Raw genomic sequence first — 1,072,497 nt, 5'->3', positions numbered from 1 at the left:
GATAGATCCAGAGAAACATTCAGGGAGAAGTTGAAGACTGAGAGGAGAAAGAAAGCAGACAGCAAGTGGTAGATAGGAATTCAGAGAGAGAGAGAGAACCAGGAGAATATGCCCTGAGGACTACCCAGAGCCAATCCAGATGGGAGCTGGAGGGACAAATGGGTGTATTTGGGGGCAGGAGGGCTTAAGGCCTATGTTTAGGGGAAAGGGAAGTTCAGTCCATTTGTTCATAATGGAATGGCTCTTTTAAAGTTCTTGGATAGGTTGGTTTTCTTCTTCTTTTTTTTTTTTAGCATCAGAACTTTTCATTTAAATTATATTTAAATTTACATATCTTTAAGTTTTTTGAATACATAACATATTTTCCTGCATTTTTAAAATTTTAACGTTACAGCTACTCAACTCTGCTGTTATGGTGCAAAAGCTGCAAAAAAAAAATTTAACGTATTTTTATATTATGAAATATAACATATATATATATAAGCAATAAATTTCCAAGTACAGTTTAACAAGTAGTTATAGAACAGATTTTTTTAACTTTTTTTATTGTATAATATAACATATATCCAAAGCAAAGAAATAAAAAGGCAATAGTTTTCAAAGCACTCTTCAACAAGTAATTACAGGACACATCCCAGAGTTTGTCATGGGCTACCATATGATCCTCTCAGATTTTTCCTTCTAGCTGCTCCAGGATATAGAAGGCTAGAAGGTTTAAATATTTTTTTATCATCACAATCGATTTTTTTTCCTTTTTTTGTGAAAAATAACATATATACAAAAAAGCAATAAATTTCAAAGCACAGTACCACAATTAGTTGTAGAGCATATTTCAGAGTTTGACATGGGTTACAATTTCTAGAACAGATTTTAAAATTTGGTATGGGTTACAGTTCCACGATTTTTCATTTTTTCTTCTGGCTGCTTCAAGACACTGGGGACCCACAGAACTATCAATATAATGATTAAGCAGTCACACTTATCTGTTATATCCTTTCTTCTCTGTTGTATTCCTCCTTCTCTTTAAATAACATATGTACATAAAAGTAATAAATTTCAAAGTATATCACAATAATTAGCTGTAGAATAGATTTCAGAGTTTGGTATGAGTTACAATTCCACAATTTTAGGTTTTTATTTCTACCTGCTCTAAGGTACTGGAGGCTAAAAGAAGTATCAGCATAGGGGGTGCAAGGGTAGTTCAGTGATAGAATTCTCGCCTGCCATGGGGGAGACCCAAGTTCAATTCCTGGTCCATGCACTTCCAAAAAAAAACAAACAAACAAGCAAACCAAACAAAAATTCAACAAGATGGTGCTGCAATAACAGGATACTCATATGGAAAAAATAATGAAATGTGACCCACCATACAGCATGAAAAAAAAAAGTATCCATAGAATGATTCAGCACTTATACTCATTCATTAAATCTGACCTTCTCAGTATAAATCCACCATCACCTTTGATCTTTCTCCCACTGTTTAAGGGTATTTGGGCTATGTCCGTTCTAGCTTTTTCATGTTGGGAAGGGGTGTCAGTAATATGGGATAGAGGGATGGAACTAGTTGATATTCTGGAAGGGCTCGCCCCTTTGCATTTCAGGACTTATCAGGTCCAGAGACCCATCTGGAGGTTGTAGGTTTTGGAAAGTTACCCTAGTGCATCGAACATTTCTAGAATCACAAATAACGCCCTAGGTATTTTTTAGGATTGGCAAGAATGGTTTTGGTTGGGGTTTGTCAAGTTGTGATAGGTAGTGATGTCTAACTGAAGCTTGTGTTAGAGTGACCTCCAGTGTTGCCTCTTGACTCTCTCAGCCACTAATAGGGTTGGTCTTCTGCTGAGGGCCAGATCTTGGCAAGATAAGATACCAGTTTAACTAAACCCAATGCTTCTCTAAATTTTAGGCAGTCAGGGATGATGGGGGCAGGAGTGAGGAGGGTGGGGGTTGGGGGAGACATGACCAATTCTTCTATCTGCCTCATTCCCTTTTCTTTTCTCTTAAACTCTGGCAGTTCTAAGAACAGGTGAACACTTGGGTCTGCCTTTTTAAAAAAATTGTGATATATACAATACAAAATTTCCCATTTTAACCACTATTGTGTATATAATTCAATGATATTAATTACATTCACAATATTGTGTCACCTGCACCATCATCCATTACCAAAACTTTTTCATCACCTCAAACAGAAACTCAAGTACATATCAAGCATATGTTCCCATTCCTGCCTCCCCACCCCCCAGTCCCTGGTAACTTGTAATTTACTCTCTGTCTCTATTTATTTACATGTTCTAGATATTTTGTATAGGTGAAATCATGCAATATTTGTCCTTTTGTGTCTGGCTTTTTCACTCAATGTGATGTCTTCAAAGTTCATTTATGCTGTAGCATATATCAAAACTTCATTCCCTTTTTACATCTAAGTAATATTCCATTGAATGGGTATGCCACATTTTGTTTATCCATTCATCTGTTAAAAAACATTTGGATTGTTTCCACCTTTTGGCTATTGTGAATAACACTGCTATGAACATTGGTTTATAAATATCTGTTTGGGTCCCTGTTTTCAATTCTTTGGGGTATATAACTAGAATTGTACTTTCTAGGTCATATATAATTTTATATCTAACTTTCTGAAGAACCACCAAACTGTTTTCCACAGTGGTTGCACCATTTTACATTCACACCAGCTATGAATGAGGGTTCCTATATCTCTGCCTCCTTGACAATACTTGTTACTTTCTGGGTTTTGTTTTTGCTTTTCTTTTTTAGTAACAGTAAGTGTGAAGTATTATTTCATTGTGGTTTTGATTCACATTTCCCTAGTGACTAGTGATGTGCTTATTGGCTATTTGTATATCTTTTTTGGTGAAATGTTTATTTCTTGTCCCATTTTTAAATTGGATTGTTTGTCTTTTGGTTGTTGAGTTGTGGTTCTTGTTATGGATATTAAATCATTATCAGATATATCATCTCCAAATATTTTCTCCCATTTTGTAGGTTGTCTTTTCACTTTCTTGATAATGTTCTTTGATACACAAAAGTTTTGCATTTTTATGAAGTCCAATTTATCTATTTTTTTTTTTTTGTTCCTCATGCTTTTGATGTCATGTCTAAGAACTGCATCTGCCTTTGAACCCTCATTTATTGTTGGGGGTGCTCATTGAGCCTGCTCTGCAGGACAGGTGTTGATGTGTTCCTGAGAAGCACATGGAGGCTTCTGACCTCTCAGGACCTTGGGATCTTTCACCGGGAGCACACACTCCATAGGCTCTGGACTATTTCATTTGCAGTGCTATAAAGGAACCTCTGGGCCAGGGGCATCAGCTTGAGAGCTCCCTTGGGAAAAACCTGTCATTTACCTAGCCCCTCCCTAAGTAGCTGAATGAACATTCTTGGATTCTTCTGTCCCTTCACTTCCTGTTCTGGAATCAGCTACTGCTGTATCTTTGCTGCAGCCCCCACCATCCTGTTGCAGCTGACTTAAGAAGTGGCTTTCATAGCCCACAGAACACCCACAGTCCCTCTGTGAGCTCTCCATTCTTCTTGACCATGTCATGTCCCATCCTGTATCTTACAGATTCAGACTAGGGGCTGAAATGTCTCCTCTGTCCTAGTTGGTCTCTGCCCAGATCAGTGGTGACTCCAGATCCCTCATCTCTGGTGCTCCTCCCCTATTCCTTCCCAACCCAAAGTGATTAGAAAGCATAAGTAGCAAAAGGCAATTTTGTCATCACCAACAACCTTCTGCCCCAAACCAAACCGAACCAAAATTTTGGTCTCCAATGATCTAGTATATAAAACTATTGAGGTGGGTGAAGACAGAAGATTTACGGTATGCTCTCTCTGGGCTACTGCGTTGGAATTCTCAGAGGCACTTGGGAGCATCAGGGTCTTGGACCTGGTTATTGACACGAATATGCCCCCTGCTGGTAAAATTGTTCAATAGCACTTTTCATCTCAAGCCTTTTATTCTAGCCTGCCTCTAGTAAGATCCATTCTTCATTAGTTTCAAATTACACTGATCCACCTTTTCTCTCCTTCATCTCTCTCCCATCCTACCTTCACCTCCACCATTGGTTTTCCTTTATTTAATTCCAGAGAGGCAGGAAATATTGATGGCAAAAGGCTCAGAGGGCCATTCCAACTTTACTTAATTCTGTAAGCTGAAGCCTTGCCTGGGAAATATGGAACAAGGGCTGCCCAGGAGGAGAACTTAGGTGGAGAATGTGGGGAGAGGGAATAAATGGGAGTAGTAGAGGTGGCTAAATCAGAACTGAACAGAATTGATAGAGAAGAGTGAAAAAAACTGGAGACAAAGGGCAAAAGGATGAAAAATTACAGGGCAGGAATGGGAGAAAGATACCAGGAATCAGGAGATCTGCGGAATGGGATAGGAAAGATCAAGATTTAGGTAAAAAAGTAGAAGAGGCAAACAAAAAAAAAATTTTTTTAAGTAGAAGAGACAACAGTAACAGAAAGTATAGGGCATACTTTTATTCTTGTGCACAAACCAAAGTACCGTGACTCACACCCAATATGCAAAGGAAATTATCAGTTTCCAGATCAAGAAAGCAAACATGGCTCATAGTGGTTATGGCAATAGGAGAATCCAGGATCAAAGATCAGGACCTAAATCTGTAAAGGAACAGGAGCTAGGGTTTTGAGGGATAGGATAGGACTGCAAGGAGATTTTGTCTGTGGGTGTTTTCCTGCCCTCTCCCAGGCAGTCACGACAAGCCAAAGAAGACAAAGGTACACAACCAAAGAAGGTAGCCCTAACTCCAGTTGTTCTTTCAACATTCTGTAAACACCCTCACATCCCCCCGCCATCATCTCTCTTCACTCTGCTAACAAATACATTCTTCTCCAAGTTTTCCCCAATCCTCCTCCTGCACACAGGTGGTTTTTCTTTATCCAGCTTCACTCTCTGTCAATATGCAACACTCTTCCTCACCATGCTCCTCTCTTTGTGACTCACTCAGTTTCATCCATTTCTGTTCTGCTCCTGGTGTCTGCCTCACTCTCCATACTCTGGCTCCTTTCTCCTTCCTTTTTGTTTTAGGCACATGAATCAATGAAGCCAATGATTTGCTCCTTCTCAGAGAAAATTTTCTTTTTTTTCATTTCCTGGATGCTGAGCTGCTTGGCCTGGGTCTTTCAAGTTGCCTTTCTGAAATCCTGAGGAACAGAACTCTGGTTCAATACCTGGTTTAGCTAGTATAAATCAGCCCATGCATGTTGTCCTGGTCCTCATCTCCTCATACTCCTTTAGTTTCACAAGATGCTATACATCTGCTACAGACACTGGTCTCTGTAAAGAGTTATTCTCTTGTAAATCTCTTTCTTCCCACCAGACAATCCATGAGGGGGAGATATGACCCTTCTTTCATCAGCACAAGCGTAAGACCCACGTTGAGTTTTATACCTCCCGTCTTACTCTCACTTCAGGCAGATGAGCACATCTGTGCCATACAGATACTAGCACACATACATGCCTAAGTCAAACCTGGGAGGAAAAAGAGTGAGGGGTAGGGAGGGGCTTAGAGCAAATAGGGATCAGTTCAGTCCCTTTGTTGTCTGTCTGATTCTGAGCTGCTTCTCAGTGAGCATTAAAATGAGGCCCACAGAGAAAAGCAGAAAGGTAGAGAAACAGAGACACAGTGGAGGAGTATGGGTGCAGAGATCTAGACAGAGATCCAGGCAAGGAAATACAGAGACAAATAGAGAAGCGAAGATACCAAAGCAAAGATATAGGTTGGAAAGCAGCAGGGCGGTGGGCAGTAAGGAGGAAGATGGGGGATGGGATTAACTCCAAAACTATCTTTGGCAGGAGGGAACTTTAGCCTCTAAATGTCTGAGAGGGGGGTGGAATGGGTAGGAGAAGCAACAATAAGAACTGGATGTCCTACCTCTCCTTGGTCCTGGGTGCTCTGCCTTGCTCACTGGTGCCCTGCCCCAGGCCTCCACACATGAGCCTGCAATCCTGTTTTGGTGGCTGAGAACCTGGGTCTGGCTACCTGGAAGCCACAGGAGCTGGGTGAGGCCCCAGGGCCCCTGGGAGGCTCTGCAGTAAGGGCTGGACTAGGGACAGGGGCTGAGGACAGCTCCGCTCTCCAGATGGGCTCATCCAGTGTAGTGGCTGCTCGGGGGGCAAGCACAGTGGGGACCAGAGGCTCTGCAGTGGGCTGGGGTGCCGGAGTGGAAAATCGGCGGATCTCCTGGACGCGGGCAGTTTTGGGGGGCCCTGAGGCCATGGGGCCAGGAGTCTGGGGAAGCTCATCAAAACAGAACATGGCAGTTTTAAGTTGGTAGGGCTGATGTCGCATGAAATCAAGAGCCTTGATGCCCTGCTTGGAGGTTGCCCGAGGCCCCTGGGATTGGGCCTTATGAGGAAGAGTTCGGGCAGCCTGGGGGAAAAAGGGTGAGAGCAGTGGGTTGTAAGCAATAGGAGGTGGGGCACGGATGTTGGGTGAATATTTCCAGGAAGGGGGCAGTGAAGGGGTAGGAGAAGGACTTCTGGGCCGAGGGCCAAGACCTGGACCAGGTGTAGCTTCCACCACATACCTGTCCGCGCGGCTCTGCCTCTTGGCAAACAGCTCCCCACCCCTACCCTGCAGCCTTGGTGGCTCATGGATTCCTGGTGAAGGGGCTGTACCATTCACCAGTCCATCAAGGAGCCCTCGAGACGGGGGTTTGGGAGCCACAGGAGGTGGGGTCTTAGGAGTCATAGGGGGTGGAGTCTTGGAGACCACCGGAGGCGGGGTTTTAGATGTCATGGGAGGCGGGGTCTTGTAACTCCTGCCCCCTAATGGCTGCATGAAGTTGCAGGCTTCAGCTCCGAGGCTCAGAACATCCTCTTCAGGACCAGATTCAGCACCCCCGGCACGGGGTTTTTCATCCAGGTTCAGCACCAGCGATAGCAGCTCAGGGTTGGGTGAATTCTTCGTCTCCTCGGGTCCCTGCCGGAACATCTGCTTCCGAGTACCCCGGCGCCGGGCCTCCTGCAGGATGCCGGTGCGGGCAGCTGGCACGGAGATGCGCTGCTCCCGAGCGCTGGGGGACTCAGGTGCAGCGGGGTCTGAGGCGGGAGCCTCTGGGCGAGCAGCTGGTCGCAGAGGCGCCGACAGGAAGATAGAGGCAGTGGAGGTCATGGCAGCTGCTCCGGGAAGAGCAGGGGGCTCTGGGGCTCCACCTGGGGTAACAGGCCGACTGGGAGCTGGGATGTATAAGGAGCTGGTGGCTGTCGTCACAGGGCCCGAGGAGCGCGGGGTGCTGAGGGCACCGGAGGCCGGCACGTGGCTGGTAACCCCTGAGGTGAAGCTCGGCAGGGAGGTGGGCGCCTGCGGTGAGGACAAGAAGGGGGGTGGGGCAGGACTGAGGCCTCCCGGGCTGTCATTCACCCTCTTGGGGGCTAAGGGCCGGAAAATAACTGAGGTGGTACCAGGCCGCTGCCCTGGTAAGCCCGGGGTAAATGGTCTGGCTGACCGGTTAAAGATGCCGGGAGTGGGGGTGGGGGCTCCGCCACCGGGGTGGAAGGGTCTGGGGCTGGCTACAGGGGCTGGCAAGGGGCTGGGTGGGAGCATAGCCCCCTCCGGGGGAGCACTCTGGGCCCGAGGCGGTGACTGCAGGCCCTGCCCATTGAGCATGACTGGTGGGCCATCCCGGGCCGCCTCCTGGGTGCTGGAGGCTGCACGCTTGCGCTGCTGTTCAAAAAGCTGGGCCCCTCGACCGGAGGCCTCACTCAGCTGCCCTCCGAGCTCCCGGCCCTCTGTTGCGGTTGAGTCCGGCCTGGCCAGCTCCATGTCCAGATAGGGGCTATCCCAGTCGGACTGATTGGTGAGGCTGCGAGCGTCAGAAAAAGCCTCTTCCTCGAGCTCGGACTCACTTGTTGGGAGTACAGCGTCCTCCTCGTCCTCAGCGCCGGTCCTAGCTGCAGCCCCAAAGCTCACTAGCGTGTACTTCTTGGCTCTCTGGCGCCGTTTCTTAAACATAAGCACCCCCTTGGAGTGGGGGTTGGGGGCGGCTGTTAGCAGGGATGCAATTGTCCTACATTTGGTCTTGGCTTCCTTCACACTCTTCTCCTGGAGGCTCTCAGCACGTTGCAATTCTGAGGAGGCCAGGAGGGAGAATGGTCAGTGGGACTTCCTCAGCCTCTTCTAGTTCTGTTTCCCAAGGCTTATCATCCACTCTACCCCACTTCACCTCCTCCCCCTCTACCCCCAGCCAGCCAGCTCCCTCAGGCCTCCCACCTCCCATATTTTTACCACCAAACCCACCATGTCTCCTGCCTGTGGCAGTCCTCTGCTTGGGGACAGAGTGAAAGGTGAAAGGTGAAGGCAAGAACAGCTGAAGAGAAAGCAGTGTCCAGCTGCCTGCCCTGACCCCACTCTGACCACAGCTCTCCTATCCTCTCTTCCCTCTACTCTGCTCCTGTCTTCCCTGAGATATGCTTTTACCCAACCCACACACATTCCTCCCCTGGCTGGCAGTGGGGGGGAGGGGTGTGACTCCACGTGGGAGACAGAGAGATAGGGCAGGTCCCAGGGAGAGAGAGAAGATGAGATGGAACACTTTGCTTCCATCATCAAGATCATGTAGGAGGCTTCTCAGACAATTTGAACCCCTGGATATTATCTCCTCTTCCCACCTTTGCCCCTATGATAAGAACACAAAGGACTCTTAGCAATGGGGATTTCATTCACAATTCTACCCCATTATGCAGTACATCACATCCAAAGAAATAACTCCCACCACACATCATTTCAACAAGAATACTGGCCTATTGAAAATCAGCTGTGGACGTATTTTCTTATATGTCCCCTCTCTTTCATTCACGTATACACCAGGTCACATGCTCATGTCCTAATACACATTATATACATACACATGTGCCCAACAAAAGCACATAGTCATTGGAACACATTCATGAATGTTCAGAAACACACACACGCTCCAGGTGACTTTTCTCCCCAGAGTTTCCCCTGCTCTGCAGAGACCCTGTTAATAACAGTCTGGAAAAAATACTAGCACTGATCTCGGTCTTCCAACCCCCAGAACATATGTTCATGCCTCACATTCCACTACTCACAGTCAGGTGTAGCCTCAGATCCAGACTCAGGAAAAGCCAGAGTGCTATTCTCTTAGTGACCCTCCAAATCTTTTAGGACATCCGAAGGTCACCACCTAAATATACTCCTTTTCCCCAAGCGGGAGTGGAAGTCACAGCTGCCCCCTATTTTCCAAAGCTTCTAGATAGCTCTGCAGCCCCTCCAGGCAGGTACCCAGTGACTAGGTGCTAAGGATGCCAGAACAGGGCTTCCCATACCCTGTGGGGCCTGGAAAGGGGAGAGGCTGCCATGCTGGTAGGACTTCGCCATGGACACAGATAACTCTCTGGCCCATGGTCCCCCATTTCTCCTGAAAAATTCTTAGAATTCCATCTATTTTCCACTCAAGATACCAAGCTTCTTTCTAGTTAGGGCTCTCGTGCCTTCATTCCAACTTTTACAACACAGAATAGTGCTGTATGAAAGCACTATGTGGATGAAAGGACAGGTGCTAGACTCAGACTTTAGTTCATAGCTCTGTAAGATTTTTGGTTCTGAAATCTTGAGAGTTACTTCAAGTTCATTGAAATTCAGTTTCCTCGTCTGTAAGTGAGAGGGAGGATGGCTGCCTCATAGGATTGCTATGAGGATTAAGGGAGATAATGTAGATAATTTTAGTGCTTAATTAATACTGCACTATGGCTCACTTTTCAGTAGCTGTTACCATCAAAGCTTCCTTAACACAAGCTGCCCATGAGCACAGACACTATTCTTTCATCTTTACACACATCTTCTCTGCTCTCACAGATCCATACATGCATGCCTTCATGTATTCAGTGTGCTTACACCCTCTTTCATGCACACATACCCTCACCCCATGAGGTTTCTCTGGCTCATGTCACATATCCCTTTGACATTTGGCCCTAGCACGAGCCCATTCTGAAGAAAGGAGCAGTGAAACTCTCCTAAGAAGAGGAAAAAGGGGAAGACAAAAAGAAGGAAAGAAGAGAGGAATAAGACCTTTCCAAAAACGTTCCTTCCTAAAATGCTGATAAAATTCCCTCCACTCTAGATACAAAATTCTGTTGGATATGGGTGGGTAGTACCTGCATAGAATGGGTCCTGGAGCTCGGGTTGTGGGCCTGGGGCTTTGTCACAGCTGTCTTGGCCGAGAGGCTCTTGGCTGATGGGCTCAAAGGTCTCCATGCCGAGAAAGGAGCAGGCTGGCTGGAGCAGGACCAGCTTGAGCCACCCCCCACGCTTTTTAAAGCCCCTTTGTCTTGTCCCCAGAGCTAGCAGCTGAATGAGCTCAGTGTGCTATTTTTGGAGCCTGACCCCCTCCCTTCTCTCCACTGCCCCCCTCAATCCTGGTTGTGATGGACATGGGCACCTGCTTGCCCTTCCTCCCCCTACCCGCCCCATTTGACAATGAGGTCCACTTGGCTAAAAATATCCGTGAGCTACTAAGGACTGTTTCACCCAGCACCATGGGAAGGGCACGGGGGTGGGGTGTGCTAAAATAAGAATTGGGGATAAGCAGGGGATCCTGGGCATGCATCTGGAATTTCTTTCTAGGGTCTTGGGCACTCTCAGGGATGTCAGATTCCAAACTGTAGTGTCCTTAGCCTCTCTCTGTTCCAGACTCAAAGATACAGAATTCCAAGGATCAGAAATGAGAGTGGTGGAGGGGAGGGAAGAGAGATGAAACTAGAAAGTAATACGAAAGGTCTGGAGTGACAAAAGGTCTGTGGGAGGGGCATGAGGGATATGGGGCGGGAAGAAAGTTCACTCTTAGACCTTGTTCTGTGGCTCACATTAAAAATAGCAAACAGCTTGAGATAACTGGAACTGGCTTTTTCTGCCCAGGCTTACATTCTTGCCTGAGATAAGGAGCCAAAGATCCTACCCCTCTACCACTTCCTAGGGATCTCATGACCATCCTCTAATTTCACAGTCCTCAGAAATCCTAAGTGAACTTATAGATGCCAGAAGTAGTTCTGATGCTAAGCCTGCAAATAACATTGAAGTGCCCCTGTGGCCTTGCCCTGCCCCCAGTATACCCTTATCCCATGTCTGTATGCTGCCCTCACCCCATCTGACACCTAGCAAAATAATAACTACCACCACCACCACCACTACACCCTGCATCTATTCATGTCCCTACCTACCCTGCTGCTGGGTCAGGCTAAACCACCTGTGCCTTTTTGCTATATTAGTTCAAACAGTAAAAATAATGGGACTGTGAGTGTAGTTATCATGCTCACCCACTCATCACTCTTCTCCACTTGTCTCAAGACCATCTCCAAGGGAAGGAAAAGATAGGTGGCATGTAAGTTTATAGAAGGGTAGTTTGGGGCCCAGACTGAAGAATCTTGGCTGGGGAGAAGGGGTGCAGTTACTCACTGGCTTGCTTGGCCTTCTGGGTGTAGGTGGTAGTAAGATCTTCTGCCACTGGGTGGGGAACAGGCCCCACCATAGGAATGAGGTGAGGACCAGGCTTGAGGGGGCCATGGGGAAGCAACAGAACCTCGGCCGGGGGTGGCTTTAGGGCTGTCACATCCTCCCAAGTTGGGGAGCTCACCCGGCCGTCACCCTGGTTAGGAGGGCCAGGGATGACAGGGGCTGGCTCTGCAGGGCTGTCAGATAGGTAGATCTCATCAGGTGGAGCTCCTGGAGGGGTGGGCCTCATAGGGCCTCTGCGGCGGGGTCGGCGGGGCTTCTCTTGGGCGGCTGGGCCATCAACATCACTGTCTGTTTCTCCATAGTAAGCCTCACTGTCAGGGGGTGAACGAAGGCTTCCAGGTTGCAGAGGCTGGGGAACTGGAGCGCCAGGGGGCTCAGGACTCAGTGGAGACAAGGGTGACAGCACCTGAAGCTCACCAGGGGATGGAGATCGCACAGGCCCCATAGCCCCTGACCTGGGTAGAGAAGATCAGACTTGAGAGGGGAGCTAGGTGACTGAGAGCTTGAGAGATCTGGAGGAGATAGCAGAAGGAGGTTAGGGGGACAGGGGGGACCAGGGTACAGGTAGAATGAATGGATGGTGAAGAGTGAAGGTCTCAAAACAAACTGGGGGGCAAATGTGCCTGGAGGGCTGAGGGTGGAAATGAGCTGAGAGGGGGATGTGAGGATGAGGTTAGGGATTGAAGTAGGCCCACACACTCACATACCCATTTGACAACCCATCCCTTAATTATTGATTCAAGCTGCTTGGAGACATACATAAGCATGTATACTCTAGCACAAACACTCAAGCAGAAATGGGCACTTAATAGCTGCTGAGGGCAGGTTAGTGAGAGGTAGAGCTGAGGGAGGTCCATACCGCCTCACAGTGAGAACAAGCTGATTCCCTGAGGTGTCAATGAGGCTCATAGCACTGGCATGAGAGAGGCTGGTGCAGGAGACCCCATTGATGGCCAAGAGCTGGTCCCTCTCTCTGAGTCCTGCTCTGCCAGCCTGACTCCGTCTTCGGATCTGAGAAAGAAGAGACTGCAGGTGAAGGAGAGCTCCAAGGGGAGTAGAATGAAAGGAGTTAGGACAAGAAGGACCCTGTGAGGAAGGGATTTTATTTTGAGGGGGCAAAGGGCTTCAGTTGAGGGACCTTGTACTGAGAGAGGAAGGTGAAGATTGGAGAGCATAACATATCATTTAGGAGGAAGTAGAGTAACCACTGAATGAAAGAGGCTTGGGGAAAACTGTTTGGGGGAAGTATCAGAAATAGTGGTTATAGTCCCAAGTTTTCCCTCCAAGGGCAAAATCTATACTTGTCAATAGCGCTTTACCAGGCCTTTGGATCCCAAGGGCCATTATCTACACAATGAAGGGTTTAAACAGTATTCCAGATTGGAGGGAGTCCAGCTAGATTCCTAGAGATTGTGACTGTGTTTATTTGTGTGCCATGTATGTGCGCATGTGCATACCTGTTAAAGTAATGTGGTAGTAGTGGGTAGTGGCTTCCATTTATTGAATGTTAGGCACTGTGTTAGGTACTTCACATGTATTGTTGCATTAAATCCTTAGAATGGTTCTATGTTACCCACCATTTACCCATTTGAGGAAACTGGGGCTCAGAGAAGTCAGTGGCAGCCTGTAGGGTGAAACTGAAAGAGTAACACTTCACCTGAGAAGCCAGATATTCCTCTCCACCCCACATCCCCCAGTACTTAAAAAGCCTTGCTTAGTGAGAGAAAGGATCTGGCTTAGGGAGAGAAAACCACTTGAAGGCAGGAAGGAAGACAGGGCTGGGGGTCTGGGCAGGTCTGGGCTGGGTGAGTCAGCCTTAGCTCATCACATATCAGTTTAGTCAGAGAGAAATTAGAATCTTCCCTACATTCCTGGAATTTATAGTAGAGGTACGGATCCAGCAAAGTGCTCTGCTACCATCGTGCCCCAGGAAACTGAAGCAGAGCCTTCCTTTTTCTCTGCTTCCTGAAAAGCAGGAGTTCTCTTCTCTAATCGCCCTCAACAAGAAGCCTGTGGTCAGCCACCATTTCCCCAGCCAGACCAGAACATGCACCCCTGCCCACCTACCCACCTCCCACTCCTTTTTGTCACTGCCTCTCAGCTTCTCTCCCACCACATGACTCGTCCTGGGTTCCCTTCGGTTCCCCTTTCCCTGAAGCCTCATTTCAGGGGCTCTCCCTTACCTTGGACACCTGTAAGGGTTTCTTCTGCTCGGCCCCCCCCTGAAGTCGGAAGCCCCAGGGGGCTCCCCCTGACAGTGTGACCAGCACTTCCTCCTCAGCACCCATTGCTCAGCTTGGCCTACGGTCCCCGGAATTTGCAGACTGTCCCAGGAAGAGAAGTTGAGGCGACGGTACCCTGTCCGGCTGTCCTGCTCCTGCTGCCCCAGGCCTCCCCCCCAAACCACACACTACAGGCAGGCAACTTAGCCCTCAGATCAGTACAGTCCAGCACACGTGGCCTGTCAATCGGAGCTATGCTCAAAATAGATGCCAGCAGTACTCCCCTCCCTCCCCCAGCTAGGTTACTCCCAGTGCTAATTATAGTCAAACTGTTGCCTTCCCATGTCCCCCCATTCTCCTGCATGGGCTTTTTCCGCAGAACTCGGAGTATTTGCTTCTGGGCTCTACAACTAACGTATACTCTCTCAAGGACTGTGCCTTTCTTGATAGGATCAGGGACTGATCCCATCTACTTTCCTTCAAAGCCCATTTCAAAATGGCGATGGCAGAGGCTTCAGTTCCAGAGCCGACAAGCAACGGGTTTGCAAAAAGTTCCCAAACTCCCCAGAAAAGAGTGCCTCCTCGTGTACCATTTATAATCAAAGTGGAGATCTGTATTCCACTGTAGTGCTGGGTGCTATGGAGAGGAATTCTCCCGGTCAGCCCTGCCCCATAGAACTGTTGCTGCTTCTACAGAGCCTTGCCTGACCATCTGATGACTCCTCCCCTATAGAGTTAATCCTTCCCTGCTCTGGGCAACATCTGTATCTTGTTCAAATTTCTATTGTTGTATTTCTCAACCAATATTGTAATTTGTCTACATGCCTGTTTCCCTCCTAGACTGTGAGAGACTTGAAGGCAAGACTCTGTGCAATAGCCAATCGATAGCCTGTTATCAGACAGAACAATGCCTGATGTAATGAGTGCTCAACAAATGTTTGCTGAATTAAATGATCTCTTACATTCAACAGGTGGTTTTAGTCACAGATAGGTAAACATGCCAACCCATGTTAAACCCACCTCTACTAGTTTCTAGGTTCCTGTTAAATGAATGTGCCCTATATTAAGAGATGTCTTCCTGTTAAAAAAATAGAATTATGCTGTTCTATCTGTGATTATCCAAAGCTACAGAGTTCCTTAAGATAGCTGTTCCCATAGTGCCCCAGGTGCTGTTTGCCTTGGTGTATGATGTAGTCATAGAAGACACTTGAGATTTTGAGTCAGAAGACTTGGACTTGAGTTCTTGTTCCGTCATTTATTATCTGTGTGAGTCAGGTAGTCACTTGACCTGATCAGTGGGAAAAAATAAAAAAGGACTTAATTATCCATGCATTCGTTATTCAAACATTTATTGTGCTAACTGCACACCAGCCAGTACTTTCAATTAACCTGAATGCACATTAAAATCACCTGGAAAGCTTTTAAAACTACTGATCCCCTGCAGTGCAAAGGTAGCTCAGTGTTAGAATTCTCGCCTGTCATGCTGGAGACCTGGGTCCAATTCCTGGAGACTGTACATGTCAAAAAAAAAAAACAACAAACAAACAAGAAAACACTACTGATCCCCTAAAATAAGACAGTGTATAGGATCAGGTGATTGTGTAATAAAATAATCTATTAATGTATACATATATATATACATTACATACACACATTACATATATGTAATGATTCCCAGGCTCCTGATTTTATTGGTTTGGTACTTGGTATTGGTATTTAACAAAGCACTGAAGCTATGAATATAGGCTCTATCATTTATTAGGGGTGCACCCTTGAGCGGGACAGAGAATACCTGTTTTACTATGCTGAGATGAGCTCTAAATTGGATAAATTATGGGCAATGTTAGCAGTGAGGCCAGCCTAAGGTAGGCACTCAACAAATGTTATTTGAATTTAGCAAATTATTAATCTAAGACAGTGGTTCTCTATTTTCAGTGTGCAATGGAATCACCTGAAGGACTTGTTAAACCATAAATTGCTGGTTCCCACTTCCAGTTTTTGATTCAGTATTTCTAGGGTAAGTCTGAATTTCTAGCAAGTTCCCAAGTGATATTGACTCTTGCTCCCAGGGTCACATTTTAGAACTACTGACCTCGAGTATAAACTCCTGAGGCCAGGGATGATCTTCCTGTTCGCTAAAGCATATTCAATGCTTAATACAGTTTTCAGCACAGACTACATGTGCAATGAATTTTTTCAACAAATTAACTTCTTTGTGCCTCAGAATAATTAATATCTACTGTCAACAATATGAGATCAAGGACTTTGTTTTGTTCATTACTATATTTCCAGCACCCAGAACATAACATGGCATACAACACTACTCACAAAATAGTTGTTAATAGTTGTCCTCAGTATTAAATGAGGTCATATATAAGAAAAAAAAATCCCATAAGTCTTAGGTACAATTATTGGAATTCTTTAGATCAGGTAATAATAATTACTGGAAGGACTGTAGCCTTTCCAATAGACTAGGGGCACTCTGAGAGCAGAGATCCTATCTTCTGGTTCTGGCAAATCTCTGCACCTAAAGGAAGAGGCTGTATGAAAATGGTTAATTGAGAACAGCCAATCTTTGCTGAGTGCTTACTATGGTGCCAGACAGCCTACGTGACTTGTCAAATTCAATCTTCTCAACCCACTATAAGATTGGACATCAATAGTTCCATTTTTAAGATTGTGCTGGTTTGAAATGATGTATGTACCCTAGAAAAGCCATGTTTTAATCCTAATCCCATTTTGTAAAGGCAGCCGTTTCTTTTAATCCCTATTCAGTATTGTATGTCTGAAACTGTAATTGGATCATTTCCCTGGAGATGTGATTTAATTAAGAGTGGTGGTTAAACTGGATTAGGTGACGACATGTCTCCACCCATTTGGGTGGGTCTTGATTATCAGTTTCTGAAGTCCTATAAAAGAGAGAACATTTCGGAGAATGATAGAGATTCTGAGAAAGCAGAGAACAACATAGCCATGAGAAGCAAAGAGTCCACAGGCCAGCGACCTTTGGAGATGAAGAAGGAAAACGCCTCCTGGGGAGCTTCTTGAAACAGGAAGCCAGGAGAGAAAGCTAGCAGATGACGCCCTGTTCGCCATGTGCCCTTCCAGCTGAGAGAGAAACTCTGACTGTGTTTGCCATGTGCCCTTCCACTTGAGAGAGAAACCCTGAACTTTATTGACCTTCTTGAACCAAGGTATCTTTCTCTGGATGCCTTAAATTGAACATTTCTATAAACTTGCTTTAACTGGGACATTTTCTCGGCCTTAGAACTGTTAACTACTATTTAATTCCCCTTTTTAAAAGCCACTCTGTTTCTGGTATATTGCATTCCAGCAGCTAGCAAACTAGAAGAAAGATGAAGGCAACTGAGGCACAAAGAGATTAAGTGCCAAAAACAGCGAAATACTGAGCCAGAATTCTCACCCATAAGCCCTTTGCTAACTGTGATTATTAAAAATTACAGAATCCCATGGACAAGCAGAGTTAGTGCCCTTTACTACCATAAATACATTCAGCAAAAAAACACCAGTGAGAACAACCTCAAAGGTGGAAATCAGTGAGGTCAGAGGCCAGCAGGAAGTCACCATAGGACTCAAGATCAGAGGTCACTATCTTCCCCATTTGGAGAATTTCTGATATTCTCCCAAGCAGTGGGGACAACCAGATCAATAGGCCGAGCACTCAATCTTGGGGTTTGTTCCTATGAAACTCATCCCTGCAAAGGACAGGCTAAACCTACTTAAAATTAGGCCTAAGATGGGTAGGCCACAGTGGGTCAGCAGGCAGAGTTCTCACCTGCCATGCTGGAGATCCTGGTTCAATTCCCAATGCCTGCCCAGGCAAAAAAAAAAAAAAAAAAAAAAAACCCCAAAAATTATGCCTAAGAGTCACCCCCAGAGAACCTCTTTGGTTGCTTAGATGTGGCCTCTCTCTCAGCCAACATGGAAAGCAAATTCACTGCCCAACCCCTCTCTATGTGGGACATTGACTCTGAGGGGTGTAACCTCCCTGGCAACGTGGAACAGAAATCCTAGAATGAGCTGGGACTCAGCATCAACTGATTCAGAAAGCCTTCTTGACCGAAAGGGGGAAGAGAGAAATGCAAGATAAAGTCTCAGCAGCTGACAGATTTCAAACAGAGTCGAGAGGTTATCCTGATGCATTATATAGATACCCCCTTTTTAGATTAAGGTATATTAGGCTAGAGGGAAGTCCCTGAAACTGTAGAGCTGTGTTCCAGTAGCCATGTTTCTTGAAAATGATTGTATAATGATATAGCTTTCACAATGTAACTGTGTGATTGTGAAAACCTTGTGTCTGATGCTTCTTTTATCTACCTTATGGACAGATGAGTAAAACATGTATTAAAAATAAATAATAAGGGAAACAAATATTAAAATTTTAAAAATATATATTGGATAGATGGAAATACTAGTGGTCAATGAGAGAGAGGGGTAAGGGGTATGTGGCATGTATGAATTTTTCTTTTTATTTCTTTTTCTGGAGTGATGTAAATGTTCTAATGATCAAGGAAATGTTCTAAGAAATGATGAATATGCAATTATGTGATGATATTGAGAATTACTGATTATATATGTAGAACGGAATGATATGTTAATGTTTTTGTTTGTTCTTAATTTTTTTAATTAATAAATTTTAAAAAAGATCATGGTAATGAATATACAACCATGTGATGATACTGTGAACCACTGATTGTGCACCATGTATGTAATGTTCGTATGTTAAGAATGTATGTGCTTGTAGTTGTGGTATCAATAAAAAATTTTTTTAAAGTTTGTGTTTGCATGTTTCATTAATTTAAAAAAAAGATCAGAGGGCACTAATAGGTCATTGGCAGATTGAGGGGGCGTCACTAAAGACACTCTGACCCAACCTTCTCAAAGCGTATCTCAGTCGTTGGGGTTATAAAATGACTAAGTCATGTGAAGCCAGGAAAAAAAAAAAAAAGGCGGAAATGCATAAGAATCCATGGAGCCTCCCAGCGGATGGCCATGAGTGATGGAAGTTGCGCATGCCTAGCATCCGGGTTCCTGAGAGCGTGCCTAGTGTAGACGTGGCAGTGGAGCAGCCCGGCCCACGAACGTGGGGGCTGGACTTCCGGGAGCGACGCTACGGCCCCCTCGGAACCGGAAGTGAAGCTTGGGAGCCTTGACGTTAGGAACGAAGTCGAACCTGGATCTGGAGCCGGGTAAGGAGTGGCATCGGGAGGTTGGTGGGTAGGAAAGCAGAGGAGAGGTCGGGGTATCACTGGCCACATCAGGGTCCAGTGTGAGAAGGAAGGGAGGAGTCCGGAGGCGGGGCTCGGGGAGAGACCCTTATCTCACGCATCTACAATCCAGGGTCAGCCGTAGACCCTCCCTTCTTCTCCCGCCCAGATTTCGACTCCAGCTTCCTACCCCGAGCCTGTTGAAGGGCTCAAGACGCTCGGTTCCCAAGTTTAAAGGACCAGCGCCCTCTTCGTCTCCCTCGTTCTTGATGCCTGGCCCTCCCAGCCTCCACTGCTCGTCTGCTTCCAGAGTTCTAGGAAGCTTGCCCCGCCCCCTTGAGTTGTCATCCTCGACTGTCTTCAGAATGGAGTGAGACTTGAGCCTGATTCCAAGCGCTTGGGTGTGTTTGAGGGGATTATTTCTTGGAGAAAAAGCTCCTTTGTTGTTTCCCTCTAGGACTTTAAGGGACATAAATGAGAGGGGACTATGTGTTTAGTTTAGTGTCACTGATCTGTGCAAGGTTTAGGATTTCGAACCGTTCCTGAGATGGCTTTCAGTTTAAAGAGCTCTAGTCCGGTAGCAGCTCAGCTTTTCTATAGTCAAGATGGCCCTTTCTAGCAAAAGGGAGAGTACCCATTGTTACACTGCATCAACTGTGAGCTCTTCTGCTTTCTGGACCCCTTCCGTCTTTAAGATAGTTGGGTTGGTGAGGCTGATTAAAGTAGATGTCATCAGACAATACTCTTCTTGGAAGGACCCTAGAAAGGCCTTCTAATTCATTCTTCTCACCTGACAAGATTGTAGTAATTTTGGCAGTGGCCTATATTCATTAAAATCATATAAGGAGAGCAGAACAGAAGAATTGAAGTACATTGGGGTTTGGAACACTCACAGACTCTCTGTTTGAAGCATAAGATGAGTGACCTTTTACATCAAGTCTAACTTCGCCACTGATTCTTGAGCTGTTTCCTTAGGTTATTGTGAAGTTTTTGTGCCTGGTCTATAATCATCTGTAATCTGGTACCTTAACCAGAGTTTTCAGGTATCTTTTACAGTTAGGGATTTTGATGCTTCAGTTCTAAGGTCGATATACCCTTTTGGTGGGAAGACTGGGGATGGAGTAGCATTTTGATTATTCAGGTTAATCAAAGCATGTCATTTCTCTCACAGTTACTCAAAAATTTGCCTTTTGAGGAAGAGGGAACTTCATTGATCTGTTTTAGTCTCGGTGATTAAAAAACACTAGTACACTTTAGGGTACTCAGAGTTTGTTGAATGAATAGATGTGGGAGCATTGTTTAATTTACCTTGTAATATCACAGTAGTTCTTCAGCCCCAGGACTCTTTGTGTGACTAGATGCTAGAAGTCATATCACTGGGGAATGAAAACTGTTGCTCCATTCCAGGGGGCTTCTCTGAAGTTGAAATTTATAACCCCTTGGCATTGACAAAGCATGTGGTTCAGAGAAACAAAATCCTTTCTTTCTCTGAGGAGGTAAACTGGGTACTCGCTGGGACAGAAAATTACTAGATCCTGTTATTGTGTAGAAATGATTAGGCTAATCATTCTCTGATAAAGTCAATCCCTTTTACTCCTACTTCCTACCCCAAATATTTGCTTTATCTTTAGGAAGTTGGTTTTGACTAATTTCTCTCTTCTTTCTCATCTGATAGGTGAGACCAAGTTGGGGATGCTCTCATAATGAACGTCAACCAGTCAGCTCCACCTGTGCTGCCATATGGGCAGCCCCAGCCTGTCTACCCAGGGTATCATCAGTCCAGCTATGGTGGGCAGCCAGAGTCCACTGTCCCTCCCATTCCCTATGGAGCCTACAATGGCCCAGTACCAGGCTATCAGCCAACACCTCCCCCAGGTATATGTTTACAAGTTTTCTTTGAGCCATGGAGAGGAATCAGAAGAGTTTTAGTTTGGGTTGTATTGCCTAGCTAAGTTGCCTGGAGAATTATGGTGACTGGGACTGAGGAATATAAATCTGGCTCTCTTCACTGGGAGCACTGTGGGTAGCTGCCCTTCCCTGTTTTTACTATAGGATGACTGTTTCTGGTTCAGCCTTAAGGCATCTAGTGGCAACACATCTTCCAGGTTCAGTGGCAGTTCATTACCTGTTGATATCGTGCTAAAGTATACCTAGCTGTATTGTTCAGAGCTTGCTGGAAGGAGTGTGGTCACAGCTCCTCTAGAGCCTATGACTGGCACTTAATATTTCCCATTGTCCTAAAGTCTTCCTGAAATCACTTATTTCTCATGTATATTGAGAATGCCTCTAATTGGACAGATGGTTTTATCTGTAAATGATTCTGGGACACATAGATCTAATTCATGGATGAAAGGTATAGTTATATTTGTGCCTTAGTTTTGATGCCTCTCATACCTTTCTGATGATACCATTCTTCTTTGCTTGAGTTTCCTCTGCTTAGATGTTCTGTACTATCAGGGCAATGGAAGAAGACTAATCTAATGCTGCCTTAGGGTCAATGTTTGGTTATTATGTTACTTTTTCAGGGAAGGGCAGCTCTACAGATTGTTGGGAGGGGCTTTTTGGAGAGTAGTTAACAGTAGATCTTTGGTTAGGCTGCCTCAGAATATAGGGTATACCAAACTTTATGCTTTTTTTTAAGAGTATAAATTACATAAAGACATAAGGGAAAAAGAGGGCACCAAGGAGGCAAAGGTAGGATTTGGGAAATAAATGAAGTATTACCATTTTTAATTAAGATTTGGAAAATATGAATTGGAAAGATTAGGAGAGATTAGGTTTCAGGTCTGTAGATGAGCCTACCCTGGGTTGGGACTTTGACAGGACAAAGTCCACAGTTCTCCAAAGTCTTGGCTTATCAAGATGGAATTTGGTATTGCCACAGGAGGAAAACATATCTGGTTTTAGTCATGGCTTGTGAGCAAGTTCAGATTAATCATGTTTTTCTAGGCAGGTTTTGTAGTGTCTAATTTCTGCTGAAGACAGAAAAAAAATTATTTTTGAACAGGGGTCGGCAGCATTTCAAGAGTGATGTGTGAAGTTACTAATTGTTTTCTTCATAAGTAGCTTTGATGGTAGCTCTGATGAGTAGAAAGGTTGAACTAGAACTTTTGTGACGTCAGAGGTACCAGCATTAATAGGAGGACAAATCAACTGCACTAAATGAACTCTTGGACAGAAACAAGGTCTTCAGCTTCTGGGGAATACTTCCTGAGCTCTGTGCTTTTGGGAGCTTTCACACTTAGAAGTAGGTGAAAAAAATATAGATGAAAAAGAAGAGGAAGGTGATAGAAGAGTCTTCCCAAGAGGCGCCTTTCTTTACAATCTAGTTCAGTATATTAGTTGGTTATCTTCTATGCTACTTTTCTCATATATGCTTCGTGTTTCTGAATTCTGGAGTATGGTCTTTTCCATAAAAGACTTGACTTTTTGTCTAGGGTAACATCATTGACTGTGCTGGATGGAGTTGGAGAGGATGATGATCACAGGAAGGCCTTACATTCTTGTGGCTGTGTCTACAGCTTCACCCCAAGTATAGCTGTCTAGGAGGGTAAAGACTCTGTCTAGGCATCCATGTTCAGAATGTTGCTGTAGCTAGAGTTGCATGTTGGTGATGTCATTTTCACTGCAAAGCTGTGGTATTGGGCCAATGAAGGTCTGAGTTTATTGGTCCTTGCTTTGCATTCCTGGCTTAGGGTGGAAGAAAAAAAATTATTTCACAATTACTTAGTTTCTGTCCTTTACCCTTAGGTGTGTCAAGAGCCCCACCTTCCTCAGGGGCACCTCCTGCCTCAACAGCACAGGCTTCTTGTGACCAGACTGCATATGGCCAGTTTGGCCAAGGAGATATACAGAATGGGCCGAGCTCTACTGTTCAAATGCAGAGGTATGTACTTGGGTCAACCTAAAAATCAATCTGATGAAGCTGGTAGGGTTAGAAATGCATGAGGATCTGTTTCCTTTTCTGCTTTTTCATCTATATTTCCCTTAAATCCCTTTCTCTCTTCCTTCCACTCTTTGTCGTTTGTTGTCTTTTTCTTTCTAGGTTACAAGTGCTGGTGATAGCCAGCTCTGTGAATTATTGATCTATCTCTGTACTTGGGTTCTTTTGCATGTTCTTCCTCTTTTTTTGAACTTGAGTTTTTTTTTTTCTTGATTAGACATACATTTTGAATGAATTTCTGATTCCTGTTGAGCCTATCCTCAGGGATAGGAAGAGGGAACTTTAGGATTATTTGTGTTTGTCTCTTCTGACCTCCCCCTTTCCTTTAGATGAGGTTTAGTAGGACCATATGGTTAACTTTGGTCAAGACCAGTTATGAAAGGAAAGCTATCTAAAGGAAAACACTTTTATTGGGGTTCCAGAATATGTATTTTCAACATTGAATATAAGTGTGGAGAAGGAGCCTAGGAAGTTCACCTTATCCTTGTGTGTTAGTCCAAATAAGTCCTGAAACCTAGAGGGCCCAGCCTCTCCAGAACATCAGATGGTTCCATCTCCCTACCCCATATTAGTGACAGACCCTTCCAATAGGAAAAAATTAGCATGGCCATAGCCCAAACACCCTTAAAGAGAGGGATGGAAAGATCAAAGTTAATGGTGGAGTTTTATAGTGAAGATAGGATTGAACAAATGAATATGAATGCTGAAACATTAAATTGATATCTCTTTTCATCTCCAATACCTTAGAGCAGCTAGAATTAAAAACTTAAAATTGTGGAATTGTAACCCACGTCAAACTCTGAAATGTGTTCTACAACTAATTGTGATGCTGTGCTTTGAAATATATTGCTTCTTTGTATATATGTTATTTTTCACAAAGAAGGAAAAAAAGTCATTTATTTTTTTATCTATTTTTTTTTCTTTTTTTATAGTTTTTTTAATTAATTAAAAAAAGAATTAACAAAACAATTAGAAATCATTCAAAAAGTCATTTATGATGATAAAAAAATATTTAAGCCTTCTAGGCTCCTATATTCTGGAGCAGCTAGAAGGAAAAATCTGAGGATCGTATGGTAGCCCATGACAAACTCTGGGATCTGCCCTGTAACTACTTTTTGAAGAGTGCTTTGAAAAGTATTGCTTTTTTATTTCTTTGCTTGGTGTATATATACGTTATAATATGCAATAAAAAAGTTCAAAAAAAAAATCCTCTCTGAAGTGATATTTGAGATATCAGTTAAGTGATGAAGCAAGCCATGCAAAGATTTGGGGAAGAATGTCTTAGGTAGACGGAACAGTAAGTGCAGAGGCCCCGAGGCAGACACTAGTTTGGTGGATGTTAGGAAGAACAAGAATGCCATTATGGCTAAAGCAGAGTGGAGAACAGAGGAGATAAGGTAGAAACAAGGACAAGGACTTTATAAGAAATTAAATTTGATTTTAGTAGCAGTGAGAAACCATTGGAGAATTTTAAACTAGGGAGTACAGGTCGTCTTTATCTGTCTGCCTATTTAATCATCAGTCAATCTTTGGACCTTTTATATCATTGTAATATAAAATACATACCCCCCCCCCAAATGCACATAAAACAAATGTATGGCTTGCTGAATTAGTTTAAAACAAACACCTCTGTAACTACAACCCAGATCAAGAAACAGTATTCTGCCACTCACCTCAGAAGTCCCTTTCATGTGTCCCAATTAAATCACGTTTGCTTTCCCCCATAAGTAACCATTAGCCTCACTTTTAGAGTCGTCACTTCTTTTATATTGATTGTACACTTAGGATGGATTATATGGTGTATGAATAAAACTTAAAAAGAAAGTAGTTTATACAGAAATGTACCTCCCTAGATACTATGGTTTACTTTTGCCTGTTGAAAACAAGCTTGATGTGTTTTTTTAATGCAATTTTATTAAATGTCCTTCCCTAGATACTATAGTTTTGCCTTAAAAACAATCAAACTTGATGTGTCTTTTAATGGAATTCTGTTGAGATATATTATATATTCATATACCATATAATCATCCAAATTGAACAGTTAGTACTTCACAGTATCATCATATAGCTATGCATTCATCATCACAATTGATTTTTGAGCTTCTACATTACTCCAAAAAATAAAATAAAATAAGAATAAAAGTAAAAAAGAATACCCAAAACATCCCATACTTTCCCTCGCCCCACATTGTTTATTTCTTTTTTGTCTTTTTTTTTTCTTACTCCTCTATCCATATGCTGGATAAAGGGAGTGTCAGCCGCAAGGTTTGTACAATCACAGTCACCTTAAAAGCTCTATGTCACTCATTTTCAAGAATCAAGGCTATTGGGTTACAGTTCAACAGTTTCAGGTATTTCCCTGTAGCACTCCAATACACCAAAAACTAAAAAGAAATATCTACATACTGCATAAGAATAACCTCCACAATGACTTCTTGACTCTATTTGAAATCTCTCAGCTACTGAAAGTTTATTTTGTTTCACTTCTTTTCCCCCTTCTGGTCAAGAAGTCTTTCTCAATCCCATGATGCCAGGGCCAGGCTCATTCCCAGGAGCCATGTCCCACATTGCCAGGGGATTTTAGACACCTGGGAGTCATAACCTATATAGGGGCAAGGGCAGTGAGCTCACGTGTGGAACTGGCTTAGAGAGAGGTTACTTGATGTGTCTTTTAGGTTTTTGTTTTTTTTTTTTGGCACGGGCAGACACTGGGAATCAAATCTGGGTCTCTAGCATGGCAGGCAAGAATTCTGCCTCCTAAGCCATCGTGGCTCACCCTTGATGTGTCTTTTAAGTCCATAGGTTCCCCTCTTTTTTTAGAAACTCTTTATCAGTTCAAAAAGCCCATTCAGTTGACCTGAAGAGTTTCCCATGATCTGGATTTTTCTGGTTGCCTATTCATGTTACAGTTCAACATATTCCTTTTTGCTCTTTCCTGCAAATTAGCAGCCAGATCCAGAGACTGGATCAGATTTAGCTTTGAACCCTTTGGCAAGACTGTGGGTAGTGTAGAACAAGACAACCGGAAGCATATAATGTTTTGTTTTCTCTCTTTTTGTGATGCAGCAGTCATGGATGTTTAATGCCTATATATAGTAATTCATTGAGTTTACGAAATGATGATATTCTAATTCTTTTCTTTTTCATTTATTAATTTTAATACCATTGTGAAGAGACGTTTCTCACCATCTGTTATTTGGTTACCAGTTGTGCAGTTCATATAGGAAAGAAACAATAAATGTTTGATTCTTTACTTTTATTTACCAGTTTTGAAGGGAATGAATTGGTCCCCTGTCTTCCACTAAAGGTGACCGATTCTTCTTTTTAATGTCATTTTGAATATATGGATTTAAACATATTTGATGGTGTTTTAGTTTCCTAGCTGCTAAAACAAATACATACAATGGATTGGCTTAAACAACAGGAATTTATTTAGTTCATGATTTTGAGGCTGGGAGAAGTCCAAAATTGAGATTTCAGCAAGATGATGTTTCTCCCTAAAGACTGTGGCATTTTGTGACTAGATGCTGGCAATCCTTGATCCTTGGCTTTTCTGTCACATGAAAGGCACATCGTACAACTTCTCTTCTCCTTTGACTTCCAGCTTCTGGTTGTTCCCCATGGCTTCTCTCTCTGTGTCTGACTTTCACTCTGAATAAAAAGGACTCCTGTAATCCAGATTGAGGTTCAGCCTGATTCAGTTGGGCCACAACGTAGCAGGAATAAGGTCTTAAGAGGTCTTATTTACAATGGGTCCATACCCCTTAAAATGTGGACCAAGGCCAAGAGTATGTCCAAACTGGGGCACACAATTCAATCTACCACAGATGGGTTTCAATCAACTGCAATTATTTTCATTATTGAAGTTCAAAGAGTCCTCTTTTTGACAAAGGGAGCTTCTTCAAGTTGGTTGCTGAGTCTTTTTGACATGATCCTAGTAGTCTTTAGATATGAGGGGAGGTTCCAGGCTCATCCTACACATTTTATGCCCCAGAACAGAAATTTGCCATTTCTCTAAGAAGTCCTTTATTTTTTTTTAGTGAGAAATGGCATGTCAAGTCTTTAATCTGGGTGCTAGGAATGTCCCTTGTTTCTGGATTGGTTACTTTTTCTAGAGCTGTTTCAATGGACAGAGTTAAGAAATATACATACATACATTTCTAATACTATGACTATTAGTTTATATTGGTACATCCAATTTAAATTGAAGACTATGGAATCTACTTAAACTCTTCTTTATTGCATCTGTGTCTCTTCCACACCAAGAATCTTGATCCTCAAGGAAATGGGGATGATAGAATTAGAATAGTGAATATACCATAATTTCTTATTTACTATAGCCCTTATTACCCACAACAGTCTCAGTACAACAATATTATGATTATCAGCAATGTGCTAATACTGAAAACATTTTAAAATGTACTATGCATATTTTCCACCCATTCTCTCATAATTAAAAAATATTTTAAGAAAGAGATCACTTTGGTGCATTCAAGAGTAGAATTAGGGATTCCTGTTCGAAGGCTATTACAGTGGCTCAGTTAAGTGATGATCAGGGCTTGACTCAGGATTGTGTGGTAGAGGTGAGAAATAGATTAGTATCATGGTCAGGTTCATGTGTCAACTTGGCCAAGTGGTGGTACCTGTTTGTCTGGTTGGGCAAGTGCTGGCCTGTCTGTTGCGATGAGGACATTTCACAGAATTAAATCATGATCACATCAACTGCATCCACAGCTGATTTCATTTGTAATCAGTCAAGGGGCATGTCTTCTGCAATGAGTGATGCTTAATCTAATCACTAGAAGCCTTTTAAGGAGGATTCAGAGGAGACAGACTCTCTCTTCCTGCTTTGGCCAGCGAGCCTCTCCTGCGGAGTTCATCCAGACCCTCCATTGGAATTGTCAGCTTCACAGCCTCCCCTGTGGATTTTGGACTCTGCATTCCCACGGTTACGTGAGACACTTTTATAAAAATTTTATATTTGCGAGTATTTTCTGTTGATTCTGTTTCTCTGGAGAACAATTAGGAATACATTTTAAAGGTAGAGTAAGTAGGATTGAATATGAATTAAGAGATATGGAGTAGGTCACTGTTTCTCTGAGGAGAAAATAGTCGGTAGAGGAGAAGTCCAGGTTAGAGGGGATTTGGGAGACACTTGATTGCCTTCTCCTAGCAAAGCTGAGGTACAGAAATGCAGAGCAATAAAACCTTTAACCTGGAGAAGCAAAACCATACTCCGAGAAAGCATCATCAACATCACCACGCGCAACACCACCCACAGCAACAACAGCACAGCCACCACCACCACCAATACCTGCAAATGGGCAACAGGCCAGCAGCCAAAATGAAGGCTTAACTATTGATCTGAAGAATTTTAGGAAACCAGGAGAGAAGACCTTTACCCAACATAGCCATCTCTTAGTGGCCAATCTTCTCCTGACATCACTGAGGAGGAAATGAGGAAACTATTTGAAAAATATGGGAAAACAGGCAAGGTCTTCATTCATAAGGATAAAGGCTCTGGCTTTCTCTATCTGGAAACATGAACCCTAGCGGAGATTACCAAAGTGGAGCTGGACAACATGCCACTCCATGAAAAGCAGCTATGTGTGCACTTTGCCTGCTAGAGTACATCCCTTACAGTCAGAAACCTTCCTCAGTATGTGTCCAACAAACTGCTGGAGGAGGTCTTTTCTGTGTTTGGTAGGGTGGAGGGGGCTGTAGTCATTGTGGATGATCAAGGAAGGCCTTCAGGAAAGGCATTGTTGAGTTCTCAGGGAAGCTGGCTGCTCGGAAAGCCCTGGACAGATGCAGTTAAGGCTCCTTCCTGCTTACCACATTTCCTCGACCTGTGACTTTGGAGCCCATGGACCAGTTAGATGATGAAGAGGGACTTCCAGAGAAGCTGGTTATAAAGAATCAGCAATTTCACAAGGAGTGAGAATAGCCACCCAGATTTGCACAGTCTGGCTCTTTTGAGTATGAGTATGCCATGTGTTGGAAGGCACTCATTGAGATGGAGAAGCAGCAGCAGGACCAAGTGGACCACAACATCAAGGAAGCTCGTGAGAAGCTAGAAGTGGAGACAGAGGCTGTTCGCCATGAGCACCAGGTCATGCTAATGAGGTCGATTTGATGAGGCACCAAGAAGAACTTCAGAGGATAGAGTTGCTGCACAACCAAGAGGTGCAAAAACAAAAGCAACTGGAGCTCAGGCAGGAGGAAGAACGCAGATGCTGTGAAGAAGAAAAGGAGAAGGCAGCAGGAAGAAATGATGTGGTGACAGCAGAAAGGATTCAAGGGAACTTTCCCTGATGAGAGAGAGCAGGAGATACGGATGGGCCAAATGGCTATGGGAGGTGCTAAACAACATAGGCATAAACAACAGAGGTGCCATGCCCCCTTCTCCTGTGCCAGCTTGTATGCCAGCTCCTCTAGTTCAGCCACTATGATGCCAGATGGAACCTTGGGATTGACCCCACCAACAACTGAACGCTTTGGCCAAGCTACTACAGTTGAAGGAATTGGGGCAGTTGGTGAAACCCCACCTGTATTCAACCATGCAGTTCCTGGAGCTGAATTTGCTCCAAACAAATGTTGCAGATACTAATAAAGTTGCAGTGTCTAGTTTCCCAGACCCTTAAAAGAAGGACCCTTTTTGGACTAGCCAGAATTCTTCCCTGGAAGAGTGTTAAGGGATTCCTCCCAATAGTGAGGTTTTCCCTTTCTGTACTACGCTAGGGAGACCTAGGGCAAGGGAGGGAGGGTGGTATTTAACAAATCAGTTCAGTGTTGTGTATTATTTAACAAATCAGTTCTGTGCAGTGCATTCCTGAAGTCTCAGATGTTACTGATATTGAGGGCCTGGGGGAACCATGGCAAAAATGGATCCACTTAGAGCCCTATTAATCTTGATCATTCTATTTTTGTCCATCGTGTTCTGTTTGCTTTTTTATCTTTATACTTCCTGCCCCCCAACCTGAGACACTGCCACATATACCACAAAAACCAAATGTTACCCAGTGACTTTAGCCCCATTGCTCAACTTTCTCCCAAGTCAGAATTCAGGCAAATGTCCACAGAGATCACAGACAACATACGGTTCTGTTATATCCCATATATTACCCCTTCATGTGCTAAAGAAGTTTTCTCATAGATTTTCACTTTAGTATATCTTTAAAAAGATCTTGTGTTAACTTGCATCCATCTTTTTCTTGGGTGAGGACTGCCCAGGAGTGGCACTTTTTGTGTCTATGATGTTGCTGTTCATAGCTTTTCTTGATAGGCTTAGTACAGTCTTGGAAACCGGGTTGCTGTATGCTGAAGGTCTGACAGTAGCTCTTAGCCTTACCTGTCTTAGTGTGCTGGTTTGAAATGGTGTATGGACCCTAGAAAAGCCATGTTTTAATCCTAATCCCATTTTGTAAAGGCAGCCATTTCTACTAATCCCTATTCAGCATTGTATGTTCGAAACTGTAATTAGATCATCTCCCTGGAGATGTGATGTAATCAAGAGTGGTTGTTAAGCTGGTTTAGGTAATGACATGTCTCCACCCATTCGGGTGGGTCTTGATTAGTTTCTGAAGTCCTATGAAAGAGGAAACATTTTGGAGAATGAGAGATTCGGAGAGAGCAGAGCAGAACAACATAGCCACGAGAAGTAGAGTCCACCAGCCAGTGATCTTTGGAGATGAAGAAGGAAAATGTCTCCCGGAGAGCTTCATGATACAAGAAGCCAGGAGAAGAAGCTAGCAGATGATGCTGTGTTCGCCATGTGCCCTTCCAGATGAGAGAGGAACCCTGACCGTGTTCATCATGTGCTCTTCCGCTTGAGAAAGAAACCCTGAACTTCATCGGCCTTCTTGAACCAAGGTTGTCTTTCCCTGGATACTTTAGATTGGATATTTTATTAGACTTGTTTTAATCGGGACATTTTCTTGGCCTCAGAACTGTAAACTAGCAACTCATTAAATTCCCCTTTTTAAAAGCCATTCTGTTTCTGGTATATTGCATTCCAGCAGCTAGCAAACTAGAACACTTAGGTAGTTATGCTTGCATTTTTTATTGTGTACCATGCTTGATTTGTCTCTGATACCTTAAATTTGGAGTTTTTCTGAGAAATGGAGCAGTAATATAGCATCAACTTATTAAGCTACATATTAAGCCTTTAAAAAAAAAAGAGAGATGGAATTATTATGGAGGTCTCTTAGCATCTTGGCTTAAGTATCTAGATAAATAGTGTAATTTGCTGAGATGAGGAATACTTAAGAAGGAGCAAAATTTGGGGGTGAAATGCAGGGTTTATTTTGGACATTATAGGTGTTAGGTATTACTTCTCCAAGTAGAGATGTTGAATAGGCAGTTGCAAATACAAATCTGAAGCTCAGGGATGATATCAGGACCAGAGATATGAATATGGGAGTCCTCAGTCTTGGAATATTATTTAAAGCCATGGGACTGAATGAAATCAATTAGAGAGTGAATATTAAGAGTAAAGAATAGAATTGAGAACTGAGCCTTAGAGCTTAGAAAGAGGAGGAACCATCAAAAGATGATGAGAGGGTGGTGCGATGGTGACTCAGTGGCAGAATTCTCACCTGCCATGCTAGAGACCTGGGTTCGTTTCCCAGTGCCTGCCCATGCAAAAAAAAAGACTATGAGAGGGGGTACAAGGGTAGTTCAGTGGTGAAATTTTTACTTGTCATGTGGGAGACCCGATTTGATTTGTGGCCTATTTCCCAAATAAACGAACAAAAATTCAACAAATCGTGCTGCAGTTAAGGGGATACTCACATGGGAAAAGAATGAAATGTGACCTCTGCCATACAGCATACAAAAAAAAAAGACTGTGAGAAAATGCAGCAGTGAGGTAGGAGATAAGCCAGGAAGGTGTGGCATCCTTAAATCAGGTGAAGACAGTATTTTGAGAAGGCAAGAGAATAATCAGCTGTGTCATTTGCTGCTGAAGTCAGGTAAGATGAAGACTGAGAATTGATCATTGGATTTGGCAAGGTTGACATCATTGATAAATGCAGATTCAGTTGAGAAATAAAGACAACTGCCTTGTGGGGTAGGCAGTATATTAATATAACCTGAAAACCCTTTGGTTACAAGCATCTAGAAAGGAGAGGGAAACAAAATTTTTATAAATGAACAGTCACACTTAAAGAAAGTGAAATCCTCACGTGCCAGAGACCAAGAGGGGACTGAAATCAGAGTGGTGAGTTGTCACTGGCTGCCTATGGGGCGACAGGTTATCATCTTGATAACCCAGAGGCTTAATTTAAGCAGGTACTGGGGATGGGAGACAAGCCCTTGGGCTCTCTTTTTTTTTTTTTTTTTTTTAAAGGAAAGACAGAGAGAAGGAAGGAAGGATAGAAGGAAGGAAGGAAGGAAGAAAGGGAAACATTTTTTAAACATTTTCTTGTTTTATTGTATTCTGTTTCTCCGTTTTTGTTACATGGGCTGGGGCCGGGAATCGAACCGAGGTCCTCCGGCATAGCAGGCAAGCACTTTGCCCGCTGAGCCACCGCGGCCCGCCCCCCTTGGGCTCTCTTGAGATGAGGTTTGGAACTGAGATCTTGTTTATGACATCCAAACCTGGACTCCACCATCAGCTAGTAGGAATAGTAGGAAAAAAATTTACCCATTGGTATTGGAGGACAATAAGGAGTCTTTTGTTCTCTGATTGGCTGTAAGTGGAAAAAAAAAAAGGGATTGGGACTGCAGAGGGACACAAGAGATCAGTTTGAGGTGTTTCATGAAAATGTTTTAAAATTGGGCTCAAGTGATGGTTGAATCATTGAATTGTACACTTAAGTGGAGTGAATTTTATGGTATAGAAATTTTTTTATCTTGATGACACTCTTTAAAATATTTTGATGTTAGGTGGTGTTTTAGTTTCCTAGGCTGCTCAAAGCAGATACCATGAAATGGGTTGCTTTGTACAGTGGGAATTATTCGTTCATGGTTTTGAGGCTGAGAAAGTCCAGATCAAGGCGTCATTCCCCAAAACTGGCATTCTGGGGTTGGCTTCTGATGATACTTAGTCCTTAGTTTGTCACATGGCAAGGCACATGACCATATCTCTATTCTCTTTTGGGTTCTGTTGAATTTCAGCTTCTGGGTCCTTCCTGTGGCTTTTTATCTGTGTTTGAATTTTATTCCACTTATGAAGGACTCCAATAATAGGATTATCACTCATGCTGATTGAGGTGGGTCATACCTTAACTGAAGTGGCCTCGTCAAAAGGTCCTACTTACAGTGTGTTTGTGTTTGGAGGTACATATAGCTTCACACCACCACCGGTGGAGGTGTTGTTGAGGTAACCTCCAGAAGTAAATGCAAAACAACCACACTCCCTCAACCTAGGCCCTAAGGGAGTCTCACAGGAAAAAATATTATTAGTCAGTAGAAACTATTAGAGGACAGAGATAGTGGAATAGTAGCTTGAAAACATAAAGGGAAAATCATTGGCAACCTAAAATTATGTACCTAGCTAAGAGAGAGCGCAAATAAAGACATTGTTAGACAAAGATAGAGAGTTTACCACATACATACTCTAGTTGGAAAAAAAGCTAAGAGATAGACTTAGGGAAAATGAACTCAGAAACAAGGATTTTAAAAGAGAAATAGGAATTAAAGAAGTAAAGACAAAGACAGGGTATAGACCATTGCTTTTGTAATGTTTGGTTAAAAGGGGTAGCAGAAGCATGAGGGGATGTGTGGTTTAAGGATGATTTTATTTGATTGGTGATTTTTTTAGATGTTTGTATGCTGATGAGAATGATCAGAGAAAGGGACACTGAATGGAAAGACATTGCAGAATGGAAAAGGATATTTACATATAAAATAGGCATAAACCCATAAAATAGTATTGAGAATATATAAAGAACTCCTACTGATCAATAAGAAAAAGATAACCCAGTTGAAAAAATAATGGAGAAAAGCTAGATTAGGCATTTCACAAAAGAGAAAAGATATAAAGGGCCAAAGAACATGTTAAAAAGTTGTTCAACCTCATAAGTAATCAAAAAAGTACAAATTAAAAACCATAACCGTTCCTGGTGTCTGCCCATGCAAAACAAAAAATCATAATCAGCAGCATGTCTGGCCTCCTAGCCCTGCATAGCCCTTGTACCTTCCCATTGCTGCTTTTGCTCCTGCTCGGCCCTAGTTCAGTCCTCACCAACTTCTTCCATCTGCCTTTTAATTCCCACAAGTGCCTCCACCAAAGAGATCCATAAGGACTTGCTGGTGTCAGGCATGTACAAGAAGCCCAGCCAGTCTGGGGGGCACAAGTGGCCTTTGTACCCACCTTAAGATCATACATTCTGCTGACTGTATATATATATTTTATATATATACAAAAAATATATATATATATATGTTTGTTTGGTTTTTTTAATTGCAATGGTTAATTTTACATGTCACCTTGGCTGGATTATGGTATCCAGTTGTTGCATCAAACACCATTGGCCTGCTCGTCACTGAGGAGGTATTTCACAGGTAGGATAGCATCTATAATCAGCTAAATTTTTAAATTATTTTTTATTGATATATATCCACATAACATAATAATCAAAATTGTGCTATCTGGTTCATAATAACATCATATAGCTGTGCATTTATCATCACAATCGACTTTTTTATGAAAAATAGCATACAAAAAAGCAATACATTTCAAAGCACATTGCAACAGTTAGTTGTAGAATGGATTTCAGAGTTTGATATGGCTTACAGTTCCACAATTTTAGGTTTTTACTTCTTGCTACTCTAAGATACTGGAGATTGAAAGAAATATCAATATAATGATTCAGCAGTCATACTCATTTGTTAAACCCTACCTTCTCTGTATAACTCCACCATCAGCTTTCATCGTTTTCTACTCTTTAGGGGTATTTGGACTATGCCCATCCTAACGTTTTCATATTTGAAGGGGCTGTCGATAATATGGGATAGGGGGATGGAACTTGTTGATGTTCTGGAGAGTCTAGCCCCTCTGCTTTTCAGGACTTATCTGATCCACGATGCTGACCATATTTTGTACTCTAAGGGGAGAGTTTCCTTTACCACTGAAGTTTATGACTTGTTTGAAGCATGTTTTGAGAGCACAGGAACAGGGCAGATGTGATCCTGGTGATCCTAGACATAAAGCATGGAATGGAGATGAAAGATTACAAGGAGATTGTAAAAGTTGAGAAGCTCAAACCTTTAGAAGTAGAATGGCGAAGCCTAGAAGACCTTTCAGAATCAGTCATTAATGATTTTGCCTACATGAAGAAGCAAGAGGAGGAGATGTGTGATCACCAGTGAGTCAGTAAACCCTCGGGTCCTGTACTTCAGCATCTCAGTGTTTTGCCTCATTGGACTAGCTACCTGGCAGGTCCAAGATGTTGAATGAATGTTGAGCTGCATTCCTCTCCCACCTGGGAGGGAAATGGCTGGCCTAAGGCACCCTTCCAACAGTATCATCAGGCACCTTACAGCTCTCTTGCCAAAACTGATTTCTTTTGGGGTGGAGGAATCTAGTCCCAACAAGCCAATGAAGGGCTTCTTTTTAACTTCGTAGGATTCAGACTATTATTAGGGCCACCTATGACCAAAAAAATAGGGGCTACCTAGCTGGTGACAAAACCAGCATTTGTACTGGGTTTCCTCATGTGATTTGTTTGAGCCATTTTTTCTTTTCTTCTTTCATTTATTAACCAACTTGGGCTTCCATTTTCATTCTTTTACCAAAATTTGTATGACCATCTTGAACTTGTTACATTCTGATGGCCTTCTTTGGATTTTCTTGTGAAAACACCCTTAACTTTCTCTGATCCTTTGCTGAAATGTTTAGGTACATTCTGGTGATATACTTTTGTAATTGTACACACCTAAGAGGGTGAAAGGTGTGACATCTCATAGAAGTGAGCTTTGAACTGTAGATAGTGCTTTAAAAATACTTCATTTTGTCTAGAGAATTAAAATATTTGTGCTAAAAAAAAACCATAAGAAGACTCTCCTGTATATCATCAGATTGACAAAATTTAATAATCTGACAGTACTAAATATTACAAGGATATAGAGTAACGGGAACCCTTATATACTGGTGGTAGGATGAAATTAGTACAGTTACTTTGAAAAAACAGTTTTCCATTATCAATTAAAATTAAAGATGTACATACCCTATGAACCAGTAATTCCACTCTTAAATAGATGCCTTAGAAAAACTCACATATATGTACACAAATTAAATGTATGTGTTCATAGCAATGTGTAGTAACCAAAACTTAGAAAAAACCAAATAACCATTTACATTAAAATGCTTAAGTAAATTGCGGTATATTTATACTCTGGAATAACATTTAGTAGTGGAAGGGAATGGGCTATAGTCCACACAGTATAGATGAATTTCATAAACATTTGGCTGAAGAAAAGCAAATCACAGAATATATACAATATAGTTAAAAGATTAAAAAGGCGTTCTTTCTCACTTTAGTTTTTACTTTTATTCTTACTTTTATTTTTGGAGTAATGAAAATGTCCAAAAATCCATCGTGATGATGAATGCACAGCTATATGATGATACTGTAAACCACTGATAGTACAATTTAGATGACATATTTTGTGAATAAATAGTATCTCAATAAAATTGGATTGAAAAAATGTTTTAAAAGGTTAGAAAACCAACAAAACTGATGCTGGATGATGGTAAAACTATCATCCATATTTCCTAATGGAAATTAGGAAAGTAGTTACCTCTGGGAAAGAGTTCTGATTGCCGATAGGCACATAAAGGGCCTTTGGGGTGTTGGCATGTTCTATTCCTTACCTTAGTTTATGGTTACATGGATGTTTGCATCATTATTATTCATCTGTACATATATGTTTTATATATATATATTTTTTCTATTTGCTGTATTTCACAATAAAAAGTAAAGTACATTAGACTAGAAATCAGGTCTGAGCTCTAGTTCTAGTTTGATCTGTCACTTAAGCTCCTAGAGTCTTAGTTTCCTATCTGCTCTGTTTCCTTCTAAATAAAGTTTCAAAAGTTAGTTTTTAAGTTGAAAAGCTGTGAACAGATAGGGTGGTAGTTTATTGTTACTAGGGCATGTGACCGAATGACATTGCATAGTTGATAGTATTATCCATCTGAATTGAACGGCACAATGGAATATAGTTATTCTAACAATGATTTATTGACCATCTGCCATGGGGCTGCCAGTATGTTTGATGCTTGGAAAGACAAAAAATGCAAAGTCCAGCAAAGAGCTTAGGGAGATAAGGTTCACTAGCATAGGGCTAAAAAAATGTTAATTGAATGAGTGAGTAAAAAAGTGTTAAACTTCAGGACTAATAGAAGTTGAGGCAAATAGAACAAAGTTCTCTTATTTTTGGTGGAGGTAAAATAAGGCAGGAATGAAAAATCAGAAATTTTAGTGTAGTATAGCCTACTGTAATGAAAAACTTGGCTAATCTTGAAAACTCAGAAAGATCTTGTTGTGCATAATGTCCTATGTTAATTTTCTGTAGTAATATCACCATAAGACATCATTGCATTTGTGTGTGGTTGATATGCAATGATACTGGAATGATTTATATTGAAATGTGAACCTGATATCACTAGAGTGTCTAATATAGCTAGCTATTCAAATAATGAGGCTTTGTCAGAGAGATTCACCTATAGGCTACCTGCTTTATGACCTATTTTTCTTGTCCTTTTCTGCTATAGTTAGATAATATAGCCTTTCAGATTAATACAGAATGCCAAACTCAGCTGAACTACTCCTCTGATCTTACACATTTCTCTAATAAATACTTTGATTTAAAAGTTGAACAAACTGCATTTGTTTCATCCCACATTTATTAAGTTCCTATTATGTTCATGTTTGTGTGCACCTTCCCTTTCAGCTCCTTCAGGGTTTTGGATTACATAATTGAGATGGATTTGTCAATAAAGGATTGAGGCAGTGGAGGCCATTTATCTAGCAGAGTAAATAGCATTTGACATGATGACACTTGCCATGTTTGTAGAGTGAACCTAGTAGAAAACAAGATTTTCCATGAATAATCATGGTGTCGATAATCAAGAATTTAATTATCTACAAATATACACAAGTAGGAAGCCATATCAGCGCCAAGATGGGAGTAAGATGATGCAAAACAATACAGCTTCTTGTATGATGTGGAGCTCCTGCCAACTTTCAAGGGTGCCCCAGCTGGGTTATAATAGTCACCTCTGCTTTCCTTCTCTTAACAGGCTCCCTGGATCTCAGCCATTTGGGTCAGCCCCATTGGCCCCTGTGGTCACCCAGCCATCTGTGCTTCAGCCCTATGGCCCTCTCCCGACAAGTGCACAGGTGACTGCTCACCTGGCAGGAATGCAGATCAGTGGTGCTGTGGCCCCAGCCCCTCCCGCTCCGGGGCTGGGCTATGGTGAGTAGCAGTGACTATGGAATGTTACTGTTCTCTTCTTTTCAGGGACATCAGGTTCAGGGGGTATACCTGAATCCCTTTGATTTTCTGTGCCTCTGAGCCCCAGAAGATGGGATAGATAAAGTTGCCCTTCTTGCACGGAAGGGAAAATGCTTTATTGAACAAAGAGGCAGAATGACTAGGGTTCTGACTCTCTCTCTTATACTTCTTAGGCTCACCACCATCACTGGCCTCAGCCTCAGGAAGTTTCCCTAACTCTGGTCTGTATGGCTCCTATCCTCGGGGCCAGGCCCCACCCCTTAGCCTGGCTCAGAGTCATCCTGGAGCTCAGCCTCCCCAGCGATCTGTCCCATCACAGGCCACCAGCTTCACACCCACAGTTCCAGGGGGTCCTCGGATGCCTTCAATGACTGGTCCACTCCTGCCTGGACAGGGTTTTGGGGGGCCTCCTGTGAGCCAGCCCAACCATTTGTCCTCACCTCCTCCTCAAACTCTGCCCCCTGGCACCCAGATGACTGGGCCCCCAGGACCACCACCACCTATGCACTCCTCCCAGCCAGGCTATCAACTGCAACAAAATGGTGAGTCTTTCCCAAGGTTAGTCTGGCTAGGAGCCAAAGGTGTTGACTGTTCAGGTGTTTTTGTTTTGTTTGTTTGTTTTCTTTGCTTTTTTGGATTTATTGCTAAGTGATAAATTAGATGGACAGCTTAAGGGTATTATTACTCCTTTCTAGTAGTTCAGATACTTTGGTCTTTCTCTGAAATAGTTTTACCATTCATTATTGCACTTATTAATTCTACATTTATAGGAATCTAGTCATTATATTCTAAGGCAGTAAGAGAAGAGAGGCAGTTTTGAGTTCGTCAACCTTATGCCCTTGTCTCATAGGTTCCTTTGGACCAACCCAGGGCCCTCAGCCCAATTATAGAAGTCCCTACCCTGGAGCATCCACTTTTGGCAGCCAACCAGGACCTCCTCAACCACTGCCTCCTAAGCGCTTAGATCCTGATGCCATCCCAAGCCCTGTAAGTAGATACTTATATGGTTCTGGGGAAAGGATTTGTGCCTGCTAGATAAATGGGTCAACCTAGAAAGGATGTTTACCTAGCATTTTCTCATTATTTTCCCTTGCCATTCCTCTTAAAGGCATAGAGCCTAGATGTAATTTTTGACTCTTTGAACTTGAGGCTCCAGAAATCTTTTGAGGGCTGTTTCACTCCATAGCTGGGCAGGGAAGGATTACCAAGAGTAATCACCAGTGTTAGTGGAGCTCTTGGCTGGGTGCTACATTCTGTGGCCCTAGTGGGCATGTTATTGTAACTCTGCCCTTCTATGGAGTAGTAGCTGGAACTAGGTCTTGTTTCCCTTACACTTAGGAGAAAAGTATTCTTCCTAATATGTAGAGCAGGTGGGAATTCTCCCATATTAGTTGTTCAGAGAAGGAAAGCCTCAGTGGTTTCTCTCTGCCCCTACTTGGAAGGAAGCCCCCAGTTCTCTTGTTTGCTGGGCTCCTGCTATGTGGATGGAGAAATGATCTAGAGATGTGTTTAAAATAACAGTGGGAAAGCTGCTTCTCCAAGATAGGGTGAATCTTACCCTTGGAGTGATCTGAACCCTCCAGCCCTTCTTTTCATAATTGGAATAGAGGTTGGGGCTGTATTCCCAAGTTGGGGGCTACTTTATAGTTCTGTCTATAACATTTGCTATGTCAGTTACCTTACCATACTTAGCCATTGTCATATTCCATTCTGTTCTCTTCCCTCTTCCTTTGGGGAGTTACCATGGTGAGGGAACCTGCTGGCTAAGGAGAATCCAGGAGGTTTAAGCATTCTCCTCCTTCCCTTCCTCTTCCTTCAGTGAGGAGGAGAACCTGGTCATATGTGAGGGGAGGCGTCTTGCAGCATGAGGATAATATTTGGGGTGGGAGATTTGGGCTTTTGGAGGGAACATTCCTCTTCTTTCTCCATAAAGTTTCTCCCATTCAGCCCCTCCCTCTATAATCACTGCTTGCCTCCTGTTTGCTCCCTTTCCTTATCTTTCTACATCATAGTCTCAGCCATTAAACCTCTTTGTTAGGCCAGAAAAACTTGTAGTTTCAGATCTAGAGGGGGCCTGATTTCAGCAGTATGAGCTGAGCTCCAGCCGTTGTGTCTAACTCATCAGGGTTGAGAGAAGTAACATCTGCTTCTTGTTCTTTTGTCTCCCTCCCTGTATTCCCCTGCTGCCTTTATTATTAAAACACTAAAAGCAACTCAATGAGCTGCCTCCTCAGCAGAAAACCAGGCACAGAATAGACCCTGATGCCATTCCTAGTCCAGTAAGTGCAGGGGTTGGGCATGTGTGTATGTGTCATCCTTGTGTTAGTACCATCCATGCATGCCTGTGACCTCATTTTCACCTCATCTGCCATGCCCATACCTCTCCATTTTCTTCCCTTAGACCTTCTAGAACCTTTCTTTTTCAAGCTAGAAGGATATGCATGCCTCGAGTCACCACAAAATGAGGAGATAGCAAGGTGATAGAAGGTCAAGGGTGGGGGCTGGATAGCATATTAAACTTCGGTTTTGGTCCTGCTGACTCTCCAGGACAGAATAGGACAGAATCAAGCAACAGATCTTTCTACTTTGGGTTTGATTTGTCCGCACCCTGTTGTGGAGAGACATTTGGGTAGGTGGCTACTAATATACAGGCTCATGGTATTCCAAACTGGGCATTTCTTATAAGGGAAGGAACTGCTGGTTTGGAAAAGTGTGAGCCATTTTCTCATGGGTAGAGTCTGTTTGACTTTGATATATTTCTAAGCTTCAGTCCTTTCTGCTATGGGAAATGGAGTCTAATTCTCCCTTTACTTTCTCTGGTTTTACCAAATCCCTCTTGAAGTAACTGACTAAAGGTTGGCAGCTTGCAAGTGGTCTAATTACCAGCTTTGCAAATTCTTTTTTTCTTCACTGGGTTTGTCAAATCTGTCAGTATGTGGGGGACTGAGGATTGATCTTCCCCCCCATATAGACACACTGATGCTTACCTAAATGTCAGGCAGCATCTGTTTTCTCACCTTACCTGATCATTTCTGGGTTTTTTAATCCTCTTCTCAACCTGTTCCTTGTATTTTCACTGAATGTAGAATCATTCCAGGTAGATTCATTTTTTTATGGTTACTGTTGTTTGTTTTCCTGCTCTTAGAATGTGTCTTAGGGAGAGGTGGGGAAAGACTTGCTGGGGATGGGATATGAAATCTGATCATGTGTGAAAGTTTGTGATTAAAGCTGCTCGCCTTCCTGGAGTAGAAGGAATAAAAGGGCACTCACCATCTTTTGGGGGTTATTGGCAATGCATAAAGCCGCCTATTTTCAGTGTTGCCTGCCCAGCATTTTGCTGCTGACTCTAGAGTAAAGGATTGGCATTGTAGCTTTTTTATGATCTCGAGGAGAGCACGCCTGGTGCATGAGATGTTCCTGGGCAAATTATTAATTTCTATGCTGCAGCTCCAGTCTCTTTTTCTCCTAGTTCTCTGAGACCTGGCACTTCCTTTTCTTCTGTCACCATACTCATTTCACTTCTTCCCTACAGATTCAGGTTATAGAGGATGACAGGAACAACCGGGGTTCAGAGCCATTTGTGACTGGAGTACGGGGCCAGGTGCCACCCTTAGTCACCACCAACTTCCTGGTGAAAGACCAAGGTGAGAATGGCATTAAATTCTCATTATAGGGTTTTTTTCTCTAAAATATCAACTTGTAGATGGAATGTTTTTCTATAACCAGAGACCAGTTCCTCATTGGTCATCAGTTGTGGCATTTGTGAGAAAGATGGGCTGGATTGGCAATGGAGGGCTGTAGTGGGTAGGAGATTCTGTAATCTGACTCAGGTCTTCTGCCTTCTTCTTCAGGGAATGCAAGTCCTCGATACATCCGATGCACATCTTATAATATCCCCTGCACATCTGACATGGCTAAGCAGGCTCAGGTGCCTCTGGCAGCTGTCATTAAGCCGTTGGCAAGGTTGCCTCCAGAGGAGGTGCGTCAAGGAAGGGGCTGGAATATAATGATGGGAGGGAGAGTGGAAAAAGGCTTCTTCCTAGATGTAATTCTGGCTCTCATAATGGAAATTTTGGTTGGGTGGGAGAGGAATATATTTTAGGTGCTTTTTATCACAAGGCCCATGCCTGGAGGGGATAGGGATGAGAGCAAAAGCCCAAGGAATTGTTGGTTAGAGCAGGGTCAATGGGGGGCACATGAAAAGAGGTTGGGCTGACTTGTAGGGAAGGAGACACCTGGGATGTGGGAGCCTTTCCTAGCATGATCATCTCCAAATGATTAGAAAAACATCATTCTATTTTTTGTTTGTTTGGTAGGTTAGGGATGTTAGGATAGCGAATTAAAAAAAAGATAGATTAGCATCCAGTAGTGCATCCCTTGTATGACTTGGGCCCTGATCTGTCACCTTATTACCTGAAATCAGCATGCAAAGAGAGACAGCTAGGCAGCTGCTCTGTCTGACCATGGTAGAATACCCTCATCACTGTGGTAGGATACCCTCATGTTCATGTCTAGCTTATCTGACTTAGAATGGAGTTCTTTATAACTGGAAACTCAAGGCTCACATTGTAATCTGCTCCTGTCTTGCTCTGTGTGTTTTTTTCTTTCTCTCTTCCTGGATCCCGGTGGGGATGGCTGGATACTTGGCTACTGGTACCTTTATGTAGAGTAACATTTGCCTATGGCATCAACACTGAAGATTAGTGCACTGTAGAGGACTGTCACAGAAACCCAGGGATGGGGCAGGACAATTGTCAAAGATACTTGATTGGGAAAACAGGGGTCAAGATTCCTAGGGAAGGAGTGAAGGACACTGAAGATAGGGTCAGAAATAAAAATCCTAAGTAGTCTTTGGTTTTCTCCTCATGTGCCCATGGCAGCACCTGACTTGGTATAGTCAGTTTTATTGTCTCTTTTCTCTTTTAAGGAGAAATGCAATTTGGGGGATGGGGAGTAGAAAGAGGAATTAAAGAAGGATTCTTAGGGACATTTTCCTGTGATGAGTACCCTCACCATTTGTCCTCATTCTCCCTCTACTGTACTGCATCCCCAGGCAAAATATCTGAGCCATGCCCCTTCTCCCTCCAGGTTGTTCTCCTCGTTTATTTGCCGCATGTCTGAACCCACGGTAGTTTCCCCTTCATGTCTCAGCCCCTCCCGTTTGCTCCTTAGGCTTCTCTGTATGTTGTGGACCATGGGGAATCCGGCCCTTTGCGCTGCAATCGCTGCAAAGCATACATGTGCCCCTTCATGCAGTTCATTGAGGGAGGCAGGCGCTTCCAGTGCTGCTTTTGCAGTTGTATCAATGATGGTATGTTCCAGGAGGCTGGGATTGGGCAAAAGGGCTGGTCTTGGGGGAAAGGGCTGGTCTTGATCGCATCTTCATTGTTCTCTATCTAGTTAGATTGGTGAGTGTCCATTTTTCAGGACCGGGGCAAGTAGGGCACACATGGGATAGTGGGACAATAGAGTGAGCTCAGCCAGGGCCAGCCTTATTAAAATTGAGAATGGACCTTTGAGTAACACACTGCCATGCTCCCCACAGTTCCCCCCCAGTATTTTCAACATCTGGATCATACCGGGAAACGTGTGGATGCTTATGACCGTCCTGAGCTATCCCTGGGCTCTTATGAATTCCTGGCCACTGTAGATTACTGCAAGGTGAGGGAAGATAGCATGGGGAAGGAGCAGTGGGTGGAGGATAATGAGACAGCTAAGAATTGCTGTTATTGTTTCCTCCCTTCACCCTTTCCGTGTCCCCTTTGATGCTGGCTTCTCTCTAATCAACTGGCCTGCTCACCAATACCCTTTCTCCCCCAACATTTCCTTCTTCTGCAGAACAACAAGTTCCCCATCCCCCCTGCTTTCATCTTCATGATTGATGTCTCCTACAATGCCATCAGGAGTGGTCTTGTTAGGCTCCTCTGTGAGGAGCTCAAGTCACTATTAGACTTTCTACCTAGGTGAGTTTTGGAGTTCAGGTGTTTCCTATGGATAATGGACAGTGTGATGGAACTTAATGTCATAAAGTTGTGGGTGGTGGTGAAGGTGGCAAGTCTGAGTAACAATGTCACCTTCTACAGGGAGGGCGGGGCAGAGGAGTCAGCAGTCCGCGTTGGCTTTGTCACCTACAATAAGGTGCTCCACTTCTACAATGTGAAGAGCTCATTGGCTCAGCCACAGATGATGGTTGTATCTGATGTGAGTGACATGTTCGTGCCACTGCTGGATGGCTTCCTGGTCAATGTCAATGAGTCCCGGACAGTCATCACCAGGTAAGAGCCAGATTGTGAGAGGGAACAAGGGAGACTTTGGTGGTATAATCACAGAAAGCTAGGAAGTTAGCAGAGAGGTAGTAGATGGACAGGAGCTGTAGCTCAGGAGTCTTCACAGTCTAGGGGCCAAGTGACTCTTCAGAGAATTGAGAACTGAGAAATCCAGACAGCAGTTTTGATTGTCCTCCATCATTTATCTCTTCAGTTTATTGGATCAGATTCCAGAAATGTTTGCAGACACAAGGGAAACAGAAACAGTATTTGCCCCAGTTATACAAGCTGGGATGGAGGCTCTGAAGGTAAGGCTAGAGTCCTGGGCAGCCTCCTCTCCCTCACTTTCCTCTGTTTTACCCACTGGGATACTACCCCTGATTCTTCAGGGACTGATGAATCTATTCATCAGTCAGTGAGTTAGCCTGCCTGTCATAGATGGTGATGAGTAAATGAAGAGGGAAGGAATGAATGCATAATGGATGAATAAAGGAAAGAGCAAATAGTCCTTTCTTCTTTCCTAGGCTGCTGAGTGTGCAGGGAAGCTGTTTGTGTTCCACACATCCCTGCCCATTGCAGAGGCACCAGGGAAACTGAAGAATAGAGACGACAGGAAGTTGATCAACACAGACAAAGAGAAGGTGTGATGTTGGAGGGTGGGGGAAAGATTTTCCATTACAGAGGAAGGTGGTGACTCTTCCAAATGTTATCTGTACTCCTATCTTGAGGGTAACTGGGACCAGACACCCTGCCATTTCATGTGTCACATCTGTGACTCCCAGCCTTCACTGCTTCCACCCTCTCAACCCAAAGCCCTTTGTAGACTCATCATTTAGAGAACTCTCCACTACTATTAAAACTCCTTGGAGGTAGGGCTGAAGTCTTACATGCATTTGAATATCCCATATTGCATACATAATTCTCAAATAGGTTGGAGCCGAGATATTTGAATGTTTTCTTCTGTTCTTCCCCAGACTCTGTTTCAGCCTCAGACAGGTGCCTATCAGACCCTGGCCAAAGAGTGTGTGGCCCAAGGCTGCTGTGTAGATCTCTTCCTCTTCCCTAACCAGTATGTGGATGTGGCCACACTCTCTGTTGTGCCCCAGCTCACAGGTGGCTCTGTCTACAAATATGCTTGCTTTCAGGTATGCCTTGGGACTCCGGGTGGCAGCTGGCAGCAAAGGGCAATGTCTGCCTACATGTGGAGAAGACTGTATAGTGTAAAGAAAGGAGCCACAAGAGTTAGTAGTAAAGAGTATGGGGTTTGGAGGCAGTCCTGGGTTAATATTCAGGCCCACCACCTACTAGCTGTATGACCTAGGGTAAATTAAGTTCTGTCTCTTTTGTTTCTTCATCTATAAAATGGGGTTTTAATACATATTAATTAGGACTTGTCAGTAGAATTAAGATATATATAAAGCACTTAGTGTGTGGTTCCTTGTACATAAGTGGTTAAAAGCTGCCATCATTCTCAACATCATTATTATCATTTTCACTATTATAGATCACTATTAAACAGGAATTATAGAGTAGAGGAGGCCAGGGAGACTGTCTGTCAGGTGACTTATGTAGTTAGTGATGTGACTCTGGGCCTGGGGGGGTCCACAGGTGGAGAATGACCAGGAGCGGTTCCTGAGTGACCTGCGTCGGGATATACAGAAGATTGTTGGATTTGATGCTGTGATGCGGGTTCGGACAAGCACCGGTCAGTGCTGGTGGGAGAAAAGCAGGCGGGGGGCTAAATCTGGAAAGGAGGCATATGGCACCTGCTATACCTTTAGCCCTGACCCTGCCCACGTGGCCTCAGGTATCCGTGCTGTAGATTTCTTTGGGGCTTTCTACATGAGCAACACAACAGATGTGGAGTTGGCTGGATTGGATGTGGACAAGACAGTGACTGTGGAATTTAAGCATGATGATCGGCTCAATGAAGAGAGTGGAGCACTTCTGCAGGTAACAGGTGGAATGTTGGGTGTCATATCACTGGTTAAAAATAGACTGCAGGAAAGAGAGTGAGAGTTGGGTAGAAAGGACTGGAAGAAGAGGCTGGGGAAGGGATGGCTCAGTCTTTCCTCTAGTTTACTCCAATTACATAGCAAAAGGGCAGTTTTTAGGGGGCTTTTCTGAAGGAAGGATATAAGTTCCCTCTTTCTCCCTTCCCCTAGTGTGCCCTCCTATACACGAGCTGTGCAGGGCAGCGTCGGCTCCGCATCCACAACCTGGCCCTGAACTGCTGCACCCAGCTGGCTGATCTGTATCGAAACTGTGAGACTGACACACTCATCAACTACATGGCCAAGTTTGGTGAGGGCAGAGGCAAGGCAGGGTGGAATTGGGGCTGAAAGATCCAGGATTGTCAACAATTCTGGATTTCTGGGTAGGCATGGTAGTGGGAAGGCACATGTGATAGAGTGCTGATCAGTTAGTGTACTATCTTCTTTTCTCATCCAGCATACCGGGGGGTCCTGAACAGTCCTTTGAAGACCGTGCAGGACACGCTTATCACCCAGTGTGCCCAGATCCTGGCCTGTTACCGAAAGAACTGTGCCAGTCCTTCCTCTGCAGGACAGGTGGTGCAAACCTGTTGTAGGAGATGTTGGTGGGATAAATTTTGCATTTGGGAAGGATTTCTCATGATAATTGACTTTATTTTGATAAACCCCTCAGTTGATCCTTCCTGAGTGCATGAAGCTACTCCCAGTTTACCTGAACTGTGTGTTGAAGAGCGATGTCCTGCAGCCTGGAGCTGAAGTCACCACTGATGACCGTGCCTATGTCCGACAGCTTGTTACCTCCATGGATGTGGCTGAGACCAATGTCTTCTTCTACCCTCGGCTCCTACCATTGGTGCGATTGAGGGTTGGAGTGTGAGACGTGCTGCAGAAAGGGCACCTTAGAAGGAGGAAAGGGGGGATTAACATTATCTGACACAAATGAATTTGTCTTTACATACATCATCTGATGTAATTTTCACACTGAGAGAGTTACTGATACTCCAGAAAGGGTGATCTCTGGGGATTCAGCTTTCTGAATTTTTTTTTTTCTTTTTTTTTGCAGGGCAGATATATCTCATGGTTCTTGGTAACTTTTGTCTTCTTCCTTTTGTCTAGACAAAGTCTCCTATAGAGAATACCACTGAGCCACCAGCAGTTCGAGCATCTGAAGAGCGTCTCAGCAATGGGGATATATACCTGCTGGAGAATGGGCTCAATCTTTTCCTCTGGGTGGGAGCAAGTGTCCAGCAGGGTATTGTCCAGAGCCTGTTCAGCGTCTCCTCCTTCAGTCAGATCACTAGTGGCTTGGTGAGGACAGGAAGTCCAGAAGACTGTGGGGTGGAAGGGCACTTTGTGATAAGAGTGAATGCCAATAAAGTCATTATGCTAGTCCCCTTATGTATCAGGGAACACTTGTGGGTAAAGGAGAATATCATTCTTCTCAGGTTTCTTTGTTTCAGATGATGTACAAATCTTAACTAGACTCAGGAGTACATTTGTGTTCCAGAGTGTACTGCCAGTTCTGGATAATCCGCTGTCCAAGAAGGTGCGAAGCCTCATTGACAGCTTAAGGGCACAGAGATCACGGTACATGAAGGTAACACTGATCTTGAACCCTAGGTTTCTTGTCAAGTCCTCAGCTGGAAGGTGGTGGGGAGTGAGTGACTGGGCAGTGGGCTTTCAGGATATGTTTCATTCCCTTTGGCCCTGCCTGATGACCCTCTCTTCTGACCATAGCTTATCGTCGTGAAACAGGAGGACAAGCTGGAGATGCTGTTCAAGCACTTCCTGGTGGAAGACAAGAGCCTGAGTGGGGGAGCATCTTATGTGGACTTTCTCTGTCATATGCATAAGGAAATTCGGCAGCTACTCAGCTAGAGCAAATAAGTAAATGGCATAGGGTCCCCAGCCAGCTTCCAGAAAGTATCCAGGACAGCAGAGAAATCAGGACAGTTCGGTATCCTATAAGTCATGTAAGCTGAAGCCACCTCAGTGGGGAGGGGGGAGGGGGAAGTATAATAAGACACCTTCTTTCTGGGCTCAAGTATCCTACCATTTTGTCATGTCCTGCTGCTGGAAGGTGTCCCTGCCCCCTCACTCCACCCATCTTTTCCTGCTAATCCTGTCGTAATGAATGTAGTTTCTCGGTTCACTGTATATGATTCGGTGTTGGGGGTTAAAGGCACCCAGACCTTGGCAATACTATGTGTCCCTTTGGACCAACCTCCAAGAAGAGAGCGCTAAGCAGGAAGGAGTGGGGATCCCAGGGTTATTACAGGTGGGGGCTAATTTGGCTCCGTGTCATCAGCAACTTCCTATATTAGGGATAAAACATATAGGTGCCTAAAAGCTGGGGTACAGACCATAGGTGGTGGAGAAAAAAGTGGTTGGTCTTTCCTGGGCCAGGTCAGAGTTACTGAGGGTGGTTGATTAGCTTTCTCTCTGCTTCTACTGCTCTTTCTCTCTCCTGCAAAGATTGGTGGTCACTCGGTGGATAGAGGCACGTTGTCAAAGATGAATGAGTCTGGGAACTGAGTTGCAAAGTGTGTTAAGACCTGGGGAGAGATACCAGCCTCCTTTCTAGCTGGAGAGGCTCCAACACTGGATGGTTCTGTAAGGAGCCTGGTAATCAACTTGTAATACCTCACAGAGCCAGCCCACATTCCACTCTGAGCTCCCATTGGAACACTGCCTCTTCAAGCTGGGGGCTGTTGGGGAGAGAGGCAGAGGCTGCTGGAAATGTTCTCTCCTGCCTGGACACCACCCAGGCTTTGGTATTGACAGAGTGGCTGACAGTTATCTTCCAACCCCAACTGGCTGGGGCAGGAAAAGGGCTAGGCTGGAGGTGGCGGGGCTTGCCGGCCCCCAGCCTGGGATGCCCCTGCTCTGGACTTCTCATTTCTCTTCACCGGTTTATTTTTCAATGCATCTTTAATTTGTAAAGAAATAAAATAAATTAAGATGTAACCAATAGCTTCTCTTCTCTGGCGTCGTTTCACTTTCCCTTCAGCCAGTCCTATCACGCCGTGCAGCCACACAGAGGCTGCCGGCTTTAGAGTTGCGTGTGCGTCACGTGCCTAGTGGCGTAGGACCTCCTCCGGGGTGGGGTCCTGTGCCGAGGGGCGCCGGCTGCCTGAGTGGACATGGCGGCTGGCCGCATCGTAGCTGTGCTTGCTGTCCTGGGGGTCATTAGTGTCAGTGTGGCTAGCGGCTTTGGACCCATAGTGGAGGGAGAAGCCGGCGGGGAGGTGGAGTGGGCGGAGCCATGGGATGGCACAGTTTACCGGCCGCCTTCGGCGCTGGGCGCAGTGGGGGTGGCGCACAGTCGGAGCAATCCGCGGCCAAAACGCGAGGAGGTGGTGGATTTGCCGGTGCTGCTGTGGTGGAGTCCAGGGCTGTTTCCCCACTTCGCGGGAGATTCGGAGCGCATCGAGTGCGCGCGTGGCGCGTGCCTGGCGTCCCGGGACCGACGGGTGCAGGGGGACTCGCGGACGCGCGCGGTGCTCTTTTACGGCACTGACTTTCGTGCGTCAGACGCGCCGCTGCCGCGCTTGGCGCACCAGAGCTGGGCCCTCCTGCACGAGGAGTCGCCCCTCAACAACTTCTTGCTGAGCCACGCGCCAGGTATACGCCTCTTCAATATTACCGCTACCTTCAGCCGCCACTCGGATTACCCGTTGCCGCTGCAGTGGCTGCCCGGGGCCGCATACCTGCGCCGCGCGGCGCCTGCGCTCCAAGAGCGCGCGGAGTGGCGCCGCCGCGGATACGCGCCTCTACTCTATCTGCAGTCCCACTGCGACGTGCCGGCTGACCGGGACCGCTACGTGCGCGAGCTCATGCGCTACATTCCGGTGGGTGAGGGCGCGGCGGGGGCCGGGAGGGGTGCGCGCGGTTAGAGCTGAACCCAGGACTCCCGGCGTCCAGGCGGACTTGCTGCCCCACCCTCTTGCTTGACAGCTGTGTCCTCTACCCCACACAGGTGGACTCCTATGGGAAATGCCTGCAAAATCGGGAACTGCCCTCCGCGCGATTACAGGACACCGCCACAGCTACCACCGAGGATCCAGAGCTCTTGGCTTTCTTGTCCCGCTATAAGTTCCACTTGGCTCTCGAAAATGCCATCTGTGACGACTACATGACAGAAAAACTGTGGCGCCCTATGCATCTGGGTTCAGTGCCCGTATACCGCGGCTCTCCCTCTGTGAGGGACTGGATGCCGAACAATCATTCCATCATCCTGATTAACGACTTTGAGTCACCTCGGAAACTGGCCGAATTTATCGACTTTCTGGACAAAAATGATGAGGAGTATATGAAATACCTGGCTTTCAAGCAACCTGGGGGCATCACCAACCAGTTCCTTTTGGATAGCCTGAAGCACCGGGAGTGGGGAGTGAATGATCCTTTACTGCCTAACTACCTCAGCGGCTTCGAGTGTTTTGTCTGTGACCATGAAATAGGTCGCCTGGATGCCGAGAAAGCCCACGCAGCCTCTTCTGGGGACAGCCCTGTCCCTGAGCCTCACATTGCCCAGCCCACGCACATGGACTGCCCAGTGCCCACACCTGGCTTTGGCAGTGTGGAAGAGATTCCTGAGAAGGACAGGTAGACGTTGTTGGGTCCCTGCAGCCATCAAGTCACATTATTTAATGAAGGCTTACAGTGAGCAATGAACTAGCACTAGGTGCTGAGGGAATAATGTATAAGGGAATTATGACATGGGCTTACTGCCAGATGTTAAGGGTCTAGTTGGGAGAAAGCCAAATGCTGTGAAAATACTCAGTAAAAGAGGGTAACTATTCAAGACAACAACGTATGAAAATCAGCTGATGTGGATAATGTTCGCAGTAGTGGTTCAGAAAAGACTTTACCCGAAGCAGAGGTTCCTTGCATTGAAGTGATGAGGGAGGGATAAAATTGGGCAGATAAACTGGGGCCAGGCTATCAATAGCCTTGAACACAAGGCTCAGGAGTTTAGACTATACTGAAAATCAGCTTAACTATCGAACACCTTCTATATGGTGGCTGTGGGGATGAGGGATACAAAGATGGTATTTTGAGGGAGGTTTGACTAGAATAGGATTTACACCTGGAAATGTGGAATAATTATTAATGGTACCCTCTTTCACTCTTAAAAGTGCCCTGGTTTGGATGCTATGTGTTTACCCTAGACAGAATCAATGGAATGCTTTCAACAGATTAATCGAACAGTGCACAGTATGGATTGGAAGGGAAGTGAGGAGGCTACTGTAGTAAGTAGCATAAGGGGGAAACAAGGGCAGTGTGGGAGGTGGGGCGGGAACACTTTGAAGCCACTTAAGGCAAACCACAGCTGTTAGAGACAAGACTGTTCAATTTGGGAGAGGCTGCTGTTTTGGCCTGTAGAGACCGACTTGAACAGTGGATGGCAGCAAAGGCTGCTTATATGTACTGCTGGCAATTTGGTCCTGGTGGTGGACTCCTCCATCAAGTATTTTTATCTAATTTATGTGCTGAACATAACATTATGATTTACTAGAGGAAACGTGTAAAGCAAAGGCTTTTTTTTAAAAAAAAGGAGATATTTAAGTTATGATCCTTTCTAGACCCTGAATGCCACCTCACCTTCATTTTAAATTATTGGAATAAAGGTGCAACTTAAAAGATAACCATCTAACCCCCCCTGCTCCACTGCTTCTCTCAGGGAGACTACTGCTTGAATAGTCTGGCCCCCGCTCTGCCTACCTCTAAACTCCCTCTACATTTGGGAACCAGAAGCAGGCAGGTCAGGAATTTTAACTCATTGAGTGGGTTATATGTTTGTGGATTGCTGTCACTTGGTCTAGTACTGAATTTTCTTCAGATTTCCCTCCTTTTACAGAAGAGCCCTGTCATAGCCAGAGACCATTCTTACCTGGTTAAGGTTTCTTTGGCTCCACTCAGAGAAAAGCAGGACTCATAGCTGTTGCTGAGGTTCCATAATCCAACCCCATTTTGTTGTTTCAGCTGGAAGGAGATGTGGCTACAAGATTATTGGCAAGGTTTGGACCAGGGGGAAGCTCTCACTGCCATGATCCACAACAATGAAACACAGCAAGGGAAATTTTGGGATTACCTGCATGAGATCTTCATTAAAAGAAACCAAAGCCTCTAGTTACCCTTGTGAGAACCTTTAACTTGGTAGAGCTGAGGAGATGGAAAGTCCTTATTCTGCCATGGGACATAATGGGCATCTGCTGCACAGACCTGTAATGAACAGTCTTACATGGATTCAAGAAATTCCAGTTATATCTCTTGATATTTTATACTAATGATGTATAGCGGAGGTCTCAGCCTGTGGTAATAGGATCTGTCTTGAAGGAGAGGTGGAAACATTCAGTTCTTGGTTCAGAAGGAAACAGAAGCCTGAAACACCCATTTGCTTCAAAGGTGATGGTTCAAGAGAATTTTTTCAAGGACTGCTCATCTCTTTATCCATTTCACTCTCTCAGATGTGATTGTGAACATCACCTTAGTACTTGATTACTAATGAAGTAAGATGAGTCAGGTTTAGGGTCTTAAAACTCCTATTCTATTCCCCAAACCACTCATTATGCAGTATCTTTCCTAATAATCTCTCTTCTCCATCTCTTGCTTTATAAACTGTTACATTGTTGGTGAAACAAACTTCTGGTAGGTTATATTCTGGGTCTATGAAGTTGTATTTTTTTTTATATCATGTACTATGTCTTTCATGTCAGACTTTTAATTTTAGGTGTTTTTTTCCTTTCTGATTTTAGGCCCTTTTCCACAACTGCTGGTGAGATTGCCACTGTTCCTACCTCCATTCTTCCCTGTGTGAAGCTGGCCATGAGTTTGGCAGCTTTTCTTATTCCTGGTTTGCTTCTTATCTAGGGTATATCAGGAATTCCTTCATATCTCATGAAACAGAAGGATTTAGTGGCTAATATATGTCCTGTCAATTATTTTCCCTGGCCTATTTTAGGTTAGAGATGGAGACTAAGGCTGGAAATGGTGGCAAAAAAAGTTAAAATGATTTTTTTATATATAAATCAAAGTCCAACTTTTTATAGGTCTTTATTCTTTACTGTCTGCCTACTGAGCTTTCCTTTTTAAGAATTTATAAGCTACAAAGTCTCATTTTTCCAATGAGTAATGGAAATTACAGTGGAGAGAGCTGCCAGCAGTATAGTTCTAGTAATCATCTCATATCCTCTAGCAAATTTCACTTTAAGTGGGATGAATAGTCCAGCTTTGTTTATTCTATTACTGATATCTTTCTGTACAACTTGTTTGGTACTTACTGAGATTACATTATGGTGGAACCTACCTGTTGTAGTTTGCTAGCTGCCAGAATGCAACGCACCAGAGATGGATTGGCTTTTAATAAAAGGGGATTTATTTAGTTAGTTCTTCAGAGGAAAGGCAGCTAACTTTCAACTAAGGTTCTTTCTTACGTGGGGAGGCACAGGGTAATGCTGGCCTTCTCTCTAGGCCTCTGGGTTCCAACAACTGTCCCCGGGGTGATTTCTTTCTGCATCTCCAAAGGCCTGGGCTGAACTGCGAATGCTGAGACAAGGTATGCTGAGCTGCTTGGGCTGTGCTACATTGGGCTCTCTCATTTAAGCACCAGCCAGTTAAAACAAACATCATTCATTACAGCAGGCATGCCTCCTAGCCAGCTGCAGATGTAATCAGCAACAGATGAGGTTCACATACTATTGGCTCATGTTGACAGCAACAGAGCTAGGTACCTTCACCTGGCCAAGTTGACAACTGAATCTAACTACCGCACTACCCAAAGCCCTAAACTCAAGGGAGTTGGGAGGTGAGGCAAGAGATTTAAGCCACCACGAGTGGCTGGCTACTTAAAAAGCTTTGTTAGTCAGATTTGGGGATATAGCCAAACTCTTGTTAGTGTGGTTTGAACATAGACTAACTTCCTCTAGGTAGGCAGATCATTAGCTTTTACTGGGGCAATGGAACAAGAAAGAATACGTGGGGTGTTAGAACTACGTGGGTCATAATGCTATATTCATGAATTATCACTAGTTAATTACCATAGCTTATCAGTATAGCTGATTGCAAATTATTATGTAGAGAAAGATCTATGTCAGATACTTCAACAAGTAGAGCCTAGCACTTAATGTTACGACTTCCAAGGATTTGGTCACCAAGGAAAGTGGTAATTTAGGCAGGATTTCACTGCCAGGTCTCTTCATTTTTCATTTTATTCTTTAATATAAAACACCCTTCATAACACTGTGGAAAGTTTGCTTAATCTGTTTGGATTTTTGCAGTAAAGAACAAGAGAGAAAAACAGATTTTCAAAAAACACATCTGTCCTCTTCCAGTAAGTGGCCTGAGGTGATCTCTGAAAATGGTTCACTATGCATTTGACCCAGGAAACCCCACAAAATCATGCAAAGCAAGAGATTCAAATCTTCATGTTTACTTTAAGGACACCTGAGAAACTGCTCTAGGATATACATATTTGATAAGCCACCAATTATCTGAAAGATGTCACTTTACGGAAGCAATGGTATCATTCTGTCATTACACTGGTGGTATTGGTAGGTCTGCCTGGGCCAAACAGTGGGGCTGGATGCAGAGTCGGTGGCCCAAAAAGATGCTGAATTTTTGTTGCACGTGCACAAAAGTGCAGAGTAATGCTGAACTTTGAGGTTTAGATCTAGCCCGTCTGTCATTGAGCACACCCAGGTGAACAAAGGCCCTAAGGTGCGCAGCCAGACTTGCAGTGCTCATGGCTGGATTAACCATACATGAGCTCCATTGCCACATTGAGATGATCCTTACTGAAAAAGAACAAATTATTACTAAACTAAAAGAGGAGGCTGCACAGCAGAAAAAGATATCCCAGAAGAAACAAAAACTTATGGCTCTGGAATAACATAAAATAAATGCAAATTATCCTGGACCATGCACGCCCCCCCCCCCAAAATGCAAATTAAAAAAGTACATCTGTTAAAATTTGATATCATGGTAGATACCCACAAGTCAAAAGCAAACTGATTTCTTAGCTTGTGCGTAGTCTTACTTAAATGCAGATGCCGATTTAAAGTGCTAAATACCTATTAACACAAGAGCAAACCTAAGTTAGGGCTCAAATTTTATTATGTGCAATGAAAAGAGTAAGGGATGGTTTTACAAGGTGTAGAATCAGCCTTCTAATTATACCAGCTCACATTGGCATTTCTTTAGCACTTTATATGTACAAAGGAGGCTGACTGTTTATGAATAAATGATTGGTATCATTATGACTCTATGAAGATTCTGAACAGTTCTGGGGTCAGTGCTTTCCAGAATTTTCCCTTTATTCCTGTCACCATGTAAGTATTCACTAATGAGTAGGGTAAGCTAGGTGCTGCATACCCCATAAGGTTAGGTAGACCCAGTAATAACCATGTGATACTTATCAACTAAAGGCTTCACCTTCCCTATAAACAAAACAGGCAACATGAATTTTCTCTACACGTAGCAGGCTCACTCACTGCAAGGATGAGTTATTGGTGGTACAGTTGTCTAATTGGAATAGGTTTTATTTATTCTGTTGAAGGGAGCATGAATGGGGCTGATGCCTTTATTATTAAAGTGTTGCTATTTTCTACAATCTCACGTTTCATTTTGTATAATAAACTGCTTTTTTAAATGGTTTCTTCTGCTTGGTTCTTTTTCTGGGGAGGGCAAGGTAATAACTGAAGACTTAAAATATTGCAAACATTTGTTCAACAAGTATTTATTGGCACGATTTACTGAAGATTCGGCAATGAATAGAATAGACAAGATCCTTTCTATCATGCTTCTTACATTTCAAATGGGTTGTAGGCATGGATGGGTAAGGCCATACACAGTAAGTCATTCTGACTGTGAAAGGTGCTAAAAAGAAAACGAAACAGGGCAGACCGTGCAACTGATGGTGATGTTGTGAGAAGGTTTCTATGGCATGTAAACTGAGACGGGAAGAAAAAGAGTCAGCCATGCAGAAATCAATTTGAAGATTATGAAAATCTGGGATGAAGAATTTTTTTTGTATGGTGGGATGGAGGGTTGGGTGGTCACATTTCATTCTTTTTCCATGTGAATATCCCCTTATTGCAACACCATTTGCTGAATTTTTTGTTGTTTTTACTTTCTTTCCTGTTTGTCTGGAGAAGTGCACAGGCCAGGAATCGAACCGGGTCTCCACATGGCAGGCGAGAATTACACCCATGAACTACCCTTTTACTCCCTGAGATGAGGGATTTTAACACTAGATTTACACATCCAAATAAATATTGCTTCTCCAGCATAGTCATCTCCTGAACTATAAGTTTATTCATCTTATGTCTCCATTACCAAAAACACTTCTTAGAGCTTATCTGGAAATGCTTTGAGAATCTGCACAAATCTTTGGGCTCAGTTTTGTAAACAGCCAAAAGTCAGATCCAAGTCTGACGAAGCTAGGCACCACAGTTAAAGGCCGAAGTCTGTACATAGGAATACTAGTATCTTTATAGGATTGGGGAGAGTGAATGTGCAAGTGCCTAAACCTCACCTAGCCCAACGATATCATCACAAATGAGCAAACGGTATAAAGCAGTATAGTTAAAATGAACCTAATTTCTCTTTTGAGGCTTTGGAGTAGCTCTAATGGGAGTCAAAAATAACAGTTCTTATAGGTACACTAAAATGAAACAAAAGTCTTTCTCCAACCTGACGTCTTCAAGTCTTACATTTTGATCCTTTCACAGGCTGTCTGCTCTTGCCTATGTATTAGTCCTCTTACCTCCGGCTACCAACAGAAAAAAAAAGTCCAATTATCAGGGATCTTCCTGGGTGTCCCCGGCCCAGTACTGCCCCCAGTCTTCAGGGGTCAGAGGCCATAAAGGAGTACTCTCGGCTGGCGGACAAACCCCCAAAAGTCTTCTAACCGGCTGACGAATGCAGCCTAGCCGGTATAGCGCCACAGCACCTCGACGGCCTACGCCAAACAAGAATAAGCCTAAGGACAAACCATCGCGATTTCAGTGGGACCGTCGCGATTTCAGTGGGACCTGCGCAGGCCTTGTAGAGCCCGTAGGGGTCACGCGGGGTCACGCACGGCGCCGCAGAGGCTGATGGGTGCCCGGCGCGCAATGGCGACGCCCAGCTTGCGGGGCCGCCTGGCGCGGTTGGGGAATCCACGGAGGCCTGTACTGAAGCCCAACAAGCCCCTCATCTTAGCCAACCGCGTCGGGGAACGGCGCCGGGAGAAGGGCGGTGAGTAGTCGGATTGAGAAGACCCAAGAGCGGAGGCCGAAGGGGAACGGGGGCCGCCGGGTGGGAAGTCAATTAAGTAAAAATTTACCTAATTTTCCTTGTAACTGAGGATTCCCCCCCCATTCTGCCCTATCCAGAGGCGACGTGTATTACGGAGATGTCGGTGATGATGGCTTGCTGGAAGCAGAATGAATTCCGCGACGAAGCATGCAGAAAAGAGATCCAAGAATTCTTCAATTGTGCTTCTAAGGCTGAGGTGACCAAAGCTTCCTGGGATGCCCTCTCAGGAGGAAAGTGGGAAGAAAAATAACGATTCTTATTGGTATCTTGGTTGGTGATAGGAAAAGCTCTCAAGTCCTGAAAGGGAGAGTAAAGTTTTGGGAGCTACTGCACACCAAAGTGAGAAAACCTGTGTTCTTGAGCAAGTTGTTTCACTGAGTTTTAATTTTGCCATTTGTAAGGCGAGGTTAATAATAATAATACCCACCTTAGAGACTTTTTGGAGTGTTGAATGAAGTAATGAATGGGAACAACCAGTTTGTAAAATTTAAATTCCTGCTCAAATGGACATTACTATCTGAGATGGAATTAAAGAGAATGAAGCTATCTGAGGGCTATTTGTTTTGTAAGTCATCTAGACTTACTTGCTGATTAGTATAGTAGCTTCAGCTCATAGTGATTTGTAAGTCCCAAGTCTCTTTTACTGAAAGAAGACTGAGAAGATACCAGTCTCTGTGAGCTGGTTATTATCTTTGTGTTCTTTGGGGGCATTGTGAGAACTATTGTGTCCTAGGTCAGGGCAAAACTTTAAAACTTCTTGTTTTTGTTCTGTGTTTTCAGGCAACCCGCAAGATGAGACCAATCCAGGAGACCCTGGGAGAGTTTCGGAGTTTACCTCCCAATAAATTGAATAAGTTGATACAGAGATTTCCTAACAAACCTTATGTCAGCTGAAAAATGGAGAGGCATTTTCAGTGACTGGTTTTCAGCTTCTGAGAACTGTATTTGAAGCATTTTAGAGACATTTGCATTACATGCTCTCTGTGAAGGACAGAACTAGTCAAAACACTGTTTTCACCCTTTGGAATCATGGTTCGGGTGGAAGTTATGTTTTATCTTGAAATAAAATCCTCTGAAGAGTACTACTTTTTTTTGTTGTGGATTGGGTACATCCTCCAGACTTGAACTCTGCATCTTTCCATAGACCCTGGAAATTTGTTGCTCTCCGATTTGCACTAGAGCAAAAATTTTTGTCTTGTGTTTTCCTGCATTTGAAGTTCGTTACCACTGTTAGTATCCTTGCCGTTGGAAACAGTAGGGATGTTGAAGTCTGCCTATATGCACAGCTTTTTGCTATCGTCTGTATTTAATGACTGCTTATTTTGTGCATGGCCTCTGCGAGGTGCATCCCGAATAATCACATGTTCATAAATTGGTGACCCAAAGGCTCTGCAGATGTGTTCTGGCCAACACAGTTAAAAAATTGTTTAAAATTGGTTAACTGCATTCAGAAATAGAAAAATGCCTTATAAAAAATCCACTTTTTAGCCTTTCTTCAAAAATCAAAACTGGCAGCCCTGGTTTCTCATTCCCACATGACAACAATCAGGTACAGCTAGTTTTATTTGTCCCCATTCTCCCTTGCCATTCTCTGTACTCTCCCAAATGGTGAAATTGAGACTTGTCAGTTATCTTCTTGTATATCTCATTTAAATTACCTGCTTGGTTGCTGAAGTCATTTACTTTTCCAACCCTGATATTAGGAGCAGCTGTATAGCATTAGTGTATATTCCCACAGCTACCTCTTCCCATCGTCCTTATACCCCATGGGTAGAGGCCTGGGCAACTGCCTAGTTTTGTAAGCCGAGCTTTTTGCTAAAGTAAGAAATTCAGTGTTCTGGCCCTTTGGGTTAGATTGAGGAGTTCTTAACCTGTAGTTTAAAGACTCCCAGTAAGAGGCTGTGAACTTGGATGAAAAAAAAAATTACATCTTTAACCTCTACTGAAATTTAGCATTTAAGACTGTGGGAATTAGCAATCCTATATGAAATTACAATATTTTCATATCAACTACATGTGTTGTAAGCATCTCAAAATATTCTCATCACTAGTTTCAAAATGATATTCGTTATGCTTGCTGCTGATCTTATTTAATGTGCAAAGAAGCTCTCCTATGTAACGAATTTATATTAATATCTAGATAACTATTTCAATATAATTGGTTTTCTTTGCAATTATTTAATAAAGGCTCCACGGCACAAAAAAAGGCTAAAATCCCTAGACTCTTAAGGCCTCACTGACAACCAGCACAACAACTTTCTGAAACCGAATGCCCCGTCTTCCTAATGCTTCTCCAATTAGACCCCATGAAAAGCATTTTGGATGTAATCTTCTGGACTACAACTCCCAGAAAGTGATACGGTCCCGGGGCCTATCGGGAGTTAGGACAATGACTCCATCCAATGATTTTTGTGTTGTCTCTTGACAGCCTACGATTCCCAGCGTGCATGGCGGCTGCTTATTCCTTGGGGACATTATGGACACCGAGTTACTGCCGGGATCTGTAGTTGTTTCGTATATCTTTAGGGGATTGGTTTCCTCTTATGGTGTCCGAGGATGGGCTCGAGAAAAAAAGCAGGAAATGCAGCAATTAAACAAAATTGTCCCCTCCGTCCGCCCGTACGGGGCCGAATTCCAGAGCGCGCGAAGGCGGAAGTGGTGGTGGCTGGCGCGGCCGGAAGTTCAGATCAGCTGATGGGGGAGGCGGCGCCGCAGCCACCTAGAGGCCCCGGCTGCCGAGAGCTTCGCCCGGGCCCTGAGTCTCGGAGACTGGCCACGATCCCCGTTTGCACCTCGCTGTTTGGCGAGGCTGGGTCCCGTATATTTTCCAGGCCTGAGATTTTCCCCCGGCACGGCCGCCCTGAGCGCCCCGGCCACCCCCAGCCCCGGCTCGCCCCTCAGGCCCCGGGCCTCCCCTCATTCCCCGGCCGGCGGCCCAGGCCCCGGATCCGCGGGGGGGGACCCGGCCCCGGGGGGTGCGGGTCCCATGGAGCTGATGTTCGCGGAGTGGGAGGACGGGGAGCGCTTCTCATTTGAGGATTCGGACCGCTTTGAGGAGGATTCGCTCTGTTCCTTCATCTCCGAGGCCGAGAGCCTCTGCCAGAACTGGCGGGGATGGCGCAAACAGTCAGCGGGGCCCAATTCTCCCACTGGCGGCGGTGGCGGAGGTGGCAGTGGCGGTACCAGAATGCGAGGTGAGGGTGGGCGGCAGTGGTGGGAAGCGTGGGGAGTAGGCAGGCCCTGCTCTGGCCTTGCTTGGGAGCTGTCCGGGACCGGGAGCTGTCCCAGGTTTAAAACGAACTTCAGGACTCCCTTTTCCGGCCCTCCTGGGGTGGCCGGCTTAAGGCAAGGCATTCTGGGGGCCTGGGCAGGCTCATTCCTTTCGGTCTTCTCGACACTAGCGTGTAGGTGTGCGCGCGCGCCTGTGCTTGTGTGTGTTGGAGGGATGGCAGAAAAAATCCTTGTTTGGATAGGATTAGTGACAGAAAGTAGATCTTTTGTCGTACCTTTGCTTTAGAACTGTGGTTAGGGAGGGACTCAGATTTCTAAGTTGGGAATACTTACAGTTCAGCACGAAACAAATCAAAGTAGAGAAGGGAATCTGGGCAGGGGCGAAAGTGTGTCCGGAAATACTGAAGAAGTGATGACTTGAAGTGTGTCATTGGAAAGTGCATTAGGATGTTCTTGCTTCAGGCTGATTATCTCCAATTCCTGCTGCACCAAGAGGATGGGGTCCCACCCAGAGGAAAGTGGAGGTGAACTGTACTGAGAGAGGAGATTCCATAGTCCATAGGTTTCTACCAGAGTGTCTCCTGGCTATAATGAACATCTGTCAGAGCCAACCAAGGCTGGGACCACTGGATTGGAGCCTTAGCTTTTCATCATTTGGGGTCTGTGAAAGAGTGAGGGTAATTGTCTCTGGGCTCTCCTTATAAAATACTTTCCCTGCTTTTTGCTGTGACTTTCTTTCATCTTTGGGTCTTTCAGTAAATAAACTGATTAGTGTGGAGAAGAATTCTATTTTTATTAAAGTGGGTGGAAGGAACAGTGATGGACAAGAGAAGCTTCACAAGCATCAAAACTCATCACATCCTTTCCCTGCCTTTCTCATGGTACAGTTTTTGTCCTAGGCTTCCATGGAGACTGAGTTTCTTCATCTTCCTTTTTTTAAGAAGTTAAGGGTGGGATTTGTGTCATTCTACTCTGGTCATTCCTATTCTTGTTTTCAGAACTGCCCAGCAGAGGTTTCTGGCATCCTTTTGGGAAAGAAAGAAATTTGCATGTGTCACTTTTTAGGAGTAGTAGTATTTAACTTTAATTGGAGAGAGCGCACCTGCCATGTGTGCATGCACACACACACACATACAGATCATGGGTAGTTTCACTATAGGTCTTCTGAAGGCCTCCCTGCTTCTTTCATATTTGCATGTGTGGGTAACCTTGGCATTTAGAGTGCCCTCACTTTGGGGTAATAATTGAAGTCATGGTGGCAAAGAGTTTCACTGAATTGGTATCTATCTAGACATGTTAAAATCTGGGAAAGCATGGCATTTCCACCCAGCCCCCCCCCTCTGCACCCCAGGCTACCCTCGTTGCTCACTTGTAAAAGAAGAGGTTTAGCATGATTGTTCTGTAAACCCACCACTTTTTTAATTAAAAAAAAAAAGCCTTTTTTTTTAAAAGGCTTCATTCAGCTCCATGATTTTCTGGTCTGTTTTCTAATCTGATTTGCAGTTTGGTGATGTACACACTCTGTTGTGTTAGCACTGCTTTTTTTTATTGAAACAGTGTGGAGAATCTTCTTGAGTAGTAACTCCATCTTACTCCAGATGATTCTGGGAGTAGCAGCTAGGTTCCCTTGGGATAATCTTTCTCCCTACTAGGCTTCCAGCATGGTTCAGGTGTGCCAAAGGCAAGCAAACACTCTTGCTTCTGGAGTTCCTCTCTTGACTCTTCTGGGCTTCTTCCTATCTTCCTTCCTTAGATGGGGTCCTGGAGTCAGCTAGAGAAAAAGGGATTGTAAAAAAACAGTCAGAGTGGAGAATGCCAGAGGAGATACATTAACAGTGTAAGATGAATCTAAAGTGCTCCTGATATAAGGGAAATTAGATGTGAGCCATGCAAGAGGGGTCACTTGCCAGGGTCTTGGAATACAGCTGCCTGGACAGCAGTTTCCTGGAATATCTCTGAGATCTTCTGTTCAGACTTTGGATAGCAGGCTGAGGGTTGGGGATTGTCCATCTCCCTTCTCCAGGTTAAGGCTAGTGAATTCTGGAAAGAGAGTTTCTTAGTTTTTCATCCAGGTCTCCACTTATTTCGTAGTGAAGGTGGGGCCCAAGATGTTGCACCAACATTGCTTCAAGTAATCCTGTTCCTTATTCATATTTCCTTCTGTTCACCCCACCCCAACCTTTGTTTCCAAAGATGGACTGGTGATTCCATTGGTGGAGCTGTCGGCAAAGCAGGTGGCATTTCATATCCCATTTGAAGTGGTAGAGAAAGTTTACCCCCCAGTGCCTGAGCAGCTACAGCTCCGAATTGCTTTTTGGAGCTTCCCTGAGAACGAAGAGGATATTCGGTGAGGTGGACAGGGGGAACTAAAGGACCAGTGGTGGGGAGTGGGATCCTAATATCCCATGCTGTCTGCTGGCTTCCCCCAGAACAAAGGAGATATTCTATTTGGGGCTGTGGTGAAAGGAAGACAAGGGGAGGAGGGGAGTGCCTGGGATTTTCCCCAAGAGGGTGTTACGCTGGGGAGAGAGCCCCGACATTGTGGTCTCTGTTGGAGTCTGTTGAAGGTTATTTGCTGAGTTGTGGCTATGTCTTCTTTTTCACCCTCAGGCTGTATTCTTGCCTGGCCAATGGCAGTGCAGACGAGTTCCAGCGAGGGGATCAGCTCTTCCGTATGAGGGCTGTGAAGGATCCATTGCAGATAGGTGAATCGAACATGCCCTGTGGCACCCCCTGTTCTTCCAGTCCCCTGTGTTCTGGAGTAAGGTCCTACTGCGAGAAGCTGGAGTAGGTTGTTTGGGTCTCTTTCCAACCATGTGTGGTCCAAAACTGCAGGACCAGGGTCAAGGATGGGGACCCATGTTTTGGCAGGTCTCCCTGACAATGTCCATATTTCTAACCAGGGTTCCACCTGAGTGCTACAGTGGTGCCTCCTCAGATGGTCCCCCCAAAAGGGGCCTACAACGTGGCCGTGATGTTCGATCGCTGCCGGGTCACTTCCTGCAGCTGTACCTGTGGGGCTGGAGCCAAATGGTGCACCCACGTCGTGGCACTCTGTCTCTTCCGCATCCACAATGTGAGGCCCTCCCAATTTATCCCATCCCTGTCCTATACTCTGTTCTCCCCTTCTCTGCTCTATGCCTGGCTACAGTATGAACCCCAGGGCCTTCCCTACTCTACCTATCTCTAGCTCCCAGTCCAGCAAGGTTTTTCTTAGGTTCCATAATTTCTCTCTGTGTCCCCTTCAGGCTTCTGCAGTCTGCCTGCGTGCCCCAGTCTCAGAGTCCCTGTCACGGCTACAGAGGGACCAGCTGCAGAAGTTTGCTCAGTACCTCATCAGTGAGCTCCCTCAGCAGGTGAGGGAGGTTGGCACACCCTGCCTGATTAACAGTAGCTGTAGATCTTTTAAAGCCTTCCTCCTGGACCCAGGCCTCCTTGGGGTTCATCTGTCTCTTGCTCTCTCTGCCTTTGTCCCTTTTCCCCTCAGATCCTCCCCACAGCTCAGCGTCTCCTGGATGAACTCCTCTCCTCCCAGTCAACAGCCATCAATACAGTGTGTGGAGCCCCAGGTAAGTGTGGTGGAAAAGACGTACAGTAGGAAGAAAGAAAGCTGGAAGTATAGAATAACATTTACTAAAAGCTTGCTGTTGACAGGCAAATCCAGGCCCCTATCTCTAGGTGACTGACTACCTATTGCCCCCAGACCCCACAGCAGGGCCCTCCGCCTCAGACCAGAGTACTTGGTATTTAGATGAGTCCACGCTCACCGACAACATCAAGAAGACACTCCACAAATTTTGTGGCCCCTCCCCTGTGGTGTTCAGGTAAACTGGATCTTTTCATACCTATATGTGGTGGAACTAATGCACCCCTCAGGCTGTTGACAGGTCTTTGTTCTATTAATACCCACATCTCTTTTTTTATTCCTACACTGGCTTAGTACAGAAGATGCTCACATGTTCACTTAGGTATCAGTGCATGATGATAATTTTATACAGCCACATGGTGATCTGCTCTTATCTAGCTAGAGCAAGAGTTGTTTTCTTCCTTTGGGAGATAGGGAAACTGAGGCAGAGAGGGAATTATGAATTTTTATCATGGTCATCCTATTTTTCCCATATTCTGTATTTTGGGTGAGGCACCTCTTTGTGTCAAAGCCCTGTTTCATTTGCTTTATTAACAGCCCCAACTTAGTGTCATCATTTTCTATTCTGCTACTTTTGCAGTGATGTAAATTCCATGTATCTGTCTTCCACGGAGCCTCCCGCCGCTGCTGAATGGGCATGTCTGCTACGCCCTCTGAGGGGCCGGGAACCAGAGGGTGTCTGGAACCTGCTTAGCATTGTGCGGGAGATGTTCAAGCGGAGGGACAGCAATGCTGCCCCCTTGTTGGAAATCCTCACTGACCAGTGCCTCACCTATGAGCAGGTAATCCTCTAGAGTTGGGGAACCCCATGCCTGTTCATTCTCTGCCTCCCTTAACTTCATTCCCCTTTTCTGACATGTACCCTGGTGAGGGTTACTCTGTCTTTCTCAGGGCTACTAGGTGCATCTCATAGCTCTCTTTGTTTCCAGATAACAGGTTGGTGGTATAGTGTGCGCACCTCAGCCTCCCACAGCAGCGCCAGTGGGCACACAGGCCGTAGCAATGGGCAGTCCGAGGTGGCAGCACATGCATGTGCCAGCATGTGTGACGAGATGGTCACACTGTGGAGGCTGGCTGTGTTGGACCCTGCACTCAGTCCCCAGCGGTGAGTCTTTTTCCCTGGCTTACCACAGCACTGAGAGTGGGCCAGCCCAGGACACACCAAGCCCATATCTCCTTGTACACTCACAGACATACCATTATCTTGGTCTGGGGAAGTGAGGGTACTGAGCACTTAAGAGTTACCAGTGGTTTATGGGTCCGTTTTCTAAGAGACTTCCTTCCCTCCCCTAAATAGTACCCACTTTATACAGTTTCTTGAGTTTGGGACTGATGTCTGTGGGATTGGCTCAGGAACTGCTTCCTTGTATCCTTTCCACATGGCCTGATTCCCAGAGTATATGCCTTCTCCATTACCTCCTTCCCCTTCTCAGCGCAGAGAGTAGCCTCCCAACAGCCTCCTGCCCCTTGTTCCAACAGCCGCCGGGAATTGTGTGCACAGCTGCGCCAGTGGCAACTGAAGGTGATTGAGAATGTGAAGCGGGGGCAGCACAAGAAGACATTGGAGCGGCTCTTTCCTGGCTTCCGGCCAGCGGTGGAAGCTTGCTACTTTAACTGGGAAGAGGCCTACCCACTTCCTGGTGTCACCTACAGTGGCACTGATCGGAAGCTGGCACTGTGCTGGGCCCGGGCCCTGCCGCCTCGACCAGGCACTTCCCGCTCAGGGGGCCTGGAGGAATCCAGGGACCGGCCCCGACCTCTTCCTACTGAGCCAGCTGTGCGGCCCAAAGAGCCTGGGGCCAAGCGCAAGGGATTGGGTGAGGGGGTTCCCTCGTCACAGCGGGGTCCCCGCCGCCTCTCAACTGAGGGGGTAGAAAAAGCCCTGCATAAGATGGGTTCAGGTGGGGGCAAAGCCAAGGCACTGGGCGGGGCTGGCAGTGGGGGCAAGGGCTCAGCAGGCGGCGGGAGCAAGCGACGGCTGAGCAGTGAAGACAGTTCCTTGGAACCAGATCTAGCAGAGATGAGCCTGGATGACAGCAGCTTGGCCCTGGGTGCTGAGGCCAGCACCTTTGGTGGATTCCCTGAGAGCCCTCCACCCTGCCCTACTCCTGGTGGCCCCCGAGGCCCTTCTACCTTCCTCCCTGACCCCCCAGATACCTATGAAGAAGATGGTGGTGTGTACTTCTCAGAGGGGCCTGAGCTTCCTACACCCTCTGCTCACCCCCCCGGTCTCCTACCCAGGGAGATCTGTACCCAGGATGACCTCCCTTCCACCGATGAGTGTGGCGATGGTCTCCCTAAGGCCAAAGAGGCAGCCCCTACAGTTGGAGAAGATGATGATGACTACCAGGCATATTATCTGAATGCCCAGGACGGGGCTGGGGGCGAGGAGGAGAAGGCGGAGGGTGGGGCTGGGGAAGAGCATGACCTATTTGCCGGACTGAAGCCACTGGAACAGGAGAGCCGCATGGAGGTGAGGGGACTCTGAGGGGGTAGAGTCAGGAGGGCTGGGTGCGCTTTAGCTATAGCTGGATGGGGCCATCTGGAGCATCAGGATGATTAGCATGACTAGTAGAATCCTGTAGCAGGCTCCTAACTGACTTCACTGTCTGCTGTATATTCTCTTCATTACTTCCATTCTACTGAGTTTTCTAAAATGTCTGATTGTGATACTCCCCTGCTAAAAACTCTTTGGTGGTTTCCTTTTGCCCATAAGATAAAAATGAAGGTCCTTAGTATGGCCTGTAACATTCCACTTGATCTGATCTTTGCTTCTCCAGCCTTTTCTAGTTACTTTGTCCCTTATTCTCCAGTCAGCTGAACCACTACTATAGTGTGCTATGCTTTCTCTAGCATCCACATTTTTGCACAGATTGGCCTTTCTGTGTGGAGTGCTTTTCCCTCACTTGCCTTAGCTCCTGCTCCTTCTTGAGGTCTCAGATCTTAGAACTCACTTCCTCCAGGAAGCCTTCCCTCATATTGCCCTTCACCCCACATCTTAGTGAGGTGTCCTACCCACCGATTCCCCTCTTAACCTTTCACGATAGTAGCCAACATTGTACTGGCTTGTGTGTTCATATGTCTTTCCCTCTAATTGAGATTTGAGTTCCTAAGATAGACCTAAGACCAGCACAGGGCCCAATATATAGCAAGTGCTCAAGGAATGTTTGCTGAGTGAGTGAGCACAGTGTCCTGCTCCTGGCAGTTGGGGCTTCAGTCTGTCTGGTGCCCATGTCCTCTCTCCAGGTATTATTTGCCTGTGCTGAGGCCCTGCATGCGCATGGCTACAGCAATGAGGCCTCCCGTCTCACCGTGGAGCTTGCCCAGGACCTGCTAGCCAACCCACCCGACCTCAAGGTAGAGCCGCCCCCTGCCAAGGTGAGAGAGACCCCTGTCCCCTCCCTTCCCCACCCCACCCTTGATCCTCTCCCGTGCCCTACCCCAAGTGAGAGCCTCCTTCTACCTCTGCCAAGATGAGTCAGACTCATCCGCCTGCCTCCCTGTGCTTCTCTCTCTAGGGCAAGAAGAACAAGGTATCCACAAGCCGTCAAACCTGGGTGGCTACCAACACTCTGACCAAGGCAGCCTTCTTGCTAACAGTGCTAAGTGAGCGTCCAGAGCACCACAACCTAGCCTTCCGAGTTGGCATGTTTGCTTTGGAGCTACAGCGGCCGCCAGCTTCTACCAAGGCCTTGGAGGTCAGAGGACCGATCTGAGCCTTGTATCTCATTTTTTAGAGCCTTGACCCTTGATCTCCATTGAGGTACTAGAGGTCTGAACTCCTTCTTGTGCTCCCAGGTGAAACTGGCATACCAGGAGTCTGAGGTAGCCGCCCTGCTCAAGAAGATCCCTCTGGGGCCGAGTGAGATGAGCACCATGCGGTGCCGGGCAGAGGAGCTCCGGGAAGGGACACTCTGTGACTATCGGCCTGTGTTGCCCCTCATGCTGGCCAGTTTCATCTTTGACGTTCTCTGTACTCCAGGTATGGTGCCTGGCTCTACAGCACGTGGGGAACTGGAGTAGGGGTAGCTTTCTCTAAGGAAAAACCAAGAGCCCCAAGGCTTTGAATCGCCTTTAGGACCCACCAGGTACCTTCATGGGTAGGTCTGGGATGATAAGGGTCTTGGTTTCCCTTTCATTCTTTCCTGTGACACTTCTTTCTGCCTCACTTATCCCAAATTTCATCCAGTGGTTTCTCCCACGGGTTCCCGGCCCCCAAGTCGCAACTGGAACAATGAGATGCCTGGGGATGAGGAGCTGGGATTTGAAGCAGCAGTTGCTGCCTTGGGTAAGTTTGTTCATGTCTTGAGCATGACTATAAGCAATGTCTGGCCCAGCACCTTGAAACATATGAGACATGGACCCTGTTTCTATAGGGAAAGCCAGGGTGACACATATGAGCCAACTAAGTACCTAGGAGATCTTCAAGAACTGAGGGGGGAAATTGTGTGCTTTGGGTATTGGGTATTGTAAAAAGGGCAGCAAACAAAAATCGAGGGAAAGGCCTCAGGGAGATGGTAGAATTTGGAATGTTGGTTAAAAGATCAGTAAGTTCTAAATAGGGAAACACCATGAATAAAGACATAGTGGTAGTCTAGTGTTCATGTGAGTGAAGAGCCCAATTTTCCTAAAGTAATGGGTACAAACTGAATAGGTAGAGTGGGCTAGATCATGAAGGTCTTGAAAAACAGAACAAGACTTTGGCAACTGGGACCTTCCTTAGGTTGGGCCAAGAGAACCCCTTACTTCACACTCTGGTGGCTGGGGAGGTCTTGCCTATTTTCTTTGCTGTCTTGGAAGTTATGGCTGTTCTCAGTTCCCACGAGGCCCCCTCCTTCTCACAGGCATGAAAACAACAGTGAGCGAGGCAGAGCATCCCCTCCTGTGTGAGGGCACACGTCGGGAGAAGGGTGACCTGGCACTGGCACTAATGATCACTTATAAGGATGACCAGGCTAAGCTCAAGAAGGTAAGGGACTGAAGTACCAGGCCTTTGACAGGCAGAGAGAACAATTTTGATGTCTCCTAAGAAATGAGAAAAGTGTTATTCTGACCATAGGTAGTAAGTGGGGAATCTTGGAGACACCTCATAAAGGAGAGACCAATGGTTCTTATAGGAGTGTGTGAGCTTGGGGTAGAAGGGAAGCAGAGACATAAAGTCACTGATTCATTCATTTCAGTATTTATCAAATTGCCTATATACTCAGCCCCTTTTTAAGTGTCATAGAGGACACTTAAGTAATGTAAGCCAGCCCCTATCTTCTAGATTATCTTATAGTTATACTTGGGGAAGGCTTCCTGGAAGAGGTAGAATTAGGTCGTTTAAAGGAGAAAAGAAGGTAATGGAAATTAGAGCTAAAGATGTATCCTGTCACTGTTTCTCTGGCCTCCAGATCTTAGACAAACTCTTGGACCGGGAGAGTCAGACCCATAAGCCACAGACACTGAGTTCGTTCTACTCATCTAGCCGCCCTGCCACAGCCAGCCAGAGGTCTCCTTCAAAGCACGGGGGTCCATCTGCCCCAGGGGCCCTGCAGCCTTTGACCTCAGGCTCTGCAGGGCCTGCTCAGCCAGGGAGTGTGGCAGGGGCTGGGCCAGGCCCCACTGAGGGCTTCACAGAGAAGAATGTGCCTGGTGAGGTGGGGGCACTGGGCAGGGGGGATGAACGGTATGGAACCATGTTGGGTCCCTTTTCCTGGACTCATCCCAGTGTCCTATTTTTCCCACCTAGAGAGTTCCCCACATTCCCCCTGTGAGGGACTCCCACCAGAAGCAGCTTTGGCTCTAAGGCCGGAAGGGAAGGTTCCAAGCCGCCTGGCACTTGGCAGTCGTGGAGGCTACAATGGTCGGGGCTGGGGGTCCCCAGGACGGCCTAAGAAGAAGCACACTGGTATGATAGCTCCTGGGATGGTATGGATGGAAGGGTATTCCTGAAGGCTGGAGTCTGATAGTTCTCATGACTTCTGGGACTGTCTTGTGTTGGGGAGTCAGGCATGGCCAGCATTGACAGCAGTGCCCCTGAAACAACGTCGGATAGTTCTCCCACCCTAAGCCGAAGGCCACTTCGAGGGGGCTGGGCCCCCACCTCCTGGGGTCGAGGACAGGACAGTGACAGCATTAGCAGCTCTTCCTCCGACTCCCTGGGTTCCTCATCCTCCAGTGGAAGTCGCCGGGCCAGCGCCAGTGGAGGGGCCCGGGCCAAAACAGTTGAAGTTGGCAGGTCAGTGGGAATAAATATCCATCTCTGATTTGGCCCACCCTCAGAGCCACAACCCCAGTATAATCCACCCATTGTCCCCCAACGTCCTTACCTACTCTGGTCCTTCCTGATCTACCCAGATACCCATTACAAAGAAACCCCAATCCCCGTCCCTACACCATTGTCCCTTCAGGTACAAGGGCCGTCGCCCCGAGAGTCATGCCCCCCATGTACCCAATCAGCCGTCAGAGGCAGCTGCACACTTCTACTTCGAACTGGCGAAGACAGTGCTGATCAAGGCAGGGGGCAACAGCAGCACTTCCATTTTCACACATCCATCTTCCTCAGGGGGCCATCAGGGTCCTCACCGCAACCTGCACCTTTGCGCCTTCGAGATTGGGCTTTATGCCCTTGGCCTGCACAACTTTGTTTCTCCCAACTGGCTCTCACGTACCTATTCTTCCCATGTTTCCTGGATTACAGGTAAATCCAATGTCCTGATTTGGATATGGGAGGGGGATTAAATGATGAAGATGAGAGCGTTTATGAAGTTATTGTTGTGAAAGGAGAGATCCCATTCTCACTCCCCAGTGATGCCCATGCTAACCTCATTCTGGTCTTCTCTCCTTTTCCTGAAGGTCAGGCTATGGAGATTGGCAGCGCAGCCCTGACTATATTGGTAGAATGCTGGGATGGGCACCTGACGCCCCCTGAGGTTGCATCCCTGGCTGACAGGGCATCACGGGCACGAGACTCGAATATGGTGAGGGCAGCAGCAGAGCTAGCCCTAAGCTGCCTGCCTCATGCCCATGCATTGAACCCCAATGAGATCCAGCGGGCCCTGGTGCAGTGCAAGGAGCAGGTATTTCTACAGGCAATCTGGGAGCCATCTGGGTAGAGAGGTTGGGCATGGGGAAAGCTGAGGGCCCAGTTCTTGATTCCCATATCTTAGTGTTTGCAAGCTTTCACATCCATCTTTCCTTTTTACCTTACATATCCATTAATGTACTTTCATATCCATCTTTCCATTTCACCTTATAACTCTTATGTTAGGATTATTCCTATTTTGCAATAAAGAAATGGAGGCCATAGTTTAGGGATCAAGATAATCACCAATGGGATACTTAGAGAAGGCTTCAAGGAGATAGTTGATGGGATTTAGATGGGGGGGGGTATTTAATTAGTTTAGAACTGAGACTAAAATCTGGGTTTTCATTCCTACTGATCAATCAGCAAGTATTTGTTCAGTATTTGTGTGAAGCACTCACTGCTCACTAGCTCTGAGCATTCGCCCCAGCTTCTCTCATGCCTCCTTGGGAACCAGTCAACTCTGAGGGAGATGTTGGAATGTCATCTGAAACCATCCCTGGGATATATTAGGTGAAGCTCTTGCTCCTTAACCCTCTGTGCCCCTCCCTTCCAGGATAACCTGATGTTGGAGAAGGCCTGCATGGCAGTGGAAGAGGCGGCTAAGGGTGGGGGCGTGTACCCCGAAGTGTTGTTTGAGGTTGCTCACCAGTGGTTCTGGCTATATGAGCAAACAGCAGGTGGCTCATCCACAGCCCGTGAAGGGGCTACAAGCTGTAGTGTCAATGGGATCAGGGCAGCTGGGGAGGTTGGGCGGGGGCTGCCTGAGGGCAGGGGGGGCCCGGGGACTGAGCCAGTTACGGTGGCGGCAGCAGCAGTGACAGCAGCAGCCACAGTGGTGCCAGTCATCTCAGTGGGGTCCAGTTTATATCCTGGTCCAGGACTTGGGCATGGCCACTCCCCTGGCCTGCACCCCTATACTGCTCTACAGCCCCATCTGCCCTGCAGCCCTCAGTACCTCACCCACCCAGCTCACCCTGCCCACCCTATGCCTCATATACCCCGGCCTGCCGTCTTCCCCGTGCCCAGCTCTGCATACCCACAGGTGAGACCAGTATTCTGCTGGCAAGTGGGGCAAATGGGAGAACACTGGGAGTTCATGGGGGGTTGGAGTAGGGTACTGTGGGAAAATTATAGGCTGTTCAAGAGTCCTGGTGAGGTTGTGGGAGTTGGGGGACCCAGCCCAAATTAAGAAGTCTAGTTGTAGACAAAGTAGGAGAGACATACTAATATAACTTGGTATTTTCCTTTGCTTCTTCCCCCTGCCTCTAGGGTGTGCATCCTGCATTCCTGGGGGCTCAGTATCCTTACTCAGTGACTCCCCCCTCACTTGCTGCCACTGCTGTGTCTTTCCCCGTCCCTTCCATGGCACCCATCACAGTACATCCCTATCACACAGAGCCAGGGCTCCCACTGCCCACCAGTGTGGCCTGTGAGTTGTGGGGACAGGGAACAGGTGAATGGAGGGGAGGTATATTGGGCAGGGGAAGTGGGGAGGGAATCTTCTCTGCCCCTCTTTGGGCTCTGAGTTTCTCACATGGCTTTTATCCCACCCTCAGTGAGCAGTGTCCATCCAGCTTCCACGTTTCCAGCCATCCAGGGTGCCTCGCTGCCAGCCCTGACCACACAGCCCAGCCCTCTGGTGAGCGGCGGTTTTCCACCACCTGAGGAGGAGACTCACAGTCAGCCTGTCAACCCACACAGCTTACACCACCTGCACGCTGCCTACCGAGTTGGTGAGAGGGGGATTCCCTTTTTGTGCCCCTACCTGCAATTGTGCCAGAGGCTCTCCATGACTTCCCCACATCCAGTAGCATTTGTTTACTGTGTGGTCAGGTACCAGGGAAAGAGGGTGAAGAGGATGCATTCCTACCTTGGTCTCATCCTTCTCTCCCAGGAATGCTGGCGCTGGAGATGCTGGGTCGCCGGGCACACAATGACCACCCCAACAACTTTTCCCGCTCCCCCCCATACACTGATGATGTCAAATGGTTGCTGGGGCTGGCAGCAAAGCTGGGTAACACCTCCCCTCCCCAGGACCATTGCCCCCCCGACCCGCTCCCCCCACCTTCCTATCCCAGACCTCCTTCCTAGCTCTTGCTCAGAGTTGAGGCCTTGGTCGGGTATGTGTGCGTGCGCGGGGGGCAGGGGGTTAACTCAGCTCCTTGGGTGGAGGGAGGCTCTCTGCCAGGCCAGAGCTGAGAGATAAAAGTTGGGTCCCTAGGGCAGGGGTGGCCACCCCCGTCTCATGCCCCTCCCCCTGCCCCCCAGGAGTGAACTACGTGCACCAGTTCTGTGTGGGGGCAGCCAAGGGGGTGCTGAGCCCGTTTGTGCTGCAGGAGATCGTCATGGAGACGCTGCAGCGGCTGAGCCCCGCTCATGCCCACAACCACCTGCGTGCCCCGGCCTTCCACCAACTGGTGCAGCGCTGCCAGCAGGCATACATGCAGGTGACAACCTAGGAAGTATGCAGCAGGGTGGAGCACCTTCTGGGCAGTCATGGAACAGATCACCTAGCATGCAAGGGAGGAGGGGTCCCAGTTCTGTGCCTCGTGGCTCATCCTCTTCACGTCCTCCTCCAGTACATCCACCATCGCTTGATCCACCTGACCCCTGCCGACTACGACGACTTTGTGAATGCGATCCGCAGTGCCCGCAGCGCCTTCTGCCTGACGCCCATGGGCATGATGCAGTTCAACGACATCCTACAGAACCTCAAGCGCAGCAAACAGACCAAGGAGCTGTGGCAGCGGGTCTCACTCGAGATGACCACCTTCTCCCCTTGAGTCTGGCCCCCCTAGGGCCCTATACAGGGACGCAGGCCTGTGGCTATGGGGGTCCCGCACACAGGGGAAGTGAATCTTGGCTGGACAGATCATCCCCACTCAGTTCGCTGGTCACCCAGACGGGCAGCTGCTCATGGGCTGTAGCTTGGGGCCAAGATGTCTCAGACCCTAGAAGCCTAGGGTTGGGGGAGAGAACCCTGTTGGGGAGGGGGCGTTGGGTGGCCTCTGGTATTTATTTGGCATTTATAAATATATAAACTCCTTTTTTATTCTAGTCTGCCTGGGCTTCTCCCTTCTTTCTCTCCAGGTGCAGACGAACCTTGAACTGGGGAGAAAGAGCCTGATGCTTGCTGTATTCTAGGCTTTTCCCACCCCAGTGAGGCAGACAAAACAGAAAAATAAGGATGTTTATTAAGGACATTTCTAGCCCACAGCTAGGGCTCATACTTAGCTCTATGAGCCACTGTCCAGCCTCATCCCATTCAATGTGAATGACATTAGGGAGGCTGGGTCACAGGTAGATCTCGCTGCCTGATTAAAGGGCTCCCACAGCAAGGGGTCCCTCCCATCGACAGGTATAGAGAGATACACTGTTGGGGATGATGAGGGGAATCATTGGATTAATATTTTCCTCTGTACCCTACCTAGACCATTTCACTTCTCCCCACCTCCCAAGACCACTGGTGATAGGTGCCATGATGGGGGGCACCAAGGGAAGCCATATTACCAGAACCCAGACTTATGGGAAAAGGATGCCCTTCCCTTCTCACTCACCCCAGGCCTGGGGGCCACTGAGGTAGAAGAGGGGGTGGCCAGACCACTCTAATCTCCCTAGCAGGCCCTGCTCTGGGTTTGTTCCTTAGGGAATCAGGAGCCTTTTGCTAGTATAAAAGGCTGGGACATCAGCCCGTACTGGAATGCTGCAGTTCTTCCCGAAGCCAGGAGGGCACTGGCTGTCCAAGCCGACTCAGCAGCTTCGACAGCTCCAAATTGTGGTTCCGGAAAAAATCCGTAAGGAAAAGGCGGGACTATCAGGAGGAAAATGAGGACAGAAATTGTAAGGAATATGATATGGAATCAGATACTGGAGGTTGAGAGGGAAATCTTGTCCCAGGCATTTACTTACTTCAGAGTCCATATCTGGATACCTTCGGCCTTTACTCTTGCCTAGACAACGAGTCTTACCACTTTCAAGTCCCTGGCACCAGAATCCCTTATCCTCATCAAACCTGCTCAACAAGAAGAAGCCATTAGGTGGCAGAGAGAAAAGAAATCCAAGCCTCATAAATACACACCACCCCTCCCAGCTAACATGGATACATGTTAGATCTCGCTGCCTGATTAAAGGGCTTGTGAGACAGGAAAAATCCATGTCTCTTCCAATCTGCTTCCCCACTTCCCCAAAAGACTTCTCCCCAGGTCAGGCTCTCCCACCTGAGGGTCCGTGTGTAGTTCAGAAAGGGTGTGATACCCAGGAACTTCTGGATGCTCTCCATTGAGGCTGCTGGATTAGTACGCAGCTCCTGCCCATCCAGGATCAGTAACTAAAGAAACAGGGATGTGAATTCCTTAGAAGCTTCTGGGCTGAAGCCGCCACCCCCACCCCCACCCACACACACTGCCCTGTCTCCTCTCCTCTTCCCAGTGAAGGCTCCTGGGGGACTGTGTACCTGTCCAGAGGGATAGTAAGTCAGCCAGCGTTGTAGATGGGTGGAGTAGTAGCCAGGAATAAGACAGCGGTTCTGCAGAGAGCGAAGTGCCAGAGGGACGTGGGGGGAAGCTGAAACTACCTGGTAGAATGTATAGTTCAGAGCAACTGGGTCTCCACGTGCTCGCTGGTGCTGAAGGACAAGGAGTAGGAAAGGAAGGGATTGGTGATCTGACAGAATTATTCCATCCTTACTCCTGATCTGGTGATCAAACAGCATAGGTAGCTCTCCCAAGTTTAGTTTCCCTACCCTCATTCCTCTCTAGTAGTCACCACCTCCCTCCCGTAAGCAACAATATGCCATTGGCTTCAGGCAGACCTGGTACCAGGAATAGGCCCTGTCAGCAGGGTTAGTGAGCACAGTAATGATCTTGGCTCGTGGCAGGAGGGCAGCGCCCCGCCGTGGTACAACCTCTGAGTCAAAGTAGGTTGCACTTTTTTCAAATAGGAAGTCAGTGCTGGCATTGGAAGGGACAGGGAAGAAATCCATATACCTAGGAAGTAGCAAAAAGAAGGCAAATAAATTTGTGAAGAGTGAAGGGGTGAGGTATCTGCTGGTGGAAGCTGAATTGGTATTTTTGGGGAGAAAGTGAGTGCATTCCGAGGGGTCCTAGCTCACCAGTCAATTCCCTTGTGGTAATTAGGGCCGTTGAAGAACTGAATCTCCTCAAAGGTGCTGGGACTAGGGAAGCTGCTAGTCACAGCTGGGTGCAGGCTTAGGAAGAAGTGAATAGCTGTGGTCCCTAAATGAGAGACAAAGACCACATTATTGTAAAATGCCAGCTTGAAGGACTCCCCCACCCCCACCCCGATCCCCCACTCCAAACCAGAGTAAAAGAAGGAATGAACAAGAGAGGCCTAGGGAAGTGTTAACCACAGTAGTTCTCAACCTTCTCAACTGTGCATCAGTCACTTGCCAATCTTTAAAATTAAACTCCAACAGTGATTATGATGTACAACTAGGCTGAAGAATCAGTCTCTCAAGACAGGATTGATGATTGGGTGGGTATGAGAAGGGAATTCTTTGGCAAAAGAATCCTTTGAGTTTAAGGGAGGGCAAGAGAAATTGACTAAGGATGATTTACCTGTCTTCTGGGGCCCTACAATGAGGAACTTGGGAAGCCGATCACAGGTTTTCTCCTTGGACCAGATATCTTTGTGCCGCTTGTCATCACAGGGATTCTGAAGGGAAGGCCAAAGTATCAGATAAAGCCTCTTTTTCCCTCCAGCCTCTACACCCATCTTGTCTCTGGTTGCCTGAGCTCTATTCTTACCTGCCAAAGGGGACTTCGCTCCTGAGGGAAGAGCTGAAAGTACTTTTGTGCAAGAGGGATAGGAGGAAGGGTCTGCAGACGCAGTCGTGTCCAGCACTGGAGGAAGCGCACTAGGCTCTCAAACGTGTATAGGCCCAGCCGGTCATTTCCATAATTGGACAGATGGGTCATAAAGATGCTGATCTGTAAGGGGGTGCCTGCATGTCAGATTTGTAGAGCCTACCTTACCACAGAATGAGCCTTGGGTGAGCAAAAGCCCCTGCCTGCAAACACTTTGGCTCTCCAATCTTTAAGCCCTTCCTCTCAGCACCTTACCGGATTAAGCAGCACTGTCAAAAAGAGCTCTCCACCTCGGATGCTACGGTCCAGTTCACGGGAGCCTCCAGGATACTCATTGTAAAAGATTGTGTGAGTGAAGAGACCACAGGTCTGGCGGGGGAGTACCTGGAGGGGAAAGGGGAAAGAGGGATAGATGAAATTTAAAAGATAAAGTAAGAATTAGATAAGGACAAAAATCCTGAAGCCCTGGAATTCCCTTGGTTTGTAGAGGACTCAGCCTGAGATTATGGCAATAAAGCTCTTGTTATATGCTCTATGACTTTTTACTCCACAACAACCTATCAGTGGATGAAACTGGACTGGCAGGTGACTGGACATAGGTTGGAGGCTAAATTTGAGAAATTCATTCAAACTTGTATTGGGAGTCCCTTACCATAATACCATTGTGAATGAAGCCACGGCGGTAGCGGGCAGGGCGGAGATGGGGATACTCCTCAGTGCTGGTCACCTGGATGCTCCACACAGATTTCCAGGCCTCATAGAGCTGCGTGTGGATGGGATACACGCCCGAGTGGTGGGGGGCCACAGCATACCCCAGATCCGTGGGAATCCCATGTTCCTGGGAATGGCACAGACTCTCACCAGGACCTGGTGAGGTTTGGGGAGCAGAGGGTAAAGAGGGTGGGGATGCCTCCACAGAAAGACAAATGGAAAGGGTAAGGAAAGAGTATCCCATTAGGGGAAGGCTGCAAAGGAGGCATTGTCTTTGGGATAAAGTATGGGGAAAGGATCCAAGGGTCTCACCAGAGCAAACTGTTTGTTGAGCCTCATCTGGTCAGCCAGTACGGAGCGATTGTGGAACAGGTGTGGCTGCATGTGGCTCCACATATGGGGAAACCACCAGAAATCTTTGCGGTGTTTCAACAGCATGTCATCCCCTGCATCCTCCTCTTCTGTCCCTATGATCACATACTGACCACTGGTACCCACCCATGACCACAGCCAGACAGCCCCTGTGCTCTGTTTTGTTCTAAAACACTGACTACTCTCCATTCCTGGGACATTACTTACCCTACCCACCTAAGACTTTCTATTTGCCCCACTGCCAACCTGCCCTCCGGCCACCTGTTCTAACCTAAATTCATGCCCACTACTAGCTTTGCACAGAAGTCTGACCCCAAACCATGCTCATTTTCTCCAAATTGTCTGCCCAGGGAGATGGATAGTGAAGGGATAAACCAAACTAAGATTAATATGCTGAAGAAGCAGGAGAATAAGCTCACCAGTATGATAGAACTTGCCCGAGAAACCTAAGTTGAAGGTGAAGTTGGGAACCAAGGTTCTGAGTTTGTTCTGGGTGCTCAAAAGGGCCTAGGGAAGGAAGCAGGGACATGAGAAATCAGTAGAAAGCAGACCGAGCAGGAGAAAAATGAGAAGTACTGTCCTTCCTGCCTGAAAAAGGCAGGGAGTACCTATGACAAGTTTATAATCAAGAAGACTGACAGGACCAAAGCTGCAAACAGCTTCCAAGGAAAGAAATATGAGTGAGGAAAAAGAAAGACTGACCTCAACATCAGCCACCTTCATGCGGGTACCTTCCTTGCCTACAAAGATGTCATCGATGTCTACCAAGATGTAGCGGTCAAGGTCCAGGCAGAGGCGCTTGCCAGTGAGGTATGCAACTGCATCAACGAAGACAAGTTTGTGGAGCCAGAAAGAAAGGCCATGGCCAAAGAGCACACGCTGAATGCCATCATGCAGCCCCAGGTCCTGTACCACAGTGGGAAGTCGGGCCCGGCGAGGCATCGGTCCTGGCACAGGTGGCTCAACTGGCCGGAGGCTGGCAAGAAGCACTGGTTCATATGTGCTGTGATTGGATTGGAAGATGGTCCAGTCATTACCAGGCAGTGGCCCAGGCTCCAGGCGGCTGGGACGTGTAAGATGTAGTAAGGGGGCAGAAGGATTCACTTGGTAGTCCCGGAGCCCCAGGTTTGAGTGTAGAAAAAGGGGAAAGCCCTTGAGTTGGGCACTCAGTAGGCTGTGCTCATGGGCTCGGAAAAATCCAATGATGCCCACACCATACTCCACACAATACCGGTCAAGAAGTTCCCGACTCCAGGCATCCAGGTTGACATACTTCAGCAGGTTCTCATAAATGACCAAGATATAGCGGCCACGGGTATGATCAGTCAGTGTGGGCATGTCTCCTCGGCCAGGTGCCAGCTCAGTACTATAACGAAAACGACTAGACTCCAAAATGGCCACAATTTCCTGCCCTAACTGTGAGTATGCACTCTCTACAAACACAAGGACCACAGGTTCAGTTCGAGCTGTCTCTGGAGGCCTGGGGGGCCGAGGTGGAATTGGAAGCCGTGCAGGACCAGGGCCAGTTGCCCCACCACTGCTGCAGTCTCCCAAGGGCAGGGGCAAGGGTTCCTTGGCCTTGGGGCTGGTGGACACATAGTAAGCCAAGAAGCCCATGGAGCCCAAACTGAAAGCAATCAGCAACAGTATGAGGCGGTGCAGTTCCAGCTGCCGAGCTGGGCGTACCACCTTCCACAGCTGGAGCATGGCGGGGAAAGGGAAGCAAGGATGAGAACCACCTCAGGGGATGGGAGAGGTAGGAGCTCTATAGGCTGGGGTTCTCTTAGGAAGGTAGAAAGAGGGGAAAATAGGGGAAAGGGATTCCCTCAGTTCCCTGAAGAGGTGGAATCAAGTACCCTTAGTATAGGGTAGGGGAGGGAGAAGAGACAGCAGGGGGCAACCTAACAGAGTCCATTGGTCTCAGGTCACCATGGCACTCTGGCCCATGGCTTCAGGTTACAAATCCGGCCAGGCTACACCCTAGGCCCTGGATGAGCTCCTTCCATCAGAGGTCAGCAAAGTTCACAATCACTGTCCCCACTATCTGCAAGACAGAGAAATTCCTTGGTTACTTCTCCCCTTGAAACTGTTACTAATCTATCCACCACCACCGCAGCTGCCGCAATCTCTCTTACCTGCTGGTCACTGAATGATTTGTTATCCAAAACCAAGCTCCTACAGAAGAAGAACACAAGCTAAGTCCTGTATCTTGATCCACAGTTCATTCCCCTTCTTAGAATACTGTCCACATTCTCCTACCTAAGCTAGGCTCAGAGCTGGAACAAGTATACTCAAGGGCTGGAAGGGAACAAATCTACCATCAACAAGAGGCCAAACAACCCAGGAGGCTGGAAATGAATTCCCAGCCCCTGACTGAGCAGTTGGCCAGCCAGCCAGTGATCTGGTCTTTCTATAGAGGGATGGAAAGCCCCAGAAGTCTCGTGTACCAACGAAATATCAGATAAGAGGGAACTCATGAGTCTATTAATCTTTCCTATCAATCAATGCCAATATCACAGCCTAACAGTGCTAACGAATTTGCAGTCAGGTGGACACTACAGTGGGGGAATTTAAGCAGAGAGAGGCTGCTAGCCAATCATTTGATTAGCCTCAAAGCCCAAAACTTGGGTACTCATATCTAAAGCTTGTGAAAAGACATTCACCTCCTGCCCTTCACCTCACCTGTGCCAGCGTCAGGAGAGGAGAAACCAATGCAGTCCCAGAGCACGTCACATCACTGGAACCTGAGAAAAGCCAGAGAGCTAAATTCAGAGTCCCTCTCCGTCCACTTCAGTTCTCCTTTCTAACTAAGCCTAAGTTTTACTACTCCCCCATTCCTTAACAGTTCAGAGCGGTTTCTGAGCTAGCCTAGAGAGACATGAAAAATTCAGAGTTCTGTTACAAAAACAGAGCACTAAGTGGGGCTGGATGACACAGAGCAACAGGAGCTTAAGTGCCAAACAACAAAAGACAGAAAGAGTAACAACAGTATGGTAAGAAAATAGAGTTTTAAGGAGACTTAATTTGGAGACTTTTAAAAATTCTTTTTCTTAAAAAGACTGTTTCTGGAAGCTTTACTGCCACTCTCCCCGCGTTAGCCACCCCTAGGAAAGCCAGTTGCTGGTAATCCCTCTCTACTGTTTCCACCACCCCCACCACCCCCACCCCCCGCCCACCAATACATGCACATCTCAGAGGTGATTAGATAGAGAGTCCTTTAGAACTGAGAGATGATTTAAGAAAAGTCCACCTTTGGCCTGGGTAAAATTAACTGACAACAAGAAGAGAGCTAGGAGAAAGGATCAAAATGATGATGGGAAGGGGTGAATCCTAAGAATTAGAAGAAACTCTTTAGGGAAAACACAGTAGTGAGAAGTTACTGAGGTTAATGGATACTCAGAGTGTATTATTCATAATGTTAATAATAATAGTTAATATTTATTGAGAACCACTCTTCTAAGAGCTTTACATATATTTAATCCTCGAACCAGACCTATGAGGTAGGTACTATTATTATCCCCATTTCACATATGCGTAATTCGAGGCCCAGGAAAGCTTGGTAACTTGCCCAGGATCACAGCCGGTCAATGGAGGAAGTGGGATTCAAAGTCAGGCCTGTCAGGCTGCAGAACTTGTGCTCTTAAACATTGCATTTTAGCTTCATGCCTAGGAAAAGCAGCAATACCAAGCAATTCGAAGGAGGAACAACGCTGGGGGGTATGGGGAGATGAGTCCAGTTGAGAGGTTTTTGATGAGGAAAAAACCAAAGGGTCATCCAGGCTTGGGCTGGGACTAAGAATACTACTAGGGGTGGGTGAAGGCTGGGGGTGTGTGGGAGGAGGGGGTACCGACTGGGGACACCGGCAAGGCAGGCTGGGACGCCGGGAATCACTGATGAAAGGGCTATGTTGATGAGAAATATGAGATCACAGGTGGATATGAGGAGGGAACTGAATGTGGGGCACTAAAGGTGACGGGCAAGGGGCGCGCTGAGGAGCGTCTGGGATGATGACATCCAGGCAGGCACCGGGCACGGAGAGTCCCGAGGGGAGGAGGAAGCCCCGCAGTGAGGGGGCGAGCAAAGAACGATGGGCAGCCACGAGGGAGGCTAGTGGACAGGGCCGAGGGCGAGGGGCGCACTGGGCCGCACTGAGAGGCCGCCCGGGACGATCCTGCGGGTGGCTATGGTGGCAACCCCGAGGGGAAGTCTGTGAAGCGAGGATCTGAGGGCGGCCGTCTGTGGGGACCACACTCTGAGGTGGGGGTTCTCCTCAAGGGCGGCTCACCCAGCGGAGTGGGCGGCGTCTCCGCTGTCCCCGGGCTCCGCCGCGTCCCGGGGCTGCCCGGCTTCCCGGCTCTCCGGGCCTCCGGCCGCGTCGCGACGGCTCCGCCATATCCAGGCGAACGCTCGGTCGCAGCCGGGCCCAACCACCGCTCCCACCCGGGGGGGAGGCGGCGCGCCGCCGCTCTCGGCACCCGCTCGGGTCCTCGCCGACTCCAGCCCTGGCAGCCACGCGGCCGAGATGCTGGTAAGCCGAACGATCTCCCCTAGCTGTCAGGTAAGCCGCGGCCTGCGGGACCGCGGGCTCCCCGCCAGCCCGCAATGGGACACCCCGTCTCCCAGCCCAGTGGCACAGTCTGGCCAGCGTCGGCGCCGCGACTACCGGAGCAGGGGCGGGCCGAGGGTACGGGCTCGTCCACTCAGCCCTGCGGAGGGGGAGGGCGGGCCGGCCCACTGAGGGGCTGGGGGCGGGCCCTGATGCGGGCAGGGCGAGGCCCATCCCACTGCTTAATCCTTCCTCCCCACCCAACTCCTCAGTAGCCGGTGGACAGGTTGGAGACTGAAGAGTTTATGAGGAAATTTCATTCTAAAGTGGGCCCAGAAGTGGGCCCTTGTAACCCACGCTGCTAAAATCTAAGCCACTGGCTATTAGCCTCCAACAGTAGTAACACGATGGACTGTTTAAAGGTTATTTTATTAAATATCTTCAGTTCAAGGTTTCATTGTAACAAAGCTATGAAGGATCTACCAACATTCAGAACAAACACTATTTTTAAATTATTTCTATGTCATCATGCAAAAAATCTGCATCAAATGCCTTCCATTTCCTGTTTCAAAGGTGATTTTTTTTTAATAGTCTATTGTCTATAGATGCTGACATTAGCCCCAGAAGAGGAAAAAGAATGCTAAAGAGAAGTGGGGCTGGAGCAGCCTTATGAAGCTATGGGTCTCAAAGAACTCTAAGACCATTTGTCTTCAAGCCAGCAAATCCAAACCCTGTGGTGAAGGTGTCTGCGTGCTGGCACTGCAGGCTGCAGGGCAGGAAAGAGGTAAGGGCCCAGGGGCTGGGGCATGCATGAGGTGCTCCGAGGAGCTTGGCCAAATCCAAGCACCAGCACCGGTGAGTGTTCTTTCTTCTTGGCTGGCTCCAAGGTAAACCTGTAGCTTTGCCTTTTCCCCCGGCTCCTATGCCTCCTGAAGGTAGTCCCAGGAGCTGGGGTCTACACACCATTTCCCCCCAAAGTACAGATATCTTTGCAGACAACTCTGCATGGTTGTTTTGGGGAAGCCAAGGCCATGACCAATCGCTCCTCCATTATCGTCTCCTCTATCTGCTTATAGATCTTTCCTTCCTGGAATGGGACTCCTTGAGCACAGAGAAAGACAATGAATGTAGGGGCAGTAACTCTGGACACCTCTTTTGGGTGCATGCAGGTGGGAAGTGGGGTGATGCCCATGCAGATTGTCCAGCAGTAAGTTTATACTTTAGTTGGTCAGTAAAGAGGCCTCTTTAAAGAGTACATCTCCTCTTGCCAGAGCCATCAAGTCAATCTCAAAGCCAGGAAAAGAGATGGACGTGCAGCAAGGGACAAGTAAGAAGGGAGGCAGCCCAAAGGGCAGCCTGAATGCATAGAAACCACCACTTCTTATCCCACTGCCTCACTCCTCCCATCCCATAAGGGCACTTGGCAGAGGGCCGAGGCCCAGATGAGGGTCAGCACAGGGACCACCACCATGAAAAGTCAAGACAAAGATGGTCCAAATCAGTACAGAAACAGAACTGCCAAAAGCTGCAAGGGGGAGCCCTAATTAGGGCCTGGCTCTCTTCTTGCTAAATTATAAGAAAACATGAAGAAAAGTGGCAACCCCTTCCCCTTCCCAGCTGCAGGAATCAGGCCTCAATATTGGGGCCCACGTGCATTGTGCATCCTATAGAAATGGATGAGTGAGTGCATGTCAAACTAACACGAGGTTTCTCATCAGCTTCATGGCGGACACACTCTGCAGCACCAATTCTCTTCCCTCCTACACTAAATGGAACAGTACAGCAACATCCGGGCTCTCAGTCCCTAGGCCACTGCTTCTCAGGTGCCTCCGTAGCAGGCTGGGAGCTCTGCATTCTCTCCCAAGTAGGTCTGATGGCCACGGTGCTCTCTTCAGCCTCATTCTAGGTACCTATGCAACTTCTGAAGAAGTCCATCTCTAGGCCTGGGGCAGGCAGGCCACCTCAGGGTCTACAATCACGTCATGGCCCCAAAGCTCTGTCAGAGTTCTTGTCTGGTCCCCCTGAGTCCACGGGGGCCAGAAGCTGAGCTCCCCTCTTCAGAGCTGGTGGGTGACCCCGCTGCTCATGCCAGGATGGGCATCATACAAACTCCTGCCTTCTTGCCAGTCCAAGGGCTATCGGTGATTTTAAAACGCGTCATGGTATGGATTCCTTTTTTTTCTTAAACAATCTTTTTTCTTTTTTTTTTTTCTTAAATGTAAAAAACACCTCGGTACAGCAGAGACAGACATGAAGGGCGGGCGGGAGGGCTGCATGCAGGGGCGTGCATTGGCTGCTGCCGCTTTGTAATTTAATTGTTTTAAACCTCAGACGAACAGGACTGCCGCTGTCACTCAGGCCCTCCAGAGCCACTGGCTGCAAAGGTTCGACCTCCAGCTGGGATCTCTTAATGCCCCTGTCAAACAGGACAGAACGTGGGGACAGAACAGAGGAACAGAGGACAATAAGCATAACACAGATAAGTTCTAGGGACATTATCACGTGGCCAAGGCTACCTGAGAAGGTAGAGGATGAGGAAGAGCTAAAGTTGAAATATAACATTGCCTTACATTTGGTGAGCAATTACTAAGTGCAATTATTTAGCCTTCACAATAACTCAGTGAGGTAGGCACCATTCTTTCCCTCTTTTTGACAGTGAAGAAAACTGAGGCTTAGGGAGAGGGAGTAATCTGTCCAAGGTCACCCAATTTGGGTCAAGGAGCCCAACCCAAGCATAACTGACCTCAAAGCATAATTCATTACAACTATACTGCCAGCCTTTGCCGCCACTCTGGGATGGCCCACACCTCCATCCCCCAATGCCATGTCCCAACTTCCTCTGACACCCCCCCATGTCCCTTCCCTCCCCCAGGTGCACCTGTGGCTGAGCTCACTGCAGCGGTGCGGCAGGGGCCCCTGAGCAGTGATAGTGGACATTGAGCCACTTGCCATCCCGGCGGTGCCAGACCCGGGTCTCCTCTGACTGGCTGGTACGAGGCCGACCCTGCCCGTCGATGTACTGGGTGAGACGGATGTAGGCGATGCAAGCAGCGTCTTCCCCGATGACATGAACGTGTGGGTTCAGGATGGTGGTGTGGATGGGCTTGCTGTTCTTGGATAGGACTGCAGGGGGCAGGGCAGAGCGGTAAGCAGGAGGGGCATCAGGTTTGGGGATCTGGGCATCTTCCTCCCAGCCCGCACTTCCAAGTCTCACCCTCCAGCAACCGTTCAGAGGGTTTCCAAGTCCCCATATCACCGCCAGAGCTGAGGATACCCCATCACATTATCCAAAAAGAAGAGAAAGCTGGGTAACAATGATAATAGCAGCTACTGTTTTAATCAGGCAGTGTGCTGAGAGTTCTACATGCATAAGCTATACTCTTTGGTTGATCTTCTTGTCTCCATTATAAGATAAGGAAATAAGCTCAAGGAGGTTAACTAATTTGCTCAAATCACACGAAGTTTGAACTCAAGACTCCCTGACTCTTAAAGCCTATGGTCTATCCAGTGTGCCAGGCTGATGCTTAGATTTCATAAGAGTTGGTTTGTCCTTGATGAGGGCCACACAGAAAAATCATGAACTTAAAACACTCAAAACTGGCATGATTAAAAAACAAAGAAAGGAAAGAAAAAAGGCACCAGAGTCAACATAGAGTCCCCAAAGCATCAAGCTCAGAATATGCTCAGGGTTTCCAGGATCCTCTGGGGAAAAGACAAAAGCATTTGGATTGCCGTGATCAGAATACACTGTGCAAACTGGGTTGTTTTTATTGAGATTCACATTATAGTTCAATTCAAGTGTTATACAGAGCCCTTCCCTAGAGCTCCGATAAGCTCTGGAATTGCTGCTAGCTAAAAGAACTATTCAGATAGCCTCGGGTTTACATTTGCAGCTGAGACACAGCAGCCAGTAGAGAAAACAGTTAAGATGATGAAACTCAGGGAAGGATGGGGACGGCCAAGATAAAGTGAAAAAGAGTAAAAAATAAGGAGGGGGGAGTGTCTTTGAGAGAAGAAATCTTAAAGATGTGTGACTGGTGGCAAGAGAAGAGATAATGAATGATTCGACTTCATATCCCCCTGAGACTGTCCAAGGTGTAACTCCCCCCATCTTTCTGTCCCGGCTTTCCCATCCAAGACTTCTCCATCGCTGGATACTCAGGAGGCTCCTCACCACAACTTCCAATCCCACCAATCACCAAGAGTGCCCTGTTCACCTGCTTTCACATTCTTATCCTGGTTTTAATTTCCTTCATTGTGAAATCTGCAATAGAGATCATGTCAACCTAATTTCAAATGGCTTCCAAGCCCTCTTGGCAAAGGGCACGGCTTAAAAAAATAGAGGGGACCTAACTGTGGCGACTGGCACTGCCTAGAGGCAACTCTGGAATCTGTCAGACTTCAGAGTGCACACAGGATCTGGAGCTCTGCCTTCAGAGGTTCTAGTTTTAAGACCATCGTTGGAGCAAAAAGGAATAAGCATGCAGATCAGGGATGTGACAGGCAGGTAAAATAAGGGAAGAGCAGGCAACTGGGAAGAGGAGAAGGTGTGCAGGGACAGAGGCAGAGCGGGGAGGGGCAGGCAGGAGTGTATCAGCAGCACGAACCCACTCACGATTCTCAAAGTAAAACTTATGGAAATCCATCCCCTCCACAAGGTTACCAAGGGCCTCGGGCTCAAAGGAAGTGAGGCCTGGATCGCATATCTTCCTGCAGAGAAAAAAGCAGCCCATCAGGCCTCTATGTGAGTTACTTGTCTTCCTTCCTCGGCAGTGGCATCGTTCCATACCTGTGGACTAGGCCTGAGAAGACTGCCAAGATCTTAGGGGTCTGCCTGCTGATCTGCTCAGTCCTGCCCCTTCTGCCCACCTCCAGGACACTCTCGGTTAATGCACCAGGGTGGGCTCAATCACAGGGTGTCAACCAGGAAGGGCATTCAGGCAAGGGGCCTGGTGTTTAACTCAGATGCTTTGTGCCCATGGCTCAGCCTTTCCTTCTCCCAAGGTCCTACCTGCTTTTAGGGGGAGCAGGGAAGGCCTCAAGAGGTTACTTGGGTCTCAAGAACACAGGACTTTACTCACGTGTAGGCCTCAAAGTCCCCATTGTTGATGGCCTCAATCAGCTGTTCTGTGATCTTAATGATCTCCTGTTTTCGCACTGCAGGGGGGGAAAGAAAACAACCAGAGCTTTACCCGTGTGGGACTGGGGAAGCTCCCAAGTGACAGAGAACCCTCCCGGATCCTTCAAAGTGTTCCCTGTGATCTCTTTGACAGACATCCTTCTTCTGATTTTAAGGCTCTTTGCAGCAAGCCCAGCTTTCTCTCCATTTCCCCCTCTCTGGTGTCTGCAGAGCCAAAGACCCCTTCCTCCTGGAGCCCACTCAGTTATGGTTCTCTGACCTTTGCCTCCCTCACCGCGAACAGCCAGTTCTCAGCAAGCACTCCTGTCTCTAACAGCTGAGGAGTCTGGCATATCAGGAATACCCAATCCAAGGTCTGCATATCCCATCTCTAGCAGGTTCAACCTTTTTAAGAAGCATCTCCTAATATGGCTTTTTCCACCACCCATTCCCTTCTCTCACCCGAAGGGGCTCAGTCAGGTCTCAGTAACTCCCTCTCTCTCAGCCCTCAGTCAGTGGTCCGAACCAAGCCCTGGGCAGCAGCCAGCCAGAGAGCAGAATCCAGCCCGGGATGAGAGCTCCAAGAAGGGTGAAGAGAGCCCTAGGATGGATGCTTAATTCTCTTCACTGTATTCATTTCCTTCACAGGTTTATAGGGCTTTTCTGGGATAAGGAGTCTTAGAACTGTAAAAACTCTTCTCCTGACAGCCTCTCACCAGAGAGACAGCTCTGTTTACCCTGGACAAGCTTTGGAAAAGCTGTAAATCTCATACCAGCTCTCATTCCAGGATGAGTCCCTCAGGAAAACCTAGGCAAGGTTCAGGCTGACAGGCAGGCAGAGTTGGTGTCCTAAGAGACCCCCACCCCGGGCCCCAAGCCAAGGGACTGCTGGTGACGTCCTGCACTCACAGGCAGCTCACCTACAGGGAGCGCCACTATCAGCAGAGGACACCCGCCACGTTAAGGGATGGCTCAGAATGAACTCAGGCTAACCCTGACTGGAACCCCAAACTGGCACAGGCCACACAGAAGCGAGAGGCTGCAAGACAAATGTAAGCATTAGAATGGCCCCACCACGGCACAGCTGGGCCAGCACAACCAAGGAGCACGGCCGGGAGGGGGTAGCGCAGGCAAAGGGACAGCCAGGAGGGGCCCCACAGCCACCAGCCGTTATCAGGCAGGTGAGTCAACAGTACATTAGGGGAACCAACAAGTTCTGTCCACATTCTGAAGAGGGAAGCCAGCACACACACACATACACACACATACACAAACACACAAAACACGTACACACCCCATCTCCAACCCACCAAACCCATCTGGAGCACCTGACTGGGACCCTATGGGTGAAGATTACATTTAGAGATTCTAAAAGGAGAGATGGTAGGAAGAAAAGAATCAGGCAAAGGCACCCTCTACACAGACAACTAAACAAACATAAACAAGAGCTACCAATTATCGAGGAAGGCATCACCATATCAAGACTTTATCTTTTTCATTAATGTAAATGAAGTACCACTATATTCCCATTTTACAAATAAGGAAACCGAAGGTTGGGCAGGCTAAGCAACTTCCCACATTTTTGAAGGTTGTGTAGCTGGGATTTAAACTCAGGTTTGTCTCATCCTGAACCCCATGCTCTTTATCATGATGTAGTGCTGAGCCTCAGAAAACACCATATCCCCCCCACATTGTTTCTCAGCTCTTCCATGTTTCCCGGTACCCCCACCACACCACCTGGGACCTGACTTCTCACTCTGCCCTTCCTCCTGGCTCAGTGCTGACCTGGGAAGGCCCAAAGCATATCCCAGTGGCTTTCTACTCCCTCCCTCCAGGCCAGTAACTTCTACTTACTCATCTTGTATTTGTTTGGGCCTAGTCTCAGAGGCTGCTAGCTAATTTGCACCCCCACCCCCCACCTGGTCATAACAGTGCCTCCAAACAGCTCCCCACCCCTGCTAGAGGCCCTGCTCCCAAAGCTAGAAGCTAGCTAAGACAGACAGCTGGGCTGGGCTGAAGCTCTGGTGGGGATCCCTGAGAGGACTTCAGGACGAGCCAGGGAGATGGAAGCCAGAACGTGCCTCCCTCACACTTACTGGCGGAGGAGCAGAGAGAAGGCTGGGGCTGCATGCCTGCAGAGGGGGCTGTTCTGTCCCGGGAGCTCCGTCCTTCAGGCCCCGAGCTGCCATTCCCAGTGCGGAGTGGGGCAGCTAGCCAGCCAGGGCAGGGCAGGGCAAGGCAGAGCAGCCAAAACAAACAGAACAAGGCAGATGAGCGAGCAAGCCGGACAGGACCCGAGCCCGTGGCCCTGCAGAGCCGGGGCAAGGGGGCACCTCAGGCTGCCGTGGACTCTGGACCACAACCCACGCCGCTGCCTCTGCCAGAGAGGCCTCCCAGCTGAGAGCCCCAGAAAGGTACCAGGCCCTGGGCCTGTGGCTTCCAGAGGAGCCTTAAGACAGCCTGTTTAAGAGGTTTAACAGGTTGTCCACAACGGGAAGGGGTCCTAGGGTACTGGGACACAGGGTCCAGAGGCCAGCAGTGAAGGTACCTCCTACTCTGCTAGCATCCCCAGAACTGAATTTATCTGACCTTAATCCCAGAAGCCCTGGAGGTCCTATTCTTTTGTGCTTTCTCTCTCTATATATATATTTTTTTTTGATTCCCAAAGGTTTGGCGTCCCTTTATTCCCCTGGGTATGCTCTCAGCTCTGTCCTAAAACATTCCTCCACCTTTTCTGATAGCCTCATCTAAGGAAGGGAGCAATTCCAGAGGACCAAACTGAAGAGCCAGGACAGAGAGTCCCAGTGAATTCGACCCTATCTCCCTCCCACACCCCTGGCATCCTGGCTCCGAGCTCAGGCTGATGCTTCTCACAAGACCACCAGGAGGCGGCCAGATGTGGATTCACAGATATCACATCAGTCCCCACGCCATCAGTCATGCCAAGGCTTTCTGTCTAGGGTGACCAACTCATCACAGCTTGCCCAGGACTGGCCTTGCTTAAAACGGGAAAGTTCCCCATCTTGGGAATCCCCTCAGTAGTCCTGGAAAAATCAGAATGACTGGTCGCCTCAATTATGACTCACAACACTTGTGGGGTACGTCTGCAGTGATGCAGGATGCCTCTGTTCTGGGATGTTCCATCATTATAAGCAATAAGAACAGCTCTCTGAGCCCTGGCCCTGGATAGGCTCAGAAAAAAAATCTAGTTTGGCTATTTTAGACTTGGGCTCTTTTCCAGCCCAGCAATACCAGATGGGGCCACCTATCTTGGCCCACAGAAAGCAGCCTTCTCCTGAGGTATAAGGAGCTACTGGTCCCAGCTCTGGGAGCAGACAAGGCAGGTGCCACCCTGGAGACAGGAGACATGGGTCACTGCTGAGTCCACTCCCCAGCAGGGGCCCAGCACCTACCTTTGAGGTCCTCATCTTCTGTGGTGGTGTTGCAGCTCTCTGTAGAGCCCTGTAGGCCAAAAAGAACATGTTTCTATACGCTCAGGCCCTTGGACAGTGGGGGAGCCAAGCAGAACAAAAGCAGATTATGTGCCCCTACAGGAAGTACAAAGAAGACTCACAGAAAGTTCTACTTCCACACTTGCCATCTGACACCTACAAAATTCTGGATTCCCAAGATCCCTCCCAAATCTGCTCCTGTTCCATCCCCAGTTTTCTGCCTTTTGGTAAATGGTATCATCTACCTAGTCACTTTGGCTAAAACCTAGAATATCCTTGATGGTTCTCTTTCTCGCTTTCCCTCCCAATTGATCTAAAATTAAATCCATCAGTTCTAACTCCCAAATAAAACCTGTCTTACCTCTTCCATTGCACAGTTACAATGTCTGAGTCTCAGCTACCACCATCTTGCATCTGAATTATTACAATGGCTTCCTGTTCTCCTGCTTCCACTTTTACCTCCTCTCTGGAGTTTCTGCCCATCACATCACAGTGATTTTTCAAAGCATAAATCAGATTATATTACTCTCCTGCTTAGAATGCCAATGGTTTCTCATTGCTGCTTGAATAAGATGCAAACTTTTACAAGGCCCTAGGCAGACAGCAGCCCTGTCTGCTTCTCCAACCTCATTGCCTCCTACCACTCTCCCCCTTGCTGACCACACTCTAGGTTCTGCTTGATCTTTTTCATTCTTTATGGAGGCTGAGCCTTGGCACTTGGTTCCCTTTGCCTAGGGCACTCAGCCTCAGTTTGCCTGGCTGCCTCCTTCCCATCATTCAGGGTTCAGTTCAAATATCTTCCTTCCCTGACCACTTAATTAAAGGTCCTGGTCACTCTCTTTCTCTTTACTTTGCACTGTTTCCTATATAGCACTTATCGCAAGCAGACTTTATCTTACCTATTTCCTTATTGGCCTATTATCTGTCTCCCCTCCCTTTCCCTCAAACACCCAAACTGTCTGCGGACAGAGACTTTGTCTTGTCACCTCTTGTCATGGCATCCAGAGTCATGGACGGTATCTGGGCTCAATGAATAGTTACTAGATATCAGTGAAAACAAGAAGACAAGGTTACTGAGAGCATACAGGGGTGAGGCAATGGATAATGCGCTAGGTTCTGATTATAATCTTGCTTCTGTTGTCTTTTTTTTTTTTTAAGCTAACATTTACTCTCATTTAAACTTCACAACTCACAGAGGAAGGTTCTGTTACTAACCCCAGTTTACAAAGAAAGACACTGAGATGCAGAGAGGGTAAGTGACTTGCCCAGTGGTACACAGCCAGAATTCAAACCCAGTCTGTCTAACCACAGAGCCTGAGCTCAGAATCACTAAGGCATAATGCCCTTTCTAGGAATGCAGAGAGCAAACTGGCACACACTACCCCAACCCAGGTGTGCAGCCTGACCCAGAAGGCAGGAGACAGACTCAGGAGCCACTCACCTTGATCCCATCTGTAGCATTGTGCACCACGGTGGTTTGTGGCTCCTGGGAGAGAAGATGAGAATTACCCTTCTGACTTGGGGACAGACTAAAGCTCTTCCCTGAGGGACCCTAACCCCATCTTCGTCCTCCTATAGACCCCCGGATGGCCGTCGAGGCCTGGCCATCAGCTCTTCCCAGGAGACAAAATATTCTGGCTCAACTGGGGTCCAAGGTGGCTAGGACCTGGACTGAAGGAGGGGCCTGGCACTTAGTGAAAGCAGGTGCCAGGGGAGCCAAGCAGAGCAGGGCCTCTGGGCTTGAGTCCTGCTGGTTCTGAATGGAGGTCCCAGAGGAGTCTCTGGGGCAAGTCTCTGTGAGACTGAGGGCACAGGTCAGGCCCCATAAGTTTGTTCACCAAGGGGTGCGCAGGAGGCAGGGACCAAGGGGGAGCAAATGATGAGGACTTCCAGAAAGACCCGGAAATGACCCCCCCAGGGAGCTGCCAGCTTCCCCCACCTTCTGCCTTCCCCAGAGTTCCTGTAATTACAGCAACCCGTTGGGTAGCATGAGGGTCCAAAGGAAGTAAAGGAGAAGCAGGTACAATTATCCCTCCCTTACCCCCATTATCCCCCCTGCTAACTCTCCAGCCACAGTGAATAGAGGGAGCTTTGAAGATACACAGAGCCTGGGAAGAACTCAGACAGCATGGGGCACTCCAGGAACCCAGAGACCTCTGCGCCGTCCAGCGGTGGAGGACCCCAGCTCTCCTTCCTGTTTCTGGCTTTGCAAGAGGCTGAGGTAAGCTTTATAAGGAGGCCTCCGAGAACTGATGTACAGGTCCCAAGAAAGCTTCTTCCCTCTCCTTTTATAAGTGACTCACCTTCCTGGCCCACGCAGCAGACCCATTAGGGGTTAACTGAGAGCCCTGATCACTCTCCCCGACACCCCCCAGCAGTGAAAGGAGCAAGGGCAGCGGTTCTGCCATGCAGGAGGGGCATGGCCAAGCGGGACAATGAATGGGGGGCGGGGTTCTAAGGGGCAGTACACAAAGCAGCCTGCACTAACAGGGATGGAGAAAGGAAAAAGGCCAAGGAGGCCTGGGAAGAGGAGCAAGAGGAGGAAGAGGGAAGAAGCAGGAAGCAGCCAGGGGCAGAGGCAGAGAAGCTGTAGTCAGGAGGTACCATGGCCGTCTGCAAGGGCGCAGGCTCTTGGGCTGGGTTTACGAGACTGTTTTTGTTGTTGCTCTGTGGCTGAGACAAGAAAACAGATGGTTTAGTTCCTCCAGAGTCACCAAAGCAGCTCAGGTTTGACTCCCAGACCTCCCTTGTCCCCCGGTCTGGCCCGGAGGGGTGGGTCCTGAGGCGGCCTCCATCACGCTAGGCGGATAGGCACAATGGTTGGAGAGGTGATGAGAGGAAGGGGGCATTTGGAGGGGCCCAGAGACCTAGCTCTGGAGGCATCCCCAGCGTGAGACCAGCCCAAAGGTTTGATTTAAAGCATCTCTCCAGAAATCTCTGCTTATGTCAGGTGCCGTGTCACTACGCGATCACACTTCACCCAGAGAAATTCAGGATCTCCTTCCCACTTTATAGGGGAAAGAAGGTTGGTTTATAAGAAAGTAGAACAAAGGTCAGAAACTCTGGGTCACATATCTGTGGACAGCCTCCTGATGCCCTTTACAACCTGCCACCTGAATTTCCTTCCCCTTAAAATACCAGATTGATGCCTGACCTGAAACAGAGAGGAATGAGAAAAGAAAGAATGGCTGGCTTGGGAGATGGTGCTCAGAGAGGCAAGGGGTGGAATTCGACTGTGGGTACAAAAATGCATCCACCGACCCCCAGGGAGCAGAGACAAGGCTGTGCTGTTCAAATTTCAGCCAGATAAATCCTAGGCTTGATCGGCGGTAGCGAGGGCAGAGCTCCACAAAGGGGGCAGATAAATCCAGTGGGGGCTGCAGCTGCAGTCCCAGGACCCAGACCCCAGCACCCAGGAAGAGTTGGCCACCCAGCAGGCCAACATTCTTGATGACAGCACAACCAGGGATATCTTCTCGCCTTTCAAAACCTGACACTGAATGGCATGGCAGATGGGGGAGGAGGATGGAGAGGAAGGGGTCCAACCACCTGGGTTGCGAGGCACATCGATGTTCCCTGCCTCTTAAGATTCCCTGACCAACACACTCAGTCTCAGTGGGAGGCCCCATGGAGTTGACAGCCACAGAAGGACAGCCTGATGCTTCAATAGGCAAAGTCAAATGCACGGCTGCTGCCTCTGGATGGGGTACAAATGAGGTTGCATGGACAGCTACAATCCACCTCTCTACTAGGACATGCAGAGAGCTACTTCTTGCTTACTGGCCTCTTTTAAGGCCCCTGGGACCAGACCTTAAGCCATCCAACCTAAGTTTGCTGTCAATGGCTGAGTTGTCCCCAAACCCAAGACGAGGCACGGAACCCCAAGCCAGGTACCAAATGCTAATGACTCCACTGAACTCTGTAGGCTGGAAAAGATGAAGGCAGGGTCCCAGGAATAGTCAGGACTGGGTCTAAACTCACTTCCATTCCAGCCAGGAAGCAGAGTCCTCCTAGCTCAGCTGTGAATGCCCATGTCCTATTTGGGGCTGATTGGAGGTTTCCCTTCCTGTAAGACCCTACTGAGAGAAAGACTCCCTGTTGGGGCAAGGATTCCAGGGTATCCATGATACCTGCCACATCTGCAGAGGGCTGGATGTCACAAGTGGCCACACCTCTGGTTTTAATGGATGATTTTATAATGACCCAGGCTGCTATGTCCTCCTTGGTGCCCTGTTTCCCATGAGAAAGATGAGGCATCCACTTTAGTGTTTTAGCTGCTCCCCCTAAGGGCTGGGTGGGAAGAAAGAAATACTGGGCAGTCTGATAATGGGTACCTGTATAGGGGAAAAGGCCAGGAGGGCAGGGCTCAGACTCGAGAACCTACAACCAGCTCCTCTAACTAATGCATAGATGCCACTGGTTGCCAGTCTGCAAGAAGAGGCTGCTCATGTTCAGAGAACCCAGGTCTCTCCTGAGCAACCATAAGCCAGTTGAGTCCTTCTCTGTGCTTACCGCCTGGCCCCAAGTCTGGACCAGCTTTGCTCCCTGCCTTGGGCTGCAGGGGTCACAGTTCAATCTCCACACAGAGGGTCCTGCGCCACACATTTCAATGCCCGTATCTTAGGCCACTGGGTGACCCTGGGCAAAGGCGCCCTCCTGGCAGGCCAGGCCGCACTTGCCCACACGGCACAGACATGCAGTGAGGATGAGTGAAGCACACGCAGATGGCAGAATGGGGTTGCGTGGCCGGCAGGCGGGCGCAGGCAGCATGGAGTGGGCAGATGGGTGGGCAGGCAAGGCTCACCATTAGGTGCACGCTGGAACTCGACTTCCTTTTCTGGACACACCACGCAAAAGGGAAAGAGAAGGGGAGAGAGGAGGTAAGAAGAGAAGCACAGAGACACTGCAGATTAGTGCACCAGCCCGGGCTGTGCATCAGCAGAGGGGCTGGGGGAGGTAGGAAGGGTGAGAGCAGAAGAAGGAGAATTGGAGTCCAGCATCAGAGGGGTTAAGACAGCACCTGGACAAACAAGCACACACACTCCCCAGACCCTAGGAGGGAAGAACTCTTCTGCCATCAGGTTCACAAATACAAATTTCCTATATTCTGAGCTGTCTTAGCCTTGCTCAGAGCTTCTTAATTAAGGAGGTGAAGTTACAAGCCTATCAGGGTAAGTAACATTTTGCTGCAAATTCACAGGTTTGGATATTATAAGGCTAGCTCACATAAGAGGGTATTTATTTTTTCTCATTATTAGATCTACTGAAATTTAAGTAAACAGCGACCAGGTAAGCAGCTGAAGCTACTATAGGCTGTCCTTGGCTTTGATACATTTTGACTTTTGAACCTAGACTTTTTTGGCTGCAGCCTTAAAACTACTCTTCAGATAAAGATGTTTGAGCCTTTGAAAATCATGATAAGCAGTTCGATTTTGGCATCATCTTCTTTGTTGATATGGCCCACAAAGAAGATTTGAATGTTTTATTGCACTTTGCAATTAGTGGAAAATGGAAAAATTAAAGTGCTGGTGCGTAAAAGTACAGGTCTCATAAAGAGACAAAGATGTAAATCACAGGGAATGCTGAGAGCAGCAAATCTTTAGCCTCAATTAGATGCTTACTGGACTTTATGTTCAAATGTGAAAGGAGCACAAAATTAAAGACCACATGAAACAGTGAAAATATATCTCAGAAGATTGTGTTTTAAAAAGGTGAAGGGTAATTAAGAATTTTATAATTAGCTCTCTGGGAGAAAGAACTCCCCTTGGAACATGTCATCTATTGTTCAACTTTTGCTCATTTGTTTAACTGCATTCAACAAGTACTTAGGTTAGGGCTATTAGAGGCATGGGGGATGGAGCAGTGAACTTATCAGATAAATGTTCTTATCTTCAAGGAGCTTACATTCTACTTCAGAAGACATTTTTTGTGAATACATTACATTCAAAAGAAGAGAACTGAAAGTATTAAAAGAATGATCCACAAAAGACTAGCATTAACCTTTCATATATGTTCAAATATGAGATTTTATTTCTAAAAGTATCCCTCAGAAAAGAGGTAGTTACCTTACATTCAGATATGTACTTATCCCTTTATTCAGCTAGACTGTGAATTCCTTGGGAGAAGGTCCATATCTTATTTATTTTTGTAATCTCTTTAAGGCAAAATGCTTTAAGATTAGTATAAAATCAACAAGTGTTGAGTTGAACTAGGTTTACTGACCCTGGGTTTTTCCCCAGGCTAAAGCAGAACGTAGGTTTCTAACTTGCCATGAATCATGGCAGTTAAAACTCTTCTGGGGGCTCTCAAGAGGCTGATACTGGTTTTGGTTATTTTCAGGGGCTTGTGGTCAAAGATTACCACAGGTAGCTTTTACCTGGACCTTGCCTTAGGCTGAAGATGTTCAGCTTCAACCTAAGAGGGAATATGTTCCCAGCTGTCTCCTAGCTGGTTTCCTTTTTTCTAAACTACCCTGCATGAAACCCTCTGCTAATCATTTTCCACTCAAAGACTGTTTCAGACTTTAGTGGATTTCTTTAAACCCCTCTCTCCTTTCTTTCACGTTTTTGCCCTCAGCCACACACAGCTGGGATCCTTCTCAAGCAGCACACAACCAGCACTGTTCAAATTCCAAATACTTCTAAAGAACCTTATCTCATTTTTATTTAAAAATTAACTAAATGAAACAAATAATAAAAAAGGGTTCAAGCCTCCTTTGGCTACTTAATTTAAACAAATAAATATTCACAGAATATTTGAGAAAGTAGTAATAACCTTTCTTCTCTTCTGGTTTTTTTATTTTTTAAAGATGAGATGGCCATATGCCCTGGGACTAACAGAATATGTAAATTGTCCTAGACTGTGGGTCTCTTTGAACCCAAGAGTATATCCCCTCAAGTCTTACCCTCACAGCTGCTGTCACTCTTCCACAGACCCTGGGTTACTGGCATCCATCTTCGAAGAAACCTAAACAGAATCTGAAGTCCCCATATCAAAGGGCACAAGGTAAACTAGCTGCTCCAACCAACGCTAACATTTCTAGCGTCTTGCAGAAAGCTTCCAAGTAGAGAGAAAGAAAACTCCCTAAAGACACTTCCACAGCAGCAATTGGAGAAGGCGGAGTTGGGAAAGGAAGATGGAGTCTGCAAAGAATGATTCAGTATACTGAAAGCAATGTTACAGGCCTCCCTTATAGCACTGATCACCACCCTCAGCTTTCAAAAGGGAACAGAAAGGCTGAACTCTGCACATCTTGCTTTGTCCTCCCCTTTTTTCTTCCTTGGCACTTTCACCCAACCATGCCATGTTTGTGATGGTTATTTTCATGTATCAGCTTGGCTAGGTCATAGGGTCCAGTTGTTTGGTCAAGCACTGGCCTACTTGTTACTGTGAAGGCATTTCATAAATGGGACTTGCATCTACAATCAGTTGATTGCATCTATAATCAATAAAGGAGTGTGGGTAATCTCCTTATCCAATCAGTTGGACATCTTAAAAGTGAGAACTGAGGGTTTCAGAGGTCAGAAGAATTCTGCCTCAACTTCAACATCAGCTCCTGCAGAAATTTCCAGCCAGCAGCCTGCCTTATGGAATTCAGACTTGTCAGTCCCCATGGTTGCATGAGTCAATTCCTTACAATAAATCTCTTAATATGCGTATGTATGCTTATGTGTATGTGTATAAAGCTGTCACTGCTTCATTTCAGGTCCTATTTTTTTTTCCTTTCTTTTAGCTATACAAAAGCTACCTTAAGTTCCTAGAATCATGCTGATGCAAACTTCTATATTTTCACATGTGCTTTTCCCTCTGCAGGAATATCCCCATGCCTCTCCATGCCTTACCCTGGCAAAATCCAAACTCATTTCACAGGCGCCTCCTTTAAGAAGATTTCCTGTTCTGGCTCAGACACTTATCTCTATGCTGCCACGGTGGCTGCCCTATAGACACTTCCCTCATAGATCTTATCAGACTGCACCGAACTGTAGTTTCCTCCTCTCTCTCCCAGTGTAAACACCTCAGAAGGCAGAATATATTGCTGTGCTCCTTGGCACTCTAATAAAAGTTGGCCAAGTGAGTCAACTCACGTGGTTCCCAAATCTACAACTCCAGTGCTGAGTTCTTCCCTGGGCTTCCACTAAGTATTTTCCCTCTTTCTCTAAATCTCAGTACAGTCAAAACAAAGCTCCCTTGGTATAATCCAGGAATGCCTAGAGTGTATTATGATAGTGACTAAATGTACAAATTTAAAAATGTTTTTTTGCATGAGGAAGAACAAAGGAATGTCAATACTGCAGGGTGTTGAAAATAGATGGTAATTAATATGTTAAAACTTTAACTTATGTGTGAGACTAAAGCAAAAAATGTTTATTTGGTACAAAATTTATATTTTGACTAGTGCATTTCCTAATATAACTTATATGGACAACTTAACACCATAAGTACACCATAAGTACATGGAACCTTGAGTAGGGCATGAGATTTTGTAAGTTTGTCCAGAGTGATGCCCCGATAAATCCCAGAGTGATTTGAACAGTGAATAAAAAGTATTTTCAAAGCCCCCTTGGGGGAATGGCGAGAAAGGGGGAAAACTCAACTTCCCCAAGTGGAGAATTCTTGATATCCTCACAAGCTGTAGGGACAACAAAAGCAATAGGCAGAGCCCTCAATCTGGGAGGTTGTTCATGTGAAACTTAATCCTGCAAAGGATAGGCTAAGCCTACTTAAAATTAGGCCTAAGAGTCACCCCCAAGAGAACCTCTTTTGTTGCTCAGATGTGGCCTCGCTCTCTCTCAGCCAACACAACAAGCAAACTCACTGCCCTCCCTTTCTCTATATAGGACATGACTCCTAGGGGTGTGGACCTTTCTGGCAACGTGGGACAGAAATCATAGAATGAGTTGGGACTCAGCATCAAGGGATTGAGAAAACTTTCTCCACCAAAAGGAGACAGAGAGAAACGAGACGAAATAAAGTGTCAATGGCTGAGGGATTCCAGAGTCCAGAGGTTATCCTGGAGGTTATTTTTAAACATTACATAGATATCATCTTTTTAGTTAAGGTGTAATGGAGAGGCTGGAGGGAACTGCCTGAAAATGTAGAGCTGTGTTCCAGTAGCCATGTTTCTTGAAGATGATTGTATAATGATATAGCTTTTGCAATGTGACTGTATGATTGTGAAAACCTTGTGTCTGATGCTCCTTTTATCTACTTTATCAACAGATGAGTAAAACATACGGATTAAAAAGAAATAGGGCGGGCCACAGTGGCTCAGCAGGCAAGAATGGTTGCCTGCCATGCCAGAGGACCCGGGTTCGATTCCCAGTGCCTGTCCATGTGAAAAAAAAAAGAAAGAAAAGAAAAAAGAAAGAAATAATAGGGGAACAAATGTTAAAATAAATTTAGTAGATTGAAATGCTAATGATCAATGAAAGGGAGGTGTATGGGGTATGGTATGCATGGATTTTTTTTTCTTTTTCGAGTTGATGCAAATGTTCTAAGAAATGATCATGATGATGAATATACAACTATGTGATGATATTGTGAGTTACTGATTATATAACAAGAATGGAATGATCATATGGTAAGAATGTTTCTGTTTGTATGTTGAATGAAAAAAAAGCTCCTTCTTCATTAAGGGGGGGTATTAAACAAACTTATGTGTGTGAAGTAACAGAACTGTAGGCCAAAAATGTCACTTTTACAGTACGTTAATTAAAAAAATAAAATAAAAATTTCAACATCAAAACAAAACAACTCTTCTTCTCTTCTCACCTATAGAGGCATTCCTTCCCAATTACTCCCATTTCTAGCAGAGGTAGGTGCCACCATTCAAGGATAGAAACTTTGTGTTATCTTTGATAGCTCCTTTTTTTCCCCAGAAAATCCACATTATTATTGATATTATTATCCACATTTTGATATTATTATTGATATTAATATAATATTATTGATATTATTATCCACATTATTATTATATAAAATATAAAGCTCTAAAAGAATTCATCATATATGTATACTGAATATGTATTTTTGGTTTAGATCAGTGATATTAACCAGCACAGTGTGGCCCAGTCAAGGATATTTGAAAATCTGTGGGGGCATTTTTGGTGGTCCCACAACTTGGGATGCAATTGGCATGAAATTCTTTAGAGCTATGGATGCTAAGTGACTTGGACCTGTCCCAGCTTAAATGCCAGCAGTCCCTGGCCTTTATCAGAAATGAAAGTAATTGTGTTTTTATGATAGTCTGCTTATTTAACACAGCCAAGACTTTAATAAACTCTTTGCCTCTTCCTCACTGGCTCACTTTGAAAGGCTCCACTGAGGTTGAATCTGCGTCAGATTTAATTTTTTTCACTTTGAAGAACAGGTTTTTTTAAGATATATTCACATACAATAAAAGCCATCCAAAGTGTACAATCAGCTCCTTTTTTGTTTGTTTTAACTCCCCCCCCCCATCCAACGTGGACTTCTTTTGATGCATCTGTATTCAGAGCTGATATTCCCAGCACTCATGGATACAGAGGACCAGTTACTACAGTCATACATATTCTGACAGGGTGGTGCCTATGCTCTCCTGCAGCTTAAATATTTTGACTGTTACCCCTTTGCATCTCTCATCACCTTTTCCTCTCTATCCTATACCCAGATTACAACAACTCCTCACTGATAGACGGATTTCCTCCTTTTCTCTTTTCACCCTTACACCGGAGGCCAGATCTTCCTTAAATACTGCTCTTACCATGGCTTCCCTGGTCAGTGGTCCAGAGCGTCCCCCAGCTGACATACAAAATGCCAAATCCTCCGCAGCACATTTCACATCCTTCTATCACACACCCCATGTTCCAATGAGGCAGAGAACAACAAACGCGTAATAGAACCCATAAAAATACTTGCCGCTGTTTTTAAGTTACAGAAGCCATTCATAGTCATTTTTAAGAAAACACATAAGTGTGCAAGGTGGCAAAGAAAAGCATGTCTCCCCCACCCTGCACTCACCTCCAGTCCCAATTCCTAGTGGCCGTCGCCAACATGATTCAAATCTTCCCACTTCCCTTAAGTGTTCTCTAGTAAGCTTTTTCCCAGAGCTTCTTGGACTGAGCCATCACACTTAGGGTTCGTATACCATATACCACTCAGTGCTTAGCTGACTCCACGTGTGCCCACATTTCTCTTCAATTAACCTTGCAACTTCCTAAGACTAGATGAAAACTACATCACCTCTTATATGCCTTTGTGTGTGTCTTAGATCTGAATTCAACACTGGGCCTCTGATAGGTATTCATTAAATACATTGTAAAGATTGATTGATTCCAGCTTCTTCCCCAGGTATAAACACTCAAAATAGCCCTCCAACTAATCCTAACCCCCTTTCCCCAACTTGGCTCCACCCATCTAGTTCACACCTGAGTGACAGCCCATCAACCCCAGCTCCTTGTTAGCAGGGTGTGTGCAGAGCTGGGGGTAAAAATATATAAAGCAGGCATGCAGAAAGAGTGAGGGACTGAAGAAGGAGTAGAAGGAAGTGAACGGGGCACGTATGGACACAAGATCCTGAGGGAAAGTCCAATTTTTACTTTTATCAGACTTTTAGAGGTTTTGGATAATTTCACGAATTAGACTAGAACTCTCCATGGTGTAAACTAGTTAGGCTTCAAGATAGTACGAACTCCTATCCAATGTCCCAGCCCCAGCACCCATCCCCTTTTGCCCCAAAGCATCTGCAGAACATGTCGAGGCCTGGCAGTCCCCCAGCTACCTCTCTTTTATCCTGGCTGAGCAGCTACTCTCACATGAGCTTCCTGCTGGTCCCTCCAGGCCACTGGTCCTATGGAAAACACTCCTTCACTAGTCAGGAATAGGCCAGGAAGTACCACGTTCCCTTGACTGTTTCTGAGGAGCTTATGACAAAAAAAAAGCTGAGGACACATTTACTCGGTATGTGAGCTGGATTCTGGAGGTATTTTAGGGATATGGAAAAAAACCAAAAGGGTAGTGTCTTCAGGTTCTAAGCCCTGGACCCTGAATCAGGCAAACTTTGCTTTTATTTGATAAAAAGCACTTACTACTTAAAAAAAAAAAAGAAAGAAACGGTGGACCAGATGACTTAAAACACCTAGAGAGTCAAGCCCTGGAGATGAGGTACATGTCTGGGAATCAGACTTAGGATTCAGCTCGAGTAAACGATAATTTGGATCACCTCCCCTGAATCTTTCAGGCCAGTGGAACCTGCTGTTCTAGGGCATAAGGGTTTCTGGTTTAAAGCAGAAGAGCAGGGATAGGAAGATTCCCAGGAAAAGGGGGAGCAAGAAGCCTAGAATTCCCTGTAGTGACTGCTGGGGGAGAGAGAAAGGCCAGTCTCTGGAAGGAGAGGCAGAGATACTTACCTTGACACCACCATCTGACTTCTTGTTCAATAGGCTTTTGGCAGCTGTGAAAACAAAGAGGAAAGTTAAGAATCCTGCATTGTCCCCTCTCCCCAATCTCAGATCTGGCAGCTGGATCCTAAAGAGACTGCTGTGTCCAATAGGGGGCCAGGGGTCTCCTGAGGCCCCTGGCTGAACTCCGCAAGCCACAATGTCTGTCCTGCCTCTGGGAGAGGTCTCTCCTAGCAGCCCCTCAGCGAGAAGGGCAGCTCGAGGGGCATCTGCCCCTCTCAGGGCAGCACCCCAGGATCTGGGCACTGAAGTTCTGCTGCCATGAAACAGGGACACACTGCATTTAGGAAGAGAAAAATTCACGTTCATTACTGGCACTGATGGGCCCTGGGAAGGACCCCTTCAACACAGCTGAGTGCCAGGGTGAAAGGGTGAAGACTCCATCCCCAGACGCCAAAGAGATCCTCAAGACGGTCACACTGGAAGGATGCAAGACATCTCCTGGGCGTTCTCAGGATACAAAGTGTCATAGTTCACAGAGGAGATCAGACATGAGGACAGACAGACAGAGACACAGAGACCTGGGCCACCTATAGGAGGTTTCACAGGGTGAGGCTGAAGCCTGGCCTGGGCAAATCCTCAGGTTTACTAGGTCCTATCTCACTGTCCTTTCCCCCAGAGTCCAGTCTCTGGATCCACTGAGCAGGAAGGACGGGGTAGAATGAGAAATCAACAGATTCCAGCCAGGAGAGGGTGAGGCTCAGGGCTGATGAGCTCTGGGTCAGAAGGGTGGTGACATTGGCTGGCCACAAAAGCCACAGAAAGGCAGCAGACAGTGGGTGGGAGAATCTGCAAGGTACAGGGACTGCCCTAGGTTTGTATCTTGGCTCCATCACTTGCTAGCTGTGTGACCTTGGGTGAGTTACTTAACTTCTCTGAGTCTCAATTTCCCTATCTATAAAATGAAGCTAAAACAGGACAGTGGTGGAGATCCAGTGGGATCCCACATGAAAAAGCACTCCGTGGGCCTGCCATATAGCAAGTGCTTGGTAAGTGCTAACTGATGCTAACACACTGCTCTGCACCTCCCCTTTGAGTGGCCACTCCTATCCCAAGTTCTCTCCAGCAGGAATAGGGGTCCCTCCATCACAAAAATTCTAACTCCAAAAATTGGCCTTTGGTCCCATCTTCAGCCACACTGGGATAACCTGAAACACATTATTTTGGTGTGTTCACTCGGTTGACCACCTCTCCTGCTAAGTGCTTTATATACATCAGCTGGTTCTCAATTCTGGCTGCCCAACAGAATCCCCTGGGGGAGTGTAAAAGAAAAAAAAAAAAAAAAAGGCTTATGTCTATCCCCAGCCCCAAGGGAAACTGATTTGATTTGTCTGGGATGGGGTCTGGGCATCAGGATTCTTCTTACAGGCTCTTAATTAATTGTCCTGTCCAGGCAGGGTGGAGAGCCTTTGACATACATGGTCTCGGGCATTGCCACGCTATTTATTATCTTCACTGGACAGATGAGGAAACTAAGGTTGGGAGAGCTGTCGTGACTTGCTCAGGGTAGGATCCAAACCCACGGACAGCTGACTCCAAAACGACCGCACTCTACAGCCCCTTGGACCTAGAGGACTGCAAACACTTTCACCATGTGGCTTTACTTCCCAGGGTCTCAGTGCTGCTGAAGTCTACTCTTAGCTCTGGGTGGCTCTGGGCCACACCCGGGGCTGTCTCTGGGGGGCTCTGCAGGCAGGGTGGGCTCTGGGGCTGTCTGGAGCCTGGAGGAAGGCTCTCCTGCTGCCCAGCTCCATGACCCCCAGGCTATTGCCGCTTGACAGTTGGCAAGCGCCCAGCATGCACGGCTGGTGAGGGGCTTCGTGACACCAATGCGCTTGCAGGTGCCCAGTTAGGAGGTTGGTCCAGCATGCCCATCTCAGCCCGCAAGCATGGGACTCGCCTCCCTGTGGGTGGGCCTGGCATGCTGGCCCTCCTGGGGGGTGGCGGGGAGCCAAGGCAGGAGGTCGGGGAGGACTCATGCCACGTACCTTGCCCGGCCAGGCCGGCGGCGCTCGCGGCAGGCGAGGCGGGGGCGGAGCTCTGCCTGCCAACTGAGGGGATACAATCTCTCAGTGCACAGAGCTGCAGCAAAGCCACGGGGGCCAGTCAGCAGCGAGCATGCCCCAGCATGAGGCGCGGGAACCCGCTGGCCACCCACGCACAGCAGGGTCCCTGGCGGCGTGGCCAAGCCAGCCGAGCTGGGGGAGCGGAGGCACCAGGGTGGCGGGTGCGGGTGAGGGGCAGGCCGACGAGGCAGGTGCAGCCAGCCCTGTAGCAGCCTGGGGGCCTGAGAAGACCAGGCTCCAAGGGGGACTAGGGAATACTACGGCTCCCCTGGGGGAAAGAGTTTGGGCTCAGGTAAGAGTCGGCAGGTAAAAGCCTCACTGGATGAGATGAAGGTGCCTTCTCTGAGGTAGCCGGGCCTTAGCTTAAGGCTGTGAGGGCATGGAAGCCTCTCTTTCAGACCTTAGCTCCTTAAATGGGGATGTCATCAGAGAACCCGGAGCAGAGGGCTGCCCTTTCCTCTCACCAGATGAATAACCGGCACTCAGGGGCCACTTATGCAGCTAAGATCACTGATGGGCCTTGGAGACTGACCCCACAGCCCCCCAGCTCCTTAGAGACACAGGCTCCTTTCCCTCAAGGGAGATAGTTGGGAGAGGAAGCCTGTATTTCAGTGTTCTGAGGGTGAAGACTGTCTAAGAAACGAGCTCCCAGAAAGAAAGCAAAGGCCGCTGAGGCAAATATACTCTAGAAGTCCTGATTCCACCATAGCCAAGCTGCTGAGAGTCCAAGTCTAAGCTGACACTTTCATTGGGGTCAACTCAGAAAACAGGTTAGCTCGTCCCTAAGAAAACACACAGGTGTGCTTCCTTCTTGCACCTGTCCACGCCTCTCTCTTGCTCTCTCTCTGCAGAAGCTTCCAGGATGGGCTCTGTCCTCATCTGCCCCAGAGTCAGAACCCATTTATTTTTTGTCTCCTCCATCCCAGGGCAGGGCGAGCTCCAAGGCCAGACGAGCTCTGGGCAACAAGGACAGCAGCCTCCTCAGGGATGAGTTGAAGTGCTTTGTCCTATAGAGAGCCTGATTTTCCTGAAACCAGGACACCAATTTCCTGAAACCAGGGGGGCGGGGGTGTTGCTGAAGTGGAGGCCCAGGATGGGACACGTGCTATTGATTTCCTAGCAGCTAAAAGAGAGGCAGCAGCTTGTCTTCACATTTCTTCAACTGGGAGGGGAGAGAGGACAGGCTCAGCTCAGAAATGCCCTTGAGCACCCTCTAGAAAGGCTCCTGAGCCAAGGAGAAGCTGCTAGTAAGGCGAGGACAAGCAGCAGGAAGAGGGGCCAGGGCCCTGTGTCTGCTGGAGGCAACCAGCCAGCCCCCTGCTTTCCATCAGTGAGAGGGGAATGCAGAACCACAATCTCTCCTCATGGGTACCTGCCACATGAGAAAATGTCCCAAACTAGAGCCCCCATGGAGGAGTCTGAGGAGAGGAGTTGCCTGGGCTCGCCCTCTGGGCCTAGCACCTCTGAAGCCTGGTGGCTTTGGGGCTAGAGCTCATGGAGTCTGTGGTGTTGCCAGAGCCAGGGCTCTTGGGTCACCCGGAACCAGTGCAGACGAGCCCGTCAGGTCTCAAGCTCAGGGGAATAGCCTCTATTCATGATGGTGCAGAAGGAAAGCAAGGAAGTAAGTCTCATTAAGAGAATGGGAGCAAGGGGGTCCCAAACCAAAACAGTGGGGGTGTGGGGAGGGCTGGGGTGGGGTGGAGAAGACCAGGGGAAACAGCGAGCCAGCGAAGGACCTCTCTGTTGTCAGCCCCGTTCTGACATTCAGCTTTCCCTCGCAGAAAAGCCACAGTGCTTCCCAACTGGGGGCAAACAATGATGGGGGTGGGGTGAGGAGGCGAGAGTGGGGGGCGGCGGAGTGTCTTGCATCTTACAAAGAACTGTCACATGTGATTTACAAAGTACTCGTCCCAATTCTCCCAATTCCTCATGCAAATTCGAGCAAGTTCCTTCCCCTCCCTCCTGCTGGTCCCTATTTCTTCACATTTACCATCAGTATCAGAATATTGTGAGTACAAGTCACTGTGAAAGGTTTAATTAAACATCCAGAATAATTTCTATTAGTCATCTTGGATACAATGAAGTATAGATCATCCCCATTATCCACATTGTTGGTGGAGAATGAGAAGATTCATTCCATGCCATCCCTTTTTTGTCCTCCCCCAGTATATCTGCCAATATAAAGATACACTGAAATCTTTAAGATGCTGAGAGTCTTCAGAGCATGAAATAAGAACTCACAGGGACAAGGTAGATGAGAGGCTGGGCAGGCTCCTCTTTGGGAGGTTCTAGGGAACAGCATTCAGAAATCTGAACCCAAGCACAGTCCCTCAGAACCTCAGGTTGCAGGACCCAGCAGGAGCAGCCCCTCAAAATAGGATGTATCCCCCTTTCGGACCCACTCACCTCAACAGAATTTAAATGCACGGCTGGGGAAACATACCTGAAAAGTTTCTGGAGACGAGCATGGTCGTGAGGATGGCACCCTGGGGAAAGAGGAGGGGTCTGTGAATTCAGTGGATTCTAGAAAGTGCAGCCTGGGGTTCACACAGAAGGCAGCCCCTGCCTAGAGCCTGAAGACATGAGGTCTTTGGGGCCCCCCACGTGTAGAACTTCCAGAGCTCAGCCCAGACAGAAAAGGGGCCGCCTTCCACAGTAGGGGAGAGGGACAGCCTCACAAGGTGTGATTCGGGACACTGGAGGCCAGAAAGCCACACTCACCTTCAGTTTTCTCCGGGCATTGAACTTGCGCAAACACTCCACTGTCTCCTGACGGTGCATCATGGACGCCACGGTGGATCGTTGCTGGAAACCAAACACACAGGCCCGTGAGCCCCCAGCCAGCCCCTCTGCCCCTCCCAGACTCCCGAGCCCTGCCATCGGGCCTAGGACAGGGCCGTGCATTCAACCACTTGAGCTTCTGGGAAGATAAAAAATGAGGTCATAGATGTGAAAATGCTTCTAGAATAAAAGCATTACCCCAAACTCAAGGTAATGTAAGGACGATGGTCTGAACGCGAAAACACCACTGATAATTGACGCTAGATGACGGCGCCCAAGAGAGCACTTTACCCTGCCTGGGGAAACAGAAGCTATGGAACTGGTGAGAGTACCCTGTGCGCTGTGATTTCCGTTCACTTTGTTCAGCGACTGTTCCCTGAGCACCCACTGCCTTCCTGGGTCTGAGCAGTGAGTCTCTTATTCCCGACAGAGAACCACCCATTCCTTGGGTGGGAAGGGAACCAAGAGCTCCTTTCCACACAGCACCGGGTCCTGAACGAAGCTGCGCGCTGAGAAGCTACGGATCGTTACCTTTAAACATCCATTCTCTGAGATGGAAATTTTTCTTCGATGTACTGATGGCTAACTTCCTTGCCTCCTTAAACAGAAAATCCACTGGACACGATTTATACTTCCTTGATGACTCAGGGTCAACAATAAAAGCACCAGTTCTCACGCATTGTCATAACACAGCGATGTCCTCAGGGACTACTGATATACAGGACTGTGGAAGATGGGGCCCACAGAAACATCCCCTCCCCCCAAACATGACACTTCTTCATTTCTCGAGCCTCTGTTTTAAGTTGCTTACCCCCTCCCTTCGCTATCAGCTATCCTGCCAGCCTGCTTAGAAAAATAAATCAGACATGTAGGCTGGTACTCGCAACCCCACCGGGCCACCCAGCAATCCTTTCCCTCACCTTTGGTCCACTCTCTTCCTTGGTTCCCAAAGCAACGCTCCTAAAGCTTCACTACCTACCCCAAGTCTCTTATTTCACCTCCCACCGCATCAACGCAAACTTCTGCACACAGAGAAATGAGAGGCGTCAAGCCAGAACTCCTTCAATATCAGCCCCCCGAACTTCAAACTGATCTTCGCCCATTTCATCCTAATCCTCAATGCCAAGGAGCATTCCCCGTGTCCAACACTGACCTCTCCACATGGCCCTGGAGCCCTTCTCTGTTTTTGTTATTCAAACCCTTGCTTCCTCAATCAGCTAACATCTTCAACTGTTTCCCCTGGACTGGATCCTTCTCTGCAGTCTGTAGGTAGCATTCAAGCCCCTTTTCTCTGAAAAGTAATAAACCTCTCCTAGCCGGTCCTCCTCCTCTAAGAGGCACTGCTTTTCATTCTCCCTTCACCATCTAGCTTCCTGAAGATGGAGTCTCTGCGCCCCTTCTCACCCTGTCCCTGCTTCACCCCACTGAGAACAGGCTTCTACCTCTGTCACCAGCACGATGAAACCAACGGCGGCTGGTTGGTCAGAGGCAATGGATTCTTTCCCATCTTTAGCATGGACTCTGCAGCACCTGAAGGATCCCTTACGAAAACCTCTCGGCTTCTGGGATGCTCCTAATTCTCCTCCTTCCACTGACCTTCTCATTCTCAGCCCCTCTTGCTGGCTCCCTGTCATTCAATGCTGGTGTTCAACGTCAGCTCGTCTCTCACTGAAGCAACAGAATCTCATGGTAAAAATTCAATCATGACAAGTTCTATTTATTTCTATAGCTTCACCACCACCACCACCTATACAGAAATCACAACAATTTGTATTTCCAATTTTTAACTTCTTTTCTAATCTCTAGAACTGTATTTCTAACTGCCCACTAGATGCCTCCAGCTGGAAATTCCCCAGATACCACACTTAACATGTACAGAACTAAAATCATCGCCTTTTCTCACTTGAGCTCCTCTTCCCGGGTCTCCTCTGTCAGGAAAGGGTATGGCCATCTGCTCAGAGAGCCAAACCAAAACCAGCAGCTCCCATAGTCTCTCTCTCTCTCTCACTTTTGATTTCATCTCCCAAATATCTCTCAAATTCCTCTACTCCTTACCACAGCGTCCACTGTCCACTCATCACCCTCGGCTGAAGACCTCTCGTCTTGCTTAGACAATTACAACAGCTGGGTTCCCTGCCTCCAGCCTCTTTCTTCTTCAATTTCATTTTCCACACAGCTTCCAGACTGATCTTTCTTAAAAGCAAATTGCATTTCTCTCTTTAAAACCCTTAAATGGCTTTCAATCCTTTTATAATAAAATCCAAACTCCCTAGGCAGAAACTTGTATGTCATGGATCACAACATTCCTGTAGTCGTATCCTAATCTACACCAAACTACTCAATGTTTATTTTTATTTATTTATTTTTTTTGCATAGGCAGGCATCGGGAATCGAACCCAGGTCTCTGGCATGGCAGGTGAGAACTCTGCCTGCTGAGCCACTGTGGCCTGCCCTCAATGTTTCTTAAACATTCCACAATTTCTCATGGCCTCTCACCCTGGCAAATGCTAACCTCTGAACATTAATCACCCTGGAGAACTCTGACTCATCTTTTAACAACCAGGTCACCTCCTCCATGCAGCCCTCAGTAATCCTATTCCCGACCAGAGACAGTGGGAACTTCTGTGCTCTCATTAGATTCTTTCATGCACTCGTCATACTATAGAGTGGTTTGCTGGCAGGTAGACTATTTCCCCAGATAATCTTTGAGATCTTTGGGGGAAGGGACCGTGTCTCATTCATCTCCAGCACCCAGCACAGTGACCAGGACCAAAGGGGCATTCAATAAGCATGGGGAAAGACAAACAAATAAATGTATCACGGTTGTCAGGATGGCCTAACTGTAGCAGACCCTCTTCCTCTTACTTGAAAGTAGATATCTCAGCTTGGCAGAACTGTGTATAAAAATAGAGTTATGTCAACCTGCATTAACAGCTTAGGGGGCTCTGCTGAAATTCAGCACTGACTTTCATAACTGAACTTCATGATGCTCTTTTTCATCGCTCAGAGGTCCCTTTTGCTTATTTGTTGGCTCTTGGTCATATTCCCATTAGGGCTGCATGAGAGAGCATGATTTGGGTATGCACACTCAACCTGGGAGTTCACTTTGGTTTCTGCCAACTTCTTCCTTTCATCAACTACCTAGAGTGTTGGTAGGGTCAACCTAAGGCCTCATTCAACAATCTGACAACAGTGAGTGGGGAGAGATGGGCAGAGGCCCGTTAGTACCAAATGCTTCCCCAAATTCTGTTGGTGACACCTAGTGACCCTGGGCCCCACGCAGTCCTCCCTCTGCCAGGCCCTCCCTCAGAGCCTGGAGTGATTCTCTCCTTGCAAAAAAGGTGGGTTCTGAGAGCAACTGAGGGCTGCCACGCTGATCCCCTCAACCCCGGGTGAAGACACTTACGCAGACCCATGGATGCTTGAGGGCCTGGTCAGCTGTGATGCGCTTTGCTGGGTTTATGGTCAGCATCTGATTGATCAAGTTCTTGGCTTCAGGAGTCACCGTATCCCACTCTGGTGATGGGAACTAAGGAGCAGGAACAGGGGAGGGAGATATGAAATTTGCAAGCCTTATATCCTGAAAAGGGTGTCTTTGTCCCAACTCCTACAACTGGAATACTCTGCAGTACCTAAAGCTGCCCTGCAAAGAGTTGGAGAGGCCCTGGGAATATCTCAGAATCTGCATCAACTACCAGACTGGGAAAGAAGGACAGGATAATCGTGGCTGGAATACCAGAACATCAGAGCAGGAAGGGGCTTCCTATATCTTCTGGTTCAATCCCATCTCTCTACTCAGGAGGAACAACAGAGAGGAGATGGTCTTTGCACCGTGCTGCTTCTCCATTCCTTGTAGATATCAGATAAAAGGGCCTCAGCAGCCTCCTTATTTTTACAGTTGCCAAGAAAGGCTGTACAAAAAAGTTGCTTTCTAGGACAGAAGTGGCAAGAATTGAGCCCTGTGTGCCTCTCCTCGGGTTTTCAAAGCCCCCTGAGGCTCCCTGGATCACGCCAAGCACTGAACACACCCGCTTCCTTGGGCAGAGCCCAAGGGGCAAGAAATGCTGCTGTTCAGGCTCCCAGCAAACCCATCCTTACGTCATAGGCTCCAGCCTTGATCTGCTGATACAGCTTGTGCTGGTCCTCATCCCAGAAAGGAGGGTATCCCACCAGGAGGATGTAAAGGATGACCCCTAGGAGACAGAACACACAGGGCACGAGTGTCCATCATCTACTTCCCCAAGAAACCAAGAAAAGCCACACGGGGCTGAGAGCCACCCAGAAAATCAGAGTTCAAAGTACAAGCCAGCCAATAATTCTGTGCTTCACTCTCCCTGTCACTGAGTGACTTAGGGAGTTTAGACACAACTTATCCTTTAATATATGGGCAAATCCCTCCCCAAGAAGAACAGAAGATAATTAGGGAAGTACTTGGGGTATGGTCATCCCAGGGGAACCAGTGCAAACTCCAGGATGCCACAGACACCAGACACTCATATCACCGGAAGCTGAAAAGCTGACAGGATGGAACGGGCTTACCGCAGGCCCAGATATCCACGGGTTTTCCATAGGGATCTTTCCTCAAGACCTCCGGGGATAAGTAACCTGGGGTGCCAGCAAACCCTGTAGCAGGAGGGGAGAGCAAGAAACACACTGAACCAGCTTTCCCTCTCATCATTTTCCCCAAGTCTCCTCTCACTCCTACTGCTTTTGCTTCTTGAGCTGTCAGCACTCGGGCAGTGCAAGACGGCAGGATAGGCTCCTGTACTGCCCGGAATCTAAATCAGAAGGCAAATCCAGAGGCTGCCCAGAAGCTCCCAAAGCCTCCCCAGGGGTAAGAAGGACATAGAGCCAGGGAGCTGACGACAGCAAGACTCACTGCACTGAGGGCTGGAGGGTTAGGAGGGATCTCTGTGCACCCTCCCCACCCCCGTGCGGTCCCTGAGGATGCCAGCACCATTTAGGGTCTGATTGCTAGTTCTGAAAGAGGAAGGCTGATCAGGAAGGGGAGGAAGGGCGGGGGCTGCATTCCAGGAAGACATGGTCACCCGTACCAAACCAAGCCTGCTGCTCTCCCTGCACTTCGATGGCCAGGCCAAAGTCAGCCAGCTTGACGGCAGCACCCTTGCACTTACTCGCCAGCAGCAGGTTCTCAGGCTGCAGAGGGAACAGAGAGAACCTTGTGAGGCACCTACCCTGGGGCCTTGGAGGGAGCTGGTTTAGGCCCATGTAGTACCACCACGTGGCACCAGGGGGCGCCAAGACTCTGCAAGCAGAAGGTTAGGGAGGGGGCGGGGCGGCGGGTAGTACCTTCAGGTCCCGGTGGACAATGTCATGCTGATGGATGTGGTTGACGCTCTCCAAAATCTGATGTATACAGTGACTGAAAAAGCAGAAGGAAAATAAATGTCAGTGCAGGGTTAGACAACCTCACCCACAGTCACACGATGCAGACTAACGGTCGTAACTGCGGGGTACAGCCTTATAGAGAATCCCCGACCTCGAGCTCAAGGGGTCTCAGATATCATCTAACATGAGTCCATTTTACAGAGGGGGAGAGTAAAGTCCAGGCAGAGCTGGTGGTCTGCCCAGGATCACCTGCTGGTTAAGGGCAGGGCAGAGACCAGAATGGGCTTTCACCAGGCCTCCTTTTTTTAAAAATTATTTATTTTTTTATTGATGTATATTATATATTCATATACCGTGCAATTATCCAAAGTGCAATCAATGGTTCACAATCTCCATATAGCTGTGCATTTGTCACCACAATCAACCTTTTTTTTTCTTTTTGTGAAAAATAACATGCATACAGAAAAGCAAAAAAATTCAAAGCACATCACAATCATTAGCTGCAGAACAGATTTCAGAATTTGGTAAGGCTTACAATGCCACAACTTTAGGTTTTTACTTCTAGCGGCTCTAAGATACTGGAGACTAGAAGAAATATCGGTACGATGATTCAGCATTCACACTCATTTGTTAAACCCTACCTTCTCTGTATAACTCCACCATCATCTTTTATCTTTCTCCCACCCTTTAGGGGTATTTGGGCTATGTCCATTCTAATTTTTTCATGTTGGAAGGGGCTATCGATAATATGGGATAGGAAGATGGAACCAGTTGATGTTTTGGAGAGGCTGGGCCCTCTGCATTTCGGGACTAATCTATCTGGTCTGGGGACCCATCAGGAGGTTCTAGGTTTTGGAAAGTTACCATAGTACATGGAAATTTTGTAGATCTTATATATCCCCCTCGGTGTTCTTTAGCACTGGCAGGAATGGCTTAGGTTGGAGTTTGGCAAGCTATGATAGGCAGCAATGTCTAACTGAAGTTTACATAAGAGTGACCTCCAGAGTAGCCTCTCGACTCTATTTGGACTCTCTCAGCCACGGATACCTTATTTGTTACACTTCTTTTCCCCCTTTTGGTCAGAATGGCATTGTTGATCCCACGGTGCCAGGGCCAGCCTCATCCCTGAGAGTCATCTCCCACGACTAGGCCTCCTTTTGCTGTTAGCTTCTAAGAGATTGAGGGTCACCACAGACTCCTAAGAAAGATGAGACCATCCAACGTCTTTCTTCTTTCACACTTCCCCTATAGTAACTTGCAGCTTGTGGCGATAACTTAGGAAGGAGAGTTCAGCCAAGGCACCTATGCTGCTCCGGGGTTGGGGGCACACCTACATTCATTTAAACGTTCACTGAGTGCCTACAGGGCTTGGCGCCTGGCATCACACAGGATGGAAAGATGAGTGAGACTCGGTGCCTGCCCAAACCTTACCATCTACATCTACAAACATCTTTAAGGAACAACTTGATTAAGAGGGTTCCAAACAGGGCACTTAAGGAGTATTTCTCACAATGTTTTTGTATAGAAATAGACAAACCGGGAGTCTGATTCCTGAATCAAGCCGTCCACCTTCCAAACCAGCCTACTACGCCTGCAGGGGTGGAGGGAGCGTGTTTTTGTTCCTCAAGGGACATTTGGAAATGTCTGGAGACATCTGTGGCTGTCACCACTGTGTGGGGAGGTGGGAGGGCTGCTACAGGTATCTAGTGGGCGGAAGCTGGGGATGCTTCTAACTGTCCTATAATGCCCAGGATAACCCCTTATGAGAAAGAATTATCTTGCTCCAAATGCCAATAGCGCTGAGATTGAGAAACCGTGGCCTAGAGGACGGAGCTGCTGTCATCAGGCTCCCAGGTGGACAGAGCAGGCTGGAAGGGGTCGGGTGTGCTGGGCTGGGTGGTCTGGACTTATTCTTTCTTTCTCTGAAATCTGAGCCAAGGGGTCTCACTGGGCCCCCCGGAGGCTGAGGCTGCGGCCTCTCCAGAGGACACAGCCAAAGAGTGGTCCAAAGAGACTTTCAGACTGGGCCGAAGAGGCGAGTCTCTACAGAAATGTATAATTAGAACAGAGCCGGGCTAGCAGGGAGAGCCTTCTGGCCAAAAATGGCAAAAGTGCGAAGTGTCCCAGCAGAGCCAGGCCAAGCCCACTGGTACAGTCACCCCCCCCCAGCCCCCCCCCCCCCAGGCTCCCTGAGCTATCACCGCCTCCTCCCACCCCCTCCCACCCCCGAGCTGGTCCTCCCCAGCTGGCACTGGAATTCTTCTCCCCACTTGAGAATTTTTCCTGAGGCTGAAGCATCTGAAGTTGATCAGCAAACATTGGCCTCTCAGGGTTGAGAAATTCGTGAGGAAGCCGCACTCCCCCACTCTCCAGAGGCAGCCAGAGCTGCCACATAAGCCAGATAAGCTCCAGGCAAAACCAGGCTGTAAGGACACCGCCCTCGGAGGGGACGGGGGACGGGGGACGGGGGGAGGAGCCGAGGCGGGGAGGGAGGGCTGGGGGGGGGACCTGCTATGGCGCACGAAGGAGCCGCCAAGGCCTCCCAGGGAGGGCTGGGGGCCGAGGGGCAAGGCCGGAGGGTGGGTCTTCCTTAGCAGGACCCTACAGTGAGGCTGGCCATGGAGGTCGAGACACAGGTCTCGTGGGGAGACTCCCAGGACGGAGCACTAATCCAGACATCACCCTCCTTTGGGACAGAAACCACGCTTTCTCCATCTCTGGCCTGCCCCCAGCACCTCAGCTCAGTGACTTGTACACAGCAGCATTTGTCAAAGACAAATCTACAGTAGTGTGGAGAAAAGGAATTTCTGGGGTGACAGGGTAAAGGAAGCATCTAAGAGCTTTGTGAAAAAAAAAAATTGATCTAGGCATCTTGAATCGTAGCTTCTAATATTGCCCAGAGAATGCAGCACGGGAGCAGCGCTACAGACTCTTTCACCAGACAGAAGCTCTTCTATTCCAGCAGGAGCGGTGTGTGGGCCCCTAAGGTGGCCGAGACTCATTTCAGTCCTGAAACAGGGGCCTCCCCAAACCCGGAGCAGGCCCTTGCCTCACCTGGCATCGGCCTCGCTGTAGTACTCTCTGGCCACGATGTCTTCAAACAGCTCCCCACCGGTGACACTGCAACCAACAGAGGAGGAGGGTCAGTGGAGGCAAGGGTCAGAGGGCCGACCCCAGCGTCCCAGCAGGTGGCAGTCGGTCACACGGCAGGACAGCTACAGCAAAACCCCCACTCCACACACATTTCGTCTGAGAGCCCAGGACACACCCAGGCCTTCAATTACTTGAGGACTCTCCTTAGGAAATCACGGCCTCCCTTTCCTTCTGGACGTTTCTGTCTCTACAACCGATGGATAAGCTATTACTCAGGCAAAGATGAAGGTCTGAGGCTCTAAGATAAAGAAACAAACGACCTACCCAGAAAGTCACAGCTGCTGGTGGAGGCCAATGTGAAAACTAAGACATAGCTGCCGGAGAAGGGCAGACCAACTCCCACAGGTGGATAATGAGACCAAGGACACAGAGACCCAACCCTGAAAATACTGGAACAGTTTCCAGGAGGTGAAGAGCCACTTGTAAGATATTAAACCACAACCCAAGCGGAGGAGAGACCAACCGGAGCCCAGTTTACAGTTAGGAAAAGCTAACTTCGATTTTCCCAGAATTCGTTAAGTTCATGCAAAGAGCTGCATTCTCTGTCTCTACCAAGGACAACACACCAAGAAACAAGAACAAAAGCTTTTCTGCAGGGGCTATGCTGCTGATCAGAAATGCCCGAGAGATGCCCATCGTGGGATTCTGAGCCCTGGGGAGACGCTGAGTGAGCTCTGAGATCCCCGCAGGGACTTCGGGCCAGCAATCTACCTGCCCCATTACCAGGGGAAGTTCAAAATGAAAATCTCTCCCTCCGGCAGAGGCTGTGCCTAGACCCCTGCCACCGCCTCCACATTGACCCGGCTGGAGGGAAAGGCCCCCCGCACCCTCAGAGAGCAGCACTTACAGGTCAAACACGAGGTAGTGAAACCCTTCTTCAGATATACTGTCATGGAGACGCACTGCAAGAGAGGAGACGGAACAGAGATTAACAGAGAGAAAACTTGGAAACCCTATTCCTCTCCTCCTGGCGGCCCACCCTTGTCCATCCTGTTGGCTTCCCAGGGCTTCCTCCTGAAGGCGCGGCTGTGAGAAGGGGCAGCATGCCCCCACCCTCCACCCCACCCCAAGGCTTCACGGCCAGGGGACAGAGGCACACGGCCAGGCCCGCCCGGTGCTCTGTCACTCGCATCAGACTGCCTCAGGCAGAGGCAAGAGGGAGAAGCTTCATGCCTAAGGAGTAAGATAAGAAGGAGAAAAGAAGGACCCTTCCACAGGGGCTAGGCCTGGGATGAGGACAGCATGAAGCAGACGATGGCAAGGCTGGCCACGGGGCATGGAGCAGGACAAGACGGAAAAGCCCAGGGACTCTGTCAGGGTAGTAAGCGGAAAAGGAGAATTACTGGGAGGGAAAGAAAGCAGGTGGCACATGGAGGATGAGAGCGAGATGCTAGAGGGTGCAAGCAGGAGGCCATGACACACAGTCAGGCAGTCGGAACAGCCACGGTTTATTAAGTGCTTACTATGTGCCAGGCCTTGTGAGAGTCTCTACTCCCTTCACTGATTCCACAAGCATTTGCTAAGTGCCTACAGGGTACCTGACCTCTGCTAGGTGGTGGGATTCAGGAGGGACAGACACAGTCCTTGCCCTCAAGGAGTTTATTATTCCTGGCAACCTCCCTGAGATGAGCATTATTCCCATTTTATTGATGAAGACACTGGAGGCTCAGAGACATGAAGTATCTTGCCAAAGACCAAAATGCTTCTCAGCGGTGGGTGAAGATGCCAAGCCGGCTCTCTCTGACCACAGCTTCCTATAGGAAACTTAGGGTAGCTCCATGGGCCCAGGCGACATGAGCAACGATGCCCAGAAGGCTTCTCAGGCATGTGGTTATTACAGTGGCATCACATACTGGCCCAGGAGGGCACCACCTGGGGGAGACGGGTCACTCGCCACCATCAAGGAAAGGCTGGACAGCAGAATCCCTTCTCGCTCCCTGCCTCCAAAGCTCTCAAGCAAGAAACCAACCTCATGTCCTCTGAGATCTCCTCGTCAAGCCTTTGCCCACAAAGCCACCTCTGGGTTCAATGCCAACGCCTGAGCACCATTCTACTGCAAACACCACTCGAGGTTTGGCTGACTGTCCCTGCTGATTCTCTCACCCCCCTCCCCTGCACCGTTTCGATGGAGAACCTCTGTTTGACTTTTGCTCCACATCCTGGGCAGTTGAGGAGCACCTGGCAGGCAGAGCGCTTAAGGAATGGCCCCAACACCAAGCCAACTAAGCCAACCAAACCAACCAACAGAAGTTCCTGGATACAAAGAAGTCACCAGGTCTCTTCGTTAGCAGGCCCAGACTGCCAACCAAGACCAAGGACAGCTCCCAGTGCCATCGTTAGAGAGTGTCTTGAGGTCCGAGGGCCTCCCTACTTCACTCCCCACCAAAGCAAAATCGGAACTGACACCAAACACAGGCTCCATCTAACCTGCGGCACTTCCCCATCACCATGACCCTGCCTTGTTCTCCTTGCTTCACAGATGAGGGCTTGGAGGCCTGTTGGGTGGGACCTGGGTCCGAACGGTTGTGTACACATCATATTGTCTACCTCATTTAAGCTCATCCCCAAATTTCACCCCAATCTCAGTACTTCTATGATTTACCAACAGGGCCAAAGACAAGGGGCCCTTCTCCTAAAATCCCTTCTCTTCAAGGTGTTCTCCCACATACTTGGGCAAAAAGTTCACGCTTTCCTAGGCCAGCAGATGACAGAGGAGGGCTTCTGGGTCAGACAGAAGGAGCTACAGCAAGACCCTGGCTTCCCTACCAGCCAAACTAACCCAGCATGCTCAGTAAAGCTCCCCAAAGCCCTACTGCCCTCCCTCTTCTGCTGTGCCTCTCTGGTCTAACTCGGTGCCTCATGCCGAGCTCAGCTGCAGTTGCTGCTTCTTTGCTTCCAAAAGGACTTTCCATTTAATTAAAAATTTGCTATTAAAAAGCATTAAAGTGTGTAATACAAATAATCCCCTGGAAATCAGCTGTCCCAGAAGCTCAAGCCCAGCCTCACCAGGGAGGTGACTAATAGCAGCAGGATAGGGAGCTAAGGGGTCAGCAGGCACGGCCCTGATGACCTCTCCCAGGGATGTCTGCCACCAGCCCTGCCTCTCCTGGACATCCTCCTCATGGCACACCCCTCAACCTCTGACCCCAGCACAGCAGGTGTGAGAGCAGGACAAAGAGCGCCTGCACCCACGCCTATGCCCAGACTCGGAGCCACTGGCTAAAAGCAATACCCTCGTTTGCCCTTCTCCAGGTAGGCCACGCACAGAGCCCAGGCAGGAGGGACCCCATGGAGCTAGGGGTCGGGAGGAAGGGGCAGCAAAGGGCAGACTCATCCTTCCAGGCCCCCAGCGAGAAGAAGGCATCTGCCAGGAAGAGGTACAGGTGGGGAGGGGCCGAAGTAGGGCCCTTATCTGAATGAGACTGCCATCATAATTTTTATTTGCATTTGTAAGGAAAATTAAGAAGCAACTGGGAACAGGAGGAAAGAGACCTGACAGCTCCATCCTAAACTCCGACCAACCAAGCAGATCCTTGATCAAAATGATAATAACCGACACTGATCTGAGTTGTTTCTAGGTGCCTGGTGTTGCATCATTTTATTTAATCCTCACATTGACGCTAGGGGGTAGACACCGTGATCACCCCTGTCTGACAGAGAGGAAACAGGAGCTCAAAAGGAAACCTGCCCAAGGCCACACTGAGCGACAGAACCGGGTCTGGAAGCCAAGACAAGCTGACGCCAAAACCTTCGATATCACAGCATCACGAGGGAGTTTTGCTCTCGCTAGCCTCTCGGACCAAGGAGCTCCCATCTGGGCCCGACTGGACCACGCTGATTCTGTCAACCACGCTCACGAGGCACCTGCTCTGACGTCCGCAGGGCTGCACATGCCACAGACCGGGCTGCAGACGGAGGCTCGTCCGTCCCCCAGGGCGACAATCAGCCAACAGAGAACAGGGCTCAAACGAGCACGCGATCCTGCGAGCACTCAACTGACCACGGACGTGGAAGAGCTTTGGCTGCACAGAAAGAGAAGCTGTGACCTCTAGCCCATTCCATGCTAAGGAGAGCACGATAAATTCCAGGAACAGGAGGAGCTGGGAATATGTGCATAAGGGATTTACTGAGTTTCAGCACTAAACTTACTGTTCTTTAAAAACCGTGGAAGGAAGGACAGGCCGAAATACCTGGATACCTGTATCTGATTTTCATACCTTCAGGGATGGACAAAGCCAATTCTTTAAAATCACCCAACAGTATCCCACATTTAAACCAACAAATCTTTGTCAATAAAGCACTGAAAAAAAAAGCATTAAAAAGACCAGCAAGGAGGTGGGAAGGAGGTCCCCACAGGGCTGGCTGTGGGCTGGTAGGGGACTGAGCCCTACCTGGGCAGGACTTCAGAGCCAATGGGCAGGACTTGCTACCTCAGGCTGGGATTTAGGAGCTGCGGTCATGCTCTGATGCTTCCTTCTTTTTCTCTGCAACTATTTTAACTGCATTTACTGCTAACTTAATGGGCCGTGGCCCCAGGGCAAGTGGAAGCCCTGCCTGAAAAACTTGTGAACTCAGCTACGGCAGGGGGTCTAGGAGAGACCACTTCTGAGACCCTGATTCTCCATTTTCATCACCTCCAGGTTTTAGAGTTCCCATGCTGGCTGAACCCTCTCAAGACTCCATGAAGGGGACAAAGATGACAAAATGGAGGTGCAGACGGGTTAAATATCTTACCGGCGGCCACAGGTACTAATTTAGCAAATCCCAGGTTTAAGCTGGGTGGATGTAACACCAAAGTCCACACCACAAACCCTTGCTTCTCCAGGTGTGGTCTGCCTGGAGTCCCACCCCAGACTGGCTGAATCTGAACTTGAACTTGATCTCTAGGTGATTCACTGGCACGTCAAAGTTTGAGAAGTGCTGCTCCAAACCACAATGCTGGACTGTGATTGAAACTGCTGGGGCAGCTCAGCATGAAGGAAGACAGAGTCCATTCATTAGAGGAATTCAGAGCAGGGAGTGAGCACATCACAGGGCAAGCACACTCCGTTCAGACTTCAGACTGTCACACTACCGCCGTCTTCTGCTCTCAACACCCCACCTCTGGCCCCTCTCCCAGGGCTGGTTTGAGTTCAGCAGTATGCCCCTTAACAGGTTTTCAACTCCTGGTCCAGGATATCCGTTTGTGAGGAAACTGGGGATGCGTGGCCCCTTGCACCTAACTCCCCTGCTGAATTCCAGCACCTCCGAGTGGGACAGCAACCGGAGGCCGGTGATGTGCTCTCTGCTCTCAGTTTCCCCAGCCCTGCACCATTCCATGGCTGGTTCATTTGAACCCACTCAGGATGGAGTTAAAGAACCCAGTGCCAAAAGGGCCATGGCTCTGCAGGGTGGAGCAGCAGAGAGAGGAGAGGAATAGGGAACAAGGGGTACAAAACTGCCTCCTCCTCTACCACGAGCTAGGTCAGGATCCATGGCAACCCCTGCTTCCTGGCCCCACTGTTCTGCCACATTTCCAGGAGCCCCGGTTCCCAGCAGAACCAGGGTGCCTGGCCAGCAGCTCTCCCAAGACACAGCCCTCTCCTTGCCCTTGACCCCAGGAGAGGGTCCCAGACATACAGCTCTGAGGATGTGGGCAGTCATGAAGTGGGGGCAAAGGCCATTCTACGCAATCAGACTCCGGCCGATCCTGGGTTTCCAGGCTTTCTTAACTGAGCAAACTGCTGGAACATATGGTTCCTCTGTCGGTGTGTCTACCCCGAACGTGGGACAGTGGTAAACAGAAAGAGCTACTACACCAAATAAAGTATAAGAGGTCAAAAAGTACACAGAATTTCTAAGAATACATAAAAAGAAGGCTGTTTTACAGCTAGAATTCCATTTTTATCCTTCCAATTCATTTCTCGAAATGTCTTCACTATACCCTGACCCTTCCATGGCCTGCTGCACCTGTGCTGCAGGTGACACCAGCAAGGCTCTTCCCCTGCTTTACCAACCCCCGCTTGGCATAAGAACAGCCACCAGTGCCAGGCTAGTATCCTCAAGAAGCACAAGGGAAAGCACTCACTGCCCTCAGTCCTGAGGGCTGAGACCCAAGCCAGGACTGTCAACACAGATCGCCTCTGTGCCTGCAGGTGGCTGTAATCACCCACGGACTTCCCTTTCTGCTCCTGAACTTCAAAGTCAAAGGTCACAAACCCACAACACCTGCAGGGACCAAGCCATGCAAACGTGAGATGACAGGGAGCGTCATGGTCAGGGGCCGGCGGGCTCAGGGGACAGCTCCAGCTGAGTCTTGCCACACACGGATGCAGGCTCAGCAAGGCCAATCCTTGTGATGCAAAAGGCCGAGAAACAGAATTTTTTTTTTTAACATGTGAAATCTCATTTTTAAATACTGGCAAATAATAAAAATATTTTTGGACCGCGGACCCGGCCAAACAAAACATGCCTGAATTTGTGAACGCTGCTCTAGGTCTTCTTCTCCATTGTTCCTTTCCAACCCAAACGGCAGCATGTTAGTCTCCACCAGGCTGTTTTTCAGGTGAGGGTCTAACCTCAGAGACCACCGAAGAGCTCCAGCAGTTCCAAGGCCAAGAACCATCGGCTGCAAAGTGCTGACCCCGTGGAGCGCACACTACCAGGCAGAGCCGAGCACCAGCTAAGCCAATCTGCTTGGAGTGTAATCCAAGCTGCTGATTTTGATCTATAAAGCCCTGCATGGTTTGAGTTCTGGTTACCTCAGGGCTGGTCCTCTCCCTTCGGCTGGAGTAAGACCTCAGTGCTTCCACGTAAGAGCTCATATTGAGCGTTTTTAGCCTGAGATCTAGGAAGCCAGAGGCTGGGTAATTTCGGAAGAAGCATTAAGCTTCGGCAAGTTGCCCCACAGCCTTTACTGCCTCCGGGCCACCATGGGAGCCCCCGGGGATTTAGGCCGTGCCTAAGGGGCCCAGAGCACGTGTCCTGTCGTCCTTTGTGATGACTCAGGGCTTTCAGGGAAAACCTAGGAGATGCTCCTTACTTTGCCTCAAGTCAAGACTGGGGTTTCTGTTCAGACACAGCAGCCAGCCCAGTTTCTGTCCCTTCTGCAAGGAGCACTAAATCAGAGCCAACTATTTTGCCAAAGACTGTTTCAGCTGAACAATGTAAAATTGAGCTGGAGTGGGTTGTGGCAGGCAAACCTCCTCAGGCTTTATAACAACAAACAATGAGCTCTTGTCCCCCCAGATAGGGTGGGAGCAGGGAGGAATCCTCTTCATTTTTCTCCTTCCCCATCTGAGTGGCTCCCACCATCCCCTCTCCAGGGAAGCCAGGCGGGTGGGCAGCTTGCTTTCCGGCTCTGGGGAAGACAAACGGGGGTGCTATGGAAACCCCCAGAGTGTGTACGACACTGCAACGGGAACAAACGGGAACAAAACTCTCTCCAGTCCAGAAACAAAATCCTGACCCTTTCATGATAGCCGTGGATGGTTCCTGGTGAGGGAAGCTGGCAGGCTACTTGGTCCAGAGCCTCACACCCGGAGGACACTGGAACTCAGCCCAAAGCGGGGAGGGGAGGAAGAGGAAGGAGAGGCGGCAGAAACCTACTCTGATACCTCACATCCCCGTCCTCTGAGGGTATCGCAGGGTTGAAATCCTCAGGCCTCTGAACTAGAATGTTCCAGAATTCTGGGCCAGACACAGCTGCTATCCTGCTTGGGCAAAAAGTGACACCGAGAGGACCCCGCGGACAGAGAGGGTCAGTGAACAGACGTGGTGGTCTCTGTTCTCCTACCTTGGACCCAGAAACGCTCTGTGCAGGGGCACTTACCAATGTTTGGGTGTTTCAAAAGTCGGCATATTCGGGCCTCACGTTCTAGTTTCTGGTGATCTGAAAGGAGAAGAGAGAAAACAAAAGCCATCAACAACCCATTCTATATGCGTGATCGCCTGGAATTTCGTCCCTTCCACTCTTAGGCTCTGATCTTTTGACATCTTAGTTTCAAATAATTTCAAACTTACAGGACCATTGCACAAATAATACCAAACCCACACAGAGAACTCCAAAATATCCCTCCTCGCAGATACCCAGATCCACCAACTTTATTTTGCCACATTTGCTATGTCATCCTATAGCCATCCGTCTGTCAATCTATTTCCCAAACACGTGAGAGTAGATTGTATACATCACGCTCTGTGAATACTTAGTGCTGTCACGCACATTTCCTAAAAACAAGGTTATTCCCTTACATAACCACCTTAAGTGCAGCTATCAAGTTCAAGACATTTACCATTCATATGAAGCTTCACTGACTACGCACTTATTATGTTTTGTCAAATTAACGCAGCCTGTCACAGTGATCCTGAGACATGTATTATGATCACCTTTTGCAGATAGGGAAACGATTTAGAGAGGTGAAATAAACCTCAAGCCAGCAAGTGGCAGAGCTGATGTCTTTTTCCACGAGAGCAGGGATTTCTTTGGGCCAGGGGTTCCAGAATCTCTTTCTTGTTAGAAATACTAATAAAGCCTACTTTCATCGAGCACCTACTACGTTGTCAGATGCTGTGCTGAGAACTTTGTGTATATTTTCTTATTTACTCCTCATAGCAACCCTGAAGCAATGATGGACAAGATGATAATAATGATGATAAACAAATAATAATAGCTAATTTTTTTCTGGGTGCTTACTTCTGCACCAGGCAGAAACACCTTTTAATTTATCCTCATAACAACCCTAGGAGGTAGGGTACTATCATTACACCCACTTTAGAGAAAAAGAAACCCTATTTCTCCCCAAGATTTTGTTGGTCACTCACTGCTGTACAGTTTTTGTTGTGAAATATAACACATTTACAAAAAAGGAATAAACTTCAAAGTACATCTTAACTAGTTATAGAGCAAATTTCAAAATATGGCATGGGTTACAGAGCCACAATTTCAGGTCTTTCCTTCTAGCTGCTCCAAGATACTGCAGATTAAAAGAAATATCAATTTAATGATTCAGCAGTCATATTCATTTGTTAAATCCTATCTTCTCTGTTACAACTCCTCCTCCTTCTTTGATTCTTCAGCCAATCTTTAGGCAGTGACTATTCTAACTTCTTCATGTTGAAAATAAGTATTGACATTATGAGGTAGGGGGATGCAACGGGTTGATGCTCTTGGAAAGACTGGCAACTCTGGGTTTCTGGGCATATCTGGCCCAGGAAATATGTGGAGGTTACAGGTTTCTGAAAAATAAACTTGGTGAGTGAAACTTTCATAGAGTCTCAAATAGAGCTCTGGGTATTCTTTAGGGTTTTCAGGAATACTACTGGTTGGGGCTTGGAATATCATGGCAATTAGCAACGTCTAGTTGCAGCTTGCATAAGAGTAGTCTCCAGAATAGCCTCACAACTCTATTTGAAATCTTTAGCCAATGATATCTTATTTTGTTACACTTCTTTTTCCCCTTTCGATTAGGAAGGCATTGTTGATCCCACGGTGCCAGGGCCAGGCTCATCCCTGGGAGTCAGGCCCTATGTTGCCAGGGAAACTCACATCCTTGGATGTCACGTCCCACGTAGTGGGGAGACAATGATTTTACCACCCAAGTGCCTTTAATTCTGCTTTGGTGATGTGACCAGGGTCCTGGAGATCCCCCAGGCCCAGGTGAGGTGCACTGGCCAACTGCACCCACAGGAAGGCAGAACTCCAGGCAGTGAGACAGGCTGCGACACAAAAACTAGTAGGTCTCCCCACTCTGCCTCCCCATCTCTACTTGCCGGAATCCTGACAAAGCCCACCTCATTCATAAAGCATTCCCTGTTCCTATCAGTAGATTGTGACTTCTCCCTTCTATGACCCCTGATGGCACCTCCAGGACTCGCACACTACAAATTATCACATCTTTCGGTCACAAGCTCTTCAAGGAGGGTCTTTTCTGAGCAGTGCCTTGCAGAGTTCCTTCTGTAAACAGGGGCTTAATGAGTGTTTGCCAGTAATAACGGAAGTAATAATGATCATTTACTCGATGTTTATGAGGTATGAGGCAGAGGCATGAATCCCTGTGAAGGGGGAAGATCTGATTTGTCCCATTGCATTGCAAAGGAGGAAACTGAGGGTTACTGAGCTAATGTCATCTGCTCAGGATCACACAACTAGGCAAGAGTTGCAGGTGGTCTGAGCCCAGAGCCCTCTTCCTTCCCCATTCTGCTATGATGATAGGATAAACAGATAAAGAAAAATGAGAGCATCAAATAAAAGTCCAGGTTTTGCGGGTGTAGCCCAATTCACCCCAACTTCTCACAGGCCCAGAGAGAAGCCTTCATGACCACAACCTGCCCAAAGTGACTGCTGCCTCCCTTGTCAGGGGCAACTCCTCACCCGACCTTTACCTGACAGAGCAAAGAACCCTGTAAAGCCTCCCATGGTGCTCTGAAGCCTTATAACCATCCCACGAGGCAGGTGCTATGATTACCCCTATTTTACAGACAGCAAAACTGAGGCCTAGAGAAGTTAAACATCCTGCTCAAGGTCCCACAGCAGGAAAGCGACAGGACAGGGATGCAAACCCAGGCCTGCCAATCTGAGAGAATTAAAGATGTTACAGACTAGAAGGAATCTGTCTTTACCGTTTCACCAAACACCCCTCCCCACCCACCCAGCTTTGTCCTAGACTTTCCCTCCAGCAACAGCTCTGCTTTGTGGAGGAAGGAGGTGGGGACAGCCAGAGATTAGTTCCTGCTGCCCAGCTAATCCACCCCAGATGCCCGAAGATCTGGGTCAGGCCTTCCTTTCCACCCCCGGGGTTTGGCATGACCACTGAGCAGCCCTGCTCCTCTCAGGACACAACCAGGAGGGGCTCCCAGGTAAGCTCCAACTCGTATGCCACCTGGGATCCCTCGGTCCTAAGCTTATGGATGTAGCCTTCAGAAGCCAAGTGGTCAAGGAAGCAACTTTGGCTACAGGGCTAGCTTCATCCACATCTGGCTGGGAGGATATCAGCCCCCAGACTTGGGATGGAGGTACCTAGCTAGCTAGCCCCTAAGCTACAGCAGACCACCTGTCCTCTTCCTAAGCCTCACCCCACCACCCTCCAACCCCGAACTCTGGGGCCCGGTTGCCTGGGGGGGTGCAAGGAGAATGGCATCTTGTAACATGGGAAGGTGGCAACGGAGGGGAAGGCCACAAGGTTAATGTTTATCTCCTCCTGCGTCTTTTACTGGCTAACGGTTACACCCCACGACAGTGTAACACTAAAAATAAGGGAGCTCTGGCTTTACCAGTGACTCACAGTGGGGAGAAGAGAGACACAGACTCACACTCCCAGCTCCTCTCAGGAGCTGCCCACGGTCCAAAGGGTCCTTATCAGCCATGCAGAATAACCCTCAACCCCAGGAGCTGGGCCCCATGTGTTTCTTGAACTTGAGAGTCCACCTTCATCCTCGTTCTAACTCTCTGCCACAGAGTCCAGCAATCAGCACATCATTTTTTGGAGTGGAGAGCCCTGGACTGAGTCCAGGCACTGCCACATCCGTCAAGTTATTAAATCCACCTGAGCCTCTTTCACTCCTTCAGAAGACATGTATTGATGCTTCTGGGACAGGCACCGCTCTAGGTGCTGGCGATCAGGCAGGGAAAAAGCAGAGGGAGCTCCCTGCTCTCATGGAGCCGACATTCTAGTAGGGTGGGGCTGGGGGTTAGACAAGAAGAAAAAACTATGGCATTTAGACAGTAGCAAGTGCCAATTAGAAAAATAAAGCAGGGAAGTCGAGAGAGTAGGGTGATCAGGGCAAGTCTCTCCAAAGACGGGACATTTGAGTAAGGACCCGCCAGAGGTGAAAGGGTGAGCCGGGTACGTATCTTGAGGAAATTTCCTCCCTTCTGAAATAGAGGGATGATTAAATGCAGAAATTTGGGTAAAAAACTCAGCACAGTGCCTGGCACACTGTAAGAGCTTCCATTCTAAGGGCCCAGTGATAAGGTAGAGCAAGTCTCCCAGGCCGGGCTTCAGCTGTCGTTAATACCAGAGACACTGAGAGGGGAGGACCCATCCCCACTGGTACCCACTGAACCACCCCCAACTTGGCCTCTGGGACTCCAGTGAGTAAAGCCCTCCATGGCAGCCTTCCTGGGGGTGGGGTTTGTCCATCCCTGTTCTGGTGGGGCCCTGAATCTACAGCCTGCAGGGAAGGGTTAGCAACGAGGGGACAGCCCTGGAGGTATCCTGCGGCCAGACCCCTCCTCTTCCTGGGCCTCACTGGCTGTGGCGCCATCCAGAAGCTCAGTGGGCCACCCAGTTTCTACCTACACCACACACCCTGCCTCCCTTCACCAGGCCCAGCCTGGCCTTCACGCAGCCCCTCCGGCCTTCACACAGCCCCTCCGGCTATCGTCTCCTGTCTGTGCCCCCCCACTCCCTGTCCTGTAGTCACGTCCAGGCTGGGAAAAGCAGAGTACCCCACCCCAGCAGCAGCTGCATTTCAGGTGCAGAGCATCTTTTCTAACAGCAAAGGCTGTCCTGGATGACCACAGGATCACCAACCCTGAAAGGGGACGCTTGGGCCACAGGTACAGGCCTCAGCTCAGTACCCCAAAGGATGACAACACCCCAGCCATGTGCTCCCGCCACCCACGCAGCCTCCTGCCTCCCAGGGATGACCGAGCTTGCTGTTTCTAGAGAGCAGCTCAGACCTTCCAAGGCTGACCCTCTCCCCACCTACCTTTCTACCAGGCTCATCCCCGCCCCCTCATACAGCCCAGCCCCCCCTTCCTGTTTGACAACCAGCCACTTCCCGCTTTTGCACAGGGCCACTTCCTGCCAGGGAGAGACCCACCCCCCTGCCGGCCTTAAGCCCAGCTTCAACCACACGCCTGTGCACGAAGGCTTTCCCCTCAACGGCGGTGGCAACAGGAGCAGAAAGCAGAGGCTGCTGTAATCAGGGACCTGCTCTGACCCTTCTCCAGCAGTCTGCCCAGGGCAAGGCAGAGACCCTGGAGAACAAGGGTCCTGAGAAGCCCTGCCTCTCCCACCTTTCACCCAAGGGCTTCAAGACTTGGTCTAAGGCTCTGAGTTTCACAGGAAGGGCAGCAAGGAGTGGCCAGATGCGCCAAGAGAGGCAGAAAAGAGGAAGCAGATCGCAAAGGAGATAGTATGCTGCAAAGGGTGGGAGAGAGCGGAGAGGGAGGCTACTCCAAATGTACCTTCCTGCCCCCTCCCAGGATCGGGAAGCCAGGGCAGGGTGGGCCACAGACTTCCCCACGCCCCTGCCAGGGGTATGTCTGCTGATTTAGGGATACTGCTTTAAACACACAAACACCAGAACCAGCTGCAAACAGGATCCTGCCCCCAGCTAAATACACAGCCCCTTTGCAGGTGGAAAAGGACACACGAACCCCCGCTTGGCAAGGAGGGTTCCCCCCTGAGTTTCAATCTTGGTGAGACCCTTGACTTTTCAAGGTATATTTCACAAGCCTGTGCTCTGAATCTCACTCTGTAGGAGCAAAGGGTCTCCAATGAAGAGCAAAGTTCATCCAGCAGGCAAAAGCAGGGGGCCTGGCTTCCAATTCTTGCACACCCTCCACCCAGGCCTAGCAAAGGGTTGTGAATACACCGGGACAGAGCCTGAAATACACATGAGCACCCCAAAGCCATCCCTTAACCTGGCATCATCTTCCCTTTGGATCTCAAGACAAGCGGAGCTTTACTGTAGGAGGGAAAGGAGAGAGGCGCCAAGAAGCGCCCCACAGCAAAAGTCTCCCAAACCAGCCCTAAAGGAGAAAATCCCTATGGGGTCACCATCAGGCCCCAAGAAGGCAAAGCTCTGCCTCTGGACACCTTGGCCACTCCCAAGGGCCAAGACAGGGTCAGCACCGAGCTCTCCATGCCCCAGTCAGGACTCCTGGTATCTGCAGCCTTTGCCCACTGTTTTGGTGACATTTCCTACATGGTAACCAGCCCCAAGTAAAACATCCCAGGAAGCAGCCCCTAAAAATAGCTCCTCCCAGGGCAGCAGCAAGCAGAGGGGGGAGGGGAAAGAAGGGAGGAGAAAAGAGGGGAGCAGATGGGAGGTAACGGCTGCTGATAGGGCCAGGGAAGTAGGTGCGGTGTTGGGTGGGTGGGTGGGGCATCTGGAAATACCCCCACCACAGAGCCCCGGGAGGTGGGTATAGAAAAGAGTGATGCCTCACCCAGCAATGAGGAGGGATTTGCTCCTCTGGGCTTAGAGCCCTGGGCTTGGATGGGAGGTGTGGGGGTGGTACAGCAGGATGCAGCACAGGGACAAATCCCAGAGCTTGCGTGGTAAAGGGAAGAGCCAAGGAGTAGGAGAAGGGCCACACGGCCGGCGGGTGCTGGGATCCAAGCACTGGCAAAATCATTGCCTGAAGCTCAAAAACCAAACCAAACCAAAAAAAAAACCTGCAGTGAACTCTTGGTGCCTTAGTTTCCCCCGTGGCATCAGGGAAGATCTATCTGGCTGTGGGGAGATGACAAAGGATCTCTGCCAAGAGGTACTCAAGAGGTGCAAAGTGCCTGTCACCAGCCTTTTGGCACCCATGGGATCAGGTCCTTCTTGGAATGCCAAGGCTGATCATAGAGCAGCCAGCCCAGAGATGGGAGTGGGAGCTGGCCACCCCCACTCCTCCCCTTCCCTGTCTCCAGCCCCAGCAGAGAACAAGGTCAGCCACTCACCTCTAGGGTTTCAGCATGGCCTTGAAGCTCAAAGCACAGCTTCTGACAAGGGACTCATGACAAGGGACCAGAGCAAGCAGCAGAGAGAAAGCCGAGGTCCCTCCTAAGGGATGGGAACACCTTCCTACCTCCATCCCCATCCCAGGACACTAGCGTCCAATGTCACCCTGGGAGTGTGGAGTGACAGGCCCGTGTGGAGGGAGCTAAGTCAGGCAGCTCACATCACGACTGTGCCATGAAACCTGCCCGGCATAAGCCTTGGTCCAGAGAGACAAGTCAGAGGAGTTCAATCGCTTAGGTACAGGATGCTCATTTCTCTGTCAACAGAAATTGGCCTCTTTTTATCCTCAGGAGGAAAGTACAACTTTGCACACAACTTCCTTAAATGTTTCCTCAAGTCCCAGCATTCCAGGGCATCAAGGATTTCTCTTTCTCCCCCCACCACCGACACTTCACCCACCTCTCTTGTCCCCTCACTTCACCCAGATCCTTAACAGGAAAGTCTCACTTGGAGACACCACAAGGGACACAAATGTCATGGGGGCTACTCAGGCCAGCGCTAAGGGGGCAGGGACTTTCAGCTGGCACCACCCAAGGGGATCCCATTTCAGTCCACAGGGCCAGCTGGACCCAGAAAGGGACAGCCTTTGCCGTTCTGGTGGCCAACATGCCACTCTGCCTGCCACAGCCTCTGACACGGATGGACAGACCAACCGAGGGGCCTGGACGGAGGCCCCTAATCATAGAACAGCCCACGTGCGCAGATGGTCACATACCAGCAGAGATGCCGCCTGGAGAAGGCTGGGCCAAGGTGTGTGCAGCAAATCCCAGACAGCAACGCAAGAGCAACTGTTGCTGCCTCCGCTGATTTTAGATGGTATTTCTTAAAGCAAGGCTCATGGACAGACCACTCGTATGAAAGTCACTGAGGCACTCATTAAAAATGCAGACTCCTGGGACCTCATGATGCAGAATCCCTGGGGGATAGGGCCCAAGAATCTGTACTTTTAACCAGTACCCAAAGTGATTCTTACGTACGCTAAATTTAAAAATCACTGCTTATAGGAAGCCTCAACAGTGGTGATATTAGGCCATTAATGATAGGGAGGGAAGAATTATAAGCTACTCTCTGTCTCCCTACATCACCCACCTCGCTTTATGCCCCAGGCACATGGACTGCCAAAACCCCCAGAATCTAGGAAGGATGGGGCACGAATGCATTCTCCCTCACAGCCTCATCTGTCCTCTCCTCCAGCAGCCAGGTCAGGCCTGCAGCCTGGTTCCCTGCTTCAGAAGGGAGGAACCCAAGCCAGCAGTGGGGTGCCAGGGCTCCAGCAATCTGGCTCTGAATTTCCTGGAAGCCAAAGCCAGAAGGCAGTCATTTAACCTGTATATGTTCAGTGTATGTCAGGTGCTTCGCTTGGCCCAGCTCACGCAGAAGTAAAGAAACAGATACAGTCCCTCCCCTCCCCTCCCAGATGCTCAGGAAGAGGGAAGCGTTTGCTTACATTTAGCTTCAATACAAATTTCTTCACACGGAATACCCAGATTAAATAAATTAAAAAGAATTGAAAACAGGAACTAGGACAGCTATTTGCACACCAATGTTCATTGCAGCATTATCCACAATAGCCAAAAGGTGGAAGCAAACCAAGTGTCCATCAACAGATGAATGGATAAACAAAATGCGGTCTACCCATACAATGGAATACTATTCAGCCATAAAAAGAAGTGCAGTGTTAGTTCAAGAGACAACATGGGTGAACCTTGAAAACATCATGTTGATGACATAAGCAAGAAGCAAAAGGACAAATATTATATGATTTCTCTTACATGAACTGCTTAACCGTAAGTAAATTCATAGAGATAAAAGCAAACTAGCAAATTACTGGGGGAAAGGGCCATGGAAAGTTATTGCTGAATGAGTATGAATTTTGGTTTGGGATGATGAACATATCTGGAAATAGTGGTGAAAGTTACAACACTATTGTCAATGCATTTAATGTCAAGAGACTTGCCCACTTAATATGGTTAACATGGCTTTTACGTTATGTATATTTTACCACAGTTAAAAATGAATTCATTAAAAACAAACAAGCAAAAAGAATTAATTATGTAAAAATAAGTAAATAAATAAGGCAAAGGCTGTAACAGATTTCATACTGTTTCTGGTACTATCTCTTAGTAACGCCAAGGGTATATTCCAATATCCATCTTAGGGAAAGCAACAGAAATCCAGATAAATGTTCCAAATCCAGAGGTTTCTTATGGTTGTTCCAAGGATAAATCCTAAACTATATGTTAGCGTGAAAGGACCATTTGCCCTTCAAATGTAGCAATATGGGAAAGAGCTTTGAATATAAGCGAAGAAAGCAGAATATAAAATTTTATGCTCTACGAGGTGAAAATCTGTGTGCATATGAATAAAGATAAGAAGGGAATATGAAGATTTAAAAATAAAAAAAGACATAAGGGCTCAGGCTCCTTGGAGGGAGTGCTCTTAAATCTTAAAATAACGACTTATCATTGCCATCACCTGGCCCACTAGCTCTAACATCCAAGCCTATTTTAAATGCTTCCTTCAGCTAAGCTTGGTACCACAGGCTCAGTGAAGAGCTCCAACGCCACGTCTATTGCTTTTATGAAGCACACAGAGTGACGTTATGTGACTTTCAGTGACTTTATGCAGACAGGCCTGCAGGCAAAGACTGAGCTCGGTGTACATCCCACGAACCCACCTGCCCAGGTGGGGTCTCTGAGACCACAAAGACAAGAAGCAACGGACCAAAAGAAGGCTTCCTATCCAGATCTGACCCACCTGCCTCCTGGCCCATGCCACCACTGACGCCAAGGAGCCAAGGAGAAACAGCTCATGGCTCTCTTTCTTTCCTTTGGGTTAGCAGTACAGAGAGTCACAAATGAGAAAGAAAACAGGCAGGAGACTCAGCCAACACAATAAGCCCCTTCAGAACCTCATCGATGACCCTGGTGGGCCCTCCAGATTCCCAGACACAGAAATCCAACACCTGCGGAGCCCTAGACAGACAGACAGCGACCAGTGAAACCCAGCCCCAGCTGCTGCACCTTTATAAAATATACAGCGTAAACTGAGAGGCTGCAGGGAAGCCACGGCCTGCGCTTCCTAACCCCATGGGCACCAGCCCGTGGGCACCCTGGCCCAACCCTCTCCAGGAGCTCACACCACCCCCTTGCTCATACCTACAGCACAGCCCCCATTGCTCCCTCTATCTCCATGACAATGCCCTCCCACTCTGCCACCTCCAAACATTACTGGAACTTACAGATTCCTGACCCCTCTTCCTAGCATATGTGCCTATCAGCCAGGACCGGGCCTCTGTCCCAAAGTAATATGGCACAAAAGCAACAAAAAGGAGCTCTAGTCTTGGGTATAACCATCTCAAGAGAGGGGGAGTAACTGTCTGGAGCATATGATCCTATGCAAGAATCTTCTTCTTTAGGAACAAAATCAAAGAGAAATCAATCCTAGTCCAATTTGGGCAGGGAAAGAAAGATTACTATACGGCAAAAGGTAGGAAAAGGGTAAGGGAGGGAAAGGGACATTCGGGTGGACAGGAAAGGAGTAGAAAAGTGAAAACCCAAACCAGGCTATCATCACATCCTAGAATTTAGCTCCCAGCTGTCTCTCCTTCCCTCAACCCTAGGTCAGAAGACAGGTGAGATGAGGATAGCAAAGCATTGCCTCACTGACACTGGCCCCATCTCTGATGCCCCAGGACTCTGCCATACAGGCCTGGGGAGGTAACCATTCTCCAACCACCATGCCTGCCTGCACCGTTCACCATGGCCAGAGAACATCTGCCACTGAACCCAGCCTACACTGGCTCCCATCTACTCGAGGGGAGGAGAGCATCTGACCACCCACATATCTCTATGGCAACCACTGCCCCAGCCTCAAGGTACCCAGAGAAAAAGAAAACAAACAAGTCAACTTCATAGCCAATGTACATGAACAGCAAGTGACGGGGACTGGGTGGGAGACAGGAAGGCAAGCCCTGCTCAGGGGAACAGGGAAAGACCCTTCCAGCCAAGTGGCAGATGCAGCCTGCTGAACAGGTCCCAGGACAGCCATCAACAAGACTGAAGCCCACTGTCAGCTCTGTGGAATCTGATGGTGTCTCTGAGTGCTCGGAGGCATCTGACTACATCTCCTATGCCAGAGATTCCCATCTCAATACAGACAACAGCCATGTCTTCTTCAGGGCACTTATCCTGACTCCTGATGATTTATGGTGCCCTATTGCCCAGCCCTAATTTCTTTCTCTGAATCCCATAACATTTGTCCCCCAGCTGCACCCTGCAGCCCTTGACTCAACCCATTACATACTTTCTTCTCGCCAGACTTGCTCACAGAGCACTTTGCTCATGGCTGCGTCTACACCTATCAGATGAGGTGACTTTGGCAAGCACCCAATATGTGGTTCAGGGAGTGTACCTTCTAGGTGTGAAAGCCAGGACCCAACCCTCCTGGCCTCAGGTCCTTGGAAGGATCCCACAATCAGGCTCCAAGGCCAGGCCTTCCTCCATCCTTGAACCCTGAGGCAGTGCTGCTCTCGCCCAGACCAAGCCATGGGGGGGCGGAGGGGGGGTTCCAGGCCAGGAGGCATCACCCTCCACCCAGGACAGACTGCATCTGCTGCTGCACCGCTAACTTTGTAATTTGATCAAAAAAACAATCAAGTTCATCTGGCAGGATTTGTTCCCGAGGAGCCCTCGTCAGTAACAGCCTGCCCTGATGTTTACAGATTGCCTTCCCTTGGGAGTCTGTTCTGCCGCCTGGTGGGTAGGGGGAGGCTGGGTTTGTCAGAGCTGCTCATTTACTGCATTACCATCCTAAGTCACCACTGGGACATAGCAATTAGAATGGGCCTGGAGTGGTTACCACTGCCCCCAAAGAGGGAGGCTCCAAGTGCCCCAAATTAAGAGCTCTCTATTCTGTGTACCCCACCACTCTCCATATCCCCCACCTTCCCAAGGATCAAACTCCCTCGAGCCTTCAGGGACCACTCCTCCCTGAGGCCACCTACATCTTTTACATGCTCCTTATTCTGTCTGAGCACTTCCAGCTCCCAAAGCCACTCTTCCCCTGGCTTCAAAGTCCACCCACCCTGAATTCCAACTCTTCTCCAAGACCTAAAACACAGAACCCCTAACCCCAGCAGCATCTTCAGAAAAAAGCCAAGAACCTAGGGGACATCCCCCCAGGGAGAGGTCGAGTTGGGGCCACTCACCCCGGGCAGACAACTTCTTGGTATTGATGATTTTTGCTGCATACTCTTGCGTGGAGGTTTTCTTCACACACCTGCGGACCACAGAGAAAGCACCCCTGGAGGGAGAAGGGGAAAGAACTGGGACACAGAGCAGGGCAAAGTGACACAGACACATTTCAAGTCAAAGGACAGTGATATTCCCTTCCTCAAACCTTTAGCCAAAATTACACACCCATCCATCCCCCCCACCCCCCACACACACACCTGCGTCATGACCACCACTGTCCAACATATGGCAGGAGAATGTGGTCACTCACGACACTGAACAAATGTGGGGTAGCCTGCCAGCCCACTCCCACCTTCTCATCCAGTCTGGGCCAGAGCAGCAGTCCCAGTGCAAGCTGCACGGCGGGAACTGGTGGGCGATGCTTAAACACACACCTGCTGCATCTCACTGATAGCCCTGCAATCCCGACCAAGAAACCCAGGAGAGAGGAGGGAACACAGAGGCCCCTGTCCTTCTCCCGGCAGCAATAGTTGAGGGCAGGGGAAGGAGAGATAAGAGGGTACAATCCCCAGAGAGGGAAATCTCCCCCATCCATGGGGAAGGTGAGGAAAGTGAGACTCGAACCCCGCACGGCGGGCTTCATCCAACTGCATCCCGGCTCAACTGACAGCAGGGAAAGAGGAAATGATATTGGTCGCAGACGTCAACAACTCCCCATCCCCATATTTTGCTCTACGCCCTCGCCCCCCCCCCCCCAATGGGAACGGGCACTCTCCAGCTCTGGAAGCGTCTAGGGGGGCGGGCGGGGCGGGGGCTGCAGTGGCCGGGCTCGGCGCCGCGGGTGGGGGTGGGGGGGCCCGGGCTGCTGCAGCGGCCAGCTCAGTGCAGAGGGGAGGGGGATGCTGCGGCTGCGGCGCGCGGCTCCCGGGACCACTGCAGGGATGGGGGGAGGGGACGGGGGTGCTGCAGCACTGTCCAGCAGCGGGGTTGGGATCCTGGAAGCAGCACTGGCGGGGGGCGGGGCCGGGCACCAAACATCCTCCCCCCACACACACCCTGGCACCGCAGCGGGGTTGGAGCTGCAGGGCTGGGGAGGGTCTTGAGTGCCAGGCGCGTGGGACATGGGGACAGGGTAGAGTGAGCTCTTGAGCAGGGTCGGGAGGGGACGACAAGCAGGCCGGGTCCGGGAGGGGGAGCGCCTAAAGGGTGCGGGAGGGGCGGGGCTGGAGGGCGCCCAGGAGCGGTCCGGGGGCTGCAGTCCCCGAGGCAGCGTGGGGTGCAGCAGTCCCGGCAGCTGCTGCAGGGCGCGGAGGGGGCTGCTGGGCAGGGGCCTGGGGGTGAGGGCGCCCTGGAGGCGGCGGGCGGGAAAGGCGGGGGGTGGGGCAGGCCGAGGGGGCGCCGCAGCGGCCGGTGCAGGGCCGGGGGGGCGGGGCGAGAAGCCCGCATAGTGCCCCGGCGACCGGGGCAGGTTCGGGGGCCGCGGCGCGCTGCGGGCGGGCCGTACTTGCCGAGCTCCTCGAAGAGCTGGTAGTCGTCGGTGAAGCGGGTGCAGGTGGCGGTGGTGGCCATGCTGGCGGGCGGGCGGACGCGGCAGTGCAGCCCGCGCCGACGTCGGTGCACAGTCACCGCCGCCCGGCCGAGGGAGCAAGAGGAGGAGACGGGGCTGAGCCCGGCAGCACCGCGAGACTTTACCGGGGAGAGCGAGGGAGGGAGGGACACCCCCGCGCCCGCCCGCCTGCCCGCCCCGCCCCCAGCCCCGCCGGCCCCCCGCCCGGCCCCCGGACCGCCCCCGGGGTGGGGCCTCCCGCTGCCGGCCCCGCCCCGCCCCGGGTGCCGCCCTGGCAGAGCCGGGCGTGCACTGGAGCCGCCGGGAGGGGGAGGCTCAGCCCCAGGCCGCCCAAGGCGTAGGGAGCTAAAAGGTTTGCGCCCTATGGACTCATTCCCGGGCGGACCCTGCATGGGCTTGGGAATGTGCGCGCGAGGGTGTGTGTGTAGGGGGGCTGGACTACCGAGCTTCTTGAGGGACCCCACACACGAAATCCTAAAACCCCAGCCCGGCTCACATGATGTGCAGAGGGGGCCAAGGTCAAAGAGCCTCTGTCAGCCTGCATACTCGGGGGACGCCCCCCAGCCAGTGCAGAGCTATCTCCCAGCAGCCTACCCTCAGGCAGCTGACCGTCTAGACTTGAGCAAGCATCAGGGCCATTATTAGTAGAAACCCTTCAGGCACAGTTTGATCAGGGACACCAAGGGAAGAGGGAGTGCAAGGTTGCAGGTGAAACTGTGCCTTAGAGATGAGAGAAGGATCTCTTTCAAACTAATAGTGAAAGGGATGAAGTGGAAAAGAATAGAAAAGGATTTGTGCATGGAGATAAAACAGCAAGTGCAAAGGAGAAAACATTACCATTTTCTTGCAGAACACCTCATTCTTTTACCTTATGGCACTATCACTTTTTGTAATGGTAACATTTATAGGTATGAGAAGCAGGAGAACTAGAGTACAGTTGTTCAAAGAGTGAACTCTGGAGTCAGACTGCCTGGCTTAGAGTTCTGGGCAATTCACTGACCAGCTGTGCGACCTTGGGCAAGTCATTTAATCTTTCTGTGCCTCGATTATCAGTCTCTTAGGTTTGTAAGCATTAAATGCATTGAATCAGGTAAAACACTTAGAATAGGACCTGGTACCTAATCAAAACTATGTGAGTCTTAGCTATTATTATTTGTTTAATATTTGCCTTCTCACTAAATTGTAGGCTCAGATAAGGCAGGGCCTCTGCCTGCTTTGTTCATCATTGTATAATCAGCCCCAGACCCTCAATAAATATTTGTGGAATGAAAGGGCTCCTCAGGGCACCTGCAGAGGGAGTTGCCACCCCTTCCTTTGTCCTCAGAGGGTGGTGTGACAGAGGCACAAAACTGTCTTGGTGGAGGAGAAACGGGCTGGGTGGATTCCCAGCCTGCCCCTGCAGCTGTACCCCGATTTGGGGGCCAGCCCTAATTTGGCAGGCAGGAGTTCATGCCAACTGCTGCAGCTCAGTCTTGATTACAGCAGGATGCCCACCGGGAGTTGGGCCTCCATTGTCAGCAGCTCTGCTCTGCCAGAGGAGGTAGCTGAGAGTCTGAGAGGCATCCCAAGCCTTCCTGCCTCCCCAAGGGGGGTGGGTGGGGCAAAACTCCCAGAGAGGGCTCCTCTCCTTTCCTTACCCAGCAGCCCTGGGAATTGGTTGGCGACCAGACTGCCAGGTGGGGGCAATCAGGGAATAGAAGGGAATGGAGCCTGAGAGGAAAAGCATGAAGAGATTTCCTGGGAGGAGGGCAGGGAGGGCCAAGAGAAAGGGTAGGGGTGACAGAGCACCAGGCCCCACCCCTCCCCAGGGCAAAAGGAAGCAGAGCAGTGGGGAGCAAGGCCACTTCCTATCTTGAAGCACCAGGGTGAGAGCCAGGTCGGTCCCAAGTCCAGGTGTGGGAAAGAGCAATCTGGGTATATGTATATATATATGGATGAGGGTAATTCTTGAGTTTCTGTCATCCACCTTAAAAGCAGAAGGGACAGCTAGTTGGCCTGGACTCCAGAAGTGGAGGCAGCAGTCTCCAACTGTGGGTCAACATCAGGAACACAACTCTGGGGGCTGCACACCAGTTCATCCTCAGTGTGCCCTTAGCCAGAGCTCAAGGTAACCGGCCAACTGGAGCTGGTCCTTGAAACTTTATATTCATGAATGTGAGGAATCGGATGAGGTCAGAACAAGCACAGATTAGGGCTGCCGTGGGGTCCCCTGAGTGTTTCCCAAGGGAAAATGTAAGGCAGAGCTAAGACCATGACCCTGACTGCCATGAGTGGGGACATCGCCTCCTCACTTGGGGATAAGGATTCCATGCTGAGTATTGCAGGGCAACCATTTTGCATTGAGTGTATGGGTAAAGGGAAGAGCGATGAGAAAGACATTGGGGTGATGCCTTGGACATGACTCCCGAGACTGTAGGTGGAGCGAGCTGCCTTTCCTTGAGTATTTAATCAGTTGCCTACTATGTGCTTGGCACTGCCTCTTATTTTGCGAATCATCCAAATAGGGTGGACAGTTAGAATCCACGAAATGAGAAACGCAATCCATTCTCTCCTTGTCCCTCTTCTGTCTCACTTCTCCCTCCCTCCCTCACTACTTCTCCCGACAGCTCAGACGTTTTGGAGCAGCCCATAGACTGCTCTGTGTGTACACACAAACACACACTCACATACACCCTCCTGATCCCCGCTGCTGAAGCACCCACACAACCTACGGCTACCCCACAGCAATTAGAAGGAAGATACACATAAATAATGACGGCTCATCAGCTCCCTGCGTATCAGTATCTATGGCAACCTCCTGGGGTCCGCCGGCTGCGCTGTTCCGGTTGCAGCCGGTCCCCTGGGCAGCGCTAGCGCTCAGGCCGTGCCCACAGCGCGGGGAACAGAGAATTAAACAGGAAATTGATGCCCTGATAATCCCCCAAGGGCCCCGCTGGGTGGGACCCTCCTTATTCTGTAGATCCTTCTTGAAGGCTCTGGACGTTATACCCGAGCCCCACCAACGACAGAAGCTTCCCTCCCTAATTTCGGAATGTAATTTTTAGGGGAGAAGCATACTTACTCTTCAGACTGGAAGAAATGAGGCAGGTTTCATGGCAGGGGGGCTGAAGTCCTGGGAAGGCGACAAGAGATGCCCACTCGTTGGGGGATGCTGTAAAATAAATCCCCAAGGGAATTCAGTCTTGAGTATCCTCCGGGGGTTTTCAGTTGCTATTCCACAGAACCCTAGAAACTACAGTCATGTCTCAGCATCTACCCAAAACGTATGTTGGGGTTCTACATTAGATGTTGCTGGAGAAAAGAGCCCCTGGCCCAAAAGGAGTTTGAAACCCACTCCGCCGGTAGCTTCTGGGGTCCCCTCCAACCCCCTGACTGGAGGGGGAGTGGGGGAGGGGAAGCGGGGGGAGGGCAAGGCCTCCCTCTGAGATGCTGAGATTTCAATCAGCGGTGAGGCACTTGAAATCAGAGAGGAGGTTGGACAAATGCTGTAGCATTTGGTGTGAAACGCTGAGGAGTGAGGTCCGAGGTGTTGGGAATGAAGAGGTGAGGTGGGAATTCCCGGTGCGCTGTAGGCGCGTGTAATGCCACTAGCGGGTATTAAGAGTGAGGGGCAGAGGGGCTGGCAGGGAGGGACCCCATTTGTCCAGCCAGAGGGAAGGTTCTGGAGGGCACCCCCGTCGCTGTCTTCCCGCCCCCAAGTCCAGGGCTGGGCTCTCTTTGCCTCTCGACCCCTCCTTTCTGGCCATACACTGGGAGCAGCTCGTAGGTAGGGAGTATCTGATCATTCTTATCTCCGACCCTCAGCACGCTGCCTGGCATACAGGAAACGCTCAATAAATATCTGTGGAATGAAGTATTGGGGGTAATGGGCTGAAATATTTGTGGCGAAGATGTAGCACTGGTGAGGGGGCGACAGAGCGGTCCCCGGAGGCAAGAGGGCCATGCTGAGGTAAGCTCCCGACCACCTGCACTGCGGGCAGGAGCCGGCGGTCGCCGCCGGGAAGAGCGGTGTGGCGCGCCCTCTGGTGGGCAGTTGGGAGGCGCGCAGGGAGCTGCGAGCGAGCGTGGGGAAACTACAACAGGAGAGAATGCTCCAGGAGCGCATTCTCCTGGAGCATTCCTTGTGAGGCGAGGCCACCCAAGCGGTAAGCATAAGTGATCCCTTTTAACCCTCACCACCACCCTATGAGTGCAGCGCTATCAGGCCTTTTACAGAGGAGGAGGCTGAAGTTTAGAAAGGTGAAGTTACTTGCCCAGGACAAATAGCTAGTAAGTGGTAGGACAGGGACAATGCGAAGGAAGGGAAGAGGATAGAAAGAGATATGGGGAGGGGGGTCTTGTACATGACATAGGGGGACAGTTCATATGTGCTCATTGGAATCTTAAACCCGACATGGACCTATCCCACCTCTAGTTGCAGCCCTGAATCTGGGAACTTACTCAGAGAGGACATCCATATCCATCCATTCATTCTACAGAGCACTTCCTATAGCCCACTCACCTGGGAAGCAGAAGAGAACAATCAGAAAAATATCCTGTCCCCATGAAGCTTATACTCCTGCAGGCAGTCAACGGACACAGTTAATTTTTAGACTGGAGTAAGCTTTATGGTGTAAAAAAAAAATGGATTGAGAGTGACTGGGGTAGGTGGGGTGGAGAATTTCTTTAACTGAGGTGCTCAGACATAGCTGCTTTCCAGGGAGACCTCAATGATGATTCGAAGCTCTGGGGCAAAAACATTGCTGGGAGAAGTATCAGCTGTGCAGAGGCCTGAGAGGGACGCGGTCTCCCGTATTCAAGGGTGCACAATGAAGGCTGGTGTGGGCAAAGCAGGGTGGGCAAGGGGGAGGCAGTAGGAGAGAGGACCTGGAGGCCCTGACCCCTAAAACATCCTGCCCTGTGCAACTACCCTAAAGCTCCTGCTGTGACTGGGAGTCCACAAGGGCAGGTTGCCTCCACACCCAGGCCATTTAGACAAGTACCTCCCCACCCTGGGCAAGCTTCAGGCCTAAATACTATAGGGGAAAGATGGGCCAGAAATAGGTCCTGCCTTAAAGAAGCTTTAGAGCTTTATTCACTGGGGGCAAGAAGACAAGCACAACCAAAAACGATGATACAAGCCTAAATATTCGTATAGTAGAGTCAGCCCCTAGATCTTTGTACAAATGGTTGCCTCTCCTGCGCTTCCCTCCCCTGTTTGCCTTCCTGCCAGGTCTCTCCTCAAGCATCAATCTCTCCCAATAGCCTTCCTTAGCCTCTTGACTAGATCAAATCCCTGTAATGACAGCTCGGTAGTACCACCACCCTTTCTTCAAAGCACTCATCCCAAATGCGATTTTACATGTGTTTGGAGCACTATGGACCCCATGAGACAGGGTCTGGGAGCATTTGTGTTCACCCTGATACTCCCAGGGTCTAAAGAGTATCTGGTGCATAGTCGGTGCTCAGTAAAAGCATAGAAGGTAGAGCAAAGTACAGTGAGGCTTTTAAAAGGGAAGCAATCAAATCAGCTAAAGAAAATGAGAAAAGACCTAATGAAAGAGATGAAAGGAGGAAAAGGATGTTGGCAAATGGAGGTGGAGGTGAGGCAATATTGCTAGTGGAGGAGATCGTGTGGATCAGGCCCTGAGATCCTGAGCGCTTGGCACGTGTTTGGGTAAATGGAATTCGAGTCAGCTGGAGTAGAGAGGATAGCGCGAGAAGAAACATCATAAAGTTGGGGACTGGAAACTAGCACGATGTAAATAATGTGTGGCTGGGGGCAGTCTTACAGGCCACTCAGGGAAAAGCCTTAAGAAGGATCTGTGTCAAACTTTCTGGACTCCAGGGTAGGCCCAGAATTTCCTAAGTCCCAGATCTGGGCTACAGATGATCATTGCCCAGACATTTGGGTTTGAATGTCCTGCTGTCTTCCCAAATTCAACCTGACTCAAATTCAAATTAATAAAAGGGAGAGGCAGTATAACGTGATAGTTCCCGGCTCTACCTCTCACTGACAAGTTTAGTAACCTCTCTGCACCTCTGTTTTCTCATCTGCAAAATGGGAATAATAATAGAACCAGTGTCATAGGATTTTATGAACAGCAAATTATTGATGGTACATAATGAAAGGTAAAATAGCGTCTTGCATGTAGTAATAGGTCAACAAATGCAATTTGTTATAACTACTCTCTCCACCCCACCCCCCAAGTCTGTTTCTTTCACCAGCTCCCTTGGCTGACAGTAATATAACTATTCTGCCAAAGACCGAGGTTCAGAATCTTAGAATAAACTTTGATTCATTCCTTATCTCCTTCAGAGGGCAGAGCTGGGTTTGAATTCTGGCTCTGCCACTTATTAGGTGTGTGATCTTGAGCAATTTACCCAAGAGCCCTGAGCTTCATGTTCCTCACTGGTAAAATAAAGATGTTATCACATTAATTATTAGGTTGTTATAACAATGAAGTGATAATACTTGTAGATGCAAGGCTCAATGCCTGATGCTAAATCAATCATATTTGTTATTATAATCATCCTATGTACCATCAGTAATGAACACCAGTACATTTTTCCCTTTAAATATCCTTGTAGCCATTTCTTCTTTTCCATTTTCCTTCTGCCATCCTAGGCTAGGCCTTACCCTTCCCTGTAGTAGGCTCCCTCCTAACTTTGCTGCCTGTTTTATCGTCCTCTTTCATTCATTTAACCATTCATTCAAGAGATATTAATTGAAGACGTACTCTCTTTTCAGGTTGTGTCTCAGGGCTGGGGATACAACAGAGCAAAATCATTGATGCCCCTGCTCTCGGGAAGCTTACCTTCTGGTGAGAGGGACAACGATAAACAAAGGAACAAATACGTAGCTAGTATGTCAAATGATGAGGATTATAAGAACAGATAAAGCTGGGGAAGAGGTAAGAGTGAAACCGGGTGCTCTTTAATATGGGGTGGTCGGTCCAGTAACTTTGTTAAGGTGAACCTATGGGCAGAGATTCTCAGAAAGTCACATTTTTGCTGAAAAGCTGTTTCCTGCAGAATCAAGTGTAAGCACTTATAACTTCCTAGACCCTCCACAATTCTAGTTAACCCTGTGATTTTGTACCACTCCCAGAATCGTCCTGCTTTGACAGATATGCTGAATATGCGTCAGGATGTATATACTGTTAGGTCAATGGTTATCTCTGGGGAGTGGTATTAGTGAGCTCTTTTCTCTTCCTTAAATGTGTTTTCTAATTTTATTTATGATGGACATAGATTACTTGAATAATGACAGCAATAATGCCATATTTTCTCCCCATCATTTTATTTTTAGTCTTCATAACAACTCTGCAAGGTAAGTATTCTTATCCCCATTTTACAGATGAGAAAACTGAGGAAGACAGAGGTTGCACTGACTCTATGAACTCTAATAGCCCTTGAAATGTTTGGCACCTGATTATGGGTTTGCTGTTTGCTTTTATTGTATTTTACTTTTGCCTTTTCAATTAGGTCATAAGTTCTTTTAAGACAGAGCCCTTGACTTATTCTTCTTAGCTTTCCGCAAAGGACTATGTCCTGTACGTAATGGATGCTTTTAAATGGGTAGGTCTGCCAGATGGCTGGCTCACTGTTCTGATGTGGTCTAGTTATCTACCTGGTGGGGGCATCGTGAATGCGCTGAATTCAGGGCTGGAGAAGGAGAACGTTGAGGTCCTGAGACCTCCACCCCAAAAGGGCAGTGGTTCCTCTTACCCACGAGAGGGCGCCACAGGCCTGGTTTTAGAGAGCCAGGCAGGCTTGCCAGATTATTCAGTGGACCACACCCTACTTTCCATACCAAGTGGGTCCTGTAACCCAAGGTCCCAGAGACAGTCTATCTGTTTCTTCCAGTAGATTAACAGAGTCCCAGACCTGGAATGACTAACTTCCAGAATAAAAGTTGCTAAAGACAGCTAGATAGCTGGCAGTTTCCAGATGCTCCTCAATTAGCCAAATCAACAAACACGCATCAGGCACCTCGCCGAGCACCCGCCATGCGCCACTCAGTGTTGCCAGGGTCTGGGACTAGCTTAGAGAACAAGAGAGGCTCCGTTCCTGCCCTCCCAGGTCTTATGGTCTAACAGGTATGCAGGCAACTAAACCTAAAATTATTGTCCTGTGTGATAAATTGCTGTCATGATTTCTGTTCTAAGGTTGGGTCTCATTCTACTGGGAATTATCCCATGGGATATCCACTTGCTTTAGAGGAATAAAATAAAAGCCAGGCAGAGAAAAGAAGCATTGCCCATATTTGGAGAATCACAGCGGAGCCCCCTCCTCTCTGGAGGTGGGAGAAGGCCCAGTGTCTCCTGGCCAGTCTGAGGGTGTCTGGTGTTGATGGGTGCAGTAGGCAAGGAAGTACCAGGCCACCTAACCCTAGCTTTTCTGCTCTCTTTTCTCCCCATGGCCTGGAGCTCTGCCGATTCCCTGGATTTGAGGGTGTGACTCAGAATGCTTATTTTCTCCCTGATTTCTCTTTGCCTCTTTCTCTTCTTTGTTCCTTTTTGTCAGATTTTCCCTCATCAGTTAACAAATGTTTTATCAAATGAATGTCTGGGGGCACTTTTTTTGACCCAGAGGCATGAGATGAATGAAGTCACAACGAAGTTGAGAGATAAGATAGAGAAGGAGATAAAAAAACCACCTGTGTAATGTAGCGTTTTGACACGTACTAATTGATGGCTGCAATCAGGCAGTGCTGGGGTATAGGTCCCAGAGGTGGGGGGGGGTGTGTGAGCTGACCCAAAAAGGCTTCCTTCCCGGAGGAGGTGACCAGGGCTTTGCACTTGAGCCCTTAGCTTGCCCTGAGTGTTCTCAAAAAATAGAGGGAAGGGTGAACTGTCCCCCCACCCCAGCTGTTCATCCCACTCTGCCTGGACAAGGGTCTCAGAGGCCCATGTGCTCAGCATTCCTGGGAAGCAGCTTCTGAGTCAGAGCCCCAGAGACAGTTGAAGTAGATTTTAGGCTGGAGCCTTGGCTCTCTTCTCCCATTTTCCTTCCAAAAGCAATGCTCTCCCTAGCTATTTGGATGTGACCAGAAACCCAAGCAGGGCCCTGGGATAGGAGGCTGGCTCAGTCAAAGTCTATATAAAATGTATTTAGTACCTGCACTCCCTCTTGGGGGTTCAGCCCTTAGGTAAAGGCTTTTGCTTACTACCCAGACCACACCAATGCCAGGAAGTCCAAGGGGTGGGAGAGGGTCACCTGCCACCTACAGGTCCCAGCCTCCAAAGCAGCCATTGCTGGGTTGCCTCTGGGAAGGTGGTCTTAACTAGGACTTGACTTGAGTTAAGACGGCAGCATTCCCCGGGCAATTTGCCAGGGCCTCCTCACTGCCTGGGCATGGAGCCCAGGACAAGCTAGGGCAATGCCAGAGAGCTGACTCAGGGGGGTGGCATTAGGGGAATAGCCAGCAAAAGAGAGGAAGCTGCCCCAAACCACCCCCCCCATCACCCTGCAGTGCCAGACCACCAACAGGCAGCTTGAACCATGGCTCCATGAAGCCCCACATTTCCCAGAGTGACCAGCAGAAAGCCAGGGGTCCCCTCATTCTCTGAGTCCCCCCTCTTCCTCAAAGACCTCTAAATGTATAGTTCTAGGCCCCTAAATCCCCTTCTGCAATTGAGTCAGACCCTGTCAGTGTTACTTTCTTAAGACTTTAACCTTAGGCAAGTCCCTTAATTTTGCTGAGACTGAGATTCTTTATCTTTAATGCAGAACTAATAATATCCACTGACCTGAGGGCAGCAGTAGGGAGCAAGTGAGATGATGTCTATGAAGGTTCCTTATAAACTCTAAAGCACACTTACAATAAGGTATTATTATTATTGTCATGACTATTTCTGAGACAGAAATTATAGCCGCTGGCCCCTGGGCCTCAAAGCCCTCCTCTGCCTCTTGTCTGACAAGTCATTCTGAAGCCTGTGTACAGATCCTAACCCAGTCCTAAGCCTCAGAAGCATCCACACAAGGCTGTCCTGCCTGGTGCCCCGGTGCCAACTCTGGGAAGCCATGCCTCCACCCCCAGTTCTGTTAAACCGGTTCTTTTGCCTCTAATCAGACTCTTCCAGACCAGTTTGCCTGCAGGGATGACAACAGGACCTAAAATAGCACAGAGCCTGCAAACACCGCTGAAGGCTGGGCTTGGGGTGTAAGGTGCTGCCTGTCACCCATGGGCCTGTCTGGGCATCCCAGCCAGGTGCAGCCCTCCAGCCTCCAGGGCCTGGGCTAATTTCCTTTATGCAGCACCAGGATGACAATGCCTCCCGTCAGCACTTTGGGTGGATGAATCTGATGACTACCTAGAAAGCTGGCTAGGCTAGAGGTGCTAGGAGAGGCGGCTCACTGCTCCCTTCCCCTTCTCCATCAGCTCAGCTCCTCACGCCAACACTTTAGGGGCCTGTCCAAGAGGCCTGATGGGTTCGGCTAAGATCATGCTGTGTGGCCCCAGGGAGGCTTGTGGATCTGGTACCAGGAGGGTTTGCAGCCAGCAGGCCCTGGCTTGTCACTAACTATAGAACCAGTTTGGCTAGGGTGCCTCCCTGCCACTGCCAGCTATTGGGCCAGGCTCTGCTCTGAGACTCCCATGGGGCCTTCCTGTGATTTACCCTGGTGGGAATGGTGGCAGCAAGGCTGGATTTAAAGGAGAGGCTTGCAGCCCAAGTGGGGGAGAGCCACGGGTTGCAGCATTCAGCATTGCTGAGCTCTTATCCAATTCTCCCCCTTTTTAGGCAATCATTTCCATATGGCTGGAGTCTCCACCTTAGAGCTTTCTCATCCACTCTTCCTTAAGCACTTTTCCTTAGTAAGTGTGTGTGTTCATTTCCATGGTGATCACAGAAATGAAGTCAGTTTATGTCAGGAATCCCAAACTGATGGTCTGTTGGCCAAATCCTACCCCCAGACCGGTTTTTGTTAACATGCATTGGGATTTTTTCAGCTGGGAAGTTTTTACATAAAAAGTATAGATTTCAAACATTTTTTTCACATATTGTGTCCTTAGGTTGGTTTCTCCACAGAAGCAGACCCTGAGACATGGCTTCAAGTGCAAACGGTTTGTTTGGAAGGGAATCCTGGGAAATTCCAATAAGGGAATGGGAAGTGAGATGGGGAAGGGAAAGCAGTTAATGACAGATTCCTTCAAGGAAACTACCAAATGGGCAACTGGGGGACAGTGTAGGCTGTGTGTCTCAAAGTATCCCATGTGAGTGGCCAAGAAGTTAGGGTATTTATCCATCAAACCCATCAGTCACTGGTCGAGAGCTGCTAGGGTTGGGGGGGAGGGTAAGGGTGGCATTAATTCCTGGGAAATTCCAGCCTGCTGTGCATTAGGGAAGAGGGAGCTGCAGGGGCCAGAGAAAGCTGGCAGTGACAGCCTCTGCTACAGTGTGGGAGATCCAGCAGAAATGGTCCTTCATTCCCAATTGGCAACAATAAGGGAGGGTTGGGAAGCTGTTGCCCCTTTAAACATGGCAAGAGCCCACTAGCCTGCCATAGTCCCTATCACTTCCTGTGAAGAATGTGTTATTCTTCACGTTATGTCATTGGCCTCTGGGTGTTTGAGTTTGTGACGCAGGGTTTATGTGTATGTATAGGCTACTCCACTAGAGCTGTGAATCCCACGGTCTCTCTTTCCAATAGCACCCAGCCCAGTGATTCCAAAAGACGTTGACTGATTGTTTCAATTTCTCTACCCTGCACTCTGAATGATCTAACTCACTGAATCTCAGAGCCCCCTGCCTCCAGGCTGCTATGTACACCTTGTCGGAGATTGTGGAACAGACCCTCACGTTGTTGACCAAGGAGGAGAGCCCCTTTGTGATCTCTTCTGTATCTCCAGCCTCAGCTGCAGCCACACTGACTTTCAGTTTCTAAGATGCATTGCGCTCCTTTCTGCTTCATGTTAATTCCTCTCCCAAGAAAGTTCTCTCTTCCCTTTATGACAATCTAATCCTTACTCATCCTTTGGCACTCAACTTAAATGTCACCTCCTCAGGGAAGCTTTCACCCGCCCCTCACTAAGTTATGTCGCTCTGCTGTGCGTTCTCAGAGTCCTGCATTCCTCTTTAGCATACATTCAATAATTACCTACACATTGCTGTAATTTTATTTACACTGGTGTCAGTGCAGTTAACTTACTCAAACGCACAGCTGAAAGAGAAAGAAACAAAGACATTCCTGTGTTTAAAGTGACATCCCCTTTAAAGCCAGTTCTTAACATCCACTGCCTCAGGGTCATACCCAAAATGCAAAGAGAAATAGTTATTTTTTTGGCTTTTATGCTTATAAATGCCTAGATCCTCGTGACGTAAGGGATTTTCAAGAATAATTTTGCAAATTTTGCCCATGAACTGATTTAAAATCTACTACTGTCCTCTGAACACCCACAAACACACAAGATTAAATCTTCTGTATCATCTGTCTCTTCCCCTAGATGGAGGCTCCCTGAGGGCAGATGTGCTGGTCTGAAGCTGTATGTACCAAAAAAAGGCCATGCTCCTTTCATCCACTCCTGTGGGTGCAGACCTGTTGTGGGTGGGACCTTTTGGTTAGGTTATTTCATTTGAGATGTGATCCATCCCATTCAAGGTGGGTCTTAATCCTTTTTACTGGAGTCTTTTATGAGAAGATAAAGGACAGAAAAGGCTGAGAGAGAAAAGCCCAGGAGATGCTAAGAGAGGACCCACAGAAGCTCAGAGAAGAGGCCACTGGAACCAGGAGCTGAAAGCAATGAAACCCTAGAGTGAAGGACCAGGAGGTGCTGGCCATGAGCCTTACTATCTGACAGAGGAACCGCAGGTGCCCGCAGCCTTTCTTCATAGAACAGCCTTAGAACGGTACATCTGTAGGCTACTAAACCCCCATTGTTAAAAGCCAGTCAATTTCTGGTTTATCGCATTTTGGCAGCGTTAGCAAACCGAAGCAGCAGGGAACATGCTTACCTCCAACGTGGGTGTATCTTTAGAGCCTAGCAAAGTGCTAGGCACAAAGTATGTATTCAGTAAATCTTTGCTGGATGGATGATGATGGACAGATGATGGATAAAGGATGAATGGATGGATGATGGATGATAGGTAAATAACAGAGGAGAGGTGCTCAGAGCTGTAAGGACCGGAGACAAGCAGGACACACCTGGAGATAGGTTGATAATTTAATATGATTTAGCTACCCATGAGGTTGCAGGGAAGAGGATGAAAGAAATGAGGTGGCTGGACGACTCCAATTCGACGACCTCCCTGATGGCCTTCACTCTGCAGGTCTCACAGGATTTCTTAAATCCCATGCTCTACTTTCCCCAGAACCAAGTTCTCTGGATTAGAGCCTTAGCTGAGGCAGTGCAGCTGCCTGTGAGTCACCGCATAGCCCTGCTCTATCCCCTCAGGGCTCAGACAGTGCACACCTCCCTGTTTATAGTCCTTCCCCAGGCCAAAAACCTCACCCAACCCCTTCCCATGATCCTGCTCCTGACTCCCTCTCGGTCCCACCCCATACTTTGACCCCAGTGCCCACCCTGATTTTGCTCACAATTGCTTTTTCAGTCCTGGTGCCAGTTGCAACCCTGATTCCCATCAGGGCCATCCCTTGGCCTAGATGCAGACCTGCTGCTGGTCCTGAGTACGGTATACACCTGGGCAACTTTTTGTTATATTATTTCATTTGGCATTTATAACTCTAAGCAATCATCCACATTTTCCAAATGAGAAATATGCGACTCAGTGGGAACAATGCCCCAAATCACACAGTGAGTAAATGGGGAAGCCCAGACCAGATCCAGGTCTTTGGGTTCTAAATTCAGGACTATCCAGATATAGGTCACTCTTACCCTTGTGCCTGGATGATCCTAGGTAATCAAAGATCTTAGGGGGCTAAAAGAAGTGGTAATAGTAATAATAAACAGAAGGTACTGAGCAATTTCTTTGTGATAAGTAATGTACTAAGAAGCACATTACTTCATACTTTGTCTCATTGAATCCCTACAACATCACTGTGGTGTTGTGTGGCCTCACTGTGACACTTAATTCCATGTATCAACTTCCTTAGGTTAAAGTCCCAGCTGTTCGGTTAAGCACTGGTCTGCTTTTTACTGTGAGGGTATTGCATAGATGGGATTTGCATTTACAATCAGTTAATTGCATCTACAATCAACAAAGGAGATTATCCTCAGTAAACTGGGGAGTCTCCTCATCCAATCAGCTGGATGAGGATTTCAGGGGTCAAAAGAAGAATTTCTGTCTCAGCTTCACTATTTCTGGCCAGCCAATGCTGTATTGAAGTTTGTACTTTGTGGCCCGCTCTACAGAGTTCAGACTTGCCAGCCCCCATGGTCGCAAGAGCCAATTCTTTATAATAAATCCTAAATCCTGTTGGTTCTCTTTCTCTAGTGAACCCTGACTAATTTATATACTCATTTTACAGATAAGGAAACCATGGCCATGATAGTTATTTTGCCCAAAGTCACATAGCTAGTAAGAAGTGAACCAGAATTTGAACCCAAGTCTCTCTGACATTAAATTCAGTTCACTTCAACCTTTACAAAGAAATAGGATGACACAACAGAAAGCAGCCAGAAGGCTGGGTCTTGCAACTGTTCTCCCACCATACCTTTTGACCTATGGCATCAAATTCCAGGGCATTGTGTTGGATTACCAAAACTGGGCCAAAAATGAATCAAACTTTGGTAGAACTGACTCAGTGTGGTGTCTGTCAGCTCTGAAATGAGACAGGAAGCCTCAGCAAGCAGCTGCCGGCTAACTACTGCAGTGTAGATGGAAGCTCCTGAAGTATCCTACCACAAGGCCTGTGGTTGTTAATCATGGAAACCCGTGTGCCTGCCAAAGAAAAGACCCAGACTTGGAATGTTTTTTTAACCTCAGTGTCCCATATATTTCTCCATACTCAGCTCTACCCTCTAACAGTGCTCTGTTTTGGCTGACTTTACTTCCTTCTCTTACTCTCAAGAGTAAGACCGGTTCCTTTGTCTCCATCTCGGACGCAATCCCCATCTCCGCTCACACCTCTGAATGTCTTTGCCCTCTGTCTCTGAGTCTCATTCTAAGTATCTGGTCAATCCCTGTATTGTGGAATCCCTTTTGAACACAGAGTTCCAGAAGTCCAGGGTCCTGTCCCCCAGGGTCTGCCCTTCCTGCCAGGCACCCCACTAAGCCTCCACCAGTTTTGAGAATTGGCATCTCCCTGGGGCTGCAAAACCGCCATTGCTGACGAGCAGCCTTCAGGCTTCTTTCTTTCTGTCCCCTCTGGTCTTTCTTCCAGGTTCTGAAGGGCAGCCCACCTCTATGTCTTTTGCTTATGTAGAGTTGGACTAAGAGATTATACAGAATCCAGGAAGAATACAGATTCAGTTTCTGTATTCTTTTGACCCACAACCCTATGAGTTCCTTTTTCCATAGAGTCTTCTAGACCTAAGACAACTGTGCCGACTCCCTGGGGATGGGCTTTATGGCTTGGACCTTCCACTGACCTCAGAACTAGAAAAGCAGCCAGAATCTTGAGCAAAATTGTTTCTTGGTCTCATCAGGACCCAGGCGAATAGTTTATAATCCTCTAGCTGCAGCTCCCAACCTCTTTGTACCAGTCTCCTTCTAGCCCCTTCCCTTGCCAAGGCCCACATTTGGGGGTTAGATGTCCAAGACAGACCCTGGGTGTGGTGATTCACCTCCGGCGTGATCCTCATGACTCCTCCAGCGAAACTTGGAGACCTAGAATTTTGGTCAGAATTCCCTGTTCATATTCCCAGAACTCAGGCTCTCTGGGGCAACATTTGATTATATTGTTTAATTCTTACATCCTGTCTGCAGACTTGATGTCAAGAGTGAGGCAGGTCAGACCTGTCCCCCTTGTCCTTACTTTGCTTTGGCCAAGGTCAGATCCAGGACTCATCCCTTTCCTTAAAAGTGCCTGATATAAATTTCTTTCTTTTTTTTTTTTTTTTCCAGCCATTTCCTGTGAAAGCAGGTAGGAAAAACTTCCTTTTGTATTTCACAGAAGGGAAAATGGAGGTCTGTGGAAGGAAGTGACTCACCCAGGTTCGCGGATGTAGTCAGTGACAAAGCTGGAAATGGAGCTCCAGTCTCTGATTCCGAAACCATGGCCTTCACCATGGTAGTCACTCCCTAACTCAAGAGGAAGCTCCCAGCTCATGCTTGGAGCTACGGCTTTTGCACTTGAGAGGTTCCACTGGGACTGGGTAGAGTGGGGCTCTCTACCTCCAGCTGTTCCCACTTCATCTGTTCTGAAGTTCTTTTAGAGAAGTTTTCTAAAGGAAAACACACAACCCTCCAAGTCTGGAAAAATAAGAGCTCCTAAAGAATAGAAAAAAAAGACAGCTGTATGAGTCCTCATCTCTTTGCTTGCATTCTCATCTTCCCTCTGGAGGTCCTCTCATTTCAATCATTACTTCCACTTCTAAACTCACCCCCAAGGGTTTGTTCCCCTAGTCCTAGTCCCTTCAGCCCAGACTCAGACAAAATCCAAGTCACTCTCTTTTACTCCCCCTATTTCAATTGAGGATAACAGGAATTGTCAGCTAAAAACATAGACTGTGCCCCAGTTAAGATGGGGGAGTGAGAATCACTGGGGCTCTGTACCCCCTCAGGAGCTTTGAACAACCAGTAAGAACTGGCAGAGACATCTTTCTCAAAGCTCCAGAAAACGGTTGAAGGATTACAATAACAAGGCAAATACTGAATCAAGAAAAAGGCCACTTAAATTCATATTTTAAAACTCATTCATATTTTAATGTACTTGGAAATTTATTGCTTTTTTTGTATATGTATTATATTTCACGTACAAAAATTTTTTTAAAGAAAAAAAGTGGTAGAATCTCTTGGCACCCTCGCTGGCCCCTCCTCCACCTCTCACTGGTTCACTTGCTCTGTGTATAGAAGGCAGCTCAAAAAGCCTTCCTACAGTATGTTGTGGGAAAATAGTCAAGTCATGCTGCTTGGGGCAAAGGATTGCTGGCTGTAGGATATACAGTACAATTCCAGGACTGGTAAGGAAACTTTCCTAAGTAAGAGGAAAGGTCTTATCTGGTAAATCAGGGAATTCTTAGGGCCAAATGCACATGCCCAAGATAAGATGCGAGCATGCACAGAAAGATCAGGGAGGCCCCTACACTTTGGCCTGGGCTATTTTCCAGAGTCATTGTATGGGCAAACCCTGAAGGAGAGCATTCACACAGGTCAATCTGCAAAGATTGGAAAAGATTTTTCTTTTTTTCTTTGTTTGCTCATGGCATTCAAGGAAAGCTCACTCATTACCGTAGCTAGATACAAGCTTAAGGAACAGACAGCTCACAATCTAAATTCCAGTGATAACATATTAAAATATTAAAATGACCAGGTTTCAACAAAAGATTATAAAACATACTAAGAAACAGGAAGTGATGGCCCAGGCAAAGAAGAAGATTAAAGCAGTGGAAACCATTAATGAAGAGGATCAGTCCTGGGACATTCCAAAGACTTTTTAAAAATGGTCTTAAATATAGTCAAAGAGCTAAAGGAAAGTATGTTCAAGAACCAAAGGAAATCAGGAAAACAATATATGAATACAAGGAGAATAGCAACAGAGAGTTGGAAATCATGAAAGGAACCACATAGAGCTGAAGATCACAGAAACAGAAATTAAAAATTCCCTAGAGGAGTTCAACAGCAGATTGGAGATGGAAGAAGAAAGAATCAGTGAACTTGAAGATAAGGCAATTGAAGTCATCCAGTCTGAGGAGTAAACAAGGAAAGTAAAGAGTGAACAGGACCAGAGGAATCTGGTCCTACACCATCAAGCACACCCAGATAAGCATTGTGGGAGACCCCAAAAGGAGAAGAAAAAGAGAAAGGGGAAAAGAGAATATTCAAAGAAATAATGGCTGAAAACATCCCAAATTTAATGAAAGACATGAATATATACATTGAAGATGTTCAACAAATTCCAAACAGGATAAACCCAAATTGACTCGCAGTGCACCGTGTTATAATCAAACTGTCGAATGCCAAAGAAAATGAGAGAATTCTGAAAGCCACAAAAGAGAAGCAACATGCTATATACGAGGGAACCATGATAAGATTAAATGCTGATTTCTCATTGGAAACATGGAGGCAAGAAGACAGTGGAAAGACATCTTTAAAATGCTGAAAGCAAAAAACTGCCAACCAAGAATTTTAATCTGTCAAAATTATCTTTCAAAGGTGTGTTAGTTTGCAAGCTGCCAGAATGCAAAATACCAGAATTGGAATGGCTTTTAAAAAGGGCAATTTTATAAGTTTACAGTTCTAAGCCTAAAAAATGTCCAAATTAAGGCATCCAGGGAAAGATACCTTAATTCAAGGTAGGCCAATGGGTCAGGAACACCTCTGGCACATGGCTGGCGTCTGCTGGTCCCTTGCTCCTGGCCTCTGTTGCCTTCAACCTCTGCTCCTGTGGGGGTTCCTTGCTTTGCTTTTCTGGGGCTGGCTTTAAATTCTTGGCTTCTTTTGACTCTCTCCAGGTACTGGCTTGCTTTAACATCTCATGGTGATGTCTGCTGGGCTCCAAACATCTCCAAACATCTGTGTCTTTGTTCCCCAAGTGTATGCATCTGTGTCAGCTCTGCTCTGAAGTTTCTGTCGGCTCTCTTATTTCTGAGGCTTCTGTCATTTCTGGCTCTCTCCAAAATGCTTCCTCTTTTAAAGGATTCCAGCAAACTAATGGAGACCACTTGGAATGGGCGGAGTCACATTTCCACCTAATCAAAAGGTCACACCCCTAATTGAACATGCCAATCTCCATGGAGATAATCTAATCAAAAGTTCCACATTGCAATGTTGGCACAGGATTAAGAGAAAGGGCCACTCCACAAGATTGGATTAAACTTAAAACACAGATTTTCTGGGGTACATAATACTTTCAAACTGGCACAAAATGTGAGGGAAAGATTAATACATTCCTAGATAAAGAAAAGTTGAGGAAGTTTATCACCACTAGGCTGGCCCTACAAGAAATGCTAAAGAGAGTTCCGCAGGTTGGAAGAGAAAGATACTAGACAGTTGACTGAGGACACATGAAGAAATAAAGATCTCTGGTGAGAGTAAATATAAATTCCAGCACTATTTCCTTTTTATTTGTGATTTCATTTTTTTACTTCCTACAGGATGTAAAAGGGAAGCGCATACCATGTAATGATAAATCGGTGGTTCTGAGCTCATAATGCATAAATATGGAATCTATGATAAGAACTACATAAAAATGGGGGAAATGAGGATTTAGATTTAGAAACATAGTCCATGTATGCCACTGAAGTTCAGTTGGTATCAAAGGAAAGGAGATTGTTATAGATTCAGGGTGCTTAATATAAGTCTCATGGTAACCAGAAAGAAAATATCAGAGAATATGTAAGCTCATGGAGACAGAAAATAGAGTACAGATTACCAGGGGTAGGGAGCAGGGGCAGTGAGGAATCAATGCAAAATGAATGTAGGGTTTCCACTTGGGTGAAGGGAATGTTCTAGTAAGGGGTGGTGGTGAGGGTACTGTTACACTGTGAATGTGATTAATTCTACTGAATGATATGCTCGGTGTTCTAGTTTGCTAGCTGCTGGAATGCAATATACCAGAAACGGAATGACTTTTAACAAGGGGAATTTAATAAGTTACAAGTTTACAGTTCTAAGGCCGAGAAAATGTCCCGATTAAAACAAGTCTAAAGAAATGTCCAATCAAAGGCATCTAGGGAAAGATACCTTGGTTCAAGAAGGCTGATGAAGTTCAGGGTTTCTCTCTCAAGTGAGAAGGCACGTGGCGAACACAGTCGGGGCTTCTCTCTCAGCTGGAAGGGCACATGGCGAACACGGCGTCATCTGCTAGATTTCTCTCCTGGCTTTCTGTTTCATGAAGCTCCCCGGGAGGCATCTTCCTTCTTCATCTCCAAAGATCGCTGGCTGAAGGACTCTCTGCTTCGTAGTGTCACTCTCTCTGAATCTCTCTGAATCTCTCATTCTCCTTTTATAGGACTTCAGAAACTAATCAAGACCCACTCAAATGGGTGGAGACATGTCATCCCCTAATCCAGTTTAACAACCATTCTTAACTAAATCACATCAACCAGGGAGATGATCTCATTACAGTTTCAAATATACAGTATTGAATAAGGATTATTCTACCTTTTAGAAATGGGATTTATATCAAAACATGGCTTTTCTTAGGGGGCATACTTCCTTTCAAACCAGCACACTCGGGAAGGGTTAGAAAGGGAAGATTTATGTTGTACACGTGCTTCCACAATTAAAAAGAAAGAATGAAAGAGAAACTAAAGAGTAATGACAATTAAATGCAAGTACAGGTTACAAGATGAGGTCTAAGAATGAAGGAGAAGAGGCTCAGAAGGACATTATTGGCACATAAGAAAAACTGGCATGTAGAGTGTTAGCCTTATATCAATGTTAAATTTCTTGAACTTGATAATTGCACTTGAGGTGACTGCATAAGTGAATATTCCTGCTTGTAGGAAATGTGCATGGAAGTATTATGTGTTCAAGGAGTATGAGGCATACATCCTGCTCACAGGATGTTTAGAAATAGATAGGTAGATAGAGAGAGAGAATGATATGGGAAAGTTGGCCACATGTTAAATGGTAGATTTGGGTATCTGGGGGAGTGGGGGTATGTTGGAGTTCTGACTGTATGGGGTTTATATTATTTTTGCAACTGTCATGTAAATTTGAAATTATTTCAAAATTAAAAAATATTTGTTTAAGAACCTACAATGCCTTCCTGGAGTCCATAGTATCAGGTATAGACTCTTCTACTTGGATTTTAAGACCCTTTATAATCTGACCTCATCCTACCTATCTGCACTTATCTCTCCAACATAAACTCTCTCTATTCAGGCCAGAGTTCTCATTGCTTGTATACATGTACACACATGCACACATACACAGTTAAACACAAAATAGCTTTACTCTCTGCAATATGTACAATTTTCATACCTGGTTGCCTGACTTTTCCTAGTACTCCTGTCTGGACTCTCTCCCTGCTGTCCACCAATCCCAACCTGAACCATCCTTTCAGGTTTGTTCAGATGCAGGAAATCTCTTACTTTATAGTCTGCTTTCTCTAAAGAAAGGAACATCACTGCATTTATGATCAGTGGTCAGAATGTTTAATGGTTGATGACTTTTTTGTTTGCATGGGCAGGCACCGGGAATCAAAGCCTGTACTAGTAAGTACAGGTATCCCCAACATGGCTTATTTCTAACCTCTACTCAGTTTCCCCCACTTGTCTTTATGTCATGGGGAAGCCAATTTCTCAACCATTGCTGTGACTTTGAGTGGCCATGGAAGAGAAATTCCAAGCTCTTTTAGTCTTTATGTGGAAAAGTCCCTCAGTTTAGCCATCTGGTTGGCATTTTTTAAATGAAACTATCACTGGGAATCTAAAAAAAGAACAAGTACAGAAGTGCTGAAGCAATTAACTTTCTGAGAATAGATTCTTTAGAAAAGTTGCCTTGGGGCGGCTCAGTTGGCACAAGCTTCTTAGGTGTACATCCCCCTTCCTTGATTCATTCTTGTCTGGGGAAAATTGCCAGAATCTGCCTTCCAGTCCCAGGGCCTTTTCCACCTCTGTATTACCCTCTGGTTCCCATTTCAAAGGATGGAGTTGGAGTAAAAGCCCAAGTAAATAAAAAGTTTGTGGTTTAACTAGGCATTTCAGGTGACAAAATAAATCAACACTCCCAGGATATGCCTTATCTGACATTTTTTCCAAACTTGTTTGGTGATAAGAATTTTATGCAGTACATAATAAGCATCAGATTCCTGGACCTAATGAATCAGAGAGTCCAATAAAGTAATCTGAAAATCTATATATTTTAAGATAACCTTCAAGCAAAGTGACACTTATAAACAGACAAGTTTGGAAAACACATTAGTGGATTTTTATCATTTCAGATACCTGGGCACCTACTCAATAGGATATTCATTTTCTTAGGCAGGGGTAAAGGGACAATATTAGCTTAATGGTTAATAACACAGGCTTTGGAGCCAGAAATGTGGGATTGACCTGCCAGGTATTGGCTTATTGACTTGGGTAAGTTATTTAACCTTTCAGATCTCAGTTTCCTTATCCATAAATTTGGGATGATATTGTATCTCCCTCATTGAGGATTAAATGATATGATGCATACAAAAAGATTAGCCCAGTGCCTGCTAAATAAATGCATGCTCGATAAATAGATGCTATTTATAGAAAAACTCTAAAGCATCCCCATCATGTAAATATGGGTGAATAAATGCTTTTGAAAAAGGAAGACTGGGCATTGATATTTCCAGGAACCCACACAGATATATAAGCACAGCCAGAAGACCCAGTGAACATGTTCCCTGACCAGACCCAGCAGATTCAATAATCAAAGGGAAGAGCACTTTTCTCAAAGTCTAGCCCAAGTTGGGCACGTTGGGACCAATGCAGACATGATTTGAACATCTGGAGCTTCCCTGGGATGCCACCCTGGCTTAGAAGTAGGAAGATTCACAGCTAAAAGGCCAAGCATCCCACCTTCCTGATTGAATGTGATACAGCCTCAGAGATAGTTCTCCAGACCCTTTCAATCAACCAGGTCTGGTATGAGCGCCAATTCTACCATTTACCTATAATGAAACCTTGGGTAAATTGCTCAAACCCTGTAAACCTCACTCAGTTTTCTCATCCATAAAATGGTGCTATTAATAGTACCATCCTTAACAGGCTGTTGTTAAGATTTAAAAAGAAAATGAATGTGAAGCAAATAAAAGTGGGCCATTATTATTCTTATCTGTCTTCAAAAAGGGATACATTATAATATCCCCCTTGGAGAGATAAGACGTCCTCTTCTTTAGTTCCTGTCCCACTGCCCATCATTACTGTTCCCAGACTAAACAAGGAACATCCTGGCTAGGAAGTCACCTACATACTCACTGTTCTGTCCATGCACGATGCCTACTCAACTATCTCAAGAGGTCCCTGCCATGTCCCTACTCCTTCGTCCCACAGATATCCATACATTTCTTCCTATAGCTCCTTCTGAAAGGAAACTGTCCTCTTCCCAGGGCTCAGTCACTCCATACTTTCCTCTAAGGCTCATCAAACTGAGACAGTCACTGCTAGAGGAAAGAAGGACCCTCCGCAGGTGGGTGGAAAGACAAAGAGACAAAGGGTGGGGATAAGGGTGGTCAGGAAGGGAGGAACCCAGGATTCAGAATACAAGGAGAGAGGGTGGAAATGTGTCATGAGGTTCCTCAAAATATTAGAATCTCATCATTTTCAGTGAATGAACTGAGATGATTCACTTCCCTTCATTAGCCTCTATTTTCTGCTCTGTAGAATGGAAAGGGAAGTGCTTGCATTGCTTTAAAGACAAAGCAGCATATAGACTGTGTCTTGGAAGAACTATAAGCACATGAGATTATATGTCCTATGGATTATGGATCTTATGTTGGCTTTCTTCTAGACAGGGTTTTTAAGTTATATCAACTTCTGGCTGAACATATTTCCCTAATTTATTGACTTCTTTGACAGTTTTCAGCAAGCCCACCATTCTAAGGTTTCTCATTCCAGCCCTTTATTCCTTAGCTCCCAATTAAGCAGGATTTTGTCATCCAGCATGGTAACCTGAGCTCTAAGCAGAAGTTCTAGGGCTAGTACCTGATTTTGGTACCACCCAGTGGTGGAGACTCAGATCCAGAAGGTCTGAAAAGTCAAGACCAACAGTCTTTAAGGAAATCAATTCTTGACTTATGTTGTAACTGGGTCTTGGCCAAGTTTCAAGACATTTATGAAGAGGTCTGAGCTGACAGGACAGGGAGGGACTAGGAATCAGGCCACAAGATGGTGAGGAAAGAGGGAAAAGGCAGAAAAGAGAGAGGAAGGGTGGGAGGTCATAAGCTGAAGGACCAACTTGGACCCCTTCACAGTGCTATTGACGACAGAGAATAACCTCAGTGTCCAGCCCCTAGGCACTTTGCTTTCCATGAGTAAGGAAGCAAGAATGTGGTTTTACTCCCTTTCCACAGGCCACTGGGGACCTACCAGCTCCATCATCAAATCTATCATGTTATAGGCCTGAGAAATGGCTTTTAGTACTGGCCACTGCCCGCCACTGCCCAGCCATCTTGACCTTTGGCAGTAAACATGTGGGGAGAAGGGAGTCCTCAGACTCAAGGAAATTGTGTAACCAGCCCTCAGGGTCCCCTATCGAGAACTGCTGAGGAGTCTTTCTGCCCTGTGTATAGGAGGAAAAGAAGAGTTTCAGGCCACACATGAGCCAAAGAAGAGGAAGGGAAGGAACGGTAGTCAGGACTGTGGGTGTGAGCAGCACATGCAGATGTATGTCTCAGCTACCCAGCTGCTGGGAACGGCCAGCCAAGGACATAGCATCCCCACTTGACTGGAATCCTGGGATGGACTCAGAATGACCTGGTCTTCAGGGCCAATATAGCCACTGCTGGGAAGCAAAGGCAGGCACTAGGGGTAGGAGTTATAATTTATAAAGCTCATCTTCTAGCTCTAGAGTCAGGAACTGTGCCTGGTAGGCCCATGATAAATACTGAATAAAATGAATAAAGGAAAGAATGAATGCTTTCACACACGGCATGATTTCATCCAGTCTGTAAGGTTGCCTCATTTTGCAGGGGAACTGAGCTCAAGAGAGTTAAGTGACTTGCCTAAAGGACATACAAACTATATGTGGCAGAGCTGAGGTCAGACATTATGGTCTTTTTACAGTACCATGCTGAACAGTAATAGAGCAACCCAGGAATACACACTGTGACCAGGTGTTAAGTTCCCTTTGGTTCCTGCTGATCAGAGTATATAGCCCTTCAGGGACCCCAGTTTCTTGGACACAGTATCAAGGTCAGGTCCAGATACCTGGTCCTCCTTATACATCTGGTATGTGCCTGCTTTTTAAAGAGAAGTTCCTGGAAAGAGGGCCCCTCTGTCAATCTCCATTGCCACATCTGACTCAAAAGGTTTGGATTCCCTGAGACACAGGGGCCAGGGGGCTGGTGGGTTTCTCCTGGAGTCAGGAACAGAATGACATCACATATCCAGTTCTCTCTTCTCTCACCCTCCACAGAAACTTCAGAGAGCCTAAACCACCAAGACAGTTCTTGGTCATGCTAGTAACGAACTCATAGTACAGCAAGGGCCTCACAGAAATTCGGGACCCGTAGCTCAAGCAGTGTTCCTGGAAGGAGGTCTCCAAAGCTGGGCAGGAGGGCTCCCTAAGCTAGAATGTCTTTCATACCAGGCCTTTCTCTTCATAGCCTTCTGTCTTGTATCCCTCTCTTTATGGATGCAGGGAGGTATAGGGCTCAGGAACAAGAATCAGAATAGCTGGGTTCTAGTACTTGCTCCACAATTGATCTGTTACATATCTTTTCTCCACCTCATCTTCCCCATCTGCAAGATGGGCATGATAATCTCAGCCTACATCCTAAACTATCCTGAGGTATTATTCTTTATGGGAAGGAAAGAAGAATGGAGGAAATCTTCCTTCCCTTCAGGGCACCTCAGTGTACTCTGTACCCATTCATTCACTGATTCATTCATATCAAAGCATCTGTGTGAACAAAGCAGGTACCAAGTGCTGAGGAAGAGACAAAGCCATTTAAGATATGATCTTTGCCCTCAAAGAATGAAAATCTAACACTGACTGTGTACCAAAAGATGGCCACGGAGAGCTCAGAGATTGAAAAAAGCAGTTCTGTAAAATCTTGGAGGCATTAGGATTGTTCAACCAGGTAAAGAGACAACAGGGGAGAAAGAGGGGGAAGGGGGCATCATGGTGCATAACGGTCTCCAACCCTCTTCGTCCAAGAGGAAATGAGGTCATCGTGCTCTGCGAATCAGCATGACAGCCTCCAGCCAAGTAATCTGGAGTCATGAGAGCTACTGGAGTAGCGTGAATCACGACAGGCTTCTGGGAATTTCCTGATAACTAACCTAGGAGTTTCGGGGTAAGTTCTCAGGCTGTAACATATCTGTTAACATTTTTATCACGTTTATTTACAATTAGCGTGGTTCTTAAAAGCAAACAAAACCTGCCACAGTGTTTTAGAGGAAGTAGGGAGCCTGACTCTAAGGCCCTTTTGACTCAGTCCATTGCTGGGTACCTGGTGGCTCAGCCCAGCACAAAAGAACTCTCTCCGGAGGTCAGCTGCTCCTGAAAACAGAATGGTTAACTTGCACTCCCCCCCCCCCCCCCCCCCAGGGGCAGGCATCCTGAGCAACCCGGGTCTCAGAGACCTCTGGTAGGGGTGGATCAAACTGGCCTTCCTCCTTCCTGCCCTCCCAACTATCTCCCCACCCTCCTTTTGCCCCTCTCACGTGGATCCAGACTCCAACCCCAGGTTTGCCAGGGAGCAAAACATTGCAAGCCTAAGCAGAAAGAGGGTGCAACATATGATTGCACACTGTAAAATTCTTTAAACGTCGCTGCATGTTTGAAAGTTTTTGTACTTAAAAAAAAAAATTGAAAAAAATGTAGAGGCCTTGACCAAGAATTTTTCCCACGGAGCTAACCATTTCATTTCTGCATAGAAATGGGCTTAAGTAAATCAAAATTCAACAATCAAAATTCTTAGGAAAAGAAAAGAAAGAAAGAAAGAAAGAGGGAACAAGCCTTTGGCCCCTGGTGAGTTGCAGGCACTCTGTCCTCTCCCATCCCATGAAGGGAATCAGTCCTGCTGGATGGTTTTGCAGTGACCTCAAGCCCAGGGTCCTGACACTAGGGTAAAGGAATGGGGTGGATGCCTGGACCGGAGACCCTGCTGCGCTCCTCCAGCTGTGCCAGAGGGATGTGTGCATGGGTGTGTGTGTGTGCAGGAGGGATGTGTGCATGGGTGTGTGTGTGTGCAGGCGTGTGTGGGCAGGAAGGGCGGGTCCATCTTTATGGAAGCCCATTTTGTTTGATAAGCAATTATTTTCATGTTAATAAAAACAAGGCTCTATGAAGACAGAATACTATATATATATATATAAAATTCTGTTTATCTTTTTGGAATCGGTGATACAGAGAGTGGGTTTTAAAGAACTTAAAAAGGGTAAGATGTTGGCCCAGGGCAGACAGTGAAAAATAAATCTTCCTCTCTTCCTCGTTCTCCAGTTCCCCCAGAGGAGGGGCTGGAAACTTCCTACTGACTATGTTAATAAGACTTTACAATGCCATCGTCTTTATGAACCAGTTTTTTCTGCCAGGAGACTCTGGCCCAGCAAATAAATTGATCCCTAATAGGAACTTCCTTAAAAAAAAATCAGCTCTGCAACAGAGTGCATCAACAGTGTGGGCCTGAAGCCACTGGTGTGAGCCACAGGCGGAGTCCCCAAACCCCGGAGACACTAAGGGCTTCTCTGAGGCGTTGAGGGCGGGAGGGTGGAAAGGTTGGAGAAGCGCTGATTTAGGGGACCCGGGAACAGGCGCTGGAGCTGGGCTGGGGGAAGGAAGTCTCCGGAGATCGCCTCTCCTTCTCTCAACTCCGGCCCCTCTGCCCCTAGAGCCAGCGGAACGGGAGGAGGGGGCGACGCCTGTAGATGCCTCTCGATCCGTCCGTGCAGACCTCGCTGGTACCCACGCCCGAGGGAGCGCGCTGCTTCCACTCTCGGTCACCATTGCCGGAGCACTTCTGCAGATGCTCTTGTTTTCCAGCTACTTTCCTAGGTGACAAGCATTTTAAAGCAGGAAAACTAATATAATAAACTGCATCTTCTTAAGATGTGCAATTTTATTCCGAAGAAACATAAGAGCCCACATCAGGTTTTATGATTCATTTGCCAGGTTTTTAAATGTTTGCACGAAACTGTTCAGAACTTCGGCTACAAGTAAAATGGTGTAAATAAAGACCATGCTATCTCGAAATTATGGATGTTAAAAAAAAAAAAAAAATGCGGAAGCACGCGGGGTCCAAGCCGGGGCGCGCCCCAGGGGAGCGGAGGGCAGGGAGGGGGCGGGCGATTCCGGAGGGGGCGGGGCCAGCCGAGGCGGGTTCTAATATAGGGCCCGCGCGCGGGGCCCACAGCACAGTGCCGACACCCGGAGCCCCGGAACTCGGCAGAGTGTCAACCTCTCCCCAGCCTTCCCGGCCCCGCGTCCCTCCGGTCGCTGCCATCGGTGAGTGCAGACCGCCCTGGGATGCAGCCGATTCCGGCTCTGCGCGCCTCCCTTCCACCCCAACACCCGGCTGCCGGGCGGGTCCCGTGGCTGCCAGCAGTCCCCGCGCTCCGCGTGCCCCCGCGTCCGGCTGCGGGTGCGGGTCCGGGCTGCCGCACCGGGAGCCCGGAGTCCCCGGAGACCGCGGGCCTGGGGAGCCTGGTTACCGCGGGATCTTAGGGTTCCTCTCCTGCCAAAAGCCCACTTTCTCCCTCTGCCACTTCTTCCCCTTACTTCTCCTTCCCTTGCAGAGACGCAGTTTAGAGCCCCAAGCTTGCCACCATGAGGGTCCTGCTGGCGTGCCTACTCCTCTGCGCCCCTGTTATGAGCGACTCCGAAGTGAGTGACTCCTCTGCTTGCTTTGAGCGCTGGTGGTGGGAGGGGACTTGCTTGTTCAGGGGATCCCATAACAGCTTCAGGGGAAGGAAGGGGCTGCAAAGGAAACTTAAGTTAGGATTCTTTCAGTGGCAGGGCCACACCTCCGGAAAATAGGACAGGTGTGGCAGTGGGGACCTCTAGAGAGATGGAACCAAGGGGGAGTGCACTTGCCCACAAGGGAGAAATAAGCCTCAGGGCTGCTACACTACAGCCTGCCAGCCCCTGATGTATGATGCTGGATTGAGTTGCTCTATTTCTCTACTGGAAACCCATGAGCTTCCCTTTGAGGGCAAGTTAAATAAGGACAGGCTGAGGAAAGAGGGAGCCTAAGGGGAGAATGGATTTGGGGACTGGAGTTCCAGGTGTATGGAGAGTTTGCTGACCCTTGCTCCCCTCCCCTCATATCTTCCAGGGCAGCCAAGAACTGCGTCGAGCATCTGGTGCATGTAAGTACCCACCCCTTGTACAGTATTTGGCGGCACAGACATCTTAGAAGAGCCTCAGGGGGCAGCCCTTCCCTATCCTGGCTGCAGGGCTGGCTCCCCCTATGCCTCCTTCCATGTCCTTGGCTGACCTCACCTTTGTGCTCTCCAGTGAACTGTGGCTGTCAGAACGGAGGAACATGTGTGTCCTACAAGTACTTCTCCAACATTCAGCGATGCAACTGCCCAAAGAAATTCCAAGGGGAACACTGCGAGATAGGTATGGGGATCCCGACACTAAGTGGGGAGATGGGGGCAGCACACATTTCAGGGTAGGAGGAGATGGTGGGATGCAAGAGCAGGCAGTAGTGAGGGGCTGGAGGGGAGGTGAGATGGGGCATCTTCATCCTTTTGTAATATACATGGCCAAACCTGAACACACACATACACACCGTCTCATGAAACAGTGGCTGCATACGCGAGATGGGGCTGGAAGGGGAGACCCTTTCCACTGTTTTCTGCTAAATCAGTAACCACCTGAGGCTCTGCACGATCTCTAATATGACCATCTGGACTTTCTCCTCTCTCTAATATTCTCTCATCCTTATATCCTTCCACAGATGCATCGCAAACCTGCTATCAGGGGAATGGTCACACTTACCGAGGGAAGGACAATGTCGACATTATGGGCCGGCCTTGCCTGGCCTGGAACTCTGCCAGTGTCCTTCTGAAAACATACCATGCCCACAGACCTGACGCTGTTCACCTGGGCCTGGGGAAACATAATTACTGCAGGTGAGCTGGGACAGCAAGGACCAGGAGCCTTCTCCATGGCCTCACAGAAACCCTTGTTACTGACCCCTCTGCCCCAGAATGCTAGCCATAGCCCCAGAAAAGCAAGACCTCTGGCTGGAATTTCCCTGGAGGGGAGGACACAGGAAAGGCATTCTGGACTGGAATGATGCCCCCCACCTCTCTCTGTTGCCAGGAACCCCAACCATCAGAGGCGGCCCTGGTGCTACGTGCAGGTCGGCCTAAAGCAGCTCGTCCAAGAGTGCATGGTGAATGACTGCTCTCCTGGTGAGTGTCACTGACTTGTTTATGACCAAGGGTGGGCAAAGTCTCTGCATGTCCCCTTGTTCCATCAGAGGAGGGATGAGCGGGGAGGCCTCCCTGGCCCTGCAGAACTGGGAGGTCAGAGAGGGGACACTTGACCCTATCTGCCTTCCCAAGACGTGCATCTCTTTTCCTCCAGGTAAAAAACCCTCCCCTTCTCCAGCAAAACCAGAATTTCAGTGTGGCCAGAAGGCTGTACGGCCCCGCTTTAAGATTGTCGGGGGAGAGTTCACCACCATCGAGAACCAGCCCTGGTTTGCAGCCATCCATAAGAGGCACCGGGGAGGCTCCACTACCTACTTGTGCGGCGGCAGCCTCATCAGTCCTTGCTGGGTCGTCAGTGCCGCACACTGCTTCATGTATGTCCCTCAGCCTCTTCTTGGTGATACCCCTGCCCCACCCCAAATGCATAGATCCCTTTCTCCTTCCCAGCCAAGGATTCTACTTCCATTCTCTCACCTCAGCCCATGGGCCGCAGGGACAAGTCACATTCTGAAACTGCTGTGATGGGAAGGGAGAAGTGACAGGGTCTCTTCCATGATCAGAACGTCTGACATATCTCACCTCCTACAGCAATGACCTAAAAAAGGACTACATTGTCTACCTGGGTCAATCGATGCTTAATTCCAACACGCCTGGGGAGATGAAGTTTGAAGTGGAAGAGGTCATCTTGCATGAAGACTACAGTGCTGAGACACTTGCTCATCACAATGATATCGGTGCGTGGGAAACCCTCAACCGATGTGATGATGGCTAGAGAAAGCGGGGTCCAGGGGGAGACCCAAGTGGGAAGTTGAGGTTTTGGGAGGACTTGAAGACTCTGCTTTACCCAACAAAGGGATGGCGGAGAAGGGTTCAGAGTAAAAGAATATGAGGGACCAGGTGCTCTTCTGTCCAGTTCCTGAATTTCCCCAACTGATAGGCACCTCTGAGTGGAAGTGGCCCCACAGGCATATGGCTTGGACTGAAAATCCCATTAATGTAAATTAGAAAAAAGAAACCCCTTCCTGATAGATGCAGCCTCTCTTCTACTAAGATGTAGGCCTTGGCAAGTAGTGGATCTCAGGCTTCCTCCCTCAGCTGGGGCATTTTCCAGGAAACCACCTTTATGTTGCAGGTCTGGGTATCTCAGTCTTTGACAGCAGCTGGAAAAAAGCTCTAGGGGCGTGGGGCAAGGGAGGCTTCTTGTTCCAAATGACTAGCTACCAGCAGACCTCTTAGATGATCTCAGACCTTAACCTAGGCCACTCTCTCAGCGTTTGGAGGGGAAAGGTGGTGGCTACCTGACCGGGTCATGATCTTTCCCCTCTGACGCCACGCCCCTCCCCTGCCTCTTGCAGCTTTGCTGAAGATCCGTTCCAACATGAGCCAGTGTGCGCAGCCATCCCGGTCCATACAGACCATCTGCCTGCCCATGCAGTATAATGATGTCCATTTTGGTGCAAGCTGTGAGATCACTGGCTTTGGTAGAGAGAATCCCTGTAAGTGACATTTTGGGCCTGGCTGATGGGGGTTTGAGGAATGTTGTCATCAGAAGGTGACTTCAGCTTTACCCAAGGAGGACCATGAAGTTAGAGATGGGCGCATACTGGAGGCAGCAAATGGGTTCTGGGGTTGGTGTGGGGAGCTTTGTTTAGGGAGTGACCAGCCATATAAGGAAACAGATGGAGGGTGGTGGTGAAAGGACCATAAGTATGGTAAAGGCTCATATTTGGATGGGAAAAGTGTAAGGGACGCTATGTGGTTCCTTCCCTGGCAGAGGGTTCTGGTGGAGAACTGGGAAGATCCATCTTAACCCAAAGTCCTCCCTGTTTCCTCCGTCTAGTGGACTATTTATATCCAGACCAGCTGAAAATGACTGTTGTGAAGCTGATTTCCCACCAGGAGTGTCAGCAACCCCACTACTATGGCTCTGAAGTCACCACCAAAATGCTGTGTGCTGCTGACCCACACTGGGAAACAGATTCCTGCAAGGTGAGATTTCCAAACTTCTCCCTCTAGCACCTTCAAATCTCCCTAGGGCTCCTGGGCTTGTCAACTTTGAGGGACCTGTGTCCAGCCAAAGCCCCAAGAAGCCAGAATCTAGGGCTCAGGTCTTAGGGGTTTAAAGAGTCCTATGTGTTTACTGAAAATCTCCACTGAGTCTGGCTCTGAGTTGGGCACTTCAGATTGGGGCAGGGACCATAAGATAGAGGAAACAATAGAAGAGTGTTCTGTGTAGTATAAGCAATCAGCTGTTTAGGAAGGGAGGGAAGTGCAGACTGGATGGTGAGGGAGTGGAGGCTTATGGAGAATGTAACCTGTTAGAGGTTTGAGGAGCTAGAGAAGAAAGGAGGGTATATCCAGTGAAAGGTGCAAAAATGAGAGTAAGCATGGCATTGTCCAGGATGGGGAGGGGAAGTAGCATCTGGGAGTATGGATGGAATGGTAGCAGGGAAGGAGGCTTTGAAAGCCAAGCAGAGAGTTTTGAACTTATGATAGGAAATGAAGAAGACACTAAAGAACTTTAGGAAACTTTCCATCTTGCTCTAGGCATGGTTGGGTGGTGGTACAAAGAGCCACATCTCCCCACTCCCCACTTCTCCTGAGCTCATCTTTTGTGTCTTTGGCTTCCCAGGGAGACTCGGGTGGACCTCTGGTCTGCTCTAGTCATGGCCGCCTGACTCTGACCGGCATTGTGAGCTGGGGAGAAGGATGTGCTTTGAAGAACAAACCGGGCGTCTACACAAGGGTCTCACAGTTCCTGCCCTGGATCCGCACTCACATCAGGGAAGAGGCGAACGACCTAGGCCTTTGAGGGCTGCCAGGGAGCTGGGGAGGAAATGGGCACCACCCCCTCCCACGCTGACCGTCGTTTATGCAGCGGGGCCATCTCCACCAGACATATGGAAGTCTGGGGAAGATACACTCTGCAGAGATGTTTGTTGCTTGTGCTGCCCACCAGGGTGAGCTTTACTCTCAGATATGGACCTGGGTGTTGGCCACCCAGAACCCCCCTGGCTGGCCAGGGTGGAAGGGTGGTCTCAACTCAGAAGGTTTTGTTTGGTAGTTTTGCCTTTTTCTGGACCAGAACTTTCTGGAGTTAAAAGTGGCATCTCCTGTGCATGGTCAGAAGGAGAGACAGCTCCTCCAACCATGGGCACTCATGAGGCACCCTGTTGGGAAATGAACAGTTTCCCAAATAGGAAGTGCAGCAGAGCTGAGGTCTCTTGAAGGAGGTTGGCCAATGTGGGAGCAGCAGCCTGGGGAGTAGAGGCACTACTGAATCAAGGGAAGGGCTCTGGCATTCTATGAATGTCTCAGGAAATATTATTTATGTGTGTGTCTGTTTAAGCACTTGTGCATGGGCTGTAGGTGTCAGCCTGAGTGAGTAGCTGGTGTGTTCCTGTGTCTGACTTCGTCCAGCTATTTCCCTAAACTGTGGACTGTCTGGAGAGGTCATGGGTCACTCCCAGGCCTCTTGATTCTCTCATGTGATGATGCCTGTGAATAGATCAGACCGGGGTATGGCCTGTGATCAGCACTAAATGTCTCAGTTTCACATTCACATAGATGTCCCTTTATGGCCAGTTATCCCTTCTGACCTTCCAGCCCAGTTCATCCAATCCTCACTGGGTGGGGCGAGGACCACCCCTGTACACTGAATATTTAATAATTATATCTTGCTATTTTTATTTATATCTATTTTTGTAATTTTGAATAAAGGTGATCAATAAAATGTGATTTTTCTGAAGACTTTGGCTTCTCCCTGGTGCTTCTATGGGAGGGAGTTGGGGAGCAGAAAAAAGTGGAAAATGATGATGATGGTATGTACCCCAGAATTTCTTATGGGGTTCCACATCTAGGCGTAATGGGGCTTTGGGAAGTAGAGGCCAGGAGAGTTGTAGAGCAGGCCTTCCAGAGCAAATAAGGTATAAAAAGGTGCCCCGAACTAGGGTCCTGCAGCTTGGTTCTGCCCCCAATTGCCTGCTTAAACTGGAGCCTTGTGCATTGCACGTCTTGTACAAACATCCATGCTGGTTGTCTCTAGGATTAGCCCCAACCATATTCTTTTCACTCTGCTCCCAACATCACTGGGCTGACTTCTGTGGAGGAGCGCACATCCATGGGGGAACATTGTTGATCCAAAATTCCAGCCCAGCTCAACTCCCAGAAAACATAATTTCCCGTCGTTGTGTGGGGCTGGTGCTGAGTTTTTTCCGCATGTTAATGCAATTTAGGATGATCTCTAGGTTTGGGGGGGGGGGTTCAGAGTCTAAGGCTAGGTCATGTCTTAATGGGCAGTGACACCGATTCAGAACCTGAAAGCAGCCTGGGAGATTTAGATGCCAAAATATGGGACTTTCCAAGCTGTGTTAATGTTTTTTGGCAATGTTTCTTAACCAAGTCACCTGAGAACCTTTTAAAAATATATACATGCCTATGATCTACCCAGAGGGATGTTGATTTCGAAAGTCAGGGTTGGTGCCAGGGCCATCTATTTTTGAAAGTTCTCAGGGTGTTTCTGATACGCATCCCTGATACCTTCAGATACAATTGGTCAGAATATGCAAAGGGTCCAGAAAGTTCAAGACGTGGTCACCATGAGTTCTTTGCATGAATAACCACCTTTTTCTGAGTGGAATTCTGGGGATGTGAGGTATTTCCTGGGCTTCTTGTTCAGAAGGTTCCCTAAACTGGGCCCCTGGAGGCCAATGCTCCAGAAGATTCGGTTTTCTAATCCCTGTAATCTAGCATGTTGCTTTACATAGTACGGGATATGCAGTGGTGCAGGGAACGGAGTTTGGAGTCAGGCAGCCTGGACTAGAATGCTGGCTCTCATGCCAGCTCTGTGACTTGGAGAAGTCTCTCTTCAGTTTCCTCAACTGGGGAAAAAAAAATTTTCTTCTTAGGGTTGTTAGAAGGATTCATGAGTTCATCATTCTCTTGCATAATCCTGGCAGTTAGCAAAAGCACAAAAATGGTGGATATTGTTACAAAACTATGCAAAATCTTGTAGAATTGAATGGGAATCCCCTCCCCTCTTCTACCCCCAGGATTGCATTGGAATACATTGTGAGAACCAGAATTGCTGGGAAATAAAAGGCATGATTTGAAGCTAAGCGGCCCAGCCCAGGCTGAGTTGTTGCTCAGCCCCTGCATTTCTCCCCAGGGGCCAACAGCGATCCTGCCCAGGCAAGTGCTGCTGCAGCAGGGAGGCTCTAAAAAGATGAAAACAGGAAGTCTGAGCCCCCGTGGCAGGTTGAGCAATGAGGCTGCTAACTCTTTTCAGACTGTTTCCCAGCCACCACCCCGATCCCTAGCCAGCTGCTGCCTCTTCCCTGAATGTGCCCTGGATCTGGCAGAGACCACCCCACTTCTTCAGCAACTGTTTCACGGCCTCAGACATTATCCTGTCACTCAAACTCACTCTCTTCTCGAACTCACTATGTACTAGGCATTATTCTAAGTACTTCACATATCGTCTCATTTACTATTTACAACAGCCTAAGAGGAAGGCACAATTATTAGCCCCATTTTACAGTAGAGAAAATAGAGGCACCAACAGACTGAGTGACTAGCCCAAGACTATGCAGCTGGTGAGTGACAGAGCCAGAGGCCAGGAACCCAGCTCTATGACATATCACCCCCCAGCGGGGCACGAGGGGGTGGGGTGGGGGAGAGGAGAGCAGCCCTTCCTTTCAAGCTGCCTACTTTAGGGACCCTGGTTTCCAGACTAAGTGTATCAGAATTTCAGCCTCAACCTAGATATATTATCATAATTCTTTTCCCTTTAAAGATTCCCAGTTCAAGTGAGGAGTTACCAGTTTCAAACCTCAATCGCCAGTTTCAAAGCAAAACTCCATCCTTCTCAAGCTAACCTCAGTCTTTTCTGCTCAAATCTGGTTTCACTGAAGTGGTTTCCATTTCACTGGAACCCCTCCAGCTGAAATATTCTGTGGCCCTTTCCATTATCAGAACTCAACTTTATTTCCCCTCTTGCCCTGCCTTTCCCAAGACAGCCCCCCATTACCCTCCCAATATACCCCTCCACATTCACACCCAGCCCTTTGAATCAGACATGGAGAGAGGAGTTGCTGAGGGTTTGTTTTTTTTTTTCAATAACAGCATTGTTGAGAGATAATTTGCATACCATACAATTCATCCATTGAAAGTGTACGAGTTAATGGTTTTCAGTACATTCATAGACTTGTGCAACAGTCAATTTTAGAACATTTTCAACACCCCCTGCAGGACCCACATACCCATTAGCTGTCACTCTCTACTCCCCTCCCTCCCAGTCCCAGGCAACCACTAATCTACTTTCTCAAAGGATTTGCTTATTCTGGGCATTTCACGTGAATGGAATCTTATAATATGTGTTCTTTTGTGTTTGTCTGACTTCCTTCATTGTTTTTTTTTTTTTTTAATTTTTTAATTTTATTTTTTTAAATACCAGAAAACACCAGGCCAACGCAAACATTCCTATTTTGATCATTCCGTTCTACAGATATAATCAGTAATTCACAAAAATCGTCACATAGTTGCATATTCATCATCATGATCATTTCTTGGAATATTTGCATCTACTCAGAAAAAAGAAAAAAAACAAAAACAGAAAAAAGAACTATACATACCATACCCCTTACCCCTCGATTTCATTTACCACTAGCATTTCAAACTAAATTTATTTTAACATTTGTTCCCCCTATTATTTACTTTTATTCCATATGTTCTACTCATCTGTTTTAAGGCTCACCTGTATTGTAGCATGTGTCAATATTGTTACTCAGGATTTTTTCTTTTTATTGTCAAACCCAAACAACATCCAAACACGAACATTCTTAACGTACAAATATTCCATACGTGGTGTACAATCAGTGGCTCACAATATTATCACATCACATAGTAGCACGTTCGTCACCATGCTCATTTCTTAGAACATTTTCATCACTTCAGAAAAAGAAATGAAAAGAAAAAACTCATACCCACTATACCCCTTACCCGCCATTGACCACTAATATTTCCATCTACCCAGTATATTTTAATCTTTGTTCCCCTATTTTTTCTATACCCTTTACTACTCCCTTTCATTGATCACTAGTATTTCAATCTACTCAATTTATTTTAACATTTGTTCCCCCATGATTTATTTATTTTTAATCCATATTTTTCACTCATTTGTCTATCCCGTAGATAAAAGGAGCATCAGATACAAGATTTTCACAATCACACAGTCACATTTATTGCTTAGTTTTAAATTGCAAATTGGGAGAAAAGATGGCTCAGATCCCTTCTTTCCTTGCAGTCACATTGAAAGTCAACCTTTTTTTTTTTTAAATACCTATGCATCAGGCATTGTTTTAGATGCTGAGGATAGGAGAACAAATGAGACATTGTCCTAGTGGTCGAGGAGTTCACAAAGGAGACAAGGAGGACCACAATTCAATGAGGTAAGTGCTGTAATAAAAGTATGTGTAATTCTCATGCACTGAACAATGATGAGGAAGCAATTAATTCTCCTTGGGCAGTCAAGGAAGACTTTGCAGAGGAAGTGACATTTTACCTGGCCCTTCAAAGATGGACAGAAATTGGCCAAACAAGGAAGAGAAAGGCATTTCAGACATAGGGAGGGTCATGGAAGCATGAGAAGGTGGGGTGTTCTCAAGAAATAACTGTGGTAGAGAAAAGAGATTCAGGGATATACATCCCAGAATAATTTGAGCAGAGAATAAAAAAGTATTTGCAAAATCCCCTTGGGGGACTGGGGAAAAAGGAGGAAATATTAAACTTCTTTATCTGGGGGATTCCTGATATTCCTGCAAGCAGTGGGGACAACCAATTCAATAGACTGAGCCTTCAATTTTGGGGCTTGCCTCTATGAAACTTATTCCTGCAAAGGAGAGGCTAAGCCTACTTATTATTATGCCTAAGAGTCACCCAGAGAACCTCTTTTGTTGCTCAGACATGGCCGCTTTCTCTAAGCCAATCTGGCAGGTGAACTCACTGTCCTCCCCACTATGTGGGATATGGCTCCCAGGGGTGTGAATCTCCCTGGCAAAGTGGGACAGGACTCCTGGAGATGAGCCAGGAGCTGGCATCATTGATTGAAAAGCTTTCTTGACTGAAAGAGGAAAGCGAGAAATGAGACAAAATAAAGTGTCAGGGCTGAGAGATTTCAGAGTCAAGAGGTTATTCTGGAGGTTATCCTTATGCATTAAATAGATATCCTTTTTTAGTTTATGGTGTATTGGAGTGGCTGTAGGGAAGTACCTGAAACTGTTTAGCTGTGTTCTAGGTTGTAAGCTGCTGGAATGCTATATACCAGAAACAGAACAGCTTTTAAAAAGGGGAATTTATTAAATTGGAAGTTTATAATTCTAAGGCCATGAAAATGTCCAAATAAAAGCAGGCTATAAAAATGTCCAAATTAAGTCATCCAGGAAAGATACTTTAGTTCAAGAAGGCTGATAATGTTTGGAGTTTCTCTCTCAGCTGGAAAGGCACATGGCAACACCTGCCAGCTTTCTCTCCAGGCTTCCTCAATGGCTTTCCTTGGGGCATTTTCTTTCTTCATCTCCAGTTGTCTCTAGCTGTGTGGTCTCTGTTGGCTGTAGGGCTCTAAAGCTTTTCCCAAAGTGGTTCTCTCTTAAAAGGCTCTAGAAAGCAACCCCACCTTGAATGCGTGGAGACGCATCTCCATGGAAACCATCTAATCAAAGGTTACCACCTACAATTGGATAGGTCACATCTCCACGGAAACAATCAAAGAGATCCCATGCAGCAACATTGAATGAGAATTAAAGAACTTGCTTTTCTGGGCTATACCACAGATTCAAAGTAGCACAAACTATATTCCAGTAGTCTTGATTTTTGAAGACGATTGTCTAACTGTATAGCTTTTATACTGTGACCATGTGATTGTAAAAATCTGTGGCTGATGTGCCCTTTTTCCAGGGTATGGACAGATGAATAGAAAAATAAGGATACCATGCCAAACTCTGAAATATATTCTACAGCTAATTGTGATGCTGTGCTTTGAAATTTATTGCTTTTTTGTATATATGCCATTTTTTATAAAAAAAGAAAAAAAAGTCAATTGTGATGATAAAAAATTATTTATTCCTTCTAGCCTCCTATATTCTGGAGCAGTTAGAAAGAAAAATCTGAGACGATGGTGTGGTACCCCATGACAAACTCTGGGATCTGACCTGTAACTACTTGTTGAAAAATGCTTTGAAAACTATTGCTTTTTTATTTCTTTGCTTTGTATATATGTTATATTACACAATTAAAAAACTTAAAATAAAAGCCTCTCAAAACCCAGAAATAACAATTACTATTCCAGACTAAATGTGACAACTATAAGAGCTTACACACTGATTGATTTTTAAATATAAACCAACCTTTCATTCTGAACAAATCTTGATCAGATGGGATATACTGTCCTGTTTCTAGATCTCTAGATTTCATTTGCTAATATTTTGCTTGGGATTTTTGCATCCAAATCCATGAGAGAGATTTTCCTGTAATTTTCCCTTTCCTTTAAAATTCTTGTCCAGTTTTGGAATCAAGGTTATGTTCATATAATAAAAATAGTTTCAGGGTTCCATTAAAAAAAGGGGGGGGGATGAAAAATAAATAATGGAGGGAGGTAAGGGGTTAAAAAAATTGGGTAGAATGCAATACAAGCGATCAATGAAAGGGAAGGGTAAGGGGTATGAGATATATGAGTTTTTTCTTTTTATTTCCTTTTCTCGAGTGATGCAAATGTTCTAAAAATGATCATGGTGATGAGTATACAACTATGTGATGATACTGTGACCCACTGATGGTATACTTTGGATGGACTGTATGTGAGTGAAGATAGCTCAAGAAAAATATCAATAAAAAAAAAAAAAAGAGTTTCGGGGCTGAAGTTCTACTTGTTACTACTGCCTCTTGTCATCAGGTCCATTTTTCAAAATCTAGAAAGTTAATTAAGGTCAAGAAGACATCAAAGCTGATTGCCCCGCATCCCTCTAACTGAAGACTTCCACCCAATTGTAAAAATAGCTATAAAAGTAGCATGCTTCCATAATCTCACCACCATTCTTGAGGTCTCTCTCTGGTTTCCGGGGTCTCCTTTGCAATCTCAAACCACTCTACTTGGTCTTGACTGTTGCTAGGTTCCCCCAAGGCCTGATCCTAGGCCCTAGCTTCTTGTCACCTTAAATTTTCTCCCAGGCAATCTCATTCATGTTCACACCCAGACTTAAATTGCCACCAGTAAACAGATATGCTCACATTCAGGTGGACCTCTCCTCTGAGCTCCAGACCCTTATTTCCCTTTGTCTACTTGGCACCTCCTCATCACACACAGGGCACCTCAAACTCTACCTGCCCAAACCAGCCCTCTCTTCCCACCACGACCCAGACATTTTCTAGTGCTCTAGTGGCATCACATCCCTTCAATTACACAAGCTAGAAACCTAGGAGTCATCTTTGATGCTTCTCTCTCCTTTCTCTCTTCCTCAAACCATCCATCAGGTGATTTGCCTACTATCTCTTGAAGTCATCCATTTCACTCTCTCTCTACCGGCACCATTAGTTGAGCTCAGCTATTGCTAGAACTACTGCAATGGTCTCCTAACTTGTCTCCCCAATTGATTCTCTCTTTTTCTCCACTCCTCTTCAGACTCCCACCAATTGGTGCTACCACCCAAAGCAGAGTAATTTTTGCAAATGTTTAATGTGCTTAATGATTCCCCTTGCTCTTAAACGTCGCCTGCAAGTTTTGGCAAGGTCTAGTCCTGTCTGCCACTCTAGTTTACCTGGAACCAAACTCACCCCGATCTTGTCCTATTCTGCCATTTTCTGTTAATCTGCCTCCCACCACAGAGCTCTTGCACATGTTCCTTTTGCCTGGGAACCTGCTTCACTGCCTAGATAAACTCATGCTTCAGAGATTACCTCTTCAAGGAAGCTTTCCTGGCCTGCCTATACCTAAGATACCACTACTTTTACTTTTGTCTATAATCTTCATCGTACTATACACCATCTCTCTGGTGTGCTTGTCACTTACACTTATACTTTTGCTGTGTGTGATTACTTGTTTTTGTTTTGCTTTTCCTCACCCAACTGTAACCTCCATGAGGTCAAGGACAGTGTGCTTTCTTTGGGTGGGGGTGGGTGGGGGTGGGGTTGCATTGGCCAGGAATCAAACCTTGGTCTCCCACATGGCAAGTGGGCATTCTGTCACTGAACCACCTGTGTACTCCAACAGTGTGCTTTTTCATCACTGCTCTATCCCCAGCACCTAGCGTGATGTCCGGAATATGGGAGACATTTAGTAAATGTTTAGTGAGTGAATGCATTCTGCTGTATTTCCTTCCAACTTTATCTCTACGTGCTTCCTTTGACATAGTTGTACTGGCCACATTCTATACACTATTTTACATCTCATCTTTTTTCTTTGAATATTTTAAGATAAGCCTTTTCCTATGGTATTACAAATCTCTCCAAGCCTTATAAGTACAATGTAGGTAATAATACTAGTCTAACCTACCTTTCAGGATTGAGATGTCATAGATAAAATATGTGATAGTGCTTAGCAAACTATGTGTACACAAGAGACAGCATTATTTGCGTGTCAAAGGAAATGGAGGTGAAGTTTGTTGTTGGTGCTCTCCCCACCTTTAGCTCATTCCTCAGGCATTTTTTTTCCATGCTCTTGTTCTGCCTGATCAACTAGTTAAATGGTTCGAAATAACTCATTAACTTTAATGTGCTATCAGTCCCCGAGGAGGTTTGCATTTTTTTAAGGAATGCTAAAAAAAGGGCACTCCCAGTCCAAGTTAGAGAATCTTCATTTGGGTGCTGGGAGGCGATTCAAGATATTGGTTGAGTCATTTATTAATCCTTCACCTGCAAACGCTGAGAGTTGCTCGTGGGCCTGGGTGTAGAGATGAGAAACCCGGTCTTCACTTCAGTGAGCTAAAGGTCAAGCGGGGGAAGAGACAAGTAAATGAACCGAGTACACTGAGGGCATAGGTATGAGGAAGACACGTAAGACAGGGGTAGAGTGCTAAGAGAGCAAGATGAGGGAGGCGATTTTGAAATGTGTCTTGTAGGGAAAAGACAAAGGGCAAAAATGACAGTCTGAGCAGAACAAACACCAAATGCAGAGATCAAGAGGAAAGAGGAGCCTGGGGCAATCAAGGAGCTGCTGGTAGCTTCATTAGATGTGATATAGAGCCGGGGTTGGAGAGGAAGCAATTTGACCGGAAGGGTTGGTAGGACTTGGAGTCTACAGGGCCTAGAGGACCATCCCTGCCACGTGAAGAAATGTGAACTTTATTGTGATGGGAACTCATTGAAGAGTTTGGAACAGTGTGGCAGCAGCATGAAAAACTGATCAAAGGAAGCTGGTTGGGCCTCAGGGAAAACAAGTTTGGAGGCTACTACAATTAGTCAGGTAGGAGTTGAAGAGTGCCTGAACCTGGGCAGGGGTAGTGGAGTGTGAGGGGAAGGAAAAGAGATGGGAGATATTATGGAAATAGAATAGACAGGGCTTGGGGCTTGGGTAGGGCTAGAAGGAGAGGAGGTATCATTTGGTTCAGTCTCTTGCCTTTGGACAGGTAAGATAATTCTACTTTTACAGATAAGAAACTGAGGCTCCACTGATTTGCCTAAAGATATAGTTAGGAGGTAACTGACCAAACTAGAGTCACTACTGGTGGCATTTGGGGGATCAGGTCCTAGAGGGCAAGCCAGACCTGCTGATGACCTCCATGAGTCTGCAAGCCCAATGGGAGAACTTCCCCATCACCATAATCTCTAACTGGTGATGACATCCAAACCTGAATGGGCTGAGTCTTCTTCTCCCAGGTCCATTCAGCCCTGGAACTGTGGTTCTGATTTGGGGAACTTCTCCAAAACCTCCAAGTCTTGTGATGCATTGTCAGCGAATTAGTGGAAGAGGTCTGTGGTACATATAAGGGAATGAGAGGCTGCTGAATCTGTTTGCCTTCCGTTTCCCAGAATCGAGATGTGACTTCTGGTGGTTGCACAGATCATATGCAGTTAGTACATAACCATATTCTGCTCACAGAGTGTGGGAATTGAGTGAATTTTGTAAGGACGTTGGCTGGTGGGTTTCCCAGCTTGATCCTTGCATCCTCCTTTTCTGTGGTCTGCCCATTGCTCATATTTTCTGGCCTCCTCTGAATATAAAAGGGATAAGGATTAATATATCCCATATATTAAAAGAAATAGAGAGGGAAAGGGAATAATTTCCCCCTCTCACCTGGCTCTTCTCTTATTTACCCTGATACTTCCTTAGCTCCTTCTCTCCAGACCACGTATGTAACCTGGGTTGATGCCATTTTAGAGCAGAATGCTGTAGCTTCAGTTTGGCTTTCCCTTTAATTAGCTTGGGAACAAGTTTCATCCCCAATCTCAGATTTTCTCTAGTTTCTCACTACACATGCATACCCCTGCTGGGGGAAGCTCTGAGCTCTTGAGTCCCAGCCCCACTGGGACTGGGAGTTATATATGGAGTTAACAGCTGCTAATCACTCTTATTCCCCATTGGAATCTGGTTACTGTCAATGGCCGTGGAGAGTGATTGGAATTATGCCAGTATTCCCCAGTGGGTGGGTTTAATAGAAGTCCTTCTGTGACAGCAGCCTGCTGTACCCCTTCAAGTTAAAAGCCCCCTTTTCTCTCCTGGGGAGGATTGGAGACACAGGGTGGGATAAACACTTGGTTTAGAACATCAACCTAAAGCAGTGGTTCTCTAAGTGTGATTTCCAAGCTAGCAACTTGACCATCTCCTTGTACTTGCTAGAAGTACAAATTATCAAGCCCCACCCCAGATCTCTGAATCAGAAACTCTACAGGTGGGGCCCGGTTACTTGGGTTTTTTTTTTTTTTTTTTTTTTGTAACATGGGCAGGCACCGGGAATCGAACCCAGGTCCCCTGGCATGGCAGGCGAGCGGTTACTTGCATTTTAATAAGCCCTCTAGGTGATTCTGTTGCAATCTCAAGTTTGAGAACCCATGATCTAAGGCACTGATTTTCAGACATCAGTATGTGGCCTCCAAACCTCATGGGGAGCTTGTTATGCATACCCTGGTTAAACAAAACTGGATTGGTGTCTGGGCAATTGTCTCTTTAGCAAATTCCCTGGGCAATTCTGATATTCATCAAAGATTGAGAATCATCGATCTGAGGAAATCTTATCAATTAGCTGAGTCTTCCAGGGAAGGAACAGAGAGAAAGGTTATAGAGGTGTCTCTCAAAGTTCCAAATGCCACCTGCATGTGAACCCCTAGGGAGCTTATTAGAAAAACAGGAGCCTGAGCCAGCATCAGATGTATTGAACCAGATTCTCTGGGCCTGGAGCCCTGGCACCTACATTCAGCATTCTACAGATGAATCCTAGGCATGCTGAAGGTTAATAACCACAGGTTGGCAGAAGTACTAAATGCTGGATACAGAATTAGAATCACCTGGGAAACTTAAACCTCCCTGAGTCCCACCTCCAGAGAGGCTGATTTCATTGGTCTTGACTGGGGCTCCAATAGTTTTTAAAGTCCTGCTTCACCTCCATGTGATTTTAATGTGAAGCAAGGGTTAAGACTGCTCAGGTTAAAGGGACATGCAGATCTTGGAACGTGGAGAAATAGGAGAAAGTAAAAGCATGTCAAGGAAGCAATTGGCGGAAGCCAGTGGGGGAGGCTAGTTAAGGATTCTCATGCTGGAAGTCTCTGGGAGATAGGAAGGTAGAAGGGGGCTCAGGTGGGGGAGTGACTAGGTTGATTCCTGGTGGCTTGGTATAAGAAGAGGGATAGTGTATTAATTCCTATTGCAGTTGAAATAAATTCCTAATTTAATAGCTTAAAATAACAGATGTATCATAATTCTGGAGGTCAGAAATCCAAAATGGATCAGCAGGGCTGCATTTTTATTGGAAACTCTAGGAGAGATTCTGTTTCCTTGCTTTTCCCAGTTTCCTTGCCTTTTCCAGGCTGCTCACATTCCTTGGCTCGTGGCCCCACAATACTCTGACTGCTGCTTCCCTGGTCATTCGACGCTCCTGCTTCTCTCTTATGAGGGCCCTTGTGATCACCCTGATCCCACCTGAGTATTCCAGGAGAAACTCCCCATTTCAAGATTGTTAATCACATCTGCAAAGTCACTTTTGCCATGTAAGCTAACACATTCATAGTTTCCAGAGACTAGAGCAATGACATCTTTGGGAGATCATTATTCAGCCTATCACAGTTAGCACAACTTAACGGAAGTAGAAACACTTCCTGGAGAGACAGTGAAAATCAAGCAGAGGTGAAGACACCCAGTCTAAAGTCCAGCCCCTCCCAGGGTTGGGCTGGTCACCTGCAGAAAGTCCCCAGAGACGTCTGAGGCTGTCCTGGGATGAGCACACTTAACCTGTGTGTCTCAGGTCCCAGACTTGCTTCTCAACTCAAAAGTTTGTTGAAGGCCCACTACGGATGGTAGAAGCCTTGACCCAAGCTCCCTCTCAGGAGCTTGTGGCTTTGCAGGTTAGGAGGGTGGGTAGAAGAAGAGGAGAGAGGTGAAAGGAAAAGTTATTAGATAAGTAACAGAGGCCTGGATTCGAAGTACCCTGAAACCTCACCCTTGGCCTGGGACTCCAAAACCCCTCACAGAGCAGCAGGGATTCTTAGCACCCCAAGTCAGGTTTGCAGTGCTCCCTGGAGCCCCCATTGCCTGACCCCCAGTGGCTAACCCCCTTCCTGGGCAGCCAGATGTGTCATATCGGGCAGCACCTTTCTCTCCTGGCACCTGGGTGGTGACTCAGACCCCAGGTAAAACCCAACCCCATGGGAAATGACTAAGCATTGAAGCTGGCTTCCTCTAAATGGAGGGAGGAGGAAGCCTGAAGCACCGCCCGACCCTGCCCCCAACTCTTGGGTTTCTCAATGCAGTGAAGGAGAGGATGGGACTTTGCAGGTGACCGTGCTCCAGGGGGTTTCCCCTAGTCCCTGCAGCTTCTGCTTTTACTCTGTGTGCAGACAGTGGATGGTCTGGAGATCTGCGGGTTGGTTTTCCACTTGCTCTCAACCCTTCCCTCTGCCACATCTCACCCCATGACCTTTGAGGAGGGTCAAAAGTTTGTTTTTGGCCCCAAGAAGTAAAATGCCATGACTATAAAAAGTGGGGTTTGGGGAAGGCAGAGGTCTTGTTAACAGCCCAGACTGGAGTCCCCACAAATGGTGCTTAATGGGTAGCACCATTTAAAATGCACAGTTGGACAATGTCCGGAAGGTTCCCTGAGAACTGGCAAACAGTGTTTGCCTCCAGGTAGGGAATCCGAGTGGCTAGAAGTCAAGCAAGAGTCACCTCCTCTTCTCCATATATCCTCTGCTAACTTTTAAATTTTGTTCCATTTGCAAGTATTACCTATTCAAATGGTGGGTGGCAATGCATGGGCACCTGGGAAGGGAGAGACAAAGCCTTTTCCATATGAGTGCTAAAACTAATCATGTCATTCACTTGAAAAACATATATGGAGTCCCTGTTGGATGTCAGGTACCACGGTAGGTTCTGGAGACTCAGCATCGAGCAAGACACTGTGCTTTGGCTCACAGAGATACTAGTCGGTTTAGCAATTCAGGCAGATAACTAGGCAATGGCCACTCAGTATCATGATTGTGATGATGAGGGAAGCTCAGAGACCAGAGAGCTGCAAAGGAGGCTTCTCTGCCCAGACACTGGGAGGGGAAACCTTGCTGGACCTGGCAATGTCCAGGCTGAGACCTGAGTGTCCTCAGGAGTTAGCTGGGGTGGGGGTGGGGAGTGTTCTGGGCAGAGAGAACAAGATGACATGTGCTAGAGACTGCAGGGGGCCACGAGAACCTTGGTGGCTGCTCCGGAATCACGAGGAGCCCACAGGTCTGGAGAGGACGTGTGGAGAAATGAAGTTGGAGAGGTAAGGCAGGATCCTGAAGTCTTCTATTAGCAAGTTCAAGGTTAGTTAGTGGTCACCTTGAAGGCAGGTGTGGAGCCCCGAGGGATCGGGGCTAATAATAACCCACACGTGTTGGAATGCTCTCTTTGTGCCAAGCATTATAAAATTTTTCCATGAGCTGGCTTATTGAATCCTCCCAACAAGTCTAGGAGATAGTTACTTTTCCTTTTTCTTTCCTTTAGGGGTGAGGAAACTGACGCTCACAGAGGTAAATTTCAGCAGAAAATATTATGGGATCACACAGAAATTCTCTGGCATTCTGGGTACCTTGCTAACCCTGGCTTGGCACTGGGGATCTGACCCGGGCATGCACCCAGCCTCCCGTGCTACCTCCCCATTCAGAGAGAGCTGTGGGTTTCCGCATAGGTGCTGAATGTGTCTCCCAGGGAACAGTTCGCAAGGTGCGGAACCCTTCTTGGTTATCACCCATGGGGGGTGTCACTGGCATCTTATGGGTAGAGGCCAGGAATGTTGCTAATCGCCCTGAGGTGCCAAGAACACCCCCCTGCTCCCCAACAAAGAAATATCTGGCCCCCCAAATATCAATAGGGCTGAGACTGAGAAACCCTGTGACAGAGAATAAGTTGTAGCAAGCAAGGACAAGGAGGTAAATAGAGGTTGGGTGTGAGACTTTTGGAAGAGACATTTTTCTAAAGGTCTCATACATACTGTCCTTACAACAGCAAGAGACAGGGGTCAGCTACAGCAGAGCCCATGATGCTCTCAGTACATCCTTTTCCCAGGGTGTTCCTGCCACCCCCAAGGACCAGCCTTGAGAGCTCAGAGGAAACAGAAGCGAATTACCCCAGGGTTCCCTTGAAGAGGTTCCTTTTACCTAATAGACCCCTGGCCTTCTCCTCACAAGCACGTTCCCACAGGCCGTGGCTCTCAGCTCTCAGCTCTTGTCCTACCGACACATCAGCCCAAGTCCCACAGTTTTGGTCAACATATAATTTCAAAGACTTGTAGCATCCACCAGCCAGGAGGCCAGAGACACAAGAAGAATATCCAAAACCCCCATTACCTAAATCTGCTTTTCTCTCAGGTCCCTTCCCATCCCTTGAGTCTGGGTCAAAAGAGGACATTGGATGGGTCGTTTGCTTATTCTCTGAATTAAAAAACCTGCCAGGAGCTCTCACTTATCTTTCTACCCATAAACTCTAGGGTGGGTACAGACCTTTATAGAAATTTAGGATGAGGCAAGAGGTTGTCTTAATTTTAAGGATTCTTTGTAGTTGGGTGCTGGGCTCCCAAATGCTTTAAATGCTGCAAATCTCTTGTTTAGCTGTTTTCCCTTGTTTCCTCTGGAATCAATTCCTTCCTGGTTCTTGTCTTGTGCTCTGTTTTGACTCTTGACATATGCTTCCATCCTGATTGAGTTTTCCAGTAGGTCCCAGCCCTGATGCCCACATGAGCCAAAAAGTCTTGTCTCAGTCTAGTCAATTCTAACTTCTTGTCTTGCCCAAAGTCTTTGCCCTAAGAGCAGGGACCAACTGTCCTTATGTCTTGGGACCCAAGAACTCCTAGGAAGAGCCACTGTTTTCTTATACTGGAAAGCCCACCGCTAGAGAATGAATTCTTTTAAACATCCCATGATTCCCAAAGTGTTCATGTGGACATTTTGTGAGATGTTAATAGTTATTAAGTGGAAAGGGGGTTGCATAGCCAAATAAGTTTGGGGGATGCTAAGTGAAGTCACTTGTTTTGTCTACAAGGCTTCTCAGAGCCTTTAATATGCCACGCACAGGATAAATGTTCATAAAGTGGATTTATGTAATCCATTTCCTAAAATCATAAGGGCAGCTATGTTTGGAATTCAGAATGTTGTCAGATTTTAATTAAGTAATAGGGTAAATATGCTATTTACTCCCAGCACCATGGCAGAGTAGAGTCAAATATACACTTCTGCGGCAAAACATAGATATTCAAACTAAGGAGGTTACATAAAGAATCTAAAAGCTGCACATCAATGCAGGTCAGATTTTGCCCCCAAGTGATGAAACAACTTTTAATTTTCAGGACTTTCTGGACTACATCATTGCCGATAAGGAGCTGTAGACCTGTAGGTAACATTTCCCAAACTCATCTGACCCCAGAAACTGCTTTTCAGGGTCATCTAGCAGGACACATGTTTTGCGGACACCCTAGGCTTCCCGGAACTATAGTTAGTAAGCCAGCCTTCGCAGGAAAGAGAACACACCAAGTGCTTGTCAGCCCTTAACCTTATCACCTCCCGTGACAATTCAGTAAGAAGAGGATTCTGAGAGTTGGACAAGTAGGAGGAGGTTGAGAGCACTGAGTATTGACCAGAACAGGCTGGTTTGGTCCAGGAGCTATGGCGCTCAGCCTTCAGGCCTGGGTGCATTAAGGGACGCACAAAAAAAGACCAGTGCTGTGCATATATGGGTAATTGTCATCTTCTTCTTTGTGCTCTTCTGCATTTTTCAAATTCTCTTAAAAAAAAGACAAGCCTTTTCTCCTCCGTGTCGTTTTCAACCTCAGGCAGCTGTGGCTCTCGGTGTTGCCGGGGAAGCGAGGTGGACCCAGGGCTGATGCTCGCCCTGAGGGCAGGGTGCTGGGTCCCTGGGAATACGGCTTCCTGTGGTTCCGGCCCTGGGGCTCGGGCCAGAGCCGAGGTGGAATGGCGTGGGGTGGAAAGCACGCGAAGGCCGTGTCCCCTGGCTAAGGAGGGAGGATGTAGGATTTCTGAAGCATTTCCAGGAAGATTTCCTGCTCTAACAAAAATAGCACAAATACAGGAAAAGGAAGGGAATGAGGGACCAGAGCAGAGACTTAGGGGACTGAGGTATTTACAGAGAACAGTTTGGAAGCAGAGAAGCCTCCTCCCACGGTCTGGCGATGCTCCTCAAGCGCAGCTGAGAGGCCTGCAGGTGGCAAGTTAGGAGCTTTTGAATGCTCACCCCTCTTCTTCTCCAGTCCGTACTTGGAGTAATAGCTCATTTGGCCTGGTGCACGGGGACCCCTGGGGAGGGGAGAGAGCAGTGGACCAGGAAGGCCATTTGGCCAACTTCTCCCATTTAGGAAGGACCTCAAATATAGACCCATCAAATAAAACTAAAACAAACAAGCAAACAAAAAATCTAAAAAATATGTATATATATCTGTATAGACCCATCACAGTGCTACATTCAGCCTCACTCACGGGGATCAGCAGAAGACACGTACCCCAAACCTAATCGCATAACAGACCTTGTCACCTGTGGTGTGCTGCAAATATATTTACATAGCTTGTTGCATTATATATGTAGGAACGTATATGTGTGTTTTATATGTCTCTGGGCATGTGACAGTTGAAATATGTCAGTTTTAGTCACATTGTTTTGGCATTAAAAAATATCAGGAGCCTCAGAGATGGAAATAGTAAAAACATTTAAAGATAATAATAATAAATAAAGGGAAGTGGTGTGACCCTGCCTTCACCTCTGCGAAGGGTGAGGGGCGCTCCAAGAAGCAGCAGGCTGAGTGGGTGTCCCCTCCAAGGACAGGGTTGCATTCAGCCCTTCTTTCCCCTGCGCCCGCCGGCTCTGCCTTCATCTGCGTCACTCTGGCGCCCTCTGCTGGGCTGGGGGTGAAACGCAACACAGGATGGGTTGGCGCGCAGGACTCCGGCCAGGGACAGGGAAGCTGGAAGGGACGGCCTGGGGGGCCGCGGGAGGGCTCGGTGTCAGAAGGGACTCAAGAGAGACAAGGTCTGTCCTACCTCGAGATTCCAAGCCCTGGGTTTTTTTTTTTTTAACTTTTTATCGTATAGTATAACATATACACATAGCAAAGAAATAAAAAAGCAATAGTTTTCAGAGCACTCTTCAACAAGTAGTTACAGGACAGATCCCAGAGTGTTTCAGGGGCTACCATACGCTCCTCTCAGAGTTTTCCTTCTAGCTGCTCCAGAATATAGGAAGCTAGAGGGCTTAAATATTTTTTTATCATCACAATCAACTTTTTTCTTTCTTTTCTTTTTGTGAAAAATAACACATATACAAAAAAAAGCAATAATTTCCAAGCACAGCACCACAATTAGTTGTAGAACATATTTCAGAGTTAGACATGGGTTACGATTCCACAACTTTAAGTTTTTGCTTCTAGCTGCTATAAGATAGTGCAGACTAAAAGATATCAGTGTATTGATTCAGCATTCATATTCATTTGTTAAACCCTATCTTCTGTGCATAACTCCACCATGCATGCTCTGGATTTAGGAAACTGTCCTACTAGTGGTACACAGGCAGGTCTGAGGGTAAGATGGGGGAAACCAGGGAGAGAGAAGATTTGTTGCTGGGTAGGAATGCTGGACTCAGTTTCTTCTCTTCTGCCTCCTGCCTCCACAGGGTGACTACAAAGGGCAGGGCGGCCGTCCACCTCTGTGCGCTGGTTGGACATGAGCTCTCAGATTCTGAGAGGGGGGACAGGGAGACTTGCTAGGGGCCTCCTGGCCAAAAAACTGGCCCAGTTTTTACACAAGGACCTTGTGCCGAGGGCATGCGGGAGCCTTAACTGGCCACGTGCTCCTTCAGTGCCCGTGTGGCATTTGTCCACGTGGGGTGGATGGCGGGGTTCATACCCTCACACCCTTCCCTGAACATATCGGTGACTAAGCGTGTCCCAGCGAGTATTTGGACTAAAAATAGCACAGGGGGAGCCCGTGGCTTAGTGCAGCTGCTGTGGCCAGTGCCCTGACTGAAACTGCTATCAAGCTGTTGAGAGTAAAAGGGTCTGTTAGGACTGGTTAAGCCTCACTTTAAAACAAACAGAGGGTTTAGTTATCCTGAATGAAACAGTTTGTGCCACCCCAGTTTGTTTTCCTTCCTGTCACCCTGCTTCTTATCGGGTGTTACAGAAGGAGACTGTGAACTGCAGAAAGAGCAGCTTCGTTTCATCCGGGCCAAGAATATTTGCGTGTGAAGTGTGAGCCCTTGAACTGCGAGTGGTGCCTGGCACTCAATTTGTCTCCTCAAGTTCTGTCATCCTTTCTCCGTTTTTGTGCGTCACCCTGGGCCGATGCAGCAGTGTGGCGGAGCTCACCCCCAACATTCGTAAGGCACATTCAGAGGTTCCTGAAATCATGCCACTCGCCCACTCGTGTGACACAGCTTAGCCCTGGATCGCTGGTGTCACAAGCCCTTGTCGTGGCTTGTGGATTTCACGGACACAGACTTTGGGATCACCCACAGGGTGCCGGTGGGTTTTATCAGTGGACAGAGAAGAAAATCAGATTTGTGATCATGGACAGGGCTCATTTCTGAAGCAGTCTGTGTCTAAGAATCAGGGAGAAATCGGGGTTAGCTGAAAAATACGTTTTGGTCTTGCAATCAGGAATAGTGAGAAAATGAGAGATAATTAAAGGCTATATGGTTTAATCTATATAAAATAAGACATAGATGAAGAAAACCACACAACTCAAACACATGGCCCAATTAATTATTATACGGCAAAACTACCTGGGTGGAGAAATAGATCTCTGCCAGCCCTCCATATGTCCCGCCCCAAGTACAACACTCCTCTCCTCCTGCAAGGGATCGCTAGCCTAGTTCTTACAGCAATCGTGAGGGATATTTAGGAGGACAGGCTAGACAAATAAACCCAGCCTAAACTCCTTTTAACAATAAGGTTAACAATAACAACAAAAAAAAGTACTTTAATTGTTCCTGGATTAGGGAGGGTGAGTGGGGCTTGAGAGAGTGCTTTCAGAGCCAGGCGAGGAGAGGGCAGGCCCCTCCAGGACAGAGTGATGGAAGATATTTGCAGGGTCTAAAGCTACACAGGACTAATATATCTGGCATGTACAAGGAGCTCCTGCAAATCAGCAAGAAGAAAACAGAAATCCTAAGGAAAAGTGAGCAAAGGATAGACTAGGAAAGCACAGAAGAGGGACCAGAATGGCTGGCAAGGGGGTGAAGACATGGCCAACCTCAGAGGCACTTGGAGTGTGCAAATTAAACATGTTATCACTTTGTGTCCCTGAGATTGGCAACAATTAGGCAGGTCAGGTAATACCTAGCATGGAGTGGCGAGGATGTAGGAGGAGGAAACCTTGCCGGTGGGGGTACACACATGTGGAGCTGCACTAAAAGTTGCCTGACTCTCTTTCGTGAGTTTAAAAAGGCAAATATCCAATGAGCCAGCAATCTCACCCCTGGGTATATTGTCCCAGAAAAAAACCTCACACAGGTCCCTCATGGGACCTAAACAAGCATATTCATCCAAAGGTTGTGTGTGGAGGCAACCTAGGTGTTTGCCACTAGAGAGAGAAGTAAAATGTGTGCATGTGCGCTTGCAGGACCGTGCGGCAATGCGCCAGGCGGACATACGCCACGCGGTGATCTTAAAATTCGGTGTCATATTAACGAAGAAGTATCATTATCTCTAGGTGATATTATTACTAGGACAGGTAGCTAAGGTGATGGGCTCTTTTCACTGTATTTTTCTGAAGTGTCTTAATATTTCACAATAAAAACATGTACATTTTATCATTATGAGAGAAAAAAAAACTCATTTGGGTCTGCCTTAAGAAAAGTAACCAGGCTCAGAAGACACCTTCTTGGATGTCCAGGACAGACTCTGAACCCTACTGGATCCTAGGCTTATGCCCTCAGGGGCAGGTATGAGCCAATCTCCTGGAAATGAGCAGATTTCTCTCCCCTGTGTCCAAGTTCCACAAGTTAATGGACACGTGTGGGTCTGCGGGCAGGATCTCGTGGTTGGTCAGAGAGCTATGAGCACATTCGCATGTCTGCCCGCTGCTGTGCATGTGTTTGGAAGTCCTCATGGACTGTATGTATGAATTGACAGCATTTATTTTCCTTCCTTTCTTTTTTTTGTAGTGGGGGGGAGTGCATGATCTGGAAATTGTCTTCCTTTTTTTTTTTTAAATGTAACAACAAACAAACAAAAACATTCTTAACATATGATCATTCCGTTCTACATATATAATCAGTAATTCACAATATCATCACATAGTTGCATATTCATCATGATCATTTCTTAGAACATTTGCATTAATTCAGAAAAAGAAATAAAAAGACAACAGAAAAAAATTCATACATACCATACCCCATACCCCTCCCTTTCATTGATCACTAGCATTTCAATCTACTAAGTTTATTTTAACATTTTCCCCCTATTATTTATTTTTATTCCATTTGTTTTACTCATCTGTTGTTAAGGTAGATAAAAGGAGCATCAGACACAAGGTTTTCACAATCACACAGTCACATCGTGAAAGCTATATCATTACACACTCATCTTCAAGAAACATGGCTACTGGAACCCAGCTCTACATTTTCAGGAAGTTCCCTCCAGCCTCTTCATTACAACTTGACTAACAAGGTGATATCTATTTAATGTGTAAGAATAACCTCCAGGATAACCTCTTGACTCTGTCACCTTCCTTTCTTTTTGATCCTTAGTATCTTTAATTACAAAAGTAATACATGTTCACTGTAACACATTCAGAAAACACATGGTGTAAACATAAAAAAGTAGAAATCCCCTATACATGGCGTATGGACATTTTACGTATTAGTAAATATAAATGGTCCATCCTCGTTATTTGTAGACGTGTATTTGTGAATTCACCTACTTGCTAAAATGTATTCATAATCCTCACGAATGGTCATTTGTGGACATGCAGAGAGCAGGGAAACTTTTATGTCACTCAATGTACATGTTTCCAGCTGAGGTCAAACAAGGCGACATGCTGCCTTCTTGTTTCAGCTCTCAAACTGTGAGTAAGTATCTTTTACGCAGTATATTTAGTGCCATGTTTTTCACAGTTTTGTGCTTTTTATTGGTGCCTTCACTGTTTAAAATAACCTCCAAACACAGTGCTGAAGTGCTGACTTGTGTTCCTAAGACAAAAAGGCTGTGATGTGCCTTATGGAGAAAATACATATGTCAGATGAGCTTCTTTCAAGCATGAGTTATAGTGCTGTTGGCCATGAGTTCAATGTTAATGAATCAACAATATATATTAAATATGGTGTCTTTAAAAAGAAACACATAAAGCAAGGTTGTGCGTTGATCAGTTGATAAAAATGTTTATCAGAACCTTGCAGGAACCTAAACCTGCATTTCCCGAGGCACAATGGGGCAGTGTTTGCTAATTTAATGTTCAGACAGACTTTATAGGTCATAACTATTGCAAATAATGAGAACTGACTGTAACTGTGTCATTCTTTTTAATGGTTACATGGTATTCCATTGATTGGCATGCCATAATAGGTATTTTCTAACCTTCTGCTGATATGAATGAGGCATCCATGGATACACTTACACATATATTTTAGTGGAAACGTTATTTCTGCAGGACAGATTCTTTAAATAAGGTGACTGAGTCACACGGTATCAAATGTATAATTCAGATAGAGATTGCCCTCTGAAAGCATTCATTCATTTAACAAATATTTATTGGGTATTTATTTTGTGTCAGACATTTACTAGGCTCCAGGAATTCAGCCTTGAACAAAACAAACATGGACATGGATGCTAAACAAATAGTCTCACAAATTAATATATTATTGCAACTGTGGTAACCACTCCAAAGGAAAAGAACAGAATTCTAAAAGAACATAGTCAGAGGAACTGAATTTCTACTAGGGGTTCAGAGATGGCCTCCAAGCTGAGAACTAAAGGATGAATAGGTACAGAGAAGGAAGACTTGGGGTTTGGGGGAAGATAGGGGGAAAAAGAGCCTTCCAGGCAAGGTGATGGCCTGTGCAAAGGCCCTGAGGTGAACTCAAGTGTGTTGAGATGGAGGAACACCAGGACTGTGTGCTGATTGTAGTGTAGGGGTGGGGGTGGGGAATCTGAGAAGTGAGGCCAAAGAGGAAAGCTGGGCCAGCTGCACTAGCCCTCTGGGTTTACCATCTTCCCAGCAGTGCAAGAGAGGACTGTTTCCTGCACCTCTGAGACCTATAATATTTACAGGTGCCATCTTCCCTCCATTATTTCACCATATGAACATTTTCTTGATTTTTGCCATTCCTCGATTTTCAATAAAACCTTTTTTGAGAAGTATGTACCAGCTCACATCGAAACTGTCAGATCCAAAATGCACATCAGATTTGCTTCACAACATTAACCAAATTCCCCAAATCCCTGTGCATCCCAGCCTATGTCTTCTATTTTAGGACTTAAGTATGAGAGAAATTTCCTGTTTCTGCAAAACCAGTTTGTTCATGTAAAGTAAACTGTGTTTGCTGCATTCAGCTCACATTCCTAGAAGCTCACACTGAGGGTCCTGGATCCTGCCTTGTTCTAGCCAATGAAATGCCAGTTCTGGGTGGGAGGGAGAGTGCTGGGCAGTAGACCCTTTACAGGCCCGCTCCCCAGCTCCATCCTCAAAGCTGCTGGGGCTGCCAAACTTAGCCTCCCAGACTGTGTCTCTCTCAGCTCCCAGAGCATCTCGGGACAAACTTGTCATTACAAGCCCCACACTGTTATTTAATTTTCCCTCTTTGCATTCAGCATTTTTTGAGCAGATACATTGTATTAGCAGAGGGTTAGAAAACATCTAAATTCAGTGGAATGCTATGCAACCATTAAGAAGAATGATGTACATATATATTTATTGATACAAAAAGATGTCCATGAGCTATTAAGAGAAACATCAAGTTAACAGGACATATATAGAACAGTCTTCTCAAAAAAAAAAAAAAAAACAACTGTATACATATATATATGTGAGGGATATCTATCTTTTTACCTAAACATTTTGTATTATCTGAATTTGTTGCAGTGCTCTTGCATTGCTTCCATAATTAAAATGAATGAATGAACAAATGAGGGACTTCTGAGGTCTTTAGAAGGGTGAATAGGGAAGGAAATTCAGCCTTTATGTTTCTCCCTCTGACCTATCTACCAGATCTGAGACCTATTCTTTCAATTTATATTTGAATAGTAATTTTTTTATTATTTCCAAAAGTTATTCATGATATAATAAATTAAAAAGAGGTTCATAACAGAATGACCCCATTTAAAAAATCACGTATATGCACATGTGTGCGTATGTATTTATATAAAAGTCTGTGAGAAAATTGCTCATAAGCTTATTCCTGGCTATGGGGCAGATTAGGGGAAACCTCCACTTTCTGTTACAATGTGTATATATTTTTTTTACTGTCAGAAGCAATGATACAGCTTTTTTATTTTTTACTATTCTCATATTTCCTTTTCATTCAAGTTTCATTCAGTCATCCAATAAATAATTCATTGAGCACTTGCTATGTGTCTGACGTGGTGCTAGGAGTTTTTCTGCTTAAGTCTGATGGGGAAGACTTACTGGAAAACCGTGGGATGTGAGAGGATATGTAATAGAAAGTACTATGGGGTCATCTTGTCTGCCAGGATTGTCAAAGAATCATCAGGGAAGGCTTCACAGAGAAGATGTTGCTTGAAGTGGGTCTTGAAGGATGTGTAGGAGTTTACCAGTTGGACTAGATGAGAAAGGACATTCCAAAGAAAGAGAAAACTTCATAAAAACATATTTTATAAAACTATGGATGAATCAATAGGATATAGCCTGTCACAACCGAGTAGATTAGTGAGGCAGGAGCCTAAAGGACATGGGAGAAGATAGGTAAAGTTATCCTAGGGACTTTTGAAGGACTTTACATGGGATGTAGTGCAGGTATCTTGGCCCCATTTAAAGGTTGAGAAAACTGAGTCACAGAGAATTTAAAAATGACTTGCCCAAGGTAATATTAAGGGATGAAGCTAAGCTGGAACCCTGGTCTAGGTATTTTGTGCTTCCGACCACAGTCCCTGCTGGGCCAGGCCCTAGCCTAGCAGGCCCTCTGATGCTCTGGCTTGACCTACTCCAAGCTGTTAGAAAGGGAGAACAGGGCCAACTTCACAGTAGTCTCTGACCACACCGGCCACACCCTTGTACCCAAAAGCCATAGGAGGGTTTCCTCTAAGAGGAAGAGCTAGTAGCATGTACATACCCACCCTTAAAAGTTAGTGAGCTTCCAAATAAATGTGGTTATTGATTTTTCTATTAAAAAAAAAAAGTTAGTGAGAACTCTTTCAAAATAATGGGAAAGGCAGATCTCCTAGCACCCAGCTGTCCTGGGGAGCCACTTTCCATCCTTGATGCCTGCAAATAACTGGCACTTAGGCCTCTGGTTCCACCCAAGACAGAGAGCCATGGATGTTGCAGACCCTGAGGCAGGTAGATCCAGAGCTTCATGATACTGCATGGCTTTGGAATCAGAAAGATCTGATTCTCACATACTGTAATGGCTAAAATTAAAAGACTGACAATTTCAAATATTGACAAGGACATGGAGCAACTACATTGCTCATGGGAGTATAACGTAGCCCATCCACTTTGGAAAGCTGTTTGGCAGTATTTAATAAAGTCAAATTAAACACATACCTTAAGAAGAAAGTTCATGGTGGTGCCTTTCAAAATAGCTTACAATTGGAAACAACCCAAATGTTAATCAGCAAGAGAATGGATCAGTAAGTTGGGTGATATGTTCATAAAATGGAATACTACATGGCAACAAAAAGGAACAAATTACTGATACAATATGGACAAATCTCAGAAACACTATTGAGGCAAAGAAGCCAGGCACGAAAAGAATGTGATTCTATTTGCACTTTTCCATACTAGACTCAGCATACTCTTCTATAGTAAATATCACGAAAGTTTTAAGAATAAATAAAACCTAATCTATTAGGCTCAGAGAAGTTAGAATATTGGTTACCTTGGGGGTTGGAGGGAGTGGGTATTTACTGGAAGATGCATGAAGGAACTTTTGAGGAAATATTCTATATCTTGATTTAAGTGGTGGTTACATAGGCATACATCTATTTAGTACCTGTAAGTTAAAAGTCAGTGAAGTACTGTGTAAGAAAGAAAAGAGAGAGAGAGAGAGAGAGAAGGGGTGAGGGGAAAGCAAGTTTGGTTCTCAGTTCCACCACTGTGGACTTGCTCGAGTTACTTAACATTTCTGAATTCCTTTCTCCATCTCTAAAATGAGGATAATAAAAGTACCCCTCTCACAGGGTTGAGGATCAAATGAGATAATGGGCAAAAATTTCTTAGCATGAAAGCCTGGAAAACACTACAAGTTCAGGAAACGTTTGGCCCCTTACCCATCCCATCTACTCTACTAGGAAACTGGCCTCTGAAGTCTCACCCCAGAAGAAGGGTTCCCGTTTTCATGTTAGGTCAGGACCCCAAGCGGAGCTGTCACGCCTCAGGGCACCAAAAGCTGTCATGCTCGCAGAACCCACGAGGTCCCAGTGACAAGAAAGAAGTTTTCATCGAATTCCGCACAGGAAGCAGCAGCGGCAGTTGATAATCTGTGACCCGAATATAGCCATCCATTCTCTCTCTGCGGTTTCTCGTTTCCCTGACAGAGGAAACGCCCACAACTTTCTTGAAGTTATTCTAAACACTCAGTTCCTTGTTTAGCTCCGGCAGGGTAATGTTACCTCTGGTCTTTCTGGTGCCGTGGGCTGGTCTCCCTGCCAGCCTGGGCGCCCAGTTCAGCAGCCAACGCACGGGGCCACCGCCCCCTCCTCTTGGGGGACGGGAACTGGGGCGGGTGAGGAAAGCGGCCAAGAGTATCTAAGACCTTTGGAAGAGGGAAGAAAACAAAACAAGAAGCCTCAACTACAACATCCACTTTTTGTTCCTCTTCAAGAGAAGAGTCAAGCAGAAGTGACCCTATGGGAATGGTGTCTGTCGGTTTCCTTTCATCATTGCTAGTTTCGAAATTACACTTCAATCCCAGTTGCATCTCTCTAGGGCCTGGAGTCTCCAAATCTGGTTCTGAGGAAGCAAATCTGTCCTCCTAGTGAGTCCGCTCTTCAGGGAGAGAGTGGAGACCAGGCTCAGGTCTCACCTATGAGCAGACAAGCCCCCGTTACTCTTGTTAAAGAACACTGAGGGCTTGGGAGGCTCACAGCCAGATTGTGAAAGAGGCAAAGTCTTTGGATTCTCCGGTCCCTCCATCCCTTCCCCAGTCTGTTCTCCACTAAAGCTCTTATGATACCTCATCTCTTATCACTGTGTCTGGGGGATCGTTCACCGTGAAGAATTAAGGATTTCATGTGTTGCCTCTCTCAGGAGGACTTACTTTTTTTTTTTTTTTTTTACGGTTTTCCAAATCAATTTATTAATTCTTATTATCATGACAGCTGGCACTATTAATACTTTGCTTAACAAAACCACTTAAAATTAGCCAAATATCTAAGATAGTTACATGTACAAAAGATATACAAATTAAAAGCCATTTAAAAAGTAATAGACATCATAATTTGTAATTGACCATAGCTTCTGTATTCAGAAATTATTGTAAAATGAAAACCTAAGATAAAAACTGTACAACATAGACTTTGAATGATTTACATCTTAGAAAACAGGCAGTTTCTTCACTGTTACATATTTAGGGACTCCGGTGGATTGAGGAGAGAAACACCATGATACTTGGGGAATGTTTATACTTTTCTCTTATTGACTGCTGTGCGTGCTGTGGTGCTCTGTGGTAGGTCTGGTGAAGGTCCATGAGACGAGGTTTAAGGCTTTTTAGGGTATATCCAGTCTTTTGTACTAATGACTCAGGCCAGCTTTGCCCGGTAACTGTGTAGAGTGCTGTACGAAAGGCTGCTCCCGCAATAACTGGTGGCAAATACTTAAGATACGGGTCAGCAGTTATCAAACTCAACTCTCCCCAAAACATCGCTAAACTTTCAACTTTGCAGTTTGCGGGCTGAGGGTGCAGAAGATAGTGGGTAAGAAACTGATTCACTGTTGGTGCTGTGGAGTCAAAAGCAAGAACTTTCAGAGCTAGGTGCTCCGTTCTCAGGACTCGTTTCTTAGTATAGGTGCCGTCTGTAATGTACACAAACTGCTACTTCCAGGGCATCTATTTCTTCAAACTTCGACGCTAATGGCATAGCAGCAGTGCCCACGAGCTGAAGTTTTCCCCTCGACACAGACATCGATGAAAGGAACCTATCCGTGGAGTTCACAGCCAAGTGCAAGTTCTCATTCTGTAGTTTAGAATTCCTACGTCTTCTCGTACTTCAACCAACCAGTCAGCGAGGGTAGCCCGCGTGCTGCTGGCGATATCTGGCTGTTTTTTCATGTAACCCACTTTAGGCTTCCATTTAACCTCCATTTCCCTAAGATACGTGGGACGGTCCTCGTGGTAGTCTGGCACTTCATTAACGCTCACTGGTTTTTCATCTTCTAATACAATTGACATGTCCATAGTATGTGGTGACTCAAAACTACCATTCATTGGATAATCAAGGGGTGCCAGTGGTTTTCTTGGTCCAGGTAAAGTAACAGCTGAATGAAAAGCCAGGACATCTTCACATTCTGTCTGTTTAGATTCTGCTGGCCTCTTTTGAGTCTCTTCTTCTGCTTGGTGCACATGAACAGAGAATGCAGGCTGCTTAGTGTTTGCTTTCCAGGGAGGAGCAGGGACATGCTCATCATTTACAGGAAGTTCCTTAAGAGGTGCAACCCGCTGTGTCTTGGGCCTCTGCTGGGGAGCTGAGCCTCGCAGGGTGCCCGCCTGCGCCACCACCAGCGCCGCCCGCGTCCGTGGCTGCTGCAAAGGCACCAGGCTCTCGGGGCTGATGCTCTCTTGGTCCTCCCGGAGCACCGGGTGCTGCACGGCCAGCAGCACCAAGCCTGCCTCGCCGCCCGCAGGTGCCGGCGCCAGGACTACTTACATTTTAAGGAATCTAGTGGAAGTAATGCTTAAACCGAAGGGCTAAATCTCTCATTGACATCTGGGCAGCTATCCTGGGCAGGGCCTCAGCCTTCCGGGCTCTCTTGGACCCTCCGGTAGCTGTTACTTCTCAGGTGGGTTCCCCGGATACAGGTGACAGCTTGACTTGAGTTTAAAATACCATTTTCTGAAGAGGACAGGAAGGTGGAACTCCTGCAATTTGGCAAGAATGAAAATGGGGAAGCTGTAAACGCAGGTGTAAAGACCAGGAAAGCAGTGTCCAAAGATGCTTTCACAGCAAGACGCCCTCCAGGAAGGCTAGAGGGGTACAGGGCCCCCTGGGGCTTCTGAGGCCCCATGAAAGTACCACCAGACTAGCAGGGGTGAAACCAGCTTGGCTCCACCACTGGCTAGTACCTCGTGTCTCTTGACCTCTATGGGGCTCATTCTCTCCAATTAAAATACCCTTGGCAGGAAGAATACCCTCAGAGCTGTTTGTCGTGGTCCCCTCTGAGTGTGGGATTACAGGTGGACTTGGTTTTCTGGATGCCTCTATCAGTCTGGATTTCATCAGAGAAGCAAAACTACGAGGAATGATGTAGTATACAAGGTTTATTTTAGGGATTTGATGCATTTATGGGAGCTGGCCAGGTAGTGTGGCTTTTAAAGTTTGGTGGGTTTTTTCCAGGTTATCAAAGTAATGCATGCTAATTGAAGAAGGTTTGGCAAATATAAAAGGCACTGTGGTGGCTTTGAATTTTGCCAACTCACATAGCTAAACTGGAACTAGGTTTTTTAGAGCTCCTTTTCCGGAGCTGGGTGTGACGTCACGTGAGCGGGCAGTCGGGAAGGAAAGACAGACATGAAGTGTGGGAGATAAAGGACAAGCCAGAACCCAGAAGAGCAAGGTGGCACTACAAGGCTGAATTGGAGCTTGCAACGGGCTCTCCCTGTCTCCGAAGCAATCAATGATGTGGGTGGCACGTGGGAGGAACCAGGTCCTTTGTCATGTTGCTAAACACACACCCGTCCCAGCAGTTAGAACAGCTGAAGGACGGGTCTGGTGGGAGCTGAAGCAGCTGTGGTGAGAAGTGCCCCTTACCAAGGTGAGCCAGCACACCTGAGACATTGCGTGAACGTTGCAAAGCGTCTCACCCTACACAGACCTTCTCAGCATAAACCTGGCATCTGCCTTGCAGATCTTGTGTAAATTTTCTGGTGGCCAACCCTAGCCCAGCACCTAGTCAGGAAAAGGAACTCTGAAAAACCTAGTTCCCGTTTAGCTATGTGAGTCGGCACAATGCAAAGCCACCACAGTGCCTTCTATATTTGCCAAACCTTCTTCAACTAGCATATATAACTTTGATAACCTGGAAAAAACCCACCAAACTTTTTTATTATTTTTTATTTTTATTTTTAATTTTTTATTAATTAAAAAAATTACAAGAAACACAAACATTCCCAACACATACACTCAGCAATTCAGAATATATTTTTATTATTAATTAAAAAGAAATTAACAACAAACAAAACAATAAGATATCATTCCATTCTACATATATAATCAGTAATTCTTAATATCATCACATAGTTGCATATTCATCATTTCTTAGAACATTTGCATCGATTTAGAAAAAGAAATAAAAAAAACAGAAAAAGAAATAAAACGATAATAGAGAAAAAAAGTTATACATACCATACCCCTTACCCCTTGCTTTCATTTACCACTAGCATTTCAAACTAAATTTATTTTAACGTTTGTTCCCCCTATTATTTATTTTTATTCCATATGTTCTACTCTTTTGTTGATACGGTAGCTAAAAGGAGCATCAGATACAAGGTTTTCACATTCACAGAGTCACATTGTGAAAGCTGTATCATTGTTCAATCATCTTCAAGAAGCATGGCTACTGGAACACAGCTCTACATTTTCAGGCAGTTCCCTCCAGCCTCTCCACTACATCTTGAGCAACAACCACCAAACTTTAAAAGCCTCTAGAATATGCTCCAAATGGCTGCAAAATATAGGAAAAGGTATTCAATTCATTAATCATCAGGAAAAGGCAAATTCAAAGCACAATAGGATATCCTTCCACATCCGTCAGAATGGTGAAAAAGACAAATAACACTAATTGGTGAGGAAATGGAGCAAATACAACTGTCATGTATTGCTGGGAGGTGTACAAGATGCTACAACTACTTTGGAAAACTGTTTTTGCAATATCTACTAATATGCATAATCTATGACAAGCAATTGCATTTCTAGAAATGCATATGTTCACCAAAAGATATGTATAAGAATGTTCATAGCAACATTATTTGTGAGAGCTAGAACCAGAATAGAATAGCTAGAAGGAAATACCTGAAACGGTTGAACTGTATTTTAGTAGCCTTGATGATTGAAGATAAGTGAATAAGTATAAAGCTTTTAAGGTGTGACTGTGTGATTGTGAAAACCTTGTGACTGACACTCCCTTTATCCAGTGTATGGACAGATGAGTAAAAAAATAAGGACAAAAATAAAGAAATAATAGATGGGCATAAGAGACATGGGATGTTTTAGGTTTTCTTTTTCTTTTCCATTTTTATTCTGAAACTTTTTTTTGGAATAATGAAAATGGTCAAATATTTATTGTGGTGATGAGTGCATAACTATATGACAATACTGTGAACCATTGATTGTTTACTTTGAGTGGATTATATGATATGTGAATATATCGCAATAAAATTGTGTTAAAAAACAAAAAAGATTCACCAACAATAGAACTAATAGGATAAATTCATGGTAAATTCACACAGTGGAGTACTATACAGCAATGGAAAAATATATACATATGCACAACAATAGGGGTGAGTATCACAAACAGAGTATTAAGTGGAAAAAGCCAGAAACAAAAGAGTGCTCACTTATGATTCCATTTATACCAAGTTCAAAAGTAAGCAAAATTAATCCTTCTGTTCATCTTTGAGGAGGGGTCACTCTTGGGAGAGGAAGGACTGGCAGGGGCCAGGAGGAGGCTCTTGGGGTGCTGGTGATGTGGTTTACATGGGGTATGTTTGCCTTTTGAACATTTTTAGAGCTGTATATTTATGATTTGTGTACTTTTATGAAAATACATTATACTTCCACAAAAAGTTACCAAAAAGCAGAATAAAAAAGTACTAATCCTTGGTTTAGGGAATTAATAATACTACTCATATCACAAGTTGCGGAGATCAAATGCAGTAATGTGTATTACATTGCTTGGGAAAAACCCTGAGGAATATATAGACATAACAATAAGGAGAGAGAATATTTAAGCTGGATCGATAGTCCTTTTTTTTAAATTTTTTTGAAAGACAGAGAGAGAAAGTGTGTGTGTGTGTGTGTGTGTGTGTGTGTGTGTGTGTGTGGCAGGGGAGGTGCTGGTTAGTGGGAGGTAAGAAGGAAAGACAGATTGCCTGGTCCCTGATTAGCTTCTGTCATGGCCTGGGTTGATGTGACAAGCACTTGCTCTGCTCTCTTAGCTGAGGTCTCATGATCAAGCAGGAAATGTCACTGCACCTGAAATGAGTCCCTTTGCTGGCTGAGGGTGACTCTCCAGTGCCTGAAGCCAGGCCGGGCTAGGTGTCAGGGACACCTGTGAATTCTAGAAGTGCCAGTCATTCTGGGTCCCACTCCCGCAATGCACACATAAATCTCACCTGTGACCATCTCTGCCTCCAAAGCTTCCCTCCTCCTCTTCCTCCCCCTCCTAGCCGTGAGAAAGACCAGGCTTATGCATTCAGCAAGGGCTTTAAATGGGGGTCACAGGTAGTAATATCAATTTGGGGAGGTCAATTTGCTCCTGGGAGGATGACAGGCTTGCACTTTCTAGGCTCTCTGGGGTCAGTTGTTTCTTTATGTGGCTCCAGTACCATCATCATCATCCTGTGGAGAGGGGAAGGAACCCAGAGCTCAAATATTTACTCTGAGGTGGAGACTAAGAACCCCAGAAGAACCTGTCCCTGACAATACCACCGGAAAGAAGTTATTTTATTCCTTCTGGGCGCTTGGCATGACACACCAAGCAAAATACCCAAGCCTCTCAGAGACCAGCAGGGGGCTAAGGATTCAGCCAAAGCCTTGAGTTTTTAAAGCGGAAAAGAAATCTAGGAAAATTACATTGGGTAACTAATTCCCCCTCTCCCTAGAAGTCCAACCAATCTGAGCATTTTCTTCTACTGAAATAAGATTAAAAAACTGTCAAGTACGTGTGCATAAGGAGAAGTCTGGAATGATAATAGCACTAGTTATTTCTGAGTGGTAGATGGGGATTGATAGTTCTCTCTTCTTTATCCTTTTTAAGGCAGCATCCGTAACACTTCAGCACCCAGTCTTTGGAGAGCAACCCACTTGGGCTCAAATCTCAGTTTTGCCATATCTAGCCCTGTGGCTCTGGGCAAGTCACTTCCTCTATACGAACTTTAATTTTCTCACTTATAAATGGGATAATAACATACCTACTTCAGTGGTATACTATGAAGTTTGAGAGAAACAGTGCACATCGAGTGCTTTAGAAGTATCTGAAATGCAAAGAAACACTCCGAAAGTGGGGCTGTAATTGTTACATCTCTGCATTGTTTGATTTTTCTATAATGAGCACATATTTTTGTAAAAACAATAAGAGAAGGGAGGGAGGGAGGGAGGGAGGAAGGAAAAGAGCAAGGACAGCTCTGAAGGGTAGGGGGTTCGCAAGAGGGCATGTGGAGATTTAGGGGGTGTAGGCAGAAGGAGGGAGGGGGCCATCTAACTGAGGAACCATCTCTTTCTGCTCTGGGACACCGCCCCCTCCACTCTGAGCTCAAACCCAAGAGCAACTGCCCCAATTAGCTCTGCCCTGGGGACAGGTCTGTTTCTTAGAGATTCCTAGGGTGTCTTGGCCACTGGAGGCCTCATGGACATTGTCTGGGTCCAAGTGACCTGACAGCTCAGCTCGAGGCTCCTTTCTTTTCTTTTTCAAGGCTCCCATCTTTTCTTCTGCTGCCATGACATGCCCTGCTGGCGAGTGCTGTGCTAAATGCTCCTAAGTGGTTGGCCCCTTGAGGACAGCTCCTTTTTAGTCCGGGATGCTGGAAATGCATTTTATTTCCAATAAGACTTCCACTGCAATGACATCATCAAGGTAATTCTAGAAAGGAGACCCAGTCCTCAGGGGCAGGGGCCTCTTTCCCCTGTCCTGTGATTGCTCCTTTTTCTGCAGCTGGAGGCTGGCTCTGGCCTTCCAAGCTACGCCAGGGGCTTTGCTTTTGGTCACACTGAGCATGCCTCCTGCAGCCGCAGCCAGGCCACACATTCTCCCATATTTGGGAGTAAACCGGAGACTCAGAGGCATGTGGGTTTCTGTTTAAAATTCCAAAGCCAGCGGGGCATATATTATCCATTTCCTCAAATCCAACATGCTGTAAAAGCATGAGTCAGAGTCGGATAAGCTGCTTCCCAGGGGAAGTTGTGTCAGTTGGGTAGTGAATGTAATTAAACAAGGATAATGTTCACTGGCATTAGCTGCAGATTAATGCAGAGGAAAACAAAATCTGCATCTTGAGTTCACGATATTCCTTCCGAGATAACACAATTTCCCCAAGTCTCCCAGATCAGAGAAGGGAACTCAACTGTAAAGCACTTTCAGGGGCACAGGAGGACCCCTCAATTAATACTCTCCTTCCAAATAAGTGAATAATGCAGATATTAGGTACCTTGAGGGAGCATATGCATTTGAATTACCTTTAAGGTATTTTTGTGAGGGGCGTCATATGTTAACAAATATTTTACCTGATTAAATCCACCAACACCCAGTACCCGGTGATCGAGAGCAGGGTGGGGGAATGCAAGATAGGACAGACAAGATTTGATAAGCAGTGGGGAGGATATCAGACTTTGTACCCCAAAGGAGACCTTTAGGAAGTTGCTTCAGGAAGCAACAGTGCTCCAGAGGGGCTAAGGGGGTAAAGGGCTCCAGAAGGAAGTTAGGAAATGGGGAGGTGAGGTGGGCCCAGCAAGCACTGGAGACCCATGGTTTCTATTTCACACTTTTGCCTAGGGAAGCCCTTTCCACAGTCATGTTACCATAAAATAGAATGTTAATTCTGGAAAGGCCCTTGGAAGTCATTGAGTACAACTCCTTTTCAGGGAAGCACAAAGGGAGGCCCAGAGAGGTTAAGTAATTTGTCCAAGTTCAAGTTCACCCAGCAAGTTAGTGGTCGAGTTGAGATTGGATCGAGCTCTTCTCTTTTCAGCTTTCCTCTAAGCTGCTCTCCGGCACCGTTTCTGGGAATGACACCAGCCAACTCCTGTCTGACTCAGGCTGACCCCAGTGGCCCACCCCACAAACATCTACTTTGCCCCACCTTTTCAAACATAATGTTTCAAAACATGCCCAGGGTTCTAGAAGCAATGCCGAACCATACCTGAGAAAGCATATTCTTCCTCCACTCAGTCCTTCCCAGCTTTTGTAGCATAAACAGTTTCAAAATATGTGTTTTCTTAATTTCAGTTTTAACATGTGATGCACTTCAAACAACTGAGGTTCAAAACTTATTGCTAACTAGGACAGCTTCTGGGGATAAAGAAAAAACGGAATTTGGCTTTTCTTTTAATTCTCGGATGAAGCATTCCTCCTTCCAGTTCAGCTACCTTCCCCTTGAAGCGAAGTAGTTAGAAATATAATTGATCTTTTTTGGTCTGTTTCAGTGTTTTCAGGTGCCCTTTCTGAGGTAGGTCAAGGAGTTTTGTTTTGCTTCAATGTGAGACTGTATTCTTTCTGCTGGAATTGGGTGGAAATGACTTTTCCAAATAAGGAAGTTTTGCTGGAGTGTGTGTGGTGTCTGGCCCCGGCAGCCAGCCGCCTGCTCTTGCCGGAGCTCTGACTTAGTACAGTAGCGCCACTAAGCCCGGAAACATTTAGGGACTTATTAGCACTTCTGCACAGCTGAACCATTGAGGGGGCTGGGGATAGGGGTGGGGGTGGGGGGAGGGGGTGGTGCCAGCAAATGGCTGTGGGAATCAGGGGCACTTAACAAATTTACAAATTTGCAGACAAGGCAAAATTTGACTTTGGCACACTCCTCCTCTACGTTCTCTTTTTCTCACCCTGAGAGTTCCAACAGTGTTTGCTCTCTATCTAGAATGGAAAGAAGATGCTCTGATTCTTTGTGATCAGACAGATTTGGGTTAAAAAGCTCAGCTCTTCACAGACACTCAATGTCATCTTCCATAAGTTACCGAAGTTTTTGAGCCTATTTCTTCTTTGAAAGTAAAAGTGATAGTACTCATTTCATCGAGTTATACTAAGGAGTAAATGATTTAATAAATGTAATGTGTATTAGTATGCTCTAAATTACCATTTCTTACTCTCTAAAGTTACTCTTTTTCTGTACCTTTTTTTTTTTTTTTCTTTTTTTGCATGGTCAGGTATCCGGAATCGAACCCGGGTCTCCGGCATGGCAGGTGAGAACTCTGCCACTGAGCCACCATTGCCCACCCTCTGTACGTTTTTAGTTACCACTTTAACTATCAGAAAATCGTAGTTTGGACCAACTGTACTTAAATCAAGGGTTAGGGGAAAAGCACGATTATTAGAGTAATTTGTGCTAAGGTATGAGTGACCTTAATAAACTTCTATCTGTGGGGACCAGAGATGTTGTAAATGAATTGAGGAATTTCCCTGTGGCGTGGAAACATATTTGCAATGTCCTTTAATTTATGCCAGTAGGTCCTGTTCCACCTACAGCTAAGGCCTCCTCAGTGTCTCAGGTTAAGGGAAGACAGATCCTCCATAAAAGTCTATAGAATCCTGGAAACTTGAAAAACAGGATCATTCTTTTTCCTTTCTAGACAGCAGTATGCTAATCACCTTATTCTTGAAAAACTTTTTATTGCATAGCATAACATATACAAAGAAAAGAAAGAAAAAAGCAATAGTTCTCAGAGCACTCTTCAACAAGTAGTTATAGGACAGATGCCAGGGTTTGTCCTGGGCTACCATATAATCCTCTCAGATTTTTCCTTTTGGATGCTCCATAATATAGGAGGCTAGAAGGAATAAATATTCTTTTTACCATCACAATCGACTTTTTTTTTCTTTTTTTTTTTGTGTGAAAAATAACATATATACAAAAAAGCATTAAATTTTAAAGCACAGCACCACAATTAGTGGTAGAACATATTTCAGAGCTTGGCATGGGTTACAATTCCACTATTTTAGGTTTTTATTTCTAGCTGCTCTAAGATAGTGGAGACTAAAAGATATCAGTATAATGATTCAGCATTCATATTCATTTGTTAAATCCTATCTTCTCTGTATAGCTCCATCATCACTTTTGATCTTTCTTTCACTCTCTTTAGTAGTATTTGGGCTATGGCCATTCTGACTTTTTCATATTGGAAGGGTCTGTCAAAAAATTGGGGTAGGGACTTAGAACTAGCAGATGTCTGAAAAGGCTGGGCTCTCTAGGTTTCAGGACTAATCTGGTCCAGGGATTCATCGGGAGACTGTAAGTTTCTGGAAAATTACTCTGTGCATGGAACCCTTGTGGAATCTTATATATTGCCCTAGGTGTTCTTTGGGATTGGCTGGAATGGTCCTGATTGGGGGTTGGCAGGTTATGATAGGTAGCAAGGTCTAACTAAAGCTTTGTCTATTGATTTGGGTGTTCCTAAAATTTGACACAGTATTAGGGGATTCCCTGATAGTAAGGTTTAATAGTTCCTTTTTTTCCTCCCATCCCTTAAGGGACTTTGCCAATACTTTTTGATTATCTGTTTAATATACTCCAAGCATTACATTAAACTATACAGGATTAAAGGACCTCTTTTTTATTCTGGGCTCCTTGTGTTTCAATGGTTCAAATGAGCTATACAGATAGGCTGAGTTAGAGTATGTGCTACAGAAAATCTAGGTTCTAGACCAAATAATCATCTTATTTTAGAAACTAGAAAAACACCTGCCCTTTGATATTGCTAAATCAGATCATAACATTGAGTATTTGACAAAAGTTTCTTACCTGAAGGGCAAAGGTCTTGAGTATGAAAGCCATAATCAAAAGGAGCAGTAATTAACCCCAGACCAAGTAGATTGTAAGATAGCCTTGATGTTAAATGGTACAGTCACTTTGGGTAACAATAAAGTTCCTCAAAAGGTTAAAGATGACTCATCAATTCCACTTCCGATTACCAGATGACTCATCAATTCCACTCCCAGGTATATACTCAAGAGAAATGAAAACATATGTCCACACAACAACTTATATACAAATGTTCATACAGTGCCATTCACAATAGCCAAAAGGTGGAAACAACCCAAACATCCATCAACTGGTGATTGATAAATAAAATGTAGAGCATCTAAACAAGTACAATATTGTACTTGAATAATCTGAATAATATTCCATCTAAACAAATGGAATATTATCCAGCCATAAAGAAGAATGAAATTCTGATACTTGCTACAAAATGGGTGAACCTTAAAAACATGGTAAAAGACCTTATGTGTGAGACTAAAGCAAAAAATGTTTATTTGGTACGAAATTTATATTTTGACTAGTGCATTTCCTAATATAACTTATGTAGATAGCTTGATTGAACACCATAAGTACTTGGAATCTTGGGTAGGACATGAGATTTTGTTGGTTTGTTCAGGGTGATGCCCCGATGAATCCCAGAGTGATTTGATCAGTGACTGGAAAAGTATTTGCAAAGTCCCCTTCGGGGAATGGTGAGAACGGGGAGAAATTCAACTTCCCCAAGTTGAATTCTTGATATTCTCACAAGCCTTGTGGACAACCAAAGCTATAGGTTGAGCCCCCAGTCTTGGGGTTTGTTCAGATGAAACTTAACCCCACAAAGGATAGGTCAAGTCTACTTAAAATTTAGGCCTAAGAGTCACCCCCAAGAGAGCCTCTTTTGTTGCTCAGATGTGGCCCCTCTCTCCAGCCAACATGACGAGTAGTCTCACCACCCTCCCCCTCTCTGTGTGGGGCATGACTCCCAGGGGTGTAGACCTTTCTGGCAACGTGGGACAGAAATCCTAGAATGAGCTAAGACTCAGCATCAAGGGACTGAGAAAAACCCTAGAATGAGCTGAGAATTAACATCAAGGGATTGAGAGAACCTTTTTGACCAAAGGGGGAAGAGTGAAATGAGACTAAGTGTCAATGGCTGAGAGATTCCAACAGAGTGGAGAGGTTATCCTGGAGGTTGTTCTTATGCATTAAGTAGATATCACCTTGTTGTTCAAGATGTAATGGAGAGGCTGGAGGGAACTGCCTGAAAATGTAGAGCTATGTTCCAGTAGCCATGTTTCTTGATGATGATTGTATAATGATATAGCTTTCACAATGTGACTGTGTGATTGTGAAAACCTGTGTCTGATGCTCCTTTTATCTACCATGTCAACAGAAAAGTAGAACATGTGGAATAAAAATAAATAATAGGGGGAACAAATGTTAAAATAAATTTAGTTTGAAATGCTAGTGATAAATGAAAGCGAGGGGTAAGGGATATGGTATGTATTATCTTTTTATTCTCTGTTATTGTTTTATTTTTTTTTCTGTTGTCTTTTTATTTCTTTTTCTGAATTGATGCAAATGTTCCAAGAAATGATGAATATGCAACTATGTGATGATATTGAGAATTACTGATTATATATGTAGAATGGAATGATATGTTAATGTTTTTGTTTGTTCTTAATTTTTAAAATTAATAAATAAATTAAAAAAACAAAACAAAACAAAAACATGGTGAAAGATGCTAGATGCAAAAGACCACATATTGTTTGATTTCAGTTATGTGAAATGTCCAGAATAGGCAAATCTATAGAGACAGAAAATCAGATTATTGCTTGACTAGGCTTGGCGGGGGTGGTGGGGCTTGCAGAGGAAAGAAAAGTGATGGCTGATAGGTATGGAGTTTGTGTTTGGGGTGAGCCTTGAGCACAGTACTTGTTCCCTTCTAGGTTCTTACAAGTCGATTGGTTAAAAGGCTACAGGTCTTCTGAGGTCTGAAAAGTGGCCCTGGTATTCTGTCAGGACTTCCCAGACAGTGGCTGCTGGTTGAGTCCAAGCATGAAGGACAATGAGGGCTCACACTTACACCCCTCTGTATTCTTGTTCTCCTGACCAGAAACATGAATAAACAATAGAAAACTGGACACAAAAATGGCTTCTAGAGTCCATTTTTTTTGGGGGGCGGGATGTGTGATCCGGGAATCAAACTCAGGTCTCCCGCATGGAACTGGGGTACATTTTAATAGTTATTTGTAATATTCAGCTGTTTCCCCTTAAAATCTAATTCCTCTCTAAGTTCTAGAAAAAGAACAAGCCTTATTAAAGAGGAATCATTATTTAAGATTGGAATCACTACAAAAATCTTATATTTAGTAATTTCACAGTCTATGAATTAAAATGGAATGCACAAATCATTATATGAAGATGAGACAGGGTTGTTCGCAAGATGTTCAATTATTAGTAGATTCCTTTTGCGCTGAAACAAAAGGCCTTAAGGTCAAAAAGAAATTTAATTAGAATTGCTTTGTTTCAAAGAACCAGATGATCAATGGAATAATAGAGGTAGTTTTTTTATAGACTAAAAAATTTAATATTGTTAATATTTATTTTAGGATCAATTTTGGTAAAAATTACACCACTATTTCATGAATTGTTTTGCCCAGGAAATTCTCCCTCCTGACTTGTAAAATGGAAATAAATAAATAAAGAAAGAACAATCCAGATCTTAAGTCAGCAGCCTCCATTTCCTCAATTAATCTAAAAGACAGACACGGAGGAAGAAGGATCAAATTGCTATTTTCCAGCTTAAAGCATGATTTGATAATGTAAGAATGCATTTAAATTAGGAAACACAGAAAATTAAGGTTGACTTTATGCATTTTAAACTCATTTTTTAAATTGTAAAAGCTATGCATGTTCATTACAGAAATGTAAAAATGCAGCAATATATAAATTAATGATAGACACTAACAATTAATGAGCATTTACAATATGCCTGACACTCACAATGTTCCTTATGAGATAGTTATTGTATTTCCTTCCATTTTACAGATAAAGGAAAATGAAGCTCAGAGAGGTTAAGTAACATGTAGAAGTTAAGTAATTCTACAGCTTTTACGTGGAATTTTAAATGTAGACATTTTAAAAGTGGAATCAGAATCTTAAACCCTTTAGGTGCAGTTACACTTCAGCTACCTAAGTTCTTGAATTTCTTTACACTATGAAGTAAAGGCTTTTATCAACTTCTTTTCTAACCCCCCTTCCCAAATTAACCATCATTAACAGTTCATTATATATCAGAAAGATGAAGTTTAATAACTAGGAAAAAAATGGACTTTCTCATAAGAATACCAATTCATGGACCCAGGGATCTACCCAAATGACATGAAAACTTATGTCCACACAAAAACTTGTACACGAATGCTTATAGCAGCATTATTCATACTGGCCCCAAAATGGAAACAACCCAAATATCCATCAACTAGCAATCAATGAACAAAATGTGGTATATCCACACAATGAAGTATTATTTGGCAATAAAAAAAAAATGAAGTACTGCTCCATGCTACAAATGGATGAGACTTGAAAACATTATGCTGAGTGAAAGAAGCCAAAAGACCACATATTGTGCGATTCCATTTATATGAATTGTCTGCAGTAGATGAGTATATAGAGACAGAAAGTAGATTAGTGGTTGCCTAGGCTGGGGGTAGTGGCGGTGGGGTGGAATGGGGAGTAACTGCTCATTGGTAGCAGTTTCTTTTTTGAGGTGATGAAATTATTTAAAATTGATCATGGCAATGGGTACACAACTCCATAGACATAAAAACTGTTGAATGCTACACTTGAAATGCGTGAATGTTATGGAACATAAATAACATTTCAATAAAACTGTTAAAATTTCAATTCAGCTTATCCTGGAGGTTATTCTTACGCATTAAGTAGATATCACCTTGTTATCCAAGATGTAATGGAGAGGCTGTAGGGAACTGCCTGAAAATGTAGAGCTGTTCCAGTAGCCATGTTTCTTGAAGATGAATGTATAATGATATAGCTTTCACAATGTGACTGTGATTGTGAAAACCTTGTATCTGATGCTCCGTTTATCTACCTTGTCAACAGACGAGTAGAACATATGGAATAAAAATAAATAATAGGGGGAACAAATGTTAAAATAAATTTAGTTTGAAATGCTAGTGATCAATGAAAGGGTGGGGTAAGGGATATGGTATATATAATTTTATTTCTTTTTCTGAATAGATGCAAATGTTTCAAGAAATGATCATGATGATGAATATGCAACTGTGTGATGATACTGTGAATTACTGATTATATATGTAGAATGGAATGACCAAAATAAGAATGTTTGTGTTTGTTACGTGTTTTTTGGTATTTAAAAAATAAAATAAATAAATAAAAGAAAAAGAAAAAGAAAAAAATTTCAATTCATTATGATGAAAGAATATTATGATTAAAATCCATTTGAATCAGTCCTTGAGTGATGAGCTTGCTGTGCAAATATGACAAGGTTATGATGAAGTGAGAAAGCAAATTTTTTTTAACTTTTTAATTATATGATATAACATACATACAAAGCAAAGAAAGAAAAAAGCAATATTTCCCTAAGGACTCCTCAACAAGTAGTTACAGGACAGATCCCAGAGTTTGTTATGGGCTACTATACGATCCTCTCAGATTTCTCCTTCTAGCTGCTCCAGAATATAGAAGGCTAGGAGGCATAAATATTTTTTTGTCATCACAGTCAACTTTTTTTTCAGAAAGCAAATTTTTAACAAGCCGCAAGAATTAACCACAAAATTACACACTAGCCAGATAGAGGGAAGGAGAGATAACTTATGCAAGAATCTATAGCATGCCACTGAAAAAAAGAAAAAGCATCCATTTATTTTGTTTTAGTAATTTTTTTAAAATTAAGAGATAAAACAAATACTCCCCCTTCCCTCTCCCCCGTCCTCTGGTATCCTCTAGTCTGCTTTTTATCTCTGCAAATTTGCCATTTCTAGTCATCGCTAATAAGTGATATCATAATATATCTGTCCTTATGCACCTTGCTTATTTCACTGGGCGTAAGGTTTTCAAGGTTCTGTCATGTTGCAGCACATTTCGTAACATCATCCTTTCTTATAATCTTATAATACTGCATTGCATGTATGTACCACATTTTGTTTATCCATTAATTTGTTGATGGATTCTTGGTTGTTTCCACCATTTGGCTATTGTGAATAATGCTTTTATGAACATTGGTGTAAAAGAATCTGTTTGCGTCACTGTTTTCACTTTCTTTGGGTATATATATCTAAAAGTGGAATTGCCCATATTTGATTTTTTAAAGACTAATCATTTTACATAATTTTAAATATAACATTTCTGGCAAGGAGACAAGCAAATTAGCTGTGATGGTGTGGTAGCTACTCTCCAAAAAGCCCCTGATAAATCTCCTGTTATTCATGCTTTTGTATAATTCCCTCCCAGACAGAAACTTGACTGACCTCATTTTAACCAAACGAACACAGCAAAGTGATACTGTACTGGTTCTAGGAGTAAGCCTTGAGCAATTTCCACGTTTGCACTTTTGAGAGTCCTGAACTGCGACATCTAGCTACCCTGCTGGAGAGATCACATGGAAAAGTGACTTGGAAAGGCCATGTAGAAAGGGAGAGGTCCTGAGACTCCATGGAAAAAGGGATTCAACCACCCCAGCACCCCAGCTGAGCCCAGCCAAGACCCCACACCTGTAGGTGAGCTGTCTTGAGCATCCCATCCTTGTTGAACCCCCACGTGACTGCAGCCCCATCTGACATCTCAGGGAGCAGTACTGCTCAGCTGAGCCCCCACAATCTGCAGAATCACGAGAGAGGTAATACAACAGTGATCTGAGCTTCTGAATTTTGCGGTAGTTTATTGTACAGCAATAAATAACTGAAATGAGTTATTTGTTTTGCTTCCTCTAAGTCTCCTCATTCCACAGGTGTTTGTGGGCTTTGTTGTTTTTAGAGCTCTTTAGGCAAAAAACTGGCAGCTTTTTTTTTTTTTTAACATTTTTTATTGTGAAATATAATATATATCCAAAAAAGCAATAAATTTCCAAGTATATTCTATCAAGTAATTATAGAACAGATTTTAAAGTTTCGCATGGGTTACAATTTTTTTGATTTTTTGTTTTTTCTTCTAGCTCCTCCAAATACTGGAAATATCAATATAATGATTCAGCAGTTATACTCATTTGTTAAATCTTTCTTTTCTGTTATACTCCTCTTTAAATAATATATATATGTGTAAAAGCAATACATTTCAAAGTACATTGCAACAATTGTTGTAGAATAGATTTCAGAGTTTGATATGGGTTATAATTCCACAGTTGTAGGTTTTTATTTCTAGCTGCTTTTTAAGGTACTGCAGGCTAAAAGAAATATCAGTAAATTGATTCAGCACCCATACTCATTTGTTAAACCCTACCTTCTCTTTATAACTCCACCATCACCTTTGGTCTTTCTTCTACTCTTTAGGGGTATTTGGGCTATGCCCATTCTAAGTTTTTCATGTTGGAAGGGGCTGTCAGTAATATGGGTTAGGGGGATGGAATTAGTTGATGTTCTGGAGAGGCTGGCCCCTTTGCATTTTAGGACTTATCTGTTCCAGGGACCTATCTAAAGGTTGTAGGTTTTGGAAAGTTACCCTAGTGTGTGGAGCCTTTGTAGAATCTTATATAATGCCCTAGGTGTTCTTTAGGATTGGCAGGAATGGTTTTGGTTGGGGTTTGGCAAGTTATAATTGGTAGCAATGTCTAACTGAAGCTTGTGTAAGAGTGACCTCCAGAGTAGCCTCTCAACTCTATTTGAACTTTCTCAGCTACTGATACCTTATTTGTTACACTTTTTTCCCCCTTTCGGCTAGGGTGGTGTGCTGGTTTGAATCTGTGGTGGATCCCAGAAAAGCCAGGCCCTTTGATCCTCATTCAATATTGCTGGGTGGGAACATTTTGATTGTTTCCATGAAGATGTGACCCACCCAATTGTGGGTGGTAATTTTTGATTAGATGATTGCCATGGAGGTGTGTCTTCACCCACTGAAGGTGGAGTTGCTTGCTGGAAGAGGTAACATTTTGGAGAGAGGCCCTTTTTTTGGTAGAGCCATGTGAAAGCCAGCAGATGCCACCATGTTCACCCTGTGCCCTTCCAGCTGAGAAAGAAACGTTGAACATCATTGGCCTTCTTCAACCAAGGTATCTTTCCCCGGATGCCTTAAATTGGACATGTCTATGGACTTGTTTTAATTGGAACATTTTCTCAGCCTTGGAACTGTAAACTAGCCACTCATTAAATTTCCCCTTTTAAAAGTCATTCCATTTCTGGTATATTGTGTTTCGGCAGCTAGCAAATTAGAACAGGTGGCATTGTTGATCCCATGGTGCCAGGGCCAGGCTCATCCCTGGGAGTCATCTCCCACGCAGCCAGGGAGACTTTTATTCCTAGATGTCATGTCCCATGCAGTTGGGCTTAGGGAAAGAAAGGCCGCATCTGAGCAACAAGAGAGGGCCTCTGGAGGTAACTCTTAGGCATGCGTATAGGTAGGCTAAGCTTTTCTGCAATATATATACGCTTCACAAGAGCAAGCCTCAAGATGAAGGGCTTGGCCTATTGATTTGGGTGTCCTTAATGTTTGGCATAGTATCTGGGGTTTCCCTGGTGGTAAAGTTTAATAGTTTTATAATTTTTCTCCCATCCCTCCAGGGACTTTGTCAGTACTTTTTGACTGTCAGCGTTTTTTCTTTTTAAAAAATTTTGTTCGAAAATAATTTAAAAATTAAGAAAAAACCCAAAAATTTTATTTGAAAATAATTTAAGCAGTTACAAAGAACTTCTATATGCCCTCCAATTAGATCCTCTACTTGTTATTATTTCTGAGTCATTTGAGAGTAAGTTGCAGACATGATACCCCATTGCATTTTTTGTTTTTTTTTTTTGCCTAGGCAGGCACCGGGAATGGAACCTGGGTCCCCAGCATGGCAGATGAGAACTCTGCCACTGAGCCACCAGGTTCAATTTGTATTTCTTGAGTGCAAGGATACAGCATACCCATCAAAATTAGGAAATTAACATTGATCCAATGAAGCCATTTAATCCACAGAACCCATTCATCTCCACTGACTGTCTGTTTACCAATCCAGGACCCAATCTAGGATCATGTGTTGCATTTAGTTGTCTTATCTCTTTAGTTTTCTTCAGTCTAGGACAGTTTCTCAGCCTTAAGGTTATCTTCCCCGGCGTTAATAGTTTTGAAGATTTGAGGCCAATTACTTTGTAGAATGACCCTTGTTCTAGTTTGCTAGCTGCCAGAATGCAATATACCAGAAATGGAATGGCTTTTAAAAGGGGGAATTTAATGAGTTGCTAGTTTACAGTTCTAAGGCCGAGAAAATGTCCCAATTAAAGCAAGTCTATAGAAATGTCTAATCTAAGGCATCCATCCAGGGAAAGATACCTTGGTTCAAGAAGGCCGATGAAGTTCAGGGTTTCTCTCTCAGCTGAGAAGACGCATGGCAGACACAGTCAGGGCTTCTCTCTCAGCTGAAAGGGCACATGGCAAACATGGTGGCGTATACTGGTTTTCACGTGGCTCTACCAAAAAGGGACTCTCTCTCAAAAATGTTTCCTCTTTTAAAGGATTCCAGCAAGCAACTGCACCTTCAGTGGGTGGAGATACACCTCCATGGAAATCATTTAATCAAAAGTTACCACCCACAATTGGGTGGGTCACATCTTCATGGAAACAATCAAAATGTTCCCACCCAGCAGTATTGAATGAGGATCAAAGGGCATGGCTTTTCTGGGGTCCACCACAGATTCAGACCAGCACAGCCCTCAATCTGGGTTTGTCTGATATTTTTTAATAATGTATGCATTTTGGCAGAAATGTCACAGAAGTGATACTGTGTTAGTCTCTGTACGTATGAACTGACACATGATGTCAATTTGTCTCATTAATAGTGATAACTTTTATCATTTAATCAAGATATCTTCTGCCAGGTTCTCCATTGTAAAGTAATTAACAATTGTTGTGTGCAAAGAAACTTTGAAACCATGATACTAATCAGAATAAATTATTGCTCTGATGGCTACCAAATGGGGATTTTCTAATCCTATCACTCCATCTAGATGTATTAGATATATAGAGCCATCATTATGGATTCAGGATACCTATTTTGCCAGTCTCACACCTGTTATTTTCATTATTTATTTTGATATTCAAGTTGTTCCACGCTTGTGGTTTATGCTGGTTCTTGGGTCTTATCCATTCTTCTTCAAGCATTTCTTTTACTTTTTGGTATCACAAAATGTTGTGGGGGGGTGCAAGGGTACTTTAGTGGTAGAATTCTCACCTGCCATGCGGAGACCTGGGTTCAATTCCTGGCCCATGCATTTCCCAAACAAACAAACAAATGAAAAACCAAACAAAAAAATTAACAAATGGTGCTGCAATAAGGGGACACTCGCATGGAAAAAGAATGAAATGTGACCCCAGCCATATAGCATAGAAAGAAAAAAATATTTTGTCAACACATATTTTTTCCTCCTGCAGATCTGGAGTCAGCCATTTCTCCAACAAGTTCTGGCTCCTTTTACTGAATAATAGTATTTAGAAACCAAGATCTAAATGTGCCTCTCAGTGGACAGAGTTAGAACACACACACACACACACACACACACACACACACACACACACGACTATATTAGTGTCTTTTTATCTATCTGTCAAGCCAGCTAGCTTATTTATATCTACCACTTATTAAAGACCATGATACCAATACTTCTGTTTTCTATCCAACACAGGGTTTATTCTAGACTTCCCGGGTTCTGTATTTGTGACTTTTTCCTCCAGCAGTAAGAAATCTGTATTTATTATTTGTTCAGTCCTGGAAAGGCTAAACCTCTCTCTTCACGAAGCACCAGCCAGAAGCTCCGCCCCAGTGAGGAGAGAAAAGAAGGTTCTCCTACCCGCTCAGCCCCCCCAGTATGTCAGAAATTTAAGCAATTTATGTTGGGAAATGTTTATGGATATTCAATTAGTTTGACCAAGTAATTCATAGACCCTTCATTGTTTGTTTGTTTTTTTAACTTTTTTTATTGTATAGTATTACATACACACAAAGCAAAGATACAAAAAAGTGAGAGTTTTCAAAACACTCTTCAACAAGTAGTTACAGGACAGATTCCAGAGTTTGTCATGGGCTACCATACGAGCCTCTCAGATTTTTCCTTCTAGATGCTCCAGAATATAGGTGGCTAGAGGGCTTAAATTTTTTTTCTTTCTATTTTTTTTTTTTTACATGGGCAGGCACCAGGAATCGAACCCGGGTCCTCTGGCATCGCAGGCAAGCATTCCTGCCTGCTGAGCCACCGTGGCCCGCCCTTAAATATTTTTTTATCATCACAATCAACTTTTTTTCTTTCTTTTTTTTTCTGTGAAAAATAATATATACACAAAAAAAGCTATAAATTTCAAAGCACAGCACCACAATTAGCTGTAGAACATATTTCAGACTTTGACATGGGTTATAATTTCACAATTTTAGGTTTTTACTTCTAGCTGCCCTAAAATACTGGAGATCAAAAGAAATATCAATTTATTAAGTCAGCATTCATATTCATTTGTTAAATCCTATCTTCTCTGTGTAACTCCATCATCACCTTTGATCTTTCCATCCCTCTCTTCAGGGATGTTTGGGCTATGGCCATTCTAAATTTTTGATATTGGAAGGGTCTGTCACTAATGTGGGGTAGGAAGATGGGACTGTCTGATATTCTGGAGAGGCTAGGTTAGGTTTGAGGACTTATCTGGACCAGGGACCCATCTGGAGGTTGTAGGTGCATCAATTCAGAAAAAGAAATAAAAAGACAACAGAAAAAGAAATAAAACAATAACAGAAAAAACCAACCCTTTACTTTTAAGTAACAAAAAGGACAAGCAAATTTGCTTAAATCTCCATATATATATTATCATTAATTAACATCTTAGCAAACTAGATTTTCAGCTGCATCTCTTAAAGCTGTGGAAAGATGTGAGATTGTAAACTAGAATGAGCTGGGTTTAATTTCTTTCTTTAAGATTTATAAAGTGACCTTGGATACATTTTCAAACTTCTCTGAAATGGAGTTTCCTTTTTTTGTAAAATGGGATTAATGAAAGACATAATTGTTTTTAAGATTAAATGAGACAATGTATGTAATAGATTGTCTTGATAGAGACTGGATCTTGAGGTGTTTTTGTTTTTGTTTTTAAATAAGCAAGAGAGAAAAGTTTATTGATGGAAAAGAAAGTACACCCTCGAGGGGTGAGTGTGAGTGTGCTTAAGGGAGGGACGTGCCTGGATCTTGAGACTTTTAAAAGCAGAATAAAAATATGTTTTATAAAAGTTACATCCAGTTCCTGCCTTCTAAGGAGTGAGGACTTCCGTACACATTTAGGATTAAGATTGTCCTCTATTCTGGGAAAGCTGCCACTTTGTTTTTAAAATTATGCAAATATAAATAAAGTATCCAGCCATTGTTCCTAGGAAAAACTCAAATACAGTAACTCAAATATAGCTTGCTTTAGATCAATAATTTAAATGTTTGATAATGTGAATTGGGTATACCTTTCTAGCAACCCTGAAGAGCAGAGTACAATCTAGACTTTTCTACCTTTGCTGCAATTTCTTCGGCTAATTACTGACATTTACTTGAGCTGATGAGATTTTTTTCAGTAGCCCCAAACTGATTTTGTTCCCCACAGCATTTAAGCTCTCCTTCCAGATCAGTAATCAGTAATATCTAGACAAAGCTGTCGTATCTATACAAATTGTTAAATTATCTTTGGACTGGAAGAGACAGTAACACCTAAAGTTAAGGTTCCAAGTCTGAGTGAAATGAATCAGATTTTAAAGCCCTAATCAAGTTTCCTTAACTTTTCTAAGTAGCAGATGACTTTAACCAAAGGCTGTATATGAATGAACAGAAAACAAAGACAATGATTTAGGAACCTTTCATTGACTTCACTGTTCTTGACCTGGTGAAGGAAAAGGAGATAGAAAGGAAGAGGAAGAAAGATAGACAATCCATTGGCTCTCTCTATCAGCTCACTTAGTATTGATGAAGGAAAGGCTTACTCAATGCTTGCCTCAAGAATTCTGAATAGCTTTGGGCTGAAGGGCAGACAGTGGACAATACAGCTTTTCTTCCAGAACTCTGAGATAGAAGTGTATGGTGAAGCTGCTCCATTTTGAGGTGGCTTTTGTTTTGACTTGTTATGCACTTCATAGAAAGTAGCCCTGAAAAAGAGAAGCTTGGACTATTGGAGGTCCCAGCTTCACCTAGGTTGGGGGAGGGGCAGTCCCATCCCTCCAATCTGTTTGCGGGACCTTGTCTTTGTACTTTGAGCTTCTGCCTGAGCATATGGTCCCTACATAATATGACAGACAATTACCCTTTGGGTTTCATCTCAACTCTAAATATATACTTAACACTTTCGGCTAATAACCTGTGGCAACATAGTTACTGGGTTAACACAATCATGATTCCTAACCTCCCTTTCCCTTGCCTACTTTCCATTACAGAGGCTGAAAAAGCAAGATACTTATTTCCTTGTCTCTCAATGCAGTTAAAAATTAAAAAAATTTTTTTTAATTAATTTTTAAATTAAAAAATGACAACAAAGAAATACAAACATTCTTAACATATATCATTCCGTTCTACATATATAATCGGTAATTCACAGTATCATCACATAGTTGCATATTCATCATCATGATCATTTCTTAGAACATTTGCATCAATTCAGAAAAAGAAATAAAAAGACAACAGAAAAAAATTCATACATAACATACCCCTTACCCCTCCCTTTCATTGATCACTAGCATTTCAATCTAAGTTTATTTTAACATATGTTCACCCTATTATTTATTTATTTGTTTATTTTTTAAATGTCATTTTAAAATTTTTATTATTTTTAAAATTTATTTATTAATTAAAAAATTTAACAAATGAACAAAAACATTAACATATGATCATTCCATTCTACATACATAATCAGTAACTCACAGTATCATCACATAGTTGCATAGCCATCATTTCTTAGAACATTTGCATCAATTCAGAAAAAGAAATAAAAAGACAACAGAAAAAGAAATAAAACGAAAACAGAAAAAAAAAGATTATACATACCATACCCCTTACCCCTTGCTTTCATTGATCATTAGCATTTCAAACTAAATTTATTTTAACATTTGTTCCCCCTATTATTTATTTTTATTCCATATGTTTTGCTCATCTGTTAATAAGGTAGATAAAAGGAGCATCAGACACAAGGTTTTCACAATCACACAATCATGTTGTGAAAGCTATATCGTTATACAATCATCTTCAAGAAACATGGCTACTGGAACACAGCTCTACATTTTCAGGCAGTTCCCTCCAGCCTCTCCATTACATCTTGAATAACAAGGTGGTATCTATTTAATGCATAAGAATAACCTCCAGGATAACCTCTCATCTCTGTTTGGAATCTCTCAGCCTTTGGTACTTTATTTTGTCTCATTTCACTCTTTCCCCTTTTGGTCGAGTAGGTTTTCTCAACCCCCTGATACTGAGTCTCAGCTCATTCTAGGATTTCTGTCCCACGTTGCCAGGAAGGTCCACACCGCTGGGAGTCAAATCCCACGCAGACAGGGGGAGGGTGGTGAGTTTGCTTGTTGTGCTGGCTGGAGAAAGAGGCCACATCTGAGCAACAAAAGAGGTTCTCTTGGGGGCGACTCTTAGGCCTAATTTTAAGTAGGCTTGACCTATCCTTTGTGAGGTTAAGTTTCATCTGAACAAACCCCAAGACTGGGGGCTCAGCCTATTGCTTTGGTTGTCTGCACTGCTTGTGAGAATATCAAGAATTCAACTTTGGGAAGTTGAATTTTCCCCCTTTCTCACCATTCCTGGAAGGGGACTTTGCAAATACTTTTTTATTCAGTGTTCAAATCACTCTGGAATTTATTGGGGCATCACTTTGGACAAACCAACAAAATCTCATGCCCTACTCAAGTTTCCATGTACTTAATGGTGTTCAATTAAGCTGTCTACATAAATTATATTAGGAAATGCCTTAGTCAAAATATAAATTTTGTACCAAATCAACATTTTTTGCTTTAGTATCACACATAAGTTAAAATTTTAAAATATTAATTACTAACAATTTTCAATACCCTGCAGTAATGACATTCCTATGTTCTTCCTCATGCAAAAACAAATTTTTTAAATTTGTACATTTAGTCACTATCATTATACACTCTAGGCATTCCTAGATTATACCACCTCAGTCTTTGTCATCTATCTTTCTTTCTGATTTCATTTGTCAATGCAGCTAAAATTTTAAGGAGAATTTGACTTCCACTTTTGACCAGGATGGAGTAACAGAGACCAGATTTACCTTCCTGCCTCATACAATGAAAACACCACACAAAATAAATGAAATAATCATTTCAAACATTGGACAACAGGTCCTAGTACATGATGGTAATCGCCAAGAGAAGGGAATAAAGTGAAGTGAGCTTTTCTGTGCCTGAAAAAGTCCTTATTTTGTTTTCATTTTTGAAAGGTGCGACTTCTGTGAACTGTTCCACCTGCCCCTTCCAGATGGTTGTTTCCCAGCATCGGATAGTTTCCTCACATGTGTGTGCTGAACTGAGCTCAAATGAAGACTCAGGGTGACCCCCTGGAGCACTCTGGAGGTCTCTTTCTGTGCAGCTCTCTCCTTTCTGATACTCTTGCCTATGGACTTGCTTCCTTTACTTCCCGGCCCTCCGAGCTCCACCTCCTCAAGTCAGGCAGACCACGAGACTCTTTGGGTGCCCCTGGCATTAGCAGCAAGCCAAAGGAATTGTAAGCCTCCTGAGAGGCTTCTGGGACAATTTTTTCCTTTACTCCTGTTACGCCATCCTTGATTCCTGCTTATTTGGATGTGATGTGGATGGCTAGAGCTCCAGCAGGTTCTTTTTTTGTTCATCTGCTTATTTAAATCACAAGGCAACAAGCATGATGATGAGAACCCATGCACAAAGGATGGAAAGGTGAAGACTGAAAAGACCTGGAATCCTTGAAGACTGATCAGCTAAATTAAAGCCAGCCACTGTCAGTCTCCAATCTTTTTGTTATATGAGGAAAACAGATCTCTATTTGTTTATATGCCCTGAAATATTTACCATTACATTCTTATTTGTTTATGCGAGTCTTAGGTTTTCTGTTGTTTGCAGCTCAAGCATTCTTAATGGATGCATGTCTTCTCTGCAGTTGATTTAGTTGGCTCATACGTGTCTAGACAAAACATAATCTTTAATATTTATCAAAACAGAGAGTGGAATAATTTTACTTAATGACATACTAAAGTCATTATTGTTAGAAAAAAGGATGACTATCATCATCAGTATATTTCGTATATTGAAGGTTGTAGCTAATGCAGTGAGATAAAAAAAAAAAATTCCGAACATGATGGCGAGTGGGCCACGGTGGCTCAGTGGCAGAGTTCTTGCCTGCCATGCCAGAGACCCGGGTTCGATTCCCAGTGCCTGACCATGCAAACAACAACAACAACAAAAAACATGATGGCCAAGTAAATGGGATTTTTCTGATGATATGATTACTTAACAGGAAAACTCAAGATATTCTACCAAAAAAAAGAAACCAAAAAACCCCGCCCAACAAACAACTATATTTATAATTAATAAGATAGCTTATCTTATGGTAAAATTCAAAAATAGCTTTTCTTTAAGTTAGAAATAACTTCCTAGAAATGCTAATGATAATTTTAGAAAAGCTATCCTAGTTAGCCACCAGCTATGAAGACCTAGAAATAAATTTAATAACTCCGGTACATCTCAGTACAAAAAAATAAATAACATTTTATTGGAGGAACACAAAATAAAACTTTTATAATCATCATATGCAAAACTTATATTTAGAAACATGGTTTCCAAATATTTCTGAGGGTGAGATCTTGAAGATTTTTTCTCAAAATCTACCCAACCACAAATACCTGGCTAATACCTGACAGTGGCCAGCCAGTTAATTTGAAAACTATGCCTGAGTTTCCTGGATTTTACTTTCATGCCAAACCTAATGGTACTGCATTTGGCGTCCTCAACAGCAGCACGTCTGAAAGATGTCTGTTATGGTTGGCAAAGCCCTGGGCTACCAGGTGCTATGCAGTCAGGCTGTGTGGTTCTTACAGTTAACAGCATAGCTGACAAAGATCTGGACAAGATAGAGAGTTGAAGATGATGGTGAGGGACTTCTTTTTTTTTTTTAATTAAAAAAAATTTTTTTAAATACCAAAAACACCAAACAAACGCAAACATTCTTATTTTGATCATTCCGTTCTACATAGATAATATGTAATTCACAATATCATCACATAGTTGCATATTCATCATCATGATCATTTCCTGGAACATTTGCATCTATTCAGAAAAAAGAAATAAAACGAAAACAGAAAAAAAATTATACATACCATACCCCTTACCCCTCCCTTTCATTGATCACTAGCATTTCAAACTAAATCTATTTTAATATTTTTTCCCCTATCATTTATTTTTATTCCATATGTTCTACTCGTCTGTTGACAAGGTAGATAAAAGGAGCATCAGACACTAGGTTTTCACAATCACACAGTCACATTGTGAAAGCTATATCATTATAAAATCATCTTCAAGAAACATGGCTACTGGAACACAGCTCTACATTTTCAGGCAGTTCCCTCCAGCCTCTCCATTACATCTTGAACAACAAGGTGGTATCTACTTAATGCGTAAGAATAACCTCCAGGATAACCTCTCCACTCTGTTTTGAATCTCTCAGCCATTGACACTTTGTCTCATTTCACTCTTTCCCCTTTTGGTCCAGAGGGTTTTCTCAATCCCTTGATGCTGAGTCTCAGCTCATTCTAGGATTTCTGTCCCACGTTGCCAGGAAGATCCACACCCCTGGGGGTCATGTCCCACGCAGACAGGGGAAGAGTGGTGAGTTTGCTTGTTGTGTTAGCTGGAGAGAGAGGCCACATCTGAGCAACAAAAGAGGTTCTCTTGGGGGTGACTCTTAGGCCTAATTTTAAGTAGACCTGACCTATCCTTTGTGGGGTTAAATTTCTTATGAACAAACCCCAAGACTGGGGGCTCAGCCTATAGCTTTGGTTGTCTGCACTGCTTGTGAGAATATCAAGAATTCAACTTTGGGAAGTTGAATTCTCCCCCTTTCTCACCATTCCTGGAAGGGAACTTTCCAAATACTTTTTTATTCCCTGATCAATCACTCTGTGATTCATCGGGGCATCACTCCTCATTCCAGGCAAACCAACAAAATCTCATGTCCTACCCAAGGTTCCATGTACTTATGGTATTCAACCAAGCTATCTACATAAGTTATATTAGGAAATGCACTAGTTGAAATATAAATTTCATACCAAATAAACATATTTTGCTTTAGTCTCACACATAAGTTGAAATTTTAAAATATTAATTGCCATCTATTTTCAGCAACCTGCAGTAATGGCATTCCTTTGTTCTTCCTTATAAAAAACATTTTAAAAATTTGTACATTTAGTCACTATCATTATGTACTCTAGGCATTCCTGGATTATACCATCTCAATCTTTATCGTCTATCTTTCTTTCTGATTTCATTTGTGCCCCCAGCCCTCCTCCCTCTGTCATTCTCACATGCAGCTTCATTTAGTGTTTTAATATAATTGTATTACAGTTAGGTAGTACTGTGCTGTCCATTTCTGAGTTTTTACATTCAGTCCCATTGCACAATCTGTATCGATGGTGAGGGACTTCTAAATGTTCTAAACTGAAGGGGGATGTGGGGCAAGTGGGAGCTACGTCTTGTGCGAATGAATTACTAAATTCATAAATTTCTGAGATAAGATTTCTGTTAAGTGAATTTCTGAAAATCACGACATTCCTGTACCAGGTACCCTTAGGGTGGGGAGGCACATTGCCTCCTATGACAGATTGTCTTTCCCAAATGTTGTTCTTACAAGGTGACACTGACATTCCTTCATCCAGGAGTGGGGAAGCCCTAGAATATGGGCAGGAAGGTGACTAAGGCAAAGTGATATTTATTCTTCTGAGGTAGGTTAGAAAAGATAATACAGCTTCTGCCCAGCTCTTTTCATTTTTTTTAACTTTTTTTTTTTTACTGTGAAATATAACATACATATATATACAAAAAGCAATAAATTTCGAAGTATGTTGCAACAAGTAGTTAAAGAACAAATTTCAAAGATTGGTATGGGTTACCATTCCACAATTTCAGATTTTTCCTTCTAGCTGCTCCAAGATATTGGAGACTAAAAGAAATATTAACATAATGATTCAACAGTTGTACTCATTTGTTAAATCCTGTCTTCTGTTATAACTCTTCCTTCTCCTTTGATTAAATCTATATTTTAACCATTGCATAGACCATTCATGGGGGAGATTGCTATGTGAAAGCACACAAGCCCCTCTCCTTTCTTTATTCTTTCCTGTGTCTTCTTCTGATACCTCCCTTTTTAGTCTGCACTTTAAAAAATTACATAACTCCGCTTGTCATTTGAAAATGCAGAGGAGCAAGGGAGGGAGGGAGGGGATGAAAGAGAGAGAGAGAGAGAGAGAGAGAGAGAGAGAGAGAGAGAGAGAGAGAGAGAGAGGGAAAGAGAGAGAGAGGAGACAAAACAAGAGAGAGGAAAAGAGGGAGAATAGAGATTATACTTACAAAGGCATAACATGCTTCCCTTCCAGGCCCACTCTTTGCCCAGCTGACATAACGGTACATGAGTACATGGCTAGGGAATGCTGAATCCCTTTTGCACTGTGGTATCTTTTTGGCAGAAGACCGGGGCGGGGGTGGGGTGGGGGGAGCTTCAGACTCTGGTCTGCAGGTTTAGTCATAGAACTGCTCCCTGTAATGATTCTTTCTTTGCAAGCAGTGGAGATTGACCCACTAGCTTAAGTAATGAAGGGGGGTTAGTGGAAGGCTATTTTATGGTTTACATAAAATTAAAGGGGCAGCTTGCAGAGAGGACAAGAACTAGGGCACACCAGGAAATCTCAGCATAGAAACATGTAAACTGGTTCCTTAGTTTGATACCATCAAACCTTCTGGCTTCATGAATGTTTGCTTGCGATTCAAATTTTCTAGAAAGAGATGCTGTGTCTCAGTTCAGGTCAAGCCCGCGCTGGCAACGTCACTAGAATCACTTGGAGGGTGGAAGGAAAGTTCCCCAAAGGGAGGGATACAGCACAGACTAAAATTCCAATCATCCTCTAGAGAAACCCAGAACTGAAAGGATATCATGTTCACTTGCCCATCTGAAGCTTGAGAGCCCACCACATGATCTTGTACTGGAACACACAGTGACAGACACTCAATAACGTTTGAAATCGCCCTCACAAGACGCATCCCTGGGAGAACCTACCCCAAAGCAGGCCTGAGCTAAAATCTATATTCCTGTAATGTGCTCCTACTGCTCTTAATACATTTTCCTAGAGCCCCACAGATCTAGTCAACTCTGTCATCCATGAGATGGTGCTTTAAATATTCGATGACAGAAATGGCATCTTCTTGATGTCATTTCTTATACAGGGGTAAACATCATTCATTCCTTCAACCATTCCTCAACCTCGTGGTGGTTTCTTGTCATTGGATATGTGCATTAGTCAATTCCAGAACTACATATATTTTCATGGTAGCTTAAGCTGGATGCCAGTGTGCTGACCATTCATTCATTCAAAAAATATTTATGGAGTGCCTGCTTTGGGCCAGGCATATTATTTTTTTAAAAAATATTTTTATTGAGAAATATCCACACACAAACAGTCCAACCATATTATACAATCAGTGGCTCACAATATCATCACATAGTTGTGAATTCCTCACCATGATCAGTTTTGAACATTTGCATCACTCTGAAAAAAGAAATGAAAAAAGAAAAAAGAAATTATATATCCCATACACCTCTCCCTTTCGTTGCCCGCAGTATTTCAATCTACCCATTTTTTACCCTTTATCTCCCCCTACTACTTATAAACTTTTTTATCCTTTTTTTCAACTCATCTGTCCATACCCTGGATAAAAGGAGCATCAGATGGTGCACAGGTGGTTTGGTGGTAGAATGCTCACCTTTTATGTGGGAGACCCGGGTTCAATTACCTGGGCCATGCAACCAAAAAAAAAAAAAAAAAAAGCTTCAGACACAAGGTTTTTATGATCACCCAGTCACATTGTAAAATCTATATAGCTCTAAAGTCTTCTTCAAGAATCAAGGCTGCTGGAACACAGTTCAGCAATTTCAGGTACTTCCCTCCAGCCACTCCAATACACCACAAACTAAAAAGGGATCTCTATATAATGCGTAAGAATAACTTCCAGGATAACATCTTGACTCTGTTTGAAATCTTTCAGCCACCGAAACTTTATTTTGTCTAATTTCTCTCTTCCTTTTTTGGTCAAGAACTGACCAGCTCTGGATCTCTTCGGAGATGTGCCTTTGGAGTGCTGAGCTCTTTGTAAGACGTATGGCTTCTCTGAAGCCACCAGGCTTGAGAAATCATACCAGGGGGTTGGAGGAACATAGAAATAGAAAATAAGGCCTGAAGAATCCCATCTATTTAAGCTCCTAGTTCTTCAAGTTTTCCCATCCAGGTATCAGATATGTGAGCGAAATTGCCTTTAGGACAACCCTAGCTATAGCTACCATCTGACTATAAGTCAAGAGAGACCCTCAGCTAAAAGCTCAAGTCAAACTGATTCCAAATTCCTGAGCACAGAAGCCATGAGAGATAATTAAGAATTATTGTTTTAGAGTGATTTATACATAGCAACAAGTAATGAATACATCTCCTCATGATACTAGATTTTATAAGCTAAGACCGAAAGAGAGAATGCATGCTAGGTAGCAACCAACAGGGTTTACCCCATCATAAGTTGTGTTAAAACGACAATGCAATGTCTAGAAAAATAAAAACTTGAGGGCGTTTTTCAAAGCATTATTTACAAATTACAAATTAATGTTACAAAAAAACATCATTTACAAGTGAAAACTTGTAGACAACCTAAATGTCCAAAAATAGGGAGATGGTTAAATATATTATGGTCTTGACCATTTCAAAGGTTATATGGCTATTAAAAAATCATGTTTTTGAAGAACATTCAATGTCATGGGTCTATGTTTGTAACATAATAATGTTAAGGCAAAAAAAAGGCAGGAAGAAAAAAATTGAACACTTTAAAAGAGGGAATTTATGGTATGTAAATTATCTAAAAAATTTATATGAGAAAAACTGAACATACACACAAACTCATATATGAATAGAAAAAAAGACTTAAGGTAATATAATAAAGTGTTAACAGTAGTTATCTCTAGGAACTGGACTTTTACATAACTTTCAATAGCCTTCTTTTTAGCTTTCTCATATAATACAGAAGCTTGAAAAGTAATAAAAAAGTATGAGAATTATTGAAAGTGTAATGCTGAAAATGACTTAAATCCATTTATTTTATTTTATTTTATATATTTTTTATTTAAGAAAAAAAACAATACACTTAGAACCACCAAAAATGGATCTTAGTTAGCTTAACCATAAGCATATTAAAATAAAGTATCCATACAATCGTTGTAAAGCCTGTATTTGTGTAATAAGTTGCATAAACCAATTTGAAATTAAAGCAACAAGGAAAAAAATCTACATATTCGGATAGCAAAGTTCTGAAAGTTTAAGTATTTTTTATTTTTTTCAAAATTTTTTATTAATTAAAAAAATTGCAAGAAACACATTCTTAATATATGCTCATTCCGTTCTACATATATAATCAGTAACTCATAATATCATCACATAGTTGCATATTCATCATCATGATCATTTCTTAGAACATTTGCATCAATTCAGAAAAAGAAATAAAAAGACAACAGAAAAATAAAACAAAAACAGAAGAAAAAAATTTTTACATACCATACCCCTTACCCCTCCCCTTCATTGATCACTAGCATTTCAAACTAAACTTATTTTAACATTTGTTCCCCCTATTATTTATTTTTATTCCATATGTTCTACTCATCTGTTGACAAGGTAGCTAAAAAGAGCATCAGACACAAGGTTTTCACAATCACACAGTCACATTGTGAAAGCTATATCATTATAAAATCATCTTCAAGAAACATGGCTATTGGGACACAGCTCTACATTTTCAGGCAGTTCCCTCCAGCCTCTCCATTACATCTTGAATAACAAGGTGATATCTACTTAATGCCTAAGAAAAACCTCCAGGATAACCTCTCCATTCTGTTTGGAATCTCTCAGCCATTGAACTTTGTCTCATTTCACTCTTCCCCCTTTTGGTTGAGAAGGTTTTCTCAATCCCTTGATGCTGGGTCTCACCTCATTCTAGAGTTTTTCTCAATCCCTTGATGCTGAATCTCAGCTCATTCTGGGATTTCTGTCCCACATTGCCAGGAAGGTCAACACCCCTGGGAGTCATGTCCCACGTAGACAGGGGGAGGGTGGTGAGTTTGCGTGTTGTGTTGGCTGGAGAGAGAGGCCACATCTGAGCAACAAAAGAGGTTCTTTTGGGGGTGACTCTTAGGCCTAATTTTAAGTAGGCATGACCTATCCTTTGTGGGGTTAAGTTTCTTATGAGCAAACCCCAAGACTGGAGGCTCAGCCTATAGCTTTGGTTGTCTACACTGCTTGTGAGAATATCAAGAATTCAACTTTGGGAGGTTGAATTTTCCCCTGTTCTCACCATTCCCCGAAGGGGACTTTGCAAATACTTTTCCACTCACTGATCAAATCACTCTGGGATTCATTGGGGCATCACCTGGACAAACCAACAAAATTTCATGTCATACCCAAGGTTCCATGTACTTATGGTGTTCAACCAACTATCTACATAAGTTATATTAGGAGATGCACTAGTCAAAATATAAATTTTGTACCAAATAGACATTTTTTGCTTTAGTATCACACATAAGTTAAAATTTTAAAATATTAATTACCATCTATTTTCAGCACCCTGCAGTATGACATTCCTTTGTTCTTCCTCATGCAAAAACATTTTCTAAATTTGTACATTTAGTCACTATCATTATACACTCTAGTTATTCCTAGATTATACCATCTCAATCTTTATTGTCTATCTTTCTTTCTGGTTTCATTTGTGGCCCCAGCCCTCCTCCCTCTATCATTCTCACATTCAGCATCATTCAGCGTTCTAACATAATTGTATTACAGTTAGGTAATATTTTGCTGTCCATTTCTGAGTTTTTACATTCAGTCCTGTTGCACAATCTGTATCCTTTCAGCTCCAATTACCCAATATCTTACCCTATTTCTATCTCCTGATGGTCTCTGTTACCAACAAAATATTTCAAATTTATTCACTAATGTCAGTTCATATCAGTGAGACCATACAGTATTTGTCCTTTTGTTTTTGGCTAATCACACTCAGCATAATGTCCTTAAGGTCCATCCATATTGTTACATACTTCATAACTTTATTCTGTCTAACAGCTGCATAATATTTCATCTTATGTATCTGCCACAGTTTGTTTAGTCACCCATCTATTGATGGACATTTTGGCTGTTTCCATCTCTGGGTAATTGTAAATAATGCTGCTATAAACATTGGTGTGCAAATGTCTGTTTGTGTCCTTGCCCTCATATCCTTTGAGTAGAGACAGCATATAGATGGGTCTTGTTTTTTTTTAATCCATTCTGCCAGTCTATGTCTTTTTTTTTTTTTTTTTCTTATAGCATCTTTACCCGGTTTTGGTACAGTCTATGTCTTTTGACTGGGGAGTTTAAATCCATTAACATTTAGTGTTATTACTGCATGGGTAGTACTTTCTTCTACCATTTTGCCTTTTGGATTTTATATGTCATATCTAATTTTCCTTCTTTTTACCTTTACTCATAGTCTTCCTTTCTACACTCTTCTCCACACCTCTCTCTTCTGTCATTTCGTATCTGCCTCTAGTGCTCCCTTTAGTGTTTCTTGCAGATCTGGTCTCTTGGTCACACATCCTCTCAGTGATTTTTGTCTGAAAATGTTTTAATTTCTCCCTCATTTTTGAAGGACAATTTTGCTGGATATAGAATTCTTGGTTGGCAGTTTTCTCTTTTAGTAATTTAAATATATCATCCTACTCTCTTCTCACCTCCATGGTTTCTGCTGAGAAATCTATGGATAGTCTTATTGCGCTTCCCTTGTATGTGATAGATTGCTTTTCTCTTGCTGCTTTCAAGATTCTTTCTTTCTCTTTGACTTCTGACATTCTGATTAGTAAATGTCTTGGAGTACATCTATTTGGAGCTATTCTCTTTGGGGTATGCTGTACTTCTTGGATCTGTAATTTTAAGTCTTTCATAGAGTTGGAAAATTTTTAGTGATAATTTCCTCCATTAGTTTTTCTCCTCCTTTTCCCTTCTCTTCTTCTGGGACACCCACACACATATATTCATGCGCTTCATATTGTCTTTCAATTCCCTGAGTCCCTGCTCACATTTTTCCATTTTTTTCCCTGTGTGTTCTTTTTCTTGCCGGATTTCAGATGTTCCATCCTCCAGTTCACTAATCCTATGTTCTGTCTCTCGAAATCTACCATTGTAGGTTTCTATTGTTTTTTTCATCTCTTCTACCTTGCCTTTCATTCCCATAAGTTCTGTGATTTGTTTCTTCAGACTTTCGATTTCTTCTTTTTGTTCATTCCTTGCCTTCTTTATATCCTCCCTCAATTCATTGATTTGGTTTTTGATGAGGTTTTAATGTCTGTTTGTATATCCTGAATTAATTGTTTCAGCTCTTGTATATCATTTTGAACTGTTGGTTTGTTCCTTTGACTGGGCCATATCTTCAGTTTTCCTAGTGTGATTTGTTATTTTTTGCTGGCATCTAGGCATTTAATTACCTTAATTAGTTTATTCTCGAGATTGCTTTCACTTCTTTTACCTAGGGTTTTCTTGCTGGATGAATTTGTTATCTATCTGTTCTTTGACATTCAGTTCAGCTTTATCTGGACCTCTAGCTTAACTTTTGTTTAATAGAGGGGAATTTTTCAGTCCTTGTTTTCTTGTTTCTTGCCCTTCTTGTGTGGTGCCTCCCCCACACACATTTAGGACGGTCTACTTAGGTATTACAGACTCCAGCCGGATTTTCCCAGACCAAACTGGCCTCCTATCAGGAGGAAAAAGTCACCTGCACCGGTTTTCCCTGAGGGTGAGACCCAGCAGGTTGAAAGACTTTCCTGTGAAGTCTCTGGACTCTGTTTTTCTTAATCTGACGGTATGTGGCGCTTGTCTACCTGCGGGTCCCACCAGCATAAGATGATGCGGTACCTTTAACTTTGGCAGACTCTCCCTGCTGGGGTGTGGTGGAGACAGAGGAGAGGTTTGGGGCTGGTTTTAATGGCTTCAAATTACCAAGTCCTGGTGTCTGAATTCCTTGAGGGAGGGATTCCATCTGAGTTGGGCTTCACCCCCTCCCCTGGGGAAGGGACAGGCTCCAGACAAGCCCTCAAACGAGCTTGTTTCTGCCTATGCTGGGGCAGATGTGGCCTGAGAAGTCCTGCCGCTGTAGCCAAAGGCAGTCAAGCCTTTGTAGAAACACAGCCACAAAAACCTCTGTTTCCTTCTTTTTTTTTTCTTTTCTTTTTCTGTCAGCCTTGCCCCCTTGGTGCTTGGGCACAAATGAGCAACCTTCATTTTGACCAGGTTCACCTGAGCTAGGGGCCTATTTTTAGTAGTCAGAATTTGTTAATTAATTTCACAATTGGCATTTGATGGCGCTCAGCCCCTGCTGCTGGTAAAGTCTCTTTCCTTTCCCCTCTGGGAAGCAGTCTGTGGGGGAGGGGCGCTGGCTGCCACGGCTTGGAGAACTCATGTTTTTGGGGGGGCTCGCAGCTGGTCCAGCTGGTCCAGACTGGGGTATACTGTGTGTCCGGTCACTGACGTGGCCCCAGGAACTGTTCTGTACTGTTTCTGGTTATTTAGTAGTCGTTCTGGAGGACAAACTAAAATGCGCACATTGTTAAGCTGCCGTCTTGGCCCGAAGTCTTAAATTCTAAGTATTAAAAACTAATTTAGGGGCGGGCCACGATGGCTCAGCAGACAGAGTTCTTGCCTGCCATGCCAGAGACCGGGGTTTGATTCCCGGTGCCTACCCATGCAAAAAAATATAAAGACTAATTTAGATACCTTAAATCCATTTTGAATTGAAAATGATAATTGGTCAAGAAAAAAGAAGAGCCACTCTTTTTCAAAATGAAGGGGGAAGTGGTTGTGGTTTTAGGTGGGGTTAGTGGGTGTGGTGTGGTGTTAAGTCAGCTTCGGGGGCGAAGGGGGAGGAAGGGCTCCAACTGACTGAACCACTGTAAGGTTTCGATGCGGGAGAATGTGGGGAAGGCGCTGGTGGGGTGGTCTAGGTGGAGAGAGAAGGTGCATCTCTGGTGAGCTGGGCAATGCGGTGTAGACGTGTGTGTGTGTATAAGTGTGTGTAAATTGAAGTCTCACCCACATGGGCAGGAATGTATTGGTGCCTATAGGAGTGTTTTCTTTTCTTTCTTTCTTTTGTTTTTCTTTTGTGCTGTATAGCGGGGGTCACATTTCTTTCTTTTTCCATGTGATGTTCCCCTTATCGCAGCACCATTTGCTGACTTTTTGTTTATTTATTTATTTATTTTTTGACATGGGCAGGCACCGGGAATTGAACCTGGGTCTCTGGCATGGCAGGCAAGAACTTCTGCCACTGAGCCACCGTTGCCCGCCCTATTTGGTTTTCCATTTTTTTTTTTTTTTACTTGTTTGTTTGTTTAGGAAGTGTATGGACTGGGAATCGAACCCAGGTCTCCCACCTGGCAGGTGAGAATTCTACCACCGCACTATCCTTGCACCTCCCCCCCCCCCCCCCGTAGGAGTGTTTTGAGAAGCTTTAAGTCAATCCTTAGATACAGAGCCAATATACAGCAGTCCAAAAACTAATCGGGGAGACTGAACACAGAAACATGGAGAGAACCTGAGTATCTCAACTGACATAGAAGACTTAGGTTTTAGACCCTAATCCATGCTTAACTAAAATTTCTATGAGTTGTACTCACAAGTGACAGTTGCTACTATGTCTCAATTTCCCAGTCTATGTAATGAAAGAGAGCTATACTTCTCATTTTCTACCTACCTTAAAGAGTTGCTATGGCTTTAAAAAAAATAAAAAAGGAAAGTTTTCCATGTTGTGGGGCACTGTGTAAATAATTATCATCCTCCCAAACTCTTCCCCAATTATTTATAACTCAGAAATGCTAGACTTTAACATATCTTATAATGTTCCCCATCATCAAGGGCCTTAAAATGAAAACATGGTAAAGAGTCATGTCTAGCTAGCTATACCCAAGAGCAAATTTCACACAGTCCTTAACCTCTGCAGGTTATAATCTTGGGAAATTTACCATTCACCCTTATCTTAGAATTGGGTGAACATTCACATCAGTCTGACTAACATCCTGTAACAGGTCCCCACCTCCAGGCCTTGCTCATTCTGGAATGTCTGCTTCTTTCTTGCCTAACCAAATATTATTCTTCCTTTAAAGCCAGATGAAGTTCACTGCTCCATAAATTCTTTCTTACCCCCAAGCTGGCAGTGATCTCCTTCTGCTTAGAACTTAAGTATCACATGGTCTTCACCACATATTTGCGGCTTAGTTTCATGGTGGTTCCTTAGGTTAGTGCAGACCACGAACTGACTTCTCTATCTGCAAACATTTTTTTAAGGGCTTACTGTGTGCTAACCCTTTTATTTTGGATGGGGTTGAAAACATTATTATCCCCATTTTAGAGATGAGAAAACTGCAGCTTTGTGTATTCTGTGGGGATTCACAAGTCTGAATTCTGTAGGGCAAGTTGGAAACTTGGATGAAGGTGAAGTTGAATTTCTCAGGAGAAGTTATCTAGCTGATTGTAGGCAGAAATTCTTCTTCCTGACTTCTGAAATCCTCAGTTCTGGCTTTTAAGACCACCAGCTGATTGGATGATGAGACTCCCCACATTGCTGAGAGCAATCTCCTTTGTTGGCTGTAGATGCAATCAACTGACTCTAGATGCAAATCCATCTACAGGATGCCTTCACAGTAGCGGTCAGGCCAGTGCTTGCTTGACCAAACAACAGGGCACCATAACCTAGTGAAGATGACACATGAAAGCCATCACACTTTATAATGTGCCAAGTGTCAAATCGGGACTGTGTGGTTTGGTACCCAGTCATAAATCTGTGGCCCCATTACTGTGGAGGAAGAGCAGAATGGAGATTGGGGGACATCTAGCAGCCTCTGTCACAGATAAACAGGAGACAAATACAAAATGGTCATATAAAAAGACAACTGTGATAAATGCTGTGAAGGAGAGGATTAGTACAAACCGTGCATACCAGAACATTGTAGTGAGAAACAATAGGGAAATTATTTAAAAAAGTGGGCCTTGAAGGTACGTATCAGTATACTATGACCACACACTTAGTGTCTTAAACCAACACCCGTCTGTCATCTCACAATTCTGCAGGTCATAAATCTGCAGATTGCTAGGTTGTCTGCTCAGAATCACAGGCTGAAATCAAGGAGTTGACTGGACTGAGTTTTCATGTAGAGTTTCTGGGGGAAAATCTCCCAGGCTCACTTTTGTTGTGGGAAGAATTCAGTTCCTTGCAGCGGTAGGACTAAGGACCCTGTTTCCTTGCTGGCTGCAGGTGCTCACTTCCTAGAGGCCACATGCATTCCTTGACACATGACCTCCTCTATCTTTAAGCTAATAATTAGGCTTGTCAAATCCTTCTTGTGCTTTGAAACATTGACTTCCTCTTCTGTGACCAGCTGGAGAAAACCCTCTGCTTTAAAAGAGCTCATGTGATTAGGCCAAGCCCACTGGACAATCTCCCTATCTAAGGTCAACTGCCCCATATAACATAACCTAATCACAGAAGTAAAACCCATCATGTCACAGCCCTGGGGTATATGCAGAGTATGAATACCATGGGTGGGAAATCTTGGGGTCTCTTAGAATTCTGCCTACCACAGTAGGTAAGACTTAGACAAGCAGAGAGAACTTTCTAGGTGAGAAAGAAGTGAGGCTAAAGGTTCTAAAGTGAAGCTCCAGTAGGAGTTTTTGGAGATTGTGAATATGTTCTGTTTGTGACTGTTACAATCATATCAACAATAATATCAACATCTCCCTTTTCTCGAGGGTCTCAGGGTGCTTTATATAAATGCACACACCTGGGCCTTATAACAGCTCTGTGAGAGGGGTATTATCTCACTTTTACAAAGAAAGAAATTCAGACGTGGAGAAAAAGTAACTCACCAGAATTATATCTGAGTCAAGTTGCAAAACTGGTATTATGGCTTGGGCTTGGGATCACTCTCAGTTTGTGTTCTTTGCGCTGTTTAACCTGTCTGTTTGTGGAACTGGGAAGGAAAGCAGAAGACAGTAAAATGTGGAGGGCATTGACATTAACATATGTTAACAGGTGCCACAGAAGACTTCTGAGTGTGCATGTGAATATGGGGGAGGAAGACAGAAGTGGATATAGACGTGGATGGAGAGGAACATGAGGACTGCATGTGCAATGTGGTGTTTTAGGGAGGTTAATATGGCTAGTCTGCGTTATAATCTAGAAGGCAGAGACGCTATGTTAGTTAAAAGTCTACTGCATGATCAAGCCTCTTAATCCTACTGCCAATTTGCAGGAAATACAAAAGGCAGAAGAAAATGCTAAAGTGTACATAAACATATAATCAGCAAAGTGAGGACAGAGTGGGGATTATAGAAAAAAATCATAAATAGTCCCATCACCCATATTTAACTATGCCCGTGAAGCAGGGGACAGAGAAACTTCTTTGGCAACAGCGATAGGACTAGAGAAAAGTTTTATTAGTTTTGATGAGTGACTCCTTAGGGAAGGAGAGTTCGTAGGGAGCTATTTAGTAGTAATAGTTGGGCACCATCAGACCAGGGTTACCAGTTGTGTAACCAGGACCAGCTTCATGGTTGTGTAATCAGTGCAGTTGCACATGGCCCCGCACTCCGATGGCCCCTGCATTTGGGGTCTAATGTGCTGTAGTCACTGTCTTAATTCTTGAGTTTATGTTTAAGAAGTGAAGCTCAGTGGGACAATGGAGCATGCACCAGGGACTTGGAGCCTCAGCTGATGCTTGGTCCTGTCTCCTGCTGTCTCCCTAGCCTGGTTCTCAGTTGCCTGCTCCCCTGCCTCCTGGCACCCTGGCTCTGCCTGGCTTACCTCTCCCTGCCCTTGCCCAGTGATGATTACTGCTTTCTACTCTCAGTGGCCTGGGCACAGGGAGGGTTAGGGTTGGGCACTTGGTCCCTCCCCACAGCATCTTGGCATGAGGCATGCCAGGGAGTGGGGTTGGCCACCCCGACCTGGCAACACCACAGCATGTGGGTGGTCACTCAGAGGGACTGAGTGTCTCACCCACCTCTGGTCCAGTTATCAAGTGTGGAGATTGAAATACCATTGGGGGTCACCCATCTGCAATGGTTTGGGGTAGTAGGCCTCAGGAAAGGGAACTTGACTTTCTAGTCCATAGGTGTGGAACAGCTTGCAGGTCCAGAAGCTTGCAGGAGGGGGATGCTGGCAACTGGCGGGTGGCATGTGTGTTGAGTTGTGGAGCTGGGCCCCCAAGTGCCTGAAAAGGTTTGAACTTAAAAAAAAAACTGTTTTATTCACACACCATACAACCCATCCTAAGTGTACAATCAATGGCTCCTGATATAATCACATAGTTATGCATTCACCACTACAATTTATATGAGAACATTTTCATTTCTTCTGAAAAGAAAGAAGAAAAGAGAAAAACAAAATCTCATATCCCTTCCTTATGTCACCCTCCTATTGACGTTTAGCTTTGGTATATTGCCTTTGTTACAGTTAATGAAAGAATATTACAATGTTACTGATAACTACAGGCCTTAGTTTGTATTACTTGTACTTTTTCCACATATCATCCTGTTTTTAACACATTGTAATACTGACATATATTTGTTCTCATTCATGTAAAAACTTTCTTATATTTGATCAATTAACCACCATCATTGTCCACTCTAGGTTTCATTAAGTTACACAGTACCAGTTTTTATCCTCTATCTTTCCTTCTGATGTCATACATGCAAAGCTTTGAACTTGCCCTGCAAGTATCTCCATGCCAAGAGAGTGTGACATGACAGATAAAAACCACCATGTCAGGTTGAGAGAGAGACAGTGGAAGAAAGGAAAAAGCTTTACATTTTAGTATTTTTAATAGCACTTTTTCCTGCTTTTTGAACAAGAGGACTCACATGTTCATTTTACATTGGACCCCATAAACTGAATAGGCAGTCCTGTGTGTAGCCTTAGACAAACCATAGAGCTTGTTAACGTGTCTGTAAAATGGGGGATGGGAAATAAAATCGTATATGCTGCATACACACCAATTTAAATAAGGGCTTATCACAGGGCCTAGAATGTAGAAGCCACCACAGAAATGTTAGCTTGAAATAGAAGTCCATTGCCTACAATGATATGGAAGCAGTAACAAAAAGTGAAGGTATTATGAGAAGGAAAAGTGCAGGATTTGGAGGTGTGCACAGCATAAATAGGAGATTATAGAATACTAAACAAAAATAACTTCAAAAGTTGCACAGAACTACACATAATTGAGCATCTTTTGCAAAATAATGGGTCTTTGGGATATATTTTCATTTGACTTGAGGGTCTTTTGCTTTGAGGCATTAGTGAAAGTGTTCTGTCTCAGAATGTGGAAGCTTGCCCAAAAGTGAATTTGAGGTAAGACATTTAGAAAATGTTTTATATAAAGTGTGCGCTGATGACTAGACAATTTTGAGCATCTATCAAAATGTAAAATGTGCATACTATTGCGCTTTCACTTCCCTTAGGTATCTATCCCAGATAAATGCACCTGCCCACAATACAGAGGCAAGTACAATGATGCTCACGCAGAATTGTTTTTAATAGAAAAAAGTAGAATCCAGGCTAGATGTCCATCACTAAGTTATCTAAGTTATGTTTTATTTCATGCAATGGAATACCACACAGGCATTAAAAAGAATGAGGTAGGCCTATGTAAACCAACAGAGAAAGATAATCAGGGAATATTAACTAAGTGGAGAATTCAAGTTCCAGGAAAATGTCGAATTCCATTTACTTATAAAATACATGTCTGCAACTAAATGCACAGGAGAACGTCTGGAAGGCTCCAATCCACAATGGAGTACTGCTGTTTGTATAAATGAATGGGACGCTGATGTTTCTGAGCATTTCCACTGCTCCACTCTTTTACCAAAACGTTTCCAAGTACTAATGAGCGGAACTGGAGAGTATTTTGAGACCTCGCGTCAACGGGAAAAGTTGGGGAGGGGGCGGGGAGACCGACGACCCCCAGGCCTCCTCAGACTCTAAAGCCCGCGGAAGGTGAGGAGACCCCGCCCCGCCGAGGTGATTCTGCAGAGGGGCGGGGCGCTGCAGAGCCGAGGCGGGAGGCGGCCCCGGGGGCGGGGCCATCCGGCTCCAGCCGCACGCTCCGCTCCCTCCATGCCCTTATAAGGAGCGCCCCGCGCTAGGACTCCGGAATCCGGTCGCAATCCCTGAGGCGCACCCCCGATCCCGGGCCCCTCCCTTGGGAATTGGGGCGGAGTGGGGCGGGGCTTTGGCCGCGCGGGGGCGGGGGCGGAGCAGCTCGAAGAGGGGCCAATAGGAGCGGCGGCCCGGGTCTGAGCGGCGCTATCATTGGGCGCGGCCACACGAGGGGGCGGGGCGCCTGCGAGGCTGGTTACGCTGAGGGAAGCCGGGTTTCGCGAGTCGCTGCACTGCTGGGAGTCAGTCTCCGCTCCTTCCCGGCCGCGCGGATCCCAGTTCTCTGTAGCCCGCGGTTCGCCGCCCCGCTTGCCGCCGCGATGCCGGTGTTTCACACGCGCACGATCGAGAGCATCCTGGAGCCGGTGGCGCAGCAGATCTCTCACCTGGTGATCATGCACGAGGAGGGCGAGGTGGACGGCAAAGCCATCCCTGACCTCACCGCGCCGGTAGCGGCGGTGCAGGCGGCGGTCAGCAACCTCGTCCGGGTGAGCGCGCGGGGCTGCGGCCGGGAGCCGGGCGGGGGCGGCGCGCGGTGCAGCCGGGCGGCCTGGGGTTGGAGCTCCTGCTGCCCTGCTGTGTGACCTTGAGCAAGCCCCCGAGCCTCTCCGGGCCTCAATTTCCCCATCTGTAAAGTGGGGGCACACTTAGCAATGCTTGCCTTGCGGGTTTGCGGTGAAGACTCAGCCAGTTGGAATCTGTGAAGCGCCTAGCGCTCCGTGTGGCTGTCGTAGGCGCTCGATAAATGATCACTGTTAGGATGCCTGGTGGCCTCTTCCCCTCAGCTGAAGACCCCCGCGTTGGCTCCCTGAGCTCAGCTCCTTTTCAGGCCTCCCCAGTCCGGCCTCTGGGCCGGCAGTCTCCCTACCTAATAATCCCTGCGTTTCCTCCCAAGGATTCCTCTTTGAGCCACATTCTTATCCTCCGGCCCCCTTGCCCCGAGACCTGCCCTCCTGGCTACCCCTTCCTGGCGCTCCCCGCGTCGTGCCCCTTTGTCCACTTGTCTTACTGACCACTCATCTCTGTCCCCTTCGCCTCCCCCTCTGGGCATTTTACTTGTCACACCTCCGGCAATATCTAACACCGGATACTTCGTTTATGCAGTAATTCATGACCACAAGACCCTTCCTTTTATTTCCTCCTGTGGAGATTTCCACCTGGCCTCACTTGCTGTCAAACAGCTTCCTCCTCTTGGGCCTTTCCAGACTCGGGAGCCCTCCCTCCTGGCCCCTCCTCCCGGCGGGAAGCAAGATGGAGCTGCTGGGAGAGGCCTGTGGAATCTGGGTACTGCAGCCCCTGCTGGAGAGCGGGAAGGGTTGCCCCCTCCCCAGTCCATAACTTTTTTGGGGGGTTTGGGGTGGGGAGGGCTGAGTGGTTTTGCAGACCCCTGTAGCCCACAGCTGGTGACTAAGAACTGAGGTGATTCCTGGGGGAGGCAGAGTCCACTTCTGAAATGGGAAAAGGGGTGCTGTGACGGATCTCCTGTCTAATATCACACTTTTCTTCCCACTCTGGGTGGGTGACTCAGACTGCTGCTGCCTGCAGGGAACAACTTTGGAAAAAGTTCACACAGCTCCTCCACTGAGCTGTGTAAATAATGTGTGCAAGGCAGTTGGGAGGTTGGGAGGCAACTGTGGGTCTGGGTGGGGCTTGGGTGATTTATCTGATTAGAGCGCTTTCCTCACCAGAGTCATTTCAGCCACTGACAGTCTTTCTCAGTCTTCAGGGGCCCCTTGACTGTCACGGACAGTTTAGGAAACTGGAATCTAGGAAAACAGGGAGACACACTGACCAAATTCCTGGTCTTTATTGTGTATACTAAATCTATAGATTTAGTAAGAATCTATTTGGTAACAATTCTGTAATTCATTCAGAATGTCCAGTTTTACATTGCTTTTGTTCTTTTTATAACAAATTTTAACTCAAAACTCCAGAGTGCTTTCTTATGTGCTGTTGTCTAACATGGCTACATTCCAGGCCTCCATTTTTCAACAAATAGGAAACAATGTAAAGAGACAAGGTAATAGTGTTCCTCAGTGTAGCACTGCAGGAAATGAAATCTTAAAACCACATGTTGCACTTGGAACAGAGCTGGTGTAGTCTAAGGGCTACTCTCTGCTTAGGCTATTAAGAAAAGTTATTTATGAACTTCAGTGCTATGAATTAATAAACATTGAATGCCTGCTATTGGGACATTGCAATAAATCAGGGGTTCTCAGATTGAGGTGTACATCATAATCACCAGTGGGGTTTTATAGAAATAAAGATGTCCAGCCTCTACTTCAGACTCACTGAGGAACTCTCCAGAGGTGGGGAGCAAGCCTGCGTATTTTTTTTTTAAGCCTGTGTATTTTTAAGATGCTCCATAGATGGTTGTGATATGCACCCGAAGATAGGTAACTCTTTAATACAGTCATCATGAGATAAGTAAAAAAGAAATAAATAAGGCCAGATATAAGCTGAAGAAAATTTACATAGTTACATATTTTCCTGCACAGACAAAAGAAGGAATTTGAGATTGGCAGTAAAAATGAATTAACAGAGAAAGTGGGGAAGGTTGTGGTGATAAATAGCAAATCATGAACAAAGGTACTTATGAATGAGTCACTTTGTAGATTGTCTTAATTGTAGATGAAGAGGTAGGTTGGAGAGAAACGGAGATGCAGCTGGTTCATGACATTTGGGCAGTTTAACAGCAGGCTCTATCCAACAAGATGAAGAAAGAAAGAAGGGAAGGGAGAGAATGAGAAACTGTGTGAGGGAAATTTTATATGGGTGCCTTCTGGGGAGGCCAGAGGACCCACCAGTTGTAGCCCTTAAATAAATACTGCTGAAATTGTGATGAATTCTATACATACCTCAAGTTCCTCACTAGACTGTATCTGGAGAACAGGGTTCATTTGATATTTCTTTATTTGCACTCCAGTCCCTAACCTCAACATTGGCACAAAGGATGGATTGATAACTATTGTTGAAGGAAGGAAAGAACTGTGGGAAAGGAGATAGATTTGTAGTCCTTTAAGATTCATTGATCACGAAGACAATGAGGGCCTGGATTTTGGGTGTGGCAGGGAAAATGGAAGCAGAATTAATCAGAAATATGGTGGAAGAAAAAAGTGGGACTTGAGAATAGACAGAACTCTGGTGTTTTGCTAGGAAAAAACATGGTGTTGCCATAAAAAGTAATGAAACTGATTTTTGAGTAAATGTTTTGGAATTTATATAATCTAGGTGAGGGCTCTTTCATAGTTACTCCAGGAGGTTGTATCTTTTTTTTTTTTTTTAACTTTTTAAATTGTATAGTATAACATATATACAAAGCAAAGAAATAAAAAAACAATAGTTTTCAAAGCACTCTTCAACAAGTGGTTACAGGACAGATCTCAGAGTTTGTCATGGGCTACCATATGATCCGCTCAGATTTTTCCTTCTAGCTACTCCAGAATATAGGAGGCTAGAGGGCTTAAATACTTTTTTATCATCAGAATAGACTTTTTCCCCCCTTTTTTGGTGAACAATAACATATATACAAAAAAAGCAATAAATTTCAACGCACAGTACCACAATTAGTTGTAGAACATATTTCAGACTTGTTACAATTCCACAATTTTATGTTTTTACTTCTAGCTGCTCTAAAATACTGGAGACTAAAAGAGATATCAATGTAATGATTCAGCATTCATATTCATTTGTTAAGTTCTGTCTTCTATGTATAATTCCATCATCACCTTTGATCTTTCCATACCTCTCTTTGGAGATGTTTGGGCTATGGCCATTCTAAATTTTTAATGTTGGAAGGGTCTGTCACAAATATGGGGTAGGGAGATGGAACTAGCTGATGTTCTGGAGAGGCTGGGCTAAGTTTCAGGACTTTTCTGGACCAGGGGCCCATCTGGAGGGTGTGAGTTTCTGGCAAGTTACTCTAGTGCCTGGAAACCTTGTGGAATCTTATATATTGCCCTAGGTGTTCTTTAGATTGACTGAAATGGTCCTGGTTGGGGGTTGGTATGTTATGATAGGTAATAAGGTCTACCTGAAGCTTGCATGAGAGTGAAGTCCAGAGTAGCCTCTCGAGGTAGGTTATATCTCTATTCATTGTTTCTATTTGGAAATTTCCTTCAGATCATTTATGTCCTGCCAAGTTAGTCTTATTTTGGTTAAGAAAACGTACATTTAAAAAAATTATTTATTTTATTTTTGGAAAATGCACATTTTTACTGAAGAGGGCATTCCTTAGTTCAGCTGTTTTATTTACTATTGTTGAGACCAAATGACTTTTGGATATTTCCACAATTTACTAGATGAAGATTAAATTCTCAATTGCTGAGCATAGTCATTCATTTATCAAACAGGTATTTATTGAGACTTTTTTTACTGCCAAAGCAGTAAGTAGGATATTGGGTAGAAGAAGTATGATACTGAATAGAAAGTTCTAAGTGGCACTAAGGAAGTAAGGTGCTATGGAAGTTCAGAGAAAAATGAGATTGCTTTTGATGGGAGTGCCAGGGAAGACTTCATGGAGGAAGTAAAATTTGAGTGGGGCTTTAAATCAGGTGGGATTTGAACATTTAAAGAAGTGATAAGAAAGACACTGTAGGTGGAGGAAACTAACGAAACAAAGGCACAGAATTATTAAGAATATAAGGGCTAAGTGTTAAGTTCAGGCAGCATTAATGCTGGGGACAGGACTTATTTGGATTTGTAATCTCATGCATATTCGTTAAATAAAAGGATCCTGGTTATTTTATATACATATGTAACTGAGAGAATCATCACTTTTACTCCACATTTAAGAAGGGGGTAGGGTGGCAATATTTACTTTTCCTGACGAGGCCATTTTTTAAAAAAACAACCTTATTGAGATGTAATTTACATGCCATACAACTCACCCATTTAAAGTATACAATTCAGTGTTTGTTTTTTCTTTTTTTGTTCTGTTTTTCTTTTAAAGTATATTGGCAGGGTTGTGTAACCATCACCACAATCTAGTTTTAGAACCGTTTTTTTTTGGTCTTCCTAAAAATAAACCTCATATACATTAGCAGTTACTCCTTATTCTCTCCCAGTCCTTACCTCCCTAGTCCTAGGTAGCCACCAGTGAAATTTCTGCCTGTATAGATTTACCTATCCAGGACATTTCATATGAATGGAATCATATAATATGTGGCATTTTGTGTCTAGCTTCTTTCACTTAGCAGATTTCCATGCATGATACATGTATGATGTAGTTATATCAGAATTTCTTTCCTTTTTATTGCTGAATAATATTCCATTGTGTGGAATAAGACCATTTTAAACACAGAAAGTGTTTCTTTTTTGTATGCTGTATGGTGGGGTCACATTTCATTATTTTCCATGTGAGTATCCCATTCATATCCCATTTGTTGAATTTTTGTTTGTTGGTTTTTTGCTTTTTTCTTTTTGGGGGGGGGAAGTGCATGGACCAGGAATCAAACTGGTATCTCCTGCATGGTAGGTGAGAATTCTACCACTGCACTACCCTTGCACCCCCAACACAGAAAGTGTTTCTAATGCAATGAAAGAAGAAGGGGGAGTAGGAGAGGTGAGGGTGGGAAAGGAAAAAGACAGGAGCAAAAGGTGCTCCAAGGGTAGGATTCAGTAAGCAGTGTGAAAAAGTCAGAAGGCTTAGACTGCCTCATCTTGTACAGTATATGCATTTTTCTTTATTTCCATTGAAGGGGCCCATAAATTCTGCCATTGTTTGATGTGACCGTTACAATCATGTCAGTTTTACTAATGTGTCTTCAGACACATTGCCTTCTCCTTTGCATCTGGGGTCATGTGTTGTAACTACTCCTTGCGCTCATGAAATATTTATTTTGGGAGTTTTTGTGGTCTTGAAATTTATGAGCCTCACCCGTATATCATAGTCTCTTGGGATCATCTCTGGGACAAATAGCAGCATTGTCTTCACTTTTAACTGATAGATGAGGAAGGCTGCTCTGCTCTTAAAAGGAGAACAGCGATTTATTTTGTCATTTGTGAATTATCACCTTTAATATCTGAAGATAAGTTTGCTTTAATTTGTTTTGGTTGGTGTTGAACTTATTTCAGTAAAAATAAGTAACAGTAATGCTTGGTCTATAGGCTCATGGGTAATTTTTTTTCTTATTATTACGTTTCTGTTTCCAATTTTTAAAATGAACATAAATTCCTTTATTAGGGAAGAATCTAATAAAGTAAATAACATTTATTATGTAAATATATGTTATTTATGTGATGTAAATATTTTATAAAGTAAATAATAACATTATATAATCCTTTACAATTTATAGAATACTTTCATATATATATATATATATAATCTATTAGCAGTCCTGTAAGGTAGGTATTGATACGGTCTCCATTTTGCGGACAAGGCAACTAGAGCTCAAATTAAGTAACCTGCTCACAGTGACTCAGCTAGTAAGTGACAGAGCCTGGACTCAACTCTGGTCCCCATACTGTGGGTCCTCTGCTTTTTTTTCACTCCACAATTCCACCCCATTTAGAGCAAAGTTGTTAATATCAGTGGAGGTTTTCCACATTCAGAAGCAACAAGAATGTCATTTGTCATAGAGATTCCACTTGCCCTGACCTGACCTGGTTACCTGTGTAGTGGCAGAGCTTTGTATGAGGAGAACCGTGTGAAGGAGGGGTTCTGTTTCAGAGCCACATTCAATTTCACAGCATTTTTTTTCTTTTTAAAAAATAGTAGTAGATATAGGTCAGTACAAAAGTAATTACACCTGTGGAACAGAGCAAGGCTTTTCAACAAAAGTATAGGTGCTTTTTTTTTAACTTGAAGCCTTAAATTAGAATTAAATAGTACTTCAGGTGGCTTTGGGGAACCATGAAGTTTCATTTGAAAGACTTGGTCCTGAGATCAAAAGGTATATAAGGAAGGGGGTGCAAGGGTGGTTCAGTGGTAGAATTCTCACCTGCCATGCAGGAGACCTGGGTTCAATTCCTGGCCCATGCACTTTCCCCAAAAACAAACCAAAAAAGCAAACAGAAATTCAACAAAAGGTACTGCAATAACGCGATATTCACATGGAAAAAGAAGGAAATGCAACTCCTGCCATATGGCATACCAAAATATATATATATATATATAAGGATATGGATATACATATAAGGAGACCCATGTGAACTTTGTCCCAATAATAGTTAACATTTACTCATGTGACATTTGAAAGAACAGAAGGTTTTTGGAGATTGTCTCTTTCCACAGCTATGCTTATAAATTTAATGGCAACCCCAATTTAAAAGTTTGTTACACAATAGAAAGTTGTTTTTTTCCAAAACTCTTTTATAAATGGCACTGTTACAACTCTAAATGGACAAGAGTCAGGAATGGAATCATCAACAACAGTAGCCTAGGTTGACACTTCCTATTATACTCCAGGGGTAAGGGCAGCATCAAGGAAACTACTTTTATGGGGGCAGAACTCATTTTGAATTTAGCATTTCATGTGTATTTGTTTAAAAATAAAGTCATTTTATATGCTTATTTATTACTGGTCATTTATTTACTTATGAAATATTTATATTTTATATGCATCGCAACTGTGAGGGTCACCAATTCAAAAGCTTTTTGAAAACTTCCTGGGACTGTTTTTAGTATCCACAGCCTACAGTCCAGCATAGCAGGTATATGCTGTTTTATTACACTCATCCTCCTAGCTCAGTGTTTATCTTCTCCTCTAGACTGTGGGTTCCTTGGTGGTAGGGATCATGTCTGTTGTGTTCACTCCTTTATTTCCAGTGCCAGACTGGTCATAGGTGTGCACTATAATTTTTTTTAACAAAACATATGCAAGGCACTCATTTTTTTTCCATATATAAAATATTATAATAGTAATTAGTGTGCAACCAATATTTCCCATCCCCAGCTTTCAAACATACAAAATAGCCAAATTTGAACAGTCCTATCGAATTTGCAATTTTTTTTTTTGTATGCTGTATGCCTGGGGTCACATTTTATTCATTTTCCATGTGAGTATCCCTTTATTGTAGCACCATTTGTTGAATTTTTGTTTGTTTTTTCTTTTTATGTTTGCTTGTTTGTTTTTGGCAAGTGCATGGGTCAGGAATTGAACCCAGGTCTCCCTCATGGCAGGGGGAAATTCTACCACTGAACTACCCTTGCACACCCTACAATGGGTTTTGACTGAAACAAGTAAAATATACTATATACTAAGAGGGTGGAGTGAATGGCTAACTGCCATTGTTTGAGATAACAAAAGTGTTCAGGCTATTTTGGGTTGTGGTGCTCTGTTTCAGAGTCATTTCAACTATGCAGACCGCTTACAAAATTCATAACGTGAGGATATGTTGCCTCCTATCTGAAAGTGGCTTTAGGATTTTACGTTCTCTTTTTGGGAGTGTCTTTTTAAAATTTAATGATTTAGGGCCATGGTGGCTCAGCAGGCAGAGTTCTCCCCTGCCAGGCCAGAGACCTGGGTTCATTTCCCGGTGCCTGCCCATGCAAAAAAGAAAATTTAATGATTTAGACCAGGTGTTGATATATTATTTGAAATCCTGCTGGTTCCACTGTAGCTTCATATTATGAGTCATGAATTCCTCATTAAAAGATATTTATTTCAGTGAACCATATGGTAGGAGACAAAGATATCATAAAGTTGATCTGGTGTTTTTTCCTTTCTGGCTGATCTGGGCCCAGTCTTTTCATTAGACCTTCTGTCATGGTTATGACAGTGAGGTAGATTTTTATATAATAAATCTGCATAGAGCAGTATCAAAGAAGTATGAGTCCTTAATGAACAAATGTCAGGTATCAGCTGGTATCACAGCAAGGTTTCTCTCTAGAACATACTCTGTACTAAGAACTCTTTTTATTTATTTATTTATTTTAAGAAACTATCATAGCAGAGGTTTTATTCTGTTTCACTTTTATACATTTACCAGAGTTATGTTATTTAACAGATAAAATATAACATATTTGTTTAACTCCTCTTTTAAAGTTTTTCCTTGTACAGATGGAGCTCTGACCTATAGTTGAGCGCATATACTTTTAGAGAAATATTAAGCAACGCAATGCAACTAGCAACTTGGCTGTTTCTATGATCTGTAGCATTTTTAGAATAACTAAAACCAAGGCTAACAACGTTATACCATTGCTTAACAACATACAGGTTAGTATCAAGATACAATATAGAGAGAACACTGTCACATTTTTAGGAATTTATACAATTTTTAAATATATGAATAATATTTTACAGGTACAAATTTAATCAGCAACAGGATAGAAAATCCCTTTTAACCACTGTAACACTTCCCTAACACCTCCTATGCAATAGGTTAAACTATTTTAGCACTTTATTTACATAAGGTGAAAGAACAAATTATTTGTAGCAGTTTTTCCCTGAACAGTGAGAAGACTTGTCTTCTGAAATAAAGGATAATGCGAACACAAACATTAACAAGGATATTATTCTGAAGTCCATGTCATTCTAACATGGAGAAAACTAAACTTTAGTTTTGTATGAATACTTAGCTTTAACACAAAAGCTTTCCTTTAAACATATGATACACAAAGCTTTTGAACCTGCATACTTCCTTCCAATAGCAGTATTCATGAAGGTGGAAAGAGACAGAGATACTACAAAATAATGGAAGAAGGAAGAAATTTGTGCTTGGGTTTGGAACATAGCCAGGCATCAATATACTTTGTAATCAGAACACACAAATGATTACCTTATAATTGTACTAAGAACTCTTGATGAGGCAAGGTCATTTAACCAGTTCATGTTGTCTTCATGTGAGTCTGTCCTTAAAGCTTCCATATAGAGAAGACCAGAGGAAGAAAACAAACTTCTGCCTTGGCATTTTTTTTTTTTTACATGGGCAGGCATCGGGAATCGAACCCGGGTCCTCAGGCATGGCAGGCAAGCACTCTTACCTGCTGAGCCACCATGTCCCGCCCTGACTTGGCATTTTTAAGCTTCAATGGCCTTAAGTGTTATAGAGTGTAAATCCTTCAGAGTGAGCTTTAAGGAGTAAAGTTCAAGTCTGTAATAAGACTCTGAAACATTAAGAGAGGAGAGTTGATAAATTTGGAGGCAGGACTTCACACTAGAGACTTGCCTATAACCTTCTAATCCTTTATACTAGACCTGTGCAATTCTTGCTATTTGTTTGGGTATATTAGGCTACATAGTTAAGTTCAGATAACCCAAATTTGGAATTAGTTGGGTAGTTGTAGTTTGTTTTTTTCAGTCATTTTACTACTTGTTCTGGTTCCACTGGAAGTGGTTTTGGAGAGGAAGGCTGTCTTAGCTTTTTTCTTCTTAACAATTTACAAAAAGGTTTATATGAGGAAAGTAAATTGAGGTTAATATGTAAGTAGGGAAATTTTGCTTGAGGTTTTGTTTTTGTGTTTTTTTGAAGGGGGAGTACATTGTCTGGGAATCGAACCCTGGTCTCCTGCATGGAGGGCGAGCATTCTACCACTGAACCAGCTGTATACCCTCATTTCTGTTTTTATCATCATAATTAAAGTATTTTATCCTTCATACAGCACTAAAAATCATATTATTGAACAGTATACCATTAGTGTTCAGTTTTTGGCATGCTGACCCTTCATGTGCTTAAAAAAAAGCCTGTTTTTTTCTTATTATAAATGTATTACGTGTTCATTGTTGAAAACTTAGAAAATCTATCTTTAGAAACATTTTTATCTCAGTGTTTTCTCAGCCTTTTTCAATCTGTATGAGCTTGGTATTTGTTTTATTTGCTCTTAATCACCTTTTTTCTATACCCCAAATCAATTTGTGTTTTCCTGGATAAAAATACAAACTTAATTACATAGATGCACCAGCTCTCATCCTTTTCACCATTTTATAAAAAACCTCTTTAATTCACCATCTTACTCAAGAATTTGCAAAGAACAGTGAGGAAACCCAGTCTGTTACAACATCTCAGGACTTTATCTGCCATGTGCTGTTTGGGAGCTGTACTCTAGTTAGCTAACTGCTGTTTCAATAAGGGTGGAATGAAATAAATTCAAAATAATGGACCTTATGTGTAGACAAAAGGGATGGAGTATAATATAGTACTTGAGAAAGGGGACCTGCATAATTAGTCATATGAAATTGGGGATTTGTTGCTTTCTTTCTACTCCTTTGGTAAAAGCTTTGTAAATTTTGTGTTCTTACGTTCTGGGCTACCAGTCCTTGGATGACTGATTACATTGTGGGTTTTTCCTTCCCCTGCCCTCCCCACTGCTGTAGGGTATCTCCTTTTAGACTGTTGGTTTCCTATGGGGCAAGGCCTGGATCATGTTCTTCTCGATATTCCTCGTATTGGCTTATCATAGTCTCTTTCTTATTGTGGTGCTTTGATAAGGGGATTTTGCTTTGATACACGATATACCAGCTAGCCATTCTAGGTTGTTTCAGAATAATGAGGATAGCTGACTATCTCTTTCCTCCATTGGGAGGCCTGAGTATTCTCTTTTACTTCCCTTAAATGTTGCTGTATATCAAATACCTATGTAATTACAAAGAGAAACAAAGATTCATAAGTGAAATTATATTGTGTTGGTCACCTTTTTTTTTTTACATGGGCAGGCACCGGGAATCGAACCCAGGTCCTCTGGCATCACAGGCACACATTCCTGCCTGCTGAGCCACCGCGGCCCACCCTGTGTTGGTCACTTTTTGATTCAAAAATTCTGTGTGGGCACACTGGGTTGGTATTAGTGGTGTGTGTATATGTGTGTGTATTGAGGATGAAAGGTTTGAATCTTAGAACTAAAGCTGTTTTACAAATATTGTTGAGGTGAAGATAGTAGAGTCTTTGGTCGAGAGAGAATTTCCCACTGATAAAACTTCCAGTTGAATGACTTTTAAGGGGAAACTGGCTGAATTTCACTGCAGTTCTTAGCACAACTGGCCAAAATCCAAGACAAAGTCATGCCTTCTTTTAACAGTAATCATTCCTTCTTTTGAAAGAAGCTTAAGTTATTCCCACGAGTAAGATTCCCATGGAGAAAGAGTAATGGTGTATTTGTTCTTAGGGTTGAAAGTTGAGGGACTTCTATTATCTAGCTTTCCAGCTTTTTCTCTGTCCCCACCCCTCTGAAAGAGTACTGGCTCACCTTTTATCTGCAAAGAGGACATGTTCTTAAAGTAGATAAGGATATATAAATGGGCTAATAAATCATACAAGAAAAAATCTAGACTATCAGCTCTTACATTTTTCTACAACTATTCTTCCCAAATAGCAAGATCATATATCAGATTCTAGGAATGTACATTACTAGGTATTGTGAAGAATATTGAGATATAGAAGATATGATCTCTGGCCTCAAATTGCTTAAAATACGAATGAAATTTATAATCTTATAAAATATTTTTCTTACCTATGTTGTCTCATAGGTTTTGAGAATTGAATGAAATTGTTGCAGAATTGAAATTGTTCCTCTTAAAGTGTTATGCAGTAGTCCTATAAATACAGTGGTTTGTATTTATTAGGAGGATGGAGAAAATGTGAAGTGGTGGTGATGTGGAGAAAAGTGATACACACACAGGACCAGTTGTAGATAGCGAGGGGTGAGCTGGTGGTGGATTCCATAGTTAGGAAGGGAGCTTTGAGTGTTGGCCTCTCTGCTCTCTGCTTGTTTCTCCCCAGGTGCTCGAAGCTTTCAGTTCTTTCAGAGCACAGAGCTGCTTGGACTCTGGGCCTTTGCATATGCTGTTCCCTTTGCCTGAACTGCTCCTCTGCACTTCTTTTCCTGGCTAGTTTCTATTAATCCTCAGGTTCCACATTAAATGTTAATTTCTTAGGGAAGCCTTCACTGACTTTAGTTCCCACCTGAAGTTAGGTCCTTCTATCTCATGCTCTTGTAGCCCCCTATGTATTTTATTGTGCTTATCACAATTGTAAGTAATTATTTGGTGACTATTATTTACTTAACATCTTTCTCCCCATTAGAGCCCAGGGGCATATATTGGCTCTGCCTTATTTGCTTCTGAATTTTTAGTACCCCTCACAGACTTGGCACCTCATAAGGTGTTGAGAAATATTTATTCAGTGAACAAATGGGAAGACCGTTTGCTCCCTCCCTATTAAAAACTGTTTTAAGCTTCTTTAGAAGTATATGTATCATGCTGTGGGTAAATCTGATGAACTTGAGTTGTCAGTTAGGAAAGTAGCTTACTTGTGGTGGGATCATCCAGTTAATGCTTCCTGAATGAATAAATTTCAGACAGATTCCCAAGGTGGGGTTTGAGGGTAATCCTATCCAACACAGGATTATGCAGAATATGAAAATGTAAATAAAAATGTAGCGTGGTTTGAAGTCTCTGTTAATTTTGATCATCTGCAAATGAAAAGATTAGCCAACTTTGGCAAAATCCATCTAGTATGAGTTAACAAATACTAAAGTCAGACTTTAGATGTAGTACCAGCTAAATTAGCATTCAAACAAGACAATGATCTTAGGAGGCAATACAGTATAAATGGTTAAAAGCAAAGGCTCTAGAATTAGACTCCTCGAGGGTTCAAATTCCGCCATTGAAACCTGCATGGTATATAATGTTGTTAAAGCTGTTTAAACTCTATTTCTCATGGACCTTCTCTGTAAAACAAAGCTAATAGTAGCACCTGATTCATGGAGTTGTTGTGAGGGCTAGACGAATTCATAAAAATGCTTAGAACTATGCCCGGCATGCAGTTAAGAGCTCAGTGAGTGTTAGATATTATCATTAGTACATTTTCCCATGATTTTTTAGTCCTATTTTAAGTGTTAGTCTAATGAAAAGGCAGTGTTGATTTTTAAAAAAAAATGTCTAGGCATAGTTTCTTACTTTTACTCAACAAGGCAAAATGCCAATGAAAGCTTTCAGTAGACTTCCATATGTTGTGGAATATACAGTTTTACCAAGTGTGGGGAAAATATCACTCACAGTTTTAAGTGTCTCAATCTCTGATTGCCGGTTTCTCATGATTAAAATAAAAACCTTAATGTTTAATTGATTTCTTCCTTTGTTTGGAGTAATAGTGAAGAAAAAAGTACCTTTTTTTTTTTTTTCCAATTTGGAAGCAAGAATTAGGTTTTAGGATTTGGAGTTTTTACCCTAAACATTCATTGTTGTATTTCTGAAAAGATTGAAGGAATTGTCAGGCCACTCACTTAAATAGTAAGACGGAATCAGCCTTCCAGGTAGAATGGAGAACTATGATAAATTTGTGAAACAGAATTCGTCTTATTCTGGAATAGCTAAATTAATTCAAGAAATATTTAATGGGACACATACTATGCCAGATACTGGACTAGTTTAGTATCCCTTGCCTGAAGGAAGAGAGAGAATCTCTTTCAGATGTTCTATAACATATATAGAATTGAGAATGAGGGCAGGGGAACATAACTATTTTGGAAGTTACATCTGCTATTTCTAGTCTTGCAGTGATTCTCTAGAAAATTTTAAACTTGAATATTTAATTTCAAAGTCATAAGTTAATTAGCATCTTTACTGTACTCCTGATAATACTCATGTCTAAGATTTTATTTGTTTTGATTTTTTTCACTCCGCAAATTAGACGCTATTGTTGTCTTATACAGTCATTGTTATTGTTGCTTTAAATATATTCATCTACATGTTTATAATTTTCTTTGACATGGAAGAGAAATGAGATTGGACCTTCCTTTGGGTACATTTCCCTTTTTCCTGAAATCCATCCTTTAGTAGTATCTTCGGAGATCTTTTGGCAATGTACACTCTCAATTTTTATTTCCCTTAAAGTATCTTCATTTTACCTTCTTTATTTTTTTGCATGGGCATGCATGGGGACTAGAACCCATGTCTCCGGCATGGCAGGCAAGAATTCCTCCACTGAGCCACCATCGCCCTACCCCATTTTACTTCTTTTTTGAAAGGTAGTTTCATTGGATATACAAATCTAGGCTGGTAGGGATTTTTCCCCCATAATGTTGAAGATATTCCATTGTCTTCTGCCTTCAAATCAGCCATCATTCTATTTGTTATTTTGTGTTGGTCTTTCTTGGGCTTTGAAGAACTTATGTCTCTCAGGATTTTTTGGGCTCCCTGATTTTGAGGATTGGTTTTTTTGTATCAATTCTGGACAATTCTTAGCCTTTACTACTTTGAATTCTTGCCCTTGTTCTGTTCTCCCCCTCTGGGACTCTGAGATATATTTGACTTTCTCATCCTATCCTCCATATTTTCCATTTTGTAATTCCTTCAGCTCTTCCAGTTTGCTAGTTCTCATGCTGCTGTATCTGATAGGCTGTTTAATCCATCCACTGAATTTTTAATTTAGATGATATATTTTTCATTTCTAGAATTCTGTTTGATTGTTTTTCTAAATCTGCTTTTTGGTATTAAAAGTCTTATTCTTTCAGTCATACTTTTAATGTCTTACGAGTCCTGAACTCTGTCCACAGGGTGTAAGCTTCTGATGAACCTTGGCTAGGACTGTGAACCCAGCCTCTGATGGCAGGGAGCAAGCATGTAAACAAAGCAGGACAAAGGACTTCTTTGCACAGAATGGCAGGAAGACAGGAAAGGGAGTTAATTCTACCTTAGGGAAGCAGTGTTTGAAGCAAAGGAAGAGTTTGCCCACCAGAGAAAAGGGGAGAAGAGCCTTTGAGTGAAGCCCATACAAAGATACAGAAGTGTGTCTCTGCAACTAGAAAGTGGGGAAGCTTTAGTAATGAGCCTATCGTTAAAGTCGATTGTGCCAGATTAGGAAGGGATTTTTATATGTTGTTTCGGTTTGCTTAAGCTGCCAGAATGCAATATACCAGAAACTGGTTGGGGTTTTGCAATGGGGATTTATTAGCTTACAAATGAAATTTACAGTTCTAAGACTGTGAAATTGTCCAATTTAGGGCATCAACAGGACAATACCTTCTCTGAAGACCAGTTGCAGGTTCCTCAGTCATATGGGAAGACACATGGTGACGTCTGCTGGTCCTTCTCTCCCTGGTTTCATTGCTTCAGCTGCTGTTTCCAGTGACTTCCTCTGAGTTTCTGTGGGCCCTCACTTAGCATCTCCTGGGCTTTTCTCTATTTCATCTCTTAGCTTCTGCATGTGTTTTAGCATCTTATAAAAGACTTCAGTAAGAAAATCAAGACCCACCCTGAATGAGGCAGGTTACATCTCAATTGAAATAACCTAATCGAAAGGTCCCACCCACAATATGTCTACAACATGGATTAAAAGAACATGGCCTTTTCTAGGGTACATAAACAGCTTCAAACTACCACACATGCTATAATAAACAGTTAAAAATACTTCATATTTTAAATAGGTAAAAGATTCACTTGGTTCAAACTGAAAAAGTTTAACAAGGTGTCCTTGAACTCCCAGCCTCTTCCAAGTATCTTGGGTATACTTCTAGAGAAAATTCATGTATATTCAAGTAATATGTATTCTTCTTTTTATACAAATGGTGACCTACCACACATATTGTCCTGTTCTTTGATTTATTTTCCCCCTTAAAATATTTTTGGAGAGCATTTCTTATCAATACCTAAAAAGCTTTCCCTTCTTTTGTACATTTACATAAATTTGGTGGTTATCACATGATTTATTTAACTAGACCCTTATGAAAGGACCTTAGATTATTTGTGATCTTTTGCTATGTCAGACAATAATGCAATGAATAACCATACATATTTTATGTATGTGCAAGTGCATTTATAGGATAATTCCTAGGAGTAGGACAAACTAAGCATTGGATGTTAGATAGTGGAAGGACTTAAGCTGGGGTATAGTGTGGACAATTTAGGGGTTTGGTAGCAGTGAGTTAGAAAAGAGGGTGAGACTGGGATTCAAGCAAGGAATACTGAAACTGCTTTAAAGCAGTAGGAGGAATGCAAATAAAGAGCAAACTAGAGAAAGCCTCTTTGTAATTTAGTTTATATTTTGGATTCCTAGTATTCTCAATTTAAAAAAATGAGTGAATAAAACAAATGAGGTTTAAAAAAATCATTAATTATTTCATTTATTCTCAGGACAATTCATGTGGTTATTATTTCCATTCTATAGATGAAAAAACTAAGGCTTATAGAATTTGAGTAAGTTGTCAAGTATCTGTGCTAGTAATTGGTGGAGACAGAGCTTCAGTATTTTGATTATGCAGATGAACCCATTTTGAAGTACAGGACAGAAAAACTAAAATCTCTATCAAATCTAAAAGATAGCAAAAATTTTATTGAAGTTGTATATTACTTCATATGTTTTTACTCTCAAGTGGAAGAAAGAAAAACTCTGAATATATTGGCTAATAGCATGAATCTACCTATGGAGCTCTTGGAAGAAAACAGAATGAAGAGGTCAGGTTGAAATACGGGCTTGAAAGAGGATCTATAAAGGCAGGACTGTACATGCCCTTGCACTCAGGTTTGCCATTGGTTCTTAATCATTATTATATATTTTAAGCTGTCATGGAAAGATAGCTATGCTGTTAGGATGTTAAACAAAAAACAGTAGGGTGATATGTTTAGAATGATCCCGTTTTATATTTTGCTATATGTGGAAGAGTATGTACTAAAATGTAATTATATTTGAGAAATGTGATTTCAAGTTTTTTTGTTTGTTTGTTTTGCTTACCATAATTCATGTTTTCCCTCTGACAGTGAGCATGAACCAACCACCTTTTCAAGTTGAGGTGAAATTCACATAAATGTATTTTATATATATTTAAAAGTGACTAAGTGGCATTTATACATTCACAGTGCATGTACTAATTTTGAAATAAAATCAAGTCTAATATTTTTCCATAAATTTTGTTGTTTGCACAGTTTTCATTGACTAAAATTACCTTTTTTCTTTTGTTGAAACAGGCCCAACTCAGGTGCTTCTCTTTCCATCAAATCCTTGCCAGGCTGCTCAGTTGAAATTAATTTCTCCCTTTGCTATATTCTCATAAGGCTTAATTATGATCTTAAATGATCATGATTTCTGGCTGCTTGTGTTCATGTCAGACTCCACTGCTCTCCCCTCTGCCCCTGAGTTGGCTTATAGATTTGAGTTCTAGAAGGCATCATGTAAACTCCTTAGAGTGGGATTGATTGCATTTGGTGGATCCTTTAACGTTGAATCTGTTGCATTTGCAGCACCATAGGATTTTCCGAGAGTAGTGCTCTGTCGCAGCAAGAAAAAATAGATGAAAAATTCTCGGTCACAGTCAGCAGGGTGATTTAAAATTTTGAGGGCAGTGATATGTATGTAGAACAGATGAATACTCTTCCCTAATTTGGGAATACTGCTGAAAAGTCCCTTGAGTAAAAGGAGCCATAAATAAATCAACATCTTCTCTAAAGCAGCCATATCTATTGCATCACCGAAATATTGCATCATCTTTTTTTTTCCCTTTTCTTGTCTAGAAGTTGATCTCTTTTGTTGTGTTGGCCAGATAATTACACTTTTAAATGTTCTGTTGTCCTCCCTTCCGTATCTTTTTTCTTCCTCAAAGTTACCATTGTAGATTGGGCTTTCATAGTCTTCCTCCTAGATTGTTGTTTTCTCTTTCCCTTTTTTCTGCTACTGCCAGGTACTTTGCTCAGAAATCTGTGTCCTCCACCCTACTCCTCACCCATAGTCTTCTAAATTAACCTAGAGCCCTTATTCTAGCTCTTAAATGCCATTACCCTCTGCCTTTCTTATTTTATTACTTCTTTGAGGAGATCAGAGGATAAGGAATGATGGCCCACAACCAAATCCCTGCCCTCTGCCTGTTTGCCTGTTTTTGTAGTGCCTGGGAGCTAAGAATGGTGTTTACAAAAAAAAAAAAAGAAAGAAAAAGAATCAAAGGAAGAATAATATTTAGTGACATATGAAAATGATATAAAATTAAAATTTCAGTGTCCATAAATAAAGTTTTATTGAACACAGCCAAGCTCATATGTTTACATATCGTCCATGACTGCTCTCACGCCACAGTGGCTGAGTTGAGAGTTTAGGACAGAGATTGAATTTTAGGCCCTCAAAGCCTAAAATACTTACTGTGACCTAGAGCCATGGATTTATAGAGCTGGATATAGACCTTCAATGTGCTAATCCAACTCCCTCATTTAAAAAATGAGAACATTGTCTACATATGTTCCATGCATTCTACAAAGGTTCTATGCACTAGGGTAACTTTCCAGAAACCTACAGCTCCAGATGGGTTCCTGGACCAGATAAAGCCCTAAAATGCAGAGGGCCCAGCCTCTCCAGAACTTCAACTAGTTCTGTCCCTCTATCCCATATTTTCGACAGCCCCTTCCAATATTAAAAAGTTAGAATGAGTATAGCCCAAATACCCCTGAAGAGTGGGAGAAAGTTCAAAGGTGATGGTGTAGTTAATCAGAGAAGGTAGAGTTTAACAAACGAGTATGATTGTTGAATCATTATGGTGATATTTCTTTTAGTCTCCAGTATCTTAGAGCAGCTAGAAGTAAAAACCTAAAATTGTGGAAGTGTAACCCATACTAAACTCTGAAATCTGTTCCACAACTAGTTGTTGTGATGTGCTGTGAAATTTATTGCTTTTTTTGGTATATATGTTATTTTTCACAAAAAAAGAAAAAAAATATTTCTTGTAGCCTATAGCGTTTTGGAGCAGCTAGAATGAAAAATCTGAAATAGTGGAATGGTAACCTAGAACAAACTCTGAACCTGTTCTGTAACTAAGTTGAAGTGTACTTTGAAAATCATTGCTTTTTCTTTCTTTTGTTTGTATATATGTTATATTTAACAATAAAAAATTTTTTTAAAAATGAGAACATATCCTCAGACATAATTAGCAATGTGTCAAGGGGCGCAGAACTCTGTCAGTGGAGAAGCCAAAGTCGAAACCTCGTGCAGCGCTGGCTCCATCCCAGTGCCCCTCCCACGAAGCCTGTGCTAGTCCAGTGAGACCGCTTGGCATTTCATGAATAAACCCCAGTCCTCCTCACTCTTGCTCCTGTGCATGTACTTCCACTTAAAATACCTTCTTCCCTCCAGAAATTATATGCTTTAAGGCTCAGCTCATGTATTTCCTCCCTGAAGACGCCCCTGATTCCAAATTCAGTGCCCCGCCCCCCGCCCCGTCCCGGTCATCTGGCCCTCAGGAGTGCACCCTGCTAACACTCACTGAGTCGTGTATGTAGCCCTGATGCTATTCCAGGTGTGAGCTCCCTGACTGTGCATCTCTGTGTCACCTGAAGATGTGTCACCTGCACAGGGCCTTACACAAAGACTGCTTGGGACATAACTTAAAAAAACAAACTAATCTAAAAATGGCAGTTTGTAAGAGATGCCGTCAACATCTCTAGTTTAGTTCTGTTCTGTTAAAAATGAAAGAGAGGGCGGGCCGCGGTGGCTCAGCGGGCAAGAGTGCTTGCCTGCCGTGCCGGAGGACCCCGGTTCGATTCCCGGCCCCAGCCCATGTAAAAAACAAACAAACAAACAAAATATAATAAAACAAGAAAATGTTTCCCTTTCTTCCATCCTTCCTTCCTTCTCTGTCTTTCCTTCCCTTCCTCCCTCTTTAAAAAAAAAAAAAAATGAAAGAGAGTGGAAATAGAACACCACTGAGTGATATTTTCACAGGCTCAGCTATTTAGGAGCATTCCTGGAGAAGTTATCTACATCACATTTACCAAGCAATTGATGTTTGTACCCTGGGAAGAGAACTTAGATTTGTTACAGAACAAAGACCATGGATGCTTTTGCCCGATGCACTCAATAACCAGTTCCTGAGAAACCAGGGTTCAAAGAGAGAAAGTTTATTACTAGGCGTGTAGTAGGAGAGCAGATGGCCTGACAGCTCAAAATCTGTCTTGCTGAACTCCAGTAATTCTGATAGTTTTATTAGAGAAAAAGGTGGGCAGGGTTTAGGGTAATGAGTACAGTGGCCCCACATGATGCAATTAGAGGTGAACAAGGTATTGAGCATGCGCAGACTGATGACAGGCTTAGTCACAGAATGTATGGAAGAAGATGGAGGAATGAGGTACAGGTGACATGTAGATTAAAGGCTGAGCTATTGCGCATGTCAGGATCTAACCATGTTGGTTAGACCCAGTCTCGTTTATCAAGATAATTTAGATTTGGGGTGGGTTAGCTCTAGGCTGACCCAAGACCCTTCATTAGCAAACATTAGGGGCTGTCTTTAGCGATTGCAAGACTCTAAAATTGAAAAAGTGGATAACTGGGTACCGATGAAGGTTAGTCACAGGGTTTTACAATCACAGGGGCAGAGGATGAGGACTATACAATCATTATCAGACACCACAGCAGTTGGATTACAATTCAGAGATTTCAGATATTTCCCTCTGTCTCCTCCAATATGCCACAAAACAAAAAGGAATATTTGTACAACGATTCAGTAATCAAAATTGTCCCTTAAATTCTGATATCTCGGTTACAGATTTGTCCTAAATAGGATTACCTAATTGTGTGACAATTAATTAAGCCCTTAGTATATTTACTGATCTCTAGACTTATGGAAATTTGCTTGCTAAGGTAGGAATTCAAACTTTAAAATCAAATTCAACAGTGAAATCCTGCCATGTATTCTTTAAGTCTTCAGGGATTCTCTGCTGTTATCTCTTAAATCTAAACTCTCAATTTGAGAAGGAAACTCAAATTTCCATTTATGAACTAAATATTGCCTTGAGTTCTTTAGTGAATCAGGAGTGAACTTGACATTTAGTAAGGATGAGGATAAAAGGACTATAGAATAGTGTAGAGGTGCTTTGCCAGCATTGTCTTTAATACTTTCCTTAAAATGACAACAACAACAAAAGAGATGGACTAATGGACTCTTATTTCTGGCTAATTCTGTTTCTTCCTTTTGCCTAACTGGGAGTAAGTTATCTGAGACCTTAGAGCTGGAATTTACTCATGGGTTTAGTTGTCTGTGGCAGTTGTTCACCGTCTAGGCTGCAGTATTGATATTTTGTATTAGTAAGCAAGTGAAACAAAAGGAAATAACTTTATCCCAGTACAAATCTTTCTCCTGGTTTAGACCAAGACTATGTCTAATCTATTAATGTTATGTGAAAAGCAGTAATGAAATACACTTTTCAAAAGGCACAGATGCAAATAGTATTGCTGGGGATAGTTTACAGCTTTTTTTTTCCTTTCTTACATCTCTGCCAGCTAGCTTGGTCTGGAAGTGCTGCAGCTGTTCCCTTATTTTGCTTTTCAGCAAGTTTGGAACTGAATCCGAGCTCAGCCTGTATGTAGTTAAATGAAATTATGTTTGTAGTAATTGAAAAGAATGGCAAAAACATTAAGAAGAAAAGCCTTAAAGGTAAAACTTTGGGGGTTTATTTATTATAGGTACCCTAAAACAAGCCATTTCTATGAGCATTTAATTGACAGCCTTATCCATTTGACACATTGATATTACAAAACACAGAGTTTCCAGTTCTGGCTGCTTGTGAGAAATGTTTGTGGTTTGTGCAAGGGAATAAAGTAGTTTTGCTTATGGCCCTAATTTAATGGGTCAGTGTGTCTATTGTGGTCTGGAGCCAAATTCAATTACTATACTGTAGAAGTGACTCTGAATAATCTCCAGTTAGAACTCTTAACTCGTTATGTGCTTTTTTTTTAAAAGGAGAAAATGGAAATTATAATGGCAGAGAGAAAGATAAAAAAGGACTAAAGTTTATTTAGCACCTATTACCTACAGGCCCTCTTCTAGGTGCTTTTATATAATATATAAGAATGTATGTATTACATCCGGAGGAAGATTTTACTTTTCCCATTTTACTGATAAGGAAACTGAGTCTCAAAGAGATAAAATTACTTGCCCAAGGACACAGATCAGTAATAGCAGAGAAATGAAATCCAGATTGCCTCATTCTAAAATTACAGTTCTTTTTTTCTACTACTCCATGTTGCCTTCCAAGATGGGGTTAGGATCCAGGAATCATAATATAAAAATGGGCTGTGTTACAAATATGCAATTTATAAGTTGGTTGTTTGGATCTGTTTTTTTCTTAGAACAGTGCTTTAACCGGTTACAGGCCCAGGTTTATCAGCAGATGCTACGAAGTTCAGTTGTGAACTAAAACTGTTGGAAAAAATTGCTTTTGCAATTCTGGCTCTTAAAGCAGAAAAATAGAAAAAATAAGGAATGTTTGAAATTCTGTGGAGTGATAGTACTTTGAGAAAGCAGGTTTGGTTAGAGGATAGTGAGGAAGAAGATGGAGCCTGTTATAATTCTGGTGGGGCCCCTGGGAAACTAAGAAACAAGACATTTATATTACAGTAATGTTCTACATTTGATAACTCTGAGGGCGTGCAAAGCACGTGGATGTGCATTATCTCCTTTTCCTTAGAATCGTGCATGAGACAGGACAGGTGGGTGTTGACCTACTTTGCTTTAGCAATATTTAGCCTTTTTTAAAAAAATGTTTTTTAGCCATTTTTTTAATGGCATGTGGTTGCCCGACCTGTCACCTGAATAGAGTTTATAAGTGTGTTGAAGAAAGAATGAAAATAAAAGGAATAAGGCTCTCCTGAGCTAACTGTGCAGGAATTAGAAGGAATGAAGGAGTTAAAGAATATGCGTGGGTAGATATGAAAGATTTTCTGTATGGTTAAATGGTAGAATTAAATGTTAATCTCTATTTTACTATTATGTAAATCATACTATCATCCTAAATTATGATTTTACTTATTTTGGTTGGCATTTATTTCTGAGCACTTATTATGTCCTAGTCACTGTGTTCCAAGACTATGGGGGAAAAAGCAGATGGATCCTACCGCAAAGGAATTTGCATTTTAATTGAAACATCTACCAAAGATTACAGTGATCCCGCAATCCAATGGTCTTTTCTTTCCCGCCACTGTTTATGAATTAGCAGTGGTAATTTAATCATAAAATAATGGGGATGATATTGAGTTCTCATTTAAGTAGTCTTTTTAGTAGCTAAGCAAACTTGAAAACTATAAGAGATTATGAGTGAAAGACAATCCTTTTATTTTCCATAATTACAGTTTGTTTTTCTCTCTGTCAATGAAGGCAAGCATAAAGGGTAGGAGGTGTGGAACCTTTATGTTTTGTAGTTTTTACTTATTATGTATGTTTGAAATCAAGATGGAAATCACTTTTAGTAGGATATGATATACTCTGAGTATAGAAATATTTATCACTTAAATGTCGTGCTTGGAAAGTTAGGAAGTATACCTGAAAACATTGGAAGTGAAGTCAAGAAACTTGGATGCAAATTCAAGTTCTGAAATTTTCTTGGAGCAGTGACCTCTCTCAGCCTCATTTCTAAAGTGAAGAATTTGGATTAGATTGCGAAATTATTTCTCACTGTAAAATATTCTCTGTCTGTGGAATGGAAGGAGTATATCCTGTGTTCTTTTGAGAAAATTAGGGAGAAGGTGGGTGGTGGGGAGAAGTTGACTGTGCTGATTTACATCTTTACTGTTAATTTGTCTAGAGGATAAGTGTTGGTGGTTGTAAGGTCTCTAGACTTTATTTTTTTTCCCACTTTTTAAATTAGAGAATTTGTGGGTTTACAGAACAATCATGCATAAAATACGGAGCCCCTATATACCACCCCATTATTAACACCCTATCTTGGTGTAGTTCTTTTGTTAAAAATGATGAAAGCACATTTTATAATTGTACCTTTAACTGTAGTCCATGGTTTAGAAGAATCTTAAATTGAGAGAGAGAATTGCAAATTGGAAGCCTGCCCACAGAATCTGGTGAAAGGGATCTGGTGAACAAAGCTGCTTTGCTAACATTTATCTAGCCTTAGTTGATACATTCAATCTTAGTTTGGGTTAGAATAAACAGCTGCTGCCAAGGCAGTTTAACTTTAGTTCTAAGGAAAATATGTGGCATCAGATGAGCTTGTTTGAGAGAATATACCATATCATGGTTCATCTGCTTTTTAACCCATCTGATGGTATTCTCATTTATGCGCATTTAAAAAATCTGAGCCTTTTAGTCACTGGTGAGTTCTCATTACTTCACAGGTTGTTATTTACCAAGTATACTATTGATATGTTTTAGAAATTTAGGCTTCAGTTTTCTGTTTATGAAGGCAATACACGTTCACTTTATAAAAATTTGCAAAGTACAGAAGAGGATTAAAAAGAAAACAAAAATGGTCTGAAATTCTACCTCCTGTGATGTGTTTCCTCCTAGTCATTTTTTCAATTGTGGCTATATATTTGGAGAAGAGTGGGCTGTTTCATTATTAATGAAATAGCTGAGGCATAAGTAAAATTCAAGTTTGGTTATAGGACACCAGGGAGTGGTGGGGACTCTGGTAAACTGAATAATGCAGGTCCTGACTGAAGAGAAAAGCTGCTGCTATCTCCAGCTCATTGTTACCACCATGGAAACAGAGTCAGTGTTACCAGATCTCCCTAATGTTCAAGAAAAACTGGAAATCAAGCTTTTTGATGCAAAATTTCCCATTTTAAAAAATACTGTGCATGTCAAGCAAAATATGTTTGTGGGCTGGACTTGGCCTATACACTGCCAATTTGTCACTCTTGACATAAATACTAGTTAGACTTTTCATAACTCTCATCAAAAAGAACACTTTTGTGTGGGCCATAGTGGCTCAGCAGGCAGAGTTCTTGCCTGCCATGCTGGAGACCCGGGTGCCATTCCCGGTGCCTGCCCATGCAAACAAACAAAAAACCAAAAACCCTATGTGGAACAAACAAAACCACCTATGGCTCAAATTTTGCTTAAAGGCCACTAGTTTGCAACCCCTGGCATAGATCCCTTTTCCCTAAGTACATATTACAAATCCTAATCACATTATAGGTTAATAGATGTTAAGAAAAAAGAATTCTTGGTTAAATGAATTTGGAAAATAGTGAGATTAAACAAAATTAAACCGATTCTGTGTCTGAGGTTTATCTTAGATCCTTCAGTAGGCTAATGTGCACTGTAAATTCCTAAGAAGAGGGTAGAGCCCCACACTAACAGCTCGAGCTCCACTCGTTGCCCCCATCCTTCCTCTTGTCTCTGAGGCAGAGGTCTTCCCATTTTCCAAATTCTATCCCCCCATCTCTTCGGGGACCTTGCTTAATAATCAGTCTCCTATTCCCATCTCTCCTTCCTTCAGCACATCACCATGTTGGTTTTCTCTTATTTGAGCAGAATAATACCTCCTCCTTTACCACACAGACAAAAATGGACTTCAAATGGATCATGGACCTAAATGTACGCACTAAAACCTCTAAACCTCTTAGAAGGAAACACAGGGTTAAATCTTCATGACGTTGGTTAGGCAAAGCCTTCTTAGATACCACACTAAAAATGACAGAGGAAAAAACAGGTAAATTTGACTTCATCGAAATTAAAAAACTTTCGTGCTGCAAAGGACACCATCAAGAAGGTGAAAAGACAACCCACAGAATGGGATAAAATATTTGCAAATCATATATCAAATAAGGGACCCAATATTCAGAGTATGTAAAGCACTCGTACAACTCAATAATAAAAAGACAGATAACTCAATTAAAATAGGTGCAAAGGATCTGAATAGACATTTTTCCAAAGAAGAAAGACAAACGGCCAATAAGCACATAAAGAGATGGTTAATTTCATTTGCTGTCAGAGAAATGCAAATCAAAACCACAATGAGATGCCACTTCACATCCACTAGGATGGCTATTAGAAAAAAGACAGAAAATAAGTGCTGCATGGATGTGGAGGAACATTACTGGTGAGAAGGTTAAGTGGTGCAGACTTTAAAAAATAGTCTGGCAGGGCGGGCCACAGTGGTTCAGCAGGTAAGAGTGCTTGCCTGCCATGCCCGAGGACCCGGGTTCAATTCCCGGTGCCTGCCCATGTAAAAAAAAAAAAAAAGGAAAAAAAAGAGTCTGGCAGTTCCTTACTCCCAGGAATATATGCCAGAGAAATGAAAACATGTTAAAAACAAGCTTGTACACAAATGTTCATAGCAGCATTATTCATAATAATAAAAAGTGGAAATAACCCAAATGTCCAATTGGTGAATGGATAAACAAAATGTGGTATATCCTAAAGTGGAATATTATTTGACAATAAAAGGAAATGACGCACTGACACATGCTACAACATGAGTTAACCTTGACATTATTACACTAAGTGAAAGAAACAGTCACAAAAAGACCATATATTATAATGCCACTTATAGGAAATGTTCAGAATAGGCAAATCTCCAGAGACAGAAAATTAGTGTTTGCCCATGGCTCGGAGTAGGGTGGAGGTAGAGCGTTGAGGGGGAAATGGGGAGTGATTGTTACTGAGCATGGAATTGATTTCTTTTTGGGGTGATAAAAATGTTCTAAAATTGATTGTGGTTTTATTTGCACAGCTCTGAATATGCTAGAAACTATTAATTGTACTTTTAAAATAGGTGAATTGTATGGTGTGTGATGTATGTCGTATAGCCCTATTTTTTTTTTTAAAGAAAAAATAAAACTAAACTCCCCCTTGGCTTTGCTAGTTTTCTAATTTAGCTTTTTCCCTTCTCAGGCAGCCTTTCTGAAAAAGCAAGTCTGTTTCTTTTCACCATATTCTTATTCCCCCATTTAGTCCTCCACCTACTTCATTCTGGCTTTTACTCCCATCATCACTGATGTTTTCCCAAATTGTGAAAACCTATAATCATTTATCAGTTCTTAACTTTTCTCTGGCACTTGACACCGTTGACTACTGCCTCTCTCTCTTTCTTGAAACCCTCTATTCCTTTGGCTTCTATGACAGTTATGTTACCCCTGCTCTCATTTCAGGCATTTCCTTCTCTGTTCTTTTCACCAACTTGTCTTTAAACATCCTCTTATCCTATTGTTGTGTCTCTTGATTTCATTCATCATCTATTTCATTCATCCAGCCAAGTGATTTTAGAACCACTTGATTGCTTGTTACTTTCAAATCCATTTCTCTAGTCCAGACAAGTGAACTGAGTAACCATCTGTTCTAGTTTGCTAGCTGCCAAAATGCAATATACCAGAAAGAGAATGGCTTTTAAAAAAGGGAATTTAATAAGTTTCTAGTTTACAGTTGTAAGGCCAAGAACATATCCCAGTTAAAACAAGTCTATAGAAATGTACAATCTAAGGCATTCATGGAAAGATACTTTGGTTCAAGAAGGCTGATGAAGTTCAGGGTTTCTCTCTCAAGTGAGAAGGGCACATAGCAAATAAGGTCAGGGTTTCTCTCTCTTCTGGAAAAGTACATGATGAACATGGCATCATCTGCTAGCTTTCTCTCCTGGCTTTCTGTTTCCTGAAGCTCCTTAGGTGGCATTTTCCTTCTTCATTTTCAAAGGTCGCTGGCTGGTGGACTCTGCTTCTCGTGGTTGCATCGTTCTGCTCTCTCAGAATCTACTGCTTTCTCCAAAATGTTTCCTCTTTTATAAGATTCCAGGAAACTAATCAAGACCCACCTGAATGGATGGAGTCACATCTCTATCTAATCAATTGAGTCACATCTCCCTGGAGATAACCCAATCAAATTTCCAACCTATAGTGCCGAATAGGGTTTAAGAGAAACGGTTGCTCTCACAAGATTGCTTAGGATTGAATCATGGCTTTTCTAGGGTACATAAATCCTTTCAAACCAGCACACCATCCATCCATTGACTTAATGGAAATCACCATCTGATCATGTCGTAGGCACTGATTTGTTTTCCTCCCAGATGTGGCTTTCTTTCTATACTACCTATTGACCCAGTCATTTTAACGAAGAGCCGGGAGTCATCCTAGATTTTTCCTGATCCTGTACATTGAGTGTCATGTAGATGCAGCTCATGCTTCTGTCCTCTTCTCTCTATCCACATTGCTGATGCTTTAGGTCAACTTTAGTTTATCTTTCACTAAGACTCCAAGGTACATGAGATCAGAGGCCATGCATGTTTTCTTCATCACTATCTGCAGTAACTGGCACATAATATGCTATATAAATATTTGTTGATGGGATGAATGAATTAACAAATAAACTTGTCTTCCCTGTTTTCTTTCCTCTGATCCATTCTTTGCATTGCTGTTGAATTTATCTCTTTTGAAATGAAAATCTATTAATGGTATTTGCTTAGAACCTCTAAATAATTTCGCATTACTTAGAGGATAAAGTCTAAGCCCACTGCATTGCATACAGGACCCTCTATGATGGGGTCCTTTTCTGCTTCTTGAAATTCCTATCCTCTGCACAACTCCTTTCCACCCAATACACCCTTTATTCCAGCTATGTTGAATAACTTTCCCTGAACTGGCCATGCTTTCATACATGCTGTCCCACTAACTGGAAAATAATGGTGAACTCTAAGTCATCCTTCTTCAAGGTTCTTTTCCTCTGTCCTCCTCTATCTCACTGCACAGCTGAAACTTGGATGTAATTCTCTTAAAGCATGGATTACATGGCATTGCAGATCTTTAAGTGCTTGTCTTGTAGTACAAGGATTGTGTAGACCAAGGACTGAGAGTATCTTTAAAAAATATATATTTTTATTCACAAATCTCCACACACGTACATGGTATACAATCAGTGGCTCACAATATCATCACATAGTTGTGTATTCATCATCATGATCATTTTTATAACATTTGCATCACTCCAGAAAAAGAAATAAAAAGAAATAAGAAAAAGCTCATATGTTCCATACCCCTTACACTTCCCTCTCATTGACCACTAGTATTTCCATCGATATGTTTTTTCCCCCAATGGAAAGTAGTTTTCTTGATATATATGTTCACATACGTGTCCTCATCCAAAGTGTGCAATCAGTGGTTCACAATATTATCATAGCTGTGCATTTATCATCACAATCGACTTTTTTTCTTTTTTGTGAAAAATAACATATATATAAAAAAGCAATATATTTCAAAGTACATCGCAACAATTAGAGAGTAACTTATTTTTGTATGCCCGTCACATACAGTGATATACACAGTGCCCACCATATAGGAAGTACTCAATAACTGTTTGATTATATGAAAGAGTAAGAAGAAATCAGAATAGGAGAGAGCGGCCTGGCTTTTCTGGGTGTATGTCTTAACAAGTATCTGGTTCTGGCTAGCCATCTTGTGGATGATATAAGGCGTACCACTGAGGGGGTGGAAGGATTAGCACAAGGCCATTACCACTGCAGGGAAGCAATTAATGCCAAAGCGTTGCTGATGGTGGGTCACATACACTGTTGTTATCCTTGTGTAGCCCATGCTCAGGCCATACTGGACCCAGATCCACATCTGATTGACTGTTCTCATAATGGATGGATCAGCTTAACATTTGTGACATAAGGGGCATTGATCTGAGACAAACTAAGGACATGCAGATCTGTGCACACTGTCTTGTCTGGTCACAATCAGTTGGTCACAATCAATTGGACGTGCAGCTTGGCTCACTGGAAAAGTTAGGCTTATATTTCTGTCATATGAGCCCTGTTATGTAAATACATGAAGACTTGCTGTTGGCTAGCCTCTCCCTTCCACATTTTTTAATATAATACTCTATAGTTATTACTTACACGGTACAAATCGGTAACATAAGTCCTCCCTGCTGTGTTTTGTCTTACCGTTTTCTTATACATAATTTAGCTAAAGGAAACATTTACATTAGCATATTTTTTCAGTCTGGGTAGTGAATTGAACCGGCCAAGTTTTTTTTGCTGGAAAGAAACCATATCTGTCCACATTACTGAACCAAATTGAGTAGGTTGTGATGAAAGGAATAATAATAACAACAGCAGAAGACAAAGGACCTCTCACACAGAATTTTGAACTAAAGTCACATGCAGCACAAAAGATATTTAAATTAACTACTGAATAAAGTAAGAGTTCTTCAAATGAAGCAGGGCTTCCTGCCAAGCCTCCTAAAAATGCCCCCCTAGGCATCTTAATCACTCGGTACCATTAGTTCAGTTTATTTGTCTAAGGATGTTTTATTTCTTATCTCATTCTCTTCCCACCACCTAGCGGGCACATAGTTGGCACTTGCTGCCTGTTTATTGAATTGAATGGAATCAAACCTCAAGAATTAAAGGCAGTTCTCTGAAGAAGAAAATAAAAAAGAAATGATTTTAGCAGTGACTAGAACCAAGAAATCAGAGTTTCAGCACTAGAATAAAATTTGGAAGCAATAAAATGCATTATTATAAAGTTCAATTCCTCTAAAAGGGTTGTTTTTAAACGTTTACCTGAAAAACCTGCTCAGAACTGAGATTCTAAGACCTATTTATCATTCTTTCTCCTGTACTTTTTTTTATAATCCTTCAACGTATAGGTCTTTTTTTATAGAGGGAATAAGATTTATTTTAAGATTAAAAATTAGGCATCTGATTTAGTTGAATCCCATAATCATAAAACATAAATAAAATTTACAGGAAGTGAGTGCCTTTAAATTTTATCATTTTATACATTGTCTTGTTCCCCCAAAGAATTTGAGGTGGTAAATGAGGACTTAAGGTAGAAATAATAAATTTAAAGATACATTTCCTTTACCTGAGAGGCTAATAGGGAGTTTGGTCAACTTATAACAGACAAGGAAGGAGACATCTAGCTGCATCCTGCAGTGTAGAAGATATATTTGAGTGATTAAATGACTTGCTTGAGGTCATATAGCTGTTTGTTGGCTAAACTAGAACCAGAAACCAAGTCACAAATTTCCATGCATGTGCTCTTAACAGGTGTAAAACATATGTAAAACATAACACTTAACATATGTGAAAATATATGGCCTTTTTTCCCTATCATATGTTTTCATGACCTTTACATTCAAGCCCTGGTGCTGCACAGGTTCAGGAAGCACCTGAGGGTGTCACTGACCTGCTTCTTTGCAAAGCTGTGGAAGCTTACCTATACTGCTAGTCATATGCTACCTCACAGTAAGGCTGAATTCCAGGAATAATGTTGTCCTGCAAGCCAGGAAAATCCCTGCTAGTTAACAAAGGGTTTTATGAATGAATCTTTCTTAATTGTTTGCTCTACCGTATGTTTATTTGGAAAAGAGGGTGCTATAGAAACTGTTTCTATTTTGATAATATGGGGAGGGAGGAGGAAAGCGCATTTCCCATTGTCTCCTGACTGATGGTTTAGAGACTTGAAGCTTTGTCTTCTGCTCTCCCGGACAGCCTTCTATGGTTGTTCCTATAGAGATGCTTTACCGGATCTGTACATCTTTAGAAACTGGCTTCTTGGAAGTTCTTGACGCGATACTGTGGTGATAAATACCAAATTGGAAAGATCTAGAACAGAGTAAGACAACCTTTGAATAAATGGGCACATCGATTTACATAATCCTCTCTGCCTTCATTTGGCATACAAATTTCCCTTCCCAAGGTAATTCCGGTTTACCTTTCTGGCATCATTTCTTTTGCTGAAGCCACATTAGCCTGTTTTTCTTGTCCAGACACACCATGCGCTTAGACACATCTAGATCTTTGCCTGTGCTATTTATTCTTTCTGCTTGGGCTATCTGTTCCCTCACTTCTCTACCTGGCAGTTTATCTTTTACCAAACTTTTCTGTCTTCTGTGAAAAGAGCATATACCAAAGATATACATGGAGGTTAATCTAGCAATGCTGTGAAAACTGGTTTACAAGAAGGAAGAGTGTGGAGACAGGAAGACCAGTTTTTTTTTTTTTTTTTAATTCTGATGGTTAAGTGGCATCTCATTTGATTTTTTCTAAAACCCTTTTTTATTGTGAAATATAACATATATACAAAGAAAAATACATTTCAAAGTACTTTGTAACATGTAGGTTCAAAGTTTTATATGGGATACAGCTCCACAGTTTCAGGTTTTTCCTTCTAGCTGCTGCAAGACACTGCAGAGAAAAGGAAATATCAATACAGTGATCAAGCAGTCATACTCATAGGAAGAACAGTTTTAGGAGACAATGAAAGTCTTGTAGATCTGTGCTGTCCAATGTTGTGGCCAGTAACCCATGTGAAAATTTATTAACTTATTTATTTTTAAACATTTTTTTATTGTGAAGTATAACATACATACATAAAGCAGTAGATTTCAAAGTACATCATAACAAGCAGCTTTAGAACAAATTTCAAAGTTTGGTGTGGGTTACAGTTCTACAATATCAGGATTTTCCTTCTAGCTGCCCACTGTAGGCAAAAAGAGATGTCAATATAATGATTCAGCAGTCAGACTCATTTGTTACATCCTAACTTCTCTGTTATATCTCCTCCTTCTCCTTTGATCCTTTTCCCAGTCTTTAGGGATATCTGAGTTATTCTAACTTTTTTTCATGTTGAAAAGGGGTGTTGACAATATGGTATAGAGCGGTGGAACTAGTTGATGTTCTTGGAGAGGTTGACCCCTCTGGGTTTCAGGGCTTATCTGGCCTAGGAACCATCTAGAGGTTGTAGGTTTCTGGAAAGTAATATTAGTGAGTGAAACTTTTGTACAGTCTCAAGTAGAGCCTTAGGTGTTCTTCAGGGTAAACAGGAATGGTGCTGGTTGGGCTGGCAAACTGTGGCGATTAGCAATATCTAGCTGAAGCTTGTATAAAAGTAACTTCCAGAATAGCCTCGTGCCTCTATTTGAACTCTCTTAGCCACTGAAACCTTATTTTGTTACATTTCCTTTCCACCTTTGCTCAGTAACATGTTGTCAATCCCATGGTGCCAGGGCCAGGCTCATCCCTGGGTGTCACGTCCTGCGTTGCCAGGGAGACTTTCACCCCTGGATGTCATGTCCCATGTAGGGGGGAGGGCAATGATTTTCCTTGAAGAGTGAGGCTTAGAGAGAGAGAGAGGACACATCTGATCAACAAAAGAGGTTTTCTGGAAGAAAGTCTTAGGCATAACTGTAGGTAGGCTTAGCTTCTCTACTGCAGTACAAAGAGGAAGCCTGAAGATCAAGGGGTTGGCCTATTGACTTCGTAGTCCTTAATGTTTGAAAGAGTATCAGTGGTTTCTCCAGTGAGAAAGTTAATAGTCCTATATGTGGCAATTTAAATTTAGATTTAAAAAAAAAAATTTTTATTGCTAAAACCAACATACAATATATGTTATATTATACAATAAAAAAGTTTTAAAAAACCAATAACATACAAACAAACATTCTTAACATACAAACATTTCATACATGGTGTATAATCAGTGGCTCACAATATCGTCACATAGTTGTGTATTCATCATTAGGATCCTTTTTTAGAACATTTGCGTCACTCCAGAAAAAGAAATAAAAAGAAAAAAGAAAAACCTCATACATACCAAACTCCTTACCCCTCCCTCTCATTGACCACTAGTATTTCCATCTGCCCAATTTATTTTAAGCTTTGTTCCTCTATTATTTGTTTATTTACTTTTTATCCATATTTAAAAAATATTTTTATTATAAACAACAAACGGACATACCAAACATTCTTGACATGCACATATTTTTGACATACAAACATTCTTGACATGGTTATAATCAATGGCTCACAATATCATCACATTTTGTGTATTCATCACCATGATCATTTTTTTGAACATTTGCATCTCTTCAGCAAAAGAAAGAAAAAAGAAAAAAACGCGTACATGCCATTCCCTTACCACTCCCTTTCATTGACCACTATGACCACTAGTATTTCAGTCTACTCAATTTATTTTAACCTTTGTTTCCCCTATTATTTGCTTATTTTTAATATGCTTTTTTTTTTTTTTTTTTTTTTTTGCATGGGCAGGCACCGGGAATTGAACCCGGGTCTCTGGCATGGCATGGCAGGTGAGAATTCTGAAACTGAGCGACCATCACACCACCCTATTTATTTTATTATCCGTATTTTTTACTCATCTGTCCATACCATAGATAAAAGGAGCACCAGACACAAGGTTTCCACAATCACACAGTCATGGAGAAAGCTATATCATTATACCATCATCTTCAAGAAACATGGCTGCTGGAACACAGCTCTACATTTTCAGGCACTTCCCTCCAGCCACTCTAATACACCATAAACTAAAAAGGGGTATCTATGTAATGTATAAGAATAACCTCCTCGATAAAGAAATCTCTCAGCCACTGATGCTTTATTTTGTCTCATTTCTCTCTTCCCCCTTTCAGTAGAGAAGGTTTTCTCAATCCCTTGGTGCTGAGTCCCAGCTCATTCTAGGATTTCTGTCCTGCATTGTCAGGGAGGTTTACACCCCTGGGAGTCATGGCCCATGGAGAGAGGGGGAGGACAGTGAGTTTGCTTGCCGTGTTGGCTGAGAGAGAGGTCACATTTGAGGAACAGAAGAGGTTCTCTGGGGGTGACTCTTAGGCCTCATTTTAAGTAGGCTTAGCCTATCCTTTTGCAGGGATAAGTTTCATAGGGGCGAGCCCCAAGATCGAGGGCTCTGTCTGATGATTTAGTTGTGCCCACTGCTTGCGAGAATATCAGGAATTCTCCAAATGGGGAAGTTGAATTTTTCCCCTTTCTCTCCATTCCCCCACGGGGACTTTGCAAATACTTCTTTATTCACTATTCAGATCACTCTGGGATTTATCAGGGCATCACACTAACCTGGACAAACCTACAAAATCTCATGCCCTATTCAACATAAATTTAGATTTAAATGAATTAAATGTGGCAACTCAGTCCCTCAGTTGTACTAGCCACATTTCAATTGGTAACCACATGTAACTGGTGGCTACTGTATTGGGCAGCACAGATGAAATAGAACGTTCCCATCATGACAAAAAGTCCTATTGGACAGCACTGCCCAAAATCAATTCCCTAAGTAAAAATGGCATTCATTCTAAATATTCATGTGTTATGTGTTATATCTTATAAATAGGACCATTCATCATACCTAAACTATTTCTAGGCTGAGTGTATTGAGAACTGGAGAGATTGTGAATACTATATACAGCTTAGAATAAAGAATTTAGTGCCATTACTTAAAAACTAAAAAAAAAAGCTTTTGTCCTGTTTCCTTTGAATATATGTTTTTATTATCTATTCCTCTTTCCCCATTTACATGCAATCTTACAAAAGAGGCATAAAGTAATTAAGTAAGATTTATACTTTAGTAATAACCTCTGCTAAGGTCAGAATGTTTGCTATTTGCAAACAGTTTTAATGGTTTTACTTTTTGATGACAAATCTTTGTCACATGAGCCTTCTAGCATTGCTGCTTTTTAAGACATTTCATTTAAATCATTTCATTTATAAGATCTAGACATTTGATATAGAAATAATTTTTTTAATTGTGAAAAATAACATGTATACAAAAACAATAAACTTCAAAGCACACCACAACAATTAGTTGTAGAACAGATTTCAGAGTTTGGAATGGTTACAATTCCACAATTTTAGGTTTTTACTTCTAGCTGCTCCAAGACATTGGAGACTGAAAGAAATATCAGTATTAATGATTTAGCAATCATACTCACTTGTTAAATCCTATCTTCACTTTATCTTAACAGTGAAGAACTCCACATTCTCCTTTGATCTTTCTCCCAGTCTTTAAGCATATTTGGGCTATGCCCATTCCAACTTTTTCGTGTTGGGAAAGGCTGTCAACAGTTTAGGATAGAGGCATGGAATGAGTTGATGTTCTGGAGAGGCTGGCCTCTCTGCATTTAAGGACTTATGTGGCCTAGGAACCCGTCTGGAGGTTGTAGGTTTTTGGAGAGGAATCATAGTGCATGGAACCTTTGTAGCGTCTCAGATAAAGCCCTAGGTGTTCTTTAAGGTTGGCAGGAATGGTTTTGGTTGGGGTTTGGCAAACCATTAAAAGTAGCAATATCTAGCAGGATAGAAGTCATTTTTGATTTCTCTCTTTCTTCCAGTCCTTTCCTCACCTCCTCCCTCCCTCAGTCAGTAGCAAGTCCTTTTAGTTCTGCCTCCCCCAAAATAACACAATTGTGATTTTTTCTTCATCTCTACTTTCATGTCTTGTTCTAAGTTGCTATCCTCTGTCCCCTGGATTACTCTAGTTAATAGTCTCCCTGCTTCTTCTCCTGCCCCCTACAATCAGTCCTCCATCTAGCATGCAAAACAAACCTTTAAAAGGTAAATCATATAATATCAATCTCTGTTTAGAATTCCTGCTTCTTATTGTACTGAGAAAAGATTTCAAATGCTTTACTCTGCCCTAAAAGGCTCTTTGCAATGTGTCCCTTGCCCTCTTATCCAACCTCATCACCACCCCATGCCTCTCTCATTTACTAATGTCAGCCACCTCTGGCTTTCAGGTTCTTTGAATACACCTTGAACACATGGAACTTATTTTCATTCCCTGATCTATCCCCAGTACCTAGAACAGTTTGCACATGAATAAACAAATGAATAATTTCCAAAGGAGGTATAAGAGGAATTCACCCCCTGCTTCCTCCTTTCCCCCTCTCTGTGTAATATGTTAAGCAAAAGGAATCACCATGTGATTCTAGGCCCTTTGTATATATATATTTGGCTTTTTATTTTTTAAATACCAAAAAACACTAAACAAACTCAAGCATTCCTATTTTCATCATTCTGTTCTACATATATAATCAGTAATTCACAATATCATCACATAGTTGCATATTCATCATCATGATCATTTCATGGAACATTTGCATCTATTCAGAAAAAGAAATAAAATGAAAACAGAAAAAAACTTTATATATACCATGCCCCTTACCCCTCCCTTTCAATGATCACTAGCATTTCAAACTAAATTTATTTTAACATTTGTTCCCTCTTTTATTTTTATTCCATATGTTCAACTCATCTGTTGACAAGGTAGATAAAAGGAGCATCAGACACAAGGTTTTCACAATCACACAGTCACATTGACAAAGCTATATCATTATTCAATCATCCTCAAGAAACATGGCTACTGGAACACAGCTCTACATTTTCAGGCAGTTCCCTCCAGCCTGTCCATTACATCTTGAATAACAAGGTGACATCTACTTAATGCATAAGAATAACCTCCAGGATAACCTCTCGACTCTGTTTGGAATCTCTCAGCCATTGCCACTTTGTCTCATTTCACTCTTCCCCCTTTTGGTCGAGAAGGTTTTCTCAATCCCTTGATGCTGAGTCTCAGCTCATTCTAGGATTTCTGTCCCATGTTGCCAGGAAGGTCCACACCCTGGGGAGTCATGTCCCATGTAGGCAGGGGGAGGGTGGTGAGATTGCTGCCCTTTATATTTTAGTGTGAACCGGTGACTTTGTGGCTGAACTTCATCTTTTGCTTCGTGGAGTCATGGCCTCCAGCTTTTTGAATGGTTGGTTTTAGTTGGAAAATAAAGTGAACAATACATCTGGAAATATTCTGTCATGTTTTGATCTGAGAAACTCCAGAGAACCAGCTGCTGATTTGAAAGGCTTTTATTATGATACAGATGGTCTATTGTCTACAAAAGCACTGGCTATTACACAGTGGTATATGTGTGCTGCTTTTTCTGAGCTATTAACTTGAGAAAAAACTTGTATTCATTAACTTATGCATGACTTGTATTCTCTGAGAATAGTTTTTTGTATTATATTCTTCAGCTAATTTACTGTTCTTTTAGAGATTTTCTTCCCTTCTCTTTCTTCTTTAGACTAAATGAAAAGTTAGATGGTTAAATAGCAGATTTGAAATATTTTCCATTCTAGTGGATTGTAAAAATTTCAAAAACTGCATTAAAATGTGGTTTATATTTATGACTTAATACTTTTAGTTAGCTCTAGGTTGATAAAATGTGTAAATTTTACTGCTTATTGTATTAGATTTACTTCTTATAGAGTAATTTATAATACTTGATATAGTGAAAGAAAAACTGACATCCAAGCCTTGCATAGGAAAAATCTTGAAGAAAGTATGTGTACCATTTGTGGTAGAGTAACACACATTGTATATATATATTCAATCTGATTTCTGTGATTTTTAAAATATTTTGATATTTCTTTTTGTTTTGGGCCATTCTATTTGGAAGATTTATGTATAATGACAGAAAATTACTAAAATTACGTAGGAAATAATTGCAAGTGAGTAAACTAGAGTGACATTTTAGCCTTTGAAGTTACAAAAATTGTATATTCGCATTTTAGAAAATGATGAAAATAGGAAATGCGCATCCAGAGTCACTCAAAATTGCCCAAACATTAATTAATACAACAGCTATTAACATTTTGTTTTATATTTTCAGTGTTTTGCCTTTTACATACGGACTTTTTGTTTTGTTGTTGTTATAGTGTATTTATTATGTTTTTTCTCTCCTTTTGAACAAAATATGTCATAATGATTTCCCCAAAGGACTGAATTTCCATAACCATTGCTTTCATGGCCCCATAGTACTCAATGTGAAAGATATGTCATAATTCATTTAAACTGATCCTTACTGTTAGGTAAGTTATGTTACACTTTATTTTTTTAGTTTTTATAACTAATAATAGTGAATACCATTATTCCCATACTTGATATTATTACTTATAGGTGGAATTCTTAAGTATGATAATTTTTATGATGCCTAGAACACATTGCCAGATGGCTTCCAAACAAAATATACCAGTTTACATTGCTACCTGTAGGGTGTAAAGCTACCTGTGCCATTGTAGCATTCAGCATTATATATATATCATTTCCTTTTAAATTGCTCTGTTATTGGGGAAAAATACCATGATGTTTTATTTTTGATTACTAGTGAAGTTGCATGTTTGATTTCTAGTTTCAGAGTCATAATTGTTTCAAGTATTTTTCTCAGTCACAGTAACTTCTATTTTTTTCTGTATAATCATTTTAACCTATTTCACTTGATCTGTATACTTCTCTATAGTCTTTTAGAGATATGCAAAGTTTATCAATGAAATACACATATTTTCAGTGATGAAATTATCTTTTTTTTTCTCACAATGATACCTTTTAATTACTTACTCTGGAAAAGGGATAAGACAACGTCATGTTTGTACTCCATATTATTATCAAGTATATTGTAGAAGTATATTATGGGAACAATTTTAATAATTAAAAAAAGTCCATACGTTTCCTTCATATTCAGAAACCTCAGTGATAGAATATGTGGAAAGTATATGCTTCAAATAAATCTAGTAATAGTTTTTGAAAGCCTGAAAATTTAGATTTGAATTTTGACTCTTTTTCCCCCATAGGTTGGAAAAGAGACTGTTCAAACCACTGAGGATCAGATTTTGAAGAGAGATATGCCACCAGCATTTATTAAGTGAGTAATTTAAAAAGTTCTGTTGTAAATGGAAGTAGTTCTCTAGTTAGGAAGGAAAAATAACTGATTCTAGGAGCAAACCCCTTCCCCACCTTTAAAAAAAATTTTTTTTTAATATAAAACTTCTGTCTGCAGTTGAAATTTCAACTTTTCATCTTTTCCACATTCAGTTTTCCTACTGTTGATTTTGTAGGATAAAGGCAGTGTATTGCCTGCATACTCAAATGACCAATTCCTGAGACAAAGGAGTTTCAAAGAGAAAAAACGTTATTACTGAGTGCATAGCAGAAGATCAGATAACCTATCTGCCCAAAAATCTATCTCCCCAAACTGCAGTAATTCTGCTAGTTTTATAGCATCAAAAAATGGGCAGCTTTTAGGATAACATCACATAGTAGTATATTTATCACCATGATCATTTTTTAGAACATTTGCATCACTTCAGAAAAAGAAATAAAAAGAAAAAAGAAAAAACTCATACATACCATATCTCTCTCCTCTCATTGACCACTAGTGTTTCCATCTACCCAGTATATTTTAACCTTTGTTTCCCCTATTTTTTCTATACCCCTTACCACTCCCTCTCATTGATCACTAGTATTTCAATCTACTCACTTAGTTTTAACATTTGTTCCCCCTATTATTTATTTATTTTTAATCCATATTTTTACTCATCTGTCCATACCATGGATAAAGGGAGCATCAGACACAAGGTTTTCATAATCACATAGTCACATTGTGAAAGCTTTATCATTATACATTCATCTTCAGAAAACATCACCCTATAATTATTAATTAGAGCATGACTTCTGAGTTTTGCTTTCCACAATGGAAATAACTCAGTAACATAATCTGACTACAGCATGTGTGAAAATGAATTGTATACTAACTTGGAGATAAGGGAATAACAGATAAAAGCTTTTAAGAAATGATTGTAACGTATTTCAGTTGCATTTTAAATTTATTATATTTTCATATCGCTTAATACTGCGACAAATAATTTTCATACTCCCTGACCCATCCTAAATAAAATGAGCAACAATACTAATTTGATTACGTAAATTCTCAGGTTATTGATTGTGATGTGTTTAGTTGATGTCTTTGTTCCTTGTGGCAGTCAAGTTGTAAATAAAGGTAAAGACTGATACTAAGGCAATTAAAAAACCAAAAGCAGAACTCCTACCAATCAATAAGAACAAGGCAATATTATTCAGTAGAAGCAACAAAAAAGTGAACAAAGGATTTGAGTAGGCACTTCAAAAGAGGGAAATCTGAATGGCCAATGAACGTATGCAAATGTATTCAATTTCATTAATCATCAGAGAAGTGCAAATTATTTTATTATAAACCTCTAATTCAAAAGTCTTACAATAGTCTTACAATAGTCAGTTGTTGAGGAGGATGTGGAGCAACTTGAACATTGCTTTTGGAACATAAATTGGTGCAGCCACTTTGGAAAGCAGTTAGGCATTTAGTAAAGTTGACGATAGGAAATTCTACTTCTTGGTATGTTCCTTATAGAAACTTGTGCACATGCATCCTGGGATCCATATGCAAAACTGTTTACATCACCATTGTTCATAATGACCCCCCTGGTCTATCTACTGTAGAATGGACAAAAACAATGATGCTAGAGTCATAAATTGGAATATTAATCTGTAATAAAAAGGAATGGATGAATCTCAAAATAATTGAAGGAAATGAACATTATGTAGCTAAATAGAAAGAATGGTTCTACTTATTTAAAGTCCAAAAACTGCAGAAGTCAAGTATATTGTTTATGGATATCTATTTATATTGTAAAAATATAAAGATAAGCAAAGAAATAATTATCACAAAAGTCAGGGTAGTGTTACCTGTGGGAGGAAGAAGGACAGTTATACTCAGAGAGAGACGAAACACAGGGGAACTTCTGAAATGGGAATAATGTTCTGTTTCCTGACTTAGATGATGTTTTATGTGGATATTTGCTTTATAATTATTCATTCTATTATACATATGTTTTATACACGTTTCTCTATGTATGTTATATTGCACAATTTTAAACAAAGCTAAAAGTGTTTTATTTTTGTCCTCCTTATGTTCTGTTATTTCCATTGAACAGATGCAAAATTTTCCCTCATGTTGATGTCTTCTTATTTCTTCCTTGAGTGGGTGCTCCTACAGAGCTACATTTCTTTTAATTCTATAAAACGTCTCCATGTGTCAGGAAGGTACAGGAAGCATCTGCTTTTTGTAAAATCTGTTTTGTGGGAGTATCTTTTTGACTTGCCTTTATTGAGCTTGGCCGTCTTCAGGGTTCTTCCCATCTCTAAACCCTGTGAGTCTACTTGGCGTATGTAGCCATTCCATCTGTGTGGTAACATTAAGAGGAATTAAATTTGGATTTACCTCATAATTAAAAACACATCTCTCATTTATATCAGGCTGTCCTTCATACCTAGAAGGTACAGAGCATGGTGAGATGGTGTACAGAGTGTTTCAACGTCAGGGGGTAGTTGGACTACATGGCCCCTAAAAAAAGTAGTTTGTGAATATTATGTGGTTTGGTAAGTGAATTTCAACAGGAAAGTCATTTTGCCTCATTCCCAGAGATATATTCTTGAAATAGGCTATGTGCTCTCACAGGCTTCTTGGGGATTTAGAAAATTAAAGAAAAATGTGCCCTAGTCATGATAAATTTTTTAAAAAGTAACTAATATAGAAGTTAAAAACCCCCACAAATCTTCACTGGTCTCCATTGGTATTAATTGGGGCACCAACCTCTTACTCTGAAAACTGTAATTAAAAGGAAAGAATTAAGCATTTATTTTGCCTTTCCTGTACAGACTTTATTTCAAAGTAATCTAACAGCCTTTGTCAGTGAGGGGATTCTAACCAATATATATATAAAGAATATATATATATAAAGAAGGGATGACAGAATTGTGTAATTTTAGCAAAACAGCTGATTTCATCAAGGGTCATCAGTGGATAAAATCAGTCAGGGATTTCAACCTTCATCATGCTATGTGGAAAAACCCTCATCTCTGTGGAGACTCAGGGAAAAACAGTATATTATGACCAACTCAAAAATTTACTGAGCAATTTTTAAAAAGTACGTAACTTAGTCTGCCATACTCTGAAATGTTACTTAAAAATAGCTTAGGGTACAAAGAACAATATGGTTGTGGTTGTTAAACACATTTGGGAGCAGATAAATATTCTGCAATTTAAAGCATGATTCTTCTTTATACTTTTTTTTTTTCTTTTCTTCAGAATGAAACATGAAGCAGAAAATAACTTCAGTGCTTTAACTTGGAGGGGGAAGGGACAGAGAGGGAAACAGATGGAAGCAATTAATGATATCCTTGGAGCTGTTGAGTAGGACATTCTTTTGAACTGTTTGGTTGATGTTTGGAAGTTTCTAGGCTATGATAGACTGACGCTTCCCCCGTATTCTACTTTTACAAGGATTTCTAAATAGTGACTGCTTGGGCAATACTAGAGAATAAAATAAGTTAAAAAGTTTATTCTTAGATGAACCTCTGACTCTAGAATGTTAGGATGTCATGACTTGAAAAAACAGAACTCTTGGTCTATAGATAGATTTATACCTAAACCACCCAATATATATTTAAAGAATTTTCAAGGAAAGATATGAAATTGAGTATTTTAGACATTCTCAGAATTTTAGGCTCTTAAAATCAGGTAATAGACTATTTGTGTGACTGGCAATTAAGGGCATGTTAGAATATTGGAGAATGGGTCATATCAGTTAAAAGTTATATATTTGAATAGTAACTTGGATTGATTCACTAGCTTAGGCTATTTTTGAAACATATTGTAATGTCTAGGCCTATTGAATAAAAGAATGTATCTAAAATACTATGTTTTTTTTTCAGGGTGCACTATTGCTACATGATTGCCATTAACCATATTTCCTAAGGAATTATCTTGCTTTAATCCTTAAATTGTGTCGGTTGGCACAATTACAGTGTATACTTTCACTATTTTACCACCATTGATATTCCTGTACAAAAAAGGAATTTGAAAAGGATCAAAACATGCTAACACTTAATTTAGATCTCTTTTGACCTAAAGTAATAGTGTCTTATATTTTAGATACCGGCTCTTATACTTAGCTTTTTCTTTGCTTATGAGCTTAAACATTCAAAATAATTTGTGATGAAATTAATATCTTTAAACTCTCTTGTGAGTGAAAGTGCCCAGGATGTCTTTATTTAGAATTCTTTGATCATACCACTCAAAGCATTTGACTTGTCTGAGGCTAACGTGTGTTTCTAATGTTTTGTTTTGTTTTTTTAACTCAAGTTTTTTTGTGATCCTTTCCATTGCTATTATAAAAGATACTTGGGTATGTGGGTGGTTCAGTGGTAGAAAACTTGCCTTTCATGTGGGGGACCTGGTTTGATTTCCGGGCTATGGCCCCCTCCCCCCAAGAAAAAAGATACTTGTACCTTAGTGTGGGTGACCAAGTTTTTGTGAGATAATAATTCACGTCTGCCAACTGCCTTGGTACATTTTTGACCTGCAAGCACATTGAACTTTAAATAGTTCACCTTTGGACTTAATACATTAAACATAGTTTCATAGACTTTCTCAAACAAAATGGTCTGGGAAGTTATGAATCTTCTTGATATTTAAAACTGAGTCACTCTATTCTAAACAGTTCGTCAGGAATTTAACCCTTGGTTTACTTTATATACGCTTCATATTATGAAATAAAACTTTAAACGTGTAACACTTTGCTTTCCCGTGTCTAGAGAGTAATTCAAATCACAGGACTGAAAGGAACTCAAGGGACCAAGAGAACTCCCATTTATTGAGTACCTATTTTCATTTTCTCCTGTAATTCTGACAACAGAATTTACAGATAAGATGACTGAGGTTTGACAAATTTAACTCACCGATGGTCACTTAGCTAGTAATTGGCAGGAAAGGTTTTTTGTTGGTGGTCTCATAGCCTCCAAGTCCTGCTATTTCCACAGTCCAACCTTCCAGGAAGTCGTCTTGTCTATCCCTTGCTCTCCAGACAGTACTAACTGTTAAGGACAGTTTGGCTGGGTACAGAATTCTGGGCTGGAAGTATTTCTCTTTTAGGATCTTGAATATATCATACCACTGCCTTCTCGCCTTCAGGGTGCTGGTTGAGTAGTCTGAACTCAGCCTTTTATGATTTCCCTTGTATGTAGTAGATTGTTTTTCTCTTGCCGCTTTCAGGATTTTCTGCTTCTCTTCAACATTTGACAGACTGATTATTATGTGCCTTGGGAAAGGCCTGTTTGGATTTATTCTGTTTGGAGTTCTTTGGGCTTCTTTGACTTGTTTATTTATGTCCTTTATGAGGGTTGGGAAGTTTTCCCCCATTATATCCTCAACTAACCTTCCTAGCCCTTTACTCCTCTCTTCTCCTTCTGGGACACCAGTGATTCTTTTATTTGTGCCCTTTGTTTGGTCTATCATTTCTCCGAGTTCCCATTCAATTTTTTCCATCTGTTTTGCCATTTGCTGTTTTATGTCTTTGAAGTCAATTATCCTGTCCTCTGTATCATTTATTCTTTCTTCTCTCTCTTCAAATCTGGTGTTGTGTGCCTTTAGTATGTTTCTTATTTGGCCAACAGTCTTTCATTTCTTTGATTTCTGCTATTTTTCTATTTATTCTTTCAAATTCCTCTTTGTGCTCTTCTACTGTCTTCTTGATAACCTTTATGTCATTTGTTATCCCACTTATTTTATTAAGTAGAGTTTATGAATATCTTTGATTAGTTGTTCCAGTGTCTGTGTCTCCTCTGTTGTTTTAATTTGCTCATTAGGCAGGGCTCTATCTGTCTGAATTGTGATATGCTTAGTGATTTTCTGCCATCTTCATGGCATGTAAATATCTTTTTAAAAAACTTTTTTTTGCTTGGGCAGGCACTAGGAATTGAACCTGGGTCTCCAGCATGTCAGGTGAGAACTCTGTCTACTGAGCTACCGTGGCCTGCCCTCATGTAAATATCTTGATTGATTTACTTTGGGAGTTGATTCTCTCTGTAGTCTAAGGCCTTGTGTTTGCCAGTTGGTTGTACAGCAGGGAGCAGGGCACAGGGTGGGACACTCAGTATGGTGATTTGTTTTGACCAGCCCACACCAGGGCAGATATGGGGTGCAGGTTGGGGATGTTACGCTGATGCTTGTGAATGTGGGTGCCCAGCGGCCAGGGAGGATATAGCTGTGCAGGCGCACCGGTCTGGGGGCGTAACCCTGGTGTGGGCTGGTCTAAGGCATGTATGTGGTCCTTTGTGCACATGCATAGAACTGTGGCAGCAGGTCTGCATTATGCCTTCATGGATTGGGGGTCGATGTGACCCGGCTGCGCAGGTCGACCCTTTCTCAGAGCTGGGAAGTGAGGCTGAATGATGTGATTGGGGGGCCCATGTGCATGCATAGGCCTTGGAGTGCCATAAAGGGATGCGCTGAGCTCAGGGAGGATGGGTGGGGGGTAGGGGTAGTTTTCTTATACTTGTCCTTGCCAGTTTTTGTATCAAGTTTTTTTTTAGCTTCATAAATTAAGGTCTGCTGACTAGTCCCTGAAACAGTTTCCTTAAGATAAACTGTTCTTGAAAGTTTGGTAAAACTTTTGCATTTGAAACTGTGTGGGTCTGTTGCTTTTGGAGAAGGAGAGTTGATTACTCATTTAGGGTTTTTTTGTTGTTGTCTAATTCAGGTTTTAAAATTTCATTTTGAGTAAACTTTGGTAATCTGATGATTTTCCAGGAAACTATCCATTTTCTATAAGTTCTTAAATTTATTTGTACAAAATTCATAGCAATCTATTAATATTTTTCATCTCTGTTGATCTCTAGTAGCATCATCTTTTTTGTTCTAGTATTATTTCTGACTTCTGTTTTTTATTTTCACTAACGTTAGAGGCTTATCTGTTTGTAAGCTTTTTTCTGCCAGAGATCTACTTCATATTTTTTTTCTTTCTTTCTTTCTTTCTTTTTTTTTTTTGGCATGGGTAGGCACTGGGAATTGAATCAGGGTCTCTGGCATGGCAGGTGAGAACTCTGCCACTGAGCCACTGTCACATCACCCTCTACTTCACGTTTTTGCTCTCAGATTTAGTTTCCTTCTTTTACTTTCTTCATTTCATTTTTGTGGTTTTTATTTCTGCTTTATCTGAATACTTAAAAAAATTTTTTTCAGTCTTTGTTCAGTCTTATTTTTAAATAAGTGTATTTTAGGCTCTTAATTTTCCTCTAAGTTCTACTACATTTTTGGATACAGCTATAGGTACTTTGATGTCATTCAGCCCTTAGATCTTATAATTTTGATTATGAATTCCTCTAATTGTATGTATAGTTTAGGAGTGCAGACCTCTTTTTATCATATTTTCATTGTTGTATTTCTAACTTAATTGCATTGGACTCAAAAGACATGGTGTATATCAATTTTTTGAAATGTGAAACTTCTTTCGTAACTTAGTAAGTGATCCGTTTTGGTGAGCGTACTATGTGTGCTTGAAAAGAAAGTATATTCTTTTTAGTTTGGTATAGTGTGTGATTTATATCCATGAAACCAACCTATAAATACTGATCAAATCTTTGATAGCCTTACTGTTTTGTCTGTTTGAACTATCAATTTATGATTGAAATATGATGAAATCTCCCACCGTGATTGAGATATGCTAAAATCTCCCATGAGAACTATAGATTTGTCAGTTTTCTTCATAATTATCAGTATTTACTTTTTTTCAAAACAATTTTGTTAGGTGGTTACAAGTTGGTGATTCTCCTGGGTCCTAATTTTGTTATTATTTTTGGTATATATTACTCTTTTTAAAAGTGACTTGATTTTTGCTATCCTGTTCTTGACTTGTATCTGCAGACTTTGTTCTTTTAACAACACCCTAATTTTTGGTGGTTTTCTTCTGAAGGAAAAATATCCTTTTAGGGTGTCTATTTTTATGTCATTCGGTTTTTAGGTATCCACAGCTCTAACCTGTTCATTATATTCTGCTGTAGAACAGTGAATTGCCAACTCTTTTCATCATGAGGACCTTCAAATAATAACAGTGAGAGTTTTTATTATTAGTTGACTAAGGAATGCCTAAGAACAAAAAGATATAATTATATATCTATTTTTTTTTTTTTTGGTTGGGGGGGGTTAAAGTGCAGGGGCCAGGAATTGAACCCAAGTTTCCTGAATGGCAGGTGAAAATTCTACCACTGAACTATCCTCGCATCCCCTTAATACATTTAATAATGTTTTAAAAGAAATTATTTTATTGATAGCATCCACATACATTTAAAAATTTTCTTTTTTTTCTTTCTTTTTTTTTAATATTTTTATTGAGAAATCTTCACACACACATAGTCAGTCCATGCATGGCGTACAATCAGTGGCTTACAATATCATCATGTAGTTGTGTGTTCATTACCATGATAGTTTTAGAGCATTTGAGTCACACCAGAAAAGAAATAAAAAAGAAAAAACTCGTACAACCCATGCCCCTTACCCCTCCCTCTCATTGATCACCAATATTTCAGTTTACCCAATTTTTTACTCTTTATCCCCCCCTATTATTAATTTTTTAACCTTACCTTTTTTACTTATCTGTCTATACCTTGGATAAAAGGAGCATCAGACAGAGGCAAGGTTTCACAATCACATAGTGATATTGTAAAAGCTATATCGTTATACAGTCATTTTCAAGAATCAAGGCTACTGGAACTCAGCTCACCAGTTCCATCCACTTTAATACACCATAAACTAAAAAGGGATATCTATGTAATACATAAGAATAACCTCCAGGATAACCTCTTGACATTGTTTGAAATCTCTCAGCCACTGACACTTTATTTTGTCTCATTTGTCTCTTCCCCCTTTTGATCAAGAAGACTTTTTCAATCCCATAATGCCAGGTCCTGGCTCATCCTGGAATTTCTAGGCTTAGCTTCTCTTTTGCGGTAATGAGCTTCATAGGGGCAAACTCCAAGATCAAGGGCTCAACCTATTGAATTGTTTGTCCCCACTGCTTGTGAGAATATCAGGAATTCCCCAAATGGGAAAATTTGCACATTTCCTCCTTTCTCCCCAGTCACCCAAGGGGACTTTACAAATACATTTTGTTCTCTGCTCAGATTTTCCTGGGATGTATCGGCATCACACTAACTTGTACAAACTAACAAGATCTCACGCCCTTTTCAAGATTTCATGCACTTATGGTGTTGAACAAAACTGACCATACAAGTTAAATTGGTAGCAGAGTTCTTGATTGAATTTTACAGGTTCAGAATCTCTTCTCCCTGTACCGATGCCAGATTTAAATAGGGGATGATGAAATGGGGAGAAAGAATATGACTTGTTATTCAGGCTTTAAAAGATTAGAAGATTGGAACTCATACTTTATGTTTTAAATAAGCTAGGACTTGAGGAGAATATCACTTGGGCAGCAGTAACACTTCTAATCTTTCTGTTCCCTACCTGCTGCTTCCCTTTCAGTGATGGCAGCTCCCTCGAGTCAGGTAGAATCCTAAATTTTATTTGAAGGGGACGCCAGAACTGGCTGCACGTCTTCCTGTTTTCATGTGACATAAGAGCTTAGTGAGCCTGTGAGTTGTGTGTGTGCATGTGTGTAGATTTCATTATCTCAGTATACATATACTAGCAAAGAAGGGTTTAGTCTTACTCTTTTTTTTTTTTTGAAGGGGTGGACATGGGCAGGCTCTGGGAATCAAACCCGGGTCTCCGGCATGGCAGATGAGAATTCTACCACTGAGTTGCCATTATACCACCCTGGTATTACCCTTAAAGGGTTTTGAATGTTCTCAGTATGACTCATTCTGGTTTTTAATATTAGTTTTGGGTGAGCACTTGCAGTGTTCTGTATTATCACTGTTGGCCTTAATAGAATGAGAAGGCCACTCTGTATTTTGTTGTAGTTTTGGAGAGTTGGGAAAGGAATAATTCATGACTGAGACCTGTAGGATCTCTAAATGTAGGAGCAAGTGGTTGGAACAGCATGTTTTAATGTTATCACATAGTGTACACCCTGGCGGGTTAGTGCTGTGTACTTGTGATTTGCACTAGATTAAAGCTTGTCATTGTACTCTGTGTTCCTGACTCACTCCTAAAAACTGTATCTATGCTCGTGGCCTTCACTCAGGTTTCTAGATGACTCATGGCTAAGGATCCTTGACCTTTCTCCAAATGGCAACTCCAGGAGCAAAGCATAGTAGCTGCGTCTGAGATGTCACAGAAGGAGTCTGTGTCTGCCGTTTTAAAGCCATTTGTGGTAAATGGTTAGAATATAAAAGAAAAAATTATTTCCACATTTCTGTTTTGAAATGCTCACGTGTATCATCTTTATTGTTATTATTTTTTTTACCATATATACATAAGCAAAAAAGATCTCTGGAGGGAATTAGTTGATTATAGAATCAGTGCTTCCTATTTGAGGGGTGCCAGAACGGCCTAATTAGTGGCTGTAGATGTCTGAAATTTCACTGGAGTTCATTCCTCTGGTTAGCAATTTTAAAACTTAAATACCTAGGGAAGGGAGGATTTTTGAGGCCTCGGCTGCCATTTTCACTTAAGTACAAATTTATTAGTAATTTGATTGAGGGTAGGTTCTAATAAGCGGGAAATCTGAGAGCGTTTGAGATCCTTCCAGCTCCCTGACCTCTCACACAGAGGTCATAATTGCAAAGGGCTTGGATTTTAATATTAGTTTCAAATGAGGCTATTTATATAGTTACAGAGAAAAAGAGGGAGTCCTAAAAGATGTTTATCAAGGAATTTAAATTATTGTAGCTACTTAACCAAACCACCATGTTTGTGACAGTTTTGCCATTACTTCATTTGTAAATATGATGGGTTTCTCAAACTTGGAAATCATCTGGGCCCTTTTTTAACTTTTTGTTGTATATTATAACCTACATACAAAGCAAAGAAAGAAAGAAAAAAGCAGTAGTTTTCAAAGCATTCTTCAACAGGTAGTTACAGAACTGTAACTGTAGTTACAGAACAGATCCCGGAGTTTGTTATGGGCTCCTATACGATCCGCTCATATTTTTTCTTCTAGCTGTTCCAGAATATAGGAAGCTAGAAGGCATAAATATTTTTTATCATCACAATTGACTTTTTTCTTTTTTTGTGAAGAAATAACATATATACAATAAGCAATAGCTTTCAAAGCACAGCACAATTAGTTGTAGAACATATTTCAGAGTTTGACATGGGTTGCAATTCCACAATTTTAGGTTTTTACTTCCAGCTGCTCTAAGATACTGGAGACTAAAAGAGATATCAATTTAATGATTCAGCATTCATATTCATTTGTTAAATCCTATTTTCTCTGTATAACTCTACCATCACCTTTGATTTTTCTATCCCTTTTTTAGGGGTGTTTGGGCTATGGCCATTCTGACTTTTTCATATTGGAAGTGACTGTCAATAATATGGGGTAGGGAGATGAAACTATCTGATACTCTGGAGAGGCTGGGCTCTCTAGGTTTCAGGGGTTAACTGGTCCAGGGACCCATCTGGAGGTTGTAGGTTTCTGGAAAGTTTCCGAGTGCATGGAACCCTTGTGGACTCATATATTGCTCTAGGTGTTCTTTAGAATTGGCATTGTGGTCCTGGTTTGGGGTTGGCAGGTTATGATAGTAGCAGTGTCTAACTGAAGCTTGCCTAAGAGTGACCTCCAGAGTAGCCTCTTGACTCTATTTGAATTCTCTCAGCCACTGATACCTTATTTGTTACTTTTCCCTGCTTTTGGTCAGGATGGCATTGTTTGTCCCACAGTGCCAGGGCCAGGCTCATCCCTCTCTGGACCCTTTTTGATCTGTGAGAGAACCTGCCCACAAGACAAGGAAAGGTTTCAATAAGGGTTAAGAAGAGAGCTGGAAAAGCTCTCACACTCGATTTTGCCAGCCAAATAATTAGGCCAGGACCAACTAGGTGGGAATGGCGTGCTGGAGGTGCTGGGGGCAGTGGATGTAGTGAGGAAGACATTACTGATCTGCTGATCATGTTCTTTTCTTTCTTTCTGCCAGTGTCCTTCCCATCTCCCAAGTGAGGTCAGTGCTTTGTGTGACTGCGTATGCTTGTGGCCTCACCAGCTCTCTCTGTTTTTCTAAAGCATAGGCGTCAGGATGTAAATACCTGCTTCCCTGGGTGTGCTCTGGGGTAATCTGCCTTCCATGAAATCAAATTTTCAGCGGTTCTGCTTCATAGCACTTCAGTGTTTAGCAAACAGAATGCATTTTGTGACAGTATTTATTACCTAAATGGCTGTACTGTCTAAATGTCTGAGATCAGGTTTTATTAAAACAGTGAATTTGATTGAGTATGAATTCCAGCTCCCCACAAACATATTTTGGGAGATGACTGTGGAAGTTTACCTTGTTGAGTGTATCAATGGGCTTTAAATTATTATGCAATATATGTCTAAATAGACCTGTCAGACCACGTCTCTTTGTATTATGTTGCCCAAAGCTTTCTCTCCTTTCCATGATAAACCAGTGTGCCGGGATAGGATGACCAATTTTTGCAGAGGCAGAGTGAGATTGCTTGGCTTCTTGGTGAGTGAGTTATTTGTACTTTGTGATGGTAGATTGCCCTCCCTGCTACAACCAGGCCTGTTGCAAATGCATGATATTTTTCACAAAAGGGACTCACGTGTTTTGTTTGTATGTTTGTAAGTCTGTGTGTGTGTGTGTGTGTGTGTGTGTATGTGTGTAGAGTGAGAGAGAGAGAGAGAGAGAGAGAGAGAGAGAGAGAGATTTATTCCATTGAAAAATGACTCAAATAAATGTTGTAAAGAATATCATCTTTATAAGCAGTGCTTCTGAGGGCAAGAAGGTGCTGTCTTCACCTTCTTAATCATAAGTTTCCTAATCTCCCCAGGTAAAGCATGACTACCCTCTTCTTATGCCTCCTCAGCATGCGCTGTACATACTTCTAAATTTAATTTGTATTTGTTTGTTTACATGTCTGTCTCCTCCTACCAAGGTGATAACCTCTTAAAGATAGGAACTTTTATTTCAATCCTTCTATTTCTAGGATATATATAGTACATAATAGGTACTTGTACTACTTTGAAGTGATGTATGTATCCTAGAAAAGCCATATTTTAATCTTAATCCCATTCTGTAAAGGCAGCCACTTCGTCTAATCCCTATTCAGTATTGTGTTTTGAAATTATAATTAGATCATCTCCTTGAAGATGTGATTTAATCAAGAGTGGTTGTTAAGCTGGATTAGGTAGAGGCATGTCTCCACCCATTTGGGTGGGTCTTGATTAGTTTACTGGAATCCTATGAAAGAGGAAACATTTTGGAGAATGAGAGACATAGCCATGAGAAGCAGAGTCCACCAGCCAGCTACCTTTGGAGATGAAGAAGGAAAATGCCTCCTGGGGAGCTTCATGAAACAGGAAGCCAGGAGAGGAAGTTAGCAGTTGAAGCCATGCTCACGTGCCCTTCCAGATGAGAGAGAAACCCTGAACTTTACTGGCCTTCTTGAAGCAAGGTGTCTTTCCCTGGATGCCTTTGATTGACAATTCTATAGACTTGTTTTAATTGAGACGTTTTCTTGGTCTTAGAACTGTAAACTAGCAATTTATTAAATATTTAAAAGCATTCCATTTCTGGTATATTGCATTCCGGCAGCTAGCAAACTAGAACAGTACTTAATATGTTAGATGAATAAATATATGAAATAATTCAACTAGATCAGTAACACTTGTGTGTGCAATCAAGAAGAATGTTTAAAAATGACTTGGCGGAACTTTGAGTAGGGCTTGAGAGAACCTTTTGAGTAGCGCATGAGATTTTATAAGTTTGTCCGGAGTGATGCCCCAATAAATCTCAGAGTGATTTGAACAGTGAATAAAAAAGTATTTGTAAAGTCCCCTTGGGGGAATGGCGAGAAAGGGGAAAAACTCAACTTGCCCAAGTGGAAAATTCCTGATATTCTCACAAGCAGTGGGGACAACCGAAGCAATAGGCTGAGCCTCCAATCTTGGGGGTTGTTCATATGAAACTTAACCTCGCAAAGAATAGGCTAAGCCTACTTAAAATTAGGCCTAAGAGTCACCCCTAAGAGAACCTCTTTTGTTCCTCAGACGTGGCCTCTCTCTCCAGCCAACACAACAAGCAAACTCACCACTCTCCCCCTCTCTATATGAGACATGACTCCCAGGGGTGTGGACCTTCCTGGCAACGTGGGCCAGAAATCCTAGAATGAGCTGGGACTCATCATCAAGGGATTGAGAGAACCTTCTTGACCAAAAGGGAGAAGAGCAAAATGAGACAAAATAAAGTGTCAATGGCTGAGAGATCCCAAACAGAATCGAGAGGTTATCCTGGAGGTATTCTTATGCATTAAATAGATATCACCTTGTTAGTCAAGATGTAATGGAGAGGCTGGAGGGAACTGCCTGAAAATGTAGAGCTGTGTTCCAGTAGCCATGTTTCTTGAAGATGATTGTATAATGATATAGCTTTCATAATGTGACTGTGTGATTGTGAAAACCTTGTGTCTGATGCTACTTTTATCTACCTTATCAACAGATGAGTAAAATATACGGAATAAAAATAAATAATAGGGGGAACAAATGTTAAAATAAATTGAGTAGATTGAAATGCTAGTGATCAGTGAAAGGGAGGGGTAAGGGGTATGGTATGTATGAATTTTTTTCTGTTTTTGTTTTATTTCTTTTTCTGAGTTGATGCAAATGTTCTAAGAAATGATCATGATGATGAATATACAACTATGTGATGATATTGTGGTTCAATTATATATCAAGAATGGAATGATCATATGGTAAGAATGTTCGCATTTGTATGTTGTTATGTTTAAAAAAAAATAAATAAAAAAGATTTAACTGTAGGTCTTCAGACCCCAGAACTAGTGTTCTTTCTGTTTCTTTCTGATGCCTTCCCTGCTTCTCTATGTGGTGAATTAAAATGAGACCTTGACATGCTCTTGACTATGGCTAAGTTATTTGCATATTAAAACAAAACAAACTTAAAAAAAAATGACTTGGCAATTTTTTGTAATCTATTTTTCTTAAGTAAAATATTCAGCATAAACCTAAACTTCTTCATTAATTATAAGTGAAAACAGTATAATGTTAAGTGAATTGCAGGATCTAAAAGTGCATGTGTGATACAAACTTTTTTTAACTTTTTTATTGTATAGTATAACAAATAAACAAAACAAAGAAAGAAAAAAGCGGTAGTTTTCAGAGCACTCTACAACAACTGGTTATGGGCCAGATCTCAGAATTTGTCATGGGCTACTGTACCATCCTCTCAGATTTTTTCCTTCTAGCTGCACCGGAATATAGGTGGCTAGAAGGAATAAATATTTTTTTTTTATCATCACAATCGACTTTTTTCCCTTTTTTTTTGTGAAAAATAACATATATACAAAAAAGCAATATATTTCAAAGCACACCACAGCAATTAGTTGTAGAACAGATTTCAGAGTTTGGTATGGATTATGATTCCACAATTTTAGGTTTTTACTTCTAGCTGCTCTAAGATACTGGAGACTAAAAGATATCAATTTAATGTTCAGCAGTCATATTCATTTGTTAAATCCTGCCTTCTCCGTATAACTCCACCATCACCTTTGATCTTTTTGTCCTACTTTTTAGGGGTATTTGGGCTATGGCCATTCTAACTTTTTCACTGTGGAAGGGGCTGTCAATAATATGGGGTAGGGATATAGAACTATCTGATGTTCTGGAGAGGCTGGCCCCTCTAGGTTTCAAGACTTAAGCGATCCAGGGACCCATCTTAAATGCCATTACATTTTAGTGTACAGATCAGATATCTTACTGTAGAAAAAAATGGTGCAGTATCTGTTTTGGCCATATCATTTAACCACACAAGGGGACCATGAGTGAAGGAACAATATGATTTCTGCAAAACTTGTCCATTTCATCTTTTTTTTCATCTTTCTTTTCCCTGTGATGGTTATTTCTATTATTTGTTTTTAGGTTTTTTTTTTTGTTTTTCCCAAATTTGAAAACCTTATACAATAATTGGGTAGACATTCTGAGATGCTTATATTTATGTGCTATGATTTCATCAGGGTTCATGATCCCTGGAAATAAAATCATGCTTGTGACACTTTAATAATTTTCTTTAACTCTTTAAAGTTAACGATTTCTGTAGGCCAGGTGAAATCATGATTTTGCCTCTATTTGCTGAAAATTCATTCATTTATTCAACAAATATTTACTGAGCATTTATTGTATGTCAGCCTTTTGAACTCTGAACACATTAATGAACAAGATAGACAAACTCCTTGGCCTTTCTGAAATTACATACTTGTGGGAAAATGAACAAGCTAAAGGAGAGCATGTGATACATCCCAGGACAGCACATGGGGAAGCATCTATAGATGTGGGAGATAAGTAATGGTTTCCTGAAGGAAGAGGCACTTAAAAGCATAGTCTAAGAGAGTAAGTAGGAGCTAGCCAAGCAAAAGAAGGGAGAAAGGGAGCTGTTTCATTTACAGGGAATACTTGTATTAAAAAAAAACCTTGAAGCAAGAAGTTGGTGATCTTCACCTAATGGTCTTCAATGAATGGTTGGCTGTCTCTAAAGTACTATGAAATATTTCTTTTGAACATTTTAAAGTTTTTATTTAAATTTCTTTTGTTGTAAATTTAAATAATTGCAAAGCATGTATTTTATGCCATGTTGTATTTTATGTACATGTCTTAATGTATGTGCATGTAAACTTAGCTATAATTTTAGCTCATTTCATTTATGGAAAACACTTCTTTTGCAAAGCCATTCCTCATTGTCTGACTAGTCAGCCAAGTCAGATTTATTTATTTATTTTTTACTTCATTTTAAAAAAGACCTTACTTTAGTCCCTCAATTATCTTTTAAATAAGATATTTAAATAAGAAAAGGTCTTTTATATTTACTCACAGTTACCATTTCCAGTGCTCTTTATTCTTTTGTATAAGTCCATATTCCATCTGGTTTCATTTTCTTTCTTCCTAAAGGAATTCTTTTAACATTTCTTATAGTGCAGGTCTGCTAGTGATTAATAACAGCTTTTGTATGTCTGAAAAAAGAATCTTTATTTTGCCTTCATTCTTGAAATATATTTTCATTGGCTATGGAATTTTAATTTGACAAATTTTTTTCTTTCAGAGCTTTGAAGATATTGCTGCGCTGTCTTCTGGCTTATATTGTTTCCAATGAAGTTTGCTGCTATTTTTATCTTTCTTCTGTATATAGGGTGTAATTTTTCTCTGGCTGCTGAAGATTTTCTCATTGTTGGTGTTGAGTAATTTGAATATGATGTGGCTTGGTGCACTTCTCCTGATATTTTTTATGCTTGGGATCTGGAGTTCTATAGTTTTCGTTACACTTGAACAAATTTTGGCCATTACTTCTTCGAATATGTTTTTCATCCCCCTCCCCCTTTACTGTCTTTTAAGGACTCTAGTTGCCCATATGTTAAACTGCTTAGAGTTGTCCCACAGCTCACTGACGGGAGTATTAAATTAGTAGAGTCACTTTGGAAACAATTTGGCGTTGCGTGGTAAAATTGAATATATGCATTTTCTGTAATCTGGAATTTCCACTACAGGATGTGCAACCTAAACTCTGTGTGTGTATACTGGAAGCCAGTACAAGAATGTTGATAGCAGTATTGTTCATATTAACACCAATAAAACAAATAACTTAGGACACCTTTAATGTCTAACCAGGAGTAGAATGGGTAAGTAAATTGTGCTGTATCTGTGCAGTGGGAGACAACACGGTCGCTGTTCTCACCACATGATAGATCTCAAAACCATAATAGTAAACAAAAGAACAGTGGCAGAAACCTACAATATGATTCCACTTCTTTAAAGTTCTTATACAGGCAAAACGAAATAGATGTTGTTTAGGTCTATATATACATAGGTAGTAAAAGTATAAAGTAAATCAAAAGAATAATTAGCATAAACTGTAGTTTAATGGTTACCTCTGGAGAATAGGGAGGAGGATTTGGTTAGGAGTGGGGTTTCTAAAGTACTTGGTAATGTTTTATTTCTGAAGCATGATTGTTGGATACATGGTATTTTGTTTGAACACAGTGTTCACACAGTTTTAATATGTCTAATTTTATTTTATAATTCATAAAAATATGTAACTATCCTCAGCCTCACAATAAGAGGAATACAAAATAAAGCTATATTGAGGGCGGGCCATGGTGGCTCAGCAGGCAGAGTTCTCACCTGCCATGCTGGAGACTCGGGTTTGATTTCTTATACCTGTCCATGTGAAAAAAAAAACCAAACAGTATATTGAGATACTAGTTTGGTCTGTCATGGTGAAGATACCAATTTGATTACACATGTGAGGGACAGGTACTTTGCTGGTGGGAATGTAAATTAATATAATGCTGTGGAGGGCAATACAGCAACGTTTGTCAGAGTTACAGCTGTTCTTGCTGTTGACTCAGCAATTCCATTTCTAGAATGTAACTTACAGATATACTCATATTCAAGGTGAAATGGTGTGTGTGTATATATATATATATATATGTCTATTATAGGTAATTCTGTGCAACAGGCTAATAAATTATGGACTTATGGACTATTATGTAACTATTAAAAGAATGAGAAGACCCCTTATGTACTATTATTAGAATATCTTCAAGTTAAATGAAGTGAAAAAAGCAGAATGTAGAGATTGTGCATAATATTTTATTTGTGTAAAAAAAAGGGTGAAACATATAGATTTGTTTCTGTATGCATAAAATACCTTTTTGAAGACTATAAAAGACACTCTTAACATTGATGGTGTGTGGGATGGAATTTGAATGTCTGGGAAATAATAGAGAGAAAGAGACTTTTCACTACATGCCCTTTTATTTTTATATATTTGACTATGTTTGTGTAATATATATCACTACACATATAATTTAAAAGTAAATTAGAATTTTTTTGTAGATTAGAATTTTAGTTTAAAAATTAGAAAGGAAAACAATCATTTAAGACACTAAGCAAATACCACATCAGTGAGATTTTGCTCTTTACTTAGATAAATAGTTGAACAAATAAATACATTTTAGTAGTGCAAGAGGAATAAGGAGACTAGTTGTAGTTTGAGTTCCTCTTTTAATTGTATTAAACACCACCACCTACAAACTCTTGGCTGGTGTGGTGGTCTATATTAAACTCAAATTCAGTTATTAATGTTAATGACCTTTTAATTAATAAGATAGTTTTATAGGACTGTTGTCAAACAGTCCAGTGGATTTTTCAAATAAATCCATTTAGCTAGATGAATGAGGATTTATGCATTACCTCATACTTTTTCCCTTGTGTTACCTCCTATTCCTCATTTGGTTATTAAATTCCATTTAATATAATGCTTTGGCATTTCATTTCCAGATGTTAAATCTGAAAATACTGTCAAAGATTCCAGTTCCTTGGGCCATATTGTTTCTTTAGTGCTTTTTTTTAAAGTTGTGAAATATAGCATATATTAAAAAAAAAAGCAATAAATTTCCAAGTACATTTTTTTGGGGGCGGGGGGAGTGCATGGTCTGGGAATTGAACCAAGTATATTTTAACAAGTAGTTATTAGAACAAATTTTAAAGTTTGGTATGGGTTACAGTTCCATGACTTTTCATTTTTACTTCTAGTTGCTCCAAGACACTGGAGCCCAAAATATCAATATAATGATTCAGCAGTCATACTCATTTGTTAAATCCTACCTTCTCTGTATAACTCCACCATCACCTTTGATTTTTCTCTCACTCTTCAGGGGTATTTGGGCTATACCCCATTCTAACTTTTTCATATTGGAAGGGGGTGTTGATAATATGGGATAGGGAGATGGAACTAGTTGATGTTCTGGAGAGGCTAGCCCCTCTGCATTTCAGGACTTATCTGGTCCAGGGACCCATCTGGAGACTCTAGGTTTCTGGAAAGTTACCCTAGTGCATGGAACCTTTTATAATGCCCTAAATATTCTTTAGGATTGTATGCCATGTCTTTTAAAGGCAGTGCTTATACAGTAGGGACGAGTAAGGAAACCAAAGAGTTGCAGATAAATAGCAATTTAAAACAAAAGATGCCAAACATTTTCTTATTATTTCTTGTTGCCAGGAAAGATCAAAGAACAGGGGCTTAGTTCATTGAATGAATGAATGAATGAGGAAATGTGCTGCTCTTAATCTATACATTTTAAAATTCAGAAATTTGGGTTCTATTATCAGTTTGTCTTGGCAGTTTCCCATGAAGGGAAAAAATGTGAATTACGAATTTTTCAGTACCATAACCTATTTTTCTGTTTGGTGTCTGCCAGTGAGTTAACTCCATGTTCCTCTCTGTAGGGTTGAAAATGCTTGCACCAAGCTTGTCCAGGCAGCCCAGATGCTTCAGACAGACCCATATTCAGTACCAGCTCGGGATTATTTAATTGATGGATCAAGGGGCATCCTCTCTGGCACATCAGACCTGCTCCTCACCTTCGATGAAGCTGAGGTAGGCACCTGAGGACTCTGCAGACCTTCTGAAAGCTGAACGTGAGCCTGATTACCTTGAGCAGGTGCTGAAGGACTTCCAGGTCTTCTCTAGGTCCCTCCCAAAAAATATTTACAGAGTAGATCCCTTTGCTTCTTTGCTTCTTATTTCCTAATAAAATATGACTATGATTTTTATCACGCATCCATTTTTCATGAGAAATGACTGAACTAATTACAGACCTTCCCCAGTAAAAGGCTTTGTCTTACGGATAATAATGGAGTGTTGATGCTTGTTCATTCAACATAGAAAATGTTGAATGGCTACATACCTGCATTACCCTGTTTCTTATTCATTGTCCATTCACTTGGCTGAATACTCTGAAATATATTTTCAGGTGCGCAAAATTATTAGAGTCTGCAAAGGAATTTTGGAATACCTCACGGTGGCAGAGGTGGTGGAGACTATGGAGGATTTGGTCACATACACGAAGAATCTTGGACCAGGTCAGTCACTTCCAGTTTTTATAATGAATTTTTTATGGATTATCCATGTTTGATTAAGGAGAAAGGGGTACTCCCTGTACGCATGCACCCCTACTTTTTGCAGAAGGTGTAGGTAGTGATGTGTTGGGCTTCCAGGTATGTTTCCATTCTGCTGACGAGCTTGCACTGTGCCTCTACTGAAGAGATGTTGTTGCCCCTGAAAACTGAGACTGCTTTCTAAAAATCCTGGCCCTGTCTAGTGAATTAAATGAAACATCGCAAATGTTGCTGGAGAATGTAGGAAATACTTTTCTATTACTGGAATGCTGAAGGCCACCCTGATTTCTGACCTCTTCATTTTACATTACACAGTGTTCCTTCAATGTCTGCCAGCTGGCCTAGAGCTCTTTATAACCTCTTAGCTTGCTAATTATCCCGCCTACCATTATGGATTCTTGCCCTAGCCCAAGGCTGCTTAAGGAAATCAGACCTAGAAGGAGAGGACAGCTATTGCAGTGAAGTCTCACTTTGAAATTATTATTTAGGCATCCGGAAATTAAATATTCAAAATAAGTGAACAGATACCAGCTTTTCATATTTTAGACATATAATGTGAACTTGCAGGTCCTTAAAGAGACTGAGATGTCTTTTACTGAAATTCGTATTATATTAGATGCTTAACTTGCCAGCATTAAAGGTCACATTCCACCTTATAAAAGTTTTTTTTTTTTTTAACATGGGCAGGCACCGGGAATTGAACCCGGGTCCTCGGGCATGGCAGGCAAGCACTCTTACCTGCTGAGCCACCATGGCCCGCCCTTATAAAACTCTTTTGACAGAATTTTTTTAAGTGAGAGTGTTTTACTTAAGTGGAATATCTTAAGTGAAATGCTGATTTTTAAATTGACAGTATTTTCACGAGGTTCCTGTGAAACCATTTTGTAAACCTATGAGAGTTAAGAATTTCTATGAGCCGTTGTTGAAGACCACAGAGAAATGACTTTCTTGGATAAATTTAGAGCATTACTCTTTAAACTTTCTTATAGCACTGGAAAAAAAAATGTTTTCCCCAAGTGATATCTTATATAAAATTCCAATATACAAAAGACAAAAATAGAACTAGTCTGGATTAAGCAGTGGCAGCCCCACCTTTTCCACCTCCCTTTGGTACCCTTTGGTGGTCTATGAGACAACTTAAGAATTCCTGGGAGTGATTGAGAATCAAATCTTTAGACAATCACATAGCACCTTTGAATAATAGCCAAAACAAACAAAAAGTGCTGGCAGGCTGATTCCAAAATACCAGATGCTTTCAAGCACTGTTATCACTATTATTATTTTTATAAATTTCTATTTGTTTCTAATTATAAAAGTAGTACATGCTTATTTTGGACAAGCTGGAAAGTACAGAAAAAATAAAAAGATGAAATGGAACATATCCTTGTAATTCTTGACTTTTTTCCAGCCACCGGATTCTTAGGACTAGGCTCGCGTGAGATTCTTACATAGCCAGGCACAGGGGCCAGACATACAGCATTAGATCTGTACATATGGGAGGCTTTCAAAATATTTTTCTCCTGACTATGGATTTATTTTTTATGAACAAGATGCATTTCTTTATTTTTTTATTTGTGAATATATTTGTGTCATACATGTGGAAACTATATTTATTGATTTACATCTAATAAGTTATTTCTATTGCATAAACATTTCCATACTATTTTTTTTCCATACTATTTTAATGATTAAAAATGCATTCAGCCCTAATTGTCCTGAAAAATTCTATATTATATTCTCTATGCTAGAGTTGCAATAGTGACTGTTTAAGTCGACAATCAGTTTGGACTTTCCTAGTAATTCATAATAGATACATGCTGAGAAAGCCTGAATCCTGAGTTGTTTCCTGTTTACCCTGCACACTTTGCTCCTTGTGTACCAGGAATGACTAAGATGGCCAAGATGATTGATGAGAGGCAGCAGGAGTTGACTCACCAGGAGCACCGAGTGATGCTGGTCAACTCGATGAACACCGTGAAAGAGTTGCTCCCAGTCCTCATTTCAGGTATTTCCTCTCTGTACTTCATTTTACAGAAAAAAAAGGTTACCATGTTTTAAACTGTGAGCTTTTCTTTTGCTGCTTCTTTGCACGTCCTTCAGCCTGACTTGACTGATTGGGTATGACGTGATGCTTGTAGCTGGTCGGCTGAGAACTTGTCTTCCTCTTCTCTGATGCTCTCTTTCTCCTGCTCTTTGTTTGAAACTGCCCTTTCTGGGGCCTAGGTTCATTTTCCTCTAACAGGCTGTTTTGCTGGGAGCTGGAACTTCCTCTAGAAACTCTTGTCTTAGATGAATGGATGTTGACACCTTTATTTGTGTTAGGGAAAAGCAATTAGGAGCTGGAATGAATATTCTAGGACACTATGTGATGAAGAAGTGAACCTACAGCCCTTTCAGTGTTGTGTTAACACTGTTTTTCCTGAAAGACACTTACCTGTTCTCTACGTTTATGAATGGATCAGTTCTGCAGTCACCAGCTGGGGTCACCTTCCCCTTAGGCAGAGCCCAGAAATGCAAATGCAGTTGCTGTCCCCCACCCCCTTTTTAAAAAATATTTTTATTGATAAAAACCATACAAACACATTCTTAACATACAAACATTCCATACATGTACAATCAGTGACTCACAGTATCATCCCATAGTTGCATATTCATCACCATGATCATTTCTTAGTACATTTGCATCACTCCAGAAAAAGAAATAAAAAGAAAAAAGAAGAAACTCATACATACCATACCTCTTATCATTCCCTCTCATTGACCAGTAGTATTTTCATCTACCCAATATATTTTAACCTTTTCCCCTATTATTTGTTTATATATATTTTTATCCATATTTTTTACTCATCTGTCCATACCCTAGATAACATCAGACACAAGGTTTTCAGTCACACAGTCACATTGTAAGAGCTATATATATCATTATACTATCTTCTTCATGAAACAAGGCTACTGGAACACAGCTCTACAGTTTTAGGTACTTCCCTTTAGCACTCAGATATACCCTAAACTGAAAAGGGATATCTGTATAATGTATAAGAATAGCCTCCAGGATAACCTGTCGACTCTGTTTGAAATCTCTCAGCCACTGACACTTTATTTTTTCTCATTTATCTCTTCCCCCTTTTGGTCAAGAAGGTTTTCTCAACCCCTTGATGCCAGATCCCAGCTCATCCCAGGATTTCTGTCCCATGTCGCCAGGGAGATTTACACTCCTGGGAATCATGTCCCATGTAGGGGGCGGGAGGGCAGTAAGTTTACTTGCTGTGTCGGCTTAGAGAGAGAGGAGTGGCTGCTCTCTTAATCAACAAAAGGGAATTGCTCTTACTAAATGGCTAGTATATGCCAGACATCTCATGGTTTACATATAAGTTATTTTAGTCAAGTGGTGGGTCGCTTTATTTTCCAAATCTTTTGGAGACATGTCACTACCTGCTTTGGTATTTTAGATAGTAGCTGAAAAACGAAATTTGGATGTAAGAGTTCAGAAAGCTCTTATATGAACCAAAAAAAAAATATTATAAATAGAATCGTATGATCTTGGTAGGAAATGTGTTTTGAGGCCACCTGCTCTATGAGGCAGAAGGGTTGTTGGGAAGTGGGTTTCCTCCAATCTGGATAACTCACTAAAGTATTAGTTTTAACTGTTGTGTGAAAAGATACTCTTTTTCTCTACTCTTCTGTATTATTTTCTTTCTTTCAATTTTGGAAGTTAGAAAATTACTGCAACCTGTTGAGAGAAATCCTGGAAGATAAACCCTGCACTTTTGGATCTTCCACTGGAATTGGGGATAGCAGGATATTCTAGTCATAAACCATGTCTAGAGGTTTGCATTGGATGGGGCCATTGGTAGGGCCAGGATGATAACTGATTTGGAAAGAGATGAGATATTTTGTTATTCTACACCATCAGTGAGTGTGTGTCCAATTGGTACCCTAATCGTGTTGTGTGATATTTTGTACCTTAGAGTTTTCTTTATAGTGAGAGTTGTTGCTAATGGAACAATATCGGCAAACTTGCAGTGTTTGTTTTATATATTCTTTTTATGATCTTAGAAGTCCAAAGCATGTGTTTAAAGTTTGGAGCATCTCGTATGGATAATGTTATTCAACAGGATTAAATTCCAAGCTTAATTTCTGATCTTTGATTTATTTTTACAGCTATGAAGATTTTTGTAACAACTAAAAACTCAAAAAACCAAGGAATAGAGGAAGCTCTGAAAAATCGCAATTTTACTGTAGAAAAGATGAGTGCTGAAATTAACGAGATCATTCGTGTATTACAACTCACTTCTTGGGATGAAGATGCCTGGGCCAGCAAGGTAAAGTGTCATTTGGACGGGACATAAGCAAAACTCTGAATTTTCCCCTTCTAGGGATTTTAATGTCACCTAACTTACATCTTATCTTATAATTGTGTATAGGATAAGACCACTCAGATATTAAGAAAGTAATTTCTTCTTCACTTTTATTTCATGGGTAACTTGCTGCCTTTGCAAGTTTCCTTTCTTACCAAGGTGGAAAAAATACTCACGTGGGGTGATTGTTGGTTGGAGTCTGAGAAGTGTAGCTTTCCTTCAGGCTGGAGTCACGCTGGTGGGGCTAGTGGAGGAATCCCGGTGTGGTTGCACATGCCCCTTTGAAAGGGCCCTGGGTGAGGACGTCCTGGCAGTGGTTCACACGCTGCCTTTTATGTGGGTGGTTGTTGCCAAGGGACCAAGTAAGATACACATACTTCTGTGAGGCTGAACCATATGGAAAACTTTTCCTCAAGCAACCTTTGACCCAGAGAAATCTACAGAGGCCATTCTTGGCATTTCTATATGTGTCCTTTGATCATTCCATTTTCCTTAAGGAAAACATAATTAAAATATTAGGGTTCACATTTTGCAGTTAGAGTGATCCCTTTTCCCTTCCCCTAAGGGAAACTTAATTAAAATATTAGTTTTCACATTCATCAGTTAGTTTGAGGGGTCCCTTCTCCTTTTGTCTAGAATCTTTTCTTGGACTCCTGAGGTTTTGGTATTTTCCTTGTAGAGCTTGTCAGCAGTGGGTTTGTGTTGCTCCCTCTGTAGTGACTGAACAAAGCTTCCAGATCTGGGGGAATAGAGACATTTAGACTTAACAGTTTACTTGGAGGGACCCAAAATGGAGGCAGTGGTATGAACAGTCTCCAGGATCCAGCTTCCCCAAATATCCAAAAACTGTCTCAAGGGCCACCTATCCGGCTAGTAGCAGAGCAAAAGAGGGGATTTTGTAGTGTGATTCCATTGGGTGCTCAATAGGGCCATGTTTGTCCTCGAGGAAGCCTATAAGGTGAGGTCATAGCTGGATTTAAAATACCAGCACGGAAAGGTAATTTAAATATGCAGAATAAGTCACCTTATCTTAACTGTGGATTTGTTTACAGAAGCAATTTTCTCATTGATGTGAAGTTCTAAGACTGTATTTTAAATCTAGATGGTAAAAACCATTTTAAGTCTTTGATACTTAATTTTGCTTTTGCATACTTGACAATTTTCACTTTCCTTTTATGACTTCTTTATGCATCTTTTCTTTTTTGTTCTCTTGTGTGTTTTAAACTTTTTCTCACCTTTAGAAGGTAAGCTTTCTCTTGCCCTACAGTTTCGTTTTTGCTTAAAAAGAGAAAAAGCATGTCTTGTGAGGTTTTTTCTTTTGTGCTGTGTGCCATGCCTTATTCCGTGTGCCGGTGTGTAACACTGTGCTCGAATATGCGGCAGAATGTGATTGAATCAGGGACTCTGGGCTGTGCTGCGCAGTCTGTTTGACTCTGGCTCATATCGAACTATTCCTTTGGGGAAAACAAAAGGAAAGACATTACTCTGGGATATTATCTTTATTTTGTGGATGTTTTCATCTCTGAGCAGGCTCCTGAGAACTGTTTTGACCTGGTCAAGTCCACTGATTTCACTTGAGGGACAGGTTTCCCAGGGAGCTGGGAGGCCCCAGAGTTATCTGTGGGCCCTGCTCTTAGGAAATAACACCTTGAGTCGATGCCATTTCTGTACTTGCCTCTCCCACCAGTCTCCTTTTTGCAAAGCTTTAGAATTTTGCTTTTAGAGATCGGTCATTGAGATTTTAAGCCCATAATGAAAACGGATGGGGTAGAGAGCTTTGATGAGGCATCTATCCTTCACAATAATCATAGACTTCAAAATCAAAAAGAAAAAAGAAATTAGGCATATCTAAAGGTTTTTCTAACTTCAGTCAGTGTCTCGCTCGCTGCATGTTCTACTGCCTATTATGAAATCAGCTATAGTTCTCCACAATCGTACGTTTCCTAACCTAACCTCTTTTCTTATTTTCTCTGCTTTGTTATTAGCAGATGAGAAATAGTAATAAGGGAGAGCAGGCATTGTGACTTCAGTCTTCTTATATTTTCAGAGGGAAAGGTCATTATTTAGTCCAATACATTTTGTCAATAAGTGTTATGGAGCTTTATTTTGTTCAAGTGCCTGTGGGAGCTGCTTCTCTTAAAAAAAAAAAAGTGATTAATTGAGTTTTTCAGGACTAGGATTTAGCACTAAAGGGGATATGAGGGAAACAGACCTTGTCCTTACTGCTTACAGTCTTATAGCTGACCTGGGAGGAACCGGGTTGTTATGATACTCAAACTAACTTTGCTAGAAATGAAAGAAAGTAAAGTAAATTAGTGCAGCCAGAAGAAGTGCAAGTATATAATGACATCAGAGTAGGCAAGAAATTTCTCTTTTAACCTAATTTTCCTTTTGTTATACATTACCTAGTTAAAAACTCAAAATGGTATGTAAACCTACTACTTCTCTAATAAGTATTTTCTTTAAAAAGTATTACTAAAAATGATAAAACAATTAAAATGATATAAAAAGATATACATGACAAATCCTACTACCAACCCTTTCTCCATCTGTTCGGTTCCCTCCTCACTCTATGAGAATAACCATTTTTCTTAGTTACAAGAGCATTTAGAAAAAAAATTACCTTGTAAATGGAAGTTGGTAACTAGAAGTTTGGTTGTTTTCCAGTATAGTGGTGGAACATACCTTTAGTGCTCAGCTATAAGCCGAAAATTTATCAAAGACTTAGTGTTTTACTGTGACCATCGGGTTCCCATTCTAATGATGTATCTTTCATCTTCTCTCACCCCTACTAATAAGTAATTAACTCTGTCTAACCATACTTGTTTCATGCTTCCCCATTGGTGCAGTTTTCTTCTGGAAAGTGGTGGTTCTTCTAGAAAAGTGGGGGAAGAAAGTAAGTGGAAAAAATTATTGGTAAATCATATCTTACAGAATAAATTAAGATCTTGAAGAGATTAGCTGGTGATTTTAGCTTTTCTATTACATTAAAACTGCAGATTTTTAAGTGTAAAAGTAACTTTGGCTTTTGCTTTATTTTGAAAAAAAAAAATTGTCTCTTCCTTAAATCAATAATCAAATGACAGTGACCATTGAAATTTAATTTAGTATTTTTCCCAGGAGTATTAAATCAAAGAATATGTCAATTAAACAAAAGTCTAAATTTTTGTAAATTTAGTACTGTATATTTGCAGTTTTATATAAGTCTTGGTAATTTTTTTTGTATTTAAATTGCTTGTATTCCATGCTGAAAATTAAAGAGGAAGTCAGAAGGACTTGATAAGCTTTTCATTTCCAAGAATTTTTTTTTTTTTGTGGGGTCACATTTCATTCTTTTTTTTTTTAAACATCACAACATACAAACATGAACGTTCTTACCATATGATCATTCCATTCCCGGTATAATCAATAACTCCCAATACAATCACATAGTTGTATATTCATCGCCATGATCATTTCTTAGAACACTTGCATCAATTCAGAAAAAGAAATAAAAAGAAAAAAGGAAAAACTCATACATACCATACCCCTTACCCCTTCCTCTCATTGACTGCTAATATTTTCATCTACCTAATATATTTTAGTCTTTGTTTCCCCTATTTTTTTCTATACCCCTTACCACTCCCTTTCATTGAGGCATTTCAATCTACTAAATTTATTTTAACATTTGTTCCCCGTTTATTTATTTTTAAAACATATGTTTTATGCATCTGACAATATTGTAGATAAAAGGAGCATCAGACACAAGGTTTTCACAATCACACAGTCACATTATGAAAGCTATATCATTGTATAATCATCTTCAAGAAACATGGCTACTGGAACACAGCTCTACATTTTCAGGCACTTCCCTCCAGCCTCTCCGATATACCTTAACTAAAAAGGTGATATCTATATAAAGCATAAGAATAACCTCCGGGATAATCTCTCAACTCTCTTTGAAATCTCTCAACCATTGATACTTTATTTTGTTTCATTTCTCTCTTCTCCCTTTTGGTCTAGAAGGTTTTTCTCATTTCCTTGGTGCTGAATCCCAGCTTATTCTAGGATTTCTGTCCCAAGTTGCCAAGAAGGTCCACACCCCTGGGAGTCAGTGTCCCATGTAGAGAGGGGGAGGGCAGTGAGTTTGCTTGTCGTGTTGGCTGAGTGAGAGGCCACATCTGAGCAACAGAAGAGGTTCTCTTGGGGATGACTCTTAGGCCTAATTTTAAGTAGGCTTAGCCTATTCTTTGTGGGGATAAGTTTCATATGAAGAAACCCCAAGATTGGGGGCTCGGCCTATTGCTTTGGGTGTCCCCACTGCCTGTGAGAATATCAGGAATTCTCCACATGGGGAAGTTGAATTTTTCCCCTTTCTCACCATTCCCGCAAGGGGACTTTGCGAATACTTTTTTATTCACTGTTCAAGCCACTCTGGGATTTATCAGGGCATCACTCTGGACAAACCTACAAACTCTCATGCCCTGCTCAAGGTTCCAAGTACTATGGTGTTGAATTAAGCTGTCCACATAAGTTATATTAGGAAATACACTAGTCAAAATATAAATTTTGTACCAAATTAACATTTTTTGTTTTAGCCTCACATAAGTTAGAGTTTTAAAATATTAATTACCATCTATTTTCAACACCCTACAGTATTGACATTCCTTTGTTCTTCCTCATGCAAAAACATTTTTAAAATTTGTATATTTAGTCACTATCATTATACTCTCTAGGCATTCCTAGATTATGCCATCTCAATCTTTATCATCTATCTTTCCTTCTGATTTCATTTATGCCCCCAGGCCTTCTCCCTCTATCATTCTCACATTCAGCTTCATTCAGTGCTCTAACATTATTGTATTACAGTTAGGTAGTATTATGCTATCTATTTCTGAATTTTTACAATCAGTCCTGTTGCACAATCTGTATCCCTTCAGCTCCAATTACCCAATATCTACCCTGTTTCTATCTCGTGATGGTCTCTGTTCTTAGCTGAAATTCTCCAAGTTCAGTCACTAATGTCAGTTCATATCAGTGAGACCATACAGTATTTGTCCTTTTGTTTCTGGCTAATCTCACTCAGCATAATGTCCTCAAGGTCCATCCATGTTGTTACATACTTCATAACTTTATTTTGTCTAACAGCTGCATAATATTCCATCGTATGTATACACCACAGCTTGTGTAGCTACTCGTCTGTTGATCTAAGAATTTTTAAAAAACGTTTTTTATTGTAAAATATTACACATATACATACAGAGCAAAAAAAGAAGCAATCATTTTCAAACCACACTTCAAAAAGTAGTTACAGAACAGATCGCAGAGTTTGTCATGGGCTACCATTCCACCATCTCAGAGTTTTCCTTCTAGCTGCTCTAAAGCACTGGATGCTAGAAGAAATATTAGTTCAGTGATTCAGCATTCATACTCATTTGTTAAGTCCTATTTTCTCTGTTTGCCTCTTCATAATGGGCATCTGCAATGCCCATTCTGATTTTTTCATGTTGAGAAGGGGTGTCAACTCTAAAGGATAGGGGGATGTAATTAATTGATATCTTGGAGAGGCTGGTCCCTCTGGGTTTTAGGATTTATCTGACCTAGGAACCGTCGGGGAATTATAGGTTCCAGGAAAGCAAACCTAATGCACGAAACCTATGGAGTCTCAGTTCAAGCCCTAGGTGTTCTTAAGAGTCAGTAGGAGTGATGTTGGTTGGGCTTTCATTGGTAAGAATTTTTGAACCCCACATAGACACTTCTGGAGCTCTGCTCCTGAGTCACTGTATGCTGTTATTCAGAATTTGTTCCTGTGGTGACTCTCTTTCCACTGTGGTCTAAGGCTGGTGGTGGGTACATGCAGTGGCTGACTCAGACGGCTTCCATAGAAGAAGATTGCTGTACTTTGCCAAAGAAGGAAACACTGGTTAGAACGTGCAATCCTAAATACTTGCCCTTACTGCAGACCATTGGGATTTAAGGGTCAATTTTATTGCATTTTTTTTAAAATGTTGTATGGGAACTTTTTATGAGTCTTCTAGTGTTTTATTTTAGTAGCCATTATGAGGAAGGATTTATCTCTAGGAGTTTGAGATAGTTAATTGAGGCATTTCTGACATTTAATCCTCCCTTCTCCCCAAACGTAGAAAAGTTGAAAATGTCAAAGGAATTGATGTTTCCCTTCTGATCTAAGTGACCTTTTAGTTGGAATTTCTCATTGTGCATTCATAGGTGGCTTTTATTGGTTTTTAGAGTTGGGAAGAGACCCTTAGAGAGGAGGAACTGAGGCCCAGAGAGGGTAAACTAGCCTGCAGTCTCAGGGCTAGACAACTTCCTCTCATCACTTAAATGTGGTTTGTAAGATGTTGTTTCTTGTACAATCTGTTCTTTCCAGAAACAGCTTTATTTAAAACATCGATATGGGGGTGAAAAATGTGGTCAGGAATGAGATGGAATGGGAAGGGTAGTGCGAGGAGGTATGGGCCAGAGGAAATGTTAGGTTCCAATGAAAGAGAGGTGTCCTTACTCTCTCTATTTTACATTTTCAAGAGCCTAGGGCTACATTACTTCTCTTCTCTGACTGCAGTTCCTCTTGGCTGTCTGTAGGAAGATGTCTATATTATGCACAGGGATTCTTGAGGCCTAAATTTATATTAAATTTCAGGAGCATTTCCATTTCTGGAAAAGTATTTTAAAAAGGGGTTCTTTTAGATTGTCCTTCCACTTTTGGGAATTCAGTGAAAAGTAATCAAGGTACTGTGGTTTTTTTCATTTAAAACTTGGAACTCATAAGAGGAAGAGTTATGACCATAGGAAGAGGGGACCAATTTCCTGCCAGCTTTCCCCAAAGCCTCATGACTACACCTGGTCTTTCTACACACATTCTAAAATAGATAAATACATAAATACTAGGTAAGGGATTGATGGAAACATTTCTCTTTCCCAAATGAAGGTGCAGGTTTTTTTTGTTTGTTTGTTTTTACTTTTCTATTTCATTCTCAGCTTGTTGTCTGGGTACTTAGATTTACAGAACGAGGTTTGAGGAAAAGCTTTGCGATACATAGTAGTGTGGGTGACCATAGGGTGATGACTAATTTCATTCTTTTAAAATATATCTCAAAGTTGACTTCTTTTCCTAGTCCTCCAGTGAATTTGCTTATGTCATATTGAATGTTAGTATACTTTTTGATGTTGCTGTGCATTCTCTCACTATCATAAATACTGCCTTTCAAAAGAAATATATATGAAATTCTTAGGAGACCAAAATACTTGTTCCCCATAGACACTTTCGTTTTTAATAGATATGACATTAAAATTTATTATGCTTAAATCATTATTTATAACCTGCCCTATTCCATAATTGTCTAAACTCTTTACTCTTAAAAACTTTGAAACTAAACAAAAAAAGTTTTAAAATGCAACTTCATTCCAAATTTGCCATTGATTCTTTTTGGAGAAAATATGCATCACTTAATTTTAACTTCTCGATGTTGTCATATCTCCCACTGAGGAGTAAATTACTCACTTCCTGAGAATCACATTCTTTCCTTGCAGTGTATTGGCAATTTGAGCTTTATTAGGGAGAAAAAAGAAATGATTTGTGAGGATACTGAATAGAGCAAAACCAAAGTTTCCATTGTGTTTCAGATCATTTTTAGGCCATGGAGAATAAAAGCAGTCATTTAGGCTTGGATTATGAATTTGATTTTAGAGCTTATTTTCTGGGCAGTATTAACCAAAGCCAAAATTAAGAAACAAGAGATTTGCTGACAGTTGTAGAAGGTTAGTGGAATCCTTGGCAATTCTCTTTAGTAAAAGAAAAACTCTCGAGTTTCAGTTGATATAAAATAATGAGGCTTGGAGTTAACAAACCTGAGATCAAATTGGGTTTTTAGGATTTATCAGGTACATGAAGGGCAAATTTTTTAACGTTTCTTAAATTTGTAAAATTATATATAAATTTGAGGTTTGATGAGATAATGAGATTAAAAAATGCCTAAAACAGAACTTAACATGCAGAGAGTGCTCGACGTTAGTTTCCTAAGGAGTCCTAAATAATTTCTGACTTTTGTTTCTCCTTGAATTTAGATTTTTGAAATGGAGTAAATACCCATTGGTTTTTTTACTGAAAACATAAGTGTGTTAGAGAAATATTTATTAACAGGTTTTAAACAGGGTATTTTTACATTGATGGTAAACCTCTTTTTTACACTGAAGGTAAACCTCAAACGTCCTAAGAGCTTGTAATATTCCATCTGTAACCTAGACAAATTCCTGTAACTTGTTAGATCCTTAAGGGAATCCTATTTGATTCTGAGGTTAGGAGTCACCTGAGGCTCTCTTTAAAAAGGTATTGATTTGGACCTCTCTAATTTGAAAATAAGCTAAGGTAAGCCAATACTTTTGATAGAGGGTTTGCTGAACAATTAATGTGAATTGAGATGAAAGAGAGAAGATATTTAAACCCCTGGAGAAAGTCAAAGCACTTAGAAAATCCCACTTGTCTGCTTGTACTAATTACAAATGGATTTTGAAATAGATCCTCCCACGACTCTGGCTCAGTTAGCTTGCTAGCTAGCCTACTTCCATATAACTTGATAGAAAAAATATTTTCTTTCCATTTTTTCCAGTAATTTAGATAAGATCCCTTTAGTTGCTGTGAATTTTCTATTTAGGCTCTTAGATGGCCAAGTTTGCAACTGGTGCACAATCTGTAAGTGTTTAGATGGGGAAGGAGAAAATCTTAGAGCTAAGATCCTGTAATTTGAATAGGTACTTTGGAAAAGCTGGGGTCAGGCCTAACTCTGAGTGTTCCCAGTGCTTATTTCTGTTAGTGATGTGTCTTGTTTGAGTAGGAAGTGGGGGAAAGTGCCCCCGTGTGGAATATCGGTGGTACAACACCTTTAAGAGGCTTGGTTCTGCAGGATCTGGAAATTGAAGAAAGTTAGGGATTTAGAGTATTGCCTTAAATTTCAGAGGTTGACTCTACTTTAATGGGTTGGACTCTGTAAGAGTCTTTCCTAGAGCAAAAGGGAGATAAGCTGTGTCTTAAGGTGCTACATAATGACTTAAGAGATGGACAGTTGTTACTTTTAAGGGTGGGTATATAGGTATTTGTTATATTATTTTCTTCATTTTTATGTATTTTAAAATATATATTTTAAAGCAACTAGTTTGCTGTCTCGGATTCTCATTCTGTATTCTGAAAGATAAAAGTTTTATGGTAGTTATCCTGAATCCTGTTTGTAAACAATAAATTGAGACTCCTCACTTTATCTTGTCTCTTCTTCCAGGTTAGGGATGGTAAGGAAGCATGAAGAGTGGAAGAGAAGGCTAGGAAAATGTTTCTTTAGTGCTTTATTTGTAGAATTAAAAACAAATTGCTAGATGAACATTTTCTATTTTTCCCCCTACCAGTAATTCAAAGATTTTCAGATTAATTAAATACAGTGAGACATGATCCAATGTGTGTGTGTATTTCAAAACAAGATGTGAAAGAACTGAGATTTGTGGCACCACATACTAATGAGGCTTCCCTCAAGCTGGGAGGGCTTTGGCAGGCTGCAGTAGATGGATTTTGACTAGTGGAAAGGCTGATAATGAGGCATGTGACAACAGGGCTTTTTCCTGCTGAAGACATTAAACATCTTTTGGCTTGAGTGATTTTAGCAGTTTTCACAGTTTTAGCAATAGAGACACCAGGAAACAGAATAGAATTAACCGAAGATTTGCATGTAAGATGCTGCATTTTGACAGAAATACAAGTTGCGGTGTGATGAGAATATTTTAAGGTGTCATAGGTCTATCTTAGCTAGTGTATGTTAATGCTGTCACTTCTTTTCTGTCTTACTTTTGTATCATGGTATCTCAGTTTTTGCCAAGAAAATAATTATGGGGATTTCTTTTCAAAGGACACTGAAGCCATGAAGAGGGCATTAGCCTCTATAGATTCCAAACTGAACCAGGCCAAAGGTTGGCTCCGTGATCCCAGTGCCTCCCCAGGTAATCTGGCTCTACTTTTTTGATAGATATAATAAAAAGCTAAAACCAAGCAAACAAAATGAAAGAATGAAAGGAATCTTCCCATAATCTCATAAGTCTAAGATAACTACTCTAACATTTTGGGGCATACCCTGTTCTCTGATAGTTGACTTTATCACCTCTCATCATGGAGGAATCAACTAAGCAGAGCTGGGCATTTTTTTTTGCAGAGTTGTTGGTTCATTCCTTCCCTGAATTAGAAAGGTAATTGTTTTGAAGAAAGCTTTTCTCTTCTAGTTCCCATTGGGCAGACTTCCATTTATGTCAGCAAAGTACTAAATTAAGCAGATTAAATGATATTGCCAGTAAGAATTGGAAGGCAAAGTTGATTATGTAAAGCTAAGATCCAAATAGGTTATTGAGCTAGGTTTTATGTATTTTTAACCCAATATTTATTCAGTTGTAGATTAATATTTGATTGAAGGTGAAAAGCCTATGGAGGTTGGAGGTGCTAAATCCTATTACACCGTTTGAGCCTATTTTTTTCACCATCCATATTTTTACCACAAGCTCCTTACCATCTCCAGTTGGATGTGGTTCCAAGGGTCTGTTTTAGCAATGTCTATGGTTGAAACCTCACCCTGTAGTTGTAAGGGCACTGTTTGGCTATTTGCTGACAGATGTTGTACCTTTTATTCACTTGCCATTTAAAATCATCCATTCCTTCGTGAATGAAATGGCTGGTAACGTATCCTTTCTAAGTAATCAGTATATCAACAATGTAGATATTGAATATCTTTTTTCATTTTAGGGGATGCTGGCGAGCAGGCCATCAGGCAGATTTTAGATGAAGCTGGAAAAGTTGGTGAACTTTGTGCAGGCAAAGAACGCAGGGAGATACTTGGTACCTGTAAAATGCTAGGGCAGATGACTGATCAGGTGGCTGACCTCCGAGCCAGGTAAAGTATCTTTGCTCATAAAAGTTGTAGTAGTGGGTTACACGTAGGATTGTACTCCTAATGGAATGACTCAGAAAGCAAGTCTCTGCCAATTTTACTGAGTTATCTTTGCCTATTAGATAATATAGATATTATTTTCTGTTAATTCTTTTGAGGTTGAGGTGGAACTTTACCTTTATAGAAAGTTTTTAGTATACAAATTCTTTGTAACAAAAGTTGAAACTTATATTGTAATTGGAATGGAAATAGAAATCTGGTTATTCAGTTTCTAGCCATATGCTTTTGAAAAATGGGGACAGTGATGAAGTCTGGCATGGGTAGGTATCCTTAATGAAGGAGAAATAAAAAGAAACCTCAAGAGTGAAAACATTGGCTTTACTTCATATGTCATTTTTGAAATCAGTTAAATAGGCTCTTTTCTAAGTTAGTAATATCTGAGCTCTTTGGAGTTTCTATTATATCGTCTTCCATTTGGATGAATAGTTCTTTTACCTCCTCTTACCCTCCTTAAATCTTGACTTTTAGAAATCCCCCCCCCCAAAAAAAACTAAGTCTATATAGTTTGCTATTAAAAAAACTCAGTATAAAGTAGGTTTATGTGGAAACTATCTATGAAGTTCTAAAAGCTCCTCATTTTAATGAAATTTTTTGGTATAAGACATTAAGAAAAGTTGAAATATGATGAGGCTCTAGTATAGACAAAGTTTAATTTTTATTTGAGAGTATCTCAAGCTATCTTGATAATTGGTATATTCAGGCCATCCGTACAAACAGGACTTGGAAATCCTCTTTGAAGAACTGCACACCGTGTACCTGAGATCCACACAACAGACTTAAGAATACAGATCTTAGAGGAGTGGTTCTTTTAAAGATCAAGACCACTTACATAATCTGATGAAAGCTACTAACCACTATGTAAAAAAGATGCAAATAAACATGCCCACCCAGTATATATAATTTCTAGAGGTCTGTGGACTCATTATAGCCCTAGAAACTCCCATAACTTCAAGTTAAGTCTCTGTACCTTAAAGGAGAGAAGGAGCAGCCGAGATAAACATGGTCTCCTTAGGCTCAGTGACCCTTTTTCTCCTGCTGCAAAGCAGTCTCTCCTGTCATGAACATGACGAGACCTTTGCAGAAAGGACAAAAAGAAGTTCTGTTCTCACTTGGAGAATCGCCAATGCAATTTGACAAGATTCTTGGCTCTTCTAATTTCTCACTGCTGGCTTTTTTATCTGCAGCCTTTCCACAGTGTGGTAGACAGTTTTTGCTTGGAATTCTCAAATACACAGTTGTATGTGTTTAGAGAATGATGAATGTGAGCAAGAGAATAGGTAGTTGTTGTGTGAGCTCAGCCATGAATCTCTGGAAAGAGAAGTTAGAACAGTGATGTTCTAACACTGTGAGCCTGCAGTGCCCTTTCAGGATGAAAGATAGAAAGCTGTCTCCTTGTTATTCCTTCTTAAATATGCCCAGCTTTTTAACAATTTAAAGGGTAAAAAGAGATAACAATTTCCTCATTGACATTTTTCTATCTAGTTAAATAGGGTTTCCAGGTGGCAAGTACATATTTTTTTTCCCTATAGGATTCAGTAAGCCTCCCTCCCCCCTCTTTTTTTCTGAGTGAAGAAACGATGTAGCTCATAAGCATTTTTTACTTCTTCTCAGTTGAACTCTTGTACAAAAAGGTTCCTCACCATAAATTATATTAGTTTGAAAGGAAAATGCAAATTAAATTCTAAAGAGTATGTTTCCTCTCAAGTACAAGTAAAAAAGTGTAGTACTTTTATATACCTAGCAATAAATTTATGGTGTTCATTATCTCAAGTATTATATAAATGAAGAATAGGGATGAATTTAAAAAAGAGGGTAAAGGAATGAATGACAGATCCATACTATTATTAAGGGAAGCAGTGATGTTTTGGAGTTCCTAAAATTGGAAGCTCAGATTAGGATGATCAGCCATGCTTTTCTACCAAAATTGTACCCCTATTATTGAGTTTATCAAGTTGGGTAGATTAAAAAATCTAAACTTGTATGGCAAATCTTACACTGTTATGACTTGGTGACTTGGAAAGCCTCTTACATGGGATAGACAAAGTTCTACCAAGCGCACCTCTTCTGAGAGAGGAAAGAGTGAAGTTAGTTCTTTAGGAATTAATGGGGAGCAGTTGTTTCTTGTATCCTCAGTAGTAACTGGTTTTCATTTTATAGATTATGTAGGAATGGAACATTTAAAAATTATCATTAGGTTCATTTGAATGATAATTATAATTCAATAATAATAGTAGATTATGTATTTGTGTTACTTTATTGCCAATGTGTTCTCAAAGATACTATCTTGATGCTCTGAATAACTCTGTTAGATAAGCAGGGCAAGTATTGTTACTTATCACCCCTCATTTTATAAGTTAGACAAATAAAATCCAAGGAGGCCAAACATGTTAAAACAAGGTTCCACAAGTACCAGAGTCAGGATTTGAATACACATCTGCTTGCTCCCAGTTTGGTGTGCTTTTAATAATACTGTGTATGCTACCTCTTGAAACACTTTCAATGTATACTTGCCCATAAATGAGACAATGTAATGGGCTGTTTCTAATGCACCGGTTACTATGGTAACAGAGCCCTCCATAGCAATACCACAAGCACATTTTCCCCCTGAAGTTTAGATTTGATTATGTAATCAGCACCGGGAGGAGACTCACTGTTATAAAAATTTGCAAGCCTTGTCTTCAAAGTGGTTGTATAGTTCCATGAAGCTAATACCTATTTTTTAAAGCAAAGGAGGAAATAGATGGTTTAGGTGTCTTACTTTATTTCTGTGGTGTGTGTGCTATCCCAAAGGAATAATTAAAAAAAAAAAAAAAAAGACAAGTATGTTAACAAAAATGACACATTCTTTGCTGTTAGGAATGTTTTGCTATTAAGTATTTGAAAGAGTACAGTGGGAATGAGCATCTGTCTGCTTTGAGTAGAGGACAAGGCGCCTCCCCAGTGGCCATGCAGAGAGCCCAGCAGGTGTCCCAGGGTCTGGATGTGCTGACGGCCAGAGTGGAGAATGCCGCCCGCAAGCTGGAGGCCATGACCAACTCAAAGCAGAGCATCGCGAAAAAGATCGATGCTGCTCAGGTAGGAATGATGACTTTCAGGAGGGGTCAGGAAATCAAAAAGAGAAAGAGAAATGTTCCACAAATACCCTCTCTCTCCAACCGTCATACCTTGGAAAGAAAAAGTAATTTATTTTCTGGCCTGTTGCTGTGGGTGGATAATGGGTGTTTCTGAGCAATGACTGATTCTCTGCAGTTTGCCTGTGTTAGCACCTCCCCTACCACTGCAGGTTTAGACTAATGCATTCCTGTATTTCAGCCTTCATTTTGAATACTTTGATTAATTAAAAGTACGCATCCTTAGAACCAAGAGACTCCTATAGTTCTTGACATAGATGACAATATATTAAAGCTGCTCCTGATCTCAGAATTCACAACCATATTTGGTCAAAGCAATGTTAAAGAGTTAAAGTTTTCTGATACTATCCTTAGATAAAGTGTTTCTCAAGCATTTCGCCAAGAAGTGCAAATATTTAAGAAATTGCAGAATTAATAAGGTGTGATTAATTCAAAGATGAGACCAATGTTAAGGTATTTGATTCTAATGAGGATAAAAAAGTTGTCACTGAAAAAAATGAGGGATTGAGTGAATCTTTTCTGAGCTAGGATTTATGTAACAAAATAAGGATCAGCTTTAAAAAAAAGATGACTGGCACGCTTTGTAATTACTTTAGAAATATTTCTGATGGCCTTATTAAGCTTAATAAGATGGCTCCTGGGTGGATCACAGTTTGCTTTTTCCCCGTTTCTGTGGGTGTAGAATTGGCTTGCAGATCCACATGGTGGACCAGAAGGAGAAGAACAGATTCGAGGCGCTTTGGCTGAAGCTCGGAAAATAGCAGAATTGTGTGATGATCCTAAAGAAAGAGATGACATTCTGCGTTCCCTTGGGGAAATATCTGCTCTGACTTCTAAATTAGCAGATCTACGGAGACAGTATGTATTTAATCTCTTAAACTGCCCTTCGATCTTTATCTCTTTCCTAAGCACATGTGTAGTTGAATGCCTATAGGTCAAATGCACATAAGATGTTTATCCACTAAATTATCACTGATTCTGTGTGAGATGGCTAGGTCAGATATCATCTCTGTTTTATAAATGATGTAACTGAGGTTTAGTGACTTATCACATAACTTCAAATTATTGAAGGTTATTAAGAATTCCTTTAAAAAATTTTTTTTAATATCTAAGCTAGGACTTTTCAGGCTACATTATGTTTGTGTCATATGTGTTTTCCAGGCATATGAGCAAAATAACTTCTGTGATTAGCTATTTAAAGTTTCCTTTGTGCAATTGTGTGTGTGTGTATGAGAGAGAGAGAGAGAGGTAAGAAAGTACTTTTTTATTTCCCCAGCAATGTTATTTAAGTAGGAATTATAAGAATTACATTTCTTGGATGATTATATAGGATCTTCAAATTACATTTCAGTCTCCTCACCATAGCTCCTTCTCTTAAATGCTTTCATGGCATCTGCTTTATTACTTTCTTCTTTTGATAGTTATTTTTTCTTTTTTATTAAAAAAAAGTGACAAAAGAAAAATGTAGTACATAATGGAAAAAAAAAAAAGAATGCTAAGGAAGTCTACACTGTGAGAAAGTAAGAGTTGCTCTCTGCCCCACTGCAGTTCTCTCACACTATTCTCCAGGATAGCCATAGTCAATCATCTTGCAAGATACTCTTTTTCATTTTGTTTTGGATGCCGAATAGGAGCGGCAGCTGTGGTTGCACAGACAAAAGGAAGGAAAAGGCAGGTGGGGCAAGCAAACGGACTGGCCTACCAAACAGCCGACAACAACGAGCTAACCTAGCAACTCACCACTTACATACCTGATCAACAGCCCACCAAGTTAACCCGAGTTCCCCGACCGTCAACCCGGGTTTGGCCATCCCTGGATGGCCTGCCCAGCTGTGGTGGCAGCCCTGAGAGGAGCACTGGCCTCCATTTCCTTCAACTCTCAGGATTTGAAGATGGCTGCACAATCAGCACTGAGAGTTATGCTAAGAGGCTCTATCAAGAAGTCTCTAAATAAGCAGTTAACTAACATGCTAAAGAATAAACAGCCAATGCAGTGAATATTCAGGCTTCACTGCAGCGATAGCAGCTGGCCAGTGCCAGAAACAGAAGACTGGCGCAGCAGATGGAGAGTAGACCCTCTGTCCAGTAGCACTAAAACTTAAGCAAAGTTTAAAGCAGTATCTGGATAAGAGTAACATCCAGGCATGGTTAGGCCACCCACAGGGACGCTGGCCAGGGGAGCAGTCGGAGGACGCGGCCTGCCCGTAGTCCAGAGAGGCTGGTCCAGAGGAGGACAATGTGCGGGACATGCCTCAGGAACCCTACTTAGGGGCCCCGAGGTGGACGAGCTGTAGCTCCCTGAATGGGCTTAAGAAGAGATGGTGTTCGGGGTGGTGGAGGTCCTGGGAGAAGGGGCCGAGGGTGCGGAGCTATGGGTGTGGCAGAATCAGTGTTAGAGGTCAGGGAAGAGGGGGCTTTGGAGGCAGAGGCAGAGGCCGTGGCTGTGGGAGATGTGCTCTTGCTCCGTTGGTACTGACCAAGGAGCAGTTGGACTCCAGTTGGATGCATGTATGTTGAAAACGAAAGGACACCTGGATGCAGAGTTAGATGCCTACATGGTGTAGACAGATTATAAAATCAATGATTGATGCCTGCCTACCCTCCCATGAGAGACTCTAAAGTCCCCACATCTGTAAATAACCTTGAGATAACAAATGAGAAGAAAACTGGTTGATGGTGGAAAGACCTGTCACAACAGGCTATGGACTGACTTGCCACCTGTTTGTGCATTTAGTATGTTCCTTTTATTTTTTTATACTGTATTGTTTGAAGCCCTTTTTTTCCTTTGACTAGTTATATATATATATTTAATTTTTTATTTTTTTGGCCCAGACTTCTCTTTATATGTGAATGTGTTGGACTTGTGGCTGGGACACCGTCTTCCCTGCCTCCCCTCATAAATGCTCTGACGTACTAGCACTTCCTCTGTTCATCTCTGTGCTTCCAGGAAGAGCCATTTCGGGTACATTTTACAATCACCGTAATTGGGAGGTTAATGTGCCTCCCTAATGTCTAGGTTTCTGAAGTGTAGGTTCTGTTCTACATCTTTAATGTCCTCTTAGAGGTGTTAAAAAATCTGAAGCTCAAAAATACATTCTGCTGCTTTGATAATTTAGTGTAGCAAACGGGGTACATTGACTTGGCTACAGGGCCACATGACATTGTTCGGGTGGTGGCAGCTCTGATCTGGTTAAAGTTATTACTAGGTGTGTTGATGCCCGTAGGTGATGACCAGTGTGCTGGATTGGGTATGGGTACTTTCTATGAGATTAATAAATTTTCCTCTTGGCTTTGAATCATTAAAAAAAAAAAATTCCTTTTTTTCCCATGTTTTGTTTCCTGTTCTTCCATAGGGGAGGGCCTAACCTTTTTCCAGTGAGAGGTACTTTAGAGTTCTTTGAAGTCTTATTCTGACTAAGAGGGAATGCTGGCTGAAGAAAGCAAACTTCTTTCTAAGGATGTGTAATAGATTTGGTGGGAGCAGGGTATGTGTGTTTTAGGGAGGAGGTTGTGGAGATGGAGACCAACTTAGGTAACAACTCAAATTTGGTTATGTAGCAAGTTCCATCATTTGGGTATTACTGCTTTATGGTCAAAATCTTGAATTATTTATGTTGGGAAAATGTATTATTTAATGATTTTTAAATGTTATGCCTGTGCTTATTAATAGTAACCTATTAATATTGCCTGCTTACATTCTTTGTAGATTTTAAAATACTCAAGGACAGGGACTTTATACTCTTGGGACCTAACAAAAGTCCATATACATAGAAAATGCTCATTAAGTGTTTCTTTTAAAAAAAAAGTATTAACTATAGTGGATGGTTTAACTTAGAGTTCACTGTGTAGTACAGTTTCACGGATTAAAAAAAACTTATTCTATTATCATATATACAACTGAACATTTCCCCTCTTAACCACATTAAATACATTGTTAATTACATTCACAATGTTGTGCTACCATCACCCCCATCCATTGCCAGAACATTTCCATTGTTTCAAATAGAAATTCTGTGCATATTAGGCTTTAACTTCCTATTTCCTATCCCCATCCCATCATCCCCTGGTAACCTGTATTCTAGAGTTTGACTCTGTGTTTGCTTAGTCTAATTATTTCATATCAGTGAGATCATACAATATTTGTTCTGTTGTGTCTGTCTTATTTCACTCAACCTGATGTCTTCAGGGTTCACCTGTGTTGTTGTATGCATAAGAACTTCATTCCTTTTTACAGGTGAATAATACTCCATTATGTGCACACACCACATTTTGTTTATCCATTCATCAGTTGATGGACACTTGGGTTGCTTCTACTTTTTGGCAAATGTGAATAATGTTGCTATGGACATTGGTGTCCCTGCTTTCAATTATTTTGAGTGTTTACATAGAGGGGATTGTTGGATCATAAGTTAATTCTGTACTTAACTTTCTGAGGAACCACTACACTGCCTTTCACAGTGGCTGCACCATTTTACGTTTCCACCAGCAATGAGTGAGTGTTCCTATTTCTCCACATCTTCTCCAACACTTGTAATTTCCTGTTGTTTTTTTTTTAAATTAGTAGCCATACTTTTGGGTATAAAATGGAATCTCATTGTGGTTTTTCTTTTTTGTTTTGTTTTTGTTTTTACATGGGCAGGCACCGGGAAATGAACCCGGGTCCTCTGGCATGGCAGGGAAGCATTCTTGCCTGCTGAGTCACCGTGGCCTGCCCCTCATTGTGGTTTTGATTTGCATTTCACTGATGTCTAGCGATATTGAGTATCTTTTCACATGCTTTCTCACCATTCGTGTATTTTCTTTGGAAAGATTTAAGTCTTCTGTCCATTTCTAAGTTGTACTGTTTGCCTTTTTTGTGTTTAAAGTTGAAGGATTTCTGGGTATTAAACCTTTATCAGATATGTTTCCAAATATCTTTTCCCATTGTGTAGGCTGTTTTACTTTCATGATGAAGTCCTTTGAGGCACAAAATTTTTTATTTTGATGCCCCATTTATCTATTTTTACATGTATTGAGTATCTCAATGATTATGAGATAATTCATAATAATTGTGGTAGCAACAGGCCTTCATGTGTGGTCACTCGTGCAGTCGTTGATATTATGTTATATAACATACACTTCCATATACATACACATAAATATTCATAGCATCGTGACAGCAGGCATAGCCTTGGTGAAGAACTTTATAATAGAAAAGGTTATAAAAAGTTAGAACCATAAAGGAACTGTTAAGAGAGTTTCTAAATTAGTCATTTCCAGCAGGTAGGCTTATATTTTCATTTTTTACGGGTGAAACGTGATTAGTCTGAAGGTTGCTTTTTTATGACTGAGTGAACTTGATATATAAAACAAGTCAGACCCTTTCATATGTGCATAATGGGTTAGGGGCTGAAATCTTTGGAGGAAGTTTTTTGGGGGGGATAGTTATATCCCTTTGGAATATAATCATAGTTGTCTTTATTTCTAAGTTGATATTTCTGTAGAGGTGTTTTTGTTGCAAAGAACTAGCTCAAGTAAAAAAGTGGTAATATAGAGGCATCCAATGCAACCCAGCACCTTGAAGTGTGCCAGACCTTGAAGCACCTGAAAATACCCTTCTCTGTCTGGTAGTTGTGTGGGGTCCTCTTTGTCTGTTTCTTTTTATGTGTTGACTATTTATTTGGAGCGTCTCCACCTGGCTTTGACCTACCGTGGCCCAGGCTTAATATGACTTTTCAACTCCATCTCACCACTGGCTGGCTAGACAGTGTTTTGGAAGTATTGTTGAAAAACTATCTACCTCAGAATCACCTGGGAGGATTGTTAAAAATGTAGATGGTTGGCCCCCACCTGAGAATTCTTTAGTTAAGTATCCAGTCCAGTCAGTATGGCATTTAGTTGCTAAGAGCAAGGGCTCTGAAGTCAGTACCTGGGTTTGAATCCTGAGTCTACTACAGTAAGTGACAGCACCTTGGGCAACTTAGCCAACCTTTCTGTGCCTCAGTTTGAATTTTGAATAATGGGGACAATCTTCATAGACATAGGGAGATAACCAGTAGTGAGGATTAAATGAGTTAATACAAGAAGAGTACGATGGTAGCTGGCAGAGTTAGGACACAAGCAGTGTTACTTTCTATTAGTTTTGTAACTATTCCAATAAAAAACATGGCTGCCTGGGCCCACTTCTAGTAGGTGCAGTGGGTACTAGTGTTTTCAGAGCCAGCAAGCTGTGGGGTCAGCTAATCTGGTGCTCTTCAGTACCCCAAACTCATATGTGAGCTAGGATGAAATAGTCTGAATTTAAATAGTAATTTGTTACTCAAGGTCCAATAGATAAGCCACCCTCCTTTCAAACCAAGTTAGTAATAATCATTGCTCGTCATTGGCTATTAAGTCATCTCAGTGTAAATTGTGTCTGTGTGTGACAGGATGGCTGGTTTTTTCCCTCTGCAGGGGGAAAGGAGATTCTCCCGAGTCCCGGGCACTGGCTAAACAGGTGGCCACGGCCCTGCAGAACCTACAGACCAAGACCACCAAGGCTGTGGCCAACAGCAGACCTGCCAAAGCAGCTGTCCATCTGGAGGGCAAGATTGAGCAAGCACAGCGTTGGATTGATAATCCCACTGTGGATGACCGGGGAGTAGGTAAGGTTATCAGCACACTTAGCCCTCACTATGCTGGCCTCTGTGAAAGTAAGCAGGTTGTACCATCTGTAGTTAGGTGCAGAAGGGGTTCTTTAGCCACTGATGAGTCAGTGAATCTCCATTCTGGTTGTTCCTAGATGCAGCCAATATGATTCCTGTGATTTAATCAGAAGTATTAGAGAATAAATAACTTTCCTATGGATAAATAGAAAAGTCTTCATGTTGGCATTGAAACTGAATTAATTTCTTTGAGTCCTAAGTATGCTTCTACTTTCTTGTATTTCTCAGTTATTACAGTCCTTGTAAAGTACCCAGTTAAATTTAATTTTTGAAAATGAAAAAAAGGCCCCTAACTACCAAGGCTATTTTCAGCTATAAGGGCTCCTGCATCACACAGTCTCCTGGGCAGCTGTAGAGTTGATAACCTGAAATTTTGATTTTTGGAAGGCATAGGAATACATCTGTAAGAATTTAGTTCATATTATGATAGTAAGCCTGTTGAAGCTGAAAGAATACTTGCTGTATTTGTTGAATAAAAAGTTAAGTTTGTAAAACGGTAATATCTAATGTTGGTAAGGCAATGTGGAATCAGGCAGATATATTATTTACTGATGGGGGAATAAACTGAAACAAACTTTAAATAGCAATTTGATGTTATATGTCAAGAACTTTAAAAAATTTCATACTAATTGACAATTTGACTGCTAGAAATTTATTCTAAGAAATAGAGATGCTTCTTAGGAATATATATAAGAATGTATATAAACAGTATAGATGTTCAATAATAGGTTAATGACCAAATAATTATGGTTAATATATTACATAGATTTTAGATTATGATTTGGAACAAACAATATTTAATAATGTCAGAAAATGCTCATTTTAAATAAAAAGAAGGAAGGAGAAAAGTTAGCTTATAGTATGAGCCTAATTTTGTAGAAAGAACTGTGTGTATGTATAAAAAAAACAGGAAGAAAATGTTCTAATATATTCACCCCTGAGTGGTGGGATTATGGGCAATCTATTTTTATTTGTATTTTTCTGTTTTCCCCATTTTTTTTTTTCTGTCGTTAGGGGAAAAAACACTAAATGTTATTATTTAAAAAGTGAGAGATACCAGAATGGCGCTGCAGTTGCTGTCTCTAGTTCTGTGTGAGTTTCAGTGTTTTCCTCTTGGTCCAGGTCAGGCTGCCATCCGGGGACTTGTGGCCGAAGGGCATCGTCTGGCCAATGTCATGATGGGGCCTTATCGCCAAGATCTTCTTGCAAAATGTGACCGAGTGGACCAGCTGACGGCCCAGCTGGCTGACCTGGCTGCCAGGGGGGAAGGGGAAAGTCCTCAGGCGAGAGCTCTGGCATCTCAGCTACAAGACTCCTTAAAGGTAGAACTCAGGAGCACAGACGATTAAGTATCTTATGCTTACTTTATTGAAAAAAGAGGGGAATAGGAATTTTAAAAAAATATATAAGTTATTGGGTCTAGGGAAAGTGAAAAGAGTGTGACCAAGGATTTAAGGAAATCCAGGCTGATTAGGGAAAAGCTCATCTGTGTGTGGAAGCAACTAAAGCTATGTTTCCCAGATTTCACTCAATCAAGGTTTCCTTCATGATTTTTCGTCTATTCACTTAATGCCTGTACTTTTATTTAGTCAATCTTTTTCTTAAAACGGACTCCTTTTTAACAGAAATTTATTTAAAAGAAAACTTTGTAATAACCCTGGAACCACGGGTTTGATGTGCTAGTTATATTTTTAGTTATATTTTTTCTAATATCCATTAAAAGAAATGCATAATTATGAACATAATAGCATTTCGTCTATGTAACACCTAAAGTCATCTCAGGTGTCTCTGGCTGGTGTCTCTTCTGAAAATCCTCTTAGACCCATGTGAAGAAATGGATGCATATATTGGTTTTCAAGTTTTTCTGGAAACTTAAGATAACCTGAAATGAAAAAAATTCCCATTTCTTGATTTCTTTCCTCTTAGGATAATAAAATGAAAATTAAGTTTCTTGTGCTTTTATCTTAGTGATAATTAGAAAGTTTCAAACAATCCTTAGGGTTACTGTGATCATTATCAAGCTTTTTGGCTTTGGGAATGGTGAGGAACTGTAGCCTCAGGAGGGTATGATTTGTATTTTACACCTGTTGCACACTAGCTCAGTGCTTTGTTCATAGTTGGCACTCACTAAATAAATGGAGGAATGTGTCAGTGAAGTGAGGAAAGACAATAGCAGATGTGCTTGTGGACGTTTCTGGAAATGTTCATTTGTAAACCATTTTTTAAGGATCTGAAAGCCCAGATGCAGGAGGCCATGACTCAAGAGGTGTCAGATGTTTTCAGTGACACCACAACTCCCATCAAGCTGTTGGCAGTGGCAGCTACTGCCCCTCCTGATGCACCCAATAGGGAAGAGGTAAATATCTGAGTCTTCTGTTTTTTCTGCTGGCCATCCATATATGTGTGTGAGGTGAAATGTCATTACAGTGTACATCAGTGGCAGTGGTTGGGAGATTGTGAATGGAGGCTAGAAGTGGGAAGGCCCCTTTTAGTCACCAACTATATCAGTGAGGAATATTTTTAATTGCAAGCAAAAGAAGACCTAGTTGTAAGAGACTAAAACATATAGGGGTGCATGATTGTTTTCTAAACCCACAACTTCACAAAAAACAAGCAAACATATAGGGGTATATTTTTCATCACATAAGAAACCTGGAGGGAGGTAGCCTTGGGGTTGATTCTGTAGCTTAACACCATTAAAGCAGCACCTCTGTGATGTTCTTAGTCTTTTTCTCATGATGCGAGATTACATCATGTGCAAAGTAGAAAGAAATGAGGGTGCTCCAGGATAACCGTCCCTTTTTTTAAGGCACTTTATTCTCAACACAGAAGCCAGGGTGATCCATTTAAATCATTTGATATCATTCCTCAAATTCTTCTGATGACTCTTCATTGCATGGTAAAGCCAGAGTCCTTAAGATGAACGATAAGACCAGGGATGTGGTGGTGAATCAGCTCTCAAGGGAAAAAGGAGCTCTGATTTGTAGTACTTGTTGATTTCCATGATATAAATGTTCCCACCATGGTCGTTTCTTTGTGACATCATTGAAACTAAAGTTGGAAAGAGATGGGCTCAGCTAATTTATGTGAGCTGGAGTAAGTGGGACAAGCACACCACTGAACTATGCTGTCTTGTCTTCATTGACTTCTCTGGCCTTTTATGGAATATCTTTTCTCCTTCACGCTCTTCTTTCTGCAATGGCCTCTGCACATTATATCCTAGAATTCCTGTGTTCTAACTTTGAAAGCCTTTCTATTTGCTTTTTTTTTTTTCCATTGTAGAACAGATTTCAGAGTTGGTATGGCTACAGTTCCTCAATTTTAGGGTTTTCCTTCTAGCAGCTCTAAGACACTGGAGACTAAAAGAAATATAATGATTCAGCAGCCAGATTCATTTGTTAAATCCTATTTTCACTATGGTAATTCCACCTTCTGCTTTGATCTTTCTCCACATATTTAGGGGTATTGGGTCTATGCCCATTCTAACTTTTTCATGTTGGAAAAGACTGTTGATAATATGGTATAGGGGATGGAACTCATTGATGTTCTGGAGAAGCTGGCCCCTCTGGGTTTCAGGGCTTATCTGGCCTAGGAACCCAACTGGAGGTTATAGGTTTCTGTCACATAATCACAGTACATAAAATCTTTGTAGTATCTCAGATAAATAAAGCCCTAAGTGTTCTTTAGGGTTGGCAGGAATGGTTGTGATTAGGGTTTGGGACACCATGATAAATTGCAATATCTGGCTGAAGCTGGCATAAGAGAAGCCTCCAGAGTAGCCTCTTGAGCCTTTATGAACTTTAGCCACTGATACCTTCTTTGTTACAATTCTTTTCCCCCTTTTGGTCAGGAAGGTATTGCCATCCTGTGGTGCCAGGGAGACTTTCAAACCTGGATGTCATGTCCCAAGTAGTGGGGAGGGTAATGATTTCACTTGCAGAGTTGGGCTTAGAGAGAAAGTGTCCACATCTGAACAACAAAAGAGGTCCTCTGAAAGTAACTCTTAGACATAATGTACACTTGCTTTTTTTCTCTGGTCTTCCCACAGTTAACTATATACGCTATTCATTCACTTTCCACAGCTCTATACTCAAATGTCAGTTTTGGGTGACCACCTATATAAAATAGCAATCCCACAACTGCTCCAGACATTTTCTAATCCTGCTCTTTTCCTTAGCATTCGTCAGCATTTGACATAGAGTATATTTACATGTTTTATTTGTTGTTGTTGATCTGTCTCTTTCACATTAGCATGAAAGCTCCATGTGGACAGGGATTATGCTTTGTTAATGCTTATTCCCAGTTCCTAAAACAATGGGACCTGGATCCTCAGGCAAGGTAGACAAAGCCCCTGTAGATCCAGAGCATGGGAAACTAGCTAAGGCAAGAATAAGGACTAAAGCCAGGAAAAGAGGACTAGGGGATCTAGGCAGAACATCTGAGCATTAAACAAGAGCCCCGGTGACTGAATCCAAATGAGGCCAGTGGAAAAGAGACTACAATAGATAGACCTCGAATGCTGGCAATGAGAACGGAGCTTGCTAATGAGTCCAACAGGCCTTCCAAAGCAGGTGATCATTAGACACTGTCTGCCAGGAGCCAGAATTGGTCTCTAGTATGGGCAGGTAACCTTTAGGAGGGAGCAAAAGAGAGGATGGATTCTGCTCGCCAGTTCCTGACATAGTCTGTGAATAGTGTAAATGTAATCCTGCTGTTTGATATACCTTGCTTTTCAAGCTTTGGTTTATCTGATAATGTTATCCAGACAAATGACAGAAGAGCTTTTGTCATTTTAATTATGTTAAAAAGTCCCCTTCATGGTTTGTAACCTTGCATAATATCCATGTCAAAGGAAAAATGAATTTATTTTAAATTTGAGAGGTGAATGAACAATTCTGTAGGTGGTTTTACATTTGGCACTAATACATAATACATAAATCAACTTTTCTTGCCCTTGTGTTTGGTATGAGTGTGAGCGCCAACTTTCAATTTTCCATGGAGGTCAGGGGCAGATTTTTTACTTCATTGATGGTAATGGGATATAGTAGGGATATCCCATTACTTAGGGAGCTGGAGCTCAGTTTAGGATTCTTGGTGAATAGTCTTGGCTTTTAATGTACCTAGCCTCCTGCAACAGAGCTTGGACATTTTTTAGACTAGATGATAAACTTTGTGGGAATGGGGATTTTTTAGTCTTTATATTCTGTGAATTCCTTGTTGTAGAGTGCATGGTGCTATGTATCTCCTTGCACAGGTGAGCACTGGTTAAACTGGAACTCAAGCATGTGTGTGTGTTTGTGTGTGTGTGTGTGTGTGTGCGCACGCGCGCGTGCGTGATGCCTATGGGCAAACTTCTGAGAAGATACAGCAAGGCCAAGACTTGGCAACTGACTGTCGTTTTACTAAGTAGAATTTGCTGTTATCTCTAAAGTCTTTGCTTTAGCAGTTGCTGCCTCTGCTCAAACAGAGGGACTTTTTCTTAGACTGCCTGATCCATTTTATTGAGATGAATTGTCTTGAGGTCTTTGTTTTTTCTTCAAGGTATTTGATGAGAGGGCAGCTAATTTTGAAAACCATTCAGGAAGGCTTGGTGCCACTGCAGAGAAGGCAGCTGCCGTTGGAACTGCTAATAAATCGACAGTGGAAGGCATTCAGGCATCAGTGAAGACAGCTCGAGAGCTCACACCCCAGGTTTGGTTTTGCTCACTTTTCATTTAAATTCTCACCAAGTATTATTCATTAAAAAAAAAGCTAATTACAGTTAATATACATTTTTTTTGGAACTTATAGTAAAATGTCATTTAAAAAGTACACATATTCATAATGTCAAACTCAGTGATCTCTGAGGTTAGGATTATAGAGGACATTATACTTTATACATTTTTGTATTGTTGGAAGTTTTTTTTACACTTATATATTAGTTTTGAAAATAGGAAAAAAAAATAGTAAAATACCCCCCTGCCCCACATATACACATAATTAGGAAAATATTTGGATAATCTTGAAAGATTAGTTGGTTTTGATTTCAGTTATACCTTTCCCTAGATCTTTTTGAGGGTTTAAAAAAATTCAGCTGATAACTTATTTTCTTGTTTCTTTTTAATTTTATTACCAAGAGATAACTTATAGGCTATGAAAAGTATACTGGAAGATTGGGAGCAAAAGAAAACAAATTAGACAGGAATTAAAGTACTGATAGGTGATACGTGGACTTAAAAATATTAAACATCATTTAGGGTGATGTTTTCCTCTATTCCAATTGTAGAAAATTTATTGTTTATTTATTTTTTATTCATTTAGTCATCAGATATTGAGTACCTCCAATAATTAGCAACTGTGCTTGGTTTCATACATCTGTGATACTGGCTTAGGTGGGAACTTGGAGGACAAGACAGGAAAAATAAGCATTTCTCTCACTCTTTCAACTTTTGTCGTTTGGTATGTTGACAAGTTAAATACTCTTGACAAGTCACATGTGCAACTGTCTTTAAAAACTTCCATAAAATATGAATAACAATTCCTCTCATATAGAATTTCAGTATAAAACTGAGATTCCTAAATGAAAGAAATAAAAAACTGGGCTACAGATACTAGGGGGCGCGGGCCACGATGGCTCAGCAGGCAGAATTCTCACCTGCCATGTCAGTGACCCAGGTTCAATTCCCTGGTGCCTGCCCATGCAAAAAAAAGATACTATGGGAACAACATGGACTTTGGAGACAGATGTGGGCTTGATCCTCTGTGACCCTGAAGCTCAATTTCCTCATCTGTAAAATGGAGATAATCCTTCTCTAATGGATTGTATTGAGGATTAAAAAGATCCACGCATAGCACACTGTACCTGTAACCTACCAGATAGTGAATAAGTGCCAGTTCCTTCCCTGAGTGCTGTTCCTGACCAGCTTAGCTCTAAAGCAAGTCACTTACCTCTCTTGTGTCTCTGCTTTTGCATCTGTAAAATGGATCTATTACCTGTCCTCTCTCTCTCACAGAGTTGTGAGGATGTAGTAAAATATTAGATGTGGAAGCACTTTGTTAACTGTACACATGTATTTTAATTAGCATTATTCATAAATCACTTTTGTTTTTCCGAAGTATCAAGTGAATACCTATTTACGTAGTTACCTTTTACCTTCTAGCACTCTGTTAAACCTTTGTGTGAGACTCCATTCTGGGGAGTTTTTTATGAGATCAGTCCTAATGTGTGTCCAGGCTGAAGTTTAGCTTCAAAATTAGACTTCCCTGTGAAGACCAGTTTTTGGCTACATAGCGCCATCTGTAGGTAAAGAAGGAGAAAGCTTCCCTGAAGGTTTGTATTCGAGGGTGGGGGCACTCTGGTGTTTAAAGGCTGTTTTGTCATTGCCAGGTCGTCTCGGCTGCTCGCATCTTACTTAGGAACCCTGGAAATCAAGCTGCTTATGAACATTTTGAGACTATGAAGAATCAGTGGATTGATAATGTTGAAAAAATGACAGGTAGAGTTTTGTGCAAAGTTGTTGTTTCTAATCGATGAGGAATGAGTTCTGTGAAACTCGAGCAGGATTGGGTATGTATAATCGGAGAGAGGGGTGACCATGTGTGCGGCAGTGTCCTTGGCCCTGGTCAGGGCTGTGGAGCAGCAGTGGTGGTTTCTCATTCAACCCTTGCAGCTTTGTCTGAAGAGAGACTCTTTGAGTCTCTTTTATTTGAATGCCACCCTCCTGATGTGATGTTTATTGTTAAAGCTCCTGTCTTCTCTTTGAACAGTGTCTTTGCCCAGTCTGAGTCAGAGTTTGGTTTCAGAGGCTGGGAGGCAGTGTTTGTGGATACAGTACGTGTCCTTGTCATTTTCAGTGGTTCACATTTCAGGGAACCACAATAGCTACCATTTAATACAACTTGCCTCAGAGTTTCCTCCAACTTATCAGCTACATAGTTTTTTTGTTTTTTTTTTTAAAAAAGAACTCAACCAACAAACCTCTGTCTGTGCAATTCAAGTGGCACCTCCGAATCTTCTTCATTCTCTGTGGAAGGAGGGATAGGAGAAGGGAAGAAATGAGGAAGGTAGGCTCTCCGGCTTCCCTGCCCAGCCTGCTGTGACAGGGGTCCATAGCAGCCAGGGATGAAAGTGGAGCTCCTGTGGTGTCTGAAGAGAGGTAACAGAAACAAGAAACAGGCCGTTAGGGTTATTGGAATCCTCTGTGTGGCTCATCTTGGGCACTGTGAGCTGCCAACAAGCAACAGGTGGCTGGGGAGTGAGACGGGAAGGGAGAAAATGTTATTAGCAGATAAGGTGCTGATGCAGTGAAAGTTTCAGATGTAATCCTTGTTTCCTCCTGAGGTCTTCACATTTCTGGTTGTCTGTGGTGGAGATGAGAAGGCCAGTGACCACAACAGCCTCACTTTTTTTAAAGGTGGTATTTACCTGGAAGCTTTTGATTGTGTAGGAAGAGCTTTGAGCTGGAGGAGAGAATTCTGGATCTTGTACCTTCATGTGAGAAGCTTGAGTGGACAATGGGGTTTCAAGGTCTCTGTTCTTCTAAAATAGAAAATAAGTGTCCTTTTTGTTCTTCTGACAGGGCTGGTGGATGAAGCCATCGATACCAAATCTCTGTTGGATGCTTCTGAAGAAGCAATTAAAAAAGACCTGGACAAGTGTAAAGTAGCGATGGCCAATATTCAGCCTCAGATGCTGGTCGCTGGGGCAACCAGCATTGCTCGTCGGGCCAACCGGATCCTGCTGGTGGCCAAGAGGGAGGTGGAGAACTCTGAGGATCCCAAGTTCCGGGAGGCTGTAAAAGCTGCCTCTGATGAATTGAGCAAAACTATCTCCCCAATGGTGATGGATGCAAAGGCTGTAGCTGGAAACATTTCTGACCCTGGTAAGCAATGCATGATATGGTTCACTCAGGGACCTGACAGGATGGTGAGAGAATATGTATCCCACAACCATCACATGCAAGGTCTGGGAGCAAAAACTACAGGCTTAGTTTGAGAATACCAGATTAACTTTTTTTTCTGTCCAAATCTCTATAATGTCGGCAGGCTTGTTAGTTTCTCTGGACCAGCTTCTCTTCTTGCTTTCTTAATATTGTCTGGCTAAACAGCTCCTGGTTCTACTCATGATGATGAGTTCATCAACCGTTTAGCTTATATGACTGGCCTATGCTAAATGTGATTTTTTGAAAAAGAGTTTCTTTCTCTGTGAAACTTATCTGTGTAAACCTGGAGGGCTTAAGTTTGACCTGTGGGTCTCCTAGATGCTTGGTAATGGTCCCAATCTACCCCCTGCCTCTACAGAGAGTTTGGGTTGTCTTTAGCTGGAATTTGATCATATTTTCAGTACTACTAAAGCAGATCATAATTGGAATCACACATTTGTCTGGTTAGAAACATCTGAATTCCTTCCTGTCCTGAGCACCCCATTTTCTATTAATAAAGTCCAGTCAATTCAAGGAAGTGGGTAGGAGGGGCTGCCCTATTCATCCTTGGTACAGGCAGAATCTTTCTAATATCCTCAACCCACCATCACTAAGGACATGCCCAGTTTCCCAAGTGGAGTTTCTAATAGTTTGAGGGGATTCCAGATTTCTAGGGAACAGGACCCAGTAGCAGCGGCTCAATGGGGGTTAACTTGCTGAAAGTCAAGTAGAACAAAGGAGCAGGGAGAAAGGCGACAAGCACTCCACGGAATGAATGTGCACCCAACCTGACACTCACCTCTCCAGTACACTAAGTTGGGCAGGCTGATCCCTTGACGGCCTCATCATAAGAGAGGTGATGATGCCAACTGAGCCCCAAAGATTCGCATTCACTTCCAGGGGTCTCCTGAGTACTTGTTAGCTGCACAGGTAAGAAGGTACCCTTAGCACTCCCGGGAACAGCTGACTTTTTACTCTTTGCAGACCTCAGTGCATCTGCTTGTCCTTACTTCCCTTCCCCTTCAATAACTGCTTGTGATGATTACTGGCAGCTTCACATTCTGCTTTTGTTAATGGAAACTAGTCCTTCTGCTGGACAGACAGTGTACCAGGGCACTGGCCTGCCTAGCTGAAAGTAAGAGTGTCTTGTGTTTAGGCCTGCAAAAGAGTTTCCTGGACTCAGGATATCGGATCCTGGGAGCTGTGGCCAAGGTCAGAGAAGCCTTCCAACCTCAAGAGCCTGACTTCCCGCCTCCTCCCCCAGACCTTGAACAGCTCCGTGTAAGTGAATTTGGAGAGATGGGGAGAATTGAGCAGTCAGGTGCTGAGACTCTGTAGCAAGGGAGAGGTAGACTATATTCTGAAGCCTTGGTCACGAGGTGGCTTTGTCTAGCTTTTACTTGGAACTTAGAGGCAGAACTTGATTTTTATTCCTAGATCCAGTGGTGTCATAACCCAGTGCTTATGTATGGGGTATGCTGGGTGTAGGGGTTGACTGTGGTGTTGGCCTGCTATGATGGGGAATGGCTGGAGAGGAGCTAACCAGGGTAAGTGTGGATTTGATGAGTGATGAGTTAGCGGGGGCAAATTAGTGAGGACTGGTAAAATAATCTGCATGGCTTTTGGTGATGAATTTTTGCATGTTCCCAGTTGACAGTGGTAAAACTGAGGTGGTTAGAATCTCATGTAGGTTCATCTCTTTGACATTATTTTCTAAGGAACAAAAGCAATGCTTCCTTTTTTTGTTTATTTTTCATTGAAACTGTAACCAAAAATCTTTTGATGCCTCCTCTAAGTACTATGAATATATTCTTCTATAGATAAATGGTCTAGGCGGAAGCTAGCTTGCAGATACAAATCCTAGGAACAGAAATAGTGATTGCTTTTAGATTTTTACTCCAAGTAACAGTATCAGAAATACCTTGGCCTTGGGAATAGTCCATTAAGGTAATAATCTGATATACTCTCTTTGATTTACTTTTCTATATTTAATGTCAGCAAAAGATGTAAGTTTCTAAGTTGACTGAGGACAAAATTGGATCACTGCATCCATAGATAAGGAAGTGCTTCCCCTCCAGGTCTTCCTTTGATCTTTCTAGTTGGTCGTGGTTAGGGCTGGGGAGAGGAGCACTCCTGGGGAACAGCTTCTTATGTGATCAATAGAGTCACGGCATTGGCCAGGATCTTAGAGATCATACGGCCTAGCTACATGTCACTGACAGATGAGAACCTGAGGCCCAGGGGTGAAGTTACTGGCCTACACAGTTGCCCATCAACAGAATCAGGGCCAGAATTTAGGCTGGTAGTACTTTATGTGCCTCTTTGGGGTATGACCAAAACACTAGCTATTAGCTTCTTGTCAGGGAAAAGGCAAGAAAATAAGCTTCTGTTAGGATTGAAGCACACTGTCCTTGTGACTTGGTGGGGGTCATCTCATATAGAGGGAATGTGGTAGCTTTTCTGGGCTGTTTTTGAGAGGAAAGAACTCTAGAGGGGAGTAATTCCTAGGGCTTTAACTTACAACCTGATGATGCTCTTTCTTACTTAGCTAACAGATGAGCTTGCTCCTCCCAAACCGCCTCTGCCTGAGGGTGAGGTCCCTCCACCCAGGCCCCCGCCACCAGAGGAGAAGGATGAAGAGTTCCCTGAGCAGAAAGCCGGGGAGGTGATTAACCAGCCAATGATGATGGCTGCCAGGCAGCTCCATGATGAAGCTCGCAAATGGTCCAGCAAGGTAAGGAATGAAGCATTTCTTGTTGAGAAAGGAAGTCTTCTCAGAAAGCATAAAGAACCACACACATAGCACAGGAAGAAAGGTCTGTTTGGAAAGTCATCCGTCCTCTCTGCTTTGGTTCCTGTGTTGCCAAAAGCATGCTCCTTTTCTTACCTGTGGTTTAGTGAGATGGTTTCTGGTGCTTGGCCGTTTCTCTTCTGGCAGCTGAAGTGAAAGCTAGGATGCTTGTGGTTTGAGAAGGGGGTTCCCTTCCTATTTGTCTTTTTGTATCAGCTGCCCTGACTCTGGACATTTGGAGTCTTTTGGAAATGGCTTCTCTTTCTTGTGATTGTTGACTGTTTTCAGATGTTCCATTGCTAATTAACCGAACACCAAACATGAAACTGTCTTCTTTGGGCTCTGCTACAATTAGATGAAATGTTTACTTTCTTTCCTCTATTTTTTTCATAGAAACAAGTAAGCACGTGCTTTGTCCTTTCTCAGAATCATCTTCCCTCTCAACGAAAGACAGTTCCACACTAATGCCAACTCAGCATATTTGAAAGTGTAAATATTAGTGTGGTTGGTGGAAATTTGAATGCTTCTACAGTCAGGCCCCTTAAATAACTTTTCTCTTGTTTCCCCTAAATGATGAAGAGTAGTAGCTTTTCTAGATCAGAGCTAAATGTTATTGCTAATCTGCAATGAAATGTACTTCTCTTCTAAACAGTTTCTAATATGACCCTGTATCTTTGTTCCCACTATCTGTTTGCCATTGTCCTTTCCACATACTCACCTCTCTCAAGCTCTTGTATTGAGTGTAGTTCTCCAGGGACCTCTTGCACATGCAGCTGATCTTGAATTTTTCAGCCTGAGAAGCTGACCTTGGTTTAACTTTGTTTTTCTGAACTGTTAGCTGTGAGCCCAGGTTTTAAGAAGGAATAGAGAAACCTTGCTAGTCTCTATTGGAGCTTACCTGTGGAATTATTTATAATGATATCTCTCCAACTGGGGCATGCACACCCCTGAGACCATGTGGCAGAGGCCCAGTGGGCATGGGGGAGGGAAAGGTGGCAAGGAAGGTTGGTTTTACTCATAAAATTTTTAAAGAAATTTAAATTGTGTTACAATTGTGTAGTGGGATTTTAAGGATGAAACTTAAAAGGCTTTAAAGGGACAGACAGTGTTTGCCTTCCCATTTAGTCCATTCTTGCGATTTGTGGACATATGTTCTTCCAACTTCAGAGGTTTGGAGCATCAGGGGATTGCCGACTTTGAACTTTGAAGTCAGGAGCTACTTGCAACATGTGTGTGTGTGTGTGTCTGTCAGTCTGTTTTGTGTGCTTTGAGACTGAACCCCAGCAGCAGTGAACTGGCCTCTCCTCTGAGGAGTGAGGATGAGTCTTGGTTGAGACACAAAGAAATTAGGGGAAAGGTTTTAAATGGTACCTGAAGTCCTTGTTGGTCCTAAATCTTGCAGCCTCATTGTCACTCTCTGGAGACAGATTTCCCATGTAGGCTGAGACTTTTAGGAATGATAGCAACTTCAATTAAAATTCCACACAAACTTGTACTTTCTCTTGATCAGAGATGTTTGACTGAAATAACCTGTATTTATCATTCATCTTGTGATTTGGCTTCATTGAGGCAGTTCCGTTTATTTTCTTACTACTCCCACCTATTTTCCCAACACCCCTGGCTTCTCTACTGGTCTTTTAGAATCTCTATCCCTTGTACTAAATTCATTCTCTTCCCTTCATGGTTCCTGTTCTCACAAGGGTACCAGTTTTGCATTCCTCTGAGGGCACCTCTGAGCTCAGCCTCGGTCAGTGGCCAAGTCCACGTGCTCTCTTATCTGTGAACTAGATAAGGCTAGTTTGGGGTGAGTGAGAGCCCTGTTTTGCAAGAGGAGAGATTTAGATTGTACCAACGAGAAGCTTTCTGGTCTGTACTAGCAATGGATGCAACAAGAGATTTTGGGAGCTTTGTTTCTGGAGACCTTGAGGGGACAGAGAGTTGATCTTAAGTGTGATTTTCCTTGAGCTGACAGGCTGGATGAGGTGTCTTCTTGAGACTTCTTTGAGCTGTGTGATTGAGGTATTCAGTAATTCCTCTTTACCTACCATTGCATTTTTTCCCCCTTACTTTTTCCTGGTTTTGGATTTGTTACCTCTGATGTATTGTTTTAATTTGGGGGCTTTTAGCTCCTAAAAGAAATAGTAATCCAGGTCTGGCAGCTGTGGGGCTGACTCATATTGCTGTCCATAGGAGCCAGCAGGTGTTCACTTTGTTATGTTCAGAGCAACTTGTGTGGCTGCATTTATTTTTTCCCTCTGGATCCCTTTTAAAGGTACTCAGCTACTACTGGTTGTTGGTCCCCTCAAAAATGTCTGATGTGAAATACCCTTGGCAAGTTTAACTTTGGTAGTAAGTATATTATAAAAAATGAATACCACTTGCTTCCTCGGCATAGACGTATCTCTGGAAACCCTTCGTTGCCACTGGAGTAAATCTCCTTGGGTTGAGTGGTGCTGGAGGCTGAGACCTCCCTCCCTGTGGAGTGTGGTTCATCTGGCTGTTGTGCCATTTTCTTTCCCATCCTAGTCTAGCTTTGGTTACTAAACAAGCTGAAGCTCAGTTTCCAAAGTCATACTGCTCTTACTAACACTATCCCTGTTTCTCATCCTTCCCGCCATCGACAAAGCCGGGTACCCCAGCCGCTGAGGTGGGTATAGGTGTTGTAGCTGAGGCAGATGCGGCTGATGCTGTTGGGTTCCCTGTCCCCCCTGACATGGAAGACGATTACGAACCTGAGCTGCTGTTAATGCCATCCAATCAGCCGGTCAACCAGCCCATTCTGGCCGCGGCTCAGTCATTGCATCGGGAAGCTACCAAGTGGTCTAGTAAGGTACTGATTAGCACCCCCAGTTGGGGCTGCTCCAAATGCATCCGGCCATGTGCAGCCTTGACACATTGCATCACTCATGATCTGTGCGATCCTGTGAGTCTGAGCAGGGTGGGCATCTGTCTGTCTGCACCTTTTTGTTAGGATGGCTTCACAAGTTTGATAGGTCTGCAAATCCCAGACTAATTGAATCGCATTTGTGTTTGGGGGCTGGAGAGAGAGGGGGTCACTTTTCGAAAGGATTCCTTTCCTTACCAACCTTGTGGCTACTGTTGGAACCTTAAAGCCCTTGGGAAGCCGTGGATGAGTCTCTCAATGACTTTCAGGTCAGGAACCATTGTAGATCATTTGAGAGGTCACCTGGCCTGGCCTTTGAGCTTTGCCTGTCTCCCACTGATCTCTCACTGATGGCTCAGAGGCAGCGTCTCTGGAGAGGATTGCTTGCTGCCCTGCACTTGGCTGTGTGGCAGATGCTGGCCTTGATGGGAGTCCACAGGGAAGGGGGCTTCACTGACTGCTTGTCCAGGTGTGTCAGTGGTAGGGGTGGGAGGGGGGAACAGAGAGTATGCAAGGCTGCAGGGCAGGCAGCAATGGAGCTTTGGCCTGGGGGTCTGAACCAAAGCTAGTTTGGGGGTAGGGAGGTGATCACTTATTTTCCTTTGAAGGTGGCATGTTGCAAGAAGAAAATGTTTGAAGAGTGATGGATAATAACTAACCCTAGTACTACATTGTCTTCTAACCGAGGTCATGAAATCCTGGAATGATCCTAGGTCTGCACTGGAAGACATGGGCCCTAGGGCCTTGTCCAGCACACCCCCTTGCCTTATGACTTCCTTTAAATGGCTGCCTTCCCATCCTTGTTTTCTGTTCAGCCTCAGTTACTGCCTGAGATATCACATACCTTCTGGCATAAACAATCAGCCGCTTCATGGTGCCTGTCGAGGTCTCTCACAGAGTGCCCTGCAGTGGTGTAGTTTGTGTATGTCTCACCTCACTGCATTTCATAGAAATTGAAAAGCATGAGGGGAAAAATGAGTAAGGCCTGGCTTTTTAGGTAGTTTGGAACATTGCTGTACCACTCTACAGTTGTGGATATTTTTGGTTATCAGCCAAAAGATGCACATTCTGAGGGCATAAGGTAAATTTCCTGAACATCTCTTTAGTATGTCCCATGAGGGTTATAAGAACTAAAATATAAAGTCTAAGGTAAACGGCCATGAGTTATTGTAGGGGTTCAATTTACAGCCTATGATTTTTAATTTTCTGATGCTTCCCTAGGCTTCATTTAACTGAGGGGACTGAAGAATTGATTCTTGGCCTTTTCAAATGTGAAAAATTAAAATAATATGTTCCTTTAGGCTGATAAGAAACAAAAGTAGAAGTAGGACTGAGGCAGTCTAATTAAAAAAAATGATACTTATTTTTTTTTGTCACTCAGTCTAAGAATGGTTTCTTGGGGTTTTAAATTCTAGTTCAACAGGGAGAGTCCTTGGCTGTGGTTTGCAACAAGGGTAAGGGTGAAGAGACTTGATTTCAGCATGTGGAAAGGCTCATCTGTATTTTTCCCCTCAGGCCATCTCTACTGCTATTCCCTTTAGAAATGGAAATGCCTGTTTAACCAGCTCCCTGGTTCTCTTCCCCATTTCACTGTTGGAATTAACCTGGAGATGCTGAAGTGCTTGTTTAGCGCAGTGCCTGGGGCATTCATGACTAATATCCATGTCTTTCTTTTTTTTTTTCAATTGGGTGGTATTTCTCTCATGGAGGGCTCGGAAAAGTGCCCTGGCTCACTCTTCTCTTCCTCTGTTTCTCCAGTGCTTTCCATGTGACTGAAGCAGGCTCCTTCCTCTCTTTTCTGTCCTCCTGCCTCCTTCCCTGACTTGGCCAGGGCATCCCACTGAAACTTTTCTTCTCTCTAGGGCAATGACATCATTGCAGCAGCCAAGCGCATGGCTCTGCTGATGGCTGAAATGTCTCGACTGGTAAGAGGGGGCAGTGGCACCAAGCGGGCACTGATTCAGTGTGCCAAAGACATCGCCAAGGCCTCAGATGAGGTGACTCGGTTGGCCAAGGAGGTTGCCAAGCAGTGTACCGATAAACGGATTAGAACCAACCTCTTACAGGTACAGGGAAAGGAGGCTGTGGAGGAGGGTGTGTGCGTGTGCGTGTGTGTGTGTCCAAGTGGGGGAGATGTGGGAGTGAGAAAAGGTGGAAAGAGAAAACTGGGTAAGTAGGGGAGGAAGAAGCACTGCAGAGGGGTAAGAAATAGCTGATGGGAAATATACACATGTATTTGGGAAAGTCAGATTCAGAGAAGGTATTTCCTAATGAAATCAAAGAACTTGAAAGCTTCCATTTTTGGATAAAGGGACTGTGCTGACCTTGGGGAGAAAACAAGTGGAATCCTGCTGCTAGATTATTGAGTGCCTTCTGTGTGTCAGCCACAAGAATACAGATGTGGATAAGTCTTACCCTGCAGGAGCTTGTGGGCAAGACAAACTTGGAAACATACTAAATTAAATTTTCTCCTTAGGTATGTGAGCGAATCCCAACTATCAGCACCCAGCTCAAAATTCTGTCCACGGTGAAGGCTACCATGCTAGGCCGGACCAACATCAGTGATGAGGAATCTGAACAGGTATGTGTCCGCTGTTTTGGGTTTCTTGCCAGCAAGTCAGTGCTATTTGAAGCAATTTAATTCAGCTTTGGAGAAATTTTTTAAGTGACTTGAGTATTCAGCTTGTGGGATGCATTATTAGACTCTTTGTTGGTGAGTTGTGTCAGAAATTTGGAATTGGAAATAAACCTTTAGCTCTTCACAACTTTTATAGAGGGAAAATTGAGGTCTAGGGAGGTTAAGTATCTGAAGTGACCCTCTAAATCATGGTAGAGTTGGGACTCTGCTTAGTTCTTTTATTCCCCTGGACTAGGTTTGGCTCTCTTGAGGCCTGTCCACCCCCATCCACTGCATCCTTTTGGCTAAATACTCCAATTTTAAAAAAGATAGAAAGTGATAGTGTTATCGAATGGAAAAAACACAGGGCTGCATGCCAGGAAGTCTTGAATCCTCTTCCTGACTATTGTGTGATTTTGGTTTGCAAGTCTCTGAATCTCTCTGGGCCTCAGCCCCATTTTTGACCAAATGAAGAGATCAGCTGATCATAAATTCTAGCCTAGAGTTAGGCCTCTCAGAGCCTGTGAACCCTCTGAAATTGCATGCAAATTTTGTGCATGTGAATCGTTTTTGGGGGAAGAGTCAAATTTATCAAATCCTAAAAAGATCTGTGACTTAAAAGTAGTTAAGAATTATTAGACTAATTGATCACTGAGTTTCTTGGCTTTCTATAGTAGATACCAGTGTGATCCCAGTCCTGTGAGTTTGTGTGTTTAGATTAATTTATTTAGATTTTCATGGATTTATAAGATGGTTGGTTGCATGGTCCGTCTGCTCCTTTTTTTTTTAATGTTTGTTCATTCAATATTTATGAAATACCTACACTATGGCAGGCACTGGGGGTTCAGCAATAAACAAAACTCACAAGCCTTACAGAACTTAAATATTAGTGTGGAGACAGATAAACAGACAAAAATCCAAGTAAAATATGTATCAGTTAGTTATAATGGGTTCTATGGAGAAAAAGGAAGAAAGAATTGAGGAATGCTAGGGTTTGGGGCAGTGGTTAGTAAAATAAAATAAGCTGAGCAGGGAAGACCTCACCAAGGTGACATTTGAGCAAAGAGGGAGATAAGAGTTAAGGCATACTTAGGGGAAGAGTATTATAAGTAGAGGGAACAACAAGAGCAAAGGCCCTGAGGCAGGCATATATTTGAAGGCCAGGAAAGAGTACCTGCTATAGGCTTCTGAGGCACAGTACACAGTCATGATGGATCTGGTTTTGGGTTCTTTCTAGTGATTCAGTGAAACCACCAATAATTTGAGCAAGTATGGGAGATGCCAGGTACAGTGGATGAACTGCAGTCCATCTACTCCTGGCTGTAGCCTTTTTAGGAGGTGGCTGTGTTAGTGACAATGAGTAATGGAGCATTCTTCTTTTATTGCAGGCCACAGAGATGCTGGTTCACAATGCCCAGAACCTCATGCAGTCTGTGAAGGAGACTGTGCGAGAAGCAGAAGCAGCTTCAATCAAAATTCGAACAGATGCTGGATTTACACTGCGCTGGGTTAGAAAGACACCCTGGTACCAGTAGGCAAATGGCCAAATCTCTCTGGCACAGAAACCCCTACTAAGGGAAGGAAAATGATCAGGGTCCCAGGAGTCACCCAGAGTTGCTGGGCAATTGAAAGCCACACCCTGGGTTGTCACACCAAAAAGGAATGGGGCCTCTTCACCTTAGAAAACATATACTTTTTTGTCATGGAGGACACTTTGAAATGTGTTTGTATAAAACTTATATTCTGTGCACACTCTATCCCAGTAGACAGACTGGGTTTCTAGCCCCTGGACTTCACATAAGCTCAGAATCCAAGAGTGAACACTAGCCAGGCACTCTGCTCTGTCCTTGCCCCCAAGGAGACAGGTTCCTGAGAGGAACCCTTTCTGTTTCCCATTCCCTGCCAGTATTCTCCTGTCAAGACTCCCAACTCTCAGGGCCCAGGCAAGTTAGTTAAGAAGGAAATCACTGTGCCTCCACAAATGGAATTGGGCTTCCCATGTTGCTGCTGACTCTGCCCTCCCTGCCCTGGTCTGTGCTACCTGGGTCCTTTTCAGAAGTAAGCTTTGCTGCTACAGGGGAAGGTAGCCTCTAGGTGGTCCTGGTATAGGGCCTGGATGCATTTTCTGGCCTTTTCCAGTGTAATCCTTCTGGTTTACCACAGTGCAAAACCAAAAATTTCGTTCTGTTAGAAGGAAATCACAGAATCACACAATTCTGTCTTTACCATGCCCCCGAGCGATGTCTGCGCTAGGAGATTTCTTGTTCAATTTCCTAGTCCCACCTGCCAAAGTAGCAATCCCATGAATACACTGTTTCCTGGTGCTCTCTGCCACTAGAGGGGCAGAGTACCAGGGGGTGGCTCTGCCTAGCCTCCCAGCAGGACCATTTCCTGGTGCTCCACGCTTTGTCACTGCCTGCAGAGGTCTGTGCTGAGGCCTTATCATTCATTCTTAGCTCTTACTTTCTGAGCGCAAATGCTGCATTTAATTTTTTAAGAAATCATGTCTTCCATTCTGGTTTTTAGTCTTCCTTTAAACTTTCCTAAATAAGATTTTAAAGATATATAGTTGTTCATCTGTAATTTGGGAAGACCTTTTTGAATTTTAGTCCTAAGAATTGGTGCTTGCCCCCCAAGAGTGTTTAATGGAAAAGCAATCCTGTCTAAAGGGCACTTCCTACCTGCAAATACTCTACCTAGGGGAGTATTTAGTTTAGTGTATTGTAGTTTAGTGGTCTTCTCAAATCAGTTGATGCTAAGGAGATAAGAGCAGCATCTTCCAAAGGTTCTGTTGCATTACTTCAGGAATGACTCCATCAGATGAATTCCCTTTGAATAAAATGATGGTGATTCCCTCATGCAAAACAAACAAAAAACCCAAAAATACTATGTAGGGGAGAGTATTTGCAGACTGTAATTCTGGCACTGCTGGAGATTTACATGATGAATCAATGGGAAATTCTCCTAAATTCCTGCTTCCACTTCAGCCAAGCCCTCTGCATCCATCCTCCCACCACCAGTATGATTGGTCAAGAGAGTAAAGGATATAATGTTTAATTATCAATGTAACAAATTTCCTTCTAGGCAAAGTAATAGAGAGGGCAATTTTTCTTTTTCTTTCTTTCTTTTTTCCTGTCTAAGCATTCCCTGGCACAAGAAAAGGACATACTCCTTCCCAAAACCAGAACTAGATGAGTAAAGGAATAAGTACCATTGTGTGAATGTCTTTCCCTCCAACTCTCAAATTGTATTGGATCTCAACATTGAATGTGTAAAACCTGTCTTAAGTTGGTCCTGTACACTCAGGCTTCCTCTACTTGTTTTTTTAATGAAGATTATTTTCAAGGTCCTCAGCATATTTGTATAGTTGCTTACCTGATATAAATGCAATATTAATGCCTTTAAAGTATGAATCTATGCCAAAGACCACCTTTTGTTTTACTAAGGATTACTTAGAGAAATAAGAAAAATCATATTTGCTTTCCAGGTTCCTCCAGTGTTCTGAAACACTGGTTCACACATTTTGCCAGATGTGCTTTTTTTTTTTTTCAATATCAGTGCTCTAGACACAGTAAAGGAAATATTAAAAAAAGAAAAAAATAGATAAAAGCCCTGAATGATTAGATGTTACCACTAAAAAACTACATTTATAAGCTATAATTTGTTATATGCAAATATTTTCTGTCTCTTGTTCTGTTTAAAACAATAAAGCGCATTTGTACAAATAATGCTTTAAGTGATGGGATGTTACTTTAGCAAGAACTTTCAGGTTAGGTTTCTCCTTTTAGTTTGAAGACTAGCCAATGAAACTAATCCTTAAGATCTAAAACTAAAGATTTTAATTTAATCCAAACGTGGTATTAGGCAAACCAGAGTTCAGCAGTGGATGTATTTACTTACTAAGGATCTATGTGATGGACTACTTTGGGGATTAATCACTAGAAGTAATAAAAGTTAACAGGAGGAAAGCAGACAGATGATGTGGATCACCCATGATTGAAAGTCTGTCTTCATCTTAGAAAGCTATTCATGGAGATCATCACTGTCTTCTAAGAATGTGAAGCTTTTAAATGTGCTGCAGAACCCCAGGTCCTTTTTATTTATATTCCAAAGCCCAGTATAGAAAAGTAGGATTGCCAAGAGACCATCAGAATATGAGGCAGAACTAGCCTTTGGGACATTTTTCTCTTCTTGCTTGAGGAATTGACTAAAACAATAGGGGCGGGCTTTTGGAGTAGAGGTTGGACAATGCAGTTTTTGCCTGCACAAATACCTGAAAGGGACAAATATGACTAAAGGGAGATATTAGTGCTGCTAACTGTATTTATCATGGCTTTAACTTAGAAAAGTTACTAATGTGAAAAGCACATTCTAACCTGTGTGAGGGAATGTCCAAGGCTATTGAATTAGCTCAAGAATCTCTGAAATACAGTATTCACAGCCTCATTTATGCCACTTGCCATATGTTCACTGGTGTTGCCTTCAGCTGTATTGTAGTTTAGTGGTCTTCTCAGATCAGTTGATGCTATGGAAGTAAGAGCAGCATCTTCCAAACGTTCTGCTGCATTACTTCAGGAATGACTCCATTAGATGAATTCCCTTTGAATAAAATGATGGTGATTCCCTCATGCAAAACAAACAAAAAACCCACAAAAACCCCACAAAAAACCAGAATCTACTTCATTTGTTCTTGGGATATATTCCCTTAAGAATTTAGAGAAAGGGTCCATCCTGGGATTAGCTGGAACTCTTGGCTTGAAAAATAACTCAGTACTACTAAAGTTCATGGATCCTTGTTATTGGTAGGTGGTGGTGGGAGAGTAAATCTGTTCCCTTATTGCTCAAAGTCTATAGCCAGAAAGGCAAAGCTTAGAGAAAGTATGTGTGACTGTTGATACAATGAGGTTAGGACAGGAGCACTTGGAAGAGCTCTGCAGCAACCTCACACCTTTTGTGACGACAGTAAAACATGATCACATTCAGCTGTTTAGGCACTGTGATCTGAGCATGCTCAATTAATAGTCAAGTTAAACAAATTGCCTTGTTGTACTCATCTTTTATTGACAGGATAGCCAGAGCTAGAGAAAGAATTTGCTGGAGTCTATCAAATTAATAAATACAACAATTTAATTGTAAAAGGAAAACAGTTAAGAAGTTTTAGCAGAAATTTCTAGAGGCAAGGGACTCCTGGCATCCAATCTGCTTGTATATAAAAGAAGACGGCAGAGGAGGAAAACTAGACAGTCCAGGTACAGATGGTTGAGATTAAGGATTCTGCAGAAAGGATAGCAAATGTTCTGGATTGCTCTTTTGAGATAAGAAATCTGAAGAGCAAGACATTAAAAATGAAGAAGCAATTTAACTGGGTTCAACCAATCTTGGGTAAAGAGAATAAATACTTGGCAATATCTTGATTTTAGTTGTCAATCTGAACTTGGCTACCCTGGAAATTTAGAAGTTGCAACAACAACAAAAAAAGCCTTTTCTTATTAGAAGGTGGGTTGGGTTTCCTAGGCAGACCAAGATAAGAATGCTGCTGCAGAGTGTGTTCCCCATCCCAGCACCAATCACTAGCCCTTGACAGCAGAAATGAGATAAGGACTATCCTTAGCATGATAAGGGAAAGGGAGTTAAAAGCTGACAAGAGTGAAAGGTAAGAATGGCACCACCAGAAGAAGAAAGCTAGTAATAAAAGAACAAGAAGGAAACATGAAGAACCAGCACTTGTATCTTGACTTTCAGCTTTTCTCCATTTCATCATGTCTAATGAGGCAAAAATAACTGGGCAAGGACTTCCAAGCCACTGAAGTAGAGTGAAATGTAGACTGACGTGCCACCATGACCACCAGTGTAGTATTAGTTGTTACTGAGGATTTTGTTTATGACTCAATATAATGGATTTCCATGTACTTTGTCAGTATAATAGAGACACTCTAGTACTCCAGTGACAATGATGACAAGTTTCAGGAATCTACTGACGATAGCCTTGGGAAGCACAATATGAAAAGGAAGTCCCCCCTACACACAAGGGATGGAGGCAAATTCAAGCCCTTAAGAACAAAGAAAAAGATGAGAGATTTAAAAAAATGAGAAGACTGACAATATTGAGGCAGGCACATATTCCTCCTTTTGCTGAAGTGGGGTGCGAGGCATTTAGGCTTACTGCTTTAGGTGGTGTTGATAAGCTTAATAAAACATGAAGATGGCAAAGGTTTCAGCTTAAGTTTCTCTTTTACTACGTAATTTACTTAACACCTCAAACTCTATGCTTACAATAACTTTCTAAAAAAAACAGGAGTAGTGTTCCCTTTTATTACCATTCACCCATTTGAAACATAGTTTTTACTGTGCTATCTAACAGCTGAACCAGTGGCACAAAATTGAGATGGTATTTACTGCAGCAAGGTCCCTGTAAATCAAATCTGAGTTTTACATAAAAATCTTATTTATAAAAAGTACAATACCAAGTACAGTGAGAATGGAGCAGGGAGCAGCAGTGCTACCTTGCAGGGCTATGTGGAAGTGGCTTTTGCTACAGTGCTTGCTTAATGGCACAAGTGAAAAGCTGAATAAGGCAAACACTTAAAGAGGCAGTTTTCTGTAAACTTCTTGGGGTGGGGGACTTCCTCTGTTGGGACAGGTAAGATCAGAAGGTCTGACATTTGGCTGCACCTGACACATCATGTCACAGGTTAGGACAGCTCCTGCTGGCTGATCATCAGTTCACTTGTTTTTAGGAAAGAGGTTATCACTGTAGCCTTCTGCCTTTACTATTACAATGTACAGTATCCAGCTAGATTTCCCCCATGGAGGAAATCACCTCCAAGATCATTCTTAGTGAAAAGATAGAAAATAAGCTAAGTCAATAGAAAAGTTTCCTTAGCTTATAGCTCCTCAAGAACCCAACACTGATCACTAAGCTACTCTGAGGGGTGTGTAGCTCGACAAATGTTTTAATTAGAATATGTATTCCCACCCACTTGGTACCCAATAGTAATAAACTGTAATGACACTTGGAAAACAAACTAATCTTGAGGAATCTTGGCTTCTTCTCATGTTCTCACTTGGAACTTTCCCGCTTTTGTGACATATTTGACTCCTTTAAATGGCTTATATTTCTCCCCATACATGTCCAAGCGGTTTACTTTCAAGCCTGTGTCAAAAAGAATAGGTAAGAAAAGGAATAAATTTATCTTCCTGGTCATAATAGCCGATACAATATTTGTTAACATTGAGCACTTATCAGCGAATATCCTTACATTAACCAGTGTCCCTTCTGCCATTCATTCTTTATGTCACTGTAGGGGTGTGGTTTTAGTGATGACTTCCAAAGACAGGGGAATGTCTTTTAAGAAAAAGTCCACTTTTTCTGAGTATGAATGAATCCTTCCCTTTTTGGTGTCTGAACAAAGGTAGAGGCGAAGGGAAGCTGTGTGAAATACGGTGGTCTCTAAAATCATTGGTACCTGAGAGGCTGGCCCAAAGCACAGTGTAAAAGGCAAACCAGAGCTGTTATCTTTTCTAGAGAGGGAATGTTAGTTAACATTCTAAGTTCTTAATAACTGAGCTCAAATTATTCTTAAACTCACGTCAAATGGATAATATATCCTTACCTGAAATAGCAAGCTGCTGGATCTTGAACTGTATGTTGAGGCTTGGATTCTCTTCTGGCTTTGGTGCTCCAGACTGTAAATTGACCAGTCCTTTAAGACTTGGGAGCTTCTGTGGAGTAATTTTTCCCACATCCCATGTTAGTACCTTCAATGAAATAAAAAAACAAAAACATCTGAACCACTTGTTAAGGACAAATGTTCAAAAGCAAGGGGATAATACCATTAACTTAAGTATAAAAGTAAGCAATCTTAGAAAGAAGAGACCTGGGATCTACACTGAATTTTACCACTAATTAGCTATGTGACCTTGAACAGGGAGGGAGGATACAGCACCGCTTAGCACTATTCACACATTATCTCTTAGGAATCTGTGAAGTAGGTTTTGCCTTTTTCCAAATGAGGAAACTAAGGCTTAGAGAGATCAAATGACTTAAGGTTAAAAAATAGAGACAAGGTGGGATTTTAAGCTAAAGCTAGCAGATTTTAAATGTTTTCCATTATACCACTTTCACTGCTTTTCTCTGGGCCTCAGTATATTTTTTCTGTGAAATCAGAAGACAGACCTAGTTTGGTGCTTTTAAACCTATAGCTATGACACTCTTTGTTCAAATGAAATTTTTAGTGTGGAAGCTCAGTAGTAGATGAAAATAAAGCTGTTATAGTTGTACATGGGGTTAAGGGCCTAGGACCTTCATTTCTCAGCCTTGCATGGTCTCTGAGGAGGTTCTTTGAATCCACAGGATTGGGGTAGATGATCCTTAACATTCTATGATGTTATTCAAAGATATGCCTTTTTATTAGGCAGCTTGACAGTGATTCTGCTGTTGAAAATAATCATACAAGCAGGAAGCTGAGAGAAAATCATCTTTTACAGTTTCCCTGAAAACCTGCTAGAGACATGTATGCGTAGGGTGAGGAAGTAGCATTCCTTGTTCAACATCCCCTATGAAAGGGTATGAAATGATACTTTTAAATTAAAATGGAAGAGAAAGGTCTTAATGATAAATTTCCATAGAAAATTTAACAATTAATGGACTATCATATCTTCTTATAGGCACATAATGCTTTTCTCTTTTTAAAAACCTTTTCCATCTTTCTCATTAGACAGTGGAATAAGTCTCCCGATTATTGAAAGTTAAGTAAAGACACTCTGAAGGAGGACAAAAAAGTCTCACTAACGCAGTCTTTTCTGTTCATCTTTGTCAATAGGCAGATGCAGGATTCTCTCCACAGCACAGTATGTTTTCTAGGTTTTGACAGGAACTTTAGTTTTGAATAAGATACTACCATGTTCCACCCCAATCACAAAATAAAGATGGCAGAAACACTTGCTCACTCTTGATCTGAAGTGGCTGTACCTTGGTGACTGGATCAAATGTATAGCTGCCTTGTGTTGGTGTCAGGTTCATATTCAGCACAACTTTTGGCATGTGAACTGTCACTGTGATTCCTTCAATAGTTTTTCCCATATTCTGCTTTGGTCCAATAGTAATATCAAATCTGCCACAAGAACTGTTCTCCTTAAAGCTGATGCTATGTTTCACATACACTGGGATTGCCACTAGACTAAAAAGAGAAAGAGAAAAAGAAACAAAAGCACTTGAACATACTTAGCGGTGTGGGGCAGCTCTAGAAGTGGCCTGAAAGCCCTGATCCAAAGTACTGCCTTGCCTCCAATTCCAACAATTGGGCCCTCCATCTCCAGAGCTGTAGGCTAAGCATCTGCATGAGGCAGATGAATTCAATAAATTAAGATCCAATAGAAAATCCAAAATTCTACAAACTAAATAAAGCAGTTCCTACGTGATAAGAACCAAAAAACCAATTCCTTTGCTTTTGAATCCTGTCCTGATATTACCCAAATGCTTTCTACTATTCTGAAGAGGACAAGCTGGCTATAAACCACAACACTAAACTGTTCATTTAAAACTCATTAAAGAGGGTAGTGTGACAGTGGCTTAGTGGTAGAATTCTCACCTGCCATGCTGGAGACCCGGGTTCAATTCCCAGAGCCTGCCCAGGCAAACAAACAAACAAACAAAAAACAATACAGAAAAGAGTGACTTAAAACCACCCTCCAGGGATGTCCTGGAGGGCTATGGGTAGGTTTCTCTCCTGCTATCAGCCATGAAGTTTACAGCCCATGGTATAATTATGACATGACTTCATGATTTTGCGATTATGCTCTCAGCCACAAATTTTACTATGGTCCCATTAACTACTACTCTACGCTTTTACATTCAAGGTATGCTGATTATTTCAGACAGGCACTTTAACGAGTTTTCTCTGGTTCCCCTGGTAAGCCATAGCTAAAAAGAGCAATGATGAACTCAGATACCCAGTTGCCAGATGAAATAGAGAAAGGTGAATTCTACCCAGAAATTAAAAAAAATGATGGAAGATTCTGGATGCTACATCAACATACTTTTGTGAGCTGACACGGTATGATATGAGTCGGAAATTTCCATCTGGAGGAATAAATGACAAAACTCTTTCAGACTCCCAACGTTTGAACCTGATGCAGGGGTGGAAACTGACATCATCCAGAAGCCTTGGGTTCTGCCAGGGAAACAGGAAACAGCTATACTCATAGAGTAAATGAATATGGCAGTCTACTCAGATATTATGAAAAATTAATACACTCCCTAAAGATAAAACAGTCAAGTAAAAGTTTATTAAGATATAACCTTATAGTTTTACAGTGCTGTAAAAGTTTGCAAACATTTTATATCCATTTTTATATTTGAATTTCAAGAATTCTACTCAAGAAAAGGTGGCTAGTAGTATTTTTCTTTCATAGATGAAAAAATCAAGGTTCAAAGAGTTTAAAGTCAAGAAATATTAGTGGCAGAGAGAGTTACAATTTGCTTAATTGTTCTTAGCAGTATGTCATACTGAGTCTAATACAATGCGAAAGGCCAAACCCCTTTCATATCAATAAAGCAAATGATTATTCAACAAAAATGACACTGCAGATTTGCAGAAATAAACCAGTCAATTTAAACAGTTTCTAGCATAATCTGGCAAAGACCTTTCCTCAGCTTTTCCATAAAGGCCATTTTCATCACATAGGCTACTTCTTGGGAAGCTGTATTAGGAATATTTTGAGATAATCCTTTGTAATCTAAATATTTTTCTCAGTATTTATCATTCATTTGGTACTTTATATGTATTCAGCATGCAAAGAGCTACAAAACAGAAGACCAAAGCTTACCATGAAAGAGAGGGAAAGATCAGGCATTCCAGACAGTTTAATGCAAGCATCAATGACCCCCTGAATTTCTGCAAAGACTGTTGATCCTGAAGAAAGAAATAAATGGGTGATAGCATCAATGGAATCTGGGTCTTTACTAGAGTTACTATATCTGGAGTAATGGGGATACTCCCAGAGTGTCAGACTTACTGAAAGCTTTGCACCTCTATTAACAGGTCAGTGGACAGAAGATCCATTACATCAGTTCAGACAGCTTCTTCACTAAGTGCCCTGGCCTGTACCTCTGGCTGGAATATAATTCTAAGGAAAAATCAAACCTTTCTCCTTCATAGCATCATCCTTGTAAGACTACTTGAAATGAACTTAAACTATTTTTAATTCTAGAGAAAAGTTTCTCAAGAAATGGACTAAGGTTCCTGTTAACTTAAAAGAAATAGGAGGCATGATTTATTATTCTGTATGATGGAATGTATACAGTGAAAAGGGCTCACTGGAAAAGAGAGATTGGCTATAATTCACAATAACTCATAATCATCACATCAACTAGCTGAGCAACCTTAAGTAGGTCACTTAACCTTTCTGAGCCTTAGGTGACATGTATAAAATGTGAGGACATGGACTAGATGTTTTTAATAATATAATTTTATGCTTCTAATAAAATATCCTTGATTTGTCTGGTTAAAAAAGAAGCAGAAAGAGTATTCTCCTAGAAGTACTGCACATAAAATAGTAGCAAAAGCATGATATTTGATAGATACTCAAAAATGTTAGAATGAATAAATGGCAAGAAAGAGAGGTGTAGAGGAAAATGATTGAATTAAACTAAGACAGCATGAGATCTCATTTACAAAGGTTTGGCAGATCTCAACTAGTGGTTATGAAAATGGTATGTAACCTCTGGGCAAAATAAACAGTTTAAAAAAATTTTTATTAATAAAACCAATCAACATACAATGTGAACATTCTTAACGAATGAACATTCCATACTTGGTGTGTAATCAATGGCTCACAATATCATCACACAGTTGTATACTCATCACGATGATCATTTCTCAGAACATGTATATCACTCCAGAAAAAGAAATGAAAAAACTCATACATATCATACTCTTTACCCCTCCCTCTCACTGACCACTAGTATTTCCCTCTATCCAATTTAACATTTAATCAACAGATTTTTAAAGTATGTGAAAACTAACAGTTTTCTGCTTAAACCATACAGCTATGTGATTTTCTATACCATTTGTATTAGCTGAATTATTTTCCCCCAAATAAGACCACAGTTACACAATTACCTGATTTATCTATAATTGCATCTATTTCTTCAATGACATCAAAATAGGCTTCGTTGTTTGTGTACTTTACCCCTGCCCGGCGCCATGGGATGTTAGATAGCTGCCCAGTGGGGAGTGTGTCACCAACATTACTACTGCCTAGAAATCAGAAAAGGAGAAAGCAGTTGATGAATAAAATGGCCATCAAAAAGCTATTAACAGAAAAAAAAAAAAAAGAAAAAAGAATGCTTAAGCTGCTTCTTCAATATTTGGATTTTTCTTTATTGAAGTTGTGGATGGTTTCCAGTAGAATTGTTGTAGACACAGCCACACCAACATGATTAAATTTCTAGAAGACACAAATAGGCCATGTGGTCCTCTGTCACCTGCCAAACTAGGTTCAATTCATTTGCTTATCTTTCGCTTCCTGTGTGTTAACAGTAACCTAACCTAATTTTAGATGGCCAAATAAGAAACTCTTATCCCCTACCTCCCCCCAAAAAAGTGGCTGGTTGTTTCAAAACCTGATAAAATATTTCCACTGAGTATACAGAATGATAACTAGGCCCTTTGGTATTCAGCTCAATTTTACATGACATGCTGCCAGGCAGACCTCCATGAGTAACTGGATGAAGAACATACTCTAGCCTTTTCCCAATTTAAGGTCAGCAAACCCATATGGCTGCAATATGGATGATGTTCAGCTTCTGGCTAATTTCAGTAAACTTACATAGGTCTGGAAATAAGACTGGTACCCCAAATACATGACCTTGAGCTGTGACATATTTAACATTTTGATTAATCTGCATTTCCATTTCAAAAGTAGAATAAGCTTATAAAAGGAAATGTGGAAGGTTCAGAAAAGTTGTAAAAAATAATCTATCTTTTTATCACCAAAACACAATTACCATTAACATTTTGGTATATTTCTTTAGAATTTTTCCCCATATATAGGTTGCAATTATTATTTTTCTATTCTAGTAATTATGGTGTTTGCCTACAATGATGACTTCCAGAAGAATCTTCTAAAAAAACAGCTTAAATCATGTTATCCTCCTATTCAGAAGTTTCAATGTTCTACCACTGGTTTCATTATAAAAACCTATAACAAAAGAGTAATAACCAAAAGTTCTTTACCATTTAGAAGCAAGCCTCTCTCCATGAAAAGAAATATACATCTATTTTAACATCACCAATACATCTATTTTAACATCACTACTAACTTCAGTTCTGGCATAACTGTACTATTATAATCTGTCACAAAATAAGAAGCAATGCATTTGTTTGTAAAGTTTTAACTGGTAAGTTCCTAACAGAATATGTTTTCATCTTACCTGTAATAGAGTTGACGACAGAACGTAGAATTGTTGGTGGTTTAATCAGTTCTTTCAGAATGTTAGATTCAGTAGCCAGTGGAAATCCATTGTCTAACATTTCTTCCAAGAGCTCATATACAATGACCACATTATCCTTAATTGCAGCCTCTGAACACTCACCAAAGTAGTCCTAACAAAATATACATAATATTGCAGTAAATAAAAGGACATCCCCTACTCATGGATTGGAAGATTTAATACTGTTAAGATGATAAAACAATACAAATTGATCTACTGACTCAAGGCACAAAGAAAGGCTTGCTAAGTACTTTTTGTTCTGATGGATAAACTTACACTTGCATAATTTACTGTTTAAGAGGTTGAAAATATGTAAAAATGAGAAAAAACTTCTATAGTCCTCAGTACTATTCCTCAATATTTTATATTTTTAGAAAAATTAGGAACTGAATTCCTATGAAATAGTGTGCCAGAAAGCATACTAAAATACTGAATAGGAATGTGAGGTATAAACTTAATTTGCCCTGATTAGCTAGCCACCCAAAACACACTTGAATAAATTTTTAATTATTTGGTATATTCAGCCAGAAAGGAGAAAATACAAAATCCAAATATTAGAAGAGTTCAAAACAAATAAAAATCTTAAGACCACCTAGAGAACTGGATGTGGATGGCACTATTATTTTCAGAAAACTATTGTTTTCTGAGGACATTATCTGTAATAAATATATATAAAATATGGCTCTACGACTAGATTGTTGTTTTTCTAAAAAAGTGAATGGAACAGTTGTGTGTCACAATATGCCTTTCAGAAACGAGTTTATGGATTTTGCTTTACTAAAAAGGGGAAAGAGCAAGAGAGTGAGAGAGCAAGATAGAAGGACTGAGACTACATATCAAAAGTTGTCTAATTGAGGAATACAGTCATGTGTCTTTCCCCCAAGTAATGGGTAATTTAAGTTCTAAAGGTCTGGTGAATAACCAACCTGAAAAGTGTCAGCCACTCGATGTAGGAACTCAATTACAAAGAGAGGTGGCACTTCAGACTGTATGACAGAAACAAAGAAGAGCTTGTCCCGGTAGATACTGATGAGGTAGTGGTGAGGTGTTGGAATGACGGGTGGTACATTCTCAACATCAGCAGCTTTCTCCTGAGCTTCAAAGAAATAATCACAGACAGACTGGCTCACAACGCTCTTCCAGTGCTTTTCTAGAAATATGTCACCGGAACAGTTTATGAGAAATAGACTGTGAATCATTTTCTGTGGGAGACAAAAATTTAAATTTATTATACATCAAAAAGTATCCTTATATTACCTTGACACCAAAATCAAAGACATCACAAGAAAACTACAGATGAATTTCCTTATGAATAAAGATGCAAAAATTCTTAACTAGCAAATGGAATCTGGCAACAAATAGAAAGGATTATATACTATGAGCAGTGGGATTTATTCTACTAACGCAACGTTAATTCAATCAATCAATATAATATACACTATTAACAGAATAAAGGACAAAAACCCAAGATCATCTCAAAAGGTGCAGAAATACTCCAACACCATTTCATGACAAAAACACTTAAGCTAAGAATAGAAAAGAAAGTCGTCACTTGATAAAGGGCATCTTTTAAGCTAAAATCATAGTTAATGGTCAAAGATCTAAAGCTTCGCCATAATATCAGGAAAAAGACAAGGATGTCCGCTTTCATCATTTCTATTCGACATGTACTGGAGTGTCTAGCCAGGGCAATGAGGCAAGAAAATGAAATAAAAGGCTTCCAATCGGAAAGGAAGAAGTAAAACTATCACTATCTGCAGATGACATGATCTTATATATAGAAATTCCTAAAGTATATATACACACACACACATACCCCAAAACAAAGAAAAAACAAAACTATTAGAGCTAAAAAAAGTAAGTTCAACAGAATGTAGGGTGCAAGAGAAACATAAAAATCATTCTATTCCTATATATTAACAATGAACAATCTGAAACTGAAATGAAAAACTATTTCACTTACAATTGCGTCAAAGAGAATAGTACATTGAAAATTTAAAAAAATCGTTGAAAAAAATTAGAGTTGAGTAAATAAAAGGACATCCCCTACTCATGGATTGGAAGATTTAATACTGTTAAGATGACAAAACAACACAAATTGATCTACAGACTCAATTCAATCCTTACCAGAATCCCAGCTCCCTTATTTTATGAAAATTGACCTTGTAATCCTAAAATTCATGTGGAATTGCAAGATACCCAGAGTAGTCAAAACAATCTTCAAAGTTGGAGGATGCACCCTTCCTGATCTCAAAACTTGCTGCAAAGTATTAGTAATCAAGATCATGTGGTTCTGGCATATGGATAGATACACAGAGCAATGGAATAGAATTGAGAATCCAAAAATAAACCCTTACATGTATGGTCAATTAATTTTTGACAAGGGTGCAAAAGACCATTCAATGGGGAAAGAATAGTCTCTTCAACAAATGGTGCTGGGACAACTGGATAGCAACATGGAAAAAAAATACAAAGAAGTTGGACAGACCCCTACCTCATACTGTATCAAAATTAAGTAAAAATGGATCGAAGCCTAAATGTAAGAGCTAAAACTATAAAGTTTTTAGAAGAAAACAGGCATAAATCTTCATGACTTTGGATTAGGCAATGGTTTCTTAGATATGACACCAAAAGTACAAGCAACAAAAGAAATAATCTGGATTTCAACAAAATTAAAAACTTTTGTGTTTCAAAGGACATTATGAAGAAAGTGAAAAGACAACCCACAGAATGGGAGAAAATACTTGCAAATCATATATCTGACAAGGGTTACTACCTAGACTATAAACAGAACTTTTACAACTCAAAAATAAAAAGTTAAGTAATCCAATTAAAATATGGGTAAAGGATCTGAATAGATATTTCTCCAAAGAATATATACAAATGGCCAGGTGTAGTAGATTGAAATATGTGCCCCACCCCAGACATATTCTTTAATCTTAATCTGCATTCCTGTGTGTGAAACACTTTGTAAACAGAACCTCTTGAAGATGTTATTTTTAGTTAAGGTGTGGCCAAATTGAAGCAGTGTCTTAATTCAGATAAATTGAGGCCTTAAAAGACCATGGAGAAAACTAGGAACATCACCATGTGACGGCAGACTACTCTCACTAGTACACTACCAACCCTAGAAGAAAAGCCAGCATTACCTATATCTAGATTCTGGACTACTACTTGACTCAAAACTGTGAGCCAATCAATTCCCATTGTTTAAGTGAACCCATTGTATGGAGTTTGTCAGATTGGCAAACTAAGACAGTTTTGGAACCAGGAGTGGGGTGCTGCTTTAACAAATAACTAAAAATGTGGAAACGGCTTTGGAAATGTGTAATGGGTAGAGCCTGAAAGAACTGTGAAGAGCTTGATAGAAAAAGCCTAGATGCTTTGAAGAGATTATTGGTAAAACTATGGATGTTAAAGGTACTTCTGGTGAAGACTTAGAAGGAAATGATGAATGTGTTATTGGAAACTGGGGAGAAGTTATTCTTGTTTTAAAGTGGCAGAGAACTTGGTGAAAGTGTGTTTTGATGTTGGATGGAAGACAGAACTTGTAAACAACGTACCTAGATATTTAACTGAGAAGATTTCCAAGCTGTGTGTGGAAGATGCAGCCTAGTTTCTCCTTGCTACTTTCAGTGAAATGAGAGAGGAAAGAGATAAATTGAAGACTGAACATTAAAAACAAGAAACCAGCAATTCATGATTTGGAAACTTCTTGACCTATCCAGATAGCATGCTGAGACCAGAGCCAGAACCAGCTCTGCCAGGGCACGCCTGAGCTCCCAGAATGTAAGCCCTCAGAGAATGGGGTTCTGCTGGAGGATGTGGTTAAACCACCCAATGCTAAGGAAATTAGGCATCTGCAGAAACCCTGCCAGCCTGGACTGAAAGGAACACAGAAGTGCCAAAATGAAGGACAAATGACTTTTTTTGGGTAGAACCATGGAAACAGTGGTTTAGATGGAAGAGCTCTCCTTAGACCAAGAGAAGGGCCTCATCCACATGTGGAAAGGGTGGGTCCACTCTTGTGCCTGAATGGAGCAGGCTTCTGCTCCAGTGCTTTGAGGGCTTCCACCCTGAAGTTCAGGAAGAGGGAGGCTGCTACCCCAATCCTCAGCGAGAATAAAGGCTATGACCTGGCAGGGGAAAGTCTGGTCACCACTCCAATGTTTGGGGAGGGTGGGACCTAATACTCCAGTTTTTGGGCAGAGAAAGTCACTGCTCCAGTACTCAGAGAGGGCGGGGCCTAGGGCCAGAATTTATTGAGAGCATGACCACTGCATAAGTACTTGAAAAGGTGGTGCTGCCATTGCACAAAGCCTCCAGTACAAACCACTGATTTACAGATGACTCAGACCATGAGATAAAATGGTTGTCCTGCTAGGTTTCAGACTTGGTTGGGACCCATAACCCCTTTTTCCCTTCCTATTTCTCCCTTCTGAAATGGGGAATGTATATGCTATGCCTGCCCCACCACTGTACTTTGAAATTAGATAACTTGTTTTTTTTTTTTTAACACAGGCAGGCACTGGGAATCAAACCTGGGTCTCTGGCATGGCAGGTCAGAACTCTGCCTGCTGAGCCTCCATGGCCTGCCCTAGATAACTTTGTTTGTGATGTTGCACAGGTCCACAGATGGAGAGGAATTTTTTTAAAATTAATTTTCTAATTAAAAAAAATAACAAACGCAAACACTCTCAACCTATGATCATTCCATTCCACACAATCAGCAATTCACAATATCATCACACAGCTGCACACTCACCACCATGATCACCTCCCAGAACACTTGCATCAACTCAGAAAAAAAACAAAGACAACAGAAAAAAATCCATACACACCATACCCCCACCCCTTCCCCCACCGACCACCAGCACCCTAATCTAAATTTCATTCCAGTCTAAATTTATCTCAACATTTTTTCCCCCCATCATTCACCTTTACTCCACATGTCTCACTCGTCTATTGATAGGGTAAATAAAAGGAGCATCAGACACAAAGTTCACACAATCACTCAGCCACACCACGAAAGCTACATCACTATACAATCATCTCCAAGAAACATGGCCACTGGAACACAGCTCCACACCTCCAGGCAGCCCCCCCTAGCTTCTCCACCACACCCCGATTAACAAGGTGATATCTGTTTAATGTGTAAGAATAACCTCCAGGACAACCTCTTGACTCTGTTTGGAATCTCTCAGCCATTGACACTTCACTTTGTCTCACTTTGCTCTTCCCCCTTTTGGTCGAGAAGGCTTTCTCAATCCCTTGATGCTGAGTCTCAGCTCATTCTAGGGTTTTTCTCAATCCCTTGATGTTGAGTCTCAGTTCACTCTGGGATCTCTGTCCCATGTCGCCAGGAATATCCACATCTCTGGGAGTCATGTCCCACGCAGCAGGGGGGAGGGCAGCGAGTCTGCTTGTCATGTTGGCTGGAGAGAGAGGCCACATCTGAGCAACAAAAGAGGTTCTCCTGGGGGCAACTCTTAGGCCTAATTTTAAGTAGACTTGACCTATCCTTTGTGGGGTTAAGTTTCATTATGAACAAACCCCAAGATTGGGGGCCCAGCCTACAGCCCTGGTTGTCTGCACTGCCTGTGAGAACATCAAGAATTCAACCATTTCCTGAAGGGGACCCCACAAATACTTTTTCATTCACTGTTCAAATCACTCTGGGATCCACTGGGGCACCACTCCGGACAAACCAACAAAATCCCATGCCCTACTCAAGGTTCCATGTACACATGGTGTTCAACCAAGTTGTCTACATAAGTTATATTAGGAAATGCACTAGTCAAAATAAATTTTGTACCAAATAAACATTTTTTGCTTTAGTCTCACACATAAGTTAACATTTTAAAATATTAATTACCATCTATTTTCAACACCCTGCAGTAATGACATTCCTTTGTTCTTCCTCATACAAAAACATTTTAAAAATTTGTACATTTAGTCACTATCATTATACACTCTAGGCATTCCTAGATTATACCATCTCAGTCTTTATCGTCTATCTTCCTTTTTGATTTCATTTGTGCCCCCAGCCCTCCTTCCTCTATCATTCTCACATTCAGCTTCATTCAGTGTTTTAACATAATTGTATCACAGTTAGGTAGTATTGTGCTATCCATTTCTGAGTTTTTACAATCAGTCATGTTGCACAATCTGTATCCCTTCAGCTCCAATTACCCAATATCTTACTCTATTTCTATCTCCTGATGGTCTCTGTTACCAGTGAAATTTGGAGAATTTTGCTCCAGAATAGAATACTCCCATAACTTGATTTTGATGAAACTCTGGACTTGAGTTGTTACTGAAATAACATAAGGATTTTGGTATATTGTAATGGGTGAATGCATTTGACATGTGGGAAGAACATGTCTCTTTGGGAGTCCAGAGGGTGGCCTGTGGTAGACTGAATTTTGTACTTTAATTTAGACATGTTCTTAATCTGCATTCCTCTGGGTGTGAACCCAGTGTAGACAGAACCTCTTGAAGATGTTATTTTAAGTTAAGGTGTGGTCCAAATGAAGCAGGGTGGGTCTTAATCCAGAATACTGGAGGCCTTATAAAGGCCACTGGAGAAGATGAAGGACATTGCCATGTGACAGAAGACCTAACCAGTATGCTACTGACCCTAGGAGAAAGCAAGCCTCACACATTATTGGGAGGAATACAAAATGGTGTAGTCACTGTGGAAAACAGTTAGGCAGATTCTTAAAAAATTAAATACAGATTTACCTATGACACAACAATTCTACTCCTAGGTATATATCAAAAGAATTGAAACAGATACTCAAACAAGTATTTGTATGTTCACAGCAGCACTATTCACAATAACAAAAGTTGGAAACAACCCAAGTGTCTATCAAAAAATTAATGGATAAACAAAAGGTGGTACATTCACACAGTGGAATATTACTTAGTCATAGAAAGGAATGAGGTACATATATATGTTACAGCATGAACTTCAAAAACATGTTAAAGAAAGAAGCCAATCATAAAAGACCATATATTGTATAATTCCATTTGTATGAAATCTCTAGAACAGGTAAATTCATGGAGATAGAAAGTAGATTAGTGGTTGCCAAGGTCTGGGGTTGGGGTCGGGGTGGGGGATGGGAAGGGGACATGGATGGTAATTGGTTTGGTATTTCTTTTGAGGTGATGAAAATTTTCTGGAATTAGACAGAGGTGATGATTGTACAACTTTGTGAATATCCTAAAAACCACTGAATTGTACACTTTAAAATGGTAAATTTCATGGCATGTGAATTATACCTCAATTAATAAAAGGTATTCTTAGTACCTACAAAATCCACTGCCAGGTATATAGTCAACAGAAATGTGTACACATGTGCACCAAAAACATGTATAAGAATATAAGGATACCTGTAATAGCCAAAATCTACAACAACTCAAACGTTTATTCAACTTGTGTTGGTAGCAATAAACCCTGACACAGCAGGCTTGGAACCTGCTAAATTTTCCTCTTTATCCAATCAGATGCTTACTAGATTTGCTTTGTTATAGACTTATATTTCTATTTTGGACTTTGTGATGGTTAAGTTCATGTGTCAATTTGGCTAAGTTATGGTGTCCAGTTGTTTGATCAAACAAGCACTGGCCTGTTACTGTGAGGTTATTTCATGGATTTAAATGAGCAAGTTGAGTGCCTGTATGGATGATTACATCTATCAGCAACCAAAGAGAATGCCTTTACTAATGAGAGAAGTCTCATCCAATCAGTTGAAGGCCTTAAAAGGAAAACTGATTTCAACGCTCAGAAGGGAGAATTTCCATCTCTATTTCAGCCAGCCAACTTCTGGAACATTCATCAAAAATCTTCATTGGAGTTTGCAGCTTGCGGCCTACTCTATGGAATATGAACTTGCTCTAGTTGTGTAAGCTGGCCCTTAGAATCTATCTGTCAATCTCTGTCTGTCTTCTTTTTGTTCTCTTTCCTTGGAGAACCTTGACTAATACCATATTAAAATAGTGAATGCCAAGGGAATACATAGACTTGATATGCAGTACTTGCTACCTTTATCTATAATCATTGCAATTAACTCACTTTTTGAGTACTGCAGGTGAGTCGAACTAGGGAATATGGCAACCTTTGCAAAGATTAATCTTCTAGTTCTATTTAAAATGTTATTAAGGATAAATTACTAAACTTAAAATGTATTGAGTACTTACTATGGGCCACACATTATAACCAAATAATTTCCTTACTCATTTAATCTTCACAACAACTCTATACTATAAATACTATTTTCATTTCCATTTTACAGATAAGACAGTAAAGTCTTAGAAAAGTTAAGTCAATTACCTTAGCTCACATAATAAGCGTCAGAGCCAGGATTTAAAACCAGATCCTGTTGAATTCTTAACTCCTGTTCTTACCTGCCCTTAGGGACTAATTATTAGAAACACATTCAATGCAGAAATGTCCAATAGAGTAGCCACTAGCCAGGCATGGCTCCTGAACACTTGAATGTGTTCATGTGGCTAATATGACTGTGAACTAACCTTTAATTTTAATTAACTTAAATTTAAATAACCACAAGGGGCTAGTGGCTACCACATTGGACAATGCAGCTAATGTATTGTTTGCATTTATGATTTAGGAAGAAGAGTTGAAGGATATGCTTCTTAGACGCCAAAATGTGTTCTACTTTTAATGCTGAGAAAATTTAGTAAATTATTCAGAACAGGAATTATATTTAAAGGAGCCAACATAGGATATCTTTATAAACCCTTCAGCCTATAGTAAGTATAGTTCACATAGATGAGTGGTATTCCACTGCCAGAGTACACCCTAAAAGACCTGCTTGTCCTTGAAGCAAGTGACTTACGTAGTGTCCCTATTTTAGAGCCAGAACCCTACACATTCTCTTAAGCTTGTGAGAAAAAGCCCTTCCAGGAAAAGTTTCTAACGAAGTTGTTTTTACTGGCAGTAGTTACGGTCTCAAGAGAATTCAGTAAATTAAACCAGCAATTCAGATTTATTGTTGTTATCCTTAGTGCTGAGATGAAAGCATAATACCTGTAGCTCTCAACAGTGATTAGCTTTAATTCATCTATTAGCCTTCCATAGTAGATAAAGAGAGCTTATTTCTACCATCCAAATTCTGACCAAGGATCTAATACATATAACAATTAAATAATTAAATATCAATTAAATATTCTTTAGTTACTTATCATCCTTTCAGTAGCTACGATTCCTTCTTTCATTATTTTAATAAACTTCCTGGGAAAGCCACATACCACCAACACAACCGTATTTTTTTTGTTTGTAGTGACTTTTCAGTCATAAAACAGAAATCTACCAGCTTATTTTTAAAACTGTAGAGAAACTGTTCAGAGGCAGGCCCATCTGAATTTTCCAGCTTAAAAACTTCATAAATGCTCTTTACCAAATGCTGAACACACACATTCTGCTGACTCAGCAGTAATGCAGTTACAATAGTCAAAATATAGCTGCTAGACAGTGACTGAAAAAGAATAAATGTATTCCCTCTATGTGTAATAGAATGGAGAAACTGAAAGACCTATATCCAAAGTGAGAGAATGAGACCAGAAAAGAATCTAACTCATCTGTTTCTCAGGCAATACTTGACCATTTATTCACTCAAAAAAGTAGTTTTTTGTTTTGTTTTAAATATTTTTATTGACAAATCTTCACACATACATTCCATATATGATGTACAATCAGTGGCTCACAAATATTATCACATAGCTGTGTATTCATCACCATGATAATTTTTTAGGACATTTGCATCATTACAGAAAAAGAAACAAAAAGAAAAAGAAAAAACTCATACATACCATACCCCTCATCCCTCCCTCCCACTGATTACCAACATTTCTATCTATGCAATCTACTCTACCCCTTATCCCTATTATCTATTTATTTTTTATCCATATTTTACTCATCTGTCCTCACCCTGGAAAAAAGGAGCATCAGACACAAAGCTTTTACAATCACACAGTTACACTGTAAAAGTTATATCTTTATACAATCGTCTCCAAGAATTGAGGCTTCTGGAACACAGCATACCAGCCTCAGGTACTTCCCCCCAGTCACTCTAACACACCACAAACCAAAAAGGAATATCTATATAATGCCCAAGAACAACCTCCAGCATAACCTTTCAACTCGGTCTGAAATCTCTCTCAACAAGTAGTTTTGAATACATTTTATATATTAGGTGTTAAGAACTACAAAGATGGACATTGAGAGGTCAGCCAAGTTGACAACCAACTAGAGTGTGTTAGTGTGTTTCCAGAAGAACCGTGTTGTAAACAAAAAGTAGCACAGAGAAGTCAAGCTATAAGAAGAACTGAAACTGTCTATTCATTTAAGTTTTTCTTAACCTTATTTTCATTATCATCCTTCTGATGGGCCTTTTAGACTCTTCCTCCCATAATTGCAAACCATCTCCCATAATTGCAAACCACCTCCCAAGATATATATATATAGTGTTATATAAAATAACACAAATGTATTATCTTACAGTATAGGTCTCACTGGGTTATAATCAAGTTATCCATGAAATTTTAATACCACAGAATATGGTATGTTTGTTTATGTACTATATGTAAACTGTGCTTTAAATATAAGAAAAGTAAGATTTTTTTTCATCCTGTAAGAAGCAATTTTTGTCCTCACTGAGAGATTTAACACATAAAGGACATTGGTGATCTTGGTAAAAGCAGTTTCAGTGGTAGTTTGGTAGAATACTGGAAACAAAAGACAGATTGCAGTGGGCTGAGTAATAAATAGCAAGAAGTGGGAAAAATAGAGATAAAGGGAGAGCAGATGACATATTCAAGAAGTCAAGCTGTGAAGGGGATGAAAAGAGAGGAAAATAAGTGGGAATAGTTCATAAATTGAGGAAGAATATTTTTAAATGCTGAAGAGAAGGTGTGAGAAGGCTTGTGATGTAGGAGAGAGGAAATAAGTGAAAGAAAGAGGACCCCAAGAAGGAGAAAATGGTATTGGGTAACTAGGTGAAAGGATTTGTTTTCCCTAAGGAGAAGGGCCATGTTTCTCAGTAGTACATTATGTTGAATGTTTAGAAACATGTAAAAATCATAGAACTCAGTGAGAAAAACTAACCTTGTTGTAAAGAGAACTTTCCTATTAAAGATAAACAAGTGTATATATATAAAGATATACAAGTTTCAGTTAATTTCTCATTCACTTTGTATGCTTCACTTTTCCTACAGTTTCAGTTTCAAGTGTCCTATCTTTCTAAATTAATTTTGTACTTGTAAATTTGGTTCCAGTACCCTCATTCAATTCTGGGATCATACCTCTCTTTCTTAAACCTTTAATTTTATACATTAATTACTAGCTTACTGCTTGGAAACATAATGCTTTGTAATCTTTTTTAAAAAAACAACAACAAAAAACCCAAAACAAAACATCCAAATATTTTCCCCATGTTACCACTCTCGTTTATCTTTTGCTTCCTGCCCCAAATGATAAAGGGTTAGTTAACACTTGCAGCATCTCTCTCAATCAATGACTTCCTAATCATTAAATCCAATGATCTCTTCTCAGACTTCCTCTATTGACCTATGCCGCATTTCAAGTCACTGGCAAAATTCCCCCATACAAAACAAATACCTCTTACGCTATTTTATGAAACTTCACCTGTTTTGGCTCTCACCTTGAAAGTTTTTTTTCGGTTTAATTCCCAGGCTTCTTTTATTATTATTTTTAAAAATTATTCTACCATCTCCACCTAAGCTACTGCTTCAAACTCGATATATTCTAAACTAAACACAGCATCCGATCTCCACAAAATTCCTTCTTCTTCAAGTGAGAACTCTCAACTTTAGAGTTAGCATCTTCTCCTTGGTCATCTAGGCCAGAAACTTCAGCTTCAAATTCAACCCAAATCCAACCAGTGACATCTCTCATAATTTTTCTGTATTCCCTCCCACCTCATCGGTTTAGCTCTCTGTCACCTCTTCTGAAGAACTGCCACATCCTTCTTACAGTATTGTATTCCCTATCCCAGACTCATCCCGGCACCACCCTCTAACAGGACGTCCGCTCAACTTCGTCAGGGGTTTCGTTCTACAAAACGGAAGCCCGGACCTGAGGTGCGAGCTGTTGTTGCTTCAAGCTCAATACTGGTGACAAGACCTTTTCTCCCGCTCCAGGGCGTGAAGACAGACTAGCTTGAACCCGCAGTTCCGAGGTTCTGAGACCACTGGGCCGCAGGTACATCGCTCCCTTCCGGCCCTGCTGGCTACAAAGCCCGGGAGGCCAGGAAGGAGCGCGGCCCCTCCCCACAGCACCGGAGACGCTCCCGCCGCCCAAGGTGAAGTCCGGAGCCCCAGCTATTCAGCCTGTTCCCCATTTTCCGAGCTGTCCGCAGGCTGCAGATTGCCCCCACCGTCCCCACCCTCACACTCACCCCGGTACCTGGGCCAGTCAGTGATTCGGTGCCGGGTCCTCTCCCGACCTAGGCTGAGACAGCTGAGAAGGCCGTGAGGACCCCGTAGTTGGAGTGCTCAGGAGATTGCCTGATTAACAGCTTCATAGACACTGACTCGGTCTGCAGTAGTGGAAAGATTAAAAAAAGCCAGAAGACGTTAAACGAGATGAAAGACGTTCCTTAAGGTTGAGGATCTAAATCTTCTAGATTACCCAGCCTCTAGAAGAATAAGGGTTTCGCACCTTCCAGCGCAGGCGCTCATCCGCGGCCTAACTCATTCTCGGGTCCCCCGCAGGCGGGGCGGGGCCAAAAAGGGGCGGGGTATTGGTTGTGGGGACCACGGATAAAACCATTGGTTGTGGACGGGAGAGGCCCAGACTGGGCGAGGCCCTGAAGAGGCGGGGAGAGGGGCGTGCTTTGCAGAAAAGGAGGCAGTGATGTGACAGGGGCGGGGCCAGAGCGCCGAGGCGGGTGGAGCGCAGCCAAGCCAAGTGGGGTGGGAAGGCGAAGATGGCAGCGACCGAGGAGGAGCCAAAGCCCAAAAAGCTGAAGGTGGAGGCGCCGCGAGCGCTGAGGTGAGCGCTCCCCGACGTGGGGAGGAGGGTGGCGACGGCTGCCGCAAGCCAGGGCCCACGTGGGGTTGCGCGGGCCGGGCGCTGCGTGTTTTCCTGCTGCCCGTGTGGGGTCAGCGCGCGGGACCGGCGCCCAGGAGCTGCCCGCGTAGTCGCGACCTCTTTACCCGCCCAATTTGTCTGGCCCATTCGCTGTCCGCTCCCGAGCGGTTCGGACTCACGGCCTCCTTGGCCAATCAGAGTGTCCGTTCTGTGGGCAGAGGCGGTGGCAGGCAAGCTGCGGGCGCCACGTGCTAGCCTGCTTCAGCTGGGCCGGTGCGACCCATGAGAACCTGACCAGAATCCAAGCCGGCTACCTCCTCTTCCGCGAGGACTAGCCGGGGAGGAGGCCCTAAGCTTGCTGTACCCTGGGGCAGTGACAACCACTTGCGAATTCTTGGGGATTTTTAGGAAAGTGTCGCGGAAGGGCGCCTTGACCTTGCTCCTCGCACAGACTCTAACAGCCGGCAACTTTGAAGATCCTCTGCCAGGGACCCACAACGCCACCGCCGGGGCATTGCGGGGCTGACATTTGGCTGAGTGGATAGGAAAGGTTGATTATTCTTTTTTCTTTGCACTTTTTTAGCAGCAGTGGACACAGTTCTGTCTCTGATAGCTGCCTCGCATGGATTGGCATTGCAACTTTTACTTAAAAAAAGTTATTGAAAATACTTGAACTCTGAAGTAAACCACGCACTGTCTTAGTAATACAGTTATTAAAATATTGTTTCTTCAGTTGCAACAAATGCACCACACTAATGCAAGGTGTTAATAATGGAATAGCATGTGGAACTGTATTTTATGCATGATTTTCTGTAAACGTACACCTTCTCTAATAAAAAAATACAATGGTAAAAAAATTCCCCTTCTTAATAAGTATAAAAAGCTACATCAAAATTATTTGGTGATTTTGAACAGCATGTGGAAAGTCAGTGATTTTTCTATCTAAAACCAGACAAACTAAACCTGTTGGGGCCCTCCTGAAATAAGTCGTATCCTATTTATTTTAACACCAGTGTTCTTCAGCTCTAAATAATGAACACTTAAAATTGAAGAAAAGGTCACTTAGGGGCCTGGTAGTGTGGCCATGGTAACATGTGGCAAAATATCAAATCCCTGCCAATGCTTTTAATGTATTCCTACTACCCTCAAAGGTTGAGTGTGCCTATCTTATGCCTAGAAAATAAACTTTTTTTTTTTAACTTCTCAGGATGTTCTAGTTTTCATCTAAAGCTTTCATGCTCTGTAAGGTAAAGCAAAGGCCCTCTGACTTACCTAAGTTGCATGCATATACTTTTCTGACTGTCCTTTTTTAGTGTTTCCTTCACAAAACTTTCCTCACCAAATTGGAAGACAGATACTAGGTTTTTTCTGCTATTTCATCAAACATATAAACCTTAGATTTCCCCTTAGTAAAATAATACTTTATATGTAATGGTCATCCATTTTCAAAGTGCTTTTCTACTTATTATCTCACTGTACAGCCCTGTGAGTTAACGAGGACAAGAATTCTCGCATTTTACAGCTGAGAAAATTGAAGCCCAAATGAAACAACTGGTTAAACGACTGAAATCAGAACATTTGGGTGCAGGTTCATTGATACTTTACTCTATTGTATTTGCCTTTATACCACCCAAGGTATGCTTATTTTTGTTTATAAATCCTTAAAAATAATGAGGATCAATAATATTTAATATTTAAATATGCATGCCCAGGCACTGCTTCAGCAATATACCTATTGTAATTCATTCGCTCCCCACAACAATCCTGTAAGGTGGCTATTATAATTGTCTCCATTTTATGGATGAGAAAACAGACATAGAGAGATTAAGTAATTTGATCAAGGTCACTTATCTAGAAGGTGGTGGGGTTGGGATTTGAATCCAGGTATTCTGGTTCCAAGTCTGTTCTTAATTATTATACTCTACATATTAACTTCAATTTACCAAAAAAAAAACCCTAGTGAACTGTTAATACAATTTTTGTTTTTCAACTTTCTCTTGTTTTTTGTTTGTATACATAACTTTTTATTTTGTTGCAATATATTTGCTTGTGATACATCATAATTATAGTTACATATGATGCAGTTTGTATGTCATTAGTGTCTATTTAAATTTGTAAACATCCTTAGGCAACTAAAATTGGTTTTATACAGTATCATCTTCGCACCTGTAGACATGAGCTTAAATACTTGATGCAAATAAAAGATTGGACACTGTTGAATATTGGGACAAATCTCTTAATTTTGTGCAAAGATACAAAAATTGACAGTTCCTGCTTTCATTGAATTTTATGAGTTTGCCAGAGAATGATAATGCATTGAGTGGTTGGACTGTATCACCTGAGATGACATGCTTAACCGAAATAACTTCCAGTTCAGGTTAACTCTTTAAAGAGAAATGGCTTATAAAGTCTAAGCATAATTTACTGGGTAGAATCAGTTAGTAGGGGAAACAAGTTTATGATAGATTTCTTTAGATGTCGGGGAAAGGATTTAGGCCCTATGGAAATTTCAGTTAGTGCTAGGGCAGTGGTTCTCACTCAGGGAAGATTTTGCCCCAGGGGGACATTTGGTAAAGTCTGGAGACATTTTTGGTTGTCACAACTGGGGTGGGGTGGAAGTGCTACTTACACTTATGGGTAGGATTCAGTGATGCTGCTGAACATTCCATGGTGCATAGGACAGCTATCCGTAACAAAATCATTGGCCAAAAAATGTTAGTAGTGTTGAGGTTGAGTAACTTTGCTGTAGGGAAGGCATCCCTCTTGGCTAGCCTCTCTTAAATGTCCATTATTTTTCTAGGCTGGGTTAACTTTCAGAGTATAGCGGTCGTTAAAGTTGGAAAGAAAGAAGCAGGCTCTAACATGCTTTCAGTTGGGATTGGGGTAAAGAAGGGTACATTAATTGAATACCTATAGTATGCCAGGCATTATACTCATCTTTTTTTTTTTATGACTAAAATGCATTTAATCTCCTGGAGTACAATTTCACGTTTGCCATGTGGGGACTGCCTTCTATACTAATCTTTACATATGCTGTCTTACTTGATGCTCCCAGTGCCTATGAGGTGGGAGGAATTATCTCTGTGTTACAGATGAAGTATTTGGAACTTAAAGAAGTTGAGAGCCATTGTTGGGAACTGCTCCCTGAATGAAGAGGTTCCGTGATGATTACCTATATTTAGGACCACTTAGTTTGCTTTCTCTCCTTTGAAAATCTCATCCAAGTTCATTTCTTTAGCAGTCACCTCTAAGAGGATCAGCTCCCTGCAGCACTTGTTGAACAACTGCCAAATCTGCCCTTTCAGTCATTACTTCAAGTGCCTACTATTTTAGGCATGGTGCTAGGAACTGGGTACATATATAGAAAGACATGAGACACAGGTACTATCCTCTTGGTTTGAAATGAGTGGGGTTTGGGAAAATGATACCCGAGCATCCTGAAGGATGACTAGGATTTAGCCAGGTGTAAAGTAGGGGAAAAGTGCTTGGTTTTATAGGAAAGTTTGGAGCCAGAAATGGGAAGGTTGACTCTGTTGGGAAACTACAGATGGTTTGGTCTGACGGAAGCAGAGGGCCTAAGGGGCCCAGGCTTTGTACTGGATACTTTCGTATATGTAATCTTTCCTTCTGTTTATCTCTAAGCTCTTAGACCCTAATTTCAAATGCCTACTGAATATCTCCTTCTGATACTTAGAATCAGATAATATACCTAAATTCATCTTTTGCCCTAAGCCTGCATCTTCTCCTATGACTCCTGTATCTATTAATGGTACCACTAACCTCCCTTTCTCAAAAGTTTGAAACCTAGATTTTTGACTCACTTACCATCTGCATATAGTTATCGAAGTTGGTCTTTTCTTTCTCAGTAATGTTTCATAAATGTCTTTCCTTTTCCATTCCTGCCACCACAACATAAGTGTAGATTACCTTTTGCTTAGATTTTTTTATTGGCTTCCTAGCTTGAGACATGAGTCTCAAGTTCTGCTTAATCTTCTTCAGGCTTATCTCTACTTGTTCATCATAGCATATATGTATGTATTATATATATGCTATTATTGACCCATAGTATTGGTTTGGGCGTTTGTTACCAAATGTACCACAGTATTGGTTTGGTACATTTGGTACATTTGTTACTGTTGATGAAAGAGAAAATATTACTGTTAACTATAATCCATAGTTTGCAATATGTACATTTTTTATATTTTTACAATTTTAACTGTACGCACAGTTTTATATTTGTACAGTTTTAACTGTACACAGTAACATAAGAGCAAATATTTTTAAGCTCTGAGGTTGTTGTTAGGATGGGTTGAATGCTAAGAGCCCATATCGTAACTACCTCTGACATCAGCAGTTAAGGATTAGTCCTTGTCATGACTTTTTTTTTTTCCTAAAAATCAGCCTAGAGGTATTTATTGAGTTCCTGCTATGTGTTAGACACTGCACTTGGTACAGTGAATAGTTTCTTTTCTCGTGGACCTTATAGTGTACAGAGAAAGTGAGACGTTAATTAAATAGTCATGTAGATTTAAAATTGCATTTGAGTAGAGTAAAAGATGCATTAAAGTAAGAAGTTGGACCATGAACTGATGAAGGATAAGTATCCAGAATATATAAAGAATGCCTATACAAAATAAAAGATAACACATAGAAGCACTGTCAAGTAAACCAACAGACGATTCAAGAAAGAGAAAAGGCACATGACCAACAAACAAAAGTATGCTCAATCTAATTTGTAACAGGAAATTGCAAATTAAAACATTAAGATACCACCTCACACCCATCAAATTGGCAAAAATTTTAAAGTCTGACATTTCCAAGTATTGTCAGGATACTGAACATGAAAAAGCCTATGTGTTTCTATAGAAGTGTAAATTGGTATGACCACTTGGAAAGCCAGTAAGCCATGTCTAGTAAAGCTGTTGATTTACATGGTCATGACTTTTCTTTTGTAAAATATAATTTATATCCAAACAAGCAATAAATTTCCAAGTACATTTTAAGAAGTAGTTATAGAACAGATTTTAAACTTTGGTATGGGTTAGAGTTCCATGAGTTTTTGTTTTTTTTCCTAGCTGCTCCAGAACACTGGAGACCAACGGAATATCAATATAATGATTCAGCAATAATCCTCATTTGTTAAACCTGACCTTCTCTGTATAACTCCACCATGTCTTTGGTCTTTCTCCCACTCTTTAGGGGTATTTGGGCTATACACATTCTAACTTTTTCATGTTGGATGGGGCTGTCAGTAATATGGGATAGGGGGATGGAACTAGTTGATGTTCTGGAGAGGCTGGCCCCTTGACGTTTCAGGACTTATCTGGTCCAGGGACCCATGTGGAAGTTGTAGGTTTTGGGAAGTTACTGTAGTGCATGGAGACTTTGTAGAATCTTATATAATACCCTAAGTATTCTTGGCCATGACTTTTTTTTTTTTGCATGGGCAGGCACCGGGAATTGAATCTGGGTCTCCAGCATGGCAGGCGAGGATTCTGCCTGCTTAGCCACCATGGCCCGCCCCATGACTTTTAATGATAATGAAAAGAAAACAAAACCGCACGTAAATCATCAGCATATACTGAACTTTTCCCAAATTATTATTTACTAACCTTTTTGCTTCCGCGCACCCATTTTATTCTCTCCCTTCATCTCCTACTTCACCTGTGTTTAAACCTAGGAAACCAAATAAACCTAGGAAGGAATATCTATATATTCTGTTATCCCACCTTACAAAACACATTTTTCCCCTTTCAGAAAATTTTCTGGCAGATTATTTTTATAAACTTAGCACACTGTTCTGGGAGTGATCTGTTGTAAGGATTAAAGGAGGAAAATAAATGCAGAACCCTGGAAACACAAGGGATGATCCTTTGTCCCTGGTGTATTGCACAGTTGCCTGGTAGTACTAAATTAATATTTGTTGAATGAATTATTAGCACAGCATAAAGTAGGACTGTAACTTTCACTTTTCTAGATACTTATTTTAAAATTTGTTCTAGAAGATGACTGTCAAAGGGCAACTGTATTTGTTGACCCCACTTAACTAAGACCATTAGGTACAGTTAGTATGATCTTATTTTACATTTGTTACAGGGACCAAAAGTTATGCAAACAAATAGAATATTCACAGTTCTGTTCTTTTTTTTTTTTGGCAATTCCTTGTGGGTCAGTAGAACGTTTCAAGATGGAAGACAATGGAAAGTGAAATAATCGTACCTGCCCAACTTTTTATCCCTACCATTAACAGAGTGCTTGGCACATAGTAAGTGTTCAATAAATATCTAAAATCGTAGCTGATAATTAGCAGCATCAGGAATAACGTCACACATGGGTTCATTCCAATAGCTGATTGTATCCTGAGCTTCACACTCATGACTTCCTGGTTCATTGTGCTTTCTGTGATCAAGAAGTGTGCAGCACCATCCATAGTATAATTTGTATCAACGATTCTGCAGGTATGAAAATATTTTGAGGCTAGAAGTCCAAAATTGAGGCATCAAAATGATGTTTTCTTTCCAGATTCTGTAGCATTGTGGTGTTGGCTGCCAGCTATCCTTGGAGTTCCTTGGCTTGTACCCCTGCCTTGCATCACATGGCGATGTCCTCTCCTCTCTAGTCCCTCAGGGAACCCTTGATTTCTGTTCCTTCGTAGCCCAAAACCTTAATCTTAAAGGATTAAATTTGCAACTGTACAAAAGGAGCCAAAAATGCTTCTAGGCTTCTTTTTTTTTTTTTTTTTTACCTCCTCCAGTTTTTTTTTTTTTACTTCATTTCCCCTTTTTTGTGAAAAATATCATATATTTAAAAAAGCAATAAATTTCAAAGTACAACATAACAATTAATTGTAGAACAGATTTGGTATGGCTTACAGTTTCACAATTTTAGGTTTTTACATGTAGCTGCTCTAAGATACTAGAGACTAAAAGAAATATCAATGCAGTGATTTTCAGCAGTCATACTCGTTTGTTAAGTCCTACCTTCTCTATATAACTCCACCATCATCTTTGATCTTTCTCTCACTCTTTAAGGGTATTTGGGCTATGCTCATTTTAACTTTTTCATGTGGGATGGGACTGTCGTTAATATGGAATAGGGAGATGGAACTAGTTGATGTTCTAGAGAGGCTGGCCCCTCTGCATTTTGGTAGTTATCTGGTCCAGGGACCCATCTGGAGGTTGTAGGTTTCTGGAAAGTTATCCTAGTGCATGGGACCTTTGTAGAATCTTATGTAATGCCCTACGTGTTATTTAGAATTGGCAGGAATAGTTTTGGTTGGGGTTCGGCAAGTATGATAGGTAGCAATGTCTAACTGAAGTTTGTGTAAGAGTGACTTCCAGTGTAGCCTCTTACCTCTATCTGAACTCTCTCAGCCACTGATACCTTATTTGTTATACTCCTTTACCCCCCTTTTGGTCAGGATGGCATTGTTGATCACATAGTGCTAGGGCCAGGCTCATCCCTGGGAGTCATTTTCTATGCTTCCAGGGGAACTTTCACCCCTGGATGTCATGTCCCATGTAGGGGGAGGGCAGTGTTTTCACTTGCAGAGTTGGGCTTAGAGAGAGAAAGGCCACATCTGAGCAACAAAAGAGGTCCTCCGGATGTAATTTAGGCATACGTATAGGTAGGCTAAGCTTCTCTGCTACGTATAAGAGCAAGCCTCAAGATAAAGGGCTTGGCCTATTGATTTGGGTGGCCCTATTATCCTTTTAATACTTTTAATAATGAAGCCTAGAATTTTCCCACTATCACCTAGCATAAGAGCACCATGCTCAGAAGCCAGGGGTGCTAGAAGAGAGGTACCTACCTTAAAACTACTAGGAAAAGAGGGACAGTATGAGCCTGAAAACACAAGAGGAAGACATACTAAGAAACAAATACAAATAAAGGAGATAAATTCACTTAAAATCTAATGGAGGGGGTGCAAGAGTAGTTCAGTGGTAGAATTCTCATCTGCAACGTGGGAGACCTGGGTTTGAGTCCCTCCCATGCACTGCCCAAACCAACAAAAACAAACAAACAAAAAATTCAACAAATGGTACTGCAATAATGGGGTACTCACATGGAAAAAAGAATGAAGTATGACCCCGCAATACAGCATACAAAAAAAAAATCTAATGGAAATATTAAGAGTGATTTCAAAGTGACTTTCAGTATTTCAAGACCCTTACAAGGATAAAAGAAGTGATGACATAAAAAAATAAAATGTTATGAATCAAAATTAGGTAGATAGGAAATAGATGAATACGTAGAAGGAAAAAGTTATTGAAATTGAAAAAAAAACAATAGGTTGGTTAAACTCTAGATTAGACATTTTTAAGGGGAAATTAGTGAATTGGAAGATAATACTAACTCATTCAGATATAGGAAGAATAAAGAAAAATTAAGAGACATGGTATAAATTGAGAGGTATCAACTTACATCTAACTGGGAGATGCAAAAAAGGGGAAATAGGGAAATAGTATGAGTGGTGGAGAAGCAATGTTAGAAGAGATAATGGCTGAGAATTTTCCAGAATTTAAGAAAAGCCAAAGTTCTCAAGTTGAAAGGGCATTCCAGGTACCTAGTAGGGGCAAAACAAAAATCCACACTAAAACTTACAGAGATTTTGATTCTAATTATTTAAATACATTTATATTGCTGTGTGTGTGTGTGTATGTGTGTGTGTATACCAAAAATTTAAAATACCAAAAGCATAATATAATAGTGGTTATTACTAGGTGAAAGGATTATGGGTTATTTTTATTTTCTTAATTTTTTGTATTTCCTTCAGCTTTTGACTCTTGATTATAAGTAGGAGAAACTTGGTAAAACACAATATGTATTTTGGCTGAGTACTAAGTGGCTAAATGGCATCATCAGAGAATGGACCTCCGGGATACTACATAAATATGAAACTTTAGAGCTAGTTATTACAACTTTATTATAGATTGCAATATTTTAGCCTGCATTTCTAGAACCCAAAAAGCTCTGAAAACTAGAAGTTTTTTAAAAGTTTGAGATTAATTAATTTGGCAGCAAATCCTGAGCTAGTACTAGACTCTTTGTAGCATTTATTTACCCCATAGAAATTTACATGTTTTGCTGTAGAAATATTAATCTGTTTGGAAATGGAATGCTGCATGAAAACTTCCTGGGTGGTTTAAAAATATATGGTACATACACTGCATTATCTTCCTAAAATCCATAAAATTCTGAATTCCATAAAATTCTGGATTCCAGAACTTACCTGGCCCAAAGCATTCAAGGAAGGGATTATGAAATGTTATTTAAAAATTTTAATAATCAACATTTTAAAGTTTGCTACTGTGTAGGAACATCACTTTCTCATTAGGGTCAGTTGCTAGATTTTTTTCTACAGTCCCCATTCTGCACTCCGTTTTTTTTTTTTTGCTTTTTTTTTTTTAACTTTTTTATTAATTAAAAAAAATTAACAAACAAAACATTAAGATATCATTCCATTCTACATATACAATCAGTAATTCTTAATATCATCACATAGTTGCATATTCATAATTTCTTAGAACATTTGCATCGATTTAAAAAAAGAAATAAAAAGACAACAGAAAAAGAAATAAAATGATAACAGAGAAAAAAAAAGATTATACATACCATACCCCTTACCCCTCGCTTTCATTTACCACTAGCATTTCAAACTAAATTTATTTTAACATTTATTCCCCCTATTATTTATTTTTATTCCATATGTTCTACTCTTCTGTTGATATAGTAGCTAAAAGTAGCATCAGACACAAGGTTTTCACATTCACAGAGTCTCATTGTGAAAGCTATATCATTGTTCAATCATCCTCAAGAAACATGGCTACTGGAACACAGCTCTACATTTTCAGGCAGTTCCCTCCAGCCTCTCCGCTACATCTTGAACAACAAGGTCTGCACTCCATTTGAAAGATCTTTTTTGCTAGTTCTACCACAGTGGGGACTATTGATTGGGATGTCCCTGAATTAATATATATACATTATATATGTTTAATGTTTATTTTTTTGATTGATAAATCTTAAAATACAAACATGCATTCTTAATTTACAAACATTCCATACATGGTGTACAATCAGTGGCTCACCGTATCATCACATAGTTGTGGATTCATCGTATTCATCACCATGATCATTTTTTGAACATTTCCATTACTCTAGAAAAAGAAATAAAAAGAAAAAACTCACACATACCATACCCCTTACCTCTCCCTCTCATTGACTGTTAGTACTTCCATCTACCCAATGTATTTTAACCTTTTTCCCCTCTATTATTTATTTTTATCCATATTTTTTTACTCATCTGTCCATAATCTGGATAAAAGGAGCATCAGACACAAGATTTTCACAATAAATTAAGTTTTTATTCCTGTCTAATAGTAACTGATTAATGTAAACACTTCTCTTCAGTGTTTGGACTTGAAGATTTGGAAGGGTATCTCAATGAAGTGGTCTCACAAACTAAAGTTTTATAGACTATTTGAAAAAGATACTTTCTGAATATTTTCCAAAGCAGACTTACTGTTGTTACCCTCACTTAGGTGTTTTTATTCTGGTGTTTTTGTTTGTACTTGTGTGTACTGTGGCTTTATACAATATAAACTTTGTTTATAAACTTAAGATCTTTGTCTTAAAAACATTGTTCATAAACTTAGGATCTGGAAAGCATTGGCTTTCAACATAAGAACATCTGAATTCTCATTTGCATTTGCATGCATGACGATTTCAGCATCTTCTCTAGATTAGTATAAGAAGATGCATGCAACAATTATCATTATAAAATTCTTAACATTGTAGGGTATATCAGTTTGGTTACTATATTAACAGGTTCTCACTATTTTGTCAGCAAACTACATTTAGTTATTGGTAAGCCCTGCCATTTTGCTATGTTACCCCGCAAATAGATTACATATATGAAAGTAACCTGACCACTAACAAAAGTAGGGATTATCAGAAACCATATAGAAGTGGTCACTTGGCTATTTGCCTTCCAGAGGCTGAGACTGAATTTAGTGTATCCCTGGAGATTTAAATCTCTTAAATGTTTGAGTGACTCAACTGACTCACATACTAGGAAGTTGAACCAAATATGACTCAATCTAGAAGTGTATCTCTAGTCTCTGTTGTCTTCTGGTATAGGATTTATTCCTCACAGGCTATTTCCAGGTAAGAAGAAAGATGGTAGTCCCCAACCACAAGCCCAAATCTTTATCCTTTTATCAGTTTTCTGTCCTGTCTGGTTTATCCACCCCCATCCTTGAACGAATAACTGTGTCAGAGGTAGGGATTTTAGCCAGTTTTTGATATATTCTCAGTGTCTCCCCCATGTGCGTGTGTGTGTATACACATGTGCAGAGTGTGTGTGTGTGTGTAGGGAGAGTGTGGTTGTGAATAGACAGGGTAACTATATGTGGGGGCATATGTGGGTATTCAGGAGGACAGTATAATCATCAATTCCTCCAGGACCCTGTCAAATGAGGGAGATGGTATCATTTCCCCCAACAAGAGAAAAGTTTTTTATAGCATGCATAGAGAAGATTTAAAAAAAAAAAAAACCCCACAAAAAGAAACCCCATAAAATTCCATGCCTCAAGGAGCTGCAGCCACAATGCTATCTTTCTATAAATCACCAGTTTGGACATAGTTCCTTCTCTAGCAATGGGTAGTTTATACTTTGCTTTTAGCTGTGTATGTGCACATTTCATCCTGCTGACTCCTACTTGATGTCAGGAAAGTAGTTGGATAACCCTTAGTGCTTTGCAACTAATCACTTCATTGCAACCTAAGGGGCTCTAAATTTTTGTTGAATTAATGGATACTTAACTCTTTAAGTGAAAGCAAATTATTTTATTAAAGATGTTTTAAGGTTATGTTTGTAGTGCTCAGTGGTGCAAAATGGATTCATGTATTAGCTGTAAATTATTTTGTATTCATGAGTGTTGATAGTGAGAACCCTTACCTGAAAACACATCATGGTCCTTGAACCTGTCATTTTTCTTGTTATATGGAGCGAGCTTCTGTGAGAAATAAATCCAACACTGGGAGAATAGTGGAGGGAAGAAATGCACTCTAGATAGCATAATTCTGTTGACTGGAGTGACCTTTGACTATAGTAATCATTTCTTGCATTTGTCCATCTAAGAAAGTCCCTCAGAATAATTATATTTCTCCTATATATACAGAAACAATTTATTAAGGCCCTGTGTTCAGGGTTTTTTTTTTTAATACAGTAAAATTGCTTATTTGGTAAACTCTTGAAAGAGGGAATTTACTAAGAAGATCTTTTACATAGAAGATCTTGGTGAACTGTCAGAATGATGAATCTCTTTCCTCTGTGTTAGCAAATGTTTAATTAGGCTGTTTGCAATGTAATTAGAACTCCAAAAGCATTGAATGTCAGCAATGCTGTTCTGAGTTTTATAGTTTACATGTAACATTGTGTACTATGTAACCAATGCATAATATCACAAAATTGTCCTTTTAAGAAGTTTGTCTCGATTTATCCATGAGGGGTCACTTGAGATCTACAAAATAGAATAGTAAAGGAGACAAATTCATGTATCTGAGGTTTTCTCAAATTCCTTAAGCTTGACATAGCAAAATCAACTGTGTTTTACTCTTTTAGTCCTAGAGCTGAAGTCTGAAAAAGCATCTCAGTTTCTGAGTAAATAAATTGACTTGAAGAAAATTAGCTGCTTTAAAAATAAACACTACTGGTGTGTTGTCTTTGAAGTTAACCACATTAAAGATTTGAACACTTTCTTGTGTTGTAGGCATGACTGAGGAAGTCCTTAGGTTCCTTCTAAAAGTGTTCTTCAGAAATTGTTTTTCCTAAACAGAGCTGAGGCCTTATTGTTTTAAGTTTTGTTGAGGATTTACGAGGTTAAGCTGTGGAAGTGATTCAGACTTATACCACTGGTTATGTCCATTTTCACATATCAAGATGAGCTGCTTATATTGCGTTTTCCCATGGGATAGCATGTTGCTGCACATTAAAGTATGCTGATAAAATTCCATTTTATCTTGTTTTACTTAGCGCTTGCTCATCCAAATGTACAGAATTGGATTGTTTAGATTTGCAATATTGAAACAAAACATGGTTACATTATTAAATTCAAGTACTAAACATTTAGTATTAAAAACACTTTTTTTTTTAGTGAAAAAACTAGAAAATATTTGTCCTTTTTGTGGGGAGTATACATTCTTCTATACATAGTAGGCTTGACTTCTTTAGGGGCATTCATTCCTATCTTTAGATAACCTAAGGGTGTTCTGTAGAGAAAATGTATAAACTTTTAGCCTTAAACTCAGATTCTTAGAATTGGGAGGGAATTTAAGTTATCTTTGCCCAACCTGCTACCAAATAGAGGAATCCCTTCTTTATTACTCCTCTTTCCCTATTTGTACAGCATTCCTTCCCTAGATTCAGTACAAATAAGGAAAGACTATTTTTTTTCTTCTAATGGGAAAAAAAAGCATCAGAGAGAGACCTTTGACCTCAGTTCTATGTGATGCTTGAATAAACCAAATTCCTGAGAAGACTTGCTAGTATCCGTAGAGATCAAGTCCAGTTCAGAGGTCTTTAACTGCTGTTTTGGTTGGCCAAGATGTTGCATCTTTACACTCATTAAACAGGTTAAAGCAGGCTCTCCCAGACTTAACCTTTGGGAAGCTACTTTGGTTTCTCCAAAGACAGCGTGAGCAATGCTGGTGGAAAGTGAGGGTAGGAGGAGTGAGAGGAGATGGCTAAGAGTGCACATTTCCCAAGTAGGGTGAGAAATGTTCCCCTCCCAGAACTGTGATTTCCTGTAAGTCATGGAGTTAGGGTGTGAGAGTAGCAGCAGATTTCACGGTCAGATGTGGCTTTTCTAACAGTTTCCAATTTCATGTGATTTTTAAAAATTCTTTGAATATATTTAGACTTTTTAGATTGTTAGTACTTGACAAGGTATTTAAAAGTAGAATCTAATATTTGTCTTGCGTAATTGAAGGAATTGAAGCCCAGAGAGGTTAATTGAAATCGGTAAGTTAACACAGCTAGTATCTGAGGTGAGGTTTGATCCTAAACTTTATAACTTAAAATTGTACTAGGCACTAGACCAAGAAATCAATCTTCTTTGGAACTCTTTTTTTTTCCCCCTAAGATAATGAGAACATATTTAAGAGGAACTATCAAGCACGTCCATTGGCATTTTCTTACTGATCCTCACAAGAATGCCACCAGGTAATCAGCACACTTATTTCTGTCTTCAGCTGAGGAAATAGACCTAGAGACTCCAGTTGAGCGCTTAAGGAGTGAGCTCACATTTCTTGCTGTTTTTATTATGCCATTACACTATGAAGATACAAACTGAGAAGTTGTCGAAGTGATTTCTGTAGGTGCTAGAAAAGCACAACTATATAAAGAAATTTGTGGCAGTGTATTTTGTAACCTTTTGTAGATTTTGTGTTTCAAGTTTTTTTATTCACACATATGTAGTTCTTCCCCAAGAATAAACATTCTCATGTACTTAAATGGTATACTTTGTAAATGGATTAGATCAGTGAATTTGAATTTTGAGCAAATTGTGCTTTCTAATTAAAAGCTTTTGGAAAACAAATTTTGCTTATGTTTAAGAGTTAAAATATTTTGGTTAAAATAATTTTTAATACACTTTAATTTATTTGGAGACTTTGCACTTTTTCCTAATAGTAACAATTTGAATCTTATGCCTTTGGAATTATAAGATAACCATTGCTATCACTATTTTACTGATGAGGAAACCGAGGTTCAAAGAGGTTAAGTAATGTGCCCGTGGTCGTATAGTAAGTGGTAGAAATAGGATTAAAATCTAAATCTATCTTTTCATATTTTTTAGTAATTATCTGTAATTTTCAGTATTGTGTAAACAGTAATACTCTTATTTAGGAGTGGTTTATCTGATTAAAAAATTTAAACAGGCCGCTTGCTTCAAAAAGTATTCTTTTATAAAACATGAAACAATTACTAGTAAATCTTCTAAAAAGCCATTAATCTTTTAATAATTTAAAATCCTATAAAAATGTTCTACTAGGTTTGAGTGGCAATGATGAGAAATCTTTTTCATTAGAAGTGATCCAGTCAATATTAGCTCTGAAGCTCATACAAATTTTAAAAAGCAACCTTTTTTTAAAAAATGATGAAATATTCACTTTTTAGAATACCACATTTCATTAAACACAATTGATAATGTTTAAAAACCTCAATTTCATAATACTTGATATTATTTATATTGTACAGTTGAGGGAGTTGAAACCCAGAGAGGTTCTGATATAGTAAGGTAACAATGGAAGTGGGAAAAGGAAGTGTAAGGAGAGGGGAATATAGATCTGTCAACAGGGATGGTGAAGAAAAAAGAAGTGGCAAAAAAAGGAAACGTCTCAAATCCTCTTAGTCATTTCTGATTTCTTAATGACCTCAAACTTCAGATATCTTGTCTTTTCACTCAGCTTGTAAGTATATGAGTTTGTGAGAAACTTCTGGTTATGAACTGTGTAGTACCTGAGCGTGCTGGCATGGTGCAAGCAAAGGAGATTTGGATAGGAATCAGGGCACCTGTAACCTATAAGTTTTCTGTCTAGATTTCTGTACATTCTTGTAAAATGGATAGTATCTACTAAAATGTTTTTCAGATTTTAGATTTGCAATAAATTTGGTGGGACAGACTACTGGTATTTTATAAGACAAATAAAACACAAAATATCAGTGCTATTAGCATAGTAAGGGTAAGTGTAGTTGTGAAACATTGTTTTTATATATATATATGACAGTATAAAATGTATTTGTTTCAACCTCAGTTTGTTTTTCTATTCCAAAACCTGATGTCTTAAAATAACGTTTTTATTAGATTTCATAATTTTGTGGTTCAGGAATTTAGACAGATTTGGCTGGTCAAGTCTTCTGCTCCATGTGCTATTGACAGGTATCACTTGGAGCTATTTAGCTGACAGCAGTTCTGGTCTGAATGGTCCAAGTTGTTTTTATTCGTATACTTGGTGCTGTGGTGAGGATGGCTAGAAAGCTTGACTCAACTTGGCTTCTCTCTCTCTCTCTCTCTCTCTCTCTCTCCATGTGGTTTCTTCAGCCAGGATAGTTGGACTTCTCACATGGCAGCTCAGACCAAGGCAAGAGCTCTCAGTCCTCTTAAAGGCTAGCCTCAAATCTAGCTTAGCTTTACTTCCACTTTACATTATTGGTCAAAGGAGTCACAGGCTAGTACAGATTCAAGGGGAGGGGAAATGGACTACTGTTCTTTGATGGGAGGAATCCCCAAGAAATTGTAGCCATTTTCAATCAGCAACAGTTATGGTAAAAGACTGTTGAAAACCATGACTAAATTATATCCAAGCTTTGAAATTTTTATTGCTCTTTGGAAGATGATTACTTTTAATAGTCATTTCCCCCACATTTAGAAATGTATTTATTTTTGTTTTCAAAGTCAGAGTAATTTAAACATGTATATCACTTTTTTTTTTTCAGGCACAAGTCACATTTATCTCAACAGTACAAAGTGCAAATACAGCAAACAAATTCACAAAGTTTAAAGATACTAATTAAAGTATAAAGAGAACTTGATACCCCAAAATGAAAGTGTTAATAGCAGAATTAAAGCTCAATTAAAAAATATTCAAGAACCTTGGAAAACCTTTAGGCTAAAATATTCCATTTGCACCAATGAGAAATACTTTATGGAACACTGAAAGCTTTATGTTTTGAAGAAATGACTTAAGGTTTAGAAATTTCTGTGGGGTCTTACTTAGATGGCTTTGCTTAGGAATGCTACCTAAAAAATCTAACTGGCATGCAAAAGGAGCAGCCTTCTTAAAATACCTGAAGATTGCATTTGGAACTAATTACCTCATCCCTTCATATATATTCAACCTGAGACTATGTTATGTTGAAAAACCTAAAAGAAAAATCTGCCCCCATTCCACCCTTCAGTAAAGAAAGCAAAAACATTGAATAATAGAAACTTTGTAGAGCTTAATTCCATCATTTAGCAAACCACAAGTAGAAATGATTATTTCTTAGTACTGTTTTTAGATAAAAATGCATATTTCAGATAAAACTACATATCAGTTTGAGACCACATTTACTTTTACACTTACATAGAAAATGGTAGGCATTAAGTAGTTTGAAAAAAGATATATCCAAGTACTAAATATGTAAATGCACTAAGTAGTTTGAAAAAAGATATATCCAAGTACTATATATGTAAATGATTTTTACAGTGGAATTTTTTGTGAACATTTGTTTTAACTGCTGAGTCTTGAAAAATCTTGAAATTACTTTGTAATTTCACTAAAGCCCAAATTTCATTTATATAAGCTGAGAGTTACTAGGATGGGGCATTTGCTTAGTTTGAGATTAAATTTAGTCACTTGCTCACTGTGTGCCCTAAATTCTTTCTCAGTGGTAAAAAAAAAAAAAGACCTTTATTTTGGTCAAAAATTACTCTTATGGTTATGATAGAAATGAAATGGTGGTTTAAATTTTAAAAAATGAAGAAATCTAAGAAATGATTCTAAGTGATGATTGGGCATTTTGACTAAATTAAAGATAAAAATGCAGATTCATCAGCTGCTCAGATTTAATCTATAAATGAGCATATATGGCAATAAAAGAAGCAATTTCTGAAAGTGTTTTATATAGTGTCCCAGATAAGGCAAAAATTATTCATCAATAGATAAATCATTAAGATGTGACTATAATGCTAAATCTTCTGGATGAAATCATAATGTGATATTCTGAAGTTTGGATGTTTATAAAAGTCTCAGGCTTATGTCAGAATATCTTAGGTTTTCTACAGTGAAACTGTATTGCATAGTAAAATTAGCCCCAGTTCTGGAGCCAGACTACTAACGTTTTTTTGTTTGTAATATGTGACTTTGGCCAATTATTTAACCTTTAGCTTCAATTTCTTCATCTGTAAAATGATGATAATAATATATATCTTCTGATAGGACTGTTGTGAATTTCAAATGGGATAATGCTTGTAGGATATATAGCATAGTGTCTGGCACATATTTAGTACTCAGTAAATTTTAGCTGTTCTACATTTCTATATCTAATTTCTGTCTATCTATCTTATCTATATATCTAATCTTAGTCTGTAGCTGTTAGCAGACTGTCCAGGTAGAATTGTTTACCTCTTAGCAGACTGTCCAGGTAGAATTGTTTACCTCTTAAGGTGTTGTCCAGATGAAACTGCATATGCAATTTGAGATATTTATTTTTAGTCTATCAATAGAAAACAGTAGGCATTATAGAGTAAGAAAGTCTAGAAAGAAAAATCTGTTTCCCAAGTCTCTATCTCCATCCCTTCAGTCTTCTAGCATCTCCCCTACTTATCTCAGTAAACAGCAGCACCCTCCATCCGCCTACCCAATTTCTCAAGTGTAAAATTTACTTATACTTTTAATTCCTTTATTTTCCTTTACCTCATATCCTTTCTGCCAGCAAACCCTGTCAGTCTATCTCCTGGATGTATCCTGGATCCATCTTCTCTCCATACCCACTTCTGTCAGTGATTCAAATCACTATTATCTGTCACTTGGATTACTGTAATAGGCTTCTAATTTGGTCTTTCTGCTTTCATGCTCCCTTAGTCCATTCTCCACAGTACAGAAAGGGTGATCTTTAAAAATGAAATTAGACCATGCCATTCCTCTGTTTAAAACTTAATTATAGTGGCTTCCTGTTGTTCTTATAACAAAATTTAAACTTCTTGGGCTCATTATACCTGAAATGAACTGCTCTTTGCTGTGAGCATACCCCCTTCTTTGTCTTGCCCTCTTCTCCTTTTCACACTGGCCTCCTGTTCCCATTTTAGGGCCTTTCTGTTCTCTCTGGAATCCCCTTCCCCCATATGCCTTATCCTTGTGTTCAGTTCTCTGTTGGTAGACGTCTTCCCTGACAGAATCTAACGCAGCCTGTCTCTATGGTCACATCAATGAGTTTTAACTCTCTTCTGGGCACTTAGGACCATTTGATGTCCTTGTTTGTTTATTTGCTTATTTATCTATACCCCCTCATTAGAACTTAAGTTCTATAAGGGCAGTACACATTCTTGGTCATTGCTGAATCTCTAATGTCTAGCACAGTAGAATAGATGCTCAGTAAATCTTTCTTGAGGTCCTAAAAGTGTAGTTGTGAAGAAATACCACAAACCAGATCTATGTGAAATGATAAATAAGAAAAATCTTTTATATATATAAAATATACTTCATAAAATAATCCTTTGTGAAGGGTTGTCCTTTATTCTGTGATGTCATTTTAAGAAATGACAGTGCTATTCAATTGTAATTTAGAAATATGTTTCTGCTGGACAGCAGAAGAAGCACTCTTGTCCTGCACTTTTAGATGAGGAATTTCAGAGATTTATAGTTCACTGAAAATAAAGAAGCACCATCTGAGTGTGCCTGGGAGGGAATTTTGCTAAAAATCCGTACTAAATAAAGTTCAGTCATTACAATAAAGATTATTGTAATCTTCAAATTCCCCAGGGAAATAAATGATCAGGTTCCATTTAAAGAATGTATTCTGTTTAAAATGTAATGTTAAAGTGAAATGACATAAGAAACTAGAGATAATTAAAAAGAAGTAAAAATAATAGACCTTTTATTATGTCTTTTGATGGAAAGAATTAATACACATGCAATGTTCCTTTGAATAACCTTATCTATAAGGAAACCAGCTAAAACTGTATGAGTTTTATTGCATTAAAATTGAGCAACTGAACAACAACAGCAGTTTGTGCTGAGACACAAGTAGGCAGTCCTTTCTTTCAGTGTCTAAAAAGAACTGAAAGGGACCTGAGATGTCACTCATGACAAACTCCCTTGCATTTCAGATAAGGAAACTGATGATCAGAGACAATGACTTGTCAAAAGGCATAACGTTATTGGTTGGTCCAGGGTTAGAATTCCTGTCTCCTCACTTTATATCATGTCACACTATTTATGTTGGGGAGACAAGGCTTGAAACGTCTCTCCTTTTGGAGTATGATATAGCTTGCTTTAAGAAACAAAGTTCTTTAAATAAGAGGATGTATTTTTTTAAGTAATATGTAGGAAAGACATTCATTTCACATTAATGTTGTGACAGCTGGCCTGTAAAATGCTGTACAAAGTGCTAAATGTGGTATTTATACTTTTAACTTTTGTCAAGTTATGATTCAAAGTTCTTAACCAAGAAATCAGGTATTTATTTTTGTTATCTTGTCTTAAGGAATCTTTAAAAATGAAAACATAAGACATTTATATAATAAGCCCAAATTCTCTAAAAATAAGGATGGTTTTGATGGCTGGGATTAAAAAAAACAAGTTGAAACAAGGGGCGGGAATAAGTTTGCATTTTTCAACCCATTTAAAAAGATAACTAAAATTTAATACTTGCAATATATGGTGAAAGTTTATAAACTAGATCAGTATTAATCAAAAAGTAAAACTCACATAATCCTACTTCCCAAAGATAAACAATAATATTTTGATGTGTTTTCAGTCTTTTTTTCTGTGCATGTATGGAAAGTATTTTGTTTTTTAAATCCATTCTCAATCATACTGTTATATTCCTTTAGTTTGTTTTGCTTTTTTAAGTTAACATATCACAAGGTTTTTCTACATCCTTAAAAAGTCTTTGGAAATTTTGTAATATTATAACATTCTAGTCTAATTTACTTAACCATTATGCTGTTTTTGGTTATTTAAGATATAATAACATTTTTAGCTATTATTAATAATGACTAAATGAGTAACTGAGAATACAAATCTTTGTTCACATTGGTTTATTTTCTTTACAATAGTTGCCTAAAAAGTGAAATTGCTGACACATATTGCCAAAAAGCTTTCTAGAAATGTACTAATTTATACTCTCACTCACAATGTATGAGAGTGCTTATTAACAACATACTGATTATGTTTGAAGAGAACATTGGTGTTATTTGGGGGCCTGAAGCATTTATTGAAAAAACTACTAGGTTGGTTCTACATTTTTCTGATGCTGTCCAGAGTCACTTAACTATTTGGGGTTAGCTATCTATTTGCTTTAATAGTGGCAGGATACCTCATGATTAAAGTATATAGAATACTTACTTTTCAGTCTTACCTAGACCAAACTATTCTGACCCACTTATCTTGATTCAACTGTTTAAATTGTAAGAAGGCTAACTATTGACTGCTTTTCTTAAAATTGTAGAATAAGAGAAGCTGTTAGGAAAGAATAGGGTTGAAATAAATTGCTCAGAAAATTGATCAAGAGTTTAGTAGATACTCAGCAGCTAACTGTGTGTGTGTACTGAGAAAGGCTGGATGAAGGAGGGATACGGAAAGATTAGGAAAAGAGCATGAAAGGACGAGGAAGAGAAGGTGCAATAAAAAGAACTTCTGTCTACTTGAAAAAAACCTTTTACCTTTAAGATACCCACCTGATTGACTCTGAAAGAATGATCACACATGAGCTCTATCTACTGAGATGATAGTTTTGTGTCTATATCTAATGAAATGAATATTACCCAAATCCATTTTAATAAACTTTTTGAAAGTTGTATTGATATGAGTAAGAAACATATTTAAAGTTTTGATTGTTAGATGCAAAGTGTCACCATCAAAAAATAAGTTTTGTTTGTATTTGAATGTGGTGTAGCTTCAATTTGATTAATTAATTGTAAACCCCTATATTCCTTTAATTACATAGAACTTGGTATATTTGCTTAAAAATAAATTTCTAGTGTAGCTGTTTAGGTATCAAAATTAGTGTTTTTTTTTTTTTTTACCTTATTATTACAAATCAAAAGTAGGAATTGCTAAAGTATATTAAGTATGAATAAAAGCTCACTTTATTTTTCACAGGGCCAAGTTCATGTTAGCTTTTGTATCATGTCTCAGAAATGTCATTTTAACTAGCCTGAAAATAAACATAACTATTCTATATGCCAAGCACTCTTTTAGATATTTTACTACAGATAATTACATTTTAATCTTCATAATGTCCAAAAAGCATGTAATATGAGAGAAGGTACAGGTAGGTTAAGAATCAGCCTAAGATCACACAGCTAGTAGGGGTTCCAAACCAAATCTGTCCTCTTTTTAATATCCTCTTGCTGCTCAGCTTGGTTTAGAAACCAGAAGCAAATGGCAAGACCTGGGAGTATAAAGAAATTCAAAATCTTGGCTGATACTGAGATCTACTGAGTCAAGCCTGCACTTGAACAAGATCCCCCAAGTGATTTATATGCATATTAAAGTTTGAGAAGCACTGCTTTACACCGTGCTGCCTCCCATATTAAAAGTGACTGAGCTTTTTGAAATCATTTGTAAGGATCATTCCTTGTTTGATTTCAGTCCATGTGGATTGTCTTTAACATTTTGCACAATAGCAGGAGGGAAACTGTTGTAATTAGTCAGTGTCTCAGCTGCTTCAAATCACTATTCAGCTGCTCCTTTGATTCAGATCCTGTTTTAATCTAGAGGAACAACTAATTCTGCCTGCAGACATTTGATCAAAGTCTTATCACTACAAGTTTAGCTCAGTGTTTTATCAGCCTTTATTCATGGGCCAAACACATCAGATTTATAGTCCATGGTTCCATTTTTGGATAGGCATTTCCCAAATAATGTTGAGAATAACATCTTCTAAGAAACTTGAAATCTTTCAGAATATTTGATGTTTTAGATGGTTAACAAGGAACCACAGAGCTGTATCACTAGCTAGCTTCCCTTCTAATTTCATTTTGTCGATGTAATTATTTCATCACAGGGGCATTGGTTAGCAGAAAAAAAAACAGGCTACCTAGAATAGCACTGTTATTCAGAAATATATATGTAAGAAATGCATAATTTTACATACATAATTGAAAATTTTCTAGTAGCCACATTAAAAAAACTAAAAAGACACAGTTGAATTTAATTTTAGATTTTATTTAACCCAGAATATAAAAAATATTATTTCAACATATAATTAGTATAAAAGGTACTACTGAGATATTTTATATTCTTTTTTTATAGTGTCTTGAAAAATCCAGTTTGTATTTCACACTGCATCTCAATTTGGATACAAAGTTTTGAACGGTTAAAGTGACTCTTAGTCCAGTCAAAACAGTGCAATTTTTTTTCTTCTAATTGTGAATTTATTATGTTCATTGATAGTGTAAGATATTCACAATTTATCTGGTAAAAAATAAAGTTCAAAATGAATAATCACTTAAGATCCCATTTTTGTTAAGTAAAACACTTAAAAGTGTATTTATGCACAGAAAGAAGCCCAGAAGAAAAAATACCACAATGTCCACAATATTTAGCTATGGGGGAGAGTGGGAGAAGAGGTTTGGTGATTTTTGTTATTGTGTATTTTCTAAATTTTCTATAATGAAAATGAATTCTTGCATAATAAAGAAAAGCTGTTAATGGAATGTCTTAGCTACCGAATTTTAATACTTTCTGGAACAAGGCAGAGTAGAGTGTAAACTAATTGTTTAATCAATTAAAGAAAAAAGTGGACCAGTAGGCTCCGTGTCCCTGCTTCTGCTTCCAGGTAATTAGGCACTACTGATGATGCTTTATATTTGTAAGAACATAGTCTTCATTTTGCTAGGCTGGGATCATGTTACTTGACAAAGGTTGTGGATTCTTTTGCCCCATGCACTCAATAATCAATTCTTTTTTATTTATTTATTTATTTTAACATGGGCAGGCACCGGGAATCGAACCCGGGTCCTCTGGCATGGCAGGCGAGCATTCTTGCCTGCTGAGCCACCGTGGCCCGCCCTCAATAACCAATTCTTGATACACCGGGGTTCCAAAGAGAGAAAGAGTTTATTACTAGGCACGTAGTAGGAGAGCAGATGGCCTAGCGGCCACAATCTGTCTCTCCAATCTGTAGTAATTCAGGTAGTTTTAATAGAGAAATGATGGGCAAGGTTTAGGATAATGAGCACAGTGGCCCTAGATGATGTAATTAGAGGCGATCTGATTATTGAGCATGTACAGATTGATTCATGCTTAGTCACAGAATGTATGAAAGAAATTGGCGGAATGAAGTATAGGTCACTTTTAAGTTAAAGTCTAAGCTACTTTGCATGTCAGGCGGGCCCACTTTTGTTAGATCCAGTCTTGGTCATTAAGATAAATTTAGATTTGGGGTGGGTTCTGGACTGACCCAAGACCCTTCATTAATAAACATTAGGGGCTGTCTTTAGCCGTTACAAGACTAAAGTTGAAAAACTGGATAACTGGATACAAATGAAGGTTAGTCACAAGGATTGACTTGTAATCAAGTCTTATAGTCACAGAGGCAGAGAGAGGATAAGGGCTATACAATCATTATCAGAGATCAAGGCAGCTGGATTACAACCTAGAGATTTCAGGAACTTCTCTCTTCTACTCTAATATACCAGAAAGCAAAACAGAATATATTATGATCCAGTAATCAAAATCATCCCTTAAGTCCTGGTTGCTTGGTTACAATCACAAATACCACAAGATGTTTTGGGTTTAAATAACAGGAATTCGTTGTATCACAGTTTTGGAGGTTGGAAGGCTTGTTTCCCCCTGGTCCTTAGTGGACTGGTTGAGCTTCAATCCTTGGGGTTTCCTGGTTCTCCCATAACATGGCTATGTCTTCTTCTTTCTGTTCCTGGTTCCAGCTGACTACCTGCTTCTCTTTATAAGACCTCCAGTAATCCAGATTAAAACACAGCTTTAATTAAGTTGGCCCATACTTTAACCAAAAGTAACACCCTCAAACGGTCCTATGTGCCGTGGGCTCACACCCACAGTAATGGGATTAAGAACAATGTTTTTTGCGGGGTGCAGAACTCATTCATGGATTCCAAGACACGGGATTCTCAGGTGCCTGTCCACTCACCTTTCTTGGCCACTCCGAAGGTGCCGGGGACGCTTGCCCGATGTTTAAAGACTGGAATCACAGGTGACAGGAACTGCCCAGTGCCCCAAAAAGTGCCAGTGTCCACTTGGGTCCCCTGGTTGGTTTCTTTCTGAACCCACAGGCCTTCCGGCTTAAATCCAAGGCTATCCTACAGCCCAACCTTTTCCTTCCTCCTTTACAGTTTTATTTGTGGTGATTTGGGGGTGGGGGTGGGATCCACCATTCAGCATTTCTTGAGCATGACTTGGGCCCTCATGTGCAATTTTTTAAATGGAAAAATATCTTACATTGCTTTAGTTCTAACTTTTAAACCAATTACAAAATTAAAATTCAGTTCTTCATTACATTACCATGTTTCAAAGCGCTCAACAGCTATATGTGGCTAGTGACTCCCATGTTGATAGCACAGCTCTAGAACTTTTGAAATCAGAATAAACTGTAAAGTATTTTAATATTCTTTAATATTAAAGGCCTAGAAAAATAAGAATGCTCATTTATTTCTCATCAGATGTTACCGTATACATAATATCATAGCCTCCTAGTGTTGGGCTGTGCTTCTGATATAACTGAATTCAGATTTATGAAATTGACCCTATAACATCACTGTTAGTGGCATTCTAGTCCATTAATATAATAAATATTATCCTACAGAGAATACAAAAGAAAGAAAAATTCTATTTAGGTCATAAAGCTTTCGCTGAGTATTTTTTTCCTTCCCACCCTTCCCCCAGTCGGAATTATTATGCCTGTCTTATATTAGTGGTCCACAGCCTATTTCTTAACCCCACTAAATAATAAAATTAGGGCCAGGAGTTAGAGTACTTTCCACACACCCCCCCCCCCCAAGGTATTAACTACTTACCTTATACCACTGCATATCATTCCGGAAAGTGAGGTCATTTCACAATTATGTGGCAAACAGGTTTGTCTTCGTTGGGCTAATCTTGGCTCCGAGTTCACGTAGGTTTTAAAACTTTTAAATGTGTTGCGAATCACCTGAGAACTTGCTCGGGCCTCACCCTTCCAGATTCGGATTCACTTGGTTTAAAGTGAGCCCCGCACACTGGCATGTTCAAGGAGAGCGTTCTAGGTGTTTCCGCTGTCCAAGAACGGATCGGACTTAGCAATTGCCTCTTAAAGGCAGTGATTCCTAATTTAGCAAAACACGCAACTGTTGCCACGCGTTCGATTTACCTCAGGATGAGGTTCCCCAGGTGGTTATTTTTTTTCCGCAGATGGATGCTGCAGGTAGTTAAATCCCATCCCGACAATTCTAGGTTACTTGGCCAGTGCCCTTTTCCCAGGTGCTTTTCAAGCGTCCTGAGCTTGCCGAGGTAGACCGTGGGCATGTGACTGACAAACCACTCGCCAATAGGAGCGGCCATTTTTGAGGCGGGCATCTAACCTCCTGTCTTGTAAACCCGGAGCTGGGAACGCTCTTACCAGGGCTCAAGATGGCCACCGCGTCTGCTAGCCAGCCCACTAGCCCGCAAGCTACAGCAAGCCGGCACCAGCTAGAGACTGGCGGGCGACTGGCTGTGGCTCGCAGCTCTGGGGGAAGATCTTCGGCCAGGGGCCGGGGGCAGAGCACCCGCCTTCCTCCGGCGGCGACCAATCAGGGCGCGGGGCCGGCCCGGCCGGGTCCGCCCGCGCGGGGTGTGTGAGGACGCGCTCGCTGTCGCTGAGTGTCTGAGCAGAGGAGCAGTTGCTGTGGTACCTGCTGCTGCGGGTGCAGGCGTGGAGCATCGGACGCGGGCGCTGTTGCGTGGGGCAGGAAGGTGAAGCCATGACGTCCGTCAGGTAATAAGAGAGCGCGGCAGCCTAAACAGCTCCCTTGCGGGGCGTTCGTTGCCCGTCCGCCTGAGAACTGTCGCCCCGTTTCGTGGGTGGTCCGGAGCTTCCCAGTGCCCCCGGACCCCCTTATGTTGGTGGTTCTTCCGGCACTTTCTATTTGGTCGTTTTTGCTATTCTCAGAAGTTTTGGGGTCTGTGGCACATGGCAGAAGCCGTCTTAGTAGCCGCTCCGCGGAGGAACCTTCGGCGAGATGCCAGGGTTTGAATCTTGCTTGTGTGTGTACAGGGTTTCTTAGAAAAAAAAAAAAAAAGATGTAGCTGCTCTTTCCCCCACGAGGTGGCCCAGGGCCAGAGAGTGTATCCATGCCTGCATGTCATGCGCCTGGCAGAATTTCATGGTGGCCATGGTCAGACCTGCAAAGTAGACCCTTTTCTGACGCAGGTAGGTTGCTCCCAGGTTGTGAAATTTTATGTCCTTAAAAATGTTTACTTAGGATGGGAATTAGTACTTTGGTGCCATCTGTTTACCTACTTTTATCTGAGAGTCACAAGTGCAATGAGTTTTGTGAGATTTGATGAAGCAATAAAACAGGAACTTGCTCCAAGGCTCTTCCAGACTTTTGAAGGTTCTTTTTTATTCATGGCATAGGATAAATAGGCCTGTCCACTTTCTGCATTGCCTCAAAAGCTGAATGTTTAATTTATGCTAATTCATCCATTTACAAAAAAGAGGTATGTTACCTTATTTACCTAGTGTTATTACCTGCCCCTTTTAAAGCAGACCTTAGCCTTTAATGTTGGGAGAAAGAGGCCCCAGCACAGATGTGAAAAGAAACAGTAAGTTAGTTTTGGTCTGTGAGCTTCCAGGGGCTTAAGCCCTGCTGATTTAATGGCTTCTTAATGGTAATTTTGACTACACAACTTTTAAGAGAGAACTTTCGACCAGGTAAGATGCAACTCAGCTGAATTTGGATACAGCTTAAGAGAGAACTTTCGACCAGGTAAGATGCAACTCAGCTGAATTTGGATACAGCCTCTCCTTAGATTGCATCATTCTGTAATAACATATTCAAATGATAGATTTATCTCATTATGCAGAAAGAAATGTGATGAAAGCATATGAATTCAGGTGCTGGAACCTGCAGACCCATAAGGAAAGATTTTGCAGTAAATCCTATTGGGGCATATAAATCTAGGTTTAAAAACTAACTATATTTTAAGATGCATGGATTATGCTGTTAAATCAAGAGTTAACTTCTGCCGATTCCCACTCATTCTTGCCACAGCAGTCTACTGTTAAAGGCAGCTGCTAATTATAATCAGACTGTGGGTCAAATACTTTCTCTGTTAAGAATCGGTTTTTATGGGGACACAATTATCATTGACCATCATCTTGCAGTGGAGAAGCACCCAAGTCAAAAGCTTCTGCTGTTTAATAAGTGACAGCAGTATGTCTTATAATGTAGACATTGAATGGTGGTTGTTTTCAAGAGGCTGATTTAAAGGCTGGTACAAGCTTTATTTGACTTATTATGAAAGGACAGATAACTGCTAGGAAAGTTACATTTACACTTGTTTCTTCAAATTTGTCTGCATTTTACATAGTCTTGAGTAGAAAAAAGGATTGCAGGATATTATCTAATATAGCGACCACATTTTACATCTAACGAAACAGGGACCAAGAAAAGTAGAGGGCCTTGTGCAAAATAGGTTATTAGTAGAGTTTGGAATCTGAACCAGAGCTCTGGTGCTCTGTATGCTGCCTTCATGATAAAATATGCTATTCGACTGTCCTGAGGAAGCTGTTTCTAGGAGCAAACATGTAGTTAAGTATTGTGAGAGACAACCATAGTAAGTCTTGCTTTCCTGTCTTTCAAGGCACTTGATAACTTAGACACAGAAGACAGGGAGATTACTGAGGCAATATGAGGCAAATTCATATAGTGACAATGTTTGAATAAGTTGGTAATCCTGTGAACACACTAGCCAGTCCCCAGTGAGAGCTGCATTTAGTGCAGTTGTGTCATACCTTTAGACTTGCAAAGAGGGGAATAATTCAGATGCAGTTTCTACAAATGTGATGTTAGGTTTGTTCACATTTTTCTCTCAATTTCCAACAGTGGCCCATAAAATAGGTTTTATTGGTCCTCTTTTACTGATGAGAGAGATCAAAGTCACAAGTTTTCAAAACGTGGCTCCATGTTCAATGTTCTTGTTTTTGCCCCATACATAATATAATTATTGCTAAATATAATAATATATGACTCTTTGCAGTGTCTATGAATGAATGTAGGGTTGGAAACCAGTGAGGACTAGTAACATATTTGGGTTCTAATTGAGGGTCTTTTTCTGAGTTAATGTTCCTTTTCTCTTCATTCTGCTGGGACATTTGTTTAATGAAATACTCAGTGATGGTGATGATCAATATGTATCCCAGAGTGTTGCTGGGTAGATGTGAAAGTGCTTTTAAATTTTAAGATAGTTTATAAATGCCGTATGTTTTTCTTATTAAAAGCATTTTGAGTCCTCTAGAGAATAGTGTGTATCATCTGAAAAGAAATGCCTAAATCATAAATTTTTAAATAGGAAACAAACTTACCTGTCTAGTTTCCTCATTTTACAGCTAGGGAAACTGAAGCCCAGAGGTATGGTGACTTTTTCAAGTTCACATATATAGTTGCATAGTGTGAACTAGAACTCAGATCGCCAGACTCCTTGTCCAGTGTCCTTTCCAGTGTAGCATTCAACTGTTTCTAATGATTTAAAACAAAGCATTTCTTAAAAAACTCAACATCTTTAGGATATATTTGGCTGGAGATATGCTGCCTTTTTTACTTTCATCATTTGTATTCTCTTTACTACATCTTTACTCAAAAGTAAAGTTATAATTTCTAAAACCAGTTATCCTTGAGAAACTTCTTTTACCCTTTTCTTTGTTATGTATATCAGATTCCAACTGGTCTTTATTTGGGAAATAATGGTACATATTTGAGAAATTGAAGCTCTTTGTCATTTTTAATTCGTAGTCCAGTAGGAAAGTTGAAGCCTGAGTTAAATTCAGGACACATGTGAGGACACAGAATGTCAAGACTGAAAGAGGGTCTTAGGGAACATTTTTATGCTTTTTCTTTCTGTTGGAACTTGAGGCCCAAAAAGAAGTGATATGTCCTAGTTACAGTGGCAGAGCCCAAGATAGAATTTAGATCTGACTCCTACTTTGTACACTTTCCACTGAGTGACTATTTCAAAGCATCCCTTCTGAATATTGCCTTGTTTTCCTAACACCAGTGTCTAGTCTGGTTTTGGGCATTGGTTACAGCTTGGGTTTGGGCCAGTGAAGACTGGGAAAATGAGGTAAAAGAGTGGCAGACTGTTTGCTATAAAGCTGAGTTAGCCCTATTTCGGTTTATTCTTTGGCCTGCCCAGTCAAGACAGATTTGGTCTAAGACTATTCTGGGACTTGGAAATGACTGTTCCCTACATAATATTCTGGAACCACTTCTGTGGTTTAGGCCTACATTGGAACATTTTATGTGGGTTGTGGGTGGGGTCCTAGGATATTTTCTTCTAACACTCAGGACTTTTTTTTTGAGGTGCATCCAGTGGGATCTACTAAGCTACTCAAAATGGAGACCAAAAGCTGACTAAGATTGAAACTGCCTTTGTTGAATTGATTTCTTTAGAGCCTTGAAACAGAATTTTCAAACTCATTTCAAAGACTGGTGTCTTTCATATGAATTGTAAATTTTAGATAATGGTACAGACTTTTTATGATATGGGGCTTCTTGCTGGGGCAGATGAGCTGTTAAAATGAAATTGTTTCAGTTATGATATGTTTTGAAGAACTAAAACAGCAATTTTTCTCTTAGAACTGTGCAATGTTGTCAGCTGTTAATGCTCATATTTATAAATAGGTCATCTTTGTTTGCAAAAGCATACAAGGTTTTTCTGACTCCACATCTTTCTAGTCATAGTATTGCTACATTAAGCAGAACTGTCAAAGATAAAACAGGAACCAAAGTGTCTAGACTGAATGTTAACTCTTTCTTGCAACATTAATTAACTGTAATGTCTTTTTACCTCTTCATATTTCCTTGGTTTTAATTAAAAAAAAAAAGCTGTAATAAAGCATTAGTATGAACTTTTGTCTCTGGAATAGCAAAGCTAACTTATAAATAGGGTGACCATATGTCCCACTTTACCAAGGATATTCCTAAATCATAGCCTCTTATCTTGGCATAACTGTTAAAAGCTCCTCCTTTACTCTAAAAAATGTCCTGTTTAGGTAATACATTATCTAGTCATCTACTTACGTACTGTAATAATTTTGTTATAGTAGGTTTTGGTTGGTGAAATGTTATTTGAAGTAGGATAGTAAAATAATGGAGTATTAGCCTGTTTGGGCTAGATTTGAATATTGGCATCTTTTCTGAGCATCTGTTTCTTCATAGATAAAACAGAACTATATCTAACCCAGTGTTACTGTGAGAATTATTAGGAGGCATCATATATAAAAATGCTTTATAAGCTGCATGAGTGTTGGTCATTATGATGTCAGACGTGCTCCTGGAAGTTGAGTTTAAACAAATAACTTTATCTACTTTATGGGATATTGCTATTTAATGGAACATAGACAACTTTTTGGAAGTATTTTGTTGTAAAGGGGTCCCCAAAATAATAGTAGTTGGAAATACATTTGGGGTTGAGATATTTTTGGTGGGGATTAGACATTTTAACATATTCGTATGTTAAAAGGAATGATTCAATAGAGAAGGAAAAATAGATGTTGCTGGACAGAGAGGTGGGGCCAGTATCCTTGGGTATGCAAAAAAGGGTAGAATCTAGTTTACAAATAGAGAGATTGGCCCTGGATAGCCTCAGGGACACAAACATTACCCTGTTCTGTTTACTCTTAAAAATTTTTAATGATATAAAATACAATTTACATACAATATAATGTACATTAGAATATAATTTGCAGAGTGAAGTACCAAGATCTTAAAAGTGCAGTGAATTTTGACAAATATATATATATGCTTGTTTAAACAATACCCAGGTCACAGAAACCTTCCTCTCCCCAGAAAGTTCCCACCTGCCTCTTTTAAATCAGCCCCTACCAGCCTGCCAAAGCAACTGTTTCTGGCTTTTATCACCATAGATCGATTTTGTTTATCCTACAACTTCATGTAAATGGAATCATACAGTACTTTTTAATTTTTGCTCAACCTAATAATGTTGAGGTTCATTCATTCTGATGTATCAGTAGTTCCTTTTTATAGCTGAGTTATAATTCATTGTGTGGATACAGCAATGATTCTTTTATTGATATACTTTGAGATTTTGGCTATTGTGAATAAAATTGCTATGAACATTCTTGTGTTAAATACCCAAGAGTGTGTTGCTGTGTGCTAGGGTTATATATGTTGAACAGAAGCCACCAAACTGTTTTCTAAAATGTAAATTTAACACATTTTACATTCCTAGCAGTGTTATGAGTGTTCCATTGTTTCCATATCCTTGACTGTGTTTGATACTGTCAGTCTTTTTGATTATAGCAATATTCCGTAAAGTAGATACTACATTCTGGTAGTGTGTAGAAGTATTACATTGTGGCTTTAGTTTGCATTTCCATGCAAACTGTATGGCTAATGATGTGCTTTTGCATTTCTTTGATGGCTAATGATGTATCATTTGTTTATCAAGCTAACCCAACCATGGCCAATCATGTTTCTTGCTGCCAGTTTGGCTTCAGTTAAGGCATCACTTTCCCTCATACTGGAGCCATACTGATTGTTGGGGATTCAGTCTTGTCCCCCACAGAAGGCATGCTCAGATCCCAATCTCTGGTCCTGTGGGTATGAACCCATTTGTAAATAGGACCTTGAAGATATTATTAGATAAGGTGTTCCCAAACTGAATGAGGGTGGGCCTCAATCTAATATGATATAAATCCTTATAAGCTGAGGAAATTGCACCAGAAGGAGAAACCATGGGGATGCTGCTAGAAGCTGGTAGTCAGTGGAACCTGAAAGAGAAAGAGGGTGCTGCCATGTGACAGAAAAGCCAGTGACCAAGGTTTGCTGGCAATCAGCCTAAGAACACTATTGTCTTCAAGGAGAAAGCATCACCTTGCTGATGCCTTGATTTTTGGGTTACTCCTTGCCTCAAAATCATGAACCAATAAATTCCCATTGTTTATGCCAAACCATTACATGGTATTTGCTTTAGCAGTGAGGAAACTAAAACAGTTTTTGATATCAGAAAGTGGGGTGCTGATATCAGAAAGTGGGGATGACAAATATCTAAAGATATGGAAACAACTTTGGAATTGGGTAATGGGTAGAGGCAGGAAGAATTGTGAGGTGCTTGTAGAAAAAGCCTTGATTGCTTTGAAGAGACTTGATAGAAATATGGAATTAAATACTTCTAATGGGGTCTTAGGAAGCAATGATGAATGTGTTATTGGAAACTGGAGGAAAGGCAGTCCTGGGTTTGAATTGGCAGAGAACTTGGTGAAATTGTGTTCTGATATGGGATGGGAGGCAGCACCTGAAAGCAATGAACTTGGATATTTAGCTGAAGATATTTCTAAGCAAACTGTAGAAGGCACAGCCTAGTTTCTCCTTAAAGCTTTTAATGAAATGAGAAAGGAAAAGAGATAAAATGAGAGTTGAACCATAAGGCACAAGGAAACCAGCAATTAATAATGTGGAAAGCTTTTTGGCTTATTTATGTAACTGATTCTGATACTAGGGCCAGAAATGGCTCTAGCAGGGACCTCCTTGAACTCCTGGATATAATTGCCTGGCTCCATGTAAGGTTTAAACTGGATAATCTATTGCTAAAGAAGGCGTGGCTAAACATGGATCCAGTGAGCCATTTCAGTGGATGTCAGGATTGGAAGTGCAGTTATCCAGAAGAATCTGTGGAAAGTTCACTTGTCTGATGGTTTGGACCCATTTGTGCAGCACACAAAGCTGACAGGGTTTTGGCAAAATTTATATGAGCAGAACTGCTGCCTGCCTGGACTGAAAGAGTCAGGGAAAAGACAAATTGAAGGAAGAATGACTTCAAGTGCAGAACGATGGAAGTAAGGTCTGGACTGAGAAGATATCAGGTCAAAAGAGTAGGGTTGGGGGGTATGGAAGAATGTCATAGTGAGAAGTGAAATTTAGTTCATCCTCTAGGGCAACTGGTAAGTAGCTAGGAACTATATGAAATTGTTTAGGGGACCTCAGTGACCATACATACACCATACACTAGTCTGGAATGGTGGGGCTGCTGAGATTCCCACATAGAAATGTAAGTTTCCCAAGCCATGGAAGCTAGTGCCCCTCTCCCATATGCACAGCTGGCTGGTTCCGCAAGGAATGAGAAGCCCCTCTCTGCCTGCTGGGACCAGTGTCCTGCCGGGTATTGAAAATAGCCATCCTGCCCAGTGCCATCTAGCTCAACCAGTCGCTACAGCTGGGGAGAAGCAGGGCTGAGGGGAAGTGGTGCTAGGAGTGCCATCTGTTGGTAAACCTCAAGTTGAAATGAATCCCTGCCATGAGATCTGGGTCTTGGTTTGGAGAGTAATTACTGACAAACTAAGCGCAAAAGGGAACCTTCAAGGCAAACCCAAACAAATACAAACACCTTATACAAGTTAAGGATACTTACAAAATAACTACATCTAAGTAAACAAATGCCCCAGACACAACAGAAAATCATAATGCATGTGAAAATTTAAGTAGATATCACCCAGTCAAATGACCAGATTAAAACACCAAAGGGGACATGAAATTTAAACAACTGATTAAGGACTTTCATAATCTCATGAAGGATATCAAGAAGATGTTGGAAGAACATAAAAAAGAATTTGAAAGAATAAATAGAAAAATAGAAGACTTCACAGAGATGAAAGACACTGTAGACCAAATTCAAAATATGCTAGAGACATATAACAGCAGATTTGAAAAGGTGTAAGATAGAATAAGTGAGTGAGAAGACAGGATGATTGAATTCGAATGGAAAAAGAATAAATGGCAAAAAAAGATGGAAAAATGGAACAGGATTTCAGGGAAGTTATGGAGTACACAGAGAGCACAAATGTAAGAATCATCAGTGTTTCAGAAGGAGAAGAGAAGAGTAAAGGTCCAGAAAGGTTAGTTGAAGAGATAAGGGAGAAAACTTCCCAACTCCTATAAAAGACATAAATATGCAAATCAAAGAAGCCCATCGAACTCCAAGTAGAATAAATACATGGAGATTAAACCACACACTCTTAAACAATTAGTGGGCTACAGAAGGAATTGCTAGAGAAAACACATAAATATCTGGAGATGAATGAAAATGAGAGTGCATTGTATCAGAAGTTATGGGATGTGGCAAAGGCAGTGCTGAGAGGGAAATTTACTACTCTAAATGCCAATATTAAAAAAAAAAAAAAGAGCAAAACTCAAGGACCATGCACCTGGGGGAGATAGAAAAAGAATAGCAAAGTAACCTCAAAGCACATAGAAAAAGAGAAGTATCAGATTATAGCAGAAATAAACTGGAGAGCAAAAAACCCCACAGAATCAGCAAAACCAAAGATTGGTTATTTGAGAAAAATCAATAAAATCGATGTTGACATCGATGCTGACAAAGGAAAAGAGAGGATACAAATAAACAAAATAAGAAATGAAAGAGGAAATTTAAAAATGGACCCTAAAGAAATTTTAAAAATCGTAAGAGGATTCTATCAGCAACTATATATCAACAGATTAGACAACTTAGATGTAAAGGACAAATTCCGAGAAACACACTAACTACCTACACTGACTCAAGTGGAAATAGAAGATCTCAAAAGACCATTACAAGTGAAGAGATTCAATTAATTATCTCAGATCTTCCTATGGAAGAAAAGCCTAGGGCCAGGGGAGTTGTATCAAGTATTCCAAAAGAACTAACACTAGTTCTGCTCAAACTCTTCAAAAAAACTGATGAAAAAGGAATGCTACCTCACTGTTCTTATGAAGCTAACCTCATTCCAGTACCAAAATGTGATGGACACAAGAAAGGAAAACTACAAATCAGTCTCTCTAACAGACACAGATGCAAAGAATCTGAATGAAATACTAGCAGGTTGAATCCAATGACATTTTTTTTTTTTGGTTCCAAAGTGTTTTTTTCTTAATTTCAAACTCATTGAAAAGTAAAGTTATGTTTGAAAAAAAAACAGAGTAATCTCACAAACTGAGGAAAGGCAGGAATAAAAAAAACCATTACTATTTTTTTCTGAGAGGCAGATCTAATAGCTGTAGAGTAGGTTTTTTCCTTCCTAACTTTTATCAAACGGAAAAACAAATTTCTCTATTTCTAAGGCATCAGAAAGCACACCTAGTAATAAAAGTTAAGTACAAGGTTTCAAGTCCTCTAATGGATATTAAGAAATATCAAAAGCAGCTGGTTTTTCTTTTAATATCAACTATTAAATTGCACCTATTTCTAACAGTGTAAATTTGAGAATTTCACACTCATCACCTGAATTTAAAAAATCAGGTCTTAATTTATTAAATCTTACTACTTCTTAGTAAGAAAGTCCACAGGAGCCAGACAGCAGGAAGAGCTGTACTCATCTTAACATCTGCAGCTAAAACCAGTCAAAAAGCATTGATCCCAGGAGACTCTGATGCAGCTAGATTTATAGCAAAACCTCGTTACTAAACCACTGGAACTGCCCACAAAGGCAGATCAAATCCTAATGATTCAGAGATAATGCATATTATAAAAGTTACATCATTTTACAATTTCCAAAGCTCTAAATTATTCTCTAGTTTTCCTCAATTTTATGCTGATATATCTACTAAGCTAAAAGCTTTAATTTTTAGCCAGTTCAGTAAGTTAGTCAAGACACTGGCTAACATTTTTGTTGTATGCATAACTAACTTATTGTTTATGCTTAAGTTTTGATTTGGATAGATAAAAGCTTGAAATAAAAAGTTCCAATCTTGTGTCTTGATGAAATATTGAGTACACATCTGGATAGTTTCTCTAAAGCTTCCTTTTTAAGATAGTTGACTCAATTCATATCATTGGTAACCATAAATTCCATAAGGACATCAATTCCTGAAAGAGCATTTTTAGTGAATAAGAGATAAAATGCCACTAACAACTACATATGATAGTTGCTTAAGGTATGCCAATAGCATCTCAAATTAGGCTCATTATATAACATCAGTGAGCTATTGAAGATTCAGTAGGACTCTGTGGGTAAGCTATTCAAACACTTACCAACCTTTAAAGTAGACCAGTACTCCCACCAAAGTAAACTGGTGTTGGACAGAAACCCCCATCTGTTTCCTGGCTCTATAGGGAATTAACCTTCCTAGACAGCATCTCATATGGGATAATATAGGCTCCTGACTTATAGTCACAAGGGGCTCCCAGCCCTAATAATGGCTTTGCTGAGTTATAGGATACTGTCAGGTTGTCCTCTGCCTAGGAAAACAGCACAGTTAGCACTCTGCCACCAATCCGAGGATGCAACATGAATTACACTGAATTTCATTCTGGTTGCAGTGTCCCAAGTCCTAGTATGACAAGCAATGTGGCTAAAAATTACCATATGTAAACGAGATACCTAGTGATACAAATTTTTAAACCAGAGTTACCATAGTCTTTTATCATCAACCCAGGCACACACAAAAAAATGCAAAAAAGCCAACAAATATGAGCTAGAAATGTGCTTAAAGAAACAACAACAAAAAACCTGTACAGTTAATAAGGTCAATCAAAGCTACCAAATTGATACATAAGCTAGACTCTAGAGATCCCTTACTTTAGTGATTGGCATTTTTTGAGTCTCAACAAAAATATTAATATCCTGAGTTTTATCAGTACTTCCTTTCTTAAATACCTTATGAGTCATAAAAGCATACAAATGAAAAAAATGGAAGCAGTGATACAAAAAGTCTGGAAGAAGAGCCACTAGGAAAAGAAAAGCCACAAAAACAAAACAGAAAGGTGTATTTAAGTGAAATAAATTCAAGGTTAAAACCTTACACTTTCAAGTTTTTTTTTTTCCCACATTTTTGGAGATGGCATGACGTGAATGATACATTTTTCTAATCATCAGTTTGATACGATCAAACCAATATCATCCTTACAAAAAAGCTTGCCTTTAGAAATCATAGCCACATGACAGTTACTTTGAATATGGTAGAAACTACCTGAATTAATATTCCAAATCCTAATCAGTAGCTTGTCTGGTCAAACTGTTACGACATTTTGTTTACTGACCTGGCTATGAAATGGTATAAAAAAAAATGCTTATTTTACTGACATCAGCAGAAACTGAAATTTTGGTATGTGAGTTTATCTAAACTACTGAGATTTTTTCAGGAAAAAAAATGCCAATCTAATAATCCAAAGGCACCCCAAAAGTATAATTCTAACAGGTTATATTTTTATAAAAACAAAAAACAAAATCTATTTGCTTCCTAAATGTTATTATCTTTAAATCAACTGACTGCATCTGCCTTTAAAATGCAGTGAGAGCTCTTTACTTAACCAGGTATCACTATTAAAAATCAACTTGTAATTGTTGGGGAAGACATTACTCATGCTAAAATAGTGATTGTGTCATACATAAAATCATTCCAAATTACAGAGTGATTGTTTTCTGTTGTCCTAAGGGTTTTTAATACATAGTTTAGGAAAAAATAATAAATATGTTAATGTAGATGGTATTCAACTGTTCTTAATCCAATGAATCATATCCATTAAAACTCAGGAACCTTCTGTATAACCTGCCAGTTCCTATTCCTTTTGTCCACCTGAAAAAGCATTTCTTGGGAAGTCAAGATTTATCAAGAACTTCAAGGTCTAGGATATATATATATTTTTTACCACATACTTTAAAAATGTTTGGTTTTTGATCTCCACCAAAAATCCATATAATTTAAAACCACATATTCAAATTACACAGCTAACATTTTTAGCTAATGAACTCTTCAGTGCTCATCTTAGAAAACAGTTTTCAATGGATCTTTGAATAATGGAACAAGACAACATTCAGCCATTGATATGAGTGATGTAAAAGGTCATACCTTTAATGTTCAAGCCACAAGTTGTGAAGTTTGAAAAAGGTGAGGTCTACTGTCCTGTATTATTGGACTTTGCTGTATTTTCAGTGCTCATGGGTGCACTTCATTCCTTTATCAGCAATTTAATTTTTGCTTCCAACTGTTCATTCTCTTTTTTTTTTAGCTGATTTACTTTCTGTAGTTTATCTTCTGCTTTCGGCTTGCTTTTCAATGAGCTCTTTTCCCCAGCCATGTTGTTGTTTTCTCTGCATTGATGACATTTGTTGCTGTTTCAATCCATGGGTGAGCTCTTTTTGCTCTGCTTACTGGGAGGCACAGCTTTGCCTCCTCTACCAGAGCCAGTGGGCACCAACTGAGGAACCTCCTCTAAGCCATTGCCACGTGCCTGAGAATGGATAACACTTACTCTTTTCACTCTTGGAGTACTGAGTTGCTGTGATACCTGGTTCATTTGGGCACTCTCCCTTGCCAGCACAGAATAGGCACAAAGAGCAAGGTGATCAATGATTTCCACATTAAAGTGCCAAGAGATCTTCACATGTACCATGTGCTGTTTAATTCCCCAAAGATGAATCACCTCTCCAAGATCAGAAAGCCTCACTAACAGTCATGATGTACTCCTGCATCTCCAGTCTGTCCGCTTCCTGGGGAGCCCTGCACAGTGCAGCCCAACATGACCCAGGCCTTACAGCCTGTGTGTCAGCCAGGAGGAGTGACAGTTAAGAAATGGGCAGCTTCCACCTTCCCGCCACTGCAGCCACTGGCTTCCCATCCCTGCTAGGGCTGTATGCCTGCCTGAATCTAATGCTATTTTAAAAGAATTGTGTATCACAATCAAATGGGGTTTATATGAGGAATGCAAGGGTGGTTCGGTATAAGAAAATCAATCAATGTAAACATTAACAAATCAAAAGGGAAAAATCACATGATCATCTCAGTTAATGGGTACAAGGATAGTTCATTGGTAGAATCCTTACCTTCCTTGCGGGAGATCTGGGCTCAATTCCTGGACCATGTACTTCCCCAAAACAAGCAAGCAAGCAAAGAAAGAAAGAAAAACAAACAAAAAAATTCAACAAATGCTGCAATAACAGGATACTTTCATGGAAAAAGAATGAAATGTGACCCCTGCCATACAGCATCAAAAATAAACAAAACTTCAAAAGGTAGGAATTGAAGAAAACGTTCTCAATATCATAAAGGGCATATATGAAAACCGATAGCTAGCATCATACTTAATGTTGAGAGATTGAAACCATGCCCCCTAAGATCGGTAACAAGACAATGCATTTGTCACTGCTATTAGTTAACATTGTACTAGAAGTTTTAGCTAAGAGTAATCAAGCAGGAGAAAGGAATAAAAGGCATCCAAATAGAAAAGAAAGAAGTAAAACTTTGATTACCTTCAGATGAAGTGATCCTATACTTGAGAAATCTATGACAAAGCTACTTGAACTAATAAAATCAGCAAAGTGGCAGGATACAAGATTAATATATAACAATCAGTAATGTTTCTATACACAAGCAAAGACCTGAGGAGACAATTAAGGGAATAATTCCATTCACCGTAGCAAAAGAATCAAATATCTAGGAACAAGCATAACCAGAGATGTTAAGGATTTATATGCAGAAAACTATAAGACATTGTTAAAATAGATCAAAGAAGATCTAAATAGATGAACAGAGAATCCGTGCTCATGGTTAAGAAGGTTGAATGTCGTTAAGATGTCAGTTCTACCCAAATTGATCTACAGATTCAATGCAATTCCGATCAAAGTTCTGACAACCTACATTGAAGACTTGGAAAAGCTTGTTATCAAATTTATTTGGAAGAAAAAGAGACCTCAAATAGCTAAAAATATCATAAAAAAGAACTGAAGAGGGAGAACTACTAATTCCTGACTTTAAAACTTATTGTAAAGCCACAGTGGTCAAAACAGCATGATATTGGCATAAATATAGAGTATTGATCAATGGAACTGAATCTAGAGTGTGGAGATAGACCACCACATCTATGGTTGGTTGATCTTCAATAAGGTCCCCAAATCCACTGAACTGGGACAAAATAGTCTTTTCAGTAATGGGCATAGGAGAGCTGGGTATCAGTAGCCCAGAGAATGGACCACTATTCCCTATTCAAAAATTGATTCAAAATGGATCAAAAACCTAAATATAAGGGCCAATACCATGAAACTCCTAGAAGAAAATATAGGGAAACAACTTCAAGATCTAGTAATAGGAGGTTGCTTCTTAAATTTTCCACCCAGAGTACACGCAGTGAAAGAAAAAATAAATGAATGGGAACGCCTCAAAATCAAATGCTCCTGTACCTCAAAGGACTTTGTCAAAAAGGTAAAGAGTCAGCCAGTTCAATGGGAGAAAATATTTGGAAGTCACCTATCAGATAAAGGTTTGATATCCTGTGTATATAAAGAAATTATACAGCTTAATAACAAAAGAACGAATAACCCAATTTTAAAATGGGCAAAGGATATGAATAGACATTTCTCTGAGGAGCAAATACGGATGGCTAAAAAGCACATAAAAAGATGCTTAAATGTAAATCAAGACAATGAGATCACCTCACACCTATAAGAGTGGCTGCTATTATACAAACAGAATACTACAAGTGTTGAAGAGGATGTGGAGAAATTGAAACACTTATTCACTGTTGGTGGGACTATATAATGGTGCAGCTGTGGAAAACAGTTTGGCAGTTCCTCAGAAAACTATTGAGTTGCCCTGTGACCCGGCAATACCATTGCACACCGATGTTATAGCAGCACTGTTTGTAATTGCCAAAAGATGGGACAATCTAAGTGACCGTCAACAGATGACTGGATAAACAAAATGTGGTATATACGTATGTTCTAGTTTGCTAGCTGCTGGAATGCAAACTGAACTCTTGGGTACAGATTTTGGTACTGGAGAGTGGGGTTCTGCTGCTGCGGTTTGCAAATACCAAACATGTTGGGACAGCTTTTTAAATGGATAAGGGGAAGATTCTCGAAGAGTTGTGAAAAGCTTAATAGAGAAGGCCTAAAATGCTTTGAAGAGACTGTTGGTAGAATGTATACTCTAAAGATACCTCTGACCAGGCTTTAGACGAGATGAGGCCCATGTTATTAGAGACTGGAAGGCAGGCGACCCTTGTTTTAAAATGGCAGATGATCTGGCAGAATTGACTAGTGGCTTTGGCTGGAAGGCAGATTTTAAAAGCTATGAGCTTGGATATTTAGCAGAAGAGATCTCCAAATTAAATGTGGAAAATGCAGCCTGGTTTTTCCTTGCAGCCTATAATGAAATGCGACTGGGGAGAGATAAGCTGAAAAGTGAACTCTTGGGTACAAAGAAAGCAGAAATTCATGTCCTAGAAAATTCTGGGCTTCCAGGAAAGGAGACCCCAGAGAATAGTGCCCTGTGTGAGGATTTAACCAAATGTGGAACCAGTCAGCCATTTCAGAGAAAGTCAGGATCGAACATGGAGTTATCCAGGAAGGATTTGTGGATACTCCTTATGTCTGATGGGCATGATCCAACACTACTGCATAGAAAGCCGACGAGAGTGCTGTGAGACCTGTATAAACAGAGCCGCTGCCAGTCTGGACTGAGGGGTCCAGAGAAGGGACACATTGGAGGAAAAATAACTTCAGAGGCAAAACCATGGAGACTGAGGTCTGAAGTCAAGAAGCCTTGGGCCAGGAGAGCGGACCCACCCAAGCCTGTGGAGAGGGTGAGTTTGCCCCAAAGTCAGAGGATGGGCCTTCCACCTCATTGCAGTGGAAGAGTCATGCCGCCTCAGGCCTTGGAAAGGGTGAAGCACATTCCTTGGGGTTGGGGAGAACCTGGCTGCCACCACATGGAGGGGTTGAATGTGTGCCCTGGAGATGGCAGAGAGTCTAGGTGTGGCCCCAGTGCTTGGAGAGGGTGGAGCCGAGGGAAAGGTGGTCTTCCCAATATCCCCCAAAGTTGCATTTGGAGAGAGGCAGGCCTCTGTGTAGGCCCTTGGAAAGGGTGGGACTGCCGCTTTCTAGAGCCCTGAGGATAAATGACTCTCAGACTTTGAAAAACTAATGGACTTTGCCCTGCAGTTTTTCGAAAGTGTATGGGTTCGGTGACCCCTGTGTTCCTTCCTCCCTATGGAAATGTGTATTTGTATCCTATGAATATTCCTCCTTTGTATGTTGGCAGCAAATAACTTATTATGAATTTTCAAAGGTCCAGAGCAATGTAGAAAATTTTGCCTTAGGACAGACCATGCCTGTAACTGACTTGATGAGATTTTATACTGTCTTTAATTTTGTACTCCATTTGTATTGCTACTGAAAGGTTTAAGGTTTCTGATGTTGTTATGAAATTAATGAATTTGTATATGGAAAAAACATGTCTTTTTTAGGGGCCAGAGAGTGGAATGTGCTGGTTTGAAAGGAAGTATGCCCCTTAGAAAAGCCATGTTTTAATCAAAATATCATTTCATAAAGGTAGAATAATCTCTATTCAATACTGTATGCTTGAAACTATAATCAGATCATCTCCCTGGATCATGTGATTTAGTCAAGAGCGGTTGGTAAACTGGATTAGGGGACGACATGTCTCCACCCATTTGGGTGGGTCTTGATTGGTTTATTGGAGTCCTATAAAAGAGGAAGTATTTTGGAGAATGAGAGATTCAGAGAGAGCAGAGCAGAATGATATAGCCACAAGAAGCTGAAGTCCACCTGCCAGCGACCCTGGAGATGAAGAAGGGAGATGCCTCCTGGGGAGCTTCATGAAACAGGAAGCCAGGAGAAGCTAGCAGATGATGCCATGGTTGCCATATGCCCTTCCAGATGAGAGAAGAACCCTGAGCCTGTTCGCCATGTGCCCTTCCAGCTGAGAGAAAAACGTTGAATGTCGCTGGCCTTCTTGAACCAAGTATCTTTCCCCGAATGCCTTAAATTGGACATTTCTATAGACTTGTTTTGATTGGGACATTTTCTCGGCCTTGGAACTATAAACTAGCAACTCATTAAATTTCCCTTTTTAAAAGCCATTCCATTTCTGGTGCGTTGCATTCCAGCAGCTAGCAAACTAGAACAGCGTATGATGGAATATTATGTGTCAATAAGATGAACTAAGGTCCCAAAGCATATGACAAGATGGATGAACCTTGAGGACATAATGCTGAGTGAAATAAGCCAGACACAGAAGAATAGGTACTGTTTGATTTTGCTGTTATGACTCTGGTAAAGATAAACTCATTGGTTTATAATGTAGATTATAGGAGACTTAGAGATATGCAGGAGCTAGAGATAGGTGAATAGTTACCCATTGAAATTGAACTTAAATGTAAGGAAACAGATAGAAATGACGGAAGTTTATTAATGGGGATAATAAGTAATATTGCCATATTGAAGGTGACTACAATTGAAAGTGGTTGCATAGAGCCATGTATCCCACTGATTAATTCTACAATTATAGATAAATTCTTGCATGAACTATGTCAAAAGTTTGCTCTTGTATAAAGAGTTAATAATAGAGATTTCTAGGGGGAAACTGATATTGCATGTTATGGCCTATAGTTAAAAGGAAGACATCTTAAGTACCACAGAAATGTTGGGCTAATAATTGGCGGGGGTTGAGGGGCGAGGGACAAAAGGTAGGGGGAGTTTAGATTTGATACTTGATGAGGCCTTATTTATCCATTCTTTATCTCTTTGGGCCAATTAAAGCTCCAGAATTGAGAGTGCTGTTGATTGTACAGCCAAAGGAGGGCACTGTAGAAATAGATTGTTTACTTTTGAAATTATCTGTGAAGCTCAATATATGGAGGGGCCAAAGGGCACAATGATTGAGAAGAAGCATGGTGAACTGTGATGTATACATATGGGATATTGTTGTTACTACAAAAAGGAATGAAGTCATGAGGTATGCAATAAAGTGGATGTATGTTGGGGATGTTGTGCTGTACAAAATAAACCAGAAACAAAAGAACAAATATAGTATGGTCTTTTTTAAAAAATACATATAAGAAAACTGAAGCCTAAATTGTAAGCTCTTATAGCAGTCACACTGTCCTGTGTTGTAAGTGCATTTCTAGATTCTGAGCTATATATGTATAAACTGGTATTTTTCTGGAATGTTGTATACCCCTGGGGCATCTAATATTCAGAGCTGGAATTCTGCAGCTCTGAAAGTCAACATTGCAACAGTATAGCAATTGTTAAAGTAACTGAAAAGAATCAGGCTTCAATTAGAGATAAAAATGAAGCCAATCTGCTTGGGACTAAGTTCAATCAGAATAAAAGGCAAAGGCTGATAGTGTATGTATTCTAGAGGTTCACCTATTGCATGAGACCAAAGACAGAAAGGTTTATTGTATCTAAAGCCTACATCTTCTGTAAAGCTCAATCTAAATCAACCTGCCTGGAAAGCTCATTAAAACAACCCACACACACGGAGCCCAGAATGAAAATGAGGTCTTACAATTCTGTATTGCTTAGTATAATACCTGATGTATCCCAGATTATGGAGGACTGATAATTAGAAAGTATTGGTAGAGTCCCTTGAGTGACTGAGAAAAATATGGAACTACTAAACTTTACCGCCTGGAAAACCCGTGGTCCTCTCTCAAACATTAGGATTTCCCAAGAAAATAGGGTAAGCCCTTGTTTATTTTTTTACCTTTTAAAATTGTATAATATGACATATATAAACAAGGCAAAGGAAGGAAAAAAAGCAATATTTTTCAAAGCATTCTTCAACAAGAAGTTACAGAATGGTTCCCAGAGTTTGTCATGGGCTACCATACCATCCTCTCAGATTTTTCCTGAGAACATAGGAGGCTAGAAGGAATAAATATTTTTTTGTCATCATAATCAGCTTAAAAAAATTTTTTTTGAAAGATAACATATATACAAAAAAATAAATTTCAAAGCACAGCACAACAATTAGTTGTAGAGCAGATTTCAGAGTTTAGTATGGGTTACAATTGTACAATTTTAGGTTTTTACTTCTAGCTGCTCTAAGATACTGGAGACTAAAAGAAATTTCATTATAGTGATTCAACAATCATATTCGTTTGTTAAACCCTACCTTCTCTGTATAACTCCACCATCACTTTGATCTTTCTATCACACTCTTTAGGGGTATTTGGGCTGTACCCATTCTAACTTTTTCATGTTGGAAGGGGCTGTCGATAATATGCAGTAGGGAGATTGAACTAGTTGATGTACTGGAGAGGCTGGCCTCTCTAGATTTCAGGACTTATCTGGTCCAAGGATCCATCTGGAAGTTGTAGATTTCTGAGAAGTTACCCCTACTGCATGGAACTTTTGTAGAATTTTATATATTGCTCTGGGTGTTCTTTAGGATTGGCTGGAATGGTTTTGGTTGGGGTTTGGCAAGTTATGATAGGTAGCAATGTCTAACTGAAGTTTGTGTTAGAGTGAACTACAGAGTAGCCTCTTGAGTCTATTTGAACTGTCTCAGTCTTTTCCCCCTTTTGGTCAGGATGCAATTGTTGATTGCACAGTGCCAGGACCAGACTCATCTCGGGAAGACATCTCCCATGCCACCAAGAAGACTTTGACCCCTGGATGTCATGTCCAGTGTAGTGGAGAGGGCAGTGATTTCACTTGCAGAGTTGTTAAGCCCTTGATTTTAAGGACTGCCTCTATGAAACTCATTTTTGTAGCAGGGAAGCTAAGAGTACTTAAAAATATCCCTAAGAGTTGGTTCCAGAAAATCTCTTTTGTTCCTCATATTAGCCTCTCTCTAAACCCAACTCTTCAAAGAAAATTACTACTCTTCCCTCCTCTCCACTGAACATGGTACAGGACATCAGGGGTCAAAATCTCCCTAAAACGTGAGACATGATTCCCAGAAATGAGCCTGGCTGTGGCACTGTGGGATCGACAGCACATTTTGAAACAGAAGGGAGAAATTAAATGTAGCAAAATTAAGGTATCAATGGCTAAGAGAGTTCAAATGGAGCTGAGAGGGTATTCTGGAGGCTACTCTTATGTTAACTTCAACTGGATATTGCTAAATGCCATGGTTTCCCAAACCCCAATTGGTATCATTCTTGTTAACTCAGAGGGACCAGCCTCTCCAAGAATATCAACTAATTCTAAACCCATATCCTATATAGTCAATACCCCTTTTCCAACATGAAAAATTTAGAATGGGCATACCCCAAAGACCCCTATAGATTGGGAGTAAGATCAAAGGAGATGGAGAAATTGTAATAGAAAAGATAGGATTTAACAGATGAGTATGGCTGCTAAATCATTATATTGATGCTTCTTTTGGCCTCTGGTGTTTTGGAGCAGCTAGATAGTAAAACTGAAGTTGTGGAATGGTAACCTATATCAGACTTTGAAATCTGTTATGTAACTACGTGTTTAAGTGTACTCTGAAAATTATTGCTCCTTTTTAAATAATTTTTTTTTTTTTTACTTTTTGTATATATCATATTTCACAATAAAAAATGTTAAAAAAAAAAAAAAAGAAAAAGCAGCAGGCCACCAACAGGAGCAGGTCCTACTCTGTGGTTAAGGGAGCCAACCATCTGCTCTGGGGATAGGCCTTGTGCACCGTTTTTTAGGGAGCGTGCCAATACTTGGTGATGGTGGAACCTCTGCCTCTGTGTTTGCAGAGAGCCGGGCCACCATTCACATGCTTGGAGAATGTGGGGTTTTCATCCCAGTGTTGGGGTGGGGAAGGAGCACATGGTCATTGGGCAAGTGCTTGGAACCAGTGGAACTACTTCTCCAAAAGGCCCCGAGGACAAAACATTGATCCATAGATAATTTTCAGACTTTGAGATCACAGACCTTGAAATATACATCTAAAATCCCTGCTTGGTTTCAAACTTGTGACCCCTGTTTTCCTTCTTGAATGGGACTGTTTATCCTATGCTTGTTCTACCCTTGTATATTGCAAGCAGTTAACTTGTTTTTTAGGTCCGGAGATGGAGAGGAATTTTACCTCAAGAAGGACCATATCCATAACTGGTTTTGATAAGACTTTATATTTAGCATTGTTCTAAAATGGCATAAGCCTTTTGGAATGTTGTGGTGTAATGAATGTATTTACATGTGGGAAGAATATGCCTTTATGTAGTCCAGAGGATAGATTGTGGAGGATTGAATCATGTCCCCCACGAAAGGCATATTCATGTCCCAAACTTTGGTCCTATGAGTGTGAAACCATTTGTAAAAACAAATGAAGATGTTTTTGGTTAAGGTGTCCCCAAAATGAATGCTTAAGTTCTAAGCCAAGGAAATTGGACACAGGAGGAGAAGCCACAGGGAACATCCAGAAGCCTGAGGTCAGCAGAACCCGGAAGAGATAGGTGAAGATGCTAACATGTGACAGAGAAGCCAAGGGCCCCAGATCTCTGGCAACCAGCTTCAGAATGCGGGTTTGGGGAAAATTGCATTGCCTTGCTGACACTTTTAATTTTGGACTTTCTAGTCTTAAAATTGTAAGCCAATAAATTTCCGTTGTTTTAGCCAACCCATTGCAAGGTATCTATTTTAGAGGCTAGGAAACTAAAACACTGAGATCAGTTATGGAAAGTAGACTTTCTCAAACTGTAAAACTACCTTCCAACTGTGGTATTCTGGTTTTAAATGCTGTGAGATTGATTTGTTGTCTGTGGTTTACTTACAGTGGAGAATCCTGAAATCCTTTGCTTGAAAATTATATCACCTATGATACCTGTTGTGAAGGTCCCACCACTGCTACTCAGTTTATCAAGGGTGGGGACACTCATATGGCTTCTCTAAGACTTGTTGCATGCTCTCTGGTAACTTTCAGTAGTCAAGTTTCTTACCTGGTAGAGAGAAAGATAGTAATTCATCATGTTAAGCATGAAACTTTGTTGTAATGGAACACTGAAATTAATTAGCTTAAATCTTTAGCTGCTAAAGAGTATGAAAAAAAATCCCATGATCTGGTTTCTTCTTTGGTTATATTTTATTCCATACAATTTAAGTCATTCGTCTTTTCTAATTGACTTTGGGTTACATCTAAAATGTCCTATATATAATGGCAAATAAAAATTTTAATAAATTGAGATTGATTGTATTTATTTTTGTTATTTGTGTCCATTTTACACATTGACTTACTTTCCGAGTTATTTCTAATATGTGCTTATACTTTGTCTTCTTTTTTTAGTGAAAATATTCTTTTTGGAATGGGAAATCCTCTTCTGGACATCTCTGCTGTAGTGGACAAGGATTTCCTTGATAAGTAAGTATTAGACTCTTCAGATGTGCCATGAAACTTAAACCTGAAGAAAAACTAATGAAAAATTTTCAATTGAGTTTATTGTCTGTCACCTTGAATTGGAAGAAAACTCAGGAAATTTAAACTTGTTAACAGGTTAACCACACATCTATTATTTGATCCAGTCATTCTGTTCTTGAGTAGCCAGGAGAAATGAAAGCATACATCCAAGACTTATTAATGAATGTTCACAGTATCTTTGTAATAGCCAAAAACTGGAAACTACCAGTGTCCGTCAATAGGTGATTTCTTAAACAAATTGTTTATCCATGCAATGGAATACTAGTCAGCAGTGAAAAGGGAGTGAGGTAGTAATTGGATGAAACTCAGAATAATTGTGCTGTGTAAAAGAAGCTAGAAAAAAATAGTGTATATTGTGTGATTCCATTTATATGAAGTTCTAGAAAATGCAAGTTCATCTATAGTGACAGAAAGTAGATCATTAGTTACATGTGAGTGGGACCAGGGTTTGGTGGAGGTGGGAAAGGAGAGATTCCAAAGGGTCAGCAGGAAGCTTTTAGGGATGTGTTTATTACTTTGATTGTGGTGATGATTTTACAGGCATATAAATGCATCAGAACTCTCAAATTGAACGCTTTAAATATATGCAGTTTATTGTTTGTCGGTTATACCTCAAGAAAGCACTTATGAACAAAAAGTAAAATTGGTTGATTATAAATTCATGAGTTTGAGGTTAGATCTCCTTTATTTACTTAATATAAGATGTTTTGTCTGGTAAATTACCAATTCATAATCATTATTCAAAAAAAAAATTAACGTAGAAAAATATAAAAAAAAAAGTAAAAAAGAATTTGAAATTTTATTATAGGTAAAAGTACTGTTACTATTTTGGTGAACAATGGTTTCAGGCATGTCTTGAGCATACGTAGCTTAGAGATAAATGTTTATGTAGTTTGCTCTTTTTCATCAATACTATGTTTGGGTTGAATGATTTCAAAATTTCACATAAATGGCATCAGAATGATTTTGTTCTTGCAGCTGAGTGCTGACTACTACTAGAAACTCAGGTAGCTTCTTTATTTTACTAACAGCTGATCCTAAATGACCAACAGAAGAATTTTTAAAAAATATTTTTATTGCTAAATCTTCACACACACACATTCCACGCATGGTGAACAATCAGTGGCTCACAGTATCATCACGTGCTTATGTATTTATCACCATGATCATATTTTAGAACACTTGCATCAATCCAGAAAAAGAAATAAAAAGAAAAAAGAAAAAACTCATATATATCATACCTTACCCCACCCCCTCATTGCCACTAGTATTTCCATCTACCCAATTTATTTTACCCTTTGTCCCCCCTATTATTTACTTATTCTTTATCCATATTTTAATTTTACTTGTCTGTCCATACCCTGGGTAAAAGGAGCATCAGACACAAGGTTTTCACAATCACACAGTCACATTGTTATACAGTCATCTTCAGGAATCAGGCTACTGGAACACAGCTCAACAGTTTTCAGGTACTTCCCTCCAGCCACTCTAATAAACCATAAACTAAAAAGGGATATCTATATCCCTCCAGGATAACCTCTTGACTCTGTTTGAAATCTCTCAGCCACTGAAACTTTATTTTGTCTCATTTCTCTCTTCCCCCTTTTGATCACAAAGACTTTCTCAATCCCATGATGCCAGGTCCCGGCTCATCCTGGAGTTCTGCCCCACTTTGCCAGGGAGATTTACACCCTGGGAGTTATGTCCCACTTGGGGAGCAGTGAAGGCAGTGAGTTCAGCTGCCGAGTTGGCTTAGAGAGAGAGGCCACATCTGACAACAAAAGAGGTTGGTTCTCTGGGGATGACTCTTAGGCACTGACTAACAAATTAAGTTACAAATTAATTACCATACAAATTAAGTTTGGTATGCACTACCCAAAATGTAAATTTTGCACCAAATAAACATCTCTCCCTTTGGTCTCATACAAAAGGAGAAGTTTTAAAATGTGAACAATATCAAGAGGATGTTAACTTTTAACCTTGATTTTGAAATTAATACTTGGAGATAAAAAGCAAGTTTTGGACCCTGACCATAAAAGGTAGAGAATTTCCTATTGTTATATCCTTGACTCTTTCTTCCAAAATGCATCTGAAAATGTTTCTTATTATTTTAAATTGTTTTTTAATTAGAGAAGTTGTAGATTTAGAAAAAAGTTATAAAAAATAAAAAGTCATGTAAAAAAGAGTCCTATATATTTGTGTTAGTATGGTACCTTTGTTTACAATTGATAAAAGAATATTGAAATAGTACTATTAACTATTAATAGTTCATAGTTTACTTTGGGTGAATTTTTCCCCCATATGCAGAGTTTGTAAGTTGCTGCAATGTAGTATACTAGAAATGGAGCGGCTTTTAAAAAGGGAATTCATTAAGTTGCAAGTTTATAGTTCTAAGGCTATAAAAATGTCCAAACTAAGGCATCCAGGAAAAGATGCCTGGAAGAAGGCTGATGGGTCTGGGAGACCTCTGTCAGCTGGGAAGGCAGGCGGCTGGCATCTGCTGGGGTCTTTGGCTTTTTTTTCAAACAGCTTCCGTGGGGGCATTTTCTTTCTTCATCTCCAATTGTCTGGGTCTCCTGTTGGCTCTGTCACTTCTGTTCTCCAAGAGTCTGCATCTGCTCGCATCTCTGTTTTTACTTTAAAATGTTTTCCCTTTTAAAAGACTCCAGTAAACAAATCAAGACTCACCTTGAATGGGCAGAGACACATCTCCATCTAATCTAAAGGTCATATCCACAATTGAGTATGCCACATCTCCCTGGAGATACTCTAATCACAAGTTTCCACCCTACAGTGTAGAATCAAAATGAAAAGAAATGGCTGCCCCCACAAGATTGGATTGGAAGTAAAATATAGCTTTTCTGGGGTACATAATATTTTCAAGCTGGCATAACTTGCCTGTTATTAACATTTTGTACTAGTGTCATACATTTATTACAATTCATGAAAGAATATTCTTATACTTGTCCTATTAACTCCAGTCTATCATCTATGACATGATTCACTGTTAAACCGTCTCATGTTTTATCTTTATTTTTATTTTTTTAATTTTTTTATTTTTTTTTACATGGGCAGGCACCGGGAATCGAACCCGGGTCCTCTGGCATCGCAGACAAGCATTCCTGCCTGCTGAGCCACCGTGGCCTGCTCTCATGTTTTATCTTTCACCTTTCATTCTAGTAACATACATGACCCAAAATTTCCTCTTTGGCCCCATTCACATAAGTAATTCAGCACTGTTATTTACATTCACAGTACTGTGCTGCCATCACTATCTTCCAGTTCCTGACCTTATAATCAATCTAAAAAGAAATTCTGCACAAATTAACCATCAGCTCTGCATTCTCTACCACAGTCTATACCCTTATAGTCTAGATTCTAATTCTATGAGTTTGTTTATTATAATTAGTTCATATTAGTGAGATCTTAAAATATTTGTCATTTTGTGTTCTGGCTTATTTCACTCAGTATAATGTCTTCAAAATTCATCTGTGTTGTCACATGAATCAGAACTTCATTCTTTTTTACAGCTGTGTAATATTTCATTGTATGTGTATGCCACATTTTGTTTATCCATTCATTGGTTGACTTGGGTCTCTTCCGTTTTTGGCATTTGCGAATATACCACTGTGAACATCAGTTTGAGTCCCTGCTTTCAATTCCCCTGGGTATATACCTAGTAATGTGATTGCTGGGTCATATGGTAATTCTATATGTAGCTTTCTAAGGAATTGCTAAAGTGTCTTCCATAGGGGCTGCACCATTTTACATTCCCACCAACAGTGAGTAGGTGTCCTATTTTTCTACATCCTCTCCAAACACTCATAATTTTAATTTTCTGTTTTTTTTTTTTTTTTTTTTTGGTAATAAGCCATTCTAGTGGGTGTGAAATGAGATCTCATTGTGGTTTTCATTTGCATTTCCCTAATTTCTAGTGATGGTATGCATCTTTTCATGTTCTTTTTAGCCATTAATATTTCATCTTTGAAGAAAAATCTTTTCAAGTCTTTTGCCCATTTTTAAATTGGGTGGTTTGTCCTTTCTTTGTTGAGTTGTAGATTTCTTTACATGTTATGGGTTTTAAACCCTTTTTGGATATATGATTTCCAAATATTTCCTTCCATTGAGTAGGTTGCCTTTTCACTTTAGTTGCAAAGTCATTTGAAGCACAGAAATTTTTAATTTTGTGACATCCCATTCATCTATTTTTTCTTTTGCTGCTTAAGTTTTTGGCATAAAGTCCAAGAAACTGTTGCATAACCAGATTTTGAAGACACTTCCCTACATTTTCTTCTGTCCTGGCTTTATGTTTAGGTCTGTGATCCATTTTGAGTTAACTTTTTTATATGGTGTGAGATAGTGGTCCTCTTTAATTGTTTTGCCAATGAATGTCTAGTTCTCCCAACACCATTTGTTGAAATGAGTATTCTTTCTCAAGTGAGTAGTCTTTGGAAGCCTTGTCAAAGTCAATCGGCCATGGTTTGTACATTTGGATGGGTTGTATGGTGTACAAATGAAACTGTTGCATAAAAGTTCATAGGCTATTGGTTTGAGAGTATGTTTCTGAATTTCAGTTCAACTTCACTGATCGATATATGTGTCTTTGCGGCAGTACCATGCTGTTTTGTCTGCCAGGGAGACTTTCACCCCTGGATGTCATGTGTAAAGCCTCTCATTCTTATTCTGAGCTCCCTGTGTTTCGATTGTGCAAATGAGCTATTCCGACAGGTTGAGTTAGATTATGTGCTACAGAAAATTTAGGTTCCGGGCAAAATAAACCTTTCTTCCTTTGGTCTCAAAGAGTAGGTGAGGTTCTAAAATACAGACAATATCTTCCTTACCCCTGTGTTCTGAATTACCTTAATCCCGACATGATCAGCTTCATTCTTATCTCTAAATACCATGTTTTATATATATATATATATATATATAAAACAGCCTCTCAAAATCCAGAAATAATAATGACCACTCCGGACTAAATTTGTCTGCTATAATAGCTTACAATCTAGGCTCCTGTTTTCATATAAGCATTTTCTAAAGGAGACCATACAGTAATTGTTCTTCCATTTCTGGCTTATTTTGCCTCACCAAATGTTCCACAGGATCGTTCACATCATTGCATGCCTCACGACTTTGTTCCTTTTTGTAGCCGCACAATATTCGATCATAAGTGTATACGATCATTCACCAGTCTACTTCTCAGACAGTACACAGCTTAGGTTTTTTTTCGTAAAGTTTTAAAGATCTCTGCATAGATGTGCATTTTTTAAAAGGTGTATTCTAGGTACTTAAAAAGTTTTTGCTATTGTGGAATTTTTTTTCTATAATGTATTCTAGATTATTGCTGGTATTTGGAAAGGCTATTGAATTTGAATATATGTTTTTTTACTTGCCTACTTTGTAAGCTGCATTATAATAAAAGAAAGATCATCTTTGGTTGTTCTGGTTCTCTCAGAATTCTAAATTTTCACAAATTGAAATAAAGTGGAATCTTTATATTGTTTCACATTTGAAGTGATTGGTTCTGAATTGCTCTTGGGCTTCCTCAAATAAAACCTAAATTATGGATACTAAGTGAACACAGTATCATTTATGAATCTTTCATGTTGCTCCAGATGTAAAGTGGTGTTCATTGTGTATCTTTGCCTTTCGGACCTGATTTTTAAAAAAATTTCATATAACTATTTTTATTTCAGTGGGATTCAGACCTGATTTTTATTGATATTTGGAAAAATGGTACTTGTAAGGATCACCTAGTCATGGATTTATTTTTAATAGTTCATTTCAGCTCTACATGAAGTTTTGGAGCACCTGCTTTCTGTTTAGTGTTGTGCCAAATACTGGGAACACAGAGTTAAATAAGACAAGTTTCTTTCCTTTTTTTTTTTTTTTAATATTTATTGTAATCAGCAAACAAACATACATTCTTGACATACACATATTCTGTACATGGTGTACAATCAGTGGCTCACAATATCATTGCATAGTTGTGTATTCATCACCATGATCAATTTTTTGAGCATCTGCATCTCTCCAGCATAAAAAAGAAAAAAGAAAATCTTTGTACACGTAAGGCAGGTTTCTTGACTTTGAGGAGCTAGTGGTTTAATTGTGGAGACAAATGTGGAAAGAAATACTGCATTACAATAGAACTTAAGAGTACAGTAGAACTTAAGAGTGTGTTCCTGGAGCCACTTAGAACTGTGTGATGTTGGTTATCTTGCTTAATCTGTAGAAGACTTTGTTTCTTCTTGAATAATATAGGAATAATAATATAGAGTGGTTGTGAGGATTAAAACACATACATTTCTAATGTATGTGTTTGGCATATGTTAGCAAGTATTATTGGTTACCGAGGAGCCTGGAATGTCTCTCATGTCCTCTCTTAAGGGCTATGGAGAACACTTGAAGGGATGATCTAGTAAGAGCTATGTATTACAGAATGTTCAACAATATTAGGAGCAGCAGAAATGGCTCATAAAATAAGGCCTAAAAGGGTCCACACATGTGACAATAGGATGTCTTTGGTTACTTTAGCTAGTAAACTGCAGTGGAGTGATGGGGGCAGAGCCAGATTATAAAGTATTTAGGAATTAAATGGGATGTGCGATATAAATAGGGCTGTTTTTATTGATGTATCCCAAAAGGCAAGCAGTGACATCTCCCAAGTACCAAATGTTTTAAATTTCCTTCATTGGAAACATGTGGCTAATCATTTTGAATAATTACTGATATATTTTTTAAAGTAAAAAAGCATGAATAAAGAAAAAATATTTAAGAATACAAAGAATATCATTCTGTTTTGTGAATCTAGGTTTAAATGTAGTATAATTCTTTTTCCTTTACTTTCCTTTGAGTTTTAATCTTGATCTAGTTTACTAATATGAATTTAAAACATTTTCATAAACCTTGTAACTTTTTGCTATTTTCATTGTAACCCTGGTTTTTCCGCTTAATCTGTTTCTTTATAAGCCTCTTAAGTTTAAGTCCAACCGTAGTCTGAAATATTGTTATGGTGATTAAAACTTTTAATCCCCCTTTTCTTCCTTTCTAATATCGTGTGTGTGTGTGTGTATGTGTGTGTGTGTGTGTGTGTGTGTGTGTGTGTGTAGGACCTGGAATTGAACCCATGTTTCTTACATGGCAGGTGAATATTCTATCAATGAACCACCTTTCTAATATGTTTTAATCACCCTTTTTTTTATTATTACAAAAGCCAAGAAAACGTGTAAGCTGTTTCAAATCTTTCTACCACAACATTGATATATTAGAATTCTTTGAACTTTGCGATAATATTTTAGGTTTCTGGGAAAGTGTTCTAATTTAATTCTTCTCAGGGGGAAAGCTTATTTCCAAGTATTTGTGGGATATTCTATCGTCATGCTGCTGTGCAGCAAGTTTCGGTTTCTTTAACTATCTGTGACATTGGTATGATACTTCATTTATGACTGGGCTTAGTTTCTGGAGTTCACAGTCTTTACAAGGACCTTTCTAGGGCCAAATCATGAGGTTATACTAATTATCAGGGAAGGAGCACAATTGAGTAAAAACTGTTTTAGTCTATAAAAGACCCTTCATCATATTACTCTTAGTTGTATACTGCTGCTACTATAACAAATCTTAGTAGTTATTTATAATATACTAATGCATTTTACTTGTATCTATAAACATAATTAATAATATCGTTTTTTTCATTGCCCATGGTGGGAGTGGCCTTTCTGGATTTTACACTTTTTCTTTAGTTTTTGTTTCAAATGTGCGTTCCTTAAACAACTTAGGCTGGATTGAGGGAAACTATTACTATGATTTCTACTACTTTTTTTTATAGTCCTTCTTGTCCTCCCCACCCCCGTTTTCTCCTCCTTACCTGCCACCTGTTGTCAGTATTTATGCCATAAAAATTATTTAAATTAACTTAATTTTAAAATATTTATACACTGTAGGTTTTGAACTAATATTAGATACATGTATCTTCATTGGCTGAAAGGTTTAAGTAAAAACTCTATCTAGATGAATATTACACTTGCATTCTAAAAAGTTACATGTATATATTTGTTTCTAATATATTTTTTCCTAACTTTAAAAATAATATGCTCATTGTTGACATTTTAGAAAAGCACCTAGAAGAAAATAAAAATCACCTGTAGTATTATGTAATATTTTGACATGTATGCTTTCAATTTGGTGGGGAGCATTAAACACTATGCATTATAGTCTTCTTTAATTTTAAATTGAACTATTTTTCCCATGGTTGTATTATAATTTTTTGATGTATATATGCTACTCTTTTGGATTTTATGGTTGTTTGTGTATTTATAGAAATAATACTATAATGAATGTCCTTATATATAAATCTCTGATTATTTCTTGAATGGAAATTTCTAGTTGTGGAATTGTTTCAAAGGATATGAAAACTTTAAATTGCCCTTCCTTCCTTTTTTTTTTTTTTTGAGCTAATTGAATTATTCATTTTACAGGGATAGAAGCATTCCAGGTGAGGGGAGTGAGTTATATATTACATGTTAAATAATGTACTGGGCACTGTTCATGTATTATCTTATGATCTCCCCCACGGCAACTCTATGAAATAGTTTTATCCTTATTGGAGAAATTAAATGACTTGCCCAGTGCAAAAAGCTAATAATTGTCAGAAACAGGGCATTAACCCAAATCTTTCTTTTTTCAATGTAGTGTTCTTTCCACTCAGTCAGAGGTTCTTTTTTGAGAGTTAGAGGCAGGAAAGAGTGTTGTTCCCTGCGTCCCATCTCCTTCCTTCCATCCCTCACCTCCACCCCCACCATGTTCACTGATTAGAGTATATGTAATTTCTCTCTGCTAATTAAGGGCAGAAAAATGTTGAGAACTACCTGTACCATTTTGCTGTCTCTGTCTTTTTAGGGGTTGTCTTCATGTTTAGAATCTAAGAAATGGATATAAAAACAGAATGTCTAATCATGTCTTTAGGAAACAAAACCCACCTGTACAAAAATAGACTGTGCTTTGTATCATTCTAGTAAAGATATAGTAGAAAATTGAATTACAGCTTTCTACTTTCCGCTTCTTAATAAGTTGAGTTTTCACTTTAAAGTTTCTTAGTTTAAAACATTGTGTACTCATTCAGAGAATAAGTTAAATGTGGTAAAGAGAGTAAAAAGGCTTCTGTCCTGCCAATGGCAGTAACACTGACAGAACAAGATGTAGTAAGTGAAAATGAGAACTCATATAATTATATACCCACATTGAAACGTTTAAGTGAGTACTTCAGTGGGGAAATAGTTCCATTTCATTTGAAAGGATTTGGGACCGATGGTATGTTTACATTTATACTTGTAAATTATGCTTTGCTTTCAAAGTGAATTTGAGACAGTTGTTTTAGTTACTAACAAGTTTTAGAATCATGGTTGTACACTACTTTTTGTATACATTTTGTTAAAATGTCTTGTAAAGATTTTTGTTTTCCTTACAGGTAACTCTGTATAAATATGTTTGTTTATAGTTTCTGATGAAATTTTACATGTCTGTTTGAATGTCCTGAATTAGTTGTTTCAACTCCTTTGAAACAACTCAAAGGAGTCTCATTTGAAGTTTTGGTTTGTTCTTTTGACTGGGCTGTATCTTTGATTTTCCCTGGTATGACTCGTTATTTTTTTGTTGGTGTCTAGGCATTTGATTTCCTTAATTAATTTATTCTAGAGGTTATTTTCACTCTTTACCTAGGATTTTCTTGTTGAATGGCTTTGTTCTCTATCTCTTTTTTTGCGTTCAGTTCAATTTATTCTACACCTCTAGTGTAAATTTTGTTTAACTGATTAGAATTTTACAGCTCTTGTTTTTCTGTTTCTTGCCCTGACCATATGGAGCCTTTTTTTTTTTTTTTTTGAGGAGGGTCTCCTCAGATATTACTGACCCCAGTGAGATTTTCCCAAACTGGACAGACCCACTTCTCAGGAGAAGAGAGTAGCCAGTATCAAGTCTCCTTGAGGGTGTGACCTAGTAGGTTGTCAGATGTTCCTGTGAAGCCTCTAGACTCTGTGCGCTTTTCCTGTCCTGCTGAGCATGTGGCTCTTGTCAGTCCCACAGCTCCTCACCAGTGTAAAGTGATGCAGTGCCTTTAATTTCAGCAGACTCTCCCTGCCACCACAGTGGTATGGTTGAGACAGACTGTTTATAGTTTCTGATCTTTGAAAATAATTCCTTAAGTTGCTTGGAGGAACAAATCACCTTTTCTCTAATCTGCAAGCTAAATTGATGTTTCGTTTTAAAAATTAGAATATCCTATTAGGCAGTATTCTGGTTGGCAAGCTACTGGAATGCAGTATACCAGGAACAGAATGGCTTTTAAAAAGGGGAATTTATTAAGTTGCAAGTTTACAGTTCCAAGGCTGTGAAAATGTCCAAATTAAACCAAGGCTATAGAAATGTCCAATCTGAGGCATCCAGGGGAAGATACCTTGGTTTAAGAGGGACAGTGACTTTCAGGGTTTCTCTCTCAGCTGGAAAGGCACATGGCCAGATTGGCTAGCTTTCTCTTCAATGGATTCCCTGGGGGCTCTTTCCATTCTGTTGGCTCTGTTGTTTCTGTTGACTCTCATGCCTCTAAAGCTTTTTCCAAAAATGTTCCCTTTTAAAAGGCTCTAGTAAGCAATCCTACCTTGAATGGGTAGAGACGCATCTCCATGAAAACTGTGTAATCACAAGTTACCACCCGTAATTGGGTGGGTCATATTTCCTGGAAACAATCAAAAAGAATCCACCCAGCAATATTGAATGAGGATTAAAGGACATGGCTTTTCTGGGGTACATGATACCTTCACACCAGCACAGGCAGCAAAATAGCTCATTAATAACTATAGGTTATTTTTAGTGGTATTTCAAATAGTTACTAACAGAACTAAAGAAGGGAGTTGAGATGGGAAAGGAAGATAAGGTTGGGGAAAGAAAAGCTGTCCCTTTTTTTGTGTGCCATCGTTATATATTGTGCTTAGTTTTGTTGTAACACTTACCACACTGTGAGAGGTTATTATTTCTGCTTTTTATTTTTTTGCCATCTAATATATTCTTTTTTTTAATTTTTAAAATTTTATTTATTAAACATACCAACATAAAAACACAAACATTCTTACCATATGCTCATTCCATTCTGCATATATAATCAGTAACTCTCAATATCATCACATAGTTGTATATTCATCATCATGATAATTTCTTAGAACATTTGCATCAATTCAGAAAAAGAAATGAAAACAGAAAAAAATTCATACATGCCATACCCCTTACCCTTCCCTTTCATTAATCACTAACATTTCAATCTATTGAATTTATTTTAACATTTGTTCCCCCTATTATTTATTTTTAATCCATGTAATAAAAAATTAATAAATTTATTAATTTATTTACTCATCTGTTGATAAGGTAGATAAAAGGAGCTTCAGACACAAGGTTTTCACAGTCACACAGTCTCATTGCGAAAGCCATATCATTATACAGTCATCTGCAAAAAACATGGCTACTGGAACACAGCTCTGCATTTTCAGGCAGTTCCCTCCAGCCTCTCCATTATACCTTTGCTAAAAAGGTGGTATCTATATTATGTGAAAGAGTAACCTCCAGGATAACCTCTCAACTCTGTTTGGAACCTATCAGCTAGTGACACTTTCTTTTGTCTGTGAGAGGTTATTTTTATTTGCTTACTGAATTATGAACTCCTAAGAACAAGAAGAAAAATAGCATTGATATATATTGTGTATATACCAAGCATTTTGCTAATATGTACTATCAAACCCAGTAGTTTTCAAGCATTTTAGCTTTAACAAGCATGTTTTGATTAACCAGTACTTCCTTACACATTAGGTAAATATTATTAGTTTTTATCAGGACTAAATAAGTCTGATCACTTTTTAAATGAACTCTAGATATCAGTGATTTGCTATCCACCATCATCAACCTAGACAAATACATGAAAAATATGTATTTTTTTAAATTTAAAAAACATTTAAAAATTTTGTATGCCTTTTTCTCTTTGAATTTGTATTTTCATTAAATTTTTTCCCACTGGATTTTATCCTCATGTAATATTTACGTGACTGTCTTTTATGCATGAAGTATATTTTGTGTATAATATGCTATGCATACATCAAGCTATTAATATCTTTTTGTGCCTGAACTTCATACCAAAAAAGTATGTAAATTTAAATATGAAATACCTTCTAGTGATTATTTTTATAATTAGCATGTAATACATAAAACAACATGTTTATTAAAATGCTAAATAATTATTAGAAATTATTGGAATTGTACCTTTTAATAAGACAGTTGAAGCTATTCTTTAGTATGCTTAATTTTTTCAATTACTTCATTGTTTTTTGGATAAATAATACTCATTGCTAGAATAAGACCATGTTCAGCATCAGTTTCATTCTTTTTACTTTTAGAGGTATAAGTGCTGAGAAATCTAGTTTACATAATTAATTGGATTTTAATAGACAGGGTTTGGTTTAAGCAGTGTGACTCAACTATTTGAATTCCTCTATTATCAAATGATCTATGATCAAAATTATTTGTCATCTCATAACTTAATTAGGTTCTTCAGTTTTTGTTGGAAGTAGAGAATTTGAAACCACATGACTTGCGAATTATTAGAGTTATTAGAAACATGCAATTCTAGGTAATAATCCAAAAAAAAGGCTTATTGATTGTAATTTCAATTATAACTATTAATTATATTTTAGTTATTTACTTAGAGTCATCATGTTTAAGTTAACATTTCAGGAAGTGTTGAGAAAAGTTAAATATTGTTCAAGTTAATAGAGCTATGTCAATTTTTTCATAAAATGCTTTTATCAGTTGCTTTAAACTTATTTTAGTTAAAGCCTTTTGATTTAAGGCCATTGTCTGCTTTATAACCTTATTTGCAAAATTATTCTTCATTGTCAAGCCAATCAGATTTACTTTCATTAGAGAAAAATGTCTGACGACTTTTTTCAATTCAAATAAATGGGTTGATAAGTGTCTGTGATCATTTCTTAGAACATTTGCATCTTCTGATGTTTTCTTCTCAGTAAGTAGATGCATTGGGAGGGAACTTTGTTTAATTTTGTTGTCTGGAAGAGATAAATTGACAACGTCTTTGTTTTTTCTTATTGAAAATTCTTTTAGCTTTGCTTCACAAGAGGACTCTTCTTGAAAAGTAGTGAATTCTTTTATGATGATCACGGTATGGAAGAGATAAACTTTAAAAATAAAATTTGTCATCAACTTGTGCTCCACTCCACAATGTATCTGAAAATAGAACATCCTATCACAATTCCCCATTTCTAATTTCTAGCTTTACTCTTTACAGAAAGAATGTATAAAACAGGATGCCCTGTAGTTAGTTTGTGGCACCTTAATTAAATATTTTGCAGATAAAAGTAGTACTCATCATTCCTTGTTTAGCACTCCTGAGGATCTGTACCCCAGGCAACGCAATACAGTTCCGTTTAGGATGGGTGAGAGTATGTTGCTGTTTTTATAATGTGGGTAAAGGGCACTCGTGGAAGGAGAAGTAGGAAAGGAGAACACAGTGACTTCTCCAGATTAATTTTAGAGAAAGGTTGAGTGCGAGTGGACTAGAGAAACTGAGATTTGTCCATGAAACTATTTACTTCTGTGTATCTCTCAGAAACTATTTTTAATCCCTCAGAGAGTCGATTTACCTTCAGTTGTACACAAATAGGCTGTTTGAGACATCCTTGTCTGGTGATTAAGGTGATCTCTGTTTTATGAAAAGGGAGACTCAAACTTAACTTAATCACCATAGGCAAATATTTCATCTATCAAATAGGTCAATCATAACCTTCAAAGCTTACTTTCCTCATTATGCCATTCTATCTAGAACATTGCTTTGTGTGTGGTAGATATTTAGTATTTATTTAATGAATTAATAATTGCATATTGTTTTAAAAAACTTATTTATTAATTAAAAAATTAAGAACAAAAACATTAACATATAATTCTGTTCTACATATATATTCAGTAATTCTCTATATCATCACATAGTTGCATATTCATCATTTCTTAGAACATTTGCATCAATTCAGAAAAAGAAATAGAACATAAAAAGAAATAATAGAAAAAAAAGATTATACATACCATACCCCTTACTCCTCAATTTCATTTATCACTAGCATTTCAAACTAAATTTATTTTAACATTTGTTCCCCCATTGTGTATTTTTATTCCATATGTTCTACTTGTTTCTTTTTTAAAGAAATATTTTATTAATTGAAAAAAAATTGCAAGAAACACAAACATTCCCAACACATACATTCAGCAATTCACAATATCATCACATAGTTGCATATTCATCATCATGATCATTTCCCAGAACATTAGCATCAATTCAGAAAAAGAAATAAAAAGAAAACAGAAAAATATAACAAACAGAAAAAAAAATTTTACAGGTCATACCCCTTACTAATCCCTTTCATTGATCACTAGCATTTCAAACTAAATCTATTTTAACATTTGTTCCCCCTATTATTTATTTTTATTCCATATGTTCCTCTCATCGGTTGACAATGTAGATAAAAGGAGCATCAGACACAAGGTTTTCACAATCACACAGTCACATTGTGACAGCTGTATCATTATTCAATCATCCTCAAGAAACATGGCTACTGGAACACAGGTCTACATTTTCAGGCAGTTCCCTCCAGCCTCTCCATTACATCTTGGATAACAAGGTGATATCTACTTAATGCATAAGAATAACCTCCAGGATAACCTCTCGACTCTGTTTGGAATCTCTCAGCCATTGACACTTTGTCTCATTTCATTCTTCCCCCTTTTGGTCGAGAAGATTTTCTCAATCCCTTGATGCTAAGTCTCGGCTCATTCTAGAGTTTTTCTCAATCCCTTGATGCTGAGTCTCAGCTCATTCCGGGATTTCTGTCCCATGTTGCCAGGAAGGTCCACACCCCTGGAAGTCATGTCCCATGCAGAGAGGAGGAGGGTGGGAGACTATTCATCGTGTTGGCTGGAGAGAGAGGCCACATCTGAGCAACAAAAGAGGCCCTCTTGGGGGTGACTCTTAGGCCTAAATTTTAAGTAGACTTGACCTATCCTTTGTGGGCTTCAGTTTCATATGAACAAACCCCAAGACTGGGAGCTCAGCCTATAGCTTTGGTTGTCCACACTGCTTGTTTGAGAATATCAAGAATTCAACTTGGGGAAGTTGAATTTCTCCCCATTCTCACCATTCCCCGAAGGGGGCTTTGCAAATACTTTTCCACTCATTGATTGAATCACTCTGGGATTCATCGGGGCATCACTCTGGACAAACCAACAAAATCTCATGTCCTACCTGAGATTCCAAGTACTTATGGTATTCAATCAAACTATCTACATAAGTTGTATTAGGAAATGCACTACTCAAAATATAAATTTTGTAAGAAATAAACATTTTTTGCTTTAGTCTCACACATAAGGCAACATTTAAAAATATTAATTACCATCTATGTTCAGCACCCAGCAATAATGACATTCCTTTGTTTTTCCTCATGCAAAAACATTTTTAAAATTTGTACATTTAGTCACTATTAATATACACTCTAGGCATTCCTAGAGTATACCATCTCAATCTTTAACATCTATCTTTCTTTCTGATTTCATTTATGTCCCCAGCCCTCCTCCCTCTATCATTCTCTCATGCAGCTTCATTCAGTGCTTTAACATAATTGTATTACAGTTAGGTAGTATTGTGCTGTCCATTTCTGAGTTTTTGTATTCAGTCCTGTTGCACAGTCTGTATCCCTTAAGCTCCAATTACCCAATATCTTACCCTATTTCTATCTCCTGATGGTCTCTGTTACCAACGAAATATTCCAAGTTTATTCACTAATGTCAGTTCATATCAGTGAGACCATACAGTATTTGTCCTTAAGTTTTTGGCTAGTCTCACTCAGCATAATGTTCTCAAGGTCTATCCATGTTGTTACATACTTCATAAGTTTATTCTGTCTTAAAGCTGCATAATATTCCATCGTATGTATATACCACAGTTTGTTTAGCCACTTATCTGTTGATGGACATTTTGGCTGTTTCCATCTCTTTGCAATTGTAAATAATCCTGCTACAAACACTGGTGTGCAAATGTCCGTTTGTGTCTTTGCCCTTATGTCCTCTGAGTAGATACCTAGCAATGGTGTTGCTGGGTCATATGGCAGGTCTATATTCAGCTTTTTGAGGAATCGCCAAACTGCCTTCCACAGCAGTTGTACCATTTGACATTCCCACCAACGATGAGTAAGTGTGCCTCTTTCTCCACATCCTCTCCAGCACTTGTCATTTTCTGTTTTGTTGATAATGGCCATTCTGGTGGGTGTGAGATGATATCTCACTGTGGTTTTGATTTGCATTTCTCTAATGGCCAGGGACGTTGAGCATCTCTTCATGTGCCTTTTGGCCATTTGTATTTCCTCTTCTGAGAAGTGTCTGTTCAAGTCTTTTTCCCATTTTGTAATTGGGTTGGCTGTCTTTTTATTGTTAAGTTGAACAATCTCTTTATAAATTCTGGATACTAGACCTTTATCTGATAGGTCATTTCCAAATACTGTCTCCCATTGTGTAGGATGTCTTTTCACTTTCTTGTTGAAGTTCTTTGGTGCACAAAAGTGTTTAATTTTGAGGAGTTCCCATTTCTTTCTTTCTTTCTTCAGTGCTCTTGCTTTGAGTGTAAGGTCTATAAAACCGCCTCCAATTATAAGATTTACAAGATATTTCCCTACATTTTCCACTAACTGTTTTATAGTCTTAGACCTAATGTTTAGATCTTTGATCCATTTTGAGTTAACTTTTGTATAGGGTGTGAGAATACGGGTCCTCTTTCATTCTTTTGTGTATGGATATCCAATTCTCTGGGTACCATTTATTGAAGATAGTGTTCTGTCCCAGGTGAGTTGGCTTGACTGCCTTATCAAAGATCAAATGTCCATAGATGTGAGGGTCTATATCTGAACACTCTATTCGATTCCATTGGTCAGTATATCTATCTTTATACCAGTACCATGCTGTTTTGACCACTGTGGCTTCATAATATGCCTTAAAGTCAGGCAGTGTGAGACCTCCAGCTTCTTTTTTTTTTTTTCTTAAGATATTTTTAGCAGCATATTGTTTTTTTGAAGTAAAAAAAAAAACAAATAATAATCAGCTTTTGCAATTTTTTTGACACTTGAATACTTAACATTGTAATAGTTTATTGGATTTTGTACTGCTGGATGATGCTCACATTATAGATGATTCACTATAGAAGGTTATTGACAATGTCTTGTGATTTCAAACCATGGTTGAGTTGATCATCCTTCAGTATCTTGAGTGATGAATAGAATGGTAACATACCATCTACTCGGGCAGTCTGTTTTATTAGTTAAGAGAGAGACCTATTTATAACTGCAGAAGTGTTCATTGATGGGGGGTGGGGGTGGGGTCCACTGTACTGGTAATCAGATGTTCATGAGGCAAATGTCCTTATATGTTTGTTTGACTGATATAATTTTGTTCTTGTTATAGATATTCTCTGAAACCAAATGACCAAATCTTGGCTGAAGACAAACACAAGGAGCTGTAAGTACATTAAACCCTAGGCTGTACATAGTTTACACTGTTAATGGAGTAGATATATGTAAACAATCTCATTTTTAAAATCGTATAAATATAAAGATGTAATTAATACCATGGCCTTGATCCTGGTAGTATTAGGATACTTAACAGTGAATATTGAAGAATTAAACACAGGAAATAATTGTTTCCAAATACAGTATGTATTTTATCACTTAGACTTAACTTGGGACAAACTGGGAAAAAGTATCACTTCATTTTCTTTTCCCATATAAAATGTTAAATTGTTATTGTTAATTTTTTAAACATCTTTTATTGTGAGATATAACATATGCAAAAGAGCAATAAATTTCAAAGTACATTTTAACAAGTAGTAAAACAAAATTTCAAAGTTTGGAATAGGTTATAGTTTCACAATTTCAGGTTTTTACTTCTAGATGCTCTAAGACACTGGGGACTAAAAGAAATATCACTATCATGATTCAGTAGTCATACTCATTTGTTCAATCCTATCTTCTTTGTTTTAACTCCTTCTTTTCCTTTGATATTTCTTCTCCCAATCTTTAGGGATATTTGTGTTATGCCCATTCTGACTTTTTCATGCTGAAAAGGGTTGTCAACAATATGGAATAGGGGAATGGAGCTGGTTGATTTTCTTGAAGAGACTGGCCAGCCCCTCTGGGTTTCAGGGCTTATCTGGCCTAGGAACCATCTGAAGGTTTTAGGTTTCTGAAAAGTAAGCTTAATGTGTGCAACTTTTGTAGGATCTCAATTAACAGGAATGATGTTGGTTGGGGTTGGCAAACAGGTGGTAATCAGCAGTATCTGCTGAAACTTGCACAAGAATAGCTTCCAGAATAGCCTCTCTGCTCTGTTTGAACTCTCTTAGCCACTGATACTTTATTTTGATACATTTCCTTTCCCTCTTTTGGTCAGGAAAGCATTATCAATCCCACAGTGCCAGGGTCAGTCTGTCATCCCTGATAGTCATGTCCCACATTGCCAGGGGGGATTTTCACCCCTGAATGTCATGTCCCTTATAGGGGTAAGTGGGTAATGGTTTGGCTTGCAGAGTTGGGCTAAGAGAGAAGATACATCTGAGCCACAAAAAGAGGTTTCCTGGAAGCAATTCTTAGGCATAATTTTAGGTAGTCTTATGTTCTCCGCTATAAAAATAAGTTTTATAAGGGCAAGCCTCAGAATCAAGGGCTTGACCTATTTTCTTGGGAATCCCTAATGTTTGAGAGAGTTCCAAGGGTTTCCCAGGTGACAGAGTTTAGTAGTTCCATATTTTTTTCACAGTCCCTCAGGGGACTCTACCAGTGCTTTTTAATTATTAGCTAACCATAATCTGGAATGTCTATCTGGGAATTACATTGTTATACAGAATTATAAGGCCTCCTTCCTGTTCTGGGCTCCATGTGTTTGGGTTGTTTAAATGAGCTATCCAGGGAGGTTGATTTAGATTGTATTTTATAGAAGACTTAGGTTCTATACGCAGTAAACCTCTCTGCTTTTGATCTTATACAGTAGGTAAAGCTCTAGAATAGATACAGTATCATCCTTTGCCTGTATTCTGATTTACCTTAGTCTCAACCAAATTTGCTTTGTTTTTGTCTCTAATTGAAGCCTGATCTCTTTATTCTTTTTCAAGGTGACTTTCAGTGTACTAGGTCCTTTACATTTCCACAGATATTTTTGAACTAACATTCAAATTTCTAGAAAAAAGCCTGTTGTGATTCTCATAGGGATTTTGTGGAATCTATTTGAGGAAAACTAATATCTTAACATTTGGATCTTCCTTCTAGTAGTAATTTGTTGTTTTCAGCATATCTTTTGGCCAAGTGATTTTTGAAATTTTGTTTTCTAGATATATATTTCACTCTTTTGTGACAATATGTAAATAACCTAAACTTTGCCAACTTAACCTTTTCCAAGTGTACAATTCAGTGACGTTCATTACATTTACAGTGTTGAGCTACCATCAGCACTGTCCATTACCGAAATTTTTTCATCACCCAAAACAGAAAATTATAGTCACTGAGCAATCCCCCCCCCCCCCCACTTAATTTCCCTGGAAACCTCTAACCCACTTTCTGTCTGTCTGAATTTGCTTATTCTAGGTATTTCATGTAACTGGAATCATACAATATTTGTTTTTCTTTGTTTGGCTTCATTCACTTAGTTTTCAAGGTTTATCCGTGTCATAGCATCTGGGGACAAATGTGACACTTTTAAACTTCCCTACCTGGTGAATTGCTGATATTCTCACAAGCATGGGGGACTACCAGTTTAATAGGTCAAGCCCTTGATCTTGGGCTTGCTCTTATGAAACTTCTTCCTGCAAAAGGAGAAGCTAAGTCTACATGTAATTATACCTAAGAGTCACTCCCAGAGAAACTCTTTTGTTGTTCTAATGTGGCCTCTCTCTCTAAGCCAGCTCTGTAGGTGAGCTCACTGTCCTCCCCACTTTGTGGAACATGATTCCCCAGGGTATAAATTTCCCTGGCAATGTGGGGTATGACTCCCAGGGATGAGCCTGGCCCTGGATTCATGGGATTGACAATGTCGGCTTAACCAAAGTGGGGAAAAGAAATTAAACACAATGAAAGTTTCAGTGGTGGAGAGATTTCCAGTAGACTTAAGAGGTCATTCTGGAGATGATTTTTATGCATTATATAGCCATCCCTTTTTAGTTTTATCCCTTTAGCTTAAAATAGCTAGAAGGAAATACCTAAAACTGTTGCACTGTAATCTAGTAGCCTTGATTCTTGAAGATGATGGTATAACTAAATAGCTTTTATGATGTGACTGTGACATTGTGAAAACCTTGTGACTGATACTCCCTTTATCCAGTGTTTGGACAAATGAGTAAGAAAATAAAGACAAAAAATAAGTAAGTAGTGGGGTTGGGGATGAGGGTACGAGATGTTTTAGGTGTTCTTTTTAATTTTTATTCTTTTTTTTTTTTAGAGTAATGACAATATTAAAAAATTGTTGTGATAGAATGTACAACTATATGATACTATGAATGATTTTATACTTTGGATGATTATATGACATGTGAATATATCTCAAAAATTACATTAAAAAAATGAATTAACCTTGAATGTAAGGGTTTATCCCAGACTCACAATTCTACTCCTTTGGTCTGTATGTCTTTCCTTATGCCACAAGGTCTGGCCTTTGCCTATTGTGACTTTGTAGTAAGTTTTGAAAGCAGAAAGTAGGAGTCTTCTTTTTCCAGATGGTCTTCTTTTTTCCTTTTTCTAGATGGCTTTGGCTATTTGAGGCCCCTTGTGATTCCATATTAACTTGAGAATTGACTTTTGCATTTCTGAACAATGACTGCTTGAATTTTGTTGGTCAGCTATAGTTTAATATCAGTTTTGCTTGATGATTATGGATTTGGAGACAAAAGATTGAAAATTTCCGATGATATTTTCATTTAGATTGTTTTAAATTAGATGATTCTTTCTTCTCATAATGACTATACCTCTTCTAGATATACTGTAACAGATGTTTGGTAGGACATCTTTGTCTAGTTATCCATATGAGATATATGACATTTTGGTCAAGTGTTGGTAAATTGTCCTTTTACAGTGTTTTCTTTCCTTTATTTCAGGTCACTTGAAACATCTGAATATTATTATAAATCTGTTTTATCATTTTCTTGCAAATTTCTGTTAGTCTTTGAATATGTTGCTTTGTAATTATTTTACAAATCGACATCACTAAAAGTATACTGAAGTTATTATTTCTCTACCATGTCTGTATATTTATTTGCATGTGGTTTTTTTTTTTTTTTTTTTTTGGCATGGTCAGGCACTGGGAGTCGAACCCAGGTCTCTGGCATGGCAGGCGAGAACATGGCCCACCCTCATGTCTGTATACTTAGCTATGTATTAGATTCACTTAGAGAAAAATCAGTGAAGTCCCTAATTCCTGCTAGTGATGGTCCAAATGAATGTCATTAGTCATACCAGAGATTGGCAAAGACAGGTGGATATTTAGCCAAACCTGCCATAATTATTAGAAACAATATTCAAGGTAGACATTCTTATGATGAAGCAATAACTCAAATTTTTAATCTGAGGAAAATTACTTGGAAAAAATTATATGGTGTTATGATATAAGAAAATACGTTTTGTGGCCCAATGCATATTTTTACGTTATCAGCCTTTCTCTTTTTCACTGCTTTAAAAACAATAAACATTTTCAAATAAACATACATTGCATATTTTCCAGTTTACTTTCTGCTTTATGTAATTATTTTATTTAAATTTAAAAAGTAGGTAGTGAAAAGGAGTCTCTCATTTGGCGCCTATGCCCTACAACTTATATTTTTATAGATACCTTAACATTTAATATATACACGTTTTCCAGAAAGGACAATTTTTGGTTTGCATGGCCTTTTAAATAATTAGTGCTAGGTAACAGGGATCATGTACTTGCTAGTATTATCATTTGATTGATTTGGCAGTAGTTGATACTCTCCTTAATTCTTTTAACTGCTTCTCTGTGCCTTGTTTTATTTATACTAAAGAAAACTCTTAGAAAAATATGAAACTATTAAATGTTTCCACTGGGAAACCCATGATACTGTGTCAAACAACCCAAATCAATAGGTCAAGCCCTTGATCTTGAGGCTTACTCTTGTGAAGCTTATGTACGTAGCAGAGAAGCTTAGCCTACCTATAGGTATGCCTAGGAGTTACTTCTGGAGGACCTCTTCTGTTGCTCAGATGTGGCCTCACTCTCTAAGCCCAACTATGTAAGTGAAATCGTTGCCCAGGCCACCCTACATGGGACATTACATCTCCAGGGGTGAAAGTCTCCCTGGTGGTGTGGGAGATGATTCCCAGGGATGAGCCAGGACCTGGCACTGTGCAATCAACAATTTCGTCCTGACCAAAAGGGAGAAAAGAAGTGTTAACTAATAAGGTATCAAGGGCTAAGTGAGTTCAACCTCGAGAAGTCTACTCTGGAGGTTGCTCTTACAAAAGCTTCAGTTAGACCCTGCTACCTCTCTATAACTTGCCAACCCTCGACCAAAACCATTCCAGCCAATCCTAAAGAACACCCAGGGTAATATATAAGATTCTGTAGCGGTTCCATGCACTAAAGTAACTTTCCACAAACAGCCTCCAAATGGGTCGCTGAACCAGTTAAGTCCTAAAACATAGAGGGCCCAGCCTCTCCAGAGCAGTAGCTGGTTCTATCTCCCTACTCCATATTATTGACAACCCCTTCCAACATGAAAAAGTTAGAATGAGCATAGCTCAAATACCCCTAAAGAGTGTGATAGAAAGATCAAAGTGATGGTGGAGTTATACAGAGAAGGGAGAGTTTAACAAATGAGTGTGACTGTTGAATCATTACATTGATATTTCTTTTAGTTTCCAGTATCTTAGAGCAGCTAGAAGTAAAAACCTAAAATTATGAAATTGTAGCCCATATCAAACTCTGAAGTCTGCTCTACGACTAATTGTTGTACTGTGCTTTGAAATTTATTGATTTTTTTTGAATATGTTATTTTTCACACTAAAAAAAAACTTGATTGTGATGATAAAAAAAATACTCATTCCTTCTAGCTTCCTCAGGTCTGGAGCAGTTAGAAGGAAAAATCTGAGATGATGGTTTGGTAGCCAATGACAAACTCTGGTATCCGTCCTGTAACTACTTGTTGAAGAGTGTTTTGAAAACTATTGCTTTTTTCTTTCTTTGCTTTGTTTATATGTTATACAATAAAAAAAGTTAAAAAAAAAAAAAGAAAGATAACTTAGATGAATATGAACAGCAGAATTACTAATTATTAAAAATTCAGCAGCCCTTCATGACAGCTGCTCACAAATAATTTTATTTGTGCTTTGCATTTAAAATAGTTAAGATCTCTGTGTTATTTTAAAAAGTCCAAGTCTATGTTTTAAAAAAAAAGTCTAAGGTTTTTATAGCATAACAATGTGGATATAAAATAAAATTTAATTATTTAGTTGATAATTCCATACTTTGCTTTCACATAATCATTGAATCTTAACTTTAACCAGTTTTAAGAGTATTGATTTGCCATAATATTGTAGAAATGTGTTGGCACTATCACATTAGCCTACATTTTTTAAAATGAACTTTAAATCTATGTATATCACAGTAAGAGACTACAGTAATAGCTCTAATTATCTTGGCATTAATTTATGTGTTAAATATTAAGTATGTTTTCATTAAAAATACTCTTTATGAAATCTGGTGATTCAGATTCCATCACACTTACACACTTAATGCTCCGCAAACTTGTTCTTCTGTCTGGGAAGGCTGACATGCAACAGGAACATTTTGTCAGAAATGACTGTGACTCATGTTTCTCTGAGAAGAGAGGTTTTTCTCAAGTTTCTGTTTTCTGTTGCATACTGAAGACTATTTGGGGGATAGATTTAACAGACAATTAAGATTGTGATGTGATTCGTCTAAAAACTGTGGGATTTATACTTTTGTTCTGTTCGTGGCTAAATAATGAACTAAATTCATTTATCGTTTATAGATTTTTCTCAGTCTACCAGAGTTTTAGTTTTATCAGTAGAATAAATTAGAGAAATACCACTATTTATTCAGTAAGTATTTTTTTTCATCTACATGCCAGTTAGTGTGCTCTTGGCACTACTTAAAGAAAAGCTATTGACTTTATAAATGGAGATTTACTCCCCAGTTTTAATAATTGGAGGTTTAGTTGTGGGCTTTGTAATGGTTGGATGCGTTTGTAGTTATGAAGGATGAAACCATTTTGTTTCAAAGTCAAATAAAAATAATTCAGAAGTATCCATGCCACTTAATGCAGATAGAGGTTGCTTGATCTCTGAGGATTTTTTTTTTCATTTTCATTGCACAAATCACTAATTCTATTTTATAATATAAGGCATAAGGAAAGCCTCCTTTTGGAAGAGTCTCATTTATTTACTTGACTTTTCAAGATAACCATCAAGGTAAAGGGGTGAACTGTGAACATATGCTGTTCTAGATACGAAGTCTACTTTCCCTTCTGTTTTTGAGTGAATTCTAATGACTCTTTTATGTCCAAAATTATTTTGTCAGAATTACTTTTAATTTTTTGTAAGTTTGTCTTGTAAAAATTCATTAATGTATTTGAGTTTGTATTAATTTAAGTCATGATGAAATGGGAGAAAATAAATTATACCAGAAGAATGAAGCAAGGATATTGAAAAGGTCACAGTTAAACTTTGGTCTTTCGTGCAATGTAGAAAGACTATCGTTTTCTATAGAATGTTGTCCAATTTCTAAACCAGCAAGGGAGATATATAATTGTTTAAGTGGCACATTTAAGAACATGTTCAGAACAGTTAGAGATAATCTGTACCATCTGGTATGTTCTTACATCCATTATTATTGTTTGTGACTTAGTTCTTTGAAAAAGTAAAGATTATTTTAGTAAAAATAATCTAAAGACTGATTGCCTATAAAGCTAATTAGTTTTGTTTGTAGTGAAATGTATGTGTTAATGAGAAAGAGGAAAAAAACCTGGCAAATTAAAAATTCAAATTGAAACAAAGAACAAACAGGACCAACAACATGGTTAAAAATGCTTAATATTTAAAAAATGTTCATTAGGTGCAGTTTTTAAAATGTTACACACATTTTTATGCTTCCACTCTCTCAGGGGCCACTATCTTTCATATCTTTTAATTTATGGAGTTTTAATTCTGGAAATGAACTCTAGAACTAATACCTGTATTTTATGAACAGTCTGAATTTCATAAAGTGACCTGATACAGTACATACAGCCTGTAAATGGCAAAGCTAGACCAGAGTCCAAGTCTCCTGATTCCCATTCAAGAGCTTTTTTCTTTCATTCTAAACAGCTCCCCAGGTGTTCAACTCAGTAACTGTGTCATGAGTCAGTAGCTTATTAACTTAATTTCACAGTATTGTCTGTTTAAGAAATTACCACAGACCTATAAGTAACCTGAGTGAGTTGAGAAGAATCACTTTATATGCCAGACTTTTGATCCAAGGCACTTCCCCATCCTTCTAAGGAGAGGAACTAAGAGGTTTTTTTTTTGGTAACTTGTTTATAAAAATTTTTAGAAATGTTTCTAAACAGTCAAGTTAATCCTTATACTTTAATTTAGTTACATTATATATTTTACAACCACATATTGTGTGAAATGATTATTTTAATATACCTTGCTTATTTCTTTGAACAGTCTTATTCAGAATCTTTAACATTAGCACATTGTTTTTGGATTTGTTTTTGTGTTTTTTTGCCCTTTTTCTAAAGCCACATTTATCTTCCCTCCGAGTTGTTTGATTCCATGCATAATGCTATCAGTGGAAATTTTATCCTACGTCACAGATGCTTCTTTGCATTACATGAAAAAAGTTTTTTTAAACTGTATTTTTGTATATATTCATGACCTTTGTAAGGTAATCATTTACTATGTTGCTTTTAAATAGATTGATATATTTCTTTTAAAATGTGTCTTTAGGAATTCTTTGTAACAGTATTCACCATTTGTGTTTATGAGACAGTGCCTCCATGAATAACTATTAAATCTGCATTAGATTTCTTTGCCCCCCCTTTTTTCTTTATTAATTAAAAAAATTAACAACAAACAAAAACATTAACAAATCATTCCATTCTACATATATAATCAGTAATTCTTAATATCATCACATAGTTGCATATTCATAATTTCTTAGAACATTTGCATCAATTCAGAAAAAGAAATAAAAAGACAACAGAAAAAGAATTAAAACCATAACAGAAAAAAAAAAGATTATACATACCATACCCCTTACCCCTTGCTTTCATTTATCACTAGCATTTCAAACTAAATTTATTTTAACATTTGTTCCCCCTATTATTTATTTTTATTCCATATGTTCTTCTCGTCTGTTGATATGGTAGATAAAAGAAGCATCAGATACAAGGTTTTCACATTCACAGAGTCTCATTGTGAAAGCTATATCATTGTTCAATCATCCTCAAGAAACATGGCTACTGGAACACAGCTCTACATTTTCAGGCAATTCCCTCCAGCCTCTCCACTACATCTTGAACAACAAGGTGATATCTACTTAATGCATAAGAATAACCTCCAGGATAACCTCTCGACTCTGTTTGGAATCTCTCAGCCATTGACACTTAGTCTCATTTCACTTTTCCCCCTTTTTGTCAAGAAGGTTCTCTCAGTCCCTTGATGTTAAGTCTCAGCTCATTCTAGGGTTTTTCTCAATCCCTTGATGCTGAATCTCAGCTTATTCTAGGATCTCTGTCCCACGTTGCCGGGAAGGTCCACACCCCTGGGAGTCATGTCCCACGCAGAGAGGGGGAGGGTGGTGAGACTGCTCGTCATGTTGGCTGGAGAGAGGGGCCACATCTGAGCAACAAAAGAGGCCCTCTTGGGGGTGACTCTTAGGCCTAAATTTTAAGTAGACTTGACCTTTCCTTTGTGGGGTTAAGTTTCATATGAACAAACCCCAAGACTGGGGGCTCAGCCTATAGTTTTGGTTGTCCACCACTGCTTGTGAGAATATCAAGAATTCAACTTGGGGAAGTTGAATTTCTCCCCGTTCTCACCATTCCCCGAAGGGGGCTTTGCAAATACTTTTCCACTCATTGATCGAATCACTCTGGGATTCATCAGGGCATCACTCTGGACAAACCAACAAAATCTCATGTCCTACCTGAGATTCCAAGTACTTATGGAGTTCAATCAAACTTTCTACAAAAGTTATATTAGGAAATGCACTACTCAAAATATAAATTTTGTAACAAACATTTTTTGCTTTAGTCTCACACAGAAGGTGACATTTTAAAATATTAATTACCGTCTATTTTCAGCACCCTGCTCTTTGCCCCCCTTTTTTATTGATACCATTAGGTGACTTCTGTAAGAATCCCAAACTAGCATTGATTGACATTATTTCAGATTTATGCATATCACACAAATGGTTCTCTGCCAATCAGTGATCAGAGTTACATCCCTTCAGTCCTTTTGGTGAGCCTTGACTGTTTCCACTTTAAAATCCTAGGATTTTAAATTTTATAATTTTCAGATTGTAAAATTCATGAAAGCTTTGCTTAAATATTTTGAATTTCAAAAGAAAATAACACTGTAATAAAAAAAGACTTTGCAAGAAGTCAGAACAAAGATAATTTTTGGATAAAACAATTTTTTATTAATGCATGTATGATATATGAAGAACGACATAAGGATGCTATTAGCGGTAAAATCTTAAAACACTGAAAGGAGTTTTTTGGACATCTTTTGCCTTTTATCTTTTTAATTACAGAGAACCTATAGTGAAAATACAAAGTTCTTAACCTCCATGTTATTTTTAAACTTTTTTTTATTGTGAGATATAACATATATACAAAAAAGCAATACATTCCAAAGCATATTTCAACAAGTAGATATAGAACAGATTTCAAAGTTTGATATGGGTTACAGTTTCACAATTTCAAGTTTTTACTTTCAGGTGCTCCAAGACACTGGAAACTAAAAAGAAATATCATTTTTTTCAATCCTACCTTCTCTGTTATAACTCCTCCTCCTCCTTTGATACTTCTCCCTATCTTTAGGGATTTTGGGTTATGCCCATTCTAACTTTTTCCATGTTGAAAAGGGATGCCAACAATATGGGATAGGTTCCATCTGGAACTGGTTAAATGTTCTTGGAGAGACTGGCATTTCTGGGTTTTAGGACTTATCTGGCCTAGGAAACATCTGAAGGTTTTAGGTTTCTGAAAAGTAAACTTGGTGTGTGCAACTTTTGTAAGATCTTGGATTGAGCCCTGGGCATTCTTTAGGATTAACAGAAAAGATGTTGGTTGGAGTTTGGCAAACTGTGGCAGTTACAAATATGTAGCTGAAGCTTTCATAGAAGTAGCCTCCACAATAGCTTCTCAACTCTATTTGAACTGTCTTAGCCACTGATATCTTGTTTTGTTTCACTTCTTTCCCCCATTTTGGTCCAGAACTCGTTGTCGATCCCATGGTGCTAGGGCCAGGCTCAGCCCTGGGAATCATGTCCCATATTGCCAGGGAGACTTTTACCCCTGGGTATCATGCCCCATATAAGGGGGAGGGTAATGATTTTACTTGCAGAGTCAGGCTTAGAAGAGAGAAAAAAAACCCCTATTATTAACACCATGCATTAGTGTGAAACATTTGTTACAATTGATAAAGGAATATTCTTAGAATTTTACTAATAACTGTAGCCCATGGCTTTCATTCAGCTTTACTCTGTTTATGTTGTACAGTCCTGAATGTGTTTTAAATTTTTCTAGCAATATGTATGCAACCTAAAATTTCCCCTTTTAACTGCATTCAAGTATATAATTCAGTGCTGTTAATAACAGTCACAGTTTTGTCCTACCATGGTTATCATCCATTACCAAAACTTTTCCTTCACTCAAATAAAAACTGTACAATTTAAGCATTAACTTCACATTCCCTACCTCTACCCTGGCTCCTGGTAACCTATATTCTTATTTCTGATTCTGTGAATTTGCTTATTCTAATTATTTCATATCAGTGAGGTCATACATTATTTTTACTTTTGTGTCTTCCTCATTTCACTTAGCATGCTGTCTTCAAGGTTCATCCATGTTGTCACATGTATCAGAACTTCATTCCTTTTTATGGCTGAATAATAATCCATTGTATGTATATACCACATTTTGTTCATCTGTTCATTGGTTGATGGATGCTTGGGTTGCTTCCATGAGTGTGCAAATATCTGTGCTAGTCACAACTTTTAATTTTTCTGGGTTATATACCTAGCAGGGGGATTGCTGGGTCATGGTAATTCTGTATTTAGCTTCCTGAAGAACTGCCAAATATTCTAACCACCACAGTCCTCGTTTCTGTAACTGGTGATGTGGTCATAGCTCATATTTATAATTACCTTCTTCCACTACCCATTTCATATTCCCTTTACCTTCAGTAAGCTCCTCAGCTGGCCATCATTCTTTGCCTGATGGATTGACCTAAATCTTTATTCCTAAAGTTTCTGGTCTGTTAGTAGTCCTTCCTGAATTGAATTGTTGAGTTTTCTATTGATTTTAATCACAGGGCATGGTAGTACTAAGGGATGCTCTATGACATCTTTTATATTCCAGACATACTCTTCTTTACCTCCATTATTTTGTTGCATTCGTATTTGCCCTTGATAATCAGGATCAATCTTCCCAGCCAGTATAGTAATTCCCTTCTTTGCCTGTTGAATCAGAGGCATGAGGAGACTAAAGTGGCCCAGTGGCAGTCTTAATTTCCTGTTCAGTGGATTCATTGCTGCGTTTCTTGGTAGAAGCTCTCCTTCTTTCAGAACTAAGACATGTGGACCAACAATACTTAAGGTTTCAGGGACAAAAGCAAAATTTTTTCTAGTGGCTCACTTGGGCTAAAGTGAGTGGTGCCGCTCCCATTTCTGCTCCTTAGTTCATGGATATGTGAATTTTGGCCATGGGATGTGTATTAGTTGGGGTTCTCTAGAGAAACAGAATCAACAGTGAACACTTGCAAATATAAAATTTATAAAAGTGTCTCATGTGACTGCGGGAACGCAGAGTCCAAAATCCACAGGGCAGGCTGTGAAGCCCACGATTCTGGTGGAGGGTCTGGACTAACTCCACAGGAGAGGCTCACCGGCCAAAGCAGAAAGAGAGCCTGTCTCTTCTGAATCCTCCTTAAAAGGCTTCCAGTGATTAGATTGAGCATCACTCATTGCAGAAGACACTCCCCTTGGCTGATTACAAATGGAATCAGCTGTGGATGCAGCTGATGTGCTCATGATCTAATTCTATGAAATGTCCTCATTGCAACAGACAGGCCAGCACTTGTCCAACCACACAAACAGGTACCACCACTTGGCCAAGTTGACACATGAACCTGGCCATGACAGGAGGTAAGAGTGCCATAGGATGGATGCTGATTTAGAGAATATATGGCCTCCTGGAGAACACTGACCCAGGCCTGCAAGGAATTGCCACCTGGTTGGCATCGTAATTGAGTTTTCACCTCAAAAGGCCATTTCACCATTCTATTATCCCAGCTGCCTCTGAATAATGGGAAACAAGGTAAGACCAGAGAATTCCATGAGCTTGTGTCCTTTCCTGCACTTGATTTGCTGCAAAATGGGTTCCTTGATCAGAAGCAGTATTCTGTAGAGTACTATGGTGGTGGAGGAGGTATTTTGTAAGTCCACGGATGGTAGTTTTGGTGGAAGCGCTGCATGCAGGGGAAGCAAATCCATACATATCCAGAGTATGTGTCTATTCTAGTTAGAACAAATAGCTTCCCCTTCCGTGATGGAAGTAGTCCAAAGTAATCAACCTGCCACATGTAGCCAGCAGATCACCTTAGGGAATGGTGCCATATGGGGCTGAGTGTGGGTCTCTGCTGCTGGCAGATTGGGCACTCAGCAGTAGTTGTAGCCAGGTCAGCCTTGGTGAGTGGAAGTCCATGTTTTTGAACCCAGGTATAACCTTCATCCCTACCACCATGACCACTTTATTCATGAACCCATTGGGCAATGAGAGGAGTTGCTGGGGAAAGAGGTTGACTGTTAGCCACAAAACCATGGGTCATCTTATCCACTTGATTATTAAAACTTTCCTCTACTGAAGTCATCCTGTAGTGCACATTCATGTAGGACACAAATATCTTCATGTTTTTAGCCCACTCAGAAAGGTCTATCCACATACCTCTTCCCCAGACCTCTTTGTCACCAATTTTCCAATTATGGTCTTTCCAAGTCCCTGACCATTCAGCTAAACCATTAGCAACAACCCATGAGTCAGGATACAAACACACCTCTGGCCAGTTCTCCTTCCAAGCAAAACGAACAACCAGAAAATGCACTGCTCGAAGTTCTGCCCTCACCAATATCCTTCAGGGACATCCTGGGAAGGAGTTGTTGTGCTGCAGCTCTCCACTTTCAGGTGGTACCTGCATGTCTTGCAGAACCTTCTGAAAACCAGGCCCGAGTTTTCTCTTTCTCAATCACCTCACTGTAAGGAACTCCCCAAGAGGCCATAGCTCTGGTCTGGGAAAGAGAAGGTGATGTGGCAGGAGTGGAGACCATGGGCATTTGGGGCCATTTCCTCATGTAACTTACTTGTGCCTTCAGGACCTGCTCTGGCCCTATCTCGTATATACCATTTCCATTTTATGATGGAGTGCTGCTGCGCACGCTCAGCTTTATGGCTTGGTGGGTCAGACAACACCCAGCTCATGATAGGCAACTCCGGTCTCATGGTAACTTGGTGGCCCATGGTTCAGCATTCAGTCTTTACTAAGGTCCAGTAGCAGGCCAAAAGCTGTTTCTCAAAAGAAGAATAGTTATCTGCAGCAGATGTTAAGGCTTTGCTCCAAAATACTAAGGGTCTGTGTGGTGATTCCCCTATGGGGGCCTGCCAAAGACTCTAGATAGCATCTTTATTTGCCACTGACACTTCCAGCACCATTGGATCTGCTGGATCATATGGTCCAAGTGGCAGAGCATCTTGTACAGCAGCCTGGACCTGTCAGAGAGCTGCTTCTTGTTCAGGTCCCCCTCAAAATTGGCTGCTTTTCTGGTAACTCGATAAATGGGCCAGAGTAGCACACCAAAATCCAAAGAGACCAGCTAGGCATTGTGCCTCTTTTTTGGTTATAGGTGGGGCCAGATGCAGCAACTCATCCTTCACCTTAGAAGGGATATCTTGTACCCCACACCACTGGACACCTAGAAATTTCACTGAGGAGAAAGGCCCCTATATTTTTGTTTAATTTATCTCCCGTCCTCTGACATGCAAATGCCTTACCAAAAATCAAGTTTTTTTTTTTTGTTGTTCTTCACTAGGTCCAATCGACATGATATCATCAGTATAATGGACCAGTGTGATATCTTGTGGGAGGGAGAAACGATCAGGGTCCCTGTGGACAAGATTATGACATAGGGCTGGAGAGTTGATATACACTTGAGGTAGGATAGTGAAAGTATATTGCTGATTTTGCCAGCTGTGAAACTATTTCTGGTGGTCCTTACTAACAGCTATTGAGAAAAAAGCTTTTGCCAGATCAGTAGTTGCATACCAGGTACCAGGGGATGTGTTAATTTGCTCAAGCAATACCATACCATAACAGCATCTGTAATTGGAGTCACCACCTGGTTGAGTTTATGATAATCACTGTCATCCTCCAAGACCCATCTGTTTTCTGCACAGGCTAAATAAGAAAGTTGAATGGGGATGTAGTAGGAATCACCACCCCTGCATCCTTCAAGTCTTTAAGAATGGCATTAATCTCTGCAATCCCTCGAGGAATTGGTATTGCTTCTTGTGCTGGTTTGAAAGGAAGTATGCCCCCTAAGAAAAGCCATGTTTTAATATAAATCCCATTTCTTAAAGGTGGAATAATCCCTATTCAATACTGTATATTTGAAACTGTAATGAGATCGTCTCCCTGGTTGATGTGATTTAGTTAAGAATGGTTGTTAAACTGGATTAGGGGATGACATGTCTCCACCCATTTGAGTGGGTCTTGATTAGTTTCTGAAGTCCTATAAAAGAGGAAACATTTTGGAGAATGAGAGATTCAGAGAGAGCAGAGAATGCTGCAGCACCACGAAGCAGAGAGTCCATGAGCCAGTGACCTTTGGAGATGAAGAAGGAAAATGCCTCCCGGGGAGCTTCATGAAACCGGAAGCCAGGAGAGAAAGCTAGCAGATGATGCTGTGTTCACCATGTGCCCTTGCAGCTGAGAGAGAAACCCTGAACTTCATCAGCCTTCTTGAACCAAGGTATCTTTCCCTAGATGCCTTTGATTGGACATTTCCTTAGACTTGTTTTAATTGGGACATTTTCTCGGCCTTAGAACTGTAAACTAGCAGCTCATTAAATTCCCCTTTTTAAAAGCCATTCCATTTCTGGTGTATTGCATTCCAGCAGCTAGCAAACTAGAACACTTCTGATTTACTATTTTGCTAGGTAGGGGTAGTTCTAGTGGCTTCCACTTGACCTTTCCTCCTATAATAGCCCTCACTCCACAAGTCAGAGAACCAGTATGGGGATTCTGTCATTTGCTCAGTGTGTCTATTCCAATTATGCATTCTGGAACTGGAGAAATAACTACAGAATGGAACAGAGGACACAATGGACCCACAGTGAGATGAACCTGAGCTCGATCACCTGACCTCCATAAGCCTCCACTCTGACTGGTGGACCAGAGTGACATTTTCTTTCCCCTGAAATTAATGTGACTTCTGAACCAGTGTCTAACAATCCCTGAAATATCTCTGTTCTAGTTTGCTAGCTGCTGGAATGCAATATACCAGAAACGGAATGGCTTTTAAAAGGGGGAATTTAATGAGTTGCTAGATTACAGGTCTAAGGCTGAGAAAATGTCCCAATTAAAACAAGTTTATAGAAATGTCCACTCAAAGACATCCATCCAGGGAAAGATACCTTGGTTCAAGAAGGCCGATTAAGTTCAGAGTTTTTCTCTCAGCTGTAAGGGCACATGGCGAGCATGGCGTCATCTGCTAGCTTTCTCTCCTGGCTTCCTGTTTTATGAAGCTCCCCTGGAGGCATTTTCTTTCTTCATCTCCAAAGGTCTATGGCTCGTGGGCTCTCTGCTTCATGGTGCTACAGCATTCTCTGCTCTCTTCAAATCTCCCATTCTCCAAAACGTTTCCTCTTTTATAGGACTCCAATAAACCAGTCAAGACCTACCCAAATGGGTGGAAACATGTTGTCAACTAATCCAGTTTAACAACCACTCTTGACTAAATCACATCATCCAGGGAGATGATCTGATTACAGTTTCAAACATACAGTATTGAATAGGGATTATTCTACCTTTATGAAATGGGATTTTGATTAAGACATGGATTTTCTAGGGGACATCCTTCCTTTCAAACCAACCCAATCTCATCATTTCCTTTTCCCCAATGCGCAGTTACACTTGGTTAAAGGCCATCGGTCTCCTTGGGGAAGGCTTGGAGAAAGATTGACAGTATTAATTTGTGGCAATATAACAGGGCTCTCCCCTAAAGGGGCCTGGGCCTTCCCCCTCATTCAAGGGTCTCTGGGTTTATAAACAGTTTCAACTCTGGAGATTGATTAAGGGGCTGTTATTCTCTGTTTTTGTAATTCAAGTTCGTTTTCTGTTCACTTGACCTAGAACTCTTATGCTTATACAGCTCAAACAAGAATTTAATAGACTGCCCATCTGTTGTACTTCTAGGTACCCCATGATCTCCTAGCCAACACCACAAGTCTCTGTGAGTCTGCTGTCCATTATGATACCCACGCCCACCTTATATTTGGCAGTGAAGTGCTGCCACTTGGCTTCTGCCGGCTTGGGATCCATTCATCCCCATTGTGTTTAAGGATTCCAGCTCAGTGACAGCAGTTCCCACAGTAATATCGGACCTACAGAGAAGGACGACTATAGATCTCTTCAGGGATGATGGAGCTAGTCTCACAAATTTATTTCTCACTGTTCTGGTAAAAGATGCATCCTCTGGATATTCCTGGGGTGTATTAGCAGGCTTTCTGTGATAAGTCCACTCTGACATTCCAATCTCTCTAAGCTGCTGGATACCCTCATCTGTATTATACCAGGACATTTCTGGCATTTCAGCCTCAAGTAATGTTGGCTGCCTTTTGATCCATGTTTCAGTCAACCATCCAAACAAACTGTTAATGCCTTTTCTAACCCCTTGAGCTATAACGTTGGATGCAGTATCTCTGCTTCACGGGCCCATGTCAATAATTTGGCCTGATTCAGCTTTATATTCCTTCCACCATTATCCCACAACCTTAAAATCCATTTCCACACATATTCCCCTGATTTCTTTCTATATAAGTTGGAAAACTCATGCAGTTCTTTTGGAGCATAGTACATATCCTCATGGGTGACCTCGCCTTTTGGGGCCTGTTGGGACTTCAGTCTAGAAGGTAAAGGTCTGGAAGAAAAGAGAGGGTGGGAATGGGTCATGAAAAGAATTAGAAGTATCTTTCAATCCAGTTCCTTCAGGGCATTCACTTGCAGTTTCATCTGGTGAAACAGGATTAATTATTCTAGACAGAGGAGCAATGGCTGTTAACCCGTGAGGTTACTTGCATACTTCACAGGCACTGAAAGGTTAATCCCTCAGGTGAAGTTTAGGTGGCTGACTCCTCAGGGCAGGCTGGAGGTGGAGTGGCTATGTCCTCAGTACACTATTACAGGGTTATCTAAAAAAGGCTCAGCACAATCTAAGGTTTCAGTCTCTATAGCCATCATTATCAGTCCATATGTGGCCATTCCATTTTTTAGGCTCCCATTTCTCTCCAATCAATGCAGTCACTTTAAAGGCACACCATGCAAGGTTGGGATTTTAGTTTACATTGTGAAGTTGCAACTTTAACAATGAAACTCTGAGTCTGATTATCAGAGGAAATAAGATTTTCCTTCAGGGCACTCATAGAAACTTACATCTGTCATTCAATGGTGTAAGCTTCTCATTTGAAGCCTTCAGCTCATCCTTTTCCCTAGTCAGTGTATCCAGCGTATCTAACAACAACCAGCCAACATCTCTATACCTCTTAATTCCACAAAACTCTGTAAAAGTGTCAAAAACATCATCACCCAGAGCCTGGTCTCATATATGCATACAATTAGTAGAATTGAATGGTGATATTTTGACTAACTCTTTTGCCAGCTCACCCCATGGACTGCAGTGTCATTTTTATTATGGGAAAAAGGATCATTAGTGCCTTTGAGTCTAGTTAGAGTAGAAAGCCAGTTGTAAAAACCCATTTTTAAGATTGTGTTTCTTAAGAACCATTCCTGGTACCAAGCTGTTTTAGCTAGGGTTCTCTAGAGAAACAGAATCAGCAGGAGATATCTATAAATATAAAATCTATAAAAATGTCACACGTGACCGTGGGGATGTAAGGTTCCAAGATCTGTAGAACAGGTTGCAAGCTGGCAGCTCCAATGAAGATCCTTAACAAACTCTTCAGTAGAGGCTGGCTGGTTGAAGCAGGAAAAGTGATCGTCTCCTCTCACTCCTCCTTAAAAGCCTACTGGTGACTAGATTAAGGTTGCTCATTGCAGAAGACCGTCCCTTTAGATGCAGCCAACATGGTCATAATTTAAGTGCATGAAATGTCTCTGCAGCAACAAACAGGCCAGCGCTCGCCCGACCAGACAGCTGGGCACTACCACCTGGCCAAGTTGACACATGAACCTGACCATCACAAGTATTAAGATGACATTGGCCTCATAGAATGAGTTAGAGAGTATTCCCTATTCTTCAGTTTTTTGGGAAGTATTTGAGTAGAATTTTGTTAATTCTTCTTGGGATGTTTAATTCACCTGTGAATCCACCTGGCCTTGAAGTTTCATTTGTTTAGAGGTTTTTGTTTGCTGATTCAATCTTTTTTCTGGTTTTGGTCTGTTGTGATCTTCTCTTTCTTTGTGAGTCAGTGTAAGTAGCTTGTGCGTTTTTCGGAGTGTCTGTTTGATCTGGATTATCTAATTTGTTGTACAGTTCATTGTCGTCTCTTTTTTTTTTTATTAAGACAGGTTAGTTTAATTTGTTTTTGTATGCTGTATGGCAGGGTAACATTTCATTCTTTTTCTACTGAGTATCCTGTTATTGCAGTACCATTGTTGACGTTTTTGTTTTTGTTGATTTCTTTGTTTGTTTGTTTTGGGACGTGCATGGGCTGGGAATTGAACCTGGGTCTCCCGCATGACAGGCAAGAATTCTGTCACTACCCCCCACCCCCCGCCAGGTTCTTTATAGAAGAAATACTTTCAAACAATACAAAGAATACAAATGAAATAATTAGAACAGTGACAAAATAAAGAAATGAATACTGATTATAACTTTATTCCCTACGAAAGACTTTTTCTGCAATTATTGAGCAAAGCTTAACAATTCAGTGATTGGAGGAAGTGAAAACCTAATTCTCTTTTATTCACAGTTTTGTTTTTAAAGAACTGTGATCGCAGAATTCAGATCACTTTCAGGCTAGGGTTACTGATAAAACATAGCAGAGTTATCTTCATAAGAAAGCATAGTACGTGAACAAATTTAAGCATAAGATCCAAACACCCTTTGTCATTATGATAACTTTTCTGATGTATGTAACATTCAAGGGCTGGAGGCAGGAGATGTGCAGTTTTAACTAGTTGGAAGCTGTAAAATCCAGCTACGAGTGAGAAACAAGTACTGGTGCTTTGTGACACGGCTTCACAGTGGCCACCTGCCCTTGCTGGTATGGATGGAGAGCAGCCTAGGACCCCATCCATGGGCAGCACAGAATGCCTCCTTCATTTGTCTTGATTTCCTTTTCTTATCATGGTCCCATTCAGCTGCACAAACAAACAGGCAGGGCAGGGTAGGAAAGAGGACAAACAGAAAGGTAGAGGTCATCAGACTTACACAAAGTGGGGGCTGCATTTGTTTTTTGTGGGTCAAAGGCGAAAATTAAAAAAAAAACACAACAACATGAAGCAGCTCTCCAAGTGAGGTCAGAGGGAAATGGCCATGCCAATGCATATCTCCATAAACTGGGGCAGTGGAATTCATTTAAAAGTGCTTGCTTGGGGGCTTTCTGTATTGGCACAGTAGGAACCATTGCTACTTAATGTGGGTTGCCAGAAAAGTAGAAAGAGCCACATACAGTATCCCACATTATTTACCTCTGTTATTGCTGCGATAGCGCTGAAGGTTTCCTTTTGAACATAGCTTATGGAATGTAGTAGCAGTTTTCTCTCTGTACCTTGGACTTAAGCACTCTTTGTACATGAATTATAACTTAGAAGTAATTCTTGCAAGAACTGATTTATATTTTTAGTGTAATGGGTTCCTTTTAGTGTAAAGGGAATTTAAGTTACACGCCTACAGTTCTCAGCCTGCAAAAATGTCCAAATTAAGGTATCCTGAGAAAGATACTTTACCTCAAGGCTGACTAATTGTAAGTTATTTCTATAAATGGGAGGGTTTAGGGGGCTTAGAATTGAAGTCAGGGATGTCTAGACCAATTATTTACCTTTCCAGGTCTAAGTCCCTTCATCTGTGAAGTTGGAATAATAATAGTACATCCTCATAGAGTTGTGAGGAATAAATAAAATAATGCAAATAAAGAGTGGGAAAAAATGTGAATTCTCCTGGGTCAGATAGGCAGGAAAATGTATTTGTATACTATATAAACTAAAAGTGACATGTATTTTTTATTATATAAAAATATAAAGAAAACATTATCTATGTTAGTAAATCAAAATTCTCACTTCATCAAAGCTGGATGATTAGGTGGTAATTTTTCTCTGAGACTTTTCTTTTTCTCAACAAGATTCTTTGTTGGACATTTTAAAAAGCTAAAATAAACATTAAAAATACATTAGGATTTCTGCATGGATTTTGTGTTAATTTGACAACTGTCCTGTAAGTTTAAAATTATTTCAAAATAAAAAGTTTAAGAAAAAGCAAAAAGAAAAACAAAACAAAAAGACTGATGTTTGTCATATAGAAAGGCACATCTGCTCATCTTTGTTCCCAGTTCCTTTGCTTCTAGCTTCTGATTCCAGTGGCTACCTCTCTGAATGTCTGTGGGTCCTGACTTAGCTGCTCCATGGCAAAACTCTGGGTTTCATCTCTTATCTGAGTATCTTTTGGAGCCGGAGATTGCTTCTGTTTAGGTTCTGGCTCTTCTTTGAGTACCTGGGCTGTTTCTGTCACCACTTGAAGCATCTCCAAATGGCTGTGTCTCTGTTGGCTCTGAAGCAACTATATTTTCTCCAAAATGTTTCCCCTTTTAAAGGACTTCAGTAAACTAATCAAGTTTACTGAAGGTAAGCTTAAATGGGCAGGGTCACATCTCCATCTAATCAAAATGGCACAACCACAATCAAGTCTCCATGGAAAACATCTAATCAAAGGTTCCACCCTAAACAATACGACTGACCCTTACAAGATTAGATCTGGATCGAAAGAAATGGCTTTTCTGGGGCACATAAGAAATTCAAACTAGCACATTGACCAATAACCACTAGAATGTTTTGAATTTCTGGTCCTATTAGTAAAACCAACTGTCATTTTTCTACTGGACATCGCGCCAAAGTGCATACCAAGTGTTATGATAATAATTTAAAAAGCACACAAACCAGAATACACCTGTAGGAGGAGTTCTTAAGTGTTCGAGTCACCTAGTCCAGTTTCTAATTTATACATGTAGTTGAGTGAGGTGTTTCCTGGGAAACTTAGCCAAAGCTTTTCTGTCTAAGCATTGATACCTTCCTATAAACAGTTTGAGATTTCACTATGTGATAGTTGAGGGATAAATATTCATTGAGGACAATATGGGATGGAATGAGCAGAAACTGCTGCTATGGTGAATTCTTCTCCTTGATCTATAAGAAACAGGTGTATTTTTGAGAATAAACTTGTGGAAAGTGGTCTAGGGCTTATACCACCCCTTAAGGATTAAAAGTCGAACTTTTGGGGTATAATATGGGTTTTGGGGTATTGAGGGGAACATTTAATATCTGTTATTAGCTAATTGAGTCCTTGAAACATTCTCTGTACCAACTCTCATTATTTATTTATTTGTTTATTTTTTACATAATAAACAAGCTCCAGTAATTAAACCTGGGTCTCTGGTATGGCAGGTGAGAATTCTGCCACTGAGCTACCATTGCACCGCCCAATTTCTTTTAAAGTATTAAACAATTAGGTAAGATGTTAAAAGCAAGGAAAGAGGGCATGATTTTAATTACTTTTTTGAGATCTCATTTAATCCTTATAGCAACCCTATGTGGTTGATATTATCATTTCCATTTTGCAGATGAATAAACTGAGACTGGGATAGATTCCATAACTTTTCTTGCAGTAGTAAAGGGTAGAACTGTGATTGATTTCAGATATTTTTCATTGAAAACCTCTCTTCTTTTTACTTTGCATATGCACAGTGACTTAAGAAAAATATTTTACATTTTTGAAGGAATGATATTATTAAAATAAGCATTTTTCATAATGTATTTAAGAAAGATATTTCATAAATTTTAGTATGGTTTATTAGAAATTATGCTACAGTTTACCTGTGGGCTTTTGAATTGACTGTAAAACATGATTATCTGAGCTCATTCCATTGATGAATGGAAATGTGATATTTCCAACAGACTAGATTGTTTCTTGATGTTGAATATATTATAAATTTTTTCTTTGTGACTAGCTCCCTCTATAGAACTTTCTTAAGATTGCAATTTTACTTTTTCCCATTATTTAACAAAATGCTTGAAATATTCTCTACAATAGATAATAAACTTCCCTTGTCAAATTTTACTTTTTTTTCCTCATCAGTTCAAATGGATTTACCTTGTAAAAATTCTGCCTTTATAAATTTGTCTCATTATGTATATTCAAAAAATTATTAGTATATACAAAGTGAAACCTTCTTCCTCAAACAGTCCCACTACTTTGATGTTTTTGTGTATTTAGGAAAACTAGAGTGAAGGGGTCGTGAATTGTCAGTCTGTCTGGGTTGGGAAAGACCAGAGAAGGTAGACAAAAGCCTGATAGAAGATGAAAAACACAAAAAATGATTTAACTAGATTTTATACTTCATATTTGAAGTTACCCTTTTCTTATCAGGGTAATTTCACTGTTTAGTTGGGTGGAAAATGTTTACTAAGGGAATTGTTCTTTTTAATCATTTTTTGCTTGTAAAAAAGGGACAGCATTTCTTCATGATAGAAAGAGCAAAGAGAAACATCTTATTTTCGCAAGATCGTGGAATTCAAAAAAGAAATGACAGAAAAATGCTTCACAGAAAGAACTGTCATGAATTTATGCTCCTTTAGGAAAATCTTTTGTTATCAAAGCCTACCACCAATTTTCCTGTGTGGGAATATGGGAATTTATTTCACGACCTCCATTTCTCCCCCTAGTCCCTCTACTCCTCCCCCTTCGCCTAAAGACCATTTTAAATTTGAGAAATAAATTGCGTAATTAATTCTTCAAAGATATTTTCTGTGCTGGAATGTAAGGGCAGAGTGAATGTGATTGACTTCCAAGATGGAATGTAAAAAAATGAGCAGAAATTAGGTCAACCGTAAAACTAGGGATAAAAACATGGTAATTATAAAGATTAAAAAACAAAGCAAAACAAAAAACCATGGTAATTATGAGGTGGGGAAAGAACCTTAAATACGTGTGCTATTTTAATTTTCAAATAATTAACTATACTGTCTTCTAAGTGTTATTGAAAGATTTGGTTAGGGTCATGCATTAGTAAGCTTTTAAACAAATTTGTGGGATAATTATCTTTGAACCCTTCATTCATATTAAACATCTTGTTCTGTTAAATATAATATAGTTTATACAAACAAATCCATGCAATATGGTGGTATAAAGAAGTTAAGGATGGTTCTTATTCTTTGACATCAGGGTATTGCTTGAAAGAATAATGTTGAGCCACTTTTATTAATATAATAAATCTATCCTTCATTATATAAAGTACATGTTATACCTCTGAATTAGTAATACTGTTCTTCTATATCTTTTAAAAGAGCATGTTGCCATATAAATATTTTATCTGGGGATTCTTATAGTCATTTAATTCTTATAGTCTTTAATCTTTTAATTTATTGCTTTCTCAAAAATTTTTAAGGAATAAGTAACCTCCTCATCTGCTTCCAGTAGTCTCTGAATTTCTTGAAGTAGACTTTCCTTATGTTATGATGTGTTGCTTAAGCCCACGTCATTTTGCATTTTAGGAAGAACCAGTGCAAAAGTGGGAAAGGCTTTTCTGTGAGGTGTCGGGAGTGAATTGCTGGTAGAGGAGAGAAGACAGTCCTGCTAGACAGTATCCTTCTAGAAAATGTTTAATATTCCAGTCTACTATATTTTTTCTCATATCTCAGTTCAGAGGTGAAAAGCTTGATGTCTCTTTAATATGCACAAAGTTATCCCTCAAAAAGCAAACAAAAACCCAGACAATGATAAGTTTCTACAGTAAAGCCATCAGCAATTTTAAACTTCTTTCCTTGTAGAAATTAGCACAGTGCTATCTTGAATTTAGTTTAACCTATGAATCACATGTAGTGATGTTAATGTTTAGTTAGTACTTCCTATATTGCTTATTTAAAATTTTCTTTTAATTGACTTTAAAAAATATTAGCTTCATCTTAGTATCTTATACATTAATTTAAATAAAAAATCCCACTTAAAATGGTCTCAACTACAAATTATCATATGCCTCCTGATGTGATGCATTGAGGAGGAATGCATGAACCTAACCATGAGGAGACATCAGACAAATCTAAACTCTACAAAGAAACTAGTCTCTATTCTTTATTTTATTAAATTTAATTAATTAATTAATTAATTTGAGGAGTATTTTAATTTTTTTAGGATTTTTTTAAAATAAAAATTTTTTAACCATAACAACTTATATAAACATGAACATTCTTACCATGTGATCATTCCATTCTTGTTATATAATTAATAACTCACAATATCATCACATGGTTGTATATTCAATACCATGATCATTTCTTAGAACATTTGCAACAATTCAGAAAAAGAAATAAAGAGAAAAGAAAAAAACTCATACATACCCTACCCCTTATCCCTCCCTCTCACTGATTGCTAGTATTTCCATCTACCCAATATATTTTAGCCTGTTTCCCCTATTTTTTTCTATACCCTTATCGCTCCCTTTCATTGACCACCAACATTTCAATCTACTAAATTTATTTTAACATTTGTTCCCCCTATTATTTATTTATTTTTAATCCATATGTTTTACTCATCTTTCTATACTGTAGATAAAAGTAGCATCAGACACAAGGTTTTCACAATCACAGAGTCACATTACGAATGTATCATTATACAATCATCTTAAAGAAACATGGCTATTGGAACATAGCTCTGCATTTTCAGGCACTTCCGTCCAGCCTCTCCAATATACCTTAACTAAAAAGATGATATCTTTATAATGCGTGAGAATAACCTCCAGGATTATTGACTCTGAAATCTCTCAGCCATTGACACTTTATTTTGTCTCATTTCTCTCTTCTCCCTTTTGGTCGAGAAGGTTTCCTCAATCCCTTGATGCTGAGTCCCAGCTCATTCTAGGATTTCTATCCCATGTTGCCAGGAAGGTTTACACCCCTGGGAGTCGTGTCCCACATAGAGAGGGAGAGGGCAGTGAGTTTTTTGTTTGTTTTTTTAACTTTTTTTTATTAATTAAAAAAAATTAACAAAACATTAAGATATCATTCCATTCTACATATACAATCAGTAATTCTTAATATCATCACATAGTTGCATATTCATCATTTCTTAGAACATTTGCATTGATTTAGAAAAAGAAATAAAAAGACAACAGAAAAAGAAATAAAACGATAATAGAGGAAAAAAAGATTATACATACCATACCCCTTACCCCTCGCTTTCATTTACCACTAGCATTTCAAACTAAATTTAACATTTGTTCCCCCTATTATTTATTTTTATTCCATATGTTCTACTCTTCTGTTGATATAGTAGCTAAAAAGAGCATCAGACACAAGGTTTTCACATTCACAGAGTCTCATTGTGAAAGCTATATCATTGTTCAGTCATCATCAAGAGACATGGCTACTGGAACACAGCTCTACATTTTCAGGCAGTTCCCTCCAGCCTCTCCGCTACATCTTGAACAACAAGGTGATACCTACTTAATGCATAAGAATAACCTCCAGGATAACCTCTCGACTCTGGAATCTCTCAGCCAGAGGGTAGTGAGTTTGCTTGTCGTGTTGGCTGAGAGAGAGAGGCCACATTTGAGCAACAAAAGAGGTTTCTGGGGGTGACTCTTAGGCCTAATTTTAAGTAGGCTTAGCCTAACCTTTGTGGGCATAAGTTTCATGTGAACAAACCCCAAAACTGAGGGCTCAGCCTATTGCTTTGGTTGTCCCCGCTGCTTGGGTGAATATCAGAAATTCTCCATGTGGGAAGGTTGAATTTTCCCCTTCTCACCATGCCCCCAAGGGAACTTTACAAATGCTTTTTGTTCACTGTTCAGATCACTCTAGGATTTATCAGGGCATCACTCTGGATAAACCTACAAAATTTCATGCCCTACTCAAGGTTCCATGTACTTATGGTGTTCTATTAAACTGTCCACATAAATTATATTAGGAAATGTGCTAGTCAAATTGTAAATTTTGTACCAAATAAACGTTTTTTGCTTTACTCTTACACGTAAGTTAAAGTTTTAAAGTATGAATTAACATCTATTTTCAACACTCTGCAATATTGACATTTATTCTTCCTCATGCAAAAATATTTTTTAATTTGTGCATTTAATCACTATCATCGTACACTGTAGACATTCCTAGATTATACCATCTCAATCTTTATCATCTATCTTTCCTTCTGATTCTATTTGAGCCCCCAGCCCTCTTCCCTCTATCATTCTCACATTCAGCTTCATTCAGTGTACTAACATTTTTGTATTACTGTAAGATAATATTGTGCTATCCATGTTTGAATTTTTACAATCAATCCTTTTATATGATCTGTATCCTTCAGCTCCAGTTACCCAATATCTATCCAATTTTTATCTCCTGATGGTCTCTGTTCTTAGCTGAACTTCTCCAAGTTCATTCACTAATGTTCATATCAGTGAGGCCATACAGTATTTGTCCTTTGTTTCTGGCTAATCTCATTCAGCATAATGTCCTCAAGGTCCATTCATGTTGTTACATACTTCATAACTTTATTCTGTCTTACAGCTGCATAATATTCCATTGTATGTATATATCACAGCTTGTTTAGCCACTCATCTGTTGATGGACATTTTGGTTGTTTCCATCTCTTCGTAGTTGTAAATAATGCTGCTATAAACATTGGTGTGCAAATGTCCGTTTGTGTCCTTGCCCTCATGTCCTCTGAGTAGATACCTAGCAATGGTATTGCTGGATCATATGGCAATTCTATACTTGGCTTACTGAGGAACCGCCAAACTGCCTTTCACAGTGGTTGTACCATTTGACATTCCCAACAACAATGGATAAGTGTGCCACTTTCTCCACATCCTCTTCAGCACTTGTTGCTTTCTGTTCTATTGATAATGGGCATTCTGGTGGGTGTGAGATGATATCTCATTGTGGTTTTGATTGCATTTCCCTAATAGCCAGGGAAGTTGAGCATCTTTTCATGTGCCTTTTGGCAATATGTATTTCCTCTTCTGAGAAGTATCTTTTCATGTCTTTTGCCCATCTTGTAATTGGGTTGTCTGTCTTTTTGTTGTTGAGTTGAACAATCTCTTTATATATTCTGGATACTAGGCCTTTATCTGATATATTGTTTCCAAGTATTGTCTCCTATGTGTAGGTTGTCTTTTTACTTTCTTGACAGAGTTCTTTGATGCAAAAAAGTGTTTAATTTTGAGGAGTTCCTATTTCTTTCTTTCTTTCTTCAGTGCTTGTGCTTTGGGTATAAGATGTAGGAAATCGCCTCCTATTATAAGATTTATAAAATATTTCCCTACATTTTCTTCTAAAAGTTTTATGATCTTAGATCTAATGTTTAGGTCTTTGATCCATTTTGAGTTAATTTTTGTATAGAGTGTGAGATATGGACCATCTTTCATTCTTTTGCATGTGACTATCCAGTTCTCTAGGCACCATTTATTAAAGAGACTGCTCTGTCCCAAGTGAGTTGGCTTGACTCCCTTATCAAAGATCAAATGTCCATAGATGAGAGGTTCTACATCTGCACAATCTATTTGATTCCATTGGTCACTGTCAATCTATTTGATTCCATTGGTCAGTGTATCTATCTTCATGTCAGTACCATGCTGTTTTGACCACTGTAGCTTCGTAATATGTCTTAAAGTCAGGTCGTGTGAAACCTCTGACTTCATTTTTTTTTCCTCAGGATACTTTTAGCTATTTGGGGCACCCTGACCTTCCAGATAAATTTGGTTATTGGTTTTTCTATTTATTAAAAGTGAGTTTTTGGGATTTTGATTGGTATTGCATTGAATCTGTAAATCAGTTTAGGTAGAATTGACATCTTAACTATATTTAATCTTCCAGTCACATGAACAGTATGTACTTCCATTTATTTAGGTCTTCTGTGATTTCTTTTAGCAATTTCTTGTAGTTTTCTTTATATAGGTCTTTCGTGTCCTTAGTTAAATTTATTTCTAAATATTTTATTCTTTTGGTTGCAATTGTAAATGGAATTTTTTTTCTTGATTTCCCCCTCTGATTGTTCATTACTTAGTGTATAGAAACATTACAGATTTTTGAGTGTTGATCTTGTAACCTTCCACTTTGCTGTACCCATTTATTAGCTCTAGTAGTTTTGCTGTGGATTTTTCAGGGTTTTCAACATATAGTATCATATCATCTCCAAACAGTGAATTTTACTTCTTCTTTTCTAATTTTGATGACTTGTATTTCTTTTTCTTGTCTAATTGCTCTGGCTAGAACTTTTAACACAGTGCTGAATAACAATGGTGATACTGGACATTGTTGTCTTGTTCCTGATCTTAGGGAAATCATTTTCAGTTTTTCCCCATTAAGGATGATGTTAGCTGTGGGTTTTTCATATATTCCCATTATCATGTTGAAGAAGTTCCCTTCTACTTCTATCCTTTGAAGTGTTTTCAACAAGAAAGGATGTTGAATTTTGTCAAGTGCCTTTTCTGTATCAATTGAGGTGATCATGTGGTTTTTCTGCTTTGATTTGTTGATATGGTGTATTACAGTAATTGATTTTCTTATGTTGAACTATCCTTGCATACCTGGGATGAAGCCTACTTGTCATGGTGTATAATTCTTTTTATGCGGTGCTGGATTCAATTTGCAAGAATTTTGTTGAAGATTTTTGCATCTATATTCATTAAAGAGATTGGTTGGCAATCTTCTTTTCTTGTGGTATCTTTGTCTGGCTTTGGTATGAAGGTGATGTTGGCTTCATAGAATGGCCTTCCCTCCTCTTCAATTTTTTTGAAGTGTTTGAGCAGAATTGGTACTAATTCTTTCTGGGATGTTTGGTGGAATTCACATGTGAAGCCATCTGGTCCTGATGGCTTTTTTGGGAGCTTCTTAATGACTAATTCAATTTCTTTACTTGCGATTGGTTTGTTGAGGTTGTCTAATTTCTTCTCGAGTCAATGTTGGTTGTTCATGGTTTTCTAGGAAGTTGTCCATTTCACCTACATTGTCTGGTTTATTAGCATAAATTTGTCCACAGTATCCTCTCATTACTTCCTTTATTTCTGTGGGGTCAATGGTTATGTCTCCTCTTCCATTTCTGATTTTATTTGCATCCTCTCTCTTCTTTTTTGTCAACCTCACTAAGGGTCCATCAATCTTATTGATTTTCTCTTAGACCCAACTTCTGATTTTGCTGATTTTCTCTATTGTTTTCATGTTCTTAATTTCATTTATTTCTACTCTAATCTTTGTGATTTCTTTCCTTTTGGTTGCTGTGGGGTTAGTTTGCTGATCTTTCTCTAGTTCTTCCAAGTGAACACTTAATTCCTCTATTTTTGCTCTTTCTTCTTTTTTTTTTTTTTTTTTTTTTTTTTAAGAGAGAGGAAGGAAAGGAAGGAAAGAAAGACAGAGAAGGAAGGAAGGATGGAAGGAAGGAAGGGAGGGAAACATTTTCTTATTTTTTATTATATTTTGTTTGTTTGTCCGTTTTTTGTTACATGGGCTGGGGCCGGGAATCGAACCGTGGTCCTCCGGCATGGCAGGCAAGCACTCTTGCCCGCTGAGCCACCGCGGCCCGCCCTCTTCTTTTTTGATATAAGTATTTAGAGCAATAAATTTCCTTCTTAGTACTGCCTTTACTGCTTCCCATAAATTTTGATATGTTGTGTTTACATTTTCATTTGCCTCGAGATATTTACTGATTTCTCTTGTAATTTCTTCCTTGACCCACTGGTTGTTTAAGAGTGTGATGTTGAGCCTCCACATATATGTGAATTTTCTGGCACTCTGCCTATTATTGATTTCCAACTTCATTCCTTTATGATCTGAGAAAGTGTTTTGTATGATTAGTTTGTATTCTTTTCACAAGACATTATGAAAGATAAAGACTGAGTAACTTTTCCAGATTAAGAGAAACTAAAGAAACATGGCAAATAAATGTAATGCACTATCCTGTATTGGATCTTTGGAGGAGAAGGGGCATACTGTAAAGGGCATTGAGACAATTTGCAAAATTGAATGTGTAGATTAGCTAACTTATTGTATTAATATTCTGTATCCTTAATTAATAAAAGTAATATGGATATAAAAGACAATGATCTTGTCTTTAGGAAATAACACATTCAAGTATTTGCCAGAAAGAGTACTGAAGTCTGTAATGTGCTTTCAAATGCTTCAACAATAATTGTAATAAATGGCAGTATAGTGAAAAAGATAAATCAAATTGTGGTATAATGTTCATAATCGGTAATTATCGAAGAAGGGTATACAATAGTTATTTGAACAAATCCTGCAATTTTAAAATTTGAAATGATTTCATAAAAAGTGTTAACAATTATTGTCTGAAGTATCATCAGTGGTATGCATACTATACTTTAGGAATCACTTGACCCTTTGGGTCAGCGGTGGCTGTGCTAGGTATTTTTACATAGGTAAACATTTTGAAAGAAAACTATGGGACTTCTTTCAACCTAACTTTACTAATTCTGTTAATCTTTTAAGTCATTCACCCATCAATTCTTTCTGGTGGTCTTCTGTATCGCATATTAGGTGCAAACTGTCAGACAGAGTCAAGTTAGAATACTGGTTTTGACACTTAACTGGTTGTGTGACCTTGGATTCATTATTTATTCCTTTAAATGTTTCCTCATTTAAATTATGAGAATGATAACAGCCTCATAGAATCACTATGAAGGTTAAATAATAATGCATACAGAACCATTCCACAGTGCTTGGCATGTGAATGACTACTTCCAGTAGTACTTTTATTATTTATTGTTCGCTTGTGCTTATCTTCCCTTATAGATAGGGTCTTTGAACACAGGGTCTATATTTTATTCATCTTTGTATTCCCAGGGTCTGGCACATAAGTTGGTGCTTAATAATTCTTTGTGAATATTTAAAGAATATTTCTAAAGATGGTCTGCGTTGTACTCTGATATTTTTAATTCCTGTGTTTTTGTATATTTCACTTCTAAATGGGTTTATACACAATTCTTCGCTTTTCTGGTTTTACTACATATTGATGGTTAGTTAAGGTAAATATAAACAGCTATTTGTTTTGTATAGTTGTCTCCCTGAAAGTAATCATATTTAACAATAGACTGCTTTAAGAAAATAAGACAGACTCCTAAGGTGTAATTAGGTACCTTTCTCATTTGTTCTTAAATGTATCCAACTAAAGTAGTGTGTTTCTTTATAATTATCTACTTCTCTTAGCAGAGGGCAAAAACTACCCCCACCCCAACATTTGGATAAGCTAGCAGCCAGTTAGTGTTGAAGAGCAAGTTTGGAATAAATTTTGTGACTGTCCCTTAGGTCTAGCTTCTGAAGGTTTTGTTTTTGTCCTCTATCTTATTACCAATTTAGGTTTCTTTATTAGAATTTTTCTTCTTTTTAAATATGTGATAAATGAGAGCATAGACTTTCAGAACCTAGTCTCCTAACTTTCAGAACTAGGTTTTATGATCACTTTGGCTGCAACTAACAGAGACCCTAATACAAAATGACTTAATAAATGGAATATTTATTATTTTACACAGTAAATCTCAGGTAAGGACTAGTTAATTGAGTGGTTCAATATCATCCACAAGGAGCCCTTGGTTATTATGTTTTTCTACTTACCATTCCCAGGCTGGTGTCCCTCATGGTTACAAATGGCTGTTAAAGATCCAGAAGTCAGATGTAGTTGCAGAATCAATAAACCGAAAGGAAAATATCTCCTTTCTGGTGTTCCTTTTCAAGAGCAAGGAAAGCTTTCCCAGAATCATCCAGCAGACTTCTTAATTTATAATTGGCCTCCATTGTTTCACATGCCCATTCCTAAACCGATCATTGATAAAGACAGTAGAATTATAGTTGGCCTATTTTAATTTTGAGATTCATTCCATGGCCTCTTAATTACTGAAGAAAATTTAGGGTTATACTGGGAAGAGAGAAATTAATATTGTTTTGTAACAGTGCACTGCTCATTTAAATAAAATGGGCTGTCAAATTTTCCTGAGAACCCAGAAACCTTATCAGACTTACAAACTGCCTCACTGCGAGATTTTCAATCATTAGTTTCAATATAGTTAAAAACATTTTTTAAAAAAAATAATTTTTTCGAAGAAGTGTTAGTTTGTAGAACAGTCATGCATCGAATACAGGATTGTATACTGTATACCTGTGTGTGTGTGTATGTGTGTTTATCCCACATATTCTGTATACCACTATATATGATGCTACCACATATACCATATATATACCATATACTACCCTATTGATAATAGTTTTATTCCTTATTATTGTGCACAGTGAAGTAAATTAACATTTAAATAATTTAAAAATTTAGGCTCATTTCTTGCCATTAACCAAACTATTTAAAAAATCTGAAATTGTGTGAATATATATTAATACATGGAAGATTTGTGTTATATTCAGACTTGAAAGAGGGTGTGTAAAATTGTGTGGCTCATGGAAATACTGCTTCTTTTTGTCTTGACCTAATTTTCTGACTCTCCTTTAATTTATGCCTTAGCAACCCACCAGAGTACCTTTAAAAAGTTTTTATATCTCTAAACCAGAGAAGGGAGAGAAATAAATTCAGGAGAACAGTATACAGTGTAGACTTCTGCTTTGGCTAATGCTTTATATTTGAGAAGATGCTTCATTTTTTTTAGGAGGTCAGAATGGGAAAGCTGGTGAAATTTCTAATGACTCCTAGCGTAGATTATTGTTATAGTTTACTTTCGGTTTAAAGTCTTAGTAGTTCTGAGAATTTTAGTCTCAGTTATAATCAAGTATAACTCTCAGCACACTTCAGATTACAAATACCAGTTACTTGTTTGGAATTATTCCACTCGGTCACTCAATTAAAGTATAAAGAGGCATAGAGATTGGTGATGGATGAAGGCAATGAGTATGAGTTTAATCCAGCTTGAAGAAAGAATAAATGTAGAATTAATATCTGGTAAAAGCAAGATGGACTGTCATATTTTATCATTCATCATATGGAAGATGATTGTATTATTAGAAAGTTGTAAACTGAGGTACCTTTGAATGAGTTTGTAATAACCAAACCAATTTGCTTTGAATGTGAAGGACTTTTTAAATAGAATGTTCTGCCTTAATTTTCATAATGTTAGTATGTATTTATGCTTTTCATTTCTCTGCCTAGCTTTCTTTTGTTGATATGTGAGGCTTGGATAATAATAGTAATAATGCTGCAGTTCTTTAAAGATTATTGTAGTATCTAATCTTCTGGTGTTCCTGTGAAATGGGCATTCTTCAGACTCTCTTCAGCAGATACTACGTCATTGTATTTTGGACTTGTTCTGTTACTATTCATTTCTTTATTAGTTTCCCCTATTGATCGTAGTTATTCCCTCAGGAATTACATAATATAGATATAATATGACTTCTATAGGATACTTTGCCATGTATCTGAAGATATGTAAACACATTTTAAAGGTTGAAACTGGCACATTTGTATCCCCAGGACTTAGTAAATCCTTATATTTGTTGATTGATTTGATTGAGCACTTAGTGTGTGATAAGATGAATGATTATTTTTCATTAGTTTGTATAACTGAGGGGTTTTTCTAGTGTTCTTACCTTAGATTTGTAACCTGTAAAGTATACTCTTACAAACCGTGTGTTTTCATAATTGTTTTAGTTGGGCCTGCATTTGGCAAACAAACATATACTTGAAACTAAATAATTTAACCTTTTATATCCATTATTATTTGGAAAAAATGAATATTGTATGATATGCAGCACTTTTTTTTATTGGTAATTTCAAGTTCACTATATGGGAAACTGCTTTGTGAAGGAGTAGGTCTGCTGACTATTGAACCTATCAATGTAGTTTTCAGAATGAGGTTATGTCATTGATTTTGGAATTGGTATTATTGATAGTGTTGTCACTGTTATTAATCAGTGCCCTTTGTATGTCCGTATTTGTTAGTCAGAGTAAATAAAGCCATTAGATTGGTTTTATCTTCTGGGAATGATTTAGCATATAGTTTTGTCAATTTTATTAAAATTTTTTTTTTTTTTAAAGCTCAGAGTCTTTTAAAGGCCTTTGTTTCTTATGGCCATTTTATGTGAAAAAAATTTTTTTTAACTCTTTTTATTGTATAGTATAACATATATACAAAGGAAAGAAATGAAAAAGCAATATTTTCAAAGCACTCTTCAACAGATAGTTATAGGACAGCTCCCAGAGTTTGTCATGGGCTAACATACGATCCTCTCATATTTTTCCTTTTAGCTGTTCCAGAACATAGCAGGCTAGAGGGCTTAAATACTTTTTTATCATCACAATTGACTCTTTTTTCCTTCTTTATTTGTGAACAATAACATATATACAAAAATAAATTTCAAAGCATAGCATGCCACAATTAGTTGTAGAACATATTTCAGACTTTGACATAGGGTACAATTTCACAAATTTAGGTTTTTACTTCTTGCTACTCTAAGATAGTGGAGACTAATAAGAGATATCAATTTAATGATTCAGTATTCATATTCATTTGTTAAATCCTATCTTCTCTGTATAACTCCACCATCACCTTTGATCTTTCCATCCTTCTTTAAGAGTATTTGGGCTATGGCAATTCTAAATTTTTCCTATTGGAAGGGTCTGTCACTAATACGGGGTAGGGAGATGGAACTATCTGATGTTCTGGAGAGGCTGGGCTAGGTTTCAGTACTTATTTGGACCATGGTCCTGGTTTGAAATGCTGTATGTACCCTAGAAAAACCATGTTTTAATCCTAATCCCATTTTGTGAAGGCAGCCATTTCTTCTAATCCCTATTCAACATTGTATATTTGAAACTGTAATTAGATCATCTCCCCGGAGATGTGATTTAATCAAGAGTGGTTGTTAAGCTGCATTAAGTAGAGGCGTGTCTCCACCCATTTGGGTGGGTCTTGATTAGTTTTTGGAGTCCTATAAAAGAGGAAACATTTTAGAGAAAGAAGGAGATTCAGAGAGAGCAGAGCAGAATGACATAGCCACGAGAAGCAGAGTCTACCAGCCAGCGACCTTTGGAGATGAAGAAGGAAAATGTCTCCCAGGGAGCTTCAGGAAACAGGAGCCAGGAGAAGAAGCTAGCAGATGTTGCCGTGTTCACCATGTGCCCTTCCAGATGAGAGAGGAACCCTGACTGTGTTCACCATGTGCCTTTCCAGATGAGGGAGAAACTCTGTGTTCGCCATGTGCCTTCTCGCTTAAGAGAGAAACCCTGAACTTTATCGGTCTTCTTGAACCAAGGTATCTTTCCTTGGTTTCCTAATTTCTATAGATTAGACATTTCTATAGACTTGCTCTAATTAGGACATTTTCTCAGCCTTGGAACGGTAAACTAGCAACTAATCAAATTCCCCTTTTTAAAAGCCATTCCGTTTCTGGTATATTGCATTCTGGCAGCTAGCAAACTAGAACAACCAGGGACTCATCTGGAGGTTGTAGGTTTCTGGAAAGTTACTGTAGTACATGGAACCCTTGTCGAATCTTATCTATTGCCCTAGGTGTTCTTTAGGATTGGCTGAAATGGTCCTGGTTGAGAGTTGGCAGGTTATGATGCAAGGTCTACCAAGCTTGCGTTAAGAGAGACCTCCAGAGTAGCCTCTCGACTCTATTTGAACTCTTCTGCCACTAATACTTTACTAATTACACCTCTTTTCCCCTTTTGGTCAGTATGGAGTTGTTGAACCTACAGTACCAGGTCTGAATTCATCCCTGGGAGTCCTCTCCCATGTCACCACGGAAACTTTCTCCCCTGCATATCATGTCCCACGTAGAGGGGAGGGCAATGATTTCACTTACAGAGCTGGGCTTAAAGAGAGTGAGGCCACATTTGAATAACAACAGAGGTCCTCCAGAAGTAACTCTTAGGCATGCCTGTAAGTAGTCTAAGCTTCTCTGCTACCTACGTAAGTTTCAAAAGAGTAAGCCTCATGGTCGAGGTCATGGCCTATTGATTTGGGTCTCCCTAAAGTTTGACAGAGTATCAGGGAATTCCCTGATGGTAAAGTTTAATAGCGCCATAGTCTTTCTCCCCTCCATCAGGGGACTTTGCCAATGCTTTTTTATTATCTACTTAATATACTCTAGGATGTTTCCAGGCATTACAATAATCTATACAAGATTAAAGGACCTCTTTCTTATTCTGTGCTTCCTGTGTTTCAGTTGTTCAAATGAGCTACAGAGATATGTTGAATTAGATTATGTATGTACTACAGACAATTTCAGTTTCAGATCAAATAAACCTTTCTTCCGTTGATCTGAAAGAGTGTGTGGTTCTAAAATATGAACATTGTCTTCCTTACCCCTATGTTCTGAATTACTTTAACCCTAACCTGTTTGGCTTCATTCTTATCTCTAAATATCAGGTTATATATATATTATAAATATCAGGGTCTGTATAATAATATAAAATGGTAAAAATTGAATGTGTTTTATCAGCTTCAAGTGAGTGATTCCTTTTGCCATCGATAAACTTATCCATAAGGTATGAATTAATGCTTAAACATGATTCAATTTTCAAGTATATGTTTGCTTGCTAATTTAAACTACTTTTGATTTTTCATGCATTCTTAATACATTTTAAATTATTTCTTACTATATCTTTTTTCAAAAGAGTGTTAGTATGGTATTAAGGTGAATGGAAAATAATTTTCAAAATCTATTTTGAAAGGTGATACCACCAGATGGTGCTATTTCACCTGTTTAGTCTGTGAAATTGTATAGGCTAAATGAAAATCGAACTTTAAAAAGCATGGAAAATCTAGTATTATTTAGGCATAATATTTTGGTGGTAGATGAGCTAAGTTGAAGGAAATATTCAGATGTAAATTTGTATTCTACACTATGTGTTTATCTTAAATAAAGATATAGACTAATTGCCAGAGTTTAAGAGTTGACAGAGAACCTTCTGTTTAGTCTGAAAATATTTAGTAGATATTTTTCTGAAGGTTGAGAGATAAATCCTATAGAGATTAGTTATCATAACTTCACATGTATACCAAATAGAATTGCTTATAAAAGTAAGTGTGTATTACCAAAATTTATGTTTCAAGTTTTCTTTATTTTCAAGTAAACAACGTTACTTTTCTACTTGGGGTACATAATTATTTAAAAATTAGAGGACAGATTTTGATTATTTTATATCTTGAGTATTTCCCATATAAGGAGAATTAGTCTCATATTTTCATTTTATAAAAGGAGAAAATGACTTTTCTAAATTCTGTGTTAGGAAACAAGCAACTTTTTGCTTTTTTCAAATATAGCATCATTTTGATGCTGCATTTGAATAATTACCCATTATAATTACAATCACAAGTTAATGAAATATAAATATCTTTAATGAAGTATGTTAAATACAGCCAGTTCTTAAGTTTCTAGGTTTTTAATGTGCTTACATAAAATAAAGCATTTATAGGTTCTGTTATAATTGTTTGTCACAGTTTTTACTGTCTATCCCAACATGTATTCTTGGTATATACAAAATTACAAGTGGTATATTGAAGATTAAACTTGCTTTTACATATTGCATTTGAATTTTTCCTCTGGAAAAGTATATGTATTACTTTGAATTCAGTGCTTTATTATTCATATAAGAACGGAACCTATCTCTATAGGCTGGTGAATGTAGATAGATTTTCTTGTGTTCCTAGACCTTGTGAATATTTTAATCATAATTATATTAATATAATCCTCATACATATTTTTAAGATTGAGCTACCCTAATATTCTGTCTGAAGTTGTTTCATAGCATTTTATTTTTTTGCTTTGTAATATAATTTTAGAGTTTGCCATGTCCTTCTTGCATGAGTGTAAATTTCTTCATGCTTTGTTTGCCTTATTCAACTTAGCTCAGTGCTTTACATATATAGAAGTATCTCAGAGATAGTGTGGGTTTTTTTCCAGACCCCACTGCAATAAAGTGAATATTTGTGATCCATGGAAGGAGGTCAAAATATCAGTGTTCACAGGTATTTGGAAGAAGTTGATTCCAGTCCTCATGGATGACTTTGAGGTGTTTAAGATTTCAGCAGAGGAAGTAATTGCAGATATGGTGGAAATACAAAAACCACCTTTTTGGTTTCCCAGTTCATATAAATATTATGTTTATACTATACTGTAGTCTATTGGGTGTGCAATAGCATTATGTCTAAAAAACAATGTATATACCTTAATTAAAAATATTTTATTGCTGGGCAGTCCACGGTGGCTCAGCAGGCAGAGTTCTTACCTGCCATGCCAGAGACCTGGATTTGATTCCCGGTGCCTGCCCATGAGGGAGAAAAAAAATTTATATATATATATGTGTATGTATATATATATATATATATATGTATGTGTGTAATTGCTAAGAAATGCTAACCATCATCTGATCATTCAGTGAGTAATAATCATTTTGCTGGGAGACAGTCTTGCCTTGATGTTGATGGCTGGTGACTGATCAGAGTGATAGTTGTTGAAGGTTGGGGTGGCTGTGGCAATTTCTTTAAATAAGATGACAATGAAGTTTGCCACACTAGTTGACTTTTCCTTTCATGAAAAATTTCTTTGTAGCATTCAGTGCTGTTTGATAGCATTTTACCAACAGTAAAACTTTCAAATTGGAGTCAGTCCTCACAAACCCTGACTCTGCTTTATTAGCTAAGTTTATTAATATTCTAAATCCTTTGCTGTCATTTCAACGATGTTCACAGCATCTTCACCAGGAGTAAATTCCATCTCAGGAAACCACTTTCTTTGCTTACCTAAAGGAAGCAACTCCTTATCCATTAAAGTTTTTTCATGAGATTGCAGCAATTCAGTCACATTTTCAGGCTCCACTTGTGATTCTAGTTCTCTTGCTATTTCCACCACATCTGCAATGACTTCCTCCTCTGAAGTCTTGAACCTCTCAAGGGTTGAAATCAACTTCTTCCAAGAGTCTGTGACTATTGGTATTTTGACTTCCTCCCATGGATCACAAATGGCCTTAATGGTGTCTAGAATGCTGAATTCTTTCCAAAAGATTTTCCATTTGTTCTGCCCAGATCCATCAAAGGAATCATTATCTGTGGCAGCTATTGCCTTGTGATCTTTCTTAAAAAGATTTGAAAGTCGCAATGAATCCTTGATCCTGGGCTACATAATGGATCCTGTGTTAGTAGACATGAAAACAACATTCATCTTGCTGTACATCTCTATCTGAGGTCTTGGATGACCGGGTGCATTGCCAATGAGCAGTCATATTTTGAAAGGAATCTTTTTTTCTGAGCAGTAGGTCTCAGCAGTGGGCTTAACATATTCAGTAAACTGTGTTGTTAACAGATGTGCTGTTATCCAGACTTTGTTGTTGTATTTATAGAGAGCATGGGTAGAATAGATTTAGCATAATTCTTTAGGGTTTTAGGATTTTCAGAATGGTATATGAGCATTGACTCATTTAAGTTTAAAGTCACCAGCTGCATTAGCCCCTAATGTGAAAGTCTGTCTGTCCTTTGAAGCTTTGAAGCCAGGCATTGATTTCTCCTCTCTAGCTATGAAAGTCGTAGCTGGCATCTTCCAAAAGAAGACTGTTTCATCTATATTGAAAATCTGTTGTTTAGTGTAGCTTCTTTCATCAGTGATCAGAGCTAGATCTTCTGTTTGCTGCAGCTTCTGCATCAGCACTTGCTACTTCACCTTGCACTTTTATGCTATTAAGATGGTTTCTTTCCTTAAGTGTCTGCTACCTTCAAACTTTTCTTCTTCCGGTTCTTCACCTCTCTCAGTCTTCATAGAATTAAAGAGAGTTAGGGCCTTGTTCTGGATTAGGCTTTGGCTTAAGGGAATGTTATGTAGCTGGTTTGATATTCTATCTGGACATCTAAAATTTTCTCGAAATCTGCAATAAAGCTGTCTTGCTTTCTTATCATTCGTGTATTCACTGGAGTAGCACTTTTAATTTCCTTCAGTAACTTTTCTTTTGCATTTACAACTTGACTACCTGTTTGGCATGAGAGATCTAGCTTTCTTCCTATCTCAGCTTTTGACATGCCTTCCTCACTAAGCTTAAACATTTCCAGCCTTTGATTTCAATTGAGAGATGTGTGACTCTTCCCTTCACTTGAATGCTTAGAGACCATTGTAGGGTTATTCATTGCTCTAATTGCAATAGACAGGGAAAGAGCCAGTTGGTGGAGCAGTCAGAACGCACCCAACATTTATGAATTAAGTTTGCTGTCTTAAATGGGCATAGTGTGTGGCAGCTCAGAACAATTAGAATAGTAACATCAAAGATCACTGACCATAGGTCACCATAACAGATATATTAATAATGAAAATGTTTGAAATATAGAGAGAATTACCAAAATGTGACACAGAGACACAAGGGAACACATGCTGTTGGAAAAATAGTGCCAATAGACTTGCTTGATACAAGGTGTTGCCACAAAACTTTGATTAGAAAAATACAAAATAAAACACAGAACCCACCAATATCTGTGAAGCACGATGAAATGAGGTACGGCTAGTAGATAATCAATATATATTTGTTGAATGAATGAGTAATTTTTTCGTTATGCCGAAATTATCAGTATTATAATAGAAAGGAAAGTTTTTAAATAGGCTTTCCCCTTTTGTGAGAATTTCCATAATGACAAGGGATATCCTATATTCTGTGGTTTATCTCTTACTTCTTTTCTGAAATAGCTTTTTACAGTTGCTTACAATTGACCACCACTAGAATCTCTCGGAATCATAATAGTAATTCAGTCTATCATGGTAAGTATAAATAGGAAGTATTTTTTTTAGCTTTCTTCAAATCAAAAATCTTCTTGTCAGCGTGGTTTTGTCTGGGTCTCTAGTATTAGAGCTCATTTAGCTTCAGGGTCTATTGGGGAGCCTCTAAGACCTTTTAGGTCTGTGAGGGCAGCGTTGTTTTAGTACTAAACCATTATTTGCTGTTCTCACTCATCCTCTCATGAGTGTAAGTGGTGTTTTTGAGAGGCCACATGATATGTGATATGACAATTTGGTTGAATACATAAACATATGAGAATCTAGCTGTCTTCTGTTAAGCCAGAGATTTGCAAAAAAAAAAAAAAAGGTAGAACAGTGCTACTCCTCTCACTGATTTTTTTTGGGGGGGCAGTTTGGAAATAGCTATTTTTCATAAAATATTATTTATATTTACATTTAGTGGATTTATTCTGAAAATAAACATTTTTTAAAATTTGTTTTAATTTCTAATAAAGTAGGGATAAATATAATCCATAACATAAAAGCCCTTCGAAGTTCTTGATACTTTCTAAAAGTTGTAAAGGGGTCCTGTGATAAAACGCATGAGAAATTGCTGATTGTAATTCATTACCCTCATTTCACAGATAGGGGCTGTGCTGGTTTGAAAGGATATATGTGCCCTAGAAAAGCCACGTTTTAATCTGAATCTCGTTTTGTAAAGGCAGCCATTTCTTCTAATCCCTATTCAGTGCTGTATGTTTGAATCTGTAATTAGATCATCTCCCTGGAGAGGTGACTCAATCCAGAGTGGTTGTTAAAATGGATTAGGTGGAGACGTGTCTCTACCTATTTGGGTGGGTCTTGATTAGTTTACTGGAATTCTATAAAAGAGAACGACAAGAGAGAAAGTCAGGAGATTCTGAGAGAGCAGAATGACATAGCCATAAGAAGCAGAGAGTCCACCAGCCAACGACCTTTGGAAACGAAGAAGGAAAACCACTCCCGGGGAGCTTCATGAAAGGAAAACAGGAGAGAAAGCTAGCAGATGACGCCGTGTTCACCATGTGCCTTTCCAGATGAGTGATAGAAACCCTCACTGTGTTTGCCATGTGCTTTCTCACTTGAGAGAGAGACCCTGAACTTCATCGGCCTTTTTGAACCAAGGTATCTTTCCCTGGATGCCTTAGCTTGGAAATTTCTATAGACTTGTTTTAATTGGGACATTTTCTCAGCCTTAGAACTGTAAACTAGCAACTTATTAAATTCCCCTTTTTAAAAGCCATTCCACTTCTGGTATATTGCATTCTAGCAGCTAGCAAACTAGAACAGGGGCACACACTCATTTACAAATCAGTGGTTCAGAGAGGTTAAGTGATTTAGAGAAGGACACCCAGCCATTTTTTTTGGCTTAGCTGATATTTATATCAATGGCTCCTACCATAGTTTTTAAGCAATGGTAAACTGGTGGTAGTCTTCAACTCATAAAATGTCTAATATAGCCTTTTATGACCACTTTAGTAGGAATTGATAAGCGAAGTACTATAGCCTTAGTGTTAAAAAAAATAAATTTGAGGGCGAAGAGGTAGAGACTCTTCTAATATCTTCTTTGCTTCTTGCTCCACCCCACCTCACTACAAGAAAACGATAAAGCATTGATTACAAGCTTTCCTGGACATTTATGGTAGTTCGCTCATTAGAAGAACAAGATACTCTAAAGTCTCAAAAATTATGCTAGAGGATAATTATATATTGTTCTTTTGGTGGATGTAAATTATTTGATGCTGTTATTATGCTGAAACTCATGGTGTGAGGAGAGTCTAAAACATTCAGGTTTTTGCTTTTTGATTGTTAACGGAATTTAAAACCATATCATAAAGACTGATTGAAGAAATTGTAATTTTAAGTTGGATGAAAGAGAATCAAGATGAACAAGATGACATTCTTAATTTGAAAGTCTTCCTGCATGTGGGTATGAGATTAGATTTATTGATTTATTTCAATAAATAAATCTCAAGAATAGAAGAACCGATGAGTGGAAGACACAAACTGAATCATTTTACCTCAATAAGGGAAAATCTTTCTGGTGGTGAAAAAAGAGAGCTCGAAAATAGTGTCAACTTTTTTTTGGATGTAATAAATTGCCTTTCTCAGGCAGTCAAACCTGGCTCTTGGAAGGAATGTTGGCAGAGTAAAGGAGATAGCACTAATTAGGTTGATGACCTTTAAGATTCATTATATTATTATGTGTGTGGGTATACTTGTTGAAAAGAATTTCTTAAGGACAAGAGTTTATTTTAAAAAAGCATGTGGGTTGGCAGATGTATTCTACTTTTTTTAAATTGTCTTATTTTTTTTTTCAGAATGGCTTACAGTTTATTGTCATTCAGTCCTTTTTTTTCTTCACATAGCTGTGCATTTATCATCACAGTTTTTTTTCTTTTTTAATGAAAAATAACATATTTACAAAAAAAGAAATAAATTTCAAAGCCCATTGCAACAATTAGTTGTAGAATAGATTTCTTACTCTACTTTTATATCAACAGGTCAATAAACTTGAAGATTTTCTAGGTCTTTGGTCTTGCCATGAGCAGTGAAATTGATTTTCCTAGAAGTATCTGTTTTATTTGTTTGTTCATTTTATTGTAAGCCATTTGAGGAGATGATGGATTTGTAGCAGAAATATGGAAGAGAAAGGCATGATAAACCATTAGAAAGCAGGGTAAAAGCTGTTTTGATTATGTAAATTGAATTGATAATATTTTGGAGTGTATTATATTTTGTAGTTTATGTTCACAAATATTTGAGTGTATTATATTTTGTAGTTTATGTTCACAAATATTTTCTGCCTTTTGTTACCAGTCTCATCTATTTCTCTTCCATATCTTCCAACAAGATAAACTATTGTATAACCAATATTAAAGTGAAATTTCTTCAGTTGATGTTTTTAATGTGTAGTAGCATACTTTGTAATATAATGACTAAAATGATTATTACATGAAGACATGTTGTATTACCTTTTTGTTGTTAGGCTTTAAAGAGATTTTATTTTTGGAAATTGTTTCCATATCAATTTTTAAAAATTAATTATTGTTATTGATATATATTATATATTCACATACCATGTAATCTTCCAAAGTGTACAATCAGTGGGCCACAGTATCATCATATAGCTGTGCATTTATCATCGCAAATCTACCTTCTTTTTCTTTTTTGTGAAAAATAGCACATATACAAAATGGCAATAAATTTCAAAGCACATTGCAACAATTAGTTGTAGAACAGATTTCAGAATTTGGTATGGGTTACAATTGTACAATTTTAGGTTTTTACTCCTAGCTGCTCTAAGATACTGGAGACTAAAAAGAAGTATCAGTATAATGATTCAGCAATCATACTCATTTGTTAAACCCTACCTTCTCTGTTTAACTCTACCATCACCTTTGATCTTTCTCCCAATCTTTAGGGGTATTTGGGCTATACCCATTCTAACTTTTTCATGTTGAAAGGGATTGTCGATAATATGGGATTGGGGAATGTAACTAGTTGATGTTCTGGAGAGGCTAGCCCCTCTACATTTCAGGACTTACCTGGTTTGGGGACCCATCTGGAGGTTGTGGATTTCTGGACATTTACCCTAATGCATGGAATCTTGGTAAAATCATAATGCCCTAGATGTTCTTTAGGATTGGCAGGAATGGTTTTGGTTGGGGTTTGGCAAGCTATGATAGGTAGCAATGTCTAACTGAAGCATGAGTAACAGCGACCTCCAGTGTAGCCTCTCACCTCTATTTGAACTCTCAGCCATTGATACCTTCTTTGTTACACTTCCTTCCCCCCTTTTGTTCAGGATGGCATTGTTGATCCCATGATTGCAGGGCCAGTCCTATCCCTGGGAGTTATCTCTCATGCTGCCAGGGAGATTTTCGCCCCGGATGTCATGTCCCACATAGGGGAGAGGGCAGTGATTTCACTTGCAGAGCTGAGCTTAAAGAGAGAGAGAGAGAGGCCACATCTGAGCAACAAAAGAGGTCTTCCAAAAGTAACTCTTAGGCATACCTATAGGTTAAGCTTCTCCGCTACCCACATATATGCTTTGCCAGAGCAAGCCTGAAGATCAAGGGCTTGGCCTATTAATTTGGATGACCCTAATATTTGACTCAGTATCAGGGGTTTCCTCGGTGGTAAAGTTTAATAGTTCCATATTTTTTCTCCTATCCCTCAGGGAACTTTACCAATACTTTTTGATTATCTGCTTAATATACTCTGGCATGTATTCAGGCATTACATTAAACTACACAGGATTAAAGGTCCTCATTCTTATTCTAGGCTCCCTGTGTTTGGATTGTTTAAGTGATCTACAGGTTGAGTTAGATTATGTGCTACAGAAAATTTAGGTTCTGTACAAAATAAACCTTTCTTCCTTTGGTCTCAAAGAATAGATGAACTTCTAAAACACAGACAATGTCTTCCTTATCCCTGTATTCTGAATTACCTTAATCCCGACTTGATCAGCTTTGTTCTTAACTCTAAATACCATGTTATACAATATATAAACAGCTTCTCAAAATCCAGAAATAACAATTATCACTCTGGACTAAATGTGACTGCTATAGGCTATATAATCTAGGCCCCATGTTTTCTTTTTTTTTTTTTCATTGTGAAATTTCACATATATACAAAAGAGCAATAAATTTCCAAGTACATTTTAACAAGTAGTTATAGGATAAATTTTAAAGTTTGGTATGGGTTACAGTTCCACAATAGGCCCCTGTTTTCTTATAAGTATTTTCTAAATGAGACCATACCATATTTGCTCCTTTGTTTCTGGCTTATTTTGCCTTACCCAGTGTCCCACAGGTTCATTCACAATGTTGCATGCCTCACAACTTCATTCCTTTTTGTAGCAGCACAGTATTTGATCATATATATCCACTATCATTCACCAGTGTACTTCTCAGTCAGTGCTTCCTATAGCCACCTCTGTTCATTGGGCATCATGTATAATGTCTAAAGTCAACAGTCCATCAACACCCTCAATTGTAGATAATTTCATTGTTCCCAAGAGAAAGATAACCAATAAATACACCCTCACCAAATAGAAAATCCAACCTCCCCTTTACTCTTTTACCTCCCCCTATTATTTATCCCTAGTGTTACTGTGGTACTACTGATGTTTTCCTGGTAAACATAGCCCAAAGCATGCAATAGCAGTTTTCCCCTTATGTTCTGAATTTATATACTGTTTGTACAAGTCATACCTTTGCAATAATTTATGCAAGGAACTTATTTATATTTGCAGTATTAATCAGTGGGACACATGGGTCTATACAACCCCTTTCAATCATGTTCACCTTCAATATGGTAATTCCCTTTCATTTAAGCCAAAACTCATTAGTTAACCGTTCACCCATCTCTAGCTTCTGTGTATCTCTAGGTCCCCTATATTCTATATTATAAGCCTCTGATTTTACCTTTACCATTGTCATAAAAGTGAAATCATACAGTATCTATCCTTTTGTGTCTGGCTTATTTCACTCAGCATTACGTGACCTCAAGGCTTGTCCATCTTGTCATGTGCTTCAGGACATCATTTTGTCTTACTGCTGCATAATATTCCATCATATGTATATACCACATTTTGTTAATCCACTCGTTTGTTGATCGGCACTTAGATTGTTTCCATTTTTTTGTGATTGTGAATAATGCTTCTTTGAATATCAGTGTCCAAATGTCTATTTGTGTCACTGCTTTCACCTCTTCTGGGTATATACCGAGTAGTTGTATTTGCCAGATCACAGGACATCTCTGTATTTAGTTCCCTAAGAAACTGCCAAACTATCTTCTATAGAGGCTGTACCATTATACATTCCCATCAGTAGTGCATAACTGTCCAAATTTCTCCACATCCTTTCTAACTTTTGTAGTTTCCTGTTTGTTTAATAACAGCCATTTTTATAGGTGGGAGGTGGTACCTCATTTTAATCCCTTATAGCTAATGAAAATGAGCATTTCTTCATGCGCTTTTTAGCCAGCTGTATTTGCTCTTCAGAAAAATGCCTATTCATATCTTTAGCCCATTTTATAACTGAGTTATTCTTATGTTGTTGAGTTGTATGATTTCTTTATGTGTATCAAACGTTTATCTGATGTGTGATTTCCAAATATTTTCTCCCATTGAGTTAGCTGCCTCTTCATCTTTTTGACAAAGTCTTCTGAGGCACAGAAGCATTTGAGTTTGAGGAGTTTCCATCTATCTATGTTTTCTTTTGTTGCTTGTGTTTTGAGTATGACATTTAGGAAACTACTTCCTATTACTAGGTTTTGAAGATGTTTCCTGACATTTTTCTTCTACGAGCTTTCTGGTACTGGTTCTTATATTTAGGTATTTGATTCGCTCTGAGTTAATTTTTGTATAGTTTTGTAAAATGTAAGGGTTCTCTTTTATTCTTTTGGCTATTGATATCCAGTTCTCACATGCCCATGTATTGAAAAGAGTATTTTGTCCCAGTTCAGTGGATTTGTGGGCCTTGTCAAAGATCAGTTTACCATAAATTTGGTGGTCTATTTCTGCACTGTCAATTCAATTCCATTGGTCAATACTTCTGTCTTTGTGCCAGTACCATGCAGTTTAACCACTGTGGCTTTATAATAAGTTTTAAAGTCAGAAAGTATTAATCCTCCCACTTTGCTCTTTTTAAGGATGCTTTTAGCTACTAGGGATCTTTCCGTTTTCAAAGTAGGTTGTTGAAATTTTGGTTGGTAACTGCATTGAATGTGTAGATCAATTTAGGTAGAAGTGACATCTTAATTGCATTTAACCTTCCTATCCGTGAGCAGGGAATGTCTTTCCACCTATTTAGATCTTTTTTTTAAATTTCTTTTAGCAATGTTATATAATTTTCTGTGTACAAGTCCTTTATATCCCTAGTTAAGTTCATTCCCAGATACTAGATTCTTTTAGTTGATATTTCGAATGGAATTTTTTCATTAATTGAATCCTCAGTTATGTGACTGCTTGTGCATAGAAACATTACTGATTTTTGCACATTAATTTTATATCCTTCCACCTTGCTGAATTTATTAGCTTAAGGAATTTTGTTGAAGATTTTTTAGGGTTTTCCATGTCATCTACAAATAATGAAAATTTTACTTCTTCCTTTGCAATTTTATTTTTTTTTTCCTGCCTGATTGCTGTAGCTAGAACTTCTAGTACAGTGTTGAATAATAGTGGTGACAGAGGGCATCCTTGTCTTGTTCCCGATCTTAGGGGTAACGTTTTCAGTCTCTCACAATTGAGTACGATGCTGGTATGGGTTTGTCATATATGCTCTTTATCATATTGAGGAAGTTACCTTTGATTCCTACTTCTTGAAGTGTTTTTAACAGAAAAGAATGTTGAATTTTGTCAAGTGCTTTTTCGGCATCAATTGAGATCATGTGATTTTTCCCCTTTCAATTTATTAATGTGCTCTGTTACATTATTTAATTTTCTTGTGTTGAATCCATCCTTGAATTCCTGGCATAAATTCCACTTGCTTGTGGTATATAATTATTTTAATATGTTGTTGGATTCAGTTTGCTAGTATTTTGTTGAACATTCAGTTTGCTAGTATTTTATTGAGCATTTTTGCATCTATGTTCATTAGGAAGATTGGTCTGTAGTTTTCCTTTCTTATAGCATCTTTACCTGGTTTTGGTATTAAAATGATGTTAATTTCATAAATCGAGTTTGGCAGTATTCCTTTCTCCTCTGTTTCTTTGGAGAAGTTTGAGCAGGACTGGTGTTAGTTGTTTCTGGAGTGTTTTGTATGTATTACTTCCGAATTTAACAAAATATTTGGGGTTGAAAGGGATCTAACTTTAATTTTGTTGCTATTTTTTGGCATGCTGAAAAGAAATACATGTTATTATTCTTAATTTTAAGCTTTTTAAAACATTTTAAAAACAATTTATAACCAGAAAGAGTTTATAGCAAAATATTTGGCTTTATTTTCATTTAAGAATGGGTATTTATGTGTTTCTATGTCTGTGTGAACATCTCTTTTTTATCACTTATGCCTTTGTTACTTTAATCTGAAAACTCTTTGTAATAGTGTAAAAATAAGATAATGAGGGTCTCTCATTGGGTAGTAGTGTTGACTTTAGAATAGGGAATGGATCAAAAATAGAATTCAGGTGTAGAATTGACAGAATTTATTGAGGAAGAGAGGGCATGCAGGAAGATTTTGAGGTTTCCTCTTTAGCCCCTGTGTTGATGAATGGTTGGTGCTATTAAGTTTGAAAGGAAAGGCAACATGGTTTGAGGGAAGTAATGAATTTGGTTTGATAATATTGAATTTGGAGGAGTAAACTGAAGAGAATGTTGCAGGCATTTAAGCTCTAAGTGGAAGAAATGCCTATTAAAGAGAAAGGAGAAAGAACTAAGAGAGAGCTGTTAGGTATGCTAAGTCTCTCAAATCTTCAATTTCTTCATTCATAAAATGTGGGAGGTGGCAAGAGAGCCTCTTTTGTTGCTCAGACGTGGCCTCTCTCTCCAGCCAACATGACGAGCAGTCTCACCACCCTCCCCCTCTCTGCGTGGGACATGACTCCCATGGGTGTGGACCTTCCTGGCAACGTGGGACAGAGATCCTGGAATGAGCTGAGACTCAGCATCAAGGGACTGAGAAAAACTCTAGAATGAGCTGGGAATTAACATCAAGGGGTTGAGAGAACCTTCTCGACCAAAGGGGGAAGAGTGAAATGAGACTAAGTGTCAGTGGCTGAGAGATTCCAAACAGAGTTGAGAGGTTACCCTGGAGGTTATTCTTACGCATTAAGTAGATATCACCTTGTCGTTCAAGATGTAGTGGAGAGGCTGGAGGGAACTGCCTGAAAATGTGGAGCTGTGTTCCAGTAGCCATGTTTCTTGATGATGATTGAACAATGATATAGCTTTCACAATGAGACTCTGTGAATGTGAAAACCTTGTGTCTGATGCTCCTTTTATCTACTATATCAACAGAAGAGTAGAACATATGGAATAAAAATAAATAATAGGGGTAACAAATGTTAAAATAAATTTAGTTTGAAATGCTAGTGGTAAATGAAAGCAAGGGGTAAGGGGTATGGTATGTATAATCTTTTTTTTCTCTGTTATTGTTTTATTTCTTTTTCTGTTGTCTTTTTATTTCTTTTTCTAAATCGATGCAAATGTTCTAAGAAATGATGAATATGCAACTATGTGATGATATTAAGAATTACTGATTGTATATGCAGATTGTAATGATATCTTAATATTTTCTTTGTTAATTTTTTAATTAAAAAAGTTAAAACAAAAAGAAAAACAAAAAAACAAAAAAATGTAGGAGGTGGAATAAGTGATTTTTCTAGTTTTGAAATGATCAGTATTTTCGTTATCACATTCTAATGGTGGTACACAAATTGCAGTAATTATAGTTTACTCATGCTATAGACTAATAATACTAGTTAAACTGTATTGAGGTGTTTCCTATGCAGCTTGACTAAAGTGCTAAAACATTTTGCATTCATCAACCCATTTAATTTCCTTAACAGCATGAGATAAATATTACTATTATCTGGATTTTCTGAAGAGAAAAGTTTTCTAAAGTAAGTATGTATAACAAATAAATAGCCCTATTAGTATTCAAAACCAGGTCAGTCTGACTTTAAAACTCAGACTTTTAAATTATGCTATTTGTCTGTCTTCTGGAACATGAGAGCTGTAATGGATCTAAAGACATCTTATAGTCCTGTCCTGCAATCGAACATGTTGCAGCTAAAATCTGTTATTAATGTCAAGATTAGTTGTTCCATTTACTTAATAAAAAGCTTACCTGAGAGCCATTCATTCTCATTGTTGTCCTTGTGACAGATTCTTCATTTTATTTGTGGACTCACCCCTCTCTGTGACTTGGGTGAATCCTGTTTAGTCTGGTCTAGTGATGGTTGCCCCCTTTTCCTTGCTAGTGTTTTGTTAAAACTTGTATTTATTACTCATCTGGTCATTAAAGGGTATGAGGGGAGGTTTGGTGAGGGACTTCTGGAAAAGGTTTCTTTTCTATTTCTAGGTGGGGTGCTTAGATTCATTGGCAATTGAGGGCAGACTCAACACACTGGATGGCTTAGTGAAAGGATGACGAGAACAAGGTTCCTTAATTATCCTGTTGAACTGATGAATTATCTAGCCCTAAACTTACCCTACTTCTGGACTAAGTTTTACATGAAATGATAAATTTATTAGGCTGAGTGAGATAAATAAGAAAATTTATTAGGCTTTTATGAGTTGGATTTTTTTCATATTTGTAACTGAAAGAAGCCTGATTGTGGTCTAAAGAGGGTTTAGTGTTTAACCTGATGTACCATAGAAGGCATTGTAGGACTTGGCATTACTGTTAAGATACAATTGAAACCAGAATAGAAGACACAATGTGTCTAATTTAGTTGGGTAAGAAGCTGGAGGTTAGCTTGTTGTAGAAATTGATGTTATATGTTAAATATAGCTAGTCTTTCTGGGAAAATTAGTCTGATTATTTTGACTAATTCTGTAGATAAAAGGGATAGAAAATAAGTCTTCAGTTTTGGGTGGGAAATAGAGATGGATTTACGTTGAAGTCAATGAACTTACATTTCAGGATACCTTCTCTTAAAACACAGGTGCCTTTCAAGGCACTGAGAGGATCCCAAGCATTGTGTTCATATAGTTATACTTTTCTGTAACATTTGCAGGCATCAGATATTTAAAAATATATATTTTTATTGATGAATCTTCATGCATATACAGTCCATACATGGTATACGATCACAATTTCATAACTTAGTTACAGTCATTAGATTTAATCAGCTAAAACTATTACCCTTTTCTCTTTTGACTTTGCTCTATCATAATTACCCTTGTGTTGGTTGGCATTAGAATGACCAGAGGCATTTGTAGAATCTAGCTAAGGGGATATTATGTAGGGGAAACCTATAGATAAGGCATGTGGTTTGCAGTTGGTTGTTTATATAGTTTTGGCCTAGGCATGGGTGTTCTAGTTTGCTAGTTGCCGGAATGCAATATACCAGAATCAAAATGACTTAAAAAGGGGAATTTAATAAGTTGCTAGTTTACAGTTCTAAGGTCAAGAAAATGTCCAACTAAAACAAGACTATAGAAATGTCCAATCATAGGTATCCAGGGAAAAATATTTGGTTCGAGAGGGCGAATGAAGTTCAGGGTTTCTCTCTCAAGTGAAAGGGCACGTGGCAAACACAGAGTTTCTCTCTCATCTGGAAAGGCACATGGTAAATATGGTGTCATCTGCTAGCTTTTTCTCCTGGCTTCCTGTTTCATGAAGCTTGCCCGGATTCGTTTTCCTTCTTTATCTCCAAAGGACTCTGGCTTGTGGGCTCTCTGCTTCTCATGGCTATGTCGCTCTTCTCTGGCTCTCTCTGAATCTCCTTCATTCTCCAAAATGTTTCCTCTTTTATGAGACTCCACAAACATGAAGACCCACCCAAATGGGTGGAGACACGTCGTCACCTAATCCAGTTTAACAGCCATTCTTGATTAATTCACATCTCTAGGGAGATGATCTGATTACAGTTTCAACCGTACAGTATGGAATAGGGATTATTCTGCCTTTATGAAATGGAATTTAGATTAAAACATGTCTTTTCTAGGGGCCATACATCCTTTCAAACCAGCACACATGGCTTCCAGGAATATTTTTACTGCCCACCATGCCAGCTTTCCTCGCTGTGATATATAGATGTAAGGTGCAATGGGTTGACTTAAAAACAGGAATTTATTGACTCAGGGTTTCAGAGGCTAGAAGACTTGCTTCCTCCTAGTGTTAGTACCTTCTGGCTGACTGGCAGTCTTTGGGGTTCCTGTTGTTTTGTCACATGGGTGTGCACATGGTGATGTCTTCTTTCTTTCAGAGTTCTGTTGATTTCCTCCTTTTAGGTGTTCCCCATGGTTTCTCCCTCTGTGGAATTCTTAGTAACTTTTCCAGTAATGGGATTAAGACCCATTCTGAAACTGATGGGCTACACCTTAACTGAAGTAATCTCATCAAAAGGTCCTATTTATGATGGGTTCGCACCTACAGGAATAGATTAAGATTAAGAACATCTATTTGGACGGTACATAACTCCAAGCCACCACATGCTCTTAGAATGCTATGAATATGTTCTTTGTGCCTGATACCAGAAGTAATTGGGCAGAGGAAGAGAAATATTGTTTAAGCATATGAAATCAGAACCTAGTCTAGAAAATTCTTCTAAATCTTAGAGCTCATTGTGAGATAAACTTCATATGGATTTTCCTAAATATAAAAACATTTCTAAGAATGTACACAACATCATCAGTAATGAGATGTAAAGATGATTTAAACTTTTCTAAACTATCAATAAAAATTGATCAAACATGCTAGCTCAAAGGCTGGATTATTCTTCTATTTTCTAAATAGGAAATCATTATAAAATTGTTATGTAAAAAGGCAATTAAAAGCATGCAGTCAAAAATGTAGGAAAATGCAACCATTAGAGAGGTTGATCAGGCAGTTAATAAAAGTGTGTCTATTGGAATTTGTGTTGTTTGTGACTTTTGTCAGCTTCCTGATTTGTTGTAATTTACTTTATTATAAGTAAACATCTTATGCCTAATTTTGTGTATTTTTTCCTGAAGGTAGTCCTTCAAATTGTAAAAGATTCTAGCCCCACAAAACATCATTCATTCCTTATAGAAAACAAAAGCTAAAATTTGAAAGCTTAAGCAAAAAGAAGAAAAGTAAGATTGATTTTGTCAAATAAGCAAGTCAAATGACAATTAAGCTAAGACTTTATTTCAGTATTATGGTAGAAGTAAAAAGTTTAAAAGAGAATTGGGGAATTTTGGTAGCTGAGTGATAGTATCTTCCTTTAATACTTTAATAGATACTTCTGGTACATGCCTCTGACCATCTTGATGACATTTCCTTCAGTAGTGTTCTTCAGGAATGGGAATGGGATAGAAGGACTCTACTATTTACTAGTTAGTAAAGAGCAGACAGAATCATCTTCCGAAAGACAATCTAAAAATAAGTGCAAAAATAGTGAACACAGATTAGAACTTGGAAGTTTGTAGCATCAGCTACAGGGAAGAGGACTGGAAGTGACAGCTTCAGAGAAGTATTCCTTCTGAGGGAGATGAGCCATATAGAGAAGGGATGATATTCCTTAGAGATATGGGCAAGAAGGAAATAAAGGAGGAAATGAAACTATAGAAGTGAAACTGCTATCTCCCAATATCATCATCCAGCAAAGAAACTACACAGAAGGCAGTTTCAAATTAGGAACCTTGTCCACAAAATAGGAGTAGAAAAAAGCAGTTCATATCCTTAAAAGTTATTGTAAGAAGACAAAATTTAATCACAGCATGTGAGCTGATGGGAATTGACTCCAAAAACCAACCATAAGGCTGAGGAAACTGTAACTGAATTTAAAATTCAATTAAACATCCTCAAGTTTTTGGCATATGATTAAATCACCTCAAATAAGAAACACAAAATCTAAGGACAGAAAGTGATTAAAAGAAAACAATTAGAAAGAATCGAAACAAGAGGTGAATAAATTCAGAGAATAAATTAGAAGAGACAAAATCAGCAATGAAGATATTACAAGTTGCCTCAGGAAGAGTAAATTCAACTGAAAATTTAATAATGAATGTTGAAGAAAAGCTAGAAAACAAAATGAATATGACATGAAAAGTAAAATGAGTCAGAGAGTGGTCAAAATGGAAGAAAAGCAAAGAAAGGCCAAAATATTTATCAGGGAGAAATAGCTATTCTAGAGAAGAAAATTTAATCCTTAAAGATTACTTTACATAGCTCTGAACAAATGAATTTGAAAATGTATATTAATTGGATACTTTCTTGTGAAAATACAGTTTATTAAAATTCCCTAATAGGGAGGAAATGATTAAATTCCATAGAAACTGTTTTTTCTTATAACCTTTTCTATTTACAAGGTTATAAACAAACTAGCTCACCAGAGCATTAGGTCTAAATGGTATGTCAAGGTAATTCTTTTAAATATGTTTATGCTCCAAGCAGGAGTTTGAAAAGTAAAGGAAAACTTCCCTATTCTTTTCATGAATGAAATATCACATTGATATTCAACTCTGATAAAAATAGCACAAAAGGAAAATTACAGACCGATATCATTTATGAATACTAAATAAAATAGCAAAAACTGACACACTACATTAAGAAAACAGTATGTGGGATTTTATACAAAGAAAGAAAGATGATCTGTTTGAAAGTCTTTCAATATAATTTACCACATTTATAGAACTAAGGGGAAAAAATATATGGTTATCTTCATAGATAATGAAAATGCCTTGGACAAAATTCAATACCTGTGTCTACTTAAAATAAATAAATAAACTCCTGAGAGAATAGGATTATTTTGTTATTTCCTTAACATGATAAAATATATTTACTTCAGTTCTAAAGCCAGCAGTTTACTCAATGGAAAAACATTGGATATTTTCTTACTAAGATCAGTAACAAGAATCAAGATGCTGACAGTCTCCACTACTATTTAATTTTATGCTGGAAGTAGAAGCCACTGCAATTTGATGAGAGAAAACAGAATTATAAGAATTTGAAAAGGAAGAATGAAACTTCATCTGTTTTGGTTACTAAAGCTGCTGGAATGCAATACACCAGAAATGGATTGGCTTTTACAAAGGAATTTTATTAAGTTACAAGTCATAATTCTAAGGTTTTGAAAATGTGCAAATTAAGGCACCAACAAGAGGATATCTTTTAGAAGAATGGCTGCTGGCATCGGGGTTCCTCTGCCACATGGAGGGCACATGATGACATCTGCTGGTTTATCTCTTCTGCATTGGTTTCAAAATGGCTCCTTCAGCTCCTGTGGGACCTTCTGGCTTCTCCTGGGACATTTTCTTTCTCTCTTAGCTTCTCTGGGCTCTGAGAAATGTCTCTCCCTTAAAGGCCTGCAGCAAGTGGATTGACACCCACCTTTAATGGAAAGGGTCACATCTCCATGGAAACAATCTAATTAAAAGATCCCATCCAACAATAGGTCTGATCCCACAAAATTAGATTCAAAGAGCATAGTTTTCTGGGGTACAAAACAGTTTAAAACTAGCATACTTTCCTTATTTGTAGAATATTTGATAGTGTAGATGGGAAATCAATAATAAAAATGACTCAAAATAACAGGATATAAAATTAACATGCAAAACATCAGTAGCATTTGTATAACATAATAATAAACTACAGTGACAACAATAAAACTACTTGAATATAAACTCACCAAAAAATGTCTAAAATCTACTTGAAAGAAAACTACAAACACTTCAGAGACATATAAACTAGACTTGAACAAATGGGAAGGGCATCCCTTGTTCATGTTTAATAAGTCATAACATTGTCAAGATGTCATTTCTTCTTAAGTCAATTTATAAATTTCACATGATCCTGACAAAAAATACCAAGTTATTTTCTGGAGTAGATAAGTCTATATAAAAGTTTGTGTGAGAAATAGAAGACAAAGAATGGATAAAAAAAGGGAAAGCTCTGAGGAAACAGCTAGTCCCAACAAATAATTAATGCATACAACAAAGCTTCTGTAATTATTTTATTAATACCATGATATCAAGAGAATAGATATTTAAACATTATTTTGCTCCTGTTTTTAGTTGGCATGACATCCCTTGTGAAGGAGGAGCCTCTGTGTTATGAATTATTCATTTTGCTTTTTATTTCTTCTCCTAGAGTTCTCACCTACCTTAATGTGCTGATTTGAAATGATGTATGTACCCTAGAAAAGCCATGTTTTAATGCTAATCCCATTTTGTAAAGGCAGCCGTTTCTTCTAATCCCTATTCAATGTTGTATGTTTGAAACTGTAATCAGATCATTTCCCGGGAGATGCGGTTTATCAAGAGTGGTTGTTAGGCTGGATTAGGTGATGGCATGTCTCCACCCATTCTGGTGGGTCTTGATTAGTTTCTGAAGTCCTATAAAAGAGGAAACATTTTGGAGAATGAGAGCAATTCAGAGAGAGCAGAGCACAATGGCATAGCCACAAGAAACAGAGTCCACCAACCAGCGACCTTTGGAGATGAAGGAGGAACATGCCTCCCGGGGAGCTTCATGAAACAGGAAGCCAGGAGAAGAAGCTAGCAGATGACACCGTATTCGCCATGTGCCTTTCCAGATGAAAGAGAAACTCTGACTGTGTTTGCCATGTGCCCTTCCACTTGAGAGAGAAACCCTGAACTTCATCGGCCTCCTTGAGCCAAGGTATTATTCCCTGGATGCCTTAGATTGGACATTTCTGTAGAATTGTTTTAACTGGGACATCTTCTCAGCCTTAGAACTGTAAACTAGCAACCTATTAAATTACCATTTTTTTTCTTTTTTTTTTTCCTTTTATTTCTTTTTTTTATTAATTAAAAAAAGAATTAACAAAACAATTAGAAATCATTCCATTCTACATGTACAATCAGTAATTCTTAATAACATCACAGTTGCATATTCGTCATTTCTTAGTACATTTGCATCGATTTAGAAAAAGAAATAAAAAGACAACAGAATAAGAATTAAAACAATAATAGAAAGAAAAAAAACAAAAAACAGAAAACCTATACCTCACATGCAGCTTCATTCAGTGTTTTAACATAATTGCATTACAGTTGGGTAGTATTGTGCTGTCCATTTCTGAGTTTTTATATCCAGTCCTGTTGTACAGTCTGTATCCCTTCAGCTCCAATTACCCCTTCTCTTTTTTTTTTTTTTAATTAATGGAAAAAAAGAAATTAACCCAACATTTAGAAATCATACCATTCTACATATGCAATCAGTAATTCTTAACATCATCACATAGATGCATGATCATCATTTCTTAGTACATTTGCATCGGTTTAGAAGAACTAGCAACATAACCGAAAAAGAAACAGAATGTTAATATAGAGACAAAAATAAAAGTAATAATAGTAAAATCAAAACAAAACAAAACAAAGCAAAAACCTATAGCTAAGATGCAGCTTCATTCAGTGTTTTAACAAGATTACTTTACAATTAGGTATTATTGTGCTGTCCATTTTTGAGTTTTTGTATCTAGTCCTGTTACACTGTCTGTATCCCTTCAACTCCAATTGCCCATTATCTTACCCTGTTTCTACCTCCTGCTGGACTCTGTTACCAATGACATATTCCAAATTTATTCTCGAATGTCTGTTCACATCAGTGGGACCATACAGTATTTGTCCTTTAGTTTTTGGCTAGACCCACTCAGCATAATGTTCTCTAGGTCCATCCATGTTATTACATGCTTCATAAGTTTATCCTGTCTTAAAGCTGCATAGTATTCCATCATATGTATATACCACAGTTCAGCTGGCATAAATGCTCTTTAATATTTCTTGCAGGTTAGGAGTGTTACTAATGAACTTTTTCTGCTTCTGTTTATTAGTGAATATTTTTAATCTCTTTCTCATTTTTTTTTCTCTCTCTCATTTTTGAATAGTTTTTCCAGACGAAGAATTCTTGGTTGGCATATTTTTTCTCTCACTAGCTTAAATATATCATACCACTACCATCTCATCTCCGTGGTTTCTGATAAGAAATTGACACTTAATAATGTTTTCCTGTACTTTTACTGATAAAGCTGCATACACCATAAAGTCCATTGAAAGTATAAAATAAGTGGTCCCCAGTATCATCACACAGATGTGAACTCATTACCAGGATCATATTTAAAACATTTGCATTACTCCAGAAAATGAAATTAAAAAGAAGAAAATCCAAAGCACCTCATACCCCTTACCCCCCCCCCCCCCCACTGACCACTAGTATTGCAATCTATACAATTTTAAGACTTAGAATTGAGATAGGTTAACTAAGACAGTGTAGTATTGAACAGATTATATATAAGAAAAAGAGTCAGAACTAAAGAAATCATCCTGAGTACATCTGCACAAACACAGACAACGATTTCTTTACAATATACTTATCAATCATTATCAAAGATCGGAGCTACTGGATTGTAGTTCCACAACTTTGGGGTGTTCTGGCTATTCCCAAGCACCCTACTCTATAAATAAATGTTTATATAATGAGTCAGTAGTCATAGGCATTTATAGAATTCTAACTTCTCAGTTACACCTCTTTCCTCTCATTGATATTTTATCCTTCAGGGCTATTTGGCCAAGGACCATTTTAATTTCTTCATGCTGGAAAGGAGTATTGGCCTTCTGGGATAGAGGAATTAACCTGGTTGTTTTTTTTGGAGTGACTGGTGCTTCAGGGTTTCAGGACTTGTCTTGCCTATAATCAGTCTGTAGGATTTTTCTGAGAAAATTTTCTGAGCAAATAAACTTACTAAGAAATCCTTTATAAGATTTAGATAGAGCCTAGGCACTTCCTAGAGTTTTCAGGAGTACTGTTCTTTGTGGTATGACAAACTGTGGTAGTTTGAAATATCTGGTTACAGTTTGCATAGGAGTAACCACCAGAATGACCTCTCAATGCGATCTGAAAGTTTTTAGCCACAGAAATTTTATTTTATTCTATTTCTTTCCCCTTTTGGTCACACTCAACCCACGATGCCAAGACAAGCATCATCGCTGATGTCTCACAGTGCCACAGAGACCTATACCATTGGAAGTCATGTTTCATAGATGGGGAATGGTACTGAGTTTATTTACAGAGTTATTGGCATTCATTTTTTTTCCAATTCTGTTGTACGTGATGAACTGCTTTTCTCTTAATGCTTTCAAAATCCTCTCTTTATTTTTGTAAGTTGAAATTTTGGTTAGTATATGTCTCAGAGTGGGTTTAGTAGGGTTTATTCTGTTTGGATTACATTGTACTTGTATCATTATGTCTTTCATAAGACTTGGGAATATTTTTGCCATTTCCTTGAATATACTTTCTGTCCCCTTTCCCTTCTCTTTTCCTTCTGGGACACCCATGTCATGTATGTTCTGTGAGCTCCATGTTATCATTCAATTCCCAAAGACCCTATGCAAATTTTTCCATTCTCGTCTCTATCTGCTTTTTTCTCATTTTTGTTTCAGGTGTTCTGTCTTATAAGATACTAATTCTTTGTTTTGCCTGTTTAAAAATGCCGTTGTTTGCTTCTACCATATTTTTAATCTCATCTATTGTGCTTTTCTCTTAGTTTTATTGCAGGCTTTCAAATTTTTTATGTTCACCCAGTGTCTTCTTAATATTCTTTAATACATATTTTCTTTCATCTCTTTGAATTGGTTTAGGATATTTGTTTGAATATCTGTGAGTGGTTGTTCCAATTTCTGTATCTCTTTTTAATTTGTTCCTTTGCCTGGCCATATTCTTCTTTATTAGTATGTTTTGTACTTTTCTGCTTGTTACTTGAGTCTTTAATTATGTTGATGAGATTCTGAAGACTGGTTTCCCTCTCTTGTATGATAATTTGTTGTTGATAGGGTTCCTGTTACAGCCCTTATTTGGCACTGGGTTTGTGAGCATTTCAAAGCCACAGTAGGGCCAAGGTCACATGCAGGGGTGCAGAAGAATTCCAAAGGGACTTGGAGAGAGGGCCAGGAAAGCAGCTTTCCAAGATGGCACATTCTAAGTCTGCCCCAACAGATGGCACTATTTGGCAACATATTTCTCATGGGCCCTACAAAGGCAAGTTATTTTAGCACTCAGTCTGTTCTGCTTCTAAGGCAGTTGGAAACAGTGGCATTTCAAGAACCTGTCTGGGTAGGACCAAAAGGAGAGAGACACAGAAATTCAATTTTGCAGGCCAACTACTGGGCCAGGCTCTGCTGAATCCATCTGTATTCCTGGCAGGGGAAGAACTTCCCCAAATCTTCTAGTCTGCAGCAGCCCACCAGGGAGGAAGCAGGCCTATCAGAAGCTGTTGGTCTTGAGGTTCGGGGAAGGGCAGCATGAGCCATGGCCAACTGAATCATTTACTGCAGTTTCTCTGAGTAAACAGTGGTATTGTAGGCACCATTGGTGTCTCTCTGAAACAGGGCATAGCTGTGGGACCAAGATACCCAATTTTGCTAGGTAAGAAATGGATCTGAACTGTGTCATGTTACCCTGTTCCCAAGGGGGTAAGGGCCTTCCCAAATTCCAGTCTATAGCATTCTGACATACAGGAGCTGGGCTGACCAGAAATTATTAGACTCAAGGGTGGAGGATATGTGCAGATAGGTACAGTCCAGTGAGTAACTCACTGTAGTTTCTCCATCACAGTTTCTCTTTCTCTTCCTTCAGGATGGTACTCCACCTATCTCTCTTTTTTTTTTTTTTAACATGGGCAGGCACTGGGAATCGAACCTGGGTCCTTTGGCATGGCAGGCAAGCGTTCTTGCCGCTGAGCCACTGTGGCCCTTCCACCTATCTCTTGAGCCCAGAATAGCTGCTTTAGACGGTTTCTACCTGTCTTTTAGGTGTTTGTGCTGAAGGAAACTCTGTACTTCTTATTCAACAATCTACCGCTTTAGAGATTTTTATTGTAAGCTTATAGGACCACCATCATTTGATGTAATTTTGGCTTATAGGATTCTGTAAATTTGTCTTTGACTGAAATCTGCCTAATGTACCTGTACTTATAAGACTTCTCCATGTCAGCAAGGTTGATCCTGTGTTCCCCGTGACAAGATTCAAGGTGAGATCTGACTTCTGGACTTATGACTAAGTATTGATTTGTTGAAGAAACTCTTGATGTTGAGCAATAATGATGACCAAGTGGAGTCCAGGAAATAGTATAACACAGTTGTAGGCAAATTACCCCTGCCAAAGATCTGATTCTAAGCATTCCATTCTGAGCGCTGTCTACCAATCTCCTTATTGCTCTGTTTGTAAATTTATCTTTTTATATTCCTTATATTTTCCTTCTTCCTGTAAAAAGATATCATTTTATGGCTTTTTGTATGATGTAAATTCAATCAAGGAATGTCTTAGGTTTGGTATGAAAGAAGAATACACCAAATAGAAATGCAAGTTATGATGCCATCACCAAATTCCAGTGCTCAGAGGTTCTTTTCTACTCTAGAAAAAGTACTATTTCCATGGAGGACTCTCTTTTAATACAGTTGACAATGTCATCAGTCCTTGACTCAATAATGGGCTGATGATCTTCAGGGTTTCTCTGTCATCTGAGAAGATGTATTGGAATGTCTGCTATCTTTCTTTCCTTGGGTACACAACAGTTTCAAACTGGAGAAGAAGTCATTCGTTGTTTTCATACAATGTGGACATGGCCCAGGTACTCCCCAAGCTCTGGGCACCTCCACAGGTCTGCAAGAAGAAATTGTTCTTCCTGTGGTTGTGGTGCCTGGTCATTTTGGATTTTTTCACTAATATTTTTCTAGGATGTGATAGTATCTGTCAGTGTCATGAGTGCTAAATAGAACTTTAAAAAATAGGAATAAACATAATTTTATCTTAAGTTGTGAAGGATTAAAGCTGTTTTGGTCTAAGATGATAATGGGGGCTCAGACCTAGGTTTTAGAGACCTAACTCAGCAGTGATTAGGGGAAGTTACATGCCTCACCCCAGGTGATCTTTAAGGTTGCTTTCAACTGTGCAGTGCTAAAATGTATCCTTATAGGGAACATATGAAGTGATTTTGGTGAGTTAAAGAATATTTTGTTCCAAATACAAGTATATTGCATGTTCATTGTAAAAGACTCAAATGTTTCATGAATATATAGAAAGCAAACATCTCCCAGAGTTCTTTTCCCACTGCCAATAATTTGGTATATATTTTTCTCACATCTTCCTTAAGAAAGTAGTCAATATAAACAAAAGAATATGTGTAATGTGAAGCACACTAATGCAGCTAACCCTCATGAACCCATCACCCAACAGAAGAAATATGTTATCAGTAGCTTTGAGACTCCCAGTTTACTCCTCCTGTGTATTATCCCCCCAATTCTCCACATTGGGAGTAACTACTCTCCTCAGCATAGCTTCTTTTTCTCTTAAATTACCCCTGTTCTTTATCATTTTATGAGAAATGTGTATTTGTAAACAGTGTATTCTTCAGTTTTGTTTCCTTTTGAACTGTATTAATGTAATATCTTTTTGTCTGTTTACATATTGGTGCATGTAGCTGTTCATTGATTTTCATTGTTCAGTTACTAATGTTCCATTGGATGAACATAGCTTACTTTATTTTTCTATTTGCCTGTGATGAACATTTATGTATCCAGTTATTTTGCAATTATGAACATTACTGCAGTAAACATTCCTGATGTGCCTCCTGTTATACATAAGCAAGAGCTTATTTAGGCAGTACTTATCAGCTATTGTCAAAGTAAGAATACTGTGTCAAGTCACAGTAGGAAATACATCTTTGCAGCATGTATACATGCACACAGACATACCCCAGGACTGAAATGAAAATTTCATGAAACAGTAACTACTCTAACTAAACATAATAAGACAAAAAACTAAGTTAATAGCAAATATGATTTCTTACTGCTAAAACACAGCATAGGTAAATATCCCCCAGATAAGAAATATGAAAATGAAAATATGGAAATATTTGTAAGAAAAGATTTTATGATGGGTATTTAAAAAAAGTTTTTTTAATTGTGAAATATAACATATATACAAAAAATCAGTAAATTTCAAAATACATTTTTATAAGTAGTTATAGAACCGATTTCAGAGTTTGGTATTGGTTACAATTCCACAATTTTAAGTTTTTCCTTCTAGTTGCTCCAAGACACTGCAGACTAAAAGAAATATCGATCTAGCTATTCAACAATCGTGCTCATTTGTTAAATCCTGTCTTCTTTGTTATAGCTACTGCTTCTCCTTTGATCTTTCTTCCACTCTTTAGGGGTATTTGGACTGTGCCTATCTAACTTTTTCACGTTGGAAAGGGCTGCTGATAATATGGGATAGGGGAATGGACTAAGTTGCTGTTCTGGAGAGGTGATATTTTTTTTTAGTTCTTAACAGTAATATTTCACTAGTCTTCCATCAGTTGCAACAAAGGCATCACACAAATGCTAAGTGTCAGCAATAGGAGGGTATAAGAGGTGTGAGGATTTTCTTTTTGGAGCAATGAAAAGGCTCTAAAATTGATTCTGGTAATGAATGCACAGCTCTAAGATTATAATGAGAGTCATTGATTGTACATCCTGGATGGACTTCATGATGTATGTGTGTAAGAAATTGCTTAAAAAAAAAAGCCTATGTTGGGAATTTTAGGGGTTATTTTTCTCCCTGTAGTAATATTGTGAACCAGATCGCCCTAAACCATGGAGGAAAGGCCTCCTACAAATTATCCTAGCATGCAATAAAAAGTCCAGCTTCTCTCAATGCAGGGCTAGTGTAGACCCTTTGACTCACCAACCAGGTGATCAGTGAGTATCTCTATCTTTCTTTTCAGTTAGCTAAGCATAAGCACGTCCCCATGACATTCAGCCAAAAGTCCATCTGGCCACCTTGTCTGAACAATATGTATTTTTTTGGTAGGTGATAGAGAAGCCCTCCGTGCTAGCATGCAGCTAATCTAGTGCTGCCACTGCCAGGCCAGGTGTGCCCAGACTTAACGTATACTCAAGCACCTGTATGGTGTTCCTGTCCTAGGGGAACACTTGTTGGTGTCCCATATCCCTATGGTATTGCACATACTAGATTCCCCAGTGGGTCAGCTGTAGGCACCAGTCACTGCATTGGGCGGCCTTGTCATATACTGTAATAGTGTTGTTGCCACAGTAACATTAAAATCAGGCTCAACCATCAATAAGAGGAAGTGGAAAGGGGTATGGTATGTATGAGTGTTTTCATTTCTCTTTTTATTTTTTTCTGAATTGATGGAAATGTTCTAAGAAATGATCATGGTGATGAATATACAACTATGTGATGGCATTGTGAGTTATTGATTATATACCAAGAATGGAATGATCATATGACGAGAATGTTTGTGTTTGTATGTTGTTATGTTTAAAAAAAAAAAATTCAAAAAAAATTCAAAAAAAAAAAATCAGGCTCAAAGATACAGTCCTCTGAATCAAACCACGCTATTTGGTTACAGTTGTTATTAGAAAACCCTCCCAGGTAGGATCTTGGTGCCGTTAGGTTTTCAACACAGAGGAAGATGTTCTTCTCTAGATTGGGGCACTCCCTACAGGATGCCCCTGGGCTTTGAAAGATTTCTCCCACATCCATTGCAGTTGACCATCCTTGCTTAGAGAGTGGTTTCCACACTATGCTAGATCATACATCCGGTAGGCAATTGTAATCCACCATGTTAACGGGTTGGCTGGAATGAGGTGGAGATATGGCCATCATATCATCTCGTTCAGATACTGAAAGATTGAACTGTTTGGTTCAATTGGTCTGTTTGGAGGCTCGAGCAAAAGCCTGTATCTTTGGGACTCGTAGGTGATGGGATTGTCCATCACTGTTGGATAGTGGTTTTGAAAGGTCCAGAAAATGTCCAAATCAAGGCATTATCAAGATGATGCTTTCTCCTAATGACTGTGGTATTCTAGGGCTGGCTGCTGGTGACCCTTGGTCTTTCACTTGACACATAGCAAGACACATGGCGTATCTCCTCAATAATAGGTATTTTTGCCTATTAAAAAATTCATTCCAAATTACTGCATAAAATGACAAAGCTATGTGTTCATCTGGTATGCTGTTGAACATGTTGCTTTCCTTTGTTTTTAATCAAGTCAAGATTGAAATCCTTGTTCAAATGAACAGGTTGTTGAATGAGAATAAACGCTTTATATTTAACAATAGAAATATCTTTTTGCCTTAATCTAAAGTAATTCATTCTGTTTATCAAATTTAATGTGATTATTGATTCAAGGTTTAGAAAACAGAGCTTTTATCCAAATGTTTTTCTCTCATGTTTCAAGTTTCTCTTCTGGAAATAAGTGATAAAATATTTTACACAGAGAAGTTATGGTATCTTATTTAGTTCAAAACTGTCTTCATTTAAAAAATGTTCTCTTCAATAAGCTGCAACAATCATGGGAACTAATAGTAACTAAGGTGTTTACTTTAAAGAGTTATTTACCATGACAGTATTATCTTTTAGAATTCTTGGATATGTCTGTTTTAAAATATGTCATTATTTGTTCTCTATAGGTTTGAAGTTATTTCTTTAAGGATATTGAAAATAATAAATTCAGTATGTCTGTTTTGTCCACCTGGTTTATCAGTAGTATTTGCCAGATGAGATTTTCATTTACCTGAAAAAAGTGTTATTATATTTGCATATTTTTTGCCACCTATACTACTTAATATTTTCTTTCTCAACAACCAATGTTATTTTAATATTTTACTCTAAGTGTGGATCTGTTTAGTTTTAATCTCTGAACAGAATATTTCAGAAAATCAGTGTGCTGGTTTGAAGGGATGTATGTCCCCTAGAAAAGCCATGTTTTAATCTAAATCCCATTTCCTAAAGGCAGAATAATCCCTATTCAATACTGTATGTTTGAAAACTGTAATCAGATCATCTCCCTGGAGATGTGATTTAAACAAGAGTGGTTGTTAAGCTGGATTAGGTGATGACATGTCTCCACCCATTTGGGTGGGTCTTGATTAATTTCTGAAGTCCTGTAAAAGAGGAAACATTTTGGAGAATGAAGGAGATTCAGAGAGAGCAGAGCAGAACGACATAGCCACAAGAAGCAGAGTCCACCAGCCAGTGACCCCTGGAGATGAAGAAGGAACATGCCTCCTGGGGAGCTTCATGAAACAGGAAGCCAGGAGAAGAAGCTAGCAGATGATGCCGTGTTCACCATGCGCCTTTCCAGATGAGAGAGAAACTCTGAACTTCATCGGTCTTCTTGAACCAAGGTATCTTTTCCTGGATGCCTTAGATTGGACATTTCTGTAGACTTGTTTTAATTGGGACATTTTCTCAGCCTTAGAACTGTAAACTAACAACTTATTAAATTCCCCTTTTTAAAAGCCATTCCGTTTCTGGTATATTACATTCCTGCAGTTAGCAAACTAGAACAATGGGCTATTCAGTGAGCTTCCTTTCTTTACATTACAGTTTATATACATTTTTGTTAGAATTTCTATGTCAAAGCTTCATTATGTAAAACAGTGATTCCAAATAACTTTTTATACTAGTAGTCTCCTATTTTTAAGAATAAGCCAGCTGTTTTCCAATCATATTTTTTACTCTATCACTTGCAACTCCAATAATTTTTTTTGTTTAGTTAATATTGATCAACAATGCACTTTCTAATTCTTTTACTATTTAAATCAGTAGTATGGGAGGTCAAAATTTATACATTAACAAAATCTTATATTAAATGGTCTTCCCACCTGTGGCAAGATATAAGCTGAAAGAGTTGTGCAACTTGAAATATTAGAACTCCTATCAAATTGGATCATGAAATTTATACCAGACTAAAACTGAGTAATAAACAGTTTCTTGATATTCTGCAACAGTACAGATTTTATGCAGTACTATATCATCATCAAAAGATACAGCTTTTATTAGCTGTTTTATTATTGAAAGAAAAAAATTGTCTATCTGCACATGCTAAAAGAAAAAAAGTTCAGTGGCTGTGTGAGTAATTTTCTTTTGCAAAGGGTTAGGCAACTAAATGATAAGAATCACTAAGAATCCTGCTGGTAACTTTGTCTTATCTTTTTTCTTATGTGAAAGTATTTCAGGAATGTCAAGTGTGCTGTGTTTCCAGGTATCTTTACTTTTAAGATTTTAATCTTTCAGTTTTAAATGCCATTACAAATAATACTTAGGCTTATAATTTTTATTATTTTTACACCTTTATTTAAAGGTTTTTTTCTTTTTCTTTTTAGAATAATGATCAACTGAAGTTGGAGTTTTCTGATTAGCCATCGCTCTTTATAGTCTTTACTATTCCAGAATCTGAACCTGAATCTGCCTCCTTATTTTTTATTTCCTCATTTTTCTTCTGAAAACAAAACCATCTATTTTCATGTTAATTGTCTAATTAGGATGTTTAATTGTTTAAAATGTTATGAACTTAAAAGTGTTATATTTTAAAAACATACTTTTAAAGAGTTTTGCAATAAAAAGTAAAAAAAAAATTAATAAAAAGGTTTGCAAACCCTGCTCATGAAGTTTATAACAGCTTTATTCATAATTGCCCAAAATTGAAAGTATTTCAATTAGATGCCCTTCAGTAGGTGGATAGATAAACAGTAGTATATCCATACAATGGGATATTTTTCAGTAATGAAAAGAAATGAGCTATCAGTCCACCAAAAGACATGAAGGAATCTTAATTGCATGTTGCTAAGTGAAAGAAGCAATTCAAAAAGTCTTCTGTATGATTTCAACTTTATGGCATTCTGGAAAAGACAATACTGTAAAGACAGTAAAAGGACCACAGGTTGCCAGGGGTTTGGGGGCATGGGGTTGAGGGATGGTAATGATAAAGGTAATAATGAATACGTGACACTGTGCATTTGTTAAAACCCAGAGAACTATAGAAGGCAAAAGGTGAACCCTAATATATCTGTGGACTTAGTTCAGTATAATGTAGCAATATTGGTTCATCAGTTGTAACCAGTGTATCACAAACTAATGGAAGATGTTAATAATAGGGAAAACTGTATGGGGGGAGGATATACAGAACTCTGTACTTTCTGTATAATTTTTCAGGAAAAAGAAAACTCTAAAAATAAAGTATAATATTTAAACATAAAAGTTTAATACTTTAATGGTCAATGGATAAAAATTGTCCCAGACTTTTTCATAACTATAGTAAATTACGTTAACATAAAATTGCACTTTGCATTATTATCTCTGCTATTATTGTGATGGCCAAAGTGAACACCATATATCAAAATATTGAATGAGGTGCCAGTGAGCAAAATATTGAACAATCAATTTTTTGTCTGATATGTATGTTGATGACAAATACCTCCACTAAATTTTACTCAGTGCTAGTCCCTAGAGCCTCTCACACTGCTTGGCACTCAGTAAATGTTATTTGAACAAATAAAAGCCTGAGGAATGAATGAAAGAAAAAATTATCTGAACTTCATATAACTTTAAGTTAATTTTTTTGAATTGCCCACCATAGATTTACTTTAGCATTTAGATAAAGGAAGTCATTGAACAAACTTATTTTATAGTTACTTATCAGTGGATAGATGTTAGAGTTTGCTAGCTGCCAGAAATGGAATGGCTTTTAAAAAGGGGGAATTTAATAAGTTGCTAGTTTACAGTTCTAAGGCCTAGAAAATGTCCCAATTAAAGCAAGTCCATAGAAATGTCCAATCTGAGGCATCCAGGGAAAGATACCTTGGTTCAAGAAGGCTGATGACTCTCAGCATTTCTTTCTCAGTTGAAAGGGCACATGACGAACAAATTGGCATCTGCTGTGGCTTTTTGTGGCTTTCTCGTGGCTCTAAAAAGGAACTCTCTCCAAAATGTTTCCTCTTTCAAAGGATTGATGGGTGGAGTCACAACTCCATGGAAGCTATCTGATCAAAAGTTATCACTCGCAATTGAGTGGGTCACATCTCCATGAGAATGATCAAAATGCTCTCAGCCAGCAATATTGAATGAGGATTAAAGGACGTGGCTTTTCTAGGCCATCACAATAGACAAGATTTATTCATCATTTATCAAAACATTTCCTTCAAACCATTCATTTGGCACTATGGAATGTTATTTTTCTTGTTATTTATCTATTAACCCTGTTGGGGATTATATTACGTCTCCAACAAAAGGTGTGGTCTGGTCCTAACTCCTGGTTCTGTGGGTGTGAACTCATTTGAAATAGGAACTTTTCTTTTTTCAAAATTTATTGAACATACCAACATACAAACACATTCTTACCATATGATCATTCCATTCTACGTATATAATGAGTAACTCACAATATCAACACATTGCTGTATATTCATCATGATTATTTCTTAGAACATTTGCATCAATTCAGAAAAAGAAAAAGAAAACGGAAAAAAATTCATGCATACCATACCCCTTGCCCCTCCCTTTCATTAATCACTAGCATTTCAATCTACCAAATTTATTTTAACATTTGTTCCCCCTATTATTTATTTATTGTAAATAGGAATTGTGAAGATGTTTTTGTTAAGGTGTACCCAAACTGATGGAGGAAGGATCTTAGTCCAATATGGCTGAAGTCATTATAAGCAAAGGAAATTGCTTATAAAGAAAAGAAAATCATGGGTAGCAGACAGAAGCTGGAAGTCAATGAAATCTGGAAAAGAGAGAAGACACTGCAATCTGCTTTGCCATGTGATGGAAAAAAACAGGAACAAGCATTGCTAGTAGCCAGCCCAGAATGCCAGAGTCTTCTGGGAGAAAGCATAGCCTTGCTGACACCTCAATTTTGGACTTCTCCTAGCCTCAGAACCACATGCCAATAAATGCTCATTGGTTAAGCGAACCGATCGTACGGTATTTGTTTTAGCAGTAGGGAAACTGAGACAAGCACCATTTTTATCAGGTGCTAGGGATTCAGAGGAAAGTAAGACAGCATCTGCTTTGGAGGAGCTGATAATCTCGTGGGTACTCAATGAACAGTGGAATGAGATGTGAAATAAATGTTGATCCATGATAAACATCTAGTGTAAGCAAGAAAAGATCTTAACTGTTTTAAGTTACTGAGAGTTTGTAGTTGTTGCCTGAACCTTACCTCGCCTGTTTCCACTGATGCAAGCTGTACATTAAAACAGTCTTAGCATGGAAATAAAATTATTTTTTTTAGAAGGAATGGAAGTGCACAAAGTTATAGAAAATTTCTTGCCTGATTTCAACCAGTGTGATATAAATACATTAAAAAGCTGGGTAAAAATTGAAGATAACTGCACTTTTATGGATCACTCAATTTTACATTCAAGAAATCTAAATGGTTCGCTTGTGCTTTGATAGTCACAGTTCCAAAATGACACATATACATTTTAAATAAGTGTGGTGATATTAATATTTATTTGAAAAGTATAGGGGTTATTAAAGCAATTTATAATTTATTGTTATCAATTCAGCATTTTATATCATTTTGGAAATTTAATTTAGACTAATCATATCTGTACAGATGTAGATACTTTAATTTTTCTATAAGACATTTTTATGGTGGTTTGGGTTGTTATAACTAATTAATGAGTAAAATTTATACTACAAATAACAAACCAGTATATGATTAAGATTATCATTTATTGATGTTAAATTATAATTGTACTCTAAATGAGTATTTTCATCTAGACAATAAACTTGAACTCTAGAAAAATGCAGTATAACTTGTACTGTAAATAAACTATTAGCAATGAGCATCACAGTGAGATCTGTGATATGAATTATTCACTGCAGCCTTATTCTTTCTGTGTCATTAGCATGTAAGATAATGAACTTAATTACTATGGCTTTAAACTCAGGGAAGTGAGCAATTTATGTGTGGAACTTTCTGGGCTGCATTTACTACACCCAAGGGTATTGAGATAGCAACAGACACTACTTCTGTATTCTGATGCTGAGATGATCTTTCTCTTCTTTGTTGATAAATTGTTTTATATTTGTATTTAGAATAAGAGTTATAGGATATTCCCATGTTTGAATCTCTTTTTAAAGGTGTTATGAGAAACAGTTAAGTACTTTAATATGTGTTCTTTTTAGCATAATTCGGTATTGTTGGTAGTCAGAATAGTATGTATTTTTTCATTCATTCACATAAGTTAACTTCACCTATTATAACAGATTACCATAAACAGTATAATTACTTGAAATTTCTAGGCTAAAAAGGTTAATAATCAATTTTCTCCTCTTAAAGGATTTGGATTAAAATGATTTACTTCTAAAGCACTCTGAATTAGCATATAGCCCTTTCTTATCTATAATCTTGTGTCTCTGATCTTAATTTAAGATTTTGATGAGCTTCTTGCATCTATTTTCTCTTTATGTTATAGTTTAAATTATCTTCAATAAGCCATCCTAATTAAAGTTGGTGAATCTACAACTGCTTCATTATACACTAATCAATTATATACTAATTTAATTCTACTTAGCAGGGTATAGTACATCATTAATTGGTTTCCGACTTAATACAACAGATGTAGCAATAATTGAAATTTGAGGCATTTTATTTATCTAGGAAAAAATTAGTAATCATAATGTCAAGTAATTCACATATCAACTCTGATAAACTAAGGCTTATTTCTAAAAAGTAGAAAGTACAGCTTTTATTTATGTTCATTAAGTGCCATGAGCTGATTGCTGAGTGTGTGATATGTTTAGATGTTAATACTCTAGTACAGTTTTCTGCCTTTTCCCTTAAATTTTTATCATTTTCTTATACTTCTAAATGATTTTCTATGACATGGTTTTTTTTAACATATTATGTAGTATCATATAGACATACCTTATGTCAGATCTTCCAGCCTTTTTGTCATGGCCCAAATAAAATAATATTTACTAGTAAAATGTTTTGAGCATGTAAGTATGTGCTCAAATGTAATTTTCTTTTCCAAAATTATTTCAAATGAATAAGAGTATTAGATATAATTAACTTGAAAACTTTTAGCAAAGTGATCTGATCTTAAAATTTATTCTTGTTGAGGTAGTGACTTATATGTGCCTCAAAATTGGTAGGACTGAATTATGAACTCAAGGTAATCATTTTTCTTAATTAACTGCTCCTTGACTTAAGTGATTCAGATTGAATTTCATTACTCATTCTTTTTCTACATGTTCATATTAGTTGGGACTACTCCCTGCCTGCCCTACCTAGCTTTATTCCTAATAAATTTTTTTTCTGTTTTTTTATTTTTTGCTCAACTCTTTTGTATTTCTTTATAAGAAATGTTCTAGACGGTGGGTTTCTAGGTTTTGAAGTCTATGTTACTAGATTTTGAAGTCGAGATTGAATGTACTTCATCCTTTTGAAAAAATTAAGTAATTTTGGTACCAAGTGTCAGGGAATGCCATGGGCCTTTGATCCACTATATCTCAGGGCCATCTTTTTTTTTGCTTTTTTTAATTTTTATTGACAGATCTTCATATACATACAGTCCATACATGGTATACAATCAGTGGCTCACAATATCATCACATAGTTGTTTATTCATCACCATCATCAGTTTTAGAACATTTGCATCATTCTAGAAAAACATATGAAAAGAAAAAAGAAAAAACGTATACATCTCATATCTCTTACTCATCCCTCTCATTGACCACTAGTATTTCCATCTACCCAATTTATTTTACCCTTTGACCCCCTATTACTTGTTTATTTTTTTATCCATATTTTTTACTCATCTGTCCATACCCCAGATAAAGGAGCAATCAGAGTCAAGGTTTTCATAATCACGCAGTCACATTGTGAAAGCTCTATCATTATATAATCATCTTCAAGAATCAAGCTGAACAGTTTCAGGTACTTCTGTACAGCCGCTCTAATGCACCATAAACTAAGAAGGGAATATCTATGTAATACATAAGAATAACCTCCAGGATAACCTCTCGACTCTGAAATCTCTCAGCCACTGAAACTTTATTTTCTCTTCTGTATCTCTTAACACTTTTGGTCAAGAAGGCTTTCTCAATCTCAGGGCCATTTAAAAAAAAAGTCAAAGGAAATATATGCACATGGTTTAAAAATCAAATACAGCAGATGGTCTTATAATCGAAAGCAAAGGAGATCTTGCCCTACATTTCCCCGTCCCCATAAACCCAAAGACAGCTACTTTTAACTATTTTTGTTTTGAGTACTTCTTGAGGATGTCTATACCTGTAAGTATATATAGTAAGATTATTTATTATTTCTTGATATTTCTGGTCTTCCATGTCCTTCAGTGATTAGTTGTATCTTTATTTCCTGTCTTCCTGTCACCTCTACTTTTTTCCTTCACCCTTCCTTGTTTGATCACCCTATTTTCTTCCTCAGTTGGTTACTTTGTAACGTCAACTAATACAGAGAAGTTTTTATTTCATGTTTTAGTAGCTGTGCTCCTGCTTTCTACCTCTCAACATTTATTAATTTTGACATTGAAAAAAGTCTATACTGCTAAGAACTCTTTTTGTGTTAAAGTAGTTCTTGCACATAGGTGAAACCCCAGTTAGTACCAAAGGTTTTAATAGAGTATAGTGGTCTCCTACCCTTTCCCCAGTACTCTAGAAACAACCACTTCTATTATTATTAGTGTGTTCCTTCTGGTACTACTTATTTCTAAATAATGTTCTTATTCAGCTTTTCTTGATAACCAGTTTTAGTTTGTTGCAGCGAAGGGGCTGGAATCCCCCTCCCTTAGGGGAAAGGGTGGAGCCTTGAATACACAGTGGCCTACATGTCCAGAACACAGAGGTGGAGGTTACTGAACCTGATCACTGTTGACAATCAACTTTTACGAGACTCAGCTGAGACTTAACTTGTAGCCAGGCCTTGCGAAGCTCTCCTATATAAGGCACCCCCCTTCTTTTTTTTTTTTTTTTTTTTTTTTTTTGCGGATCACTGATTTCCATTTCTGGACCAGCGACCATCAGAAAAGAGTTGTGTCCTGTCACTAAGTCCCAAATTAAGCACATGGGGAACTTTTTGAGTGATGTGTTCTTTGGTCTCAGGGTTGGGCTGGAATGTAGATGTTGTCTTTTGACCTTTTTATGGTGGTTTAGGATTTGGAGTACATATTTACTCTTCCAGTTTTGAAAAATTACTTAGTAATTTTCATTTAAAATCAGTCTATAAACAATATTTACATCATAATGGCCATCTAAGTATTGGGTAAAGTAATGTACTATTTTACTTAAATTTTTGAGTTCCCTCACCACCACGCTGTTTATTGCTTACTTATGCCTTTGCTTAGAGTCCCTTGGGCTAATTTTCTAATTTTCCCCTCAAGGATTCACAGATCTCTTAGACACCTATCATTAATTGTGTTCAAGTGTTTAAACATAGGTCAATAAGTTCAATGAATTTTTTTTTTTCTAGAGAATTTTTCTACTCTGTTCTGTTTCAATTAAATTTTTTTACTCTCCACAGTTGTGCTCCTAGAGTTCCCTTATTGCTCTTTTTGTTTGGATAATTTGCTTTTTGGTGGTTTTCTCTCATTAGTTTTCTTCCCTTGTTTTACGGAAATATATCCCTTAGAGCTTCCTGAAAAAAAAAAGATTGTGTGAAAAGAATATTTTTGACTACTAGTGGGCCTAAAATGTCTACTTTCACATTTGATTGGTATTTTGAGTATGATATTGAAGTTTGAAAATAACTTTTCCTTGAAATTTCTCAGCCATCACTCCCATCAAGAGCCATTGTTGTGGCCTAGTACGTGACCTATTTTAATTTTACTTTGGAAACTTTTAGGTAAGGTCTTCTCTTTCCCCCTAATACTCTGGAATTCCTTGAAGTGAAAATTTCTTTTCTTTTTTCTTTTACTGTGCTGGGTCAGTTATGGGCCCTTACAATCTATATCCTTACAGATTAGACTGAAATGCCCTTCCTACCATTTTTAAAAAATTTCTGTTTTTCCTATACAACCCTATGAGATTAATTTATAAGATAATATTACTTTTTTTTTAACTTTTAAATTATATAATGTAACATATATACAAAACAGAGAAAGAAGAAAGCAATGATTTTCAGAGTACTATTCAACAAGTAGTTACAGGACAGATCCCAGATTTTGTCATGGGCTACCATACCATCCTCTCAGATTTTTCTTTCTTGCTGCTCCAGAATATAGGAGGCTAGAGGGAATAAATATTTTTTTATTGTCACAGCAGACTTTCTTTTTCCTTTTTTTGTGAAATAACATATATACAAAAAAGGAATAAATTTCAAAGCACAGCACAATAATTAGTTGTAGAACAGATTTCTGTATTCAATATGGGTTCTGCAATTTTAGGTTTTTACTTCTAATTACTCTAAGATACTAGAAACTAAAAGAAATATCAATATAATAATTCAGCAGTCATACTTGTTAAATCCTACCTTCTCTGTGTAACTCTACTATCACCTTTGATCTTTCTATCATACTCTTTAGGAGTACATGGGCTATGCCCATTCTAACTTTTTTTTTTAGAAAGGGTCAAAACATTTTATTCTCTTTATTTTTTTTTCCTTTTTCGTAAAGTTAAACAGTAAAACGAAAGTTCACAAGCTGCCTCCCCATCCACCCCCACCTCCCTCCCCGACGCAGTCTTTGGCACTGGCTCCCTTTCCTTCACCCCACTGACACAGACACAGGTATCCAGCTGAGAAAATGAAACTGCTCTAAGTACAGGAGACATGCTGAAGGGAGGAGTTGAATTGTGTCCATATTCAAGGTTAAATTGAGCGAATCTGCATTTTCTGGGTTATGGGAGGTTGGTTTTCTTTTTATTAGACAAACTGAAAAAAAAGAAATTCCCTGGACCAGATGCTTCAAAGCTGAAGCCCCCTGGACCACCGAAAGAATGCCTTGAGTCTATTGTCTGCGTCAGAATCACCCACATTCATGCCCTCCTCATCTAGGTCTTGTGCACTGTCATAGCAAGTCTTTTTCTTGGGATCAGAGAGGATGGTGAAGGCTTCTCCAACTTCTCGAACTTTTTCTCTTCCTCCTTCTGAACTTCAACACTGGCTCCACTGTGCCGATCTGGATGGTGCATCAAAGCCCGTTTCCGATAAGCTTTCTTGATCGTGTCCTCAGAGGCATTCTTGTCCACTCCCAGAATCTTGTAGTAATTTTTCTCTTATTCTTCTTCCGCTCCAGCTGTGCATTTTTTAGGAGTTGTTTGTATTCTTTTGTTTTCTCTGTCTGATGTACTTTTTCATAGTCCTGTGCGGCTTCTTCGTACTGTTCTGTATCCATATAACACTGAGCTCTTCTCAAGTAAGCTTTTATGTAAGTGTCATCGAGCTTCACTGTTGTGCAGTCTTCTGTTGCATCATCTAGTTTCCTAAGTTTGGGATTAACTGTACCCCGATTATGGTAGAGTTTAGCATTTGTTTTTATATTGTTGGGGTCTATCACCAGGGCTTCTGGGTACAGTTCATATGCTAGTTTGTAATTTCCTTCTTTAAATGCTTTATTCCCATCTTCTTTCTTTGCTTTAAGTGCTGTGGCATTTCTGCAAGCAATACAAGCCTTCTCATGGTCAGGAGCCATTCTGAGAGCCTGTACAAAAAACTGAACCACCTTCTCAATACAGTCTTCATAATGAAGGCAAAGACCTCGTATATACAGAGCATCTGCTTTGGTGGAATCCATTTGTAAAATGTCTGGCCACAGACTGTGCTTCTGGACAATGACCCAGCATAGCTAAACATTCTGCTAGGAGGATTTTGAAGTGATGGCAGGCAGGAGCAAATTCTAGGGCAAGATCCATGCAGAAAACAACCTTCTGAAAATCCCGCTTCTCAAAATCTGTTTCTGCTATTTTCTCATATTCTATGACTGCATTAGCATTCTTGAACTCCTCTTGTGCCTGAGCATTTTTGTGATCCAATTCTAGGGCTTTCTGAAAACTGACATGCTACCATGGCATTCCCTAAAGAAAGGTGGCACTTGCCCTCTCGCAGGTGTCCCTGGACAAAACTGTCATCCAACCTCACTGACTATTGTACATCTCCAAGAGCTTCCTGGAACCTTTCAAGCATCATCAGGGTGGCCACATGATTACCATAATAGCTAGCATTTGTAGGACACATATCTGTGGCTTTTGTATGATAGTTATAAGCTTCATTGTAATCTTTCTTGGCGTAGTATGCATTTCGTTGTTCCTTGAAAGACTCTGCTTCTCTCTTCGCCCCTTCATCATCGAGCAGCTCTGGCTTGGTCGCCGCCATTACCACATTGCACTCTATGGCAGCTGCCATCTTACTGCCGGGATCAGAGAGCCAGGTGGGTCATTCTAACTCTTTCATGTTGGAAGGGGTTGTCAATAATGTGCGGTAGGGAGGTGGAACTAATTAATGCTCTAAAGAGGTTGGGCCCTCTAGGTTTCAGGACTTAACTGGTCTAGGGACCCATCTGGAGGTTGTAGGGGAAAGTTATCTTAGTGCATAGAACCTGTGTAGAATCTTATATATTGCCCTAGGTGTTCATTAGGATTGTTTGGAATGGTTTTGGTTGGGGTTTGACAAGCTATGATAGGTAGCAATGTCTAACTGAAGCTTGCGTAAGAGTGACCTCCAGAGTAGCCTCTTGACTGTAGTTGAACTCTCTCAGCCGCAGATACTTTTTTAGTTACGCTTCTTTTCCTCCTTTTAGTCAGGATGGCATTGTTGATCCCACGATGCCAGGGCCTGACGTATCCCTGGGAATCATCTCCTACACATCCAGGCACACTTTCACCCCTGATGTCATGTCCCATGTAGGGGAAGGGCAATGATTTCACTTGTAGAGTTGGGCTTAGAGAGACCGAGGCCACATCTGAGCAACAAAAGAGGTCCTCCAGAAGTAACTCTTAGGCATGCTTATAGGTAGGCTAAGCTTCTCCCCTACCTACATAAGCTTCAGTAAGCCCCTTCCTACTCTTTTTGTTCTGTATTTTTTGATAATTTCCTCTCTCCATTTTCTCTCTTCCTTTATTTTGGAGCTTTGCTGTTTTAATTTTTTTAAGCCAATTTCCTGTTCATGGACACTTTAAGTTTTTCTAGTTTTTCACTACAAAAAAATCTTGTGGTTATCTTTCTGCAAAAATTTTGCGATTTTACAAAATTGTGCCAATTTTTCCCTGAGATTACTAAAAGGAGTACACATATTTTTGATCAGTGCCAAACTGCCTTTCATAAATTTATATCAGTTACTTATAATTGATATAATAGTGCATATTTACCCTGGCCACCATACTATAGGTGAAAACATGATATTTAATAGTTCTAATAAACTTTTCTATTAATTATTGAAAAGTTTGAGAGTATTTTTTAAAAATTGGCCATGTGCAATCTTTTTTCTTTTTTTGGTAAAAGCTCTTTTTGTACTCATTCTTCAGGCAGGCATTCTGGGCCATTTTCTCCTGTATTTATACCTTGGTATTGGTCCAGACAATATTAACATTCTCTTGGGAAAAAAGAAGCAAAAGAGAATGAATTCAAGGGTTATTGTTTCAAGGAAAGATCCCTGTTTTCTAAAGTCTAGAGTGACTGACCTAAGTCATCGAATCCATGCCTTTTTCCAGGGTTGGCCATTTTTCAGAGCATTAAGTGTACCAAGCAAATGGAGCAGTGAGAGAAGACTTTGCCATGAGACAGAAGATATTTTAACCTTGAAGATTTTGCCTTCACCCTGTTTATAAGTGCTTCTTCTGAGAAATATAAGAGGGAGTGAAAGAGAGATTTTGAGATTCTCCTACCTGTTCAACTTTAAATTCTGGTGAGAAGCTCTAACTACTAAGTTAGAATTGCTTTATCAAGCCATGTGTATTTCCAGTTGCTCATATTCTGTGTTGCTAAGTCATGAAACACAAACAGAAGCCAACATGGAACACATTTGATATCAGTGAATAAATAGGAAGTTTTATTCATTCAGTATTCATTTAATTGTGTGTTAAATCTTTGGGGATTGTGTAGTGATACTATACTTGGTCTCACTAGCTTAACAATTTTAGGGATTGGTAGGAGCTTTACTAATAAAAAATGCATTTTGTGCTTCTAAACAATAGAAGCATTTGCTAATCCAAGAAAACTTGTGAACTTGGAGACAGACTTTCTGTAAATGGAGTATGATGTTTGCTTGTTTCTGTTTTCATGAACACTTCTATTAGCTCTTGCATTTTAAAGCTAGACAAGTAGAGTGTTGTGTTTGGCAAAAAGACATTAAGAGATATCCCTAAGAGTTTTTCAATTGTTGTAAAACATAAACATTTAATAAGGAGTTGAGCAAAGTGGTTTCAATGTTATTTAAAACATTTGTTGTATTTGACTTCCTAGCTAAATGGCCTGGTTCAGGAATTAACAAATTGCCCCAAGGGTAATTCTTAGAGCAAAGATTTCTTTTTCCATGCTGAAATACTTAATTTCTACAAATACTACATAAGGAATTAAATAAGAAGTCAAAAAGTCATAAGAAAAAGAGAGACCTTCCCTTTTAATTGTTTTTACTAGGAAGCAGAAAACATTTCTAATGGCAGACTATGCTTTATCATGGAAATACAATTGGGTATTTTAAGTCTTCACAATTTTTATTTTATTGTACTTTGTGGTGGATGTTAGTAAGCTGAACAAGAGGGTAAGAAATAAAAGAATAAACAGGAAGTCTCAAACTTACAAGTGGTAGTGTTCCACAGTTTGTAGCATGGATTTTCTTGTTTTTAGTTTTTCCTTATGAAATATTACAAGTACATAGAAAAATTTAGCAAAACTACGGTAAACATCATGTACCCAGTATCTTACTTGGTTGTATCTTAAAACTATGCCATATTTGTAGAAGATTCACAGGGTATATAAAACAGTACAGATACCCTTGAAGGCTTCTGTGTGTCTCTCTGTAATTCCATTCTCCCACTTCCCAGAGATTGCTTGTATTTAGTTTGGTGTTTACAGCTGTAATGTCTTTCTTAGTGCTTAAACTGTATATGCGTATGTCCATAAACAATTTGAGGGATTTATTTGCAGTTCAAAAATGTTAAGTGCTATTTCACTGTGAAGAAGGATTTCTTCTGTTATTAATACTCATCTATAGTTTATTCATACATAAATTATACATATTCATACATATCCACACAGTCTACATATTCATATACCATATATTGCAATATAATATTGTAATGTATTAATATTAATATAATATGTAATAATATTATATTATATGAATATCACAATTATTTTCTGGTTGAGAACTTATAGGTTTTTTATTATTAGAGACACTGCTACAATCAAGGTTCCTGTATTTATCTATTTTTGCATGTGTGAAAATATTCTCTAGGGTGTACTGCTTAATAAAGCAGTCACTAGTCATGTGTGTTTTTAAACTTAATTAATTAAAACTAAATATAATCATTCAGTTCTGAATTAGCCGTATTTCAAGTGCTCAGTAACCACATGTGGCCAGTGGCTACTGCACTGGATATTGTAGAGATAGAATACTTCCATGGTAGAAATTTGGATAGAATACTGGACAGTCCTTCGTAGGGTTTATACATACAAATGGAATTGTTGCCTTGTATTGTACTTTACTACCCATTGCTGAATTGTTCTTGTCAGCAGCACCTGAGAGTTCCCTTTCTCAATGTCTTTGCAAGAATTGGTTTTATCAGAAGGTTTAATTTGTTTCTAATTTGATAGGTGTGGAATCATTGTAGTTTTAATTTACATTTTAAATTTTTTTAGTGAGTTGAGCATCTTTTGTTATATATTTGTTTGCCTTTTAGGGTATTTTTTCGTGTCTTTCTGTTGCAGTACTTAAAATTGCCAATTTGTAGGTGTTCTTTGTATTTTCTGTATACTAATTCTTTGATTATATTTGTTGCATATTTCTGTGCCCACACATATTTCTCTATGACTTTTCTTTAACCTCGTTTGTAGTGTCTTTTATTGTTTTTATGTAGTTAAAAAAATTAATGTCAGCATTTGTGAATCTTTTTCATTTGTGCTTAATACTCTTACGTCTTGTTTAAGAAATTCTTTCCTGCTGCAAAGTCACAAGAATTTCCTTTATATGCTCTCTGTATTCTGATCTTTAATCCAATTGGATATACTTTTTTGCGTATGGTGTTAAGTAAAGTTTGAGATTGAGTTTTGTTTTGTTGCATATAGATAACCAGTTATTCTATCATAATGTTTTGAACAGTCTATTATTATATATCAAGTTTTCTGTATATGTATGTGTCTATTTCTGGGTTCTTTATTCTGCTGTATTGGTCTGGATATCCTATACAAATACTTCATTTGAATTTTTTAAAAAATATTTACAGTGGTGGTTAAGTTGAAGCCTTTCCTTCAGAATTTTTAACTAATGATAAACTAGAGAATTGTAATTTGTAATACAAAATATTAGAAAATGTTATTACTGTAAACAGCAGAAGTGAATGAAAACATTACTTCCCATGATAGTATTTGAAGAAAACTAGGTTTAATTATCAGAGTAACAAAATTGGTGACAGGTTTTTGAATGTGAGAACTCTTCTGGATACTTCAAAGTGATGGATGGGCCTAATTTTTACTTTTAGTACCTTTTGTTTTCTTTTTAGCTATAGCTGAATCATTTGCCACCAACTGAATGACTTACCACCAATTTTATTAATAGGATTTGTGGTTTGGCCAGTGTCAGAAGAAAAGTTAAGAAAAAGCAACAATGCTGATGGGCCATATAAGTGGTAATTAAGCAAATGGGCTTTGGAGCCACACTGCCTGGCCAATGATCTATAATCCTGGGCATGTGAATGCTGAGACTCATGATGATAATGTAGGTAAAGCACCTTGTGTGGTACCTGGCAAAGATCAAGGCTGTACTAATTAGTTGTTCATAAAGTAGCTGGGGAAATTGTTTTGAGAGAGATGAGGTAAAGAGATATAGGGTAATATGTATATATGTAATGTGTATACACATAATATGTCTGAGAAAGGAATGGCTTTGGAAGAATTATCCAAGGCAGAGAAACAATTGGAGAATAGCAGCAAAAGGCAGTGAGTTAGCTAGTGTCCAGTATGAGACACTAGGTGGTGCCATTAGCCTACACTGCTTATTTGATGTCACTGAACACTGAATAGCCTCCGGGGGGAAGGCTATAAAGGCTGTCACAAATTAAGGGATTAGTCAGGAATTTCTTGTATTTAAAGGTATGAATTGATTTATTACTAATGATACCATAGTTCTTGACATTTTCTTCTTCAATGATAATTTTGAAATATTTTCCCTGAGATTGTTCAACAAATAAATGGTATTTTATTTATTGAGTTGTCTACCAAATAAATGGTATTTTAAAGTAATATCCATTTGTTTCACAGTTCTAAATTAAAGGTTATATAAAGTATTTTCTTCTGGAATTCATATTAAAAGAAGAAAACAAATTTTCATATTGGAATGATGCAGTCAGAGGGTATTTGGTGTGTTAGTTAGCCTTTGTGATCTTATCCTAGGTCAATGTACAATTTTATTAGAGTTTTTGAAATACTGAAAATGACTCCTTGACTCCTGTTACTTTTCTTTTAGATTCCATATTGGGAATACTTGAATATATGTTTGGTTTTGGGAGATGATTTGATCTGTTAAATTTTTATTGGTAGTTGTATTGAGCAAGTGACAGAAACTCCCAATTCAAACTGGTTTAAGCAAATAGGAATTTATTGGGCCACACAACTAAGAAAATTACGGAATGGCTGATTTCAGTTGAAGCTTGATCACTAGCTCCTATAATGTTATTTGGACCCTTTTCAACAGTTAACTCTGCTTCCCTTTGTATTGAATCCACTTGAAAATAGACTGTCATTTCCTAGAGGGTAGAGTAAGCTGCCAGCAGCTGTAGGTTTACATCCTTACCATTTTTTTTTTTTTTTTTTTTTTTACCTCTGTCGTACTGAGAAGAGTTGTGGTATTAAGTCGTATTAGATATGTTTGGCTTTGCTTGGGCTACATATCTACTCCTGCAACTGGAAATAGAATTAGTTCTGGTGGAAATTTATGAATTAAGTGTGTTAGAGGATGGTTCCCCAAAACCAAATTTGAAGTCTTGTTATTGGAATAAAGAATGATTGTGAAATGACAGTTATTTCTATAAAAACAGTACGTCCATTCTGTAAAATCATTCCTTTTATTTTATTTATTTATTTTTTACTTTAGTCACATCTATGCTACTTACTAGTTCTGTGACTTATCAGAGTCCATCTCTTCATTGGTAAAATAGGAGCTATGACACTGATTTATAAATTTATTGCCTTGATAAAATAAGGTAACGTATATGAAATACCTAACCTAGTGTCTGACACATATGTTCAAGAAATGTTAGTTCACCTCTAAGATGGTTATTAACCAAACATTTTTATATTTTATTAACCCTCATTTAATTTTGTCTGTATCTGTGACTATCACATATTATATAAGTTTATAATAAATCAACTTTTAATCAATTTAATTTATTGATTAAATTTCCAAGCTTGAAATGATAATTGATAGGTAGCATCCTATTCATGACTTACCTGTATACTTGTATTGCGTGTGCAGATTTAGCTTTTGGAAGACTTTTGTAATTAATCTGTGTTGGAAAATAGAAATTATCTTTAAAGTTTAGCAGTAAATATAGTAAAATTATGATAAATAGTTATATTGTTTGAGGAAATAATATGAATAATGTGAACTTTTGTGAAGAATGGAAGGAAGTTGGCAGAAAGGAAGAAAGATGAATGATTAAGTATGGTTTAATCTTGTTTTTTAATTAAAGTACTTCATTGCTATATACAATATTCAGAAACATATTTTAAATGTAACATTAATTTCTCAGATACCATTCATCTTTATTAGAAAATGTTGCTTGTGTTCATTATAATTTTTTTCTACCAACCACAAGAATGCTTTTATAATCCGTTTAAGTTATCGAGAATGTAGTTTCAAGAGAAGAACTTCAATAATAGTTTTTAAAGTATTTGAACTAACATTTCCAATAACTAGCAATGCACATGGAAGTTGTGATAGTGACAGAATATAAATAATCATTTATAAGAGAACATAATGGTATCATATCATTAGTTGGGTTATGCCAAATTTAAATCTGGTTAGCTACAAGCTGTGCTATAATATTATCTTTTATTCAAAATTGATAACTAGCAATGTAAAATATAAAGAAGTTTCTTTTACTAATTTTTACCTTATAAAATTTTTTAGCCTGACAGTCACCTCAGAGCAAAGGATGGGGTGAACTGATGGGGGCAGTCATTTCGGTGTTGATTATTGTGTTCATTATTCTGTGCTGTGTTTGCTTTGTTTGTGTTTTAGTTGCAATTCATTTTTTTTTTTTTTTAATTTTTTTTTTTTAAAGTATTTATTTTATTTTATTATTTTTTGTTTGTTTGTTTGTTTTTTACATGGGCTGGGGCCGGGAATCGAACCGGGGTCCTCTGGCATGGCAGGCAAGCACTCTTGCCCGCTGAGCCACCGCGGCCCGCCCCTGCAATTCATTTTTAAGAATGCTTTGTTAGGTAGGTATAAAAGCATTAAGAATGTGTAATACTAATGAGAGAGAGGTAATCAAGATGATGAGATTAAAAGTAGAGAATGTTTTAAAAAACTGAAAATGGTGAAAAGTAGGTTTGTTCAACAACAGGAACTGTTTTGAAGGACAAAGGAAATGGTAAGCATATGAGAAGTGGTATGCATATGCTGCAGAGAACTGTTGCTTAGTGGATTTTATCTGTTGATGTTTACCATATTAGAAATTAAACTAGAGATGTTTAAAAATATTTATTATCATAGCTAATGATAGCTATAATAAACCCATTACATGTTAATTTAAATAACACATTTTTATCAAAAATAACATGTTTTCCAAAACAAAAATTTGTAAAATGAGTGGCATTGGTTTACATTTTTGTAAGTTTCTCTAGTACCCAAGTTAATAGAGGACAGCTGGATTCTCTTCTGCTTCTGCATTTGATCTATTGCAATATGTTGTTTTGGTTGAAGTATATGAAGGAAATATGGCCTTATAACGATATGTAAATTATCATATTATAATAGCTATTAAGAGCACACATACTAGCTAACTGAAAACACACATATTTCTCTGTTACATAAAAAAATTCTTTAAAAATACAAGAATACACATGCATCCATCCCATTAGCATTCAGAATGATGTCATCATATGTTATTCAGCCTCTGGAAAACTTCACAGTTGTGGGAAAATAGTGTAAAAGGCAGATTTATCTCTGGTTATTTTTGTGGATGCCCTAAAGGATTTTGAGGACCACTGTGGTGTCTGGGCCCTACTTTGTGAACTATTGCTTATGCAATGGAGAGCAATCAGTAAGAGACATTGCATTTACATCGTCGTGTGGGCATTGGTGTCAGATGTCTGTTGACCTTATACTAAAAGACCAAGAGTTTGAAAATTTCAATGCTAAAGCAGTATGCAGGTGCTGCTGATCAAACTTGTCACAAACTAGAGAATCTTCAATAGATTTAAGGCCTTTTAAATCTGTGTGATAGCCACGTAAGTGACAGGACAACAATTTTGGATACTATAGCTGCTAAAAATTTCTTATGACACTTGTGCAGACATCATCTAGAAGAGAAGGCTTGTCTCTCATGGGCATTTTAGTGTAGACAAATATTTTGGAGAAAGAAGCCCAATGGAATGCATTTATCAGCAAATTTGGGAAGAATGTATGAAGGGTCAGGTCATTTTAGACTAAGGAGCAACTGAACTTAACCTGTTTATAAATAGAAAAGCTTCTGCATTGATAATTTTTCTTGGCATATCATATATTCACCCCAAGATCAATTTGTGGAGGCTTTTAATACCTCCAAGTCAGCATTCTTTCCACTGAGGCGTGGAGACAGGACAGTGCTGAAGTGACAGTTCTAATGTTAGAAATTTTAGCTCTAATGATTTATTGACCAAGTACTTGAGCAAGTTATGTTTTCATGCATAGGGACTAAAAGTATATCTGTTTTTATATTTTTATTCATGCATATGTTAGGGCACTTTTGCTTTAAATATATCATGTGTTTTTTCCTTTTAATAATTAATGTTTCTCAAAATTCTAACTATGTAGTATGGCAAAGCCACTTGATATTCTTCTTTAGGTTTGACTTCCATTAGTAAGTCAAGTAAATAATACTTGTTTTTCAAGTAGGGGTCAATAGTGTTGCAAATCCATTGAGATTAAATTATTTGTGGGAATTTAGCATGTAGGGAAACCTTAATTATTCAGAATATACTTATGATGTAGAGATAATTTTTTACTGTCTTAAATGTGACTCAGTCAAATACATGTAACTATTTGCATAAAGGGGAAATGTTGCTAATATCTTATGCATTACTGAATGTTACATATAAAATTTATTTTCTTTGTAAGGAATGTGAAAATTTGTTTCATTCTTCATTTCTGCTTTTTCTCTTCAATTTCTACAAAAATATAGATTTATTCTTTTTTATAATATAAGGAGAGTGGAACAAATTATGGGAAGCAGCATTAGTTGCAGGAGTGTTTACTAATCAGCTCTTAGTCTCTATGGTTTACATGGTTCTCTGCTCATAAAACAATGATTAAGTAGGGGGAAGGATAATCGATAGTGATTGATGATACTTTGACTATAATTCTCTGACCTTGGTTAGAACACTCTTATAATACAATGCTTCAATGGTACTGATCTTTGTTTCTTGAATAGATCCTTGTTCCAACCTTGTGACCTTTGTATATTCTGTTTCCTGTTGCTGGAATGCTCTTGCTTCTGGTTCTTTGTAAGGTTGACTTCTTATCTTTCACTTTTCACCTTAAATAATACCTTCTAAGTGAGGCTTTCCCTACTAACCTACTGAAGTAGCCTTCTACCCTTTCCTATCACTCATTGTTCTCTCACCCTCTAATGCATAGTATTTATCACAATCTGAAGTGATTTAGTTTATCTTGTCTCTTATTTGTCTATTCTAACTAGAACGTAAGCTCCTTGAAGGCACGAGTTTTGTCTGTCCTGTACACTCCTACAGAGTGGGAGGCATACAGTAGGAAATTATATATTATATGAAGGAAGGAAAGAAAGAAGCATGGTTGTAATTACTTAATGATGAAAAATTAAAAGATGCTTTATTTTCTAATTCTGATTAAATTAAAAGATAATATTATAGATGCTTAATTTTGTAGCCCCCAATAATATTTTACTGTCCTTGTTGAGGTGGATAAATTACAGTATATCATGTGTTTAACTCCAGTTGAGTTTGGTAGAAAGAGACTGCTTAGGTTTGCTGTTAGATCATTTAGTCAATTTTTTCTCATATGATTAATTATTTCATTTATAGTTTTCTCAAGCAACTTACAAATGTACCTAGGTCAATAGGGCTTCGTGTTGCTCTGAGTATGACTCTTACTACTTCAGTACAACTTCAGTCTGTCATGGTCTATAGAACATTGCTTTATGAGGTCTGCTGAAGATCCTTGGGCTTTTGGCTCAAGCAAACACACTGTTAGAAGAATTAAAAAACAGGAGTGAGGGCTGAAACAGCAGATAAGGAGTTTTAGAATTTATGTAATAGGGAGGATTTTTAGAATTTATGTAATGAGGTTTCTTAAGTGGGAATGTGGTAGACATGAAGGCAGATGTGTGGGCAAATCTTTCTTCAAGGAGCAATTGCTGCCTTCTGTGGGAACAGCGTGGTCTTCTGATACCCTTTAGCTGTCAGCACTTTCAAGTCTGCCTCAGCTACAAAAATCCTCCTTGTCCACGGTTACACCTTTCCCAGGATAGCTTACATCCTGCATTGCAGTGAGGCAAATGAACAAAACTTCAGCCATTTTGTTCAGACTTGGGACAATTCCGACAAGTGATATTCTGCTAGAGATCCCTGCCAGGTTGGCTGAAGTTTTGTTGGGTGTGTTTTGCAATTTGATTTCTGCCTCTGCCCAATCGTGTTTTCTCCTCCTCCTCATCTTCACAGGGGTTGGTCCCTAATAAACATCTTGAACCCCAGACTCACAGTGTGTGTTTTCAGAAAATCCAACTTAAGACAGGGAGGTTTTGTGGACTTCCTATTGTCCTTGAACCTTTTATGAAATTCTATGCAAAATATGTTGTGGATAGGCATTATTCTGAGGAATAGGTCTATGCCTTTTATCATATTGTTAAAGATAGACTTGAAAACTGTAGGTGTTTCTAATAAAGGACTTAAGAGACCAGAAGGAAAGATTTTTGTTCTTTGGTTTTTTTTTTTTTGGATTCAGGGTCAAACTCAATATTGTGAACTTTTGAATCTGGTCACCATCCGCGCCAAAGCTCTGTTGGTGTGAGAGTATTGTCCAGTGATACGGCAATTAAATTCCTGCCAAAGGCTGCTGGAGCTGGTTCTATTACACTGCTGCAATGACTCTTGGAAGTTTGGAAAAAGTGATGGCCTGTGTTAAATGAAGTAGAGATGTCAGAGCTTGCATGGCAGACAGGGGGGCAAGGGAGCAGAAGTCTCAGAAAAGTGAGCATGTTTAGAATGCAACGACTATATAAGACTGGAAAACTTACTGGTTTTCCTTGAGGGTAGGTATTTGGAAGACTGTTTATCAAGGGAATAAGAATTGAGAGGGTGAGGGAGCACTAACATCAGAGAGAAACTCAGTAGTGGCTATTTACTGTAAATGGGTAAGTTTAGAAGATGTATTTATAAAGCTGGGCTTCCTTCCCTCTAGTGCCTATATTCTGCTTTCTGTCACTCTGAATTTGCGTAGTCTATTGATTTCATATAAGTGGAGTTGCAATATCTGTTCCTTTGTACCTGGCTTATTTCACTCAACATGATGTCTTCAGGGCTCATCTATGTTGTAGCATGTGTCAGAACTTCATTCCTTTTTACAGCTGAATAATACTCCATTACATGGATATACTACATGTTGTTGATCCATTCATCTGTGCATGTATACTTGGGTGGTTTCTGCCTTTTGGCTGTTGACTAATGCTGCTATGGACATCGGTGTACAAATATCTGTTTGAGTCCCTGCTTTCAGTTCTTTTAGGTATATACAGTGGAGTTGCCAGCTTTTATGGTAATTCTATGCTTAACTTTTTGAGGAACTATCAAATTTTTCCACAGTAGCTGCATCGTTTTACATTCCCACTAACAGTGCTTGAGGGCTTCTATTTCTCTGCAACCTCACTAGCAGAAAAAAGTGTTCTGTTTTCTTTTAATATTAACCATCTTAGTGGATGTGAAGTATATCTCATTGTGGCTTTTATTTGCATTTGTTGAATGGTTAATGAGGTTGAGTGTCTTTTCATGTGCTTATTGGTTATTTGTATATCTTCTTTGGAGAAATGACTGTTCGAGTCCTTTGCCCATTTTAAAATTGGGTTGTTTTTCTTTTTGATGTTGAGTTTTACACATTTTTAATGTTTATTTGATCTTTTTGTTTGTTTTATTAATCAAGATCTTTTCTAACTGACTTTGGTTTACATAAATGAAAGTTACTGACTTTTATATATTAATATTTATTCCTATCTGTCCTTCTAGTGTTTGTAGTAAGTTTTCAGTTAAATTTTGTTTGATATTTTTAGTCATGCAATAATAAGAGCTTCAAGTAGCAATAATAGTTTTACCTCTTTATTCCCCCTATTTATATTTCTAATTTCCTTCATTTTAACTAATTGTGTTGGCTAGTATTGCAGTATAATATTAAATAGTAGTGGTGATCTTTGTCTTATATCTAACTTGGCAAATTAGTAGCATTGTTATATATTCTAAACACTCTTGTCTTATTTCTAACTTAGTAAATTAATAGCATCGTTCTGTATTTTGTGGTTCTTCCCTCAACTTCAAAAAGCATATTTTTGTAGGCTCTTTTGTGAATTTCTAACACTTGACCCTGCTGCCACATTTTTTCTTCATTCTACTTCATGGCAGTCGCTTTTGGCAGAGTTTACATGTCTATATTTGCAGCTGGCTATCCAGTTGTTCTCTATCATTTATTGATTACTTCATCTTTTCCTTATTACTTTGCAATGCTCGTTGATTATATGCTCTTTCATTATCCGTGATATTGCATGATTTCCAGGAGGAGGAAGAAAACCTTTCCATGAACATTAGAAGTTCTAAGTCAGAAGTTTCAAAGTGAGTGATGGGAACTTACTGAATTAACTGCAACTCCATTTTTCTTGTCTGTATAGAATTGAAATACATAACGGTTGTTCAGATTTGAGTGAGTTTATCCTCCTCTTGGGGTGCTAGCTGTTGTAAAACCAGCTTACCTAAAGTAGACATTTTTTGGTACAAGGGTATTCTAAATCCTAATAATATGTTTTAGTTTTATTTCTTGTCAAAGTTGCTTTTGTGTTTTCAAGACAGTGCTCCATTGTTTTCTAGCTTTCAGCATTGCTGTGCAGAAATCTGATGCCATTCTCATTTTTGATCCTTTGTTTGAAACTTGTTTTTTCTTCATAAGCTTTTTGGATTCTGTCTTTGTCCTGATAATAATTTGGTATGCATCTCTTTCCTTTGATTTTGGGAAATTTTCTTGAGTCATTTTTTCATTTATTCCTGTATATTTCTCTGTTCTCTTTGGAACTTCACTGATTTGAATATTGGACATCTTGGATTGGTTGTATAAATTATCTTTTATATTATGCTTTTATTCTGTCTTTTTAGAAATAAATTTTACTGTCATTTTAATTTTGAAGGACACTTAATTACTCTCTGATTCTTTTTTTCTCTGATAGCATTTTTTTTTTGTCTCATGGATATAGAATCTTCTCTCATCTCTCTGAGGATATTAATGATAGATTTCTTTCAAGTTTTTATTCTTCTGAAAGTCCCTCCAGGCTTTTGTTTTAAATTTTTGTTTATTTTTGTCTCAGTCTGTCATGGTAGAAGTTTTCTTCAAATGTCTGGTGATCTTGGCCTCTCTGCTTATTTTTAAGAGTGGGAAATTAAAAAGCTGTGCATGGGTGGGACTTCTTAGCCCTGTCGGCTGTTTGCTTCTTTCTCTTTGAAATGATTCGGCAGGACCATTTTGTAGCAGAATTCTTGGTATTGACATTTTTAGATCTTGGTTGATTTCAAGAAAGTACCTTTCCAACCCTCCTTTCTTCCAGGAGTCAAAGAGAAGAAAGTTGGACTTTCTGTTAATCCCTTATATTTTCAGTTTGTTTTTCTAGCCCTTTTTTTGTGCTTTTCATAGAATGGCCCTCCAGTCTTCTCCCTGGATGAAAAAATAGGCTCTTCACACTGATGTGTACAGAGTACAAGAGAGAATCTAGTTTCTTCCTAAACTTTTATGCCCTACCTTCCCTCCTATTTCTACAGATTCCTAATGCTACCAACTGTGTTGCCTTTTAGGTGTAAATTCGATTGCTTTCTAACTTTCTTCTGGTTTTCTTCACCACTTTTTAGTTCAGCTTTCTTGGGTCTGTTAAATTAGTCACTACTCTGCATTCTGCTTTCAAGTAACCAAATTTTTGTCTCTTTTGTTTCCTTTTCTGTTCTTTTTGTACTTGAGAGTAGTTTGAGGAGTTTCAGCATGTCTTCAGTCCTTTGATTTTTACTAAAAGTCTGGCACATATTTTGATAAATCTCTCTCATCTTATTTTAACTTTATTAATTCAGATGGAAAATTATTACCTTATGTAATTGTTTTCCAGTGATCTATTTGGTTAATAGATCATTGATTATACTTAAGATTTTTCTACATTGCTGTATATAATATATATACGAAATGTTCATTGGAAGCATGTAAAGGATGTAATGACTGCTATATTACTACATACAACATGTGAAGGTTCTCTTCATGATTTGCTTTTAATACTGAAGATTTGATGCTGTAGTTTTGATTAATTAGGTGCCCATGTGTTTAAGGAAGCTGGGTCCTTCATTACCTTCCGGGCCTGAATCTGCATTAATCTAAACCACTCATGGTTATTTCATTCCCTTTGCCAATGATTGATTTATTAATGAGTAGTCGGTATAAGACTTGAGGAGGTTTATTGGGGAGATCTGGCAAAGTTTTCCTATTTTTTTTTTTTTAAGAGACATAAGGAAGGGACATGCTCTTCTGACTTTGAAACATTGTTAAGTAAATCAATACCTGTAAGTAATGTAGCTACTTTGATACCATTAGGGGACAAAAGTCACCATACTAAGGATGGCAGGAAGAAAATACGGAAAGAACCTGTGTCAGTGATGATTATATTGAGTCATAAATGAACCAACCCTGAAACTGTTCTCACCCTGGACATTTTTGGTTATGTGTGATAATAACTCCTCTGATTGATTTAGAAAACCGATCAAAATAACTATTTCTTGGAACTAGCTAAAAGAATCCTGAGTAAATAAATATCATAAGGTTCAAATTACATAAATATTGAAGATCAAAACTGCAGGTTTCTGAGAAGCTAGAGATTATTGTTTTTCACTAAAATTAATTGGATTGGAAATTCATATCATGTTCTTTCGCTATTGTTGTCTTTGCCCATAACTTGTGAATACCTGTTATTATAGTTGTTTGTTAAAACTGGCAATTTTAGTTGATCTGATATTTTAGTTGTTTCTTAAAACTGGTAATTGTAATCCTTTGTTTTGGTATGGTTCAGGTTGACCAGACATTTTAGTAAGTCTGGCTCCTAGGACTGATTTTTAAAAAACCAACCCAGCATATTATTTGTTGAAGCATGTACATTTTCTTCATGAAATTGGTTTCCTTTTTTATCTGTGACATGTCTTGCCAAAGCTTATGAAACATATGTTTTTGATACTGGTGTTACTTTTAATTAATATTTTAGATGCAAAAGGTGACAGTTTAAAAGATTGTTTTGTTAGTGGCTTATCCTTAGAAGCAAGTGGCATTTGGTTTTATTTTACAATAGAATTTAATCATACATGTTTTTTGTTAAAGTAATGTTACCCAAAAAATCTCTTATTGAACTATTTGTGGTGAGCTGTTTAAGGATGTTTAAGATTTCACATGCAGTTTAACTGATCACAGATGAAGTTGTAAATTAATACCTCATGAGCGTATTTGACTGCAGGGCATTGTTTGTGAATCAGAACTGCTTTGTTCCTGTAAACTGTGAAAGGGGTTTAAGCATATGGATTAAAATTGCATGGCAATACAAATGTTCTTATGAAAAGACAGTATAGTTGGATCATTTAAAATGTACTAAAATATTATGAATAGCCATAAAATGTAATAATTCCCTTAAGCTTTTAAGGGTTGTAGGATTTAGTTTTATTCCTTTGTTGGATTTAAACACCTTAATAAGAAAGTGTTCTTTTTCTTTTAAAGCTGTGCACAGTAATAAAAAATAACCATTGATACAGTATAGTGATAAGAACAGCTGAGGTTTTCTAGACTACATGTAGTTTTTGCACACATATTCATGTTGTGCCAAATATATGCGTGAAGTTTTCGCTTGATTTCATTTGGGTCAATTTCTTACCAGAAGAACCTTTAGAATGAACAGTTGTCCACTGATATTTTATAGTATAAGAGCATTATATGAATATAATTTAGTGTAAACTCAGGGTTTTTTGGGGGGGTTATTTTTGTTTTACATTATATGAGACTCACCTGAATGTAGAATGTGCTCTTCTGGCGATTAAAAAAAAAAACTGTTAAGTACCTATTGATAAAACACTTGAGAATAGTCAGGGACTTTTTCTGGAAGATAACAGTTAAAGGTAGCAAAAGCAAGCTTGAATTAACCTCTTTAGTCAAATAGGAAATACTAATCAGGCTAAGGAAAAGCCTGGGAAGCTTTTGGAGTTCTGATCTGTAGAGACCCTTTTTGACAACTCCACACCCTTTGAAAACTTCACCTGTTTTACATATGCTCTGCTTTCTGCTATCTTCTTAGTTGCTGCCATTTGGGTGGTATGTCCGTCACTGGTTCTCATACTTCTTGTGCTCTTTTATCATAACTTCTTTTATCTCCATTCCACTTGAGCATCCCTTCTTTCAACCACATTCTGAAACTTCTCCCTACCCAGAATGGCTTTAAAACAAAACAAAACTATATCAGCTTCCTGTTTAGTTCCTTCCTAGTTTCACTTTCTCTTTCTAGTTAGCCTTACTGGATGGCTAATTATTTCAGCCATGTCTTACCATTATACTCAGTTCTCTTTCTTTGATCCTGCTGATTTCTAAACCTTGATCAATTTAATTGTGCCCTTTGCTTCTTCACTTATCACTGTTGACTTATTTTGTCATGTTAGAAGCTTGCAGCCATCTTTGATTCCTACGCCTTAAAACGTCACAGTATTGTTCGTCAGATCTTATTATTAGCTTTCAAATATCACCCCCTTTGCTATTTTCGTGTTTGTGGTCCTTATCACATCTTGCATTAAGCATTGTAGTCCTTTCCTCTCTGACCTCATTTCTCCAGTGGTTCTTTCTCCCGCTTTTTCTATTCCCCAAACACACAACAGATTAGATTCTTACCCACCCACCACTTCTCTCACCACTGTTACATAAATGACAGAAACTCTCTTTGGTAATAATTCTCAACTAGGGAGCCATATCTTCTGGGTCTTTGTATAGGTGTATATGTGTGATTTGTTTTGTTTGTTTGTTTGTTTTAACTTTTTTTATTGTATAACTTATTTACAAAGCAAATAAAAAAGCAATAGTTTTCAAAGCACTCTTCAACAAGTAGTTACAGGACAGATCCCAGAGTTCGTCATGGGCTACCATACAATCTTCTCATATTTTTTCTTCTAGCTGCTTGCTCCAGAATATAGGAGGCTAGAGTGCTTAAATATTTTTTTATCCTCACAATCGACTTTTTTCCTTCTTTTTTTGTGAAAAATAACATATGCAAAAAAATTATCAGTTTCAAAGCACAGCACCACAATTAGTTTTGGAACATATTTCAGACTTTGACATGGGTTACAATTTCACAATTTTAGGTTTTTGCTTCTAGCTGCTCTAAAATACTGGAGACTAAAAGAAACATCAATTTAATGATTCAGCATTCATATTCATTTGTTAAATCCTGTCTTCTCTGTATAACTCCACCATCACCTTTGATCTTTCCGTCCCTCTCTTTAGGGGTGTTTGGGCTATGCCAATTCTAAATTTTTCATATTGGAAGGGTCTGTCACTAATATGGGGTAGGGAGATGGAACTATCTGATGTTCTGAGAGACTGGGCTAGGTTTTAGGACTTATCTGGACCAGGGACCCATCTGGAGATTGTAGGTTTCTGGAAAGTTATTCTAATGCCTGGAACCCTTGTGGAAACTTATAAATTGTCCTAGGTGTTCTTTAGGATTGGCTGAAATGGTCCTGGTTGGGGGTTGGCAGGTTATTATATGATGCATAAGAGCGACTACCAGAGTAGCCATTTAAACTTTCTCTACCACTGATACTTTGTTAATTACACTTCTTTTCCCCATTTTTGTCAGGATGGAATTGTTGATCCCACAGTGCCAGGTCTGGATTCATCCCTATGAGTCCTCTCTTACATCTCTAGGGAGACTTTCACCCCTGGATGTCATGTCCCACATAGGGGGAAAGGCAATAATTTCACTTGCTGAGTTGGGCTGAGAGAGAGAGGCCACATCTGAGCAACAAAAGAGGTCCTCCAGAAGTAACTCTTAGGCATGCCTATAGGTATGATTTGGTTTTAAAAACATCCTAAAAGATTACCTTGCTCCCTTGTAAGGTTCTAAATCATCTTTTGCATGTATTCCTCAAGTCTACCCTCCATAATGCACAGGGATCATCTTTCTGACATGTGAGTTTATTCATTTTACAAATGTGTAACAACTTATTTTGTGCCAAGAACTGGACTAGATGCTGGTGTTAGAAAGATGAACACCAAGGTGTTTGCCTTTAAGAGAAATATTAATGACACAGAGACAGCTATCATGTACTGAAACTTTTATTAAGTTTTATGTACTTATCTTTATAATAGACCCTCAATATAGATGTTAACAGCCACCTTACAGATGAGCAAACTGAGTGTCAGAGAATTTTAGTAGTTACAGAGCTAGTAATTTCAATAAGCAGGTGATACATGCTATGATAAATACTTGAAAAGGTGCCTCTGAGGGCCTTGCACAGAGGGTTATCTAACTTAGAGGTGGTAGAGTTACAGAGAAGATGATGCCTTAGTCTGAGTCTTTGTGGATAAGTTAGAAGTTAGCTTGGTACACAAAGAAAACAATAGGAAGGTTTGTGAGTGGCATGGTTATACTGGTGGGGCAGTATTTGCAAAAGTACAGAGACATGAGAAAGTATTTTATGGGAACCCCTTAATGTGACTGAAGCATTGAGCATGAATTAAAGAATTGAGAGTAGCTTTCATAAATAGAAAGGCATTAAGCCAGATTGCATTTTATATTTATTCTCCCAAAAGGTTTAGATTTGTTTTCATAAATGACAGAAATGATTTTAAATAGAGTTAACTTTTTGAAAGAGGTGACTGCTTCAGGAGAGTAGCAATCAGTTTACTTTCTTTGGTTAATACTTTTCAACAACGTTGAGTCTGTAATAAACTGCTATAGTGAATCCTAATTTTGATGGTTTTGTTATGAGACAAAAAATTGAAAAGAAAGGAAATTCTCTTTTATAGAAAAGAGAGAAGATGGAATATATGACACTACAGTACCCCTGAAAATTCACGCCTTTTGGGAGATAATATGGTTAATTAGTAGTTTATATTTTCTTAGAATTATATATATATGCTGTATTAGGATTTCTTAAAGTATATTTTCACTGTATTAGGATTCTTGGCTACAAGTGACAGGGAATCTAACTTAGCACCTGCTTAGACTAAAAAGAAATATAGTAACTCAAGTTACTAAACTGCCCAGAAAAGTAGGGATGGTGTGGCCTTGACGATGACTAAATTTAAGGATCGAAAAGCTGTCAGAACATTCTTTCTTCTCTCCCTGCCTGTAAGAGTTAGCTTCAGTTTGTCAGGCTCCCTCTCTGTACTTCCTGCTCTCATTTTTTACTTTGACTTCCTGTTGGTCTTGTGCTAGTTTTTCTTTTTGCTCTTTTGAAAAACTATCAGTGCTGCTGATTAACTAGTAATTTCAGATACTCCTTTATATTTGCTTTTATAAGCAAAATAAACACCTCAAAAAAATAGCTTGATTTGAGATTTGATGTCAGATTTACGATGTGTTTTTTCACTCTTCTTCCTCTAAAGGGCAATCTCAGATGGATAACTGATTTGTTTAATGGCCGAGATCTCCCTTGTTAATGGTGGTGATGGTAGCACACCATTGTGAATGTGATTAATCCCATTATATGGTATGTTTGGGAGGGTTGAGATGGGGAAGTGAATGTTGTATATGTTTCTACAATTTAAGAAGAAAAAGAGAGACTAAAGAGTCAGTAACAACTAAATGTGATAGATGATCCTGGACTGGATTTAATTATTAAAGTTGGTTGATCTAGGTATCTGAGTGGGGTATGTTGGCATTCTTTGAATGGGTTTTGTATTATTTTGGAACTGTCTTGTAAGTTTGAAATCATTAAAAATAAATATATATATATATATATATATATATAAATAAGTTTCCCAATTTATGATAGGGACTGCTAGACACTTTTTAGTATCTGTGGCCATTTCATTTAAGGCATTGAATGCCATTATGAAAAAGCATAAACAATGAGGCCCCATGGTCTTACCTAAAAATGAGAAAAAGTAGTTGCTTTTTTTGTTTGTTTGTCATTTGCTAAGTTTTACCTTTTTTCTCTCCCTGAATGCTTCTTCTTTTTTATAAAGCTTTACATAATTCCAAGATTTTCTTCTTGCTTATTGCTTAATATGCTATATGTGTTTTATTAAGGTGACCCTTTAAGATTGCTCTTATAAAGAGAGACACTGAATTTTTTAATGTTGTGGGAGAGGTTATATTTAGCTTTTGGCATTTCAGGTTGGAACACTTCATTCTACTGTGCCTTTCGTTGATGAGTCATCTGGAGAAAATGGACTGCCTCTTGCTTTCAGGAAGAGTTTGTAGCATATAATAAGTTAAACATTGTGGGAGGTTTTCTTCCAAATATCAAACTTAAAATATTTTTTAATACATTTTATTGCTCATATGTAAAATATATACTCAAGAATATAGAAGCATTTTATTTATTACCTTCAGCTCATCAAAACAAAAAATAATAATTCTGGTGTCACTCACACATAACAAAGAGAAAGCATTTTCTAGCAGTGTACATTGTTGCATGAGTTATAGAAGCCAACATAAGTATTAAATTCCTTTATGCCCAGAATATACAGTAGGGGGCAAAAGAGAAATGTCACTAACTGAGGTAAGTATTGTGATTACTGAAATATTAATCAGTGTTAATATTAATGAAATAGTGTTTTTTCAAGTATTTTTATACTGGCTATGCTAAGTTTTACAGGGTTTTTTGGTCCTTGTTGTTACCTCATATCTCCTTTAGTATGATGGCTTTGTAATATTAAGAAATCTTTTTGGGGTATATAGATGGCAGAGAATGTGGGAAATACTGATTCTAACTTTGACTACCTTTGTATTAGGTGACACATCTGTGTGCACCAGTTTCCTTATCTATACAATATTTTGTTCTTCCTGACTTTCTTATAGAAATGAAGGGACATAGAAACATGAACTGTCACATCTTCATTTTTTTCTTTTCTCAAATTTACTTATTTAACTTGGATGGATAGGTGGATGGATGGATTGACGGATTGATTGATTCCCTCCTTCCTTCATTTTATTTGTTTAACATGAAATTTTGAGAGTTCAACATTGTCTACTATATTGAGAATACCAGTTCCTTACTCAATTTATACCTTTACAAAGATCGTATGGAAGATACCAGAAGGAAATTTGGCTTTTATTGTTCTTTGTTGGAAAAACATCCACTTTGTTTCTCCTACACATGAAAATCATATTATGCTAGTTTCTGCCATGCAAGACAATATCTGTTGTCAGCTTCTATCATTTCTGCAAGTCAAGGAACCATTTCTTTGCAGTGCAGTGGAGTATACACTGTGTCCTTAATGATAGCAGTTTTGGAAAAATTGTAGTCAGTCATGTTTCAGGGATTGATTAATTAATTTGTTCAGCATTTATTTATAAATGTGCTTGGATTTTTGATACTTTGTAAACTCAGCATATCTAAAACTGAACTCCTCGTTTTTTCTTTCCCCCAAGCCTATTTTAATCTATCTGCAGACTTCCCTATTTCACTTGATAGCTTTATCCTTCTAGTTTTTCAGGCTGCCTTCAAGTTATTCTTGACTCCTCTCTTTGATATCCAATATCCAATCCTTTAGAAAATCTAACCAGTACCACTTTCAGATATATACTTAATTTAATCACTTCTCTGTTTCCAGTCTGGACCTACCACTCTTTGTTTATCTATTCATATTGATAGACACTTAGGTTGCTTCTATCTTTTGGTAATTTTGAATAATGCTACTGTGAAAATTGGTGTAAAAATATGTTTAAGTCCCTGCTTTCAATTCTTTGGGAAATATACCTCTTAGCACTGCCTTTGCTTCATCTTGTAAGTTTGGGTATGCATTGTTTTCATTTTCCTCAAGATATTTCCTTATTTATTTATTTAACCCATTGGTTGTTTAATTTCCCACATATTTGTGAATTTTCCGTTTCTCCCTCTGTTATTCTAACTTTGTTCCGTTTTGATGAAAAAAGATGCATTGTATGATTTCAGTATTTTTGAATTATTGATACTTTTTTGTGAAGTAAGATATGGTCTGTCCTGGAGAATGTACACTAGAGACAAATGTGTATTCTGCTGCTGTTGGGTAGAGAGGTAAGTGTTTTATTTATATCTGTTGGTTGTGATTGGTTTATAGTTATATTCAAGGCTTTTCTTTCCTTATTGATCTTGTGTCTAGATGTTTTATCCATTATTGAAAGCGCTATATTGATGTGTCCTATCGTTAATATAGAATTGCATTTCTCCCCTCAAAACAATATTTTTCATGTATTCATATTTATATATGCACTGCCATTGGGTGCATATATATTTATTATTTTTATGTCTTGTCGAATTCAGCCCTTTATGAGTATAGAGTGACCTTCTTTGTCCTTATAATAGTTTTTTTATTTAAAGTCTACTTTATCTGCTATTAGTATAATTACCCCAGGTCTCTTTGGTTACTATTTACATGGTATATATTTTTTCCATCCTTTTGCTTTCATCCTACTTGTGTCTATGAATTTAAGGTGAGTCTCTTGTAAACAGCATATAGTCATGCTTTTTTATCCATTCTGTCAATCTCTTGTTTTGACAGGAGAATTTAACTCATTTACATTTAAAGTAACTTGATAATGTAGGGCTTTCTTTTGCTATTTTGCCGTTTGACCTATTTTTGATCCTCAGTTTTTCCATTAATGCCTGCTTTCATATTTACTTGATTTTTTTGTAGAGTCCCTTTTGAGACCCTTCTCATTTCCTTCTGTATATATTTTCTTTCTGAAAATGGTGCTATCATGGGGCCAAAATTTAACATCCTGAGTCTATAACTATCTCATTTGATTTGATACCAACTTATCAAATCAAGTTAAGTTGAACTTAACTTCAATAGCATACACAAACTATGTCTTTTTTTTTGTATGGGCAGGCACCGGGAATCGAACCCGGGTCCTCTGGCATGGCAGGCAAGCATCCTTGCCTGCTGAGCCATTGTGGCCCGCCCCAAACTATGTTTATATACTCCTCACCCCCTCATCTTTTTGTTGTGCTTATTGCAAATTATCTTTATACATTGTATGTCCCAAACCATAGAGTTATCATACTTTATTCAGTTGCATTTTAAAACCTGTTAGAAGTTAAAAGTGGAATTATAGATAAAAAATACAGTTGTATTTAAAGTGACGCATATAGCTACCTTTTATGAAGATATTATTATTTTTTTAATGCTTCTTTGAACCACTGTTTAGTGTCCTTTGTGTCTTAAGACATAGAGTTTATTCTGCTTTCTTCAGGACAGGTCTAGTGATCCACACTGGGAATGCAGGGTGGCTCCACAGCTCCACAGTGTACCAGATGGTGCATGGGGGAGGGCCTAGCAAGGGTGCCACAGGTTGCAATAACGTAAGGCTTCTCTTACGGTTTTTAAGGCTGTGTTTTCTTGATTCAGCCTCATCCAGTTATTACAACCCTTTTACTGTTTTCTGGAGTTTTAAGAAAGATGACTCTGCTGATTTTTGCTGGTTCAGAAATTCTCTGGGGTTAGGCACCTATGCTGCCATCTAGTTCAACTTTAAATCTCTCCTGCTTTTTACTACAACCATCGTCCTTTGCTTGGATTATTGCAGTAGGCTCTTAACTTGTCTCATTCTGTTTCTACCCTTGCTGCCTATATTATATTTTCATCATAGCAGCCTAATTCTTTTAAAAATAAATCAGATGATAACATTCTTAGTTAAAAAATAAATAAAATATAAAAATCGTCAAGGAAGGAATGCCATTTGCTGATGAAACTAAAAAAAAAAAAGAAAACCAATGGAAAAATAATTAGAAATAAGAACATTTATAAGGTGGGTGATAACAGAATTAATGATTTTTCTATATAAAATGAACCTTGAATTATAAATTAAGAGCTATATAAATAGAATTCCACTGCATATCAAGAGATAAGTACACTATGACCAAGTGGAGTCCATTCCAGAATGAAAGAATAGTTCAGAATTTGGGAATTCATTAATATAATTTACCACGCTCCCCTACTTTTTTTTTTTTTTTTTTTTTTTTTACCCAGAAGGTTTTTGTTGTTTGCAGCAAGTTTGTGCTGCCTGAGGCTATGAGGTATTTATCTGCCTCAGGAGGAGAGGGCCCTGCCACTGAGAGTTTCCTACCCTGATAAGCATCTGGGGCTGCTTATTCCTTGTTTCCAGATATAAAATATGGTCAGGTCTTTTCATTAGACCTAACGTCTGCCCCTGGTTGTGGAATGGAAACAGGCTGAAACATCACACAAGAGAAGAGGTGGCAGGGGTTAGGCAAGGACTGAGTAGCCACTGGGAGGTGACTGTGCGAATTATCCTTCAGGCATATCTATTATGTCAAAACAAAATAAGAGAAAAGTGGATTTCAGATCTCATGGTTTTAAAACATGGTTTTAAGGGACAGTAAAGCATGGATTATTTTGTCAAATAAAATAGTGATGATAAAGCATTGGATCAACTATGCTCTCCTAAAAGAATATAATATATACAATCATTATGTGGCTAACTACAGTATTTTAAACTCACAGGAAAGCAACTATCATAAAAATTACAAAATTTAAAATAGCATATCTCATTACAGTGTTTTCTGCACATGCACAAAAATGAAAGTGAAAATGATACTGCACCCAAAGTTAGATTTCACGTCTCATTTAGTAGACAAGCAGGGAAAGCCATTTACCAATGGTGCATTAATTAAACTGTTTTATTGTAGCAGCTGCTGAAATTTATGTCCACTGGAAACAAATTTATTTAAGAGTATTAGAATTTTGTTGAAAGTAGTTGCTTTAACAAAGGACATTCAGAGTCGCATCTATAGTCACTTTAAAAAGAACATCATAATTTTATGTGGGTTTCCCTGGCTCTTGATGATTCAACAGATGTTACTGACACTGTTCTCTTCTTAATTCAAGGAGTCAGTGCTGAGTTTGAAGTGACTAAAGAATTAGCCTCCATGAAATCTTTGTGGAAAAACTGCAGGCAACAATATTTTCAAAGATGAGAAAACACTAATTCAATATAACCTGAAGTGGAATTTAAAATGTTTTACAACTGATGGTGTTTAAAACAAACAAACAAACATACAAACAAAAAAACAGTGTGAACAGAAAAAGGGTTTGTTGGGCAAATTTACAGTTTGTAAGAATGTGAAGTTTTAAAAGCCTATAGTTATATCTATCAGCTGGTATTTTGTGAAAAGTATTTGAATGTACTGTATTACCGAACAAGAAGTATCATTGGTAAACTTCATTTGCTTTCATGAAGAAACAGTTCTATCAGTTTGTGTCAGTAGTTTAGGCTGAATATTTGACTTTTCCTACCACCCGTCAGTTTGAAATACGTGAAATCTCATTATAGATCTGGGATAGCAGATAAACATTTGCAGTCAATTTTGATGATAAAGAATGCAAACATGGAACACTAATTAAGGAAAATGTGCCTCCCCCTCATCTTTTACTCTGTTGCTATATTTTGAATTTTGTTAGTGTATCTTTTTGTGGAAATTTGTTTTTTCACTTGATGTACAAGTACCTCTGTAATACCTGTGGTTTTGTCTCTTGACCTGCAAAGTCTAAAATATTTCCTACCTGGTCCTTTACAGAAAAAGCTTGATGACCCCTTCCCTGAGTGAATTATAGTATGTCAAATTAACGACCAGTTATGCATTGGGTTGATTGTCCTTCATTCTCATTTAGAAAAGACTGAAAATGTTCAAATTTGGAAAAGTTTATTGTCTCCTTATTGTAATTTTTTCCTTATTGTAATTTTTTAAGTGTTGATAGAGCGATTCACCTATGAATTGTATCAGTAGAGTATATCCTGTAGCATATATTCTGCAACATGGTTCTCCTGAATTACATTGAAATTCAAGGTTTGCAAGTTTTACCTGTGTTTGTTTTGTTTTGTTTCCAAATTGACTGATAATGTTTACTGTAAATGATCTTTTGAAATCTGGTATGTATTGGAAAGAATTTATTGTACTGAATCTACGTTGGTTTTTATTTTAAAAAATATGCATGTATGAATATTGTATGGTCAGTAAGTTGATAGACAGTTTTATTTTGAAGTCTGTTGTTAAATATAAGTTTTAGAATCTTATTAGCATGTCTTGTTATATTCAATATTACATGATTTGACAAATTATCTTTTACCAAACAGACTTTTGTATTAATACGAACTTAATGCATAAGAAAAATGTGTCTTCAGTTGTTTGACTTTTGTGGCTTTCTATAAATTAAAGTTGTTTAATCTATAAAACAGTCTTCTGAGAGTTTATTATTATCCCATGAGAATTTACAGCTTGGGAAATATCTTTTAAAAAAGAGTATTTATTTGTTCATAAGTCATGAAACATAATCATGAAACAATCACCTGTGAACAAACGCATCACCCAGTATTCTTCAGTTAGCAATTATAGAAGGATTATTAATGGTTAATTTTCTGGTTGCTGATATCTCAGTAAAAACATTATATTCTCATTATTTTATAATTAAGACTTGAATCTTAATCTTTATTTTTAGTTTTCTTTAATGGCACAATTTAGTCTCTTGCCACTTTACTTCCAAATTATAATTCCTTGTCCTTTCCTTCACCTAAATCTGTTTCTATTCCATGGGATTGAAAACACACTTGCAGTTTTAGAGCAGATTTATTATGTTCCAGGCTGTTCTTTAATATGGAGCTCTTAAGAATGAATATCTTAAGATATTCCCCATGTGTTTTAAACTCATATGGTCTTGTGGTTTTCTTTATTACAATTTCATTTAGTATTTGGAAGAGGAAAGAAAACATCTCAATATCTAAACACTTTTCATTTTTTTAAATATCTTTTGCTGCAAATAAATATATAAGAAAAAACTATACTGATATACTTTCAAAATTCTTAGTTTTTAATGAAAATTTTACTAACAGTAATGTAAAAATAGTGTAATGTAAAAATATTTAGATACTTTGAATCTATATTGCTTTATGGTGTGTTTTGTTTTGCTGTAATTTTTGTTTAATGGGTTGCTTTGTAGGTTTAGTTTTTCATTACTTAGTGCAGTAGGGATTGAGAATGGTTTCAGGAAGCATTTTCCAAAAGTTTTGAAAGTTTGCATTTTAAAATTTAAAGATGTCAGCCATCTAGTTCTGTTTTTGAAAAGAGACTAATTAAAAATTCTCTGCAAAATTCACAGGGAAGTTATTCTTCCATAGTTATAAATATAGTTGGTAACATTTATTGAGTGCTTATTATGGTCAAAGTGCTGGCATATCTTCCCAACAGAGTAGTGGTGTTTTGTGTTAATTGAAAGGAAGATAATGAATAGTAAATGAAATGAAAAAATGAAATACTGCCCTCCATGACACACCACACAGGTTCCCATCCTGAGCTTTTGTAGTGCGAGCAAATAGAAGCACATTATCTGTTCTCAATTGTCTTGAAAATATTTTGTTTTGTTTCCTCTTTCCAGTTAACATCGTATCTATGTGTTAACCTTAAATTTATATCTTATTGTTAAATTTCTCTCTAATAAGAATATTGAACATTCTTATTTTTCTGAATTCTTATGCCTTTGTTTTCTACAAAGATATGTGATAGATATCAGGAGCTCAGGGAAACCTAAATTATGTCAAATTCTTAAAAAATACTTCAGGAGATCCTAATTTTGTTAGAATTTGTACAAGTTGGTAGTTTCTTAAAAATCTAACGTTCTTAAAAATCCAACAACAGCAGCAGCAAGAGTTCTGAATTAATCCTTCCATAGTTAGTTCATCCATTCATCACCTTTTTGAGTGTGTATACCTAGTGTCTGCCAAGAATTCTGCTTAAATATTGTGGAATGCAAAAAAAAAAAAATGATACAGTCTTTAATACCTCGTCTTACAAATAAAGAAACCTAATCTCAGAGAACTTAAGTTACTTGCTCCATATATTAGAATTAGATGACCACAGAATTAAAGCCAGGTCTGATAGCAGACCTTTTGCTTTTAACCATTAAGGATTAAATGCTGCCTGCCCTGATGATTTGCAATATCAAATCACATCTTCAATGTTATATGTCTTTGGTAGGGAATTTAACAGTGTTAGATATTTCTTCTGGAAATACCACTCTCTTCTTCCTCTTTTTCTGTCAGGTGAGTGTTCCTTTCCTTCTTTGCCACTGCCTTCTACTCTTAAATATTGGTATAAACCCCACTCCTATCCCTGCCACTAATTCCATCCTCTTCATTCTTCAGTCATGTTTATTCTGTTTATCTTTGGGTTTATCCCTGTTTGAATTTTGATGAGCTTCTTGAATCTGTAGGATTATACCTTTAATCAAACTGGGGAAGTTTTCTGCTATTAATTTTTTCAAAAATTTTTCTGCAGTGCACTTTTTCTCTTCTTTTGGCACTTAAGTGACACAAATATTTGATATTTTAAGATTAACCCATACATCCCTGAGTCTGTTTTCATTTTCATCTTCAATCATTTTTTCACTTTGTTCTTCAGATTGGAAAGTTTTTATTGATCTGTCTTCAAGTTTACTGACTGTTGACGCTGCTCTAGTTTGCTATTGACTCCATCCAGGGAGTTTTTAAATTTCATTTTTTGGGAAATTTTCAGTTCTAAATTTTCTATTTGTTCTTATTTATAGCTTCTGTTTCTTTGCTGAGAGTTTAAATTTTTCCAGATGATTTACAAACCCTGAGTGTTGCAGTTCCTTTTTGTCTTCTTTTCTGTTCTCTTAGTCACAGAGCTGGGGCGTTGTTTTCCCAGCTGTATACTTTTTGTTACTGTACCCATTCTGGCACTAGACATTAGGCAGACACAGAAAAAAGCTGAGAGATTTTGCCCCATCCTTTAGGACTATAGCTTCTTTGATTGGAAGGGTACTTAGATAGGAAAAAAATTTAGGGACGAAAGAAAAACAGGGGCTATCTCATCACTTTCTCTGAAATTTAAGTGACCCCTTTCCTACCCCTTAGACCATAACGCCTGAGCTTCAGATGTTAGGTCAAACGTTCTTTGTACTTAATGCCCATTTCCTGTTTTCTTGCTTTATTGAATTGCAGCTAGGAAATAAAGGAGGGAAATAATGGTAATGATTATTGATTTGATAATACTTCCACTTTTGATCTTTGCCAATCTGCCTCTTACTATTCAGAATTCTCAAATTGCTGCTTCATGCATTCTGTCCAGCATTTTAGCTGCATTTAGTGGAGATGCAGAGTGAAGTGTGCTTTCAGTTTGCTTCTAGTTTGTCTCTGTTCCTAGAGCTTGACCCTCTAGGACTTTAATTTCAAGCCAGTGGGTCTCAAAGATGAGACAGACATCAGTTCTGAAACACAGCATCAGAACAAATAATGCCCCTAGAGGTTTCCAGATTAATTCTTTATCCTTCTGCCCTACCCAGCCTCAAAATTTGGCAGTATCTCAAGGGAGAAACTGACCTTTTGTTTTAGGCCCACAGTTTCCAATTTTTATCATTTTAGCCCTATGTAATTGTTAAAATCCCTGCTGGTTTTCCCATTGCACCTCTCTCCTCCATTCCAGTCTAAGCCCAAAGCCTGAATTTCACCTTCTAGATGTAACTAGAATAGATATGCGCCTTCCTTCATCCCCCAGGGGAAAAGCATGTGTGGGTCTTTAGTTTTAATTTTCCACTACTAGGACTTTGATTTCTTGCCTACAGTGTTTTCAGGTCCTTTTCTCCTGGCCTGTCATTGTTTTGTAAGCATAGCCAGAGTAGAACTTTCTGCTTTTCAGAGAATTTTGTTAACCTCATTAGCTTACCATTCAATTGCAGGATTTGGCAGTTGTTTTATGGGATAGACCAGCTTTGTATTTGGGGCCCTAAAGTGTTAAATTTTAAATATATCCCCGTGCTACTGCTCAGAGCTTTGCTGATTTCATTTTCCTTTAGTAGCCCTCTGGCCAAGCCCATAATCTTCAGCTTCTGGTTTATTCCCAGAATTTGCAAATGTAGCCATGTAGGAAAAACAGCTGCCAGTTCAGATCTGACCCTTTAACAGTTCTCACCTCTTTGAAAATTTATCCATTTGGTCGTTGCTTCTATAGCTCATTGGTACTTTTGACAGTAATGATTTACTACTTATTTGTTTTTTTTAGTTGTCAGTGTGAATGTTGTCTGAATTTGGAGTTCCATGTTAGGTTTTGATAAGGGATTTAAGGGTTTGTTTTTGATCAGTGTTATTTTTCAGGTTTGGTAGGGAGAAATGATATATTATTGTTTGAATATTTTCTCTCTGTGCTTTTAAATATGTGTCTAGAACTTTTCTAAGATCAAAGAAACTCAAGCCCATTACAAAGTATGGACTCTGCAATAGAAATAATAGCTGTAAGGAAACCAATAAAGGAAATATATATAGCTTTTGCTTTGGAATTGTCTATGGACACCTGGATGACACTCTACATTTCCCAAGACTATCATCTCATTTTGAGCACCACTATTCTGAGATACTGCTCTTTTCTTTAGTTAAGGCTGTTCCTGTATGGTTTAAAAATAAATACCAAACAGTTATACTTGTCAATGAAAATTTTAAGTTGAATTTTTATATTAGGAACCTAATATATTGTGCATATAAATGTAGTAATAATTCATTTTATTTTAATCATCTATACTTACATATGGAATACTTTTCAGTAGTACATTTGGTTATCTCAGTGCAAAAAAACTTCAATTGTTTTCAAAGTTAGAAATGAAAATAGTGAAATATTTAACATTTTTAGAATGTTGAATAAGGGCTTATCTAAGCAAACATGCTTAAAACTCCTTTCTTATCAAAGAAAATAAATTTAGAGATTGGAGAAATACCTTTAAATTACAATCCTGATGAACTGATAGTTTAACCTTATTTTTGAATGATTGTTACTTTTCCCATCTTTTAAAAATATGCTTAAATATAAACACATGTGGAAAATGTTCTTTTGGCTTTTATCAAACTGACATTTAAGTGAATTTTTTTCAGCTTCATTAAACATTTGTGGTAAGAGATTTCAAAGCTTTGAATCTTGCAATTTGCCTATGGATTTTTCCCCCTTGCATTATTCTATTAACATTTGGTCTTAATAAGTATAACCTGTTTAGAATTACTGATTTTTTTTTGTTGTTGTTGTTCATTATTTGTTTAGATGAGGCATTTGGGAAAGAACTTCATTACAAATTCTACTTGTTAGCTAGGAATGCTTTCTTAAGAAAGTTGTATTTTTTGAGTTTTATTGTAAAGATTTTAATTATGTATATTATCTCTCATTTCTCCCACCATAATGAAATGTTCAAAATTGTCTTTTGTTTTTATACTGTAGTGATGTTAGCACGATGTCAATACTAGTTTTCTAACGCTTGCTGAGCTTGCTCTTTGCCCTGCCCCGCCCCCTCAGATTGGGAGAAAAGAGTGACTTTAGTTTCTTTAAGAGTTGAAAGCAGTTGCCCTTAGATATAACTAGTAATTGTGAGGTAGGGTTTTGTGAACACTTTTCTGTTCATAATTCTTATATGTTATTCATAAATACTTTTTTCATACAGCAATGACTAGTGCTAAGTTATAGGTTATAACCGTGATATCTTCTTTATTTCAAGTAGTATTTGTTCATATCAGATAATTAGAAAAATTACCGATTAAAAATTGAAGAGCTACAGTTATTCTTTAATTTCTTCTCTCTTTTTTATTTTCCTTAACACTTCTCTTTACTTTTTTTTATTTTTTGGCTTTTTATGGTATTATCTTCTTGGTATATCCAAAAATAATTAAGCAACAACTACCTTTAATTAAAAAAGCAATTGTCACAAGGTGTTTTATTTAAAATATTTTCATATGATTTTAATGTATTCTTAATTATTTAGTGGATCTACCAGTCCTTAATTTGCAGTAGTTGTGAGAAATTGATCAAAACTCATTTAAACTGGGTTTGGAGAGTAATAAATCTGACTGTCCTCATCCTTCCTTGAACTATAAGATTAACAAGGGGCACAAATAGAGTGACACATGATCTGTACCTTTAGAATTGCTAAGAGATAGAACATACCAAGAATTCAAATTGCCTGTAAGTAAAGGAACAAACATCATGCGCCAACAGAGCTCTTATTATTTGTATAAGTCTGTACATTTGGAGAAGAGGGTAGGGGGAAGGCTTCAAAGACTGGAAAATGAGGAGAGGGGCATGGAAAAGGTAGATCAACAACAGACATCTCTCCTGAAAAGAAAAAACCAAACACAGGTGTCCCACACCTGGGTCAGGGTCAGGCGGGGCCCTCTTTCCAGTGCACCATCCCCAGTCTGTTCCAGTTAGTCTCCTGTTTTTGTTTTGCCCCCAAAGCCAGGGATTTCACTGTGGGGAAGAATGGAGATAGATCATGGAAAGGAAGAGTATAACACATGGGATAAGAAAATGGTATTTTATTGGAATTGGAGCTATCCATGTGAATGGATGATTTCAAATGATTTCATATGTATGACATTCATCTTCTTAGGAAGTTCCTGCTGAGGTATTATAAGTGAAGGAGGTGCATGACATGCAGCCTATTCTTAATAAATCAGAAAAACTATTTATCTGTATATTGATAAAGCAAACAAGAAACCATATGCAAAATGTTAAAAATTGGTGAATCTTGGTAATGGGTGTACATATGTTCTCTAATATTCCTGTAAACTTACTGTAAGTTGGAAACCATTTCAAAATCAAAATTTTAAAAACAAGTCATTAAACCTCTAAATTTGTGTCTTCATTAAGAATGTTAGGATACTTATATTAATCTTACCTATTCTGAATTTCAAATGTACTTCATGTTTGTCTTTGCATGTCCATGTCTGTTTATCTGTATGAATAGAAAAGTAGATAGTTATATATATATTTTTGGAACTTTCTAGATTGGTTTCCTAGGCAGTTGTTCCAGTTTGAGACTGTTGGTGTATCCCAGAAAAGCTATGTTCTTTAATTCTCATCTAGTATTGCTGGGTAGGAGCTTCTTTATTGTTTCTGTGGAGATGTGACCCACCCAGTTCTACCTGTAACTTTTGATTAGATAGTTTCCGTGGAGATGTGTTTCTACCCATTCAAGGTGGGGTTGCTTACTGGAGCTTTTTAGGAGGAAACCATTTTGTAAAAAGTTTGGAGCCAAAAGAGCCATACAGCCAGAGACATTTGGAGGAGCAGAAGGAAAACAACCCTGGGGAAGCCTTATGAAATGAGGAGAGAAAGCTAGCAGATGTTACCATCTGCCCTCCCAGCTGAGAGAGAAACCCTGAACTTCATCAGCCCTTTCTTTGGAGTACTTCATCAGCCCTTTCTTTGGAGTTAAAGTATCTTTCTCTGGATGCTCTAATTTGGATATTTTCATGGCCTAAGAACTATAACCTTGCAACTTAATTTATTTCCTTTTTAAAAGCTGTCCAGTTCAGGTATACTGTATTCCAGCAGCTTACAAACTAAAACAGAAGTATTTTCTCCTTCCTTCCCTCTTTCTTTCATAAATCAGGTCAACATAGTATATTGACATATAATTTACATACAGTAAAATTCACCCTTTTTATGAGTACAGTTTTTTGAGTATGACAAGCATATAGAGTTGTGTAACCATTACCCAAATGGAATGTGGCAGTTGTCCCCAAAACTCATACTCCTTTGTAGTTTTACTCCTCTTACATTCAGCTCCTGGTAAGGAATGATCTGATTTTTCTCCTTATAGTTTTGCTTTTCCAGAATGTCATAAATGGAATCATATAGTATGCAGTCTTTTATAGTTTGGCTTCTTTCATGTAGTATAAAGCTCTTGAGATTCATCTTTGTTGTTGAAAGTATTAATTTCTTTTTATTGCCTAATAGTATTCCACTGTATAGATATACCAGTTTATTTATCCTTTCAGTAATTGATGGACATTTGAATTGTTTCAAGTATTTGGAGATTATAAATAATGCTGCTATAAATATTTGTGTAACTAATTTGTATGGTATATGTATATTTCGTATTGTAAGAAATTGCCAAGTGGTTTTCCAAAGGGGTGTACATTCAGCAATGTGTTAAAATTTCAGTTACTCTGCATTTTAATTAGCATTTGGTATTGTCAATTGTATTTTTTTTTTTAAGAAACCATCCTAATGCCTGTAACTCCTGGCAGTTTTCATTTGTATTTCCCTAATGGGGCAAATGATATTTAACATTTATGTATTTGCCATCTGTATCTCTTCTTTTATAAATTTTTTATTAATCTTTTGCTCCATTTTTTTCTTGGATTATTTCTTTTCTCAATGAGTTGTAAGAGTTCTTTATGGATATAGTATATTCTTTTCAAAGTTGGTATTTAGAGTAAATGTGGTAGAAATAATGGTACAATATAAATATGTTTTTGGAATAGTTGATCAGTCATATTTAAGTTAGAAATTGTAGACAATGCTTAGTACCAGAAATGAGAGTGCTGTTAACCTGACATATTATTCAGACTGGGCGCTGGCTGCCAGATTTGTCAAGAAGTAATTTTACTTAGTTTACTTAGTTACTTTTTTTTCTTCCAGGAATGTCACTTAGTTCTTTTAGAAATGCTATAAAATAAGTTAATGTTTCTAAATTTTTCTGGTGAATTTCTCTCATGTTTATATAATTTTAGCATTTGTCTTGCTCATTTACATCATTGCTTGCTTAATCTAGTTAGGATTCTAAAAGATATTTTTGGAAACCATTTATCATCCTCAAAACTGGGTAAAAATAGGACATCAAAATGCCCTAGATTTAAATTTTTTTATTTGAACATTACAAATTGAGTAGACCATACTTGAGATCCTTAGATTATAGGGGGGTAGAACTTTCTTTTTCATTCAGAGCCTTATGCATAGATCACAGTGAGTGGAATTAAGAGTTCTCTGTTTTCTATAAGGAATATACATAGTTATATGTTCTAGTTTGCTAGCTGCCAGAATGCAACACACCAGAGATGGATTGGCTTTTAATAAAAGGGGATTTATTTTGTTAGTTCTTCAGAGGAAAGGCAGGTAACTTTCATCTGAGGTTCTTTCTTACGTGGGAAGGCTCAGGGTAATCTCTGCTGGCCTTCTCTCCAGGCCTCTGGGTTCCCGCAACTTTCCCCAGGGTGATTTCTTTCTGCATCTCCAAAGGCCTGGACTGAGCTGCGAGGGCTGAGATGAGGTATGCCCAGCTGCTTGGGCTGTGCTACATTGCGCTCTCTCATTTAAGCACCAGTCAATTAAGTCAAACGTCATTCATTGCAGCAGGCACGCCTTCTAGTCAACTGCAGATGTGAATCAGCAACAGATGAGGTTCGTGTAAACTGTTGGCTTATGTCCAGAGCAACAGAACGAGGTGCCTTCACCTGGCCAAGTTGACAACTGAATCTAACTACCACATTATTTTAGTATCTTCTGACAAATACTATTCTCCTTAGTCTTCACACACCTCATATTCCTTACTTTTGTGTTCTTGCTATTTTTTATTCCTGAGAGGTAAAATTTCTAAGCTGAACAGCCATATCTCACGGCACATATTGTGTTATTTTATGGTTGTGTTTCTGCTGTTCTCCAATCTCTTAAAATCCATTGAGAAGTCATTTACTCTGTTTTTCAGTCTAACTTTGTAATGTGGAAATTGGTTGAAAATCTTATGAAGACCAGTATACTTTAATGGCAATCAGCAGAATGTAGCCATTCTTTCTTTAGAATAGCGTTGCTTTCATTAAATCGTTTACCTTGCCTATGTTTACTTTGGTCATTTAGTCACTGCCTAGCTGTTCCATAACTAGAAGTTCTTTACTTATGCCTATGCTCTACAAGTGTTCTTTCTTTGTCAAGATAAAAAATGTATTATATTCAGTAGCATGCTTATAATCAGTGTTATTTTCATTTTTGCCTAAAGTCAGCGCTATTTTGTTTTGGTGGACTTCAAGTTTCTATATTCAGTCATTTTCGTATTATTCTGAGGTAGTAGTATATCTTAAGAGATTTGGTATTAAACCAGTGTTCTAGTTTGCTAGCTGCCAGAATGCAATATACCAGAAACAGAATGGCTTTTAAAAAGGAAAATTTAATAAGTTGCTAGTTTACAGTTCTAAGGCCGAGAAAATGTCCCTGTTAAAACAAGTCTACAGAAATGTCCAATCAAAGGCATCCATCCAGGGAAAGATACCTCGGTTCAAGAAGGCCGATGAAGTTCAGGGTTTCTCTCTCAAGTGAGAAGGCAAATGGGGAACACAGTGAGGGCTTCTCTCTCAGCTGGAAGGGCACATGGCGAACATGGAGTCATCTGCTAGCTTTTCTCTCCTGGCTTCCGGTTTCATAAAGCTCCCTGGGAGGCACTTTCTTCTTCATCTCCAAAGGTCACTGGCTTGTGGACTCTCTGCTTTGTGGTGCTGCAGCATTCTCTGCTCTCTCCGAATCTCCTTCATTCTCCAAAATGTTTCCTCTTTTATAGTACTCAAGAAATGTCTCAAGACCCACCCAAATGGGTGGAGATATGTCGTCACCTAATCCATCTTAACAACCACTCTTGATTAAATCACATGTCCAGGGAGATGATCTGATTACAGTTTCAAACATACAGTATTGAATAGGGCATTATTCTGCCTTTATGAAATGGGATTTAGATTAAAACATGACTTTTCTAGGGGACATACTTCCTTTCAAACAAGCACAACCAGTATCAAATGATTGATACTCAGTCACAGCTTTGCCTAACACATAGTCTGAAAGTTTTTCTACTGCTTTGTACTATTAGTTTTCTTCTCAAAAGCCAAGGAGATATGTAGATTGCTAACACATGATTTTTCAGGGCTTATCAGTTGTTTATAAAATATTTCATAATATGTGATCTGAAAGTGGAAAAGCCTTACTTAGAATTTAAATTATCCTATACATTGTCTGAACAAGTATTAAAACTTCATTAAAAGTATTTTATTGATTTTTTTCTTTTTCATAAGGTTACTCTCAAGAAATTCTGAATTATGTTCCAATGTCATTAGTTTTTATGTAAAACTTCCTTTTAATCAAAATGCTTTCATTGTAAAATTAATATAAGCACATGGCCAATTGTACAAAATGTAAAAAAGAAGAAAGATCATCGTATCAAAAATGCTGTGCATGTTAACATATTTCCTTCTGGTAATTTTCAATTAACATTTTAAAGAATATTTTGATATTTTCATTGACTTATAAGGACTTTCCTTTATCATGTTTTAGTTTTCATAACCACAAAATGTTGTGTCTTGCATTTTGTGTTCTCTCAACTCTATCTTAATTTTTTTCCCTTATTTTTCAATGTCGTTTTCACACATTTGTTTAATTTACTTAGTCATACTATTTTGTTCATATTGTCATAAGCTGTCATAATTTCTTCCTGGAATAGTACAGCATATAAATAATTGATCATTTGAATAGTGTTATATTCCTTCCAATGATAATTACCATAATTTACTTAATCATTCCTTTGTTGGATATTTGTTTTCAGTTTTCCTTTATTTATTATGATAGGAGACGTACTTTTGACATATAGCAATTTGTTGCAATTTGGATTACTTCCCTAAAGAGGAGTTTTATGATAACAAAATAAAAACATTTTTTTGATTTGATACACGTTGCCAAATTACTTTCCAAAAGCGTTCTGTCACTAATACTGTATAGTAGTTATGTTAGCTTTTTAAAAAACAGCTCTACCAATGTTTTTAGTATTTAAACACTCAACTTAATGTGCAGAAATCTGTTTGCATGTATTTGATTACTAGTAAGAGAGGTTGATTACTTTTTGACTTTTTGTGTACTTTTTTTGTTGTTGTTTGTTGTTGATTTGTCCATTTATCCGAGCCTTAATAGTTTTTAAGGTCATACAAGCTGTATACTCTACCACCTTTGTTTATGAAAACAGGTTGCTTATGGGAAAATGGATCAGGTACTCTCAATTCTGTCAGCTTTTTTATTGAATTGTTTGATAAACCCAGACTTGTATAAAATACCAAAATTGCTGTACTTCGTCCTGGAGAAAAGTTATGTAAAGGTAATAGGTAGAAATTTCCTATAAAATGTAAAGATGTCATGAACACTTTCATCCCTAAACAACTTAAGATTAACAGTTAAGATTTTTAAACATACTTCAGTATTTCCCTGGAAAGTTATAATCACAGGTTTACTCTTATTTCTTTCATTAGAGATGCATGGTTTTTCATCATTTTCTGGCATTTTCCAGTGATTACATTGAGGATATTCACATGGACAAGGTAGTCCATTGATAGATAAAGAAAGTTTTCTGTCAGCTGGAAAAATATACAGAGAAAAGCAAAATAGGCCTTATATGCCCACTCCATGCAAGAGATTAAAGGGAACAAATTTGCCTCATCACATTCCCTTAAGTGAAATGTTTCTTGATCAGTTAGTCAACTACTTAGCAGATCCCTTAGTCTTCATAATTTTTCTTCTCCTTGGTGTTTCCTTTCCTAACACCATCCATCTGCTCATCCAGACTAGAAACCTCAGAATTGTCTTCCTCTTCCACATCTCTCACTTCCTCTGTCTTTACCTTCAGGAAAGATTAAGTTTGGTCACTCCTTTCTATCCCTTAGCTCAGCATCTCATACTCTTTGGTATGGACTGTTCTAATGGCAGGTGATCCTCTTCTCTCTTTTAAGAGTTTTAAGGACATAGTAAAAAATATGTCTGCCTTTCACATTATTATGATACAGTTTTTATTCAGTCATAGTTGCCTATTGAATAATGTCTAATTTTTTTTAATGTTAGTTACCTATCCTATGCATTTTTTACTTTTTTTTATATTAAACTATATTTTAGTCTGTGTTTTAGTTTGTTTCCCTGGATGTGCTACATTTTTTTGTTTTACCCTCAGCTCTGAATATTTTTTCTTCCCTTACCTGTCAAATTATAGTTCAAATGTTAAACTTTCCCCATCCCTTTCATTCAGGATCACTTCTCTGCTCTGTGTTTTGTTCTATGCATAGCTTTTTTAAAATAGTTGAGTGGAAAACTGCCATTTTTTTATTCCATTATAAAATGAAGTTGATTTAAAATTTTTTATTATTACAGAACAAGTTTTTATGCAGAAAAAGCAAATGTATAGAAGTTTCGTAATTGTTCCTAATTTGGAGATGACTGTGTTAACACCTTGGTTGAACTCTTCTAGATCCTTTTATACACATGTATATTGGGTAATTTTGTTGATAGAAAAAAATTATGCCTATTCTTTGAAAACAGTATTTCTAAATGCAAATATATGGAAAATATATATCAATTGGTATAAGTATATAATTTTAAAAATAATTTAGCTCTTTAATAGAAGCAATGCATGTACACAGTGAAAACAAATCAAAGTGAAAAATTAAGCACCTTTCTCCAAGACTTCCAGGTTTGGAAAATGGACCTACCCTGCCACTCATTGGGATTTGTTAGGCCCAAATTTGGTACAAGAAATGTTTTCTCATCTTCACCACTTTATTTTTTTATTCACCACTGCTATTTATCCCTTGCCCATGTGATACTGGGGGTCCAAATATCTGCAAGAAACAGAAAAAAAACAAAATTGCTATTATTCTCAAATGAGGATTATGTATGTAGGGCAAAAGCATAGATGAGTCATTGGAATTAGTGATTTTGGCAACTTGGCTGGATTTAAAAAAAAAAGTGGTGAAATATATTTCTGAATTCCATTTACAAAAAATAAAATTTAAACAAATATCATTTGCAATATTAAAATATAGGAATTATGAAGTAGTGACTAATAAAAGATGTGTAGAAATTTATGCCAAAAATTATGAAAGTCTATTGACAGGTGTTAAAGAACAAACAAAATTAATGTACTGTACTATATACTTTGTTAATGTATTGAATGATTTAATTTTGCTTTTCCTTGTATAGATGTATAGAATTGGTCTGTTCCCGGTGACAATCCCAACGTGTTGTTTTTGTAATTTGACAGCTGGTTGTAAATTTATATGGAGATGCAAAGAACTAAGGACAGCAAAAGCACTATTGAAGAAGAACAGGGGATGACACTTGCCTTGTTGTTAAGACTTATAAGGCAATTCATTAAGATACGGTTTGTGCAGGAATAGACATACAGCTCAGTGGAGCAGAACAGAGTCAAGCTTATATATGCATGTGTGTGTGTGTGTATAAGCTTATGCACACACACACACACACATATATAAATTTATTGTATGATAGTGGGACTTGTAAAGCACTCCCTTATTTTTTTTCTTAACTTAGTGGTAGTTACACAGGTACTCACTTTATAATTTGTTTTAAAATTGCCTGTATATTTAACATACCCTTGAAATTAAAACAAAAACTGCAAACGACATAAAAACACCTTCCCTTTATTCCTTGGAGATTTAAGCAATATTATCAGTTAAGGTTTTTAGTTTATGTTATAAAACTAAATAATGTAGGTATGCCTCCATTTCTTGAATTAACAAATTTACACATTGCCTCTTTTTTTTTTATTAATTAAAAAAAGAATTAACAAAACAATTAGAAGTCATTCCAATCTACATGTACAATCAGTAATTCTTAATAACATCACATAGTTGCATATTCATCATTTCTTAGTACATTTGCATCGATTTAGAAAAAGAAATAGAAAGACAACAGAATAAGAATTAAAACAATAATAGAAAGAAAAAAAAACAAAAACAAAAACAAAAAAAACCTATACCTCACATGCAGCTTCATTCAGTATTTTAACATAATTGCATTACAATTGGGTAGTATTGTGCTGTCCATTTCTGAGTTTTTATATCCAGTCCCGTTGTACAGTCTGTATCCCTTCAGCTCCAATTATCCCTTATCTTTTTTTTTTTTTTAATTAACGGAAAAAAAGAAATTAACCCAACATTTAGAGATCATACCATTCTACATATGCAATCATTAATTCTTAACATCATCACATAGATGCATGATCATCATTTCTTAGTACATATGCATTGGTTTAGAAGAACTAGCAAGATAACCGAAAAAGATATAGAATGTTAATATAGAGAAAAAAATAAAAGTAATAATAGTAAAATCAAAACAAAACAAAACAAAAACCTATAGCTCAAATGCAGCTTCATTCAGTGTTTTAACATGATTACTTTACGATTAGGTATTATTGTGCTGTCCATTTTTGAGTTTTTGTATCTAGTCCTGTTACACCGTCTGTATCCCTTCAACTCCAATTGGCCATTATCTTACCCTGTTTCTACCTCCTGCTGGACTCTGTTACCAATGACATATTCCAAATTTATTCTTGAATGTCTGTTCACATCAGTGGGACCATACAGTATTTGTCCTTTAGTTTTTGGCTAGACTCACTCAGCATAATGTTCTCTAGGTCCATCCATGTTATTACATGCTTCATAAGTTTATCCTGTCTTAAAGCTGCATAGTATTCCATCGTATGTATATACCACAGTTTGTTTAGCCACTCTTCTGTTGATGGAGATTTCGGCTGTTTCCATCTCTTTGCAATTGTAAATAACGCTGCTATAAACGTTGGTGTGCAAATGTCCGTTTGTGTCTTTGCCCTTAAGTCCTTTGAGTATATTCCCAGCAATGGTATTGCTGGGTCGTATGGCAATTCTATATTCAGCTTTTTGAGGAACCGCCAAACTGCCTTCCACAGTGGTTGCACCATTTGACATTCCCACCAACAGTGGATAAGTGTGCCTCTTTCTCCGCATCCTCTCCAGCACTTGTCATTTTCTGTTTTGTTGATAATGGCCATTCTGGTGGGTGTGAGATGATATCTCATTGTGGTTTTGATTTGCATTTCTCTAATGGCCAGGGACATTGAGCATCTCTTCATGTGCCTCTTGGCCATTTGTATTTCCTCTTCTGATAGGTGTCTGTTTAAGTCTTTTTCCCATTTTGTAATTGGGTTGGCTGTCTTTTTGTTGTTGAGGTGAACAATCTCTTCATAAATTCTGGATACTAGACCTTTATCTGATATATCATTTCCAAATATTGTCTCCCATTGTGAAGGCTGTCTTTCTACTTTCTTGATGAAGTTCTTTGATGCACAAAAGTGTTTAATTTTGAGGAGTTCCCATTTATTTATTTCCTTCTTCAGTGCTCTTGCTTTAGGTTTAAGGTCCATAAAACCGCCTCCAGTTGTAAGATCCATAAGATATCTCCCAACATTTTCCTCTATCTGTTTTGTGGTCTTAGACCTAATGTTTAGATCTTTGATCCATTTTGAGTTAACTTTTGTATAGGGTGTGAGAGATGGGTCTTCTTTCATTCTTTTGCATATGGATATCCAGTTCTCTAGGCACCATTTATTGAAGAGACTGCTCTGTCCCAGGTGAGTTGGCTTGACTGCCTTATCAAAGATCAAATGTCCATAGATGAGAGGGTCTATACCTGAGCACTCTATTCGATTCCATTGGTCGATATATCTATCTTTATGCCAATACCATGCTGTTTTGACCACTGTGGCTTCATAATATGCCTTAAAGTCAGGCAGCGCGAGACCTCCAGCTTCGTTTTTTTTCCTCAAGATGCTTTTAGCAATTCGGGGCACCCTGCCCTTCCAGATAAATTTGCTTATTGGTTTTTCTATTTCTGAAAAATAAGTTGTTGGGATTTTGATTGGTATTGCATTGAATCTGTAAATCAATTTAGGTAGGATTGACATCTTAACAATATTTAGTCTTCCAATCCATGAACACGGTATGCCCTTCCATCTATTTAGGTCTTCTGTGATTTCTTTTAGCAGTTTTTTGTAGTTTTCTTTATATAGGTTTTTTGTCTCTTTTGTTAAATTTATTCCTAGGTATTTTATTCTTTTAGTTGCAATTGTAAATGGGATTCGTTTCTTGATTTCCCCCTCAGTTTGTTCATTACTAGTGTATAGAAATGCTACAGATTTTTGAATGTTGATCTTGTAACCTGCTACTTTGCTGTACTCATTTATTAGCTCTAGTAGTTTTGTTGTGGATTTTTCAGGGTTTTCGACGTATAGTATCATATCGCCTGCAAACAGTGATAGTTTTACTTCTTCCTTTCCAATTTTGATGCCTTGTATTTCTTTTTCTTGTCTAATTGCTCTGGCTAGAACCTCCAACACAATGTTGAATAATAGTGGTGATAGTGGACATCCTTGTCTTGTTCCTGATCTTAGGGGGAAAGTTTTCAATTTTTCCCCATTGAGGATGATATTAGCTGTGGGTTTTTCATATATTCCCTCTATCATTTTAAGGAAGTTCCCTTGTATTCCTATCTTTTGAAGTGTTTTCAACAGGAAAGGATGTTGAATCTTGTCAGATGCCTTCTCTGCATCAATTGAGATGATCATGTGATTTTTCTGCTTTGATTTGTTGATATGGTGTATTACATGAATTGATTTTCTTATGTTGAACCATCCTTGCATACCTGGGATGAATCCTACTTGGTCATGATGTATAATTCTTTTAATGTGTTGTTGGATACGATTTGCTAGAATTTTATTGAGGATTTTTGCATCTGTATTCATTAGAGAGATTGGTCTGTAGTTTTCTTTTTTTGTAATATCTTTGCCTGGTTTTGGTATGAGGGTGATGTTGGCTTCATAGAATGAATTAGGCAGTTTTCCCTCCACTTCGATTTTTTTGAAGAGTTTGAGGAGAATTGGTACTAATTCTTTCTGGAACGTTTGGTAGAATTCACATGTGAAGCCATCTGGTCCTGGACTTTTCTTTTTAGGAAGCTTTTGAATGACTAATTCAATTTCTTTACTTGTGATTGGTTTGTTGAGGTCATCTATGTCTTCTTGAGTCAAAGTTGGTTGTTCATGTCTTTCCAGGAACCCGTCCATTTCATCTAAATTGTTGTATTTATTAGCGTAAAGTTGTTCATAGTATCCTGTTATTACCTCCTTTATTTCTGTGAGGTCAGCGGTTATGTCTCCTCTTCCATTTCTGATCTTATTTATTTGCATCCTCTCTCTTCTTCTTTTTGTCAATCTTGATAGGGGCCCATCAATCTTATTGATTTTCTCATAGAACCAACTTCTGGTCTTATTGATTTTCTCTATTGTTTTCATGTTTTCAATTTCATTTATTTCTGCTCTGATCTTTGTTATTTCTTTCCTTTTGCTTGCTTTGGGATTCGTTTGCTGTTCTTTCTCCAGTTCTTCCAATTGAACAGTTAATTCCTGCATTTTTGCCTTTTCTTCTTTTCTGATATAGGCATTTAGGGCAATAAATTTCCCTCTTAGCACTGCCTTTGCTGCATCCCATAAGTTTTGATATGTTGTGTTTTCATTTTCATTCGCCTCGAGGTATTTACTAATTTCTCTTGCAATTTCTTCTTTGACCCACTCGTTGTTTAAGAGTGTGTTGTTGAGCCTCCAGGTATTTGTGAATTTTCTGGCATTCCGCCTGTTATTGATTTCCAACTTCATTCCTTTATGATCCGAGAAAGTGTTGTGTATGATTTCAATCTTTTTAAATTTGTTAAGACTTGCTTTGTGACCCAGCATATGGTCTATGTTTGAGAATGATCCATGAGCACTTGAGAAAAAGGTGTATCCTGCTGTTGTGGAATGTAATGTCCTATAAATGTCTGTTAAGTCTAGCTCCTTTATAGTAATATTCAGATTCTCTATTTCTTTATTGATCCTCTGACTAGATGTTCTGTCCATTGATGAGAGTGGGAAATTGAAGTCTCCAACTATTATGGTATTTGTGTCTATTTCCCTTTTCAGTGTTTGCAGTGTATTCCTCATGTATTTTGGGGCATTCTGGTTCGGTGCATAAATATTTATGATTGTTCTGTCTTCTTGTTTAATTGTTCCTTTTATTAGTATATAGTGTCCTTCTTTGTCTCTTTTAACTGTTTTACATTTGAAGTCTAACTTGTTGGATATTAGTATAGCCACTCCTGCTATTTTCTGGTTGTTATTTGCATGAAATATCTTTTCCCAACCTTTCACTTTCAACCTATGTTTATCTTTGGGTCTAAGATGTGTTTCCTGTAGACAGCATATAGAAGGATCCTGTTTTTTAATCCATTCTGCCAATCTATGTCTTTTGATTGGGGAATTCAGTCCATTAACATTTAGTGTTATTACTGTTTGGATAATATTTTCCTCTACCATTTTGCCTTTTGTATTATATATATCATATCTGATTTTCCTTCTTTCTACACTCTTCTCCATACCTCTCTCTTCTGTCTTTTCGGTTCTCACTCTAGTGCTCCCTTTAGTATTTCTTGCAGAGCTGGTCTCTTGGTCACAAATTCTCTCAGTGACTTTTTGTCTGAGAATGTTTTAATTTCTCCCTCCTTTTTGAAGGACAATTTTGCTGGATATAGGAGTCTTGGTTGGCAGTTTTTCTCTTTTAGTAATTTAAATATATCATCCCACTGTCTTCTAGCCTCCATGGTTTCTGCTGAGAAATCTACACATAGTCTTATTGGGTTTCCCTTGTATGTGATGGATTGTTTTTCTCTTGCTGCTTTCAAGATCCTCTCTTTCTCTTTGACCTCTGACATTCTAACTAGTAAGTGTCTTGGAGAACGCCTATTTGGGCCTAATCTCTTTGCGGTGTGCTGCACTTCTTGGATCTGTAATTTTAGGTCTTTCATAAGAGTTGGGAAATTTTCAGTGAAAATTTCTTCCATTAGTTTTTCTCCTCCTTTTCCCTTCTCTTCTCCTTCTGGGACACCCACAACACGTATATTTGTGCGGTTCATATTGTCCTTGAGTTCCCTGATACCCTGTTCAAATTTTTCCATTCTTTTCCCTATAGTTTCTGTTTCTTTTTGGAATTCAGATGTTCCATCCTCCAAATCACTAATTCTATCTTCTGTCTCTTTGAATCTATCATTGTAGGTATCCATTGTTTTTTCTATCTTTTCTACTTTGTCCTTCACTTCCATAAGTTCTGTGATTTGTTTTTTCAATTTTTCTATTTCTTCTTTATGTTCAGCCCATGTCTTCTTCATGTCCCCCCTTAATATATCGATTTCGTTTTTGAAGAGGTTTTCCATTTCTGTTCGTATATTTAGCATTAGTTGTCTCAGCTCCTGTATCTCATTTGAACTATTGGTTTGTTCCTTTGACTGGGCCATATTTTCAATTATTTGAGCGTGATCCGTTATCTTCTGTTGGCGTCTGCGCATTTAGACAGATTTCCCTGGGTATTGGATCCAAAAGTTTGGCAGATTTTTCTGTGAAATCTCTGGGTTCTGTTTTTCTTATCCTGCCCAGTAGGTGGCGCTCGTGGCACCCGTTTGTCTGCGGGTCCCACCAGTAAAAGGTGCTGTGGGACCTTAAACTTTGGAAAACTCTCGCCGTCCGGGGGGTTCGCTAGCCGAAGCGGCTTGAGCCGGCCCGGGGTCCGAACACAGGGAGGGTTGCTGGTCGCCGCAGCCCGGGAAAGAGCCCGCCCGAATTTCCTAGTCGGCCCTGGGCGACCAGCGTGGTGGGAGGGCGCCAGCGGCAGCGGCCCGCCCGAGAGAGTGCACGTTCCCCAGGAGTCACGGGTTTGGAAGGGGCCTCCCCCACCCGTCACCGTTCTCCGCGGCCTGGGGCTTTCCGATCCAATTCTGTCAGTTGGTCCGGGGGGCTGCGCGTGGTGTGGGCACCAGCCGCCTTGGTTTCAGGGGACCGCCTCTCCAATTCTCCCAGCCGGCCCGGGAAGGGGGAAGGGAGTAACTCCGGCCGCTTCCCGCCCCGCGCGCCTCGGCGTTCTCACCCGAGCTGCTTCTCTCAGCCAGCCAGCCGTTCCAGGATGGGGTACGCTGTCTTTTTTATCTCTGTTGTGGCTTTGGGCGCTTTCTGTATCGTTTCTACTCCCCTAGTAGCTGTCCTGGGGAAGAAACTAAGATCCGCGCGTCTTACTAAGCCGCCATCTTCCAGGAAGTCCCCCTGAGGCCTACTCTTGTTAAACTTACTACACATTGCCTCTTAATCTTTGAAAATGAAAGGTTTAGTTGCAGAGCAAGTTGTTCCACGGTGCCTTGTTAGGTACACAGGGGACAGGCTCAGGCACAACAAAGATTTTCAGCAAATGATGACATCGCACAAGGAGTTCAAAAGAGCAGAGGAAGAGGTCCTGTCCCCTGGGGAGACCCACTGCTCAGGTGGGTAGATGGTGGTCCCTTATGCCCCACTTAGTGTTGGAGGTGAGGGATCCTGTGCTTGCCTTTGTACTGGGTTTTTATACATCCTGGGGGAAGGAGCCTTGCCACTAAGCCAAAAGCATTTATCAGCTACTTTGTGTGGAGTTCCAGCTCTGGCAAGCAGCTAAGGCTGCTTGTGTTCAAGGTACAGTCAGGCTGTTTCAAATCTTGGTAGTTCGTTTTTTATGGTTGAGGCCTTACGTCTTCCTGAGGCTGTGAAATGAAAATTGTGATGGTTAGAAACTTCATATATACTTTGTGGAAATCATCTTATTAAATATGTTGCTTAAAATGGTTTTGCAATGACTTCAGAAACAAGCCTGGCCCACCTTAGGAAGCCCCTTTCCTTCAGTTGCTTGCTTCTGGGCGTGGTATTCTTTGAAGCCCCAGATGAGATGGGAAGGCAGCGGGGGCAGACAGAACAATCACCTGATGCCCTGACGTCCCATGGTGCTTGGCATGTGCCCTCCTGTCTGACTGACCAATCAGCATAGCATGAGGCTCTGAGCCACCCAGACCTGTTTACTTTTCAAAGAGCTAGCCATCCTTCATCAAGTACCATTGTGTCCTAGGCTATCTGCATTCGTTAGTGATAATATTCTGTATGTATAATAAATTTTTATACCCAAAAAAAAAAAACAAAAACAAAAACTAAATAATGTAGGTATGCCTCCATTTCTTGAATTAACAAATTTACACATTGCCTCTTAATCTTTGGAAACATCTGCACTTCAAACAGTCAGAAGCGGAAAAAGAGGCCGGTAGGCGAGGGGGCTGAGAAATGGCTGCTGAGTGTGTCCATGACTTTCTCAGTAGTAGTGCACTAGAACTATCTTACCTCTTCTTCCTTCCTCGTGTTCTTATATAAGTTATTTTATTTTCTTAAATTCTTATTGTGATTGAGTTTATGAAAACCTCTCTTTTTAAAATTTATTGTTAACACTTGATATGTTTGTGGACTCTTCTCCGTGAAGGTGATGGAGTTGGTGCGTGTTTCCTTCCATCTTTCCTCTCTCCTGTCTTCAAAATGTTAGTTATGTTTAATTGTTTTTGTAAAATGTTTTGTAACTATAATCACATTTTAGTTTCTCTAGATAGATTCTAAAAGCTCTATTTAAAGTTGCCAAAAGAGAGAAACATCCCCAATGTGTGTCCACTGTTGAATGGATAAACAAAATACGATATATCCATGCAATGAATATTATTCAGCCATAGAAGGGACTGAAATACTGATACATGCTACAACATGTATAAACTTCAGAAATCTTATGCTAAATGAAAGAATCCAGGTATAAAGACGGCATATGATCTGCTTCTATTTATATGAAATGTCCAGGAAAGGGAAAAGTATAGCGACAGAAAGTAGATAAGCGATTGCTTAAAGAAGCAGGGATTATGGATGGGATTTGGGTTTGATAGCTAAGGATAATGGAGTTTCTTTATGAGGAGATGAATATGCTCTAAAATTGTGATGGTTGTACAAAACATTGAATTGTACAATTTCAGTATGGTACGTGGATTGTATCTAAATAAAGCTGTTAAGAAAACTAAACAAAACAAGAGAAAAGGACAAATAGGGAGGCTAGGAATTTACACAGCTGCCAAAATTAGGAGGACTTGACTATGGTTGATTGGTGTACTTAAACATATTTTATTCCTGGTGGTGAAGTTCAATTGGCTACGCAGTCTCTTCATGTTCCATGGTGTTTAAAATAATTACTTTTAAGATTGTATCACATCACTGCTTTGTCAATTCTATGGCATTTATTTTCTGTTAAATTAGAATTTGTTACTTCTCAAATTTGAGGTCTGCATGTGGCCTCTTTCCTTGCTTTGTATCGCTATTATACCTTTGTTCATTTTTTAAATATATAAGATACATTTTTTGATATTTCCGTAAGACTTGGAAGAGGAATTGAACATATGCTTTGTTATCCATCTTGAAATGTATGGTCTTATAATTCTTTAGCTCTTGAACTGATTCCCGGGGTGACATTAATAAGTGAAATTTATTCTTAGAAAACGCTCTTAGTTGTCTGGAAGGAGAATACATAATGAATTCAGTGTATTCGCATTTTAAAAGTAATTCTGAGATTGGGGTTCTAATTTTGTCTTACCAATATTCTATATATGACCTTTGGCAATCTACTCAATTTATGTATCGCTTCCTCTGTTTTTCAAATGAGAGGTTTCTACTAGTTCCCTTTCAGCTCTAAAATTATTCTGTCACTTGCTTTTTGTTGTTGTTGAACACTCCCAGCATTGTCCAATAGAATTTTTTATGAAGATGTGAATGTTCTGTATTTGCAACGCACTGCCCAATATGATAGCTACTACCATATGTGGCTGTTGAGCACTTGCAATGGGGCTAGTGTGACTGAATTTTAAATATAATTTAATTTTTGTTTTGTTTTGATTTCGCTTTTGTTTTATGTATTTTTACTTTTTCCTTCCTGTCACAATTAACAGAAAGTTCATGCAAGGTTCATGAACTAGTCACAGAATAATAAAATGCACAGCATGATGGCCAGAGTGGTCTTTCTCTCTCTGTCTGTCTGGTGTTTTCTGCTCCAGGCATGGAATTGAATGGCTTGGATTATTTTTTGTCCACCAATTCAGAAGCATGTTTTTTTTTTTTTTTTTTTTTTGGTATGGGCACACTCTGGGAATCTAACCCGGGTCTCTAACATGGCAGGAGTGAATTCTACCACTCAGCCACCATTGCACCACCCTTGTTTTGTTTTATTTTGCTTCTTTTTTACTTCCCCCTCCCTTAACAAGTTTAAGAGAATGCCTGTTTGGGTCTAATCTCTTTGGGGTGCGCTGCACTTCTTGGATCTGTAATTTTAGGTCTTTCATAAGAGTTGGGAAATTTTCAGCGATAATTTCTTCCATTAGTTTTTCTCCTCCTTTTCCCTTCTCTTCTCCTTCTGGGACACCCACAACACGTATATTTGTGTGGTTCCTATTGTCCTTGAGTTCCCTGATACCCTGTTCAAATTTTTCCATTCTTTTTCCGATAGTTTCTGTTTCTTTTTGGAATTCAGATGTTCCATCCTCCAAATCACTAATTCTATCTTCTGTCTCTTTAAATCTATCATTGTAGGTATCCATTGTTTTTTCCATCTTTTCTACTTTGTCCTTCACTTCCATAAGTTCTGTGATTTGTTTTTTCAGTTTTTCTATTCTTTTTGTTCAGCCCATGTCTTCTTCATGTCCTCCCTCAATTTATCGATTTCGTTTTTGAAGAGGTTTTCCATTTCTGTTTGTATATTCAGCATTATTTGTCTCAGCTCCTGTATCTCATTTGAACTATTGGTTTGTTCCTTTGACTGGGCCATATTTTCAATTTTCTGAGCGTGATCCGTTATCTTCTGCTGGTGTCTGGGCATTTAGTCAGATTTCCCTGGGTGTTGGACCCAACAGGTTGAAAGATTTTTCTGTGAATTCTCTGGGTTCTATTTTTCTTATCCTGCCCAGTAGGTGGCGCTCATGGCACAGATTTGTCTGCGGGTCCCACCAGTAAAAGGTGCTGTGGTTCCTTTAACTTTGGAAAACTCTCGCCGTGGGGGAGGTTCGCCAGCCGAAGCGACTTGAAGGGGTGCCAGCCGACCCGGGGGTCCCAACGAGGGGAGGGTTGCCGGCTGCCGCAGCCCGGGAGAGCACCAGTCTGAATTTCCTAGTCACTCTCCCGCCGCGGCCCGGGAGAGCGCCAGTCTGAATTTCCTAGTCGGCCCGGGGCGCCAAGCTTGGCGGGAGGGTGCCAGCCTCCGCGGCCCGGGAAGAGTGCACCGTTCCCAGCCGGACCGGGGAGTCACGTGTTTGGAAGGGACCCCCCCGGTCACCGTTCTCCGCGGCCTGGGGATTTCTGATCCAATTCTCTCAGTTGGTCCGGGGGGCCGCGTGTGGTGGGGGCGCCAGCCGCCGCAGCTTGAGGGGACCGCCTGCCCAATTCTGCCAGCTGGCCCGGGAAGGAGGAGGGGAGGGACTCCGGCCGCTTGCTGCCCCGCCTGGGGAAGCCCACGCCCCTCGGCGATCTCACCGGAGCGGGTTCTCCCAGCCAGCCAGCCGTTCCAGGATGGGGTACGCTGTCTTTTTGATCTCTGTCATGGCTCCGGGAGCTGTTCTGTATTGTTTCTACTCCCCTAGTAGCTGTTCTGAAACTGTTGAACTGTATTCTAGTAGCCTTGATTCTTGAAGATGACTGTATAATTATCCAGCTTGTACAGTGTGACCATGTGATTGTGAAAATCTTGTGTCTGATATTCCTTGGTTCAAGAAGGCCGATGAAGTTCAGGGTTTCTCTGTCAAGTGAGAAGGCACATGGTGAACACAGTCTCATCTGGAAAGGCACATGTTGAACACAGTCCAGGTTCCTCTCTCATCGGCTGCTGGTGGGGGCACTCGCAGCTAGCGATCCTGTTTCTCCCCACAGCGAGCGTGCAGTGTTTCCCAGTGGAAGAACTCGAGAACCGCACGTTGCCTTTCTCCGCCTCCGCCTGCTTCCTCCCCGGTCTGGGTCCAACCCAAGACCAAAATCCCTTAACAAGTTTAAATTAAAAGACTTTATCAAATTCTCAAAACAAATTCCATTTCAATGTATAGCAAGAGTTCAAATGCATAGAAAAATATCCTATGAAGTAATCCTTGGTTTTTATGACAACGAAAGGTAAGCAAAAGAACACTTTTACTTTAGATTGTCAAGGCAATTATGTAAGGGTTGAGAAAACTTTGGAAAACAAATTTGTAATCTTAAAATAGTGTATAGGACCCTATCCATCTCTTTATTTCTGGAAAGATTTCAGTGGTGTCTGTGCTGGAGAAGTCAGAGTTAGATTTCCAGAAAGCCATGGCTGCCCTTGGACTTCACCTTGTGGTGGGCAGCAAAGATAATATTAGGCCTGATCCCAAAGAGGAGAGACCAAGCCTTTCTAGAAATGTCTATGGTAAAGACTCTAGTTTTCTGTACACCAAAAATCGATAGTGAAATTACAAAATCCTTCTTTTTAATAAGAATGCTTATGGTTTCATGAGGTAGTCTGCTAATCAATATGAAGTCTCCTACTATTGTTGAAATATCTGTCTCTCCTTTTAGTTTTGCCAGTATCTGTCTTATGTACTTTGAAACTCCTTGATTGGGAGCATAAACATTTATGATTGTTATTTCTTCTTGGTGAATTGCCCCTTTTATTAATATATAGTGTCCTTCTTTGTCTCTTATGGTGTCTTTACATTTAAAGTCTATTTTGTCCGTTACTAGTATAGCTACTCCTGCTTTCTTTTGGTTACAACTTGCATGGAACATTTTTTTCCATTCTTTCATTTTCAACCTACTTTTGTCCTTGTGTCTAAGCTGAGTCTCTTAGTAAGCAGCATATAGATAGATTATATTTATTAATCCATTCTGCCAATCTTTAACTTTTAATTGGTATGTTTAATCCATAAACATTCAAAGTTAATACTGAAAAGGCGTTTCTTGAATCCACCATCTTATCTTTGCGATTTTGTTTGTCAGATCTGTATTTTCTTTTCCCTCCATCTCTTTTTATCCTTTAAATTACCCTTATTGGTGCTCTTCAATTCTGTGCTCTCCTCCAGACCTTCCTCTACTGTCTTTTTTTTTTTCAACTAGCAGAATTCTCTTTAGTATTTCTTGTAGGGCCGGTCTCTTGTTGACAGATTCTTTCAGGATTTGTTTGTCTGTGGAAACTTTAATCTCTCCCTCAATTTTTAAAAAAATTTATTAATTAAAAAAATAAAGAAACAAAATAAAACAACATACATAGTCAGTAATTCACATTATCATCACTTAGTTGCGTATTCATCATTTCTTAGAACATTTGCATTAATTCAGAAAAAGAAATAAAAAGACAATAGAAAAAGAAATAAAGTGAACACAGCTCTCCCTCAATTTTGAAGGACAGTTTGACTGTGTACAGAATTCTTGGCTGCAAGTCTTTCTTTTTCAGGATCTTAAATATATCATACCACTGCCTTCTCGCTTCCATAGTGCCAATTGAGTAGTCTGAATTCAATCTTATGTGGTTCCCCTTGTATGTAGTAGATTGTTCTTCCCTTGCTGCTTTCAGGATTTTCTGCTTCTCTTCAACAGTTGAAAAATTGATTAATATGTGTATTGGGGAAGGCCTGTTTGGATTCATTTAATTTGGAGTTCTTTGGGCTTCTTTGATTTGTGCGTTCATGTCTTTTATGAGGGTTGGGAAGTTTCCCCCATCATATCCTCACCAAATCTGCCTAGCCCTTTACTCTTCTTTTCTCCTTCTGGGACACCAGTGATTCTTATATTTGGACGCTTTGTTTTGTCCATCATTTCCCTGAGATCCACTTAAAATTTTTCCATCTTGTTTTGCCATTTGCTGTTTTGAGTGTTCAAAATCAGTTGTCCTGTCCTCTACTTTGCTTATTCTTTCTTCTGCCTTTTCAAATCTGCTGTTGTGTGTCTAGTGATTTTTTAATTTCTGTGATTTCTGCTATTTTTCTATTTATTCTTTCAAATTCCTCTTTATGCTCTTCTAGTGTCTTCTTGATCTCCTTTATGTCATTAGCCATCCCATTTATTTTACTTAATAGAGTTATGTGAACATCTTTGATTAGTTCCAAAGTCTGTGTGTCTTCTGGTGTTTTAATTTGGTCATTATATCTGTCCGCATCTTGATATACTTAGTGGAGATAGGGGCAAGATGGTGGCTTAGTGAGGTGTGATATTTAGTTCATCTTCCAGAGCAGTTAGTAAATAACCAGGAACAGTACAGAACAACTGCTGAGGCTACATCAGAGACTGGACGCTCAACTGTGGACAATCTGGGCCGGCTGAGACCCCACACAGAACTATTAAGTCCTCCAAGCTGTGGAGGCTGGTGCCCCTCCCCCACAAGCATGGCAGGCTGGTTCCCCGAGGGGAAAGGAAACAGACTTTACTAGCAGCAAGGGCTTAGCTCAACCAAGATCCACTTGCAGAATTCATTAACAAATTCTCACTGCTGAAAACAGGCCCCCAGCACAGAGAAACCTGAAATAAGTGTTAAAGGTACTAGGAGTTATTGCCGTGGCAGAGAGGGGGCGAGGTTGACAGAAAAAAATGTAAAAACCTGAGGCTTTTTGAGTCAGACAGCACAAAATACTACAAAAGGGCTGGACCCCGAGTTCTGGGAAGATGGCAGAATAGAGTATTCCAGGAAGGTGGTAGAATATGTTATCTTGAGCTCACCCCCGCTCCACGAAACAGCTAGAGAAGGCATGGGAAAGCAGCCGAGTCAGTGATTCCAGGGTGTAAAGAACCCAGGAGGGTCTTCTACACCACGTTGGGAGGCCTTGGTTACAAAAACTGGAGAATTGAGACACAGAGAACTGGAAATTGTCCAGCTGGTACAAACAGCCTAACACACTTCTTTCCAAACAGAAGGCTAGAGCCCTCAGGAGTGCAAGGGCAGGGAGACCAGTAGTAGGAATGCTTTACCTTTTTGTCCCCCACGCCGCACCCTTCTCCTGCGCTCCAAGGTCTGACTGAGCTGCACCACCTACCCATGGCTCCCACATTACACCTCTACAACCCCACAACACGCACCCCATACTCAAAGGCACCAGCAGAGCCTCTCCCATCTGTGCCTATACCTGTGCTTCAATGCATTACTGCACTGTTGTGCAGTGCCCCGTGCCCAGCATCCTGCTCCATGTCCTTCCCACAAATACAAAGCTTAAAACTACTGAAGGAAATCAAGTACAAAGTTAACAATCAGGATATTTACATGCTGCTAAAACAACAGAAGATCACTAATTTAATTTTTTTGCGTGCTTTTTAAAAAAATTTTTATTATATAGTGTAACATGTATCAAAGCAGAGAAATAAAAAAACAACAGTTCTTAAAGCACTCTTCAACAAGTAGTTGCAGGACAGATCCCAGAGTTTGTCATGGGTTACCATGCAAATTAACTTAAATTTGCATAATTAACTTAAATTTGAATTTGAATGTTAAAAGAGACATGTTGCTAATAAGGGAGCTAATAGTTCCCTTATTGGATCGTTATGGTACTAGATAAGTATGGTTTAGAAAGAACTTTAGCTTTATTAGGTGCTCTAGAGAAAAATAATTATATGACCAATTAAGCTCAGGAAATGTTTGTACTTTATCTCCATCTTGGATTTTCAAAGTGCATATGAACATATTAAAGGCTTTGCGAGATACTGAAGCAAAGAAAGCTGTTTAACTGTTCTTCGTTTTTGTAACTTATGGGACCTCAGAACCTTCTGAGGCTTTAGAGTCCACAGCTAACATTTACTGGCTCTTTACTGTTTGCCTGTTGCTGTTTGTATTCGTTTGCAAGCTGCCAGAATGTTGGTATACAAGAACTAGAACGGCTTTTAAAAGGGAAATTTAATAAATTACAAGTTCACAGTTCTAAGCCTATGAAAATGTCCAAATTCAGGCACCAGAAAGAGATTAACTCACTCAAGAAAGGCTGATTGGTTTGGAACACCTCTGTCAGCTGGGAAGTCATGTGTCTGGCATTTGCTGGTCCCTTGCTCCTGGACTCCTTTGCTTTCAGCCTCTGCCTGTGTGGGGGTTCCTCATTTGGCTTCTCTGGGGCTGACTTTCATCTCTTGGCTTCCCTTGGTTCTCTCCAGATTCTGCCTTGCTTAACATCTCTTCTGGGCTCAAAGCATCTCCAGACATCCATGTCTCTGTTCTCTGAAGGACTGTTTTCCAAGCATCAACATCTGCTCTCTCTGTGGACTCTGAGGCTTCTGTTGTTTCTGTCTCTCCCCAAAATATTTGCTCTTTTTAAGTATTCTGGTAATCTAATCAGGATCCACCTGGGATGGATGAAGTCACATCTCCATCCAATCAAAAGTTCACATCCACAATTGGGTGTGTCATATCCCCATGGAGATAACCTAATAAAGAGTTTCCAAGCTACATTACTGAATCAGAATTAAAAGGAACAGCTGCTCCCACAAGATTAGATCAGGATTAAAACATGGCTTTTCTGGGGTACATAATACTTTGAAATCAGCACACTGTTTTAAGCATTTTATCCAAAAATTTTTATTTAATTCCCACCACAATTTTATTGAGGAATAAACAATAAATGAATAAAACACCTCTTTACCAATGAGGAAACTAAAGCATAGAAGGATTAGGGGACATGACCAAGGTTACACAGTAAATGGTGTGGCAATAATTCCAGTCTGTAGTCAAATTCCGGAGAATCTAGGCTACTGATCAGTGTTTCAGTTTCCTGGCTGTTAAAATAAATACCATATAACAGGTTAGTTTGGATAATGGGAATTTACTGGCTCATGGTTTTGAGGCAAGGAGAAGTCCAAAATTGAGGCGTTAGCAAGATGATGCTTTCTCCCCCAAAACTGTGATGTTCTGGGGCTAGTTGCTAGCAGTCCTTGGTCCTTGACTTTTCTGTCAAATAGCAAGATGTTGCATAGTGAGGTGATGTCTGTTTCTTTCTCCTCAGAGTTCCATTGACTTCTAACTTCTCCCTGTGGCTCTCTTCCTCATTGTCTGAATTTCATTCTGTTTATAAAGGAAGGACTCCAGTAATCCTGATAAAACCCAGATGTATTTGGTCAGGCCACATCTTAACTGAAGTGACATCATCAAGAGATCCAATTTACATTGGTTCCATAAACACAGGACCAGGAGCTGGGACCCGAACATACCTTTTGTGATGGGCATGATTCAAATTCCAACAATCAATATACTATGTGCCTTCCAAAGTAGAATGCAGAAAGATAGTTCATTTATGCTTTTCTTTATACCTTCCCAAGTTCTTAGAAATGTATTAGATTTGGTTTACTATAGTTTTTGTATCCATAACAATTTTAGACCAATCTAATTCTTCCCAAAATATTATAGTTATTTGGTTCTTGGTTGTGTGAAAGGATATATTGATGATGGAGGAGAGAAGGTTATAATTGACGGGAAGGAGGTGAGAAAGTGAGCAAGGACGGTGTACTAGTTTTCTAGCATTGCTGTAACAACCACAAACTAGGTGGCTTTTAACTACAGAAATTTATTTTCTCACAGATCTGGAGGGGCAGAAATTTGAAATCAAGGCAGCTGAGCTTTCATGTCTCTGAAGGCTCTAGGAAAGAGTTCTTCCTTGCCTCATCCAGCTTTTGATGGCTATCAGTATTCTTTGGCTTCCTTTGGCACGTGACTGCATAATTTCAATCTCTGCCTTTGTCTTTACATGGCCTCCTCATTTGGATTTTCTTCTCCTCTGTTATAAGGATACTTGTCTTTGGATTTAGGCTCTATGGAATAACCCAGGATGATCTCAGGAGCTTTAATTAAGACAGACCCTTTGTCCAAATAAGGTTACATTCATAGATTCTAGGAAGCATATCTTTTGGGGAAATACCATTCAACCCACTAAGAATGGAATCTAAAACCTTTTGAGGAATTGGTTTTTGAAATGTGAGGAACTTCAAATGAGCCTAGTAATCCATCCCTCTGTATTTACTTTGTTCACTCTCTTTCTTCTCCAATCTCTAAATCACTGTTCCGTGAAAATGTAGTTAAATGTAATTAGAAGAGAACTCTATTCCTAAACTCTCACTATCACAACTACTCACCTGTCTGCATCTGTGCCTATAAAGTTCACCTTCTCTTCTGTTATTATTACATTGGTATTATTAGCAATATAGAAATACTCCTGTCAGCGTTTTGGATAGATTTGCTAAAAGTTTTATTGGCATCGTGGGATTCAGTGAAAGGGATCCCAAGGCAATTGGAAATATGAGAATAGGCAGAACTCTATTTTCCCTAATCCTGATGAAACTACCTCTGCATTTATTTATTTAATATTTATTATATTCTGAATTTCTGTGAAATGTTTAGTTTGAAAAAGGAGTCTACTGTTTTACTTAAAAAGTTTTAAAATAGACTTTCAGACTGAAACCTTCTTTGTATACTCTGTTCTCATGTCCCAATCTCTCCCTTCTTTGACCTTTTGTAGCTCTTACTGTCCATGCATTCATTTTATTATTGGATCACTTTCTATTTTATAATTTTCTCAACTTTTTCACAATGTATTCGTCTTTTTGTACCCTCAACAATTTGTAATTTCTTTAAAATTAGTGTACATACATATGCTGCTTGGTTATCTTCTATGACATGTAATATGTAAGAGATATGTGGTAGGCAATATTGAATTGATACAGGTTAATAAATGCCATTTAATATCAGAATCATTTAAATCTGTGTCCATAGTCCCCTGACTGGGTTGTGTGTGTGTATATATATATATATATATATATATATATATAGTGTGTGTGTGTTTGTGTATAAGTAGTTAGTTGTACCTGTGTCATAAAATGTGTACAATTTCATAAGTAGTGTCTATAAGTATATATTTATATATTTCTCAGAAACCAAGATAATGAGTTATCCTTGCTTTAGATTATCCTTTTTCATGCCTTTATTTGGCAGATAAAGAAATTGGGTTACTAAGAAATTGTGTAAGCAAATTGCCTTGAATCATACAACCCAGTGCCATTTACTGATTCTTTAAATTATAAACCATTAATGAGTACAATATCGAAAATTATTTTAACCATATTCGAATATACCCTTGCAGGAATTCAAGAGATCACTTAATTTAGGAAAATTCTCATTGTGTGTGAAAAATAATGATAATAATTTTATGCATTTTTATTTTCTCCTTCTGTTTAATTTAATGGTTAATTATGGACAGTCTATATATATTTTAAATTCTTATGGTTGTATATTTATGGATAAATTTCTTCAGCATGGAAATTTAGAAAAGTTGTATATCATATAGTATTTTAATTTGTTTGTTAAACATAATTCAAAAATTTGCATTAAGGTGTGATTTAATACACTTATAATCTGGATTTGCATTGCAGCAATTGATAGATGCTAAGTTTTTTTTCTACTGTGATTTCCTCATAGGTTTGATGAACTTGTAAAAAAATTCAGAGTTGAATATCATGCTGGTGGCTCTACCCAGAATTCGATGAAAGTGGCCCAGGTTGGTTAATTATTTTTAAAGTTATAAGAAAATGGATTTCAAAATGACATTAGAGTTTTTACTAATGTGCAGAATTGTTCCAATATGCATTTTGTTGCTGTAGAGTAGGTTTGTTGATTGTGATTTTTTTTTTTAATTTAGAATTTTAATATTTGCTTCTTGAAACAATATATATGAGTACCAGTTGTGTTTGTGGTATCCCTACATTGTTTCCAAAACTAGCTAGTATCTAATTTTTTTAAATCGTTATTGCCTCTCTAATAAACCCAAATTATTTTAATTGGTGTTTTTTTATGATAAGCATGTGTAACTTTTCATATGCTTATTGTTTCTTTGTATTTCTTCTTTCTTGTTTTTATCATTATATCCTTTGACCATTTAGTATTTTAAAATGTATGTATATATGTGTTTATGTATTTGTATCTTGGAGTGATTGAATAAACCCATTTTGACATATACTCCTGTCACCAACCAAACTTAATATTGAGTGAGAGTTTTAGTGATCTGGTTAAAATTTGAACTTTGAGGGATACAGTAAAAGCTAATTCAAAATCCCACTCTGGCAGACAAGGGTTATTTTGTATTGTCAATAGTTAATGCTTTCTCTTTCAATTGACTCCAAGGACTAGAGAAGTAGAAATTGACAACTGAAATGGAGAACAATTTATTTTCCCTTGAAATAACTCTTAGTAAATTAATTTGCACTTAAAATATGATTGTTCCATGTACTTCAGAGTTCAAATTTAATCATAATATTAAAATATTTTAGGTTATAAAAATTCATCTTTATGAGGTCATCTTTGTGCAGTGACCTGAGGAAGATGTCTTTGTATTTTTCAGTTGATTTGTATTGTTTTTGTAAATCATCGTGCTGGTCACTTTGTGAGCTCAGGTTAATTGTATGAGGCTAATTTAGTTTTTGTCCTTAGATATCTTTCTTTTTCTTTTTTCTTGTTATATGCTACATGGTGGAGGCCACACTTCATTCTTTTTCCATGTGACTATCCCGTTATTTCAGCACCTGGCAAAAATTCTAACACCGAACTACCTGTGCACCCTAGACATTTTTCCTAATATTCAATCTATCAAAGTACATACTATTACTTCTTTTATTTTGGAGGTGCTCTGTAATTTTATTGAGTTATATTCACATACCATATAATCATCCAAAGTATACAGTCAGTGGTTCACAGTGTAATCACATAGTTGTGCATTTATCATGACAATAGATTTTTAAACATTTTCATTGCTCCCTAAGCAACGAAAATGAGAATACAAATAAAATTTTAAAAGAATACCCCATACTTTCCCATACTCCCTATCCTTCCTACTATTTATTTATTTTTGTCTTTATTTTCTTACTCTATCTTTCTACACACTGGATAAAGGGAATGTCAGTTGCAAGTATTTCACAATCACATGATCACACCAATAAAGCAATTTAGTCATGCAGTCATCTTCAAGAATCAAGGTTACTTACTCAATTACAGTTCAATGGTTTCAGGCATTTCCCTCTAGCTACTCCAATACACCAAAAAAAAGGGATACACCTGAAAAGGAATCTCTATATAATACTTAAGAATAACCTCCAGAATGACTTCTCAACGCTATTTGGAATCTCTCAGCCTCTGAAACTCTGTTTCATTTTTCTTCCCCGTTTTGGTCAAGAAGTCTTTCTCAATCTCATAATGCCAGGGCCAAGCTCACTGTTGAGAATCCCAGACTGCAGGGATATTTACACCCTTGGGAGTTATGTCCTACGTGGCAGGGAGGGCTGTGAGTTTACCTGTGGAGTTGGTTAGAGAGAGAGAGGCCAATCTGAGCAACAAAAGAGTTTCTCTAACAGTGGCACAGTGTCTGTCTGGTACTTCTGAAGCTTCCTGCCCTTCTGAGGACTTGCCTGGTGCCTCTCGACCTGAAGGATCTGTGCCGGGTGATCAAGGAGGCCACCAGCACCCTGTTAGCACATTGAGAGTTCCAGGCAGTACCTGTGGGTGATCCAGGGACACCTTCCGAGAAGGCTTCCTATAGGAACCGTGACCCCTGTGCAGCCAGAATATGGAGGAGAGTGCACTATAGGCCTTTCTGAGGAGGCACTGGGAAATGAGGTGAGGAGGCTGAGGAGGAAAAGTGCCATGAGGCACTTACCAGATAGAGGACATGCAGAAACCACAGGAGAACATGCCGATATGAATATAATGCAAGCGTTACTTTTCTGTATGGAAGCAAATCTGAAGCAGTACTTGTTAATCTGGACAGAATCCAAGGCTCATCCGAGCAATTAGGGCCGTGATCATTGATAAGCATCAGAAAATTTTTTCCAGCTTCCAGAACCTATTATGCAATATATAATATTGAAGTCTTTGAATCTCCCCAACATAATTCAATCACTTGGTCATCAAGATTGAGATAACATTCTACCTTGTCATGGAGTACATTATTGGAAGAGAATTTGATTGCCTAGTGGCTAATGGTAGCATAAAAGAAAAGAAGACCTGAGATAAATTCCACAAGATGGTGTCTGCTGTGCAGAACTGCCACCAGAAATGTATTGTACCTTTGACCTAAAGGCAGAAAACCTACTCTTGGATACTGACCTGAACGTCAAGATTGCAGGCTGTAGCTTCAGCGACCTTTGTCAACAAGCTGAATACCTTCTGTGGCTGTTCCTCACATGCTGCCCCAGAACTTTTCCAGGGCAGAATATGATGAGCCCACTGTAGATGCATGGATCCTTGGAGTCAGCTTTTGGTTGAAATGAACTTGAAAGACCTGAAGGAGCAGGTAATGGGTGGAAAAATATTACATACTCTTCTTTATATCTGTGGAGAAAACTTGCTCACGGACATGTCTCATTCTAAAATGAGAGGGGCATTTAAGAGCAATTCGTGGAGACTCATGGATGAACATGGGCCATGAAGATCATAAATTAAAGCCTTACATTTTGCCAGTCCCTGACAGTAAGCATTACTGAGGGATTAGTAGGTTATCCCTGGGATCCTTTCCCTTTTTGCTTCCAGGTTTCTTGGAAGATGGAGTTTGTTCCTTAGAAATAAACAGACAATCCAAAAAAAAGCGTTCTGGGGTGACTTTTAGGAATGATTATAAGTAATCTTAGCTTCTCCTTTGTAGGAATATGTTTCAGAAGGGCAAGCCCCAAGATCAAGGGCTTGGCTTGTTAAATTGGTAGTCCCCAATGCTTGTGAGCGTATCAGGTCTTCCCCAGGTGGGATGTTTTTTATTTCCACATTTTTTCCCCAGTCCCCCAGAGACTTTTCAAATACTTTTTAATCTTCTGCCCAGATTACTCAGGTATGTATTGGGGCATCCCGCCAACTTGTACAAACCAACAAGCTCTCACTCCCTATTCAAGGTTCCATGTAACTTTTGCGTTTAAATAAACTGATTGTACAAGTTAAATTAGATCGTGTGCTACCGAAAATATAAATTTTGCACCAAATAAATGTCTCTTCCTTTGGTCTCACACAGAAGTTGAAGTTTGAAAATAAAGTCAGTATCATCCTTCATCCTTTAGTCTGATTTACCTTAGTCCTAACCAGTAGAGCTTCATTCATATCTCTCATTAAGTCGGATCTCTTTTTCAGCTTTCTTAACAGTTGCTATATGGTGTAATGCTGATTTTCATAGCTGTGGAACTCTAGCTCTGAGTCTCAGGTGTCACACTGAAATGCAAAGCTCCAGGGAATGAGCAGATTACTCAAAGAGCTCAGCATCTCAAAATTTAAAAATAAGAATTACAACTCTGAAATGGATGTGGCTGCTGTAAGAGCTTACATTCTAGGAACCTTAAACATAAGTCTTCCCTGATAACCTGTGCTCTAGAATTCAGTTCTCAGAGTTTGTACCTTATAGTTAGCCCATATTAGTGAAGCATTGTAATATCTGTCTTTTCTTTTCTGTTTTATTTCACTCAACATACTGTCCTCAGGGTTCATTCATTTAGTTGCATGCCCCCCAACTTCGTTCCTTCTTGCAGCTGTTCAAGATTCCATTGTATGTATACACCACAGTTCACCCTCCCGTTTATCAATTAATCGTACCCTTAGGCTACCTCCATCCACTGCAGATCATGAATTCTGCCACCATAAATGCCAGTATGCACATGTCCATTCATGTCCCTCTTTCAATTCTTTCAAGTATATTCTCAATAAAGGGGTTGCAGGATCAAATGGCAATCCTATACTTTGCCTCCTGTGGAACCACCACACTGCCCTCCAAAGTGGCTGCGCTCTTCTATTTCCCTACCAGCAGTGAATAGATAATCTTTCTCTCCACATTTTATCCAGCCCTTCTATTTTGTTTTATTCACATACCATGCAGTCCATCCTAAGTAGCCAATCAAAGGTTCCTAGTATAATCACATAGTTATGCATTCACCACCACCACAATCTCTACATGAGCATTTTCCATTTCTTCTATAAAAAAGAAGAGGAAAAAAATAAATAATGAAAAAAGTAAAATAAGGAGAAACAACAGCAAGGATCTCGTACCCTTCCCTTATGTCCTCCCTTACTGATCTTTAGTATATTGCCATTGTTAAATTTAGTGGAAGCATATTACAATGTTACTGTTAACTATAGACATTTGCGGTGATTGTGTTTTTTTGGTATACCATCCCGTTTCAACAACTTGCATTGTTGACATTCATTTGTTCTCCCATATGTAAAAACATTCTTATATTTGTACATCTTATCACCATTATTTTCCACTCTAGGTTTTGCTAAGTTATACAGTTTCAAGCTTTATCTTCTATCTTTCCTTCTGGTGTCATCTACACCCCAGCCTTCCTCTTTCAACCATATGTGTAGTTTAACATATATACAAAGCATAGAAATAAAAAAGCACTCTTCAACAAGTAGTTACAGGACAGATCCCAGAGTCTGTCATGGACTACCATACAATCCTCTCATATTTTTCCTTTTAGCTGCTCTAGAATATAGGAGGCTAGAAGGCTTAATTTTTTTTTTATCATCACAATCGACTTTTTTCCTTCATTTTTGTGAAAAATAACATACATATACAAAAAAAGGAATAAATTTCAAAGCACAGCGCCACAATTAGTTGTAGAACATATTTCAAATTTTGACATGGGTACAATGCCACGATTTTAGGTTTTTACTTCTAACTGCTGTAAGATACTGGAGACTAAAAGAGATATCAATTTAATGATTGAGCATTCATATTCATTTGTTAAATCCTATCTTCTCTGTATAACTCCACTATCACCTTTGATCTTTCCATCCCTCTCTTTAGGGGTGTTTGGGCTATGGCCATTCTGGATTTTTCATATTGGAAGGGTCTGTCACTAATATGGAGTGGGGAGATGGAACTATCTGATGTCTGGAGAGGCTGGGCTAAGTAAGTTTTAGGGCTTATCCAGACCAGGGACCCATCTGGAGGTTGCTGCTTTCTCCAGTTTATCTGTGCTTGGAGGTTCAACCAGCGGTCCAGATTTATAAATGAAAATCACAGATAAAGCCTGCTTGAGCTGCCTTACCTTGCTCCTGGTACAGAGAGATTCTTTCCTCTGAAGGAAAGTGTCTCCAGCAGCATCCCATGTCATTGGGGGAGGGGCGCTAGCCTCTAGAGTTTGGGCTTTACTTAAAATACTGTGTCATGATTTGGGCCTTTCACCTGTTCCAGACTGGAATATGATGTGTGTCCAGTCACAGATTTACCCCAAACAGTTGTTACAGCCAGTACCTGGCTATTTACTAGTTACTCTAGAGGACTAAATAAATTCCACACCTCCCTACACTGCCTTCCTTACTACCTCTTTAACCTTTTCTCTTCCTAGATCTTAATGGCCATTAGCTGTTCACTAAAAAAAAAAGTCTTGTTTCATGGATGTCTTCACTGCTTTCTACCTCTCTACCCCCCCAAATTTTACTGATATCCTAGTTTTTACATAGCTTTTATGCTCTCAGATCTTCCCTCAGATTTCTGCTTTGTCTTAGTAATAAAAATAATAATTGTTTCTACTTTGCATTTTCTGAATATTTTGCATTCATTGTGACTATAGTCTAGTAATGGTTTGTTTGTTCCTGTCTTTAAATAAGAAAATAATTTGTAGTTCTGGGTGGCTTATCCAGTGTTATTATTTTTGCATGTGGTACATTGGGGTTGAAATCTTCTCCTGTATCCCAAACTAGCAGTCTTTCTTGTATACCATATGAAGAGTAATTCAGTTCTGTTCACACAACATTTATTTATATGTATAAAGCACCATGCCATATTATGGACATGAAGATGAGCAAGAAATATTCCTTGTTTAAAAAATTCTTGCTTATGAGGTAAAGAGAGTGACATGACATACGAATATTCAGGTACTGTGGTCCTTCTACTCAGCTGCACCCTAGGGTATATTCCAAATTCTTTCCCCCTTCTTGTTGTGTGTTTTAAGTAGATAAATCTTGTGATTTTAGTAACTAAATTTGGTCTGTGAACATTTTTTTTTTTGCCTTCTGCAGTTGCTTACCTGGTTATATACTTGGAGTCTACAATTGCTTCAGGGTAATTTCTTCCCATGACAACAGGTTTAGACAGATTTCTCCCTGTTTTGAAAGTTGAAAATAACTCAAATGCTCAATAATAGAGTAATAGATAAGTCATGACAAAGTCAAATGATGAAACCTTATTCAGACAGTAATGAAAGTAATTTTAAAAATGAAATGGAAAAATGCTCAATATGAGTAAATAAGACCCAAAATTATGTGGTCCTAATTTTGTAGTTCAACATGTTTTTATTTATGTGTTTCTAAGTGTTAAAAAAACTATAAAATCTCACACCCTATTCAAGAGTCTATTTACAGTTGCATTGAACACAACTGACTATACAAGTTAAATTAGGCAATGTGCCACCCAAAATGTAAATCTTACACCAAATAAACGTCTCTCCACTTGGTCTCACACATAAGTCAAAATTTTAAAATATGTTCGATATCATCACTCACCCTGTGTTCTGATCTACTTTAGTCCTATCCACATCAGCTTCCCTCATATTTTTAGTCAAAGTCTCATCCCCTTTTCAACTTTTTAAACAGTTCAAATATGGCATACTTCTGAATTTCATAGCTTCAGAGCTCTGAGTCTCAGTTGTCATATAAATACCCAAAGTTTCCGGAATGACCAACTTAAGTACAAACAACTCATTATCTCAGAATTTATAAATAAGGTAAACTCCTGAATATATGTGACTGCTGTAAGAGCTTACAATCTAGTACCCTTTACCATAGGCTTCAACCTGACAACCCATGCCCTTGACTTCAGTTTACCGAGTTTTCATATTATAGTTCGTGCACATGAGTGAGGCATGACAGCATCTGTCTTCCTGTTTCTGATATTCATTTAACATGTAGTTCTTAAGGTTCATTCACTTTGGTTGCATGCCTCACAACTTCATTCCTTCTTGCGCTGCTTAGTAGTCCATTGTATGTATACACCATAGTTCCCCCTTCCATTCCTCAGTCGTTATACTCTTAGGTCACCTCCATCTATTATGAATCATGAACACTGCCACCATAAACACCAGTGTGCAAATGTCCATTCATGTCCCCACACTCAGTTCCTCCAGATATGTACCAAGCCACAGGGTTTCAGGATGATATGGCAATGCCACCCCTAGCCTCCTATGGAACCACCACTCTTTCCCTACCAACAGTGAATAGGTACATCTCTTTCTCCACCTTTTCTCTGGCACTTAATGTTCTCTGTTCATTTTTAAACAGTTTTATTCACTGATGACGATTATGTGAATGTGTGATTGTGAAAACCTTGTATCTGATTCTTCTTTTATCCAGGGTATGGACATATGAGTAAAAAAAAAATATGGATAAAAATAAATAATTGGGGAGATAAAGGGTAAAATAAATGGGGTAGATGGAAATACTAGTGATCAATGAGAGGGAGGGCTAAGCAGTATGAGAAGTGTAAGTTAAAAAAGAAACTATAAAAAAACCACTAAATGTTTTCTGTATGGTATAATTATGTTTGATTTTAATTTTCTTCTGTACTTCTCCCATACTAAACTTTTTTCTTTCATTACTCTGGTTTTTTTTTTGTTTTTAATCTTTAAAAATAGGATATTGTTAAATTACATAAGTCATTTTTGAGATATATGACATTTAAATGGATTCAATATGCTAATCATGATTAATTTTGACAAAATTTAGCAAGAGAATATTTGTTTTTTTGTTTTTTGGGTGTGTTCTAGTTTGCTAGCTGCTGGAATGCAACACACCAGGGATGTATTGGCTTTTAATAAAAGGGAATTTATTTTGTTAGTTCTTCAGAGGAAAGGCAGCTAACTTTCAACTGAGGTTCTTTTTTTTTTATGTTAGAAGGCACAGGGTGATCTCTGCTGGCCTTCTCTCCAGGCCTCTGGGTTCCAACAACTTTCCCCGAGGTGATTTCTTTCTGCATTTCCAAAGGCCTGGGCTGAGCTGCGAGTGCTGAGATGAGGTATCCTGAGCTGCTTGGGCTGTGCTACCTTGAGAGTCTCATTTAAGCACCAGCCAGTTAAACATCATTCATTACAGCAGGCATGCCTCTTAGCCGACTGCAGATGTGATGAGCAACAGATGAGTTTCACATACCATTGGCTCATGGCCACAGCAAAAGAGCTAGGTACCTTCACCTGGCCAAGTTGACAACTGAATCTAACTACCACAGGGTGCATGGTCTGGGAATCAAACACAAGTCTCTGGTATGGAAAGTGAGCAGTCTACCACTGAATATTTGTATTTAATATGTGTTTTTAGCTCTTTTTTTTTTCTTTGGTAATTTCACAATCTTTGAGTACCTTGAGGATTGAGACCATGTAATAGTAGTCTTTGTATCCCAGAGTCTTGAGACCTGGAATACAGTGAGTATTCAATTAAATGTTTAAAGGAATGTGAATATGAATCCTATGCTTTAGTTCTATAGAAACATAACTTTATTTTTAATAACAGTACATTTAAAAAAGGAACTATAGGACCTTTAAAAATCACTACAGAGCAAGACTCTTGTGTTTATTGTAGGAAGTTTCTTAGACAGCTACATGAATTTCTAAAATAGTTGTTATTCTGTCCTACTAGCATCAGATGATAGTTGTAATTTTTGACATTGAAAGATTAACTGTACTGTGTATTTAGGTTTTACCCATGATTTGTACTGTATTTTTGACGCTTGTGTAAATTTTTTTAAGTAGTTGAAATCTTCTCTAATTTATAAAATAGGGTGAAAATTCTTTCCAACTCATTTTCCCCTTGTTTCTATTACTATCACTAATAATGGTGCTATTCAAAATTCATAATGTGCAATTTGTACTTTTTCCATTGGAAATCATTTTGGAGCTTTTTATGACTTCGAGTATTTCTTATTTATCGTCAATAGTTTTCTAACAAACATTATTATTTACTCATCATCTATCTGTATTTTTAATTCAATATTTTATCTTTTCTCTGCTGCTAAATCAACTACACGTTTCAGACTGATTTCCAACCCTAGTTGATTATCAGGGTCTCTTGGAGAAGTTTTTAAAATACAGATTTCTGAGCTCTCCCATAGAGTTGTTTTTTCTTTGGATAGAGAGCTTTGTTTTAAAGCTCCCTAGGAGGTTCTAGTTTCGTTAAACATTGAATTTTCCTTTCTTCTATGGCTACGTTTATTGTCTGTGTCTTTAGCAGGCTAAATATTATCATAGTAGTTCTGATAATGCAGATTTATAATTATATGTATTACAAATACTAACATATATACATTTCTTTTTCATTGATATGATTGTGAGTAGGTCCATAATCCCAAAATATCTTTTGTTATGGAAATAATTTTAATGTCAATCTGCAAATTTTATCTCACCTCAAAACAAATTCACAGTGTTATTTAAAGGCTTCTTGTTGATTATAATCTCAGAAAAAAATACTGATTATTTCATGCTTTTTATGGAAAGCCCTGTTTTGAGGGTGACTGCAGGTACAAAGCAAACAAATGTTTTTAAATGATATACTCTGTAAGTGTCTTCCCTATCTAGTGAACAAAATGGTTAGTGTATTGGAATGAGTTGCTTCTTTGCTTGGTACAATATTTTGGGGTAATTTTTCCTGTGGTCAGTTTTAATTTGAGTGGAGACTAAGACAAAAAAAAGTCCAAAACTTAATAATATGGCAGAAAGGTGGATAGTATCCTTTTTAAGATCAAAGGAGGTCAAGTCTACCCAAATATTATCTGAAAGAGTGTATTGTTTTAGACCCATGGTGTGCTATTGATTAATAGTCCCTGACTTAAATTTTTATTGGAGCATTTATGTTAGTAGAGATGCAAAAATTTCTATCTTATAGAGAAGATGGTGGATTTATTACCCTGTAGGGTATTAAACAGTTTTGTATCTAGCCTAGTAGTCCAATTCTAACATTTGTTTATAAGCTGTTCTATATATACCCAGCTCTTCAGTGCTATTAGATTTAATCTCAGTATTTTATTGCTTCCCTCGTGTATTAATATGTTAAATGATGTCTTTGATGCAAGCTCATTGTATATTTGCTTAAGAGTTATGTGTTTAGTTCTGCAAGTTCAGTTTTAACAGGAATTTTCAGTAGCATTCTTAATTTTAAGCCACTTTTGACAGTTTTTTTTATTAGGGTACTTTAATTTTTTTTTCACATCTCAATCAAGTGTATGCTCATGCTATGTTTGGGAAATTTAGTGTATGATTTAAGCAGTATAGAAAAGAATTTCTGATTCTGCACACCAAGGATAAAGCATCTAGTTTCTGTCCTGTTTGTGTTTTTTGTTTTGATTATAATGACTGTGTTGGCGTTTTGCATATCTATCAATGGACATGTATTCATGTCCTCTATAGCTGTTAATATATTTAATGCTGTCTTCCACTACACTATGAAAATAATAATTTCTTACCTTTCTATATTTTTAAATGGTTTTTAAGGTCTGTAACCTCATAAAAGTAATGATTGACATTTGTTAATAGCTTTCTGTACCAGTCATAGTATTAAATGATTTATATACATTATCTAATTTAGCTCTGACAATTCATATTGGGGATTTTGGGAAAACGACATTGTCAGCTTAGTTTTTTAATCTCTCCTAGTCTAAAAATAGACAGAATAAACTAGATAGGAAAATAAAAAAAAGTCTTGGACAGCATTCAGAACAAAACTTAGTGACATGATATCCAGATGAATTCCAAAATATTGTCATATGGTGATGAACCACTACCAGCAGCAATCCCTGCATGGTTGTAGCATATGTGGACAAAAGTGAGAAGCAGGAGGGGAATGAGTGGCTTATGACAGCGTGAAAACTGTAGAACATCAAAATAGTCAACAAATACTGGAAAGTTTGGCAGGCCAATTTAAGAACAGTGTCTTAAACCAATGGGGTTATTGCCCTATTCAGTACAGCAGGTCTATAGTAAAAGTACTCTACAAAGCTAGAACAGTCTAGCCCCAGGAGCTTTAAAAACTGATTAGCCACATTGCCTGTCTAGGACAGGGCCCCCACGCTGAGGAGAAACTGCTGGGAATGGAAAAAAAGTTGAGCATGAAAGGACAAGAGAGGGGAAAGAAAGAGAATGTCCAAATTAAAATGGGGCAGGGGGGGAATCCCAGGATATCTCAGCAAGCCAGAAAATGGTTTTGAACACCACACAAAACAGAGCTCTGTGAAGTTAGAGAAGATTTCCCAAATTCTGCCTCATTTTAAAGTCTCAGGAAAACTAATTTCACAGAAAAATTAGCTGCAAAAATGAGGTCAGAGCCCATAAAAAGATAAGAATAAAAAGAGGAACAAACAATAAAAATCCTTCAGAAAACGAAAGCACATCAGAAAGCCCTCACAGAACAAATCAGTACTGAAATCTACTATATCAATATGAGCTAAAATGAATTAAGAAAGTCTTAGAAGACATGCAATACCAACATGAATCAGAATTTCAAAAAGTTCAGAAATGAGGTGACAGAACTCAGAAAAGAATTAGAAGTAAAAGTAAAATAATTTTATATGTGAACACTAAACCAGAAGGAAGAGTAAATGAACACATCAGATAATACACTTAGAGAAATTGAAGCAGGAAAAAAATTCACTCAAAAAGAGATAAAAACTTTAAATGTGATAAATGCTGAAGATAAGCAAAGGAGATTGTACATACCGAGAATAGGAGTTTTTGAAGAGAAACCAAAGCAAGGAAAGAGAACACATATTAAAAACTGTAATTCAAGAGAGCTGTCTTGACTTTTAAAAAAGATTTAAAAGAGTGTGTTGAAAGCATACACCATATTCCCAAGAATCTTAACCCAGAATGAGCGTCACCAAGATATATTCTAGTAAAGTTACTGGACTTGGGTGGGGGTAAGTATGAACTTAAAAAGATAAGGACACTAGACTACTAGGAAATATTTCAACACAGTGGTTTATGCAAAAAGAAAAGAATAGAAAGTGTGATCCAAGGATTTTATATCCAGTAATACTGACAGTGTATAAACAAATGGGCATCATTGTATTTCAATGGAACTTTATAAAAACTGCTGGGAGAATAGTTTTGGCCTGTGTATTAGTTTGCCCTTTTCTGTACCAGAGAACAAGCTTTAGTCAAGAGACAGATTTAAGAACCAAAATTAACTCATGCCATTAAAAAGCTAGTAAAAAATGCCATTTTGTAAAAAAATCCCATTTTGCAGATAAGGAAACCAAACCGGACAAAATTTTAGTAACTAGCAACAACAAAAAAGTAGCTAATTAATGTTGGAGCTATTTATTTGCATCGATATCTGACTGAGTTCAGAGTTTGTGCTCTTAAACAGAATTGTAAACTGGTGGCTTGTAGCCAAAGATGATCCATTGATGATCTTCTCTATATGATGTTTTAAAAAAAGTTTGGATAGATTGCCATTGATTGACAACTTGTGATATAAATCATATAAAGATCTGAATTTTTACTTTCTCTTGATAAACTGGATTCAGACCCAAATTTTTGAGTGGCAGTGTTTTGTTGGGCTGAAGAAGTACTTCCTCTTTGGTGGTTCTTCATTTCTAGTTTATCAATGGGTTGCACTTCTGTTTATTACTCTCTAATATATACTCTCCTGGTTTTCCCAATATTACCCTGGTTTTTACACAGAAAATCCTGTACCACGAGAAACTCCTTCCTGGAAAGTGAAAAGTCCCATTTTTTGGTGATGGGCTGAAAGCAGTACTTATTTTAATTTCAAGTTCATATGACCTAAATATCCATCTTCTGTATTTTTACCCTGACCGCTGTGATGTTGGCAGCTAAGATTTATAGTTTATAATAGTAGATCACCCATTGTTGCATATGACATGTACATGTGATAGCCAGAATAACAATCCCTCCAAGATGTCTGTTACCTAATCTCCAGAGCCTGTGAACATGCTTTACTTGCCAAAAGGGATTTGGCAAGTGTGATTAAGATTATGGACCTTGGGATGAGAGATTATCTTGAATTTCTGAGGGCCCAGTCTAATCTCATGAGTCCTTAAAAGTGAAAGGAAACAAGAAGAATGGTTTAGAGAGATTTGAAGCATGAAAGATATTTGAGCTCTTAGCTTTGAAGATGGAATACGGGAGCTCCAAGCCCTCAGCTGACAGCCAGAAAATGAGGACCTCAGTGTTACAACTGCTATGTACTGAATTCTGCCAACACCTGAATGAGCAAGGAAACAAATTCTCCCTCTAGATTCTCCAGGAAGAGACACAGTCCTGCCAGTGCCTTGATTTTTAGCCTCGTGAGACCCATGTCAGACTTCTGACCCTTGGCAGTATAAGATAATAAATTTGTGTTGTTTATACTGGTAGGTTATGGTGATTTATTTTGGCAGCAGTATAAAGCTAATACTTTGTGTAATAAATGTATTATAATTGTGGATATTAACAGTATGTTTTTGACTTTGTGTTAACTGTTGTACTTACTTTGAGATAGTTCAGATTTAATTTGTGACTATTATGACATTGTTTTCTAAGAATTCAGATAAAGCAGGCATATGAGAATGATTATAATTCTACCAGCAGCATGACCCACTCTTCACCAAGAAGAAGGCTAAAGGACTGTGTTGTTTTTATTAATGACAAACAGACAAATACATAGAACTGGTTCAGGAAAGTAAATAACCAAAACAACATACAACACAATATGCAGAAAATGATTTGGAATTGGGCATGGTGGAGAAGGTGATGTGAGAGCAAATACAGAGACTGAATCTCACAAGTCCAGGATGGGACAGGAAAGTACTACTAAATCAAAAGTTTTTTAGTTTTCCCCTAAAGACATCAATGCTCAGTTGAAAGTGGTAGCCTCTAGTTACCATGGGCATGGCACATAAATGAATATACATTATTATATTCTTCCCTTGAGTGTTGTTCATTTCAGAGGTTGCAACTCAAATGTCCTTGAGCAGACTAAAGAGGGCATTTTGATAAAGGATGTGTTGGCCACTTTCAGCATAGAGCTCATGCTGTCAAATCTTACCAACCATCATGCTTTTAGAATATCAAGTGATGTGTCAAGTCACGGCAATAAAAAATTGTTCCTGTTAGTTCTTTCATACTTTGATTTGTCAGATCATGTTCTTGAAGATTTTAATGAAATTGCAGACAACATAAAATAAAACATTATCTTGTCCAAATACAATCAGGACTTTTATCTGTCTACATATTCAGCAGAGAGTGCAGATGTAAATATTGGCAAATCCCATTCAGCGTGAACGTCTTAGTAAAGAAAATTAAAAAGACCATGCCTGCTCAATATCCCTCACACCTTGAATATAAGACTGTTAAAAACGGGGTGTGATTTGCTTGCCTTGACATTGATGCTTTCATAATGAACGTTTTTGGTCACATTTTAGTTTTCTCAAAATGTGTAGAAGCACTTAATGAGATTTTTTAAAGAAACAGAAAAAGATAACCTCCTTAGACAAGATGGCTCTCATTGTTGCTAGTCATAGGAAAGATGCCCCATAAAGTGTTTTCAAACTGTGGGACAAGAATGTCCTAGTCTAGTTAGGCAATATGTTAAAGATGAGAGTGAAGAAAAGATTACAGGGCATCAGAAATTTATGTGCCATCTCCAAAACTGATATTTGAGGAGCCATAAAGAGCCAAGAAAACACTCACATTGTCTCATTTTTAGGAAATAAGATTGCTTCAGAATTTAAATAAGTTGTCACCAGAAAAGAGCAGCTAAGCTAAATAGGACTTTCTCAATTTCCTCACTGAAACTGTAACTTATTTGGAATCCAACTTTAGCTTCACAAATTACAACCATGCTTTAAAAACATTTCTCAGAGAAAGAATTTTAACTTATGATGATATCTAATATGCTTCAGAGTGTTTTAAAATGATGGGCATTTTAAACATGAATAACCTGTATGATGAGTTTATAAATGCAAAGAACATGATTGATACATAGCTGATATACTAAAACAGGCCACTGTAAACAAGATACATGACAGTTTTTAGAGCTAGAACGAATTCCTGTACATTTGAACACCTGCTGTTGCTAATAAGTAAAATCGTAAGTATTCTATGTGAAAACACTTTTGTTGAGAGGATAGTTAGCTTGATGTTATCGCAATTGAAGTGGCATCAGGAATTAGTGAGCTTGCTAAGAGTCATCAAAGTGTATTTTATGTTTGACAAAAAGAAGGATGTCCTAATAGCACTAGTCAGTTCAGTCAAGTATTATTGGAAAAGGAGATATAAAAGTAAAAATACTCTGTTATTTCATGAGAGAAACATGCTTTTATTTTTTATTATTATTAAATACGGTAATAACTTTTAGTTCAACTGTAGTCATGCTTTCCTTTAGAAAGTGTTATATTTATGTATCTTAAGAATACACAATATAACCTACAAAATTTGAATGTCAGAGATTTGAGTTAAAATAAATTGTTATATTTTACCCAAAGGAAACATTATAAATATATTGTTTTATTTTTCTCACCTCATTTGTTTAATTAGTCCTAAGATGATTTTTTTACTAATCGTTATTGTTAATTAGTCCTATTGTTTTATTTAAATAATAGCACTTAGGTAACAGAAAATTAATAATACAGAATAATATATAATATCAAATAAATGTTTTTCTTATTTTTAGGTTAAAGTAGTAACACATGTATAATTATTTATCATTACTTTTCTTTTTGTCTTGTATATCTGTGTCCTGGGTTGGCTCTATAAAAATCTGGTTACCCTGCATTAAGGTCAAGTGTCCATTGTTTTCTTTTCTCACGCTGGAGCTTTTAGTTTTCTTAAATCAATAAGGTTCACTTTACTCATTTATATTAACTCTTCACAATCCTTTACTACTGTATGATATCTGAAATCCTAGATTTCACAACAGCCTATCAGACAGACAAGCAAATGTAGTTTCCAGTTTAATGAGTATTCTGATTAAATAAGATAGACAAAATCCCATGGCGAGTAAAGTAAGCACAGCAGAATTAGAACCCAACTGGTAACATCAAATTGCTGTCCTTACTGGCGATTTTTCTCTTCCCTGGAGGGTTTTAGTTTGAACTTCTCTGTGTGTTAAAAGATTTTGAGTTGTGTGTCACAAATTCTATCCATTTCTTTGTCTACTTCGATATGGGAGAAATTGGAGGTTGTCGGAGAGTTACATATCCATCATTTTAAATACAGTTCTGAGTAAATTGACTCTCATGCTTCTTAGGGACAACAGTTAATCTTAATGCTTATATACTTTTTTGTTGTTGTTGTTCCTTGGATATTTATGCTTCTATTTGACTTATTGAATTTTTCAGAAGCCTGATGACTAAATACATGAGATATTCTATATTGTTATAAAAGTTGACTTGTTTTTTATAGTTGCTGCAAATTGAGTTATTGATTTTTCTAATGTTTTTTGTTTATAAAAATTATTTCATTTTACATTTTCATTTAGTGTGTTCCAAGCATTTGATCAAATTTTTATCATTTGTCGTTGTTTATCTGAAATATAAGCAGATCATCATTGGAGGCAATTATTTCTTCTTTCTGTAATCCCTACAAGGTTGAGACTGTGGATTTCTATGACTCTATATTCAATAAGAAAGAGTAAGCATTTTCCTATTTCTTTAATGTATATTTTTCTCTTATTTAGAACAAAATTCTTTGGGGTACATAGTGCTTCTTTTTCTGTTACAGTGCAAATCATTTCATGGAAATTTCTAAACCTGTATATATTCCTTGCCAAACATTGCTTTCTTCTGCATTTTACCAAAAGCAGTAGGGTGACATTATGCCCCTAATTAAAGATTTTCTTCATTAATAATGCAATTGAAACCATCATAAATGGATTTGATTTTCCTTCAATGTAAGTGTTAAACATTTGGCTTGGTTTCTTTTCGAATACTCTGATCCTTATTTCCATTTTATAATTTTTTTTAAATGAATTATAAATTTTATTTCAAAATGTAAACATCACTAAACATGCATACATATTAAAACATAAAATTTACAATTTCCTTAATCTTTTTCTTTTTGCATAGGCCATGATTACAATATAAAATCTATGCCATACAAAGTATATACAAAGTTTCATCCTAACAAGCCAGGGCCAGACTGGGGGCTGTACAACTGTCATACTTCAGTGTAGTGACCTGGGAAAGATGAAACGTGGTCTCCAGAAGCATGGGGTGGTGCTGGTTTAAAACAATGACGACAATTTTTCCTACAGAAAAGGAAAATGTATTCTCAATGGAAATGGTCTTGGACCATTAGGTTTTACGTTTTATAATTTCTTGCCTGGTTCTTGGATCCTAGACTTCTCAATCTTCCAATTGCTCATCTCCCATTTAAATAAGCCTCCATATTTATATTTACCTTCTAGTAAAATTTTTATCAATTTTTTGTTTTGACTATAATTAAATTTTAAGAAAATTGTGTAAATGCCAATGTGTTTGTTTTTTTATATAGGCTTCCTCCTGGGGGATTGCTTTTAATTGTCTTTTTAGTGCAAAACATCATGTCACGAACCAGTTTTCAGAATTAGGTTTAACGGCTATTTCTAGTGAGTTCCTAGAAACATTAAAAAACATGTTTATTGAATTTTGTTTGATTAAAATAGAAACATATTAAACCAAAGTATAAGAAACTGTAAAGGTGATATTTCAAGAATCATGTAACATTTCCAAATGAGTCATAGTATTTGGAAGTTAAAATTGACTAAGTCATGAGCATATATATGAAAAATATCCAAAAATCTACACCACAGCTATGAGGGCTAAGAAAGAAATTATGCAAAGTGGGCAAAGGTACAATATCAACACACAAATATCAGTGGTGTTTCCATTCACTATTAATGATGAATTTGAAGAGGAAACTAAAAAAAAAAGTTCCATTTACAGTAGCTGCTAAATGAATCGAAATGGCTAGGAATAAACTTAACCAAGGATGTAAAGGAATTACACATGGAAAAATTTTAAATGTGGCTGAAAGAAAATTACAAATGACCTAAATAAATGAAAGGAATGTTCTTTGTTCATGGATTGGAAGGCTGAATATTGTCAAAATATCAAATCTGTCCTAAACAATTTATAGATGCAATGCAATCCCAATCAAAATTCCAACAAACTTCTTTGCAGAAATGGAAAACCCAATCATCAACTTCATGTGGAGGGATAGCTAGCCATCTTGAAAAAGAAGAACAAAGTTGGAGGACTCATATTCCTGAGTTTTATGCTTATTACAAAGCTGCAGTAATCAAAACAGCATGGTACTGGCACAAAAACATAAACACCAACCAGTGAGAATCATTTTGAGAGTTCAGAAGTAAACCCTCACCCCTATCACCAGCTGATTTTTGACAAGGGTATCAAGTCCACTCAGATGGAAAAAAATAATTTCTTCAACAAATGATGCTGATATTATTGGATATCGACATGCAAAAGATTTAAGATGGAACCCTACCTTGTACCAGATACAAAAATTAACTCTAAGTAAGAACTCAACTATAAAATTCCTAGAAGAAAATGTAGGGAAACACTTCAGGACCTTGTGTTAGCCAAGTTTCTTAGACTTTACACTAAAAAGCACTAACAATTGAACAACAACAAAATAGATAAATGGGATGTCATCAAAATTAAAAAAACAAAACAAAAGTTATGTACATTAAAGGACTTAATCAGGAAAGTAAATCCATAACCTATAGAATGGAAGAAAGTGTTTTGGAACCATGTATCTGATAAGGGTTTAATATAAAGTTTATATAAAGAATACCTACAACTCAACAACAGAATGACAACCCAATTAAAAAATAGGAAAAAGGTGTGAATAGATAGCTCTTAATAGAAGATACACAAATGGCCAAGAAACGTATAAAAAGATATGGATGTCAGCCATCTGGGAAATGCAAATCAAAGAGACAATGAGATACCATCTCTTACCCACTAGAATGGTTATTATTTAAAAAAAAAAAGGAAAATACAGATATTGGAAAGTATATGGAGAAATGGGAACCCTTGTACATTATTGGGTGGCAATTGTAAAACTTTGTGGGGATTCCTCACAAAGTTAAGTATAAAATTACCATATAACCCACCAAGCCCACTTCTAGCTATATACCTAAAAGAATAAAAAAACAGGGACACAAAAAGATACTTGCACATTGATATTTATTGCAGCATTATTCACACTTGCCAAAAGGTGGAAGCCACCCAAGTGTCCATCAACACATGAATGAATAAACAAAATGTGGGATATACATATAAAGGAATATTAATTGAACATTAAAAGAAACAAAGTTCTGGTGCTTGCTATGACTTGGATGAACCTTGAAGAGAGCATATTGAGGGGAAACCAGACACAAAACAGCAGTGTATGATCTCCCTTATATGAAATAAGCAGACTATCAAATTCGTCAGGTTAAAAGCAAGAATACAAGTTAACCAGGGCCAGGTGGTTATGGGGAATGGAGACTCCCTTTCAGCTGGCACAGAGTTTCTGTAGAAATGATAGAAAATTTTGATAATGGATAAGTGTGACAGAGGCACAACTTTGGAAATGTAATTAATACTACTGAATTTTTCTTTGAAAATGGACAGAATGGGAAATTTTAGATTGTGTATAAGTTAGAACTGTATGACACGAAGAGTGAACGCTAATGTAAAGTTGATAGTATTATATTAATAGTATGATTATAATAATATTGCTTCATCTGTTATAACAAAGGTATCACACTAATGCAAAATGATAATAATAGGGGTCTCCCCCACAGAAGCTTGGAACAACCTTCAAGAACTGGCAGAAACATCTTTCTCAAAAAACAGAAAACTGTTAAGGACTGCAGTAATGGGACAATCACTGAATCAAGAAAAAGACTTCTTCAAAAGGGTTCTTAAGTGCAGGCCATGGTGGCTCCGCAGTTAGAGTTCTTGATTGCCATGCCAGAGACTCGGATTTGATTCCTGGTGCTTGCCCATGCAAAAAAAAAAAAAGCTTCTTAAAAGTAGTACGGTCTCGTGGCTCCCTAACTCCACTCCTCCCTGGCTAAGCACAGAACTAGCCCACCTTCCCAAGGTGTGGATCCTTGGTCTATATTCCAGAGAAAACAGAGTAACCCTCATGTACCTACTGGGGACACATATGCCTGACCCAACTGTGATTTGATTCATTTGTTTAATAGCTGAAAAAAATCTCCCAATTTAATGGTGGCAGTGATAGTACATTATTGTGAGTGGTATGGTTGGGAGTGGTTGAGATAGGAAAGTTTGTTATGTATGTTCCAAAAATTGTAAAAAGAGAGCAACTAAAGAGATAGTAACAACTCCATGCAGCACTTGATTCTGGATGGGATTCAGCAAGGAAGGAGAAAGGCCTCTAAAAGACATTGGAAGCTGTTGTGGTTAGTTTCAAGTGTCATCTTGGCTGGGTGATTGGTGCCCAGTTGTCTTCTCAAGCAAGCACTGGCCTAACAGTTTCTACAAGGACATTTTGTGGCTGTTTCATTAAATCATCAGCACTTTGATTGCATCCATGGCTCATTACCTCTGCATTTGGCCAAGAGGAATGCCTTCTACAATTACTAATGTTTAATCAGAGAAGTCAAAAATCGAATCTCTCACTGTTTTAGCCATTCAGCATCTCCTAGGGGATTCATTGAAGACCTTATTTGGAGCTGCCAGCCTGCGACTGCCCTATAAAATTTGGACTCATGCATTCCCACAGTTGCATGAGGCAGAATTTATTTGCTTGTCAATAGACAAGAATTATTGCTGTGAGTATTTAAAATTTACAGAATCATAGTATAACTCAAAGATAATGAAACATGTAAATCCCATAGAATTAGCTAATCTCTAAGCAGTGCATAGGCTTTTTTTTTTTAAGCAGGCAGAAAATGTGTTGAATACACATGTGAGAATACATGCAGGCACTCTTACAAAAAAAGAAAGATGAAAGGCAAGAGGCAATAGGTAATGGGCAATGTAGGATCCTTTGCTTTTATAGACTTGCTTTACTTACTCTCACTCCTCCTTCCTTGTTCCAGGCCTTCTTTTCCCTTCCCTTCTCTCCAGGGCAGTGCCTGGTGGTAGATAGTACATTTAGGTGGGTTGGCTGACTCCACCCTTCTCTAAAGATAACTCACTCAGGCGAGGGTCATTTGGCTGTAGGTGCGTAGGTGTTGTCTGGTGTTTCCCAAAGTGGGTAGTCCCAGGCACATTGTCCAGGACAGACCTCAATTAACCATCATTGCTCAAGGGCTCTGCATAGGCCTTCAGTGATGAGAACCTGTAATATTTTTGGTACATTTCAAAAATTTTCACAATTTTTCCTGAGAGAACCTACCTCAGTAGTGGTCAGTTGTTAGAATTAAATGACATCACATGAACAAAATAGTTAACCATGTAACTTATATATAATAAAATCTCAATAAACTATAGCTGAAAAATCTATATGGCAGACATTTTCCATTAGTTGGATTGAGCTAAATCTGTAACTCCCGCACTTTGATGATACCTTTTAAGGTAAGAAACTTAATTAAACATTCCACCCTTCACAGCTATTTACCTCAAAACAAATTCTCTCCAGAGTAGGAAATAGAGTAATGGGGCCCCAAACTGGTCAGTGCATTGGTTCTTTTTTTTTCAATTTTTGATCATTCCGTTGCACATATATAATCAGTAATTCACAGTATTATCACATAGTTCCATATTCATCATCATGATCATTTCTTGGATCATTTGCATCTATTCAGAAAAAAAAAAGAAAACAGAAAAAAATTCATACATTCCATACCCCCCACCACTCTCCCTCACCAATCACCAGCATTTCACTTTTAATTTATTTTAACATTTGTTCTCCCTATTATTCAATTTTATTCCATATGTTTTACTTGTCTGTTGATAAGGTAGATAAAAGGAGCATCCGGCACAAGGTTTTCACAATCACACAGTCACATTGTGAAAGCTATAGCATTATACAATCATCTTCAAAAAATATGGCTACTGGAACACAGCTCCACATTTTCAGGCAGTTCCCTTCAGCCTCTCCACTACATTTGACTAACAAGGTGATATCTATTTAATGGGTAAGAATAACCTCCAGGATAGCCTCTTGACTCTGTTTGGAATCTCTCAGCCATTGACACTTATTTTGTCTCATTTCACTCTTCCCCCTTTTGGTCGAGAAGGTTTTCTCAATCCCTTGATGCTGAGTCTCAGCTCATTCCAGGATTTCTGTCCCACGTTGCCAGGAAGGTCCACACCCCTGGGAGTCATGTCCCAGGTAGACAGGGGAAGGGTGGTGAGTTTGCTTGTTGTGTTGGCTGGAGAGAGAGGCCACATCTGAGCAGCAAGAGAGGTTCTCTTGGGGGTGACTTTTAGGCCTAATTTTAAGTAGGCTTGACCTACCCTTTGTGAGGTTAAGTTTCATATGAACAAACCCCAAGATTGGGAGCTCAGTCTATAGCTTTGATTGTCTGCACTGCTTGTGAGAATATCAAGAATTCAACCTGGGGAAGTTGAATTTTCCCCCTTTCTCACCATTCCCCAAAGGGGACTTTGCAAATACTTTTTTATTCACTGTTCAAATCACTCTGGGATTTATTGGGGCATCACTCTGGACAGACCAACAAAATGTCATGTCCTACTCAAGGTTCCAAGTGCATTGGTTCTTATTGGTAGTAAAGATGTTGAGTGCATGTTTATTTTGTTCTAAACTCTTGAACGTTTTATTCAGTGAGCTAATTTCTTTTGGTTACTGACGAGTTGTCTACAGTTGTAGAAGATTTATTGGCTTGTTGGGAACAATGAGGATTACTCATTAGTATTTATTTCACTTCTGGGTTTGGTGTTTAATTTACATACTCTTTATGTTAATTAAATACTAATTTAAGTACCCAAGTTGTTATTTACTTAAACCTATAGTAAATTCCTTTTTCAAAGAAGATAGCGATCAATTTCTAATTTATCACACCCAAGGCAATTTAATAAACCTTTTATCTTCCACCCCATAGTGCTAATGCTAGGGTTTTGTTGTATTTCTTTTTAGGTTTTCACGTCCGTATTTAAGCTAAATAAGTATCACGAAAGCTTAGAGCTAAATAAGTATCATGAAAGCTTAGAGCATGTTGTTGTTTTTTTTAATCAGTTTTTTTTATTTGTTTGTTTTTTGCTTGGGCAGGTACTGGGAATTGAACCTGGGTCTCTTTCATGGCAGGTGAGAACTCTGCCTGTTGAGTCACCGTGCCTGCCTGAGCATGTTTTTTGAAACCAGTTTTTTTTGTTACCCTAAGCAACCCTTTTTTTCTCCCATGGGTTAGACCACTAAAAGTATATAAAGAATGCCCTGATACTTTTCATTGCCAGTGAATTACTCCCAACCTTAACATTTATCCAGTCATCTGAACCTGTTGGTGCTGTCTTGTCTTAGAGCTGGGTTTATTGGTGCTCTCATCTTTCATTTGTAGTTTTCTTTGCCTGAATTGGCCCTTACTATACCCTTTTCTTTGCCTCTTCCTCCCCTCCTCATCCCAGTTATTTCCTCAAGAAGTCTTCCCTGATCTTTCTGACTATTCATTCGCCCTATGTACAAGTTCATATAGTACAATGTATATCTCTTTATGTAGCGCTTTAGCCCAGCTGGGCCTTTATATTTATTTGTAATATTCATTGTTAATTTCTTTCTTCCTCTCTAATTATATGAATATTGCACATGTATTATTTTTTTATTCATCACTGGGTCCATATCACATAACACAGTATATAACATGTAATGGGTAAATTAATGAATGAGTCGCTCCCTTGCTTTGTACTGTTTATTTGACCCTTTGATGACAAATACTGTACCTCTAAGTAGTTCCTCCCTAGATGGTGTCTAGCTTTGCATTCTCTCAGAATCTTTATTAGAGCCTTTTGCCAAGTGAAAAACAAATCCTAGTTTTAGGTAAGGAGAGACCTAATTTACAAAGCTTATTTCAAGAAGGAGGAAAGTAACTCTTATTACAGTGGACGAGGGACTAAAGGGAGGAATGAGCAAGGCTAGAGCCTTGTGTAGATAGTGGGATGAACAGGTGGAGGTGGGTGGAGGTGTAGATCAGAGAAAGTTATACTTGAAGTCAGCCTGTTTGTTCTAGAGACAGACTGTTAAGGAGGAATTTATAGGCTGGCTCAGGCTGAGTGTGGGTCATAGTTCAGGGTCCTGGGGAAAGAAAAAGGCTTAATTAAAGTTTATTCAAGTCAAGGTTGCAGGTATTTTGTCCAGGTTAATCAGTGGATACAAACACTTCAGATAATCATTTATGAGGCAAAAGAATGAGAATGTGGAGAATCTATTCTGGTCTTGTCATAATTAAAGAAGAAGGCTAGCCTTGAGTCTTATCCTAGTCCTGGGAAAAATGGTTCCTTGCAATAAGCCATTTCCAGAGTACAAAGGGATAGTGAGAATTTCTTTGTCTCAGTTTTCCAGGATTAGAAGGTTCCGGCAAGCTTTAACATTGTCACCTTCATTGCTTTAAGGTGACAACTGACTTGGTCTTCTTTTCTTCCTCTTTATCCCCCATACTAGTGCCCCCACTACATACCCTACCTCCTACTCCAGGGTTCAGGAGGAGAGGAATAAAAATCATACTCCTTAGGAGTGAGAAGTATTCAAATTAATGCTAAAATATCTAGGCTAAATAGTTGCATGGCATTTTTCCCCCATATAATTTTATTTCCTTTTCTTGCTTATTCTTTATTTAGAATTATTTTTAGAATCATTTTATCTATTTAAAAAATCCTCCTGGAGATTTTGAGTGGAATTCTGTACAATTTATAAATTAACTTGGGAACAACAGTTATTTTATGGTTAGTATTTTGATCTAGTAGAATGGCATATCTGTACTGAATTTAATATCCTTTTAAATTACTCACTAATTTATTTTTTTTTACACTCTCACATGTTTTCTAAGTATTATGTGGCAGGCTTTTTTATTCTTGTTATTTCTACTGCTTTTATAATTGGCATTTCTCCTTTACTATGCTTTCCAGGTAATTATTATTGGTATATTAAGACATATATTTATTTTGTACTTAGATACATTATTCCTTTCTTGATTCTGTTACTTTTTTTATTTTTGCGTGGGCAGGCACTGGGAATCAAACCCGGGTCTCTGGCATGGCAGGCGAGAACTCTGCCTGCTGAACCACAGTGGCCCGCCCTTGATTCTGTTACTTTTTAATAACTTCCTTTGATTTCAAGATAGTTGTTTATGTTCCCTGAAAATTGTATTTATTTTTTCCTTTCATTTATTCCTTTTTCATGTGTTGTTGTATGAAGAAGTTTGAAAATTCCTTGGAGATTTTAAGATTGGGTTTTGGTTGAATATACATGTTCCATTTTAAGGAAAAATTACTTTAGTCCTGTTATTTTTACTTTTATGCTTTTATAAGGAATCGGTAGGTATAAAGGTATTGAATGGATTATATGATTGTTTTCCTTCTTTAGCTTATTGCTGTGATATATTATTTCAGTAGTTTTCCTTCTCTTTTTATCTTGGCTTTCACTAAAAGATACACTTCTTAAGGTCACACACTTCCGTTTTGTTCCCAGGTGTGTTCTCAGCAGCTCCAGCAATTCCTGGCATTAGAAAGCATTCAGTAAACTTTCTTGAATGATTGAGTGAATTCATAAGTATAACCTTGCTTTATAAATCTGTATTCTTCTTATTGTATTATTTGATTCTGTGCTATGTATTTATTCTGTTTAGGCTCACTGTCGTTTGTCATTTTGAACGCATAATTTTTTGTATAAGCATAAATATTTCTCAATCTCTTTGAGTTTTTTTTCCTTTAAACATCTTACATTTATACATTTTAAGAAGCAGTATAAACAAATTGGTACCTTCTCTATTTCCTTGTTGATGTTCTGTCTGGTTGCTCTGTCTATAGAGGAGAGTGGTGTATTGAAGTTTCCTACTATTATTGATTAAACATCTATTGCTCCCTTCAGTTTTGCCAATGTCTGGCTCATGTATTTTGGCACTCCTTAATTGGGAGCATAAACATTTATGATTGTTATATCTTCTTGGCGAATTGACCCTTTATTTAGTATATAGTGTCCTTCTTTGTCTCTTATGATGTCTTTACATTTAAAGTCTATTTTGTCTGATATTAGTATAGCTACTCCATCTTTCTTTTGGTTACAACTTGCATGGAAAATCTTTTTCCATCCTTTCACTTTCAATCTATTTGTATCCTTGTGTCTAACGTGAGTCTCTTCTAAGTAGCATATAGCTGGGTTATGTTTTTATGTTTCTTAATCCATTCTGCCAACTTGTATCTTTTTTTTTTTTTACTTTCTCAGAGTTTACTTCAGAAAAAGTAATTGAAGACAGTTTTACAACGATACATTGTACAAAGGAATGGAAAATAATTTAAGAGAGTATTTAAAGCCCTGGTTTCTAATATCTTCATAAATGTCCATTTGCTTCCATGCCTACAAAGCACGGCCTCTGGTAGCCTTCGCCCCAAGTTCACAGTGGGGATATTTTCCACGAAAAAGGACTATTTGTGTGTGGTAAAGCAAAGCTCCCCTTGGCAAAAGAAAATAAGGAGAGACTTCCATCAGAAGTGTCATCACATCAGTAAGTCTTTCCAGTTCTGCAACTCTGAAGCAATCAAAACACCATTAAACACAGAAACTACCGTCTACTTAAAATATTTGAAATAATATGTAAGAATAAAAATTTCTCACACCTGTATAGTTAAATAGCTATGATTTCCAGCAAAGCAGCAAGTGCCTTACTTATTTTCATTGCCTTTTTCAGTTTATAGATCACTTCTTCAACTTTATGACTATATCAAACCAAAGCAAACAAACAGAAAAAAAAAAAAAAAAAACAAAGAAGGAAAAATCAGTTCAGCAAATTTCAATTTAAAAAGACACTTATCTTCTATCCTTTTTATGAGCTTTCCTCTTTTCAGAGAGTAAGTGTTTGGGCTTCATATCAAACACGTGTCTGTCCGCCTCCCCTTTCTTCCCCAATCGATTCATCTTCTTTTGAGCATTCTTCATCACGGTCTTGGCTTTTCTTCATCACCTTGACATCCCTAAGACGGGAAACATCACATGGCGCTCGAGAGCAACTACGGCTCCGAGCTGTAGAAGAAGGCGGAACAGAGTCTTCCCGTTTTCTTTTCCTGGTAACACTCCGAGATCTCCTTGCCTGGATTGCATACGGGTCATTGTCTTTATCACCCATGTCAACACCAGGATTACGCATCTCATTCTCCAAAACTTTCCGCTGAACCTTTTTAGCAGTTCGAGGCATTCTGGGTCCCTGTGTATTCTTTTCTTTGGACTGCAGAATTTTTAGTTTCTTTTTTTTCTCTAATTTGCTTTGCCAACTGTCGGATTTCCACCATTTCCTCATCTTCACTTTCAGATTCACTGTCATATTCTCCAGCAGCTGTTCTCAGTTCTTCTTCTTTTTTTAACTCTTTCAGTTTCTTCATGATATTAGGATCAATATAATCAGCTATATTATGGCCTTCCCAGATCTCTGGTATCTTATCATATTTTTCAGATGAATCCATTAAATTCCAGTACTTCTGAAGATCTAAAATGTAATCATCTCCCATTTCCAGTTCAGTATCTCATTCCCATCTCTTTTTTGGCTCCTCAGTTTCCATTTTCTTCTTATGGGCCACTACTTCTGGGATGAAAGGCGGTCTTTCCATATCATCTCTTTTGTTTGGTAGGGCTAAATGCAATCTGTTCAGCACCTCATTCACTTTATTTCCTTTCATTTTGGTTTCAACTCGATGAGCCAAAAGCCTATCATAAGCCTCTGTTTTAACTTTAATAACACCTTCCTCTGTTAGGGTGCTGGTTTCTATCACAGGAAATCCTTCAGCTTGCAAATCTATAAATATTTTCTGATCATCTTCAGAAAGTTCAGCTACTGTCTTCACATCACATTTATTTGCTACAACTATAAGAGGCTTATTGATAAAGAGAGGTCTAATATTTTGGAACAGTTCTAGCTGCTCCTTCAATCCATGTCCGCATTATTCAGACAAATCCATGGCATACAGAATTGCAGCATGAAGGTGGGCCAGTGCTGTGATGGCCTGAATTTCAATAGTGTTCCTATCCTCCAAGGGGTGATCCAAAATCCCTGAAGTATCCACAACCTGCCAACGTAGATACTTGTAATCCATGTGCCCAACAAAGATTTAGTTGCAAAGGCGCAAGGCTGTAACATCTGCTGTTGTCACCTTATTGATGAAGCTGGATTTTCTGACATTGGGATACTCACATAAAAGCAGAGTCCTTGTATTTGGATCAGTGGTTGGCAAACTGGATAAATGTTGACGCACTTGTTCCAAATATTCCAAACTCTGTTTCTGTCTCTTGATAATAGTACACATTCGCCCAAGGGCAGCCCGTTTCAGCTGTTTGCAGTGGTAGAGAGAATCTCCATATTTCATAAGCCGTACATAATCTTTAGTAACATTGTCCACTACATTTTTGGCAATATTTATTTGTCCTAGAACCAACTTGTAATGATCCTTGTCATAGAGAATATTCATCAAATTGGCATAAAATGGATGAATATCATCCAATTTGGGGAAATCTGATAAAATCTGTGAGAGTCTGTCATGGTAATTCTGCTGTGTAAATTTGACTTTCCTCATGTAGAAATGTCTAATACGATGAATTTGGTAATGTTTATGAATAACTGTTGGAGTCTTTCGTTGAGTCTTTGATAATGTCAGGTCAATAAAATCCTTGGCAGATGGAACCACCATAATCTTCTTGAAGTTGTAGTGGGCCATGTTTGCGGCCGTGAGCCCACTACCAGAAGAGTGTGGACCAAACTTTACCACGAAACTTCAGCCTATTCACATAAGGTGGGCTTTCGCAGCCAGGTGACTGCATGCTGGCAGCTTGCGTCACTTCTGGAAGTTTTCCAACTTGTATCTTTTAATTGAAGTTATTCTGTTAACATCTGAAATTATTACTGAAAAAGCATTTCTTGATTCCACCATCTTATCTTTTTAATTTTATTTGTCAGATCTGTATATTCTTTTCCCTCTTTCTCTTTGTATTCTTTAAATTACCCTTAGTGGTACTCTTCAATTCTGTGCCCTCCTCCAGACTTCCCTTTCCTGTCTTTTTTTTTTCATCCAGCAGAACTCCTTTTAGTATTTCTTGTAGAGCTGGTCTCTTGGTAACAAATTCTTTCAGAACTTCTTTGTCTGTGAAAGTTCTAATCTTTCCCTTAATTTTGAAGGACAATTTGGCTGGGTACAGAATTCTTAGCTGGAAAGCTTTCTGTTTCAGGATCTTCAGTATATCATACCACTGCCTTCTTGGCTCCAGGGTGCCAGTTGAGCAGTCTGGACTCAGTCTTATTTGATTTCCCTAGTGTATAGCAGATTGTTTGTCTCTTGTGTCTTTCAGGAGTTTCTGCTTCTCTTCAACATTTGACAGACTGATTAGTATGTACCTTGGGGAAGGCCTATTTGGATTTATTCTGTTTGAAGTTCTTTGGGCTTCTTTGACTTGTTTTGGAGTTCTTTGGGCTTCTTTGACTTGTATATTTATGTCCTTTATGAGGTTTGGAAAGTTTCCCCCATTATATCCTCAAGTACTCTTCCTAGCCCTTTACTCTTCTCTTCTCCTTCTGGGACACCAATGATTCTTATATTTGAGTGCTTTCTTTTGTCTATCATTTCCCTGAGTTCCCATTCAGTTTTTTCCATCTTTTTTGTCATTTACTGTTTTGAGTCTTCGAAGTCAATTATCCCGCCCTCTGTATCACTTATTCTTTCTTTTGTCTCTTCAAATCTGGTGTTGTGTGCCTCTAGTATGTTTTTTATTTGGTCAACAGAGTCTTAACTCTGTGAAATCCACTATTTTTCTATTTATTCTTCAAATTCCTCTTTGTGCTCTTCTACTGTTTTCTTGACCTCCTTTATGTCATTTGCTATCCTACTTATTTTATTAGGTAGAGTTGTATGAACATCTTTGATTAGTTGTTCCAACATCTATGTCTCCTCTGGTGTTTTAATCTGGTCATTAGGGCTATATCTGTCTGCACTGTGATATGCTTAGTGATCTTCTGCTGTCTTTGTGGCATGTAAACATCTTTATTGATTTCTCTGGGAATTGATTTCTTTCAGTAGTCTAAGGCCTTGTGTGTGCGGGATGGTTATACAGCATGGAGCACAGGGTTGAAGACTCAGTATGGTGATTTGTTTCAGGGCAGGTAGCATGCAGGTTGGAGATGTTATGCTGATGCTTGTGAACATGAGCGCCCAGTAGCCAGGGAGGATGTAGCTGTGTGGGTGCACCAGTCTGGGGGACATAGCCCTGGTGTGCCCTGGTCTGAGATATGGGTCTCTTTGTACACACGATAGAGCTGCGGCAGCAGGTCACTGTTACACCTTTGTAGATTGGAGGCAAATGTGACCCAGCTGCACAGGTCAGCACTTTTTCAAAGCTGGGAAGTGAGGCTGAGGGCTGTGTGTATGTGCAGTTCTAGGACTGTTCCTAGTCCTGCCTTACAGTCTGTGCACTCCCATGGGCTCCGTGTGTCTGTGCTAGGCTCCAGCTTTCTGCTTCGGCCTCTGCAACCAGGGCTGCTGTGTGTGGTGCGGAAGGCTCTCCCAGGTCAGCCGCACTCCCAAATTGCCACCTCAGTCACTCTCCTGTCCCTTCTCTAACTTTTCCATGGAGCAGAGCTAATCTCCAGCTACTCTAGTTTTGACCATCTTCCCCACTTCCTCAGGTAGAGTACAGATTTTTTTAGTGTTTTTTTTCTTTTTTTTATTAATTAAAAAAATTAACAACAAACAAAACATTAAGATATCATTCCATTCTACATATACAATCAGTAATTCTTAATATCATCACATAGTTGCATATTCATCATTTCTTAGAACATTTGCATCGATTTAAAAAAAGAAATAAAAAGACAACAGAAAAAGAAATAAAACGATAATAGAGAAAAAAAAGATTATACATACCATACCCCTTACCCCTCGCTTTCATTTACCACTAGCATTTCAAACTAAATTTATTTTAACATTTGTTCCCCCTATTATTTATTTTTATTCCATATGTTCTACTCTTCTGTTGATATAGTAGATAAAAGGAGCATCAGACACAAGGTTTTCACATTCACAGAGTCTCATTGTGAAAGCTATATCATTGTTCAATCATCATCAAGAAACGTGGTTACTGGAACACAGCTCTACATTTTCAGGCAGTTCCCTCCAGCCTCTCCACTACATCTTGAACAACAAGGTGATATCTACTTAATGCGTAAGAATAACCTCCAGGATAACCTCTCGACTCTGTTTGGAATCTCTCAGCCATTGACACTTAGTCTCGTTTCACTCTTCCCCCTTTGTTCGAGAAGGTTCTCTCAATCCCTTGATGTTAATTCCCAGTTCATTCTAGGGTTTTTCTCAGTCCCTTGATGCTGAGTCTCAGCTCATTCCAGGATCTCTGTCCCACGTTGCCAGGAAGGTCCACACCCCTGGGAATCATGTCCCACGCAGAGAGGGGGAGGGTGGTGAGACTGTTCGTCGTGTTAAAGTGTTTTTATTGAGATATCTTCATGTACTGTACAGTCCATCCAAAGTGAATAATCAGTGGCTCACGATAACATCACATAGTTGAGAATTCATCACGATGATCATTTTTAGAACATTTGCATTATTCCAGAAAAAGAAATAAAAAGAAAAAAAGAAGAAATTCATACAACCTATACCCTTTAACTCTCCATCTCATTGGCCACTAGTATTGTAATTTACTTACATTTTCAACCCCATCCCCCATTATTTATTTATTTATTTATTTTCCTTATTTTTTTTTTTTACTTATCTGTCCATACCCTGGATTAAGGGAGCACCAGCCACGAGGTTTTCACAATCACACGGTCCCATTGTGAAAACTATATAGTTACACGGTCCCATTGTAAAAACTATATAGTTATACAGTCATCTTCAAGAATTAAGGCTACTGGAATATAATTCAGCACTTTCAGGTACTTCCCTCTAGCCAATCCGATACACCATAAACTAAAATATGTAATGTATAAACTATATAATGCATGAGAAGAGCCTCTAGAATAACCTCTTGACTGTTTCAAACCTCTGAGTTACTGAAACATTATTTTGTCTCATTTCTCTCTTCTTCCTTTTGATCAAAAAGGCTTTCTCAATCTCATGATGCTGGGTGCTTCATTCATCTCTCCAGTTAGTCTGATCACTTTTCCAACTTTTTTTTTTAACAGTTGCTGTATAGGGTAATTCTGACTTTCATAGCTTCAGAGCTCTAACTCTGAGTTTCATGTGTGACATAAATACCTGAAGTTTCAGGGAATGACCAGGTTATACATGAATAGCTGAGTATCTCAGAATTTAAAAATAACAGTTACCATTCCAGATTGTAAAGAGCTTGCAATCTAGGACACTTTACAAAAAAAGACCCCAACCTGATAACCCATGCTCTGGACTTCAATCTTCCAAGTTTGTATATTATGGTTAGTCTATATCAGTGAGGTATGATACTATTTGACTTTTTGTTTCTGATATTTCATTCAACATACTGTCCTCAAGTTTCATTCACTAGTTGCATGTCTTACAACCTCATTCCTTCTTGTAGCCACTCAGTAGTCCATTGTATGTATTCAGCACAGTTCTCCCCTTCCATTCCTCAGTCATTGAATACTGCTTCCATAAACACCAGTGTGCAAATGTCCATTTCTATCCCCACTTTCAGTTCTTCCTGGAATATACCTAGCAGTGGGGTTGCAGGATCACATGGCAGCCCCATCCCTAGCTTCCTGTGCCACACTGTTCTCCTGAGGGACTGTATGTCTCAACTTCCTTACCAACAGTTAATAGGTACATCTCCCTCGCCATATTTTCTCCATCACTGTTTCTCTCTGTTCAATTTGTGTGTGTGTGTGTGTGTGTTTAGAGCACAAGTACTTTTTATTTATTTAAGTTTGGGATTGTTTCAAATTAAAAATAAAACAACATTTTTCCATCCATAAATAGTTTAGAATCAAATAAAACAATAAATTATATAGGATTTCATACATAGGTTATAAATCTAAAGAAAAGCTAGGAAATTAAGAATCACAGAGTCAGCCCATCAACAGAGAAAGGGATCTGAGGCAACTTTGGGTTCATTTTTAAAGTTTTATGTGCACAGCATACAATCCCCAACCTAGGTTAAAAAAAAAATCAGTGGTTCCTCCTGTAATGATATACCCATGCCTTCGCCACCACAATCTATATGAAGACATTACCTTTTCTTCCCCAAAAGATCCCATATCCCTCTCCCATATCCCCCACTTGTTGACATTTAGTTTTGGCATAATACCTTTGTTACATTCAGTGGAAGCATATTACAGTGTTACTGTTGGCTATAGATCCTAACTTGCCATCCCATTTTCAATATCTTACTCTGCTGACATTAATTTGTTCTTCCTCGTGAAAAACATTTTTTTATTTGTAAAAAAAAATGTAAAACAAATATATATATATTTTTTATTTGTACATTTAATCACCATCATTGTCCACTTCAGGCGTTCCTTAGTCATACCATTTCAGTCTTTATACTCTGTCTTTCCTTCTGGTATTGTATATACCCCCAGACTTTCTCCCTTAATCATACTAACATTCAGCTTCATTCAGGGTACTTATATTACAGTGCTATCTTCAGATAGTTTTGTGCTATCCATTTCTGAATTTTTATAATCAATCCTGTTGCATATTCTGTACTCCTTCAGCACTAAATGCCCAATCTCTTTTTAGCTGCTGCTAACATGTGTCTTTAACCTTAACTTTCAAAGTTCACTTAATGTTAGTTCAAATTAGTGAGACTGTTCAGTAGTTGTATTTTTGTTTCTGGCTAATTTCACTCAGCATAATGTCCTCAAGGTTCATCCATGTCGTTACATGCTTTTTGACTTTGTTCTGTCTTACAGCTGTATGATACTCTATCGTACGTATATACGACAGTTTGTTTAGCCTCTCGTCCATTGATGGACATTGGGGCTGTTTCCATCTCTTGGCAGTCATAAATAATGTTGCTAAAACCTCAATGTGCGAATATCAGTTTATTTCCTTGCCTTCAGTTCCTCTGAATATGTGTATCTAGTAATGGGATTGCTGGATCATATGGCAATTCTATATTTAGCTTCCTGAGAAACGCCAAACTGCCTTCTAGAGTAGTTACACCATTATACATTCCCACCAACAGTGGGTAAATGTGCTTCTTTCTCCACATCCTCTTCAGCACTTGTCATTCTCTGTTTTTGTTTTTTGATAAAGGCCATTCTGGTGGGTGTGAGATCATAGCTCATTGTGATTTTGTGCAGTTCCCTAATAGCCAGTAGAAGTTGAGCATCTTTTCACCTGCCTTTTAGTCATTTGTATTTCTTCTGAAAAGTGTGTGTTCATGTCTTTTGCCCATTTTTAAATCAGGTTATCAGTCTTTTTGTTTTTGAGTTGTAGAATCTCTTTATATATTCTGAATATTAAACCCTTATATGTGGTTTCCAAATATTGTCTCCCATTGCATAAGTTGCCTTTTTACCTTCCTGATAGCCTTCCTTTATGCACAAAAGTGTTTAATTTTGAGTTCCCTGTGGTAATTAGGTTCAGTTGTCAACTTGGCTAGGTGAACTGCCTAGTTCTATTGCAGTGGATATGAGCCAATGGTGTGTGTGCCTCATCTGTTGCTGATTACATCTGCAGTCAGCTAGGGGTGTGCCTGCTGCAATGAATGATGTTTGATTTAATTGGCTGGTGCTTAAATGAGAGAACTCAACGTAGCATAGCCCAAGCAGCTCAGCATATCTCATCTCAGCACTCGCAGCTCAGCCTAGGCCTTCAGAGATACAGAAAGAAATCACCCCTGTGAAAGTTGTTGGAACCCAGAGACCTGGAGAAAAGGCCAGCAGAGATCACCCTGTGCCTTCCCACGTAAGAAAGAACCTCAGTTGAAAGTTAGCTGCCTTTCCTCTGAAGAACTATATGTTAACTAAATAAATCCTCTTTTACTGAAAGCCAGTCTGTCTCTGGTGTATTGCATTCCAGCAGCTAGCAAACTAGAACACTCCCATTTATCTTTTTCTTTTTTCATTGCTTGTGCTTTGGATGTATGGTTCAGGCAACTACCTCCTATCACAAAATTTATAAGATAGTTCCCTACATTTTCTTCTAAAAGTTTTATGGTCCTAGCTCTAATGTTTAGGCCTTTGATCCCTTTTGAGTTTATTTTTGTATAAGGTGTGAGATATGGATACTCTTTCATTCTTTTGCATAATGTATATCCAGTTCTCCAATACTGTTTATTGAAGAGGCTGCTCTGTCCCAATTGGATAGCTTGACTACCTTATCAAAGATCAGTTGTGTCCACCCTGCGTGGGACATGATATCCAGGGGTGAACGTCTCCCTATGATATGGGAGATGGCTCCCAGGGATGAGTCTGGCCCTGGCACCACGGGATCAACAATTCTATCCTGACCAAAAGGGGGAAAAGAAATGTAACTAATAAAGTATCCATGGCAGAGAGAATTCAAATAGAGTTGAAAGGCTACTCTGGAGGTTGCTCTTATGTAAGCTTCAGTTAGACATTCCTATCAATCATTATTTGCCAAACCCCAACCAAAACCATTCCAGCCAATGCTGAAGAACACCTAGTGCAGTATGTAAGATTTCACCAAGGTTCCATGCACTAGAGTAACTTTCCAGAGACCTACAACCTAGACCAGAGAACTCAGCCTCTGAGCACCCAGCCTCTCCAGAACATCAGGTAGTTCCATCTCCCTACCCCATGTTATTGACAGCCCCTTTCAACATGAAAAAGTTAGAATGGCCATGGCATAAATACCCCTAGAAAGTGGGATAGAAAGATCAAAGGTGAGGGTGGAGTTATACAGGGAAGGTAGGGTTTAACAAATGAATATGATTGTGGAATCATTAAATTGATATTCAATTTAGCCTCCAGTATCTGAGAGGAACTAGAAATAAAAACCTAAAATTGTGCAATTGTAACTGTTCTGGTTTGCTAGCTGCCCAAATCCAACACACCAGAGATGGATTGGGTTTCAGTAAAAGGGGATTTATTGATTTAATATACAGTTCTTCAGAGGAAAGGCAGCTAACTTTCAACTGAAGTTCTTTCTTATGTGGGAAGGCACAGGGTGATCTCTGCTGGCCTTCTCTCCAGGCCTCTGGGTTCCAACGCCTTTCCCTGGGGTGATTTCTTTCTGTATCTCCAAAGGCCTGGGCTGAGCTGCAAGTGCTGAGATGAGGTATACTGAGCTGCTTGGGCTGTGCTACGTTGAGTTCTCTCATTTAAGCACCAGCCAGTTAAATCAAACATCATTCATCACAGCAGGCACACCTCCTAGCCAACTGCAGATGTAATCAGCAACAGATGGGGTTCACACGCCGTTGGCTCATGTCCACCACAGTAGACCTAGATATCTTCACCAAGCCAAGTTGACACCTGAACGTGACTACCACGTGTTTACCCCTTGTCAACTTGGCAAGTACACTCATCAACTTAAACAACATTAAAGTGTAAAAAATTCTCTTCTGGCTGTGGACCTATAAATCTCAAAACAAGTTATTTGGTGCCAATATGCAGAGGGACACAGGACCCATAGTGAGACATTGGAAGGAAAACCTGCAGAGTAAAGACCATTGGATTTCAAAGTCTGAAAGTCCTTCAGCTTTAGGAAGTGGCAGTCCCACTCTTTGCAGTGGCCCGTCTCTTTCCAAATCAACCTCAGGGGACGTTGAGGAGACCACTTTTTTTTGGCTCCACCCTCTCCAGGCATCGGGGCCACACCTGGGCTCTCTGCCATTTCCAGGGCACACGCTCAACCCTTCCATGTGGTGGCATCCAGGCTCTTCCCAGTCCCCAAGGAGCATGCTGCATCTTTTCCAAGGACTGTGGTGGCACAACTCTTCCACAGACTGAGGTGGCACAATTCCTCCACTGCAATGAGGTGCGAGACTCATCCTCTCCATATGTATGGGTAGGTCCACTCTCCTGGCCAAGATTTCTTGGCTTCAGACTCAAGCTTCCATGGTTCTTACTCTGCAAACTCCAATTTGTCCCTTTTGTGTCCCCCTTTGCCCAGATTGGCAGTGGTTTTGTTTATACCAACAGTCTTTTCAAGCACTCCAGGACTTCTCCATCATTCTCTTCTCGGTTCCTCCAAAATTGTCCCCTTATCCATCCAAAAACCATTCCAACATACTAGTATTTGCAAAACATACTAGTATTTGCAAACTGCAGCAGCACCCCACTTCTCAGGTACCAAATCTGCTCTAGTTTGCTAGCTTCCGGAATGCAATGCACCAGAGATGGATTGGCTTTCAGTAAAAGGGGATTTATTTAGTTAATGTATAGTTCTTCAGAGGGAAAGCAGTTAACTTTCAACTGAGGTTCTTTCTTATATGGAAAGGCACAGGGCGATCTCTACTGGCCTTCTCTCCAGACTTCTGGGTTCCAACACCTTTCCCTGGGGTGATTCCCTTCTGTGTCTCCAAAGGCCTTGGCTGAGCTGCAAGTGCTGAGATGAGGTATGCTGAGCTGCTTTGGCTGTGCTACATTGAGCTCACTCATTTAAGCACCAGCTGATTAAATCAAACATCATTCATTGCAGCAGGCACCCCTCCTAGCTGACTGCAGATGTAATCAGGAACAGATGAGGTTCACATACCGTTGGCTCATGTCCATAGCAAATAGATCTAGACACCGTCACCTAGTCAAGCTGACACCTGAACCTAACTACCACAGTAACCTATACCAAACTCTGGAATCTATTCTACAACTAATTGTTGTGCTGTGCTTTGAAATTATTGCTTTTTGGTATATTTATTTTTCACAACAAAAGGAAAAAAAGTTGATTGTGATAATAAAAAATATTTATTCCTTCTGGCCTCCTATGTTCTGAAGCAACTAGTGGAAAAAATCTGAGAGGATGGTATGGTGGCCCATGACAAATTCTGGAATCTGTCCTGTAACTTCGTGTTGATGCATGCTCCGAAAAGTATTGCTTCTTTCTTTGCTTCTTTTATATATGTTATTTTACACAATATAAAAAATTAAAAAAAGATAAGTTAAAAAAAAATCAAGTGTCCATAAATGTGTTGTTCTATTTCAGAACACTCAATTTGATTCCATTGTTTGGTTGGTGTATCTGTCTTTATGCCAGTACAATGCTGTTTTGACCACTATAGCTTGGTAATATGCATTAAAGTCAGGTAATGTGAGACTTCCATTTCATTTTTCTTTCTGAAGATATTTTTAGCTATTTGGTGCACCTTGCCCTTCCATGATTTCTTTTAGCAGTTTCTTGTAGTTTTCTGCTTATAGGTGTTTTGTGTCCTTAGTTAAATTTATTCCTAAATATTTGATTCTTTTGGTTGCTATTTGTATTAATCAAGATTCTCTAAAGAAACAAATGAAAAGGAGATATCTGTAAATATGAGATTTATAAAGGGGTCTCATGCAACTGGGACTGAAAGAGTCCAAAATCTATAGGGTAGGCTGTGAAACTGGCAGCTCCAATGAAGGGTCTGGATGTACTCCACAGGAGAAGCTTACAGCTGAAGAAGCAGTGAAAGTCTCTTCTCTTCCTTAAAAACCTTCATCTGGTCAGATATCTAATTTTCAGATGCATGCCCTTAGTTGTCATAGATGTTATCAGCCACAGCTGCAATCACCTGACTGATGATGTAATAAACCCTTCTTCTAGCTTATCAGCCAGCCACAAAATATCCTTTCAGCAATGGGCAGGCCATTGGTTGCCTGGCTAGAAAGCTGGGCATTTTCACCTGGCCAAGTTGACATCAGAACCTAACCATCACACCATTGTAAATGGAATCAACTTGATTAGATTATCTCCATGGAGATGTGATGTGCCCAATTGTAGGTATTAACTTTTGATGAGAGGGAGATGTGACTCCACCCATTCCTGGTGGGTATTGATTAGTTTACTGGAATCCTTTAGAAGAGAAAAGCTTCAGGGCCATGAGAACCCAGGCAGCCAGAAACCTTTGGAGATGAAGAAAAATGCCCCCAGGGGAGCTTCATGAAACAAGAAGTCTGGAGAAAAATCAAACAGATATCACCATGTCTGCCATGTACTTTTCCAGTTGAGAGAGAAACTCTGAACTTCATTGACTTTTCTTGAGTGAAAGTAACCTCTTGTTGGTCCCTTAATTTGGACATTTTTATAGACTTGCTTTAATTGGGACATTTTCACAGCCTTAGAACTGTAGACTTGCCACTTAAATTCCCCCTTTTAAAAGCTGTTCTGTTTCTGATATATCGCATTCTGGCAGCTAGCAAACTAGAACACTAGTACATGGAAACACTACTGATTCTGGGTGTTGATCTTGTACCCTGCCACTTTGCTGTACTAATTTATTAGCTCTAGTAGCTTTGCTATAGGTTTTTCAGGATTTTCTACATATCATCTGCAAACAGAGAGAGTTTTACTTCTTCCTTTCCAAATTGGATGGCTTTTATTTCTTTTTCTTGTCTAATTACTCAGGCTAGAACTTCCAGCACATTATTGAGTAACAGTGGTGACAGTGGGCATCCTTATCTTGTTCCTGATCTTAGAGGGAAACCTTTCAATCTTCCCCCATTAAGGGTACAGTTAGGTGTGTGTTTTTCATATGTTCCCTTTATCATATTGAGGAAATTCCCTTTTAGTACTATCCTTTGAAGTGTTTTCATCAAGAAAGGATGTTGAATTTTGTCAGATGCCTTTTCTGCATTAATTGAAATGATTATGTGGTTTTTCTGCCTTGACTTGTTAATATGGCTTATTCCATTGATTTTCTTTTGTTGAACCACCCCTGCATACTTGGAATAAATCCCACTGTTCATGGTGTATAATTCTTTTAATATGCTGCTGGATTCAATTTGCAAATATTTTGTTGAGGATTTTGTGTCTATATTCATTAAAGAGATTAGTCTGAAATTTTCTTTTCTTGTAGTATCTTTATCTGGTTTTGGTATTAGGGTGATGTTGGCTTCTTAGAATGAGTTAGGTAGCTTTCTTCCTCTTCAAATTTTTTGAAGAGTTTGAGCAGGATTGGTGCTAATTCTTTCTTGGCTACTTGGTAGAATTTGCATGTGAAGCCATCTGGTCCTGGGGTGTTTTTTGTTGTTGTTGTTGTTTTTAAGAGCTTCTTGATGACTGATTCAGCCTCTTTACTTGTGATTGGTTTATTGAGGTCCTCTGTTTCTTCTCCGGTTAATGTTGGTTCATGCCTTTCTAAAAGTTCTCCATTTTGTCTATGTTGTGTGGTTTATTAGTATATAGTTGCTCATAATATCCTCACGTCTCTTTTATTTCTGTGTGGTCAGTGGTTATGTCTGCTCTTCCATTTCTGATATTATTTATTTGCATTCTCTCTCTCTCTCTTTTTCTTTTATCAGCCTAGCTAAGATTCCATTGATTTTATTGATTTTCTCAAAGGAGTACTGTCTGTTTTCATTGATTTTCTTGTATTATTTTCATGTCAATTTCATTTATTTCTATTCTAATCTTTGTTATTTCTTTCCTTTGGGATTATTTTGCTGTTCTTTCTCTAGTTCTTCATGGGGAACAATTAATTCCTTGATTTTTGCTCTTTCTTTTTTAATATAGGCATTTAGGGCAATAAATTTCCCCCTCATTTTCACCTTTGCTACTTTCTATAAGTTTTGATATGTTGTTTTTATTATTTTCATATGCCTCAAGATATTTACTGATTTCTCTTGTAATTTCTTCCTAGACCCACTGCTTATTTAAGAGTGTGTGGTTCAGCCTCCATATATTTGTGAATTTTCTGGCCCTCTGCCTGTTATTGATCTCCAATCTCATTCCATTATGATCCGAGAAAATGTTTTGTATACTGCTTTCTGACCCAGCATATGGTCTATCATTGAGAATGATCCATGAACACTTGAGAAAAATGTATATCCTGCTTTGTGGGGTGTAATGTTCTATAAATGTGTATAAGTCTAGTTCATTTATCATAGGATTCAAAAATCTCTGTTTCCTTATTGATCCTCTGTCCAGATGTTCTATCCATTGATGAGAGAAAGGAATTGAAATCTCCAACTATTATTATAGAGGTGTATACTTCTCCCTTCAATGTTGTCAGTGTTTGTTTAATTTATTTTGGGCCAACTCTGGCTTGATGCATAAATATTTATGTTTGTAATGTCTTGTTGAGTTGTTCCTTTTATTAATACATAGTGTCCTTCTTTGTATCTTTTAATTGTTTTACATATGAAGTCTAATTTTTTGGATATTAATATAGTTACCCTTGCTCTTTTCTGGTTGTTCTTTGCATGAAATATCTTTTTCCAGCCTTTCACTTTAAATCTGTTTTTGTCCTTGGGTCTAAAGTGAATCTTCTGTAGACAGCATATAGATGCTTCCTGTTTTTTAATCCATTCTGTCAAGCTATGTCTTGATTGGGCAGTTTAATTCATTAACATTCAGTGTTATTAATGTAAAGGCAGTACTTTCTTCTACCATTTTGTATTTTGGATTTTGTAGCTCATACTTAACTTTTTTCTCTTTTTGCCTTGATTGATTGTCTTCATTTCTCTACTATTCTCTAGACTTCTCTCTCCTGTCTTTTCCTCTATGCCTGTAGTGCTCCCCTTAGTGTTTCTTGTAGAGCTCATCTCTTAGTTACAATTTCTGTTAGTGACTGACTGAAAATATTTTAATCTTCTCCTTGTTTTTGAAGGACAGTTTTGCTGGGTATAGAATTCTTGGTACACAGTTTTTCCTCTTTCAGAATCTTCAGTATGCCATACTGCTGCCTTCTCTCCTCCATGGTTTCTGCCGAGAAATCCACACATAGTCTTATCATGCTTCTCTTGTTTGTGATAGATTGCTTTCTCTCAGTGCTTTTAGAATTCTCTTTTTGTCTTTGACATTTGACAATCTGATTACTAAGTGTTTTGGAGGAGGTCTATTTGAATCTATTCTGTTTGGAGTTTACTGTACTTCTTTGGCTCTGTAATTTTGTGTCTAAGAGTTGGGAAATTTTCCTTTTCCCTTCTAGGACACCGATAACACATATTCATGTGCTTCATATTGTCAGTCAGTTCTCTGAGGCCCTACTCCATTCTTTTTCCTGTCTTTTCTTTTATTTGTAGCATTTCAGACGTCCTGCCTTCTAGTTTACTGTTCCCTTTCTTCTGCCTCTTCAAATCTGCTCATGTAGGTCTCTGTTGTTGTTTTCGTTCATCTCTTCTGGTGTACCTTTCATTCCCTTAATTTCTGCGATTTGTTTTTTCAAATTTTTGAGTTCTTTCTGTTCATCCAGTGTCTTCTTTATATCCTTCATCTCTTTTGCCATATCTTCTCTCAACTCGTTGATTTGATTTTTTGATGAAATTTTGCATGTCTGTTCAAACATCCTGCATTAGTTGTTTCAACTACTGTATCTCATTTGAAATTTTTGTTTGTTTCTTTGGGCCATATCTTTAATTTTTCTAGTATGATTGCTATGTTTTGCTGGAGTCTAAGCATTTGATTTCCTTAATTAGTTCATTCTGGAGGTGTTTTTCAGTCTTTTACTGAGGTTTTCTTGTTAGATGATTTTATTCTCTCTTCTCTTTGAAATTCAGTTGAGCTTATCTGGACTTCTAGTGTTGCTTCTGTTTAACTGATCAGAATTTTTCAGCTCTTGTTTTTCTGTTTCTTTACCTGCTTTTATGGAACCTTTTTCTGAGGAGGGCCTCCTCAAATATGATCGATCCCAGGCAGATTTTCCCAGACTAGACAGGCCCATATCTCAAGAGGAGAGAGTAGCCAATATCAAGTTTCTCTGAGGGTGAGATCCTGCTGGTTGTCACACTTTACTATGAAGCCTCTACACTCTCTGCTTCTCCTGTCCTGCCCAGCATGTGGCACTTGTTTGCCTGCAGCTTCCCAGGGGGGTAAAGTGATGCAGTACCTTTAATTTCAGCAACCTCTCCCTGCCAGTGGTCTGGTTTAGAGTGCCTAAAGTAGAGGAAGGGCTTAGCTTGCTTCTGTTTTCCAGAACAGAAATGGTATTTGTTCTAGTGCATGAAAGATCATTTTTTATATTTGTACAGTTATTCACAGACATTGTCCATCTCAAGATTCACTATGTTATACATTCCCATATTTTAACCTCCAGCTTTCTTTCTAGTGACATACTTGACACTAAACTTCCCCTTTCCACCACATTCGCACACCATTCAGTTCTCTTCAGTGTTCTCACAATAACGTGCCAATGTCACTCTGTTTTATAATTGTCTGTCATCTATCAGTTGGGCTGGTGCCCAGGCTTAACTGAGAGGAAGTGAGCCAAAGTGTTGGCTTACTCACTACTACTCTTTGTATTGCTGCATAGAGGCGTCTAAATGCTGATGCCACCCATCCCTCGTTCCTCATCTCGTTTTCCTCCTCAGAGGCATTGTTGCCCCTGTTCTAGAGCCAGTGGCTTTCTATCTTCTAATTGTACTTCTTTATCCACTAAGAGTCTCATTTCATCGTTGGCATTTTTAGGAGAATATATTTACGTCAACTTACAAACTTATTTAAACATGTACTTGTTTAACTTTATTATTATGAAATGGAAGTTCTGATATTCTGTTAATGGAATGTGAAACAATTGCAAAGGTAAAGTAGACTGAGGTATCTTTTCTTGACAATGAGCTGTGGTTAGGTCTAGTCCTAAATACATATACGTAAACATTTATACATAGGTGGTAGTGAGTGAAAATGAAGAATTGGCCTAAGAAAGGTAGGATAATCCCTTTGTCATTCTTCTCTCCTTCCTGAATCCTGCTCACGTGAAGCACTCATAATCTACTATGCACTCGTACACTCTTTGGCCTAGTTTTTTTATATTAACCTTTTTCATATCTGTGTATTTAGATGGTGATTTAACCATACGTAACATATTGTTACATATGAAATGATTATTACATTCTCACCAATGACAATTGATAAGAATTTTAGAAATTGGAGATCTGACAAAACAGTAAGAAAAATGGAGATATATTTTATAAAAGCGACACCAATTACAGTCCTTTATGAAGATGGAATGTCGTTTATGCACATGAACAAGTGCCACAATATGTATCATTAATTAGATCATATTATTTTCCAATTCTCTGAAGAATATCAATTTTTACCTATTTATCAAATGCTGTAGATTTGCGCTTTATGTAACAGTTGTCACTGACTCTCCTGTTAAAAATTAAATGAAAAAATGTTTTCGGGTAGACTAACATAACTAAACATAGGAAATTAATATTCGAAGTATGTGAAGTACTAAAAATGTAAAGAATTTATATTTGCATCCTTTACCTTAAATGATAAATTTTTTTTTATTTTAAGTTCGAGGACCTCTTTAAATTGTTTGAAGTTGGTCATTTTTTCCTTCCCGATACTTAGATTTAATCCTACCCTGAGGAAAATTTTACTAAATATGAAAAATGATAGCCACTAATAGTATAGTTAGTGATGTAGATTTTTTTAAAGCAGGAAGTATCAATTCTTGATCATCTCCATGAAATCCCTAAGAGATGGATCTTAATAATATAGTAGTATTGCCACAGTGTATGGGATTTGGGGCATATACAGCACTTCTTATTTGACAGGATATACTTTTGGAGAGGCTTTATAGTTGGTGGAAAAGCAGGCTCTGCTGGTGGGCTCTTCTACAAACAATCAGACCTGATCTCTGAGAAATTGTGGCAGATCTTACACTTTAGCATCTCCTTAGTTCACACACATTTTCTCTATATTCGTGGTATTCCTGAAATGTTTTAATGATTTTAATTTTTAAAATTGTAACATGGTAGAAAATTGAAAAGCAGAGAAAAGTGACAACTTTCTCTTTCTTGTTTTTATTTTCTTTACTTGTATGAGTCTATGTGTGTATGTTTACATAGTTACAATTTTTATCAGTTTGGGAGAGCGAATATGTTTTGCTTTTTTTTTTTTTAAGTATGCTCAATTTGTGTCATATAGTTTCACAGTCACTAAAACACAATCTTAGGAAAATAAAAATAAATAAATAAATAAATAAATAAGCACAGTCTTAGGAAAAATAACATAGGAATAGTATTCCAAATCAAGGAAAAGTAGACTAAGTATAGCACATTTCTTGAGAACATTACTCAATTCTTGGAACCATATATTTTGAAGTATATGGCAAAGTTTTTACTTGCTGTACCTTGGGCGGGTTTGCTCAATTGTTCTGTGCTTCACTTTGCTCATTTGTACACCATAAAATAGGGGTATGGATAATATGTACTAGTAGATAAAGGGCTGACACACAAAAACATTGTGATAATTCTAATTGTATTTCATAATCATCATCATAATCATTAATGATTTGTGGTTAATTTCACAGTATTTTTGCAAAATATGCATATGAAGTAAATAATACATAGTGATAAATTGCATTGGATAAAGGTAGTTTCATTTGATAGTAGTATTAGTATTCTCAGGTACTTCTAAAGTACCTTCTAAATTCTCAGGTACTTCTGAATTTTTAGTTGTATATTCCTTAAGTTTCTGCTGTAACTATTGTGACCTCAAGATGCATGTGTTAGGAGTCTTTATGAAATGTCAGCAAATGTTCATTCTGCATTGAAGTGTGTTATCTACTAATACTCTCCATTATCCTTTTAATTAGTGATGACAGTTCATCTTCTACAGAATTGAATGAATTTTTGTACTTTTAAAATATAAACTACACACTTTGTTTTTTTAAGAAGTATGCCTACAAAGTCTTAGATACTCCTCCATTTAAAGGGGAAGCCTCATTTTCCTGCTCTTGAATATGAGCCAGGCTTAATGACTTGCTTCTAATAAATAACATTTTTGGCAATGATGGTGTACTTTCTGAAGCTAGATGTTGTAAGGCATTGCTTCTACTTATTTTCTTTTTTTTTTTTTTTTCACATGGGCAGGCACCGGGAAGCGAACCCGGGTCTTCTGGCCTGGCAGGCAAGCATTCTGGCCTGCTAAGCCACCGTGGCCCTCTACTTATTTTCTTGTGAAACATCCATAATGGTGAATTCAACTTCTGTATCATAAGGACACTCATCAACCTATGGAGGGCCCAGCATGGGGAGGAATTGAACATTTCTGCCACTAACTCACCCCAACATGTCAGCCATGTGAATGAGCCAGCCCAAATAAAATCTTCAAGTGATTGGAATCCTGGCCAGTTTATTCCTGCAGTTTTATGAGATTACCTGATCCAGGATTGCTCAGCTAAGCTTCTCCTAGATTTCTAAGATACAAAAACTGTATGAGGTGTTTTTTGTTGTTTTAAGCAACTATACTGTACAGATAACTAATAGGCATATAGTCTAAAATTCATAATGTAGAATAAAATATATAATATGAAATAGAATTATTTTCTTATCTCTATGCTACATATACCCAGTTCACTTCACTAGATATCCCTGTAACACAGTTTCCTGTGTATCCTTATAGACATACTCTGTTCCTTTACAATTATGTCCATCCCTATTAAATGTACGTTTTATGCATATACTAGCATACTGTATACACAGTTTTGTGTCTTGAGTTTTTATGTCTTATTAGTATATCGTGGAGATTGTTCCACATCAGTATGAAATGGATTTGGCTAATTCTTTTTAATGGCAATAATATTCCCTTCTATTCTCTAATTGTCATTCTATTATATATTTGTGCAATGAATCCCCTATTGTTGGACATTTGGGTGACTCAAAGATGTTTCATTGAGAACCTTACATGTCATTTTCTACCTGTATATCTGTATAATAAATTCCTAGAAGTAGAATTGCTGGCTTTATTAATTTCCTGGCTGCTAAAACAAACACCTTACAATGAATCGACTTAAACAGTGGGAATTTATTGGCTTATGGTTTTGAGGCTAAGAGAGGTCCAAACCAGAGGCATCAGATGGTGATGCTTTCTCCCTGAAAACTGGTGTTCTGGGGCTAGATGCCAGTAATCCTTGCCTTTTCTGTCACATGGCAATGCACATGGTGGAATCTTCTTTCTCTTCCAAGTTTATTGACTCCAGCTTCTGGCTGCTCCTCTTCTCTTTATACCAGATTTCCTTTGCTTGTCAGGACTTCAGCCATATTGCATTAAGGCCCACCTTCATTCAGTTTGAGCTTACCTGAACTAATAACATCTTCAGAAGTCCTATTTATATATGGGTTCATCCCATTAAACAGGGGTTCGAACCTGAATATGCTCTTTGTGGAGGACATGATTCAATCCCCGACACTGGCTCAAAGGGCACAGTCATCGTAAGTTTCTATAGAAGTTGTCAGATTTCACCACATGAAAGTTTTACCAACTTTTGCTTCTACCAGAACTAAATGTATTGGTCTGTTTAACATGTCCTTACCGATTCATATGCTCAATCTGAGTGTGTTTACTAATATGATATGTGAAAAACAATGTCTTATATTCTCTGGATGAAATGCATTACTTTATGGAATGAATTATTTTCCAAGAGAAATACATTTTCAAATTCATTTTAAAAGAGATAGAAAATCTGAGTGAATGAATGCTTTGCAACTGTACAATAGAGTAGATTGTCAAAGAGCTTCTTCCTCCAAGAGCATAGTCCTACATGGTTTCACTGGGAAAATATGCCAAACCTTATAAGGTCCTGATAATTCCAAAGATAATTCTAAACCATTCTGAATCATAGGTTAAAAGAAAACAAAAACAACTCTAGATTCTTTTTTAAGAAACTGGCATCTCACTGGCATGCCATAACCGAGCAAAGACAGCAGAATGAAGAACAAGATAGCATAAAACTAAAAGAAAACTACAGATTAATACTACTTATGACTGTTATTATAAAAAAATCTCAAATATTTCAAAACAGAAGCCGTTAGCACATTACTAATAGATGATGACCAATTTGTATCAATTCTGGGAATGCACAGATGGTTCAATGTTAGAAAAGTCTCTTATTTTGGACTCACATCAATGAAACAAAAGCCAAAATGGGATCTTTGTTGGTACTGGAAAATCATCCATTCATGATAACAGATGTATACTTTCTTAACACATTATTTTCTTAGCCCCTATTCTAGCATTTTACTTAATGGTTACATACTAGACAAGAATTTTCATTATCATTGCCTTTAAAAACTGTACTGACATTGATAGCCAACTCAGATAAGAGAAAGTTAAATATAAAACTAGAAATAAGGAAATAAAATGAACACTATGATTGTTGATTCTATTGTAGAATACCCAATAAAATGAAGTGAAGAACTTTTACAAACAGAATCAATAAAATGACTGGATTTTAAATTATTTGAAGCACTTAAATTAACAGATTATATATAAACTATAAACCAACTTTACAGCAGTACTCAAAAAGATAAAATACTTTTTGGAAAGATATTTTTTTCTAACCTTTTTTTTTTTTTTTGCTTTTAATAAAAGGGGATTTATTTTGTTAGTTCTTCAGAGGAAAGGCAGCTAACTTTCCGCTGAGGTTCTTTCTTACGTGGGAAGGCACAGGATGGTCTCTGCTGGTGTTCTCTCCAGGCCCTTGGGTTCCAACAACTTTCCCCGGGGTGACTTCTTTCTGCATCTCCAAAGGCCTGGGCTGAGCTGCTAGTGCTGAGATGAGGAATGCTGAGCTGCTTAGGCTGTGCTACATTGCACTCTCTCATTTAAGCACCAGTCAATTAAGTCAAACGTCCTTCATTGCAGCAGGCACGCCTCCTAGCCCACTGCAGATGTAAATCAGCAACAGATGAGGTTCACGTACGATTGGCTCATGTGCGCAGTAACAAAACTAGGTACGCTCACCTGGCCAAGTTGACAACTGAATCTAACTGCCACATGTCCACGCCTTGTCAACTTGGCAACTACAAACATCACCTTAAACAGGTGCAAAAAATTCTCTTCTTGCTGTGAACCTGTGAATCTCAAAACAAGTCCAGTGCCAATATGCAAAGGAGGATATTCACAGGATACAGAGATCCTGCAGTCTGCTCCCTTTCCCCATTTGTATTTCCTGTCGTTATTTTTTATTATTATTATTATTTTTTTTTTTTTTTTACATGGGTAGGCACCAGGAATCAAACCCAGGTCTCCAGCATGGCAGATGAGAACTCTGCCACTGAGCCACCATGGCCTGCCCTCCTGTCTTTATTTAAACTTTTCTCTCTTCTTGTTTTTATTCTTTCTTTTCTCCCCCATTCTTCCATTGCCATGCAATTTTATACATTCATAGTATTGAACTATAAGAATAATTTAATGCTGAAGAATATATGAGTGATATTTTGCATCACTATTGAACCTTATGTCTAAAAGTACATAAATAAGCCACTCTTTCGCTATGTTTTATTGTTTACAGATGCAAGGAAATGGCCAAATTTAATTTTAGATACTACAGTGTGTTTTGGGAGTTTTCAATCATGCTTCCAGTTTCGAAAACCCTTTTGATTTTTATTACTCATGAACATGATATTCTTAAATAAATAGAGTGATGAATGATTATACAAGTCATTTTACTGCAATTCAAATAGCAAGGCCAGAATAATTTAATTATATATCCCGGAAGAATAACAAAATAAAATTGTTGGCAGTACTATATAACATTAGCACATATTTCTATTTCTTAAACTTTAAATCATTTGCTGCCTTTACCTAAATTATATTTCTTGAGTTTTAATTAAATAGAAATGTTTTGCTAATGCAAAATACCACTACATATTGTGATTAGTAATGTCATATTCTATCAAGCTGACTTTCTGAGCTATAGCACATGAGTGATGTGTTTGGAGCTATGTGTGTAGTTATGAAAGACCCTAACGTAACTGTATATCTTTTTAACTACACAATATACTCATATTGCTTCTATCACCAATTTTTTTAGTGGCGTAGCATAAAGAATGGTATTATGATGATGAGACTATGAAAATATAAATTTATGGTTCACTTCAAGATCTGCTCTAGAGTATATTACCATCTGGTCTTTTTGGAGACACTTATAATTATTCATGGGAATGTTTTCAACACAAGAAAGATTGGTTTGAGTATTGGCACAAAGTAAAAAGTACGAGTGGTTTAAACCATATGTAGTTTTTTTAGAGTGAGGCAAGAGAAATGAACTGAAAAACTAATTGAGAGTCATCAGTAATGATGTGGTTTGTCTCAATTTTGTTAGAATTCTTTCATAATGAACAAAATATTGTACACCAAGAAAATCTGTATGTAATAGAAATACAATTACTCCATCATTATCTTCATCTCATCAGTGAAACTTAAGATGGTTTCAGATAAGTCTTGGTATAAATCTCAGAAACAAGATGAGAAATGTCCAATTTTGAGTGCCTCATGTTCACGTTAAAATAATTCTAGATTTGAACATTAGAAGAATGCCTTTGTTAAAGGTATCTGTCTCAAATTTGATGCAAGTCTATTATTTTAAATAATTTTACATGTACCACAAACTAATTTATATCCTTCTTATTAAGTAGAAGTATTTTATAATGTTGCTTAAGCTTAAGGATAAAAAATAAATCTTTTCATTTTTTAATCTAAACTTTAGGTAGGAGAGGTCTATAAAAATGACATTACAAAAAATTGAAATCATCTATTTTTATTCAGCTGTTTTAAAAGAAAAATGCCTAGTGGGTGAGAATATACAGGAAATTTAAATTTGTGATTAAGAATAAAAATGCATTTGTGGTTTGAAAAAGGAATACCAGCATGTCACATTAAAATTATGGTATCTATAGTATTGTACATTTAGCTGGAAAATGTGTTACAGTACAGGGTCTGTAGTCCTTTAAGAGAGCCAGTGTGGAGCTACAAATGAAGAATATAATTCTGTAGAAGGCATGAGCATTAATAATCCAGTCAGGGAAGAAGAATTTTGCTCTCTTCAATGTAACATAAAACAGATGTTGCATTCTATTAAAAGCCTTCTTAACTAAAATGGGTGTTTAGATCACTGGTCAATAGGAAACCCATGAAAAATGGCAATTTAATAATTTTCAGAATTTATCCCATTTGTCAGTTAATATTATGGTAGCAGGGTGAAGGGAAGTCTGCCAAAGTGTTTTTGTATTTTGGATATCTTAATTTACAGAACAGAAAGCTGACAGTAAACTATACTGATTTTTACTGTATTATGTTTTGCCAATTTAAGTTATTTTTTCATGAGAAATTTTTGTAAAAATTTGAAAATTAGAAACCATGTGTCCTGATGTAATAAATTTGGATAGGTTGTTTATCTGAAAGGAAAATTGTTTTAACTTCAAAAGAATGCTTGGAAATATTGTTAAGTAGTTGGCAACTGAAATTAGACAGATGCAGAGAGGGATACCAGGGATTTATCACAGGTTCCTAAATATCTTTTTTTTTTCTTAAGATTTACTTTTTTTTCCATTTTTAAATTAAGCTGTAATTTATGTACAGTAAAGTCAAATCTTTTTAGTGTACATTTCTACAAATTATAGCAACAAATACATGCAATCATGTAACCACTACCACAAACAAGCTATGAAACAGTTCCATCGTTGAAAAATATTTCCACATGCTACTTTGTAGTCAATATCTTTCTGTACCTTAGCTCTTAGCAATTGCTCCTCTGTTTTGGTCATCAGAGACAGTCCTTTTCCCTTGGTGTGCCAAGACTGTAAGGCTCTGACTTCTCTTTTTCTTGGGGTATTTATTAGAGTTGTTTTTACAGCTCATAAATTTGAGAGCTGAGGTAACGTTTGTTCCCAGATGAAGATCAGAATTAGTTATTGCTTGTTGTAAAATTGGTGGTTTCCCCAAACTCAGTGTCCCTCAGCTGCCACGTAAACCTACTGCATGTACAGCATCCATCTGGCCAATATCACATAATGCACATGTATCTTTGGGTGAGGAAGACTGATGTCAATATGCTGATGTTCTTGTGCCTTGCTATGAGTAATAAAGCCCTTTGTTTCTGACAGGAGTTTCATGTTTTTGCCAGCTTCCGTGAAATAGTAGCAAGCCAACTTATACATTTTTTTTCAACTTAGACACTTTTAAATATGGTAAAATCAAATTCAGTACTCCATCGTTTTCTGTCCCTATAGTTTTGCCTTTTTCACTGTTTCATATAAGTGAAATCGTTAGGTACACTGCTTTTTGAGTCTGGCTGCTTTCAGGTGGCATAAAGGCATCTGCGATTCATCCATCTAATTGTATATCATTAGTTTGTTTCATTTTATCATTGAGTAGTATTCCATCATTTTGGTATCCAGTCCCAACTAGAGAAACCTCTGGATTGTATGCAGTTTTTGTTATTTGTGAAGGAGGCCACTATACTGTATACATTTGTGGATACATTTTTGATTTAACATAAATTTTCATTTATTAGGAATGAGATTGCTAGGTCATAGGGTAAGCGTATATTTAATTTCATAAGAAACTGCCGAACTGTTTCCCACAGGGGCTGTACCATTTTGCATTCCTACCAGCAGTGTGTGGGAATTTCAGGTCTCAACATCCTTGTCAGCACTTGGTATTGTCAGTTTTTGTTATTTTATCATTGTATCTTTGTTTTAGTTTACACTTTCCTAATGATGTTGAGCACATTTTCTTCTTATTTGCTCTCTGTATATATTCTTATGTGAAGGGCCTAGATTTTTATTTTGTATGCTATATGGTGGGGGATCACATTTCATTCTTTAGCCATGTGACTATTCCCTTATTGCAGCACCATTTGTTGCTTTTGTGTGTGTGGGGGGGTGGGTTCTGGGTTTTCTTCCAGAAATTTTATACTTTTACTCTCAACATTTAGGTCTCTGATCCATTTTGAGGTAATATTCACATATGGGGTGAGGTGTAGAAGAGAGGTCCTTTTTTTTTTCTTTGCTTTGGCACACAGATGTCAAGTTATTCCTCTATCCTTTCTTAAAGCCTTTTTTCCCCCTTTAGTCCTTTTAATTGCCTTTGTACTTTTCTCCAAAATAAATTGTGTAAAATATTTCTGGAGTCTATATTCTGTTCTATCAATCTATATGTCTATTCTTTCTCCAATGTTGTGCTGTCCTAATTATTGTAACTTTATAGTAAGCATTCATGTATTTGTGTTTTGTGCTCACTATAACATTTATATTCATAGACATATATAATTTTTCTCTATTATTGAATTTTATTGTAATGGGCATATTTGAAATGATGTTTTTAATATGCAGAGGAAAATACTGTTAATTTACAAATTAGAAAAAGTAAATAGTAGAGAAAAGGAAGATATATATACATCTCATTATCACTGGTTATTATTTTCCAAATATTTTTATTTTTATAGAAAATTTTTTTATGTTGGGTGGTTTCCCCAGTGAAATAACCTGGGCAGGAATTTTAGAACAAGTAACCCATTTAGGAGTTGTAGGAAACACTGGCAAGGATGTCAAGAAATAATACAGGGAAGGTAGTGCAGTTAATGAAGTTATTAAGCCAACCACCATATTAAGTTTCTGGAGCTTTATTCTATGGAGAAATTCTGGGGAAATTAATATAAAAATTGGTTAGAATCAACTAACCTGAAATGTGGGAGAGTGGGTGTATTTCCTGTTATTAGTTATGAACTGTCATCTAGAGGAAATTAATTCCCTATCTGGTACGTATAGAAGGCATAGCAACATTTAACAGTTCAGGGGAGAAGCCCTCAGATGTAGAGATGCAGATCTTTGCTGTTGGATGAAATTTGGAGCAAGGGGAAATGGTTGGGGCCAGAGGGTATGGGAGAGGCACTGACTGCATCTGCTGTATCTCCTGTGGTTCTTGAGTGCCTTTCCTGTGTTGTCATAAGAAATAGCTTTAATCAAATCATTCCTATAATGATTTTTTCTAAATAAATTAAATTACATTATCTATGCCTATGTATGTCTCAACTTTTTATTCATAAAGCCTCATTAGATTACTGTATATTTATTCTCATTATCTTACTATTTAATTATCTACAAGAGCTTAGAGAATGCAGTCACTTCCTTTTTCAGATGTATTTTTAAAAATGCTAAGTGTCGAAAGAAGGTGTATAAGATGGCAAATAACCACATAAGGCCTTGTCAAAATCATTAGCCATCAAAAAGTGCAAATTAAAACCATGATGAAATATTACTTCATACATATTCAAATAGCAAAAAAAAAACCCAACCCAACACTGACAATAGCGAGTCCTGGTGAGGATATGGATTGACTGGCTCTCTCAGACATTGCTGGTGAGAATGTAAAATGGTACAGTCACTCTGGAAAACAGACTATTCTTATAAAATTAGACATAAATCTACCATACAACCCAGCATCACATCCTTGGGTATTTAGGTTCACAAAAGCCTATTACACAGATATTAAAGGAGCTTTATTTGTAATTGCCCGAAATTGGAGACAACCCAAATGTCCTTCCAAGTGTATGATAAACCAGCCCGTGATGCATCTGGTAATGGTATGCTGCTCTGCTTTACAAAGGAACAGAGTATTATTACACACAACTTAGATGGATCTCAAGGTCATACTGAGTGAAAACAGCCGATCTCCAAACAGTTATGTACAGTATGATTCCAATTTTTTAATATTCTTGAAATGACATAACAGTCATAGAAAACAGACCAGTAGTTGCCAGAGTTAGTGATAATGGGGAAACGATTATAGATGTGACTATAAAGGGGTTGTGTGAGGGAGCTTCTTTCTGGTGATGGAACACATTCTGAATCTGTTGTAGAGCATTCATGAATCCATACAACTGATAAAATTTCATAGAACACGTGCATGCACATTAATGTGCTTGTTAAAACTAGTATAATTTGATTAGGCTCTATAGTGCTGTGCCAATGTCAAGTTCCTGGATTTGATAATAGACTATTGTTACATTGTATGTTACCTTTAGGTGAAACTGGGTAAAGGGTGCCTGGGAATCCTCATAAAACTAGTTTGTTTATTTTTTTGCGACTTTTTGTCAATATAGAATTAATAGTCATTCAGTATGTCCTGTTTATTCATATCCTTTGTGTCTTAGATCTAAGACAGTTATCTCATCATGACAGAATAATCTAATGATATGTATTTTTGAAAGGTCCTTTTGTGCAAAGACTTAAAAATACCATGACATTTATTGTATAAAAATAGATATTGTGTAAATGGTTTTTACTTTGTCTATTACTTTCTCAACATGGTCACAAAATTCCAAGGTTACCATTATTTTAAAAAGTTTCATTTTCAAAATGATCCACTTTGTAGACCAAGTTAGAGAATACTCTCTAGAATTCTATGCTGTAAATTGATCATTGTTGGGGTTATCCATCTCATTGATAGAAATATACACTGTCCTCTGTCTATAACTTTCTTTTCATACATCTAACCTATTTCTACCTTCTTCATATGTCTCAGCTTAAACATTGCTTTCTTGTGGAGGTTCCATCTCTGATACCCCTTTTTTTCTCCCAAGTCTGAGTTTGGTGCCCCTCCTATATGTTCCCAAACCAGGCTGGGCTCATTTTGCAAATGCAAAATGCCCAAATTACCCACCTGAAAATATGGGTGTACGATTGTAAATACATCCTAAATCTTAAATGTACAAATAAATTATTCAAAGCATGAGACCACCCACCCTATTCTACTGACATTTAACAGATAAATTTATAACTGGTGGAAGAAGAATCACTCCCTAGGTACAAAATCAATTGCTGTTCATTTTATTCACCTAAAGCTAAATCACAGATTTTACAGACTTCTTTTCCTGAAAAAAATGATTTATTAAAGTGGAAGTTTCTTTACTATATATCTGCTGGCTTACTTTCTCCTTTTTATTTCTATGTTGAAAGAAGCCAGAGGCCAAGGTAGTCTTGTTTGTGCTGTTCTTTATTTCATTGTTATTTTTAAACCAGTTGATGAAATTGCCTTCCATTTCTGAAGGACCATAAGGGAATTTAAACTGAGCTGACATTAATGTATTCTTTCTCTAAATTGTCTTTATTTTGGTTAAAAATAGCATATTAATTTGTATTCATTTAGCCTAATTTTACTGTTCACTCTTTTAACTAGAAGAATAGTATTTTTTTGTAGGTGTATAGAAAGGAAAAAGTATAGAACACTGGTTAGAAGTCTACAGTTTTTTAAGTATTTCGTTATATATTTTGCATTGTTTATAGTATATGAGAAAAACTTAGTTATTTCCCTCTATTCCTTTATATTTTAAAACAGCTTGAATAGTATAACATCTTTGGTTTTTCCAACTAGTGAAATTTCATTTTAAAAATGTTTTCTAATCTAGGTTTCAGATGATATATTTTGCTTTCTGGTTAGGAAATGCTGGATGTTACTATGCAAAAAATAAACAGTATAGATCTTTTATAAAAGCGAGGGCAAATGTCATATTTGGTTTGACAAAGAGAACAGAAGTTTGGGCTGTTGTAGAAAATCTAGGGTGTGTCGTTTCAGTGTATATGTATTATCTGGGCACATAAACTGCCAGGTGAGGGAATCAGAATGGAGGTAAGAAACAAATACAAATAGAAGTGGAAATTTGGTAAGAATACATATGAAACTGGCAGCAAAGTGGAGGAAAACTGAGGAATTGCTGTTTGTGGGAGAGTTATTTTCTACTCATTGTAATGTTTCATTTTGTTTTTATTTATATTCCAAGTTTTTTTATTGTGAAAAATATATATATCTAAAAGCAATAAATTTCAAAACACCACAACAATTGCAGAACAGATTTCAGAATTTTATATGGGTTACAGTTCCACAATTTTAGGCTTTTCCTTCTATCTACTCTAAGACACTGGAGACTGGAAGAAATATCAGTGTTAATTATTCATGAGGTATACTCATTTGTTAAAATCCTACTTCTCTTTTATAACTCCACCTTCTTCTTTGTTCATTTAATTTTTTTTGTGTGGGAAAACCTTCCCAATATGAATATAGATTTTAATTCAATATTGATAAGCAACATTAGAAAGATTATCTTTGCAATAATGTATGAAATGTTCTAGTCTTTTATTCAAACGAAGCCCACAAAAGGAGAATTTATTAGTGTAAGAAATGTATAACAGTTAATGCAGAAACTTATCAAATGTCAGAAATTTCAGCTTTGGGAGGCATTCAGTGAGAACTCAGAAGGGAATAATATATTAGTGTTACAATTTAAACCTTTAGTGAGCCTAAATTGCATATCATAGAAGTTATTTTAGAGAATGCAGGAAACACTTGAATCCTCATCCATATTTTTAATTTTGCATTCAACTCTGATAATCACATTTATCCCCCGACAGTTATAGAACCCTATCTTATGCTGATGCTAGATCTAGTTTGCTAGCTGCCAGAATGCAATATACCAGAAACAGAATGGCTTTTAAAAAGGGGAATTTAATAAGTTGCTAGTTTACAGTTCTAAGACTGAGAAAATGTCCCAATTGAGTGTATAGAAATGTCCGATCTAAGACATCCGGGGAAAGATACCTTGGTTCAAGAAGGCCAATGACATTCAACATTTCTCTCAGCTGGAAGGGCACATGGCGAACATGGTGGTATCTGCTGGCTTTCATGTGGCTTTACCAAAAGGAACTCTCTCTCCAAAATGTTTCCTCTTTTAAAGGATTCCAGCAAGCAACTCCACCTTCAGTGGGTGGAGACACACCTCCATGGAAATCATCTAATCAAAAGTTACCACCCACAATTGGGTGGGTCACATCTTCATGGAAACAATCAAAATGCTCCCACCGAGCAATCGTTTAATTATTTTTTAATTGATATATATTTACATACCATATAATCATCCAAAATACAATGAATCGTTCATAATACCATCATATAGCTGTGCATTTATCATCACAATGGACTTTTATTTCTTTTTTTGTGAAAATTAATATTTGTACAGAAATGCAATAAAGTTCAAATCACATCGCAACAATTAGTTATAGAACAGATTTCAGACTTTGATATGGATTATGATTCCACAATTTTAGGTTTTTACCTCTACCTGCTCTAAGATACTGGATACTAAAAGAAATACCAGTATCATAATTCAGTAATCATACTCACTTGTTAAACCCAGCCTTCTCTGTATAACTCCAACATCACCTTTGATATTTCTCCCACTCTTTAGGGGTATTTGGGCTATACTCATTCTACCTTTTTCACATTGGAAAGGGCTGTTGTTAATATGGGAAGGGGGGGTGGTGCAACTTTGGCTCAGTGGCAGAATTCTCACCTGTCATGCCAGAGACCTGGGTTCGATTCCTGGAGCCTGCCCATGCCAAAAATATATATATTGGAAGAGGGATGGTACTAGTTGACATTCTGAAGAGGGTTTTCAGGACTTATCTGATCCAGAGACCCATCTGGAGGTGGTAGGTTTCTGGAAAGTTACCCTAGTGCATGAAACCTTTGTAGAATCTTATGAATTGTCCTAGGTGTTCTTTAGGATTGGCTGCAATGGTTTTGGTTGGGGGTTGGCAAGCTATGATGGTAGCAGTGTCTAATTGAAGCACATGTAAGAGTGACCTCCAGAATAGTCTCTCAACTCTATTCAAATTTTCTCAGCCACTGACACCTTATCTATTACTCTTCTTTCCCCCTTTTGGTCAGGGTGGCATTGTTGAACACATGGTACCAGAGCCAGGCTCATCTCTGGGAGTCATCTCCCATACTGCCAGGGAGACTTTCAACCCCGGATTTCATGTCCCGCGTAAGGAGGAGGGCAATGATTTCACTTGTAAAGTTGAGGTTAAGGAGAGAGAGACCACATCTGAGCAACGCAAGAGGTCCTCCAGAAGTAACTCTTGGCCATAATTATAGGTAGGCTAAGCTTCTCCGCTGCATACATAAGCTTCACAAGAGCAAGCCTCAACATCTAGGACTTGGCCTATTGATAGAGGTTTCCCCAGTGATAAAGTTTAATAGTTTCATATTTTTTCTCCCGTCCCTCAAAGTACTTTGCCAATGTTTTTTTATTTTCTGCTTAATATACTCTGGGATTTATCCAGGCATTATATTAAGCTATACAGGGATAAAGGCTCCCATTTTGATTCTGGGCTTCCTGTATTTAAATTGTTTAAGTGGTCTTTTCAGGGAGGTTGAATTAGATTATGTGCTATAGAATATTTAGGTTCTGAACAAAATAAACCTTTCTTTCTTGGTTTCAAAGAGTAGATGAGGTTCTAAAATAAAAACAATGCCTTCCTTACCCCTGTATCCTGAATTACCTTAATCCCAACCTGATCAGCTTCATTCTTATCTCTAAATACCAGATATATATGTATATAAAACCACCTCTTAAAATCCAGAAATAATAATCACCACTCTGGACTAAATGTGACTGCTATAAGAGCTTACAATCTAGGCCCCTGTTTTCTTATAAATATTTTCTAAATGAGACCATATGATATTTGCTGTTTTGTTTCTGGCTTATTTTGCCTCACCAAATGTACCACAGGTTCATTCACATACATAATTAAATTAAATACATAATTCCAGAAAATTAAAATGGCTAGCAAATAGTACAGCTCTTTGCTGTAAAATTCAACTTGTTTGAAATAAGCTGCCTCCATTAATTTACAAAGTCTGTAGAAAAATGTATGTTTTTGGACTAAGTCTATAAAATTAACAACTTCTTCACTAAACATTTAATGTGCCCGAATGTAAAATATAATTATTCCAGAAATGATACCATGTATAGAATATTGAAACATTGTCTTTAAAATAATATCTTTCAAATCTCACAAATGTCTTCTCTCAGAAGTATTTCCTAATGATTATAAGATCGACTCTGGTCATTGGATGTACCCCGTTATTTTTCATGTCAGAAATTTAGAATTAGAAAAACTTTATGACTAACCTAACTGAAGAACACTTCTCATTTTTATTATGCTACAGTTTCATGATATTCAGAGTTTTGGGGTTTTTTGACCATAGTTATTTTTTCTTTTGCTTGATAATAAACTGCTGCAAGTATATTCAAAGTGACTGTCTAGATTTATTTCTTTCATATTTGCATTTTCATTTTAACAATGTTTATACCAAGATTTCTTACACTTGCCATGGAATATCCATTTTTATCCATCTTGCTGTCTTTGTTTTAGTCTGTTGTTTTCTTTGCTATCCATCCAATTCAGAGTTTTCTAATAATTGGAGTTCCTTAATTCAAAATCCACTATATGTTGTCTTTCATGATAGTTACTTATACCATGAAGGTTCTTACATAATACAAATGACTACTAGTGTTTGCTTGTTTGCCTGTGATTGTATTTAACACTGTTTAACAACTTCTAATTAATGAACTTCTTTATATAGAAGTCTATAATTGCAAGAGCAGCATGCTCAGGAAATGTAGTATTCTGGTTAATTATTGCTATATTTTATTTTCTCATTTTTAAAGACATGAACAATAAAAATCTTAGCACAAATGTCACCCCTCCTTGGTACCTTTCTGTAAATGCCCCCAAAGGAAATTATTCTTTGTTTGCATGCTACTTTAATAGCTTTTTTGGCATATAATTCACATATAATATAGTTCACTCACTTAAAGTGTACAATTCTGTGGTGGTTTTTTCTTTTTTTTTGCTACTTTATTGAGATATATTCACATACCATACAAAGCATGCAAAGTATACAATCTTGACTCACAGTATCATTGCATAGACAACAATCCTGACTCACAGTATCATTGCATAGACATCCCCCTACCTGAACCCCAGGTGCTTCACATGTGAGTTGTTGGTGTGAAACACTGACCATGTCCAATTATCTAATTTTTAGAGAAAAATTAGATAAAGCCTGGTTCTTAGTACCTTTTCCATTCATAGTTCTAATAAGGCTTCATTGTAACCCAGTTTGTGAACTTCATTCTTTAGCTCCTAAAATGAGACAAGATATTGTACATGTGCATTTTTCTAGGAAGAGGATCCATTGTTCTCATTAGATTTTCAGACAGTTTCAGAATTGTACAAAAATATTAGGAGCCACTTTCTTAGCATGAGATACAAGAGGCTCTGGTTTTTTCAAAACCAACCATCCTTGTAGGTGATTGGTTTCCTGTGTTATTAAACAGGATGTGACACTCAGAAGTATAAAATAATAAGACATTTATATGCTTTATGGCAAAAAAAAAAAAAGATGCAAATGTCTGAATCATAAGAAGAAACACTGTGGGCATGGGCCTTTTGACTTTCTTTGTGATCAGGTAGAATTACCACTTATACAATATTGAGTCTCATTTTAATTCTCCTTTTCCCAATCCTTTTCTTCTGGCATGCCTACACTGGCTTAGGTGTTAAAGAAACACACATAAATATTCAAAAAGTGTTTGTCCCACCTGCTCAATGCTTATGAGCTAGTGGGAAGGCAAACAGGTGAGTAGATTGAGAGTTGTAATGGAGGTTTGAACAAAGCATAGTGCTGTGTTAATGCTGGTGAGGGAGCAGTGACTATGCTTTTATTCTAGAAGATTGTTTTTACAATTTAAGAGATTATTTTTATCTGCACAGAAATTTAAAACCATGTGCAAACGATCATTGATGCCACTGAATGCATTCTTTATTTGCTCATTTGTGAGATGCCACAATCTTTCTTTGATAGGATAGCCTCAAAAACACTTTGATGGTAGATTTTGAAGGTGAAGTCAGAGATGGAGAAAAGTAAATTAAGCCTTCAAGTAGTACAAAGCTTTGTGATTTTCTACACTTTCTGTTGCTCAAGGTTAAATTTCAGAGCTGTTTGTTTTTCTTGACTTTCATCTTCCCTATTTATACCCCATTTTCAGGAACTTCCTTACGGGTCTTAGCAGTACTAAATGTTCTGAACGTCACTCCTTCTCGTTCCACCTTCCTCTTTAACCCTTGTACACACTTCCTCACTAACTTCAGGTAGTTGTCTCAGGTAAAAATCAGATCTTGTCCACACTAACATGTAATTGACCGAACATGTCTTAGTGTATTATTCCCTCTTAACACATTTGCCTTTTGATGGGGGAAGAACTGTCCTAAACCAAAGATCGAAAGCTGTAATGATAGACTTTCAAGTATCAAAGAAAAATGATTTGGAGGCAGAGATCCTTTTTGTGTTACAAATATACAACTGTAATAAAGTGTTAATAATAGGAGGGGTATATGGAAAAAATATATCTATTGTAAAATATGAACTATAGTTAACAGTAGTATTTTAATATTCTTTCATCAATAGTAAGAAATGTATCACACTAATACTATGGCTCAATAATGGGGGATAAGTGGAATGGGAGGATTTGGGTTTTATTTTTTATTTTTGTTTCTTTTCTGTAGTAGTGAAACTGTTCTAAAATTGATCATGGGGATGTATGCACAAATATGTGATCATACTGGAAGCCAGTGATTATGTACTTTGGATGGTGTGTGACTACACCTCAATAAAATTGCATTTAAAAAAAAAAAAAGGACTCTATAGCTATGACAATAGAGCAGTCCCTCAGGGAGGCAGCCAAAACAAAGTCAGATATAATGTCCTTTGGTTGGCACCTGTGATTTATTAGGAGCAGTGCCAGAGAAGCCCTCCTGATCCGCAATTGGCTTCTGCCCTATAAATACCTGTCAGATCTTAAGGTTTCGCTCTTAAGAGCAGGGTTTCGCCAGCTGGCAAGTACATTCCAGTTGGGCTGGTGTCCCCAGCATGACACAACTTTAAGAAATGCCTTTAAAACCAGTATTAAATTTATCTTCCTTGCACTAGGGTAACTTTCCAGAAACCCACAATATCCACATAAGTCCTTAAATGCAGAAAGGCCAACCTCTCCAGAATATCAACTAGTTCCATCCCCTTATCCCATATATATGACAGCCCCTTCCAACATGAAAAAGTTAGAACAGGCATAGCCCAAATACCCCTAAAGAGTGGGAGAAAGATCAGCAGTGGAGTTATATAGAGAAGGTAGGGTTTAACAAATGAGTATGATTGCTGAACCATTATATTGATATTTTTTTTAGTCTCCAGTATCTTAGAGCAGCTAGAAGTAAAAACCTAAAACTGTGGAATTATAACCCACGCCCAAGTCTGAAATCTGTTCTCCAATTAATTGTTGCAATGTGCTTTGAAATTTATTGCATTTTTGTATATATATTATTTTTTCACACACACACAAAAAGTCGATTTTGATGATAAATGCACAGCTATATGATGAAAAAATGTAATCATGTACTGCATTAAAGAATAACAAATTTAAAATCTTAAAAGTTCTAGCTATGGTTTTGTTACAAGTTAGTATAACTTAGTTAAATTGTTTTATCTTTCTATGTTGATCTCTTTCTTCATCCTTGAGGATGTTGGACTAAATACTTTGCAAGATGCATTCCATGCCTTAAAACCTGTGCTTCTCATTAGTCAGTTATGACTTACTTAATTTCTTTCCTTTTACTAATCACTGTCATGACCATTGCTACCCGGTCACACTGGGACCACCGCAATTTCTCCCTCTCTCAGCATGCTTCCTACCTTTCCCCCTTCAATCCATGCAGAACAGATTCACTATTAAGTGACACAGGTAAACAGGTATGTCACTTAATAGTGAATTTAAAAACCTGTCTGATTCCCCACTGCCTAAAGGGAAAAATCCAGTTTCAAAGTTCAAAGTTCTCACAATATGGCCCTCACCTACTTAGTATTTTGCCTTCTTTCCTGTCTCCCAAACAAGACTCCTCTTCCCCAGGTTAGTCTATGACTTGTCCTGTGCTCAAAACTCTAACTTTCTCGACTCTAGTCATTTACATAAGTACACATTACCCCTGGTCTGTAAAGCCCACTCTTTTCCTCTTCTCTACTAAAATCCTTATCTTCTTACAAAGCCCAGTTCAATCCTAGTCTAAAACAAAATCTTAGATAATGCTTATTCTCTGTATCACTTATTTGGTATTTACTTCTTTTCTTAGTTACCTTTTTACTTGGTTTATCTCGTATCATCCAAACCAGATACATCACACTCTTTGAGGAAAGGAATTATGTTTTATGCTTCTTTTTAGTCTCTTAGGGTCTAACATAGAATTGAAATAGAGGGAGTAGAGACTGGAAGGAATAGAACTAGAGTTAAATGCAATTTAGATATTTGCCTACCAAAGTGAACGTTAATTTTTAGTAGCCATTACTTGTGTAGTTACATAGCACCTACTCCACGTATTTAGCAATGTAATATATCCTGTAACAATACGCAAAAATGTAAAATAAAGATTGCCTTTTGTTTCACTAAACGTATATTTCATATAATTCTTCAAAAACCCATGAGAAAAAAAGGCAAAATTTTCTTTGTCAGTACCATCCCCAAAAAAGGAGTTCAGCTGAAACTTCGTGAATATGAAGTCTTTAGACAAGAAACTCCTCCACTCAGATGTTTCCAGATAAAGAGAGAGAGAATTGTGGGTTGGGAAGAAAGGTCTGCTTATTTTCTAAAAATTTATTTATGATAATTATACATATTTTCTGCATATTTAGGCTACTAAAATTTCACTAAATGTTTCTATAAATTTTCTCTAAAGTTAATATAAAAATAAAGTCACATATATAATGTCTCAAAAAAAATTTAGGTTCCTAACATTTGCTGTGGGAGAGTGGAGAAGACTCAGTCTTCTGTACAGGGAGCTGATAGCTGCCTTATGTGGTGTGATTTGAGTGACCCAGAAAAGATCTCTGACTCCAGATCATTTTTCCTTTCAGCTTTCTTTGATACAATCTATGGCTTTTAGTACATACATGGATATGTGCAACCACTGCCACAGTTAATTCTAGAACATTTTTATCATCTCAAAAAGAGACGCTTTAGCTACCTCCCGTATCCCTCCAACTTTCCTAACATTAAGCAACCTTCTGTCCCTGTAGATTTCCTTATTCTGGACTTTCATATGAATGAATCATATATTCCATGTGAATGGAATCATATGATATATGGTCTTTTTTGACTGGTTTCTTTCACTTAGCATAACGTTTTCAAGGTTCATCCATTATTTAGAATGTATTAGTATGTATTTCCTGTTTTGGCTGAATTATATTCTATTTTATGGATATATCATATTTTGTTTAGCCAAGCATCACTTAAAGAATATTTGGGGTGTTTCCACTATTTGGGTATTATGAATGATGCTACCATGAACATTTGTTTACAGATTTTTATATGGGAATATGTTTTTAGTTCTTTTGGGTATAATAGCTAGGAGTGGGATTGCTGTATCATATGGTAACTCTGTTTCAACATTGGAGGAAATGCCAGGCTGTTTTCCAGAGTGAATGTCCCATTTTACATTTCCACCAGAATATGAAGATTCTGATTTCTATACCCTACATTTAGTGGATAAGAAGTAGTGGTATCTCATTATGAGTTTTTGTTTTTCTGATGAGTAATGATGCTGAGTATCTTTTCATGTGCTTACTTGCCATTTGTGTCTCTTCTTTGGAGAAGTGCCTACTCACACACTTTGCCCTGGATTTTAGCTGGATTATTTACCTTTTTACCTTATAAGGTATGTGATCAGATATATGAACAAAATGGTATAGCAATAGAAAGGATACTGGCAAGACTTCTGGGAATGGCTGAATAGAGCTGCTCGAGATAAGCCCTGCTCCACAGAAAAGTTAGAAGAGGGTGACTGAGGCAGTGATTCGGGAGTATGGCTGACCTGGAAGAACCTTCTGCACTACATGGGGCAATCCAGGTTGCAGAGGCCGAGGAACTCAGAAGCAGAAATCTGGAGCCTGGCGTGGAGGCACAGCTGCAGAGCCTGTGGGAGCACACAGACAGGAGCCCGGGACTAAGAAGTAAGCCAGGCTGTGTTCATTGGACGCATTACCCTCACCAGCACAGCCCTGTGACCGGCAACTCACCCCACGCACCTGAACCCCATCACCCACTCCCATTCCCTGTGCTCCAGGTCCCCTATCACACCAGCCCCCAGTGCAGAAATATTCCTCACACCCACACCCCAAGTACAGCCCAACCCACCTCTCTTACACCCCTCCTGAGCACTACCTCCCCCCTCCTGTTCCCTGCTGGCTGTTGCCAGCACAGGAAGGCTGCAGGTACTAACCTTTGTACCTGGGCTACCCCTATCCCCCTGCCCATAGTGTCACACAGCTTCTCTCCACGCGCCACTGAGCTCTGCGCATCTGTTTACGGTACTCCCAGGCCCACACATGTGCACAGGCCCCTAATCACGTCATTCAGCTCTGGGAACAGCACTTTATAGCAGTCCTAAAACCGCACATGCACACAGCCCTCAGCCTCACTTCCCAGCTCTGAGAAAATGCTGACTTACGCAGCCAGGTCACATCTACCCGCAGTCCATGAAGGCATAATGCCAACCTACTACCACAACTCTATGCATGCGCATAAAGGACCCTGTGCCTTAGCCCAGTGCACATCAGGTTTATGCCCCCCAGACTGGTGCACCCGCATAGCTACATTCTCCCAGGCTGCTGTGCACCCACATTCACAAGCATCAGTGTAACATCCCCAACCTGCACCTAAATCTGCCCTTTAACAAACCACCATACTGAGTGCCCCACCCTGTGCCCTGCTCCCTGCTGTACAACCATTGCGCAAACACAAGGCCTTACACTACAGAAAGAAATAAACTCCTAAAGTAAATCAATCAAGATATTTACATGCCATGAAGACAACAGAAGATCAATAAGCATATCACAAAGCAGACAGATATAGCCCTGCCTAGTGACTGAATTAAAATACCAGAGGAGACACAGATGTTGGAACAACTAATCAAAGATGTTCATACAATCTTCTTAATAAAATAAGTGGGATAGCAAATGACATAAAGGAGATCAAGAAAATAGTAGAAAAGCATAAAGAGGAATTTAAAAGAATAAATAGAGAAATAGAAGATATCACAGAGATTAAAGACTCTGTTGACTGAAAAAAAAAACATACTAGAGGCACACAACACCAGATTTGAAGAGACAGAAGAAAGAATAAGTGATATAGAGGACAGGATAATTGACTTCAAAGACTCAAAACAGCAAATGGCAAAAAAAAAAAAAGGAAAAAATTGAATGGAAACTCAGGGAAATAGTAAACAAAACAAAGTGCACAAATATAAGATTCATTGATGTCCCAGAAGGAGAAGAAAGGAGTAAAGGGCTAGGAAAAGTAGTTGAGGATATAATGGGGGAGAACTTCCCAAACCTCATAAAGGACATAAGTCAAAGGAGCCCAAAGAACTCCAAACAGAATAAATCCAAATAGTCCTTCTTTAAGGCACATACTAATCAGTCTATCAGATATTGAAGAGAAGCAGAAAATCCTGAAAGCAGCAAGAGAAAAACAGTCTGCTACATATAAAGGAAATCAAATAAGACTGAGTCCAGATTACTCAACTAGCACCCTGGAGCCAAGAAGGCAGTGGTATGATATATTCAAGATCCTGAAAGAGAAAACCTTCCAGCCAAGAATTCTGTACCCAACCAAACTATTCTTCAAACTTGAGGGAGAGATTAAAGTTTTCACAGACAAAGAAGTCTTGAAAGAATTTGTTACCAGCCCTACAAGAAATACTTAAAGGAGTTCTGCTGGCTGAAAAAAAAAAGACTGGAGAGGGAGGTCTGGAGGAGGGCACAGAATTGAAGAGTACCACTAAGGGTAATTTAAAGAATGCAAAGAGAAAGAGGGAAAAGAATATGTAGATCTGACAAGTAAAATAAAAAGATAAGATGGTGGAATCAAGAAACGCCTTTCAGTAATAACTTTGAATGTTAATGGAATAAACTTAACCAATTAAAAGGTACAGGTTGGTAGAATGGATTAAGAAACATAATCCAGCTATATGCTGCTTACAAGAGACTCATCTTAGACACAAGGATACAAATAGATTGAAAGTGAAGGGATGGAAAAAGATTTTCCACGCAAATTGTAACCAAAAGAAAGCTGAAGTAGTTATACTAATATCGGGCAAAATAGACTTTAAATGTGAAGACATCATAAGAGACAAAGAAGGACACTATATACTAAATAAAGGGTCAGTTCACCAAGAACATATAACTATCATAAATGTTTATGCTTCCGATTAAGGAGCTCCAAAGTACATGAGACAGACATTGGTAAAACTGAAGGGAGCAGAGAGAAGTTAAATAATTTGATAAATGGATTAGACCTAACAGACATATATAGCTCATTGCACCTCAAAGCAAAAGGTTAATACATTCCTTCTAGTACTCATAGAACATTCTCCAGGATAGATCATTTGCTGGGGCACAAAATAGGTCTTTATAAATTTAAAAATACTGAAATTACTCAGAGCACTTTCTGTAATCACAATGGGATGAAGCTCGTTCTCAATAACCACCAAAGAACAAGAACATATATTCACAAATATATGGAAATTAAATGCCACACTCTTAAACAAGTTGGTCAAAGAAGAAATTGCTAGAGAAATAAGTAGCTATCTGGAGATGAATGAAAATGAGAATACAGTTTATCAGAACTTATGGGTTGTGGTAAGGGATGTGTTAAGAGGGAAATTTATTGCCCTAAATACCTATATTAAAAAACAAGAAAGAGCAAAACTTGAGGACTCAACAGCACACCTGGAGGAACTTGGGAAAGAATGGCAAACTAACCCCAAAGCAAGTAGGAGAAGAGAAATAACAAAGATAAAAACAGAGATAAATGAATGGAAGAACAAAAGAATACATTATGAAGAAAAATCAATTCACAATGAATTTACTTATAAATATGTAGTAGGAATTGCAACTTTTGGCTTTGGAAAGGAAATACTAAAATTTGTCCTTTTTACATACTTTGAAAAATCATAATCTAAAACTTGCCTGTCCCTCACAAAAGATAGTTATTTCCCTTCAACTTTCTGAAATGGTGTAGAAATATATTTCTGCCATATTCATTTGGAAGGTAATGTATTTATTTTGCCTTCAGATCAAGAAAAACAGGAAGGTTTACCCACAATGTTGGCATATCTATTTATAATCATAGTTTATGAAAGAGATTAGTTCTATGCAAGAGTGAATTCACATATATCCTTAATATCTGACTCATGTTACCTCTGAATAATTTTTGAAATATGTGATAAATCTGACTCCCAAATGATGTGTGCAGATAACATTTTCCTGCTTTATCTAAAGGGTTTATTTTGCACACTCATTTGAATACCTTTTTCCTCTCTTTGCATATAATTCCTGGATCCTAAGTATATTTTTTAATAAGAAGTATATGTCTTAACTATCAGGGAAATCCCACTGTGTATCAACTGCATCTTAGAAATATGATCCTGTGATAAAACTTTTTTGTTCCTTGTCTACTTTGTAAAATAGCTGTTTCTCTGAAATAATAGACATTTTCTGTGATTATTAATAATTAGTAATTTTTGATACCAGTTCAATCTTGAGAATCTATACAGTGGTTGTAGTTGGTAAAAGATAACTAAATAAAGAATTATAATCTTTGAATTAATATTGCTTTTGTTTTATGCTAAATTTTGAGCTTACTTCCCCAGTGACCTTTTTTTTTTTTTTTTAATTAAATCCTTAACTGTTTGTAATGCTTGGGGCATTTATGGTAATTGATTCTTTTTTCTTTTTAGTAAAGATTCCATTCATATTTTCACTTACTATTCTTTGTGAATTATTATTTTTTCTTCTCTCCATAGAATGACTTTATATTAAATCGTGATTTTTGTAGCTGTGCTTCAGATCCTTCTGTAGTCAGTCAACATGCATTTATTGAATACCCCGTTTTTGTTTGCAGCGTTGGTTTAGAATCTGATTCTTGTACTTTAAAATACTTATTTTCAAATCACTTATCTTATTTTAAGAAATAAAACTTTCTTATAATTTATAATTGAGATTATTTAAATTCAAAGTTATTTGATTAACAGAGTAAGATATCTTGTGAAATAGTGATTATGCTCTATCTCCTGTTTAAAAAAATTTTAACGTATTTGGCAATCATTTTCAAAAGTTGTCTCTGCCTGATATAAGTCCAACAGAAGTAAGAAAAATGCACTTTTCTTTGTTTTTACATACACGAGCAGGCACCGGGAACCTAACAAAAATGCACATTTTAGTGAAAACAAAAACCAAGTTAACAAAATTAAACTACATTGTGGGATAGTACATTTCTTTTTTATTTTTGTAATCTAAAAATATTCCAGTGAATTTTGTCATGGCTTGTATAGGTATCTTTGAAGGATTCCCCAATTCAAAGGTGAGGAATATTTTTGCTGACTTCATCATTATAATCCAACCACTATCCTACCTTCAGAGTTTAAATCTCTTCTGCTTTTGCTATTCTCTGTCATGTCGTCACACTTTCATTATCATCCCTTATAATTGTTCTTAATATTCTAATCTCTAACTCTCATTCCTTACAATGTTCTCAGACTTTTCTCCTATTACACCACTTAAGTGCTTATTAGAATTCTCTTGACTCTTGCACCTCTAAACTCCATTTTCCTATCCTGCCAAGACTAACCCAGAATTTACTATTTCACTGCACTTGAACTTTTTCTCTCAACTCTTGTGTACCCTTGTCCTTTCATTCTTCAGCGCCTAGCCACCAATATTAGATCAGCATGATTGACCATCTACTTCCCTTTCACCTTGGCTTCTGAGGCTGTTGGAGGAAATATGATAATTTTTTTATCATTAAAAAATTTATAATGATAATATTACATGCATTAATGTCATTATAAATTGCTGTTCTCTAAATCCTTGCTGAGATAGCGCTTCCTGTACCATTTTGCGAAATGTTTTTTCTTTCTAGAAATTCTTTTGTAGAGATGCTTCTCATAGAATTTTAAATAAATACCTTATCTGCCCACATGGAGGTTGCCCATTTCCAAAATAGGAATGAATTCTGAGACTTTTATAGAATGTAGATGATAGATGAAAATAATACTCTAGTTTTTACTCTGCTTATAAATGGTAATGTATCCATTTATGTATCAGCTAAGCTAAAGCACAACAATCTCAAAGAAACTTTGCAATAAAAACATTACCTTATGAAACAGAAAAGATGTGTGTGTTATGAGGGACAAAGACTTCAAACTATAAAAGCAGTTTCTTGGTTTTGATAATTGAACTATGGTTATATAAGATGTTTGGGGAAGGTATATGAAAGGTAAATTGAAATTCTTTGTACTATATTTTTAAATGGTCACAAAATAAATTTTATCTCATTGAATTATGCTAATGTCCATGAAGAACGACAGTTAATTTGATATCTAGAAAACTGATTCAAAAATAAATACAAAATGGTATATATGAAATGACCTGTTATAACAGTAAAACTTTAAAACAAAATTTTAAGAAAATTTTTAGGGAACACAAAAATGTAGTCAATCTGTCCAAATTTTCTACCACTATACACTAATGTTAAGGAATAGCAAGCAGAAAAACGGCACAGTTCCTTCCAGTTGTGTCATGGCATTATGAATCCCTTAAACATTTAATAATTCCTCCTAAGTGGGATGGATGTGAAAGATGTAAATTTCTTTCCTGAGAAATAAGTGTAGCATAGAGGAAAGAACGAAATGTACAGTTTTGTAAGATAAATGAACTTATCTTCTTTACAATTACAAAGGCTAGATATGAGGGTAAGTCAAGGAACTAATTCACTTAACATTTTCTAGGTTTGTACCATTTTTGTAACCGCTCTTTAATTATGACGTTATTTTAAAATTAAGGGTTAAAATATATAAAACCATTAATTCACTGCTGGTTTAAAAAATAGATTTCTTATTTGGAATAATTTTAGATTTACACAAAAGTTGTAAAGATAATACTAAGGGATCCCATTTAAACCTCACTAATTTTCCCCTCATGTTGTTTTTTTAAATAAAAATCATTTTCAGAATACGTTTAGTAGCTGAAAACATTTATTCTTCATTCTATTAGTACTTTTTGTTTTAGTATTAAAAAGCTTTATTGACACTCCTGATAATATGGCTTAATTGAAATGACTGATTTTGTTTATCATTCTCACATTTACATTGTAATGTTTTTTAGTATTCCTGTTCTGTGGTTGTATATGAATTAAAATATTATTTATTGTACAATAAAGTAGGTATGCTTATACTGTTTCTGATAATCCCTCGTAATTATACACACATAAACATAAATATATTTTTTAAATTATCTAAAAAAACATTTACGAATCTTTCAAGCTATGTTGCAAAGATAAATTTCAATTGTCATTTCATCAACTGGACAACCTCTTAACTGAAGTTTTTCCTGGGTGACTATAGAAATTAAATAAATGGAGTTATATGTTATCATTCTTCGGAAATCTTGTAACAATGTGATCAATACCTTAGTGTAGTACGTTACATAAAACATATTCAAGCTAATATAAAACTAAGTTTCTGAAAGGTTTTATTTTTTAAGTATTCAAAATTTAGTTATATTTATAACTAAATTTATACCTGTTCATTGAGTACATGTATGTGCAAGACATTTCTCTAGGCATTGTAAGGGGTTCAAACAGTGTTTAAATCTGTAATAGTTTTGGTTTCTACCCCAATTCTTGTGTTCCTTTGTGTTTTTTCAAAACTTTGTCATTCTCCTCTACCATCTTACCCTTTCCTCACAAGTAACCTCATATCTTAAAAAAAAAAACAAAAAACATCAAGTTTTAATTTCTTCACCTTCTCTCCCCATTGTTTCAAAATTTGGTCATACATTCTTTTATTGCTTTTTACCCCTTTTACAATTTTCTTTTTCATTCTGTAGAATCTTAAACTGTTATTCCGTCCCCCACTTCCCTTCACTGCCAAATGTTTCACCAGAGTGATATACAAGCATTACCTTTACTTCCAACTTTTTACTCACTTACTTCAATGTGGATTCTTAACCCTATCTCTATGTAAACATTTTTGCAAAACTCACTAATGATAGAGATACATATAATCCAATGGCTTTCTAAATATCTGGATGCTAATTAACCACTTAAGGGTTTTGAGTTTTGGTCACTACTATCTCAATTTTGAAACTTTCTTCCTTCCATTAACTTGTGGATAGCACTCTTTCCTTTGATCTTCTCCTCCTGAATCTTTGGGTTGTTTTTTTGTTTGTATCTTTTACTGGCTCATCTTTTTTTGTTCATGCCAGAACTTCTAATTGTTTTTCTAATCTCAGAAATCATAGAGATTAAAGTGCACAGAATTGCCCCCAAAATTTAGGCAAAAGACATAATACACAACCTTGAACTGGAAAAAAGCGTTTGAAATCTGCATCAGACAAAGAGTTAATATCTCTAATATGCAAACAGATTCTCTTTTTTAAACTTTTTATTTTGGGCTACTTTCAAACTTACAGGAATGTTACGAAAATCCAGAAAACTTAATTTACCCTTAAGTTCCCTTCCACAACCCTCCAGATAATCAGATCTGTCAGTTTTAACTTTTTGTTTCACTTGGAGACTTTTGAAAATACAATATAAGTAACCATGCACACACCATGCTTGAGTTGTTGTTTTTTTAACTACTGAATTAAATCCACATAAAAACTCCCTAATGAAAAACTCCCTAATCTAGAATGCTACAAGTTAGTTGATTTTTTTTAAAACTGTATAACAGTTAGCTTTAACAAGTTAGTACTGAGCTGTAGTTTTTGTTTTTATATTTTTAAATTTTATTTTTAATTGTAAAATATACATAGCAGAAATCTTTTTAACCATTTTAAGTGAGCAATCTATGACATTGAGTACATTCACAATACTGTGTAACTTTCAGCACTATCTGTGTCCTGACTGTTTTCATCATTCCAGACCAAACTCTTACTCATTTAAGAATAACTCCCCATTCCCTTCTCCTGCCACCCCTTGTAATCACTGTTCTGTTTTCTTTCTCTAAGAATTTGCTTATTCTAAGTATTTCATATAAGAGAAATCGTCCAACATTTGTCTTTTATGTCTGGTTTATTTCACTTAACACCATGTGTTCAAATTTCATAAATTTCATCCACATCATAGCACATACCAACACTGCTTTTTACAGCTGAATAATATTCCATTGTGAAGTAGATACCACATTTTGTTCATCCATTCATCTGTGGATGACATTCTGGGTTCCTTCCACTTTTTACTACTGTGAATAATGCTGCAATGGATATGCATGTACAAATATCTTTCTGAATCCCTGCTTTAAATTCTTTTGGTATATACCTAGAAGTGGAATTGCTAGGTTATGTACTAATTCTATGTTTAATTTTCTTTGGAACTACCAAGTTGTTTTCTACAGTGGCTGTACCATTTTATTTTCCCACCATTAATGTACAAGGATTCCTGTTTCTCTGAAACCTCACCAACACTTGTTATTTTCAGTTTTGTGAGCTTTTCCCCCAATAATAGCCATCCTGGTGATATCTCATTGGAGTTTTAATTTGCATTTCTCAAGTGGCTAATGATGTGAAGCATCCTTTCTTATCCTTATTGGCCAGTGGAATATTATGTTTGAAGAAATATCTTCAAGTTCTTGGCCCATTTTTAACTGGCTTATTTGTCTTTTTCTTGTTAATTGCACAATTTCTTTATATATTTTGGGTAAACACTAATGAGATACATAGTTTCCAAATGTTTTTTCCTATTCTATAGGTGGTCTTTTCATTTCCTTAGTAATGTCCTTTGATGCACAGAAGTTTTTAATTTTTATGAAGTCCCATTTATCTATTTTTCCTTTTGTTAGTCATGCTTTTGGTGTAAAATCTGAAAATCCATTGCCAGCTACAAGGTCCTGAAGATATTTCCCTATGCTTTCTTGAAAGCTTTTATAATATTAGCTTTTATGTTTAGGTCTTTGACCCTTTTTTTTTCTTTGGCATGAAAGGGCTCCGGAAATCGAACTCAGGTCTCTGGCGTGGCAGGTGAGAATTCTGTCACTGAGCCACCATTGCACCACCTGATCTTTGATCCATTTTGAATTAATTTTTGTATATGGTGAGAGGTAGAGGTCTACATTCCTTATTTGACATGCAAATTTCCAATTGTCTCGACATCATTTGTTGAAAATACTATTCTTTCCACATTTGAATGGACTTAGCACGCAAGTGGAAAATCAACATAGCCGTAGACATGTGGATTTAACTCTGAACTCTGAATTCTATTCTGCTAGTCTATATATCTATCCTTAGCCAGCACCACACTGTTTTTGTTTTTTTAATGCAATTTTATTGAGATATGTTCACACGTCATATAAACCATCCAAAATACAGTCACTAGCTCACAGTATCATCACATAGTCATGCATACATCCTTATAATCAATTTTAGAAGCTTTTTATTACTCCAAAAAAGAAATTAAAATTAGAAAACCCAAATTTCCCATATTCCTCTGTTATTAACTCCTTGTAATAGTGTCATACATTTATTCTAGTTCATGAAAGAACTTTGGCTTGTATTTGTACTATTAATCACACGTTGTCCACCACAAGATTCACTGTGTTATACAATCCCATGTTTTAACCTCTGACCTTCCTTCTGGTGACATACGTGATATAAAAACTTCCTTTTTCTACCACATTCACATTTCATTCAGTACTGTTAATTATTCTCACCTTAGTGTGCTACCGTCACTCCTACGTTTTCCAAATGTTTAAATTCAACCTAGTTAAACATTCAGCACGTAATAAGCAACTACTCCCATTCTTTAGCCTCATTCTATATCCTGGTAACATACATTCTGGTTCTAGTTTGCTAGCTGCCGGAATGCAACACACCAGAGACAGATTGGCTTTTAAAAAAAGGGGATTTATTTCATTAGTTCTTCAGAGGAAAAGTAGCTAACTTTCATCTGAGGTTCTTTCTTACGTGGGAAGGCTCAGGGTAATCTCTACTGGCCTTCTCTCCAGGCCTCTGGGTTCCAACAACTTTCCCCGGGTGATTCCTTTCTGCATCTCCAAAGGTCTGGGCTTAGCTGCGAATGCTGAGATGAGGTACGCCAAGCTGCTTGGGCTGTGCTGCGTTGCCCTCTCTCATTTAAGCACCAGCCAATTAAATCAAATGCCATTCATTGCAGCAGGCAGTAGGCACGTCTCCTAGCCAACCGCAGATGTAATTAGCAACAGATGAGGTTCACATACCATTGGCTTATGTTCCCAGCAACAGAACTAGATACCTTCTCCTGGCCAGGTTGACAACTGAATCTACCACAATTCTATACTTTATGTATATGATTTTACAAATTATAATTAGTTCATATCAGTGAGATCATGCAATATTTGTCCTTTTGTGCCTGACTTATTTCACTTAATTTAATGTCCTCAAGGTTCATCCATATTGTCATGTGCTTAAGGACTTTTCTTATTGCTGAATAATATTACATTGCTTGTATATATCACATTTTGTTTATCCATTCATCTCTTGATGGACACTTGGATTGCTTCCATCTTTGGACAATTGTGAATAATGCCACTATGAACATAGATGTGCAGATATCTGTTTGTGTCCCTGCTTTCAGATCTTCTGGGTATATCCCAAATAGTGGAATTGCCAGGTCATCAGGCAACTTTGTGCTTAGTTTCCTGAGGAACCACCAAACTGTCCTCCACAGAGGCTGTACCATTTTACATTCCCACCAGCAGTAAGTGTTTTAATTTCTTCACATCTTCTCCAGCACTTTTTGTTTTCTGTTTGTTTGATAGTGGCCATTCTAGAAGGTATGAGATATCTCATTGTGATTTTGATTTACATTTCCGTAAGAGCTAATGAAGCTCAGTACCTTTTCATGTCCTTTAAGCCATCTATGTTTTCTCTTTGGAAAAAATATCTATTCATGTCTTTTGCCCATTTTTTATTTGGGTTGCCTTTTTATTGTTGAGTTCTAGGATTCCTTTATATATTCTGGATATCAAACCCTTATCAGATATGTAGTTTCCCAAATATTTTCTCCCAATGAGTCAGTTGCCTTTTTACCCTTTTGTCAAAAAACTGAAGAAGAGGGGCTACTACCTAACTCATTCAGTGACGCTAACATCACCCTAATACCAAAGCTGAATAAAGATACTATAAGAAAAGAAAACTTCAGATCAATCTCTCTAATGAATATAGATGCAAAAATCCTCAACAAAATATTTTGCGAATTGAATCCAATAGTATATTAAAAGAATTACACACCATGACCAAGCGGGTTTTATTCCAGGTATATAAGGATGGTTCAACACAAGAAAATCAATCAGTGTTATGCATCACGTTAGCAAATCCTTCTACTAATTAGGGTTTAGTTTGCTCATCTTGTTCTAATTTCTTTAGATGTGAGGTTGTATTATTGATTTGTAATCATTCTTTTTAAATGTAGACATTTAGAGCTAAAAATTTCCCTCTGAGCATTGCCTTCACTGCATCCCCTGAATTTTAAACAAAATAGTCATTTCCCCCAAGAAGATGTACAAATAGCCAATGAGTACACAAAGATACTCAGCATTATTAATCATCACGTAAATACAAATCAATACGACAATGAGGTATCACTTCCCACCCACTGTAGGGACGATAATTAAAAAAAAAAAAAAGACAAATAATAGCAAGTATTGGTGAGTATATGGACAAATTGGAACCCTCATGAACTTCTGGTAGGAATATAAAATGTTTCAGCCACTTTAGAAAACAGTCTGGCAGCTCCTCAAACAGTTATGATCCAGCAATTCCAGTCCTAGGTATATCCCTAAGATATGTGATCTATAGAGACAAGAAGTAGATTATAGATTGCTTTGGGATGGGGGTTTTGGGGGACATGCCTAGGAGGCATGGGAATTTCTTTTGGGGGTTTTAAAAATGTTCTAAAACTGGTTGTGAAAATTGCTGCCTAACTGTGAATTTTGAATTTTATATTTTAAATGGGTAAATGATACATTACACGAATTATATCTCAGTAAAGCTGTTATTTAAAAGAAAAACATTGGTCTGTCTACTTCTGAGTGGATTTTTTTTTACCCAGTCTTGATTTGGTAACATGATTCGTCAGTCCAGAGAGTATGCTCTCTTTAAATTATGTGAATCTGGCAAACTCTGTATAATTCTTTTGTGGTTGTTATTGTTAAAGTCACTACCCATTGGTAAAATATTCCATGCATTCAAGATGAGATTCAGGAATCTCATCATGGTGATTATGAGTTTTACAAAATTTTTATTTTCAGTTGAAAGCTCAAATTTCATTATTAGCAATGAATCCTGACTTTTTAAACAGACTTTTTCATTTTCAAAATAAATGTCTAACATATACCCATGTCTGAATATCAATCCTTGATAATAAAATCAGTCATTATTTCAAATATTAATAGGTTAGGTCTAGTATACAAGTGCTTTTCCTCAAAACAAAACAAAAAAAATTACTTCATTCATACTTTGTTGTGAATGGAGGAAATCCATACAATTTCCTCACATGAAATATCAAAAAGATGTTTGAGTCCATATTTAATTAAAATCAATAACTTTTTCTGCTTCTTCAAAAAAACTTTAAATTGTTATCTTTTTCATACATGTTCAGGTGGCAGAGAATACAATTACAACTTGATACTTCTGCCTTTATTTGTGATTGTTTACTAGCAGTTTTACCTATCATTGTATTCACAGAAAGCAAATGTCAACACAGTGAAAAGGCAAACAAGGTCTTAATATTATTATGAAAATTGATTTTTACCTTATGGGTTTACCTATCCCACTTTGAGAATCTTTGTCTTATACCATACTGGTTCCCAGTACTTTTTCTTTTGATCCTGACCTCTATCTGGAGCTACAAACCTGTGTTTCCAATGTTCTAGTAGAAATCTCTACCTGAATATCCCCATAACTATGTATACTCCAAACTCACCTCACCTTTCACACTATACTTGCTCCTTCTGTTTATTAGAGAAATTGTGGGTTTATAGAAATATCATGCATAAAATATAGGATTCCCACCCTATTATTAACATTTTTCATTGGTTCTTCTGTTCTTACATTTTTACTTTAATGCCATAACCAACAACCACTCATCCATTTAGAAACATTATAGCAATACTTAACCTTAAACTCTCTCTGCAGCCCATATCTCCTCAGTCCCAGATCTTTTTTTGCTTCATAAAACCTCTTAATGTTGCCTCCTTTACTTAGAATTCCTAAACTTGTGATCCTTATCGCCTATAACATACTGGATAACCTTGTAATAGTTCTTCCTGTATTCTGTCCTGGTCTTCCTCTTCTTTTTTGTCAGTAACTGAAAAGGGTCTTGGATTTAACTACATAATAGATGATGCTGTCACAATTTCATAGATGCTGACAAAAGGCAAGAGTCTCCTGACTCAAAACGAGCTTTATTACTCAAGTCACAGCAGAAAGCTTAAGCTTCATATTTGCATTTGTTTTGCTTGCCTCTCAATTCCCAAGTGTAGAGATGGGCTTGGTGGATGCTGTGCTTATAGGGAGGGTCCTGAATTTAGGAGACCCCAATCTTTTGAAGGGACTTTTTAGAAATCTGTTCAACCTTTGCCCTGAGGAAGAAAGATAATCTCTACCTTAAAAGATAATCAGAAATGTGAGAGACCCATGGAGAATTGTTCCCAACATTTTCTAGTTAGTCTTTTGTACATTGTTGCCCAAGCTCTCTTTCTAAATTCCAGAATTACCATGTAACTCTTTGAGTCCTGCCTGCTGTTCATTGCCATGAACCACTAGTCCTTTATACAATATGCTTTTATTATACCCATGTTTTACTAATTCCCATAGAAAGCCATGGGCATAGTATCCCTCTTTGTCTTTGCACGTACAGCATTCTCTGAATATGATTCATTTTTTCTTGTTATCAGCCTAGTAAAATCTTCAGCCTTTAAGAATGAGGTTATCTATATTATCTGTAATTTTCTCTTCATCCTTTTCATTTCTTCCCAAACTCATCAGTGCTTTCAGAATATTTTGTCCATATCTCTATTATAACACATTGTATTTTAATTGTTTCCACACTGCGTCCTCCACTACTTGGAGAACTTCTCAAGGTCTTATCCATGCTTGTATTCCCTCATCGAGTACTTTAGCTATAAGCAGTGCTTAATAGACATTATTGAATTAACAAGTGTTTAATGCCATTATGAATGCCTTGTTTTATTTTGATGATGTTATCATTGAGTTACTAATAAGATTCTTCTTGAACTTTCTGCATGTAAATCTTTTTCCTAAAAGAACTCCATACATTTTAATTATCAGATAAAAGCTAAAACACCAATTTTGTTTCTAGTTGTTTATTCCCAGATTTAGGAGGAAATGTTACCACCCACATAATTGATACTGGCACTCTGCTGTTTTCTATAGAAAATAGTATCTTTGCCTGTCAGATAAACCTCCCAGATTGAAAAAAAAAAAAGTGTTGTTCCATTATTTTGATTTGCAGTTCCTCAGTTACTGTGCTAATAATATTCATATCGTTGCCCAGTTTTTATATTACAATGTTGCAAAAATAGACACAGGCAAGTTTAAGTATGGAAACACCAGAGAGATGAACATACCTGGGAAATTATCCTTTGATTCAGCTGGCATCACAATCATCTCTTGAGAAAATGATGTTGTTGTTACCAGTTAACTTACACTTTGTGAATAGACAGGCTCAAAGACAGTCTTGAATACTGTCAGGAGGTACCAAATGGCATAAGCTCCTTAAGAGCACCATGAGAGTAGCAAAGGGAGCTTCTTGAAGCACCTTATGGCATCCTCACTCTGCATAGAAGTAGCATCAACAATGGCAGCCATAATACAGATATGAAAGCTAATGAAGACTGCTATCTGTGAGGTGCTGCTGATTTTCTTACTATGTATAGCCATCTCTGTATATTTTAAATGCTTGTTCCCTTTGCTTACAGCAAAGGGATATATGTATCATTGCCTATGTCTGTAGGCATCACTTCATCAATCACCACTATTCTTGTGACAGTCTTGCAGATCTTATTGATTTTTAAGAGTGTCTCATACATTAAAGATACTGATCCTTCCTCCTACCCGACCCATACATGCTTCTTTTTCCTGTGTAGTGACCTTAAGTGTCCATCCAGTCAAAGCTATTAGTATTTTCCTTTTGTTACAGTAAGTGTTTATGCTTTGGTTATGAAATCTGTCCCTGCCTTAAAGTTAGCAAAAAGCTGAATTTTCTTCCACCACCTTTCTGGTTTTATTTTATTTTTTTTTGCACTTTTGATTAAAGTATGAGTTAAGGGAATGATTTTTATTTTTCCAAAATGCAATATACTTATCCAGTTCAATTTACTGAATAATTCCCTCCCTTAAGATTTCAATGAAATGTGATCAATATCCTATATTATAGTGTCATAGGTACTTGGGTCTATGCATGGGCACTTCTTTTCTATTGATCTATTCCCGGTTGTATCAATTACAGTTGCCATATAAGATATTTTAATACCTGATAGTAAAATTCTGCCCCTTCTCTCCCTGCATGCTCCTCTCCATTACCCTCTTCCCATCACCCCTCTCCCTACTGCCATCATTATTACTCTTCTTTTTCAGATTTTATTTGTTTAAGAATCACATTAACATTTTCAAAATATTACCTTAGAATTTATAGGTTCATTGGGAAGAAATAAATTTTTATAAATTTTTTTAGGGTTAATGTTTTTCTTCTTTTTATGTCATTTTAATCTCTTGTTGAGTCTGTGTGTGTATCTTTTTATTATAGAAAATTTTAATCCTACACAGAAGTAGAGAGAATAGTATAATGAACCCCATATGCCCACTGTCTAATTTCAACAGTTATTGAGACTTTGCCAAACTTGTTTGATCTATCTCCTCTATGAAGCAAATCTCAAATAGCTTGTCATATCACCTATAAATACTTAAGATGGTCTAAGAGTGACATTTAAAAATATAATTACTATGTGATTACCTTATGAGATTAATTTCTTATATATCATTTAAGATCCAATTCACATTTAAAATTGCATGATTGTTTCAAAAATATCTTTTTTTATTAATTAAAAAAATTAACTAACACAACATTTAGAAATCATTCTGAATGATTCAGCACAATACTACCTAATTGTAATGTAATTATGTTAAAACACTGAATGAAGCTGCATCTGAGCTATAGTTTTTTTTTGTTTTTTATATATTTTTTGTATTTTTTATTTTTATTTTTTCTCTATATTATCATTTTATTTCTTTTTCTGTTGTCTTGCTATTTCTTTTTCTAAATTGATGCAAATGTACTAAGAAATGAATGATCATACATCTATGTGATGATATTAAGAATTACTGATTGCGTATGTAAAATGGAAAAATGTCTTTTTAAGGTGTGTTTATTCAAAGCAGGATCTAAACAAAAACTCAAACTTGGCATATGTACCTTGTCTTTTTTAGTAGATATTCTTCCTCTTTTATTTTTGTTTCAGTGACTTATTTTTAGAGAAACAGAACTGTTTGGTCTGTAGAATGTCTCACTTTCCGGATTTTGTCAGTTGCTTCTTATTTACTTATATTCTCATATTTTTATGTTTGATTAGATTCAAATTTCATTTCTTCAGTCAAGAATCTTTTCATAGGGGTGCTCTGTAATTTTGTTTTGTTTGTTTGACCCATAATATTGTTCCACCTTCAGTGAATGCTGAGATTGATCAATAGGTTGAGGCTATTCTTATTCTTTTTCTAGTAGTTTACTATTGGTGTATAAGAAGAGTTTTAAACATGTCTTTTAGGAGCTGGACATAGTGACCCTTACAGAATAATGATTCAACTTGAGCTTTGGGAGATAGGCTGTCTAGAATTAAATCCCTAGGAGGTTACTTAACCTCTCTGTACCTTAGATTCTTCATCTGTAAAATCATCATAATAGTATGTACCTCGTAGGATTTACTATAAAGATTAAGCAAATTATTTCCCATAATAAGCAGAAAATAAGTGTGGTTTTGGTTTTGTTTTGCAAATTATGATATTCTTTTTAATGTTCATTATTTTTAATGCATTATTTAATTTTAGGATATAATTGTATTGCCTAACACTGTTACTCAGTAATAGCAGTGATTACATGCATCCTTCAATAATATTAATAATTAACATTTATTGGAGTATTATTTTATTCTTGTTTTACTAAATGTTTTCTCAGGAATCTTTGATATCATCAAAATAAATTTTTTAGCATCCATTGGTCTGTTTCTTCTCCATTCACCTGTTAATAAGATGTAATTCATCAAATATTTATTTGGTGTCTATGTTTCAGATGCTTGGGGATGCATCAGTTAAGCAAACAGACAAAAATTCTTACTTTCATGGAGCTCATATTCTAGTAGTAGAGGAGAAGGGTAGAAATAGAGTAAATTAAATATGTAAATACATTGGAAGGTGATGCAGAATATGGATAAAAAGTAGAAGAGTATTTGTGGCATTGCGTGTTTATCTGAGGGAAGTACATTCTCATAGAGGGTTCAGTGGTTGTTGCTAAGGGAGAGCGTGAGTGTCGTGTTTCAGAATCTTGCCTGAGTTGAGTATGGTTGGAGCAGGATGTGGAATGTAGTAGATGAGGTTAGAGAGGCAGCAGGACACTAGGCAGAGGGTAAGGGTGTGTCTCGATCCTGTAGGACTTTATAACACTGTTGTAAGGATTTTTGCTTCTTACCGAGTGAAGCAGGTAGCCTGACAGGGTTTTGAGCAAAGGAAAGACATGCTCTGACTTAACATTTTAAAAGGATAATGCTCTGTGCTTGGAATCAAGAATGGAAGCAAGGAGATTAGTTAGGAAACTTGCAACAATTTATCCGATATGTTATGGTAGCATGGATGGGTGGTAGCAGTGGAGGTAGTGATAAGGGGTTGAAATCTAGAAACAATTTGAAGATAGAGCCAATAGGCTTTTCGAATAGACTGGATTTGGGAATGTAACACCCTCCTGTCTCCTTGTTTCTTTATTAATCTTTCATTTAGTAGCAAAAATGATCCTTAGTTAAGTTTCTTGTTTAAAACCCTTCAGTTGCAAGCTATTGCATACTGAATAAATTTTATTCTCCTTACCATAGCCATGAGGCCTGCATGATCTAGCACACTTGTATATTTTTCCACCCTGAATAAATTTTATTCTCCTTACTACCATGAGGCCTGCATGATCTAGCACAGTTGTGTATTTTTCCACCCTTATTTTTGCTATTCTCCATTTCTCTCACTAAGCTCCAGTTTACTAGTTTTGATTGTTTTTTTTTTTTTTAACATGCCAAGCTCTTTCCGTCTTCAAAATCTTTGCCCTTGTACTCTCTTATCCTTGGAAAGCTTCCCCACCCTCAAGCTTCCCATTTGCATCTTTGAATCATTTGTGTATTTATTTCTCCACATAAATGTCCTTAGGCCTATTTTGACCACTCTAAAGTAGATTTCTTTTGAACCCTTCCCTTCCCCATCATCCTGCTCAATCATCTGTTTTTTCCTTTGTAGCATTTATTACAATTGTTTAGTTTCTGCTTAATGTTTTTGTTTGTTTTGTTTGTATGCTCATCTCCATACATATTTGAAAATTGGATTGACTAAGTAAATGAACAAAAGAGCAAACAAAACATTTATATGCTATGCTAGACTAGCAGCCCGGGATATTATACCTAGCTTAGGTTTGATTCAACTTTATTATTTTGATATTCTTCTTCCTTAATCAGCCATTGCAATACTGCTTATTGTAAAATAATCATAAGTGATTCTTTATCACTAGAAGACTATTTCTTCATTGAAATTCATTTAGTTATTAATGTCTGGGTAAGTCTCTAAATTTCAGAGAATAATTATATTCATGCAGTCATGCTGTTGTCAGGGAGGAGATGTCAAAGAAATTGTGAAACAGTAGCTTTTAGAGACTCTCCCCTCCCCTGTCTCCTTCCTTGAAGCTATTATCCTAAAAGAAGAAAGGGGGAAAGAGAAATCTATGGTGTAAGTTCAGGTTTACTATAGTAAGTGTTTAAGAAAGGGCGCTGTTATCATGACAAGAGATCATGAATTTTATATGAACATTTTTCAACATATGGGACTGGTAAAATTATAGCACTATTCTCTCTGATATACAAATGCTCTTTACCTAATTAAACAATAATTCTGAAAAGCCCTGTTAAAATGAATATTTAAATGCTCCTATGATACTGTTTTCAAATCATTTGTTATGATTTAAAATTATAGCCAAAATAATATACTCTCAGAGATCAGTCATGCCGAAAATTAAGCATTTGATTTGACATTAAAAAACTACTTATTGACATTAAAAAATTCCTTATCTAATCTCTAATAGATCTTTGCTAAATGATAAATAAAATGGTATGCAGTTTAATGTATTGGGAGTTCTTGGTAATAGAAGATGACCTGCCACTTTATAGATTCCTTTTCCTTAAATGCTTTCTAACTCCAGTAGAGGAAAGCTGTTAAGCTTTAAGTACTCTGTCATATTTGCAGGCTTTTATAGAAGAGAACAGCAGTCAGCAATGATAGAAATGGAAAACGATGGCAGGTAGACTTAAAACACCATAAAGCACAGAGACGATTGTGTGTAATGCCTTGAATTGAATCCTTTTTGAATGAAATGATCAGCCATATGTGCCATCCTTATGGACCCTGTAAGAAGAGAAGGAGAAATGTGCCCTAATGCTAACTGTGCATGAAATTGCAGTGTTAGGAGATATTGACCAGATGTTTCAATCTCAACAAATAGCTTGTTATGTGACTGAATGAAAATCTCTTTGCTGCTTTGATCACACACACCTTGAAGGAAGGGGTAATTTAATAGAGGCTGTCATAGTTCATCATTGTCAATAAACTTTGACTTGACCTTTGCCTTATGTTTTTGATGTTGCTGCTCATAGGTGTTGATGGGTAGATGTTTACTGCTTTGAGGGATTTTGCTTTTTATAAATTGTAGGCTAGAATTAGTAAGGAAGAAGTGTTTTTCTCAGTTCTTTTCTAGTTCTTTGGTTAATAGTTGGCATGGTTGTCTGTGGAGTTTGTAGAGTTTTGGGGCACATGTTCAGCTTTTGCAGAGTTTCTGGGTGAATGCATAAGAGTGACACTTTTACCTCTCAAGACCACTCTGATTTGTCTCTAAAGGTTTCTTCCTGTCTCCCCACCTCTAAGACCCAGTTTTGAATATCTATAGATATTCTTATTTTATATGCAGGATATTCTTCTGTTTCTTCATACATTTAGAGAGTCTTAGAGCTGGAAGTAATGGCTCTCTTAGAACATCACCACAATTACTTCCTTTTTATAACTGAGGAAAATAAGAGATTTGAGTTATTTATTTTACAAGCCAGTTCTAGGTCTGACGATACTCATTCCAGTATGCTTTTCTTTACTTGCCTTTCTTTCTTTCTATCCTGAGTAACGATTAAGAAGATACTGTTTTCGTTTCCCAGGCTGTTCTAATAAGCAAATACCATGAAATGGGTTGAGCTTAAACACTGAGAATTTACTCACTATGGTTAGAGTTCAGGTAAATGTCTAAGTCAAGGAATTTTCCTGAAGATGGGCTACCAGTGAGCCTTGGCTCCTCTACTGCATGATAAAGCACATGGTGGTATCTGTTGGACTCTCCTTTCTCTTCTGGGGTTTTGTTGTTTTCAGCTTCTTGTTCTTTGGCTTTCTCTCTCTTTGTCTGAATTTAGTTCTCTTATAAAGTACTCCAGTAATTGTTATTAAGACCCATCCTTAATGAAGTGGGTCGTAACCTAACTGAAGTAGCCTCATCAAAAGGTCCTGCTTACAATGGGTCCACACCCACGGAATGCATTAGGTTTACGAACATGATTTTTGGGGGGTACATACAGCTTCAAACCACCACAGATGCCTTCTAAGATCAGACACACATAGGTTTTCATCTGAGCTGTGCCACTGATTTACCCTCTCTGTTTCCTCATCTGTAGAATGGTGGTTTAGATTAAATTAGATAACATAGTAAGTAAAGCTAGCATAATGCCTAGCATGCACTAAATACTCAGTAATTTAGCTCTGAGTTATTATTATTGTTTTTAACTCATCTTGGGTTAATCAATATTGTTTAGCTGATGTTTTGGGGTGTGTGTGTATTTTGGGGGAGGGGGGTGTGCATGGGCTGGGATTGATTTATGTATTTTTAAAATACAAGTTTCCTTAAATTACTTGGTGGAAAGAGTTTGGAATATATGGAAAAATGATAAAATGATTTTTAAATGGTTTTAAAATTATAAAAAAAATATGGAGGAATAAGAATTCTTCTAAACTTCAACTACTGCTACCATCTACTTTAAGTTGAAGATGCTTGAGGGGTATTACCATATTTATTTACAGCATTCTTTCACTGGGATTGAAATTGGCAATTTCAATTAATGTTGTGAAAGTGCTATGTTGAATTCTGTTTCTAAAGACATTTTCCAGGTAACTTAATTTTTTCAAAGATTATATTTCTCAAGAGATCCCTGTTTATTCCAACCAAAAAAAAAGACACTTCATAGTGCATAAGTAAGACACTAAAAGCAAAAGTAGGCTTGGTTTTATAAATCTTGGGAAAACATAAAAGTAGAATATATACTATCCATTTATAGGATTCTTGTTGCTTAGAGACAAAAACCTGAAGTTTGTTATAATACCGTATTCAGGTATTGCATTATTTTTTTTAATTAATTAAAAAAATTAACAACAAACAAAACATTAAGATATCATTCCATTCTACATATACAATCAGCAGTTCTTAATATCATCACATAGTTGCACATTCATCATGTCTATCAATTTAGAAAAAGAAATGAAAAGACAACAGAAAAAGAAATAAAACGATAACAGAGAAAAAAAAGATTATACATACCATACCCCTTACCCCTCGCTTTCATTTACCACTAGCATTTCAAACTAAATTTATTTTAACATTTGTTCCCCCTATTATTTATTTTCATTCCATATGTTCTACTCTTCTGTTGATATAGTAGATAAAAGGAGCATCAGACAAAAGGTTTTCACATTCACAGTATTGCATTATTTTTTATCATATTTTTGGGAGACCTTTGGAAAATAATCCATGCTACCTTTTTTTGTGTGATTTAAAGAAATTAATGCAGAAAGTTTTAGAAAGTACAAGTTTAAAAAACATATATGGTATTCTAAATTTTAGATAAATATCTTCAGATTAAATTATATTCTTGGTTAATTTAGTACAATCCTATGATCTTGTTACTCTTAAAAGACCTCTTGACTACCTATACTTATGTCCTATCCCCCTAGCCCCCTTCCCCTGCATGTGGATAGCCTAGACCCTTTTAGGAATCTGATGAAATCTGTGAATCTTCTCCCCTGAAAAAATCTATTTAAGTTTCATTATAATTTCAGGGACTCTGTGGATTCCTTTTTCCCCCTAACACTTACTTTGCCCTAATAGGGATCTATAGACCTCATGTTGGTCTAATCATAAAGCTGTTTATCCTTGACATTTACCTAAAAGAAATGGGAAATTATTGAAACACATCGTTAGAAAATCACTCTGAGGGAAGCAGAACCGAAGACAAAGAGATGAATTAGATGTTTTTGCAAATGGAATATTTTGCCATAAAAAGGAATGAAGCACCACCAATGCATGCTACAATATAGATGAACGTTGAAACATTATGCTAAATGGAAGAAACCAAGCACAAAAGGCCATGTATTTTGCAGTTCCGTTTATATGGAATGTCCAGAGTAGGCAGATCTACTGAGATACAAAGCAGGTTAGTGATAGCCAGGGTTTGGGAGGAGGAGAGAATGGGGAGTGAATGCTAATGGGTATTGAGTTTCTTTTTGAGGTGATGAAAATGCCCTGGAATTAGATAGTTAATGATTGCACAATCACAAAATATAATGAAAACCATGGTATGTGAATATATTATCATTAAAAAAAAATAGAACTAGAAAGAGAAGCTTTTGCCATAGTCGAATGAGGGAAGGTGGTGGCCTGCGCTAGGATAGTGATAATGGATATCAAGAGAAATATTTGAGAGAATTTAGGAATGTGTAGATTTAGTAGGCAAAGTAGGATTCAGTAGACATTTGGCATTCAGTAGCATTGGAGTCAGAACTGAACTAAAGATGGAAATGAGGGGTCAGGTAGAGGGTAACTGAAATCACGGTAATACATTAGATCATACCTAGAGACAGTGTGTACAGTGAAAAGAACAGGAAATCCTTGTATCCAGCCCTGCAGAACACTAAGGGATGGGGAGAAGAAGCCTGTGAAAGAGATTAAAAAAAAAAAAAAAAGCCGCTTTTTCCATTATGACTAGAATGATGAAAAAAATAGAACAAAAAAAGTATTGGTAGAATGAGTTGAATGAAGATAAACTGAAAATTCTTCTTACCATGTCTTAATGCCCTGTTATCATCATCATCATCATCAACATTCTATAGCAGGTTATCTTAGGCAGTTTGCCTGCATTATAATGTACAGTCCTCACCTTAATTCTGCAAGCAGTATAATCTCTGTTAGAGTGGATAATTTACTATTACAGGGCTATAAACCATACAGCTGGGAGATTAATTTATACACATCTGAATCTAAAGTTTATATGTTTTCTACTAGGCCAGAGCTTCCAAAATCTGTTCTCAGGAAAAGATGTTGACAGGTATTTAACAACAAAAACAACAAAAGAACTAATCTGGGAAAAAATGGTAAAATTATTGGTAATCGATATTCATTAAAATACTTGCCAACAGGGAAAGTGGAAACCTTGGCAGGAAAGGAATATGGCATGGTAGTCATTGAGAGAGAATGAATTCTTAAGACAATTTATGAAAAATTTGTGTTTGACCCTTTCTTACTGGTAATAAGGCAGTCATCTGAGAGAATTAATCCTTTAGGCTGTGTGATATATGCTATTTTCCTAGCCAATCTCTTTCGATTTTTAGTTCCTCTCACCTTTTGTAATCTGCTGTTATTTCCCAGTTTTGACATTTAATTTATTTTAGTTGTGTTTTACAGTTTTCCTGAAATGTCTCATTGAGTTTTCTGGGATAAGATTTCCTGTCTTTATCTTACAACTATTTTAGCATCTAGACATCATTTATACATTTCTGTTATTGAATTGAATTGAAGTGAATATGGCAATATTTAGAAGATTGCCTCTTGAATATCACTGTCAGTTATCCTAAAAATTGCATTTAGTTGACAAAGAGAAAATTCATCTGGAAGGTGAAGTTACTATTAATAGAAATCTTTCTTCATGTTGTTAAAAACTCTTGATGTGAATCTTAGTATACCATTTATTCTAGTCTCTGCTTAAATTCAATTGTAAATTTTCTTCTTCTGATTTCTTAGCTTAATGAGGCATCGTTACTTAGTATCTCGTTCCTTTGCTCAAAAACCAGTATGTGCACCCTTGTACTTTATTTAAGAAAGCTGCCTGGACTTCATAAAGTGGAATTTAATGATCTGATCTAGATCTACTTTCCCGTTAAGTCTTTTCTTTCCCACAAAGAGTCTGTATCATTATATCCCAGTAGTCCTTTATTTATATGTTTCATTGTTTTTGTTAACACAATGTTCTTTATGTTCTGTATTTGTATACTTGAGACTCATGGGGATCTACAGGTTATCTTAAATTTTTGAGGGAAACAATGACATATGTCGACACCAAAATTAACTACTATCCCCACATATTTCACATTTTCAATATTAGATTGCTACATTCCTTTAAGTGGCATCTTGTCTTTGCAAAACTGATCTTCTGGTAGTTTCATTGAGAAAACGCTAGTGCCACACAAAAATTAATGTGAAACAGGAAATGAGGGTAGTGGTGACCTGTCAGATACCAGGGATTAGGAATTGTACATGACCCAACAGGTGCTAAATTATGAGGAAGTATATACTTACTGAGTTTAGAGCTAACTACTTATTGAATGGAATTATTAAGTATTAGTTTTGCCCTGGACACCGTGATAAAATTCCTGAGAAACGAAAGGGAGCTGTGTGCTCCCTTTCAAAAGCCTGTGTGCTTTTGAAAGCTGTATAGACGGTTTTCAAACTCATCCTTCATAAGATACCCACGTATTTTTTATCCTTCAAAGACCTGTTGACCAGGGAAACACCTAATATAGTATCAAACATTAGGGACACCCAATCAATAGGCAAAGCCCTTGATCTTGAAGTTTGCTCTTGTGAAGCTTATGTATGTAGCAGAGACGCTTAGCCTACCTATAGGTATGCCTAAGAGTTACTTCTGGAGGACCTTTTTTGTTGCTCAGATGTGGGCTCTTTCTCTCTAAGCCCAACTCTGCAAGTGAAATCATTACCCTCTCCCTACATGGGACATGACATCCAGGGGTGAAAGTCTCCCTGGCAGCCTGGAAGATGACTCCCAGGGATGAGCATAGCCCTGGCACTATGGGATTAACAATTCCTTCCTGACCAAAAGAGGGAAAGAAGGTGTAACAAATAAGCTGTCAGTGGCTGGGACAGTTCAGATAGAGTCGAGAGACTACTCTGGAGGTCACTTTTACTCACACTTCAGTTAGATATTGCTACCTATCATAACTTGCCAAAACCTGACCAAAAGCATTCCTGCCAATCCTAAAGAACATGTAGGGCATTATGTAAGATTATAGAATGGTTTCATGCACTAGAGTAACTTTCCAGAAACCTACAACCTCCAGATGGGTCCCCAGATCAGGTAAGTCCTGAAATGCAAAGGGACCAGCCTCTGCAGAATATCAGCTAGTTCCATCCGCCTATCCCATGTTATCAACAAACCCTTCCAACATGAAAAAATTAGAAGAATAGGTGTAGCCCAAATACTCCGAAAAAGCAGAAGAAAGATCAGAGGTTATGGTGGAGTTATACAGAGAAAATAGGGTTTAGCAAGTGAGTATGATTTCTGAATCATTATATTGATATATCTTTTAGTCTCTAGTATCTTAGAATAGCTAAAAGTAAAAAAAAAAGAAAACCTAAAATTCTGGAATTGTAACCTATATCAAACTTTGAAAACTGTGCTACAAATAATTGCTGTGATGTGTTTTCAAATTTATTGCTTTTTTGTATGTATGTTATTTTTCACAAAAAAGAAAAAAAAGTTGATTGTGATGATAAAAAAAAGTATATCAGTTTCAAAACTACATCTCTCCAAGGTAAATAAATTTGTCCGTGTCAAAAAAAAGAAAAAAAATGTCCAGTTGATAATGTCACCATCTCTTGGAGTCTTTTCTGATCCCTTCATTTCAATTAATCTCCTTCTTGGGTGCCTTCCAGAGCTTTGTTTATTACATAAATTGTAACATTCTGCCTTTTTTTCCTGCTTCAAAAATTCAGTTAAACTAATTTAGCTATTTATTTAGTTACCAATTATGACTATGGCTTTCATTTTCCAGTTAGGTACAGTGACTTACAGAACTGTGAAAGCCTTTTATACTGTACATTAAAGTGGTCCAAATATAATAATATCATTTATTGTACCAAAGTGTTCATCTTATTAGTCAATTTCAAATTTTTGCAACATCCTCACAAGATCATAGTTATATTAGCCATAATTTACGTTTAAAGAAATTGGAGTTTAGCAATGTTTGTTTCTCTCTTTACGGTGCTTATGTAATCCTTTGATTATTCCTTGCCTTTCACTATTGTTTATACAGTCGCTTTTATTATCTTCAAAAAGACTACTGAAGATGGTAATTAATATTTAAAAATTTTAACTTATATGTGAGACTAAACCAAAAAATGTTTATTTGGTACAAAATTTATATTTTGACTAGTGCAGTTCCTAATATAACTTCTATGGACAGCTTAATTGAACACCATAAGTACATGGAACCTTGAGTAGGGAGGGCATAAAATTTTGTAGGTTTGTCGAGAGTGATGCCCCAGTAAATCCCAGAGTGATTTGAACAGTGAATAAAAATGTATTTGCAAAGTCCCCTTAGGGGAATAATGAGAAAGGGAAAAAATTCAACTTCCCTAAGTGGAGAATTCTTGATATTCTCACAAGCAGTGTGGACAACCAAAGCTATAAGGCTGAGCCCCCAGTCTTGGGGTTTGTTCATATGAAACTTAACCCCACAAAGGATAGGTCAAGCTTACTTAAAATTAGACCTAAGAGGCGGGCCGCGGTGGCTCAGCGGGCAAGAGTGCTTGCCTGCCATGCCGGAGGACCCCGGTTCGATTCCCGGCCCCAGCCCATGTAAAAAACAAACAAACAAACAAAATATAATAAAACAAGAAAATGTTTAAAGATGTTTCCCTTTCTTCCTCCCTTCCTTCTCTGTCTTTCCTTCCCTTCCTCCCTCTCTCTTTAAAAAAAAAAAAAAAATTAGACCTAAGAGTCACCCCCAAGAGAACTTCTTTTGTTGCTCAGATGTGGCCTCTCTCTACAGCCAACACAACAAGCAAACTCACCGCCCTCCCCCTCTCTACATGGGACATGACTCCCAGGGTTGTGGACCTTTCTAGCAATGTGGGACAGAAATCCTAGAATGAGCTGGGACTCAGCATCAAGGGATTGAGAAAACTTTCTTAACCAAAAGTGGGAAGAGTGAAATGAGACAAAATAATGTGTCAGTGGCTGAGAGATTCCAAACAGAGTCGAGAGGTTATCCTGGAGGTTATTCTTATGCATCAAGTAGATATCATCTTGTTATTCAAGATGTAATGGAGAGGCTGGAGGAAACTGCCTGAAATGTGGAGCTGTGGTCCAGTAGCCATGTTTTTTGAAGATGATTGTATAATGATACAGCTTTCACAATGTGACTGTGTGATTGTGAAAACCTTGTGTCTGATGCTCCTTTTATCCACCTTGTCAACAGACGAGTAGAACATATGGAATAAATATAAATAATAGGGGAACAGATGTTAAAATAAATTTAGATTGAAATGCTAGTGATCAATGAAAGGGAGGGTAAGTGGTATGGTAAGTATGAATTTTTTTCTGTTTTCTTTTTATTTCTTTTTCTGAATTGATGGAAATGTTCTAAGAAGTTATCATGATGATGAATATGCAATTATGTGATGATATTGTGAATTACTGATTATATATGTAGAACGGAATGATATGTTAAGAATGTTTGTGTTATATTAAAAAAAAATTTTTTTTAATTAGTAAAATAAATAAAAAGAAAAAAACTTAAAAAACGCTATTGAGATTTTGATTGGGACTGCACTGAATCTGTGGATCGGTTTGGGGGACAATAACTATCTTAAGAATATTGTTTTTTATATCCATGGGCATTGTATAGCGTTCCAATTATACAGTTGTTTTTGTTTTGTTTTTTTCTCTCTCTCTCATCACTCTTTTGCAGTGTTTTGCAGTGCAGTTTATGTATAGGTCTTGCACATATTTTATTAAATTTTCCTTATATATTTCTTTTTTATGCTATTGTAAATGGCATTCTGTTTTTAATTTTCAACTGTTGCCCAATAGTGTGTGGAAACACATTAGATTCATGTATATCAATCTTAAATCTCAAGACTTGACAAACACATTTTTAACATTCTAGAATATTTAAGTAAATTCCTTATAATTTGTTATATGTATATCTTAAGCATGTATAGGTTACTATACAGTCAAAGCTTCAAGGAGAACTCTATATAGATTTGAGCTCATGCCTCTTAAATTCTGTCCAACAATTTCCAGTCTCCTGACTCTTATTGAACTCTTATCTGTAGCCCCTCATTTCAGTGAGAATGCCGGGTTTTCTTTGGTTTCTTTCTTCCTGCACCATAGTTTGAAAATTACCTCCTGGCAGAGCATCTGCATGATGTCAGGGTTCACCTTATTTCTTTTCTTTCAGAGATCACAGTTTTGCCTTGCTTGTGGTTTAATGTCTGAAAATGGTTGTTTCCATTTGGTTCCATTTTCTAGCTGTTTACAGAACAAGGGTAATTCTGGACACTGCTCTCTCTCACACCAGAGCAGGAGTTAAAGATATGTTTTAAGACTATACTATAAAAATATAAATAAAGGAAGCTAGGCAGATTATTTTGGCTGAATGCAGCAGCATTATCAGAGGTTATGCATAAGGTTGGATCTCTCCTGGAGGATCTGAAAATGTAATGGCAGTGACTTTGTATTAGGAACACCATCATTTTAATCTTTTTATCCCATAGTAGATATGCTTAAATGTTTAACTGAATGTTAAAATAGTAGAAAACAGATTGGTTAGATCATGGTTACATTTTGCTTTTGAAATAGAATCAAATGTGTTAAAACTTTAACAGAATAAGTACAAATTAATTTAGAAATTTAAAACTGTTAATGTTGCAAGTTTTTTGGTGATACTGTTTTAATCATTTGGATTATTAAGTAGTGAACATGGTTTCTCCTTTTGTCTCTGCTTTGGCTTACTAAACTCTGAATTTAGATTGATTGACTTTTGAGTGGGAATCACTAATGAAAAATAAAGTTCTCACATTTTATTAGCGTCCTGATAACCTGGTATCAGAAATAGCCAGAATGTCCTCTGCTGAAATAGTCGGTAAGGGAATTATAATATAGTATGCAAAATATTTCCATTTGCCCCATTTGTGTCTTATAGATTCAAATAATATTAATTTTTAATGGAGACATTTCAATTCATTTAAATCCTGAATACGGAATAGTTCTAAGTCATTTTTGAGCCTGGCAGTGAGTCAGGATAGACCATATTTCACACTGTAGTTTGAACAGTTAAATTCTCTGGCTGTAATTAGGCTGAATTACACTCTAATGACTTCTGTCTTACTGAATGAAGTTTCCTATTATTTTGATGTCATATTAAATTACTCAAATAATCATGAAGTTGTTATTGCATTTTGTTTTTTGTGTTTTACTCCTAAAACAGATATGCTTGATAATTTAATCTATCTACATGAAAAATAGTGAATTACAGCACAACTCATAAATATTCTCTACTGTTAAATTTATACATTCCTTGAGTGTGGTTTATAGTGTTTAAGTGTATTGGGTATTGATATTGATATAATATAAATTATTACTTGCTTCCTGTAGTCTACTGATTTTAATAAATTGAGTGATAATATCAGAGATTGAATAAATTAGGTTGAACCAAGTATTATTCTTTAAAGGGAATGATTAAGTTACAGTATTCTGGGCCATCCTTTTATTTTCAAAATTACAGAAAAGTAGAAAGAATAGTAAAATTAACTGTTTATATAGATATAACATTTCACTACATTTGTTCTCTCTCTCTGAATAAAAATACATGTATATATTTTTTCATTAAACCACTGGAAGTATTTGTCTCCTAAGAGCAGGAATATTTTGCTACATAACCATAAATATCATCATCACAGTCAATAAATTTACCATTGATACAATACTATTTTTCAATACAATATTCCAGTTTTAGCAGTTGTTTTAGTAATACTCTTTATAACTGTTTGTCTTTTCTGATTCCAAGATCCAGTAATGATCACATATTCATGACGTATTTATCATGTTTCTTTAGTTTATTTTTATCTGCAATGGTCCCCTTCCCACTTTTTGTTATTTTTCATGACATTTTCTTCTGTTAAGAGCTCAAGCCAGTTTCTTGTAAAATATGCCACAGTCTCTGATTGCATCATCATGATAGGATTCAGTTTAAACATTTTTGGCAAGAATACTACATAGCTCACATCAGGAGGCATATAATATCAGTTCATTGCCTCATGGTGATGCTAAGTCTTACCATTTTGTTGAGATGGTGTTCTAGTTTGCTAGCTGCTGGAATGCAATATACCAGAAATGGAATGGTTTTTAGAAAGGGGGGATTTAATAAGTTGCTAGTTTACAGTTCTAAGGCCATGAAAATGTCCCAATTAAAGCAAGTCTATAGAAATGTTCAATCTAAGGCATCCAGTAAAAGATACCTTGATTCAGGAAGGCTAATGAAATTCAGGGTTTCTCTCTCAAGTGGAAAGGCACATGGTAAACACAGTCACAGTTTCTCTCTCTTATGGAAAGGTGCATGCCGAACGCCACGTCCTCTGCTAGCTTCCTCTCCAGGCCTCTTGTTTCATGAAGCTCCCCCTGGTACATTCTCCTTCTTCATCTCTGAAGGTCACTGGCTGGTGGATTCTGTCTCTCTCAAAATCTTGTGGCTTTCTCGTATTGTTCTCCATCTTTTTCCAAAGTGCTTCTTCTTTTAAAAGATTCCAGTAAAACCAATCAGGACCCACTTCTCTACCTAATCAAGTTTAATACCCACACTTGATTGAGTCACATCTCCATGGAGATAAGCTAATTAACATTTCCAACATACAGTACTGAATAGGGATTAGAAGAAATGGCTGTCTTTACAAAATGGGATTAGAATTAAGACATGGCTTTTCTAGGGTGCATAAATCCTTTCAAACCAGCACATTCCACCCTCTGGACCCTAAAAAAGACATGTTTTTCCCATATACAAATAATATTCATTCCTTCATCATAACAGAAATCCTTAAATCATTTCAGTAACAATACAAATACAATACAAGGTTAAAATCAGTACAAAGTCAGAACAGCTAATAAATGTATTATAAACTTCAGAGATATGAAGGGATTTCAGGGAGGATAATGGTTCAAATCAGGGAAAAGTATGCGTTTTGAAGGAACCTGGTATCATTAATTTATAACACAGAAGTTAGTCTGTGAGTCTCACCTAAATAAAAAGATGAGATATTTATAATTAGAATTAGAATTTTTAACTTTCCTTACTGGAGATTTTTAAAGAATTATTAGACATAAGCTTCTTTTAATTTAGTTTATATATGAATTGCTACAATAAGTATAACAATAGTGATAGTCACAGTTTATAATTATTTTTGTGCTAAGCAATGTATATGCATTAATTTATTTCATTTAATCCTTAACAAGGTATATTTATAATTATTATCCTAATTTTACACAAGAGAAACCGAGGCACAGAGACGTTAAGTGATGTGCCCTTACACAACTAGAAAGTTGCTGAGCCAAAATTTGAATCCAAACAATCCTGATAAAGAAGTTTAGGTTCTTTATAACAGTGCTATACTACTTTATTGAGACTCACTATTATTTTCCTGAATCAAGCCATCATTTTACCCAATGTCTGTATGAGTTTAGATTTTGAGCTCTTAACCACTGTACTCTATATCTCCTCCTTAATATAATAAAAGATTTTATACGTTTGTTACATAGTAAATTTGTTATAAGTAGTAGTACAGAATTGAAATTCCATTCATAACAGCCACAGCTTCTCACAAAGTGAACTTTTTTATGCCACTGTCCAGTGCAGAATACTGAACTATGTGTACCATTTTTCTGGCTCATTAAATTATTTATGTTCCTACTTTTCAGTGGATGATTCAGCAACCACACAAAGCAGCAACATTTTTTGGATGCATTGGAATTGATAAATTTGGGGAGATCTTAAAGCGAAAAGCTGCTGAAGCCCACGTGGATGCTCATTACTATGAGCAGAATGAACAGCCAACAGGAACTTGTGCTGCGTGCATCACTGGTGACAACAGGTCAGTGTAATCCAAGAGAAACACTATGTTAATTGGCTACATAAACACTGGTAAAATCTGAATTGCAATCTGAATTTGAAATTTGGACCTCATGTTTATAATTGCTTTTAATATTTGATAAACCCTTCCTTATTTCATTTTTCTTTTCTTTTTTTTAATTTACCTTTATTGAGGCTTCTTTTATCTTCAGGATGCATAATTGAATTGTAGACCTGGAATGGAAGTTTAATGTTTTCTAGTCCATCTGCACTTTTTATAATTAGCATCAGAAAAGGAGAATATTTTATTTAATATCTTGTAGCTAGTTTGTTGCTAAACTGTGATTCGAAAGAGTGTTCTTTTCACCATATCCTGAGATTGGAGTGTTAAAAAAATAAGTATTGTACACACTTAGTATATGTAAAATACATGTCCTATATATAAAATAATTCATGACATCCAGTCTCATACAAATTAGCTTATCTAAAGCATTTTTGTTTAGTCCTCATTTACCTGTATTAAACAACTCCGCTCATGGGTAATCCACCACAGAAACAACTCATTACATTTTTCTACAATTTCACTTACTAGAAAATTCCTTTTTATATGAAGTTGAATATATCCATCAAGGTGTTCAATGCACTGCTTGTATTTTTCCTTTTTAGCTATATGGAGCTATTCCTTCAGTGCATTCATGCATTGCTAACACTGTTTTAACATTTTGTTAATCAGCAGAAGCTTTTTTTCCTTTGCAAGGGAAAAACAAATATATTTCCTAGCTATTATATTGTTAGGATCAACAAAGATTATCTCTTTGTAAATAGTGATGCACTAGAAATTTTATATTCCTTATAACTGGAAATGTTTAAAATATGTCCTCTCTACTCACTGTCTCCCTTGCTTCCTTTTCTTCTCTTTCTCTCCTTAGTCCTGCTTTACCTTTCTTTCTTTATAACCTTCCCTCTCCCCTCTTGCTCCATTCTCCTTTCTTATCCTCTTTACTTTCTCTCATTCCTTGCCCTCTAACAAATATATACTAAGAACCTGACTCTCTTCTGGGTACTGGGGATTAATAGAGGAAGTAGAATTAAATAACTAAAATATAACTTCCAAAAATAATCAAGACACCAAGGCCATTTTTTGGTAAGACCAATAATCCTTAAGTCTGCTTATGTTTTCATGCCAAACCATGAAAGCACTGAAATATATTTGCTTAGACCTTTGTCCTTTTCAAATTTCCTAAAACGAATTCTAGTTTACAGATACAAAGTTTTCCCATTAGTGGTCAAGTTGTGGTCAAGTTGTGCCTCTGATCCCACTTAGGTTAGAGTAAAATTGCTAAAATATTTTTGTGTGCCAAATTGGTCTTTTAAAGATTGGTTAGGATAATATTAGGTCTCCTAGATGTCAAAAGCTTAATTTATATGCTAATATGATTGTGATGAAGAGTGTGATTTAGATGATATAGAAAGTCAGAAGCTAGAGGAAAAATCCTCTCAATCTAAACTCCCTACCCAAATTCTAGAACCTAATAACACTGGATAAATTGTTTTAGATGGGGCTGGAAAGGCTTGCTATATCACTGTCCAAATTTAGAAGTCAAGTTGTTGCATAATGGAGTATCCCTTTAATCCTATTTCTTACTCCCCAAACTTAGATACTTATTTTTCTTTTGGAGAAACAATGTGGTTTTATTATCAGTATACATTTAATATCTGATATCACAAATGTATGCTTTTAATAAACAGCCACTTTGTCATAATTTTGGTAAATTCATATTATTGAAATGTTTTTATAAATTAGTAATTTTTAAACTCATCATATAGTTATTTTATAACCCTGACTATATATATAGATGCATAGTGCTCTTATTTTCATTCACCTAATTAAATGTAAACAAATGTAGCCTTCAACAGTACATTGGTATATGAGTGAGGAGAAATAAGTTTTGAAGATAATCGATTTTGTTTTTTTAAACAGGGAAACCATATTACCAGAGTCTGTATGATGAGAAGATATGTTTTTTAAAAAAAAAAAAGCCATGATTGTTACCATTTATTTAGAAATTGAAAAAATTGGCCAAATTATTGTCAAAAGTCTAGATCAGAATGAGAAAGAAAAGTATTTATATTAATTTATATGTAATGTAAAAAATTATTTCATTAAGTTTAATTGTTGGGCAATAATTAAAAGAACTATTTGACACTTCTAGCAATATTTTAGATGTAGTATCCTGCTTAAATTTACCAGCTGTGATACTGTAACAGCCTAGGCAGTTGGCAATTATAGAAACTAATTTTAATTGATTTTAGTCCTTAAAATGTAATGGTTTGCAAATTAACTCCTCATAGTAAATATGGTCTACTTTTCTGTGTGTTTAAAGCACTAGAATATATAGTCAGTGTATAATATGTTGATGCTTATTTTTATAGAGATGTTTTTCTGCTATAGATATTCTTATTTTAATATCAAAAGCATACTTAAATGCCAGTTTCTCAGAACACCAGGTGATGCTTAGGATTAACATAATGTTTACTCAAAGGCAACATAGACATCTCAACATGTTTTCAAAACAAAATTAATTTTAGTTACATTTTATTAAAAATCAATATGCAGCAATTTTGAGGACCAGGAATTAAAATGTAAAACAAAGAGGCTTCAAAAATATTCAGAATTAACTATATGGAAAAACATGACAAGTTTGGTTATAGTAAATGAAAATTGACTTGCTTTTTCTTTGATTTAGATCCCTTGTAGCTAATCTTGCTGCTGCCAATTGTTATAAAAAGGAAAAACATCTTGATCTGGAGAAAAACTGGTTGTTGGTAGAGAAAGCAAGAGTTTGTTATATAGCAGTAAGTATCTACTTAATTCAAATTTATGGCCCTTATTGACACTGTAGATTATAGTTGTTGGGTGCTGTGCATTTTTTCATAATTGTCTTTTTTTTTTTTTTTTTTTTTTTTTTTTTTAAGGAAAGACAGAGAGAAGGAAGGAAGGATAGAAGGAAGAAAGGGAAACATTTTTAAACATTTTCTTGTTTTATTGTATTCTGTTTCTCCGTTTTTGTTACATGGGCTGGGGCCGGGAATCGAACCGAGGTCCTCCGGCATAGCAGGCAAGCACTTTGCCCGCTGAGCCACCGCGGCCCGCCCTCATAATTGTCTTTTAATTATCTGCAAATTATTTACCCATATCAAGGCATATGTTAGATTTACTGTTATAAATACAGAGCAAAATGGAAACATTCTATAGTAATATGATTTGTATTATTTACCTTCACATCTGTATCTATGGACAGATGCTTCTTAACAGAATACAGAATTATGTATTAAATTAGTTTTTTAAAGATCTTTTGAAATAATTCTGCAGATTTACATTTGACATTTTTAAGCAACTTGTAAATGATACATGCATTGTGTGGGAAAATATTATTAGCATAAATATTCACTGCAAACTCTTTGAGCTTATTTGCCTAAAAAGTCCTAATTGCTATTTATTTCATAGTAATTGTCTTGACACCTTTTAATTTAATATTTCAGAAACACTGATCATGACAAATGTCTTAAATCTGGGAAGGAGGGCAGCATGTAATTTGAATTATTAAATCTTCTGACATAAATATAATTGGTTAAGAATTCATTTCTAAAATAGTACTGTACTGACAGTCCTTCTGAATTAATCACCCTGTGATTAGCTTGTTTTTATTTAATATGAGTTACATGCGGCTAATCACAAATAAGTAGATATCTAAGAAAAATTAAGGGCACCTCATATGCATATAATATGTGGCTTTGGTGTAATAGCTGCTGCCATTCCACTACCTGAACTGTGTGAAACAGCTGGTAAGAAGTATAAAAAATAAATTATCCAGTAGAAACAGGTTTATTGAAAATATAATTATTTCTTTCAGTCTAATTTTAATGTCTCCTACAGCTTGTTTATGTGCCTTGCTCTAGACTTTACAAGGCTGTTATTGATTACTTAGTATAGTAGATCCTACCCTTTATAACAGTCAAAAACTGCTTACATTGAGAAGATGATATACAGGAAAGTCATGCTACTTGTCTTGCCAATAGATGAGGAAAGCATTTCAAAAATACAAGATTTTCCCCCTTAAGTATTTTCTCTTTTTTTTTTTTCTCAAATAATTTCAGTTTTTGCTAATGTCTAGGTGGCAAGTTTTGGTAATTCTTTAGGTGGGATTTATGTACCATTTCATGTCAAATAGCACATGGTTTAAGGCATGATTTATGTTATATTATGTATTATTTACATTGACTATGAAATATGGCAATATGTTGTGATAAGAATGTTTTTGTATGTATTCCAATATATAGTAGCCAGACCTCAAATTATGAGTACCCAACTTGCAACCAATACTTATAATAATTATGTACTATAATACATCTAACTATCTATGAGTGAATGGACTTTTTCCAACAGTATTAACTGTTAACAAAAGCAGATTTATACAAGACATAGAAGTATTCAGTGATCAGTTTGGTCAAATTAATAAAGAAGAAGAAATATTTTTGAGACTTTCTTAGAATATTCAGCCAGAGTAAATATAAAAATGGATTCCAGTTGATATCCCTGTTAGCTTATAGCTTCTATTTCAGCAATTTCATAAAAAGAATTTTCTTTCACATCAGGTAAATCTATACATTGCTCAGAGACTGGCCATTTCAAAATAGTTCTGAAAATTCTAGGCTCACATAGGATCCCAGGATGCTGTGGTGTTCATAGTGGACAGTCAACACATTCTTACTTTACTAAGAATAATGCTTATTCATTAAAAAGATGAACTTTCATCTGAAATGTAATTTCCACAAAGTAATTCTGTAGTTCCTTTAAATCTTTAATTCCTTTTATGCTTATAGCAATCATAAATGAGATATTTTCTAATATAGTCTTAGCATATACTTAATGCACAAATTTAGATTGAGTAGATATTTCTGTACTTATTTCAACAAATCAACAAAGGTCCTGTTTCCTCCATACTTTCAAGTTTTTTAAGTCAGCAGTCTCTAACATCTCTTATAAACTACTGCAATGTAGCAAGTTTTTAGTCTAAGTTCTTTAATTACAAATGAATTGATCTAAGAAAGCAACTGTATATATCCAATCAACAAATTATTCAACAAATTTAAGATATCTGTTTGCATTACATAAAATAAACTAGAACTTTCTACTTGGCTCTTCCCATAGTTCCATGAGCTAGCAAGGGTCATGAGCATTATTTTCTAAATTTTTACAATTTTTTTTTTCACGTAATGCAGTGAATCTACAATGCAGGATTTTACATCAGAAACTTCCTTGAGAAAAAGCTGAAACTGATTATGGGTATGTGGCACAAATTGGTATATGGTGTATCATCATAGGAACACAGGCTCAGGCACTACAGAAACTTTCAGCAAATAACCACTTTATTATTTATATAGCACAAAGGGTCCAAAAGAGCAGGGGAGGATACCCCATCACGGCCAGTTTCCCAGGAAGGCCAACTGATTGGGTCAGGGTCTGTGAATGTCAGCTCTGCACACCTTACTTCACGTTGGAGAACAGAGACCATGTGCCGTTTGAGTATTAATACCACATGGGGAGGAGACCTTGCCACTGAGCATAAAGCATGTCTCAGGCAATCTTTGTGTATAGTTCTGGCCCTGGCAAGGAGCTAGGGCTGCTTGTTTAAAGTTTAAGGTATGATCAGGTGGCTCTATTAGACCTAACATCTCCCCGGGGCTGAGGAATAGGAACCTATTAAAACATGTGCACAAGTAGAAAAGAAAGGAGATACATGTGGTCTGGGAGATGGCCTCTAGGTATGTGTGTGACTTCCCCAACAGAGAATACCAACATTCTGGAGTTTAAATGAAGTGTTGATATTTTTTTTATCTTTTATTAGAGACATTTTTAATTGTGATGACAAGGGGGTTGCTACGAGATTCCAGGGGTGCTGCTGAACATTCTGCAATACACAGAACAGACCCTCACAGTAAAGTATTTTACAGTCCAAAATATCAGTAGAGGAAAGCTTGGGAAACCCTGATCTATTCCCTACTACTAGAGCAACACTATCCTGGGTACTCTAAGCAATGCCTTGTGAATTATGAGTTTTTTTCATTCTAGGTGAGGTAGGCACACTATTCCTTTCCATATGTGTACCCTGGGTACTAGTCCCTCTAATTTATTTTCCCTAGTAATTTCAAATGGCTCTTTCCCAGACCCTGAACAGTATTCTGCTCAAGACGGACTCTGTAGACCCAGGGTTCCCTGTGCTGCCTTCTCTTTTCTGATTTTTGGGCCTCTGAACCTTACTTTATTCTCCCATACTGTGATTTATCTCAACAATCAGAAAGTCCATTGGGCTGTATTTCAGTTTCCCCCTTTATTGCTTTATGTTTCTTGAGTTTCTCTAATCTCTGGGTTTGTAATTTTCATTCAGTTTGAAAATTTTTATTCAAATAATGTTTCTCTCTATATATCTACTATTGGGAACTCCAGTTATTATTAAGCTACTGGTAATTGTTCTGTAGACCAGCAATGCTGATTCATTTTTTTTTCTTTTTTCTTGCTGATTCAATTTTTTTTCTTTTTTCTCGCCATCCTTCATTTTGGGTAGCTGCTATTACTATTTCATCATGTTTGCTGATCTTTTCTTCTAGTGTCTAATCAGCTATTAATCCAGTCCAAGGTATTTTTAATGTTTCCTAGTTTTCATCTCTTGAAGTTCAATGTGGGTCTTTTTTTTTTTAACTCCTGCCATGTCTCTACTTAACATGCTTGTGTTATCCTTTACATTTTAGCTTATGTGATAGAGTTATAACAACTGTTTTAATATCCTTTCCTGTTAATTCTCACATGTGCTTCTTCTGGTTCTAAACTTGGCCTTGGATTCTTTCCTCATATACATGTGCTAAAGACACGAAAGGGAACCTTTAAAGATCTCCAGAGTTCTCTTATTTTGTAGCTCTTCTCTGAGCAGCTCTTTCCTCTTGGTACGCTGCCTTCGTGAATGAATGCTTGGCCTCCCTGAATTCTTTACTCTTTCTCCTCAACTCCTCAATTATCATACTCTGTTTAGGTACCCCCCCCCCCCCCACACACAGACCCCCACCACCACCACCACAACTGAGCTGCAGCCTGGAAACCCTCTTCAAGGAGGAGTAAGTAGGGGTAATTGAAGGGCTTACCTTGTTTTGCCCCTTTTCTGTTTATTGCCTAATATCTGATAATAGTTGTCCATTTTTTAGTTGTTAAAGGTGGAAATATAAATTCATTCCTGTTACTCCACCTTATTAGGAAATGTTAGTCCCAGACTGATTTTAGTTTTTCCCTTTTTTATATAACTTGCTTTTTCTGCAAGGTTACCTAACTAATATTTGTTTTTATTTGGGCCTTTAATAACTTAATCAGGTTATTTTTCTGTGTCTATTGTTCTTTACAGACTTTTCCTATAATATGGTGTTCATTTTAAACTGCAGACTAACTTCTCAGTTAACCTAGTTATTTCTTTCCCTGTCCTTGATTTTTTTTTTTCTTTCCTTGGCCTGAGAATAAATAAATGATTAAAACCATGACTAATAAATGTGAGATAGGGAATAAATGAGTTTTAATGAGAAATTAGTCTTAATAGTAATTCAACCTCAAAAACATACCAAAATATTATTCATAATTTGTATGAAATCCTTTAAAAATTATTTTGAATGCTCTTAGTTAACATGTAGCCATTTGCTTTTGTATGATAACTAAAATTGTAGCTACTTTTCCTAATATTTTTAGTCAGCCCTTTGTACTATTTTGACTCCATTGTGACTACAGTAGGATCGTACACTATTTCTAATAACACTTTTTATGGCTAAAATGTTACATGTTTCAAACACACTGTAAAGCACTAATCACCTACAAGCTTGGGCTTATTAGAGAGAGAATTTTAAACTAAAGAGATGAAAAAGATATTTAAGAAATATAGTTGAACAAGGCTTTCAGTAGCTTGAAATTTATTTATGTAAACTAGGATATGTTCCCTTTGCTGTTTGAAAATTAAGCACTATAAATAAAAGAATGTTGAATCATAGGTTGTCAGTAATTATCTGCGAATATAGGACTTGTAGTTTAATTTTTGCTTTGGCACACTTGCCTGTATCCTTCTTTATTTAATTTCTCCAGTATCTATGGCTTATTACAGACTTCTTTCCCTATCTGTATTTCTTTCATAACTCCATCTTAACCCTTTTATCCCTTTTAGCCTAGAATCTCTCCATCTAGGGGATTGTGGTTTTTCTGAGAGTAATGTTTTCAAGCATTGGTAATGTTTGCCTCAGTAATAAGGGGATTGATTTTAGGCCAGTGAAGGAAACATGGTACATAAAAGTATACAACCTTGGAGGAAAGGAATAGAATTGATACTTGAAAAGGATGAAAGTATTTATATATAATGGACAAGAATTAATCAGTAACAGATGGAGGATTTTCCTTCTCCTGCTTTGTTTTGCCTGCTTAAGTTTTCTACTAAAATCCATACCTAGGCAATGAGTAATATTTTATCTTAGTAACCTGTTATTTACACTAATTAGCGGTTACATCTTTGTCAGTAATCTGAAATCAATATCTAAAGTTCTTAAAATGAGGTGTGATAAACTGTAAGAAATCTAATCAATGAAATCATATTTGAAATTTTATAAATCATTAATGTGGTATATGAACATTGAATACAAAATTAGAATGACTATACAATGAATATATGATTGCTAAGTTTTTTAGGATCTGATTATCTTTTGGCTGTATTTATACTAAAAGATATGGTTACACTAAAACAACTTTAAAAGATCATTTTGATTATACTTAAATTTAGAATGTACTGGGCAGGTAAAAGTGGCTCAGTAGGTAGAGTTCTCACCTGCCATGCCGGAGACCCGGGTTCGATTCCCTGTACCTGCCCATGCTAAAAAAAAAAAAAAGAAGAATTGTGGAATGTACTAACAGTATTCTTGGCCCTTCCATGAAAACTATGGCGGAAAAGAGTGATTTGTTTTATAATGGTAACCTGAAAGATGTGGAATCGTGTGAAAATAAAAGGAAACATAATTATTACTTTAATTACTTAAACTCATTGCTTTAAAGCCTATTAGACCATAGAAAAGGCCTTTGTGACATCGTGCTTTGAAAAACTATATAATTTTAATAAATATACAATGGCAAAGTAATAGAACTAATGGGTCCTTTTTAAAAAAGTTACATTATTTTATGAATTACAGTTAATTTAATATTACCATAGTTCTTTATATTTATAAAGCATTTAAATAGAGTTCAGAGCACTCTTGAGTTTAATTAGTCTTTATAATATTCTCCTGAGATTATTAGTTAAAGAAGTGGGATTACTGAACTACCTCTATCTTTTCATTTTATCATTGCTCTAAATACTGTTTTTGATTTCTTATCTGTTGGATCTCCCATATTTTGGTCACATCAGTGAACATCATATGGCTTTATTTTTATATTTTTAGCCTATGTTTTTTAACTTTTATATTCTGGATTGCTTTATTGAATTATTTAGGAATTAACTAGGAAGGATTAAACCTTTATTAGAAAATGACCTTGCCGGTGACCTTAACTACGTTTATAAATTCGGAGAGTAAAATGAGAGGCAACGTGTGTGGTTATTTGTTCTACCTGGAGCTATTCATGTTTGTGTGTAATTCCTGACACTTAATACATATGAATCTTGTCATTCAGGGGTTTAGATTTTTATGTGCCAAATTAACTTTCCTTCATATAAAGGCCAAAACTGTAACTTAGAAATAGAATTTTAAGGGATGATTTTGATTACTGAATTATTGTATAGATGTACCTTTTTGCTTTCTGGTGTGTTAGCGGAGACAGAGGGAAATACCGGAAATCTTTGAATTGTAATCCAGCTGCCTTGATCTCTGGTAATGATTGTATAGACTTTATCTTGTGCCTTTGTATTGTAAAGTCCTTGTGACTATCCTTCACTTATACCTATTTATCCAGTTTTTCGACTTTAGAGGCTTCTGACCACTAAAGACAGCCCCTAATGTTTATTAATGAAGGATCTTGGACCAATCCAGAGCTAACCCACCCCAAGTCCAAAGTTATCTTCATAACTGAGACTGCCTCTAACCAACATGGGCCCGCCTGACATGCACAGTAGCTTAGACTTTAACCTATCAGTCACCTATACCTCATTATAATACTAAATCATGCCCATCATCATCTTAAGACCACCGTTTTTATATGTTCTTTGACTAAACATGCAATTTGCGCAATAATTAAATCATCTCTAATTACATCATCTGGGTCCATTGTACTCAGTATCCTAAAATCTGCCCATCTTTTAGTGCTAAAGAACTATCAGAATTACTACAATTTGGGGAGACAGATGTGAGGGCCAATGGCCATCTGATCTCTTGCTACGTGCCTAGCAATAAACTTTTTCTCCCTTTGAAACCCTGTTGTCTCAGGAATTGGTAATTTGAGCATATCCAGCAAAAGAATCTACCACCTTTGTCTGGTAACAAAACTGTTTATTAAGGACATCCTTGTTTAACCTGGAAGAAATATCTGGAGATATAAAAGATGCTCAGTTAATTATGTTGCTTCTTAAGCATTATCATTATAGCTCAATTAAATTTTTTTCTTATTGTATGTGTTATTGATATTTAGTGAGGTGTACAAATGATTTATTGTCGGTACTTCAGCCTTAAAAGGACTGTCTTTAATTCTTGCTAGAAAAATTTTCAAATGAGGGTGTAATTAATTACGGAAGTCGTGTTTGTGTTCATTTTCAGTTTCTCTAGAATTGTTCCTTTTTGGCAGGTTAAATTTTAAGAGTATCATTTTCTTAGAGTAATACTTTGTGTTTTTTATAAATAAATATTCTCTCCAATTATAGATAAATATTCTCTCCAAGTTGGGTAATTTACCCCCCATTCCTATAATTTTTCTCAAATCTTAATGGAAGTCTTACTCTTACTTTTGCTATCAAAAGCAAAACTTTCTACTAAGATTGGGAGAACAAATATTAAAGTAATCATATTTCTGTAAGCAGAATAATCTTTTTACATACTTAGAGGAAGTAAGAGTGTTGATTACAGCACCTTTGCGCTCTATAGATAAAGTTCAAAAGTTTTTGTGTCCTATACTTGTGGCATTATGATGAAGTCTTGGAATTTTATGTGAAAATGTAAACCATACTATGTGCTAATTGCAGAAGAGTGACAACAAAATAGACATATGTATAGTACTTGAATTGTTGAGACCCTAGGCCTTTTACAGAGTTAACAAACCATCCACTGCAATTTTATTTCAGACTAATCAGCAGTTGCTTGAAAAAATGCAAAATTTACTAAATCCCTACAATAAACGTGATTAAGTCAGGGAAAATTTATAAATATTATGATGACTGTACATTTTTGTGTGCCAGCTATTATATCTTCAAATTTTTATATAAACTGGGCATACATAGTGCAATATTGGTAGAAGTGTATCTGTTTTCCAGTATGATGTTTCCAGCATTATAGACTCTTTATAATTTAGTATGATTTATCTTATATGTTTTGTTGTATCCATCCAGATAAGTAAAATTGGATTTAATCTTTTTAAAAGGTTTTATTGAGATATAATTTATCTCCCACAAAAATTACATGTTTGAAGTTTACAATTCAGTAGTTTTTAGTATAAATACAGGGTTCTTTGTACATCACTGTAATCTAAACTTAGAACTTTGCATCACCACAAAAAGAAACTGTGTCTATTAGTAGTTAATCTTCATGTCCCCTGGATTTAATCTTTTCTGGTTTTTTTGTGTGTGTATGGGGGGTGGGATTGAATCTTATAGCCACACCACTCATAATTATTTCAGTGATATCCAGGTGTTATACTAAAAATGATATGATTTTTCCTAATTAAGAAAATAATTAATGTACTGTTTTTTGACATAAATAATGGAAGTCATAATAATTCTATTCTGATCTCTTGCACTTAGTTAATTCTCTACAGTAGTCACACTCAGAAGTCTCTTTTAAGCTTTTGTTTTCATTTATTTATTCCTGGTATAGTTTTAGCACCTTTTGAAGTCACTTTAATTTGGAATGTTGATTAAATGTTTATTTTTTTCTGATTGGGGTGATGACATGTGGAGACTTAGGAAGGTCAACTAGCATTTCCCAGGTAGATTGATATGCTTAGTGTGATGGGTTTTTTTCTTTATTTTTTTAAATGCTTCTTAAAAATTATTATTAAGGAAGTTGTGGATTTATAGAAAAATCATGCATAAAATAGGGTTTCCTTCTTCCGTCCTATTACTAACACCTTTCATCAGTGTAGTGCATTTGTTATAATTGATAAAAGTGCATCTTCATATTTACTATTAACTGTAGACCATGGTTTGCATTAGGGTTCACTGTGTTGTGCAGTCCTATGTTTGCTTGTTCTTAATTTTTATTCTCATAACATATATACAGCCTAAAATGTCCCCCCTTTAACTGCATTTAAATACATAAATCACTGTTGTTAATTACATCTCAGTGTTGTGCTACCATTACTACCATCCATTACCAAAACTTTTTCATCAACCCAAATAGAAACTGTTCCAATTAAAGTACTAATGCCCCATTCCTTGTACAGTGGCTTTTAATATTTTTCAGTTTTGACCCCTCCCAGAAAAATTCAATTACTCATATAATTTTCATAGAATTTGGGGGAGTTCATATATTTCAAAACAGTTTTTGTTAATTCATGGAGCCCAGGTCAAGAACCCATCCAAGTCAGCCTTTAGATTATAATTAGTAGTGATTTAAATGTATATATAACTCCAGCTATAGTTCCATATTAGAGAATTGTCTATTCTGGCTTTCTAAAACTTTTCTGATTGGATATGTATTTGCTTTTTATATCAGTCAAGAAATGGTTTTTGCCAAAATTTATTAAAGTGGGGAAACAGACTCAATAATAAAATGATATGGTTTTAATGCCAGCACTCAGATATTTTTCATTTATTTGCTGTTGTAAAGTAGTATTCTCTAAAATCATTCAAGTATTTTTCATTCATTTGCTTTCTTTTTAAAAATATCTCTATATTTTTAACTACGTGAATATAACCAAAGACCTTAAATGCCTAGTGTTCCTTTATAAATGTTCCCTAATGTCATTTTTATTTCAGTCCAACAAGGTGGTGATGGTGATGTTTTAAGGTAGACTGTGGCATTTTCACTTCCTCAGATGAAATAAATTCGGACTATATACATTGTGGGAGTTTTTTTATACAGTATGTAAACATAGCAAAACGCTTAATGTCCTCTCACTTCTTAGTATCACAGATGCTTCCATAATACTTAGTATACCCTTGGGTATCTTAAATTATCATATGCAGTCAGCAATTCTGAAACCTGCCACTCTTATAGAGCCATATATCTGAGAACTAAAATAAGGCATCAGCAAACTATATCTGATAAGTTATGTTAATTTCCATAACTATCATTACAGGGGATGGTAGTATTTCCACACATTGAGAATCTCAATAAATCCATCCAATAAAATATAGCAAAATATCTACTTTCTAATCATAACAACTAATTTCCTTCATTCTCACTTGAAACACTGCAAAAATAATAAGCATCTTCTTTTCCTACCATGGATTATAAACTATTTAATACACAATATATTGAAACATAATATTTTTAATTACTCTATTTTTTAAGTGTCTCGTTCATGTTACCAAAAATATGCTGTTTTTATACACTGTTTATACATATAAATGATTTTTTCTTAAGTAGAAAAGAAATAGCTGACAGATATATAGTTTAATTTGCTTTTTAACATTGCAGAAAACTGTTCTGTGATTCTTTTGTGTGTTTGGGGCTATTTTTTAGGGAAAGAATTTGTCAAGCAACATTTAAGGAGCATTGGCCTGTTGTACCCTTTCCTAAATAAACTTAAACATAAACCTGTCAACCGAAGAATAAAATATTTCTTTGTAAATTCTCACCTGCAAATTATCGTTAATGGAAGGAGCATCTTTTTCTTCCTTATATTTCTCTCTCCACCCCCAAGTCAGCCTTTAGATTATAGATAAACTTCCCAGCTCAGTAATTAACTGAGCTCAGTCATTGCACCCCATATCATGTGATTTTTTTTTTTTTTTAGTGGAATACATTATTAGAGCACTTACACAGCCAGTCTAGCTGCAGCAGCCCAGGCGGCAACAGCAGTACCATTTTTCACAAAGAAAATGTTGAACAGGAGCCAAATGTTTGGTGGCAGTCTGTTGCTAGGAAATCAAGGTCCTGAGGCGATTAATGACAAAGCAAGCAATAACAAGAAGGCAGAATTACAGATTTAAAAGAGAAAAAAGTGGTTGGTGTTATAATTACCCAAAGAAATCTGCACTCATTAAATTGGCTGTTTTTATGATTGACTTTAATTGGAGGTTAGCTCAGATATTTAGCTCCTTTCCCACCCCTTTAAACACACACAGGCACATAATCTGCAGAACTGCAGACTTGTTTTTCTAAGCACTGAGAGGAGCTTGCCCTGTAATTTGATCCCCACTGACAGATGCATTTTCTATGCTGCCATTTTGAATTAACCTATTGTAGAACAATTTTCTTCAGCCCTGTTGAATAAAACATCCAGTCTGATTACCTCCGATGGATTTGATAGAGTAAAAGAATGTACTTCTCATTGAAGTAGATTGTTTGCATGAAGTCTACTGATTTTGGACTCTGCCAATAAGCACAATGATTTGTAATAAATTTTCAAAGAAATATATGGGGAGAAGATAATGAGAGTCATCCTTGTATAATTTAATATTTGGGTACCTGCATCAAAATAACATTATTCTTACATGATAATGTACTTTTTCCAGTAAGATCATCATAAGGGTTTAGGAAAAATATTCTGAATCTTTATTTAGACTGCTGATATTTTTAGGAGCAGGATCTTGTTTTATGTGTTCCAAAGTGGCCAATCTACCTCCCTGACAACCATATTTTAATTATAGGACTCAGTATGAATCAAAGCACTCTGTTACAAAAATATGTTTACTATATAAAATATTTGACTAAAGTGATTTTAAGATCTGCTTGTTTTATTCAAACATATGGGATGTTTTTTAAAAATTCCTTTATTTTAAGTTTTCTAGCATTTGATAAAACATATTACCAGAAAAAGATAGCTCAGTCTTTCATGAACAATACCAGAGGAAGCGTCACAGTTTGTTTACCTTTCAGAAGCCTTAAGAATAAAGTTGTATGATGCCACTGCTTTCCAGATTTCTAATCAAACCCAGGAACAAAAGAGCCAAGCACATTCTATCTGACAATACACACACTGCTAATCAGATGCCAATGCCAAGCTGCCTGCTTTGTTAAATACTTAGCTTCCTAGAGGCAGGAAGACAGCTGCTGTAAGTATGATGAAATTTGGTAGTTTAATCTATTTTTGCTACCCTTGGGCTACCAAAATACTGTTAATTTGGACCACCCCAATTGGTAACACTTTTGAGAGTTTTTTAAAGTGATTGTAATTAAAATGATAAAACATCATATTACATGGAAGACCTTCTGTAAGCTTTACCTTTGGCAGATACCTACTGAGATAACCCCAGCATGTTAATTTACAATGATGTAATGGTTGTAATTGCATTTTGGAAAGAAGGAAAAAAAAAAGGGGGGGAACTATGGGAGGCAAATGCTTCCATTAGAAGTTTTGAAATCTCCTATTTCATTTAAATCCACTTCTATCCCCAAATTGCATACCCATAATTAACTATGGTTCACATAAGCTTTAAGAAGATGGTATCTGAATATTTAAGAAAAGAAAAGAAGAAGTTATCAACCCAGACTTTACCACCAGGGGGAAAAAGCTAAAAACTTAAAGACCTTAACTGATGATAATATTACCAAGAATATGTTGCTGCTTAAGACCTGTATAGCTAACCACTTTTCCCAGATGACCATTCCTTCTGGGACATGATTTTCAAATTGTATGTGACGTCTATGCAGATTTAATACACTATTTATATGTAAATTAAAATGTAAGCTTCCATAACCTAGTGATTTTTTTCTTTTTTTTTTTAGGGAGAATATAAATAAGCAACCTAAAGAGCTTTATTTTAATTTTATCTGTCAATCTGTATAAAGAACTATCTTTCTGAAGATGAATGCTTTAGAACTATTAAACTGAGCATCTATCATATGTCCTCTATGAAGAACACATAGTCGTATAATTGATATAGCAAATTGAATAGCTTCTAAGGTAGTGTATTAGTTTCCTAGGTACTAAATACCATGCAATGGATTGGTTTAGATGAGACTTTATTAGCTCATGGTTGTGAGGCTAGGAGAAGTCTAAAATCAAGGTGTCATCAAGATGATCCTTTTCCCCCAGAAGACTGTAGTGTTCTGGGGCTGTCGGCCTGTTATCCTTGGTTCTTGGCTTTTCTGTCACATGACATTGCATATGGCAGCCTCTCACGGTTTCTCTGGGTTCCTTCAACTTCTGGCTTCTTCCCATGGCTTTCTATTAATCTAAATTTCATTCTATTTATAAAGGACTTCAGTAATAGGATTAAGACCCAACCGGATTCAGTTTGGGTCACACCTTAATTAAAATAACCTAATCAAAAGGTCCTGTTTACGATGGCTTCACACCCACAGGAATGGAAAGATTAAGGACTTGGTTTTCCAGGGTATATAGCTTTGAGGCACCACAGGCAGTTTTTTAGTTTGTTGTTGCTACAATGTATTTTTGTTAAATATTTCCTTAGTAAATAATGGAAAATTCAGCCCCACATAGTTGTGTAAGCAAAGTTTGCAGATTCCTTGAAGGTTATTTTATAAATGCAAAAAATAGGTACTTAGGACTAAAATCCAAGCATGAATAATGTCAAAGCTGATCTCACAATTTCATAAGTTACAGAATAACTAAATGGCATAGCTAATTAAGGAACTCAGGTGTGTTTTCTCCAATCTAGAACTCCATATTGAGGTTACAACTTCTCAACTGTATTAACATTAAAACTAAACTCTCCCTGCATTTTTAATTTTATTCTGTGAAGAATGATGATTTTTAATTTTTATATTCTGAGTTTTCAATTAGTTTAGGAATTAAAATTACAAATGATGGGGGAGAAGGGTGGTTGCCTATCTACAAAAGGGACCCTAAGGGCAATGTTTAGAGTGATAGAACTCTTCTCTTGGTATTGAGATGGTGAATATACGACTCAATGCATTTGTTGATGTCCATAGAACTATATATCACAAATAATTAACTTTAAAGTATGCAGGTTTTTGGGTTTTTTTTAATGGCATGGATCCCAAGATGGAGTGCAGACTGTAACAAATGAATGTAAATGTATTACAAATGTGTGGCATAACCTCAGTGAAGTGGTAGGGATAAAAGGAGCTGACATAAGTAGCTTTAGAAAGTGGTGTTTTAATTGCAAAATGTAAAGCTAAAGATAAAGGAACACTAATTGTGGTAGTTAGATTCAGTTGTCAACTTGGCCAGTTGAAGGCACCTAGTTCTGTTGCTGTGGACGTGAGCCAATGGTATATGAACCTCATCTGTGGCTCATTACACCTGCAGTCGGCTAAGAGGCGTGACTGCTGTAATGAATGATGTTTGACTTAATTGGCTGGTGCTTAAATGAGAAAGCACAACGTAGCACAGCCTAAGCAGCTCAGCATACCTCATCTCAGTACTTGCAGCTCAGCCTAGGCCTTTGGAGATGCAGAAAGAAATCACCCCGAGAAAAGGTGTTGGAACCCAGAGGCCTGGAGAGAAGGCCTGTGCCTTCCCACGTAAGAAAGAACCTCAGTTGAAAGTTAGCTGCCTTTCCTCTGAAGAATTAACGAAATAAATCCCCTTTTATTAAAAGCCAATCTGTCTCTGGTGTGTTGCATTCCAGCAGCTAGCAAACTAGACTACTAATAAAGACTGTATTCTAATCGGGTTGACGATTCTGAACCAGTTTTGCATATATACTGGTGTTGAACAGATAAGTAAGTGGATGATGGATGAAATAGTAATTACAAAAATATCTGCAGATATGTGTAGTATGTGCATATATTTCTTAGCTCTGTCTGTGGAAAGGGCCTAGAAGCAGTAACTCCCCAGTAATAATCATGCCTCTAATCAAATCTGGCTGATTCTAGAGCTAGGGCAGGGAAAATATAACATGAGCATGGAATATCTTGTAGTACCAGAAAGCAAGCAGGTGTTCAAAAAAGAAAAAGATGGAGCATATCAAAAAGACACATGAGCCAACATGAGTTTCCAATCACCAAAGCCAGAACAATTTGACTACCAAACAAAACATATTAGATTAAGCCCAAATTATAAAATGAGTTCATAATTGAACAAATAAATAAACCAGGAGAAGAAATAAATCTTCCTTATGGAATGATTTCAAATAATATAAGCCACTTACCCCCTCCAGGAGTTGAAAGTTAATTAACCTCGCCTGAGTATGGGCTGGATTTAGTGATTTGAATCTAGTCACTTAATTACTATTTCCAGTGGAGAAACCTGACAATTACCAAAAACAAGTGATCAGGCTAGTATCACCAGTGAGAGGACATGTTGCTGTCAGGTATCTTCTCACATGATGAGAGGATTTCCTCCTCTCAGTTCTCTGATATTTTCCCCCAATCTATAATCACTATCTAATCATATGAGAAACATCAGACAAATTCAACCTGAGATACTCTACAAAATATCTAAATAATATTCCTCAGAACTGTCAAAGTCATGAGAAACAAGCTAAGACTAGGAAACTGGCACACATAAGAGGAGATGTGACAGTTTAGCGTAAAGTAATTTACTATGATGGAACCTGGAACAGAAAAAGGACATTAGTGTAAAAACTGGTGAAATCTGGAGTTTAGTGAATAATAATACACCAATGTTGGTTTCTTAATTTTGACAAATGTACTATGTAAAATATTAGGTAAAATGTAACTTTGGGGAAGTTGGGTAAGGATATATGGGGATTCTTTGTATTATATTTGCAGTTTTTCTATAAATCTAAAATTAATCCCAAATAAAATTTTAATTTAAAAAACAAACAAAAAGAACTCATATGGACCTACCACCCATCTCAAGAAATAGAATATTACCAGTATCTTTTAATCTGTGTGTCCCTCATGATCCAATAATTCTCCACTCCAAAAGTAACTGTTGTCCTGAATTTTAGGATTATTCTCATGCTTTTCTTTATAGCTGTATCACATAGGTATCCCTAAAATTCTGCCGTATCTTTTCATCTCTTATACATAGTTTCCCTTTTTTTTTTTTTTTTTTTTTTTGCCTTCTTTCTAGAGTCTATATAATTTTTGCAGATCTGATTTTCTACCTTCTGGTTTTTCTATCTTCAGAATGTCTTAAATTCTGTCCATTGAATTTTGATAGCCATTACTTTTTATTTTCCATTTTTATAGGTACTATTTGTTTCTCTCAAGTCTGCTGCTTAGTTCATTATTTTTATAGACTCACTGCTTTCTCATATTTGCAGTCCTCTCATTTCCTCAAATAAAACTTATTTTCCATTTTGTGTCTGTTTATTGAAGATTTTTGCAGGTCTGATTTTTTAATGCAATTTTATTGAGATATGTTCACACCATATAATCCATCTAAAGTATACAATCACTGTCTTACCATCATATAGTTATCCATGCCTCACCATAGTCAATTTTAGAATATTTTCATTACTCCAAAAAAAAGAAATAAAAAAGAAAGCCTAAAAACATCCTATAGCCCTTATCCCCATTATTATTATTGTCTTTATTTTATTACTCATCTATCCATACAGTGGGTAAAAGGAGTATAAACTACAAGTTTTTACAATCACATAGTCACGTTATAAAAGCTATATAGTTAAACTATCATTATCAAAGATCAAGCCTGTTGGATTACAGTTCAACAATTTTGGGTATTTCCTTCTGGCTATTCTAATACACTAGAAACTAAAAACAAATATCTATGTGAGTCAGTAGTTATAATCATTTGTTAAATCCTAACTTCTCAGTTACAACTCCTCCCTTTCATTTGATCATCCTCTCAGTCCTCAGAGATATCTGGGCAATGACCCTTTTAATTTCTTTGTACTAGAAAGAGGTATTGACTTTATTGGGTAGAGGAATGAAACTGGTTAATGTTCTTACAGAGACTGGCATCTCTAGGTTTCAGGGCTTCTCTGACATAGGAACAATGTGGAGGCCTTAAGTTTCTGAAAAAAATAAACTTACCAAGAGAAACTTTTATAGAGTCTTAGATAGAGCCTAGGGTATTCTTTATGGTTTTGGGGAATACTGTTGGCTGGGGCTTGACATACTCTGGCAATTTGCAATATCTGGCTAAAGCTTGCATGAGAGTAACCTCCAGAATGACCTCTCAACTCTGTCAGAAATCTCTTAGAAATGAAACTTTATTTTGTTTCATTTCTTTTCCCCCTTTTGATTAATAAGACATTTTCAGTCCCACAATGCCAGGGCCAGGCTCATCCCTGGGAGTCATGTTCCATTTTGCCAGAGAGACTTATACCCCTGGGAGTTGTGCCCAATGTTTTTGCAGAGTTGGCTTAGAGAGAGAGACCAGATTTGAGCAATAAAAGAGGTTCTCTGGGGGTGACTTTTAAGCATAATTTTAAGTAGGCTTAGCTTTGTCATTGCAGGAATAAGTTTTGTAAGGCTAAGCCTCAAGATTGAGGGCTTGGCTTGTTAAATTGGGAGTCCCTATTGCTTGAAAGAATACCAAGAATTTCCCAGATGGGGAAGTTTAATAGTTCCACATTTTTTTCCCAGTCTCTCAGAGGACTTGATGCAGGTCTGATTTTCCTGTCTTTTGTTTTGTACTGACTCTTCCTTAAGTTGCCTCATTTTCTTGGGTGTTCTATGGTTTTTTTTTATATATACTGTTAGCTCATATCCTTTATTTGTGGTAATATATGATACTGAGATAAAGGTATGTTTCCAAAGATAGGATTGCATTGGAACGTGCCACAAGGAATACTGTCATCCTGGGAGCACGTTCAAATATAATTTCGGTTTAAAATTTCTGAGCTGCTTAAGTAGCATAAGCCTCCATATCCATAAACCTCCATGAGGATGGGCTTATACTTAAATTTTCAGGGAAGATTTTTTTTTACCTCTACCCAGAATCATGCTTGAAAAAGGCAAACTTCGTTGCTGAGTCCTTCTGAAAGATTGTCTTCTACCTCATTCCTATACTGAGTATATGACTCTTTGGGGTCCCAGCTTTATGTGGGGACTCTCGATTGAGACTCTCTATCTTTAATGTATCCCACGAATTATCTCTAAACCTTGTGCACAGTAGTGTGCTGGAAAACATTTAACAATTGGCTTCTGGGAAAATGAATCTCTTGATTTATAACATTTGCTGATTTCACACTCTCACTGATTTCAAGCCACCAACATAAAGTCATTGAAAGGGAACTTGGAAAGAGATATGTATAGCTAGCTCTCATGAGCCAGTGCAAGCCAGCTCCAAAAAACCACTGCCAGCTCTGCACATGGCCATGAAATCTGACGCTCCATTCACAGGATTTGGCATATCCCCCAGGATGAAAGACATTTGTGTATCTGCTTACCTCTTTGGATTTCCATTTTTACTTTGCTTTCGGCGTCTGAGTGTTCTGTGCCAACACAATATATTAAAAAAAAAAAAAAGATTCTTTTGTTTTATTTTATTTAGACCCTGCATTTGTTGTTGTTTTCAGCAGAAGGGTTATGTTAGGGTACCTTGTCAGGTTTACTGCCAGAAATAGAAATCTTTCTTTTTGTTGGAAAATGTAATTTATTGTGTTTACTTCTTATTGTAAAAGTAGTGCATAATGATTATATCAAATTTAAGAAATATAAAGTAAAGAGAACGTGAAAATCACCTGTAATCCCATCATGCCCATTTATGTGCATGCACTGAGCATCTTTTTAAGGCTTTATATAATTTGCACATTCTATTGTATCTACTATTTTATAATATATTTTTTCTTAATTTTAATGAATATTTGCTCATATCTTAAATATTCTTTAAAAAAACATCCTACTCCCCCAAATTACATATAAGAGTAAACATAAAAATCTGCACAGATAGGAGATAGAAACCTTTAGTATAATCTAGGAATCCTTGTGGCATTCAAAAATAATTTTGTTAAGGTTGTTCATTATAGTATTATTAATAATTGCAAATTATTGGAGACAATACAAGTAATCAAAAAGAGGATTGCTTGAATAAACTATAGTACGTACAATGGAATACTGTACAGTTTTCCATGAAGTGGAGTACTCTGCAGCTTTGAAAAAAAAGATAGGAATGATTTCCAGGAAGAATTACATGAAAAGAAAGGCACAAAAGAGAATATATAGTTTGATACCTTTTTTGTAAGTAAAAGGGCACATAAAATACACTTTTTATGAAGGAAGATTAAAGCAGACCCAGTAAACTTGGTTTCCTACAAGTCGTAGACGGGAAAGTGAAGCAAAAGTGATGGGTTACAGGAGGGAATACTACTTCTTAGGGTGTAATTTCTTGGTATAGTTCTTTCCCAGCTTTTTTCACGCAATTTTATTGAGAGAGATTGACACCTTATACAATCCATCCAAAATATGTAATCCATCAAAAACATACAATCACTGGCTCACAGTAGCCTCACCTAGTTGTGCATTCATCATCACATTTGGTATAGTTTTGAATTTTGAAAGTGTGTTAATATCTTACATATTGGAAAAAGTAAAATAAAAATGGTAAAGGCTGGATGGGGTCCTCAAACTAAGCAAAATGAAACTATTATGTTTGTCAAAAATCAAACGAATACTATGCCCACATTGAAGGAGATTAAAGAGGGAGGAGGAGAGAACTAATCAGTAATTTATGAACACTGTATTAGACTGTTTACCCTCTGTTTGGGGCAGGGTAGGGGAAAGGGCAAGAATTACAAACAAATGCCAAACTGTTTTTAGTAGGTTTGTTTATTGTAGTGGTATGGATGAAACAATTATGAAATTTTGAGCAAATGAGTTGATACAGATATGGAATGGGGAAAGGCAAGAAAGAATGCTGTGGGTTGCTTTGGATTGGAAGTATTTGTATAAATGTGTGTGTGTGTGCATTCATTTGTATGTGTGTATTTGTATATATGTATATATGAATATACATGCATATATTTGCTAGCTCTGTCGCCAGAAGAGGCTTGTTCACACTAAAAGAAACCAGGGCCAGTCATTGAAATGGCTTATTGCAGGGTTGTAGCAGGGAATGTATAAGGTGAACTTGGAATATTTTGTAATACCAGAAAGCACCACCTACCCTGATTCTTTGAATAAAATGAATGAAGTTCTCTATAACTTTTCTGTGTCAACCTACTCAAGTTCAGATTGGTCTTTCAATTAATTCTGAGCAATTTTTTTTGTATTCATGAAAAAGATGCCTACAATGATTTGCAGATAGCAGCAAATACTTCAGTAAAGTGGTTTTATTACCATAATTCATATCTATAATAGGAGCAGGGAAGGAAAGATTAAAAATACATCCATCATTTCTTTCAGTCAGGTTGGGTATAATATTAATGGGTTTTAAGCCAAGAAAGGTTTCATGATAAGGGAAATTTGTGGAAAAAGAGGAAGAAATATCTAATATAGAGGGAAGTTTTTGTGGTACACTATAATCAGTTATATAAATATGAAAGGAAATTTGGCTAGTGATGATCTCAAACGTGGAGAATCAGAGCAATCACTAAAACACTAGAATAGTGAAACACTAAATACAGATGCTTTTTTCAGAAACATTCATTCATTGATTCAAAAATATTTTATCAAGTACTATTATATGCCAGGTAATACTTTAGGCATTATGAATAAGGGGCATATACAATATTAGACAATGTTCTCTGAACAGGTAATAATAATAATAATCACAATAGCTAATAAATATATAGCATTGACTCTGTGTCAAATACCATTCTAAGATTTTCATATATATATTAACTCATTTACCTCAGACAACCCTATGAGGTAGGTACTATTATTATCTCTATATTTTAGATGTGGAAACAGAGGTACGGGGATGTTAACTTACTCCAGGTCTCAAAGCTTAGTAAGTAGGATTTGGCTCCTGACTCCAAGCCTTTTTTTTTTTTTTTTTTTTTTTTTTCCATTTTCATTTTGAAATAATTGTAGCTTTACATGCAGTTTTAAGAAATAATATAGAGAGATCCCATGTACCACTTACCCAGTTTCTCCCAAGGTAACATCTTACAAAATAATAGTACTATATTATACTCCATATTGATATTATATAATTAGTATACCAAAATTTCCCATCAATACAAGGATCTGTCATGTGCCTTTTATAGACACAACCACTTCCTTTCTGTCCCAATCTCCTTCTTGACCCCAGGCTACCACTGTCTTGTCTTCTATGCATACAGTTTTATCAACATAAGAATGTTGTATCAATGAATCATAAAGTAAGTTACCATTTGGGATTGACTTTTTCAGTCACCATGGTCTGTGGGAGATTCATGCAGACTCTTGCATACAGCAAAAATTCATTCCTTTTTATTGCTGATTTGTATTCCATGATGTGAATGTCCTCAGTTTAAGGATTCACATGTCCTTAAACATCTGAATTGTTTCCAATTTGGGGCAATCATGTATAAGTATTTGTGTATAAGTATGTAGTGTAAAAGTATGGGAACGTAAGTTTTCATATCTTTGGGCTTTTCTAAGCTTTTAACCACCACATTCTACTCTCAATAAATAGCATAGGGCACGACTTTTATTTCTTTTTTCTTTTTTTTTTTTTGGTAATGTGTAATGAGAAGACGCCTGAAGGAAGTGATGGAAAAAGCCAGATAGCTATTTGGGAAATGAGCACTTCAAGCCAGGGAAACCACAATGGAAAGGCCTTAAGGTGGGAATATACCTGGAGTGTTTAAGACAAAACAAGAACAATGACACACAACAAAGAGAATAGAAGGAGAAGATCTGAAATGCATCTGCAAGCCAGCTCTATAGAGCTGGTTGCAATGGCATGAAAGAATTATATTTAGTCCCTCATCATTGTGCCTAGCCATAAGTTCCCTTTTCAAGTGACCATCCCAGCTAACTTTACCCTGGATATAATCACAACTAGCAATGGATGCATCTACATATGGTTTTGATGATAGGAGCCACTCTTAACCTCTTTGAATGGCTCCTTGCACTATTGTGCCCATACTTTGCTGGTAAGGCCTGTGTCTCCATATGGTTTGAATGATGAGAAGCTGTGCTCAGCTTCTTGAAACAGGTTCTGCCACTTCTTTCATGCCATACAATTTGAAACTTCCAATCCCCCGTATCCAAGAAAAAGCCCTAACGCTGTATAGTTACAAATTGTCTTTAAGAATCAAGGCTACTGTAATACAGTTCAGCCCAGTTTCAGAAACTTCCCTCTAGCCACTCCAGTACACCATAAACTAAAAAGGGATTTCTGTATAAAAATGCATAAGAGTAATCTTCAGGATAACCTCTCGACTTTGAAATCTCTCAGCCACTGACACCTTATTTTATCTCATTTCTCTTTTCCCCCTTTTCACCCAGAAGGCTTTCTCATCCCATAATGGCAGGCCCCATTTTATCCCTGGGAGTTATATCCCACATTGCCAGGGAGATTTACACCCCTGGGAGTCATGTTCTATATAAGGGGCAGGGCAGTGAGTTCAACAGTGAAGTTGGCTTAGAGAGAAAGCAGTCACATGTGAGCAACAAAAAAGGTTCTCTGGAGGTGATTCTTAGACATAATTATAAGTAAGCTTAGATTTTCCTTTGCAGGAATAAGTTTCTTAGGGGTGAGCCCCAAGATCAAGGGCTCAGCCTACTGAATTGGTTGCTCCCATTGGTTCCAAAATATAATTTCCCCAAATGGGGAAGTTTAACATTTCCTCCTTTCTCCCCAGTCCCTCAAGGCGACTTTGCAAATACTTCTTTTATTCTCTGCCCAAATTACTCTGAACATCACACTAACCTATACAAACTAACAAGATCTCACACCCTATTGAAAACTCCATGTACTTATGGTGTGTCTATAAACTGGTCGTACAAGTTAAATAGGATGTTGTGCTACAAAAAATATAAATTTTGCACCAAATAAACATCTTTCCTTTTGGTCTCACACAGAAGTTTTAAAATATAGACCATACATTCCTTTACCCTTTATTCTGATTTACCTTCGTCCTATCCAGATGAACTTCATTCATATCTCTAGTTGAAGTCTGATCACTTTTTCATCTTTTTTTAAAAATTTCTTATTGATAAATCTTAATATATATACATTCCATACATGGCTTACAATCCTTGGCTCACAATATCATCACATAGTTGTGCATTCATGCCATGATCATTTTTTAGAACATTTGCATAACTCCAGAAAAAGAAATAAAAAGAAAAAAAAAAACCTCATACATGCCTTGCACCTTACCCCTCCCTCTAATTGACCACTTATATTTACATCAATCCAATTTATTTTAACCTTTGACCCCCCTATTATTTGTTCATTCTCCATCCATATTTTTTACTCATCTGTCCATACCCTAGATAAAAGGAGTATCAGACACAAGGTTTTCACAGTCACATTATAAAAGCCATACCATTATACGATCACTTCAAGAATAAAGGTTACTGGAACACGGCTCAACAGTTTCAGGTACTTCTCTCTAGCTACTCTAATACAACATGATGCAAAAAGGAATATTTATATAATGCATCAGAATAACCTCCAGGATACCTTATTGACTCTGAAATTTCTCAGCCACTGAAACTTTATTTTGTCTCATTTCTCCCTTCTCCCTTTTCATCAAGAAGACTTTCTCAGTCCCTTGATACTGGGTCCCAGCTCATCCCAGGATTTCTGTCCCATGTTGCCAGGGAGATTTAGACCCCTGGGAGTCATGTCCCACGTAGGGTGGGGGAGGGCAGTGAGCCACCTGCTACATCAGCTTAGAGAGAGAGGCCACATCTGAGCAACAAAAGTGGTTCTCTGGGAGTGACTCTTAGCCCAATTTTACGTAGGCCTAGCCTGTCCTTTGCAGGAATAAGTCCCACAGGGGCAAACCCCCAAAATCAAGAGCTCAACCTATTGACTTAGTTGTCTCTACTGCTTACAAGAGTATCAGAAATTCTCCAAATGGGGAAGTTGAACACTTCTTCCTTTCTTGCAAATACAAGGGGACCTTGCAAATACATCTTTATTCACTGCCCAAATTACTCTGGAATATATGAGGACATCAAAGTGACCTGGACAAACCAAAAAAAGTCTCATGCCCTTTTCAAGATTCCATGTACTTATGGTGTTCAACTAAACTGACCATACAAGTTAAATCAGGAAATGTACTACCAAAATATAACTTTTGCACCATATAAACATCTCTCCCTTTGGTCTCACACAGAAGTTGAAGTGTTAAGATATAGACCATATCATCCTTTATACTGTATTCTGATTTACCTTAGTCCTATCCAGATCAGCTTCATTCATATCTCTATTCAAAGTCAGATCCTTTTTTCAACTTTTTAAACTGTTCTTGTATGGGGTACTACTGACTTTCATAGCTTCAGAGCTCTAATTCTCAGTATCAAGTGTCATATAAATATCTGAAATTCCAGGGAATGATCAAGTTATACTTAAATAGCTCAGCATCTCAGAATTTAGAAATAGCAGTTACAGCTTCAGGTTAGATATGACTGCTTACGATTACTCTAGGACCCAATAGAATAGGCCCCAACTTGATAACCCATGCTCTGAACTTCATTCTCCAAATTTGTATATTATAATTAGCACATATGGGTGAGGCACAACAGTATGTGTCTTTTTGTTTCTAACATTTCATTCAACATTATGTCTTCAGTGTTCATTCATCTAGTTGCATGTCTCACAACTTCATTCCTTCTTGCAGCCACTCAGTAGTCCGTTGTATGTATACACCACAGTTCCCCCTTCCATTCTTTGGTTGACTACTCTTAGACCACCTTCATCCATTGCAAATTGGAAACACTGCCACCATAAACACCAGTGTACAAATACTTGTTCATGTCCCCACTCTCAGTTCCTCCAAATATATACCTAAGAGCAGAGTTGCAGGATTATAAGGCAACCCCACCCCTAGCTAGACTACTGTGATCTGATACTGACAGCAGTGATATATGATTATAGACAAGTTTTTTCACTTGGATAAATTTAGTACTGGTACTAGTATTATTGAAACTGAGTTAAGTGATATATCATTTACCTAGATTGGCAAGGAAAGAAGTGAATCTTAGACTAAGGAAACATTGAGTGAAACCCTCTCTAAAATTTTATACTTTCAGACACATAGATAAAGCTATGTAGATAAATCTCAAATTCATGATAATTTTTCTTAGTTCCATGAATATAATATAATTCAGTTTTTCTTCATAACTAACGATTACACTCTATTGTTTCTGAGTTCTTAGCATGTAAAAGGTCTAGGTACGTAGAATTTTTAGAAGAGAGTAAATATACTGAGGGCTAAGTATTTAGCATTTGACTATTCTGGAACCTTTTCTACCTCTTATTTTCTTTTTGTTGTCTGCATTCTTGAGATTTCCTTTCATTACATATTTGTTTTTACTTTACTAGATGAGTCCGCAATAGGTCATATGTATCTTTTAGTTGGCAGTTCCTTTGACTCTATGAAAGCAAACACTGCCAATTATCAACCTAACTTAGAATTATTGCACTGATGACAAAATTAGCAAAATGAATCGTCCATAGGTGTTTGTATTGCAAACAGTACATCAGTGTCATAATCTCATTTCATTAAGAAATTTGCATACACAATAGATTTTAGAGTACACATTCATGATGGAAGTCTGCTTCCACACTGCTCATGTTTGGAAACATTCAATAGCCAGTCTTGAATTAAAAATTTTAATTGAATGCTTAAAGAATTATAAGTGTTCCTTTCCTTAACTCTAATGCTAAGCAGAGTGCTTTTCTAAACTGCTGAGAATGGACTAAAGAATCTTTTGAGAGCTTTAGATACTTATCTGCCTAATTGAGCCATCATTTGTTGACATGAGGAAAACCATGTGACCTGCTTTAATGCATTTCTCAGTAACAGCAGGAGACTAGAGTGTGTTTCATCCAAGAGTATCACCAGCAGCAGTATTATTAGACTTGTGAAAATAACTTTGGTTATGAAATGGCTTTAGTAAAAGATGAATAGTAATATAAATGCATACAAACATTATATAAACAGTATAGAGTGAATTTTTTATTTTCTCACTTACTTTATATGCAAATATTTTAATTAGTTAAGTCAGTCGTCCATTCAGTAGCTGTTTACTGATATTTACAGTTGCTAATATGTTAAGGGATTGTTGACTTGTCAGAATTGATTCATATGAAAGCAGCATATAATGGTAAAATTTGAAATTTGTGCCTTTTCTTGGAAGGCTATAGCAGTGAAATAGTATTAAAAGCTTTTAAGTAGGAAAGGGAGGGATATGATCAAAACTATGCCAGAAATATAAACCTGATCTGCAGTGTCTTAAAGTGAAGGTGCAATAGATTAGATCTAGGAAAGAGAGTAAAAGAACCCATCTAAGATACCAATAAGAAATTAAGAGAGTGATGCAAAGTATTGGAAAGGGGTATTTTTGAGTATTAGAATAAAATGAGTTAGATATTACCCTTTTGCATTATTTGAGTGAATCGTGACTTCATTAATAATTCTAGTTGAAGAGATGATTTTCTAGGTACAAAAGCAACTTGGTTCAGGGTACGTTGCAATATAAATGCCAACAATAAATCCATAGGTAATCCAAATGCAATTCTGGATCTTGGAAAGTGAGTCATAACTAAAGATGCAGATTTAGGAGTCAACCATAATGATGGATTTGGTAAAGTCTTCAGAGTATTGCAGTTACTGAAAGATAGAATAAGGGAAGCAGAATGCCACATGCCACATCTTGAGGACGTTTCCTGAATGTTGACAATAGAAATCAAACAAATTTGCCATTGCCCCAACATTCATGTGCATAATCCACAGATACCTCATTGAATAGACAATTTTGAGTTTTTTGGAACACTTGTGGTGAGTTGCTTGTGATATAGTCTGTGAACTAGCCATGCATAGTAGTAAAATATATGGTCCATGATAGATTGCAGGAAAAAAAACAGACAGTCATCTTTCAGCACACAGAGTTAATGAAACAATGCAGCATGGAGGTGGAGGTATATACCAGATTACATACAATGTGAGAGGAAGGTTTGCTTAACAACGAATAGACTCAAGTTTGAAAATAGGCTGAGAAAGAAGAGATCAGAGAGAATGAAGATGCAGTATAGAAAAATGCAGTTCTTAGATGGAATAGAATCAAAGACCTAGAGATAAAGACTTTTTCCTTGAAAAAATAAATTTACATTTATTTAATGTTTTGAGGTGTTTTTCTTTTTACTAGATACCATGTAATTTCATCCTCACAGAAATCCAGTGTTAGGTACAGTATTTTGCATAAGGGAAATTGAGACATAAAAATGGTTGTATCTTATCCTAGGTCATGTGATTAAAGAATGGAGATATTTTGATACCCAGTTCTATACCATAATTGCTGCCACATCTGAAAGTAAGTACAGAAAGGATGTTTGAAGAAATAATGTCTGAAAACTTCTCAAAACATTAATCTTTATATCCAAGAAGCTCACTGAATGACAAGTAGGATAAATGCAAAGAAAGACATATCAGGCACATGATATTCAAATGTTGAAAGACAAAGACAAATAGAAAATCATGAAAGCAAAAGAATAAAACCAATCATCACATGCAAGAGAATAACAATCAAGCAACTATTGGCTTCTTGTTATAAACAGTGGAGGGTGGGCCATGGTGGCGCAGTGGCAGAGTTCTTGCCTGCCATGTCGGTGACCCAGGTTTGATTCTTGGTGCCTGCCCATGCAAAAAAAAAACAGTGGAGACTAAACAGAAGTGGAATGGCATATTTAAGGAGTAGGGAAAAAAATTATCACCCAAATGTCTAATATCCAGCAGAAATATGTCAAATGTGAAGATGAAATACTTCACTAAATAGGTTGGGAGAATTTACTGCAGCAGACTTGCTTTTCAAGAAATGCTAAAGAAACTTCTTGAGGCTAAAAGTAAATGCAACAGAGAGTAATTCAAATCCACTCAAATAAAAAACAAAACCAACCAACCAAACAAAAAAAGTATGGTAAAAGTAATTGTGAAGGAAATTATAGTAGCAGTATAATTGCTTATTTCTTCTTCCTGATTCATTTACAAAGCAATTGCATAAAACAATATGAATGTAGTTATATTGTTGGGCCTATAATATATTGGAATGTTGCATATATATATATAACAGCACATAGGAGGAGCATGGAAACAAAGCTGTATTTGAGTAAGGAAACTCACTTAAATGGTAACCTGTATCCGCAGGAAGATATAGAATTGGAATGGCAAATAAGAAGGTTAATGTAACAAACTATAAATACATACTTGTCCTCCTTTCTTCTCTCAACTTCTTTAAAAAACAAAAATTTGTATAAAGTAAGAAGTATAAAAATATATTCATGGGTTTTAACATATATATAGACTTAATATATTTAATAGTAGCACAAGAGGCAGGAGAGTCTAGAGCTATATAGCAATAAAGTGTTTTTTTATCTTTCTGGAATTAAATTAGTTTAAATCTGTAGTAGATTCAACAAGTTAGGTTGTATTTCGTAAATTGTAGTGCAGCCAATTAGAAAAAAACATAAATATATAGTTAAAAGTCATTAAAGGAAAAGCAATCATTAAAGTTCCCATATAAAAATACTCTGTTGATTTTTGACAAAGATTCAAAAGTAACTAAATGGAGGAAAGATAACCTTTCCAGAATGTTACTACAGCAATTGGCCATTCATTGGCAAAAAAAAACTTTGACCTAAATATCACACCTAACTAAAATCATATATTTAATATAACACTATTAGAACAAAATCATGGAAGAGAATTTTTCTGGACCTAGGCTAGTTAAAAAGTTCTTAGATTTGACAGCACAAGCTCAGTACTTAAGGAAAAACTGATATATTGGACCTTGTCAAAATTTAAAACTTTTCTCTCTGAAAGTCCATGTGAAGATGATGAAAATATAAGGTGTAGGCCAGAAGGAAATATTTCGAAGCCCCTTATCTGATAAAGGATTGGTATCTAAAATATGTGAAGAACTCTCAAAACTCAATAGTGGAAAAGCAAATCGTCCAATTAGAAAATGAGCAAAAGATGTGAACAGACATTTCACCAAAGAGGATGCACAGATGGCAAATTAGCACATGAAAAAAATGTTCAACATTACTAACCATTAGGAAATTGAAAATTAAAAATGAATTTATGTATCACTACTACCCATCAGAATGTTTAAAATTTTTTAAATAGTGGCAACAGCAAATGGTGGTAAGATTGTAGGGAGTCTGGATCACTCAGGTCTTGTTGGTGGGAATGCTTGATAATACTGTCGCTCTAATTAAACAGTTTAGCAGTTACTTAAAAAAAATTGTACATGCAACTACCATACTACTCAGCAGTTGTACTTCTGGGCATTTATGTGAAAGATGTGAACATTTATGTTCATACAAAAATCTGCACTGTTGTTTATAGCAGCTTTATTTGTAATAACACAAAATTGAAGTCAGCCCAAATATCTTTCAACATCTGAACGATTAAGCTAACTGTGTACCACATTAGCTGGAATATTGCTTACCAGGGAATAGAAGTTGGGAGATGGCAAGTGAAAGGAATGAGGACATGGTTATAAAGGCAAAGATGAGGGATTGTTGGCGTTAGAACTATTCATTATGTTGGCTATGGTGGTGGATACCCAAAACTAAGAGTGTGATAAAACTGTATACAACTGTATATGTTTGTAACTTAATATACAAATACAACACACACACGAATGAGTACATATGAATGTGAGAAAATCTTCAATATCCTGCTTTGAATATTAAATTAAACAACTAAGCAGAAGATCGTTAAGAAAGCAGAGGACTTGAACAACACTATAAACCAACTAGATCTAATAGGCATTTGTAAAATACTGGACATAACATCAGTAGAGTTAACATGCTTCTCAAATGCACCTCAGTCATTCTCCAGGATATGCTAGGCAATAAGACAAGCCTCAGTAAATTTTAAAGGATTTAAGTAACAGAAAATGTCTTCTCCAACCACAATGAAATGAAACTAGAAATCCATAAAAGCTGGGAAACTGGAAAATTCAGAAATATGTGAAAACATACTCCTAAATAACCAATGGGTCTAAGAAGAAATCATAAGGGAAGTCAGAAAATACTTTGAGATGAATGAAAATGAAGATAAAACATACCAAAACGTATTGGATACTGCTAAAGTACTGCTTAGATAGAAATTTACACCTGCCATTGCCTATATTTAAAAAGATCTGATCTAAAATCATTAACCTAAACCTAACCTTCCAACTGAACTAGAAAGTGAAGAGTAAACTAAATCCAAAGCAACCAAAAGAAAGGATACAATCGAGAAAAATCAATAAATAAATCTTTGAAAAGATCGCATTGATCTTTTCAACCTTTAGCTAGACTGATAAAGAAAGCTGAAAGAAACTCAAATTACTAAAATCAGAAATGAAAGAAGGGATGTCAGTACCAACCTTACAGAAATAAGAGATTGTGAACAAATACCATGTACAACTCTCTAATCCCTCTTAAAATGTCAGCTTCATGAGAAGATAAGGTCCTTGCCTGTCTTATAAACCACATTATTTCTAGCAACTAACACAGTACCTAGCATTTAAAGCATGCTCTGTGTGTATTTGTCGAATCTTATATAATATATACATTTATATATATGTATTTATTTTGTACCACAGTGCTAATTTGTAAGTGGTTTGATACAGATACATTGAAAGATGTTGTATTGCTCTTAATTTTCTCTTGTTCCCATAGTGGGCCATTTCTTCTTTTCTCCCTTCTTTTTTAGATTATATTACCATTTATTTCTTGTATTAGTCTTAAATTTACCATGGGCATATTGAACTACATACCCAACACCAATGTTGTTTTTTCCCTAATTACTTATCTTCTGTATACAACGAATGTGTCATTTTCGGTATACTGATCACTTTTTCAAAAACTCTGAAATGTTCCAGATAGTACAGCTTATTTCTTTATGTTAAATTAGACTGTCTAATAAAGTGACAACTGGATTTACTGCCTACAGTCCATGTTCTATACCAAAATTTAGTTCTAGAGCTTGGGTCAGCCTTTTTGTGCATATGTTGAATTGTAGTTTTTTATAAAATATTATATGTAAAATAGTGAGCAGTTTTGTATGTGTTAAAAGATGAGAAAGTTGAGCAGTGCAATGGTGGCTCAGTGGCAGAATTCTCGCCTGCCATACCAGAGACCCAGTTTCGATTCCTGGAGCCTGCCCATGTAAAAAAAAAAAAAAAAAAAAAGATGAGGAAGTTATTACTTTAGCTGTCACCAAGATGACTTAAAGAAAGTTTATCAAAAAGGATTATAGAAAGAACAGATTTATAGCAACTGTCTGATATATGAGCAGAATCTCCATGTTCAACTAAACCAGACTTGCCCTAGGCTTTCTAGAGCATAATGTCCTTAGCAAGTAGCTTTCAACAGCTTTAGGAAGCAATATTTTCCTTCAGTAAAAGGGTCATTGTACTGTTTTTCTTTTTCCTTCTCCTGTCTTATCTTTTGAGTTCAGGAAGTACTTTAAATTTACAGGCAGCTTTGAAGGCATGAAGCAAGTTCAGCCCTAGAAGTATTTCCTGTTATGGCATTAATCTAATTCCATGAAAGTAGAACTGATTTTTCATCTGTAAAGCAGATAAAGTGGCTAGAGCAGCTGACCATTATTCTGGGTTATCATGATAAAGAGGCTTAGTTTTGACAAGAAAGAGTTTATCAACCTAAGCAGTGAAAATTTCATCCTTTTTGTTGGAAGATATATTAATGGATTATAATCTGTTGTGGCTTTCCAAAAGAAAGCTCGCCTTCATATTGAAAATGTTTACTTAAATCAGCAAACATGGTTGCAAGTCGATTTTCCACGTATAATAAATCAAGCAAGCATACTATTGGCATGACATAAAATTAAATCTCTTATGTCAAACTGTTTTATGTTCATTTTAACGTTCAAATTATTGTCTGAATTTGAAGAAGTCAGAAAATTGCTTTACAGATCAACTTGACTTTATTTCAACATATAAATATGCATACTTCCCTGTGTGTATATTTGATATTAGTAATCCATTATATTATTAAGTTATACATAGAAATAGTTTTTTTTCACAAAATATATTCCTTTTAATAGTCCTATGGTTAAAGTTATTTGGTTATTATGGGTTTTACTGACTTATTTTGGATATATAATACATTCAAATGATACGTAATTCAAAAAGTACAAGTTCATCTTTTTTCCCCTCTCCTTGTCTTCTGTTTTCCCCTAACCTCTAGGACATTAAGATTAATCCAGGTAGCTTGGTATAGGTCAAACAATTTTTTAATTTCAAAATTGATTCCACAGTGGATATATTTATAGTGTTTTCTTGAATAATAGCTTATTTCAGTAGGTGCTTACTGCTTAACAGGCGCATTCCATATTTAGTCTTCTCATTAGCCCTCTGAGTTAAATTCTGTTATCCTTTTGAAAAATGCAAAAACTGAGGCTTAGCAATGTTAAATAATTAGCTTATGGTCACCCAACTCATATGTGGTAGATTTAGGAATAGAACTCAGGTATCTAATGCCAGAGTCTGCATTTATAGCCAGTATACTGAAGGTTCATGGAAACAATTCATCATTTCTCAACTCTATATCTTATACTTGAGAGGAACAAAATACTCCACTGATCACCTGTTTCTCAATTTATGAAAAAATTAGTTAGGGTTTGCCATATCCTAATGAGATGATTGCTAGTTTTTTGTTTTGTTTGTTTAAAAATAAATGATCTATTCATGTTCACAAGTCAAAATGCTGACAATATTTTGTTACAGATATTAGTATTTTTAAGCCTGGAACATCTCTATCTCCTGCACATGAAAAATCTCTTGGGAAATTTGGAATTTGATAAAGGCCTAGTTGAGGGCATAATTGTGTATGATCATCATTTTTCAAAAGGGGGATCAAATAGTATCAGTCCTTTCTATTTTAGAGAGCATTATGAGGGTAATATGGGATTAGATGTCAAATTTATTCATTTAACCATCATTCATTGAGTTTGCCTACTTTCTGTATCCTGCTGACCACTATGATAGGTTCAAAGATGAGGAAAACATGGGTACCATTTTTATCAAACTTCCAGCCTTCTAGGAAGGATGATAATTATTGTGATGAGTGCCAAAAAGAAGTGTAAGTACTGTAAAATAATCTAGGAACTGAAAGAACTGACCTTACTTAGTATGTCTGAGGGTCTCCCCAACTAAACTCCAGATGTAGCAAATTAACTATAGTTTCATCACTTTAGTACTAATCTTAATTTTATAAACTGAGGAGCTTTCCTCCATTTTCTAAAAACATATACACATTAAAAAAGTAGGAAGTGTTAATAATAAGCACATGAAAAGATGTTCAACACCATTAGCTATCAGGGAAGCGCAAATCAAAATCACAGTGAGATAGAACTTCACATCAACTAAGATGGCTACAATAAAACAAGATAATAACAAGTGTTTTCAGAGATGTGGAGCTATGGGAATCCTCACATGTATCTGATAGGAATGTCAAACAGTGCAGCAGCTTTGGAGGGCAGTCTGACAATTCCTCAAAAGTCTAAACATAGAATTCCCATATGACCCAGAAATTGTACTCCTAGGCATATACCCATGAGAAATTAAAGCATATCTATTTAAAAACTGATACACAAATGCTAATAGCAGCATTATCCGTATTAGCCCCAAGATGGACATAACCCACATGTCCCATCTGATTAATGAATAGATAAAATACAGTATATCCATGCAATATTTTTTTATGCCATAAAAAAGAATGAAGTTCTGATACATACTACTATATGGATACACCTTAAAATCATTATACTGAATCAAAGAAGCGATTTATAGAGGAACACATGTTGTATGATTCCATTAATTTGAAATGTCTGGAATAGGCAAATCCATAGAGACAGAAAGTAGCTTGGTGGTTACCTGGGGTGGAAGTGTATCAGAAGATGGGAAGTGAGTACTAATGAGTGTAGAATTTATTTTGGGGGTTAGGAAAATGTTTTGATGTTGCGTGTAGTAATTGTACATTTCTGAAATATACTACAAACCGTTGAATTGTATACTTTAAGTGCGTGAATTGTATGATATGTGACATATCTCAGTAAAGGTGTTCTTTTTAAATGATGGTAAAAGAATTTTGAGACTACTTAGATCACTTGGCACACCTAGATACAGAGTATCCAAAGAGATTAATATTTACAAATAAATGTATTTGTTGTAGTAAAGGTATACGTTTACAGATTTACAATAGGAAAGGTATGTAATACCTTGAAGAAATATAGAAATATTATTATTGCTATTTTATTTCTTATTTTCATTGAGCACTGTGATAGTATTTACTTATTCATTACACTGTAGTCCCTATGGATAACTACATTATAGTATTTAGAATGAAACTCACATGTTGATAAGCCAGTGCTGAAGAATCAATATCAGAACTTGATAGATCACTAGTTCTATTGTTTGCCTCTCCATTTCAGGTACGTACAACGTACTTGCTAAGATGATTAACTCTGTGGCACTTTCATTCCTATGCTAGGCTATCCAGTGTGCCCATATGATCAGTATACTCTAAGTTTGCTTGGAACTTAAAATGAATTTCCCCACAGAAATTAATCCCATATACAAATGCAGGTTAATTTCCCACAATATTACATAAATGCTTAATCCTTAATGAAGTTAAATTGTAGCATAATTAGGAGGGAAGCAGGAGGCTTGCAGTGAAAGGCAACAGCTTCTCCCTCTGGCAATATCTCTCTCCTATCACTATAATATGGACATATAATATGTAACATGGAAAATGAGTTGTTCTTTTAAAGAAGGCATACTTTGTTAATCCAGGGTCAAGGGGTTTAGATTCCTTCTCCTTAACATCTAGCAATGAGATCAGGAGTAATGGTCATTAATATCTTGATCTATTACATTTCCTAAAAAAAAAAAGGGATTTTTTTTTCTCATGGTGGTTTTTCATCTGATGACTTTGTTTCCCACCAGAAATCACAAAATCCATTTTCTATAACAGTATAATAATTTTGATATTATCTTATTATAGTGACACATACATACAGAAGATTAAAATATATAGATTAGAAAAGATACAATAAGAAGACATTGAGACTAAACATCTTGCTGTATATTTTTAGTATCCTAGTCACTAATTTAGAATAACAAATGTTAACAATGGTTTATTGATTGTTCAGTATTTTCATAAAGAATCAATTCATTATATGCATATTTATACTTACTGGCCCAGCTGTTTTTCTAAAATAAATTCCTTTTCTCTCACTAGTCTGAAATGAAACTTACCCGTGTTATATGCAGCCTCTGTTGGAAAAACCTTCTATTAAAACCAGCTTCAGTGATGCAAATCTCCTAAAAATGATCATGGTGATAAATACACAACTATGTGATGACATTGTGAGCCATTGATTGTATACCTTGTAGGACTGTATGTGTGTGAAGATTTCTCAATAAAAATATTTTTCAGCTCCCTTAGCTTGACATATCTTGAGAACCTAATGATTAGCATTTAATAACAAGTGTGAATGTCATTAATGTATTTATAATTAATTTCAATATTAGTACCTTCTGTTTCTTATTATGTATTACTGAACTGAAGGAAAGATTTTCCAGTTTATAACTAAGTGGCAATTATTATGTAATTTTTATTTTAAAAAGGTACATAAATAATAAAGTTTGTTGGTGCTTTTAATAATTCCTTCATTTGTTTACAACATGAACATTCTTTGATCTGTTTTCATAAACATTCTTTGATATGTTTGCTATTATATATCTCATACTCTTCGAGTGCTTTTGAGTGAAAGAAAGTGGTTAAAATGTAAAAGAAGCAACTTGGAATTGCTTGGAATTGTCTGTAATACCACATCTTAGTATGTTTACACCTACTTGAAGGAAAGAATAAATTGTTTCCTGAGAACTCCATGGTTATATAGCTAGTTCTACCTCTGATCTGCTCTGAGGCATTTAACCTCTCTTAACCTTGGTTTCCTTATTTAGAGGAAGTGGCTGTTGAACCTTACCTAAATCATAAAGTGAGTGCAAGTAATTGTTTACTGAGAATTCTAAGAAAGGCTAAATGGAAAATGTCAAGTATAAATGAAAGAGTTATAACTGCTCTCCTCTCTCAAAGGAATTGCAATCCATGCATTGAACTTCTATCATGAACTACCATTTTTTCAAAAAGCCATTTAAATATATACATAAATGAATATAGTGTTTTGATTTGGGTTACTTCAGTAGTGATTTAAAATTAATTGAAGCATACAGGTTGAACAGTTTTCTTTCTTACACATATATAGTAAGTTACCAAAAATCCAATTAATAAGTTGGGACAGATCCTGGCTTGTGAATGGTAAAAATGGATCTGCTTTAACTTTTTATTTTACGCTGATTTGAGGCTGATGATTTATCTCTGCACTCCTAATTACTTGACTTTGGTTGTTATTGCTCTGCCACTAATTATATAACCATTGGTTAAGTCAGTCACTTTCTCAGGAATCCATTCATTCCCCACCCCAATCTTTTAATATGCTGATGTTCATCATCAGTTTCCAAGAGGTAGATATAGTATGCAGCATTAAAAACGTGATTTGTTATTCAACCTTTTTTCTAAGAGAGCTTATTAACCTGTAGAACAGTTTGTGAAATACTAAGCTAGCTTTTCTTTGGGAAAATGGTGGGTGAGTAGGCAGAAGATTACATAGAGGTCAGAAGGACCAACTGTTTAGACTTTATAAACAGTTGTGAACCATGAAGTCTTTTTAAACATTTAGGAACAACACTATTAAGAATTAATTGGCCACTGGCATTTAACCCTATATGCCAGTAGTTCCAGATACGTAAAGTAAATAAAATATAGAAGTCAAAGATGATGAACTATTCCTTAGTTTCTTTTCTTGTGTTTAGAGGTTGAATATATGTTGAGACAATTGTAAACTCATCGACTTTATTGGCTTTAATTTATATACCACAATGATTTTGAGCAAACTTTTACATTGATTTTGTAGCCACGGGTTATTTGTTTAGTCTCTAAAGCACCCCTTGTTCTTCACCCACTGATTTTCATTTAGCAATTGTACAGATTTTTGTTTTAGTGCTTTACCCAAAGCATTTCAAATCTTCTATCTTTCCAATAATTATTTGTATCAAACATCTTCTTTTAATATCTGCATGCTGATTGTTAAATTAGCAGCTGTACTATATGCTGTATTTATTTGGACACCCTGCCCCTGCCTTCTGCCAAATAAGTAGTGGAGAGTGGTTTAGGAATACTTCACAGTACTGTAGTGCTGAATTAAGATTATTCCAAAGTCTTTAATATTGACATATTCTTTTCTTCTAATACCTTGCCACTCTGTGTCAATTTCCCATCCTTGTTCCCTCATCTGTAAAATGGAGATCATGATAGTACTTACTTCAAAGGGCTGCAGAAATCAGTTAAAAAAATACATAAAAGTGCTTCACAGCAACAACTGGATTAGTGTTTGGTTGAATAACAAGAGTCTGTAGCCTACCCAAGTTTGTCAGAGGGGATAAATTTTTTGGAAGAAATAGCAAGTTCAACATATTTTGGTCTTTAAAATATCATGCATGTTATTTTATTTGATTTTTTGAGAATGTGTTATATGCTTACTATTTTGCTTTAAGTGTAAAGGAAACAAAAAAAAAATCTTCAATTTCTTTCCAATTCTTAACACCTTTAAGTTCATTCAATTACTTTTCCTAAAATCATTGATTAATGATTGATAGAAGAGATGGAACCTGGATGATAAATTTTATTTAGATGGCTAGAAATGAAGGTGTATTGTGCGCCAGTGTGTGATTAATAAGAATTGAGGCAAGAATGTGTGGTGACTAAGGGGATAGAAGGACAATAGTATCAAGGGCTCAGTTAGACTCTGAACTTTATCATATGTTATTTATCCTCATATCCCCATGTTCTGGCACAATACCAGGAAAAAACATGCTGTTTAAGTGGATTAAGTTAAACCAAAAAACATTAAGTTGACCAAAAGCAACTTAAAACCTATCTGTTTCATAGTGTGTTCCATCATATGCATCCAGATCTGGTTGTGCTTGGAGTCAAGAGCACCATATCTAAATTAGAATTTAAAATCATGAGACTTTCAGGAAGATGGTAGAGTAGGGTAGGCTGGATTCACCCCTGCTTCAAAGAACAAGACAGGGTTTGGGGAAAAACAACCAGCACTGCAATCCTAAGGGAGGGAGTGATTGAAGTGGGTCTTCAGTATTTCTTAGGGAGGAGGCAGGTGGGGAGATTGGGACAGAGAGAATAGGGTGGTCTGATTGGCTGTGACCCCTGCTGAGAATGGGTAGTGGCGTGTGGGAAAGTGTGGATCTGAGGAAACGGTCTATCCCTCCAATCCAACCTGCCTCAGCAGTTGGAGACCTCCCCGTGCAGCCCCAAAGCTGGCAACTCTGGTGGGGAGCCCAGAGGTGCGCCTAAACCATCCACTATGAAAAGTTGCATCCCCAAGTGTAGCAAATAGCCATCCTATTGGACACAATGTGTGGCAGATCTGCTGGGCACTGTGATTGGCTCCCTCATCCCACTTGCCATGAGCAGTCTCTCTGCTACACATGCCATCTTCCCAGCTGGCCGCTGCAGTCATGGACGGGTTGGCCTGAGGGCAGGAGGTGACTCAGGAGTACCACCTGCTGTGAAGAAGCAGTAAGTGCAACCTGGCAAACTCCCTATCTGCCTAGTTTTGTTGCTTTTTTAAAAATATATTTTTCTTTATATAATTATCATTGTTACTATTTATTTTTATTTATGTGTATTTCTTACTTTTTATTTATTTTTCATTTTTAAAATTTTCTCTCTTCTTTGGGCACCAGTCTGAGTTCATTCTCAGTATCTTCTTCTGACTTGTGACATACTATTGTTACAGTAAATTTTTTTGTTTGTTTTGATTTTAATTTTTTATATCACTCTAGTGGCAGGGAGGTGCATGGACTGGGAGTTGAACTCAGATCTCCTGTGTTGTGGGTGGGTGTTCTGCCACTGTGCGTCTCTGCCTAGCTTTTAATAAACCCTCAAGTAAAATTATAACCCGTATGTGAGATCCAGGCTTTGGTTTGGAAGAGAATTACTAACAAACCAAGTGCAAAAGGGAACCGTCAATGCAAAACCAAGCAAATACAAAACTTCAGTTGGATGCAGGAAACCAAATCAAATGCCCCATACACAATAGAAGATCACAATGCACGTGAAGATCCAGGTAGAAATGACCCAGCTAAACAACCAAATAATAACACTGGAGCGGACATATAATGCAGAACAACTACTCAAGGATACTTATAAAGAAATGATGGATATCAAGAAGACACTAGAAGAATATAAAGAAGAATTTGAAAGATTAAATAGAAAAATAGCTTATCTGACAGAGATAAAAGATACAGTAGACCAAATTAGGAATATACTAGAGACACACAATAGCAGATTCGAAGAAGCAGAAGGAAGAATAAGTGAGCTAGAAGATAGAACAATTGAACTAGAGCACACTGAAGAACAAATGGCAACCTTTTCTGATAAAAACACTTCAAAAGGTAAGAATCAAAGGAAACTTCTTCAGTATCATAAAGGGCATATTCGAAAAACCCATAGTTAGTATCATACTTAACAGTGAGAGATTAAAAGCATTCCCCCTAAGATAAGGAACAAGATAAGGATGCCCACTATCACCGTTGTTATTCAACATTGTACTGAAAGTCCTAGCTGGAGCGATTAGACAGGAGAAAGAAATAAAATTCCTCCAAATAGGAAAAGAAGAACTAAAACTTATATTATTTGTAGGTGACATGATCCTATATGTGGAAAACCCTGAGAAATCTATGACAAAGTTATTTGAGCTAATAAATTCAGCAAAGTGGCAGGATACAAGATTAATGTACAAATATCAGTAATATTTCTATACACAGGTAATGACCTATCTTAGGAAACAAATTAAGGAAAAAATTCCATTCAAAATAGTGACCAAAAGAATCAGGTATCTAGGAATAAGCTTAAGCAGGGATGTCAAGGACTTGGTACATAGAAAACTACAAACATTGCTAAAAGAAATTTTAAAATGGCCTAAATAGAAGGAAAGACATTCCATGCTTATGGATGGGAAGGTTGAATGTTGTTAAGATGTCATTTCTACCCAAATTGATCTATAGAGTCAACGCAATACCAATCAAAATCCCAAAAACCAACTTTGAAGACTTGGAGAAACTAGTTATCAAATTTATTTGAAAGGGAAAAAGACCCCAAATAGCTAAAGATAATCTAAAATAGAAGAGTCAAGTAGGAGAACTGTGGGCGGGCCACGGTGGCTCAGCAGGTAAGAATTCTTGCCTGCCAAGCCCAAGGACCTGGGTTCGATTCTCGATGCCTGCCCATGTAAAAAAAAAAAAAAAAAAAGTAGGAAAACTGAAATTTCCTGACTTTCTTTTTTCTTTTAATTTCTTTTTTCTGGTGTGATAAAATAAATGGTAAAAAAATGATCATCGTGATGAATACACAACTATGACTTGATGTTGTGAGCCATTGATTGTATAGCATGTATGGAAGGTATATGTGAAGATATGTCAATAAAAATATTTTTTAAATAAAGAAAAAAGAAATAAACTCTGCAATGTTTTGTACCCCTCCCCCCCCCAAAAAATCGTAACTTTAGAGCTTCCTATAAAGCCACAGTGTTTGAAACAGCATGGTACTAGCACAAACAGAAATATTTGCAATGGAATTGAATCAAGAGTGTAGATATAGACCACCCAGTCTCTGGACAACTGATCTTTGACAAGGCCTCCAAATCCACTGAGCAGTGGCAGAATAGTCTTTTCAAAAAATGGGCATGGGAAAATAGGATATCAACAGTTAAAATGATGAAAGAGGACCCGTATCTTACACCCTTTACAAAAATTAACTCACATGGATCAAAGACTTAAATATAAGAGCCAGTACCTTAAAACTCCTAAAAGATAACGTAGAGCAACATCTAGAAGAATGTTTTGGGAAACATCTTTAAGATCTAATAATGGAAGATAGGTTCTTCAACTTTACACCAAAAGCACAGGCATGAAAAAAAAAGTAGATAAATGGGAACTCCTTTAAGATCAGGAGCTTCTGGGCCTCAAAGGAGTTTGTCAAAAAGGTGAAGAGGCAACCAACTCAATGGGAAAAAATATTTAGAAACCACATATCATATAAGAGCTTGATGACCTGTGTATGTAAATAAGTTACACAGCTCAACAACAAAAGAAGAAACAACTCAATTCCAAAATGGGCAAAGGATATGAATAAAAACTTTACCAAAGAACAAATATAAATGGCAGATGCTCATTTTCATTAGCTATAAGGAAAATGAAAATCAAGATGACAATGAGATATCACTTCACATCTATAAGAATGGCTGCTATTAAACAAAAAAATACAAATGTTGTTGCTACCTATCATAACTTGACAATCTCCAACCAAAACCATTTCTGCCAATCCTAAAGAACACCTAGGGCATTATATAAAATTCTACAAAGATTCCATGCACTAGGGTAACTTTCCAGAAACCTACAGCCTCCTAATGGGTCCCCAGACCAAATAAGTCCTGAAATGCAGAGGGGCCAGTCTCTCCAGAACATAAACTAGTTTCATCTCACTATCCCATTTTATCGATAGCCCTTCCAATGTGAAAAAGTTGGAATGTGCATAGCCAAAATATCCCTAACAAGTAGGAGAACGATCAAGGATGATTGTGGAGTTGTACAGAGAAGGTAGGTTTTAACAAATGAGTGTGACTGCTGAATCATTAGATTGATGTTTTTTCAGTCTTCAGTGTCATAAAGCAACCAAAAGGAAAAACCTAAAATTGGGGAACTGTAACCAATACCAAACTCTGAAATCTGTTCTATAACTAATTATTGTAGTGTGCTTTGAAATGTATTACTTTTTTGTATATATGTTATTTTTCACAATAAAAAAATTAATAAAAATGCAAATGTTGGAGGGGATGTGGAGAAAATTGGAACACATTCACTGCTGGTGGAAATGTATAATGGTGCAGCCGCAGTGGAAGACAGTTTGGTGATTCCTTAGAAAATTAAATATTGCATTGCCCTATGACCCAGCAATTCTAGTACTCTGTATATATCCAGAAGAGCTGAAAGCAGTGGCTTGAACAGACATTTGCACACTGATATTCATAGCAGCACTATTCATAATTGCCAGAAGATGGAAACAATTCAAGTGCCCATTAATAGACGAGTGGATAAACAAAATGTGATATATACATTAAATCGAATATTATTGCAGCTGTAAGGCTAAATGAGGTCTTGAAGCATATGACAATGTGACTGAACCTTGAGGACATAATACTGAGTGAAAATAGACACAAAAGGACAAATAATGTATGATTTCGCTGTTATGGCTCTGGTAAAGGTAATCTCAAAGTTTACTCTCTAAAATATAGCAGATCTAATGAGACACAGAAGCTAGAGACATGGGAAAGGCTCCCAATGAGGTTGAACTTAAATGCAAGGGACCATATAGAAGTGATGGTGATTAATTAGTAATATGATTGAAAGGGGATGTATAGTGCTGTGTATCCCACTGATTAAATCTACAGTTATAAAAAACAATCATATAGTCCAAAATTCAAAATTAGATAAAATCATTTTCTAACATACATCCTCCCCTCTCCCCCACAAGAATGTAACCCTTTGATGGCAAGAATTATTATACAATTTTGGATAATTTTCTCCATGCTTTATTGCTTTGCATTGAAAGGATACTTTGAAAGTATTGCTTGCTGAATTAATTAGAAACAGCACACTGAAAAAGTCAAGCTTTGTTTGTAATACATGTCACTTGAGACCGATAAAAGAAACCAAAATATTTGAAATATATCATGTAATTGAGTAAGGAATAGTAAACTTATTTTCCATTATTTCTGCTTTTTTTCCTATTTTAAATGTATGGTTAGTTATTTTGCCTTAAAGCATTGGAATATTTCTCTGCTTTGTTATCTTTCAGTGAGCAAGACATCTTAAAAGCTTTTCTATGAAACAAGGCAAATCAATTGAATGTAAGGGGAAGCCACTGTATTTTTATCCTACTGAGTACAAATATTTGTCCAGGGGTTAAAGGTGTATTAAATAAATGGTTTAAAGATTAATCAACTGTGCTATCTTTTTACCTTCCAATGTTATCTGTAGGTCAGTGGTCATTATTACATAGAAATTACTTTATTTCCTGTTGTATTTCCACTTAAGTATTAGAAAAATGTGAAAGGAAAAACAACTGGAGTTTCCTTTTCATGCTTAAAATTTATAGGAATCATGGTTCTTCTGCTTCTTATTTTCTGTAGTGATAGATGAATTTTGCCTGGGATTTTGTGAATAGAGGTAAAATAATAGTTCTGTTTATTTCATGATTTTCTTTCAGTTTATCTTGATTTTAATCAACCAATGAATATCATGAAGATTTTGTTTTGGGGAGAGGGAGTGAGCAAAAAAAAATTTGGTTGATGGCTTTTTAGTCATTTTATTACTATAAAGATAAACATTGCCTTATTGTTTGCCTTAGATAGTAAAGCTGTCTGCAAATTAGGTAACAAAAAGCAAAGCAGTATATTTACTTACCATTTCTTTTCCAAACTGACAATAAAACCACTGTTCCAGTGGAACAGTTTGTTAACTGTACTCTTTCTTGGGGAGTACTGGTTGCTTTGGTCAGATGATTATAGATATATAATCTATATCTTTATGAAAAATGCTAATGATGAGAGATGAGAATCATTTCTTTTGCTTTAAATGTAACTTAAAATTTAGAAATGAAACCTATTTTTCTAGGGTGTAACATCAAGATTTGCAGCACATTTTCATCAGATAACCTGATCCACTTTTGCTAGCTATTCAGAAAAAAAGGTGGGGGTGTGAGGGCTAATATACTGCAAAGCTGCTAAGGTGACTATTTAGAGTGTTTCGTACCATCTGTCAAAATTTCATGGAATTTAAGAATTAGGCATAAATAAGTAATTCATTCTAATTTTATAAAGAAGTGTATGATAATACAAAATCATCCTAAAATGGACTAAATTGCCAGAACAAGAAGAAAACATAGTTTGTTTAAAGAATAGTAGCAATATTTCTTAATATAGAAATTGTGATTATATTAATAGATATTTGCTTACTCTTTCCTTTATTTGGTATTTGGAAGAAAAGTGACTTGAAAGAACTAGATAAACATATATATTGATTAAATATTCCAGTTGCCTGTTTCGCTTACTCATAATGGACCACCTCTAATTGATTGTTCAGAGTGTAGATATCAGTGTTTACACAAAAATCAAGCTACATATAATGATGCATGATTATATATAGATATATAAATATACCCTACCTTGAATAAATATTATTTTAGTAAATTTGCAACAAAAAAAATACTTTGGGTTGATAAGACAGCATGGAAAGTATGTCTTAGATAAATGAATTTGTTTTTAATTTCATATTAATTTAGAATTTTATCTGCATTGGATTATGTCTTTGGTTGGACAGAGGAAATAAGCATTCCTTCTACTTATCAACAGCTTCTCTAGAATTGAATTATGGTGTAAAGTGTTGTGCTGCTTGCTTCACAGCTGTTAATGATTTACTGTTTCTTGCAGAATTTTTGAAGTTAGTCTCTAGTTGATCAACACACATGAATGTGGTGGGAAGAAATGAGATTGGCATACAAATTTTCTTTTTTATTTCAACATTATAAGACCATGAATTTATAAATAGATTTAGAAATACAATCCTTTGGATATATATCAGGCAATTTATAACTGGGAGCCTCATTTTGCTACAGAAACACGATGGTAAGAATTCTCAGCAGACGTCTTCAAACACAATTTTTCAGGGCAAATTAATTCTTAGTCAAAATTTTCAAGTTCTAACTTGTCTCATAACTCATCACAAATGTTTAATGTAAACATTTGATTTCAACTACCATATATCTTTAGTGATTATAACTAGAAGAGCTCTTAAAGGATTCATTGTAGACAACTGCTATGCAATTGCTATACAATATATAGTCAGATGTACTTATTTTAAAATTGTCCTCATTTTGCAATAATTTCTCTCCCTGGTTATTTGAGGAATCCACAGTTTGACATAAAGGTACCTGATTAGTCTAGTTAAACATATCTCTATTAGTGGTGATAGAGATATGTTTAACTAAAATTCAAGCAAATCCTTATAAATCTTTTTGAAAATCTCATAAATGAGATGATTTCTTATAAAGGGTTGAGAAGTTATTAGATTTTAAAAAACTATAAACACCTGGTACCTTCCAGGTATTTCTTTCTTTCTTTTTTTTTTTTTTTAACAAAGGTGAATAGCTAATTTGCTCAACATTAAAAAAAAATGCATTTCTTTAGGACTAAGAATCCCATCTCCTTGACAATGGCTGTAATTACCTCAGCTTGGACTGATCAATATTTGATCTTTTTCCCACCATGCGAACATGTTACTTTGACTCTGTCTCTTTCTCTTCCTTTTGGATAATTTGCAGCCATGTGAGAATGCTTCATTCAGTTTGTTCTCCCTGGCTTGAGGCCAAGGGTCTCTTTTTAGTAGAATGCAGTTCATTGATGTGGATTTGTGGGTCTCCTGGGTAGTTTTTCACAAATTTAAGGCAATTAAAAGCTTTTATATGCATTTCACTTTAAGTTATTAGTGGTGTTTCAGTGATTTTGCTTTTAAAAATTACTTCATTATTTTATGATTATTTCCTTTTTCTCCCCCACCTATAAAAATTCTAGAAAAAGGATTCAAACAACCGTTTCTTTGATTGATTTCATAAAAAGTAACAACTTATAATAACTTGTAGTTTGTAAATCTTAATATTTTAATTAACACAATTTTTAAAGTAATAATTCGTTTTTTGGTTTTGTTTTCTAAAAGCTAGTTTGTTTTAAGCTTACGGATATTTAATGAAGGAGTTTTAGAGAACAATGACAAGAATTGAATCTGATAGTAATTCTGAAAACTTAAAAGGCCTATTATTTAAATTTTTTTTTTAGTGGGTATATTTTTTAAATTTAAATTCTTTAAATTGGAACTTCATTAATATTTTATGAATTTTTGTATTATCTGCAGAGGCACATTGTATTGTTGATTTTTTTGTAGTAAATGAACCTTATTTCTAACACATCCAAAGTGGGAATGTTAAATAGAGGTCACTCAAGTCCTTAGGTATGCTGTAAGCATTGATTAGCTAATAATCTTTTGGCTTCACTTATATGTATTAGAAATCATTGCTACCATTTTTCTATTCTTTCCCTGTTCTAAGAAAATATTTATTAGGGTTGTTTTCCTAGTATTTTTCAGTGGTATAGTTTCATTCGCTGTACTTGATTCAATTGTTTTATTAGATTGCTTGATTATTTTGAAAAAAAAAAACAGTAGTCAAGTTCATGGTAACTTGGAAAAATGTTAAAACATTGCAATGAGGATATGAAAGGTCATATTCACTTATGCCATCATTCATTGTGTTTTTATACTTTAAAATAATTTTTTAATAAGTACAGAAATAGCAAATATTTATTAGAAACATATGTATGTTGTGTTAGAACACATATATTGTATTGGTTAAGAAGGTAAGCCCTGAGTTAATCTATCAAGATAGAAATCCAAGTTCTGTTATACTGGCTGTGTAACATTGGACAAGTTAACTTCTGAACCTCATCACTTGTTTCTTCTGTAAAATAGGGGTGCTAATAATATCAGCCTTATGAGGATGAAATGAGATAATATATGTGTATTCTGTATAAAGTACCTGATCCATAATAAGTAAGTGTTTGCTGGAAAGATATTTCTATTATTTGACAGACTCTGTGTTAAATGCTGTATATATACTATCTACTTTAATCATAAAAGTAACTCATGATTGAGTGTTGAGTTATTAACGTCAGTATTTTATACGTAAAGAACAGAGGGTTCAGAGAAGTTATGGAACTCGTCCATAATCACATAACTAGCAAGTTGTGTAGCCAGGATTTGAACTCACATATGTTGTAGTACAAACCCTGATGCTATGGTGCCTCCTTATAAGAGGTTTTATCTCCTGAATGTTCTTTTTACTTGCTTTTTTATGATTTAGGAAGCTCTTTCTACTCTTGTAAACTTCATCTTCCCCAATGAGTTTGTTTATTCTAAAGTTAAGTGAATTAGAGAAGTTGGATTCAAATAAAAAGAAAATTTGTACATAAAATAAATAGTATCTTTGACAAATAGCTCTTTTGGTATAAGAGAATTATAGTATAATTATAGGATAAAGACAAGTGACATTAGCAATATAGAGAATAAGATATTCCAAAATCCTATTGCCCAGAGACACATTGTAAAACAAGTAGAAACTGTCTGAACAAACTTTCTCCAAACTCTGGGAAACAAAGGTTTACACTAACCAATAGGATGCTCAATCAAAACTAAAAATAGCTACTAAAATGGTAAGAAAGACTTGTAGCACTTTCGACTAGCCCATCCCTCCCGCCCTAGCTCAGTGCAGTGACATACTGCACTCCCAGTACGGGTTCCTGATCCAAAGGAAGCAAAGCATCTCTCATTCTCATATCAATGTACATAAGTTTGTTCCATTCTCTCTAGTGGCTTCTTGAAGGAATGATCTAAAGCACTCATCCCCATCTAAACTGTTCCATAACTTACTCTCAGTGGAGAAATGGTTGGTATGGCCATTAAAATATTGTGAGGAAACAATCAAATCATAGCCACATGGGGCAAAAGATTACAGTTGAGACATACAATAGAGTGCCCAGGGCGCAAGAGGGATGGCTGTAAATAATTTCTTTGGGGAAAGTGGGACATTTGGTGTGTCCATATATACAGGGGAATTTATTAGACCACATACATGTCCAAAGCAAGACATATGCTCTGAATAAATCTGAGAGCAACTGCAGGCTATTCTGTACTCAGTGCATGCTGGATGAGCACTGAAAGAGACCTCTAGCCCACAGCCAGTCTGCAAAGATTGGAAGAGGTGGTGGTTTTCTGCAGTTTTCTCTTCTTTGGGTTACTGTTGTTAGCTCCTGACATTCAAGTGAATCTCTATAATAATACTAGATGACTCGAAACTAATAAAACAGAGAATTCATGACCATAAAGGAATATAATCTTTGCATAAATAGTTTATAAAATCACTAAACAAATAGACTACTATATTCTTTAACAATAAGAAAAAAAAACAGCAAATGCAGGGGGATGGGGTGTTCTGATTTCCAGAGTTGTTATATTGCAATGTTCAAATGTCCAGATTTCAACCAAAATCACAGGACATATGAAGAAAATAGGATAAGAGGGTTTTACTCAAAGAATCAAAATAATTTAAACCATCCCTGAGAAAGCCCAGACATTTGGCTTACAAGACAAAGACTTTAGAATGTCTTAAATATGCTCAAAGGGCTAAAGGAGAATGTGAACAAAGAATAAGAAGGTAATCAGGGAAACAATATATTATGAAATGATAATTACAATAAAAAGAAAGAAATTTTAAAATGTAACCAAATGGAAATTCTGGAGCTGAAAAGTTTAACTGGAAAAAAAATTTTCCCAGATGGGTTCAACAGCAGGTTTGACCTGGCAAATAACTTGAAGACAGGGAAATTGAAATTATCCAGTCTTGGAAAAGAATGAAGAAAAGTGAACAGGGCCAAAGGGACATGTGGGACAACATCAAGCATACCAATATATATTGTGACAGTCTCAGAAGGAAAAGAAAGAGGTAGAGGAGTAAAAGGAATTTTTGAAAAATTAATAGCTGAAAACTTACCAAATTTGGCAAAAGACAATGAAGGAATATACCCAAGAAGGTCACTGAACTCCAATAGCATGAACTCAGAGAGATCCATACCAAGACATCAAGTCAAATTGCCAGATTTCCAATGTCTACTCGTGTCCCCACGCTTAGTTCCTCCAAGTATATACTGAGCAATGGGGTTTCAGGATCATATGGCAATCCTGAATAACCTGGAGTTATTCTTACACATCATATAGATATCCCTTTTCAGTTTATAGTTTATTTGAGTGGCTAAAGGGAAATACCTGAAACTATAGTATTTCAGTCTACTCAATTTATCTTGACCCTTTGTTCCCCCATTCATTGTTTATTTCTTATCCATGGTTTTTACTCATCTTGTCCATACTGTGAATAACAGGAGCAGCATACACAAGATTTTCACAATCACACAGTCACATGGCAAATGGTATATCATTATATAATCATCTCTAAAAAACATGGCTTCTGGAACACAGCTCTACAATTTCAAGTACTTCCCTCTAGCCACTCTAATGCACCATAAACTAAAAAGGGGATATCTATATAATACTTAAGAATAACCTCCAAGATAACCTCTTGACACTGAAATCTCTCAGCCACTGACAATTTATTTTGTTTCATTTCTCTCTTCCCCCTTTTGGTTGAGAAGTTTTTCTCAATCCTTTGAGGTAAAGTCCTAGTAACCTTTTTTCTTGAAGATGATTGTGTAATGATAGAGCTTTTACAATGTGACTGTGTGATTGTGAAAACCTTGTGTCTAATACTCCTTTTATCTAGGATATGGACAGATGAGTAAAAAATATGGATTAAAAAATAAGTAATGGGGGAACAAAGGTTAAAATAAATTGGGTAGATGGAAATAGTAGTGGTCAATGAGAGGGAGGGCAAGGGGTGTGGTATGTATGCATTTTTTTCTTTTCTATTTTTATTTCTTTTTCTGGAGTGATGCAAATGTTCTAAAAAATGATCATGGTGATGAATACACTACTATGTGATGATATTGTGAGCCATTGATTGTACACCAAGTATAGAATGTTTATATGTTAAGAATGTTTGTGTTTATATGTTGTTTCATCAATAAAATTGGTTTTAAAAATTGCCATATTTTACTTTACATGTAAATGGATTAAGCTTTCCGATCAAAAAACAGGCATTGTATGAATGGTTTAAAAAGCATGGCCTTGTGTGAGACCTGGCCTGTGCATTTCCCCCCTGCCCCCCCCCAAAAAAATTCAACAAATGTTGCTGCAATAATAGGATAGTCACCATCCAGCATACACACATACACACACATACACACATACACACACACACACACACACACACAAAGCATGGCTCAACTGTATGCCATTTACAAAGGACTTGCCTTACATTTAATGCTGTAAGTAGGTTGAAAGTGAAAGGATGATAAAAAATATTTGATACAGATAGTAACCAAAAGAAAGCAAAAGCAGTTATACTAATACCATACAAAATATACTTTAAGTCAGAAACCGTTGCAAGGGACAAAGAACATTACATATTGATAAAAGGGTTAAATTCAACAAGAACATATAATAATTTCAACATATATGCACCTAACAACAGGGCCCTCAAATGTACAAAGCAAACATTTATGTATTTGAAGGAAGAAGTATACAATTCTCTATTAATTGTAGAAGACTCCAATATACCACAAAATTGGGTTGAACATCTAGATAGAAGATCAGAAAGGAAATAGAGGACTTGTACAATAATATAAAACAATTAGACTCAACAGACACACAGAACACTTCACCCAGCAAACACAGAATATACATTCTTCTCAAGTCCACAGGGGTCATTCTGTAGGTTAGACCGTATCTTACATCCTAAATCAGCTCAATAAATGTCCACAGGGGTCATTCTGTAGGTTAGACCGTATCTTACATCCTAAATCAGCTCAATAAATTTAAAAGTGTTTAAATCATACAAAATATCTTCTCCAACCACAGGAAATGAAACTGGAAAGTAATAGCAGAAAGAAAGTTGGAATTCACAAATACGTGGGAATTTAAAAACATAATCTTAACCAATGGGTCAAAGAAGAAATTACAAAGAGAATTAGAAAATGTATAGATCCAAAGAAAATGAAAACACAGCATATCAAAACTTATGGGATGCAGCAAAAGCAGCACCCAGCGTGAAATTTAAGGCTATGTATGCATACATATAAAAGAATAGCGATCTTAAATGAATAACTTCACTTCACATCTTGAATAACTAGAAAACAGAAAAGCAAACTAAACTCAAAGTTAGCAGAAAGAAGGAAATACTAAGAGCTGAAATAAATGAAATAAAGAATAGGAAAAAAAATAGAGTCGACAAATGTAAAATTTGTTCTTTGAAAGCGTGAATAAAATTGACACACACTTAGCTTGACTGGCAAAGGTAAAAAGAAAAGTTGCAAATAACTAAAATCAGAAATGAAAGTGAGACATTACTGATACCCTTACAGAAACTCATTGGATTATAAGAAGATATTATCAACAGTTACATGCCAACAAATTAAATAACCTAGATGAATTGGACAAATCCCTAGAAGCACATGAATTACCTAAACTGATTCAAGAAGAAATGGAAGACCTCAACAGGCCAACAAGTAAAGAGATTGAACCAGAAATCAAATACCTCACAATAGCAAGAAGTCTATGACCAGATGAATCAGTGAATTTTACCAGACATTCAAAAAATTAACACCAGTCCTACTCAAAGTCTTCAAAAAAATTGAAGAGGAAGCACTTCCTAACTCATTATATGAGGCAAGCATTACTCTTAGTACCAGAACCAGAAAAAGACATCACAAATAAAGTTACCAGTTACTCATGAATATGGATGCAGAAATCCTCAACAAATTTTAGCAAACCAAAACCAGCAAGTAGCATGTTATAAAGATTATAAACTATGATCAAGTAGGATTTATCCCATTGATTGCCAAGGTATTTCAACATAAAACGATCAGTGTAATGCATTATATTACTAGAGCAGAGAGGAGAAAAACACATGCTCATCTGAATTGATAAATAGGCATTTGATAAAATTCATCCAGTTTTTCGTGATTAAAACACTTATAAAACTAGAAATAGAAGTTAACTTCATCATTATAACATGACATATGTGAGAAACCCACAAGTAACATCACACTCAGACATTTTTCTCCCTAAAATCGGAACAAGGCAAGGATTCCTGCTTTTACTGTTGCTATTCGCCTTTGTATTAGAAGTTGTAACCAGTGTGGTTAGGTAAGAAAAAGAAATAAAAGATATCCATATTGGAAAGGATAATGTGAAGCTGTTTCTATGTGCAAATGACTTGATCCTACACACTAAAAATTCCAAAGAATCCTACAAGAAAGCTACTAAAGCTGATAAATGAATTCAGCATAGTAGTGGGGTACAGTATCAACATGTAAAAAAAAATGTTCTTTATAGCTCATTGGAATAGTACTATGTACAGAATCATTTCAGAATGGCTAACTTTTTATTGTAGTTTGAATAAAATTGAGAAAATAACCAGATAAACCTCTGCTTATTTCTTGGCTATTCAGGAGCAGCTTAGAGTGCTGACTTCCTCATTTATATAGAAGTAATGTGATTTGTTAATTCAAACAATATGATTAGAAGCTCCAAGTTTGATTTCTTGACTCAAAAGTAAGTGATTTCATTCATGTAAAATAAGAAATAATCTTTTTTTTTCCCTTGGGTGCATGGTCTGGAAATCGAACCCAGGTCTCTCACATGAAAAGTGGACATTCTAACCGCTGAACTACCCAGAAATATTTAATCTTTTTGATAGTTTTTGCCTTATCTACATTTTATGCATAATTTTTTAATTAAAAATATTTTTAAAAATACCAAAAAACACCAAACGCAAACATTCTCAACTTTTGATCATTCCATTCTACATATATAATTAGTAATTCACAATATCATCACATAATTCCATATTCATCATCATGATCATTTCTTGGAACGTTTGCATCTATTCAGAAAAAGAAATAAAAAGAAAACAGGAAAAAAATCATACATACCATACCCCTTACCCCTCCCTTTCATTGATCACTAGCATTTCAAGCTAAATTTATTAAACATTTGTAACCCCTATTATTTATTTATTTTTCCATATGTTCTACTCATCTGTTGACAATGTAGATAAAAGGAGCATCAGAATAAGGTTTTCACCATCACACACAGTCACATTGTGAAAGCATATCATTATACAATCATCTTTAAGAAACATGGCTAGTGGAACACAGCTCTACATTTTCAGGCAGTTCCCTTGAGCCTGTCCATTATGTTGTGACTAACAAGGTGATATCTATTTAATGTGTAAGAATAACCTCCAGGATAAGCTCTTGACACTGTTTGGAACTCAGCCATTGACACTTTATTTTGTCTCATTTCATTCTTCCCCCTTTTGTTCAAGAACGTTTCCTCAATCCCTTGATGCTGAGTCCCAGCTCATTCTAGGATTTCTGTCCCACGTTGCCAGGATGGTCCACATGCCTGAGAGTCATGTTCCACGTGGAGAGAGAGGCCGCATCTGAGCAACAAAAGAGGTGCTCTTGGGGGTGACTCTTAGGCCTAATTTTAAGTAGGCTTGACCTATCCTTTGTGGGGTTAAGTTTCATATGAACAAACCCCAAGACTGCGGGCTCAGCCTATAGCTTTGGTTGTCCACACTGAATTCAACTTGGGGAAGTGGAATTTTTCCCCTTTCTCAGCATTTTCCGAAGGGAACTTTGCAAGTACTTTTTTTATTCACTGTTCAAATCACTCTGGAATTTATTGGGGCATCACTCTGGACGAACCCACAAAATCTCATGTCCTACTCAAGGTTCCATGTACTTATGGTGTTCAATTAAGCTGTCTACATAGGTATATTAGGAAATGCACTAGTCAAAATATAAATTTTGTACCAAATGAACATTTTTGCTTTAGTCTTACACATAAGTTGAAGTTTTAAAATATTAATTGCCATCTGTTTTCAGCACCCTGCAATAACGATGTTCCTTTGTTCTTCTTCAGGGACAATTTTTAAATTTGTACATTTAGTCACTATCATTATACACTCTAGGCATTCCTAGATTATATATCTCAGTCTTTATCATCCATCTTTCTTTCTGATTTCATTTATGCCCCCAGCCCTCCTCCCTCTGTCATTCTCACATGCAGCTTCATTCAGTGTTATAACATAATTATATTACAGTTAGGTAGGATTGTGCTGTCCATTTCTGAGTTAATACATTCAGTCCTGTTGCACAATCTGTATCCCTTCAGCTCCAATTACCCAATTTCTATCTCCTGATGGTCTCTGTTACCAACGAAATTCTCCAAGTTTGTTCACTAATGTGAATTCATATCAGTGAGACCATATAGTATTTGTCCTTTTGTTTCTGGCTAATCTCACTCACTCAGCATAATGTCATTAAGGTCCATCCATGTTGTTACATACTTCATAACTTTATTCTGTCTTACAGCTGCATAATATTCCATTGTATGTATATACCACAGTTTGTTTAGCCGCTCATCTGTTGATGGACATTTTGGCTGCTTCCATCTCTTGGTAATTGTAAATAATGCTGCTATAAACATTGGTGTGCAAATGTCCATTTGTGTCCTTGCCCTAATGTCCTCTGAGTAGATGCCTAGCAATGATATTGCCAGATCATATGGCAATTCTATACTTAGCTTCCTTAGGAACCACCAAACTGCCTTCCACAGCAGTTGTAGCATTTTACATTCCCACCAACAGTGGATAAGCGTGCCTTTTTCTCCACATCCTCTCCAGCACTTGTCATTTTCTGTTTTATTGATAATGGCCATTCTGTTGGGTGTGAGATGATATCTCATTGTGGTTTTGATTTCCATTTCTCTAATAGCCAGGAAAACTGAGCATCCCTTCATGTGCCTTTTGGCCATTTGTATTTCCTCTTCTGAGAAGTGTCTGTTCAAGTCTTTTGCTCATTTTGTAATTGGGTTGTCTGTCTTTTTGTTGTTGAGTTGAACAATCTCTTTATAAACTCTGGATATTAGACCTTTATCTGATATGTTCTTTCCAAATATTGTCTCCCATGTAAAGTCTGTCTTTTTACTTTCTTGACAAAGTTCTTTGATGCGCAAAAGTGTTTAATTTTTAGGAGTTCCCATCTATTTATTTATTTCTTCAATGCTCTTGCTTTGAGTGTAAGGTCTAGAAAACCACCTCCTAGTATAAGATTTATAAAATAATTCCCTATTTTTTCTTCTAACAGTTTTATAGTCTTAGATCTAATGTTTAGGTTTTTGGTCCATTTTGAGTTAACTTTTGTATAGGGTGTGAGATGCGGGTCCTCTTTCATTCTTTTGCATATGGATATCCAGTTCTCTACGCACCATTTATTGAAGAGACTGTTCTGTCCCAGGTGAGTTGGCTTGACTGCCTTATCAATTGTCCATAGATGAGAGGGTCTGTATCTAAACACTCTATTCTATTCCGTTGGTCAATATATCTATCTTTATGCCAGTACCAGGCTGTTTTGACCACTGTAGCTTCATAATACACCTAAAAGTCAGGTAGCATGAGACCTTCGACTTTTTTTTTTTTTCTCCAAGATACTTTTAGCTATTCGGGGCACCCTGCCCTTCCAGATAAATTTGTTTATTGGTTTTTCTATTCCTGAAAAGTAAGTTTTTGGGATTTTCATTGATATTGCATTGAATCTGTAAGTCAGTTTAGGTAGAATGGACATCTTAACTATATTTAGTTTTCCAGTCCATGAACACAGTATGCCCTTCCATCTATTTAGGTCTTCTGTGATTTCTTTTAACAATTTCTTGTGGTTTTCTTTGTGTAGGTCTTTTGTCTCTTTAGTTAAATTTATTCCTAAATATTTTATTCTTTTGGTTGCAATGAATTGTAAATAGAATTCTTTTCTTGATTTTCCCCCTCAGATTTTCCATTACTAGTGTATAGAAACGCTACAGATTTTCGTGTGTTGATCTTATAACTTGCCACTTTGCTGTACTCGTTTATTAGCTCTAGTAGTTTTGCTGTGGATTTTTCAGGGTTTTCAACTTATAGTAACATATCATTTGCAAACAGTGAGAGTTTTACTTCTTTCTTTCCAATTTTGATGCCTTGTATTTCCTTTTCTTGTCTAACTGCTCTGGCTAGAACTTCCAACACAGTGTTGAATAACAGTGGCGATAGTGGACATCCTTGTCTGGTTCCTGATCTCAGGGAAAGTTTTCAGTTTTTCCGCATTGAGGATGATGTTAGCTATGGGTTTTTCATATATTCCCTTTATCATTTTGAGGAAGCCTCCTTCTATTCCAATCCTTTGAAGTATTTTCAACAGGAGAGGATGTTGAATTGTGTCAAATGCCTTTCGGCATCAGTTGAGATGATCATGTGGTTTTTCTGCTTTGATTTGTTGATATGGTGTATTACATTAATTGATTTTCTTGTGTTGAACCATCCTTGCATATCTGGGGTGAATCCTACTTGGTCATGATGTAGAATTTTTTTAATGTGTTGCTGGATTTGATTTGCTAGATTTTGTTGAGGATTTTTGCATCTATATTCTTTAGAGAGATTGGTCTGTAGTTTTCTTTTTTTGTAATATCTTTGTCTGGCTTTGGTATGAGGGTGATGTTGGCTTCGTAGAATGAGTTAGGTAGCTTTCCCTTGTCTTCAATTTTTTCAAAGACTTTGAGCGTGATTGGTACTAATTCTTTCTGGAATGTTTGATAGAATTCACATGTGAAGCCATCTGGTCCTGGACTTTTCTTTTTGGGGAGCTTTTAATGACTGATTCAGTTCATTTACTTGTGCTTGGTTTGTTGAGGTCATCTATTTCTTCTTGAGTCAAAGTTGGTTGTTTATGCCTTTCTAGGAAGTTGTCCATTCATCTACATTGTTGAATTTATTAGCATAAATTTGTTCATAGTATCTTGTCATTACTTCCTTTATTTCTGTTGAATCAGTGATTATGTCTCCTCTTCCATTTCTGATCTTATTTATTTGCATCCTCTCTCTTCTTCTTTTTGTCAGTCTTGCTAAGGGCCCATCAATCTTACTGATTTTCTCATAGAACCAGCTTCTGGTTTTGTTGATTTTATCAATTGTTTTCATGTTCTCAATTTCATTTATTTCTGCTCTAATCTTCATTGTTTCTTTCCTTTTACTTGCTTTGGGGTTAGTTTGCTGTTCTTTCTCAACTTCTTCCAAGTGGACAGTTAATTCTTCAATTTTGCTCTTTCTTCTTTTTTTCATATAGGCATTTAGGGCAATAAATTTCCCTCTTGGCACTGCCTTTGCTGCATCCCATAAGTTTTGATATGTTGTGTTTTCATTTTCATTTGCCTTGAGATATTTACTGATTTCTCTTGTAATTTCTTCCTTGACCCACTGGTTATTTAAGAGTGTGTTGTTGAGCCTCCACATATTTGTGAATTTTCTGGCGCTCTGCCCATTATTACTTTCCAATTCATTCCCTTATCATCTGAGAAAGTGTTTTGTATGATTTCAGTCTTTTTAAATTTATTGAGACTTGCTTTGTGACCCAGCATATGGTCTGTCCTTCAGAATGATCCATGAGCCCTTGAGAGAAAGGTGTATTCTGTCGTTGTGGGGTGTAATGTTCTATAAATGTCTGTTAAGTCCAGCTCATTTATTGTATTATTCAGATTGTTTCTTTATTGATGTTTCTTTCTAGATGTTCTGTCCATTGATGAGAGTGGTGAATTGAAGTCTCCAACTATTATGGTATATGTGTCTATTTCCCTTTTCAGTGTTTGCAGTGTATTCCTCACGTATTTTGGGGCATTCTGGTTTGGTGCGTAAATATTTATGATTGTTATGTCTTCTTGTTTAATTGTTCCTTTTATTAGTATATAGTGTCCTTCTTTGTCTCTTTTAACTGTTTTACATTTGAAGTCTAATTTGTTGGATATTAGTGTAGCCACTCCTGCTATTTTCTGGTTGTTATTTGCATGAAATATCTTTTCCCAACCTTTCACTTTCAACCTATGTTTATCTTTGGGTCTAAGATGTGTTTCCTGTAGACAGCATATGGAAGGATCCTGTTTTTTAATCCATTCTGCCAGTCTATGTCTTTTGATTGGGGAATTCAGTCCGTTAACATTTAGTGTTATTACTGTTTGGATAATATTTTCCTCTAACATTTTGCCTTTTGTATTATATATATCATATCTTATTTTCCTTCTTTCTACACTCTTCTCCATACCTCTCTCTTCTGTCTTTTTGTATCTGACTCTAGTGCTCCCTTTAGTATTTCTTGCAGAGCTGGTCTCTTGGTCACAAATTCTCTCAGTGACTTTTTGTCTGAGAATGTTTTAATTTCTCCCTCATTTTTGAAGGACAATTTTGCTGGATATAGGAGTCTTGGTTGGCAGTTTTTCTCTTTTAGTAATTTAAATATATCATCCCACTGTCTTCTAGCTTCCATGGTTTCTGCTGAGAAATCTACACATAGTCTTATTGGGTTTCCCTTGTATGTGATGGATTGTTTTTCTCTTGCTGCTTTCAAGATCTTCTCTTTCTCTTTGACCTCTGACATTCTAACTAGTAAGTGTCTTGGAGAACGCCTATTTGGGTCTAATCTCTTTGGGGTGCACTGCACTTCTTGGATCTGTAATTTTAGGTCTTTCATAAGAGTTGGGAAATTTTCAGTGAAAATTTCTTCCATTAGTTTTTCTCCTCCTTTTCCCTTCTCTTCTCCTTCTGGGACACCCACAACACGTATATTTGTGCAGTTCATATTGTCCTTGAGTTCCCTGATACCCTGTTCAAATTTTTCCATTCTTTTCCCTATAGTTTCTGTTTCTTTTTGGAATTCAGATGTTCCATCCTCCAAATCACTAATTCTATCTTCTGTCTCTTTGAATCTATCATTGTAGGTATCCATTGTTTTTTCCATCTTTTCTACTTTATCCTTCACTTCCATAAGCTCTGTGATTTGTTTTTTCAATTTTTTCTATTTCTTCTTTTTGTTCAGCCCATGTCTTCTTCATGTCCTCCCTCAATTTATTGATTTCGTTTTTGAAGAGGTTTTCCATTTCTGTTCGTATATTCAGCATTAGTTGTTTCAGCTCCTGTATCTCATTTGAACTATTGGTTTGTTCTTTGACTGGGCCATATTTTCAACTTTCTGAGCGTGATCCGTTATCTTCTGCTGGCATCTGGGCATTTAGTCAGATTTCCCTGGGTGTTGGACCCAACAGGTTGAAAGATTTTTCTGTGAAATCTCTGGGTTCTGTTTTTCTTATCCTGCCCAGTAGGTGGCGCTCATGGCCCACGTTTGTCTGCTGGTTCCACCAGTAAAAGGTGCTGTGGGTCCTTTAACTTTGGATAACTCTCGCCGTGGGGGAGGTTCGCCAGCCGAAGCGACTTGAAAGAGTGCCAGCCAGCCCGGGAGTCCGAACGCGGGGAGGGTCGCTAGTCGCCGCATCCCGGGAGAGCACCCGGCCAAATTTCCTAGTCGGCCCGGGGCGCCAAGAGTGGCGGTAGGGCGCCAGCCGCCGCAGCCCAGGAGAGTGCACCGTTCCCAGCCGGACCGGGGAGTCACGTGTTTGGGAGGGACCCCCCCGTCACCGTTCTCCGCGGTCTGGGGATTTCCAATCCAGTTCTCTCAGTTGTTCCGGGGAGCCTTGCGTGGTGGGGGTGCCAGCCGCCGCGGCTTGAGGGGACTGCCTGTCCAATTCTGCCAGCTGGCCTGGGAAGGAGGAAGGGAGGGGCTCCAGCTGCTTGCCATCCCGCCCGGGAAAGCCCGCGCCCCTCTGCGATCTCACCAGAGCTGGTTCTCCCAGACAGTCAACCATTCCAGTATAGGGTACGCTGTCTTTTTGATCTCTGTCGTGGCTCTGGGAGCTGTTCTGTATCGTTTATACTCCCCTAGTAGCTGTTCTGGAGGAGGAAAGGTGAGGGTGGCAAGGCTGTCGAGGACAGTGGCGGAGGAGCCGGTGAAGGCTGAAGAGGGCACGGTGGTGGTTGGAGAGCCGCCGGTGCAGGAGGGGAAAGGGAAGGATAAGATGGCGGATTGAGCGCCACCGGAGCAGGAGGGGAAAGGGAAGGGCAAGATGGCGGCGGGAGCGCCACCAGCGGAGAACGAGGGAGAGGAGGGCTGGATGACGGCGGGAGCGCCGCCCACCCTCAGAGAAAGAGGGAGAGGAGGGCTGCATGGCGGCGGGAGCGCCACCCGCCCACGGAGAAAGAGGGAGAGGAGGGCTGGATGGCGGTGGGAGCGCCGCCTGCCCGTGGAGAAAGAGGGAGAGGAGGGCTGGATGGCGGCGGGAGCGCCGCCCGCCCGCGGAGAAAGACTGGTCCTTTTTTTTAATCCATTCTGCCAGTCTGTGTCTTTGATTGGGAAGTTTAATCCATTAACATTTAGTGTTATTATTGTATGGGTAGTACTTTCTTCTACTGTTTTGCCTTTTAGATTTTATATGTCATATCTAATTTTCCTTCTTTTTACCTTTACTCATGGTTTTTATTTCTACACTCTTCAAACCTCTCCATCCTGTCTTTTCATATCTGTCTCTAGTGTTCCCTTTAGTATTTCTTGCAGAGCTGGTCTCTTGGTCACAAATCCTCTCAGTGATTTTTTTTTTCTTAAAATGTTTTTATATCTCCCTCATTTTTGAAGGACAATTTTGCTGAATATAGAATTCTTGGTTGGCTGGTTTTCTCTTTTAGAAATTTAAATATATCATGCCACTATCTTCTTGCCTCCATGGTTTCTGCTGAGAAATCTACACATAATGTTATTGGGCTTCCCTTGTATGTGATGGATTGCCTTTCTCTTGCTGCTTTCAAGATTCTTTCTTTCTCTTTGACCTCTGACATTCTGATTAGTAAGTGTCTTGGAGTACATCTATTGGGATCTATTCTCTTTGGGATACGCTGCACTTCTTGGATCTGTAATTTTAAGTCTTTCATAAGAGTTGGGAAATTTTCAGTGATAATTTCCTTCATTATTTTTTCCCTATATTTTCTTCTGCTTGTTGGATTTCAGATATTCCATCTCCAGTTCACTAATCCTATCTTCTGCCTCTTGACATCTAACATTGTAGGTTTCCATTGTTTTTTTTTTTCATCTCTTCTACTGTGCCTTTCATTCCCATAAGTTCTGTAATTTTTTTTCAGACTTTCGGTGTCTTCTTTTTGTTCATTCCTTGCCTTCTTTATATCCTCCTTCAATTCATTGATTTGGTTTTTGATGATGTTTTCCATGTCCGTTCATACATTCTGAATTAATTGTTTCAACTGCTGTATCTCATTTGAATTGTTGGTTTGTTCCTTTGACTGGGCCATATCTTCAATTTTCCTAGTGTGATCAGTTATTTTTTGCTGGCGTCTAGGCATTTAATTACCTTAATTAGTTTATTCTGGAGATATTTTTCACTTCTTTTATCTAGGTTTTCTTGCTAGATGAATTTGTTTTCTCTCTGTTCTTTGACATTCAGTTCAGCTTTCTCTGGACCACTAGCTTAGGTTTTGTTTAACAGGGGAGAATTTTTCAGTTCTTGTTTTCTTGTTTCTTGCCCTGCGTGTATGGTGCCTTTCCCCCAACACACACTTAGGAGGGTCTACTTAGGTATTATAGACCCCAGCCGGATTTTCCCAGACAAAACTGACCTGCTATCAGGAGGAAAGAGTCACCTGCGTCAGTTTTCCCTGAAGGTGAGACCCAGCAGGTTGAAAGACTTTCCTGTGAAATCTCTGGACTCTGTTTTTCTTATCCTGCCCAGTATATGGCGCTTGTCTGCCTGCAGGTCCCACCAGCAAAAGATGATGCAGTACCTTTAACGTTGGCAGACTCTCCCTGCTGGTGGCATGGTGAAGACAGAGGAGAGGTTGTAGGCTAGTTTTAATGGCTTCAAATTACCAAGCCCTGGTGTCTGAATTCCTTGAGAGAGGGATTCCACCTGAGTTGGGCCTCATCCCTCCTCTGGGGAAGGCACAGGCTCCAGACAAGCCCTCACACAAGCTAGTTTCTCCCTATGCCTGGGTCATTTGCAGCCTGAGAAGCCCTGCCACTGTATCCAAAGGCAGTCAAGACTTTGTAGAAACAGCCACAAAAATCTCTTTTTTTTTTTTTCCCTTTTCCCGTCAGCCCTGCCCCCTTGGCACCAGGGCAAAAATGAGCAACCTCCTCTTTGACCAGGTTCACCTGAGCTGGGGTCCTATTTTTAGTTATCAGAACTTGCTAATTCCACAATTGGCATTTGGTTGCACTCAGCCCCTGCTGCTGGTAAAGTCCCTTTCCTTTCCCTTTTGGGAAGCAGCCTGTGCGGATGGGACGCCGGCCGCCGTGGCTTGGGGAACTCACGTTTCTGGGCAGGCTCACAGCCAGTCCAGCTGGTCCAGATTGGGGTATGCTGTGTGTCTGGTCACTAACGTGGCACCAGGAGCTGTTCTGTACTGTTCCTGGTTATTTAGTTGCTGTTCTGGAGGACGAACTAAATTGTGCACCTTGCTAAGCCACCATATTGGCACCTCCCCCTAATGCATATTTTTGAAGCAATTTTTATTGTTTTGCATTTTAGTAACTTGGGTTTAAGGCACACAAAAGTATTCTGAACCACTTTCTGTAAGCAAATCGTTGAGGGAGAGTTTATTTTCCATCTTTTTTACTTCAAAAAAAATGCCTTCTTCTTCTGGCTTTTTCTTGCTTCTCTTGCACACAGTGTTCCCTGAGCTCTAGCCATGCTGGCCTCTTTCCATTTTTATCCTTATCTTCTAGGATAATTCTCTCATATACCCACTTTCCTTTACCTAATTAAATCTACCACTCCATCAGATTTCATGTCAATCATCACTTCCTGACTTGATCAGTTCCACTTAATAGCCTCTCTTTCATAAGTCCCTGTGGTGTTTGCAGATTCAACTGCAAATATTAAGTGAATTCATACTATATGCAGTAGGTACCAGTAATACCACTGAAACTAAAGTTACTGTTTCTAAGAATCTTGTATTCTGAAGTGGCAGGGTGTTCTAGTTTGCTAGCTGCTGGAATGCCATATACCAGAAATGGAATGACTTTTAAAAAGAGGAATTTAATAAGTTTCTAATTTATAGTTCCAAGGCTGAGAAAACATCCCAATTAAAACAAGTTTATAGGTATGTCCAATCAAAGGCATCCAGGGAAAGATACCTTGGTTGAAGAAGGCCAATGAAGTTCAGTTTCTCTCTCAAGTGAGAAGGCACATGGCGAACACAGTCACGATTTCTCTCTCAGCTGGAAGAGCACATGGCGAGCACGGGGTCACCTACTAGCTTTCTCTCCTGGCTTCCTGTTTCATGAAGCTCCCCGGGAGGCATTTTCCTTCTTCATCTCCAAAGTGCTGGCTGATGGACTCCATGCTTCATGGTGCTGCAGCATTGTCTGCTGTCTCTGAATCTCTCGTTCTCCAAAACGTTTCCTCTTTTGTAGGACTCCAATAAACTAATCCAGACCCACCCAAATAGGTGGAGACATATCATCACTTAATCCAGTTTAACAACCACTCTTGACTAAATCACATCATCCAGGGAGATGATCTGATTACAGTTTCAAACAGACAGTATTGAATAGGAATTATTCTACCTTTATGAAATGGGATTTTGATTAAAACATGGCTTTTCTAGGGGGCATACTTCCTTTCAAACCAACACACAGGGTGAGGAAGGAGGGCATGAAAAGCAAATATGCAGAAGATCAGGGAACGGTAATACTTTGTGGAAGAATAAACCAGGGAGATGGGTGATCAGTTGACTGACAGGAAAAGGGAGGTGGTCTCTTTTAAATGTGTGTTCATGGAAGACCTCCTTATGAAAGGGACTGTTAACAGAGAGGAATTGAAGAAGCACATCATATATCTGGAATACTGGTATCCCAGCAGAGGAGAACAGAATGTATAGTATGCTTGATGTTTTTGAGGAACACAAGGGAGCCTTTGCAGTGAATGGGGAGAGAATCAATGAAAGAATGTTTTGTGGTCCTAAGAATAGTGGTTAACATATATGTTGATCGATAAATATTTTTTGACTGACTTTAATTGGCTCAGATCATTGCATTATTTTATTAGCAAAAGTGAATCACCAAACTTTGTTTATTAATTATACCTTGGTTTATCTAAGCCCTTGTCTCTCAGAATGGCTTGAAAAATATCAGAAGGTATGTTACATCTTTGGATGTAAAATGATGTGAAGAAATTTTCAAATTTTTGCATTAAAATATTTTAATGTGGAATTCCCATGATTTTTTTTAGATGGTTAGCCCAGAAACTGTAACTTCATGTTTCCTCTTAGATCCCTCATGTTCCCTACCACCACCACCACCCCCATCAGCCTGCCCCCTTTTTGAAGTTACCTCTCATTTCTGCCATTCAGGAGCATCTGTTCTAAGACCATTCCAGAGAAAAGTTCTGTTACTAAGTTTAACTTTGAAATTTTATTATTGCCCTCTAGTTCTAGTAAGATGGTACAGATCCAGTATGATATAAACTATTCTGTACAACCATACCTATCCTACCAGCTCCAGAATCTTAGCTCCAGAAACAACAAACAAAAGCAAATAGCTTTCTTTCCTGTACCATTTCTTTCAGAGATATTCATTTGCCTTATCTTTAGGTCTAGTCTACAGACTACCTAGTGGATCTTACCTGACCATAGATTCCTTTTGATCAGTTATAATTTAATATGGGAAAGAACAAAAATAATTTTCCAAAACTTGATTAATGTTAAATTTTTTCTTTAACATACACACATATCACTCTAACATATGGTGAAAAGCATTTTTTGCCAAATTATATTCTATGCGAAAGGAATTTCATTTCCAGATATACTGGAAAAGGTAAGGATAGACAAAACCTGAACAGATTTTCTTATGAATGGACGAAACCCTTTTTTCCCCAGAGCAGTTTTTTTTTTTTTTTTACATCTCAAAGGACACTAGACTTCAGCAGAATGCATTTTGGGAGATATTAATACAAAGAAGCAGCTCTCTGTAGTCAATAGTAAAACATTTTCACTGCTAAATTAAAGCAGTTTTTTTTTTCTCCTTGCTTAATTATATCAACCCTTACTGGTTCTTGCTTCTCTCCGAATGATTTTTAAAAGTATCCAAATGTCCCCAGCCCATGATCACCTCTTTCTTTTTCACCCCCCTCTAAGAACAGTTTATGAAATAGAAAGCACTATGTCTTAAAATCAGGAAGGGATTTAGGTTTGGAAGCTTGTTTCTGTCTTTAGCTATCTGTTATTCTACCCCAAAGGGAAAGCGCTATGAAAGAGCATCTGCCATTGAATGCTCTTTGAGCATTCTTTTCCCAAGCTTACCCCAAATAAAGCAATTTTTGATGGTAAAAGAAAAAAACTCCATATTGTAAAAACTCTGTGGCCCAAAAAAGTATGCGATGCTGATTCACACACATGCAAAATTTGCTTTTTTTGGATGTGTGGGGTGAGAGGGCATGATTCATTTGTAGTGCTTGAATGTGCTGTTCTGCAACTGAAATTTCATACTTGAGTATAGCCAATTTGTTGATTTGGTTTTTTTTCCCCAAACTCTCCCTATCCCTTGGTAATCTATCTACTTCCCATCTCTGCAAATTCATTATTTCTTAACATGTCTCATAAGTGATATTACAATATTTGTCCTAATATATCTTCCTTATTTCACTGAATGTAATGTTTTCAAGGTTCTTCCATGTTGCAGCATATCTGTTTTACAGCTGATTAATAATCTGCTGTGTGTTTGTACCTCGTGTTGTTAATGCATTCATTCAGTTGGTGACTACTTGGGTTACTTCTACCTTTTTACCTGTCTGAATAGTGCTACTAAACATTGGTGTACATGTACCTGAGACCCTGTTTTCACTTTCTTTGGGTATATACCAAAAATGGAGTTGCCATATCATATGTTAATTCTATATATAACTTTTCGAAGAACTAGCATATTGCTTTCTGCAGTGGTTATTTACCATTTTATATCCTCCCCACCCCTACAATACACTAGAGTTATAATTTCTCCCCATCTTCTCCACACATTTTCCATTAATGTTAATAATTGCCATGCTTGTGGCTGTGAAGTGGTTTCTCATTGTGGTTTTTATTTGCATTTCTCTAATGGCTAATGATGTTGAGCATCTTTTCATATGCTTATTGGCCAGTTGTATATCTCCTTTCAAGAAATATCTACTCAAGTCCATTGTCCATTTTTAAAATTGGATTATCTTTCTTTTTGTTGTTGAGGTGTAGCATTTCTTTATATATTCTGGATATTAAGCCCTTATCAGATACATGGTTAATTATTTTCTCCCACTCTGTAGGTTGTCTTTTCACTTTCTTTTTAATAATATCCTTTGATGCATAAAAATTTTCAGTTTGGATGATGTCACATTTGCCTATTTTTTTTCTTTTGTTGCTTGTGCTTTTGATGTCATGTCTAAGAATCCATTGCTGAATCTCAGGTCATATGCAATGTGTATAAAATAAAATTAGCAAGTAAAAATATATGTATTTTGTGCAGGAGACCCAGGTTTGATTCCCAGATTATGTACCCAAAAACATATATATGAAATAAAATGTGGTGGTTAGGCTTGGTAGACCCCATTTTACTTAGAATTCCTTTGTCAGATTATGTCATCACAATGGATTTTTAGCCAAGAATTTCGGTTTTACAAATGAATAAATAAGGAACACTGATTTTCTAATAAAAGTCACTATTGTCAAATTCAAATTCTGTTGATGGGGCTTTCCTGTGTTCTGTCTTTAAGTTTATAGGGCATCCTCTGTGATTTAAATAAGGAATACTTTCTTAAAGCAAGCCCTTTAGAGTAAACCAATGGATATAAATTTGAGAAGCCAGAAATAAAAAATATTTCCTTCTAATAATGCATTTACATTCATATCCTCTCTTGGTTCAGCTGCTAGATACTTGTTCCTTTGTCTCAAAATAACAATAAATATGATTTTTCTTTACTCAGCTAACATTTGACTTTATCTGCACATTGATTCTATTTCAAAATTTTCTTTTCTTCCTAGAATGAAGCCCCGTGTTGTTCCGATTGTTAGAACCAAGACTTTGATTCTTTGTTTTGGCAAGGAAAACTTGTCTTGGCCATACTATTATTTACATTTCAATTAATTGTTTCACTCTGACTTAAAATGTGGGATAATTTACAAATATCTCTGACAGTTCTCTATCTCATAAATAATTTTTTTGTATTTCCATTACAATAGCATAAAGTCTGCAAATGTATATTCCTTTATAACTAACATAGAGTTTTACACATAGTAGGAATTCAGTATCATTAATGATGATCATAAATTCATATATTTTGTAAGATACATGTAGCTTTTCTGTTGTTTACTTTTTCTTAGTCAGATTTTGCTTAATAGGTATTGGACTTTACATTCAGTGTATATCTTCTATAGTAAACTTAGAAAAACATTTTTACAATATTGCTTCCCAAATCTTAACTTCTTAAATAATAATAAAATATCTTAGCTGGAGGAGGATTTTATTGTACAATAATTACATCATTTTCATGGACTATATTATAGCCCGTTAACTAAAAATAAGTGGGTATTTAAAATGGAAAATGAAATTATCCTGTGGCCTGAAATATTTTAAACTCAGTTTTTATTACAGGTTGCATATGGTATCTGTTAGAACTGTGAACCTATCCTGATTGTTGAATTATTATGTGGATTAACTGTTGCATTTGAAAGTTATTGACTTTAAAAGCATGTCTGTTTTAAATCTTGTATAAATTCCTTACAGATTTTGAGAATATTTCTAATCCCTTTTTTTGTAGCACTCTTTTTGTTTTGTTTATTTGTGTGTTTTAACCAGGGCTCTAAGACGTAAGCAGCAGCAAATTTCAAATACTGCTTTGGATAGTTTTATAATGTCATTAAAATATTTAAAAATTAAATACAGTATCCAAAATATTGAACTATTGAGGGATCATAGTAAAAAACCTTTAATGATTTTGGAAAGTTACCAAAAATTATATAGTACATTAAGAAAGAAATCTTTTTTTCCAGCACACCTAGGAAAAATAAAAACTATTCTTAAGAGTTCATTTTAGGGGTACACGGGTTGCTCAGTGGTAGAATTCTCACCTGCCATGCAGGAGACTGGTTTGATTCCCAGCCCATGAACTCAAAAATAAATTTTTTTTTCAACAAATGGTGCTGTGATAACGGGATATTTACATGGAAAAAGAATGAAATGTGGTCCCCAGTGCAAACAAACAAACAAAAGGTACATTTTAGGAGCTTTTATAACATTCTATAGATTAGTCTACAGAAAAAAAAGTATAGAAAATCTAGGGGAAAAAAGTTTACTTATAGACCCTATTTTCTTCAAGAACTACTGATTTTCAAAAGTTATTCAATAAATAATGTGTGTTTCATATCTAATTCTTAAAATCCAAGTAGTTTTTGTGTTTCAGGTATTAGGTAAAAGTCTTATCATTTAGTCACAATCAAATCATCACTTCAAAGTGAGAGAACAAGATAGTCCCTTGGCATTCACAAATTTAGCATTCATAGTTTGACTCAAATTTATTATGATCTTGGATAGTGAATGAGCCTAGTCAACTGTGTAGGATCCAAAGAAAGACACTTTTGTTGTTATCTACAACTTATCAAATGTGCAGTTGCTGTGTGATAAAAACTTGGTTCTCAATAAAACTAACTAAATAAATAAGTAAATAGAACTTGGTTGTTAAAAAAACTTTAAATAAGATGAGAAAACTATATAAGGGTAAAAAGTTGATAAAGTTTTAATTTAAGGACACATAGAAGAAAGATGACACAAAATTTAGGTTAAAAAGTTTTAATTAGCACCTACATAATTAAGGTATTTAAGGATTTGTGAATGTCTCAAAGCTGTCTTCCAGAACTCGTAGATAGTAATGACTCATATTTCATCAATAAACATGGAAAACTAATACTAAAGTTCTTCAGAAATTTCTATCCAATGTTAGTTCCAAAAATAGTTGTGTTTTCCCTAAGCAAGTGATTATTTTTATCCTTGTACATCATTAAAAACTTTGGGGCAGGGTGTATGGGTGGTTCAGTGGTAGAATGCTTGCCTTGCATGCAGGAGACCCAGGTTCGATTCCCAGACCATGCACCCCCCCCCAAAAAAAAATCATTGGGGGGTGGGGAAAAATAATTAGAGGAATTAGGGGAATGCTATATTTTTTTGCCCAGATTCACTAATCTTTTGTGTATTTTTAGTTGAATCACTATATTTCCTTTTATCTATTGGTTGATAAAAGACTAAAAGCACATCTGTGTTATGTACATTATGGCATGCATTTCAGGGTTTTCTCTTTTGCTCTTTTTTCCCCCCAACTTTTTTTCATGAAATCTATTTTACATACATCTGAAGCCCATTCATTCTTATTAAGAATTAGGTAGACTTCAAATAAAATAACTACTAAGATTTGAGGAAAATATTCTTGGGGAAAAAATGGATCATTATTTGAAAACATAGATTCTAAATACATCCTAACAGAATATCTCATAAGCAAAACTTCTGAAAGGAAGCTTTACTGAATTAGAAAACACTGTGTTCCTTTTATGGTTAATCTGAATTAGTGTGTTCTTATAGATAAATCTAGATTTATCTGTATCTTATCCCGTATTACCTGTATACTTCCACAATTATACATGTAATGCTTAATCATCTATACAAATAAACAGTGACTTCTAAGAAAAGTTTCAGCAATACATATATGATATGTTTAATACAAGATACTAAACTTTTCCTATGTCCTTTATGTTCTAGCTTCTGGAAGTTTTCATCTTTGTATGAACAGCATATGGGTGTCCTCTTAGCCTATTAAAATAAGAATCTATAAATGATTTATGGAATGATATTATTTTAGAGTTTTGTTGTATGTTTATTCCCATCATAATTTTAAAGGATATTTCATAAACTTTTAATTATTTTTCTCCAAGAGATATGGAATAAGAAGTTCTATCAATATCTTGCCATAAGTGTTGTTTTGTAAGGGCTCATTTATTCTTACTAAATGCTTACCATGTGCTTGTTACTTTTCTAGGGCTGAAAATACAGCAGCAACTAAAACAAATTTATCTCCCCTCAAAGAGCTTATATTCTAGAGGGTAAAGATTTTAAACAAGATCAATAGTATATTAGATGGTAATAAGCGCCATGGAGAAAAATAATCCAGAAAGAAATCTAAGTAGTCCTGGGACCTGTGGAGAGGGGTTGCACTTTAAAATAGGATCATTAGGAAAAGTCTCACCAAGAAGATAATATTTAGGGTGGTGTGACAGTTGCTTAGTGGCAGAATTCTTGCCTGCCATGCCAGAGACCCAGGTTTGATTCCCAGTGCCTGCTCATATGAAAAAAAAAAAAAAAGATAATATTTAAATAAAATTTTCAAAAAGTTAAGGAGCAAGGCATGGACATATAAGGGAGAAAACAAACTAGACACAGGGAAAAAATAGCAAGTATAAAGGCCTTCTGGTTTGCTAGCTGCCGGAATGCAATATATCAGAAACCGAACAGCTTTTAAAAAGGGTGTGCCGGTTTGAATGATTATGTACCATAGAAAGGCCATGTTTTAATCCTCATTCCATCTCATGGAGACAACCGTTTCTTTTAATCCATATTCAGTACTATAGGTTGGGAACTTGATTAGATTATCTCCACAGAGATGTGACTCACCCAATTGTGGGTATTAGCCTTTGATTAGACAGAGATATGATTCCACCCATTCTACATGGGTCTTGATTAGTTTACTGGAATCCTTTAAAAGATTTTGGAGAGAGTCCTTTTTTGAGCCACAGGAGACCCATAAGACCCACGAGCACCAGAGACCTTTGGAGATGAAGAAGGAAAATGCCCCTGGCTCTTGATTCATGAAACAGGAATCCCGGAGAGAAAGCTAGCAGACGTTGCCATGTGCCTTTCCAATTGAGAAAGAAACCCTAAACTCTATCAGCCTTTCTTGAGTTAAGGTAACCTCTTGTTGGTGCCATAATTTGGACATTTCTATAGATGTGCTTTAATTGGGACATTTTCACAGCCTTAGAATTATAAACTTGCAACTTAATAAATTCACCCTTTTAAAAGCTGCTCCATTTCTGGTATATTGCATTCCAGCAGTTAGAAAACTAGAACAAAAGAGAATTTATTAAGTTGCAGGTTTACAGTTCTAAAGCCATAAAAATTTCCAAATTAAAGCAAGGATACAGAAATGTCCAATCCAAGGCAACCAGGGAAAGATACCTTGGTTCAAGAAGGCCAATCATGTTCAGGATTTCTACTGGAAGGGCACATGGCAAACATGGCAACATCTGCTAGCTTTCTCTCCAGCCTCTCTCCAGGCTTCTTGTTTCATGAAGCTCCCTGTGGGGCATTTTCTTCTTCATCTCTAAAGGTCTTTGCCCGTGTGAGCTGTCATGGTTCTCATGACTCTCAAGCTTTCTCCAAAATGTTTCCTCTTTTAAATGATTCCAATAAACTAATCAAGACCACCTAGAATGGGTAGAGTCCTGTCTCCCTCTAATCAAAGGCTAATACCCACAATTGGATGTGCGCATCTCTGTGAATATAATCTAATCAAGTATTAAACCTACAGTTCTAAATAGGATTTAAAGAAATGGCTACCTCCACAATATGAGTCAGGATTAAAACATGACTTTTCTATGGCACATAATCCTTTCAAACTAGCACAAAAGGCTTTTATGTCAGGAGCATAACATGTTTGAGAAACGGCAGTGAGGCTAACATGACATAGTGTAGAATGCAATGGGAAAAATAGTAGGAGATGTAGTAATATAGAGAAAGAACGGGAGGGGGCATTTTAAATAAGCCTTTAGAGGTCATTGTAGAGTTTGCTGTTTAGTCCGAATGAGATAAAAAGCCTTTAAATTGTTTTCTTCAGAGGAGATGTGTGATGTAACTTACATTTTATTTAGGGTTATTCTGGGTGCTTGTGTTGAGATGAAATTAAATAATACAAAGATAGAAGTCGGGAGATCAATTTGAAGGCCTTTGCAATACTCCAGGTCAGAGAGATGGTGGTTTGGACTAGGGTGTTGCCAGTGGAGAGCATGAGAAATGATTAGATTCTGGATATTTTTTGCAGGTAGATGTAATTTGCTTTTGGATTAGAAATATTGGATAGGAGAGAAAGAAATGAGTCAAAGATAGAACTTCCCTTAAATGAGATGGGATAACTTTTGGTATAACTTTGTCTAGTTTTATATAAATTATGGAAGTTTTTATTCTCATAGTCCAGTATCCTATCCTATAGCTAAATGTACCTTATGCATAGTGGGTAAGTGAAAACTATTAATTTCATATTTCTCTTTGTCTTAGAGTTGACTAGACTTTGTTAAACTCCTATGTTTATAATGAATGAACTGGTTTCTCCTTCTTAAATTCATTGACTGTATATATTTTATAATAGGTTATAAAGCCCATTAATGGAAATGTAACTTGAAGTTCATTTTCCTCCCTCATTAACATTAAAACGCGCACATATGATGTTTTTTTGTCTCAGTAACATATTTGTAGTTCACCCCACCCCCATCCCTTCCTCTACCTTTTTGGCAAACTTGTTTGAAAGTATAGTGTTACACATTATGTCCTGGGTATGCTAGAGCACATGCGTTCAATACAGTTCATAAATGGAAGCAGCTGGTTTCCTGTGCAGTTAAGAGGAGGTATGCACACAGCTGAGATCTTCAAACTTCAGAACTCATTGGATTCAGTTTCTATCCTGTGTAGGCAAGCTGTGATTTCAATTAGTGGAAATGTGTAACAAGCTACTTTAATGGCTTAAAAAATTATTTTGTTTCGATAGTTGAACTGCTAAATCTGGTTAATGTTCTTTCCCCCTGCCCTCAGTCCCCACTCACCCATTCTACCTCTCAAAAAAAGAACCTTGCATAGTCTTAGTTTTGTATTTGAATCTGAAAAGGCCTTGGCAAGGGAAAAAAGTTATCTCAAAGGGAAAGGCTGAATTCATACACAGGAACTGCAGGATTACTTTGGCGTTTTACTAGTCCCTTGTAACACTAGCAAGTCCCATAAATACCTAATGGAAAAACAGCAGAAAATGAGATCTGCAGCAGTCTTTTGAGATCAAATTTATGTTGCTGAACATTTTTTTGAGGTTGAGTGTAAAGGTCAAAGGAAAGTGGATGGATTAAAGTTGCTGATTTTTGCAAAGTTAAGGCCATTTGTAAAGGTTTCTCTTTCCTTAGCAAGAAAATTTCAAGATAAATGGCTTTACTTCATTAGCTAAAATATCATGTCTTCATTTAATGTCTGTTACCTGAGACATTTAGTGATTTAGTAGTATTTACTTGCAGTAAAAAAGAATTCTCAGTCTAATTTAACAAATGCAGATAAAGAAATTAATTTGTGAATTTACAGATCTTCCCAACAAAAGCTTTGGTAACCTGACCTATTATTATTTAATTTTTGAATTTAGGAAAATCACTTTGTTTTACACTTTAGAATATTTCTAGATTATACAGATTATATATTATATAGAAGGATAAAATATAATCTAGAGTTTTCTCTTTGAGTGTAGGTTATTGATCCAGCAACATAATTACCTTTTTTTTCCAATTATTTTACCTTTTATGCTATTGCAGTATAGGTAAAATTATTTCAAAGAAAGGACAGTAACATTATTTAGCATTAAAACAAAATTTGTGGATACTTTTACTGGTCTCTTTATCTTAAGAATAACTTCTAATACTGGCTCACTGTTGTATCAAAGAACCTGTGAATTGCTAAGGTAATTTAGACTTGGTGCTGTTGCAAACCATGAACTGTCAGTCCTGGTCACCTCTACCTTGAGTTGATACTATTTAAAGCTACAACATATGTTAACCTGAAGTTATAGATTATTTATATCTCCAGGGATTTTCTTGAGTCTTTGATTTCATAGTCCAGACTTCCCTGTCATTAATAGTAGAGATCCAAAGGAATGGGAAAAAGTTTTGTGATTTATTATATTCAGTGCTGTATTATAATAAAAAATTTGGGGTTAAATTATCCAGATAACTTAATAGTAGAACAGTAATATATGAAAAAAACTTTTTTTAATGAAATGTCCTTGGCAAGGAAATTAGTAGTAATTCCCAGTAGCTGGGAATTAGTAGTAAAATTTTTTCCTAGGAACTGGGATTATAGAGGACTTTTCACTTTCTGATCAATATATTTCTCTGTTTTTTTAAAATTTTTCATGACATATTTCTTTCATAAGGAGAATACTAATTTTCATTATTTACTTGCTTAAAACTGTATATTAAACATTAACTGATTTTGTAGTGCTTGTTGCATGTTTCAGTTTGCAATCCTGATTCATTTCTATTAACTAAGGTAACATCTTAGAGAATTGAATATAGAGAGGTCACATATCATTAGTCAGTGACTGCCATTTCTTAAACCCAGAACCCCTGTCTTTTTCCTTTGTAACATACTTCCTTGTCGGTTCTCACTATACTCTATAGGTAATTTCCTCCCCTTCTCTTAACTTTTTGTATTTTATTACATTGTTAAAGTACAGCCATACTTCTCTTTTCAAGTGCCATTTTCCATTCAGTACTGTTGCTGTTCAACAGTCCCTGGTGGGCAATGATTCTGATTGAGAAAGAGGGAGAAGGTGGTGGTGTAACTAGCAGTATTAAAAGGCCCTTAGGAAAGTAAGATATGTGTACAGTTAAGTCTTTTAAAAAGAAGCTCCTTCCACCTTCCTCTTCAAGACAGACCTAAGCCTTAACTGACCCTAATACCGCACTTACTTTTGAGACTGCTGTTTAGGGACATCTTTGGGCTGTTTTTGATGTTGAGGTTAGAAACTCAAATTTAAAATGAATCAAAAGCTCCTTTACTTTTATGGTTTTCAACAAACTTGCGTTCTCCAAACTTTCATGTTATTTCTAGTGAGCCTTTCAAATATGCCATGTGGTCCTGTCACTTTTTAATGATATTTGGTGGTGGATTGATTTTTAATATTTTAACTAACTATAAACATAAACAGTAAAATTTTGATATCTACTCTATGCTTTTTTTCTTGAGGTTTCATAAAATTTATTATAAAGCATATCATTTATTATAAAGCACGAAACAGGCATTTTACAAGTGAAAGTATATTGACGGTACACATTCCAGCAAATGTATTTGCTCTTTCATAAAGAGTCAATATCATGTACTAGGTAGACAGTTAGATGGCAAATTGGGTTTCAAATCTTGTTAGGCATAGTTTGCCTCTAATTTATACTGTGTGCAACTTGAAAAACCTTTCATTAGGGGTAATCCCTTAGTATCTTCTAATGCCAAGTCCATGTTAAAATTTCCTGTCATCTCACTAATCATAGCTTAAAGTTGTTTTGTTGTTGTTTTGAACAAATCATGATCCTGAAAAGGTATATATGTATGTATGGTTATATACACACACACATATCATCCAGTTTTGGATCTCATAGGACTCTTCATTCTGTAATAGACTTTTTCCTCCCAGTGCACCCTTCCTTCTCTTTTTTTCTATGCTATTTGCTTTCCAGCAAAGGGAATTAATTTGTCCTATGTTCTGTATTCTGGATTTTGTGCAGTGCTTCCTTTTTCCTCTATCATCTGCATTTCCCATTAATATCTTAAGCTGCACTATCCAATTTGGTGGCCACTAGCTATTTGTGGCTATTTACATTTAAATTTTTAAAAATTAAAAATTAAGTTCTTCAATCTCACTATCCACATTTCAGCTGCTTAGTAGCCTCACATGGCTTGTGGTTACTGTATTGGCAGTGAAGAGAAATATTTCCATCATCATGAAAAAAAGGGTATGATGTAAAGGAAGGAACTGATGCAATTTTGTCTCTTTCCTTATACCATTTTGTCTTTTTTTCCCCCATATTCTAGTTATATCAGTACCATTTTTGGTATTGTTAGACTTTCTCATTTTAGCCAACCCTAATGGATGTTCAGTGGTATTTTGTGAGTATTTATTCTTCAGTAGTTTTTATTATGAAATAATTTCAAATTTGCGGAAAAGTTCAAAAATATTGCAGAGAGGTCTCATACACCTTTCTTCCAGTTTCCACTACCATTAACAGGTTACATAATTATGGGACCTTTATTTGGTATGATGCTATTAACTGAAATACAGAATTTATTTCCTCAGTTTTGAACTAATGCCCTTTTTCTGTACTGAGACCCAAACCAGGATACCACGTGCATTTAATTGTCATGTTTTTTTTTTTGTCTTTTCCTATCTGTAACATTTCCTTAGTCTTTCCTTGTTGTTTATGACTTTGAGACTCTGAAAAACAGTGGTTAGATATTTTGCAGAATATCCTTCAATTTGAGATTGAGATTATGGATTTTGGGAACACCAGAGAGTTGATGTTGCCTTCTCATTGTATCACATCAAGTATACATAATAGCAGCTTGACTTATTACTGATGATGTTTAACTTTGATCACTTGGTTAAGGTAGTATCTGCCAAGTATCTTCAATGCAAAGTTATAATTTTTCCCTTTCTAACTCTATTCATTAGAAAGGATTTACCAAGTCCAGCCTGCACTCAGGGGAGAGAGAATTACACTCCACCTCTTGGAGTGAGGAGTATCAAAGAAATTGGATATATGTTAAAGCAGCCACAACAATTCATAAATATTTGGTGGGAGATACTTTGAAACTATGCAGATATCCTGTTTCTTTTTTAAAGTTTTGGCCATTGATCTTAGCATTTATCAGTGGCTCTTGCCTGCAGCAGTTCTAATGCTAATTTTCTATTTATTTCATTCCTTCTATGTTTATTAATTAGAATTCTTCTTTAATGGAAATTTGTCCCATTGCTCCTATTTGTTTATATATTCAGTCATCATTTATATCAACATGGACTCATGGATTTATATAGTTCTTTGGGTTATAATCCATTACTACCTGTTGCTTTTGTTCCTCAAATTCCAGGTTTGACCATTGGGAGGTCTTTCAGATTGGCCTCTGTATCTGGCCTCTGTATCTTTGTGACAGCACTTCCTGCTTCATTAACACTTCCTTACTTTCTGTAACTATAAGATGCCACAGACTTTCCTTACCCCAGCATTAGAATCAACTGTTTCTCCAAGTAGCCCTTGTTTCTTTTCTCGAATGGTATTTGGAAACCAGTATTTGGGCACTTGTTGTGCTCATTGTTTCTGCTTCTAGGCCCTCTCAGAAGATGGAGTTAGCAAATATATTTATGACTACTAATTCCTCTAAATGTGTACACTGTATTTATTTCTATACCTATCTGTGTGTGTGTGTGTGTGTATGAAATAAACAAGAGTTCTTAATTGTATGTGACTCTAGTGCAGTACAACAGAGTTCATTGTGGCAAATCCTTTTGCTTATTCCTGAATTCTTTCTCTAGTAGTGAGATAGTGGCTGTCATTAGCTGGCATGTTTACTTATTTGCTCAACCCTATTTTTGAAAATCTGAATTATATTAGATGAAGTAACAGATCTAAAGGTAATCCCTACAATAAAAAATAAGACTTACAAAGTAGCAGAAGAAACACAGACACAGACCAAACCAAAGAAATATACCACAGTGAAGGATAAAAAAAAAATTTATAAAACAGAAAGCAAACCATAAAGTAACAAAACTAGAGGACAAAAATATCTTTTGGCTGGATGCTTTGCATAAGGGTCATGGACTTTTAATTCACGCCACAATATGAGTGAATCTTAATAACATTTTGCTAAGTAAAAGAAGCCAGATCCAAAAGGCTACGTACTGTATACTTCCATTTATGTGATATTCTGGAAAACACAAAACTTTAAGAGATAAAAAAAAGAGAGAGAGATGAAAAGCAGATTAATGGTTCCCAGGGGCTAAGAATGGGGTTGGCTACAAAGGAGTAACACCTTTGAGTTTGTAGGGTGTTAGAAATCTGGTGTACAGTTCTAGGGGGGAGTGGTGGTGGGGTGAATTCATGGCTATGTATTTGTCAAAACTTAGAACTGTATACCAAAATGAGTTACTTTTTGTACATCAATCAGGACGTTGGGAGAACCTAAGATAGACAAATTAGTCTAACTGTATTATATATGTATGGTATAGCCTTCCCGAAGGTGGTAAGAGCTAACTTAAATAAATCTGGTAAGCAGTGTTTTGTATAGATACTCTAAGAATAAAGACAAAAGAAGTGCATCATACACTGTACCTGAATTGCTAAATTTATCACAATGATATGATTTAGCAAATAATTTTGCTGGGTAAATCAAAGGATTATTTTGAAATTTTTAATTCATCTACCTTAACTAGGATATATCTTGGTCTTAACTATTATGTGTCAATGTTGCCAGACACTGTGCACTCTTTCCTACTACAAATTTAGGCTTTATTTCTAGAAAGTGCAATTTTCTTATTCTTACTGTTTTATTGGCCTTGGTTATCTTTCCCCACACCTTTTAGTCATTTTGAATCACTGTCTTTTAGTGTGTCTTTGCTATACAGCAGAGACTTTAGTTTTGCTTTCTGAGGCAATTTAAAAATACTTTTCTCCAAATAGACCAGTTAAGCCTATTCACATTCATAGATATGACTCATATGTTTTTCTCAACTCTGCCATATTGTTTTATGTTATAATTACTCTGTATTATGTTTACAATATTTTTATTTCTGTGGTGTGTTCTCTTTGCCATCTTTAAATTTTTTATTTTGGCATTTTGGAAGGTTTATATTTCTTTTCTAAGAATTCACTTTGTAATTTTACCTTTTATAGTGCCCTTAATCCTCTTTTTCTTTGACATTTGACTAGTCGTTTAATTTTAAATGGCACCTTTTGATCCACATCTATTGCATATACAGTAGTCATTTCTTTCATTCTTTTTCTTTCTCCTTTCCCCAAGTTTTTTTTTAATGTTTTAATCAACAAAACAACATACAAACATTTTTAACATACAAATATTCCATGCATGATGTACAATCAGTGGCTTACAATATCATCACAATGATCATTTTTTAGAACATTTGCATCACTCCAGAAAAAGAAATAAAAAGAAAAAACTCATACATACCATACCCCTTACCCCTCCCTCTCATTGACCACTAGTATTTCCATCTACCCAATATATTTTAACCTTTGTTCCCCCTATTTGTTTATTTTTTTATCCATATTTTTTACTCATCTGCCCATACCCTAGATAAAGGCAACATCAGACACAGGATTTTTCACAATCACACAGTCACATTGCAAACATTGTTTCTTCATACATTTATCTTCAAGAAACAAGGCTTTTGGAGCACAGCTCTACAGTTACAGGTACTTCCCTTTAGCCACTCAAATACACCATAAACTGGAAAAGGATATCTGTATTAAAAGTGTAAGAATAACCTCTAGAATAACCTCTTGATTCTGTTTGAAATTTCTCAGCCACTGACACTTTATTTTTTCTCATTTCTCTCTTCCACCCCTTGATGCCAATTCCTGGGATTTCTGTCCCACATTGCCAGAGATACTAACCTTCAGTTTTGATTAGCATATTGAAACTAATGATACATGTTTTAAATATATGTTGCTTTCAGTAAATGTTTAGACCCTTGGTAAATATGTGTATATTCTTTTAATCAAAACCTATCTCCTGAGAGACAGGGTGTTCTGGTGGATTATGGCCTTTGGAGTCAGATCTGCGGTTAGGTCCTACTTCTGTCATGTACTTCATAGTCGTTTCTATGAGGGTACTTATTTCACTGTTGTGATTCTTAGTTTCTTTACCAGTAACATGAGATAATAAAATATACCTCTCAGGATTATGGTGAGAATTAGAAATTACCAATCTTGCCAGCACATGTTATGCCCATGATAATGGGTAGTTGTTATGTTTCTCAGGAACATAAAACATTTTTCTTTTTATTCTTGATAAGAATTCATTTTTCAGAAATTGGCATCTCTATTTATTATATTTAAGCTTAACCAGTTGTGTCTTTTGTGTGGTAACCAATGGTTCTTTTTTTCAAAGTGGCATCCTGATCAGGGGATTTTATAGTTTTGTAAGATCCCTATTGTCGCCCTGTGCTCATAAAATGGCCTTGTAAAGACTGATCTTTACAGTAGTATGGAAACTTAACAGTCCCTTAAAATCATTAACATCCTTGTAGTCATATAGTTAAATGTGAACTAGAATTAGGTATAAGTATTTTGTATCTATGTAAGTATCACAGTAAAACTTGTGATAATTAATGTAAATTATTAGAACCTGACTTTTGTACATGCCAGAAATGATATTTACTATTATAAATTTTACCTAGCATAGAGTAGTATTTTGGTTGAAGAGTGAATGTTGATAGAAAGGGACAAGTAGAAATATAGCACTTAAGTTAAATATTTTTATTATTTGGAAAAAGTTTTAAATGATTTAAAAGCTTTATTGTCCTGAATCTTTAGTCTTTATTTTATGAAATGTTCTGAGGTATGTGCATGTATGTGTGTTTGATTTTGTTTTCTTTTCTGAGAACTTTAAAATTGGGGAGAGAATAGTACATTGGTCCAGTTTAATTTTTTTGGCTATCAATATATATTTTTTTAACCTAAAAAACTTTTTAACTAACTTAGTAATATTGTCCTTTAAATCTTTATATTGTGTGAGCTATAGAAAATTCCTACCATCTCTTTAACCTTACTCATAAATACCACACTAAATGTAGAACAAGTAGGTCACATATTTTTATCATTTAATATTATCCAATTCGGTTTTTGTTTTGTTTTGTTTTATCCTGTTCACTTTTGATCAGATCTTTTGGGAAAGACCTCACAGTAATGTACACAATACCAGACCAAAAAGTACTGTGAGAGTACTGTTTCTCACTTAAACAATGAGAAAATTAAAAGAAATAGTAAGGCTAGTTAAAAAGAGCATATTGAAGCCACATAGAAAATGATCTTTCAAATTCACATTATTTGGCAGATCTAAAACTCATTTTTTTAGCCGACTGGTACTTTTAGTTATTAAATTTAATCATTTTAAGGGGGAGAAATAATCTGTCTTAACCAAGTAATCCAACATAGCATCACTATGACCTAATGTATCCCTTAATGGTATGTCATGAGAAGTACAAGATATACCTGTGTACACTCTTGCCTAAAATACTTAGCTTGAATCTAATCATGAGGAAAGTATCAGAGAAATCTAGCTGAAAAACATTCAACAAGACAACTGGCCTAGAATCTTCAAAACTGCCATTGTGTGCAACGTCCCTGACCATTAGAGAAATGCAAATCAAAACCACAATGAGATATCATCTCACACCCACCAGAATGGCCATTATCAACAAAACAAAAAATGACAAGTGCTGGAGAGGATGTGGAGAAAGAGGCACACTTATTCACTGTTGGTGGGAATGTCAAATGGTGCAACCACTATGGAAGGCAGTTTGGCGGTTCCTCAAAAAGCTGAATATAGAATTGCCATATGACCCAGCAATACCATTGCTAGGTATCTACTCAGAGGATATAAGGGCAAAGACACAAACGGACATTTGCACACCAATGTTTATAGCAGCATTATTTACAATTGCAAGGAGATGGAAACAGCCAAAATGTCCATCAACAGACGAGTGGCTAAACAAACTGTGGTATGTACATACGATGGAATATTCTGCAGCTTTAAGACAGAATAAACCTAAGAAGTATGTAACAACATGGATGGACCTTGAGAACATTATGCTGAGAACTAAAGCATAAAACTAAAGACTAGCCAAAAACTAAAGGACAATACTGTATGGTCTCATTGATATGAACTGACATTAGTGAATAAACTTGGAATATTTTGTTCGTAACAGAGACCATCAGGAGATAGAAATAGGGTAAGATATTGGGTAATTGGAGCTGAAGGGATACAGACTGTGCAACAGGACTGGATACAAAAATTCAGAAATGGACAGTACAATACTACCTAACTGTAATATAATTATGTTAAAACACTGAATGAAGCTGCATATGAGAATGATGGAGGAGGGCTGGGGACATAAATGAAATCAGAAAGAAAGATAGATGTTAAAGATTGAGATGGTATAATCTAGGAATGCCTAGAGTGTATAATAATAGTGAAATGTACAAGGTACAATTTTAAAAATGTTTTTGCATGAGGAAGAACAAAGGAATGTCATTATTGCAGGGTACTGAAAATAGAAGGTAATTAATATTTTAAAATGCCACCTTCTGTGTGAGATTAAAGCAAAAAATGTTTGTTACAAAATTAACATTTTGACTAGTGCATTTCCTAATATAACTTATGTAGATAGTTTGATTGAACGCCCTAAGTACTTGGAATCTCAGGTAGGACATGGGATTTTGTTGGTTTGTCCAGAGTGATGCCCCGATGAATCCCAGAGTGATTCGATCAGTGAGTGGGAAAGTATCTGCAAAGCCCCCTTCGGGGAGTGGTGAGAACGGGGAGAAATTCAACTTCCCCAAGTTGAATTCTTGATATTCTCACAAGCAGTGTGGACAACCAAAGCTATAGGCAGAGCCCCCAGTCTTGGGGTTTGTTCATATGAAACTTAACCCCGCAAAGGATAAGTCAAGTCTACTTAAAATTTAGGCCTAAGAGTCACCCCCAAGAGAGGCTCTTTTGTTGCTCAGATATGGCCCCTCTCTCCAGCCAACACAACAAGCAGTCTCACCACCCTACCCCTCTCTACGTGGGACATGACTCCCAGGGGTGTGGACCTTCCTGGCAACGTGGGACAGAGATCTTGGAATGAACAGAGACTCAGCATCAAGGTATTGAGAAAAACCCTAGAATGAGCTGAGACTTAGCATCAAGGGATTGAGAAAACCTTCTCGACCAAAAGAGGGAAGAGGGAAATGAGACATAGTGTCAGTGGCTGAGAGATTCCAAACAGAGTCGAGAGGTTATCCTGGAGGTTATTCTTATGCATCAAGTAGATATCATCTTGTTATTCAAGATGTAATGGAGAGGCTGATGGAAACTGCCTGAAAACGTAGTTTTCCAGTACACAGCTACTGAGCTGTGTTCCAGAAGCCATGTTTCTTGAGGATGATTGAATAATGATACAGCTGTCACAATGTGACTGTGTGATTGTGAAAACCTTGTGTCTGATGCTCCTTTTATCTACCTTGTCAACAAAGGAGTAGAACATATGGAATAAAAATAAATAATAGGGGGAACAAATGCTAAAATAAATTTAGTTTAAATGCTAGTGATCAGTGAAAGCAAGGGGTAAGGGGTATGGTAGGTATAATCTTTTTTTTTTCTTTCCTGTGTTCGTTTTATTTCTTTTTTCTGAATTAATGCAAATGTTCTAAGAAATGATGAATATGCAACTAAGTGATGATATTGTGAATTACTGATTATGTATGTTGTTTTATTTTGTTTCTTTATTTTTTTAATTAATAAATAAATTTTTAAAAAAAACTGCCATTGTCCTAGAAGATAAAGTGAGGAGGGCAGAGGGGACTCTTTCAGATTAAAGGAAACTAAATATCCTGGATTGGAACTGAATCCAAGAATTTTTTAATGGAAGAAAGGAATTAGCCACAAAGAATATTTTTGAGATAGTTGAAAAATTTTAGATACGGAATTTTTTAGATAGTATTATTGCATCACTGTTTGGGATGTATAAGGAAACATCCTTGTTATTAGGAGATACATACTAAAAGATTTAGGGATTATGATCACGTAATTTATTTTCCAATGATTTCCACTGGTTTGGGGTAAAATAAGATGTGTTTCAATTGGTAAATATAAGTAAAGGGTCCAAGAGTGCTCATGTACTATTCTCTCAACTTTTTTCCATGGGGTTGATATTTTTCCGAATGAAAAATTGGAGACAAAAAACTATGGGGAAAATACATTTTTAAAGTATGGGTATAAATAATAACTTAATACACTACTTTTTGCAGCTTTCATGAACTTACCTTTGCTCGACATGTTTATTCAGATGGCAGTGTTTTTTTCCTCTTGGTAACTTTAAAAAAATACTTTTCTTGCTTCATATTTTGGAAATAAAAAAACATTTCTGAATGCCAATGAAAAATGACTTTTTAAAACATTAAAGATATTTGATTGACCTAACTGGGGTTCTAGCTATGTTCACCTGGTACATATTGAATATTTAAGTGCTGCATTAGAGTGACTAATCTTAATCAAGATTTGAATCCTGATTCCACCACTTGCCAGCTGTATATGATCTTGAACAAAGTCGTTTAACATATCCATGCTTCAGTGTACTCATATGTCAAATGGAGCAATAAAAGTGGCTATCTGTTAGGGTTTTACCTGCGTATTTGCTAAGGCAATTTGCTAAGGCAGAGTAAGACTGAACTATTTGGGGAGCGTGGTTGTTAGATTCAGATGTCAACTTGGCTAGGTATGTGCTTAGTTCTATTGCTGTGGACATAAGCCAATGGCATGTGAACCTCATCTGTTGCAGATTACATCTGCAGTTACATTACTGCTGCAATGAATGATGTTTGATTTCATTGGCTGGTACTTAAATGAGAGATTCGGTGTAGTACAGCTCTAGCAGCTCAGCACATCTCATCTCAGCACTGGCAGCTCAGGCCAGGCCTTTGGAGATGCAGAAAGGAATCACCTGGGGAAAGGTGTTGGCACCAAAAGGCCTGGAGAGAAGACCAGCAGGGATCACCCTGTGCCTTCCCACATAAGAAAGAACCTCAGTTGAAAATTAGCTGCCTTTCCTCTGAAGAACTCAACTAAATAAAACCCCTTTATTTTTTTTATTATTATTATTATTTTTTTACATGAGCAGGCACCGGGAATTGAACCCGGGTCCTTGAGCATGGCAGGCAAGCATTCTTACCTGCTGAGCCACCGTGGCCCGCCCAAAACCCCTTTTATTGAAAGCCAATCCGTCTCTGGTGTGTTGCATTCCAGCAGCTAGCAAACTAGAACAGGGAGTTCACAATGTAGTAGTTTGATGCACAGACATGGTAAGTATGCATTTTATATTACAATGGAGTTCATTTGGAACACTTTGCTTGTATGGTTAGTCATCTTTTCAATCAAATATTGAGTTCTATAATGTTAAAGGTAGATTTCATCTCAAGCGATACATAAGTTTTATTTAGAGGATTTATCATTAAGTATCAAAGTCATAATACCCAGAAAAATTCAGAGAAGAGGTGGCTGGATTGATAAAGGAAGGTTGTGTGGTTTGGATATAGCTTAGAGAACTAAATAAAGTAAGTTTATTCCCAGCAGGGATAATAACTTGAATAAGGACATGGATGCACGTAATACATCCAGTGCATAGACCATTTATGCATGTGGGTATGTATGTGGAAAAAAAAAACTTTGAATGTTTAGATTTTCATTACATTCTGATATTTAAAATATTTTTATTATAAACAACATACAAAAATTCTTGACATGGTTAAGATCAGTGGCTCATAATATCATCACATAGTTGTGTATTCATCACCATGATCATTTTTTTTGAACATTTTCATCTCTCCAGAAAAAGAAAGAAAAAAGAAAACACTCATACTTGCCATACCCTTTACCACTCCCTTTCATTGACCCGTATTTAAATCTGCTTAATTTATTTTAATATTTGTTCCCCCTATTATTTGTTTATTTCTTATCCATATTTTTTACTCATCTATCCATACCATAGATAAAAGGAGCATCAGACACAAGGTTTTCACAAGCACCCAGTCACATTGCAAAAGCTTTATCATGCAATCATCTTCAAGAAACACGGCTACTACAGCACAGCTCTACGGTTTCAAGCACTTCCCTCTAGCACTCTAATACACCATAAACTAAAAAGGGGATATCTATATAATGCATAAGAATAACCTGCAGGATAGCCTCTCGTCTCAGAAATCTCTCAGCCACTGACACTTTATTTTGTCTCATTACTCTCTTCCTCCTTTTCGCTGAGAAGGTTTTCTCAGTCCCATGATGCTGAGTCCTAGCTCATTCTAAGATTTCTGTCCCATGTTGCCAGGAAGGTTTACACCCCTGGGAGTCATGTCCCATGTAGAGAGGGGGAGGGCAATGAGTTTGATTGCTGTGTTGGCTGAGAAAGAGGCCACATCTGAGCAATAAGAGAGGTTCTCTTTTGGGTATGACTCTTAGGCCTAATTTTAAGTAGGCTTAGCCTGTCCTTTGCAGGGATAAGTTTCATAGGATCAAACCCAAAGTTTGAAGGCTCGGCCTATTGATTTGGTTGTCCCCACTGCTTGCCAGAATATCAGGAACTCTCCAAATGAGGAAGTTGAATTTTTCCCCCTTTCTCGCCATTCCCCCAAGGGGACTTTACAAATACTTCTTTCTTCACTGTTCAGATCACTCTGGGATTTAACATGGCATCACACTAACCTGGACAAACCTACAAAATCTCATGCTCTATTCAAGGCTCCATGTACTTATGGTGTTCAATTAAACTGTCCATATAAGTTAAATTAGGAAATACACTAGTCGAAATATAAATTTGTACCAAATAAACATTTCTTGCTTTAGTCTTACACAAAAGTTGAAGTTTTAAAATACGAATGACCATCTATTTTCAACATCCTGCAATATTGACATTCCTTTGTTGTTCCTCTTGCAAAAACATTTTGTGATTTAGTCACTATCATTGTACACTCTAGGAATTCCTAGATTATACCATCTCAGTCTTTATTGTCTATTCTGGTTTCATAAGTGCCCCCAGCCCTCCTCCCTCTATGATTCTCACATTCACTTTCATTGAGTGTACTAACATTACTGTGCTACAAATAGGTAGTAGTGTGCTATCCATTTCTGAATTTTTACAGTCAGTCCTGTTGCACAATCTGTATCCCTTCAGCTCCAATTACCCAATTCTACCTTATTTCTATCTCCTGATGGTCTCTGTTCTTAACTGAAACTCTCCGAGTTCACTCATTAATGTTCATATCAGTGAGATTATACAGTATTTGTCCTTTTGTTTCTAGCTAATCTCCTCAGCATAACATCCTCAAGGTCCATCCTCATTGTTACATGTTTCAAGACTTTATTCTGTCTTACAGCTGCATAATATTCTATTGTATGTATATACCACAGCTTGTTTAGCCACTCATCTATTGGTGGACATTTGGGCTATTTCCATCTCTTGGCAATTGTGTATTACATTAATTGATTTTCTTATGTTGAACCATCCTTGCATACCTGGAATAAATCCTACTTAGTCATGGTGTATAATTCTTTTAATATGCTGCTAGATTCAATTTGCAAGAATTTTGTTGAGAATTTTTGCATCTGTATTCATTAGAGAGATTGGTATGTAATTTTCTTTTCTTATAGTATCTTTCTTTGTCTGGCTTTGGTGTGAGTGTGATGTTGGCTTCATAGAATGAGTTAGGTAGCCCTCCCTTCTCTTCAGTTTTTTCGAAGAGTTGGAGCAGGATTGGTACTAATTTTTCCTTGAAAGCGTGGTGAAATTCACATGTGAAGCCATCTGGTCCTGGGCTTTTATTTTTGGGGAGCTTCTTGATGACTGATTTTGATTTCTTTACTTGTGATTGGTTTGTTGAGGTCATCTATTTCATCTCAAGTCAGTGTTTGTAGTTCATGCCTTTCTAGGAAGTTGTCCATTTCATCTTCATTGTCTAGTTTATTAGCATAAAGTGTTCATAGTATCCTCTCATTACCTCTTTTATTTCTGCAGGGTCAGTGGTTATCTCTCCTCTTCCATTTCTGATTTTATTTATTTGCATCCTCTCTCTTTTTCTTTTCGCCAACCTTGCTAAGGGTCTGTTGATTTTCTTGATTGTTTTCACGTTCTCAATTTCATTTATTTCTGTTCTAATCTTTGTTGTTTCTTTCTTTTTGCTTACTCTGGCGTTAGATTGCTGTTCTCTCTCTAGTTCTTCCAAGTGAACTGTTGGAAATTCCTCAATTTTTCTCTTTCTTTTTTGATGTACACATTTAAGGCAGTAAATTTCCCACTTAGCACTGCCTTTGCTGCATCCCGTAAATTTTGATACAATGTGTTTTCATTTTCATTTGCCTCAAGATATTTACTGATTTCTCTTGTAATTTCTTCTTTGACCCACTGGTTGTTTAAGAGTGTGTTGTTGAACTTCCATATATTTGTGAATTTTCTGACCCTCTGCCTGTCAGTAATTTCCAACTTCATTCGTTTATGATCCGAGAAAGTGTGTTGTATGATTTCAATCTTTGTAAATTTATTGAGACCAGCTTTGTGACCCTGCATATGGTCTATCCTTGGAATGATCCATGCGCACTTAAGAAAAAGGTGTATCCTACTGTTGTGGGGTGTAATGTTCTATATATGTCTGTTAAGTCTAGTTCGCTTATTTTATTATTCAAATTCTCTGTTTCTTTACTGATCCTTTGTCTAGATGTTCTATCCATTGATGAGAGCGGGGAATTGAAGTCTCCAACTATTACGGTAGATGTTTCTATTTCTCTTTTCAGTATTTGCCTCATGTATTTTGGAGCATTCTGGCTTGGTTGCATTAATATTTATGCTTGTTATGTCTTCTTGTTGAATTGTTCCTTTTATTAATACATAGTGTCCTTGTCTCTTGTTTTACATTTGAAGTCTAATTTATTAGGTATTAGTATAGCTACTCCTGCTTTTTTCTGATTGTTGTTTGCATGAAATATCTTTTCCCAACCTTTCAACCTATGTTTGCCCTTGAGTCTAAATGTGTTTCTTGTACACAGCATGTAGATGGGTCTGTTTTTTAATCCATTCTGCCAGTCTATGTGTTTTGATTGGGGAGTTTAATCCTTTAACATTTAATGTTATTACTCTAAGGGCAGTACTTCTACCATTTTGTCTTTTGGATTTAATATGTCATATCTAATTTTTTTTCTCTTTTTACCTGGATAGTCTTCATTTCTATTCTGTTCTCCACAACTCTCTCTCCTGTCTTTTCCTGTCTGTCTCTAGTGCTCTCTTTAGTATTTCTTGCAGAGCCCATCTCTTGGTCATAAATTCTCTCAGTGATTTTTGTCTGAAAAAGTTTTAATTTCCCCCTTATTATTGAAGGATAATTTTGCTGGATATAGAATTCTCGGTTAGTAGTTTCTCTCTTTTAGTATCTTAAATATATCATACCACTGTCTTCTCTCCTCCATATACATAGTCTTATTGGGTTTCCCTTGTTTGTGATGGATTGCTTTTCTCTTGCTGATTTCAAAATTCTCTCTCTTTGACATCTGACATTCTGATTAGTACATGTCTTGGAGTATGTCTGCTTGGATCTATTCTTTTTTTTGGGGGGGTGGTATGCTGCACTTCTTGGATCTGTAATTTTATGTCTTTCATAAGAGATGAGAAATTTTCAATGATAATTTCCTCTATTAATCTTTCTCCTCCTTTTCCCTTCTTTCCTCCTTCTTGGACACCCACAACACACATATTTGTGTGCTTCATGTTGTCATTCAGTTCCCTGAGTACCTGCTCATATTTTTCCAATCTTTACCCTATATTTTCTTTTGGTTGTTGGTTTTCAGATGTCCCATCCTCCAGTTCATGAATTCTTTCTTCTGCCTCTTCAAATCTAACATTGTAGGTTTCCATTTTTTTTCATCATCCTGCTATGCCTTTCATTCCCATAAGTTCCGCGATTTCTTTTTCAAACTTTCGATTTCTTCTTTTTGTTCGCTCATTACCTTCTTTATAACTCCCTCAATCCATTTTGATGAGATTTTCATGTCTGTTCGAACATCCTGAATTAGTCGTTTCAACTCTTTTATCTCATTTGAATTGTTGGTTTCTTCCTTTGACTGGCCATATTTTCAATTTTCCTAGTATGACTCATTTTTTTGCTGGTGTCTAGGCATTTAATCTCCTTAATTAGTTTATTCTAGAGATCGTTTTCACTCCTTTACCTAGGATTTTCTTGCTGGATGGCTTTGTTCTCTCTCTCTGTTCTTTGACATTCAGTACATCTTATTCTAGACCTCTAGCATAGGTTCTGTTTAACAGATCAGAATTCTTCAATTCTTGTTTTCTTGTTTCTTGCCCTGCCTACATGGAGCCTAATTTTTTTTTTTCCTTAGGAGGGTCTACTTAGATATTATAGACCCTAGTCAGAGTTCCCAGACCTGGCTGGCCTCTCAAGAAGAATCACCTGCATCAGTTTTCCCTGAGGGTGGATCTGTAGGTTGACAGACTTTCCATGAAGTCTCTAGACTTTGCTTTTCCTGTCCTGCCCAGCATGTGGTGCTTGTCTGCCTGTGGTTTCTCACCAGCAGACTCCCTGCTGGGGGCATGTTTGAGACAGAGGAGAGGTTGTAGGCTGGGCTTTAATTGCTTCAGTCTTCCAGTCCCTGGGGTCTGAATTCCTTGAGGGAGGGATTCCACGTGAGCTGGGCCCCACACCTCTCCTGGGGAAGGCACTGCCTTCAGGGAATTACTTTCTTTCACCTGACCACCAGCCTCTTTGCCTCTCAGACAAGCTTAATTCCGCCCTTGCCTGGGGCAGTTGAAGCCTGAAAAGCCTTGCAGTTCTATCTATTGAGCAGTTTAGTAGAAACAAAGCAAAAAAAAAAAAAGTCTTTTTCAGAGCTGGACCCCAGTTCCTTAGGTTTGTTAATCAAGGTTGGTATGTTGCTCTATATATCTATGTGCACCCCCCCTCTTTTGGGGGGCCAGCCCTTTTCAAGTATTTTGTGCTGTCCAAACCAAAAATCCTCAGGTTTTTTTCACCCTGCCCCCTCTGTGCCAAAGCAAAAACTCCTAGTACCTTTAGCTCTTATTTGAGGTTTATCTGAGCTGGGGGCCTATTATCAGTAGTCAGAATTTGTTAATTACTTCCACAAGTGTAGCTTAGTTGAGCTAACCCCTGCTGCTAGTAAAGTCTCTTTCCTTTCCCTCAGGGAACCAGGCTCCAGTGCCTGTGGGGAGGGGTACTGGCTTCCATGGCTTGGGGGACTTACAGTTCTGTGTGGAATAGCAGCTGGTCCAGCTTGTCCAGACTGGTGTACACTATGTGTCCGGTCACTGATATGGCCCCAGCAGTTGTTCTGTACTGTTCCTGACTTATTTACTAACTGCTCTGAAGGACGAACTAAATTCCACACCATGCTGAACTGGCATCTTGGCCTGAAAGTCTACATTCTGATTTTAAAAGTTCATTTTTCATCTGCATCCTGTTTTTTTACAGCAATCTTTGCCTATGACAGTCTTTAAAACAGGGGTATACCTATTCCTGAAAGTGCTATTATTGTTCCAAACTCTGAACGATATGGGATAATTTTCTGATTATTTTCATATTAGAGCACAGTATGTTGGCTCACCCTAAGGTCTTTGTATAATTACTAAAAACTCTCGGAATTAAACCATTTTCCATTTCTCCAATTAAAATGGCATTCACTAAAATATTTTTTAGGCCTAAGACACATTATTATATCTAGTTCTCTAAAACCACCAAATGTCAGAGATGGAAAAAGAGTCTTATGAAGTAGGAATAATATATTAGGGTTTGGAAAGCTCTCTTAAGGGATTCTTTAAAATCATGTAAAATGATTAGAATTTTTGGAACCTTTTTGACTCTCAAATAGGCTATATCAGTTTTGTCTTAAATGTAATAATATTTGAACCCATATTTTTAAAAGAATTGTATATATCTGAAAATGAATCTTTATGCCATTCTTAATTTATTTACTTTAAAATTCCTTCCCTGTGTTCCTTCTTTTCAAATTCATAGCATCTGAATTTGGAAAATATTTCAATAAGGAAGAAATATTGCAATTTTTAAAATATTTTAGAAATAATTTTCCAAATTAGATTAAAATATTTGGGAAAATAAAAACGTTATGCATTCATTGCTATATTGATTTTATCACTGTGCTTCTCTAAAGTTACTTGTATCTAACTTTGAGTAGATTTAACATATGGTATATGTTCTGTAAATAATGCAAGTGTAGAACTACATTAGCCCCCAAAATATTGCCAGGGATTTACCGACATCCACAAATTTAATTATACATAAGAATGAAAATTGCAGTACAAAACGCATTTTTGTCTTTTTACATCCTCTCTATATGTAGATGGTATCAGAGATATTGTATTCTTATGCAGTATATGTTCTCCTGGAATGCAATGCTACAATTAAAACAAAGCTTCAGAGCCTAATTTCCCTCTAATAGTTATTTCTTAGTGCTAAGTGACCCTGTGTCTCAGCTTAGATTTCCTAATTGAAATGAGTCAAAAATCCCAAGACTTCAATGCCATTCATCTCTGCCTGATAATAAAAGTTTGGTATTTTTGCTTGTTTGTTCTGCTCCTTGGCCACGTCGATTATTTGCACTTTGTCTTAACTTTTTCTCCTAGTAGAAGTGAACAAGAAGATCCCAAAAGCTTCTTCTAGCTTAAAAATTCTAGTAAGTTCTCTCTTAGTGATTCACAGATTGCTTTCCAGGATGGAAATAGTGTTGTATATACTCTGATACCTGGTATTGGATCAGATATGCATCTGTAGATCTGTGATTAATCCTCAAAAATAAGGTACATTTATCGTAAGTTATCATATAATCACTTAGGCCACTTATCCTTATAAAGTTCTTGATATTTCTAATTTGAGATAAAGATTATATCTTGCTCATCTTTTTATTCACAATGCCTTGTATATAGAAGACATTCAGTGAGTGTTGAATGAATGAAATGTCTTTACTTTGTGTCCCGTTTTCTTAAAATCTTATTTGAGTGTGAAAACTATCAAACATACACAAAAGTAACAAAAATGGTGTAATGAATACCCATATATCAGTTATGCAGATTCAACAACTACTAAGGTTTCACTACATTTGCTTTATCTATCCCTTTTAAAAATTCTTCTACTGAAGGGATTTGCTTTACAATATTTGACCTCTTGTCTTTTCACCCTTTATACCTATGAGAAGATACTTGGAGACTATGTAAATATCCTATTTCTCATCAAATATTCACACACTAGTTTTGGCATACATTGTTAATTCTTACTGGAAGTAGTTATTAATATGGTGATTGCCAAGTTGTGATTTTCTGATTTTATCATTTTTTCTACATTTATTAGTTGATCTTCAATCTCAGTATTTACCTCTGTAAAATGGTACTAATAATACCCAACTAATATGCTGTATTCTAGATAAGGTAATGCATTTTATGTAACACAATGCTTTAGCACATAGTAGGCTTTCAATAAATATTAGTATTATAATTTTTTATTATTTCTTTTTGCTTATATTTATCCAGCATATGTCTGACTTATACTTTTATGCGTTCATTCAGTATTTATTATTTACCACCTATTATGCTACTATGACAAAATAATTGCATCTAGTTGGCAAGCATTTATATAGAATGATTACATATTTTTAACAAATACCTATTTTTACCTGGCATTCAAATGTTATTTGATTTGAGTCTATCATCTGATTACAAGTGTTAGATAGTTTACATGAGCAAAGCAAGTTGTTTCTGAAGCCCATGGCATAATCTGGCTTACCTACAAACATAAATTAAGAGCCCATTGTTTTTATATCCCTTAATTACATTTAGATAATATGCTATTGCATGAATAACCATGAATTGTGATACATAAAAATAAAGTTATTACTGAAAAATTATTTGATATATATCTATGTAGAATGAAAGATGTATTATGTGCTAAGCACAGTGTCAGGCTTTTTGAATTGTTCGTATTAAAATTATTTGACCTTTCTGTCATCATTGCCTGGTAGTGTCTCATAGCTATTTAGAGAATAGCCATGAACAATCAATCAGGAAATGCATCTGTTTTGTTATGTTCCACTTCAGTCAGGTTCCTCATGAAAAAAATGGTAATAGCAGTGTCTAACTCTTCAGATTATTATAAAGATTTTTTTAAAAGCAAGTGCATTTTAATTAGTTATGTTGTATTGACAGTATCAGCTCATAAAAACATATATTTGCAACCATGTCATCAAAGATTTTTCAGGTTATTGCAAAAGTCAATTTATATTTATTCTAGCATTATACTTTTTATTATAAAAATGCCTATTTTGTTTGGACGGGCCACGGTGGCTCAGCAGGCAGAGTTCCTGCCTGCCATGCCAGAGACCCAGGTTTGATTCCTGGTGCCTGCCCATGTAAAAAAAAGCCTACTTGACAGGTAACAAAAACAATTTTTAAAGATCTTTAAAGGCCCAAATATTAAATATTAATTTATTAATTAATAATAAATATTAAAATATCAAATATTTCATGTCTTTTGCACCTTGAATTTTTTAGTTTTACTTAATCTTTGGTTGGGTTGAAGGTGAGAACTTCTGTCATCATATCTGTATCTTTTTCATTTACTCTTTTTTTTAATTTTTTAATTAATAAAACCAATCTACATAAAATATAAACATTTTTTCATCACATAGTTGTATATTCATCATCATGACCATTTTTAGAACATTTACATCAATTCAGAGAAAGAAATAAAAGAAAATAGAAAAAAAAATTCATACATACCATAGCCCTTACCCCTCCCACTCATTGATCACTAGCATTTCAATCTACTAAATTTATTTTTACATTTGTTCCCCGTTATTTATTTTTAATCCATATGTTGTACTCATCTGTCCATAAGGTAGGTAAATGGAGCATCAGACACAAGGTTTTCACAATCGTACAGTCACATTGCAAAAGCTATATAATACAAAATCATCTTCAAGAAACATAGCTACTGGAACACAGCTCCACATTTTCAGGCACTTCCCTCCAGCCTCCCCATTACATCTTAACTAACAAGGTGGTATCTATTTAATGTATAAGAATAACCTCCAGGATAACCTCTCAGCTCTGTTTGGAGTCTCTCAGTCTTTGACACTATTTTATCTCATTTTGGTCGAGAAGGTTTTCTCAATCCCTTGATGCTGAGTCCCAGCTTGTTCTAGGATTTCTGTTCTATATTGCCAGGAAGGTTTACACCCCTGGGAGTCATGTCCCATGTAGAGAGGCGGAGGGCAGTGAGTTTGCTTGTCGTGTTAGTTGAGAGAGAGAGGCCGCATCTGAGCAACAAAAGAGGTTCTCTTTTGGGTGTGTCTCTTAGGCCTAATTTTAAGTAGGCTTAGCCTATCCTTTGCGGGGATAAGTTTTATAGGCACAAACCCCAAGATTGAGGGTTCAGCCTATTGCTTTAGTTGTCCCCACTGCTTGTGAGAATATCAGGAATTCTCTATATGGGGAAGTTGAATTTTCCCCCTTTCTCACCATTCCCCCAAGGGGACTGTTCTAGTTTGCTAGCTGCCAGAATGCAATGTAACAGAAACAGAATGACTTTTAACATGGGGAATTTAATAAGTTGCTAGTTTGCAGTTCTAAGGCCAAAAAAATGGCCCATTTAAAATGTCCAATCAAAGGTATCCAGGGAAAGATACCTTGATTCAAGAAGGCCAGTGAGGTTCAGGGTTTCTCTCACAAGTGACAAGGCACAATCTGGAAAGGCATGTAGTGAACACAGCATTATCTGCTAGCTTTCTCTCCTGGCTTCCTGTTTTATGAAGCTCCCCAGGAGGTGTTTTCCTTCTTCACCTCCAGTGGACGCTGGCTGGTGGACTCTGGTTCTCGTGGCTACATCATTCTGCTCTCTCAGAATCTCTCGCTTTCTCCAAAATGTTTCCTCTTTTATAGAATTCCAGTAAACTAATCAAGACCTACCCAAATGGGTGGAGGCACACCTCCAATTAATCCAGTTTAACAACCACTCTTAAGTAAATCATGTCTCCAGGGAGATGATCTAATTAGAGTTTCAAACATACAGTACTGAATAGGAATTAGAAGAAATGGCTGCTTTTACAAAATGGGATTAGGATTAAGACATGGCTTTTCTAGGTAACATACATCTTTCAAACCAGCACAGGGACTTTGCAAATACTTTTTTATTCACTGTTCAAATCACTGTGGAATTTATCGGGGCATCACTCTGGACAAACCTACAAACTCTCACGCCCTCAAGGTTCCGTGTACTTATGGTGTTCAATTAAAATGACCACATAAGTTATATTTGGAAATATACTAGTCAAATTATAAATTTTATACCAAATAAACATTTTTTTGCTTTAATCTTACCTGTAACTTAAAGTTTTAAAATATGTATGACCATCTATTTTCAACACCCTACAATATTGACATTCCTTAGTTCTTCCTCATGCAAAAACATTTTGTGATTTGTACATTTAGTCACTATCATTGTACACTCTAAGCATTCTTAGGTTATACCATCTCAGTCTTTATCATCTATCTTTCCTTCTGACTTCATTTGTGCCCCCAGCCCTCCTCCCTCTGTCATTCTCACATTAGCTTCATTCAGTATACTAACATTATTGTATTACAGTTAGGTAGTATTGTGCTATCCATTTCTGAATTTTTACAATCAGTCCTGTTGCACAATCTGTATCCCTTCAGCTCTGATTACCCAATATCTACCCTGTTTCTATCTCCTGATGGTCTCTGTTCTTAGCTAAAATTCTCCAAGTTCATTCACTAATGTTAGTTCATGTCAGTGAGACCAAGTGAAACCTTTTGTTTCTGGCTAATCTCACTCAGCATAATGTCCTCAAGGTCCGTCTGTGTTGTTACATACTTCAAAACTTTATTCTGTCTTACAGCTGCATAATTTTCCATCATATGTATATACCACAGCTTGTTTAGCCACTCGCCTGTTGATGGACATTTGGGCTGTTTCCATCTCTTGTCAATTATAAATAATGCTGCTATAAACATTGATGTGCAAATGTCCATTTGTGTCCTTGCCCTAATGTCCTCTGAGTAGATGCCTAGCAATGGTATTGCCTGATCATATGGCAGTTCTATACTTAGCTTCCTTAGGAACCACCAAACTGCCTTCCAGAGCAGTTGTAGCATTTTACATTCCCACCAACAGTGGATAAGTTTGCCTCTTTCTCCACATCCTCTCCAGCACTTGTCATTTTCTGTTTTATTGACAATGGCCATTCTGGTGGGTGTGAGATGATATTTCATTGTGGTTTTGATTTGCATTTCCCTAATAGCCAAGGAAATTGTACATCTTTTCATGTGCCTTTTGGCCATTTGTATTTCCTCAATCCCCTTATTTTGACTTGCTGACAGACCTTAGAAGAAAATATGATGATCAATATAAGTGCATTTAATGACAATTTAGCTCTTTCCTATGTTACAGAAAATGATTTGAAATTTGGTTTTTATCCTAAAACAAAAGTGGCAAACATTTTGCCACTTAAAATGATGAAATGATAATTTTCAGATTAGTCATTTTCCAGTTATAAAGTGATATTTTCAAAAAATAAACAATGCAAACCTCAGAGAGCCAAAACAATTGCTCAGAGAAATAGTTGCATTTTTGCCATTTTTGAGCTTGGATCTCAAACACCTGTGTCCAGTAGTAACTGGAGAGAAATCACTGTTTCATGTTCCATTACGTAACTACCTAAACTTACTTCTAGATAAAACATGGCCCAAAAGAGCAACCATCTCATAGTTTTTGTGCAGTTTGATTGATTGTAAATATCACTTGTGTTCTCTATCCTCTTTGAAAATCTGACCCGTGTATTTCTTAAGCTTTTTCATATATATATTATATCTCTGTGTGTGTATATATGTATACATATAAATATGTATATATGTAAACACAAAGATCATATTTACATATATATTAATCTTAGATAGAATTTGGGATTTTAACATTTTTCAGCAAACCGCAATTAATTAGCTTCATAAATCAAAAGTTATAATTAGTTGTATTTCTGACTCACTAAGATGTGTCAGCTTCTGGATAAAAGGGGCTTACTCTTTACATCTTTTCAAATGTTTTTTATGCTGCATGTTTGATATATATATGTTTTTATGCTATTCCAAAAATATTCAAAAGATATAATTGAAAACATAACTAAATTTGAGTTTTTGACATTGAAGGTCACCCAATGCAATCTGCTTTCCTAATCTACATTTTACAAGTAAAGAAATGGAAACTCATCAAGATTAAATATATTGCTCAATGTTGCAAAGTAGCTGGGCCAAAGTCCAGATCAGAATTTGAGTATCTGGATTCCTAGCCCAGTGGTTATTTATTTCTTTTTCTTATGCCATGTTGCTTTATTATCTCTTCCTCTTTCTAATATTTTAGGGAGAATATAGTATCCTTAGTGTAAACTTTACAAAGACAAACATATTCACTTGTGCCACTTATTAAAAAAAAAAAAAAAGACAGACATACAAGATGTTTATACTGTAATTTGCCAAAAAACAGGTCGGAGCTTGAATTAGAAGCAACTTATTCTCATCGATACCTTTTCCACCAGAGGAGACACCTTGTATTTTAATTCTAGTCCATATTTACCTGGCTTATGAACCCTAAACTTTTTTTTTTTAATTTTTTTTTAAATACTAAAAAACACCAAATGCAAACATTCTTAACTTTTGATCATTCCATTCTACATATGTAATCAGTAATTCACAATATCAACTCATAGTTGCATATTCAACATCATGATCATTTCTTGGAACATTTGCATCTATTCAGAAAAAGAAATAAAAAGAAAACAGAAAAAAATTCATATATACCGTGAACCCTAAACTTTTCCCATGATTATGATTCATTTTAAAAATTCAAGAATTAATTTCATTGTAGATATTATTTAAGGGAATTAAAGAGTTTTTTAAAAATTGGTCAGTTTTATTGGCATATTTCACCACTTGATAATTTTTAGTTTCTTCCAATAGACAAGAACACCTAGAAAGTACAGTAATTCTATGAATTATTCTGTCTTGCTATGAAAACTAAAAGGTCTGTTTTCAACAAAGTTATTTTCAGAGAGATCCAGGAGGTGGGGAGCATTGAGTGGAGTTGAAGGATGGAGATAGAGGGCAGCAGCAAGTAAAGTGAAATATCATCATACCCTCTGGAATGTGGATGTTATATTCAGATATAAGGGACACGTGTTGAGTTGGTTCTAGCTTCAGAAAATTGTTAAAATCTTGTTTCAAGAGAGGGCAAGAAATGTAATTATATAGTTTCCTTCCCTCTCTAAATCCGCTATAATGTTAAATTTCTTTATGTTTATTACTAAGAGAATCACACTATTATTATTACCATACATTGGATTTCCTGTTAATATTTCTATCTACCATTCTCTTTATCTGGATTATTGTTTTTAATATTCACTTAGTAATATGTATTTCCTTCTTTTCCTTTTGTTTAGATGTCAGCAAAATAAACCCATGGGCCAAATCAAGCGCACAGTCACGGCCCATTTTTGTAAATAAAGTCTTGGTGGAACACAGCCTTGCCCATGCTTTTTCACAGGGTCTATGACTGCTTTCAAGCTACAGTAGCAGAGTTGAGTAGTTAGCAGAGATCATATGGTCCACAAACCTAAGACATTTACTTTTGGTCTTTTACAGAAAATGTTTGAAAGCCCTTGCTTTAATTGCCCTAGTGGAAGGTAAAGAGTTCTAGAGAGTGAATAAATATCACTAGCAAAGGAAAAGATATAGGAAGGCATAGGATTTGTATTCATGTTAGCTGGAAAGCCATGTAGTCAGAGTAAAAGTTTCATGGAGGTGAATAGTGAAAGACAATATAGGAATGATAAATTAGTGTTAAATTTATAGGATTTTCAGTGCTACATCAGGAACTTGAATTGCACTTTAAGAAATGAGCCATTTAAGATTTTTTTAAAAAGGAACTTTTCTTGCCAAAACAGGATGCTATAAAGTAATGAAGGTTATCAACTGAAGTAGTATTTATGGAACAGATGGCATGGTTGTAAGAGTATAGAGTAAAAAGGACATTGAACATTTAATTTAGGGACAGTGAGATAACAGTAAGTCCTAGATTCATCTAACAGAAAGAGTGAGAAAATATTTATTATTAAAACATACATATATTTGTTTGTTGGAGGGGATTAAGAGCTAATTTTTACCAAAAGTTTGAATAATGAAAAAGCATCATAACATGACAGCTTTATATGTATTCAAAGGAAGCAAGTGAAAGTTGGTGACTAGATATCTAGTAACAACTAAGTTGTCATCCCTGCCACAGTCACTTTCTCATTGGCTGTATTTCAATTGCAGGGTGCGCAGCTGCCATTCGTTATCTTGTCAGGACCTGTCTCTCTATAAAATCCTATCACCTCTGCTCTCTAAAATCCCTCCCTAACGTATACATACACTATCTCATGCAGAGTAAATCACCTCCATTTTCTTTGTCCTCTGAACCATGCCCAAGAAGTGCTTTAGCTCTCTCAAATTAAAAGGCTCATGAGCTAGTGTCACAGTTTCCAAACATTGTACTGAGGCACCCCAGGTTGCTACAGCAAACTTACAGATATGTTACAGGATATTTTACTTCAAGATAGTTCACAGTTCTATTGTTTACCAAGTACGTGGTGAAAATCAATGCAGAATAAGAAATGAGGGTGACAGGTATCCCATCGGAATCCAAGGTTTGAAGAATTGTACAGTGCCCCATAAGCATACTTGTTTAATTCTTACAAGCACTTGTTTAATTCTTATAACTACCATTTTACAGATAAGAATATTGATGCCTAGGAAGTAGCCCAAAGTAACCTATCTAATAAGTAGTCAGATTGGTAAATGGTTAAAATGCTGTGTTGTGTTGTTTTAAGTGTGTGTGCTTGTATTTACACTATACACAGCTATAAAAGTATGAACTATATAGCTTGTGCAATTTGCTGTATATATTTCTAGCTCATTGCTTTTAATTTCTATGTCAAAGTGCACATTCACCATGTTTTCCTTATCTTTTCCCCTACAAAAGGACTATGGGATGTCTCACAATCCTTTTTAATTTCAGCAAGGCTGTGGTAAATATCCATCCTCTTTCCTCTACACCTTGCTACCTCCCATCACATGCTTTTTTTGAGGAAATTATATGGGATGGAAGAAAAGCTGGCATCTACATACATGATATAGTTAAGATCTTAGGCATTTTAATCCTTAAAAAGATTAAATATATGTGGAATAGGTGATTTCATTTATGTTTCCAAAAGGAGCCACACAGGCAGGAAGATCTAATTCTTTTCTATTCCATTGATGCATTACATTCAATCAGTGATGAGCTATAAACTTTTAAAGCATTCATTACTGTATTTGTTCTAGCTTTCTTCTTTTACAGATTCTATTGCTGTCATTGATATGAAATAGTGCATATCATAACATTGTAATTGTAAATAATTTATACATTACTTAATGGTTGTCAAAGTTAGAGTTTTCCTTATAAGAAAACAGGGAAAACACTTTGTCATAATTCATATTGTATCCTCCTACTCCTACAAAGAAATGTATTTTGCACTGTCTGGGAGATTCACAAACATGTAAAACTCAGTAAGTGGAAGAAAACGTACTATATGGTTGTTATATTTGTTATTCTTGGTTCAATTTTATTCTTTTCTCAACCCATTCCCTGACTAGTGTTACTATGGCACCTTAGTTTTAGCATGGAAAGCAGAATAATTATGTTGTTAAGAACAGATGATAGTGGTGCATCTTAAGACACAAGTATCTAGTTATTCTCAGCCTTCCTCATCAATGTTAGTGTAACCTTGGTGTGGTTCTCTGGTTATCTAAATATTTTTCTGGTATCACACATCTTTCCTTGTTTTCCCTTTTGCTTCTATGGCTAGTGGTTTATACTTACTAAAATCGCTAGTCTTACATTCACTGTGTTCCTTTTTGAGCCTTATATGTATTCAAAGACATAATAGACTTACTCCCAACTATTTGTCTGTTTATTGCTTATTGTTTATTCAATGAATTCTGTTTATTGAATTAGCTTCTCATTATTTATAAACATCTATTGTTTGGGGATTTAATTAAACTGAATAAAATACTCTTATGTTTTACATAATTTTATCATAAAAGTAGTCGAGAGAGAAGGGACAAGAGGGCTACTGAGGTGGCAATTCAGGAGTGTGGCTGACCTGGGAGAGCCTTCTGCACCACATGTGGCAGCACTGGTTGCAGAGGCCAAGGAACCGAGAGGCAGAAAGCTGGAGCCTGTCGTGGAGGTGCAGAGCCCGCAGGAGTGCACAGACAGGAACGCGGGTCTAGGAAGTAAGCCAGGCCACCTTCCTTGGGCATGCTACCCTCACCAGTGCAGCCCTGTGATCGGCAACTCACCCCATATCCCATGCACCTGAACCCCATCACCTGCTCCCATACCCCGTGCTCCTAGTGCCCACACCCTTCCAGCCCCCAGTGCACGTACCTTCCCCACACCCCCACCCCAAGTGCAGCCCAACCCACCTCTTCTGCACACCTCACAAGCACTACCTCCTCCTCCCTGTTCCCTGAAGGTTATTGCCAGTGCATAAAGACTGCGAGCACTAACCTCTATACCTAGACAACTGCTGCCCCTTCCCCCCCACCCATAGTGTTGCAGAGCCTCACCCCACCCTCCCTGAGCTCAGCGCATCCATTTATGGCACTCCCAGGCCCACACATGTGCGCAGGCCCCCATTCACATCATTCAGCTGTGGGAATTGCACTTTACAGCAGTCCTAGAACGGTGCATATGTACAACCCTCAGCCTCATTTCCCAGCTCTGAGAAAGTACAGACCTGCACAGCCAGGTCACAGCTGCCACCAACCCATGAAGGCATAACACCGACCTGCTGCCACAGCTCTACGCGTGTGCCACAGCTCTTAGATCAGCGCATACCAGGGTTATACCCCCCAGACTGGTGCACCTGCACCCATACCTGCCCTGAAACAAATCACCGTACTGAGTGCCCACCTGTGCCCTGCTCCCCGCTGTACAACCATCCCGCAAACACAAGGGCTTAGACTACTGAAAGAAATCAACTCCTAAAGTAAGTCAGTCAAGATATTTACATGCCATGAAGCTGCAGAAGATCACTAAGCATGTAACAGTGCAAACAGATACAGCTCTGCCTAATGACCAAATTAAAACACCAGAGGAGATACAGATGTTGGAACAACTAATCAAAGATGTTCATACAACTCTACTTAATAAAATAAGTGGGATAGCAAATGACATAATGGAGATTAAGAAGGCAGTAGAAGAGCACAGAGAGGAATATGAAAGAATAAATAGAAGAATAGCAGAAATTACAGAGATTAAAGACTCTGTTGACCAAATAAAAACATACTTGAGGCACACAACGCCAGATGTGAAGAGACAGAAGAAAGAATAAATGATAAAGAGGATGGGATAATTGACTTTGAAGACTCAAAACAGCAAATGACAAAAAAGATGGAAAAAAAATTTAATGGGAACTCAGGGAAAATGATAGACAAAACAAAGCATACAAATATAAGAATCATTGGCGTCCCAGAAGGAGAAGAGAGGAGTAAAGGGCTAGGTAGGGTAGCTGAGGATATAATGGGGGGAAACTTCCTTCCCCATAAAGGACATAAATATACAAGTCAAAGAAGCCCAACGAACTCCAAACAGAATAAATCCTAATAGGCCTTCCCTGAGGGACATACTAATCAGCCTATCAAATGTTGAAGAGAAGCAGAAAATCCTGAAAGCAGCAAGAGGAAAACAATTTCCTACATACAGGGAAAATCAAATAAGACTGAGTTCTCATAACTCAGCTAGCACCCTGGAGGCAAGAAGGCAGTGGTATGATGTATTCAAGATCCTGAAAGAGAAAGACTTCCAGCCAAGAACTCTGTACCCAGCCAAATTGTCCTTCAAAATTGAGGGAGAGATTAAAGTTTTCACAGACAAAGAAGTCCTGAAAATATTTGTCAACAAGAGATTGGCCCTATGAGAAATACTTAATGGAGTTCTGCCAGCTGAAAAAAAAAAAAAAAGACAGGAGAGGGAGGTGTGGAGGAGGGCACAGAATTGAAGAGTACCAGTAAGTGTAATGTAGAGAATACAAAGAAGGCGGGCCACGGTGGCTCAGCAGGCAAGAATGCTTGCCTGCCATGCCAGAGGACCCGGGTTCGATTCCCAGTGCCTGCCCATGTAAAAAAATAAATTAAATAATAATAATTGAAAAAAAAGAATACAAAGAAAAAGGGGGGAAAGAATATATAGATCTGACAAATAAAAAGATAAGATCGTAGAATCAAGAAATGCCTTTTCAGTAATAACTTTGAATGTTAATGGACTAAATTTACCAATTAAAAGGTACAGATTGGCAGAATGGATTAAGAAACATAATCTGGCTATATACTGCTTACAAGAGACTCATCTTAAACACAAGGATACAAATGGATTGAAAGTGAAAGAATGGAAAAATATTTTCCATGCAAGTTGTAACCAAAAGAAAGCTGAAGTAGCTATACTAATATTGGACAAGATAGGCTTTAAATGTAAAGACATCATAAGAGACAAAGAAGGACACATTATACTAATTAAAGGGTCAATTCACCAAGAAGCTATAACAATCATAAATATTTATACTCCCAGTCAAGGAGCTCCAAAGTACATGAGACAGACATTGGCAAAACTGAAGGGAGCGGTAGATGTTTCAACAATAATAGTAGAAGACTTCAATATGCTACTCTCCTCTATATATAGGACAACCAGACAGAAGATCAACAAGTAAAGCGAGAAGTTAAATAACTTGATAAATGTATTAGACCTAACAGACATATACAGGTCATTGCGACTCAAAGCAAAGGTTATACATTATATAGTGCTTATGGAACATTCTCCAGGATAGATCATATGCTGGTGCACAAAACAGGTCTTTATAAATTTAAAAATTTTGAAATTATTCAGAGCACTTTCTCTGATCACAACGGAATGAAGCTGGATCTCAATAACCACCAAACAATGAGAACATTCACAAATATATGGAGATTAAATAACAGCCAGTGAGTCAAAGAAGAAATTGCTAGAGAAATCAGTAGCTAACTGGAGATGAATGAAAATGAAAATATAACTTAGCAGAACTTATGGGTGCTGCAAAGGCTGTGCTGAAACAGAAATTTACTGCACTAAATGCCTATATTAAAAAACAGGAAAGAGCAAATATCGAGGACTTAACGGCAAAGCTTGAGAAATGGCACTTGAGAAAGAACAGAAAACTAACCCTAAAGCAAATAGGAGAAGAGAAATAACAAAGATTAAAGCAGAGATAAATGAATGGGAGAGCAAAAGAACTATAGGAAGAGTCAGTAAAACCAAAAGTTGGGAAGATGGCGGCTTAACAATGTACACATTTTAGTTTGTCCTCCAGAACAACTACTAAATAATCAGAAACAGTACAGAACAGCTCCTGGGGCCACGTCAGTGACCGGACACACAGCGTACCCCAGTCTGGGCCAACTGGACCGGCTGCGCGCCTCCTCAGAACCGTGAGTTCCCCATGCTGCGGTGGCCAGCGCCCCTACTGCACAGGCTGCTTCCTAGAGGGGAAAGGAAAGAGACGTTACCGGCAGCAGGGGCTAAGCCCAACCAAACACCAATTGTGGAATTAATTAACAAATTCTGACTACTAAAAATAGGTACCCAGCTCAGGTGAACCTGGTCAAGGCGGAGGTCACTCATTGGGCTAACAGAAAAAGAGGAAAGGGGAGGAAAATGTAGGGAAACATCTTCAAGACCTTGTAATAGGAGGTACCTTCCTAAACTTTACACCCAAAGCACAAGCAACAAAAGAAAAAAATAGATAAATTTGAACTCCTCAAAACCAAATGCTTCTGAACTTCAAAAGACTTTGTCCAGAAAGTGAAGAGGGAGCTACTCAAAGGGAGAAAATATATGGAAATCACATATCAGACAGAGGTTTGATTTCCTGTATATACAAAGAAATCATATAACTCAACAACAAAAGAACAAACAACCTAATAATAGAATGGGCCAGAGATATGAATAGGCATTTTCTGAAGAGCAAATACAGATGGCTCAAAAGCACTTGAAGACATGCTCATTTTCATTGGCTGTAAGGGAAATGCAGATCAAGACTACAATAAGATACCACCTCACACCTATAAGAATGACTGCTATTAAACAAACAAGAATCTACAAATGTTGGAGAGGATGTGGAGAAACTGGGACCCTTATGCACTGCTTTTGGGAATTCATAATGGTGCAGCCACTATGGAAGACTGTTCAGCGCTTCCTTAGGAAACTAAATATCGAGTTGCCTTATAACCCAGCAATAGCACTAGTTGGTATGTATCCAGAAGAGCTGAAAGCAACAACACAAACAGACTTTTGCACACCAGTGTTCATAGCAGCATTATTCACCGTCGCCAAAAGATGGAAACAAACCAAATGCCCATCAACAGATGAGTGGATCAACAAAATGTGGTATATACATTCAGTGGAATATTATGCAGCAGTAAGACAAAATGATGTCTTGAAGCACATGACAAGATGACTGAGCCTTGAGGACATGATGCTGAGTGAAATTAGCCAGACATAAAAAGACAGATACTGTATGATTCCACTTTTATGACTTGCATAAAGGTATAATCAGATGCTTAAAATACAGAAGATAGGGGATTTAGGAATACATATAAGCTGGAGATGGGTGAACCATTAGCTAATTTAGTGGTTGAATACCAGTGTAAGGGAATAGATAGGGTGAATGTGATTCTCTAGTGGGTCTAGAAGTAATATTACTGTTTTGAAGGTGAACAAGATTGAAAGGGATTGTATAGACCTAAGTGTCCCACGGATTTGCACTAGAAATATGAATGAGTTCTTGTAAGAATTACTTCAAAGATATGATTCTTGTATAAAGAATGTTTAAGTCCAGGGTACAGGGGAGAACCGCTATTGCATGCTATGAGCTGTGTTCAAAAGGAAACCATCAGCACTACCACAGCAACAGCAGAGGTAAATAATGGCGTGAGGGAAAAGAAGAGGAGGTTTAGAGTTCCTATTTGTCGAGGGTATGTTTATTGGTTTTCTGTCTCTTGGGAACAATGAAATTATCTAAAATTGAGAGTGTTGATGGACTGTGGACTTTGGACCTTCTACATGATGCCTGATGAATGCAGGTAACTGAAGGATGCACTGACTGAGAAGTAGATTGGCAAACAATGGAGTATGTTTATAAACGAAGGTTGTGCTGCTACAAAAAGTAACAATGTTGTGAGGTGAACAGCAATGTGAATGAACACTTGGGACATTTGGCCAGACAGAATAAGCCAGAAACAAAAAAACAACAATGGTATGGTCACCTCTAGAAAATGCTTATAAGAAAACAGGGGCCTTTTAGAGCAGACACATTAAGTCCGGAGTGGTAATTATTATTTTTGGATTTTGAAGCTGTTTTATATATGTAAACTGATATTTAGAGATAAGAACAAAGCCAAAGTGGTTGGGGTTAATGTAATTCATAACATAGGGGTAAGGAAGACAGTTTCTGTATTTTAAAACCACACGTAATCTTTGAGACCAATGGAAGAAAGGTTTATTTGATCTGGAACTGAAATTTTCTGTAGTGTATAATCTAATTCAACCTATTTGTATAGCTCATTTGAACAACTGAATCACAGGAAGCACAGAATAAGAAAGAGGTCCTTTAATCCTGGAAACATTGTAATGCCTGGAAACATCCTAGAGTATATTAAGCAGATAATCAAAAAGTATTGGCAAAGTCTCCTGAACAAGGAGAGAAAGTCTATGGAACTATTAAACCTTACCATCAAGAAATCCCCTGATACTGTGTCAAATTTTAGGGATACCCAAATCAATAGGCCATGCCCTTGATCATGATACTTAGTCTTATGAAGCTTATGTAGGTAGTGGAGAAGCTTAGACTACCTATAGGCATGCCTAAGAGTTACTTCTGGAGGACCTCTGTTGTTGCTCAGATGTGACCTCAGTCTCTCTAAGCCCAACTCTGCAAGTGAAATCATTGCCCTCCCCGCTACTTGGGACATGACATCCGGGGGTGAAAGTTTCCCTGGTGACATGGGAGATGACTCCCAGGGATGAGTCCAGACTTGGCACCATGGGATCAATCATTACATCCTAACCAAAAGAGGGAAAAGAAATGTAATTAATAAAGTGTCAGTGGCAGAGAGAGTTGAAATAGTCGAGACACTACTCTGGAGGTTGCTCTTATGCAAGCTTCAGTTAGACCTTGCTACCTATCATAACCTGCCAACCCCAACCTGGACCATTCCAGCCAATCCTAAAGAACACCTAGGACAATATATAAGATTCCACAAGGGTTCCAGGCACTAGAGTAACTTTCCAGAAACCTGCAACCTTCAGATGGGTCCCTGGTCCAGATAAGTCCTGAAACCTACCCCAGCCTCTCCAGAACATCAGATAGTTCCATCTCCCTAACCCGTATTAATGACAGACCCTTCCAATATCAAAAATTTAGAATTGCCACAGCCTAAACACCCCTAAAGAGAGGTATGGAAAGATCAAAAGTGATGGTGGAATTATACATAGAAGATAGGACTTAACAAATGTATATGAATGCTGAATCATTAAATTGCTATCTCTTAGTCTCCAGTATTTTAAAGCAGCTAAAAGTAAAAGCCTAAAATTGTGAAATTGTAACCTATGTCAAAGTCTGAAATATCTTCTCCAACTAATGGTGGTGCTATGCTTTGAAATTTATAGTTTTTTGTATATATGTTTTTTTTCACACAAAAAAGGAAGAAAAGTCGATTGATTGTGATGATAAAAAAGTATTTAAGCCCTCTAGCCTCCTATATTCTGGAGCAGCTAGAAGGAAAAATATGATAGGATCATATGGTAGCCCATGACAAACTCTGGGATCTGTCCTTAACCACTTGTTGAAAACTATTGCTTTTTTATTTCTTTGCTTTGTACATATGTTATACTATACAATAATAAAAAAGGGTAATCAGTTCACCTCACCAAAAATTTTAAAATTTAAGAAACTATTAAACTTACCTATAATTTTTCTACCCAGATTTAAGTTATGTTGTAGTCCATCTAATTTTTTATTTGTATGATTTAGTATAGTTTATAATCAGCTGTACACACTATTTATATACCTTGTGTTTCATTTAACATTTTAACATACTCTCTACAGAAGTATTGTCAAACAGAAATATAATAGGAGCCCCAAATATAATTTAAGCTTTTCTGGTACTCATATAAAAAAGTTTTAAAAAGTTAAAATTATGTAAATAATACATTTTATTTAATCTAATATAACTAAAATATTTATCATTTCAACACATATTAATCATATAAAATTATTAATGAGATTTTTAACATTTTTTCATACTGTCTTCAAAATCTGGTGTATGGTTTGCATTTTACAGCACATTTTGATTTAGTCCCTAAATTTTCAGTGGTCAAAGTGGAATATAATCCTATGAAAACAATAGCATTACATTTAACAGAAAATTATCTTGTACTGCTTCAGTTTTCAAATTTAAATAAGCAAAATTAAATAAAATTTAATATGCAGGCTTCAATTACCCCAGCAACAATTAAGTAATAAAACAGCCAACTCTATATTATATATGTCGATTTTATTTCACCATTTATTCCTCTGTTGTTGGATATTTACACAGTTTCCAGGTTTTCAGTAAAGTAGCCCAGTGATGAGTACGTCCATGAATATACATTTTCCCATATTTTATATTATCTCTGTAAAATAAATTCACAGAAGTAGAATCATTGAGTTAAACAGCATGAATTCATTTATAGTACCTCATATGTATTTTAAATTCTTTTTGAAAAACTGTGTCTGTTGCATTCCCATCAGCAGTATTAATATATTCATTTCACAAACTTTCTTCATTATTAAATATTATGTCATTTCTTTAATTGCTAGAGAGGGGTGTTTGTCTATATAGTTATTGACTATTGCATTTTTCTTTTAATGGAATGCTTTTTCATGTTCTTGGTTCATTTATCTATTAGTGCCCTAATGTATCTGTTTTGATGTTTGTTCAATCAAGTTCATTGCCAGCTAAAGATAATAACTTTTTGTTATGTTTACCATAAATATTGTTCTGGTCTTTGTTCTTTGTTCACTTTTCCTCCCCTCCTGGTACTGGAAAAGAATCAGCTGAAATTTCATTTTTATATAGCAGATCTTTAGATAATCTTTTCTCTCCAGGCTTGAAAGTTACTCCCACTCCAGAAGCTTGATATTTACTTCTGTTCTTTGGTAGATTTTCTATGTTGGCTTTTGCTGTTTTTTAAGAAAAAAAAAAGCTTAAGTTTTAAATAAACTTTGCGTGGTATGTAATTGTGAGAAAAAAACACAAAATTTCAGGGTTTTAATCTTCAGTCAAATCCAGATGCTATCTAATTCATTATTTATAAATGATCTCCAGGGGGTTACTGACACCTCCTCCTCCTCCCCCCACCCCAATACACACTGTATTCAAAGTTTTTTTTAATTAGGTGGAGAGTTAGATGGCCAAGTAGGTTTAAGAACCCCTGATCTGAATGTTTCAAAATAATACGATCTATTTCTAAACTTAAATTCTTTTCTGACCATAATCTTTTCAGAAGCAAAGGACTTTTTTCTCTATCAGTTTCTAATTACCACTGACAATTATAGAATTAAACTTCCAAGAGTTGTAAATCCCTAAACCTTACATAGGTATGTATGTATACATATGCACATTACCTGTTCCTCAGATGATTGTTAATGGAAATAATAAAAAGAGTTTCTGCTCTTAGGTAAAGACCAAAAGAACCCAAATGATCACCTGGAACTAAGGTAAACACTGGAAAAGAATAAAAAGTGCAAGTCCTTTCCTTAAAAATTTTTAGTTTCTAACATTTCTGCATGTTTAACTTACCCAGAGAATTCCTTAAAGAGAGTGACTGAATGCCAGACCTAAGTATTTGAGATTTCCAAGCATTAAGTCTGGCTCTGCTAAAAATGGTTCCTCGGCTCTGCCTTAGTAGAATTTCACCGTAGTTTTGACCTCTGCCTTTCTGTTTATGAATTAAAATGCCCTCTTTCATTCTCAGTTCTCATTAATACTATCCAACCACTAAGTGTTAAAATCTACCTTACTTTTGGTTGCTTATTAGAACAAAGACTTAAGAGGATTAACTGTTGTATAGACTGAAACCCCTAATTAGAAAAGAACAGGATCTTCTTAGTTATATAGACTGTTTTTCTAAACGATGGCAGTGTTAAGTATTGGCTTGTTTTTATTGCAAACTTGACACTTGAAAAAATTTTTTTCTAATGCCGCTTCTTTTATTTTTGGTGATTCTATGGTCTGAAACAGGTGGCCAAGCAAGGATATAAATCAAGGAAGAAAAATTATGGTTGGCATCAATTTTTGAAGTCTTTACAATCTATCAGAGCACAAATCCCAAATTGTTTAAATACTAAATGTTTATTTAAAGAAAAACAAGAAACTATTCAAAACTGGAATTAATTTAAATTGTGGATTTGCCTCTTATTTAAGAACTAATCATTTTTGTACATTTTATAAAATTAACTAAATGAAAGTTACACACTCTCCATATCACAATATTCTTGTATTGCATTTTAAAATAAACTTCACATACAACATAGATACATTTGGTATGAGGCCATATTTTGACTCCAGAGGTATGCTGTGTGCTTCACCTTAAATTACAATCAGATGTATTGTTAGAAAAAATCAAATTTTCACTCTAAAGTTAGTGAGAAGCCTAATTATTTGACCAGATTACTATTTATATAGACCATTCTATAGATATCTGTGGTTAATTCACACCTGGCAGAATGCTTGCTCTGGAATGTTTTTATTTCATCCTGGAACAACAGTTTGGGGAGAAATAGGAGGGAAAAAATTTACACTCTTCTCATTAACTGAAAGAGTAAAAGCAAGAACATACATATTACTATGGAGACAAGATGTCATATAAACTGTTGATTTTAATTCTACAAATGACAGAAATAGCAAAGGAAGCAGCTTGGATGCTCACAGTTTGCAAGTGACATGGCATTTAGTTTTGTTTTTTCACTCAAGATGAAAACTTTTTAAAAATAGCATTCCTTAGACCGATACTTGTTACCTTCACTACTTGTTACAGTTGCATATTTGTAAAGTATTAGATTGAAATTTTTAGATAACAAGAAACTATTAATATTGTTATTAAAATAACATTTTATTAGAATTTCATTAAGTGCTTAAAAGTGAAAAAGACACTTACAGTGTAAAAGTCTTTCTTAATATCTAAGAATTTATAGGACAGCAAACCTTTCAAAGATGGATCCTAGTACACGTGAATCCTACCACAAAATTAATTCTTATAGTACTCAATATTGAAATAAGAAAGTAATAAAAAATCAATTTTATTCTTTTTAAACTTTTAAAAATTAGCATGGTAGAAATTGTTAGTCCCTGAGTCATAAGTACATGTTTCGCTAGTATTTTTGTAACTTTTAAAGGTTTCTTTTTCATTTTCAAGATTATTTCCTCTATTTATAAAACTGGCTCTTCTTCGCTCCTGGTTCCTGTTATGCTACCGCTTCTGGTTCTTTTCTATACTTATGTCCCTCCCAGCTTCTTCTCTTTCTCTAATATAGCCTTTTCTTTGAAAAGCAAAACTTCTCAACTCTTTCCTATCCTTAAAGACCGTTGCCTGCCCTGAGAAAACAACTACCACCACCAAAACAAAACAAACAAAAGTTTTTTCCCCTTTCCTTCTGAATTATATACTTAAAGTAAGGGTATGTTCTTTGAGTCATTTGAATCCAAGCTCTATCACAGATAAGCTATATGATGACCTGGGCCCATTCTTAACTTCTCTATCTTGATTTCTTTATAAAATGGTAGCCATCTCATAGGTTTGATAAAAGGAAAAAATGATAATAAGTGAGTAAATACACATAAACTTTAGAACAGGGCCTGCCACACAGAACAAATGTTCAGCAAAATCAGATTATTTTATTATCATTCATCAGTAAAACTCCCAAAATAATTTGTAATCCTTACCCTTACTTTTTATCATTCCTTACTTAACAACTGTCTATTTTTACCTTCATACTGAAAGTGCTTTCTTCAAACCATCAAGCACTGCGGCTTCTGCTCAGTCCTTTCTTCCTCTACACTGCTATAGCTTTGGGTACCTTTAAGTACCTTCTTGGATTTCTCTGTAACTCTGTTCTCTTCATTTGCCTTCTTCTTGGTCTCTCCTTTGCTTTTCCCCTTTCTTCGTCCATCCCCTAATATTTGTTCTTTTCAGTTCTGTCCTTTCTGCTATTCCTTTTCTATGTTATCTTCCTTGATAATTATAACTGCTATATATTTTTAATTTTTTAATTTTTTTAAACACGACATACAAACATGAACATTCTTACCATATGATCATTCCATTCTTGCTGTGTAATCAATAATTTACAATATCATCACATAGTTGTATATTCATCACCATGATAATTTCTTAGAACTTTTGCATCAATTCAGAAAAAGAAATTTTTAAAAAAAGGAAAAAAACTCATACTTACCATACCCCTTACCCCTCCCTCTCATTGACTGCTAGTATTTCCTTCTATCCAATGTATTTTAGCCTTTGTTTCCCCTATTTTTTTCCCATACCTCTTATCACTCCCTTTCATTGATCACTAGCATTTCATTCTACTAAATTTATTTTAACATTTGTTCCCCTTATTATTTATTTATTTCTAATCCATATGTTGTACTCATCTGTCCATTCCATAGATAAAAGAAGCATCAGACACAAGGTTTTCACAATCACACAGTCACATTGTGACTTCAAGAAACATGGCTACTGGAACACAGCTCTACATTTTCAGATACTTCCTTCCAGCCTCTCCAATGTACCTTAATTAAAAAGGTGATATCTATATAACGTGTAAGAATAACCTCCAGGATAACCTCTCAACTGTTTGAAATCTCTCAGCCATTGACACTTTATTTTGTCTCGTTTCGCTCTTCCCCCTTTTGGTCGAGAAGGTTTTCTCAATCCCTTGATGCTAAGTCCCAGCTCATTCTAGGATTTCTGTACCACATTGCCAGGAAGGTTTACACGCCTGGGTGTTGTGTCCCATGTAGAGAGGGGGAAAGAGGTTCTCTGGGGATGACTCTTAGGCCTAATTTTAAGTAGGCTTAGCCTATCCTTTGCGGGGATAAGTTTCATATGAACAAACCCCAAGACTGAGGGCTCAGCCTGTTGCTTTAGTTGTCCCCACTGCTTGTGAGAATATTAGGAATTCTCCATGTAGGGAAGTTGAATTTTCCCTTTCTCACCGTTGACTTTGCAAATACCTTTTTATTCACTGAATTATAACCCCTGTTACTATCACTTTCTTCCATGGCATTTCCAAGTCCAACTTTCTGATGAATACTTGGAGGTCCCTTAGCACCTCCACTTTAGTGTGAATACTTGAACAGCCTCTCTTTAACATCTAAGGTAGCTCTTATTCTGGATTTTTACTTTTTCTATCAATGTAGAACCAGATTCAAGATCTCTGTTATCCTTTGACTCATCTCCATTGCTTCCCAGGTCTTAAACAATTACCAGGTCCTATTTGTAATACTCCCAATGTGGTTTCCTTTTACAGAGTCATATGCAGGCTTTTATTAATTGGTGATGAATTATTGAAGTCTAGATTAACTTTCCTTTAAATTTTCTTTAAAGCTTTTCCTTTCCCTCAAGTAAAATTTCATTACCCATCATCCATGCTCAACCCATCCCTACATTGTATACCTTAGGAACTCTCAGCTTACCTCTCAAGACCCTTTGTGTTTTTAACTCAGCTGGCTTTCCAACTTCATCTTCTGTTATTGCTCTGTGTGTGTGTGTGTGTGTGCTCCTTCACACACTTCTGCTCCATCCAAACCAGTTTCATATGTAGGAATCCATGTCCTCTTTGCCTATACTTACTTTCTTTAACCTAGGAAATCATAAAAAAAAATTTTTTTTTTTTTAGCATGGGCAGGTTCCAGGAATTGAACCTGGATCTCCAGCATGCAGGCAAGATTTCTGCCACTGAGCCACTGTTGCACCACCCCATAAATACTTTTTTTTTTTTAATGTTTGGCAGGCTCCAGGAATCGAACGTGGGTCTCCCGCTTTTCAAATGAGAATTCTACCATGGAGCTACCCTTGCCCCAGCCCATAAATACATTTTACAGGAGTTTTATTCAGGTTAAAGTCATAGATAAATAACCTTTTTAAATATAGGTTTTCTGACAGGACTGTTTAATGTATTTTTTAATTGAGATATCTTTATGTACTATACAGTCCATCCAAAGTATACAATCAGAGGCTCACAATATCATCACGTGGTTGTGTATTCATCACCATGATCATTTTTAGAACTTTTCATTGCTCCAGAAAAAAAAATCTTACATCCCATACTCCTTACCCCTACTTCTCATTGACCACTGGTATTGCAATCTACCTAATTTTTTTTTACCCCTTATCACCCGCTATTTTTTTTTTACCTTATTTTTTACTTATCTGTCCGTACCCTGTATGAAAGGAGCATCAGCCACAAGGTTTTCACAACCACACAGTCACACTGTAAAAGCTATATAGTTATATAATCATCTTCAAGAATCAAGGTACTGAAATACAGTGTAACAATTTCAGATATTCCCTTCTAACTATTCTAATACACTAAAAACTAAAACAAGACAACCATATAATGCATCAGCATAACATCTTGACTCTATTTGAAATCTCTTAGCCACTGAAACTTTGTTTTGTCTCTCAAGAAGTCTTTCTCATTCCCGTGATGCTTGGGTCCCAGCTCATCCCTGGGAATCATATCCCATGTTGCCAGGGAGATTTATACCCCTGGTAGCCATGTCCCACATAGGGAAGAGGGCAGTGAGGCCACATCTGAGTGACAAAAGAGATTCTCTAGGTGTGACTTGTAAGCATAATTGTAAGTATGCTTGGCTTCTCCTTTGCAGAAATAAGTTTCATAGGGGCAAGCCCCAAGATCAAGAGCTTGACCTATTAAATTGATTGTCCCCAATGCTTCTGAGAATATCGGGTGTTCTCTAGATGGGGAAGTTTAATATTTCTTCCTTTCTCCCCAATCCCTCAAAAGGACTTTGCAAATACATTTTTATTCTCTGCCCACATTACTCTGGGATGCATCAGGGCATCACACTAACCTGTACAAACCAATAAGATCTTACTCCATATTCAATATTCCATGTAATTATGGTGTGTGAATAAATTGGCCATACAAGTTAAATTGGATAGTGTGCTACCAAAAATATAAATTTTACACTAAATAAACATCTCTTCCTTTGGTGTCAGACAGAAGTTGAAGTTTTAAAATATAGACCATATCATCCTTTACCCTGTATTCTAATTTGCCTTAGTCCTATCCAGTTCAGCTTCATTCATATCTCTAATCGAAGTCTGATCACTTTTTCAACTTTTTTTTAACAGTTGCTGTTTTGGGTAATGTTGACTTTCATAGCTTCAGAACTCTAAACTGTGGGTCTCAAGTGTCATACAAATACCCTAAGTCCTAGAGAACAGCCAGGTTATACACAAATAGCTCAGCGTCTCAGAATTTAGAATTAACAGTTAAAAATCCAGACTAAATGTGACTGCTGTAAGAGCTTGCATCTAAGAACTTTTGGAATAGGCCTTAACCTGATAACCTAAACTCGCAATTTCAATTCTCTGACTTTGTATATTATAGTTAGTCCATATGAGTGAGGCATGAGAATATTTGTCTTTTCGTTTCTTAATTTATCTCATTAAGCATTACTGTCGTCAAGATTCATTCACTTAGTTGCACTCCTCAATACTCCTTTCCTTCTTGCAGCTGCTTAATAGTCTGACAGGAATTTTAAATTAAAATATTTTCCTATTGCATTACTGAATTATTTTCTCATAACTGGCAAAATTCTGATTCAGAATCTTCCTCAAAAATTCAGTTTAAATATCACATGGGGTAATAAGCTATAAACTTAATAAACATTTTTAAAATAATTTGTTTCTTAATAAATACCATGCCATTTGTAAGAATGTAAACTTTTTATAACAAGGTAGATGGGTCAAATCTGCCTTCATTACTATTTCTCTAGCTTAAATGTAATAATTGTCTTGAATGAGGCTTTTCTCTGACTCCTTTCAGTACTAAACATATAAATCACATATGGAAATTATGTTTTTATACTCTAAGGTAGTGGCATATATCAAGCATTTAGTATTTATAAGGTGAACTTTTCTCCGAGTCTTATCCTTCTATTTATTGCCTTGCATTTTATAACTGTGTTTTACATAGGCTTTTGTATTCTGTATAGTGTTCATTTATTCTCATTATCAGTGACTCTGAAGTTGGAATTTCTAATTTTTCTTTCTTTTTCTTTATCCAGGGCTTTTTTCTTACAGTTTCCCCGGAATCAATATTAAAAGTAGCCCGCCATGCTTCTGAAAACAACAGAATTTTCACTTTGAATCTGTCTGCACCATTTATTAGCCAGTTCTACAAGGAACCATTAATGAAAGTTATGCCTTATGTTGACATACTTTTTGGAAATGAGACGGTACGTTTACCTTTTTTTAAAAAAGTATCCTTTTTTGTTTCTGTTTAGAAATATGTAAATTAAAATTTAAATATTGGTGAATACTTGAGAATTGCACAAAAAAATTTCAGTTTGCATCACACTAATAAACTATTTTCGTTATTAACTTCAGTGTATACAACCTTCCTATTTAGGAAAAATGTTTTTTTTAAAGTTAGATTTATTGAGGTATAATTTACATATAATAAAATTACCCTTTTTGCAGTACATTTTCATAAGTTTTTACCAGTGCATACACACATGTAACTACAACCACAATCAAGGTAAAGAACAGTCTCATGCTAAAACCTTCCCCTCACCCCCAGCTGTCAATATCCACTGATCTGTTTTCTGACCAGTAAAATAATGTTTTCCACTGAAATTTTCAGATAAAGTTGAAGGACATTTTAGTGGAAAATAAGTACCTTATGAAGTTAATTTTTCTTCAAATTTTGGTTATTTAATTCAATTTTATTAGATTATGAGTAAATGTCGATATATTATAATTTGTATTAAATTTATTTATTAATATTAACATTTTTATAAATATTTGCATGTTATATTTTAAGGTGATAAAATGGAATTTCATTTGAACTATTACAGCTTTTTCTTTTTACATTCTAACTTAATGGAAAATGCAGTCTGTTTTTACATCTTAGGTTTACCCTGTAGATTTAAAAAAATCCGTGAAATAGAAGAAAATAAACCACCCCTGTATCTTCATATGACCTTGAACAAGTTAACTTTGCTTAGTCTCAGGGTTTTTTTATGTATAAAATCACAGTGTTGTATTAATTATTGTAGAAGTCCATTCTCGTACTAATTCGGTGTTTCCAACATAGTTTGATTGATTATATTTATTGATTTTATGTCTAAGTAAGATAACTGCTGTATGCCTAGAAATAACATAAAATTCAGATGAAATAATTTGGGAGATCACCTACATGAGAATTGAGGAACCAATTTGTAGATATATATCGTGTGTGAATATTTGCAAAGGCACTAACCCCTTAAAAGGATATGCTACATTCTTGTCAATTAACAAACTGACATGAATGCAAAAAATAGTGGCAATGGAATCTTTGAACTGCTTTTTATGTTGTGAAAGTCTCATTTGACTAAATCCAGAGCATCTGAGGAGTTTTAGATTTACTTTATTGGCACTTTAATTTTCTGAAGTGTAAAGAAAGTAGCTAGGGAAAGTGCTATTTAGCCACTTTGGATAACATGAAAGAGTTGGCTGTCAGTATAGCAGTCTCAGAATCCTTGGGAAAAATTGATATTTGATCTCAGAGTTTTTTATAGTCAGGAAAGATCAGACTGGCAAAACTTAAATTTGTGCTCTAGACTTTAAAAAGATAAACTTCAAAACTTTAAAATTGGTAACTGTGATTCCAAGGAATAAAACTTTTGATGTAAAGACAGCTTAAAATGATTGAGTACCTTCAAAAATACAATCCTGAATATTTAATCTCTACTTTAATTTGGAAGAAAATGTGAAAGGGCCTTAGAAAAACATTACAAAACACATTTGTAAAAGATATGTAAAAAAAGATAGAAAGCAGTGACAGAACCAAGGAAGAATGCTAAAAGTCTGGCAGACTTAGGCGAATAGGAGAAAAATAGAAGCCCAAGAAAAATTAAGTTCATAGAAATGTGGATGGCATCAAAATGGCCTTCACTTAAAAGAAAAAAAAAAGATTGATTCTACAAACCAGTGAACTTAAGTTTTGCTCTGAAATTAGTATAGATTATTGAAGAAATTTTTGCCCACCTGGAGGAGGATGTGATAAAACTACCATCTGCTACTTGACTATAGGTCATGGAAAGATAGGTTTTTTTCTTTTTTTGGTGTGGTTACTATTCATTTGATTTCAGTTCAACACATTTATTTAGTACCTATTATGGCAGACCAATAGACAATGGGGAGATAGTACATTTGAGAAAACTTATCATAATATGGGTTATAGAATAATAAATATTGGGTACAGTGCAAATTAGATGTGTTTGGTAGTTTATTGAACTGGTCTCAAAAGGGATGCTGATAAATAAATAGATCTCTTGTGGCTTGTGGCTTGTGGCATGTGTCAGGTCTGCTCTTAGCTTTCTTTTTTTTTTTAATCCCCTGTATGTCTTTATTTCATTACTTATCTGCCCATACATTAGATGAAGGGAGTGTCAGCACAAGGTTTTTACAATCACACAGTCACAGGATGAAAGCTGTATAGTTATACAATCATTATCAAAGATCAAGTTTACTGGATTACAGTTCAACAATTTCACTTATCCTTCCAGCTATTTTAATACACGAGAAACTAAAAAGAAATATCTACATAATGAGTCAGTATCCGTAATCATTTGTTAAATCCTAATTTCTCTGTTACAACTGCTCCTTCTCATTTGATCATTCTCTCAGTTTTGAAGGTTATCTGGGCAATGAGCATTCTAGCTTCTTCATGCTGAAAAGGGGTGTCAACATTATGGCGTAGAAGAGTGAAACTGGTTGATGTTCTTGGAGAGACTGGTACCTCTGGGTTTCAGGGCTTATGTAGCTTAAGAGCAATCTGGAGGCTTTAAGTTTCTGTAAAAATAAACTTAATAGGTAAAACTTTTTTATAGAGTCTTGAGCCCAGGGTATTCTTTGGGGTTTTCAGGAATACTGTTGGCTGGTGTTTGGTATACTGTGGCAATTTGCTTTATCTGGTTGAAGTTTGCATGATAACCTCCACTGGCTACCCCTCCTTTGAAGAAGGCCTGCATTTGTCATCTTTTTGTGCATATACTTTTGCTATGTATTAAATTTTTGAGCTGTAAAAAAAAAAGAATAACCTTCAAAATGACCTCTCAACTATGTTTAAATCTCTAAGCCACTGAACTTTATTTTGTTTCATTTCTCTTCCCCCTTTTGCTCACAAAAGCATTATCATTCCCACAATGCCAGGACCAGCCTTATCCCTGGGAGTCATGTCCCACATTGCCAGGGCCACGTCCCATGTAGTAGAGAGGGTAGTAAGTTTATTTCATAGTTGGCTGAGAGAGAGAGGATGCATCTGAGCAACAAAAGAGGTTCTCTGGGGAAGATCTTAGGCATAATTATAAATAGGCTTAGCTTTGCCATTGCAGAAATAAGTTTTATAAGGGCAAGCCTCAAAATCAAGCACTTAGCTTATTAAATTGGGAGTCCCTAATGCTTGAGAGAATATCAGGAATTCCCCAGGTGGGGAAGTTTCATAGTTCCACATTTTTTCTCCAATCTGTCAAGAACTTTGCAATACTTTTTAATTTTCTGCCCAGAATGCTCTGAAATGTGTCAGGGTATTACAGTAGCCTATACAAGGGGAATAATGCAACATTGTAGTAAATGTGAAGTAAGCTGAATGTCAAAATCAGATTTTTAAAAATTTTTAATAGTCTGGAAATATTAGTTGTATGGTGAAATTTAATAATCACTAGTTAAAAAGGTACCATATTTTATTACAAAAGATCATGCCTACAAGTAGGAAATTGTTAGCTTTGTCTCTATAACCTCATTACCTGTTGTCCTTCTTCCTGAAGACTCCAGTAATAATAAACTATCTTCAGTTATCCAAGGGAAATAAAGTGACCATTCTAAAATATGATAATGTAAAATTTATTACTCATGGACTATATATAAAATTGCTTTTTCTTTCTTCCTTTTTTGGATATGAGGTCTACAACAGAACAGTAAATCCATATACTTAATATAAATTGTCAAAATGTCATCACCTTGCTACAGCCAAACACACTGGACCCTTGTTTTCTACCTGATTCTGTGTCCCTTTCCCAGAGGATTGTGTAGTGATAATGAGGCTTTACAACTGGGCGATAACCTCTGTATAAAGAATTCCTTGTCCATTAAGGCTATCTCTTCATAGGCAATGACAGATGGTGATCTTTATGAGTCAGGAAATACATGAAGTGAACTCTGTTATTGTCCCAGCTTACTGCCCAGAGAAAATTTCCAGGCTGGGGAATCCAGGTAAAGCCTGGCAATCTCTCTCAATTGAGAAGATTTTCCTGAAAGTTCAGGAAGGCCAAGACAACTGTAGTTTACTAGTCAGGAAAGAAAGAGCTGCATAGGTAGAGAACATGGGAAATTTTTTAAGCTTAGTACTGATTAGCACATGTTTGCGAAGACACTAATGAAGGCCTGGAAAGAACCACTTGAAAGGATTAAAGGAAACATTCCTCAGAGTGCATGTGGAGCCTGTAACTGTTTGTGTTACCACCAGCCAGATTGGAAAACCTCATAAGCCATGGGGCTTCAGAAGTATTATGCCTTACTAATGGGGTATAATTAGCTCTGGACTAGCAGTTGCTCTGTTCCTTCCTAATTAAGCTAAAAAGCAAGATCAAACAATTTTTAGCTAACTTAACTATGTTGCAGAATAAACTTTGAAAATATATATAAGAAGACAAAAATGTCTATCACTCAAGAAAATAAAATTCAAAATGCCTGGCAGCCAATCAAAAATTACCAAGCATGCATAGAAACAGGAAAATATGAACCACAATGAGAAAAATCAATCAGTTGAAGCCAACCCAGAAATAACACATATTCTAGAATCAGTAAACAATGTTAAAACAGCTTTATAAATATGCTGTACAATTCCAGGAGAGGAAAACTAAAGATTGCTAAAGAGAGATATAAAAGGTATAAAGACCCAAATCAAACTTCAAGAAATATATTATCTGCCATGAAAAATATGCAGTTGACAATGTACAGATTAGACATTGTAAAGAAAAAAAAGATAGTGAACTTGAAGTCATAGCAAAAGAAAGTCTTTATGATAAAGCACAGAGAGAAAATAGAATAGAAAAACTGAACAGAGTATGCATAAATTGTTGAAGTGTCCTAACATACATGCAATTGAAGTTACTGAAGTGTAGAAGTAAATGAAGAGAGAAGAGAAAATGTATTTGAAGACATAATGACCAAAAAATTTTCAAATTTGATGAAAACTCTAAGCCCTCTGTTCAAAGAAATTTTAACAAACCCAAGCTCAAGAAATTAGTATACTATGTTCGGGACATAATAATCAAATTGCTTAAAAACAGGGACAGTGAGAAAAGAAAGCAGCCAGAGAAAACAGAAGCATTACATACATAGAAGCCAAGATATGGATGACAGCAGATTTCTCTTCAAAAATATTGCAACCCCAACATCATTTGTCATTAGGCAAGAAGAAATAAAACCCGCATGATACACCACTTCACACATGCTAGAAAGGTTATTATTAAAAACAAAAATGAAAACAGAAAGTAACAAGTGTTGGTGAGGATTTAGAGAAAATGGAAACCTGGTTGCTGCTGAGAATATAAAATGGTGCAGTCCTTTCAAAAAACAGTTTGACAGTTCCTCAGAAAGTGAACTATAGAATTACTGTTTGTACCAGTAATTCCACTCATATTTCAATATGCAATGAATTCCAATACCCAAAAGAAGTGAATACAGGGACTCAAACAGATACTTGTGCACCAGAGTTCTTAGGGGCAGAATTCGCTATAGCCAAAAGGCAGAAACAACCCAAGTGTTCATCAGCAGATGAGTGGATTAAAAACGGGTTACATACATACAATGAAATCTTATTTATCCTTAAAATGAAATGAAGTTCTGACATATGCTACAATATGGTTGAATCTTGAAAACGTTATGCTAAATGAAATAAGCAAACACAAAAAGGTCATATGTTATATGAGTCCACTATAGGTATCTAAAATAGACAAATATTAGAGACAGAAAGTCCAATAGAGGTTACCAGAGGCTGGGGGGAGAGGAGAAATTGGGAGTTATTCTTTAATAAGTACAGGGTTTCTGTTTGTGGTGATGAAAAAGTTTTGGAAAAGATAATGGTGAAGGTTGTACAAACATTGTCAGTATATAAAGCCACTGAATTGTTCATTTAAAAGTGGTTAAAATGGCAGATTATGTGTTATGTATACCTATAACCACAATAAAATTTAAAAACAAGCCTATGCAACACAGAAGACCTCAGAACAACATCTTTAAAGTACTGAGAGAAAAAACTGTCAATATTATATGTATACCTAATTGGTATAGTAATTCCATACCTAAAGAAAATAGCTTTCAAAACAGTGAAAGTGGAATAAAGACCTTTTCAGCTATATAAAAGCTGAAAGCCATTTAACTTACAAAAACCATTTATCGTCACTCAATAATTCTAGAAGAAAGTGTGGCTGTTTTTCTAATGCATGTAAAGTTTCCACTTGACACAAAGACAGTACTAAGTGTTTGTTAGGTGGTTTTAGGAATTTGATCTTATTATTTTCTTAACTAAGCTTTCTTAATTAAGTTTCACTTGGCTTAGATAACTTGCACTCTCCATTCCTTTCATGAAACATGACCAATAGTAAAGTGAATGAGGAAAAACTTGTGGCTATTGGACTGCTATCTAGTGTAGTATCTTACTTGTCTTCCCCAATTTATTTGCTTACCAAAACTCGATTTTGTTTGTTCCTAAACCTTTTAATTCAGTTTGTACTCATTATAGTGATTCAATTAAATGTTATATAAACTAATGAAATGTGAGTGTTCAATGAGTTACGTTTGGATGCAAGACTCAACAAGGAAAACTTCCTTTAAAAAATTGTCATCAAATTAGTTGTGTAAATGAAAAGTGTGAAAGATTAAAGGAAGAAAAACTAAAAATCTAGAAGGAGTATGCACTCTGAGTGCTTCATAGATATCTTCGAGTTTTCACTCAGCTTTAAAGAAACTGAAACTGAAATTCTATGAATCATGGATCTGGTCCTATAAGAAAGACTCTAGAATATCAGTGAGCAGCCCCATGCTTAAAAGTTTTGAGCCTACTTTACATATTAGCCAATGAATTTATCTTTATATATTAAAATAAAATGTTAATGTTACTGTAATAATTTTTTATCTCATTAACTTGGTAATTTACTAATGAACTACTATTTCTTCAATTTCCTCATCTGTTAAGAGAGAGAATTTGTTTGGAAATACTAGGTGATCTTTTAAAAATTTTATAAAACTAGGCATTCATTTTTTTCCCACAGTCTAATATTCAGTAACTGCCAATTCTTTTATAAATTGTCAGATAACGTCCTTGTTCTGGAGCCAAAAATATAATGCCTGACATTAATTTTTGGGAGTTACTATTTTTTTGTTAGTGTTACTAGCTTAACTGTAGCAACTGTTTTCTCTCAATTCAAAATTGCATTTTGTACCTTTAAACTATATGCATCCAAATTGTGATTGGTTATTCTTCAGGTAGTTTTTAAACTGCTCTAGTATATACACTTTTTTTTTATTAATTAAAAAAAATTAACTAACAACACTTAGAAATCTATATACACTTTTTAAGTGTACATATTTTTTATTTGTTTCTGACATTTTCAGAGTTTTCAACCAAGACATTTTCCTTCAGCAGCAACCATGTGTTAGCTAGACTCATATGTAATAATTTTAATAAAGGATATTCTATGTGCAGGTAATTATATCCATTGATGCCTGTTACTGTAAACTGCTTTTTAGTCATTATCTAACAATACATGACTGAAGAACTTGATTAGTCTTGGTTTTCATTTTTATTAAATTAAGAAGTTTTTTAGTAGTGTTGTTTTGCAAATGGTTCTTAAGAGTAATTCTGTTCAAGACTCCATAATCACTAGATAATTAACCTGCCAGGATTAAGTGCACTCAACTTTATCTCAGGATACTTAACTCTCAAATAAGGTCAATTATCTGCTGATAATAACTGCTTTGTCAAGAGTTACCACTTAATTCCATAGTGAAACGTCATGTCACCCTTACAATGCATTTTAAAATAGTTTAAATAATAAAGTACAGCTTGAAATTGGGCAGAATAATTCAGTTTAATTGTTTCATATGGATTAAGAATGATACATTTTATGGTACTGTAACCCATACCATAATTTGAAATTTGTTCTATAGTTACCTGTTAAAATGTACTTTGACATTTATCGCTTTTTTGTTTATATATGTTATCTTTCACAATAAAAGGTGTTTAAAATAAATAAAAAAGGAAGGAAAAAATAAATAAAATATATCCTTTCAAATGCAAAAAAGTTCCATGTTAGACCAATCTTTTCATCATAAAACTAGTATTTTGAATCACACAGATGATTTCAACTTATTAAAGATAACTAATAGCATGTCTCTTCAATCCTTTTGCTGGCAGTATTCCCACATCGGACATTTTCTTGTAAGAAACCCATTCTAAACCTATTGACCTCACAGAGGATCCAGTATATTAAACATATCTAAAAGAGAAGGAAAATTCAAATTATTCTGTCTTTCCTAAGTGGAAATTTAACTTCAAAATACATATATATCAAATGTTTTAAAAACGGTCATGGTAATGAATACACAACTGTGTGATGATATTGTGAGCCATTAATTGTACATCATGCATGGACTGTATGTGTGTGAAGATTTCACAATAAAATTTTGTTTTAATCACGTCCTTATAAAATATGCACATGTGAGTCACCAAAATTTTAGATATTTCTTATTTAAATAAATGATACAAAAGAAAAAAAAGGTTTGAACAACTATAGATTTGTCTTGTGTAGTATCTGTTCTCTGGAAATGTTGAGCATACATCCATGGGTAATATCTTCAAGATCTTTTTTTAGGCAATAAATTTTTTTTTTAGACAATAGATTATTAAATTTTACGCCAAAATGCAAGCAACACAACAACAACAACAAACAGATAAATTGGACTTCATCACTATTAAAAACTTCTGGGCAAAAAAGGACATCAAAGAAGTGAAAAAAACATTTTCAATAAGATGAAAAGAAACCAACAGAATGGGAGAAAATATTTGGAAACCATATAACTGAGAGGGCTTTAATATCCAGAATATATAAAGAATTCCTACAACTCAACAACAAAAAGTCAAGCAACCCAATTAAAAAATGGGCAAAGGACTTAAACTGACGTTTCTACAGAGAAAATATAGATGTATATATATTTTATCAACAAATGAATTACGAGCCAGTGGACACAATTATGGAGTGTGATGTTGTAGCTGTTTTTGTTGTTGTTAAATAGCTGTTCAGTCACATTAGAACTGTGATTTGGTGGTACAGCCAAAAACAGGATACTATTTGACAGATCGTAACATTTTGAAAGAAATGTAAAATTGGCTTAGATTTTTGAAGACGTATTTTCCTAAACCTGAGTGATGGCTATATCTTACTCCAGGTAAAACACTAATCATTTTACCAAACAAAATGGAATAGGTAGGCTTTTTTTTCTTTTACATATTTTTGTTGGGGTCAGGAAGACTTTATTGACATATAATGTTTACACAGTTAAATCTTTTAATCTTTCAAATAGTCATGGGATTCTTTTTAAAGTGACAATATAAAGATTACTAATTTGAAAACAGCAATAGAACTTTTAGTTGTAAATAATATTTGATATACTATATCCTATATGAATTACTTTGTCAGTTTTTATACATCTGCAAAAAAACAGAAGTTATTTGCTATTTTGGTGTGAAAAACTGTAAATCTATAAATTATATGTGCCAAATGTGATAAGTGCTATATAGGCGTACACCATGATTCAGATACTCTTAAATTCAGAGACTTTAAATTCTTTGTAAAGTTATTTTTAATTTTTGGAAGCACTTTCTTTCCCTTTCAAGTCCATGCACAGTTCATCCTCAGAGAATTCCCTTTTGAATTTTTACATCCTTTCATCAAGTATATGATTTCCAAGCATTTTCAGGGACACATATATCCATTTCTGATGGTATGAAAGATGCTCTTTCTACTCCTCACATCAGTGTGTTCCCAGCCTAATGCAGGGAATTGGGACTATCTCTAAAAATGGTAGTTTTACCCTTAAAAGTATACAGAAGTGTTTTGTTTCTTCTTAGGAAAAGTGAAAATCACCTTCCTGAGACTGTTCACAGATCTTTAGCTTCCCATTTTTCTCCTGTAAGCAGTGAGAGGAGCCTTTGATTAAAGACAAATCTAAGGTTGTTATAAGATCAATTAAAGGAGGTGGAAAGAGATGTTTTCATATAAAATAAATAACCCTCTCAAAGAAAAAAGGTAAAACTTACAGTGTTCTAATAAAATCCTAACATATTTATAATTTCTGGTGAAAGAAATGAAATTTCAATTTAAGGCAGTGCTATGGCCTCATAAAATTGCTACTAAGCTCCTAACATTAAACTTTCTTTTTGGGCTCCATCTGATATATTTTACTCTTTAAAAAAAAAGATGTTCAATGTAGCGTGAGGGAGTCTTCTCATGTCAGTAACATGTTGTAAAAATATGCCGTGGAAAGGATTCAGAAAGAACCAAAGGCTATTTCGTGTATACCATGTCTCCCTTCCTTTCTGCTTCTCTCTCGCCTTCCTCCTTTTCTCTCTGCACCTTCACCGACATATCCTTCCTTTCCTACTCCCTTTGCCTCCCTCCTCCTCCAAATACATTGCTGTGTAAAGATGAAATGCTTTTAAATCATTCCTACCCTACCATTCATCATTTGTAAAAAGCCTTGTAATTTGAAATGGTTTGAATTGCTATGGAGATACTCATACTATATGCATAATACCTTTCTTTGTTATTCATTATTTCAGTTAATTTTTTTAAATTTATTTGATTGTTTTAGTTACGCTACTACAAATTTATAAGTGATTATTTTAGCATGATTGAAGAATAATGAGTTAATATTGAAATTCTTCTTTAATACATTTTTAAAAATACTGTTATTGACAAATCTTCACACACATGCAGTCCATACGTGATATCTAATCAGTGGATCGCAATATCATCACATAATTGTTTATTCATCACCATGATCATTTTTAGAACGTTTGTATGACTCCACAAAAAGAAATAAAAAGGAAAAGGAAAAAACTCATATATTCCAAACTCCTTACCCCTTTCTCTCATTGACCACTAGTATTTCAATCTACTCATTTAATTTTACCTCTTACCCCTCTATTATTTATTTTTTATACTTATTTTTTTTACTCATCTAATGTATTTTTAAAATTACTATTGGTGATAAAATTATTTAGGGAAATTGGGTTACCCTTATAAATATAAAATGTAACTTTATATAGCAGTAGAAGAAGCACTTGACTATTTTATCATCATTTAACTATCACTTTCTCTTCCTTCTCATTTCCTCACATTTCTAGGAAGCTGGAATGAGTTTTTACATATGGCGTTCAGGTCAGGCTAGGAATCTCAACTAATGTGAATATTTAAAGGCCTCAATTTTGTGGTACTTCTGTACTAACTTAACAAACCCACTGACCTGGTTTCCACCAGAAGCATTTTGTCAGCTCTCATCCTCTCTGGCTTTAATTCATAATTTAGAAAGGGAAAATTAAGGGATTTCAACCCCATATTATCAAAGTTTTCTACCTAAGAAACAGAAGACTTAAATTTATCATCTTTTCCTATATTCAACAGCTAATTGAAACCTCCTGTTTTTAACTCAACATCTGTCTTGTCATATTTCATTCAGAAATATTCAGAATATTCAGAAATATTTCACTCAGGATTTGTGTTCATTATTTTCAGGGCAAATGGATATGGCATTTCCGATTGCTTTTATTGTTAAATTATTGTTCCTTTTTGACCTGTAATGAACAATTCATTTTGGCGTGCAGTGTATATTTTCCAGTATTTGACCTGAATAAAATAAATATTAAACCTGCAGATATTAGTTATTAGAATGGGTATTTGTACTAATTTGTTCAAACTAAGTTAGAATTCCTAATTTGATAAATAGAATTGTTTTATTCCAGCTCCAAGCCAACTTGGATTGATAGTTTGTAGAAAGATAATTTCTTACAGCATGAGGAAACAGTTTTTCTTTCTCTCAGCATGATATTAATGGAAAAATGACCTCTTCAGTTCTTACCTCCTTCCAGGAGAGAAATGCTGGTTAGAAGGTGAATTCAATTTACCCCTTCATAATCAAACTTCACATCCATTATGCTGAAGTCAGAGTTTATCTTTCTTGTTGTATGGAACCCAGAAAAGCACATAAGGAATATTGAAAAATAAATTACCTGACCTTTGCTTTTTGCCAAGGACATTTAGGCAGCTACAAAATGGTTAAAAAATATATAATGGGCTACCAAGAAATAGTAACACAACCAGATGGTATTTAATTCGGGAGTGAATGCATGTATTCTTCATTGTTAGTATTTTTTAATTACCAAGTAGAAGAGATAGATTTATGAGACTGACTTGTCTTTAAAAATGTGATTTTAATGCACTCATAATTACCATGGCATGAGCATGGTAAGAGGTAACCCTCTTCTAGAAATATTCTCATCTTTCTTATTTTAGTTCTCTCTCTTTAAATTTATATTAACTGAGCTCTGGATTTTCATTTCTTTTTTCTTTTATTCTAAACAACAGGAAAATACTGTAAGTTATCACTGATTTAGTTATCGGGTTCGTTTCGTCTCCGGGTATGATAGGGAATAATAGGTAAAGTGAGCATATGAAATATTTCTGGAAAGGATGCTCATACTAGATCAATTCCTGGTTAGATCCATTGAAAGTTGTTTATACTATAAGTCAGTAGAATGCTCAGATAGTGGGGTAGAGATGTAGGGAAATATTGGGACAAATGTAATTTGATACTCTTCTTTTGGTAACTCGTTTTTAGGACAATGACTGGGAATGTATTCAGTTGGAAGAAAAAGTGAAATGTTGAGAAGACTTTATTTTATAATGATGATTTAATAAAATGTTAAAAATAGTTTCTTCTCCTGGAGATTTATAACATCTCTACCAATATGAGACATCAAAAGAGATAAATTTGACAAGTTAAAGAGTCATGGATTATATATTTCATCAAGGTACCTTTGAATGCTTTGGAAAACATTTTTTTCTAATCCTAATAGTAATGCATGTTCATTGTATACTGTAAAATACAGAAACATGCAAAGAAAAAAATAAACCATCATTTGCCATATCACCCAGCATTAATTACTCTAGTTTTTGCCATATCACCCAGCATTAATTATTCTTATTTTTCATGCATTCCCTTGCAGTGATTTTTCCAGATATGTTTTAGACTTTTTGTTTTGAAATTATTTCCAACTTATATAAGAGTTGTATGACTAGTACAAACTTCTCCCCCGTGTTTTTCCCCACTCACCAGTTAACATTTGCCACATTTGCTTTCTTGCACTTGTGTGTACATGCTCCCTGCCCCCTTTTCTGTCTCTCAATATATATGCCTAAGCACAGTGTACTTTAGCATTAGTACAATGGTATTATCTTATACAGTCCATGTTCAAATTTCTGATTCTCCTGAGAAAGTCCTTTGAAGCAAATTTTTTTCATGCTCTAAGAGCCATCCAGATACCAGCCACGTGCCTTCCCACAGCCTTTTTTTTTTTTTTTTTCACATGGGCAGGCACCAGGAACTGAACCCAGGACCTCTGGCATCGCAGGCAAGCATTCCTGCCTGCTGAGCCACCGTGGCCTGCCCAGCCTTTCTTGAAGATCAAGAAAAGCATCAAGGCATCAAGGTATCTTTCTCTAGGTGCCTTAATTTGGACATTTATATGGCCTTAGAACTGTAAGCTTGTAACTTAATAAAGTCCCTTCTTAAAAGCTGTTCCAGGGCAGTGCAACAGTATCTCAGTGGCAGAGTTCTCGCCTGCCATGCCGGAGACCCAGTTTCAATTCCCAGAGCCTGCCCGTGCCCAAAAAAGAAAGAAAAAGAGAGCTATTCCATCTGTGGCATATGCATTCCAGCAAAATTTAACAAACCAAAATGCTACTTTTATTTCTTTATTTCCTAGCAATTTATTAAGTGGCTTCTATGTATCAGATGTTGGGGATACAATGGTGAACAAGAAAAGACATGGTCTATATACCTTTGTGGGTTTTACCGTCTGGTGGAAAAGACAGACATTATTCAATTAAGACACTACTTAATGTATAATTGCAAATTGAATATCGTGAGGGAAAAGTTCTTTATTCTGAAATCATAGAGAATGAAGGTATGTTCTCAAAAGAATGAGAGTAGGATGGTGGTGTGTCTGGAATGAGAGGACTTTCTCTTATATGAAATCTTCATTCATGAATTAATTTCCACCCTGAGATATGCAACATTCTTTGGGCTTTCATACTTGGTTCCTACACTGATTGTGTTTTTATCTTTTTGTATGGACAATGTAGTTTATATGCTAGATTATAAATTCTTTGAGAAATGAATCAGGGTTTTAAGATTTACTTGTATCTCCCATAGGTTCTTGTATATAATAGGTATTAATTATTTTCATTTTGAGTCATTGAAATTATAACATAGCCATTAATGACTGTAAATATGCCATATGTAGCTGTGAGATTATCTCTAGCTTCTTGGAGCATTTTGAAGAAATTTATCATGCCTGGTTGTCATTCTTAGCATAGAGACCTGGTGGGACAATTTGTAGGTCAAGGACAGATGTCCAGGGATTTACAGTCAGGGAGCTTTGATGGCTATTGTCACATATTAAATCAGAATAGTCATTTTTACTCAGCCTTCAGTATATATAGAAAATCTGAGTATTACTTACCACCTCCATTGCCTCCCTTTTAGTCCGTTGCACCATTATCTGTTGCCCAGATTATTGCAATTACCTCATAATTGCACTCCTTTTCCCTGCCCCTGTCTGAAGCACCAGTAGGAAGATATTGAAAGTTTTTAAGCAATGGTGGTAACATCACTAGATCTGTGCTTTGACATAGCTACGTTGTGTTAAGTAGATTGGAATAGGGACCATGGTATCTGTGGGATGACTTTATATACTGTAGTAGGCAGTAGGGGGTCAGGTAGTCCATCAGTCAGTTCTTAAGTACTCTTAAAATCTTTTCTTGATAGTTAAATATTTTAGCCCTATGGTATTAATATTTTTAATTAATTGACATCATTTTACTTGTTAATATCCATTTGAACCATAGTTTATAATATGCTGTACTCAAATGTAATTTAATTACTTTTTAATATTTTATTGAGATATTTATTTATCATGTATTACATCCAAATTATACAATGAATATCTCACGGTATCATCACTTAGTTGTGCAATCATTATTATTATACTCACTTTTAGACCATTTTCATTACTCTAAAAATAAAATTATCAGATAGATGCATAAGAAGAAAACCCAAAACATTACATATACCTTATCTCCCCCTATTATTGATCCCTAGTATTGGTGTGGTACACCAATTACTGTTGATGAAAGAATATTAAGATATTATTGTTAACTATAGCCCAATGCTTGCAATAGATATGTCCCCCCACATACCACTCTATTCACTTTACTGTACCAATGTTGTACATTTGTTCCAGTTCATGTAAATACCTGTTTAAATTTGTGGTGTTAATCAGTGGTATACATGAGTTTAGACAACCCCTTTCAACCAGAATCACCTACAGTAAAGCACTGTTCCTTGTATTTCCACTGATCAGCTATGCTCACTCCATACCTATTTCCAAACATTGTAGGTTCACCCTTTTTATACATTCTGAACATATTAGGTTACCACTCCCTCTTTTCTAACTTCTATTTCCAGGTATCCTATTTTCTACATTTTAAGACTTCATATTCTGGTTAGTTCCTATTAGTGAAATCATACAATGTCTGTCCTTTTGTGTCTGACTTATTTCAGTCAGTATTATGTCTTCAGGATTCATCCATGTATAATATTCCGTCATATGTATATACCACATTTTGTTTATCCATTCATCTGCTGATGAACATTTGGATTGTTTCCATTTTTGGCAATTGTGAACAATGCCACTGTGAATATTGGTGTGCAAATGTCTGTTCATGTCCCTACTTTCATATCTTCTGGGGATATACCTAGTAGCATAATTGCCAGGTCGTTTGGCAACTCAATATTTAGTTTTCTGGGGAATCAGCAAACTGTCCTCCACAGCGGCTGTACCATTTTACACTCCTGCCAGCAGTAATTGTTCCTATTACTCCTCCTCCCCTCCAACACTTGCAGTTTTCTGTTGGTTTATTTGTCCTTTTTTTGTTGAGTGGTGGTGTTTCTTTATATATGCTAGATATCAAATAATTGTCACTTATATGGTTACTAAATATTCTCTCCCATTGAATTGGCTGAGGAATTCCCATTTATCTATTTTTTCTTTCCTTGCTTGTGCTTTGAGTATAAGGTCTAAGAAGCTACCTCCTATCACTAAATCTTGAAGATATTTCCCTGTATTTTCTTCTAGGAGTTTTGTGGTACTGGCTCTTATATTTAGATCTTTGATCCACTTGGAGTTAATTTTTGTATAGGGTGTGAGATAGGGTTCCTCTTTCATTCCTTTGAATATGAATACACAGTTCTCCCAGCCCCATTTATTGAAGAGACTATTCTGTCCCATTTCGGTGGATTTGAGGGCCTTGTCAAAAATCATATGACCGTGGATCTGAGGATCTATTTCTGAACTCTCAGTTTAATTCCATTGATCAGTATGTCTATCTTTATGCCAGTACCAGGCTCTTTTCACCGCTGTGGCTTCCTAATAAGCTTTTAAGTCAGAAAGTATAAGACTTCTAGCTTCATTCTTCATTTTCAGGACATTTTTGACTATTCATGACCCCTTTCTCTTCCAAATAAATTTGACAACTAACTTCTCCAATTCTGCAAAGTAAGTTGTTAGAATTTTTATTGGTACTCCATTGAATCTGTAGATCAATTTGGGTAGAATTGCCATCTTAATGACATTTAACCTTCTTATCCATGAACAAGAAATTTCCATCTTTTTAGATTTTTTATTTCTTTAGCAGTGTTTTGTTGTTTTCTGAGGACAGGTCCTTTACATCCTTGGTTAAGTTTATTCTTAGGTACTTGATTAATAAAAGGGATAATCCAGGAAGAAGAAATTATAACCATAAATGTCAATGCACCCAATCAAGGTGCTCCAGGGTACATAAGGCAAACACTGGCATAACTGAAGAGAGCAATAGACATACATTAAAAGTGGAAGACTTCAACACCCCACTCTCTTCAGTAGAAAAACTAGACAGAGGAGCAAGGAAATAGTGAACCTAAATAATATGATAAATGAATCAGACCTAACAGACATATATAGATCATTGTATCCAAAACACCAGGTTATACATTCTTCTCAAGTACTCATGGGACATTCTCCAGTATAGATCGTATGTTGAGACACAAAACAGGTCTTAATTATTTTAAAAAGATTGAAATTATCCAAAGCATTTTCAGAAATGAGAGGGAGATCATTACCACAGATCCTGAAGAAACAAAACTTTATACCAACAAGCCAGACAACTTAGATGAAATAGCCAATTTCTTGAAAACACAAGAACATCCTGTACTCACTCAAGAAGAAATAGAAGACCTCAACAAACCAACCACAAGTAAACAGATTCAATCAGTCATCAAAACCTCCCTGTAACAAAAAGCCCAGGGCCAGATGGCTTCACAGGGGAATTTTATCAAATATTCCAAGAAGAATACCATTTCTGTTCAAATGTTTCCAAACAATTAAAGGAAAGGGAAAACTGCCTAACTCATTCTATGTAGCTAATATCACTCTAATACCAAAACCTAATAAAAATACCATAATAAAGGAAAACTACAGGCCATTCTCCCTGATGAATATAGATGCAAAAATTTTCAACATAATGCTTGCAAATTGAACCCCAACAGAATTATACACCATGACCAAGTAGGTTTATGCCAGGCATGAAAGGATGGTTCAACACAAGAAAATAAATTAATGTAATACACCACATTAATGAATCAAAAGGAAAAAAATCACAGGATCATCTTGATTGACACTGAAAAGGCCTTTGACAAAATTGAGCAATCTTTCTTGATAAATACACTTCAAATGTGGGAACTGAGGGAAACTTCCTCACTGTAATAAAGGGAATATATGAAAAACCCACAGCCAAATTGTACTCCGTGGAGAGAGAATGAAAGCCTTCCCTATGAGATAAGGAGCCAGACAAGGATGCCCACTGTCACCACTGTTAGATTGTGCTGGATGTTTTAGTAAGAGCAATTAGGCAAGAAAAGGAAAAGGCATCCAAAATAGAAAGGAAGGAGTAAAACTCTCGTTATTTGCAGATAACATGCTTCTGTACTTGGAAAATCTCAAGAAATCTACAACTAAGCTACTTGAGCTAATAAACAAATTTAGCAGAGTGGCAGAATACAAGACTGATGTGCAAAAATCAGTAGTATTTCTATACACTAGGAATGAGCTAACCAAGGAGGCAATTAAGAAAAAAATTCTGTTCACAATAGCAACTAAAATAATCAAGAATGAACTTAATTGCTTTTTAAGTAAACTTATTAAGACAATCTTATTTAACAAGAATAAGAAAGACTGTGTTAACTGGCTCCAGGATAGAGTAATAAACAAATGGAGCAGAATACAGGATTCAAAAACAGATCCACACTTATGCAATCACCTAATTTACAATAAAGGTGCCACTGGAGTATAGAAGAGAATGAATGGTCTTTTCTATACCTGGTGGTAGAGACAGTTGGATTTTCTTATGGAAAAAAATTAACATTGAGCCCTACCACACACAAAACAAAACCAATTCTATATGGATTATACATGAATTTAAAATGCAAAACAATAAGCCTTCTAAAAACATAGTAGGAAAATATGGCATTGAGTAAGCAACAATTTCCTATAAAGTCTACAAAAAAAGTAACAATAAAGTAAAAGAAAATGGACTCATTAAAATTAAGGTCTTGTCATCATAAGACACATGATGAAAGTTAAAAGGCAAGATAGAAAGTAGTAGAAGTTGTTTTCAATAAATATATCTCACAAAGGACTTCTGCCCAGAAAGTATGAATAACTCTTTCAGACCAGTAATAAAAAGACAGCCCAATGGAAAAATAAATGGTCAAAAAACTTAAACAGGCCCTTCAGATAACATGTTATGCAAGCTAGCCATATGAAAAGGTGCCTAACTTTATTAGTAATTATTCAGATTTTTAAACCACAGTGAGTTATACTAACTTTTCTAGTTTGCTAGCTGCCAGAATGCAATATACCAGAAACAGAATGGCTTTTAAAAAGGGGAATTTAATAAGTTGCTAGTTTATAGTTCTAAGGCCAAGAAAATGTCCCAGTTAAAGTAAGTCTATAGAAATGTCCAACCTAAGGCATCCAAGGAAAGATACCTTGGTTCAAGAAGGCCGATGAAGTTCAGAGTTTCTCTCTCAGCTGGAAAGGCACATGGCGAACACGGTGTCATCTGCTAGCTTTCTCTCCTGGCTTCCGGTGTTATGAAGCTCCCCAGGAGGCGTTTTCCTTTTTCATCTCCAAAGGTCACTGGCTGGTGTACTCTGCTTCTCATGGCTATGTCATTCTGCTCTGCTCTCTCTGAATCTCTCATTCTCCAAAACGTTTCCTCTTTAGTAGGCCTCCAACAAACCAATCAAGACCCACCCAAATGGGTGGAGACATGTCATCACCTAATCCAGTTTAACAACCACTCTTGACTAAATCACATCATCCAGGGAGATGATCTGATTACAGTTTCAAACATACAGTATTGAATAGGGATTATTCTACTTTTATGAAATGGGATTTTGATTAAAACATGGCTTTTCTAGGGGGCATACTTCCTTTCAAACCAGCACACTAACACCCACAAGACTGGATAAAATGAAAAAGGATGACAATATAAAATGGTAGTGACAATTTGAAGCAAATGGAAGGCTTCCTCTTTCATTAGAGGAAAGGGGACATAGTTTAACTGTAATTGTCATAGATGTTAGCTATTGGAACCAAAAAATAAAAGGTTTGTGTATATATCAAAAGGAAGTTGTTGGCCTATAAAGAGGATGATTCAGGGCTGCAATATTTATAAGTTTGATGAAAATGGACAATTTAGACTTTAATCTCATAGAATCTAAGCAAATGCTCTATGTTTAGAAATAACAGTCCAATAATTTCTATTTAAAGACTGTTGTTAAAGAACAAATTTCTTTTTGCTATAGAGAGTAAAGCAATCTGATAAACTCTTCTATGCTTTGTGAAAATGATTTTTTCTACTTAAGATAATGATTTCTCATAGTTTATGAAATTAATAAGTGTATCTTTTACATTCTAATATTTTGACAATCATTATTAAAGAAGTGATAGGCTTGAATTATTGAAAATAATGGTTAGTCTCTAAAATGAATTTAGAGACACAAACTCTCAGTGTTGCAGTACTAAAGAACAAATAAAGTGACCACTAATCATTCATAAAACAAAAAACATAATCAGGCTGAAGTATAGTTAATACATGTTAATTGAATCCTATAATTATATATTCACATATAGTAAACCATTTTATTTACATTATTACAATATATATTTTTCTCCAAATGTAGATTTGTCTCTAAGATTTTTTGTAACCTTAGAAAGAATGTTTCCAGTGGGAGAGAAAGTAATTTTAAATAACTTTTTAAAGTATAAACCAGAGTTAAGAATTATGAAAAGTTCATCAGGGAAGCTTAATAGAGGGAAATATGGTCATGTCTAAATTTTTCCTTATAATTGATACTAAGAGTAGAAAATCCTTCACTTAATTAAAGACAGAAAATATTTCAAGGCCATATTTGTTCTGACTTTATGCATTTACTTAGTAAATATACATTCTTTAGATTTATCATTGATTCATGTGTATGACATATGCACATTTTTGAGTCTTTAGAGGTAGAAATAACTTGATATTTCCCCCAGTTCTTTTTCTTAATTCACAGCTAACCGTGAAATATGCCACATTTATCCTGACTAAAAAGTGAACTGTCTTTGTTCTTTCCATTAATATTTTACATTGATAGAAAAGTCTTAAAAGGTAATGATAGATAAACCTAACTAAAAAATTATTTTCATAAGCCACTGCTATTTGAGATTTTATGACATTTTATACTTTGTATTATTACCATCTATTATTAAAAAGAAAGATTCATTTACTGGAATGGTAAATGCCAGTAATATGCCTAAGGTAGTCCAAATGGTAGGCTGGAAGCAAGGGGGATTGGCTGCAATTGGGTATGAAGGAATATTTAGGAGGTTATGGAAATCTTCTGCAACTAGATTACGGTGATATTTGCACAATGCACGAAAATCATTGATTTGTACACTGAATGCAAGTAAATTTTGTGCTATGTGAATTATGCCTCGATAAAGCTGGTGATTTTTTTTTTAGGGGCACCATTAAGCTAATGAATAGGTCATCCTCAGAAGAAAACATTCACAATACATATATCTGATGAAGGATTACATTCAGAATATATAAAGAACCTCTGCAAACCAATAATAAAAACAAACAACACAATAAAAATGGAGCAAAGGACTTGGACATTTAATAAAAAGAAATACTCTAATGACCAATAAGCGTGCAAAAATGGGCTCAATGTCAATCATTAGAGAAATGCAAATTAAACCAACAGTGAGATACCAATGCTCACCCACTTGAATAGTTAAAATTAAAAGAACCATCAAGTGTTGGCAAGGATGTGGAATAGTTGTAACTCTCACTCTATGCTTAAGTCTGCACGCAAAAAAATTTTTCAAGAATATTCTTAGCAGAAAAATAACTATGTCCATTAACAGGACAGATTATCCAAACAAATTAACTGAAGGACTTCCATGAAAAAGGGTGAATTTTTTCGTCCATTGCATATGCTTTTTTGTTTTCTTGTTTGTTTTTGTTTTGTTTTTTATTTTTTTTATTGAAATTGAATATTTTTCCCATATGATGAGGAACAAACAAGGATGTCCCCTCCCACCACTTTTTTTTTTGGCATGGGCAGGCACTGGGAATCAAATCCGGGTCTCCAGCATGTCAGGCAAGAACTCTGCCTGCTGAGCCACTGTGACCCACCCCTGCATATGCTTTTATATTGAATAAAGGAAAGGTAATTTCCCATAATAGTTTCTTATACTATATTCTCTTACCGTTTCTTGTGTTAAAATGGGAACCGCAGTGTTCTGCTCATGGAAGGATAACTATACATAGATTTTTTTTCTCTTTTCTCCCTCATCCTTTTCTTTTTTCTTTTATTATGAAATATTTAATATATCTCAAAGTGTATGTGTTATAGATGTATGTCTTGTGAAGTATGTTAATGAACCATATGCTTCTGCTTCCTCCTCATGAAGAATTTGAAGCTGCAGCCAATATCCTCCAGAACTAAGGCCTATCCTAATGTGTTTTCATTTCCCTACTTTTTGTGCCTAATTTCATTTATATCCTTTGCAATGTATTATTAGGTTAACTTTTTTAGCTTTATAGAAATGTTTTAACATGGTATGTGGTCTCCTGAATTTTGCTATTTTCATTCAGTAATATGTTTCTGAGATTTATCCATGTTGTTGTGTGTGGCTGTAGTTCGCTAATTTGCATTGCTATATAATATTCTGTTCTTGAGATATACCATAATTTTTTTGTCCTTTTTCCTTTGCCCTATTTCTCATCCTGTAAACCCACTGTAATAGTAGTTAAATCAGCAAAATCATCAGCAGCATCACATGTATGCAGGCTTCTAACAAAGAGTTGAAATTATGACTTAGAAATATAGATACCATTAGAAACCCCTTCTATTTTTACAAGCAAAGTAAGCTATATGATTTGCATTTTTATAGTAGGGTATGAATTATATAGTTATAATGACAGCTGCCGGGTAGAAAGTTTTAGCACACTAAAATGAAATGTATCTTGGAGACATTCTTGGTATCTGAAGATCAGTATGCTCCATATGGTGCCACTAAACCAATGAGTTTGAAGAAAATATTCTGATTGCTGAAACAGCACAAAGTATGAATTATTCTTTTTTCTACAATAACACATTTATTGTCTTTCCAGTTTACTTTCTTCATGAATACTGGTAAAGTACATTTTATGAGTTGAAACAACTGTCGAAGCATCTTAATTTTATATGTATATTGATTTTAAATATAATATGCTTTATTTGTGTGTAATTTTTCTTCATGTTCCATTAAAATCATATTCTATTTTCTAAGTTAGAAAGCTATTACAATGAAAACACTTCCCAGGTCGAAATTAGTACCCTAGCTTATAAGACATGGTAAAGTATAGAACAGCTCATTCACTATAAATAGTACCCATGATTCTGATGTGGGTTTTTTCAGTAGTGTATTTTGATTTTAAGTCACAGATTCATTTAACTGTCCCATAAGCCAACATTATGGATAGAGAGAGGGGTGGGGAGAGGGAGAGAAGGAGAGATAGGGAGAGGAGAAAATTATCAAAGAAACTTGTTTTCTGTTCCTAAGTGGCATCATATAGAAAATTTAAAATTAAATCTGTAGTACATATATCTCTTTAAAATACAGTACAACCAGTGATTGATCTAAAACAACTAAGGATAACCTTTAATGTTGGGAGGATCTTTGTTCCTTTTTTTCCTCTGCCTAGAAAACACCTGGAAGATTGAGATGTCTGGTGCCAAATCTGAGATTTCTTCCCCTAACCCTCAAAATTTGATTAAATTGGTCCTAACAGTAGGCTCAACCCTCTGCAGAAAATTAGACAGAACATTTTTCTGTTGACCAAGACTGTGACTCCTTCCTTTTATCATATAGGACATGGCACATATTTTCTAGAAGCCTAGGTCTCTAATAATGAAAATGGTTCTTTGAGGCAACTGAAACCTCGGGATGAAAAGACATGGGGAGTGAAGGGTTATTAACTTCCCTAACAAAAAGAAGGGGTAGACTTTTATTATAATAATTCATGCACCAATGAAATTATTTTAAATGTGTGAAAGGAAATTTAAGTTATTGCAGCTCCAGGGCAGCAATTACTTATATATTGACAACTTATACATGTTTTACGTGCCCATTTGCTCTCCTATTCACTACTGAATGTAGTTACCATAGCAATGAATATATCACATGGTTCCTGTGCTAGTTCTAAAATAAAGAACAGCAATATATGCCATATGAGCTATGCTTATTTTCTACATAAGAACTGCATATACAGCTTGAGGCTATTCCATACCCCGCTAAATACAGACAGTTTGTCACTGATTTAGGAAACTTTCAAAAGTAAAAAGCAGTTGGTGAGGGTGGGACATGGTGGCTCAGCAGGCAGAGTTCTTGCCTGCCATGCCTGAGATCTGGATTCGATTCCCGGTGCCTGCCCAAGCAAAAAAAAAAAAAAAAAAAAAAAAAAGAGTCTCTAACCTCTTTTGTACAGTGTGGTGTATATTCTTTGCTACTGACCTAAAAGAACAGCTTCACTAGTTTTGACCAGCAGAGATTCTGTTAACTGTATATTAAACCATATATCTTCTGTACAAGTTATTTGTGCCATGCAGACAGTTTGGGGGGGTAGGAGGTTTAAACATTCATAGAAACATTTTCTTAGTCTTATTGACCAATCATAGCTTTTCTACTACTGTCTTCCTTTACGTGTCTGTTTCAGAAGTTGAATTGAGGAGGATGCCAGAAACAGTTGGAGGCATGCTGCTAGTTCCTTTTTTTTATTGCTATATATTATATATTCACATACCATGTAATCATCCAAAGTGTACAGTCAGTGGTTCACAATATCATCATATAGCTGTGCATTTATCATCATAATCGACTTTTTTTTCTTTTTGTGAAAAATAATATATATATAAAAAAGCAATAAATTTCAAAGCACATCACAACAATTAGTTGTATAACAGATTTCAGAGTTTGGTATGGGTTACAATTCCATGATTTTAGGTTTTTACTTCCAACTCCTAATTCCTTTTTATTGCCATTATTTCTTGTAAAATTTAAGCATAGGCTGTACAATAATGTATATAGAAAAGGACTTAGGTTTCTGTGATCTGAGCTGTCAGGTCCCCACTTCTGCCTTATCTTTGCATTCTTTAGAGTATATTTTAGGCTGTCAAACCTCAAAAAAATATAATAGAAGGCACAGCCCCTGTCACTGTAAATCTTATCCAGTATTTATTTGAAACAGCCCAAATGCTATATAGCATATTCAGGTATGGTTCTACTGTGTAATTATTTCTAAACAAGGATAAAATAAGCAAAATAAATTTCAGTTTGAGCTAGTGGTTATACCATACTCATTGCCACTGGATCTCCAAATTGGTATTTTAAATATTCTGTACTGAAACTACTAGGAACAGCTATACTGCATATATAGTGAAGGAACCCAGTGCTTTATTCTCTCATTATCTTATATTGTTAACTGAAATCATAAGTCCTCAAACACAAAATAGTCGGTTTAGAAGCCATATAGATATATGTTTCGCTACTGGTGATGGGAATATGTATTAAGTGTGTATTTCTGCTTACCTTTTCATCCCCTTTATAATTTAAAAGTTATGTAACTTGGGCAGGCAATGGTGGTTCAGTGGCACAGTTCTCACTTGCAATACCGGAGACCCGGGTACGATTCCTGGAGCCTACCCATGAAAAAAAAGCGATGTAACTTGGTATTACATAAACTGTGTAATATTGAATGCTTCTGTCTCCAAATAATTTGCAACAAAGCAGGACACATGGCCAGAGATATGATTGTAAACTTATACTTGAAATTTATTTATTTTTTTCTGGATAATTGTTTAAAATTTGGACATTACAGAAATATATAATGCAGGAAGGAACCTCTTTCATAATTCCATCCATACCTCATTATGAGATAATCTCTGGTTTGAGTAGATTTTTTTATTATAAAATGTCAGTTTTAACAAAATCACATTCTGTTTTGCAGCTTTTTACCTAATAAAATAGTTAGACCTCTTATTAGTTCAAACTTATCTGTTTTAGTTATCATCAGCTATTATTAGAGGACATTGGGTTTTTTCTAGGTTTTGTTGTTATAAATAATCTGGCAAATATATATCTAATACTTTTGTGAAATTATTTCTATAGGATAAATCTTGAGAAGTAGAATTGCCAGTTCTTAGAAAACAAATCTTTAAAGTTTTGATTACCTCAAGAGAGATTCTGTCAAATCATATTTCCAGTTAAAAGTTGTTTTAAACTTTGCCAGTCTGGTAAATTTAAAATGACATCTCATTATTTAATTTGCATTTCTAGAATTATTATTGAAGATCCATATCTCTTCATGTTTTTAAGCCATTTGTATTTTCATCTTCTGTCAGCAACTTTATTCTTTGCCCATCTTTCTTTTGGATTTTTTTTTTTCTACTAAGTTTTTCGCCACCCTCCCTACCTTGTTTATTAGGGAAATAAGACCTTCATGTATTGTAAATATTTCCCCCATCTTTTGATTTTATTTTTGGTATTTTTTGGTGTATGGAAAGTTGTAGTTTGTATATAACCAAATGTTGCAGTCTCTTTTGTAGCAGGATTATGTGCCAAAAATTGTAACTTATGAGGGAGGTTTAGTTACAATCATTTCCAAAATGTAAACTGAAAAAAAAATCATCAGAAAACACCTAATGTGGCCATTTTCACAAGTAAGCAGTACAAGTGATCATCTGTGGTTTTCTGCGTTTATGCAGGCCTGAGTCTCCTTATTTTCTTGTTTATGGGAGACATATCACCATTTGCCATTTACACTTTGGTGTAAAAGCTTTCACCCCTATTTTAAACTCCTAGAAATTTTACCATATTAAATTTGTCCAGTAACACCACAGTGTGAATAAGTGTAAAATCTTTTCCTCATCTCAGTTTTGGTTATGGAAGGAAAGAAAGAAACAACTAGGAGTCTAAGGTAAGGGAAAAGATGAATACTATGATTCAGGGGATAGGTGTCAAAGTAATCTTTGCACACCTCACAGTTTCATCTGAATATACATGTTCCTAATCCCCACATCCACTCATTTCATTGGATTTGGTTGGGACAGTTAAAATACATAAAGATGCTCACTGTTTCAGCATCATTATATGAGTCAGGTATAACCAGACAAGTACATCCGGTAGAAGACAGCTATAGATACAGAAATATAGACTTACAACAAGGTACTGTCTTATGTGCTTGGGTATTGGCTAAAAAAGCCTAAGGTCCAGCCAGGAAGGGAAGATCATGAGTAGATTGGAACCCATGGGCACAAGTGTTTATAGCCTATCAGCACAAGGAAAGTTTAAACTGTCTTTTAAAGGGCTCACTTGATTAGGTCATGTCCACCTGTGATCATCTCCCCTTCTATTAACTCAAAGTCAGCTGATCAGGGATTCTAATTGCGTCTGCAAAATCTCTTCACAGTAGCACTTACATTCATGTTTGATTGAATTACTGGGAAGATAATTCAGCTTGTCCAAGGTGATACATCAAAAAGATAACACAATTTATCGTGATTTGCCAAACCCTAATCAAAACCATTCTTGCCAACCCTAACAAACAACACCTAGGGCTTTATCTAAGATTTTACAATGGTTCCTTGCACTATGATTATTTTCCAGAAACCTACAAACTCCGAATGGGTTCGTAGGCCAGATAAGTCCTGAAATGCAGAGGGGCCAGCCTCTCCAGAACTTCAGCTGCTTCCATCCCCCTATCTCATATTATCGACAGCCATTTCTAACATGAAAAATTAGAATAGGGATAGCCCAAATACCCCTAAAGAATCGAAGAAAGATCAAAGGAGAAGGTGGTGTTGTAAAAGAGAAGATAGGTTTAACAAATGAATATGACTATTGAATCATTATATTGATATTTATTTTAGTTTCCAGTGTCTCGGAGCAGCCAGAAGAAAAAGACTAAAATTATGAAACTGTAACCCATACCCAACTCTGAAATCTGTTCTATAACTAATTGTTGTGATGTGCTTTGAAATTTTTTCCTTTTTTTGTATTTATGTTATTTTTCACAATAAAAGAAGCACAATTATTTAAGTGTAATTTAAACAAGAATTCTTTTGTTGACTCTAATTCACAAAAACTCCTCCCCTGCAAGTCGTAACCCCACAAATCAATTTCAGTTATTTAATCATACCACACTCAGAAAATACACTTTGTCACTAATCATTTGTCCACTGTCTTTGGAACTAAAGGGTTTCCTTAAGAGACCTTCTGAATCTATCCCGTCATTTTGCAGGTACAAAATCTGAAAAGCTTTGAACTTTACTATTATTTTTTTAATACCAAAAAAGAAAACGTTTCATTTAGGAATATATTTTGGTTGACTCTATTGCTCACGTGAAACCTTGTATAAGATTTGTCTAAGAAAGCAGAACCCTGAAAATTCTCCGTTTCTACTTCAATTAAACTAGTTGCCACTTTATATTCTTATTATATATGAGTGATCCTAGTACATAGAAATATGTTTCTGTGTACAAAGAATATTAGAATTCAAAATTGAGAATCTGGATATTTATAGAACTTTTGTAAGATGCATTATGAGGATAAGTTTTGTCCTCTTAGACATGTGCTAAGAGCTCTCATAAGTCTTTGTGACTCAGTTTTACTGTTTCTCCTTTGCCGTGTAATTTTTTTTAATAGATCCCTAGAGTTTACCCTCAGATTTTATGGTCTAGAATTAAGTATAAATGAAATTTGGTTGTGGGGTTGTATCATGCTTGTTTACATCTAATGCTCTTGAGTATGTGAACAGCTTTTCCAGCATTCCCTAAGTTCCTAAAAACCACTTTTAAAAAAATTAAATGCCTGCTATGAGCCATACACTACTCTTCATGCAGTGCTGAGCCAGGTAGACAGCCTAGTAGGAAAATGAGACAACAAAACACCAATATTAATTGTGTAAAGTAGAGGGGAATTACAAGGGAATTATTCTTGTATGTGTGGGTTGCCTTTTTTTTTTTTCATGGCTCTCTGTCTTTCACAATGCCTGACATATAGTGGATTCTAAATAAATGCTTTTGAATAAGTATGGCCATTTTTTAAAAACTAATGAGGCCTTTTTTTTTTTAAGATATGTATCTAGGGCACTTGGTACAGAATTAGAGTGATTGGAATAGATAAAAATGCAATGAAGATTCTGATTTGGGGGTGGATTCAAGGATTTAAGAGTACATTGGAATGGGTGCAAATACATTTTTACTGATTACCAGGTTGCTTCATTTTCCCTTAGAGATGGTCTTAGCTTGTTCCTGACCTTTGACCTTTATTTGAACTTAGTACATCAGTTTGTACTAATTGGAATTGCCAGTGACCAAGTGAATATGACACGTCTGTAAAAGAACAGAGAAAAATGAGGTCCTTATTATGTTGCTTCATCACTCATCTAGGCTTCCAGCTAAATGCCAGAATATAAATTAGATCCCTTATCAAATATGGCACATAAAACTTTAGGATCCTTTTTAATGTAGTACATGTGCTTTCAATAAGTGCCTGCTTTGGCAAGAAATTAAATCAGTGTTCTTTGTGTCAAATACACTTGCCTTATAGTTTATGTTCTATAACTTTAAAACTGTCCTTGTGAACCAGATCAAGGGCAAAATTAATTTGGTTTCTGCATTCGATTTAACATTCAGTGGATATATTTTTTTCTTTTTGTTGTGTTATAGGTATTTTGTTTTGTTTTTTCATTTAGAACAAAATTCAGAATCCATAAAATCTCTCCACTGACTCTTCTCCAACCATACTGGCCTACTTTCAATTTTCAAAGCCACTGAGCTCTTTTGCCTGTCCCCTCGGGCTCTTTGCACATGTTCTTCCCTCACCTTGACCTATTTTTACCCCATTATTGGACTTTACTTTCCCAGTTAACTCTTACTCATTTTTAAAGTCTGATTCTCAGATATTTCTTCTTCTACCACACCATCAAATCTCAGTTAGGATCCCCCTTAACAATCTCTTCTCTATGAGTAGTGCCCAGCACAGTGCTGGATAAATAGAAGAGTGAATTAATATATTGAGCACTTACTAAGTTCTATATCTGCATTTATTATAGTGAGTACTTACTATGTGTGCTGTAAGATGCCCTTAAGGAACTCACTCTCTTAAGTTGAGTTCCAAAGGGCCATGCTGTTTCATAAATAATTTTTAGTGTATGTTAAATTGTGTAGCCTTTTAGTTACCATGCTAACATTGCCTAAATTCCAAATCTCACTTTAATATAGTTCATAAATAACTTCTTATGCTGTTTCTAATCTTCTCCATTTCCATAGTCAACCTAATAACTGATTTGCTATTCTTCACAAAGACTGCCTCACACTTAATCTTTTAAAACTCTATTTCTCAAACTGCAGATCACAAATACAATAGTACATTTAAAATCAATTTAATGGACAAATTAGTATTTTTAATAAACTAGAATAAAAATATGTATGTATTTGTCCTTTAGTTTTTGGCTGGACTCACTCAGCATAATATTCTCTAGGTCCATCCATGTTATTGCATGCTTCATAAGTTTATCTTGTCTTAAAGCTGCATAATATTCCATCGTATGTATATACCACAGTTTATTTAGTCATTCTTCTGTTGATGGACATTTTGGCTGTTTCCATCTCTTTGCAATTGTAAATAACGCTGCTATAAACATTGGTGTGCAAATGTCCGTTTGTGTCTTTGCCCTTAAGTCCTTTGAGTAGATACCTAGCAATGGTATTGCTGGGTCATGGTAACAGAGTCCAGCAGTAGTTAGAAACAGGGTAAGATAATGGATAATTGGAGCGGAAGGGATACAGACTGTGCAACAGGACTAGATACAAAGACTCAAAAATGGACAGCACAATAATACCTAATTGTAAAGTAATCATGTTAAAACACTGAATGAAGCTGCATCTGAGCTATAGGGTTTTTTTTTTACTATTATTACTACTTTTATTTCTTTTCTCTATATTAACATTTTATATCTTTTTCTGTTGTGTTGCTAGTTCCTCTAAACCGATGCAAATGTACTAAGAAACGATGATCATGCATCTATGTGATGATGTTAAGAATTACTGAGTGCATATGTAGAACGGTATGATTTCTAATGATGTGTTAATTTCTTTTTTCTTTCTTTCTTTCTGTTAATAAATAAAAAAATTTAAAAATTAAAAAAATAAAAAAATATGTATGTACATTTATATAAATGTTTGCATGTAGATGTCTGTGATACCAAGTTTTTGAAAAGTAAGGTGAGAATTTTACTGTGGGTTACTTTCAAAAAAAACATGAAAGTCATTACTTTAGTGAATGCTGTTGTATAATAGTTTTCCATCTTGTATATCTAGAAAAAAAAAACTGTTTCACTTATCAGTTTTGCCAAATAGTTCTCTGCTCTCTTCATCTTTGGTTCTGACTATTGTTTGCTCAAAGTCAAAAGCCAGAATCTCACAAATTGCTCAGAAAGACCATTTGAATTAAATGAGTCATCAAAATTTGGAGGGCCAGAAGAATTGTAGGAATGTTATGGAGTAGGAGGCTCCAGAAATCAATCCTTCCACTAAAACAACTATTAAACAGTTGAGAACTGTCTGCAAAGTTCCAGGGTTCAGTAGAACACTGTACAGCATCCAGGGAAAAGAGGGACAAAGAGCCTGGTAAATTACAGTAAATACCAATATATTGGTCTGTCCGCAAGACATTAGTGTCACCCAGCCCCTCCTCTTGCAGTAGTTCACATTGGGGTCTGGCTCCTGGTATAGCTTGCTGATGCCAGAAAGGAACATAAGAGTCCATTTCCCCAAGATCTGGGGTGGGCAAAGGTCAATTGCTAATCATAGCTTTTGATTAGCTACTTCAGAGCACAGAGGGCTCAGATCTGAGGTCACCATTGTCCCAACCCACCCTGGACAAAGACAGAAGAGAAGACTTAAGGGCGATATGCCTCCTCAGAGCTGCAGAGGACAGTTGAAGGGCTGCATTTGCTGAGCAGGTGAAAAAAAATGCAACTTTAGGGAGCTGTGGAAGAATTTCTATCACCTTTTCTGCCCCTTCCTAATCCCCTCTTCAGGGCAGTTTGGAGTCTGCCATTGCTCCATTTGTGGGTACCTAGCCTCTTTCTGGCTGGGAAAGACTGACTTGGGAAATTCCACTCCACAGTGTCCCCCTCCTCCCAGATTTTGCTCTCCAGGCAAAAGCAGCTTGAGACAACTGAAAGCAGTGTAAGAAACAATTGAGGTAAACAACCTGGGATAAAGGCTTTAAATCTGGCAAAGGAGAAGGTCCTTCCTGGGAAATAGAAGGGCATTCACATTCCTGTAAACAGGGAACTCCTAAGGTCACTAGAAAACATTAGCCCAGTACAAGACACAGGTACCAAAAAGACAAGGAAGACCTACATTTGGCATCTGTCTTGGGTGAACTTTCTGATAGGAGGACCGAACTGAAGAAAATCTTTATCATGTCGCTAGCTGGTTACAATAGCAAGAAACACACATTTTAAGGAATAAATCCCAGACTTACCTTTTTTTTTATTAAACATACCAACATACAAACACAAACATTCTTACCATATGATCATTCCATTCTACATATATGTCATATATGTAATCAGTAACTCACAGTATCATCACATAGTTGTACATTCATCATCGTGATCATTTCTTAGAACATTTGCATCAATTCAGAAAAAGAAATAAAAAGACAACAGAAAAAATCCATATATACCATACCCCTTACCCCTCCCTTTCATTGATCACTAGCATTTCAATCTACTAAATTTATTTTAACATTTGTTCCCCTTATTATTTATATATTTTTAATCCATATGTTTTACTCATCTGTCTATTCCAGAGATAAAAGAAGCATCAGACACAAGGTTTTCACAATCACGCAGTCACATTGCAAAAACTGTGTCATTATATAGTCATCGTCAAGAAACATGGCTACTGGAACACAGCTCTACATTTTCAGGCAGTTCCCTCCAGCCTCTCCATCACACCTCAACTAAAAAGGTGGTATCTATGTTATGCATAAGAATAACCTCCAGGATAACCTCTCAACTCTATTTGAGCTCTCAGCCATTGACACTTTATTTTGTCTCATTTCGCTCTTCCCCCTTTTGGTCGAGAAGGTTTTCTCAATCCCTTGATGCTGAGTCCCAGTTCATTCTAGGATTTCTGTCCCATATTGCCAGGAAGGTCCACACCTCTGGGAGTCATGTCCCACATAGAGAGGGGGAGGGCAGTGAGTTTGTTTGTTGTGTTGGCTGAGAAAGAGAGGCCACATCTGAGCAACAAAAGAGGTTCTCTTGGGGGTGACTCTTAGATTTTTTAAGAGTCACTTAATTAATTAAGTAAGCCACTTAATTTTAAGTAGGCTTAGCCTATCCTTTGCAGGGTTAAGTTTCATATGAACAACCCCCAAGATTGAGGGCTCAGCCTATTGCTTTGGTTGTTCCCATTGCTTCTGAGAATATCAAGAATTCTCCAGTTAGGGAAGTTGAATTTTTCCCCTTTCTCACCATTTCCCTGAGGGGACTTTGCAAATACTTTTTTATTCACTGTTCAGATCACTCTGGGATTTATAAGGGCATCAGTCTGAACAGACCTACAAGATCTCATGCCCTACTCAAGGTTCCATGTACTATGGTGTTCAATTAAGCTGTTATATAAGTTATATAAGAAAATGCACTACAGACTTTCCAGTTTTAAAACATAAAAATTATAGTGTGCAACAAAGGATTACAAGACAAACAGAGAAACAGGAAATGATCAAGTATCTTAAGGAAGAGGATAAAAATCCAGAAAACATTAACAATGAAGACCAGACTGTGGACATACCAAAGACTTTAAAAAAAAAATCTTCAGTATGCTCAAGGAGATGAAGGAAAATACAGTAAAAGAACTAAAGGATATCAGGAAGATAATGAATGAGCAATATGAGAATCTCAAAGAGATAGAAATTTTTAAAAGGAACCAAACAGAACTACTAGAGTTGAAGACTACAATAACTAAAACGAAAAATTCCCAGGAGGGTTTAAATAATAGACTGTAGCTGGCAGAAGAAAATAATCTATGAACCCAAGACCAGGCAATTGAAAGGAGTCAGACTGAGGAGCAAAAAGAAAAAGAATTACATAAAGTGAAATACCAGAAAAGACATCTGGGACACCTCTAGGCATACTGCAATGTGCATTATGGGGGGAAAAGTCACTGCAGCAACAGCTTGAAAACAAAAGAAGAGATATCTGATAAGGCAAATTTTGTCACACAAGCATCAAAATATGGCAAATCTGATTTCAACATATCACCCACCATTACTTGAAGTTTGTTGGCCAGAGGCAGCCATGAACTCTTTTGTGATGTTCAGCCACTAGCTGAACTACCTTTTGCCCTTTTCTAACAACTTTATATCATGTTGCAAGTCCAACTTCTGCTGTGTTAGCAGATGCTGTGTCTGATAATACACACTATGATTTAAGATATTCCTGAAAACTTTAGATAGAACAAGACTTGAGACTGTTGACAGTCTTGTATATACATGGTTTATTGTTTTCTTCTCAAGAATAACCTTTGCTTTCTTGAAACTCCTGACTTTCCTTGCCAACCTTCAGGAAAAGAAAAATAGATTACTATTACCTATTAATTAGCAGGCGATAATGTGAAGGTAGAAGAGGAGAAAAAGATGTTACTGATAATTCATAAGTTCTATGAAAGGGTAATATGTAGGGTAATGCTAACCACATTAAAGTTATAGCACGTTATTCTTTGAAGTGAGAGGGGATGCCTAGATCACTCCCTTACAGTATCCCGGTTCTAAATCCAGGCTCCTTTCCTTCAGCCCTCTTACTGCTAATCCATACTCCCTAATTACCAGGATCTACTAGGTTAATGAGCATACCTCAGGACCCCTGTTGTTTCTAAACCATCTCTAATCTACTCTGGTCAATCAATAATTGACTTTGCTTGTTTGTGAGGTAGAGTTTATGTCAATTAAAGTTGTTCCTTTATTAGCATTGTTCCTTTCACACCTATTTTTTAAGATTGTTACCATAAAAGCTCCTAGCTTCTATTTCCAAAACGTTCACTGAGTCAAAGCTTGTCCTTGGGACCCTTTATTTAGATAAATTTACCATGTGTAATCTCTTCTTTTGAAGTAAGAAATTTAGCAGTACATCTTAAGCTACACATGTTGTAGTGTCTATAATGATGCGTGCACTGGCATTAAAAAATGACATTGATTACAGTGGTTATATATTAGTTTCTGTTTATCAGAGCAAAAAATGTCATTTTAAAGTTGTGGAAGTGTAGCACACTGGGTTATTGCTGGCTATATGTTCATTTAGACTTATGTTCCTATCCCACATGCTATAAATTATCTAATGATATTGTGTGTCAGCAAAGTAAAAGAGTAGCTTCTCATAAAATTGTTCTTTGTTGATAGCTTACCAAATGCTCAAGCTGAGTCTCGACTTACTATTTATCCCTGTTATTTCTTCTGTAGGTAGAATGTTGTTTTATGGTTTTTGTTTGGTTGTTTTGCTTTTGGTTTTGTTTGTTGTTTTTTGTTTGTTTGTTTTGGCCATTCTTGCTACTTCCATTGTAAACCTTTTGGTACTTATCCTTGTTATTGTGCTTTATGTCCTTATTGATAAGTATTTTTCATGATGTCTGGACTGTATACATCTTTGTGTATTCTATTGTACAAATAAAAATTGTAAAATATTATTTCAAGGAAAACAGTTTCCCTGGTTATTTGTATAATTCTTGGAAATGAGACAGGAAAATCTTGTGGGGTTACTTCCCATAATAACCATAGACAACTGCAGGGAGGGCTCAAGGGACAGATTACATAAGTACAAATACTGTCAAGGAACACATCAGACCAGCACTTTCTGAAGTTTTTAGCTAAATATTAGACCCCATTTCCTGAAAATCTCAGTGCATATAAGTAGAAGATCTTTTATGTATTTTTTAGTAAAGATTCTATTAAATAATTGCCTTAATTCATTACAGTACATATTTATTTAGTTCATTCTATATATGAGGTACAGTTCCAGGATAGGAAACAAAACTTGTTCTCAAGCTCATAACTAGTGGAGAAAACAAACACTGTAAATAAATTATAATGAAGTTTAATGAATAGTATAATAAAGGAACCTATTTTTTATCCCCAAAATAAACTTCGAGCCACCAGAAATTAAGTAAATCTAATGCCTAGATATTTAAGGACTTCTGTCTTCTTTGCTAATGTAGGTGAGTGCTTTATGCTTATCATTTGATAAATAAATAAGGATTTATTACCTTTCTGGGCAGAGCAATATGTTAGATGCTGTGAGGATCGAAACTGAGAAAAGGATTCTGCTCTAAGAATTTATAAACTAGTAGTGAATGTAAAGCAATTTATAGAAATAACCAGGTTCCCAGTCTGACATAATTGCCACAAGAGAAGCCTTTGCAAATTGAGCCAGATTCTTGTGGAATGCAGAAAGCCACTTCTGAAGAAAGAAGTACAGGAGACCATGAACAATTCAAGAAGTTTTCCATTAAACAGAAGATGGTTGAACTAACCCTAGAGAGATGGGTAGGGTTTTTTTTTAATCTATTGGATTTAATATATTAAGCAATAAAGTATAGTACTTATGTATTTGTAGCATTGCAGGGCATTAAAAATACAAAAACTATGAAACAGATAAATATTTCTTCAACATATTGTGTCAGATATACTGTTTTATAGTTCTGTTGTTTTAGCCTTGTTGCACGCAAACTCCCCAAATATGGATTATTCCTGTTCAAAAGGAAAAAAAAAACCTTGTGATTTTTTAACTTAGTGATATCTGTTATTACTATTAGCATTTACTCTTACAAAAGGGCAGTGATTATAGTAGACAATATTGTAACTCCTAGACTTATGAAATTTGTAAACTTAACTGTCAAGTGACCTCAAAAAGTGAAAAGACAGAATATACTAGTAGTTCTTATCCTCTTTTGTAGGAAAACCAATAATAAGCCATTGTGGCAATAATTCATCAGTTAATTTCAAAGCTTCATGTCATGCAAAAAAAAAAATCCTCCTATTATACATGTGACAGTGACTTTGCGCTATAATTTCAGCTATCTCAAATAAACATTGTATTTTATCTTGTAAATTAATGTTTAAAGGTAGTTTTGTTCTTATAGAAAGTGTTGATTGCCAGGTTGCTTATCGCACTTTATTCTGAAAATGAAATTATAAACCAAATATGTTGGCTTAAGGAGTTTTAGTTGTATAGCACTTAAATATATTTAATTGTTTTGAAAGTTTAAATAATTATCTAAAGAAAGCATAATGCTAATGAAAAATCCGATGCTCTATTATATGCTGTTGCTGAATATGTATAGAAATACAGGGCATAATCCTTTTCTATGTAAAGCTCTCTCATTATAAATCAGTAACAGTAGATAAATTAAATGTTTACAGTATAGGAGATTGTAAATAAATGTATCAGTTCTTCCCCTTTGGTCTTCCACAGCAGTATTATTGTCTTTGTGGAGTTGACTAACCATAAAAAAATGCTGCTTTGGATTCAATTATAATAAGGTCATAGTGGTATATACAAAATAAAATTAAATACACATATACAGATATGAGTTTGGAGTTCTTGGATGATTGAATTACTTTCATAATTTAAGAAATCTTTGGTTAAACAAACTGCTATCTTTCATGTATAAAAAATGCTTCTAGTTGTCTATATTAATGGGTGGAGGTAATGACGATGATGGAAGTGTGCATTCCAGTTAGAAAGGGAACAATGGGTGGGATTTTGACAAGGGTGAATGAAAGTAGGTTAATTCATTTAAAGCCTACATGTGAAAGGTAGCATGAGGGCTGAAAAGCCTAAGGCATGTTCAGATAATAGCAGTTATTCTAGTTTGAGTGGTTTCTGATATGGAATAGTAAAAGATCAAGTTAGGAAGGAAAATTAGGGACATATTATGGAGGGCCTTTGAATTAGGCTGTTGAACTGAGATTTTAATAAGGAACCAATAGCATGCTTTTTGTGCAAAGGCTAATCAACTTTGCTTTTAGGAAAAATCATTCCACACCCCATTTGTTCACCCAATTATTTTATAATGTTCAGTACAATAAAAATATCAGTGGGGTGGGGCTGTGATCAGGGGGGCGGCAGTAGCACCCTAGAAAGAGGAAGACAGGATGGCAGCCGTGAGGAGGTGCCTGTTCTTCTGGCCAGGAGAGTGGAAGTCTGGCGTGACTCACATGGGCCCTTTCTGCAGGCAGCTGGGCCATGGCCCCGAGTTCCTTGTAGCCCTCCTCTCTGCTGCTCCCTCGAGTGGAGCCCACGCCGTATTTGTTCTGCATCCACCCCCCCATGGCAGGGGACACCTGCTCACAATGAGAGGGCCAAAGACCTACGGCACCGCGGAGGCCACAGCAGTGGCCACCACGGTTGCAAGTGAGCCTAGTGCCAGTCAGTGCCACCCTGAGGCAGCAGCAGTAGACAGTATTTTCATACTAATGAAAATGTAACTGGAATTGATTCTGGTGATAAAATCAAGGACCATCAGGCAAGATCATACTATAGGGATCTTTGCTCCAAATAAAGATACCAACATTTAGAATTTCTAGTTATTCTAAGCTCTCCTTAAAACTAATCAGAGAATGGAATAATCTGCTAAGAGATCACTACATACTGCTCTGACTGGTTTAGAAATAAATGAGTGGCTTGTATAATTTATCTTAAATGAAGTAAGAATGAAGAGACAAAAGCTATCACTGGAAAACGTGTTACTCCATTTCCCTGTAGACTACCCTCTGGAGCAGGAGATTTGACCATATCTGTTTTAAAGACTCATTATAAACAAAGAAGTCTCCCAGGTGTGAAGTTTTTCAACATGAGTGGCCTTGGAGATGGTTCATCTGACCCTACTAGCCTAGACTCACATAAGAGAAGAGGATTGCCATGTGACACATTGGCATCAAGCACCGAAAAGAGGCACCCAGGAGCAAGAAATTCAGAAGTGCTAGCTGGTTCCTATCTGCCAATATCAGTGACATTGACAGCTTGAATGTAAAACCAGACAAATGCAAGATTTTGAAGAAGACAGTTAATCAAATACAGTTAATAAAGAGAGTGAAACAACAGAAATCAACAACTGATATTAATGTACAGAAATCAGACATCTCATTGAGTAGTCAAGGAGTGATTGAAAAGGAATCTTTTGGACCTCTTCTAAAAGCTTTGGATTAATTTTTCTTTATTGTGAATTGTGAAGGGAGAGCTGTATTTGTGTCAGAGAATGTGACCAGCTGCTTGACTTACAGTGAGAGGAGATTAATGAATACCAGCATCTACAGCATAGTGCACATGGGAGATCATGCAGAATTTTTGTGAAGAATCTGCTACCCAAATCACTAGTAAATGGAGTTCTTTGGTCTCAGGAGGCAACATAACAAAATAGCCATATCTTTTAACTGCCGGATATTAATTCACCCTCCAGATGAGCTAGGCACCAAGGACCCAGGAGCTTGCCAGTGATATGAAGTAACACGTTTCACTGTTTCATAACCAAAGTTAATGCTAGAGGATGGAGATTTGCATTGCATGGCAATTATCTCAGCTTTCAGCAATTATGGGTGCAGAATCTCCTATGACCTAACAGAATTCTACAGGTAAAATCAACTCTATTGATACTAGTCCAAATTGAATATTAAAAAAAAGCACTAACAAAACCAAAAATTGTTTCTATGAAAAGATCAATAAAATTGACAAACTCTTAGCTAAACTGACAAAGACAGAAAAAGAGAAGATGCAAATAAGTATACTCAGAAATGAGAAGGGGGACATTACAATTGACACCACAGAAATAGAAAGGATCATAAAACAGGATACTATGAACAACGTATGCCAACAAATTAGACAACTTAGATGAAATGGACAAATTCCTAGAAACACACGAACTACCTATACTGAATAAAGCAAATAGAAGGCCTCAATAGCAATTAAAAGTAAACTGGTTAAATCAGTCATCAAAACCTCCCAACAAAGAAAAGCCCAGAAACAGATGGTGTCACAGGTGAGTGCTATAATCATTCAAAGAATTAATGCCAATCCTACTCAAACTTCAAAAAAATTGAAGAGGAAGGAACACTACCTAGCTCATTCTATGATGCAAACATGACCTTAATACCAAAGTCAGGTAAAGATACTATAATAAAAGAATATTAAAGACCAATTTATCTAATGAATATAGTGCAAAAATCCTCAATAAAATGTGTGCAAATTTGATCCAACAGCACATTAAAGAATTATACATTATGATCAGTGGGTTTTATCCCAAGTACGCAAGGGTGGTTCAACACAAGAAAATCAATTAATGTAACACCTTAACAAATCAAGAGGGAAAAAATGACATGATAATCCTGATTGATGCAGAAAAGGCATTTGATAAAATCCAGCATCATTTCTAGATAAAAGCACTTTGAAAGATAGAAATAGAAGGAAACTTCCTCAAAATGATAAAGGACATATATGAAACACTCACAGCTAACATTATACTCAATGTGAAAGTTTTCCTTCTAACATATGGAACAAGACAAGGATGTTCTCTGTCACAACTGTTATTCAACATTGTGCTAGAAGTTCTACCTAAAGCAATTAGGCAAGAAATAAAAGGCATCCAAATTGGAAAGGAAGATGTAAAACTTTTCCTAAGTTGCAGATGGCATGATCTTATATACAAAAGTCAAAAAAGAAAAAATCTACAGCAAAGCTCCTGGAGCTAATAAACAAGTTCAGCAAAGGGGCAGGATATAAGATCAAAATGCAAAAATCAGTGGTGTTTCTATACATTAGTAATGAACTATCTGAGGAGGAAATCAAGGAAATAATTCTATATACAGTAGAAATTAAAAGAATCAAGTATCTGGGCATAAATATAACTAAGGATGTAAAGAACTTGTGCACAGAAAGCTATAAAATATTGCTAAAAGAAATAAAAAAGACCCAGCTGTGTTCATGGATTGGAGGACTAATACTATTAAGATGCTAATTCTACCCAAATTGATCTATAGAATCAATGCAGTCCCAGTAAGATTCCCAACAACATACTTTGAAGAAATGGAAAAGCCAACTATCAAATTCATTTCGAAGAGTAAGGGGCCCCAAATAGCCAAAACCTCTTGAACAACAAATGTGAAGGACTTGAACAAAACCTCTTGAACAACAAATGTGAAGCACAACAAATGTGAAGGACTCAGATTTCTAGCTTTTAAGCATATTACAAAGCTCAGGGGTTGAAAGAGCATGATACTTACTGTTATATATAAGAAGAGATATATAAACCAATGAATCAAACTGAGTTCAGAAATATATCTTCACATCTATTGCCAATTGATCTATGACAAGTGCCCCAAGTCCACTCAACTGGAAAAGAACAGTCTCTTCAACAAATAGTGCTGAGAGAACTAGACATCCATATGCAAAACAATAAAAGAGGACCACTATACAAAAATTAATTCCAGTGGATCAAAGACCTATATATAGGAACCAGGACCATAAAATGCCTAGAAGAAAATGTAGGGAAGCATCTTCAAGATCTTGTGTTAGGCAATGGTTTCTTAAACTTGACACCCAAAACCCAAGTAATGAAATAAAAAAATAGATAAATGAGACCTCCTCAACATTAAAAGCTTTTGTGCTTCAAAAGACTTTTTCAAGAAAATGAAAAATGGGAGAAAATGTTTGGAAACCACATATCCAATATGTGTTTACTATCCAGGATATATAAGGAAATCCTACAATTCAACAATAAAAAGACCAACAGCCTAATTTTTTTTAATGGGCAGAAAACTTATACAGACATTTTTCCAAAGAGAAAATGGACATGAAAAAATGTTCAACCTCATTATTAGGAAAATGCAAACTGTGGTAGTTAGAGTCAGTTGTCAACTTGGCCAGGTAAAGGCACCTAGTTCTATTGCTATGGACATGAGCCAATGGTATGTGAATCTCATCTGTTGCTCATTACATCTGCAGTTGGCTAAGAGGCATGCCTGCTGCAGTGAATGATGTTTGACTTAATTAGTTGGTGCTTAAATGAGAGAGCACAACAGCACAGCCCAGGCAGCTCAGCATACCTCATCTCAGCACTCGCAGCTCAGCCCAGGCCTTTGGAGATGCAGAAAGGACTCACCCCAGGGAAATTTGTTGGAACCCAGAGGTCTAGAGAGAAGGCCAGCAGAGATCATCCTCTGCTTTCCCACGTAAGAAAGAACCTCAGATAAAAGTTAGCTGCCTTTCCTCTGAAGAGCTAATGAAATAAATCCCCTTCTTTAAAAGCCAATCTGTCTCTGGTGTGTTGCATTCCAGCAGCTAGCAAACCAGAACACAAACCAAAACCACAATGAGATATCATTTCGCACCTACTAGAAAGACCACTATGAAAAAAATCAGAAAACTACAGGTGTTAGAGAGGATGTGGAGATACAGGAACACTCATTCATTGTTGGTAGGAATGTAAAATGGTGTAGCTACTGTAGAAGACGATTTGGCAGTTCCTCAGGAAGGTCAATATGGAATCATAAGATCCAGCAATTCTGCCACTAGGCATATACCCAGAACTGAAAGCCGGGGACTCAAGCATACATTTGCACACCGATGTTCATAGCAGTGTTATTCACAATTGCCAAAAGATGGAAGCAACCCAAGTGCCCATCAACTGATCAGTATATAAGCAAAATATGGTATATACATGCAATGGGCTGTTATTCGTATGTAAGAAGGAATGAAGTCCTGATGCATATGAGGACATGGATGAACCTTGAGTATATTAAGTTGAGTGAAATATGCCAGACATAAAAGGACAAGTATTATATGACTTCACTCTTATGAACTGATTGTAATAAGCAAGCTCATGAAGTTAGAATCTAGAATATGTTATCAGGAGATAGATTGGAGTTAGAGAATGGGTAGTTGTTGCTTAACTTGTACAGAATTTCTATTTAGGCTGATGGTAAAGGTTTGAAAGTGGATGGTGGTGGTAGTAGCACATTATTGTAAATGTAATCAACAGCACTGAACTGTATAGGTGAATGTGGTTAAAAGAGGAAACTTTAGGTTGTATATATTACAATTGAAATTAAAAGAACATAGGACTATACAGCACAGTGAACCCCAGTATAGGCAACGGACTATAGTTGATAGTACAAATATAAGTTTGTTCTTTCATGTGTTATGACATGTTTGATACTAATACAAAGTGGTAATAATAGAGTAGTATATGAGAAAAATATATACCTAATGTAGACAATAGACAATAGATTTAAAAAATTATAATTTTTCATCAATTGTAACAAAGGTAACCATTGATTAAAAAAAAATAGTACAATTATTTTTTAAAATGCTATCCTTAATAGTAACAGTGTTCCACACCAGGGCTAAATGTTGATGATGGGGTGTTGTACAGGAATCCTGTATTTTTTTTATTGATTTTTAAATTTCTTTTAAAAATATGACAAGAAAGAAACACAAACATTCTTAACATACCATTCCGTTCTACATATATAATCAGTAATTCACAATATCATCACATAGTTGCATATTCATCATCATGATCATTTCTTAGAACATTTGTATCAATTCAGAAAAAGAAATAAAAAGAAAACAGAAAAAGAATCATACATATCTTATGTCTTACCTGTCCCTTTCATTGATCACTAGCATTTCAATCTAAGTTTATTTTAACATTTGTTCCCCCTATTATTTATTTTTATTCCATATGTTCTACTGGTCTGTTGATAAGGTAGATAAAAGAAGCATCAGAAACAACAGCTCCACATTTTCAGGCAATTCCCTCCAGCCTCTCCATTACATCTTGACTAGCAAGGTGATATCTATTTAATATGTAAGAATAACCTCCAGGATAACCTCTGGACTCTGTTTGAAATCTCTCAGCCATTGACACTTTATTTTGTCTCATTTTGCTCTTCCTCCTTTTGGTCGAGGTTTTCTCAATCTCTTGATACTGAGTCTCAGCTCATTCTAGGATTTCTGTCCCATGTTGCCAGGAAGGTCCACACCGCTGGCAGTCATGTCCCATATAGACAGGTGGAGGGCAGTGAGTTTGCTTGTTGTGTTGGCTGGAGAGAGAGGCCACATCTGAGCACCAAAAGAGGTTCTCTTGGGGGTAACTCTTAGGCCTAATTTTAAGTAGGCTTGACCTATCCTTTGTGGGGTTAAGTTTCATATGAACAAACCCCAAGATTTGGGAGCTCAGCCTATAGCTTTGGTTGTCCGCACTTGCTTGGGAGAATATCAAGAATTCAACTTGGGAAAGTTGAATTTTCCCCCTTTCTCAACATTGGGACTTTGCAAATAGTTTTTAATTCAGTGTTCCAATCACTCTGGGATTTATTGGGGCATCACTCTGGACAAACCAACAAAGTCACATGCCCTACTCAAGGTTCCATGTACTTATGGTGTTAAATTAAACCATCTACATAAGTTATATTAGGAAATGCACTAGTCAAAATATAAGTTTTGTACCAAATAAACATTTTTGCTTTAGTCTCACAAGTAAGTTAAAATTTTAAAATATTAATTACTATCAATTTTCAACACCCTGCCATAATGACAAGGAATCCTGTATTTTAAGCATGACTGTTTTGTAGGCTCACAACTTCTCTAATTAAAAAAAAGAAGTCAGTACTTTTTAACTGCCTCTGTCTTACTGTTCTAGTTTACTAGCTGCCAGAATGCAATATACCAGAAACAGAATGGCTTTTAAAAAGGGGAATTGAATAACTTGCTAGTTTACAGTTCTAAGGCTGAAAAAATGTCCCAGTTACAACAGTTCTGTAGAAATGTCCAATCAAAGGCATCCAGGGAAAGATACCTTGGTGCAAGAAGGCTGGTGAAGGTTTCTTTCTCAAGTGAGAGGGCACTTGGTGAACACAGTCACAGTTTCTCTCTCGGCTGGAAGGGTACATGGTGAGCAAGGCATCATCTGCTAGCTTTCTTTCCTGGCTTCCTGTTTCATGAAGCTCTCTAGGAGGCATTTTCCTTCTTCATCTCCAAAGGTCACCGGCTTGTGGGCTCTCTGCTTCTCATGGCTGTGTCGTTCTTCTCTGGCTCTCTCTGAATCTCTCTCATTCTCCAAAATGTTTCCTCTTTTATAGGACTCCAGAAACTAATCAAGACCCACCCAAATGGGTGGAGACACACCTCTGCCTAATCCAGCATAACAACCACCCTTGATTAAATCACATCTCCAGGGAGATGATCTGATTACAGTTTCAAACATACAGTACTGAATAGGGATTAGAAGAAACAACTGCCTTTACAAAATGGGATTAGGATTAAAACATGGCTTTTCTAGGGTACATACATCATTTCAAACCAACACACTTACCTTCAATTCCTAAGTGTTTTTGACACCTAACAAAAGCTCATGCTTTGTCATGGAGACTACAGAATACCACAAGCAAGCACTAGAGTTGGATAACGTGTTATCTCAGATTCTGACTAGATACCTTTGAGGCAGAAAGAAAAATTCTATTTTCTAGACTAAATACAAAGTAGATTAGCTTCCATTTCAGTATCAAGTGCAGTGTGACCTTTTCAGAAGTGTTCTTCAAACCTATTTTTTTATACAGCAAGGCCAGATGAGTCATGCTTTTATTTACTGAGCACCTAGTACATGCTATATTGGTGTTGTCTATCGTTGTCTGCATTTTATAATAGCCTGACTTGTACATTTGGCCTATTTCTTTTTCATACACATTATGTTTTTTCCTTTGACTTTGTAGTTTTTATTCCTTAAGATACTTATGTTGATTGTTACTTCCATGGCTGACCTTGCTACTTCCCACAGGCCATTGTGAAAATTCTCAGCTTTTGTGTGTTGGAATCATTTCAAAGATAGCACCAGTGCAATACATTTTGTACATAAGTACTGTGAGTCACTTGGAAAAAAAGTCAGAAAATATGCTGGCTATTGGTGACTTTCCTCTGGAATGTGTTAATGTATATCCATACATAAAAACCGTCATGTGGGAGGAAATTGCCTTTATATCTCACTAGAGGAAGGAGACAAGTTGCTTCTCTATTTTTTACTGTATTTTGTTATTTTAATAAGTAGAAAGTAATCCTGTAGATGCCTTTTTATTTAATCCACTAGATTTTTTAGAGTCTAAATGTTACTGGGACTTCTCATTTTATTTCCTCTTCTCCCTCAAAAGAAGGAGAGAGCCAAACAATAGGGGGGCTTTGCAGCTGAGCTCTACAGTTAGAGTCAAAACAATTAGAACTTGGTATGCTCTTTAAAATTAGTATCACTTTACTACATCTCATGCCTTACTCTTGCCACTTTACTTACAGAATATTAAAAAAAAAAACTACTCTATGTACTTGTCCATTTATGTTGTATATATTGCTTGCTTTCCATTTGTTTTTACCATATTTTCTAAGAAAGTTAATTTTGCAAAAATTCCAAAATAGTATCAGGTGGGGCTGTCAGAGTGCCTCTGGAGAATGGGATACTTAGTGACAGTGATTATCACAACCTGACATCTTGGGAAGGTTCATGAATGTGGACATGTAAAGGGCATTGCATATTTGAACTGAGAATAAAGGAATTACTAAAAAGTCACTTAACAGGAAGGCTGCACTCTCCCCATCTGAGGTTTTCTCTTCCCAGAAACTCTTCTTGTCCGGTCTCAAGTGCTGGTCAACCAAGCCTTTCTCATTGTCCTCCAGAAACCTGTATCTAAAGTAATAAGAATTGGTTATCTAGCTTTCCTTTTCCTGTCTTTTTATTAATGTAAATGACTTGATTTTGAGATTTTTTGCCAGTGAATGAAGGAAATAAGGCCTAGCCAAAGATATATTACATTTTACTTATCTTAAAAGATATATATAGGGTACACAGGTGGTTCAGTGGTGGAATGCTCACCTTCCATGCCTGGTTCGATTCCCAGACCATGCACCCCCAAAAAAAAGACATATATACAGTGGAACAAGGTCAAGAATGAGAACAGTCTTGCCGTAGGAAACAATGCAAGCTAGACTGGGAGCAGTATCTTTAAAATACTGAAAGAAAAAATTGTCGATCGGGAATTATTTACCCAGTGAAAATATCTTTCAAAAACAAGCACAAAATACACAGAGAGAGAGAATTCAAATGGAGTCAAGAGGCTACTTTGAAGGTTGCTCTTACACAAGCTTCAGATAGACCTTGCTACCCAACATAACCTGCCATCCCCCAACCGGGACCATTCCAGCCAATCCTAAAGAACACCTAGGGCAGTATATAAGATTCCACAAGGGTTCCATGCACTAGAGTAACTTTCCAGAAACTTGGTCCTTGGTCCAGATAAGTCCTGAAACCTAGCTCAGCCTCTCCAGAACATCAGATAGTTTCATCTTCCTACCCCATATTAGTGACAGACCCTTCCAATATCAAAAATTTAGAATTGCCATAGCCCAAACAACCCCAAAGAGAGGGATGGAAAGATCAAAGGTGATGGTGGAATTATACATAGAAAAATAGGACTTAACAAATGAATGTGAATGCTGAATCATTAAACTGATCTCTTTTAGTCTCCAGTATTTTAGAGAAGCTAGAAGTAAAAACATAAAATAGTGAAATTGTAACCCATGTCAAAGTCTAAAATATGTTCTACAACTAATTGTGGTGCTGTGCTTTGAAATTTATAGCTTTTTTATATGTATGTTATTGTTCACAAAAAAAGAAAGAAAAATGTCAATTGTGATGATAAAGTATGTAAGCCCTCTAGCCTGCTATATTCTGGAGCAGCTAGAAGGAATATATGAAAGGATCGTATGATAGCCCATGACAAACTCTGGAATCTATTCTGTAAACACTTTTTGAAGAGTGCTTTGAAAACTATTACTTTTTCATTTCTTTGCTTTGTATATATGTTATACTATACAATTAAAAAAGTTAAAAAAAAAAAGAGTTGGAAGGAAAAAAAACAAGAGCGAAATAGACTTTTTCATACATATAAAAGGTGAAAGAATTCATCGATGCAAACTACCACATGCCATTCAGAAGGCCACAGGTCCAGATTCCAGTTAAACCAATTACCTGCTGCATAACCTTGGATGTACTTTAATTTCTCAGAACCTTCAGATCTTCATCTGTAAAATGGGAATGATAATACTTATTTTATAGAATTTTTGCAAGGATCATATGGGGTAAAGGAAGATAACTGACACTTGTTGAGTGCCTCCTTTATGCTGTGCACATGTTATCTTATTAAAGTGGACATAAAGTGTTCAATAAGAGGACTAGTACCCTAAGACTTTGCTTATGCTCTCATCTCTCTACTCTCTCTTCAGTAACTGAAAAACTTGGGTTCTGAAAAAAAAGTTAACCTAAGTAGCTAATCAGTTTTAAATTTTGATGAAACACTTTTTCTAACTTTGTTTTCCTTTAGTTACCACCATTAAATATGCTTAAAGAAGGTAATGAACAGCTCTTCTTTCTGGAATAGACTGGTCAGCTATTAAATATCTTTCTGAAAGGGTTAAGTCTGTTGTAAACAAAACCTAATTTTTTATCCTGTGTTTCGGCTGCCTAATTTTTTTTTCCAATTATGGTTATTGAAGTATAATTTATATACTATATATCTAATTTTTATTATAAACCTATTGGATAGGGGCCATGATTATCTTTATAGTTATACATTGCACCACACAGTTTTTGGCACTCAATAAATGTTAAATAATGTTTCTGTTCAGCATTCTTCAGACAGGAAGCATATGGTAATAAATGTCAATGCATAGGTTTAAAATCTCTGAAAGGTTGAATCTTATATTCCTCAGAAAAGCCAGTACAGATATTTTCATGAATGAAATTTATTTTTAAAAAAGAGGTTTCCAGGCTCATATTTTACTAGCAGATTTTTCTCCATCTTCATTTACTTTATTTACAAATTAAAACTTTTCCTCTTCAGATAGTATAAAATTAAAAGAAATAAAATATTGATTCAGTCTCATAAGAAAGTACATAAAACTAACATAAAGAAAAGGTAATTCATAGTTTGAAGGACAGCATGAAGACACATTTAAAGATTGAAGCAACATGTCTTTATGTTATGATGTATGATATGAAAATTAAAATACACAACAGGTAGTACTTTATCATAAGACCTCATTATGGCATAAAGGTAGATTATTGCTACTGCTGATACAGGCCTTATAATGGTATCAGATTTTGTCTCAGTATTTTTCTCACCAGTGAATTCTAGCATGACTTAAAAATCTTACAGCAATCTTCATAAGGTAACTATTACTTCAGAATAATAAAAGACATTCATTGTAAATTGAAAGTAAACTTGAGCCAAACTAATGAATTCTACCCCAAGAATATCTCTCAGTTAAATTGTGTTGAAAAAATGGTTAACATCTTTAACATATGTACAAAATCATTAGTAGCGTGTATCTAAATTATCCTTCCAGAATTTGCTTATTCTGCAGTTGATTTGTTGACAACACTTGCTTTAAGGTTTTTATTAACATAGTATGAATGAGAAATTATCTGAATTTGGCCATGCTGCTTGACCTCTCTAAGGCTTAGATTCTTCGTATATAAAATGGAACTAATAATGGTTTGTAACTCAGGGTTATTGTGAGGAGTAAATAAGGTAATAAAGGTATGTGCTTAGCACGATCAATAGAAAATATTGTCTCTTTTTTGCAATAGCCCATCCCAGTGCCCAGTGATAGCCAAAAAGCTTTCATTACTTCTATAAGTCTAAGACTTATTGCTGCATAAAAAAATTACTCCCAAGCTTAGAGACTTAAAGCAACAAATATTTATCTTACAGTTTCTGAGGAAGAGGAATCCCAGCACAGCTTAGTTTGGTGCTTCTGACTCAGGGTCCCTCATTGTTGTAATCAAGGTGTCAGCCAGAGCTGTTAGTTAACTCACTGCTCAACTGGTGTAGGACTTAACTGGAGGAGGAACCACCTCCAGTTTACTCACTTGGCCTTTGGCAAGTCTTAGAACCTAGCTGGTTGTTGTCTGTGGGCCTCTTCAAGATGGCAGTTTGCTTCCCCCAGAGCAAGGGCGCATATGAGAACAAACAAGACGTCCCATCGCATTTGCCATATTATATTTGTTAGAAGGAAGTTACTATATCCAACCCAACTCCAACAGGAGGGTTTGCACAAGAGTTTGAATACCAGGAGTCAGGAATAGGGGAGACATTTTTGGCTACCTATTATACATATGGCCCACGGATAGGACAAATTATTGAATGCATTCTGCGTTCTTGGAGCCCATATGTTTAAACTGCCCTGTGGTCCCACCAATAACTTGAACTCCATAGTAAAATCGCTTACAGTTTTACATTAAATATTTCATTTATTCCTAGCAACTATCCAGTGAAATAGTTATTGTCAGCCCAAATTTTATTGATAAAAAAACTGATGCACTGAGTTAAGATTACATAACAAGATTACATAACAAATAAGCAGTAAACTAGGACCTTAGCACAGGTCTTTTGATTCTAAGTGCTGTACTGTTTCTATTTAGCCAATAGTTGTAACCAAAACTATCACACATTTAAAGCCATTCAGAGAAAGCATATCTCAATTATCTTCAGATCTTTGGCCTTAGTATTGAGGGAGACTTTATATTTGCAGAAGCTGCAATTTGTTTTTGAGACACGTACATGTATTTGACTTCCCTCTTAGGTCACATATTTGAAATTATTTTGGTAATTAAATGTTCATAATTGTTACCCTAGTGAGGTTACCTCAACTATTCAGTGGGACTTTTTGAGAAGGAAAAATGTATGAATTGAGAACCCAAACTTTTCTCCTGCTTTGGAAAAATGAGCACTTGCTTTGCTGCCATGTCAAGCACAGGAAAAAATTCCTGTGCATTAGGGATAGTTAACTCTTGCCAGTTTATTTCAGGGAAGATATTCAGCAGAAGGCCTTAATTGGGTAAGATACCCATATAAAATATTTAATGTGTTAAACAACATAGTTATTTTCATTTTAATGGATTTAGTTGAAGGTACAATGAGATGTATCTTATGAGCATGAAGTTATAATGAGTAATTTATGTTTTTAGAATTCTTAAACTTTTGGTACAGATGAAACACTTAGATATACCAACAAAATCCAATGTGTATTATTTGTCATAAATAAAATATCATTCATCTATTCATATATAAATTTTTTTGCATATGAATTTCTCCTTTCTTTAGATATCCACAGGATAGTCTCTTTCTATACCCACACATGTATACAAATAAACATATATACAAAGATATGAATTTTATATAAATAAAGTGGGAGAAATACCATTACATAGCTATCCATTAGCCTAAAACCATATTTAGGAGGTAAATATTTGTTGGAAGGAGAGATGAACAAAGTAAAACAGAACTGATAAGGAACCATTCTTTATTTCACTGATGGCTCCTTTTTCCTTTGACTTTTCCCAAGGCTCTGGACTCCCACAACTTGCATAAGACCGTAGGGACTCCCGGTGAGAACCAGGCCATCATAGACTCAGAATCTCCTACTTCTTCCTTGCATTGGAGCAACATAGTAGTGTGTTTAGAGTATACGAGCTACTTTGTGTGAATAGTCAGAAGTGACTTTTCTTTGGTCCTGTGTTGTGCACTGTCTCTTTGTTTCTGGACATGAAATTTCAGTTTACACCCAAAACCAGGGTGATGATATAAGCAGGCAGATAATAGTTGTAAGTGGGTTCAATGCTTTGAATTGAGGAGCAGAAAGCCAGGAGGGCAAGGATTGAAAACTATCCTAGTAGTGATGATCCTCATACTTTTAGATCACCCTGGAGAAAAGAGAGAAGAGAGGTGAATCGTATATTGTAAAGGCTTTTGCCAACTCTCAAAATAACTTTGGGTATGAATAGGTTAAGAATATGAATAACTACTTTATTCACAGAAGATATAATCATCTATCTAGGAAATCCTAAAGAATCTCCAAAAGAGCTCCTAGATCTAATAAGTGAATTTGGCAAGGTCTCAGGATACAAGATCCATACACAGAAATTAGTTGTATTTTTATAAAACTAATAATGAATAATTGGAATTGAAATAAGAATATGGACAAGTGTTATTTAGTTTAATATTGATTCCAAATCTGTTGTAAATAAGATCTGAGGCGTAATCAGATAAAATGCAGAGGAAATATGGCGGTGTGGTGGTGGCTCACTGGCAGAATTCTCACCTGCCATGCTGGAGACCAGGGTTTGATTCTCAGTGCCTGCCCATGCAATAAAAAAAAAAAAAATGCAGAAGAAATATTTTTCTCCTCAATTTAATAAAAACAAAACAGTTGTCTTTTATACATAAACATGCACTTGAGTTTCTCTTTCCTTCACTGTATAATCTGAAGATTGTGCTTTTTTTTTTTTTCACATGGGCAGGCACCGGGAAACAAACCTGGGTCCTCTGGCATGGCAGGCAAGCATTCCTGCCTGCTGAGCCACCGTGGCCCGCCCAAGATTGTGCTTTTTAATAGTGATTTGCTACTTCTTTAAATAGCTCTTAATGTAAGTATTCCATAGTTTTTATTAACCATGGATTTTCAACCTTTTTTTTAAACCTTGATTCAAAAAACCATACCTGATTGTTGTTTCACCAGCACCCTTTTAGCCTGGTTGTTGAAGCAGCAAGCCTACTTTAAGTCCTAAATGGCCAGTATAGATGAGAGTCTAAGACTTTAATTATATGTTATTTTATTCACAATACTCAGTTCCAGGAAGGAAAAAATGATTCTGTTGTCATAAAAGACATATTATGTAAGTATCATTCATTGTAAACCAAAAGTGATACTGTAGTCTGGTATAGACAACAATGGAAACTGATTTTGAAAATGTGACCTGCCTGAGAAACTGAATAATAGTGAAAGTTATCAAAATGGAAAGAAGTGTTAATGTGAAATCCAGCCTTCTCAGAAAAACTCTTTCCTGGCTTGTTTGGTTTTGCTTTTGTTGCCTGTCATGCATGAATGAAAGGGCTGCACTCTCAGGGGAGCAGTAAAGCCTCTGTCAGTTGTTTATTTCCTTAATCCCTCCTCCTCTGTGATTTTTGATGTCAGATCTAAAATGGAAAGCCTGTAAATATAATGATTATCACATGGATAATCACCTGCATTAGGAACCGCCCTACTTCTCTATTCTAACCCGAGCTGTTCTCCACATGTCACATCCACTCTGAGGTTGGATTTTAACCTGACTGCTTCATTAGATTTGTGAAACTCAGTACGAGGCGCCCTGGGGCAGCACAGATGGGGACTTGATTGTTTTCTTTTCTCACTTTTACTTCGAAGGCACACTAAAAAGTCCTTTTCAATTTAGTATAATCAGTTCACTTGAAATTACCCCAGATATTTGGAACCTGCCTCACTCTTCTGCTTACCATCTATGCCCCATCTTTCTTCCTTACTATCTGACCTAAGGCCCTTTCTGTCCCATGCAGCAAATCTGGGGACCAACGTTCTACTTAAAATTCTTACTGGGTCAGACTGTTCCCCTGTGTTGTTTTGTTTGTTTTGCTGAGAGGGAAAAATAAACGTTTCATCATTGGATCTACAGACACCTTCAGATCAGAGGTTAGCTGTGGGAAAGTCAGCAGTGATGTGAGCCAGCTGCCTTTTCTAATAGTAACTGGGGGCACCAGCCCCAGATCAAAGGAAGATGGGAGGAAATCATAAGATAAGATCTTTTTTAAGCCACAGAACAAGTGCTGGCTTTTCTAGTGATAGGCACAGCTCTGCAAACCTGTGTGAGGAAAGCTAAGATAAAAAATTTAAGTTGACTTTTCTTAAGCAACCAATTTCTGGTCCTTCCTGAACCAGATAATGCTGATACTGAGAAGAGTTTACAGATATGGAAGTATCCTAAAAAATAACAGTTTCCTTAAAAAATAACAGTTTCACAAATATTTGTTTCTTCTTGTAATTAGTTCTAGTTAGTTCTAGTATATAATAACATCTCGCAGTTAATTTCTGACCATATTTTGAGGAACAAACTTATACGTTAAAAAACAGTTTAACTACTGTACATAAATTTTGAGTCATTGTATTTTAGTGCAATTTTAGTCCTATAGTTTCATTTTAACTTTATCTTACAGTTCTTGGGGTTCTTTCGTGTCTTCAGTAAAGTTCCATATAAATAAATATTTCTAGCACAGCTTTACACTTGTCTTTTAAACATTAAAAATTAGCTTGGTTAATTATATGACAGCTGGGAAAAACACTACCTTGACATCTTTTGAACCATTTCCTTTTCCTTGACATGCTGGTCAGCAAATATTGACTATTCAGTGTACAAATTCTATTGTAAGTAAATTGTCAAAGAGACTAACCTTGCTTGCGCCAGTTGTCAAGATTCGATTTTTTTTTTTTTTGGTTCACATATCTAAAGCTAAGCTAGCCAGCCTTACATTTCACTATTGAACAGCCTAAAGAGCTGACCCTTCAGATATCACTTTCTGTTAAGTCCAGTATTCAGCTTATTGCCTGTTTTGACCTTTCCAAACTTTCAAAATGATTCTCTAAATCTACATATTATTAAAATATTGGACCATAAGTGCATGCGTACATTTTTTCCCAGTGTTTTTCCCAACGTGTAGATAGTACCCAAATTTGTGCTGGAGACATTGACTGTATTTTCTGCCTTACATGGTTTGGTGCAGCAGTCATTTCAGTTGAGTTGGAGCTGCTCAGCACTCAGGCTCAAATCCCATCCTTCTATTAATATCTCTTGGCAAAGATAATTTTGGAGGAATGTAAGTTAAGATGTAGAGACTCTTGACAGTTGTCTGCATTTTTTTTTTTTTCATTTTCAAGAGGAAAGTCGTGTTGAAAAGTAATATTGCCTCCATTTTCTCTCAGTCCTAAGGTTAAGATATATGCACAAAGCAAAGAATAAAGTAAGAAAAAGGATTTGGCTACACAGATGTGTTTTTATTATACGATGACCTGTTTTAAAGACATTGGGATATGTAATGCTTGTCAGATTGTGCCCTTAAGATTTTTAGTATCTTAGCATATTAAAAAAATTTTAACATTCAACTTTGTTACCCAAATGTCTTATATTAAAAGTAAATTTTTAGTCTGTTTATTATGAAAATTTCCAAGTGTACAAAAAAAGTAGATAAATATGCCACATATATTTAGATTTATCAATTGTTAACATTTTGCCAGTTTTACTTCATTTTAATTTTTTTGAAGTATTTTAAAATAAATTACACTTATGATATTTGATCCTTAAAGAAGATCCCTAAAGACTTCAGAAGACATCTTTTAAAAAATAGGACATTTTCTTTATCATACCTAACAAAACTGATCACTCTTTAATATTACCTAATTCCCATTTCATATTCAGATTTCAGTTGTCCCCAAAATGTCTTTATAGGTGTTTTGTTAAAAACATGATTCAGTTAAGCTCCTATCTTGCTTTTGGATGCGTCCTCCTTCCCCATTTTGTCATATTCCCTTGTTGAAGACACCGAGCTAGTTTTCTATAAAATGTCCTACCTTATGGATTTGTCCAAGTGCTTCCTCGATGTATAATTTAATTTGTTCCCCTATTCCTGTATTTCCTGTAGACTAAGTTGCTGAACTAAAGTTTTTAGTAATTCATGTTAAAGGTTTTTGGCCAAAACAGAATACATTATAGGTGATGCTGTTAATTTTATATTGCATAATAACAGAAGGCACGTAATATTTGGTGGTCCCACTATTAGTGATGATGTGACAAAATCAATCACTGGGTTGTGATTGATAAGTCTGATCCTTCAATTATAAAGTTCTGCTTTGCTCCCAATAGCCAGTATATGATCTATAATACATTGATTCCAAGGAAATATCCAGTTCCCCATCATCCTTTCACCTAATGAATTTAGCATCCATTGAGGATCCTTGCTTGAATAAATTTCATTACAGGGGTTGCAAAATGGCAATGTTTCTGAATCTATACATTTATTAACAGGTGCTTGCTAAATAAATCTGAACATTTATTAGCAGCTTTCTGAGAGATATTGTTTTAATTAAAAATATAACTACCAGAATGTTCCTTAGGTTTCACATTATTGTCTTTCTTTGCCTGGGTCAGAAGACCTGAACTCTGTGGCAGCTAAGTAAAAACATGCACTACATCTTCTTTATTCTAACTTGTGAATTGTGTTGACATTATGCTGCCTTTTTTTTAATGCTAAGAGAAAAAAAAATCTTTTTTGGTGTAAGAATAAAAATTGAACTATGTGGGTATATTGAGATAATTGTGTAAAAAGACGACTGTTTGAATGAGTTTCAAAATGGATTATTTCTTCATTACCTAACACTTTATAATTAACTGTTCGTATTTTTTGTTTTTTTTGTTTTTTTTTTTTTCAGGAAGCTGCCACTTTTGCTAGAGAGCAAGGCTTTGAGGTGAGTTAACCCACAATTGCACGCTAAACAGATCCTAAAGGTTTTTTCTAGCTGATAATGAAGTTCTTTTGGACAGTGATTGATGTGCTATTATACTCTCAGAGCCTCGCAGCAGTTGCCATGGAAACTTGGCAGTCGTCATGGTTTCTTTGTTCTGCCAGCACAGTGTTATGACGCACTCTGCTAGGTCTGCACCCAACATCGCCTACAGATGTTATTTATTGAATTTTGAAAAGCCTCTTGGGAAGCCAAGAGGTTGGGCACGGTTTCAAGCTGCCTGTGCAGATATGGGGCCTGTCAGTTTGTTCAGTTAAAAAGCTACCTCATTAGCTGCATTACATTTCATAAGGATTCACTGCTAAAACAGTGGTGGAGTAAGACTAAATAGTGAAATATAATGTCGTTTAAATAATTTCAACCCTAGCACATGTAGATTATCATTATGCAAATTAATTTCCAAAAGGTTGTACTTAACAGTTGTTAGTAACTTATTAATTTAGATCCTGCTTATATAAACTTCCTGTTTGCATTTTCTTCTCTGTTTCTTTTTTTTTTAATAGCTTAAAATGTACATAAATTTTCTGAAACTAAATATCAATAATTGGCTTTAATTTCCAGGTCCCCATTCTGTTTTCCTGGTAGAATTATTATCTTGTCAAGATTCAAAATTCTGTGCTTGTTGTTAGCTAAATTAAAATAAGTCAAGACCATGTTTTTACTTGTATATAATATCCATCTTCAAATCAATTTTTTGAAAACACTGAGTTTAACTGAACCCAGGTTACTTGACAGAATAAGCTGAGTTTGTCTTTTGTTACTATCAGATTTATTGAGCCTGAACCACATCAAATGCTGTATATTACACAGCAACTTGCAATGTTGGCTGGTAATGATAAAATAAAGTTTAACCTGCATACAAGTAGTATATAGGAGCTCTCATATGCATACTTAGAGTTCCCTGCCATCTTGAGACATCCTAAGCAGTGTTTGGATAGCGTTAGCAAACCTGCTTTGATCTCTTTAGAGAAAAGGGTTGTGTGAATTTTTTGTGGAACAGTTATTTAAATGTACTAAGGGTGGATTCATTATCAGGCAACAAAGTAATACACGTGCACGTTTCCATGTCATAGAACTTGACAACGAGACACAGATTTCCTCCTCATAGAGAAAGATGATGATCACATGGTAAAAGTAATCTACTTTTAAGGTCCTATGAGAGAACTATTTCAGGGCAGGGAATCCTGCCTCATTCCCCTCTATTATTGGGAATTGCAATTGTTTTGTGGGAGTTTGTTTTGTAGGTTGAGTCACATGTAGAAGAAGGAATAAAGATTGTTCTGTTTGTTTTCTAATATGTTTAGCTTTATAATTTCCCAAACTGACAATTCATGTATAGGACTAAATATAATTAGGGAATATTCAATTTAATGTTTTGATCATGTGAATGTAAGTAAAGTTTCACTGATGTTAATTTTTTTTTTTTTTTTTTTTTTGCATGGGCAGGCACCGGGAATTGCACCCGGGTCTCCAGCATGGCAGGCAAGAACTCTGCCTGCTGAGCCACCATGGCCCACCCAATGTTAAATTTTCATATTGAAAATGTATATCCTCTGTTGCTATATCAAAATTCTCAACAGATAAAAGCTTATAGAATATAAATATGCATCCTTTCAGTTTTCTGTGTTAGCGTAAAAAATGTATTTTGGTTCTATAAAATAATCAGTTTTGCCGATGCTTGGAAATATGTTACATGACAAATGAGCATAATCCTGTAATACCTAGATAATTTTTAAAATATATTTTATTAAGCCTGACTACTATATATATATTTATTGAACTACACATTTTGAATATGCCTGGTTTAAAATTCAGTCTTAACAACTACACATTTTGAATATGCCTGGTTTAAAATTCGTACTTAACAACAAACAAAATTTTGCTTTTTTCTACTTAACAACAGACTATTTTTTTTATTTTTTCTACTAATTTTTACATTACTGATTCCTGAATTGTTTCTTTTTATCATGTCTGCCAAATTAATTACAGTATATGAGCAAAGTGATGATGATTATACTGGCATACCTTATTACCTTCTCACATGGCAAAACTGGTCTATTGGTTATATTGACAGTGATATGTTAGATTGTATAAGCACTTTATAAGTGTCTTGATCATGGGTTCCTGAAACATTACAAGCATTGGAGAATATATATTGTTAATAAAACATAATGTATTTGTGTTATAGAATACTATCTGGAGAAATTCAGTGACTTCAAATGTCATTAAAGTTTCCTTAGTTCATTAGATAGTAGTATGAAAGTATAAGTTTGGAACTTGGTATTCTTAAACACTCAAATAAGAATAAATCACTTTGTCTTAATAGTTTTCTGTTTGTAGAAATATATTAATGCTCTCAAATCAGGTATGACAAACTAGACAAAGTCTACATTTTAACCCTCACAACTTTAATTTTGCCTTTAAATTTGGGACATGACTGAGAGGAGAGAGATGAAAAGTCTAAAGAAGGAAAGGTGAGCGTTTTTTTTTTCTTTCCCCTGGTTCTGCTGTCCTACCCTCATTTTCTATTATAAATCCCAATCAGTTCGCAAAACCACTGGTTTTTGCCACCAATGATCTGTCTGGTGAAGACCAATTCAAATATGTCTAAAAATAGCCAGTGTTTATTCACCAGGAAATATCTCAATGGCATTGTTTATTATATTCTGGATAGATTCACTGCAAATTTTAGATAATCTTTCTTTCAGGAAATCTTTAATCTTTAGAGTGAATTGGGCAATTTTCAGTAAGAAGAGGCAGCTTAGAAGGGCACTGGAGGATGAGATAAAAACTGGAGCTGGGCAGAGCACAAAGCAGTAGAGAGAGGAATATATATATATATGATGGAAAATTGCATAGTGCCTGATTTAAATGACAGACCTGCTAAGAATTTTAAATGACAATTCTTCGAGTAAAAAGTTTCATAAGGCTTTTTATTATTCTGGAAATCAGTTCAGACAGCAATGTGTGTCTTTAAATCTACCTTAACTTGAGCTTAACCTATAAAAAATAGGTTTTACTTTTAGAACCTAAATAAAAATAAGGTGCTTAAAAGCATGTTTTATAATGAAGCCTTTAAAAACTGTATTGCATGTTGGTTTAAATTAAATAAGTGAAAAAAAAGTACCTCTGTCTTTATTTTCATTGTCTGTGCAACAGTATATGTCTAATGATTAAAATTTTCGTATCTTCTCTACTGAATTATTTATTTCCTTTTTAATCCAAGCAACAGATTTTTTTTTTTAACATGGGCAGGCACCGGGAATTGAACCTGGGTCTCCAGGATGGCAGGCGAGAGCTCTGCCTGCTGAGCCATCGTGGCCCGCCCCAAGCAACAAATTTTAATTTTCTTATTCTATATATCTAAGATCTATAATACATCTCTCCATAGAGGAAACAAAGCAATTTTTCTCCCTTTTTCTTTTTCTCCTTCTCTATGCAGAGGATTCCAAACTTGTATCCTTTCTCTAACCAATGACTATATCATCCCATACCACAGAGAGAGGACAGTGTAGAAATATGCTATCCAATATGGTATCCACTAGCCACATGTGACTATTTAAATTAAAATTAAGTTAAATTTAAAATTCAGCTGCTTGGTTGCACTAGGTACATTTCAAGTACTCCATAGCCATGTGTAGCTAGTGACTACCATGTTTGACAGTGCAAATATAGGATATATGCATCATCGCAGAAAGTTCCATTGAATACCACTGAATAGAAAGTCTATGGAGAGTATTTAGAGTGTGTTGATTCCCAGAGAATTCTCCAAGGTGGTTCTAAGGTTTCCATATTCTCACAAATATGGAAAATGCAATGAATGATCACCTAGATTTTCTGGGAATAAGACACTCACTAAATCAGATCCTGCTGGTTAACAAAATGCAGTACTGCTTTCAAAGGTGCCTGGGACAGTTTTAAAATGGATTAAGGGAACGAGATAGGAAAATCTTCTAATTATCTTCATTTAATCATTTTTTTCAGTCAACAAATATTTACAGAGCACTATGTGCTAAACTCTTTGATACACCCCAAAGACAATATAAATGGCCATACAGCATATTTTGAAAGAGAAGGTAGGAAAATGGCCTATTTTAAATATTGTGGTCATGGAAGGAGGTGGAAGAAAGGAAAACCTGAAAATACAAATCTCTAATGTGACAGAAAAAAGCCAAAGACAAACAAACAGAAACTCCAGGGAATTAATAGCACAAAGACCCCTCAAACAAGAAAGACATCGTGTACTTCAAAAACTGGGGGAAGGCCAATGTTCTTGGAATTCAGTGAGTGAGGAGGAAGTAGCATCAGATAAGGCTGGAGACTGACACATCTTATGAATACCATTAACTATTATAGAAGTTTCTATTTGGAGATGTTATGGTTAAATGAGGCAGTGTGTGGGAACATCATAAATGGAATTCCACAGAAACAGGGAAGGCAATACAAAATTTAATGTGTGATCCATGACATGAACGCCTAACTTTACATTCATAAAATACTTCACCATTATAAAACCTTTTCCTTACATATCATTAATATATTTAATGCTCACACAAATGGAGGTTTGTTGGGTCTATATTGCCATATAAGTTAAACAGATAAAAAATAAGTTACATGATTTGTTCAAGGTCATATAGCTAATACATAACAGAGTCAGAACTAGAGCTCACCTCTTTAAGCTGGTACTCTTTACTATATTTTACTTTGCTATACAGCTCTCTCTTTTAACATCTAAAAATATTAGATTTCAGAATGACCTAGAAAAAGTGAGAAATATCTTGAAATACAAATACTGAAATTCACTTGGGTAAAAAAGAAGCCAGAATAATTAAGAAAAAATAGCAAACTTAAATACAAGATCAGGAACTACTTGTGAATATGGCAGAAAAATGATTTAGAATGAACATCATATAGTTTTGCAGTAATAAAAGTCACAGAATTTGTAGAAGCAATATGACTGTGGATAGCGTGGAATAGTGATTTAGTGTGATCTCTGGGGTCAGACCTTGTGAGTGTCAGCCCTTAGTCTGTTTATGACCTTAGGCAAGCTATTTGATCTCTTTGTGACACAATTTCTTCATCTATAAAGTGGGGATATGGTAGTTGTACCCACTGCCTGGAGTAGTTAAGATTTAATGAGTATTTTAGAGTTATATACATGGTCCGTTACTCAGTTAAGGTGAGTTGTGTTCTACTTTTCCTCTCCCCTTTCCTCTTTCTTCTCCCTCATTAATACCAAAATTGAGTTCTCAATGGTTAAAACTCTTGAGAGATTCTGAAGCAAGCTCAGGATGTGAAGGCTTTGGGAGAGTATTAAAATGATAATATTAGAGGAAGGAAGTTAATATGTATTAAGTGCTCAGCATGTACATCCTTACAACAGCTATTTTTAACTTTCGTTTTTGAAATAATTCTAGATTTAGAGAGGTTGCAAAAACAGTAGAGTTACATTATGCTCTTCACCCAGCTTTCTCAAATGTTAACATCTTGCATAACCAAAGTCTAATGATCAAAACTGGAAATTAACATTGGTATAATACCAGTATCTCAAGTGTAGACTTTATTTATTCTGATTTCACCAGTTTTTCCAGTAACTTCCGTTTTCTGTTCCAGAATCCAGAATCTTCTTAGTCTCCTCAAATTGGTGATAGTTTCTCACTCTGGTCATTTATGACCTTAATACTTTTGAATATTGCTAGTCAGTTACTTTGTAGAACATCCCTCAGTTTGAGTGTTTAATGTTTTCTCATGATTAAGTTAAGGGTGTACATTTTTGACATGATACCACAGAAACAATGTGCCCTTAGTCATCGTGTCAGAGAGGAACATTACTGCTGGTGATGTTAAACTTTATTCTTATGGGGAGAAACTTTGAAATTCTGTTTCAAAATTTCAGATATTCTGTTTCTCTTCAAACTTTTAGCACTAATTTTAATATACATCACTCACAACATGTTCTAAGGTAAATATAATTTATTACTTTTGTAAATGAGGAAACAGAGCCACAGAGAGGTTTATTAACTTGCTCAAAATCACACAGATAATAAATCCAGATCTTTCACACTGTATAAAGTCCTTTGTAATTTCACCATCCTGTTAAGATGTATAAGCTTAGGTGCAAGAAAAAGAAGCTACTAGGAAAAACTGTAGAACTGAATATATAGCTTTGGGAAGATAACATAGAGGATTTAAGAAAATTTTTTTACTATGTGGGTATCAACTGTTGAGGGCAAAGGAGTGGCTCCTTAAGATAGATGAGAAATTTAGGTGTTTACTAATTGAGTCTAGACTGAGTGACAAAGGGATGTTGTATGAACTGTGGATATAGATATGAATAGAATAAGAATTAACTGTTCTGTAAAGATTATGGTTTGTGTTCAGAAAGTTTATTTCAACCTTAAATGGCAGTTTTTATAAGATTTATTTTGACATAAGAAATGTTTCTTTGGTTAAGTTACCAAAACTACCATAAAAAATACATCTTCCCACTGAGTTGGTAGAAGACAACAATGTAATCTCATTCTTAATTTATTCCTTATACCACCTTGAAGAAAAACCTTTTTTAAGAAACATCCAGTATATGCCTAGGATTCTGTTCCCAGTATGCTAAAATGAATCTGTTTCTGGAGTTCACCGCTTATTTTTATTAAATATAAACTATACTCAGTCATAAGCAAGAGCCCTATAATAGCGAAACATATTTGTGTTAAAGAAGTTGCGAGAATGTGAGTTATTTTATTAAATGTTTACTTTTTATTTAAGTGAGTGAAGACATTGTTATTAATAGCTGTTTTTTTTGGGGGGAGGGATCCTTTTAAATGTTACTGGTCATTTCTACTAGTCCGCTCCTAAGAACTGAGGGGATTTCTTTTCTCATCTTATCAGAGTTCAGGTTTAGTTCTGTTCTAAAATAAGTAACAAAAGTGAAATAGTCAGCCTTTTTGAAAGGTCAGCAGCATTGTCCTACCACAAATGACTATTCTTTTCAGAAACTACAGATCTCTGGAAATCAAAATTTTAGGGTATATTAGACGCTTAGATTCATATATTATCTGAATTTTTAAAAGTAGTTAATGAACAAATAACATACAAATATTTCGCTAGAGATTGTTTAACCTTTAAAAAATTTCTAATGTTGTTTGTAATCATTACAATCCATTATGACTTATCTGCTTTGTCTACCTAAATTTTGCTGTCCTATCTATCCTAGTTAACTTCCTTTATGTCACTCATATTCATTTCCTCTCTGATAATTGTTTCTCTCTCCATAACTATTTGAAACTTTGCACAGTAATAAACTTCCAACTTTCAACAAAGCTGAAACTATGGACAATTTTAGAGGCCCACTGAATTCAGATAGGAATTTTTTTAATGGTCAAAAACATGATTCTAAAAATCCTACCTTTAGCTCAAGAGTTAAAGTCAGAACATTTATAATGCAAACTTCACAACCTATGTCATATGAGAAATAGCGTCCAGGTTTCCATCTTTTATCGTGAATTATAACATATACAGAAAAGTGATAAATTTCAAAGTACAGTTTAACAAATAGTTATAGAGCAAATTTCAAAGTATAGTATGGGTTATGCTTCCTTCTGTTTTCTAAAACACTAGAAACTTAGAAGAAATATCTATATAATGACTCAGTAGTTGTAATTATTTTGTTGAATCCTAACTTCTTAATTGTAACTACTCCCTCTCATTTGATTATGGGCAATGACATTTTTCTTCATGTTGAAAAGGGGTCTCAATATTATGGGTTAGGGGAATGCAACTGGTTGATGTTCTAAGAGAGACTGGTACCTCAAAGTTTCTGGGCTTATTTAGCATAGGAACAATCTGGATTTTAAGTTTCTGAGAGATAAACTGGATAAATAAAACTTTTGTAGAGCCTTAGAGCCCTGGGTTTTCTTAAAGGTTTTCAGGAATACTGTTGGGTGGGGCTTGGCATATGGTGGCAATCTGTAGTCTACCTGAAGCTTGCATAAGAGTAACCTCCAGAACAACATCTCAAGTCTATTTGAAATCATTTAACCACTGAAACCTTATTTGATTACGTTTCTTTTCCCCTTTTGGTCAAGAAGGCATTCTCAACCCCATGATGTCAGGGCCAGACTCATCTCTGGGAGTCATAAGCCACGTTGTTGGGGAGACTTACATCCCTGAAAGTTATGTCCCATGTAGGGAGGGAAGTAATGAGTTTATTTGCAGAGCTTGGCTTAGAGAGAAAGAGAGAGAGACCACATCTAAGGAACAAAAGAATTTCTCTGGGGGTGACTCTTAGGCATGTTTATAAGTAGGCTTGGCTTCTTTGCTACAGAAATATTGATTGAGGGCTTGGGTTATTAAACTGGAAGTCCCCAATGCTTGAGAGAATATCAAGAATTCCCCAGGTGGTGAAATTTGATAGTTCCATATTTTTTCTCCAATCCCTGAAGGGAAGTTAAAAAAAAAAATAGTTTTTTATTTTCTGCCCAAATTACTCTGGAATATATCATGATATTACATTAAGCTGCACAGAATCACCAGATCTCATCCATATTCTAGGCTCCATGTATTTAAATTGACTGGCAAGATTAAGTTAGATAGTGGGCTACAGAAAATTTAAATTTTAGATAAAATAAAGATCTCATCTTTTGGTCTCAAATAGGAGTTGAAGTTTAAAAATACAGACAATATCATCCTTTACCCTTTATTCTGATTTATGTTAGTCCCAACCAGATCAGCTTCCTTCCTACTCTAATTGAAGTCTGATCTCTTTTTTATCTTCTTTAACAGTTGCTGCATGGAGTAAAGCTGACTTTCACAGCTGCAGAACTCTAATTCTGAATCTTGTGTCACACAGGTACCCATAGATCCAGGGTACTACCAAGTTATACACAAAGAGCACAGCACATCAGAATTTAGAAATAACCATTAAAACTCAGAAATAAATGTGATTGCTGTAAGATCTAGCAATCTAGGCACTAATTTTCTTATAAGCATTTTCTAAATGAGACCATACAATATTTGTCCTTTTGTTTCTGGCTCACTTTGCTCAACATAATGTCCTCAAGTTCATTCACCTTGTTGCATGCCTCATGACTTCATTCCTTACTGTAGCTACACAATATTCCATAGTATGTATACATCACAATTCACTCTTCCACTCATCAGTTGATGGACCCTTCAGTTGTCTCCTTTCATTGGCTATCATGAATAATGTCACCATAAATACCAGTGTACAAGTGTCTATTCGTATCCCTATTTCAGTTCTTCTCAGTATATTCCTAGTAATGGGTTTGCCTAATCCTATGATGATCTTATATTTACCCTCCTCTGGATCTGTTACTTACCCTCCAGAGGGCTACACTTTTCTATAGGTATACCTCTCTCTCCACATCTTCTACAGCACTTATAACTTTCTGTTTATTTATTTATTTTTTGGCATCTTCAGTTTTTGTTGAGATATATTCACATACCATATATTCTATCCAAAGTATACAGTGTCTCACACTATCCTCACTTAGTCATACAGTAATCCTCAATCTCAATTTGACAATTTTCATTGCTCCAAAGAGAAAAGTAACAGATATACACAGCTACACATGAAAGAAAACCCAAAACATCTCATATCCCTTATCTGCCCCCCCACCCCAATTACTTATCCCTATTATTGGTTAAGTACTGGTATGTTATTGCTATTAAATATAGTCCATAGCATGCAATAGGTAATTTTTCCCTTATACCACTCTATTATTAACTCTTTGTTCAAGTGCCATACATTTAAAGTAGTTCATGAAAGAACTTACTTATATTGTGTGGTTAATTGGTGAGATAAATGACTTTAGACAACCTTTGCCAATCTTATGCTTATAATCCCAATAACAAACTACCATCACGTCTATCCATTCCCAAACATTTAAGATCAACCTTGTTAACAAATTTGTACATATTAAGCAACTGCTCCCCCTTCTCTAGCTTCTTTCTATTTCTGGGTCCCTAATATTGTAAGTTTTAAGGCTCTGAGGTTACATTATCTAGGTAGTTGAGTTTAGTGAAATTATACAATATCTATCCTTTGTGTCTGGCTTATTTCAGTCAGCAGTATGTCTTCAAGGTTCATCCATGTTGTCTCATACTTCAGGACCTCGTTTCCTTCTTACTGCTGCATAATATTCCATTATATGTATATACCACATTTTGTTTATCCACTCATCTGTTGATGACCACTTGGATTGTTTCCATCTTTTGACAATTGCAGATAATGCTGCTGTGAACATTATTCACATTAGTGTGCAAATGTCTGTTCAGGTCACTGCTTTCAAATCTCCTGGTTATATACCAAGTAGCAGAATTGCCATTGGGCAACTTGATATTTAGTTTTCTGAAGAATCACAAACTGACTTCCACAGCAGCTATATCATTTTACATTCCCACCGGCAGTGAACAAGTGTTCCATTTTCCCTGTATCCTTCCCGGTATTTCCAAACTGTTTAATAGTGGCCATTCTTATAGGTATGAAATGATATCTCCTTGTGGTTTTTTAGTTCCCTAATAGCTAATGAAGATAAACATCTTTTCATGTCCTTTTTAGCCATTTGTATTTCCTCTTTGGAAAAATGTCTATTATATCTTTTGCCCATTTTATAACTCAGTTGTTTGTCCTTTTCTTGTTGAGTTGTAGAATTTTTTTATATATACTAGGTATCCAACAATTATCACTTATATGGTTTCCAAATATGTTCTCCCATTGAGTTGACTGCCTGTTCATCTTTTTTTAACAAAGCCCTTGGAGGCACAGAAATGTTCAGTCTTGAGGAATTCTCATTTATCTATTTCTTCTTTTGCTGGTTGTGCTTTGGGTATAAGGCCTAAGAAGCTACCTTCTATTACTGAATCTTGAAGAAGTTTCCCTGTATTTTCTTCTAGAAATTTTATGGTATTGGCTCTTATATTTAGTTCTTTAATCTACTTTGAGTTAATTTTTGTACAGGGTGTGAGGTAGGGGGTCCTCTTTCATTCCTTTGGATATGGATATCCAGTTCTCCAAGCCCCATTTATTGAAGAGACTATTCTTTCCCATTTCACTGGATTTGGGGGCCTTGTCAAAAATCAGTTGACCCACATGAGACAGAGGTTTGATATCCTGTGCATATAAAGAAGTTATACAACTCAACAACAAAAGAAAAAACAACCGAATTATAAAATAGGCTAAAAATATGAATAGGCATTTTTCTGAAAAGCAAATACAGATTGCTTGAAAACACATGAAGAGATGCGCATTTTCATTAGCTATAAGGGAAATGCAGATCAAGACTGCACTGAGATACCACCTCACACCTATAAGAATGGCTGCTACTAAACAAATAGAAAACTATAAAATGGAGAAAATGTGGAGAAATTGGGATACTTGTGCACTGCTAGTAGAAATGTGTAATGGTGCAGCCACTATGGAAGACAGTTTGGAGGTTCCTTAGGAAACTAAATATCATGTTGCCCTATGACCCAACAATAGCACTACTTGGTATATACCCAGAAGAGCTGAAGGCAATGACACAAATAGACAATTGCACATCAATGTTCATAGCAGCCTTATTCACAATCGTCAAAAAATGGAAACAATCCAAATGCCCATCAACGGACGAGTGGATTAACAAAATGTGGTATGTACATATGATGGAATATTATGCAGCAGTAAGACCAAATGACGTCCTGAAGCACATGACAAGATGGATGAGCCTTGAGGACATAATGCTGAATGAAATAAGCCAGACACAAAAGAATAGATACTGTATGACTCCACTTTTATGACCATGGTAAAGGTAAAATCATCTTATAATAAAGAATATAGGGAATTTAGAGATACATAGAAGATAGAGATGGGTGAACAGTTAGCTAATGAGGTTAAACTCTAATGTAAGATAATTGATAGAAGTGAAGGCAGTTCTCTAGTGGGTCTATAAGTAATATTACCATATTGAAAATGAACAATCACAGTGGAACCTATGTATCCCACTGATTAACAGTAGAAATATAAGTTCTTGCAAGAACTACTTCAAAGGTATGATTCATGTACAGTGTTTAAGTCCTAGGTTCAGAGGGAACACTGCTATTGCATACTATGGGCTGTGTTTAACAGGAAACATCAGCAGTACCACAGCAACAGAAGGGGTAAATAATGAGGGACAAGAGTTAAGGGGAGGTTTAGATTACTTATTTGATGAGGGTATATTTATTGGTTATCTTTCTCTTGGGAACAATGAAATTATCTAAAATTGAGAGTGTTGATGGACTGTGGACTTTGGGCTTTATACATGATGCCTAATGAATGCAGGTGGCTGAAGGATGCACTGACTGAGAAGTAGATTGGCAAACGATGGTGTACACATATGATCAAATATTGTGCTGCTGCCAAAAGGAATGAAGTTGTGAGGCATACAACAATGTGAATGAATCTGTGGGACGTTTGGTGAGGCAAAATAAGCCAGAAATGAAAGAACAATTATTGCATGGTCTCCTTTAGAAAATGTTTATAAGAAAACAGGGGCCTAGATTGTAAGTTCTTATAGCAGACACATTTATTTCTGGATTTTGAGACATTGTCTTGTATATCTATAACTTGCTATTTAAAGATAAGAATGAAGCCAATCAGGTCGGGATTAAGGTAGTTCTGAACACAGGGATAAGGAAGACATTGTCTATGTTTTAGAACCACTTCTACTCTGAGACCAAAGGAAGAAACGTTTATTTTGTCTGGAATCAAAATTTTTTGTAGCACATAATCTAACTTAACCTATCTGGATAACTCATTTGAACAATTGAAACACAGGGAGTTAAAAATGAGGGCCTTTAATCCTGAATAGTTTAATGTAATGCCTGGATATATCCTAGAATATATTGAGCAGATAATCAAAAAGCATTGGCAAAGTCCCTTGAGGGATGGAAAAAATATATATGGAACTATTAAACTCTACCATCAGGGAATCCCCTGATACTGTGTCAAACATTAGGGACACCCAAATTGATAGGCCAAGCCCTTGATCTTGAGGCTTACTGTTGTGAAGCTTATGTAGGTCTCAGAGAAGCTTAACCTATCTATAAGTATGCCTAAGAGTTACTTCTGAAGGACCTCTTTTGTTGCTCAGATGTGGCCTCACTCTCTCTAAGCCTAACTCTGTAAGTGAAATCATTGCCCTCCCCCTACGTGGGACATGACATCCAGGGGTAAAAGTCTCCCTTTTACAGCGTGGGAAATGACTCCCAGAAACAAGTCTGGCCCTGAGACCATGGATCAACAATCCCATCCTGACCAAAAGGGGGAAGAGAAGTGTGACTAATAAAGTATCAGTAGGTGAGAGAGTTCAGATAGAGTCAAGAGGCTACCCTGGAGGTCACTCTTACGCAAGCTTCAGCTAGATATTGCTACCTATCATAACTTGTCAAACCCCAACCAAAACCATTCCAGCTAATCCTAAAGAACACCTAGGGCAATATATAAGATTATACAAAGATTCTATGAACTAGGGTAACTTTCCAGAAGCCTACAACCTCCAGATGGGTCCCTGGACCACATAAGTCCTGAAACCTAGAGGGCCCAGCCTCTCCAGAACATGAGCTAGTTCCATCTCCCTACCCCATATTATTGACAGCCCCTTCCAACATGAAAAAAGGTAGAATGGACATAGCCCAAATACTCCTAAAAAGTAGGACAGAAAGATCAAAGGTGAGGGTGGAGTTATACAGAGAAGATAGGGTTTAGTCAACGAATATGATTGCTGAATGATTAAATTGTTATTTCTTCTAGTCTCCTGTATTTTAGAGCAGCTAGAAGTAAAAACCTAAAATTGTGGAATTGTAACCCATACCAAACTCTGAAATATGTTCTACAACTAATTGCTGTGCTGTGAAATTTATTGCTTCTTTGTATATGTTATTTTTTCACAAAAATGAAAAAAAAGTCGATTGTGATGATAAAGAAAAGGTTTATTCATTCTAGCCTCCTATATTCTGAAGCAGCTAGAAGGAAAAATCTGAAAGGATAGTATAGTAGCCCATGGCAAACTCTGGGATTTGTCCTGTAACTACTTGTTGAAGAGTGCTTTGAAAACTATTGCTTTTTCTGTCTTTGGTTTGTATATATGTTGCATTATACAATAAAAAAAAAATCAATTGACCCATAAATCTGGAGGTCTTTTTCGGAACTCTCAGTTCTATTCCATTGATCCATACGTATATCTTTGTGCCAGTATCATGCTTGTTTAGCCACTGTGACTTTTTGGTTAGGAAATATAAGATCTCTCACTTCATTCTTCTGTTTTAGGATGTTTTTGGCTATTTTTGGCCCCTTTCCCTTCCAAATAAATTTGAGATCTAGCTTTCTCAAGTCTGCAAAGTAGGTTGTTGAAATTTCTGTTGGTGTTGTGTTCAATCTATAGATCAATTTGGGTAGAATTGACATCTTAACCACATTTAGCCTTCCTATCTATGGATACAAATGCCCTTCCACCTATTTGGATCTTTGATTTCTTTTAGCAGTGTTTTATAGTTTTCTGTGTACAGGTCCTTACATCCTTGGTTAATTTTATTCCTAGATACCTGATTATTTTAGATGCTATTGTGAATGGAATTTTCTTTTTCTTAATTGCCTCCTTGGTTAGGTCATTACTTTATCTTTTAAAGAAAATTAAGTCTATGCAATAGAGGGTTAGCATTTGGTATTCTAGCATCTGTATTATTTCCAAAGTCAACATAATTATGCTCTATACACCTCTATATCTATGTATAAGATATGAACATATTATATGCTCTATAAATCACTAAAATAATTAAATATTCCTCTTTTTAAAAACTTCTCTGTAACTGGAAATTTGAAGTTTGACTGGGTATTTATTGTTATTAAGGAATTATTTTTTTAAAGTATGGCAGTAGTTATGTGTTTATGCTTATTTAGGTCATCCTCTTTCAGAGATACATACTAAAACACTTTCATAACTCTATAGTATCTGGGGTTTACTTCAGAGTAATCTGGAATACAGAGTATCTGAGGTTATACATGAAATAGGACTGGTTGTAAGTTTATAACTGTTGCAGTATGCTTATTGGCTTATGGAAGTTTGTTATACTATTCTGTCCGCATTTATATATGGTTAAATATGTTTTTAAAACATTTTTATTGATGTTCAGAGCTTTCTTATTTTGATTATGAGAAGTTAAATCCTTAATCTACTAATAAAGTTTTGCTTTATTATAGTAGTTATAAGAATATTTTTCCTTCTTTCTTTCAATAGACTGAAGACATTAAAGAGATAGCCAGAAAGACACAAGCCCTGCCAAAGGTGAACTTGAAGAGGCAGCGAATTGTAATCTTCACCCAAGGGAAAGATGACACTATAATGGCTACAGGTACATATGGGAACTATGTGAAAGATCCTGTTTTATGAAGATTGACCATTTACAACAAAATTCTGTTTTTTCTCTTATAATGATTCAAAGCAATATACGTTTGTAGTTTCTATTTTGATGAGTATACCTACCTTCTATTCGGTAGAAAATATTTCATTTTTAAGAAGCTAATTTTTAAAAATTCAGTTCAGTTTAACTTTGATTTAGTTTATTTTCTTTGTTTGGATGTGAGATTTTGTCTGTCTAAAAATGTCTTTCCTGAGAATAATACCTTTTACTTATAAAACACCTGTGCTAGAGTAAAGTAAATTTATCCAGTTGTGAGTAAATAAATTCTAGAAATAAGTTACTTCTTCAGTTTTTCCTTTAAAAAGAAAATCTCACTTTTGCTTTTCCTTAACTATTTCATAGCCCTCATAAAAATATAACAGGAATTTCATCTAGTAAATAGGCATACTTTATTGATTGAAATGATTAGTATTGTCCATTTGGTGCTATCTACTGTTTAAGCCAAAATATGTCTCTTAATTCTTTTTGACCCATTCAGATTCAAACCAGTCAGTTAATTAATAGTTATTGTAAACAGTAACCATTGTTAATGTTTGTTTAGTACTCTGCTGAACACAGAAATATAAGATATGAACCTTATATAACTGGGAAATAAAATTAATACACATAAAAATGTGAATATAAGAAAAATGTAATTATAATTGTTAATTATTAGTGCAGACCTCTTTGGTTGTATTGACTCAGAGAAGATCAATAAAGCTTGAAGAAAGATGTATGCATAAATTTTTATTGAATTGACTATATATGCCTGAAAGGGGTCAAATAATTATCAAAGAAATTATTGTCAAAATTTTGGTTAGAGAAAAGAATTGGATGGTAGAAAGGACTTTAGAAACAAATTCATTCCAAAAGCAAGAGTGAAATTTGCTTGAAAAGTGCTTGTTTCAAAATAATTCAGTGCATGGTAGATAGGTAAGTGGGGGTATAGATTAAGTGAGATTGACCAAGAGTCAGTGAGTCAGTTGTTGAAGTCAACATGAGTTCAGTTGTTCAACATGACTCAATTGTTTGAAGCCAGATGATAGATATTGGAAGATCATTATGCTATTACCTCTACTTGTGTATGTTTGCAATATTCCATAATTAAAAGCTTAAAAGAAGGAAGGATGGGAAGTAAAAATACTTATAAATATTTCAAGATCCAACGATATTAAGTTACTTTCCCAAGATACATTGCCATCCTTGCTAAGCCTTGAATTCTAGGAAGGATTTTTAAAAGGAGGCAGGGCAAAGAGGATCATATGAGTAAAGGTCCAAGGTTCTTCATATTCTTTTATTGTTGTAGCAGAAAAAGCCATATTGCTAATTTGTACAAGAGAGAAAAAATAGACCATGAAAGGATATTTTGCATTGATACAAACTATGTAACCTGCTGTCTTCACCTGGCTATTCCTGTTTAGCAATGAATACTGTTTGGAGAAGTGAAAAACACATAGGCTTTTTATCTTACAGGAGTAGTCCTGAATCATAAAATGCTATTTGGTTGCTCTTTATGGAAAACTTTAACACACTTATTACAGATATGCATATTCTACGTGACTTCTTCATTGTGAATTTCCATGATCTTTCCCACATTGTAACCTTTAAAATTAGTTTCTCTATCCTGTGATTGAATTTCCTTGTGAAATCATTTTATCCTTTAAAACTCATATGTTATTAAATCTATTAAACCATTCTCAGGAATGCTTACAAACAGGAATTTATTTGAGGAAAGATACCGGCTAATCTTGCTGTTATACCATATGAAAATGAACTTAAATTAGAGGATGCACTATATTTGCAATGCATGATAAATACAAGATGGATAGAGAATCTGTTCGGTGGTGTCAGCTACAAAAGCAAACGTGATAAATGTTAATGCAGTTTTGAGCCCTGGGATAAGCTATTCAGTGCACAAGCGTAGCTGAATCTCTTTGCTATGTTTTTATTCATGGCAGCCAAATAAATGTCAATAATAAAAGAGAATTAAAGATTTTCATTTCCCAGAGGCAGTCCTCTAATACGGCTTGATCTTTCATTTCATTTGTAATTCGTTCTCATGTCAGGATGCAATCATTTGCCAGGCTCTGGGTGTCATGTTAAGTCATTTAATAATGATTAAGAACATGAAAATGCTTGGCCTGTGGGGCAATTCAGAGAAGAGATGCCAATTTGTTATTGTTTTTAGTCCTTTCCTCTTGAACATGGATTAGCTTTTTCCCACCTGCTAGCGTTATAATACTAATGGAAAATGGGGAGGGAAAACGAACGTACCTTAATTTACCATAAGTGATATTCCAGAATGGCACAAGGCAGTGCTAACACACTTATTAAAACACTAATTAGGGATCATTGTGCCTTCAACTTCACACTGTAGACCATTTTTAAATAATCACTGCTAAGTTTGTGGCATTTAGCACTAGTGTTACAAAATCTGTTTCCTTGATATTTTATTCTAGGGACTTATTTCCTTTTGAGATACAGTATTTATAACCACTTTCTCTTATTATATAAATAATTCTTTGAATTTCTCCTTAAGTTTCCTTTGAATCTCAAATCTTTTTCTACTCATCTTGTATTGGTCATATCCATTTCATCTTGGTTACCCATCCTCCATATTCATCCAACCCAAAGGATCTGTCAAATATCAATCCTTGTGTTTCAGTGCCCACAGGCTAATGGAGCTCCAAACTTTTTTTTTTTTAAGGAAAGAAGAGAGAGGACTATAGAGTAATAAAACTAAGAGGAAGGGGATAGAGGGCAGAAAAGAAAAAGATGACTATCCATTTGGTCCTTTTAATAAATATTGAATGAACCAGTTTGTTGACATGGGAAACAGATCAAGGAAATTCTTTCTGTGTCTGTGCATCTATAAAGTTCAGAACTAAGACTAAGGGCTTTCTTTTCTTAATGCCCAGCAAATACTAATGAAGTCTTTTTATATTAAGATCTTGTTATATTAAGGATTATCGTGATGGTGTATAGTTTCAATTTTTCAAAGTTTCTGTACTAAATATATTACTAAAATTAGAAAATGCAACAACTTTTGTTCTAAATTGAAAAGATTACATTTCACATAGATCTTATAAGCCAATAAAAAGGTCCACTGTGCTCGCCTGCCATGCTAGAAGACCTGGGTTCGATTCCCGCTGCCTGCCCATGTGAAAAAAAAAAGTTCCACTGAAGAATAAATTAGAGACTTTTCTCTTCTGAATACTTTCAGAATTCTTTTTTGGGCTGTTTGATATGTAAGTTTGCCCAAAGGGAGAAAGTAGATTATGTCAGAGGTTTTCAACTGGAAGACTGATGTAGTCCTATCAGAATCACCTAGTGAGCTTTTAGTAAACACAACCCTGCCTGCATAAAAGCATCTTCCCCTCAATCTGATACATCCCTTTGGGGGAGTATTAGAATATGTATTCTCAAGAAGATGAATAAGAATGGTGGTGGTGAGGACTAAGGGGAGGGGAGTATAGGGTTATATATTGGCTGAAAAAGCTCCCTATGCTATTTAGCAATGCTATTCCCTATCTCTCACTTTGAAAACCACTGGATTAATTGATTTGATAATGTTTCCCCAAGTTCTGTGATCTTGTGGGTTGATGGAACAGAAAATTTTAGAAGCTAAACACCTAGTATTTCAGTAAATTTGGTCTTGGTGAATGCTTTTCTTTCAAACCATCAATCAAAACATATTAAGAACCCATACACTATTATGGACAATCTACAGACTACTTTAAATAGCTCCTGCCTTTGAGGTGCTTATAATTTAAGATAGTCAAATCATAGTGCCTTTTCATTATATTAAAATGAATGAGGATATTGAAGTTACTTTTCTTTAGGCTCCTGCGTCTTTAAAGAAAGTTGTGACCCTTTCTAGTAGTTTGTGTGAAAACTTAATGTGAAAGTTCTCTGAAAGCATTCAATGCTGTCCATTTCTCTTTAAGAAAAGGTCAGTATGATTTTCAGTTTTGGTGCAATTCTGCACAGAGAGTATGCGATAGAAAATGCACTCTAAAGGAAAACAGTTTCAGCAGCTGGAAGACTAATGTCAACACATCATCACAATTCCTACTGCTACAAAATATTATTATAAATAATTTTGGAAATATCTCTACCACAGCCAAACCAATTTTACATGATGATATTGCTGCCACAGATGGTATGTTCTATAACAAATTAAGTAGCATTCTTTTAGGATGTCTATGTATGGCATTCAAGTAATATTTTTAAAAATATATATTTCTTGTCTATGAATATAAATAACTGAGTTATTAGCTCGTGTTTTATTTTTAGATTACTCCAACCATAAGTGATAAAGACCTTTAATTAGTCAAGAGGTGGAATATAATTTAGCATGGCACATGTGGAACTGTCACATTCCTTACAAAGTGGTATCTTTGGGGCATGGGCCCCTTTCACCTTCCTCCTCTCTGTTAAACAGTATCTTACTAGAAGGCAAAATGGAGACAGCCTGTACTAAAGTAAGTAAGCCTTATTATAACATTTATTTCTGGAAGGACATTTAAGTCAGATTTATTGAGCTTTACATTACATATAGTAAAATTCACATATATTTTACTAAGTATATCAACACCCACCACAATTAAGATATAGAACATGTCGTAAAATTTGTAGTGAAGTATAATTTATATGCACAGTTTGTACAGCTTTTTATCAAATGAGCACACCTAGATAACCATCACCAGAATACTTCTAGCACTTCAGAAACCACACTTTTTGCCCCCTCCCACTCATTGTCTCTGCCAAGGATAGCCATTATCTCAGCTTCCGTCACCTATAATTCATTTTGCCTGTTTTGAAATAGAATCACCTGGGATGCAGGCTTTCTGTCTGGCTCTTTTTATTCATTATTTTGGTGAGATTTATCCATGTTGTTGCATCTAGCATTAGTATATGCTCATTGCTACATGGTATTCCATTGTATGAATACACCACCATTTATTTACCCACCCTATTGTTAATGGGCATTGCATTGTTACAGTGTGGTGCTATCATGACTAAAACTGCTATAAGCCTTCTCACACATGTCCATTGATGAATATATGTATATTTCCTGTTCAGTATACATGGAAGTAGAATATCTAGGTAATATGGTATGTCTGTCTCTGTTTAGCTTTAGTAGATTCTGCCAATTTTTCATCTTACACCACCACTAGCAGAGTATTACAGTTCCTACTGTTCTATATCTTCATCAGCTTTTGATATTGTCCATATTTTTATCTAGCCATTCTGGTAGGTGTTGTATCTGACTGCATGGAGTTTTGTTGTTTTCTGTTTTAGCTTTTTATTTTGAAATATTTTTAGATTTAGAAAAGTTGCGAATGAATACAGTGTTCAGATATACTCTTCACCCAGCTTTTTCTAATGTTAACCTTACTTGTTAATTGTTAAAAAAGTCTAATGATCAACATTAGGAAATTATCATTGAAACAATATGAATGACTGAACTACATACTTTATCCTGATTTTACTAGGTTTTCCTCTAATTTCCTTTTTCAATTTCAGAATCAGTCTGTTTAGTTGTCATGTCTCCTCAGTTCGCCTCTAATCTGTGACAATTTTCCACATTGCTCACTGTTCACAACCTTGATACTTTTGAAGATTACTGATCAGTTACTTTGTAGAATGTCCCTCAATTTGGGTTTGTTTGATAATTTCTCATATAAGTTGAGGTTATGCATTTTGTGCAGCAATACCCCAGAAGTGATGTGCCTTTCTCAGTGCATCATATCAGGGAGGAACATGATGTTGATATGTCTTATTGCTAGTGATGTTAACCTTAATAACTGGTTAAAGTGATGTCTATAATTTTATGCTTTTTAAAGTTGCTACTTTCCCCATAAATATCTTGGGGGAGATCTTTGGGACTATGCAAATACCCCCTTTTTTAATGCAGTTTTATTGAGATATAGTTGCGGAACATACCAATCCACCCAAAATATATAGGCTTTCTTTATTTTATTTTATTTTGGAAGTAATGGAAATATTTTAAAATTGATTGTGCTTACAAATACCCTTTTTGTCCATTAATTTTAGCTTCCATTGGTGGATCTTGCCTACAGCAATTATTAAGGACACAGGGTTCCTATGATGTTCTAATGTCATAGAAATGATTTTCTATTGTCATCATTCCTTATACATTTATTAATTTAAATTCTTTCGTAGGGAAGAGCCATCCCTGTTCCTATGTTTATTCAATAACTTATTTATATTATAGACTCAAGAATATTTATTTTATTCGGGGGGTCATAATCCATTATAATTATTTATTATTTTCTTGCTTATTTAGCTTTGGCCATTGAGAGCTCTTTCAAGTTGCCTCTGGTGGCATTGTGATATGTCCCCATCCTTTTGTGACCACTCCTTATTTTCGATAACATACTATACTCCAGGTTCACATTGTATTTTTCCTGTGGCAGTCTTGGAATCAAGGAACCCTGTTTGGAGAATGATATTTAGAAACCCAGATCTGGGTGCTAGATAGTGTCCCAGCTTTCTAGACTCCTTTATAGACAGAGCTCAGCAATATATGTATGAATACTAACCCATGATACATAACCATCTATATTTATTTCTGAATATAGATCTGTTTACATATTTTAAAACCATGCATTCATACTGATACCTCTGAATCCAGATCAACAACACAGTGTTCATACTAGCTTTTGGCCTTTGCTTATTTATAACTTCTTCCTGTGACTTCTTCCTATGACATTGAAAATTCTCGATCAGTATCTAATTATATATTTAATTTTTAACTGATTTATTCCATTCTAGTGTAGTTTTGGAATTGCTTATCCATACCCTATGAGAAACAGATTTACATCCTTATGTTCAGTTAAAGTAACTTTAGCTGCTTTCCAAAGTAACTAGGTTAGTTATTTTCTTTCCCATCCTTTCCAGTGAGGTTACACGTAATACCATTAAGTTCACTTGTTGGAGTTTGTATTCCATTTTGGTTTCCTTCCACATATGGTTGGGTTTTTTTTTCTAAGTAAAACTCTTTGTTGTGTCAAGTCCTATAGGTTTTGACAAACACATAAGACAGTGTGATGACCACCATTGTCAGTCACGAGACAGAAAAGTTCCGTTTTTAAGCTTCAGTTTTCCAAAGTGATTTATACCAATTTTTATTCCCACCTGCAGGATATAGAGCAATTCTAAAATTATCCCATATCTTCATGAGCATTCACTACTATCCATCATTTTAATTTTAACCATTCTGGTGAGTGTATAATAGTATCTCACTGTAATTTAATTAGAATTTTCCTGGTGTGTAATGATAATGAATACCTTTTCTTCAGCTATTTTAATTACCTGGGCTGCTCAAGCAATGCTATATAATGGGTCAACTTAAACAACGGGACTTTATTAGCTTTCAATTTTGAAGCTAAAACAAAGTCCAATGAAGGTATCATCAGGGTGATGCTAACTTCCCCAAAGACTGTGGCATTCAAAGTCTGGCTGCCGGCAATCCTTGATTCATCTGTCACATGGCAAGGTACATGGTGGCATCTTCTGGTCTTTCCCTTCTCTACTGGGTTCCTTTGATGTACAGCCTCTTGCTTCCTGTGGCTTTCTCTATATATATATATCTGAATTTCATTCTAGTTGTAAAGGACTCCAGTAATAGGATTGAAACCCATCCTGCTTGAGGAAGGCCACACCCTTTCTACCTGAAGTAGCCGCACGAAAAGGTCCTACTTACAATGGGTTCACACTCACAGGAATGGATTAGATTTAAGAGCACATTTTTGGGGGTACATGCAGCTCCAAACTACTACATTTGCATATTAATATTTAGATAGCTTCTTTTGAAAAGTTCCTTTTGAAGTCTTTCGCCCATATTAGGTTGACTTACTGATTTGTAATTACTGTTATATTTCAAAAACAAATCTTTTATTAGATAAAAGTATTACAAGTATCTTCCCCCATTTTATAGCTTGCCTTTTCACTCTCTTCATGATATCTTCTGATTAAAAAAAGTTATTAGTTTTATATAGCCAGCCCAATTTATAATTTATTCCCTTATTTAAGGAAAATATTTGCATGTCGGACATTATGATAATATTCTCTTATTTTTTTCTAAAACTTTTATTCATTTATACTTTTCAACTAGATCCATAGTCATCTAGAATTGATTTTCATATATTGAATGGAGTAGAGGGCAAGGTTAATTTCTTTTGCCCATATGAATTACCAGTTGACCCAGCAAAGGGGTATTTTATTGAAAGGAATACCCTTTCCCAGGCTGTATTGCTTTGGCATTTTTGTTGCATATCAGATGGCCTATGTCTTTTGATCTGTTTCTAAACTATCTTTTCTGTTCCATTGTTCTGTTTATCTATCCTTTGGCCACTTATACACTCTCTTAATTACTTAGGTTTATAATCAGTCTTTTTATCTGTTAGTGTCAATTTTCCGACTTTGTTCTTCAAGAATGTCCTACCTTTTTTGACCCTTTCCATTTCCACATAAATTGTTGAATCAGCTTGTTAATTTCCACCATTTTTTAATCCTACCTAGAGTTTTTACTCATATTAAATTCTGCAAATCAACTTAGAAAGAACTGACATCTTTACAAAATGCCTTCTAATCCATGAAAAGAGTATTTCCCTCCATTCATGTAGGTGGTGTTTTAAGGTTTCTAATAATATTTTGTCATCATCAGCCCCTTATGTATCTTCTACAAGATTCCTAGTTATTTGATTTTTTTTTTATGCTGTAGTAAAAGGCATCCTTCTAGACTTCTGTTTCTACTTATTTTTTTGGCTGGCACATAGGGTTTTTTTAAAAAAATAATGTCCTTCTTTCCATTTATTAATTTTAATAACATCTCTTGATTTTCTTGGATTTTCTATTTGTACAGCCATATCTTCTGTGAATAATTACAGTTTCATTTCTTCTTTTCCAATCATTATATCTGTTTTTTTCTTGCCTTACTGCACTATACAGTAAGTGCAGTACAATTGAAGAGTTTTTAGTAAGCATCTTTGTTTCATTCCCAGTCTCAAGTGACAAATCTTACTTTCAATATTTCATCAGAAAGTATGATTTTTTCATCAAAAAGTATGATTTTGCTGTAGATTCTTTGTAGATGCTCTAAATTAGATTAAGAAAGCTGCCTTCCATTCATATTTTAATGCAATTTTATTGAGATATATTCATACACCATACAATACATTCCAAGTACAACAATCAGTGGCACACAGTATACATTCATATTTTGCTGAGAGTTTTGTTGTTGTTAGAGTTGTTTTTTAATCATGAAATGATCTTAGATTTTATCAAATAATTTTTCAAATCTATTAAGATTAATATATGATTTTTTCCCTTTTTTCTTTCATATGGGAATTATTGATTGATTTTGGAATGGTAAACTACCTTTGCATCCTTGAAATAATTCCAGCATGGTCATGATGATATCCTTTTAATGTATCTTTGCATTTCCTCTGATAATATCTTGTTTTGGATTTTGCAGTGTTGTTTATGGGAGAGTTTGCCTCGTAAAATTTCCTTTCTTTGCAGCATCCTTGTTAGTTTTGGTAAGAGTTTTATAAATGAATTGGAAAGTACCTTTTTGTTCTGTTCTGAAAGAGTTTGTATAAGATCAATATTATTTTTATTTAAATACTTGGAAGAACTCACCCTTCAGAGTATCTGCCTGGAGAATACTTTGTGGAATGGTTTTCTTTTTGTTTTTTTAATTAGAGCATTTGTAGATTTACAGAAAAACCATACAGAAAGTATAGAGATATAAGATGTTTTTAATGTCAGATTTAGTTTCTTTAATTAAACAGGAGTGTTCAAGTTTTTTCTATTTCTTCCTGTGCCTATTTTAAGTTGTATTTTTTAGGAAATTGCCCATTTTATCTAAATATTCTAATTTATTATCATAAAATTGTTCATGATATTCTTTCGTCTTCCTAATTACTGTAGGATCTATAGTGATGTCCTTTTTTAAAATTCCTGATATTGAAAATTTGTGCTCTTTCTCTTCTCCTTGATTGCTCTTCTGAGAAGTGTGTGTTAGTTTGGTCCTCAATGAAGCAGGTGCCAACTCAGGACATGCAAAAGACTTACTGAGAGAAACACCTGTGAGTAAAAATGAAGTGGTTGCAGGAGGAGATAGGGAGACCTGTCGTAGTGTGATGTGAGTCTGACCACTGAAGAGGAGAAAGGAAAGGAAGAAAGACTGGATAGAAGAGGCTTAGATTGCAGTACAGTTAAGAAAGTTTTTACAAGGCCAGTGGCTAGTCATTGAGCCAAAATTGTACATCAGAGGAGTCTCCCATCTCTAAGGAATAAATGTCCTTTAGTACTCCTGCTGTGTTCCAGTCATTGACTTACAGCAACCCATGGAAGTATGGCGTCAGCATGAACACCGTGGTGGATTTAGAGCAAAGAAGCTAGAGCCATCAGTCATTTATGCTGTACACTGTATGATATCTGGAAGGCACATTTTCATGGCCACCACAAATTATCAATTTTATTACTTTTTTAAAGAGCCATACTATTTTTGTTGTTTCTTATTGTTGAATTTCTTGTATTTTAAAAAAATGTTTTAATTACATTAAAAAATTTTTAAAATCTGATCTTTACTCTTTTCTTTCTTCTAATTTCTACATGTTTAATTCCTGAAAATTCAATATGCCTTATTTTCATTATTTTTAGATCACATGTTGTCTGATTTTCATTGTGATTTCTTCTTTGATCTATAAATTATGTTTTGCTTGAATTCCAAATATCTGGGGATGTTCTAATTATCTTTTTATTATTGACTTTTAGTTTACTTTCATTGCAGTCAAAGAAAAAATGTTGAGTGATTTTAGTTATTCAAAATTTGTTGAAATTTTGCCTTATTGCCTAACATATGGTCACAATTTTATACATATACTATGTGCATTTCAAAAGAATGCGTATCCTCACATTCTTAAATATGGTATTCATATTAATGTCAAGTTTATTATGTTGTTCAAATCACTTATATTCTTGATTATTTTCTGTCTGAGCTTTTTAAAATATTTTTTTTTAATTAGAGAAGTCATAGGTTTACGGAAGAATCAGACAGAAAAACAGAGTCCTCATGTTCTCCTCTACCCCCACCCCATTATTAACACTTCGCATTAGTGTGGTACCTTTGCTATAATTGTTGGCAGAATATTATTATAATAGTACTTTTAATTATAGCTCATAGTTTACATTGGAATTCACTGTGTAGTACAGTCCTCTGGGTTATTTATTTATTGTACTTCTGGAAACATTTAGGAAATCTAAAATTTCCCCTTTTAACCATATTCAAATATGTAATTCGGTGATATTAAATACAATCATAATGTTATGCTACCATAATCACCATTCATTACCAAAACTCTTCCATAACCCCAAACAGAAATTCTGTACCAATTAAGCATTAACCCCTGTTCCCTACTCCCACCCCAGCCCCGGTAACTTGTATTCTAGTTTCTGATTCTTATGAATTGATTTATTCTAATTATTTCATATTAGTGAGCTCATACAATATTTGACCTTTTGTGTCTGGCTTATTTCACTCAACATGATGTCTTCAAGGTTATCCATGTTATAGCATGTTATCAGAACTTCATTCATTTTTACAGCTTAATATTCCATTGTGTGGATATATCACATGTTGTTTATCCTTCATCAGTTGATGGATGCTTGAGTTGTTTCCATCATTTGGCATTTGTGAGTAATGCTGCTATGAACATTGTTGTGCAAATATTTGTTTGAGTCCCTGCTTTCATTCTTTGGAGTATCTACCTAGAAGCAGAATTGCTGAGTCATATGATAAAATGTCCTGGGTAAAATAAAGTCCTAAAAATGCATCCCTGGGTTTTCTTGTAGGAGTTTTTTAGTTTTTTTCCTTATACTTAGGTCTTTCATCCATTTTGTATTAATTCTTATATATGGTATGAGGTAGAGAGCCACCTTCATTCTTTTGCATGTGGATATCCGATTTTTCCAGTGCCATTTATTGAAAAGACTCTTCTTTCCCAATTGAGTGGATTTGGCACCCTTATCAAAAATTATTGGTCATTGAAATAAACTTTCAATTCAATTCCATTGGTCTTTATATCTGTCCTGTGCTATTACCATGCTATTTTGATTATTATAGCTTTGTAATACATTTCAAAATGAAGAAATGTGAGTCCTCCAACTTTGTTTCCAGTTCAAGATCGTTTTGGCTATTCATGGCCCTTACCTTTCCATATAAATTTGATGATTAACTTTACCATTTTTTCACAGAAGGCTGTTAGAATTTTAATTGGGATTGCATTGAATCTGTACATTGCTTTGGACAGAATTGACATCTTAATGATATTTAGTTTTCCAATCAATGACACAGACTGTCCTTCCATTTATTTTGGTCTTCATGTTTTCTTTTAGAAATGTTTTCTTGTTTTCCATGATAAGTCCTTTACATCCTTGGTTAAATTTGTTCCTAGATATTTGGTTCTTTTAATTGCTATTATAAATGGAATTTTTTTCTTGATTTCTTCTTCTGATTGCTTATTGCTAATGTATATAAACACTACTGTTTTTGTGTATTGATCCTGTGCCTTGTCATTCTGCTGAATTTATTCTTTAGTTCTAGTAAAACTTCTGACCACCAGGCTCTCTTCATTGTGTCCCTCTTTTTCTCCAGAGTCATGGCCTCTCTATTCTAGCTGCCAAACTCCGATTTTTGTCTCATCAGCCCTGGATATTACCAAAAGCTCTATTGGCTTCCCTGCTCTTAATGACAGCCCTTTACCTGGATTCTCAACCTCATACCCAGCACCAATATTTGCAAATGCCCTTAAGGGAAAAACATTATTTAGAATGTCAATTTAGCTTTTTAAGGTTCTTTTCTTTCTTGGATTTTGGCCTGTCAAGTCTTGGCTACCTTGGCAACTCTCTGATAGTGTTCAACAGATTTTTTTAAATGCAGTTTTGCTAGTTGTTTATGGCATGGAAATTGGTTTGCTGCAAAAAACTGTGACTTTGAGGCCTAAATAGGAAGCCCCTATTCAGTACTGTTAAAAAAAATTATAACATGGAAAAATATATGGCCAAAAAAAGTTAAGTTGACTCGTCTATTTGTTCCATAATATTCCTAGGTGATTTAACAATACTACTCTCCATATCCTATTCTGAGAACTCATGGGTTAAGCTTAGATTTGTCCAAATTCCCAGAGTTAGAGACAAAGACAGCTGGGTTAGAACTCAGCTTCTTGAATCCCAGACTAGACTAATCTGTTATGTATCTTATGCTTCATTTGCTTACAGCAGTGGTTCACAACCAGGAGTGATTTTGTACCACATTTTGGTTACTCAACTGTTTATGTGCAAATTGCATCTAGTAGATAGAGGCCAGGGATACTACAACATGTTCTATAATGCACAGGAGAACAGCCACCTACAAGAAAAAATGACATGACCCAAAATATCAATAGTGCCAAAGTTAAAAAAGCAAGTTTACAGTGTACCTTAGAATGTATATTTAAAGCTTGGCTGCTTTCTTTTTACATTTATTCATAGGATCAATACCAATAGACTTTAGGATAAATCTTCTTGAGGCAATATTTCTAGAGTCTCCTTGCCCCAAGAACATGTCCACATTTGACCTTATCAATTCTTGGTTAACTGTGTTTCTCCGAGATTGTGCCAAATAAGCTCCAGTTCTAAGATTTCTCTTTAGTTAGAACTGATTAGATCTGGAAAACTTTCTGCATTAATGCATTCTGTATGTAAAAAGAAATGATATCCATTCAGGAAATCTAGATGATAGTAACATTTACCTTCATACACACATACATATTAGCTTAAGTGGTCCTAGAGAATGTGTCCATCTTATTATAAATGTATCATCATTATTTTAAAACTCCAAATAATCAATTTCTGTAATTGAAAGTTTTTGAAACTATAGTACAAGTGTATATTTAATTTACTGCCAACTACTTTTCAGTAATTATTGCTTGTACCCAATGAATGTTCTTTCTGAAATTCACTTGGACTCTAGAATTCATTTTTCAGAGCTTTACGACTTGGCGGCACAGTTTTCATTTGGCTAAAGTATACAAGGTTTTGGCCCAGATAAAAATCTTTTGAGGTGTGGCAGAAAATTCTGATTCAAATAACTGAACAGCTAAAATTGTCCTTAGCTAAAATGAAAAAGTGATATAGTACATCAAATATTAAGAACAGCACTTAAATGAAGACTTAGCTGTTACATTAACTTTTTTATCCTACCAAGATGATTTATCCTAATTAAAGTGCTTTAGAAAGTCACATCAGTTTTGATTCATTTTTTTTTTAAAAAGACCATAAAAACCAGCATTCCTAGGGGTTTCCCCCTTTATATAATCTTGGCCCAGAAAGTTCCTTTAGGTTTTCTCTGCTTCTGTTAAGTTATTTTAAATTCTTATGCTTAAATCCTTTCTGGTTTAATAAACAATTCTAAAGTCTAAAAACTGTCCAAATTATTTTTTCAAATTAATAATTTGCTACTTAACCATTTATTGATTTATTTATCATAATAAATTTTGCATATACTCTTATTTCCTTTAGTCCTAGAAGTCCACCCACAATTGAAGGGAGAGGTTAAAAAATATTTTTTAAATAGGGAATACATTCATATAGCTTAGAACTCAGAAGGTATAATTAGAGCTGTTCTGCTGTTTAATTCTCGTGAGGAAGTAAGCAGTTTTTGTTATTAAAATGATCGTATAACTCATCATCAAAACCTATATAGTTTTAAGCGTAAAATGATGAGCTGTTAACAACATTAGGAATGTTCTGGAGAAACCAGGCTAAATGATCACATTCATCGTTATGGATATTTAAACAAAGATATTTGGCAGAATGAAGTCTTGCCTTGGTTGAAGTTTTAGACCATGTATTTCTAACCTTTCTTCTAATTTGAAGATTCCTATGTGCTATGAATAGGCCAGCCAACCCAGAACTTAACAGAAAAGTCTGAGAGAATCTCTAACCTCAAGCAAACGAGTTGGAAAGGCAAGATACCAATAGATAAAGCAGTAAAATAACACTACAAATAAATTTAAATCAGTATACTTTTATTGGGTGCCTGTTTTGTGTCACAAATTGGGATTAGAGATAAGCAGAGAAACTACTTTCCTCAAAATGTAGAAGAGACATATTGTCTGCTAACAATATGAGAAATGATATACTACTTTTATAAACTAATTTTTGTAGGGTAACAGAAAGAACGAGAAGTTGAGGATTTCATGCCAGTGTTCATAGCAGCATTATTCATGATAGCCAAAAAAATTGTAATAGCCTGAGTGTCCATCAACTGATGAGTGGATAAATAAACTGTGGTATATATACAATAGAATATTATGCAGCTGTAAGAAGGAATGAAATCCTAAAGCATACAATAACATGGATGAGACTTGAGGACATTATGTTTAACAAAGTAAGTCCAACACAAAAGGACAAATATCGTATGATCTCACTATTATGAACTAATTAAAATGAGCAAATTCTAGGAGTTAAAATCTAGAGTATAGTTTACCAGGAGATAGAAGGAGGGTCGAGGATGCACAGAGGATGCTTGAGGTATGCAGAATTTTCAATAAGATTGATTATGATGTTTGGAATTGAATAGAGGAGATGGTGGCACAATATTGTAAATGTAGTTTACAGTGCTGAGTGTGAGTATAGTTGAAAGGGAAAGTCTAAGGTTGTGTATGTCACTGGAAGGAAAGCTAGACTGTATATATAACATAGTAAAACTTATTGTGGACAATTACTGTGGTCAATTGTACAAATATAAAAACTAGAACAAATTAATGTATGTCACTATTACAAGGTAATAACATACTTATAATAATAAGGTAGTATATGGGAAAATGATTAATGCAAACTAAGGACTATAGTTAAAAGTAACACTGTAATATTCTTTCATCAGTTGTAACAGAGGTAGTAAAAGCTAAGTATCAATAATAGGGGGTATAAGGGCTATGGGATTTTTTTTTCCATAGCAGTGAGAATGCTTTTAAATTGATTGCGGTGGTGAATGCATATCTCTGTGATTATACCAAGAACCACTGATTGTACACTGGATGGATTGTATGGTGTGTAAATAAAACTGTTAAAAAAAGAAAAAAAAAGAAGTTGGGGAAAGTTTCACTAAGGAAGTGATATTTGAACTAGGTTTTTGAAGGACCCTTACAAGTTTGGTAAATTGAGAGTAGAAAGGTACTCTAAGTTAATGGAATAACAACAGCAAAAGGCATAGAGGCCTTGAAGTACATATAAAGAAGGAAGACATAGCTTCAGCTGAGACAGATTTTGAAGTTGGTTTACCATAATTCCATGAAACAAAGGAACCATGGTTCTATTTGCTTATAAAGTTGTATTTCAGAGGAATCAACAAATTGAAAATGAAAAAAATATTTAATTAAATGCCAAGAAATAAAAACTGCAGTAATCCCTCTAAAAAGTATTAGTCCGGCCCCATGGGTTACAGTGAAACAAACTTGATAGGGTTAGAAAAATTGTAGAAAAAAGAGCTATATATAAATTGTAGTGGAAGCACTAGGGAAAATGCCTTAGAGAATAATCTAAAATTGGCTTGGTTTAAAGATGATAAACAAAGCCTAATGCAAAAGGTGAATGAATTCAATGTGGAGAAAATGTATACCAAAGTGCTTGCTAAAAGAATCACTGCTCAGTTGGATCTTATTAAACATTTTTTTAATCAAGGAAAAAGAATAAATAACAACAATATTTATACTTGTAGTGAATTAGGATGTGCTTTAGCTGCTAATAAAATTATAGAAATTCTGATAATAGGTCCTAGAAATTAGAAACAGTAGTTCAAAATAGTGTGTAAAAGAAAATAAAATATTTGCCTTGTTTTTAAAATTCACATAGAAACAGCTTGATGACATTGGGGAAATGTCTCCATTTCCAGGAAAGTTCCTGATGTAGAGGTCAAGAACCAAATAGTAGAGTCAACTAAAATTCAGAGCGTTAGGATTATGTCTTTATTAAGGATGCTGCATTTATAATATGTATGTGAATCAAAGGGTTTTTTTTTTTGGCTGAAAAATTTTAGATAAGTCTTTGTGATTGAATTTTGTAAAATAGTACCGATCCATCTGAGACTCACATTTTATTGAAGGTATTATTTTCAAATAGTCTTATTTGCTCCAGTTGTTTAAATATCTAGAAGGTATCTGGTCTTAAGGAAGATTGGACAAGGGCCAGTGGGTGGAGGTCTGAAGAACAGGGTCTAATTCCTTAGAATACTTACGGTTGATTCTTGTTGCTTGGAGTAGTTATGTTCCATAGTCACCAAAGACACTGAATTAGCAAATACTGAACTATTGTTCCTGCAGGAAATACAGGGTTAGTTTCTTGTGAGCCTCTAGTCAAACATTTTCATCAACTGATCAAAACATACCTTTTTTATTATATATTATTTAATATGTATTAATTGTATATATTATTGATTCATTTATATTGAACTCATGGTCAACAGCACTGTAACTCATGCCTGAACAAAGCTCATCTAATAACATTTTTTCCGTAAGTCACATCACAGCCTTCTTGTGCTTAGGAACACTAGACAGCATTTCAGCACTATACTTAGGTAATTTTTTTTTTCAGTATATTTTTTAAAATTGCAGTAAAAATGTACATAATGTAAAACAATTTTGACAGTTTTTAAGTGTGCAATTCAGTGATATAAAGTACATTGACAATGTTATGTAACCTTCACCACCATCAGAAATCAGCAACAAAAAGCACAAAAATGTTTAAATTGTGGCACTAAATATACTGTGAAAAAGACATTTGTCTAAGGTATGAGAGCCAACACATAAAAAGCAGAGCATCACTTTGTTTGACCTCAGCTGGGAACATGCACATAGGGTGACTCAAATTTTTCACAGCTCTGTATACTCTTTAATGGCCATGAAAGCACCAGAAATATTGATTGGAGTTACAAATAAATTGTAGCAAGTAGGCAAATTCAAAAATATGAAAACAGGCTAATAATGAGGATTGACTGTGTACAGATCCCTAACAAGGTTCATAGGTTCATATTTCTGTCTACTCTGCTGGTTAATCTGAGTTCTGGAAAACAAATCATGTCCTTGACCTTCTGTGTCTTTGCAATAGGATTTGCCGTTTTATTTCCACCGTATATTAGAGATCATTACATTATTACTATGAAGGATCAACATTGCTGTTTGTGCTGATCAAAGTAACAGTGTTTTTGCAGTTGGCTAGTCTGATATCTGTTAAGACATACCTTAAGACCTCCTAGCAATTACATATATATTTACGCTTTTAGAACCTTGACTCTAGGTACTTTGAGAATTTGATGCAGAGCATAATCAAAAGAGCTTCCATTTGAAATGGACTCAGATGTATCTGTTTCTACGTTAATATACTCTACCAAAGACAATCTATATACAGATTTGTTTTATTGGGTATTTTTTAAGAATATAGAGCAGTTTTGGAAAAAAGGAGAGAGAAGTTCTTTTTTTTAATTTAATTTAATTTTTTTTATTTTGACTGAACAGTTAACTGAAATAAGCTTTTAGAACCCTGCTTGTTGGTATTTGAGCATACGAAGTGGATCATAATGGGGTCATTAGGTTTCTTTGACAGGTGATAAAAAGAACCCAACCTAGCATGCCACTTGTAGATTTATCTATGAAGCAGAGGCATTTGTCACCATTGACAGTACTGACATTTAATCGAGGATCTGTTTGCGACTCAGCTTCCTGTGTTTTACTTTGTGTTTGGTAGTCTCATTTCAGCTTCAAATTATAGCCAGCTTTTCCTTTCTAGTAATTTTGAATTTTGACTAATAGAGAAAAATATAATACATATTTACTATTGGAGTGATGATTTTTTTCCAGAAGAGTTATGCAAATCAAAAAGATTCTGGGTATTGATCTCCTGTGCTGTTTTTCTAGTTCACAAGCCAAAGCTGCAATGAATTAAGCTGCAGTGAATTAGATTAGTGATCCAGGAAGGAGGCATAGTGGTTTGGTTACATTAGGAAAGTCAGGAAAGCAGAGCCAACAGTGCCTGAAGAAAAACTTAACCCAGGTGGGACAAATGATGAGCGGAGATGTTCTGGTTACAAGATTTGGTAGCAAATCTGTCATTAAGTAAGCATGGGTACAGCATCCAAGGAGGTACAACAGCCCCATCAATTCTAGTATGAAGAACACCAAGAAATTGTATTATGTGAGCTAGGAGTGGTAACAGAAAAGTGGGGGTAAAAAGCTTTCTCAGGAGGCAGTGTCACTCTGAAGGGTTTATTCTTACATGAAAAGAGCTCTCATTTTCTGGAAAGAAAGATTATCAAGATGTGGCAATCGCTAAAAGGCTTAACAAACACCATAGAGATAGAGCAGGTTAGTTTCAGAAGGTGGAGACTAAAATATTAGTAATAATAATCATTCAGGGCTAAGGATAAGGAATTGAGACTGAAGCTCATCCTATTTTCCAGGATTGATAGTGCAGAAGACAAATTATGAAGGTAGAGCAGAAGCTTTGCAGTCTCAGTTGGGCCACCACAGCTTAGATCTGAGTATCTGAAGTAATTCCACATTTTATTCTCAATACTTACTCTGCCCTTGTTGAGACTAGTTTTGAGCTGGTACCCAGCTTTGTAAGTGCAGCCGGAACCCTGAAGACCTAGGAAAGATATAAGCAGGACAAAATGAGGAAGAAGCAAAATGAGAAGACAAGCAAAATTAGGACTTGAAATGTCAGCAGATAAGATATCTGAAGATATGGCAGGAAATAGGTTGCAACTTACTTAACTACTGCAATACTAAATTGAACCACTACTGTGTATATATATACTGTGGTGGGGTAATACTGGATAGAAAGGTATATGGTTTGTCAAAGAACTTATCATTTTTTTTTTAAATTTTTTTACATGGGCAGGTACTGGGAATCAAACCCAGGTCTCCAGCATGGCAGGCAAGAACTCTGCCACTGAGCCACCGTAGCCCACCCAAACTTCTTTCTTTTTTTTTTGTATTTATTTTATTTTTGGCATAGGCACACTCTGGGATTCGAACCCTGGTCTCCGGCATGGCAGACAAGAACTCTGCCACTGAGCTGCCATTGCCCACCCTGAACTTATAGTTTAAGGCATGTAAAATGTGCACTAGAAAACAATATGTAGAAAGGATTATACAAATTTTACAAAAAACTGTATAGTAGAAATAATGTAAGCATGAATTCACTTCAAGCTAGTAATCAGGAAAACAACATATTTTGAAAGTGACATGTAAACTTGTTTATGGAATATAAGTGAGATTTTTGCTACAAATAAGGTATAAGAGCTTGAGATCATCTGGAACATTTTAGAGATTTATACAATGATTGAAACCTACTGGTGGGAGAAATTTTGGTGTACAGCTTTTCTGGGTGACACCTGAATACATATTAAAAGTCTTACAATATTTGTATGCTGTGACACAGTAACTTTACTTACAGGAATTAAGTTAACCCTATGAAATAGTATAACACAAACATTTATATAAAAGGATGTTCTTCACAGCATTTGGTTTAATTTTTTTTTTAACTTTTTGCTTTACATCAAAATTTGCAAGAGTATGGAGAATTTTCATATACTTTCACCCAGCTTTGCCAAACATTTTATATAGCTACAGTACAATTATCAAAACCAGGAAATTAACATTAACACAATCTTATTAACTAATCCACACTCTTTATCTAATTGTTCTGCTAGTGACCTTTTTCTGGTTCACAATCCAATTCAGGATCCCACATCGCATTTAGGAGTTACTCATGTCCTCTTATTGTCCTGCAATCTTTCATTGCTTGACCCTTTTGTAGAATACAGGCCAGCTATTTTATAACATGTTTCTCAGTTTGGGTTTAACTAATATTTCCTCATGATTAAATTTAGATTGTGTACTTTTGGCAAGAATACCACAGGCATAATGTAATGCTTTTTTCAGGGCATCCTGTCATGAGACATATAATATTAATATGCCTCATTAGTCGTGATATTAACTTTGATCACTTAGTTAAGTTGGTGCCTGCCAGGTTTATCCATTGTGAAGTTAGTATTTTTTTAGTTTGCAATCTATAAATATTTAATGGGGAGATATTTTGAGACTCTTCTCTTTCAGCATCTTTTTTTTTTCCTTTTGGTCTCATGATAGTCTTGCTCACTAATTGTAATATCTACTGATGGATCTTACCTGCAGTAATTACTACTATGATGTTGGCCAGGTTGTGATTTTCTAGTTTCAATTTTTTTCTATATTCACTGAAGTTCTACTACCAGGAATAGCTTTCTCCCTCATTTATTTTGTATTCACTTATTTATGTCACTATGGACTCATGGATATTTATTTTATTCTGCGAATTATAATTCATTAATATCATTATTTTGTTGCTCAAATTGTCCCAAATTTGGCTGTTAGAAGCAGCTTCAGGTTGGCTCTTGTGCCCTTTCAACATGTGTCATCATTTTTTTTTAATTTCCTTACATTCTGGCACCACAAGATGTTCCAGGTTCATCTCTATCTATTTCTGTATCTAACTATCTGTGTGTGTGTGTGTGTATTTAAAACATGAGTTATACTGATATCATCTACTCCAGTCCAACACTAAAAGACTCCTCCCACAACCTAGCTCATTTTAATTAACTTTTTTTTAGTTTATGGTTCTAAAGTCAAGTACTATTCAGAAAGATATACTCAAATTGGTACCAAGCAGCATGCCTAACATTTGATAGAAATCATGAACTTTTAATGGCTTGAAGAACCAGAGGAAGAGTTGGGGGAACTGCATCAGGTAGAAAGGGAGCAGGAAAATTCCAGAAAGGAGAGAACCATAGAACGGTAACCCTAATCTCTACATCATTTGCTCAAATCTCTGGATAACTCCTGAATTACACATACACAAGGCAGTTTTCTAGCAGCCCGGATAAAACTAAAAAAATTGAATGATGATTTATGTTAATGCCCATTGCAGGGCACAAATTTTGGAATTTGAGTCTGACCGAATTTAACTGCCTACTTAAAAAATAAATCAAAAGGACAAAAATAAAAAATAAATGCAGAAATAAAGCAATTAATGCTCTTTATAGAAACATAACTGATTGGTTTCTATAACAGGAGTCAGCACACTTTTTCATAAAGGGCCAATAAGTAAATATTTCAGGCTTACAGACCATGTGGTCTCTGTTGTAACTACGCAATTTTGCCATTGAGCATCCATAGACAATACATAAACAAATGGACATGAATGTGTTCCGGTAAAACCTTGTTTACAAAAACAGGTGACCAACCCACTGGCTATGTAGTTTGCTAACCCTCTTCTACAAATATCATTCACAATATTCAGGATACACTCTAAAATTGCAAGATACACTAAAAATATGCATATACTGAAGAACAAAATCAGTCATGGAGAGCAGCTCTGAAATGTGCCTGATATTGGAATTAGCAGGCAGGATTTTAAAGCAATTATTTCAACTATAGTCTAAGATAGAAAGGAAAATATGCTCATAATAAATGAATAAATAGTAAATATCAGCAGAGAAATAGGAATTTTAAAATTATAAAAAGTTCTAGAATTGAAAAATACAGTTTCGGAATTTAAAAATTTACTAGATGTCTTCTAGCAGTTTAGAGATAACAGGAGAGCCAACAAACTTGAATTTAGATCTATGGAAATTATCAAATCTGAAGACTAGAAAGGAAAAAATTAAACAAAATGAAGCAGAGCCTCCAAACCGTGGAACAAAATCAAAAGGCCTAACATTTGTGTAAATGGATTCTCAGAAAAAAAAAAAAAAAAAAAAGACGAGAGAGAAGAGGGCAGAAGAAATATTGACAAAACAATAGCTGAAATTTTCCCAATTCTGTTCAAAGATGCAAAATTACAAACTTGGGGAGCTTGGTGAACCCCAAGCAGAATAAATACAAAGAAAATTATACCTAAACACATTATAATTAAACTACTAAATCCCAAAACTAAAGAGAGATATTAAAAACCAACAGGGCAAAACAGGACATTACATGCAAGGGAATACTAACATTAGTTACTGATTTTTCATCAGAAACAATAGAGTCAGAAGACAATGGGAAAACATCTTTAAATGCTGAAGTAAAACTATCAACCTAGAATTCTATATCCAACAATATTTTCCTTCAAGAATGAAGGTGGAATTAAGGCACTTTCATATAAACAAAAGAACATGTGCTATGTGATTCAATTTGTATCAAGTCAATGGAGATAGAAGTCAGTTTACTTTTGAAGGGAATTAGTAACTTACAAGAAGGTAGTGTTTCATCATACAGAACTACCTCAAAACTTAATAGTTTAAAACAATACTAGTTTTATCTTCTCATGATTCTTGCACTCAAGCTAGACTTAGCAGGGCAGTTCTGCTGTTCTTGACAGTGGTCACTTCTGTGGCTGCATTCAACTGTTGAGTTAGCTGGGGGCTGAACACATCTAATATGGCTGGAACTGTCTCTCTCCGTTTAGTCTCAAGGCCAATACTTCTCCACACACCTCTCCAGCAGGGCCAGACTTACAGTCTGTACACTCTTCTGTATGTTCACCATAACTCAATAAAAGTCTTCTTTCAAAGGGAGTACAAACAATAGAAAACCTGTATTTTAAAGAACATGTAGCAAAAACAGAGACTTCAAAGTGTTCCAGACGGTACAAGCACTTCTGTGTGGTTAGGGCAGTGACTTAGTGTAGAGTTCTTGTAGGGAAAATTAATAAAGCAAAAAAGATAAGTTAGGGTTAGATTGCAATGATATTTGAATGTTTGGCTAAAGGGTAAGCCTTTTTTGAAAGGATATAGGAAGCTATTAGAGTAGAGGAATGATATGATCAAAACAGTAGTTTAGGAAACATAATTTCATGCTAGTATACAAAATGGACTGGAGGAAGGAGAGGTTGTAATCAGGCAGACTAGTTTGGAAGCAACAGTTTACACATGCACCAACAAGGATTTGAATGAGAATGGTGATGAGGCAGAGAAAAAGAATTTATTCATTACATATACATTGATTTAGAACCTCCTATGGTCTAGGCACTGGGTAAGATACTGTATACATGGTGGACTCTACACTCAAGGAACTCACAATATATGAAATAGAGCTACAAAGAAATAACTGCAATTTGTTGTAATAAGAACTATAATAGATGAATATTTAAGATGTTAAGGAGCCAAGAAGAAGGAGCATCTAATTATTGGAAGGAGTCTAAGAAGTACTTTATACAAAACTTAACATTAAATGAGTAGTTGTTTTGTCAAACGAAGAAGGCAGAGAAGAGCATTCCAGGCAGAAGAAATAGCATTTGCAAAGTCACAGACAGAGAACAACAGAGTATTATGCATTGGGAGAATTACGCATAGTTCAGTAATATCTACAGTGTGCAAGCCAAGAAGCTAGAAAGATAAAGAAAGGTCACATCACTAAGGTCAAAAGACATCATGAAAGATGTAACAGGATTTAGTGACTACAAAATCAAAAATGACCCTAAGATTTTGAATTTAAAAATTAAGTGACTATGAGAACACCAATACAAAGAAATTGGAATTTAGTGTTAGAAATTATATAGCCTATAGACATTTTTCATCTGAGTGAACATGAAATGCCTGGAAGGACTTTTTGTATGTTTATGTGAAGAATAACTCAAATGTACTTTAGCATTGGAATTCTGAATATCAGCTGCTCATTGTAAATTCTTAGAAATCACCTCAACAACCTAGAATTGATTTTTGGCCATTAGGACTGGTTTTCCAAAATTACAAACTGTAAAAGGAAAGAAAAATCACTGGAATGAATATTTTTCTTAATGTAGAAGAAAGGAAAAAAATTTAAATATACATAGGATAACTGAAGAAGAAACTGAATTGCTATGAATGTTCCAAAGGCCTGTTTCTAAGTAATCAAATTAACACTTAGCAGAATGTGTTTTGGTCCAGTGAATCTATACTTCAGAAATGTTCCTAGAAAGTGACTTCTATTACTCAAATCACATCCATTTATGGAGCAAAACTCATTGGGTACAGACATGTTACCTAAATCATTAGAGGGTAATTGATCAGAAATCCAAATTATGCAACAGGTCCAGATGACTGGCTGCCAGGGAAATGGGGCTCAGGGGCAAGTAGGGACAAGAGCTTACTAAGGAGTATAAAGAAACTTTGGGATGATGAGTATGTTTATTATCTTGACCTTGATGATGACTTCATTGGTATTTACATATTCAAAACTTATCTAATTGTGCACTTTAAAAAACAAGCAATTTATTGTATGTTGATGATGCCTGAGTAAAGTTCTTACTTTAAAAAATGAATTTGAACTTAGAATGGTGAGATTTTGAGTCCTACATCCTTGATTCATATAAAAATGAGTTAGCCATTTTTAAATATGTATGAACAACTTGAAATAGTCTAGGTTACTTGAGTTATAATGAAATGAGTGTAGTGATTTTTTAACTAGAATTAGTCTTAAAGTAATATGCTTTGTTAAATATATATTTGTTGATGTGTGTTTGTGAATCTGTGCTAGTTCTAGATGGTTGTTTTTCTTAAAGCTTGATATGTATGGACCGGGTGTTAAACTATCTATTAAGAGGTTTTGCAATAGATCAAGACCATAATAGTTTGAATTTTTTTCCTTATGAGAAATACAGAAAGATCAATGCCTTTAGTGCCTCAGATCATAATTAATACTTTTAATAAAACTTTTTTTCCCTTACATACTTTTGCTTTTATTAATGAGCTTTGCTTTTAGAATCAGACTATTAATGGCTTTCTGCCAGGTTCATCCCGGCTGTGGTTGAGACAAACCTAAACTCTGTGTATTGAAAATTAATTCTGTAGGTTGAACCTGGATTATGTTAGAATATAGGATCTTTCATAGAGAAGTTCAAATTAGGATCTGTAAGATAGGAAAGTCTTTTGAAAGATTTGATATTTGATGCTTGGGTATCATATCTAAATCAGATGCTCTTATTATATTGCTAGAGCATAAATTGTTAAAACTATTCATACCCTTTTACCCAGTAACTTCAGTTCTTGTAATTTAAATAATTAATCAAAAATATGAGAGAATCTACATATGAAGACATTATGTCATTTTTATGTATGATACCTAAAGGCAATCTAAATATAATAGTAAATTATGTTATTTACTTGATGCCACCATTAAAAATAATGCAGCAACTTGAGACTCTCTTTATATGTGTTATATTAATGAATTATAAACCTACACAATGGATTCATTTACTCAGTAAAACTTCATCACATATGAACTGAGCACTTTTTTGTAAGCATAAAGAAGTGGAATATAAAATTGCCTGTCATTACAACCAAAATATCAAGTGACTTTGTCAGGGGATAAGAATATAGTTTTATTTATTTTCCAATATCTTATTTTCAGATTTTGGAAAAAAAAGTCAGTTATTTTTAAAAGAACATACTCCTTTTAATTAACTTTATAAATTTAGCTATCCTAAAGTTGCATAGACTACTAGTGGCTGCAACTCTGGGGTTTCATTAGTGCAGTGATGACTTAATTAACAAATCCTCTGTGAATAAAACCTCTTTCCCCAAGACTGGCCTTACTACAGCAGTAATGGGGATGGATCAATTTTCTTTGAGCTAGATTGGTGGCAGCAGGGACTAATGAGGCAAGGCCTTGAAAGTGGCTCTGTTGCAGATCTAACTCCACAGAGGCTGACGAGAGCTGAAGCTAAGGGCACAGCTCCACTCCTGGGACCTACACAGCCTGGTTACCCAGGTGTTGAGAAAACAATTTCTGTGCCAAGACCATATGTGGCATTTAGAAGACTCAGCAGGACTCTTCCTTTAGGCAGAGCTTCCCTTATGTGGAATGAGATGGTTAGAAAATAGCTAAGAGGGAATCCCATGTAATAGGAAGCTTCTGCTTGTCTTCTGTGCACTCAGTATACTCCTTTTTCAATTCTCTGGGCCTCATTTTACTCAACTATGAAATGAAAGGACTGGTTAGGAAATCTATAATGTATCTTGCAGTTCTAAAAGACTATATGTTTGGATCAGGAGTCTGCAAACTTTTTTGTAAAGGGCCAGATAGTAAATGTTTTCTGCTTTGCAGGACATACTATCTCTTACAACTCCTCAATTCTGCCCTTGTAGGCAAAGCAGCCATAGACAAATGTCAAATAATGAATGTGGCTGTGTTTCAATAAAACTTTATTTACAAAAATAGGCAGCTAGCCAATTTCGGCCTGTAGACCATAGTTTGCCTGTCCCTGGTCTAGATATCAATCTAAGGGGAATGTCATATTAAAATAATTCTTTTGGAGATAAAATATAAACCTTATTTCAGGGAGACCATTCTCTCAGACTTGTTATTTTAAAAAATTAATCAAATTTGAAATGGCATTTCACTGTCAGGTTTTAGCATCCTGGGAAAAAAGATTAAAAATACCTCAACTGTGACCAAACTGTTGTAATAAATTGTTTGCAATAGAAAAGTCCTGTGCATTCCCAATTAAGGAAGAAAATAATATCCCTAATACTTATGATTGGATCCTTTTTAAGTCTTCAAAACTCTTTGAGCCTAGTCAGTGAAAGGTTCAATGTTCTGTTCATTTTTTTTCTGCTGAAATGAACTAAATACTTCCTTTCATGGTAGAGTGGTCTATGAATCCCTGTATTTGCCTTAGTATTTGTGGTCCAGAAAGGGTTAACTGCCATGCTTGGCAAGCTTAAGATTTCCCTCTATAACACATTGGATTTATATGTTGGACTTAATTTTTAGGGATTCTGGTGTAGAAATTGGCCTTTACTTTGGAAACCTTTGTTAATTCTTGCACATTAGGGCTCAGCTAGTCTAGTTTGTCTAGTCCATATATACAGACTTTACTGCTGTTTGGAATAATGTCAAAGTAATTATAGGTTGGAATAATTAATTCTGGCTTATTATTACATAAAAGGATCAGCACGGTGGTACTTTAACAGTATAAAAAAAAAATCTGAGATATTGTTGGTCAACTTCCTTCATCTAAGTGCTGTTGGGATCTATATATCCTAAGCCGCAGAGCACAGATTTCTTATTGTAACCACAGCCATGAGCACAATAGAACTGGCACAAATCCCTGAACTTACAGTTTATCCAGAGTGAACAGTCCTACATGGTGACTGCTGTAGCCCTTATGCTAATACAGCAGTTCTCAAATGTGAACCCCTTGAGGGCCTCTGAATTTTACAAAGTCAAAACTATTTCCACAATTATACCAAGACATTATTTGCCTTTTTGACTCTCAGTTTTCAACAGAGTTTTCCAAAAGTGTGTAATATTGCAAAATATGGAATACTAAATGAGATGTGAGAATCCAGCTGTATTCTATTAAGCCAGACATTAAAGAGATTTGAAAAAATGTAAATGCCATTCTTTTCAGTAATATTTTAATATTTTTGTTTGGAATAGATATTTATAAAAATGTAATTTATGTTAAATGTAATGGTTTATAAATATTTTTTATTTCTCTTTACTTTCTAATACAGTAAATATTGCTAAATAGAACTCATGTAAACAAAATCTATTCAGGTTCTTTAGTAAGAGTATTAAAAAAATCCTGAGGCCAGGTACACGGGTGGTTCAGTGACAGAATGCTCACCTTCCATACAGGAGACCAGGGTTTGATTCCCGGACCAGGCACACACACACCCCCCCCCCAAAAAAAAAAAATCTTGAGACCAAAAAGTTTGGGAACTGCTACTCTAAATTTTTTGGAGAAGACAGTGGGAAGATGGCAGAATAGGAAGCTTCGGGATCAGTCCCTCCACCAAAACAACTATTGAGCTGTCAGGAACTGTCTGAATCAACTACTTTGAAATTCTGGAGTCTAGTGGAACACTGTACAGCTCCAGAGTGGGAGGGGAAGCTGATAAATTACAATAAATACCAGTGAGTTTCATCCTCCTTGCAGTGACTATCATCCCATTCCCCCAGCCTCTTGGCAGACAGCAGTGAGTAACAGACTTCAGGTTCCTGGCCCATTTTATTGGTACCAGGACAGGAAATAAAGACCTAGTCCTTCAAACTCTGTGGGGGGAGGGTGGACTGTTTAATCACAGATCACTGCTTTTGATCAAGTACCTTAGATCTCTGGGGCCTCAACTCTGAAGACAGCCATTGTTCCAACCCCTTGGGCAAAAGTGGCCAGAGGAATCTTAAAGATAGTAACCTTCCTCAATACTATGGAAAACAGTTAAAGGACTGCATTAATTGACCAACTGCTGAGTCAAAAAAATGTAGCTTCAAAAGCCATTGAAGAAAATCCTGGCACCCTTGCTGGCCCCTCCCTCACTCCCTCCACAACACAGGGTGGGGCTAGCTAGTTTGTGCTTCTATTGTGGGTCCCTGGTCCTGTATCAGAGGTAAGGGAGTAGCCACTGTATGCATATTGAGGTAAATGTATGCCAGTACCAGGTGGAAGTCTGAGAGACTGAGCCAGTGAACTAGTCCTGGCTCACTAGCCCTCCCAGAGTTTGTCCTGAGGACGGAGAAGAGACTGGTGGACCAATGTGAGAAAAAATTAGATTTAAGTGCCCTGGGGCAAAGAACTACCTGCAGTAAGTCACTCAAGAGAGCACCCAGGAGGAGGTGAAAGTCTGTTTCAAAGGGAGTATAGGGGGCTTTCACTGGAACAACTGTAAATTGTGAATTCCTAAAGCCTGTACCCAACACAAGCCCAGGAAAAGAAGCTTCATGTAAGCTCAGATAAGACTGAGAGGGCCATGCATTCTGAATTGCCTGGGGCTGTTCTTCACAGGATGGCTAAGTGCTGAAGGAAGCCACCAGCCAAAGAGGATACAATTTGCAATGACAATAAAAGGTCCCTTTTGCTTTTGTTTATTGTTTTTATTAGCTCCTGGCATTCAAGAAAATATCTGTCCTATCACTAGCTGATATAGATTTATGGAACAGATTGCTCAGCAACTAAATCCCAGCATCAACACTTAAAAATATGAAAAGTGTTTAGTGTCTTGTAAAAAATGACAAGACAAACAAACAGAAAAAAAAACAGGAAATGATAGCTCATCCAAAGGAACAAGATAAAAATCCAGAAACCATCAATGAAGAGGATCAGACTCTGGATTTACTGGACACAGACTTAAAAAAAATCATCCTCAGTGTGCTCAAGGAGTTAAAGAAAAACACTGAGGAAGAACTAAGGATAAGAGGACAGCAAAAATGAACAATTGATGAAAGAGTATTATAACTTGTAAAATAACTATAGTCTGTAGTTATGTTAGGGTGGTTTTTTTCCCTCAAATACCACCCTTATTATTGACACCTTGCATTTGTATGGTGCATTTGTTATAATTCATGAAAGAACATTTTTATAATTGTATTATTAACTATAATTTAAAATAGGGCTCACTGTATTGTACAGTCTGATGTTTTATATTTTACTTTTTATTCTTGTAACATATATGACTTAAAATGTCCCGTTAATCACATTCACATAAAGACACTTAAATAGCAATTAAAAGAATCAAATATCTAAGAATAAACTTAAGCAAGGATGTAAAAGACTTATGCACAAAAACTATGAAAATTGCAAAGAGAAATTAAAATAGAATTAAATAAATTGAAGGACTTTCTGTATTCATGGACTCAAAGGCTAAATATTGTTAAGATATCAGCTCTATCCAAAGCGATTGACAGATTCGGTACAATCCCAGTCAACAGCCTTCTTTGCAAAAATGGAAAATCCAATCATCAAATTTAAATGGAAGGGTAAGGGCCCCCAAATAGGCAAAGCCATCTTGAAAAGGAAGAATGAAATTAGTGGGCTCACACTTCCTGATCTTAAAGCCTATTACAAAGCCACAGTAATCAAAACAGCTTCATACTGATACAGGGACAGACACTTCAATTCCATTCCTAGACCAATGGAATTGAATTAAGAGCTCAGAAATCAACCCTCATGTTTTTGGCCAGTTGATTTTTAGCAAGGATGCCAAGTCCACTCAATTGGGAAAGAATAGTCTCAACAAATGATGCTGGGAAAACTGGATGACCTTATGAAAAAAGAATCAAGGTGGACCCCTACCTCATACCATATATATAAAAATCAACTCACAATAGGTCAAAGACTTATGTATAAGATCCAATACTATAAAACTCTTAGAAGAAAACATAAGCATCTTCAGGACTGGGTATTAGGCAATTAAGACTTTATACCCAAAGCCCAAGCAACAAAAGAAAAAATAGATAAATGGCACCTCATCAAAATTAAACATTTTTTGCATGAAAGGACTTTATCATTAAGGTAAAAGGCATCCTACCCGATGGCAGAAAATATTTGGAAACCACATATCTGTTAAAAGTTTAATACCCAGACTCTATAAAGAAATTCTACAAGTCCACAAGAAAAAGACAAATAACTGCCTCACTAGTATGGACTAACTATAATATAAAACCTCAGTGAACTGAAGTCAGGAGCATCGGTTATCAGGTTGGGGTCTGTTGTGAAGGGTCCTAGATTGTAAGCTCTTACAGCAGTCACATATATTCAGAAGTTGTAACTGTTATTTCTAAATTCTGAGATACTGAACTGTTTATATATTATGTGGTTGTTCCCAGAAACTTCAGATATTTATGTGACACCTGAGACTCAGAGTTAGAGCTCTGAGGTTGTGAAAGTCAGCAGTACCCCATAGAGGAACTGTTTAAAAATCGAGAAAGGGATCAGACTTTGACTACAGATAAAAAGGAAGCTGATCTGGATAGGACTAAGGTAGATGAGAATACAGGGTAAAGGATGATATGGTCTGTGCTGGTTTGAGAGGATTATTAGCCCTAGAAGAGCCATGTTTTAATCCTGATCCGTCTTTTGGGAGCATGTTTCTTTTAATCTCCATTCAGCACTATAGGTTGGAAGCTTGATTAGGTTATCTCCACAGAGATGAAGCTTACCCAATTGTGAGTATTAACCAGGATTAGAGGGAGATGTGACTCCACCCATTCCAGGTGGGTCTTGATAAGTTTACTGGAATCCTTTAAAAGAGGAAGCATTTTGAAAAATGCTTGAGATTCTGAGAGAGCCATGAGAACTGCAGAGCCCATGTAGCCAGAGACCTTTGGCAATGAAGAAGGAAAATGTCCCCATGGGAGCTTCATGAAACAAGAAACCTGGAGAGAAAGCTGGCAGTTGTTGGCATGTTCACCATGTGCCTTTCAAGTTGAGAGAGAAACCCTGAACTTCATCATTCTTTCTTGAGTGAAGGTAACCTCTTGTTGGTGCCTTAATTTGGATATTTTTATATACTTGCTTTGATTTGGACATTTTCACAGTCTTAGAACTATAAACTAGCAACTTATTAAATTCCCCTTTTTAAAAGCTGTTCCATTTCTGGTATATTGCATTCCAGTAGCTAGCAAACTAGGACATGGTCCATATTTTAAAACTTCAACTTCTGTGTGAGGCCAAAAGAGAAAGATGTTTATTTGGAGCAAAATTTATAGTTTGGGTAGTACATTACCTAATTTAACTTGTATAGTTAGTTGAACTGAGGAATCATCTTATCCTATTCCCAGTTTAATTCAGGAATATCCTCTAAAGCAGTCACTACCTCAGAGAGCCATTCTTTTCATTGTATTAAATTGTTAGGAAGTTCTTCCTTCTGTTGAACAGAAATTTCTCTCCTTATGACTTTTATCCATTAGGATGGATAAAATCACCCTCAGAAACTTTTCAGAAAATACATTATCCATCTTCCACATTACACCCCATCATGTACTTGAAGACAACTATGATGTCACACCTAAATCATCTCTTATAACAGTAACCACGATAGTCTTAAATTGGTATTACCCAAAGAGTACAATTACGTTTACATAATTCACTTATAAGGTTTTCTATTCTTCTAATAACTATTCTTCTCTTCTTTCAGAGCCTACTTATCTATTCATTTCTAGTACTGTGATTATCTAATAGAACTCTTTCCACCCCCACCAAATGGAGCACTATCCTTTCTTTTCTGGCAATCACTTCCTTTTTCTGCTGTGTAGTTTTACAACCTAAGCATGTATCCTTAAACATCAGGTTTTTCTTTTGTCTGCAGGTATACATGTATTCTTTTGATCTGACTTCTTTTACTCAACATTAGGTTTGTATGTCTTGTTGTTGCATATAGTTGAGATTTATTTATTTCCATTGTATGAATACACTATAATTTATCCTTTTTTTTTTTTTTCAACATGAGCAGGCACCAGGAATTGAACCCGGGTCCTCTGGCATGGCAGGCAAGCGTCCTTGCCTGCTGAGCCACCGTGGCCCGCCCTCCATTTTATTCTTGATGGATTATTTGCATTGTTTCTAATTTGGGTCTGTTATGAATAATGAAACTAAGAATTTGTCTATCAATGCACCCATTTCTGTTAAGTCTATACCTAGGAATGGAATTGCTAGAATATATATCTTCAACTTTAATAATAATACCTAATTGGTTTCCAAACTGAAAGTACCAATTTTCATTCTCCACCTGCAATGTCAGAGAGTTTTATCTCCATGTCTTCATTTTTTATATTTTTTTTATATTATTCAATCTGGAATTTATAATGGTATCTCTTCAATTTTAATTTGCATTTTCCTGATATCTGATAAAATCAATCACCTTTTCTTACATTTATTAGCCTTGTGATATGCCTGTTCAATTCTCTTGTACATTATTTTATTGTATTGGTCTTGTTTTTAATTGATTTGTAGACATTCTTTACATATTCTGATTTCAGAAGTTTATTGAATTTAAGTGTTGTTGTTATTTTCCCCACTTTGTAGTTTACCTTTCCCCTCTTAATCACATTGAACAGAGGTGCTTAATTTTAATTTAGTAAAATATATTAATTTTTATGGTTAATTTTTAATATGACTTGTCTTTCTTAACCCAAAGTTTTTTATTTAATGTTTGCACTATGTGTTTTTCCATTTGTTTTCCTTCAACCTTTTTGTATTGTGATGTTTTAGATGTGTCTTTGTGAATAGCATATAGTTTGGGGAAATTTTTAAAACCGAGTTTGACAATCTTTGGCTTTTATTTAAAGCGCTTAGTCCATTTATATTTAGTGCAGTTACCGATAATTTGATTTTAAATCTATTATCTTTTTAAAGTTGTAGATTTACAGAAAGATCAGGCATAAAATACAGATTTCCCGTATACACCCCTATTTTGCATTAGTGTGGTACATTTACTACAACTGATGGGCGAATATTATTATTGTTATGTACTATTAGCTGTAGTCCATGATTTTACACTAAGATCCACTGTTTGTGTTGTAAAGTTGTATGCTTTTTGTTATTTGGGTTTTATTTTTTTTAATTTTTGTTATAGCAACATTTTTACCACCTAAATTTTTCCCTATCAACCATATTCAGTGGTGTTAATTATTTTCACAGTATTGCATTACCATCACCACTATACACCTATTATCTTATAAGTTTCTTTTTTGTCCCATTCTTATGCTCTTCTAGAATGTTTTTCCCCATCATTAGCTTGGAAATTATACAGTCTTACTATGTTATTCTTGAGGTCACAGCATACATTCTTAATTTATCAGTTTCATGTTAAATTGTTTGTTTACCTTTGTCCAGACAGTAAAAGAACCCTAGAACCTTTGAACTCCATTTACTTCCCTATCCAGTTACATACTATTGTTGTTTTTAAAAAAATTCTAAATGGATTTTTATCCCAGAGTAATTTGGGCAGAGAATAAAGAAGTATTTACAAAGCCCCCTTGGGGTCTGGGAGAAAGGAGGAAATGTTCAACTTCCCCACCTGGAGAATTCCTGATATTCTCACAGGCAATGGCGACAACCGAATCAATAGACTGACCCCTCAATCTTGGGTTCGCCCCTATGAAACTTATTCCTGCAAAGGAGAAGTTAAGCCTACTTATAATTATGCCTAAGAATCACACCCAGAGAACCTCTTTGGTTGCTCAAATGTGGCCTCTGTAAGCCAACTCAGCAGGTGAATTAACTACCACCCCTTCTCCATGGGACATGACTCCCAGGGGTGTAAGTCTCCCTGGCAGTGGGGGACAGGACCCCCGGGATGAGTTGGAACCCAACATCATGGGATTGAGAAAGCCTTCTTGACCAAAAGAGGGAAGGTAGAAATAAGACAAAATAAAATTTCAGTGGTTGAGAGATTTCAAACACAGTTGAGAGGTTATCCTGGAGGTTGTTCTTATGCATTATATAGATATCCCTTTTCAGTTTATGGTATATTGGAGTGGCTGGAGGGAAGTACCTGAAACTGTTGAACTGTGTTCCAATAGCCTTGATTCTTGAAGATAATTGTGTAACGATATAACTTTTACAGTGTGACTGTGTGATTGTGAAAACCTTGTGCCTGATGCACCTTTTATCTAGGGTATGGACAGATGAGTAAAACAAATATGGATTAAAAAAATAAATAAATAATAGGAGCGATAAAGGGTAAAATAAATTGAATAGATTGAAATACTAGTGGTTTGATGCCAATGTTCTAAGAAATGACCAAGATGATGAACATGCAACTATGTGATGATACTGTGAATTACTGATTATATTTGTAGAACAAAATGATCATATGTTAGGAATGTTTGTGCTTCTTTGTTGTCAATTTTTTTTTTAATTTTTTAATTAGAAAAAAATTTAAAAAAGACATACTAGTGGTCAATAAGAGGAATGGGTAAGGGGTATGGGATATATAAGTTTTTTTCTTTTTATTTCTTTTTCTGAAGTGATGCAGATGTTCTCAAAAGTGATCAATGTGATGAATACCCAATTATGTGATATTATGAGACATTTATTGTACACCATGTATGGACTGTATGTGTGTAAAGATTTATTAATAAAAATATTTTTTTATTCTAAATATATTTTCAACCCAATAAGAGATTATTACTCTTTTAATATTAGTATTTTTATGCAGTCAGTAGATTTAAATAGACATTTAGATTTATCCTCCTATTTAACATTTTTATTTATTTAACATTATTTTTAATATTCTTCCTCTTACACCTCTGCCCTTCCATTTGGGATTGTCTGCCTGAAAAATATATTTTGTAGAGGTTTGCTAATGATAAATTCTCCCAGTTGTAAATTTTTTTGCTTGAAAATTTACTTCTTTAAATTTCATTTTTAAAGGATATTTTCACAGTATATAGAATTCTAGGCAGGCAGTTATTTTCTTTCATCACTTTAGAAATATGATTTCTGTTTTCTGGCTTCCATTGTTTCTGTTGGGAAGTCAATTGTCAATCTATTTTCTAATTCCTTTAAAGAAAATCTGTCCTTCCCAGCCTTGCTATGTTTAAGATTTTTTCTTTGTATTTTATTTCTAGCTTTTTCACTATGAATTTCTATTTATGTATCCTGTGTATTTCTATTTATATATTCTAGGTGTGAATTTCTATTTATGTATCCTGCTTGGCATTCATAGGGCCTCTTTAATCTGTGATTTGAAGTCCTGTATCAACGTTGGGATTTCTCATCCATTATCTCTTCAAATATTGGTTCCGTACATGTATCTTGCTCTCACTGTGTCTTTTGGTGTATCTTATTCTATTCTACATTTTCTACAATTTTGTATCACTGTGCTTTATTCTCAGTTTCTTCTCTGATCTGTCTTCCAGTTCATTAATTCCTTTCTGAGCTGTCTCTAAGCTTATGTTAAACTTATCCATTGAATTCTTATTTTCAATTTCCATTTAAAACTATCCATTTCTTATAGTTTCCAGTCCTCTGCTGAAATTCTTAATTTTGTTTTCTCCTTGAACAGTATGCATAGTTGTTTCAGAGTTTTTATTTAATAAATTCAATATCTGGAACCCTTTGGAGCTCGTTTCTATGTGTAATTTCAGCTGATTTTAATTTCTTACTTTCTTCCTTGTGTAACCTTATTTTTTATTATAAATGAGATGTATTTACAAAATTATTTTAGAAATAATTTGATGCAAAGGATGATTCATGTTTGCTTCTGGCAGGCGTGGAAACACTGATAATTTAGGATCATTTAATTCTAAATTAGAAATTTAGTGATTGGGAACTAAGCTGCAGTACTTGACTAGGCCTGTCTATTCCTGTTCACCCATAATCCTAGGTGTGACCCTTTGGATTCCCAAACTAAGCCAGGGGGGTTACCAACACCATCTTTCTTGACATGCTCTGGATTCCAAACTTTCTCCTACCAGCATCCAACACCAGACTCACCTCTCTGGGACTCCATTTTCCCCTATATCCTGGTCTCACAATTCTTTGTTATTTTCTTAGGTCACCAGACTTCAGGCTGACTTCTAAAAATACATATTGTCCAGTTTCTAATTGTATATGATAAAAAAAATTTTGCTGTAAATGGCCTAGTCAGCCATTATCAAAACTCGCTGGTACTTAATTCATTTTTATATTTTTCTGTCCTTCCATGCTGTTTAGGAAACTTTAGAGAGCAGGGCTAACCCTAACCAGAGTAGTCTAGTAGGCACATTTTATCATCTATACCACATCTGTCCACATGTTCTTTGAGAGTACTTTATGAATGTGTATCTGATGATATATTTTGTTTCAGACAAACTGAAGGCATTATCAAAATCAAACAAGCAGTTACCCCATTTCCTTAATCTCATAATTTTGAAATCTGTTAGGAGTAAAAACATAGTCCTGACATTTTTATGTTTATTGACTTGTTTAGGCTAGGGTAGCAGCCTAGCATTTGGCCCCCAAAATCTTAATTACTTAGGGCAATAAAGGTTCATTTTTCTCTCGTATCTTTGTCCTTTACAGGTTGGTTAGCTGAGGCACTTCTCCATGTTTTCCTCATTCTAGGACTGTACCTAAAGGTACAGCCCCAATCAGAAACATTCTGATGGTATCAGAGGAAAAGGAATGACAAAAGAGCCACACAGTGTCTTGCAGCTCTTGTATTACTTCCACTCACATTTTATTAGCTCTGAAGCATGTCATGTGGTCAAGCCTGCTAGTAATGAGTTGGAACATGCAGTCTTCCACAGGGATGAGCCCAGCAGGAAAGGGCAGTGAATACAATGTACGGTGGTCCCATTTTCCTTCACAGATTTATTCTGATTGTAATTAAATGCTCAGAATGAAAGTTCTCATTTTAATTTAGTATTGATACTAAACTGAAAACAAAAAAAAGCTGTTGATTTTCAAACCTTTAATTAAACTAAAGGTTGGGTTTGTTTTAAAAACCACTCATTGCCGTTTTGTAAAACATAAATTCCATGTGTATATAGTTTCTTTCGTCTGGTGTCTCCCTTAATTTCTTTATCCCATCTCTTATCCAACTAATCACTTGGGAGTTTACTCTTTGGGTGGTTGAATCCTTAATACTGACCACTAGACAGTACAGGAGAACCCATTTGTGTTTTCCATTTTGTATTTTACCTCCATTAACATAAAATTGTCCATATCAGCTTTTCTAGAATTTTTATTTCAAGTGTTTTATTTTTTTTAAAACTTGAGTTTTAAATTGCATTCTTCCCATTTATTTGCAATTCTTCTCTCTTCTCCCCAAGGTATATTTACTATTTCTCATCCTTTTGTTCATTGTATATGCCCATAAATTCTCCTCAAAGATTCTCAGTTCTCCTTTATACTTATGGAATTTTCCAATTTGGTCTCCTATTGCTGTTCAATACATTTTTAGATGTTATTAGGATATTTTCTTGCATCGAAGCAATTCCTACCATTCTTGCAGGGAATCTCATGATTTTTTTTTTTTTAAGTGAAGAAAGTACAGTATTGAGTGCTATCAAGGATTTTTTTATTAATTTATATCTCTTTAAAGAAATAATTGTTATTTATTTAATAATGAGATAGAAAGATAGGTTTTTGAAAAGGAGAGAGGTATCTCTAAATATAGTATCTGTGTCAAAAGCTGCAAATGCTGCGCTCCATTTTGTGACTCCTGAATAATGTCTGCTCTCTTTGTACTTGGTCCAATAGTAATTGATTGCAAAGAAGATTACAAAATTTCCAGTTGTTGGCTGTACCAATGCGTTCAGTATCTTGTTTAATGGATAAAAGCTTCTATATGTGATACACCCACCTGTGTGGTTAATTTCAAAATATTGTTTAACACATTGTTGTCAGTGAGGACTGAACAAGAACTTTTAGAAGCAGTTGGTTTGTCCAATGATGGCAGATTTCAAGGCTATGCAAATTGTGCCAGTTCAGCCCAGCTCTTTTCTTTATTATCATATCAATTGAGTCAGTTCATAGTAGACAAAGCAAGGTTATGGGAACCACCTAGAGCCTCATGCACCATTTAACATCAATGCAGCATACATGAACATCTGCAACTTCAATCTTATTAACAGAGGATAGAATGGAAGGAAATAAACAGCTTTCTTCATCGTTTAATTGCAAAATAGTATTTCCTAATGTTTACGTTGTTTATCAACAGGAACTTCATCAATAATTGTATAATTATGGTTGCCCAGAGTACAGCACTCTTATGCATCTTGTCATTTGTTACAGAGAGGTTTGAATTTAATCTGAGCTTGAACACGTGAATCAAAACTAATAATACATATCCCTTGAAATGTAGGTTGCATAAAATAGATATTTTGTGCACTAGGTAGATAGCAGTTTATGTCTCTTCAGTCATGTTGGAGATTGAGTTAACAGAGGGAAAAGAAAGACTGAAAAATAGTGAAAGATGAGGGGAAGTGGCTAGTTAAATTCAAACATAGACCCATTAAGCACAGGAATACTTATGTTCTTTAGAATTAATCACCAGTAATTAGATGTTTGCTTTAGGCCAAAATTGGGCTGAATTAAAACAGGATTATTATGCTAAGGTCTTTTCCCTCAGGCTTTATATTTAAAAGGAGGAAATGGAAGAAAACTACAAATAGAGTGGGGAAAAAAAAGGCTATAATGGCCAAAATTAGAAATACCTAATGCAGAGGAAAATGCGACATATCTGCTCAGCTTTTACTGCTGTTGCCTCTGAAGCCTGACAGTGGCATTATTCTTATCAAAATATTAGTATTTACAGTAAATAGCCAAGTGCAGTCTTTAGACTCTTTTGCAACCGAGACTTTCTTTTGGCACACAATGAAAAATATTCAAGAAAAATGAAGGCAAACAATATAAGCTCAATAACAATTAATGGTGTTAATGGTCAGTAGGAGTGTCTAGCAATAGTGCAGGAAAAAGAAAATGTGAAAAGCAATGGCTATGTTCAAAACATGTAAGGCAAGGGGCTTGTCTGATAAGTTTAAATCTCTACATGACAATCACATATTTTTATTTATATCCAGTTTATATTTAAGGAAAATTTGTGATCTATTCATAATATTGCATTTAAAATATTTTTATTTAGGATTAACATTTCCCCCTCCCCAACCAAAATTATAAATCATTATTTTAACTTGTATGTTGAAGGAGCCCCATTTGAACTGGGCTGTTTCTTCTCAATTGATCAAGGTGGTCATTTCTTTAAAATAAAATTCTAGAGTTAGGATGTTTTCTCTCCCTCAACAAGTCTGGTTTGTCTATATTTATGCCTTTAACAATTCTCCATTCATTTTCTAACAGCAAACCTTGCTTCCCTTCTCATATTTGTGTGTGTGTGGAAATCACAGAAGAAAAAAAAATAATAACAGCTGCCACAGTAAAGTATCCACAGACTAGGGGAACAGGATGTAGAATCTTTACCCCTAATTGTGACTTTTGGATATAATGGAAATAGCAGGAGGTTTCTTATTATAACATTTGAGGGATGCTAATAACTGATATATTAGAGATAGTAGTTTAACCTATAGTTACTTAACATTATTCTGAAAGACCCTTAAAGAGTTCTAGCTCTTTGGAGAATGAGGATGGAGCAATATATACATCTCTTACCTGAATACCTTAAAAAAGCGTATTTTTCTAGACTGGTCCTTTGTAAGAAATGCGCACATGCATCTTTCCTATGAAAGACTTGAGTACAAACATTCAGGAGCCCTTTGTAGGAACTGTTTATTAAAACTACTATGATATTCACTTTGTCCAAAGGGTCCTGCTCTCTGTTTAAGGAGCAATTGATTATTCTAGTTTGCTAGCTGCCAGAATGCAACACACCGGAGATGGATTGGCTTTTAATAAAAGGGGATTTATTTCATTAATTCTTCAGAGGAATGCAGCTGCCTTTCAACTGAGGTTCTTTCTTACATGGGAAGGCATGGGGTGATCTCTACTGGCCTTCTCTCCAGGCATCTGGGTTCCAACAACTTTCCCCAGGGTGACTTCCTTCTGTATCTCCAAAGGCCAGGCTGAGCTGCAAGTGCTGAGATGAGGTATGCTGAGCTGCTTGAGCTGTGCTACCTTGAGCTCTCTCATTTAAACACCAGCCAGTTAAATCAAACATCATTCATTGCAGCAGGCACACCTCCTACCTGACTGCAAATGTAATGAGCAACAGATGAGGTTCACGTACCACTGGCTCATGTCCACAGCAACAGAACTAGGTACCTTCAACTGGCCAAGTTGACAACTGAATCTGACTACCACATTGACAGACTACAAATTAATGTTCCATAATTCACATTACAAGCACATGTATTATTTTGAGATGAAGCAACCCCTATGTATTTAATTAGCCACTGTAATTAAGTACACGCAGTTGATACTAATTAGGTGAGCCTAAAAGGATCATAGGTTTATATATTTAATTATGAAAGTATAATTAGCAACTAATTTCATAAAAGTTCTCCTATCTTGGAATTCAACAATGATCTCAGCCCACACTACAATTTTATATTCTTGGCCCTTCAGAAAATTAAAATTCTTTGTGAACTGTGGATCATCTACTTGGTGATTAAGTTTTTTGTGGTTATTTTTATATATTTATATATATAATTTACATTAATTAGTTTAAGAATACAGAAGTTTTATATCCAGCAAAACTATCCTTCAAAAATGAAGCAAAACTCAGAGCATTACCAGATAAACAAAAGCTGAGGAATTTCATTACTAGTAGACCTGCCCTATAAGCAATACTAAAGGGGGTCCTTCAGACTGAAATGAAAGGATACTAGATGGTAACTTGAAGCCATCAAGGAAATAAAAATAATAGATAAATATAAAAGCTGGTATTATAATATTTTTATTTGATTTTTTCCTACGATTTAAAGACAACGAGTAAAACAATAATTATAAATCTGTGTTAATGGGCACATGCTTAAAGGTGTAATTTGTGATAATAGTAGCACAAAGAGGGGGGCAGACTGTATAGGGACACAGTTTTTGTGTGCTATTGAAGCTAAGGTGAAATCAACTCAAACTAGATTGTTGTTAATTGTAATACCAATTTTAGACACTAAGAAAATATCCAAAGAATACAGGAGTTTTCTCCATTATATTAAAATAGGTTATAAAAATTAGATTCTCAGGAAATGAACTTGACTGCTAGTTTAGAAGTCTTTTAAATTCCACTGTCCTAGTGTGCTAGCTGCTGAAATGCAATATACCAGAAACAGAATGGCTTTTAAAAAGGGGAATTTAATAAGTTGCTAGTTTACAGTTCCAAGGCTGAGAAAATGTCCCAATTAAAGCAAGTCTATAGAAATGTCCAATCTAAGGCATCCAGGGAAAGATACCTTGGTTCAAGAAGGCTGATAAAGTTTAGGGTTTCTCTTCAAGTGAGAAGTCAGGGCTTTTCTCTGAGCTGGAAGGGCACATGGTGAACACAATATCATCTGCTAGCTTTCTCTCCTGGATTCCGGTTTCATGAAGCTCCCTGGGAGGCGTTTTCCTTCTTCATCTCCATAAGTTGCTGGCTCAAGGACTTCCTGCTTCGTGGTGTTGCAGCATTTTCTACTCTCTCCGAATCTCTTTCATTCTCCAAAATGTTTCTTCTTTTATAGGACTCCAGAAACTAATCAAGACCCACCCAAATGGGTGGAGACATGTCGTCACCTAATCCAACTTAACAACCATTCTTGATTAAATCAAATCTCCAGGGAGATGATCTGATTACAGTTTAAAACACAGAATCATTCTGCCTTTGTGATATGGGATTTTGATTAAAACATGGCTTTTCTAGGGGACATACATCATTTCAAACCAGCACATCCACTGTCAGTCAATCAACACATACTGGTTAAGTACCATATAATTCCAGCTAAGTTTCGACAATTATCCCCATTTCTTCCCACCAAATTTATAAATTTATCATCAAGAAATAAGTTATCTGATATCCAGAGTGGTTTCCTAGACTTGGAATATGTTAGGAAAAAATGCTTACATTTTCAGATTTTCTGGCCACATATATGTTTAGATAAGATTGTGAAAGCTTATGTGCATGATTTTTTTCCCCAAAGATCTAAAAGATGATTCCTCATTGTGAGTAGAAAGTACCTATTAGTCTAGTATGTTCCCTCCAGTCTCAGACTATTTGGAATATTCCATCACTATCAAAAAATGTGAACCTTACCCTCAGATGTTCAAATTCTAGGCTTTCAGATTGAGCTAACTAGGACATTTTTCTTTGTTTTTTTCCCCTTTCCTCATAAATAACCACTATGGTAAAATCAAAAGTTACTGCTGGAGAAAAAAAAAGTCATTGCTGATACTAATGTCATGTTTTATAGCTTATGTAGGACATTTACTTATATTGTCTACAATGAGATAATTAAAACAGATGTACCAATTGATATCTAGCCTGTGAGGCAGTTGCTGCTTCTTTTATTTCTTTGGGAAACTTTGTCAGAGATATTTTTGGGTTTTTTTCTTTGTTTTGTTTGCATTACTTAGCCTTTTCAAAGGATTAACTAGTTTGGCACAAGTTTCTTCTGTCCAGATATAACCAAGCCAAGACAGCACATCAAATAATTAATGATACCAATAATGCATTGCAGGGTGTTATAACCTGGCCAGTTTTACATGGTTTCTGGAACATCTAAAGAAGTATAAATAGTGTGCTGGTTGAAAGGATGTATGTCCCCTAGAAAAGCCATGTTTTAACCTTAATCCCATTTCGTAAAGGCAGAATAATCCCTATTCAATACTGTATGTTTGAATCTGTAATTAGATCATCTCCCTGGAGATGTAACCCAATCAAGAGTGGTTGTTAAACTGGATTGGAGGAAATGTATCTCCATCCATTTGGGTGGGTCTTGAGACATTTCTAGAGTCCTATAAAAGAGGAAACATTTTGGAGAATGAAAGAGATTCAGAGAGAGCAAAGCAGAACGACATAGCCACGAGAAGCAGAGTCTACCAGCCAGCAAACTTTGGAGGTGAAGAAGGAAAATGCCTCCCAGGAGCTTCATGAAAGGAAGCCAGGAGAAGAAGTAGCAGATGAGACCATGTTCACCATGTGCCCTTCCACTTGAAAGAGAAACCCTGAACTTCATCAGCCTTCTTGAACCAAGGTATCTTTCCCTGGATGGATGCCTTTGATAGGACATTTCTGTAGACTTGTTTTAACTGGGACATTTTCTCAGCCTTAGAACTGTAAACTAGCAACTTATCAAATTTCCCTTTTAAAAGCCATTCTGTTTCTGGTATATTGCATTCTGGCAGCTAGTAAACTAGAGCAAATAGTATTATAGACTGTGACCCAGACAAGTCCAACAGGTGCCATTTATAGAGATTAGTGTACAAATGGCAGCCACTGAAGCTATATAGTATGGTGTTCCTAAACTGAATTATCTCCCTTCTCCTTTCAGTCTCAGAAACAAAGATGTTGATTCTTGTGTTATTTGAAAGAACTAGTAATAGTTCAACATGACTAGTGTGCTAGTTTGAAAGGATGTGTGTCCCCTAGAAAAGCCATGTTTTAATCTAAATCTTATTTCATAAAGGTAGAATAATTCCTATTCAATACTGTATGTTTGAAACTGTAATCAGATCATCTCCCTGGAGATGTGATTTAATCAAGAGTGGCTGTTAAGCCAGATTAGGTGACGACATGTCTCCACTCATTTGGGTGGGTCTTGGTAAGTTTCTGGAGTCCTATAAAAGAGGAAACATTTTGGAGAATGAGGAGATTCAGAGAGAGCAGAGAATGCTGCAGCACCATGAAGCAGAGAGTCCATGGGCCAGTGACCTTGAAGATGAAGAAGGAAAACGCCTCCCAGGGAGTTTCATGAAACTGGAAGCCAGGAGAGAAAGCTAGCAGATGATGCAGTGTCTGCCATGTGACCTTCCAGATGAAAGAGGAACCCTGACCATGTTCACCATGTGCCTTTCCAGATGAGAGAGAAACTGAGACTGTGTTCGCCATGTGCATTCTCACTTGAGAGAGAAACCCTGAACTTCATCAGCCTTCTTGAACCAAGGTGTCTTTCCCTGGATGCCTTTGATTGGACATTTCTATAGAGTTATTTTAATTGGGACATTTTCTCGGCCTTAGGACTGTAAACTAGCAACTTATTAAATTCCCCTTTTTAAAAGCCATTCTGTTTCTGGTATATTGCATTCTGGCAGCTAGCAAACTAGAACAACTAGCAAAGTGTGAAGTCTTGACACCTAGTAGCTTCTATTTTTCTCTGCAAATGGAAATAATTCGTTGGCACCTACTCTTCAGAACAGTAGTAGATTTTAGAATGGATACTTTAGGGAGGAAATGGCAGCACCAGTGCCAGGGATCATCATTATTACCTGTTTGAAAGGAATTACCAGCAGTAGGCACAGTAATAGGTAACAAATGCTGCCATTCTTCTTGATCTCCTGATAGGCATTGGCAAGCCTAAATTATGGAGAATATGTTTGCTTGGTGGATTCCCATAAGTGATAGGAGACACACTTTCCTTTCTTTTAACATTTTTTGGTAGATACTTATAACATGAAGAATGTGAAAAATCCAGAAAAGACATCCTACTCTCTTGTTTAGGAAGTTGCCTTTTTCAGCTAGGTTTTAAACCAAAGTGGGAAACAAAAGAGGTTTTATTATAGAGCTAGATTTGAACTGATAGTTAGGCTTCCCTACTCTTTCCTGCCCAAATTGATCTATTGCTGCAAACCTACATTTCTTACACTTTAAATATGTGTACCTTTCTGCTTTTTATACAGCTACTGACAAAGGGGACTTAAAGACAGGATCGGTAGAAAGTCTGTAAATGATTGACAGCTGGCTCTCTAGGAAAAAAAGCTCAGATGTGTATAGCAATTGCATCATATTATAAATACTCCCATCATGGTAGCTAATTTCAGGCTACCAGTATGAGGTCATTGAACTTAGATTTGAGAAGAACTTTGGGTATTCAGAATTGGCTCTTTTAGCCAGTGGACCTGGTTCAACAGATACTGGACAATAAAAATAATGAAATACTGATATGAACAACACACATATGAATCTCAAATAGATTATACTAAAAATATATATATGTTGTGCTGAGAGTAAAAGGGCAGGCATTAATAAAATTTATACTATATAATTGTGTTTACGCGAAATTTAGAACAAGCACTACTAACTTGTGGTGATAGATGTCAGAACAAGGGTTGTCTTTTTGGTTGGGGGGATTTGACTGTGATGGGACATGAAGGAACTTTCTGCAATGATGAGAATATTTAAAATGGCATTGTCCAATAGAACTTTCTGCTATGATGGATTTATTCTTACATATACACTGTCCAATATGGTACCCACTACCTGCATGTGGCTATTGAGCACTTGCAATGTAGCTATTGCAGCCAAGGAACCAAATTTTAAATTTTGTTTGATTTCAATGAGTTTAAATACAGCTAATGGCTATGTATTGGACAGCACAGTTCCTTAATTTGATAGGTATGTGGACTACATAAGTATATACATTTGTCAGAAATGTCAAATTGTACTTTAAGGTCTGTGCATTTTGCAGTATGTAAATTATACTTCAATAAAAAATAAGATAGAGAGAGACCTTTGGAGATGCAGAAGGAATATATGCCCAAAGAAGCTTTATGAAATGGGGAGAGAAAGTTAGCAGACATCACCAAGTGCCTTCCCAGCTTAGAAAAGTATCCAGAACCCAAAGACTACAGTACATGCCAGCCACATGACTTCCCAACTGACAGAACTATTCTGGCAGCAGCATCAGCCTTTCTTTTTTTTTTTTTTTTTTTCTGTTCTACATATATAGTCAGTAATTCTCAATATCATCACATAGTTGCATATTCATCATTTCTTAGAACATTTGCATCAATTCAGAAAAAGAAATAAAACAATAACAGAAAAAAAAAGATTATACATACCATATCCCTTACCCCTCACTTTCATTTATCACTAGCATTTCAAACTAAATTTATTTTAACATTTGTTCCCCCTATTATTTATTTTTATTACATATGTTCTACTCGTTTCTTGACAAGGTACATAAAAGAAGCATCAGAGACAAGGTTTTCACAATCACACAGTCACATTGTGACAGCTTTATCATTATTCAGTCATCCTCGAGAAACATGGCTACTGGAACACAGCTCTACATCTTCAGGCAGTTCCCTCCAGCTTCTCCATTACATCTTGAATAACAAGATGATATCTACTTAATGCATAAGAATAACCTCCAGGACAACCTCTCGACTCTGTTTGGAATCTCTCAGCCATTGACACTCTGTCTCATTTCACTTTTCCCCCTTTTGGTCGAGAAGGTTTTCCCAATTCCTTTGATGCTACGTCTCAGCTCATTCTAGGGTTTTTCTCAATCCCTTGATGCTGAGTCTCAGCTCATTCTAGGATTTCTGTCCCACGTTGCCAGGAAGGTCCACACCCCTGGGAGTCATGTCCCACGTAGACAGGGGGAGGGTGGTGAGATTACTTGTTATGTTGGCTGGAGAGAGAGGCCACATCTGAGCAACAAAAGAGGCTCTCTTGGGGGTGACTCTTAGGCCTAAATTTTAAGTAGACTTGACCTATCCTTTGTGGGGTTAAGTTTCATCTGAACAAACCCCAAGACTGGGGGCTCAGCTTATAGCTTTGGTTGTCCACACTGCTTGTGAGAATATCAAGAATTCAACTTGGGAAAGTTGAATTTCTCCCCATTCTCACCATTCCCCAAAGGGGGCTTTGCAAATACTTTTCCACTCACTGATCGAATCACTCTGGGATTCATCAGGGCATCACTCTGGACAAACCAACAAAATCTCATGTCCTACCTGAGATTCCAAGTACTTATGGAGTTCAATCAAACTATCTACATGAGTTATATTAGGAAATGCACTAGTCAAAGTATAAATTTTGTAACAAACATTTTTTGCTTTAGTCTCACACAGAAGGTGACATTTTAAAATATTAATTACCATCTATTTTCAGCACCCTGCAATAATAACATTCCTTTGTTCTTCGTCATACAAAAACATTTTTAAAATTTGTGCATTTAGTCACTATTATTATACACACTAGGCATTCCTAGATTATACCATCTCAATCTTTAACACCTATCTTTCTTTCCAATTTCATTTATGTCCCCAGCCCTCCTCCCTCTATCATTCTCACATGCAGTTTCATTCAGCGTTTTAACATAATTGTGTTATAGTTAGGTAGTATTGTGCTGTCCATTTCTGAGTTTTTGTATTCAGTCCTGTTGCACAGTCTGTATCCCTTCAGCTCCAATTACCCAATATCTTACCCTATTTGTATCTCCTGATGGTCTCTGTTACCAACGAAATATTCCAAGTTTATTCACTAATGTCAGTTCATATCAGTGAGACCATACAGTATTTGTCCTTTTGCTTTTGGCTAGTCTCACTCAGCATAATGTTCTCTAGGTCCATCCATGTTATTACATACTTCATAAGTTTATTCTGTCTTAAAGCTCCATAATATTCCATCGTATGTATATACCACAGTTTGTTTAGCCACTCATCTGTTGATGGACATTTTGGCTGTTTCCATCTCTTTGCAATTGTAAATAATGCTGCTATAAACATTGGTATGCAAATGTCCGTTTGTGTCTTTGCCCTTATGTCCTCTGAGTAGATACCTACCAATGGTATTGCTAGGTCATATGGCAATTCTATATTCAGCTTTTTGAGGAACCGCCAAACTGCCTTCCACAGTGATTGCACCATTTGACATTCCCACCAACAGTGGATAAGTGTACCTCTTTCTCCGCATCCTCTCCAGCACTTGTCATTTTCTGTTTTGTTGATAATGGCCATTCTGGTGGGTGTGAGATGATATCTCATTGTGGTTTTGATTTGCATTTCTCTAATGGCCAGCGCCGTTGAGCATCTCTTCATGTGCCTTTTGGCCATTTGTATTTCCTCTTCTGAGACGTGTCCATTCAAGTCTTTGTCCCATTTTGTAATTGGATTGGCTGTCTTTTTGTTGTTGAGTTGAACAATCTCTTCATAAGTTCTGGATACTAGACCTTTATCTGATATGTCGTTTCCAAATATTGTCTCCCATCGTGTAGGCTGTCTTTTTACTTTCTTGATGAAGTTCTTTGATGCACAAAAGTGTTTAATTTTGAGGAGTTCCCATTTCTTTCTTTCTTCAGTGCTCTTGCTTTGGGTGTAAGGTCTATAAAACCGTCTCCAATTATAAGATTTATAAGATATTTCCCTACATTTGCATCAGCCTTTCTTGACTGATGAACCATCCAAACGATGATGAATCAGGCTGTTGGCAACATGCTTATCCTCCAGCAAAAACATCATTACCATCCACTGCCCTGTAATGAAACCTAGGGACAGCTCTATGACCCCCACCAGCTGGAAGCAGATACTGAAGATAAAACTTCACCTTTCAGCATCCCAAGAAAACTAAAAGGAAAAGGCTGAATGTTAGGGAGAACCCCTTCCCCCATGATGTAAACAATCCCTACCAAATATTACTAGACGCTTTCCCCACCTATGATTACCAGGAAACCCACTGAGCCCACACCAGCCCATGCCCTCTTGCCCTCTAACAGCTGTAATCTTTGTAATAATCTCACCTTACCAATATCCACCCTCCAGCAGTTGCTACCTTGCATGACTAACAGCGGTGTTTAAATTTTAGACCTCACCAATGAGACACTGCCAACTCCTAACTTAGCCCCCTGCTTCCAAAACCGACCGGAGGAAACCTGCCATCTTCCCATTCCCAAGCTAGACAGAGAAAACCCACCATCTCCCTTTCCCTATTTCCCACCAACCGTCCTATGTAACCTGTACCCCTTCCCTTGTTTGGAACTGTTGCCATCTTAGGCTTCAGCCTGTGTGCGTATACCTTCACAATAAAGCTCCTTGGATCGATAAAAAATAAATAAATAAGATAACTAGAAAGGTTTACCACTTAAAGCAATGACAAAAACTTTAATGGTGGAGCAAAGAAAGAAACAACCATTTCTTATTGTTTCTAGGCCTTGTGTGTAGAACTCCACCTAAGAGTCTAAAAGCTGGTTAAAACTATTTAAATAGAAACAAGCTACTATAGCACCCCCAATCAAATTGTACCCAGTAACAGCTTGGATTCTTTGATGGCTTTGACAGCAGATTTGCCTTACTAGTTTATAATATATATGCTTTAAAAATAAGGGAAGGAGGGCTGGCGATCGTGGCACAGTGGCAGAGTTCTTAGCTGCCGGGCTGGAGACCCGGGTTCGATTCCCAGTGCCTGCCAATAAATAAATAAGTAAATAAATAAGAGGAAAAATGAAAAATTAAAATGCAGAGATACATTGTTTATTAAAAGATACTTTAAGAGTTTCTAGAATGACTTTCTTCTCTCATCCATGAAATTTTCTATTTCAAAAATTTCCAAATTAAGTATAATTCATTTGGGAGAATTGAACAGAGGCAAAATAGTGATGGTGACTTACTTTTCAGCAAGTATTGATGAATTGGTTATTATTGATTTGTAAATTGGAAATATCGAGCATTACCAACACAACAATTACATCTTCCATCTCTGCTTAGTAAAAATAAGAAACAGTGATTCAAAGATAGCATAGTAGTAAAGATGAAACTAATCGGTGGTATCCTGGCAAATATTTAACAAGCAGCAGTATGACAAACCAAGCCCTGGTTTGTTGTGTTTGCCGATATCCATGTTATAAATACTCCCACCATGCCCACCATTTCAAATCATCAAGGTGAAGGCACTGAATGCAGAGCTGATAAGAGAAATACACAGTCCATTCTCACATGCTGGCATAAGCTCCAGCACACCACTGAAGACAGTGTTTCTGAAATGCTTCTACCAATCTCTATCATCAGAGAACTGAATTTTCTCTCAGGGAGTGACTTCCATCTCAATTCAATCTCTTTCAGAATTGTTTCTTTGCCCAGAGACTTTTTTGTTTTTGAGAAGTCTTCCCATACATACAATCTATATGTGGTATACAATCAGTGAATCACAGTATCATCACACAGTTGTGTATTCATCACCATGATCATTTTTAAAACATGTGCATCACTCCATAAAAAATAATAAAAGGAAAAACACATACACCCTATACCCCTTACCTCTCCCTCTCACTGACTACTAGTATTTCAAACTACCCACTTTATACCCTTTACCCCCCCATTATTTCTTTCTTTTTTGTTGATATTTTTTTACTCATCTGTCCATACTGTGGATAAAAGGAGCCTCAGACACAAGGTTTTCACAATCACAGTCACATTGTAAAAGTTATATCGTTATACAATCATCTTCAAGAATCAAGGCTACTAACGGAATGATCGTAAGTTAAGAATGTTTGCATCTGTTTGTTGTTATATTTTTTTTAATTAATAAAAAGAAAAAGAAAAAAAAGAATCAGTATTACTGGAACACAACTCATCAGTTTCAGGTATTTCCCTCCCACTACTGCAGTACAAAAAGGAATATCTAAATAACTCATGAGAATAAACTCCAGGATAACTTCTTGACTCTGTTTGAAATTTCTCAGCCACTTAAACTTTATTTTGTCTAATTTCTGCCTTCCCCCTTGTTCTGTTTGCTAGCTGCTGGAATGCAAGATACCAGAAACAGAATGGCTTTTTAAAATGCAAATTTAATACGCTGGTTTACAGTTTTAAGGCCAAGAAAATGTCCCAATTAGAGCAAGTATATAAAAATGTCCATGCTAAGGCATCCAGGGAAAGATATGCTGGTTTAAGAAGGCCAATGAAGTTCAGGGTTTCTCTCTCAAATAGAAAGGCACATTGCAAACATGATCAGGGTTTCTCTCTCATCTGGAAAGGCACGTGGCAAACACAGTCAGGGCTTCTCTGTCAGCTGGAAGGGCACATGGCAAACATGGCATCATCTGCTAGCTTCTTCTCCAGCTTCCAGGGAGGCGTTTTCCTTCTTCATCTCCAAAAGTCACTGACTGGTGGACTCTGCTTCATGGTGCTGCGGCATTCTCTGCTCTCTCTGAATCTCCTGGCTATCTCTCTTGTTGTTCTCCAAAATGCTTGCTCTTTTATAGGATTCCAGTAAGGTAATCAAGACCTACCTGGAATGAGTGGAGACACGTCTCCACCTGATCCAATTTAACACCCACTCTTGAGCAAGTCACATATCCATGGAGATATCCAATTAAAGTTTCCAACATATAGTTCTAAATAGGGATTAGAAAAAATGGCTGCCATTATAAAATGGAATTAGAGTTAAAACATGGCTTTTCTCAGGAACATGAACCTTTTCAAACTGGCACACCCCTTTTGGTTAAGAAGGCTTTCTCAATCCCATGATGCTGGGTTCTGGCTCATCTCAGGAGTTCTACCCCACATTGCCTGTGAGATTTATACCTCTGGGGATCATGTCCCACATAGTGAATTCACCTGCCAAGTTGGCTTAGAGAGAGAGGCCACATCTGAGCAACAAAAGATGTTCTCTGGTTTTAGGCATATTTATAAGTAGGCTTAACTTCTCCTTTACAGGAATATAGAGGCAAACCCCAAGATCAAGGGCTCAACCTATTGAATTGGTTGTCCCCACTTCTTCTGAAAATATCAGGAATTCGCCACTGAGGAAGTTGAATGATTTCTTCCTTTCTCCCCAGTCCCCTAAGGGGACTTCCCAAATACTTTTTTATTTTCTGCCCAAATTACTCTGGGATGTATCAGGGCATCTCACTAACTTGGACAAACCAATATGATCTCATACCCTATTCAAGATGCCATGTACTTACAGGGTTCAACTAAACTGACTGTACAAGTTAAATTAGATAATGTTACCCAAAATATAAATTTTGCACTAAATAAGCATCTCTTCCTTTGGTCTCACATAGAAGTTGAAGTTTTAAAATATGGACCATATCATTTTTTACCTTATGTTCTCATTTACCTTAGTCCTGTCCAGATCTGCTTCATTCATATCTCTAGTTGAAGTCTGGTCACTTTTTTAACTTTTATTAAGTCACTGTGTGGGGTAATGCTGAAATGCTGACTTTATCTTTAGAGGTCTTACTCTGAGCAGAGACTTTATTAAACCTCAAAAACGTCTAGACTGCAATTCAGCTGTCAACTCTAGATCCTTAAACAGAAGTAAAAATATGAATGTGATCCTTAAAACTATTTCTACGTTTTTTTCCACCTGATACTGCGATTTCTATTCACAAAGAATGATAAAAAAAAAACAAAGCTTTAAAAATAATGTAGTATATTGTATTTGAGAGATTTTCTTTTCTTTTTAAAATAAGTAATTAACCATACCTTTACCCATTTTAATCTACTTTTAAGTACAAGAGAGATTAGCAAATGATTCAATAAAGGAAAGTATTCTTTTTAAGTTGGATGAAATAGTTGTTTACTGGTGGTTATCACAAAATTCCAAGTAGACAGAATCCAATTTAATGTGTTGAACAATAGATAGTACTCATAAGTTTTATCAGTATTTCATTGTCAGGGCAACCTTTGAAATTGATTCCATACTTTTGGGAACCTTATTGTACAGTTCAGAATTTTTCTAAAATCTTTTTCTTTTAATAGAAACCTGTGGCATTACCTTGAGGCATTATCATCTCTGCAAACCAGATTGCACTAAAAATCAGTGATGTTGCAGCAATGCTTTCTTGCTGCAAGATTTCTTCTAGTCCATACAGGAAAAGGAACCATGGTACCCCTCATATCTAAGGCAGATTTCTTTTTAAACATAAATATTTGCCATCTCCATCATCATCAGTTCTAGCAGGGACTCTTAGTGATAGAAACTCCACCATTAGAAGTAGTAGCATCAATAGCTTCATCTTTAAGAACAGAAAACATTTTTCTTCGTGCATGTCCATTTTGAAAGTGTTGACTATTGCACTCAGAAGGAATATATGATTTAAAGAAAGGTACATTTAGAATACTAATAGTGTTCATAAGGAAAATATTGTATTTGTGTATGTCTGCATGCATGCGTGCATTTTTAGGTATGTAGGGATGAACAGAGATAGTAAGAGAGCTGTATCCTATAATGTAGGAGGCCTCATGAGGTGAGCCCATCATTTCACTAGGATCTGTTTGATTACCCTCCGTTTAATCCAATCCTGGTGCTAATTCAAATCTTCATGTCATATCACAGCCTTCTTCCTTTAAATAAGATCTGAACCTAGTTCTTTGAGTCACGAACAGGCCCTCATTTCCATGATGAATTAATGGAGAATAATTTACTTGAAGATGCCTATCAAATCATATTTTCGTTATTTCTGCAGGATGTCGTGTTCAACACAGTTAGATCTAGAACAGTTTGGGGGACAAATTGTGCAGATTTTAATTTATTCATCATTGTAATAGTATATTACCCTCAATTTTCAAGTAATTGCATGGTTTCCTTTCATACAGCCTTTTTAGAATGCTAGATTAAATGCTAATAACTCCAGAAAAGAGGGTTATTGACAACTAGAACCTTCAGCTTACTTGCTTACTTGGTTTACTGAAATAAGCAAGAAAAATATGTTATAGTTATGCAACTCTTATTCAAGATCACTGAACAAATACATAGTTCATACTATTCTAGATTCTGTGGGAGAATCAAAGATGAAAGGAACAGAGACAAATCTCAAAGAAATTAAAATCTAATAGGAATAATCATTCAGTAAATAATAAGTGTCTATCAGCTCCTACTGTATTAGGCTGAGGAGATTAAGTAATGATTTCTACCTACCTTGCTCACAGTCTAGAAGAGAAAACACTTGTAAATAAGTGATTATAAGTATACTAAGTACTTTCATAAAGGTATGTGAGGGTTGTGATGGCATAAGTGGAAAAAATCAGTTCTATTTAGAGGCCAGGGACTATACCCAAGAGGACCTTCCTGGGGATTGGGAACTAAGAGTGAAGACAATCTGAGCAGTAAGATTAATATGCACAAAGGAATAAAGGAGCATGGCACATTAGGGAAATTATGTGTATAATCGAAGAGCAGCTACAGGTCAGGGAATAGAAGAAGATGAAGTTGAACAGTGTGCTAGATTCATATCCTAGAGGTAAAACTTCTAGGATATTTGATAGAGAACCATTGAAAGTTTAACAGGAGAATAGCATGATCAAATTTACATTTGTTACAAATTGCTCTGTTCTTTCATTCAACAAATATTTACTGAGCACCTGTATATGCCAGGCATGGTTCTGTGCACTAGGGATCATCAATAGAATTGCCTTTCCTATAACTCTTCCTATTCAGGCAACCACGTTTTGTACCATAAGCCCTAGCCCCTTCCTTGGGAACAACTGATTGGATCGAGGTTAAGAACCTCACCAGCATTAGAATCCATAGATGGCAGCGACCTGTAAGCTACGTCAACTGAGTGAATCAGTTACACAGACAAGAATGGAGTAAATGAATAGAGAAGCAGAGAGAGAGGAAGAAAATAAGCTGAAGTGAACAAATGTTGAATCTGTGTTGGGGGGCGCGGATAGGAGTATGTTGGAATTCTCTAATGTGGTTTGTATTATTTTTGTAATTGTCCTATGAGTTTAAAAGCAATTCAAAATAAAAACTTTAAGCATTTTTAGAAAAAGATTAAAGTGGTTATGCTTCACTTAGCAAACTTATTAAGCTTATCAGAAACCTTTTAAAAAATATGTGCCGGGATGCAAGGGTAGTTCAGTGGTAGAATTCTCACCTGCCATGCGGGATACGCAGGTTCTATTCCCAGTCCTTGCACTTCCCCAAAAAACAAACAAACAAGTAAAACAAACCAAAAACAAGCAAACAAAACAAAAAACTCAACAAATGGTACTGCAATAAATGGGATACTCATATGGAAAAATAATGAAATATGACCCTGCCATACAGCATACAAAATATATATATATTGTGTGTGTGTGTATATATATATATATATATATATATATATATATATATATATATATATATGCCAAACAAGCAGGAAATAAAATAAGGTGTTTTGTTGTTGTTGTTGTTTGTTTATTGTTTTGTGGCATGGGCAGGCTCTGGAAATCGAACCCGGGTCTCTGGCATGGCAGGCGAGAATTCTGCCACTGAGCCACTGTTGCATCACCAGGAATAAGGTTTTAAACCAATAATTTCACCTGTCATTGTTTTCTTGGCCACTTTTATAGAAAACTATTTTTGCGTTCTAAGTAAACACTCATTTATTCTCATCTGTCTACTTTCAGCACTAAGACTTAAACTGGAATTCACTTGAAGCATTTGTAAACAAAAAAAATTAGAGGCAAACATGAACAGACTAAGAGGTTTCATTGCAAGCTGTGGGTGTAAAGTTAAGTAGAGCTCAACGTGAACTGAACCATGCCTTCAGAAGCAGGAATTTTTAATGAGACCTGAATCCTTCATACCCAAAAGTCTCATTTTTATAAGTGATATTCTTTTCTACCGAATCTTTTAAATATCTTAAGAATGCTTACTGTGTGCCAACTTTTGCTGTAAGTACTTTAAATGTATCAACTGATTTAATGCTCTCAAACACCCTGTGAAATAATTACAAATTTGTCTCGAAGTCCTACTCTGCATTGGACCCTGGGCAGTTGATAACCTGTGCAAGCAACACCTTCATTATAAAATGAAATCATGGGGTGATTGCAGTGAGAATGGTATGAAACAAAGTCTATAAAGCCCTTGGTGTAGTGCCTGGAACACAGTAAGCATTTGAAAAAGTGTAACTATTATGCAGACAGAGGTGTTGCCCCACCTGAAACCTTACTATGTAACACTGGGTTACCACAGCAGCTTCAGTACTGAGGTGCTGCTTACCATTAGTGTTGGCCTCTTTCTAATTCTTCTTGCATAAATATCACTATTAAGTAATACATCTATGTCACTTTTTAATTCAAAAGAACTGCAGTTGCATTCCATTGCCTGCTGCATCAAAACCAAACTTCTGTCTAACTTTCAAAGTCTCCATTTACATGGCTAGACTCCACCTAGCTTGCATTATTTCTTGACTTACTTGACATAGAAATTTCCTGCTACTTAGAGACTCTCTATTCCTCCTGGGACATAAAACATACCCATTTCTCTTTCCTCTCCTCTTCTCTACCTCTGTATTTAAAACCTAGCTAAGTCCAGTTTTCTCTAAGAAACCTTCTCCACTTAAACTTACCTTGTCCCTTCCTTCTTTGAACTCCTGTTGCAGTTATAATAGGTTTTACTTTATATAGCACTTCACACACGTTTTTACATGTGCTAGATTTCCCTTTCCAGTTAAATTCTTAAGATCCTTAAGAAGACAGCTCATACCATAGTACTTCTCCTTTATCTCTTGCAAAGGTAATAATATAATAGGAAGAGCTCGTGGCTGTGTTTAGCAAATACCTGTTACCCAATTGAAGAAAGTAAGCTCCTATGAATGACCTATAAAATTATATAAGGCTTTATATTTGAAAGTGTGCTTAAATAAGTTTTTAACTTCATATAATAGTAGCAGGAAATAATTTGAGCAAGTATTATCCTTATTTTTTAAGTGATAAAACTGAGTTTAAGTTAGATTGTGACTTGCCCAAGGTCTCTTAGTAAGTAGCATCCTTGAACCCACCTCCAACCAGTCCATTCTCTATAAGGCTGAAAGAATAAACTTTTAAAAGCAAAGATGGAATATTTCTCTCCTTGTTTAAAACCTTCCAATGTTTCCCATTTTGCATAAAATTAAATCCAAACTCCTTATCATGGCCCTTTACTTGGTGTTCCAGCACTCACTACAGTTGCAGTGGCCTTCTTTACTTTAAGCAGACTTAGCTCACTAAGCTTGTTGCTGGCCCAGGGCCTCTGCCCTTGGTCATTCTACACCTGGATCTTCACTTGATTATTAGCTTCTTTCTGCTGAAAGCTTAACTCGAGCATCACCTCCTCAGTGAAAAAGAAGCCATTTACCCAACTCTCTTCCCCTGTCACACTTTATCACGTCATCCTATTTTGTTTTCTTTGTAACATTTATCATTCTTGTTTATTTATTTATTTGTATATTGTCTCTCTATCCCCACTAGAATGTAGGCTGCATAAAAGCAAAGTTTCTCTCTGTTATGTTTATGTTGATATTCCTAGGCCCCAAATATTGACTGCCTGGCACATAATAGGCTTTTTTTTTTTTTTTTTTTTTTTTTAAAGAGAGAGGAAGGAAAGGAAGGAAAGACAGAGAAGGAAGGAAGGATGGAAGGAAGGAAGGGAGGAAGAAAGGGAAACATTTTTAAACATTTTCTTGTTTTATTATATTTTGTTTGTTTGTTTGTTTTTTACATGGGCTGGGGCCGGAAATCGAACCGGGGTCCTCCGGCACGGCAGGCAAGCACTCTTGCCCGCTGAGCCACCGCGGCCCGCCCCATAATAGGCTTTTAATAAATATTTTTTAATACAATGGCTGAGCCAAAACCAGACTAAAAACCTTAGGTCTTTTGACTCCTAATCCAATATACTTCCCACCATACTATTTATCCTCCCTTTCAGGTGAGCACTTATACCTGTGAAACTACAATACGATTGATGTTCCAAATGATGATCTTAAGATATGCTGTAAGATTCTTTCTTATCAAAGAAAATTTTCCTTCAGTTCAATAAACTAAACTAATTAACGCAGGAATGTCGTGGTATATTATTATATTAATGCATTTAGAAAGTTTCCAACTAAAAAAAAAAAAAAAGTTTTTTCTTTAATTAACCAGAAAGTTAAATTAACCCAGGTTTTCCATTCCTCAAAATTCCTTTTAATTAGGATTGTTCTATAAATCTCTATTATTAGTAGTTTGTAATCTGTTTCATTATCCTGTTTTAGGGCAGTCTGAGCCGGGTGTCTGCTTATATCCTGGTATGTGTGTCCTAGTCAAAAAAACAAGCATTTCCTAAATTCTCATTCTTTTCTTTGTCCTAGACTTACTTCAGGCTCTTAGTATAACAATTTGGTTTCCTGTAGCAGTCCCCTCAATGAAGTGGAAATAATATTATTGACTTGACTGTTAGCAAAATAAATAAATTTGGGGTCTTTGAAATAAAAATAATAATACTTTGCAACATTGTTTGTGGTTAAATGTATGTAAATATATATATATATATATATATATATATATATATATATATATATATATATATATATTGAAGACAACCTAAAAATCCATCCAGTAAAAGACTGGTTAGATAAACTGTAGTGTATCCATTATGCCACAATAAAAAATATATAGTGATATTCTCTATGTACCAATATAGAAAGATTTCCAAGTAAAATAGGAATATGGTCCAGAGATTGGTCCATACATTGTATGATATCTTTTTTTAGGGTGGGGCGAGAGAGAGGAATGAGAAGTATATGGCTTATAAATATGCGTAAAGAAATTCTGGAAGAATATATAAGAAAGCAATAAAAGTGATAACCTGATTAGGAAGTAGAAGGAATAGAAAATGGCAGAATAGAAATCAGGAGTATGAGGGAGATTATTTTATAACATACCTTTTCATATATTTTATATTTTCAAACCGTATAAATACATTGCCTATTTAGTAAGTTAAATAAAAACAAGTAAGCATAACCAAAGGCAATATGTGATTCTAGATCCTCTACTAGATTTTTAAAAAAAAATGCTGTAAAAGATATGATTAGGACAGTAGGTCAGATAAAATAACAATGTTAAGTTGCTAAATTTATCAACTATACCATGGATACCTAACAGAATATCCTTGTTCTTAATAAATGCACCTTGTAATATTATGGGATAAAGGGCAGATTATATGCAACCTATCCTCAAGTGGCTTGAAAGATTAATAATATGTATATATGGGAGGAATGATAAAGCATATGTGGCAAAATGTTTAAACTTGTGAGTCTGGGTAAACATTATTTGGGAGTTCTCTGTATTTTTCTTATAACTTTTCTGTTAGTTTAAAATGATTTAAAAATGAAAGCCTAAAAAAAAAAGCCACCAAAGCTGGCCCTTCTCCAATCAAGATGGCAGACTGAAAAGTTTCAAGGTTCTCTCCCTACACAGAAGCTGTGAACAACTAGCAAGAACTGGCAGAAACATCTTTCTGAACACTCTAGAAAACAGCTATAGGACTGTAACAACAGGGTAAGCACATTTTAAGAAAAGGCTGACTAAAAGCAGTAGGACCTCATGGTGCCTTGGCTGGTTCCTTCCCAATTCTTTACTAGCTAAGAACAGAGACAGCCCACGCTCCCAGTGCATTCCTGATCCTAGTTCCAGAGGGAGCAGTGGCCCTCCTGCACTTAACTGAAAATGTGTATAACTGGTGGTAGCCTGAGGGACTTGCTGTCCCAAAACTTGCCCTGCACATAGAAAGCAGCTCACGGAGCTCGCCTACAGAATGTAGTGGGACAGCAATCAATTGGATGCCTGGGACAAGGGATTGCAGGTGTAGGTCATATAGTGAAGAGCCCTGGACTGTGAAAAAACTGTTTCCTAAGGACTAGGAGAACCGTGTAAATGGGGGAATTCCTGTGCCACATGTGCATGCTCAAGACAATACACATGCACTGAAGGGACCAGGGAGGCCCCTATATTTGCCCTGGAACTATTCTCTCAGCTCATTGTATAGATAAGCTTTGAAAGAGAACACTCTCATAGATCAGTCTACAAAGCTTTGAACAAGAGCATGTCCACAGGTCAATCTACAAATCGAATACATTTTTATTTTCCTTCTTTTATTATTTTGTTGTTGTTAGCTCCTGACATTCAAGAAAAGCTATACCATAACACTAGCTGGTGATACAAGCTTAAGATGCCACAGAGTCTAAATTCCAGTAATAACAAATTAAATTAGCAAAATGTTTCAGGTTTCTACAAAAAGTTACCAAATATACAAAAAACAGGAAATGATGGCCCAGGCAAAGAAGACTATTAAAGCATTAGAAGTGATTGATGAGAGGATCAGATCTGTGACATTCTAGACAAAAACTTTTTTTAAATTGCCCTAAATATGCTCAAAGAGCTAAAGGGAAACATGGACAAGAAATTGAAGGAAATTAGGAAAATAATAGATGAACACAAAAGAGTATATCAATAAAGAGATAGAAATTATGAAAAGAAATCAAACAGAGCTGAAGACCAGAACAACAGAAATTGAAAACTCCCTGATGGGGTACAATCACAGATTGGAGGTGGCAGAAGGAAAAATAGGTGAACTTGAAGATAAAACAATTGAAATCATCCAGTCTGAGGAGCAGAAGGAACAAAGAATGAAGATAAGTATACACAGACTGAGAATCTTGGGACAACATCAAGTGTACACATTGTGGGAGTCCCAGGAGGGAAAGATAGGGTGGGGGAGATAATATTCAAAGAAATAGTGGCTGAAAACTTCCTATATTTAACAAAAGACATGAATGTACACATCCACGATGGTCAACAAATGCCAAACAGGATAAACCCAAATAGACCCACACCATGCTGTGTTATAGTCAAATTGTCAAATGCCAAAAATAAAGAGAGAATTCTGACAGCCACTAGAGAGAAACTATATTTCAAATAGAAGGGAGTCTCAATAAGATTGAGTGCTGATTTCTCATCAAAAACCATGGAGGCAAGAAGGCAGTAGGAAGACATATTTTTTAAAGTGCTGAAAGCAAAAAAAATTGCCAACCAAAATTCTGTATTCAGCAAAACTGTCTTTCAAAAATTATCTATACAATGAGCTGAGAGAATAGTTAAATGAGGGAGGGGTTAAGACATTTCCTTGATAAAAGCTGAAAGACTTCATCACTATTAGATCAGCCCTACAGGAAATGCTGAAGGGAGTTCTGTAGGGAAGGGGAAAGGATTCTAGACAATTGATTGAGGTCACATGAAGACAAAGATCTCCAGTAAAGATAATGACGTGGATAAATATTAAATATGCATGGAACTGTAACCCATACCCAACTTTAAAATCTGTTCTGAAACTACTTATTAAAATGTACTTGGAAATTTATTGTTTTTTTGTATACATATTTCACAATTAAAAAAATACTAAATACGAATACTATTGTATTTTTTATCTGTAACTCTACTTTTTACTTTCTATAGGATATGAAAGGCAAATGCATAAAATGTAATGATAAATCAATAGATTTGGACTAATGTATAAATATGTAATTTGTGATAAGAACTGCAAAAGGTGGGGAACTGAGGAATATAGGAACATAGTTTATGTATGCTATTGAGATTAATTGGTATTAAAGTAAATGAGATTGTCATTGATTTAGGATGTTAAATTGAAGCCCCATGGTAACCATAAAGAAAATATTAGACAATATGTAAACTCATAGAGACTGAAAGTAAAGTTCTGGTTACTCTGGGTGGGGGAAAGGGCAATGGAGAATTAATGCCAAATGAGTGTGAGTTTCAGTTTGGGATGAAAGGAAAGGTCTTCTGGTAATAGATGGTAGTGAGAATACTGCAACAGTGTGTGATTAATCCCACTGAATGGTTTACTTTGAGGGGTTGGGATGGAAAGATTTATGTTATATATATATGTTTTCACAATTAAAAAAAGAAATATAAACTAAAGAGATAATAGCAATTAAATGCAATACCTGATAGATGGATAGACAGATGGGTGGACAGGCAGGCAGGGCAGAGGTAGCAAAATATTAAAATTGGTAGATCTGGGTATCTAGGGTGGATGGGAGTATTTTGGAGTTCTCTGTATGGGGTTTATATCATTTTTGCAACTTTCCTGTAGGTTTGAAATTATTTCCTAATAATTTTTTTTATTTTAAAAAATAAATAAGCCAACAAAATTATGAGCATGCTGGCAATTACCTCATTAAAAGGAATGACCAAGGTACAAGGGCCTCTTTTAAGAATCTGTTTCATTCTGGTTTCTACCCGGTCATTCTTTTCAACTTTCAGCGAAGTTCTGTCATTGCTTTTTTGTCCCTTGCATGCTGCTGATGCTTAATGAGAGGCAGTCGCAGAGTTGGTGACTGCAGTCTGCCTTCAAGTTGAAAACCCCCTGCCTGCCTCCCTCCCTACTTGCCATGGATCGTCCTCAAATGTTAGGGAGACATCAACAAACACTAATAAAACATGGACTGTTAAAATGAACAAATTTTTCTCAGGATAATTAATTATCATAAGATTATGTGTATATAATGCTAAAATCTATAGTTAATTCAGTGAAGATAAGGCTACTGAAACATTTAATTTAGAAGTTTGGCATTAAGTGATGAATTTTTTTTTTCGATTAGATATTGTGACATTTATAGGGACTAATCATCTCTGCTCTAATTGATGTTGTATTAAAGATTGTTTAAAGGTATTTTAATTCTAGCTAGACTGACCTCCTAAATAATTAGGTAGTGAAACTATCTGCAGTAAAGTGAATAGTAAGTTATTTGTATTAACTGTCTAGAAAATGTTTTAAATTGATTATTTTGTACTTTAATAAGCTAAATTGTATTGTTTTGGTAGAAGGTGCCCTGTACCTTGTTTCCTGTCTGCTTGAGGAAGCAGATGATTTAGTGTTTTTATAAAAGTCTAGTGTTTTAGTTTGCTAACCTGCCCAAAGAAGATACCGTCTAGTAGTGTCTTTAACTATGAGAATTTATTAGTTTAAAAGCTTATTATTTGGGGGGGGGGGGTCCAGAAATTGAACCCAGGTCTCCACATGATAGGTAAGCTAAGCTTACATTGTGAAACCATGAAAATATGCAAATCAAGGCATCATCAAGACAGTGCTTTATTCCTGAAGACCAGTTGCCAGCAATCCTGGACTCTTCTGTCACATGACAAGGTACATGGCAGCATCTGCTGTTCTCTCCTTTCCATTCCAAATTTTGTCGCTTTCAGCCTCTTGCTTCCATAGCTCTCTCTCTCTCTCTGTGTCTTTCTCACTCTCTCACTCTCTCACTCTCTCTCTCTCTCTCTCTCTCTCTCTCTCTCTCTATCCCTATTATAAAGGACTCCAGTAAGAGGATTAAGACCCATCCTGGGCCACATATGAACTGAAATAACCTCATGACAACACACTTACAGTAGGTTTACACTACAGGAATTGATTAGCTTTTAAGAACATGATTTTCTTAGGTACATATACCCCATCTAGAAAATAAGGATATTTATTCCCAATCCTTTTCCTATTCATTTTACAAAAAGTTAAGGAAGAATTGAGAAATAGTGGGTATTATAACTTATTTAAGTTCTTAAGGATACTTGATCAGAAATAATTGTGTCATTTTGTACAGTTAAGGCAGAAAGCTAGTTTTGTTATTCCCACAGCTACTGCAGTCCTGTTTCACACCTCAGCATACAGAATCCAGAGTGTCGTGTGAGTGAGTGTGTTGGGCTTTATTGAATGAATAATGCTTTTGCTTATAAGTTTATTTTCTGATTTAGTGAAGTACTTTATAAGTTCATACAATGAATTACTATTAATCTAGAATAGCTGTGGAATAGGTTATCCTGGTGAACAATTTATCATGGTTTTTTTATATGCAATTTTATTGTGTTATATTATATATTCACATACCCTATTATCATCCAGATTGTACGATCAGTGTTTCATTTTCATCATATAGCTGTACATTCATCATCACAATCAATTTCAGAAATTTTCATTACTCCGAAAAAAAAAGTAAAGAAGAACATACAACATGCCATACCCCTTTTCCCCACTTATTATTTATTTATTTATTTATTTATTGTCTTTTTTTTTTTCCTAATTCATCTGTCCATCCACTGGATAAAAGGAATGTCAGTCACAAGGTTTTCACAATCATATGGTCACAGCTTAAAAGCTCTACGGTTATTCAACCTTTTTTACAAATCAAGGCTATTGGATTAAAGTTCAACAGTTTCAGGTATTTCCCTCTAACTATTTCAATACACCAAAAAATGAAGCAGGATATTTATATATTGCAAAAGAATAGCCTCCAGAATAACTACTCTATTTGATGTCTCTCAGCCACTGAAACTTTATTTTGTTTCATTTCTCTTCCCCCTTTTGATCACAAAGTCTTTAATCAACCCCACGATGCCAGGGCCAGGCTCGTGCCCAGGAGTCATGTCCCACATTGTCAGAGAAATTTACACCCCTGGGAGTCATGTCCCATGTAGGGGGGAGGGCAGTGAGTTCACCTGTGGAGTTGGCTTAAAGAGAGAGGCCATATCTGAGCAAAGAGGTTCTCGAGCGGTCACTGTTAGGCATTATTATGTGTACACTTAGCTTCTCGCTTGCAAGAATAAGTTTCATAAGGGCAAGCCCCAAGATCAAGGTCCTGGCCCAGCAAATTGGTAGTCCCCAAAGTTTGTGAGAATATCAGGTCTTCCCCACGTGGGGGAAGTTTAATATGTCCACCTTTTCCCCCAGTCCCTCAAGAGGACTTTGCAAATACCTTTTAATCTTTTGCCCAGATTACTTTGGGATGTATCAGGGCATCACACCAACCTGTACTAACCAACAAGATCTCACTCCCTATTCAAGGTTTCATGTATCTATGGTGTTCGAATAAGCTGGTCATACAAGTTAAGTTAGATAATGTACTACTGAAAATATAAATTTTGCACCAAATAAACATCTCTCTTTGGTCTCACACAGAAGTTGAAGGTTTAAAACAGTCAATTATCATCCTTTACCCATTAGTCTGAGTTACCTTAGTCCTAACCAGAGCAGCTTCTTTCATATCTCTATTTGAATTCTGATCACTTTTTTAGTGTTTTTGACCGTTGCTGTGTGGGGTAATGCTGACTTTCAGAGCTGCAGAATTCTAGTGCTGTCTTAGGTGTCACACAGATACCTGAAGTTCCAGGGAATGTCCAGGTTATTCATGAAGAGCTCAGCATCTCAGAATTTAGAAATAACAGTTACAATTCCAGAATACATGTGACTGCTGTAAGAGTTACAATCTAGGAACCTTTACATAGGCCTTCACCTGATAGCCTGTGCTCTCAAATTTCATTCTCGGTGTTTGCACATTATTCTTAGTCCATATTGTTGAGGTGTTATATTTGTCTTTTGGTTTCTGGCTTATTTCATTCACCATACTATCCTCAAGGTTCATTCACCTAGTTGCATGCCACACAACTTCATTCCTTCTTGCAACTGCTCAATATTCCACTGTAAGTATATACCACAGTTCCCCCTTCCATTCCTCAGTTGATGTACCCTTAGGCTATCTCTTTCCATTGCGGAATGCCGACACTGTGTCCATAAACACCAGTGTGCAAATATGCATTCCTGTTCCCACTCTCAGTTTCTACAAGCATACACCTAACTATGGGGTTGCAGGATCATATGGCATCCCCACCCCTACCCTCCTGTGGAGTCACCATACTGCCCTCCAAGGGACCTGCCCCACACTACTTCCCTACCAACAGTGAATAAGTACATCTTCCTTTTCACATTTTCTCCAGCCCTGATATCCTTCTGTTCATTTCTAAACAGTTTTACCCACACATCATGCAATCCAACTTATGTAAAAAATCAGTTGTTCCTAGTATAATCACATAGCCATGCTTTCACCACCACAATTTATATTAAGACATTTCCATTTCTTCCACAGAGAATCCCAAACATCTCCCCCATATCCCCTGCTTATTGATATTTAGCTGTGGTATATTGCCTTTTACATTCAATGGGAGCGTATTACAATGTTATATGTAATACGATCCTAGTTTGCATTGATTGTATTCTTTTCCTGTTTATCATCCCATTTTCCACACCCGTGCAGTGTTGACACTCATTTATTCTCCCTCATGCAAAAGCATTTATACATGTAATCATCATTGTCTACTCTGGGCATCACTAAGTTATACACTCTCAGTCCTTATACTCTGTCTTTCCTTCTGGCGCCATCCATGCCCCCAGGACATCCATGTCCCTCAATCATACTCACACTCAGCATTGTTCATTGTACTTACAATATTGTGTCACCATCAGATAGTATTGTACTATATGTTTCTGGATCTTTATAATCAGTCCTATGGAACGTTCTGTACTCCTTCAGCATCAAATGCCCAATCTCTACCCTCTTTCCAACTGCTGATAACCTGTGTTCTTAAATTTGACCCTCAAAATTCGCTCATTAATGACAGTTCATAATAGTGAGACCGTACAGTATTTGTCTTTTTGTTTCTGGCTAATTTCACTCAGCATAATGTCCTGACAGTTCATCCACGCTGTTACATACTTCGTGGCTTTATTCTGTCTTACAGCTGTGTAATATTCCATCATATGTATATACCACAGCTTCTTTAGCCACTTGTCTGTTGATGGACATTTGGATTGTTTCTGTCTCTAGGCAATCATGAATAATGTCATAATAAACATCGGTGTGCGTATGTCTGTTTGAGTTCTTGCCTTCAGTTCTTCCAAATATATATCTAGTAATGGGATTGCTGGATCATATGGCAATTCTATACTTAGCTTCTTGAGGAACTGCCAAGCTGCCTTCCAGAGCAATTGCACCATTCTATGTTCCCACCAACAGTGGATAAGTGTGCCTCTTTCTCCATGCCTTCTCCAGCACTTGTGATTATCTGGGTTTTTTTTTTTTTTATAATGGCCATTCCAGTAGGTGTGAGATGATATCTCATTGTGATTTCAATTTCCATTTCCCTAGTAGCCAGTGAGGTTGAGCATCTTTTTGTATGATTTTGAGCCATTTATATTTCCTCTTCTGAAAAACATCTGTCCTTGTCTTTTGCCCATTTTTAATTGGGTTGTTTGACTTTTTGTTGTTGAGTTATAGCATCTCTTTATATATTCTGGATATTATGCCCTTATTTGATATGTAGTTTCCAATTATTGTCTCCCATTACATAAGCTGCCTTTTTACTTTCCTGACAAAGTTTTTTGATGCACAATAGTGTTGAATTTTGAGGAGATCCCATTTGTCTATTTCTTTTTTATTGCTCCTGCTTTGAGTATAAGATCTGGGAAATCACTTCATATCACCAGCCTTAAGGTATTTCTATACATTTTCTTCTAAAAGTGTTATGCTCATAGCTCTAATGTTTAGGTCTTTGGTCCACTTTGAGTTAATTTTTGTATAAGGTATGAGGTATGGGTCCTCTTTCATTCTTTTGGATATGGATATGCAGTTCTCCAAACACCATTTAAAAAATATTTTTACTGAGATATGTTCACATGCATACAGTACATCCAAAGTATATAATCAGTGGCTCACAGTATCATCACATGGTTGTGTATTCATCACCGTGATCATTTTTAGAATATTTTGCATCACTCCAGAAAAAGAAATAAAAAAAAAAACAACTCATACATACCATACTCCTTTCTCCTCCCTCTCATTGACCCCTAGTATTTCAATCTACCAATTTTTTTTTACCCCTTAGCCCCCTATTTTTAATTTATTTTTTGTCCTTATTTTTTTACTCATCTGTCCATATCCTGGATAAAGTAGCATCAGACACAAGATTTTCACAATCACATAGCCACATTGTAAAAGCTATGTTGTTATACAATTGTCTTCAAGTATCAAGGCTACTGGAACACAGCTCAACAGTTTTAGGTACCTCCCTCCAGCCACTCCAACATACCATAAATTAAAAAAAGGATATCTATATATAAGAATAACTTCCAGGATAACCTCTTGGCTCTGTTTGAAATCTCTCGGTCACTGAAACTTTATTTTGTCTCATTTCTCTCTTCCCCCTTTTGGTCAAGAAGGCTTTCTCAATCCCATGATGCTGGGTCCTGGCTCATCCTGGAAGTTATGCCCCACACAGTGGAAGAGAGCAGTGACCTCACCTGCCAAGTTGGCTTAGAGAGAGAGGCCACATCTGAGCAACAAAGGAGATTCTCTGGGAGTGACTCTTAGGCATAATTATAAGTAGGTTTAGCTTCTTCTTTGCAGGAATAAGTTTCATAGTGCCGAGCCCCAAGAGCGAGGGCTCCGCCTATTGAATTGGTTGTCCCCTCTGCTTGAGAGGATATCAGGAATTCCCCAGATGAGGGATTTCCTTCTTTCTGCCCAGTCCCTCAAAGGGACTTTCTAAATACTTTTGATTCTCTGCTCAAATTACTCTGAGATGTATCAGGGCATCACACTAACCTGTGCAAATCAACAAGATCTCATGCCCTATTCAAGATTTCATGTAATTATGGTGTTTGAATAAACTGGCCATAGAAATTACATTAGATAATGCACTACCCAAAATATAAATTTTGCACCAAATAAACATATCTTCCTTTGGTCTCACACAGAAGTTAAAGTTTTAAAATATAGTCCATCTCATCCTTTACCCTGTGGAACACTACTTATTGAAGAAGTTACTCTGTCCCAGTTGAGTTGGCTTGATTATTTTATCAAAGATCAGTTATCCATAGATGAGAAGGTCTATTTCTGAACACTCAATTTTATTCCATTGGTCAGGATATCTATCTTTATGCCAGTGCCATGCTGTTTTGACCACTATGGCTCTGTAATATGCTTTAAAGTCAGATGGTGTGAGACCTCCCACTTCATTCCTGTTTCTCAAGATATTTTTGGCTATTCAGGGCACCCTGCCCTTCCAAATAAATTTTGTTGTTGGTTTTTCTATTTCTGCAAATTAAGTTGTGATTTTAGTTGGTATTGCATTGAATTGTTAAATCAGTTTGGGTAGAATTGACGTCTTAACTATATTTACTCTTCCAATTCATGAGTATGGTATGTCCTTCCTTTCATTTAGGTCTTCTTTGATTTTTTTTAGCAATCTCTTGTAGTTTTCTGTGTATATGTCTTTTGTGGACTTGGTTAAATTTATCCCCAAATATTTTATTTTTGGTGGCTGTTGTAAATGGAATATTTTTATTGATTTTTCTCCTCAGTTTGCTCATTACTAGTGTGTAGAAACACTACTGATTTTGGTGTGTTGATCTTGTACCCTACGACTTTGCTATAGTCATCAGTTTTCCTGTAGATTTATTGGGATTTTCGACATACAGTATCATGTCATCTGAAAACAGTAGAACTTTTACTTCTTCCTTTCCAGTTTGGATGCCTTTTTTTTTTCCTTGTCTAATTGTTCTGGCTAGAACTTCTGGTACATTGTTAAATAACAGTGGTACAACCCTTGTCTTGTTGCTGATCTCAGAGGGAAGGGTTTCAGTCTTTTCCCCACTAAGTATGATGTTAGCTGTGGTGTTTTTTTGTTTGTTTGTTTTCATATAGTTCCTTTATCATGTTGAGGTAGTTCCCTTCTATCCTTTGAAGTGTTTTAATCAAGAAAGAATGTTGAGGTCTTTCCCAGAAACTTCATGTATTTATGTGACACCTGAGACTCAGAATTAGAGCTCTGAAGCTATGAAAGTCAGCAGTACCCCGTATAAGAACTGTTTAAAAAGTTGAAAAATTACTGTGTCCCTATAGTCTTGCATCTTTCAAAATGTCATAGAATAAACTCGTGTCGTATGTTAAAAAAAAGGTTGAAGAAGGGACCAGACATTGAGTAGAGATATGAATAAAGCTGATCTGGATAGGACTAAGGTATATCAGAAGACTGGGTAAAGGATGCTATTATCCATATTTTAAAACTTCAACTTCTGTGTGAGACTAAAGGGAGAGGTGTTTTTTGGTATAAAATTTATATTTGGGTAGTGCATTTCCTAATTAAATTGTATGGCCACTTTAATTGAACACCATAAGTACATGGAATCTTGAATAGGGCCTGAGATTTTGTTGGTTTGTCCAGGTTAGTGTGATGCCCTGATAATCCCAGAGTGATTTGGTAATTAATAAAGAAGTATTTGCAAAGTCCCCTTGAAGGAATAAGGAGAAAGGGGAAAAACTCAACTCTCCATTTGAAGAATTTCTGAGCCCTTGATCTTGGGGTTTGCCCCCATGAAACTAATCCCTCCAAAGGATAAACTAAGCCTACTTAAAATTAGGCCTAAGACCATCATCAATAAAACAGAAAACAACAAATGCTGGAGAAGATGTGGAGAAAGAGGCACAATAATCCACTGTTGGTGGGAATGTAAAATGGTACAACCACCGTGGAAGGCAGTTTGGCAGTTCCTCAGGAAGCTAAGTATAGAATTGCCATATGATCTGGCAATACCATTGCTAGGTGTCTATTCAGAGGACATGAGGGCAAGGACACAAACAGACATTTGTACACCAATGTTTATAGCAGCATTATTTACAGATGTCCAATCAACAGATGAGTGGCTAAACAAGCTGTGGTATATACATACAATGGAGTATTACGCAGCTATAAGACAGAATAAAGCCATGAAGCATGTAACAACATGGATGGACCTTAAGACATTATGCTGAGTGAGATTAGCCAGAGACAAAAAGACAAATACTGTATGGTCTCACTGATATGAACTAACGTTAATGAATGAACTTGGAGAATTTCAATTAAGAACAGAAGCTATCAGGAGATAGAAATAGGGTAGATTTTGGGTAATTAGAACTGAAGGGATACAGATTGTGCAACAGGACTGATCATAAAAATTCAGAAATGGATAGCACAATACTACCAAATTGTAGCACGATAATGTTAGAACACTGAATGAAGCTGAATGTGAGAATGATAGGGGGAGGAGGGCTGGGGGCACAAATGAAACCAGAAGGAAAGATAGACGATAAAAGCTAAGATGGTATAATCTAGGAATGTCTACAGTGTACAATAATAGTGACTAAATATACAAATTTTTAAAAATGTTTTTCCATGAGGAAGAACAAAGAAATGTCAATATTACAGGGTGTTGAAAATAGATGGTAATTCATATTTTAAAACTTTATGTGTGAGACTAAAGCAAAAAATGTTTATTTGTTACAAAATTTATATTTTGACTAGTGCATTTCCTAATATAACTTATATGGACAATTTAATTGAACACCATAAGTAATAGAACCTTGAACAGGGCATGAGATTTTGTAGGTTTGTTGAGAGTGATGCCCCAATAAATCCCAGAGTGATTTGAACAGTGAATAAAAAAGTATTTGCAAAGTCCCCCTGGGGGAATGGTGAGAAAGGGGGAAAATCCACTTGCCCGTTGGGGGAATTCCTGATTTTCTCGCAAGCAATGGGGACAACCAATCAATAGGCTGAGCCCTCAATCTTGGGGTTGTTCATATGAAACTTATCCCCCCAAAGGAAAGACTAAGCCTACTTAAAATTAGACCTAAGAGTCAACTGCCAGAGAACCTCTTTTGTTACTCAGATGTGGCCTCTCTCTCTCAGCCAACACGACAAGTAGACTTACCGCCCTCCACCTCTCTGTGTGGGACGTGACTCCTCCCATGGGTGTAAACCTCCCTGGCAACATGGCACAGAAATCCTAGAATGTGCTAGGACTCAGCATCAAGGGATTGAGGAAACCTCAACTGAAAGGGGGAAGAGAGAAATGAGACAAAATAAAGTGTGAGTGGCTGAGAGATTTCAAATAGAGTCAAGAGGTTATCCTGGAGGTTATTCTTACACATTGAATGGATATCTCCTTTTTAGTTTAAAGCGTATTAGGCCAGAGGGAAGTGCCTGAAACTGTAGAGCTGTGTGCCAATAGCCCTGTTTCTTGAAGATGATTGTATAATGATCTAGCTTTTGCAATGTGACTATGTGATTGTGAAAACTTTGTGTCTGATGCTTCTTTTATCTACTATGGACAGATGAGTAAAATGTATGGATTAAGAATAAATAATAGGAGGAACAAAAAAATTGCAGAAAGTTCATGGAAAATAAAATTTATTTCTTGTGATCAAAGTTGATAAGAAAAAATTATTATCATCATCATCATCCTTGGACTTTAATGGTGATAAAGAAGATTATCTAAAGGGCTCTACAGTCATTGTGATGCTAACTCTCAAGCTCATTGTCTGAATCTTACGGAGTTTATGGCCCAACTGAGGACTTTTATAACCACATGCAACATATGTCTCTGCTCATCATTAAAAAAAAAAAAAGTATTCCTACTTTTATTTCCATTGGAATCATTTGCCTTTCCTTACTAGAACATTCTACCTTCTTGCTGTTTCAGCACTTCTAGATCATGATGAGGTTAATAATGTCCATATAACACCTCAGATTAAGGCAAATACCCTGTAGGCTATGGCTGAGATTACCAGGAGCCCCTGCAGTCCCTCATCCCATCTGCTAGAGGCGTGGGGGTGCCTTTCAGGATAGGTGCTCCCCATTACTATGAGCACACCCTTCCTACCTTTCCTGGTCACCATTCTGCCCAAGAATGCTCACACCTCCCTCCTGCATTCCAAATATGGCTCATTTCCAAAGCCCATTTCAATATTTTTGCAAAATCCTCGTAACAGTATTCTTTCCTCTTCTTCACTGCCAGATTTAGTTGAACTTTTTATAGGCTTCTTAACTAGATTGTAAATTCTTTGAGAGCACGAATCTTATTGCAATTTATTGCTTCAGGAAACACTCTTTTCCACCAAACTGTATTTTTCAGGAATGTCCAAAATAGATAAAAGAGGCCAAATCAGAAAAAAAAAAAAAAAATTAGGCCTAAGAGTCATCCCCAGAGAACCTTTTTGTTGCTCAGATGTGGCCTCTCTCTCTCTAAGCCAACGAGGCAAGTAAACACACTGCCCTCCCCAACTATATGCGACATGACTCCCAGGGGTATAAATCTCCCTCGCAATGTCAGACAGAAATCCCAGGATGAGCCAGGAACAGGCATCAAGGGATTGAGAAAACCTTCTTGACCAAAAGGGGGAAGATCAGAAATGAGACAAAATAAAGTGTCAGTGGCTAAGAGATTTCAGAGTCAAGAGGTTATCCTGGAGGTCATTTTTTTTTTTTTATTAATTAAAAAAATTAACTAACACAACAATAGAAATCAATCCATTCTACATATGCAATCAGTAATTCTTAATATCATCACATAGGTGTATGGTCATCATTTCTCAGTACATATGCATCGATTTAGAGAAAGAAATAGCACTACAACAGAAAAAGAAATAAAGTGATAACACAGAGAGAAAACACAAATAAAAATAAAAAGTACAAAAATATATAAGAGAAAAAAAAACAAAACAAACAAAAAAAAAACTATAGATCAGATGCAGCTTCATTCAGCGTTCCAAGATAATTACATTACAATTAGGCAGTATTGTGCTGACCATTTTTTTTTTTTAGACGTCATACCATTCTACATATGCAATCAGTAATTCTTAACATCATCACATAGATGCATGATCATCGTTTCTTAGTACATTTGCATCGGTTTAGAAGAACTAGCATTATAACAGAAAAAGATATAGAATGTTAATATAGAGAAAAAAAATAAAAGTAATAATAATAAGAACAAAACAAACAAAACAAAACAAAACAAAAACCTATAGCTCAGATGCAGCTTCGTTCAGTATTTTAACATGATTACTTTACAATTAGGTATTATTGTACTGTCCATTTTTGAGTTTTTGTATCTAGTCCTATTGCATTGTCTGTATTCCATCAGCTCCGATTACCCATTATCTTACCCTGTTTCTAACTCCTGCTGAACTCTGTTACCAATGACATATTCCAAGTTTATTCTCGAGTGTCGATTCACATCATTGGGACCATACAGTATTTGTCTTTTAGCTTTTGGCTAGACTCACTCAGCATAATGTTTTCTAGGTCCATCCATGTTATTACATGCTTCATAAGTTTATCCTGTCTTAACGCTGCATAATATTCCATCGTACGTATATACCACAGTTTGTTTAGCCACTCGTCTGTTGATGGACATTTTGGCTGTTTCCATCTCTTTGCAATTGTAAATAATGCTGCTATAAACATTGGTGTGCAAATGTCTGTTTGAGTTTTTGCCCTTAATTCCTTTGAGTAGATTCCCAGCAATGGTATTGCTGGATCGTATGGCAATTCTATATTCAGCTTTTTGAGGAACCGCCAAACTGCTTTCCACAGTGGTTGCACCATTTGACATTCCCACCAACAGTGGATAAGTGTGCCTCTTTCTCCGCATCCTCTCCAGCACTTGTCATTTTCTGTTTTGTTGATAATGGCCATTCTGGTGGGTGTGAGATGATATCTCATTGTGGTTTTGATTTGCATTTCTCTAATGGCCAGGGACATTGAGCATCTCTTCATGTGTCTTTTGGCCATTTGTATTTCCTGGAGGTCATTTTTGCACATTATATAGATACCTTTTTTAGTTTATGGTGTATTTTAGAGGCTGGAGGGAAGTACCTGAAACTGTAGAGCTGTTTTCCAGTAGCCATGTTTCTTGAAGATGATTGTATAATGATATATATTTTACAGTGTGACTGTGTGATTGTAAAAACTTGTGTCTGGTGCTCTTTTTATCTAGGGTATGGACAGATGAGTAAAAAATATGGATAAGAAATAATAAGAGGAAAAACGGTTAAAATAAATTGAGTAGATTGAAAGAAAAAAAGAAAGGATGTTAAATTTTGTCAGATGCCTTTTCTGCATCAGTTGTAGTGATCATTTGGTTTTTCTGCTTTGATTTATTGATGTGGTGTATTAAATTAATTGATTTTCTTAGGCTGAACCAGTCTTGCATACCTGGAATAAATACCACTTGGTCATGGTGCATAATTCTTGTATTGTGCTTCTGGAGTCGATATGCAATTCATTTAAGAGATTAATCTGTAATATTCTTTTCTTGTAGTTTCTTTCTCTGGCTTTGGTATTAGGGTAATTTTGGCCTCATAGAATGAGTTTGGTAGTTTTCCCTCCTTTCAATTTTTTTGAAGAGTTTGAGCAGGATTGGTACTAATTTTTGAATGCTTGGTGAAATTCACATGTGAAGCCATCAGGTCCTGAACTTTTCTTTTTGGGCGCTTCTTGATGACTGATTCAATCTCTTTACTTGTGATTGGTTTATTTAGGTCATCTATTTCTTCTGAAGTCAATGTTGGTTGTTCCTGCTTTTCTAGGAAGTTGTCTATTTCATCTATGTTGTCTGGTTTTCTAACTTATAGTTGGCCATAGTATCTGATTATCCCCTTTATTTCTATGTGGTCAGTAGTTTTATTCACTGTCCCATTTCTGATTTTATTTATGTGTATCCTCTCTGTATCTCTCTCCCCCATCTCCCTCTCTCTCTCTCTTGTTAGCCTAGCTAAGGATCGACTGATTTTCTCAAATTCTGAATTTCATTTATTTTGCTCTAATCTTCATTATTTCTTTCCCTTCTGTTTGCTTTGGATTAGTTTGCTGTTCTTTCTGTAGGTCTTACAGGTGAACAGCTAATTCCTCAATTTTCTTCTTTCTTCTTTTTAAATATAGACATTTAGGACAATAAATTTCCCTCTCAGCCCTACCTTTGCTGCATCCCATAAATTTTGACATACTGTGTTTTTATTTTCGTTTGCCTCAAGATTTTGGCTAATTTCTCTTGTAATTTCTATTCCTTGACCCACTGGTGTTTCAGAATATGTTGTTTAGCCTCCATGTATTTATGAATTTTCCAGCCTTCTTCCTGTTATTGATATCCAACTTCATTCCATTATGATCCAAGAGAGTGTTTTACATAATTTCAACCTTTTACAATTTATTGAGACTTGCTTTGTGACCCAACATGTGGTCCCTCCTGGAGAATGATCCATGAGTACTTGAGAAAAAAGTATATACTGCTTTTGTGGGTATAATGTTCTATAAATGTCTGTTAAATCTAGTTCATCTGTCATATTATTTAAAATCTCTGTTTTCCTTGTTTATCCTCTGTCTAAATGGATGTACAGGAGAGGAGTGTATTGAAGTTTCCAACTATCACTGTAGAGTTGTCTGATTCTCCCTTTAGTGTTGTCAGTGTGTGCCTCGTGTATTTTCAGGCATTCTGGCTCAGTGCATAAGTATTTATGATTATTATGTCTTCTTGATTAATTGTTCCTTTTATTAATCCATAGTGTCCTTCTTTGTCTCTTTTTAATTATTTTACATTTAAGTCTAATTTTTCAGATATTAGTATAGCTACCCCACTCTTCTGGTTATTGTTTTTTGTGAAATATATTTTTCCACCTTTGACTTTCATCTGTTTTTGTCCTTGAGTCTAAAGTGAATCTCTTGTAGACAGCATATAGATGGGTATTGTTTTCTAATCCATTCTGCCTATGTCTTTTGATTGGGGAGTTTAATCCATTAACATTTAATCTTGTTACTGTAAAGGGAGTACTTTCTTCTACCATTTTGTCTTTTGGATACTATATGTCGTATCTTTTTTTTTCCTCTCTCTTTTAACCTTTGCATTCATTTTCTTGTTGCTGCTGGAATGCAATATACTAGAAATGGAATGGCTTTTATAAAGGAAGTTTGTTAAGCTATAAGTTTACCATTCTAAGGCCATAAAAATGTCCAAACTAAGGCATCCAGGAAAGATACCTTGACTCAAGAAAAGCTGATGTTGTCACATGGGAAGGCACATGGCTTGCATCTGCTGGTCCTTGGTCCTGGAACTTTTTTTTTCTGCTCCTGATGCCAGTGGTTTTCTCTTTAAGCATCTGTGGGCTTCACTTATCTCCTTTGGGACACAATTCTGGGTTCTGGGTTCTGGCTTGCTTAGCAATTCATGCAAAAGCACATGATGATGTCTGAGGGGCTTTAGCATCTCTGTTCTCAAGCAACTATTCTCCAAGCATCTGAGCTTCCTCCAAAACATTTCCTCTTTTAAAGGACTCCAGTAAACTAATCAAGACCCACCTTGAATGGGTGGAGTCAAATGTCCATCTAATCAGATGGGCACAACCACAGTTGGGCATCTCACATCTCCATGAAAATAATCCAATTAAAAGTCCCACCCAAACTGGGTGCATCACATCTCCATCATAACAATCCAAAGTTTCCACTCTTCAGTATTGAATTAGGATTAAGAGAAACTTGGTTGTCCCCACAAGATTGGATCAGGAAACAGGATATGGCTTTTCTAGCGTACATAACCACTTCAAATCAGCACAGCCTTACTAATACTCTTCATTTCTACACTCTTCTCCAGACCTCTCTCTCTCCTGTCTTTGCCTAATTGCCTGTAGTGCTCCTTTAGTATTTCTTGTAGACCCAGTCATCTCTTAGTCACAGGTTCTCTCAGTGACTGTTTGTCTAAGAATATTTTAAACTCTCCCTCATTTTTGAAGGACAATTTTGCCAGGTATTGAGTTCTTGGTTGACAAGTTTTTCTCTTTCAGAATCTTAAATATATCATACCAGTGCCTTCTCACCTCCATAGTTTCTGCTGAGAAATCTGCATATAGTCATATCAAGCTTCCCTTTTGTGTGATAGATAACTTTTCTCTTGCTGCTTTCAGAATTCTCTTTGTCTTTGACATTTGACAATCTGATTAATAAGTATCTTGGAATCAATTTATGTGGATCTATTCTGTTTGGGGTATACTGTGCTTCTTGGATCTGTAATTTTATGTATTTCATAAGAGATAGGAAGTTTTCAGTGATTATTTCCTCCATTATTCTTTCTTCTCCTTTTCCCTTCTCTTCTCTTTCTGGGACACCCATAGCACGTATATTCATGTGCTTCATGTTGTCACTTAATTCTCTGGGGCCCTGTTCATGTTTTTCTATTCTTTTCCCTTCCTTTTCTTTTGTGTGTAGGATTTCAGATGCTCTGCCCTCTGGTTCACTAATCCTTTCTTCTCCTTCTTCAAATCTGCTGTTGTAAGTCTCCACTTTGTTTTTCATCTCTTCTGTTGTGCCGCTCATTCCCATAAGTTCTGCCATTTGTTTTCTCAAGCTTTCAAGTTCTTAAAAGTTTTTGTTGGTGTCTTGGCATCTGGTTTCCTTGATTGGTTTATTCTGAGGTCATGTTCACTCTTTTACCTAGGGATTTTGTATTGGTTGGCTTTTTTCTCTCTCCCTCTCTCTCCCTCTCTCCCTCTCTGTCTCTGTCTCTGTCTCTGTCTCTCTCTCTCTCTCTCTGTCTCTCTCTCTCTCTCTCTCTCTCTCTCTCTCTCTCTCTCTCTCTCTCTTTCTCTCTCTCTCTCTGTCTCTCTCTTTTGGTGTTCAGTTCAACCTATTCTAAACCTCTAGCATGGCTTCAGAATTTTTCAGCTCTTGTTTTTGTGGTTCTTGCCTTGCCTAAATAGGACCTTTTATGAGGATGGTCTCCCCAGATATCAGTGACCTCAATCAGATTTTCCCAGACAAGACAGACCCAGATCTCAGGAGGAGAGTGTAAAGTGGTGCAGTGCCTTTCATTCTAAGCTGACCCTGTAGCTGCCAGGGGTGTTATTGAGACAGAGGTGAGATAAAAGGCAGGCTTGAGGCTTAGCCCCTGATGTCTCAATTCTCTGATTGAGGGCTAGCCCTTGGGCTGGGCCCCTCCCTCCCTTTTCCTGGGAAAAATAAAACCTTTAAGGAATTATGTCCTTCACTTGACTTGTTAATTTGATCTCAGATCTATCTTAACTCTACCCTTGCCTGGATCAGGGCTGACAATTGAAAAATGCCTGAGACTTTCTAATGAGTGATTTAGAATAGTTTAAAAAAAAAAATCCCTTTTGGAGCCAATCCCCTGTCTCCAAAGTTCCCCTGTCAAGAGCCATAGTTGCTGGTACCTGGTCCTATGTCCCTTGGGGCATAGCCTTTTTCCAGTATTCTGAGCTGGCTCTACTCCAGAAGCCTCCATTTTAGGGGTTTTTTGTTGTTGTTTGTTTGTTTGTTTGTTTTCGATCAGCCTTGCCTCCTGTTTGCTGGTTGAAACTAGCTATTCTACTCGCTTTCAGTTTATGTGTGCTTAGGGCTTATATTCCACAGTTCAGATTTGTTAATTAAAATCACAATTGGATGGTGGAATGGTATGTAGCCCATGACAAACTCTGATATTTGTTCTGTAACCACTTGTTGAAGTGTGCTTTAAAAATGATTGCTTTTTTCTTTCTTTGCTTTGTATATATGTTATATTTTATAATAAAAAAATACATTTGTTTGTTTTTTTTAAGGAAAGAAGAAGGCCTAAATGAATAGAGACACTTACTGTGTTCATGGATTGGAAGGCTCAACATCTCAAATTGATGTATAGTTTTAATGTAGTTCCTCTCAAAATCCTAGCAAATTTTCTTGTAGAAAAAGCAAACATTTTAAAATTTATATGTGATAGGTTTTTCAACCAAGAGGGAGGAGAAGAGAGCAAAACTCTATCGAGGGAACTTTATTTGTAAGCTATGCGCAGACAGGCTGAAGCCTAATATGGTGAGAAGGGGTGGGGTACAGGTTAGACAGGATGGTTGGCTAGAAATAGGGAAAGGAAAGTGGTTGATTTTCATTTTCTAGTTTGGGAGCAGGAAGTTGGCAGGTTTCCACTGATTGGTTTTGGAAACGGGCTAAGTTGGGAGTTGGCAAGGTTTAAAATTTATATACCGCCATACTCATACAGGGTTGCAGCTGCCGGAGGGCAGTATTGGGTGTGGGGAGCTTATCACAAGATTATAGCTGCCCGAGAGCAAGAGGGTATGGGGTGGAGGTTGTGGGCTGGAGTGGGCTCGGTTGGGTTTCCTGGAAATCATGGGTTGGGGAAGCTTCTTGGAGTATTTGCTAGGGGTTGGAGACAATGCGGGGAAGGGGTTCTGCCTAGCAAAATGAAAAGGCAGAAACTAGAATAGCTAAGTAAGTTTTGGAAAGGAAGAATAAAGCTTGAGGACTCATCACCCAATTTTAAGAGTTACTGTAAAGCTACAGTAGACTGTGGTATTGGCAACAGGATAAACACAAAGAACAGAAAAATAAGAAAAGGAGTGCAGAAATAGATCCATATCATATGGCCAATTTTTTTCAAAAGAATTTGCAAGGGGTATTTATTGGAGAGAGGATAGTCTTTTTAACAATGATGTTAGAACAAAAAAAGAAAAATTAATCTCAACCTAACCTTTATACTATGTACAAATATTAACTCAAAGTGGATCATAGATCTAAATGTAAAACTATAAAACTTTAAAAGAAAATATAGGAGAAAAATATTCCTGACCTCAAGTTAAGCAAAGAGTTCTTAGATTTGATGCCAAAAGCACAATCATAAAAGAAAAAGATAATTTCGAGATAAATAAACCTTGAGGCATTATGTGGTACAAAAATAAGCCAGAAACAAAAAAGCAAGTATTGTATGGTCTGTTTTGGAAAATACTTATAAGAAAATTGGGGCCTAGATTGTAAGCTTTTATAGCAGTCACATTTACTCTAGAGCTGTAAATGTTATTTCTAGATTTTGAGATGCTGTGCTATGTATGTATCCTTGGAAATTTGGCTACCTGTGTGATACCTAAAACTCAGAGTTGGAGTTCTGTAGCTCTGAAAGTCTGCATTGCTATATACAGCAACTTTTAAGGAAATAAGAAAAGAGATCAGACTTCAATTAGAGATAAGAACAAAACCAATCTGGGCAGAACTAAGGTAAATCAGAATACAGAGGTTATGATGACATTGTTTGTAACTTAGAACTGAGACCAAAGGAAGAGAGGTTTATTTTGTCCAAAACCTAGATTTTCTGTAGCACATAATCTAACTCAGCCTGTCTGGATAGCTCAATTAAACAACCCAAACACATGAAGCACAGACTGGGAATGAGGGCTTTAATTCTGTATAGCGTAATATATCCCAGAGTATATTGGGCAGATAATTAAAAAGTATTGGTAAAGTCCCTTGTGGGTCAGGAAAAAAATATGAAACTATTAAGCTTTACCACAGGGAACCCCCAGATATTGTTTCAAACATTAGGGACTCCCAAGTCAATAGGCCAAGCCCTTGATCTTGAGGTTTTACTCTTGTGAAGTTTATTTCTGTAGCAGAGAAGCTAAGCCTACTATAAGTACATTGTATGATAACTGAGAGTTACTTCCGGAAAACCTCTTTTATTGCTCAGATGTGGCCTCTCTCTCTAAGCCCAACTCTGCAAGGTAAATCATTACCCACTTGCCTACATAGGATATGACATCCAGGATTGAAAGTCTCCTTGGCAACGTGGGACATGACTCCTGGAGATGAGCCCAGTCCTGACACCATGGGACTGACAATACCTTCCAGACCAAAAGAGTGAAAAGAAATATAACAAAACAAGATATCAATGGCTAAGAGTGTTTAAATAGAGCAGAGAGGCTATTCTGGAGGTTACTCTAATGGAAGCTTCAGCTAGATATTGCTAATTACTGTGGTTTGCCAAACCCAAACCAACACCATTCCTGTTAACCCTAAAGGACACCTAGGGTTCTATCTGAGATTCTACAAAAGTTTCATGCGCTAAGATTACTTTCCAGAAACCTACAACCTCCAGAAGGTTCCAAGGCCAGATAAGTCCTGAAACCTAGAGGGGCCAGCCTCTCCAAGAACATCAACCAGTTCTAGCCCATATTATTGACACCTTTTTCCAAACATGAAAAAGTTAGAACGTGCATAGCCCAAGATTGGGGGAAGTATCGAAGAAGAAGTTAAAACAGAGAAGACAGGATTTAACAAATGAGTATAACTCCTGAATCAAAAGATTGATATTTCTTTTAGACTCCAGTGTCTTGGAGTTGCTAGAAGGAAAAACCTAAAATGGTGGAGCTATAACCCATACCAAACTCTAAACTCTGTTCTATAACTGCTTGTTACGGTGTACTTTGAAATGTATTGCTTTTTTATATACATATTATATTTCACAATAAAAAATGTTTAAAAACTAACACAATTGGAGCTTGGCTGTGTTGCCTTCCCTTACTCCCAGCGGAGACTGCTTCTTTTTCCCACTGGGAAGTGTTTCCAACTGAGCCTGCCATGGCAGTGGGGGAAGGGCATCAGCCTCCGGATTTTGGGAGCTTTACTCACAGTTCTGTGCTGTGATTTTGGTCCTTCTACCCAGGCCAGACTGGTACATGATGTGTGTCCAGTCATGGGTGTCCCCCAAACAGTCGTTCCAGACAGTTCCTGGGTATGTATTAGCTGTTTTAGCAGACAAACTAAATTCCACTTCTCTCTATTCCACCATCTTGCCCTAAGGATCTTCTATTGTGTGTATTTTTTTAATAGCTTTGTAAACTGGTTTAGATCATCACATTTCAGAAAATCAGAATGTACAAAAATATCCTTGAATTTAAATATTATCAAACATTTTTTAAATCCTTCTTCCATGATTTAGAACACATTTTGTAGTCTTCAAATTTTCAAGGTCAGTTATTTTAGAATAAATTCTCATAATATAGAGCTCTTCATACAGAAGATAATAGAGACTGGGTTGTACCTACCAAATTTCTGACAGCTGATACCTACCTGATATTCTTATTCACACCAATAGAATTCAAAAAGTGGAAAATGGCCCAATAAATTGAACTTCATATGACATCTAAGTATAAGTCATCCAGAAAATATGTAGTAAAAGTGCATTCATTTACAATTCTCAGTAATTTAGACGAAGAAGTCATGATTCTTAAGAACAAAGTTCAGAATAATCTCTGCTACTGTGAATTAGGTTTTATTCATGAATAAAGATATATCCTATCAAAAACCAATAGCTTTCTCAAACAAACTCGAGGGATTACATCTGTTTATGAATCACTATTCATAATGTATTTTCCAATCCTTAAATCTAGTAATTCGTTCTTAATTATTTTATAATGTATCCTTATTATTATAAGTGGTAATAGTATCATTAACTTAGCTCATTTTACTTAATTCCTATTTATTCTTAGTTTATAGTTGTTAATTTCCTTTTATTATGTGATTTGTACTTGAAAATAATAAATCCAGATTTCTTTATAAATATTTAGGATATACAGTTTTACCTAAATCAGACTGCAGCACTTTCCCTAATTATTTCTAATAACATTTGCTTACATCTTTTTTTTTTGCCTGTTTAGTAATACATTTTGCATATTTATGAGAAAATTTAACCCTGGATATTTATACCTTAACTTCTAACTAATCAAAATCTTATAATTGTCATGGTACGCCCTCATGTTATAGTGTCGAAAGTTAGTTACAGAAGGAATTTAAATAGATGTTTCTGGTGTGGAATTTTCTTAGCATCTGTAATCATGTGGTCAAAAGGGATATTCTTGATATCAGTCTTTACAGTAGGGTCATTTTTAGTAGGATCATTTTCCGGTAGGATTATATCCACAAAATCATTTGTTTGTGATTTCAGAAGTGCCAGCCCCCGATAAAAACACTATCCAACCATTTTCAGATATTCTCCAGGCCAGATTTCATCCCAAATAAATCTGCTTCTCTGACAAGTTCAAAGTTGAAAGTACTGTATTAGGTTACCATGTAGTCAAAACAACAAAGTTCTGATCCAGGCGGCTCAAGGAGAGAGCCTCTTGCACTGTTCTTTTGATCCTGCCCATACATTGAGTGATAGTTTTCCCTTTTGCTAGTTGACAGATAGTTTAAAGAAAATAATGACTCTTTGCAAAAGTAATCATATGTTTATTTGTTATAAGCCAACTAAAATCATTAATCCTTGACATTGGTATAAAGTATTATAATAGAATAGTAGTTATATTTTTATTGTGCCTTTGTGATTTTTCTGTAAAGAGAGACCCAGGACTCACTATTTATATTTCTTTAAAATTTACAACTCTTTAACTGTATATAAGTTTCATTGCCAAGAATGCAGTCAGACTTGATGCTTATTAGGGATCCATGATCTAATTCATATAAACGCTTTGTATTAGTTGTCTAAATGCTGCTGGAATGCAATATACCAGAAATGGGTTGGCTTATATAAAGGGAATTTATTAAGTTACAAGTTTACAATTCTAAGCCCTTAAAAATGTCCAATTAAGACTTCCAGAGAAAGATACCTTGACTCAAGAAAAGCTGATATCTGTCACATGGGAAGGCACATGGCTACCGTCTGCTGGTCCTTATTCCCAGTTCCGTTGTTTTTAGCTTCTGGTGCCAGTGTTTTCCTTTCTAAACGTCAGTGGACTTTCACTTATCTCCTCCAGGACACAACTCTGGGTCTCACGGGAAGGCACATGGCAATGTTTGAGGGGCTCTGCACCTACAAACATCCCTATCTAGTCATCTGTTCTCTCTGTTGGCACTCCAAGCCTCTCCAAATATCTGTATCTCTGTTGCCTCTCAAGCAGCTGTTCTCCAAGCATCTGCATCTGAGGTTTCTCAAAAATGTTTCCCCTTTTAAATGACTCTAGTAAACTAATCAAGACCCACCTTGAATGGGTGGAGTCACATCTCCATCTAATCATAAGGCCACACTCACAATTGGGCGTGTCATGTCTCCATGGAAACAATCCAATAAAAAGGTTCCACCCTACAATAATGAACCAGGATTAAAAGAAACATGGCTGGATCCACCCTTACAAGATTGGATTGGGAAAAAAGGACATGACTTTTGTGGGGTACATAACTTCAAACTGGTACACACTTCTTTAACCTCAAAGTTTCTGTTCAAGCATTCCTACTATCTAAAAGGTGTTACTATCATTTATAATCACTCATAAAAGATGTACAAGACATAGATATTAACTTAAAAGAAGAAACACATACAGGATCCATATACTGAAAATTACACAAGTAATTTTTTAATTTTGTAACTCACTTCGCATCTTTTTCCCAAGTGCTCATGTGCAGAATATGGAGCTCATGACATCTCTTTATTATTATTATTTATGTATTTTATTATTACAGAAAAATCATGCATAAAATATGTAAAATACCAAGTCCCCATATAATACCTTGTTATTAATATCTTGCATTAGTGTGGTACATTTGTTATAATTCATGAGAGAACATTTTTATTATTGCACTGTTAACTATAGTCCGTTGTTTAAAATAGGCTTCACTGTGTTGTATAGTCCTAGGTTTGTTTGTTTTTTAAATTTTTATTCTAGTAACATTTATACAACCTAAAATTTCCCCTTTTGACCACATTCACATATACAATTAAGTGCTATTATTTTCACACTGTTATGCTACCAGCACTGTTCTAGTTTGCTAGCTGCTGGAATGCAATATACCAGAAATGGAATGGCTTTTAAAAAAGGGAAATTTAATGAGTTGCTAGTTTACAGATCTAAGGCCGAGAAAATGTCCCAATTAAAACAAGTCTATAGAAACGTCCAATCAAAGGCATCCGGGGAAAGATACCTTGGTTCAAGAAGGCCGATGAAGTTCAGGGTTTCTCTCTCATCTGGAAAGGCACATGGCGAACGCAGTCAGGGCTTCTCTCTCGGCTGGAAGGGCACATGGCAGACACAGCGTCATCTGCTAGCTTACTCTCCTGGCTTCTGGTTTCATGAAGCTCCCCGGGAGGCATTTCCCTTCTTCATCTCCAAAGGTTGCTGGCTGGTGGACTCTGCTTCATGGTGCTGCAGCATTCTCTGCTCTCTCTGAGTCTCTCATTCTCCAAAATGTTTCCTCTTTTATAGGACTTCAGAAACTAATCAAGACCCACTCAGATGGGTGGAGACATGTCATCCCCTAATCCAGTTTAACAACCGTTCTTAACTAAATCTCATCAACCAGGGAGATGATCCCATCACAGTCCCAAATACACAGCATTGAATAGAGACTATTCTACCTTTAAGAAATGGGATCCATATTAAAACATGGCTTTTCTTAGGGGGCATACTTCCCTTCAAACCAGCACAAGCACCATCATCCATCTCCAAAACTTTATGATTACCAAATGTAACTCTGTACAATTTAAGCATTGACTCCCCATTGCCTACCCTCAGCCCAGCCCCTGTAACCTAAATTCTAGATTCTGACTCTGTGAGTTTGCTTATTCTAATTATTTTGTATCAGTGAGATCACACAATATTTGTTCTTTTGTGTCTGGCTTATTTCACTCAACGTGATGTCTTCAAGGTTCATCCATGTTGTCGTATCAGAACTTCATTCCTTTTTACAACTGAAATAATAATTAATGCTTTAATTTAACAATATTATTAATAAAATATTCCCTTATTTAAATGAGCTTTGCCGCCAACATAAACTTTTAATTTTTTCCCTCTGAAATTATTCATGCAGGGTCTATTGTGTGTATATACCACATTTTATTTATCCATCCGTCGGTAAATGGACCCTTCAGTTGCTTCCATATTTTAACAGTTATGAATAATGCTGATATGAACATTGGTGTGCAAATATTTGTTCAAGTTCCTGCTTTCAGTTCTTTGGGGTATATATCTAGAAGTGGGATTTTTGGGTCCCAGCTGTATTCCATGGCGCATGCCCTCTCTCTTTGAATGATGAATGATCATCACACTTTACTGCGTGGGCTTATATGTTGAGAGTTACAAAGAAAAATCAGTCTGCCTGTACTTGGTTTTAATTGCAGGAAGTGAAGTCAACAGTTTTGCTGTCTTGGATCAAGACCAGAAAGAAATTGTTGATACCAATGGAGCTGGAGATGCATTTGTTGGAGGTACAGATTCATTTATTTCATACTTAGAAGTTAAACATTTCCTTTAACCCCTGTTTCTACCACATAACCAAGATTTATTAATTTAATGACTTTTAATTTCTTCTTTAAAAATAATTAACTCCCAATGTTCTTTCCATGAACACCATTGTGAATACTATGAGGCAATTTTACCACAGGAAAAATATGTGTTTTTGCTATAATGATAATTTGCTATTATTCTATACCCTAGTCATTTTTATAAGATTAATTGTATCTGTCAAACTATTGGATAAACAAGCTTCATCAAGTACATTATAAAGTATATTCATAGCCCTACAGACTTAAATGTTAATTTGCTGTTGTTCTTTAAAACAAGTTGTGGTGCATATTAAACAGGATGCTAATAACAAAGGGTAATGTCTTTGGGTTATATTCTTTGGTAGAACATCTGTTTCAAACACATTAATTGGCTGTTTATTGTACTATTAAGGGTTAAATTTTTGCCTGGTTCAGATTCAGCAAGAACTTGTAAGATTTATAAGTAGTAAATCACTTTTGGAATGAGTCTTCAAAAATAAGATCAAGACAATTGGAAGATTCTCGGCCTGACAATTCAGATTGATCTCAAATCTGATTCAAATGTTCTTTTGATGAGTTTAAACTCCTGGTTGCTAAATGTAGTGAAGTAGGTTATAGCTTCTGGAGAGCTTTAGATTCCTAAATGGTATTTCAGAGCAGTCCCTTCTGTTCTCTGATTCTTTTTCAAAACTTTACCCAAGGTAAAACTTGAACTTTAACAAGGTAAAACACAGGCACATAGCTATGACCATTATTTCACTCTCTGTAGAGGACAATTTGAATCACTGCAATCTTAAATTTAAGTTTGTATAATGCTTTTACTTTAACAATATTGTTAATAAAATATTCCTTTATTTAAATGGACCTTGCCACCAACATAAACTTTTCATTTTTGTCCCTTTGAAATTATTCATGCAGGGTCTTAAATGATCTATTACCATTAAGTTAGTAGTATGTCTCATACCCTGTTCTTTAGAAAGAATGCATACCACAGATAGCATTCCACTTTACTGTTATGCTTGCATTTTTCATTTCCTTGTTCTGACAGGCTTCATCACTGATAGTATTAAAGTACTTGGCAGTTAATTTTTCTATTCCATACTTCTTCCAGAGGTACAAATCCGTGTAAGCTAAAAATACTTTGTCCAGAATTAGGCCAAACTCTACAATACATTAAGGAAACACTCTTGACTTCTTGATTAGAAATTGGTTAAACCAGGAATCTTAGTCCAGAATTACTATCTTTTAAATTTGTATCCTGTCGTGTGTATTATTTTAAATATTTTAATATAGTAAGTATTATTTTTAAACAATAAGTATTCTGTTTCTTTGAAATTCAGTAAGATGCTCAGTGAGCCCATCATTGGGCACTTCCTCTGGCCCTAAGGCCCTGCAACAAAAGACTGTCTTACAGGCACCTAATTACTTGTAATGTTGTGATGTTGGTACTAGGTAAGAGTTTACTTATAGCCATTGTGAAAGAGAGAGAGGACTTTCTTAGGATACTGGGATCAAAACAGCTACCATTTGTATTGGATATTTAGCGTAATCTACCTCATTAAAGCATTTGGTCTTTTGTTAAGGATTTTCAGCCTCTATTTATCACACCCCACTTACCTAGCCTTGTTATACTTATTGTTGGTGTACAATGATCTATAAGTAAGAAGGAAAGAAAATGTGGAATGTTTTTTCTATAAAGGGTCAGATTTAGGGCTTTCAAGCAACCTAATGGTTATGCTGCATATTCTTTGTTTTGTTTCTTTTGCAAACCTTTAAAAATGTAAAAACTTTTCTTAGCTATCCAGCTATATAAAAACAGGCCACAGACTGGATTTGCTCCATAGAATTTAGTTTGCCAACACCTTTTATAGAAGATTGGCAACTTCCTCACTTTATTCACTTTTATAATGGCCAAGATCCAAACAGTAGCTTTCACTACCCACCATTGAAATCCATATAGAGAAAGTGTAAGGGTGCCTAAAACTAGGCCAGACCTTATTGGTAATACTTCAATTAGGTGGTTGTTTTTCTCACTTTAAACCTAATCTGGTCAGTGGCCAAGGTGATCAGGTGCTGAAAGATTAGGTCATGCTGTCTAAAACACATTTGCAATAAGATCAATAGTCTAATGTCAGTTTATCAATGAAATACTTGTGTTGGCATGATCAGCACATTCTGTCTATAGAGATATTAATAGATAGCATTTACATAGCAATTACTAGCCAATCACTATTTTAAACACTTTACGTATATTAACTCATTTAATCTTCACAACAACACCTAGAGGAAGGTTATTTTTAATTCTGTCTTATTATTGATGAGAAAACTGAGGCACAGAAAGATTAAATCATTTGCCCAAAGTTTTATAACTAGAAAGTAGCAGAGCCACGATTCAAACCCAGGCAGTGTGGCTCCAGAGTCAAAGCTCTTACTCACGGCACTATACCACTTCTCTAAATATCTGGAAAATCTCACCATTAGGACCAAGAACCATGGACCACCAGCTGTCTGTCTCTGGTTTTGCCAAAGAGAATCTTCCTATTATCTGAACAGATGACCTCATTTATTTAACATGAGCTTTTGTTATCTGATAGGTTTTGAGGACTTTAGGCTAAGATTGTTGCAGAAAAGAAAAAGAAACTAATTAGTAAGAGAATTGAAGGACTGTAGTCCTTGGTGAATTTGAACCAAGAGTGTTTTTGCTGAGCAGTAGAATCGATTGCACTAAAGAGAGCTAGAGAGCTGGATCATAAACTTGTTTGGTCAGCATGGAATCCAAATAAGGAGAGTGATATGAATCAACTGTTTAATAGCTTCAGGCTAAACTACCTGATGCATCTATCTTACAATAGAGATGGTCTTGTTGGTTGGAAATATCCAAATACCCTTTGGATTAAATTTTAACCTGGGTTAAAATCCCCTGCTCCGATCTCCACACCAGAGAAAGCCTTCTACTAGGATTGGGAGTATTCCTGCTGTTAAAGACCTCCTCTTCCTTGGTGTGCTGGTTTGAAATGATGTATGTACCCTAGAAAAGCCATGTTTTAATCCTAATCCCATTTTTGTAAAGGCAACCATTTCTTCTAATCCCTATTCAGTATTACATGTTTGGAACTAATTAGATCATCCCCCTGGAGATGTGATTTAATCAAGAGTAGTTGTTGGGCTGTATTAGGTGGAGGCATGTCTCCACCCATTTGGGTGGGTCTTGATTATTTACTGGGATCCTATAAAAGAGGCAACATTTTGGAGAGCGATTCAGAGAGACCAGAGCAGAATGACATATCCACAAGAAACAGAGTCCACGAGCCAGCGACCTTTGGAGCTGAAGAAGGAAAATGCCTCGCGGGGAGATTCATGAGACAAGAAGCCAGGAGAGGAAGCTAGCAGATGATGTGATATTCACCACATGCCTTCCAGATGACAGAGAAACCCTGACTGTTCACCATGTGCCTTTCCTCTTGAGAGAGAAACCTTGAACTTCACTGGCCTTCTTGAACCAAGGTATCTTTCCCTGGATGCCTTTGATTGAATATTTCTATAGACTTGTTTTAATTGGGACATTTTCTTGGCCTTAGAACTGTAAACTAGCAACTTATTAAATTTCCCCTTTTAAAAAAGCCATTCTATTTCTGATATATTGTATCCCAGCAGCTAGCAAACTAGAACAGATTTTGGTATCAGGAGTGGGGTGCTGCTGCAGTTTGCAAATACCAAACATGTTGGATCAGCTTTTTAAATTGATAAGGGGAAGACTTTGGAGGAGTTGTGAGAAGGTTGATAGAGAAGGCCTAGAATGCTTTGAAGAGACTGTTAAAAGAAATGTGGACTCTAAAGATATCTCTGACCAGACTCTAGATAGAAATGAGGCATGTGTTGTTGCAAACTGGAAGAAAGGTGAACTTTGTTTTAAAATAGCAGATACTCTAGCAAAGTTGACTAGTGGCTTTGGCTGGAAAACAGATTTTAAAAGCCATGAACTTGGATATTTAGCATAAGAGATCTCCAAATTAAATGTGAAAAATGCAGCCTAGTTTCTCCTCATAGCTTATAGTGAAATGCAACAGGAGAAAGATAAACTGAAAACTGAACTCTTGGGTACAAAGAAACCAGAAATTGAAGTTCTGGAAATTTCTGGGCCTCCAGAAAAGGAGACCCCAGAGAAGAGTGCCCTGTGTGAGGATTTAACCAAATGAGGAGCCAGCCAGCCATTTCAGAGAAAGCCAGGATTGGATGTGGAGTTATCCAGGAAGGATTTGTGGAAACTTCTTATGTCTGATGGGCATGATCCAAGGCTACTACATAGAAAGCCAACGAGAGTGCTGTGGGACCTGTATAAACAGAGCCACTGCCAGTCTGGACTAGGGGCACTTAGAGAAGGGACACATTGGAGAAAAAATAACTTCAGAGGCAAAATCATGGAGGCTGGGGTCTGAAGTCAAGAAGCCTCGGGCCAGGAGAGTGGACCCACCCAAGCCTGTGGAGAGGGTGAGTTTGCCCCAAAGGCAGAGAATGGGCCTTCCACCTTGTTGCAGTGGAAGAGTCATGCTGCCTCAGGCCTTGAAGAGGGTGAAGCACATTCCTTGGGGTTTGGGGAGAGCCTGGCTGCCACCATATGGAGGGGGTGAGCATGTGCCCCGGAGATGGCAGAGAGCCCGGATGCAGCCCCAATCCTTGGAGAGGGTGGCGCCAAGAAAAAGTGGTCTCCCCAATATCTCCCAAGGTTGCATTTGGAGAGAGGCAGTCCTCTGCATAGCGTTTGGAAAGGGTGGGACTGCAGCTTTCTGAAGCCCCGAAAATAAATGATTCTCAGAATTTGAAATCTAATGGACTTTGCCCTGCAGGTTTTCAAAATTGTATGGATCCAGTGACCCCTGTGTTCCTTCCTCCCTATGGCAATGGGTATATGTATCCTATGAACGTTCCTCCTTTGTATGTTGACAGCAAATAACTTGTTTTGAGTTTTTATAGGTCCAGAGCCAGGGGAGAACTTTGCATTAGAACAGACCATGCCTGTAACTAATTTTGATAGGAGTTTGTACTGTTTCTAACTTTGTATTTCATTTGCATTGCTACTGAAATAGTTTAAGGATTTCTGATATTGTGATGGAATGGATATATTTTGTATATGGGAAAAACATGTCTTTTTTAGGGTCCAAAGTGTGGAATGTGCTGGTTTGAAATGATGTATGTACCCTAGAAAAGCTTTGTTTTAATCCTAATCCCATTTTGTAAAGGCAGCCGTGTCTTCTAATCCCTATTCAGTATTGCATGTTTGAAACTGTAATTAGATCATCCCCCTGGAGATGTGATTTAATCAAGAGTGGTTGTTGGGCTGTATTAGGTGGAGGCATGTCTCCACCCTTTTAGGTGGGTCTTGATTAATTTACTGGGATCCTTTAAAAGAGGAAACATTTTGGAGAGAGATTCAGAGAGACCAGAGCAGAACAACATAACCACAAGAAACAGAGTCCACAAGCCAGCGACCTTTGGAGTTGGGGAAGGAAAATGCCTCACGGGGAGCTTCATGAAACAGGAAGCCAGGAGAGGAAGCTAACAGATGACGCCATGTTCGCCATATGCCTTCCAGATGACAGAGAAACCCTGACCGTGTTCACCATGTGCCCTTCCACCTGAGAAAGAAACCCTGAACTTCATCGTCCTTCTTGAACCAAGGTATCTTTCCCTGGATGCCTTTGATTGGACATTTCTATAGACTTGTATTAATTGGGACATTTTCTTGGCCTTAAAATTGTAAACCAGCAACTTATTAAATTTAAAAGCCATTCCATTTCTGGTATATTATATTCCGGCAGCTAGCAAACTAGAACACTTGGACATGTATGGCGAGACAATGGTAAATTTTATATTTACTTTTTAGTTTGTTTTTATTTACTTTATTGCCTGATTAACATATCTCCTTTCTGGTTGACACAGTCTATCTTTAGCTATTTAATATTTTTCATTCTGTTACTTTCAACTTTTGCTGGTCTAATAGTATTTTTGTGTTTTGTGACTTTGCATATCTATTTCCAGTTCCCTTTTTGATTTGAAGGAACAGTTCTTTGAGAGACCATAACCTTCTTTCCATTAATTTCAAGTTTTTGGAGAAAGCATCACTCCGGTACCATGTGCTAATGCATGTCCCCATACCAGATGCCATGTGTTCTTTTTAGCCACTTAAAAGATATAATATGCCTATATCATGGATATTCATGTATAATTTTTAAATAAGTACCCCAGATGTACATAGATTAAATTTGTTGTTCCATCTCAAGGGTTTAGTGGCAAATCCTTCTAGCTCTTTATGAGTAGACTTCCTTGCTCTGTTTGGAGAGCGTAAGGACTTTATAGCATTTACCCTTTTTTCATCACTTGTGACCTCTGATGGATGTACCATTTTTACATTCCTCTTCAAAAGTCCAGATACGGGAATTGTGCCTTTGGAAATGGAGACAATTCTATAATCTCTAAATATGATTTCCTAATTTCCCAGGTCAGGAGAAAATTTCTTTCTGTTGTCCTGCTGTGCTTTCTCACAGCAGGTCTGCCTTTTCATTTGGAACCCTCTTTGTCACTGCCATAGTAACAAATGGAAACATTGCGAACATTTTGTGACAGACACTGTCATTGTTCCCAGTGAAATCTCTTCCCTTGTGTCTTCCCAGTAACTGAAACTGAGAAGAAAAATCATAGCAAATAACACGAAAAGAGGCCTAATCAATATGTCCCCACTGGGCTGTCAATATCAGCCTGTGTTAATCTAATATGATTTAGTTGTATGTTTTATGGCAGCTGTAGGAATATGGACTAGACCTACAAATCATCTTTAGACTAAAAGTGAGTACACTATTGATAGGTTATGCCCAAGGACATATTTACAACTCTTAGATAAAAAAACACCTCCACCAAGTACCAACATTCTTAAGATAGAGAAGAAGGAAAAAGCTTCATTAATTGTACTTAGGTGCCCTACATAACTTAGAACATTTTATTTTTAATAATAGTAAAGTAACTCTGCTGCCTCCGAATACTTTTTGTTTTCAAAATGCTCATGACATTTTTAGTAAGGGAAAATGTATTACCCTAAAAGATATTACCTATAACATGCAATATGCATATTGACTCTTACAGCTATGTAGCAATCATAATGTAAATAACTACCCTATTTCCCATCTAATAAAAAGGAACACTAATGTCACTTTCCAATTTGTATTCATAACAGAATTTTGGTTAAAAGATTTAATTTTCCAGAATGCTACGTCCTCTTCATGTGGCAGTTGTCTATACTTCTGAGAGCCCCATAGGGATTCTCTAAATTATCTTCATATTTTCTACCTTCCCTATTTTGCACAAGGCCAGACATTTGTAGCTTCCTCTCCCGTTCTTCTCAATTGCTACTTCGTTATGCTGTGCCAAAAATTGGTACAGAATTCTTGTGATTTTTTTTTCTGCATCACTCCCTTCCTTCACCCTCAGACTGAGAAAACTTGAAAATAACTTGGTATTAAATATATCATTTCTCACACTTCTTCACTCAAAAGCCAAAACCTTCATGTGACTCACTGTCTGCTGGTAAACAAAAACTGCTCACCCTACCTCAGCCCACATCAACAACAACACCTTTTCCTATTTCTCTACTCTAGTGGGACATCTTTCATGTTTTATTTCTTAAGCAGATATTTTCCTTAAAATCATCAAGTGAAGAATGGGGCTGGCTTGATCATTAGGAATAGGAGCCATTCAGCACAAACAGCAGTTCAAGTCCGTACAGGGAAAAGGAAGAAAGATTTGCACCCTCGCACAGCCACAGGAAGCTTCATGACAAGTTGTACCAGTGACACACATCTAAAGATGTAGATAAGCTGAAGTTGAACCAGGACCAGTTTTAAGAACCCTTCCCAAGATTATTTGGGCCTTTGTTGATTAAGAAAGGTAAAGATGATCCTATTCCAACTGTAACAAAAAAAGAAGGTCACTGAGGTTCAGGTAGAATACTGGTTGATATTAAAGTAAAGCCTGGAATTTCCCACAAACATTAATGCTTTCTCAAAGATACAGTATGCTGGATAGCCTCCATAGAAAAGCAATTATAAACAGATAATGGGATTCAAAGGACTTTGTGTTCTTGGGATTTGGATTACACAGAGACAGTCTGAGCCATGTAAGCTATCAGAACCAAAAGCTCAAATGTAAACCGTAGGTTTCCTGTGTTTGATGATTATTGAGAAATGTTTGTTCCAGGACAACTCTGTTGATATTTATAAGATTTTATTTGGTGGCAGAGGATCAGAGGGAAATGTCATAAGCAAAATTTCTGAAGTTCTTTCTTTTAAACAGAATTAGGACATGATAAAATGTATATCAGTTTCCTGGCCTAGAATATGTGAGTTAATCGAAATTAATTTGAATTCTATAATAGTCCCAGCTGCTGTTACATGGATTCACTCAATTCTATCTACCTTCTCTGTGTGATTCATACAACATGTATCGGTCAGCTTTTGCTGCATAACAATCCACCCCCCTAAACTGTGATCATTTACTTAGCTCTACAAATCTGTGGCTTGGCAGCTTGGGTTGGGCTGAGCTGGACAACTCCTCTGGTCTTCGAGGTTTAAAAATTAAGTAGTTTGCCCAAGGTCACATTAAAAGCCAGTTTACAAAATCAAAGTTTGACCTCAAAGTCCTGACTGTAATCATTTTGATATACTCCCTTCCATTAATATATCATTTTATCTTCCCTGCCAAGTGAGAAGAAATAACCAAAGTGGTTTTCTAAACCCTGATTTGTAGACTGGTGCCAGTCTATGGCATGACAGAATTTCCATCAGTCAACAGCAAAATGCAAGCAATAAAGACAATATAGTAAGCTTTACATAAAGCTAAATATATTCACTTAAAAATATTGTCCTTCTTTTGAGGAGTTAAATTATCCTTTATTTATGAATAACTTTGGTGAGAGTTTTTTTTAATGTTCTTAAGTAGAAGTATTAAAAATTTGGCAATACTGTGTTCATTCCTAAAATCTTTTGGGGAAGTGTCACTCTTCAAGGAAATGCAAAAGTCTGGGAATCACTAATTAACCATATTTATTTACTAATTTTACAAAATTATTTGGCTAGTTTTTTTTAATAGCACTAAAATCAAGATTAATGATGACTTGAATGCTGTTAAAGTTTGAACTAATTGCTCATTTCTTCATATAAAACCTTCTGGATAATGATATATTGATAAGTGGGAATAAAAGAGTCACAGGACAATAAGCATGATATGATGCCATTTATATTTTGTTAAAAATGTCCTGTGTGTTTGTTTGTGTGTATGTTTATAAATGCATAGAAAAGTAGCTACATGCCAAACTGTTACTAGTAGATATACAGGGCAGTAGCCAAATGGAATATTAACTTTTTACTCTCTATGCCTTAATGATGTTTGAAGGTTTTACAGTATGCTTTTCTTGGCTTTATAATTAAAATAATTTATAGATAAATCACCATCGGTGGAGTTGATGCAGAGATGGCCATGCTTGAAACCACCAGAAGTCTTGGCCACAATAAATAGGTTGTTAAACACACCTTTCTCAACTATATAATAATTTGTGTGAAATGTTACCTCTGATGTTAATAAAGCTATTTAACATCAGGAAAGGAATCTGAATAAAACAAACAAACATTAGCAACACAATTACTAAATCAACAGCTCCCATTTCACTCATGTAAGTTCCCAAACCTGGGGTATAAAAAGTCTCTAATTTATTTTTCAGTTAACATTGACATTTTATAGTTTAGATATGTATGCTTTATTTCTAGGCCACAAAATAAATGCCAAATTAAAGAACAATTTCTAAATGCTCTTGAAATTTTAGAAGTAGCCTGCTGTGAGGAACTGTCAGTTGATCAAATGCAAGTTTAATTGAGTTCAATAGTAACAATATTATTTATCTTGCTCCTGAATTATGCCATAAGCAGAGCCTCACATAAACAAGCTATCATCTCCTTATTCCAACAACCATGACTTTGTCCTGGTAAGTCTTTTTGTTTTTATCTATCTTGCTTAGACTATTAGTTCCAAAAGGGAGTACTTTAAGAATCACATTTTCTTGTTTTCAAACTGTTTCGGCAGTGAAATTCTTTTCAAATGAGATCCTATCTGAATCAGAATGAAATGAGATCAAATGAATCCCCATTTGACCCCATCCACATTCTTCTTAGTGGTTCATGAAGCAACTCCATGGAATTGGTTGATATTAGGTCTGAAAACCATGATCCATTCAAAAGTCCCCATTTAGCGGATTATGAAAGTGAGGCACAAAGAAAACTAAAATGACTTGACTAGAGGGAGTAATTGTAAATATGGGGCTAGAAGCCAAATCTCCTGACTTACTAGTTCATGATCCAGTAATAACAAATGTTCATCACCCAAATGAGAGTTGTTATTTAAACAAATCTGTTGTGTAAGCCTCCTGGAAATATGTAAGTCAAGAGTCAATATCCCAAATGAGCAGAAGACTTTGATACAGTTTTTCTTGACATAAGAGTATCCGAGGTATTTGACTTTAACAATAAACAGAAGCATATGCTAAACTTTTATTTGGGGAAGTACATCAAGAGATCACACATTTGGTTTGAAATTCAAACTGTGACCCGATCTTGTACATTTTTTATTGAAGAGGAATGATTTTTAAAGCATTAATTCGATCGGGGTTGGGGCAGAAGGGTACCTTATCTCTATGAGTAGAGCACTGCTTAGTATTATGCTTCAGTAGTACTTTCCTGAATGAGGGGCATTTAAAAATTCTTTTTTTTTTCCCAAATGTAATGTCTCATGCTGTGTTAATAGAACTTGACAAGTTTCTATTTTTGTCCACCACAAAGAGGAAATAATAAGTTATCTTCATAGCTATAGCAATGACCACTTGCCTTTGTGTAGGAGGGTGTGTTAAGCTGAGATATTGTAAGGGAACCTTTGCTCTGAATAGACTTCCTGTCCATGTCAGCCACTGCACCATCTGACACCACTTAGGCTTTGGTTTTCATTATGCAGATACCTGCTAGGTCAGACTTCATTCTGGCAGGCACAGTAGCTTTTTAGATTCTTTAAAAAATTGAATGTTTGTTGATTTCCTTTACCCTGAAAAATCTGTGTTTTCTAACATATAGGTCACAAATTATTATTGGAGTTCATGAATAGTAGTCAGTACGAAGTCAAAACATAATTTTACTAAGTAGACTGCACGGAAAATGAAAGGAAAAAAGTTTACATCTGAGCACTTTTCGGGGGTGGGGGAGCACTATTACTTTGTCACATCTGGATAGTCTGAACCAGCCAAATTGAAATGGGAATTTCCTGCCATATGTTAGTTCTTTGAGAGAGACCTGTGAACATCTAAAGTAGGGTATGTAAGTCCTTGCCTGGTAGAGCTGCAGCGACTGTGGAGGCCTGCTCCTAATGGGCAGCGTTTTATGTGTGCTGCCTCTGCTCAGGAGATTGTGCCGCCTGCGGAAACCAACACTGCTTGCTTTTGGAGCAACAATATGAAAGGCCTGATTTTGAAGGTGCACTATCAGATCTCACAGATATTATAGCAAGGAATGAAAATTGAATTGAAATGGCCTCCTAAACGCGATGACAAAAGTTTTGTTTTAGTAATAAAAAATCGGTAAGACTGAGCCACCACTGGTATTCTAAACAACGATCATGTTATAGTGAAGACCAAACTAAGCCCTTAAATATTAAGGAAAATAAACAATCTAAAATGGCAAGAAAAATGCCAAGTATTTACATTGACTCCCTGTTCCGGATGCACTTGGGAATTAGGAAGTGAAAATTTCATTCAGAAGGGCAAAAAAGTGGAAATGCTTTATCCAGTTGAAACAAGGAATATTTTTAAAAGGGAAAGAAAAAGGCTTTCTACATGATCTCACTGTTTTTGTCATCCTCTGCAAGGGAAAATATTGACATTTAGCAGACTGTTTGCTCCAGCTTTCTGATCTCCTGCAGTTTATTTTTATAACAACGATATCGATGGGCCTCTTACCCAGCTCTCTAGGTTTAACTGAGTTGAGTCGATTTGTTACCACAGATTCAAGTAGCTGTTACAGAACAAACAAGACATCCTAATAAAGCTGTAAACCTGTTTACTCAAACAGAGTATTGATTTTACTTGGAGAGGGAGAAGCCAGTGCTTAGCACAGTGTCAAGATGGATGAATTTCGCTGCAGTTTTTCATTGTCATCTGTCATGGTTGTGAAACACTAAGTAAAGCCATCAGAGGATAATTAGAAGTACCAGAAATGTAGCCCCTAAAATCAGTTAACCACGTGGGAGTTTTGCAGCTTAATTAGCTTTCATTAAAACTTTCCTCTAGTAACAATAGTCAAGTCCTTTTAATTGTGCTTTCAGGTAGAGCAAGATTTCAAGGTTGTGACTTGTTAAATATATGAATTTAATGGCTAAGGGGTTTTCAGACTTTTTCTCACTCTAGTAATTAGGCTAACACTAGAATATAATAAGAATCAAAACCAATATAGAGACAGACATCCATTCTCATACCTGAAAAAAATGCATAATTTTTCTGAAAAACCAATTTTAACAAGATAATGAAACAATCATGAAATGTAAAATACATGTCTTTAAAAAAACATATCCCAGTTACCATTTTATTAAACTTAAATGTTTTGGTAACACAACATATCCTGGCTACATAAAACTATCAATGCCATCCTTATTTCTAAATAACATCATTAAAGAAGATTCAAAAATATTCTGGCTTGCTTTAAATTAGTCATCATCCTTAAAGTGACACACATCTGTACAAAAGACAAAAGTCAGATTGAGTACCTTCTCTGGAAACCCTGTCAGCTATTGAAATTGATGAAATGACTGGGAAAAAAAATCACAGTTGCAAAAATCGCTTACATAGGATGATGAACAAAAATAACCCGAAAATTTATTAAAAAACAAGTTTGACCATTATATTTAAAGTGAGTCTTCTTCCCATCTTTACAATCATTTATTCAATGCCTTACAGTAAACTTCTCATGCCTTCTTGCACTGTAGTCCAAGTCTGCCTAAATGACTAACAGAAATCATGATAGCTGAGGGATGACCAATTTGAAAGACTAGAGAATTGCAAAAGATGTTGCAGTTTTCTTTGCCTTTGGAATGCTGTCAGGTGTTTATCTGTACGTGGGTTCCAAGCCAAATTCTACCCTGAATTTAGTTTGTAAACCATGCATCTTTGAATTACTCAGCTTTTAACAGGTCATAAAATTTCTAATTACATAAGAAGGCACTATAAGTGCTCTTTCTTTTAATTTTCCAGTAGGGAGAGAAAGAAATTGGTGGATCACAGTTGTATTTATATCTGTCTTCTCTAATGAAGTATTCAAAAGACAGAGGGAAAAGAAAGGAAATGCATTTATTATAATATATCATCCTATTTTTTAGGTATAGGACTTTTATTTATTTATTTATTATTATTATTTTTTTACATGGGCAGGCACCGGGAATCGAACCCGGGTCGTCGGGCATGGCAGGCAAGCACTCCTACCTGCTGAGCCACCGTGGCCCGCCCAGGTATAGGACTTTTTAAAAATATTTTTATTGAGAAATCTTCATACACATACATTCCATGAGTGGTGTACAATCAGTGGCTCACCATATTATCACATAGTTGTGTATTCATCACCACGATCGTTTTTTAGAACATTTGCATCACTCCAGAAAAAGAAATAAAAACAGAAAAGAAAAAACTCATACATTCCATACTCTTTACCCTTTCCTCTCATTGACCACTAGTATTTCTATCTACCCAATTTATTTGACCCTTTGTTCCCTCTATTATTTTATTTATTTATTTATTTATTTATTTATTTATTTATTTATGCATTCATCCTTTTTTTAAATATGCATTTCAAAATTCCCACAATACAGGAATTATTTCATTCTATTCCATTTTCTTGAGAACGACAATCCCTGTGGTCCTTGTAGTGAGGAGCAGGGTATAGAGGGCTCCCATACTTCAGCTTCAAGGCACTGTTTGATCTGACACCTTTGGCTGGAAGAACAGAGACCCATTCCTTAGCTCTAATAACGGAATTTTTTTTCTTTTCTTTTTTTTGGGGGGGAGGGTAAGGAAATACACAAGCGTTAAGGGAGAGATTATAACATAATAATTAAGACAGTGAGTCAAAAGATGTGGGGTTTGGGTCCTGGTACCACCATTAACATTTGTGGGTGGGATTATGGACAAGTTACTTAACATTTCGAAGTCTCAGTTTCCTCGTCTATAAAAATAAGGATAAAGAGTACCGGCCTCATTTAGGTTATAATGGAAGCTAAATGATGTTAAGTTTATAAAGCACTTAGACTTAGCATACTGCCTGGCACATAGTTAAGTTCATTAAGTAACACTTAGTATAAGAGAAATCTCTAGGAAATCCCAAACAAGAACCAAAGCACATTTTCACTGAGAATGGCACCAGAATAGTGATTTTTGATTCAAGTTTGGTTCTAGAGACTTCAGCAGCAGATACTCGGGGATCTTCACTCCAGTACTTACTCATTAATGTTCCTCAGCTTCATTGTATATATCTCCTTCTTCCTATCTCACAATCACCTTCCAAGTCTTTCTTTGCTTCCAAGTCTTTCTTGCTAGTGCAAGAAAGAATGCTAAGGTAACTTAATTCACTTTTTGTGACATATCATAAGTAGGACACTGCAAGAACCATAAATTGTTTGCTCTTGGATCAGTTGCCCACCCACCCCTTCGTCCATTTAGTTATAGCTATAGTAAGGGTTGACTTACATCACAAAACATTAACTGATCCCCTCAGCAATGCTGGAGTTGAGACGATTTTTCTTAAAAGGGTAGTGTATAGGTGAGCACTATAAGGTGCATAGTACCCTTTTGCATACCTTATCTGTACCCTTCTCATATTTACAGTTCTGAGAATATTCCCCACAACATGACCCATGTATCACACAATATATGGAACACCAAACATCCTATAACTTGAACTAGAAACCTAAGAGTTATTCTTGATTCCTTCCTTTCCCTCTCTCCAAGCCTTCAGTGAGTTCTTTTGATTTGGTTTTGAGGATATGTCACATATCTCAACTCCATCCACTTCTCTTCATTTCTCTGCCCTGATTTTAGTGAAGGTCAGTTTTTCTACTTACTACAGTAGTTTCCTTACTTATTGTATGCTTTCACACTTTCTTACATTCTATTCCATTTTCTACATGGTAGCCAAGATGAACTTTTTAGGAAGAAATCAAATTATTTCACTCCCCTACTTACAACCCTTTAGTGACAGACAAAAAATATAAGTTAATTGTAGTGGCAGAAAAGGATTTTTTTTCTCTGCCTATCTCTCCATCTTTGTCTCATGCCACTTTCACCTTTGTTTATATGCTTTACATTTACCGGTCTTCTTTCAGGCCTTAGAACTAGCTTTGCTATTTCATAAATATTTACATGACTTTCTCTCCTAAAGCTGTAAAATCCTCGAGGACAAACTATGTTTTATTCATCTTTGAATCCTTTGGTGTCTAACACAGTGTCTAGAAATGACAGGTATTCAGTAACGTTGGTCAGTTGAGTGAATCAAGGTACTTTCGATAACATTGCAGCTTTTTTACTTTATTTTCATTTGCTTCTTATAATAAAAATCAAGTGTAAGAGTGAAGCATGAGCCTTGTAGACTGAAGATTCAAATTAGCCAAAGTCTTCTCTTACATCTTATTCTCTGTCCTGACACAGCCATAGATAATAAAAATCAATCTTTAAGTGTCATATGCCATGTGGCAACATATATCTGGTAACTGCTGGTATAGAAGTTTAAAGATCTTGGTAAAGAAGTTTAAAGATCTTGAGAAAGAAAGCAGACCAGTTTAAGAGAGCACATAAATCACCACTCAAGGTTAGATATCTAAGAAAGATGGAAAATAAACAAAGAGTTGAACATTAAATCGACCCAATAATGACTGAGAGCAAATTTTAAACAGGGAGGTGGACAGAGGAAATACAGAGTTCAACAACATTGGTCAGTTGCTGTAAAATATTATTATCAGTGTGCTTTAATTGCATGGTAATGCCTCTGAGAACAATAGCAATTTTGTGATGACTTACTTATGTTACTACTCCCATATTATCTCCTAATAACTATGTCATTAACTTGTCACTACTATACAGTATGAAGCTTGATATTACTCATATATAAAGAACATTGATAAACTTAAATGAATGAGCTGGGGTGAGGCAAGGGATGAGGTAGTAGAGAAATCCTAGGATTATTCATTAGACCATTGAACCCAGTCTTCAAAGATCTGAACCAAAGCCACAGAGAATTCCAGTAGTCTGAGGTGAATCGTTGTAGCTTTCTGAAGACAAACATACCTATAATAAAATGATTACGTTTACCAAGCACTGGAATAGATAAATATATTTGGGATATATTGTATATACTTTTAAACAATTCATTTTAGTTTTTGAGGTTTTCTTTTTAAAGGTAAATAGTAAGAGTTTTAAAAGCCAAAGTGAAAAACATTTCTTCCACCAGCTTCATCTTACCAACATTTTGGGTTTGTATGTGTAACCTGTGTTTCCCAACTTTCTTAATTACACTGTCCTAAGGTGCCAAGGCCTAGAGCTATGTCCCATGGCCCTTCAACCCATTAAAGTCATTAGATTACAGGTCATTATACACCTCGGCTGTTTTACTGAAAATCTTGTTTTCAGTGCTATCTGGATAGCTGCTCTGTTCAACTACAGTGATCCTTAGGGCTAAACTCTGTGAGGAATTCTACCAGCAATCCCTGTGAGGGAAACATTGGTACTTGAATTTCCATTTCAAGAGATACAATCTGATTGACTTGGCATATAGAAAATCTGTTTTAGTCTCTTGGCTGCCAAAGCAAACACCATGCAGTGGATTAGCGTAAACAATGGGAATTTTTTTGGCTCACAGCTTTGAGGCTACAAGAAGTCCAAAATTAAGGCATCAGCAAGGTGATACTTTCTCCCAGAAGACTGTGATGTGCTGGAGCTGCTGCCTACGATGCTTGGTCCTGGTCCTTGACTTTTCTGTCACGTAGCAATGCACGTGACAGCCTCTCATGGCTTCCTTTCTCTTCTGGGTTCCATTGACTTTCAGCTTCTGACTGTTCCCTCTAGTTTTTCATTATAGGATTAAGACCTATATTGACTCATCTGGGCCACACCTAAACTGAAATAGACTCATAAAAACTTCTATTTATAATGGGTTCATACTTTTAGGAAGGGATTAGGACTAAGAGCATGTGTTTTCCGGGGTACTTAGCATCAAGCCACCACACTTCTGTAAGTGAAGACTTCATTTAGGGAAGAAATACTGATCTGTTTCCTCAGAAACTTGTCTTTCTACATTACCTTCTCTAAAACTTCTTGTATTTCCCCACACCTAAGAGTACAGAAGGTATTTAAGACCTTTATGTCCTTGAGTAATCTTCTAAAAAGAGTGACCGATTTCATTGTATTTAGACTGATACTTGTACTTACTTTCTAGAAAGTTCTGATCTCACGTGGCTACAATTATTAATGAACTCCAAAGACATGAATGGAAAATTATTAGAATAAAATATCACTTAAATGAAACTCTTGAATGAGTTGCTCTTCATTTTTTTTACTAGTTGCTCTTAATAGCCATTTTTTCTGAATAATTCAATGGTCCCATGCTGTGCTAGTTTGCAAGCTGCCAGAATGTGATATACCACAACTGAAACAGCTTTTATAATGGAGAATTTAATAAGTTAAATTAATAAATTAATTTACAAGCTTACAGTTCTAAGGAAGTGAAAATGTCCAAATTAAAGCACCAATAAAAGTTATCTTCACTCAGAAAAGGCCACTGGGTCAGGAATACCTCTGTCAGCTGAGTATTCAGTCACGTGGCTGGCATCTGCTGGTCCCTTGCTCTTGGGCTCCAATGCCTTCAGCCTTCAGCCTCTGGTTCTGTGGGAGCTCCTCACTTTGCTTCTCCAGGGCTGGCTTTCATATCTTGACTTCCTTGGCTCTCTCCAGGTTCTGGTTTGCTTAACATCTCATGGCAACATCTGCTGGGCTCCAAGCATCTCCAAACATCCACATATCTGTTCTCCACATGTTAGCATCTGTGTCAGCTCTGCTATGAAGTTTCTTTGACTTTGAGGCTTCTGTTATTTCTGTAGGATCTCTCTAAAATGTTTACTCTCTTAAAGGATTCCAGTAAACTAATCAAGACCCACATGGAATGGGTGGAGTCACGGCTCCATATAATTAAAAGATCATACCCACAATTGGGTGCGTCACATCTCCATGGAGATAATCTAATTGAAAGTTTCCAACCTACATATTGAATCAGGATTAAAAGAAATGGCTGCTCCCACAAGATTGGATCAGGATTAAAACATGGCTGTTGTGGGGTACATAATACTTTCAAACCAGCACACATGCTATTTTTTAAGATAATGATTATAGACTTTTTTCCTGATTATAAAAGTACTGTTGCTTATTATAGAAGGAGAAAATAAAAATCCTCCCTGAAATCACTATCTGGAAATGATAATCTTGTCTCTTTACACACACAAAATATTTTGGATCTTACTATTTTGAATAAATGTGTTTCTAAAATGTATTGCATAGGTCTGACCAAAGACTAAAAACAGAAGGCAAATCATGTAGGAATTTAGTAAAGTTAGGATTTAAAATCAATGGATATGGGAACACTTTATGCTATGTTTGTAACACTTCTACAAATGTAAAATTGTTTCAAAATAAAAAGGTTTTAATAAAAATAGTAGAAACAGTGGGTTTTTTAAGATATGCTAGTGGAACAAAAAATATGTCTTTGAGAAAAAAATTGATGCTATCAATCAACCATACTCCAAAATAATTTCCAAATGGAATAAATGATCATATATGAACTATAAGAAAATATAGACTAATACTCATCTGTGTTTGTAGTATGGGAGACTATTTTTAACCTAAATTTAATAGAAAATTTATTGAAGAAAAGATAAATTTGTCTATATAATAATAAAAATAAAAGGCAGATGACAAAGGAAATGGAAACATTTGCAACATATATAGTAGACAAACTGGGAATTTCCAAGAAATTTTAAATATGTATAGCTATGTGTATATATATATATTTCTCAGTTTTAAAAAAAAGAGAGAAATAATAGAAACATAGGTAAAAGATGTCATCAGATAGTTCATAAAAGGAAAAAATACATGCAGCCAATAGGTATATGAACAAAAAAATTCAACCTTTCTAATAAATTACTGTAAATTAAAATAAGATTCTGCCTTTCACCTTTCAAATTAGGAAACAGAATTTTTAAAATACCAATATTGGCAAGACTGCCATTGGGTGTATATATTAATACAAGCTTTTTTGAAAGGCACTTTGTCAATATGAATGTAAAGCCTTAAAATTTATAAATTACCCATAAAGAAATTTATTCTAAGGAAATGAGTTATGCGCACAATGTAAGAATGTTGTTGTGGTATTTATCAGAGTATTATTTATAGCAGTAAAAAAGTGCAAAACAACCTAAATGTTCAATAATGGAATTGAGTAAATTGTGCTATATCTGCGTGTAAAAACATGATGTCTAAGAATATTTGGCAGTATGGAAAAATGTTCTTAATATACTTTTTATTGCAGAAGTAGTATTTATAAGTGGGGAAAACTACAAGCAGTACAAAAGGGTATATGCATGTGTGTATATACATATAATGAAAAGTAAATATTGCACCTACTCCAGTCCTCTAATTCCCCTTTGTAAGGTAGCTTTGGTTGCTAGTTTTTGTTGACCCTTTCCAGAAATATTCTATGCCTAACCAAGTTTATATATGTATACATAGCCTAGTTTGTCCTCTCAAATGCAAATATCTTATGCTTACTTTTTTGTGCCCGTGCTTTTACAGTTAACGTATCTGGGAGATTGCTCTGTAACAGCACATATTGATCTACTTCATTCTTGTTAGCTACTTTATATTATCCCATTATATGAATTTAACTAGTCCCTGTTAAAGATTTTTTGTTTCAGTTTTTTGTTTTGTTTATATAAATCATATAACTGTTTTTGGTAGATTTTTTTTATTGGAACAATTGTAGGTTTACACAGAAACCGCCCTCTTACAGATTTCCCTGTTAACATTTTGCATTAGTATGGTACTTTTGTTATAATTTACGAAACAATATTATTATAATAATGCTATTAACTTTAGCCCACTATTTACATTAGGGTTCACTCTTGTGTTCAGTTCTATGTGGTTTTTAATGTATGATATAATCTAAAATTTCCCTTTTTATCCCTTTTGAAATATACCATTCAATGATGTTAATTACAGTCACAAAGTTGTGCCTTTATCACCATCATCCATTAAATCGCATGACTTTTAAAAGGAGAAATGTGGCAGATATTACTTTAATCAAGTAATCAAACTTACCATCAACCAAAGATGGAACAAACCAGCATTATATGTTGGTATATATATGATTGGGCACCCTGAAAAGAACGCAGCATCATTCTTGTGATATTCCCACAAAAAAATGTTAAACCTGAACCTAACCATGATCAAACATCAGATAAAGATAAATTGAAGGATATTCTGCAAAACTGACCCTAGACTCTTCAAAATTTCCAGCATCTTGAAATTCTGAGAAGACGGGATACTTTTCCAAATTAGAATAAACTAAAGGAGCAAGACAACTAAATACAATCTGTGCTATTAGTTTCTGAAACAGGAAAAGAAAAATCTATTAGTGATATTACTGAGACAAGCAAGGATATTTTAATATGGACTGCATATTAAGAGATATAGTATTAATATTATATTAGTCTTTTTTATTAAAAACTGAGGCTGCAATGAATGTCCTTGTATATATAACTGGGAGGAAAGCCTGGAAGGATATACAAAGAAATGTTAAGTGTATTTTTTTCTAGCTTAAAAGGTCTTAAATGACATATTTCATAAATAGTATGATGTATAAGCAAATATTAATAATAGTGAAAATAAAATGATTAGGCCTGTACCCACAACCAGGCTGAGAAATAGATTGCAGCTAATAGCTTTGAAGTTATTTGCATATACAACTCCAATTATGCCCATACTGCACCAGAAGTAACTACTTACTAATGTGCTTTTTCTTTTTTTACTTTTCTGTTAAATTTACCACAAATTTGTGTATTTCTAAACACTGTGAAACTCATCTATGTTTGTGTGTATAGCTGTAGTTTATTCAATTCCATTGTAAAAACATGCTACAAATTCAGTAATCCAGTTTGCTATTGATGGGCACTTGGGTTGTTTCTAGCTTTTTGCTATTATTAACAGTGTGGCTGTGGACATTCTTATACATGTGTCCTGATGGTCTAAGAGTTTCCCTGGCATACACACCTAGTTGTGAAAATGCTTAGTAAACTTTACTAGTTAATTCCAAATTGTTTTCCCAATTCGTTGCACCAATTTAAGCTCCCACCAGCTGTGTATAGGGATTACAAGATATCCTCAATCATTAAATGGCATTTTCAGACTTCTAAATTTTTACTAATCCAGTGGCTTTGTAGTTTAACCTCATTGTGGTTTTAATTTGCATTTTCTCTCATTACTAATGAGATTGAACATCTTATATTTCCTCTTGATGGCATGCCTATTCAAGATGTTTGCTTCTACTAGATGTTTTTTTCTTAATATATAGAATTTCTTTATATATACACTATATAATCCTCTGAGTGTTATAGGTATTACAAATATCTTTCATTTTAGCATAGTTGAAGTTTTTAATCTTTTCCTTTAGGGTTTGGACTTTTCACGTCTTATTTAAGAAATGCTTTCTACCTCAAGGACAGAAAAATATTCTTCCCTGTTTTCTTATAAAAATCTTACAACTTTGCCATTCATATTCAACTCCATGATACCACTGGAATTTTTTTTTAATGTAGAGTAAGATAAATTTATTTTATTCTTCCAAATGGAAAACCAGTTGCTTAAACATTACTTTTATAGTAAATCATCTTTTCACCATGGGTTTGCAGTGCCAGCTCTGTTATAGCTCAGGTGTCTATGTTTGTTTAGGCCTGTTTTGAAGCTATCTCTTTTACTTTCCACAGTTTATCTATGTCTATGCCAATACCATGCCATATTTACTATAGTTTTATAGTAAATGTTGAATCTGAAAAGGCAAGTTCCTCATATCTTGCTTTTGTTTTTTTTTTCTTTACTTTTTCATGTAATTTTAGAATCAATTTGTCAGTTCCCCAAAACCTTACTGAGATTTTTATTGAATGATTCTTATCGAAAGGCCTGGCATATCTCTGTTTTAGTCCTTTGTAATGCCTTTCAGTAAAGTTTTATAATTTTCTTCATTACAGTCTAGCTTTGTATCTTATTTTTAATTACATTTTAAAAAGTTGCTGTATGTATAAATGATTGGCTTTTGTATATTTCTCCTTTATCTAGTAATCTTTCCAATCTCTCTTATTAAGTCTAAGAATTTATAGATTCCTTAGAGTTTTTGATGTATAACCCGTTCAACTGAAAATAATGAAAATTTATCTCTTCCTTTACAATTCTAAATTTTTTTTTGTTTTATTGCTTTTATTGGGACCTCCATGCTATGTTAAATAGCATTGGCCATTCTTTATAATGGGACTATGTGCATGTGTTATATACTTCCTCCTCATTCTATGGTTTTATTTTCTCAATTTTTTTCTACAGTTACTGGGTATTATTTTTAAAACCAGAAAAAAAAGTTTTTCCTTTACTTTCTTAAATATAATCATACATATCCCTGTGCTTGCCCATGCAAAAACAAAAACAAACACAAAAAAATACATATTCTCTGATGAAGGTTTGAGGGTATATAACCTTGTATAATATAAACCACCATGAGAGCTACTGTGGCTTCAGGTTTCATATATGTGAGGTATTACTCTATTTCAGGGTTAGTTTTCTCTGACCTTTACATTTTATGGCTTAAAATCCATTTTCAACCCATATACATTTGTTTATATTTCCCGACAAAGTATTATATTTCCTTGATATATAATAAGTTAAATTTAGCATAATGAGGCTTTTTTAACAAAATATTTGTATTCCCAATATGTATTCTTAAAATTTTTTTGACTTAAACTTAGCATATTATGAGGCTTTTTTAACAAAATTATTTATATTCCAAATATGTAGACTTAAACAATTGTAAGTCACATATATGTATTGCAATCTACTATATTTTAAAAGTCTTTGGAGACTATGTAAGAAGAGAAAGACATAGTCACTGATATATACTTGTGGAGTCGTTTTGGGGAAACAATTTGAGATTCATACAAGATAGTAACATTTGTAAAAAGTGAAGTATTAAAACTTCATTTTTTAGATTTATAAAATCTGTTTCCCAGCATTCTTATTTATTGAAAAGCTAATTCATTCTTCTTACTGCTGAATGTAGAATGAACAGTAATGGAGTCCACTGGGCTGGTTAGTTCCAGTCACCATAAAAAACTATTAGTGAAGGAACTGGATATAGAAAGGAAAAAAATGACTTACAGATTTTGTTCATTTCCTTCTAAAATATCCCTAGCTTTTATTAATTGTCTTCCTTAAGGTGTCCATACCCACTAGACTATTTCTCAATTTCCTATAAATGATTCTAAGAAAGTTCTAGATATCACACCTCTTCTAGAGTCAGTACTTGGAATTCACATTGTCTGTTGCCCACACCAGCAATGTAATACCTGGTGCCTTGAGGAAACTAGCTTTGCCTCACCGCCCCCTGCACAGTTCATATGTATGTCTCAGGCCTCCTCTCAAGATTGACCACAGCTTTTAATTTAAGCAAAAGAAATGTCTGAATAAAATCAACCAAAAGATAATAAGCTGTAGAAATTATTTAGGGATAGAGAGCAATTATTTAGGGATAGAGATTCAGAGCAAGCCAACAGCAGCCCAAGGAACCAAAATCAGTATAATAATATGGGTTTTTTTTTCTGCATGGACAGGCACCGGGAGTCGAACCCAGGTCTCCGGCACGGCAGGCAAGAACTTTGCCTGCTGAGCTACCATGGCCCACCCTAATAATATGTTTTAACTCTCCCCTGGAGCAAGGCCTGAGTTCTAAAGTTCTCCTGCCTAGAATTTTTGCTTGTTCAGAAATTGAGAAATGCCCATTCCGTAATAAGAACAGATCTAGTTCTTTCTCTTTTGCCAAAAATAAGGAAGAAGAAATCAGGAACAGGTATAGATCAAGTCCCAGTTTCTTTTCATCTCTTATAACACTCTACTATGAGCCATCACCAAGCAGTTGAATAAATGTATTTTCATGGGAAACCCGAAACAATACCATCTAAAAATTGGAAACTGGTAGTTAAAAATCTTCACTTATTAGTTGATTTTTATGTAACATGTATGTTTGCTTTTGTTATCTAAAGCCAGAAAACAAGCTCGCAGAAAAACCTTTAGGAAATGTATAAAATTGACTACTGCTTTTTATCCCATATTTAAAATTTTCTTTTCAGAGACTGTGGTTTGGGTTTTTGTCAGGCTAGGGTAGGGCTTATCATCCTCTGAATTATCATAGAGCTGTAGATCATGGTTTCAAATAGAGGCTCTCACACAGCCTGACTTATCCATTAAAGGACCTAATGTCCAAGGCAAGGTTTAGAGCTCGGAAAAGTCTAAGAAACCCTAGGATAAGCCTGTCTGTAATAGGATCACAGAGGAGGTAAAGGTCATAGTAGAAAAGGCAACAATTGTCTATCAGTTGTTGACTTAGAAACCTGCATTGATGTTTCGTGTTCTCCAGTATAAAATGACCATTCCTATTCTCTCAGCTATCTTTAAAAGCATATATACAGAGCCTGACCCTTCATTATTAAGATGATCTTCTGAAAATGACTGTAAGCTAATGGCACTAGCAGAAAGGGCTCATAGGTGTGAGACCAAAGGGAGAGTTATTTATTTGGTGCAAAATTTATATTTTGGGTAGTGCATTTCTTAGTTTAACTTGTATGGTCAGTTTAGTTGAACGCTATAAGTACATGGAATCTTGAATAGGGTATGAGATCTTGTTGCTTTTGTCCAGGTTAGTGTGATGCCTCAATATACCCCAAAGTAATTTGGGCAATAAATAAAGAAGTATTTGCAAGGTCCACTTGGGGGACTGGGGATAAAGGAGAAAATATTCATCTTCCCCATTTGGAGAATTTCTGATATTCTCAAAAGCAGTGGGGACAACCAAATCAATAGGCCAAGCCCTCAAATTTGGGATTCACCCTATGAAACTTATTCTTGCAAAGGAAAAGCTAAGTCTACTTGAAATTAGTTCTAAGAGTCACCCCCAGAGAATCTCTTTTGTTGCTCAGATGTGGCCTTTCTCTGTAAGCCAATGCAGCAGGTGAACTCACTGCCCTACCCCCTATCCCACATATGTGGGACATGACTCCCAGGGGTATAACTCTCCTTGGCAATGTGGGAAAGAACTCCCAGGAGAAGCCAGGACCCAGCATCAAAGGATTGAGAAAGCCTTCTTGACCAAAAGGGAGAAGAGAGAAATGAGACAAAATAAAGTTTCTGTGGCTGAGAGATTTCAAACAGAGTTGAGAGGTTATACTGAAGGTTATTCTTGTGCATTATATAGATATCTCTTTTTAGATGATGGTGTACGGGAATTGCTGGAGGGAGGTATCTGAGCTGTTGAGCTATGTTCCAGTAGCCTTGATTCTTGAAGATGATTGTATAAAGATATAACTTTTACAGTGTGACCGTGGGATTGTGAAAACCTTGTGTCAGTTGCTGTTTTATCCAAGGTATGGACAGATGAGTAAAAAAATATGGCTAAAGAATAAATAAATAATAGGGGTGACAAAGGGTAAAATAAATTGAGTAGATGGAAATACTAGTGGTCAGTGAGAGGAACGGGTAAGGGGTATGGTATGTATGAGTTTTTCCTTTTTTCTTTTTATTTCTTTTTCTGGAGTGATGCAAATGTTCTAAAAAATGATCACGGTGATGAATACACAGCTATGTGATGATATTGTGAGCCATTGATCGTAACCGTGCTTGGAATGTATGTGTGTGGAAATTTATCAATACAAATTTTTTTTTCAAAAAGGGCTTGTAGGGGACAAATAGACTTTTTTATATTCAACAAACAGACTAAGTCAGTTATTTAAGGTTTTGCTTTTAAACTCTTGTTAAGGCCAAAATTGTTATTTAAAGAGAGAAAACTGCTTTTTTATTTTTTTTTTAATATCTGCAAGCCATGTTTATCTGCTACAGTATTTGCCAACCGTACTTTGCATCCTGATGCTGTGATTCAGTGAATGAAATATGAATAAGCACTCTATTTACTGGCTGACACAGTATTTGTATAAATAGCATATTGCTGGTATTCTTTCTCCTAAAAAAAAATTATTGGAATAGTATTCCTAAAATGTAAATGTAAATGCAGCCTAATAATTGAAAATATAGACTTAAAATCACATTGGGGCCTTGCCCCATCAAGGTGGCAGTGAGAAGTTTCACGGCTCTGTACCCCCACAGAAGGTTTGAACAACCAACAAGAATTGGCAGAAACAATTCGCAATACTTTAGAATACAGCTAAATGACTGCAATTGCAGGGTATGCACCAAATCAAGAAAAAGGCTACTTAAAAGCAATAGGATCTCTAGATACCCTGCCTGGTTGGTCCCTCCTCCAGCCCTCACTTGCTCAGTACCAAGCCATCCCTGCTCCCAGTGCAAATCCCTGGTCCTGGCTCCAGAGGGAGCAGCGTGAACCTCGTGTATTTGCTGGGAACATATATGTCTGACCCAGTTTATTTGGTTGTGGCCTAAGGTACTCACCATCCCAGAACTTGCCTTGAGTGTAGAAGACAGCTCAGAAAGCTCTTCTACAGAAGGCTGTGAGAGAGCAGTCAAGTTGTGCTGCCTGCGGCAAGGGATTGCTAGCTGTAGGACATACAATGCAGTGCCTGAACTGTGAAGAAACTGTTTCCTAGTAAAAAGGTCATTCGTAACCAGGTACGGGGGAATTCCTCACACTGGAGCTAGGATTAAGTAGGCCCTATGCTTTGGCCTGGATCTATTCTCATACAGCCCATTGTATGGATAAACTCTGAAGGAAAGCACTTGTGTAGGTCAATCTGCAAAAATTGGGAAAGATGTTTTGTTTTGTTTTTATCCTTTTTATTTGTTAGTCCCTGATATTAAAAGAAGATTCTATCATAACACTAGTTGAATCCAAGCTTAAGGAAGTGATGCAGCAGAGTCTAAATTCCAGCAATAACACACCAAAATAGCAAACTGTCCAGGTTACAACAAAAGGTTATAAAACATACAAAGAAACAGGAAGCAAAGGCCCAGCCAAAGGAGAAGATTAAAGCATTAGAAACTATCCGTGAGGAGGATCAGACAGACCTGGAATATTTCAGATAAAGACTTTTTTTAAATGGTGCTAAATATGCTCAAAGAGATAAAGGAAAACAGGGACAAACAGCTAAAGGAACTCAGGAAAAAGATTGATAAACATAAAGAGAATATCAACAGAGATATGAAAAGGGGAATCAAACAGGACTGAAGACCACAGTAAGAGAAATTAAAAATTTGCTAGTGGGGTTCTACAGCAGACTGGACATAGAAGGAAGATTCAGCGAACTTGAAGACAGGGCATTCAAATAATCCAGTCTGAGGAACAGAAAAAAGAAAGAAGAAAACTAAACAGAGTGTAAGGAACCTGTGGGACATGACCAGCTGTACCCATATATGCATTCTGGGAATCCCAGAAGAAGGAGAAAAAAGAGGCAGAGAGAACAACCAAAGAAATAATGGCTCTAAACTTCCTAAATTTAATGAAAGATATGAATATATACATCCATGATGTTCAACAAACTCTAAGCAGAATAAACCCAAATAGGCCCATGCTTTGGTGTATTATAAAATCAGACTGTCAGATACCAAAGATAAAGAGAGAATTCTAAAAGCCACAAAAGAAAAGCAACATATTATATACTAGGTCTCAATAAGAATAAGTTCCAATTTTTCATCAGAAACCATGAAGGCAAGAAAGCAGAGAGATGACTTAAAGTGCTGAAAGAACAGCAAAACCACCTTTCAAAATGAAGGAGAGATTAAGAAAAAGCTGGGGGAGTTCATGACCACCACACTGGGCCCTAAAGAAATGCTAAAGAGAGTTCTGCAGTTTGAAAGGAAAAGAAAATAGACAATAGATCAAAAATGCAGAAAGAAATAAAGGTCTCTGGTGAGGATAACAACATGGATAGATATAAATCCCAGTACTATTGTATTTTTGATTTGTAAATCCACTTTTTACTTCCTACAGGATCTAAAAGGCAGTTGCATAAAACGTAATGATAAATCAATAGATTTGGACTCATGATGTATAAAAATGTAATTTGTGACAAGAACTACATAAAGGTGGGTGGGCAGAGGGGTATAGGAATATAGTTCGTTCCTATACTATTTGGCTGCTGTACTATTGAAGTTAAATTGGTATCAAAACAAACAAGATTGTTAGAGATTTAGGTTGTTAAACATAACACCATGGTATCCACTTTCCTTTGCTTATAAGGACTTGAGTCATTTCGGATAAGGAAAGTGACTACAAAGAAAATATCAGTGAATATGCAAGCTCATAGATACAGAAATTAGAGTACAGGTTGCCAGGGGTGGCTGCAGGGGCAATAGAGAGTTAATACAAAATGATTGTAGGGTTTCTGTTCGGGGAGATGGGAAAGTTTTAGTAATGAAAGGTGGTGAGAGTACTGCAATATTCTGTGTGTGATTAATTCCATTGAATGATTTGCTTGGGAATGGTTGAGATGGGAATGTTTATGTTTTATATACATATAAATACATATATGTATATATTCCCACAATTTAGAAAGAAAGAAAGAGAAAGGGAGGGAGGGAAAGGAAGAAAAAGAAAGATAACTAGAGAGACAAGAAAATTAAATGCAGTACACAATCCTGCATGGGATCTAACAAGGGAGAAGAAAAGGCACAAAGGGACATTACTGGGACATATGAAAAAAGTGGGATATAGACTATAAGTTTTATATCACAGTTAAAGTTCTTGAACTTGATAACTGTGCTTAAGGTGGTTACATTAGTGAATATCTTTGTTCTGAGGAAATATACATGGCAGTATTAAGTTTTCAGAAAGTGTAATATATAAAACCTATACTTTAATGTTCAGAAAACGGATTGATACATAAATTGATTGATAGACAAACGGGTGGATGGATGGATGGATGGATGGAGAGAGTAGCATAGACGAATAGATGGATAGATAGGCTCATCCATCAAATGTGGCAAAATGTTAAAATTGGCAAATTGGGGTTCTGGAGGAAGCAGGGATGGGGTATATTGGAATTCTTTTATGGAGTTTGTATTATTTTTGCAAAAGATTTCAAAATTACTTAAGTGCAAAGAAACCAAAGATATATATATTGGGAATCTTTATTCATATTATAAAAAGATTCCCAGCAATTCTCTAAATATGAACTCCTTTTGTTTATTTCAACAATTTTACCCAGCTTTTTAGATTTATATCAGCTACTTTATGAAGGTTCCACTTATATTTGATTATATAGTATCTATAGTTCATCTTTGTTGATTTTCAAAAATAGATTATTGTAAAACATTATTCAATTGGGGCAAAGGTCTTAGCAGCTTTTTCAGCATCCAGGATTTCCATTTGTCAAAGCAAATGACTCTTCAGAGCACTTCACTTCATTCATCAGCTCAGTCTTCTGTTAGAAAGAGGATGCTGGTACTTAAACTTCACAAAAATATTTCATAAACATGAGCTTTTCTTTTTCTCAGAAAGATCATACCAGAGGAATAAGGAAAACAGATGTTGCTTATAAGACTACTACTAGACATGTTTCTATTGTAAGCTGATCTTACTCTAAATTTGGCATCTGCTCCGTTCACTGTGTGAGCTGAGCATTTTAGTCTCACAGTTTGGCAGAAAAGTTAACATTGACCTTTGACTGTTACCTGAAAACTAAACGATAAAATATTCTTACTAAACCACTTAGGGAATGATTTCACATCTAAGCAAATGTTTTCAAAATACATCACTCCATTAAACCATATTAATTTTACTTTTTGTCTGGGAATAATTATTTATTAGATTAAAGAACACAGCCCAAATCTGACACAGACAAGCTTGTGTGGTCAGGATGGTAAAAGGAAAAGAACATAAATCTCTTACAATGCTCTCTATAGGTCTTTATACCAGTTTCTCAATTAACCTTCACACACACTCACACACACATACAAACACACACACACATACACACTCACACACACACATGCACACACACTCACACACACACATACACACACACACACACACACACACACACAGACCTGCCTCTCTGCCCTGGCGCCCAGGACCTAAGGGGAAGCTCAGAAGTCAAGCTAAAAAAAAAGTTTCTCCTTATCATTTGTTCTTCTGAGTACTCGAGTGCTGCTATAACAGCTCAGGTTTCCCCTAAAGGAAAAGTAGCCCAATCTTCTGTTCTTGACTATCTTATTTATAACCACAATACTTTTTTTCCTTTTTACAGTTTCACTGAAGTATAAATGACATACAATAAACTGCACATATTTAAACTCTACAGTTTTAGAAATCTTGACATGTATGTATACCCGTCAGGCTGTCACCCCACACGTATCCATGGCTCCCATGCCTCTTGTAATCCCACCTTCCTGTTCCTTCTCACCCTCATTTGAGTTGTTTCCAGTTTATGGCTATTACAAATAAAACTGCTGTGAGCATTAATTTACAAGTCCTTGCATGAATATATGCTTTCATTTATCTTGGATAAATACCTAGAAATAGAATGGTGTGGTCATATGTTAGGTATATAATTAACTTTTTAAGACACTGAGCAACAGTTTTCCAAAGTGGTTATATCATTTCACATTCCCACAATCAGCATATGAGAATTACGGTTGACCCACACCGTTCCCAACATTTAGTTTGGTCAGTCTTAATTTTGGCCATTCCAGTGGGTGTGCAATGTTATTTAATTGTGATTTCAATGTAAACTTCTCTGGTGAATGACAGCGTTGAACATCTCTTCATGTGCTTGTTTGTCATCTATTTTCTTGCTAAAAGTGTCTATTCAACCCATTTTTTTCAATTGAGTTGTTTCTATTGGCTTGTGAGAGTTCTTTAAGTTTTCTAGATTCAAATCTTTTATCAGATATATATTTTATATATAAGGCCTCCCAATATGTGGCTTGCCTTTTCATTTTCTTAAATGCCTTTTCAAAAGAAAAAGTGTTGAATTTTTACAAAATCCAATTCTTTTATAGTTTATGCTTTTTGTATCTTAAAATATCTTTGGCAAACCCAAGGTCACTAAGATTTTCACCTATGTTTTCTTCTAAGAGCTTTATAGTTTTAACTTTTACATTTAGTCTATGATCTATTTCCAGGTAAATTTATATATAGTAAGAAATATGGTTTAAAATTCATTTTTTTCACATATGACATCTAATTGTTCTAAACACCATTTATTAAAAAATATTATCCTCTATCCATTGAATGGCTTTGACACCTTTGTCAAAATTCAGTTGAGGGTAGTGTGATGGTGGCTCAGTGGCAGAATGCTTGCCTGCCATGCTGGAGACCCAGGTTTGATTCCTGGTGCCTACCCATGTAAAAAAATAAAATAAAAATAATTCAGTTGATACATATGTGGTTTATTTATGGATGCTCTATTCCATTCCATTGATCTATTTGTCTATCTTTAGGCCGATACCACAGTGTCTTGATTATTATAGTTCTGTAAGTTTTGAAAACAGGTCATGTAAGTTCTCGGGCTTTGGATTTCTTTTGCAAAGTTACATTTTGGCTATTCTAGGTCCTTTGCCTTTCCATATAAATTTTTTAATCAGTTCATCATTTTTTTTAAGAAAGCCTGTTAGGATTTTTATTGGTATTACACTGAACTGATACATAAATTTCTGGAGAGCCAATAACAATATTAAATCTTCTGACCTTGAATACTTTATATCTATTCATTTAGGTTTCCTTGATTTCTCTTAGCTTTGTCATTTTCAGTGTTTAGGTCTTACACAAACTCTGTCAGATTTATCCCTAAGAATTTCACATATTTAATGCCATGGTAAATAATATCTTTAGGGCGGGCCATGGTGGCTCAGCAGGCAAGAATGCTTGCCTGACATGCCCGAGGACCCGGGTTCGATTCCCGGTGCCTGCCCATGTAAAAAAAAATAAAATAATAATAATAATAATATCTTTAACATCAATTTCTAATTGTTCATTCTTATATATATATATAATTGCTAAATATATAGATATTACTGGTATAAAAATACAATTGATTTTTACATATTGAGCTTGTATCCTGTAATTTTGCTAAACTCACTTATTAGTTCTAGAACCTTTTTTCTAGATTTCATAGAATTTTCTGCGTAGACAAGGATTTCTCAGCCTCAGCACTACTAGCATTGTAATATGTTTAGCAGCATCCCTGGCCTATACCCACTAGATACCATAAGCACAAACCCTCCAACCCCATTGTAGCAACCAAAAATGTCTCCCAGGCATTGTCAAATGTCCCCTAGGGGCAAAATCATTCTGTTAGGAACGACAAATGTAGATAATCATTCTATTTGCAAGTGAAGACTTACTTCTTCTAAAACAATCTTCATAGCTTTTATTTCCTTTGCTTGTCTTATTGCACTGGCTAGAGTCTCCAGTACAGTGATGACGGGCAGTGATAAATGCAAACATTCTTCATTGTTCTTGATCTTAAGGAGAAAAAGTTCTGTCATTACTGTGGACAATGAAAAAAAAAATATATATATATAGCTTTCATAAAGTGACTATGTGATTGTGAAAACCTTGTTCTGATGCTCCTTTTATCTGCAGTATGGACAGATGGGTAAAAAATATGAATTAAAAGTAAATAAATAGAGATCCAAGATGGCATCTTAGTAAGGTACATGCGTCTTAGTTCCTCCGACTCCAAATCAACTAATAGGTGAACAGAAACAGTACAAAACAACTCCCGGGGCTACAGCAGGGAATGGACACACAGCGTAACCAAGTCTGGGCTGGCTAGTCTGACTGCGAAACTCAGCTGCGGTGAGTGAGATCCCCGAGCGGCGGGCGATTTCCCGAGCAGCCGCAGCTGCGGCGGTCCGAGCTAATCCCTCCGCCCTTCCGGGGCTGGCTGAGAGACTCGGAGAGACAAGCTTCCCAGCCAAGGCAGCCGGCGCCACACTTTTGCGGGCGGCTTCGAGTCCGCGACTACAAGTCTCGGATCAGAGGGCTATCCAAAGTCTGAGCTGGCAAGTCTGATTCCGAGTCTTGGCTGCGGCGAGACCCCCGAGCGGCCGCAGCTGCGGCGGTCCGAGCTAATCCCTCCCTCCTTCCGGGGCTGGCTGAGAGACTCGGAGAGACAAGCTTCCCAGCCAAGGCGGCCGGCGCCACACTTTTGCGGGCGGCTTCGAGTCCGCGGCTACAAGTCTCGGATCAGAGGGCTATCCAAAGTCTGGGCTGGCAAGTCTGATTGCGAGACTTGGCTGCGGCGAGACCCCCGAGCGGCCGCAGCTGCGGAGGTCCGAGCTAATCCCTCCCTCCTTCCCGGGCCGGCTGAGAGTATCGGAGAAGTAAGTTCCCCAAGCCGAGGCAGGCGGCGCCCTTCTTTTGCGGGCGGCTTCGAGTCTCGGCTTTAAGTCCGCGGCTACGAGTCCCGGATCAGAGGGCTATTCAAAGTCTTGGCTGGCTAGACTGACTGCGAGACTCGGCTGCAGTGAGACCCCCGAGCGGCGTGCGATCTCCCGATCAGCGGCAGCTGCGGTGGTCCGAGCTACTCCCTCCCCCCTTTCCGGGCCGGCTGAGAGTATTGGAGAAGCAAGTTTCCCAAGCCGAGGCAGGTGGCACCCCTCTTTTGCGGGCGGCTTCGAGTCTCTGCTTCGAGTCCGCGGATACGAGTCTCAGATAGGAGGGCTATACAAGCCGTGGAAGCCCCCCCCCCACGGGAGGCTTCCTGGTCCGGTGGGGAATCCCCCAGGCCCGCTGCGGCCCGCAACCAGCCACAGGGTCCCCTCAAGCCGCGGCAGCTGACGCCCCCACCACGCGCGGCCCCTGAACCAACGGAGAGATTTGGATCCGAAAGCCCCAGGCCACGGAGATCGGTGACTGGGGGAGACCCATTCCAAACACTTGAGACAAACGTGTGCCACGTGCGCCACGTACTGGGCAAGATAAGAAAAACAGATCCCAGAGATTTCACAGAAAAATCTTACAACCTTGCTGGGTCCAACACCCAGAGAAATCTGAATAAATGCCCAGACGCCAGCAGCAGAAGATAACTGTCCACGCTCAAAAGATTGAGAATATGGCCCAGTCAAAGGAACAAACCAATAGCTCAAATGAGACACAAGAGCTGAGACAACTAATCCTGAATATACGAACAGAAATGGAAAACCTCTTCAAAAATGAAATCGATAAATTGAGGGAGGACATGAAGAGGACATGGGCTGAACATAAAGAAGAAATAGAAAAACTGAAAAAACAAATCGCAGAACTTATGGAAGTGAAGGATAAAGTAGCAAACATAGAAAAAATAATGGATAGTTACAATGATAGATTTAAAGAGACAGAAGATAGAATTAGTGATTTGGAGGATGGAACATCTGAATTCCAAAAAGAAACAGAAACTATAGGGAAAAGAATGGAGAAATTTGAACAGGGTATCAGGGAACTCAAGGACAATATGAACCGCACAAATATACGTGTTGTGGGTGTCCCAGAAGGAGAAGAGAAGGGAAAAGGAGGAGAAAAACTAATGGAAGAAATTTTCACTGAAAATTTCCCAACTCTTATGAAAGACCTAAAATTACAGATCCAAGAAGTGCAGCGCACCCCAAAGAGATTAGACCCAAATAGGCGTTCTCCAAGACACTTACTAGTTAGAATGTCAGAGGTCAATGAGAAAGAGAGGGTCTTGAAAGCAGCAAGAGAAAAACAATCCATCACATACAAGGGAAACCCAATAAGACTATGTGTAGATTTCTCAGCAGAAACCATGGAAGCTAGAAGACAGTGGGATGATATATTTAAAATACTAAAAGAGAAAAACTGCCAACCAAGACTCCTATATCCAGCAAAATTATCCTTCAAAAATGAGGGAGAAATTAAAACATTCTCAGACAAAAAGTCACTGAAAGAATTCGTGACCAAGAGACCAGCTCTGCAAGAAATACTAAAGGGAGCATTAGAGTCAGATACAAAAAGACAGAAGAGAGAGATATGGAAAAGAGTGTAGAAAGAAGGAAAATCAGATATGATATATATAATACAAAAGGCAAAATGTTAGAGGAAAATATTATCCAAACAGTAATAACACTAAATGTCAATGGACTGAATTCCCCAATCAAAAGACATAGATTGGCAGAATGGATTAAAAAACAGGATCCTTCTATATGCTGTCTACAGGAAACACATCTTAGACCCAAAGATAAACATAGGTTGAAAGTGAAAGATTGGGAAAAGATATTTCATGCAAATAACAACCAGAAAAGAGCAGGAGTGGCTATACTAATATCCAACAAATTAGACTTCAAATGTAAAGCAGTTAAAAGAGACAAAGAAGGACACTATATACTAATAAAAGGAACAATTAAACAAGAAGACATAACAATCATAAATATTTACGCACCGAACCAGAATGCCCCAAAATACGTGAGGAATACACTGCAAACACTGAAAAGGGAAATAGACTCATATACTATAATAGTTGGAGACTTCAACTCACCACTCTCATCAAGGGACAGAACATCTAGACAGGAGATCAACAAAGAAATAGAGAATCTGAATATTACTATAAATGAACTAGACTTAATAGACATTTATAGGACATTACATCCCACAACAGCAGGATACACCTTTTTCTCAAGTGCTCATGGATCATTCTCAAAAATAGACCATATGCTGGGTCACAAAGCAAGTCTTAACAAATTTAAAAAGATTGAAATCTTACACAACACTTTCTCGGACCATAAAGGAATGATGTTGGAAATCAATAATAGGCAGAGTGCCAGAAAATTCACAAATACGTGGAGGCTCAACAACACACTCCTAAACAACGAGTGGGTCAAAGAAGAAATTGCTAGAGAAATTAGCAAATACCTCGAGGCGAATGAAAATGAAAACACAACATATCAAAACTTATGGGACGCAGCAAAGGCAGTGCTAAGAGGGAAATTTATTGCTCTAAATGCCTATATCAGAAAAGAAGAAAAGGCAAAAATTCAGGAATTAACTATCCATTTGGAAGAACTGGAGAAAGAACAGCAAGCTAACCCCAAAGCAAGCAAAAGGAAAGAAATAACAAAGATTAGAGCACAAATAAATGAAATTGAAAACATGAAAACAATAGAGAAAATCAATAAGGCCAGAAGTTGGTTCTATGAGAAAATCAATAAGATTGATGGGCCCTTAGCAAGATTGACAAAAAGAAGAGGAGAGAGGATGCAAATAAATAAGATCAGAAATGGAAGAGGAGACATAACTACTGACCTCACAGAAATAAAGGAGGTAATAACAGGATACTATGAACAACTTTACGCTAATAAATACAACAACTTAGAGGAAATGGACGGGTTCCTGGAAAGACATGAACAACCAACTTTGACTCAAGAAGAGATAGATGATCTCAACAAACCAATCACAAGTAAAGAAATCGAAGCAGTCATTCAAAAGCTTCCTAAAAAGAAAAGTCCAGGACCAGATGGCTTCACATGTGAATTCTATCAAACATTCCAGAAAGAATTAGTACCAACTCTCCTCAAACTCTTCAAAAAAATCGAAGTGGAGGGAAAACTACCTAACTCATTCTATGAAGCTAACATTACCCTCATACCAAAACCAGGCAAAGATATTACAAGAAAAGAAAACTACAGGCCGGTCTCTCTAATGAATATTGATGCAAAAATCCTCAATAAAATTCTAGCAAATCGTATCCAACAACATATTAAAAGAATTATTCATCATGACCAAGTAGGATTCATCCCAGGTATGCAAGGATGGTTCAACATAAGAAAATCAATTAATGTAATACACCATATCAACAAATTAAAGCAGAAAAATCACATGATCATCTCAATTGATGCAGAGAAGGCATTTGACAAGATTCAACAACCTTTCCTGTTGAAAACACTTCAAAGGATAGGAATACAAGGGAACTTCCTTAAAATGATAGAGGGAATATATGAAAAACCCACAACTAATATCATCCTTAATGGGGAAAAATTGAAAATGTTCCCCCTAAGATCAGGAACAAGACAAGGATGTCCACTATCACCACTATTATTCAACATTGTGTTGGAGGTTCTAGCCAGAGCAATTAGACAAGAAAAAGAAATACAAGGCATCAAAATTGGAAAGGAAGAAGTAAAACTATCACTGTTTGCAGACGATATGATACTATACGTCGAAAACCCGGAAAAATCCACAACAAAACTACTAGAGCTAATAAATGAGTACAGCAAAGTAGCAGGTTACAAGATCAACATTCAAAAATCTGTAGCATTTCTATACACTAGCAATGAACAAGCGGAGGGGGAAATCAAGAAACGAATCCCATTTACAATTGCAACTAAAAGAATAAAATACCTAGGAATAAATTTAACTAAAGAGACAAAAGACCTATACAAAGAAAACTACAAAAAACTACTAAAAGAAATCACAGAAGACCTAAACAGATGGAAGGGCATACCGTGTTCATGGATTGGAAGACTAAATATAGTTAAGATGTCAATCCTACCTAAATTGATTTACAGATTCAATGCAATACCAATCAAAATCCCAACAACTAATTTTTCAGAAATAGAAAAGCCAATAAGCAAATTTATCTGGAAGGGCAGGGTGCCCCGAATTGCTAAAAACATCTTGAGGAAAAAAAACGAAGCTGGAGGTCTTGCGCTGCCAGACTTTAAGGCATATTATGAAGCCACAGTGGTCAAAACAGCATGGTATTGGCATAAAGATAGATATATCGACCAATGGAATCGAATAGAGTGCTCAGATATAGACCCTCTCATCTATGGTCATTTGATCTTTGATGAGGGAGTCAAGCCAACTCACCTGGGACAGAACAGTCTCTTCAATAAATGGTGCCTAGAGAACTGGATATCCATATGCAAAAGAATGAAAGAAGACCCATATCTCACACCCTATACAAAAGTTAACTCAAAATGGATCAAAGATCTAAACATTAGGTCTAAGACCATAGAACAGTTAGAGGAAAATGTAGGGAGATATCTTATGAATCTTACAATTGGAGGCGGTTTTATGGACCTTACACCTAAAGCAAGAGCACTGAAGAAGGAAATAAATAAATGGGAACTCCTCAAAATTAAACACTTTTGTGCATCAAAGAACTTCATCAAGAAAGTAGAAAGACAGCCTACACAATGGGAATCAATATTTGGAAACGACATATCAGATAAAGGTCTAGTATCCAGAATTTATAATGAGATTGTTCAACTCAACAACAAAAAGATAGCCAACCCAATTACAAAATGGGAAAAAGACTTGAATAGACACCTCTCAGAGGAGGAAATACAAATGGCCAAAAGACACATGAAGAGATGCTCAATGTCCCTGGCCATTAGAGAAATGCAAATCAAAACCACAAGGAGATATCATCTCACACCCACCAGAATGGCCATTATCAACAAAACAGAAAATGACAAGTGCTGGAGAGGATGCGGAGAAAGAGGCACACTTATCCACTGTTGGTGGGAATGTCAAATGGTGCAACCACTGTGGAAAGCAGTTTGGCGGTTCCTCAAAAAGCTGAATATAGAATTGCCATACGATCCAGCAATACCATTGCTGGGAATCTACTCAAAGGAATTAAGGGCAAAAACTCAAACAGACATTTGCACACCAATGTTTATAGCAGCGTTATTTACAATTGCAAAGAGATGGAAACAGCCAAAATGTCCATCAACAGACGAGTGGCTAAACAAACTGTGGTAGGTACATACGATGGAATATTATGCAGCGTTAAGACAGGATAAACTTATGAAGCATGTAATAACATGGATGGACCTAGAAAACATTATGCTGAGTGAGTCTAGCCAAAAGCTAAAAGACAAATACTGTATGGTCCCAATGATGTGAATCGACACTCGAGAATAAACTTGGAATATGTCATTGGTAACAGAGTTCAGCAGGAGTTAGAAACAGGGTAAGATAATGGGTAATCGGAGCTGATGGAATACAGACGGTGCAATAGGACTAGATACAAAAACTCAAAAATGGACAGTACAATAATACCTAATTGTAAAGTAATCATGTTAAAATACTGAACGAAGCTGCATCCGAGCTATAGGTTTTTGTTTTGTTTTGTTTTGTTTGTTTTGTTCTTATTATTATTACTTTTATTTTTTTTCTCTATATTAACATTCTATATCTTTTTCTGTTATAATGCTAGTTCTTCTAAACCGATGCAAATGTACTAAGAAACGATGATCATGCATCTATGTGATGATGTTAAGAATTACTGATTGCATATGTAGAATGGTATGACGTCTAAAAAAAAAAAAAAATGGTCAGCACAATACTGCCTAATTGTAATGTAATTATCTTGGAACGCTGAATGAAGCTGCATCTGATCTATAGTTTTTTTTTGTTTGTTTTGCTTTTTTTTCTCTTATATATTTTTGTACTTTTTATTTTTATTTGTGTTTTCTCTCTGTGTTATCACTTTATTTCTTTTTCTGTTGTAGTGCTATTTCTTTCTCTAAATCGATGCATATGTACTGAGAAATGATGACCATACACCTATGTGATGATATTAAGAATTACTGATTGCATATGTAGAATGGATTGATTTCTATTGTTGTTAGTTAATTTTTTAATTAATTAAAAAAAAAGTAAATAAATAACGAGGGAACAAATGTTAAAATAAATTGGGTAAAGGGAAATACTAGTGGTCAATAAGAGGGAGGGGTAAGGGGTATGGTATGTATGAGTTTTTTCTTTTTTGATTTTCTGGAGTGATGTAAATGTTCTGAGAAATGATCATGGTGATGAATATACAACTATGTGATGATATTGTGAGTCATTGATTGCATACAAAGTATGGAATGTTCATATGTTAAGAATGTTCATGCTGTATGTTGATTGTTTTTATTAATTAAGAAAATGTTAAAAAAAAAAAAAAAGAATGATGTTAGATGTTAATTTTCTGTAAGTGCCCTTTATCAGATTGAGGAAGTTCCCTCTTCCCTTCTCTTCCTTGTCTGTTGAGAGATTTTATCAGGAATGAATGTTGGATTTTGTTAAATACTTTTTCTTCATCTATTAAGATGATCTTATGGTTTCCTTTTTTTAGTTAATTTGGTAAGTTACATTGATTTATTTCTGAGTGTTAAACCAATCTTGCATTTCTAGGATAAATCCCACTTGATCACAATTTGCTATCTTTTTTATATGTTGTTGGAGTTAATTTGCTAAAAATTTCCATTAGAATGTTTGCATCTATGTTCATGAGGGATCTTGGTCTGTGGTTTTCTTTTCTGGTTTTGTGTCAGAGTGATGGCTTAAAAGAATGAATTGGGAAGTAATTCCTCCTTAATTTTCTAAAGAATTTGTATAGTATTGATAATATTTTTCTTACTTAAATGTCTGGTAGAATTTGCAAGTGACACCATCTGGGTCTGGAGTTTTCTTTATGGGAAGCTCTTTTACTATAAAATCAAAATTGTTAGGGCAGCCACAGTGACTCAGCAGGCAGAGTTCTCACCTGACGTGCTGGAGACCTGGGTTTAATTCCCGGTGCCTGCCCATGCAAAACAAAACGAAAGTTTTTTTTTAATCAATATATTTAATAGATTCAGGGCTCTTCAGGTTACCCAATAGTAAGCATTGGTCACTGGCATCTTTCAAGGAATTTGTCTGCTTCATCTAAATTGTCAAATTTATTTCCATAAAATTATTCATAATATTCCCTTTTTATCCTTTTAATGGGGATAGAGTCTATAGTGTTGTCAGCCTTCTATTCCCAATATTGGTACTTTGTGTCTTCTCTCTTTTCTTCTTGATCCTTCCACCTAGAGGTTTATCAGTTTTGGCCTTCTCGACTCCGTTTCATCTTCTCAACTTAGACTGTGGGCTCTGCCTAGAGTGTTACCATGGCTCCCTGCGTTGCAGCCTGGTAACTCTCTGGGCAGTAGGCTAAAACAATGTTATAGTTCACCTTTTTTGTTTCTTCCTTTCATGACCTCTGTGTTATCTGGTGTACAATATTTGAAAATTTCTGGTTCATGTATTTTGTCTTTGTTTTAGTTGTTTCTGGATGAAGGGTAAAAGTCTGATCCTTTTATTCTGTCTTGGTCAGAAGCAGAAGTCCTCAACACTATTTTTTACCTTATCATTTTTTATTTTAATCTCAAACTGGTTCTTGGTGCTTAGGTATAGAAATCATTTTGCCAGTATTTTGGGGAAAGGGAAATGTAGCGTCCTTACTAAATGTTTCCTTACAAAGTTGTACTTAGAAAGACATCCAGATGATAGAGTATTGTCCAAATAGAAGTGTGCTAGAAATAACACAATCTAGAAGGAATCAAAGGGGAAAATGGATAATTAATAAGTTTTCAGCTATAAAAACCTGAGGTAACAGTATTAGGCCTGTGTTTCCTTTTTCTTTCTTCTTTGCTCACAACCTTTTAATCTTAAAGCAAAGAGAAGGTGTCATGATTTAGGTTTAGAAAGACCCAGTTGACTTGTTGGCAAGTTGTCATGTCCCGAGTTGAGCTCTTTAGAACAAATATCAGGAATTTTTATAGTTCGTGGTGTTTGGCAGAAGACCTCTTTAACCCTTGCGGATTATGCCTAAGAATGGGATAAGTGCATGGCCATTTTTTGGTTCTGATTTAGTATGACATGTCTGATGCTGTTACAAAATACTCACGTTCTTCCCTTTTATCTGTGTTCCAGGTTTTCTGTCTCAGCTGGTCTCTGAAAAGCCCCTGAATGAATGCATCCGTGCTGGCCATTATGCAGCAAGCATCATAATTAGGCGATCTGGCTGTACCTTCCCCGAGAAGCCAGACTTCCACTGATGGAAAAGCAGGAAACCTAAGCCCAGGAGTACAGCCACTGCCCCGATTGCTCCCTGAGATTCCCATCTTAATAAAGAATATCATCCACCATCTTTTCTTACTATAATAATATTCATTCTTAATTTAGAGGGTATGGTAATGCTTCAGCAGAATTTTATTTTCTCATCATCCTTAAAAAATACTTTTTTCCCATAGTTCAATAGTGCCACTCAAATGTCAGTTTAAACAGTAACATAACATTTCAATAGAAATTTTTATTTCAGTTTTAATTACTTTGTAAATTCGTGTGTATTTAGCAAATTGATCAGTTTTTTTACACTTCTGCTTTAAATAAAGATGCAATTTAATAATATAATAGTCTTTTTTAAGTAATTAATCCAAAATTAATTTTAATAAAAAATTTGGCTTTTTATACAAATATTTTAATTTGAGAGTGTATATATGTGTGTGTGTGTGTATACATATATATACAAACGTACATATGTATACCACATATAGACATGATAAATGGTCAGATAAGGTACAGAAATATTTATCATGCCAAGTTATGCAAATAATCTGTTCAGAGTGCATTCAAACATATAATAAACTTTGGATAATTAATTTGCCAAATTTAAAGCTGTATTACATTATTGAACTCACAATCTTATAACTTACTTATGGTACTCTATAATTTGATACAAATAAAAATAAAAATGTGTCACGTAGACATTATTTCTGTCTTTGCTCTGTTCCTAAGGCTCAGCAAACTGAGAGAAAGACCATCGCTCACTACTGGGCCCTGCAATGAGATTCTAACTTACTGATGGAGCTAGGATAGAAGAACATAATATACTGAAAATAACTTCATAGTATTGGAGACTAATAAGTCATCTAATATGTGTTTTAAAGACGATAAAATGAAATAAAAGATTCTCTGAAATCAGTCATAACCAGCTTTATATGACTTTGGGCAAATTCACCTCTTTGTCCTCAATTTCCTCATCTTTAAAATGAGACTATATGGTAATTGCCATAATTTGAGAGAAAATCCAAGTTTAAAATGCTTAGTACAGTGCTTGGCAGATAGGTGCTTCATAAAGAACAGCTATTTTTATCACTATATTATTGTTGAAGAACAAAAAAGTTAATATTCCTAAAACTGAATATGAGCCATGGTGGAAAGGATTTGGTGGGGTTTTTTTGTTTTATATTTGCATAAATTTAAGGTCTCCTGTGCTTGCTTGTCTTTTTTTTTTTATTAAAATATAATTCATATATCATTAAACTTAACCCTTTTAAAGTATACAGTTCTTTGGTTTTTATTTGCAAAATTGTGCAACTATCTAATCTATTTTCTGTCTCTAATATACTTTCTATTCTACGGATTTGCTTATTCTGGAAATTTCATATAAATGGAATCAGATAATGTTTGTACCAGACTTCTTTTATTTAGTATGTTTTCATGGCTTATCCATGCTGTAGCATGTCCCAGTACTTCATTATTTTTATGGCCAAATAATATTCCATTGTATAGATATATCATATTTTGCTTATCTATTTATTGGTTGATGCACAATTGGGTTGTTTCCACGTTTTGGCTACTATGAATAAACGTTTGTGTACAAGTTTTTGTATGGGAATATGTTTTCGGTTCTCTTACATATACATCTAAGAGTAGAATTGCTGTGTCATACAGTAACTCTATATTTAACTTTAATATAGAATTGAGGAACTGCCAAACTGTTTTCCAAAAGGCTGCACCAATTTATATTTCCACCAGCAATGTATGAGTGTTCCAGTTTACCCACATCCTTGCCAACACTTGCTGTTGTCTTTTTTATTATAGCCATCCTAGCGGGTGTGAAGTTGTATCTCATTGTGGCTTTGCTTTGCATTTCCCTAATGACTAATGATGTTGAGCATCTTTTCATGTGCTTATTGGCCTTCATGTATCATCTTTGGAGAAATGCCTATTCATAACCTTTGCCTTTTTTTTTTTTAACATGGGGAGGCACCGGGAATCGAACCTGGGTCCTCTGGCATGGCAGGCAAGCGTTCTTGCCGCTGAGCCACCGTGGCCCTGCCTTTTTTTTCATTGAGTCATTTTTCTTTTTATTGTTGAGCTGTAAGAGTTCTTTATATATTCCTGATAGTAGTCATTTATTAGATATATGATTTGCAAGTATTTTCTCCCATACTGTGGTGTGTTTTTGCTTTCTTTGTAATGTCCTTTGAGGCACAAAAGGTTTTAATTTTAATGAACTCCAATTTTTTTGCCTTTTGTCACTTTTGCTTTTGGTGTCTTATATAAGAAACTTTTGCCTAATCCAAGGTTATAAAAATTTATACCTGTCTTTCCTTGTAAGAATTTTATGGGTTTAGTTCTTACATTTGAGTCTTCTGCTATGATGTGAAGTAGGAGTCTAAATGAATTATTTTCCATATGGATATCCAGTTGCCCCAATATCTTGTTGAAACTCTCTCTCCTCTCATTAAATTGTCTTAGCACCCTTGTCTAAAATCAATGTAAGATTTTATACCTGAGCACTCAATTCTATTCCATTGACCTATATGTCTATCCTTATGCCAGTCCAGGCTGTCTTGATTACTATAACTTTGTAGTAAGGTTTGAAATCAGGAAGTGAATGATCTAATTTTGTCCCTCAAGGACAATTAGTTTGAAAGCAAGAGTATCCTTATCTCATGAAAATTACTGCAGAATGTCTTCCTCTTATAGTAGTAGGAGGGATATGATAGACCTTTCCTACATTTTTTAATGAGAAAGTATCTTATCCCAAGACTATTGATAAAGCATCACTCATCAGCTAGGCTATTCAGATGTTCAATACTTATCGGAGGTTCTGAGGATGCTGCTTGTTAGTATTTAACATGTAGGTCGCATGTGAACATTGTTGTAATACAAAATAGTCATTGGAATATATGGATATTTGTCCTTGAGTAATGGCACACCTTATTCATTCTTTTTTTTTTTGGTAAAGGACAAAGGAGAGATAATAGCTTGTCTAGCAGACTAAAGCTCATGAAACCTGCACCCAACCTGCTGTTAGACATTCCCGTCTGGGGCCTGGGTTTTCCATCTTGGAATGTGGGGTGGGGTGGGGGGTAGGTAACCTGGTCCCATTTCATAGCACCTTTGTTTAAAAGGCATTTGAAGGAGAACGTATAGTATGAGGGAAGAATATTGAAGTTGTCAGAAGACTTGGGTTCTGGCCCCAGCCCAGCAACAAATAGCTGTGCGACCCTCTTATTGTATGTAACTCACAGGATATAGATGCTTGAGTGGCAACCCTAAAGTATAGTTATGTTGGGGGCTGGTAATTTTAACAAGGCAGCCTCCCTGGGAAAGGAAGTTTTTATTTGGGGATGAACAAGAAAGGCTGAGACCGTTCATTTGTGTGTCACAGTTGGGTAGATGAAGTGAGCACAGGAAACTGACACCTAAGGGGGGGTCCTGGGTAGTCAGGAGTAACTGAGCAGAGTCACCAGGGCTGGAAAAGAAGGTGGTTCCGAAGACAGGCTGGGTGCCAGAATATTAGTATAGCCGAATAAGAGAGAAAAAAAAAGGAGCATGAGTAGCTATTGTGTTTTCTTCTAGCCTTTACACCTATGTCCATGATAATGTACCTTTAAGTACTGCTTCATTTCCTGAAAGTATCAAGGAAGAATAAGCCTTTATTTTAGATTAGGGTGAGGAAAACACATTCTTTGTCTTCAAGTCCAAACATCATGGGCTAAAAGCTATTGTTCTTACCCAATTTTGTGAAGCAAGTATTGTACTTTTTGCCTTTCCAAAGTGTTCAAAAAATGTAAAATGCATATTATAAAGACTGTTTTAGGCATACAGGAGTCTACAAAGGAAGCCTGGCAATCTAAAAATACTACTCATGTTAAAATATAAAAATATGCAGTTATTTATTTCTGTTACTCCATCACCTTCAGAAAAGGTTTTCATTTAATATTTCCACTGGATAGATTTTTAAAAAGGTGGAAATGTAAACTCTTTCTTTCTGATGGAGTAGTTGTTCTTTGTTCAAGTCCTTGGCTTTTCCCCCCTTATGTAAGTTCCTAAACTGCTCTGAGCCTTAGTTTGCTCAACTGTAAATTGAGGAAAATGAGCCCAACATCTACCCACAATGAGAGAGTGGTAACAGAATGCATTAGAACATTTTGTAAATAGAAAATAAACTTAAATATAAAGTAGGTTGATATTTTATAAAGGCACCAAAGCAACCCAGTGGAGAAAGGAGTAGAAAGGAGTATTTTCAAAATATGGTGCTATAACTTCTTGATATCCGTATGGGAAAAAAATGAACCTTTAACCCTTACCTCGTACCATACACAGAAATTAATTTGAGATAAATCCTGGTCTTGAACATAAAAGCTAAAACTATTAAGCTTCTAGAAGGAAAAATACACTATTTTCACAACTTGGATGGGCAAATATATCTTGGAGAGGATCTAAAAACCACTAACCATAACAGAAAAAAATACTGATAAATTCAATCTCCAAAGAAATTAAGAATTTCTGTTCATCAAAAGACAGCATTAAGAGCGGTGCGATTAAGATCCGGGTTTGACTCCCAGTGCCTGGCCATGCAAAAAGAAAAAAAAAGAAAAAACAGCATGAAGAATATGAATATGAATTAGCAGGCTACTGGCAAAGATAAAATATTTACAACTTATATATCTAATCAAGAACCTACAACCAGAATATATTAAAAACTCCTACACTCAATAATAAAAATACAGCTATCTTACAAAAAGACGATGTGAATGGCCAGAAGTGCACAGAAAAGTATTCAGCATCATTAGTCATAAGAGAAATGAACGGGCGGGCCACTGTGGCTCAGCAGGTAGCGTTTTTGCCTGCCATGCCCAAGACCCAGGTTCAATTCCCAGTGCCTGCCCATTCAAAACAAATGAGAAATGAGTATTAAAACCACAATGAAGAGTGCACGGTTGGTTCAGTAGTAGAATGCCTGCCTGCCATGTGGGAGATCTGGGTTTGATTCCCAGCTCATGCACCAAAAATTAAAAAAAACACAGTGGGATACTAGTACATCAGAATGACTGAAATTAAAATGACTGACAGCATGAAATGGAGAGGACGTGGAGCATCATTGCTGGTAAAAATGGAAAGCATTTGGAAGGAGATCTGAAGATTTCTTATAAAATCGAACATATACCTATTCTTTGATCCAGCCATTCCACTCCTGGTATTTAGCCATGAGAAATAAAAGTACATGGCCACAAAAAGACTTGTGTTAGGCTCTTTATAGTAGTTTCATTCATAGTTACTAAAAATTGGAAACAGGGTAATTGTCTATCAGAAGGAGAGTGAATAAACTGTGATATATTCAAATAATGGAATAATATCAGCAAAAAAGAAGGAAATTAACTGCTGATATACCCAACAACCTGAATCAGTCTCAAAAACATTTTACTGGGTTAAAGAAACTGGATACAAAAAAGTGCAAACTGTGTGGACCCATTCATGTGAAGTTCTAGTACAGCAAAACCAACCTATGGTGAAAAAAGAATCAGAATCATGTTTGCCTTTAAGGGGAAGAGAAGTAGAAACTAGAAAAGGACCTGAGGGAACTTTCTGAGCTGTCTGTGCTGTTTCATATCACAAGAGGGACTTGGTTTACATGGGTATATGTTTTTGTCAAAACTCAGGGAATGGTCCGCTTACGGTGTGTGATTGATTTCACTGTATCTAAATTTTGTCTCCAAACCAAAAAAGAACCCTAAACAAATATTAAACTCTAGTTAATGATATGCATGTTAATAGAGATTAAATGTACTGTTGTCTTCAATTTACTATGAAATACATCAAAAAATAAGATGGATTGATGAATGGAAAAGGGATGGATAGATGAATAGATAAATGATAAAGCAAATATAGCAAAACATGAATTGCAGAATCTAGGTAGGAGATAGATGGATGGTATGATTTTTAACAAATCTCTGAAGTTTTTCCTAATACAATGCATGGAATAATAGCGATAATAGAGAAACCTGTTAAATTTGATGAATTAGCAGCACCTTATGCATAAGATAAAAGAGCCAGTAATACAAAACCTTCTCGCATCTCCCAATCCAAATGGCAGTTGAGACACTCACAAGCCACCCCTGCAAACACCAGCCAGACCTCTCCCCACCCTGACCCCGAACTCACTGCAGTCTGCTTCTCCCACTTCTAAAACATCTCTTCCCCTAGTCACCAGAAAATTCCTAATTGTCAAATCCAATGGCCAGTTTTCTGTCCTTGCCCTGCCTCATCTTTTCTCAGCTTGACTTGGAGAAACATTCTTTTGAAACTCCTCATTCCCTTGGTTTTTCACATACTCCTTTTTCCTTATTATCTTGCCCCCTGTATGTGTCCTTCATCTGCTTTAGGAATATTTCCACTGTCCTGCTGCCCAATGTTAGGGATCCTCTACCCTTACAAGCCTTTTGTCACTCTGTAAGGTCCTCTTGGGTGATCACTTTGACTTCCACAAATTCAGCTCTCACCCGATTATTTTCAAATCTCTGTTTCTAACCCTGATCCCCTCCCATGCTTTAGTCTGGCTACCTACCCACAGGTCAGCCTCTTGGCACATTCTGCAGACACATTCCTTGTCAAAACAGAACTGGGTTTGGTTCCCAGTGCCTCCCCATGCAAAAAAAAGCAAAAAACAAAGAAAACAACTTCTCTTGTCCAGACCCAGTCTAGTCTTCCTTATTTTCCTATTTCCATTAATAGGAAGATCTCTTCCTGACTTGTTTCCTTCCTCACTAATTTCCTTCCTCACTTAATTGATTACTAAGTTCCGTTAGCTTGATCTTACAAATCTCTCCTCACTCTATTCGTCATGTCTCCATCACCTCAGGTGTAATTTAGACCTTCATCATGTGAACTCATTTCCCCAATTCTAGTTCTTTGTTAGTCAGTCTCTTCCTAGCCACAGAGGTTGCGTTGCTAGAACAGAAACACAATCATATTCCACGCTCTGTTTAAATTTCTTGACCATCTATCTACCCCTTAACCACTTAAATATCCTTTCCTGCCTACATCTCTCTTCAGAATCCTTCATTCCAGCACAAACATACCTGAAATTACTCTCATGCCTGCCCTATATTACTGTTTTCCCTAAGCAACTTCACATGTTTAAAGATTCCGTTCAAAAGTCAGGTCCTTTATAAATTTGTCTCTAAACTTCTAGGCAATTAGTTACTGCCCCATCTTTTTTCCTCTCAAAATACTTTGCATATTTCCTTAGTGTAGTTCATACAATCATAGTCAATCTATTTGGTAATATAGCTGCTTTCTTACAGGGCAGGACTGTCCCATTGCCACATGGTAAGTGCTGAGTAAATATTTGTTCAATGAAGGCCTTTCTTCTCCAGGTCTCTGCAATAAATCAGACACTTATAGGTGGCAGGGCCAACAAAGATTTTGGCTCCTGGAGCAGCTATAATTGATTATATTATCCGGTTATTCTGTTCACAACCTCGGGACTGAAATTCTTCCTTCTTTCCCTTCTGTTCTCAGAAGTCTGTCTCCTAAGTGGGCAAGAGAAAAAGGAACTTGCCACAGCTGGTCCACCTTCTTTCCCTCTCCCAGTCATGCAATCTACCTAAACATAAATGAAATGTGATTATATGGTATGTTGTAAGCTTTTACCCTTGGTGACTTTGATACTTTCTTCACTGAGAAAAAGCTATAATACAGGGGATTTGAAATTTGAGGACCTGGGCTGTCTAGTCTAAGCCCCATACAAACTAGCTAGAAAAAGGGCAAATCATTCCACCGCTCTGAGCTTCAATTTGTTTTCTCTAAAAAAAGTTGGTGTGAGACATTTGTAAAAACTTAGCACAAAATCTAACAGTCATTCCTTCATTCTTCATTCATTCAACAAACACCAACTCTGTGCTAAATGTCAAATAATGTGCTAGGTGCAGGTGCATGGCGCTCAATAACAGATGTGAGTTTTTCTTGTGTGTTTTGGACTTTTTTGTTTTTTGATTTTTAAAATTTTTTTTATTGTTTTTAAATATAATACTGTGGTTTCCTCCCCACCTGTCCTCCTTTGACGAAAATAATTTTTCTCTAAATTCCTCTTTTAAAGTCTGCAAAGCAGCTTCAAATGGTGATTAACAGCAAGGGCTCCAGAGCCAAATTTCCAAGATCTGACGCCCATCTCTGCTACTTTCTAGCTGTGAGATATTGGGTGAGTTCCTTAAGTTGTTACACAGAATAAAAGTGTGAATACATATAAGTGTTTAGAATAACATCTGGCATATGTAAAGTGTTTAAGAAGTAGAAGCTATTACTATTTGCTATCTATGATGCGCATAGCATCATAAAAATCCATTTTTCCATAAAAATCCATTTTTTGGCTTATTTGGCTTATTTCTCATTCCTTTATGTAGCTTTGCTTGGAAATTTTCTTATAGACCTGAATTCTCTAATATGGTAGCTAGTAGCCACATGTGGCTGTTAAGCACTAGAAATGTGGTTAGTTGAAATTCAGAAATGCTGTGAGATAACATACATTCTAAGACTTAGAGAATAAATGTCAAGGAAAATAGCAGAGAAAGGAATGCCAAAGCCCACCCCTTCATAAAACCAACTAAAAGCTAACAAAAACTGTCAGAATCAACTTTTTCAGAACTTTGGACACTGTGCTGTTTTGAAAGGATTTATGCACCCTAGAAAAGCCATGCTTTAATCTTAAACCAATCTTGTGGGAGTAACCATTTCTTTTAAACCCTGTTCGGCACTGCATGTGGAGAACTTCATTAGATTATCTCCACGAAGGTATGATTCGCTGAATTGTGGGTATTAACTTTCGAGTAGATGGAGATGTGATTCCACCCATTCCATGTGGGTCTTAATTATTTTACTGGAATCCTTTAAAAAAGGAAGCATTTTGGAAAAAGCTAGAAATCCACAAGAAGTGAGAGAACCCATGCAGCCAGTAACCTTTGGTGATGAATGCACCTTGGGAAGCTTCATGAAACAAGAAGCCTGGGGAGAAAGCTAGCAGACATCACCATGTGCCTTTCCAGTTGAGAGAGAAACCCTGAACTTCATCGGCCTTTCTTGAGTGTAGGTAATCTCCTGTTGGTGCCTTAATTTAGACATTTTTGCTTGCTTTAATTTAGACTTTTTGATAGCCTTAGAACTATAAACTTGCAACTTCTTAAATTCTCCCTTTTTAAAAGCCATTCCGTTTCTGGTGGTGTTCTAGTTTGCTAGCTGCCAGAATGCAACACACCAGAGACGGATTGGCTTTTAATAAAGGGGGATTTATTTTGTTAGTTCTTCAGAGGAAAGGTAGCTGACTTTCCACTGAGGCTCTTTCTTACGTGGAAGGCACAGGATGGTCTCTGCCGGCCTTCTCTCCAGGTACCTGGGTTCCAACAACTTTCCCCGGGGTGACTTCTTTCTGCATCTCCAAAGGCCTGGGCTGAGCCACAAGTGCTGAGATGAGGAATGCCGAGCTGCTTAGGCTGTGCTACGTTGTGCTCTCTCATTTAAGCACCAGCCAATTAAGTCAAACGTCACTCATTGCAGCAGACACGCCTCCTAGCCGACTGCAGATGTAATTAGCAACAGATAAGGTTCACGTACCATTGGCTTACGTCCGCAGCAACAAGACCAGGTATGCTCACCTGGCCAAGTTGACAACTGAATCTAACTAACACACATCCACGCCTTGTCAACTTGGCAAATTCCTGGGTGGAATTCCCGTGTTAGACAGATGATCTGCAAATGTTTTTTTCCCATTCTGTAACTTGTCATTTCATTTTTTGTTGGTATCATTTGCAGTGCAAAAGTTTCCAATTTCAAAGTAGCCCAATCTATCGACTTTTTTTCTTTCGTCACTGTGCTTTTGGTATGGTATCTAAGAAACCATTGCCGAACCAAAGACACAAATTTGTAATTCTGCGTTTTCTTGTCAGGTTGTTATAGTTTACCTCTTCCATTTAGAGCTATGATTTATTATGAGTTAATTTTAGTGTTTGGTGAGAGAATGAATGTTTTCATTCTTTTGCATGTAAATATCTAGTTATTAAGGTAGTATTTCTTGAAAAGACTATTCTCTCCCCCGTTGGATTTTCTGGGCTCCTTTAACAAAAAAGCAATAGAAAAACAGTGGATCCTAAATGTATGAGCTTACTCTCTTCAACCTTGGCCTTGCGCGCTGCCATCACCACCACTGCACCGTGGCCGCAGCTGCTCGGGCCGGCCCTGGTGGCCTTCTGCACCCATCACCGTCCCTGCCGCCGCCACTGTCCAGTCAGTTGGCTGCTCCTCCCATGGGTCCCATGAGACAGATGAGGAGTTTTATGCTCGCTGGGTGACACACTTCAACAAGCCAGATATCTGTGTCTGGGAATTTCATAAAGGAATGAACATGCTCATGGGCCATGATCTGGTTCCTGAACCCAAAGTCATTGATGCTGATTTGCGGGAACCCAGACGGTTAAATGACATTGCCTGTGCAGTACGCAGCCTAGAGGTTGTTAAGGACAAAGCAGGACCGCCCGAGGAAATCTACCCCTATATCATCCAGCAACTTGGACCAGATTTAAATGAATTGGGAATCTCCACTCCAGAGGAACTGGGCCTTAACAAAATGTAAACTCCCGTAGATGGGCTTGCCAAGGATTTAGTGGTGTTGCTACTTGATTGTGAACTGTCGCCTGGAAATGTTAATGATAACTATTACCTTATTCAAACAAGTTTTCCTTTATTGAGAACCAAACCATGGAAACTTGGACCTTAATGAAAGGGAAATGAGTTTGAACTGAAATTAGGTATTGTTCCATGTGTTTGTATCAAGAAGCAGAAGATGAAATACTGTAGCGTCATTGGCTCTTTATGGGCTGAGAGACTGCTTTAATTGTCTGAAAGTCATCTGACATGAAAGTCAGCTACAGAAGCATCTTTTGGGTGCTCTGGCTGGTAAATTAGCTGAAGGCTAAAAGTGATTTATATAACTAGTCTCCTGGACTTAGGGGACTGGTTATCTGTGGGAATGGATCAAATTGTATACCTTCCCAAAACAGGTGAAATAAAGTTTAAAAGTGGCAAATTATTATATATATGTATGAGTTTACTATTTATTGGACTCTCAATTATGACAGCTGATTTTTATTAAAAGTCCAAAAGCAATTCTCTGGAGAAAGGATAGTTTTTCAATAAATGGTGCTGAAACAATTTAATAGTTGTATGCAGAAAAAAGAAAGAAGAACTCTAATCCATATATCATACCATATAAAAAAACTTACCTCAGTATGGACCATAGACCTAAATGTTAAAGATAAATCTATAAATCTCCTAGAAGGAAAAAGGAGGAAATCTTTGTAATCTTGGGTTGGGTAAAAATTTTTTAGACATGATACTGAAAGTGCAGTCCTTAAAAGAACAAATCAATAATTTGAACATCTTCCAGATCAAAAAGCTCTGCTCTTTAAAAGACTTGGTTTAGAGAATGAAAGATAAGCCACAAAATAAGCATATGAAAGGATGCTCACCATCATTGATCATTAGAAAATGCAAATTAAAACTACAAAGAAGTGCCTCTTCACACCTATTAGACTCAGGAGAATTAAAAAGACTGACCATACCATGTATAGGTGAGAATTCAGAGGAACCTGGAATTCTCTTATGCTCCTGGTAAGAATATGAAATGGTCAAACCACTTTGGAAGTTTCTTAAACAGTTGGATGTATGCGTGCCATATAATCCAAACAATTCACTCCTAGGTGTTACCCATGAAAAATAAAACCAATAAGTCCATACAAAGACTTGTACATGAATGATCACAGCAACTTTATATGTAATAGCCCTGAAGTGGGAACAGCTCAAATGTCCATCGACAGGAGAATGGCAAACAAATTGTTTCATATACATACAATGGAATACTACTCATCAATAAGAAGGAATGAATTATTGATACATTAAAAAACATGGATGAATCTCAAAATAATTATACTTAGTGAAAAAAGCAGATAAAAAGGAGTACATTCTATGTGATTGCATTTATGTAAAATTCTAGAGAAGGCAACCTAAATCATAGTGACAAAAACTATGGCTTCAGTGACTGCTTAGGAATGATAAGAAGTGGGGTGGGGAAGGGTGGGAGAAATATATTTCAAAGTGGCATGAGGGACTTTTGGGGTGATGATATGCTCATTATCTTGATGGTGGCGATGGTTTCACAGATGTGTACATGTCAGAACTTATTAAGCAGTGTACTTTGTATATGCACATTTCACTGCATATCAATTATACCGCAAAAAGCTGTTTTTAAAAGTACACATGTGTTGAGAATATCAAATGGTGCAGCCATGTTGAAAAACAGTTGGGTAGTTCCTCAAAAAGTTAAACATGGAGTTACCATAAGACCAAGAGAAATGAAGACTTATCCACACAAGAACTTAACACACGGATGTCTGTCACAGCATGATTCCTCATAGCCCCAAACTGAAAACAAACCCAAATATTCATGAACTAATGAATAGATTTTTAAAATGTGGTATATTGATATTATGGACTATTACATGAAAATAAAAAGAAATGAAGTACTGATACATGCTACAACATGAATGTACCTAAAAAACTTTATTCTAAATGAAGCCAGTCACAGAAAAACACAAATTCTATGATTCTATTTATATGAAAAGTCCAGAATAGGCAAATTTATAAAGACATAGAGTAGATCAGTGGTCGCCTAGCGCTGGGGATGGGAGTGGGAGAAAGAGGAGGTTATGGGGAGTTACTGCTAATGGGTACAAGGTTCCTTTTAGAGATGATTATAGTTCCAAAACTGAATTATGGTGATGGTTGCACAACTCTGTAAATATACGAAAAACCACTGAATTGTAAGCTTTTAATGGGTGAACTTTATAGTATATAAATGATATTTCAATGAAGCTGTTAAAAATGATATATGTGGCTGGCATTATATTTCTATTGGGCAATACTGCTATAAAGGAACACAGCTTGCTGCAAAATCTTGGCCACAGGTAAAGAGGAGGACATAGTGGGGCTTATTATATGTCTGCCCTGCATATAATGAGCACTCAATAAAAATTTGCACATTTTTAACATAGGAAAAATGTTGCAACCAGTAAAAACACATGGGAGGTAATTTCTTGATTCCATGGTTTTATTTTGCAGGGTGGGGCATGGTGGGTGGGAAGGGGGAGTACATAGGCCAGGAATCAAATCAGGTCTCCCACATGGCAGGTGAGCGTTCTACCACTGAACCACCCATGCACACCCTCCATGTTTTTTTTAAAGCCATCAGGTTTAAAAGATTTTAAATGTTCCATTTATATTTGCTAAGTAAATAATTAAGTTCTCTAAAGTTGGCTTGAATGTAAAAATTACTTTCAAGTCTTGGATAGTTTATGTCTTTGGGGACTTATCTGCAATCACTAGGGATGCCATTCTCCTGCCTGAGCATTCTATATCAGAGTTTCCATTCTGTCTTGTGGGATTGCTGCTTTGGCAAAGTACAAACCGAAACAAGCTGTCTAATTAAGTGCCACCTAATAGTGGGTCAATATTTGGCTGTCTCAAATCTTAAATCCACCAAATGAACTTTGTTGAGTTTGGTCTGAAAACAGGCCATCCATGTGAGTTTTAGGGCATATTGGGGACTGGAAGTTTATTTTTCCCAAAAGGATGTGTATTAGCTAGGGATCTCTAGAGAAACAGAATCAGCAGGAGATACCCATAGATATAAAATTTATAAAAGTGTTTCAAGTAAGCATGGGAATGTAGAGTCCAAGGTCTGTAGGGCGGGCTGCAAGCTGGTAACTCTAATGAAGTTTCTCAACAAACTCTCAGAGGCTGGCTGGACAACCACGGGGATAGAAGAGTCCAAAATCTGCAGGGCAGGCTGTGAAGCTGATGACTCCAGTGAAGGGTCTGGATGAACTCCTCAGGAGAGGCTCACCGGCCGAAGCAAGAAGAGTGACTGTCTCTTCTGAATCCTCCTTAAAAGCCTTCTTCTGATTAGATTAAGCATCACTCATTGCAGAAAATACTCCCCTTAGCTGATTACAAATGCAATCAGCTGTGGCTGCAGCCAATGTAATCATGATTTAAGTCCATGAAATGTCTTCATAGTAGCAAACAGGCCAGCGCTTGCAGACGAGTGGGCACCACCACCTGGCCAAGTTGACACAGGAAGCTGAGCATGACAGGATGGAACTGTCTTCCGCTTCCTCTTCAATATAAAAGATGATCCTAACATTTCTAAGATAGAAAATAATGAGACAAAAGTTGTGGTAAGCAGAGTAGCACCCCCAGAGCTGTCCACGTGCAAATTCTGGAACTGGGCCTGGGTGATGTTACATGACTAGAAGGGCATTGCAGAAGTAATTTAGGTGAAGGACCTCAAAATGAGGTGGTGGCTGGACTGGGCGAGCGCAGTCTAATCCCATGGGTCCTTAAAATCTGCGTGCTTTCTCTGGGTAGAGGTAGGAGAAGTGAGGCGAAAGGAGAGTTCAGAGGGTCCAGGGCATGAGGAGGAAAGGACGCTTCATTCCTCATTTTGAACATTTAGGGGGCAACATGATGAGAGTACAGAAAGCTCCAAGGGGCTGAGAGAGGCTTCAGGCTGACAGCCAGCAATGAACCCGGGACCTCATCCCTACAAAGCCACGGAACTGAGTCTGACCCACAACCTGCATGAGGCTCTTCACAGATTCTTTCCCAGAGCCTCCGGGAAGGAACAAGCCCTGCTGACAGGTGATTTCAGCATTTTGAGATCCTAAAGGGGGCACCCATTTGAGCTGGTGAAGGACTTCTGAACCACCAAACTGAGATAATGACTGGGTGTTGTCATAATCTCCTACAGATAATAAATAAGAGATAAGCCACTGTGAAATCATAAATGACTGTTGTTTTAAGCTACTACCTTTGTGGTAATTTGTTACAATAGAAATTTAACACAAAAACTATTTGGAGGTACAGATTTTATGATCCCATGTGCTTACAAGGCTCTGAGGTCAGGGCAATGCTGCTTAAATTTAAAATTTGGAAAATACTTTCAGGGATATCAAAAACATTGTGGGGGGGATTATATTAGATCAAGAGCCAGGGCTTTGGGTTCCCAGGTAGCCCCTGGTGCTGCTCTCTGCAGCGGGGATGGCTTGGCCTGATGGAGGCAGCTACGGTTATACAAATGCAGAGACGCAGAAGACAAGAAATGGGAGACACCGGCCTCTTATTTCTGTCCGATGTCTGCGGGACCTGGGGAGGTTCTGTGAGAAAGGAACATCAGTGGCGCTGCTTTTGGCCCCAGGTTTGGCGTCTTTGGCATTTTCTACTCACTTTGTGCAAAGCCAGTTACTCACCCGCACTTGTCAGAGTCCTGAAGAGAACGGGACAGGGTCACCCCCGGTGTCCTCAGCGGGAGCCGAAGCAAGTCCTTGCACGAAGTGAATCCACCCGACCGCCTGGCTGCCTGGGAGGACAGGACCACAACGAGAAAGACGGTTCTTGTCGCCCCGCTCGTTACACAAATCTTCCCATCACTTCACTCTAGTAACATCTGCGGAGCTGAGATTCTGGAAGCCTGGGGCCTTTTCTCCATTCTAGTTTTCTCATTGGAGCTTAATAATTTAATGTTCTTGTTAAGGTATGATAATGAAAGACAATCCCAATGTTATATAAACTATGGAAGTATCGGCAAGTTTTCTAGCTTATTTTACGTACATACCAAACCACACACACGGGGCACGCCAGAGCGCAGGCCGGACCAGACGAGGCTCAGTCCCATTTAGGATATCTACGTGGAATTTATAAACATCCCAAATAGAATGCTAGCAATAATCCTCAATACAGAATAGTGAAATAACACGTTTCCTTTCTTTACTAGGGCCTTTTCCCAGAAATGTGAAAAGAATCTACAAATTTGAGAATCTACAAATACTAAATACAGACTGTGTCTGTTTTGTCCACCAATGTGTGCAGTCTTGGTGACCGGCGCGTGGCCTGAACACAGCGGACAATAAGTGTTTGTTGAATGACTAAATGAATATTCAGTATCAATCAGTTTGAAAATAAAATAAGAAAAAAAAAATCTCACTCAAGTAGATTATATATGTATAATATATATTATTATAATGAGAGAGAGATTACCTAGGACTAAACTTAACAAAAAGTACGTAAGATCTGTATGAAGGGAAAAGCAAACTTTTACCAAAGTACATAAAGGAAGATAAATAAATGACAGACAGGTCACGTCCCTGGATGGGAAAATATTATAAATATGTCAGTTCTTCTCAAAGTAATTTATAAAGGGAATACAGGTCCCATTTAAATCCCAAACAGATTTTGTGAGAGTTGAGAAAAACATATTTGGGAAAAAAAAGAAATATGAAGCAATAGTTGCATAATTAAGTATTAAAACCTATTGTAAATCCACAGTAATTAAAGCAGCAAGATATGACACAAAATAGACAGATAAGCAAAATAAAATTAAAACCTTGAAGTAAACCCAAGTACATACAAGTATTTGATAAAGATAGCATTTTAAAACCAGAGGGGAAAAATATTATTCAAGCAAATAGTGCTAAGACAGTTGGTTTCGGTTTGGGAAAATTAAGTTAGAATTTCCACAGCATGCCAAATCATCAAGGTAAAGCTCCAAATAGATTAGTGAATTTTTAGAATTCCTTAAACAAAATAACTAGAAAAACATATAAAGTATTTCTATAATGTTGAGTACTAAATGTTTCTCAAAGCAAAGTACCTAAAGCAAAATTCATAAAAAATGCATAGATTTGCTTTCGCAAAATTTGAAACATATGTTTGATTTTTTTAATTGAAAAGGCAAACCACAAACAGGGATAGAATATTGTCAGTATGATAAAGAAAGGATTAATGTCCTTAATTTTGAAAACACTCTTGCAAAGCAGAAGGAAAAAAACATACATCGCATTAGAAAAATGGACAAAAGCAATTCGTAAAACAATACAAATGATAAAAAGAAATGCTTATGCTCACTAACAAGTATGGAAATGAGAATCTTGACAAGAAACCTCTTTTTTTCTTTTTCCCCCCCCTGCTCGTGGGTAGGGACCAGGAATCGAACCCCGGTCTCCAGCGCAGCAGGTGAGAACTTTTAAGCCACCGTGGCCCACTCAAAGGTATCTTTGTTTTTACCTTCCAAATGGCAATGACTCAAAGAATGAGAACTTCATATAGCGCAGAAGGCGGTTACAAATCTTAAAAATATGACCCAGAAATGCTGTAGCTACGATTTTTTTTTTCTGAAGAAAAGATTGAGCAATGTAAGTAAAGATTTATGTCCATGGATATGCATCACAAAATTGTTTAAAATGTCTTTAAAATTTTTTTTTTTGCTGGGTGTGGACATGGGCAGGGAATCAAACCCAGGTCTCCCACATGGCAGGCATGAACCCTGCCACTGAGCCGCTGTTGTCTGCCCTATTCTTTAATTCAATAGTGTTTTGTTTGTTTGTTTCTGCATGGGCAGGCACCGGGAAACGAATCCGGGTCTCCGGCATGGCAGGTGAGATCTTTGCCTGCTGAGCCACTGGGGCTGCCCTCAATAGTGGTTTGTTTTTTTTTTTTAATTAAAAAAAATTAACTAACACAGCATTTAGAAATCATTCCATTCTACATATGCAATCAGTAATTCTTAATATCATCACATAGATGTATGATCATCATTTCTTAGTACATTTGCATTGATTTAGAAAAAGAAATAGCAAGACAACAGAAAAAGAAATAAAATGATAATACAGAGAAAAAAATAAAAATACAAAATACAAAAAATATATATAAAAAAACAAACAAACAACAACAAAAAAAACTATAGCTCAGATGCAGCTTCATTCAGTGTTTTAACATGATTACTTTACAATTAGGTATTATTGTGCTGTCCATTTTTGAGTTTTTGTATCTAGTCCTGTTGCACAGTCTGTATCCCTTCCGCTCCAATTACCCATTATCTTACCCTGTTTCTAACTCCTGATGGTCTCTGTTACCAGTGACATATTCCAAGTTTATTCTCGAATGTCGGTTCACATCAGTGGGACCATACAGTATTTGTCCTCTAGTTTTTGGCTAGTCTCACTCAGCATAATGTTCTCTAGGTTCATCCATGTTATTACATGCTTCATAAGTTTATTCTGTCTTAAAGCTGCATAATATTCCATCGTATGTATATACCACAGTTTGTTTAGCCACTCATCTGTTGATGGACATTTCCATCTCTTTGCAATTGTAAATAATGCTGCTATAAACATTGGTGTGCAAATGTCCGTTTGTGTCTTTGCCCTTAAGTCCTTTGAGTAGATACCTAGCAATGGTATTGCTGGGTCATATGGCAATTCTATATTCAGTTTTTTGAGGAACCGCCAAACTGCCTTCCACAGTGGTTGCACCATTTGACATTCCCACCAACAGTGGATAAGTGTGCCTCTTTCTCCACATCCTCTCCAGCACTTGTCATTTTCTGTTTTGTTGATAATGGCCATTCTGGTGGGTGTGAGATGATATCTCATTGTGGTTTTGATTTGCATTTCTCTAATGGCCAGGGACATTGAGCATCTCTTCATGTGCCTTTTGGCCATTTGTATTTCCTCTTCTGATAGGTGTCTGTTCAAGTCTTTTTCCCATTTTGTAATTGGGTTGGCTGTCTTTTTGTTGTTGAGTTGAACAATCTCTTTATAAATTCTGGATACTAGACCTTTATCTGATATGTCGTTTCCAAATATTGTCTCCCATTGTGTAGGCTGTCTTTCTATTTTCTTGATGAAGTTCTTTGATGCACAAAAGTGTTTAATTTTGAGGAGCTCCCATTTATTTATTTCCTTCTTCAGTGCTCTTGCTTTAGGTTTAAGGTCCATAAAACCACCTCCAATTGTAAGTTTCATAAGATATCTCCCTACATTTTCCTCTAACTGTTTTGTGGTCTTAGACCTAATGTTTAGATCTTTGATCCATTTTGAGTTAACTTTTGTATAGGGTGTGAGATATGGGTCTTCTTTCATTCTTTTGCATATGGATATCCAGTTCTCTAGGCACCATTTATTGAAGAGACTGTTCTGTCCCAGGTGAGTTGGCTTGACTGCCTTATCAAAGATCAAATGTCCATAGATGAGAGGGTCTATATCTGAGCACTCTATTCGATTCCATGGTCGATATATCTATCTTTATGCCAATACCATGCTGTTTTGACCACTGTGGCTTCATAATATGCCTTAAAGTCCGGCAGCGCGAGACCTCCAGCTTCGTTTTTTTTTCCTCAAGATACTTTTAGCAATTCGGGGCACCCTGCCCTTCCAGATAAATTTGCTTATTGGTTTTTCTATTTCCGAAAAATAAGTTGTTGGGATTTTGATTGGTATTGCATTGAATCTGTAAATCAATTCAGGTAGAATTGACATCTTAACTATATTTAGTCTTCCAATCCATGAGCACGGTATGCCCTTCCATCTATTTGGGTCTTCTGTGATTTCTTTTAACAGTTTTTTGTAGTTTTCTTTGTATAGGTTTTTTGTCTCTTTGGTTAAATTTGTTCCTAAGTACTTTATTCTTTTAGCTGCAATTGTAAATGGAATTCGTTTCTTGATTTCCCCCTCAGCTTGTTCATTACTAGTGTATAGAAACGCTACAGATTTTTGAATATTGATCTTGTAACCTGCTACTTTGCTGTACTCATTTATTTGCTCTAGTAGTTTTGTTGTGGATTTTTCCGGATTTTCGACGTATAGTATCATATCGTCTGCAAACAGTGATAGTTTTATTTCTTCCTTTCCAATTTTGATGCCTTGTATTTCTTTTTCTTGTCTAATTGCTCTGGCTAGAACCTCCAACACAATGTTGAATAATAGTGGTGATAATGGACATCCTTGTCTTGTTCCTGATCTTAGGGGGAAAGTTTTCAATTTTTCCCCATTGAGGATGATATTAGCTGTGGGTTTTTCATATATTCCCTCTATCATTTTAAGGAAGTTCCCTTGTATTCCTATCCTTTGAAGTGTTTTCAACAGGAAAGGATGTTGAATCTTGTCCAATGCCTTCTCTGCATCAATTGAGATGATCATGTGATTTTTCTGCTTTGATTTGTTGATATGGTGTATTACATTAATTGATTTTCTTATGTTGAACCATCCTTGCATACCTGGGATGAATCCTACTTGGTCATGATGTATAATTCTTTTAATGTGTTGTTGGATACGATTTGCTAGAATTTTATTGAGGATTTTTGCATCTATATTCATTAGAGAGATTGGTCTGTAGTTTTCTTTTTTTGTAATATTTTTGCCTGGTTTTGGTATGAGGGTGATGTTGGCTTCATAGAATGAATTAGGTAGCTTTCCCTCCACTTCGATTTTTTTGAAGAGTTTGAGCAGAGTTGGTACTAATTCTTTCTGGAATGTTTGATAGAATTCACATGTGAAGTCATCTGGTGCTGGACTTTTCTTTTTGGGAAGCTTTTGAATGACTGATTCAGTTTCTTTACTTGTGATTGGTTTGTTGAGGTCGTCTATTTCTTCTTTGAGTCAAAGTTGGTTGTTCATGCCTTTCTAGGAACTTGTCCATTTCATCTACATTGTTGTATTTATTAGTGTAAAGTTGTTCATAGTATCCTGTTATTACCTCCTTTATTTCTGTGAGGTCAGTGGTTATGTCTCCTCTTCCATTTCTGATCTTATTTATTTGCATCCTCTCTCTTCTTCTTTTTGTCAATCTTGCTAAGGGCCCATCAATCTTATTGATTTTCTCATAGAACCAACTTCTGGTCTTATTGATTTTCTCTATTTTTTTCATGTTCTCAATTTCATTTATTTCTGCTCTAATCTTTGTTATTTCTTTCCTTTTGCTTGCTTTGGGGTCAGTTTGCTGTTCTTTCTCCAGTTCTTCCAAGTGGACAGTTAATTCCTGAATTTTTGCCTTTTCTTCTTTTCTGATATAGGCATTTAGGGCAATAAATTTCCCTCTTAGCACTGCCTTTGCTGCATCTCATAGGTTTTGATATGTTGTGGTTTCATTTTCATTCGCCTCGAGATATTTACTGATTTCTCTTGTACTTTCTTCCTTGACCCACTCGTTGTTTAAGAGTGTGTTGTTGAGCCTCCACGTGTTTGTGAATTTTCTGGCACTCTGCCTATTATTGATTTCCAACTTCATTCCTTTATGATCGGAGAAAGTGTTGTGTAAGATTTCAATCTTTTTAAATTTGTTGAGACTTGCTTTGTGACCCAGCATATGGTCTATCTTTGAGAATGATCCATGGGCACTTGAGAAAAAGGTGTATCCTGCTGTTGTGGGGTGTAATGTCCTATAAATGTCTGTTAAGTCTAGCTCATTTATTGTAATATTCAAACTCTCTGTTTCTTTATTGATCCTCTGTCTAGATGTTCTGTCCATTGATGAGAGTGGCAAATTGAGGTCTCCAACTATTATGGTAGATGTGTCTATTTCCCTTTTCAGTGTTTGCAGTGTATTCCTCACGTATTTTGGGGCATTCTGATTCGGTGCATAAATATTTATGATTGTTATGTCTTCTTGTTGAATTGTTCCTTTTATTAGTAGATAGTATCCTTCTTTGTCTCTTTTAACTGTTTTACATTTGAAGTCTAATTTGTTGGATATTAGTATAGCCACTCCTGCTCTTTTCTGGTTGTTATTTGCATGAAATATCTTTTCCCAACCTTTCACTTTCAACCTATGTTTATCTTTGGGTCTAAGATGTGTTTCCTGTAGACAGCATATAGAAGGATCCTGTTTTTTAATCCATTCTGCCAGTCTATGTCTTTTGATTGAGGAATTCAGTCCATTAACATTTAGTGTTATTACTGTTTGGGTAATACTTTCCTCTACCATTTTGCCTTTTGTATTATATATATCATATCTGATTTTCCTTCTTTCTACACTCTTCTCCATACCTCTCTCTTCTATCTTTTCATATCTGACTCTAGTGCTCCCTTTAGTATTTCTTGCAGAGCTGGTCTCTTGGTCACAAATTCTCTCAGTGACTTTTTGTCTGAGAATGTTTTAATTTCTCCCTCATTTTTGAAGGACAATTTTGCTGGATATAGGAGTCTTGGTTGGCAGTTTTTCTCCTTTAGTAACTTAAATATATCATCCCACTGTCTTCTAGCTTCCATGGTTTCTGCTGAGAAATCTACACATAGTCTTATTGGGTTTCCCTTGTATGTGATGGATTGTTTTTCTTTTGCTGCTTTCAAGATCCTCTCTTTCTCTTTGACCTCTGACATTCTAACTAGTAAGTGTCTTGGAGAACGCCTATTTGGGTCTATTCTCTTTGGGGTGTGCTGCACTTCTTGAATCTGTAATTTTAGGTCTTTCATAAGAGTTGGAAAATTTTCAGTGATAATTTCTTCCATTAGTTTTTCTCCTCCTTTTCCCTTCTTTTCTCCTTCTGGGACACCCACAACACATATATTTGTGCGCTTCATATTATCATTCAATTCCCTGAGCCCCTGCTCAAATTTTTCCATTCTTTTCCCTATAGTTTCTGTTTCTTTTTGGATTTCAGATGTTCCATCCTCCAGTTCACTAATTCTAGCCTCTGTCTCTTTAAATCTACATTGTAGGTTTCCATTTTTTTTTCATCTCTTCTACTGTGTCTTTCAATCCCATAAGTTCTGTGATTTGTTTTTTCAGACTTTCCATTTCTTCTTTTTGTTGATCCCATGCCTTCTTCATGTCCTCCCTCAATTTATTGTTTTGGTTTTTGAAGAGGTTTTCCATTTCTGTTCGTATATTCAGCATTAGTTGTCTCAGCTCCTGTATCTCATTTGAGCAATTGGTTTGTTCCTTTGACTGGGCCATATCTTCAATTTTCCTGGTGTGATTTGTTATTTTTTGCTGGCGTCTGGGCATTTAATCAGATTTCCCTGAGTGTGGGACCCAGCAGGTTGAAAGATTTTCCTGTGAAGTCTCTGGGCTCTGTTTTTCTTATCCTGCCCAGTATGTGGTGCTTGTCTGTCTGCGGGTCCCACCAGCAAAAGATGTTGTGGCTCCTTTAACTTTGGAAGACTCTTGCTGCTGGGTGTGTGGTGGATACAGAGGAAAGGTTGTAGGTTGGTTTTAATGGCTTCAAATTGTGAAGTCCTGGGATCTGAATTCCTTGAGAGAGGGATTCCACCTGAGTTGCGTTTCACCCCTCCCGCGGGGAAGGTTCAGGTGGTAGAGAGCCCTGAAAGCAGCCTGTTTCTGCGTTCGTGGCAGTTGTAGCCTGTGTAATCCCAGCGCTGAGCCCAGAGGCAACGAAGCCTCCGTAGAAACAGCCGCAGAAGGCTGTTTCGCCCCCTTTCCTCTTTTTCAGTTAGCCCAATAGGCGACTTCCACCTTGATCAGTTTCGCCTGAGCTGAGAGCCTATTTTTAGTAGTCAGAAGTTGTTCATTAATGCCACTATTGGTGTTAGGTTGGGCTCAGTCTCTACTACTGTTGGAGACTCTTTCCTTTCCCTCCAGGAAGTCGCCTGTGGGGGAGAGTCATCAGCCACCGCGGCTTGGGGAACCGCTGATCCAAAGCTCCCAGCCGGCCCAGGAAGCCGCATGTGGGAGGGCCGCCGCGGCTTGGGGAACCGCTGATCCAAGGTTCCCAGCCGGCCCGGGAAGCCGCATGTGTGAAAGGAGCTCTGGTTGCCGGCCACTGCGGCTTGGGGTACCGCCGCTCCGAGGCTCCCAGCTGGCCTGGGAAGGAGGGAGGGAGGGGCTCCGGCCGCCAGCCGCCGTGGCCCAGGGAAGCGCACGCCTCTCGGGGACCTCACTGCAGCAGAGTCTCTTAGCCAGTCCAGCTGGTCCAGAATGGGTTATGCTGTGTGTCTGGTCTCTGTCGTGGCTCCAGAAGCTGTTCTGTACTGTTTCTAGTTCTTTAGTAGTTGTTCTGGAGGAGGAACTAAGACCCACGTGCCTTACTAAGCCGCCATCTTCTCCGGAAGTCCCCTCTCAATACTGTTTTAATGAAAATAGTTAAATGCTCTGCAATGAAGGCTGCTTTGGTAAATTATGGTTTATATGTACAATGGAATACCACATAGCACCAAAAATCATGTTTAAAAGAATATCTTCTGACTTGGTATTTATTCATCAGTATTCGTCAAACCCACTGCTTCCTAGCCATGTGACACAGGACCATATTTAACCTCTTTGAAGCCTCAGTTTCCATATCCACCTTCCAAAGTTTGCTGTGGTAAGTAAATATATCAGTTTATATAAAATGCTTATAATCACAATGTCTGGCATTCATTAAAGGTTCAGTGCGCACAGATGTGTTAGGATTGAATCCCATATCTTAAAGTCTGGGACCCTGGCTGGAAAAGACATCTAACAAAATCTTAGAATAAATGAGGAAGTGATCACTATGATGAAGGATTTGACTGAGAAAATTGTGTTTAGATCAAAAAGAAGATGTGACTATAAAGTAATGAGACTGTGGTTTTCTGTGATGTAGTCATTGACTCAGGAGGAAATGCCATAAAGAGAACTTTCAAAAGTACTCAAACAGCAACAGCGTATTGAAATAAGTATGTCAAGACTTGCAAGGTTAACTCTTTGGAGGACAAGACTCATTTAGACGTAAACATCCTTCTTTTAAAATATGGTGTTTTTTTATGTCATTGCTTTATAGCTATTTTTCTGCCTGGTCCAAATACCCTTGGCACCTCATTTGTTTAAAAAAGCTCTTTCTGAGCACCCAGTGTGCGCTGAGCCCCGCCACAGTCTCAGCGTGCTCGTCTTTGCAGAGTTGACCCTGTGGTCTGTGTAGGGTGTGGTGGCAGGACTCAGTCTCACCTTCCCGTGGGCATCTCTGTAGGTTCCTACTGCTCTAGAGAGGCTGACTCTGGCTTTAGTTCCCCCCCCATACCCCAACCCCACCCCAGGCTTCGCTCCTGGAGCGTGAGGATGTTCCAGGCTCTGCGTGCCACCTCCCTCACTGTGTGACCGTCACCAGCTTATATTGTGTCTCAGGACCTCGGATTCCTCAGCTATAGAATGAAAGAGAAATTTGCACACCAGTGTTCATAACAGCATTATTCACAATAGCCAAAAGGAAGAAGCAACTCAAGTGTCTAGTGACAGACAAATGGATAGACAAAATGTGGCACATACACAAAATAGAATATTATTCAGCCAAAAAAAGGAATGAAGTTCTGATACATGCGACAACACAGATGAGCCTTGACGACATCTTGTTGAGTGAAACAAGCCAGACACCAAAGGATAAATATTATGTGATTTCACTTATATGAAATACATAGAACAAGCTTATTCATAGAGACAGAAAGCAGATTGCAGCTTACCAGGCTCTGGGGGGAGGGGAAAATGAGGAGTTGTTTAATAGGTACAGAGTTTCTGTTTGGGGTGAAGGAAAAATTTTGATAAAGGATGATGGTGATATTGGCATTCATATTGTGAATGCAATCGAGATTACTGAATTGTACACATAAAGGCAGTTAAAAATGAGAAATTTTATGTTATATGTATGTGACCACAGTAATTTTTTAAATGGGGACAATGGCATTCTCTTTTGCATTGTTTTGTTTTTACTGCATACGACCCAAAAGAAACTGTGACCAAGTACACACACGCAACTGAGAGAAATATTTCCCAAATGCCAAGGCCACTTCCAACTCTGAAAATTCTGTTTTTCTAATGGAAAACAATCTGGGCAAGAAGCGAATGTCCTGATCCTTGGTGGCTGCGAGCCTTAGGGGATGTTAGGCAGATTTCTTCATCTCTTCAAGCCCTTCCCTATAAAACCAGGCGCCTTCATTTCTAAAATTCCATCTTGTGCTCAGCCTTCAATTCCGCTTGACAACCATTTACTAGAAACCCTGGGCCCATCATCTTTAGATGACCAGAGTGGGCAGCACCGAGAGGAAGCAGGTGTGTATATGCTTCTTCCAGAGTTAGTTTATGGCCTGTCTGAAGACTCCTAGTAGAGAGCCTTGTCTCTGCTGCCTCCCTCCTGGGCCTCAGCTGTGTCTCTGCTGCCTCCCTCCTGGGCCTCAGCCGCGTGTGTAGCCAGTGAACATGCAATGAATATACCAGGAGTCGCCAAACACATATTTTCGCCACATTTCCAATCCCTGGTCTGGAGGAAAAGGAGTTTTGGAGGGAAGCCTCTGGCTGTTCTCTTAGGTCAGAGTCAGCTTCAGGCAAGAACTGGTGACAAGAACAAATGCTGCAGGTGCTGCACGTTACAAAGGAAAACAATGCAGAACACAAAATGAGGCTAATTTCTGAGTTAATTATCTTACCGAAGTCTAAATGTTGTTTTTTAGCCCTTGCTCCCCACCTCCCACCACCACCCTGAGTTGTTTATTTTCTCAGTTAGAATATTAAAAAATAAATGTCATACAAAGCAATTATCTTCATAGTAACCCAAAATGCAACCTCCTTTAAGACCTACAGCTACATCCTACCCAACTGACCAGTTTGCATCAAAGGATACTGTTTGAATTATCAGCACAAAACTCCCACTGCTCAACAAAGCCAGATGCCAACCCACAAAAAACCTCCGAGCCAATCAAGTATATTTCAAATGCCAAACCCAGTTTTGAAATACAGGCTTCGTGTGATAGCACGTGACCCGCCAGTGACTAATTGCTCCAACCAGCTCGGCCCTTTAAGGAGCAAAGGAGTAAATGCAATCTTCCACGTGAATAAAGTGGAGCAGTCGTGCATGGATGAGACACCCTCAAGGTCTACCATCAGCCGCACACTCAGAAGTAGACTCTTCCTTTGCTCAAGTGTGAAAGCCCATCTGTAAACAGCTTTCACAGCTCTGTCGTGCCAGACGGTTGCACCATCGAAAGGCAGGGCTGGTAAGTGCTCCCCATTTTCAGGTATTATTCTCTGAGTCTCGGTAGCTGGTGGGTGCTTTGTCCTATTTCCCCTTCATGCAAGTAAACATCTTACTCTCCCGGGCGCCACCAGCTCCTGCACTCATTCTCTCGCTGTTGCTATTTTACCTTCTGCACAGCAAGGAAGCAAAAGGTAGAGGAGGTGACCACAAAACAGGCCCTAATGCCATGAGGGTAGAATTGTCTCTCTAGAAAATGCCGTGTAGCCACAGACCCGTTACTCGGGTGGACGTAGCATAGATTGGGGTTTCTTTTTCTGGAGAGCAGTGAGGACCCCCAGAAAGCCCCAGTACACCACACAATCACACATGTTTGTTGCAACCTACCATGTGCCAGCATGTTATAGACCCTGGGGAATTAGCTCCCTTTAAGAGCAAATCTGCGCTCGAGGAGCTCACATTCAATGAGGTGAGAGAGAATCAACAGGTAAGTACATTAGATGGCAGGTGGCATCAAAGACAGGGAAGAAGGAGGAAACAGTATAGGGAGAGAGGGTGAAGGGATGCTATTTGTCTGAAGAAAGAGATTGAGTCCTGCAAATAGCTGAGGCAGGAGGGGTGTTCTAGTTTACTAGCTGCCAGAATGCAATATACCAGAAATGGAATGGCTTTTAAAAAGGGAATTTAATAAGTTGCAAATTAACAATTTTTAGGCTGTGGAAATGTTCCAGTTAAAGCAAGTCTATACAAATGTCCAATCTAAGGCATCCAGGGACCGATACCTTGGTTCAAGAAGGCCAGTGAAGTTCAGGGTTTCTTTCTCAAGTGAAAAGACACATGGTGATCATGGTCAGGGTTTCTCTCTCGGCTGGAAGGGCACATGGCGAACATGGCATCATCTTCTAGCTTCCTCTCCAGCTCCCCAGGAAGCAATTTTCTTCCTCATCTCCAAAGTTGGTGGCTGGTGGACTCTCTGCTTCATGGTTCTGGGGCATTCTCTATTGTGGCTTTCTCGTGGCTCTGTCTGTTTTCTCTGCTCTTTCAGAATCTCTCCCTTGTAGAATTCCAGTAAAGTAATCAAGACCCACCTAGAATAGGTGAAGACACCTAATTAGGATTAGGTCTCCACCTAATCCAGCTTAACAACCACTCTTGATTGAGTCACACCTCCACGGAGATGATCTGATTATGGTTTCAAACATATAGTACTGAATAGAGATGAGAAGAAGCAGCTGCCTTTACAAAATGGGATTAGAATTAAAACATGGCTTTTCTAGGGGACATACATCCTTTCAAACCAGCACAAGAGGTTCAGGAAGGAAAAACAGCTGTGCAGAGACCAGGCTGGAGGTGTGCTTGGCATTCCAGGGGGCCCCAAAGGGGCAGCTGTTCTAGTTTGCTAGCTGCCGGCATGCAACACACCAGAGATGGATTGGCTTTTAATAAAAGGGGATTTATTTTGTTGGTTCTTCAGAGGAAAGGCAGCTAACTTTCCACTGAGGTTCTTTCTTACGTGGAAGGCACAGGATGGTCTCTGCTGGTCTTCTCTCCAGGCCCCTGGGTTCCAACAACTTTCCCCAGGGTGATTTCCTTCTCCATCTCCAAGGGCCTGGGCTGAGCTGCAAGTGCTGAGATGAGGAATGCCAAGCTGCTAGGCTGTGCTACATTGCGTTCTCTCATTTAAGCACCAGCCAATTAAGTCAGATGTCACTCATTGCAGCAGACACGCCTCCTAACCGACTGCAGATGTAATTAGCAATAGATGAGATTCACGTACCATTGGTTTGTGTCTGCAGCAACAGAAATAGGTATGCTCACCTGGCCAAGTTGACAACTGAATCTAACTAACACAGCAGCTCAAGGATCTGGTGGCAGGAATCCCTCCCAGGCAGCTCAAGATGGGGGGACATTGAGTGCAATGGGGATTACAAGGCTGTCTATTAAAATCCATAGTGATGCTCTCCCAGTGAATGGGGGTCAGTCCTAATCGGGTCGACACCCCCACCTTCTAAGGCCTCCACCTTTTACCTCAATTCATCCTTTTAAAAGGCCACAGTTGCTGAAATCCAGGTAGCCTCACAGGCAAAAAGCCACAACAGACTGAAAACAAGAAAAAGGAAATCTAGTCTTAAAAATATTTGTTAAAATGGAATATCATTCAGCCATAAAAAAGAAATGAAGCCAGTACATGCTACAACACGGATGAACCTTGAAAAGATTATGCTAAGTGAGAGAAGCCAGACACAAAAGAATAAATATTGTGTTTCTACTCATATGAAATATTTAGAACAAGCAAATTCATAGAGACAGAAAGTAAAATAGAGATTGCCAGGGGCTGGGGGAAGGGAGAATAGGCTGTTATTACTTAATGGGTACCACATTTCTATTTGGGGTGATGAAAAAGTTTTGTGATGGATGGGATGGGATGCAACATTGTAAACGTAATCAATGCCACTGAATTGTACACTTAAAATGGTTAAAATGGCAAATCTTGTGTTATATATGTGCTAATACAATAGAAATAAATTAAGATACTTATGAAAAATAGGTCAGGTTATTTTCTGTTGATGTCTCACTAAGTTACGAACACTCTACATATATTATGTTGTATGGAGATATGATTATCCTCACTTTAAAGATGAAAAACCAGAGCCTCAAAGAGATTAAGCAAAATGCTTTAGATAACACAGTTCTCAGACTCAAGATTGAAACCCATGCTTGAGTCTAACTCCAGAGCCCATGCTCGTTTCCATCCTGGACCATCACCCTTATGCTCTGTCCTATACCATGTGACCATTGCCAGCGCAGGGGTCACACAGTGTTGTTAGGTAGCAGATTTCCCAGGGACCCCCTATAGCTGGCAAGTTGTTTGTATGCAGTGACTGCCACTTAATTCCTCAAAGCCAATGGTTGTCCTAAATGGGTGCCGTGTCCTCCTCACCATGCTACAAGCCAGGGAGGTGGAGGGAAAGGCCAACATCTGCTCAACCCCCATCTGTGGGCCCTTCACCCACGAGACCACAGCGAGGGGGCTCAGAGTCGAGAGATGTCCCATTCTTTCAGGTAACCAGCGCTTTCTCTCAGAGGCTCCACTTTTAGAATAAGGCTGCAAGTGTAGCTTTCACACATGAAATGACATGAAGCTAAAGCTCATTTCCTCCTCTTTCTCCGCAGAGACTTCCAGTCCATGGAATCAGGGGATGTTGGGGGAGGGGGTGTAATTTAGGCCCGTAGTTCCCTGAGACCAGTTACCCTCTGGAGGTCCACTCACAACTTCTTCTTGCCGAGCGGTCATCCTGTGTGTGCTGCAACACTTCAGTTTCCAGGAAACTTACTACCTCCTGGAGCAGCCGTCTCTCGGCAGCTCTGCTTGTTAGAAAACCCTTCCTTGCACTGTGCCAAAATCTGTCTTCCCAGAGCCTCTACCCTGTTAAATGAGCACTCTTCCTGGGAGGCGACACAGTGCACTTCTAATCCCAATTCTACATGGAAGCCAAACATTTACTATATGCTTTTAGTAATGGAGTCACAGTTTTTTTGGCACTCACGTCACACTGTTGATTCCTAGAGAGGTTTCTATCCATTAAAATGTAAGTGGTTTTTTTCTTTGGGTTTGTGACTATTAAGCCATATGCCTGGGGTCACACTGTTGCAGTGGGTTTAATGGACTCAATTACAGGATAATTGCATCTCTCCTTAGCGTTTCCTAGACTCAGTGATGAGCCCTTCCTGAGTCTTGATGTTGAGATCCGTTTTCTTGTTATTCCTCCTGCTTTCACTTTACCTGTTATGATTTGGGGAAGCATCTGTCAAAAGGGTCTCAAAATCAAATGCAGATAGAAGCTGTGATTGACCATAAATGGATCAGCCGGGAGCTCAGAGTAAGTGTTCCTATGTCGTGAATGCCATCTCCAACTTCTGCAAGAGTATTCGAGTCCTGAATGTATTTAATGCAAAAATTACCTGGTTTTTAAACATTGACTCATTTCTTTTTGGGAGCCCAACCAAAAAGTCTGGGGACCAGATCTTTCCTGTGGGTTCCTGGTTGGCCTTTCACCCATGTGTTCACTAAGCTCATTGAACTGAAGGAACAATGGTCGGTGCCTGCGATATGCACTAGAAACCACCCTCCAAAACTGTCGGAATTCGTTCACAGCCATCTCAGGTTGTGGGCCTGCAACCACTCACTAAACTGCCTACTTAGGCAAACAGCCAGCCTGTCCCTCCCCCTGGCGCTCAGGCAACACTGGAGTCTGCTTTATAGAGGAAGCACTGGCTCAGAAAGGGTAGGAGGTCAGGGGTCAGGCCCTGGAGCCAATGCCAGGGTCTCATCTTCCTTCTGCCACTTCCTGCCCGTGTGACCTTGGGCAAATCCCTTCACTTCTCTGTGCTTTAGTCTCCTCATCTGTAAAGTGGAGATAGTAATAATATCTACTTCATAGTGTTGATGGAGGTGTTAGAAAATTATATGTCGTGTGCTTAGCACAGAGGAATTACTTGATATATTTTACCTGCTTTTATTATTCTTGTGCTTGTCGTTACTATTATCATTATTATGAGGAATTACTTTATCATCTCTGGCATCTACTGGTGACAGTCCCTGGGCAATGGGAACAGCCCAGAGAGCAGAGAAGAGATGCTCTTGGAAATACACCCAGATTTCTTCCTCCACTCGTGACCCCTCAGCCTGGTCACTTGACCACAGGGCTAAGCCTCTTCTTAAAGAAAACACCTCAAGCAGCATTTTCTCAAACGTTTTCTCAACCTCCACTCTGCCCTCACACCACACACACCGGCTCAAGCCACTCCTCACCTCAAAAACTTTCAAAAGGGTTTCCCATTTCGGACACTTCTTCATCTGTTGTTCAAAACCCTCCCCCATTGGTCTCTGCCCACATCTTGTGCTCATCTTCTCGGAGACCCTCTCCAGGCACCAATACCTTAGGCGTCCATGCAGCCAACTCATCTTCCCTAGCCGTGTATGTGCCCTTCCTCACCCGTCTCGGGCATCTGTCCCTGCAGGTGAGGTGCCCTTGCCTTACTCTTCACTAACCCAAAAAATCCCTGTGAAATTCAAGGCGCCCTGAGGATCTCTTCTTCCTTTGAACATTTTTAGCACCTGCCCTTATTTGGCATGTAGCATATCCTGCTGTCTATTGTCGCTTGGCTGGTAAGCTACAGGAAAGGGGGGACTGGGTCTTGGTCTTTTTGTGACCATCCTCTCCACACACACACACACACACACACACACACACACACACACCCTTTCATTTCCAGGAGCAGGCACACACAAATACCTGTACTTCCTCATCCAGGAACACATAGACACACAGACAGACAGACACACCCCCATCACACAGCACGAGGCTGAGAGCACAGAGAATGCTCAATAAAGAAACATTTTTGGACTGAATGAATGGCCTGAAGGACTATTCCTTTCAACAATTATAGCCCAATAAATTATACCAGCATTGCCTCCTGGTGGGAGAGGCCGCACCGAGGCCCCCGCAGACAGGGAAATGGCTGTGTCTGCCAAAACCCAGAGGTCCTGCTTGGCTGTCCACCTGAATCTGGGTTTTAACAACTTGGCCTGCAGTTTTACAGCCTGAATCACAAGCCTCAGCACAACAGTGTGAGCTCTTTGTCCACATGCTGGTGCCAGGTGTTAAGGAGACGGGCTGCAGTTACTCACCCAGCTTGGTCTGGGCAGCCCAGCATGTGGGTGCAGGGGCTGGGGTACCTGCAACCCAAACTGTGAGGCCAGGCATCTTGTCTGCAAAGGGACCCTGAGTCTGGACAGGGGAAAAAGAAGTGTTGAAAGTCTGTATAGCAATAAGATCCAGGTCTGGTGCTGCACTGGGTTGTGACTGAACTGACCAACGCTGAGAGACAGAGCCTAGACTCAGATTTTATTCCCACAGTTAAAAGAGCTGTGTGAGCCTAGGAATATGAAAGAATGCAGGAATCCACCAAATTTACAAGTCTTTTCAGTTGTGGATACATCTCCTAAGAACCAAAGATATACAGAAACCAATCAAATGATCAAAAGATTAAAACTTCATGAGCAGAGGTGAGAAGGGTCTCTGGCTATGTGAGCATTTCCTTTTGAGTTATGATGTCACTGATAACAGCAACTAGAAATAGATATGTTGTATTTTCATTTTTGTTCAAGATATTTCCTAGTTTTCCTTGCGTTTTCTTCTTTGACCCATTGGTTGTATAATAGTGTATTGTTTAATTTTCACTTATTTATAAATTTTCCAGCTGTCCTTCTGTTATTAATTTCTAGCTTTATTCCATTGTGGTCTGAGACGATACTTTGTATGCTCTCAGTGTTTTTAAATTTATTAAGATTTCGCTTGTGGCCTGACATATGGTCTATCCTGGAAAATATTCCCCGTGCCCTTGAGGAGAATGTGTATTCTGCCTTTGGGTGGAGCATTCCATATATATCCATTAGGGGTCATTGCTTAACAGTGTTGTTCAAGTCCTCTATTTCTTTATTGATCTTCCACTTAGATATTCTATCAATTATTGAAAGTGGTGTACTGAAGTCTCAGACTATTACTGTGAACCATCTATCTTCAACTCCGTCAGTGTTTGCGTCAGATATTCTGGGGCTCTGTTGTGAGGTGCATATATGTTTATAATTACTATACATTCTTGCTGGATTGAACCTTTATCGATATCATGTTGAGATCCATTTTCTTACTATTCCTCCCACTTTCACTTTACCTGTTATGATTTGGGGAAGCATCTGTGAAAAGAGTCTCAAAATCAAATGCTGATAGAAGCTGTGATTGACCATAAATGGATCAGCCGGGAGCTGAGAGTAAGTATTCGTTGTGAATGCCAGGGGCAGCTGCTTGTCACTCTGCAGGAATGCAAATATGCTATTGTCAGAGCTCCAACTTCTGCAAAGAGAATTTGAGTCCCTAATTTTTTTAATGCAAAAATCACTTGGATTTTAAACATTGACTCTTCCTCATGTTCTTCCCCAGAAGCTGCACAGTGTTCTACTGGACTCCAGAGTTCCAAAACTTGTTGATTCAGAAAGTTCTGCCAGTTCAATAGTTGTTTAGGTGGGTGGACTGATACCTAGCGCTTCCTACTCCACCGTCTTCCAACCAACCACAATAAATAGGGTCACCCGTGTTTTGCTGGTAAAGATTTGACCACCAGTTCTTTTAAAAAGCCCTGATTTGTAACATTTACAGATATCAGTGTGTAAATAACTCACGATGGCCAATTTCAAACCACTAACGTGAGCCCCAGAACGTGGAGCTGGGAAGAGATGTGCACGGCCCTGTGGTGACCCCGTGGGGGCTGGCCCCAGAGCAACTGATTCATACATCATGGTCTCTGACAAGAATCCCACCAGCAGAAGTTCTGCAGCCTAAAGTAAATCAACGAGGCAACCTCATAATTTAGGTAAGAAGATAACTCCAAAATTTATGTGAGGTCATATGACAATACCTGTGGTAGGTTGAATTATGTGCCCCAGGAGGGAGGGGGCACATGTTTTTTGATACCATTCTTTTGGGTGTGTACCCGTTGTAAAAAAGGACCTTTTGGAGATGTTCCTTTTAGTTAAGGTGTGGCCCACCTGAATGAGGGTGAGTCTTAATCCTGTTACGGTAAAACTTATAAAAAGAGAAAGCCACAGAGAGGAACCGGAGACTGGACATCAAAGGAACCTAGAAGAGAAAAGAGAATACATAACTATGTGATTGGAAAGCCAAGGAACCCAAGGATTTCTGGCCCACTAGGACACTGCCAAGCCCAGGATGAAGGAAGCTTCCCAGCCTCCAAAACCATGAGATTCTTGTAGTTTAAGCCAATCCACTGTGCAGTATTTGTCATAGCAGCCGGGAAACTAAGATAGTACCCTCAATGGATACGTATGTTTCAAACCCACTAAGATTTAGAAATAAGTGTGTAAATGTTTAAAAGAAGTAAACTTGGGCAGTGCGACGGTAGCTCCGTGGCAGAATTCTCACCTGCCATGGCGGAGACCCAGGTTCGATGGCCGGTGCCTGCCCATGCAAAAAAAAGGAAAAAGAAACAAACTTGAAGCGTTAAATATTTTTGTGTTAAGATGTTTGTATGTATTTGGTTTTTTATGGATTTAAAAGAATTTTGCCAATTAGTGTAACAACTCAGCCTTGTCATTTCAATTTCAAACATGTAATCAAACACTCCCTCTTGCTCTTCTCTTTTCTTTTTCTTCAGCCCTAAAACCATTACGTGAGGTTGGGAAAGGTTCATATCTATGGAAGGGGCATGGGGAGCTGCCAGGGTGTGGGGAGTTGCAGGGGTGTGGGGACCCTGAGAAAGATGAGAAGAGCGTCCCTGAAGGGGCAGAGAAGTGAACCAGTGTGAAATGTCACAGCCTGAGCAGGAGAGGTGGCCAAATATGGGGTATTGGAGCCTGAGCAGAGGGAGGAGGGAGTGATGGTTAATTTTATGTGTCAACTTTAACTAAGTGATGGTGGCCGGTTGTTTGGCCAAGCAAACACTGGCCTGTTGCTACTGTGAGCATCATTCCTAGGTGAATTTACATCAGTAGTCAGTTGATGGCATCTGTGGTTGATCACACCTACAAACAACAAAGGAGATTGTCCTCAGCCAGGAGGAGAATCTCCTCACCCACAAGTTGGGGGTCTTAGAGGGAAAACTGAAGAGTTCAGCAGTCAGAAGAAGAATTTCTATTCCTTCCCCTGACCAGCGTCTCCTATACGGTGTCATCTTCACTGGAGTTTCCAACCTGTGGCCTGCCCTGCAGAATCTGAACTTGCCAACCCCATGATCATGTGAACCAGTTCTATAATAAATCATAATAAATCTTCTGTCACTTCTGTTTCTCTGGAGAACTCTGAATAATATAAGGGAACCTCTGCAGGGGGGTGACTCAGAATGGGGAGTCAGAATCCAGTAGGGGAAAGAGGGTGGTAGACCAGATGGGAGATTTATTACATATACAGGGTTTGACCAAGTAAGTAAACACATTAAGAATAATGGAAGGCAGGTATCTCTCTGCTTCTGTCCACTGAGAAGGCCCAGGAACAGCATCACCCCAGTGGCGATGATAATAAATAAGGACCAGCTCTTGCCTTTTAAATACATTTTCCAAGGTTTCTTGCAGAAATGGCTGACTCCAGGTCTAAGGCAAGGAAAGTATAATATAACCTTAAAAAATAAAGAAGTGCTCAAAAAAATTATAAGGACTTGAAATAATAAAGATTAAAGCAGAAATGAACTGGAGAACAATAAAACAATAGAAAAAGTCAGCAAAACCAAAAGTTGGTTCTTTGAGAAAAATCAGTAAAACTGATGGATCCCTAGCTAGATTAACAAAGAAGAAAAGAGAGAGAGGATACAAATACACAAAATCAGAAATGAGAGGGGTTCATTACCACAAATCATGAAGAAATTTTAAAAATCATAAGAGAATATGCCCACAAACTAGACAACTTAGATGAAATGGACAAATTCCTAGAAACACACGAATGACCTATACTGACTCGAGAATGACCTATAATGACCTATACTGACCTAGAAGATCTCAGCAAACCGATTATAAGTAAAGAGATTTAATCACTCATCAAAGATTTTCCCACAAAGAAAAACCCGGGATATAGTAACAGATTAAATGAATTGAATGAAAAAGCAAACATACAGACATAAATAAATCAAAAGTTTTATTAGAAACAAGACAGTTACATAGTTTCAAATGACATCTCCACAAAATACTCCTTTACCAAAGGGAATAAAGAATAAGTTTGCAGGGGAGAAAGCTGGCAGCTCTCACGTCATGTGATCAAATGGAGTATCACTGGCAATGAGGGAACGTGAAATCCGGAACCACACACGGGCTGCAATAAGGACACAGCATCTCTCTGTGATGTTTCTGCCCAAAATATATAATCTGAATCTGATCTTGAGGATCAAACCTTACCTAAAGCAAGGAATATTCTGTGAGATGCTCAGCCAGTATCCTTCAAAAATATCAAAGACTTGAAAGTCAAAGACTGGGCAACGATTCCAAAGAGAATTAAGGGACACGGTAACTCAATGCCGCCCATGATCCTGAACTGGGCCCCCTGGCTACACAGTATATTCTTAGGACTATTGGCAAAACTTGAATGAAGTCTCTGGATTTAGTGGCAGTGATGCATTCATGTTACTCTCCTGTGTTGTGGTGACGTAGGGGACTGTCCTTTTGGTGTGTGTAGGAGATATTAAAATATTCAGAGGTGATGGGGCATTAAATTAGCATATCCCTCTCAAGTGGTTCAGAAAAAAAGTCCTTTGTACTGTGATTTCTACTTTTCTGTGCATCTGTGCTTGCATCAAAAATGTGTAACCAACTGATTGATTTAGATTTATAATTATTAAGTAGAAATTTTACTAACTTTATATACAGGAGTGAAAGATTTAAGAGAAGACCAGGTTAACCATATACGTTTAATTTATTAGATTTATAAAAAGTACTTCAGAACTTGGGAGGGTTTGTCAGTTAGATAATTGAAGTAGTTTGAAAAGGAAATAGAATATATTACGTTTATAAATGCAGTTTTAAATGATCGAAGGTATTTAACGGAATCTGTAAATGAGACCAAATTATTATTTAAAGGTTCCTTAAAGGTAATTGTTAAAATTTACTAGAGTATAAATAGTACTGGGTTTTCAAGTTGAGCTTAAAAGTCTGGTGAACATTAACTTCTTTTACTGCGGTGAAATTCACGTAACATAAAATAAGCCATTGTCGAGTGAACAATTCAGTGGCATTAAGTGCATTCCCAATTTCGTATAACCACTACCTCTTGTCAAGTTTCAAAACATTTTCATCACCCCCAAAAGCAAACCCTGTGCCCACTAAACAGCTGCTCTTCATTCCCCCCTCTTCCCAGCCCCCGGTAACCACCCATCTGCATTCTGTCTCCATGAGTTTACCTAGCGTGGGTATTTCCTACAAGTGAATCCACACTGGCTTACTTGGCCAGGGCTGCCATGACAAATACCACACATGGGGTGGCTTAAAAACAGGGCTTCCATTGGTTCACCGTGTGGAACACTGGAAATCCAGATCAAGGCATCAGCGAGGCTATACGTTCTCCTGGAGCCTGGTGCTGGCTTGACACAATCCTTGGGATTCCTTGGCTTGTGCTTCTGCTGCTGTCACGACAAGTCTCTCTCTCTCCTAAGTATGCTGGGATTCCTGCTGATTTATGGCTTCTGGCTTTTGATTCTTCTGGCTTTCTCTCATTTGTTGGGTGCAAATTCTTCTCTTTATAAAAGACTCCAGATTATGGATTAAGGCCCACCCTGATTCATCTGATCCACACCTAAATAGAGTCTTAGACAACCCTATTCACAAAAGAGCCTACACTTTAACCAATACTACATCCTCAGAGAGTCCTATTTACAATGGGTTCACACCAACACGAATAGGGATTAAGGTTAAGAACATGACTTTTTGTGGAATACATAATTCAATCTACTATACAAACAATGCGTGACCTTTGTTTTTGCCTTCTTGCATCTAACATACTGGTTTTGAACTTTGCCCACGCTATATCATGTATTGGAACTTCATTCCTTTTATGGCTGAATTATATTCTACTCGATGTTTGTATCCCTATTATTTTGTCCATTCATCCACTGATACACATTTGGGCTTTTTCCACCTTTTGGCTATGTACACGTTTGCATACATGTATTTGTTTGAGCATGTTTTAATTATTTGGGGTTCTATACCTAAAAGAGGAAATTCTGAGTTATAAAGTAATTCTATGTTTAGCTTTTAGAGTAACTGCCAGCTATCTTCCAGAGGAGCCGAACAAATTCATGTTCCCGTCAGCAATATATGAGGGTTCCAATTTCTCCAAATCCTTGACAATACTTGCTATTTTCTGATTATTTGATTATAGACAACCTAATAAGTGGGAAGTAGTAAGTACCTGTTCTAGTTTGCACGCTGCCAGAATGCAACATACCAGAAACAGAATGGCTTTTAAAAAGGGGACTTTAAGTTACAAGTTTACAGTCCTAAGGCCATCAAAATATCCAAATTAAGGGGCCGACAAGAGGTTTCATTCAAGAACGGCCAAGGAAGTTCTCAGCTGGAAGGGCACATAGCTTTTTCTCATGGCTTCTTGTTTCATAAAGCTCCCCCAGGGGTGCTTCCTTCTTCATCTCCAAAGGTCTCTGGCTGTGTGGATTCTGTTCATCCTAGTGGCTCTGGTTGCTCTAAGATTTTTCCAAAATGTGTCCCTCTTAAAGGGCTCTCGTAAACCACCCCACTTTGAATGGGTGGAGACAGATCTCCATGGAAACCACCTAATCGAAAGTTACCACCCATAACTGGGTGGGTCACATCTCCACGGAAACCATCAAGAAGCTCCCATTCAGCAATATTGAATGAAGATTAACGAACTTGGCTTTTCTGGGATACACAGCAGATTCACACATGTAGAGTACCTAACTGTGGTTTTGATTTCTGTTTCCCCTAATGATTAAAGATGCATGGTTTTTCATGCTTATTACCTATTTGTATATCTTCTTTGGAGAAATATCTTTTCAAATTCCTTGCCCATTTTTTGACTGGGTTGTTGGTCTTTTTATCATTGAGTTCTTTATATGTTTAGTATAAAAATCCCTTATCAAGTACTGAACTGAGGAGGGGCCAGCATCTCCAGAACCACAGCTAGTTCATCCCCTTATTGAAAGCCCCTTCCAGCATGAAAAGGTTAGAATGGGCATGGCCCAAATACCCCTAAAGAGTGGGTGAAAGATCAAAGGAGAAGGTGGAGTTATATATATGCTCAGTGCCATGAGCTCAATATGCACAATCAACAATAATTTATAATAAATAAAACAATCTGGCAAGTTATGAAAGGGAGATTATGTGGTATATTTTTGTGTATATCCCTAGAGGGCAGAATTCCAATCAGGGAGAAAATAAATGAAGGCAATAGCAATATTCAGCTTTAATAGTCATTTTGGGATAGTCTATACTGTAAGAACCAACAAACCTTGAACTCTCAGAGGCTTAACACATGTGTGCTGATTTGAAAGGAAGTATGCCCCCTAGAAAAGCCATGTTTTAATCAAAATCCCATTTCATAAAGGTAGAATAATCCCTATTCAATACTGTATGTTTGAAACTGTAATCAGATCATCTCCCTGGATGATGTGATTTAGTCAAGAGTGGTTGTTAATCTGGATTAGGGGACGACATGTCTCCACCGGGTCTTGATTGGTTTACTGGAGTCCTATAAAAGAGGAAACATTTTGGAGAAAAGGAATTCAGAGAGAGCAGAGCAGAACGACATAACCACGAGAAGCAGAGTCCACCAGCCAGCGACCTTCAGAGATGAAGAAGGAAAATGTCTCCCAGGGAGCTTTGTGAAACAGGAAGCCAGGAGAGAAAGCTAGCAGATGATGCTGTGTTCACCACATGCCCTTCCACTTGAGAGAGAAACCCTGAACTTCATTGGCCTTCTTGAATCAAGGTATCTTTCCCTGGATGCCTTAGATTGGACATTTCTACAGATTTGCTTCAATTGGGACATTTTCTCAGCCTTAGAACTATAAACTAGCAACTTATTAAATTCCCCTTTTTAAAAGCCATTCCATTTCTGGTATATTGCATTCCAGCAGCTAGAGAACTAGAGCACCATGCAAGTTTGTGTCTTGTTCAGGTAAGGCCACGTCAGCTGTTTGCCATGCAGTGACTCAGGGATTCAGACATATTTCATCTTACAACTGCACTATCTCCTTTCATTACTTCCACGGTTGTAGTAAGGGCAGAGAGAGGATGGAGAACTATTTCCTGCTCTTCAATGGAAGTTCCACTCACAGTTCTTTGGCTAGAAATAGTAACATATTCCTTCCTAAGCACAAAGATGCTGGGAAGTATAGACTTCTTGGGTGCCCAGTGAGAAGAGGAGAACCAGATCTATTCTCTACCTTAACAGCATATTAGGAAAGAATATAGTGGTTAGGAACACAGGCCTGGGAGTCAGATGGACCTGGTTTAAAATAACTAAGCAGTGTGACTTTAAGCAAGTAATTTCATTTCTCTATGCTTCTCTGTAAAAGAGTAATAATTACTTCCTCAGATGGTTGTCATAAAAATTGAAAAGAGATAATATATCGTATCACAGTGTTAAGTGCTCAATAAACAGTGGTTATTTCTGTTACCATTAATATTATTACTTGGGAAGTAATAGTTACCTCGTACTTGCAGGTATCCAGAGAGTGGCCAACAATTTATTATCAATGATATTGTGGGAAATATTCAAGCTTCAGAGAGTGGGTCAGGCTATACCTTTAAGGACCTTTTATGGAGACCTTTTTCTGCTCTCAGTGCAATAGGAGATGAGAGAAATCGTGTGCAATGAAGGACGGCAGGATTGGAAAAGTGGGCCACGGTTTCCATCAGACCTTATCTACAGAGTGACTTTTAGCCTGGTGGCCCCAAAGGGGCATGGAGTCAGAGGATCTGACTCTTTCCTGCCTCTTTTGAATGTAACATTATTAACTTCTTTAACACAAGTGTGTGGTGTCTTTTCAACAAATGGTGCTGGATAAAGCAGAGGATAAAGAAGAAATGTAAATCTGGTTATGACTATCCATAAGCAAAAGAATGAAGTTGGACCCCTTCCTTACACTATACTAAACAGTTTACTCAAACTGGATCAAAGACTTAATGTCTAAAATTATAAAACTCTTAGAAGAAAACATAGGTATAAATCTTTGAGAACATGGATTAGCAATGATTTCTTAATTCATTAAGAAGCACAAGCAACAAAAGAAAAATTAGATTTCAAAAAATTTTAAAGTTTTGTTCATCAAAGTACAACATCAAGAAAGTGTAAAACATATTTATTTTTCTGGAGTGATACAAATGTTCTGAAAAATAATCATGGTGATGAATATACAACTATGTGTTGATATTGTGAGCCATTTATTGTACACCATTTAAGGAATGTTTGTATGTTAAGAATGTATGTTTTTGTACGTTGTTTTATCAATAAAAATTTTTTTAAAATAGTGTAAAACACAGACCTCAGACTGGGAGAAAAGGTTTGCAAATCATATATCTGATATCTGACTTGAATCTAGACTATAGAAAGAACTCATACAATTCAACAATAAAGACAATTTTAACACTAGCAAAGGATTTGAATAGGCATTATTCCAAAGAAGCTATTCAAATGGCCAATAAGCACATGAAAAGAGACTCAACATCATTAGCCATTAGGGAAATGCATTCAAAACCGCAATGATGTACCACTTCCCGCCCACTAAGTTGGCTATATTTTAAAAGGACAGATAATAACATGTATTGGCAATGGTGCAGAAAAACTGGAACCCCTCATACATTGCTGGTAGGAATGTAAAATGGTTCAGTCACTTTGGAAAATAGTCTGACAGATCCTCAAAAAGTCAAATATAGAGTTACCACATGACACTGCTGTTCCACTCCTCTGTATATACCAAGAAAAATGAGGACATATGCCAATACAATGACTTGTACACATGATGGCTCCTCAGAAAGTTGAAAATAGAATTATCATATGGCCTAGTAATCCATTTCTTGGTAGGTACCTGTGCTTGGTAGGTACAGTTTTAACAGGTTTAAAACTGTTGTGTATCCCAGAAAAGCCATGTTTTTAAATCCTAATTCAATATTGTAGGGTGGGATCTTTTTTATTAAGTTGTTTCCATGGAGATGTGACCCACCCAGTTGTGGGTGGGACCTTCTGAGTAGGGTGGGACCCACAACTGGGTGGGACACTTTTGAGTAGGTGGTTTCCATGGAGATGCGTCTCCTCTCATTCAAGGTGGATCTGTATAAACAGAACCACTGCCAGTCTGGACTGAGAGGGACAGAAAAGGGACCCTTTAAAGGAAAAATAACTTCAAAGGCAAAACTATGAAAGCTAAAGTCTAAAGTCAAGAAACCTCAGGCCAGGAGAGCAGACCTGCCCAAGCACTTGGAAAGGATGAGTTTGCCCCAAAGGCAGACATTGGGCCTTCCACCTCCTTGCAGTGAAAGAGTTATGCCATCTCGGGCCTTGGAGAGGATGAAGCACATTCCTTGGGGTTTGGGGAGAGCCTGGCAGCCACCACATGGAGGGGTGAGCATGTGCCCTGGAGATATGGTAGAGAGCCCAGGTGCAGTCCCTATTCTTGGAGAGGGTGGAGCTGAGAAAAAGGTGGTCTCCCCAGTGTCCCCCAAGGTTGCATTTGGAGACAGGCGGGCCCCTGTGTAAGACCTTGGAAAGGGTGGGACTGATGCTTTCTAAAGCCCCAAAGATAAATGACTCTCAGACTTTAATATCTAATGGAGTTTGCCCTGCCGGTTTTTGAAACTGCTTGGGTCTGGTGACCCCTGTGTTCCTTCCAATTTCACCCTATGGAAATGGGGGTATTTATCTTATGACTGTCCCTCCTTTGTACAATAGCAGCAGATAACTTTTTCTGAGTTATACAGGTCCAGAGCCAGAAGAGAAATTTGCCTTAGGACAGATCATGCCTGTAACTAATCTTGATGAGGCTTTCTACTGGTTTTAACCTTGTATTGTATTTGTATTTTATTGAAACACTTTAAGGATTTCTGATATTGTGGTGGAATGAATATATTTTGTATATGGGGAAAATATGTCTTTTTTTAGGATCTAGAGGGTGGAATGTGCCATTTGAAAGGATTTATGTACCCTAGAAAAGCCATGTTTTAATTCTAATCCAACCTCGTGGAGGCAGCTGTTTCTTTTAAACCCTATTCAGTACTGTAGTTTGGAAACTTGATTAGATTATCTCCATGGAGATGTGTTTCTGCCCATTCCAGGTGGGTCTTGATTACTTTACTGGAATCCTTTAAAAGAGGAAGCTTTTGGGACAGAGCCCGTTTTTAGAGCCACAAGAGAGCCATGAGAACCATAGGAGCCCATGCAGCCAGAGGCGCTTAGAGCTGAAAAAGGAAAACTTTCCTGGGGGAGTTTCATGAAACAAGAAGCCTGGAGAGAAAGCTAGCAGACATCACCATGTTCTCCACGTGACTTTCCAGTTGAGAGAGAAACTCTGAACTTCATCAGCCTTTCCTGAGTGAAGGTAACCTGTTGTTGGTGCTTTAATTGGGACATTTTCATAGACTTGCTTTAGTTGGGATATTTTCACTGCCTTGGAACTGTGAACTTGCAACTTAAAAATTCTCCCCTTTTAATAGCCAAAAAAAAAGGAATAAAGTACCGATACATGCTCACACTACAATATGGATGAATGCTGAAGACACTCTGCTAACTGAAAGAAGCCAGTCACAAAATGCCATATAATATATAGGTCCCATTTATATGAAATGTCCAGGATAGGTAAATATATAGAGACAGCAAGTAGGCTAAGTTGTTGCCTAGGGCTGGAGGTTATGGGAGGAAATGGGGTTATATGGGTTTCTTTTAGAGGTGATAAAAGTGTTCTAAAATTTATTGTGGTGACGTCTGCCCTGATATATAGGTATTCCAAACACCACTGAATATTTTCACTTTAAAAGGGTGAACCGTAGGTATGTGAACCATGTTTTAGTTTCCTGGGCTGCTTAGGCAAATACAATGCAATGGAACAGCTTAACAGTGAGAATTTCTTAGCTTATGCTTTTGAGTCTAAAACAAAGTCCAAACCAAGGCACCAAGGCAATGCTTTCTCCTTGAAGACTGGCATTCTGGGGCTCACTGCCAGCATTCCTCGGCTCCTCTGTCACATGGCAAGGCATATGGTGGCATCTTCTGGGCTCTCCCTTCTCTTCTGTGTTCTGTCCATATCTACCCTCTTGCTTCCTGTGACTTTCTCTCTGTCTGAATGTCACTCCATATATAAGGGACTCTAGTAATAGGATTAACAGCCAGTCTGATTGAGGTGGGCCACTCCTTCTCAACCAAAGAAACCTCATCAAAAGGTCCTACTTTCAACGGGTTCACACCCACAGGAATGGATTAGATTTAAGGACATGTTTTGCAGGGATACATAAAACTTCAAACCCTCACAAACTACATCTCAATAAAGTTGTTCTATTTTTTAATAAAAAGAGTCTGTGTGCTTGCCAGCCAGGGCATGTTCTCTTTCTTGCAAAGGACAAACAGGGCTATGACACTTGCGTTCCCTGTTGTCACTGATGTCCAGAGGCTCCAAAACCCTCCTGACACTGTCAGAGTTTTGGGGGAAAGAAAACATGTCTCCTCTTTCATTCCAAATTTAATAGTTGGTAAAATGTTCTGCATCACCATGATGTGTGTTCTTTTTTTAAATTATGTGTCCATTTGGAGCACGAACACTTAGAAAACCAGCCACCATTGGTTCACAAAGAACCAACTCCATTTCCTTGCTCTGCCGAGACTGTGGGAGGGAGCTGTTGCTGCTCTTGAAACTGATAACTCCAAAAATGCTTGACTACTAAAGCCCAAATGAGAAAAGAGTAAGAACTGCACTCATCAGCAGTGAGGTGCCGTAGGAGATGGTTTCCACCCATTGCAGGGGAGTCACTTGTAGAACCTGTCAGGTCACAGGACGCTGGGGCCCCACCCTGTTCATTCAGCCAACAAATATTTATTAAGCATCTACTTCGTGCCAGGCACTCTTCTGGTCACTTGGGGAACATTAGTGATAAAAGTAGACAAAAGTCCCTGCCCTTGTGGAGCTGATGTTCTAGAGGGGAGAGAAAGAAACAATAAACACAGTAAATTGGTCAAGTGGTAAGTGTGAGAGAGTCTATACATACAGCAAAGTAGATAGGGAACTGGTTGCAATTTTCAATCTAGTGGTCAGCATAGCTCTCATTGCCAGGACTACATTTGAGCAAAGAGCTGGAGATAAGGGACTTGGCCCCATGGCTTGGGGGGAGAGTGCACAGGGATTTCCTCCAGGCAGAGAGAAAAGCTTTCCAGACTGAGGGAATGAGACAGGGATATTTTAGGAATGCAAGGACTGTCCCTGGCTGACCCCAGGCCCCTGCCCCAGGTTTCCCTGCTGTATCCTGGAGGCTTGAGAGGTGGGGTTCCAGGATGGCCGGGGGCCCTTCTAACTGGAAACTCTGGTGGTGGGTTGACTCAGAGATAAGAAAGATCAGATACCAGTTAAAGCAGCACTTTTGATTTATGGATGGAAATGAAAGAGCCTGAGGAGTCTGCCATGAGATGGGTGGATCCTGTGGACTCGGAATCTACAGAACTCAGCAGAGGCAGCTTTAGTTTGAGAAGAATTCAGCAATAATTGGGGCCCCAGCCTAACTTACTCATTAAGTGTGGAAAAGGCTCTGATTTCACACAGTAAGGTTTGTGTAAAATGTATATATTTTCGACCATTGTTTAAAGAGAAACATATTGCTCTGGGGAATTTCTCCTAGAAAACTCATTGAGATGGACTTGTAAAGTCTGATGGGTACTTGAACCATAAAAGGTGCTAAATACGACATCACTGTCACAGCAGTGTGCCAGTCCGGATAAGTTACATTACCCACAACCCCAAACCGTAGTGTTTTATAACCACAAAGATCTATTTCTCACTCGAGCTGTGAGCCTGTTGTGAGCTGTCTGGAGGTTCCTACTCCACGGCCCCTCACTCTGGGACCCAGGCTGGGGAAGCAGCTCTCACCTCAAACCTTGCCAGTCCCCAAGGCAGAGGGAAAGAGTAGAAGGGTTTTTGCACTCGTCATGAAACGCTGCAGCCCAGGGATATCAGCAGCACTTCCATGCATGACTCATCGACCAGGACTCCACACGGCCCCACCCAACCACAAGGGAGCCAAAACACGCAACGCCACAACGTGCTAGGAAGACCGAGAACTGGAGATATTTGGCAAATAGCACAGATGAGTGCCCTAAACCCATCTGTCAGAACTGACCGGTATTCAGACAACTGGCCACCAGGAAACTCAGCCATCAGATGTCAGCGACCAGCATCCCACGGGCCGTCCTTATGCCAAAGTGACTTCTCGATGTGCTATAAAGACACAGTGACCTGTGAACAGAGACAAATAATAACTGGCATGGTTAGACGTGTCACAAAAGAATGTCTGTAAATTGGAAGGAGCATGACAAGGTTAGATTTCATATCAGATTCTGTAAAAACAAAAGAAAAAGGTAGCCTACCTTCTACCCGATTTTAGCCTAAGACTTCTTAATAATAACCAATATTATCTGAATGCCTCAAGAAGCAGGAACTCAGAAGAAAAGCACTGGGTTCTGTTTTGGATATGCCAAATTTTAAAGAAATGGTAGACCAGCCATGGAAGGCTGGATCCAGCAGACAAAGGCGTAGCTCCAGCTCTCCAGTGAGAAGGCTGGAATTTAGAGATACGCATCAGAAGTGATATGCATCAGGGAAGGAGCTGATCCAGGAAGAACGAGAAGAGGGTCAAGGATGAAATTTTCCAAATACCTACATTATCTCTGGTACAGCCATTGGACACTGAGAAAGAAAGATTACAGTGTAGGGCCACTGTCTTGAAACTGGAGAGAGGAGAGCATCTCCAGGAAAAGGGTCAGAAAGAGAGGCCACCAGATCCCTGAGGGGAGCCAAATGGACCAGGTCCCAAGGATAGAGAGGCAGGGGGTACACACAAGCAAAGGCTGGGGATCTCAGCTTAGGTGCCACCTGCCTGGAAAGTTGTCTGTGACCTTCCCAAATTGAGTCACCTGTCCTTCTTTCTGTGCGCGCCCCTCTGATGCCCACCACACCCCTTGGACTATAAGCTTCTTTGTACCTGGGCCAGTGTTTTGTCCACTCGGACCTCCCCAGTCTCTGACATTTGAAAAGCAGTGATAAATGTCTTTTCAGTGAACGGGGAGAGGAATGAATAGAAAAACTATATCCAGAGACTAGTGAGGGTTGAAGCTAAGGGCAAACAGGAGAAAGGTAGAAAATAACAAAGAAAAAGTGTATTGGGTTAATTCAACAAATAATATATTCCTCCCTTTGAGGTGTGGAGGGCCTCAGGGAAATACAGGGTTGCTGATGGCTTGAGCCCTGTTTTCTGGGAGACATACCTGGTCCATTGGGCAGAGACCACGGGCCACGTAAAACTCTGATATAAAGAGTGAGGGAAGGGGTGCACGGGTGGCTCAGGGGTAGATCTTGTCTTAAAAGCGGGAGACCCGGGTTTGACTCCTGGACCGTGCACCTAAAAAAAAAAGAATGAGGGAAGCATTAGAAGAAATGCACAAAGAACATGTGGAAGTAACACTGTAGAAATTTAAGGGAGAAAAGGTAAGCTGGGTGCGCTGGCATTTGAGACTGGCGCTTTGGGACGGAATGGTGCCCCAGGAAGACGGAACCATGATGAAAGTCACAGAGCGGGGAACTGTGGCCTCTGGACATGCGGGACATCCCCGAGGATGGGGAGAGTTGGGACTTGGTGCTGACAAGTGAAGAGTGACATCTTCCTCATAGGAAGCATTCCTGTGTGGACACAAAGTGTGAGCACATGACAATGGCTCGGACCCTGCTCAGAGCTGCTCATGTCCTTTGTGCGGTCACCAGGAGGCTGTCATCATTGCTAAGGAATAAAAACGCTCAAAAGGGTAAATGTAAACAAACATCCAGAGGTGCCTCCCTCCCCCTCCACGCCCCCTGGAGAAGACCTGCCCAAGGGAAGCAGAAGCCACTTTTCATTGACTTCACTGGAGCCCTAAAGAGAAGAACTTCTGGCCAGTCTTCTCTCAGACAGGCTGGATAGAATTTTTAGATTTATATTTAAAATCAGTGACAGGGGATTTTAATAGCTTGTAGGTTTGGGACACTGGCTGAGATTGACCTGGGGATCTGACCCTATTTCAAGGGCCCCTGAAGTTCTTAACCAAATCTGCAGGTGGCGTGGACAGAGATGGCTGCGTTGGCGTGCAGGGAGAGGCCCAGGCCTTGAATCCCGTGGCCACTCGACAAAAGAGCTGGCTTAAGGGTGGCCACACCCGGGGAGTGGGCCCTGGAGCAGGCAGGGCAGAGCCAGAGGGCAGGAGCTCAAGAACCTCTGAGCACCTAAAGGTCAGGCAGTCTTTGCCACTCCCCAGCATAGCACAGGAGGAAAGCTAAGTTTCTCCTGTCCACAGCTATAGGAGGAGATGGGACAGAAAAAGGACAGTACCCCCTCCAAAAACAGATCAGTATCCTTCCTTCATCTAAATAAGATGACTTATGTTTTCACTTAAGACAGAGCATTTGCAGCCCGTCCAACAACTTACCTGCCAAATAGATGCTTTATAGAAACAAAAGCAAACAGGATGGTTGGGTTCAGGTGTCAACTTGGCCAGGTGATGGTGCCCAGTTGTCTGGTCAGGCAAGCACTGGGCTAACCGGTAGTGCAAGGATATTTCGTGGCTGGTTAATAAATCAAAAGGCTGGTTTATTAAATCATCAGTCAACTGATTGCATCTGTGACTCATTATATCTACAATCAATGAAGGCAACTAGAGAATCCAATCAGCTGAAGACTTTTAAGGGAGAAGAGAGTATTTTCTTTACTTCTTCAGCCAGCGAGCCTCTCCTGTGGCATTTGTCAAGGACCTTCATTGGAGCTGCCAACCTCACAGCCTGCCCTACAGATTTTGGACTCTTGCATCCCCACGGTTGTGAGAGACACTTTTATAAATCTCACATTTACAAATATTTCCTGTTGGCTCTGTTTCTCTAGAGAAACAGAGTTTCCAACCTCTCAGCAAACTTGTTTTTAATGGAAATTATAAATCTTTAGAAATGGTATGATCATGAAGTATACTTTACTAAAAAAAAAAGATTTCTCCTAGGATGTTTAGAGGTACTGTGTGTTCCATAACATAAAATACTAATCCTGGATTAACTGGAAATGGTTACATAGTATAAAAAAATTATTTTATGTTTCTTCTTTCTAGTGGGTCTACATATTCACCTGAGTGAATACTTACCCTGATTGTTCTGGGTAATCTGATATGCAAATCATAAAAAACTAAGGTCACAGTGGCATCACTGTGGGGTGGCACAGAAGGGGCACGGTGAAATAGGAGCAGTCATGGGTCAAACCCCTGTGCTGCAGAATGCCCACCTGGGCACCACGACCCTGACAGAGCCTGCAGGGCCATCCTGGGTTGACCCCAAATTTGAAATTATGTGAATCCAAAGGAATGTCACTTTTCTATTAGGATACAGCATCTCAGCCTTGGGAAGGGAAAGGACAAGAAAAATCAGAAATTTCCATATGCTAGGAAATGGCCAGTGTTTTGGATAGAAACATGCAGGATGAGAAGTAAGGTTTCCCAAAGTATGGTACCTGAGATCACTTTAGAAGACAAACAAAGGAATCTTTATTATTTGGAATATTAATGTTTATTTTCATGAATAGAGACAAGTAATGCTGGTGCTTGTTTTTGCCATTGATATAAAATTTCCCTTTTGACTACATTTATGTAAAAAAGCAAGTTAAATAAAATATTTTGATAATTAATAATACAGTTGGCCTTCAGCTAATGTTAAAACAGTGATACCCAGTCCTGAAGTCTGGGGAAAGCCGAGCAGAGCCGAGTCCTAAGCCTGCTGGAAAATTCCTTCTCTCTCATAGCAGAGAAGACTTTCATTCATTCATTCACTTGACTTTTAGCAAATGTTTACGGAGTTCCTGTCATGCACCAGACCCAGACCAAGGCCCTGGGATCTTCTTGTGAATAAGACATGGTCCTTGCTTTTGAGAAGTTACACATTAGCAGGGACACAGATGCATAAAGAGACAAAGACTAAATGCCATGGTAAGTGAAGAAGGTACCAAGACACAAAGTAATAGAAGAAATAGACGCCTTAAAACAATGAATGGTAAATCATACAACAATTTAATAATCAGAAACAAAGAAATGAAACTGATAATATAGCCATACCAGAAATAAGATGTATATTATCTTTATCAGTGAATAATAAATAGCTTTCAATGATTGAATGTTTGCAATGTGCCAATCTTGGCATGCATTTTTTCTTAACACTGCAAGTAGTCATTAAATGCGTTTTACAGGTCAGCAAACCGTGGGTCATACCCAAAGTCACATGGCAGTGCTAGGATTCAAACTCAGATCTTTCGGGGCCAAAGCCTGGGTAATACACTAAACCGTATTGTCTCACTAGAGCAGATGTGGAAAGAGAAGGGAGAGAGAGAGGAAGTGGGATGAAAGGGTAGAGCACAGAGGAGAAGGAAGAAAGGAAGGAGAAGGAGGAAGAGGAGGCAGCAGAGAGGGAGAAGAAAGAGAAGAAGGGGAAAAAGAAAGGAGGTAGAAAAGAAGAATAGAGAAGCAGATGAGGGAGGACAAGCAAGGGACAGGAACCCGGTGTTTCTGAACTGGGGAAGTGGAGAGAGATGACTTGGTTCCATTCAGGCAGTGAGTGAGCGAGGCACATTGACAGGGACACATTTGCTCCCTAGAAATCCTTTAATTGAAAATGTGGAACAGCTGTCAAAAGCTGCAAGCCCTTGAAGAGAAGCCCAGCCCCCTTCTCAGCTACAGAAAGGACATCCCCAATCCAAAAAGTAGAAAAACAAGAACAAAACTCAAGGAGAAAAGCATTCCAGAAAGGTGAAGTAAGGACATCCAAAAATCCACTCCTGCATAAAAACAAGGAGAACATTGAGAAAAATTGTCAAAATCAACTTTTTTGCAATGCTGAGAATTAACCAAAGGCTTGCAATAAGCTGAGAAGTGTCTGTTCTAGAAAAATGGCTTAAATAGGGTAAGAACAAGGAGCTTTGTGGCACTTGCCCTCTTCCCATTGCCGTGTCCTTCGCTTCATGGTAACCTTGAAAACCTACAGCCTTGCAATTATGGTAGCTGTAAAAAATAGCAGTGTAGCAACTACTGAAGGGAGCAGATGGGTTCAGCACTCGCCAAAAGCCCATCAGCAGAGAATTCTCATTATTTGACCTGTTGGCAGTTTCCTGGAAACCACACTCAGAGAAGTATTTGACTTGCTCAGAGTTTGCTCACTGCAAACAACCTTTTCCCTCATGCATTTTGTTGAAAATTGGTGCAAATAGAAAGTTGACCAACCAACTTAAAAGGGGAAAGTGAAGAATGAGATGTCCACAGGGGATTTTGAAAAGTTCTGTAATATTTCTGGAAATCTAGAAGGCCACATACATGTGCAGGTCTCTATGCATGCCTAGGAAAGACCTGAAAAAACCCTAATTTCTCACCACTGGCTAACCTTGAGACTCTGGGGAAGCTGGAGGTGAAGACTAAGGCAGAGCTGCAAACTGTCTGCTGTTTATGCTATTGATATAAAATTTCCCTTTTGACTAAATTTATGTAAAAAAGCAAGTTAAATAAAATATTTTGATAATTAATAATACAGTTGGCCTTCAGCTAATGTTAAAACAGTGATACCCAGTCCTGAAGTCTCGGGAAAGCTGAGCAGAGCTGGGTTTAAGGCATGCCCTGACCTGCACACAGAGTCCCTCAGGAAAGATTGGAAGACTTATTGGTTCAAGAAATTTAAGGAAATCTCTGTCTAAACTTTAGCTGACCCCTAAGCTAATCAAGTAGAGACTTCAGTCCCCACACATGACAAAGAATACAGATTTTATAGCATTAGTTCTGAAAAGTCATTAAACAACTGCAACAACATATTGACAAAAACAAACAACAACAAACACTTGCTGAGCATATCTCATTTCTAGAGTTGTAACATATTATTTAAAATATCTGGTTTTAAAACAAAAAATTATGAGATATGCAAAAAAATAAAATTAAAAAAGGAAAAATATAGCTCACACACAGGGAAAAAAAAAAAAAACGCTCAATAGAAATTGTCCCCGAGGAGCCCATATATGGGACTTACCAGACAAAAACTTTAAGTTAGCTATAACAAATATGTTCAAAGAAGTAAAGGAAAACAGGTCTAAATAATAAAGGAAAGTATGAGAATGATGTCTCACTAAATAGAGAATATCAATAAAGAGAGAGATTTTTAAAAGATTCAAATAGATATTCTGGAGTTGAAAAGTAAAATAACTAAAATGAAAATTCACTAGAGGGGCTCAACAGCAGATTTGAGCTGGCAGAAGAGAGAAGTAAATTTATATGCCATATAGAATAAAGGGCAAAACCTGCAGAACCTGCATTAACATCTTAATAGATGCAGAAAAAGCATTTAACAAAATTTAACACCCTTTCATGATAAACTCAACAACAAACTATGAATAGAGTTGATATTCATGACCTAATATTTTGGTTTGCTAGAGCTGACAAAAACAATATACCAGAAATGGGTTGGCTTTTACAGTGGGGATCTATTAACTTACAAGTTTACAATTCTAAGCTCAGGAAGATGTCCAAATTATGACATCAACAGGATGATACCTCCTCTGAAGAAAGGCTGCTGGTGATCTGGGACTCTTCTGTCACTTGGCCAGGCTCATGGCAATGTCTGCTCATCCTTCTTTCCCAGGCTTTGTTGCTTTCACCTTTTGGCTTTAACAGCTTCTTCTCTCAGCTTCTCCAGGACCTTTTTCTAAACTTCTCTGGGACCTTTTTTTTTTCTGTCTTTTATTCTCTTATAAAGGACTCCACTAAGAGGATTAAGACCCACCTTGAATGAGGTGGCTCACCTCTCAATAGAAATAACCTAATCAAAAGTTCCCACCTACAAGGGGTTTATGCCAACAGGAACAGATTAAAAGAACATGATCGCTTCTGGCATACACACAACTTCAAATATCACACCTGATAAAGGCCTCTTAAAAAACTGACAGACAACATCATACGTAAAAGATTGACAGCTTTTCCCCTCACATCAGAAACAAAACAAAGATGTCTGCTTTTGCCATTTCTATTCAATATTGTTCTGGAGGTTCTAACTAGAGAAGTTAGGCAATAAAAAGAAATAAGGCATTCAGATTGTAAAGAAGAACATACAACTATCTCTCGATATTATGGCATTGTATGGATGTATGTAGAATATCATTAGACGCCCACTAAAATAGTTATTGGAACTAATCAATGCATTCAGCAAAATTGGAGATACAAAATCACTATGCAAAAGTCAATATATATATATATATATATAGAGAGAGAGAGAGAGAGAGAGAGATAAAAAGTCTATCTATCTATATATCTATATCTATATCTATATATCTATATATATATAACCACAATTATAAAAGAATATGTACAGATGTGTTCAATGTTTGAACTGGTAAAGAATTTGAGGATTAAAATCATTTGAGAATAAAACAAACAACAAACAAAAACAAAACAAATCTCTTTTTTTAAATCATGGAAACTTTTCCATCTCGACCACTCCTAAGCATACCATTTAGTGGAATTAATCACCTTCACAATATTATGGTACCCTCACCAACATCTATAACCAGAATTTTCCTATCACCACAAACAGGAACCTGATACCCGTTATACATTAAAGCCACATTTCCCCTGCCCACCACCCCTGGCAACTGATACTCTATTTTCTGTCTCTGTGAGCTTGTATATTCTCTGATGGTTTTTTTGCAGTTATTATGGGGCTAAAATTTAACACCCTACATCTATAACAATCTTGTTTGTTTTGATATCAACTTAACTTCAATTATATATACAAACTGTATTCCTATACCCCTCTGTCCCCTTCCATTTCTGTAGTTCTTGTCACAAATTAAATATTAATACACTATGAGTCTAAATCCATTGATTTATCATTGCATTGTAGGCATTTGCATTTTGGGTCCTGTAGGAAGTAAAAAGTAGAGTAACAGAGCAAAACTTCAGTAGCACCAGCATTAATATTTACCTGTGCTGTTACCCTTACCAGTGATCTTTATTTCTTCATGCAGCATTGATGTATTGTCTATTGGCCTTTCCTTTCAACCTGCAGAACCCTCTTTAGCATCCCTTATACAGCCAATCTAGTATTGATGAGCTCTCTCAGCTTTTGTTATCTGGGAATGTCTTAATCTTTCCCTTATTTTTTGAAAGACAGTTTTGCTGAATGTAGAATTCTTGGTTGGCAACTTTTTGTCTTCAGCACTTTAAATATGTCATCTCACTGCCTTCTTGCCTCCACGGCTTCCTATGAGAAATTGACACTAAATTTTATTGAGGCTGTAGTGTATGTGACACACTGCTTTTCTCTTGAGGTTTTCTGGATTCGCTCTTTATCTTTGACATTTGACAATTTGATTACAGTATGTCACAACGTGGCTATATTTGGGTTTAATCATGTTGGACATTTGTTGAGTTTCTTGGATGTTTATATTCATAACTTCCATTAAATTTAGGAAGTTTTCAGCCATTATTTCATTTTGGAAATATTCTCTCTGGCTCATTCTCTCTTTCTTCTTCTGGGTCTGCCAAAAAGCATGTATTTGTATATTTGATGGTGTCCTACAGACTCTTCAGGCTTTTCATCTGTCTTTCTTCTCTCTGCTTCTCAGACTGACTTATTTCAATTGTCTTATTTTCAAACTCATTGATTCTTTTTTTCTGCCTGCTCCAATCTGCTTTGAAGCTCTCTAGAGAATTTTTTTTTTTAATTGCTATTACTGTGGTCTTAAGCTCTGTTTGGTTCCTTTTCATGATTTCTATCTCTTTATTGATATTCTCTCTTTGTGTTCATCTATTTCCTGATATCCTTAATTCTTTGTCTATTATTTCCTTTGGCTCACTGAGCATATCTGGACCATTCTTTAAAGTTTTTGTCTTGTGTGTCCCAGGTCCAGTCTTCCTCATTAATAGTTTTTAAACTTCTCCTTTGCTGAGGCCATCGCTTGCTATTTCTCTTCATGTTTTGTTATCTTTTGTCCCAAGCTACATATTTTGATATTTTAATATGTTATTGCTGGAATTTAGATTATGACATGTTTGTTCCTTAAGTTCATATTCAGCTGGAAATGTCCGTGAATGCCAGGAGCTAACAAGAAAAAAAAAAAAGAAAAGGCCTTTCCCAGTCTTCATAGATTGACCTGTGAAACAGTATTTCATCATGGTTCTGGGTACTTTACTGTATATCCCACAGCTGCCACTTCTTTATTCCAGGCAGCTGTGATTCAACTGTTCTCCTACAGCAACCTCTAGGAGGGCTCTGTTAGTCACTTCTGGGTACAAGACAAGCTCTAGGATGGTGAGCCTGTGATGTTTATTCTGGTTCAGTCCTTCAGGCTGCCCCAGACAGGTTGGCTCAGACATACATGCACCCTAGTATGTGCACAAAGGTTAGTCTACTTCCTCTGAAACCAGAACCAGGGCTCTACACTGCGAGTGCAGGCTGGCCCCATGCCAAGTGCCAAGCTGGTAAGGAGATGGGGGAGGGGACAGGCAAGGTTTCTGGGAGACATTACTATTTTTCACTTGCCTTGTTCTTGATTTGGCACTTGCCATGTTACTGCAACCCTAGGACTGATTTCCAGAGCTTTGAGGAAAACGTTTCTGCCTGTTTTTGCTGTTTGTTCAAAGCTTCTGTGGGGGGCCCAGAATCCTCGAATGTCTCCCTCTGTCATCTTAATTGGGACAGGACCTGTTTAGTTTTAATAACGCTGCTAAATAGTTTCCAGCAGTGTAGGAAAGTACCAATCACTCCACACCCGGCCAGCATTTCATTGCTCTTTGTGACCAACTCCTCCCCTTTAGAACGGGACAGGCCTGGCTAGAGAGACTGCAATGACTTCCCAGGGGGATGGCTCTTTCCCAGCGTTTGCCCTTGGCCAGCGTGTCCCAACCTAATCTTTTGGGGTTCTTTTATTGTTTAGTTTTTCTAAAGCCATGAAATACTGCAAGCCAACAAAAAGAGTAGAAAAAACAATATAATCGATACCACATCTCATCTTTCAACTTTGTCATGTCTTAAACTTTTGTCATAGTTACTTCAGATCAATTTATTTTTTCCTGACCTGGGCAAATGCTGGGAACTGAACCAGGGTCTCTGGCATGGCAGGCGAGAACTCTGCCACTGAGCCACCATTACACCGCCCCAGATCAGTTTTTGTTAAGAGAAAACATAGATCAATTACGGTCTGTCTCCCTCCCCCTTAAAACAAAGGTAATTACTATTCTCGATTAAAAGAGGGACATTTTGAAGAGACTCAGAAAAGAGCCTGGAGAAACTGAAGGCTCAGAGCCCAGAGAAATTTCGGAGCAGAGCTGACACAGATGTGGACATGTGGAGAACACAGACGCGATATTTGGAGATGCTTGGAGCCCAGCAGACGTCTCCATGAGATGTGAAGCCAGCCAGAACCTGGAGAGAGCCAAGGGAAGCCAAGAGATGAAAGCCCTGGAGAAGTAGTGAGGAACTTCACAGAAACAGAGGCTGAAAACACAGACCCCAGGAGCAAAGGACCAGCAGATACCAGCCACATGGCGGCCCAGCTGACAGAGGTGCTCCAGATGCATCAGCCTTCTTTGAATTAAGGTATCTTTCCCTGGATGCCTTAGTTTGGACATTTCCATAGGTTTATAACAGTAAATTTGTAACTTAATAAATTCTCTTTATAAAAGCCCTTCCGGTTCTGGTATATGGCATTCCAGCAGCTTCTGCAAACTAACAAAGGAGTCATGGAAAGGTTTTAAAAGAGGAGAGATGTGATCTGACTTACATTTTGAAATGTTGATACATGTAGCAGTGGTTCATTAATTTTAACTTTTGTGTACTGTTCCACTATATGATTATACATGAAAGTGCTGATTCATTCTCCTATTAATGGACAATTAAATTGTTTCCACTTTTGTTTATTGTAACAGTGCTGCAGTGAGCATTTTTGTACTTGTCTCAAAACACATGTGGAAGAATTTTTCTAGACAGAATATTTGCCACTTCAACTTTATTAGCTTTTGCCATATTGCGCTGCAAAGCATGTCTCACTTTACACTGCCACCAGCTGTGTATGGAAGTTTCATTTGCTGCACAGACTCACCAGCACTTGAAAGGGTGTCTCATTGCGGTTTTAATTTGCATTTCCCCATCTCTGGTGAAGTTGGACACCTTTTTCAAGTGTTTATTTGTATTGGGGGATTTTCTTCTGAATGTCTGTTCATATCCTTCGATCATTATTCTTTGGAGATGTTTCTCCTTGTTTTTAAATTGATTTTTAAATGTTCTTTATATACTCTAGGTACTGATTTTTTGTTGATTATAGCCAATCCCTTGTTGATTTTATGTAATGCAAATACCTTTTCCCCTTTCCTGGTTTCTCTTCACTTTTTTAAATGATACATTCTGTTTTACAGAAAGTTTTTTAATTTTTGTGTGGCTGAATATTTGAATCTTTTTATTTTAAGGCTTGTACTTTTTGCATCTTGTTTAAGAAATGTTCCTCTATGCCAAGGTCATAAAATTTTTCTTCTATTCATCCTTCCTTTACCTTGGTTGAGAAAATCAATCTGGGTAGTGGTAAGAAGGAACGAGGGGCAGGCCACGGTGGCTCAGCAGGTAGAGTGTTTGCCTGCCATGCCCAAGGACCCGGGTTTGATTCCTGGTGCCTGCCCATGTTAAAAAAAAAAAGACAGAAAGAAAAAGAAGGAATGGGAATACTATTCTGTCCTTTCAGAAGTGACTGCACCAGGATTCTTTAGCACTGGTCTTGTGGTTTAACTCTCTGTGGGTAATCATATTTCCTTTATTTACAGGTTTTGGGGAAAGCTTTATGGAAAAATCCAAATCCTAGGCAGATTTCTATTTAATGGGCTTGAGGTAGGCCACAGGAATCTACATTTTTATTTGCAACCGAAGTGATTTTTTCTGCAAGAGGTCTCCTTTCAGAGGTACTAGATAGTGCTTGATCCAGTCTCTCAGTCAACTTGGGAATGAACCTACTCTTTGCTAGCTGGTGATTTAACCTTGCCATGCCTTAGGAAACTCTTTGGTAAAAGGGGATGGTAATGACATCCAGGGGTGAAAGTCTCCCTGGCAATGTGGGGCATGACTCCCAGGGATGAGCCTGGCCCTGGCACCATGGGATCAACAATGACTTCTTGACCAAAAGGGGGAAAAGAAGTGTAACAAATAAGGTATCAGTGGATGAGAGAGTTCAAATAGAGTTGAGAGGCTACTCTGGAGGCTGCTTTTACACAAGCTTCAGCTAGATATTGCTATTTATCATGATTTGCCAAAGCCCAATCAAAACTATTCCTGCCAACCCTAAAGAATACGTAGGGGCTTATCTCAGATTCTACAACGGTTCCATGCACTATGATTACTTTCCAGAAACCTATAACCTCCAGAGGGGTTCCTAGACCAGGTAAGTCCTGAAATCCAGAGCAACCAGCCTCCCCAGAACATCAACTCGTTCCATACCCCTATTCCATATTATCCAACATGAAAAAATTAGAATGGGCACAGCCAAATACCCCTAAAGATTAAGGGGGGAAATCAAAGGAGAAAGTGGAGTTACAACAGAGTAGTTAGGATTTATGAGTCCGACTACTGAATCATTATATTGATATTTTAGTCTCCAGTGTCTTGGAGCAGCCAGAAAGAAAAACCTGAAATTGTGGAACTGTAATCCAAACCAAACTCTGAAATCTGTTCTATAATTACTTTCGCGGTATGCTTTGAAATGTATTGCTTTTTTGTATATATGTTGTTTTTCACGATATAAAAAAATTTTTTTTAAGGTGGGGGAGATGAGGGTGCATGGGTGATTCAGTGGTAGAAATCTCACCTTCTATGCAGGAGACCTGGGTTTAATTCCTGGACCAGGTACCCCCCCCCCCCCGAAAAAAAGAGGGGGGATGGTAAGAAATCCCTCCCTGGAAATATTGTTCTATAACTAAACAGTCCCATGTGCAAAGATCTAGACTGGCCTGCATGATGCTGTACTTGGTGAATGATGGATCTTCACTTACGCTGAAGCCCCCAAGCCCTCCATTAGGCTGGTCCCAGCCTCCCTCCTCCACGTGTCTCCCACCCTGCTCCCCACAAGTCACTTAACCTCTTGGAGCTTCAATTTCAACATCCGTAGACTGAGGATAATCATCCCTGCCCTATAAGGCTGTGGTAAGGTTTGGAAACAGCATATAAAACACGGTGGGATACAAACACCCCTAAAGAGAAGGATGGAAAGATCAAAGGTGATGGTGGAGTTATACAGAGAAGATAGGATTTAACAAATGAATGTGAATGTTGAATCATTAAATTGGTATCTCTTTTAGTCTCCAGTATCTTAGAGCAGCTAGAAGAAAAACCCTAAAATTGTGGAATTGTAACCCATGTCAAGCTATGAAATATGTTCTATAACTAATTGTGGTACTGTGCTTTGAAATTTATAGATTTTTTATATATATGTTATTTTCACAAAAAAGAAGGAAAAAAAATCAACTGTGATGATAAAAAAAATATTTAAGCCTTCTAGCCTCCTATAATCTGGAGCAGCTAAAAGGAAAAATCTGGTAGCACATGACAAACTCTGGTATCTGTCTTGTACTTGTTGAGGAGTGCTTTGAAAACTATTGTTTTTTTTATTTGTTTGCTTTGTATATATGTTATATAAGTATATGAAAGAATTAAAAAAAAAAACACGACCGCTATGGGACAGTGCTCAGCGTAGGGTACTGTCACAGGGCCTGTGCAAGCTGAGAGCTGTTTTCAGTTCTGGAGAATCTGAAACTTGAACTTCAGAAGCTATTCTAACTGGGAAGCCACAGCCCACGGGGCACTTCCTGTGGTGTCCCCTCCCAGGGCCTAGAGTATCCTGGACATCTAAGCTTTCAGTAAAGGTTTGGTAAATTAATGTGTCCCTTTCTAGTACAGGATACAATGTTCATATTCCATTAGAGTTTCCAAAGAGGAGTCCACAAACTGGAAAACCACTTCTATTATTTCATTTAATAGGTGCTTCTACAGAGCTTATAGTATGTCAGGCCCACTTCTAAGGGCTTAATATTAATTTACTCATTTAATCTTCATGAAACTCCATATAGTAGATATTATTATGATTCCCATTTTATAAATGGGGAGACTGATCTCAGGAGCAACCCTGGGCTGAGTGCCTGAACTCAATAAATAGGACTAGACACTGGGGAGAAGGTGATTCTACCACTGATCCTTTCTAAGCCATGTGCCCCCAAGTGTTGTGGTTTAATACTGGGGACAGAAACATTTTGAATTGAAAATCCTACATCTTTGAGCAACATTGGTTCTAAACAATTTTTGTACTTTTAAATCCCATGGTTAGGTGTTGAATTGTGACTGTATGTTCTAGTTTGCAAGCTGCCCAGGAATGTAATATACCAGAAACAGAATGGCTTTTTGTAAAATTCTCCCTTTTAAATTCACTTTTATAAAATGTCTTATTTACAGATATCTCCTGTTGGTTTTGTTTCTCTAGAGAACCCTGACTAATATATCCACCAAGAATTTTATACCTAATGAGACTGTCTTTCAAAAAATGAGTGAGGGGCGGGCCGCGGTGGCTCAGCGGGCAAAAGTGCTTGCCTGCTATGCCGGAGGACCTCGGTTCGATTCCCGGCCCCAGCCCATGTAACAAAAACGGAGAAACAGAATACAATAAAACAAGAAAATGTTTAAAGATGTTTCCCTTTCTTCCTTCCTTCCTTCCTTCTATCCTTCCTTCCTTCTCTCTGTCTTTCCTTTAAAAAAAAAAAAAAAAAAAAAAAAAAAAAAAATGAGTGAGAATAAGACAGTCTCAGTTAAACAAATATGAGCAAGTTCATTATCCCTAAAACTGCCATACAAGCTGAAAGTAAAGGACACTAGACAGTGGATTGAAGGCAAAAAAATAAAGACCTCCGGTAAAAGTAACCATATGGGTAGTTATAAATGCCAGTACTATTGTATTGTAATTTTTGGTATATAACTCCACATTTTACTACTTACAGTGTCTAAAATGCAAATGCATAAAAAGTAATGATAAAATCATAGTTTTAGAATACAACATATAAAACTACAATTTGTAACAAGTACAATCAAAAGGTTGGGGATAGAAGGAGTACAGGTACAGTGTCTGTGTATGCTACTGAGGCGAAGTTGGTATCAAATCAAATATGATTGGTATAGAGTTAGGATGGTGAATTTAAGTGCCATTGTAACTACAAAGAAAATATATGAGAAGTATATACAGAAATAAATGAGATGGGACTTAAAATGATACAATACAAGATAAATATGAAAGTAGGCATAATGGAAGAATTAAAGGGCAAAAAACGTATAAGATGTACAAAGCAAAATGGGAGAAGAAAGTCCTGCATTAGTAGTAATTACTTTAAATGTTAAGCAGATTAAACTCTCCAGTCAAAAGGCAGAGACTGACAGAATAGATTTTAAGAACACTACTCAATTATATGCTGTTTACAAGAGTCACCCGAAATTCAAGACATAAGTAAATTGAAAGTGAAGGTATAAAAACAAAATACATGTTTTGTCAATAGTAACCTAAAAAGAGCTGGCATAGCTGTACTAATAGCAGATAAAATTGACTTTAAATCAAAAACTATTATAAGGGGCAAAGAGAGTTACTATATATAAATAAAGGACCAGGCATATAGCAGCAGCTCAGTAATGAATGAATTAATAGAAAAACATCTTCTGTTCCTTCCCTCCACAACTTATCACATGATTTTTTCTCTGCTTGGAATGCAATCTCTGCATTCTCTATCTATAGGACAATTTCTACTCACATATCAAGATCAGCGCAAGTTTTTCTGTTGCTCTAGGCAGCTAGTTTCTCCTCCGTCTTTCCCAGCTCTAAATTACAGCCCTGGCTGCTTTTTAACTACACAGTGAGCTGTTTGGGAAGCAAGTACTATATCTTAGTATAGTTCCTGGCATATATAAATGCCAAACACTTGGACGGGTAATAGGTGAATGACAGAATGACCCATTAAAGTTAAACACTCCACCTGAAACCTCCTCCTCCTACTCAAAAAAAAAAAAAAAAAAAAAAAAAAAGCGGGATGGGAGGGGTAGATTTATTAAGTTGCAAATCCACAGTTCTAAGGCCGTGAAAATGTCCCCACTAAAGCAAGGCTATAGAAATGTCCAATCTAAGGCATCTAGGGAAAGATATCTTGATTCAAGGAGGCTGATGATGTTCAGGGTTTCCCTCTCTACTGGAAAGGCACGTGGTGAACATGGTGACATCTGCTAGCTTTCTGTCCTGGCTTCTTGGTTCATGAAGCTTCTCTGGGGACATTTGCCTTCTTCATCTCCAAACGTCTCTGGCTACAAGGGCTCTGTAGTTCTTTCCAAAATGGTTCCCTCTTAAAGAGCTCCAGTAAGCAACCCCACCTTGAATGGGTGGAGACACATCTTCCTGGAAATTGTCTAACCAAAAGTTACCAACCACAATTGGGTGGGTCACATCTCCATGGATAATTAATAAAACCCCCCACCCAGCAATGCTGAATGAGGATTACAGGACGTGGCTTTTCTGGGGTCCACAAATTCAAACCAGCACACCCTCCAAAAGCATATTAAGTCTTAACCCCAAGTCCTGTGATTATGTCCTTATTTAGAAATAGAGTCTTTGAAGACATTATTAGTTAAGATGAAGCCAACTTTAGGGTGGGCCCTAAAGCAGTATGACCAGTGTCCTTATAAGAAGGGGAGGGTTGGCAACATAGAGAGAGATGGAGGGAAGGTGTCATGTGACTACTGAGGCAGAGAATGTCATGGACCTCCAGGAAGCCACTGCCACTGCCACAAGCCAGGAGAGAGGCATGGAACTAATTCTTCCCTACAGATACAGGAGGGAGCAGGACCCCGCAGACATCTTGATTTAGGACTTCCAGCACCCAGAACGACGAGACAATACAGTTCTGTTTTAAGCCACCCAGTCTGTAGTGTTTTGTTTCAGCAGCCCTAGAAAATCAGGACACCCAACCTCCCGCTAACTCCTATAACCAAATAAGAAAAACTTTGACAAATGGAAACTGGTGTCGGGAGGAAGAGAAGTGGAAAAGTGGAACCACAGTACAGGCAAGTTGTCCAGACCCCAGTGGAACCAGGCACACGTGGGGCTGAGAGGCAGCACGGCCGGGAGCATTCTCTGCAGTGGAAGTGGATGGGGCCGGGGACTCAGGAAGTCGCTCTCTGTTTCTGTTGATGCCCACCCACCCCGCACCCCACCCCAGCTTCCCAGGGCCTGGAGAAGGACTGAGATGTTATCTGGCACTCCTTGTTCACCTCATCACAGCCAAGTGACCATCATGACTTTCCCTGTGGCCTCCGCCCACCTCTGACTGACCTTACCCTACCAGCCATGGCGATATAACTTCAGACTGGTCTCCTCACCTCTTACCCTCCAACCCGAGTTATACAAATTAATCTTTCTAAGGCACAGTTTTTCCATTTAACAAAGTCAAGAATGAGGCTCATTCTCTATCTACGAAAATCTAAATATAGTCAGATGCTTAAAGAACTCTATAGACCTCCATCCTTTAGCACAGACAGTCCATGCCTGCTCCTCCTTACATGTTCCAGACATTTTTTAAAAACTTATTGTGGAAAAATTCACACACATAAAAGAGAGGAAAATACAGCAAACCCTTCCCAACTTGAGCAGTTGTCAACATTTAGCCAAGCTTGTTGCATCAGTACCCCCGCCAATCCCATGCTACCATTTTTTCACTAATGCTGTTTTTTTTTTAATTTTCTTTTCCCCAGATTTTCAAATAACATCTCTTATAAAAATTACAAAAGTTACCAATGTACAGACAAAGAACATGAGAGCCTCCTATAAACCCACAGCCCTGAGATAATCATTGTTCATAGCTTGGTGTAGGTTCTTTCAGGATTTTTCTGTGCATATAATAGCATACACACTTTGTTAATATTTTCACAATACCAGTAACTGCTTTTAATCTGCTTTGCCAACTGCTTTTTCCATTTAACAATATATCTTGGATGTGTTCCATATTAGCACATACAGATCTACCATGTTCTTTTTAGCAGCAGGATTCTATTCCACTCTGTGCGAGGCCTATTTAACCAGTCCCCTATTGGCGGACAGATGAGTGAGTAGTTTCTGTCTTTTCACTTTTACAAACAAGGCACTAGTGGGCATGTTTTACCTCCTGTTTCTATACTTTGTGCAAGTATTTTTATGGGGAAGCATCCCAGAAGTGGAATCGCTCCATCCATCGGTAAAGGCACTCTAAGTTTAAACAGCTATTGCTAAATGCATGAAAAATATGTAAAAATAAGTCCTTTGCCACATTCCCAAGTATAATTAGTCTATCTAATCTTTGCCAATCTGATAAACTAAACCTGACATTTCATTATAATTTTTTTTTACCTGTGTCTATATATTTATTTTATAACCAGTCATCATACCATTTTTCAGTTGGCTCTTGACTTCTCTAGAAAGGCAATATTATCTAAGACTAAAAATGATCCTTTCGTCTCTCTCTCTTCTATGGTTATGACTCATATCTACTACTGATTCTTATACATTGCTTAGAAATGTCAGAACAATATTAAATAGCAGTGGGAATAGTGGCCACCTTTGTTTTATTCTTGTGACATGAATGAGCTGCCCCTTGAGTTTCACTGTTAAGTATGATGTGGGCCATTGGTTTAAAATAGATATTATTTATCATGTTGAAATCATTTTTTTCTTTTTTGTGAAAAATAACCGTGCTGGTTTGAAAGGAGATGTGGACCCTAGAAAAATCATGTTTTAATCAGAATTCCATTTCATAATGGCAGAATAATCCCTACTCAATACTGTATGTTTGGATCTGCAATTAGATAATCTCCCTGGAGATGTGATTTAATCAAGTGTGGTTGTTAAACTGGGTTAGGTGATGACATGTCTCCACCCATTTGGGTGGGTCTTGATAAGTTTCTGGAGTCCTATAAAAGAGGAAACATCTTGGAGAATGAAAGAGATTCAGAGAGAGCAGAGAATGCTGTAGCACTACAAAGCAGAGTCTACCAGCCAGTGACCTTTGGAGATGAAGAAGGAAAATGCCTCCGGAGGAGCTTCATGAAACAGGAAGCCAGGAGAAGAAGCTAACAGATGACGCCATGTTCACCATGTGCCCTTCCAGATGAGAAAGGAACCCTGACCGTGTTTGCCATGTGCCCTTCCAGCTTAGAGAGAAATCATGACTGTGTTCACCATGTGCCTTCTTGGATGAGAGAGAAACCTTGAACTTCATCAGCCTTCTTGAACCAAGGGATCTTTCTCTGGATGCCGTTGATTGGACATTTCTATAGACTCATTTTAACTGGGACATTTTCTCGGCCTTAGAACTGTAAACTAACAACCTATTAAATTCCCCTTTTTAAAAGCCATTCCATTTCTGGTATATTGCATTCCAGCAGCTAGTAAACTAGTACAATAACATATATACAAAAAAGCAATAAATTTCAAAGCATATCACACCAATTAGTTGTAGAACAGATTTCAGAGTTTGGTATGGGTTACAATTCCACAATTTTAGGTTTTTACTTCCAGCTGCCCTAATATACTGGAGTCTAAAAGAAATATCAATATAATGATTCAGCAATCATACTCATTTGTTAAACCCAACCTTCTCTATATAACTTCAATATCACCTTTGATCCTTCTCCCACTCTTTAGGGGTATTTGGGCTATGCCCATTCTAACATTTTCATGCTGGGAGGGACTGTCGATAATATGGGGTAAGGGGATGGAGCTAGTTGATATCATGAAGAGGCTGGCCCCTTTGCATTTCAGGATTTATTTGGTTAAAACTGACATTTCATTATAATTTAAATGTGTATTTGTTTAATTGTCTGTGAGTTGGAACATCTTTTCAGATCTCTATTGACCAAAACATCAGAACTCTAGGGTGAGGTTGGAGAAGGTGGATTTACTGGCCTAGGAACAAACAACGGGGTGACAGAATCAGTCTGGAGAAGTGGTAGATTCTAGGTGGTCAACTGCCCCGAAAGTCCAAGCTGAGGTGGTTGGACCAGATGGCAACCTAGAGGGAACTACCTGAGGGCTTAAACCATGGAGTGAATGGATAGATTCTCTGGGTTCAGACTTGCTGTCTTCCAGCAGAGCCTGAAAGCCCCATGCTTTCATTTTCAGGAGGAGCCTCTCCCCAGGCTTCAACCATCTCTAGGAAATCAGGACACCCATCCTCCTGCTAACTCTTATAACCAAATAGGAAACACTACAACAAATGGAAACTGGTATCGGGAGTAAGAGAAGTGAAAAAGTGGAATCACAGTAAAGGCAAGTTGTCCAGAACTCAGTTGAACCAGGCACACGTGGGGCTAAAAGGCAGCACGGCCAGGAGGGTTCTCTGAAGTGGAAGTGGATGAGATGGTAGGGGGTGGGGCAGAGGCCCCTGTCCTTCCAGCCTCTGCCCCACCCTCCACCCAGAGCCTTCTACTTTCAGATGCACCAGCACAGAAATAGAGTTTCAATCAGGATCAGATGACCAGCTTTGGGATTGTGGGAAGATTGGGACACAAATTATTTGTAGAAGAAAACTTCGTAAAACTCTAAAACTGAATTCCCCTACTTTTTAGTGTCTACAACAGTTAATAACCTAAATTATTCCCTGCATAAGATATGAATTCAGAAAATTCAGTCAGTCAACAAATAAATGTTTGCCAAGTACTTCCTGAGGGTTGCCAGGTATTAGACTAGAAGCTAGGATACAAGAGAGAACAAGAGAGACTCAAAATATTATAAAAAGATGCAAAAACACTTTCAGAACTAATGGAAGTGTGAGAGAGACTCTGATGTGTGTTCATAAGAATAAACATTACATGCAAAAAATATTTTCCCATTTAAAGATAAACAAAGATTTAAGATAACCAAAGGAGATAGTAAAGGAATGTGGATAAAGAACAATTTATTAGAAATTGCAAATGAATAGGATGCTATAATGAAAAAAACATGTTTTAAAATGTGGCCCACCTGATGCTTTAGTTAATACACAAGAATGTGGAGCAACTGTGTCTTTTATCAAAAATGCAGACTGTAAATCTAAAAATCACGGGAAATATCAGACAAACCCAAACTGAAATGACATTCTACAAAACAACTGGCCCATAATCTTTAAAAGCATCAAGGTAATAAAGACTAGGAAAGGTGGAAGAATTCTAGATTAAAGGAAAATAAGATGTGACAACTCAATGCAACATGTGGTCCTGGATTGGGAGAGAAAAAGAGCCGCAGGGTTTTATAGGGACAATTAGTGAAATTTGAATTTGAACTGAGAGTTAGATAAAAGTAATTTAACAATGTTAAACGTTTCTGAATTTGATAATTGTGCTGTGATTACATTAGTGGATGTCCTTGATGTTAGGAGCTAGGGCTGAAATATTTAGAGGTAAAAGTCTACAATTTACTCTCAAATGATTCATTAAGAAGATAATAACTATAGTATGCATTATAGGGAGAGTGATAAAGCAAATGTGGTAAGAGTATGAACAATTGGTGAATCTAGGTAAGGGGCATCTTGGAGTTCACTAAACTTTTTTTGCCACTTTTCCGTAAATTTGACATAATTTGCAAAACAAAAAGTTAACGATAAAAATCTTTTTAAAATGTAAAGGAAGGGGAGGGGTGACTTTAGAGTGGCTGTGTCATGCTTTCTGGGAAGGAGTTAACCATGTGGTAGAGCCAAATTGGAAGCCTGGACACAGGCCTCTTGGAGACACACCAATGTCTCCTGCTCTTGGAATGCGGCTCTTACAAATCGACACCGATGGCCAAGCTCTAAGCTGAAATACACTTTGAGGACAAGGTTTAACTTTGCACCTCTACCCAAACCTGAGCCTGAATAGGAAGCAATAGATGAGTTTATCTGCAATGCCTAGCCTTGCCCAGCTCTGCTAGAGGCTGGAAGTTGCCCGGTCTTCCTTTTTTAAAAAATGTTCTTGGTTCTTCCTGGTGAGGACAGGAATGCAGGAAAAGTTTCCTAGGTTAGGGTTAGGTTCATTTGCATGACACAAACCTGGGCCACTCTGTTCTTTCCTGTTAGCAAGGAACCTTCCATTTCCTCCTAGGCCCAGAGGAGACAAGGTGAGGGTCTTCTGAAGCTGCCCAGGCCCTGGATGAGGGTCCAGCCAGCGGGGAGCCGGAACTGAGCACAGTGAGTCTGCCAGGGGCCCGGGGCGGGCCTGGTCAGAGCCTGGGGGTGGGCTCGTCGACTCCATGCCCTTGAATGTTGAAACTGTTGACCTCTGCGGCGAGGGTGGTTTCTTGAGAATTCACTACATTTTTGCCACATGACTGTTACACAGCAGAACTTGATAGAAAGAAGAATGTTTTCCTCTCTGAACTATGCAGATTTGCATCGGAGGCCACACGCATGGTGTGGCATCTGCTCACAAAGCGAAACTTCTGCCTACTGGGGAGTTCAGTGGTGAACTAGATCGTCACAGTTCCTGTCCTCAGGGAGCTCCGAAAAGAGAGGGCCAGTCAGTTACAAAATACCTGTCAGTGCAGAGAACAATTGCCCTGAGCAAAAGAAATATTTTGATATATATATATATTCAAAAGATATATTTTAAATGATTTTTTCTTGATTGAAAATAATAGTTTTATGGCAAAAAAGTTAAAAGACAGGTGACAAATATGAGGAAAAAATAGGGCTAAATCAATTAAATAATAATTAAAAAAAAGACCTATTACCCAACAGAAAAGGAAGCCAAAGTTGCTTGAGTAGACAGTTCAATGAAAAGGATGTTCCTTAAACAAATGAATACAAATGCTCCTTAAACATATGAAAAGGTGCTAAACCTCCCCTCTAATAAGAGAAATGCAAACAAATTTCAACGGAATACCACTTTCTCCTTGGCAGGAACAAAAAGGTTGGTATCACTGGTGGAGGGCTGGGAAACAGGCTCTCAGACTCAGGTGTTTTCACCTGAACAACAGCTCTGGCAAGGCAAGTTGACCACTGCTATAAAAATGTTAAATGTACATCCTTTGACGCAAGAATTCCACTGCTAGGCATTTATCCTACAGATATAGGTAAAACCTGCAAATGTCATTATTAAATGTAAAAAGCAAGGTGCAAAACAGTGCACATCATAGGCTATCAGTTGAGTTTATATGTAAAATCATTTGGCTGTACCAGGATTTTCTTAACTCTTCCTTTCATGCCAGGTACGTAAGTCTCATGTTTGTATGATTATAAGCCATGCTTCCATACACATCTTCTGCGCGTGAATCTTTGTCCATGTCTTAGATGATTTTCTTGGGACGGTCCAGATTACTGGGCTAAAAGAGAAAGAAAAATGAATTTATAATAACAACTGCAGCATATGTCACCATTTGTTAAGTTGGCTGTATTTTTTTTCTCTTCATCTTGATACAGCCTGTGAGGCAGGGAGGAGCAGCCTCATTTTATACTTGAGGAAAGGGGTTTAAAGAGGGGAATGAAGCGGCTTTCCCAGGGCACTTGGCTGGAATGGTGGGATCAGAACCCACTTTTACTTGGCTCTCAAGTTCCTGCTTTAGAGCCCTGTCATTTTTCTGGGGCCCTTAAAAAATTTTTTTTTTAATTTTTATTTTTTTCATACATTGCATTTTTTAATTGTTAAACATATATACAAAGAAAGGGGGAGAAAGCAATTATTTTCAAAGTACACTTCAAAAAGTAGACACAGAACAAATTTCAGAGTTTGGTATGGGTTACAATTCCATGATTTTAGGTTTTTACTTTTAGCTGCTCTAAGGTACTGGAGACAAAAAGAAATATCGATATAATGATTCAGCACTCATATTCATTTGTTAATCTCGACCTTCTCTGTATAACTCCACCATCACCTTTAATTTCTCTCCTGCTCTTTGGGGGCATTTGGGCTATGCCCATTCTAACTTTTTCATGTTGGAAGGGCATAGGGGGATGGAACTAGTTGATGCTCTAGGGAGGCTCGCCCCTCTGCATTACAGGACTTATCTGGTCCAGGGACCCATCTGGAGGTTGTAGGTTTCCACAAAGTTACTATGGGATCTTTTTAAGGCTCCTGATAAACATTGCCAAATTACTTTCCAGAAACCTCATACCAATTTAGACTCCCACTGAGAGTGCCCAAGTTACCACACCTAGGCCAGTGTGGGGATTACAATAATTATTTTGCTAATTTGAAAGAGAAGAATTAATTTCTCTTTGGATTATCATGTCTTGGCTAACTAGTGAATTTGAACATTTTTCATGTTTATTTGCGTTGTTTGTACTTTTCCTCTTTTGTTACTTGTTCACGTTGGGCTGTATCTTTAAAAATATACAAAACATTCTTAAGAATGTAACATGTCAACTCTTAGCTACTCTCAGTAAAGACACAGGTCACTGGCTCATGTGGGCAAAGGCAGCAGCCGAGGCAGGGAGATGGGTGCTTCGGCTCCTTTAACCCTGCAGACTCAGCTGCAGGAGGCCTGCGACGACGGCGGGAGAAATGCGGGGCATTCGGCTTGAGAAAGCTGGCAGAAAGGAGTTGGGTGTGGTGTTAAATAAAACCAACCCTGACAAGCACCATTTATGGATTACTTTCTGCTAGTGTAACAAATGTCTGGGGCTAGCATCACAGAACGATTCTTTCCTTCTGTTCGCCAGCTGGGAAGCGCAGGGCGGCGGGCGCGTTAGCGGTGCAGAGCAGAGCAGGTCCAGGAGCCAGCCTGTCATTTTCCAGAACCTTCGGCCTTGCCAATCGCGGCGTCCTTCTCCCGGTGCAGGAAGGCCGGGTGCGGGCTCCCCCACAGCGGAGGGGCGCGGCCGGGCACCCGGCCAGGGCACGGGCTGGAAGGGCTCGGGAGCGCACGCACCCACGAGGCAGGGGAGAGAGCGAGGTCCGGCGGCGCGGGGTGCCCCGAGGCAGGCCGGAGGGGAAGGGAAGCTGATTACCAGAACCCCGGGGAGGGCAGCACGGGGCTCCCGTGAAAGCCTCCTTCACTGAGAGTTTTGTGCGCCTAACAGCCGCCCCTCAGCAAGGTGGATTCTTTCATGAAGGGTCTCATTCACACGCTGCCAAGGCATCCGCGACCTATTCTTGAATTCACACAAAAATTAAAAGAAAAACAACAGCCCGGCTAATTTAGCAACTTGCATGATGCAGCTGGTGCCCTTTGCGCGCCCAAATGGGCCGGGCCTTCCGGCCCCCGCGTGGCCTCCCGCCTGCCGCCCCCGCCTCGGGGAGGTCTTGCGGGAGTTATTTTGTATCCTGCAGCTCCAGGCCTGATTGTGACAGCTGAGTGACTTAGCTGGCACCGTGGGATGAGGAATGACAAAGGCGCAGAGCGTAGGGCCCGGGGGCGGCGGGGGCCGGCTGGGGCGGGTCAGCACCCGGCCAGGGCCGAGGAGCCCCTGCTCCAGCAGCTGCAAGGGCGAAGCACTTTGGTGTTCTCGCTCACTCCACCGCTTTCTTAAATAACTCTTGTAAGAAGTAAGGGAGAGGCTTATGTAGGCCAGAAAGTGATGCTTTGTGTTCTTGAAGCCTGGAGGTGGTTGGACCCCAGGCCTCCCCAGGGCCTGGCCTGGGACCTTTGTTTCCTCCGTCGCTGCGGGCATCTTGTCTTTCGACAAGTGCCATGTTTCCTTCCTTCTGCCTTAGAAACCCCTTCACTGTGTCGACCGCATCTTTGTGCCTCTCCCTCCTAAGGGGGTTGACAGCTTCCTCCTAGGCCAAGGCTTGAGGGCTTCGCTGCCTGGCTAAGGGTGCGCGTCCCTCAGGACTGCTCTGTTGCCACGTCTCTCTGGGACAGCGCGAGGTGGGCGGGATGTGCCGCGCTGGCCCTGGACTCCTGAACCAGTCGGATGCTCATAGAACAGCTGCTTCAGGCCTGAGCTTTGAGCTCAGACAGAATGGCCTCTTGTCCTCATTGAGAGGCCGATAGAGTGTAATGAAGCGCCTGAGTGACCTCCGACAAGCTGCTCAACACCCTAGAGCCACAGTTTCTTTGTCTGTAAAATGGGGGCTAATAGCAGTTTTTATAGAGGATTGTTGTGACGATTAAATGAGCTAATGCAGGGAAATCACTTAGGTTTAAGTACTCCATAAGTGGTAGCTATTAGTAATAAAGTTGTTAAACCAAGCACTCCAAAGCCATGTTCAGCAAACATGCTCCCTCAGCCCACTTCATCACCTCCATTTCCCACACTATTTATCCTCAGAGGTTTCAAGTCGAGCCACAGAATTATATAACACTGCCCAATATCAGTTCCTCAGACCCCTTGAATGGTCAGGAATAAAATGAACTTCCACTACCTTGCAAATTAGCTGCTAAGTTATAGGTCATTTCTCAGTGCTCCAAGAATAGGTCCAGGACACAAAGAATCTGGGGGTAGAATTCCTTTCTCTTAAGAGGCAGCATTCTAAAGCAATATACATTTTTCCCCAAAATTCAACTTATAGTCATGAGAAAGTTTGGAAGATTTGGAAGCCAAATCTACATTGTTGAAATGTTGAGATAGTTCCGGCTTCTGACTTGCTGTCCTCTCCTTTAAGGGCAAAAGTAGAATTCTTCCCTAAGAAAGACAGTACATTCCCAGGCTTTCAACTTCCATTCACCTGGAGAAACCCATCCACTTTCAAATTCTCTCCATCTCATTAATGGTTTTACTAAAATACTATGGGGAGAGTGGGCCACAGTGGCTCAGCAGGCAGAGTTCTCACCTGCCATCCCAGAGAACAGTGCCTGCCCATTAAAAAAAAAAAAAAATTATGAGAAAGCTCAAAAAGAACATAAACATCCATCACAGCCATTGTCAGCTGGGGTGCTTGGAGGGATTGAGAAGAGGAAAGTGTTTTCACCCCAAAGACACATTCACTGAGATTTAAGAAAGGTATTAGTAAATGGTACCTTTCTTAAATCTCAGTGACAGTGTCTTTGGGGTAAATGCAAACTACATTTACAATCTCAGTGACTGTGTCTTTGGGGTAAATGCAAACTACATTTGCAATCTCAGTGATTGTGTCTTTGGGGTAAATGCAAACTACATTTGCATTTAGGGGCGATATTAATTTAGGTTAATTACTACTGCTGCTGTAGTAGACAAACTTCAACATCTCTTTGGTTTAATACAACAAGGTTTATTTCTCCTAT

General features: G+C 38.5%; 11 protein-coding genes, 3 long non-coding RNA genes and 5 pseudogenes across 52 annotated transcripts; 10 read left to right on the top strand and 9 right to left on the bottom strand.

Annotated features, from left to right (window-relative positions):
* Window positions 1-4,480: 4,480 nt before the first annotated feature.
* Window positions 4,481-13,984, bottom strand: SYNPO2L (synaptopodin 2 like). Of its 3 annotated transcripts, none has more exons than XM_077124904.1 (4): window positions 13,700-13,984; window positions 12,376-12,527; window positions 11,457-11,971; window positions 4,481-8,113 (listed from the first exon to the last, which is right to left on the bottom strand). In XM_077124904.1, the coding sequence occupies exons 1-4, from the start codon at window positions 13,802-13,804 to the stop codon at window positions 5,946-5,948; spliced, it is 2,940 nt and encodes a 979-aa protein (XP_076981019.1). In that variant the 5' UTR covers window positions 13,805-13,984; the 3' UTR covers window positions 4,481-5,945. The 3 variants fall into 3 exon arrangements, with proteins under 3 accessions (XP_076981019.1, XP_076981020.1, XP_076981021.1); XM_077124905.1 differs by lacking the exon at window positions 13,700-13,984 and adding an exon at window positions 12,974-13,254; XM_077124906.1 differs by lacking the exons at window positions 11,457-11,971; window positions 12,376-12,527; window positions 13,700-13,984 and adding an exon at window positions 10,160-10,717.
* A 4,841-nt stretch (window positions 13,985-18,825) lies between these two features.
* SEC24C (SEC24 homolog C, COPII component) lies at window positions 18,826-49,607 on the top strand. Of its 3 annotated transcripts, XM_077124899.1 has the most exons (23): window positions 18,826-18,948; window positions 20,642-20,841; window positions 22,717-22,852; window positions 38,160-38,335; window positions 38,548-38,916; window positions 39,225-39,361; window positions 41,907-42,018; window positions 42,226-42,353; window positions 43,547-43,685; window positions 43,920-44,035; window positions 44,213-44,337; window positions 44,458-44,649; window positions 44,855-44,948; window positions 45,165-45,281; window positions 45,615-45,785; window positions 46,249-46,345; window positions 46,448-46,593; window positions 46,806-46,944; window positions 47,092-47,210; window positions 47,308-47,487; window positions 47,751-47,942; window positions 48,142-48,231; window positions 48,372-49,607. In XM_077124899.1, exons 2-23 carry the CDS (start codon window positions 20,670-20,672, stop codon window positions 48,510-48,512), a joined length of 3,288 nt encoding a protein of 1,095 aa, XP_076981014.1. In that variant the 5' UTR covers window positions 18,826-18,948; window positions 20,642-20,669; the 3' UTR covers window positions 48,513-49,607. The 3 variants fall into 3 exon arrangements, with proteins under 3 accessions (XP_076981014.1, XP_076981016.1, XP_076981015.1); XM_077124901.1 differs by lacking the exon at window positions 20,642-20,841; XM_077124900.1 differs by lacking the exon at window positions 45,615-45,785.
* LOC143653704 (non-POU domain-containing octamer-binding protein pseudogene) lies at window positions 24,852-29,592 on the top strand (annotated as a pseudogene).
* A 96-nt stretch (window positions 49,608-49,703) lies between the features above and the next one.
* POFUT4 (protein O-fucosyltransferase 4) lies at window positions 49,704-56,288 on the top strand. 4 transcript variants are annotated; one of them, XR_013161487.1, is made up of 5 exons: window positions 49,704-50,485; window positions 50,614-51,239; window positions 51,773-51,886; window positions 52,318-52,398; window positions 52,620-52,766. XR_013161487.1 is itself a non-coding variant. In XM_077124902.1 (4 exons), exons 1-4 carry the CDS (start codon window positions 49,778-49,780, stop codon window positions 52,765-52,767), a joined length of 1,596 nt encoding a protein of 531 aa, XP_076981017.1. In that variant the 5' UTR covers window positions 49,706-49,777; the 3' UTR covers window positions 52,768-56,288. The 4 variants fall into 4 exon arrangements, 2 of the variants coding, with proteins under 2 accessions (XP_076981017.1, XP_076981018.1); XM_077124902.1 differs by lacking the exon at window positions 52,318-52,398 and having other exon boundaries at window positions 49,706-50,485; window positions 52,620-56,288; XM_077124903.1 differs by lacking the exons at window positions 51,773-51,886; window positions 52,318-52,398 and having other exon boundaries at window positions 49,706-50,485; window positions 52,620-56,288.
* A 1,421-nt stretch (window positions 56,289-57,709) lies between these two features.
* On the top strand, window positions 57,710-59,014 carry CHCHD1 (coiled-coil-helix-coiled-coil-helix domain containing 1). The gene is made up of 3 exons (XM_077124378.1): window positions 57,710-57,872; window positions 58,010-58,128; window positions 58,713-59,014. The coding sequence occupies exons 1-3, from the start codon at window positions 57,731-57,733 to the stop codon at window positions 58,824-58,826; spliced, it is 375 nt and encodes a 124-aa protein (XP_076980493.1). The 5' UTR covers window positions 57,710-57,730; the 3' UTR covers window positions 58,827-59,014.
* A 1,574-nt stretch (window positions 59,015-60,588) lies between these two features.
* On the top strand, window positions 60,589-74,935 carry ZSWIM8 (zinc finger SWIM-type containing 8). 7 transcript variants are annotated; one of them, XM_077124890.1, is made up of 26 exons: window positions 60,589-61,126; window positions 63,357-63,510; window positions 63,774-63,868; window positions 64,067-64,239; window positions 64,412-64,519; window positions 64,651-64,732; window positions 64,867-64,987; window positions 65,390-65,591; window positions 65,739-65,914; window positions 66,289-67,282; window positions 68,056-68,187; window positions 68,328-68,507; window positions 68,608-68,791; window positions 68,999-69,097; window positions 69,654-69,778; window positions 70,203-70,443; window positions 70,541-70,699; window positions 70,801-71,029; window positions 71,202-71,491; window positions 71,647-71,870; window positions 72,432-72,920; window positions 73,148-73,307; window positions 73,435-73,611; window positions 73,773-73,892; window positions 74,215-74,325; window positions 74,458-74,935. In XM_077124890.1, exons 1-26 carry the CDS (start codon window positions 60,919-60,921, stop codon window positions 74,916-74,918), a joined length of 5,694 nt encoding a protein of 1,897 aa, XP_076981005.1. In that variant the 5' UTR covers window positions 60,589-60,918; the 3' UTR covers window positions 74,919-74,935. The 7 variants fall into 7 exon arrangements, with proteins under 7 accessions (XP_076981005.1, XP_076981004.1, XP_076981006.1 ...); XM_077124889.1 differs by having other exon boundaries at window positions 73,148-73,331; XM_077124891.1 differs by having other exon boundaries at window positions 73,148-73,331; window positions 74,147-74,325; window positions 74,458-74,773.
* A 119-nt stretch (window positions 74,936-75,054) lies between these two features.
* NDST2 (N-deacetylase and N-sulfotransferase 2) lies at window positions 75,055-83,407 on the bottom strand. 3 transcript variants are annotated; one of them, XM_077124896.1, is made up of 17 exons: window positions 83,073-83,407; window positions 82,355-82,452; window positions 81,469-81,530; window positions 80,922-80,961; window positions 79,489-80,830; window positions 79,206-79,293; window positions 78,727-78,881; window positions 78,356-78,541; window positions 77,959-78,087; window positions 77,644-77,826; window positions 77,455-77,551; window positions 76,989-77,112; window positions 76,689-76,863; window positions 76,332-76,502; window positions 76,096-76,205; window positions 75,788-75,890; window positions 75,055-75,689 (listed from the first exon to the last, which is right to left on the bottom strand). In XM_077124896.1, exons 5-17 carry the CDS (start codon window positions 80,491-80,493, stop codon window positions 75,564-75,566), a joined length of 2,652 nt encoding a protein of 883 aa, XP_076981011.1. In that variant the 5' UTR covers window positions 80,494-80,830; window positions 80,922-80,961; window positions 81,469-81,530; window positions 82,355-82,452; window positions 83,073-83,407; the 3' UTR covers window positions 75,055-75,563. The 3 variants fall into 3 exon arrangements, with proteins under 3 accessions (XP_076981011.1, XP_076981012.1, XP_076981013.1); XM_077124897.1 differs by lacking the exons at window positions 82,355-82,452; window positions 83,073-83,407 and having other exon boundaries at window positions 81,469-81,883; XM_077124898.1 differs by lacking the exons at window positions 81,469-81,530; window positions 82,355-82,452; window positions 83,073-83,407 and adding an exon at window positions 81,046-81,435.
* Window positions 83,408-83,695: 288 nt separating this feature from the next.
* CAMK2G (calcium/calmodulin dependent protein kinase II gamma) lies at window positions 83,696-139,254 on the bottom strand. 17 transcript variants are annotated; one of them, XM_077124887.1, is made up of 23 exons: window positions 139,108-139,254; window positions 137,618-137,712; window positions 125,501-125,560; window positions 118,538-118,592; window positions 117,592-117,657; window positions 114,499-114,571; window positions 114,243-114,345; window positions 113,728-113,811; window positions 113,287-113,381; window positions 112,595-112,717; window positions 109,129-109,212; window positions 108,851-108,893; window positions 106,330-106,392; window positions 104,291-104,334; window positions 96,709-96,741; window positions 94,509-94,577; window positions 93,346-93,390; window positions 91,866-91,914; window positions 90,549-90,662; window positions 88,415-88,490; window positions 87,949-88,043; window positions 86,212-86,456; window positions 85,620-85,749 (listed from the first exon to the last, which is right to left on the bottom strand). In XM_077124887.1, the coding sequence occupies exons 1-22, from the start codon at window positions 139,170-139,172 to the stop codon at window positions 86,224-86,226; spliced, it is 1,767 nt and encodes a 588-aa protein (XP_076981002.1). In that variant the 5' UTR covers window positions 139,173-139,254; the 3' UTR covers window positions 85,620-85,749; window positions 86,212-86,223. The 17 variants fall into 17 exon arrangements, with proteins under 17 accessions (XP_076981003.1, XP_076981002.1, XP_076980987.1 ...); XM_077124872.1 differs by lacking the exon at window positions 94,509-94,577; XM_077124871.1 differs by lacking the exon at window positions 96,709-96,741.
* On the top strand, window positions 90,723-101,604 carry LOC143653697 (uncharacterized). Its single transcript, XR_013161485.1, has 4 exons — window positions 90,723-90,866; window positions 93,063-93,156; window positions 93,975-94,125; window positions 100,742-101,604. It is a non-coding gene; the product is annotated as an uncharacterized LOC143653697 (long non-coding RNA).
* Window positions 139,255-167,217: 27,963 nt separating the features above from the next.
* On the top strand, window positions 167,218-172,991 carry PLAU (plasminogen activator, urokinase). The gene is made up of 11 exons (XM_077124870.1): window positions 167,218-167,303; window positions 167,594-167,681; window positions 168,133-168,166; window positions 168,315-168,422; window positions 168,763-168,937; window positions 169,131-169,222; window positions 169,398-169,617; window positions 169,832-169,977; window positions 170,599-170,739; window positions 171,084-171,232; window positions 171,876-172,991. The coding sequence occupies exons 2-11, from the start codon at window positions 167,625-167,627 to the stop codon at window positions 172,053-172,055; spliced, it is 1,302 nt and encodes a 433-aa protein (XP_076980985.1). The 5' UTR covers window positions 167,218-167,303; window positions 167,594-167,624; the 3' UTR covers window positions 172,056-172,991.
* A 26,656-nt stretch (window positions 172,992-199,647) lies between these two features.
* Window positions 199,648-242,598, bottom strand: LOC143653342 (cyclin-A2 pseudogene; annotated as a pseudogene).
* Window positions 242,599-242,877: 279 nt separating this feature from the next.
* On the top strand, window positions 242,878-349,850 carry VCL (vinculin). 2 transcript variants are annotated; one of them, XM_077124862.1, is made up of 22 exons: window positions 242,878-243,158; window positions 282,684-282,754; window positions 303,114-303,264; window positions 303,641-303,749; window positions 305,668-305,790; window positions 307,947-308,107; window positions 318,031-318,121; window positions 318,912-319,059; window positions 322,038-322,191; window positions 322,930-323,105; window positions 328,680-328,870; window positions 330,053-330,252; window positions 331,158-331,286; window positions 334,472-334,621; window positions 336,297-336,405; window positions 337,489-337,791; window positions 338,987-339,111; window positions 340,379-340,564; window positions 343,248-343,451; window positions 345,368-345,571; window positions 345,982-346,086; window positions 347,511-349,850. In XM_077124862.1, the coding sequence occupies exons 1-22, from the start codon at window positions 242,991-242,993 to the stop codon at window positions 347,655-347,657; spliced, it is 3,405 nt and encodes a 1,134-aa protein (XP_076980977.1). In that variant the 5' UTR covers window positions 242,878-242,990; the 3' UTR covers window positions 347,658-349,850. The 2 variants fall into 2 exon arrangements, with proteins under 2 accessions (XP_076980977.1, XP_076980978.1); XM_077124863.1 differs by lacking the exon at window positions 343,248-343,451.
* Window positions 323,113-324,835, top strand: LOC143653692 (chromatin target of PRMT1 protein pseudogene; annotated as a pseudogene).
* Window positions 349,851-351,231: 1,381 nt separating the features above from the next.
* On the bottom strand, window positions 351,232-372,451 carry AP3M1 (adaptor related protein complex 3 subunit mu 1). 3 transcript variants are annotated; one of them, XM_077124865.1, is made up of 10 exons: window positions 372,321-372,451; window positions 372,066-372,198; window positions 360,544-360,819; window positions 359,558-359,729; window positions 358,245-358,382; window positions 356,950-357,035; window positions 356,161-356,294; window positions 355,094-355,301; window positions 353,736-353,880; window positions 351,232-353,275 (listed from the first exon to the last, which is right to left on the bottom strand). In XM_077124865.1, exons 3-10 carry the CDS (start codon window positions 360,814-360,816, stop codon window positions 353,175-353,177), a joined length of 1,257 nt encoding a protein of 418 aa, XP_076980980.1. In that variant the 5' UTR covers window positions 360,817-360,819; window positions 372,066-372,198; window positions 372,321-372,451; the 3' UTR covers window positions 351,232-353,174. The 3 variants fall into 3 exon arrangements, 2 of the variants coding, with proteins under 2 accessions (XP_076980980.1, XP_076980979.1); XM_077124864.1 differs by having other exon boundaries at window positions 372,058-372,198; window positions 372,321-372,450; XR_013161481.1 differs by having other exon boundaries at window positions 353,165-353,275; window positions 355,072-355,301; window positions 372,058-372,198.
* A 33-nt stretch (window positions 372,452-372,484) lies between these two features.
* Window positions 372,485-998,757, top strand: ADK (adenosine kinase). Of its 4 annotated transcripts, none has more exons than XM_077124866.1 (11): window positions 372,487-372,653; window positions 421,622-421,696; window positions 439,301-439,354; window positions 577,537-577,615; window positions 676,315-676,487; window positions 679,213-679,321; window positions 796,880-797,050; window positions 853,277-853,312; window positions 868,639-868,753; window positions 956,346-956,432; window positions 998,543-998,757. In XM_077124866.1, the coding sequence occupies exons 1-11, from the start codon at window positions 372,589-372,591 to the stop codon at window positions 998,665-998,667; spliced, it is 1,089 nt and encodes a 362-aa protein (XP_076980981.1). In that variant the 5' UTR covers window positions 372,487-372,588; the 3' UTR covers window positions 998,668-998,757. The 4 variants fall into 4 exon arrangements, with proteins under 4 accessions (XP_076980982.1, XP_076980981.1, XP_076980983.1 ...); XM_077124868.1 differs by lacking the exon at window positions 372,487-372,653 and adding an exon at window positions 399,234-399,393; XM_077124869.1 differs by lacking the exon at window positions 372,487-372,653 and adding an exon at window positions 399,413-399,828.
* Window positions 516,565-518,068, bottom strand: LOC143654511 (dnaJ homolog subfamily C member 7 pseudogene; annotated as a pseudogene).
* Window positions 597,347-600,127, bottom strand: LOC143653687 (uncharacterized). The gene is made up of 3 exons (XR_013161479.1): window positions 599,652-600,127; window positions 599,106-599,372; window positions 597,347-597,587 (listed from the first exon to the last, which is right to left on the bottom strand). It is a non-coding gene; the product is annotated as an uncharacterized LOC143653687 (long non-coding RNA).
* LOC143653686 (GTP-binding protein 4 pseudogene) lies at window positions 604,425-607,014 on the bottom strand (annotated as a pseudogene).
* A 46,594-nt stretch (window positions 998,758-1,045,351) lies between the features above and the next one.
* Window positions 1,045,352-1,070,629, bottom strand: LOC143653046 (uncharacterized). Of its 2 annotated transcripts, none has more exons than XR_013161051.1 (6): window positions 1,069,932-1,070,629; window positions 1,068,530-1,068,675; window positions 1,067,405-1,067,886; window positions 1,047,743-1,047,878; window positions 1,046,552-1,046,685; window positions 1,045,352-1,045,523 (listed from the first exon to the last, which is right to left on the bottom strand). It is a non-coding gene; the product is annotated as an uncharacterized LOC143653046 (long non-coding RNA). The 2 variants fall into 2 exon arrangements; XR_013161052.1 differs by having other exon boundaries at window positions 1,069,946-1,070,629.
* Window positions 1,070,630-1,072,497: the final 1,868 nt, after the last annotated feature.

This window comes from Tamandua tetradactyla, chromosome 13, assembly GCF_023851605.1.
Source record: "Tamandua tetradactyla isolate mTamTet1 chromosome 13, mTamTet1.pri, whole genome shotgun sequence".
Lineage (NCBI taxonomy): Eukaryota > Metazoa > Chordata > Mammalia > Pilosa > Myrmecophagidae > Tamandua > Tamandua tetradactyla.
Note: the sequence above shows the minus strand (reverse complement) of the source record. Positions and strands in the feature narration are given on the sequence as shown.

Coding starts and splice junctions, on each gene's coding strand:
- SYNPO2L (XM_077124904.1), bottom strand. CDS start 13,804: ATGGGTGCTGAGGAGGAAGTGCTGGTCACACTGTCAGGGGGAGCCCCC. Junction 12,528..13,699: donor AACCCTTACAGGTGTCCAAG/GTAAGGGAGAGC, acceptor CTTCTTTCTCAG/ATCCGAAGACGGAGTCAGGC. Junction 8,114..11,456: donor CCAGAAGGCCAAGCAAGCCA/GTGAGTAACTGC, acceptor TGGCCTCCTCAG/AATTGCAACGTGCTGAGAGC.
- SEC24C (XM_077124899.1), top strand. CDS start 20,670: ATGAACGTCAACCAGTCAGCTCCACCTGTGCTGCCATATGGGCAGCCC. Junction 44,650..44,854: donor TCCCGGACAGTCATCACCAG/GTAAGAGCCAGA, acceptor TTATCTCTTCAG/TTTATTGGATCAGATTCCAG. Junction 46,346..46,447: donor GCGGGTTCGGACAAGCACCG/GTCAGTGCTGGT, acceptor ACGTGGCCTCAG/GTATCCGTGCTGTAGATTTC.
- POFUT4 (XM_077124902.1), top strand. CDS start 49,778: ATGGCGGCTGGCCGCATCGTAGCTGTGCTTGCTGTCCTGGGGGTCATT. Junction 50,486..50,613: donor AGCTCATGCGCTACATTCCG/GTGGGTGAGGGC, acceptor TACCCCACACAG/GTGGACTCCTATGGGAAATG. Junction 51,240..51,772: donor GAGATTCCTGAGAAGGACAG/GTAGACGTTGTT, acceptor CACTCTTAAAAG/TGCCCTGGTTTGGATGCTAT.
- CHCHD1 (XM_077124378.1), top strand. CDS start 57,731: ATGGGTGCCCGGCGCGCAATGGCGACGCCCAGCTTGCGGGGCCGCCTG. Junction 57,873..58,009: donor ACGGCGCCGGGAGAAGGGCG/GTGAGTAGTCGG, acceptor TGCCCTATCCAG/AGGCGACGTGTATTACGGAG. Junction 58,129..58,712: donor ATTGTGCTTCTAAGGCTGAG/GTGACCAAAGCT, acceptor CTGTGTTTTCAG/GCAACCCGCAAGATGAGACC.
- ZSWIM8 (XM_077124889.1), top strand. CDS start 60,919: ATGGAGCTGATGTTCGCGGAGTGGGAGGACGGGGAGCGCTTCTCATTT. Junction 63,511..63,773: donor GAGAACGAAGAGGATATTCG/GTGAGGTGGACA, acceptor TTTCACCCTCAG/GCTGTATTCTTGCCTGGCCA. Junction 71,492..71,646: donor CCATGTTTCCTGGATTACAG/GTAAATCCAATG, acceptor CTTTTCCTGAAG/GTCAGGCTATGGAGATTGGC.
- NDST2 (XM_077124896.1), bottom strand. CDS start 80,493: ATGCTCCAGCTGTGGAAGGTGGTACGCCCAGCTCGGCAGCTGGAACTG. Junction 78,542..78,726: donor TCAACAAACAGTTTGCTCTG/GTGAGACCCTTG, acceptor TGCCATTCCCAG/GAACATGGGATTCCCACGGA. Junction 76,206..76,331: donor CTTACTATCCCTCTGGACAG/GTACACAGTCCC, acceptor CTGTTTCTTTAG/TTACTGATCCTGGATGGGCA.
- CAMK2G (XM_077124887.1), bottom strand. CDS start 139,172: ATGGCCACCACCGCCACCTGCACCCGCTTCACCGACGACTACCAGCTC. Junction 137,713..139,107: donor CTCTTCGAGGAGCTCGGCAA/GTACGGCCCGCC, acceptor TTCTCCCTCCAG/GGGTGCTTTCTCTGTGGTCC. Junction 88,491..90,548: donor TTCTCTCTGCTCCTCCGCCA/GTAAGTGTGAGG, acceptor CCCCCCCTGCAG/TGCGAAAACAGGAGATCATT.
- PLAU (XM_077124870.1), top strand. CDS start 167,625: ATGAGGGTCCTGCTGGCGTGCCTACTCCTCTGCGCCCCTGTTATGAGC. Junction 168,167..168,314: donor GCGTCGAGCATCTGGTGCAT/GTAAGTACCCAC, acceptor TGTGCTCTCCAG/TGAACTGTGGCTGTCAGAAC. Junction 169,978..170,598: donor TGCTCATCACAATGATATCG/GTGCGTGGGAAA, acceptor TGCCTCTTGCAG/CTTTGCTGAAGATCCGTTCC.
- VCL (XM_077124862.1), top strand. CDS start 242,991: ATGCCGGTGTTTCACACGCGCACGATCGAGAGCATCCTGGAGCCGGTG. Junction 308,108..318,030: donor AAGATGCCTGGGCCAGCAAG/GTAAAGTGTCAT, acceptor TTCTTTTCAAAG/GACACTGAAGCCATGAAGAG. Junction 340,565..343,247: donor CTCGCAAATGGTCCAGCAAG/GTAAGGAATGAA, acceptor CCATCGACAAAG/CCGGGTACCCCAGCCGCTGA.
- AP3M1 (XM_077124865.1), bottom strand. CDS start 360,816: ATGATTCACAGTCTATTTCTCATAAACTGTTCCGGTGACATATTTCTA. Junction 356,295..356,949: donor ATCTTTCCCTCTCTTTCATG/GTAAGCTTTGGT, acceptor TTTCCCTGGCAG/AACCCAAGGCTTCTGGATGA. Junction 353,276..353,735: donor CCAGCAGCTTGCTATTTCAG/GTAAGGATATAT, acceptor TTTTTGACACAG/GCTTGAAAGTAAACCGCTTG.
- ADK (XM_077124866.1), top strand. CDS start 372,589: ATGGCAGCGACCGAGGAGGAGCCAAAGCCCAAAAAGCTGAAGGTGGAG. Junction 797,051..853,276: donor TACTTTTTGGAAATGAGACG/GTACGTTTACCT, acceptor TTTTTTTTTCAG/GAAGCTGCCACTTTTGCTAG. Junction 853,313..868,638: donor CTAGAGAGCAAGGCTTTGAG/GTGAGTTAACCC, acceptor TTCTTTCAATAG/ACTGAAGACATTAAAGAGAT.